At 44.1% G+C, this 1,153,433-nt stretch overlaps 1 protein-coding gene, 1 long non-coding RNA gene and 5 other non-coding genes across 7 annotated transcripts; 3 read left to right on the plus strand and 4 right to left on the minus strand.

Moving 5' to 3' along the window:
- Positions 1-20,285: 20,285 nt before the first annotated feature.
- On the minus strand, positions 20,286-20,359 carry Trnat-ugu (transfer RNA threonine (anticodon UGU)). Its single transcript has one exon. It is a non-coding gene; the product is annotated as a tRNA-Thr (tRNA).
- A 225,691-nt stretch (positions 20,360-246,050) lies between these two features.
- LOC126106236 (potassium voltage-gated channel protein eag-like) lies at positions 246,051-688,582 on the minus strand. The gene is made up of 3 exons (XM_049912464.1): positions 688,504-688,582; positions 276,897-276,997; positions 246,051-246,272 (listed from the first exon to the last, which is right to left on the minus strand). Exons 1-3 carry the CDS (start codon positions 688,580-688,582, stop codon positions 246,051-246,053), a joined length of 402 nt encoding a protein of 133 aa, XP_049768421.1.
- A 1,058-nt stretch (positions 688,583-689,640) lies between these two features.
- LOC126106849 (uncharacterized) lies at positions 689,641-914,195 on the minus strand. Its single transcript, XR_007523399.1, has 3 exons — positions 914,118-914,195; positions 704,033-704,097; positions 689,641-689,673 (listed from the first exon to the last, which is right to left on the minus strand). It is a non-coding gene; the product is annotated as an uncharacterized LOC126106849 (long non-coding RNA).
- On the minus strand, positions 897,723-897,797 carry Trnas-cga (transfer RNA serine (anticodon CGA)). Its single transcript has one exon. It is a non-coding gene; the product is annotated as a tRNA-Ser (tRNA).
- Positions 898,021-898,095, plus strand: Trnas-cga (transfer RNA serine (anticodon CGA)). Its single transcript has one exon. It is a non-coding gene; the product is annotated as a tRNA-Ser (tRNA).
- A 19,193-nt stretch (positions 914,196-933,388) lies between the features above and the next one.
- Positions 933,389-933,463, plus strand: Trnas-cga (transfer RNA serine (anticodon CGA)). The gene has a single exon. It is a non-coding gene; the product is annotated as a tRNA-Ser (tRNA).
- Positions 933,464-1,134,074: 200,611 nt separating this feature from the next.
- Positions 1,134,075-1,134,149, plus strand: Trnat-ugu (transfer RNA threonine (anticodon UGU)). The gene has a single exon. It is a non-coding gene; the product is annotated as a tRNA-Thr (tRNA).
- Positions 1,134,150-1,153,433: the final 19,284 nt, after the last annotated feature.

The raw sequence follows: 1,153,433 nt of genomic DNA on the forward strand, positions 1-1,153,433 counted from the left end.
GACAGTGTCTTGAAAGGAGGATATAAGATGAACATCAACAAAAGCAAAACGAGGGTAATGGAATGTAGTCGAATTAAGTCTGGTGATTCTGAGGGAATTAGATTAGAAAATGAGACACTTAAAGTAGTAAAGGAGTTTTGCTATTTGGGGAGCAAAATAACTGATGATGGTTGAAGTAGAGAGGATATAAAATGTAGAGTGGCAATGGCAAGGAAAGCGTTTCTGAAGATGAGAAATTTGTTAACATCGAGTATAGATTTAAGTGTCAGGAAGTCATTTCTGAAAGTATTTGTATGGAGTGTAGCCATGTATGGAAGTGAAACATGGACAATAAATAGTTTGGACAAGAAGAGGATAGAAGCTTTCGAAATGTGGTGCTACAGAAGAATGCTGAAGATTAGATGGGTAGATCACATAACTAATGAGGAGGTATTGAATAGGATTGGGGAGAAGAGAAGTTTGTGGCACAACTTGACCAGAAGAAGGGATCGGTTGGTAGGACATGTTCTGAGGCATCAAGGGAGGGCAGCGTGGAGGGTAAAAATCGTAGAGGGAGACCAAGAGATGAATACACTAAGCAGATTCAGAAGGATGTAGGTTGCAGTAGGTAGTGGGAGATGAAGAAGCCTTCACTGGATAGAGTGGCATGGAGAGCTGCGTCAAACCAGTCTCAGGACTGAAGACCACAACAACAAAAACTGTGGTCAGCAGACACTTGGCTATATATGAAAAAAATTAACTCTATAAGCCAGTGCAATCAGAACCTACGGCCCTTTACGTCACAGATTTCGATACTCTCAAAATCATTCACCAACGCCCGTGGCGTGCTTCCCGTTGACCTAGAATCATGAAATTTGGCAAGAAGCAAGGTTTCGCAATGCAAGTGAAGGAAGAAGTTCTAGAATCGTTAATTTGTAATTATATCACACACATAAAAATATTTTTGTCTCGGTATTCGACTGTCAGGATGTCCGTCTACGAAGACACCTTTTCTCAGAAACGGGTAGACGTATAAACTTGACATTTGTGCCACATACTGAAGTCTACGGTCCCTTGGCGGCGTAAAAAACCTAAGCTCCTGTTGAGTGCAATCAGCAGATACGGCCATTCATGTCACATATTTTGATATCTTGCCAGTATCAAAATCGATACATGCAAAAATCGTGGAAATTCTTGATTCCCGGGATGGGAAAAATTATAACTCTAAAAAGATTCTCTGATAACGGAGATATACAAACAAATAAATTAAGTAGAGTAAATCGTGTATTATCAATCACGGGGTAGGTTCCTCTGAATGGAGTGAGATACCGCCAAATTCTTTGGGTTTAAAGACCTTAACTAATAGTACCCTGGTAAATATAATTAACATTTAAAATAATAGGGTATCTAATCCTGGTTTATTATTTAAATTTCACGGATTCACAAAAAGAGCTACAAATAAATTTTAACATTTCACCTTACAAATTTATTTTTTAACCCTAATAATATAAACAACTGTTTTAACCAATAATATTCACTTGCATCAAGTATCTTCATACATAATTAAGTTTGTAAGGAGCCTTCGGTGCGCGAGTAATTTGTACCTACCCAGGTATACGATGGTTGCCCAGTAAGTAACGTACCGTATTTTGTTTCTCAGACGACAACAATGCTACGAATGTGAACCGTGACGTATGTATTATTTGGCATCTCCTGAATGAGCGCCCCCAGTTTCCGTCACTTCCGACAGATACCGTAGCTGCAGGACAGTTTCGAAATGGTGTCTGTAGGTGATGTATGTTACAAGCACTGTACAGAAAGAAACAGTGGAGGGATATTCACAAACGCTTGCGCAAAGTCTATGGAGCATCTGCTGTCGACAGAAGTAGAATTACTCGCTGGAAACGGAGGGTGAGGTCATCAGAAGGCGGTTCGGCGGAGATCCACGATTTGCAGCGGTCAGAGAGACCATCCACGGCTGTCACACCTGACAAACCTTATCTAGCCCCGTCGGACTTCCACATGTTTGGGCCATTAAAGGATCCCATTCGTGGAAGAAATTTTGAGAACGATGAGGAGGTGATTCACGCAGTGAAACACTGGCTCCGCCACCAGAAGGATTGGCATACACGCCCATGTTTCGCGCTGGAGGAAGGCCATAGAGCCGGCCGCGGTGGTCTGGCGGTTCTAGGCGCTCAGTCCGGAACCGCGCGACCGCTACGGTCGCAGGTTCGAATCCTGCCTCGGGCATGGATGTGTGTGATGTCCTTAGGTTAGTGAGGTTTAAGTAGTTCTAAGTTCTAGGGGAGTGATGACCTCAGATATTAACTCCCATAGTGCTCAGAGCCATTTGAAGGCGATAGAACGGGATGGAGATTACGTGGAAAAATAAGGAGTGCAGATAAAACTGTGGTGTCACCGCCAGACACCACACTTGCTAGGTGGTGGCCTTTAAATCGGCCGCGGTCCGTTAATATACGTCGGACCCGCGTGTCGCCCCTATCAGTGATTGCAGACCGAGCGCCGCCACACGGCAGGTCTAGAGACACTTCCTAGCACTCGCCCCAGTTGAACAGCAGACTTTGCTAGCGATGGTTCACTGACAAAATACGCTCTCATTTGCCGAGACGATAGTTAGCATAGACTTCAGCTACGTCATTTGCTACGACCTAGCAAGGCGCCATTACCAGTTACTATTGATACTGGATCATGTACAGTCAAGAGCGACGCTCATCGTTAATGGATTAAAGTTAAGTATTCCACCAGCAACGTCCGTTTTTCTATATTCTAATTTCCTTGTCCTGTTCCAGACCTCACGCCAGCCTGCGTGAGCTAAAACGCGTGCCTTTCGGCTTCCTCTCATAGTGGGTTGGCTCTCTTGCCAATCCACAACAAAAACACCATTCTTTCTTGTGTGTAATTCTCATTATGTTCAATAAAGAATTGTTAAACAACTGTGACTTTGCACTTCATGCATATATCTTGCCTAAGCCTTTGTTAATTCGTCTTTATCGTCTGGTGACAAACGCCGTTAGACATAAATCAGGGAATGAAAAATGTGCGTGGGGCAGCATGTCAGTCGAAAACCACCGACAAGGTGTGCTGCTCCTTCATGATAATGCACGTCCCCCATTTCGCAAATGTCATAATGCAGGTGTTAACACCAACAGGCGTGGGAGACTCTCTAACACCCGTCCTGCCCTCCTAATCTGTTCACATCCATTAAAATGCCTTTGATCCTTTGAAAAGGCCTTCAAAGGTCGACGATTCCTGTGGGACGAGGAAGTTCAGCAGGCAGTTATGGAGGTCGGGATGTTTTACCAAATGGATATCTTCAGCCTGGTACGTCTGTAGGACGATTACCTCAATGCTCGCGGCGATTTCACCTGACTGGCATGCGGATTCTGGACTGTGCAGCTTTCGAACGGAAACTATTTGAGCGCCGCCGATAATTATTTTATTTCTGACAATTTCAACCATGTTGCACCATTATACAGTGCTGAACGCTTTTTGTGGGTCGACATATCCAATGAAAGTATCTTGATTTTCCTTAAGTCTTCCTTCTGTTAGCAAGCACAAGGTCAGAACTACCGTCTTATCTCACAACAATCCGTTCAGGATGCCCTCCTGTTGAAATGTTAGGCAGAATTTTGAATCAGCCTTTATGCAGAAGAGGGTGACGTTTTCCCAAATGCGAAATACACTAGTGGCCATTAAAATTGCTACACCACGAAGATGACGTGCTACAGACGCGAAATTCAACCGACAGGAACAAGATGCTGTGATATGCAAATGATTAGCTTTTCAGAGCATTCACACATGATTGGCGCTAGTGGCGACACTTACAACGTGCTGGAGTGACGAAAGTTTCCAACCGATTTCTCATACAAAAACAGCAGTTGAGCGGCGTTGCCTGGTGAAACGTTATTGTGATGCCACGTGTAAGGAGGAGAAATGCGTACCATCACGTTTCCGACTTTGATAAAGGTCGCGACATTGCTGCTCGCGTTGGTCGAGATCCAATGACTATTAGCAGAATATGGAATCGGTGGGTTCAGGAGGGTAATACGGAACGCCGTGCTCGATCCCAACGGCCTCGTATCACTAGCAGTCGAGGTGACAGGTATCTTATCCGCATGGCTGTAGCGGATCGTGCAGCCACGTCTCGATCCCTGAGTCAACAGATGGGGACGTTTGCAAGACAACCACCATCTGCACGATCAGTTCGACGACGTTTGCAGCAGTATGGACTATCAGCTCGGAGACCATGGCTGCGGTTACCCTTGACGCTGCATCACAGGCTGGGGCGCCTGCGATGGTGTACTCAACGACGAACCTGGGTGCACGAATGGCAGAACGTCATTTTTTCGGATGAATCCTTGTTCTTTTTAGAGCATCATGATCGTCTCATCCGCGTTTGGCGACATCGCGGTGAACGCACATTGGAAGCGTATATTCGTCATCGCCATACTGGCGTTATCACCCGGCGTGATGGTATGGGGTCCCATTGGTTACACGTCTCGGTCACCTCTTATTCGCACTGACGGCACTTTGAACAGTGGACGTTACATTTCAGATGTGTTACGACCCGTGACTCTACCCTTCATTCGATCCGTGTGAAACCCTACATTTCAGCAGGATAATGCACGACCGCATGTTGCAGGTCCTGTACGGCCCTTTCTGGATACAGAAAATGTTCGACTGCTGCCCTGGCCAGCACATTCTCCAGATCTCTCACCAATTGAAAACGTCTGGCCAATGGTGGCCGAGCGTCACAATACGCCAGTCACTACTCTTGATGAACTGTAGTACCTTTTTGCAGCTGCATGGGCAGCTGTACCTGTACACGCTATCCAAGCTCTGTTTGGCTCAATGCCCAGGCGTATCAAGGCCGTTATTACGGCCAGAGGTGGTTGTTCTGGGTACTGATTTCTCAGGATCTATGCACCCAAATTGCGTGAACATGTAATCACGTGTCAGTTCTAGTATAATATATTTGTCCAATGAATACCCGTTTATTATCTGCATTTCTTCTTGGAGTAGCAATTTTAATGGCCAGTAGTGTATATCTGTAACGTTTCTGTAGAGGTATGCAACAGCCACTGCTTCCAACAGCCCTTCTTCCCAGTCCACTTAGCTGCCCCCTCGCCAGTTCCCACACTCACCTCTTGCGGAATAACTCGGGCTGTCTCCCAACGTACCGGACTTGGCGTACTCCGTAGCCCTGCCTCTCCCCGCACCTCTTGATTAAAACACGCGATGGCGGGCGGGCGCCCACTCCACGGCGCGAGCCCTCCGCCCGCTGACACCGGCCGCCACAGATTAAACGCCGCCGCCGCCACATGTCACGGCCGCTGCGCCGCGCCTCGCTGTCACATCTGCCCGATAACCTCCTCCAGTGACGCACCAGCCCGGAAGTGCTCCTGCGGGAACACACGGCCGTGGTCGGCCTGCCGTTTGCAGTCGCAGAATTCCATCGACCTGCCTTCCGTCGTTATTTGTGCCTACCGGGGCTAGTGCGGAACTCCCACGGTCTCCATTTTAGCGCCACTTACTGACAGACAAATTTATGCCGTGGAGAGTAAAAAATTTGGAACGCCCAATGTTCAGAAATCAACCGACCTAAAACAGGTTTTGTAGATCAGCTTTTCTTGAAACAAAGTAAACAATACTGAAAACATACGCTTCCTCACTCAATCTTAACCTCGCGTAATAATTATTATGTTTTCATATACAAACATCAAAAAAAGTTCCCAGAACTCCTGTAGATAGACGTTGACAGTGGATATTGTATCACAGACACAGTCCCTTTGACTGTTCAGAGATGTCACTAAACCCGCCCAAAGATGTAGACAACCGTGCATGAGAAGCACCTATTACACGGAGGGGACCTGACAGCCGATCAGTTCCGCTCATTCCACCAGGAAGGAGGTACACGGCTCGTGTTGTCTGCCTAGACGGTCAATACCGCGGTTCGCTCGCGTCCGCATTGTTACTTTGTGCCAGGAATGGCTATCAACAAGGGAAGTGTCCAGGCGTCTCGGAGTGAAACGAATCGATGTGTAACCTCCTCACAAAATATTGAATAAATAATAATAATAATATGATTCTAATTTTAGTGTAACCTCAGAACAAAATTCGTTCCCATTTATAACTTCCCTACAGAAATTCATTCACATTTAACCTCCACACAAAATTTGTTTCCCATCTAATGTACCCACAAAATTCTTGTCTCATTTAATGTAAGGTCGCAACAGAAAAATTCCCAAACCTCGTAATAAAAAATAAATTCAGTAACCTGGTAAATTTTGGACGACAGCAGTGCTGCGTCATGGCCCTGTAAAATCATTCTGAATCAAAAAAGGAAAAATTCTTACCTCAATAGAATTGCCGAATATATCTGCTCTTACAATAAATTTTTCCGGCACAGCTCTGTGCAATGCTGGCCGATAGATTTGTCATTTATGAAAGGAAGCAACTGATTTTTTCTTTTGCAACAATCGGAATGATCATGGATTGGATAAATTAGTAAATTGTTTAAATTGAAATGAATGCTTATAAAAAATTACTTTATATGACAAAGATTATTATTAGGACATTTTTAAAACATTTACATGGGAGTTCAGATAACATTACTAGATATGAGCGAGGCTGCTTTTTACCTTATACAATAATACTCAGGCTCGGGCATCGCTGCACCGCGACCGGCCCAGCCAACACGATACACTATTCCAGACCAGAGCAGACTAGCGCAGACTAGCAACAACTTACTGCTACAGCTACGCACTACCTACTCAGTCAACACTGCTCTCTGGACATCGGTTCTCTTATACCTTGCATATCGCAGGCAGCGCATGAGCAATACATCGAAATTACATCTGCTCGGACCTCTTACAGGTGTTGTTAGGACATGGAGGATATACAGAGAGACAAGTAATGTCGATGAAATGCCTTGCTCAGGCCGCCCAAGGGCTACTACTGCAGTGAATAACCACTACTTACGGATTATGGCTCGGAGGAACCCTGACAACAGCGCCACCATGCTGAACAATGCTTTTCGTGCAGGACGCCATGTCACGACTCAAAATGTGCGCAACAGCCTGCATGATTGACAACTTCACTTCCGACAACCATGGTGAGGTCCATCTTTGCAACCACGACGCCATGCAGCGCGGTACAGATGGGACCAACAACATGCCGAATGGACCGCTCAGCATTATTATCAAGTTCTCTTCACCGGTGACTGTCGCATATACCTTCAACCAGAAAATCGTCGGACGTGTTTGAAGGCACCCCGGTAGGCTGAACGCCTTTGGCACACTGCCAAGCGAGTGCCGCAAGGTGGAGGTTCCCTGCTGTTTTGGGGTGGAATCATTTGGGAGCAAGAGGACGTGCTACTGGGTATTACGAGGTGCATTCAAGTTCTAAGGCCTCCGATTTTTTTTCTAATTAACTACTCACCCGAAATCGAGGAAACTGGCGTTACTTCTCGACGTAATCGCCCTGCAGACGTACACATTTTTCACAACGCTGACGCCATGATTCCATGGCAGTGGCGAAGGCTTCTTTTGGAGTCTGTTTCGACCACTGGAAAATCGCTGAGCCAATTGCAGCACGGCTGCTGAATGTGCGGCCACGGAGAGTGTCTTTCATTGTTGGAAAAAGCCAAAAGTCACTAGGAGCCAGGTCAGGTGAGTAGGGAGCATGAGGAATCACTTCAAAGTTGTTATCACGGAGAAACTCTTGCGTAACGTTAGCTCGATGTGCGGGTGCGTTGTCTTGGTGAAACAGCACACGCGCAGCCCTTCCCGGACGTTTTTGTTGCAGTGCAGGAAGGAATTTGTTCTTCAAAACATTTTCGTAGGATGCACCTGTTACTGTAGCGCCCTTTGGAACGCAATGGGTAATGATTACGCCCTCGTTGTCCCAGAACAAGAACACCATCATTTTTTCAGGACTGGCGGTGAATCTGTGTGCTTCCATTGAGCTGACTGGCGCTTTGTTTCTGGATTGAAAAATGGCATCCACGTCTCATCCACTGTCACAACCGACGAAAAGAAAGTCCCATTCATGTTGTCGTTGCGCGTCAACATTGCTTGGCAACATGCCACACGGGCAGCCGTGTGGTCGTCCGTCAGCATTCGTGGCACCCACCTGGATGACACTTTTCGCATTTTCAGGTCGTCATGCAGGATTGTGTGCACAGAACCCACAGAAATGCCAACTCTGGAGGCGATCTGTTCAACAGTCATTCGGCGATCCCCCAACACAATTCTCTCCACTTTCTCGATCGTGTCGTCAGACCGGCTTGTGCGAGCCCGAGGTTGTTTCGGTTTGTTGTCACACGATGTTCTGCCTTCATTAAACTGTCGCACCCACGAATGCAATTTCGACACATCCATAACTCCATCACCACATGTCTCCTTCTACTGTCGATGAATTTCAATTGGTTTCACACGACGCAAATTTAGAAAACGAATGATTGCACGCTGTTCAAGTAAGGAAAACGTCGCCATTTTAAGTATTTAAAACATTTCTCATTCTCGCCGCTGGCTGTAAAATTTCATCTGCCGTACGGTGCTGCCATCTCTGGGACGTATTGACAATGAACGAGGCCTCATTTTAAAACAATGCGCATGTTTCTATCTCGTTCCAGTCCGGAGAAAAAAAATCGGAGGCCTTAGAACTTGAATACACCTCGTAGAGCGGTCGGGGAAGACGCTGTAACGGCTGTATGATACGTGCATGGCATCCTCTGACCGATAGTGCAACCATATCGGCAGCATATTGGCGAGGCATTCGTTTTCATGGACGACAATTCGCGCCCCTATCGGGCACATCTTGTGAATGACTTCGTTCAGGATAACGACATCGCTAGACTAGAGTGGCCAGCATGTTCTCCAGACATGAACCCTATCGAACATGCCTGGGATAGATTGAAAAGGGCTATTTATGGACGACGTGACCCACCAACCACCCTGCGGGATCTACGCCGAATCGCTGTTGAGGAGTGGGACAATCCGGACCAACAGTGCTTTGAGAAACTTTTGGATAGAATGCCACGCCGAATACAGGCATGCATCAGTGCAAGAGGACGTGCTACTGGATATTAGAGGTACCGGTGTGTACAGCAATCTGGACCACTACCTCTGAAGGTTTCCATGTAGGGTCGTACAACACGCAATATGTGGTTTTCATGAGCAATAAAAAGGGCAGAAATGATGTTTATGTTGAGGTCTATTCAAATTTTTTGTACAGGATCCGGAACTCTCGGAACCAAGGTGATTCGAAATTGTTGTTGTTGTTGTTGTGTGTGTGTGTGTGTGTGTGTGTGTGTGTGTGTGTGTGTGTGCGCGCGCCTGTGTGTGTGTGTGTGTGTGTGTGTGTGTGTGTGTGTGTGTTGCACATCTCTGCCTAAACCAGTGGAACAATATCAACCAAACTGACACATACACTAATTTTCATCTGGAAAGAAGTTCTGTGGGAGTAATTACCATCTAACTCCCATAGGGATGACATTGGGAATCCAAATATGGGCTGGTAACACCTGCTGACTAAGCTACCCTGCATGTGTTGTGTGGGTACCAGTAGAATTCATTGCAGGAGCTAAACACGCATATGTTCAGGACTAAGGAGAGAGAGGGAGATGTGGAGGAAATGAAGTGTGAGAGGGTAGGATGAGATCAATAGAGGAAGGGAACGGGAAGAGGTGGACAGAGATGGGAGTAAGAAGTGGAAAGAGTGAAAGGCGGAAGAGGAGATGGACAGAGAGAGGATGGAGGAGATGGGTGCAATATATCTGCTGTACACATTTGTGGGAGAAGCTGCACGCGAAATGCTAGTTCTATGAGACTTAGGTTACAAACGTTATGGGATAGCGATATCCACATGTACATACGGCTACAGTATCGCAAACATAAGTTATAAATGGACAGTGCATGGACAGAATTGTTATTTGTACTCAGCTGATTCATGTGAAAAGGTTTCTGTATGATGGGAATTAACAGGTTTTGAATGCGGAATGGTAGCTAGACACACGGGATGTTACATTTCGGAAATCATTAGGGAATTCCAAGATACACAGAGTATGCCAAGAATGCCAGATTTCAAGCATTACCTCTCACTACAGGCATCGCTGTGGCCGACGGTCTTCGCCTAATGACAAAGAGCACGGCGATTACCTAGAGATGTCAGTGCTAACAGGCAAGCACCACTGGGTGGAATAACCACATAAATCAAATTGGAACATACGTATCCGCTACAATAGTGCTGCGAAATGTGGCATTAACGGGCTACGGAAGCAGACGAATGACGCGAGTGCAGTGCCTTTGCTAACAGCACAACGGCTGCAGCGCCTCTTCTTGGCTCGTGACCCTATCGGTTCTACCCTAGACGACTGGAAAACCTCGACCTGATCAGATGAGTCCCCATATTAGGTGGAAAGAGCTGATGGTAGTGTCGGAGTGTGGCGTAGACCCCACAAAGCCACGGACCCAAGTTGTCAACAAACCACCATACGTTCAAGAAGTCTCTCCGCATTTCCGTATGATTGCTAGCCGCGCGTGCCGTATGCCGCAGTGATTATACCGAAATGAAACTCAGTGAAATACGAGTTATTAATTTATTGAATATTCATTTTTACTTACAAATTTGTCACATTAAATGTTGAAAGTATCACCCCTGTTGTTGAATACACAATTCCTATTCGTCTAATCATGTTTCCAAACACAAGCTATAACATTTCTTCTGTAACAGAAGCAGTGAAAGTCGATATTGCAGTTTTCAATTAATCGATGGATTTTGGACGGTTTTTATAGACAGTTGCTTTTGCTGCACACCAGAAGAAAAAGTCAGGTGGTGTTAGGTCAGGCGATCGTGGAGGCCAAAGTCCCTGTGAAATTATTGTGTCACAAAAAACATCAGCAAGCAGTGACATTGAAACGCGAGCTATGTGCGCGGTTGCAACATCTTGTCGAAAATAACCGTTCAGTATTTCACTTAACACAAGCTCTCCCATGAATGGGTATAGAATATCACTGCAGTATCATTGTGCGCTTGTTGTTTCGTTGAAAAATATGGGACCCACAATCCGACGTCTAGAAATTGCAATCCAAACTCATATTTTCAGAGAATGAAGTGGTTCCTCATGAATACGCAATGGATTTACAGTACTCCACATACGAGAAGTTTACTAGTTCATGTACCCGGGTAAATGAAACCACAGCTCATCAGTGAAAACCGTTTCATTAAGAATATCGCTTCCATTTTGTTGAACGAAATTTTTGAACCAATGACAATAATACAGTATGTTGGCATGATCAGAATTTTTCAGTTCTTGCACGACTGCCACTTTGTATGGGAAAAGTTCTAATATATTCCATACAGCTGTGTGGGCCGTTCCGACACTAACATCGATTTCCTGGGCAAGTTTTCTTACTGACTTGTTCGTACTCATGGACATTTTATCGGAAATTTCGAGTAGTTTATCCTCAGACAAAACGATAGGACAACCACTTCTCGGTGCATCTGTCACTGAACCCGTACTTCGAAATTTGTTAATCAGATCTCGCACAGTGTCGCGATGTGGGAGTGTTGTCTCCGGGAAAACTGAATTAAATGTTTGACGAACTGAAACTGTGTATTTACCGCCAGCTTTGAACACTTGTTCGACTAAAAACACACGATCTTCAATGGTTAGCATTTTAACAGTGACAAAAACGAAACAAACGAGCAAAGGAACTAAACTTAAACGTTCACGTCAACACGTAACGACACACAGCAAAGATACTACTGACACTGGCTGAGATAAACGACAGTGGAGTGCAGGGAGAGTGTACTTGAAGGGAAGTAACACAGGCAGGCGAACAATCATACGGCACGCGCGGCTAACAATCATTTGGCACTGCGGAGAGACTTTTTGAACACCCCGTAGAAGCTGGTTATGGCTCCACAATGGTGTGGACTTCGTTTACATGGAATGGACTGGTCATGTGGCTCATTGACTAGAAATGATGATTTTCAGCCATTCATGGACTTGACGTTCTCAAAGAACGATGGGAATTGTATTGTAACTTATTCAAAGTACATTCTTATAATACTGCCTTTCACGTTTCACTTTCGGGTGCAAAGACGAATGAGTTCTGTAGTTATCCAACACACCAGCATGCTATACACAGTTATCTGTGCGAAAAACACGATTCCTTTAAATTCATTCCGCAATACTGGAGTGTTTGGTCTTGTGCTTTATTGGCAGTCGCACTGTACACCAATCGTAAAGCAGATTCGGCACTCTTATAGTTGAACGATAAGTTGATTGAAATAAATGGAATTCATGATATGACGACAGATTTGCCTTTCACATTTATTATTAACATTTACGCGTCCGTGATGTTCTTTTGAAGCTTTTTTGAGCGTGCATGTCAGGAACATAGACCGAATTTAGGACTTCCGTTGGGAGTGTTAGACGCTCTTCGTCGTTGATCATTGCACCAATGGATTTAACTACATTACCTTTCCCTCGTTTCATATTCTGTTTTCACTGATTTGTTTATTAAGCTAGGTATTGTTTGCTACTAAAATAGTTGGCTGACACAACCATTCATGATTTACGCATTCCTCTGTACGAGTATAAACGGACACACTTTTCCTCCATCCTTATTACCTTGCGCAACTGATCGGTTAAGGCGACATGAGCAGTTTATAAGTTGTATTTTAAAACATTATAGAATGTTCTATAACGTTCAAAAACATTCGTTAACATTCAATAATATTCGTACAAGCTCGAGACCATTGTAGAACAAATTTGATGTTATCTTAATTGGCAAACACATTGATGCGGAAGAGACGGAAGATATTTTGGTGACCACCAAAATTTGATAGCGACCTCTTAAAACACTCATGTCTCCACAAATAGAACAGCCACCACTATAAAGCCAGTATTAAGCATAGCGGTGAGGGGGTGAGGGCGAGGAGGGGGGGGGGAAGGCGGGGGTGGACTGAGGCCAGACCCAGATGCTAAATCCCGCGAATAGCACTTACAAAAAAACTAATACTTGACTCGCAGTGAAGAGAAATGAAATGATCGTATGGCATTGTTGGCCGGGATGTCCCATTCGGGTTCGGCTGCAAGTCTTATTTTATTCGGTGCCACATTGGGCGACTTGCGGCCGATGATGAGGATGAAATGATGATGATGATACAACACACAGTCCACGAGTCGAGAAAATCTCCAACACGGCCGGTAACTAAACCCGGACCCAGTGCATGGGAGGCAAGCAAGTTACCATCCAGTGAAGCAGGCGGACAGTAAAGAGAGAGAGACACTACAACAGACGCACTAGTTTATCAACACAGTCCACGGCAATCGCTCTGGCAGCCATTTCTGTTTCATTCTCACGAAGTAATACTGGCCTAAAAAATGTTCAAATGTGTGTGAAATCTTATGGGACTTAACTGCTAAGGTCATCAGTCCCTAAGCTTACACACTACTTAACCTAAATTATCCTAAGGACAAACACACACACCCATGCCCGAGGGAGGACTCGAACCTCCGCCGGGACCAGCCGCACTCTCCAGGACTGCAGCGCCCTAGACCGCTCGACTAATCCCGCGCGGAGATACTGGCGTAAACACATTCGTAATAAAATATGGGGGAGGAGTTTTCTTTGATGTCGACACAAGAACAGTGATATATCATTAGAAGTAATGACTGTATTCTGTGCTGCCTTAGCATTCTACGATTTGTTTCCACACCTTTTTATTCAATCAGAAATTTCATGTAAGAGGTTTGTTCAAAAAATTCCGGGACACTCGTAATTTCGCGCCAATGGTGTGTTGGAGCGAAATGCGGTTGGCATCTCTGCACACGCTCGTGTTTAATGTGTTGCTACCGGAAGTCCCATTGTTGTATTTCTGTTAGTAATTGTGCAGAGCTCTATTGAGTAGAGCGTTGTGTCGCACTGTTTGTGAATTTCGAGATGGCAGAGTTAGAGGTGTTACGAATGGTCCAGACTGTTTAAAAGCGGCCGGACGGAAGTTAAAGACGCCCTTCGACGTCTACTGATGACGCTCTTGCCAGGAATGTCAACGAAATTGTGCGTACCAATCGAAGACGGAACGTCCGAGCGATTGCAGAAGAATGTAACATTTCAGTTGGATCACGTCATGGAAACCTGACACAGCATGTTGGGATGCATCGTGTTGCCGCCAAGTTCGTCCCACGGCTCATACAGGGTGTTTCAAAAATGACCGGTATATTTGAAACGGCAATAAAAACTAAACGAGCAGCGATAGAAATACACCGTTTGTTGCAATATGCTTGGGACAACAGTACATTTTCAGGCGGACAAACTTTCGAAATTACAGTAGTTACAATTTTCAACAACAGATGGCGCTGCAAGTGATGTGAAAGATATAGAAGACAACGCAGTCTGTGGGTGCGCCATTCTGTACGTCGTCTTTCTGCTGTAAGCGTGTGCTGTTCACAACGTGCAAGTGTGCTGTGGACAACATGGTTTATTCCTTAGAACAGAGGATTTTTCTGGTGTTGGAATTCCACCGCCTAGAACACAGTGTTGTTGCAACAAGACGAAGTTTTCAACGGAGGTTTAATGTAACCAAAGGACCGAAAAGCGATACAATAAAGGATCTGTTTGAAAAATTTCAACGGACTGGGAACGTGACGGATGAACGCGCTGGAAAGGTAGGGCGACCGCATACGGCAACCACAGAGGGCAACGCGCAGCTAGTGCAGCAGGTGATCCGACAGCGGCCTCGGGTTTCCGTTCGCCGTGTTGCAGCTGCGGTCCAAATGACGCCAACCTCCACGTATCGTCTCATGCGCCAGAGTTTACACCTCTATCCGTGCAAAATTCAAACGCGGCAACCCCTCAGCGCCGCTACCATTGCTGCACGAGAGACATTCGCTAACGATATAGTGCACAGGATAGATGACGGCGATATGCATGTGGGCAGCATTTGGTTTACTGACGAAGCTTATTTTTACCTGGACGGCTTCGTCAATAAACAGAACTGGCGCATATGGGGAACCGAAAAGCCCCATGTTGCAGTCCCATCGTCCCTGCATCCTCAAAAAGTACTGGTCTGGGCCGCCATTTCTTCCAAAGGAATCATTGGCCGATTTTTCAGATCCGAAACGATTACTGCATCACGCTATCTGGACATTCTTCGTGAATTTGTGGCGGTACAAACTGCCTTAGACGACACTGCGAACACCTCGTGGTTTATGCAAGATGGTGCCCGGCCACATCGCACGGCCGACGTCTTTAATTTCCTGAATGAATATTTCGATGATCGTATGATTGCTTTGGGCTATCCGAAACATACAGGAGGCGGCGTGGATTGGCCTCCCTAATCACCAGACATGAACCCCTGTGACTTCTTTCTGTGGGGACACTTGAAAGACCAGGTGTACCGCCAGAATCCAGAAACAATTGAACAGCTGAAGCAGTACATCTCATCTGCATGTGAAGCCATTCCGCCAGACACGTTGTCAAAGGTTTCGGGTAATTTCATTCAGAGACTACGCCATATTATTGCTACGCATGGTGGATATGTGGAAAATATCGTACTATAGAGTTTCCCAGACCGCAGCGCCATCTGTTGTTGACAATTGTAACTACTGTACTTTCGAAAGTTTGTCTGCCTGAAAATGTACTGTTGTCCCAAGCATATTGCAACAAACGGTGTATTTCTATCGCTGCTCGTTTAGTTTTTATTACCGTTTCAAATATACCGGTCATTTTTGAAACACCCTGTAAGTCAAGACCAGAAAAACTTTGAGCTTTTGGATCGCTCAAAAGACAACGAGATGTTTCTTACGAGAATCATACCTGGTGACAAGATGTGGTTCTACGGTTATGATGTTGAGACCAATGTTCAATGTCCACAATGGGTTGGGAAAGGTTCTCAAAGACAAAAAACAGCTCGTCAGGTCAGGTCAAATATCAAAGCCATGCTGATGGTTTTCTTTGACTTTGTAGGTTTAGTTCTTCATCAATTCGTGCCACAGGGGACGAACTGTTGGTCGATGGTACTATCGGGACGTGGTGTGACGCCTGCGCGAAAACGTGAGAAGGTAACAGCCTGAAATGTGGCGAGACAATTCATGGCTGTTGCATCACGACAACGCACCCGCACATTCATCCCTGTTGGTGCGTGAGTATTGCACACAGAACGAAATCACTGTGCTGCCTCATACTTCGTGCTCTCCAAACGTGGCCCCTGCGGACTTTTTCTATTTCCAAAGTTGAAAACCCCGTTGAAAGGACGAAGATTTGGAACGATAGGCGAGATAAAGATAACTTCGTAGACGGCCATTCACTCGATCCAGTAAGAGGCGTACCAATATTGCTTCCGGAAGTGGAAACGCAATTGGAAGCGGTTATGAATTGTGGAGGAGGCCATTTCGAAGGAGACCATGCACAATAAGTAAAAGGTACGCGTAGAAATATTCTGTGGACACAGTTCCGGGGTTTTTTCTTTTTTTTTTTTTGAACAGTCCTCGTCCTCTCCCTGACTAAAATAGGGAAGCACCCAGAAAAAGAGAAAACAAGAAGTGTAACTACACAGGTTGTGGTGGTACCGCTATGTAATCATATTTCAGTGCTTACAAAATCGAGCCAATTTACAATGGACACTCAAGATGAGCCCACTTTTCACCATGCTGTTGCACCCCATCTGGCAGGGGTGCGTACGCTCATTCGGTCGGGATGGGTATCATAAAGCAGTTGCATCCGCTCGTGAAGAAAGCTGGCCGAGAACTGTTGCAACTTGTCGCAGATATCCCGCATACTGCAACTGGGACTGAGTTGATGTCCGGATTGCCACATACACGTTCTATCGAGAAGAGATCTGGGGATTTTACTATCCTCGGAAGTAGTTCAACAACGTGTAGACAGTTTCTAGAGACACGTACCATGTTTAGATGAGCATTGTCCTATTGAAAAATAATTCCACGGTACTGTTACATGCGAAGTAACACGGGGGGACTCAGGATGTCCATCATGTATCGTTGTGGTGTCAGAGTTCCCTTAGTCACTACCAGGCATGATGTGAAATCACACTCAATGGCTGCCCCCACAATGATGCTAAGAGTAATACTCCTCAAACACTGGAAGAATGGGACATCTCTCCAGGTCGCAGACACCCTCGCCGTCGATGGTCATCCGGAGTAGTGCAGAACCGCGATTCATCACAGAACACAAGCAGTCCATGCTTCCCGTTCACAGCACCACTCCACACGGAGCCATTAGTGTTGTTGTGTTAATGGCGACCTGCTCATGGGACGATAATTCCGCAGTCTGTCACTGTTAGTCTCCGCCTATATGTGGAGAACGAATTAAATGTTGCAGGGAGGGCATTGGCTTGTTTCAGGTTAACAGGTACCGACAGAAAGGGGTTACGACGAGCTTATGCACAGAACGGCGATCCTCCATCGTGGCCATCGAACGTGATCGAGCGGAACGTTGAAAACGATTATGCCTTTCCTGACGTCTGTCGTCATGTCTCCATGCAGTCCACCATCGGCATATTCCTCACAAATTTGGATATTGCTCGATGCGACCAACCGGCCTAAGGGAGACCCACATCGAGGTCCGTTCCAAACTGTCAGGTGCTGCTGATAACGCTGTCTCACACGAGTACGCGGCATCAACATGTCTTCCACAGTGATCTGTTACATAGAATTGTAGCTCTAATGATTCACATACTCGCTGACGATGTGTGCGTGCACGAAGTTACGCTGTCATCTCACCGTGTATTCTGAGTGATTCAGTTTTTGCCAGAGCGTGTACGTATCTGTCCAAGCTTCTGTGCAAGTGATAGACGTTAGTACTACTCTGTGGCTCAATAGTGACCGCAGCTTCGCGAGCATCGACGAATAAGTTGAAAAGAGTTCACGGCACCAATCTTGATACTGCTGTGATTTTTTCCAAGTCTCGTGACGTTTATACCAACTTCAGAAGTTTTATTATATAACTGACTAGGTACGAAACGGAAAATTACCTGATATGGAATATATATGATTTTACAAGTGTACAAAATATTTGATTAGGCGAACATGTCCAACTGAGGAACATATGAACAGAATAAAGCATCCGCTTCAGTTGCCAGGCCGCGCGGAGTGGCCACGCGGTTTGAGGCGCCATGTCACTGCTTCCGTGGCACCTCCCACCGGAGGTCCGAGTCCTCCCTCTGGCATGTGTGTGTGTGTGTGTGTGTGTGTGTGTGTGTTGTTTTTAGCATAAGATTAAGTTAGTTAGTAGTGTGTAAGTCTAGGGTCCGATGACGTCGGCAGTTTGGTCCCTTAGGAATTCACACACATTTGAACATTTCAGTTGCCAGTAATTGCTTATTTGTTGCACGATTAGTTTGTAAGCCTAAAGCTTCAGGTGCCACAAAATAGTTACGGAGACTCGTCGATTGGTGCATCTTATTGACGGTCCCAGGGTTTGCAAAACTTTCGAAAATATTTTTAAGTTCGAAGTCGGATAACAAAGCACAAAAGAAAAATGTTTTCGTGTGGTGTAGTAACAAATTAACAATTTTGTCATTTATTTTCCTTTACTTGCACTGTGAATCATTTCTGCTTGCCAAATTTCGTGACTCAATGTTAAGGGGAAGTGACCTGTAGGTTTTAATGAGTGATTTCCGCATTGCAGGCCCAGCAGCGTAATATAGTGTAGTCACAGTATGACATTTTAATCCATAGTTAGACCCTGTTAGCTGCTTAGAGTTTATTATTTTTTTGTACTACGAGCTTATTTTGGCATTATCCTCAGTTTCTTGTACAATCATTATGCATAGTACAGACGTCGTCAATTAGATAGTAGTTTACATCGAATATAATATACAGAAGTACATTTACGTTAAGTCGTTCACAACGTATGTACATACTGCATCTGTGTCTGGTCGCTATATCCTTGCTGTCTCATATGATGAACAACGATGTATTCTTCATATGAAGTGTATAGTCAAATGTAAAGATACAGCGGATATGGGTAAAGCTACAAAGCTGTCAATGTAAATCCAACTGTCAGTTCTTACGAGAAATATTCGCAATGTAAGAGAGCAAGTAAATTACGACCATGTACAAATCCACTATTTAAATACTGCATAACAACGTTAAGTCAACATGGATCGAGTTAATACGCTCATGTTCAGACAAAACGGAGCACCTTAAACAACTACAGATACAACGTTCATATTCACAAAACATGTACATTAGGATGTTCCACAGAAATGATTAGCATTTCAGTCACCTCGGTTCAGCATGTGTCCTGTTGCTAGAAGGCAAAGGGTCCGCCATGAGCGCTGATAACTTGCACCGTTTGTGATTGCATCGACGAGTATAAGGCGAGAATGGCGTCCTGTGGTATAGCCATCCCTGCTGCATTCACCTGGCTACGAAGTTCGTCTGTGGTGAATGGCACTGGGTTACAGCGCTGGACCCATCGTTTCACCATATCCCACAGATTTTCGTTTGGCAACATATCTGGTGGGTCAGGGCAAAAGGCTGACACGCAGTGACACCAAGAAGGCTTGTGTTCGTGCAGAAACTGTCTTGCTGAAAAATGGCGTCTGGTGCGTTGTGTAGAAAGGGCCCCAGGATGTAATTCTCGTAGGTCACACAGTGCCCTGGACATCCACCAACTGTAGTTTGAGGTTGTACCCAATAACACCCGACACCATAAGGCCTTGAGCTGGCGTTATATATCTTGTGCGAATGCAGCCACTGTGATAACACTCCCCTGTCTGAGGCGAACCAAAACGAGGCCATCATTTTCAAATAAACTGAACCTGGAGTCGACCGAAAACACTGTCTGTCCCTAGCAGCGTCATTCATACACCATTCCTGTCTAGCGGGTTTCTGCACATTCGTCACAGGCAGGCGGAGAAGTGGACGACGCTCACGTAGCCCATGCCGTAATAAAGGGCGACGGACTGTCACACCTGATAGTGTACTGTGTGTTACACTGCTCCACTGTCGCGCCTCAGCTGAGGAGGCTTCAGATCTGTCCTGAAGTGCGATTCGGATGACGTGTCGATCTTCTCGGGGAGAGGTCTGGGCGCTGCGACCCGACCCATCTCGTCGTATTCTACGGCCTTCTAACCATTCGCCACTCACCCGTTGCACTGCCGAAACCCTTTGTCCTACGCTAGCAGCCGTTTCTCCGATTGAAGCATCGCATTCTCTGGTGACAATAAAGCGTCCTCTTACAATGAAATGAACACCCTTAGCTGCTTACAGGCGTTGACATACGTCAACGGGGACAGATGAAACTGTGTTTCCCGACCGGGACTCGAACCCGGGATCTCCTGCTTACATGGCAGACGCTCTATCCATCTGAGCCACCGAGGACACAGAGGATAGCGCGACTGCAGGGATTTATCTCTGGCACGCCTCCCGCGAAACCCACATTCTCAACGTTTGTCCCTCACTACATTCGTAGTGCCCTCGCCCATTATACTCATTACTCGCGGCGCGTTGCCGATTCCCGTAAGAGTTCCGGCACTGTCTGTGCATTCGCATGGAAGAAGAAGATGGTCAAGTGGACGGTGAGCCTTAACTATATAACTATATGTATACTAAGATGGTATCTGTTCTTTCGGACATGTCCGAAAGAACCGATACCATCTTAGTATACAGGGTGAGTCACCTAACGTTACCGCTGGATATATTTCGTAAACCACATCAAATACTGACGAACCGATTCCACAGACCGAACGTGAGGAGAGGGGCTAGTGTAATTGTTTAATACAAACCATAAAAAAATGCACGGAAGTATGTTTTTTTAACACAAACCTACGTTTTTTTAAAAATGGAACCACGTTAGTTTTGTTAGTACATCTGAACATATAAACAAATACGTAATCAGAGCCGTTTGTTGCATTGTAAAATGTTAATTACATCTGGAGATATTGTAACCTAAAGTTGACGCTTGAAACATTGTCCTCACTTCATTGCAGGGGCCCAAACAGCTGCAACATACATCGCGTTTCTACAGAATGATCTGCCAACGTTGCTCGAAAAGTGCCACTGGAAACGCGTCGACGTATGTGGTATCAGCATGATGGTGCACCTGCACATTCCGCAATTAACACTAGGCTGACCCTTGACAGGATGTTCGACGGGCGTTTCATAGGACGTGGAGGACGCATAAATTGGCCAGCCCGTTCTCCTGATCTTACACCTCTGGACTTCTTTCTGTGGGGTACGTTAAAGGAGAATGTGTACCGCGATGTGCCTACAACCCCAGAGGATATGAAACAACGTATTGTGGCAGCCTGCGGCGACATTACACCAGATGTACTGTGGCGTATGCGACATTCATTACGCCGGAGACTGCAATCGTGTGCAGCAAATGATGGCCACCACATTGAGCATCTATTGGCCTGACATGTCGGGACACACTCTATTCCTCTCCGTAATTGAAAACGGAAACCACGTGTGTATGTGTACCTCACCCCTCATGGTAATGTACATGTGCGTCAGTGAAAAAGACCAATAAAAAGGTGTTAGCATCTGGACGTAATTTGCTGTTCCAGTCTCTTCTGTACCTAAGGACCATCACCGTTCCCTTTGGATCCCTACGTAATTCGGTGCTCTCCGATACACACGATCGAACAGTGGAGGAGTGGTACTCAAGCGTCAACTTTAGGTTACAATATCTCCGGATGTAATTAACATTTTACAATGCAACAAACAGCACTGATTACATATTTGTTTATATGTTCAGATGTGCTAACAAAACTAACGGGGTTCCATTTAAAAAAACGTAGGTTTGTGTTAAAAAACATACTTCCGTGCATTTTTTTTATGGTTTGTATCAACCAATTACGCTAGCCCCTCTCCTCACGTTCGGTCTGTGGAATCGATTCGTCAGTATTTGATGTGGTTTACGAAATATATCCAGCGGTAATGTTAGGTGACTCACCCTGTATATAAATCGTCCTCTTTCAAACACGACGATTTGCTGGCACAGTTCGCTCATACGTCTGCGAGGCATGCTGCACCTCTGCTCAAGTCACACTGAACCGTTACTTTACGTTTATAGCGACAACGAGAGCCGTAGGCACATGTTACTGAAAGGTGATGTTGCGCAGCGATATCGATGTGGACTTTGAGACCGCGCGCCGACATGGCTCAAATGCTAATCATTTCTGCAGAAGATGATAATGTACACGTCTTTTGAATATGAAAGCCCTATCTATAGTCTACGATAATGATCCAAGAAGACGAAATGAATTACAATTTGTGCTGTGGTCGGGACTCGAACCCGGGGCTTCTTGCCTGCTAGGTAGAAATGCTAAACATTACACCACCGCAGTGCAAAGGTCAACATTGGTGCACGAACTACCTGAGCGCCCTCCCCAACACATTATTCAATTAATTTTTCCCTTACATGTTGTTACTACTACCAGGGCTCTCCGATATTGGCAAGCATCCCAGTATTGGACGTAATGGGACGTCCTTGTACCATTGGTGATCTTATAGACATAATTAAATCTATGCCTGAGTCATTTAAGTCTCTTTTTATTATCTACGATAATGATCGAAGCAGACGAAATGAATTAAAATTTGTACTGCAGCCGGGACTCGAACCCTGGTCGTGTTGCTTACTTAGCAGAAATGCTAACCATTACACCACTGCAGTATCATGTCCAACATTGCTGCAAGTTTGTCCAATGCTTGGGTACTTGCCAATATCGGAGAGCCCTTGCAGTAGTGATAATATGTAAGGGAAAAGCGAATCGAAGTTTGTGTTGGGGAGTGCACTCAGCTAAGGTAGTCCGTCCAGCGACGTTGACTATCGTACTGAGGTGATGTCATGGTTAGCATTTCTACCTTGCAAGCAAGAAGATCCGGGTTCGAGTCCCTGCTGCAATACATATTTTAATTCATTTCATCTGCTTGGATCACTAGCGTAGATAACAAAAAAGAGACCTAAATGTCTCAGGGAAACATTTAATTAGTCGTTCAAGGTGTTCCGTTCTTCTGAACATGAGTCTAGAAAAAAATGGCTATGAGCACTATGCGACTTAACTTCTGACGTCATCAGTCGGCTTTTTTTTATCTCATTTTGTTCGTTTTCGTTCGTTGTATCTGCTCTGGGCGGACGTCGAAAGACACCCGATTCAGTTCGTTGTTGATCGAGTAACTCAGTTTTTTTATTACAGAGGTCAGGTAGCCCTCTGACCGAACACGCCTTTTTTTTATCCACCAAAAACAGTAACAAAAATGGCTACAATGAAATGACATAAATAAGGTGACAGATAATTGCAGTCATAAATTTCAGCATTCAAAGAATGAGTCTTTAGCAGTAGCACAATTTAGCACCTTCACTGTCACCTTCAACTGGTGGCAGTTCAGCATGCAAATTTTCTTCTTCTGCAGCCTGAGGTTCCTCATCATCATTTCCCAGACCCAAATTAATCATTTAGTAAATCCTTGATGTGTGTTCCTTCCAGGGTAAATTACATGCACAGAAGAGAAGTCCGGAGCAGCGACATCGCAAAATATTTCACTGCCTTGTTATTTTTGTCAGTTCCAGCCTTCTAAACGCATCTATAGGGAGTTCAAGATCTTCCTTTATATCAGACACCAGATGTTTCTCGCTATATTCTTGTATCTGCTGTACTGCTGATTTATTTTTCATGTGTGACTTGCAGGTGAGGTTAGGGTCGGGAACGTGACCCAATCCATTCCCTCTCTACTAGAAATCCAGTTCCTAACCTATACTCATTCGGTTGAAGACAATTCGGAGCATGTTACCATATTTCTTATTGTGATTCTGATATTTGAGTATTTTCTCGAATTCATTTTCCATATACATCTTGTATTCAATATGTTCATCGCTCCCAATATTGTTAAAAACATAACTTGTATATTTGCCCATTAACCAAATCACTGCGTTATTTTTTGCCTGAGGGTAGCAACTTTCCTCTGGTGTGAAGAAAATGTTAGTCGCTACATTGTTTGCTGAAGTTCTTGTTATTTGAGCAATTTTCTCCCTGGTCCACCTCCAGTTGATAATCCGATCTCCACAAGTGTAACGATGAGGCACACTATCAACGAGGTTGTATTTGCTGCAGAGGTTTGTGTCACTTAAACCGATGGCAAAGAGACGCTCATTAGTGCTGATGATGTTATTGACTACCTTGTACCACGCTGTTCTCACTGATGTTTTTCCAGTCCACATTCCATGCTACTCCAGCATATTTGGTTTCTATGTTATTTTTCCTTTCATGTTTCAGTCTTTCAGCTAAAATCGCCTTTGCTGTAACGTTTTTGGAGTTTTGAGCTACCGTGCCGGCGTCGCCTAGAACTTAGAACTAATTAAACCTAACTAACCTAAGGACATCACACACATCCATGCCCGAGGCAGGATTCGAACCTGCGACCGTAGCGGTCGCTCGGCTCCAGACTGTAGCATCTAGAACCGCACGGCCAATCCGGCCGGCGTGAGTCTAGAACCAACTGTCAAATATGTAACTGTTGATGACATACAACACGAACGAAATTGCAATCAGACACAGATGCGGTATGTAAATACGTCATGAACAACTTAACGTAGGCATACCTTTGTAAATATTCTGTGTAAACTACCATCTGATTGACGACATCTGTTCTATGTATAATGACTGCAGGTTGCACAACAACATGATAACATGGAGATAACACACTCCCGCACATGGCGAGAGCTTCTACTGCTTGTCTTTGTGCTTGAGAAACTCAATTTTGGACAGTAATTTTCAAAACTGAGAACATTTGGAGCATTATGGGCAGGCCCCTCCAACCAGCTCGTGATTTTTTTTCCTTGTGTTGTAGTAAAGGGGATTCGAAAAGTTCATGCCGTCTCACAAAACTATGTATTTGACGTGAATGACAATAAAAACTTGGAGTGAATATTAACATACGCATTGATACTACGCGGTGTTCAAAAAGTCTCTCCGCAGTGCCGTATGATTGTTAGCCGCACGTGCGGTATGCCTCAGTGAATATACTGAAATGAAACTCAGTGAAATACAAGTTATTAATTTATTGAATATTCATTTTTACTTACAAATCTTCACAATAAATGTTGAATGTGTCCCCCCTGTTGTTGAATACGCAATTTAATTCGTCTAATCATGTTTCCAAACACATGCTGTAGCATTTCTTCTGCAACAGAAGCAGTGAAAGTGGATAAAGCAGTTTTCAATTAATCGATGGATGTTGGACGGTTGTTATACACAGTTGCTTTTGCTGCACACCAGAAGAAAAAGTCAGGTGGTGTTAGGTCAGGCGATCGTGGAGGCCAAAGTCCCTGTGAAGTTATTGTGTCACAAAAAACATCAGCAAGCAGTGACATTGAAACGCGAGCTATGTGCGTGGTTGCAACATCTTGTTGAAAATAACCGTTCAGTATTTCATTTGACACAAGTTCTCCCATGAATGGGTACAGAATATCACTGCAGTATCGTTGTGCGTTTATTGTTTCGTTGAAAAATATGGGACCCACAATCCGACGTCTAGAAATTGCAATCCAAACTCCTATTTTCACAGAATGAAGTAGTTCCTCATGAATACACAATGGATTTACAGTATTCCACATACGAGAATTTTGCGCGTTCATGTACCCGGATAAATGAAACCACAGCTCATCAGTGAAAACCGTTTCATTAAGACTATCCCTTCCATTTTGTTTAACGAAATTTTGGAACCATTGACAATAATGCAGTCTCTTGCCATGATCAGTATTTTTCAGTTCTTGCACGACTGTCACTTTGTATGGGACAAGTTTTTTCCTTACATCTGTGTGGGCCGTTTCGACACTAACATCGATGTCCTGGGCGAGTTTTCTTACTGACTTGTTCTGACTCACGGACATTTTATCGGAAATATCACACGGCACCCCTCGCGCGGAGAGGCTTTTCGAACACCCCGTAAAACTTTACCTGGGAGACAGTTTAAGTTGCCGGATCATGTGGGTTGTCGGTATACGTCGGCGTGGTATAGCTAGCTCGGTCGGTGGGTCGTTTATTACCCATTGTGCGTCGAAAGAAGGAAGAAAGGAAGAAAGATTATACACTCCTGGAAATGGAAAAAAGAACACATTGACACCGGTGTGTCAGACCCACCATACTTGCTCCGGACACTGCGAGAGGGCTGTACAAGCAATGATCACACGCACGGCACAGCGGACACACCAGGAACCGCGGTGTTGGCCGTCGAATGGCTCTAGCTGCGCAGCATTTGTGCACCGCCGCCGTCAGTGTCAGCCAGTTTGCCGTGGCATACGGAGCTCCATCGCAGTCTTTAACACTGGTAGCATGCCGCGACAGCGTGGACGTGAACCGTATGTGCAGTTGACGGACTTTGAGCGAGGGCGTATAGTGGGCATGCGGGAGGCCGGGTGGACGTACCGCCGAATTGCTCAACACGTGGGGCGTGAGGTCTCCACAGTACATCGATGTTGTCGCCAGTGGTCGGCGGAAGGTGCACGTGCCCGTCGACCTGGGACCGGACCGCAGCGACGCACGGATGCACGCCAAGACCGTAGGATCCTACGCAGTGCGGTAGGGGACCGCACCGCCACTTCCCAGCAAATTAGGGACACTGTTGCTCCTGGGGTATCGGCGAGGACCATTCGCAACCGTCTCCATGAAGCTGGGCTACGGTCCCGCACACCGTTAGGCCGTCTTCCGCTCGCGCCCCAACATCGTGCAGCCCGCCTCCAGTGGTGTCGCGACAGGCGTGAATGGAGGGACGAATGGAGACGTGTCGTCTTCAGCGATGAGAGTCGCTTCTGCCTTGGTGCCAATGATGGTCGTATGCGTGTTTGGCGCCGTGCAGGTGAGCGCCACAATCAGGACTGCATACGACCGAGGCACACAGGGCCAACACCCGGCATCATGGTGTGGGGAGCGATCTCCTACACTGGCCGTACACCACTGGTGATCGTCGAGGGGACACTGAATAGTGCACGGTACATCCAAACCGTCATCGAACCCATCGTTCTACCATTCCTAGACCGGCAAGGGAACTTGCTGTTCCAACAGGACAATGCACGTCCGCATGTATCCCGTGCCACCCAACGTGCTCTACAAGGTGTAAGTCAACTACCCTGGCCAGCAAGATCCGGATCTGTCCCCCATTGAGCATGTTTGGGACTGGATGAAGCGTCGCCTCACGCGGTCTGCACGTCCAGCACGAACGCTGGTCCAACTGAGGCGCCAGGTGGAAATGGCATGGCAAGCCGTTCCACAGGACTACATCCAGCATCTCTACGGTCGTCTCCATGGGAGAATAGCAGCCTGCATTGCTGCGAAAGGTGGATATACACTGTACTAGTGACGACATTGTGCATGCTCTGTTGCCTGTGTCTATGTGCCTGTGGTTCTGTCAGTGTGATCATGTGATGTATCTGACCCCAGGAATGTGTCAATAACGTTTCCCCTTCCTGGGACAATGAATTCACGGTGTTCTTATTTCAATTTCCAGGAGTGTATTTTAGCGTCCCGTCGACAGCGCCGTCATTACAGACGAAGCACAAGCTCTGGTTAGGAAAGAATGGCAAGGAAATAGGCCGTGCTCTTTTAAAACGAACCACATGATTCGCAAGCAACCATAAGGTGCGCAGCGGACCACTGCTAGTCATTTCCTTTTCGGGTACAGTCGCAAATAGAGTGGGGGAAAAATGACTACCTATATGCCTACGTACAAGCCCTATTTCTCTAATCCAATCTTATTGGTCGCTACCCGAAATGTAATTTGGCGGCTGTAGAGTCGTTCTACAGTCAGCCTCAAATGCCGGTCTTCTAGATTTTCTCTACAGTGCTCCTCCAAAATTCCATTCAGAGATTCTCATTTGAGTTCCCGAAGCATCTCCGTAATATATGCGTGTTGTTCCAACCTGCTGGTAGCAGCCTGCCTCCGAGTTGCTTCCACCTCTTCCTTTAATTCGACCTCGCGAAACCTGCAGCGATTTACAGACACGATTGAAAACCCAAACCTGGATGTCCGGACGGCAGTTTCAGATGTTGCGCTCTCGAATGCGTGTCCACTGTGACAAACACCTCGCCACTTTGCTCGGTAATGCGATAACGCTGTGACAAGGGGCGTCTTTGTTTCTCTGAGTCAACAACTGGAATCCAGTTAGAGTTCACACGGAAAAATGGGGCCGGCAGATGCACAGTCGGCAGGGTGCGTTTGTGGAAAGCGGTAGTGGCGGGGGTTACGGGCAGCCGCTGTAGGGGAAATGCCGTTCTAAACCGAAGTCTGTGTTTACATTTTTTGTGACTATTAAGCGTAGCCCCATCACGCCGACACTTGGGTGTTGACCCTTCAAAAAGGTTTATCGCTTCTGCTTTGGTTAGTATCTAAAAAGAACTGCGGTGAAAAGGCAGCAGTTTAGTTTCTCCTGGCTTGTTAACCACTCGTAACTTTCAGAAAAGCGTAACGAGTACGAATTTTGTGTGAACCTGCACATTTCTCTAGCCGGCCGCTGTGGTCTAGCGGTTCTAGGCGCTTCAGTCCGGAACCACGCGGCTGCTACGGTCGCAGGTTCGAATCCTGCCTCGGACATGGATGCGTGTGATGTCCTTAGGTTTACGTAGTTCTAAGTCTAGGGGACGGATGACCTCAGATGTTATGTCCCATAGTGCTCAGAGCCATTTGAACCACATTTCTCTCGCTCCCATGTTAAAATTTCTTCTTTTGCCAAAACACGGCGGAGTTAACACGGTTTCGCCTCACTAATACGTTGATGATGAAGTCCCATACTCATAGACAGAGTGTAGGGGATTCAAGAGACCCGTACTGCCCTACTAGGCGAGGTCCTAGTGGAGGTGGTTTGCCATTGCCTTCCTCCGACCGTTAATGGGGATGAATGATGATGAAGAAGACGACACGACACAACAACATCCAGTCATCTAGAGGCAGCTGCAGATGAAATTCGAGAGAATTCTGAAACAGCAGCTTATTAAATGAGAAACTGAGGAAAAGTAGGGTCAGTACCGTATAAAAAGCACATTCTCAGTACAAAATAAACATGTAATGTCTTCACTTATGTTGTTCCAAAACCCATAGCATTTCTCGCTTCATCAGCTGTCGATGGCAATGAAAAATTACATTCTTTCATCCAATAACTCTGTAGTTAGTGGAATAACGCGGTACATAATGAAGTTTGCATAGTAACCATACGCTAAAATACTCTCCTCTTTGCGTGCTATCATTTGCCAAAATCTCATTTCAGAATCTCAAACTCTTGGTGAAATGTGGGGAGTGTAGTTGATATTTCACTCTGGCTTCATCGCTGGCTCAGAGTAATCGTAAATAAATGTGCTTACATCAGAGCCGTTTTCTCGACACCGGTGACAGAGAAGTCCACCCATGTCTAAAGAAAAATTCGATATGTTAGCTAAATTTCAAATGCAGCAACGTATTATATTGTACGCAACAAACCCAAAATCATAGCGACCCCTATTTTTCACTGCAAACTTTATCGAATTTCGGGTAGTGTCTTACTTCCATTTAAATATCACAATAACTATGACCACTAACGATATGAGGGATACATCATTGTGGAGCTGACACATAAAGCTATAAGTAATGCAAAAATGATTTTTTTTGTCGAATAGTTCCTGTAAAAATGTTTGAGTAAGATTGCAGAGTGAGCGCCTAGATTCTATAATCGCCGACCGGCCGGAAGCGAGCATATATTGCTAACCTTCCCTTCCGAACAAACGAATGCTGGACGAAAACTCGTCACTTTGCATAGCCCACCGTACCCTGCGCAGAGTCTACAGCGGTACAGTTTGGTTTAGCAGAGAGCTGTCCAAATGACCGATCGTTCGTAGACAATCACGGATCTCGCATTGACCATTGGTCTGCAGTGTCACCTGATCACACACTTTCCTTTATTACCAACTTATTAAGGTTCAATAGGTTTGTTTATAAATAACTCATCTGCTACCAGTCACGATTTTCTTTACTTCATTTTTCTCACGACGCGTTTCGGGAAATAATCCCCATTTTCAAGTCCGTTTTTAGTGTTTGTTATGTCATTCCTATGTGATGTTGGCGATGTGTGAGATTCTGCTTCATTTCGTTGACTTTACTGGGATACATAAGAAAACACGCGATTTTTAGTACAGAAAGTCAACGAAATGAAGCATAATCTCACACGTCGACAACATCACATAGGAATGACATAACAAACACTAAAAACGCGCTTGAAAATGGGAATCATTTCCGTAAACGCGTCGTGCGAAAAATAAAAGAAAATCGTGACTGGTAGCAGATGAGTTATTTATAAAACAAACCTAATGTATTCACAGTCGCAGGCTTTCAGAATCATTTATAATGGATCATATCAGATTATTAATGTTCCATACCTCAATCGGTAAAAACGGAACCATTATAGGATAACTTTGTTGTCTGTCTATCTGTGCCGGCCTGGGTGGCCGAGCGGTTCTAAGCGCTACAATCTGGAACCGCGCGACCGCTACGGTCGCAGGTTCGAATCCTGTCTCGGGCATGGATGTTTGTCATGTCCTTAGGTTAGTTAGGTTTAAGTACAGGGTTATTACAAATGATTGAAGCGATTTCACAGCTCTACAATAACTTTATTATTTGAGATATTTTCACAATGCTTTGCACACACATACAAAAACTCAAAAAGTTTTTTTAGGCATTCACAAATGTTCGATATGTGCCCTTTTAGTGATTCGACAGACATCAAGCAGATAATCTAGTTCCTCCCATACTCGGCGCAGCATGTGCCCAGCAATGAGTTCGAAAGCATCGTTGATGCGAGCTCGCAGTTCTGGCACGTTTCTTGGTAGAGGAGGTTTAAACACTGAATCTTTCACATACCCCACAGAAAGAAATCGCATGGGGTTAAGTCGGGAGAGCGTGGGGCCATGACATGAATTCCTGATCATGATCTCCACCACGACCGATCCATCGGTTTTCCAATCTAATGTTTAAGAAATGCCGAACATCGTGATGGAAGTGCGGTGGAGCACCATCCTGTTGAAAGATGAAGTCGGCGCTGTCGGTCTCCAGTTGTGGCATGAGCCAATTTTCCAGCATGTCCAGATACACGTGTCCTGTAACGTTTTTTTCGCAGAAGAAATAGGGGCCGTAAACTTTAAACCGTGAGATTGCACAAAACACATTAACTTTTGGTGAATTGCGAATTTGCTGCACGAATGCGTGAGGATTCTCTACCGCCCAGATTCGCAAATTGTGTCTGTTCACTTCACCATTAAGAAAAAATGTTGCTTCATCACTGAAAACAAGTTTCGCACTGAACGCATCCTCTTCCATGAGCTGTTGCAACCGCGCCGAAAATTCAAAGCGTTTGACTTTGTCATCGGGTGTCAGGGCTTGTAGCAATTGTAAACGGTAAGGCTTCTGCTTTAGCCATTTCCGTAAGATTTTCCAAACCGTCGGCTGTGGTACGTTAGGTCCCTGCTTGCTTTATTCGTCGACTTCCGCGGGCTACGCGTGAAACTTGCCCGCAAGCGTTCAACCGTTTTTTCGTTCACTGCAGGCCGATCCGTTGACTTCCCCTTACAGAGGCATCCAGAAGCTTTAAACTGCGCATACCATCGCCGAATGGAGTTAGCAGTTGGTGGATCTTTGTTGTACTTCGTCCTGAAGTGTCGTTGCACTGTTATGACTGACTGATGTGAGTGCATTTCAAGCACGACATACGCTTTCTCGGCTGCTGTCGCCGTTTTGTTTCACTGCGCTCTCGAGCGCTCTGGCGGCAGAAACCTGAAGTGCGGCTTCAGCCGAACAAAACTTTTATGAGTTTTTCTACGTATCTGTAGTGTGTCGTGACCATATGTCAATGAATGGAGCTACAGTGAATTTATGAAATCGCTTCAATCGATTGTAATAGCCCTGTAGTTATAAGTTCTAGGGGACTGATGACCTCAGAAGTTAAGTCCCAAAGTGCTCAGAACCAATTTGTCTATCTGTCTGTTTGTCCGACTGTTCTCAACTCTTTCCCTGCGAAACGAGTAGACGTATTAAGTTGAAATTTACGTCACGTACTAAGGTCTAAGTCTACTGGCGATGTAAAAGAGTAGAGCTTCTGAATTAATGCAGTCAAAAGATATGCCCATATCTTTCATATTTTGATACTCGCAAACTCACTCGTCAAAACCTACAGCGTATTTTTAGTTGACTTACAATCACGAAATTTGGCCAGAAGCAAGATTTAACATTACAAGAAACGAAAAAAAAATCTGAATAATGTTAATTTGTGATCATATCACACCAAAAATTTTTTTTGTCGTTTGTTATCGGTCTGTCTATTCGTCCGTCTGTTAGGACCCGTTTGTCTCAGGAATAGTTAGACGTACAAAGTGGAATTTTGTATCAGATACTGAGGTCTGTAGTCCTTTGGTAGTGTCAAAATATTAAAATTCTAGGTCAATGCAGTCAAAATATACGGCTATTTATGTCACATATCTTGATACTCGCAAAGTCACTCATTCCTGTGAGCGGCTTAGAGTTCGTTATTCTTTCGCTTATTAAGCACAAAGAAAAGCAGTAGAAACTCTCGCCATGTGCGGGAGGGTGTTATCTTGCTGAAATGTAAGCCCAGGATGCTTTTCCATGAAGAGCAACAAAACGGACATAGAATATTGTCGACTTATCGCTATGGTGTAAGGGTGCTGCGGGTGATAACGAAAGGTGTCCTGTTATGAAAACAAATGCCATCCCAGAGCATCACTACTGGTTGCCTGGCCGTATGGCGAGAGAAAGGTTGGGGCCTCAGTTTGAAGTGGGGCTCATCACTGCTGACAATTCTACTCCAGTCACTGAGACTCCAGGCCGAAGACGCGTCTGGAGATAGCGTTGGGATACTACCCTGATTGTCGCCAGCCATACGGCCTGATAACCAAGAGTGATGGTCTAGCGTGCCATTTGTTTTCACGGCAGGACCGCTTTGGTTGTTATCCTTGGCACCCAAACAGCACAGCGGTACGTCGACGGTATTCTACAGTCCGTTTTGTTGACCTTCATGGAAAGCCATCCTCGGTTTACTTTTCAGCAAGACAATACCCTCCATCAGACGATGAGAGTTTCTATTGTTTGTCTTCGTGCTTGCAAACCCTTAAAAATGATTCAAATGGCTGTAAGCACTATGGGACTTAACGTCTGGGGTCATCAGCCTCGTAGACTTAGTACTACTTAAGGAAGGCAGGACGTTAAACGGGCCGACTTGGGGCAGAAGAGGCACCACAGGGCATTTTAATTTCTATACTTTTACAAATAAATTCATAAAATCTTGTCAGCATGACGAGGAAGGATTCAGGATTCACACTCGTAACAGTGGAAGTTCAAAAACATAACGAAATATTTTTTTTACATGTGAAATTCCATCATTTTTTCACTTACTATTGGCTCCATTTGTTGCTACAGGTACACTTTTCTTCATAAGTAAGGGAGGTTCTTCGATGAATTTCACACAGCATACAAACCATACTTACAGGTGTATGAAACTCTAGAATTTTCCAAATCTATTAAAATCTGCGGTAAAAATTCAGATAATTAACAATAGAATTTGATCAGATGAAAAACAGCCGACCAGTTGCAAAGGATAAAGTAATCTTTACCTAGGTTTCAATAGGTTTAATACGCGCTCCGACCTCCATGTACTTAATTTTATTTATTTGACGAACCCTACTCTTAGGGCTATATTGTATTTGAACTAATGGAGCTATGGAGATGTTTGTAAAAATTGCAACGACGTATCATGCCATGTTAATGTAATACTGCCGTCTTCTGAAGAAGATAGGTTTAAACCTATTGAAACCTAGGTAAAGATTACTTTATCCTTTGCAACTGGTAGGCTGTTTTTCATCTGATTACGTGGAACCGTTGCTGTTACGCAGCTATGTTTAAAATAATAGAATTTGAGTTTTTTCTAAACACGAAATCTGAAATATAACAGCTGATTCATTTTTTCGTAAATTAAAGGAATTCTAGAGTTCCATGCACCTGTAAGTATGGTTTCTATGCTGTGCAAAATTCATCGAAGAATCTCTCTTACTTATGAAGAAAAGTGTAGCTATAGCAACAAATGCAACCAATACTAAGTGAAAAAATGATGAAATTTCACATGCAAATAAAATTTATTTTGTTAAGTTTTTTAACTTCCACTGCTACGAGTGGGAATCCTGAGTCCTTCCTGGTCATGCTGACAACGTTTTATGAATTTAATTGTAAAAGTATAGACAGTGAAAATTAAAATGTCTTGTGGTGCCTCTCCTGTCCCGAGTTGGCCCGTTTGACGTCCTACTCCCCTTAAACCTAACTAACCGAAGGACGTCACACACATCCATGCCCGAGGCAGGATTTGAACCTGCGACCGTAGCAGCAGTGCGGTTCCGGACTGAAGCGCCTAGAACCGCTCGGCCACAACGGCCGGCCTTCCAGCAATATCTAATACCATCTTCGTCACATACAATGAAGCAGTACAGCCATTCTGTCCTGACACACTGAAGTGACAAAATGGGCAGGTCAGTGGAAATAATGCCGAAGAAGAAAGCTCCTATACGTGCTTGTGAGTCAGTTGGTGTCAGCACAACAGAGATATCCTCTAAGGTTTCAAATGGTTCAAATGGCTCTGAGCACTATGGGACTTAACTACTGTGGTCATCAGTCCCGTAGAACGTAGAACTACTTAAACCTAACTAACCTAAGGACATCACACACATCCATGCCCGAGGCAGGATTCGAACCTGCGACCGTATCGGTCGCGCGGTTCCAGACTGTAGCGTCTAGAACCGCTCGTCCACTCCGGCCGGCTGAAGGTTTCAATCAGTCTACAATTTCGAGGTTACTAAAAAAATGCTGGGAGAAAGGATATGTTCATCTAGAGAAAGGAAGAGGTGGAAAAAGGACGTCTACTGTCAAACAAGACACGATATTGAAGGGACTTTCTCTCGTGGATCGTCGCTTGCAAACCCTAACTTGGCAAGGTCGCCAGATCTCTCTCCATTTGACAATTTTTGGAGGAATATGGGCACCATCTCGGGATATTGAGGAACTCAGGGTGTATACGTGGCCAAGGAAATAAATTTCCCGGATTTCTTGGTTAAAAATACACTTTCTCGCGGGCGAAAATGCACTTTTTCCGTTAAGATCAATCTTAAGTAGCGCGAACACACAAATAAGAGAAGCTAGTGGTTTAAATTAGTGTACATAGCATTCACATATAATATTGGCCTCGAAGATTAATAAGATGGAAGAGAAGCTAAGCTTCCACATATAATGTTGATCGTTTTTGCGCTTGTTACACTTTAAGATACTTCACACAAATGTCAGTAAAATTTTTAATAACGACGTTAATGTCTGATCTTCGGGCTCGAAATTTTTCTAAATGGTCGTCTTCAAAGAGTTGATTTTTAAATGAGAGTCAAACGCTTTGTGATTTAAGAAATTCATCGTACATTCTCGCACATAGCTCATCTTACGTAAAAGGAAATCTGCTTTGAATGTAACGCTTTTCAAACCACCATTCACAATATTTTCCCGCGACCTGTTAGAAATAGGTTCGTTTCAGAAGTTGCAAGAGAGCGCCAGATAACAGGCGTCACCGCGCTTGCGCAGCTACGATGACGCAGGAAGCCCATATGTTCGTACGTGTGCAACATTAAAAGATCTTACATTATGTCATAAAAGAAACAAGACATCAGAGGATACTTCAAGAGCGTCAGAATTTCGTGAACCATATTAAAACGCATTATTCGGCTTAAAATGCACATTCATATGTAAATTTTCTTGGAGTACCAGTACTGTATCATCTAATGTTTGGTTCTTTATTATGGCATAATGCCATACGTGCACTTGAAATGCAGCGAACAGTAGAAACTAGCCCATAGTGTGAAATTAAACATTTTGTTTCAAATAAATTGACTGCCTCAACAGGAAAGATTAATAAAAGCCAAATCCCTTTAGCAAACCGGCAAAAATAGCTTCATTGTTCTGTAAGGCGATTAACGTTTGACTGTCAGAAAGGTGGAAATAAAATCTAAAACTAATAACATATTTTAGCCTTCCGTAATTACGCGTACGTATTTTAATTCATTTGATAGCTCCCGGCCACAAAAATCCGTTTTGTTATTATTTAACGTGAGAGTAATAAACGAAGAGGAAACAACAAAATCACTGAACGTAAACACAGGTCACGTGGAGACGACCCACCTCCCCACCACAAATCAGACTGCTCTGTGCATCAGCCCCATATTTACTAATTTCCGAACCGGGGCAATATTACGTAGTGGCGCCCACGCGACTCAGCTGCGCAAGCGCAAGAGCTCGCCCGCAACTGCTCAAACGAATCTAATTTGAAGAGTTGTCACGCCACGCTCATCGGAGGCAATTTGTTGTTACAATACATTGCATAGTCTTGCTAAAGCCTTCGACACACTTTGCTGTTGGCAGACGTTTGTATGAGCGCTGTTTTGTTGTTGTTTGCAACTTAAGTTTTATTTTCGTTTTTTTTCTCTTGTTCATGTTTTATTGCTGCAGTATTATTCTGCAGTAGCGGGATACAGTAATATCCTTTGTAGAATATTGGTTCTTATCAGTCAAAATCACAAAAATTTAACTGAAAACTAAAACAATGAAAAATTCCCGGAATTCTAAAAAATTCCCGGGTTTTCTCCCGGATGGAAAAATTCCCGGGTTTTTCCCGGATCTCCCGGGTCGTATACACCCTGGGAACTAACCCACCAAAGGGACTGAATTTGACACGATATCACTTTGGCGGACATCCGACAACTTTGTCAATCAATGCGGACAACTTTGTCAATCAATGCGAAGCCCAATAACTGGTTACATAAGGGCAAGAAGTAGCAACGCGTCACTGACTTGCCCAATCTCTCGAATAAATCATCCAATTTTTCTGAAACTGTAACCAATTGCTAGCCTGTACATGTGCATCATATCTATCGATTTACGTCGCATTCGGATAAGTGCTTCGTTGTGCGTGTTTTTTTTTTTTTTGTCGTGGAATGTATTACGTTGTTCCTTGGAATACAATTGCTACTGTTTACACGTGTTAGGCCTAACCATAGTATTAATTAAACTACGAATATCCATTTAATCACTCTAATCAACAATTCTAATAACCTGATATACTTCCTGCGGTTTGAAAATTAATACAGCGAGTGAATGAAATTAGTTTAGGCTGTGCGTACGACATTAAAACCTTTCGCAAGAAAGCCTTGTTCACACGCACTGTGTGAATTTACAAATAGCAACTGAATATTTAGCCCAGTCAACGAAGACTGAAAAAGAATCAATTTTTCCTCCAGCAGAACAGAATTTTGTGCATAGTTTAACATAGAATCTGCCCATATGAATTACCTGTTCTGGCGTTAATAGTAATTGATATTCGCGCATTTTGTGCAAAATAATCAACCACTGGGCATGTCTGCGTGGCCAGTGAATCGTAAGACGCGCTGTGGACTTTGTGCAACACCGTGTAGTTTCTTCTTGTGATATACGAGTAGTGGGGTAGACAGAGAGGGGAGTCGCCTGCTCGTCATTCACTTTGCAGACCTATGAAGGAGAGAAGTGCGTGAACACAGTCCAGCAACCTACCTTCCCTCACGCTTCCACACCACGCATCTTCCCCCGTGCACGCTGTTACTCCCTCGGAACACAAATCACCCCTACGGCTTATAGATGTGGTACACATCAGTAGTTAGTGCCTTCAGTAGTTTGAATCTTTTATTTAGCTGGCAGTATTGGCGCTTGCTGTATTGCAGTAGTTCGAGTAACGAAGATTTTTGTGAGGCTTAGTGATTCATGAAAGGTATAGGTTATTGTTAGTCAGAGCCATTCTTTTGTAGGTATTGCGTTGCGCTAAAAAAGAAAAAAAATATTGTGTATCAGTTTACTGTTGATCAGAATAAGTAATGAGAGAAATGTCTGAGTACGTTCAGTATCGCTCCTCTGTTTGAAAATCAAATAACGTAGAGGTTTGCCAGCATAGTCATTCATAATTTTTCTAACTAAACCATACACCACATACTATTTCCACCATGCACCGTGGCCAACCACGTAGTTTGAACGTCTTAACGCTAAGCGTTCAGAAGTTATGACGATTTTATTTCGTATTGTTTAATTATTGTATATTGTAACACGTTGATCACTTCCGTCCATAGACAGAGTGTCACGTTTTTCCGTAAACAGGTAATAAAAATGGTTCAAATGGCTCTGAGCACTATCGTACTCAACATCTTAGGTCATAAGTCCCCTAGAACTTAGAACTACTTAAACCTAACTAACCTAAGGACATCACACACACCCATGCCCGAGGCAGGATTCGAACCTGCGACCGTAGCAGTCCCGCGGTTCCGCACTGCAGCGCCAGAACCGCTAGACCACCGCGGCCGGCGTAAACAGGTAATGCCCTACTAAAATTTTTTCATGTACTGTTGCAGAATGATGGAACGTGTTTCAAGCATTATGACGCTTTTGCAGGAGTCGATTGCACCACAGTATATCTTTGCCGACAGAACTCAACACGTTGTTCTTACTGGAACAAAACAGACAAATTGTAAAGGTAATTTGCTGAATATCCCAGTGGAGTGTTTTAGCGCCGCAACTATTTATATCTATAAATGTTGTAGTGGATAACGTTTGAAGCTACTCGCAGACGATGCTGTTGGAGACAGGAAAGTCGCAACACCAGAAGAAACGGATTTATAGACCAGCATCACAGTCTAGCATAACAGTCGCCAAACCCCGTCTCGTTTTTGTTAGCCACAGAGATTGTAGCGCTCCATGCTGCCAGCAGGTGATACTACTGACTGCGGCGGGATCTTGTGAACGCGAAAGAGAATCGTAATTCCTTATATTGGTTTGCAGAATGGCTTTTTACAAACGGGAGCATCAGTAACGAAATAAATTGCAGCAAAAACAAGACAACATCATATTTGTCTTTTTGTAGATTTGTTAAGGACTCAGGAGTCTACAGCATCACATTACTGAATTGTATCGCCAGTATCCGCTTGTAACTTATATACAGGGTGATTCAAAAAGAATACCACAACTTTAAAAATGGGTATTTAATGAAAGAAACATAATATAACCTTCTGTTATACATCATTACAAAGAGTATTTAAAAACGTTTTTTTCACTCAAAAACAAGTTCAGAGATGTTCAATATGGCCCCCTCCAGACACTCGAGCAATATCAACCCGATAATCCAACTCGTTCCACACTCTCTGTAGCATATGAGGCGTAACAGTTTGGATAGCTGCTGTTATTTCTCGTTTCAGATCATCAATGGTGGCTGGGAGAGGTGGCCGAAACACCATATCCTTAACATACCCCCATAAGAAAAAATCGCAGGGGGTAAGATCAGGGCTTCTTGGAGGCCAGTGATGAAGTGCTCTGTCACGGGCTGCCTGGCGGCCGATCCATCGCCTCGGGTAGTTGACGTTCAGGTAGTTACGGACAGATAAGTGGTGGCGCTCCATCCTGCTGAAATATGAATTGTTGTGATTCTTGTTTGAGCTGAGGGAACAGCCAATTCTCTAACATCTCCAGATACTGTAGTCCAGTTACAGTAGCACCTTCGAAGAAAAAGGGAGCAAAAACTTTATTGGCTGAAATGGCACAGAAAACGTTCACCTTAGGCGAGTCACGTTCATACTGAGTTGTTTCCCGCGGATTCTCAGTGCCCCATATACAGACATTGTGACGGTTGACTTTCCCGTTAGTGTGGTAAGTTGCTTCATCACTAAACACAATCTTTGAAACGAAAGATTCATCTGTTTCCATTTGAGCAAGGACAAAATCACAGAAATCGATTCTTTTAATCTTATCAGCTGCAGACAGTGCTTGAACCAATTTCAGACGATAAGGTTTCATAACTAACCTTTTTCGTACGCGCGCGAAGTGTTTCGGGCTGTTCGTCACACCGGATTAGGCGATCGAGAAGAACAGACATGTTGTCGTAGGACTCTCCATACAGTTGACTGTGGAATTTGCAGCTCTCTGCTAGTTCTGCGAGTCGATTTTGCTGGGCTGCGAACAAATGCTTGCTGGATGCGTGCTACATTTTCATCACTCGTTCTCGGCCGTCCAGAACTTTTCCCTTTGCACAAACAATCATTCTCTGTAAACTGTTTATACCAACGTTTAATACACCACCTATCAGGAGGTTTAACACCATACTTCGTTCGAAATGCACGCTGAACAACTGTCGTCGAATCACTTCTGCCGTACTCAATAACACAAAAAGCTTTCTGTTGAGCGGTCGCCATCTTAGCATCAACTGACGCTGACGCCTAGTCAACAGCGCCTCAAGCGAACAAATGTACAACTAAATGAAACTTTATAGCTCCCTTAATTCGCCGACAGATAGTGCTTAGCTCTGCCTTTTGTCGTTGCAGAGTTTTAAATTCCTAAAGTTGTAGTATTCTTTTTGAATCACCCTGTACGTTTATTAATGATTAATGTTCCTTTTAGGAGTAAAAAATGGTTAGTGAACAGCAGAAGGGATGATCCCATGAAGAACGGCTCTGCTTGCTTACATAATAAGAAGAAATTTTGTTCGCTACACTTTGAAGCAAACTTCTTCATTGACAAATCGTTTGTTACTATGATGTTTCCAACATATTTCTACCGTGATTTGGCAGTCGCTTGTTCTACACAGAATAACGTAAAGATGAAGGTCGTAGTTGTGGCAATAGGCGCCAATGTAGGGTTACCAAATCAGTTTATCCATTTCCACCCTGTTTTTAATGCTCTGTTTCACCCCTCCCCCCAAATTTACAAAACAATAAACTCCTCTTAAGAGTAGCACACCGCACATCGAGTCAGCAGTATTCGTGGCGTCGTCATTGATATTAGCTGTTGTGATTGTGGAGAACGTTTCGAATATGCCTTAAGGTAATCATAAACGTAAATTTAAACTATAAAGATCTCAATTGTGCTCAGTGCTACGATACCATCAGATCCAAGAAAGAGTTCATGCAGAATGTTCGAGGAAGGGAGAAACATGATTTTGTAAAAGAAGGAACCCATTGTGGTTCTACGCAAAGAGTGTTTGTAAACCACCAGGTTTTTTCATTTGGGAATGTGGTAACCCTATGCCAATGACTAAAACACAGAGCGAATCGAAAAACGGGGTGTCGATCCGTCTTGCGCGTGGACACATATCCTTGGTTCAACGTGTGAATCTGTGCGTTTATATCCTTTTGGTACCAACGTGGTAGGCTGAAATTCTATCCAACGTCACATGTATTTCTTCACGAATACGTTGTAGCTTGTCATTTGATTCAAGTCTTAGCCCTATTTGCGGTTATTTTAGAATCGTCCGAGTCTTCTGAAATACACAAACTCTTGGAGGGAAAAGAGGAATATTTCGTAAATCACCTAGAAAACGGATCAAAAAGAAATATTAACCTGATGGCGCATGTGACTGTCTGCTTTGTGACTGCCTGGAGCACTAGTATCGTTCCAGCTGTCAAACAGTAACAAATTTCGCAGCACAGTGTGTCGCGACTGTAAGTATTAGACTGTGTTAGCACTATTAAAATGCATACCGCTGTTTACGAAACTGAATACAGAGCTAAACAACGAATATGGAAGTACCGATCAGGACAATTTGTTTCTTGGGTACTCTAAATATTTAGAGAGGCGCAAAGAACACTATGTAGAATGATACAAAGCAAAATTCAAGCTACCGACCGGAATTGTTCATATTTTGCCGAAAGTTTGACGCTGCCATTTATTTAGAAAAAGGAAACTATCTATCTGAAATGAGGCTTAACATGTGAAAAACTGTTGTTTACAAGATACTCGCAACACTATTTTGTAAACGATAAATTGTAGAATACAAACGAGCTAGATTAACAGTACGAATAGCGCATAGATTATACACTTCGTACAAAATATATAACTTCTTTGGTTCATAGTTAATTTGTAAGTCGACTGGAACTAGATAAGCGAAATGACATACACATCAAAATAAAAGCAATATCTTCTGTTTTCATCTTTGTAAATTAGAAATTAACACATAACTTTCTTTTCTATCTTTTATGATCTCTGCGTATATGTCACTTAATGGTTTCGAATATTAGAGTGATACATTAAATACAGACGCCTAGTCAGCATTTTTTTCATTGAAGATACAATTAAATTTAGCCAAATATTCGATCGTAATTAGAACAAGCACCGGTTGTAAATAACTGTTAAGAACATGATTTCTGTTGTGTTCTACAGGTCCCGCCATTAACATTGCCGCCGTTAGCACAAGCGATTCCGCGTCTCAGGTGAAATTTGTTTTCTCAGGCTGTCGTTTTCAGATGTTTTTCCGCCATTATCTGTGTAGTACGAAGCAGGGCCACGTCTTTGGAGTGTCGGACGGCGCTACCAGATTTCAAAATCCCTTGTAGCATTTACATCAACCGTGTCACCGTAGTCAATCATGTCTGTGTAAGTAAGATTTGTGAAGTCTTACGTCGATTTAATGACGATAAATTAGCCTTAAACTGAAATGAATTGCAATTTTCGCTGACATCACTCAGTAGATTAGTATGACTCAGTTTTATTGATTTTCGAATTAAAATTTCCATCTAGCCGGCACTGTGGTAGTGAAGCCTAACAATAGTTTATATTTATGACTACTAATATGTACAGATAACGATAATCACGCTTCAATATTGCACCATCCTATATATTAGCTTCTTTGAAATTAAGTATCACGTATGCGTGGGCTACTGAATTGTTTCTGGAGAAATCAAATCAGTACATACAAACAGATTAGACGAGAAAATTTGAGATGTTGTTGAGGGACATTTTCTGAGTATTTTGGTGTAAAGGACCCGGCGGCTCATTGCAGAGTGATTGCAATTAGTTTAATTACGTCTTCCCATTTTTCATTGCATCAGTGTTGTACGGAAAATAAGTGCATGTCGGACATTGCAAATATCGGCTATATGCACTGTGTTGTTTGAAAAAAAAAGTCCTTGCTCCATTATCTGACGCTACTGGCTATTGACAAAAGAAATGCCCACTCTATTCCTCGACCGGTAGCTTGCATTCAGTCCTTCTCGGTCAGTATGTCTTTTTCCAGGAATGTACGTTATGACACAATTATATCGTTATGACACGATTATATAGACCTACAATTCACCCCTCCCCTCCCCCCCCCCCACACACACAATCCCCGATATTTACATAATCGTCCTGCCACGTATAAAACAGCATCAAAAGTCTGCTTACTTTACAAATAGGTTAATGTGTTTCTAAGAAGATTCGACTACCGGAAGCGCGGGCTCCGAACGATACACGAGATCAGTCTAAAAAAATTCCGGAACTTATTGTGCATTGTCTCCTTCGAAATATTTTCCTCCACCACGGCGTTTTGACTTCAGGAAGCGCTCTTGATATGCCTGTTGCTGGATCGCTCGAAGCGCCATCTGCAAATTTTCTTTTATCTCATCTATCGTCGCAAATCTTCGTCTTTTCAACAGGGTTTTCAACTTTTGGAAATGAAGTTCGCACGGAGCAGGTCTGGAGAGTATGAAGGTTGAAACAGCTAAGTGATTTCGTTTTTTGTGCAACAGTTACGCACCAACAGGAATGAGTGTGTGGGTGCGTTATTGTGGCGCAGGTGCCATGAATTATCTCGCCACATTTCATGCCGGTTCGTTCTCACATTTTCTCGCAGGCGTCGCAACACGTTTCGATAGTACCAGCGATTATCCCTTTGCCACAGTGGCACGAATTCATGATGAACTAATTCTTCAAAGACAAAGAAAACGATAAGTATGGCTTTGGCATTTTACCTGACCCGATGAGGTTTTTTTGGTCTTGAATAATCATTCCCGATTCATTGTGAAGATTGATCCTAGGTCTGAACATAATAACCAGAGACTCACGCCTCATAATCAGTTATGATTGTGTTAAGGAACATCTCGTTCTCATTTGCGCGAACCAAAAGATCTTCACAGATTGCGAGGCGATAGTCTTGACTCATAAGCAGTGGGACGAACTTACGGCACCACGATGCATTTCAAGACGTTGTGTCAGTATTACAGAAATGATGCAACTGAAATGTTACGTTCTTCTGCATTCTCTCAGACAGTCAGTCTTAGATGGGCACAATTTCGTTGATGTTCCTAATACGAGCGTCGTCGGTAGAAGTCGAAGAGCGTCCTGAACGAGGTTCATCTTTAACTTCCGTCTGGCCATTTTTAAACCGTCTGAACCATTCGTAACACCGACTACGGCTTAAGCATCAATCACTGTAGGCTTCCTGCATCATTTGGTGCGTCTCTGTAAAGGCTTTTCTGAGTTTCACTAAAAAATTAAGGCAGACGTGTTGCTCTTCTAACTCTGCCATATCGAAATTCGCGAACTGTGCGACGTGACGTTCTTCTCAATACAGCACTGAACAAAAACTAACAGAGATACAACAACGAAACTCTCAGCAGTTACACACTAAACACAGTTGTGTGCAGGGATGACGGCTGAATTTTGCTCCAACACACCACTGGCGCGAAATTAGGAATGTTCCGGAACTTTTTAATAGGTCTCATATATCGAACCACGAAATATACCGAACGTACGGCTGTCATGCCGTGAGATATGGCCAGGTCTTCGTGCATTGCCAGGGAAACACCGTGTAACGTTTAGCGTTGTGAACAAGAATGAGTGAAGCCGCTGTGGTCTCTCGTCCCGCTACTCATATCTGGGCGAAACTTAATTCCTCGATTGTGTAGTGTGCAATCTTGCTTGGATTTCCGATAGGAACATGAATTGCTACCAAATAAGGATTTCAGGAACTATCATGGAAACATCTGTGTGACACTTTGTAAGAAAGCCTCCGGTGGTGATTTCTCATTTCAGTTGTTCTGCGTGAGGTGACATAAAAATACACCGATAAAGAAAAACACTTAGTTCGACTGTAGTTAAGTTGACCATAGAATAGAGCATCAGTCTCGTGTTGGGTAAGAGACTATACGAATGATCGCTTCCAAAACTGAGTTATCGACAGACATCTTTTATGATTACTAAGGGTTCTGTCGACAAGTCGGCAAAGTGATCATGACAAATGATGTGATACTTCTACGCAAATGGTTTCCTTATGTGAGAAAAGTTTATTGTTCATCGTCCAACTCAAAAAAGTGTCTCCTACAGCACAAACACATATCTTCATCATATTGCTGCTGCCTTTTATCTATTTCATTTACGACAATTCATGACTACGACATGCTTTTCCAAAGGAATATCAAACACAATTTGCACTAAACCGACTGCGAGTGAGATTTGACTCGTAACTGTATAGAATGGAAATTTGATACCTCTTCAATATCAAAGAATGTAGAAATGACGTTTGCGGAAAAACTGGTGTTTCTCTCTAATTTTTATTTCCTGAATTAAATTTTACCATTCTGTAAGGTATATAGTAATACAGCAGAACGTAATGCACATATCTGGTGCTGCTTCCTCGCCATGCAGTACCCTGAACTGTCGTCACATCCTCTTCAGAAGAGCTGAAATACCATATCTTCATAATACGTAGACATCGCATATGTCTAAAATAAAATGAACTTAGCAATTACTCCTAAAAACACCCAGAACATTTCCTTTTGACAACTGCAATTCCGATATTAAGTGTGTTGTTTTGCTTAAAAACTCCGCGATATCTTTCTCCAGCATCACAAATTTTGTATTCGTACAACGACTGAAAGTATGAACTATGTCGTTCTTTCCGATTAAACAAATTTGGGCCGCCTCGCCTTCCGTATCCGCCTCCCGTCCCCCACGCGGATTCTCTATGATCTCATTCCTTTCCCCCATCTGCTCCTCTTCCTCGAACATATCCGCATCCTCTACACCTCCCGCCGTCTTGAACCCCCTCACCCCCTGGTTGCTCCTCTCCTCTCCCGTCCTCGCCCCCTGCCCCGTCTTCACTGTTGTGTCCCCCCTACCCTCCATCTCTACACCCTCCATCTCCTTTCCCAAGGTGGCTTCCGTCAACTCCCCCTCCCGGATGATGCCCTCTCTCCCTCCATTTATCCTTCCTATCAACTCTGATCCTCCCTCCCCCTCCTTTCCTCTGTCCTTTCCCTGGGCTCCCTCTTCCCCCCCCCCCCCTTCCGTCCTGTTTCCTCCCCACTACACCTCTCCCTACCTCCCTTCTCCCCCCCAGTCCTTTTGTATTCCCCTCCTCTGCCTACCCCCCTCCCTGTCGCGTCTGCCCCCCACCCCTCTTATGGGTTCTCATCCTCCATCAGCTCCTTTCCCGGTTCCCCCCCCCCTTCGCTTTTCCTCTCCTTTCCCCCCCCTTTTTGTTTTCCCATCTCCTGTCCAGTTTCCCCCCACCTGCTCTCGACTGTGGTGTCACCTTTGCCGACTTTTTGTGCTGTGTTCTAGTGACTATTCAGTGTTGTGTTGCGAACAGAAACCATGCTGTCGCTGGGTGTGCATTTTTATATACTTTGCGAACAGAATCCAGACTGTCGCCGTGTTTTTTAATTGTCTATTGTTTCCCCTGTCTGCTCCGTATGTATTTTTATTCGCTTCATCCTCCCTCTGTTATTTGTTTTAATTTCCCCATTTTCTTTTCACCTTGTTACTCACTAAGTCCCCGATTTTATCGCCTGTTTTTTATTATTGTTTATTCTCCTGCTTTTTATCAGAAAATCTGTAGGCTGCAGAGCGGCGTCCTAAGCTGCTGCCAGCCCGCCCCCTTCGGGGGGAATTGAAATTCAATAAAGGAAAAAAAAAAAAAAAAAAAAACAAATTTGGGAAACAGATTCGATTATTTCTGACTTCATTTCTCATCTTACGATCTGGTGTCATTATGATAGGCAAATTTCTGTCCTGGCGATTTAGTTTCACTGATTTAAATTACACAACACGAAGATCTATTAGCGTCTTCTCACAACTAGGCAGCTAAGATCTAGGTATCAAACTGGCGACCAGTCCTGGCTTCGTACAAGTAGCACTAAGTACGCTGAGGGGGAAAAAAGTCACAACGCCAAAAAAAATTGATGTTGAATAATGACATTTCGGGAATTATATTTGTCTAGGCAACATTTAAGTGATTACCGATACTCGCCTAATCTCAGAGCAAGCGCGAGATAAGCCACTGCAAACGTGAAATGTTAGTACATTAATAACCGCTGTAACCGCCGCAATGTTGCATGCATGCACTGTTTTGGATAGATACCGGATGATTGTTGGTTGGAGGAGGCGCAGTTAATGCTGTTTGTGGATGACGATGGAGTTGTTGTCCGATGATGTGCCATATGTGCTCTATTGGGGACACATCTGGTGATCGAATAGGCCGAGGCAAGGTGTCGGCATTTTGTAGAGCATGTTGGGTTACAAAAACGGTTTTCGGGCCAGCGTTATCTCGTAGGAAAACACTCCCTGAAATTCTGTTCATGAATGGCAGCATAACAGATCGATTCACCAGATTGACGTACAGATGTGCGGTGGCATAGCCATGAGAGTGCTAACTTTACGTGTAGGTCCGGTGCGTCTAGCACGAAGACAACGGTTGCGACCGCTGTCAGCAGTCATGTGCAGTGGCTACATTCCTGCCTATTCGCAATACTGCAGAAGAAACATCCACCTTATCGTAGCCCTATTACACTACCTCGTTCAAACTCACTGAGGTGCTGATAAGGGCTTCTTTGTCGCCTTTGACCGTTGACTAACATCCACTCACCACGCCTAATCTCAGAGATAACTAACGCTCACAACATTACAACGTGTACCGGGTGATCAAAAAGTCAGTATAAATTTGAAAAATTAATAAACCACGGAATAACGTAGATAGAGAGGTAAAAATTGACACACATGCTTGGAATGACACCCCATATTGCTAGACGCGTGAAAGATCTCTTGCGTTTGGTGATGATCGTGTGCTCAGCCGCCACTTTCGTCATGCTTGGCCTCGCAGGTCCCCAGACGTCAGTCCATGCAATTATTACCTTAAGTCGCAAGTATATCGTGATCGACCGACATCTCTAGGGATGCTGAAAGACAACATCCGACGCCATTGCCGCACCATAACTCCGGACATGCTCTACAGTGCTGTTCACAACATTATTCCTCGACTATATCTATTGTTGAGGAATGATGATGGACATATTGAGCATTTCCTGTAAGGTTTTGTCTTACTTTTTTTATGCTAATTATTGCTACTCTGATCAGATGAAGCGCCATCTGTCGGACATTTTTGAACATTTGTATTTTTATGGTTCTAATAAAACCCCACGTCATTCCAAGCATGTGTGTCAATTTGAACCTCTCTATCAACATTATTCCGTGATTTATTCAGTTTTCAAATTTATACTAACTTTTTGATCACCCGGTACTTTAAGCAAACGTGATTAACATCCTCGTAGGTGCGGTACTAGCGCCACTCCTAAGCGACTGGTGCCCAAAACTGAATAGACATGACTTTCCTGATGTAGAAACATGCCTACCAACTTTCGTTGTACAGCCGCTTCTCGGTGTTACTGTTTTTTCCGTCAGTGTGATTACGGCCACAGGACTTAATTGTAATATTTAGTGACATACACAAATCTTCCTCGTGAATCAATCTATCTGTTAATGGAAACCGTATAAAAATCCCTACGTGAGGTTTGCCTTCACACACAGACTAGAGAAACGAGTCCGGATATTTTATTAAGTTCTAATATGCGTAGATACTGACATAACCGATATAACTCCTAGGAACAGGGTCTTGTCCACTGACATACAGCTTCCTTCACCAGCGGGATGATCCAACAGTGTAGAATACGTCTTTCTGTACAACATATTTTAACGCATTTGAACTACATGTATGACTGGAGACCTATATGCCATCATAGCTGACAACAGTGAAGTGTTTCGACTCCTACGACGAATGCTGCCTTGGTCCCTTCTTGTTCCTTTTAAGTGGTCAACCCCCCTCCGACCCCCTCCTCCTCCCCCACCACAAGTATAGCATGCTACTTCACAATTTTTTTCAGCTGATTATGGTACCATTAAGTAATACCGTAAGTCAGTGTTACTCATCTACGAAGACGCCATTGTGAGTGGATATACTAACATAATCACGAATTTTTTCCACTACCCTACATTTTTGTAGGAAGAAACTTTTTCAAAGTATTTACCCCACTATTCAAGAAAAATCTTGGAGAGAGCAGTAACGTAGATTTAAATACACTCATCCCACTACAAAATAGCCACACCGCTGTTAGAAACAGTGAATGAGTATTTCAAGTGTATCGTACGCACGTTTTCCCGAACGATGGGTAGATTTTAATAAGCGACCCGATAGCTGATAAAGTGTCCTCAAAGGAAACAATGAAATTTCATAGCCCAAGGTGAAACTGAATGGGATACTATAGGAGAGACAGTTAAAAGTACAGTTTACAACGAACTCTACAAAATCAATTACCTTCATTACATTTATTTCAGTTTTGTGAACATCACTAAAGAAAATGGTTCTGATGCAGATATTGTGCATTGAACATAAATCTCTTCCAAGAACCAGAAGTTTGCATCATGATAAACGATTACATTGTTTGGGACAGTTGGGAGCAAGGACTACCAGTAGTGATGCAGAGACCACCCTGAAAGAAAACTGAGTGAATAGATTGGCATCCCTTGTGAGAAGAAAAATTTTCTCCCATCAAGACAAGTAATTTGAAATGCTACAATCTTCGACCTTTTTGGATCATCGCCGAACTAATTACACTACTGGCCATTAAAATTGCTGCATCACGAAGATGACGTGCTACGGACGCGAAATTTAACCGACAGGGAGGAGATGCTGTGATATGCAAATGATTAGCTTTTCAGAGCATTCACACAAGGTTGGCGCTGGTGCTGACACCTACAACGTGCTGACATGAGGAAAGTTTCCAACCGATTTCTCATACACAAACATCAGTTGACCGGCGTTGCCTGGTGAAACGTTGTTGTGATGCCTCGTGTAAGGAGGAGAAATGCGTACCGTCATGTTTCCGACTTTGATAAAGGTCGGATTGTAGCCTGTCGCGATTTCGGATTTATCGTGTCGCGACATTGCTGTTCGCGTTGGTCGAGATCCAATGACTGTTAGCAGAATATGACATCGGTGGGTTCAGGAGGGTAATACGCAACGCCGTGCTGGATCCCAGCGGCCTCGTATCACTAGCAGTCGAGATGACAGGCATCTTATCCGCATGGCTGTAACGGATCGTGCAGCCACGTCTCGATCCCTGAGTCAACAAAGATTGGGACGTTTGCAAGACAACAACCATCTGCACGAACAGTTCGACGACGTTTGCAGCAGCATGGACTATCAGCTCGAAGACCATGGCTGCGGTTACCCTTGATGCTGCATCACAGACAAGAGCGCCTGCGATGGTGTACTCAACGACTAATCTGGGTGCACGAATGGTTAAACGTCATTTTTTCGGATGAATCCAGGTTCACATTGGAAGTGTGTATTCGTCATCGCCATAATAGCGTATCACCCGGCGTGATGGTATGGGGTGCCATTGGTTACGTCTCGGTCACCTCTTGTTCGCATTGACGGTACATTGAACAGTGGACGTTACATTTCAGGTGTGTTACGACCCGTGGCTCTACCCGTCATTCGATCCCTGCCAAACCCTACATTTCAGCAGGATAATGCACGACGACATGTTGCAGGTCCTGTACGAGCCTTTCTGGATACAGAAAATGTTCGACTGCTGCCCTGGCCAGCACATTCTCCAGATCTCTCAACAATTGAAAACGTCTGGTCTATGGTGGCCGAGCAACTGGCTCGTCACAATACACCAGTCACTACTCTTGATGAACTGTGGTAACGTGTTGAAGTTGCATGGGCAGCTGTACCTGTTTACGCCATCCAAGCTCTGTTTGACTCAATGTCCAAGCGTATCACGGCCGTTATTACGGCCAGAGGTGGTTGTTCTGTGTACTGATTTCTCAGGATCTATGCACCCAAATTGCGTGAAAATGTAATCACATGTCAGTTCTAGTATAATATATTTGTCCAATGAATACCCGTTTATCATCTGTATTTCTTCTTGGTGTAGCACTTTTAATAGCCAGTAGTGTACAATAAAACACTATGTTACTATTGCATTTACCTTCTGAACCATCACCATCATTCCATTGGCTCAAATGAAAGAATATTTGCCTGATGTTAAGTCCTCATATGCCTACTATTGTTGAACCTTCTAAAACATCAACTGGAACAATTTACCAGTTTTCGGAGGAGTACAATACGTGCTCTGTCCACAAAAAATATAGCTGTTGCACATTTCCGTAAAATTACATAGCTTTGTTTAAAAAAGTGAATAAATCAGAATTTTTTAAAATTATTTTAAACGTCGCTGTTGGTTGAGACGGATGCTTTATAAATTCAGCCATTTAAAACTTCAGTGTCTTTCATACACATCTGATGCAGAACCTTTCAAATTGACTGTTGACAAATGATCATTCGATGAACATGCCTGTGGTGACTTGCTCCATAGGTCTTAAATAAAATACTATTTGTTGAAAATAACGCTACCAGAGAGAACAAAAAAAACTGTAAAAAGAATAGTTTTACAAATCTTTGAAGAAGTACCATATTGTGTGGAACACCAGGATTAAAAATTACTTAAATTTTCAGTATAACAGAAAAAATGACTGTGTCACATCCCACACTTTAAGGATTTTTTGGAAAAAAGATGTTTGGGACTTCCCTTTTACGTCATGTTCAGTGTATCGGTAAACCACTATTTTTACAAAATAAAACACAAAAATACATGTACACATTTTTTCTGAACGTTGGATCTCTGGAAGGATATTATCTAAATTTTATGTTCAGTCCTTATATTTTAAAGAATCTGACTACCTGATTTTACGAAAATTAGATAATAAATGAAATAAATTGAAATTTATTTTGAAAGAGCTAGCTATCAATATGTGCCATCATAGTAGTAAAAACTTCAAAACTTACAGGCTGTGAAAAGCCATAAAATGAAAATGGAAAGCATGCAGATTGCTGTAATTTGATAGGCTGACTTAACTATTACGGATCACATCCTTTTGAGTCCCGTTAATGTATTGGCCTCCTGATCTCCCCCTGCAATTTTCGCTCCCCACACTTCCCTTCAACATTAAACTGGTGATCCCTTGATATCTCAGAATGTGTCCTATCATCTGATCCCTTCTTTTACTCAATTTGTAGCACAAATCTCTTTTCCCCCTTACACAATCAACCCATCTAATCTTCAGCATTCTTCCGTAGCATTAAATTTCAAAAGCTTCTCTTCTCTTCTTGTCCATACTGTTTATCATCCACGTTTCACTTCCACACTAGGGTACGCTCCATACAATTACGTCCAGGAAAGACTTCGTAACTCTTAAATCTGTATTCGATGTTTACAAATTTCACTGCTTCAGAAACGCTTTTCTTGCCATTTCCAGTCTGCATTTTATATCCTCTCTACTATGCCCATCATCAGTTACTTTACTGCCCTAATAGCAAAACTCAAGTTTTAGTGTCTCCTCATCTAATTTCCCAGCATTGCCTGATTTAATTCAACTACGTGTCATTAGTCTTATTTTACTTTTGTTGATGTTCCTTTCTAGACACTGTGAATTCCGTTCAACTGCTATTCCAAGTCCTTTGTGCGTCTGTCAGAAACACAATATCTTCAAACATCTCGAAGTGAATAGAATATTCCAAACACTGTCTTCTGTAATGCGGTTTGTGGAGACTTCTGGCTGTTTCCTCTCAAATCTGGACCGGATATCAGATTTATGGAATTATTCTAAACTAGCTCGTAGTTTAGGATGCCATGGGTAGTCACAAATATTATTTCAAGTAAAAATATGTGGTGACAGAAGTTGGGGAGCTATCAAACAGGCGCAGGTTTAGGTAACTTGGAAAGTACTAGGAAACTGCAATTTATTTATGAAAGAGTAGGACTATGAAACACTTCTTTGTCATACAGTGGTAGTGCATTGGAAATATGAATAGTTGCACTAGCAGGAGATAGAGTGCATAGTAATAAGAGTAGTGCTAATAGTCGTAGACTTATTTCCTGGGAGAATGTAGCTCATATTGTAATGGGAGTGGAAAATCGAAGAAAGATGTCTGGTTTTCCAGGAGAAGACGAACAAGAATATGAACCATCCCAAATTCCAGGATGAATTTTGATACTCTTAACCCGTCAAAAATCGTTACTTTTTGTAGCTGTTTTTACTCAGCTGCTACTTCAATTATGCTTTATCATACATATAAGAAAAATTCCTTGTTTTGCAAGTGAATGTTCTATTTGTGGCTACCAAACATGTTCTGCCTATTATTGCTAGCTATCATCAGTGGTCTATAATATAAAGAAAATTATTTGATTATACTTATTTTGATAGGAGACCTGGAGTGATTCTTACCACAACCGTAAGTTCGTAAATAGATAATTTAAATGAGCCGCCAAGAATCACTTCAGATCTCCTCTCAAAATATGTATCGTTCAATACTTTTCTTCATATTATAGACCACTGATGATGATATCTAGCAGGAATTCGCAAAACATACTTGGTAGACACAAACAAAACATTCAGTTGCAAGACAGGGAATTTTTTCTTATCTATATCGTCTTATATCGCTGGTGAAAATCTGTACACTATCCGAACAAGTGGCAATGTTGATGAACCAGGATGTTTCTACAAGCATCATATTAGTTACCTACTGACAAAGCTGACAGCCATCGCTCCTGTTGATAATACTAGAACCAAGGCGCCCAAGACCGTGCGGTAACCCCCCCCCCCCCCCCCCCCGGGAACTCTGATTTATCTTAGTTTATTACAGTGATCATTTCTCAACGATACATGTCCACAGCAGCGGGAGAAAGTTGGAGATTGAAGTTTCGTGAGAAAATTCTGCAACGAAAACGCGTGTAATGATTGCCACTATAATTCGAGTGTCATATCCGTAGCACTCTCTCCCCTATTTCGGGATAATGCAAAACCAGCGGCCCTAATTCGGACTTCCTCGATGTCCTCCGTCAATCCTATCTGATAAGGATCACGTACCGCGCAGCAATATTCCAACAGAGGACGGACAAGCGTAGTGTAGGGAGTCTGTTTAATACAGGTCTTGCATCTTTTCTTCTGTCAATAAAACACAGTCTTTGGTTTTCCTTCCACACAAAATTATGCTATCATTCCCATGAAATCAGTTCCTGCCTCTTATTCCTACATACTTACAAATGTCTCTGAGCACTGTGGGACTTAACATCTGAGGTCATCAGTCCCCTAGAACTTAGAACTACTTAAACCTAACTAACCTAAGGACATCAGACACATCCATGCCCGAGGCAGGATTCGAATCTGCATCCGTAGCCGTCACGCGGTTCCAGACTGAAGTGCCCAGAACCGCACGGCCACACAGGCCGGCCTACATACTTACAAGTTAGCTGAATTAACAGCCTTTGCATTTGCGTTATTTATCGCGTTGACGAAATTTAACGCATTTCTTTTAGTACTCATGCAGATGACCTATCACATTTCATTATTTACACTCAGTTGCCACTTATTGCACGATACCAATATTTCGGCTAAATCAATTCGCAGTTGTTTTTGATATTCTGATGACTTTACTAGACGATAAATGATGGCATCATCTGCAAACAACCTAAGAGGGATACTCAGACTGTTTCCTAAATCGTTTACATAGATTAGAAGCAGCAGTGGGTCTATAGCACTTCCCATGAGAAATAAAGATATCACTTTTGTTTTACTCGATGTCTCTCCCTCAATTACTACGAAATTTGACCTTTCTGACAGGAGATCACGAATCCATTCACGCAACTGAAACGATATTCCGTAGACACGCAACTTGATTAGAAGTCTCTTCGGAGGAACGGTATCAAAAGCCTTCTGTAAATTTAGAAATATGGAATTAATTTGAGATACCCTGTCGATAGCTCTCATTACTTCAGGAGAATAGAGAGCTACTTCTGCTTCAAAAGTAACATTATATTTGATGCCTGCTGACTGTGTGTCAACGTCTCCATGTCTCATTTTCTTGGAGGTAATTCATAGTTTTCGAACACAGTATAATTATGTTCGTAAATCCTACTATAAATCGACGTCCGTGACATGGGTTATTCAGCGGGTTACTCCTGCTTCCTTACTTAATTACTGGTGTGACCTACGTAGCTTCCTCGTATTTTGGTAGCGATTTTTCTTCGAGCGCGAAGTTATATAGGAGGGTTGACCAGAAAGTAATGCGCCGCATTTTTTTCTCAGCCGAAAGCATTACTACGAATGCGGAACGTTACGAGTGAGCGGGCCAAGACAGTGTATCTGCAGGGCAGTTTCAAAATGGCATCTGTAAGTGATGTACGTTACAAGCAACGTGCCGTCATTGAATTTCTCGCTGCAGAAAGAAACTGTGGGGAATATTCACAAACGTCTATGGAGCATCTGCTGTCGACAGAAGTACAGTCAGTCACTGGGAACGGAGGGTGAGGTGATCAGAATGCGGTTCGGCGAAGCTCCACGATTTGCAGCGGTCGGGGAGACCATCCCACCTGACATGTTGCAGCGAGCGTCCACTTGTTTGGGCCATTAAAGGATGCCATTCGTGGAAGACATTTTGAGGACGACGAGGAGGTGATTCACACAGCGAAACACTGGTTCCGCCATCAGGACATGGATTGGAACCGACAGGGCATACACGCTCTTGTTTCGCGCTGAGTGAAGGCCATAGAACGGGGTGGAGATTTCATGGAAAAATAGAGTTTGCAGATAAAATACCATTCTTTCGTGTGTGTATTCTCATTATATTCAATAAAGAATTGATGAAGGAAAAAATGCGGTGCATTACTTTCTGGGAAACCATCGTACGATCGCTAAATATGGAGCTATTACTTCAGCATACTCTGAAAGAAACCTAATGGACCGGAAGACGTGCTTCATTAAGTGATTCGAGTTACTCTGCTAGACCAAGGATATCTAATAAATTAGTCGTGTTGGCAGCAGTTCTTGACTGGAATCCTGCAATATTTATTTCGTCCTATTTGGTGAAGGAATTTCGGGAAACCGGATTTAGTAGCTCCCCTGTAGTGGCACTGTCATCGGTAGCATTAACATGTGTACTTTGTTCTCGTACGAAAAATCGTTATGCTTTGTTATCTTGAAAAAGTTTTATTCTTTTCTTATGAAAGTTGCGATGTTATATAAGTTGTGAAAAATGTTGTGTTCTTTTAGCGCACCTTATTTAGTATAGATTTTTATAATGCTCGTATATTTCCCTCAACAATAATGACAATGATCTGTAGAGTTATCAAGGAGTATGGCTCCTACATAATTCTTGCACCACTGCGAAGAGTTATGACACAAATATTAGTGTCAGTGATGTTGAGGGACAGCTGAATTTAACAAACCTTCGGCACTCAATGGAGTAGCTATCGTACTCTATACCCGATTTTCATTTGAATTAGCCCCCTCTTAACCGTGCAATATCTTTGACATCAATTTCTTATACAGTCTTAGAACATATTCTGATATTAAATGTAATTCGGTATCCCCTCCATGTCAAACAACATGGATTCCGAAAACGTCGACCATGTGGAAGCCAACTCACAGTTTTTGACCTGTCTTGATGAAAGCCATGGATCAAGGAAGCCAGGTAGATGGCAGTATATCTCCAAATGAACCATGGACCTTGCCTTTGGTGGGGAAGCTTGCGTGCCTCAACGAACAGATAGCCGTACCGTAGGTGCAACCACAACGGAGGGGTATCTGTTGAGAGGCCAGACAAACGTGTGGTTCCTGAAGAGGGGCAGCAGCCTTTTCAGTAGTTGCAGGGGCAACAGTCTGGATGATTGACTGATCTGGCCTTGTAACATTAACCAAAACGGCCTTGCTGTGCTGGTACTGCGAACGGCTGAAAGCAAGGGGAAACTACGGCCGTAATTTTTCCCGAGGGCATGCAGCTTTACTGTATGATTAAATGATGATGGCGTCCTCTTGGGTAAAATATTCCGGAGGTAAAATAATCCCCCATTCGGATCTCCAGGCGGGGACTACTCAAGAGGACGTCGTTATCAGGAGAAAGAAAACTGGCGTTCTACGGATCGGAGCGTGGAACGCCAGATCCCTTAATCGGGCAGGTAGGTTAGAAAATTTAAAAAGGGAAATGGATAGGTTAAAGTTAGATATAGTGGGAATTAGTGAAGTTCGGTGGCAGGAGGAACAAGACTTTTGGTCAGGTGAATACAGGGTTACAAATACAAAATCAAATAGGGGTAATGCAGGAGTAGGTTTAATAATGAATAAAAAATAGGAGTACGGGTAAGCTACTGCAAACAGCATAATGAACGCATTATTGTGGCCAAGATAGACACGAAGCCCATGCCTACTACAGCAACACAACTTTATATGCCAAGTAGCTCTGCAGATGACGAAGAAATTGATGAAATGTATGGTGAGATAAAAGAAATTATTCAGGTAGTGAAGGGAAACGAAAATTTAATAGTCATGGGTGACTGGAATTCGAGAGTAGGAAAAGGGAGAGAAGGAAACAGTAGGTGAATATGGATTGGGGCTAAGAAATGAAAGAGGAAGCCGCTTGGTAGAATTTTGCGCAGAGCATAACTTAATCATTGCTAACACTTGGTACAAGAATCATGAAAGAAGGTTGTATACATGGAAAAACCCTGGAGATACTAAAAGGTATCAGATAGATTATATAATGGTAAGACAGAGATTTAGGAACCAGGTTTTCAATTGTAAGACATTTCCAGGGGCAGATGTGGACTCTGACCACAATCTATTGGTTATGGACTGTAGATTAAAACTGAAGAAGCTGCAAAATGGTGGGAATTTAAGGAGGTGGGACCTGGATAAACTGAAAGAACCAGAGGTTGTACAGAGTTTCAGGGAGAGGATAAGGAAACGATTGACAAGAATGGGGGAAAGAAATACAGTAAAAGAAGAATGGGTAGCTTTGAGGGATGAAATAGTAAAGGCAGCAGAGGATCAAATAGGAACAAAGACGAGGGCTAGTAGAAACCCTTGGGTAACAGAAGAAATATTGAATTTAATTGATGAAAGGAGAAAATATAAAAATGCAGTAAATGAAGCAGGCAAAAAGGAATACAAACGTCTCAGAAATGATATCGACAGGAAGTGCAAAATGGCTAAGCAGGGATGGCTAGTGGACAAATGTAAGGATGAAGAGGCTTATCTCACTAGGGGTAAGATAGATACTGCCTACAGGAAAATGAAAGAGACCTTTGGAGAAAGGAGAACCACTTGCATGAATACCAAGAGCTTTGATGGAAACCCAGTTCTAAGCAAAGAAGGAAAAGGAGAGTGGTGGAAGGAGTATATAGAAGGCCTATACAAGGGCGATGTCCTTGAGGACAATATTATGGAAATGGAAGAGGATGTAGATGAAGATGAAATGGGAGATATGATACTGCGTGAAGAGTTTGACAGAGCACTGAAAGACGAGTCGAAACAAGGCCCCCGGAGTAGACAACATTCCATTAGAACTACTGACAGCCTTGGGAGAGTAGAGGATCCTGACAAAACTCTACCATCTGGTGAGCAAGATGTATGAGACAGGCGAACTTCCCTCAGATTTCAACAAGAATATAATAATTCCAATCCCAAAGAAAGCAGGTGTTGACAGATGTGAAAATTACCGAACTATCAGTTTAATAAGTAACAGCTGCAAAGTACTAACGCGAATTCTTTACAGACGAATGGAAAAACTGATGGAAGCCGACCTCGGGGAAGATCAGTTTGGATTCCGTAGAAATGTTGGAATACGTGAGGCAATACTGACCCTACGACTTATCTGAGAAGAAAGATTAAGAAAAGGCAAACATACGTTTCTAGCATTTGTAGACTTAGAGAAAGCTTTTGACAATGTTGACTGGAATACTCTCTTTCAAATTATGAAGGTGGCAGGGGTAAAATACAGGGAGCGAAAGGCTATTTACAATTTGTACAGAAAGCAGAAGCCAGTTATAAGAGTCGAGGAGTATGAAAGGGAAGCAGTGGTTGGGAAGGGAGTGAGACATGGTTGTAGCCTATTCCCGATGTTATTCAATGTGTATATTGAGCAAGCAATAAAGGAAACAAAAGAAAAGTTCGGAGTAGGTATTAAAATCCATGGAGAAGGAATTAAAACTTTGAGGTTCGCCGAAGACATTGTAATTCTGTCAGGGACAGCAAAGGACTTGGAAGAGCAGCTGAACGGAATGTCAGTGTCTTGAAAGGAGGATGTAAGATGAACGTCAACAAAAGCAAAACGAGGATAATGGAATGTAGTCGAATGAAGTCGGGTGATGCTGAAGGAATTAGATTAGGAAATGAGACACTTAAAGTAGTAAAGGAGTTTTGCTACTTGGGGAGGAAAATAACTGATGATGGTCGAAGTAGAGAGGATATAAAATGTAGACTGGCAATGGCAAGGAAAGCGGTTCTGAAGAAGAGAAATTTGTTAACATCGAGTATAGATTTAAATGTCAGGAAGTAGTTTCTGAAAGTATTTGTATGTAGAGTAGCCTTGTATGGAAGTGAAACGTGGATGATAAATAGTTTAGTCAAGAAGAGAATAGAAGCTTTCGAAATGTGGTGCTACAGAAGAATGCTGAAGATTAGACGGCTAGATGATATAACTAATGAGGAGGTATTAAATAGAATTGGGAAGAAAAGGAGCTTGTGGCACAACTTGACCAGAAGAAGGGATCGGTTGGTAGGACATGTTCTGAGGCATCGAGGGATACCAATATAGTATTGGAGGGCAGCGTGGAGGGTAAAAATCGTAGAGGGAGACCAAGACATGAATACACTAAGCAGATTCAGAAGGATGTAGGTTGCAGTAAGTACTGGGAGATGAAGAAGCTTGCACAGGATAGAGTAGCATGGAGAGCTGCATCAAACCAGTCTCAGGACTGAAGACAACAACAACAACAACAACAACAATAAAAGCGATTGACTGTCAAAAAAATGGTTCAAATGACTCTGAGCACTGTGGGACTTAACTTCTGAGGTCATCAGTCCCCTAGAACTTAGAACTACTTAAACCTAACTTACCTAAGGACAGCACACACATCCATGGCCGAGGCAGGATTCGAACCTGCGACCTTAGCGGTCGCGCGGTTCCAGACTGTAGCGCCTAGAACCGCTCGGCCACTTCTGCCGGCCTTATTTTTGTTGTCAACAGCAAATGCCACGAGTGATTGGAATATGTTTGTAATGCAAGCAAAACACGCAGTACTTACCGTCAACGATGTGACTGTTGTGCAGTAATTTTCAATGCAGTACCGGTACACGGGATAAGAAAAGAAACCAAATATAATTACGCTGTAACAAACCGCTGGAGACCACCCTTATACCAAAATAGCTGGAAAATATCCATGGACAATCTGCGGAATTTTGTCGGTGAAGATCTGGCTCTCACTGTACACATGCAATACGGCTTTCCCGTTTGAAACACAACTCATCTTATGCACATTACATGCACCATATGCTGATGCACATGGACAGAACATATTTTATGTTAAAGTATGAGCCGCGTGGGACTAGCTGAGCGGTCTAAGGCGCTGCAGTCATGGACTGTGCTGCTGGTCCCGGCAGAGGTTCGAGTCCTCCTTCGGGCACGGGTGTGTGCGTTTGTCCTTAGGATAATTTAGGTTAAGTAGTGTGTAAGCTTAGGAACTGATGACCTTAGCAGTTGAGTCCCATAAGATTTCACACACATTAAAGTATGCTTTGTTGAGTAAAAGAGATACGACTTTTAAATTCAGCGTTTGTAAGGCAGGTTTAATGTTTCCGTTTGTATTCTCTGGAGATCTCGTCGTAAGTTAAAAAAAAATGTTATTGGTTTCGATAGAAAATAAAAAGACTATAAAGGCTTCCGACTGTAAAAATTTAGGCACCTCCAGTTCTCTGCATTAGGACACTACACAAGGGGGGAACGGTGCGGCCCTCGGCCCTTCTATCTGCCGGGCAAGTCGCAGAGCTAGGACAGTGGACCCTTTCTCGACCTTTTCTCTGGGTGCAAATTTTATTGGATGCAATTGACAGGAGACGGTGGCCACCACTTATCCCGCCGCCTCGTTGCCTCTGAGGTAAGTGGACTACTTTACTTAGCTCAAGGGCGAGTTCAGCAATGTCAGATAAATGAAGGACGTCTTAAAAAAACTACACTCCTAAGAAGCTCTTAACGTTAGTTGCAATTTTTGGATTTGGCTGTTGATTGTTAAATGTGTACTACTATGAAACACAACTGAGACTCGCAGGTCGCACAAGCCCCGGGTCTAGAGCACGGCCTGTATTGTCTTCTGGAAACTACGCAGTTCTTGTTGACGCCCCGCTACGTGCTTCCAGCTGTGGCGTGCAGTGCGTGTGCAACGTGTGCGGGCCGTGTGGAGCGCTGGTGCCCGTCTGGCCTGTGGGGGAGGTGTCGCCACCCCCGCCCCCCTGCCCGGTGCGGGTGTGCGTGCCGTGCGTGCCTAGCGTCGTCGTGCCACGCCTCGTTCCCTGCTGCGTTACCTGCAAGCCGTGCTGCTGAAGATGACGCCGCCACTCCCTGACGAAACGTTTGGTAATATTACTTAATTTTCATATCTATATTGACAGAAAGTGTTATACCGTGAAGGACCAGACCGAAATTTTCTAATCTTTGTAGAAGTACCAAGTATTAAATGATTAACCTTTCATCCCAGTTTGGAACAGATGTCCGTCAACATCGGTTCTAATTGTGACCTCCAAGGGCACGACCACTCTTGTATTTGTTGTAGTGTGGAAGCAGACACCCCGACGCCCTCCTCAGATTTCATCTTGAGGCTTATCTTTGCATGCATGAAATGCATTCTATATCATTTGATGAAAATTCATGGCTTGAGGCTGGTATGAAAATACATGTGACTTCTGAAATTTTCCCGGCGTATTTCGTCTTCTAATAATTTCCGGGTATGCAGCCGGATCTTGTCGACATTCTGCCACGATATTTCGGCCCAGAGACGTCCGGCCATCATCAGGTGAGTACACAACTACTGAAGAGCCCAGTTTTTTTTGTTTTTCTTTATTGTGATTTCATTCCCCTGCCCCATATGGGCAGGGGAGGGCTGTCAGTGACACAATCCGCCGCTCTTCAGCCGAGAGACACGACAACTAAAACAAGAATAAAATGATACATACACAAGGAGATAAAAAAGGGGAGTAAGAGTAAGGGGAGAAAATTGAGGTAAAAAGACATGGACATGTAGACGTTCATGGGGGACAGTTAAAAAAGTCACCAGAAAGTTAAAAAACACAGTTGGCGATTCTTGAAACACAGAGAAGACACTGAACACGCATGCACAGGTTAAAAGTTGGCCACAGTATTAAAAACACACTGAAAACCCACTTGGAGCACACACGACGAAGAGTAAAACTACCAGGTGGGACCTGCCGAGGGAAATGTCAGAGAGGAAGGAAAAGGAGGGGAGAGTATGGGGCAGCTGAGGAAGCGGCGGGATGAAGAGAGGAGGGGCAACCGTGGGTTCACGAAGAGGCAGGAGACACGTGGGGCGGGGGAGGAAAAGGGAAGACAGGGCAGGAGGGAGCGAAGAGACACTGAAAGGAGGCACAAGAGATGGAGGGGGAGTAGGAGGAAGAGCCCAGGTGCAGTCGCGGTATTTATGCCGAATCTCGCACATGCGAAATATACTGGCATCCTACAGCTCATGCGTCAGGTGTTGACATGCGCGGCATAGCCGAGTTGTACGTGCTGCCATCGGTGGTGAAAGTAAAAGATCATCTAGTCATCGAGTATCGAATGACGCTGTCGATTCCGCTGTGATTGTATACAGGGTTATTACAAATGATTGAAGCGATTTCACAGCTCTACAATAACTTTATTATTTGAGATATTTTCACAATGCTTTGCACACACATACAAAAACTCAAAAAGTTTTTTTAGGCATTCACAAATGTTCGATATTTGCCCCTTTAGTGATTCGGCAGACATCAAGCCGATAATCCAGTTCCTCCCACACTCGGCGCAGCATGTCCCCATCAATTAGTTCGAAAGCATCGTTGATGCGAGCTCGCAGTTCTGGCACGTTTCTTGGTAGAGGAAGTTTAAACACTGTATCTTTCACATAACCCCACAGAAAGAAATCGCATGGGGTTAAGTCGGGAGAGCGTGGAGGCCATGACACGAATTGCTGATCATGATCTCCACCACGACCGATCCATCGGTTTTCCAATCTCCTGTTTAAGAAATGCGGAACATCATGATGGAAGTGCGGTGGAGCACCATACTGTTGAAAGATAAAGTCGGCGCTGTCGGTCTCCAGTTGTGGCATGAGCCAATTTTCCAGCATGTCCAGATACACGTGTTCAAACGTTTCTTCGCTCACTGCAGGCCGACCCGTTGATTTCCCCTTACAGAGGCATCCAGAAGCTTTAAACTGCGCATACAATCGCCGAATGGAGTTAGCAGTTGGTGGATCTTTGTTGAACTTCGTCCTGAAGTATCGTTGCACTGTTATGACTGACTGATGTGAGTGCATTTCAAGCACGACATACGCTTTCTCGGCTCCTGTCGCCATTTTGTCTCACTGCGCTCTCGAGCGCTCTGGCGGCAGAAACCTGAAGTGCGGCTTCAGCCGAACAAAACTTTATGAGTTTTTCTACGTATCTGTAGTGTGTCGTGACCATATGTCAATGAATGGAGCTACAGTGGATTTATGAAATCGCTTCAATCATTTGTAATAGCCCTGTAATTTTAATAACAGGATTCCAATTTTTATCCAGCTGAAAGCCGTTGTCACGATTTATAAGATTATCGGCAAGACGTATTTCCACTGATTCTTTGATTATGCAATCCCAAAATCCGGAAACCGGAGCTAAAATTTTTGTTCCATTGTATTCCATTGAGTGTCCCAAGGATATACAGTGCTCTGCTACTGCCGATTTTGACGGTGAACATGAAAGATACACCCGTCTGCGGGTGATTATACAATCACAGCGGAATCGACAGCGTCATTTGATACTCAATGACTAGATGATCTTTTACTTTCACCACCGAGGGCAGCACGTACAACTCGGCTATGCCGCGCATGTCAACACCTGACGCATGCGCTGTAGCATGCCAGTACATTTGGCATGCGCGAGATTCGGCATAAATACCGCGACTGCACCTGGGCTCTTCAGTAGTTGTGTGCTCACCTGATGATGGTCGGACGTCTCTGGGCCGAAATATCGTGGCAGAATGTCGACGGGATCCGGCTGCATTCCCGGAAATTATTAGAAGATGAAAATACATGTCGTTTCATAGCATCCCAGTCGTGCTTTACGCACTGGCGACATATCAGGGCACTAGGCAGATCTGTCATGGATCTGTACACTTTTCAAAGCGTTTATTCTGGTGAACTGCTGCATAGTGTCTTTCATTATCGTGCTAGAATATCCCATTTGGTGAAATGATCATGAACAGTGTGACAATGCAGTTCACCATTCCTGTTCGTATCTCTTCAACAATTACAAAATGAGTCCTAATGTCACACCCAACAGCTTCCCACACCACAATGATGCCATAAGTTGTAGGGTGTGGGTGACAACAATGTTGTTGCTTCCTGTGAGCTTTCATCATATCGTCTAGAGACATCACAAACATAAGTCATAGTTACAGCTGAACTCCACAGAATGCCACTCAGTGTCCCAGTTGCCTCTGGCTCTACACCATGCATATACCTGTGCCCAATGGTATGGTGTCACCGATACACAACTGCATATGTCAACCCAGCTTGCAGTAATCTGTTCGCGACATTTCATGGTGACACACTGCCTGCAATCTCTGCCCAGATCTCAACTGTTGTCATTGGCTATTTGTCTGAGCCAGTCAAATAGATCTGAAATGCACTCGTCGTGTAGTCTTTCTGGAAACATTCGTGACGACACCTCTATCCATACCGATGTCCTGAGTCTATCTCATCACTGCCCATTCTGCAATCAGTTCACTACACTCATGTATCTGTGCATGATCCTAATGCCAATGACTCGACTTTTGCTAAAGTCCAAAAGATAGGCGATAGTTTTGAGATGCACTCCATATGGGCATGCTATAATGAGACCTCCACCCAGATAGTTACAGCGACGTTAGTCACACTCAACAGCCACCACGTACTCGCACCACTCTTCGTCTCTAGGCACGCCTTTTCTTCTGTTCTGAAAATCAGCTCGCATAAGTATGAATAGTTATTCAACATATCCCATTGCCATATAAATAATTTGGTATCAATTTGATGGGGTTCGGTCAACGTGTTCATGGTGTAACACTTTCTATTGCCACCAACGTACCTGATAATATTTTGAAGAAGTACGTGTTGTTCTTTTTTTACTGCAAGCATGGGCAGGAGATAACTGACCAATCACCTTCTCAACAAAACCAATACCATTGCGCTCTCTCCTGTGCATGCCACATTACTAGTCCAGTTTTCCGTCAACCGCTTTTCCGTTATTGCTTTTGGTTGGTCGTCTAAACACTCTAATATCGATTCTAGAAATTGGAGTTTGGTTGCCAAATTTCAGCTATCACACTCTACCAGATCTGAATGGAAATGGGTTGTTAGTTTATTACATGGTCGATGTGGATCAAGTGATTGGGGAGACATTCGTTTCCTTTACTTGATGGGAGAGAAACACATCACATCTGTGTTAGGCGGAAAGAGATACAAACTGGCAATACAACTGCAGAATTAGAAAAATCGAACTTGTTGTCAATAACCCAAGCTGCTTTATAGATGTTTAATTTATTAACTGCTGTACGCAATTTCTTTTAGTGACAAAGGTTAATGTATATAAACGGTCGCTAGTGGCAAACGTTCGTTGATACTATGAGCAGGAATAGTTTTAGTTTCCTAGCGATTCCCCCCCCCCCCCCCCCAAACCCCACCTTACATTTACATCAAGCATGAGAACAGGACGAAGATGTACAGAACTACGAAAAAGAAGCAAGAAAGAAACAGAGAACGGTCCTAGCTCAAGATATACAACATCGAGCGAATTGCCAAAATCACAGGGTCGTGATTGTGTGGTCACGGTATTGCACTGCAATGCAGGAGACCACTGTTCACATCTCCCTCGTGCCCAGTTTTCTTTTTCCACAAAATTATGAACTTTCCGTCTGGTCAATGACGTGTCTATTCTCCTTCTGTAGTCTTGGCACTTGTCATACTATAGACTGGTTACATAATATGAGTCATGTGTAAGAATATTTTGCCGTTCCAAATAAATGTGATGAATACTGAGAGCAGACGGGATGTCGCATAGACCTCTTGCAGAAATGAAAACGACGAATGCACGGATGTGAACTATGCTGCGACGAGTCAAATTCAAATGGCTCTAAGCACTTTGGGACTTAACATCTGAGGTCATCAGTGCCCTAGACTTAGAACTACTTAAACTTATCTAACCTAAGGATATCACACACATCCATGCCCGAAGGAGGATTCGAACCTGCGACAGTAGCAGCAGCAAGGTTCCAGACTGAAGTGCCTAGAACCGCTCGGCCACAGCGGCCGGCCAAGAATCAAAACTGGTACGTCTGGAGGTCCCTTCCTCACATCTTGCTGTTGTAAACGGACGTTACCCTACGGCACAGAGACAAATTTGAGTACGCCTACAGACACGTCATTGATCGGACGGAAACTTCTTAAGTTTGTGATATATATATATATATACACTCCTGGAAATTGAAATAAGAACACCGTGAATTCATTGTCCCAGGAAGGGGAAACTTAATTGACACATTCCTGGGGTCAGATACATCACATGATCACACTGACAGAACTACAGGCACATAGACACAGGCAACAGAGCATGCACAATGTCGGCACTAGTACAGTGTATATCCACCTTTCGCAGCAATGCAGGCTGCTATTCTCCCATGGAGACGATCGTAGAGATGCTGGATGTAGTCCTGTGGAACGGCTTGCCATGCCATTTCCACCTGGCGCCTCAGTTGGACCAGCGTTCGTGCTGGACGTGCAGACCGCGTGAGACGATGCTTCATCCAGTCCCAAACATGCTCAATGGGGGACAGATCCGGAGATCTTGCTGGCCAGGGTAGTTGACTTACACCTAGAGCACGTTGGGTGGCACGGGATACATGCGGACGTGCATTGTCCTGTTGGAACAGCAAGTTCCCTTGCCGGTCTAGGAATGGTAGAACGATGGGTTCGATGACGGTTTGGATGTACCGTGCACTATTCAGTGTCCCCTCGACGATCACCAGTGGTTTACGGCCAGTGTAGGAGATCGCTCCCCACACCATGATGCCGGGTGTTGGCCCTGTGTGCCTCGGTCGTATGCAGTCCTGATTGTGGCGCTCACCTGCACGGCGCCAAACACGCATACGACCATCATTGGCACCAAGGCAGAAGCGACTCTCATCGCTGAAGACGACACGTCTCCATTCGTCCCTCCATTCACGCCTGTCGCGACACCACTGGAGGCGGGCTGCACGATGTTGGGGCGTGAGCGGAAGACGGCCTAACGGTGTGCGGGACCGTAGCCCAGCTTCATGGAGACGGTTGCGAATGGTCCTCGCCGATACCCCAGGAGCAACAGTGTCCCTAATTTGTGGGAAGTGGCGGTGCGGTCCCCTACGGCACTGCGTAGGATCCTACGGTCTTGGCGTGCATCCGTGCATCGCTGCGGTCCGGTCCCAGGTCGACGGGCACGTGCACCTTCCGCCGACCACTGGCGACAACATCGATGTACTGTGGAGACCTCACGCCCCACGTGTTGAGCAATTCGGCGGTACGTCCACCCGGCCTCCCGCATGCCCACTATACGCCCTCGCTCAAAGTCCGTCAACTGCACATACGGTTCACGTCCACGCTGTCGCGGCATGCTACCAGTGTTAAAGACTGCGATGGAGCTCCGTATGCCACGGCAAACTGGCTGACACTGACGGCGGCGGTGCACAAATGCTGCGCAGCTAGCGCCATTCGACGGCCAACACCGCGGTTCCTGGTGTGTCCGCTGTGCCGTGCGTGTGATCATTGCTTGTACAGCCCTCTCGCAGTGTCCGGAGCAAGTATGGTGGGTCTGACACACCGGTGTCAATGTGTTCTTTTTTCCATTTCCAGGAGTGTATATATAGATTAGAACTTAAATAGTGGAAATACTGCTGTGGAGGCACTATGCAATGGAATCTACTATTGTCGCTGATAGCACACGTTGTTGACATACCTACCTTACTATCGCCCGTCCCACGTCACCGGCGTGCGCATAATGGAGGGAAACACAGTCACTTGTGAGCGAGTGGTCTAACGTAACGGTGTCAGTACGTTTTCGAAACAGGAACAATGGAGATGGATCAAGATTGAATATGGCAGAGGTCGTACAGCACGACTGTGTCATCAAGGTCTTCAAGAGGCCTGCGGAGAATCGGCATTGCCGTACAGAACAGTGGCACATTGGGAAAAAGCCTTCAACGAAGGTCGGCAAATTATGGCAGACGTGCATCGGGCAGGTCGTCCTAGAGACTCTGAAGAAATGCATACTTTTGGCGCGTTAGTGGACAGAGATCGGCGCCATACGATTCGTGAGCTCGCCCACGAAACCGGATTAGCGCATACGACTGTGCTTCGCATCCTGAAGGAACACCTGGTCATGCGAAAAACTGTATGACAATGGGTTCCGCATGACTTGAAAGAAATTCAGAAATCGATGCGTTACGACGCTGCTCAGACGCACTTTCTGCGCAACCCACCCATCATTTTGCACGACAATGCGCGGGAACTTACAGCGCAAGCTGTGGCTGCTCTGTTCGGTCGATGGGATTGGGAAGTAGTGTACCATGCACCATACTCCTAGGACTTCAGTCCTTGTGACTTTGATTTGATTCCGAAGATGAAGGAACCACTTCGTGGCATTCGCTTCAGAGCTGTTCCAGAAATCGTTCACTGTTTCTGTTTTGGTTTCTTTTTCACATTTCAGTATACCTTCTTCCAATTTTCATGCTTGATCTGTGTTCACTCTTCGATGGGCTATCCACAAGACCAATTCATCACTAAATATGAGTGGAGTCCGATGGGGAGTTTCTGTTGCAAGTCTCCAAAATGTCGTAGTCCAACAATTTTCTATTAGTGACCATTTACACATACAATGTCCGATCAGACGTACCGACCACCATTACGTAATGCAGAATGGCACCAGATGCCACGAGGGACGGACACGCCATTATGAAAGTAGGCGGGAAGTATTGTGTAGATGCAGTAACAGCAGAATGGGTCGATCAAGAAAGGTCATTGACTTCGAACGTTGACAAGTCACTGGTCGACACGAGAGTAGCAAATCCAAGAGGGGCATTTTAACCCTTCAAAAGCTGCCCACGTCGACTGTTGGGAATGCTATGGTGAAGTGGAGAGGCGAAGGAACAACCACAGATAAAGCAAGACCACGTAGACCTCGTGTTCTGACGGACATGGACCGTCTAGCATTGTGGAGGATGTTTGTAAAACGTCGCACGAAATCAGCGGAAGGGATCACAAAGTGCTGCCAGCAGTCCACCTAACACAATGATTATGCGTGTGGAGTTAAAAAAAAGAGGTGTACGACGGCTGAGCAATCATTTGTGGACAATAATATTCACGAAATGGACTTGCCTGACACAAATCCCAACCTGAACCAAATGTAACACCTCTGGAATGAGTGAGAACGTCGACTTTGCTCTAGAGCTGGTGTCCAACATCACAAAATTATCCTCTTCTCTGGCTTCATCTCTTGTGGAAGAACTGGCTGCAGTTTCTCCACAGACATTCAGACACTTCATTGAAAGTATCTCCAGCAGAGTTCAAGCTGTCATAAAGGCGAAGGATGGACACACCCCATATTAATGTATACTAATACGTGTCCGGATGCCCTTGATCAGATACTGTATTTCCACTATATGAGTGATCTCTGGGAGTATAATAAAATATTTCCGAACGGTTTAATTCACATGGTCAATATTTTCAAGCATTTCTTTTAACTGCTCCTGTTGTCTGAAATCGCGTCCAGGTCCCGGAAACTACACTTTGGGTCACTCCCGCGACCGCTACGGTCGTAGGTTCGAACCCTACCTCGGGCATGGATGGCTGTGATGTCCTTAGGTTAGTTAGGTTTAGGTAGTTCTAAGTTCTAGGGGGCTGATGAACTCAGATGTTAAGTCCCATAGTGCTCAGAGCCATTTGAACCATTTGGGTCACCCCAATAGCCGCAGTCATCTCCCTCTGTCTCTCTCCCACTTCCAACTACGGTATGTCTCTCCATGCTATAGGTTCGGGTGAGTCACGTTGTTGTTGCATTGCACTACCTGCTCACTGCAACATCTCAACCCAACTACTTTTGTAGTTCGTATGGGAAACTCCCCATTGCATCCCCATCAGATTAAATGGTAAGAGGGCGCAGTGGACAGCTCGTCAAAAACTGAACACAAGCAAGCATGAAAATTGGAAGAAGGTGAACTGAACTGTGAAAACAGCAAAATAGAAACAATGAACAGTCCTAGGACAAGAATTGCTATAAAGAGAAGACTCGAACAGCAACGGCTTCTGGATAAATGGTGACTGTGAAACTTCGTGGCAGATTAAAACTGTGTGCCGGACCTAGACTCGAACTCGGGACCTTTGCCTTTCGCGGGCAAGTGCTCTACCGGCTGAGCTACCCAAGCACCCAAGCACTTGCCCGCGAAAGGCAAAGGTCGCGAGTTCGAGTCTCGGTCCGGCACACAGTTTTAATCTGCCAGGAAGTTTCATATCAGCGCACACTCCGCTGCAGAGTGAAAATCTCATTCTGGTGACTGTGTTGGACTGTCAAGCGGCCGAGCCGTTTTCAAACCTCCCTCACGACGAATTTTTTTTTCGCTGTATTCAAATTTGCATGTATCGTGGTGTAACGTCCGTTTGCAACAGCGAGGTGTAAGGTAGGGACCTATAAAGACGGTTGATTCTGCAGAACTGCAAACGTTGCATGAAAGGAGACAAGTCAACCGAATCCTCCACCGAAAAAGGCGTCTGGTGTGTCATACACGGAATTTGTGACAGTACGTGTGTCATATAGCAGGAATCTCTTACTGACGCTCCTAATTTGTACGCCTGTAAGTGAGTCAGATATGCCTCCCTGACCGATTTAGGTGTTCGTATAAATGCGAATTGTGAACGTGTTCACTTCCAAGGAAATGATGAAAACATAATAGTTTGTCACATAAGCTGCAACAAATGAACACAACAGTTTCACAGTCACACGGTATCTCTGTGTTCTGTCAAAACATTCGTTTTTAATGTTGTTGAAGTTGCTTTCCGTTTTGGAAGTTCTGACTCTTGAATTCCTTTGTTGTAACATAGTTCACACCCATTTATTTGTTGTTTCCATTTCTGTGAGACGTTTATGTGGTACCTTGCCTGCTCTCACTATATATTGCATTTACTTGCGACGGTAACGTATCCTTATCGCATGACTCATATTCTATAACCAATGAGTAGCATGACAACTGCGAAAAAAGACCACAGAAAGGGAAGAAACATTTCAGTGACCAGATGAGTACTTCATAATGTTGTGAAAAAAAATGGCACGAGAGAGTTTTGAACACGTCTTGTCCGGTTTATAACTCAGCATCGTGATCACTTACCTAGGACGTGGCGACTCTTCAATATCTCTTGATATTGCACTTGTTAAGCTTGCATCGTTCACTGTTTTTATTTTGCTTTTTTCCAGAGTTCAGTATAACTTCTTCTTGTTTTCATGCTTTATCTGTGTTCAGTTTTTGACTGGATATCAACTGCGTCATCTTACCACGAAATACCTTATAAGTAAACGTGGGATGAAAGAAGAAATACTTGAAGAAAAATAAAAACTAGAGTATAACTCATTGGCTATCACGTTTCTGATGTGTTGCAGTATAAAGTCTGTCTGATGTGTATATAACATTTCGTTTCTCTGTTTCAGGGAGCCTGATAAAACTTCTGTGGACATGTAACAGACCAATACGTTTTACGTCTACATAGTTCCTCGTGCGGGCATTAAAATGTGAAGAACTCTCCATATGCAAAAATATGTGAAAATTATTGTATTATATTGTTTCAACAAGCAGACGGTGTGAAGTAAACGTTTTAACTTTCTTATTGGTCTTTGACAAATGCTATGGACACCTTGAAAGTGGGACCCATAGCATTATACTTTAAGCTGAGATCCTCAAGTGGCTGTGAATGTGACATGTGTGGAAACACCAGCTGTATTTTCTAAATCCTGTAATAAGCACAAAGTCTGATATGGATGTACGAGAAGGGGATGGTTTGTAAGCTACACTGCTCGACTGGACCACTATAATCTGACTCCTAAGAAAATGTAAATGCATAAACTGACAGCCGAAGAGGGCGTGTTCATTCTGGGCAATACATTCTTAGGACCAGTATTGGGGTAAGCTGGTAGAACTGTGCCGAAAAACGCTCTTGTAATTTCTGGCGCCAAGGTACTGGAAGCAGTCAAAACTATGAAAGTTAACAACGATATCCCACGCAATCACATCAACTACTTGGTGGCTATGGTGTTCTACAGTCATTGTCGAACAGAGCGTACAAAGCAATGTTACCTAATGTACAGGAAACAATGAATTTGTCCCATTGAGAACATCTGTTGTACAAGTTCGACACAGTATATGTACAGTGCGGAATTGTACTTGTGTTCACATATTCTCAGGGCCATATAGCAAAACGTAATCAGAGCTAAGCATGCCAGGCAGCAAAATTAATCCCTCGTAGATGACACTAGGGGCACTGCATGTAGCCTTCATAGTGATCTGAGCCGACAGAAGTGGCCGTGCGGTTAAAGGCGCTGCAGTCTGGAACCGCAAGACCGCTACGGTCGCAGGTTCGAATCCTGCCTCGGGCATGGATGTTTGTGATGTCCTTAGGTTAGTTAGCACTTGAGTCCCATAGTGCTCAGAGCCATTTGAACCATAGTGATCTGAATTCGGCGAGAAAGAGAGCCCATACATTTAGTTCGGTAGCAAAATACCCCCGCGGTACTAAACGTCCATACAAATATCTCACTTAGCCGCGATCCCGCCGAAAGTGGTATGGGTGGCATACAGTACACTGGCCAAGACTTCCCGCCAGAGAGTGCGCTGCACAAGCTAATCCTTCATGGATTACGTTAGTGAATTGGTCGTATGATTGCCTTCCAACTCTTCTCTGTGAAGCTCTCGTAGATGTCATCCCTCGAAGAAACTTCTGTAATGCTTAGGATTTTCAGAAGATGCAAGCAAGGGATCTTTCATTCTAATTCATTCTAATTGGTGATGTGAATGCAATATGTTTGTATAAGATAATTCTCGGGATGCCATTACGATGCGTTTACTTGCAAACACCATAAAATAGTAACAGTTTAGTATTATGGAACGATTCTTGTCAAACGGTCGATAAAAATCCGAGCGAACGATAAGGCTGTCTCTCGCGTGAGAACAAGTTCCGGGTACGCCTCACCACCGACTCGTGTGATTGCAGTGCAGCCGAAGTCTCTGGCTTACATCGCAAGGATTCGTAGCTCTTTGTACGTCTTCGGTATATTAACAATATTCATTTCTTAACTGAATATACTAGTTTGCTGCACAACTTTTTGATCGTAGAAAAACTGTGATGATCCTTAGGCTCCTCCTAGTACCAGTTATATGAAAAGTAGACTTCAACAATTAATATGGTAGATATCGAAATAGACGACAGAGGGATAGAGAAACAATTAAAATCGCTCAAAAGAGGAAAGGCCTCTGGACCTGATGGGATACCAGTTCAATTTTACACAGAGTACGCGAAGGAACTTGCCCCCCTTCTTGCAGCGGTGTACCGTAGGTCTCTAGAAGAGCGTAGCGTTCCAAAGGATTGGAAAAGGGCACAGGTCATCCCCGTTTTCAAGAAGGGACGTCGAACAGATGTGCAGAACTATAGACCTATATCTCTAACGTCGATCAGTTGTAGAATTTTGGAACACGTATTGTGTTCGAGTATAATGACTTTTCTGGAGACTAGAAATCTACTCTGTAGGAATCAGCATGGGTTTCGAAAAAGACGGTCATGTGAAACCCAGCTCGCGCTATTCGTCCACGAGACTCAGAGGGCCATAGACACGGGTTCACAGGTAGATGCCGTGTTTCTTGACTTCCGCAAGGCGGTCGATACAGTTCCCCACAGTCGTTTAATGAACAAAGTAAGAGCATATCGACTATCAGACCAATTGTGTGATTGGATTGAGGAGTTCCTAGATAACAGGACGCAGCATGTTATTCTCAATGGAGAGAAGTCTTCCGAAGTAAGAGTGATTTCAGGTGTGCCGCAGGGGAGTGTCATACGACCGTTGCTATTCACAATATACATAAATGACCTTGTGGATTACATCGGAAGTTCACTGAGGCTTTTTGCAGATGATGCTATGGTGTATCGAGAGGTTGTAACAATGGAAAATTGTACTGAAATGCAGGAGAATCTGCAGCGAATTGCCGGCCGCGGTGGTCTAGCGTTTCTGGCGCTGCAGTCCGGAACCGCGGGACTGCTACGGTCGCAGGTTCGAATCCTGCCTCGGGCATGGGTGTGTGTGATGTCCTTAGGTTAGTTAGGTTTAAGTAGTTCTAAGTTCTAGGGGACTTATGACCTAAGATGTTGAGTCCCATAGTGCTCAGAGCCATTTGAACCATTTTTTTGCAGCGAATTGACGCATGGTGCAGGGAATGGCAATTGAATCTCAATGTAGACAAGTGTAATGTGCTGCGAATACACAGAAAGCTAGATCCTTTATCATTTAGCTACAAAATAGCAGGTCAGGAACTGGAAGCAGTTAATTCCATAAATTATCTGGGAGTACGCATTAGGAGTGATTTAAAATTGAATGATCATATAATGTTGATCGTCGGTTAAGCAGATGCCAGACTGAGATTCATTGGAAGAATTTTAAGGAAATGCAATCCGAAAACAAAGGAAGTAGGGTACAGTACGCTTTTTCCCCCCCTGCTTGAATACTCCTCAGCAGTGTGAGATCCGTACCAGATAGGGTTGATACAAGACATAGAGAAGATCCAACGGAGAGCAGCGCGCTTCGTTACAGGATCATTTAGTAATCGCGAAAGCGTTACGGAGATGATAAATAAACTCCAGTGGAAGACTCTGCAGGAGAGACGCTCAGTAGCTCGGTACGGGCTTTTGTCAAAGTTTCGAGAACATACCTTCACCGAAGAGCCAAGCAGTATATTGCTCCCTCCTACGTATATCTCGCAAAGAGACCATGAGGATAAAATCAGAGAGATTAGATCCCACACAGAGGCATACCGACAATCCTTCTTTCCACGAACAATACGAGACTAGAATAGAAGGGAGAACCGATAGAGGTACTGAAGGTACCCTCCGCCACACACCGTCAGGTGGCTTGCGGAGTATGGATGTAGATGTAGATAGATGTAGATATTTAACAAAGTGAAATTCGCATTTTGTCCTATAATACCGTTGGTTCCCCTACGTATTGACTGTCGAGCAACAACCATTTTAAAGGTTTGCGTTCCTCCGGCAAATATCGTGATTCAAAACCACGCCAGTAATTAACACAGTCTCGGTGGCAACCAGCTTCCTACTCGTTCTCGTCATGTACCGCAGCACTGCTTAAGGCAGAAAGTTGATTTCAGCTATCTGCCGAGATCCATTAAATGTGAAAATTGGCAAAATAAACACACTCCAAAACAGGAGCCTAACAAGATATTCCATATCCAGCTGAAGCCAGCTATTAACCATTAGATCCCGAGAGCCACGAAACGTAGAGCATTGCGATCGTACAGGTTGTATGGCAGTGTGCATGTGATGGGTATGAAATCAAATAGAATCTCTCCCACCAACTAGCTGAAAATCAAAGTTCTAAAATGTTCACAAATTTTATATCAGTTCTTAGCCCCCATGTGCTACTGCACGAAAAGATTTACCCACACATTACACAGGATAAACATTTCAATGGGCCCTCGTAAATGTGATTGGACTTCACAAGTTTGGCTACGTTTCGCCTATGGGGTGCCAATTCACATTCGTCGCAATGTACCCAATGTTTCACAAAGGTATTTAATACAAATGCAAGTGGGATTTGTTATACAAAAATCACGTACGCACTCACGTATGTTTTAAAGTTTTACAAATTCGATTTTATTTGCAGTAAAAACTTCTTTGCGTTCTGCCTTACGTTAGGTCTTGCCACGGGGGAGCCTCGTCAGAGAGGTCCACCGCATGAGCGTCTTGGTGGTTTCCCGTTGACTTCCACTGATGAGAATGAAATGATAACGAGGACAACACAACACCCAGTCACTGAGCGAAGAAAATCTCCGAGCCAGCCGGGAATCGAATCCTGGCCCTTGGCGTGACAAGCCGCCACGCTGACTGCTCAGTTGTCGGGGCGGACTTACTTCCAGTAAGAACACAGAAAAATCGAAAGTCACAGTCCACAATTAATTTCAGAGCCTGACCGGGTTTCATACGATCCTAGAGGCGGTTGCATAAATCACGATTAATGGCGTGAGTTATCTTTAGAACACATTCAAGTTTCATAGTACCTCAAATTACAAATTCCTCAATGGCTACACACTGAAACCTTTTAAGTGCGGCTTGTATCACACGCAACCCGAAAAGTAACAAGTTCATGAGATGCCGAAAAATATCTTCGTCCGAATGTAGGAACTCGGAATAATTCACACGCGCGAACTAGCGATTATTTCACCGGTCATGAGACAAAACTTTCTCGTAACACCAACTAACAGTGTGGCCGCCTCCAACGGCATCCCAACCTAAGCCCCTCTCAAAATTGCCGCTGTTCACCCAAGAAACCTCTGTCAAGCACCACTGAAGTCAGTTAAACTACTGAACACAAAAATTGCCGACATTCTTAATTGTAGTCTTTTATACACATATGATACAGCAAATCACACGGAAATTTTCCTAGAAATATTATGCTGTTATCAGTTTTCTTTTACCTACCATAGTTTATTTGTGAAAATAATTTATATCGCTTTCCTCCATATTCGGAACTATAAGTGTAAATGTTAACAAACAATTTAAATTATATATTAAATAATTTCTTATACAGGGTGAAAAGTATTTAAACCGACAAACTCTGGGAGGTTGTAGGGGACATCAAAACAAATATTTTTCCCTAATGTCATGTTTTTCCTATGAGGATTATTTAAACTGGTGGAGGCCGTATTACGCTCTTCACTTGTTAGAGGCTGTATTACGATCTTCAGTTGTTAGAGGGCGTATTACGCTCTTCAGTTGTAGGCAACTGCTGTCCACCAGTGTAGGAGTGCATTGTCTCTGTTTACTACTGGAGCGATACACCTGGAGTGAGTACACTGATATGGTTGGTGCGTACTACGTAGCACACCGCAACGGACGAGCTGCACAGCGGGTTTATCAACAACAGTATCCTAATCGCCGTATCGCGCATCATACGACCTTTGATGCTGTGTACCAACGTCTGCGTGAGACCGGGGCATTTAGCAGATTACCTGCACAGGGACGCCGTCGCACGGTTAGGACGCTGCAATATGAGGAAGCTGTCCTGCAGCATGTGGAGCGGGATCCTTCAGTCAGCATGGGGACGAATCAGACAAATGTACGAACAGTCCATCGATAGTAATTGTTACGTCCATTTCACTTACAGCGTGTCCACAGCCTGAAACCAGTTGATTATACACTCAGAGCACAGTTTTCTCAGTGGTACCTGGAACAGTGTGAAATGCATCCTACATTCCCATCCTCTGTGTTAGTCCGCCCCAGTAGCTGAGTGGTCAGCGTGACGGATTGCCGTCCTCCGGGCCCGGGTTCGATTCCCGGCTGGGTCGGAGATTTTCTCCGCTCAGGGACTGGGTGTTGTGTTGTGTTCATCATCATTTCATCCCCATCCGGCGTGCAGGTCGCCCAATGTGGCGCCGAATGTAATAAGACCTGCGCCAAGGCGGCCGGACCTGCCCCGCGAGGGGCCTCCCGGCCAATGACGCCAAACGCTCATCATCATCCTCTGTGTTGTTTACCGATGAAGCAACGTTCGGGCGTGATGGAGTCTTCAACATGCACAATTCGCATGTTTGGAGTGAGGATAACCCACATGGCACAGTTACTAGCGCTCATCAAGTGCGGTTCTTCGTTAATGTGTGGGTCGGTGTTGTTAGGGGCTGTTTAATTGGGCTGTATCTGCTACCTAGGCTACTAAATGGCAGTCACTATTGCAATTTTCTCGCCAGAGCATTGACAGACAATGTATGTGGTTGCAACATGACGGGGCGCCTGCACATTTAGTCGTCGTGTGCGTCGATTGTTGGACAGATGGTTCCCAGAAACGTGGATTGGCAGAGGTGGTCCTGTGCGATGGCCTGCTCGATCCCCAGATATGTCCCCTCTGGACTTTTTTGTGTTGGGAGAGATGCGCAACCTTGTTTACGCAACTCCTGTTGCATCAGAAGAGGATCTGGTTGCCCGGATAGTAGCAGCAGCAGGAACAATTCAGGATACTTCTGGGGTTTTTGCCCGTGTCATACAGAACATGATCCGACTGTGTAACCTTTGTTTACGTGTCAATGGAGGCATTTTTGAAAATCTACTGTAACTGAAATTGGGTTGTGTTAATGTGTTGTCTCTTGGTAGTAAAGAAATGGAAAAGTGTTTGTTGGTTTGATTAATTTGCCGCCAGAGAAATCTTCCTCTACCGGTTGAAATACTCCTCATAGGAAAGAATGACATTAGGGAAATATATTTGTTTTGACGTCCCCTACAACCTACCAGAGTTTGTCGATTGAAATACTTTTCACCCTGTTGTATGGTTAATAAAAAAAGAAAAGAGAGAAGAAAAGAAAAAAGAAAAAAAGGTTGAAAATGTGTGAAGAAATCGTAAGTGAAACTGTTTTCTTTTTTAAATCGTTAATGACCGTGAAAAAAGGGAAAGAAAGAAAGAAATGCAGATCGGACTTCGTATTACAGAAAAGCTATAGTTGGGGTGGTCCTTGTGGCGTTTTTGAGCAAAAGTTAAACCAATTTCCACTACAAAAAGTATTGAAAAGAAACAGAGAATAATAAAATGTAACTGACAGGGGGAAGTGGCGTAGATAAGAGTTCATCCTTTACCAGGTTAACTTGTCTTCTTTCGTGCGGCGTCCAGGTCTTCAAAAATCTCCTTCATTTCGGCGTGAAAAGTCTGCTCCGAAATCTTGCAATCGTCCAGGTATCCCTAATTTATACCAATTAAAATCATCTTGATACTGTATGCAATTTAATTTACTTTGCTACTTCCATCCTCCGAATTTCTTAACAACTTCCACAATACGTCTACACATTAAAATCAGATCAAGACTAGCTAATAAGTTTTTTTAACGTCTTCATCAGATCACGTCTGCCTTAAGCTTCGGCTATCAAGAGACAATCAAGAAACGGATAGAAAATAAAAAAGAGTTTTAGTATTTTCTCTGCCGTCGAGCGCTCATACCGCTGCGACGGGATATTTTTTATCTGAGGGAACGAGTGTAGCGCGGCGAAATTCAAAGTCCCGCTACACTGTACATCTAAAGTGTACAGTACTGCTGCTACTTTTAATGTTTCTTTATTTATTTAGTAAACAAAAAGCTGTTTTTCATTGTGCGAAATGCATTTTTCGACCTCTCATTTAAATATGTGAATAATTCCAGTGAATCTACTACCACAGTCTGATACAGTTTTACGAGATGTATCCGTACGCACCTCGTTTTCTGCAGGCAGGTAATGCGTTGCCGCGATATTCAGTTTTACAGTTCAGGAATTATTTATTTATTTAACTTACAATAACTTATAAACTGATGGGGGTATCAGAGACGCGTCTTCACGAGCGGAATCCTCCATCTTTTCCGCTTCATATGAGTCTACTGGCTCTTGAGTGACACGTGTGGTTCAATATTTATTAATTTTAGATATTCTATGGGGTTAAGACTGCGTGATTTAGTTGGGCACACAAGGTTCGGTTGGGTGCTGGAGCGTTCGTCAAAACACAAACGTTTGCTTGCAGCTGTGTGACTACAGGTGTTGTCTTCGAAGTTGAGAGTATTCACTGCATACAAATCATGAAGATGCAGAAGAAAGAGCAACGCTTTGACACCGAGACTGTTCAAATAAACAATCTGGTTCATGTTAAAGATAACCTGAATGAGTGGTCCAAGTGGGACGAGAAACATCCACTGAGAATCTCTGAACCACATCTGGAGTGAAATACACCCCCGCACACGTGGTGTGTTAAACGCCTCATTAGGCCGCCGGTACACTACACGCGTAGGTAGCTTCATTTGAAAAGTGGCAAAATCTCCACTCTTCACACCACACTATATGCTTCCAGGAAGCAAGTGTCTAGTTAAAATGTTTTTTGGCCATCTGTAGACGTTCCGTGTATGCCGCTGTGAGCCGTGTCCTTTTACGAGTTGCCCGATTCCAGATATCCACTTCGTGCATTTCTGTTCGCAATGCTCGTCCGGAAACTGGTTCTGGCGGACCTGCATTCACCGACTGCACGAATTTCTGTCGAGTTCGAAATCGATTGTCATTGAGAAAGCGTGACTCTTGTCTCTAGTCACTATCTGCTAGGTTTTTGTTACCACTATTCTTACGCGGTATTACATGGTTTCGAGTGGTACACCATTCCGTGTAGACACGTTGGACAGATAACGTTGATATACCAATAAATCAGGCAACTCATTGACTGTGTGATCATGGGTACATAAAACACAATAGCTCGTTTCTGCTATTCTGCCAATTCTCACTGTCGAACAATCCCACTGCGCTGATGCCATACCACCGACTGATACATGATACATACATACCACTTCATTTCCATGGCTTAACCTCTTCAGTCCCTATGTAGCATATATATTACATAGAAATTTTATTGTTTTCCAGCTCAGGCAATAAACCAAACATACTGAGACTAATTTTAACATACACTTTACACCATGCGCTTTCTCTGCAGTATTTTTTTCCGTCTCTGCGTGTTCCTAGTAGGTAGCACCATATGCTTAGAAAAGGTGTTAGTGGTGTCAGCACGTTTTCGAAAAATAATGGTAATATCTGTTTGTTTTTTGTAATTTTCGACTAGAATGCGTTTACACCCTGCTGTAATACGCTAATAGACCCCACACTATCGAACAAATGATTGTTTATTCCATCACAACAATATCGCGATGTATTCGATGTAGCAGTGGGATTAATTTTGGCAACAATTTATATTTCCACATTTCAGTGACGTTGATTTCATAACTTTCAGGTGTTTAATATAGAATTTTGTGGATTTCCACAAGTTTAAATTATTTTTTTCTGCCGGCCGGAGTGGCCGAGCGAACGGCGCTACAATCTGGAACCGCGTGACCGCTCCGGTCGCAGGTTCGAATCCTGCCTCGGGCATGGATGTGTGTGATGTCCTTAGGTTAGTTAGGTTTAAGTAGTTCTAAGTTATAGGGGACTTATGACCACAGCAGTTGAGTCCCATAGTGCTCAGAGCCATTTGATTTTTTTTATTTTTTTCTAACGTAAATAGTATTCGATTTCCACATGCCCTAAAAGTTTTATGAGCAATACCAATTTTTTAATTTCAGTATCTTATTTTGACCAAGCACAAGCCACTGAACAGTAATATAAACCTTTCGTTCATAAAATCTAAGCTCAGGATTGAGGAGGTGAACCTGAGCAGTGGGGCGTCAAACGACTCTCTAGTGTCAGCGTCACGCGATATACAGTACTCCAAACCGAGTAGAAGGCTCTTTTAACGTGCTTCATAATACTTTTTTCCGTTGATTTCAAATCACTTTTATCCCTACTTTGTAAACCGATCAAACAAGTTGTTGGATTATTTGTTGATACGCTTTAGAGAAGAGCTCTACAATGTGATTAGGAAAACGTAGGTGGTTCGCAAATATTTCATTTAACAAATATTCTTCGTTTATTTTTCTAGTTTATTTATCTGAATAAAGCCTCTGCAAATACCGACAAGGGAAGAGCGCGACGTCGAACGCTCAGAACCGCGTTAAGACTTCACGCACTTGCCTTCTGAGAACAGTTTTGATCCTAACGAATATCATAACCTGACTCCTTTCCCATTTTTGATTTCCTCGACTGACATATCACTATTTCCTATCAGGAATTATGGTGTGATTCTTTAAAAATGTTTCACTTCAAATTTCATGTCTCTAAACTACAGGCATAACATATCCTTTTACAGGATTGACGAAATGTGAAGCGAATTTTTTTCCGATAGAACAAATACCATCTTCGTACAGGTAAAGCTAACCGGCCAATGATCATCTTCAGTGCATATGCACTCTCAGTGCTGAAACGTTTATGGGGATCGGCAGATTGACTGCCGCGAGTAATGAGTATAGTGGGCAGGGGCACTACAAATGTAGTGTGTGGACAGTCAGTACGAGATGAGTGTCTCACGGGAAGCGTGCCAGAGATAAGTCCCTACAGTCGCACTATGCTCTGTCTCCTCGATGGCTCTGTTATTTAGGAGTAAATATCCTTTGCCAAGCGAATCTCTCCCTAAAAATGCTGTTAAGCCGCTGGCCAATTCCTCATAGTAATCCCTCTGTGGAAGCCCTGTCACCGGCCGCTGTGGCCAAGCGGTTCTAGGCGCTTCAGTTTGGAACCGCGCGACCGCTACGGTCGCAGGTTCGAATCCTGCCTCGGGCATGGATGTGTGTGATGTCCTTAGGGGGCCGGCCGCGGTGGTCTCGCGGTTCTAGGCGCTCACTCCGAAACCGCGCGACTGCTACTGTCGCAGGTTCGAATCCTGCCTCGGGCATGGATGTGTGTGATGTCCTTAGGTTAGTTAGGTTTAAGTAGTTCTAAGTTCTAGGGGACTGATGACCACAGATGTTAAGTCCCATAGTGCTCAGAGCCTTTGAACCATTTGATGTCCTTAGGTTAGTTAGGTTTAATTAGTTCCAAGTTCTCGGGGGCTGATGACCACTGATGTTAAGTCCCATAGTGCTCAGAGACATTTGAACCATTTTCAAGCCCTGTCGCCAGAAACGAATTGGAAGACTATTTGTTCTAACACCAGTCTACCGATTTTCCCGATGGAAGTGGTGTCCTCGTGGTACCAAGTTGTCCATGATATTGTACCTACCAACGTGCGACTTGGCCTGAGTGTAACGGATCGCTGCAATCGTTGCCATGAAACTAATACATTATATCATCGATTGATTTCCTGCGGTCATGACCATTGGAGATAGCTTCACCGACAACTGGCTTTTCTCCTCAGGACGTCGGAGGCGGCTATCTCTGGGGAGATTCTCGTGCGTCCCGATTCAACCTTATTTCCCCGATCGAAGAACAATACCATAATGTGGCTTGTTGGACATCATGTCCACTACGTGACGGTGAGTGGATATGACGCAGATCCGTGAGCCTTTTCCCAATATATGGCCACCGCCCGTTGGACGTGGCTCAGGATGCCCTGGTATAGTGAACTTTCTTCTAATATATTGTATCTTGTTATTCATCGACAAGGCCTTGGATGAGTTGACATTCCCCCTCCCCCCCTCTTTTTTGTGGACACTCTTGTATGGATTTAAATGTTCCACGATGTGTAAGTGAAGGAGGAACGAATGTGTGGTCACGTTAAAATTAATGCCCCATTCCTTCATATACGTTTTTCTGATTTCACCCTTTTATTTTTGTCGTAATGACTTCTTTTGTTTCATTTTAATTGATTGCCTTAAAAAAGTGCTTTGGGGAAAAAAGTGAATATTTTCGTTTTTTTAAGGAATACACTGTCATTTGAGTGAAACAAAAACCAAAAAAGTCTAGCTTCGAGGTAACGTAGTTGCCTTAAAAAAAAGTAGTATGAGGGAATGTGAAACCCAATCGTTTATTTTGGCGTTGGTTAAAAAAAATGGCTCTGTCGGATAGAGCGTTTCTCATGTAAGCATGAGATCCAGGGTTCGAGTCCCGGTCGAATCACATTTTCAACTGTCCCCGTTTATATTTATCAACGCCTATAAGCAGCTAATGATCGGGATTTCATTATAATTTCATGATCTTGTTTGTGCTGAACGAATGACAGCAGCGCGCTAACAACTGTAAACAAACAGATGTGCATTCCACCATTAGTTCAGAGCTAGCAGTGTTAAGTAGTGGACATGCGGCTGTGGTGTGTCAGAGTTGTTGTTACAAATAACAATGGAGCAATATCTCTAAATTAACTGTTCAAGATGTTCTCCAGAATTTTCTCAGGAAGAAAGAGGTGTGTGCTAAGTTTGTCCCACATATCTTGACTCCCGAAAAGAAACAACGACGCGTAGACGCCTGCCGCGACTTGATTGAAATACAAATCACGGGCAATTTCTTTCCGGGAAAAATCGTCACGGATGAGGAGATTCGGTTTTATAAATTAGAACCTGCCACAAAACGACAACGTTCAAAAATTCGCTTAAAGATTCAACACTTGGACGACATAGGCGACATGCAACACAGCATACCAAAGGAGGACTTACGAGACAATTCCACATGACTGTATGAACACTCTGTGCGTTATATTCAAGTGGCAGGAGTATGTAGAACACCAGAAGTTTAATGCTTCCGGTTACGTTCCTGTACTTTTTATTAATCAAATACGTTTTGAGCTATGGGGTTTTTAAACCGATCTCAAGTACTAGATGCACCTACTTGTGTCTCTGATGTTAAGTAGCGGTCAGCTGACAGCAGGTATCTGAAATATCTGCAAACTGTGTGGAGGGCTCATGTGCGACTTGATATTCTCTCGTCATTTCTTGGTTGCCATTGACCTCTGACCTCTGCAAGCGTAAGCCACGGTCCTAATCGCCTAAGCTGAGGTGACGCCAACTAATCTCGGGCGGATGAATTAATCAGTAGCTGTCGGGACATACTCCATCCTACACGCTATACTCCAGGCTCTAGCAGACTCCACCGAAGCGCAAGGTGTCAACGGCGCTGTGGAAGCGGTTCTCTCTCTCTCTGTCTCTCTCTCATTCTCTTTGTGTGTTTTAACATTTGCCAATTATTCTCTGGCATTTAATACAGCCTAAATTAGTAGGTATTAATAGCCACAATCCCCGTCGATATACGTACTTATCTTAATTATCGTTGAGTCATCCTGAGTTATAAGTAGAAAGCTTCAATACAGTCCGAGATGTTAATAAAGTTTGATCAACAACCAAAACCCTTACGGAGTGTTTCTTTATTCTCAAATAGCTGACAAACCCAGCCTTGCCTGGGTATACATTCTGTCAATTTTCTATTACAAACGAAAAAAGCTATGTTTGTACTGGAATATCGAAAAAGTTTCATTTCCATGTATTCGCGAAAACACCTTTGACATTATGCAGTTGTCTTGGGGTAAAATGATCCCGGATAGATTCTGTACGCTAGTCGCAGGTGCTTCGTTTGTCTACAGTTCGATTTTGTAACCGTCTCCATGGCAACGCCTCTTCATAGCTCTATAAACAGCTACTGTTTTCGCCTACAGCCGTTTGCGCTTCGCAGTTGAAAACTGTCAAACGCTCTGCCAGGAGTCAGAGATTTCCTTAAGTTGACTCCACTGTAGGACTGTCCTACAATTAGTAGTCCTTTACTACACTCGTCAGCCAGAATATTATGACCACCGACCAACTATTGATATACAGGGTGTTACAAAAAGGTACGGCCAAACTTTCAGGAAACATTCCTCACACACAAATAAAGAAAAGATGTTATGTGGACATGTGTCCGGAAACGCTTAATTTCGATGTTAGAGCTCATTTTAGTTTCGTCCACCTACGCTCAATGGAGCACGTTATCACGATTTCATACGGGATACTCTACCTGTGCTGCTAGAACATGTGCCTTTACAAGTACGACACAACATGTGGTTCATGCACGATGGAGCTCCTGCACATTTCAGTCGAAGTGTTCGTACGCTTCTCAACAACAGATACGGTGAACGATGGATTGGTAGAGGCGGACCAATTCCATGGCTTTCACGCTCTCCTGACCTCAACCCTCTCGACTTTCATTTATGGGGGCATTTGAAAGCTTTTGTCTACGCAACCCCGGTACCAAATGTAGGGACTCTTCGTGCTCGTATTGTGGACGGCTGTGATACAATACGACATTCTCCAGGGCTGCATCAGCGCGTCAGGGATTCCATGCGACGGAGGGTGGATGCATGTATCCTCGCTAACGGAGGACATTTTGAACATTTCCTGTAACAAAGTGTTTGAAGTCACGCTGGTACGTACTGTTGCTGTGTGTTTCCATTCCATGATTAATGTGATTTGAAGAGAAGTAATAAAATGAGCTCTAACATGGAAAGTAAGCGTTTCCGGACACATGTCCACATAACATATTTTCTTTCTTTGTGTGTGAGGAATGTTTCCTGAAAGTTTGGCCGTACCTTTTTGTAACACCCTGTAGACCCGTTCATACGATACCAGCGTCAGCTGGCGACGACTGACTGCTTGTCAGACAACGCACGGAGCATTTAGTATCAGTGAGCGTGCTATTCGTATGTGGATTGGGGAAGCCGTGCGATCTGTCGAGTTTGACCGAAGGCAGGTTGTGATGGTCTAGAGACTCTCCACGAGCATTTCGGAAACTGCACAACTGGTTGTTCGAGGAGCGCTGTGGTCAGTGTCCTGAAGACCTGGTGAAACGAAGGTGTAACTCAGTCCAGACGTCCTTTGGTTGGGCGGACACCCGTAATTACAGTTGGCGGATGTCGTAGGCTGGACAGACTGGTAAAACAGCACAGGCAGCGATCTGTGGCAGAACTGACATCAGACTTTAATGCTGGGCAGAGTAGAAGTGTGTCTGAACAGACAGTGCACCGAAAACGCCCAACTCCTATGGGCCTCTGCAGCCGACGACCTGTGCATGTGCCAATGTTGACATCATGACATAGGCAATTACGACCGAAATGGGCACGTGACCGTCGACCCTGGACGTCGACGCAATGGCGGAGCCTTGCATGGTCTAATGAATCCCGGTACCTTCTTCATCACGCCGATGGTCGTTTCCCAAGGAGGACACCTGTTCCGCGGGATGGAGACGAGCTCCATTATGCTCTGAGGAGCATTCAGGTGTGCCTCCAAGGGTGAAGTGGAGCTCGTGTAAGGCACCATGACGGCCAAGAAGTATCGTACACTGGTTGTAGGCTACGTACACTGCTTCGTGACGATCATGTTTCCCGACAGCAGTGGCGTTTTTCAACAAGATAATGCGCTATGTCATAAGCCTAGGAGTACGATGCGGTGGTTCGAGGAACACAGTGGCGAGTTCCAATCGATATGCTGCCCCCCCCCCCCCCCCCCAGTCATCATCCTCCCACCAACTAGCCAAATCTCAACCCGATCGATTATATCTGGGATGTGATTCAACATGGCGTCTGAGCTCATCGCGCCCCTCCCAGAAATTTACTGGAATTAGGCGACTTGTGTGTGCAGATGTGGTGCCAACTCTATCCAGCGACCTGCCACGAAGCGTCGCCGCTGTTATCCGTGCCAAAGTTGGACATACCGGCTATTAGGTAGGTGGTCATAATGTTATGTCTGATCAGTGTAATTGTGTTACAACTCGCATGATACGGCGTTTTCCACCCATGTCATGGTTTATGGCGTCATAGCTCCTCATTTACGTGTCATAATATGATCTAATTTTGTACGTACATTCAGCGGCCTATGTGGATAGTGTTTGCAAAATGTATTGCGGACAGAGTTATTGGCAAATTAATTAATTAATTAATTAAAAATTTAGCAATAAATTAAAATTAATTTGTAAAAGAAGTAATAAATTAAAAGAAGTAATAAATTAAAAGAATAAGTAAAGTTTTTAACGCATCCCATTGTCTATGACGTCATATCTTCTGAACTATGAAAGGCAAATGGTTTTTACCCCACAGCGATTGTTACCTGAAAGTAAGGGGTATGTTTACCAAATTCTGTTGGAATCGCTCCAGAGATTTATGAGGAGATGCGTAACATATGCAGATACACCCGCAGATATGTACATCCACTGGATTTCCGACACAGGACATTCGACTGACGTTTATTTAATAACTCAGTCAAATGGTGGTTTTTCCGTAACAAAATTGTGGAAGGTTTCTTCCAGTGATTCTGCATGTTTTTTGGGGTACTGAACCCGAATTTGAAGTTTTCTGCCTTGTTGAACTTCTCTTTGCTACCGAAAACCAAACAAAACCTAAAAATTTTAGCGTTTTTTAAAAGTCTTTTGCTTTTATCTAAAGAACTATATGTTTTTGGAAGATGACCATTCTACACAAAATTGAAATAGAAAATATTTCCTCCAAAATTGACTAGTCAGTTTTGATTTTATTAAAAGCAGTAATGGCACTAAGGTTTTTTTTTTTTTTGCTCTTCTACGAAACAAGGTGGAGAGAGCAAAGCGAAAATTAAGAAAAATTCCCTCTTCGCCCTACAGCCAAACGACCCCCTCCACCAGTCTCTCTCTCATCGGCGCTGTACTTTCGAGGCACTACGCATAAAAGAGGTTGTTTCGAATGAATTGAGTGGAATCCAATTTCGATAAAAACATTAACAAATTATAGTTATAACATATAACGTAGATGACACTGAAGAGAAAGATGAATGTGAAATCTGTATGTAGAAATGCGCATATGTCGTGAAATCAGTGAATGTCGAGCCCAGGATTGGATCATTTCTTCGAGTAGGCTATTCATCTGGACAACAGGGCATTTTGTGATAAATTATGGATGCAAGAAACATATGTCAGTAACTTGTATGGTGAACTATCGATGTATGAAAAAGTACTTGCACTGATGTCATGTGTGCAGTTATTTTGCTCGTCTCCGTTTGGTTGTTGGTGGCCCAGTCAATGTTTCTTGGGTACTAGAACGTCCGGTTGGAGGATCTAGAGCAATGTGAGGTACAGGCAAAATGTCTGTAGCTGTGGAAGGTGCAGGTTGAAAAGGGAGTATCTGCTATTGTTCAACTGAATAAATTGTAATTAAATTATTTTAAGACAGAAAAAACTAATGAGTAAGATGCACAGTGCTGCAAAATATTGCTTGAAGTAACACCTTCTGCAGCCTCAGCTGCTTCACACACTGGTCCTGCAGTGGGCTCATCCAAGTCGCCTTCGTCTTCCGTATCCAGTGTGTCGCCGATGTTGGAGAACGAACCTTCACATTGCTGGCCCAGTTTCTTGCAGAGAAGTCCCGTTCTTCTACACTCATTCTATCCTTGGAAATCTGCCTTGAATTTGCAGGATATAAGCCGAAGAAGCCTCTCGAGAGCCCGGGGTTTCAGTGTAGCAGAGGCAGCCAATCCGTTATTTGTCAAATTCCAGCCCCAGTGCCCTGGATCGCCGTAGCACAGTATCCTTGATTGATGGAGCATTTTTGCCTCCCAGATTCGTCTGGTCGGGTGGACATTCTTTGGAACAAATTTAGGACTCATATAGCCAGTATATAAGAAGTAAGTACGAAAGTGCTACAATTTTGTTCAGTGGATACTCGAATGGACAGAATACCACGTCCATGGAGCATTTGAGGGGATCGACCAAAAAGTTATCTGTGGACATACAACTTGGAAGCACCATGACACTAAAAGTTTCACAAGTGAATTTTCTATCGAGTGCGAGAAACAAGGCTAGGCTAGTCACCAGGCAGGCGACAAAATGCAATAACAGTGGAATCGCCTCCAATCAGGCAGCTGACGATGCAGATTTCTCTGACGGTGCTGACACGACCATCACTAGCTTTGGTTCATAAGAGTGTCGCAATTGTGGGGGAAGATGCTGACCTTATTTCCAAACTGCCCCCAATATGCATTTCCTCAGACCATCCGGGAAGTGCAGTAGAGATAACTGTTGCCCAAACGCATGCTTGTTCCCTACGCAGTAAGTGGTTGCGACTCCAACTCCGTGTTTTGGACTAAGTGAAGTTTAAATTTCTCAAGATCCCTCTCAAAAAATCCGGATTTCGAATCGTTCATTACTGAATTCCCTAACGTTTCAGCCTATCAAAAGAAATTAACAGCTACTGCTGAGAATTTTCTGAATCTTTATAGTGAGATCACCATAATGTGTCCAATGCACGATACTCAACAATCTGAGGTATGTGCAGTTCATACTTCAGCATACAAGGCATCAGCAAAGGCCGCCTTTATACCTCCAGCAGAAGCTGCAGTTCGATAACACACCTACAGAACCTTCCATCACGAACGGCAATGTACTGGAAACTACTTGGAATATAGAGCAGCGGGGCTGGAAGTTGGCAAGAAATGGGTTGGCTCCCTCTACCAAGTTCCCGAGAGGCTTCTTCAGCTTATATCTTGCAAATGCAAGGCAGGTAGCCCAGGTCGGAGTGGGTGTAAGCAAGCAGAACTACTCTGCACTAAACTGTGCCAGCAGTTCGAAGGTTCGTGCTTCAACACCGACATATATTTACACATTGAAGATGAAGGCGACTTGGATGAGCCTCTTACAGTACCATTGTGTGAAGCAGCGGAGGCTACAGAAGATATTAATTAAATTAATATTTTGTAACACTGTGCATGTTATTGGTCAGTTTCTCTCTGTCTTAATGTCAATTATTTAATAATGATAGAAGCTGAAGGAATGAATTAAAATTTGTGCTACGGGCGGGACTTGAAACCACGTCACCAGCTTACTAGGCGGATGTACCAGCAAATACACACCCGTAGCACTGTGGCTTCCACACTGCGTGGACTACTTAAGTCTAATGCCCTCCCTAACACAAACTTTAGTTCAAACCTTCAGCCCATTTCTCCACTTCTCAAACAACTCCGGAAAAATATAATTCCATTAATTATTCAGTTACAATTATTTTTTTCACCTGAAGCACGGCAACAACTCACTGTTAACCTGGACCTTCCACGCCTTGCCTGGATCTTCCACTGTCAAAGATCTTCCACCTGGATGTTGTGATGTCCAGAAAACATTGCCTGGGCCACCAACAGCCAAACGGAGACGAGTGGAATAATTGCACGGATGAGGTTAAGGCAAGTAATTTTTCATACACCGATTGTTCGCCATACAACTTATCTGTCTTTTGTATCCGTATTCTATTGCTGAATGCCTTCTTCCTTTTCCACATGATCCAGTCCTGGGCTTGACATCACTGATTTCATGACACACATACATTTCTCCATACAAATTTGATATTCGTCTTTCTGTCCTACCTAATGTGTCATAAGTATAATTTCTTCATGTTTTTACCAAACACGATTTTTCATCAACTGATTCCAAACCGTCTCTTTTATGCGTAATGACCCGAAAGTATAGCGCCGAAGAGAGAGAGAGTGAAGTGGATGGGGTCGTTTGGCTGTAAAGCGCAGAAGACATTTTTTGTATTTTTCGCTTTGCTCCCTCCTCTCTTTCGAGGTACTGAATGGTAGAGAAGACCCTTGTAGAGATGTCACACCTGGACTGCGTTCTGAGGAACAACGGGTACTGCACTATTTATTTAAGAAGCGTCATGAAACCTAATAATCGCTGAAATGACATGTCAAATGAGAAAATGTAGGGTACGACCTTTCTGTCATACATCCCCAGCGTGACGGACAGAATCGCACATGTGTTGCGCGAACACAGCTTAAATACGTTTTACAAACCGGCCAAGAAAATCAGAGTGTGTCTCACCAAGAGACCATACGGCAATCGGATTTTTGTGAATTTTTATATTTACGGTATGTGAAGTTAAGTACACAATGCAAGAACATCTCTCCGAAGCAGCTGGGATCAGTTCTACAAAATTACAAAATCCTACAGATATCGCTTTTAAATCATTTTGCAATTTTTTGGATCTTCTGATGACTTTACTAAACAGTAAATCAAAGTATAACCTGCAAACATTCTAAGAGAACTGCTCTGCTTGTCTTCTAAATCATTTACGTAGATTAGGAACACCACAGGAACTATAACACTTCCTTAGGGAACGCCAGATATCACTTCTGTTCTATTCGACGATTATCCGTCTGATATTAGAAACTGCGATTATGTTAACAGGTATCACGAATCCAGTCGTCCAACATCGTGAAAAGCTTTCTCTAATTCTACAAATAACAGAAAAGTAGGTTTGCCTTTCCTTAATCCATCTTCTAAGATAAGGGTCAGTATTGCCTCACGTGTTCCAACATTTCTACGGAATCCAAACTGATCTTCCCCGAGGTCGGCTTCTACCAGTTTTTCCATTCGTCTATAAAGAATTCGTGTCAGTATTTTACAACCGTGACTTATTAAACAAATAGTTCGGCAATTTTCACATCTGTCAACACCTGCTTTCTTTGGGATTGGGATTATTATATTCTTCTTGAAGACTGATGGTATCTCGCCTGTGTCATACATCTTGCTCACCAGATGGTAAAGTTTTGTCAGGGCTGCCTCTCCCAAGGCTATCAGTAGTTCTAATGGAATATTGTCTACTCCCGGGGCCTTGTTTCGACTTAGGTCTTGCAGTGCTCTGTCAAACTCTTCACGCTGTATCGTATATCCCATTTCATCTTCATCTACATCCTCTTCCATTTCCATAATATTGTCCTCAAGTACATCGCCCTTGTATAGACCCTCTATATACTCCTTCCACCTTTCTGTTTTCCCTTCTTTGCTTAGAACTGGGTTTCCATCTGAGCTCTTGATATTAATACAAGTGGTTCTCTTTTCTCCAAAGGTCTCTTTAATTTTTCTGTAGGCAGTATCTATCTACCCTTAGTGAGATAAGCCTCTACTTCCTTCCATTTGTCCTCTAGCCATCCCTGCTTAGCCATTTTGCACTTGATGTCGATCTCATTTTTGAGACGTTTGTATTCCTTTTTGCCAGCTTCATTTATTGCATTTTTATATTTTCTCCTTTCATCAATTAAATTCAATATTTCTTCTGTTACCGAAGGATTTCTACTATTTACTAATAATCCAGATTATATACTTCTTGATTTCTGGTATACATTTTCTATCGGTAGGTAATATTCCGCTTTTTGGCTAGGGCTAGCATGTTTACACATTCAATCTTTTGAATGATCTTTAATTTTCTTGTAATATAGGCTATCAGGACACCTCTTACTTTTTCTACCATCCATTTGGAACTGCCATCAATTACCTTGTTTAGGTTTTCCTTAATTTTATCCCTAGCACTTCCATTTCATTGCATTAGTTGAAGTGATGTGGCATGGGTTCAGTATTTTCATTTTGTCGCAAGATTTGTGTTTTATAGCTCTACTTTTTTGTACTCATTTTGCGATGTCTTGGGGTTCTGTAATTGTAATGGCAGCATCATCATGGTGGACCATTACGCACCAACATGTACTTCTGGTACTGAAATACTGAATGTATAGATTAATGTTCCAAAGAGATGACAAATAGTGTCAGTGATAAGGGACAACCCTGTCAGACAGAATAAGGGACAGGGAATGCGTCCATGAAATGTCCATTCTTTTGCAACTTGGAAATCATTTAGTACTGATCTGGTAACAATAAATCTATTGATGACTGCAAAAATCCTTCGACACTGAAGAACAAAACTCAATGACATCGTACAGTGACTCTACAATACCTAACTTAGATTCCAGTTAAAATGTATGTCTTTTACGGCACCATGACGACAGTAAGATATTATTTACTATACGAAACGGTATCAAGGTTGTTTTAGTTATTTTGTTACGGAGCAACAAACAGATTTTCTTTTAACATCACCTCTAGATACTGTCAGATTTTTTTTAAGGGAAAATAAGGTGATCTAGCTACCTTCCCCACCTGAACTATGACGTACATTACATAATTTGCACCAAGACCTCCAAAGGTAAATGCTGTGAAAGACAAAATGGAAGATCTTTGTTATCTTTTGTGGAGTAGGCCTAAACAGTACCCCAGTTTTTATATAGTGTAATGAGAAAGTTAGAAGTAACACCATCAGTATCTCATACCATTTCATATTTTTGTTGCACAGTGTTCAATTACGATCGAATTAATTTTCATTTATTTGTTGGTTGTAGATTCATTGATCCACAACATGCCAGATTTGATTTTCATGTATAAGGGTATCACTCGAAAATTAGTTTGAGCCTGTAATCTAGAGTCTGTGAGATAAAAAACAGTCTGAGAAAAGAAAAACACTGTGGTTTGTTGTAGCTAACCTATTTAAATTGTTTCTTCTGGTGAACTATAATTTTATATGATCTTATATTAATTGAACTTGGACACTAATATGCGTCTGACTTGCACTGACTAACCAAATTACAATAGAAGGTAAGGAAACAAACAATTACAACCTACAGTCAAAATCCTCATATTTCTCTTGTGGCGAAATAAACAACATAACAGATTCTGGCGACTCAGTATCCACTGTACTCCATACCTTCCATAAAACATGTGTTGAGTTATACCTAGCAGTATGCACTTACTGTTTTAGTAGAATATAAGATTCTACTTCCATGTGGAAGTTACTATCACTAACCCAAAAAACGCAAAATTTCTTGTAGGCGATATATTGTGTCCTTCATAGTGCATATAACAGCCTCAGCTCTCTGGTAGCTTCCATTTGTGACAAATAGAAACTGGGGCAGGTTATGATCACATAAATTCACTTTGAACGCCCAAATAGTTTTAAAGCATCAGATAAAAGGTAACACTACATTTCAAAGGCCTTCCAGAACATTCAGCAATACTAAACAGTCCTCCAAAGTAGTACGTTCAGTCAACGATTTAACAATTGCAAATTTCAGGGAAAGCCTACAGCAGTTAGACTGGGATGAGGTGTACCGTGAACCTGATGCCAATTTAAAATATAATTTATTTCATGACATTTTTTAAATGCATTTGAAAACTGCTTCCCCAAGAAAATAGTTAAATATACTCATAAGAAACCTCGTAACAAACCATGGCTTACTAAGGGTATAAAAATATCTTGTAACCGGAAAAGGGAAATGTATCTGACAGCAAGAAACTATCAAACATTATAAAAACTACTGTGTTATATTAAGAAAAGTTATTAAAAAATCCAGAAGTATGTGTATCATGTCTGAAATCAGCAACTCTGATAATCAAATTAAAACAATTTGGAATATTATTAAAAGAGAAAAGGTCAACCAAGAACACAGGAAGACAGTATTACCATCAAATTGAATGAAAACTTTACGAACAAAAAGTCAGAAGTTGAAAATATTTTTAATAATCATTTTCTAAATGTTGTGGATATAGTAGGATCCAGGTGTTCATTAGAAGATGCTAGGCTGTTAATGGAAGAGGCCATACCTATGCAATTTGATACAATTGAAATCTCACCCACTTCTCCCTCTGAAATTAGGAAAATAATAAATTTGCTTAAAAGCAAAAACTCACATGGAATTGATGGTATTTCCAGCAAAATACTAAAAGCTTGTTCTCAACAGATAAGTAAGATTCTCAGCCACCTGTGTAATAGCTCTCTGGAACAGGGCATTTTCCCTGATAGACTGAAATATGCTATTGTTATACCTTTGCATAAAAAGGGGGATAGATCTGATGTCAACAATTACCGTCCAATCTCCCTTCTAACAGCTTTATCCAAAGTTTTTGAGAAAGTAATGTATTCAAGAGTAGCTTCACATATCTGTAACAATGAAGTACTAACAAAATGTCAGTTTGGTTTCCAGAAAGGTTTATCAACAGAAAATGCCATATATGCTTTCACCAATCAAATTTTGAATGATCTGAATAACCGAACACCACCCATTGGGTTTTTTTGTGACCTCTCAAAGGCTTTTGATTGCGTAAATCATGAAATTCTGCTAGACAAGCTCAAGTATTGTGGCATGAGTGGGACAGTGCACAAATGGTTTAATTCGTACCTAACTGGAAGAGTGCAGAAAGTTGAAATAAGTAGTCCTCATAATATGCAAAGATCAGCACATTCCTCAAACTGGGGAACTATCAAGAATGGGGTTCCACAAGGGTCAGTCTTGGGTCCTTTGTTGTTCTTAATATATATTAATGACTTGCCATTCTATATTCATGAAGAGGCAAGGTTAGTTCTCTTTGCTGATGATACAAGTATAGTAATCACACCTGACAAACAAGAATTAACTGATGAAATTGTCAATACTGTCTTTCAGAAAATTACTAAGTGGTTCCTTGTAAACGGACTCTCATTGAATTTTGATAAGACACAGTACATACAGTTCCGTACAGTGAATGGTATGACGCCATTAATAAATATAGACCTTAATCAGAAGCATATAGCTAAGGTAGAATATTCCAAATTTATAGGTGTGTCCATTGATGAGAGATTAAATTGGAAGAAACACATTGATGATCTGCTGAAACGTTTGAGTTCAGCTACTTATGCAATAAGGGTCATTGCAAATTTTGGTGATAAACATCTTAGTAAATTAGCTTACTACGCCTATTTTCACTCGTTGCTTTCATATGGCATCATATTTTGGGGTAATTCATCACTGAGGAATAAAGTATTTATTGCACAAAAGCGTGTAATCAGAATAATAGCTGGAGTCCACCCAAGATCATCCTGCAGACATTTATTTAAGGATCTAGGGATATTCACAGTAGCTTCTCAGTATATATACTCTCTTATGAAATTTGTTATTAACAACCAAACCCAATTCAAAAGTAATAGCAGTGTGCATAACTACAATACTAGGAGAAAGGATGATCTTCACTATTCAAGATTAAATCTAACTTTGGCACAGAAAGGGGTGAATTATACTGGCACTAAAGTCTTTGGTCACTTACCAAATAATATCAAAAGTCTGACAGATAACCAACAAGTATTTAAGAAGAAATTAAAAGAGTTTCTGAATGACAACTCCTTCTACTCCATAGAGGAATTTTTAGATATAAATTAAAAAAAAAAACAAAAAAATATTAAAAAAACTAAAAAATATAAAAAAATAAAATAAAAAACAAAAAAAATGAAAGAGTTGTTATATTAACTTAAGTATGTTGTTAAATTAACTTAATTATGTCATGTATTGGAAAATTTGACTCGTTCCACATCATTACGAAATATCGTATTCATGATCCATGGAACTAATATTAATCTAATCTAATCTAATCTAATCTAACAAGGACATTGTGCATCTAGTTTGCAGGTCCTACTCAGATACTCTACACAGAACTCCCATTCACAAAAATGTGTTAATATTTTTGATATAAACTTTTGGGTAATAAGTCAGAGGAGAGGAGACAACAGTTTCAGCTTATCAAAATGCAAGCAAATACTTCTTGGATTTTAAATGTGATGAAGCTGGAACCCCAGAAGAAACTACTGTAGTGAATGAATTCTTTAAAAAAAAACTAAGAGTCAGGACACTTGAAATGACTTTTTAACTAGAGTGCTTGATTCGGAAATAATGACACTGCTAATAAACACCTATTAAGATTACTGGTAAAATTCATTGTATTTCATTCTGTGTATGGCCACTTAAAAATCAGAATACTTCATTATATTGTAGGTAATATTAAAATGGTCCCTTCAGCAATAATTTGATTATTAACGAGGAATGAAAAACTTTTTTATTTTACTACTCACACTAATACTCCATATGTTGCCAATACAAAATTCTTTACTACTCTAACATCAGCGTCACTTCCTACTTGCTTACCTGGCTTACATTGGTGTCATATTCAGTCTGGGAATTATAGAATTTGAGATTATGTCACTTACCTGCTCATTACAACCCAGATAAAGTCCAAACATTTTTTGCTTGCTGTGATCTGTAGTTCCTCATGTTTTACATTATGACAGGCTAGTAGTATATCTTTTGTATGAAAAGAAAACATTAATGTTCCACAAAGTAATCTGGTGTGCAGAAGAAGATGTTGAAGCTATATTTCTCACTGCATCATCAATTGTCTATATCCTTTATGGGAGAAATCATCAATATAAGAAGAAAATAGCTTTTTGTTTGTATCAGCAACAATGAGATCATGCAGCATCTAGTTCATGATATGACACAACAATCAAATATATTCATTCTTGGTTTTGAGTTATTCCTGTATGTCTGAGGAGACTCCACACTAACTGCAAAACGAACATATTAATACAACACATTCATAACATCGTATGTAATGATGTGATTATGTGATTCAGATAAATTACACTCATTGAAATGAAATGTATGGATCAGTGGGGATGAAATCAGTGATGTTGTTCCCTATAATGGCTTCAGTGAAAACCAAAACCTGTAATGCAAGGAATACGTTGTGACTGGTTAAAAGTTCGAAATACAAATAAAATCATTTATAACAATATAGTTCAAGATACCTTTCTTCAATTAACTGGCATCTAAAATAATAAATATACCGTTAAAACTACATGTAGCCTTACTCTAACAACTTAATCTTAGCTTATGGAGAACTATAATGGAGTTAAACCATATATTTAATATAAAAGGTAGAGAAACACCATGAAACAATTTAATTTTGCTACGCTAACAGATTGATACCAAGAAAGACTCATGAAGTAGTAGTGGGACTTGCTGGAAATATGGTGTTCAACTGGTTGCTTAACACTGACAGAAGAAGAAATTATAATAATGTCAATGATCACAAGTATACTAGCTGTTATACTGGAGACTATATTTTCATAACCAGTTAATAAGTTCCATTAAAAACTACTGTTCTAACAGAATGCTAAAATAAAACATAGCCTATAGTTAAACTAACATAATCTGAATTGTCTTGCATCTTAATAGTCAAGAAATTAACATTTATTATAACACTGTTAATAACTGAGCCAGAGACTTTAACTACTAAGAAATATATTTGGTATTAATAATCCTGGTTCCATTTTAAATAGCGGATTTTGGCCATTGTTTGCACATTAGTATCTGACTTGATATAACTGTAAATATAATGTCCATAGTTTTCTGTAAATATTTTGTTCCAAATAACATTACCTAACAAAATCTGATTGCTGCTTTTAAGACTTGGATGTATGACGTCTTTGACTCAATGTCTTACGAGTATGAATATACTTCAGTATGTATGATCCTGATTTCTTATCTTAATTATTAGAAATTTTGTGTGAAGTTTCCTGCAGCTTGTAGAGTATCAGTCTCACTTGTTTTGCTTCTACTTGCCTTATGCTAGGTTCACTCGCTATGCGGCAGCTTGTTGTGTGTGACATACCTCTTGGAGTGCCTGGAGAAAACACAAAGAAAATACCCGACACATTTTGGAAAAGCTATTTCTGGACAGGAATCCTAGCGTTCCATACACCCTAAGTACTGCAAATATTCTGAATTAAAGGAATTGTGGGAAAACTAAAACTTGAACAAAGATAACAATATTTGGTCAAAGAATTTCTATTTATTTCTCCTTACTATATAATTACTGTGTATGTGTATATGTGTGTGAACTCCTTACTGCATATGAAATGTTTTCCCAAGTTAGTCATATAGTTCATGTAGTGGAGAACTTTTTGAAAATAACAACTGCCTGAATTGTAAATTGTGTCTTCATACGGCACACGATTTTCACTGGCTTAAATATATGAACAAAACAATTTGGGTTTTATAGAAAGAGTGAAAAATATGCACAGCATTCATGTGTCCACTTCAGTAGCTGCTGCATCAGCATGGTTGAGTGCCCATCGAAGGGGTACGGGTTTCATTCCTGCCCAGTTCAGAGACAGGAACTTTGGTCTGGGTTTTGTGTTGTCCCCATCATTATTCAATCATCAATGACCTGCAGGAAACCTACATGGCGCCACATAGAAAGACTGAAGAGGCACCACACAAAAGGAAGATATAGCATTAAGTCATCTAACTGTTTTATTTTTCTACCGATCCAAAAGGTTTGTAGCTGTTGATTATTACTAGTGAGTGTTTAGAGTGGTGTACGTTCGATGCTTCCCTGGTTAATACTCAAACGCCATTTCTCTCAGTTTGAAATGTTGAATGTCGAGCAATGATGTTTCTAAGAGTTTCTTGACAAATATGTTTCTGTGTCTAAAGTAACTAGTGTTTTATGTCTATGTAGTAAATAAAATATCTGAGATAGTGACCCGGAGGGTAGTAATTCTACAGTGTCATTGTAGAAATTCATAAATACTTCCAGAAAAACAGTTTCATAGTATGGAACGCTTGGATCAAAATAATACATAGGGGTACAATGATTTCTCAGTGTCGTGAGGACTACCTAGAGTATTAGAGAGTTTTACCAACACCAGTTTAGCAAATAGTAACTGACAATAAGTGTGCAGTTATTTTTAACTATTTTTGTTTTCATTAATAGGTTGGCAAAGAATTTTGTCAAATGTTTTTCTTTGATTTTAAGTGAAGGTTCAAAGTCATGATTTTATCAATTTTCTGTTTTAAAGACATATTTTTTTATATTGCTCTACTTTCAGGTAAATATGGATAATACTTTGTGATACATCAGACTAGTACATCTACAAAGCAATTCTGTTGGCAATAATTGTTCTTTCTTATTAACTTCTTGTTTTACTTTAATTCTTATTACTGTATTATGATGAAAATACATATTTGGTATTGTAGTACTTGCTTATGATGATTATTTAGGTTCACAACACAGTATTTTTAAACCACATTTTAAAGAGTTTTCTAACTGAGCAAACGTATGAAGCTGATTCAAAAGTATGTGCTTAGTGTTTAATTCCTTGCCATAAAGAAATAAACGTAACAGGTTTCCACTGAGGGTGTTTTGATGCAATATTATTACAAGTTATCACTTATGTATTGAAATTTCTATTGTCATTTGTTTCTTACTTTGGAAAAACTGTACTAATTTAGCTTAAAAACTGTTACAACAAAAATCCCTCTTGTAGCTGATATTCATTTCAAGAAAAACACAGCAATTCCTTAAAAAAACTCACTAAAATATCGACAAAGAATATCAGTTTTCCTGAAACTAGTCAACATCAAATCATATTTAGCGCTAGTTTGCCCTGTAGCATACAGGATTCCTTTCAGTGCCTGTAAAGTTTTGTCGTCATCATCAACATCCATTGTGTCTGATTTGCTGCTCTTGCAGAATTATTTTCACAATGTGCCCTCATCTTTCGTTACCCTATTAAGAATGTTGTTTTGCTGTAGCAATTTTCCATTCCTCGATCAATGACTGTGTAATTCTTGTTTACCGTATCTTCTTTAACTATTGTTCTTGCAGAATAATATGCACCATCCTTCCACGCAGTAGTACCAACCCTGAACGTGGAACATTTCCTCCACACAAAGGCATATCCGAAGTACAAGTAAATCGTTTTAAGCTGTTCAGTACCAACTTTCCAACATCTCAATACAATCTGATACGTTAAAAGTTAGTAGACACATTTCTTTTTTATTCAAGTCAAGTAATCAAGCAATTGTTTTGGGGATATATTTTCTGAGTTTTAGGTGCAGTGCATTTTTCATTATTATTTTATGTTATTAATGAAACTGTTTTTGTCATGGCACGTTAGGCTCTGACATAGTGTATGGTGCCAACTTCATTTTTTGTTATTATACTGGTTACATACCTGAAAGTTTCTAAGTCGACATTTCATTATCTTTTCTTGATTTTTTTTCGACTAGCAGCTTCACAGTGACAGTCATTTAACAGTAATCAAAAACATAATTCATTCCTTGTCTAACGTTATTGCGTTAAAATTCCCTGCCTAGTTTAACTGATGGTAATTGCTAGCATGATAATATTTCTGCCTAGATGTACTGGTATTCGATACCTATTTTGTGCAAGAGCTACCACTAATGTAGAAATAAGACGATTCCTGACAGCATTTAATATCAACTTTTGTGTTACGTGCTGTAACTGCATCCCTGAGAGTTGCTAGCCTGCCACTGTTGTATCTGTTCACCTATATTTACTGCTCTGAATTGTGTTTGGTAAATTACTCAAGAGAATAATCGAACAGAGTAGGTTTCAGTGTGTGGTGAAACCTACATTTTTTGACTTCAACTAGCTTTTATGTTTTTGGCTAGTGATTTATATTTATTCTTTTTGCGTTGACCATTGGTAGCGGTCTGTAGATTTTTATTCTTCTATTTGATTTTTTAAGGTTTGTCGTAATTCTTCGTCATTATTGGCTTTTGACTCTAGTTAATCTTTTCTCTAATTCCTCTGTATTTGCCCTTCCAGATCTGTATCTTGTGTCTTCCCTTGTTCTCACTTGCTTCCTCCTTTCTCTCTTATTTCTCCATTTATCCAGTATTTCTTCCTTATGACTTTCTTCTACAGTCTGGCACATCTGATTTCCCCATTCTTGTTCCTGTCTTCCTTCCTCACCTCTTTCTTCAGACTGTCTTCCCTTCCACTTCTTTCTCTGTTGATCCTTCTTCTTCCTCCCATTTTCTTCCTCTCCTTACTTTCTGCCCTCTGATTTTCTATTTGCCTTTCTTATTTATCCTTCCACTGCAGTTCTTCCTTTTATTACATTCCTTCATTTTTATCAAGCTTTTTCTTTTACACTTGCCCCTATTAGCTTCTGTATCTTGTTTACATTTTGTTTCATTCTGCCATTTATCTGTTTCCCTTATGCCTCATCATATTATGCCCTTTTTTAATCCATTAATTATTTGATCCAATTAACATATAGGTGTGATTTTTATTGTACAAAGGCACATACTCATACTGCCAAGATATTCTGTCCACATTTCTTCTGATCATCTGCTGATTTTGTTACTTTATGTCTTTCATTTTGGACCAACAGTTAAATATAGATTTCCTCATTAAGACCTGCATTTCAGTCTGTCTTATTCTATGTTTCTCTATGGCGTTCATAAACTTCTATATCTGGCACACAAGAGCAAGGAGGAAATAGCACATCATATTACTATTTACTACAGAATTACTTTTTCTGCAGGATTACCATGAATATTGTTCATGAAGAAGAATTTATTCATAAGAAACCTATGACATGAACAAACAACATTTAAATTGTTATTCCAGTGTTTTTCAATGCATTTTTACAATGGAGTGAACCTGAAGTGGCTCCCAGATGACTCTCATAACATTTGTATGACAGCCAATAAAAGTTTGGTCACTGCTAAGCAACAAACGTTTGCCAATCGAGTTGTACAACCATTTGGTATCATCAGTACATTCTTCTAACACCACTGACTTCCTCTAACATCACTATCTTCTTGAATAGCAGCAAAGACAGTGTCGCTCACTAGTTTGCGTATTACTGAAATACCAACATCGAATTTTCGAAGTAGCCTCTTTGAGGTGGTAGTTGTATCTAGTATTTAAGCACAGAATTGGCGAGTATAATTTTTAATGATATCATCAATTCAGGTAGAAGAGTCCCAAGACGTGGAAGGGAAACAGTAATTGAGAAGAGAATAAAACAGGATTGTAGTCTACCTCCAATGTTCTTCAATCTGTCCACTGAGGAAGCAGTGGAGGGTGAAAATGAGAAAGTTGGAAAAGGAATTAAAATTTAATGAGCAGAAATAAAAATATTAACATTTCTTGGCGACATTGTAATTTTGTCGGCAAAGGACATGAAAAACTAGTTTACAACAAAAGATATTACATGATCAAAAGGAGAAAAAAAGGACAATGGAATGTAGTAGAAATATATCGTGCACTGTTGAGGGTACTGGATTAGTCTGTCAGACGGAAAAAGTTGTGGACGAGTTTCGTTATTTAGGCACCAAAACAAGTAATTGTGGTATAAGTAGAATTGTGTATAGCAAGAAAAGCTTTCCTGAAAACGTGAAATGTATTAACATGGAATATACATTTTAGTGTTAGAAAGTCTCTTCTGTGGTATTTGTCTGGAATGTAGCCTTGGGGAGAAGTGAAATTTGAACAACACCCAATTCATCCTAGAAGAGATTAGAAAGTTTTGAAGTGTGTTGATACAAAATAATGGTGGGACAACGAATGAAGAGGTCGGGGAGAAAAAAAAATTGATGTCCCAACTTGACTGAAAGAATAGACTGGCTGACAGGACATGTCTGGAGGCAGCAAAGAGTCCTCATTTTCGCAATGCCAGGAACCTTGGTGGTTAAAGTTGCAGAGGATACGGAAACGTGTCCAGAGTAAGTAGATTCAAACTGATGTAGGCTGCAGTAGTTACGCAGGTATGAAGTGATTAGGTAGCTCATGATAGATGAGCGTGGACGGTCGCATCAGAGCAGTCTCTGGACTGAAAACTGCAACAACATCTACATGAAATCGTCTGACCCTCTGAGTCGAGTACAGCAGACATATTTCAGGGACTATATCCTGACACATGTACTATGTGATCAAAAGTATTATTGATTTATTTAGCTTATGGCATGACACACTACATTGGAAACAGCATAACAGAGGATATACATTGTTAAAATATAGGATACAAACATAATAAAATAATGTAAATTGGGCATTGGCACATACCAATAAATGTGTAACTACATTAAAAAAACAATAAGATTGCATGAAGTTCAGATTGCGGTACTTTCAACAATAACAATTCCACACCTAGATTTTGTATCTACTCCACAGCTTGTTGTGTTGCCCTCAAGAAGCCTTCCTCAGTGCCAGTGAATGGCCTCAGTGGACACTCACTGACGATGTGGTGGATGGTTTGTTCTTTGGCACCACAGTAGCACCCAGGGTCAGGTCTCAAGTTCAATCCGTACATCGAGGATCCGCATCGGCCCTAACCTGTCTGTATTCTGTTCAGTGTTACCCAGGTTTACCTCGGGAGGTGAAAGCCCACTGGATGGTTGCGAGTCTCAAAGTAAACCATCTGGGATTGGCTCTGTTCCTCCAGTCCGTTGGCCAGATTTCAGAAGTTGCTGTGCAGTCTGGACAGGGGGATTTATGGATTTGGGTTTTCTAAATAGAGTAAGGTTCTGGTGGATTGGCAGGGCTGTATGACAGGAGATCTTTTTGAACTCTCTTATGAGTATGTTTCATCGTCGCATATAAGGTGGTTCGATCTTACTGGTAGACAGTAGAGTGGAGTGGTTTTAATAGCTCCAGCAATTAGCCATTAGCACCACATCTACTTTTCCCACGTGCGGGCTGTTTAACCACACCGATGCGCAGTATTCAGCTGTTGAGTAGAGCAGGCTTAGAGCGGTGGTACGGAGTGTCTCTGCACCAGCTCCCCAGGTCGTTCCCGCTAATTTGTGATGGATGTTGCTTCGGGATTTCAGTTTTGCGGCCAGTTTTGATAGGTGTTTTTTAAAGGAGAGATTTCGATCCAGTGGTACTCCCAGATATTTAGGATGGGAATTGTAAGGAAGCCCAGTACCATTCTGAGATGTCTGTAGAGGTGTTCCAGCCAGCCTATCATTTAAGTGGAAGCATGAAGTCTCCGTTTTAAGTGCACCTTGGATTAGTCATCATTTCCCGAAGTATTCACCCATCTATTCGATATCCTGGGTGAGAGTCTGTTCAAGAGCAGTCAGTATGTTGGCATGCAAGAGTGATGTCGTCTAATTAAATAAGTATTCTGGATGCGGTAGTCGGTAGGTCGGCAACACAGAGATTGAACAGCAGAGGCGCAAGCACTGATCCTTCGGGGAGACCATTACTCAGGAGTTTTGATTTGCTTGCAGAGCTACCCATTGAGATTTGCAAGACTCTATTTGACAAAATGTTCCCTAAAAGAGACATCATCGTTTTGCGTCTAGTAGCTTATATTGATTTATATGTTAGACCCTCTATCCAGACACTTTCATATGCTGCTGTCAAATCGATGAAAACTGAACCAGTTTTCAGGTGTAGTTCGTAGCGCCGCTCACTGAACGTTGTTAATACGAGGGCCCGATCCAAGCAGTTTCGATTGGATCTGAGGCCGGCTTGGTCGATAGGCAGAGATTCCAGTATGATTGGCTTTAACGTGTTGTAAAGGAGACGCTCAAACACTTTATATGCTACACTTAAGAGAGCGATTGGTCTATAGCTCTCTTTTTATCGCCTGGCTTTCCAGGTTTGAGACGCTCAAACACTTTATACGCTACACTTAAGAGAGCGATTGGTCTATAGCTCTCTTTTTATCGCCTGGCTTTCCAGGTTTGAAGATGGCAATGATCTTTGTCCTCTTGAATTCTTTTGGCGAAACTCTTAACTGGAGTATTCTGGAGTAAAATGTCGTCACCCATTCTATTATTTTTGGTCCACACTCTGTTAGGAACTCTGGTTGTATGTTGTCGAGACCAGGAGCCTTGCTGTTTCTTATGCCTTGTAGGGCCTGTAGCGTTTCTGTGACTGTTGTAAGTAGGCTGTTTATGTTTTCTTATTGGCAACGTTACGTAGCGCTCTGTATGAAAATCACTAGCCGTGCTGTGTGCAGTCTGTGGCTAGTTTGCATTGTTGTCTGCCATTGTAGTGTTGGGCAGCGGCAGCTGGATGTGAACAGCGCGTAGCGTTGCGCAGTTGGAGGTGAGCCGCCAGCAGTGGTGGATGTGGGGAGAGAGATGGCGGAGTTTTGTAAGTGGTCATGAACTGCTATATATATTATGACTATCCCTATCAGTAGTTAGTGCCTTCTGTAGTTTGAATCTTTTATTTAGCTGGCAATAGTGGCGCTCGCTGTAATGCAGTAGTTCGAGTAATTAAGATTTTTGTGAGGCAAGTTATTTGTGAAAGGTATAGTTTAATGTTACTCAGGGCCATTATTTTGCAGGGATCTTTGATAGTCATATTGCGTTGCGCTAAAAATATTGTGTGTCACTTTAGTGAATGTTTGAGTACGTCCAGTTTTGCTCAGCTGTTTGAAAAGCAAATAGTGTAAGAGGTTTATCAGCACAGTCGTGTATAAATTTTTCTAAGGTGACGTTTCACTGTGAACGGCTTTGACAAGTCCTGTTGTTCACGACTGTTTTTCTTCAATGTGTTTAGTTCTTTCTTTATTTTTCGTGAGTGTTCTTTATAAACAGGTGCTCTAGACCTTTTGACTATATTGTTGGCAATTTTCTCTGGTGTAATACTTTTCTTAGTTTGTGGTACATGTGAATTAGCTTCTAGTTTCTTCAGAAGGCACCATGCTTTTCTACTATAGCGTCTAAAATCCAGTTTTTCAATGGTGTTCCTCCACTTGACCCTCCTAGCTTCGTGCAGGCTATGCAGGAGGTCATCTGCGACTTCAGAACTTCCGCTCTTTTCGTAGTCCTCATACAGCCGTTCACTAGCTTCACTCCATCTTGGTATATACTGCTTTCTAATACCCCTAGGATGTGTTTTTTTAGCGGTATTTATAACAGTGTCCGCAAATTTTTGGCAATGCTGAGGATGAGGGGGTATGAATCGTATATTAGAGTCCAGGTCTCTAGAAAAGCCAGACCAGTCAGCTTTGCAGAAATTCCACCAGGGCGGTGGAGACATAAGGATCTCGGGCATCTGTATGCCCAGCTCAAGAAAGATTGGTCTGTGCTGGCTGTATGGGAAGTGTTTAACGATGTGACGGTTAAGAGGGACTGGCTTAGACCCTCGGGTCGGTGGAAACAAAACTTAGGTCGGGTTTGTCTCCGACCCCCATCTGGACGATTTGATGGTTGACATGTCTTTATGGCTATAAATTAGGTGCATGTTCTGCATCTCAGCCCATTCCATAATCCTGAGGTCGTTTGCGTCGTTTTCCCTGTACTTCCATTCAGTATGGTGGCTATTAAAATTACCTGCAATAACGGCAGGGTGGGCAACGAGTAGAGGCTGATATGCTGGTCAGGAGACGGATGGGGATTTGTAGACGTTAATGATAGTTAAATATCCCACTTTCATAGTATTGTTATGGATATTATCGCTATCAGATATAGAGACAAGCTCCACCTGGCTGAAAATGATTTACAAGTTCGTGGCGCCCTCCATTGGTGATGCTGGAATCCAGTATGGTGTTGACCCATCCTTAGCCTTGATGACAGCTTCCACTCTCGCAGGCATACGTTCAATCAGGTGCTGGAAGGTTTCTTGAGGAATGGCAGCCCATTCTTCACGGAGTGTTGCGCTGAGACGTATCAATGTCGGTCGGTGAGGCCTGGCAAGAAGTTGGCGTTCCAAAACATCCCGAAGGTGTTCTACAGGATTCAGATCAGGACTCTGTACAGGCCAATCCATTACAGGGATGTTATTGTCGTGTAAGCACTGCGCCACACGTAGTGGATTATGAACAGGTGCTCGATCCTGTTAAAAGATGCACTCGCCATCCCCAAATTGCTCTTCAACAGTAGGAACCAAGAAGGTGCTTGAAACATCAATGTAGGCATGTGCTGTAATGGTGCCACGCAAAACAACAGGGGATGCAAGCCCCATCCATGAAAAACACGACCACACCGTATCACCACCGCCTCCGAATTTTACTGTTGGCGCTACACACGATGGCAGATGACGTTCACCGGGCATTCGCCATACCAACACCTTGCCATCGGATCGCCACATTGTGTTCCGTGATTCATCACTGCACACAACGTTTTTCCACAGTGCAATCGTCCAATGTTTACGCTCCTTACACCACGCGAGGTGTCGTTTGGCATTTACCAGAATGATTTGTGGCTTATGAGCAGCTGCTCGACCATGAAATCCAAGTTTTCTCACTTCCCGCCTAACTATCATAGCACTTGCAGTGGATCTTGTTGCAGTTTGGAGTTCCTGTGTGATTGCACATTATGGCCATCTTCAACTGTTGGCGGTCTCTGTCAGTCAACAGACGAGGTCGGCCTGTACGCTTTTGTGCTGTACGTGTCCCTTCACGTTTCCACTTCACTATCACAACGGAAACAGTGGTCCTAGGGATGTTTAGGAGTGTGGAAATTTCGCGTACAAACGAATGACATAGGTGACACCGAATCACCTGGCCAGGTTCGAAGTCCGCGAGTTCCGCAGAGTGCTCCATTCTGTTCTCTCACGATGTCCAATGACTACTGAGATCGCTGATATGGAGTACCTGGCAGTAGGTGGCAGCACAATGCACCTCATATGAAAAATGTATGTTTTTGGGGGTGTCCGGATACTTTTGATGACATAGTGTTTATAGGGTCGTCTTTGCGTTGTGTTGTTCACTAAATGGCATTAACACTATGCTTGTAGCAACTAAGTCATGTATTATGTATTTGATACAATACGACATCAGTACTTGTGCTTGGATGCTATCTTTGGGATGGTGGGCGGTTGTGGGGTGGGGGGGAGGGGGTTTCCACTATTCTTCCCCTTCTTTTTCTACACTTGAAGGCTTAGGAGCTTGTGCGTGTCCCGTCTTCACTTTTCACTTCCAACACTTTCTGGGTTTTTCTACATCACTTCTTGCTCTTGACTTGCAGAGCATGACCTGACACGGGATTCTCTCTGCACTCATTACTTGTAGATGATTTGGCCATAATGTTTTATTTTCTGCGATCTTTTCATTAATGCTATAAATATCTATTTCATTCCTAATACCTTCGTTTCTTTGCTGTCTTCCTGTAGTTTACTTTTATCACACTGTTTAGGGATCCATTACCCACTTCTATATAGTAATATAGGCTTAGCAATGGTTTTATAAAACTAATTTCGTTTTCGTCCATATTTTGTTCTGCAATATTTTCTTTATCATTTTGCATATTGACGGATGTTTGTTAATCTTTTCTTTATGTCTTTGTCCATGTCATATCTTACATCACACCCTAGAAAATTAAAGCTTCAGATCTGCTCAAGTGCTGTATTATCCATTTCTGTTTTTGAGCTTGTACGGTATTTCCCCTGATGTACCATGATTTTAGTTTTCTTTGTTGATATTCGACGGTTATACTCTCTTTTCCCCAAATGATGTGATTTATACTCTGCTTTTTGTAGCTCACTTTCACTTTCTTCCAAAGTGTATCATCATCACCAAACATAGGGATATTAACACATTTATTTCTATTACTCTGGACTTCTTTCCTGCCTCCAGTTCGTAATGAGGTCATTTATATATACATTAAATACCGTTGGTGACAGGTTACAGTCTTGTTTGAGTCCCTTATTGCTAGTGATTTCTTCTGTTTTATTATTACACAACTGTTACAATTATTTTTGTGCCAGTGTATAAGCGTTTTATATCTTCGATGAGATGTCTAGGGTAAACAGCCTCAATAATTATGTCTCATAGGTTCTTTCTGTGCGCGGTGTCAAAATCTTTTTATGGTAAATATGAGTAAATTATCACTGCATGAACGGCCTTCCCTGAATCCACTTTCTTCTTCTAACAGGAGAGTCTCTGGAATGGTTCTAAAACGATTAGTGACTACTTTTGTAAAACGTTTTATACGCTGGGTGCAGGAGGCTAACTACTCTATAATGTTCACAATTGTTACTTTGACCTTTTTTAAAACTGGTATCACTTCTAATATTTTCCAAAGGTTTGGAATTTTACACCAGTGCCAATCATTCATTAGATAAACCTAATAATGTAAGCCCACAAAAGGAACCAATATATTCCAAAAGTTCCGTATTAACAGCATCTAATTCGCATACCTTCCTGTTTTTCATACTTTTTAAAACTACTTGCAGTTCTTCTGTTGTGACAGAATCCATCGTTCTATTATGTGATCTCATTTCCTTCTTCTCCTCCTCCAGCTCTGCATCTCCTACGCAACACATTTTTTAAAAAAAATGCTTTCCACTGATCTTCGCTAATTATATTTAGTTCTGCAGTATCTTTCTCCATTCTGTTTAAATTTTTCAATAGTTTACAGGTAAGAGTTTGCTTCCGACGTATCTACTGTTCTACTTTACCATGTCTCTTGGTGTGTTAGTTAGAAAACTTTAATGTTTTCTTCTTCCTGAACTTCTTCATATTCACTATGCCACTCTTTCTGCGCATTATTTAATATTTTGCCATTCTTTCTTTATATCTTAAACAGATGGAGGGTCTAGCAAATGTATCTGTAGCCGATTTTGATGAAGTTTCCTACTATTTACTTGTTCCAAAAGCTACACCTTGGAGACACCTTGTAGCTTTATTTGTCTTTTTTGCGCAAGTTTCTTACACTGTGCAACCATTTAACTGCTGCAATGACTAAACAGTGATAAGAGCAGATATCACTTCCTCGGTGTACGTGTGCATCTTGAATTTGATTACTTGTTATGTTGTTTGGGATTACATAGTCTATGAAAGATCTATGACTCCTGGCACTCCTTGTTAACGTATGTATCTCTTTTTACCTGAGAATTGTGTTAGTGATCATAAGCTGGTTGAAGGCTGCAAACTATCTAAGTTCTTTCAAAATTGGTTCGATTGGTTCTGAGCACTATGGGAGAACATCTGAGGTCATCAGTCCCCTAGACTTAGAACTACTTAAACCTAATTAACCTAAGGACATCACACACATCCGTGCCCGAGGCAGGATTCGAACCTGCGACCGCAGCAGCAGCGCGGTTCCGGGCTGAAGCGCCTAGAACCGCTCGGTCACAGCGGCCGGCCTAAGTTCTTCACCATTTTCATTGCTGTGTTGTTCTCTGAACATATCCACAACTCTTGAGATAGCTATGTTGCCGATTGTAGCATTTAAAGCTGCACAGATGAACCTGATACCTAATACTAACTTTACTTAGGACCTTTTGCAGTTTGTCACTGTTTTCTTCCCCGCTTCAGGCGCTTAAACACCTGTAATGACTGAACATCCTCTGTTGCTGTTTTTTTATGTGACAATTATTTAACTGATAAAGAAATATTCTATCATTTTTCTTCTCTATTTGTCATTTATCAGCGTTGCAACCCCATATCTCACTCATGAGATTTGAGGTACTTCATTGTATATCATTCTATAATAATCGATACCTATTGTTCCTTATAACTTCTTTTTTTGTTTCTTTTATAACTGATATATCACTTTGTTCATGTTTTAAATTACGGTTTAGCTGTATTAATTTATTTCCAATACTTCTTTGGGTCCATGTAGCAATCTTCATCCTATCTGTGATATGTAACTTTCATCCTTGACATGACGTTTTGTCTTGGTGACCCATCCTTTTTTCATGCGTTACTGTGTATTATGAAGAGAGCCGGTATGTATTGTAATGGTGCTGTCATCTCACAGTTTCCCAGCCAGCTCAATAATTTTTTCCGATCCCCATTCCCAGACTTCAAGCTCTGTCTGTCCTGAAGAGTCGTTTCTGTCTCTTCCACCATTTGGATGTTATATAACATTATCTTCCAACCTCTGAGCCGCTGACATCGTCTTCAGCAGAAACTGAAAATGGAAGACACCCTCGGAAATCGCAACCTAATACCAATGGCATCGGAAAAGCAAGGGCACACTATTAGTGTGTATTTTTCAAACTCGTTTCCACAGACCATTTACAGTCTTCTACCGGGGTAATAAGAAAAACAGTCCCGCTGAGAATGAACCTCATAGGAGTGGAGCGTTAGTGTGTTCCGCACTGGCAGGGTCGCCACTGTTCCGGTACCAAGCTGCACGTGGCTGCGAGAGGCGAGCTCTGCAGCAGGGTGGCCAAAGGACGCGCGCTAATTACCCGCCGAGCCGTCCTCTCGAGAGCTGCGCTGACAAGCGACGGGGGAATAAGAAGGCGCACGCCTCCTTTCCCAGCTCGGTAATTAAAAGAAGCCAATTAGTGGAGTAGAAAATCTCGTTGCTGGCAACGTGGTGCTAATTCAGGCTAAAATATTGTTCTCTGACCTCTTGTTTCTTATGCAGCTAACGCAGCACCCACAGTAAAACTATATGTAGTAGAGTATCACAGCACTTATTAACCAGTTATTTACTACAGAATAATCACTTTGCCCATTCAGAAAACTCACATGTCAACAAGCTCAGTAAGGGCCATATGTTTCGTAAATGTTGATTCATGTTCAAACTTTTTCCGCACATTATTGACTATTTAAATCAAGAACGTTGCCATTATATTATGATGCATGTGATCAACAAATTAATTTCAGTACATCTACATCTACATCCATACTCCGCAAGCCACCTGACGGTGTGTGGCGGAGGGTACCTTCAGTACCTCTATCGGTTCTCCCTTCTATTCCAATCTCGTATTGTTCGTGGAAAGAAGGATTGTCGGTATGCCTCTGTGTGGGCTCTAATCTCTCTGATTTTATCCTCATGGTCTCTTCGCGAGATATACGTAGGAGGGAGCAATATACTGCTTGACTCTTCGGTATTAGCATTTCAGTTCCATCACTGAACATATTTCTGTAATATATTTTGTTGACAGACATTTAACTTGAAGGTTGGTTGGAGATTTGTTCCAGTGCATCAGTTTGTGTTCTAGTCCCTCACTGTGAACACTGAATCACAGCATGAAAACATAGACTACTCATGTCTAATACAAATCTTCCTCTGTTTGTGGAATTTGACACATAGTACCTCAAATATATTGTGTGATGTTTGGACATACATAAACAGCAAAATTATTCTTAAGTTGTAAATTGCTATGCTAGCCTGTTAAATATGGTAACTAATTATTGCCAACAATCAAAAATGCAGAAAGGTTTCTACTAGTCTGTCATTACTATCCTTTAAGAGAGCTTTTTGGGCCTTGATTCCCTGTCTTTAAAGAGACTGCAAACAATTTTTTACTGTCTGTAGCTCTTTTCTACATAAGCAATGAAAGCCTTTTTTTCCTAAATAAATTTTTTATATCATGCCTGAACCTTCAACATTAAAATCTTTAATTCTGAATTTATTTAAATGCTGTACTCAATTTTGTGACCTTTTCATTTTAAAAATTAAAAAAAGAGCTTTTTTTGTTTACTTGCGTCCATAGTACAGCATAAATGGTAACATGTTCCGCCTGGAACCCTGTTAAGAGCTTTGTTTACCACGACTGTGATTTTGGTAAATGGACCGTTATCAGTTAACAGGTGTCTTAGAAATGTGTCAGTGCAAATTCATTCGTCTTAAGAGGATTGCATCCTTGTAATTACACACATTGAAGTACGTCATATGCTTGGTAATACATGACTTCATATAATTATTCCTATCTGATACACTACATTCGTATTTCTCACTGCGTGGACACTATATGGCATGAATTCAATAGGAATTATTATGTGAAGTGCTATGTCTTTTCACATATGAGGTGAGTAATTTTGTCTTGTTACACATATGAAATACGTAAACGTTGTGAACATACAGACGACGTTCTCTTTAGACGAGTGAACATACATAGACATACTTCATACTGAGCCATTACTTCAGAATGGCAAAAATTGCTGAAATCGCGATCTTGAAAATAAATACATTTAATAACATCCAAGCGGAATATATTCTCATTTCTGTAAAAAACACATTCTATTCTCAAAGAAATGGGAGCCTACATAAGAAGAATCAAAAAGTTTGTTATGGTAAACATGCTTTTCTAGATCAAGGCAATGCAGTGTTATCAAATCTTTAGAAATATAAATGTTGAAAGGGTAGGATAAGTTTGCACCTGGAGTGAAATCTAGCATAGAAGGCAAGTAGCTAGTGAGTGTGTAAGTTAGTAAAAAAGATGCAAAGAGACTCATGCGAGAGAAAAAAGAGATTTCTGTAGATATACGTTCTACGTATGTCAACTATGAGGATAGTATTTACAAAGAATGTAAAGCCTACCTATACTTATTTATTCATAGTTAGTATCAGTGTAACCTAAACCTAAGCCAGGCTAGCCTCTGGATCTGCTATATGTTTAATGAGACTCTAGCTAAATCTATTCTCTAAATTATTAGCCAATAGCAACTAGCCTAAAGTGACTAATCTAGGTACTAATATGCATATCCATACTTTTGTAGTATGTAGCAAAAATCTATGTAGGCTCATGTTTACAATTTCTACCTGCCCAACTTTCTTAGTTTCAGTCATTTATCTACTTAAATTTGTAAATTGCAGATAACTTTACACTAAAATTAGTAAATGCCAGCAACATTACTTAGCAATGAGTCAAATAAAAACATGTATTGAAGAAGAAGTGAACCGTATCTTCAACCATTAGGCACATTAGATGTGCAAGGTGACTGGAGTAGCGTTCACAATATTTTATTTTGCCAGATATTGCTGGAAACAGAATAATAATGTTCAAAATTCTTCACACTGTGAGAGCGAAGTGAGAAGCTGAGATTCCACAGGTTTCGTTTACATTATAGATAAGTGGAAACCTGAACAATTAATCTCATTTAAAAACGACATATCTCCTTTATCAAAGATATTTGTCATGACAGAATCTTCTCCTGGTCCGGTAGTATAATCACAGTAGCCATTGTCCGTCCTTGACTCTACTGTTGGTGGTGAAAATATTTCCCTCGCAGATGTTTTTCAAATTCTCTGGCAGGCGAGAGTCCAGAACTGACAAGTTCTAAAGATACTTACTTACTCATTCATGCAGTTGGTTACACGTTACAGAAATTCTTAATGAGTTGACTACGAATATGCACGAGTTTACACGTTAAGAATTCTCTAATGGTATGAGAGGTTACGTTGAACAGAACCATTTCTTAGCGTAAATTGAGATAATTTCAGTCTGAAACTGCATGAAACTATATTTCGTAAACAATTGTCACCAAATCGAATGTGAGAGTGAAGTGTACCAAGACACCAAAGTTTTCAAGCCCACTCTGATGATATTCAGAAGATCACAGCATCAACTGAGTTGTTTAGTTCATATTTAACAACTTCTTAAACTTCGTAAGTGATGAGTTTCACAGTAGACGTCAGTTAATGTTATCGACCTTTCATGGGATTCTGAAGGATATTATGCTTCAAAACGGGTGTAGAAGGAAATGGTCTATTGACGCATAACCACCAAATATTCACAAACTATCGTTCTCGAAAAACATAACTGCCTCTCTATTCGAAAAAATTTCCAGTTGTTTTTATATCGCCACGTTCCAAGCAAGATTTTAACTATGGAATAATAATCTCAGCTATGTGATTGGGTTCGCGACTTTCTGTCACAAAGTACATAGTGACTAATGGGAACTCACCTAGTGAAACCGAAGTGATATTTGCACTGATCGAGCAAGTGATAGACCCGTTCCTGTTCTTGATCTGTGTTAATGACAAGCTGAGTAACCCAGTGTTGCCGTGGATAGTATTTATTCTGATCTTCTGTACGTCCATCTCCTTCTCGTTCTCCCTATCCATCTCTACCACCTCTCTCTCTCCACCTTCTCCATCCCCACTCTTGTCCTTCTTCTCCTGCCACCACCCCCTCTCTGTCCAGCTCCCCTTATCCCTCTCCATCTGCTTCTCGCCTGACCCCCCCCATCCTGTCCATCGCTTACTTCTCTCCCTGTCCACCTCCTTCTGCACTTCTCCGTTGCCCTCTCTTCCATCCCTCTTTCGCTCTTTCTCCTCCCCTCCCTCCTTTCTCTGTCCATCTACTCTTCTTCTCTTCCTCAGCCCATCTCCATTTCCTTTACCCCCTCCCTCTGACTGTCCCTTCCTTCCCCTGTAAGAGTCCACATTCATCTCTTGTCTTCTTTGTCCATCGCCTCCTCACCGCTCTCTCTGTCCCTTTCTACCTCCCACTTTATCTGTCCACGTCCTCTACTCCCATGTCAAACCCCTCCTTCCTTCCCCTTCTCTGTCCATCTCGTGCCCCTACTCTCTCCACATTGCCACACCCAGTTACAGCACAACATTTCGTTCCACATTGTAACTGTGACACCAGACTTCATTGACATCGTTACAGGAACTTAGGATGAGCTTTTGACCTGTTGCTATGGTCGCGTATGCACGTGTCAAATATAGAGGCCGATTATGGTTACAGTTAAACTTATAAAACGCCGTAGAAATAACACCACTGGTCAGAATGACGTCAAAATGCAACGGAATATTTTCAGAGAAGGGGGGAAAAGGTATGACAGAAGAAAAAAAAATAGTGTGGAAATTGATCAATGGATGGCGCTGTTTGTGTCAGAATAGGTAAATGAAAACAGCTCTCATGCGAACGACCCGTTGATGCTGGTATAAACGCAGGTACACGGCTTTTCCTCCTTTCGCGTCTGCGACGTTCGTCACGACTCGCTCAATGCAGGATCGCGCTCTGCTTGCGAAACTGCCATACAAGAATGATGGCTGTGCACACGTCGCTCTGCAGAAGTTCCGGACACGGAAGTGTTTGATAAAAGGCGTTGGTCCGCTGAGTGTCGTGGGTCTGGAGAAAATGATTCGGAAATTCAGCCGGCCACTGTGGCCGAGTGGTTCTAGGCGCTTCAGTCCGGAGCCGCACTGCTACTACGGTCGCAGGTTCGAATCCTGCCTCGGGCATGGATGTGTCTGATGTCCTTAGGTTAGTTAGGGTTAAGCAGTTCAAAGTTCTAGGGGACTGATGACCGCAGATGTTGAGTCCCATAGTGCTTAGAGCCATTCGAAAAGACGGGTTCTTTTGGTGTGCAACCTGGTAGAGGAAGGAAACGTATTGGTTCGACGTCAGTGGAAGCAGCAACCACAACAAAAAAATGGTTCAAATGGCTCTGAGCACTATGGGACTTAACTGCTGTGGTCATCAGTCCCCTAGAACTTAGAACTACTTAAAGCTAACTAACCTAAGAACATCACAAACACCCATGCCCGAGGCAGGATTTGAACCTGCGACCGCAGCGGTTGCGCGGTTCAAGACTGTAGCGCCTAGAACCGCTCGGCCACTGCGGCCGGCCAACCACAACAGTGCAGGAGGAGACGAGTGGTGGTGTGCAAACGTGTAGCTCACGGAGAATTGCTCGAACATTAGCACAGTGCATAAAATCCTACGAAACATCCTTCTTTGCTATCCATTCAAAATTACCCATGTGCACGAGTTGCTTCCTGTTGACCTGCCAGCAAGAGAGACCTTTGCTTTAGAATTTCTTGTTTGTATGTAAGTGGACAATGATTGGCCATAGAAGATTTGGCGGACAGACGAGGCCCACTTCCATCTGACAGGATATGTCGATGCACAGAATTGTCGAATATGGGCAATGGAAAATCCTCACCCAGATCAACCAGTACCACTTCAAACTGAAAAAGTTCGCTGTGAGGTGCGGGTTTATGGCATCACTGATGATAGGGCGATATTTTTTCGAAGAGACAGGTGTTTCCGGTCCTGTTACCTGTACCATCACTGGTAAGCGCTATGAGTGTCTTTTGCGCAACAACGTCATTCCAGCTCTGCAACAGTATGGATGGGATTATCTTTATGCAAGATGGTGCACCTCCGCACATTGCAAATCCAGTTAAGTAGCTGCTGAAGCGCCATTTAGGAAATGCTAGAATTATCAGCCTCCATTTCCCTACAGCATGGCCGTCCCGATCACCAGATGTTAATCCGTATGATTTCTGTCTGTGGGGTTATCTGAAAGATGATGTGTTCAGTGTTCCGGTTGCAATCTTAGCTGCACTGAAGGCACGCATTGTGCAACACATTCTGAACGTGACCCCGAAAACACTTGGATCAGTTGTGGAACATGCTGTTTCTCGATTTCAGCTCGTTGCAGAAAACGGTGGACAGCACTTTGAATATGTTTTGCGCCAGTCACACGGAAATTAATAATGCGATTTGACTTTTATTGATGCTTTGTATGAGGTTTTTGGCCTCAGGACAGTTAAAAACAGATGTGATTGATTCTTTTTATGCGGTTTTTGGCCTCAGGACAATTAAAAACGTATTTTTCCCATCCGGTGTGATATGACCTCGCCGTGGTGGCTTGGCTTACGTAACTAACAGTATCACACGGGTACTCCCATGCACACTGAATAGTACAGTTTTTTTTAACGTCAAACGTACACATTAGGCTTCATTTGTAGTCGACCACTATTAAATTATGTTGCTTACAGCGCCATCTATTGCTACATTTTGTAACCATTTATTTTGCTTCTGCCATACATTTTCCCTCTTCTCCGATAATATTCCGTTGCAATTCGACGTCATTCTGACCAGTGGTGTTATTTCTATAGCGGTTTGATAGTTGTACGTTAATGATAATCACCCCGTATTACACATGTATTCAACATATTTCACATTTATCGTATTTGTGCAATACCACTCTTGTATATCTAGCGAATTTCGCCTTGCAATTTGATTTTCCCGCGGCTCATAGTTTATGATATCGTATTTCTTGAACTATGTGTCTACAATGGTGTATAATTGTTGATACATTCAGAGGTATATGTGGGTACTGTCTGCGAAATGTATTTAGAAACAAGTAATAAACTTAAACGTCACGCATGATGTGGCAGTTCTTCATGCCTCTCAGTGTTTATGACGTCAGATCTCATGAACTTTTTATCGTACAATAAATATAATTTTGCTCTTACATTCAATGGTGTGTGTGGGTACTGTCCGCCCCATATGCCGTGAATACAGTTTGATGTAAATGAATAATAAATTAAAACGTTATATGACAGTGTTACAGCGTGAACAGTGAAAATGTAGTGAGCGATAAAGTTTTTTCCTTTCATCTTTTTGTCGGTGTTGTTGGCAATAAAAAGCTTCGTACAGGTTTGAAATTATATGTAAAGTTCGTTGTAAGTCACTAGCTGCTCTAATTCTTATGCACTGGACGAATAAGTTATAGGTATTCGCATATTTATCGCTACACTACTTTTTCATCCCCACCACTTTGATGGATAGGGTGTTACCCCACACCGATTCTGTTCAGAAAGTAAATGATATGTGTACCAAGTTTGGTTGAAAGCGGTCCAGTGGTTTAGGAGGAGATGGGGAACAATAAACATACATATAGATTTACATCCACTTTGACAGTGTGTATGGATGTGGATGCATCGGTAGGCATATCGCAGCTTGCGTTACCAATATGTTACAGAAGGCCGTGCATAATTACGTAGGTGACAGAGTGGTAGGATCAAGTGTTTTGAATAGCTCCTGGGCTAGAAACCATTTCTACACCATAAGAGGGATCGGCTTACTGTACTATCAGGGTCGAAGTTTGAATATTTCACACTTTCTCTCGCTTAGTCAGATGGAGCAAATTTGTTGGTTCTTTTTGCATTATATGTGTTCTACGTTGCGCCGTAAGGGGCTTATAGAAGCACCTCTTAGTTCGTGGGCGGTTCCTGAGAAAAACCGAAAAAAGCCTGTTTCACTATTTTTTCGCCGTCAGGAACGGATGTCTAACCACAGCAAGTGACCACAGCAAAATGCCCAAATTTTTACGGTATATTCTACAGACATATGTCTATGAGCGCCATCCACCCGTTCTCAAAAATATTTTTGTGTCATCCATAAACATCTCCGAAACATGGTAGTTGGGTACCAAAACGAAACCGCGGATTCCAACAAGGTGATGTACACCAAATTGCTAATATCCCGATGTGGAATAACCGTAAAATTTTTTTTTGCAATCTTTAATCGTTTCCAAGATACAGAGGATCAAAGTTACGCTGCTTTTATGCGCACGTAAAATCGGTGCTGAGGCGAAAACATACTTTATAAAATGACGTACCACGGAGAAACATTTGTAAAGTGTGTTCGTTAATATCATAAGGATTCTGGGAACTCAGTGTTGTAGTATTAAAGCAGATACAAAATATTTGTGCGTGTAAAATCCGGTTTGTGGCGCTAAATTAGTTTTGCGTTATTTCGATTTCTCATAAGTAAACTATCAAAATTTTACTGACCGATGAAGTTTTTTTTCATATGAGTAACATGCCCTGCTGTAGTAAGCAAAAGGGAACCTACAAAAAAAATTCTCCCACCGGAGCACAAAATAGGCGAATATGCTGCTGTTTAAAAAACACTGACTGAAAAGTGATGTGCCAGCTACCTCATTCTAACTCCTTCAGCACTTTTAAAAATTTTACCAAAAATTTTGGCATGCGAACATATTCATCCTTTTTTTCTGCTGAGAGACAAGAAGGCAATGGAAATGTGGAAGAGATGGAAAAGTAATAAATACTGGAAGAGAGTAGGCAGTGGTTGTGGTATAGAAAGAGCCATGAAGAATATGGCAGTGTGAGAGAAAGAGAGGGACGCCGTGGCAGTGGAACATAGTTGACAGTGACAGAACAGTGCTAGGAAAATTAGTGAAGGAGTCAGTGCCAGTGGGAGAGGAATAAAGAGAAGAAGAAAGTGTGAGTAGGTGAGAGCCAGTGATAATGAGAGGCAGAGTCTATGACAATGACAACGAGGAAAAGAGAGATAATAATAGTGAGATACGAGAAGCAGTGTGAAGCAATGAATGAGATAGTAGCAGTAAAAGGGAGCGAGAAGGAAACAGTGACAGCGAGAGGAGACAACAGTAGCAGGACAGAACGAAGGACACTGTGACTGTGACAATTACAGACAGACAAAGAGGTAATGACAATGAACTGGGCTGAAAGAATGAGTGGGAATAGACGAATGGGAGTGGATCGGTATGAGCGACTTGCAAACGTGGGATAGTGGATAGGAGTAAGATACAGTTAGAGGAGATTGTGGGAGTGAGAGCTCAGCTGCATGGTGAAAAGAGCGCAACTATGTTCGCATGCCAAAATTTTCGGAAAAAAATTATTAACTGTGCTGAGAATGAGGCAGCTGGAATCTCAGTTTTCAGTCACAGTCTTTCTTAAACAGGAGCGTATTTGCCTTTTTTGTGATCCACAAGATCATTATTTCGGTGGTGGATTTAGGAGAGAATATGGGCAGCCATTTTAGATTTAGGGCTGTTATTGCTCCCGTTTTGCCATGTAGTGTAGCTCGCAGAAGAGAAAAATCAAGCACAAATTGATTTAGACAAGATATTTGAATGGTGCAGAAAGTGGCAACTAACTACGAATAGTAAAAAATGTGAGATCCTTCACATAGGTTTCTGTTATACGATAAATGACACAAATTTAGCGGTTGTCGATGGAAATGAATTGGTGGAATTACAGCAAGGAACAACTTAAGTTACAACTATCGTAAAGAAAAATGTCGCATGGAGACTAACCAAAGACTCTTTTATTTGTTCAAATCTTAGAAGATGAGACACCTGCGTACATTGCTACAAGTCATCTGTCTCATATTCGCAGCGCTCCTCACTTCCAAAGAGAATTTTTTTATCCAGTACCATGTCAGATTATTGTTGTTGTTGTTTTCATTCCTATGACTGGTTTGAAGCAGCTCTCTATGTTACTTTATCCTGTTCAAGTCTCTTCGTCTCTGAATAGCTACACCAACATACATCCTTCAAAATCTGTTGACTGTAGTCATCTAATGGTGTCCCTCTGCTGTTTTTATCTCGCAATACAAAATTCGTGAACCCTTGACGCTTCAGATTGTATCCTACCAACCCTTGCCATCTTTTAATAATGTTGCACCACAAAATTTCTTTTCTCCCCAATTCTATTCAGTACTTCACCATAAGTTACACGATTTACCCATATTATCTTCAGCATTTATCTGTAGCACTATATTTCAAAATCTTGTATTCTATTCAAGTCGAAACTGTTTATCGTCTATGTTTCATTTCTATATATGACTACACTCCTTACAAATACTTACGGAAACATTTGCTAACACTTAAACCTATACACCATGTTAAAAATTTTGTCTTCCTCAGAAACGTTTTCCTTGCCATTGCCTGTCTACATTTTATACTCTCTCTACTTCGGCCATCACTAGTTATTTAGCTGCGCAAAGAGCAAAACTAATCTGTTACTTTAAGTACCAAGATTCCCAATCTAATTTTCTCAGCATCGCCTGATTTAATTCGACTACATTCCAATATCCTTGTTTTGCTTTTATTGATATTCAGCTTATACCCATCTTTCAGGACATATTCCATTCCGTTCAATAGATCTCCCAGCCCCTTTGCTGTCTCTAACAGAATTACAATATGATTGGCAACGTCAAAGTTTTTATTTCTTCTCCCTGAACGTTAATTCCTGCTCCAAATTTTCCTTTGGTTTCCTTTACTGCTTGCTCAGTGTACAAATCGAATAACTTCGGGATTAGGCTACAGCCTTGTCTTAATTCCTCCTGAATCAATGCTTCCGTTACATGCCCCTACAATCTTATAACGGCCCTCTGGTTTCAGTGTTAGTTGTAAATAGCCTTTCACTCCATGTAATTTATTCCCGCTGCTTTGAGAATTTCAAAGAGAGTATACTAATCAACAATGTCAAAAGCCTTCTCAAAGCCTGCAAATGCTATAAACGTAGATCTGTCTTTCCTTAACCTATCTTCCGCAATAAGTCGTAGGGTCTATATTGCCTCATGTATTGCTAAGTTTGCCTGGAATCCAAACTGATCTTAAAGGTCGGCTTTTACAAGTTTTTCCATTCTTCTGTAAGGAATTTTCGTTATTATTTTATGGCAAATTACACTGATAATTCGGTAACATTCACACGTATCAGCACCTGCGTTCTTTGGAAGAGTAATTATTATACCTTCTTGATGTCTGAGGGTATTTAGCCTGTCTCATCTATCTTACACACCAGATGGAAGAGTTTTTTAATGTCTGGTTCTCCCAAGGCTATCAGTAGTTCAGATGGAATGTAGTCAGCTCCTGGGGCCTTGTTTCGACTTAGAATATTTGAGAAAAATTTGACACAGCACTGACTGACCTATCTCCCACCTCATCTTCATCTACATGCTCTTCTATAATATTGTCCGCAAGTGCGTGTATGTGGTATAGACCCCCTTACACTCCCTCTACCTTTAAGCTTTTCCTTCTTTGCTTAGGACTGATTTCCCACCTCATCTTTTGATATTCATATAACTGCCTCTCTTTTCTCCAAAGACTTCTTTAATTTTCGTGTAGGCGGTATCTATCTTCCCTGTAGTGATGTAATCTTCTAAATCCTTACATTTTTCTTTTAGCAATTTCTGCTAAGCTGTTTTGCACTTCCTGTGAATCATATTTTTTAGACGTTTGTGTGCCCTTTCATCTGCTTCATTTACTGCATTTTTATATTTTCTCCTTTTATCAGTTAAATCTAATATATCTTGTTTTATCTAAGGATTTCTTATAGGTCTTGTCTCTTTACCTATTTGATCCCCTACTGCCTTCACTATTTCATCTCTTAAAGCTACCCATTCCTCTTCTACTGTATTCCTGTCCTGTGTTCTAGTCAACTGTTGCCTAATGCTATTTCTGAAATTCAAAATAACCTCCGGTCTTCCAACTTATCCAGGTCCCATCTCCTTAATTTCTTACTTTTTTGCAATTTCTTCAATTTTAATCTACAGTTCATAACCAATACATTATGGTCAGATTTAATGTGTGCCCCTGGAAATGTCTTACAATTTAAAATCTGGTTCCAAAATGTCTGTCTTACCATTATATAATCGATGCGATACCTGTCGATGTCTGCAGATCCCTTCCACATATACAACCTTCTTTCATTATTCTTAAAGCAAGCGTTGGCGATGATTAAATTGTGATCTGTGCAAAATTCTACCAGGCGGCTTCCTCTTTTATTCCTTTCCCCGAATCTATATTCATCCACTATTTTTCCTTCTTTTTTTCTTACTATCGAACTGCAGTTCCCCCATTACTATTAAAATTTTCTTTACCTGAACTATGTGAATAATTACTTTGTATCTCATCGTACATTTCTTCAGTCTCTTCATCAAAAATGACTCTGAGCACTATGGGACTTAACATCTGAGGTCATCAGTCCCCTAGAACTTAGAACTACTTAAACGTAACTAACCTAAGGACAGCACACACATCCATGCCCGAGGCAGGATTCGAACCTGCGCCCGTAGCGGTCGCGCGGTTCCAGACTGTAGCTCCTAGAACCTCTCGGCCACCTCGGTCGGCCTCTTCATCATAATTACACAATGTTAAAAAGAAATGAAGTATGCTATTACGACCGCTGCCTGTTATGATTTCATAAATCCCGTTACACTAGCTCAACTCCGCTCAGTCGGGTTACTGAAGATAAATAAAGGAAGGAGATGAGCCAACGGGCTTGTTACCTTTCACAGTGCGGGAAGAATACGATCAACATCCAGGAAATGACTTCTGTGTGACGGCAATAACATTTTTATAAATATTCCCTCTTTGTGGCTTTGCCTGTTTTTGTTCTATCCAAAGACGGCTGACCTGAAGAATTTTAGGTACTAACTCCATGTCTTTAGCATAAGCGCAGGAAAACTGCCTTTTATAAGTGAAAGCGAGACTGGTCTTGGGTAGTGTTCAGTTAACGGTAAACACCGAAGATCCTCAACAAACTCCCAGCGGAGAGGTGGAAACGCCGATGGAGAAGATAATCATGCAGCCTAACAGCGTAGGAAATTTTTAATTCAGCAGTATAGTTTCTTCATTTTCAACGCAAATTACCCGAATATTTCATATCGACCGCCATTTGACATTGTTCTTCATCCTCCGTTGATCCACTGTGGACTTCGGACAGCGGCTTGTATCATACTTAACAAAGAAACTCGCCAAACAGCCGTGCAGACTGAGAAATTATTTTATTTCATTTTTGCTACCATTTTCGGCAATTCGATATGCCATCTTCAGGCCCCATATGCACCTCTCAACAGTCATCGATATTGGGATATTGGGGCCATCTGTTTCTGGATGTCGGTAGTTCTCAACAGCTTCCTTCGAAGACTTGATTGCAATCGTACGCAGTGGCATATTGAAGTGGTAGGTGCACATGGGGCCTGAAGATGGCATATTGAATTACCGAAACTCGTGGCGAAAATAAATTCTCAGTTTGCATCATTGTTTGGCAAATTTCTTTGTTAAATAATTTTTTTCATTTTTCTTTAATATGAAGATGTAACCTAGTGATATAACTAGGCCCAGGCGAAGGCCGCTGCAACAGTGGCCGAAATGTTTTTTTTTTTTTTTTAGGCAGCAGTATTTTTATACATTATGACGCGGTACCATCTTATAAAATTTCACTGGCCGTCGGTAAAGGTTCCAGCCTGTGAATACGTGAGAAACAAACAGCCCGCACACTGCTTCGAATGCGGCAGGTGTGTCGTGGGCACTCAGAGCTCTGTGCTGGCTTGAGCGTGTCAAGTAGCCACCAACATAAGCTCCCATCTACATCCACATCATACTCCGCAAGCCACCTAATGGTGTGTGGCGGAGAGTACATTCGTTACCACTATCTCATCCCTCCAACCCTGCTCCGCTCGCGAGTAGTGCGTGAGAAGTATGATTGTCGGTAAGCCTCTGTATTGGCTCTTATTTCTCGAATTTTCTCCTCGTGGTCAATATGCAACGCGTATGTGGGGAGGAAGAAATATGTAGTCTGACTACTGCTGAAAAGTACTGTCCAGAAAATTTCAATAGTAAATCTCTGCATGACGCACAACGCCTCTCTTGTAAGTCTTCATCTTCGTAACGCTCTCTAGCCAGCTAAACGACCCCGTGACGAAACGCGCCACTCTTCGTTGTATCTTCTCTATCTCCTCTGTCAGTCCTACCTGATAGGCATCCCAGATAGACGAACAATACTACCTTTTACAAATCCTTTCAGATCCTAGAACGCCATGCTCTCCGCCCCGCCTATCGCATCCGTCTCCCCTCCCCCACGCGGATCCTGTACGACCTTATTCCATTCCCCCATCTCCTCCTTTTGCTTGACATGATACGGATCCTCTACACCTCCCGTAAACTCGATCCTCCTCACCCGCTTGTCTCCCCCATCCTCTCCCACCCCTGCCTGCTGCCGCGCCTGTATTCCCACGTCCCACCCGGTCTCCATCTCTCCACCCTCCTTACCCTCTCCCAAGGTGGCTTCCGCCAGCTCCCCCTCCCTGATTATGCCCTCCTCCCCTCCATCTACCCCTCCTATCAACTTTGATCCTCCCTCCCTCTTCCTGTGTTTGTTCCGTTGGGCACCCTCCCTCCCTTCTCTCCCCCTTCCCTCCCTTCTCCATTTCTCCCCACTCCTCCCCTGGGCTTCCCCTCCCCTGTCCCTCTACTCCTCCTCCCATCTCCTCAGCCATTGGCATCTTTGTTCTCCCCTCCCCCCCCACCCTTCTACCCCTCTTGGCAGGTCCCCGGACTCGCACACGCTACGTGGACTTTCGCGCGCCGGAGATCACCGCCATCAGTGTCTCGTGTGTGCCGTCATGCTTAGTGTTCGTTCACCGTCGCACTCCATCGTTCACCTGTGCCATCGACATCTTCAGTGTTTGTGCGTCGTGTCAACAGTTTGTCGTGTGGATTATCGTCGAGTGTGAACGGCTCCGTGTTTGTCTTTATGTGTCTACTGTTTTATTACCCACTGTTCTGTAACTTATGTGTATTCTTTCTGTTGTTTCTTTGTCTATTCTATGGCTGAAGAGCAGCGTAACATGCTACTGACAGCCTGCCTGTTGTACGAGTTTAAACATAACAATAAAGTAAAAAAAAATTGGTCGTCGAAGCACCATACTACGGCCCACACGATCACCGGATCTGACTTCCCCGGATTTCTTTCTGTGGGGAAAGTTGAAGGATATTTGCTGTTGTGACCCACCGACAACGCCTGACGACATGCGTCAGCGCATTGTCAATGCATGTGCAAACATTACAGAAACCGAACTACCCACTGTTGAGAGGAATGTCATTACACGTATTGCCAAATGCATTGAGGTTGACAGACAACATTTTGAGCATTTTTGTATTAATGTGGTATTTACAGGTAATCACGCTGTAACAGCCTGCATTCTCAGAAATGATAAGTTCATAAAGGTACATGTATCACATTGGAACAACCGAAGTAAAATGTTCAGACGCACCTACGTTCTGTATTTTAATTTAAAAAGCTACCTGTTACCAACTGTTCGTCTAAAATTGCGAGCCATATGTTTGTGACTATTACAGCGCCATCTATCAAAAACGGAAAATGTGACCCAATTAAAACATTCATATTTCTTTATGTATTACACGAATATGTAATACAAATGGGGGTTCCTATTTAAAAAGAAGTTCAGTTGATATCCGTTTGACCTATGGCAGCGCCATCTAGCGGGCCAACCATAGGCCCACCTGGTTTCCCCCTTGAAGCTAGACATTTTTCGTTCTTTGTAGTTTTTTCGTTTGACGCTTATTTCGTGAGATATTTGGCCTGGTCACGATGAATGGACCACCCTGTATAATAGCAATGCATTTTTAGGAATCTTCTCGAAAGCCGCTATTACCGGAGATATACGCACCAATATTTTCCCATGCCTAACTCGTGTTATTAGTAAAAATATTGTTACGAGTCTCATAACAGTATTTTTACTGAGAAATTAATATGAATTTGTAAGTAGGCTGTTTACGGTCTTATATTGTTAACGCCACCGCCACGTAGCGCTCTGTATGAAAATCACTGGCTGTGCTGTGTGCAGTCTGTGGCTGGGTGGCATTGTTGTAATATTCGCTATTGTAGTGTTGGGCAGCTGGATGTTAACAGCGCGTAGCGTTGCGCAGTTGGAGGTGAGCCGCCAGCAGTGATGGATGTGGGGAGAGAAATGGCGGAGTTTTGAGAGCAGATGATCTGGACGTGTGTCCATCAGAGACACTAAATTTGTAATACTGGATGTCATGAACTGCTATATATATTATGACTTTTGAACACTATTAAGGTAAATACATTGTTTGCTCTCTATCAAAATTTTTCATTTGCTAACTATGCCTATTTTAATTGTTTCTCTGTCATTTATTTCATGGTTTGATCATATAAGCAGTTTTTTCAGTCATACACGAACACCTTAATGTTGCACCATTTGTGTTTGATTTTATTTAATATTTGATAGTTAATTGTTTGCTCCTAACGTGGGGAAGTCTCACCAGTTATCTGCTCGACATTTCACGTCCGACAGCAGAGAGAATAATTTCACGAGTTCACTACATTTTGGCGTCCAACGTGGGGCGACCTCACTAATACTGTTCATGGTAATTTTGATGTCACCAAATAATTTCTCGAGTTCATTACACGTACAAAATACGATGACGCGGACGCGCGTGCTGCATAGGAAAGTACAAGTACTCGATAAATGGATTCAGTAGAGTCGACTGACGAAAGAAACGAACGAAGAGCGTGAGGGGATGACTGGCGGGGGCGGAGTGGTTGGCAATGTCGGCGGCCCCGTAAGAGTGGGGGCACCGCGAGCGCCCCCCATATGTTTGCGCCACTGCTCTTACTACGATAGGTCACCGCGGAATATAGCAAGGTGAGCTTGATTGTCCCGACAGTGTAAGAGTCTCACTGCCTTTTTTATTGTATTTCGATTCCCCCCGAAGGGGGCGGTCTGGCAGGAGCTTAGTACGCTGCTCTGCAGCCTACAGACTTTTTAAAATGTAAGGAGAAGTTAAGAAACAATAAAAACAGGCAATAAAACGGGGACTTAAATTGTAATACGGCGGAGACCTGGGGAAAGTTAAAACATAAAGCAAAGGGTTGGCAAAGCGAATAAAAATACACAGGATGCAGACAGGTAACATAGTACACAGACAATTAAAAAACATGGCGACAGTCTGGTTTCTGTTCGCAAGAGATCTAAAATCACACCCAGCGACAGTAAGATGTCCGTTCGCAACATGTCGGAAAAGACACACAACACTGAACACTCACTGTAAACACTGCACTAAAATGTTGGCACAAAGAGGATACACCATAGCCTAGGGCAGATGGAGTGGGGGGGGGGGGGTGGACCTGGACAGATGAGGGGGGAAAACAAGGAGGGAGGAGAGGAAAAACGAAAGGGGGGAACCAAAGGAGGGAGAGGACTCATAAGGGGGGAGAGGGGCAGGCCAGACACGAGATGGAATGGGAAAAGGTAGAGGAGGGAAATGCAAAAGGACTCGGGGGTGAGAAGGGAGGCAGAGAGAGGGGAGGTGGGGAAGAAATAGGATTGAAGGGTGGGGGGGGGGAAGAGGGAGCCCAAGAAAAGGATGGAGGAAAAAAGGGAAGGTGAGGATCAGAGTTGATAGGAGGGATAAATGGAGGGAGAGAGCGCATCATCTGGGAGGCAGAGTTGATAGAAGCCACCTTGGGAAAGGAGATGAAGGGTGTAGAGATGGAGGGTAGGGGGGACACAATAGTGAAGGCGTGCAGGTGGTGGTGACAGGAGAGAAGAAGGGCAACCAGGGAGTGAGGGGGATCATTCGGCTGGAGGTGTAGAGTATGCGGATATGTTCGAGGAAGAGGAGCAGATGGGGGAAAGGAATGAGATCATAGAGGATCCGCGTGGGGGATGGGAGGCAGATACGGAAGGCGAGGCGGAGTGCATGACGCTCAAGGATCTGGAGGGACTTATAGAATTTGGGGGGGGGGCAGATATCCAGGCAGGACTGGCATAACAGAGGATGGGACGGATTAAGGATATGTAGGTGTGGAGGATGGTAGAGGGGTGCAACCCCCATGTCCGGCCAGAGAGGAGTTTGAGGAGTCGGAGGCAGTTGTGGGCTTTGGATTGGATGGAGCGGAGATGAGGGATCCAGGTGAGGTGACGGTCAATGGTGAGGCCGAGGTAGGTGAGGGTGGGGGAGGGGCGGGCAGGACGGGCGTAGACGGTAAGGGTCTCACTGCCCCGCTTTCTCGTTATTAGTACCTTGGTAAATTGGAGAGGAATCGAGTTGAGTTGCGGATGTGGGGCTCCTTAGCTTTCTTAGTCACTGCTCCGCAGTACTTACGGACTTATTTTTCTATTCTACAAACTTGTTTTGTGATAGCCACAATGTGTGTGTACTATAACACGTTCAGTCAGCTTTAGCCATGTCGCTGAGCTGTGTAACAGCGGCAGTGTAGGGCGACAGTAGTGGTCCCGACTCAGACGTGCCTCTGTTCCAGAGTCACGGGGAGAGTGGACCGCCGCCTTACGGGGCTCTCGGACTATACAGGGTGGTCCATTGATCGTGACCGGGCCAAATACCTCACAAAATAAACATCAAACGAAAAAAACTACAAAGAACGAAACTCGTCTAGCTTGAAGGGGGAAACCAGATGGCGCTATGGTGAGCCCGCTAGAGGGCGCTGCCATGAGTCAAACGGAAATCAACTGCGTTTTTAAAAATAGGAACCCCCATTTTTAAAACATATTCGTGTAGTACATAGAGAAATATGAATGTCTTAGTTGGACCACTGTTTTCGCTTTGTGATAGATGGCGCTGTAATAGTCACAAACATATGGCTCACAATTTTAGACGAACAGTTCGTAACAGGTAGGTTTTTTATATTAAAATACAGAACGTAGGTACGTTTGAACATTTTATTTCGGTTGTTCCAATGTGATACGTGTACCTTTTGTGAACTTATCATTTCTGAGGACTCATGCTGGTACAGCGTGATTACCTGTAAATACCACATTAATGCAATAAATGCTCAAAATGATGTCCGTCAACCTCAATGCATTTGGAAATACGTGTAACGACATTCCTCTCAACAGCGAGTAGTTCGCCTTCCGTAATGTTCGCACATGCATTGACAATGCGCTGACACATGTTGTCAGGCGTTGTCGGTGGATCACGATAGCGAATATCCTTCTACTTTCCCCACTGAAAGAAATCCGGGGACGTCAGATCCGGTGAACGTGCGGGCCATGGTATGGTGCTGCGAGACCAATCCACCTTTCATGAAATATGCTATTCAATACCGCTTCAACCACACGCGAGCTATGTGCCGGACATCTATCGTGTTGGAAGTACATCGCCATTCTGCCATGCAGTGAAACATCTTGTACAGTAGTAGCATCGGTGCAACATTACGTAGGAAATCAGCAGACATTGCACCATTTAGATTGCCATCGATAAAATGGGGGCCAATTATCCTTCCTCCCATAATGCCGCACCATACATTAACCCGCCAAGGTCGCTGATGTTCCACTTGAAGCAGCCATCGTGGATTTTCCGTTGCCCAATAGTGCATATTATGCCGGTTTACGTTAACCGCTGTTGGTAAATGATGCTTCGTCGCTAAATAAAACTCGTGCAAAAAATCTGTCATCGTCCCGTAATTTCTCTTGTGCCCAGTGGCAGGACTGTACACGACGTTAAAAGTAGTCGCCATGCAATTCCTGGTGCACAGAAATATGGTAGAGGTGCAATCGATGTTGATGTAGCATTCTCAACACCGACGTTTTTGAGATTCACGATTGTCACGCAATTTGTGTCCTACTGATGTGCGGATTAGCCGCGGCAGCAGCTAAAACACCCACTTGGGCATCATTTGCTGCAGGTCGTGGTTGACGTTTCAGATGTGGCTGAACAGTTCCTTTTTCCTTAAATAACGTAACTATCCGGCGACCGGTGCGGACACTTGGATAATCTCGTCCAGGATACCGAGCAGCATACATAGCACACGCCCGTTGGGCATTTTGATAACAATAGACATACATCAACACGATATCGACTTTTTCCGCAGTTGGTAAGCGGTCTATTTGAACACGAAGCAAATACTTTCCGCACTGGCGTAATGTTACGTGATAGCACGTACTTATACGTTTGTGACTATTACAGCGCCATCTATCACAAAGCGAAAAAAGTGGTCCAACTCAAACATTCATAATTCTTTACGTACTACACGGATACGTAATAAAAAAGAAACGCAGTTGATATCCGTTTGACCTATGGCAGCGCCATCTAGCGGGCCAACCATAGCGCGTTCTCGTTTCCCTCTTCAAGCTAGAAAAGTTTCATTCTTTGTAGTTTTTTCGTTTGATGCTTATCTCGTGAGATATTTGGTCCGGTCACTATCAATGGACCACCCTGTATATAGCTCCTTCGCAGCTCTGCTTCTACACGCCACGCCGGCCTGCTCTATCTTCGTCGATGATGTCCCACTCCAGGTAATGTAATTGCGATCTATTACGTTTTTCATGGAACTCCTGCTTTGCTCATTCTATAGGCCTAAGCGGTCAGTGGGCTAATTTACCGTGCTGTAACCCAGTCACTTTTTCATGCACCTGCTGTTTTCCTCATTCTAGGGGGCTTAATTGCCAGTTATTCGATGCTAGATTCGTACGTGTATGTTTCCAAATATGGCTGGATTTTTTAAAAATTAGTATGGGAAACTACTCCTGTTGTAAACTGCTCATTCCTTCGGTATAATACACTGAAGCGCCAAAGACACTGGCACAGGCATTAGTATTCAAATACGAAGATACATAAACAGGCACAATACGGCGATGCGGTCGGCAGTGCCTGTATAAGTGCCTGTATAAGACAAGTGTGTGGCTCAGTTAGATCGGTTACTGCTGCTACAATAGCAAGTTATCAAGTTTCAGGTGGTGTTATAGTCATCGCACGAACGATGGGACACAGCATCTCCGAGGTAGCGATGAAGTGGGGATTTTCCCGTACGACCAGTTCACGAGTACAGCCTGAACGTCAAGAATCCGGAAGAACATCAAATCTTCGACATCGCTGTGTCCGGAAAAAGATCGTGCAAAAACGGGACCAACGACGACTGAAGAGAAACGTTCAACGTGACAGAAGCGCAACCCTTCCGCAAACTCTTGCAGATTTGAATGCTGGGTCATTAAAAGGTGTCAGCTTGCGAACCATACAACGAAACATCATCGGTATGGGCTTTCACAGCCGAAGGCCGGCTCTGTACTCTTGATGACTGCATTACAAGAAGCTTTACGTCTCGCCTGAGCCCGTCAGCACTGACATTAGACTTTCGATGCCTGAAAACATGTGGCCTTCTCTCGTTTCAAATCCAACCAGGCAGGTTGGATGTGTACGGATATGGAGGCAAGCTCATGAATCCATGGACCCTGGATGACAACAGGGGAATGTTGAAGCTAGTGGAGGTACTGTAATGCTGTGGGGCGTGTGCAGTTGGTGTGACATGGAACCCCTGATACCTCTAGATACGATTCTGACAGGTGACACGTACGTAAGCATCCTGCCTGATCACCTGCATCCATTAATGTCCATTGTGCAATCCGGCGGACTTGGGCAATTCTAGCAGGACAATGCGACACCGCTACACGTGCAGAATTGCTACAGAGCGGCTCCAGGAACACCCTTCTCAGTTTAAACACTTCCGCTAGCCACCAAACTCCCCAGACATGAACATTATCGAGCATATCTGACATGCCTTGCAACGTGCAGTTCAGGAGAGATCTCCACCCCCCCCCCCCCCCCTCGTATGGATTTATGAACAGCTCTGCAGTCTTCCTGGTGTCTCTTCCCTCCAGCACTACTTCAGACATTAGTCGAGTCCACGCTGCGTCATGTTGCGGCTCTTCTGCGTGCTCGTGGGGGCCCTACACGATATTAGGCAGGTGAACCACTTTCTTTGGCTCTTCAGTGTATAACACGTTTATTCAGTTTTAGTCTTGTCGATGAGCACTGTAAGTGCGGCAGTGGTGAGCCGGATTTAGACGCGCCTTTAGTCTGTTCCAGCGTCACGGACAGTCTTGTACGCCGCCTTATGGGACTCTCGGACCGTATTGTTGTGGTTCTACCGGGCTGCGCCATCTTCCTTGAGGAGGTCGCCACTCGCCAAGTTATGTAATTTATTACTGTTCCATGTAATTGCTGTTTTCCGAATTCTGTTGGCCTAAGCGCTCAGTGGTCGTCACTACTCGCTAACGTAGTAATTGCCCGCGAAAGGCAAAGGTCCCGAGGTCGAGTCTCCGTCCGGTACACAGTTTTGATCTGCCAGGAATTTTCATATCAGCGCACACTCCGCTGCAGAGTGAAAATCTCGTTCGTTAGTAATTGTAATCTAGTAACTCTTTCATTCTGGCTCTGTTGACCTGGATTAATCCGAAAATATGACGTTTTGCCGTTCGTGCACGCAGGTTCGTCGTTGAGTACACCATCGCAGGCGCTCCTGTCTGTGATGCAGCGTCATGGGTAACCGCAGCCATGGTCCCCGAGCTGATAGTCCATGCTGCTGCAAATGTCGTCGAACTGACCTTGCAAATGGTTGTTGTCTTCCAAACGTCCCCATCTGTTAAGTCAGGGATCGAGACGTGGCTGCACGATCCGTTACAGTCATGCGTATAAGATGCCTGTCATCTCGACTGCTAGTGATACGACGCCGTTGGGATCCAGCACGGCGTTCCGTATCATCCTCCTGAACCCACCGATTCCATATTCTGCTAACAGTCATTGGATCTCGACCAACGCGAGCAGCAATGTCGCGATTCGATAAACCGCGATCGCGATAGGCTACAATCCGACCTTTATCAAAGTCGGAAACGTGATGGTACGCATTTCTCCTTCTCACACGTGGCATCACGACAACGTTTCACCAGGCAACGCCGGACAACTGCTGTTTATGTGTGATAAATTTGTTGGAAACTTTTCTCATGTCTGCACCTTTTAGGTGTCGCCAACTGCTCCATCCTTGTGTGAATGCTCTGGAAAGCTAATCATTTGCATATCACAGCATCTTCTCCCTGTCGGTTAAGTTTCGCGTCTGTAGCACGTCATCGTGGAGGTGTAGCAATTTTAATGGTCAGTAGTGTAGGTTCAAATCTTTAAGAAATTTTCTTCGCCGACACTCTCCACAAAATGATGGAAAAAATTATTTCTTACTAAATTTTCGCTGTTCATGCAGTAAAACTTAAGCACCAGATACGACGTTTTAATATGTTACTTTTTTACTATCAATTGTATTCACAACACACATTCCACACGGTATCTAGGTATACCACTCAATGTACCCGCAAAATTATGTCAGAGTATCAGACATATTTCAGGAGATGTGTGATAAGCATGGAGGTGCGCAAGAAAGATGTTTTACTTTTTTTTTTAATCTCATTTATTCGTTTTCGTTCGTCGCATCTGGTCGTGCCGGACGTCGCAAGTCATCCGTTTCAGTTCGTCGTTGATACATTAACTCAGTCTTTTTTAATACGCAGGGCAGCCAACCCTCTGACCGAACACGCTGAGCTACCGTGCCGGCGACACTTGGCGGTCCGAGCTACTGGAGAAGGGTGTGGCTGGCGCTGTAGCGTGCAGCTCTGTTTGCCTCATACATCGTGACGGTCGCATCCGTGTTTGGCGACATCGCGGTGAACGCACATTGGAAGCGTGTATTCGTCATCGCCACACTGGCGTATCACGCGGCGTGATGGTATGGGGTGCAATTGGTTACACGTCTCGGTCACCTCTTGTTCGCATTGACGGCACTTTGAACAGTGGACGTTGCATTTCAGAAGTGTTACGACCCGTCGCTCTACCCTTCATTCACTCCGTGCGGAACGCAACATTTCAACAGGATAATGCACGACCGTATGTTGCAGGTCCTGTACGGGCCTTTCTGGATACAGAAAATGTTCGACCGCTGCCCTGGCCAGCTCATTCTCCAGATCTCTCACCAATTGAAAAAGTCTGGTCAATGGTGGCCGAGCAACTGGCTCGTCACGATACGCCAGTCACTACTCTTGATGAACTGTGCTATCGTGTTGAAGCTGCATAGGCAGCTGTACCTGTACACGCCATCCAAGCTCTGTTTGACTAATTGCCCAGGCGTATCGAAGCCGTTATTACAGCCAGAGGTGGTTGTTCTGGGTACTGATTTCTCAGGATCTATGCACCCGAATTGCTTGAAAATGTAATCATAAGTCAGTTGTCGTATAATATATTTGTCCAATGAATACCCGTTTATGATCTGCATTTCTTCTTGGTGTAGCAATTTTAATGGCCAGTAGTGTACATTTCCGACACCACTGCATAAATATACATCGATTTCTTTGGCCTTTTGTTTTTTAACTGATAGATTGGAATTTTCGAATAACTGAATATTAAAATAGATCAATATAAATTAGTTCATATTCACAAAAATTCCGAATGGAAAAACAATGGTACAAAGAAAAAATGAAACAAATGAAAAAGTTGATACTGTGATTAAAATGACGTGACAGAGGAACAGATATAAAAAATTACATTTCTATAAATTAATTGAATAAAAGTGATGATCAAAGTCATTCCGACAAAGATTAAAAAAAATATGTATGTGACACGATTTAAACTCAGAACCACCTGTGTGTGAGGCTATTATCCTACCAATTATACTAGGCTACAAACGTACATTACCTTTTCTTAACGCTTTTGAGTGTGACACGAAATTCCGAATTTTTTGGTGAATTACTCGCAAATGAGGGCCCACCAGGGTGGATGGCTGCTTGTGAGATACCTGGGATCTTAACCTATATCATCGTATAGACAGTTTGAGAAACCGACCTAGGTGGCGTAGTGGTTAGCACACTGGACTCGCATTCGGGAGGACAACGGTTCAATCCTGCGTCCGGCCATCCTGATCTAGGTTTTCCGTGATTTCCCTAAATCGCTAGCGTTCTCGCTTCCCACGCACGGGTTCCCGGGTTCGATTCCTGGCAGGGTCAAGGATTTTCTCTGCCTCGTGATGACTGGGTGTTGTGTGATGTCCTTAGGTTAGTTAGGTTTAAGTAGTTCTAAGTTCTAGGGGACTGATGACCATAGATGTTAAGTCCCATAGTGCTCAGAGCCATTTGAACCATTTTGAACCCTAAATCGCTCCAGGCAAATGCCGGGATGGTTCCTTTGAAATGGCACGGCCGATTCCCTTCCCCGTTCTTCCCTAATCCTATGAGACCGATGACCTCGCTATTTGGTCTCTTCCCCCAAACAATCCAACCTAACCCAACAGTTTGAGAAAACCTATCGCACCACTGGCGACCCCTCCTTTGCGGATGTGGGGCTGAGGGCCCCTGCAGATGCGGGGGACCGGGCAGCGATTTCCTGCTTGGGTGCGGAGCTAGCGGGGGTGGCGCCGCAGGGCGGGCTTCCCGCTGTGCCGCGACCGGCTGTGCCTTACGTAAAGGCCGGGGAATCCCGCACAGTGCCGGCCGATCCGGTTAGCGGCTGCACGAGGCCACAGCGGGCCTCGTCTGGCAGGCAATTGCTTGCCTGGCTGCAGGGGCGGCTCAGAGCTGCCCAGATTTGAGCCTCTCGAAGTGACAATGGCCAGCGCCACTGCCACCTGGGCCGGTCTGCTAGGGACCTAGCTAACAGCCCTGCGTCTGCGTCTACACACTTACACTGAAGACCACTCTGAAGTGCACGGCAGAGGATACTTAGCACGACGATTCTTCCAACCGCGTATGGAGAGCGGGAGTAAAATACAGGGAGCGAAAGGCTATTAACAATTTGTACAGAAACCAGATGGCAGTTATAAGAGTGGAGTGAAATGAAAGGGCAGCAGTGGTTGGGAAGGGAATGAGACAGTGTTGTAGCCTCTCCCCAATGTTATTCAATCTGTATATTGAGCAAGCAGTAAAGGAAACGAAAGAAAAATTCGGAGTAGGAATTAAAATCCATGGAGAAGAAATAATAACTTTGAGGGTCGCCGATGACATTGTAATTCTGTCAGAGACAGCAGAGGACTTGGAAGAGCAGTTGAACGGAATGGACAGTGTCTTGAAAGGAGGATATAAGATGAACATAAACAAAACCAAAACGAGGATAATGGAATGTAGTCGAATGAAGTCGGGTGATGCTGAGAGAATTAGATTAGGAAATGAGACACTTAAAGTGTTAAAGGAGTTTTGCTATTTGGGGAGCAAAATAACTGATGATGGTCGAAGTAGAGAGGATATAAAATGTAGACTGGCAATGGCAAGGAAAGCGTTTCTGAAGAAGAGAAATTTGTAAACGTTGAGTATAGATTTAAGCGTCAGGAAGTCGTTTCTGAAAGTATTTGTATGGAGTGTACCCATGTATGGAAGTGAAACGAGGACGATAAATAGTTTGGACAAGAAGAGAATAGAAGCTTTCGAAATGTGGTGCTACAGAAGAATGCTGAACATTAGCTGGGTAGATGACATAACTAATGAGGAGGTATTGAATAGAATTGGGGCGAAGAGGAGATTGTGGCACAACTTGGCAAGAAGAAGGGACCGGTTGGTAGGACATGGTCTGAGGCATGAACGGATCACAAATTTAGCATTGGAGGGCAGCGTGGAGGGTAAAAATCGTAGAGGGAGACCAAGAGATGAATACACAAAGCAGATTCAGAAGGATGTAGGTTGCAGTAGGTACTGGGATATGAATAAGCTTGCACAGGGTAGAGTAGCATGGAGAGCTGCATCAAACCAGTCTCAGGACTGAAGACCACAACAACAACAACTTAATACTCAGAATCGAAACTTTAAAAACAGACTATCGCGGCATAACTCGCTTCTGTCTACGTTATTACGAGGCTAAAACGGTCCACAACCTAAGTTGGATGTTGTCTATGACATGGGACTAATGAACGTATCCAACGGCCACAGATCCTGCAGATCAGGCCCTGCTTCCACGAACTGCAGCCATTTCCTGTATCGTGATCGGTTGCTCCAGGCGTCTTCAATCTCCACTGGTGTGTCTGATGTTTAGTTTTCCCTCATAAGTTTTCTTCAGTTGTCTTTCTTCTGGCATATGGGGTGCACTACCTGCCCACTGCATTATTTTGCTCTACAGCTACTGTAGAATTGGTGTATTGTTGGTTGTTGCACCAGGAGGCAGTTTTTCTCATTTCTCCTCTTTCTACACTACTGGCCATTAAAATTGCTACACCACGAAAATGATGTGTTACAAAAACGAAATTTAACCAATAGGAAGAAGATGCTGTGATACGCAAATGATTAGCTTTTCAGAGCATTCACACAAGGTTGGCGCCGGTGACGACACCTACAACGTGCTGACATGAGGAAAGTTTCCAGCCGATTTCTCGTACACAAACAGCAGTTGACCGGCGCTGCCTGGTGAAACGTTGTTGTGGTGCCTCGTGTAAGGAAGAGAAATGCGTACCATCACGTTTCCGACTTTGATAAAGGTCGGATTGTAGCCTATCGTGATTGCGGTATATCGTATCGCGACATTGCTGCTCGCCTTGGTCGAGATCCAATGACTGTTAGCAGAATACGGAATCGGTGGGTTCAGGAAGGTAATACGGAACGCCGTTGTGGATCCCTACGGCCTTGTATCACTAGCAGTCGAGATGACAGGCATCTTATCCGCATGGCTGTAACAGATCGTGCAGCCACGCCTCGATCCCTGAGTCGACGACGTTTCCAGCAGCATGGACTATCAGCTAAGAGACCATGGCTGCGGTTACCCTTTACGCTGCATCAAAGGAGCGATTGCGATGGTGTACTCAACGACGAACCTGGGTGCACGAATGGCAAAACGTCTTTTTTTCGGATGAATCCAGGTTCTGTTTAGAGCATCATGATGGTCGCATCTGTGTTTGGCGACATCGCGGTGAACACACATTGGAAGCGTGTATTCGTTATCGCCATACTGGCGTATCACCCGGCGAGATGGTATGGGCTGCCATTGGGTTACACGCCTCGGTCACCTCTTGTTCGCACTGACGGCACTTTGAACAGTGGTTGTTACGTTTCAGATGTGTTACGACCCGTGGCTCTACCCTTTATTCAATCCCTGCGAAACCCCCAATATTTCAGCAGGATAATGCACGACCGCATGTTGCAGGTCCTGTACAGGCCTTTCTGGATACAGAAAATGTTCGACTGCTACCCTGGCCAGCACATTCTCCAGATCTCTCACCAACTGAAAACGTCTGGTCAATGGTGACCGAGCAACTGGTTCGTCACAATACGCCAGTCACTACTCTTGATGAACTGTGGTGTCGTGTTGAAGCTGCATAGGCAGCTGTACCTGTACACGCCATCCAAGCTCTGCAGGACTTAGTGCCCAGGCGTATCGAGGCCGTTATTACGGCCAGAGGTGGTTGTTCTGGGTACTGATTTCTCAGGATCTATGCACCCAAATTGCGTTAAAATGTAATCATGTCATTTGTAGTATAATATATTTGTCCAATGAATACCCGTTTATGATCTGCATTTCTTCATGGTGTAGGAATTTTAATGGCCAGTAGTGTAGATCGCTCCTTCTCTCTACTCCAAATGAGAAAATTCAGTTTATGGTTAATGTTTTATACACATGGTAGAACATGAATGTGATCGGGCCAAAGCATATACGTCTTCTAGCTTCTTGTCCAAAATGCGACAGCTCGTCCCTTGTAACTATACTGCTTCTCATTTCGAATATTTTTGTTAAACTCTTTCTTTCTGATTCGCTGTTCCGGCACGTACATTACTCCAAAAGGTGAACCGAAAATCCAGCGATGAAACTTCACAGGATATTTCCGAAGTATATGCCTTGAACTCTGACAGACCTAATAACACTACCTTTCAGTATGCCCAAAGTTACATTTACAGCTGTTTTTTTCCCTTAGTATGAACAGAAACTCTACAAGGGCTTAATAAATATATCTACATACATACTCCTCAAGCCACAGCCCGGTGTATGGCGGTGGTACCTAGTACCAGTAACATCCTTTCCTCTCCTGTTCCATTCGCAAACAGTGCCAGGGAACAAAACTGTCTGTATGACCTCGTACGAGCCCTGACTTCTCTCATCTTCGACTACACACCGACCAGCGCATCGCCGCGAAACGCCATCAACAAGGCGCTGACCCGCGCTCCATCGAAAAAGCGGGCAGCGCCACATCTGCAGGAAGACACGAGTTCAGCGCCCCCTGGCAACGCTGACTCAACCAGCCGCCCGTCGTTGGTCATCCGCAGTTCCGTCACAGACATTGAGAGTGTGGTGTCACCGCCAGACACCACACTAGCTAGGTGGTAGCATTTAAATCGGCCGCGGTCCGTTAGTATACGACGGACCCGCGTGTCGCCACTATCAGTGATTGCAGACCGAGCGCCGCCACACGGCATGTCTAGAGAGACTTCCTAGCACTTGCCCCAGTTGGACAACCGACTTTACTAGCGATGGTTCACTGACAAAATACGCCCTCATTTGCCGAGACGATAGTTAGCATAGCCTTCAGCTACGTCATTTGCTACGACCTAGCAAGGCGCCATTACCAGTTACTATTGATACTGTAAAACATGTACCGTCAAGAGCGACGCTCATCATTAATGGATTAAAGTTAAGTATTCCACCAGCTACGTCCGTTTTTCTAATTTCCTTGCTCTGTTCCAGACCTCACGCCAGCCTGCGTGAGCTAAAACGCGTGCCTTTCGGCTTCCTCTAGTACCACGGTGTTGGCTCTCCTGCCAACCCACAACAGAGAGCATCAGTAACCTCTGTTCTGCAGGTAGTAATAGAGGAGAGTAATTGCAAATAGGAGGCACATGAAGCCACGCCATCCCGTCAAACGGGACGACTTGGAGCAGGGGAGGCACCAGAGGACATTTTAATTTCCACTGTCTATACTTTTACGAATAAATTCATAAAACTTTGTCAAAATGAGCAGAAAGGATTCAGGATTTACACTCATAGCAGTGGACGTTCAAAAATATAAGAAAATACTTTTTTAGATTAGAAATTTGACCTTTTTTTCACTTACCATTGGCTACATTTGTTGCTATAGGTACACGTTTCTTCATAAGTAAGGGATATTCTTCGATGAATTTCGCACAGCATACAAGCCATACTTACAGTTGTATGGAACTCTAGAATTTTCCAATTCTATTGAAAACTGTGGTAAAAATTTAGATAATTAACTATAAAATTTGAGTTTTTTGTAAACATGGAGTTTAAAATGTAACAGCTCCTTCATTTTTTCATAAATTAAATAATTTCTAGAGTTTTATACGCCTGTAAGTATAGTTTGTATGCTGTGCAAAATTCATCGAAGAATCTCTCTTACTCATCAAGAAACGTGTACCTACAGCAACAAACGCAGCCAATAGTAAGTGAAAAAAATGATGAACTTTCACATGTAAAACAAAATTAATTTTGTTATGTTTTTGAACTTCCACTGCTAAGAGTGTGAATCCTGAATCCTTCCTGGTCATGCTGCCAAAGTTTTATGAATTTATTCGTAAAAGTATAGACAGTGGGATTTAAAAAGTCTTGTGGTGGCTCTCCTGCTCCAAGACGGCCTGTTTAACGTCCTAACCCCCGTAACAGAAATAAAGTTTTCTATTAATTTGAAAGTGTTTTGTACAGATAATTTTGTATTCCTGACACCGGCCATCACAACTTCTCTACATCATTGTCTGAGCTGGTGCGATTGTCATTGCGCATAATGTACGTCGGCGGCAGTAGACAGTGCTGCAGTCAACCTCAAACGCCGGTTCTGGCGCTGCAGTCTGGAACCGCGAGACCGCTACGGTCGCAGGTTCGAATCCTGCCTCGGGCATGGATGTGTGTGATGTCCTTAGGTTAATTAGGTTTAACTAGTTCTAAGTTCTAGGGGACTAATGACCTCAGCAGTTGAGTCCCATAGTTCTCAGAGCCAGCCATATGTAAACAGGCAAAATACGGCGCTGCCGTAGGCAAAGCCTGTATAAGACGACAAGTGTCTGGTGCAGTTGTTAGATAGGATACTGCCGCTACAATGACAGAATATCAAGATTTAAGTGAGTTTGAACGTGGTATTATAGTCGACGCACGAGCGATGGAACAGCATCTCCGAGGTGGCAGTGGGGGTTTTCCCGCACGCCCATTTCACGAGTCTATCGTGAACATCAGGAATCTGGTTAAACATCAAATCTTCGACATCACTGGGCCGCTAAAAGATCCTGCAAAAATGGAACCAACGACGATTGAAGAGATTTCAGTGCTGGGCCGTCAACAAGTGTCAGCGTGCGAACCATTCAACGAAACATCATCGATATGGGCTTTCGGAACCGAAGACCCACTCGTGTATCCTTGACGACTGCACGACATAGAGCTTTACAAACAATGGTTCAAATGGCTCTGAGCACTATGGGACTCAACATCTATGGTCATCAGTCCCCTAGAACTTAGAACTACTTAAACCTAACTAACCTAAGGACATCACACAACACCCAGTCATCACGAGGCAGAGAAAATCCCTGACCCCGCCGAGAATCGAACCCAGCAACCGGGGCGCGGGAACCGAGAACGCTACCGCACGACCACGAAAGCTTTACACCTCGCCTGGGCCCGTCAACAACGACACTGGACTGTTCGTGACTGTAAACACGTTACCTGATCGTACGAGTCTCATTTAGTTTGTATCGAGTGGATGGACGTCTACGGGTATGGAGTGGCTCATGAATCCGTGGACCCTGCATGTCAGGACGGGAGTGTTCAGGCTCTCTGTAATGGTGTAGGGCGTGTGCAGTTGGAGTGAGATGAGACCTCTGATACGTCTAGATAGGACTCTGACACGTGACACGTACGTAAGCATCCTGTCTCATCATCTGCATACATTCATGTCCATTGTGCATCCCGACGGACTGTGGCAGTTCCAGCAGGACAATGCCACTCCACACGTCCAGAATTGCTACAGAGTAGCTCTAGGAACACTCCTGCGAGTTTAAACACTCAGGATGGCCACCAGACTCCCAAGACATGAAAATTATTGAGCATATTTGGGATCCCTTGCAATGTGCTCTTCAGAAGAGATCTCCACCCCCTCGCACTCTTACGGAGTTATGGACAGCCCTGCAGGTTTCATGGTGTTCAAATCGCTTTGAGCACTATGGGACTTTACATCTGAGGTCATCAGTCCCCTAGAACGTAGAACTACTTAAACCTAACTAACCTAAGGACATCACATACAGGGCTATTACAAATGATTGAAGCGACTTCATGAATTCACTGTAGCTCCATTCATTGACATATGGTCACGACACACTACAGATACGTAGAAAAACTCATAAAGTTTTGTTCGGCTGAAGCCGCACTTCAGGTTTCTGCCGCCAGAGCGCTCGAGAGCGCAGTGAGACAAAATGGCGACAAGAGCCGAGAAAGCGCATGTCGTGTTTGAAATGCACTCACATCAGTCAGTCATAACAGTGCAACGACACTTCAGGACGAAGTTCAACAAAGATCCACCAACTGATAACTCCATTCGGCGATGGTATGCGCAGTTTAAAGCTTCTGGATGCCTCTGTAAGGGGAAATCAACGGGTCGGCCTGCAGTGAGCGAAGAAAACGGTTGAACGCGTGCGGGCAAGTTTCACGCGTAGCCCGCGGAAGTCGACGAATAAAGCAAGCAGGGAGCTAAACGTACCACAGCCGACGGTTTGGAAAATCTTACGGAAATGGCTAAAGCAGAAGCGTTACCGTTTACAATTGCTACAAGCCCTGACACCCGATGACAAAGTCAAACGCTTTGAATTTTCGGCGCGGTTGCAACAGCTCATGGAAGAGGATGCGTTCAGTGCGAAACTTGTTTTCAGTGATGAAGCAACGTTTTTTCTTAATGGTGAACAGACACAATGTGCGAATCTGGGCGCTAGAGGATCCTCTCGCATTCGTGCAGCAAATTCGCAATTCACCAAAAGTTAAAGTGTTTTGTGCAATCTCACGGTTTAAAGTTTACGGCCCCTTTTTCTTCTGCGAAAAAACGTTACAGGACACGTGTATCTGGACATGCTGGAAAATTGGCTCATGCCACAACTGGAGACCGACAGCGCCGACTTCATCTTTCAACAGGATGGTGCTCCACCGCACTTCCATCATGATGTTCGGCATTTCTTAAACAGGAGATTGGAAAACCGATGGATCGGTCGTGGTGGAGATCATGATGAGCAATTCATGTCATGGCCTCCACGCTCTCCCGACTTAACCCCATGCGATTTCTTTCTGTGGGGTTATGTGAAAGATTCAGTGTTTAAACCTCATCTACCAAGAAACGTGCCAGAACTTCGAGCTCGCATCAACGATGCTTTCGAACTCATTGATGGGGACATGCTGCACCGAGTGTGGTAGGAACTTGATTATCGGCTTCATGTCTGCCGAATCACTAAAGGGGCACATATCGAACATTTGTGAATGCCTAAAAAAAACTTTTTGAGTTTTTGTATGTGTGTGCAAAGCATTGTGAAAATATCTCAAATAATAAAGTTATTGTAGAGCTGTGAAATCGCTTCAATCATTTGTAATAACCCTGTACATCCATGCCCGAGGCAGGATTCGAACCTGCGACCGTAGCCGTCGGGCGGTCCCAGACTGAAGCGCCCAGAACCGCTCGGCCACACTGGCAGGCGGATTCGTGGTGTCAGTTCCCTGCAGCACTACTTCAGACATTAGTCAAGTTCGTGCCACGTCGTGTTGCGACACTTCTGCGTACTCGCAGGGGGTCTACACACTGTTAGGCAGGTGTACCAGTTTCTTTGGCTCTTCAGTGTATAACCCGTGACATTTATAGATGATTTACACTATCCTAAAATTGTCCCAGTAAACCGAAATCCGCCATTAGATATTCTACTACCGTACTTACTGCTCGTCGCATTTCATATCGCTTTCCAACGTTACGTCTAGATACTAAATTGACGTGAGTCTCTCAAGCAGCACCGTGATAATGCTGTATTAGAACATTGCAGGACTTGTTGTCCTACCCATCTAAATGGTTCAAATGGCTCTGAGCACTATGGGACTCAACATCTGTGGTCATCAGTCTCCTAGAACTTAGAACTACTTAAACCTAACTAACCTAAGGACATCACACACATCCATGCCCGAGGCAGGAATCGAACCTGCGACCGTAGCGGTCACGCGGTTCCGAAGTGAAGCGCCTAGAACCGCACGGCCACACCGGCCGGCTCCTACCCATCTGTATTAATTAAAATTTTTGTGCATCTGGAGCAAGGTGCCACTGTCACACCAACCGGAAATAATGTGGAAATCATCTCGTAGCTTCCTACAGCTATTTAACGACAGTACCTTCCCGTACTCAGCAATGTGATCGGCAAATAGGCGCAAATTGCTGCTCACGCTGTCTGGCAGATGGGTAATTTGCAGAGAAAATAAGAGCATTCCTATTATACTTCCCTTGGGCGTTACTGAAGGTACCCTTATCTCTGATGAACACTCGCCATCGAGGAAAATTTACTGGATTCTGTTATTTAAGAGGTGTTGGAACCACTCACATATCTACGAACGTAATCCGTAATTCGTTAACAGTGTACTGTGGGGAACCGTGTCAAACGCTTTCCGGAAATCTGGAGATAGTGAGTCTACATCGTGCCCTCCATCTGTGGTTTGCGGGATATCATGTGAGAAAACGACAAAGCGTGCTTCGCACGGACGATGCTTCCTGAATCCGTGCCAATTTATCGATTAAAGCTTTCCTGCCTCAAGGACGTTCGTTATATTACAACTCAGGATGTGTTCAAGAATTCTGCAACAAACAGCTGTTAAAGATATTGGTCTACATGTGACATTATTGTTCATATCTTTTAAAAATTTTTTGTAAATATTTCATTGAAACTGTTCAAGCAGAAGTACAGACATCTTGTTTGAAGCGAAATCGATACTGAAACTCTTTGATAAGACTAAAGTGAATGTGCATATTAAGAAAAAGGGTGTAATATTTACTTTTAAATATTGTAAAGATATCTACTAGTTATAATTATTAAATGTAAAAAGGTGCTATAATGTAATTATGTATGTAATAGTTACTGGAACTCACTTAGGGCTGTATGAGATATGTGTAGTATAAAAGATGGAGTTGTTCCGTCAGGAACGGAAAGCTGTGTAAGCGTAGGAAAAGGTGGGAGCGGAAATGTTTGGCGCGCTTTGGCGGGCGCGAACAAAGTCAGTCGGTGGCCAGTGATCTTAGAGGCAGCACCTACAGCGCCAGCATAGTGTGGAGTGCGTCGTATTGTTGCATCTTGCCTCGGTTGGAAACTGCAGTTTATCACGGCCTGGTATGGGGGGAAAAACGGGCTGTTGATTGTAAGATGGATCATCGCTATGAAGAGGAAATAAGTCCGACATGGATAACTGCTCTTGGCCGTTCTGATATTAATGCAGTTGTTGCCACCAACACCACCGTCGCTGATCACAGCTTACAGGGTACGACATTTTAGCTGTGTATTACAGTGTGTGCCAGGAAGTCGAGATGTGCTTTAAGAATAATAACCATCATCCAAATTAACAGTTGTGTCCACCTGGTAAATGAAAATTCCGAGTGACCTGTATTTAGCCAGGACTGTGAAATCTTTAATATATTGTTGGCAAATCAGTGATTAATCAGTGAAATAATTGATGGAAAGAATTACTGAGAATTTCATAATTAACATTGCTATTATTTTCTGTGTTAAAATGATTACGTAAGGTTATGCCTGATTCAGAGACCACATTAGATAAATTGGTTGCTGCTTTCACATTACGTATTAATGAAAGGAAATACTAAGTTGATGATTAATGGTGATAAATAGTAACGTTAAAAACTTTATAGTGAATCAATGAAATGTTGAGTACCAAATATGTTGATGCAGAAACCCCCTGTCCAAATTTATTTTTTGCTTTCATGAAACCAGTCTGTTTGCTTAAGGAATTGGGTACTGTAGTTTTGTTTCGAGCGGCTACACTTTTCTTGTATTGCTGAACAATCTTTTATCTAAATCTAAAGGGAAGTCTGATAGGTAAGTAGGGAGTTGCAATCTTTTCTGATGTCCTACTCAGCTTCATTACGTGTGCCTAATTAGGCTGGCGAATGATAGTGTACCACCAACCACATATATTGTTATCGATGCATAATAGTAGTCTAACTACTGTTATATGTCATACCTCTGAACTAATGGCTTATTTGAAGAAACGAGTTAAAGTCTGATGCTTATTCCTTAGGTTAACACACTGGGTTATTACACTTGTTTTGTGGTTTTGTAAGTAGGCTGTTTAGGTTTTCTTATTGGTAACGCCACGTAGCGCTCTGTATGAAAATCACTGGCTGTGCTGTGTGTAGTCTGTGGCCAGTTTGCATTGTTGTCAGCCATTGTAGTGTTGGGCAGCTGGATGTGAACAGCGTGTAGCGTTGCGCAGTTGGAGGTGAGCCGCCAGCAGTGGTGGATGTGGGGAGAGAAATGGCGGAGACTTGAAATTTGTAAGACAGGATGGCATATATATTATGATTATTAAGGTAAATACATTGTTTGTTCTCTTTTAAAATCTTTCATTTGCTAACTATGCCTATCAGTAGTTAGTGCCTTCAGTAGTTTGAATCTTTTATTTAGCTGGCAGTAGTGGCGCTCGCTGTATTGCAGTAGTTCGAGTAACGAAGATTTTTGGTGAGGTAAGTCATTTGTGAAACGTACAGGTTAATGTTAGTCAGGGTCATTCCTTTGTAGGGATTTCTGAAAGTCAGATTGCGTTGCGCTAAAAAATATTATGTGTCAGTTTAAGCACAGCCTTGTATAATTGTTCAAAAGGGGACGTTTCAGTTTTGCTGTCCGGATAGGTAACTGTATTTCTTTTTGTTACATTGCTTATTATTAACAGTATAGTATAAGAATATTACAGTTGGCTTTGCATGACAGTATGTTTTGCAAACGAATTCAGAGAATACAAACTACACGCAAGTATTACATCTGGTTTTACATATCAGGATAGTAAATAACACACACAAGTCAAGAGGAGGAATATTACATACAGACTCAGTTGGTAATCTCAGGATATAATGACCTTACGGTATTTTGCAAAGTTCTTTTCCCATCATTTTAAAAATCGGAGCAGCTCGTAAGACGAATGGATAGTGGAGATGCTGCCCAGAGGGAAAGAATACGACCTTGACCCTATGTTACCGAGATGGTATATCGCGAGCGCAATCAGAGCGTTCTGTCGGACCGTTATAGAAGGGAATATCGTTGGGTAGATAAAGAAGCGGAGAGAGTGGTGAATGAATTTGGGGATATGCTGACAGGGGTCGGAAGATTAACGAGGGGCGGAGCTTGACAGGTGGATCCATTAGCGGTTCTGGGTCACTGGGTCCCGCAGATAAAAGCCGTTGAGGGCACGGCCGACCTACCTCCATACACCACACCTTGTAGCCCTCAGGGCCGCTGGACAACTCGCCAGTTTGTTTCGCAGGCGTCGGCCGCAAATCGGGGACAATTGCGTCTCCAAAGTACGTATGAATCTAACGAATGCCGGACATTTGCCACGCCGGACATTTGGCACACTTGCCCCTTCTCCAGGTAGCGATCCCTCAGGTAAGGGACGCCCTTCCTCGTACCTCTTCTGTCCGCTTTCAAACCGCCGTCTCCACATCTTACTCGATACAACCAGTACGTAAGGGACCTTCTTCCTCGATATCTTGGCCAAATACAGAGGTTCTTTTCCGAATTCGAAATATTCATAACTTTTTGGAAACGAAAGCAATACCGACGATTATGTCAGTATGTAGTTGGTTTTGCCAAGCATAAATATAGATCCCTCTGTCTGTAGGGTAGCTTCTTTCACGCTTACTGATGGCGATTAAAACAGTCCATCGGCATAGGAGCAACAAGAAAGGAACGCTGTAAACAGAATGCGAATGTACGCTAATCATTTCTTTTTTATCACTGCATTTGTACCTACTTTAATTACTACAACTGCGTGCCCAAAAGACAATAAGCAAAGGAGAAATAGGAGTGTGAATGTTTGAAAAGAAGAACGACATATTCCATATTAATTTACTCTCTAAAATACGATATCCCTTGCGGCGAAACATTAGTTAATAAAGTGTAGCGGGACAATGTTCAAAATATGACTGAAAATACGTTCACTAAACAGAGATAAGAACATCTATGACTGACATATCATTTAAAGTCGACGTACAATTTTAAAATGTTAGAAATAAGGAAATGAAGTAATACAGAATGTTATGCTTGTAACGTACGTTGTTGTTCTACATTGTTTAGCTCTGGTATTTACAGGGTCACAGAGAAAGCATCCTAGGTTTTGGAGGGAAAAGCCGTAATTGTAATGATCTGCACAACAGAAACAACAAGCACAACTTGATCATCATCATCATCATTTAAGACTGATTATGCCTTTCAGCGTTCAGTCTGGAGCATAGCCCCCCTTATACAGTTCCTCTATGATCCCCTATTCAGTGCTAACATTGGTGCCTCTTCTGATGTTAAACCTATTACTTCAAAATCATTCTTAACCGAATCCAGGTACCTTCTCCTCGGTCTGCCCCGACTCCTCCTACCCTCTACTGCTGAATCCATGAGTCTCTTGGATAACCTTGCTTCTCCCATGCGGGTAACATGACCCCACCATCTAAGCCTGTTCGCCCTGACTGCTACATCTATAGAGTTCATTCCCAGTTTTTCTTTGATTTCCTCATTGTGGACACCCTCCTGCCATTGTTCCCATCTACTAGTACCTGCAATCATCCTAGCTACTTTCGTATCCGTAACCTCAACCTTGTTGATAAGGTAACCTGAATCCACCCAGCTTTCGCTCCCATACAACAAAGTTGGTCGAAAGATTGAACGGTGCACAGATAACTTAGTCTTGGTACTGACTTCCTTCTTGCAGAAGAGAGTAGATCGTAGCTGAGCGCTCACTGCATTAGCTTTGCTACAACTCGCTTCCAGTTCTTTCAGCACAACTTAAGGAAAAATAATGTAATGTGTGTTTGAGCTCACAAGCGACATTGAAGCAGATAGTTCCTATGATTTAGTAGGGACAGAGATTATATTCGACAACCGGAATAAATTAATAACTGGCTCCTTTTACCGACCGCCGGTCTTAGATGAAACAGTTGCTGAACAGTTCAAAGCAAACTTGAGTCTCATCACAAATAGGTACGCTACTCATACAATTATAGTTGGCACTGACTTCAATCTACCTTCCGTATGTTGACAAGAATACATTTTCAGACCCTATAGTAGATAGAAAACAAGTTTCGTAATTGTTCTAAATGCTTTTTTTAAAATTATTTTTAACAATTAGTTCACGAGGCCATTCAGATTGTAAATGGTTAGGAAAACACACTTGATCTCTTAGCCACAAATAATCCTGAGCATCACGACAGACACAGGGATTAGTGAACACACAGTCGTAGCGAGGCTCAATTCTGTAACAATTTCCGTAAGAAATTGACCAAAACTAAACGCCAAATATATCTATTTATAAAAGCAGTTAAAAATTCGGTTGACGTCTTTCTAAGAGACAGTTTCCAATCCTTCCAAACTATGTACGTGAAGACCATATGTGGCTTAAGTTCAAAGAAATAGTATAAACAGCACTCGAGAGATTCATACGAAATAAATTAATAAGAGACGGAACTGATCCCCCATGGTACACAAAACACGACAGAAGGCTGCTGCAGGAGCACCGAAAAAGGCACGTATAATTTAGACGAACGCAAAATCTCCAAGATTGGCGAAGTTTTACTGAGGCTCGAAATTTGGTGCAGATTTCAATGCGAGATGCATTTAATAGTTTCCACAACGAAAGTCTCTCTAGAAATGTGGCGGAAAATCCAAAGAGATTCTGGTCCTATGTTAAGTAAACCAGCGGAAAGGCTCAGTAAGTACCTTTACTGCGCGACAGCGATGAGGAGGAGGAGGGGGAGACAAGGGACCCAACCCTTCAGAGCAGGTAAAATCGTGGCAAATGTCCGGCGTGGCAAATGTACGGCGTGGCAAATGTACGGCGTGGCAAATGTCTACACACCAATCTAACGAGCGAGGTAGTTTTTGTTCAATATAAACTACGAAGTATTTTGTTTGATTGTAAAATCAATTGTAGGTTGGATATTTGTAATTTGGCCATAGTAGGGCTTTATCAGGTAATAATCTGAAAGTACACATGGAGGTCAAAATTATAAACAGTTGACGTGGTCACATTTTCCACTACCAAGACGATGTGGAGAACCACATTAAAATTAATGCCAACGGCTTTTGTCACATCGTGAGGAACACCAGAACGGAAGAGTCTAGAAATGAAGAATTGATGAACGTTATATGGGGTTGCTGAAACAGGACGAGACACGTATGTATGAAACATACGGAAGATACTATTACCTTATGTACTACGATAAAAGCCGTCATGGCAGTAGAGAATGCTGCCATGCGTAAATACACTACTGGCCGTTAAAATTGTTGCACTGCGAAGATGACGTGCTACAGAGGCGAAATTTAACCCACAGGAAGACGATTCTGTGATATGCAAATGATTAGCCTTTCAGAGCATTCACACAAGGTTGGCGCCGTTGACCAGCGTTGCCTGGTGAAATGTTGTTGTGATGCCTCGTGTAAGGAGGAGAAATGCGTACCATCACGTTTCCGACTTTGATAAAGGTCAGATTGTAGCCTATCGCGATTGCGGTTTATCGTACCGAGACATTGCTGCTCGCGTTGGTCTAGATCCAATGACTGTTAGCAGAATATGGAATCGGTGGGTTCAGGAGGGTAATACGGAACGCCGTGCTTGATCCGAACGGTCTCGTATCACTATCAGTCGAGATGACAGGCATCTTATCTGCATGACTGTAACGGATCGTGGGGCCACGTCTCGATCCCTGAGTCAATAGATGGGGACGTTTGCAAGACAACAGCCATCTGAACGAACAGTTCGACGACGTTTGCAGCAGCATGGACTATCAGCTCGGAGACCATGGCTGTGGTTACCCTTGACACTGCATCACAGACAGGAGCGCCTGCGATGGTGTACTCGACGACGAACCTGGGTGCACGAATGGCAAAACTTCATTTTTCGGATGAAACCAGGTTCTGTTTACAGCATCATGGTGGTCGCATCCGTGCTTAGCGACATCGCGGTGAACGCACATTGGAAGCGTGTATGCGTTATCGCCATCACCCGGCATGATGGTATGGGGTGCCATTGGTTACACGTCTCGGTCACCTCTTGTTCTCATTGACGGCACTTTGAACAGTGAACGTTACATTTCAGATGTGTTACGACCCCTCGCTCTACCCTTCATTTGATCCCTGCGAATCTCTACATTTCAGATGGATAATGCACGACCGCATGTTGCACGTCCTGTACGGCCTTCTGGATACAGAAAATGTTCGACTGCTGCCCTGGCCAGCACATTCTCCAGACCTCTCACCAACTGAGAACGTCTGGTCAATGCTAGCCGAGCAACTGGCTGGCCACAACACGCCAGTCATTACTCGTGATGAACTGTGGTATCCTGTTGAAGCTGCATGGGCAGCTGTACCTGTACACGCCATCCAAGCTCTGTTTGACTCAATGCCCAGGCGTATCAAGGCCGATATTACGGCCAGAGGTGGTTGTTCTGGGTACTGATTTCTCAGGATCTGTGCACCCAAATTACGTGAAAATGTAGTCACATGTCAGTTGTAGTATAATATATTTGTCCAATGAATACCCGTTTATGATCTGCATTTCTTCTTGGTGTAGCAATTTTAATGCCCAGTAGTGTATGTTAGCGCAGAAATGAGTAGTGAGCGTTGCATGGTGTGGCATAGTAGACCATTAAAGATGGACAGAGGTCGAGTAGGATTAACGCACTGAGGGTTCCGTACAAACATAATTATGCAGGACTGGAGAATCTGGACCAATTCTGCCTGTTATTAATACAGGAAAGATATCGGTTCGAGGGATTCCTACATTTTCGAGAATCTTTTAATTTCATTAATGTAACTGTGACATGAAGTCATGCAGGAGGCAAGGGACCATTTTTGTAATACGATCAGTAGTTCCCCATTCAGGTTGAGCGGGTTGCAATGGTAAAAGTCAAACATCAGGCAAAGAAAGACTTCATTGCCCATATGACGCATTTCCGAATTTATCCATCATCAGATATCTAGGAGCTATTGCTGCACGTACATATGCCGTTTCAAGTTGTATGTCAAACAAATATCTACGTGCAATAGTCACTCCTGGATGTCTGACGATGGACAAATTGCGAAACGCGTCATATGAGCAATGAAGTCACTCCTTGCCCTATGTTTCACTTTTTCAATTGGACCCAGTGAGCCTCACTGCAGAACTACTGATTCTTTTAATATCAAATTTGACGTCGGGTAACAAATGAGAAAAGAAATTTTTTTTCATGTGATATAATCACAAATTTTCAGTTTTCGGGTATTTTCCTTTGACTTTACTGTGAAACTTTGATTCAAGACAAATTTCATGATTCTAGGCGAACTGGAAGTGCGCTATAGGTTTTGACTAATGAGTCTGCGAGTATGTAAACATGTGACAAAAATAGCTGTACGTTTAGATTGTTCAAATGTGTGTGAAATCTTATGGGACTTAACTGCTAAGGTCATCAGTCTCTAAGGCTTACAGACTACTTAACCTGAATTATCCTAGGGACAAACACACGCACCTATGCCCGAGGGAGGACTCGAACCTCCGCCGGGACCAGCCGCACAGTCCACGACTGTTTAGATTGCATTCACTTGGACGCTTGAATATTTTACACCTGTAAGTGACCTTAGACCTCAGTATGTGGCATAAGTTTGAACTTGATGCGTCTACCCATTCGTAAGAAAAATGGTTCTTAAGATACGGACGAAAAGACAGTAAAATAAGAAATGAGAAAAATATTTTTTCGTGTAATATAATTACAAATTTACAGTTTTCGTATTTTTTCGCTTGTTTGTAAAGCGGAATCATCATTTTTGCCAAATCTCGTGATTCTAGGCCAACGGGAAGTATTCTATAGAGTTTGATGAATGAGTTGGTGAGTATTATATTATATGACATAAATATCCATATGTATTTATTGGATTGAAAAGGAAGCTTCAAATTTTTAAAACGCCAAGGAACCATAGACCACAGTATGTGACACAAATCTTAGCTTGATACGCCTACCCCTTTCTGAGTAAATGGGATTTTAACTGTAGGACAGGCAGACGGAAAACAAAGGGGTCCTATACAGTTTCCGCTTTCACAGACTGAGCCTCGGAACCCTAAAAAGCACTTCCTCCAACTAGCGTATATCTAAATATCAAAAAACAGGGAAAACTGTAAAATGCATGGATATATAAAATCTAAAAAAAAAACAATATATTGTGAAATGGGTATAGTAAATTAGAAAAGGGCAAATGCCACAGGAATAGGATTAATATGGGAAAACACAAACAGAATGAGAGTGCATTCAAACTAAAACAAGGAAATGTAAGAAACATTTAACATGAGACGAACAAGAAGTACAAAGATCTTTCGAGTGTGGTATCTACCATCGGCTGTTCCCGTTCTTTCTTTGTACTTCTTCTTCGCATAATTTTAGCGATTTCTTATTTTTTCTTGTGTGTAGTTTGACTACACCCTTTATCTACTTGTGTTTTTTCCCATATTCCGGAATTAATCTTATTCTTCTGGCGTTTATCCTTTTCGTTTTACTACATCTCTTGGACGACTTATATGGAGTTTATACATCCACCTGTTATACAGGGTGGTGTATATGAATTTTTGGATGAGATTATCTCGGAAACTATACATCGGGCAAAAATAGTGGGTAAGACACGTTCGTAAGCTCAAAGGAGGACATCAAATGATGCTACAAATGACCCCCGGCCACCGCCCCTTGGGTAGGGTGGGGGGCAACTTTTAAATCTTAAATGGAAACCCCCATTTTTATTGTAGATTCGGATTCTCCATAAAAAGTTTTGTCTGAACCATTATTTTAAACCATTGACAGATGGCGCTGAAATCGAGAAAAAGTAAAATTGAGGAAGAACTCCGATTTATTTAGAATGATCCGAGAAGGACGCATCAAATCGATTCAGAAAGTGCACCAATTCTTTCATTACGCCCAATTAAGCTATTTTTTTTAAAAAGATGTACTCCACTCGCCACAGTTTTTGATGGAGGGAGGCGGAATGACATTAAAATCTCATTACGGAACTCTTCACAATTGCATTACTCACCCGACTGTAGCGCTACCGTGGCCAAACTGCGAACTATGGCTCAGTATAAAAGACGGTGCAATGCGATAAGACGTCACTTCGCTTTTAGATTGTGAACCGTAAACATCAACTGCCGAAAGTAAATTATTCTTTAGCGAAACACGGCTCACTATGCTGATATGATATGATGTTGATATGATGTTAATTTTAGGTGAATGCCATAACAATTACGCTGCAGCTGCTCGATTGTATGCAGATCGTTTGCCAAACAGAGTGATATCCAAGCGAAAACATTATTCGAAATTACACTCAATGAGTTCGAAATGGATACATGCACCGTCCACCTCGTCATCGGGAATACAATGAAAATGACGCTCGTACCCTTACCATTCTCGGCTGTGTTGAACTGGATCCCGAAATGAGTAGTCGTGCGATTCAGAGACACACTGGAATACCGATATCAACTGTTTTGATGATTTTGAAGGCACATACACTCCTGGAAATTGAAATAAGAACACCGTGAATTCATTGTCCCAGGAAGGGGAAACTTTATTGACACATTCCTGGGGTCAGATACATCACATGATCACACTGACAGAACCACAGGCACATAGACACAGGCAACAGAGCATGCACAATGCCGGCACTAGTACAGTGTATATCCACCTTTCGCAGCAATGCAGGCTGCTATTCTCTCATGGAGACGATCGTAGAAATGCTGGATGTAGTCCTGTGGAACGGCTTGCCATGCCATTTCCACCTGGCGCCTCAGTTGGACCAGCGTTCGTGCTGGACGTGCAGACCGCGTGAGACGACGCTTCATCCAGTCCCAAACATGCTCAATGGGGGACAGATCCGGAGATCTTGCTGGCCAGGGTAGTTGACTTACACCTTCTAGAGCACGTTGGGTGGCACGGGATACATGCGGACGTGCATTGTCCTGTTGGAACAGCAAGTTCCCTTGCCGGTCTAGGAATGGTAGAACGATGGGTTCGATGACGGTTTGGATGTACCATGCACTATTCAGTGTCCCCTCGACGATCACCAGTGGTGTACGGCCAGTGTAGGAGATCGCTCCCCACACCATGATGCCGGGTGTTGGCCCTGTGTGCCTCGGGCGTATGCAGTCCTGATTGTGGCGCTCACCTGCACGGCGCCAAACACGCATACGACCATCATTAGCACCAAGGCAGAAGCGACTCTCATCGCTCAAGACGACACGTCTCCATTCGTCCCTCCATTCACGCCTGTCGCAACACCACTGGAGGCGGGCTGCACGATGTTGGGGCGTGAGCGGAAGACGGCCTAACGGTGTGCGGGACCGTAGCCCAGCTTCATGGAGACGGTTGCGAATGGTCCTCGCCGATACCCCAGGAGCAACAGTGTCCCTAATTTGCTGGGAAGTGGCGGTGCGGTCCCCTACGGCACTGCGTAGGATCCTACGGTCTTGGCGTGCATCCGTGCGTCGCTGCGGTCCGGTCCCAGGTCGACGGGCACGTGCACCTTCCGCCGACCACTGGCGACAACATCGATGTACTGTGGAGACCTCACGCCCCACGTGTTGAGCAATTCGGCGGTACGTCCACCCGGCCTCCCGCATGCCCACTATACGCCCTCGCTCAAAGTCCGTCAACTGCACATACGGTTCACGTCCACGCTGTCGCGGCATGCTACCAGTGTTAAAGACTGCGATGGAGCTCCGTATGCCACGGCAAACTGGCTGACACTCACGGCGGCGGTGCACAAATGCTGCGCAGCTAGCGCCATTCGACGGCCAACACCGCGGTTCCTGGTGTGTCCGCTGTGCCGTGCGTGTGATCATTGCTTGTACAGCCCTCTCGCAGTGTCCGGAGCAAGCATGGTGGGTCTGACACACCGGTGTCAATGTGTTCTTTTTTCCATTTCCAGGAGTGTAAATATCATGCGTATTATATCACACTGACACAGGCGTTAATGCCGAAAGATATGCAAATATGCATGTGTTTCTGCCAATGGGCCTTGGAAATGATAATAGGTGACAATGATTTTTTTAGATACGCTATGTTCACCGATGAAGCCACATTCAAAAGCAATGACGAATTAAATCGTCATGATTGTCATTGTTGGTACCCTGTCAATCAGCACTGCCACAGACCCGTTGACAATCAACACAAATGGTCGTTAATGGTCTGGTGTGGAATTTTAAACGGTTACTTGATAGGACCGTATTTTTTTGACCGAAATGTTACTGGAGAATCTTATTTACAACTTCTCCACGATGATTTGTTGGAGCTAATGGAAAATGTTGATTTAGAAACTAGGCAACGAATGTGGTTCCAACAGGATGGAGCAGCTCCCCACTATCCTAAAAATGTGCGAAACGTTTCAAATTTACGGCACCCTGGTCGGTGGATAGGACGCGGCGGATAAATTCAGTGGCCTCCACGTTCACCAGACCTAACATTTCCTGATTTGTTCCTTGTGGGGTTATTTAAAAAATATTGTTTAGGAAGGACAGCCCACACCCAGAAACGATATGGAGCAATGCATTCGAAGAGCGTGTGCAGCCATACCACGGGATATGCTGCTCAAAACCGTGGACAACTTTCGTACACGATTGACTTTATGCATTGAAGCAAATGGGGATAATTTTGAACAATTTCTTCGTAACTAATTTCATTCATCTCTCCATGCTACTCTATCCTGTGCAAGCTTTTTCATCTCCCAGTACCTACTGCAACCTACATCCTTCTGAATCTGCTTAGTGTATTCATCTCTTGGTCTCCCCCTACGATTTTTACCTTCCACGCTGCCCTCCAATACTAAATTGGTGATCCCTTGATGCCTCAGAACAAGTCCTCCTACCAGCCGATCCCTTCTTCTGGTCAAGTTGTGCCACAAACTTCTCTTCTCCCCAATCCTATTCAATACTTCCTCATTAGTTATGTGATCTACCCATCTAATCTTCAGCATTCTTCTGTAGCACCACATTTCGAAAGCTTGTATTCTCTTCTTGTCCAAACTATTTATCGTCCATGTTTCACTTCCATACATGGCTACACTCCATACAAATACTTTCAGAAATGACTTCCTGACACTTAAATCTATACTCGATGTTAACAAATTTCTCTTCTTCAGAAACGCTTTCCTTGCCATTGCCAGTCTACATTTTATATCCTCTCTACTTCGACCACCATCAGTTATTTTGCTCCCCAAATAGCAAAACTCCTTTAACACTTTAAGTGTCTCATTTCCTAATCTAATATCCTCAACATCACCGACTTAATTCGACTACATTCCATTATCCTCGTTTTGCTTTTGTTGATGTTCATCTCATATGCTCCCTTCAAGACACCATCCATTCCGTTCAACTGCTCTTCCAAGTCCTTTGCTGTCTCTGACAGAATTACAATGTCATCGGCGAACCTCAAAGTTTTTATTTCTTCTCCATGGATTTTAATACCTACTCCGAATTTTTCTTTTGTTTCCTTTACTGCTTGCTCAATATACAGATTGAATAACATCGGGGAGAGGCTACAACCCTGTCTTACTCCCTTCCCAACCACTGCTTCCCTTTCATGTCCCTCGACTCTTATAACTGCCATCTGGGTTCTGTACAAATTGTAAATAGCCTTTCGCTTCCTGTATTTTACCCCTGCCACCTTTAGAATTTGAAAGAGAGTATTCCAGTCAACATTGTCAAAGGCTTTCTCTAAGTCTACAAATGCTAGAAACGTAGGTTTGCCTTTCCTTAATCTTTCTTCTAAGATAAGTCGTAAGGTCAGTATTGCCTCACGTGTTCCAGTATTTCTACGGAACCCAAACTGATCTTCCCCAAGGTTGGCTTCTACTAGTTTTTCCATTCGTCTGTAAAGAATTCGTGTTAGTATTTTGTAGCTGTGGCTTATTAAACTGATTGTTCGGTAATTTTCACATCTGTCAACACCTGCTTTCTTTGGGATTGGAATTATTACATTCTTCTTGAAGTCTGAGGGTATTTCACCTGTCTCATACATCTTGCTCACCAGATGGTAGGGTTTTGTCAGGACTGGCTCTCCCAAGGCCGTCAGTAGTTCCAATGGAATGTTGTCTACTCCGTGGGCCTTGTTTCGGCTCAGGTCTTTCAGTGCTCTGTCAAACTCTTCACGCAGTATCGTATCTCCCATTTCATCTTCATTTACATCCTCTTCCATTTCCATAATATTGTCCTCAAGTACATCGCCCTTGTATAGACCCTCTATATACTCCTTCCACCTTTCTGCTTTCCCTTCTTTGCTTAGAACTGGGCTTCCATCTGAGCTCTTGATGTTCATACAAGTGGTTCTCTTATCTCCAAAGATTTCTTTAATTTTCTTGTGGGCAGTATCTATCTTACCCCTAGTGAGATAAGCCTCTACATCCTTACATTTGTCCTCTAGCCATCCCTGATTAGCCATTTTACACTTCCTGTCGATCTCATTTTTGAGACGTTTGTATTCCTTTTTGCCTACTTCATTTACTGCATTTTTATATTTTCTCCTTTCATCAATTAAATTCAATATTTCTTCTGTTACCCAAGGGTTTCTACTAGCCCTCGTCTTTTTACCTACTCGATCCTCTGCTGCCTTCACTACTTCATCCCTCAAAGCTACCCATTCTTCTTCTACTGTATTTCTTTCCCCCATTCCTGTCAATTGTTCCCTTATGCTCTCCCTGAAACTCTGTACAACCTCTGGTTCTTTCAGTTTATCCAGGTCCCATCTCCTTAAATTCCCACCTTTTTGCAGTTTCGTCAGTTTTAATCTACAGGTCATAACCAATAGATTGTGGTCAGAGTCCACATCTGCCCCTGGAAATGTCTTACAATTTAAAACCTGGTTCCTAAATCTCTGTCTTACCATTATATAATCTATCTGATACCTTTTAGTATCTCCAGGGTTCTTCCATGTATACAACCTTCTATCATGATTCTTAAACCAAGTGTTAGCTATGATTAAGTTGTGCTCTGTGCAAAATTCTACCAGGCGGCTTCCTCTTTCATTTCTTAGCCCCAATCCATATTCACCTACTACGTTTCCTTCTCTCCCTTTTCCTACTCTCGAATTCCAGTCACCCATGACTATTAAATTTTCGTCTCCCTTCACTATCTGAATAATTTCTTTTATTTCATCATACATTTCTTCAATTTCTTCGTCATCTGCAGAGCTAGTTGGCATATAAACTTGTACTACTGTAGTAGGTGTGGGCTTCGTATCTATCTTGGCCACAATAATGCGTTCACTATGCTGTTTGTAGTAGCTTACCCGCATTCCTATTTTCCTATTCATTATTAAACCTACTCCTGCATTACCCCTATTTGACTTTGTGTTTATAACCCTGTAGTCACCTGACCAGAAGTCTTGTTCCTCCTGCCACCGAACTTCACTAATTCCCACTATATCTAACTTTAACCTATCCATTTCCCTTTTTAAATTTTCTAACCTACCTGCCCGATTAAGGGATCTGACATTCCACGCTCCGATCCGTAGAACGCCAGTTTTCTTTCTCCTGATAACGACATCCTCTTGAGTAGTCCCCGCCCGGAGATCCGAATGGGGGACTATTCATTTCATTCATTAAGCACCCCAAATTGTGATAGGCAAGGGGATTCACACTAATGAAGCACCCCATGGTAACATCATTCTACTATGTCCACGTCGTTGTTCTTGGGTAACGCTAAAAGTAGGATACAGTACATTTTGTACAAAAATAGCTTAATTTGGCGTAAAGAAAGAATTGGTGCACACTTTTTATCGATTTGATGCGTCTTTCTGGAATCATTCTAAATAAATCAGAGTTCTTTCCCATTTTTATTTTTTTCTCGATTTCAGCGCCATCTGCCAACGGTTTAAAAAACGTTTCAGACAAAACTTGATTCCTTTTTTATGGAGAATCCGAATCTGCAATAAAAATGGGTGTTCATATTTAAGGTTTAAAAGTTGACCCCCGCCCCACCCAAGGGGGCGTGGGCTGGAGGTCACGTGTAGATGTCCCCCTTTGAGCTTACGAACTTGTCTTTCCCACTGTTTTTACCCGATGTATAGTTTTCGAGATTATGTCATCCGAAACTTGAGATGGACCACCCTGTATAAACAGACAGAATATGGCGTTGTGTTCGTCAACGCCTATATAAGACAAAAAGTGTCTGAAGCAGTCGGTAGAACGGTTACTGCTGCTACAACGGCAGGTTGCCAAGATTTAAGTGAGTTTGAACGTGGTGTTACAGTCGGTGCACGAGCGACGGGACACAGCACCTCCGAGATAGCGATGAAGTACAGATTTTTCCCTACGACCATTTCACGGCTCATGTGGATATCAGGAATCCGGTGAACCATCAGTCTCCCCCATCGCTGCGGCCGTAAAAAGATCCTGCAAGAACGAGACCAACGACGACTGAAGAGAATCGTTCAACGTGATAGAAGAGCAACTCTTCCGCAAATTGCTGCAGATTTCAATGCTGGGCTATCAACAAGTGTCAGCATGCGGTCTATTTTACCAAACATCATCGATACGAGCTTTCGGAGCCGAAGGCCCAATCATATACCCTTGATGACTGCACAACACAAATCTTTATGTCCCGTCAACATCGACTTTAGATTGTTGATGAGTGGGAACATGTCGCCTGGTCGGACGACTCTCGTTTCAAATTTTGTCGAACAGATGGCCGTGTACGGGTATGGAGACAACCTCGTGAATTCATGGACCCTGCATGTTAGCAGGGGACTGTTCACGCTGGTGGATGCTCTGTAATGGTGTGGGGCGTGTGCAGTTAGATTATTATGGGACTCTGACAGAGATACGACTCTGACAGGTGACACGTACGTAAGCATCCCGTCTGATCACCTGCATCGATTCGTATCCAATGTGCATGCCGACGGACTTGGGCAATTCCAGGAGGATAATGCAACACCCCACACGTCCAGAATTGCTACAAAGTGGCTCCAGGAACACTCTTCTGAGTTTAGACATTTCCGCTGGCCACCAAACTGCTCACACACGAACACTATTAAGCATATCTGGGACGCCTTGCAACGTGCTGTTCATAAGCTACATCCACTCACTCTAAGTCTTACGGATTTATGGATAGTCCTGCAGGTTTCATGGTGTCACTATCACTTCAGCGTGCTCGCGGGGGCCCTGCTCGTTATTAGACAGGTCTACCAGTTTCTTTGGCTCTTCAGTGTGTGATATATACAGGGTGAGTCACCTAACATTGCCGCTGGGTATATTTCCTAAACCACATCAAATGCTGACGAATCGATTCCACAGACCGAACGTGAGGAGAGGGGCTAGTGTAATTCGTTAATACAAACCATAAAAAATAAATGCACGGAAGTATGTTTTTTAACACAAACCTATGTTTTTTAAATGGAACCCCGTTAGTTTTGTTAGCACATCTGAACATATAAACAAATACGTAATCAGTGTCGTTTGTTGCATTGTAAAATGTTAATTACATACGGAGATATTGTAACCTAAAGTTGACGCTTGAGTACCACTCCTCCACTATTCGATCGTGTGTATCGGAGAGCACCGAATTACGTAGGGATCCAAAGGGAACGGTGATGGACCTTAGGTACAGAAGAGACTGGAACAGCACATTACGTCCACATGCTAACACCTTTTTATTGGCCTTTTTCACTGACGCACATGTACATTACCATGAGGGGTGAGGTTCACGTATGCAAGTGGTTTCCGTTTTCAATTACAGAGTGGAATAGAGTGTGTCCAGACATGTCAGGCCAATAGATGTCCAAAGTGGTGGCCATCATTTGCTGCACACAATTGCAATCTCTGGCGTAATGAATGTCGTACACGCTGCAGTACATCTGGTGTAATGCCGCCGCAGGCTGCCACAATACGTTGTTTCATATCCTCTGGGGTTGTAGGCACATCACGGTACACATTCTCCTTTAACGTACCCCACAGAAAGAAGTCCAGAGGTGTAAGATCAGGAGAACGGGCTGACCAATTTATGCGTCCTCCACGTCCTATGAAACGCCCGTCGAACATCCTGTCAAGGGTCAGCCTAGTGTTAATTGCGGAATGTGCAGGTGCACCATCATGCTGATACCACATACGTCGACGCGTTTCCAGCGGGACTTTTCGAGCAACGTTGGCAGATCATTCTGTAGAAACGCGATGTATGTTGCAGCTGTCGGAGGTTTCAAGCGTCAACTTTAGGTTACAATATCTCCGGATGTAATTAACATTTTTTTGTGAGTTGGCAGGAGCCAATTCACGGAGTTTGGAGGAAGCCGAAAGGCACGCGTTTAAGCTCACGCAGGCTGGCGTGAGGTCTGGAAAATGACAAGGAATTATAGTAGCCAAAAATAGTACATAGCTTCTGGAATACTTAACTTTAATCCATAATTGGAGAACATCGCTCTTGATGATACATAATTACAATCTCAATATAAAGTGGTAATGGCGCCTTGCTAGGTCGTAGCAAATGACGTAGCTGAAGGCTATGCTAACTATCGTCTCGGCAAATGAGAGCGTATTTGTCAGTGTAGCTTCGCTAGCAAGGTCGGCTGTACAACTGGGGCGAGTGCTAGGACGTCTCTCTAGACCTGCCGTGTGGTGGCACTCGGTCTGTAATCACTGACAGTGGCAACACGCGGGTCCGACGTATACCAGCGGACCGCGGCCGATTTAAAAGCTACCACCTAGCAAGTGTGGTGTCTGGCGGTGACACCACACATTTTACAATGCAACAAACGGCACTGATTACGTATTTGTTTATATGTTCAGATGTGCTAACAAAAGTAACGTGGTTCCATTTAAGAAAACGTAGGTTTGTGTTAAAAAACATACTTCCGTGCATTTTTGTATGCTTTGTGTTAAACAATTACACTAGCCCCTCTCCTCACGTTCGGTGTGTGGAATCGGTTCGTCAGTATTTGATGTGGTTTACGAAATATATCCAGCGGTAACGTTAGGTGACTCACCCTGTATATACAGAAATGCATAACCTATGTTTCCAAATGCTTATTACAGAAAATCGGTCAAGCACTTTATCGACATTTTTGGAAATAATAATTCTCCTTTTTACTTTACATATTTATTTATTACAAACATCAAATTAGGTTAATAAAACAAATGCATATTCGATTGCGTCGTTAAGTCAGAACTTAAAAAGAGTCGGCGAAGAAGTTTCGGAGATTAAAGATTTTAAACAAACACTAGGTTTTTGTGAACAGCATGTCTCCCTCTATATTTATGGACATTTTTATTGCCACTTGAGTGAGATGTGTGATGATGGTGTCATGGATGTCTCTAGTGCGACAGTTTAGAGGAGACAGAACGCCGCGTGACGACAATCTGAGAGTCTCGGCGTCTCACCAGCCGGTCTGAGGACATGACTGATCGAGTGGAAGAAAGTTGTTCTGGAGGATCACAGAATGATAGTGCAACACACAGTCTCCGTGGGGTCTGTACACACAATGCTGCATGGAAACCTGGAATGCGGAAAGTGTTCTCCAGATGTGTGCCACGAATGCTGACGTACGACCACAAGACTGCACGGGCGGCATGTAGCCAGGCCATCCTGGTGCCTGGTGACTGGTGAATGGGCATTTGCGTCGATTGTGACACTAGAAGCATACAAACTCTCCGCGACCAAAATGATTTGGAGTAAGCGCCAGACCTGGAAAAATGATGGTGGCCATCCTCTGGGAATGCGATAGTGTAATCTTTACTCATTGCGTTTTAAAGGGCACTACGGTGTATTCTGTCAGTTATGAAGAAAAAGCTTCTTCCAGCATTACCGAAGATGTCTGTAAAAGGCGGCACTTGTGCTCTTTCATCAAGACAACACACCACAGCATCGGGAGAGCGCGACGCTACAGTTTCTTCATGACCACAACACTTAAGTGGCTTCTCATGCTCGCTACTTATCGTTCCTGGCAGCCAGGCACTTTTGGCTGTTTACAGCGATGCAGGACACAATCAGTGGTCGCACATTTACTATCCGTGCCGGTACTTCAACAGCGAATGACCACTGGTCAAATCAGTCTCGTAAAGAGGTGTTCGTAGCGGCAATGGAATCATGACGTCAACGTTCTGAAAAATGTGTTCGCTTGCAGGTAGATTATGTCGAAAAGTGAGACAAGTTTCACATATCAGCGCACACTCCGCTGCAGAACGAAAATCTCATTCTGGAAACATCCCCCAGGCTGTGGCTAAGCCATGTCTCCGCAATATCCTTTCTTTCAGGAGTGCTAGTTCTGCAAGGTTCGCAGGAGAGCTTCTGTAAAGTTTGGAAGGTAGGAGACGAGGTACTGGCAGAAGTAAAGCTGTGAGTACCGGGCGTGAGTCGTGCTTCGGTAGCTCAGATGGTAGAGCACTTGCCTGCTAAAGGCAAAGGTTCCGAGTTCGAGTCTCGGTCGGGCACACAGTTTTAGCCTGCCAGGAAGTTTCAAGTTTCACATATTTCGTGTGATTAGTTGGCGATAGGAAAATCTGAATTGTTGTACATTGAGTGCACTTTGCTCATATGAGTATGAAACAGGTGAGGGGCATTTCGTTGGACATTGCACATCCTCTCTGACTGGCTGTGCCTGACATAACTCTTCACAGACACGGCCGCCGACTGTTTCTAACGGTTAAACTTCGGCTGCAGAATTTCCACTATCAATATTTACGCCATTAAAAGTTGGCTAATTGCCTCTGTCTTTTGGTACAGCTGCACCAGAGTTGGCCATCTAATTGAAAACGTCCCTTCAGCTGTCTGACCTAAACACACACACACACACACACACACACACACACACACACACACATACAGACAGACAGAGGGAGGGAGGGAGGGAGGGAGGGAGGGAGGGAGGAGTTAGACAGATAGATAGATAGATAGATAGAGAGAGAGAGAGAGAGAGAGAGAGAGAGAGAGAGAGAGAGAGCATAAGGTCTCTTTCAGCACGTTTGGGGATCCTTGCGTTTAACTGCACTGATGGCACGTTTGTGTTCAAGTAATGAAAGAGCCAGCTGTTGAAAAACTAACAAGGGCAAGTCACGACTATCGGATAACGGACTTCCTTCAAACGTTGCACACTTTTAATACTCCACTGGAACAACAGTAGTAAGACGTATTACTTAGGCAAGTTCGAGAAAGTCACCAGGAAAGATTGCCGCTCAATTTTTTAAATTTATATTTTTTCAACACTAATCGTATTATTTTGTATATATTACATTTGTAAGATGAAAGGACAAGTGTATTAGCATCAAAGGTAGTGAATTTCAAATTATATTTAGTTGTTTGCTAATTGTTATTATTATAACATATTATACGACTTATTTCTGTAGACAAGTAACAAACTTTATCAAGTTCCTTCAAAGTCTGTCATATTTGATTGACAACCAACAAGAAAGTGCTCCTCGTAAAGATGCTGTTAAAATACATTAAATCCAACATCGCCAATTTTGGGCACCGATGTTTACAAATATTTTGCGTTACGTATGATGTGCATTAAAACTGTCGGAACAAAGATAAATTTTTAAAATGTCAGCGAGCTTTGTTTTCCCTTAGGAAGTCTGGAGATACGTTGTGAATGCTGGAAATTTCCATTCACTCTATGTAGTACACACGGTTTTGATTTATGTTTTCCGTGAGCGTATGTAAGATGTCTACCTGCACCTTGCAATGTAGAAAACGCATCCGACAATTAAACGTACATTACCCTCATATTCTGGCGTATTGTAACTCATTATATTATTGCATAATGTTGTTTACACCTTTATTTATCTATTTTTGACCTGGGCTTCCCAAGGCTCCCCTTTCTCCTGGAAACCTGTGCCTGCAGATCGAAGCGTCCGGGTGCAGAGCAGTTCCCGGTACTTTACCCGAATGCTGGTATAAGTGATTTCGGAAATCACGACAGGCATATATTTTCAAGAAAACTTTATTCGGTTGGTCTTTCACTTGTCGATATAATATCTATTGCGATAGTAAAAATTAGCAAGCAACCAAATAACAATGGAAATTCAATAATAGTTAATGCAAATGCACATAATTTTTCATCACATTAGCTTTCAAAAGCAGTATGTATGAAATAATGACTTGTGCTGATAAAGTACAAAATAAAAAGCAAATGAGCAGGACTTGGTCCAGCGATCCACTGATTACGAAACTTGAACTCTTAACCACATGACCGCCGCAATCTCTTGCTCTGCATTGCAACGAATGGAGACGTGTCGTCTTCAGCGATGAGAGTCGCTTCTGCCTTGGTGCCAATGATGGTCGTATGCGTGTTTAGCGCCGTGCAGGTGAGCGCCACAATCAGGACTGCATACGACCGAGGCACACAGGGCCAACACCCGGCATCATGGTGTGGGGAGCGATCTCCTACACTGGCCGTACACCACTGGTGATCGTCGAGGGGACACTGAATAGTGCACGGTACATCCAAACCGTCATCGAACCCATCGTTCTACCATTCCTAGATCGGCAAGGGAACTTGCTGTTCCAACAGGACAATGCACGTCTGCATGTATCCCGTGCCACCCAACGTGCTCTAGAAAGTGTAAGTCAACTACCCTGGCCAGCAAGATCTCCGGATCTGTCCCCCATTGAGCATGTTTGGGACTGGATGAAGCGTCGTCTCACGCGGTCTGCACGTCCAGCACGAACGCTGGTCCAACTGAGGCGCCAGGTGGAAATGGCATGGCAAGCCGTTCCACAGGACTACATCCAGCATCTGTACGATCGTCTCCATGGGAGAATAGCAGCCTGCATTGCTGCGAAAGGTGGATATACACTGTACTAGTGCCGACATTGTGCATGCTCTGTTGCCTGTGTGTATGTGCCTGTGGTTCTGTCAGTGTGATCATGTGATGTATCTGACCCCAGGAATGTGTCAATAAAGTTTCCCCTTCCTGGGACAATGAATTCACGGTGTTCTTATTTCAATTTCCAGGAGTGTATTTGCACATTATCATGTCTTAATGGCCTACTGATAGTGTACAAAGTCTGAAATAAATCCGTGATCAAAACGTCGTGGCCTCACTTTTGCAACAGCTGAATGTTTCATTTCTTTTTAACACAAACACGCCACCAGTATATTTAAACGCACCCCCCTCCCCTCCCATGTTGAAAGAGAACTCTCTCTAAACGTAAACCGCTCAACGAGCAATGAGCGTCAGGGCAAGAAGTTAATTTTGACTGGAGCTGAAATCTAAGAAAAATAAGATACTGAATTAATTACGAACTAGGTTACGATCAGTTTGGCTTTGGGAAAGGTAAAGGCACCAGAGAGGCAATTCTGACGTTGCGGTTGATAATGGAAGCAAGACTACAGCAAAATTAAGACACATTCATAGGAATTGTCGACCTAGAAAAAGCGTTTGACAGTGATGCAAGATGTTCGAAATTCTGCGATAAAGAGTGTAAGGTGTAAGGACAGAAGGGTAATATACAATATGTGCAAGAGCCGAGAGGGAATAATAAGATTGCACGACTAAGAACTTACTGCTCGGAATAAAAAGGGTATACGACAGGAATGTAGTCTTTCGCCCTTACTGTTCATACTGTACATCGAAGAAGTAATGACTGAAATAAAACAAAGGTTCAGGAGTAGTATTGAAATTCGAGGTGAGAGGATATCAATGATACGATTCGCTGACGACATTGCTATCGGGAGTGGAAGTGAAGAAGAATTACATGACCAGTTGAATGGTGTGAACAATGTAATGAATACAGAATATGAACTGCGAGTAAATCAAAGAAAGATGAAATCAATGAGAAGTAGCAGAAATGAGAACAGCGAGAAACTTAACATCAGAATTGATGGTCAAGAAGTAGATGAAGTTAGGGATTTCTGCTACCTAGGCAGCAAAATAGTGACGGACGGAGCAAGGATACCAAAAGGAGACTAGCACTGGGGAAAAAAAACATTACTGGACAAGAGAAGTTTACTAGCATCAAACATAGGACTTAATCTAAGGAAGAAATTTCTGAGAATGTACGTTAGGAGCACAGCACTGGATGGTAGTGGAACATGGGCTGTGGGAAAACCGGAACAGAAGAGAATCGAAGCATTTGAGATGTGGTGCTACAGACGAATGTGGAAAATTAGGTGGACTGACAGGGTAAGGAATCAGGAGGTTTTGAGCAGAATATGCGGAAAACATTGACAAGGAGAAGGGACAGGATGACATGCGTTAAGACATCAGCAAATGACTTCCGCGGTGCTACAGGGAGCTGTAGAGGGCAAAAACAATAGAGGAAGACAGAGATTCGAAACATCCAGAAAATAGTTGTGGACGTAGGTTGCAAGTGCTACTCTGAAATGTATCATTTGGCACAGGAGAAGAATTCCTGGTGCCAATCTGTACAAGAGCTTCGTCCAAGGCGAACGGAAATATTTTCGCTGCCTGGCACGTGCTTTATGGCGTTGGCTATGTTGTCACAGTGGCAGACTACTTCTATTCCCACAGATCTTCATATTGAAATTTATCTTGTACACTCTCATTCATGTTTTGCAGCCATCAGGTGAGAAGAGCAAAGGATATGTTACTGACATATTACTCGTAAATGTGTTGAATATGCGTGTGGGGCTCCGATAATTACCAAAAATAACTTTCATTCTCATCCTCAAAGTTATTTCGTTCGATAAGCATTTCACAATCCATACCTAAAAACTTCAAAATATCCAAACGGGAAGCTGTAGTGTACTGGAATTTGAAATCCACTAATTTGTTAACTACCTCAGCTATATCGACATTTCTGCTACATTTGGCACCGAAATTTGCTGTATATTTTTAAAAATGAGGTACAGTGTTCCCTGATGGGTTGCTAACAGGAAATTAAAATAGGGTGAAATGATGTGTTACGTGAGATTTGTTTTCCATTTCACTTACTTCTGTTTCAAATACTTCGAAGAACTCTAACGTCGACAATTTCACTCTAGTGCTTGGTTGCCAGAAATGGGCAAAAATCGGAAGCCTTCGGTCAAAAGGCATTCATATTTACTTCATCAGCCGCTAGCAAACCTTTGATTCCCCACAATTCGCTGTCGAAAAACTCCATTGTTGATCATGAGCTGGCTGTCTTTTTGAATAAAGGCAGTCTTGTTCGCAATACAGATTTTTTATTAGTAACAATTATGCGTTTCGCCCTACTGGGGCAGCATCGGATTGTCATCGAGGCAGTCTTTATTCAGTTGTATGTTCTTGGATATTCTCATAATTTTTAACTTTTATTTCCGTAACTTTGAAACCGCCAGCTTGAATGTCTGATATGACAAATCTAGGCTTCATAACTAGTTGCTGTAGCAGACAGCCAATGATGGAATGGAACCAGTATCACCTAGATCTGCCATGTCAGGTATCCAAGATGGCAGCGTCAGCATTAAGGAAATTAAAGTTGAAAATTCCGAGAATATCTATGAACATACACTTTAAGAAACAGTGCCTTCATGATAATCTGATGATACGTCATAAGAACGAAACGCGTAATTTGTATTCAGAAAAACGATTTTCAACTGCCATTACTCATATCATAGCCGGTAGCTGTACCAGACAGCCAGTGACGGAATGTAACCAAGCGCACTGTTAATACATAATCCACGTGACTCCTGTTAGGTACTAGTCACTTCTTTATGATACTACGAGGGCAATCCCAAAAGTAAGGTCTCCTATTTTTTTATAAGTACATAGACCTGTTTATTTCTACGATGGTTTGCATCAGTTTACAGCTTGAACATTTAACTACTTTTCGATATAATCACCATTTCTGTCGATGCATTTTTGTAGACGCGGTGGCAGTTTTTGTATGCCCATGTCATACCAGCTCGCCGCCATGTTGTTCAGAAAGCTATGAACTGGCGTGATTGTTGCTTGGTCTCAGGTGTAAAGTGGTATGCCGAGGTTTCGTCACCCGTGACAATTGAGTCCAGAAAGTTGTCCTGTTCGGCTGCAAGGCGGTGAAGAAATGGGCAGGTAGCATCAACTCGTTGCCGCATGTGGTCCTCAGTCAGCATGCGTGGCACCCATCTTGCGCACATCTTCCGGTAGTTTAACGTCTCCGTTAAAATTCTGTGAGCGGTGCTTCGGGAAACCTCAGGAACCAACGTGCAGAGATCATCCAGGGTGATCCGCCGATCTTCACGCATGCTTTGCTCAACCTTCAACAGTCTCCTGAGAAACTGACGGTCTCCCGCTCCATCATCGTGAATTTCGGTCCGACCAGCTGCAAACACTCTAACGACTTACGAACATTTTTTGACATCCATGCACGACTCACCAAACACTTCCGTCAATTGGCGATGGATTTCAATCGGCGCAGTGCCCTTTGCGTCAAAAACCGAATAACTCCGCGCAATTCGCACTTGGCGGTAACATCCACCGGGAGCTCCATTCTCAACGGCTGCCGAGCCAAGACTGAGCGCCTCAGCGCGGCGGGCGCATGTTTACACACAGCGCCTGAAGCACTCTTCATAATAGTGTGACCAACTGCCGCACAAACGGAGTTCTGTACATATAGAAAAATAGGAGAGCTTTCTTTTGGGATTACCCTCGTATTTTGATGACAACAATTTCAGTTACTGTCTCGACGTGAGGGAAAGGCTTCTCCTTACAGGCAAAAGCCAGGAAGACAAAGGGTAGGACAGATCGCGTAAATTTCCCGGTTAATTCTTAGATTTTTTTCCAGTTTTTGCGTTCACTGTGTGCCTGCGTTTCCGCCTCCATACCTGAGTGATCACCGTGGACGGCTGCTATGTGGAGGAAGTGGATTCGAATCCCGGCACTGTCAAAAATTTTTTCTTAGTGCGAACACTGGGAGAACTCCAGGAAAGCGTGGTTCACCTGTGAAGGAAATCGCTTATAGGACGCTAGTGCGACCTATTCTTGAATGCTGCTGGAGCGTTTGGGATCCGCACCTTGTCTGATTACAGGGCGACGTCGAAGGAATTCAGAGTCTAGATTTGTTACCAGTAGGTTCGAACAACATGCAAGTATTACGGTTAGAGAACTCAAATGGGAACATCGCCTTTCCTCCGGGAAACTTATTTAGAGAACAGGCATCTGAAGCTGACTGCAAAATATTTTACTGCTACCAACATAATTTTCGCGAAGGGCCCTCAAGATAAGATATGAGAAATTAAGGCTCAAACAGAGGTGTACAGAAAATAGTTTCTTCATCTCTCTACTTGCGAGTGGGACAGGAAAGGAAATTAATTTTGATGTAGGATACCCGCTGCTATGCACTGTACGCTTGCTTGCGGAGTATGTAATTAGACGTAGACTGGTTGAAAATGGTTCAAATGGCTCTGATCACTATGGGACTTAACATCTATGGTCATCAGTCCCCTAGAACTTAGAACCTAACTAACTTAAGGACATCACACACATCCATGCCCGAGGCAGGATTCGAACCTGCGACCATAGGAGTCGCGCGGTTCCGGACAGAAGCGCCTAGAACCGCTCGGCCACCGCGGCCGGCAGAGGTAGACTGGCCTGGAGTGTACTTATCTACGTCTAAACGTCTACAACGACATGCCCCTGCACACCGCATCTGCATGACGCCACGTGGCATAGGATGACACGGCGGCCCGTCGACATCGCGCAGACATCGCCTCGACATCACTTGGTCTTCAGCGCCTATTCGCGGAGTCTGATTTCATTTTGTTTTCTTTGTCCGCCTCCGTAGCCGAAAGGCGAACGCTACAGGACGTCCTACGGGCCTCCCACGGTCGATTCTCGAGAGTGGCAGGGAGTTTTCCTATTGGGAGGATTAGACCTGGGTGCACTCAACCATGTGATGGGAAGCGAGGAGCTGCCTGATTAAGACGTAGCGGCTCCAAGGTCGGAAAGGTCAACAATGGTCGGGAATGTGGTGTGCTGACCCCATGTCTTGTACCTGCTTTCGCTAACAATTATGATAACACCGTATGTTATTGAGTCGCTTTGTGATGGGAGGTTCCTCACAAGCTGTAGCTGGTCGTTGTAACCGAGCGGTTCTAGGCGCTTCAGTCCGGAACCGCATGACCACTGCGGTCGCAGGTTCGAATCCTGCTTCGGGCATGGATGTGTGTGGTGTCCTTAAGTTAGTTAGGTTTAAGTAGTTCTAAGTTCTAGGGGGCTGATAACCTCAGATATTAAGTCCCATACTGCTCGGAGCCATTTGAACCATTCATAAGCTCTCACTTCACTGTGAAACTGACCACGATAATTTGGTCTTTGCGACTCCGAAACATAAAAGGCGTTGTACCACCTAGAGCGCCTCTCGCTGTTGAAAAAACAAAAATAGCTCCCAAATTAACTCCCATGTCCTTAAAATATCAATTCACAAAATGACCCAAGTCCCTCCACAAGTAGTAATTACGAAAAATTAATAAAAAACAAATAGAGGGAAATATCTAGTATAGAACGCAACAGAAAAGAAAAGGAAAATTTAATTATAAATTTTAGAAACATGGGAAGGGGGAAAACAGTAGAAAATATTAAAATATTAGTTATTCCATTACGTAAGAAAATCAATATTATAGTCATAGAACGTAGGCCTGGGACACCAAAGATAGTGTTTATTAAAGTATAAATAGCCATACGTTGTAATTACGATACTCCAGTCTCGAGTCTGTTCTAGTTCGGAAGTTATTTAGGACGTACAGCTTTAGAGAACAACAATTGGTACTTTATTAAACGGGGATCAAGAAGAGATCGTGACGAGATTGTTTTAAAGGATTGTCAATTCAAGACTTTAATTTGGACATTTATCAGATTAGATAAACGGGAAGGTGAATAATAATCTCTTTGGCTTTAACGTCAATTCGTGTGAATATTTAAACGCTTTACTGAATTGAGAAGTTTAACCAGATTCGGAATTTGAATTGTGATGGTGGGAAACTTTAACTTCACGCGACTAGTGACTATAGTTAATGACAGTTTGCGGATATTAAATAGAAATAACTTATTTGCAGAAAGTGACAGGATATTATCTAACATCTCTGATGCTAGCGGGAATCCTACTTAGACATCTAATTAAAGAACTTCTTTGAATTAGATCGTATGAGTGAACCTATTTATTAATAATTCTTGTCAATAAACTGACGTTGTTAATTTGAAACATAATACAAGTCTTGAACATTAATTTAACTTAGATTAATAAACGTTCAGGTTACGTGATCTATGCCAAGAACAAACTAGCGATTCGTAACTAAAACAATTGAATGAAAGGTTAAAGTATCGTCGTCGGTAAACGTTGGTAGTAAAGCTAATAAAGATTTTTTCTCTCAGAGTTGGGAAGAGTATACGTGTAGTGACCCACGTTTAACATTGAGTTTTAAAAGTAATCAAAGTGATACTTGGCCGGGAGAATATTAAATAAAAGTAAAACCCTTCAATGACAGTCAGTGTGTAAAAAATAAAATCAAACTTCCACCTATTAGACGAAAAAGCGAAAACAGAGAAAGGGCTGCTACAGCTTTGTAAAAGAAACGAGCCGGAGTCTGGAATCTGCAAACCAGTGACAGGAGGGTAATATCGTGGCGTGTGTAACGAGGTGTGGTTACGACCAGAGCGTTGAAGTTCACAGCCCATCGCTAGCAGGGACGCGTGCAAGTCACGTGACTATACAGAGCTACCAGCCGCACGCATCAATTGTCTAACACTGCCAGTCGCAGGTTATGCTGACTTTCTTCTTTGACCAAGAGGGCCCACTTCTGATTCATTTCCTGCTACATGGGACAACAGTGAATGTCCAGCGTTACTCGTAAACCTTGACCAGCCTTCGCCAAGCGAGTAAATCAAAACGGCCAGGCAATCTCACCAGTGGGGTCGTTCTGCTCCACAACAATTGGAAAGCCTCATACGGCCAACACAGCCGCGGCACTCCTGCAGAAAATAAAACAGGATGTTCTCGGCCATCCTCCATAGAGTTCGGACCTCTCTCCCTGTGATTACGCCATTTTTGGTCCCCTTTAAAAAGGCCCGGAGGGGCAAACGATGCAACTCGGACGGTACCGTTCAGCTGTACGTGCGCAACTGGTTAACATTGCAGCCCCGGGAATTTTATGGGACAGCCACTCACCTCCTTGTGTCACAGTGCGACAAGTGTCTCAACAGTCAGGGTCAGTACTTCCAACACACAGATACTGGTTTCTGTAATCATGTCTCCGGTACATTTCTTTTTGAACGCCCCTTACGCAAACGTAGAAACGCACAGGTGAACAGCTTGCAATGCGGTACAGCCTACGCACGCAGGCGATAACTGGCAGTTCCCTTTTCCAGATAAAAGGAAGAATACAAGCTATATGGGCGCAGTTTTTTTTTCTCTACCTCTCGCACACCCACTGACACACACACACACACACACACACACACACACACACACACACACAAACACACCTGGCCCGCTTACGGCAGCAGTACCAACAGCTGATAAAAATCCCGCCGCTTTACCCACGGCACAGGCTTTTCATTTTTTCCCTACCCTGTGGCGCGGGACTAGTTTTTTTTGGTGGTATTTGCTGTCGCTGTTTTTGGCGTCGTTAGCAAGACTGTCCAGTGTATATCTTTCTGTTTTATTCGATACACACGGGACCGAACTGTGACGAGCGTTGGCCAGTGTAAACACACTTTGCTTGCTACCTCAGCGCGACCTGCATACACACCTCTCATTGCTTTACGAGACCATCCTCTGTTTGAATAATACAATAGTGTAAATCCGTTCGAAGGCAGGGTTCCTACGAAAGTAACGGTGCTATGTTGTAATTAGACATGAATATCTTAGGGACAAAGATTAAGATTAATCAGATAAAATTTCAACTTGTCAGGCTCGTTATGCAAATAGTTGGACAACGCCGATCCTAATCCGAAATATATGATATTAAGATCTTAACGTTTTGTATAGATAAAGGCTTCACAGCTATCAGTTGCAATGATTTTGTTTCTTTGCCTGCCGCGCGGGACTAGCAGAGCGGTCTTAGGCGTTGCAGTCATGGACCGTGCGGCTGGTCCCGGCGGAGATTCGACTCCTCCCTCGGGCATGGGTGTGTGTGTTTGTCCTTAGGATAATTTAGGTTAAGTAGTGTGTAAGCTTAGGGACTGATGTCCTTAACAGTTAAGTCCCATAAGATTTCACACAATTTTTTTTTGTTTCTGTGCCATTACAACACAACGAGGTTTAATTGTTGTTGTTGTGGTCTTCAGTCCAGAGACTGCTTTGATGCAGCTCTCCATGCTTTACTAACCCGTGCAAGCTTATTCATCTCCCAGTACCTACTGCAACCTACATCCTTCTAAATATGCTTAGAGTATTCAACTCTTGGTTTCCCTCTACGATTTTTACCCTCCACACTGCCCTCCAATACTAAATTGGTGATCCCTTGATGCCTCAGAACCGACCCTTCTTCTAGACGAGGAGTGCCACAAATTTCTCTTCTCCCTAATTCTATTCAACACCTCCTCGTTAGTTATGTGATCTACTCATCTAATCTCCAGCGTTCTTCTGTAGCACTACATTTCTAAAGCTTCTAGTCTCGTCTTGTCCAAACTATTTATCGTCCACATTTCACTTCCATAAATGGCTACATTCCATACAAATACTTTAAGAAACGACTTCCTGACACTTAAATCTATACCTGATATTAACAAATTTCTCTTCTTCAGAAACGCTTTCCTTGCCATTGCCAGTCTACATTTTATATCCTCTCTACTTCGACCATCATCAGTTATTTTGCTCCCCAAATAGCAAAAATCATTTACTACTTTAAGCGTCTCATTTCCTAATCTAATACCCTCAGCATCACCCCATTTAATTCGACTACATTGCATTATCATCGTTTTGCTTTTGTTGATGTTCATCTTATATCCTCCTCTCAAGACACTGTCCACTCCGTTCAGCTGCTCTTCCAGGTCCTCAAAGTTTTTATTTCTTCTCAATCGATTTTAATTCCTACTCCGCATTTTTCTATTGTTTCCTTTACTGCTTGGTCAATATACAGGTTGAATAACATCGAGGATAGGTTACAACCCTGTCTCACTCCCTTGCGAACCAATGCTTCCCTTTCATGCCCCTCGACTCTTATAACTGCCATCTGGTTTCTGTACAAATTGTAAACAGCCTTTCGCTCCCTTTATTTTACCCTTGCCACCTTCAGAATTTGAAATAGAGTATTCAAGTCAACATTATCAAAGCTTTCTCTAAGTATCAGGTTTAATTAACATGGTAAATTTACGGTACTGTTTCCTACAACACAGGTGTTGTGGTTAGGTGTTACTTATATTTCAGGTTTTCACAATTAACAGCTGACTTATTTCCTACTTATTACATTGGATAAATGTGACTGAGCTTCACCGAAACTAGTCCTGTAAACTTACAGCGACTGTGGCCTGACTACTGTACTGAAGTCACATAAATTTGAAAAAAAAATAATGATAGGGCAATATGTGAAGCATTCATGAACCGAATTTATTACGAAAATAGTGGATACATGTAAGACATACACGCTCACGACGTAACTACACAGTTCCTTTCATAATACACTCCTGGAAATTGAAATAAGAACACCGTGAATTCATTGTCCCAGGAAGGGGAAACTTTATTGACACATTCCTGGGGTCAGATACATCACATGGTCACACTGACAGAACCACAGGCACATAGACACAGGCAACAGAGCATGCACAATGTCGGCACTAGTACAGTGTTATATCCACCTTTCGCAGCTATGCAGGCTGCTATTCTCCCATGGAGACGATCGTAGAGATGCTGGATGTAGTCCTGTGGAACGGCTTGCCATGCCATTTCCACCTGGCGCCTCAGTTGGACCAGCGTTCGTGCTGGACGTGCAGACCGCGTGAGACGACGCTTCATCCAGTCCCAAACATGCTCAATGGGGGACAGATCCGGAGATCTTGCTGGCCAGGGTAGTTGACTTACACCTTCTAGAGCACGTTGGGTGGCACGGGATACATGCGGACGTGCATTGTCCTGTTGGAACAGCAAGTTCCCTTGCCGGTCTAGGAATGGTAGAACGATGGGTTCGATGACGGTTTGGATGTACCGTGCACTATTCAGTGTCCCCTCGACGATCACCAGTGGTGTACGGCCAGTGTAGGAGATCGCTCCCCACACCATGATGCCGGGTGTTGGCCCTGTGTGCCTCGATCGTATGCAGTCCTGATTGTGGCGCTCTCCTGCACGGCGCCAAACACGCATACGACCATCATTGGCACCAAGGCAGAAGCGACTCTCATCGCTGAAGACGACACGTCTCCATTCGTCCCTCCATTCACGCCTGTCGCGACACCACTGGAGGCGGGCTGCACGATGTTGGGGCGTGAGCGGAAGACGGCCTAACGGTGTGCGGGACCGTAGCCCAGCTTCATGGAGACGGTTGCGAATGGTCCTCGCCGATACCCCAGGAGCAACAGTGTCCCTAATTTGCTGGGAAGTGGCGGTGCGGTCCCCTACGGCACTGCGTAGGATCCTACGGTCTCGGCGTGCATCCGTGCGTCGCTGCGGTCCGGTCCCAGGTCGACGGGCACGTGCACCTTCCGCCGACCACTGGCGACAACATCGATGTACTGTGGAGACCTCACGCCCCACGTGTTGAGCAATTCGGCGGTACGTCCACCCGGCCTCCCGCATGCCCACTATACGCCCTCGCTCAAAGTCCGTCAACTGCACATACGGTTCACGTCCACGCTGTCGCGGCATGCTACCAGTGTTAAAGACTGCGATGGAGCTCCGTATGCCACGGCAAACTGGCTGACACTGACGGCGGCGGTGCACAAATGCTGCGCAGCTAGCGCCATTCGACGGCCAACACCGCGGTTCCTGGTGTGTCCGCTGTGCCGTGCGTGTGATCATTGCTTGTACAGCCCTCTCGCAGTGTCCGGAGCAAGTATGGTGGGTCTGACACACCGGTGTCACTGTGTTCTTTTTTCCATTTCCAGGAGTGTACGAGCGACGAAGTAACGATTTGCATGTCTTGGCTGGAAAATGGCTATGAAGGCACCCATTGTTCTGTTTGTTATTGCATTGTTAGTACTTTGTGCAACTTCGGTTCTTCCTAATTATGCCAAAAACTATCTTTGCACTCATTCTGTTTGGGTTTGTAGTCCGTGCACTGGAACTGTCTTCCACTCTTCCCATATGGCTCATATCAGCTCACATTCGGCCTCAAATTGCCTTACATTGCAATAAACATTCCTTGAAAATACTCCACGAATGTTTTCCATAGGGTTCAAATCTGGGCTACATGGATGCCAGGCAAGACATCGATAAACCAATTTTTAGTTTGCAGCAGAAACATGCGGAGATGCATTATCTTCTTAAAGCATTACCTCCGACTCCTAGGTCCTCATAGATTCTACCAGAGTTGTCTCTAGCTTCTGAGTGTATATTTTAGACTTCATTCTAGTGTTCACCGAAGCAATGCGTGATTCACCTTTAGCGCAGAAGGCTGTTCAAATCATAACACTTCCACCACCGAAATTTCTGCTCATTTTTACCCGGTGTTCCGTTCTCAGACCATGTCAATAATACTGAAATGCATCCGGCAAATCAAAATTAAATTTCTTATGATCACTTAAGATCGATTTATCTCAATATGGAGTCCTTGACATACGTTCTTCTGCAAACTACAATGAAGCCTGTTTATATTTGCGCGTTAGAGCAGGTTTCTACAGTTGTTTCTTGAATGCGAGATGTTTTCCATCTGACAAAATTTGTCGTACACGTCTGGCATAGCAGTTAATGGCAATTGTAAATCAGCAACAAGTTGAGAAGAATAACAACTTGTGGTCCATGCTTTGCGCAAAAGTAACCATTTCGATGCCTCTGATAATTTTCTACTTTACCCACATCTTCCGTTCCGTCCATATCGTACGCCCAGTCTTACCAAATTATCAATCACTGTACGTCAGCGGTTCAACTTCTTGGCGTTATGACAACCACAGAGTCCAAAATTTTCCTTTTTTATCACAAGATAACTGTTTCCGGCGTGGCGTTGCAATAATCATGTTTCATGCACACAACACATACTGTCACTGATGGTGTCTGATTCCTGTTAACAGTCAAACAGTCAAAGCCTGTACGCACACACTAACAGCTAACACGGTCGACTGTCATCATACCGAGTTCGACTCTTTACCACCCGTGTCGACAATTTGCTAAACAGTGTACTACTGACATCAATTGCGGAACCATTTTCCTACATTTGTCGGTATACTGGATGTCATACTATTGCATATACAAGATGCACAATTATTTCAACCTACAATGTTAATTTGTTAATTTTCCTACAAATATCCGTGCGTTTATACTGACCTCCACTATTTTATTTGTTGTCGCCGTGCACAACATTTCCGTAAAAATCAGGATGGATGTCGACAGCAGCTGTGGCGTGAAAATACGGCTCGTTTTCTTCGTTCATAGACGTCGAAGAGGCAGTGTAGAGCGCCAGTGTGTTCTTCAGGGGTCCTACCTACTGTACCCCACAGATAAATGAAGAAGTGTAGTATTGGGAATTAAAACTCCTGGATTTGATCCTCAGTCGGACCTGCGATAGTTTCTCACTTAAAATTGCTACACCAAGAAGGATAACGAATAGCAAATTTTCACATGTATTATGGATAGTACCTAGTATGGATGCTTAAATTTGTTAATTATTTGGTGCTATACAGGGAGCCAAATTTTGTACACAGTGCTGCAAACTCTGGCGGCAAAAATGGCTCCAACACGTTGGTTGTTGATTCGAATCGAGCTCGCATGACAGAAACAGGTACGTCATTCCAGAATTTAACACTGGTAGTGGTACATGAGTGCTATTTCAACATTCCACGACCAGGTGACGTCAGTGGTCGAGAGATCTGGAGAATGCGTTGGCCAGGGCGATAATCGAACAACCTGCATTATGCAGCCTTGTGTTATCTTGTTGAATATTAGCGGCACATTGTCATCGGAGATAGGGAACACCGTCGTTAATCCATCAGAACCATAACGGCTGATTTGCTAATTACTGGCTATGCAAATCAGACGTGAATGTATTGTGCAGCTCCTCATCGGCCACAGACGTCTGGTTGAATAACAGGCGAGCATTTTACCTGTGTTTCCATTTGTTTACTGTCAACTCCAGCAAATGGACGAGCTTCATTATTTCGGGTACAACCTACGTGTGCTATTACAGGAAAGACGAAGTCAGTTTTGTGTGACGTTTTTGACAATATTAAGGTTATTTCAATGAGACAGCGTCCATTACCAAACAAATAACTATTGGGTGATGTTTGAAAAAGATGTACTGCTGTTTATAGCTTCTTAAATTTGCAAGAACGTCAGTGATGCCATTTAATTGTGGTAGCTAAACAACATTAAATTGACACATTTTTTGTTTGCTGCTAGATAAAAAGTTATTTGTGGTTGTAAAGATAAATGGGATAACACTCGGCATGTTACTTACAAGGAGATCTCACGGCAATAAGATTTTTGTATTTGTTTATATTTATGATACGTGCAGCTTAGAACTCAAATGTTAAATACTAGAAGCCGTTAGACACAACTATAAAAAAATCTTGAGGAAATCGAATCTGAAGTTTTCCTACTCTCTTTAATGATCAAAGAAAGGTCGTCAATTCTACAAGCAACTTGGCTCCTGGCAGAGTGCTCGCATCTGATGGAAATCTTAATGAATTACAGTTATACTGAGTTGCTGATCCAGATACCAACACAATATTGGAATTAGGTAAACTAGATGTGTGTTAATTAGCGTGCATTTGATGACTTTTATATTTAATGACGTAGGAATTCGAACTTAAAGAAAAAACTGAAAAATAATGACCAAAAAGAGTCTCGATCCATCTATTACATCTCGAGAGGAACCAAATTTTTTTCTCTTTACTTTAAACTTCACGAAAATACTCCTAGGACAAGCTCTTTGGTTTCGAAATTTGAATCTGCAGTCGGAAGTCTACCAGAGAGCCACGCTGCCTGTCGAATTAACGACCTTATTTAAGCTTACTGATATTTGACTTCTGAACTTCACATGCCATAAATATACAAAAAATACAGAAATCGTTTTGCTGTACGATCTCCCTGTCACTCGCTTTCATAGAAGTACTGAATATTCCTTGTGTATTACAACCCATTTCAACACATACCATTAAATCGAATATCACTCTAGACTATTATTATTCGACTCCATTGAATGGACAAACGGAACTGTACTTACTGAAAATTATAGAACAGCATATATAAATATTTAATTTGTGTTGAGGAGTTTTTCAACAACAGATAAACAGTGAATCAGTAGAGCACTAGGGGTTTAGCTCTCCTCGTGTATATTCGTAGGCAACGTGATTTCCACAGAAGTGGGATACAAGCACACTGTGTATATCTTGACATGATTCTGTTTTACTGTTTTTTAATTTTCACCTAATCTGTATAATTTGTATTTAATTTTTAAACTCATTCATCTTGTAGATCCGAGATTGGACGATGCCAGGCGAAACCGGTAGTTTCGTTTAATGTAAGTGTCACTGCGCTGGACAGTAAATTGTTTTTCAAAACAATCTCTCTGCATATGCAGCTCGAGGAGATATGTTAACCTATTTTACATATAAAAATAGACATTAGTTTGCTGAAAAAATATTTTCTTTTCGTTAAAATAAATTATTATTTGTTAAATGGGATGTGTGAGTAGACTAACTCCTAGTGGTACACCCCGGGCAACGGTATAACCGGCAAAACGTCCCCTCAGTTCGAAAAGCACGATCACAGACGCTATTTGACATCCCACATTAACCGCAGGACAACTGGTCATCCTTATGCCCACTTGACTAAAATAATCGGACCCTCATTCCGGATGTTACAATTGAGTTGTGAAGGCATGTATAGATCGAAGGGCGAGTGCATTGCAAGAATTGCTGAGAAGGCGTGCACCGATATCATCTGGTTTCAAGAGCTCCATATAAATGACGACAATGAGCTGACTAACGGGACAGCCCCAACACTGACTGGCAACTACCAGCTGCTATTAGAGCCGACCAACAGGCCACAGCAGGGACACCGACGAGCTCGCCCACAGACGCACGAACAATCTGCCAACACTCCCTCACACTGTGCCTCCGGTATATGACCTATCGGACACAAGACCGATAACAAACCTAACTGTTGCAGGTTGCAGGACGCTGAACGAGGACTCTGTACCAGCACCCAGCGCCAGCCGCCGAGCAGCACAAACGCACAACGTCAAGGTATCGACATGCATGATACCCACTACTAACAAAGCCTATCCTTGCACAACCTATCGCAGGCAGCAAGACAACCGCTACTGCTCTTGCCGCCCGACCTAACTTTCGCAGAGGTTTTTTTCCCTTGGCTCTTGCCTTGGCACTTTTTTTCCTCTGCCCTTCAAACCGCTACCCTTCGTCAGATTTCGACCAATCTATCTCCAGATGAGCGCGTATTAATGGTTAATCCTAATCAGACGTACGCAAACATCGCAGTACCCACATCCTGCGACACCTCACTTTAGTGAATACTAACCCTTATGCAGAGATGGCAGTAGACCTTTTGTGTTGGCCATCATGCCGGTGTGGGCGTGGAGGGGCTCCACCTCTATTTTAAAAAAAGACTAACGGGACAAGAATTGTGGGTTCCATGGTAACACCTATCTCTTGTCTACCACACATGGTTCGGGAATCCATGTAAAAGGTAATCTGACAATTTAGTGCTGAGCCTGTCGTTATGTACTGAAGATGGCCTGGACATGTTAAAACTTCAATTCCAAAATATAAACATTGTTTCATTATACAAGTCTGATACTTTAAGATGGCCCAAAAACATCACCGCCACTGTGCCTCACGCCGTTGTATGCACAGGCGACTTCAACAGCCACCATACCTCCTGGGGATACGCATCCAACATTAGGAGCGGTGAGACAGTGCGAGAATGGGCGGAAGCTAACAACCTGTACCTGCAATATGATGCCAAAGGCAGCAAAACTTTCCACTCGACTGGGTGGCAGAAAGACTACAACCGGGACCTCTGTTTCGTCAAAAGATACCTATTAGACAGCCCTATACTCCCTTGCTGTAAAGTGTTGAACAGTTCCCCTAACAGCATAAGCTTGTCTGCGTCAAAATAGGACTTCAAGTGCCAATCATTAAAATGGTCAAACTGAAACGATCGGATTTTAAAAAGCAAACAAGGATATGTTGCGTAATGAGGCCTAATTGAACATTCAAAACGTCCCTTCTATTGTAGAAAACTATAAGACATTAGTAGCCACCCTGAGAGAGACAGCCAAGAAGAATGTACTTCAGGGTTTTCATCAGGATTTTATATCGGGGTGGTCGAGATATACCGAAATCTTGAAGATGTGAATAAACTGGAGATCCGCTGATTGGAAACCAAATGACAGAATTATTGAATTCCACTGACGCAGAGAGATGGAAAGTGACTACAGAATAAATAAACTTTTACACACTCCAGTAGGAAGGGGTGCAGCCGCCTCAGGTGTTTGGGCGCTGCTGCTGCCTCGCCAGAGAAGACGGATGAAATAAACCCCAATAAAATTGCTGATTGCCTAGTGGAAATATCAAAATCTTCATCTTCAGACAAGACGTTCACCAGGGGAATAAAAAAGGCAGTAACACTAACTCCTCGTTCACTCCAACACAATTCTCAATGGTCACAGACATTCTCAATGGAAGACATAAATTCAGCTCTGAAGCGAATGAAACTCAGAAAGGCGCCTGGCCCGGATGGCCTGTCCCTGTAATTCTTGAAAATCCTAGGTGGGTCTGCCACACAGTGATTGCTGAATTTTTACAACGACGTCCTCCACACCGATGACATTCCTAATGATTTTAGGAAATTCAGAATCCATGCTTTTCTCAAACCAGAAAAGCCAGCACACAGTTCATCAGCTATCGGCCCATCGCATTGCTAAGCATGTGGTATAAACTTCTAGAGACATTATTATATAACAGAATTTCCCCACTATCGATAAATTAATCATTCCAGAACAGGCCGGCCTTAGATGTGCCGACAAAGCTGTGGCACCAGCCTAATTTTTAGATGCCGGTTTTCAGAAAGGACGTAAAACTACGTGGGCATTTATATATTTATTTTCGGCATATGACACCGGCCGGTCAGAAAGGCAACACTTTCTACACCTCTATGATTTCGCTTGCAGCCAGGGGGTGATAATTTGGAGTGGGTTGCCAGTGCTGCCTCTTGTGGTTGTGAATGAGCATCTCTGTACACTGAAAGTTTTATAGTGCCCAACAGAGGTCATTTAGTACCATCGGGACTGGGGGAACTTATAACGAACCTTTGCGTTTCATCGACGTGTCAATGTAAGATCCCTCCATGAACATGTCAAAGGATAACGAGAAGAAAGAGGGACGAAAAAGCATTTTCCGCTTCAGATCTCGTTCAAGATTCGCTGAATGGTTGCGAACGGCCTCTAGTGGTTCCACCCCGTATACCAAAGCGTTTATGCTACACTCCAAAGAGATGATACCAAGTTCACCTTTACTGCATCTCCGCAACGGAAAAGTGTTGATTAGTGCAGGGGGTGTCACCAGCGCCAAAATTTATTAAGTGGGGGTAGGACGTCAAACAGGCCGACTTGGAGCAGGAGAGGCACCACAGGACATTTCAATTTACACTGTCTATAATTTTTACAAATAAATTCACAAAACTTTGTCAGCATGACCAGGAAGGATTCAGAATTCACACTCTTAGCAGTGGAAGTTGTGAAACATGACGAAATAATTGTTTTTACATGTGAAATTTCATCATTTTTTTCACTTACTAATGGCAGCATAGGTACACTTTTCTTCATAAATAATAGAGATACTTCGATGAATTTTGCACAGCATACAAACCATACTTAAAGGTGTATGAAACTCTAGAATTTTCCAAATCTATTAAAAACTTTGGTAAAAATTGAGGTGATTAGCTACAAAATTTGTGTTTTTTTCTAAACATGAAGTTTAAAATACAACAGCTCATTCGTTTTTTCATAAATTAAATAAATTCTAGAGTTTCATGCACTTGTAAGTATGGTAAGTGTTGGGTTGGCTGAAGATCCAACACCGTGTTACTAGAGGAGGCCGAAATGCACGCGTTTTAGCTCACGCAGTCTGGTGTGAGGAGGGAAGGACTATACTGACGTGACGTCTTGAACATGGCAAGGAATTAGAATTCAGAAAGCGGACGTAGCTAGTTGATACTTAACATTAATCCATTTATGATGAACGTCGCTCTTGACGGTACATGATTCACGATATTATCTGTTCAGATTATAGTAACTGAATATGGCGGCTTGCTAGGTCGTAGCAAATGACGTAGCTGAAGGCTATGCTAAACTGTCGTCTCTGCAAATGAGAGCGTATGTAGACAGTGAACCATCGCTAGCAAAGTCGGCTGCAGTGTACAACTGAGGCGAGTGCTAGGGAGTCTCTCTAGACTAGACCTGCCGTGTGGCGGCGCTCGGTCTGCAATCACTGATAGTGGCGACACGAGGGTCCGACGTATGGTAACGGACCGCGGCCGATTTAAAGGCTACCACCTAGCAAGTGTGGTGTCTGGCGGCGACAACACAGTAATTATGCTGTGCAAAATTCATCGAAGAATCTCTCTAACTTCTGAAGAAAAGTGTACCTATAGCAACAAATTCAGCCATTAGTAAGTGAAAAAATGATGGATTTTCACACGCAAAAAATTTATTTTGTTTTGTTTTTGAACTTCCACTGCAATGAGTGTGAATCCTGAATCCTTCCTGGTGATGCTGACAATGTTTTATGAATGTATTTGTAAAAGTATAGACACTGGAAATTAAAATGTCCTGTGATTCCTCTCCTGCTCCAAATCGGCCGGTTCGACGTCCTACCCCCCTTAAAAACCTCGTCCTGTCGTACATCGCACTGGTCGTTTTCCAGCGCGAAATACGTGAAAATGAACGCCCCTACGGAAGGAGTGGCCTGATTGACGTCCTTTACGCCACCTCCTGAGGACAGTTCGAGTAGATTCTGAGCGGTGGTGTGGCTGACGTATTTTCCGTCGGCCACATACCAGAAAACTGCGTGATTTCAAAGCTGGGCTTCAAGATTCTGACCGCCATGGGAAAGGCTTGAAACGAAGGGCTGAAATGTGAGCAGAAGAGGGTCTGAACACCTTCCCATCGTGTGACAAGCCCACGATGACGTTGGGTAGAACTATGGTGAAATTTAATGCCAATACGACATCATTAACCCACTTCAAACCTCCCATGAACATCCGAGCTACGGCCTTTTTTCGCACATCTCGACACCTTGCTCTTTGGGGCGCCGCCAGGCCTGAGAGTGACGTCGCAAAGCGCCATGTTTTTGCATCGTTGCAGAGGATGGATGTAAGCATAGTTGAGCAAAATTTCAAACTTATTGGTGACAAATACGGAGTTCCGAAGAAGCAATCGTTAGTTGGGCAGTGGAACGTAACTCATGCACTTTAAGGTATGCAAGCTGCAGTGTATGAAGTATGTTGAGTTACCTATCTCAACGTGGATGAAATATTTTCTCTGCCACTTGTACGTGGGCTGTTCGGGAAGTAAGTTCCGATCGTTCACGAAATGGAAACAACTGTGAAAATCAATAACGTTTTATTTGCAACATTTCGCTACGCCTTTCAGCTACTGTATACAGAGTGCTACAACAAGGTACGGCCAAACTTTCAGGAAATATTCCTCACACACAAAGAAAGAAAATATGTTATGTGGACATGTGTCCGGAAACGCTTACTTTCCATGAAACTTCCTGGTAGATTAAAACTGTGTGCCCGACCGAGACTCGAACTCGGGTCCTTTGCCTTTCGCGGGCAAGCGCTCTACCATCTGAGCTACCGAAGCACGACTCACGCCCGGTACTCACAGCTTTACTTCTGCCAGTACCTCGTCTCCTACCTTCCAAACTTTACAGAAGCTCTCCTGCGAACCTGTGTGAACCTGTGCGAAGCTCGAATTCTCGGACAATTTTGGTTGAAACAACCGGAAATTTCTTGTGGAATATTTTCAAACATTCCCGCTTCGTCTCGTATAGTTTCATTGACTTCCGACAGGTGGCAGCGCTGTACGGAGCTGTTAAAATGGCGTCTGTAACGGATGTGCGTTGCAAACAACGGGCAGTGATCGAGTTTCTTTTGGCGGAAAACCAGGGCATCTCAGATATTCATAGGCGCTTGCAGAATGTCTACGGTGATCTGGCAGTGGACAAAAGCACGGTGAGTCGTTGGGCAAAGCGTGTGTCATCATCGCCGCAAGGTCAAGCAAGACTGTCTGATCTCCCGCGTGCGGGCCGGCCGTGCACAGCTGTGACTCCTGCAATGGCGGAGCGTGCGAACACACTCGTTCGAGATGATCGACGGATCACCATCAAACAACTCAGTGCTCAACTTGACATCTCTGTTGGTAGTGCTGTCACAATTGGTCACCAGTTGGGATATTCAAAGGTTTGTTCCCGCTGGGTCCCTCGTTGTCTAACCGAACAGCATAAAGAGCAAAGGAGAACCATCTGTGCGGAATTGCTTGCTCGTCATGTGGCTGAGGGTGACAATTTCTTGTCAAAGATTGTTACAGGCGATGAAACATGGGTTCATCACTTCGAACCTGAAACAAAACGGCAATCAATGGAGTGGCGCCACACCCACTCCCCTACCAAGAAAAAGTTTAAAGCCATACCCTCAGCCGGTAAAGTCATGGTTACAGTCTTCTGGGACGCTGAAGGGGTTATTCTGTTCGATGTCCTTCCCCATGGTCAAACGATCAACTCTGAAGTGTATTGTGCTACTCTTCAGAAATTGAAGAAACGACTTCAGCGTGTTCGTAGGCAGAAAAATCTGAACGAACTTCTCCTTCTTCATGACAACGCAACACCTCACACAAGTCTTCGCACCCGAGAGGAGCTCACAAAACTTCAGTGGACTGTTCTTCCTCATTCACCCTACAGCCCCGATCTCGCACCGTCGGATTTCCATATGTTTGGCCCAATGAAGGACGCAATCCGTGGGAGGAACTACGCGGATGATGAAGAAGTTATTGATGCAGTACGACGTTGGCTCCGACATCGACCAGTGGAATGGTACCGTGCAGGCATACAGGCCCTCATTTCAAGGTGGCGTAAGGCCGTAGCATTGAATGGAGATTACGCTGAAAAATAGTGTTGTGTAGCTAAAAGATTGGGGAATAACCTGGTGTATTTCAATGCTGAATAAAACAACCCCTGTTTCAGAAAAAAAATGTGTTGCATTACTTATTGAACTGCCCTCGTATCAGCGCACACTCCGCTGCAGAGTGAAAATCTCATTCTGGCTTACTTTCCATGTTAGAGCTCATTTCATTACTTCTCTTCAAATCACATTAATCACGGAATGGAAACACACAGCAACAGAACGTACCAGCGTGACTTCAAACACTTTGTTACAGGAAATGTTCAAAATGTCCCCGTTAGCGAGGATACATACATCCACCCTCCGTCGCATGGAATCCATGATGCGCTGATGCAGCCCTGGAGAATAGCGTATTGTATCACAACCGTCCACAATACGAGCACGAAGAGTCTCTACATTTGGTACCGGGGTTGCGTACACAAGAGCTTTCAAATGCCCCATAAATGAAAGTGAAGAGGGTTGAGGTCAGGAGAGCGTCGAGGCCATGGAATTGGTCCGCCTCTACCAGTCCATCGGTCAGCGAAGAAGCGTACGAACACTTTGACTGAAATGTGCAGGAGCTCCATCGTGCATGAACCACATGTTGTCTCGTACTTGTAAAGGAACATGTTCTGGCAGCAGAGGTAGAGTATCCCGTATGAAATCATGATAACGTGCTCCAATGAGCGTAAGTAGAAGAAAATGGGGCCCAATCAAGATATCACCAACAATGCCTGCCCAAACGTTCACAGAAAATCTGTGTTGATGACGTGATTGCACAATTGCGTGCGGATTCTCGTCAGCCCACACATGTTGATTGTGAAAATTTACAATTTGATCACGTTAGAATGAAGCCTCATCCGTAAAGAGAACATTTGCACTGAAATGAGGATTGACACATTGTTGGATGAACCATTCGCAGAAGTGTACCCGAGGAGGCCAATCAGCTGCTGATAGTGCCTGCACACGCTGTACATGGTACGGAAACAACTGGTTCTCCCGTAGCACTCTCCATACAGTGACGTGGTCAACGTTACCTTGTACAGCAGGAACTTCTCTGACGCTGACATTAGGGTTATCGTCAACTGCACGAAGAATTGCCTCGTCCGTTGCAGGTGTCCTCGTCGTTCTAGGTCTTCCCCAGTCGCGAGTCATCGGCTGGAATGTTCCGTGCTCCATAAGACGCCGATCAATTGCTTCGAACGTCTTCCTGTCGGGACACCTTCGTTCTGGAAATCTGTCTCGATACAAACGTACCGCGCCACGGCTATTGCCCCGTGCTAATCCATACATCAAATGGGCATCTGCCAACTCCTCATTTGTAAACATTGCACTGACTGCAAAACCACGTTCGTGAACACTAACCTGTTGATGCTACGTACTGATGTGCTTGATGCTAGTACTGTAGAGCAATGAGTCGCATGTCAACACAAACACCGAAGTCAACATTACCTTCCTTCAATTGGGCCAACTGGCGGTGAAAAGAGGAAGTACAGTACATACAGACGAAACTAAAATGAGCTCTAACATGTAAATTAAGCGTTTCCAGACACATGTCCACATAACATCTTTTCTTTATTTGTGTGTGAGGAATGTTTCCGGAAAGTTTGGCCGTACCTTTTTGTAACACCCTGTATAATCGCCACTCCATCTGAGATGTTTGTCGTACAGTTGTGCCAATTTTGCAATGCTCTCGTCACAGCAGACAGCGGCCTGTGTTATCCTTCACTACTCAGTGCTGATAACATCTTTTCTTTATTTGTGTGTGAGGAATGTTTCCGGAAGGTTTGGCCGTACCTTTTTGTAACACCCTGTATAATCGCCACTCCATCTGAGATGTTTGTCCTACAGTTGTGCCAATTTTGCAATACTCTCGTAACAGCAGACAGCGGCCTGTGTTATAGTTCACTACTCAGTGCTGGCCTTCCGCTCGTTGATTGTGCCAAAATGTTTTGAAAACAGAGATGAAGTGCAGGGCAGCCATTTAGACGCTGTATTGTGGGTGATCAGACACTCACCATTCGAAAAGCTGCAGGAGCATCCTCATTGCCACTGCAGAACGCGGTCGACAAGTGTCATGAAGGAGGAACAGCAGAACAGTTGTGTCATGCGGGCTGTGTGGCATCAGGCTGCATCTCTCACCAGGTACTCATACCTGGTGGGAGACGCTATTTCCTAGGCAGCTTGAAATGTCCACTGTGCACTCATATCTGAAAAGAGCGACGTGAAGCGATCGACTGGCATAGACACTGCCCAACACATCCGTGCAAAGCGTCATCGCATTTTCACAGTGGTTCCCTTTCCGAACAGCCCTATGTTTCTGTCCACACATTATTGTCAATACGAATGAAGTATGTAAGCAGTCTACAAGATTTCTAGTTCGCAGTCGCATTATATCAACTTCTTGACGTGACATTTCAGTCGACAACCAGCAGCCATTTTCAGTTGTCTTTGTGCAGTTTAAAACTCATCTGAACATAGCTGCCGAGCTGCCACCCGAAATATAAAGGCTAAAAGTTGCCATTATCTAGCTGCAATCCCGAAAACTTATGAAATTCTCATTGCGCAAACAAAAATTCAACAAACTGCCAAAAAAGCAGCAACCAGTGGCAAAATCATGTTTTATTTATTCCCTTTTGCAAATCTATTTCTGCTGATTAACAGCCATCATCGGTGCTTTCAACGAATATGTTCCCTGGGTAGTAATACTGTCTTAAGCAGAGGTCAAACATAAAGTGATAGCTACCCCAGGGGTCTGTCGTGGCGCCGCGTAAGACAGTATTACTACTCAGGGCACATATTCATTGAAAGCACCGATGATGGCTGTTAATCAGTTGAAATCGATTTGTAAAAGGGAATAAATAAAACATGATTTTGCGACTGTTTGTTGCTTATATGGTAATTTTATGGTTTACGGTCGCTGCGCAACTTGGGAACCACATGGAGCCCGCCATTCAAAAATTCAAGAATCACAAATACGTAAGCGTACTACTAAACTTCGAGAAGTCATAGCTTCAGAGACTACCATGAGGAAACTTATTCAGGATAAATTGTACAGCTGAACACTTTTCAAGCTCTCGTGAGTACCAGAGGAAGTATTGGCATACTACAAATTTTGTGCAACTTTGTAACAGACAATTTACGTGTTCGAAAGCCACTACAGCGTTGGTTAGGTGCTTCAGGTAGTTTGTGTTACATGTGCGTCTGACATAAGTGGGTTTTCCAGAGTCCTACGGCGTGTAGTGGCTATTCTACTCTAGGAAAAAAAAACAACGCCGATCACTGAGTGGGCAGTGAGGTGCTACTGCAGCTAGTAAATGTTTTCTGCCTACGGTACTCTCTTCGCAGCTAGGTGTACGCTATTCAGCGCTGCTTGGTTCAAACTCTACTATCTAGGACAAACAGGTCAGAGAAAAGACAAAAAAGAGTTCAAGATGTAATAGATGTTGGAAGCATTTCCCATGCTAATCAGTAAGAGATTCCATGCCTACAAGAAAAAGAGAGGTTAGTCACAGCTTCTAGTACAAAATTACATAATGCTAATACCGTCGTTACAATACACAAATCATGGACAACAAAGATATAAATACTGTAAGAGTACATATCTAGGAATAAAACTACGTTGACAAGAACGAATTAAAAATGTATAGTGCTTGGCTTGGGACATGCTGCCTCTTCAGTAAATGCTGCTCTAAGGAATGAAATATTCCCGCGACAAAGTTACGTTTAGTAATATAATATTTGTCATTCGAAAAATTGTTCTTTGGTTATGTTTTTCATTTTATTATTCAACTATTTCCGTTTTTTTAAATACATCATAATCCAGAAAGCTGTCCTCCCAATAATAATACCGGGTGATCAAAAAGTCAGTATAAATTTGAAAACTTAATAAACCACGGAATAATGTAGACATAGAGGTAAAAATTGACACACATGCTTGGAGTGACATGAGGTTTTATTAGAACAAAAAAAGAAAAAACAACACAAAATGTCTCACAGATGGCGCTGGACAGCAAAACTGCTACCGTGACGGGTGAGGGGTACGCCGATATGTTACAGAATCGCATCATCCCCAGCGTGGCTGATAAACACCTGCTGGAAAGTACGATGTTTATGCAGGATGGCGCGCCACCCCATATTGCTTGACGCGTGAAAGATCCCTTGCGCGCGTCGTTTGGAGATGATCGTGTGCTCAGCCGCCACTTTCGTCATACTTGGCCTCCCCGGTCCCCAGACCTCAGTCCGTGTGATTATTGGCTTTGGGGTTACCAGACGTCGCAAGTGAATAGTGATCGACCGACATCTCTAGGGATGCTGAAAGACAACATCCGACGCGAATGCCTCACCATAACTCCGGACATGCTTTACAGTGCTGTTCATAACATTATTCCTCGACTACAGCTATTGTTGAGGAATGATGGTGGACATATTGAGCATTTCCTGTAAAGAACATCTTTGCTTTGTCTTACTTTGTTATGCTAATTATTGTTATTCTGATCAGGTGAAGCGCCATCAGTCGGACCTTATTTGAACGTTTGTATTTTTTTTTTTGTTCTAATAAAACCCCATGTCATTCCAAGCACGTGTGTCAATTTGTACCTCTCTATCTACATTATTCCGTGATTTATTTAATTTTCAAATGTATACTGACTTTTTGATCAACCGGTATTACTCTACTAAAAAAGAATATTATTGTTACAACATCAGCATCGTCTATCATGAGGTCATTATCAGAAATCCGAAAGCAGTGAAAAGTAATCAACCAAAAATATTCAACTGTTTACCACTTCTATTACTGACTTTTAGTTTTCAAGGAAGGCAAACAACACCTGATTACAGAGGCGGTAAACATACAGATAAGAGCATACATAGCACATAATAAGTCGTAACACAATTATTATGGTGATATCTGATAACCAACAAAATACTTTAAATTTATCGAGGAAAAATAAGATGCGTAACAGTCCACATACACTAAAATGTTCTGAAGGGGAATGCCCACATAATCTGATTATCCGCCGGCTGCTGTGGCCGAGCGGTTCTAGGCGCTTCGGTCCGGAACCACGCGGCTGCTACGGTTGCAGGTTCGCATTCTGCCTCGGGCATGTATGTGTATTATGCCCTTAGGTTTAAATAGTTCTTAGTCTAGGGGGTTGATGACCTCAGGTGTTAAGTCCCATAGTGCTTAGAGCCATTTGAACCATGTGATTACCCAATGTTTTCTCATGTTCGGGATTGAGCAGTACATGGCTGTATCGACTGGCAATACACGGTGTGGAGAAGAATGGCAGCGGACAAACAACCTCCATATCGAAGTCGGTCAACACAGCGAGCTATGAGCTATAGTGGGTATTACGACATCTTGTTGAAACGTAACGGAAATCTTCGAATATAGGACAGGGATACTGAACTAAATAAGTCGAAAATATAGTGTTTTCTGTGACAAGTAACACCTGTGCGATCCAAACGTGATCGTATTGTGTACATAAGGACCTCATAGCACCACGCACGGTGCCCATACCACGATTAGAAATTCGTCCTTTCTGTTCGGTGCTCCCCACACAACGATACGTCCATCGCTATGCTATGCACGGAACTCTGCTTCCCCTGAAACGACGACGTTCTGCCACTGCTGCGTCCAGTGTTGCCGCGCTGGCTGCACCTCTGCGCTAAGCCCAAGAAATGATCCCTCTGCTGACAGTTGTGCTGCTACAGACTTGGTTGCGCTTTGAACGTGGATACTTGCCTAACTATAAACGAGCACATTTTCCGAAGCCAGGTACGCGTAACCGGGAGCAGATGTAAACTCAGTTCACAATTTGGAAATGGTGACGAGTACGCTGGAGTTTAAGACACCGCTCAGGAAGAACCATCGCAGAAAGACGTAGGATAAGGAAATGCTCAGGAACGAAGAGATACGCTTGAGATTCTGCGAGGCTACAGATACTGTGATAATGAATAACTCAGTAGGCAACTGAGTAGGAGAGAAATGAGCAGCTCTAAAAAGAGCAAACACAGAAGGGGAAACATAGGTACTAGGACGGTAACTGCGGAGAAACCACAGGTAACACAGGAAGGAATTCCACTGTAAAAAATGCAGATGAAATAATTTACACGTGGGAGAGGACCTGTCTAATGACGTCACGGAAGAAAAAATGGAAGTCAACATCGAAAGGATAGGCGATTTGGTATTAGAGTCAGGATTTAAAAGTGCTTTGGGTGACTTAAAAAAAAATAGAGCAGAATGTACAGATAATTTTCCATCGGAATTTATAAAATCATTTGGGGTAACGGCAATAAAATGACTATTCAAGCTGGTGTGTAGAATGTACGAGACCGGCGATATTCCATGAGATTTTGGGAAAAACGTAATTTGGAAGACTTCAAGAGCCGACTAGTGCGAGAGTTATCGCACAAGCAGGTTAACAGCCCAGGCATTCATGTTGCTGACAGACAAGTGGAAAAGAAGAGTGGAAAAGGAAATTGGCGATATGTTTGTCTTTAGGAAGGCTAAAGGCACCAGAGAGTTTTTACATTGTGGTCGATAACGGAAGCAAGACTGCAGAAAAATCAACACAATTTCCTTGGATGTGTCGACCTGCAAAAAGCGTTGGACAATGTCAAAATGGTGCAAGGTGTTCGAAATTCTGAGAAAAACAAGGGTAAGCTCGGGGTAAGATACAGTATCTACTTGAGTCACGAGGGAACAATAACAGTGGGAGACCAACAACGAAGCACTCAGATTAAAAAGGGGGTAAGACAGGGATGTAATCTTCCCTTATTACTGTACATCGTAGAAGCAGTGGCGGAAATAAAAGAAAGTTTCTAGAGTGGAATTAAAACTCAAGGTGACAGGGTTTCAATCATAAGGTTCGCTTATAGAATTGCTATCCATAGTGAAAGTAAAAAAAAAAAAAAATAGATATGATGAAAGCAGCGAACAACATAAAGAGTTCAGAAAATGAAATGAGAGTGAATTTAGGAAGACGCAAGTAATGAGAAGTAGCACAGATTTGAACAGTTAACATCAGAATAGCTCATAACGAAGTAGATGAAAGTGAGAAATCCTGCCACCTGCCAAAAAAAAAAAAAAAAAAAAAAACAGGTCGCACGGAGCAAGGAGGACATAAAGATCAGACTATCACTGGCAAAAACGGCATTCCTGGCCAAGAGAAGTCTACTAGTGGCAGCCCTTAATTTGCACAGAATTGTATGGTAGTGTAACATGGACTGTGAGAGAACAGGAATAGAATCGAAGCATTTGAGATGTGGTACTACAGACGAATGTTGAAAGTTAGGTGGACTGACAAAGTGAGGAATGAGGTGGTTCTGCGCAGAATCGGAAAGGAAAATGTGGGAAACACTGACTAGGAAAAGGGACAGGATATAGGCCATCAGTTAAGAGATGAGGGAATGACTTCCATGGTACTCTAGGGAGCTGTATAGGGCAAAAACTGTAGATGAAGACAGAGATCGGAATACATTCAGCAAGCAATTGAAGACGTAGGTTCCAAGCGCTACTCTGAGAGGAAGAGGTTGCCACTGGAGAGGAATTCGTGGCGGGCGTCAGTTTTATTCGACGTTCAGGCCGTTACCCGTAGTTCTCGGAACCGGTGATCGCGAATGCCAAGCTGGTTTCGTAGAAGTGGATTTGTGCGACGGACCGCGTTCATATATTCCATGAATTTACCTGTAGTTTTCATGTGACAGTAGGCTATAGTCGCTTCAATTGTGGTGAAGGAATGGAGCAATAACCACCTTGAAAAACTTATGAAACCTTACCGCGAAAGTATCTCGTGCCTCTACATTTTCTGTTACAATCGTTTCTCCACCAGATACTTAAATATCTAAGCGTACTAAACTTTTCTGCTCTGATGAAATGATTTCACACAGTGCCTTGTTTCTCCAGCACGAGGTGATTCCAAAAATACCATGAAATTGACTGTGCCAGATGATCCACATCAACTACAGAGCGCTAACAAATGTGAAATGTAGACACCAAAAAGTACATGAAAATGCTTCACACACATTCTCAAGTAGTTCTTATAATCGTTGGTTCAGTATCTCAAATTTAACATGACCAATGTGTTTTTTCGGCAATCCATTTCTTCGCCCATTTTTATAACTTTGCGATCCAGAAGTATATGAGTACACAGAGTAGACACTGACAGCGACTGCTGTTATTGTTTACTTACTAACGCCCTCTTGACGATATGAAGAAGTTACAGAATCAAAAAATGTACTACAATAAAAAATGACAGCAAACGCCGCGCTGAATTACGTACTTTAGTGAGAAACAGTCGCGACTACTGTGGTCTCTGGACAGTCTGGAACGTACCTGAGGGACCCGGCCTCCGTACAGACACGAATGGCGGGGCCAGCACGTTAGCGAAAGCCGACGGGTCTGAGAGCGGCGACCCGGATCCGTCACATACGTCCGTAGAACTGACCCGCGGTCCTCACCCGTCACAGAAATCCGCTCATGTGTAGCCAACTAATATGGCTGTCATGTCCGGCATTACTTCCGAGGTGCCATTGTGATCCATCACAGCGTTTCCTATGGCCATCCTGATCCTATGGATTCTACATCTGCAAGTTAGTTCGTTAGTTACGTGTTCCATTGATCAGTCTGATGTGGAATGTGTCAAGTGCATAAGAAATTCATACATGAATGAAAGCTTTTTTTTTTTTGTAAGCTTGAAATTTTTTCACCTGCCCCATTCCCTTAAATGGCACAAAATGCATATGTTATACCTGCAGATTTATGAATAAGGTATGCGTATTCGCTAGTCGTGGAGTACACGTCATTGTCACAGCCGCCCCACAACGTTGTTAGGTAGGTGGATGTTACCAGCACCGTGATGCTTGAAATCGATCGGAAGCGATGTCGTATATATACACATACATCAAAAAAAAGTTTTGCATTAGCCCGGTTCCCGGAAGATAGACGTTGAATGTTCAGAGACTTCACTATCTCCCCAAAGATGTAAACAACCGTGCATGAGCAGCACCTATTAGACGGAAGGGGTCCGACAGCCGATCAGTTCCAGTCGTTCAACCAGGCTCGTGTTGTCTGTAGTTGAGCCATTCCTAGACGGTCACTACCGCGGTTCGATCGTGTCCGCAATGTTACTTTGTGCCAGGAAGGGCTCTCAACAAGGAAAGTGTCCAGGGGCTCGGAGTGAACCAAAGCGATGTTGAAACTTCCTGGCAGATTAAAACTGTGTGCCCGACCGAGACTCGAACTCGTGACCTTTGCCTTTCGCGGGCAACTGCTCTACCAACTGAGCTACCGAAGCACGACTCACGACCGGTACTCACAGCTTTACTGCACTGCAGAGTGAAAATCTCATTCTGGAAACATCCCCCAGGCGGTGGCTAAGCCATGTCTCCGCAATATCCTTTCTTTCAGGAGTGCTAGTTCTGCAAAGTTCGCAGGAGAGCTTCTGTAAAGTTTGGAAGGTAGGCGACGAGGTACTGGCAGAAGTAAAGCTGTGAGTACCGGTCGTGAGTCGTGCTTCGGTAGCTCAGTTGGTAGAGCACTTGCCCGCGAAAGGCAAAGGTCCCGAGTTCGAGTCTCGGTCGGGCACACAGTTTTAATCTGCCTGGAAGTTTCATATCAGCGCACACTCCGCTGCAGAACGAAAATCTCATTCTGGAAACATCCCCCAGGCTGTGGCTAAGCCATGTCTCCGCAATATGTTTTCTTTCAGGAGTGCTAGTTCTGCAAGGTTCGCAGGAGAGCTTCTGTAAAGTTTGGAAGGTAGGAGACGAGGTACTGGCAGAAGTAAAGCTGTGAGTACCGGTCGTGAGTCGTGCCTCGGTAGCTCAGTTGGTAGAGCACTTGCCCGCGAAAGGCAAAGGTACCGAGTTCGAGTCTCGGTCGGGCACACAGTTTTAATCTGCCAGGAAGTTTCATATCAGCGCACACTCCGCTGCAGAGTGAAAATCTCATTCTGCAAAGCGATGTTGTTCGGACGTGTTACGACTCAAAGTGTGCGCAAGAGGCTGCATGATGCGCAACTGCTCTCCCGACGTCCATGGCGAGGTCCATCTTTGTAAGCGTGACACCATGCAGTGCGGTACAGATGGGCGTAACAATATGTCGAATTGACCCCTCAGGATTGGCATCACGCTATCTTCACAGATGAGTGTTGCATATGCCCTCAACGAGACAATCGTCGGAGACGTATCACACGGTAACCCAGTCAGGCTGAACGCCTCAGACAATGTCCGGCGAGTGCAGCAAGGTGGAGGTTCCCTGCCGTTTTGCGGTGGCACTATGTGGGGCCGACGTACGCCGCTGGTGGTCATGGAAGGCGCCGTAACGGCAGTACGATACGTGAATGCCATCCTCCGACCGATAGTGTAACCATATCGGCAGCATATTGCCGAGGCATTCGTCTTCATGCACGATAATTCGCGCTCTATCATGCACATCTTTTGAATGATTTTCTTAAGGAGGGAGAAATGATCATCATAATAAAATAAGAGAAATCAGAGCTCGAACGGAAAGATTTAGATGTTCCTTTTTCCCACGAGCCATTAGAGAGTGGAATGGTAGAGAAGTAGTATGAAAATGGTTGGATGAACCCTCTGCCAGCCACTTCAGTCTGACTTGCCGAATAACCATGTAGATGTAGATGTAGGATAACGATATCGCTTGAGTAGAGTGGCCAGCATGTTCTTCGGATATGAACCCTGTCTAACATGCGTGGGGTAAATTGAAAAGGGCTATTTTATGGACTACGTGACCCACCAACCACTCTGAGGGACCTACGCCGAATCGCCGTTGAGGAGAGGGAGAACGTGGAGCAACAGTGCCTTGATGAACTGGTGGATAGTATGCCACGACGCAGGCATGCATCAATGCAAGAGGAAGTGCTACTGGGTATTAGAGGTACCGATGTGTACAGCATTCTGGACCACCACCTCTGAAGGTCTCGCTGTATGGTGGTACAACAAGCAATGTGTGGGTTTCATGAGCAATGAAAAGGGCGGAAATGATGTTTTTGTTGATCTATATTCCAGTTTTTTTTTACTGTTTCCGTAACTCTCGGAACCGAGGTGATGCAAAACGTTCCACTTTTATAATATGTGTAAGGATTGTGCACGCGGGATTAGCCGAGCGGTCTACAGTCACTGCAGTCATGCACTGTGAGGCTGATCCCGGCGGAGGCTAAAGCCCTCCCTCGGGCATGGGTGTGTGTGTGTGTGTGTTTGTCCTTAGGATGATTTAGGTTAAGTAGTGTGTAAGCTTATGGACTGATGACCGTAGCAGTTAAGTCCCATAAGATTTCACACGCATTTATTATTTTTAAGGATTGTGTATCCTCTCGCGTTCGAGTACATCTTGTTTGAGATATTCGTCGGGCTTTGGGCGGCTTTCGGACGAGTTAGGGGGACTGGGACTCGAACCCAGGATATTCTGCTTGTTAGTCAGTTGCGTTTATGACCATACCATCCGGACACAATGATTATCGCAAATGCACGGACTATCTCTTCACGCCACCCGGCCAACTCAGACTCCCAAGTAGCGCCACATATCCGCAGTCACCCTCCATTTTCTCGATGTTTGCTAATTTTAGATTCCCGCTGGAGGCCGAACGATATTGTGTATCTGCACTGAAGGTTGTGAATTTATTGCCCATCAAGGCGAATCAGTTGTACAAGTGCGTGCTGTCTGTTCTTTCAGACATGTCCAAAAGAACAGACACCACGCATTAATACAAACGATTCGCCTCGGTGGCAGGAATCAAAAATTAGTGAGCACAGAGGACACGAACACGGACTGCTGACAGGTCTGCGAGTGTGAGTTGCCCGGGGTGCGTGTCTAGATAGTCCGCTCACTGGCGGTTAACATTCTGTCTGGATGGCACAGTGTTTAACACTGCTGCCTAGTAAGCGGAAGATCCTGGGTTCTTCGAGCCCCAGTCCGGCGCACGTTTCCACTCGTCATGGCTGATTCCGCATAGTCCTGTGCGGCTGATACCACCAGTTCCTCCACTTTCCTTTCCTTCTCCCCCCCCCCCCCCCGCCCCTCCACCACCACCTGCGGATATTCCGTTTTGTCTGTTCTTTCCGACATGTCTGTAACAATGAAATTACAATGACATGTAGACCATTAGCTGCTTATAGGCGTTGATAAATATCAACGGGAACAGTTGAAAATGCGTGTCCCGACCGCGACTCGAACCCGAGATATCCTGCTTACATGGCAGACGCTCTATCCTACTGAGCCATCGAGGACACAGAGGATAGTGCGACTGCAGGTACTTATCTCTGGCACGCTCCCCGTGAGACCCACATTTCGAACGTACTGTCCACACACTACATTTGGAGTGCCCCCGCCCGCTATAGTCATTACTCGCGGCAGGCAATCCACAGATTCCCGTAAGAGTTTCAGCAATGTGAGTGCATCCACACTGAAGAAGATCATTGTCCGGTAAGCGCTATTTATACGAAGATGGTATCTGTTCTTTCGGACATGTCTGAAAGAACAGATACCATCTTCATATGTGAAAATTTTTTGCGACGGCACTTATGTATAAAACATTCTCGGTATTGTTGCCGCGTCAGTTCTAGATAAAATCTTGAGCTTTCGACGATTACCTCCATCGTCATCGTCAGGAGATGACTGTGTCCACTGCTGCTGTGATAGCCTCTATATCGCCCGAAGACGGCTTCTGATTGGTCGGCTTATGATTGGTCGGCGATTACGTACTGCTCTCTCAGACGGTGTCCACCGCTTCCGTTGGAACGTAAACCTTGGAAGGAACGTCTCTGCTGCTTCTCTGCATCAAGCGCTCGTTCCCATGCACAGCTCAGATGGTATCCGCTATCGCGGTTAAAGTTCTTTTGACTCATTCTTATTTCGATAGCCTCCTTAATAACAGAATCCCAGTACATGGAGGCATGGGACTGAATTTTAGTTTCATCGAACAATATTTTATGTTTGTTCGTGAGGCTGTGCTCCGCAATTGCCGATTTCTCCAATTCTCTGTTTTTAATATGGCGTTGGTGTTCTGCACTGCGGTCGGAAACGGTACGAATCGTCTGACCTATATAACTGCTTCCACACTCACAGGGTATATTATAAACTCCAGGGACGCTGAGGCCGAGATTGTCCTTAACAGGGCGCATCATCTCCTCAATTTTCTTAGGACGACGAAAAATCGGTCACATACCACGTCTACGCGGCACTCTTCCTATTTTGCTGGAAATCGCGCCACAAAAAGGAAGAACCCCAATCGGTGTTTCATCCTGTGAGGTTGCAGCATTTTCACGTTTCCTTCTTTTGGAGAACGCTGCCTTTATATCGCGTGCACCATAGCCATTCTTTCGGAACACGTTTTTCAGGTGGTTAATCACGGACCTTAAGTGGTCCTCGTCAGAGGCTACCATAGCAGCAGTGGAGACAGTCAGCTCCTGACGATGACGACGGAGGTAATAATCGAAAGCTCGAGATTTTATCTAGAACTGACGCGGCAAGAATACCGAGAATGTTTTGTACATCTTCATATCTCTTTAACAAAGACGGGGAATAAAGCAATTTTTCAGTTGGAACAAGTCTCGTACATGAAGTGTAATGTGTGAACAACTTCTATGTGACGTACTACTGCTCAAGAACTGTACAGGAGTACTGCACTGTCGGCAAGGTCGCACGTCAACGCCATTTAACGAAAATGATTGTCCAAAAGATTTCCGTTCGAAGGCTGTACAGTCCAGAATCGGTATGACAACCAGGCAAAATCGCGGTGAGCATTGAGGCAACCACCTCACCGACGCACCAGGTTGAAGATACCTGTTTGGTAAAATACTATGGCCTGCTGTGTGAAGAAGTCCGTAACTACCTGCTGCACACACTAAATGTGACTACAAAGTACCTCCTACAAGCTCCAGAAATCTGCAATGGGAACTGTGAAACAGCCTGTATGAAGAATGCCAATTGTGCCACTCTTCGCAGCTTTGTGTTTAACACTCCGTCTCCAGGCCACAAGTGTCCCATCGGGACCGTCCGACCGCCGTGTCATCCTCAACGAGGATGCAGATAGGAGGGTCGTGTGGTCAGCACACCGCTCTCTAGGTCGTTATGATGGTTTTCTTTGACCGGAGCCGCTACTATTCGGTCGAGTAGCTCCTCAATTGGCATCACGAGGCTGAGTGCACCCCGAAAAATGGCAACAGCGCATGTCGACCCGGACGGTCACCCATCCAAGTGCCGGCCACGGCCGACAGCGCTTAACTTCGGTGGATCTGACGGGAACCGGTGTATCACTTTGTATGTTTACGTTGAAATGATCACTGCATGCAATTTTGGTGGTTGTTGCATGCTGCTTTGATGATGTTCCCGTTTTAATACCCAGCACTGTGTACCAAATAGCACACACTTCATGTATAACTCTTACTTGTTGATTATCAAGCCATATTCACCTTCTCTTCTATTCAGTACGCAGCAACTGACACCATCGAGCAGTGACCCAGGACTGGAGACTAAAATCTTCGGGAACCCCATCAGAAAGAGGATACACTGTAGGATGGAGAGTGGGGAGGGGTGAGGGTAGGGGAGAGACTGGAAATAGAGAGCCACCCCCAGCAGACGCAATTAGGTGGCGCCATTAGACCAGTCGACAAGGGCCCCCGCTGCCCTAATGGAATTTGCCGCTGTATCCGCAAGAGGGCAGGGCGATCGCCGCACGCTGACACCGCCATCCGCTCGCCGTTAGAGGCGCGCTCCCAACACGCACCCCGACTGCCGTGAAGACCTGTACGCCACGCTGAAGTCACGTTCGTAAGTTAAATTAATGCGTTCCACAAACACAAGGAACGAGTGTGTCCGATATCACTTGCTAATCCATAGAGCTGGCCGTGACATTAAAAGTTTTTTCGTCGAAGGTCCCTGGAGCGGCGCTACTTTCCACCGGAATTAAAAAAAAAATTAATAAAGGTTACAGGAAAAAGAGACCCAATCAATGAACAACTCATTTCCTTTTCAGTCTGGAACTAACGTTCCACTTGGTGATAAACCGCATTTATCATTTAGGATTAAATGATTTCCTAAGCTGCAAATATTTCCGCTGACTATAGTTTACATTTTCATAGCATTCGCCCTCCCATGAACTATGGACATTGCCGTTGGTGGGGAGACTTGCATGCCTCAGCGATACAAATAACCGTGCCGTAGGTGAAACCACAACGGACGGGTATCTGTTGAGAGGTGAGACAAACGTGTGGTTCCTGAAGAGGGGCAGCAGCCTTTTCAGTAGTTGCAGGGGCAACAGTCTGGATGATTGACTGATCTGGCCTTGCAACACTAACCAAAACGGCCTTGCTGTTGTGGTACTGCAAACGGTTGAAAGCAAGGGGAAACTACAGCCGTAATTTCTCCCGAGGGCATGCAACATTACTATATGGTTAAATGATGATGGCGTCCTCTTGGGTAAATTATTCCGGAGATAAAAAAAAGTCCCCCATTCGCATTGCCAGGTGGGGACTACTCAGGAGGACGTTGTTATCGAGAGAAAGAAAACTGGCGTTCTACGGATCGGCGCGTGGAGTGTCAGATTCCTTGATCGGGCAGGTAGCTTAGAAAATTTAAAAAAAGAAATGCATAGGTTAAAATTAGATATAGTGAGAATTAGTGAAGTTTGGTGGCAGGAGGAACAAGACTTTTGGTCAGGTGAACACAGGGTTATAAATACAAAATCAAATAGGGGTAATGCAGGAGTAGGTTTAATAATGAATAGGAAAATAGGAATGCGGGTAAGCTACTACAAACAGCATAGTGAACCCATTGTTGTGGCCAAGATTGATACAAAGCTCACGTCTACAACAGTAGTACAAGTTTATATGCCAACTAGCTCTGCATATGATCAAGAAATTGATGAAATGTATGATGAGATAAAAGAAATTATTCAGATAGTGAAGGGAGAGAAAATTTAGTAGTCATGGGTGACTGGAACTCAATATAGGAAAAGGAAGAGAAGGAAACGTAGTAGGTGAATATGGAATGGGATTAAGCAATGAAAGAGGAAGCCGTCTGGTAGAATTTTGCACAGATCGTAACTTAATAATAGCTAACACGTGGTTCAAGAATCATAAAAGAAGGTTGCATACATGGAAGAAGCCTGGAGATGCTGGAAGGTCTCAGATAGATTGTATAATGGTACGACAGGGATTCAGGAACCAGGTTTTAAATTGTAAGAGATTTCCAGGGGCAGATGTGGACTCTGACCACAATCTATTGGTTATGAACTGTAGATTAAACTGAAGAAACTGCAAAAAGGTGGGAATTTGAGGAGATGGGACCTGAATAAACTGAAAGAACCAGAGGTTGTTGAGAGCTTCAGGGATAGCATTAGCGAACGATTGACAGGAAAAGGGGAAAGAAATACAGTAGAAGAAGAATGGGTAGCTTTGAGAGATGAAATAGTGATGGCAGCAGAGGACCAAGTAGGTAAAAACACGAGGGCTAATAGAAATCTTGGCTAACAGATAATGAATTTAATTAATGAAAGGAGAAAATATAAAAATGCAGTAAATGAAGCAGGCAAAAAGGAATACAGAGATCGACAGGAGATCGACAGGAAGTGCAAAATGGCTAATCAGGGATGGCTAGAGGACAAATGTAAGGAAGTAGAGGCGCATATCACTAGGTGTAAGATACAGGGTGTTTCAAAAATGACCGGTATATTTGAAACGGCAATACAAACTAAACGAGCAGCGATAGAAATACACCGTTTGTTGCAATATGCTTGGGACAACAGTACGTTTTCAGGCAGACAAACTTTCGAAATTACAGTAGTTACAATTTTCAACAACAGATGGCGCTGCGGTCTGGGAAACTCTATAGTACGATATTTTACACATATCCACCATGCGTAGCAATAATATGGCGTGGTCTCTGAATGAAATTACCCGAAACCTTTGACAACGTGTCTGGCGGAGTGGCTTCACATGCAGATGAGATGTACTGCTTCAGCTGTTCAATTGTTTCTGGATTCTGGTGGTACACCTGGTCTTTCAAGTGTCCCCACAGAAAGAAGTCACAGGGCTTCATGTCTGGCGAATAGGGAGGCCAATCCACGCCGCCTCCTGTATGTTTCGGATAGCCCAAAGCAATCACACGATCATCGAAATATTCATTCAGGAAATTAAAGACGTCGGCCGTGCGATGTGGCCGGGCACCATCTTGCATAAACCACGAGGTGTTCGCAGTGTCGTCTAAGGCAGTTTGTACCGCCACAAATTCACGAAGAATGTCCAGATAGCGTGATGCAGTAATCGTTTCGGATCTGAAAAATGGGCCAATGATTCCTTTGGAAGAAATGGCGGCCCAGACCAGTACTTTTTAAGGATGCAGGGACGATGGGACTGCAACATGGGGCTTTTCGGTTCCCCATATGCGCCAGTTCTGTTTATTGACGAAGCCGTCCAAGTAAAAATAAGCTTCGTCAGTAAACCAAATGCTGCCCACATGCATATCGACGTCATCAATCCTGTGCACTATATCGTTAGCGAATGTCTCTCGTGCAGCAATGGTAGCGGCGCTGAGGGGTTGCCGCGTTTGAATTTTGTATGGATAGAGGTGTAAACTCTGGCGCATGAGACGATACGTGGACGTTGGTGTCATTTGGACCGCAGCTGCAACACAGCGAACGGAAACCCGAGGCCGCTGTCGGATCACCTGCTGCACTAGCTGCGCGTTGCCCTCTGTGGTTGCCGTACACGGTCGCCCTACCTTTCCAGCACGTTCATCCATCACGTTCCCAGTCCGTTGAAATTTTTCAAACAGATCCTTTATTGTATCGCTTTTCGGTCCTTTGGTTACATTAAACCTCCGTTGAAAACTTCGTCTTGTTGCAACAACACTGTGTTCTAGGCGGTGGAATTCCAACACCAGAAAAATCCTCTGTTCTAAGGAATAAACCATGTTGTCCACAGCACACTTGCACATTGTGAACAGCACACGCTTACAGCAGAAAGACGACCTACAGAATGGCGCACCCACAGACTGCGTTGTCTTCTATATCGTTCACATCACTTGCAGCGACATCTGTTGTTGAAAATTGTTACTACTATAATTTCGAAAGTTTGTCCGCCTGAAAATGTACTGTTGTCCCAAGCATATTGCAACAAACGGTGTATTTCTATCGCTGCTCGTTTAGTTTTTATTGCCGTTTCAAATATACCAGTCATTTTTGAAACACCCTGTAGATACTAAAAGAAAATTAAAGAGACCTTCGGAGATAAGAGAACCACGTGCATCAATATCAACAACTCAAGTGGAAGCCCAGTTCTAAGCAAAGAAGGGAAAGCAGAAAAGTGGGAGTATATAGAGGGTCTATACGAGGGCGATGTACTTGAGGACAATATTATGGAAATGGAAGAGGATGTGGATGAAGATGAAATTGGATATATGATACTGCGAGAAGAGTTTGAAAAAGCATTGAAAGGCCTAAGTTGAAATAACGCCCCGGGAATTGGAACTAATGACAGGCTTGGGAGAACCAGGCCTAACAAAACTCTACCATCTAGTGGGCAAGATGTATGACACAGGCGAAATACCCTCAGACTTAAAGAAGAATATAATAATACCAATCCCAAAGAATGCATATGTTGACAGATGTGAAAATAACCGAACTATCAGTTTAATAACCCACAGCTGCAAAATACTAACATGAATTCTTTACAGACGAATGGAAAAAACTTTTAGAAGCCGACCTCGGGGAAGATCAATTTGGATTCCGTAGAAATGTTGGAACACCTGAGGTAATACTGACCCTACGACTTATCTTAGAAAATAGATTAAGGAAAGGCAAACCTACGTTTCTAGCATTTGTAGACTTAGAGAAAGCTTTTGACAATGGTGACTGGAATACTCTCTTTCAAATTCTGAAGGTGGCAGGGGTAAAATACAGGGAGCGAAAACCTATTTACAATCTGTACAGAAACCAGATGGCATTTATAGAAGTCGAGGGGCATGAAAGGGAAGCAGTGGTTGGGAAGGGAGTGAGACAGGGTTGTAGCCTATCCCCGATGTTATTCAATCTGTATATTGAGCAAGCAGCAAAGGAAACAAAGGAAAATTCCGACTAGGAATTAAAATCAATAGAGAAGAAATAAAAACTTTGATGTTCGTCGATGACACTGTAATTCTGTCAGACACAGCAAAGGACCTGGAAGAGCAGCTGAATGGAATGGACAATGGCTTGAAAGGAGGATATAAGATGAACATCAACAAAAGCGAAACGAGGATAATGAAATATAGTCGAATTAAATCAGATAATGCTAGGGGAATTAGATTAGGAAATGAGACACTTAAAGTAGTAGATGAGGTTTACCATTTGGGGAGCAAGATAACTGATGAAGGTCGAAGTAGAATGGATACAAAATGTGCACTGGTTATTTGAATGAAACCGTTTCGGAAGAAGAGAAATTAGTTAACATCCAGCATAAATTTAAGTGTCAGGAAGTCGTTTCTTAAAGTATGTGTATGGAGTGTAGCCATGTATGTAAGTGAAATATGGACAATAAAGAGTGTAGACAAGAGAAAATAGAAGGTTTCGAAATGTGATGCTACATAAGAATGCTGAGGATTAGATGGGTAGATCACGTAACTAATGAGGAGGAACTGGACAGAATTGGGGAGAAGAGGAATTTGTGGCACAACTTGACTAGAAGAAGGGATCGGTTGATAGGACACTTCTGAGGCGTCAAGGGATCACCCATTTAGTACTGGAAAGGAAGCGTGGAGAGTAAAATTCGTAGAGGGAGACCAAGAGATGAATACGCTAAGCACATTCAGAAAGATGTAGGTCGCGGTAGTTGTTCAGTATTGAAGGAGCTTGCATAGGATATAGTAACATACATAGCTGCATCAAATCAGTCTGTTGACTGTAGACCTCAACTTCAGAGGTAATCGTTGTTTTAATGTCACTTGGGCATTCCGACTAAGATTACTCAAACTATTGTCTTCCACTGGCGCAGTAATCGATAAATATCAATTGTGCCTGTTTCTGGAACTAGTAACAGAGGCATTTGATTCTAAATTTCATTTACGATTCATATCTTTGTGCGAAATTTGGGTTTAATACTGCACTTTTGGTTTTACAGTACAATATGGTTAGCTATTTGCACGTCTCGTTGAAATTACGTTGAGCGTGGGCCAGCAACAACTTTTCTGTTCGCATGGGGGTACTTGATTTCAGAGCATCCCCTTGCCTCTCACCAGTGCGGGGCTTGATTTCGGTGAGTCCCCTTACCCCTCATCATTAGAATGTTTGATTTTCGTGAGTCCTCTTGCCTCTCACCGTGATGTTGCTTGATTTCGGTGAGTCCCCTTGCCTCTCGTCGCCGGGGTTCTTGATTCCCTTAGTATCCATGGCAGATGCACCTATCGCTATCACATCGTTGACATTTTACCTTATTACTATGATTGTGGTTTGTATAGCGCCGGTAGCCACGTAGCAGCCTGCGCAGGTGTTAGGCGGTTGGATGGAAACACACCCAAAAATCAGTCACCCTGATGGTGGAGTTCGAAAACGACCAGCGATACCTACCATTTGGATAGTTTCGGGTTTCGCCAGAATCATCTCCTTAGGGAACAGAAAACTCTGTTCCCATACGAGTAGCATATTTGCCAGAAATGTCAATCTCTAGCCACATTATTTGTACTGTCCGACCATATCTGCAACACTCACGTACCGTTTGAACATTAACATGAACACATTAACATTAACATGAACAGAAAGGTCTCTATATACATCGTAAATGAAATGTAGAATCGAATTCCTCGTTTCTTAATTGCTAAAACAGGCACAGTTGACACTTGTCGATTACACCATCATTTACCACCAGTGGTAAACAATGGTTTGCGTAAACCATACGTAATTTCTGGCGTAGTGTCCGAATATTCAGTGAAAAGGGGGATTCCCATTTGAAAATACAAAGTCGATTCAGCCCATGCAAGAGGAGTGGTTAGGAGGTGTCAAGTTGTAGAACAGAAAGATGCCCCTTTACTGTAGTTGACTTTTCACCTAGAACTATTTTTCGCACGATGGGTCATTTTCGAGATATTCAGCTGTCTCATGTTGAAAGAAACAAACTATGTGCTCATCAATTGTAACACGTAATGCCAATATTTCCGTGTTTTGCGGCTTCTTACTTCATCAAGGCGTGTGTGTACTGGCAGTGTGCTGAGGAATTTCGTTTCAGGGACTTGTATATGGCTGTGGTCCGTCGGTCTTAAAGTCCATCTGCCACAGCCAGATAGAATTACCGGCACTGTCATTGTCGCTGGAATCTAATGCCAGTTTTTATTTGAATATTTACTGACATGGCCGGGTATCTTGCTAATTTACTATTTATATCTCTGTCATACTAGATATTACAACCTAAGTAATTAAAATGCTGAACTTGATCTAAAATTCTAGAATCAAAAATACTCATTATTCTTATTGGGTGTTTGCACTGGAATGTCACGGTTATTGATTTTGAGATAGAAATTTTAAGGTTGCCTTCTTTACAGATCTAGCTTAATTTCCGCTGCTGATTGATCCTTCTATCTGTATAGGATATCGTCCATGTAAATGCTGAAAAACGTGGGTGATAATCCACACCCTGGTATTATTCACTGTTTATACAGGGTGAGTCACTAACTATTGCCACTTAGAATAACTCCGAAAGTATGATATGAGCTGAAAAGTTTGTTGGACAAAACGGGGGCCATAATATGACGTTGGTTTTTTGTTGCTAGGTGAGGTCGCGTCTAAGATATGAAGGTCAACTTTTTTTAAAAAATGGGATGCTATAGTTTGGTACTTATTTTCTGATAGCGACTATCGAGACGAATCCAATGATGCGTAACGTAATCTCTGGCGTAGTGTCCGAATATTCAGTGAAAAGGGGGTTCCCATTTGAAAATACAAAGTCGATTCCGCCCATGCAAGAGGAGTGGTCTTTGAAGGTCAACGAAGGTCACAAAGGTGGCATGAACGTCCATTTACAGAAGGTGTTCGAAGTGATACCATTGGTATCAATGCAGTGCTGGAATCTTCTTATCATGGATTGAGAGGTATTCCTTATCACTTAGCACTTATCGAAGCACATACTCTAAGATTTCTCTCTCGTATATCATTCAAAGAGTAAATATTCGCCGAATATGTCGTATCCATCTAACGTGCCATTGACATGTATACGTTATTCGACGGTTTCGCAGTACGACACTAATAGGAACGGTAAGACTAGTATCGTCGGATCAAGCGAACGTGAATGATGTATTCCTTCCTAAGAACAAGTCGATATGACAACGAAATTCAGTGAGAGCTAGAGACTTACACGGTGAAAGATATCCTCAACGTACTCACACTACACATCGTACATTTAAATATGTGTATGATAAATTGAGAATAGCTGGATCTTTAACGCATCGGACACATATTCTTCAAATGAAAGTTACTAACAAGGAAACGGAAAATGCTACTCTCGCGCTGCGGTTCGAGATCCTTGTGTCAGTTCGCGTCAAATCGCGAGGGAATCTGGCATGAGCCAGAGTAGTGTTGTTCGTGCTCTGCATCGCCATAAATATCATCCTTACCATATCAGTCTCCACCAAGAATGAAGTGGTACGGATTGTACGCGTCCCATTGAACTCTGCGGATGGGCTCAACTTCAGATTCAGGGGGATGCAACATTTATTAATTTGTTTTTATTTACTGACGAGGCTAGATTCACGAACCATGGAAATGTTAATTTGCATAACATGCATTATTAGGCAATTGAAAATCCATGTCGCCTGCGGCAAGTTGCACACCAAAAACCGTGGTCGGTGAATGTGTAGTGTAGGATTCTGGAGAGCAGAATTATAGACCCCTATTTCATAGAAAGAAATCTTAATGGTAGGAAGTACACCACATTCCTGCAAGAAACACTAGGTATGTTATTGAAAGAAATACCTTTAGGAACAAGGAACAGAATGTGGTATCAACACGATGTGTGTCCGGCACATTTTTCGCAGATGGCCAGAAACGAGTGACAGAGGTAATTCCCGAATCGTTGAACTGGATGCGGAGGAGACGCGTCGTGGCCGGCTCGTTCGCCAGCTTGACGCATCTGGATTTTTCCTTATGGGGATTCGTAAAAGACATTGTTAATGAAGACGTTCTAAGTACACCTGAAGATGTGCGGGAGAGAATTGTCAGAGCATGTGTTTCGATAAGTGCCGATGTGATAAGGAATACCATTCAATCTACGATAAAAAAGACTGTAGAACTCCTTTGATACCAATGGTCATGACTCCGACCCCCCTCGGTAAATGGACGCTCATGCCACCTTTGCGACCTTCGTTGGCCTTCAAAGACTGTTACACATCATTAGATTCATCTAGATAGCCGTTATCAGAAAATAAGTACCAAACTATAGCAACCCATTTAAAAAAACAAAGTTGACCGTCATATCTCTGAATCGACCCCACCTAGCAACAAAAATCCAACGTCATATTGTGGCCTCCGATGTCCCACACAACATACGAAGGACTTATTTCAATAGTGGTACAAGCCCATTACCGCCACTTTTCTGCCTATTGTTCCATGCAACTTTTGTCCCACAAACATTTCCGGTACTATCATACTTTCGGAGTTATTCTTGGTGGCAATAGTTAGTGACTCACCCTGTATTTCCCCCAATGTAATTAGCTAAATTGAGCCTGAAGATGGTGTCGTTGAATAGACTTTTTATACACTTAATTATCTGTTTATGGTAGCCGCATTGACATACAAAAGTTCACAGCTGTCTTCCTCATCGCAGGTCTTCTATTGATCCATGGTAACACGGAACGTAGGAAAAGGAAGGAAAGGGAGAGAATGGGTGGGAAATCGTGACGGTCAGTCTCACAGGGCATTGTGATAACGCAAGGGCGAAAGTTTAAAATTTGTGCTGGCCCGAGACTCGAACCCGGATTTACAGTTTCTCATGAGAGGTTACCTTAACCGCTTCAGACAGAACAGACAGCTCTAAAGTACATACACTTCTGTACATTTACAAACTTCCTAAATGTGGAAAAGTTGTACACTGATCAAATAGAACATTATGGCCACTGACCGATAATACACTACTGGCGCTTAAAATTTCTACACCAAGAAGAAATGCAGATGATAAACGGGTATTCATTGGACAAATATATTATACTAGAACTGACATGTGATTACATTGTCATGCAATTTGGGTGCATAGATCCTGAGAAATCAGTACCCAGGACAACCACCTCTGGCCGTAATAACGGCCTTGATACGCCTGGTCATTGAGTCAAACAGAGCTTGGATGGCGTGTATAGGTACAGCTGCCCATGCAGCTTCAACACGATACCACAGTTCATCAAGAGTAGTGACTGGAGTATCGTGACGAGCCAGTTGCTCGGCCACCATTGACCAGATGTTTTCAGTTCGTGAGAGATCTGGAGAATGTGCTGGCCAGGGCAGCAGTCGAACATTTTCTGTATCCGGAAAGGCCCGTACAGGACCTGCATCATGCGGTCGTGCATTATGCTGCTGAAATGTAGGGTTTCGCAGGGATCGAATGAAGGGTATAGCCACGGATCGTAACACATCTGAAATGTGACGTCCACTGTTGAAAGTTCCTGCAATGTGAATAAGAGGTCACGGAGACGTGTAACCAATGGCACCCCATACCATCACGCCGGGTCATACGCCAGTATGGCGATGACGAATACACGCTTCCAATGTGCGTTCACCACGATGTCGCCAAAGACGGCTGCGACCATCATGACGCTGTAAACAGAACCTGGATTCATCCGAAAAAAAATGACGTTTTGCCATTCGTGCACCCAGGTTCGTCGTTGAGTACACCATCGCAGGCGCTCCTGTCTGTGATGCAGCGTCAAGGGTAGCCGCAGCCACGGTCTCCGAGATGATGGTCCATGCTGCTGCAAACGTCGTCGAACTGTTCGTGCAGATCGTTGTTGTCTTGCAAACGTCACCATCTGTTGACTCAGGGTTCGAGACGTGGTTGCACGATCCTTTAGAGCCATGCGGATAAGATGCCTGTCACCTCGGCTGCTAGTGATATGAGGTCTTTGGGATCCAGCACGGCGTTCCGTATTACGCGCCTATACCCACCGATTCCATATTCTGTTAACAGTCATTGGATCTCGACCAACGAAAGCAGAAATGTCGCGATACCATAAACCGCATTGGCGATAGGCTACAATCTGACCTTATATCAAAGTCGGAAAAGTGATGATACGCTTTTCTCCTCTTTACACGAGGCATCACAACAACGTTTCACCAGGCAACGCCGGTCAAGTGCTGTTTGGGTATGAGAAATCAGTTGGAAACTTTGCTCATGTCAACGCGTTGTAAGTGTCGCCACCGGCGCCTGCCTTGTGTGAATGCTCTGAAAAGCTAGTCATTTGCATATCACAGTTTCTTCTTTCTGTCGGCTAAATTTCACGAGTGTAGCACGTCATCTTCGTGGTGTATCAATTTTAATGGCCAGTAGTGTAATATAAACCTGTCCAAGCGACAGTAGCGTCATCTAGTCAGAGACACGCACAGTGCATCTAGTATCAGTGGGCGTGCTGTCCATGAACAGAACGGCGATCCCGCGCAATCTGTCTGAATATGGCGGAGGGGCAGATTGTGATGATTGTGCGGCACAAGCATTTCCGAAACTGCACGACTTCCCGGGTGTCCGAGAAGTGATGCGGTGACTGTATTCAACACTTGGCGAAACCAAGGTGAAACCTCGTTCAGACGCCGCCCGACTGGGCGGCAAGCCCTCATTACTTACGTCGGACGTCATAGGCTGGACAGACTGGTAGAACAGAACAGCTGGCGAACTGTGGCGGAACTTAAATCAGAGTTCAACGCTGGGCAGAGTAGACGCAGTGCACCGAACACTCCTAATGGTTGGCCCCTGCAGCCGTAGACCCATTCGTGCGCTGACGGTAACACCGTGACTTCGGCACCTATGACTGAAATTGACACGTGACCATCGACACTGGACATTGGTGCAGTGTCACAGTGTTGGATGGTCTTATGAATCCCGATACCTTCTTCATAATGCCGATGGGAGAGCAAGAGTCCGTCGCCTTCCAGGAGAACAACTCCTCGATACCTGTACTGTGGGACGGAGACAAGGTGATGGCGGCTCCATTGTGCTCTGAGGGATATTCACATGGGCATTATGCGTCGAGTGGAGCTGGTGCATGGGACCATAACGGCCAAGGAGCATGACGATCATGTTTCCAGACGGCAGTGGCATTTTTCAGCAAGATAATAAGGACAGCAGTGGGATGGAATGGTTCAATTAACACAGTGGCGAACTCGAATTGATGTCCTAGCCTCCCAAATCGCCAGATCTGATTCTGAACACATCAGGGATGTGATTGAACGTGGCGTCAGAGCTCACCGCTCCCTCCCTGGAATTTTTCAGGAATCAAGTGAGTTGTGTGTGCAGATTTGTGTACCAGTTCCCTCCAGCAACCTACCAAGGCCTCATTCCTTCCATAAAACGGCGCGTTGCCGCTCTTATCAGTGCCAAAGTTGGACATACTGACTATCAGGTGAGTAGTGATAATGTTCTGGCTGATTAGCGTATTCCCTTCTTTTGTGAATCAGCTGTTTCATATTAAATACATTCTCAATAGAAGCTCGCCCTTTTCGGGTACCATTCTGGTGTCCTTGGTAGAGTGACTCTGCTATTTGCACTAATCGCTTATTTAATATGACTGCGTATAGTTCGCAAGTTGAGTTTAGTAGATTTGGACCTCTGAAGTTAGGTTTATTTCTTTCGTCTTCCTTAAATAGTGAAGACACAACTGCCGTGAACCACGAATCAGGCAATCTCTTTGTAAGGCAGGGGGTCTGCTTTTTTTTTTGTCATCAGTCTACTGACTGGTTTGATGCGGCCCGCCACGAATTCCTTTCCTGTGCTAACCTCTTCATCTCAGAGTAGCACTTGCAACCTACGTCCTCAATTATTTGCTTGACGTATTCCAGTCTCTGTCTTCCTCTACAGTTTTTGCCCTCTACAGCTCCCTCTAGTACCATGGAAGTCATTCCCTCATGTCTTAGCAGATGTCCTATCATCCTGTACCTTCTCCTTATCAGTGTTTTCCACATATTCCTATCCTCTCCGATTCTGTGTAGAACCTCCACATTCCTTACCTTATCAGTCCACCTAATTTTCAACATTCGTCTATAGCACCACATCTCAAATACTTCGATTCTCTTCTGTTCCGGTTTTCCCACAGTCCATGTTTCACTACCATACAATGCTGTACTCCAGACGTACATCCTCAGAAATTTCTTCCTCAAATTACGGCCGGCATTTGATATTAGTAGACTTCACTTGGCCAGAAATGCCTTTTTTGCCATAGCGAGTCTGCCTTTGATGTCCTCCTTGCTCCGTCCGTCATTGGTTATTTTACTGCCTAGGTAGCAGAATTCCTTAACTTCATTGACTTCGTGACCATCAATCCTGATGTTAAGTTTCTCGCTGTTCTCATTTCTACTACTTCTCATTACCTTCGTCTTTCTCCGATTTACTCTCAAACCATACTGTGTATTCATTAGACTGTTCATTCCGTTCAGCAGATCATTTAATTCTTCTTCACTTTCACTCAGGATAGCAATGTCATCAGCGAATCGTATCATTGATATCCTTTCACCTTGTATTTTAATTCCAGTCCTGAACCTTTCTTTTATTTCCATCATTGCTTCCTCGATGTACAGATTGAAGAGTAGAAGCGAAACGCTACAGGCTTGTCTTACACCCTTCTTAATACGAGCACTTCGTTCTTGATCGTCCACTCTTATTATTCCCTCTTGGTTGTTCTACATATTGTATATGACCAGTCTTCCCGTATATCGCCAGACTCATATATTCTTCACACCAACGTGAATATTCATTTTGTTGCCACTTCCCCCAATAATTTTAGAAATTCTGATGGAATGTTATCTATGCCTTCTGCCTTATTTGACCGTAAGTCCTCCAAAGCTCTTTTAAATTCCGATTCTAATACTGGATCCCCTATCTCTTCTAAATCGACTCCTGTTTCTTCTTCTATCACATCAGACAAATCTTCACCCACATAGAGGCTTTCAATGTATTCTTTCCATCTATCTGCCCTCTCCTCTGCATTTAACAGTGGAATTCCCGTTGCACTCTTAATGTTACCACCGTTGCTTTTAATGTCACCAAAGGTTGTTTTGACTTTCCTGTATGCTGAGTCTGTCCTTCCGACAATCATATCTTTTTCGATGTCTTCACATTTTTCCTGCAGCCATTTCGTCTTAGCTTCCCTGCACTTCCTATTTATTTCATTCCTCAGCGACTTGTATTTCTGTATTCCTGATTTTCCCGGAACATGTTTGTACTTCCTCCTTTCATCAATCAACTGAAGTATTTCTTCTGTTACCCATGGTTTCTTCGCAGCTACCTTCTTTGTACCTATGTTGTCATTCCCAACTTCTGTGATGGCCCTTATTAGAGATGTCCATTCCTCTTCAACTGTACTGTCTACTGCGCTATTCATTATTGCTGTATCTATAGCGTTAGAGAACCTCAAACGTATCTCGTCATTCCTTAGTACTTCCGTACCCCACTTCTTTGCGTATTGATTCTTCCTGACTAATGTCTTGAACTTCTGCCTACTCTTCATCACTACTATATTGTGATCTGAGTCTATATCTGCTCCTGGGTACGCCTTACAATCCAGTATCTGATTTCGGAATCTCTGTCTGACCATGATGTAATCTAATTGAAATCTTCCCGTATCTCCGGGCCTTTTCCATGTGTACCTCCTCCTCTTGTGATTCTTGAACAGGGTATTCGCTATTAATAGCTGAAACTTGTTACAGAACTCAATTAGTCTTTCTCCTCTTTCATTCCTTGTCCCAAGCCCATATTCTCCTGTAACCTTTTCTTCTACTCCTTCCCCTACAACTGCATTCCAGTCGCCCATGACTATTAGATTTTCGTCCCCCTTTACATACTGCATTACCCTTTCAATATCCTCATACACTTTCTCTATCTGTTCATCTTCAGCTTGTGACGTCGGCATGTATACCTGAACTATCGTCGGTCTGCTGTCGATTCTGATTAGAACAACCCGGTCACGGAACTGTTCACAGTAACACACCCTCTGCCCTATCTTCCTATTCATAACGAATCCTACACCTGTTATACCATTTTCTGCTGCTGTTGATATTACCCGATACTCATCTGACCACAAATCCTTGTCTTCCTTCCACTTCACTTCACTGACCCCTACTATATCTAGATTGAGCCTTTGCATTTCCCTTTTCAGGTTTTCTAGTTTCCCTACCACGTTCAAGCTTCTGACATTCCACGCGCGACTCGTAGAACGTTTTCCTTTCGTTGATTATTCAATATTTTTCTCATGGTAACCTCCCCCTTGGCAGTCCCCTCCCGGAGATCCGAATGGGGGACTATTCCGGAATCTTTTGCCAATGGAGAGATCATCATGACACTTCTTCAATTACAGGCCACATGTCCTGTGGATACACGTTACGTGTCTTTAATGCAGTGGTTTCCATTGCCTTCTGCATCCTCATGTCGTTGATCATTGCTGATTCTTCCGGCTTTAGGGGCAATTTCCCACCCCTAGGACAAGAGAGTGCCCCGAACCTCTATCCGCTCCTCCGCCCACTTTGACAAGGCCGTTGGCAGAATGAGGCTGACTTCTTTTGCCAGAAGTCTTCGGCCGCCAATGCTGATTATTTATAAAAATTTAGGCAGTGGTGGGGATCGAATCCGGGACCGAAGACGTTTTGATTATGAATCAGAGACGCTACCCCCTTTTTTTTCAGTTTTAAACTATTTATATGCTAAATATGTCTAATACAGTAATAATGGTAAAACAAACTTTAAAAGTGGTTACAGTATAACTTTGCTCAAGATAACTGAGATTATTCTAGGTGCAAACTATTGTCACCCAATCAGTGGGTTTGTCTTCAAAGTTGAATTCACTGTTTAATTTGTAAACTGTCCATTGAATAAAAAATAATAGCATATTTAATACCAGTTTTCTTGACTATGAACCAGTTTAAATACAATCCAATTAAACACATACAATAACACAAAAAAAACAAAAAATACAAAAAAAAAAGAAAAAGTTCCGGAAGCAAGGTTAAAGTAAATAATAATAAGGAACCAAGTGACTTATTTTTCTTCTGTTCGTTCTCGTTCAAGGTGTTGTAATGGTTTCACATATTTAACCAACACCCATTCTTTCAAAAATGATCTTCAGCATGTTGCCATAGTGCTTCTTGTGGTTGCGATACGTGCTGATTTTTGCATATTCACACTTCATGTAAACGCGGAATTCTATCTCGTTGTCCGACCCAGGTGTGTGGATGACATAACTAACATATTTTCCCATTAACCAGCTAATGGCGTTGGTTTTTAATTTCGGAAAGTATGTCATGTCCGGTCTCAGGAGGAGCGACGGCGTTATATATTGCGTAGAGGATCTGGTGAGAAAGGCGATTTGTTGCCTGATCCAATTCCAGTTATGCACATTGCCACCACAGGTGAATCTGTGGCTGAGTGTATCCACCAGATTGCATTTTCCACAAAGGTGTGTCTGGTTTAAACCGATCCCATATAGTCTCTCGTTGGTGCTGATGACATTATTAACTGTTTTGTACCATGCGGAAATAGCGTCTGTAGATAGCCCGGCATAGTTGATGTTCCGCCATACAGCTCTCCAGTCACAATTTGGGAATTTCGTTTCAATTTTGTTTCTACCCTCATTTAACTTCCTTTCAAGTATGATGTCGCGCGCTGTGATACGTGTGTTGCTTCTGATTTCGTCACTAAGATAACTTGCTTCGAGGAAAAAGTTCCTCACATACTGCAGACGGGCATTAATCCTTCGCACATCAATCGGTGCTTGCAGGCTATGGGGTGTCACAGCCTCAAAGAGCTTTTCGGTTATACATTGTGGAAGTTCTCTGAGTATATGGAAAGTCCGTTTGAGGAACAGAGCAGACGCTGGACCACGGGTACTTGCGTAATAGATGAAAATGTTCTCCATTATTTGTGAGTTATACAGGATAGTCAGAAATGGCCTGAAAATTTTGTAAGTTTGTTGCAGGATAGCTTGTGCTGAAAAATAATTGTTACGAAAAAATTTCGATACATTGCGCCGTTTCAGAGTTAATTAGCATTGAAGTCTGCCAATCATGTAGTTGCCTGCGCAAATTCAAGTGACGGCCAGGTACAATTTGTGTCAGTGGTTCTCATAGCAAAAATGAAAGCGCACGAGACTGCTCAACCTTCGGGACGTGTTTGATCGTTGCTACTGTTCCATGTCCAATGTTCGTATCGATCTCTTTTGAGACTGTTTGTCACGACCCTGTGTTTTTATGGCCTCTGTTCCTACAGATTTTTTCCCTTTGTTTCCTTATTATGTATCAAACTATCCTAAGGGAAGTCCGCCGCTCGTGGTCTCGCGGTAGCGTTCTCGCTTCCCGAGCACGGGGTCCCGGGTTCGATTCCCAGCGGGGTCAGGGATTTTTCACCTGCCTCGAGATGACTGGGTGTTTGTGTTGTCCTCATCATTTCATCATCATCCAGGAAAGTGGCGAAATTGGACTGAGCAAAGATTGGGTAATTGTACGGGCGCTGATAACCACGCAGTTGAGCGCCCCACAAATCAAACATCATCCTCATCACTATCCTAAGGGAAGTCAATGTCTTTCATTTATCATGCAGTCATATCTTCAGGATCAGTAGAAATGTCCGCCGCTGGGTTAAACCAATTACTTTTACAATCTTCATTCCATTCTATATGTTTTATCACGTCTCTTTGTGCGTTGTCTCTTTCTCGCGCTACTGTCGCAGGTTCGGATCCTGCCTCGGGCGTGGATGTGTGTGATGTCCTTAGGTTAGTTAGCTTTAAGTAGTTCTGAGTTTTAGGGGACTGATGACCTTAGAAGTTAAGTCCCATAGTGCTCAGAGCCATTTGAACCATTTCTCTTTCTGGTTAATTTAATTTCTATAGCAATTTATAGGCAAAGTATTCTCTCCCGTATGCATCGTATTTGGCGTCACTCAAGAATTTTTCTCCTCTGTCTCTAGGCTTTCTTATAGGTAGAGATTTTGTGCTAGTTGTAGCGGATATACACTCCTGGAAATTGAAATAAGAACACCGTGAATTCATTGTCCCAGGAAGGGTAAACTTTATTGACACATTCCTGGGGTCAGATACATCACATGATCACACTGACAGAACCACAGGCACATAGACACAGGCAACAGAGCATGCACAATGTCGGCACTAGTACAGTGTATATCCACCTTTCGCAGCAATGCAGGCTGCTATTCTCCCATGGAGACGATCGTAGAGATGCTGGATGTAGTCCTGTGGAACGGCTTGCCATGCCATTTCCACCTGGCGCCTCAGTTGGACCAGCGTTCGTGCTGGACGTGCAGACCGCGTGAGACGACGCTTCATCCAGTCCCAAACATGCTCAATGGGGGACAGATCCGGAGATCTTGCTGGCCAGGGTAGTTGACTTACACCTTCTAGAGCACGTTGGGTGGCACGGGATACATGCGGACGTGCATTGTCCTGTTGGAACAGCAAGTTCCCTTGCCGGTCTAGGAATGATAGAACGATGGGTTCGATGACGGTTTGGATGTACCGTGCACTATTCAGTGTCCCCTCGACGATCACCAGTGGTGTACGGCCAGTGTAGGAGATCGCTCCCCACACCATGATGCCGGGTGTTGGCCCTGTGTGCCTCGGTCGTATGCAGTCCTGATTGTGGCGCTCACCTGCACGGCGCCAAACACGCATACGACCATCATTGGCACCAAGGCAGAAGCGACTCTCATCGCTGAAGACGACACGTCTCCATTCGTCCCTCCATTCACGCTTGTCGCGACACCACTGGAGGCGGGCTGCACGATGTTGGGGCGTGAGCGGAAGACGGCCTAACGGTGTGCGGGACCGTAGCCCAGCTTCATGGAGACGGTTGCGAATGGTCCTCGCCGATACCCCAGGAGCAACAGTGTCCCTAATTTGCTGGGAAGTGGCGGTGCGGTCCCCTACGGCACTGCGTAGGATCCTACGGTCTTGGCGTGCATCCGTGCGTCGCTGCGGTCCGGTCCCAGGTCGACGGGCACGTGCACCTTCCGCCGACCACTGGCGACAACATCGATGTACTGTGGAGACCTCACGCCCCACGTGTTGAGAAATTCGGCGGTACGTCCACCCGGCCTCCCGCATGCCGACTATACTCCCTCGCTCATAGTCCGTCAACTGCACATACGGTTCACGTCCACGCTGTCGCGGCATGCTACCAGTGTTAAAAACTGCGATGGAGTTCCGTATGCCACGGCAAACTGGCTGACACTGACGGCGGTGGTGCACAAATGCTGCGCAGCTAGCGCCATTCGACGGCCAACACCGCGGTTCCTGGTGTGTCCGCTGTGCCGTGCGTGTGATCATTGCTTGTACAGCCCTCTCGCAGTGTCCGGAGCAAGTATGGTGGGTCTGACACACCGGTGTCAATGTGTTCTTTTTTCCATTTCCAGGAGTGTATAATGTTGTCTAGCTTTAGGTACGGTTTACACACTATTTGCTTAACCCTGAGGGCATTTTCTATATAGTCATTCAATGTTATCAAACGTTTCTTTCGTTTCTAGGTGGTCTGTTTACCCAGTACTTCAGTGCTTTTCATTTCATACAGTTCTTTACTCATGATCTTCATTAATATCTTTTTTTGTTCTTTCGCTAGCAATATATGTTTATCTTGGTTGATAAAGGTCAGCTACTCATTATTCTTTCAGCAGTGTAATTAATATTTTTTGTAGTAGACTCTTAAGAGCACAACAGTCTTCCCTCTTAGTTGAGAAGTATGAGGTTTTCCTCAGCCGTTGTTGTAATCGGAGAAAACTTGTATATGGTGTAATAATTAAAACTGCAACTGATTACAGCGCACTCTTCTCTCTCTCTCTCTCTCTCTCTCTCTCTCTCTCTCTGTGTGTGTGTGTGTGTGTGTGTGTGTGTGTGTGAAGTGAAGTGAGAGATCTGAAAGTGATCCGATCTTCAAACTTATTTTATGTGAAAACGGCACATTTCCCGGCAAATGTTTCTTATCAAAACTATCTACAGATTCCTCTTCAAAATCCACCGGAGCCTGTAATACAAATTATGAAACTTCCTGTATAAAGTCGCATGATATTTACTAACCACCTGCAGTAGAGCGTTAGCATCTACATCTACATCTATATCTATATGGATACTCTGCAAATCACATTTAAGTGCCTGGAAGAGGGTTCATCGAACCACCTTCACAATTCTCTATTACTCCAATCTCGTATAGCGCGCGGAAAGAATGAACACCTATATCTTTCCGTACGAGCTCTGACTTCCCTTACTCTATCGTGGTGATCGTTCCTCCCTTTGTAGGTCGGTGGCAACATAATATTTTTGCATTCGGAGGAGAAAGTTGGTGACTGGAATTTCGTGAGAAGATTCCGTAGCAACGAAACACGTCTTTCTTTTAATGATGTCCAGCCCAAATGCTGTATCATTTCGCCGGCCGTTGTAGCCGAGCGGTTCAAGGCGCTTCAGTCTGGAACCAAGCGACCGCTACGGTCGCAGGTTCGAATCCTGCCTCGGGGATGGATGTGTGTGATGTCCTTAAGTTAGTTAGGTTTAAGCAGTTCTAAGTTCTAGGGGACTGATGACCTCAGAAGTTAAGTCCCATAGTGCTCAGAGCCATTTGAACCAATTCTTTATCATTTCTGTGACACTCTCTCCCATATTTCGCAATAATACAAAACATGCTGCCTTTCTTTGAACTTTTTGGATGTACTCCGTCAGTCCTATCTGGTAAGAACCCCATATCGCGCAGCAGTATTGTAAAAGAGGACGGACTAGTGCTTTGTGGCAGTCTCCTTGGTAGGTCTGTTACATTTCCTAAGTGTCCTGCCAATAAAACGCAGTCTTTGGTTAGCCTTCCCCAGAACATTTTCTTCGTGTTCCTTCCAATGTAAGTCGTTCGTAATTGTAATACCTAGGTATTTAGTTGAATTTACGGCTTTTAGATTAGACTGATTTATTGTGTAACCGAAGTTTAACGAGTTCCTTTTAGTACTCATATGGATGTCCTCATACTTTTCTTTATTTAGCGTCAACTGCCACTTTTCGCACCATTCAGGTTTTTTTATAAATAGTTTTGCAGGTTATTTTGATCTTCTGATGACTTTATTAGTCAATAAACGACAGCATTATCTGCAAACAACCGAAGACGTCTGCTCAGATTGTCTCCCAAATCGTTTATATAGATAAGGAAGAGGAAAGGGCCTATAACACTACCTTGGGGAACGCCAGAGATCACTTCTGTTTTACTCGATGTCTTTTCGTCACTTACTACGAACTGTGACCTCTCTGACAGGAAATAACTGAAACGATATTCCATAAGCACGCAATGTCATTATGAGCCTCTTGTGTGGTACAGTGCCAAAAGCCTTCCGGAAATCCAGAAATACGGAATCGGTCTGAAGTGCCTTGTCAATAGCACTCAACACTTCATTTGAATAAAGAGCTAGTTGTGTTTCACAGGAACGGTGCTTTCTAAACCCGCTCTCTGATGTTCCGGCGTAACATAAAGCGCCGGCGCGTCGGCCTGGAACGATACAGCAGAGAAGGCTGTGAGACGACGTCAGCCAATAGAACGCTGACTAGGAGGACTCTGCGACAGGAGCGTCACCTATGCGAAGAGAATAAAAGCGCCGCTCCAGCTAGGCGCTTCCATCCCTCCAAAACCCAGGCGATCGTTGTAGGCAAAACCACCCCTTCCTTCCGCCTCCTTGATTTCTATCTCACCATCTATGGCCGTCCTATCGCCCTCACTCCCACCCTTAAGTACCTTGGCGTCACCCTCGACCGTCGCCTCTCCTGGACTCCCCACCTCCGGACAATCCAAGCCAAGGCACGCTCCCGCCTCAGTCTCCTCAAGCTCCTCTCCGGCCGTACGTGGGGTCTGGACCCCTCCACCATCCTCCACACCTATAAATCCCTCATCCGCCCTATCCTTTGTTATGCCCATCCGGCTTGGATCTCCGCCCCCCCCCCCTACCTTTTACAAATCCCTCCAAATCCTTGAACGCCATGCTCTCCGCCTCGCCTATCGCATCCGTCTCCCCTCCCCCACGCGGAACCTCTACGATCTCATCCCCTTCCCCCACCTCCTCCTTTTCCTTGAAAGGATACGGATCCTGTACACCTCCCGCAAACTCGATCCTCCTCACCCGCTCGTCTCCCCGCTCCTCTCCCAACCCCGCCTGCTGCCGCGCTTGTATTCCCACGTCCCACCCGGTCTCCATCTCTCCACCCTCCTTACCCTCTCCCGAGGTGGCTTCCGCCAGCTCCCCCTCCCTGCTGATGTCCTCCTCCCTTCCATTTACCCCTCCTATCAACTTTGATCCTCCCCCCACTCCCTGTTTCCTTTCCTTTAGGCACCCTCCCTCCCTTCTCTTCTCTTCCCTTCTTTTTCCTTTTCCCTTTTCCCCCGTCCCCTCCCTCCACCCCTCTTCCCCCGGGCTTCCCCTCCCCCTTCCTCCCTCCTCCCCTATCTCCCCTGCCCGTGGCATCTCTGCTCTCCCCTCTCGCTCTCCCGCTCCCCTTCCTCCTCCTCCCCTCTTGGCAGGTCCCCGGACTCGCACACGTGTAGTGAACATTCGCGCGCCGGAGATCACCGCCATCAGTGTCTCGTGTGTGCCGTCGTGTTTAGTGTTCAGTGTTCACCGTCACACTCCATCGTTCACCAGTGCCATCGCCATCTTCAGTGTTAGTGCGTCGTAACAACAGTTTGTAGTGTGGATTATCGTCGAGTGTGAACGGCTCCGTGTTTGTCTTTATGTGTCTATTGTTTTATTATCCACCGTTATGTCGCATCTGTGTATTCTTTCTGTTCTTTCTTTATCTACTCTACGGCTGAAGAGCGGCGTACCATGCTGCTGACGGCCTGCCTGTTTGTACGGGTTTGAAAATAACAATAAAGAAAAAAAAACTAGGCGCTTCCACGCTAGATGAGGGGCACTAGAAGGGCCGCTCTAGAAGACGAGCTGTGATACAAACTCTACAGCAGTGACTTATGAGCTTGTGTGATTTGCTTGAATGGAAATTGTATACATCGAAAGACAGTGATTATTTGCGTGTCGCAAATTGCTTGCGACCCGTCGTTGTAAGAAGGCAAATTTAAGTATTGTCTATGTAATTTACTGTAATAAACTCCATTAATAAGATTTGCTTGAATGTTGTTCAGCTATCCAAGAAAACAGCTTCCAAGGCATCCAAGTTAGACGAGTTGGCAGGATCCCACACCTGGGAAGATCAATGTAATACGAGGGTATTTCGGAAAGTGAGTTGATTTCGATTTTTTTTCCGCGGCACTGCTACGATCGCAGTTCGGCTCATGCACACTAATATCTCTGGGTTAAGATGAACGAAATGAAGCCATTTCGAGCTCGCTCTGTGTTGTGTGTCGTTCGTAGTGATTGTTTCTAACGTCATCGCTGACCGAAAACAGTACCACGTGTGACCTGAGATCTCATATTCGTTTTCTGAATTCTAAGAACGTTAGTAGAGTCTCGATAGATCGAGTCTCGATCGTTCGAGTTTCCAATAATCCGAGCCTCTTTTTTTTTTTTTAAAAAAAAAAAGAAAATGTTTCTAACGATCTACTTTCTTTTTTTTTTTTACTGACATGATAAATAATGAAAACATCATTGCAGGAGATAGACAGGGAGAGTACAGCTCAGTGACAAAGCAGACAACAATGCAATCAACACCGACGATTAGCTCGCTGCCCTGTTGCAGGAACACCTGTTGTCAGTGTGGCGCGAAACACCCCGACTGCTGCCGGCTGCTGCCGATCAGAACTGGGGAGTTCACACGCTGCTGTAGTTCCCAGTGCCTGTACTGTACAGTGTTGGGTGTCGTTTTGTTTGTTGACTGTGTGTTCCGTTGTACGCCTTACAAAGATGAGCGCTGTAACAAAAAAGAGGAAATTTGTGCCTTTGCATCTGAAATTAGAAGCACTAAGACGACTTGACAAAGGAGAAACAATTAAAAAAAGTTGTTCTCGAATATGGTGTCGGCCGGCCGTTGTGGCCGTGCGGTTCTAGGCTCTTCAGTCTGGAACCGCGTGACCGCTACGGTCGCAGGTTCGAATCCTGCCTCGGGCATGGATGTGTGTGATGTCCTTAGGTTAGTTAGGTTTAAGTAGTTGTAAGTTCTAGGGGACTGATGACCACAGATGTTAAGTCCCATAGTGCTCAGAGCCATTTGAACCATTTTGAATATGGTGTCGGTGAGTTACTGTTGGTGACTGGCGAAGAAACCGACTTAAATTGGAATAGTTTGCTTCACAGAAATGCTCACACGAATCTCTCAGTCGAAGAAGTATAAAGAAGTCAGACTTCGAAAAAACAAGTGAGGCGTTGTTCATGTGGCTTACCTAACAGAGACAGAAAGATGCTCCGATTTCTGGCCCAATCTCGCAAGAAAAAGCTTTGTTTTTCAGAAACCAGCTGCAGGAAGGAGATGACAATTTCGCCGCTAGTGTGGGCTGGCTCGACAAGGGGAAGAAGAGGTATGGAGTGCGTCAACTAGACGTATGTGGAGGAAAAGTCTCTGGTGACGCTCAGGCCGTTTCAAAATTTATCGCCGAGTTTAAAAAAATCATAAGTGACGAAAATTTGTCTAATGAACAAATATATAACTGTGACGAAATTAGGCTAAATTTTAAAATGTTACCAGCGACAACACTTGCTTCTCGTGAAGAAAAAAGTACTCCTGGGCACAAAAAAAGCAAAGAGCGGCTCACAGTTATGGCAGCTTCAATAGCAACTGGAAACCACAAACTAAAACTAGTTGTGATTGGGAAGTCTGCCAAGCCAAAAGCATTCAAGAATGTATCCATCTCAGCTCTTCCAGTTGTCTATACACATCAGAATAATGGCTTGATGAATCAGGAAATCTTCAAGAACTGATTTTTTAACTCATTTGTACCTGACTGCAAGAATTTTTTAAAAGAAAGTAATTTTGCTCATGGATAATGCGTCATCACATCCAAGTGCAGGAGAACTGCAGTGCGACGGTATCCGCGCCTTGTTTTTCCCACCAAACGTTACCTGTCTCATTCAGCCCATGGATCAGGGCGTTCTGGAATGTCTAAAAAAAGTATCGACAGCGATTGCTACAGTCAATCCTGCATTCCGAAGACAACGAAAACATTGTAGGAGCTTTGAAGAAAGTGACTTTGAAGGACGTCGTGTACTGGATTAGCGAATCTTGGAGCGAAATAAAGTCAGACACAATTTCTAAGTCATGGAGGAAAATTCTACAGGAAAGTATGCCAGACACAAAACTGAAGATTTAGCAGATGAGGACGATCAACCATTGTGTAATTTAATCAGAAGATTGCCAGGGTGTGAAGAAGCAGAAAAGGTGGAAGCAACTGAGTGGTTAAATTCGGACGAACAGTTGGAAGTGACAGACTCTTCTACACTCCTGGAAATGGAAAAAAGAACACATTGACACCCGTGTGGCAGACCCACCATACTTGCTCCGGACACTGCGAGAGGGCTGTACAAGCAATGATCACACGCACGGCACAGCGGACACACCAGGAACCGCGGTGTTGGCCGTCGAATGGCGCTAGCTGCGCAGCATTTGTGCACCGCCGCCGTCAGTGTCAGCCAGTTTGCCGTGGCATACGGAGATCCATCGCAGTCTTTAACACTGGTAGCATGCCGCGACAGCGTGGACGTGAACCGTATGTGCAGTTGACGGACTTTGAGCGAGGGCGTATAGTGGGCATGCGGGAGGCCGGGTGGACGTACCGCCGAATTGCTCAACACGTGGGGCGTGTGGTCTCCACAGTACATCGATGTTGTCGCCAGTGGTCGGCGGAAGGTGCACGTGCCCGTCGACCTGGGACCGGACCGCAGCGACGCACGGATGCACGCCAAGACCGTAAGATACTACGCAGTGCCGTAGGGGACCGCACCGCCACTTCCCAGCAAATTAGGGACACTGTTGCTCCTGGGCTATCGGCGAGGACCATTCGCAACCGTCTCCATGAAGCTGGGCTACGGTCCCGCACACCGTTAGGCCGTCTTCCGCTCACGCCCCAACATCGTGCAGCCCGCCTCCAGTGGTGTCGCGACAGGCGTGAATGGAGGGACGAATGGAGACGTGTCGTCTTCAGCGATGAGAGTCGCTTCTGCCTTGGTGCCAATGATGGGCGTATGCGTGTTTGGCGCCGTGCAGGTGAGCGCCACAATCAGGACTGCATACAACCGAGGCACACAGGGCCAACACCCGGCATCATGGTGTGGGGAGCGATCTCCTACACTGGCCGTACACCACTGGTGATCGTCGAGGGGACACTGAATAGTGCACGGTACATCCAAACCGTCATCGAACCCATCGTTCTACCATTCCTAGACCGGCAAGGGAACTTGCTGTTCCAACAGGACAATGCACGTCCGCATGTATCCCGTGCCACCCAACGTGCTCTAGAAGGTGTAAGTCAACTACCCTGGCCAGCAAGATCTCCGGATCTGTCCCCCATTGAGCATGTTTGGGACTGGATGAAGCGTCGTCTCACGCGGTCTGCACGTCCAGCACGAACGCTGGTCCAACTGAGGCGCCAGGTGGAAATGGCATGGCAAGCCGTTCCACAGGACTACATCCAGCATCTCTACGATCGTCTCCATGGTAGAATAGCAGCCTGCATTGCTGCGAAAGGTGGATATACACTGTACTAGTGCCGACATTGTGCATGCTCTGTTGCCTGTGTCTATGTCCCTGTGGCTCTGTCAGTGTGATCATGTGATGTATCTGACCCCAGGAATGTGTCAATAAAGTTTCCCCTTCCTGGGACAATGAATTCACGGTGTTCGTATTTCAATTTCCAGGAGTGTATAATTGACATGGTTAACATTCCATCGCAGTGTGAAGATGACGAGGCAGAGGCTGCACCGATGACGAGTCACACCGATGGCCACGCTGCTCTCGAGGCCGCCATATGCCACGTGGAACAACAGCCTGAGGCGACACCAACTGACCTACTGCTCCTGAGGCGGCGGCGTGACATTGCCGCGAGGAAACGTTGCAGCTTCGCCAAATAAAAGACACTTCACTACTACTTGTCTAAATAAATAATTATTGTTATTCTGCCAATGCAAATGCATGTGTAAATATTTTTATTTTAATAAAGTTCATATTTTGACCTGTATTACTTACAGTATCATAATATTTCTTTTTCCCATTTAAATTTCGATAGTCCGAGTTTTCAATAGTTCGAGGTGGTTCCGGTCCCGTTCACCTCGAACTATCGAGACTCTACTGTACCAAGTGATATTGATCGAAAAAATTGCGAGCTTTACGTAGAAAACGCAGTTACCGCTTCAGAGGTGAGAGATGGATGTAACAGTAAAAGGAAGCGCGTGATCAAGTGCATGACGAAAAAAGAAGTTTACGTCCATCTCTTGTTCTGCTGAACTGGTATGTTCAGTCGAAGAAGTGATTAAGGAAAACCGTATGTTTACGATTAATGCTATTGCTCATCAACTTCCGCATATTTCAAAGATAGTAATTTACGATATTGTTACTGAAAGACTGCGTTTTCATAAAAAAACGTTGCGCACGTTGGATGCCTAAACTTCATAATGAGGAACACAAACAACAACGGATGGGCAGCGCAATTGTGTTTTTTACACGTGACAATGACGACAGCGAGAAATTTTTATCTCACACAGAAACTTGAGATGAAACTTGGGTTAGTTACGACACCCTTCAAAGAAACGGCAATCGATTTAAAGGAGGCGCACTTTGTCCCCAGGAACGGTGAAACTCATGCAACTCGTGAGGTGGCGAAAAGTCATGTGCACAGTGTTTTGGGACAGCAAGGAATTTTACTGACTGGTTTTTTACCACGAAGTGAAACAATCAATAAGGATGTGTATTGCGAGATACTTAACAAATTGCGCCGTTTAGTGCAGAGCAAGAACGGAGGAATGCTCACAAAAGGCGTGGTTTTCATTCACAACAACGCCCGACCACATACGGCTAACATGACAAAATAATTCCTTATGGCTGGGACGTGTGTGGTCATCCTCCGTTCAGTCCCGACCACGTTCCTAGCGATTTGCATCTCTTTCGGCATCTGATGTCATTCCTTGGTGGTAACCGCGCTTCAACAACGATTGAGAGGTGAAAGAACATGTTACCACATGGTTGACAACACATGCGTCAACATTCTATTCTATGAGAAAGGGAAAGTAGAAAGGTGGAAGGCGTATATAGAGGGTCTGTACAAGGACGATGTACTTGAAGACAATATTATGGAAATGGAAGAAGATGTAGATGAAGATGAAATGAGAGATACGGTACTGCGTGAAGAGTGTGACAGAGCACTGAAAGACCTGAGTCAAAACAAGGCCCGGGAGTAGAAACATTCCACTAGAACTACTGACGGCCTTGGGAGAGCCAGTCCTGACAAAACTCTACCATCTGGTGAGCAATATGTATGAGACAGGCGAAATACCCTCAGACTTCAAGAAGAATATAATAATTCCAATGCCAAAGCAAGCAGGCGTTGACAGATGTGAAAATGACGAACTATCACTTTAATACGTCACAGCTGCAAAATGCTAACGTGAATTCTTTACAGACGAATCGAAAAACTGGTAGGAGCCGACCTCGGGGAAGATCAGTTTGGATTCCGTAGAAATGTTGGAACGCGTGAGGCAATACTGACCTTACGACTTACCTTAGAAGAAAGATTAAGGAAAGGCAAACCTACGTTTCTAGCATTTGTAGACTTAGAGAAAGCTTTTGACAATGTTGACTGGAATACTCTCTTTGAAATTCTGAAGGTGGCAGGGTTAAAATACAGGGAGCGAAAGGCTATTTACAATTTGTGCAGAAACCAGATGGCAGTTATAAGAGTTGAGGGACATGAAAGGGAAGAAGTGGTTGAGAAGGGAGTAAGACAGGGCTGTAGCCTCTTCCAGATGTTATTAAATGTGTATATTGATCAAGCAGTAAAGGAAACAAAAGAAAAATTCGGAGTAGTTATTAAAATTCATGGAGAAGAAATAAAAACTTTGAGGTTCGCCGATGACATTGTAATTGTGTCAGAGACAGCTAAGGACTTGGAAGAGCAGTTGAACGGAATGGACAGTGTCTTGAAAGGAGGATATAAGATGAACATCAACAAAAGCAAAACGAGGATAATAGAATGTAGTCGAATTAAGTCGGGTGATGCTGAGGGAATTAGATTAGGAAATTCTGCTATTTGGGGAGCAAAGTAACTGATGGTGGTCGAAGTAGAGAGGATATAAAATGTAGACTCCCAATGGCAAGGAAAGCGTTTCTGAAGAAGAGGAATTTTTTAACATCGTGTATAGATTTAAGTGTCAGGAAGTCGTTTCTGAAAGGATTTGTATGGAGTGTACCCATGTATGGAAGTGAAACATGGACGATAAATAGTTTGGACAAGAAGAGTATAGAAGCTTTTGAAATGTGGTGCTACAGAAGAATGCTGAAGATTAGCTGGGTAGATCACATAACTAATGAGGAGGTGTTGAATAGAATTGGGGCGAAGAGGAGATTGTGGCACAACTTGACAAGAAGAAGGGACCGATTGGTAGGACATGTTCCGAGGCACCAAGGGATCACAAATTTAGCATTGGAGGGCAGCGTGGAGGGTAAAAATCGTAGAGGGAGACCAAGAGATGAATACACAAAGTAGATCAGAAGGATGTAGGTTGCAGTAAGTACTGGGAGATGAAGAAGCTTGCACAGGATGGAGTAGCATGGAGAGCTGCATCAAACCAGTCTCAGGACTTTAGACCACAACAACAACAACAACATGAGAAATGCCTGGAAAATTACGGGGGATATGTGGAGAAGTAGTGTAGCCTACGTATTGTAGATTTTTGTACAATTATAACATTTATATCGATTAGTAGCAGGTTTATATTAGGTAAATGTGTATCTACGGTTATGGACTGTGTGTGTTGTTTTTTAGTTAAGGTCATTGATTTGAGACAGGAAATTTAAAGTATTGTGATGTATATATGGAAAAAGCTAAATGATGTTTAAAATAATGAAATTTTATAACATGTGTATATTTAGAAGAAAAAGTTTGCATATTAGAAGCTGGTTCACGCTTAGGGCGTTTGTGTTTGTAATATGCAAAAGACGTAGGGAAGTCCCTCCGCAACGGAAGTAGCTCTGCGCGATGTAAAAGGTGGTTTTGGCGGTCGAACTGGGCGGTCCCTTGGTGCGAACAATAGGGACTCAGTGGCTAGCCGTTGCACAGTACACATCGACGATGCCAAGGGAGGCAATTGGAAGCCGCTTTGCAAGGAATTTTGCTTCGGATGTGGATTTGGCTGTTGCATGGTACTCTTGGCAATAAGGAATGGTTCTAACGCGTTAAAAATCCGTCGCCAAGAAGAAATTGTACAGAGCATTCAAACATCAAGAGCCGTGAGTACAGTTAGCCGCGACGTCGCTTGCCACCACCACTTCGCCACTGCTCCACCAAATTGATGCATACAGATATGTATCAGAGCATGTGCCAGTAAATTTGTGTGGGTGATTTTAATAAAAATCCAAGTGCTATAAACCTATCTTCTATCCCGATAATGTAGGGTCCTCTCCTAAGTGTTTATAAAACCGAGTATCATGTTTCAAATGAACTAGTGATTTAGTTATGTTTGTCAAATGTGCAAAGACTAGCAAAAGTTGAAGTTGGTTAGAATTTTGCTGAGTTGATATCCATTTATTGCAAGGTATCATTTTGCAAAAAGTCAGTGTCAGACTGTGTAAATGTTACTGTCTAAAATACCTACTTCACAGATGATGAAAACGGTAGATAAGTTAAACTTATTTGAAACATAATTTAGTCCTGATTACTATAGTGAACGATTTTTTTGAAGTTAGTTGAAAAGTAAAAATATAGACTATTCTAAGTGAAGTTAAGAGTTAATTTTGTTTGAATTAGTCTTTGCTACTGAAGTAATCTTAGAGCTTGACTAGTGACACCATACTAGTTAATGGATCTCCATCATATTCTTCACACATTAAGAAGATAAATGGGCTATTATTACTGCCAAGGAAATCTGATATTTTTCCATAAATTGGAGTATAAACAGTGTGATTGTGGTATCATTTATTTTAATTGCGGTATTTGTATGTCAGTTAAGTGTAAAGCCCCTCCTGGCCAATTTTAGTTCTGCACTGGAGGGACATTTCAGTACTGATCCAAGTAACAACATTTGAGTGTAACTCTTATTAGTGTGAGTTTGGTACAAGTTTGCTTTCTATGATTACTAGTATGTGTATTATTGATAACTACTGCTACCCACAGCTCAGAGTGCCCTGTGTCCGTTTCTATCCTGTGTGCTATTCAAGGGGAATATTAATGAAAGTAACTTCAATAACTGATATTGAATTTTGATAATCTTATATTTCCAAATAAATGTGCCTAATTAGGCTAGCGACAGTTCGCTTTTTTATTCATTAAACCCCAAAGTTAGAACATGTTTACTTTCTCTGTTAATTGCAATATATTCAAAATTATAGTCCGATACCTTTATCCGTTAGACACACACGTGGTCAAAATTTCAAAATTCTCTCAGAGGGTGACGGTAGGCTAGTGTCATACGTGAATTTTCCCGTGACACGACTTGAGGTTAGGTTGTTCGGAAGAGTGACGTATAACGAAGCTAGTGTTATAAAATAAATTGCTTCCTTTATCTGTTTTCGATTCCCCTTTTGTTACCAAACGGAACTTACTTTCCGAGCTACTCTCGTAACTTATTTTTTGTGTCTCGTGCCCAGTATCCGCATGACCCACTTTCGATCTATTACCTAAGTTCAAGATATTTCAGCGCTCAGTTGCAAAAGATCATTACCATGTCCACTGAAAAATAATCGGATACTGTGTACAGAACAATAACCTTTTCTTCTTAGTCAAAGAGAGATCTTAATCTTGAAATTAACTGGACCGAGTAACCAAGATGAAATCATAGATATATTACTTCATCCCTTCCAAACCTCTTACATAATTTATGATTTATCTCCACACAAGTTTTCTCCATACCAGCACCAACATTGGACTATCTAAGCATTGGTACACCACTAAAATGTTAAAATATAATTCGCGATAACATCACGAGGCAGGTTACACATTCTCCCAGTACCTACTGCAGTCTACATCCATCTGAATCTGCTTAGTGTATTCATCTCTTGGTCTCCCTCTACGATTTTTACCCTCCGCACTGCCCTCCTGTACTAAATTGGTGATAAGATCGTGGTAAGATATACAAAAATCTTTCAGAAGTGGCTAATTTTTTTAACATAGTTGTTGTTGTAGTTATTGTCAACTGGTTTAACAAACTCTCCATTCCAGCCTATGAGCAAACCTCTCCATCTCCGAATAATTACTGCAGTCTACATCCATATGAAACTGCTTAGTACATTCATCATTGTTGCAAAATATTAACAACAATACTTTACAGTAGAAAGGGAAAACTGGCAGAAGCCGACCTCCTAGAAGATCAGTTTGTTTTCAGGGGAAATGTAGGGACATGCGAAACAAAACTAGCTGTGCTTCTTACCTTAGAAGAGAAATAAAGGGAAGACAAACTTACTTTTATAGCATTTTTTGACTTAGAGAAACGTTTTGACAATTCTGGCTGGAACAAAACCTTTGAAACTTTGAAGGTTGTTGTTGTTGCGGTCTTCAGTCCTGAGACTGGTTTGATGCAGCTCGCCATGCTACTCTATCCTGTGCAAGCTTCTTTATCTCCCAGTACCTACTGCAGTCTACATCCATCTGAATCTGCTTAGTGTATTCATCTCTTGGTCTCCCTCTACGATTTTTACCCTCCGCACTGCCCTCCAGTACTAAATTGGTGATCCCTTCATGCCTCAGAACATGTCCTACCAACCAATCCCTTTTTCTTGTCAGGTTGTGCCACAAACTCCTCTTCTCCCCAATTCTATTCAATACCTCCTCATTAGTTATGTGATCTTCAGCATTCTTCTATAGCACAACATTTCGAAAGCTTCTGTTCTCTTCTTGTCTAAACTATTTATCTTCCACGTTTCACTTCCATACATGGCTACACTCCACACAAATACTTTCAGAAACGACTTCCTGACATTTAAATCTATACTCGATGTTAACAAATTTATTTTACCCCTGCCACCTTCAGAATTTGAAAGAGAGTATTCCAATCAACATTGTCAAAAGCTTTCTCTAAGTCTACAAATGCTAGAAACGTAGGTTTGCCTTTCCTTAATCTTTCTTCTAAGATAAGTCGTAGGGTCAATGTTGCCTCACGTGTTCCAACATTTCTACGGAATCCAAACTGATCTTCCCTGAGGTCGGCTTCTACCAGTTTTTCCATTCGTCTGTAAAGAATTCGCGTTAGTATTTTGCAGCTGTGACTTATTAAACTGATAGTTCGGTGACTTTCACATCTGTCAACACCTGCTTTCTTTGGGATTGGAATTATTATATTATTCTTGAAGTCTGAGGGTATTTCGCCTGTCTCATACATCTTGCTCACCAGACGGTAGAGTTTTGTCAGGAATGGTAGCAAGGCTAATATGCAGGGCAGTTATGAGTAGAGGATCGTGAGAGACAAGCAGTGTTTAAGAAGGGAGAGAGATAGGTTGTAACCTATGCCCGATGTTATTCTACCTGTACACTGAGCAAGCAGTAAAGGGAACACGTGCAACTATTGGAGAAGGAATTAAAAATCATAGAGAAGAAATACGAGTAAAAGTTTAGAGGTTTGCTGATGGCATTGTAATTCTATCAGAGGCATCAAAGGGGCTGGAAGAGCAGTTGAATGGAATGGACAGTGTCTTGAAAGAAGGATACAAGATGAACATCAAAAAAAGCGAAGCAAGGGTAATGGAACGTATTCGAACTAAACCAGGCGATGCTGAGGGCGTTAGAGTAGGAAACGAGAAACTAAAAGGAGAATATGAGTTTTTGTATTTAGGCAGCAACATAACTGAGGGTGTCCGAAGTAGAGAGGATACAAAATGTAGAATGGCAATGGCGAGGAAAACGTTTGTGTAGGAAAGAAATTTGAAATTTGTTAGCATGGAATAGAGATTTAAGTTCGATAAGGATAGAAACTGAAGCAATAAGTTAATATTTGTACCATGTTTGGGGCTTAAATATAGGTCTAGTGCTTATTAGATATATGTGCTAACCACTACACTTCCATAGCAGGAGATCTTGCTTCAAGTCCCCGTCATAAACAAATTTTAATTCATTGGTTCAGTTCCTATCCTGATCAAAGATAAAGTTAAGACTCATATATCTCCAGGAAAACCAAATTCGACCAAATCAATAGATCTGATGTTAGAAAGTCTTTTCTGAAAGTATTTGTGTGGAGTGTAGAGATCTATGGAAATGAAACATGCACGATAAACAGTTTAGAGAAGAAGATAATAGAAGATTTTGAAAGGTAGTGCTGCAGAAGAATGCTCATGGGTAGATCACATAACTAATGGGAAGGTATTGAACAGATCTGAGGAGACAAGAAATTTGTGGCACACTTTGACAAAGAGGATCGATTGATAGGACACATTCTGAGACATCAAAGCATCACCAATTTAGTGTTGAAGAGAAGTGGGGGGAGGGGTAATAATCACAGAGGCACATCAAGAGATGAATACAGTATGCAGCTTCAAATGTATGTATACTGTAGTAATTAATCGCAGATGAGAAGGCTTGCACGAGATAGAGGAGCGTGGAGAGCTGCCTCAAACCAGTCTTTGGACTGAAGACCATAAGAACTACAAGAGTAACTCTACTCACCCCTAACTAACCTAAGGACATCACACACATCCATGCCCGAGGCAGGATTCGAACCTGCTCGGCCAACCCGGGCGGCTATCCAGTCTATCCATCTAATCTTAAATATTCATCTATAGCGCCACATTCCAAAAGAAAGACTGTAAAACTGTCAGATCTGACTCTCTCCATTACACATTTTATCCAGTCATCATTCTAATGTGCTGGTACCATTGAACTCGCACACATCGTCTTCTTCCATCAGCTGGTCGAGCGAAAGCAACCGACTAATCCATGCTAGTTGGGCGGTGCCATGGTGTCCCATCTTTTGACGTATGTACAGAAAAGGCATGTCATGCTCAATGATTCTCCTGGGACCGCTATGGCAGTATAGTGTCCTCTGTCTGCCAAGAAAAGCACACACTTGGCTATAGGCCAACTTCCATGAAAACGACACAACTCCCTGGCGATGCTCGCCCCTCACAATGAGACTCACTAGCCACCACCTGCCGACAAACAGGATCAGAGACCACCTTGGGAGTGCACCTCGCTACTGAGAAAAACGCGACGTTTTCCTCAAATGGTGCAAATGGCTCTGAGCACTACGCGACTTAACTTCTGAGGTCATCAGTCTCCTAGAACTTAGAACTAATTAAACCTAACTAACCTAAGGACATCACACACACCCATGCCCGAGGCAGGATTCGAACCTGCGACCGTAGCGGTCGCTCGGCTTCAGACCGTAGCACCTAGAATCGCACGGCCACTCCGGCCGGCGAAGTTTTCCTCCGAGGCACACACGTACAGTGCACTCAATACAATAACACGAAACAGTGGCAGAAAATGAAACAGTGTCGCGGTTTAAAAGATTACCGTAATTTTCCCTGAAGATGAGACCCTGCTCTCGGAACACGTCGTGTGACTTGTGATGATATGAATCTTATGTGGTTGAGTCAAATTATAGTACTTTACTGATATTTCAGAACCAAGACCTCACCTTCCGCAAAAACGCAAAATTCTTAAGCTTTGATATACGTGAGATTTTAGTGAAGCTTCAAGTACATATCGTTCTGTCCTATTTTCTTCCCTGTTGATAACGTTCGAAGAGTGAAGCCATTGCTCTGAGACACAGTGTAGTGGCAGTGTGGTTCAGTACTGTGTAAAGCGGCTGCTAGAACAATGGTCGGTCCAGAATTGCTGGCTGTATCTGCTTTTCATGGTTTCCAGATTGCCTGTTAAAGAGCCGTCCGTAAACCGACCCATAAAGCCGGCAGGCAGCCCTCGGCGGCACACTGCGCCCTCCAGACCTGCTTAATGCGCCCAGCCCAGCCCTGCCCCGCCCCTAGCGTCGGCTGCAGTTTGATGTGGGGTCGTAAAGACGTTCAGTGCGTTGCTCGACGCGGCGTTTCCGGCCGGAATCGTCATACTGGGGATATTATACTACTGCAGGCGTTGTCTGGCGGATGCGGTTCTGGGCTAACCGACCCAGTTCACAGCTGCAGTATGAGGTCAGGAGAATGGCTTGATGGCAGAGGAAGTGTGTGTGAAATATAGGGACAGAGATAGAGAAAGAGAGGGAGAGAGAGAGAAAGAGAGATACAGAGAGAGAGAGAGAGAGAGAGAAAGAGAGGAAATAGAATGGGAGATAGAGGTGGGCATACTAAGAATGGAGAGAATTATGAATATTTAAAAAGAGAGGAAAGGGGGAGCAAGGAAAGAAGAGACACTGGTAGGGAGAGATGAAAAGATAATAAGGAAGAACAGATGAGTGAATAAAGGAGCCAGCCAGAGTGGCCGAGTGGTTCTAGGCGCTACAGTTTGGAACCGTGTGACCGCTACGGTCGCAGGTTCGAATCCTGCCTCGGGCATGGATGTGTGTGATGTCCTTACGTTAGTTAGGTTTACGTAGTTCTAAGTTCTATGGGACTGATGACCTCAGAAGTTAGGTCCCATAGTGCTCACAGCCATTTGAACCATTTGACGAAAGGAAGGGAGAGTGGAAAATGACATTTCGTGGGACTCAATGGTCTGGCACTAATCTTCCAATCGGATGCTGCTTCACCCATTCATGCATCCCAAATCTGCCCCAGTCAGTCAAATGAGGAAAGGAGACCTAAAGTTTAATGTGAAATCCAAACCACATGTTGTTCCTAGCTATTCCTCACACAGTCGAGAGGTGTAGACTACATTAAAGGCAGACTGAAAATTGCCATAGTTGAGCTACATTTGAACTGTTGTTTTCTAGGCATGCACTTCACCACTAGACCATCTAGTTGAACATAGAAACAGATAACAGCAAAGATATTGCGGACTGCAACTGAGAAGGATAGTGGAGACCAGTACAGGGACAGAAAAAGGCATGAAAATATGGAAGAAAAGAAAAAGAGGGAGTGAAGAATAGAGAGACAGAGAGAGAGAGAGAGAGAGAGAGAGAGAGAGAAGTGTGGAGAGTTGGGTAGTAAATTGTTGGAGAAAGAGAGGAAAGAAAGTTACAAAAGAAAAAGAGAATGGTAGGGAGAGATGGAAAGAAGCAGAGAAGGAGGAAGGGATAAATGCAAAGTGTGGTGTTACCGCCAGACACCATACTTGCTAGGTGGTAGCCTTTAAATCGGCCGCGGTGGTTAGTATACGTCGGACCCCCGTGTCGCCACTATCAGTGATTGCAGACCGAGCGCCGCCACACGGCAGGTCTAGTCTAGAGAGACTCCCTAGCACTCGCCCCAGTTGTACAGCCGACTATGCTAGCGATGGTTCACTGTCTACATACGCTCTCATTTGCAGAGACGACAGTTTAGCATAGCCTTCAGCTACGTCATTTGCTACGACCTAGCAAGGCGCCATATTCAGTTACTACGAATGTATTCTGAACAGATAATATTGTGAATCATGTACCGCCAAGAGCGACGTTCATCATTAATAAATTACAGTTAAGTATCAAACTAATTACGTCCGCCTTCTGAATTCTAATTCCTTGTCATGTTCCAGACCTCACGTCAGTATAGTTCTTCCCTCCACACGCGAGCCTGCGTGAGCTAAAATGCGTGCATTTCGGCCTCCACTAGTAACACGGTGTTGGCTCTTCTGCCAACAAAACATAAAGAATGAATGGAAATAGATAATTGCGAATTAGAGGTAGAAGCAGGAGGGTGGACGTGAGAAGTAATGAGGAACAGAGATAAAAGGGTAGTGGGAGAAGAAAATAGCAGACAGGTAGGGGAATGGAAGAAAAGAGGATAGGAGGGAACAGTCGAAGTGAAAGTAGAGGTGGTAGGGAGGAGAGGGACAGGGAGGGATCAATGTTGAGAATAACAGAGACTGGAAAGAGATAACAGTAAAGGAACTGGAGACTTAAAGAGGAGGGAGGAAGAAACAGGAAATGAGACATAAAGAAACAGTGAAAAGAACTCAGAGGGAGAAAGTAGAGAGTGGGTAATGACGAAAGTGTGGATAATAGATGGAAGTAATTGAGAAGGCTGGAGAGGAATGATAGACAGTTTATGGTTAAATGCACCATTTGAGAACAAGCCTTACTAGCTGAGGGCAAGATTGGATGATGAAGGAAACGTTAAGTACTAAATGGTTTTGAGAGAAATTACATCCAATTTCATGTTAGTGATTTAATGATACTAGAGTCATCAGTAATCAGGATGGATAGTTATTTGAAACCCACTCCTTCTGAGAACGGTCGAATGGACTATCCACTGTGTGACTTTGTTATCTGAAATCTCACTTGGGGAGTGGAGGGTAACTATCAATTTTGAAGATGACAGGGAAGGAATAAATAAAGATTGAGAGGATGATGTGAGACTTGAAGGAAGTGGGCGTGACACAGAGAAGACTAGATGAAGGATTGGGGTTAGAAGGATAATGGGACGAAGGATACAGGGAAAAAGTTAGTGAGAAGTAGGATGGTCAGAACAAGGCTGGTGGTAAAAAGACAGACAGTGGAGGAAGACGAATTGTGTGTGGAAGAATTATGGGAAGAAGGATGTTTGGAAGAGGAGTGTTGGGAGAAGGATGATGGGGAAAACGATACTAGGTGAAAAATGTAGGAGCGGTAGAAAGTATTGTGGGAGGAGAAAAGGATTGTAAGGTGAGGAAACGAATGTGGGGAGGGGGTGAAGGAAAGGAGTGTGGGGGAAGTAAGGATTGGTGGAAGCCGTAAAGAATAACAGAAGGAGGGAAAGTACACTGGTAGCAAGGAATGAAGATTTAGAGGGAAATGAGAGTGTTAGAGAGAGAAAGAGAGATCATGGGAGCGAAAGAGACATGGGGCAAACGATGATGGCAATGAGAAATACAGAGATGGAGAGATGGAGACGAGATGGGGGGGGGGGGGGAGGGGGGGCGAGCAGCAGAACAAGTACTTAGTATACCCGAAGTTTAGTAGTTTCAGAATTATGTTCAGACGCCAAGCGAATGTCATAATGAAATGTATCACAGATGACATGGACAGACAGCACTGAGTCAGGATCATGTGTCCTGCAGAATACTGATGCACTGAAATGATTCTGAATATAAACTGATGTGGTCAGATCGAGGAATGTACGACCTTTCCTACACCGAACGAACGTGTCTATAACGCTTCTTCTGGAAAGGTATTATTTTAAATGCAGAAACACCACTATCTTCACAGAAAGGCTGTCCTTAGGAGAAGGGTGACAGGGACAATGGAGTGTGCCCTGACTGCATTTTTCAGTATTATATGCGCTGTTCGCGTAGCTGAGAGTGAGGACATGGGGTTCAGATAGAACAGGACATAAGCGGGACGCTATCGAGAGACACGTACCTTAGCATGTTCCACGTAAGCAATTGTTCCCGGCCGCATAGGATAGCACAGGAAAAAGTGGTTGTGGCTGCATAGTAATCTCGCCTGCTACTCTCGTGTGTGTTACAATAGAGAATGAGTATCCGAGAGCTGGCATTCAAATCGATACTTTCTAGTAACAAATATGAAACCGCCTTTATTCCACAAATTGCGAATAATATACGATACTATATTCCATGCTACCGTAAGACACTAAGAAAAGATGCAAAAAGAATAGAATTATTAATGTTGGAATCTTATAGCTCCTGTGGTTGTAGATGGTGGAGATTCAAAGTTTTTATTCGCTTCTTTTCTCGTTTACGTTTGCACGCAAGCTGTTTTACTTTTTTTCCAATTTACGTGCAATCAAATGGCCCTATCTTCAGGCACAAAGATGCAGGAATCGATATACGTATCCAGCGTATGCCATCGGACAGAGAGAATGATGAAAATATTCTGAGATTACTACTTAATGATTCTCAATTAAGCCATTAGGGAACCTCCGAAGCAGCTGAATCAAGGAATGTATTTGACCTTGCTGTCTGATGGATAGTTCATGTAAGATGCGTGTTCATCCTGAAATTCCTTAACGTTCTAGTTTCAAAGCAATTTTCTCCTGCTCTCTGTCACATGATATATATTGTGTACGTACAGTGATTCCCTAGTCCATGTATATTAAAGGTTCATTCTTATCAGTCTGCCTATAAAATAAGCGGCTTTTACGACATTTATGAAAAACCTATCGAGGCAGTCAACGTACAACTTATTGCCGATTAGAGGAGTTAAAATTGCTCTGTCCAAAATGAGGTGCGTCCATGAAGAAAGTCCTGCGGTCTACAAAATTTTTACTGAAATAAAAAAAAAACAATTTTTTCCACTTATGGGATACTGTGCACCGAGTACTGGCACAGAATAGAAAAAAATGATAAAACGTGGACTTTTGAAACGAAGACGTAGTTGTTTCGTATGTCTTTGGCTATATTTTTTACAGTAACGAAGCAAATTAAAATAAAATAAGTCTCTTAATCATTACGGACATACCCGAGGAGTAATTCAGACAAATGAAATTCACTGTATCTCAAGTTGAAGTAATTGCGGGCACACTGATAAAGATGTTTCCGAAACTTGGTTGAATAGCCCTCGAATATGTCAAGAAACGTGACCAAAAACACACGCCACAACTACATCTTTGTTTCAAAAGTCAACAATTTTATTATTTTTTTCAATTTTCAACAAACTGTGCTTTTACTCCGTGTGCAGTATACTACACATTAATAAAATATTTTTTTTTTTTTTTTGCCAGGTAAGTTTTGCAGACTGCAGGACTTCCGTTATGGACACACCTCATTCTGAACAGAGCAAGCTTAACTCCTTAGATGTGAATGAATATTGACGTTGATTGCTTCGTTAGTTTTTCCAAAAAATTGTAAAAATTGCTTATTTTACAGACTGACTGAGGAGAATGGTTCCTTAAGAAGCAGGCATTTGACTCGATATCGTGTAAATAGTACTGAGTGCATTAAAAATAAATGGAAGTTCTTTATGATCGACTTTATCAAACTATTGGCAGCGTATACGATTGTTTTTAATCGTCAGGATTTTGTTAGGGAATTTTGAAAGACCTGAGTTCACCTGATACGCAAATCGAAGATACCACAGCGTGTCAGTGCAATAAAATGTTCTCGGGTTTCCCGCCGCGTCAGTCCGCTGTGCTTGCAGATACACAGTGGATCGAGTTACCAGTTCCCATACTGCGATATGGATTCGTCGCTGAGAGGAACGCTGGAGGATTTTATTGCACCGAGTCCACACGCCAGATACCCGTCCCCTACCAGAGGAGGCAGCAGGTCTCAGCACAGCACTTGCTCAACGTGAGAAAGACGTGTTACCTTTGTGCAAGAGTACAGAGAGGTGTGGTGAAGCTACCAGAGGAACAGATTACTGGAGTGACGTCAGGTTGGGCGGGGTACTCACTGTTCTTCTTGTAGAGCAGGATCTCGAACTGGTCGTGGATCTGGTTCTCGAGGCACTCGTCGATCCGCGCGATCGTCTCCTTGTCGGTCAGCTCGCCGTACATGAAGGTGCACCGGCACGACTTCTGCATCACCTGCGGGCAAGAGAGAGAGAGCTACTCTGACACCACCGTATCTGTGCTATCGCTGACAGTGTTATAAACAGCTGCGGCACCAGTAGACATCAAAATCAGCACCACTAGTAGTTGGGCAATAAGCGTACCAGCCCACTCACTGGGATATCCATCATGAGCACCTCTGCTCTCACATGTACTGTTACTGCCATGAGCACGACAATGATGATTGTTACCACAGCTGCCATGACAAGCTGCAGGAGAGCTCTGCCACTGCTTTAGCCAAGGTCATCACTTTAGATATCACTGTGCTTTGTTGAAAGAAATCAGCAACTGATTAGCACAAAAGAAATTTTATTTCTTGACCAGTTTCAGGCACCTAGTGTCGTGCATCAGTAGATTAACAACTACACTCCTGGAAATTGAAATAAGAACACCGTGAATTCATTGTCCCAGGAAGGGGAAACTTTATTGACACATTCCTGGGGTCAGATACATCACATGATCACACTGACAGAACCACAGGCACATAGACACAGGCAACAGAGCATGCACAATGTCGGCACTAGTACAGTGTATATCCACCTTTCGCAGCAATGCAGGCTGCTATTCTCCCATGGAGACGATCGTAGAGATGCTGGATGTAGTCCTGTGGAACGGCTTGCCATGCCATTTCCACCTGGCGCCTCAGTTGGACCAGCGTTCGTGCTGGACGTGCAGACCGCGTGAGACGACGCTTCATCCAGTCCCAAACATGCTCAATGGGGGACAGATCCGGAGATCTTGCTGGCCAGGGTAGTTGACTTACACCTTCTAGAGCACGTTGGGTGGCACGGGATACATGCGGACGTGCATTGTCCTGTTGGAACAGCAAGTTCCCTTGCCGGTCTAGGAATGGTAGAACGATGGGTTCGATGACGGTTTGGATGTACCGTGCACTATTCAGTGTCCCCTCGACGATCACCAGTGGTGTACGGCCAGTGTAGGATATCGCTCCCCACACCATGATGCCGGGTGTTGGCCCTGTGTGCCTCGGTCGTATGCAGTCCTGATTGTGGCGCTCACCTGCACGGCGCCAAACACGCATACGACCATCATTGGCACCAAGGCAGAAGCGACTCTCATCGCTGAAGACGACACGTCTCCATTCGTCCCTCCATTCACGCCTGTCGCGACACCACTGGAGGCGGGCTGCACGATGTTGGGGCGTGAGCGGAAGACGGCGTAACGGTGTGCGGGACCGTAGCCCAGCTTCATGGAGACGGTTGCGAATGGTCCTCGCCGATACCCCAGGAGCAACAGTGTCCCTAATTTGCTGGGAAGTGGCGGTGCGGTCCCCTACGGCACTGCGTAGGATCCTACGGTCTTGGCGTGCATCCGTGCGTCGCTGCGGTCCGGTCCCAGGTCGACGGGCACGTGCACCTTCCGCCGACCACTGGCGACAACATCGATGTACTGTGGAGACCTCACGCCCCACGTGTTGAGCAATTCGGCGGTACGTCCACCCGGCCTCCCGCATGCCCACTATACGCCCTCGCTCAAAGTCCCTCAACTGCACATACGGTTCACGTCCACGCTGTCGCGGCATGCTACCAGTGTTAAAGACTGCGATGGAGCTCCGTATGCCACGGCAAACTGGCTGACACTGGCGGCGGCGGTGCACAAATGCTGCGCAGCTAGCGCCATTCGACGGCCAACACCGCGGTTCCTGGTGTGTCCGCTGTGCCGTGCGTGTGATCATTGCTTGTACAGCCCTCTCGCAGTGTCCGGAGCAAGTATGGTGGGTCTGACACACCGGTGTCAATGTGTTCTTTTTCCCATTTCCAGGAGTGTAGTTGCTGAATTTTTTTCTACAAATACTCTTACAGGTGCTGACGGTGGACAAATAACCAAACCACTGGCATATTGTATCATCATAATCACTTACAAATACCACGATGTCCACCTTACATCTGACAGTAACCATCTACATCAGTATTATCAGCCGCGTGGAGTGGCCGCGTGGATTGAGACGCCGTGATACAGATTGCGCGGCCCCTCCCGCCGGAGATTCGAGTCCTTCCTCAGCCTTGGATGTGTCTGTTGCTCTTAGCATAAGTTAGTTTAAGTAGTGTGTAAGTGTAGGGACCGAGGGACCGATAATGTCAGCAGTTTGGTCCCTTTGGAATTCACACACACTCTCTGTATTATCAGCAAGACTGACAATGTTATCACCACCATCATCACCATGACTACCACCACTATCATTGTCATTGTCATCATCCTCATCTATGTCATCAACATCACTATTACTATAGCCATTACATTGCTTACGACACTGTCATAACAACAGTGTCACCGCTCTTGTCACTAATGCCACAATAACCTAAACCATTGCCATCACTGACATTGTAATTGCCGCCTTCATCATCTTCATCCCTTCTGGACCCCATCACTGCCATCAACTTCATCTGCATCCACCAACACCACCACCACCACCACCACCACCACCACCACCACCGCCACCATCACCAGTTCCACCATTAACAACAACAATAACAACAACAGCATTATCCCTCTGACTTGCCTACAGGACTACTGGAAAAACATTGAACTGTTCTACAAATCAACAAATACACAAGTGACAAATTGCACCTGTGGAATAATGAAGATCAATTAATGGATTCAACCTATCAGATATAGACTTCAAAACTATCTCGACACCACTCTCTCTACATCAATCACAATCATCACTCATAGTGACTGCAGTCTCTGCTTACAAATCGAAGCGAAGTAGATCACCTGTATCTTATACAAGGTTACCATAATTACTAAATGTGATGCTTTTGTAGGGACAAGCAGGCAGAAAACTCGTGCCACATTAAAACTATATCCTAGGCCAGCAGTTCAGACCGGAACAGTGTGTCGAAGTTGATACTCGACTTTCCAGAAACACAATTTTTTTCAGAGCTGTTGATCAATATGCTATAGTTGTAGAGTTATCTGTACAAAATCTGAATATTTCTGCGTAAGTTCGCACAGAAAACAATAGCAGCTGGGAAGATTTTAATCTTGGAAAGATTGAAACTTCTTGATAGATTAAAACTGTGTGCGGGACCGAGACTCGAACTCGGGACCTTTGCCTTCGCGCGAAAGTGCTCTACCAATTGACCTGCCCAAGGACGATTCACGACCCGTCCTCACAGCTTTACCTCCGCCAGTACCTCGTCTCCCACCTTCCAAACTTCTCAGAAGCTCTCTTGCAAACCAAGCAGAACTAGCACTCCTGGAAGAAAGGATAATGCGGAGATATGGCTTAGGTAAAGCCTTTGGGGATGTTTCCCGAATGAAATTTGCACCCTGGAGTTGAGTGTGCGCTCTACAGTCTGGAACCGCGCGACCGCTGCGGTCGCAGGTTCGAATTCTGCCTCGGGAATGGATGTGTGTGATGTCCTTAGGTTAGTTAGGTTTAGTAGTTCTAAGTTCTAGGGGACTTATGACCTCAGCAGATAAGTCCCATAGTGCTCAGAGCCATTTGAACCATTTTTTGACAAAAAGGAAGCAAAGGAACAAAACTTACATTTTCACGTCAACACGTAACGACACACACCAACGATATTACTGACGCTGCCTGCGATAAACGAAACAGTGGAATGTTAGGAGAGTCCACTTGAAGGGAAGTAACCCAGGCAGGCGAACAATCATACGGCACGCGCGGCTAACAATCATATGGCACTGTGTACAGACTATTTGAACATCCCGTACTTCCAGAGAGGCGTTGTGTATCGCATAGAGGTTTACTACTGAAATTTCGAGAGATCACTTTCCGAGAAGACTCTGACAACATGTAACTTCCTCCCACATACATATCACGATACGATCACTACGAGAAAATTCGATACAGTAGATTTAATACAAAGGCTTACCATCTATTATTCTTCCCACTGGCCATTCGCGAATGGAACATGGAATGGGGGAGGGGGGCAATTGGTGGTATCAGAAGTACCTCTGCCACACATTGTTAGGTACCTCGCGGAATATGAGGTACAGCACAGTTCTGGATGGCATCCCAGGAGTCAGCTTAAGAGCCCAATTTACGTCATTTGTAGGAAGTTTTAATTTTCTGCTTTAGAATGAAGAAATCTGCGGGTCAGGCTCATGAAATGCTAGGTAAGACGTATGATGAGGCACCTACTAGTGCAATAACGTGCAGAGAATGACTTCAGTGCTTCAAGAATGGTGAATTTTGACGTCGAAGACAGGCATGACGGTGCAAATGAGAAGATCTCGAAGCTACTGAAGCCGACGGAAACAATCACAGGAGATCGCTATCGAAACCAGTTCATGGGTTTGAGCTGAGTACAGTGACAGACTTGAAAAAGTGATATTGCAGCGTGACAATGTTTGACACCATGTCGCAAATCCCGTCAAAACAAACGTGGAAACATCGAAATGGGATGTCCTACATCATCCGCGTATTCTCCAGGCATTATTGCTCCCTCTGACCGCCACCTTTTCCGATAAATGGCACTCGGACTGGTTATCCAGCACTTCATTTCATGTGAACAAGTGAAAAATTGGATCGATTCGTGGATCTCCTCAAAAGACACCCAGTTCTTCCGTTGCGGCATTCGTACGCTGTCCGAAACATGAGCGAAAGTCGTAGCTAGCGATGACCAATATTTTGAATCGCAATTTTTTTTTGTAAGTTCTCCACAGTAAAACCTCGAACTTCAACCAAGACCCGCAACAGTAAAGTTTTAGGCGTAATAAGCTTGTTTGAACAGTATGGGTATCATCTTTCAGTCGGTTTTCTGGTGCAGTTGTCGCTCTACTGCAAGTGAAAATGCGTTCTACATTATTTCAAATATCTCACAAATTATTGTGCACTCAAAAATGCCACTAGGACTTTATGTAGAACACTTAAGGACCTAGTCATAATTGTAATCATACTTTTAATTCACAAATTGGCAAATACACTACTGGCCATTAAAGTTTGCTACACCACGAAGATGACGAGCTACAGACGCGAAATCTAACTGACAGGAAGAAGATGCTGTGATATGCAAATGATTAGCTCTTCAGAGCATTCACACAACGTCGGCGCCGGTGGCGACACCTACAACGTGCTGACATGAGGAAAGTTTCCAACCGATTTCTCAGACACAAACAGCAGATGACCGCCGTTGCCTGGTGAAACGTTGTTGTGATGGCTCCTGTAAGGAGGAGAAATGCGTACCATCACGTTTCCGACTTTGATAAAGGCCGGATTGTAGCCAATCGCGATTGCGGTTTATCCTGTCGCGACATTGCTGCTCGCGTTGGTCGAGATCCAATGACTGTTAGCAGCATCCCCATCGGTGGGTTCAGGAGGGTAATACGAAACGCCGTGCTGGAACCCAACGGCCTAGTATCACTAGCGCTCGAGATGACAGGCATCTTATAGTGGGTCGGTGAGATGGTGCATTGTAATCCGTAAAGATTCCATGGTTGTTTAGGAACATTAAGACTCTGAATGGCTGCAAATGGTCTCCAGGTAGAGGAACATAACCATCACTAGCCGATGTAAATACAGCCCACACCACCACGGAGTCACCACCAGCTTGCACAATGCCTTGTTGTCAACTTGGGTCGATGGGTCTGAAGACATGATGTTTGGTTTGTGGGGCACTCAACTGCGTGGTTATCAGCGCCCGTACAATCTCCCAACCTTTGCTCAGTCCAATTTCGCCACTTTCCTGGATGATGATGGAATGATGAGGACAACACAAACACCCAGTCATCTCGAGGCAGGTGAAAATCCCTGACCCCGCCGGGAATCGAATTCGGGACCCCGTGCTCGGGAAGCGAGAACGCTACCGCGAGACCACGAGCGGCGGACGGGTCGATGGGTCTGTGGGATATGCGCCACTCTCCAACCCTACCATCCGCTCTTATCAACTAAAATCTGAACTCATCTGTCCAAGTCACAGTTTTACAGTCATATACACTCCTGGAAATTGAAATAAGAACACCGTGAATTCATTGTCCCAGGAAGGGGAAACTTTATTGACACATTCCTGGGGTCAGATACATCACATGATCACACTGACAGAACCACAGGCACATAGACACAGGCAACAGAGCATGCACAATGTCGGCACTAGTACAGTGTATATCCACCTTTCGCAGCAATGCAGGCTGCTATTCTCCCATGGAGACGATCGTAGAGATGCTGGATGTAGTCCTGTGGAACGGCTTGCCATGCCATTTCCACCTGGCGCCTCAGTTGGACCAGCGTTCGTGCTGGACGTGCAGACCGCGTGAGACGACGCTTCATCCAGTCCCAAACATGCTCAATGGGGGACAGATCCGGAGATCTTGCTGGCCAGGGTAGTTGACTTACACCTTCTAGAGCACGTTGGGTGGCACGGGATACATGCGGACGTGCATTGTCCTGTTGGAACAGCAAGTTTCCTTGCCGGTCTAGGAATGGTAGAACGATGGGTTCGATGACGGTTTGGATGTACCGTGCACTATTCAGTGTCCCCTCGACGATCACCAGTGGTGTACGGCCAGTGTAGGAGATCGCTCCCCACACCATGATGCCGGGTGTTGGCCCTGTGTGCCTCGGTCGTATGCAGTCCTGATTGTGGCGCTCACCTGCACGGCGCCAAACACGCATACGACGATCATTGGCACCAAGGCAGAAGCGACTCTCTTCGCTGAAGACGACACGTCTCCATTCGTCCCTCCATTCACGCCTGTCGCGACACCACTGGAGGCGGGCTGCACGATGCTGGGGCGTGAGCGGAAGACGGCGTAACGGTGTGCGGGACCGTAGCCCAGCTTCATGGAGACGGTTGCGAATGGTCCTCGCCGATACCCCAGGAGCAACAGTGTCCCTAATTTGCTGGGAAGTGGCGGTGCGGTCCCCTACAGCACTGCGTAGGATCCTACGGTCTTGGCGTGCATCCGTGCGTCGCTGCGGTCCGGTCCCAGGTCGACGGGCACGTGCACCTTCCGCCGACCACTGGCGACAACATCGATGTACTGTGGAGACCTCACGCCCGACGTGTTGATCAATTCGGCGGTACGTCCACCCGGCCTCCCGCATGCCCACTATACGCCCTCGCTCAAAGTCCGTCAACTGCACATACGGTTCACGTCCACGCTGTCGCGGCATGCTACCAGTGTTGAAGACTGCGATGGAGCTCCGTATGCCACGGCAAACTGGCTGACACCGACGGCGGCGGTGCACAAATGCTGCGCAGCTAGCGCCATTCGACGGCCAACACCGCGGTTCCTGGTGTGTCCGCTGTGCCGTGCGTGTGATCATTGCTTGTACAGCCCTCTCGCAGTTTCCGGAGCAAGTATGGTGGGTCTGACACACCGGTGTCAATGTGTTCTTTTTTCCATTTCCAGGAGTGTAGGTTCCAACCGATATGGTCGGAACCAAAGAGAGGCGTTGCAGGTGATGTCGTGCTGTCAGCAAAGGCACTTGATTCGGCGGTCGTCTGCTGTCATAGCCCATTAAAGCCACATGTGGCCTCACCGTCCCTACGGATACGTTCGTCGTACGTCCCACAATGATTTCTGCAGTCATTTCATGCAATGTACGCAGTGTTGCTTCTTGTTAACACTGACAGCTCTACGGAAACGGCGCTGTTTTCTGTCCTTGAGTGAAGACCCCCTGTCACTGCGCTCTCCTAGGCGAGAGGTAATGCCTGAAATGTGGTATCCACGCCACACTCTTGACATTATGGATCTAGGAATACTGAGTTCAATAACGATTTTGAAATTGAGTGCCCCATGCGTCCACCTCTAACTACCATTCCGCGCTCAAAGTCGTGTCGTGTGGCCATAATCATGTCGGAAACCTTTCCACATGAATCACCTGAGTACAAATGGAAGCTCCGCCAATGCACTGCGCTCTTATACCTTATGAATGCGGTACTACCACCATGTGTTAAAAATGGCTGTGTATCGTCTACCACCATCTGTATACACTACTGGCCATTAAAATTGCTACACCAAGAAGAAATACAGATGATAAACGGGTATTCATTGGACAAATATATTGTACTGGAACTGACATGTGATTACATTTTCACGCAATTTGGGTGCTTAGATCCTGAGAAATCAGTACCCAGAACAACCACCTCTGGCCGTAATAACGGTCTCGATACGCCTGAATATTCAGTGAAACAGAGCTTGGATGGCGTGTACAGGTACAGCTGCCCATGCAGCGTTAACACGATACCACAATTCATCAAGAGTAGTGACTGGCGTATTGTGACGAGCCAGTTGCTCGGCCACCATTGACCAGACGTTTTCAATTTCTGAGAGATCTGGAGAATGTGCTGGCCAGGGCAGCAGTCGAACATTTTCTGTATTCAGATAGGCCAGTACAGGACCTGCAGCATGCGGTCGTGCATTATCTTGCTGAAATGCAGGGTTTCGCAGTGATCGAATGAAGAGTAGAGCCACGGGTCGTAACACAAATGTAACGTCCACTGTTCAAAGTGCCGTCAATGCGAACACGAGGTGACCGAGACGTGTAACCAATGCCAGCCCATACCATCACGCCGGATGATACGCCAGTATGGCGATGACGAATACACGCTTCCAATGTGCGTTCACCGCGATGTCGCCAAACACGGATGTGACCATCACGATGCTCTAAACCGAACCAGGATTCATACAAAAAAATGACGTTTTCCCATTCGTGCACCCAGGTTCGTCGTTGAGTAAACGATCACAGGTGCTCCTGTCTCTGATGCAGCGTCAAGAGTAACCGCAGCCATAGTCTCCGATCTGATAGTCCATGCTGCTGCAAACGTCGTCGAACTGTTTGTGCAGCTGGTTGTTGTCATGTAAAAGTCCCCATCTGTTAAATCAGGGATCGAGACGAGGCTGTACGATCCGTTACAGCCATGCGGATAAGATGCCTGTCATCTCGACTGCTAGTGATACGAGGCCGTTGGGATCCAGCACGGCGTTCCGTATTACCCTCCTGAACCCACCGATTCCATATTCTGCTAACAGTCATGGGATCTCGACCAAGGCGAGCGGCAATGTCACGGTAGGATGAACCGCAATCACAATAGGCTAGAATCCGACCTTTATCAAAGTCGGAAACGTGAACGTACGCATTTCTTCTCCTTGCACGAGGCATCACAACAACGTTTCACCAGGCAACGCCGGTCAACTGCTTTTTGTGTATGACAAGTCGGTTGGAAACTTTCCTCATATCAGCACGTTGTAGGTGTCGCCACCAGCGCCCACCTTGTGTGAATGCTCTGAAAAGCTAATCACTTGCATATCACACCATCTTCTTCCTGCCCGTTAAATTTCGCATCTGTTGCACGTCGTCTTCGTGGTGTAGCAATTTTTTATGGCCAGTAGTGTATGTGCATATCTCTGCCCCATGAATTTGGTCGCCTCAGCGTTTAATATTAATGAGCAGATGGAACAAAGTAAATCATTATGGAAAATCACTTTCAAAGAAGTAGCATGCAGAGAATCTCATGGCAGGCCAGAAGGAATAGGCACGAAAAGTAAAGATGAAACAGGCACATGTGTGTAAACCTTCAGGAGCAGAAGAAGAACAAGGGGTATACTGTACAAGGCTTGTCCTTAATGTAAGATCCGATCGCTCGCGAAATGGAAACTACAGTAATAACCTGAAACGTTTTATTTGCAACAGTTAGGTGCACCTTCCACCACTTCTCTACATAGTCGCCACACCAACTTCGAGTTTCGTCGTAGTGATGTATCAACTTTCCGCCGGCCGTTGTGGCTGAGCGTTTCTAGGCGCTTCAGTCCGGAACCGCGTTCGAATACTGCCTCGGGTATGGATGTGTGCAATGTCCTTAGATTAGTTAGGTGTAAGTAGTTCTAAGTGTAGGGGACTGTTGACCTCCGATGTTAAGTACCATAGTGCTCAGAGCCATTCGAACCATTTGAATCAACTTTACAATATCCTCGTCATGAAAAAGCAGCCGCCAGTGCTTTCTGCCAGTTATCAGCACTGGTCTGCAGCTCTTTGTCTGGTTCTCCACCAAAGAGCACTGATAGGCCATGCAGAACGACTTGAGCACCTACGTAGTTAGAGGTATTAAAAGCAATATTATCCATTGCTTTATACACGCATTCTTCTCCTGTAATATCGTGGCATCTTCTGTGTGAGCGGTCCGATGCTGCTTCTCGCGCGGCTGCACGAAGACGGAAGCCTTCTTGGTTCAAATGGCTCTGAGCACTATGGGACTTAACATCTGAAGTCATCGGTCCCCTAGAACTTAGAACTACTTAAACCTAACTAGCCTAAGGACATCACACAGATCCATGCCCGAGGCTGGATTCGAACCTGCGACCGTAGCAGCATCACGGTTCCAGACTGTAGTGCCTAGAACCGCTCGGCCACACCGGCTGGCGAAGCCTTCTTACCAGATTCACTACTTATATAGACAAAGCTGTTGCATCCTTGAGCCCCTGGTTCTCGATGTGCGCTTGGCGGTTGTTGGCTGACGCTATCGGTCAGATCTGTCTATCCCGTACGCGCGTTGTAGTAAAACTAGCAGCGCCCTCTCATTTGGCTTGTCATGTTTGTAAACACAGAACGATAAGCGGTTGCGTAACAACCAATGTCAACGCTCACACAGAGTGTCTCCCATGTGGCTGATGGAATAATGTACTTAATAATTGTTTGTGGTAAGGAATAGGGAAGGGAGATTTTTTATTTAATTTCTACACTCCTGGAAATGGAAAAAAAACACATTGACACCGGTGTGTCAGACCCACCATACTTGCTCCGGACACTGCGAGAGGGCTGTACAAGCAATGATCACACGCACGGCACAGCGGACACACCAGGAACCACGGTGTTGGCCGTCGAATGGCGCTAGCTGCGCAGCATTTGTGCACCGCCGCCGTCAGTGTCAGCCAGTTTGCCGTGGCATACGGAGCTCCATCGCAGTCTTTAACACTGGTAGCATGCCGCGACAGCGTGGACGTGAACCGTATGTGCAGTTGAGGGACTTTGAGCGAGGGCGTATAGTGGGCATGCGGGAGGCCGGGTGGACGTACCGCCGAATTGCTCAACACGTGGGGCGTGAGGTCTCCACAGTACATCGATGTTGTCGCCAGTGGTCGGCGGAAGGTGCACGTGCCCGTCGACCTGGGACCGGACCGCAGCGACGCACGGATGCACGCCAAGACCATACGATCCTACGCAGTGCCGTAGGGGACCGCACCGCCTCTTCCCAGCAAATTAGGGACACTGTTGCTCCTGGGGTATCGGCGAGGACCATTCGCAACCGTCTCCATGAAGCTGGGCTACGGTCCCGCACACCGTTAGGCCGTCTTCCGCTCACGCCCCAACATCGTGCAGCCCGCCTCGAGTGGTGTCGCGACAGGCGTGAATGGAGGGACGAATGGAGACGTGTCGTCTTCAGCGATGAGAGTCGCTTCTGCCTTGGTGCCAATGATGGTCGTATGCGTGTTTGGCGCCGTGCAGGTGAGCGCCACAATCAGGACTGCATACGACCGAGGCACACAGGGCCAACACCCGGCATCATGGTGTGGGGAGCGATCTCCTACACTGGCCGTACACCACTGGTGATCGTCGAGGGGACACTGAATAGTGCACGGTACATCCAAACCGTCATCGAACCCATCGTTCTACCATTCCTAGACCGGCAAGGGAACTTGCTGTTCCAACAGGACAATGCACGTCCGCATGTATCCCGTGCCACCCAACGTGCTCTAGAAGGTGTAAGTCAACTACCCTGGCCAGCAAGATCTCCGGATCTGTCCCCCATTGAGCATGTTTGGGACTGGATGAAGCGTCGTCTCATGCGGTCTGCACGTCCAGCACGAACGCTGGTCCAACTGAGGCGTCAGGTGGAAATGGCATGGCAAGCCGTTCCACAGGACTACATCCATCATCTCTACGATCGTCTCCATGGGAGAATAGCAGCCTGCATTGCTGCGAAAGGTGGATATACACTGTACTAGTGCCGACATTGTGCATGCTCTGTTGCCTGTGTCTATGTGCCTGTGGTTCTGTCAGTGTGATCATGTGATGTATCTGACCCCAGGAATGTGTCAATAAAGTTTCCCCTTCCGGGGACAATGAGAACACGGTGTTCTTATTTCAGTTTCCAGGAGTGTATAATAATGGGTAAGGTCACCGACGAGTTAAATTTCTTTACAATTGTCAGCAACTTTAACCCACACTGACACTGATTCTGATTTATTTATTTTACGATGATTCCTGGTCCTGTGAACGAAGGGCTGGGACTCAGGGGGAGCCAATTACGGACTGTATTGAAGGTGATCAAAGAGTTCGCATGGGAAACGCTGCAGGAGCGTCTTCATTGCCCCTGCAGTGTGCTGCCGAGAATGGGCACGAAGAAGGAACTGCTCGACAGTTGTGTTATGTGGGCTGCAGGACACAGGCGAAATCTCTAACCAGGCCTCATACTTGGCGGGACACGATATTCCCTACGCATCTTTACGTGCTCACAGCTCACTCAAAACTGAAAAGAGCGACGCGACACGATCGACGGACATACTAGAGACACTGCCCAACACATCAGTGTAAAGCTTTATCGGATTTTCCCAGTGGTTAGCATGTCGTGACCGATCCGAACTTACTTTCTGGACAGCCCTCGTATTTTGATTCTCCTGCTCAGTGTGAGATTTGGCACTTATCACGTTTTCCTGTTTGAATCGTCAATTGGACGTGAACCCTTACACTTGTTGACCACATCGAGAACATCTGGGTTTAGCTGACTGTAGAGCGGTTTATACGTGAATCCATGTAGTCCATGTACTGGGTGATCAAAAAGTCAGTATAAATTTGAAAACTGAATAAATCACGCAATAATGTACATAGAGAGGTACAAATTGACACACGTGCTTGGAATGACATGGGGTTTTATTAGAACCGAAAAAATATAAAAGTTCAAAAAATGTCCGACAGATGGCGTTTCATCTGATCACAATAGCAATAATTAACATAACAAAGTAAGACAAAGCAAAGATGATGTTCTTTACAGGAAATGCTCAATATGTCCACCATCGTTCCTCAACAATAGCAGTAGTCGAGGAATAATGTTGTGAACAGCACTGTAAAGCACATCCGGAGTTGTGGTGAGGCATTGGAGTAGGATGTCGTATTTCAGCATCCCTAGAGATATCGGTCGATCACGATACACTTGCGACTTCAGGTGACCCCAAAGCCAATAATCGCACGGACTGAGGTCTGGGGACGTGGGAGGCCAAGCACGACGAAAGTGGCGGCTGAGCACACGATCATCACCAAACGACGCGCGCAAGAGATCTTTCACGCATGTAGAAATATGGGGTGGAGCGCCATTCTGCATAAACATCGTACGTCCAGCAGGTGTTTATCAGCCAGGCTGGGGATGATGCGATTCTGTAACATATCGGCGTACCTCTCACCCGTCACGATAGCAGTTACAAAACCAGAATCACGAATTTCCTCGAAGAAAAAAGGCCCGATAACGGTAAATGTGATAAATCCAACCCATACGTGACTTTCTCATCGTGCAATGGAGTTTCCACGACAGTTCTAGGATTTTCGGTAGCACAAATTCTACAGTTGTGGGCGTTGACAGACCCTCGGAGCGTGAAATGAGCTTCGTCGTTCCACAACACGTTACTCAAACATCGTCTTCTTCCGCCATCTTTTGAAACGCCCACGCCGCAAATGCCCTCCGCTTCACTAAATCGCCAGGTAACAGTTCATGATGCCAATGGGTTTTGTACGGTTAGCATCGGAGGGTACACCTAAGTGCCAGCCAAACAGTAGTGTAAGGGATGCCGGTGGGACGTGCGATTGCACGAGCGCCGACTTCCTCGTGCATAGACGAACCCGCTACAGTCTCCATTTCTTCCTGAACTGTCTCAGCAGCATTACGCCTTGTGCTCGGCCGGCCACTACGGGGTCTATCGTCTAAACAACCCGTGGCTTCGAACTTCGAAATCATTCTCACCACAGCTGCATTTGTAAACAGACCTTTACCCATTCGAATCCCTTTCCTATGGCGATAGGATCGCAACGCTGAACTAGCACATTCCCCAGTCTGATAATATAGCTTCACTACAAGCGCCTTTTGAGGTAACCTCAACATGCTGAGACTGCTGGCGCATCTGATTCTCTCTCTCATTACAGCTACTTTTATACACGATTGACATGCGCAGTCACTGACGTTCTGCTGTCCAGCGCAATCTGTCGGACATTTTGTGAACTTCGTTCTTTTTTTGGGTTCTAATAAAACCCCATGTCATTCCAAGCATGTGTGTCAATTTTTACCTCTCTATCTACATTATTCCGTGGTTTATTAAGTTTGCAAATTTATACTGACTTTTTGGTCACCCAGTACTTCTTTCCGTAATTATGCCTGCTGTTCGAATAGTCCTACCTTTCCAATTAGTTCGTAGGCTGTTACAAGAGTGGTGCTTAAGCCCGTCTCACACGGAGCAAGATTCGCTGTAAGTTTCCCTGCTGGCTCGCGCGGCGGCTACCTTGCGGGCTCCGTCGTCTGCTAGCGGGCTACCTTGCTGGGAACCTTGTAGGATTTCCAGGATGGGTCCGGTGCTATTTTTCTTGCAAGGTTCCCTGCGTGCTACCTGCGTTGGCCAATCGTGAGGCGTTTCGTTTGTGACGTCAGACGCGGAAAGCTTGGGCGGGAAGCCTATGTTGATAGTCTCTTGTCTGCTGTTGTGAGGTGCGGTAGGAAGTTCTTATAATTATTAAATAATGGCACCGCAGTGGTCTAAGGAAGCGATTGAAGCATTGATATGTACTTATAGGGAAGAACAGTGTCTGTACGTCGTGAAAAGCGCAAACTATTATAATAAACACTTGCGTGCAGAGGCACTCGAAAGAGTTGCAAATACCAATACATCCACTCGTATAAAATTTGCAAAGGATGTACGATCTTCTATCATATAAAATAAAGTCGTATATAACAGTCATTATCGGTATATTTATAAAATCAAGCAGTAATGAAATGGTGATACTTTTCAAACAAAAGTACGTATTATGCGAATTAACCTCAACTCTTTATGAAGCATGGAGAGCACACCTTTTCCAGCGTTTCTCCTCTTAATCCAGTTTTTCGTCTATTCTTTCTTTCTTCTTCTCTCACTACCATGCATTTCTGCATTGTTTAGCACCAAAACAGCTAATAACGCCAGTTTGCTCTGAACATCTGTACCTGAAGCAGCCATCTTCGTTCGATACAACATGCAGTCGATCTTGCACCGTGAGAGAGCTTCGGCATGGAAGATAGCCGTCTCCTTTCCCTGCAAGCCGACGGGCATGCACGCCATCTCGCAAACTTCCGCCGAACCTTGCTCCGTGTGAGACGGGCTTTAGCGTCCAGACCCGCTGTAATAAACAATGACATGATGTTGATGTTGTAGATGTTTCTTACCCCGAAAGGTAAGAGGTCCTCTTTAGAGCATAAATGCGTCGTCACAAGGGTAATCTGACCAGTAATGACTGGAAGCGTTACTGCTGTAGCTTCTATACTCCACGTTGTGCTAGATCGACTTTCTTAACGATACAGCTGTACTTCCTCCCAATCTTCCTTCCAATCTGCCTGAGAGACCTGTATCAGAGCATGATTTTTGTTTGAAGTTTGAGCCGGGTTTAACGTGCCTCTCCGAAATTACCATTGGTTTATTTCGCACGTCTCGCCCAGCGCAAAGTCCCAAGCGAATGGTATATAGGGTGAATCACCTAAAACTCGCACCGCAGATATTGCGGATTTGTGATGTGGTATTGATGTGCCGTTGTCACAGAAAGGACTGATAGTCAGGGGCTTGTACTCTTAACAAATAAACAGATTGTAACAAGACAGAAAGAGTGGTTTTTGTGCAAATTACTCTTTTTTGAATGGAACAATGCCTATTAACATTAACAAACTAAAAGTAGCGTAAATTTGAATGCCATTGGTGTTTGTTGCAGGATTCTAGTCCGGATTGTTCACGAGATAACGTATTTTTAAAAGTTACAACACCGATACTTGTACAATACATGTCATAGCACATACTACAGGGCAACACAAGTGCATACACCAGTTACGAGGATTCTGACAAGTAACGAGACAACTGACCATCATAGGTTGTGGCAATAGACACTTCCAGTCTGGGATGGAACAACTGATACACACGTGCTGGTGTTTCAGCGGCTGTAGTAATACGTCCTTGTGTATCATCGAGTAATGTTGGTATGTCCTTGTAGACTGCGCCTTGCAATTTTACCCTCAGGCGTCAAATCCGGGGAACTTGCCGGCCAAGGTAAAGGTCCTCTGCGTCTAGTTCAACGATTTGGAAGCAGTTCGTGAAGACATGCTGCAGTACTTCGTGCACTCTACGAAAAAAGCGCCTATGAGCTGATGGTTCACTATCTAAGACCACACGTTTACACTCCATGGATGCTGACGTTCCACCTGAGCCAACGGGGATTGTCAACAGACCAACAGAGCATGTTTCGGCGCTTTAACAGGCCGTGATTGGTAAATGCGGCTTCAACAGTAAAGAAGATACACGATACATCTGGAGTTTACTCTGTTAACGCACATGTACAGAAGTTTACATGATTCTCATAATCATTTCCATGCAGCTCTTGATGGAGAGAAGTCCGACAGGGACGGAACTTACAGTGAAGAACCAAAGAAACTGGTACACCTGCTGATATCATGTAGTGTTCCACGAGGTGGCATGAACTCCACTAATGTCTGAAGTAGTGCTGGAGGGAACTGACACGACGAGTCCTGGTGGGCTGTCCATAAATCCACATGAGTGTGAGGGGATGGAGATCTATTCCAAACTGCATGTGTCAAGGCATCCCAGATATCCTCAATAACGTTCATGTCTCGGGAGTTTGGTGCCAGCGGAAGTGTGTTCCTGGAGCCACTCTGTAGCAATTCTACATATTGGGGGGAGAGGGGGAGGGTATCGCATGGTCCTGTTGAAGTTGCCCAAGTCCGTCGGAGTGCACAATGGACTTTAATGGTTGCAGGTGATCAGACAGAATTCTTACGTACGTGTCGCCTTTCATAGACGTATCTAGACGTATCAGGAGATCCACATCACTTCAACAGCACACGACCCACACCATTACAGTGCCTCTAGCAGCCTGAACAGTCCCCTTGGTGCAGGGTCCATGCATTCATGAGCTTTTCTCCACACTTGTACACGTCCATCCGCTCGATACAATTTGACTCATCCGACCAGGCAACATAGTTTCCAATCATTAACAGTCGAATGTCGGTGTTGGACGGGCCCAGCATGTCGTCACGAACTGTTTCCAAATCGTTGAACTGGGCGCAGAGGACCTTTACCTTCGCCGGCCCGTTCTCCGGATGCACTCGTAAATACCATCGTCCACACACGACCTACTGTATGGACTGTCGCACACTAAATGGCTACAAAGTTGTAGTGCACTCAAGGAATGCACAACCACGCCGGAAGTAAAACAAACAACTGGGCAGGCTGAATGGCAAAGTAAGTGTCGCAGTGGAAATTTTCCAAAATTCGATATCTTTAAGCTAGAATCCAGCAACAAACACTACTGACATTCTAATTTACCCTACTTTTATTTTGCTACTATTAGTAAGTATAGTTCCATTTAAAAAGTATAGGTTTGCACAGAAATACATTTTCTAAGTATTATTACAATTTGTTTCTTGGCTAAAAATACGATCCCTGACTACCAATCTATTCTGTGAAGCCGGCCGGAGTGGCCGAGCGGTTCTAGGAACTGCAGTCTGGAACCGCGCGACCGCTACGGTCGCAGGTTCGAATCCTGCCTCGGGCAGGACGTCCTTAGATTAGTTAGGTTTAATTACTTCTAAGTTCTACGGGACTTATGACCTCAGAAGTTAAGTCTTATAGTGCTCAGAGCACTTTTTATTCTCTGAAAAACACACATCAAAATCATTTTCCATTTCCCCAATATTTGGAAAGTTTTAGGTGGTTCACCCTAAATAAGCAGGGTAGAAGAACTGATCCGCCAAATTAGGGACTAATGTCCTTAATATTGGTTTGGTGCAGAATCCTTGGACACGTTCCGAGTTTGAATACAATAAATTTCTCTGAGACGGGAAAACTTCTGTGCACAAATCAGCAATGATTTTGAAAGCATGGCACGTGCGAAACTCAGGCCTCTCGGAGTGAACCAAAGCGATGTTGTCCGGACACGGAGAAGATACAGAGAGACAGGAACAGACGATGACATGCCTCGCTCAGGCCGCCCGAGGGCTACTACTGCAGTGGATGACCGCTACCTACGGATTATGGCTTGGAGGAACCCTGACAGCAAAGGCGCCATGTTAAATAATGTTTCGTGCAGTCACAGGACGTCGGGTTACGACCCGAACTGTGCGCAGTAGGCTGAATGATGCGCAACTTCACTCCCGACGTCCATGGCGAGGTCCATCTTTGCAACCACGACACCATGCAGCGCGGTACAGATGGACCCAACAACATGCCGAATGTACCGCTCAGGATTGGCATCTCGTTCTCTTCACCGATGAGTGTCGCATATGCCTCCAACCAGACAATCGTCGGAGACGGTTACGCCTTAGACACACTGTCCAGCGAGTGCAGCAAGGTCGAGCTTCCTTCCTGTTTTGAAGTGGCGTTACGTGGGGCCGACGTACGCCACTGGTGGTCATGGACGGCGCCGTAACGGCCGTGCGATACGTGAATACCATCCTCCGACAGATAGTGCAACCATATCGGCAGCATATTGGCGAGACATTCGTCTTCCTGAACGATAATTCGCGTTCTTGTGAATGGCTTCCTTCAGGATAACATCGCTCGACTAGAGTGGCCAGCATGTTCTCCAGATATGAACGACTTCGGAAATGCCTGGGATGGGTTGAAAAGGGCTGTTTATACACGACGTGACTCACCAACCACTCTGGAGGATCTACGCCGAATCGCCTTTGCCGAGTGGGACAATCGGGACCAACAGTACCTTGATGAACTTGCGAATACAGGCATGTTTCAATGCAGGAGGACGTGTTACTGGGCGTTAGAGGCACCGTTGTCTACAGCATTCTGGACCACCACCTCTGAAGGTCTCGCTGTATGGTGGTACCACATGTAATGTGTGGTTTTGATGAGCAGTTAAAAGGGCGGAAATGATGTTTATGTTTATTCCAATTTTCTGTACGGTTTCGGGAACTCTCGTAACCGAGGTGATGCTAAAATTTTTTGATGTGTATTATGTTTTCACCATTTCCTTGGGAGAGATCTTTCACATTCCTACGAGCACTTTAAATCAGGATAGGAGGCATATCATAACTCACTCAGCATGCATACCAGTTAGTTGAGCGTATAAGAGATTCTTGTCATACAACACAACTACTGTGACTAATGCCTTGTATGACACACAAGACGTGTTTTCTGGTGGAAGATTCGGTTGACTTGTCACCTTGTCATCAAACGTTTACGGTTCCCATTCGAAAGCCACTTCCTTTCGGCTGCTAACAGAGCAGTTGCATAGAATCAGCTTTCATTTTAGGTCCTTCCGTGCTCCTCACTGTTGCAAACGGACATTACATTACGTCACAGACACAAATTTGGAAAGAGAGAACAGCGAAAAATGTAATTAATAAAAAAATTGGGGTGATGGAGCTTCGAACACGGGTCGTCCGCTTTACAGTCGAAAACCGTAAATGCACGACGCCGTCAGTCATCCACAAATTTATACGTCGCACTTCTTCTGACTGTACCGTTCACTATTTCTGTTTTGCTTTTTTTCCACAGTTCTTCTTCCTGTTTTCATAGCTGGTCTGTGTTCCGTTTCCGACGGGCTGTCAGCTGTGCCCCCTTACCACTAGAACTGAGGGGTTTTCTATGGAGAGTTTCCCTTGTAAGATCGTGATCTTTTTAGCTTTATCAGTTGTTAACTTCTGAGCAAGCGAGAGACCTCCACGTGAGCAGTTACTTTTTTCGCCTTCGAATATATCTTCATGTTCCTTGATCACCGCCGATGCTGCCTGGGCAACTAATTGGTCCTTTCCAATTAGGATAACGCTCGAAGATAGTCCCAACAGCGATTACGAAATTAACAACAATATGAAATCGTATACAAACAGTACTGTTCAGAGACAACCTGGAAACGTGATCAGAATATGTCAACTGAATGTTAAGGGATTGTCCAGAAATAAAGGGGAAATATTATCTAAAATTTTGAGAGAGAGTAGGGCGGACGTCTTAGCGCTGCAAGACACTCATATTGAAGATGACAACGCTCTGTGGAAGGGAGGGCGCATCCCAGGCTATAAATTAGGGTTCCGAATTAACCACCCTTAGTATAGATTTGCCAGCTTTGTCCGGAACAACTTAAAGGAAGTCTTCGTTATTCTCGAGGAGAAATCAGACAAAGAAAACGTGATGGTAGCGGTGATTCAGATCGGAAATATAAAAATAGGAAATATCTACAAACCACCGAATAGCACTTGGCACAAACAACTCCCAGTGCTAGGACATCCTGTAATATATGTATGTATTGTTACGAGTGGGGCTATGCTGAAGAGGATGAAAATGGTAGAAGTCTGGCAGAATGGATGGAAGCAAACAAAGTGTAAGTAGGCTGTTTAGGTTTTTTTCATTGGTAACGCCACGTAGCGCTCTGTATGAAAATCACTGGCTGTGCTGTGTGCAGTCTGTGGCTGGTTTGCATTGTTGTCTGCCATCGTAGTGTTGGGCAGTTGGCTGTTAACAGCGCGTAGCGTTGCGCAGTTGGAGGTGAGCCGCCAGCAGTGGTGGATGTGGGGAGAGAGATGGCGGAGTTGTGAGAGCGGATGATCTGCACACAGAGAGTAACTTTGTAAGACTGGATGTCATGAAATGATATATATATATAATATGACTTTTGAACAACATTAAGGGAAATACATTGTTTTTTCTCTATTAAAATCTTTCATTTGCTAACTATGCCTATCAGTAGCTAGTGCCTTCAGTAGTTTGAATCTTTTATTTAGCTGGCAGTAGTGGTGCTCTCTGTATTGCAGTAGCTTGAGTAACGAAGATTTTTGTGAGGTATGTGATTTGTGAAAGGTATAGGTCAATGTTAGTCAGGGCCATTCTTTTGTAGGGATTATTGAAAGTCAGATTGCGTTGCGCTAAAAAAATATTGTGTGTCAGTTTAAGCACAGTCATGTACAATTTTTCTAAGGGGACGTTACAAAAGCTCCATTATGATGGCACATTCAGGTCTGGAAGATGGGATACAGAGAGCACACCTGACCTCTGCCTGTCAACTATGGACCCTTCGGAGAGTAGCAGGGGAATTATCATCAGAAAGGTCCTGCATGACTTTCCCAGAAGCCAACATCACCCCATTCTCATCTCATACGAGCTACACATTACCCCTGTGCGATCTGCTCCTGTACGCCGCTGGGAATTTCAAAAATCAGATTGGGATAAATTTTCTAATTTGCTGGACGAGTCAATAACACAGATCCCTGAACTACCAAAATCATACTCAAAGTTTTTAAAGATCATAATATCTACTGCCAAAAAGATCATACCCAGTGGATACCGGAAAGACTACATTCCTGGCTGGAATTAAGATATCAACCAGCTGTTTAACAAATTCAAGGAAAGGGGAGACGAAGAAACAACTACGAACCTGATGAATTCCTAGAATGAACAAAGGAGAGAAAAATGGCATAAAGATACAAGAGACCTCGATTTCACACACTGCAGTAGAAAACCATGGACGCTGATTCACAATCTCGGAGAAGACCCTTCCCACAACAAAGAAAACTCAACGGTCTCATGCAACTCATTCGCCTGTCACTTAGTGAGAGTTTCCAAGGTCCCAACAGATGAAGCAAAACTTCGGCAAGTAAAGAGAGAGCTTACGGAAGTCAAGAAATCTCTGCAACATAACCCGGAATTCTCTTCTTCATTTACAATCATTGAACTGCAGACATCCCTTAAGCATACGAAATGTAGAAAAGCTGCAAGTGCAGAAGGGCTTTACTCTGAATTTTTGGTGCACAGTGGACCGGTAACGCGAAATTGGCTAGTTTGTCTTTGTAACGAAATCCTTTGTACAGTAACATTACCCAAAAAATTTAAAAGAGCAAAAACTATCGCTATCATAAAGCCAGGGAAAGAGGAAACAGCTGCAGAACACTTCCGCCCAATATCTCTGCTTAGCTGACCTTACAAGCTATTGGAAAGAATGAATCCTAGATCAAATTAATGCTATGATACCACCTGAAGAAGCCGGTTTCAGACCTTATAGAAGCTACTGTGAACAAGTGCTCTCCTTGACTACTCACATAGAATGTGGATACCAAACGACACTTAAAACTGGAGTAGTATACATTGACCTGTCAGCAGCTTATGTTGTGGCGCAAGGGCCTGTTATTGAAATTTTTGAGAGCAATACCTGGCAAAACTCTAGGCAACCTCTTAAGTAACATGTTAAGCAATAGGTGATTTAAAGTACATCAAGGAGACGAGGAAAGCAGATGTTATGTACTTAATGACGGATTACCTCAGGGCTCTGTTCTTGCTCCAGTGTTATTCAACCTCTACACAGCTGACCGGACGAAAATTTCAATATGCAGATGACCTGACAATTTCATATCAGAGTGAATACCTTTCTGAATGTGAAGAACACCTAACGAACAGCCTTACTATATGAGTATTTTGAGACATGGCGACTGAGACCAAATGTCTCTAAAACCGAGGTAAGCCTGTTCCACCTCTCTAATCGCCTTTCATCAGCAAAGATCAGCCCACAGTTCGGTCCTCTTGGCACAGTCAGATACAACGAAAGCCCAAAATACCTGGGAGTCACTCTGAACAGAACTTTAATATACAAGAAACACCTTTTCAACTTGGGCAGAAAGATACAAACACGAGTGAACCCTGTGAGAAAGCTGGCAGGCAGTACATGGGGAGCAACCACATCAGTCCTCCGAGGAGCATCCCTTGCACTGGTATACTCTGCTGCAGAATACAGTGCACCAGTTTGGCTCTGAAGCGCCCACGTAGTGAAAGTAGACGTCCAACTGAACTCAGTTATGAGAGTAGTTAGTGCTACAGTCCGGTCTACACCTACTTGTTGGCTACCAGCGCTTTCAAACATCTGTCCACCAGACCTTCGTCGAAAGCCTGCTCTTTACAACCTCTGCCAGCAAGTTTCTGAAAAGAACTCGATCCCTCTTCATGACGATTTGCTATCACTGCCAAGGAAACGCCTCAAATCTAGAAGACCAGCATATGAAATGGGAGTCCAATTGCTATCCATAGGATTCGACCAGGATGCAGAGTGGAAACGTGAGTGGCAAGCTACAAGAACCCGAAACCACTAACTTGTAGATAGTCCAATAGTTTCAGTTCCAGACTTCCACCAACCTAGGGAGGTGTGGGTGCAGTTAAACAGTTATCGGCCTGAAGAGGGTAGGAGCAGATACAACATGAACAATTGGGGCTTTTCAAGAGACAGTGTGTTTGACTGTGGTGACACCCAAACAATTAGCCACATTGTGAATGACTGTCCAATCAGACGCTTCCCTGGTGGCATTGAGAAGCTCCATCAAGCATCCCACGAGGCACTCCGCTGGATCGAGTCCAGTGTAGTCTGAGCCGTTTTAAAACTTGTGTACTGTATACAGGGTGTTACAAAAAGGTACGGCCAAACTTTCAGGAAACATTCCTCACACACAAATAAAGAAAAGATGTTATGTGGACATGTGTCCGGAAACGCTTAATTTCCACGTTAGAGCTCATTTTAGTTTCGTCCACCTACGCTCAATGGAGCACGTTATCATGATTTCATACGGGATACTCTACCTGTGCTGCTAGAACATGTGCCTTTACAAGTACGACACAACATGTGGTTCGTGCACGATGGAGCTCCTGCACATTTCAGTCGAAGTGTTCGTACGCTTCTGAGCAACAGATTCGGTGATCGATGGATTGGTAGAGGCGGACCAATTCCATGGCCTCCACGCTCTCCTGACCTCAACCCTCTTGACTTTCACTTATGGGGGCATTTGAAAGCTCTTGTCTACGCAACCCGGGTACCAAATGTAGAGACTCTTCGTGCTCGTATTGTGGACGGCTGTGATACAATATTCCATTCTCCAGGGCTGCATCAGCGCATCAGGGATTCCATGCGACGGAGGGTGGATGCATGTATCCTCGCTAACAGAGGACATTTTGAACATTTCCTGTAACAAAGTGTTTGAAGTCACGCTGGTACGTTCTGTTGCTGTCTGTTTCCATTCCATGATTAATGTGATTTGAAGAGAGGTAATAAAACGAGCTCTAACATGTAAAGTAAGCGTTTCCGGACACATGTCCACGTACCATATTTTCTTTCTTTGTGTGTGAGGAATGTGTCCCGAAAGTTTGGCCGTACCTTTTTGTAACGTCCTCTATAATGACACACACACACACACACACACACACACACACACACACACACACACATATTATATATGTATATATATATATATATATATATATATATATCTTTGTTTTGCTAAATGTGTATTACTGTATCTGATGCATACGATAATAATAATGAGCTGCATTCACTATAGTTTCCAGAATCTCTGGTGGGAAAAGTGAAGTTACTAGCTGCAGTGTCTCCTTTAATGCCTTTGGATCCTGACGCTACACTGGTTCTTTGTTCGTTTTAGCTCTACCAGTTAAACCGTACGCATAAATATTGCTTGGTCCTCTTGCAATGGTTTGTGAGGTTTCTGAGTCAGGTGTCACAGTGGGTGGGGATGGTAGTCGTTCCAGTTCTCAGCCTCTTTTCGCTGTGATAGATTTGATGTTTGCGTCTCGTTGAGTTTCTCTTGCCGTTTATGCGGGCTTTTAATTTTGTCGTTCCACGGACCGTTGGTGACAGGGACATTTTCTGAAAGATACAGTGGGATCGCCTTGGCAGAATACACACTTTGGTTTCTCGCCGCTCCGCAACGTGTATAGTTACGTGTGGCGGTAGTCCTCACACTTCCTGCACTTTGCCGGCATGTGACAGTAATGTGTGAAACATCCGAGCCTCTGACAGTTCGTGCACTGTGGTAGAACTGTTTCCGGTTCATCATTTTCTACCCACACTATGATAGAATAAGTGATCTGCAATCTAAAAAGTTCCACTCTGATCTCTTCATTTGCAAAATATTCTGCATTAGTTCCCCATTGCCGGCCGGGGTGGCCGAGCGGTTCTAGGCACTACGGTCTGGAACCGCGCTACCGCTAAGGTCGCAGGTTCGAATCCTGCCTCGGGCATGGATGTATGTGATGTCCTTAGGTTAGTTAGGTTTAAGTAGTTCTAAGTTCTAGGGGACTGATGACCTCAGAAGTTAAGTCCCATAGTGCTCAGAGCCATTTGAACCATTTTTAGTTCCCCATTCGGCGAAGGGGGATGACCCTAACAAACAGACAGAATAAACAGCGAAAGGATAACATACTACCAGACGGAGCGTGTGTAACGACGTTGTACTATTGTAAATATAACTAAAATTTTTTTCCATCTCATTTTTCGATAAATTAGTGTAATTGGTGTTCTGATTTCATTTCTTTTTTTGTCTCATGCCATTGTGTTAAGAAAACTGTAAACAATTTTCAATGTGAATATTAATGTTTATGTCAAATGTCAAGCAATATTGTAATAGAATTGAAATGTAACAAATGTTGAAACTATTGTAAGATGTTGAAAATTGTAACTGTGCGTCTGGTCCATACGTAGGCAGTGTGTTAGGATATGTAGAATGCAAAACCTCGGGTGAATACCCGGCCTGTCAGGGAGCGGTAAAAAGTGGATGGCAGGCGAGCGCGGGAAAATGCGCGCGGGCACTGCACGGCACAACGGGCTCAGTAGTAGTAGTTGGAGTTTGGCACTGGTCTGAGCAACACCTTCTGGAGCGAGGAGGCTCTCCTGGAAGACGTAGTTTCACTGAGCCTCGGGTATGCTGTTCCAACGCCCACACAGCATGGCAAAATTCCATAGGCTCTAAATGGAAAAGTATTGCGACGCTAAGAAGAATTAAAGTGCCGATACGTCAAGAGCCATAGCTGTGGTTGTATGTGTGCTCCATGCCTCACCATCTCGCCGCTCGCCAACCGCCGCACCGATAAAAGCAGGTTGAAACTTTTAGTACTGTATTCGTATGGACCATAGAGTGAACTGTTCAAAAATAACCTAAATTTTACCAGAACTTTCCCCTCATTTAATTATCCTCACAACTAACATAGTCAGGGTCCTTTCCAAATGTTGTGCAATCCGAGTGTCCCGAAATGAAAAATTTAAATTTTGTGTTAATAATAATTAATAATAATAATTAATAATAATAATAATAATTAATAATAATTACTTGTTATATTAGAATGGTGTTTAAAGAACTGTTTTGTTAATGAACCAGTAAATGAATAACGAAGGTCTAACGAAGTTGAAAGATAACTTTAATGTTGATATAGTAATGAAGTTTAATTATTTCGAGACAGATATAAAGGTATTTAAATGAGAAATAAAAAAGATAAAAAGAGTGGTAACTCATATACTGGAAATCTTGAACACATGATAATTTCAGTAGTCAATTTTTTTAATATAGAGATCATAACAGTTTCAATTTGTTAACATCGAGTATAGATTTGAGTGTCAGGAAGTCATTTCTGAAAGTATTTGTATGGAGTGTAGCCATGTATGGAAGTGAAACATGGACAGTAAATAGTTTGGACAAGAAGAGAATAGAAGCTTTCGAAATGTGGTGCTACAGAAGAATGCTGAAGATTAGATGGGTAGATCACATAACTAATGAGGAAGTATTGAATAGGATTGGGGAGAGGAGGAGTTTGTGGCACAACTTGACCAGAAGAAGGGATCGGTTGGTAGGACTTGTTCTGAGGCATCAAGGGATCACCAATTTAGTATTGGAGGGCAGTGTGGAGGGTAAAAATCGTAGGGGGAGACCAAGAGATGAATACACTAAGCAGATTCAGAAGGATGTAGGTTGCAGTAGGTACTGGGAGATGAAGAAGCTTGCACAGGATAGAGTAGCATGGAGAGCTGCATCAAACCAGTCTCAGGACTGAAGACCATAACAACAACAACAACAACAGTTTCAGGGGCCCTCTCCCTCGCCCTTTACTCATTTGAATTCTGAAGTGTTCCACATTGGTTTCACCAGCAAAAGTTAAAGTCAATATATAAGTCAAAAGTTATCAGTGTTTTATCTTTATCAAAATTGACATTTTGCGTGTAGCTCGAAAGTGCTATTTCTAGGGTAACCTATGCCCGATTTTAATCAGATCAATAGACAGTACGAAGTTTTGTAGTATACATTATAGTGTAGTGTTACGCATTTATGGTTTTTCCATATGCGTACAGAACGTGAAACTATCAGTTCAATAGATTTTCTGGTTCTAAAATTTTACTAAATTACGCAGTGTTACTACGTGTTGTTTTGCATGAATATACATCACCTTGTACAGGGAAGACACTCAGATAATGCCTAATTAGGCTGGCGACCGTATTATTATCAAATTGATAGCACCTTCAGTGTTGCTTTTGGTACATACTGACGTGTAAGTGCATTTTGAACTTACTTGACGGATCATTGTAATTACAGAGTGGGTGTAAGTCTGATTTGCCACCATTCAGGTACACGCGGTCGATATCTATATGAAAATCCTGTCTCATAAGGTGAACCCCGCTCACCTACCATTGTACAGGCTTTAATGAGAATTGTGTGCCCCACGCGCACGTTACACGTGGAATAGGAGAAGTTTGCTGTACTTCATTTGTTGCTCAATAAAGGGCGACGATATTTCCTAGGATTGGAAAATCATGTAGTCTGAACCGAATAATTACATGGGATTTCGTTTTATTTCATTAAGGTCCACAATGTGGAGTTAAATTCTCACAATTTCAGCTTACATCACACTGTAGTATTTTTTTTTTCTTTTTGGGCAAAAGCAGTCGCTTTGTTTGTGACATACTGCTTTCTTTTAACTTTACTTCAGTATTATGTTTTATGTTTGTAATCTTGCCTCCCTTTTCGCCTTAAAGCACTCGACACAGGAGGTTCACGTCAAAAATAATTGCTGTTTGTAGGAAAGCGAGCGAGAAATATATTATTATATGTATACCACTGTGGTCAGAGACTCTAGGCAGAATAAATGTTCCTCATGCCACGAACAAAGGAACTTACATCTAAATATGATGGAAGCACCGTGAGACAAAACAACGACGAAACACAAAGGAATTATTCGAATGGAACAGAAAGAGTAAATGCGATGTGCAAGTACAGACAAATAAATGATTACAATAGTCATCTTGAGGTTGAAGCTCTTCTGTCTGTGTTTGCTTTAACAATAACTCAAAGAATTATTAGAGCTCTCTCTCTCTCTTAAACTCCCCCCCCCCCCCCCGCCCTCCCTCTTTTTTCACATACACACAACACACACACACAGACACACACACACACACACCTCTCTGAGAAATTCAAAACGACCGCCAATGACACCTTCAACTATTCCACTGTCCGCCCCATCTTGCTATTACAGCTGGTAAACAGTGACAGTGACACCTCAGTACACAGAACTTGACACTGAAGAAGATCACGAAAATAGAAACCGTAAGTGAAACATAATGTAAATAGATACACACACAGACACACACACACACACACACACACACACACACACACACACACACACACACACAAGCAACCTTTCATATAAATTATTAATCTCAGACATAGCCATAACAGTTTATAAATCGTAATTTGTGTGTAAATATGTTGCCTACATGACAAACTGTAAAGGAAAAACAGACACTGTAAAAACTTAAAACAGCAGGAAAACCACAGTATGTGGTAAGAAGGTATGAATACACAATTTTATGTGCTATTCAAAAATCTGTAATTACGATTTAGAAACTAATATTTATATGTATTTAAACAGTAAAGGACATTCCTTATATTTAACAGGCATAATAATGAAAAACCCACTTATGATGCTGCAACTGCAGTGAAACGTCTGTGACAAAAGGCGGTCTCCACCCAAAAACATATGTTAATGATTACAATTTCAGAAAAATTGGATGATTTATACAAGAGTAAGTGATTCACAAATCCTTCGTGAACTCATATTTTAATATGCACCGAAATATGGGACACATGTGCTGCAACCGGACAGAGCTTTCTTTTTTGGGAATAAAAAGTTTTTACAACTGTAGCGAATTTTATCGAACAGAGCTTTCTTTTTGGGGAATAAAATGTTTTTACGACTGTAGCGAATTTTATCGTTTACAGTTGTGGATGTCCCACCAACAGAAACGTGCGAGCAGGTCAATAACGGGTGGGTTCACCTCTGGCTCTTATACCACCAGTTATTCGGCTTTTGACTGATTGATACGGTTGTTGAATGTCGTCTTGAGGGATATTGCGCCAAATTCTGCCCAATTGCAGCGTTAGATCGTGAAAATACCGTGGTGATTGAAGGGGCTACAAAACGGGGCATAGTATACCGTCGACGTACCTCAGATGACAACCATAGAGATCCTGCTATGAAAAGAAATATCACCACAGACCATCCTGGTTGTCGAGCCGTATGGCGGGTGGCAGGCAGGTTGGTATCCCACCATTGTTAAGGGCGCCTTCAGGTACGTCTTCGCTGACCATCTGGACTCAATTCGAAGCGGGACTCATCACTCAAAACAGTTCTTCTCCAGGCAATGACATTTGAGACCGGAGATGTGTCTCGAGACGCCACGGACACAGACACAGCAGTTGATCATCATGGCAAGCAACCTCGGTCTTACATTTCAGCAAGATAATGCCCGTCCGCACACAGAGAGTGTTTCTACTACTTCCCAAAACCTACCTTGGCCACAGTGTCGCTGGATCTCTCCCCATCTCACGACATTTGGAGCATTATGGGCAGGACTCTCTAATCAGCTAGGGACTTTGGATTTTGACGACCTAATGCTCCAACTGGGCAGAATTTGCCACGATATCTCTCAGGATAACACCCAGCAACTATATCAGTGACAAGCAAATTAATTGCTTGCATAGCGGCCAGGGGTTGACCAACGCGTTATTGACTTGCCCAATTTGTGGAGCTCTCTCTGTTGAATAAGTAATGCGAATTTTTCTGAAATTTGTAATCAGTTGTTTGTCTGTGCACGTACGCCGCATCTATCGATTCCAGTTCTATTCGGATAATGCCTTCGTGGTACGTCTTTTTTTGTGTTAGATTGAATTTTAGAGTACAAAGAGGATTCTCTGGTACTTACAACTTATCTCAAGTTACTAGCCATGGCACATTCGGTGATTTATAGGAACAAAATAGCAACATGCAACTAAAAGGGGGAGAAACGCTAACATGCGGTCGCATTCTATGTACCGTCCACTTTGCAAATCACAATGGTTTGCAGAGTGGAACTGTAGATATAGACTGAAACACACATTTTGCTGCCTGTGGTCCAGGTTCGAGCCCCTGCTGGTTCCACACTTAGGTTCGCTGAAGACTACTTTAATTTATGGGACAGTGAGCACACACAGGGAATTATCTACGCTTAGTAAACTAGAGAGAAGCACATCTGGGTGCCTGCTGCAGCTACAGTTAGGAGTGAAGGCAGTGGTGGCTCACCTCGGCGCGGTTGTAGCCCGAGATCTTGCAGAAGGACTCGTTGCAGTAGACGATGGGGAAGTCCACTATCTGCGCGTTGGCCAGCAGGAAGCTGCTGTCCGCTGCAACACACAACAGGAGTCCCAGTCAGCAGGGCGCAGTAGCGCAGCCGCAGCCAGTCCAACTAAGCTCAGACGGTCTGAGGCCCCGGGATCCAACATCGCGACTATCACATCACGAGATACGTAAAGTTTATAAGACTTCCTTCTGAGGAAAGGCACAATAACCAGTTAGTTCACTAAATTTTTAGTGCGTCATATCCAAATGATCATGTTAGGTATCTCAGGCAGTTTTCACAATAAAACTTCTGCTCGTAAGGAAAAAATTATTTATTTTTGCACCACTCCTATACTACATGTGTGAATGACCATTCATCTTACGCTAATGGAGCAAAAATGACGCTCTTTGATGATGATGCAAATGTTAGATCAGTCGCTACAGAGGTGTAGCAACAATAGGAACAACACATCAAATAGTTTTTTCTGGCAAGGTACGAGACTTGGAACTGTAATAGTGGCAACTATTTATTTACAGCTCGTACAAAATAAATACGTTTTTCAAAGTTTTACTGACCTTCAAAGTAGTCACCAGAAATCGAGTTAACTCACTTGGACTTAATTCAGGGGAGTGGTACAGTACTTAGCAGCCCCATCAATCAAACAATCCGGTAACAGCTTGCTGTTCATTTTTGGAACACAACCTACGACCAGCTTAGAGACAGAAGTATGACACTTTCTGCAGGACCTGACCTTCATTTTGCAGGACAACGCTCAAGGACGTTACTGATTTGTTTGACTGATGGGGCTGCTAAATTCTGTACCACCTACTGCACTACCCTGAGTTAAACCCTCATGAGTCCAGCTCGATTTCTAAACTGAAGGAAACACTTCACGGCATTCGCTTCAGAACTGCTACAAATTCGTCGGGCAATAGACAGCGCCGCTCGAACTGTCAACAGCACTGCTAAGAGTATCCTACGACTTCCCCATCGCTGGCATCGGGATATACACAATGCTGGTGACTACCCTGAAGGTCAGTAAAACCTTGGAACACGTATTTACTTTGTATGAGTTATAAATAAACAGTTGCCACTATTACAGTTCCAACCATAGTAATTTACTTCAAACATTGCACACTTTTTGTAGTCAATTGGAACAACATAATGTAAGTAGTAAGGTGTATGAGTTATCCAATTTCGGCAAAATCTCAAGAGAAGTTTTACATATCAGGTATGTACCAATGAGTTGCAAGCATAGGCACGATGGCGGCGGCCATGTGATTATCGTTCAGGATCGAGCTCGACTGACTTTTTTAAATTTATAATTTTTATTCTTTTAACTCTGGTATTGTTATTTCATACACATTACGTTTGAAACGTAATATGATGAAAATACACGTGTATTTACACGAAATTTTACTGAATTTCCAATGTTATTGGGTTCTTTGCAAATTTTCATGTTCACAACAAATATTATACTGATAACTGTCGAGAAGTAAACGACCAAACGCATTAAGTAGTCCTGAAAATGTATGCCTGTCGCTATTTCCGAGATCTCTTGTACCTTTATTCGGGTAAGGTACCGAGAAGTGGTTTGCACGTGGACGTTCCGATCTGCGAACTCAGGTTTCAAGGACGATGTAGTGGCTTGGTAAGCCCAGATCAAACATCGATAAATAAAGGTATATGTAACTTTAGTCAATAATACAGTGAGTTACAATATGCGAGAAAATGAGGGTGATATACGACTAATCGTTGGATGTGCTTTCGACACAACAATATGCAGGTTGGTATTTTCCAAAGAGACTCGGAGAATGCAAAGAAAAACACAATCTACTTCAACGAATGAATCAAATTTACCCTCATGAACAAGGAATCTATTGTTGTTGTTGTGGTCTTCAGTCCTAAGACTGGTTTGATGCAGCTCTCCATGCTACTCTATCCTGTGCAAGCTGCTTCATCTCCCAGTATCTACTGCAACCTACATCCTTCTGAATCTGCTTAGTGTATTCATATCTTGGTCCCTCTCTACGATTTTTACCCTCCACGATGCCCTCCAGTACTAAATTGGTGATCTCTTGATGCCTCAGAACATGTCCTACCAACCGATCCCTTCTTCTAGTCAAGTTGTGCCACAAACTCCTCTTCTCCCCAATTCTGTTCAATACCTCCTCATTAGTTATGTGATCTACCCATCTAATCTCCAGCACTCTCCTGTAGCACCACATTTCGAAAGCTTCTATTCTCTTCTGGTCTAAACTGTTTATCGTCCATGTCAGTCAAACATGAATAAGTCTGAAGGCGCTTCATAAAATTTTTAACTTGCCTACAGAACTATAAGTCAGATAATTACAACAAATATCCGTAACTTCGGTTTTCTTCAGAGGCATGGAGCACACTCTTAGTTCGAATATAATAAAATTTCTTGAGAACGAGAAGTTTATATCCACGAATCAGCATGTTTTTAGAAAGCATCGCTCGTCCGAAACGGACCTTGCCCTTTCCTCACATGACATACTGCCAACTATTGGTGAAGGACAAGAGGCAAATTCCATGTTTCTTCACTGAAGCGCCTAATAAACTGGTACAGGCATGCGTATTCAAATAAAGAGATATGTAAAGAGGCAGAATATGGCGCTACGGTCGGCAACGCCTATATAAGACAACTGTCTGACGCCGTTGTTAGATCGGTTACTGCTGCCACAAAGCAGGTTATCAAGATTTAAGTCAGTTTGAAAGTGGTGTTATAGTTGGCATACTAGCGATGGCTCTGAGCACTATGGGACTTAACATCTATGGTCATCAGTCCCCTAGAACTTAGAACTACTTAAACCAAACTAAGCTAAGGACAGCACACAACACCCAGCCATCACGAGGCAGAGAAAATCCCTGACCCCGCCGGGAATCGAACCCGGGAACCCGGGCGTGGGAAGCGAGAACGCAACCGCACGACCACGAGATGCGGGCACTAGCGATGGGATATAGCATCCCCGAGGTAGCGATGAATTGGGGATTTTCCCGTACGACCATTTCACGAGTGTACCGTGAATATCAGGAATCCGGTTAAACATTAAATGTCGCACACTGCTGCGGCCGGAAAAAGATCGTGCAAGAACGGGACCAACGACGACTGAAGAGAATCGTCCAACTGACAGAAGTGTAACCCTTCCGCAAATTGCTGCACATTTCGATGCTGGGCCAACAAGTGTCAGCGTGCGAACCATTCAACGAAACATCATCGATATGGGTTTTCGAAGTCGACGGCCCACTCGTGTACCCTTGATGACTGTACGAGACAGCGCCTCTGCCCGTCAACACCGATATCGGGCTGTTGATGACTGGAAACAGGTTGCCTGGTCGGACGAGTCTCGTTTCAAACTGTATCGAGTGGATGCACGTTACGGGCATGGAGACAACCTCATGAACCCATGGACGCTGAATGTTAGTAGGGGACTATTCAAGCTTGTGGAGGCTCTGTAATGGTGTGGGGCGTGTGCAGTTGTCGTGATGTGGGACCCCAGTTACGTCTAGATACGGCTAGCAGGTGACACGGACGTAAAGCCGTCGGCACACGGACCATGCTGTCGAACGTTAACGTTGAGCGTGCCAAGTTCAACGTGCTGCTGAACGCTCAGAAACTATGCGACTTGTGCATACGGTGCGTGGGCCCCAACGTGGCATACGCGATCGCAACGTGCTCTAGCGGCAGTTGAGGGATGTTTCTAGTTCGTAAATCAGACTGTTTACTCAACGGGCGAGCGTAAAATTCCCACGTTAGCTCTATTAAAACGCACATTTCCTCCATCGTCCACGAAAAGGAAAGTACCATGTCCAATCAATAAGGACACAGGCTTATAAAAGTTCCATTAAAAACAGTGCGGCACAAATTTGGAATACTTCTCCGCATAAGATAAACATTATTTCATCATTCCCACATTTTAGTAAAACCCCAAGGTCAGTCTTACTTGATCACTGTTCCTACCCAGTAGCAGAATCTTGGCAACATGTGAATTACGAAGCGTAAAAGAAAAAGGAGCAAAATATCTTTATACAAGTAGCTGTCCTGTAGATTAAGCCAATCGAACAGCCACCTCTCAAAAGAAGGTGAAGTTATATTTACATAACATTAAATATTGTACTATATATTTATATTACACTAATAATAAAGTACCAGAACCCAATACAAACGTGAATGTTAGGAAAAAAAATCCGGTAGTGGCAAGACGCGAACCACCGACCTATCACACATCTCACTAGCAGACAGTGACGCTATTCATTACGCTACACGAACCACATCGAAATTAATTGTAACAATAGTGTCTTTCTCCTTGATGAAAATCTTATCATAGATATGTTGCTAATTGAAGTTTAATTATAACAAATTGTACCAAGAACAACACTGCGTTTTGGGTGGATCTTCAGTGTGTCGCTGCCTTCAAATAGCCTACTCTCATAATACGAAAGTTACAACAATTCTTTTGCCACGAAAATGATATTTCTCATTATTTTATTGGAACGAATCACGCTGTTAACAACGAGTTTTCCAGTGATTCTCGATTTGCTGGTGCTCAGAAACGGCTTATCTACATACAGGCTTGAAATGAATGCCAATATAGCGCCTCACAACTCTGTACTGAAAGGAGACAGCGTGCGTGTGACGTAGGTGGCGTTGTGCCACCTCATTGGTCAACGCTCAGAGGCACGCTCAGAATATCTGACTTGCCAGATATTTGCTCTGCACGTTCGGAAAGAGTCCCGAACGTGCTATTCCACGCAATGACGTCAGAAACTCGGCACGCTCAGCGCTCAACGTTCGGATGCACGGTCCGTGTGCCGACGGCTTAAGCATCGTGTCTGATCACCTGCATCCATTCATGTCTGTTATGCATTCCGATGGACTTGGGCAATTACTGCAGGGCAGTGTGACCCCTCACACGTCCAGAATTGCTACAGAGTGGGTCCAGGAACACACTTGTGAGTTTAAACATTTCCGCTGCTCATCAGTCTTCCCCTAAATGAACATTATTGAGCATATCTGGGATGCGTTGCAACGTAGTGTTCAGAAGAGATCTTCAGCTCCCCTCGTGCTCTTAGGCTAGGCGCAAATTGAGACGCGTATAGCGCGTGTGGCGCGACGCAGCGCAGCGCGCGTTTTTGTAACATCACAGGTTCAAATGGAACCGCGAAAACTGCGACGCGACGCGACTGGGACGCGACTCGCGCCTGCGCCAGGTCGCGCGGCGTTGTGGTTGAGGCACAGTTTCTCGCGCCGCGCGTCGCGCTTGCCTCGCTAGCATCCTGGGAAATTTGAGGCGGGGAGCGGAAAAGTAGCCCGGACATATCATCACATCGGAACGGCGCATATCTGCAGTGTTAGTATTGCCAATACGATAAATTTTGCCTTACTGTGTACTGAATTTTATTGCCTTTGGGTATTGTTTCGTTTTTCGCCATTTAAACGCTCCAGCTTTCTTCGTTAGCACGTTATACTTTTCTGTTATTTATATCTGCATAGTTTTTTTTCTGTCAAGAAAAATGTATACTTCAGTAACTGATGAGCCATTGGCCGTTGAAATTGTACCATATGCCTCCGCGATGTTTTCAGATCGCAAGAAGGGACGGACAGAGGGTAGTGAATAAGGAAGCAAGGGATACTATAAAATCATGTGATTAAGAATCAAGGCAGGAAAGTAAAGTAGGGTTATATTCTCGCTGCCTAGTAAGCTAGCGTATCTGTACGATCTGTTACAGAAATTTAGAAAGGGATAATCTCCACAGGTGTGATCCCTTTGTTCTTGTGGTAAAAAACGTCCAAGATCTGAAGTACAGAAGTTTCACTGTGATTACTCTGATATGTATGTAATAATGTAATACGACACACTGTACTGCATACATGTGAACAACATATTTCCACTGCAAGCTAGAAACAGTCGAAAAGCAGTCACAAATGACAATGTTTTAATTGGTTCGCCGTGATGAGAAAAAGCATTTCAATTGTTGCATGGACATTATCAGCATTAATAAACTAATTATACAACAACAGGCTACACAAATGAAGAAAATGGTCGGTATTGTTACGAAAGTAGGAATATCCTAAAAGAGTGTTATGATTAGATATATTTAATTTGTTGAAATGTGCTGCTGACAAAGGCAGATCTACTTTCATGACAATGTTTTTCGAACTCCATCTCACAAGACACGCATGGCTAACTTGTGCATTCCTGTCGCGCGCATTATCCTTCGCTGCCGACAATACACTGACCATTGTGTTGTGCGACAGATCAATTGTTTATTTTTCTCAATAACAACTATTTTATTCGCGATCACACAATGTCAGGTTGGCAAGCCCTAGGTGAGTAACCAGTATCGGGCATGTGGCTATCATTCCGCCTGAAGGAACGCTCGTCATTATTTTAATATTGCTCAGATCAAGAGAAGGAATAAAATCCTTTGGTAAGTTTCCATTCCCGTTGCTCAGTGTTAAAAATACGATGGGTTACGGGGATTCCACCAAAATTCCAACAGAATTGCCAATTTGTTTTTGTGTGAGTTGTTAACCTTTTCTCATTCGAAGAAGCATCACCATTTATGAGTAAAGGCCACATTTCTCTTGGTGACTGGTTTAATTGTACTTCCTTTGTCACAATGTAATTTGCCAAACTCATCTCACAGCAGCTATTGAGACAGAATTCCGAAACGTAGGGCCTCATTAAACAAGTAATTGGCAATTACAGAGCTCAGTAGCTTACGAAAAAGCTCATAGTATCGGTTTGTAGTAACATAAAAGAAGGAATTTCATGTTTATTTTCATACTAGGAAGCTCTTGTTTCGCTATCTGTCGATAACTTAAAAAAATTACAGTCACTGGAGTGAAATAAATAAAAAAAGAAGTATAAGTAGTGATATATCGCCATAGATAAGAAAGTTCCGTGTGTTTAATAGTTGGCAAAACACTCTCCTCCTTGTGTGCTATCGTTCGCCAAACTTTTGTTTCGATGTCTCGAGAGGTTTAGGAGCTACGAGAGATGTTGCGAGTATTTCATTCTCGCGGGCGTGAGATCGGAAGTGAGCGCGCTACATGGGATCCATTTTCTCGAGATCGGAGGCAGATAGAGATCTCCTCCCAAGTCTAAATAAAAATTCAGCATGTTAGCTAAATTTCATACGCAGCAACATATCGTGGAATACGCACCAAACGCAAAATCATAGCGACCCCTAATTTTCGTTGCAAACTTTTTGAGTTTTACGTAGTGTCTTACTAAAATGTGTACATCACAATAGGAATGGTCATTAGCGAGGTGATGGGCACGAAGCTGACATATAACGCTACAAGTAAGGCAAAAATCATATATTTTCAGAGAATAGTTTCTGTAAAATCATTTGAGAAAGGTAAGAGGTTGCGCGCGCTTCGGTTCAGTCAGCGCAGAGCGTCGCCAGTCGGCGCGTGCGAAGTACGGTGTACGCGTCGCAATATGCGCTGCACCCGCGTGACCCGTGCGGCACGTGCGTGTCACGCTGTAGTGTCGTGTCACGTCACACGTGCTATACGCTTCTCAATTTGCGCCTAGCCTTACGGATTTACAGAGATACCTGCCCAGCCGCTGTGGCGGAGCGGTTCTAGGCGCTTCAGTCCGGAACCGAGCTGCTGCTACGGTCGCAGGTTCGAATACTGCCTCGGGCATGGATGTGTGTGATGTCCTAAGGTTAGTTGGGTTTAAGTAGTTCTAAGTCTCGGGGACTGTTGACCTCAGATGTTAAGTCCCATAGTGCTCAGAGCCAGAGACAACCCTGCAGGATTCACGGGGTCTGTTCCCTCCAGCACTACTTCAGATATTAGTCGAGTCCACGCCACGTCGTATTGCGGCACATCTGCATGCTCCCGAGGGGCCCCACGCAATATTAAGCAGGTGTACCCGTTTCTTTGGCTCTTCATTGTAGATGTCTGGAAAGAATTTGACACGATGGCCCTCTGTAGGTACGAGCATATGGAATAAGTTCACAGAAATGTGAGTTCTCGAAGACTTCTTAAAAAAGAGGACCCAGTATGTCGTCCTCGACGGTGAGTGTTCATCACAGACAAGGGTATCGTCAGAAGTGCCGCAGGGAAGTGTGATAGGACCGATGTTGTTCTCCATATGCATGAATGATTTGGTGGACAGGGTCGGCAACAGTCTGCGGTTGTTTGCTGACGATGCAGTGGTGTACGGTAAGGTATCGAAGTTGAGTGACTGTAGGAAGATGAAGGTGATTCAGACAAAATTCTAGTCGGTGTGATGAACGGCAGCTAGCCGAATATGGGCAAAAATGTGAATCAATGGCGATGAGTAGGAAGAACAAACCTGCTTGAGACAGGCAAGTAGTTCAAATATCTGGGCGCGACATTGCAAAGCGATATGAAATGGAGAGAGCTTGTGAGAACTGTGGTAGGGAAGACGGATTGTCGACTTCGGTCTATTGGGAGAATTGTAGGAAAGAGTGGTTCACCTGTTAAGGAGACAGCAACTGGTCGCTGGCGCGACCTACTCTTGAACACTGCTCGAGTGATTGGCATCTGTACCACGTCGAACTGAAGGAAGACATCGAAACAGCTCAGGGGCGGGCTGCTAGATTTGTTACCGGTAGGTTAGAACAAGACGTAAGCGTTACGGAGATCCGTCAGGAACCCAAATAAGAATCCCTGGAGGGAATGCACGTTCTTTTCGTGGAACACTAATGAGCATATTTAGAGAACCGGCATTTGAAGCTGACTGCCGAACGATTCTACTGCCGCCAACATCCATCAGTATAAATTTGAAAACTTAATAAGCCACGGAATAATGTAGATAGAGAGGTAAAAATTGACGCACATACTTGGAACGACATGGGGTTTTATTAGAACAAAACAAAAAAAGTATTGCTAGACGCGTGAAAGATCTCTTGCGGGCGTCGTTTGGTGATGATCGTGTGCTCAGCCGCCACTTTCGTCATGCTTGGCCTCCCAGGTCCCCAGACCTCAGTCCGAGCGATTGTTGGCTTCGGGGTTACCTGAAGTCGCAAGTGTATCGTGATCGACCGACATCCCTAGGGATGCTGAATGACAACATCCGACGCCAATGCCTCGCCGTAACTCCGGACATGCTTTACAGTGCTGTTAACAACATTATTCCTCGACTACAGCTATTGCTGAGGAATGATGGTGGACATATTGAGCATTTCCTGTAAAGAACATCATCTTTGCTTTGTCTTATTTTGTTATGCTAATTATTGCAATTCTGATCAGATAAAGCGCCATCTGCCGGATAGTTTTTGAACTTTTGTGTTTTTTTGGTTCTAACAAAACCCCATGTCATTCCAAGCATGTGTATCAATTTGTACGTCTCTATCTACATTATTCCGTGATTTATTCAGTTTTCAAATTTATACTGACTTTTTGATCACCCGGTACACTGCGCGTAAGGATCACGAAGATAAGATACGAAAAATTAGAGCTCATACGGAGGCATTTAGGTAGTCGTTTTTCCCTCACTCTATTTCCGAGTGGAACAGGAAAGAAACTGACCAGCAGTGGTGCAGGAAGCCCTCCGCCACGCACTGGATGGTTGGCTGCGAAGTATCTATGTAGATATATATGTAGATATTTGATGAAGTAATAAAAATTAGTAACCAATGGAAATCCAAGAAAAAGTTCATGCAAATACACGTTTTTTTTCCATCATATTACCTTCCCAGTGTAACATATACTAAATAATATGACTGGTGCTGAAAAAGAAAGTAAATTTAAAAAAAAATAGTGAATCGTTTCAGCGATCTACGAATTACGGAGCTTGAAACCTAACCGTATGACCGCCGTCAGCTCGCGCACATTGTCGCAACATACCGATATTTGATTTACGCGTGAAATTATCTTCCGAATTCATCGAAGTAGCTAAGTAGTACGCCTAACTACTTGCACATTCTGTTATCCTGATGGACAACTAAACGTTTACAAAGTCTGGAATAAGTCAGTGATCCAAACTCAGTGAGCCGGCCTTTGTGGCCGAGAGGTTCTAGGCACTTTAGTCAAGAACCGCGCTGCTGCTACGGTCGCAGGTTCGTATCCTGCCTCGGGCACGGATGTGTGTGATGTCCTTAGGTTGGTTAGATTTAAGTAACTCTATGGGACTGATGACCTCAGCGGTTAAGTTCCATACTGCTTAGAGCCATTTAAACCACTCGAACGCCGTGGCTTCCCTTTGCACTTAGAAACTTAGTTCATTCAGTTCTGCAGAAGATGTGACACATCATACTTCAGGGAAAAAAACAATGGAGCACGAGAGTAAAGCAAATTGCAAAAGTAAATGCTTGTAAATGACTAGTAACTACGGTGTTCCACAGGGCTCGGTACTGAGAATTACTCCTATTATTGCTTCACCTTACACAGCTAAAGCAGAAGTAACGCCTTTGTTGATAATGTTCGCATCATAATAAACAGCAATGAAGACCAACAAAATCAAGTAAACATTTGAACAGAAGTATCTAAAACACGTGGTCAGATCGTCAGCGATGAGAAAAGTGTGAAAAACACCGATGAAGAAATCTGGATATAGGCTCAAGTTGTTAAGAAAAATAGCCCCGCAGTAGCTGAGATGGTACGCATTTGTGCAATGTGTCGATGTTAATAAGGCTAAAGAGGTTAATGTATGATGTAGAGCTCAGACACAAATCACCAAGAGGACGATCAGGACCCAGGTACAACCATTATGTTGAAATATGAGATCGAGCGAAGAGGGGAGATCTGCGATAGCATTAAAGAGGGAAAGAACTCTAAGGACAGTAACTGGTGGCCAAGCCTGGCTCACCAACCCACCGAATAATATGCGAAGACGTGGGTGATGATGATGATGATGATGATGATGATGATGATGATGATGATGATCAGAAAGAACAACAGAAGAAATGTTGAAGAAAATTAAAATTGTCTCATCATAAACAGTCTATCACTTACATTTGTTTTTTTTTTAAACCACTCTGTAAAATGTTTTTCGCTTTAAGACGGATTAAAAAACAGGTTTAATGAACAAAAACATGGAAAAAGTCATCAGGAGCTACTGATCACGACAATATGAAAATTCTATAACTTTAGTTGAAACAGATGAGTCACTTCTTTACGAAGTAGAACAAAACATGTTCAGTAAGAATTATGTAAATCAGAAAGTGTCTTTTGAGTAGGGACAGCTAAATACTGGTGTTTCACATTCATAGGGAAAATAGACACGGGGCAGAAAAAGAAGCAAAGATGTTTCGGCAAACGTAGGTGGATTTAATAAGCCGTATGCGAGATAATATCGCATCTGCGGTCACGTTCCGTCACTGATTTCAGTGTGAAATTTTGTTTTAGTTAGCAGTGTCTTAATGCAGGCAATGTGTTGAGCAGCTGAGCAACAACAAAAGTAAAACAAGGGTGATGCAGCGTAGTTGAATTAAATCAGGTGAGGTTGAGGTAGTTAGAGTAGTACACCAGACAATAAAACTTTGTAGACAAATTCTGATATTTAGGCAACAAAATAATTACAGAGATGAAGCAAATCCAGACCACTATTTGAAGACAAGTAGGTGTTTAACATCGTTACTAGATATCTCGAGAAGTTTGTGACCGATTTACTTCAAATTTTTGCACAATACTCTAATAAAAGTTCGGGCGGACATGGACTACATAGTTTTTTTTATAAAATTATTCCTGGTTTGAAGCCGCATTGTCAACTATGAAATTTCGACGTTTCGGTGACTGTTGCAAGACGCCTTCGTCAGGGTGTACTGCTAACTGCTGAGTGAACACTTGTTTGGTTACTTATACATTATGGAGGAGTGCTGTCACTGGATATGAAGGTGAGGAGGAAGCGTATTAGGAGTTCATTTTATTGGTCTTTGCGTTGAGTGTTGTCATTGGCGAAAAAGGGCGTTTTCCATTGCAATTTCATTTATTAACCTTCAACATCGCAGCGCGTCAGCAATCGTTGGTTAATATATTTAAAAAAAACTAAAAACTAGCCTCGACTGCGAAAAAAAGCACCTAGTGTTAAGTGTTAACCCAGGTTTCGGCGTAGATAACTACACCTGCTTCAGAACAACAATAATAAAACCTACAAGTACCTAAGAAGACCGTTGTCAATGATTAAAAGAACACCATAGCTATACATTTGTAAACGAAAAAGAAAAGGAAAACACAAACAGTACATACGTACAAAGTCAAAACCACTACTTAACTTAATGGTGTACGCTCCATCTCACACCGGCCTATGTTCGAAAGGGTCATGACCCGCCATAAACTGCAGCTACAGACGGTCGCTCACTTACAAGCCTGACCCGCTATCTATGCACAGACGCAAGACAAGTGAAGTTACCTGCATGCGCATGCGCATACGAATACAAGAAAGTTTATACATGGGTCGGGGCTAAATAGCCCATATATTCCCAACCGTGGATCAACGTATATCAAAAATGAAATGGATAGAACAAGAGACGAGCTAAATAGGAGATGAAACCTAAAAATGACCAAATTATGTATGAAGCTACCTATGACAACAGGAGGAACTCTTAAAACTATACCTAAAGCCAATGGTTAGCCTCGGGGCTCCGGGGGTGGGGGGCTGAGGGGACGTAATCTAAAGACGTCGTGGTGATAAAGATACAGGGATAAAACGTAAGGTGTTCAACGGGCAAAAATCACCTTCATCCTAAAAGGAAAATGAGGATAAAAAGAAAGAAGATGAACGGCTTGACCAACCGCGCTCGCAAATCAGCGCACGCATGTGATAATCCGCAGATCATCAGGTTTACAAGTGTGAAGAACAAAGTAAAGGCGCGAAACCTTCAAAAAATTTTCTATTTCTTAGTAGGGGTTGGTCATTGAGGATATTGTCTTTAACATGTTGCAGGTGCTTAAAGATCTGCATTTCTTCCAAAACATCGAGTTTTCAGCCCTTAACCTCGGCATGAAGTAACTCGATATTATCTGGAGGGCTCAGCGCATGAGCCGTTCGCACAAGGTGTTCCGCATAAGTAGAGCCCTTAGTACCGTCACCACTTCTAGTAGGAGTATGCTCTTTATACCTGAGACCCAGAGCTCGCCCCGGTTGCCCGATTAAAAATTTTGGACAATCCCCGCATGTAATTTTATACAGGGTGAGTCACCTAACGTTACCGCTGGATATATTTAGTAAACCACATCAAATACTGACGAATCGATTCCACAGACCGAACGTGAGGAGAGGGGCTAGTGTAATTGGTTAATACAAACCATAAAAAAAAATGCGCGGAAGTATGTTTTTTAACACAAACCTATATTTTTTTAAATGGAACCCCGTTAGTTTTGTTAGCACATCTGAACATATAAACAAATACGTAATCAGTGCCGTTTGTTGCATTGTAAAATGTTAATTACATCCGGAGATACTGTAACCTAAAGTTGACGCTTGAGTACCACTCCTCCGCTGTTCGATCGTGTGTATCGGAGAGCACCGAATTACGTAGGGATCCAAAGGGAACGGTGATGGACCTTAGGTACAGGAGAGACTGGAACAGCACATTACGTCCACATGCTAACACCTTTTTATTGGTCTTTTTCAACGACGCACATGTAGATTACCATGAGGGGTGAGGTAAACGTACACTCGTGGTTTCCGTCTTCAATTACGAAGTGGAATAGAGTGTGTCCCACTGGAAACGCGTCGACGTATGTGGTATCAGCATGATGGTGCACCTGCACATTCCGCAATTAACACTAGGCTGACCCTTGACAGGATGTTCGACGGGCGTTTCATAGGACGTGGAGGACGCATAAATTGGCCAGCCCGTTCTCCTGATCTTACACCTCTGGACTTCTTTCTGTGGGGTACGTTAAAGGAGAATGTGTACCGTGATGTGCCTACAACCCCAGAGGATATGAAACAACGTATTGTGGCAGCCTGCGGCGACGTTACACCAGATGTACTGCGGCGTGTACGACATTCATTACGCCAGAGAATGCAATTGTGTGCAGCAAATGATGGCCACCACATTGAACATCTATTGGCCTGACATGTCGGGACACACTGTATTCCACTCCGTTATTGAAAACGGAAACCACGTGTGTACGTGTACCTCACCCCTCATGGTAATGTACATGTGCGTCATTGAAAAAGACCAATAAAAAGGTGTTAGCATCTGGACGTAATGTGCTGTTCCAGTCTCTTCTGTTTCTAAGGTCCATCACCGTTCCCTTTGGATCCCTACGTAATTCGGTGCTCTCCGATACACACGATCGAACAGCGGAGGAGTGGTACTCAAGCGTCAACTTTAGGTTACAGTATCTCCGGATGTAATTAACATTTTACAATGCAACAAACGGCACTGATTACGTATTTGTTTATATGTTCAGATGTGCTAACAAAACTAACGGGGTTCCATTTAAAAAAATATAGGTTTGTGTTAAAAAACATACTTCCGCGCATTTTTTTTATGGTTTGTATTAACCAATTACACTAGCCCCTCTCCTCACGTTCGGTCTGTGGAATCGATTCGTCAGTATTTGATGTGGTTTACTAAATATATCCAGCGGTAACGTTAGGTGACTCACCCTGTATACTCCTGATTGGGAAAGTTTATCGCTTTTACTCTGCAAGGAGTGAATTAATTTCCTATGTAAACTATTATTAGTAGAATAGGCGACTCTGAAATTATGGGCTCTGAGTAAACGCCCCAATTTGTAACGTATGTTGCCTATGTAAGGGATAGATATCGTTGCCACCTGTTTGTCATCTAACGCATTCCCTTGGGTGTAAGACGTAATATTTTTATTTATTTTCTTGTTGTACATCTGTCTTACCAACTGAGGCCTATAGCCATTATTTATAGCAATATTCTGAACTGGTGTTACTTAAGAATATTGCTAAGTTTCATTTATTGCTTGCCATTGGTGGAAATCGGCAAATAGGAAACTGGGCGGCGACTACAGAGTAGCGTTGTTTGCTAACTGCCTAGCATCGACTAGGCTGCGTCAGCGCTCTGTGTTCAAAATGGTTCAAATGGCTCTGAGCACTGTGGGACTTAACTGCTCAGGTCATCAGTTCCCAACAACTTAGAACTACTTAAACCTAACTAACCTACGGACATCACACACATCCATGGCCGAGGCAGGGTTCGGACCTGCGACCTTAACAGCAGCGCGGTTGAGGACTGAAGCGCCTAGAACCATTCGGTCACTCCGGCCAGCCGCTCTGTGTACCCTCCGCCGCTGTGGCCCACCGCGCGTCTGTTGCTCTGCGAGAGCTGCCCTTCCGTAAAGCTGTCACTGCTGGCAGCCAAGAAGCTGGAAGTCGGTACCCGTCTCCTCTATTCGTGTTGTCGGGTCGCTTGAGTGTTTCTATGGCCTCTCTAATCTTCCTCCTCAAACTAAACGGCTGTTTCGCCAGTACGCCGACCTCTCGAAATGCGATCTCCATCCTGCACTGTTCCTGATGTTCTGCCACCGCTGATTTGTTGTATTTTTTGAGGCGGATACATCTCTCGTGTTGAGATAACCTTGTGCTTATTGGACGCCGAGTCTCACCTACATACACCAGTCCACATTCGCACCCGATTTCATAAATACCGGGCCGGCCGCGGTGGCCGTGCGGTTCTAGGCGCTACAGTCCGGAGCCGCGCTGCTGCTACGGTTGCAGGTCCGAATCGTGCCTCGGGCATGGGTGTGTGTGTGATGTCCTTAGGTTAGTTAGGTTTAAGTAGTTCTAAGTTCTAGGGGACTGATGACCACAGCCGTTGAGTCCCATAGTGCTCAGAGCCATTTGAACCATAAATTCCGGTCACATGAAAGTTGAAACTTGCTGGCAGATTAAAACTGTGTGCCGGACCGAGAGGACGGGCCGTGAGTCGTGCTTCGGTAGCTCAGTTGGTAGAGCACTTGCCCGCGATGGGTAAAGTTCCCGAGTTCGAGTCTCGGTCCGGCACACAGTTTTAATCTGCCAGCAAGTTTCGTATCAACGCACACTCCGCTGCAGAGTGAAAACCTCATTCTGGAAACATCCCCCAGGCTGTGGCTAAGCCATGTCTCCGCAGTATCCTCTCTTCCAGGAGTGCCAATTCTGCTAAGTTCGCAGACGAGCTTCTGTGAAGTTTGGAAGGTAGGAGACGAGAAGTAAAGCTGTGAGGATGGGGCGTGAGTCGTGCTTGGGTAGCTCAGTTGGTAGAGCACTTGTCCGCGAAAGGCAAAGGTCCCGAGTTCGAGTCTCGGTCCGGCACACAGTTTTAATCTGCCAGCAAGTTTCTCCGCTGGAGAGTGAAAATCTCATTCTGGACATGAGAGTTGTCAATTGTATTTTTCGTCGAGTCCAGAACTCCTATTTTGTTATTGCTACGAAAAATCGGTTTAATACCTGCCACACGGAGAATTTTACCCAGACGTTCAGTACCCCCTTGTACGTATGGTAGCAGGACGGTGTTCCGTGCTTCGTTTTGCATTTCCCTTTTGCCATCCTCCTCCGGTGCCATAGTGTTATGTATCATCCTCGTGTCGCAGCCATTGGCTCCAAAAATGGACCTCAGGTTCTGTAGTTCAGCTGTCAGGTTGTGTTCATCGCTAATCCTGCAGACTCTCTTAGTTAAAGTTTGCAGGGCTGATTTCTTTGGGGTAGGATGGTGGTGGGAGGATGCATCCAGGTACCTGTCCTTGTTGGTGGGCTTCCTATAAACTCTGTGCCCAGCTTCCAATCAGGCTTATGGTAAACTTCCACGTCGAGAAAAGGCAACACCGCGTTCTTTTCTGTCTCCATGGTAAAGTGAATTTTGCTGTGCTGTTGATTGAGATGTTGGTGAAAGTTCTGAAGCTCTTCTTCTCCGAGTGGGCAGATGACAAGTGTGTCGTCAACGTATCGTAGCCAGCATTCTGGTCGTAATGGTGCCGACTGGAGTGCTGCATCTTCGAACACTTGCATCAAAAGAACCAATAGCTACTCCTTCCGGCTGCTCATAGAGATCCTCTTTCCACCTGAAGTAGGTGGTCGTCAGACAGTGTCGCACTAGCTCGCATACATCATGCGTTCATCTGAGATGTTCATGGTGTCCGTCACTGGTACATTCGTGAATAAGGACTTCACGTCAACGCTAACCATCAGATTCGTACCCGAGACACGCTTTTCTTTCAAAAGTGCTACAAAGTGGGTGGAGTCCTTGACGTATGTATCAGTGTAACTCACTAGACCGCTACGGCAGCTGTGAAGGCAGGAGTCCCGAAAAGCGACGGCCAGCCGGGTTCTGGTGAAGCTACGATAGACCCAGTAGTGGATAACCCATTTGCTTCCAACGATCACACGAGCCTTGAATGAAATCACAAAAACTACTCAAGAAAAGTAAGGTTTCTCGATGTATGCGAAACCATTCCAAAGTTCAACATGGTCAGGTACCCAGGAATATATTTTCTATTCAAATTTTAGGGTTTCAGCGCCGAGAAAATATTGTACTGTATTGGATCATCTATTTCTTACATGATACATGAACTACAGCACTGAAAGACATAAGGCCCCGGGAGTAGACAACATTTCATTAGAACTACTGACAGCCTTGGGAGAGCCAGTCCTGACAAAACTCTACCATCTGGTGAGTAAAATGTACGAGGCAGGTGAAATACCCTCAGTCTTCAAGAAGAATATAATAATTCCAATCCCAAAGAAAGCAGGTGCTGACAGATGTGAAAATTACCAAACAATCAGTTTAATAAGTCACAGCTGCAAAATGCTAACGCGAATTCTTTACAGACGAATGGAAAAACTGGTAGAAGCCGACCTCGGGGAAGATCAGTTTGGATTCCGTAGAAATATTGGAACACGTGAGACAACACTGACCCTACGGCTTATCTTAGAAGCTAGATTAAGAAAAGGCAAACCTACGTTTCTGGCATTTGTAGACTTAGAGAAAGTTTTTGACAACGTTGACTGGAATACTCTATTTCAAATTCTGAAGGTGGCAGGGGTAAAATACAGGGAGCGAAAGGCTATTTACAATTTGTACAGAAACCAGATGGCAGTTATAAGAGTCGAGGGACACGAAAGGGAGGCAGTCGTTGGGAAGGGAGTGAGACAGGGTTGTAGCATCTCCCCGATGTTATTCAATCTGTATATTGAACAAGCAGTAAAGGAAACAAAAGAAAAATTCGGAGTAGGAATTAAAATCCATGGAGAAGAAATAAAAACTTTAAGGTACGCCGATGACATTGTAATTCTGTCAGAGACAGCAAAGGACTTGGAAGAGCAGTTGAACGGAATGGATGGTGTCTTGAAAGGAGAATATAAGATGAAGTTCAACAAAAGGAAATGGAATGTAGTCGAGTTAACTCGGGTGATGCTGAGGGAATTAGATTAGGAAATGAGACAAAGTAGTAAAAGAGTTTTGCTATTTGTGGAGAAAAATAACTGATGATGGTCGAAGTAGAGAGGATATCAAATGTAGACTGGCAATGGCAAGGAAAGCGTTTCTGAAGAAGAGAAATTTGTTAACATCGAGTATAGATTTAAGTGTCAGGAAGTCGTTTCTGAAAGTATTTTTATGGAGTGTAGCCATGTATGGGAGTGAAACGTGGACGATAAATAGTTTGGACAAGAAGAGAATACAAGCTTTCGAAATGTGGTGCTACAGAAGAATGCTGAAGACTAGATGGGTAGATTACATAACTAATGAGGAGGTATTGAATAGAATGGGAGAGGAGTTTGTGGCACAACTTGACAAGAAGAAGGGATCGGTTGGTAGGACAAGTTCTTAGGCATCAAGGGATCACCAATTTAGTATTGGAGGGCAGCGTGGAGGGTAAAAATCGTAGAGGGAGACCTAGAGATGAATACACTAAGCAGATTCAGCAGGATGTAGGTTGCAGTAAGTACTGGGAGATGAAGCAGCTTGCACAGGATAGGGTAGCATGGAGAGCTGCATCAAACCAGTCTCTGGACTGAAGACCACCACCACCACCACCACCACCACAACAACAACAACAACAACATGAACTACACTCTAATATATTTGGTAAATGAAATCAAATTAAAAAGAAGCGTTATCGTAAACCAGTTACAGTTTTAAAACAGAAATAAAAAATATTTGTGGGGAACACAAATTTTATTGTGAAGACAGGAAAAATTGTGAAGACATTAAAGAGATTCATTTCGTTTACAAATATCACGTGCTCCATTACATACTGCAGAAGATATTCCGTTTCAAGGTACAAGATGGTGTTACGCTGAAGATAGTATGGATAAGCCGTCTATACGTTACGTAACTAGTTTTGAAATATTCAGAGATCTGCTCACCATAAAACCGGATAATCAACAATATCCTCGAAATAGCTTTAATATATTATACTCCAATATGTACAAGGGAGGAGGGGGGAAGTTACCCAAAAACACTGGAATTATTTTTTAAAAGCAATATGTTTTCAAACTGTTTACAAAACAACCTCATCCCCTTAAAAATATTCTCCATTTTAATCAATAAATTTGTCCCATCGGTGCTTCCACTTTCGAAAGTCGTCTTTAGAAATGGCTGACAGGCTTAGCCTCTTTTTTTTTTTAATGACTTCCTCAATGTTCTCATATCGATGTCCTTTCATGCCCCTTTTCATGAGTGGAAATAAGAAAAACATGTCAGGCGAATAAGCTGCGTAGGGTAGCGGAACCATGTCATTTTTAGCCACAAATCGGGTCTTTTTTGACGAATAGCGTTGTGCAATCTCTGACAGTTCTCTATCGACGGTCTGTGAGCACAAGCTCTCGATTTTTTTCAATATGTTCGTCGGTTTGTGCATTTGACGGACGTGTAGAAAGAGGTTTGTCACCTGTCTACATGTCGCCATTTTTAAATCGATAAAACCACTCGTAGACCTGAGTTTTTCCTATAACGTCATCTTGGTAAGCCATTTTTAACAGTAAAACAATTCCAGAAGCATTTTGCCTAATAGAAAACAGAATTTCACAATTATAGGTTGTTCACTTAAACTTTCCATCATAAAAAACTAACAAGAACAAAGCAGCGCTATCATAAACAATCACTGCAGATGAACAGAAGAAGCAAGGTCGACAACACAGGCCGCACTGAACTCGCAGTTAGTTGCGCTGTACGCTCCCGGTGGCAGAAATGCGTACTAGTCAACCTCCGCCCTCGGCATGTTATTACTTTTTTTTTTGTTTTTTAAGTAACCCCTCGTACAACACGATTTACAGTGTGGTTACAATTAAAGAGCATCTACTCACAGGGGTCCAGTGTGGCCCGTAATTATCGTATGGCAGTGAAATGTGACAGATGTTCTAATACTTCAATACGGAACTGCTTCACTCCGGAAAAGAAATTGTTCGAACTTTGGCCGCCGAGTGCAAATCTGGCAGTGTGAATGCAGTAAAATGAGAAATTTAGAAATGTGTTCCATATATATTGGATGAGGAATGGGATATAGGCATAAAAGGTCAGACAAGTGGGAAGGACATAATGTTGATTTTATTACACGTTTTTGTTCAGTATGTCCGCCGAAGACATCTACGAGGCGCTGTACTGCGCCATATTTTCCCCTGGTGGCCGAAACGGGAAGTAATTTCTTTCCATGGTGAATCGGTTCCACATTATGCGTTAGCAAATCTATCATGTTCCTAAGACTTTCGATAGATACAGACGACATTGCACTTCACTGAGTGCATCTACTACCGGCATCTACAAATATTACATAAAATACAATCTCGAATCTCACAACAATAAAAACAGTAGTTAATGCTGGAACCTGCTTATGGCCGTCTTCTAATGCGCTTTCCTCCATTTGATTCTAAAATCAGCCATTAAATTTAGATTAAGGTACATTATCTTCCAGGTACAGCACATTTCCGCGTAGCATTACCACCTACTTCAACCCTTCTCATTGTTTTTATATCACACTTAAATACAAACCTGATACCCCGAACCTTCCGAGATCGGGCATCGCAATACAGCAATTTAACAAAATCTTTTTCCTTTGATAAAAATGACAGTGAAAAATTTACACTACCGCCTACAGAGTGGCACCATAGTTCCTGCTCATCTCCTGAACTGTTACAGCCCTTCATACCGATAAAGCTTCGTTACTGTTTTTGGCTTTTTGGTATTGAAGAGCAGTTATGACTCGTCTCATTTGCCGCATGTGACTCCTCTCATCACTCATACCGCCGGACATTCTAGTGTCGGTGCCCTGGTGCGTGAAATAGTAATTTTCCCATCGTTTCTGCTGACAAGAGTCTAATTTCTGGAGAACTTCGCGCATGCATCACATCAGCCCAAGTCTCATCAGAGGTTACTAGTAATCAATTTCGTACGAATCGCACGCGCTTTTGTGTGTGTGTGTGTGTGTGTGTGTGTGTGTAAAACGGAGAAGAAGAGAGAGATGACTAGTGTCGAAATAAAATTTAATTTGTGACCACGCTCGCTGGATGATATGTGATGCCGGGCATATGGGCGCTACATCACCATACTACACAGGCCCTCTACAGGCCTACGACTCTCCATCGCCCTTTTACTCCCCGCCATTTCATCTCTCCTACCACTCCCTCCACTCTCACCCCCCTCTCACCCCCCCCCTTCGTCCCACAACCCGCTCCACTCCACCTGTAACCCAACATGCAAAACACGAGAAAGAAAGCGGTCCGTAGATTGTTCCGACCACGCGACACAAACACCAGCATCAACTCATCCGGCCGGCGGGCGGGCGGTAGCCGTTATTAATTCAAAATCCCTCTGGTCATTAACGCCGTTATTTATGAAAACAGAATAGTCTGGCCAGCGAACAGACAAGAAAAAAACAAACAAACAAAAAAGTACAGAGAGCAGTGAGGCAGGAAAACACACAACTTGTCGCACACGAAGTACAGAGACCAAATGTACATCGAATAGCTCTCTACACAGACACTGCCAAAATGTGTCGCAAATCGAGATAAGTTTGAGTGGGAAATGACCGCGTGTGTCGATGTGGTTAGTGATACCGAAGTTCTGCGCGTCCGATATCTTCTGCCTTTTCTTTGCACTGGCCCAGAATCTTAAACCACCTGGTAAAAATACTAAAGCTCTTGGAAAATGGATACGCTTATCAAGGATAGACTGAAAAAAAAATAATTACCTCACGTGGAATTCATACAGCATTTCTTATTTTCGATACGGAGACGCGACTGCTACGGTCGCAGGTTCGAATCCTGCCTCGGGCATGGATGTGTGTGATGTCCTTACGTTAGTTAGGTTTACGTAGTTCTACGTTCTAGGGGACTGATGACCACAGCTGTTAAGTCCCATAGTGCTAAGAGCCATTATGAAAGCGATACGGAGAGAGTATCCTGAATGAATACTCTTTCCTGCGTTTGGATATTATTTCATTTGGAAATAGCTTTCACTCCACAGTTTCGCTCGCGTAGATCATATATACGATGGTGGTTTGAAAAGTTCTCAGAACAGAATTGGAAAAAGTACTTACACCACTGAAACTTCTTTTACTTTTCAATGTAGTCTCCATGTAGATTAATGCACTTCATCCAACGATTTTCCAGTGGCTTGATCCCATCTCGAAAATGTGTTTCCTCCAGGCCCGCAAAATAGTTGTGAACTCCGGCTATCAATTCTTCGTTTCAAATGAAACTTCGTCCACCAAAAAAAATTTTCGGTTTTTGGGAAGAGATGGAAGTCTGATCGAACCATACCACGTGAATAAAACAGGTTTGGCAACAATTCATACCTTAGTTCGTGTAATTTTGCCATGGCGACAGCACATGTATGCCATCTCTCATTGTCTTTATGGAAGATGACTTTCTTCCTTGCTACACCTGCCCTTTTTTAGCATATCTTTTGCTGCAATTTGTCCAGGGGGTTAGCATAGTATTCTCCAGTAATTGCTCTCCAAGTGGGCAGATGATCTACAAACAAGAATCCCCTTCGCATCCCTGAACACTAACTTTCCCGCCGAAGGAATTGTCTTTCCTTTCTTTGGTGGCGGAGTGTCAGCATGTTTCCACTGCTTTGACTGTTGTTTTGTCTCTGGAGTATAGTGGTGCACCGAAGTTTCAGCTGTGTCACAAACCGGCGCAAAAAAATCTTGTTCGTTTCTCCTAAAACGGGCCAAACATTGTTCCGATATCTCCATTCTCGTGCGTTTTTTTATTTAGCGTCAAGAGTCGCAGCACCCATCTTGTAGATAATTTTTTCATTTCTAATTGTTCAGCTAGAATGTGATACAACCTTTCTGATGACATCTGGCAAGCGTAAGCAATTTCATGCACTTTCAATCGGCGACCCTCCATGACCATTTTGTGTACTTTTGCAATAATGTCTGTAGTAGTGACAGATCTTGGCCGACCACTGCGCAGATCATCATCTAAGCTCTCCCGACCAAATTCATTTGTCCACTTGGCAACAGCTCAATACGAAGGTGCAGAGTCCCCCCAATGTATTCTGAAAATCGGCATGAATTTCCTTTGCTTTCATACCTCTTTTTACGAAGTACTTAATCACTGCTCGACTCTCGATTTTTTCCATCTTCGCAAATCACTACGCGAGAACAACAACAGAACCACGTCACCGCAACAGCTCTCTTCCAAGAGCACGTGTTTACAGGCAACAGTCCAATGAATATCACGTGAACAACTCGTTGCGCTAGTGCTTACCTCTGGTGGTGATTCCGAGAACTTTTCAAACCAGCCACGCACACTGCCGGAAAAAAATCGCAGTACCAAGGGGTTGTGAAACACACAAAAGTTTATACATGTTTTTCTACGTCTTGTAATCCTGTTGTCGATCGTACCTATAATGGTCTTATCTAACCTCTCTGTCTGTTTTTACTTAATGTGACTTCTGTATAGCCATGCTCTTTGATTTACCATCCACGCGAACGTTTTATTCGTAATTTATGATGATTCATGTAATTGTAATTAATCTATGGATGTAATTTCAAAAGTAATGTGTGGTAGAAGAATGTAAAAGTAAAAAATTTAATTGTAATACCTATTTATGCATAAAGATAGTAGGTATGTGATCATGTAAAATTTGGAAGTCCCTCCGCAAGGGAACTGCCTAGACAGGAGTAGAAAAGGTTGAACCGGCGTTCTAACTTCACGGCTCCTGTGTGGCATGAGTTAGTCGGTGGTTGGCAGGCAAAGGGTGCGCATCCTGTGAACTGAAAGAGGCGAGAACAACTGCAGGATTGTTTAATATAGCCTCGGATGCGGAAATAATTCGGCTTATTATTCATGGCGCACTTTGACTAGCTCTGTCCGATGCAGAGAAGAGAATTGTCAGAACTCGTTGCACGGGAAGAGCCACGGATGCTTTTCCTCCGTCTTTTGAAGAGCACAGAAGACTGATACTCCCACCACCTTCGTCTCAAATTATCAGTTGAGTACTGTATAACTGCACGAAGGAGTTACTTGGTTTCCTTTTCAGTAATAATTTCGTGTTCTGGGAACTTCGTGTTAGCCTCCACATTTACCATTAGAAAGGGGCCTCCCCCAAGTGCTACGATGAATTTTACTGAAATGAAAAGCAGTTATCTTCCTAAACAAAAATTAATAAACTTTGTGGAGCTGTAAAGTACATAATTATAGTTAGCACAAGTTTTGAAACGCTCCACGTAGTTTTCATAAGTGGACAGTTAAAGTTTCATAAAAGTACAATTACCATAAGCAAGTGGGTAAAATTTTTATAATACATTCCTAAGATCCCGACCTCAAACAGTCTTGAAAATTATCTTGATATCTTTATGCCTTCTAGTTTCCCTGCCACATTCAAGATTCTGACATTCCACACCCCGACTCGTAGCACGCTATCTTTCCGTTGATTATTCAATCTTTTTCTCATAGTTACCTCCCCCTTGGCAGTCCCCTCTCGGAGATTCGATTAGGGGAATATTCAGGAGTCTTTTGTCAGTGGAGAGATCATCATGTCACTTCTTCAATTACAGGCCACATGTCCTGTGGATACACGTTTCCTGCCTTTAAATGCAGTTGTTTCCATTGCCTTCTGCATCCTCATGTCGTTGATCATTGCTGATTCTTCCGCCTTTAGGGGCAATTCCCCACCCCTAAGACAAGAGAGTGCCCTTTATCTCTTTCCGCTCTTCCGTCGTCTTTGACAGTGCCGTTGGCAGAATGAGGGTGACTTCTTATTCTGGTAGTCAATGCTGATTATTATTATTTTTTCATTTTTTTCGTGGTTGATAGTTGTGTTTGGTCGTTGCGGACGTCAAATGACAGCCGTTAAAGTTCGTTTGTTGATCCTTCCACTCAGTTTTTTTTTATTACAGAGGCCAACCAACACTCAGACCGAACACGCTGAGCTACGTGCCAGAAATAAAACAAAGATTTAAAAAAATTAAAAAAATGGAAATGAGCGTATGGCATCGTTGGCCGGGAGGCCCCTATTGGCGGAAGTTCGGCCGCCAAGTGCAAGTCTTATTTCATTGGACGCCTCAGAGAGTGCCGTTTATTTCTGTCCGCTCTTCCACCCTCTTTGACAGGGCCGTTGGCAGAATGAGGGTGACTTCTTATTCCGGATGTCAATGCTGATTATTAATCATAATTCAAGCAGCGGCGGGATTCGAACCCGAGACTGTAGACGTTTTGATTATGAATCAAAAGCCGGCCGTGGTGACCGAGCGGTTGTAGGAGCTTCAGTCCGGAACCACGTGGCTGCTACGTTCGCAGGCTCGAATCCTGCCTCGGGAATGGATGTGTGTGATGTCCTTAGGTTAGCTAGGTTTAGTTCTAAGTCTAGGGGACTGATGACCTCAGATGTTTCATCTACATCTACATTTATACTCCGCAAGCCACCCAACGGTGTGTGGCGGAGGGCACTTTCCTGTTTCGGTCGCATATGGTTCGCGGGAAGAACGACTGCCGGAAAGCCTCCGTGTGCGCTCGAATCACTCTAATTTTACATTCGTGATCTCCTCGGTAGGTATAAGTAGGGGGAAGCAATATATTAGATACCTCATCCAGAAACGCACCCTCTCGAAACCTGGACAGCAAGTTACACCGCGATGCAGAGCGCCTCTCTTGCAGTCTGCCACTTCAGTTTGCTAAACATCTCCGTAACGCTATCTCGCTTACCAAATAACCCTGCGACGAAACGCGCCGCTCTTCTTTGGATCGTCTCTATCTCCTTCGTCAACCCGATCTGGTACGGTTCCCACACTGATGAGCAATACTCAAGTATAGGTCGAACGAGTGTTTTGTAAGCCACCTGCTCTGTTGATGGACTACATTTTCTAAGGACTCTCCCAATGAATCTCAACCTGGTCCCCGCCTTACCAACAATTAATTTTATATGATCATTCCACTTCAAATCGTTCCGCACGCATACTCCCAGATATTTTAGAGAACTGCTACCAGTGTTTGTTCCGCTATCATATAATGATACAATAAAGGATCCTTCTTTCTATGTATTCGCAATACATTACATTTCTCTATGTTAAGGGTCAGTTGCCACTCCCTGCACCAAGTGGCTATCCGCTGCAGATCTTCCTGCATTTCGCTATAATTTTGTAATGCTGCAACTTCTCTGTATACTACAGCATCACCCGCGAAAAGCCGCACGGAACTTCCGACACCACCTTCTATATCATTTATATATATATTGTGAAAAGCAATGGTCTCATAATATTCCCATGTGTCACGCCAGAGGTTAGTTTAACGTCTGTAGACGTCTCTCCATTGAGAGCAACATGCTGTGTTCTGTTTGCTAAAAACTCTTCAATCCAGCCACACAGCTGGTCTGATATTCCGTAGGCTCTTACTTTGTTTATCAGGCGACAGTGCGGAAATGTATCGAACGCCTTCCGGATGTCAAGGAAAATGGCATCTACCTGGGAGCCTGTATCTAATATTTTCTGGGTCTCATGAACAAATAAAGCGAGTTGGGTTTCACACGATCGCTGTTTCCGGAATCCATGGTGATTCCAACATAGTAGATTCTGGGTTTCCAGAAATGACACGATACGCGAGCAAAAGACATGTTCTAAATTTCTACAACAGATCGACGTCAGAGATATAGGTCTTTAGTTTTGCTCATCTGCTCGACGACCATTCTTGAAGACTGGGACTACCTGTGCTCTTTTCCAATCATTTGGAACCTTCCGTTCGTCTAGAGACTTGCGGTACATGGCTGTTAGAAGGGGGGCAAGTTCTTTCGCGTACTCTGTGCGGAATCGAATTGGTATCCCGTCAGGTCTAGTGGACTTTCCTCTGTTGAGTGATTCCAGTTGCTTTTCTATTCCTTGGACACTTATTTCGATGTTAAGTACCATAGTGTTCAGACCCATTTGAATCATGAATCCCACGCCTGGGTTCGATTCCCGGCTGGGTCAGGAATTTTCTCTGCCTCGTGATGACTGGGTGTTATGTGCTGTCCTTAGGTTAGTTAGGTTTAAGTAGTTCTAAGTTCTAGGGGACTGATGACCATAGATGTTAAGTCCCATAGTGCTCAGAGCCATTTGAACCATTTGAACCATGAATCAAAGACGCTACCCCTTAGACCACGGGATTCTATGAGCTTCTACGAAATCACATGTACACATTTACATCCCATTCACGTAATTCCTTAGTGGTGCGTAGCTTTTATTTTTTTTCCTTGGAGTGTATGTTGACCAGCTTCTGGAATTGGTGTGATGCTTCCAGTGATTATTCTGGCAGTGCTACTTCTATTTTGAAGCACAAGACCTTACTCTTTAGCCGCTTTCCTCCACTACTTAGCTGTAGTGGAGACGACATAAGAAGATCGTGCTCCAGCCGGCCTACTGGCGTGACGTCATCCCGCCTCCGGCTGCGCTGCTGCGGGAGCAGTGTTGGGCGCCGCCGCCCCTCCACCCCCTCCACCCCCTCCACCCCCACTCTCCCACCACTTCTGAGCCGGCACTCGGCCAGGCTGTCCCAATATTTGACGCCAGCCGCGCCTGAGGGGGACTCACACGCCGCCGTTCCGTCCTCCTGCTGAGGGCGAAAACTTCTCCCCCCAGTGTCTATAACTGGAGCGCCACCGTGTGTCCAAGTAGACAATCCGGAGCGTCAGTAGTCCATTTATAACGAAGTAAGGTCCAACACATGCTTTCTATCGGACAACGTTCCCTATAGTATCTTGAATAATCTCCGGTTGCAAGTCTTACGCTACTCGCTATTACGGTGATTTATTTGTGATACTACATTTACCCGAGAGTAGACAACATTCCATTAGAACTACTGACGGCTTTGGGAGAGCCAGTCACGACAAAACTCGACCATCTGGCGAGCAAGATGTATGAGTCAGGCGAAATATCCTCAGACTTGAAGAAGAATACAATTCCAATCCCAAAGAAAGTAGGTGTTGATAGATGTGAAAATTACCGAACTATCAGTTTAATAAGTCACAGCTGCAAAATACTAACGCGAATTCTTTACAGACGAATGGAAAAACTGGTAGGAACCGACCTCGGGGCAGATGATTTTGGATTCAGTAGAAATATTGGAACACCTCAGGCAATACTGACCCTACGACTTATCTTAGAAGAAAGATTAAGGAAAGGCACACCTACGTTTCTTGCATTTGTAGACTTAGAGAAACCTATTGACAATGTTGACTGGAATACTCTCTTTCAAATTCTAAAGGTGGCAGGGGCAAAATACAGGGAGCGAAAAGTTATTTACAATTTGTACAGAAACCAGATGGCAGTTATAAGAGTCGAGGGGCATGAAAGCGAAGCAGAGGTTGGGAAGGGAGTGAGACAGGGTTGTAGTCTCTCCCCGATGTTATTCAATGTGTATATTGAGCAAGCAGTAAAGGAAACAAAAGAAAAATTCGGAGTAGGTATTAAAATCCACGGAGAAGAAATAAAAACTCTGAGGTTCGCCGATGACGTAATTCTGTCAGAGACAGCAAAGGACTTGGAAGAGCAGTTGAACGGAATGGACAGTGTCTTGAAAGGAGAATATAAGATTAACATCGACAAAAGCAAAACGAGGATAAGGGAATGTAGTCGAATTAAGTCGGGTGATGCTGAGGGAATTAGATTATGAAATGAGACACTTAAAGTAGTAAAGGAGTTTTGTTATTTGGGGAGTAAAATAACTGATGATGGTCGAAGTAGAGAGGATATAAAATGTAGACTGGCAATGGCAAGGAAAGCGTTTCTGAAGAAGAGAAATTTGTTATCATCGAGTATAGATTTAACTGTCGGGAAGTCGTTTCTGAAAGTATTTGTGTGGAGTGTAGCCATGTATGGAAGTGAAACATGGACGATAAACAGTTTGGACAAGAAGAGAATGGAAGGTTTCGAAATGTGGTGCTACAGAAGAATGCTGAAGATTAGATGGATAGATTACATAACTAATGAGGAGGTATTGAATAGAATTGGGGAGGAGTTTGTGGCACAACTTGACAAGAAGAAGGGACCGGTTGGTAGGACATGTTCTGAGGCATCAAGGGATCACAAATTTAGCATTGGAGGACAGCGTGGAGGGTAAAAATCGTAGAGGGAGACCAAGAGATGAATACACTAAGCAGATTCAGAAGGATGTAGGCTGCAGTAAGTACTGGGAGATGAAGAAGCTTGCACAGGATAGAGTAGCATAGAGAGCTGCATCAAACCAGTCTCTGGATTCAAGACAACAACAACAACAACAACAACACATGCTTTCTATCGGACAACGTTCCCTATAGTGTCTTGATAGAGAATGATGCTGGAATAAGCTCCTCTCGTCTGCTCCATTCACAACGTTGGAATTAGATAAAAAGATTCGACTGGTCGGTAAATAACTAAGAACTTCTTTACTCAATAATCTCCGGTTACAAGTCTTACGCTGCTCGCTATTACGGTGATTACTTTGCGATACTACATTTACGAAATATTTTTATTAAGTCAAGAACCACCAAGCACGCTCAAAATTTGCCTCTATATTTTTCTTTTCTTAAAAAAATCGTTAAAAATATTCATTTATGCTTATGGACCTGTTTCCTTTTGTTTTTCACCTGTACTATACTGTACACTTACTAGGCTAAAAGTTTAATAACTAGAAACAAAAAATGCAACTTTTATGCTCAACGGCACATTTTGTCCTGTAACCATAACTGAAACGTCTCTAAATTTGATTTGGCGAACTTGGCATGCAGTAACTTCAGTAACTCATTCAGAAAACTTCTCTTCCTTAAGTAAATTTCTGGCTTCTTCTTTATTACCTACATTTGTTTATTTATACACATTAACCCCTCTCGATGTGAATTTTGTCGCCATCTACGTAAGAGTCATTCAGAATCAATCATTTTGCGTTCAGGGGGTAACTGTCATCTCTAAATGACATATTCCCTCCAACTGAAGTGTGTTTCTTGCAAGTTTTCAATATACTGTAATTCATATTTGTGCAAGTTGCAGGTGTTTTTGTTTTTGATTTTGAAACTTTTTGTCAACGACAAAAACGTATTATTTAATTATTAGATCAAGGAATGAATCAAAATTTTGGACAGCATGTAAATTCAAATGCGGACTTCATGCTTCTAGTTTATACAAACTTTCATCGCCCAAGTCCTGACTGTTTCTGCTCTTTACCACTTTTTCCAGAGAAGAATAAAACATTATGTACACATTTTTGGACACGCTATATGTTCTACACGTTACATTTCCAGTTATAATGTCACTGAGCACTTTTAAACGGCCGGCCTTAGTGGCCGAGAGGTTCTAGGCGCTACAGTCTGGAACCGCGCGACCGCTACGGTCGCAGGTTCGAATCCTGCCTCGGCCATGATTGTGTGTGATGTCCTTAGGTTAGTTAGGTTTAAGTAGTTCTAAGTTCTAGGGGACTGATGACCTCAGCAGTTATGTTCCATTGTGCTCAGAGCCATTTGAACCATTTGAACTTTTAAACGCACACTGGAAACACAATCATAAGTTTACAGACTATTGTAACAAGGGCAAATATTTCCCTTGGTTAATGCTCCACATAACCTATAGTTACTTATCTGCAACACGTTTTTCAGACAGTATTCGCATGTACCACTTTATGTAAAATGTCACTCTACGAAACATACTTCAGGAGATATGACGTGAAATGCTGACATGCCTGAAAAACTGCGCTATGAGGCATGACGTGTTAAGTTATTACTTTTTTTTTATTATTAACTGTATTGGCATCACGTACAGTTTACAGTGTCCAGTTATGCCGCTAGATGTTCCGCACAATTATATCTTTGTGTGACAAGTACTTCAGGCGATATGACGTCAAGTAGATTAAGCTGAGTGAAAATGAAACGGCAGGGCGAATTTCTCTAGAGATACAGGCGAAACAGGTGCACATGCTTGCTCTGTTCACTATGTGATAAAAGTTACGCTGGAATTCAATATAGTGTTGGTCCAATCTTAGACCTGATGACAGCTTCCACCTACGCAGGCATACCTTCAATCAGGTGCTAGAAGGTTTCTTGGGGTATGGCAGCCCATTCTTCACGGAGTGCTGCACTGAGGAGTAATATCAATATGGCACAAAGTACGCATTCCAAAACATCCCAAAGGTGTTCTATAGGATTCGGATTAGGACTCTGTACAAGCCAATCCATTTCAGCGATGTTATTGTCGTTTTGCAAGGCCCCTCCATGAAAAACAAGACCACATTATAACACCACAGCCTCCGAATTTTACTGTTGGCCCTACACACGCTGGCAGATGACGTTCACCGGGCATTCGACATAACCACACCGTGCCGTGGGAACGCCACATTGTGTACCGTGATTCGTCACTCCACACAACGTTTTTCCACTGTTCAATGTTTACGCTCCTTACACCAACCGAGGCGTCGTTTGGCTTTTACCGGCGTGATGTGTGGCGTATGAGCAGCCGCTCGACCTTGAAATTCATGTTTTCTCACCTCCCGCCTAACTGTCATAGTACTTGCAGTGGATCCTGATGCAGTTTGGAATTCCTGTGTAATGGTCTGAATAGATGAGTGCCTATTACACATTACGACCCTCTTCAACTGTCGGCGGTCTCTGTCAGTGAACAGACGAGGTCATCTTGTACGCTTTTGTGCTGAACGTGTTTCTTCACGTTTCTGCTTCACTATCACATCGGAAACAGTGGATTTGGGGATGTTTAGGAGTGTGGAAATTTCGCATACAGACGTATGACACAAGTGACACCTGACAAGGTTCGAAGTCCGTGAGTTCCGCGCAGCGCCCCATTCTGCTCTCTCCCGATGTCTAATGACTACTGAGGTCGCTGATGTGGAGTACCTGGCAGCACTATGCAACTAATATGAAACTCGTACGTTTTTGTGGGCTTTCGGATACTTTTGATCACATAGTGTATGTTAGATGTTCGTGAAATACATGTGACATTTGCATAGGTGGACAAATCCACCCTGAATACCTTGTCCTAAATATCAGAATAGATTTCAACCAAGCTTGGTACACATACTACTACCTGGAAAGAAATACTGTAGAGGTAACAACCAATAACCTCTTACTGGGATGGGGGTGATAATGGAGAGAGTGAAAGGACGACATGCAGAGAGTGCGAAGGAGGAGATGGACATATAGGAGGGTGGAGGAGTTGCACAGAGATAGGGAAGAGTAGGAGATGAACAGAGAGTCGGGGGAGGGATGTACGGAGAGAGGAGCAGGTGGAAGAGGAGAGGGATGAGGAATTGGATAGTGAAAGGGACCAGGCAATGAACAGAGATAGGGAGTTGGACAGAGATATGGAAGAGTAGGAGATGAACAGAGAGACAGAGGAGGGATGGACGGAGAGAGGAGCAGGTGGAAGAGGAGAGGGATGAGGAATTGGATAGTGAAAGGGACAAGGCAATGAACAGTAAGACAAGAGTGGAGGCATTGGAGGGAGAAAGGTAAGAAGAGGAGATGGACACAGAGAGGGGTGTGGGGGAGGAGGAGAATGAGATGGACAGAGAGAGGGGGAACCACTGAGTGTCAGGCATTTCCAGAATGGAAGGTTTACAGAGTGGAACTGACTACTACAACAGAGGTGCTGACTTCTCCAACAAAGGCTTGCGCTAAGTCATCCACAATCGGGGGGGTTGTGTCGCATTGAAGGGGGGAAATGTAGAGAAAGATTAACACCATTTTTCATGGTAGTAGCTTGATTTTTTTTTTCGAGGAGGTAACTAAAACGTTACGACCGCCGCTTGCACATCGGTTAGATATGCCGCTGGTTAGTGTTAGTAGGTACTGGAGTTTGCAACTGGGGCACACAGCGGCTCTTAAATACATTACGGTCTGCTATTACACTCCCCAGCGGTGGTCGTAGGGTGTCGTACAGCAGCCGTAAAGAACTCTCGTTCCCTCCCATTAAGGGACTCAAATGGCAGAGGAAGCTCAAATGAAAAACTGCCCAGTAGCGTCATAGCTGGAGTGGGGGCTGGCCAGGGAGGGTAATTTGTGCCGTCAGGGGACCGTTACCCGCTTTATGATTCACGGCTGCGAGGTAATTATAACCTGGACACCCCTCCCCCCCCCCCTACATCACGGGTCTCCGCCTCTCTGGGCATACTGATAGGGACCATCGCCGAAGACGCCTCCCGCATAAAGCCCGTCCTATTCTCTTGCGACTTAGTCTTCCATTAGCACGCTGGTGGTGTTAGCAGGATGGGCTCAAGCAATGACCGCAACAGTCTGGGGTAGCCTATGGATTCCTGATACGCCCACATTTCCAGCTTTCTATTCAAATTATTCTTTACCTAAATTAAAAAATGGCTAAAATGATCTCCTGGCCAACCGGTCACAGTTCCTGCTTCCAGGAGCAACAAAAACTGATTTTCACAATCTGATCTAATTACTGGAGCAATTACAAAAAAATGTTCAGGAAAATTCGGGAATGCAGAGACACAAGTCGCTTAAGAATGAAATAAATAGGAAGTGCAGGGAGGCTAAGGCGAAATGGCTGCATGAAAAATTCGAAGAAATAAAAAGAGAAATGATTGTCGGAAGGACTGGATCAGCATATACAGGCTGATTATAATTAAAGTTAAAATTTCAAACCGCTGTAGAAATAACAGCACTGGTCAGAATGAGGTCAAATTGCAACGGAATATTGTCGGGGAAAGGGTAAAACGTATGGCAGAAGAAAAATAAATAGTTACAAAATGTAGCAATAGATGGTACTGTAAGCATCATAATTTAATAGTGGTCGACTGCAAATAAAAAATGAATCATACAACAATGCTAAGGTGTACGTTGGACTTTAAATAAACTGTGCTACTCAGTGTACATGGGTGTACGGGTGTGATACTGTCAGTTTAGTACGCCCATCCACCACACCAAATTCATATCACATTGGTTGGAAAAAATCGCTTATTAAGTATCCTGAGGCCACAAACTGCATAAAAAGCATCAACAAAAATAAAATCCGATTATTAATTTCCATGTGTCTGGCGCCAACCATGTTCAATACGCTGTCCACCGTTTTCTACAACAAGCTGACATCGAGAAAGGGCATGTTCCTCAAGTGTTTCCGGCGTCACGTTCAGAATGAGTTGCGCAATGCGTAGCTTCAGTGCCGCTAAGTTTGCATTTCGAACACTGAACACAACATCCTCCAGATAGACCCACCGCCAGAAGTCACACGGTTTAAGATCAGGTGATCGGGACAGCCAGGCTGTAGCAAAATGGCGCCTGATAATTCTATCATTTCCGAAATGGTGCTTCAGCAGCTGCTTAACTGAATTTGCAATGTGCGCAGATGCGCCATCTTCCATAAAAATGATTCCATCCACACATCCACGCTGTTGGAGAGCTGAAATGACGTGGCTGCGCAAAAGACACTCACAGCGCTTACCAGTGACGCTACAGGTAACAGAACCGGAAGCAACTGTCTCTTCGACAAAATATGACCCTACGATAAATGATGCCGAAAACCCTCACCTTACAGTGGCCTTTTCAGGATGAAGCGCTAGTGGTTGATTTGTGTTGCCCATATCGACAATTCTGTGTACTGACATATCCTGTCAGATGGAAATGGGCTTCGTCTGCCCAAAAAATCTTCCATGGCCATCAATGTCCACTTCCATGCGAGCACGAAATTCTAAAGCAAAGATCTCTCTTGCGGGCAGGTCTAACAGGAAGCAGCTCGCACACATGGGTAATTTTGAATGGATGGCAAACAAGTATGTTTCGTTGTGCTCACGGTTCGGGCAATTCTCCGTGCACTACACGCTTGCCCACCACCACTCGTCTCCTCCTGCATTGCTGTGGCCACTGCATCCACTGACGTCGAACCAATTCATTTCTTCCATCTGCCAGGTTGCACACCAAAAGAACCCGTCTTTTCGAATTTCCGAATCATTTTCTCCAGACCCGCAGCAGTCATCGGACCAACGCCTTTTTTCAAACCCTTCAGTGTCCGCAACTTCTGCAGAGCGACGTGTGCACAGTCATCATTCTTGTGATACAGCTTTACAAGCAGAGCGCGATCCTGCATTGAGGCAGTCACAGTGAACGTCGCAGACGCGAAACGAGGAAAAGCCGTGTACCCGGCGTGTTTATACCACCTTCAATGTGTCGTGCGTATAGCAGATGTTTTCATTTACGTTGTCTGAGACATACAGAGCCATCTATTGATCAATTTTCACACTATTTTTTTCTTCTACCATACGTTTTCCCACTTCTCCGATAATATTCCGTTGCAATTTGACGTCATTCTTACCAGTCGCTGGCGCTAAGCACAATGGGACTTGACATCTGAGGTCATCAGTCACCTAGACTTGGAACTACTTAAACTTAACTAACCTAAAGAAATCACACACATCCATGCTCGAGACAGGATTCGAACCTGCGACCGTAGTAGTAGCGCGATCATTCCATCAGAATTTCCAAAATCTTTAGAGGAAGTTGCCATACAAAGACTATTCACGTTGGTATGTAGACAGTGTTACACTGGCGATATACCATCAGACTTTCGGAAAAACATCATCTACACGGTCTCAAAGACTGCAAGAGCCCAAGTGCGGGAGTTGTCGTAGTCAACGTAATAGCTCACGATTCCAAGTTGCTGACAAGAATAACATACAAAACAAAATTAAGGATCTGTTACATCACTATGAGTTTGGCTTTAGGAAAGATATATGCCCCAGAGAGGCAGTTCTGACGTTGTCCTTGATAATACTAGCAAGGCTAAAATGAAAAATACCTGTAAGAGGCGTTCGTGAATGCCAGATTGTGTGATATGTTCGAAAATCTGATAAATGTGGGAGGGAACTATAGGGGAGGACGGGAAGTAAACAGGGTGGTCCATTGATAGTGACCGGGCCAAATATCTCACGAAATAAGCATCAAACGAAGAAACTACAAAGAACGAAACTAGTCTAGCTTGATTGGCGAAACCAGATGGCGCTATGGTTGGCCCACTAGATGGCGCTGCCATAGGTCACCTGGATATCAACTGCGTTTTTTTAAATAGGAACCTATATTTTAATGTTTTAGTTGGTCCACATTTTTCGCTTTGTGATAGATGTAGCTGTAATAGTCAGAAAACGTATAAGTACGTGGTGTCACGAAATATTCCGCCAGTGCTGACGGTATTCGCTTCGTGATACATTAATCGTGTTAAAATGGACCGTTTACCAATTGCGGAAAAGGTCGATATCGTGTTGATGTATGGCTATTGTGATCAAAATGCCCAACGGGCGTGTGCTATGTATGCTGCTCGGTATCCTGGACGACATCATCCAAGAGTCCGGATCGTTCGCCGGATAGTTACGTTATTTAAGGGAACAGGAAGTGTTCAGTCGCATGTGAAATGTCAACCACGACCTGCAACAAATGTTAATGCCTAAGTAGGGGTTTCAGCTGCTATCGCGACTAATCCGCACATCAGTAGCAGACAAATTACGCGAGAATGTGGAATCTCCAAAATGTCGGTGTTAAGAATACTACATCAACATTGTTTGCACCTGTACCATATTTCTATGCACCAAGAATTGCATGGCGACGACTTTGAACGTCGTATACAGTTCTGCCACTGGGCACAAGAGAAACTACGGGACGATAACAAATTTTTTGCAAGCGTTCTATTTAGCGACGAAGCGTCATTCACCAACAGCGGTAACGTAAAACGGTATAATATGCACTACTGGGCAACGGAAAATCCACGATGGCTGCGACAAGTGGAACATCAGCGACCTTGGCGGGTTAATGTATGGTGCAGCATTATGGGAGGAAGGATAATTGGCCCGCATTTTATCTATGGCCATCTAAATGGTGCAATGTCTGCTGATTTCCTACGTAATGTTCTACCGATGTTACTACAAGATGTTTCACTGCATGAATGAATGGCGATATAAGTCCAACAATGAAGGATGTCCGGCACATAGCTCGGCACATAGCGGTATTGAATAGCATATTTCATGACAGGTGGATTGGTAGTCGAAGCACGATACCATGGCCCGCACGTTAACCGGATCTGACGTCCCAGGATTTCTTTCTGTGGGGAAAGTTGAATGATATTTGCTATCGTGATCCACTGAAAACGCCTGACAACATCCGTCAGCGCATTGTCAATGCATGTGCGTACATTACGGAAGGCGAACTACTCGCTGTTGAGAGGAATGTAGTTACACGTATTGCCAAATCCATTGAGGTTGACGCACATCATTTTGAGCATATATTGTATTAATGTAGTATTTACATTAATCACGCTGTCACACCATGCGTTCTCGGAAATGGTAAGTTCACGAAGGTACATGTATCACATTGGAACAATGTTCAAAACGTACCTACGTTCTGTATTTTAATTTAAAAAACCTACCTATTACCAACTGGTGGTCTAAAATTGTGAGCCATATGTTTGTGACTATTACAGCGCCATCTGTCACAAAGAGAAAAAAATGTTCCAACTATAACATTCATATTTCTTTAAGTACTACACGAATATGTAATAAAAATCGGGGGTCCTATTTAAAAAGGGGCAGTTGACATCCGTTTGACCTATGGTAGCGCCATCTAGCGGTGCAACCATAGCGCCATCTGGTTTCCCCCTTCAAGCTAGACAAGTTTCGTTCTTTGTAGTTTTCTCGTTTGACGCTTATTTCGTAAGATATTTGGCCCGGTCACTATCAATGGACCACCCTGTGTTTGTAATGTCTATCATCAGCTGTTCAAAAACAAGCCCCCTCCATGAAAAACACGACCACACCACAACACAACCGCCTGTACATTTTACTGTTGGCACTACACACGTTGGTAGAAGACGTTCACCGGGCATTTGTCATGGCCACAACCTGCCATCGGATCATCACATTATGTAGCGTGATTCGTCACTCCACATAACATTTTTTCACTGTTCCGTCGTCCAATGTTCACGCTCTTTACACTAAGCGAGGCGTCGTTTGTCATTTACCGGCGTGATGTGTGGCTTATGAGCAGCCGCTCGACCACGAAATCAAAGTTTTCTCGCCTCCCGCCTGTTATAGTACTTGCAATGGATCCTGATGCAGTTTGGAATTCCTGTGTGATAGTGTGGACAGATGTCTACCTGTTACACATTACGACCCTCTTCAACTGTCGGCGGTCTCTGTCAGCCAACAGACGAGGTCGACCTGTACGCTTTTGTGCTGTACGTGTCCCTTCACGTCTCCACTTCTCTGTCACATCTGAAACATTGGACCTAGGGATGTTTAGGAGTGTGGACTACTCGCGTGCAGACGTATGACACAAGTGACACCCAATCACCTGACTACGTTCGAAGTGCATGAGTTCCGCGGAGCGCCCCATGCTGCTCTCTCTCATGACTACGGTATTCGCTGATATGGAGTACCTGGCAGTAGGTGGCAGCACTATTCACCTAATATCAAAAAAGGATATTTTCGGGGGTGTTCGGATAGTTTTGATCACATAATGTGCATGATTGCAGCTACAGTATAGCCGTTCCTGTCAGCGCATCTAGTTCATCTTTCGATATATGCTGGATGACGACATTAGTGCCCTTTTGTGAATGTGGACAAGAGTTACGGAACATGTTGAATGGATTGTACTTACTACGGGAAATGCGAATTCGAAAATTGTATTAGCGATAAATTTAAACATCAAACTCGGCGACCAAAAATTGTACGAAGTGAAAGAATACCGCTACATTGGAAGCGAAATAACACATGACACAGGAAGAGTGGATGAGATAAAAAGTAGACTAGTATTCCTCAACAGCGGGAGTCTATTAGGATCAAATACAGGCCTCAATATGAGGAAGAAATTTCTTGAGAATGTATGTCTGGAGCACAGCATTATAAATGGCACTAAGCACTATAGGTCTTAACAGATGAGGTCATCAGTTCCCTAGACTTGGAACTACTAAAACCTAACTAACCTAAGGACATCACACACATCCATGCCGAGACAATATTCGAACCTGCGACCGTAGCAGCCTCGTGGTTCCGGACTTAAGCGCCTAGAACCGGTCGACACAGCATTATATGGTAGTGAATAATGGAGTGTGAGAGAAACGGGAAAAGAAGAAATTCGAAGCGTTTCAGAAGTGGCGTTACTGAAGGATGCTGAAAATTGAATGGACTACTACGATGAGGAACGAGGTACTTGGACTAAGGCAGGGAAGTGATACACTGGCTGACGATGCACCCATAAGACATGGTCAGATGTTCATGCAACGTCATACACGTGTATTGTGTATTAAACTGGGGACCTAGAGACGGCGGATAGGCTTCGCCCCGTCGTAGCCCACAGTGGTTCAGAACCCCACAACAGGCCACAGCAGTCCACCCACCCCACCGCCGCCCCACATCGAACCCAAGGTCACTGTGCGGTTCGATCCCAGTGGACCCCCCGCCACCCCCCTCCCTTCCCCGCCCTAGGAACGTCTCATATCAGACGAGTGGAGTCCCAAATATTTGAGTGGTAGAGTAATTATGGTGTACGTATACATGGAGACAGTGTTTGTGCAACAATCGCCAACGTAGTGTAACCACGGCGGAGTAAGGGGAACAAGCCCGCATTCACCGAGGCAGATGGAAAACCGCCTTAAATCCGCCGGGCGGATTCGTGCCAGGGACCGGCACGCCTTCTCACTCAGGAAGCAGCGCGTTAGACCGCGTGGCTAGCCGGGCGAGACGTCATAAATGCACACACTACCGGCGGGTATGCATTCGAGTTGCGAGCCCCTGGGACAGGCAGAACGCCCACCAGAGTGAAATAGTGTTGTGTTGCCACGTCTGGCATGTTGTGCAAAGGCCGTGTCAGATGTTGACTGATCACTGAGAAGGACACAGATGTGCATAATTCTCCTCAAACAACTGTAGCAAGATTGTGGCCTTGTTGCATGGCCAGTTATCCTGCTGGAAGACCCGATCGAGCATAAAGAGACGCAGGTGGTCCTCAGCAACGTTCATGGAGTCCACAGTAAGTTTAGTAGGAGCCCAGGTGAATGCTCCCATAGCATAATACAGCCTCTGCCCACCGAGCATTCGGGAGGACGACCGTTCAAACTTGCCTCTGGCAATCCTCATTTAGGTTTTCCTCCGGTAAATGTCGGGATAGTTCCTCTCAAAGAGCACAGCCGACTGCCTTCCCTATACTTCCGTAATCCGAAGTGAACCATAACCTCACTTTTGCTACCACCCTCCCCCCCCCCCCTCTCTCTCTTCTCAATCAAGGAAGTAAGCAAGCAATTAACCAACCACCATCTACCAATCTGAGCCCCTGGGGTGGTACATGTTGCGACGTAAGACGACGCATCCAGAAACGGCCACCAAGCATTGTAACAAGAAATATGGTTCACCCGACCGGATGACACGTTGACAGTGAGATGAGTTCAAGTCTGAATGATCCAGTGCCCACCGAAATTTTAAAGCCGCTGCCTCAACATGGGAACACTTGCGGCGCGTCCACTACAGAGGCCGCGTGTCCAGTAATTTGTGCAGAAACGTGAGCTCCAAAACACCTGGCCTTCATCAGCACCTTCATCATCGGATCTGCCATAGATTTGCGCCTGTAATTGTTTACAGAGCGGGGAAACCTCTGTGATCCGTGATGAGGCGTCAAAGTTGAACAACATGTCACCCACCCGCGGTCACCAGGTTACATAGATGCTCACAATAGCAGCATGCCAACAGCCGAATATTGTCGCCGTTTCCAAAAAATTTCATCCACTGGCGGCGGACCGTAACAATCTCCCCTTTGTCACACTCGTTTACGTCGATGGATTTGCCCATTAGCGCCCCGCACAGTCCCCTATTCATCTCTGCTCCGCTATAAGCTTTGCGTAGCGCATCAAGTGCCAACAACGCCACCATGTGGCATTCCTAGACCCACGAGCAAGACAGGCCGTAGTGCGTACCTCACATCACGTGAGACTGCAAGTCTTACGAATGCCAGCAGCAGCCTCCATCGGGAAAAAAGCAACTATTTCAGACGAGTTTAATAATGCTTAATAATTCCCTCCCTCCCCCCCCCCCCCTTGAACCGTGGACCTTGCCGTTGGTGGGGAGGCTTGCGTGCCTCAACGATACAGATAGCCGTACCGTAGGTGCAACCACAACGGAGGGGATATCTGTTGAGAGGCCAGACAAATGTGTGGTTCCTGAAGAGGGGCAGCAGCCTTTTCAGTAGTTCCAGGGGCAACAGTCTGGATGATTGATCTGGCCTTGTAACACTAACCAAAATGGCCTTGCTGTTCTGGTACTGCGAACGGCTGAAAGCAAGGGGAAACTACGGCCGTAATTTTTCCCGAGGGCATGCAGCTTTACTGTATGATTAAATGATGATGGCGTCCTCTTGGGTAAAATATTCCGGAGGTAAAATAGTCCCCCATTCGAATCTCCGGGCGGGGACTACTCAAGAGGACGTTGTTATCAGGAGAAAGAAAACTGGTGTTCTACGGATCGGAGCGTGGAATGTCAGATCCCTTAATCGGGCAGGTAGGTTAGAAAATTTAAAAAGGGAAATGGATAGGTTAAAGTTAGATATAGTGGGAATTAGTGAAGTTCGGTGGCAGGAGGAACAAGACTTCTGGTCAGGTGAATACAGGGTTATAAATACAAAATCAAATAGGGGTAATGCAGGAGTAGGTTTAATAATGAATAAAAAAATAGGTGTACGGGTAAGCTACTACAAACAGCATACTGAACGCATTATTGTGGCCAAGATAGACACAAAGCCCACGCCTACTACAGTAGTACAAGCTTATATGCCAACTAACTCTGCAGATGACGAAGAAATTGATGAAATGTATGATGAGATAAAAGAAATTATTCAGGTAGTGAAGGGAGGCGAAAATTTAATACTCATGGTTGACTGGAATTCAAGAGTAGGAAAAGGGAGAGAAGAAAACATAGTAGGTGAATATGGATTGGTGCTAAGAAATGAAAGAGGAAGCCACCTGGTAGAATTTTGCACAGAGCATAACTTAATCATACCTAACACTTGGTTTAAGAATCATGAAAGAAGGTTGTATACATGGAAGAACCCTGGAGATACTAAAAGGTATCAGATAGATTATATAATGGTAAGACAGAGATTTAGGAACCAGGTTTTAAATTGTAAGACGTTTCCAGGGGCAGATGTCGACTCGGACCACAATCTATTGCTTGTGAACTGTAGATTAAAACTGAAGAAACTGCAAAAAGATGGGAATTTAAGGAGATGGGGCCTGGATATACTGATAGAACCAGAGGTTGTACAGAGTTTCAGGGAGAGCATTAGGGAACAATTGACAGGAATGGGGAAAAGAAATACAGTAGAAGAAGAATGGGTAGCTTTGAGGGATGAAATAGTGAAGGCAGCAGAGGATCAAATAGGTAAAAAGACGAGGGCTAGTAAAAATCCTTGGGTAACAGAAGAAATATTGAATTTAATTGATGAAAGGCGAAAATATAAAAATGCAGTAAATGAAGCAGGCAAAAAGGAATACAAACGTCTCAAAAATGATATCGACAGGAAGTGCAAAATGGCTAAGCAGGGATGGCTAGAGGACAAATGTAAGGATGTAGAGGCTTATCTCACTAGGGGTGAGATAGACACCGCCCACAGGAAAATTAAAGACACCTTTGGAGAAAAGAGAACCACTTGCATGAATATCAACAGCTTTGATGGAAACCCAGTTCTAAGCAAAGAAGGGAAAGCAGAAAGGTGGAAGGAGTATATAGAGGGTCTATACAAGGGCGATGTACTTGAGGACAATATTATGAAAATGGAAGAGGATATAGATGAAGATGAAATGGGAGATATGATACTGCGTGAAGAGTCTGACAGAGCACTGAAAGACCTGAGTCGAAACAAGGGCCCCGGAGTAGACAACATTCCATTAGAACTACTGACGGCCTTGGGAGAGCCAGTCCTGACAAAACTCTACCATCTGGTGAGCAAGACGTGTGAGACAGGCGAAATACCCTCAGACTTCAAGAAGAATATAATAATCCAAATCCCAAAGAAAGCAGGTGTTGACAGATGTGAAAATTACCGAACTATCAGTTTAATAAGTCAAGCTGCAAAATACTAACGCGAATTCTTTACAGACGAATGGAAAAACTGATAGAAGCCGACCTCGGGGAAGATCAGTTTATATTCCGTAGAAATGTTGGAATACGTGAGGCAATTCTGACCCTACGACTTATCTTAGAGAATGATTAAGGAAAGGCAAAGCTACGTTTTTAGCATTTGTAGACTTAGAGAAAGCTTTTGACAATGTTGATTGGAATACTCTCTTTCAAATTCTGTAGGTGGCAGGGGTAAAGAGAGCGAAAGGCTATTTACAATTTGTACAGAAGCCAGATGGCAGTTATAAGAGTCGATGGGCATGAAAGGGAAGCAGTAGTTGGGAAGGGTGTGAGACAGGGTTGTAGCCTCTCCCCGATGTTATTCAATCTGTATATTGAGCAAACAATAAGGGAAACAAAAGAAAAGTTCGGAGTAGGTATTAAAATCCATGGAGAAGAAAAAAAAAACTTTGACGTTCGCCGATGACAGTGTAATTCTGTCAGAGACAGCAAAGGATTTAGAAGAGCAGTCGATCGGAATGGACAGTGTCTTGAAAGGAGGGTGTAAGATGAACATCAACAAAAGCAAAACGAGGATAATGGAATGTAGTCGAATTAAGTCGGTTGATGCTGAGGGAATTAGATTAGGAAATGAGACACTTAAAGTAGAAAAGGTGTTTTGCTGTTTGGGGAGAAAAATAACTGATGATGGTCGAAGTAGAGAGGATATAAAATGTAGACTGGCAATGGCAAGGATAGCGTTTCTGAAGAAGAAAAATTTGTTAACATCGAGTATGGATTTAAATGTCAGGAAGTCGTTTCTGAAGGTATTTGTATGGAGTGTAGCCATGAATGGAAGTGAAACGTGGACGATAAATAGCTTAGACAAGAAGAGAATAGAATGTTTCGAAATGTGGTGTTACAGAAGAATGCTGAAGATTAGATGGGTAGATCGCATAACTAATGAGGAGCTAATGAATAGAATTGGGGAGAAGAGGAGCTTGTGGCACAACTTGATTAGAAGAAGGGATCGGTTGGTAGGACATGTTCTGAGACATCGAGGGATCACCAATTTAGTATTGGAGAGCAGCGTGGAAGGTAAAAATCATAGAGGGAGACCAAGAGATGAATACACTAAGCAGATTCAGAAGGATGTAGTTTGCAGTAGGTACTGGGAGATGATGAAGCTTGCACAGGATAGAGTAGCATGGAGAGCTGCATCAAACCAGTCTCAGGACTGAAGACCTCAACAACAACAACAACAACAACAGATGCAAGCAAGTTCGCAACAGCATACCACAAAATTGAGTTCTTCAGTGGGTACCCTTTCAATTAAATATTGATATCCCGAGAGCCCTGTACACAGCTGAGCGTTTTCGAAGTGAGGCGACAAGACTAGTAGTGTGAAGTCACAAGTTCGTGACAGGGCGCGTATATCTCGCTGGCCGTGGCGGCAGTCAGTATCGCGGTCAGCAATGATCATCAGTGCATTGTAATACAATCCATCTGTATTCCCTAGCAATTTTTACTCTCTCAGATTTCCTACGGCATAGGGGAAGAAGATACTTTCTGACTTCTCAAAGAATGACTCCTCATTATATACTTCTTTTAGTTGATACCCTAGTACATACTTCCTGAGAAGGATAGTAAAGCTCTCGGAAGGGGAGGAGTATACGAAGTGAATTATTGGTTATACTCTGCATCCACTGTGGACTGTATGCCTGCAGTGATTCGGTTGGGAAGGCTGTGATAACGCCGTTGGATCCACTCCTGAGGTCGGACGGCCTACAGTTTTTGTAACTGGTTTTGATGTCTGGGATACTGGTACGACCTAGCTGATCACATACATGTCCTATTGGGAACATATCTGGAGATACTGCTAGACGTGGAATCATCTCATCAACATCCAGAGACATGTAACACGTGTGGACAAGCATTATTCTGTTGAAAAATGACACCATGACTGTCTCGCATGGGAAGTAACATAAAAGGACGCCAAATGTCTGTGACATACCGTTGTGGCATAAGAGTTCCTCAGTCAGTACCAGCCACGACCTGTAGTCATAGCCAATGGACCCTCTCACTGATGCGCCACGTGTAACGTCGACATGCCTATTCAAATCATTGGAAGGAAGGGACGCTTGTCAAAGTCAGAGCTATATTCGCTGATGATGGTCATCCATGACAGTGGAGTCAGAGACAGACATGAACACATTGCGACGCCATTCATTAGCATCATTCCAAATTCAAGCATTATTGTTCTGATGTTAAGGGGACACTGTATGTGAAATTCGTCGAAATTTTACATTTTCTGTTTTCTACTCCATAATGTGCTTTGGACTTTCCTGAACATTTTGATATATAACACATTAAAATCAGAAAATTGTGAGACCTTAAAATAATATTTAGAATGTTGACATGTGACTGTCAAATTTCGCAGCTACACCTGTACTGCCACAGTTGAGCAGTCGTATATTGGGAACTACTCAATCTAGAAGGCTGTGAATTGCTTTGGTTTGTGCCTACTGCTACGTTTCAGAGGTTGGCATTACGAGTAAACAAACCAGTCCTTTGTTTCTAATACTAGTTTTCGTTGAAAGTAGTGTGATTATCGGCTATTTTTGTAGTAAGCTAACTTCTAATCCTTGTTATACGTAAATAAAATGACTAAGCGTAAAAGTAACTTCAAGAAACGCAAATCTGCGGGTAAAAGGTATGTGAGACCTGCATTTTCTTCTGAAGTACTTGAAAACACGTGTGCTAGCCGTGAAGGAAACCACGATAATGTTTCTGGTGTAACCACGCCTCCTAGTGCATCAAAAAGGAAAGTAACTTTAGAAACTGGTGTCCATGGTAAAAGAAATGATATTATGGACAACGTCATCATTGGTCTGCAAATCCTTGCACAAGTTATTTCTGAAACTATCTCTTGCTGTCTTTGTGGTGGTGAATGAGTCCTTCAATAATGTTGTGTGGTGCTGTGCGCCTAAAAATGTATTTGTTGTCCTTATGACCCTAAAGTTAGCAGTGTGTGATGCTGTAATAACTTAAAATGGTAGGAACTAATAAACACTTAAGGATCTGGAGAAGTTAGGGGTAAAGTTTGGACAGAACACAGCTAAAGGACTGCAGGAACTGGATGCGCTTCATGTACGTGAAACAGAGGTAGCTGTTCAGCGAATGACAAAAGAAGCAAGAAAGAAAAGGAGGCGGCAGGCACTGGGCTGTTGTGACACTGAAGAAGACACCGACTGTGGGCCAGGGCAGCTCTAGTGCATAAATGTTAAGTCTATCTAAGAATTTCTAATAAAATATGTTTTGAACCTCAATAACTCTGAACTAAGTTTTTAGCAATAAATGACTCGTTTTGTAAGAAAGTACGGATGGTAGAGACATGAAATTTTCACAGCATGCCAAGTGTGAGATTCAACACATACGGATCAAGAGTAATCAAAATATCCTGGGTTGTTTTGATTTTATATTCATTTATTTACATAATTCTGTAAAAAAATTGGGTGTTTGAAAAAAGAAAGATAACATGCTCCACAGTACAATTTTAGTAATAATTCTAGTTCAGTGTATATAGAAAGGTGCATTCAGTAATTACAGAAAATAGTAAGTTGGTAGAATGAGATCCCCCAGGCTGTGGCTAAGCCATGTCTCCGCAATTTCCTTTTTTCCAGGAGTGTTATTTCTGCTAGGTTCGCAGGAGAGCTTCTGTGAAGTTTGAAAGGAGGAGACGAGGGGTACTGGAGGAAGTAAAGCTGTGAGGACGGGGCGTGAGTCGTGGTTGGATAGCTCAGATGGTAGAGCACTTGCCCGCAAAAGGCAAAGGTCCCAGGTTCGAGTCTCGGTCCGGCACACAGTTTTAATCTGCCAGGAAAGTTCCATAGTAAGTTGATGTCTTAAAAACTTTCCAAGATAATGGTTCACAAAATTCGATAATTTAACATTGGCGGCATAGGACATAGAATGTCCCCGTAACTAAAACCCATGCACTGGACAGTATTCTCCTAGTCGAGCCGCTGCTAGCTTCGACCAGTTGTACAGGATGATTCCTTATTGTCGGATTGCAAGCGCAAATGCGTATGGGTTGCGATGTGGTTGATCCACAGTACAGTTGATCCGCCCTTGCTGTGACCAGACATTGCGAACCGGAATCTTGTCAGCGAGTATACCTGCCGGCGTATCCTCCCATGCAGTGCACAATCAAGCCACTGCGTCAAACCCAAATGCTCCGCAAATCTGGATACTTCACACCCAAATGGACACCCACACTGAGGCCCTCGTAAAACTTCGTCAAGTGCTGATAACGCTGTCTCACAAGAGTACAGGCACCCCCGTGTCCTTCAGGGTGCTCAGTCGACATCTAATTTTTGTGTTCCTTACACACCCTACTAGGCCTGGTAGTGACGCTAAATGCGAATGACACATGATGCGAGTTCTACCTGCCACACAGAATTGCAGCTCTAATCATTTACGTCCCCACTGAGGGTGTGCCCACATGCGAAGTCACATTGGCATCGCAACATGTCTTTGGGTGCTTCACTGTTTCAAGGCTTTAAACGTCCTTAAATGCGTCAGTCATAGATCCTGGGGCGCTGACAGGGCACGTCTGCTCCAACTTTATAAGGCCTTTGTGCGACCTCGACTGGAATACGGATGTCAAGCTTATGGCTCTGCAAGACCTTCCTACCTCAAAATGTTCGATGTGATTCACCATGAGGGTATTAGGCTTTCAACGGGGGCTTATCGCACGAGTCCCGTTGCTAGTCTGTGTGTCGAGGCGGGAGAGCCTCCGCTGTCCATTCGGCGTCTTCTCCTCGTGGTACGGCACGCGTACAGGGCCAAGTCCACTCCTCTTTCATTGGCGTCCAACACTTTTTCCCAGCCGGCACTGGCACGTCTCTTCCGCCACCGACCGGCGGCAACAAAGCCGTTTGGCATCCGTGCAAAGGAGAGTCTCGAGTCAGTACACCTGGAGGGCATTAAGGTACTCCACCAGGGATGGAGTAGGGGATCTCCCTGGCGACTACAAAGGCCAAGATTACTTCTTGATCTGGCTGCTTACAGGAAGTATTGTACCCCGGACCACCTTTTTAAAATTAAACTTACTGAGATTTTAGAACGCCATTCCGATTTTATTACTGTTTACACGGATGGGTCTAAACAGGGGGATTTTATGGGCTGCTCTGCTGTGTTTCCCGATACTGTCCATCGGATAGGGCTCCCAGAGCAGTTCTCAGTTTACTATGCACAACTGTTTGTCATTCTGCAAGCATTAGAGCATATGCGCCGACATCGTGGCACGAAATTCATCATCTGCTCCGATTCCCAAAGTGCTCTACACGCTCTTGAACAGATGTACCCAGCAGATCGGATGGTGCAAGAGGTACAGGACGCACTCCTGCTCTTGCAACAGCAGGGTAAGGATGTAATTTTCTGCTGGGTTGCAGGGCACATAGGTATTCCTGGAAATGAACTTGCAGATGCGGCTGCCAAGGAGGCTTGCTCCATCCCACCTCCTGCTCGCTGTTCCGTCTTTCGTGACTCGGAAGGTCATGCGTTGGTGGGAGGCTCAGTGGGTGGACGTGAGGGATAATAAGTTGCGAGCGGTGAAGGATTCTGTCCGACCGTGGTTCACCTCCTTCCGACAACGACGCGCTGAGGAAGTAGCCCTTACACGGCTTAGAATAGGACATTGTCCTTTGACACATGGTTTTCTGTTACGTCGTGAGGAGCCACCAACGTGTCAGACATGTGGGACACAGCTGTCGATACGACATATTTTAACTGAGTGTGTTTTATATGTAGGTTTGAGGGAAGATTTAAATTTACCACCAGACCTGCCCTCTATTTTAACTAATAATGAGGCGTGTGTCGCTACAGTTTTACGGTTTTGTGTGATGTCTGGCCTTCTTCCCAAAATATTGGGATTGAAGTCTTAATGTGGTGTCCAGTGGTTTGGTCACCCATTATTTGTAAGTGGTCACTCAGCCACCGTTAATTATTTTTACCTGTTTGTACTGCTATTTTATTTTGTTTTGATGTACTGTGTCCAATCTTGCAATTTAAACAATACCAATTTTCTCACAATTCGGCTCTGAATTCAACTTTTGGGAACGGGCGCTGATAACCTCGCTGTTGTGCGCCCTAAAACACTAATGATCATCATCATATTGGGTGCTTCACTTTTTTTCAGGTGGTTTATATTTCATTCTGCGCTCGGATGCGAAGCACCTCAACATGGGTGGTGAAGTCCTGGCCCAGCCACAATCAACCAGCTGGAACCTCTCGGCCACGCGCGTCCCTCGGCAGTCGGTGCTCGCGGTGCCAGCCCCAGCGCCCCTCGCCGGCCACGGTCCCAGCCTCCACCGTCCATCGTGCACCCTGGACCCTCCAGGTGTCCTCGCCGTGGTGCCGGTGCCTGTTGGGCCCAGACGGGGCCCGCAGACGCCAGCGGCGGCCGCGTGGCTGGCTAGGCCAGTCTGCAGCGGAACCGGCGATCAATACGCACCCGGACGCCGCCGCCGTTGCCGCCGCTGCTGTCCCAGGTCAAGGTTCCGAGCTCCGTATCCGCGCGTGCCAAACACCTGACCGGCGGACCGCCACACTGCCGGCAAGGCAGGCCGGGGCGCGGAGTCCCCGTCAGTACCGGAGGCAACCTTAAGCCGTCGCCACACGGACCGCGCAGTCGAACGTCAACGTTGAGCGTGCAAAGTTCAGTGTGCTGCTGAACGCTCAGGAACGATGCGACTTGTGCATACGGTACGTGGGCCCCAACGTGCTATACGCGATCACAACGCACTCCACCGGCAGTTGCGGTATGTTTCTAGCTCGTAAATCACACTGTTTACTTAAACGGGTGCGCGTAAAATTCCCGCATTAACTCTATCAAAACGCACATTTCCTCCATTACCCACAGGCCAGTCGCGTTGTTCTATATGTAATATACACAAATAAAAACTTCAATATCCATGTAAATGTTTTAAGACGAAAAGGAACGTACCATGTGTAATAAGTAAGAACACAGACTTATAAAATTTCTATTACAAACAGTGTGATACAAATTTGCAATAGTTCTCCACATAATATAAGCATTATTTCAGCATTCCCACATTTTAGCAAAACCCTAAGGTCATTCTTACTTGATCACTGTTTGTACCCAGGAACAGAATTTTTACAACATGTGAATTGCAAGACGTAAAAGAAAAAGGAGCAAAATATCGTTATACAAGTAGCGCAAGCTGTCCTGTAGATTAAGCCAATCGAACAAACTTACTCCTCAAAAGAAGGTGCACTTATATTTACATCACATCAAATATTATAGTATAAACTTATATTAAACTAATAATAATGCGTCAGAACCTATTACACGAAAGGGGGGGAAAAATTAGACAGTGCGAGACGCGAACCAAAGTTATTTCTTGCAGGTAGTTAGAAGTTGGTAATGCTACTCACTACGCTACACTGACAACGGTGGATCCTCTTTGTGTCGTTGCATTCAAATGGCATACTCTCATAACGCGCAAGTTACAATAATACTTTTGCCACGAATAAGATGTTTCTCGTTATGTTTTTTGCAACGAAACACACAGTCAATTTCCTGATGCTCATAAACGGCATATCTACGTATAGGCTTGAAATGAATGCCAATATGGCGCATCACAACTCTGTGCTGAAGGGAGATGGCGTGCGTGTGACGTAGGTGGCGTTATGCCATCTCATTGGTCAACGCTCAGCCGCACGCTCAGAATATCTGACCTGCTAGATATTGCCCTGCCCGTTCGGGAAGACTCCCGGACGTGCTATTCCACGCTATGACGTCAGAAACTCGGCACGCTCAACGCTCAACGTTCGGATGCACGGTTCGTGTGCCGACGGCTTTAAGCCGTCGGCACGCGGACCGTGCTGTCGAACGTTAACCGTTGAGCGTGCCGAGTTCAACGTGCTGCTGAACGCTCAGGAACGATGCGACTTGTGCATACGGTACGTGGACCCCAACGTGCTATACGCGATCGCAACGCACTCCGGCGGCAGTTTGAGGGATGTTTCTAGTTCGTAAATCACACTGTTTACGGGAGCGCGAAAAATTCTCACGTTAGCTCTATTAAAACGCACATTTCCTCCATCGTATATGAAAAGGAAAGGACCGTGTCCAATCAGTAAAGAAACAGGCTTATACGAGGGCTATTCACAAAGTACATTACGTTTTGGAATTAAAAATAAATAAAGTATTGGAAATTTTTTTTATTATATACAGATGAAAGCAACACTTAAATACTACTTTTCTACATAGTTGCCATTTCAATTACGGCACTTATCGTAGCGATGGACGAGCTTGGAAATTCCTTCGTCGTAAAATTCGGCCGCCTGCGCCTTCAACCACGTGGTTACCTCTTTTGGGACAGAAAAGGTGTGATTTTTGTGGATTTCCTGGAAAGAGGCACTACAATAAACTCTCAAAGGTATTGCCAAACTCTGCACAACCACAGAAGAGCAATAAAAAACAAGCGCAGGGGAAAGTTGGGCTCAAAGATCTTGCTGATTCACGACAACGCCCGGGCCCACACGGCAAATGCCACTCGTAAAGTTCTCGAATCTTTTAATTGGGAGTTGTCTCCTCATCCGCCGTACAGTCCCGACCTGGCACCGAGCGACTTCCACTTATTCCCAGCAATGAAGAAGTGGTTGGCTATGCAGCGTTTTGATGACGACCCTCAGCTTCAAGAAGAGGTAACCACGTGGTTGAAGGCGCAGGCGGTCGAATTTTACGACGAAGGAATTTCCAAGATCGTCCATCGCTACGATAAGTGCATTAATTTAAATGGCAACTATGTAGAAAAGTAGTATTTAAGTGTGGATTTCATCTATACATAATAAAAAAAATTTCCAATACTTTATTTATTTTTAATTCCAAAACGTAATGTACTTTGTGGATAGCCCTCGTAAAAGTTCCATTACAAACAGTGCGGTACAAATTTGGAATACTTCTCCGCTTAAGATAAACATTATTTCATCATTCCCACATTTCAGTAAAACCCCAAGGTCAGTCTTACTTGATCACTGTTCCTACCCAGTAGCAGAATCTTTGCAACATGTGAATTACGAAGCGTAGAAGAAAAAGGAGAAAATATCTTTATACAAGCAGCGCAAGCTGTCCTGTAGATAAGCCAATCGAACAAAGTCACCCCTCAAAAAAAGGTTTACTTATATTTACATAACATAAAAACGCGAATGTTAGGGAAAAAAATGTGGGAGCGTTACGACGCGAACCACTGCTCCAACAAAAAATTATTACAGATCAGAGACACTACTCATTACGCTAATCCAACAACATACAATTTTTACTTAAATATATTGTCTTACGCCAACATCCATGTTGTACTTAACCATATTGTGTTACCCCTTGCTAAAAACGTTAATTGTACATAATTATGTTACTAATTGAAATTTAATTATAACAAATTGTACCAAGAACAATTCGTTTTGGGTGGATCTTCAGTGTGTCACTGCCTTCAAATAGCCTACTCTCATAATACGCAAGTTACAATAATTCTTTTGCCACGAATATGACGTTTCTGATTATTTTATTGGAACGAACCACACAACTAACAGCGGGTTTTCCAGTGATTCTCAATTTGCTGGTGCTCAGAAACGGCATATTACAAATAGGCTTGAAATGAATGCCAATATGGCGGCTCACAAATCTGTACTGAACAGAGATGGCGTGTGTGTGACGTAGGTGGCGTTGTGCCGTCTCATTGGTCAACGCTCAGACGCACGCTCAGAATATCTGCACGTTCAGAAAGACTCCCGAACGTGCTGTTCCACGCTATGACGTGAGAAACTCGGCACGCTCAACGCTCAACGTTCGGATGCACGTTCCGTGTGCCGACGGCTTTACGATGTGTCGCGGAGTCTACTTGGTGTACCACCATCCCGTAATAAGTAACGTCCTTTATGGTATCGGATGACCAAAAATTCAGCATAAATTTGAAAACAGAATAAATCACGGAATAGTGCAGATAGAGACGTACAAATTGGCACACATGCTTGGAATGACATGGGGTTTTATTAGAACCAAAAAATACGAAAGTTCAAAAAATGTCCGACAGATGGCGCTTCATCTGATCGCAATAGCAATAATTAACATAACAAAGTAAGACAAAGCAAAGATGATGTTCTTTACAGGAAATGCTCAATATGTCCACCATCGTTCCTCAACAATAGCAGTAGTCGAGGAATAATGTTGTGAACAGCACTGTAAAGCACGTCCGGAGTTGTGGTGAGGCATTGGAGTAGGATGTCGTATTTCAGCATCCCTAGAGATGTCAGTCGATCACGATACACTTGCGACTTCAGGTAACACCAAAGCCAACAATCGCACGGACTGAGGTCTGGGGACCTGGGAGGCCAAGCGTGACGAAAGTGGCGACTGAGCACACAACCATCACCAAACGACGCGCGCAAGAGATCTTTCACGCGTCTAGCAATATGGGGTGGAGCGCCATCCTGCATAAACATCGTACATTCCAGCAGGTGTTTATAAGGCTGGCTGGGGATGATGCGATTCTGTAAAAATATCGGCGTACCTCTCACCCGTCACGGTAGCAGTTACAAAACCAGAATCACACATTTCCTCGAAGAACAAAGGCCCGATAACGGTAGATGTGATAAATCCAACCCATACCGTGACTATCCCATCGTGCAATGGAGTTTCCACGACAGTTCTAGTATTTTCGGTAGCCCATATTCTGCAGATGTGGGCGTTGACAGACCCTCGGAGCGTGATATGAGCTTCGTCGGACCACAACACGTTACTCAACCAATCGTGTTCTTCCGCCATCTTTTGAAACGCCCACACCTCAAATGCCCTCCATGTCACTAAATCGCCAGGTAACAGTTCATGATGCGATGGATTGTGTACGGATAGCATAGGATGGTACGGCTCAGTGCCAACCAAACAGTAGTGTATGGAATGCCGGTGCGGCGTGCGACTGCACGAGCTCTGACTTCCCCGTGCATAGACGAACTCGCTACAGTCTCCATTTCTTCCTGAACTGTCTCAGCAACATTACGCCTTGTGCTCGGTCGGCCACTACGGGGTCTATCGTTTAAACAACCCGCGGCTTCGAACTTCGAAATCAGTCTCGTTACGGCTGCATTTGTCAACGGACCTTTACCCGTTCGAATCTCCTTCCTATGACGGTAGGATCGTAACGCTGAACTAGGACATTCCCATTTCTGATAATACAGCTTCACTAAAAGCGCCTTTTCAGGTGACGTCAACATGCTGCGACTGCTGGCGCATCTGATTCTCTCCCTGATTACAGCTCCGTTTATACACGATTGTCATGCGCAGTCACTGACGTTTTGCTGTCCAGCGCCATCTCTCGGACATTTTTTGAACTTTTGTATTTTTTTGGTTCTAATACAACCCCATGTCATTCCAATCATGTGTGTCAATTTTTACCTCTCTATCTACATTATTCCGTGGTTTATTAAGTTTTCAAATTTATACTGACTTTTTGATCACCCGGTATGTAATCACCGGCACAGGAGAATTCCCCAAACATCCACTCTAAGACAAAAATGAAGTATTTCTCTAAATGGGACGGAAATCGGTAGATGTGATGATGTCGATGTCGTAATGAGTCTTGCTTCCTCAGAACTTACGTACGAATTTCGGCCTTACTAAATTTTTACACTTACATTATGCACTGAAGAGCCAAAGAAACTGGCACACGTGCCTAATCTCGTGTAGGGCCACCCCCTACGAGCACGCAGAATCGCTGTAACACGACTTGAAATGGACTCGAATAATATCTGGAGTGGTGCTGGAGGAAACTGACACCGTGAATCCTGCAGGGCTTTCCATAAGTCCGTTAGAATACGGGGCGGTGGAAATCTCTTCTGAACAGCTTGTTACAAGGCATCCCAGATATACTCAACAATGTTCATGTCTGGGGAGATTAGAGGCCAGCGGAAATGATTAAACTCAGAAGAGTGTTCCTGGAGCCACTCAGTAGCAATTCTGGACGTGTGCCGTGTCCCAAATTCCTGCTGGAATTGCCCTTCTCCTCGGAATGCACAATGGACATTAATGGGCGCAGATGATGAGATAGGATGCTTACGTACGTGTCGCCTGTCAGAGTCGTATCTAGACGTATCAGGGTCCAATATCACTCCTAAGCTTCACGCGCTTGAATAATCCCCTGTTCACATGCAGGATACACGGATTCATGAGGTTGTCACCATACCTGTACCGTGCCCATCCGCTTGATGCAATTTGAAATAAGACTCATCCGACCAGGTATCATGTTTCCAGTCATCAACAGTTCAATGTCGGTGTTGACGGGTCCAGGCGCGGCGTAATGCTTTGTGTCGTGCAGTCATCAAGGGTACACGAGTGGGCCTTCTGCTCCGAAATTCCATATCGATGATGTTTCGTTGAATGGTTCGCACGGTGACACTTCATGGCCCAGCATTGAAATCTGTGGCAATTTGTAGAAGTCTTGTACTTCTGTCACGTTGAACGATTCTCTTCAGTCGTCGTTGGTCCCGTTCTTGCAGGATCTTTTTCCGGCCGCAGCGATGTCGGAGATTTGATGTGTTACCGGATTCCTGATATCACGGTACACTCGCGAAGTCGTAGGGGACAGTCCCCACTTCATCGCTACCTAGGAGATGCTGTATCCCATCGCTAGTGCATCAACTATAACATCACATTCATACTTACATAAATCCGGATAATGTACCATTGTCGCAGCAGAAACCAATCTCACAACTGCGCCAGACGCTTGTTGACTTGTATAGGCGTTGCCAACCGCAGCACCGTTTTATGCCTGTTTACGTATCTCGTATCTAAATATGCACGTCTGTACCATTTCCTTTGGTGCTTCATTGAAGAAATATGGAGCCTGTATCTTGTCCTTCACCCATAGTTGGCAGTATGTCATGTGAGGAAAGGCAAGCTCAGTTTTGGACGAGCGATGCGTGCATATAAGATTCTCAGTCTCAAGAAATTTTATCATATTCTAAATGAATGTTCAAGGCTTCTGCAGAAAAGCGAAATTTACGAAAATGTTGCGTTACGCTCGATTTGCATATAGATTGTCGGAAGAAAGAGAGATTTTTTTCAGTGTCAGGCAACTTTGTTTTTCTTTAGCATCTTTTTAGATTCTTTGTGCAATTCGAGTAAATTTGATTCATTCGTTGAAGTAGATTGTGTTTTAGTTTGTATTCTCCGAGTCTGTTTGGAAAATACCAGCCTGCATCTTGTTGTGTCAAAAGCACATCCAACGATTAGTCGTACATTACCTTCATTTTCTCGCATATTATAACTCACTATGTTATTGACTAAAGTTACTTATACCATTATTTACCGATGTTTGACTTGGACTTTCCTAGCCAGTACATCGTCCTTGAAACCTGAGTTCGCAGATCGAAGCGTCCACGTGGAAACCAGTTCTCGGTACCTTACCTGAATGAAGGTACAAGGGATCTCGGAAATGGCGACATGCATACACTCTGAGCAAAGCTTAATGCATTTGGTCGTTTACTTGTCGACTGTTATAAATACACTCCTGGAAATTGAAATAAGAACACCGTGAATTAATTGTCCCAGGAAGGGGAAACTTTATTGACACATTCCTGGGGTCAGATACATCACATGATCACACTGACAGAACCACAGGCACATAGACACAGGCAACAGAGCATGCACAATGTCGGCACTAGTACAGTGTATATCCACCTTTCGCAGCAATGCAGGCTGCTATTCTCCCATGGAGACGATCGTAGAGATGCTGGATGTAGTCCTGTGGAACGGCTTGCCATGCCATTTCCACCTGGCGCCTCAGTTGGACCAGCGTTCGTGCTGGACGTGCAGACCGCGTGAGACGACGCTTCATCCAGTCCCAAACATGCTCAATGGGGGACAGATCCGGAGATCTTGCTGGCCAGGGTAGTTGACTTACACCTTCTAGAGCACGTTGGGTGGCACGGGATACATGCGGGCGTGCATTGTCCTGTTGGAACAGCAAGTTCCCTTGCCGGTCTAGGAATGGTAGAACGATGGCTTCGATGACGGTTTGGATGTACCGTGCACTATTCAGTGTCCCCTCGACGATCACCAGTGGTGTACGGCCAGTGTAGGAGATCGCTCCCCACACCATGATGCCGGGTGTTGGCCCTGTGTGCCTCGGTCGTATGCAGTCCTGATTGTGGCGATCACCTGCACGGCGCCAAACACGCATACGACCATCATTGGCACCAAGGCAGAAGCGACTCTCATCGCTGAAGACGACACGTCTCCATTCGTCCCTCCATTCACGCCTGTCGCGACACCACTGGAGGCGGGCTGCACGATGTTGGGGCGTGAGCGGAAGACGGCCTAACGGTGTGCGGGACCGTAGCCCAGCTTCATGGAGACGGTTGCGAATGGTCCTCGCCGATACCCCAGGAGCAACAGTGTCCCTAATTTGCTGGGAAGTGGCGGTGCGGTCCCCTACGGCACTGCGTAGGATCCTACGGTCTTGGCGTGCATCCGTGCGCCGCTGCGGTCCGGTCCCAGGTCGACGGGCACGTGCACCTTCCGCCGACCACTGGCGACAACATCGATGTACTGTGGAGACCTCACGCCCCACGTGTTGAGCAATTCGGCGGTACGTCCACCCGGCCTCCCGCATGCCTACTATACGCCCTCGCTCAAAGTCCGTCAACTGCACATACGGTTGACGTCCACGCTGTCGCGGCATGCTACCAGTGTTAAAGACTGCGATGGAGCTCCGTATGCCACGGCAAACTGGCTGACACTGACGGCGGCGGTGCACAAATGCTGCGCAGCTAGCGCTATTCGACGGCCAACACCGCGGTTCCTGGTGTGTCCGCTGTGCCGTGCGTGTGATCATTGCTTGTACAGCCCTCTCGCAGTGTCCGGAGCAAGTATGGTGGGTCTGACACACCGGTGTCAATGTGTTCTTTTTTCCATTTCCAGGAGTGTATAATAATCGTTGTGAACATGAAAATTTGCAAAGAACCCAATAACATTGGAAATTCAGTAAAATTTCGTGTAAATACACATGTCTTTTCATCATATTACGTTTCAGACGAATGTGTATGAAATAATAACGCTAGTGTTAAAAAGAATAAAAATTATAAATTAAAAGAAAGAAATCAGTGGAACTTGATCCTGGATGCTGATCACATGACCGCCGCCATCGTGTCTATGGTCCCAACTCACTGGTACATCACTGATATGTAAAACTTCTTTTGTGATTTTGTCGAAATTGGATAAGTCATACACCTTACTATTTACATTATGTTGTTCCAATTGACTATTAAAAGTGTACAAAGTTTAAAGTAAGCCGCGCAGGATTAGCCGAGCGCTTTAAGGCGCTACAGTCATGGACTGTGCGGCTGGTCCTGGCGGAGGTTCGAGTCCTCCCTCGGGCATGGGTGTGTGTGTGTTTGTCCTTAGGATAATTTAGGTTAAGTAGCGTATAAACTTAGAGACTGAGGACCTTGGCAGTTAAGTCCCATAAGATTTCAAACACATTTGAACATTTTTTTTAAGTAATTTACCTTGTCAGAAAAAAACTATTTGATTTATTGTTCCTATTGTTGCTACATCTCTGTAGGGTCTGATCTGACACTTGCATCATCAACAAAGAGCGACATTTTTTCTCCATTGTTGTAAGATGGAAGGTAATTCACACACACAGTATAGGAGTGGAGCGAAAGTAAGTAATTTTTTCCTTAGAAGCAAAAGTTTTATTGTGAAAACCGCCTGAGCTACTCAACATGGACATTTGGATCGCGAACCTTAACAATTACCTTACTTTGCATCTGTTTAATCACTAAAACGCTATTTTTCTGGTAACATAATTTAATTTTTCTCTTCGGTTTATTTAGAAACATCAATCTGTGACGATGAAAATTGGAAATGATAACTGACAAAAACCACTTCACATTGAAGCTAATATTATTATGCTTTAGTTTTGACTCAGAATTTCTGTTTTCATTTTCAATTTTTCTAATTTTTTATCGATAATTCAATGGACAATTATACAAAGACAGGAAGCTGATAGTTTTTATGTGGTCAGAATTTGCAACCTTTATTGTTAATTATTAAATGCATTAATCGTTATATAACTAGCTATTTCCAGAAAACATTATGTAAATTATACTTCAAAAATAATTTCAATTAAGTAAGTGATAATAAAATTAATTTGAAATGTATCGTATTCTGGAAGTATCTGGGAGCTACGTATGTAACATTTATAGAAATTTTAGACTCCATACATGCCGTAATACTTTGAGATTATTCAAAATAACTATCAAATTCTCCGTGTTGTGTTGAAATATTCCACAATGCAATATAGTGGAGTTGCAGAAACTATAAAGTATTTATGAATAAATACTGATGTCAAAAAGCAATAATATCCCTGTGACTTTTAATGAACAAAAGTCTTGGACCTATTAATTGGAAATCATAAACAGGAAGCAACAGCCTAGACAACGAGAGAGACATAGCAACATAAGTAACATTTATCTGCTAGTATGATGTTTCTGCCCTTATAAAGGTATATAAACTTTGACAACACTGGAATGTTTAGTTCAACGTAGTATATTTACTTCCTACCTATGAACGTATTAATAGTAACGAATATGTAACGTTACAATGTTTAGATGAACAAATAAGTGCAATACTGTTTGTACTTTGCTTCTTTTTTCACAAAAGGTCATTACTCACAGTGTTGAGAACGGCTGTGATGCGGGGTCTGAGTGGGGTACTGTCAAGTGGGGGGTGCCCCAGGGATCAGTGCTGAGGCCACTCCTGTTTCTTATTTATATAAATGATATGCCCTCTAGTATTACGGGTAACTCCAAAACATTTCTGTTTGCTGACGACACTAGCTTGGTAGTAAAGGATGGTGTGTGCAACATTGCCTGGATTTCAAATAGTGCAATTCATGACCTAAGTTCATGGCTTGCAGAAATAAACTAACGCTAAATCACATGAAGACTAATTTTTTACAGTTTCTAACACACAAATGAACAAAACCTGGTGTTTTAATTTCACAGAATGGGCATATGATTAGTGAAACTCAACAGTTCAAATTTCTAGGTGTTCATATAGACAGTAAACTGTCGTGGAAAGCCCACGTTCAGGATCTTGTTCAAAGACTTAATACTGCTGTTTTTACTATTCGAACGGTATCTGAAGTGAGTGATCGTTCGACACGAAAATTATTCTACTTTGCTTATTTTCATTCGCTTGTGTCGTATGGTATTATATTTTGGGGTAACTCTTCCCATTCTAAAACTATATTTTTGGCTCAGAAACGGGCGGTTCGGGCAATAAGTGGTTGGAGTTCACGAACCTCTTGTCGACCCGGTTCACGAGTCTGGGTATTTTGACATTGACCTCTCAACGTATATATTCCTTACTGTCATTTCTTGTTAACAATATTAGCTTATTCCCAAGAATAAGCGGCTTTCACTCAGTTAAACCCGGCAGAAATCAAACCTGCATTTGGATCGTACTTCCTTGTGCAGTATACTGCTGCATCTATTTTCAATAAGCTACCACTAGAATTCAAAAATCTTACCAGTAATCCAAGTACTTTCAAATCGAAACTGAAGAGTTTCCTCATGGGTCACTCCTTCTATTCTGTCGAGGAGTTCCTTGAAAAATTAAGCTGATTCTTGCTGAATTGTTGATTGCGTTTACTTAACCTTATGGACTGACTTTTTACGGGTTCATAAACATTTATTTTTATCTGTTATTACTTTTATGTTGTAATTTCATGAACTGACACCTTGGAGATTTGCTACACAATTGGGTCCTACGGAACTTGACGTGTACATAAAATAAATAAAAATCATTGCACCTCTTCGCGAAATTTGCGGGAATTAGGTGACTTTTGTATGAAGATGTAATGCCAATACCGTCCAGGGACCTACCACGGCCTCACTGCATCCATGCCATCACGCGTCGTCTCTGTTATCCTCTCCAAAGATAGACAAAACGGCTACTACATAGGTGACCACAATGTATATGCTGATCAGCGTTTAACATGCGGGGTTCAGTTGGAAGCCAGAATGTGGCCTCGTGACTATGGAAGAGACATGGCTTTCAGAATATGTGACATGTTAGGTATTTCCTTGCACGTTGCATTCCCTTGCACAGTGCATTTTCCACGCTATGACGTCAGAAACTCGGCACGCTCAACGCTCAACATTGGAATGCAGGGTCCGCGTGCCGTCGACTTCTGCCTGTAGTAGTAGTAGCAGTAGTAGCTTTATTCATCCGTGGATCCATGGATATAGGACATGTGAAAGTATTCACAAGTTTAGATCAATTGAAAAAAAGCTAATTCGTATACACATATATTTACAGACTTCCAGTTAGAGACAATCATTAGATGTACTCCTGGTATACAATCCTGTTTTTTTACAAATAACTTATTAAATAATATAATGCCACACTGTTCACTCGTATCTCACTATCGGTCACTGCACACAGTATACACACATCGTTTCATAACACTTCACTCACTACACTACACACACTCACACACATAAACACACACTGGTGATCTCTGGGCCATTTTCTGTACCGCAACTTCCTATTTGCTATCCTGAAGAACTGAGTCAGCATTCCTCCATAATGAGCGAAGATGTTGAGCTTAGAAAGAGGAAGAGATGTTGTGCTATGCATAGCTTGGGGGTAAGCATTTCTAGAAGAAAAAAGGTGGGAAAAATACATAAAGTGAAGGTGTTATGAGGAACTGGGATGTTTTATAATCATTATTATTATTATTTATTTGGAAAACATTTTTTATCAAACCCCTACTCTGTTTTATCTAAGTAATCGTTCAATGTATAAAATGTATTGCATAAAAGTTACTTTTTAGCTGCCTTTTTAAATAAGTGTAATTTTGAAAAAAATTTAATCTCTTTTGGTAATTTATTGTACAGTTTTATTCCTTGGCAGAAAATGCTGTTATGACTTTTATGTTTATTTTTTCTTGGTAAACGTAAGTTCAGTCTATGTCTTGTTGCGTGGTCATGGACAGAGCTGTTTGTGTTGAAATTACCAATGTTATTTTTGATGTGTACAAGTGACTTGTAAATGTATTCACATGGAGCAGTTAAAATCCCCAGTGCTTTGAACAGATCTTTACAATGAGCTGGACTACTATTTTTGGTTATTATTATTATGGCTGTTTTCTGGAGTTAGAAAATTGTGTTCGTATTTTGTGCGTTCGTTCGCCAAAAAAGAATGCCCTAGCTAAAAATTGAGTGTACATATGAATAATATGTAACTAAAAGACACTGCATGTTACACACTGATGATAGGATTCTAAGGGAATAACAAGCTGATGACATTCTGTTTGCAAGTACCTTTGTGTGTTGACACCACTTCAACTCAGAATCAATATTTATTTTTAGAAATTTTGCACTTGTTACACAGTCTGCAGAGGTGACATCTACATTTAATTTAACATTGTAATTTTCTCTTCAAACTGAATTTCATGGCATGTGTTTTCTTTATATTCAATGTCACTTTACTGCTTATTGACCGATGATAAACTTCCTTGAGAGTTTCATTTGCTTTTCCCGGCAAGGAGTTCTCTTGTTTTCTCAGTGACTATACCATTGCTGTCGTCAGCGAAGAGAATTTTTTCACCATGAGTAACACTACTGGGAAAGTCAGTGACGTACATCAGGAACAGTATTGGTCCTAATATGCCACCTTGCGGAACCCTTATAGTAATGTATTTTGATCCTGATAAGTGTTTTACTAAATGTTTGGATCTATTTGAAGTATGTGTTATCTCTACTGTTTGTACCCTATCTCTTAGGTATGATCGAAACCAGTCAGCTATCCCTCTTATTCCTAATGCTTCTAATTTATTTGATAGAATGTTGTGGTCGACTGTACCAAACGCCTTAGAAAGATCCAAAAATATGCCTGTGACACACTCATTTTTATCAAGAGCATCAAGTAGAACTTTTGTCAATTCTACTATGGCCGTATTTTTGCCACTTCGTAAACAAAACTGTGATGATTCTCTTAAAAGATTGTACTTATTCGGGCCTGATGCCTGAGAGGTGATTACTTGCACAGGATGGGGGACACAGCCTGCCGAACTCCCTGTGGGGTGCTGACGCTGTGGGGACCGTCGCAGACGCAGCTGAGAGTCGCGGAGGACTTGACTGCACCTCTCTCTCACACACTACGGCCCGCCAGGACAGTGCATAAAGCGGACCGCTCACTGACAGCTGACAGGCGGCGTCGCGCAGTCTGCGGCGTGGGCAGTGATGGATCGGCAGTGGTGTGTGTGTGTGGGCGGTGCCGGGGCTGGGAGCGGCCGGTGTAATGGACACCGCACTGGAAGGCTGCGCAAGCGCACGTGTTGTTGTTGTCGGACCAGGGCCTCGTAAAAGGGTGCTGCCGCATGTCTCAGCACTCGACTTTCCTATTAAGGGGCTCCGGAAAGGCTCAAAATCATGAAAAGTTCAATTTTTGCTTTTTTGCGTTTTCTGAATCTGCAGACTATTACCTTTTAATAGATATATAATTTATTCAATTCCGAAGACTGCAACTATTTTTAATTTTTTTTGAAATGTGTTCTACATGGGCGTGACCCACTGTGGCGCTGTTAAACTGCTGTCAAATGGTGTTATTATTAACGTCCGTGTTCACCAGGTACATTTTAGTGATGTGAGATAAAGTATGTGTTGTGGCTAACCTATTTTCAGAGACTTAGCAGCAGCTGAACTGTTGAAAAAGTGTATTCACGGAAAAACTCAAAACCCCAATGAAAGTGTAAATAGTGTTATATGGTCGAGAATCCCCAAGACTGTATTTGTTGGAATAGAAACACTTCACTTTGGTGTGTATGATGCTGTTGCGACTTTCAATGATGGCAACATTGTAAGGTGCAAGGTATTTAGAAATATGGCAATGAAGATAGGTTCTAACATTGTACGAGCGATGCTTGCTTTAGACAAAGAACGCCTTCGGGCTGCAGACAGGGCTGTAAAGAGTCTAGAAATACAAGCAAGAGTAAACAGGAGGAGGAACAAGAGGAAGCTGGAGGAGGAGTTTGCAGAGGATGAAGATAATCCATCCTATGGACCTGGAATGCACTAAAAAGTTAATCCAATCTTTGTCGCTCGATGCCCAAAACTTTTATTTTCTCATACTAATTACATGTTTTCTAAGGATCTTCCAAACATATTTGTTTCAAACTTTCAGTAAATGTTACACAGTACCTTCTGCATAATTGAACACAGCCTTTTTCCAAAAAACTGTATATTTTTGAATATATAAATAAAAAATTGCAAAAAAATGTTGTGAATTTTCATTACAATTGAAAAAAAATCATCTTTAATAACTGAACTAAAATTTTGTAAAATCCCTGTGTTATGTTGTAGCCCATATTCCAATAAATAATCTGTAAAAAGTTCAACTTCCTACCTCAAATACTTTGTGAGGAAAGATGTAATTTATAAGCGTTATTTTAACATTGCAAGTATAGGGCGTTCCGGAGCCCCTTAAGCCTATTGTGTCGGAATAAACTGAGGAGGCGACAGACAAAGGCGCCTCATGTCAGTAGTAGCCGAGAGAGCTCGGCGCGGCAGAGGCTGAGGCCGCCAGCGGCAAAGACCCGTTCAAGGTCACACTGTACCTCACTCGTCTAGCTCAAGGTCACGCGCACAGCGTGCATAAGTGGCTCAACGTTTCTTTTTTTCTTTTATCTTTTTTTAAATATCACGGGAGATAAGGAAGGGAGATAAGGAACTTTATTGTCTACAACAGAACATACAGTCATCAATGATCTTTATTTTACAATTGCCATTCCCTACTGGCGGCGCAGTGTTTCCACACTACTGGCCATTCATTAAAATTGCTACACCATGAAGATGACGTGCTACAGACCGGAAATTTAACCGAAAGGAAGAAGATGCTGTGATATACAAATGATCAGCTTTTCAGAGCATTCACACTAGGTTGGCGCCGGTGGCGACACCTACAACGTGCTGACGTGAGAAAAATTTCTAACCGATTTCTCATACGCGAACAGCAGTTGACCGGCGTTTCTTGGTGAAACGTTGTTGTGATGCCTCGTGTAAGGAGGAGAAACGCGTACCATCACGTTTACGACTTCGATAAAGGTCGGATTGTAGCCTATCGCGATTGCGGTTTATCGTATCGCGACATTGCTGCTCGCGTTGGTCGAGATCCAATGACTGTTAGCAGAATATGGAATCGGTGGGTTCAGGAGGGTAATACGGAACGCCGTCCTGGATCTCAACGGCCTCGTATCACTAGCAGTCGAGATTACAGGCATCTTATCCGCATGGCTGTAACGGATCGTGCAGCCACGTCTCAGTCGCTGAGTCAACAGATGGGGACGTTTGCAAGACAACAACCATCTGCACGAACAGTTCGACGGCGTTTGCAGCAGCATAGACTATCAGCTCGGAGACCGTGGCTGCGGTTACCCTTGAGGCTGCATCACAGACGGGAGCGCCTGCGATGGTGTACTCAACGACGAACCTGGGTGAGCGAATGGCAAAACGTTATTTTTTCGGATGAATCCAGGTTCTGTTTACAGCATCATGGTGGTCGCATCCGTGTTTGGCGACATCGCGGTGAACGCACATTGGAAGCGTGTATTCGTCATCGTCATACGTGCATTATCACCCGGAGTCATGGTATGGGGTGCCATTGGTTACCCGTCTCGGTCGCCTATTGATCGCATTGACGGCACTTTGAACAGTGGACGTTACTTTTCAGATGTGTTACGACCCGTGGCTCTACCCTTCATTCGATCCCTGCGAAACCCTCCGTTTCAGCAGGATAATGCACGACCGCATGTTGCAGGTCCTGTACGGTCCTTTCTAGATACAGAAAATGTTCGACTGCTGCCCTGGCCAGCACATTCTCCAGATCTCTCACCAACTGAAACCACCTGGTCAATGGTGGCCGAGCAACTGGCTCGTCACAATACGCCAGTCACTACTCTTGATGAACTGTGGTATCGTGTTGAATCTGCATGGGCAGCTGTACCTGTACACGCCATCCAAGCTCTGTTTGACTCAATGCCCAGGCGTATCAAGGCCGTTATTACGGCCAGAGGTGGTTGTTCCGGGTACAGATTTGTCAGGATCTATGCATCGAAATTGCCTGAAAATGTAATAACATGACAGTTCTAGTATAATATATTTGTCCAATGAATATGCGTTTATCATCTGCATTTGTTCTTGGTGTAGCAATTTTAATGGCCAGTAGTGTATTTACAAGACAATGAGGGCGATCGACATTGATTTCGATGGACAGTTCAATAAGCAACAAACACTTTAGTGTTTCGTGGACTACGATTGCAGTTCACATGTGATGTTGAAGCTGTTTTTGAAGGTAGTACCTGGCTTACTAAGGCGGTTGTATGGGGCAAGCACGCAGATTATGGTGGCCTTGAGGCTTTCCCAGAGGCTGATATCTTGGCTTGGAAGACATGGGCTATAACAGAGAGTACAGGTCTGCTTGCTAAGGTTCCTTATGGGACTTTGGTGCCAGATAAGCCATTTACTCTGTCTACAAGAAGAAGGAAGACGTACAGTGCAGACGAGTATCTGTTCATACGGGGTAAACTAGGGAATGGTAATTGTAAAATAAAGATCACTGTTCTATTATAAAGTTCTATTATAAAGATCAATGTTGTGTTATAGACAATAAAGTTCCTTATCTCCTTTATTTATCTCCCGTGAGTCTCTAGTATTACTAGGCCTCGCTCGGGCTTGAAAGTCTGCGACCGGAAGTGATAACAGGCGTGACGTCAGCGGTAAGCGGCCTGACGGGAGCAGCTTTCGGTCCAGGACGGAGCGTCTTTCGCTCTCCGAACGTTGAGAAGTGCGGAAGCTTAGCTCTGGGCCTTCACTGGGTGTTGGCTCGCTACGTTCACTGGGCGTAAGACCAAGTTCTCACTCAAAACGGCTGAAAATTTCTTTTTCAATTGAATTTTGTGAAAGGTGTATGTCTAGTATGTTAAGGCGAAAAGGTGCGTTGCAAAAAGTTTCTACAGCCCACTGTTCGAAACTTCGTCACGAGCGCCGTGGGACACACTCAGCCGGAGACGCCCGGCTATGGTAGAAAATATGTCGTGCTGTGAGGCACGTTCACAACATGATTTACACTGCAGTGGGCTTGCGAACACTTTCGCTGAGAAAGCTGACGAACAACGTCTGCAGGCTGCCGAACGCAGCATACCCAGCTCGGCCAGGTCGGATTTTCTCAAGAACGAGGGAACTGGTCTCCAGGAACAATCAGAGTTACAGGAAGGGTTGATATATAGGCCTGGAATTGCAGACAAAACGCAAGCAACGCAAATCCTGCAATTGCAGACTAAACGTAAGTAACGACATTTCTTTTGTTTCTGGTCAAACTGTCAAAATCGGTAGAAACATAATTTTTGCTCCACCATGTTGGACTAGTCATTTTGAATTTTGGAACTTCTAACAATACCATACCACCACTTGCAAAGTAGGTTAGAAATCAGATTAATAATGTTGCTCACGCAGCATATGTTCGCTTTATCGGGCAACAACAAAGTTGTTGACAGTGGATGGTGTCGTCAGAATGGATATAATGAAGTCACTGTAAAAAAAAGTCATTAATTTTCGCACTTATCTTGAACGGTTTACCACTCAGATTTAGTCGAAGTTATTATGGCTCATCTTGTTGATTCTAAGGTGATTCCACTTTGACTGCTAGAAGGTCCAAATCTGTATTTTAGCGATATTTGAAGACCTAACAAATGCGTTTTTCAGGAAATTCTTAATGATCAAACAATCCCAGATCAGAACAATGGTACGGTAGAAATAATTTTTGACTTGGTGTTCACGATCCACATTTTTATTAAACGTCTTTTAAATTCACACACACTACTTCTTAATTGTCACATCAGAAAACAGTTTTCCATCAATCTTCATACAGTTACTTTTCACTTTAACCAAACACAAGACTTGACTGTTCTTTTACAAAGCGAAACAAAGACTGCTTTGTGCGCATTTGCGCCAAAACCGTTACAAGTAAGTCAAAGATTATGACAGTCTCACAGAAATGAATACATACAAGAACCATATAACTGTAATATATCGATACATCGGAGTACCTATACATTAATAAAACCAAATGTGAATATTGTCACAAAAATATGTCTGTTAATTCGCAGAAAAGTAGTACGAAATTACTGGTATCGAGAACTGGGGTTCGAGTGCCATAATGGTCACGTATATAAAGAACCATTACAAACTTCCGATTCGTGTTCAGCGACATCGAAAATATAAAATTTATTTTAGTTTTTATGCAGATTCTACTAATAATACATTCAAATGTTTCCCTAAGCTTTAAACATGTTTTTATTGAGAAACGATTTATCATAACTGCGTTTTGGATAAAATAAAAACCTATTAACTTCTGCCTTTGACCCCCGAAAAGTAAACACTTTTCTTGGGAACTTATACCTCCACTGCGTCATCAAAAGTATCCAGACACATCCAAAAACATACGTTTTCTATATTAGGTGCATTGTGCTGCTACCTACTGCCAGGCACCCCATATTAGCGACCTCAGTAGTCATTAGACATCGTGAGAGGGCAGAATGGGGCGTTTGAACGCGAACAGGTGATTGGGTGTCCCTTGTGTCACACGTCCGTACGCGAGATTTCCACACTCCTAAACATCCCTAGGTCCACTGTTTCCGATGTGATGGTGATGTGGAAACGTGAAGAAACAGGTACAGCACAAAAGCGTACTCCGTCGACCTCGTCTGTTGACTGACAGAGACCGCCGACAGTTGAAGAAAGTCGTAACGTGTAACAGGCAGACATCTTTCCAGACCATCACACAGTAATTCCAAACTGCATCAGGATCCACTGCAAGTACCATGACAGTTAGGCGGCAGGTGATAAAACTTGATTTCATGGTCGAGCGGCTGGTCATAAGCCACACATTACGCCGGTAAATGCCAAACGACTCCTCGCTTGGTGTAACGAGAGTAAATATAGGACGATTGTACAGTGGAAAAACGTAGTGTGGAGTGACGAATGACGGTACACAATGTGGCATGGTGTGGGTATGGCGAATTCCCGGTCAACGTCATAGTGCCAACAGTAAAATTCCTAGGCCGTGGTGTTATGGTGTGCTCGTGGTTTTCATGGAGGGGGCTTGCACCACTTGATGTTTTGTGTGGCACTATCACAGCACAGGCCTACAATGACGTTTTAAGCACCTTCTTGCTTCCCACTACTGAAGTGCAATTCGGGAATTGCGATTGCATCTTTCAACACGATCGAGCACCCGACCACAATGCACGGCCTGTGGCGGAATGGTTACACGACAGTAACATCCCTGTAGTGGACTGGCCTGAACACAGTCCTGGCCTGAACCCTATAGAACACCATTGGCATGTTTTGGAAGGCCGAAGTCGTGCCAGGTTTCACCGACCAACATCGATACCTCTCCTCAGTGCAGCACTCCGTGAAGAATGGGCTGCCATTCCCCAAGAAACCTTCCAGTGCTTGGTTGAACGTATGCCTGCGACAGTGGAAGCTGTCATTAAGGCTAAGGGTTGGCCAACATATTGAATTCTAGCATTACCGATGGAGGGCTCTACAAAATCGTAAGTCATTTTCAGTTAGGTGTCCGGATACTTTTTATCACATAGTGTATAATATATGAAATTTGTTAATATTAGCGTTTTTTGTAAAGCCATAAAGAGTGAAAAAACCGAAAAATCGAACTAAAAGTTCGAGTTAGCACCATACCGTTACAGTTAAGGTTATTTCATTGCGGGCAGATATAAGCTCCGACAAATTTAAAGTAGTATCCATTGTTATTATTCATTTTCGATTTCAGATAACTTCTGAGGTGCTACACTGCATGCAGTCTGCGTACTTGAAACTCGCAGGCCCTAGACTAAACAATAATTTTAATCGCCATTTTGGATTCTTTTTGTATGAAAATCTAAAATAAAGATTCTTTATATGTCTTTTCATTGTCTGAATAAACATTTCCGAATTTTGATTATTGTTTGCTCATTTGAATGTGAACCTGTCCTTAACGTCCCAGCTGCGGACGCACAGACCGCTAGCGTTTATTGTTACTCTGTTGATAATTTACACGAGTGGGGTCGGAGATTACGACGGTGTCTAGTTTTTTCCGAATCTGTCAGCTTTCCTTTGTCAGCAGCCATTTGAATGCGTCGTGAACCTACACTACTACTTGTTGCTTTCGTGCTAGCATCTCGTGGTCGTGCGGTAGCGTTCTCGCTTCCCACGCCCGGGTTCCCAGATTCGATTCCCGGCGGGGTCAGGGATTTTCTCTGCCTCGTGATGGCTGGGTGTTGTGTGTTGTCCTTAGGTTAGTCAGGTTTAAGTAGTTCTAAGTTCTAGGGGACTGATGACCATATATGTTAAGTCACATAGTCCTTAGAGCCATTTGAACCATTTTTTTTTTTTCGTGCTAGTGATCTCTGTGACCCCACCTGGAACGTTGAGTTGTGGATTCACTAACTAGGTCTACGCCCACTGTTCGTGTTACTGACCCTGACGTTAGGAATATTGGTTCGAAATGGCTTGAGGACAGCTTAGGAAGTGTTGTTTTGAAAAGGCTTGAGTACACCGTAGGAAGCGATTTTGGATCAGATACTGGCAACGATGTTAAAAGTGAACGTAATTCAGTATAGGAACAGTACGAAAGTGAAGACGAATTTATTTCGCCAGCCTCTGCATTCCTTGAATGAAACACGTCATTAACACAGAAGCGCAGAGACTTAATCTTTAGCTAAAGGTTCTGCTAGAAAAATATTTTATCGGAACAAGTATCACTGGTCGTCGAAGACCCCTCCAATGATGCCCAACAGTGTTATTTTTCTGTATGTTGGACATAGTGGGAGTAAATGTGGTTATTCTTCACAATTCCTGCAACGTCCGCCGGCCGCGGTGGCCGAGCGGTTCTAGGTGCTTCAGTCCGGAACCGCGCGACTGTTACGGTCGCAGGTTCGAATCCTGCCTCGGGCATGGATGTGTGTGATGTCCTTAGGTTAGTTAGGTTTAAGTAGTTCTTAGTTCTAGGGGACTGATGACCTCAGAAGTTAAGTCCCATAGTGCTCAGAGCCATTTGAGTCTGCAACGTCAACAGTCAGATGGGTAGCTTTAATTTTTTGAGGAAACTTGCAAAATAGCTGGACTTCGTGTATTGATTCCCTTGTTTTGGGTGTAGCGGACACAAGAGTAGAAGTCGTTGTAGAACGACCGGAAAAACACATAACATTCTCCACCTATGACCCGGAAAAGGAACAGAAAGAAGCCATATATCTGCAATTATTGCAAGAAGACACTCTAACTTTAATTCTCTACAAAAATTCCAGCGAGCGCAAAGGAATGATACGGTGCATACAGAATAAGCACACGCTACATACATCACGCAGTTTTAGCCAAATCAAAGATTTGCTTCTTTACAAGCTTGTGAAAACACGTGGTTCAGAGCAAACAAGAACCTACCACACATACTTTTTCTGCAAAGGAGAACTAGTCCATTACCATTATACCAGAAGATGTAATTTATTTTGAAGCAAAATAATATACTTGATTTTGAAAATCGGTCAAAGCCGAATATTTCCGAGTAGTTCATGCAAATAATAACATATCCATACTTAAATGAGCTTTTTAAAAAAATATTTTCATTGCATTGATTTCCAAATTTGTGCTGCCTCTTGGCACGAAAGTAAAGGCGTCTGTATTGCAGTATGTTATTTTCATTCACATGTATGCCTTAAATATGTTTTATGTTGATTACAAAAAACTACATTTATGCACATCTTGGTCTCTGCATATCACCTCCTCAATTGGAAAACATCATAGTGTAACAAGGGAAGAGAATGAACAGGAAGCAGAGAATGAAGAGGAAGCAGAGAACGGAAAAAAAATTGTTATACTAGAACAAACCTGGTATAGAAAGAAGAGAACAAGAAAGAAGCGAAGAATAGAGGAAATTGGTGCGGCAGAGGTGAAGGAAAGTAAAGAGGAGACAGAGAATAGAAGAAACTGGACAATATAATTTGAGAGCGGAGGAGGTGATGGAAAATTAAGAAATAGATGACCCCATTGTAGCCAAGAAGCTTGTCACTCGAGAAAGACGAGTCTTCCGGTAGTAAAGTCACCCGAAGAAGCAAGAAACAACAGAATGATCTAAACTATATATTTTCATAGTAAATGATTGTAAGTGGTAATTGATTATAAACAGTAAAAAATGTAAGGTTCTCGTTATGAGTGCAAAAATAGCCTTACATATCTGTTACAAGATAAATAATACGAATTTTAAGATTTTCGATTCAACTAAATAACTAGTGATTACAATTACGAACAGTTTAAATTGGAATTAGCATACAGAACATGTTATGGTTGAAACGAACAGGAAACTTCATTTTTATTGACAGTACACTGCATTAATATAATTTTGAAGGGGAGGTTCTTGTCGAGACAGATGAAAAACTGCGTTGTTTTACATAAGTTTCATACCTGAAGTATATACCTTACGCCTGCAGAAGGAGTTTTTTTGATTGTGAAAGTATTTTAGGAGCTACAGCGTGTTGAATGGATCCGCGCGCCGACCGAAATAAAGACAGCGGTAGGCGCTCGATGAATTAGTTCAAGAAAATATTCGACCAATATACGAATTTCTCCAGAATGAGATTTTCACTCTGCAGCGGAGTGTGCGCTGATATGAAACTTCCTGGCAGATTAAAACTGTGTGCCCCACCGAGACTCGAACTCGGGACCTTTGCCTTTCGCGGGCAAGTGCTCTACCATCTGAGCTACCGAAGCACGACTCACGCCCGGTACTCACAGCTTTACTTCTGCCAGTACCTCGTCTCCTACCTTCCAAACATTACAGAAGCTCTCCTGCGAACCTTGCAGAACTAGCACTAATGAAAGAAAGGATATTGCGGAGACATGGCTTAGCCACAGCCTGGGGGATGTTTCCAGAATTAGATTTTCACTCTGCAGCGGAGTGTGCGCTGATATGAAACTTCCTGGCAGATTAAAACTTTGTGCCCGACAGAGACTCGAACTCGGGACCTTTGCCTTTCGCGGGCAAGTGCTCTACCATCTGAGCTACCGAAGCACGACTCACGCCCGGTACTCACAGCTTTACTTCTGCCAGCATGAGAGCTTCTGTAAAGTTTGTAAGGTAGGAGGCGAGGTACTGGCAGAAGTAAAGCTGTGAGTACCGGGCGTGAGTCGTGCTTCGGTAGCTCAGATGGTAGAGCACTTGTCCACGAAAGGCAAAGGTCCCGACTTCGAGTCTCGGTCGGGCACACAGTTTTCATCTGCCAGGAAGTTTCATACGAATTTTTGTCTAAGTGATGCAGCGGTGCCAATATGCAAAATGACAACTAGAGCTTCAGCTCGTGAATTTTGAAACTCAAACCGAAACATCTTCATTGTGAGGCTAAAGCTGCTGAAATAGCAACATAGTGTAGGTTGTAGGTACACTCGAACAAGATTACTCATCAATTATGGAGACCATGAACGTGTTTTAAATTGTCATAAGGACGAACAGCAAGAAAATCACCTTATTATGTGACAGAAAAGTGTGGCCTCCGCGGAATAATGAATGTCTCAGTTTGTTAAAAAGAATAAAAATATTAAAAAAGTACAGCACCAACTTCAGAACGAGAGCGTGTTTCAGGAAGATGATCACTCTATGGTCTCGGAATCGCAGGTTAACCCTAAGTTTTGAATCAACGTTGTTTTTTTGTTACTCCGAAATTAATTTTTCGCAATAGAACATTTTTATTAGAATTCTAGCTTCTCGACAGATTAACCGATTGATTCGATGTTTTAAAAACTGAAAGATAATTAAATTTCACACAAACCGAAAGACAGAAATAGCAAGAATTATCGCACAATCAGCTTGACAGCTCATTCATCCAAGTTGCTGACTAGAATAATATACAAGAGAATGGAAAAGAAAATTGAGGGTATGTTAGTTGACTATCAGTTTGGTAAGGCACCAGGTACTCAGGTCTGACGTTGCAGTTGATAATGGAAGCAAGACTGAAGAAAAATCAAGGGAGACTGATAGGATTTGTCGACCTAGAAAAATGTCAGATAGTGTAAGACGTTCGAAACTCTGAGAAAAATAGGAATAACCTACAGGGAAAGACGGATAATTTACAACATGTGCGAGGACCAAAAGAGAACAGTAAGACTGGGAGACGAAGAACTTTGATTAATAAGGGTGGAGACAGTGATGTAGCTTTTCGCCTCTACTGTTTAGCCTGTACTTCGAACAAGCAGTGGAAGAAATAGAAGGGAGGTTCAAGACTGGGATTAAAAGTCAAGGTGAGAGGATATCAGTGCTAATATTCGCTAACGAAATTGCTTTTGTAAGTGAAAGTGAAGAAGAATTGCAAGATGTGTTGAATGGAATGATGTAATGAGTACAGAATACGGACTGAGAGCAAATCGAGGAGAGACGAAAGTAATGAAAAGTAGCAGAAATGAGAAGAACGAGAAACTAAACATCAGGATTGAGGGTCACGAAGTAGATGAAGTAAAGGAATTCTGCTACCTAGGCAGTAAAATAACCAATGACGGATGGAGCAAGGAGGACACAGAAAGCAGACTAGCACTGTCTAAAGGACATTCCTGCCCAAGAGAAGTCCACTATTGTCAAATGTAGGCCTTAATATGAAGAAGAAATTTCTGAGAATGTACGTTTGGAGCCCAGTATTGCATGGCAGTGAAACATGGACTGTGGGAAAAACGAAACAGAAGAGAATCGAAGCATTTGAGATGTGGAGCTGCAGAAGAATGTTGCAAATTAGGAGGACTGATAAGGTAAGAAATGAGGAAGTTCTGCGCAGAACCGTCGAAGAGAGGAACGTATGGAAAACAGTGACAATAGGAAGGGGCAGGATGGTAGGACATCTGTGAAGACATGAGGGAATAACTTCCATGGTTCCAGAAGGACCTGCAGAGGGTAAAAACTGTCGAGAAAATCAGAGATTGGAATAAGTCTAGCAAGTAATTTCGGTCGTAGGTTACAGCTGCTATTCTGCGATGACAAGTTTATTACAGGAGAGAAAATCGCCCCTCCCGACGGACCTGCAGAGGGTAAAAACTGTCGAGAAAATCAGAGATTAGAATAAATCTAGCAAGTAATTTCGGTCGTAGGTTACTGCTGCTATTCTGAGATGACAAGTTTATTACAGGAGAGAAAATCGTGTCGGGCCGCAAAAACCAGTCAGAGACTGATGAAAAAATACAATAGAGGCCTCAGCGAGACCTTTTTTTTTGTTCGAATTTTAAATATTTTTTTTAGATATTTGCAAATATATATTAATCGTTTCAGTTTACCATAGAAACCCATGACAAGAAAGTGGATTGTTTTTCAGATAGCTGACAAGTTTTTTTGTGTATTTTTGAAAACCTCGCAAAGTCAATGTAACACAAAAAAAAAAATATTTTTATGAGTTTCAGGAACAGGCACGAGTATGAACAATGCTTCACGGGCCCGCATCTCGTGGTCGTGCGGTAGCGTTCTCGCTTCCCACGCCCGCTTTCCCGGGTTCGATTCCCGGCGGGGTCAGGGATTTTCTCTGCCTCGTGATGGCTGGGTGTTGTGTGCTGTCCTTAGGTTAGTTAGGTTTAAGTAGTTCTAAGTTCTAGGGGACTGATGACCATAGATGTTAAGTCCCATAGTGCTCAGAGCCATTTGAACCAATGCTTCACGCAGACCAGGACGCACCGCGAGCAGCAGCTGCGCAGCCATTTTTATATTGTTATGAGATAAAAAAAACGAAGACGAATATATGTATAATAGATTGGTAATACTGGCTTTTAATGAAAAGAACCTTGTATAAAAAAGTTCTGAACTTCACCCATTTTGCGTGCCTCTCGATCAGAACATTCTCTAATTAACAACTGAGAATTTACAGATCAACATTACAGAAGGCCCTCTACTAGTGTTTACCGCACATAATGCAACATGCGCGTAACACGTGGCGGAATGGGTCAGAAAGGTAAAATAGCGTGCGATTCTCCCGACGACGGCACTAATTTCCCATTCATCCTCACCCCCTCTCCTCGACCCTACCCTCGGCCTAATTTCCTTCCCTGGGACTCCTGCAGCGAACACAAGTTTTTACGCCAGCTTAGGTTCGGTGAGGTGCGGCAGGAGACCGTCCCGGAACCCCTGCTAATGAGTCCAAGGGAGCGTCAGCCAAGTCCCGTCTCCTCCGACCCGACCACAATAACCGCCGCAGCGAAAGCATCCTCCGCCAGTCACCAGTCGTCTTGTCGCCACAGACATCACGGCGGAGCTGGAGCGGAGGTAAGCTTTTACGGCAGCGCGGGACCCAGCACGGAAACTTGCGGAACCCCGGGGATGAATTTGCATGTCTGAAGCACCCACCCTCCACAGACCTCTGCGCCCGACAGCCGGCGTCACCTGCCCAACTCGTTGCGGCCACAAGACTTTTCTTCTCGGTTCCCCAGCACCGTATCTCTCTCTCTCTCTCTCTCTCTCTCTCTCTCTCTCTCCCTCTTCCTCTCCCTCCCTTTTCCCTTCCTTGCCTTGATTGTCTGCCGCTCGCTCTTCTTTTCTTCCTTTCTCGAGTGTCTGATACGAAGCAGCGCCGAAGAAGTCGGGGCCAGAAGCGGCAAAGGCATTTGCAGCAGCTGCCCCTAAAATTGCATTTGCAAAGTCGCCCTGATGCGCTGCAGTTCTGCATATGAATCAACGGGCCGAAAACTTCCCCCGCCGCTATCTCGAATGCTCTCCGATTTTGTGTTGTTTTACTGAACACAATACAAATGCAGATGAGGTCTGTAGACACGGACACTGGGCTCTCCACCGTAATTCAGATCATTAAAATTCCATACAAAATTTCAGCATCGCATTATTAGGAATGGATAACATTTAACGTAACTGTTACATTAAAACTGTAAATGAGTCATACTTATTACGCTAATAACACGTTTCGTTCCGGAACGCATTCAGTATGTAATACGGCATGGCTCACCGACAGAAAAGTAGATTTTCACCCACTTACCTTGTTTTCAGATAGCGGCCAGTGCAAAACGAACTCCCATGTACGAACCTTAAAACCCCTCATTACAAATGAGTTAATGCATTAACTATATGAAGTTATGCAAGTGAAACTGCTATAGTTGGAGGCATAAAACCGTTTTATTAATTTTCCAAAAATGGTTCAAATGGCACTGAGCACTATGGGACTTAACTGCTGTGGTCATCAGTGCTCTAGAACTTAGAACTACTTGAACCTAACTAACCTGAGGACATCACACACATCCATGCCCGAGGCAGGATTCGAACCTGCGACCGTAGCGGCCGCGCGGTTCCAGACTGTAGCGCCTAGAACCGCTCGGCCACTCCGGCCCTCATTAATTTCCCACAGAGTAATAAAAAATACAGGATGTTTGCATAAAAGCACGATAAAATTTAATAGAACATAGATGATGCTCCACTGCAGGATTTGAGATAGGGAACCTAAGGCCGGAGAAGTCACCGTAAGGAGATACACCAAACGGCCAAAATAAACTGGTAAACGTGCGTAATAACATGTAGGGATCCCGCAGGCGCGCAGAAGTTCCACTACACGACGTGGCATGGACTCGACTAATGTCTGAATTAGTGCTTGGGGACCTGAGACCATAAATCCTGCAGGGCTGTCCATAAATCCGTAAGAGTACGAGGAGGTGGTGGTCCCTTCTAAACAGCACGTTACAAGGCATTCGAAATATGCTCAATTATGTTCATGTGCAGGGAATTTGGTGGCCAGTGGAAGCGTTTAAACATGAGTGTTCCTGGAGCCACTCTGTGGCAATTCTGGACATGTACGGTGCCCCCAAGTCCTTTCGAATGCACAATGGACGTGAAAGCATGCACGTGATCAATGCTTACATACGTGTCACATGTCAGAGCCGTATCTAGACATATCAGGAGTCCCATATCACTCCAACACCATTACAGAGCCTCAACCAGCTTGAACAGTCCCCAGCTGACATGCGGGATCCTTGGATTCATGCGGTTGTCTCCATACGCTTACACGTCCATCCGCTAGATACAATTTGAAACGAGACTCGTCCGACCAGGCAACATGTTTCCAGTCATCAACAGTCCAACGTCGGTGGTGACGGGCCCCGGAAAGGCGTAAAGCAGTCATCAAGGGTACATGAGTGGGCCTTCGGCTTCGAAAGTCCATATCGATGATGTTTCGTTGAATGGTTCGCCCGCTGGCACTTGTTGATGGCCCATGACCGAAATCTGCAGCAATTTACTGAAGGGTTGCACTTCTGCCGTGATGAACGATTCTCTTCAGTCGTCGTTGGTTCCGTTCTTGAAGGATATTTTTGCTGCCGCAGCGATATCGGAGATTTGAAGTGTTACCGGATTCCTGATATTCATGGTACGCTCGTGAAATGGTCGTACGGGAAAATCTTCATTTCATCGCTACCTCGGAGATGCAGTGTCCCATCGCCAGTGCGCCGACTATAACACGGCGTTCACACCCAAATCTTGATAACCTGCCATTGCAGCAGCAGTAACCAATCTAACAAGTTGTCTTACATAGCCGTTGCCGACAGCATCGCCGTATTCTGCCTGTTTACATACACTATGTGACGAAAACTACCCGGACACACCAAAAACATACGTTTTCCATTTTAGGTGCATTGTGGTGCCACGTACTGCCAGGTACTCTATATAAGCGACCTCAGTGGTCATTGGACATTGTGAGAGAGCAGAATGGGGCGTTCGGCGCAACGCACGGACTTCGGAATCTTCACAGAGAGCAGGGAGAGGTCCTCCAAGATAAAAAGCGCTCGCCGGATCAGGCCAAATGTCAAAGTCATGTTGATAGTTGAAAGGTGGCTACACTGAGCCACAGCGCCAAAGATCGCGCCAGAGAGTATTGTTCCGCCGCCTCCACTGGCAGTGATTATTGAGACGTAGCGGCAAGCAGTTCTCGCCGAGAAGTTGTGGTGGACACTGCTTGTCGTGAAGTCAGAGTGAGATGTGGTAGTGGAGAGTGTTGTTCCATGTTTTATGCAGTGGTTTGATGGGAGAGATAGCAGATGTTGTTCTAATGGAGATATTGTAATGGTCAGAGTGCATTTCGTCAATATATATGGAGGTAATAAACTCTTTTTTCTTTTATTCTTTCAGTGTCCTGAATAGTGTGTCATGACAGGTTCAGTCAACAAAGCATCTGGCGTGTGTTCTTGTATAAGAGTGTAATTCTGATTTTCTTGCGCAATTATAGTATTTCTAATTTTCTTTTATCACGTCAGTATAATTGGTATTTAAAAATTCTTGTCTTGTTGAAGAAGAACCGTGCCAGATGTGCGTTGAGTCATACTACCACATACAGAACAGCTACACTTGTGTTTGTTGTTTCGTAGGTTTTATAGTTGCTGGGGACTTAATTAATTAATTGTGCTAACAGAAATTTTCTTACATTCTTTGTTGTCATTCTAAGCAGTCAGATTGCGTACTAAAACTAGTCAGGGCCAGCCGTTTACGAGACACTTGCGTAATCGGACTTACAGCTACTAAAAATATTTGCATTATTTTTATTTAACTAAGCCCCTATGCATAGTTTTCTTTGACGTTGAAGGATTAGTTCATCATGAATTCGTGCCACAGGGACAGAATGCAACCGGGACTTGTTGCAACGCCTGTGAGAAAATGTAAGAAGGAAACGGCCTGAAATGTGGCGAGACAATTCATGGCTCTTCTATCACGATAACGCATCCGCACCCTGTAGGTGTTTGAGTGTTGCACAGAAAACGAAATCACTGTGCTGTCTCATCCTCCGTGCTCTTCAAACCTGGCCCCTGGGGACTTTTGAAAACCCCGTTGAAAGGACGATGATTCACAACGATAGAAGAGAGAAAACAAAATTCGCAGATGGCGTTTCCCCCGATCCAGCAAGAGGCGTACAAAGACTGCTTCCAGAAGTGGAAACGGCGTTGGGAGCGGTGTATCAATCGCGGAGGAGAGTATTTCGAAGGACACTATGCACAATAAGCAAAAGCTGACTCGGAGAATTGTTGTGAACAAAGTTCCGGAATTTTTTGGGCAGAGCTCGAAAATCAAAGTAGCAATGACGGGAATAAAAATAAGGTTCAAGACTTGGGTTAAAATTTACAGTGAAAGGATATGAATGACAGGATGCGGTGATGACATTGTTGTCATGAGTGAAGAAAAATTACGGGATCTGCTGAATGGAATCAACAGTCTGATATTTACAGACTACGAATGGTTCAAATGGCTCTGAGCTCTACGGGACTTAACAGACATCAGTCCCCTAGAACTTAGAACTACTTAAACCTAACCTAGGGACATCACACACATCCATGCCCGAGGCAGGATTCGAACCTGCGACCGTAGCGGTCGTGCGGTTCCAGACTGTAGCGCCTTTAACCGCTCGGCCACTCCGGCCGGCGGGACCCCGTCCTCGGGAAGCGAGAACGCTACCGCGAGACTACGAGGTGTGGAGGATATTGGAATACACGCAGCAAATAACTGAGAACGCAGGCTGCAACTGCTACTCTGAGATTAGAATGTTGATGCAGGACAGGAGTTCGTAACGGCCCCCATTACACCAGTCAGAAGACTGATGACTCAGAAAAAGGGGAGTCTTCATTAGTTATCCGATTTACCCATATAATCTTCAGCAGTCCTCTCTGGAATATCACTCCTGTTCTCTTTCCTGAACTGCCACCCATATTTTATTTCTAGATAAGCTGCACAAATTTAAATTTATATTTCTCACAGAGGTTTTGTTGCTACTGGAAGTCTACTTTTCATATTCTTCCTACTTCTCGCATTATCTGTTATTTTCCTGCCAAAACAGCTAAGTCATCTACTTGTTTTATAGTTCAATTCTTTTATCTTGGCGGCTCGCGGATGCCCGCCCAGACGCGGGAGATTGCTGCCTTGCCAGTTGCACACGACGCACGCGCCAATAAAAGCAGCGCGTGTTTCATAGTTCGCAAGCTTACGTTTAGGGGGGAGCGCGCAGTTCATGAAGTAAAGCCACCACGGCCGCATTAACCCTTTCGCTGCTACAAAGACGTGCTCCCTGCATTCTGCGCTGTGCGCGATTTTGTCACTGCACTGCTCGCCTGTGCAGACACATCGTGTTCCGGCTGCTTTGACACTCTTATCAATCGATTCCACAAAAACTATTTGGCCCAAAAAATAGATTTTTACACATCTTCTTGACTGATACCTTCCCCCCATAAATGACTTGATTTTGTTTCGATGTTCAACGCAGTTATTATGCAGCATTAAATATAGTAAACCATTGCACGAAATTTTGAAGAGTTTGCAGAGGTAAAAGTCCATAGAGTATACTTTCCGTATGGTCGATTTTAGTTGCCACAATGTTGAGAATGAAATGTGGACAAGATACCTAAATTTCATATAAAATTTACTGTATAACAATATCTCATTTAAGTATGACATAGGTGCCGTATGTAATATTGAGAAATATTCCGTCTTTCGCGACTGTAACAAAAGTTTTATTTACACTGAGCACGTTTGACTTTATTTTAAAGCACTTCAATCAATTAAAAGGAAGTAGACAAAATACATTAAACAAAACTGTGGACTTACAAAAACATTAGGACTTGAATATACCGTCTATCAGTGAAGTGCTCTGAGCTATATCAAATATAATTTTTGTGTGTGGCACACACAAACATCATTTATTTGCTAAAACACTGATCTGCCAACACAAACGTTGAATATTGTGTTACCGCAGCACAAAACTACGAAAGGTGACTTGGCAATGGAGGAGACAAAATACTGTCCACTGAAAATGCTTCAAAAGAGAGAAACGCGTCTGGTCTAAATAAGCCCCTTATTACAGTTGCAGAAGAGGAATATATTTCAGTACCATTGGTAAAACTGCGACTGTGGAACAAAAACAAGAAAGAGAACATGAGTACCATTGTGTATGTGCCATACCTTTCCTTGATTGAAGTGTTTTAAAATAAAGCCAAACGCGTCCGGTGTAAATAATACTTTTATTACAGTCGCGAAAGACGGAATATTTCTCAATATTACATACGACACCTATGTCGTACTTAAATGAGATATTGTTATACAGTAAATTTTATATGAAATTTAGGTATCTTGTCCACATTTCATTCTCAACATTGTGGCAACTAAAATCGACCATACGGAAAGTATACGCTATGGACTTCTACCTCCGCAAACTCTTCAAAATTCGTGCAATGGTTTACTACATTTAATGCTGCATAATAACTGCGTTGAACATCGAAACAAAATTAAATCATTTATGGGGGGAAGGTATCAATCAAGAAGACGTGTAAAAATCTAATTTTTGGGCCAAATGGTTTTTGTGGAATCGATTGATAAGAGTGTCAAAGCAGTGGGAACATCATGTGTCTGCACAGGCGAGCAGTGCAGTGATGACAAAATCGCGCACAGCGCGGAATGCGGCGAGCACGTGTCTGCAGCAGCGAAAGCGTTAATGAAGAGACAAAGCACTAGAAATTTCAAACAATTGCATTCAAACGAATATAATTCATGAAGTAAGACACTTCGATATTGTTCTTAAATAATGAAAATACTAAGTACCGCACAAGGTTTGAACTCATAACCTTTCGCGTAGCAGCCCAATACCTTAGCCGTTACGCTAACGCACTTCGTCTCACTACCTAATGCTGTGAGGACTATAACACATACGCAAAATACTGACAAACACTGTTGGTATGACTATGAATTACTCACGCTTCGTCGAAGTACAATAGGAAATAAACAATTAGCGCTGTTCTTTATTGCGAAAAAGCGGTTCGTGAGAGTGATACAAACACCTTTCCTTGCTATCGCCTGAATTAGGAGTCTTATTGCTTGTTTAGTTTAATTAATTAATAGAATATGAAGCAATTGGTTTAAAGAATGCTTTTTCCAAACTTTCTATAAAAGAATGTCTGCTATCAAGACATTGCTTTTGTTCTATTACTTTATTTATGACTGAACGTTTCTAAAACTGAAGACACTCGTCCATGCTCTGCACTGGAGTCGAGATGTGGCAACGTCGTTCTCTGTTCATTGGCTGACTGTGTTTTGTGATGTCAGATGCGCAGAACGAACCTAAACTCGGCCGCTAACATAAATGACGCGCGCTTTAGTGTCTCATTTCCTAATCTAATACCCTCAGCGTTGCTAGATTCAATTCAACTGCAGCCCGTTACTCTAGATTTACTTACCTCAAGATGTACAGCAACCACTTACTTTTAATACGACTTTATCTATGAAAGGGTGGATTTCGCGCTGTGACGCACCTTCAGCATTTCGAACCTAGTTGTATACTTGCGATTAATAACAGTAAAAGTTCACTGACGTTTGTTCTCTACCCTTCTCTCAATGTGTTAGCGGAGTCTCGAGAAATTAACAACGGAATTTTCAGAAGTAAATGAAGACTGAGAAATGGACAAATTTGCTATCAAATTGAGTGAGCCGTGGTAAAAGTTGCTGTTTTGAAGAGCGCGCCGCAGCGCGTTGTGTGAAGCAGTCGCCCTCCGTTTCTGGTGGTGGCGCCGCTGTGTCAGTCGCAGCTTTGGTCTCTCCCTCTGGTGGGAAAGGGGAAAGGTTGCCTGTTCACGTGCATTTAAGGGGCGCTATGAGCTCGCCAGGGTCAGTCTGGGTCAGTCTCTCGTCCCCAGCTTGCTAGTCTATCTCTCGTTCGCATTTGTTAGGCAGTTAGTGTCTGTCTGTTGTTCGGAGTGCTAGTATGTCGTTCGGATCAAACTTTAAAGCCGGCAAAATGAGAGTCTTTCCACTCCACCAGTAAGAGAACTCAGCTAGTGGTCGCCCGGTCGGGGCTGAGTTCCTGCATCTGAGTCTGCGCGTTAGGCCGCCAGTCTGCTCGAGTTTGCTCAGGCAATGGTCATTAGCGGTTGGATCGGTCGGTTGGTCGGTCGCGCACTGAGACACGAAATGACTTGTCCGCCTTGAGCGTCGGCGCATGTGAGGTCGCCACGTGAGTCCAGTGGGTCGCGGCGTATAGCGAGGGGTAGTGGCTTCGTGGCCGACACGAGAGCAACAGGAGTCAACCCACGACATCGATCTGACCAATGCGAGCTGCGACGCCGTGAGACGGTAGATCGGCGCGCCTTCCTGCGTCCGTTGAAGCGGCTGGCAGCGGACGGTTCGGGAGAGCGATTTGGGGGTGCTGCGACAGGTGTTCTCCAGAAATCGCAGTTTATTAGAAGTTAAGTGATTGGTGATACGTTGTTTCATTTACTTGTTAAATTCTGCTTGGTTTTCTTGGTGAGATTACCAGCCGCTTTGTTTTGGAGTCGTCCCACCATTCTTCTCCGTTTGCCCACCCGCGGGAAGGTGGTTGTTTATTAATTGGGTGGTCCGTTTTTCCCTTTTGGAGTAGGGGCGGGTTAGAGCAACCTGCGGTTCGGGTTGTTCCGTGATCTCCCTATCAATCTGCCGTACGTTTGTAGCTGCGTCTGTCATGTTTGTCTGATTCGGTGTGTTAACGAATTCATTGCTTGGGGTGTAACGGCCTAATTCCTGAAATATGTTTTTATCTCGACTATCATATTGAGAGGCGGTAAATGTGTACTGTAGAGCATGTTAACTCGTTTGACTAACCTTGTATAATTTTATATAAGGTTTCATTTCATGGGCTTTTATTTAAATGGTCATTTTAGTATATAAAGTTGCCACCCTTCCACCGCAAGGTAACAAACTGACAGCGTAAAGTCTAGTTTTTGAAAAATTATGTAACTGCTTGAAAGTTATCAGGGTAATTGAGAATAACTTAAGTAGTGATTCAAACTGAAATTGAAATATTTCATGACCAGCTGCTGATAGGAGTGTGAATGAAGTGTCAAAAGGTTTATCTCGTCAGTGCCTAGTTGTCGACATTCTTTCTGTTTATGACGAAAAAATGAAATAAATTACGACTTAAATTGGAACTTCTTCGCTTTATATTCGTCAATAGGCTCTTAATAATAAGAATAATGATAATAATAGAACACCGATCAATATTCAAATGTCTTATATATCACGCATTCTGAACATAACTTAAAAATAAAAAAAAAATTATGTAAAGTGTAGTCACATGTTTTATGAAATGAACTGCCTAACCGGAAGAAACTAAATGGATTAGAGATACATCTGACGCGCGTTAGAATGATGCTCGAAGTAATGTACAGCAAATTAGGCATGACAAAAATTTCTCTGATCTGTTTCATTTCTTACTATTAGACAACTGACTGCACAAAACGCAGGATCGTTTTCTTTAAAAAAATTATTCGTATTCCTGTTCATTGCTCTAAGACTGTTAACTTGAGTTATAGGCTACAGCAGCACAGCGTTCGCCGGCTCACCCACATATGTTTCTGTCAGAGCTGGAAAATAGGTCCAATGTAGAATATATGTAAATAAACACGTAAGTCAGCCACGCGGGAAATGCTGCGCCTGATAAAGATACACGTGTATTACGCCATTTGAAGATGGGAGAGAGCCTTGCCCCAAACGCGTTCCTAAATGAAACTACACAGGAAGTGTCTAGCTGCTGTGTTTCTTGAAGTAATTTATTCCACAGTGACATAGGTCATCCGCCATCGTTATGGAGTTATTGATTCTTGTTTTACTTTTTTTTAATTGATACGTTCTAGCTGGAGGCAGTCACTCAGGTATGATAGCACGCCATTTTAATTATCAGACATTTTCCGTATGTATTCTTGGCCCTTATATACAATTTTAAAGAAAGATTCTAGACATGACATTGTAATGTTATGTTTTCTTCCTTACCATAGGTTTCAACAAAAATCGGAAAGTTGCATGCATTAGAAGACAACTCTGGGTTCTGAATAGCCGTGAACCTTTTAATCCAACGCATTTGCAGACCGAAGCTGTCTGAAAGCTGAAGCTACTATCCTAACAGATCCAGCAGTTGGAGCGGTCTCCCTCATACACCATAGACCAATGATCCCAACGGATTTATCCATTCATTTTAAGCGATTTCAGTTCCCAATCAATGTTTCCTTTGCAGAATGAATAAACAAGGCACAAGGTTAGAGAGAAGAAGAGATGTACAGAGGGGGCGTGAGAAAATGGGTGACATTGACAGAGGAGGAGGAGGAAGAGAGAGAGAGAGAGAGAGAGAGAGAAAGAAAGCTGGGGGGGGGGGAGGCGATTGACAGAGGTTGAAGTGAGGTGGTGATGCATGGACAGGAGGGCAAAACAGAAGAGGGTGAAAGAGAGGATGAGATCGACAGAGAGGGTCGTAAGTTGATCCCAGACAGTTGCAGTGGGCTGTGAGGGCGGCTTCGCAGTCCTGCCTCAACCAATAAACCCAACATCTCTATGGCAATGGCTCAGTGCTGTCATAGGTCCGTAGACGGCTACCGTTTCCGCCTGTAGCCGTTGGTGCTTCACAGCTGAAAGCTGGCAACAGTACTACGAACTGTCTGGGTTCTTCTTACGCCGTCTCGACTACAGTCGTTTATGACGTATATTCAGTCCCTACACATATTTAGATACTGCGAAACTTTGCCGGGTGCACTAGTTTATACACTACTGGCCATTAAAATTCCTACACCAAGAAGAAATGCCGATGATAAATGGGTATTCATTGGACAAATATATTATACTAGAACTGACATGTGATTACATTTTGACGCAATTTGAGGGCGTAGATCCTGAAAAATCAGTACCGAGAACAACCACCTCTGGCCGTAATGACGGCCTTGATACGCCTGGGCATTGAGTCAAACAGAGCTTGGATGGCGTGTACAGGTACAACTGCCCATGGACCTTCAACACGATACCACAGTTCATCAAAAGTAGTGACTGGCGTATCGTGACGAGCCAGTTGCTCGGCCACCATTGACCAGATGTTTTCAATTGATGAGAGATCTGGAGAATGTTCTGGCCAGGGCAGCAGTCGAACATTATCCAGAAAGGCCCGTACAGGACCTGCAACATGCGGTCGTGGATTAACCTGCTAAAATGTAGAGTTACGCTGGGATCAAAGGAAGGGTAGAGCCACGGGTCGTAACACATCTGAAATGTAACGTCCACTGTTCAAAGTGCCGTCAGTGCGAACAAGAGGTGACCGAGACGTGTAACCAATGGCATCTCATACCATCACGCCGGGTGATACGCCAGTATGCCGATGGCCAACACACGCTTCCAACTTGCGTTCATCGCGATGTCGCCAAACACGGATGCGACCATCATGATGCTGTACACAGAACCTTGATTCATCCGAAAAAATGACGTTTTGCCATTCTTGCAGCCTGGTTCGTCGTTGAGTACACCATCGCAGGCACTCCTGTGTGTGATGCAGTGTCAAGGGTAACCGCAGGCATGATCTCCGAGCTGATAGTCCATGCTGCTGCAAACGTCGTCGAACTGTTCGTGCAGATGGTTGTTGTTTTGCAAACGTCCCCATCTGTTGCCTCAGGGATCGAGACGTGGCTGCTCGATCCGTTACAGCCATGCGGATAAGATGGTCATCTAGACTGCTAGTGATACGAGGCCGTTGGGATGCAGCACGGCGTTCCGTATTACCCTCCTGAACCCACCGATTCCATATTCTGCTAACAGTCATTGGATCTCAATCAACGCGAGCAGCAATGTCGCGATACGATAAACCCCAATCGCGATACGCTACAATTCGACCTTTATCCAAGTCGGAAACGTGATGGTACGTGTTTCTCCTCCTTACACGAGGCATCGTAACAACGTTTCACCAGGCAACGCCGCTCAACTGCTGTTTGTGTATGAGAAATCGGTTGGAAACTTTCCTCATGTCAGCTCGTTGTAAGTGTCGCCACCGGCGCCAGCCTTGTGTGAATGCTCTGAAAAGCCTATCATTTGCATATCACAGAATCTTCTTTCTGTCGGTTAAATTTGACATCTGTAGCACGTCATCTTCGTGGTGTAGCAATTTTAATGGCCCGTACTGTACATAATTTCGATTTGGCATAGGACTGTGTTTCCGCATTCCATCGCGGCAGAAAGTTTAAATGTACGTAAGACGTATTTCATTTTTTATCATAAGGCTCAAAAACAATGAAATAGAAACAAAGTAAAGAAGATACTGTCCCTGCTTGTAACTTGTTCTTTCGGCAGTTTCTAAAATCATGTGCTGAGGCAACGCGGTGGCAGCTTGAAGCCTTGGCGCCCCATCCGCTGGTGGACGATCCCCGGCCGTGTCTAAACGTCCCTCCACCTCCCCCTCCTCCCTCCCCCCCCCCTCAGCAGGCCACTCGTAGCCAGGTGGGCGGTGTTGGGCGCCTGCCAGGTTATCTCCCCTGCTCTGGTCTGGACTGGCACACTCCCCACCGCCCCACGGGGGTCTTTAGCAGCGCCATCATGTCCCTCCCCTCTCCCCCCACCACTCCACTATACTCTTACAGGGCTGTTCAGATAGCGACGCCACGCGGCCCATATGCTGCGACCCTTCTTCGCAACCTGCTCACAAATTACTGAGCCCAGCGCGTTATCCCGGCCGTCCGAGGCCGCAATTACCCCTGGGAGGGCCCTAAACTGGACTCAGCGACCGCCGCCAAGTCGCGCATTTACCACAGTGGGCCACCAGGAATAAAATATCTGCTGTCCTTCACGGCATCTTTCGCAGACCACTATGTACTACGCAAGTAATATACCGGGTGATCAAAAAGTAAGTATAAATTTGAAAACTTAATAAACCACGGAATAATGTAGATAGAGAGGTACAAATTGACACACATGGTTGGAATGACATGGGGTTTTATTAACATAAAACAACAAAGTTCACAAAATGTCCGACGGATGGCGCTGGACAGCGAAAATGCTACCGTGACGGGTGAGAGGTACGCCGATATGTTACAGAATCGCATCATCCCCAGCTTGGCTGATAAACACCTGCTGGAGCGTACGATGTTTATGCAGGATGGCGCTCCACCCTATATTGCTAGACGCGTGAAAGATCTCTTGCGCTCGTCGTTTGGTGGTGATCGTGTGCTCCGCCGCCACTTTCGTCATGCCTGGCCTCCCAGGTCCCCATACCTCAGTCCGTGCGATTATTGGCTTTGGTGTTACCTGAAGTCGCAAGTGTATCGTGATCGACCGACAAAAGGGATGCTGAAACGCAACATCCGACGCCAATGCCTCACCATAACTCCGGACATGCTTTACAGTGCTGTTCACAAAATTATTCCTCCACTACAGATGTTGTTGAGGAATGATGGTGGACATATTGAGCATTTCCTGTAAAGAACATCATCTTTGCTTTGTCTTACTTTGTTATGCTAATTATTGCTATTCTAATCAGATGAAGCGCCATCTGTCAGTAATTTTTTGAACTTTTGTATCTTTTCGGTTCTAATAAAACCCCATGTCATTCCAAGTATGTGTTTCAATTTGTACCTCTCTATCTACATTATTCCGTGATTTATTCATTTTTTGATCACCTGGTATATATATGGACAGAGAGAGAGAGAGAGAGAGAGAGGTTCAACTGCTCCTTCCTATGGAGAGAGAGAGAGAGAGAGAGAGAGAGAGAGAGAGAGAGAGAGAGAAAGAGAGAGGTTCAACTGCTCCTTCCTACGTAACGCCTTCAAATACCACAAGGAAGCTTTTCATATTCTCTCCCCTGACAGGACAATGAACAGGACATTTCTGTAGGAAATTTAATATAGTTTGTAAGTAGGCTGTTTAGGTTTTTATGTTGGTAACGCCACGTAGCGCTCTATATGAAAATTACTGACTGTGCTGTGTGCAGTCTGTGGCTGGTTTGCATTGTTGGAATATTCGCTATTGCAGTGTTGGGCAGTTGCATGTGAACAGCGCGTAGCGTTGTGCAGTTGAAGGTGAGCCGCCAGCAGTGGTGGATGTGGGGAGAGAGATGGCAGAATTTTGAGAGCGGACGATCTAGACGTGTGTCCATCAGAAAGAGTAAATTTGTAATATTCGCAACCGTCTCCATGAAGCTGGGCTATGGTCCCGCACACCGTTAGGCCGTCTTCCGCTCACGCCCCAACATCGTGCAGCCCGCCTCCAGTGGTGTCGCGACAGGCGTGAATGGAGGGACGAATGGAGACGTGTCGTCTTCAGCGATGAGAGTCGCTTCTGCCTTGGTGCCAATGATGGTCGTATGCGTGTTTGGCGCCGTGCAGGTGAGCGCCACAATCAGGACTGCATACGACCGAGGCACACAGGGCCAACACCCGGCATCATGGTGTGGGGAGCGATCTCCTACACTGGGCGTCCACCACTGGTGACCGTCGAGGGGACACTGAATAGTGCACGGTACATCCAAACCGTCATCGAACCCATTGTTCTACCATTCCTAGACCGGCAAGGGAACTTGCTGTTCCAACAGGACAATGCACGTCCGCATGTATCCCGTGCCACCCAACGTGCTCTAGAAGGTGTAAGTCAACTACCCTGGCCAGCAAGATCTCCGGATCTGTCCCCCATTGAGCATGTTTGGGACTGGATGAAGCGTCGTCTCACGCGGTCTGCACGTCCAGCACGAACGCTGGTCCAACTGAGGCGCCAGGTGGAAATGGCATGGCAAGCCGTTCCACAGGACTACATCCAGCATCTCTACGATCGTCTCCACGGGAGAATAGCAGCCTGCATTGCTGCGAAAGGTGGATATACACTGTACTAGTGCCGACATTGTGCATGCTCTGTTGCCTGTGTCTATGTGCCTGTGGTTCTGTCAGTGTGATCATGTGACGTATCTGACCCCAGGAATGTGTCAATAAAGTTTCCCCTTCCTGGGACAATGAATTCACGGTGTTCTTATTTCAGTTTCCAGGAGTGTATATGATGACTTTTGAACATTAGTAAGGTAAATACATTGTTTGTTCTCTATCAAAATCTTTCATTTGCTAACTATATGCCTATCAGTAGTTAGTGCCTTCAGTAGTTTGAATCTTTTGTTCAGCTGGCAGTATTGGCGCTCGCTGTATTGCAGTAGTTCTAGTAATGAAGATTTTTGTGAGGTAAGTGATTCATGAAAGTTAAAGGTTATTGTTAGTCAGGGCCATTATTTTGTAGGGATTATCGAAAGTTAGATTGCGTTGCGCTAAAAAAATATTGTGTGTCAGTTTAGCGAATGTCTGAGTACGTTCAGTTTTGCTCAGCTGTTTGAAAATCAAATAACGTAGAGGTTTTCCAGCACTGTCATTTATTAAATTTTTCTAAGGGGATGTTTCATAGGAAATTTAATATAGTTGAATGTTTTACTAGGATACGTTTTCTCTAGACGTTGTAGTTCTCGAACTATTCAAGAATAACGCACAAAAGTTATCTTATAACGCGTTTTTCTTGAATAACTCGAAAGCCGTGGCTTCCAGGGAAAACGTATCTCAATTACATACACAAAGATAGTGTTTTTTTTCTTCTCAGGACTAGTAGTTTGGGCGTAGCGAGCGAGATAGTATGAAAATCTTGAAAGCAGTTCATTAATGCGTTGCGGGTTGCGCAACACGTATATGTAGGGCAGCTGGCTCGCACTGTAGATAACTATGTATGTTCCACATCTCCTACTAAACCACTACACCGATTTCAACCAAACGTGGTACACATGACATGCCACTTACTGTCTGGAAATGACTGCTGTCGTGGCAAGACCCACCTACCTATCAAGAGGGTGGCAGTAGAGGTGAAGAAGCGATGTAGCCCACGATGCACGAATAGCCACTCTTTAGTCAAAATGAGATTAACTTTGCACATTATTTCAAATATTTACGAAATTACTTGCCGTTGACAACCCCCACTTAATGATGAAAGGAATAACGGAATAAAGGAATAACGTTTCTCACTTACTACATTTTCGCTGTTCTTGCACTAAAACTGCCCCATGGGGCATGAGCTTTTAATTTATTACATTTGTACTATTAACTGTTTGCAGACACTACTCACATATACCACTGAATGTACCAGCGAAAATATATCACTGTGCGACACATAGTTCAGCAGATATGACGTCATAAACACTGTGACTCGTCAAAAACTGCCTCATCACGAAAGACATTTAAGTTTATTATTTGCATGTTCCTAACTCTATTCACAAGTATATAAACATATAACTGCAAAATTATATTACTGTACAGCTCAAAATTCAGGAGGAATGACGTCATAAACATTAAGCTGCATGAGAATGACACAGCTGTACATGCAGGTGAAATACACTATCTGATTAAAAGTATCCGGCCACGTGGCTGACAATGACAAGTTTGTGGCGCCCTGCATCGGTAATGCTGGAATTCAATATCGTGTTGGCCCACATTTAGCCTTGATGACAGCTTCCACTCTCGCAGGCATACGTGCAATCAGGTGCTGAAAGGTTTCTTAGGGAATGGCAGCACATTATTCACGGAGTGCTGCACTGAGGAGAGGTATCGATGTCGGTCGGTGAGGCCTGGCACGAAGTCGGCGTTCGATAACATGCCGAAGGTGTTCTCTAGGATTCAGGTCAGGACTCTGCGCAGCAGTCCATTACAGGGATGTTAGTGTCGTGTAACCACTCCGCCACAGGCCGTGCATTATGAACAGGTGCTCGATCGTGTTGAAAGATGCGGTCACCATCCCCGAATTGCTCTCTAACTGTGGGAAGCAAGAAGATGCTTAAAAAATCAATGTAGGCCTGTGCTGCCATAGTGCCACTTTAAACATCAAGGGGTGCAACCCCCGCCATGAAAAACACACCACAGTATAACGCCACCACCCTCCAATTTTACTGTTGGCACTACACACGCTTGCAGATGACGTTCACCGGGCATTCGCCATACCTACACCCTGCCATCGGATCGCCACACTGAGTAACTTGATCCGTCATTCCACACAACACGTTTTTCCACTGTTCAGTCGCCCAATTTTTACGCTCCTTACACCTGGCGAGGCGTCGTTTGGCATTTACCGGCGTGATGTGTGACATGACCAGCCGCTCAACCATGAAATCCAAGTTTTCTCACCTCCCGCCTAAGTGTCATAGTAGTTGCTGTGGCTCCTGACGCAGTTTGGAATTCTTATGTGATGGTCTGAATAGATGTCTGTCTATCACACATTCCGACCCTCTTCAACTGTCGACGGTCTCTATCAGTCAACAGACGGGGTCGGCCTGTACGCTTTTGTGCTGTACGTGTCCTTACACGTTTCGAATTCACTATCACATCAGAAACAGTGGACCTAGGGATGTTTAGGAGTGTGGAAATCTCGCGTACAACGTATGAGACAAGTGACTCCCTATCACCTGACCACGTTCGAAGTCCGTGAGTTCCACGGAGCGCCCCATTCTGTTGTCTCACGATGTCTAATGACTACAGAAGTCGCTGTCAGTAGGTGGTAGCACAATGCATCTAATATGAAAAACGTATGTTTTTGGAGGTGTCCGGATACTTTTGATCACATACTCTTCTTGAAAATCGTGTGGGTCCAAAGAAACTTACGTAATGATGCAGATTTTGTGCTTTACCACTGCGGGAAGGGCATGTGCTGTATTATATGTAAATGTTTATGATTTTTCATAGTAACAGTTGGAGTACAAGAATGAAGCCTCTCCGAAGACTGCGGTGGCATGTGATCAAAACAACATAAGCAACTCGGCGTACCCTGGGAAATGTCACAGATGGGCCGGCCGGTGTGGCCGAGCGGTTCTAGGCGCTTCAGTCTGGAACCGCGCGACCGCTACGGTCGCAGGTTCAAATCCTGCCTCGGGCATGGGTGTGTGTGATGTCCTTAGGTTAGTTAGGTTTAAGTAGTTCTAAGTTCTAGGGGACTGATGACCTGAGAAGTTAAGTCCCATAGAGCTCAGAGCCATTTGAACCATTTTTGTCACAGATGACGGCTAACACTTTCATATCAGAAAATTCCACATTTGAGCCTTTCCAGGATCACAGTTAACGAATCATAATTGTGTATAATAAATAAAATACACCCGCCGATATAAAATCGTCTGCCTCATGTATCGTTCTATCCAAATGGTTTATAAATGTTAATCTGCATTCAGATTCGATGATGACGCCTTTAGTGTGTTGAAACCGGTTATCCGGTAAACAGTATTTAAACGATCTTGGCTTTTGAATTATTTCTACAACTGGTTATCGCCCCACTACGCACTGTGTATTCACTGCAAGAAAGTATTACTGTCTGCGTTTGGCCAGTTTAGTTGTATCTTGTCTATATGGGAGCAGAATAACATTATCTTCTGACAACAAAGTGTGGTGATTTACCTTTTGCTCCCTAGTATTGTTAGTAATAGTAAAATTTAACTTGACTATGTATCTCCTACTGGTGAGGTAGCTAATGGACTTTGGGCACCAACGTCATTTGTACTTCTGTCTAATTTCTTACCTTGGAGAAGGTGTGAAGCTTACTGTTGCAAAGGGGATGTATGCATTTTAATGTCTCTTATTTAACGTTAGTTGAACTTACATTCAAGTCCTCTTCTGGGATCAGCTCACAGTTGTTATACTAGTCACGCGGTCAGGGTGCCGCCGCAGTCTTACCTAATCAAACAACTGTTTCTAATCGGACCACCATTCTATTGCACAGGTGACACGTTCTTCGAGGTCGTGCAGTTTTATGTATAATGCAAATGTCCTTATGCATTGTGATATTAATTTAAAAATCTTAACTCTTTGTATGAATTTGGCAAGAATCTTGGTAACTGGTAATTTGCTTACGATAGAATCTTTATTAAATAAAAATATTTGTTTGGGAATGATAAATGACGCATCAAGTTAGGCCACCCTTACACGAGTTTTCCTTAAATTAATCCGAATTCTTGTTCTGAGTCTCAGTAGTTTGTTGTGACAGAAAATCTTGGAAAGTTCTCGACCGATTTACTTCAAATTTTTGCACGACTAATTATCTCTCGAACGGACAAATGGCTCTGAGCACTATGACTAGAACTTAGAACTACTTAAACCTAACTAACCTAAGGACATCACACACACCCATGCCCGAGGCAGGATTCGAACCTGCGACCGTAGCAGTCCCGCGGTTCCGGACTGCAGCGCCAGAACCGCTAGACCACCGCGGCCGGCTCGAACGGACACGCTATGTTTTGTTTTAAGTACATAAAGTTCTTAACCGATTTATTTCCTATTTTTACAAGATACTGTGGTAAACTTTCGGGCGGAGATAGGTTACATAGATTGAAATATGCTTGGTAAATAAATATATAATATGTAAACGGAATACATTGGTAGGAAAAATATTGACAAGGTCATAACAGATTTATTTGAAATTTTTAATGCTCTATTAACATTCGAATTTTTTTTTTTTTTTTTAATGGACTTGTAGTCCGAGGTGATAGGTTACAATACAGCATCACCGGTCTGTTGCGGTCTAGCTGTGTTGGTGGGCCAGTAAATTTCCACTGTGCAGTGACTTTGTCACTGCAATTCACTTTGGAGGTGTGGCGGTGGGACTTGTAGTCCCGTACCACCCTCTTACGGTGATAGTACTACATGAGTCAGGCAGAATTTATTGCCTAACATGGGCAGGTGCAGATTTTTTCAACAATATACAAATTTTATATTTTAACCGACTGCGGGAAAGGAAATAGTGTGCTACAAAAATGTGGATTCGTTTTCTTTCTCGCAGTCAGTTTTAAGATATCAAGTCATTTTAAACCAATGCCTAATAGCAAATTGTTTTCAGAATTGGATCAGCAAGAAGTCAATTTAGTCCTTACGTTTAGTAATAATGATCTGTTGGGCACGGTAGTCACTTAATACTGACTAGACCTCCGGTCGAGATTGGGTACCAGTTACGTCCCTTTCAGATCATGCTGATGCAGTATGCTAAGCAATCTTATACAACACGAATACCCAAGAAATGGAACACGGGTAATACGCTGAATTGCGGGCGCGTATCACCAACGTCGATTTGCTGTAAGATTTTGGAACATACACCGTGTTCAAACATCACGAATTAATATAACGAACTACCTCGAGGAAAACGATTTATTGACAAATAGCCGACACGGATTCTGAAAATATCGTTCTTATGAAACACAACTATCGTGCCTTTAAAATTAGTTGTGACTTTTCATGTTTGGTTGACCGGAGGGGGACGTGACACCATTGCCCAGGTAACACCAATGGCGAGCCAGATTTCCCTACCCCGCCAATCCTCTTGCCACACCACGTGTGAACCAACGTTGGTCAGCTCTCGTAAAGTAGCATCGAAGTGTTCTGTAGTCGGCAGGTATTTTGAACAAGTGTTTTGTTTTGGCGTCGTATTAATAACAACAGTGCAGTACACCTGAATAGGGGATATGCAATAAAAGTGTCTTGAGTCGTGCTGCGGCTCGCGTTGGTACTGTTTGTAGGTTTCCGCCCTCTGTTGGAGGCCAGACCGTATCGTCTAGTTGGCATGGTTGCGGTTGTTTCTCTTCTTCTCGCGTTGACTGGTGCCACTCTGTTTTGCAAGCGTTACCTGTCCGCTAGTGGCAGCAGCGGCGGTTATCGATATGTAGTAACTGTTGCCCTATCTTTGGGGTGACGTCGTCGTTTTTCCGGGTCGTGTGAGTGCGGAGTCAGTTGGGGAGCGAGGAGGAGCCAGGTCCGCGCAGTGCGGGAACATGCTGGGAGCGCTGGCGGCGTGCGTGGACTGCCGGGTCGAAGGGCTGTGGTCACTGGGGTGCACCACCTCGTCGTAGACCGGATCCTGCAGGCTTTAACTGAGTGCATTTTCATTCCATCATTGTGACATCTCACGATTCTGCAGTGACTTGGGTTCGTGCTGCTGCTCATAGCGTCGCCAAGGCGAAGAGCAGCAACTGGAGTGCTTGGGGAAGGCGGATCTGATTATCTTTTCTCGACTTCTTATTACTATCTACTGCGACTAGCTTGTTACAATTTGTTAAGTTCAGCCAGCAGTATTTTTCCTGCCTGGTGGCCGCTAACGCCCCAGTTACGTGCCCTGGCGGTTCGTGTACGTAACGGCAGTGTACGTTTCCTCGCCTTGCCGCTGCTGTCCGGTAAGGCGTGTATTTTTGACAGCTTTCTTGATTGTAGGCCGGTTGGTGATTCTTATACTCTGGTGGTAGTGATTCCTTTCCCGTTCCGGGCGCTCTAAGCACAGTATTCTGGGGACGTAGTGCAGACCGCCGGTTCCGGCTCTGGCGTGTTGTTCCATCGTTGCATTTTGTTTGGCGGACGTCAGGTAGCTTCAGCAAGTTATCATTACTCATTCGATATACTGCCACTAGTCTGAGAAACCATCTTGTGAAGTGAATGCAACTTTTAGCTGCCTATCTCATCGCTCGCGAAAGCGTTTGTTCTCCGAGGTCGATTCGTGGAGCACCGTCTGTGACTGGTCCTTGTCTTCTATTAGTGTATTATTTATTATAATACCGTGTAATTCCTACATTAAAGGTTATATATGCCTAATTAATAGTTCTGATCGCATTCTGGAATAAATCTAGCAGTGTAAGGGTTGTGTTACAAGGTTTACCATCATTTTATTTGACCCGTTTGGTTATCAGTTGCTTGTTTTCTTTTTTTTTTTTTAATTAACCTTTGCTATTGTATTTGATGTTTTACGACAGGTTTCTAATTTTTTATCTAATAGCTGTTCCTGGCGTGTAAGTCCTTCAGCCGTAATTGTGGCCATTTGCCTTAAAATTTCAATTTGGTATTGGTATTTTTAGCAGTAAGCCTTAAAACCTTATTTACTGCCATGCCCGGCGTCTGATGCCTTCTGCTGCGTTGGTGGCTACTTACCTGTAATATTTTAATATTTGTAAGATGTAAATTGCAGCGAGTTCTTAAACATTTTTAAATTATTGCCATTCTTGGCGTATAAGGCCTTCAGCCGTGATCACAGTGGCTTGTTTTTAAAACATTATCTGTTGTATCTGTATTTTATGGTGATCTGCTAAATTGTAACGCACTGAAAACACTATTATTTTATATAGTTGTTCATCCCTTTATGTATTGGTGAGTCAGGAATTACTGGTTTAAAATAAATTGTGTGTAACTGTAAAAGGCAAGCAATAGCAACTGACTACGGCCCCGCTCACAATCGTAATAGAATCCTGCCTTCCGTGACTACCAGGTTTCGGTGTCGTCCAAGAACACGTTCACCGGCTGGGAAGAACGAGAACGCCTGTCGCAAAACATTCCTAGGAATTCGACAGTACTAAAGGACAAAACGCCATACCACTCTGTTGTGATGCATAAAGCTCCAACAACGCAGTGGAGGAAAGCGGATATTTTGCTCTAGGTACCAAACAATTGTCCATGATGTATAGTTCAAGCTGTATAAGGCGAAGTTAATAGGCAAAACTTCAAGCTAGCAGGATGACGAACTGGCTAACGGTGAAGGAAATAAATTAATCAGGCTTCCTCCGACAAAAGAAGCCACTTAAATGTTACACGACAGGACTGATCTTGAGTTGTCAGCCATACCAAGAAAGTAATTGATTCACGAAGAACTGTGACAAGTTTTGAGGAATACGTAGCTTCTCTTGTTGCCACGTTAACACCTGCTTTTTTGTCAAAACACGACAGAGTTTAGAAATATTCATCTCACTAACATTCTAATCAGTTGAAATTGCAACAGAATCCTGAAGTAATGTAATATTAAACTAACAACTGAATGCAAGTCAGGTCAATAGTTTATGAGACAGTGCATTGTCAGTATAAAAATAAACTTGTAACTTCTTCACTTATATTGTTACAAAACCCACAGCGGTTTTCGTTTCATCAGCTATCGATGGCACTCAATAATTACATTACTTCACTGAAAAAATCCACACTCGCTTGAATATCACGGTAGATATGAAAGTTTAGCATATTAATCATATGACAAAACACACTTGTCTCTGTGCGTTGTCACTTACCAAAATGTTGTTTCGATATCTCAAACCATTTATGAGATACGAGGAGTTTATGAATATTTCATTCTGCCTTTCACTGACTCACGATTCATGTCGGAGCGCTTTACATAAATTCCATATTCTCGAGGTTGGAAACAGCGATATCCTTACAAGTTAAAAGCGCAGTTCAATGTGTTGTCTAGATTTAATTCACAACAACACGTAACCTAATAAGCACCAAACACAAGTTCATAACGATACCTATTTTTCACCGCAAACTAAGAATTTCTTGCAGTAGTTTACATGATATCGAAATATCACAATAACTATGGCCGTTAACGAAATGATAGGCGGTTGAGCGTGGAACTGACTAAATAAGCTATAAGATGTGCGAGAGTAGGAGTTTATTACCGAAGAGTTTCTTTAAACTCGTTGGAGGAAGATCTCTGATCGGCCGACTTGTTCTTCTCACAGTGAAGCGCCGCGCCTATAGGGCTGGCAGTATACTGCAGCACCGGCTCATGCGCCCAGCACACGCTTCCCTCCACTTGCTGTCAAAAGTCGCAACTTGTTTTAAACGGAATGTAGGTCTTCATTCTCAAGAAGTAATGAGTGCTGTTGACAGCGAATGTCAGAGTGGTTCCATGTCTTTAGATTTGCAGAAGGATTTTCGTACAGTACCTCATGTTGTCTGTTGTGGTCTTCAGTCCTAGCACTGGTTTGATGCAGCTCTCCATGCTACTCTATCCTGTGCAAGCTTCTTCATCTCCCAGTACCTACTGCAACCTACATCCTTCTGAATCTGCTTAGTGTATTCATCCCTTGGTCTCCCTCTACGATTTTTACCCTCCACGCTGCCCTCCAATACTAAATTGGTGATCCCCTGATGCCTCAGAACATGTCCTACCAACCGATCCCTTCTTTTGGTCAAGTTGTGCCACAAACTTCTCTTCTCCCCAATCCTATTCAATACCTCCTCATTAGTTATGTGATCTACCCATCTGATCTTCAGCATTCTTCTGTAGGACCACATATCGAAAGCTTCTATTCTCTTCTTGTCCAAACTATTTATCGTCCATGTTTCACTTCCATACATGGCTACACTCCATACAAATACTTTCAGAAATGACTTCTTGACACTTAAATCTATACTCGATGTTAACAAATTTCTCTTCTTCAGAAACGCTTTCCTCGCCATTGCCAGTCTACATTTTATATCCTCTCTACTTCGACCATCATCAGTTGTTTTGCTCCCCAAATAGAAAAACTCCTGTACTACTTTAAGTGTCTCATTTCCTAATCTAATTCCCTCAGCATCACCCGACTTAATTCGGCTACATTCCATTATCCTCGTTTTGCTTTTGTTGATGTTCATCTTACATCCTCCTTTCAAGACGCTATCCATTCCGTTCAACTGCTCTTCCAAGTCCTTTGCTGTCTCTGACAGAATTACAATCTCATCGGCGAACCTCAAAGTTTTTATTTCTTCTCCATGGATTTTAATCCCTACTCCGAATTTTTCTTTTGTTTCCTTTACAGCTTGCTCAATATACAGATTGAATAACATCGGGGAGAGGCTACAACCCTGTCTCACTCCCTCCCCAACCACTGCTTCCCTTTCATGCCCCTCGTCTCTTATAACTGCCATCTGGTTTATGTACAAATTGCAAATAGCCTTTCCCTCCCTGTCACCTTCAGTACCTCATAAGCGACTTCTAATCAGACTGCGTGCCTGTATAGTGTCATAAGTTGTGCCACTGGATTCGTGATTCCCTGTCACATAGGTCACAGTTCGTAGCAATTAACGGAAAGTCAGAGTATAAGCGAAGTAATGTCTGGCATTCCCCAAGGAATTGCAAACAGGCCTTCTGGTGTTCCTGATCTACATAAACGGTTTACGCGACCATCTGAGCAGCCCTCTTAGATGATGGTGTTATTTACAGTCTTTTAGTCATCGGAACATGAAGAGCAATTGCAAAATGATTTAGATAAGATATCTGAGTGGTGCGACAATGGCAACTCGCTCTCAATAAAGAAATGCGTCAGGCCAACCACTTGAGTACTAGAAGGGATCCGATAAATTTTGGTTACACGATAAGCCAAACAAGCCTAAAGACTGCGAATTCAACTGAGTATCTACGGATTTACGATTACGAATAACAAAGTGTCACACAACACACAGAACATATTCTGGTGAAAGCGAATTAGGATTGTGATTTAGTGGCAAAACACTTTGAAAATACAACACTTCTGTTAAGAGGATTGACTACAAAAACCCTTCTGGAGGACTGCTGGTGGTGTAGGATCCGTATCAGATAGGCCGGACGATGCCGGAAAAGTTCAACCAAGAACAGCTTGTTTTGCACTGTCGCGAAATAGGGGAGAGAATGTCACGAATATGAACTGCGAATTGGGTAGCAGTCAACAGTATTTGCTTGCAACAGGACCTTCTTATGAAATTTCAATTACTAATCTTCTCCTCACGGGGTGAAAATATGTTGTTGGTGCCCGCCGTTAGAGGAAAATTATCGTCATAATGCAATAAGAGAAATGCACGAAACGATTTAAGCGTCCATTTTTCCCGCACGTTGCACAGCAAAATCGCAGGCTTTCGAAAAGAAATGTGATGGTGTGGTGTGGCCCTCAACTACGTACCCTCCGATTCAGAGTTGAATTATTAAAAGTTTTGGCTGGTTTCGTTGTATAGGGGCTGAGATACGTAGTTGCCGCATTTCAAGCCAAATACTGCTGAGCCTACAGTATACAATATGAATACATAATGGATCTAATGGTCGAACGTTCCTATCACTCGGCAATTGCGAATTAATATAGAAATTTATAAATGAGATTGCAATCTGCAAGTACTATTTTAACGACTTTAAATGATGAGTACGATAGCAGAAGTACTTTTGAGAATGCCGTATATTTCTGCAAAACACATGGTATCGATGGTCCGGCAATTCAATAAAATATAAGTTGAATAACAGGGAAACAATAGATACCTACTTCACGTAATTAGTTACGAACAAGAACATGTGTTTGTTGTGGTGGTCTTCAGTCCTGAAACTGGTTTCATGCAGCTCTATACGCTACTCTATCCTGTGCAAGCTTCTTCATCTCCCAGTACCTACTACAACCTACATCCTTTTGAATCTGCTTGGTATATTCATCTCTTGGTCTCCCTCTACAATTTTTACCCTCCACGCTGCCCTCCAATACTAAATTGGTGATCCCTTGATGCCTCAGAACATGTCCTACCAACCGATCCCTTCTTTTGGTCAAGTTGTGCCACAAACTTCTCTTCTCCCCAATCCTATTCAATACTTCCTCATTAGTTATGTGATCTACCCATCTAATCTTCAGCACTCTTCTGTAGCACCACATTTCGAAAGCTTCTATTCTCTTCTTGTCCAAACTAGTTATCGTCCATGTTTCACTTCCATACATGGCTACACTCCATACAAATACTTTCAGAAACGACTTCCTAACACTTAAACCAATACTAGATGTTAACAAATTTCTCTTCTTCAGAAACGCTTTCCTTCCCATTGCCGGTCTACATTTTATATCCTCTCTACTTCGACCATCATCAGTTATTTTGCTCCCCAAATAGCAAAACTCCTTTACTACTTTAAGTGTCTTATTTCCTAATCTAATTCCCTCAGCATTACCCGACGTAATTCGACTACATTCCATTATCCTCGTTTTGCTTTTGTTGATGTTCATCTTATATCCTCCTGTCAAGACACCATCCATTCCGTTCAACTGCTCTTCCAAATCCTTTGCTGTCCCTGACAGAATTACAATGTCATCGGCGAACCTCAAAGTTTTTATTTCTTCTCCATGGATTTTAATACCTACTCCGAATTTTTCTGTTGTTTCCTTTACTGCTTGCTCCATATACAGATTGAATAACATCGGGGAGAGGCTACAGCCCTGTCTCACTCCCTTCCCAACCACTGCTTCCCTTTCATGCCCCTCAACTCTTATAACTGCCATTTGGTTTCGATACAAATTGTAAATAGCCTTTCGCTCCCTATATTTTACCCCTGCCACCTTCAGAATTTGAAAGAGAGTATTCCAGTCAACACTGTCAAAAGCTTTCTCTAAGTCTACAAATGCTAGAAACGTAGGTTTGCCTTTCCTAGGACGCTAGATATTCACTTCTGAACGCACACTACGTCCTCGCTGCATAAGCCACGGAAATCTCACTAGTGCACTAGTCGGCACGACGAAATATTTGTATCTCCCGCGACCACTCGTAAACCGGTCCATTCTCCAAGGCCTTCCCGCGAGCACATGTTCGTCGCGCCGTTGCGTCCCCCACTCTCCTGTCCTCTCCTGCCGTTTCCATCGAGTCTTCCCATTCACGACCGCTGTGATTGGCTATTGCGCTCCCACCATGTCTTCAAGCCAACGCACACTCACAAACATAAAACACTTTCGAAATGCTGAATTTACATTTAAATAACTCGAAATTAAATAAATATTCCCATGGCTGGACCATAAACACGCTCTAACATACATTACCAAATACATAAATAAATTAAATAAACATACACCAAAGGAATGGCAAGCAATAGTAGGCCAGTAGCCTAATGTCTCTGTGCCTTCTAAAACACAGTAAATATTTGACCAATTTCTTCAGGAACAGTATATATCGGATATAAACAAAGGCATAGGCGAATAAATATATGTATAAGCTTCCTGCTCCCGTTATTTCGCGTAACTGTGGAGTACTTACGGCCTGACGCGATCGATAGTAATTGGCTACTTTGACCTCCTATAACTCATGTACTATTCAAGTTAAATGACTGTAATTTATAACAATTTAGGTTCACACTAATACACTACTGGCCATTAAAATTGATACACCACGAAGATGACGTGCCACAGACGCGAAATTTAACCGACAGGAAGAGGATGCTGTGATATCCAAATGATTAGCGTTTCAGAGCATTCACACAAGGTTGGCGCCGGTGGCGACACCTACAACGTGCTGACATGAGGAAAATTTCCAACCGATTTCTCTCTCTCTCTCTCACACACACACACACACACACACACACACACACTCAGCAGTTGACCGGCGTTGCCTGGTGAAACGTTGTTGTGATGCCTCGTGAAAGGAGGAGAAATGGGTACCACCACGTTTGCGACTTTGATAAAGGTCAGATTGTATCGTATCGCGACAATGCTGCTCGCGCTGGTCGAGATACAATGACTGTTAGCAGAATATGGAATGGTGGGTTCAGGACGGTAATACGGAACGCCGTGCTGGATCCCAACGGCCTCGTATCTCTAGCAGTCGAGATGACAGGCATCTTATCCGCATGGCTGTAACGGATCGTGCAGCCACGTCTCGATCCATGAGTCACTAGATGGTGACGTTTTCAAGACAACAACCATCTGCACGAACAGTTCGACGACGTTTGCAGCAGCATGGACTATCAGCTCGGAGACCGTGGCTGCGGCTACCCTTGACGCTGCATCACAAACAGGAGCGCCTGCGAAGGTTTACTCATCGACGAACCTGGGTGCACGAATGGCAAAACGTCATTTTTTCGGATGAATCCAGGTTCTGTTTACTGCATGATGATGGTCGCATCCGTGTTTGGCGACATCGTGGTGGACGCACATTGGATGCGTGTATTCGTCATCGCCATACTGGCGTATCACCCGGCGTGATGGTATGGGGTCCCACTGGTTACACGTCTCAGTCAACTCTTGTTCGCATTGACGGCACTTTGAAGAGTGGACGTTACATTTCAGATGTGTTACGACCCGTGGCTCTACCCTTCATTCGATCCCTGCGAAACCCTACATTTCAGCAGGATAATGCCCGACCGCATGTTGCAGGTCCTGTACGGGCCTTTCTAGATACAGAAAATGTTCGACTGCTGCCCTGGCCAGCCCATTCTCCAGATCTCTCACCAACTGAAAACATCTGGTCAATGGTGGCCGAGCAACTAGCTCGTCACAATACGCCAGTCACTACTTTTGATGAACTGTGGTATCGTGTTGAAGGTCAATGGGCAGCTGTACCTGTACACGCCATCCAAACTCTGTTTGACTCAATGCCCAGGCGTATCAAGGCCGTTATTACGGCCAGAGGTGGTTGTCCTCGGTACTGATTTCTCAGGGTCTATTTAATAAATTGCGTGAAAATGTAATCACATCTGCCGGCCGGTGTGGCCGAGCGGTTCTAGGCACTTCAGTCTGGAACTGCGCGACAGGTACGGTCGCAGGTTCGAATCCTGCCTCGGGCATCGATGTGTGTGATGTCCTTAGATTTAAGTAGTTCTAAGTTCTAGGGGACTGATGACCTCATATGTTAAGTCCCATAGTGCTCAGAGCCTTTTGTAAGCAGACCTCAGTTCTAGCATAATATATTTGTCCAATGAATACCCGTTTATCATCTGCATTTCTTCTTGGTGTAGCAATATTAATGGCCAGTAGTGTAGCTTTCTAAAGACACGTCGATCAAGAAAATCGGATGAAGCGTTTAGATTTTGGAAGTCCGTTGCTGGGTGTTACTTGTATAATTTACAGTCAGGTAGTAAACTTTAACGTAAGGAAGGTATTAAAATCTGATTACACCATCATAATCGTCGTGCTAATAATGGTAATGTTCTTTTTTCTTTTTGAGGTATCATAATTTATCTGGCTACTATTAATTTCAGTAGGAACTGTGAAATGTCTGCTATTGTGGTTACACAAAGTCCTCCATATCTGGCACTCTCGGCTTAGACGTCTCCTCCGTCGACACGAAGCACCGTTTTCATCACAGCGTCAACATGGAATTCGCAGCCCAGCCACGCGATCCGGCTGGACCCCTCTTGCTTCTGCCAACGTCCGGCACCACGTGGTCGGCATGCCGAGCGACCCGCGCCCTCCGATCGGCCATGCCAACTCCGAACTTGCGATACATCCAGGGCGCCAAAATTCGCCCGTTACCTCACATGGTGTAAGTGTTCCTACTGCCCGTTGGAACTGTAGAGAAACAGCTTGAAGCTGGTTTGATGAAACCTCTGCCAGGTACGTGATTGTGAATGGCAGTGTAATCATGTAGATGTACATTACATGTCATGAGCATTATTCAGTCTACTTTCCCGTCCACAGCTCGTGGTCTAGCTGCTAGGGTTGCTGCCTTTGGATGGAGAGGTTCCGGGTTCGATTGGGGATTTTCTCCTCTCGGAGACTGGATATTTGTATTGTCTTCATCATTTCACCATAATTAGTGGAAGTGACGAGATTGGATTGTACAACGATTGGGATTTTGTACGGATGCTGATAACCGCGCAGTTGAGCGCCCCACAAACCGAACATCATCTTCGACTTTGCCACTTTGCTGACGCAAGTTGCAATCCTCCGTCGCTAGAGGGCTCTGAATTGTAGCGTGTGAGACGGTGGAGCCTGAGAGACGGTCATTGATCGTCGTGCGTACAGAGCCCACTTTGCCCCATATGATTTTCATCTCTTTCTATAACTTAAAGAACGCCTTTGCGGACTTGACTTTGATAGTGATCAAGCGGAGTAAGCTGTGCTGAGGTTGTACGTCCGACGAGGAAGTCGTACATTCTACAGTGACGTTATCAACAGACTGATCTCTCGTTGGGAGAAATGGGTTCTTCGCTAGGGTATGCATGTTCAGAAAAAAGTATTTAGAAGTGAAGGATAAAGATTAGAATATGAATAGAGTTTGTTTCATTTAGAAACTTTTGACATTTTTCACACAAAAAATTCTGAGACACTACTTTTCACGACGCTCTCGTAGAATGCAGCCTGACTGTCTCTGACCTTTTCCCATACTCGGGCTGGGTAGCGGATTGGAATCGATAATGATTCAAATGGCTCTGGGCACTATGGGTTGTAACTGCTGTGGTCATCAGTCCCCTAGAACTTAGAACTACTTAAACCTAACTAACCTAAGGACATCAGACACATCCATGCCCGAGGCAGGATTCGAACCTGCGACCGTAGCGGTCACGCGGTTCCAGACTGTAGCATCTAGAAACGCACGGCCACTCCGGCCGGCTTGGAATCGATATCTGGTAGTAAATGTGTGGGGTCAGGAAAATTTCGCGCGAACAGTATAACAAGAAATAACATGTAATTAGTGGTTTTTAGCAAAATTTTTTTACGAGATATGACGAAATTTTTATATTGGCATATAAAAATGCTCTAAAGCAAAACGCAGTTTAGTAGTACTGGTAACTGATAGTTACTGAGTGTTAAAATTGCCTTTTTACTTCTAATCTCCACAAGGCGTGTATAATCTTAAACGGACAGGTCATGTCCCGCATAACGAACCTGGATGTGACGAAGAAAACAGCATAGAAAATTGCAGAAGGAACGCGGAATATGGCAGAAACACCAAATTAAAAAAAAAAGAATTTTAGAAAAAAGCGCAGAATTTAGCAAAGTAAACATTAAATTTTGAAAAAAGAAATGAATAATTGATATAGTAACACCATATTTAATAAGAAACTGAGAATTTTGGCAGAAAAGTAACTGAATTTGGCAAGAAAAGCTCCGAATTTCGCCATAAATTTCACCGAATTTGGCAAAAAATAGCACCATAGGTGGTAGAATATAGCACAGACTTAGGCAAAAATGACGAAGTATTTGACCGAGCGAGGTGGCGCAATGGTTAGCACACTGGATTCGCATTCGGGAGGACGACGGTTCAATCCCATCTCCGGCCATTCTGATTTAGGTTTTCCGTGATTTCCCTAAATCGCTCCAGGCAAATGCCGGGATGGTTCCTCTGAAAGGGCACGGCCGACTTCCTTCCCCGTCCATCCCTAATCCGATGAGACCGATGACCTCGATGTTTGGTCTCTTCCTCCAAACAACCCCAACCCGACGAAGTATTTGGCAAACAGTAGCATAGAATTGGGCAAAAAATTAACCAGATTTAGCCAAAAAAAGTACATCGAATGTGATAGCAAGTAACACCAAATTTGCTAGAAAAGTAACAGACGATTTGGCAATTGTGCTAACTAATTTGCAAGACAAAGAATCTAACACAAAATGACACCAATTCTTCAAAACATAAAACAGAATAGGGTAAAAATAACAGAAAGTTTGGCCATAAACTGAAATGGTTTCTTCCTGTCCTTGTAAATGGCCACAGTACTGTCAACTGACAGTGGGTCTGATAGCGCTCGTGAGCTGCAGACGCCAGGTAGCGCTGGACAGCTTTAACGAGGAGGCGAAGCCTGGGCCCCGGCAGAGCTGCGTGACCTCTGGAGGTCGGCCGCCCGCCTGCCCCACGGGTCGCGTGCAGATCGCCGGATAAGCCGTCCACGTCGACCCCGTTCTCAGGGGCTCAATTTAGCGCACGTTGAGCCCGCTCTGTGACGTTATACCTGCCTGAGGTGGAGGGCGAAGGCGTGTGGCGCTGGAAGTGTCTGGAGCCTCCAGCTACTGACGTTTCCACAGAGCGCTGTAGCACTACGACTAGCAGGACCTGTTTAAGGTCGCATGTGGCCCTCATTCATCAATTTGTACTCATATGCTGCCCGGCCGGCTAGCCGCGCGGCCTAACGCGCTGCTTCCCGAGCGGGAAGGCGTGCCGGTCCCCGGCACGAATCCGCCCGGCTGATGAGTGTCGAGGTCCGGTGTGCCGGCCAGCCTGTGGATGGTTTTTAAGGCTGTCTTACAACTACCTCGGCGAATGCGGACTGTTTCCCCTTATTCCGCCTCAGTTACACTATGTCGGGGCCTGCTGTGCAAACACCGCCTCTATGCACTCGTTCACCATCATTACTCTACCAGGCGCCGGCCAGTGTGGCAGAGCGGTTCTGGGCGCTACAGTCTGGAACCGCGTGACCGCTCCGGTCGCAGGTTCGAATCCTGCCTCGGGCATCGATGTGTGTGATGTCCTTAGGTTTAAGTAGTTCTAAGTTCTAGGGGACTGATGACCTCAGAAGTTAAGTCCCATAGTGCTCAGAGCCATCTGAACCATCTACCCGGCAAACATTTGGGGTTACAATCATCTGGTATGAGACGTTGAGACGTTCCCGGGGAGGGGGGGGGGGCACTGGAGGCCGAACCTCACGATAGCCCTGGGTTCAGTGTGGGGCGGCGGTGGGGTGGGTGGACTGCTGTCGCCTGTTGTGGGTTTGTGAACCACTGAGGGCTACAGTGGGACGAAGCCTGTCCGTCGTTGCTAGGTCCCCGGTTTAATACACACACACACACACACACACACACACACACACACACACACACTAATATGCTTATCAAATATAGAGAAGTCAGATGGTCAACCAGTAGTAGGCAAAGGCTGGAAGGTGGAAGAAACATGTAGAGAGGCTGTACAAGGGAAGTGAAGTTAAATGCAATGTTGTGGAAAATCAAGAGAAAATAGATGAATTAGGAGAGATACCGCGAGAAGACCTGAGTGGAAACGAGGTCTCTTGATTTGACGAGATTCTCTCAGAATTACTGAAGTCCCTGGGACAAACTATTCCACCTGGTGTGCAAAGTGTACAAGACAGGCAAAAAATACCACCAGACATCAAGAGCAATGTAATAATTCGAACTATAAAGCGTAATGAGTCTTGGCTGCAAAATACTGAGATGGATTATTTACAGATGAATGGAAAAGTGGTGGAATCCTACCTCGGGGACGATCAATTTGGTTCAAAATGGTTCAAATGGCTCTGAGCACTATGGGAGTTAACTTCTAAGGTCATTAGTCCCCTAGAACTTAGAACTACTTAAACCTAACTAACCTAAGGACATCACACACATCCATGCCCGAGGCAGGATTCGAACCTGCGACCGTAGCGGCCGCGCGGTTTCAGACTGTAGCGCCTTTAACCGCTTGGCCACTCCGGCCGGCGCGATCAATTTGGTTTGTGGATAAATGTAGGAGCGTGGAGGAGGAGGATGAGAACGAGGAGGGGGAGGTGAAGGTGACTGGTGTTTAACGTCCTGTTGAGGACGAGCTCATTAGAGACGGAGCACAAGCTCGGATTAGGGAAGGATTGTCAAGGAAATCGGCCATGTCCTTTCAAAGAAAACATCCCGGCATTTGTCTTAAGCGATTTAGGGGAATCACGGGAAACCAAAACCAGGATGGCCTTCCTCCTCTCGAATGCGAGTCATGAGTGCTAACCACTGCGCCACCTCGAATGGGCCGCGCGGGATTAGCCGAGCGGTCTGCGGCGCTGCAGTCATGGACTGTGTGGCTGGTCCCGGCGGAGGTTCGAGTCCTCCCTCGGGCATGGGTGTCTGTGTTTGTCCTTAGGATAATTTAAGCTAAGTAGTGTGTAAGCTTAGGGACTGTTGACCTTAGCAGTTAAGTCCCAAAAGATTTCACATACATTTGAACATTTGAACCTCGAATGGTATAGGAACACGCGAGGCAATACTGACCCTGTAAGTTATCTTACAAGATAGACTGAACTGAAGCAAATCCACCTTTACAGCTTTTTTCACTAGATTGTGTTGAATACATTCTTTGAAGGATAAAACACAGGGAACGAGAGTCAATGGTGACCAGTTACCATGTGCTAAAGTCCTGTAGCCAAAGCTGGTACGACGACGACGATGATGATGATGATGATGAAGATGATGATGAGGTCCCATACTTCGAGGAGTGTAGGGGACGATGTGGGAGACAGCACTGCCGAACAGGCAAGATCCTAGTGGAGGTGGTCTGCCGTTGCCTTCCTCCGACCCTAACGGGGATGAATGACGATGGTGAAGACAACACAACAACACCCAGTCATCTCGAGGCAGGAAAAAAACCCTGACCCCGCCGGGAATCGAACCCGGGACCCCGTGCGCGGGAAGCGAGAACGCTACCGCAAGACGGAACAAGACCTTTAATCCGTTAATCGTTACCTAACGGAGTTAACTACCTTCGAGTGACGGATTAAGTTTTAAGCTAAAAAACGTTAACGGACTCTGTTTAAGAAGTTCGCGACATGTAAGCGTGTGGTGGCGCCAGGGTACCCGCGACTGACGTAAACAATCGAGTGCGAGCGAGGTGTTGGCTCTTCATTGTTGATTGTTTACTGAGTTCACTTGAATTACTACTTCTTGTCAGCGTATGGACTGTGGAAATTAATTCATGGGATCGGATTTTCTGTGTACAAAGAAATTTCGTCTCCTACACGAACCTCGCTCTCTGATGCAAACTTTAACATGTTGATGTTCATGAAGGGAAATTTGCACCTTGTTTCAGACGCTGTGATTCCCCTGTATTTTGATCCTCCCATGATTTAACAACGGTAACTAGATAATGAGGAAACTAAATGAAATGTCTGAATGTTTAAACCTTCTGTTATGTTTTTATCATCGATGTCTTACCTAAACATCCCCACCCAAAGCATTTTTATATAAGCAATGTTAATACATTTGATTTACTTGTGCATTTAATTACGCTCACAACATAAGGTTTAGTATAACGAGTCAAAGATTAATTTTAACTTGCATTACACTTCTTGTAAAGTAACTCTTTACCACCACACTGTCAAAGATGTTACCTAATGTGTGTTTCTGCTTCAATCTAGACTTCTACCTTCTCTTCCAATGTTGTTTAGAAACATCCTAACTTCTTTGGTGACAATACTCAGTAAATGTCTGAGGATGGCCTTGTAAGCCGAAAACGGTTTAACACAATGCTCATGAGCCACACATTACGCCGGTAAATGCCAAATGGCCCTCGCTTGATGTGAGAAGCGTAAACATTGGACGATTCAACAGTGGAAAAACGTTGTGTGGAGTGACGAATCACGGTACACAATGCGGCGAACCGATGGCAGGGTGTGGGTATGGCGAATGCCAGGTGAACGTTATCTGCCAGCGTGTGTAGTGCCAACAGTAAATTCCGGAGGCTGTGGTGTTATGGAGTGGTCGCATGTTTAATGGAGGGGGCTCGCACCCCTTGTTGTTTCGCGTGGCACTATCACAACACAGGCCTACATTGATGTTTTAACCACCTTCTTGCTTCCCACTGTTGAGGAGCAATTCGGGAATGGGGACTGCATCTTTCAACACAATCGAGCACCTGCTCATAATGCACGGACTGTAGCGGAGTGGTTTCACGACACATCTGTGTAATGGACTGGCTTGCACAGAGTCCTGACCGGAATGGTATAGAACACCTTTGGGATCTTTTGGAACGCCTACTTCGTGCCAGGCCTCACCGACCGACATCGATACCTCCCCTCAGTGCAGCACTCACTGAATAATGGGCTGCCATTCCCCAAGAAACCTTCCAGCACCTGATTGAACATATGCCTGCGGGAGTGGAAGCTGTCATCAAGGATAAGGGTGGGCCAATACCATACTGAATTCCATCATTACCGATGGAGGGCGTCACTATCTTGTCAGTCTTTTCAGCCAGGTGACCGGATACTTTTTATCACATAGTGTATAGTGAGATTAATATATAGAGTTAATTTAATTCAATTTAGTTACGATTGTAGTAATACCCTTGACAATCAAAAGGCTGTAGGCTAGCTGGTGGTCAAGAAGTGAGAGTACCAGAAAATTTAGTATGAAAGTGTTTTCTGTAGATGTGCTAAATAGGCACCTTTCCAGTAGAAAGCTGGAGGAGAAACTGAGATTTAAAGAGTTAGAGAGATCTATTTCGAATGTAAATCTAATAACCGATGGGTATGGCCGATATGTCTTACGTGACACTAAAAATTTCGCATAGTATTTTGATCAGATTGTCAATTGAAGCTTCTTGGCAGATTAAAACTGTGTGCCGGAACGAGACTCGAACTAGGGACCTTTGCCTTTCGCGGGCAAGTGCTCTAGGTTTTAGGAAGGACTGATCATATTCCGAACATATATTTAATCTGAAGTCAGTCATTTCCCACAGATTACGTAATTCAGAAGATGTATGCTCCCAAAAGGCCACTGATTCCGGTAACATAAACAATAAAGTAAATAAAACTATGTGAGTAGAAGTAGGCTGATGCCCCTTTCAATATGCTATAATATTTCGCTTGAACGGGCTGCAGGGAAAGGTACAACAATGTCTAAGGATTTACGCGTAGAGTATGAAAGATTATGAGGAGCAAAACCTGTAGTGGCTCGATAGCGCAGTGCTTAAACACAATGACTGCCAGTTTGTGCCGCTGCTTCATTAACTTTTCTCTTTTGCATTTTATTTTATTTTGTTCCTCGCAATGATAAACGGTTAATTATATAATTTAAATATGTATGAATTTATAAATATATTTCAATTTATATCCGTAACATTACTGTATCCAATTTGGTTATTATTACTACCCTTCTAAATCAAAACCTACAAGTCATCACATTCTCGGACAGTGGTAAAATTTTGCACGAGCTGCAAATGCCGGGAGGATAAATTAAGACTGCACTTACAAGAGTGGTTCAGAAGGGAGTGAGTCATGTGTGTAGCCTATCCCCAATATTATTCAGTCTCCACGTTGAGCAACCAGTAAGATAAACCAAGGAATATGGAGAGGGATCAAAATTCAGAGAGAATATATAAAAATTTGCCCCATGACTTCGTAATTCTTTCAGAGGCGGAAAAAGGACTTGAAAGAGCAGCTGAATAAATGTATAGTGACATAAAAAGACGTTATAAACTGGACATCAACAAACATAAAAGAAGGATAGCGAAATGTAATCGCTTTAAATAAGGCAATGCTGAAGGAGTTAGCTAAGAGAACGATGCTCTAAAAACAGAGTTTTGCTACTCGAACCGCAAAATAACTGACGTTGGCCAAAGTAGAGAGGACATAAAATGTAGACTGGCTACAGCACGAAAAGCATTTTTGAAAAAGATGCATTTGTTAATGCCTAACATAAATTTTTAAGTGTTAGGAAGGTTTTTCCGACGGTGTACGTTTGGAAGGAGATGGAACATGGATGATATGCTGTTATGAGAAGAACTGATAGAAGAATATTTAGCTATGGGGAAATAGTGAATATTAGATGAGTAGATTCTGTCAGAGAAAGCAAAGGACTTTGAAGAGCAGTCGAACGGAATGGACAGTGTCTTGAAAGGAGGATATAAGATGAGCATCAACAAAAGCAAAACGAGGATAATGGAATGTAGTCGAATTGAGTCGGGTGATGCTGAGGGAATTAGACTAGGAAATGAGACGCTTAAAGTAGTAAATGAGTTTTGCTATTTGGGGAGCAAAATAACTGATGATGGTCGAAGTAGAGAGGATATAAAATGTAGACTGGCAATGACAACGGAAGCGTTTCTGAAGAAGAGAAATTTGTGAACATCGAATATAGATTTAAGTATCAGGAAGTCGTTTCTGAAAGTATTTGTATGGAGTGCAGCCATGTATGGAAGTGAAACATGGACGATAAATAGTTTGGACAAGAAGAGAATAGAAGCTTTGGAAATGTGGTGCTACAGAAGAATGCTGAAGATTAGATGGGTAGATCGCATAACTAATGAGGAGGTATTGAATAGGATTGGGGAGAAATTTGTGGCACAACTTGACTAGAAGAAGGGAGCGGTTGGTAGGACATATTCTGAGGCATCAAGGGATCAGCAATTTAGTGTTGGAGGGCAGCGTGGAGGGTAAAAGTCGTAGAGGGAGACCAAGAGATGAATACACTAAGCAGATTCAGAAGGATGTAGGCTGCAGTACTTACTGGGAGATGAAGAAGCTTGCAGAGGATAGAGTAGCATGGAGAGCTGCATCAAACCAGTCTCAGGAATGAAGACCACAACAACAACAAATAGAATCGTGAAGCGATGCAGTCCTTCAACAAAGGAAATTGCTTACAACACTTTAGTTCGTCCACTATTAGAGTATTGTTCGTCTGTATGGGACCAGTTGGGTCTGATTCAAGAGACTGAGAAGGTCCAAAGAAGAGCGGCAAGATTCCTGACTGGTACATTTAGCCGTGGCGAGAGCGTTACAAATCTCATAGGAAGTTTGAAGTGGGACACACTTGAAGGTAGACGACGCGCTAAATGGAAGGGGTTGCTCACCAAATTCCGAAATCCGATCTTCGCCGAGGATGTAGAGCACATATTATCACCACCACCAACTTTGAAATCGCGCAATGATCACCATTCGAAGATGAGGGAAATTAGAGCTCGTACTGCGGCAGTCGTCTTTCCCTCGCGCGATCCACGAGTGGAGTAGTGTGACCGGGGGGGGGGGGGGGGGGGGCGGGGTGTAGCGAAATATGACTTTGGCTCGAATAGTGCCCTGCGCCACACACCGCTCGGTGGGTAGCGGAGTGTATACGTAGATCTAGATGTAGAAAAGCGCAGATATTGACTGAAGGACACAGAGATGCCGTCCACTCATATCAGACAGCGTTATCAGCACCTGATGGTTCGAAAAGGGCCTTGTCATGGGTGTCCCTCTGCCCAGTAGGTCGAATCGTGCAACTTCCTGATTTTTGGGGCTTATGGATGTGACAGTGGCCCAATGTTGGACTGTCATAAAGAGTATGGTCGACCACGTCTGACCACCAAAAGGAAGAATCGCTTTATTGTGCACCACGAACACAGCAACCAGTTCGCACCCACATCTGCCGTGCGAGAGCAGAGGAGTCCCTGCAAGACTCTCTGTCATCCATCAACACTGGTCGGTGTAGCACTAACGGGACTAAGGAATCACTGCCCCTTGCGTATAATGGAGCTCATGCCACAACACAAACGGCTGCGTTTGGAGTGATTCCATGACCAGGAAATATTTACTGCTGATGAATGGCGTTCCACTGGGTCTAGTGATGAATGGTGGTTCTACACCATCCCGGATAAGCATCGTCGGCGAGAACGGCGGCAGCTCGGGGAGAGGCCCAATGAGGCACGGCGGTTTTACTCTTGACGTCGTGGTTTGGGGAATCAGCGGGTAGTTCAGTCCACTGGTGGTAGTGACTGAGAAAACTGTTTCGATAGCAACTGTACGTCATGGACAGCCTGCGCCTCCATGTGTTACCTCATGTAACCATATTGTCGTGCTATTTGTCAACAAAACAATATTTTTCCACACATTGTACATGTTTCTATTAACTGTGTGATGTTGAGGTATTCCTGTGGCCAGCAAGATCCCCAGATCAGTTCTCGGTAGAGCATGTGTGAAACAATGGTGGGTACCAACTACGTCCCAGAGCCAATCTCCAGGATGCCAAGGACGACTTTCAACAGTCCAGGGCCATTTTGCCTCGGGATGGGATGCGAAGGACATCTGACACCTTTACCAATCAAATGAGTGCACGCATTCAGGCCAGACGGGGTGCAACGTCCTACTGATAGGTGGGCTCATGCTGTCAGGTTTTTTGCAAATTTCACTCGATTTCGTTACTACTGAAATAACACCACTGAACCGTAAATTTACTTTCAAAATCTTTTCTTAAAGAATTTACTTCATTTACTAGTGGTTCGTCAAGAACATTAACACATTTAATCACACTAGGTGAGCGTGGAAGCAGTTGCCAGGAAGTAACTGATGGAAAATGAAACTACTTTTAACAAATGTAAATTTTATTCCTAAAAGCCTTTTGAAAAACCGATTTAAAATTATAAGCAGAAGAGCAAGTTACAATTTTATTTAGAGGCAGAAAGAACAATATTAACAATATCAGCCTTTTGGCTGAGAAGCTTGCCTGCTCCCTTTCAACACGGCCGTAGTCACGACCGCTCACAACAACCTCTGAAAGACTACACTGGTGCAAATCTGCAACACACCAGATTACTTTAAACTAAAAAAAAAATTTAACAACTCACACAAACACGTAAACTATGCACCCCGTAAGAGGGATGAAAATGGAACAACACTCAAATTATTTGCCACCGAAAGTGCAATTTTTTTGTTCTTTTAAAGGGCTATTTAAATAAAACCCATAAAAGGCAGAATTACATGAAATGTACAACATGCTATACATTACACATATACCACCTCGCAAGATGATAGGCAAGATAAAAACATATTTCAAGAATTCGGCCTTTAAGCAATAAATTCGTTAACGCCGAATACGACAAAGATGACAGAGGCCACTATTAACGTATGGCAGATTCACAGGGGGGGGGGGGGGGGGAGTTACTAAACGACCCGAACTGCAGGTTGATCTAACCCGCCCCTACTCCAAAAGGGAAAAACGGACCACCCAATTGATAAATAACCACCTTCCCGCGCGTGGGCAAACGGAGAAGAATGGTGGGACGACCCCATAACAAAGCGTCTGGTGACCTCACCAAGAAAACAAGTAGGATTTAACAAGTAAATGAAACAACGTATCACCAATCACTTAACTTCTAATAAACTGCGATTTCTGGAGAACACCTGTCGCAGCACCTCCAAATCGCTCTCCCGAACCGTCCGCTGCCAGCCGCTTCAACGGACGCAGGAAGGCGCGCCGATCTCCCGTCTCACGGCGTCGCAGCTCGCCCCGGCCAGACCGATGTCGTGGTTTCGCTCCTGCTTCTCTCGTGAGAACGGCGAAGCCACTACCCCTTTCTATACGCCGCGGCGCACTGGACTCACGTGGCGACCTCACATGCGCCGACGCCCAAGGCGGACAAGTCATCTCGTGTCTCAGTGCACGACCGACCAAGGAACAATCCAACCGCCAATGACCGTTGCCCGAGCAACTCGAGCAGACTGGCGGCCTAACACCCAGACTCGGATGAAGGAACTCAGCCCCGACCGGGCGACCACTAGCTGAGTTCTGTTACTGGCGGAGTGGCAAGACTCTCATTTTCTGGCTTTAAAGTTTGATCCAAAGGACAGACATACTATAACTCCGACGACAGACATACACTAACTGCCGTACAAATGCAAACGAGAGACAGACCAACAACTGGTGACGCGAGACTGACCCAGCCTCAGTCCGACTGACCCCCTGCCGAGCTGATAGCGCCCCTTAAATGCACGTGAACAGCCAACCTTTCCGCTTTCCCACCAGAGGGAGTCACCAAAGCTGCGATTGCCACAGCGGCGCCACCGCCAGAAACGGAGGGCGACTGCTTCACACAACGCGCTGTGGCGCGCTCTTCAAAACAGTCATTTTTTTTACCACGGCTCAATCACATAGCTTCTCGTGAATTTCATCCCCTCTCTCACTTTTTTTCGTCAGACTGTGTACATCTCGATTCCCCAAATTTCTTCACGCCCTAACGCTCAGCAGAATGTGTGGTGTCACCGCCAGACACCACATTTGCTAGGTGGTAGCCTTTAAATCGGCCGCGGTCCGTTAGTATAAGTCGGACCCGCGTGTCGCCACTGTCAGTGATTGCAGACCGAGCGCCGCCACACGGCAGGTCTAGAGAGACTTCCTAGCACTCGCCCCAGTTGTACAGCCGACTTTGCTAGCGATGATTCACTGACAAATTACACTCTCATTTGCCGAGACGATAGTTAGCATAGCCTTCAGCTACGTCATTTGCTACGACCTAGCAAGGCGCCACTATCAATTGCTATTTATCTTGTGATGCATGTACCGTCAGACCGATGTTCACCAATTATGGATTAAAGTTAAGTATTCCAGAAGCTACATACTATTTTTGCTACTATAAAGACCTTGTCCTGTTCCAGACCTCACGCCATCCTGTGTGAGCTTAAACACGTGCCATTTCAGCTTCCTCAGAGTGGCTTGGTTGTCTTGCCAAGTCACAACAGAATGAGACTTGCTTCTCCTGCTGTCGACGAAAGAACACTAGTATTTTGCACATTATTTGGTCATTTTCTCTGCCGGGTACATTTGCTGCAGTGCAATGTAGGTTTCGCTCCTGTTGCTCTGGTGTGACCCCGAAGCCACTACCCTTTCTATGAGTTGCACTCAAGTTCTAAGGCCTCCGATTTTTTTTCTCCGGACTGGAAAGAGATAGAAACATGCACATTGTTTTAAAATGAGGCCGCGTTCATTGTCAATACGTCCCAGAGATGGCAGCCCCGTACGGCAGATGGAATTTTACCGCCAGCGGCGAGAATGAGAACTGTTTTAAATACTTAAAATTGCGACGTTTTCCTTACTTGAACAGCGTGCAATCATTCGTTTTCTGAATTTGCGTGGTGTGAAACCAATTGAAATTCATCGACAGTTGAAGGAGACCTGTGGTGATGGAGTTATGGATGTGTCGAAAGTGGGTTCGTGGGTGCGACAGTTTAATGAAGGCAGAACATCGTGTGACAACAAACCGAAACAACCTCGGGCTCGCACAAACCGGTCTGACGACATGATCGAGAAAGTGGAGAGAATTGTTTTGGGGGATCGCCGAATGACTGTTGAACAGATCGCTTCCAGAGTTGGCATTTCTGTGGGTTCCGTGCACACAATCCTGCATGACGACCTGAAAATGCGAAAAGTGTCATCCAAGTGGGTGCCACGAATGCTGACGGACGATCACACGGCTGCCCGTGTGGCATGTTGCCAAGCAATGTTGACGCGCAACGACAGCATGATTGGGACTTTCTTTTCGTCGGTTGTGACAATGGATGAGACGTGGATGCCATTTTTCAATACAGAAACAAAGCGCCAGTCAGCTCAATGGAAGCACACAGATTCACCGCCACCAAAAAAATTTCGGGTAACCGCCAGTGCTGAAAAAATGATGGTGCCCATGTTCTGGGACAGCGAGGGCGTAATCCTTACCAATTTCGTTCCAAAGGGCACTACGGTAACAGGTGCATCCTACGAAAATGTTTTGAAGAACAAATTCCTTCCTGCACTGCAAGAAAAACGTCCGGGAAGGGCTGCGCGTGTGCTGTTTCACCAAGACAACGCACCCGCACATCGAGCTAACGTTACGCAACAGTTTCTTCGTGATAACAACTTTGAAGTGATTCCTCATGCTCCCTACTCACCTGACCTGGCTTCTAGTGACTTTTGGCTTTTTCCAACAGTGAAAGACACTCTCCGTGGCCGCACATTCACCAGCCATGCTGCTATTGCCTCAGCGATTTTCCAGTGGTCAAAACAGACTCCTAAAGAAGCCTTCGCCGCTGCCATGAAATCATGGCGTCAGCGTTGTGAAAAATGTGTACGTCTGCAGGGCGATTACGTCGAGAAGTAACGCCAGTTTCATCGATTTCAGGTGAGTAGTTAATTAGAAAAAAAGATCGGAGGCCTTAGAACCTGAATGCACCTCGTATACGGCACGGCCCACTGGACTCACGTGGTGACCTCACATGCGCCAACGCTCAAGGCGGACCGCTGTTACAGTCTTCGAGGTCTGTGCTCCGGACTTTATGTGTCAATTCATTAATTACAGACGGCGCGCAGTGCGAATCTGAGCCGCGGTGATCGAGCGCGCATAACGATTCGGCAGGGAACGCCGCGCGAGGGATTTCTGATCTCTTTTGGCGCCGCCCCGGGCCGAGGCTTTCCCTGGGGAGGGATTACCACTAATTCCTTCCTCCGCCATTACCCAGACACCGTGGCTCCTGTAACGAGCTCCCCGCGTCGACAAAATGCGGAGCCCGTGACAAAGGGAAAGATAATTCCCGCCCCAGTTAAGCACCTTCCGGCGCGCTCCACTTTGTCGGCTGTTTTCGGACGGCCACCAGGAGACGCTGCCGCTCCGTCTGCTCCAGCGTTCTGTCACTGCTCTGAGGACGCTTTACAACCTAGTACTCCAATAACCTGTGCCGCAAGTTAATACGCGGGTAAGACAAGTTTGAACTGCAAAGAAAATTAGTAACAACTCAATACTTATCCTAGCAGATAGGTTCGAGAGAGTAAATTCACATTTACAACATTTGGGAATTTAGAAAAATGTGTTGACAATGTCCTGTGGCATACACTCTGAAATTTTGAAGGCAGCAGGGATAAAACACACTGCACGACTGAAATGACGACGCACCGTTAGGGAATAAAGCGAATGGGTCGTAGTTCGGTAGATGTGAGCTACATGTACAGACAAACAAAACAAGTGATTCCAATTACAATATTGGATGATTTAGTCAAGAGAAATAACTTCACGTACTGTGCAATTCAATAAAGTTGAAACATGGGACTTAGGGAAGGCAGGAAAAGGTGTGGACGGGGCCTTACACAGTTACCGTTCGTTGGTTGCTCAGTAAACACTTACACTTCATTTAAGGAAATAATTTTTTTTAAAACAATAATAGTGAAAAATGTTGACTGTAACGCAAGCTACACCGACGGCTGAAGGCCTTATTAAGAAAGAATTTTAAATTACTTGTCGGCTGAATGCCACAAGCAATAGGAATAATTTAAAACAAAATATTATTTTTAAACAATTGACACAATCAGACCAAAGAAAGAAGGGAGTGATGCACAGACAGAGCTCCAAGGACCGACCTGGGAAAGTCCCTCAAACGTAAGTAAAGTGAGACAGGCAGCGCAGTAACAGGATGGCAACTCAAACCAGTCACAGTTAAACGGAAGACCAATACAGTCGCAAAATCTACCTGACGTCCGATGCCCAATACACGATAGAATAACCCATGCCACACAGACGGGCAGACTACACCCTTGACATTGTAAAACGACAAACTTTATTCAAGAGAACATGTTCAAACGCAAGAATAATCTGAGGTAATCACAACAAGTTGCCTCCACGAATCCAGTACGCAGACAGCGTTAAAATGACTACTCATTCAAAACCACACTAGATACACACGGATCCGCGAAAACAATTAGACAAACAACTTAAACAATACTAAAACCAGTCACTGTGGAACAATAAGGACGAATTACAAGTCGACACCAACACACAGAACCCAGAAGCCGTCGGAAGACTAAATACACGTCGTCCGTTGAGATGACCGACCGAACGACCAACTAACGGCTTGTTACCATGAGGTCACTTCGGCGGACGTACACACACACACACACACACACACACACACACACACGCGCACATTGTATGGCGGTTACACTACTCGGATTTAACGAACTATTCAACTTAAACTAGCTGAATACGGTCCTTAGCGTTGTCGTGCACTCTCGCGACCACATCCTTCCATCGAGTAGTGCCTATATTGCCGGCTGTCCCGGCGAGTCCTGGGGCTGTGCGGACCTCACTGGTCCTCCGTCCTAACCGAATTCCGAAACACGACGACCGGGAAATACTAGAGGTCGCTCCAAAGATAGTACCACAGCACTCGCTATCGATAGACGCCGCTGCTGCCACTGACGGACAGACAAAACGAGCAAACGTAGTGGCGCCAGTGAACGGACTGAGAAAACGAGAAGTCACAATCCGAATACACGACGCCATCCTGTCAACAGCACAAACACGAGCCGGAACACGGCCCAAAAGTGTTCGTCCACCTTTGGCTATTAAGCAAGCAGTTTTTCTAATTGCCATTGGTTGCCAGAGTTGTTTGATGTCATCCCGACGGATGTCGTGCCAAATTATACCAAATTTCCGCCTTAGACTGTCGAGGTTGTTGGAGGGCACTGCCTATACAGGGCTATTACAAATGATTGAAGGGATTTCATAAATTCACTGTAGCTCCATTCATTGACAATTGGTCACGACACAGTACAGATACGTAGAAAAACTCATAAAGTTTTGTTCGGCTGAAGCCGCACTTCAGGTTTCTGCCGCCAGAGCGCTCGAGAGCGCAGTGAGACAAAATGGCGACAGGAGCCGAGAAAGCGTATGTCGTGCTTGAAATGCACTCACATCAGTCAGTCATAACAGTGCAACGACACTTCAGGACGAAGTTCAACAAAGATCCACCAACTGCTAACTCCATTCGGCGATTGTATGCGCAGTTTAAAGCTTCTGGATGCCTCTGTAAGGGGAAATCAACGGGTCGGCCCGCAGTGAGCGAAGAAACGGTTGAACACGTGTATCTGGACATGCTGGAAAATTGGCTCATGCCACAACTGGAGACCGACAGCGCCAACTTCATCTTTCAACAGGATGGCGCTCCATCGCACTTCCATCATGATGTTCGGCATTTCTTAAACAGGAGATTGGAAAACCGATGGATCGGTCGTGGTGGAGATCATGATCAGCAATTCATGTCATGGCCTCCACGCTCTCCTGACTTAACCCCATGCGATTTCTTTCTGTGGGGTTATGTGAAAGATTCAGTGTTTAAACCTCCTCTACCAAGAAACGTGCCAGAACTGCGAGCTCGCATCAACGATGCTTTCGAACTCATTGATGGGGACATGCTGCGCCGAGTGTGGGAGGAACTTGATTATCGGCTTGATGTCTGCTGAATCACTAAAGGGGCACTTATCGAACATTTGTGAATGCCTAAAAAAACTTTTTGAGTTTTTGTATGTGTGTGCAAAGCATTGTGAAAATATCTCAAATAATAAAGTTATTGTAGAGCTGTGAAATCGCTTCAATCATTTGTAATAACCCTTTAATGCTCCAAATCTAATTTGCAGAGGGATCTGGCGACATTGTTGGCCAAAGTATGGTTTGGCAAGCACGAATAAATGCAGAAGATACTCTCGTAGTATGCAGGCGGGCATGAAAATGTAAGCCCAGGATGGCTGACCATGAAGGGCAACGAAACGAGGCATAGTGTGCTGGCGTAGGTTGTCGCCAGCACAGTAGTTGACAAACATGTAGCGCAAAGATCGGTAGCAAGCACTCGATCAAGTGCGCCTGTCACGAGAGAGGCCAGAGATACACTGACAAGCAACAAGCCGCCAACGCCCTCTCGACAGAAAGTATGTAGGCTGCTACTGCTGCTGACCGGAGGGCCTCACTGACCCACACTCCAGTTGCCGTCCGTCACTGACATCACACGCTATGACAGTGTACAGCGACCAGTGCAGTGTTTATCACGGGACTTGTACTTCAGCAGCATAGATGCTAAAATGGAGTACTATGGATGAGCCTATAACAGAACACTTGGACTCTTATTAAAGTTAAGTAGCAGTTGTCTATTCACGTTGATGAAGAACTGTATTTTGTGTTGCAGAAAGAGGATACTGGCTACATCCTCTCCTCCGTTTCCTACGGTACAGGAAACCACAGTGGCATATTGTCGACGTACTGCTGTGCCACAAATGTGCTGGGGATGACAACCAAATGGATCCTGCTATGAGAAGAAATGGCACCCCAGACCCCCAGACCAACCTCCGATTGTAAGACCAAATGACGGGCAACAGCCAGCTTGGTATCCCATCGCTGTCGGGAGCGTCTGCAGATGCGTTGTCCCTGGTCACTGGGTTCAGATGGTTCAAATGGCTCTGACCACTATGGGTTTTAACATCCGAGGTCATCAGTCCCCTAGAACTTAAAAATACTTGAACCTAACTAACGTAAGGACAGCACACACATCCATGCCCTAGGCAGGATTCGAACCTGCGACCGTAGCGGCCGCGCTGTTCCGGGATGAAGCGCCTAGAACCGCTCGGCCACACGCGGCCGGCGGTCACTGGGGTTCTGTTGAAACTGGGGCTCATTACTGAAGAGAATTCTACTTCAGACACTGAGATTCCAGGCCAAAGATATGTCTGGGCTAACATGTCAGCAAGATAATGCCCGCCCTCACACGTGGAGAGTTTCTACTGCTTCTCTTTGTGTTTTCCAAAACCTACGTTGGACACCTATGTCTCCGGATCTTCCCTCAATTGAGAACTTTTGGAGCCTTATGGGCAGGATCCTGCTGGAGAATAAGTTCCCACTACATCGTGTCTGATTCGTGGTCAACTCGTGAGATAGCTGGGGTTCTGGCTGGCCAGGACACTCGTTCAGAATGAGACTCTGCAGCGGAGTGTGCGCTGATATGAAACTTCCTGGCAGATTAAAACTGTGTGCCGGGCCGAGACTCGAACTCGTCAGCTTTGACTTCAGCGGGCAAGTGCTCTACCACTATAGCACACAGTTTTAATCTGCCAGGAAGTTTCAGGACTGTCGTTGTACACTACGACGAGAACTTCGTGTCACACTAGCTGTGTGTGACGTGCATGTCTTGATTGAAATGCCCATCACCTTCCTGTCGAAGAAATCGCGAGTGCACAGTGATAATAACGTGTCGTCGTATCCAGTGCAGTGGTCACTATTTACTCTAACCTGCAGAAACACCAAAAGTGACCAGATGTTGTAACTGATGGCCATCCACACCGCATAGACTGGGATGAGACCTGCATGTCGCGTGGTATAGCCTTGAGCGACCAGCGGGCGGTGCATGGGAGAGAATGGAGACACGAAGCCGTCAGACGGGGGAGCTGCTGGTGGTATCGCTAACTACGAACAGACAGGACAGACTAACAAGTAGGTGACGACAGACGGAACGACCGACCAGGACACAACATGAGGCAAGCAAGCAAGAACTGAGGGGATAAACATTGCGAGACAACAAGAACAACGCAGGAACACTACAAACGACAGTAGGTATCTCAACACACGGAGCTGGAAACCAGTGCGGCCGAGATGCACACGCGAACTACGGCGAGTACCAGACTGTCCGGGGTAGCGGCCGCATAAACACACGACTGCGGGGAACGCGATTAGCTGCGGACTTCACGTGGTTCGGAGAGTGGGGCAGGAGCACGGCGAGGTTCGCGGCGCAGGTGCGCGCCGGAGCACAGAGACCCCCAGTGGGTAATCAGATCCAACCCTCTGGCGCGCGTTGTACTTCCGCGCCTTCCGACACCACATTGTGGGCGAATGCGCTACGGAATAGGCGGCTCACGAGATCTACACCATCATCGACGACAAAAATAGTGCCGTTCCACTCTCTGCTCAACTCTTTAACGACACCGGAGTAATCATGCTTAGCGGTATCGTGGTATGAGTGGTATGCTGGCTAGAGATTCACCAGATAGTAAACGTGCTTTAAGCAGGTGGTACCCAATGGTCCCTGATGGCACCGCAGGGGCAACATGCCTTCGGGTTTCCTCCCTGGTTGATGTTCGGTCAGTCTGTACTATACAGGCGCCAAGAACCTCGTCTATGGTCATGGGAATGTACCATTTTCCACTGCTCAAAACAGCAACACACCTACCACATTGTGTCCAACACGTGCAGCGTGCGTCGACCATTCCATTCAGCCTCGTGCAGGTTCACAATGCGATCCAGATCAAATGGTTGAAGCCATTCATCAGAAGTACATACTCGTCGGTTGGGTATGGTTCTACTCCTCCCTGGTTGATGTTCGGTCAGTCTGTACTATACAGGCGCCCAGAACCTCGTCTATGGGCAGGGCAATGTACCATAGTCCACTGCTCAAAACAGCAACACACTGACCACATTGTGTCCAACACGTGCAGTGTCCGTCGACCATTCCATTCAGCCTCGTGCAGGTCCACAATTCGATCCAGATCAAATGGCTGAAGCCATTCATCAGAAGTACGCACTCGTCGGTTGGGTATGGTTCCACTCTAGAATGAGCGTTGCAAACACTGTTCGCCTCTAAACGCAGCACAGTTACTGCCTGAAGAGGGCCTCCTGAGCGCCATTTGCTGTCCGATGACAGTGAGAAATAATCACGAACACTACAGGCTCTCACTGTGCACATGTTATACCCTTGTGCCACTGGCAGTCCTTGACGGTGTTGCAATTTTTATTTAGTCAGCGTATTTGGCCTGCGAGGTAACTGACAATGGCCGAGGTAGAGACTACAGGGTGGTTTTTGTGGTGTCACCGCCAGACACCACACTTGCTAGGTGGTAGCCTTCAAATCGGCCGCGGTCCGTTAGTATACGTCGGACCCGCGTGTCGCCACTATCACTGATTGCAGACCGAGCGCCGCCACACGGCAGGACTGGAGAGACTTCCTAGCACGCGCCCCAGTTGTACAACCGACTTTGCTAGCGATGGTTCACTACCTACTTACGTTCTCATTTGCCGAGACTATAGTTTGCATAGCCTTCAGCTACGTCATTTGCTACGACCTAGCAAGGCGCCATTACCAGTTACTATTGATGCTGTAAAACATGTACCGTCAAGAGCGATGTTCACCAATTATGGATTAAACTTAAGTATTCCAGAAGCTACGTACGGTTTTTGGCTAGTCTCAATTCCTTGTCCTGTTCCAGACCTCACGCCAGCCTGCGTGAGCTTAAACGCGTGCCTTTCGGCTTCCTTATAGTGGGTTGGCTGTCTTGCCAATCCACAACAGTTTTAATTAAACTTTCAGTGCTTGAGAGGGCCCCCACGAAGAAAGAATCACTGTAGGACAGAGACGCTTAATGGAAACATTTGTAAGGACATGCGGAGGAGTAATAACGAATAAACTATTGAAAGAAACACACTTCAGTTTCCAGATGATACGGTATCATTTGTTAACTCCGTCCCAAGTTTACGTTCTAGGTTACAAACGTTGCCTATTGTGTTCACCATTTGCATCCACGACAGCCTAGAATCGCACTTCTGCCCGAAACGTCTCAGGTGGGATGTTGGTTACCTCTCTCGCTATGCTCGTCTTCACTCTCTGACCTATGTTACTGTCCCCTTGATCGTCAAGTAAGCTCACAGCCGGAAATCACATGACTTTAAGTCTGGTGATTTTGGGGCCATGCAATTGAGAACGACCAGCCAATTACTTGAGTTTCTCTGAATGTGTTACGGAGTAACCGAGTGGCCTCACGAGCAAGCAGGACTATTGGTGTTGGTACGGTAAAACAAATTTGCGAGTAAAGGCCTGCTCACCTTGTACGGACCCTTGTCGATTGTCTGCAGCTGTAGTGCACAATGATGCTTGTGTTTCAACCTGACGTTGCAGTACCAGTACGGGCGGCTAACGGCAAGTCATGCCACTAACACTACTAACAACTGAAATCCTGCAGCGCACAGAGTGAACATTATTCCTACAAAGTTGGGTACCCATGCTGTAAATAGCTTTCCATCTACACTCCTGGAAATGGAAAAAGGAACACATTGACACCGGTGTGTCAGACCCACCATACTTGCTCCGGACACTGCGAGAGGGCTGTACAAGCAATGATCACACGCACGGCACAGCGGACACACCAGGAACCGCGGTGTTGGCCGTCGAATGGCGCAAGCTGCGCAGCATTTGTGCACCGCCGCCGTCAGTGTCAGCCAGTTTGCCGTGGCATACGGAGCTCCATCGCAGTCTTTAACACTGGTAGCATGCCGCGACAGCGTGGACGTGAACCGTATGTGCAGTTGACAGACTTTGAGCGAGGGCGTATAGTGGGCATGCGGGAGGCCGGGTGGACGTACCGCCGAATTGCTCAACACGTGGGGCGTGAGGTCTCCACAGTACATCGATGTTGTCGCCAGTGGTCGGCGGAAGGTGCACGTGCCCGTCGACCTGGGACCGGACCGCAGCGACGCACGGATGCACGCCAAGACCGTAGGATCCTACGCAGTGCCGTAGGGGACCGCACCGCCACTTCCCAGCAAATTAGGGACACTGTTGCTCCTGGGGTATCGGCGAGGACCATTCGCAACCGTCTCCATGAAGCTGGGCTATGGTCCCGCACACCGTTAGGCCGTCTTCCGCTCACGCCCCAACATCGTGCAGCCCGCCTCCAGTGGTGTCGCGACAGGCGTGAATGGAGGGACGAATGGAGACGTGTCGTCTTCAGCGATGAGAGTCGCTTCTGCCTTGGTGCCAATGATGGTCGTATGCGTGTTTGGCGCCGTGCAGGTGAGCGCCACAATCAGGACTGCATACGACCGAGGCACACAGGGCCAACACCCGGCATCATGGTGTGGGGAACGATCTCCTACACTGGCCGTACACCACTGGTGATCGCTGAGGGGACACAATAGTGCACGGTACATCTAAACCGTCATCGAACCCATCGTTCTACCATTCCTAGACCGGCAAGGGAACTTGCTGTTCCAACAGGACAATGCACGTCCGCATGTATCCCGTGCCACCCAACGTGCTCTAGAAGGTGTAAGTCAACTACCCTGGCCAGCAAGAGCTCCGGATCTGTCCCATATTGAGCATGTTTGGGACTGGATGAAGCGTCGTCTCACGCGGTCTGCACGTCCAGCACGAAAGCTGGTCCAACTGAGGCGCCAGGTGGAAATGGCATGGCAAGCCGTTCCACAGGACTACATCCAGCATCTCTACGATCGTCTCCAAGGGAGAATAGCAGCCTGCATTGCTGAGAAAGGTGGATATATACTGTACTAGTGCCGACATTGTGCATGCTCTGTTGCCTGTGTCTATGTGCCTGTGGTTCTGTCAGTGTGATCATGTGATGTATCTGACCCCAGGAATGTGTCAATAAAGTTTCTCCTTCCTGGGACAATGAATTCACGGTGTTCTTATTTCAATTTCCAGGAGTGTATATTGGTTCAAGTAGCGAAAGTAACTATAACCACCATGTGTATACAAAACGCTGACTTGCAGTATTAAGGAAAACATTTCAAATGGTTCAAATGGGCCTAAACACTATGCGACTTAGCATCTGTGGTCATCACTCACCTCGACTTAGAACTACTTAAACCTAACAACACAGCCATGCCAGAGGCAGGATTCGAACCTGCGACCATAGCAGCAGCGCTGTTCCGGACTTAAGCGCCTAGAGCCACTCGGCCACAACCGCCGGCGAAAAACATTTCAAGAAAACGGGAATTTGGTAACATCTAATATAAATTTTAGTGTAAAGAAGTCTTTTCTGAATTTATTTCTGTAGAGTGCAGCACTGTCCAGAAGTGAGACGCGGAAGATAAGCAGTACAGACAGGAAAAGAATAGAGGCTTTAGAAATGTGGCACTACAAGAGAATGCCGAAGATTAAACGGGTAGATCGAATAACAAATGAGGAAGTACCGAATCTAATCGGAGGAGAAAGAAATTTATGGCACAAATTGACTACAAGAAGGGCTCCTTTATTAGGACACATTCGGAGGCATGGAGGAAATATGAATTTGGTAATGGAAGGATGTGCGGGAGGTGGGTAGTAAGAGCTGTAGAGGCAGACCAAGACGTGGCTGTAGTGCATAAATTCCAATACCAAAAGGCAGGATGATATATTTATTTATAGGCTTATTTAGCCTGACCAGATTACACCCTTAAGGCCCTACCGAGCGAGGTGGCGCAGTGGTTAGCACACTGGACTCGCATTCGGGAGGACGACGGTTCAATCCCGTCTCCGGCCATCCTGATTTAGGTTTTCCGTGATTTCCCTAAGTCGTTTCAGGCAAATGCCGGGATGGTTCCTTTGAAAGGGCACGGCCGATTTCCTTCCCAATCCTTCCCTAACCCGAGCTTGCGCTCCGTCTCTAATGACCTCGTTGTCGACGGGACGTTAAACACTAACCACCACCACCTTAAGGCCCTCTCTTACATCGAACCAGAAACAATTCGTTCCAATGTTATTACAAAAACATTCTGAGGAATAATAATGATAATACAACAATAAAATAATAACAATAATTGACACCAATTGTAATATAGATTCACACTAATAATAATAATAATAATAATAATAATAATGGTAATAACAATTGACTCTAATAAAATAATAATGAAGTTTATAATTGCAAAGAGATTGATGTGGATTAGCTTTGTACACCTCAATACGTATTCTAGAAGAGGAAGGGATAAAGAAAGAGGAGTAGATTGCAAGCAACAGTGGCTGTTAGGAAAGAACAGAGGGGAAGGGTGAAAGAAGTTGTGGGGGATGGGGGTTTGACGAGACAGAGCTGCAGACTAGTATATGGGAGAAAAGTTTATTATGATAGAAGGTGGGCCATTAACTGTCTCTACGCTTATCGGCACATAGCTATGGTAGTTGGTAGGCAGGAGCGATATGGTCGAAACAGCGCACATCACAAGCGTTTCGTGCACAGGCATTCATAGCCAGTTCTAAAGTGAGCTTTCTTACGAAAGTCTTGGAGAAAAGCATCACCATATTCAAGTATGCGGAGTATTAACGATTCAACGAGCTTCTTTTTAAGTTCGAAAGGAAATACTATTTTATATTTTTGTAGTGAATGAAGTGACGCTCACACCTTCTTAGAGACTGTAGTAGTGTGCTCAGTCCAGTCTAAGTGATGGACCAGAATTATCCACAAGTTATTCGCAGAAGATGAAAAGGTTATTTCTGTACCGTTTAGAATTGATGGTGGAAGCCATTCTCCGAACTGTGTGGTAGTAAGTCTTTTGTGATTGACTACGGTTGCTTTCGCTTTACATGGGCTATGTTTAGCGCTTCCTCTCTGATAAGATGTCCGCTCCCGGTAGCTGAATAGTCAGCGTGACGGATTGTCAGTCCTCTGGGCCCGAGTTCGATTCCCGGCTGGATCGGTGAATTTTCTCCGACAAGGTACTGGGTGTTGTGCTGTTGTCATCATCACCCTATCATCGTCATCGACTTCAGGTCATCGAAGTGGCGTCAAATTGGAAGACCGGCACCCGGCGAACGGTCTGCCCGACGGGGGGCCCTAGCCATACAGCTAAATAAATAAACTCTGATAAGGCAAGTAAATCAGCATGCACATGCTGAATTTCTGTGCACCGGTTTGTTGGATTTGCACTTTGCTATAACTGAAAGTCGCCATCGCGTGGATGATATCTCGTGCGGGAGAGAATGGGTGACACATCAGTTCACGTACAGGATGACTGAGATGCCCCTACCGATGTCGTTTTATGCAACCCGCCATGTTATAGTAGCCTTAAAAAACGTTGTGTGAGATTTTCATATTATCTCCCTCTCCAGGCGCAAAAAATTAGTCGAATGAAAAAAAGGAGAGAACGTTTTGTAGGAAATTTAATGTTACATTCTTGCACTGGCGTACGTTTTCAGTGGAGGCCACGGTTTTCGACCTATTCAAGAAAAACTTACGATCAAACGTACGTCCGCGCCCACACTCATCTCTCACTAGTCAGGATTTCTGATACGCAGTTCGTGGTACTCCCTCCTAGCACTGCACAAAATTATACAATTACACCAACTGTTCCCTATACTTAACTTCTTGGTCTCTACTGACTGAGTTATTAAGCCACCACCATAGTCGGCTATTGCACTACCATAGTTTATCCAAACGTACTGGTGAGGATAATGAAATAAAAACTACGTTAGTAAAAGTCGCTCTAAAACTATGTTGACAGTTAGATCCAAACTTAACTCATACAAGCTCAGTAGTTTCGTAGTCAAAAGTCCTGAGGGATACAACGACCTTATCGTTTATTATACAGAGTTAAAATTCTCAAAATTGTTACATAAAATTTTCCCAAACATCAATTTTACAAATTTTAAGTGCTCGACTAAGCTCATGACGTAATAAAGCCAGTGAATGAAGACCAAAAAAGATGGAATGTACGAAATAATTCGTGGAGTCGCAAATTTTTGTACAGAGGTAGGGAGAAGGGCGATGAAAAACATACTAAAAATACTGACCGGTAGGGGCTGAGTGTGTGAGTGGGCTTGCGCCTAACGGTAACTTCTGTTACATTTTCTTGGATAACTCGAAAACTACGGCCTCTAGCAAAAACTTATTCCAATGTAACATTTAACTACTTCAAATTTACTACAAAAAGTCCTGTTCATTTTTTTTCTATAAGTGTAAATCTTTGCGCGAAGTGAGCGACAGAATATGGAAATCTCGCACGTGGTGTTTGAAGACTCGATACAATACGAGATTGGTAGGGGCAGCTGAATAAGCCAGTACAATGAGAAAAGTAATAGACCCAACACGGATCCCCGTGGCACTCCTAATACTACATCCCTCTATTGTGACATTTTAGTTAGGATAACGTAAGCCAAAACGTTCCACTGAACTTCGGTCCGCTACTCATCCGTTTGCGAAATAGTTTCCGATACGCTCCTACAAACCACCAATGGCTTCAGTATGTTCGTACAAATACAGATGAGGAGCTAGAGCAGTGAAATGTACAGACTTGTCGCGATTTATAATATGATACATGGGTGTTTGAAAGAATTCGTAACTCCCTGCAGTGGCGAGGGCAGTCTTGCGTGATCGACACTTAAAACACTCTCTTTGACATGGTGCTGTTACATAAGAACTTCAAAAAATTAGATTTAAAATACATGTGCACTTTGCATCTGAATGCTCTCTCCGTAGATATTACCACTGTATGTACGATACCCAGACAGAGGTTTTCTACTGAAAATTGGGACTAAGAGATTTGGGCACTGACAGGAAAGTTTCAGGGGACATAAGAGGGCGTAACGGGTATAACTGCAGAGGTTATCACATGTGGTACCATAGTAAGTGCACACATCAGGTTGCTCGTTTTTTTTTTCTCTGCATCAAAATCAGAAACACCTCACATAATTTACATTTACATCTACATCTACACCTGTACTCCGCAAGCCATCTGACGGTGTGTGGCGGAGGGTACCTTGAGTACCTCTATCGGTTCTCCCTTCTATTCCAGTCTCGTATTGTTCGTGGAAAGAAGGATTGTCGGTATGCCTCTGTGTGGACTCTAATCTCTCTGATTTTATCCTCATGGTCTATTCGCGAGATATACGTAGCAAGGAGCAATATACTGCTTGACTCCTCGGTGAAGGTATGTTCTCGAAACTTCAACAAAAGCCCGTTCCGAGCTACTGAGCGTCTTCCACTGGAGTTTATCATCTCCGTAACGCTTTCGCTATTACTAAATGATCCTGTAACGAAGCGCGCAGCTCTCCGTTGGATCTTTTCTGTCTCTTCTATCGACCCTATCTGGTACGGATCCCACAATCGTGAGCAGTATTCAAGCAGAGGGCAAACAAGTGTACTCTAACCTACTTCTTTTGTTTTCGGATTGCATTTCCTTACAATTCTTCCAATGAATCTTAGTCTGGCATCTGCTTTACCGACGATCAAATTTATATGATCATTCCATTTTAAATCACTCCTAATGCGTACTGCCAGATAATTTATGGAACTAACTGCTTCCAGTTGCTGACCTGCTATATTGTAGCTAAATGATAAAGGATCTTTGTTTCTATGTATTCGCAGCACATTACATTTGTCTACATTGAGATTCAATTGCCATTCCTTGCACCATGCATCAATTCGATGCAGATCCTCCTGTATTTCAGTACAATTTCCATTGTTACAACCTCTCGATATACTACAGCATCATCCACAAAAAGCCTCGGTGAACTTCCGATGTCATCCACAAGGTGATTTATATGTATTGTGAATAGCAACGGTCCTACGACACTCCCCTGTGGCACACCTGAAATCACTCATACTTCGGAAGACTTCTCTCCGTTGAGAATGACATGCTGCGTTCTGTTATCTACGAACTCTTCAATCCAATCACACAATTTGCTTGATAGTCCATATGCTCGTACTTTGTTCATTAAACGACTGCCACATGTTGTCTGCACGGTCCTAACAGCACTAATAAGTTGACTATTAATGTAAGTATACACTTACCATTTTGTGTCGATGTGTCTATACTTCTATACTTGTCCTGCTGCCCAGGGGAAAATGAACATTAATGGCTTGCTCTTGCCGCATGTTTTTGGAGGCACTACCTGACTTAAAAACATCCAGTTTGTCTACAAATGAGGTAAATACTGATGTAATGTAGACCAGTACACAGTCCTCAATTACCAGTAGAACTTATTCTCGTTACACAGCGTACGTACTGCATATAACCGACAATAAAAAAATGGTTCAAATGGCTCTGAGCACTATGGGACTTAACATCTGTGGTCATCAGTCCCCTAGAACTTAGAACTACTTAAACCTAACTAACCTAAGGACATCACACACATCCACGCCCGAGGCAGGATTCGAACCTGCGACCATAGCGGCCGCGCGGTTCCAGACTGTAGCGCCTTTAAAACCCACAATACATCCCGACGATGTTGCCGGGCAACGTTGTGGTCACACAGATTGTGGCCACACGTACAACAACATTATCGGCCACTGTTTCCCGACAGCATTTGCGGCAATACAGTTCCTGGCCAGAAACGTTTACAGGACTCCAGGCTATCGCCAAGAAATAAAAGTATGCGAGCCAGTGGATCATTTACTGCTTTTACTTCAGACAAGGAATCCAATAAGAAACAACAACAGAAATCTGGCTTCGTGGATGTGCTCTTCCTTTAAAGCAAGCATAATGCTTGAGAAACTTTAACTTGTGAAACAGTGCCTGATATATACACTACTGACCATTAAAACTGCTACACCAAGAAGAAATGCAGATGACAAAGGGGTATTCATTGGACAAATATATTATACTAGAACTGACATGTGATTACATTTTCACGCAATTTGGGTGTATAAATCCTGAGAAATCAGTACCCAGAACAACCACCTCTAACCGTTATAACTGCCTTGATACGCCTGGCCATTGAGTGAAACTGAGCTTGGATGGCGTGTACAGGTACAGCTGCCCATGCAGCTTCAACAGGATACCCCAGTTCATCAAGAGTAGTGACTGGCGTATTGTGACGAGCCAGTTGCTCGGCCACCATTGACCAGACGTTTTGAGTTGGTGATAGATCTGGGGACTGTGCTGGCCAGGACAGCAGTCGAACATATTCTGTATCCAGAAAGGCCCGTACAGGACCTGCAACATGCGGTCGTGCATTATCCTGCTGAAATGTAGGATCTCGTACGGATCGAATGAAGGGTAGAGTCACGGGTCGTAACACATCTGAAATGTAACGTCCACTGTTCAAAGTGCCGTCAATGCGAACAAGAGGTGACCGAGACGTGTAACCAATGGCACCCCATACCATCACGCTGGGTGACACGCCAGTATGGCGATGACGAATACACGCTTCCAATGAGCGTTCACCGCGACGACGCGAAGCACGGATGCGACCTCGTGATGCTGTAAACAGAACCTGTATTCATCCGAAAAAATGACGTTTTGCCATTCGTGCACCCAGGTTCGTCGTTGAATACACCATCGCAGGCGCTCCTGTCTGTGATGCAGCGTCAAGCGTAACCACAACCATGATCTCCGAGCTGATAGTTCATGCTGCAGCTAGTTATACGAGGCCGTTTGGATCCATTACGGCGTTCCGTATTACCCCCCTGAACCCACCGATTCCATATTCTGCTAACAGTCACTGGATCTCGAGCAACGCGAGCAGCAATGTCGCGATACGATAAACCGCAATCGCGATAGGCTACAATCCGACCTTTATCAACGTCGGAAACGTGATGGTACGCATTTCCCATCCTAACACGAAGCATCACAACAGCGTTTCACCAGGCAACGCCGGTCAGCTGCTGTTTGTGTATGAGAAAGCGATTGGAAACTTTCCTAATGTCAGCACCTTGTAGGTGTCGCCACCGGCGCCAACCTTGTGTGAATGCTCTGAAAAGCTAATCATTTGCGTATCATAGCATCTTCTTCCTGTGGGTTAAATTTCGCGTCTGTAGCACGTCATCTTCGTGGTGTAACAATTTTATTGGCCAGTAGCGTACTTATACGGATATGGTGTCTGTTCTTTCGGAAAGAACATACACCATGTCCATATAATTAGCGCTCGTGCCGAGGCATATAGCCAACAGCTTCTCCTTCGCCATATTTGCTGGTGGAACAGAAAGGGAAATGACTGTTAGTGGTAGAACACAGCCTCCCCAGGCACCGTAAGGTGGAGTATCTGTGTAGATTTAGATGTACAATATGAGGGACTGTATACCAGTCAAAAAACGGATTGGCGACCTTTCTTCGTTCTTTATCTGCTGGTGATTCGTACAGATGTTTAATGCACCTCTTTAAAGTGCACTATTCATGAATAAGACTCTTGAGTACCGTAATTACGTAATTATTTTGACAGAAGGACTGAATGATTTGAGGCAACTTTGAAATAAGCATTAGTAATTTCTACACTATCAATTTCTGCTTGAGGTACGTAGGAAGCTCTCGGCATCAAATGCAATCTTCGTGCATGAAGAGCCATCTGCTACTCCACTCTTCCTGAGCAACTCTTTTGACGCGCAAATGGTAGAAGTTCTAAGACTTCGGAATCTTTTTAAATGCTTGAGGAGACTTGCCGTTGCTGTTCAAATTTCTTATTTGTTGTTGCTATTCTGGCATAGCCTATTATCAGAACGTAAAAACTGAAAGTATTCACACATGTGGGACCATACTCTGTATGAAAACTTATCTTTTCGATGCTCTGATGATGGGCTGTGTTCGAAGCGCGAAAGTAAATAACAGTTTTTGAACTGCCAGCTACGAGTTATTCTAGCGACCTACTCAGCAGGTTTTAAGTCTCCTCAAGAATACGTTATGGCCGCATGCCTCTTGCGCGACTTCAAGTCGCACCTAAGTGTTCTGTATGTTTCACCAAGCGTGATTCGGAGCTCATCTGCTACAGTTCTCTTGTTTGTCCACTTCTCCACTCCTGTACACAAAAAAACTCGGAACAAAAAGCAACTAACAAAACGGGGGAGCTACATCTACGCTCGCCAGCTTTCGAACAAAAGCGAAACGATATTGTTTTCGCTCACGTCAGACACGTGTCTGCAGCGCTGTCGGCGAAGCAAGTGGAAACAAAGGTGGGAGCGAGAGGGAAGCATTTACAGACAAGGACAGAGCTAGATATTGCCCTGCCGTATCAAATATCCTACACCGTCGGCAGACAACACCGGCACCTCTGGCGCAAGACGTCGGTAGGTGTCTGCAACAGCCTGTCAGTCAGCAATATTGCCGGGCCACATCACAAATTTGCCGAGTATGGCAGTCACATTGCGGCCACGTTGACGGAAACGCTATTTCAACCAAACATTGCCGATTGAACTCTGTAAAAGCACCTACAGGTGTATCTACCGGTTAGTTAAAAAAGAAAGAACAGTGTTAAATTGTTCCTTACAGAAAAACTACACTGAACCGCCCAAAAAACTGGTATAGACAAGCGTATTCAAATACAGAGATGTGCAAACAGGCAGAATATGGCGTTGCGGTCGGCAACGCCTATGTAAGACAACAAGTGTCCTGCGCAGTTGTTAGATGGGTTAGTACTGCTACAATGACAGGTTATTAAGATTTAAGCGAGTTTGAAAGTGGTATTGTAGTCGGCGCACGAGACACGTGACAATGCATCTCCGAGGTAGCGATGGGGAATTTCCCTTACGACCATTTCGCGACTGTACCGTGAATATCAGGAATCTAGTAAAGCAGTCTCCGACATCGCTGCGGCCGGAAAAAGATCCTGCAAGAACGGGACCAGGGACGGCTGAAGAGAATCGTTCATCGCGACAGAAGTTCAACGCTTCCGCACATTGCTGCATATTTCAACGCTAGGCTATCAACAAGTGTCAGCGTGCGAACCATTCAACGAAACATCACCGATATGGGCTTTCAGAGCCGAAGGCCCACTCGTGTACCCTTCATGACTGCACGACACAAAGCTTTACGCCTCGCCTGGGTCCGTCAACACCGACATTGGGCTGTTGATGAGTGGAAACATGTTGGCTGGTCGGACGAGCCTCGTTTCAAATTACATCGAGCGGATGGACGTGTACGGGTATGGAGACAACCTCATGAATCCATGGAAGCTGCAGGGGACTGTTCAAGTGGTGGGGGCTCTGTAATGGTGCGGGGCGTGTGTAGTTCGAGTGATATGGAACCTCTGAAACGTCTACATACGACTCTGACAGGTGACACGGACGTAAGCATCCTATCTGATCACCTGCATCCGTTCATGTCCATTGTGCATTCCGACGGACTTGGGCAAATAGAGCAGGACAATTCGACACCCCAGACACGTCCAGAATTGCTACAGAATTGCTCCAGGAAACTATTCTGAGTTTAAACACTTCGCTAGCTGCCGAATTCCCAAAACATGAGCATTATTGAGCGTATCTGGGATGCCTTGCAACATGCTGTTCAGAAGATATCTCCACCCTTTCGTATTCCTACGGTTTTATGGAGAGCACTGCAGGATTCATGGTGTCGATACCGTCCAGAACTAATACACACATTAGTCCAGTCCATATCACGTCATTGTGCAGCACTTCTGCGTGCTCGCGGGGGCCCTGCACGATATGAGGCAGATGTACCAATTTCTTTGGCTCTTCACTGTATAAAAGAAAAAGCGTATGTCACTGTCGGTTGCGACACAATCACTCTGTTATTTATTCGTAGCAACATAGGGCTACACGACAGGAGAAATTGCTTTGTGTGTTGCTCATCGCGCATTCCATCGTCCAAAGAAAGATCCTCTGCAGCCGACCGCTGTGGTCGAGCGGTTCTAGGCGCTTCAGTTCGGAACCACGTGGCTGCTACGTTCGCAGGTTCGAATCCTGCATCGGGCTTGGATGTGTATGATGTCCTTAGGTTAGGTTAGGTTTAAGTAGTTATAGAGTCTAGGTGACTGATTACCTCAAATGTTAAGTCCCATAGTGCTGAGAGCCATTTGAACCATCCTCTGCACAAACAGGTTTATGACTGGCATGCAAAATTCTTGAAAGTTGGTTGCATGCCCTATGAGAGGTGCGCTGGTTGGCCACGAATGTCTCATGAAAATGTGGGACATACCTGAGATGCGTTCACACGGAACCCTTGGAACTCCACAAGATGGTCTAACATCTATGGCCAAGCACACGCAAACACAACGGTGCAGGTGAGCCCCTGTTAATCAGACGCCACTACTGGATATCCAGCTGGAGCACACTGCCGAATAACTGGCACCACGCAGGGAAGCCGTACCGTACACTGAATGCAGACAAGCTCCACACACCCCCACACAGTGAGAAGATCTATGGCCGATCTCCCACTACTGTATAACGATCTCGATTCTTCCAGGAATGTAGCGGCTGCAACAACTGGGATACATCGCCGTTGCTTGCCACGCTAATGATGCATGATACCTATACTAACAAAACCAACCTTGCATGAACTATCGCAGTTAGTAAGCCACTACTGCTCTTACTACCCATCCCACTGTCGCAGAGGTTTTTTCCCCACGGCACGAGCCTTCCCACTTTTTTCCCTCTGCTCTTAAAATCGCTACCCTCACCCGCGTTTCGTCCACTATCTATCACCTGATGGACCGTGTTAATGCGTAGTCTTACCCGGACGCACGGATAACATCACAGCCCAGCATCCTGTGACCCACCTATTAGATAACTAACATGTTGACGGAGGTGACTGTAGAACTTTTGGTCTGGCTGCCACGTTGGTGCGGGCGTGGAGGGGTCCCATCTGAAAACGAATCGACGTTTGATCTATCATGTAAATTAAACCTCCATAGTAAAAATTTGGAGGTCATAAAACGGCGGCATCGTCGTCGAACATGAGAGGGACTCATCAAACTGAATGCGATTTGTGCCGTTTCTGTTCTTTTTTGCAGAGGAAACTGTGACAGGAATGTCATAGCTGCACATGCTGCAAAATTGGTTCTTCCTCAACTTCACGAAGATTCGACTGATTTCACTGAGACGAATGACGCCGCCTTGAGGTGCGGTGTTATCTTAACAACATTGTTCTACAACAATGGACTGGAAGTGCTTAATTGCTTTTGGCCTCCCAGATCATCAGACGTCACACATTGCGATTTCTGTCTGCGAGGGTACGTAAAAGACCTAGCTTTTGTCCCACCTATGGCAGCTACTCTTCAAGAGCTGAGGAATCTTATTGTTGATGTTAAGGTGCTCGCTTATTTCCAAGTCCGTATCGATCTTAGTGCTGAGTTTTCACTCAGATGGCGCTTTGGCTTTAGGAGGTTGTTTCCGTGCGTGATCGCTGGCCGGGGCTTAGCTGAAGACGTGTGTGGAGGTAAGAGGTGGCTGGCTGCCTTGGCGTGAAGACAGTTCGGCTCGGCTGGGGTTGTTCGCGTCTGGACGCCGAGTGGGGCCCTACGGGAAGACCGGACCGTGGTTTCACGGTTAACAGTGTGGACAGCGGCGTGGTGTGCCGTTTAACGTGATTCGCAAGGGGAGCAAAATCTCGCCTCTTGTAGTTTGTCGAGCCTGAGTTTGAAATACCTTCTATGTGCGGCGGGATGTCATTCGTCCTCCTGTCTCTCCGTCGCTGGGATTGCTATCCTCGTTTACCGTCCCATGGATGTATATCGATGGGCTACGCTGCTCTCCGTATTCTACTAGACTCCGGTGATGGAAGTGCGTCGTTCGGCGGCACGTTAGTCTGGGTGCTTTATGTTTGATCAACAAGTGCATAGTCTTCGAGTGGCACTCCTTAGAGTTTGCCTTGCGCAGTTAGATTGGAGTTTATTTTGTCTTGTGGTGCTTCCGCTTTCCGTTAATGAAGGTTGAGCTCGATTCGGCACTCCGTACGACGCTTGGCACCTCAGCAGGCGGGTCGGAGCCACCTTCGCGACTAAACGGAAGCCTTTGGACTGAGAGGTCTTGTGTTTTGCATGTTGTTCATAAATTGTTGTTTTGGTATTAAGTTGTCTGAGGTTTCTTATGGATTTCTCGGCATTTGGTCTGTCGTCCGGCCCCGGCTAGGTCTCGTTATTCTAAAAGTCGGTCCTTGTTTTGGCTTAGCACGATTTTGGTTTACTGCCTGGTGGTTCTGGTAGTACGCCGGGTCGCTGTGGTTGTGTTGCATTTTGTATGGGGCTGTGTGCTCGGAGTCGTGGAGTACCATTTGTGTGAACTGCTTCACTGGGGAGTACTGATCTGGCCATTCTTGGTCCTCTTTTGTATGAAATAATTTTATTATTTACTTTTGAATACATTATGGGACAGGCAGTGATCAATGTCTTACAAATATTTACTATTAAAAACAGTCTTGATCACGATTTATTTATCAAGGTGACCGTTTTCCACCACTACTGTGTTCATGTTCAGACCATTGAGTAGGAACCTTTTCCTGTTGGAGAATCACTACTAATTTTATTATTATTTTAAAGTAACATTATCACTTAAATGATTTAATTCTTTTGGTAAACATTTTTGGAATACAGTGATCAATAGATTATTATATTTTGACTAAAATTCAGTCTTGATCACACCATTTATGTTTCAATGACCTAGGTAACCGGTTTCGGTTATTTTCACATAACCATCATCAGACCCATGGTTCCCTTAGGATGGTAGGCGGAGCTCTGCTCAGCTGCTACGAAGTCAAGTGTTCACTGGATCAGTTGACTTCGTAGCAGCTGAGGAGAGCTCCGCCTACCATCCTAAGGGAGCCATGGGTCTGATGATGGTTATGTGAAAATAACTGAAACCGGTTACCTATGTCATCGAAACATAAATAGTGTGATCAAGACTGAACTTTAGTCAAAATATTTAATTCTTGTTGCGTTAATTGCAACTTGGGTACTGAGAAATTTAATAGTGTTATTACGCAAGATTTAATAGTGGCACATGCCCCTTTACCTGTTTCGTAATCTGTTAATTACCGAAAGACCTTAAGCTCATACTCATATGATGTGATTTTCTTAAATTATGGTATTTTTACGTCATGTTATTGTTTTTTTTTTTAATTTGCCGATCACTGGTGTACTGTTCCAATTATTAAAATGTTTCAGGTAGCTATTACTTGGGTGGAACGCACGGAACCGCAACGGAGAGAGTAGTTGCGTGCCTTACGTGTCCGTTGTTGGCGCGGCCTGGTGTACGTTGTTTTTGTTGTACCTGAGTTAAGTATTGTGTTGCCCCCTGCCTTGCGGCCCCGTCGTGTTCTTCTCATAAACATTTGCTTCAAGGCATTTTAGTTAATTTTATGCTAGTATTATTTTAATTTCTTACATTGGTAAAACTGTGCGGCCTTCATTATGCACACTGTTTGTCAATGCGGAACTGATGTGCCACTGTAATTTCTTAAACTCCATTGTGTCTGCCCTTCCTGATACATACTGTGTGTCATAGATTTGAGTATGACAATTGTAATGTCTCATATATCATGATGTGCGTGTGTAATGGTGCAATAAATGGACGCTTGTTATTTCTGTTTTGGCGCCCTTCGTGCCTCCTTCCTTGTCCCTATTGGTAAGCTATCCTTGTACTTGTGTTGGTACCCCACACCAGTTGAAACTGTCGATTCAATATACGGGGACCTGTTGACTCGTGTTTAGAATGAAGCTGACTACCGTTTCGAAGTTTCTTGAGCAAACAACGCTCCTCATGTTGAGTATATGGTATGGGGTCTGTACGAACATAAAAATTTGAACCGACATCTATCCAGTAACATCTTTCATAGCTTGTCTGTAATAAAAAACTGAAATTTATTAGAACAAAAAAGCCCTCGGTCACAAATATTAAGTCAAAATTGACCAGGTTTCGACGCTACTATGGGCGTCGTCTTCAGAATTAAATTAACTGTTCTAAAACATATTAGGTATATAATACATTAATGAAATTCGAGTCTGTACTGACTGGAAAGAGATGTATGTTTTAGAGGAATTGGAGATTTTCGAACGTCTGTCTCGTCATGATGGCCTCATTCTCAACGAGCAGCTGCAGCTGCGAAATAAAAACTTTTTCGACTGTATGAAGCCATTGCTTGATCTTTGAATCAGATTTCCTCATGCAGTTTACCGAAATGTTGTTTTCCTGTCACATCTTTGCTGTTTTCTTGTATAACTAACGTTTTTTTTACGTTACAAAATGTATCTCTATTTAAAGCAGATAAATATGTAACTTCATCCTATTGTTATTAGTGCTTACGTTATGACCGAATCAGCTGCATCACAATTTCATGTGTCTAATGTTGAATGTACAGTAGCCGAGTTGTTTCTGCGGCTACTAGATGGCGCTCGCAGCAACACCATGTTTACTTGCCCACACTTTCTAACGTGGGCACCTCAGTCTCGTTGCAACCCTTGTTCACTGAAGTACGAGCAGGCCTAAGCGGTTCGCCATCCCACAACTATTCACGACGTCGCCTTTCCGGCTTAGATCTTTTTTAATATGTGACTTGTAAGTACTGTATCTTTTCCAGTCAGTACAAACTTTAATTTTATTAATATACTACATACCAAATATGCTTTAGAACAGTTAGTCTAATTGTCCGCAGCTCGTGGTCGTGCGGTAGCGTTCTCGCTTCCCACGCCCGGGGTCCCGGGTTCGATTCCCGGCGGGGTCAGGGATTTTCTCTGCCTCGTGATGACTGGGTGTTGTGTGCTGTCCTTAGGTTCGTTAGGTTTAAGTAGTTCTAAGTTCTAGGGGACTGATGACCATAGCTGTTCAGTCCCATAGTGCTCAGAGCCATTTGAACCATTTTTTTGAGTTAGTCTTATTCTGAAGACGACGCCCATAGTAGCGTCGAAACCAGGTCAATTTTGACTTAATATTTGTGACTGAGGGCTTATTTGTTCCAATATAATTCTGACACGGTCACTGAACCTTAGCAGCTATGTTAAAAAAAAAAAAAAACTGAAATCTGTTCTTTCTTTCTGAATCATCCAGTATACAGATACAAAAATGTTAGCGCACGATGGAGACACTATGCAAAGTTGTGACGAAAGGAAGGCGCAGTGTGCAATCTGGTAGGAGGATCGTATCTCGTTAGCAGTGGCAGATTGGCGCCCCAGTCGGCAACCCCTGTCCTTGAGCTTGTCTGAGCCATACATCACGTGACCTCTGGCCACACCATTATCCGCTGGCGTGGCACGCAAACTGTCCTCGCCCCCTCTTCCGTCTTCCCCCCCCCCCCCTCCCTCCTTTTCCCTCTCCTCCACGCTTTAGCCCTGCCCACGCCTTCAGCCCGTGCCGCGTCTTTTATAACCCGTGCAATCTCAGACCCACAAAAATCCTCGCCAAGTTGCCGCGCTGCGTCGACTTTCACAAGGACCACCCCTCTGGTCCTCCCCCACCCTACCCCCTTCCCCTCCACCTCCTACGCCCTCCTACCTCCCTCCCTCCACCCCCGCCCCTCTGTCCTCCTACATGACTTACATACCCCGTAAACTTCCGGTAGCCCTGCCTCAGGTCCGCTATTCTAAAGAATATTAATGATGCAGAAACTTCTGGCGAATTCCAGCGCCAGTAGGAGAGTGACAGGCACGGAGAGGGAGCCAGAGAGAGAAAGAGAGAGAGAGAGAGAGAGAGAGAGAGAGAGAGTATCTGAGAGAGAAGACGGAAATACACCAGCAGCAGAGGAGAGTGGATAACAGTGAGTGATGTGCGGTAGCCTAGCGACAGAATGCTGACAACGTAATACGGAAGATTGTGGTCTCTATGACCTCCAAGGTTCTACGCTGCAAGACTAAACACGGAGAAAATGTGGTAGAACGGAGAGGGAAGATTGATGATGCAGGCTAAAACACACTAAGTGTATTAAAGAAGCCATAGGAAAAAAGTAATATCCAGAAGATAAAGGATGAGAAAATATTTCATGCACTTTAAGGAGGGGAGTAGGACGTCAAACGGGCCGACTTGGAGCAGGGGAGTCACCACAGGACATTTTATTTTCTACTGTCTATACTTTTACAAATAAATTCATAAAACTTTCTCAGCATGACCAGAAAGGATTCAGAATTCACATTCATAGCATTGGAAGTGCAAAAACATAACAAAATAATTTTTTTTACATATGAAAGTTCATCATTTTTTTCACTTACTGTTGGCTGCATTTGTTGTTATAAGTACATTTTTCTCCACAAGTAAGAGAGATTCTTTTATGAATTTTGCACATCATAAAAACCATACTTACAGGTGTACGAAACTCTACAGTTTTCGAAATCTATTAAAAACTGTGGTAAAAATTGAGATAATTAGCTACAAAATTTGATTTTTTTTCTAAACATAAAGTTTAAAACGTAACAGCTCTTTCATTTTTTCATAAATTAAATAGATTCTAGAGTTTCAGACACCTGTAAGTATGGTTTGTATGCTGTGCAAAATTCATAGAACAGTCTCTCTTACCTATGAAGAAAAGTGTACCTATAGCAACAAATCCAGCCAATAGTAAGTGGAAAAATGATGAAATTTCACATGTAAAAAAACTATTTTGCTATGTTTTTGAACTTCCGCTGCTACGAGTGTGAATCCTGAATCCTTCCTGGTCATGCTGACAAAGTTTTATGAATTTACTTGTAGAAGTATAGACAGTGGAAATTAAAATGTCCTGTGGTGCCACTGCTGCTCAAAGTCGGCCCGTTTGACGCCCTATCCCCCTTAAAGTAGGCAACCAAGCCTTCGTCATCTGCCCCAGTTGAATATGATGGCCGGCCGCGGTGGCCGAACGGTTCTAGGCGCCTCAGTCAGGAACCGCGCGACTCCTACGGTCGGAGGTTCGAATCCTGCCTCGGGCATGGATGTGTGTGATGTCCTTAGGTTAGTTAGGTTTACGTAGTTCTAAGTTCTAGGGGACTGATAACCTCAGAGCCATTGGAACCATTTTTTTTTAAATATGATGAAACTTGGGTTGCTTATCAACTCTGTCAGCTGCACAGCAACAAATGCACGAGGCAAAAAAAAAACAGAATAACATTGCCGTGTACTGAACTTGGGTGGTACGCATTTCTGCCACTAGCGCAATTGATTGCCAGTTCAGTGCCTCCTATGTTGTCGACCTGCAGTGATTGTTTTTGCTAGCGCAATATTGTTCTTGCTTCGTTTTTTATGATTGCAAGTTTAAGTGAACAAGATGCAACTGTGCAAATTTGTATTCTTCTCGGTAAAACTGAAGCTCAAACTGTTTTAATGTTGAAAAAAGCTATGTTAAAAACTCAAGTGGCTTGCTCTATTTAAAAATGGTGACTTGTCAATTCATGATAAACCTTGTTCTGGACATCCATCAACTGCCCAAACAGACAAAAATATTTTAAAAAATCGAGAGCTTGTACTCACAAACCGTCTAAAGACAATTGAACAACTGTCAGAAATCAGTGGGCTCGGTTCAGCGAATTTTATCGAAAGATTCGTAAGCGCAAAGGGTTGCTGCCAAGTTTGTTCCTAGGGTTCTGACTGACGATCAAAAGGAAAGTCGAGTTGAAACATGTCGTGCTTTAAAACAACGGCTTGAAACTGATACAGATTAACTGTCAACGGAGATTACTGGTGATGACTCATGGAGCTATGGTTACCACCCCGCTATGGCCGAGCGGTTCTAGGTACTTCAGTCCGGAACCGCGCTGCTGCCACCGTTGCAGGTTCGAATCCTGCCTCGGGCATGGGTGTGTGTGATGGCCTTACGTTAGTTAGATTTGAGTAGTTCTAAGTCTAGGGGACTGATGTCCTCAGATGCTAAGTCCCATAGTACTTAGAGCCATTTGAACCATTTCGTTACCACCCAGAAACAAAGCTACAGCCAAGCCGAAGCATGACGTCATCGTCATCCTGTTCAAAAATGTGTCATCAAGTCAAATCAAACATCAAAACAATGATTACTTGTTTTTTGTTGGCAACAGCTTGGTTTATTCAGAGTTTGTCGTCCAAGGTGAAACTGATATGTGGCAGAAAGGGGACTGGTCTTCCACCACGACAACGCACCTGCACATACAGCCATTTCTGTCAGACAGTTTTTGGCTGAAAATGGCGTGCTTCTGTTGCCCCACGCGCCTTCCTCGCCGGACATACTCCGTGCAACTTACATTTGTAAAGATAATTACAAACATTATTCGAACAGTGGAAGTACCGATGGAACAAATGAATTAGCTGTACTAGAGAATGTTTTTAAGGGAATAAGGCTGTTTTGTAAACAATTTGTAAATACATGTTGTGTTGTTGTGGTCTTCAGTCAAAAATGCTTCAAATGGCTTTGAGCACTATGGGACTTAACATCTGTGGTCATCAGTCCCCTAGAACTTAGAACTACTTAAACCTAACTAACCTAAGGACATCACACACATTCATGTCCGAGGCAGGATTCGAACCTGCCACCGTAGCAGTACTGCGGTTCCGGACTGAGCGCCTAGAACCGCGAGACCACCGCGGCCGGCGGTCTTCAGTCCTGAGACTGGTTTGATGCAGCTCTCCATGCTGCTCTATCCTGTGCAAGCTTCTTCAGCTCCCGCTACCTACTGCAGGCTACATCCTTCTGAATCTGCTTAGTGTACTCATCTCTTGGTCTCCCTCTACGATTTTTACCCTCCACGCTGCCCTCCAATACTAATTTGGTGATCCCTCGATGTCTCAGAACATGTCCTACCAACCGATCCCTTCTTCTAGTCAAGTTGTGCCACAAACTCCTCTTCTCCCCGATTCTATTCAATACCTCCTCATTAGTTACGTGATCTACCCATCTAATCTTCAGCATTCTTCTGCAGCACCACATCAAAGGCTTCTATTCTCCTCTTGTCCAAACTATTTATCGTCCATGTTTCACTTCCACACGTGGCTACACTCCATACAAATACTTTCAGAAACGACTTCCTGACATTTAAATCTATACTCGATGTTAACAAATTTCTCTTCTTCAGAAACGCTTTCCTTGCTATTGTCCGTCTACATTTTATATCCTCTCTACTTCGACCATCATCAGTTACTTTGCTCCCCAAATAGCAAAGCTCCTTTACTACTTTAAGTGTCTCATTTCCTAATCTAATTCCCTCCGACTTAATTCGACTACATTCCATTATCCTCGCTTTGCTCTTATTGATCATCATCTTATACCCTCCTTTCAAGACACTGTCCATTCCGTTCAACTGCTCTCCCAAGTCCTTTGCTGTCTGACAGAATTACAATGTCATCGGCAAACCTCAAAGTTTTTATTTCCTCTCCATGGATTTTAATAGCTACTCCGAAGTTTTCTTTTGTTTCCTTTATTGCTTGCTGAATATACAGATTGAATTACATCGGGGATAGGCTACAACCCTGTCTCACTCCCTTCCCAACCACTGCTTCCCTTTCATACACCTCGACTCTTATAACTGCCATCTTGTTTCTGTACAAAGTGTAAATAGCCTTTCGCTCCCTGTATTTTACCCCTGCCACCTTCAGAATTTGAAAGAGAGTATTCCAATCAACATTGTCAAAAATGTTCTCTAAGTCTACAAATGCTAGAAACGTAGGTTTGCCTTTCCTTAATCTTTGTTCTACGATAAGTCGTAGGGTCAGTATTGCCTCACGTGTTCCAACATTTCTAAGGAATCCAAACTGATCTTCTCCGAGGTCGGCTTCTATCAGTTTTTCCGTTCGTCTGTACAGAATTCGCGTTAGTATTTTGCAGCCGTGACTTATTAAAGTGATAGTTCGGTAATTTTCACATCTGTCAACACCTGCTTTCTTTGGGATTGGAATTATTATATTCTTCTTGAAGTCTGAGGGTATTTCGCCTGTCTCATTCATCTTGCTCACCAGATGGTAGAGTTTTGTCCTGAATGGCTCTCCCAAGGCTGTCAGTAGTTCTAATGGAATGTTGTCTACTCCCGGGGCCTTGTTTCGACTTAGGTCTTTCAGTGCTCTGCCAGACTCTTCAAGCAGTATCATGTCTTCCAATTCATCTTCATCTACATCCTTTTCCATTTCCATAATATTGTCCCCAAGTACATTGCCCTTGTATAGACCCTCTATATATACTCCTTCCCCCTTTCTGCTTTCCCTTCTTTGATTAGAACTGGGTTTCCATCAAAGCTCTTAATATTCATACAAGTGGTTATCTTTTCTCCAAAGGTCTCTTTAATTTTCCTCTAGGCAGTATCTATCTTACCCCTAGTGAGATAAGCCTCTACATCCTTACATTTGTCCTCTAGCCATCCCTGGTTAGCCATTTTGCACTTCCTGTCAATCTCATTTTTGAGACGTTTGTATTCCTTTTTGCCTGCTTCATTTACTGCATTTTTATATTTTCTCCTTTCATCAATTAAATTCAATATTTATTCTATTACCCAAGGATTTCTACTAGCCCTCGTCTATTTACCTACTTTATCCTCTGCTGCCTTCACTATTTCATCCCTCAAAGCTACCCATTCTTCTTCTACTGTATTTCTTTCCCCCATTCTTGTCAATTGTTCCCTTATGCTCTCCCTGAAACTCTGTACAACCTCTGGTTCTTTCATTTTATCCAGGTCCCATCTCCTTAAATTCCCATCTTTTTGCAGTTTCTTCACTTTTAATCTACAGTTCATAACCAATAGATTGTGGTCAGAGTCCACATCTGCCCCTGGAAATGTCTTACAATTTAAAACCTGGTTCCTAAATCTCTGTCTTACCATTATATAATCTATCTGATACCTTTTAGTATCTCCAGGGTTCTTCCATGCATACAACCTCCTTTCATGATTCTTAAACCAAGTGTTAGCTATGATTAGGTTATGCTCTGCGCAAAATTCTACCAGGCGGCTTGCTCATTCACTTCTTAGCCCCAATCCATATTCACCTACTATGTTTCCTTCTCTTCCTTTTCCTACTCTCGAATTCCAGTCACCCATGAGTATTAAATTTTCGTCTCCCTTCACTACCTGAATTATTTCTTTTATCTCATCATACATTTCATCAATTTCTTCGTCATCTGCAGAGCTAGTTGGCACATAAACTTGTACTACTGTAGTAGGCGTGGGCTTCGTGTCTATCTTGGCCACAATAATGCGTTCACTATGCTGTTTGTAGTAGCTTACCCGTACTCCTATTTTTTTTCATTATTAAACCTACTCCTGCATTACCCCCATTTGATTTGGCATTTATAAGCCTATATTCACCTGAGCAAAAGTCTTGTTCCTCCTGCCATCGAACTTCACTAATTCCCACTATATCTAACTTTAACCTATCCATTTCCATTTTTAAATTTTCTAACCTACCTGCCCGATTAAGGGAGCTGACATTCCACGCTCCGATCCGTAGAACGCCAGTTCTCTTTCTCCTGATAACAACGTCCTCTTGAGTAGTCCCCGCCCGGAGATCCGACTATTTTACCTCCGGAATATTTTACCGAAGAGGACGCCATCATCATTTAATCATACAGTAAAACTGCATGCCCTCGGGAAAAATTACCGCTATAGTTTCCCCTTGCTTTCAGCCGTTCGCAGTACCAGCACAGCAAGGCCATTTTGGTTAGCGTTACAAGGCCATATCAGTCAATCATCCATACTGTTGCCCCTGCACCTACTGAAAAGGCTGCTGCCCCTCTTCAGGAACCACACGTTTGTCTGGCCTCTCAACAGATACCCCTCCGTTGTGGTTGCACCTACGGTACGGCTATCTGTATCGTTGAGCCACGCAAGCCTCCCCACCAACGGCAAGGTCCATGGTTCATGGAGGGGGGGGGGGGGGTAAATAGATAGCTGTTAAAAAATAATTCCGTTTTTTTGGGTACCCCGCCACACAAGAAATTCTTATTGACACCAATAGTGTGCGTTATTTTCTTTCGATTTTAAATTTACGATATTAAAATGAAATACATGTGCAGGAGATGCTCCATTCTTCAACGTGACTGGCAAGATATATTGTATGTAGAAAATGATTAACTTCATTTCATAGCAGTTCTTCAGTTGCTTAGGGTCAGTCGCTTCACTTCTCCAGCGTATCAGTCAGAGAAAATTGTTAAAGAATATTGGATCCTCGCACGGCATCGATTTCTGGAACCGTTAATTAGCACATGCACTATTTCTCCTTAAAATGCAAAGTCGAGTTGGTGATGTTTCCATGTCATTGAAATAAAACATCGTCTGGCTAGGGCCTCCCATCAGGGAGACCAGTCGCTTTTTAGTTGACGCCACTTCACAACTTGCGTGTCGATGGGATGATGATGAAGACAACACAACACCCAGTCCCTGAGCGGAGAAAAATCTCCAACGTAGCCGGGAATCGAAACCGGGCCCCTTTCCACAGCATTCCGGTGCTCTGACCGCGCAGCTGTCGAGATGGTACTTGTCATTGTTCCTACTGCATTGAACAAAACACTGTTAAGAGCAAGTTTTATTTTGTTATTTACTTATGAGGGGCATTCACCATCTCGACCTCATATTTAAAGGAGAAAAAAGTTCACTTGCGAGATATCAGCCCCAGCAATCGCTCCGACACTAAGATCGAAGCAGTTAGAAGCAAAAGGGGTTGAGTGACAAAACTGAATACTTGGAAATCTGTGCACCATATTGCAGCGGAAGACAAAGGTATACAGGCGTATTGGGTGATTTCAGCTGCTTCCTAGCGTTTATTTGAAGAATTATTTCTTTGGATGAAAAGATATGTAAGTGCGCGTGCAAGTCAAAAACATCTGTTACCAAACCATATCGATTAGTGGCAAGTGCAGGACCAAGTACCAATTGCCAGCGGCGTGTCGCCTTCTGATGATGCTAGTTGGGACTCGGAATAGACATTTCCCATAGTGAAAACAAATGGGAGTAATGTTATCTGTATGTGGAAAGAACTTGCTTCGAAATTGGAGTTTCTGCATGTAACATTGTATATTCATTTGCCTTGTCCTCTCCATTATGTGTATAACAAACAAAAGTTATGTGTACGGATGAATCTAATACGTGAAAATCGGACAGAGCACTGTGTTACATTGCTGTGAGTCATTCCAAACGTTTTAATAATGAGAAGGCAAGGGATGGAAGCCATGGCTTAATTTCAGGCACTTCCAGGGATTTTTTTTAAAATTGCCTGGAACGCGTCCGCATCGGATTAAATCGCAACGGAGCTATAATTTGCATCTTCGCCGGAATCAATGAACCTGAAAATGGGTAGCCAATATGATGCGATACGTGTGGGGAGCGGGACGAGGTATTGTTTGTGTATGTGCACGGGAAGGGGGCTGCAAAGTGACAGAAGTTAGCCTCTTCTGTTTATATTAAATGATGTGGTTTTCCTGTTTTGATTAAAACAAATCGTGTCTTAAAAACCTGAATTTCAGAACAGTATTTAGTAAAAAATGATTTCTTATTCCAAGTTTTTAAAATTCGAAATTTTTTATGAGGGGGGGGGGGGCGTGTATGGTTGAAGAGGTGCGTTTCAGCACCTAAAATTTTAGAAACTTCGTAATTGGCACTCTTGGAGACAGAGAGGCATTAGCGCTAACTAGATTTTTGCTAAAAAGTACTACAGAGCAAAAAGACTACTGAGCACTATATTGTGAGTTTAATTAGCAGATATTGTAGGTATGGCTTCATTAATAAGCTCTGCATGTAATGGTTATGGTAGACAATACAACAAATTAACATATGAAAGCTACTCGGAAATTAAGTTCCGACATGTCGCGAAATGGAAATCACAGCGAAAATCCGACGATTCTTTGCACAGATGTTGTCTCTAGCAGGCATCTCAATGACCTCATGTCGCTCGTTTCAGTCCTGAGTCCACAGTGAGCACGTAAAGATGCCTAGAAAGTAGCGGCTCCAGCTGTACATAAGGACCTGGTGAGAGAGTTCGCCTGATGTCATGCAGACCACATAGCATAACTGTCACGCGTTTCCTTCATCATGACAAATCTTGGCCGGACTCTGCAGGGGCAATGAAGATGCTCCTGTAGCGTTTCCGATCGGAAGTGTTCGTTCAACTGCCTTACAACCCGGACTTGACTCCCCCCTGATTTTCACCTCAGCTCACATCAATCGCTATGAGGATATTTCGGTACAGATAACGAATTGTAGATCAGTGCAGACAATAGGCAGAAAGCACTGGTGACAGTATTGGGAAGTTGGTGTAACGCTACGAGAAAAGTCTAAGTCGGAGCGGCGACTATGTAGAGAAGTAGCTGGAAAGTGTAGCTAACTGTTATAAATAAAATACTTTTGATTTTCACAGTGGATTCCATTTCGAGACCGATCAGACCTTACTTCCTGTATAGCCCTCGTAGAATTTTAAATTTTAGACAAACTTCGAAGCTCATTTCGTCAGTATCATGATTTTGTTACTTAGGCCCCTTTGCTTTTAAGCGCCTGAGTTGTAATAGTACACAGTTATTACCTACTGAATGCACAGCTTTTAAACATTCGCCTGAACCAGTATTTGTCACTCGCTCCACCCCACTGTATCCACCTAAGGCCCGAGCAGGAAGTACTGTACTGTATGGGAACTACCAGAGCCTTCAGTTTTGCGTAATTCTGAAACTACAATTTCTGAACATGCTGCACGCCACTTCTTTTGTCACTTGCTCTGTGCCAAATGCTGTACAGGAACATGAGAACCAGTGCCCCTTATTCTAGTTGTACAACTGCTGTAGACTACGGTAGACAATCGTAAGTGTACACTACTATAGTTTTCTTTATAGGATTCGTCAGTTAAAGTCGTAACCGCATTATCTGTATGCGAGGCGTGACGCATAGTTATTGGGCATTACCACATAATGATTTCTTTCTGTCGGGATTCCCCTAAAAACCGGAAGCCGTGAACCTTCTAAAAACTAAGTTGGGATATATGAAGAGCAAGGCAAGCTTAAAAATAAACAGTGTTTATTGCAAAAATGAAACTGTCAGTGTTTTATTCCAAAACTGTTGGTTTGTAACTTAAAACAGAGTAATGTTATAGTACACATAAATTAAACAATACTAACTTGTCATATAGCGCTAGAAAACGCTATTTCCTCAACAAAAAGATAAAATAAAAGAACCACGTAATACAAATATATAGAACTTCGCTTCGTTACTTCGTCGATGTTATATGAAACATGTTTCTGTTATTCATCAACAGCTTTCGCATTTATTGACAACACCATAGATAGGTTGCCATAGATCACAATGAAGAACATCCTTTTGAGTACAAAATAATAACATTAATTATACAGGGCTATTACAAATGATTGAAGCGATTTCATAAATTCACTGTAGCTCCATTCATTGACATATGGTCACGACACACTACAGATACGTAAAAAAACTCAAAGTTTTGTTCAGCTGAAGCCGCACGTCAGGTTTCTGCCGTCAGAGCGCTCGAGAGCGCAGTGAGACAAAATGGCGACAAAAGCCGAGAAAGCGTATGTCGTGCTTGAAATGCACTCACATCAGTCAGTCATAACAGTGCAACGACACTTCAGGACGAAGTTCTACAAAGATCCACCAACTGCTAACTCCATTCGGCGATGGTATGCGCAGTTTAAAGCTTCTGGATGCCTCTGTAAGGGGAAATCAACGGGTCGGCCTGCAGTGAGCGAAGAAACCGTTGAACGCGTGCGGGCAAGTTTAACGCGTAGCCCGCGGAAGTCGACGAATAAAGCAAGCAGGGAGCTAAACGTACCACAGCCGACGGTTTGGAAAATCTTACGTAAATGGCTAAAGCAGAAGCCTTACCGTTTACAATTGCTACAAGCCCTGACACCCGATGACAAAGTCAAACGCTTTGAATTTTCGGCGCGGTTGCAACAGATCATGGAAGAGGATGCGTTCAGTGCGAACCTTGTTTTCAGTGATGAAGCAACATTTTTTCTTAATGGTGAAGTGAACAGACACAATGTGCGAATCTGGGCGGTAGAGAATCCTCACGCATTCGTGCAGCAAATTCGCAATTCACCAGAAGTTAACGTGTTTTCTTCTGCGAAAAAAACGTTACAGGACACGTGTATCTGGACATGCTGGAAAATTGGCTCATGCCACAACTGGAGACCGACAGCGCCGACTTCATCTTTCAAAAGGATGGTGCTCCACCGCACTTCCATAATGATGTTCGGCATTTCTTAAACAGGAGATTGGAAAACCGATGGATCGGTCGTGGTGGAGATCATGATCAGCAATTCATGTCATGGCCTCCACGCTCTCCCGACTTAACCCCATGCGATTTCTTTCTGTGGGGTTATGTGAAAGATTCAGTGTTTAAACCTCCTCTACGAAGAAACGTGCCAGAACTGCGAGCTCGCATCAACGATGCTTTCGAACTCATTGATGGGGACATGCTGCGCCGAATGTGGGAGGAACTTGATTATCGGCTTGATGTGTGCAGAATCACTAAAGGGGCACATATCGAACATTTGTGAATGCCTAAAAAAACTTTTTGAGTTTTTGTATGTGTGTGCAAAGCATTGTGAAAATATCTCAAATAATGAAGTTATTGCAGAGCTGTGAAATCGCTTCAATCATTTGTAATAACCCTGTATATATTTTTTGTGTTATGCATGTAAACTGTACTTGCATCAAACGTAATTGCTTTGGTTACATAAAACCGTACAATTTACATGGTTAACTACTTTTTATTAGCTATCAAATGCAGTTTATATTCTATAGGGATGTAAAATACATAATGGACTAACACTGAATTATGTGTGATTCTAAACATGTGCAAAACAAACAAAAAGCAAAGAGAAGTCGTGGGTTCCCAGTTTCTCTATTACGCATTTCCCCACGGATGCTTCAAATGCTATCCATAATCCAATCATTTATGAAGTGTAACAAAACTATTCAACCATATGTCTCGTGGAATGCAACTCTATCTCTTATTTAGGACAATAGCAACTCTTACAAGTATACTTCAGTTTAACAGTCAGCTTCACAATCCAAACAAAATAACGCTCACCAGCGATATTAACGATTAAATAAGGCTACGATACTTCTTTGATGACAAGCTAATTCGCTCCACTCATTTACGCTGCATTTGTGAATCGCAGCATAAAAATATTCAAAACAAAGAGATCTCTGGCACCAGTTACATGTTAGAAACCGGCCACTTTGACTCAATGAACAAAAGCACATCACCGATGTCAAAACAGTATTTCGCTGGTTGTTTTGAGTGATCTGGCCGGACACTTGTGTTGCCGCTTCCATACCAGGCGTACTGGAAGACTGACCGAAACAGTGGTGCACATAACCGCCTTTTTTTTAAAAAAAAAAAAAAAAGAGAGAGAGAGAGAGAGAGAGACTGCATTTGAACGATGTTGTTACGCTGACCAAAGTGCGCATCGACGCACAGAAGTCATGTCGAGCTGATAAACCTGCGGACAAAACCCCTGAAATTGCTAAAACCAAATACACCCAGTGGTTGACAGGTGTCAACACAAATAAAGAAACTGCAGCGTCTTCTTCGCTATTCTCTTCGTTCACTGACTAACTTTTCTGGCTGAAAAATGAATCCATGATTAAAACAGGTATGCTGTTATCTTGGACGACAATAGGAAATACCTTCTAGTGCCACATTCGTAAATGTTTCTTGTCGACTTTTCTAGACGATGGGGCGGCTGCTACAATACCGTCCGCATGTTTGGCTAGCGGCCCAAACGTCCCAGTCTGCTCTTTCAAAACTACAAACTGAGGTGACATTAAGTGTCCATCTACAGATACCGTTGGCACTACTGTGAAGCAATGCGTCGTGTTACTGATGGGCCGGCCGGAGTGTCCGAGCGGTTCTAGGCGCTTCAGTCTGGAACCGAGCGACCGCTACGGTCGCAGGTTCGAATCCTGCCTTGGGCATGGATGTGTGTGATGTCCTTAGGTTAGTTAGGTTTAAGTAGTTCTAAGTTCTAGGGGACTGATGACCTCAGATGTTGAGTCCCATAGTGCTCAGAGCCATTTGAACCATTTGAATTTTGTTACTGATGGCATGCGCGTCAGTGTCGACGTCTTTTGTCCCTTTTTCTGGGAAGAGTTCGACGGAATGTGATTTCTAAACTAAAACCATTGTGATCCATATTGTACACACTCTGCCCACCGACTGTTTCCATAATAGATCTAGTGTTAGATACATAGTCTTCTTATGCAGTTAATATGACTGTCCCATTACCCAGTTTTTTAGTTGTAGAAACATTGGTTATTTTTCGCGACATGGTACCATGTTTCTTCCTGAAAGCGTACATCTACCAGCATATACATTAAAACTTGTTAGTCCCAGCTCCACTGCGATATGACCACCTCGCTGCTGTATGATGATGATAATGATGATGATGATGATGATGATGGTTTGTGGGGCGCTCAACTGCGCGGTCATCAGCGCCCGTACAAAGTCCCAAATTTTACACAGGCCAATCGATCCACTGTCATGAATGATGATGATGATGATGATGATGATGAAATGATGAGGGCAACACAAACACGTAGTCCCCGGGCAGAGAAAATCTCCAACCCGACAGGGAACCGAACCCGGGGTCCGGTGATAGAGGCAAGAACGCTAACCACTATAGCGCTGCTGTATGTTAACATCGTGGATCGTAATATTTTTGCTGAATGTGTTATTACAAGTCTCTAGACAGATTGTGTTCATCTTGGAAAGCTTTTGTTGAGGCATACTCTGGTTTTCAAGATATGTTCTGTAGATGTGCAAATCTCTATTTGGTTTTCGTAAGTTCGTCTTGACGCTCCTCAAAGGCAGATTCCCCTTCTTTCCACTTTTCCATAACGTGACAACTCATGTCATATGCTCCTATGCTACGACATTACATCTTCAAAGCAGGCTTTATCATCGCTTACTTCGTCGTTTTCACACCCCTGTCTCGTTGCACCAATGACGCCTTTCGAAGAATGTGACAGCGGTGAAAGGGTAGCCTCATTATCAACATCGTCATCCCTTAGTAAATAAGTATCAAGCGTCAGTCCACTTTTTCGCTTTATATACAGCTCGTCTTCCTTCGTGAAGTTGTCTACGATTTGTGCAATACAATTAAAAGGTATAAATAATAAAATAAACTAAGCCCAATAATCTTTAGTTTGCCTTATATAAAAGATAGTTGAAAAGCCACATATAATGATGCTTACGTCAGGAGTTTGAGAACGTCTCGATTTTTGGCGCCGGCCGGTGTGCCCGAGCGGTTATAGGCGCTTCAGTCTGGAACCGCGCGACCGCTACGGCGCAGGTTCGAATCCTACCTCGGGCACGGCTGTGTGTGATGTCCTTAGGTTAGTTAGGTTTAAGTAGATGACCTCAGATGTTAAGTCCCATAGGGCTCAGAGCCATTTGAACCATTTTTCGCTCTTTGGTGATTAAACATAGCAATTTTGCCGTCTTTCAGTATCGTTCCTGGAGGTACCGTACTAAGGTTTGTTGATCCACAAACGTCTTACCGCTTCACTATACAGCAGAAGGACTATAGAGCGGATGCTGGGGGTCGGAGCAAGCGACCAACGAGCGAAGCGCACGAGTGGTTAAAAGCTGTACTTTCAGAAGTTCACAACTTCGTAATATCGCTCATTTATTTATGCATTCATTTATTCATCAGCCCATAAGACAGCTTTCAAGCTGTGTAAGGCATCAACAAAATTACACACATATATAACATGTTGGACAATTTTAGAAGTACACTAGGTTAAATTTGGTCACGCTACCTATACAAAGTTGTTCTCCACACACTCTGAAGAATAATAAGGATACAAGCTGTTTATTTACAGTGAAATTAATGAATAATAAGGATAGCAGAAGTTTGTTTATTATTGAGTTACTAGATCACTTACGTGGCTATTTACAATTTTATCAACACGGTACAGAGTATTTCTTTCAGTCAGTTTTCTGTCATCTTTCTGAAGTGATAAGTATTAAACTTCCTCATCTCACTTGGTAATATGTTAAAAAGAGATCTTCCTGCGTGAAGAGTGTTTTTTTCTATGAATTTTTGTAAGTGCTGTCCACACAACATTCGAAGAATTCCTGTCCTAGTTCTGTATGAGCGAACGCAATCTTGTGTCATGTTTATCTCGATCGTTCCTTGGCTAGCACAATGGTATGAAATATATATAGACTTGAGACAGTCATTACTTTGTAATCAATCACATTGCATGGAGTGTTTGCTGTTAGGGCATACATGCCTCAATAGCTTCTTTGCGTCAAATACAGACTCTTGTGGCTCCAGCACGTTACGCCCCATCATTATCCCAAAGCAGGAGTGGTAAGCAGGGAGTAGCTGTTTCGCACTAACATACGTTTTTAAATTCCCGATTAGGTACATTTCACAGGATAGTTCCCTGCATAAATCAGTTTGATGAGGAAAATTGACAATGTTAAATTAAATGTAGATGGCACCTCTACAGTCTGTGTAACAAATGCCAAATTTCTAGGAATGAATATTGATTCTCAATTGAAGTGGTGTGAACGCACAAAGGTACTTGCAAACAGAATGTCATCAGCATTTTATGCTCTTCGAATCCTGTCATCAGTGTGTAACATGCAGTCTCTTTTAGTTGCACACTACTCATATCTACACTCAATTCTTGGCTATGGAATAGTTTTTTGGGGAACAAAACTACAAAATATGAACAGAAGTTTCAAACTCCAGAAAAGAGCGATAAGAATAATAACCAAAAATAGTAGTCGAGCTCATTGTAAAGATCTGTTCAAAATACTGGGGATTGTAACTGCTCCATGTGAATACATTTACCAGTACGTTGTACACATTAAAAAAAACCATTGGTAATTCCTGCACAAACAGCTTTGTCCATGACCATGGAACAAGAACTGAACCGAACTTACATTTACCAAGAAAAAATACACATAAAACTTAAAACAATATTTTCTACCATGGCATAAAACTGTACAATAAATTACCAAAATATATTAAAGAAATATCAAAAACACACTTATTTAAAAAGGCGTCTAAAAGGTACCTGTTAGGCAATACTTTTTATACATTGAAGGATTACTTAGATAAAACAGAGTAGGGGTTTGGTAAAACAAAGTTATACAAATAAGTAACAGTAATGATTATAAAACGTCCAACATTCCACATAACACCTTCACACTAAGTTTTTTCCTCTTGTTTCCTTTTCTAGAAATACTAAATACTTACCCTGAAGCTATGCATAGCACAATACTAACACCTCATCTTCTTGCTAAGCTCAACATCTCACTCATTATAGAAGGATGCTGACTCAGTTCTTCGGGATTGAAAATGGGAGGTTGCGGTACAGAAAATGGCCCAGTGGTCACCAATGTGTGTGTGTGTGTGTGTGTGTGTGTGTGTGTGTGTGTGTGTGTGTGTAGTTCGTGAACTTTTATGAAACAATGAGTGTATAGTGTGCTCAGTGACTGATAGTGACACATGAGTGAACAGTGTGGCATTACATTATTTAATAAGTTTTTTAAAAGAAAGTATTGTATACCAGGAGTAAATCTAATGATTGTCTCGTGTATACAAATTAGCTTATTTTAAATTTGTCTCAACTTGTAAATACTTTGACATGTCCTATATCCTTGTAAAAAGAGATCTACAGATGAATAAAGCTACTGCTACTACTACTACTACTTAAATTAACTGTGTGTTTGTGTTTCATTTCGGTTTTGCGTTGACGCAGATACCCAGTAATTTGATATAGTCTTTGCAATGAAGTCTTCATCTCTTAGGGGGAATGCTATGCTCTCGGCTTTGCTACTGTTTAATTTTAACTCGTTTGACTTGAATCAGCAACATGTCTTGTCGATGATAAGTTTATTCATTTCCTCCAACGTATTTTTGTCATTATGGAAAGTAATAAATGTGGTATCATCTGCATACATTACAAATGTATACAGCGGGATCGGTTTTTTTTTGGGGTGGTATCTTGCATGCGTGCTTTCTTTTCTTCTCACAGGTCCAGTTGGTGATGTTTCCTTGAGGGACTGCCACGCTATCCCCTGGTGGCTGCCCACTCCCTGATCCCGCTGGGCGAGGGACAGACGGCGCCACAGATGGCGCCCTTAACCTACTTCGCCACGTCTTCTCGGGGAACCCCCTCCGCCGCCATGATGGCCGCAGCAGTTATGGAGGACCGCCCCTCCCTGCCAAGCTCCGAGCCGGGCCGTGTGTTTACTGCGCCGCTGACCTGTTCCATCCTGTCGCGACTCCCCCGTCTGCCCGCTGCTTATATTGTTTCCTCTTTTTTTTTTTCCTCTCTCTCGTCCCGGTTTATTTGCTGCCGATAGCGTCCCAGCTCAAGCGGCCGCAGAGTGATCCCTCGGCAGGACCCTGACCTGACCTGACCTGACCTCTCTCAGGCTGAGTGGTTGAGCCGCCCGCCCGCACTCTCATGGAAGCGGTCGCAAAGCCAACACTGGTGACCGCAGCGCTTTTCGCCTTATGTCCACATATAAAATTTCCCGTTTCATTCTCTTTCTTCTGCTGCTGCTTTTCCACGTCGGAGCAAAACAGCGGGAGATCGAGAAAGACCGCGTTATGAAGCTTATAAGTCAGGGTTGCACCTTATCGTCTTGTGACCGTGCTATATCAACAGGACGGCCCACGGGAGGTAGTACATTTTCATTTGATTAATATGGGTCACGGCGTATTTTGTTGTTGTTGTTGTTGTTGTTGTGGTGGTGGTCTTCAGTCCTGAGACTGGTTTGATGCAGCTCTCCATGCTACCCTATCATGTGCAAGCTTCTTCATCTCCCAGTACTTACTGCAACCTACATCCTTCTGAATCTGCTTAGTGTATTCATCTCTCGGTATTCACCTGACCTAAAGTCTTGTTCCTCCTGCCACCGAACTTCACTAATTCCCACTATATCTAACTTTAACCTATCCATTTCCTTTTTTAAATTTCCTAACCTACGTGCCCGATTAAGGGATCTGACATTTTACGCTCCGATCCGTAGAACGCCAGTTATCTTTTTCCTGATAATGACGTCCTGTTGAGTAGTCCCGGCCCGGAGATCCGAATGGGGGACTATTTTACCTCCGAAATATTTTACCGGACGCCATCATCATTTAACCATACAGTAAAGCTGCATGCCCTAGGGAAAAATTACGGCTGTAGTTTCCCTTCGATTTCAGCCGTTCGCGGTACTATCACAGCAAGGCCGTTTTGGTTAGTGTTACAACACCAGATCAGTCAATCATCCAGACTGTTGCCGCTGCAACTGCTGAAAAGGCTGCTGCCCCTCTTCAGGAACCACACGTTTGTCTGGCCTCTCAACAGATACCCCCCCCCCCCCCCCGTTGTGGATCCACCCACGGTACGGCCATCTGTATCGCTGAGGCACGCAAGCCTCCCCCGCCAACGGCAAGGTCCATGGTTCATAAACAATTAAAAAAGACAATAATTAGGAAAAACGTTCTGTCAGCGTATTATACAAATTAGAATTAATACCGTCAACTGCGTGCAGGCGTTGATATAGATCAACGGGGACAGGTGAAAATGTGTGCCCTGACTCGGACTCGAACCCGAGATCTCCTGCTTACATGGCTGACGCTCTATCCATCTGAGCCACCGAGCACACACAGGATAGCGCGACTGCAGGGACTATCTCGCGCACACCTCCCGCGAGACCCACATTCTCACCTTGTATGTCCGCACACTACATTCGTAGTGTCCCACCCCAACACACTCATTACTCGTGGAAGACATTCTTCCGACTCCCATAATAGTTCGGGGAATATGTGTCCATCCGCACAGAAGAAGAAGGTCATGGCCGGTATGGCCAAAACTATATACTTATATGGATACTTATATCCATATATTTTACAAATGGTTCAAATGGCTCTAAGCACTATGGAACTTAACATCTGAGGTCTTCACTCCCCTGGACTAAGAACTAATTAAACCTATCAAACCTAAGGACATAATACACATCCACGCCCGAGGCAGGATTCGAGCCTGCAGCCATAGCAGCATCGCGGTTCCGGACTGAAGTGCCTAGAACCGCTCGGCCACAACGGCCGGCTCGTATTTTACAGCAATATATCTTAAAGACGAGTAGAAAAATACACTTGTAGCAGCACAAAAAAGGGAATAAGTTTCTATTTAAAAGGTAATCCTCAATCCGCTTTCTCCACAAAATTGTTTGGCATATTTGCGCTTTTTTTTTAAACACAAGGCATTCTACAACCTTTTACCCAGCCACTCTTTGCAGTTACGGCATAATACTCAGCGTCTCCCTATCACTGCCACTGTATGTATGTCTCTCTCCCACTGTCTCTTTTTTCCGCCTCTGATTTACCGTATACCGCACTGTCACTGTTGTATGTTAACCGGGGACCTAGAAACTTCGGAGAGGCTCCATCCTCGACGCAGCTACAGCGGGCCACTACCCCATGACGCTACTGCAGTCCACTTCACCCATCCACCGCCTCATAGCGAACCACTCTTTCAGGTTTATTATGCAGTTCCGCCCCCGGTGATTCCCGTAAGAGTTCGGGAAACCTGCGCGCATTCGCACAGACGAAGATCAATGGCCGGGTACCTTTAACTGTACATGAAGATAGTAACTGCTCTCGAAAGATCAGATACCACTGATGACCGTGCAGCTTCTCTAGAATAAATGATAATTAACTGAAACCCTCAGGTGGCAACAGGTGTCCTCGGTGGCTCAGATGGATAGAGAGTCTGCCATATAAGCAAGAAATCCCGGGTTCGGGTCCCGGTTGGGGCACACATTTTCAGCTGTCTCCATCGAGGTATATCAACAACACCTGTCGGTAGCTGAGGGTTTCAATTAATTATCATTTGTTCTAGAGAAGCTGCACGGACATCGATGGTATCAGTTCTTTCGAGAGCAGTTACTATCTTCCCAAATCAAGATGACCTGACGCGGATTTGAACCGTCGTCCTCCCGAATGCATCCCCAGTGTGCTAACCACTGCGCCACCTCCCTCGGTACAGTCTGTTACAGGCTTTCTTTCACTCGAGCAATGGTCTCTGGTGTTCTATTTCTTTTCGGAGAGTTACTGTTTTTATTCACTATAGAGCCTGTTTCGGACCATTTTTTCAATACGTTTTGCATCGCAGAGTTTGCTGGAGGTTTTGACAAAACTCCCCCAGTCTTAAAGCTCTTGTACAGTTTTCTGCGAATTGTGCTTCGCGTAACACTCGACAATGAACACGCTCTCTTTTGTTTGTGTCGTATTCAGCTGCTCACTAAACACGTCTGTTTCTGTCTCACTCTCAACGCTGCCGCGTTTCAAACAACTGCGCAGTACTTGCTTGCTGCTGCAACTTACTACTGCGGACCAGTTGCCACTATTTATGCGCACCGTGCAAGCGAGAACGATAAACTCCAAGCATTGTCGCACGCGAAGATAACATTCGACCTCTACGCACAGCCTGAGCAATTTGTAATTACACAAATAAAGACAGCAACCCGCATTTACATACACTCACTTTTAGTTCATGAAGAGACAGCAGAAATTTTATTCCTATAGCTGAATTTCAGTTCATTGCGAAGTTTGGGGTGTTAGAAACTAAGCGCCAGTATTTTGTGAATGTAGGAAGTAACGCCATCTGTTACAAGCGTAAAGTACTACTCGCGCAAATGATGTGATTTTTCTGTATGGAGAAACTCGTTAGTAACGATGTTATTATTTTCGTAATTAATTCCTTAAAAAAGGTTAATACTGTAGAGACCATTAAATATATAGCGAAGACAAATGCAGTATGTATAACAAATTAATGTAGTTGTACGGCAGCAGCACTCGCTAGTCAAGGATTTTATTTTTGTAATATCTTTGACTACTATGCATTCCTTCATCATCACGACACGTGCTGCTGCTGTTTCATAGTACATCGCAGACCAACCAACTGCCATAGACTTGTGGCATTTAGTGGGTGTACGATGTACTAGGAATACAGCAGCAGCACGTGATGATAGAGGAATGCACAACGTAAATTCACCTAGAACTTGGAGATATAAGGGAGGGAGGATATTGTGGAATCATTGATGTGACATCGCCATAAAAATATCTGTCACTGAAACACGACCACCACAACAACGATCCACTGAAGTGACCCTTCTCTTTATAGAGTGGAGCTTACAAAAAAATGAGGATCTTTTTATTATCAATGTAGGAAATACCATTAATTGTTGTGTTGTTGTTGTTGTCGTGGTCTTCAGTCCTGAGACTGGTTTGATGCAGCTCTCCATGCTGCTCTATGCTGTGCAAGCTTCTTCATCTCCTAGTACCTACTGCAACCTACATCCTTCTGAATCTGCTTAGTGTATTTATCTCTAGGTCTCCCTCTACGATTTTTACCCTCCACGCTGCCCTCCAATGCTAAGTTTGTGATCCCTTGATGCCTCAAAACATGTCCTACCAACCGATCCCTTCTTCTAGTCAAGTTGTGCCACAAACTTCTCTTCTCCCCAATCCGATTCAATACCTCCTCATTAGTTACGTGATCTACCCACCTTATCTTCAGCTTTCTTCTGTAGCACCACATTTCGAAAGCTTGTATTCTCTTCTTGTCCAAACTAGTTATCGTCCATGTTTCATTCCTGACATTTAAATCTATACTCGACGTTAACAAATTTCTCTTCTTCAGAAACGATTTCCTTGCCATTGCCAGTCTACATTTTATATCCTCTCTACTTCGACTATCATCAGTTATTTTACTCCCTAAATAGCAAAACTCCTTTGCTACTTTAAGTGTCTCATTTCCTAATCTAATTCCCTCAGCATCACACGATTTAATTTGACTACATTCCATTATCCTCGTTTTGCTTTTGTTGATGTTCATCTTATATCCTCCTTTCAAGACACTGTCCATTCCGTTCAACGGCTCTTCCAAGTCCTTTGCTGTCTCTGACAGAATTACAATGTCATCGGCGAACCTCAAAGCTTTTACTTCTTCTCCATGAATTTTAATACCTACTCCGAATTTTTCTTTTGTTTCCTTTACTGCTTGCTCAACATACAGATTGAATAACATCGGGGAGGGGCTACAACCCTGTCTCACTCCTTTCCCAACCACTGCTTCCCTTTCATGCCCCTCGACTCTTATAACTGCCATCTGGTTTCTGCACAAATTGTAAATAGCCTTTCGCTCCCTGTATTTTACCCCTGCCACCTTCAGAATTTGAAAGAGAGTATTCCAGTTAACATTGTCAAAAGCTTTCTCTAAGTCTACAAATGCTAGAAACGTAGGTTTGCCTTTTCTTAATCTTTCTTCTAAGATAAGTCGTAAGGTTAGTATTGCCTCACGTGTTCCAACATTTCTACGGAATCCAAACTGATCTTCCCCGAGGTCTGCTTCTACCAGTTTTTCCATTCGTCTGTAAAGAATTCGCGTTAGTATTTTGCAGCTGTCACTTATTAAACTGATAGTTCGGTAATTTTCATATCTGTCAACATCTGCTTTCTTTGGGATTGGAATTATTATATTCTTCTTGAAGTCTGAGGGTATTTCGCCTGTCTCATACATCTTGCTCACGAGATGGTAGAGTTTTGTCATGACTGGCTCTCACAAGGCCATCAGTAGAATGGAATGTTGTCTACTCCCGGGGGCTTGTTTCGACTCAGGTCTTTCAGTGCTCTGTCAAACTCTTCACGCAGTATGTTATCCCCCATTTCGTCTTCATCTACTCCTTCCACCTTTCTGCCTTCCCTTATTTGCTTAGAACTGGGTTTCCATCTGAGCTCTTGATGTTCATACAAGTGGTTCTCTTATCTCCAAAGGTCTCTTTAATTTTCCTGTAGGCAGCATCTATCTTACCCCTAGTGAGACAAGCCTCTACATCCTTACATTTGTCCTCTAGCCATCCCTGCTTAGCCATTTTGCACTTCCTGTCGATCTCATTTCTGAGACGTTTGTATTCCTTTTTGCCTGCTTCATTTATTGCATTTTTATATTTTCTCCTTTCATCAATTCAATATTTCTTCTGTTACCCAAGGATTTCTATTAGCCCTCGTCTTTTTACCTATTTGATCTTCTGCTGGCTTCACTACTTCATCCCTCAGAGGTACCCATTCTTCTTCTACTGTATTTCTTTCCCCCATTCCTGTCAATTGTTCCCTTATGCTCTCCCTGAAACTCTGTACAACCTCTGGTTCTTTCAGTTTATCCAGTTCCCATCTCCTTAAATTCCCACCTTTTTACAGTTTCTTCAGTTTCAATCTGCAGTACATAACCAATAGATTGTGGTCAGAATCCACATCTGCCCCTGGAAATGTCTTATAATTTAAAACCTGGTTTCTAAATCTCTGTCTTACCATTATATAATCTATCTGATACCTTTTAGTATCTCCAGGATTCTTCCAGGTATACAACCTTCTTTTATGATTCTTAAACCAAGTGTTAGCTATGATTAAGTCATGCTCTGTGCAAAATTCTACAAGGCGGCTTCCTCTTTCATTTCTTCCCCCCAATCCATATTCACCTACTATGTTTCCTTCTCTCCCTTTTCCTACTGACGAATTCCAGTCACCCATGACTATTAAATTTTCCTCTCCCTTCACTACCTGAATAATTTGTTTTATCTCGTCATACAATTCATCTATTTCTTCATCATTTGCAGAGCTAGTTGACATATAAAGTTGTACTACTGTAGTAGGCATGGGCTTTGTGTCTATCTTGGCCACAATAATGCGTTCACTATGCTGTTTGTAGTAGCTAACCCGCACTCATATTTTTTTATTCATTATTAAACCTACTCTTGCATTACCCCTATTTGATTTTGTATTTATAACCCTGTAATCACCTGACCAAAAGTCTTGTTCCTCCTGCCACCGAACTTCACTAATTCCCACTATATCTAACTTTAACCTATCCATTTCCCTTTTCAAATTTTCTAACCTACCTGCCCGATTAAGGGATCTGACATTCCACGCTCAGATCCGTAGAACTCCAGTATTCTTTCTCCTGATAACGACGTCCTCTTGAGTAGTCCCCGCCCGGAGATCCGAATGGGGGACTATTTTACCTCCGGACTATTTTATCCAAGAGGAAGCCATCATCATTTAATCATACAGTAAAGCTGCATTTTCGGAAAAAATTACGGTTGTAGTTTTCTCTCGCTTTCAGCCGTTCGCAATACCAGCACAGCAAGGCCGTTTTGGTTAATGTTACAAGGCCAGATCAGTCAATCATCCATATTGTTGCCCCTGCAACTACCGAAAAGGCTGCTGCCCCTCTTCAGGAACCACATGTTTGTTTGGCCTCTCAACAGATACCCCTCCGTTGTGGTTGCACCTGCGGTACGGCCATCTGTATCGCTGAGGCACGCAAGCCTCCCCACCAACGGCAAGGTCCATGATTCATGGGGGAGGGGGGGGGGACCATTAATTAAAATCAATAAAGTGGATCTGTGTATTATTTGAGTATTTTTCTAACCTACACTTCAAATGGTTCAAATGGCTCTGAGCACTATGGGACTTAACTGCTGAGGTCATCAGTCCCCTAGACTTAGAACTACTTAAACCTAACTAATCTGAGCGCATAACACACATCCATGCCCGATGCAGGATTCGAACTTGAGACCGTAGCAGTCGCGCGGTTCCGGACTGAAGCGCTTAGAACCGCTCGGCCACCGCGGCCGGCTCTAACCTACTTTCATAAAACATTTGGCACTGAATCAAATAGCCAATACTGTTTTGCCATTGCTGTAAGCTGATAGAATCAAAATCGGTACAGCACGGAGTTGGGCATTCCGATGCCCACGGTCACTTTTTTGCATGAATCGGCACTACTAAATGATGACATCCCGTTATAACTACGATGCACCGCTACACCTCGATAGAGGCAGCCAGAAAATGCCGAAAGATAGCCTATATCTATTATCAGTCGTAGCTAAAGCTGTTGCAACACTTCGGTTTATTGGAAGAATATTAGAGAAATGAAATGTACGGGATCTGCAGGAGATAGTACTAGCACAGGATATTGAACTAAAACAAAGAAGTGAAGCCTGTATCGTAATGTAATATTTTAAACAAAAATCCTTTAAAGGAAGAAGCTTTGAATGCCTTGACTGCAGTTTTCATTACACTATGAAAGCATGGTAACTACACTCATGCTAATAAATTAACGGTAATTGCAGAATGTGGTGCCACACAACGTGGCGCTAATAGCATAGGCACACAGGGAACACACACGACACGGATCTGTAAGTCCACGGTACTGGTGATAAGCCGAGAAAACCGTTCCGAAACACATGTGCTACAAAACACCACTGTTTGCTGCGCATGTACTCCAACATCAATATGGGATATGCACACGTACACAGGCCGCACAACGGGTTGGAATACTCTGGATCAAGTGGTCGAGCAGCTGCTGGGGTACAGCCTCCCATTTTTGCACCAGTGCCTGTCGGAGTTCCGGAAGTGTCCTAGGGGTTTGAAGACGTGCAGCGATACGTCGACCGAGAGCATCCCAGACGTGCTCGATGGGGTTGAGGTCTGGATAACAGGCACGCCACTCCATTCGACTAATACTTCTGTTTCAAGGTACCCCTCCACGATGGCAGTTCGGTGAGGCCGTGTGTTATCATCCATCAGGAGGAAGGTGGGATCCACTGCACATCTGAAAAGACGGACACACTGGTGCAAAATGACGTCCCGATAAACCTGACCTGTTACAGTTCCTCTCTCAAAGACATGCAGGGTTGTACGTGCACCAATCATAATCCCACACAACACCATCAAACCACGACCTCCATACAGGTCCCTTTCAAGGACATTAAGGGATTGGTATTGGTTCGTTGTTCACGCCAGACGAAAACCCGGCCAGAATCATTGTTCAGACTATACCTGGACTCGTCCGTGAACATAACCTGGAACCACTGTTGTTGACACGATACTTTACAGGCTCTCCTGTGACCAGGGATCAGCGGAATGCATCTTGCAGGTCTCCTGGCGAATAAACCACGTCTGTTCACTCGTCTGTAGACTGTCTGGAGACAACTGTTCCAGTGGCTGCGGCAAGGTCCCGAGCAAGGCTACCTGCAGTACTCTGTGGCCGTCTATGGGCACTGATAGTGAGATATCGGTCTTCTTGGGGTGTTGTACACCGTGGACGCCCCGTACTGTAGCGCCTGGATACGTTTCCTCTGTGCAGGAATCGTTGCCATAATCTTGAGATCACAATTTGTGGCACATGGAGGGTCCGTGCTACGACCTGCTGTGATTGACCATCCTCCAGTCGCCATAGTACTCTACCCCTCATAACGTCATCAATATGTGTTCTTTGAGCCATTTTCAACACACAGTCACCATTAGCACGTCTGAAAACGTCTGCACACTTACTCGCTGCACCGTACTCTGACATGCACCAACACATTTCTGCGTATGTGGACTGCTGCCATCACCACCGTGCGACGACCTCAGGTCAAATGCACCGCATGGTCATACCCCGAGGGTATTTAAACCCGCAAACCACCCACCAGAGCGCTCTTTCACCATGTATCATCATTATCCTTAATTTATGAGCATCAGTGTAGTATCGGTTGCTTTATACAAGCATCTCCAGATCGTTAAAATCGTGAAAACTAGTTGCACATATCGCCTTAGAAACGTAGGTTTACAGACAAAACCCTTGAGAAGAGTCCTAGGCGGCTGCAGCCTCTGACAGAGTATACTGGCGCAAATTTGCAACACACCAGATTACTTTAAACTAAAAATTTTAACAACTCACACTAATACATTAACTATGCATCCCGTAAGAGGGATGCAAATCATACTACACTCACACTAAGAAATTATTTGCCACCGAAAGTGCAATTTGTTTTTAAAACGACTCTTACGGTGGAAGGGTGGCAATTTTATAAAAATGACTATTTAAATGAAACCCATGAAATTCAGACTTACATAAAATGTACAACATGCTCTACAGTACACATATACCGCCTCGCAAGATGATAGGGAAGATAAAAACATATTTCAGGAATTCGGCCTTTACACCTTAATTCTATAAATCCGTTAACACCGAATCCGACAAACATGACAGAGGCAGCTATTAACGTATGGCAGATCGACAGAAAGACAGACAGACAGACACTAACTGCCTAACAAATGCGGACGGGAGACAAGCTGGGGTCGAGAGACTGACCAAGAAAAGTAGAATTTAACAAGTAACAGAAACAACATATCACGAATAACTTCACTTCTAATAACTGCTCTGGCGAAGACCTGGCGCATCACCCCCAAAACGCTGTCCCAAACCGTCCGCTGCCAGGCGCTTCAACGGACGCAGGAAGGCGCGCCGATCTCCCGTCTCACGGGGTCGCAGCTCGCACCGGCCAGACCGACGTCGTGGGTTGACTCCTGTCGCTCTCGTGTCGGCCGCGAAGCCACTACCCCTCGCTATACGGCGCGGCCCACTGGCTGCCACGTGGTGACCTCACTTGCGCCGATGCTCAAGAGGGACAAGTCATCTGATGTCTCAGTGCGCGACCGACTAACGGATCAATCCAACCGCCAATGCACATTGCTCGAGCAAACTCGAGCAGACTGGCGGCCTAACACATACTAGCACTCCGGACGACAGACAGACACTAACCGCCTCACCAATGCGGACGAGAGACAGCCAGACTGACTTGGCTGACCAACTGACCAGACTCGCCGAGACTGACCACCTCTCAGACTGACCGATTACAGAGTGTTTTTTTTCCCTTTATTGTATTTCAATTCCCCATCGGGGCGGGCTGGCAGCAGCATAGGCGCTGCTCTTCAGCCGAAAGACATAGAACAAAACAATAGAAGACATTTAAAAACAGCAAAGGAGAGAATAAGGTGAACATAGATATAAAAAAGGGGGAACAGCGTGGAAGGCAATAGACAAAAAAACGGGGTGACTGTAAAATGGAGATAAAAAACTGTTTAAAAGTAGCACACACAAAAAGCCACACACTGCAATGGTTAAAAGAACACAAGGCACAGTATGACTGGAGCATAAAGGTAGCGACGGATGGCATAGAACATAACGTAACACTGACGGCGAACCTCAAGGCAGGACACAATTAAAATCACACCTCTTGACGCACACGAGAAACAGCACTAAACACAACACTGATGTGGCACACTGATGATGATCAATACAGAGGATCTGCCAGGCGCTAGGAGATGAGGGAGACCTGAAGAAGGGAGGGAGGGGAAGAGATGGGGGAGGTGAGCGGGAAGCGCACGGAAGAGGGCCAGGTAGGGAGGGATGTGGGAAGGAGAGAGGCAAGTATGGGGTGCAGGGTCTCAGGGGGGGGGGGGACGGAGGAAAATCCGCTCTGGGAGAAAGGGGAAAAGGGGGCCCTGGGGAGGGGGGGGGGAACAAGGCCAGGTTATAGTTGGAAGGAAGGGTAGATGTCACGGCAAAGTTCGTCATCCGGGAGGGGGAGGCTTTGGAAATTGCCCTGATGAAGGAGATGGAGGGTGTGGAGGTGGAGAGAGGGAGGGATACAGCGATAGAGGCGCGGCAACGGGCGGGGGGTGGAGAGGAAGGAGGAAACCAGAGGGTGGGGGGGATCAAGCCTGCGAACAATGTAAAGGATGCGGAGATGTTGGAGGAACAGGAGGAGGTGGGGGAAGGGGATCAGTGATTACCGAGCTCATAGAGCCCTTTAAATGGACGTGAACAGGCAACCTTTCCTCTTTTCCACCAGAGGGAGACACCAAAGCTGCGATTGCCACAGCGGCGCCACCACCAGAAACGGCGACTGCTTTACACCATGCGCTGCGGCGCGTTCTTCAAAACAGCAAATTTTTACCACGGCTCACAGGGGGGGATAAAGAATCATAAGGACGTATAGCTGCTTTGGATCGTATTAAAATTTCGTCGAGTTGTTTTGAGCAGTCTGTAGTGATTACACCCGCATAAATTGCCGCCGCACTGCCGTCACGTTCTGCGGGCTTGCTGGTCAACGATGTCCTTGGAGTTGACTCGTCCGGAGGGATGGGCGCGTCGGCAGTGTCAAAGTCTGTCAAGGCCGTAGTGCTGGTGCACATCGCACTGCGAACTGTCGTTCTCGACCGCGAACCCCCCCCCCCCCCCCCAGGGGAAAGAATGGTTCGATTGACGCCACATATGCCGCCTTCTGAGGCCTTTTCGTGTCTGTTCTGAGGGTGGTGCGTCTGAAATTCTTCGCTCGGCTACCCATAAGAAAAACGCCTGATTTCAATGCCGGGCGTCGCTGTTCTAACTTCCATCGGAAAGGCGTCAAAAGAAGGGCAGAAATGTGGGTAGAGGCGAAGGAATGTGGTGGCCTCCTCGTCGTCTGAAATGTCCTCGATGGCGTTGACCACAACTGTGGCGAAACATTTTGCCAACGTGACATCACTGATCCACGTTACACGTCATATGAACTTCTAAGATCTGGTTTCTTTTTCCGGGTGGGATGACTCCTTGCTCTGCACGCGTGCAGAGGAAGGTTGTAGGCGGCTTTGAGCCAAATATCAACTTCTGTGCTGTAATGGGAGACAATTACTGGGTTTCGACAAGCGATCATTTAATTGTGTTGCGCTGTGTATTTTCCGCGTCAGTTTTATTTTGCGAGCTGTGTACTGCATACCTACATACACTTCCATCGTGGCATAGATGATATACAAGGATAACACTGCATAGTAAGCTTTGAGATGCTACGGCAACCAAAATTTGTTTTTATTCTAACGTTAAGACGCTGCTGATACTGCGATCCGAGCGGTCGGAGCTACACTGCGAGGTAGCCTTCCCTTTACCAGCACAGGTTACACGGGGTAGCAGACACGGCAGGCGGAGAACGGCAGTTAGCCATCTGGACGGCCAGCACCGGTCGATAACGTAAACGGAACTGCACTGTTGTTCGTAAGTTGAGGAAAAAGTAGCTTTCTCATGATATGTCTCTGCCAAGTAATACAGCTCGATGCAACTTGCACAAGAGCTGCCACAACACAGTACGGAGGTAATCGATAGGAGCAGACAAAGAGACGAACAGAAATGACCGTTTTCTTTTCAGAGACACACAAGTTCCCTTGACATTACAAGCGGCGGGACGCAGGCTTTAAAGGTGTGCGACTTCACTACGGAAGGTAATGCATGCTCTGCGACGTGAAATACTGACCACCAGATTGGTAAGCGCTATAGCTGCTGGATGGCCGCTGGTGCATGTGGACTAGCTGCAGTACGACTCCCCAATGCGTCGACACGTGGTTAATAGGATGTAAGTGTCGGGAAAATTAGGTGCATTGATATGGTAAGAAGTGATTATGTTGGTTTCTGGGGCGCTCAACTGCGCGGTGATCAGCGCCCGTACAAATTCCCAGTTACTACACGGTCGAATCTAGCCATTGTTACGAATGATGTTGATGAAATGATGAGGACAACACAAACATTCTGTCCCTGGTCGGAGAAAATTCACAACCCAGCCGGGAATCGAACCCGGGACCCCGTGATCCAAAATCTGAAACGCTAGCCACTAGAGCACTAGCTGCGAACATGGTAAAAATGAGCAGATTCTGCGCAGAATCGGAGAGGTAAGAAATATGTGGAAAACACTGGCACGAAGAAGGGGCAGGTTCATAGGACATCTGATAAGACATCATGGAATGACTTTTGTTCTGAGTTGAAGGTCACAGGAGAGGAGTTCGTGGCGGGCCGCATCAAAACCAGTCAGAAGACGGACGACAAAAAATAAAAAATAAAAAATAAAAAAAAGTCGGGGACAGGCAGGCCAGCCAATTGGCCGAATATCCTCCAGTTCCAAGATCTCCCCCACCTGCGCTTTTCAGTGCGGCCGCACATTGTCATCCGTGAAAATGAAAAATGAAGTACGAGCCGAACCCATCCCTGAAAAGACACATATAACTTTGACCTTTAAGCGTACCGTGTTCAAATATTTGGAAGTTAACATGTGCTTGCTGCATTATGCCTCCCCAAACGATAGTACCTGTTCCACCAAAACGATCGACAGTGCTGGACGCAACTTCATATCGCGAGACGTAGAAATTCGTAATGCATTCTGCTGTATTGTTGGCCATGATCAGTTTGATTGCCCAGGTGTTGTGGCGTAGGCTTGCATGGGCATACTGACCCCCAGCTCTGTGAACTAGCACTGAAAGGCTGGGACTGTTAAGTGTCTGTGTTATGGAATGAAACAGGTAGTCAGTATGAGTAATACTAAGGTGTTTCCTGTGAGGTGCACCCCTGTTCACACAGTCCTATCAGCGGCCCTTGGTAACAATTTATAGAAGCTACATAGATTGCGGAAGAAGTTGCAAAAGGGGCGAGAAGTTACAATAAAGGCTGAATCCAAAAGACCACTTTAATCAGAATAAAGTACACGCACTGTGCAAGAAGCAAGTAGTTCAATACGAAGAAACGAAAACCAGTACCTCGTCTCCAACCTTCGAAACTTCACAGAAATCTTTCTACGCGTCGTCTTGCGTGCCCAGCACGCCGGGATGAAGGGACATCTCGGAGGAATGGCGCATCCACACCTTACAGGTTGTTTCCAGAGTCGCTGTTTCACTTCTGCTCCGGCACACAGTCATACACTACTGGCCACTAAAATTGCTACACGAAGACGAAATGCAGATGATAAACGGGTATTCATTGGACAAATATATTATACGAGAACTGACATGTGATTACATTTTCACGCAATTTGGGTGCATAGATCCTGAGAAATCAGTACCCAGAACAACCACCTCTGCCCGTAATAACGGCCTTGATACGCCTGGGCATTGAGTCAAGCACAGCTTGGATGGCGTGTACAGGTACAGCTGCCCATGCAGCTTCAACACGATACCACAGTTCATCAGGAGTAGTGACTAGTGTATTGTGACGAGCCAGTTGCTCGGCCACCATTGACCAGACGTTTTCAATTGGTGAGAGATCTGGAGAATGTGCTGGCCAGGACAGCAGTCGAACATATTCTGTATCCAGAAAGGCCCGTACAGGACCTGCGGTCGTCCATTATACTGCTGAAATGTACTGTTTCGCAGGGATCGAATGAAGGGTAGAGCCACGGGTCGTAACACATCTGAAATGTAACGTCCACTGTTCAAAGCGCCGTCAATGTGAACAACAGGTGACCGAGACGTGTAACCAATGGCACCCCATACCATCACGCCGGGTGATACGCCAGTATGGCGATGACGAATACACGCTTCCAATGTGCGTTCACCACGATGTCGCCAAAGACGGCTACGACCATCATGATGCTGTAAACAGAACCTGGATTTATCCGAAAAAATGACGTTTTGCCATTCGTGCACCAGGTTCGTCGTTGAGTACACCATCGCAGGCGCTGGTGTATGTGATGCAGCGTCAAGGGTAACCGCAGCCATTGTCTCCGAGCTGATAGTCCATGCTGCTACAAACGTCGTCGAACTGTTCGTGCAGATGGTTGTTGTCTTGCAAACGTCCACATCTGCTGACTCAGGGATCGAGACGTGGCTGCACGATCCGTTACAGCCATGCGGATAAGATGCCTGTCATCTCGACTGCTAGTGATACGACGCCGTTGGGATCCAGCACGGCGTTCCGTATTACCCTCCTGAACCCACCGATTCCGTATTCTGCTAACAGCCATTGGATCTCGACCAATGTGAGCAGCAATGTCACGATACGATAAACCGCAATCGCGATAGGCTACAATCCGACCTTTATCAAGTTGGAAACTTGATGGTACGCATTTCTCCTCCTTACACGAGGCATCACAACAACGTTTCACCAGGCAACGCCGCTCAATTGCTGTTTGTATATGAGAAATCAGTTGGAAACTTTCCTCATGTCAGCACGTTGTAGGTGTCGCCACCGGCGCCAACCTTGAGAAGATTCAAAGAAGAGCGACGCGTTTCGTCACAGGGTTATTTGGTAACCGTGATAGCGTTACGGAGATGTTTAACAAACTCAAGTGGCAGACTCTGCAAGAGAGGCGCTCTGCATCGCGGTGTAGCTTGCTCGCCAGGTTTCGAGAGGGTGCGTTTCTGGATGAGGTATCGAATATATTGCTTCCCCCTACTTATACCTCCCGAGGAGATCACGAATGTAAAATTAGAGAGATTAGAGCGCGCACAGAGGCTTTCAGACAGTCGTTCTTCCCGCGAACCATACGCGACTGGAACAGGAAAGGGAGGTAATGACAGTGGCACGTAAAGTGCCCTCCGCCACACACCGTTGGGTGGCTTGCGGAGTATAAATGTAGATGAAGATGTAGATGTAGATGTGTGAATGCTCTGAAAAGCTAATCATTTGCATATCACAGTATCTTCTTCCTGTCGGTTAAGTTTCGCGTCTGTAGCACGGCATCTTCGTGGTGTGCAATTTTAATGGCCAGTAGTGTAATTCACCATGAAATTTGATAGCAGTGGATATTCCTCTGCTGACTCAAAGATCTGTTTAGAACACAGCCTTTTAGTTAGTAGGAAAAATCGACCTGAGAAGGTATGAACCGAAGAAGGTACGAATAATGAATATAGCGAATATGGAATAGCAATGAATTATCTTTCAGTTATGTTAGTTATTGATTTATGTAATTACATTATTTACATGAGGATGGAAAAGCTGGCAGAAGGCAACCTCGGGGAATATCAGTTTCGATTCCGCAGAAATGTAGGAACACGCTAGGCAATACTGACCATGCGGGTTACCGTAGAAGGTAGGTTAAAGAAAGGCAAACCAATGTTTATAGCATTTGTAGTCCTAGAAAAAGCTTTTGACAATGTTGACTGGAGTACTGATCTTATTCGTGACATATAAGCGACGTAAGCGCAATAACTACGATAGTAGCCTGAACCAGCAACTGCATTCCACCGAACTGCGGGACTGCTACGGTCGCAGGTTCGAATCCTGCCTCCGGCATGGATGTGTGTGATGTCCTTAGGTTAGTTAGGTTTAAGTAGTTCTAAGTTCTAGGGGACTGATGACCACAGATGTTAAGTCCCATAGTGCTCAGAGCCATTTGAACCATTTGCATTCCACCAGTCAGTAGCGAGGAGACAGTGTTAAAGAGCGGATATAGGGTCGTAGTGTGTCAACGGTATGTCATCACAAATTGCAGTGCATCAGCGTCTCTAAATAAAGTGCTGAAGATTTTCTCCAGACTGCTTTGAAGAAGAGAAAAGCGTGTGCAAAGTTTGCTCCGCACACCTTGACTACTGAACATAAATAACGACTTGTGGACGCCTGCTTGGACTTGACTGAAATGAAAAAGGTGTGTAATCCTTTTCTGCAAGCAAATCACCACGGGTGACGACTCTTGGTGTTATCAATACGAATGTAATGCTTTAGCTACATAATAGATAACAGATCTTCAAGTCACTGTGGCAGATGAGTTGAACAACATACGAAAGTAGACTTTCCTCGCATTTTCACATGGTTATATGAACGTTCTGTTGTACTCAGGGGTGGGTGTGTATGTGTGTGTGTGTGGGGGGGGGGGGGTGAATATTACGTGGAACTATTGAAGAATTAAAACCACCGTCTGCAGTTTTCTCTGTCTTTTGTTTAGTCTCGAAACGTCGAAACGCGTTGGACTGAAGGAGATTATATATTCAAAAGTTCATCAATGGAAGAGAAAGAGTTGTAAAATGAATATAATTACAACTTTTTAAAAAATCATTATCCATGAGTACTTTTATTCAGAATAAAAGTGGTGAAATATTTTTATAGGTGCATACTTGGCTGCTTTAGGTGCAAGAGTAAAGTTAAGCAATGAAGGCTATTTCTGTTCCAAGTGTTCCGTATATTGGACGTTAATATTCTCCTCAAATTCTGACTCATTATTAACAGGAAATTTTTTGGTAAGTCAAATGTATTGTGAGCCTGACATGAAGTTATAGGACTGGCACTTTATTTTATCTCCACAGTATGTTTCATTTAAATAAGTGTTCTGCGTCTGTGAATGGACTGTCACATAAAATCATTCGGAGATACACCAAAGAGTGTTCGCCATGACTGCCTCAATGCACGATCGCGCTCTGCTTGTAAAGCTGTATTACGAGTACGATGACTGTGCACACGTCGCTCTGCAGAAGTTCCGGACCCTGAAGGGTTGGACAAAAGCCGTTGGTCCGATGACTGCCGTGGGTCTGGAGAAAATGATTCGGAGATTCGAAAAGACGGGTTCTTTTGGCGTGCAGTCTGGTAGAGGAAGGAAACGAATTGATTCAACGTCAGTGGAAGCAGTGGCCACAGCAATGCACGAGGAGACGAGTGCTGGTGTGCAAACGTCTAGTGCACGGAGAACTGCCCGAACATTGTGGACATACCCGCGAGCACGGCGCGTAAAATCCTGCGAAACATCCTTCTTTGCTATCCATCCAAAATTACCTATGTGCACGAGTTGCTTCCTGTTGACCTGCCAGAAAGAGAGACCATTGCTTTAGAAATTCTTGGTCGCATGGAAGTGGGCAATGGTTGGTCGTGGAAGATTTTGTGGACAGACGAAGCCCAGTTCCATCTGACGCGATGTGTCAGTACAGAGAATTGTGAAATATGGTCAACGGACTATCTACACGCTAATAAGCCAGTACCACTTCATTCTGAAGAGGACACTGTGTGGTGCGGGTTTACGGCATCATTAGTCATAGGGCCATATTTTTTCGAAGAGACAGGTCTTTCCGATCCCGTTACCTGTACCAGCACTGGTAAGCGCGATGAGTGCCTTTTGCGCAACCACTTCATTCTAGAATGAGATTTTCACTCTGCAGCGGAGTGTGCGCTGATGTGAAACTTCCGGGCGTGAGTCGTGCTTCGGTAGCTCAGATGGTAGAGCACTTGCCCGCCAAAGGCAAAGGTCCCGAGTTCGAGTCTCGGTCGGGCACACAGTTTTAATCTGCCAGGAAGTTTCACTTCATTCTAGCTCTCCGACAGCGTGGATGTGTGGATGGAATCATTTTTATGGAAGATGGCGCACCTCCGCACGTTGCAAATCCAGTTAAGCAGCTGCTGAAGCGCCGTTTAGGAAATGCTAGAATTAACAGCCGACATCTCACTAAAGCCTGGCCGTCCTGATCACCTAATCTTAATCCGTGTGACTTCTGGCTGTGGGGGCTGTCTGAAAGCTGCTGTATTCAGTGATCCGATTTCAAACTTAGCGCACGCATTGCGCAACACATTCTGAACGTGACCCCGGAAACACTTCGATCAGTTGTGGAACATCCTGTCACTCCATTTCAACTTGTTGCAGAAAACGGTGGACAGCATGTTGCACATGTTTTGCGCCAATCACACGGAAATTAATAATCCGATTTGAATTTGATTCATGTTTTTTACGCGGTTTTTGGCCTCAGGAAATTAAAATCGAATTTTTCCCATTCGACATGACACGACCTTGCCGTGGTGGATGGTCTTACGTAACTAACAGTATCCCACCTGTACACCCATGCACACTGAGCAGTGCAGTTTTTTTAACGTCAACGTTCACCTTAGGCGTTGTGGTATGATTCATTTGTCATTTGTAGTCGACCATTATTAAATTATGATGCTTACACCGCCATCTATTGCTACATTTTGTAAGTATTTATTTTTGTTCTGCCACACGTTTACCCCCTTCTCCGATAATATTCTGTTACAATTTGACGTCATTTTGAACAGTGGTGTTATTTCTACAGTGGTTTGGAAGTTTAACTTTAATTATAATCACCCTGTATACAGCAAGAACCTAAGGGGCCCTAGAATTGAGCCCTGGGGAACATGAGAAGTACAGGGATATTACAAATGATTGAAGCGATTTCATAAATTCACTGTAGCTCCATGCATTGACATATGGTCACGACACACTACACATACGTAGAAAAACTCATAAAGTTTTGTTCGGCTGAAGCCACACTTCAGGATTCTGCCGCCAGAGCGCTCGAGAGCGCAGTGGGACAAAATGGCGACAGGAGCCGAGAAAGCGTATGTCGTGCTTGAAATGCACTCACATCAGTCACTCATAACAGTGCAACGACACTTCAGGACGAAGTTCAACAAAGATCAACCAACTGCTAACTCAATTCGGCGATGGTATGCGCAGTTTAAAGCTTCTGGATGCCTCTGTAAGGGGAAATCAACGGGTCGGCCTGCAGTGAGCGAAGAAACGGTTGAACGCGTGCGGGCAAGTTTCGCGCGTAGCCCGCGGAAGTCGACGAATAAAGGAAGCAGGGAGCTAAACATACCACAGCCGACGGTTTGGAAAATATTACGGAAAAGGCTAAAGCAGAAGCCTTACCGTTTACAATTGCTACAAGCCCTGACACCCGATGACAAAGTCAAACGCTTTGAATTTTCGGCGCGGTTGCAACAGCTCATGGAAGAGGATGCGTTCAGTGCGAAACTTGTTTTCAGTGATGAAGCAATATTTTTTCTTAATGGTGAAGTGAACAGACACAATGTGCGAATCTGGGCGGTAGAGAATCCTCACGCATTCGTGCAGCAAATTCGCAATTCACCAAAAGTTAACGTGCTGAAAGTTCACGGCCCCTTTCTATTCTGCGAAAAAAACGTTACAGGACACGTGTATCTGGACATGCCGGAAAACTGGCTCATGCCACAACTGGAGACCGACAGCGCCGACTTCATCTTTCAACAGGATGGTGCTCCACCGCACTTCCATCATGATGTTCGGCATTTCTTAAACAGGAGATTGGAAAACCGATGGATCGGTCGTGGTGGAGATCATGATCAGCAATTCATGTCATGGCCTCCACGCTCTCCCGACTTAACCCGATGCGATTTCTTTCTGTGGGGTTATGTGAAAGATTCAGTGTTTAAACCTCCTCTACCAAGAAACGTGCCAGAACTGCGAGCTCGCATCAACGATGCTTTCGAACTCATTGATGGGGACATGCTGCGCCGAGTGTGGGAGGAACTTGGTTATCGGCTTGATGTCTGCCGAATCATTAAAGGGGCACATATCGAACATTTGTGAATGCCTAAAAAAACTTTTTGAGTTTTTGTATGTGTGTGCAAAGCATTGCGAAAATATCTCAAATAATAAAGTTATTGTAGAGCTGTGAAATCGCTTCAATCATTTGTAATAACCCTGTAATTTGTCTTCACTCACAACAAAATTCATTAAGGACTATCTTTGCTTCATATCAATTAAATATGAATCAAACCTGTTATTCAAAGTTCCTCGGCCGCCACAACCTTTAAGTTTCTCGAAACAAAAATGATGTATACAGTCTGGATGTACAGTTCCAGCGACGGTGCTGCCATGTTGCGGCCCCTTCGGTTGCCTCCACTGCAGATGTCGGTCAGGATACCCTCCAGTTGGTTTCTGGGTCGGGGCTGCCAAGTCCTGGGCCTTGTGCGACCGGCCACTTTATTTCTGAGGACTACGTGGCGGCGGAAAGACGCTCGCGCGTAGCCATTGTCCGGCTCCGTTTATCTCTCGCGGGGCGGGTTAATAAAACGGAAGGAAGCGCCATTTTCAGGGGTCTTCCGGGCTGTTCCCTCAAGTCGCCCCAGAGGCTGTTTTATGGTGGCCTACACGGCAGCCGATCCGACTCAGGACATTTCTCCCGTGCGGGGGATGTGCGTGGAATGGGGTCGAGAGGAGACAGCCCAAACACAGGGGCGCATTGTTACTGGAGACACGTTCTACGAAAGTGTACTTCTCACTGTGTGTGTGTGTGTGTGTGTGTGTGTGTGTGTGTGTGTGTGTGTGTGTGCGTGCGTGCGTGTGTGCGTGCGTGCGTGTGTGTGTGTTGGGTCAAGGAGCAGAGATGCACACGGGTTGTATCAGGGAGAGGAACGAACCGTGGTGCTATCCAATTCTTTAGAAAATAAAAACTACAATCTTACCACAGTTATTTAAAGGAAATAGTTATCCCGGGATCATTGGTGATGGACAAGCTTGTGATTGTTTTAAAATTTTAATCTGACTCAAATCAGACTTTATAATAAACTTCAAAAAACTTCAATTCGGACATTTGTCCTCTTACTGATGCAATATACAAATCTTCACTTTGATTGAATTACATAAACACGCATAAGAATCAAATTATTTTGCATCCCCAACCAAAATTATTGATAGTAGGTGCGGTGAACAATCAATCACAAACAATCGTTCTTGTTTCCCCATGTCTCGAGAGATTAATAACACTATACACTTCCAACCAAAGGTACACAGCCACACAATACCACAACTTCATAAAGAAAAAAGAGATCTTAAGGCTTAATAAAACTGAACTGCGCACATAAAGGTAAACAGTGAAACATGCTTATGCTTAAAATACAAAGTGGGCCAGTCAAGGTCGCAAAACTTGCACACAGGAACAATAACAAATTGCTCTGAAACTTCCTGGCAGATTAAAACTGTGTGCCCGACCGAGACTCGAACTCGGGACCTTTGCCTTTCGCGGGCAAGTGCTCTACCATCTGAGCTACCGAAGCACGACTCACGCTCGGTACTCACAGCTTTACTTCTGCCAGTATCTCGTCTCCTACCTTCCAAACTTTACAGAAGTTCTCCTGCTAACCTTGCAGAACTAGCACTCCTGAAAGAAAGGATATAGCGGAGACATGGCTTAGCCACAGCCTGGGGGACGTTTTCAGAATGAGATTTTCACTCTGCAGCGGAGTGTGCGCTGATATGAAACTTCCTGGCAGATTAAAACTGTGTCTCTGCAACAATGTTCTACTGATGGTGATTCATCTGATCAGAATAGCAATAATTAGCATAACAAAGTAAGAGAAAGCAAAGATGATGTTCTTTACAGAAAATGCTCAATATGCCCACCATCATTCCTCAACAATTGCTGTAGTCGAGGAATAATGTTGTGAACAACACTGTAAAGATGTCCGGAGTTATGGTGAGGCATTGGCGTCGGATGTTGTCTTTCAGCATCGCTAGAGATGTCGGTCGATCACGATACAGCTGCAACTTCATGTAACCCCAAAGCGAATAATCCCATGGACTGAGGTCTGGGGACCTGGGAGGCCAAATACGACGAAAGTGGCGGCTGAGCACACGATCATCACCAAACGACGCGCGCAAGAGATCTTTCACGCGTCTAGCAATACTTTTTTTTGTTCTAATAAAACACAATGTCATTCCAAGCATGTGTGTCAATTTTTACCTCTCTATCTACATTATTCCGTGGTTTATTAAGTTTTCATTTTTATACTGACTTTTTGATCATCCGGTATTTATATAAAATCCGACCGACCCTACAACGAGCGGTTCTGACAAGACTCCATAACCGCGCCGACGCCAGGGAATGAGCACTCTTAGCAAATGGCCTGCAGCACAAATAGATTGTAATGAAAACTAGGTCAAAACACAGCAACACATGAATATACAATAAGCACGACCCCAAATTCTTATGGAGCAATACTCTAACATTACCCGTCTCCCAGCAAAGTAGCAGGGAACTTAGAGATCACTTCCAGTGACCATAAGGCACTTTCAAGATTAAAAAAACATACCAAATACTGCCGTGACAAATGATTCAACCATTAACTCTGCGGCTGCCGGGCACGTACACAACCACAGACAGTACCAAAGCGGACAATATGTCCTAAAACAAGTCGAAAATTTGCATGAAAACCACTTAAAACACACACTCCACCGATGATGAAAAACGGAATGGGGAACATCAGCCTCCTTAAAATAGCCACTGTGGAACCGAGTTCAGAACCATCTCCAGCAGCTACCTATGCCACAATAAGTTTCAACAATCTTCTCAGTTAAACACAGAATAAAAGTCACACGTAACTTGCTTGTAGTTTGCAAATTACGAGCTGGGAAGCTGTTCAGCGAGAGACGACGGACCCACCACAATTTTGCACGTCAAGGCGCCCAGTGACCGGCACCGTACATCCGGCGTGCGCCAAAAGACAAGGGCGGCGAGCACGGCGAGGCCCGTGCACCACGGTTAGGAATGCAGGCTTGTTTTTAACACAAGTTGGCTCGTTGAACGCCGACCGGAAACTCACTCGTCACACCTTCAGCCGGAAAGCCCGCCGGGGGAGCAGTCAAAGATAGCGAGACAGCCGAATATCGATATCAGCGACGCAAGTCGAACACCCTAGCCCCAGCAGCGACGGCTCAGGAGTAGTCTATAACCGACGCCATAAATGCTTTTTAATTGTTTTCCAAGGATCCTGTCGATGTGCCAAGTATCGCCCTCCCAATTTAGTCTGTTATCGTCCCCCTGTGGTAACAGATAGGGCGAGCAGCAGTCTGCAGCTGTTTGCTAATGACAGTGTAGCGTGCAGGAAATTGTCATCGTTGACTTAGAAACGAGCAAGATGATTTGGACAGAATTTCTATTATGTGTGATGAACGGCAACTTGCTTGAAATGTAATATAAAGTAAGTTAAAGCAGATGAGAAGGAGACTGATGCTGCCCATCACGAATTCCTCTCCTCAGTGTAGTACTTGCAACCTACGTCCTCAATTACGAGGGTTGGAACTTAAATAGTGGCAACTATTTATTCCCAACCGATACAAAAGAGTTACATGTTTGCCCCTGTTACTGTCGTTCAAAGTAGTCGCCAGCGTTGTGTAGAACCCGTTGTAGCGATGTGGAAGGCGTAGTATACCGTTAGCAGAGCCTGTTCTGTTGATGGTGCGAATGGAGCGGTCTAAAGTTATGGTGATTCTCGCGTGCGACTGTGACGGTGTTATCTTAACGCACTACGTTCTTCCACGGCAGACCGTCAATGCACAGTATTGCTGGTCGTTTTTGGAGCATCACCTGCGACCAGCTTTGCGAAAGAAGCGGCGACACTTTCTGCGCAACCCACCCATCATTTTGTACGGCAATGCGCGGGCGCACACAGCGCAAGCTGTGACTGCTCTGTTCTGTCGATGGAACTGGGAAGTACTGTACCATCCACCTTACTCCCCGGACTTAAGTCCTTCTGACTTTGATTTGATTCCGAAAATGAAGGAACCACTTCGTGGCATTCGCTTCAGAACTGTGCCAGAGATTCGACAGGCAGTAGACCGCTCCATTCGCACCAGCAACGGAACACGCTCTGCTAACGATGTACAACGCCTTCCACATCGCTGGCAACGGGTTCTGTACAACTCTGGTGACTACCATGAAGAGAAGTAACAGGTCAGACATGTAACTCTTTTGTATCGGTTGGGAATAGATACACTCCTGGAAATTGAAATAAGAACACCGTGAATTCATTGTCCCAGGAAGGGGAAACTTTATTGACACATTCCTGGGGTCAGATACATCACATGATCACACTGACAGAACCACAGGCACATAGACACAGGCAACGGAGCATGCACAATGTCGGCACTAGTACAGTGTATATCCACCTTTCGCAGCAATGCAGGCTGCTATTCTCCCATGGAGACGATCGTAGAGATGCTGGATGTAGTCCTGTGGAACGGCTTGCCATGCCATTTCCACCTGGCGCCTCAGTTGGACCAGCGTTCGTGCTGGACGTGCAGACCGCGTGAGACGACGCTTCATCCAGTCCCAAACATGCTCAATGGGGGACAGATCCGGAGATCTTGCTGGCCAGGGTAGTTGACTTACACCTTCTAGAGCACGTTGGGTGGCACGGGATACATGCGGACGTGCATTGTCCTGTTGGAACAGCAAGTTCCCTTGCCGGTCTAGGAATGGTAGAACGATGGGTTCGATGACGGTTTGGATGTACCGTGCACTATTCAGTGTCCCCTCGACGATCACCAGTGGTGTACGGCCAGTGTAGGAGATCGCTCCCCACACCATGATGCCGGGTGTTGGCCCTGTGTGCCTCGGTCGTATGCAGTCCTGATTGTGTCGCTCACCTGCACGGCGCCAAACACGCATACGACCATCATTGACACCAAGGCAGAAGCGACTCTCATCGCTGAAGACGACACGTCTCCATTCGTCCCTCCATTCACGCCTGTCGCGACACCACTGGAGGCGGGCTGCACGATGTTGGGGCGTGAGCGGAAGACGGCCTAACGGTGTGCGGGACCGTAGCCCAGCTTCATGGAGACGGTTGAGAATGGTCCTCGCCGATACCCCAGGAGCAACAGTGTCCCTAATTTGCTGGGAAGTGGCGGTGCGGTCCCCTACGGCACTGCGTAGGATCCTACGGTCTTGGCGTGCATCCGTGCGTCGCTGCGGTCCGGTCCCAGGTCGACGGGCACGTGCACCTTCCGCCGACCACTGGCGACAACATCGATGTACTGTGGAGACCTCACGCCCCACGTGTTGAGCAATTCGGCGGTACGTCCACCCGGCCTCCCGCATGCCCACTATACGCCCTCGCTCAAAGTCCGTCAACTGCACATACGGTTCACGTCCACGCTGTCGCGGCATGCTACCAGTGTTAAAGACTGCGATGGAGCTCCGTATGCCACGGCAAACTGGCTGACACTGACGGCGGCGGTGCACAAATGCTGCGCAGCTAGCGCCAATCGACGGCCAACACCGCGGTTCCTGGTGTGTCCGCTGTGCCGTGCGTGTGATCATTGCTTGTACAGCCCTCTCGCAGTGTCCGGAGCAAGTATGGTGGGTCTGACACACCGGTGTCAATGTGTTCTTTTTTCCATTTCCAGGAGTGTAGTTGCCACTATTTAAGTTCCAATCCTTTTATTTTGCTGCATGTACTCGAATCTCCCTCTACACTTTTTGCCCCCTACAACTGCCTCTACTGCGATGGATGCTATTCCCTTGTGTCTTGACAGATATCCTACCATCCTGCCCTTCTCCTTTTCACTGTTTTCCACACGTTCCTTCGCTTTCGGGTTCTTCCTTACCTTATCAGTCCATCTAATTTTCAACATTCGTCTCCAGCACCAAATCAGAAATTCTTCGTTTCTCTACTGCTCCGAATTTCCCACAGCGCATTTTTCACTACCACAGAATGCTGTGCTTCAAATGTACGTTCTCAGAAATTTCTTTCCCGAATTAAGTCCTATATTTGACGCTAGTAAACTTCTCTTCCCCAGGAATGCCCTTTTCGCCAGTGCTCGCCTGCTTTCTATGTCCTTACTACATCCGTCATGGGTTATTTTGCTGTGTAGGTAGCAGAATTACTTAATTCGTCTGCTTAGTAATCCCCAATTCTGATGTTACGTTTTTCGCTGTTCTCATTCCTCCTACTACTCATTACTGTCGTCTTTCTTCAATTTACTCTCAGTCTATTCCTGTACTCATTAGACGGTTCATTCCATTCAACAGATCCTGTAGTTCTTCTCTTTGAGAACAGAAATGTCATCAGCGAATCTTATCACAGACATTATTTCGCCTTGAATTTTAATGCTACTCGTGTACCCTTTCTTTATTTCCGTCACTGCCTTTTTGATGTACAGACTGGACAGTAGGGGCGAAAGACTGCATCTCTGTCTTCCAACCATTTCAATAGGAGCACTTGTTTCATAAACTTTCACTCTTATTGTTCCCTCTTGGTTCTTGTACGTACTGTATTGTGTATTACCCGTATTTTCCTACAGCTTACCCACGTTTGTCTCAGAATTTCGAAAACCTTACACAATTTTACTTTGTCGAACTTTTTTCAAGGTCGATATATCACATTAACTTGACTTTTTCTTCAATCTCGCTCTCTGGTGCCTTTATCCTTCCTAAAGCCAAACTGATCACCTAGCAGATCCTCATTTCTCTTCTTCATTCTTGTAAATATAGTATTAAGCGCATACTGCTTGACATGGCGATTAAGTATCTAGCCGTGACGTTACAAATCTATATGAAATGGAACGAGTGCGTGACAGGGGGAAAAGGTGAATGGTCGATTTCGGCTCATAGGGAGGATTCTAGAAGTGTATGTCATCTACAAAGGAGACCGCATATAGGATATTAGTGCGAGAAAATTTTGAGTAATGCGCAAGTGTTTGGGATCCCAACCAGATGGGATTAAAGCAAGACATCGAAGCAATTCAGAGGCGAGTTGCTAGATTTTCTTCTGGTAGTTTCGACAGACTAGTGACTGTCACGGAGATTCTTCATGAATTAAAATGGGAGCCATAGGAAGTAACATGACACACATCTCACGTGATACTACTGACACAGTTGACAGAACAAGCATCTTCCACTGACTGCAGAACGATTCTGACACGTTGCTCGATCGATACGTTGGGTCACTGGCTCAACTAGAACGTCTTTGTCTTAGGAGGGTGTGTGGTTCGACGCGAAGACATTGACAGTGAGACCGGGAAGGTGTAAGAGTTCACTCGGGGTGAGGCGAAAGAGTTGGAACATGGCGGCTAGGCGAGAAATGTGCCGCGAGTTGGCGGCTGGTACAGGTTCGGCGATTAACAGTCACCGGCTCTGAGCGTAGCAGCCGTACCAGCAAGACTCAGGCGGGGTCCAGGATGGCGAACCATTATCACCTCGGTTGCGGCCGGCTGCAGATGTTTGGACGTGTGGGGCGCGTACCGAGGGAAGGAGCGTGTTATACGCTTCAGCGATCGACCGGACCTGAAGACGGACGGCTGTGTTGAAGTTGTGCGCCGGCTCCACGCTGTCCTTCTTGGATCATTGTACGGATGTGTCTGGTAAGCTTCCGATTTGGTTTATCGGATGCGAGTGTTTGTTAGAGGTTCACGTCAGGTTCCACATCAGGCCACTCGTTATTGATCTTGCTTTTTTCTACAGGGGGAAAGTTCTGTGCTGCTTCACCACCACCTTACTGGAGCAACGCTTTGGAGGATGGGCAGTAACACGAAATAGCCGGAGCACGGAATCTACTGTCGACATTTTTGAAGCAAGACGAGGAATTCATTGTCCGAATACATTCATTTGTTTTTATCTTTTGACCTTGAGTGCTTTTGAAGACCCGAAAAGAGTTGTTGTGGACTATGTTCCCAGTAGCAGTGGCTGCTTGGTAAACGATTTGTAACGATTACCTTAACAAACGTAGTACTGTACAAACGTAGTACTGTATAAATATGCCCACCCTATCTTGCAATTTTATTGGCTCAAATGGCTCTGAGCACTATGGGACTTAACATCTATGGTCATCAGTCCCCTAGAACTTAGAACTACTTAAACCTAACTAATCTAAGGACAGCACACAACACCCAGCCATCACGAGCCAGAGAAAATCCCTGACCCCGCCGGGAATCGAACCCGGGAACCCGGGCGTGGGAAGCGAGAACGCTACCGCACGACCACGAGATGCGGGCGCAATTTTATTGAAAGGCTTCAAATGGTTAAAATGGCTCTAAGCACTATGGGACTTACCATCTGAGGTCATCAGTCCCCTAGACTTAGAACTACTTAAACCTAACTTACCTAAGGACGTCACACACATCCATGCCCGAGGCAGGATTCGAACCGGCGACCGTAGCAGCAACGCGGTTCCGGACTGAAGCGCCTAGAACCGCTCGGGGACAACGGCCGGCGAAAAGCTTCAGTAGTAATTTTAATAATAATAATAACGTAGGGGCTTCACCCAAATCTAAACCAAAGTAATTCACGCCACCCATAAGGCACGCTAATTAATATATTTTACTTAATAATCAGAGTAAATGTAAATGAGAGTACGTAAAAGGCAGTGGGCAGGCATACGTCGAACGATCGCTGTAGAAGGCTGTGAGTCCTTTCAAGCGGGAAGGCGCGTTGGTTGACGCGGCCGGATGTAGCTGGGAGTGCATGTTGCGCCGGAAAATGATAGTTTCTACTACCTTCTAGAACAATTTCAGCGTAGTAACACCTTTCCGGTATCAGAAAGCTGGCGAGGTGGTAAATGGTGAGGGGAATCCCCTTGTAGAACTTTGATGGCGACATTGCGAGATATCGACGTCGACAGAAAATAGTACCATTTGTTCTTAACCTTTTAGGCTAAGAAAAAAATATTTTAAATGTAATCTAAAGCCTGTAATTGAGGACAGGGGTTAAGTAAACGATCTCTTCTCTTACATGCTATTTTATTTCGTTAGTTTACAAAACGAATAACGACGTGAGTACTCATAGGTGCGGAGGTACAATTAAGTTGAGGAGGAACGCTAGTCTTGGCGTTGGAACTTTCGCTGTGGAGAGCCTCTCTGGGTCCTTCATGAAGGAGAGACCCGTATCTGAACTCTCAGATGAAATGCTAACCTTATTCGGTCAGTAAGTACTTTTACAGTACAATTTACTTTCCAGGCACTGCTCCGAGTGCCTGGAACTGCAGTTGGGTAGCGACAAGTTATTCCGCAATTTAATACAGCAGTAAAGGCGTACGCGAGGCAGTGATTTTGATTGTGTGATACGGAGTCGCATTGGAACTGTGATGAACTTTAGAACAACGAGAGAACCGCGTATCGCAATCAAGATGCAGTCGCATAGTCATGGGTAAGTGATTTCTTACATGGCTTGGCGCTGGTGAGAATTTTCGACAAGTCTTAAAGGTAGATGGCGGTAGAGTCGAGTGCAGTTAAACGAATCTAAATTCATTGTGTAATGCGGTAGCGTTCAGGCGAGCGAGTGTTTGTAGTCGTTCTATCATTAGAAGTACCTCGTGGCAGTGCAAAATTAATTGTTTAACTGAGAGAAACTGGTATCTAAATTCTATGTACATAAAGAGAAGACAGATTGTTCTAGAAGGGACTTAGGTATACTGCATCGTTCTGAAGGATAGAGCCTACTTCATTTTGAAGATAATTTATGAACATAAATGAGAGATGTGTCATTATAAGACGCGTGAGGGAAGACATTAATGTGATGCTCTGTCGTTTCAGTGCTCTCGCATTAACCACAGGTGTCAAACACTATTGTAATAGCAACCCCTTACAGTTGTAACATGTGCTTTATTGGAGGAGACCGCCCCTCTGAATTATATTGTATGTATCATGTTGGGTCCGTGTTCTTATTTGCTACCACACCCTTTTTCATTACATTATTCTTCGGTTGATTTCTTGCTTCCCAAAATTGCTTACAGAGAGCAGGACTATCGTTGAAAGCCAAACATCTTCGAGAAAAATTGTTCAATCGCTCTGAGCACTGCGGGACTTAACATCTGAGGTCATCAATCCCCTAGTACTTAGAACCACTTAAACCTAACTAACCTAAGGACATCACACACATCCATGCCCGAGGCAGGATTCCAACCTGCGACCGTAGCGGTCCCTCGGTTCCAGACTGATGCGGCTAGAACCCCTCGGCCACCCCGGCCGGCTCTTCGAGAAATATAAAGCTCGTGGTCTGTGGTGCTTACGACACGTAACAAATGTTAGATGGACGTTGGCCCGCAGCGTGCCCGATTTAATACAGTCTATCTGGCACCAAGGCTCTCAAGTGACTAACCATCGGCACCGATACATTAAAACAGTGTGCGACTCGTGTTACATGACAGTCCGACATTCCGTTGGAAGAGTAATAAACAGCTCCACCGACCCTGCTAACTTCCACAGTCTAAACAATATTGCCACAGCCCTTTGACGCATGGCTTCCTGCTCCGGCGAGAAGACCCTCCATTGTGTGGTGCTTGCGGCGTCCAGGTCACTGTGAGCCACATTTTACTGGATTGTGTTTTATTTTCTGACCAGCGGGCCTCGGCTGATTTGCCAGCGGACCTGCCAACTCTTTTAGGGAACACTCGGACGAATGTGGTTAAAGTTTTAAAGTTCTGTGCTTTGTCAAATGTTTTTACAAAGATTTTAGGGAGAGGATATTAATTTGCTCACTGTGTGACAAGCTCGCCCATCTTTTATGTAAGTGGCCAGCCAATGACACTTTCCTGTGTCATTCTTGTTGCTATGTTTTCCCTTCCCTTAGCTTTTACTTTCTTATGTAGTAATTTCTCTCTTTTCCTGCTTTCTTTGAATGTGTTTTTCAGTTTTCTTAGGTCTGTCCACATTCGTTCCTTTTAATGTGTGTCAGGGCGCTGATGACCTCGATGTTGAGCGCCCATAAACCCCAACACACACACACACTAAACAATATTAGAACACTGTGAATTTACACTCTCTAACTTATCTACAGCATCAAAATTTTTGTGACAATTTTTAAAAATAGCACTACACAAAACATTTAAAAAAACTGTGAATGTCAGTCACCGGCCAAGAAACTGTTGAATAATAACTACGAATCGGCGATTTCCCGTCAGCATCGAGACGCAGTTACACAGCGCGTGCAGACCTGGGGAGCAAGAAAGCTGCAGCATCGGAAGCAACGAGGCCTACCTCTGCTCGAGGTCGATGTCTTAAGTAATTTAAAGTTTACAATGTCGAATTACCTATGTACACTGCTTGACATCTGCTAAGGAACAGAGATATTGTTGCAAAGGACTAATCACAGGCTCGGATGGACGACATAGAAGACGGTAAATACGTAACAGAGTCGCTGCAATATAGTTATAACGAAAAGTGGCAGAGATTTCACCACATGGGAAAGCAGGATGAAACGTTCATGTTTCAAACAGGTCAGAACCCCCAACGTAAAGATCGATATCGGACATACAGTAAAGAATATGCGCTCCTTGGGCACTAATGGACATGTTGCACCTGTTATTTGCTGGTTACGAAAATATTGAGGTATATTATTTCTATCTTCTCTCACATGGATGTCAGTTTGTAATCTCCCCCCGTCCTTCCTTCCTTCCACCCATTGTCCACATTAAACAATGCCAAATCCAATTAATTAATAAGCACTGTCTTTCATGAACATTTGAGAGGAGCGAATATTGCAATAAACTTTCAAGTTTCCTTAGCTAGTCATGTTGTGATGGCACCAGTTATACTGGTCTAGGGGTCTGATTCTTGAAGCTGAAAATGTAACATCTGATCCTGACGGTTGATATGAACTAAATAAATTTGATGATCGTTGTTGCAGAATTTTTTACATAAATATATTTTCCACTGATTTTCTCATATTTTAGTATAAGAGACAGCAAAGGACTTGGAAGATGACATTGTAGTTCTGTAGGCAAAGGACCTGGAAGAGCAGCTGAACGGAGAGGACAGTGTCTTGAAAGGAGGATATAAGATGAACATCAACAAAAGCAAAACGAAGATAATGGAATGTAGTCGAATTAAGTCGGGTGATGCTGAGGAAATTAGATTAGGAAATGAGACACTTAAAGTAGTAAAGGAGTTTTGCTATTTGGGGAGCAAAATAACTGATGATGGTCGAAGTAGATAAGACATAAAATGTAGACTGGCAATGGCAAGGAAAGCGTTTCTGAAGAAGAGAAAATTGTTAACATCGAGTATAGATTTAAGTGTCAGGAAGTCATTTCTGAAAGTATTTGTATGGAGTGTAGCCATGTATGGAAGTGAAACATGGACGATAAATACGAGTAGTTTGGACAAGAAGAGAAGAGAAGCTTTCGAAATGTGGTGCTACAGAAGAATGCTGAAGATTAGATGGGTAGATCACATAACTAATGATGAAGTATTGAATAGAATTGGGGAGAAGAGGAGTTTGTGGCACAACTTGACTAGAAGAAGGGATCGGTTGGTAGGACATGTTCTGAGGCATCAAGGGATCACAAATTTAGCATTGGAGGGCAGCGTGGAGGGTAAAAACCGTAGAGGGAGACCGAGAGATGAATACACTAAGCAGATTCAGAAGGATGTGGGTTGCAGTAAGTACTGGGAGATGAAGAAGCTCGCAGAGGATAGGGTAGCATGGAGAGCTGCATCAAACCAGTCTCAGGACTGAAGACCACAACAACAACAACAACATGATTTTCCACATTAACAAAGCCGAAATTACATTGTTCGCACCTATTATACAAAAATACGTCCAATCACATCAGAGGAAAGCTTACGACTCGCGTACTCTGAGGAAACAACAATATTCCAAAGTGTCTGCAATTTTTCTTAACTAATGAATTCCTACTAGTTTTCGTTATATTAATAATTTCGATTATCATTTCGTAAATGAATACAGAAATAAAGGATTGCGTATTTATTAATACAAATATTCAGTGTGCAAATAAATCGTGATTTCAAATGTTTCTACAAAAAATAATTTTAACTGAACATTCAGAACTAGTACTTACCGATTATGGCGTCGAAACCAAAATATTTTATGAAGTAATTCCTTTTCATAAATTTTAGCTTGAAATATAACATACAGTGTATAAAATTACATGTAAGTTTTCGAAAAAGCCACTGAGATAATGCTGACCCGTTCAAAATTCGGAAAAAAAGACTGGTATCAACAACTACTGTTCCGGAAAAGTATTGGTAGAGGATGTTGTCTCGTTACAAGGTTTTGTTCGTCGAGAAAAAAGTCTGCCAAGAGCATCCCAGGCATGCCGTATAGTGTTTAACTCTGGGGAGTATGCAGGTCATTCCACACGTTCAGTATGACCACTTTCCAGTACGCAACACCTCAGCGGTCCTGCGTGGCCGGACATTGTCGTCCGTAAAAAGGAATTCAGGACCTAATGCACCCCTAGACAGGCGGATATGATCCAGAATAATATCGCTGCACGCTGCAATAGAACCGTTCTGTAATGGTACCTCACGCAAAGATATGCAACTGTGTTTGGCAACTGTGAGTAATACCCGCCCACACCATGGCTACACTGGGTAGTCGCCGCGGTCTAAGGCGCCTTGCCACGGTTCGCGCGGCTGCCCCGCTCGGGCATGGATGTGTATGTTGTCCTTAGCGTAAGTTAGATTAAGTCGTGTGTAAGACTAGGGACCGACGACCTTAGCTGGTTTCGCCCCTTATGAACTTACCCTGTCCACACCACAATGTCTAGGCCATGCCGATTGACGTTCATGAACGCTCTGTGGTATGTAACGTGTTCCCCTGTCCCTCCACACTAATTGGTGGGTCAGAAACACTTGCCACAGTGAAGTGGGATTCGTTGGAAAATCTCACGCTGGACTACTGTTGAGGGCACTAATCAACACGCTCCCAGGCCGGACGGAGTGGCCGAGGGGTTCTAGGCGCTACAGTCTGGAGCCGAGCTACCGCTACGGTCGCAGGTTTGAAATCCTGCCTCGGGCATGGATGTGTGTGATGTCCTTAGGTTAGTTAGGTTTAAGTAGTTCTAAGTTCTAGGGGACTGATGACCTCAAATGTTAAGTCGCATAGTGCTCAGAGCCATTTGAACCATTTCGAACACGCTCCCAACACCAACGACCTCTCTTTCGATGATGGCGTGGTTGAAGAGGGATGCACTTAACAGGCTTCCGGGAATGTAAACCAGCCTGATCTGATCGCCGAAAAACTTTCCTGGCAGAGACACATGTACTGGTAATGATTGTAAGGTCTACGGCAATCTCCCTAGGGGTGAGATGTTTGTTCTCTTTCGTCACTATGGCTACATATCAATCCTGTTGCAGCGCAGTGCTTACATAGCATTTCCACCTTCAGTGGCGTTTTATAATCATGAAATGAGACTTTTGCCACCCCCATTACTGCGGCCACAGTAATAACACTTGACTGCCTTCGAGCTCTCCACCTGCTCCTCCACGACAGGAAGCGGTGTAGACATGTTGCCGAAGTACAGGGAATGTCACACTGATCGGTTCCGTATTAACTCTCGCACGTCCGCAGCTCTTGGTCTGGTGGCTAGCGTTGCTGCCTCTGAATCACGGGGTCCTGGCCGGGTTGGGGATTTTCTCTGACCGGAGACTGGGTGTTTGTGTTTCGTCATCATTTCATCATCATTCGTGAACGTGGCGAGACTGGAGTGTGTAAAGATTGATAACCACGCAGTTGAGCGCTCTACCAACGAACCAAACAACACCACCACCACCACCACCACCACCACCACCACCACCACCATCATCATCATCATCATCATCATCAACCCTCGTCAAACCGTACTACACGAAATGTCGAATGCGTACAGAGCGTTCACGCACAGGCTTCGCTGCAGTTAAGTCATCCCAGCCTCTATTGTCCTGAGCCGTGTTGCAGCTCACGTTCTTCTCTTTGTAGATTTCCGCCCTTTGTTGGATGCCAGACGGTATCGCGTAGTTGGCATGGTTGCAGTTCTTGTCTTCTTCTCGTGTTGACTGGCACCACTCCGTTTTGCAAGCGTTGCCTGTCCACTAGTGTCAGCAGCGACGGTTATCGATATGCAGTAACTGTTTCCCTATCTTTGGGCGACGTTGTTGTTTTTCCGGGTCGTGTGAGTGGGACAATGTGTTTGGGGACTCAGGAGGAGCCAGGTCCGTGCAGTGCCACAACACCCCGGGACCGTTGGCGTCGCGCATGGACTGCCGGATGGAAGGGCTGTGGTAAACCAGATCCTGCAGCCTTTAAGATGAGTGCATTTCCATTCAGTTCAATTCCACCACTGTGACATCTCGCGATTCTCCATGGAGTTGTGTTCGTGTTGCTGCTCGTAGTGTCGCCGAGGCGAACAGCAGCGAGTGGAGTGCTTGGAGAAGACGGATATGATTAGCTTTCCTCGACCTCTATTTACTACGTTCAGCTTGTTACAATTTGTTAAGTTCAACCGGCGGTATTTTTCCTGCCTGGTAGCCTCTAACGCCCGAGTTACCTGCCCTGGGGGTTAGTGTATGTAACGGCTGTGTACGTTTCCTCGCCTTGCCGCTACTGTCCGGTAAGGTGTGTAGTTTTGACAGCTTTCTTGATTGTAGGCCGTTTGTGATTCTTCTACTCTGGTGGTACTGATTCCTTTCTCGTTCCGGGGGCTCTAAGCACAGTATTCTGGGGGCGTAGTGCGTCCGCCCGTTCCGGCTTCGGTGTGTTGTTCGATTCTTCTTGCATTTGCTTTATTGGACGTCAGGTAGCTTCAGAAAGATTATCGTTAGTCATTCGTTAGACTGCCACTAGTACGAGTTACCATCTTGTGGTGTGAATGCAACTCTTGCCTGCCTATCTCATCGCTCGCGAAAATGTTTGTTGCCGGACCTTCTCAGAGGTCGATTCCTGGAGCAGCGTCTGTGACTGGTCCTTCTATTTTATTATTGTATTATTTATCACCGTACCTTGTAATGTCTACATGAAAGGTTATGTATGTCTAGTTAGTAGTTCCGGTCGCCTTCTGGAATAAATCTAGCAGTGTAAGGGTTGTGTTACAAGGTTACCATCATCTTATTTCACCCGTTCGGTGGTCAGTTGCTTGTTTTTTTTTTTTTTTTTTAATTAACCTTTGCTTATATTTGCTGTTTTACAGCAGGTTTCTAAAATTTTTATATAACTGACGTTCCTGGCATGTAAGGACTTCAGCTGTGATTAAGGTTGTGGTGTCACCGCCAGACACCACACTTGCTAGGTGGTAGCCTTTAAATCGGCCGCGGTCCGTTAGTATACGTCGGGCCCGCGTGTCGCCACTATCAGTGATTACAGACCGAACTCCGCCACACGGCAGGTCTAGAGACTCCCTAGCACTCGCCCCAGTTGTGCAGCCGACTTTGCTAGCGGTGGTTCAATGTCTACATACGCTCTCATTTGCAGAGATGACAGTTTAGCATAGCCTTCAGCTATGTCATTTGCTACGACCTAGCAAGGCGCCATATTGAGTTACTGAATGTATTCTGAACAGACAATGTTATGAATCATGTAGCGTCAAGAGCGATGCTCATCATTAATGGATTAAAGTTGTGTATCAAACTAATTACGTCCGCTTTCTGAATTCTAATTCCTTGTCATGTTCCAGACCTCACGTCAGTATAGTTCTTCCCTCCTCACGCCAGCCTGCGTGAGCTAAAACGCGAGCATTTCGGCCTCCTCTAGTAACACGGTGTTATTTCTCCTGCCAACACAACAAAGGTCATTTGCTTTGAAAAAATAAAGCCTCAAAACCTTATTTACTGCCATTCCTGGCGGCTGGTACCTTCTTCTGTGTTTGTGGCCATTTACTTTTTTAATATTTCAATATCTGTAAAGTTGTAATTGCAGCGAGTTCGTAAACATTCTTAATTTATTGCCATTCTTGGCGTGTTAAGGCCTTCAGCCGTGACCACAGTGTCTTTTTTCTTATAAGCATTATCTGTATCTGTATTTTATGGTGATTTGCTAAATTGTAACGCACTGAAATCACTATTAGTTAGACATTCGTTCATTCCTTCATTAATAATGTGTGGTATTTCTTATTTTTTGTTGAGTCTGGAATTTCTGTTTTAAAAATAAATGTTTGTAACTGTGGAAGGCAACCAGTAGTAACTGATTACGGACCTGTCCACAATCGTAACCGAATCCTGCCTTCCATTGACTATCAGGTTTCAAGTGCCATTTCTTGTTTTTGGTGTGTGGTTCCGTAGCAATTGGCAGCAAGAGCCAGTAGTTCCTTAGCAATAGTCAAACAGTGTAAGTTGAGCTCAGATAATAATAAAAGTCGGTTAAATTAAAGGGCAGAGCGTGGAGCGCGCCGTCGGTCGGTGGCCAGTGGCCGGTTGTCGCATCGCCGCCGATGCCGGCGTCGATCGCCGCTAACCCGTTTAACGTCGGCGTCGCGGCGTCGCAGAGTCGAGGTCGATGGCGGGCTGCTACGGGACTGCGCGGCTGACACCGGCATTCGTCGCGCCAGCTGGCGCGCCATTAACGCCGTACGAGTAGCGACTACACTCTCTAGCGCACGTACTCGGCATTGTTAGAGCCGTAAAACTACCGTAGGCTACCGTTGAGTACCGTAGGCAAGCACAGACTACGGTAGTTTTCCTAGTAGCTTTGGTTAGTTGCGGTCGCGCTCGCTTTACCTGTTCGTTAGTTTTGCTGCATCTCTGTCGGGCGTTACCTCATTTGGACCGCTTTCTTTGCGTATGTGATCAGTGTCTTACTACATTCGCCTAAAAACCGGAAGCGGTCAGCCAGCTAGAAACTCAGTGAGTGATCAAAAAGTCAGTATAAATTTGAAAACTAAATATATCACAGAATAATGTAGATAGAGAGGTACCAATTGACTCACATGTTTCAAACGATATGGGGTTTTATTAGAACTACAAAAGTACAAAAGTTCAAAAATGCCCGACAGATCGCGCTTCATCTGATCACAATAGCAATAATTAGCATAACAAAGTAAGACAAAGCAAAGATGATGTTCTTTACAGGAAATGCTCAATATGTCCACCATCATTCCTCAACAATAGCTGTAGTCGAGGAATAGTGTTGTGAACAGCACTGTAAAGCATGTCCGGAGTTATGGTGAGGCATTGGCGTCGGATGTTGTCTTTCGGCATCGCTAGATATGTCGGTCGATCACGATACACTTGCGACTACAGGTAACCCAGAAGCCAATAATCGCACGGGTGATGAAAAAGTCAGTATAAATTTAAAAACTAAATAAATCACGGAATAAAGTAGACAGAGAGGTACCAATTGACTCACATGTTTCGAACGATATTGGGTTTTATTAGAACCACCTGGGACCTGGGAGGCCAAGCATGACGAAAGGGGCGGCTGAGCAGACGATCATCACGAGGCGCGCAAGAGATCTTTCAAGCGTCTAGCAATATGGGGTGGAGCGCCATCATGCATAAACATCGTACGTTCCAGCAGGTGTTTATCAGCCAGGCTGGGGACGATGCGATTCTGTAACATATCGGCGTACCTCTCACCCGTCACGGTAGCAGACACTGACGTTTTGCTGTCCAGCGCCATCTGTCGGACATTTTGTGAACTTAGTTTTTTTGTTCTAATAAAACCCCATGTCATTCCAAGCATGTGTGTCAATTTTTACCTCTCTATTTACATTACTCCGTGGTTTATTAAGTTTTCAAATTTATACTGACATTTTGATCACTCGGTATAAAGGGCTACGCAACTTACGGAATATTTTTTTCAACATACTTATCCGCCTGTCCGCTACTTAAGAATAAACAGCATTTATAGCAAAACTCAAATTGTTAATGGTCAATTCAAATTTTATCCGAAAAGCGGTGATTTCTAACGAGGAAAAATTTTGCAGTGAAATCGAAGAAAAAAAGTACAGATTTCCAATGTAGCACTAGGAGACGCAATTTCCTCCAGCAAAAGTTAAAATTATAAATAAAACTCAAAACAACAATTCATCGAAGATCGCTTCAATACGGCTAGCCGGTGTGACCGTGCGGTTCTAGTATCTTCAGTCCTTAGGTTAGTTAGGTTTAAGTCATTCTAAGTTCTAGGGGACTGATCACCTCAGGTGTTAAGTCCCATAGTGCTTAGAGGCATTTGAACCATTTTTTGAAACATATTTCTGTTATTCATAGGCAACTATCTTATTTATCAACAATAGCCGGAAACTCTTGCCTTGATCACAATGAAGACACTTCTACTGAGTACAAAATAACAATAGCGATACTACATACTTTGTATGTTAATATATTTAAATTGCACTTGAACGGAAAGTAACTGCTTTATTCATATAATACCGTGATGAACTGGGTTTTACTTCTTATAAAATGCAATTTATATTCTGAAAGTATACAAAATACACAATGGACAAATAATGAATGATGTTGTTGTTGTTGTTGTTGTTGTTGTTGTTGTTGTGGCCTTCAGTCATGAGACTGGTTTGATGCAGCTCTCCGTGCTACTCTATCCTGTGCAAGCTTCTTCATCTCCCAGTACCTACTGCAATCTACATGCTTCTGAATCTGCTTAGTGTATTCATCTCTTGGTCTCCCTCTACGATTTTTACCCTCCACACTGCCCTCCAATACAAAATTGGTGATCCCTTGATGCCTCAACACATGTCCTACCAACCGATCCCTTCTTCTGGTCAAGTTGTGCCACAAACTTCTCTTCTCCCCAATCCTATTCAAAACCTCCTCATTAGTTATGTGATCTAACCATCTAATCTTCAGCATTCTTCTGTAGCACCACATTTCAAAAGCTTCTACTCTCTTCTTATCCAAACCATTTATCATCCATGTTTCACTTCCATACATGGTCACACTCCATAAAAATACTTTCAGAAATGACTTCCTGACACTTAAATCTATACTCGATGTTAACAAATTTCTCTTCTTCAGAAACGCTTTCCTTGCCATTGCCAGTCTACATTTTATATCCTCTCTGCTTCGACCATCATCAGTTATTTTGCTCCCCAAATAGCAAAACTCCTTTACTGCTGTAAGTGTCTCATTTCCTAATCTAATTCTCTCAGCATCACCCGACTTAATTCGACTACATTCCATTATCCTCGTTTTGCTTTTGTTGATGTTCATTTTATATCCTCCTTTCAAGACACTGTCCATTCCGTTCAACTGCTCTTCCAAGTCCTTTGCTGTCTCTGACAGAATTACAATGTCATTGGCGAACCTCAATGTTTTTATTTCTTCTCCATGGATTTTAATACCTACTCCGAATTTTTCTTTTGTTTCCTTCACTGCTTGCTCAATATACAGATTTAATAGCATCGGGGAGAGGCTACAACCCTGTCTCACTTCCTTCCCAACCACTGCTTCCCTTTCATGTCCCCCGACTCTTATAACTGCCATCTGGTTTCTGTACAAATTGTAAATAGCCTTTCTCTCCCTGTATTTTACCCCTGCCACCTTCAGAATTTGAAAGAGCGTATTCCACTCAACATTGTCAAAAGCTTTCTCTAAGTCTACAAATGCTAGAAACGTAGGTTTGCCTTTCCTTAATCTAGCTTCTAAGATAAGTCGTAGGGTCAGTATTGCCACACGTGTTCCAACATTTCTATGGAATCCAAACTGATCTTCCCCGAGGTCGGCTTCTACTAGTTTTTCCATTCGTCTGTAAAGAATCCGCGTCAGTATTTTGCAGCCGTGACTTATTAAACTGATAGTTCGGTAATTTTCACATTCGTCAACACCTGCTTTCTTTGGGATTGGAATTATTATATTTTTCTTGAAGTCTGAGGGTATTTCGCTTGTTTGATACATCTTGGTCACCAGATGGTAGAGTTTCGTCAGGACTGGGTGTCCCAAGGCCGTCAGTAGTTCTAATGGAATGTTGTCTACTCCCGGGGCCTTGTTTCGACTCAGGTCTTTCAGTGCTCTGTCAAACTCTTCACGCAGTATCATATCTCCCATTTCATCTTCATCTACATCCTCTTCCATTTCCATAATATTGTCCTCAAGTACATCGGCCTTGTATAGACCCTCTATATAATCCTTCCACCTTCCTGCTTTCCCTTCTTTGCTTAGAACTGGGTTTCCATCTGAGCTTTTGATATTCATACAAGTGGTTCTCCTTTCTCCGAAGATCTCTTTAATTTTCCTGTAGGCAGTATCTAGCTTACCCCTAGTGAGATAAGCCTCTACATCCTTACATCTGTCCTCTAGCCATGCCTTCTTAGCCATTTTGCACTTCCTGTCGATCTCATTTTTTGCCTGTTTCATTTACTGCGTTTTTATATTTTCTCCTTTCATCAATTAAATTCAATATTTCTTCTGTTACCCAAGGATTTCTACTAGCCCTCGTCTTTTTACCTACTTGAGCCTCTACTGCCTTCATTACTTCATCTCTCAGAGCTACCCATTCTTCTTCTACTGTATTTCTTTCCCCCATTCCTGTCAATTGTTCCCTTATGCTCTCCCTGAAACTCTGTACAACCTCTGGTTTAGTCAGTTTATCCAGGTCACATCTCCTTAAATTCCCACCTTTTTGCAGTTTCTTCAGTTTTAATCTAATTAATGAATGATATGCGGTGCCAATTATTTGGAAAACAAATAACGAAACAAATTAAAAAAAGAACAAAGAAGTCGTAGGCTCTCTCTCTCTCTCTCTCTCTCTCTCAGAACCATAGATTTGCTAGAGCGCAGTTTTGTGTACAAGTAGCGCCTACATCCTGTAACTTACGTGTTGTGTATCGTCGCTGGCACATACGCGTTACAGTGTACAGGAAAACGCCCTAAAATACCGCTGCCTCCCCTCCCCACCCCCACCCCCGCACACCCGTTTAGTAGACACCATGGTCTCTTGGCTCTGAATTCTCGTGAACTCTAAAAGGACACAGTGTTAGTCGTTACCCGACCACAATAATTTTTCAGGTTGCCCTCCATGGGGTGGGTGCACGCAACGACTGTGGTTATATTGCGTTAGATAGGGCTGCAATAAGTCGTAGAATTAAGTTGCTTTAATATGAAATTTGTAATCACAGCGCTGTGACTACAAATGTCATATTAAAGCAGCTTAATTCTACGACTGATAGCTGCTCTATCTAACCCACAATAATTGTTGTTGCACCGGGGAGTCAGGACTTAGGTCGACTTATCGCAAATCAGCGCCTGGTCACGGTTGCGGTGTGAAGGAAGGGCGGCGCAGCTACAGCAATGCAATGAAAACTGCGCTAACCGCGGCGATTAGAGCTATGAAGCGAATTGTCCCTCAGAAAAAAAGCTAGACTCCAATTTCTTGATGTGTTGTATTCGATTCACCAGAATCCGTTCCTTTTCCATCCGCCATGTCAGTATCCACATTAATTAGTCGTCATGTGCTCAATATTCTTCTTCGCTCACCAGACCAACATGCAATAATGTATAATTATATGCGAAGCCAGTACTTTTGAGTTGCAAGAAGCAAACAAGGGAGGCAATTTGTCATCGGTTCAGCCACGACAGTGGACGGAACCAACATGTTCCAAAAAAGCCGCTCACGAAAATGCGGTCTTGTAGCGCGTGATATATCAGGTTTTATTTGTCACAGAGATAAGTGGTCAAATGCTTTAGATAGGCCTTGGTGTAGTGACCATTTATATTCTTATTCGAAGAACGGGTATACTGTAGCTATCCTACAGTACCTGGCCAAAATGTAAACACTACACACACTCTCTCCAGTCCGGACAAATTGAACAAACAGGTAGGTCCTTTTGCATTATGTGTGGTCTACGAATGCACCTTTCGCTCGTCGGCGGTTTTTGAAAAAATCCCGAATAACCATGATTTTTTGGTATGAAAAGTACGAGTTGAGGAGACCGTGACTTCAATAATTTATGTTGATGGAAGATAATCGAAATTTTTATCACATGCTCTTAACATGATATTCTCCAGGAGCTTCGAAACTTTTTTCGGTATTATTATCCCTTACCGAGATCCAAACGTTTAAAGTAACCGTAATTAAGCAGATAACCGCAAAATTGTTTCTAGGATCATCGCAAGGATTATGAGGTCACCAAATTAGACAGCATTTCTCACCAATAAAACTTTTTGACACGCTACCTCTATATAATGAACACTTCGCGCCTATACGAATTTGCCCAAAGTCGCAGTGCAACGCCAAAACATGGACTAAAAAGGGTCTTAACTTAAAATGAGTTCCAAAATCTGTGTAAATCTGGAAAGATTACAGATTCAGTGCAATATTTTTAATAACATTTGTACTCTTTTAAGGAATAATTCAAAAGCCGGGCGTTTCAGATGAACTGCGATCCACGAACAAAATACCCAGAAAAGAATAAAAAGCGAGCGATTTTGTGTTAGCTTATACTCGTGTTATGCCTATTTACTTGTTGCTTATACGTGTCAAAGTACATAAATATGTCGAAGTATATAAATGTAATGTCAAAACTATACTAACCTATAGAATTCTTTTTCTTTAAGCAGCACAACCTAATGTAGCATGGCAAAGAAGGGAACCAGAGGAAAAATACTCCTGTCGGAGGACTCTGACAGAGAAGTGGAGAATCAGTTGGCTCAGTTCTCATTTTGACTTCATCGTTAAAACTTTTCGGATGGAAACTTATTCGCGCTTTTTGTGCTGAAAGGAATAGCTAACAGACAATGACGGTGGAAGAGAGAAGATACAGTGCTAGTGAGAGGAGACAGTGATGGTCGGTGAGAGAATATGGCGGTGAAAGAGAAAGAGAGATGGTGGAAGACAATAAAAATGGGAGCGAATTAGACAGGAGATATCATGCGTAGACTTGAGTGGTATGGACTCTGCCAGACCGACGAACTTTAAGGAATAAGACAGGGCACATATTGAATGAACATTTTAAACTTGTGGGTATAGTGGAAAAAATAAGTTTTGTGGTGCCATTGTACTGCGGAGCCTGTGGCAGCGGGAAAGAACGACAAAAAGATACGGTGTAAGTGTGAGAAGACACAGTAGTAGTGGGATATACTATAGATCAATTGGAGGAGAAGGAGACCGTGGGATATATTAGTAGCAGTGAGAGGGATATGCTGAGTATGAAGGCTTGACTGGATTAATGTTTACAATGTTCTGTGATAAAACTAGTAGGAATATGTTCGCATGCCAAAATTTTGGGTGAGGAAGGCGGCAATAGGATTGAGGCAACTGCTTTTAAAAGAAGAAAATATTTGCCCTTTTTATCCTCCGAGACGATTATTTTTCCGCTGGTTACAAGAAACACACGTGTAGACACTGTGTTCAGTCATGTGTTGGTTACTATATGGAAAGAAACCCACTTCGCTTGATCTTTATTTGCAATCCAAGTAACACAAGAATATTCGGGAAGATCGTAAAAGTAAACATTCAAAAATAATCGTAAAAGCGTTAATATTTCTTGAGCAAAAATACTCCACAATGCTTAATGAATACTCCAAACAACTCTTAAATCCACTGAAGTATTGAACAGTGCCCTAATTTGAAATAAATTATACTATCATTCTCATTCATTTCCTTACAGAACACTGACAACATTGGAAAAGAATCTAAAAGATTATAGAGCACAATGTTGGAGAACACTCCAGGATAATCTAGAACACTCTGAGGTATTCTAGAACTTTCCCAAGTACTTGAGAATATTCTAAAACATTCGTTACCTTTTTAAGAACGTTCGTAGTGACTCGAGGACATAACAGATAGAGCTCGAAATTCAGACACTCATAACTTCACAGCCGCTATAGCTACCACCGCGCAAACGCTATATCGGACAATGAGAGAACCAAGGGTAGTACCAGACAAAAAGAGCAATACTTACAACGAAAAGTCCCTCGAGGTTCTAAGATATCGAAGACCGATTTCGGCGTTTTCACACTTTGGCCGTTTAGTTTGAAATTATGGCTGAGTGGTTCGAGTGCTTTGCAGAAGTTAAAGAAGATCCTTTACTTATTCTCTCAGATAGCAAATACTAACCGTCAGAATTTCGCTTTTCACGTATTTCTGGTGTCGCAAAGAGGTCTCCCTGAAACAACCGAATTACAGGCCTTCCCGCCTCGTTCTGATTGTCTGCTATAATAGCATCTAGCTGTAACGCCTTTTCTGCCCATTTTCTTTGTTTATTGCCACTTACCTCTTCAGAAAAAAAACAGTTACCGCTCTGTGAACTAGGGACAGAGGATGACTTTGTGTGGAGAAGTCATGTTCCAGCCCTTGGTCGGTAAGCATGTCTGTTCCTAGTGGACATGAAATTAAATTAATTCGCCATGTGTTTGAATTAGGGATTCAATAAACTTGAGAGTATTAACGCTTTCTTGTTACCCTATAAATTACTTGCTTTTTTTTTTTTTTTTTTTTTTTTTTTTACTTATTGCATGTGAAATTCATTTAGTTTTTGTGCTGGTTTGGCCTTTGTGCTCGTAGTTTGTGCGTTGTTCAGTTTTCATACACATGGATCCAATGGGTACCCACGCTAAGCAACGTCTTTCACGCTTAGTTTGATGTGCTTTATCTCCAGTGATTTTCCCCCCGTCTCGTATTCGTGTACGAAAGGAATATTTCCCAGCGAGTAACTTTTTTGGGGGATAGAGTCTCGTCGCTTTGTCCGCAATCTTGAGACCACGTGGTGAGCGGGTAATTCGTTGCCGTAGTGGAGTCCAGTGAAAAATAGGTGTTCGCGATGGTGGCAGTAGTTTTGCTTGCCAGTGATCCGATAACCGTGTGAAGAATTTTCTCCAAAGCTAACTAAAATGTGGATCGGAGGCCACTTTTTTCTTTTAAGCGTCCTGTCGCCATTTCTCCAGCCGATGTAATCTGCGTGCTTGTTATTCCCAGTTCTTTGTAAACACCCTCTTGATCTTTCCGCTACGGTCAAGCCCTGGCACATACTCTCCTTTTCCTGTCAAATCATTTTACCTTATTCCTTACCGACAGAGCCAACAGCCTTGCCGCAATTGTAACATCGGTTTACGTCATATTATCGAATTTTAGCCCTGTTGGGCTTGGCTAGCACTTGGATCGGTCACCGTCCGGGTGAACCGAGCATTGTTGGCAAGAGGGATGCACTCTGCCAGGTCAACTGAGGGGCCACTTGATTGAGAAGTTGCGGCACTGGTTATGAAAACTGACAACGGCCGGGAGAGCGATGTGCTGGCCACATGCCCCTCAATATCCGCAGCCTCTGACGCCTATGGGCCCAGGTTGACATGGCTGTCGGTCGGTCCGTTGGGCCTTCCGGTGTTTATCGACAGAGATACCGCTGCTGAGATGATATCCAGACCTATGAAATTACAATGGAAGATTACGTAGTGAATTGTAACAACTAGCTTTTCTTTTTTACCCAAAAGTAAGACATTTTGAGTAATGAATTTGATGGTTACATACGGAATCTCCTTTCTAATGAATATACAGGGTGTTACAAAAAAAGGCCGGCCGGAGTGGCCGTGCGGTTCTAGGCACTACAGTCTGGAGCCGCATGACCGCTACGGTCGCAGGTTCGATCCTGCCTCGGGCATGGATGTGCGTGATGTCCTTAGGTTAGTTAGGTTTAAGTAGTTCTAAGTTCTAGGGGACTGATGACCACAGCAATTAAGTCCCATAGTGCTCAGAGCCATTTGAACCATTTTGTTACAAAAAGGTACGGCCAAACTTACAGGAAACATTCCTCACACACAAAGAAAGAAAATATGTTTTGTGGATGTGTGTCCGGAAACGCTTACTTTCCATGTTAGAGCTCATTTTATTACTTCTCTTCAAATCACATTAATCATAGAATGGAAACACACAGTAACAGAACGTATCAGCGTGACTTGAAACACTTTGTTACAGGAAATGTTCAAAATGTCCTCCGTTACCGAGGATACATGCATTCACCCTCCGTCGCATGGAATCCTTGATGCGCTGATGCAGCCCTGGAAAATGGCTTATTGTATCACAGCCGTCCACAATACGAGCACGAAGAGTCTCTACATTTGGTACCGGGGTTGCGTAGACAAGAGCTTTCAAATGCCCCCATATATGAAAGTCAAGAGGATTGAGGTTAGAAGAGTGTGGAGGCCATGGAATTGGTCCGCCTCTACCAATCCATCTGTCACCGAATCTGTTGTTGAGAAGCGTACGAACACTTCGACTGAAATATGCAGCAGCTCCATCGTGCATGAACCACATGTTGTGTCGTACTTGTAAAGGCACATGTTCTAGCAGCACAGGTAGAGTATCCCGTATGAAATCATGATAATGTACTCCATTGAGCGTAGGTGGAAGAACATGGGGCCCAATCAAGACATCACCAACAATGCCTGCCCAAACGTTCACAGAAAATCTGCGTTGATGACGTGATTGCACAATTGCGTGCGGATTCTCGTCAGCCCACACACGTTGATTGTGAAAATTTACAATTTGATGACGTTGGAATGAAGCCTCATCCGTAAAGAGAACATTTGCACTGAAATGAGGATTGACACATTGTTGGATGAACCATTCGCAGAAGTCTACCCGTGGAGGCCAATCAGCTGCTGATAGTGCCTGCACACGCTGTACATGGTACAGAAACAACTGGTTCTCCCGTAGCACTCTCCATACAGTGACGTGGTCAACATTACCTTGTACAGTAGCAACCTCTCTGACGCTGACATTAGGGTTATCGTCAACTGCACGAAGAATTGCCTCGTCCATTGCAGGTGTCCTCGTCGTTCTAGGTCCTCCTCAGTCGCGAGTCATAGGCTGGAATGTTCCGTGTTCCCTAAGACGCCGATCAATTGCTTCGAACGTCTTCCTGTCGGGACACCTTCGTTCTGCAAATCTGTCTCGATACAAACGTACCGCGCCACGGCTATTGCCCCGTGCTAATCCAGACGTCAAATGCGCATCTGCCAACTCCGCATTTGTAAACATTGCACTGACTGCAAAACCACGTTCGTGATGAACACCAACCTGGTGATGCTACGTACTGATGTGCGTGATGCTAGTACTGGAGAGCAATGAGTCGCATGTCAACACAAGCACCGAAGTCAACATTACCTTCCTTCAATTGGGCCAACTGGCGGTGAATCGAGAAAGTACAATACATACTGACGAAACTAAAATGAGCTCTAACATGGAAATTAAGCGCTTCCGGACACATGTCCACATAACATCTTTTCTTTATTTGTGTGGGAGGAATGTTTCCTGAAAGTTTGGCCGTACCTTTTTGTAACACCCTCTACAACCCGACCCTCGCCCCCACGACCAAGAAATAGTTAACGTATTAGAGTTTGCAAAGCTCCTGTTAAGAATTTCGTAATACTTGTAAGGAAAATAATGAAACTGGAATCATGTTTGTACGACCCGTCGGGTTGCGTTACGACTGCGTATTGTTTGATGAATTAGTTTCATGATAGGGCTATATTTCTTCTCCGGTCTGGCACAACCACTGCACATGCGACAGACGTTTACGGATGAATTACTCGTCCTTCTTACTCACAAAAAATTTACATGTATAATTAGTCGGCAATGAACCAAAATCCACTTGATGCGGCGAAAGAGTGTGCGTTATTAGGAGTGAGAGACATTAATTATAGCCATATTAGGTAAGCATTCTACCCTTCACGTAAAATTCCATATCTGCTTTTGAGCAACGCCACCTAGTAATTGTAACCTGTCCAAAATATCCTATGTACCTCTTTTAGTAACAAAAGTGAAAGTTAGGTTGATTTTAAAAGTTATGTGCCCGCTGGCATCGAGATAACAGTGGACATGCTGCAGTATTTGTGGCGATAATCATGAACTTTTATACCCATTTCACTTGGCATTTTCCGAACAGAATCGGGCAAGTCATGTGAACGAAGGGGTACAAATAGTTGCAACAGGTCAAAGCTAGCGCCTTCCCACACCACACGAAACCAGAGCGTCCTCGTCGTGCGTGTTCATGTTGGATCATAGCTGAGGCGTGCGCAGCCTTCGGTCATCCGCCGACCGCCTCGTCATGCTCCTAGCGCATAAAATCAAACTATGGCGTCTGTCACGCCAATATTTGTACTTTATGGGGTAACGAAGAGATATGGATGCCACCCCTACCCGACAGCCCACGCCAACAAATTGTAAGTGAACACACGCACTTGTGAGAGTACATTCATTTTACGTCACACCTAATCTTCAGATGTTTACATGTATTTACTTGCCGTGAACATCGTTTCTTAACTTATGAGGTTGTACAATAGTATCTTAACGATCTCCGTTGCAAAATTCTGCAACGCCATTCGTTCAGATACAATACTCATGACGCATATACAAATGTAAACATCTGCGGTCTGGATGCCAGGCAATGTGAAAAGTCATCATGATAAAGTAAACGCCTATAAAACTTACTAGTGGCAGGCGACTCATAAATTAGCTACAGCTTCAACAGTTGCTGTCTTCTAATACGTCCACTAAAGACAAGAATTATTTAGTAATGTAAATACGATAAAGAACAAGAAAAGAAAATACAGCAAATAGGCAGGAAATACCAGTCAGCAAGCAATTAAGCGTAGCTTTATCACTTTTGGTGACAGACTGGCCATTCGAGTGTTTGATATATAGTATATACAGAAACACTATTTATAAGCGTTTTTTTTTTAAATATTTGTCCAAAGATACTTTCGAATACTGATTGCATAGGCATGGGTCGATCTGGAAGTTTAAAAGTCCAAAGCGCTTAAACTTAGCATATATTGGTGCATGATAAGGAAGTGAAACTGGAAAAATGGGAACAACAGAATAGCGAATTACCAAATTGATAATACTCGCTCTCACACAGTCAACACATATAGGTAATACTGAGATATTTTTTTCGGCGTCAACCGAGCGAGGTGGCGCGGTGGTTATCACACTGGACTCGCAATCGGGAGGACGATGGTTCAATCCCGCGTCCGGCCATCCTGATTTAGGTTTTCCGTGATTTTCCTAAATCGCTCCAGGAAAATGCTGGGATGCTTCCTTTGAAAGGGCACAGCCGACTTCCTTCCCTGTCCTTCCCAAATCCGACGAGACCGATGACCACGCTGTTTGGTCTCTTTCCCCAAAACAATCCAATTCTCGGCGTCAGTACTGTCTGGCAAAATTTCTGGTATTGATAATAAGACGCTACTTATATAAGAAGCGTAGAAGGACGGATCCTCAAAAGTACAGACCAATATCCTTAACATCGGTTTGTTGCAGGATTCTAGAACATATTCTCAGTTCGAATATAATGAATTTCCTTGAGAGAGAGAGAGAAGCTGCTGTCCATGCATCAGCACGGATTTAGAAAGCATCGCTCCCGCGAAACGCAACTCGCCCTTTTTCCACATGATATCTTGCGAACCATGGATGAAGGGTATCAGACGGATGCCACATTCCTTGACTTCCGGAAAGCGTTTGACTCGGTGCCCCACTGCAGACTCCTAACTAAGGTACGAGCATAAGGGATTGGTTCCCAAATATGTTAGTGGCTCGAAGACTTCTTAAGTAATAGGACCCAGTACGTTGTCTTCGATGGTGAGTGTTCATCGGAGGTGAGGGTATCATCTGGAGTGCCCCAGCGAAGTGTGGTAGGGCCGCTGTTGTTTTCTATCTACACAAATGATCTTTTGGATAGGGTGGATAACAATGTGCGGCTGTTTGCTGATGATGCTGTGGTATACGGGAAGGTGTCGTCGTTGAGTGACTGTAGGAGGATACGAGATGACTTGGACAGGATTTGTGATTGGTGTAAAGAATAGCAGCTAACTCTTAATATAGATAAATGTAAATTAATGCAGATGAATGGCAGAAAGAATCCCCTACTGTTTGAATACTCCATTAGTAGTGTACTGTTTGACACAGTCATGTTGATCAAATATTTGGACGTAACGTTGCAGAGCAATATGAAGTGGAACAAGCATGTAATGACAGTTGTGGGGAAGGCGGATAGTCGTCTTCGGTCCATTGGTAGAATTTTGGGAAGATGTGGTTCATCTGTAAAGGAGACCGCTTATAAAACACTAATACGACCTTTTCTTGAGTACCGCTCGAGCGTTTGGGATCCCTATCAGGTCGGATTGAGGGAGGACACAGAAGCAATTCAAAGGCGGGGTGCTAGATTTGTTACTGGTAGGTTTGATCATCACGCGAGTGTTACGGAAATGCTTCAAGAACTCGGGTGGGAGTCTCTGGAGGAAAGGAGGCGTTCTTCTCGTGAATCGCTGCTGAGGAAATTTAGAGAACCAGCGTTTACTGCCGCCAAGTTATATTTCGCGGAATGACCACAAAGATAAGATAAGAGAGATTATGGCTCGTACAGAGGCATATAGGCAGTCATTTTTCCCTCGTTCTGTTTGGGAGTGGAACAGGGAGAGAAGACGCTAGTTGTGGTACGAGGTACCCTCCGCCACGCGCCGTATGGTGGATTGCGGAGTATGTATGTAAATGTAGATGTAGATCTTCAGACTGTCATATTGAGATACTGACAATAATACTGAACCTGGAAGGTGTCCCTTAACTCGCTCGCTTTCTGTCAGGAATTTCTTTTGCGGTCTGTGTTAAAACTGGCCCATGTTTCTCTGACTTCCTAACCGTGTCATAGCTCACGATGCATTTCGCAGACAAAAGGTAAATTGCGTCACACGTAATCGTCCCATGTTGACATTTTCACGCATGCTGTAGTGCAGAGGAATAATTCCTCACTGCATAGAGTATTCCCCGAAGCGGACCATTATCGTGAAATTCCCATCCCTCACCCCCGTCCTGCCCCCCTCGTGCGTAACACAGTTTAGCGGCCGCCGCTGCGCGGTGTTCAGCTGTGAGAGTCGTGTCAGCCGCTCCTGGCAGGGTCGCCAGTACCGCGTGGAGTGGCCGCGCCGCAGGCCGGACAATATCGTTTGTGGAGCCCCGCCCACAGGGCGCGGACAGCCAATTAAGCGGCTAACTGCTGTGCCGGTGGCCAGGTTCGCGTTTAGGCAGTGCTGGTACTCGCTACCTGCCGCACCTCACCAGGGACTCCAGCAGGCGAACACACTTAGCGCCGTTATGCTACAATGCTGCTGAAATTCATAGAACAGCAATGATCTTAAAGTGTGTAACTGCGAAAGCTGTCAGATTCTCGGTTAACCATTAACTCGCAAGGTGAATTTTCTGAAAAGTATACGACATGGTGTGTAAATCGAGATTCAAGGCGCAAATCATTTGAAATTATTAATTTACGTTACATAATACACTCCTGGAAATGGAAAAAAGAACACATTGACACCGGTGTGTCAGACCCACCATACTTGCTCCGGACACTGCGAGAGGGCTGTACAAGAAATGATCACACGCACGGCACAGCGGACACACCAGGAACCGCGGTGTTGGCCGTCGAATGGCGCTAGCTGCGCAGCATTTGTGCACCGCCGCCGTCAGTGTCAGCCAGTTTGCCGTGGCATACGGAGCTCCATCGCAGTCTTTAACACTGGTAGCATGCCGCGACAGCGTGGACGTGAACCGTATGTGCAGTTGACGGACTTTGAGCGAGGGCGTATAGTGGGCATGCGGGAGGCCGGGTGGACGTACCGCCGAATTGCTCAACACGTGGGGCGTGAGGTCTCCACAGTACATCGATGTTGTCGCCACTGGTCGGCGGAAGGTGCACATGCCCGTCGACCTGGGACCGGACCGCAGCGACGCACGGATGCACGCCAAGACCGTAGGATCCTACGCAGTGCCGTAGGGGACCGCACCGCCACTTCCCAGCAAATTAGGGACACTGTTGCTCCTGGGGTATCGGCGAGGACCATTCGCAACCGTCTCCATGAAGCTGGGCTACGGTCCCGCACACCGTTAGGCCGTCTTCCGCTCACGCCCCAACATCGTGCAGCCCGCCTCCAGTGGTGTCGCGACAGGCGTGAATGGAGGGACGAATGGAGACGTGTCGTCTTCAGCGATGAGAGTCGCTTCTGCCTTGGTGCCAATGATGGTCGTATGCGTGTTTGGCGCCGTGCAGGTGACCGCCACAATCAGGACTGCATACGACCGAGGCACACAGGGCCAACACCCGGCATCATGGTGTGGGGAGCGATCTCCTACACTGGCCGTACACCACTGGTGATCGTCGAGGGGACACTGAATAGTGCACGGTACATCCAAACCGTCATCGAACCTATCGTTCTACCATTCCTAGACCGGCAAGGGAACTTGCTGTTACAACAGGACAATGCACGTCCGCATGTATCCCGTGCCACCCAACGTGCTCTAGAAGGTGTAAGTCAAGTACCCTGGCCAGCAAGATCTCCGGATCTGTCCCCCATTGAGCATGTTTGGGACTGGATGAAGCGTCGTCTCACGCGGTCTGCACGTCCAGCACGAACGCTGGTCCAACTGAGGCGCCAGGTGAAAATGGCGTGGCAAGCCGTTCCACAGGACTACATCCAGCATCTCTACGATCGTCTCCATGGGAGAATAGCAGCCTGCATTGCTGCGAAAGGTGGATATACACTGTACTAGTGCCGACATTGTGCATGCTCTGTTGCCTGTGTCTATGTGCCTGTGGTTCTGTCAGTGTGATCATGTGATGTATCTGACCCCAGGAATGTGTCAATAAAGTTTCCCTTTCCTGGGACAATGAATTCACGGTGTTCTTATTTCAATTTCCAGGAGTGTATTTGCTTTTACCATTATTTAAGTGTTACTGAAACGTTCCTCGTTGATCTAGTTGCACGAAATAGCACCTGCAGTGTTTTACTTTTTGTCACCAAAAATCACTTATTTTTGTGCAGTTTTTCTAGTTGTACACATAAAAGAACTGTTAGAGAACTGAACTTTACATTCTGAAAACTTATAGTAACTCTGTATGGAGGAAATTTTCACATAAAACTCAATTCCAGAGTTGAAACTTGCACGTAAAAACTGTGCTCCATGGATACACAAAAGAAAGTCTACAAGTTGACATTCAGTAGTGGAATCTACATTTCCCGTTAGAACCACTCAGAACACATTTTACTTTAACTAACATGTATTTCATCGGAGAACTGGAACTCCCAGATCACAATTCCTGAAGTCCTTCCTTTGAATGATCCTCTGTTAGGAGAACTGTGATCACTGCTTTTTGAAAAATCGTTTATATTGCTGACCTCTTCCTTTTTCCATCTACGAACAATTTCGTTACACTTAGGATAATTAAAATCGACATTTCTGCGAATACATTTTGTACGGAATTGAGGGAAACAGGTATGCAGTTCATGAAGCGCGGTCTACGGGACCACAACACGTCTCACTAACACGTGTCAGATGATGAAGCTGGCGATGCAACCAGAAACAGAACATAGTAGGATTAGTAATCTCAAGAAGTTCGCAAGGGTATTGTAGCATTCTGCCAGAAATGACCTTGAGGTCAAGTTCATAAATTTTTGCGCAGCTTGAGAGACCAAACCTCGTGAGTTAAATTTTACTAATCTATTTCGTTGTTGAGAAGAATGTATGAGACTAGCGAAACACTACCAGACTTTCAGAAAATGACACGAGGCGTCATGTGCAATTATTGTCGCACAACCAGCTTACAAGCTCGTGTATCCATGTTCCTGAGCAGAAGAATATACAAACGAATGGCAAAGAAAATTGAGGATCTGTGAGACGACGATTAGGTTGACCTTAGGAAATGTAAAGGCACCAGAGAGGCAGTTCTGCCGTTGCGATTCATAATATGAGCAAGACTAACGAAAAGTCAAGACACTTTCACAGGATTTGTCGACTTGCAAAGGCGTTCGACAATGTAAAATAGTGCAAGATGTTCAAAATTCTGAGAAAAATAGGGGCAAGCCATGGGGAAGGACGGTTAATCTACAGTATGTACAACAACCAAGAGGGAACAGTAAGGCTGGAAGAACGAGGTACAGGGGTTAAATTTGGTGTAAGAAGGAGTAGTAGTCTTTCTTCGTTACTGTTCAATCTCTAAATCACAGACGGAAACAAACGACAGGTTCAAGATTAAAATTCGACGTGAATGTCAACGATGAAATCCAGTGATGACACTGCTGTTCTCAGTGAAAGTAAAGAAGAGGCACCCGACCTGTTAAGGGGACTGAACAGTTTAATGAGTACAGAACAGGAATTTGGAGTAAATCAAAGAAAGGCGAAAACCATGAGTAGTAATGGAAATGAGAACATCAAAAAACTTAACATCGGAATTGGTGGCCACAAAGTAGACGAACTTAAGGTATTCTGCTCCATTTGTTTTCATCAGTCTTCTGATGCGCCCGGCCACGATTTCCTCTCCTCTGCCAACCTTTTCATCTCTGAGTAACATTCGCAACCTACGTCCTCAATTATTTGCTGGATATACTACAGTCTCTGTCTTCCTCTACGGTTTGTACCCTCTGCAGCTCGCTGTGGTAGCATCGAACTTATTCCCATATGTCTTAACAGATGTCCTACCATCTTGTCCCTTCTTCCCGTCAATGTCTTCCGTATATTCTTTTCTTCCCTGATTCTGCTGAGAACCTCCTCACCTCCTCAGTCCACCTAGTTTTCAATGTTCTTCTGTACCATTACATCCCAAATGCCTCTATTCTCTTCTGATTATCGCACTATACATTGATCTTGCCAAAAGCCGAGAAGCGATTCTTCTTAGTGTTGTAGCTCTCTGGGGCACTCTGGGATGCTCTCTGGGTCACTCTGGGATTCTCTCTGTGAGTTTCTATTATAGCCTCAATAAATTAAAAACCTCAAAGTCCTGCTCAGACACACAGCCGTAGGCCATCCTAGAAAATGGCCTCACGGTAAGTGAGGTCTCCTTATCAGGGTGAATTAAGTATGTTTCATATTAAAAACTTTTTTTTATCTATTATATTATTAATTTTTATCTATTAAACAATTATCTGTTGGGTGGTCTACGTAGTTTAGGCGTGGGGATCGTGGGTGGGTCTCATGTACTACAGCTCTTATGCTATTCCCATCTTGTATGCTTGAGAGAGCGTGTGACCTTCATTCGGACTTAGACTCTGTGAGCGCTTGCTCTGACAGCGTCCCTATATATTACTAGACCCGTGTTGCTGGAAAATCAAACTTTGAGATAAGATAAGGACTTCCGGTGCCTGGCGCAGGGGTCTGGCTGCACTTCCGGTCTCGGCGCCAGTCTCTCCGCTGCCGCCGAGTAGTGAGGATGTATAGGGCAGTTTAATGTAGCTTCTGTTCTTAAGAGTATTTCTATCGTTTTAAACGAATTCCTTATCAGTAAATATGATCTACGTCATTACTGATGTGCTCTTAGAGGTGTACTGCGTTAAAGAAGGCTGTTGTCTTAAAGTGGCCCATCAACGCAACACGGGCCACAATGCTGTGGTTCAAACTTACATTCTCAGAAATTTCTTTCTCAAATTAAGGCCTACGTATGATACTCAGATTATCTCGGCCAGGAATGCCCACTTTACCAGTGCTAATATGCTACTTATGTCCTCCTCTTCCGTCCATCATAGATTATTTTGCTGCAATCTTTAGCAGAATTCCTTAACTTCATCTACTTCGTGATCACCAATTATGGTAAGTTTCTCGCTGTTTTCGTTTCAGCTACTTCACATTACTTTCGGCTTTTTCGATTTACTCTCAGTCCTTATTCTGTACACATTAGACCATTCCATTCAATAGATCCTGTATTCTTCCTCACTTTCACTGAAGATAGTAATGTCATCAGCGAATCTTGTCACTGATATATTTTCTCCTTGAATTTTAGTCCTACTCTTGAAGCTTCCATTAATTTGCGACATTATGACTTCGATTTATGGATTGAAGAGTAGGGGTGAAATACTACATCCCTGTCTTACATCCTTTTTAATTCTTGCATTTCGTTCTTGGTCCTCCACTCTTATTGATCCCTGTAGGTTCTCGTACGTATTCTATGCTACCCGTCTTTCCCTGGAACCTATCCCTGTTTTTCTTAGAATTTCGATCATCTTGCACAATTTTATATGATCGAACGATTTTTCTAGGGCTACAAATCCTATGAATGTGTCTTGATTTTTCTTCAGCCTCGCTTCCATTATCAAACGGAACGTCAGAATTGCCTCTGGTGCCTTTACCTTTCGTAAAGCCAAACTAATTGTCGTCTAACACATCCTCAATTTTCTTTTCCACACTTTTATATATTGTTATTGTCAGCAACGTCGATGTATGAGGTGTTAAACTAATTGTAAGATAATTCTCGCACTTGTCGGTTTTTGCAGCCTTGGGAATTGTGTGTATGATGTTTTTTCCGTAAGTCTGAAAGTATATCACCAGTTTCACACATTTTACACACCAACGTGAATCATCCTTTTGTTGCCACCTCTCTCCCAATGATTTTGAAAATTCCGATGGAATGTAATCCATCGCTTATGCCTTATTTGATTTTGTCTTCGAAATTCTGTCCCTTCTGTATTGACTCCTGCTTCTTCTTCTAACACTTCATCAGACACATCTTCCCCCTCATGGAACCGCGCGACTGCTACGGTCGCAGGTTCGAATAATGCCTCGGGCATGGTTGTGTGTGATGTCCTTAGGTTAGTTAGGTTTCAGTAGTTCTAAGTTCTAGGGGACTTATGACCACAGATGTTGAGTCCCATAGTGCTCAGAGCCATTTGAACCATTTTGAACCCCCTCATGGAGGTATTCAATATACTCTTTTGCCCTATACCCTCTCTTCTCTCCATTTAAGAGTGGAATTCTCACTGCAGTCTTAATGTTACCACTCTCCCTTTGAATTTCACCAAATGTTGTTTTGGATTTCAGTTCTTCCTATAATCATTTCTTTCTTTATTTCTTCGCCTTTATCATGCAGCCCTTAGCTTCCCTGTACTTACGAGTTATTTAATTCGTAAGAGAAGTGTGTTTCTGCATTCTAAATTTCATGGAACGTTTTCGTGCTTTCTTCTTTCGTCTGTCAACTGAAGTTCTACTTGTTACACTTAATTTCTTCGCAGTTACGTTCCATTTACCTATGCTTCCTTTCCAACTTCTGTGACTGTCCTTTTTAGAGATGTCAATTTCTCTTCAACTGAACTGCCTACTGAGCTGTTCATTATCGCAGTCTCTATTACCTCACAGAACTTTAAGCATTTCCTTACTCCACTTCTTTGTGCATTGATTCTCCCTGACTAATCTTTTAAACTTCAGTCTGCTCTTAATTATTAGTAAACTGTGATCTGATTCTATATCTCCTCCTACGCGTGCTTTACAATTTATTATCTGATTTCGAAATCTCTGACTGACCGTGTTATCATCTAACTCGATTCTTCCTGTATTTTCCCACCTTTTCGAAGTATACCTCCTCATGTCATTCTTTCAGAAAATATTTGCTATAAACATCTGAAATTTGTTCCAGTACTCAATTACTCATTCTCCTCTTTCAGTTCTAGTACAAAGCCCATGTTCTTCCGTAATCCTTACTTCTACTCCTTTCCCACAAACACATTGCGACGTCTCATGACTATTAGATTTTCACCTCTCCCTTTAACGTACTAGATTACTGTTACAATATCCTCATATACTTTCCCCATCTGCTTGCGACGTCGGCATGTATACGTGAACTATCATTGTCGGTGTTGGTTTGCTGTCGATTTTGATAAGAAGAATCCTATTACTGAAATGTTTAGAGCAACTCACTCCCTGTGCTACCTGCTATTCATAACGAATCATACTTCCGTTACGCCATTTTCTGCTTCTCTCGATATTGTCCTATATTTATCTGACCAGAAATCGTTGTCTTCTCTCCATTTCACTTCACTGACTCCCACTATTTACATTTCCCTTTTCGGATGTTCTAGTTTCCCTATCAACTTCTAACATTCCACGCCCGACTCGTAAAACGTAATCGTTTTGTTGATTATTCAGTCTTTTATCTCAAGGCGACCTTCGCCTTGGCAGTTCCTTCACGAACACTCGAATAAGAGACTAGTCCGGAATCTTGCCAATGGAGAAAGCACCACGACACTTTTTTCAGGTACAGGCCACTTGTCCTGTGGATACACATTATGTGTCTTTAATGTAAAGGTTACCACTGCCTTCTACAGCCTCATGTCGTTGATCATTGCTGATTATTCCGCATTTAGGAGCTGTTTCCCACCTGTAAGGGCAAGAGAGTGCCCTGAACCTCTATCCGCTCGTGCACCTTCTTTGAGAAGGCCGTCGGCAGCATGAAAATGACTTCTTATGCCGTAAGTCTCGGTCCGCCATTACTGATAATTTTTATTCAAAATTTAAGCACTGGCAAGGTTCTAACCCGGAATTTAGGACGTTCTGATTACTACTGAAAGACGCTACTTCTAGACCACGGATTTTTTTTTTGCCATTCACGTCTGTTATGTTTGTATCCAGTGCGTTTTTCTAGGTAATACAATTTTGAAACTCAACTGTGTTATTTGTCAATTATAGCGCCATCTATCACACAAAGGCAAAAGTGATGTATACAACTTTTACGCATTTTTCCCGTAGAAGCTATATACCCTACAAAAATGAGATGTGTGGACAATGGTATAGCCACATAGAACTTATAGAAATATTGAACAAGTATTTTTCCATTTTTTACTCCGACGCGTAGTTCTTGCGTTATTTTTGTGTGAAGATAAAACTCGCCTAGTATAGTTTGATAACGCACAAGTGTTACGCAAAGACTGCTACACTTGTAGAAAAAAGTCCATGGAGCGTTTGAGTTCTGTAAGAAAGGAGATAAATACGCAGCCACGACGCGCCGATAATACAACTATCAGTCGACCACGATATTATTCCACCTGGGAGAGAGACCAGAAGTAGGCTTTAGTGAGATTGTATCGTGATATTGCTAGGTGCCGGGACTAGCAGTGTATTTAACACTACATTTTTCTTGAATCTTCATATGGAAATGATGCTGTAAGCCCCCCTTTTCTAACTCCGACTTTTGCTGTTGCACATGGATTAAGAAGAAACGCGAACTGACTCTAATCGACCCTGCAAGTGGAGTAGAAAAGAGTTTGGCACCTGCAATAATTTAATTTGATAGAAATTAATATGATAAATAAGTTTCATTAACGTGGTGAGAAATAAAAGGGTTGCGCTACGGATCTAGAGAATGAAATTTCTGTCAAAAATAACAATTTGATTTATTATGACTAAACTCAAAATAATAAACACAACACATGAAACATTTACAATACGTCAAATTGGATACTCAAATAAATGCTGTGAAGGTGAAGTTGTCCTTAAACTAGCTTGTGATGTTTATGACCAAGTGGTATGTGGAGCCAATTCCTTGCAACTCAAATCTTAAGAGAAACACCCAGCCAAACCATCATTAATTGCTGCTACAGTAGTGAGAACTCAGACAATGAACACCCAAGACAGAACCACGTTAGAAAAGACGGAAACAGGCGCACTCTGCTGAGCTCTGATGGTCACATAGTAAAATTCCTTAATCTGCCGGTGCTGCGGACATACATTACCAAGCTGTCTTCTTAACTGCAAGGACACGATCTGGCGCACCGAAGGCAATGGCTGGTTGCTTCGACGCCCAGTCGTGGTGATGATAATATCGCGAGTATAGCCAGAAACAAATTATCCTGGTCTGATTATTCCAGACTAAAGACTTCCTATCAATGCAAATGCGCCTCTGAGGGAGACGAAGAAGGCTCGCCACTGACGGTACAATGATTGATTTTAACAAGCGAAGTCACACAGTTACTCCGATACAGTCAACTTTAGCCAAAACTGCTCAAGATGGACAACATAGGCCATTTGTACGCAGAACGCTCAATTGCCAACTGTACTCGGAAAGTTACGCTGAAGTCGAAATTTCAGCAACTTCGTCAAACAGTTACAATTAAATGAAAGTATACTCGACAGCCAACGAAAGTCAGGCTGTCCAGAGCAGCGAGAGCTCAATCCTGTAACCTACTCCGACCGAAAGGCGAGAGACGACTCTCTCAACAGCACCCATACGAGCCTAACACAGAACATTCCCGCCTGTGCCTCGAAAACCGGCGGAAACATTACTATTCCACCAATGGAGATACTTGGCGCCAATTTCTGCGTCGACTTTGCTACGTCACAGAGCTATCCCCTGAGCAAGCCAATCACAGTTATGATTTTGCAGAAAACGCGGGAATTTTCCCGCCAAGACTGCCTGGGAACACAAGCCATTCCCATGCCTCGCTCGTAGCCCGCCAGAAAGTATTTTCACTAAGTTTCTGCGAAGTACGAGGTGCATTCAAGTTCTAAGGCCTCCGATTTTTTTTCTCCGGTCTGGAAAGAGATAGAAACATGTGCATTGTTTTAAAATGAGGCCGCGTTCATCGTCAATACGTCCCAGATATGGCAGCACCGTATGACAGATGGAATTTTACCGCCAGCGGCGAGAATGAGAACTGTTTTAAATACTTAAAATGGCGACGTTTTCCTTACTTGAACAGCGTACAATCATTCGTTTTCTGAATTTGCGTGGTGTGAAACCAATTGAAATTCATCGACAGTTGAAGGAGACATGTGGTGATGGAGTTATGCATGTGTCGAAAGTGCGTTCGTGGGTGCGACAGTTTAATGAAGGCAGAACATTGTGTGACAACAAACCGAAACAACCTCGGGCTCACACAAGCCGGTCTGACGACACGATCGAGAAAGTGGAGAGAATTGTTTTGGGGGATCGCCAAATGACTGTTGAACAGATCGCCTCCAGAGTTGGCATTTCTGTGGGTTCTGTGCACAAAATCCTGCATGACGACCTGAAAATGCGAAAAGTGTCATCCAGGTGGGTGGCACGAATGCTGACGGACGACTACAATGCTGCCCGTGTGGCATGTTGCCGAGCAATGTTGGCACGCAACGACAGCACGAATGGGACTTTCTTTTCGTCGGTTGTGACAATGGATGAGACGTGGATGCTATTTTTCAATCCAGAAACAAAGCGTCAGTCAGCTCAATGGAAGCACACAGATTCACCGCCACCAAATAAATTTCGGGTAACCGCCAGTTCTGAAAAAATGATGGTGTCCATGTTCTGGGACAGCGAGGGGGTAATCCTTACCCGTTGCATTCCAAAAGGCACTACGGTAACAGGAGCATCCTACGAAAATGTTTTGAAGAACAAATTCCTACCTGCACTGCAACAAAAACGTCAGGGAAGGGCTGCGTGTGTGCTGTTTCACCAAGACAACGCACCCGCACATCGAGGTAACGTTACGCAACAGTTTCTTCGTGATAACAACTTTGAAGTGATTCCTCATGCTCCCTACTCACCTGACCTGGCTCCTAAAGACTTTTGGCTTTTTCAAACAATGAAAGACACTCTCCGTGGCCGCACATTCACCAGCCGTGTTGCTATTGCCTCAGCGGTTTTCCAGTGGTCAAAACAGACTCCTAAAGAAGCCTTCGCCGCTGCCATGGAATCATGGCGTCAGCGTTGTGAAAAATGTGTACGTGTGCAGAGCGATTACGTCGAGAAGTAACGCCAGTTTCATCGATTTCGGGTGAGTAGTTAATTAGAAAAAAAATCGGAGGCCTTAGAACTTGAATGCACCTGGTTACGGAATCTCTAGCCCAGCCGCTCCGTCAGGCCCCTGTGGGCGTGTCGCCCCCCGCTCTTATGACAATGTACGCGTCTGGACAGCATCCACTCAACTCCCTCACACCCGTCAGCATAACCCTTTCAAGATCAGCAGAACCCGCCTGTCACCAGACCACCTGGGTGACGAGAGACGCTGCGTGGGAAGTCCGTGTGTGAAGGAGTAGCAACTTTTCACCGCATGCAATTAGATAGGAAAATATTCATATCTTCTGAGTTCTCATTACTAGCCTTGTAATGACCATACTCGGCTATGTTTCCCCAAATCGAATTACTCAGAGTAAGATAGAAATTTGAGAGCGGGCTCATGCCACCTCTCAATATTTCTAGAGAATATGCTGAACCACTTGATAGTATATGCACAGCTGTCTGGAAATTATTCACATTGCGATGCGTTTACCTTACTCGGCACTGTGTTTTCCGTATAACGCCCAAGGGAGGTCATTACAATGAAGTTCGCAAAAATTTCCCGTCTTTTTGTCTGGAACCGCTATCAGTCCAATGACCAATAGTATCCAGAAACATATTGCGACACGTCTCCATTTCTGCCGAAAAAGAGCAGCGAAAATGTCTTTTCTAAACCGACAGCATTCAGCATACTAAGTACACACAAGGTCATGAAGAAGGCCTCAGCAGAGGGTTCGAAACGTCGATCTGTGAGGAACAAATCTGCACAGGGACACGATACGGCGTAATGACATACGAGGTTTTACCCTCAGTCACAACGGCCACGTAATCCTGAACACTTAGGTGATGTAAGCGAAGTTCGGTCAAGAGTATGTATCTCCTAGGAGTACATTCTTCCATGTTGGCTGCTCTTGGCGGGAAACTGGCCACTGGGTAGAAACTGCGCGCAGTCCGCAGTGGTAGAAATACCAGAATTTTGCTTTTGCTCCGCTATTCTCTCTTGGTGTTCAGGAAAGAATTTTGTTAGGAACGTAAGGAAGATACGCATTTCGTAATTTAAGTAAATTTAAGTAGTTTCAAGCAGTCACAGCAGGTCCTTTTTCTGCATCAGCTGTAAGGTCTGCATGGTATAGCTCACTTGCGCACGTGGTGCATTGTGTTGCCACCTGCTGCCAAGTGCTCCATATCAGCGACCTGAGTAGTCATTAGACATCGTCAGAGAGCAGAATGGGGTGCTACGCGGAACTCACGGACTTCGAACGTGGTCAGGTGACTGGGTGTCACTTGTGTCATACGTCTGTACGCGAGTTTTCCATGCTCCTAAACATCCCTAAGTCTAGTGTTTCCGATGTCATAGTCAAGTGGAAACCTAAAGAGGCACGTACAGCGTCAAAAGCGTACTGGCCGACCTCGTCTGTTGACTGACAGACACCGCCGAAAGTTTAAGAGGGTCGTAATGAGTATAGACCATCACACAGGAATTCCAAACTCCATCAGGATCAACTGCAAGTATTACGACCGCTAGGTGAGAGGTGAGAAAACTCATGAGCCACACATCACGCCAGTAAATGCCAAACGACGCCTCGATGTAGGCGACTGAATCTTTCAGCTCGTAATGCACGGCCTGTGGCAGAGTGCTTACACGACAATAACATCCCTGTAATGGACTGGGCTGCACACAGTCCTGACCTGAATCCTACAGAACACCTTTGGGATGTTTTGGAACTTCGTGCCAGGCCTCACCGACATCGATACCTCTCCTCAGTGCAGCACTCCGTGAAGAATAGGCTGCTATTCCCCAAGAAACGTTTCAGCACCTCACTGAACGTATGCCTGCGAGAGTGGAAGCTGTTATCAAAGCTAAGGGTGGGCCAACATTATTTGAATTCTTGGATTACCGATGGAGGGCACCACGAACTCGTAAGCCATTTTGTGCCATGTGTCCGAAAAAATATGATCACATGAAAAACAATTATGGTGTCATACCAAATGGCTCTGAGCACTATGGGACTCAACTGCTGTGGTCATAAGTCCCCAAGAACTTAGAGCTACTTAAACCTAACTAACCTAAGGACATCACACACATCCATGCCCGAGGCAGGATTCGAACCTGCGACCGTAGCGGTCGTGCGGTTCCAGACTGTAGCGCCTTTAACCGCTCGGCCACTTCGGCCGGCGGTGTCATACCAGAACGGCGCACTTTGTTCTTTGTGGTAATAATGTAATCTTCAGACTTTTAATTCAGTTTTGTACTCAGTACCAAGAGGTATTCGTCATACATATGCGATAATTCGTAGGCTTATAAGAACTTGACGTTACTGATATTATTTGACATCCTGGTAATACGCAAATGTGAATTTGTGACCATACTGTGTTAAAATGATATGTTTACTGTAGTTCTAAAAGCATTTTTGACGTAAAATCTCTCAATAAATCTCACAATATTCCACTGTTGATGTTTATCATAATAGGCCCTGTAGTACGGCATTCGTTTGTTGCATGATGCACGAAATGCAAAAATTGTATTGTTTTTTACTTTGGGGGCGTTAGTTGGCCCCAGCTGTGCTCCCACAAATCAACGGGCAGTAATTTCGGGAAATAGGGTGACTCGTGCGTTTGCATAGGGTACCACATCATCATCATCACGCGATCAGGCCCAGAGGACCGCGCGCCACCACAGTTATCTCCATCCGTACGTTTACATAGGGTACCACATACTTTCGGAAACCTATCAAGGTCTTGTCGGTCCCATGCCACTCGTTGCGGCATTTCATTCCGTAGGTGGGCCAATACGTTATTATGCGCTGTGTTTTGGCTCAACTGTAGATGAGTGGTGAATGCGAAAGACCCTCATGCGAGGGGTATGGGTTCGAATCCCGCTACTACCAGGATCTCTCTTTGATTGAACTGTAGCGCGGTTCAGTCAGTCTCTGATGTTAAGTGAGGAGGAGTTACCTGAGAGGCAGTGCGGTTTGTTGACCCTATGTCGCATCCGATGATGAACCCGAACACGGCGGTCGGTCGGCTATCGCGTGGTCTTCAGAGCCTGTAGGTGTGAGTGACTGTTGTGACTCGTGTGTGTGTGTGTGTGTGAAGGGTGGAGGGGAGAGAGAGGGAGAGGGAGGGAGAGAGAGAGAGAGAGAGACAGAGAGAGAGAGAGAGAGAGAGAGATAAAACGATACATTTAGTCACATGGAGCGAAATGTTTGCAGAGAAGCTGCCTAGAAAACCACTTGACTCGCTCCCTCTTTAGGTTTGAGATGCGGATTAGGGTCAAAAGCGTTGTCGGAGCTCAAAGTGTGTGTGGTGTGTGTGTGTGTGTGGGCCGCAGTAGCGGAGAGTCAGGCCCATGAATGTTAATGAGTTGCTACGTGATGGAAGCCTCGTGGAGGGCTGGCTGTAGGGTTGTTCCCTGAAGCTTGAGAAGAAGCAGCACGGGCTAGCGGATAACCTAAGGGTGCAGACACACACACACACACACACACACTCACACACACACACACACACACACTCACATACACGCACGCACACACACACAGCACAGCACAGACGACGCCATGTCGGACAGGCGGCGACTGATTTGCGATGCAAATCACATAATTCTAACAGGACGGCGACGCTGCGCTCGGCTGCCGTATGTAACATGGTTACCAACTCTTTTACTCAGGGTGGTTTATTCCGACTTACAAGTTGAAGCATGCAAAGTCAACTGGAAACGTCATTTAATGAGCCGGCAGCATCAAAAGTAATGACTCTGAACTTCTCATGTGAAAACTATTAAAGCTTTTAAAATAAGTGAAAAGCCACGATCGCTTCGATCGTTTATCAGATGACCGGTTTCAGCACTCTGAAGGTGCCACCATCAGATCTGTGAAGGTATATTGTTGTGTAGCCAACACCGTGTTACGAGTGGAGGCCGAAATGCACGCGTTTTAGCTCACGCAGGGTGGCGTGAGGAGGGAATAACTATACTGACGTGAGGTCTGGAATACGACAAGGAATTAGAATTCAGAAAGCGGACGTAATTAGTTTGATACTTAACTTTAATCCATTAATGATGAACGTCGCTATTGACGGTACATGATTCACAATATTATCTGTTCAGAATATATTCATATTAACTGAATATGGCGCCTTGCTACGTCGTAGCAAATGACGTAGCTGAACGCTATGCTAAACTGTCGTCTCTGCAAATGAGAGCGTATGTAGACAGTGAACCATCGCTAGCAAAGTCGGCTGTACAACGGGCGAGCGCTAGGGAGTCTCTCTAGACTAGACCTGCTGTGTGGCGGCGCTCGGTCTGCAATCACTGACAGTAGCGACACGCGGGTCCGACGTATACTAACGGACCGCGGCCGATTTAGAGGCTACTACTTAGCAAGTGTGGTGTCTGGCGGTGACACCACACATAACATAACAGGTTTGATGGAGGGCTTACATGAGTTAACTATATATATTACAATTATTACAGAACCACATACAGTACCTGAAACGTGGATTAACACTTATAAAACCATATGGACATCATGGCATATGAAGCAGACCATCTGATAAAATCATTGTCACAGCCAATAAAAAATAATAAAAATAATAAAAAACTGCTCTCATGGTCGATCTTTCCGTAAAATATAAAACTGAAATCACCAGATGAAACTACCACTTCATCACTGCCCTATTCCGCGCAGGCTTACCTGCTGTGATTCTAGCGGTTCACAGCCGGCCACCAGATAGCGCTGTCCAAGCAGCGCATACACAGTCCCACGGCATAACAACTCATTACTACTAAAACACAACTTTACTACAACTGCTTGTCACATACCCTTGCAAGGCCCACATTTACGCATACATTTCCTGTACAAACAAGTCACTATGAAGTACGTCAAATACAAAGTAAAAGCATCTGAGGCCCAGACATTATCGATTAGCGCCTTACAAAACTACATATTATAATTTACCTTTTTTCATATAAGGACGTCAGGAACATGCACACAGAAAGCTGTTCATAACACGACTTAGATAAAATACCTAGGGCCATAGTGCCTAGACAGGTATGGTAAAGCCCAGCATACAGGTTTTAATCGCTCGTCACATTGTCCCTAAGTCGCGTTATGAACAGATTTCTGTGTGCATGTTCCTGACGTCCTTATATGAAAAAAGGTAAATTATAATATGTAGTTTTGTAAGGCGCTAATGGATAATGTCTGGGCCTCAGATACTTTTACTTTGTAATTGACGTACTTTATAGTGATTGTAGTTTGTACAGGAAATGTATGCGCAAATGTGGGCTTTGCATGGGTATGTGACAAGCAGTTGTAGTAAAGTTGTGTTTTAGTAGTAATGAGTAACGGTTATACCGTGGGACTGTGTATGCGCTGCTTGGACAGCGCTATCTGGTGGCCGGTTGTGAACCGCTAGAATCACAGCAGGTAAGCCTGCGCGGAATGAGGCAGTGATGAAGTGATAGTTTCGTCTGGTGACTTCAATTTTATATTTTATGGAAAGAACGACCATGAGAGCAGTTTTTTTATTATTTTTATTATTTTTTATTGGCTGTGACAATGATTTTATCAGATGGTGTGCATCATATGCCATGATGTCCATATGGTTTTATAAGTGTTAATCCACGTTTCAGGTATGTGGTTCTGTAATAATTGTAATGTATATAGTTAACTCATTAAGCCCTCCCTCAAACCTGTTATGTTATACCTTCACAGATCTGATGATGGCACCTTCAGAGTGCTGAAACCGGTCATCTAATAAACGATTGAAGCGATCGTGGCTTTTCAATTATTTTAAAAACAGAGTGAGCGCCCCACGACACACCATGTGTTCACTGCAAAATATTAAAGCTTTTTAGATAAAAGAAATTTCAGTAACATTGTCCACCTCTACTCTTCATGTCTATATATTTATTTCTCAACATACTCAACCTGGCGACAAATATATTTCGCTCTAGAAGAAACCAATGTGTTGATACCACAACTGAATAATATTTGACTTTGTAGTTGGAACCACAACCTCACCTCTGGTTGACCCCTTCATCACTATCGAAGTGAAGTCTTGGAAGGTGCTCTTCCAGTTTTCGAAACACACGAAAATCAGGTGGGGTTAAGTCAGGACTGTATGCTGGTGCGCCGACCTAGCGCCGAGCCAGGCGGGTTGCATAACCGACCGACTAGGAGCACAACGGGCAGTGCGACACCATGCTTTGATTATTTTTTTTAAATTGTTGCATGCTTGAGCCCCCGATTACCAGATGTACATCTAGCGGTTCTCGGCTAACGCCCCCGGTTACAGGAGTCAACGATAACAATTTATTAATAATTATAATACAAAGTGACGTCTCCAGTTACAGTTACATTTTCAGCAAGTGCACCGAGTCCTTTATTCCATACCTGAATTTTTTCATCATTGCTAACTTTTCTACAAGAGCGAGTATACATGGTAAGAGGCATATTAATATATACAAAACTAGGTCTACTTTGGGTCTTCGGGTCGATTCCACAATGCCAGGTCTTGTAACCGATGACATCTCGGTCGGCAAATGATTCTAGACCACGTAGCGAGGCGTTCTCACAGCGGACAATAGCGAGTGTAAACCACCCACTACCAGCTGCTCCAGTTGAGACATCAAGTGAAAAATTAACTCGACAACCACGAAAGAATATAGGTCCATTGAGAATAACGCATTGTGCAGTTCCGTTTGTGCCAAGTTTATTTTCGAGGCTAAGAGTGTGTTTGTAGACTGGCATGCCATGGCGGCGGTGACGATACGCACGTCGACGAGGCATAGTGCTTCAATTCTGTTGCAGATAGAATTCCGCTGGCGTGCACTGCCCGCTTATATAGAGAACGCGTGACCTTGGTTACGTAAGGTGCTGATATCGGACTTACACGACAGTGATGCAAGGTATTAGTTTTTTGCAGTTGTCGCAGCGTACTGTCACGCTGGATGAGAGGATGCTCCATTTCTGGACGAGCTCTTCGAAACTCTGTTACAGCTCAGTGTTTCTCACCGGCCGACACAGTTACGTTACAGGACAAGGAGGAGATCAGTGTTTAACGTACCGTCGGCAACGAGGTCATTAGAGACGAAGCACAAGCTCGGCTTGGGGAAGGATGGAGAAGGAAAGCGACTGTGCCCTTTCGAAGGAACCGACCCGGAACTTGCCTCAAGCGATTTAGGGAAATCACGAAAAATCTAAATCTGGACGACCGGAGGCGGGTTCGAACCGTCGTCCTCCCGAATGCAAATCCAATGTGCTAACCACTGCGCTACCCTGCGATGGCGTTGCGTTACGCGACACAAAGGTACACTCTACACACTCTACACTTCGGAGCCTTATAGCGGTGGAGGGCTGCAAATATGTAGACGTGAAGAAAAAAAAAAAAGTCGTGGAATGAACTTTTCACGGCGCGCTCGCAAATTAAATTTTCAAACTATGTGTAATTAATGGCTCACAGCAACATGTTTTAATGACTGTTGCTACAGAAATAAGTAAACGGCTTCACAGTTACAGTATTTGCTGACCACCAAAACAAATCTTTTGGCTGAGTCGATGTGGCCTACTAAAACTTTTTCGTCTGTGCAACCCTCTTCATATTAGATTAGACCACACGTAATGTCCTCCATTATTTACTGGATTTGCTATAAACTCTGCTTTCCCCTGTAGGTTTTACCGTCCACAGTACCCTCAAGTATAATGGAAGTTATTTGTAGATCTTCTAACACATGTACTCTCGTTTTGTCCCTTCTTCCTCTCAATGCTTTTTGTGTGTTGTCCTTCACCTGTTCTGCAGAACCCCTACTCATTCCTTACCTTATCGGTCCATCTAATTTTAAACATCATTCTACAGCACCACACACTGAACTCTTCGATTCTCTTTTTTCCTGGTTCTCCCAGGCTTTCCTACAATGCTGTACTTCATAGATACGTGCTCAAAAATTTCTTCCTCAAACTTCTTTTGGTCAGAAAGTCGTCCTTTTGCTGCGCTAGTGTGCTTTTTATGTCCTCCTCGCTTCATCCGCCTTGCACTATTTGCTTCATGGTAGCAGAATTCGTCTATTTCGTAGCCGCCACTATTGATGTTAAGTTTATCGCCAATCTCGTTTCTGCCACACCTCATTAATTTTTCGGCTTACTCTTACTCCATAATTGTTAGACTGTTCACTCCGTTCAACAGTCACCAGCTCGTGGTCCAGTGGTTGGCGTTGCTCACTCTGCATCACGGGGTCCCCTTCATCAATTCCTAGCCGGGTTGTTGATTTTCTCCTCCGGCGAATGGGTGTTTGTATTGTCCTCATCACTTCATTGCTATTCACAATATACATAAATGACCTGGTGGATGACATCGGAAGTTCACTGAGGCTTTTTGCAGATGATGCTGTGGTGTATCGAGAGGTTGTAACAATGGAAAATTGTATTGAAATGCAGGAGGATCTGCAGCGAATTGACGCATGGTGCAGGGAATGGCAATTGAATCTCAATGTGGACAAGTGTAATGTGCTGCGAGTACACAGAAAGATAGATACTTTATCATTTAGCTACAAAATAGCAGGTCAGCAACTGGAAGCAGTTAATACCATAAATTAGCTGGGAGTACGCATTAGGAGTGATTTAAAATGGAATGATCATATAATGTTGATCGTCGGTAAAGCAGATGCCAGACTGAGATTCATTGGAAGAATCCTGGGGAAGTGCAATCCGAAAACAATCGAAGTAGGGTACAGTACGCTTGTTCGCCCACTGCTTGAATACTGCTCAGCAGTGTGGGATCCGTACCAGATAGGGTTGATACAAGACATAGAGAAGATCCAACGGAGAGCAGCGCGCTTCGTTACAGGATCATTTAGTAATCGCGAAAGCGTTACGGAGATGACAGATAAACTCCAGTGGAAGACTCTGCAGGAGAGACGCTCAATAGCTCGGTACGGGCTTTTGTTGAAGTTTCGAGAACATACCATCACCGAAGAGTCAAGCAGTATATTGCTCCCTCCTACGTATATCTCGCGAAGAGACCATGAGGATAAAATCAGAGAGATTAGAGCCCACACAGAGGCATACCGACAATCCTTCTTTCCACGAACAATACGAGACTGGAATAGAAGGGAGAACCGATAGAGGTACTGAAGGTACCCTCCGCCACACACCGTCAGGTGGCTTGCGGAGTATGGATGTAGATGTAGATGTAGATGTAGATTTCATTATCATTCAAGGACTGGAAAGTGCAAAGATTGGACATTTTTATGGGCGCTGATAACTAGGCTGTTGAGCGCCCCACAAACCAGAATTAATCATCATCAGTCATCATCCATTCAACAGGCCCTGTAATCCTCCATCATTTTCGCTATTATTTTCAGTGACTTTATGTTGGATATAGTTTTAAGCTGATCTCTAATCCTGTAAGTAGGCTGTTTATGTTTTCTTATTGGCAACGTTACGTAGAGCTCTGTGTGAAAATCACTGGCTGTGCTGTGTGCAGTCTGTGGCTAGTTTGCATTGTTGTCTGCCATTGTAGTGTTGGGCAGCTGGATGTGAACAGCGCATAGCGTTGCGCAGTTGGAGGTGAGCCGCCAGCAGTGGTCGATGTGAGGAGAGAGATGGCGGAGTTTTGAAATTTGCAATACTGGATATCATGAACTGCTATATACATTATGACTTTTGAACACTATTGAGGTAAATACATTGTTTGTTCTGTATTAAAGTCTTTCATTTGCTAACTATGCCTATCAGTAGTTAGTGCCTTCCATAGTTTGAATCTTTTATTTAGCTGGCAGTAGTGGCGCTCGCTGTATTGCAGTAGTTCGAGTAACGAAGATTTTTGGTGAGGTAAGTGATTTGTGAAACATATAGGTTAATGTTAGTCAGGGCCATTCTTTTGTAGGGATTTTTGAAAGTCAGATTGCGTTGCGCTAAAAATATTGTGTGTCAGTTTAAGCACAGTCATGTATAATTGTTCTAAGGGGACGTTTCAATCCCACTAACGAACCTTTTCTTTATTTACTTCATTGCTTCTTCAGTGTAAAGATCGGAAGTAGAGGTGAAAGAAAACATCCCTGTCTCAAGCCCATTCTAATCTGAGAAACTCATTCTTGGGCCTTCATTCTGATTTTTCACCTCTTCCTTCTTCTACGTTTTGCGTAAGATAGCCTGGAGGAATAATTGATGTAATCGAGGAAGATAATCTGCAAGTTTCTTCAGCTACGCCATATGATGCCACATGAGGCTAAAAGCGCCCATTGGTATTTAGATCCCGTAGACCTTTAGAGGCACAAAATTGGGGATATTGATCCACTGATTGCATCGTTTTACTCAGTGTTCCACATTATTCATGTATGAATTCTTACATATGATAGACCAAATGAAACCATATGGTTCCAGACATATTTTTAAATCTCAGACATATATTATGTATTTATATGCAGACCGAAGCGAGAGATGAAAATTTGTAGCATGGCCGGGATTCGAACCCCGGCCTCTTACTCACTAGGCAGATGCTCTAACCACTACTGCACCATTTTTTTGTTATTAAGGTAAAATAAATAACAGATTGTCGCTTCCAATGGCGTGAATTCCTTGTAAGACATAACCGGCAGAAAAGATGGCGGAAAAATCCATATCAAACAATCAATCATTCAGAAACATTTTCACAATTCAAGTTATTATGCACTCGAGACATATGATGTCTGTAAGGAAGCCATATATTTTTCAACAAATGAAAGAAAATTCGGAGCCGGAGGGGTTTTGCCAAATTAGAGCAGTTCTCATTTTAGAACCAACTTAAAAAAGATTCTAGGAATAATAGAAAAGAAATAATAAGTATTCTCCTTCACATCAATGAAACTGCCCTCCTCTTTGCAGTTCACATAAAGCATAAGATAAAAAGTTTTCAAACAATTCCTTATATTTGTTATTCTTCTGCGACTTAAATGGTCTTCTGCAATATAAAACATGTAAGTTCAAAGTTTTGTTTGTTAACACATAAAACACAAACTGTCCCAGAAGCCACGAATAACTGTTATTCTTCGTGGACAGGTAACATCTCCAGTCGGATTTCAAAGCTTCAGTTATCGGTATATGACTTTCTGTGGTTCTCTTGATAAGTGCCAATTTCTTCCTAGTCCAGTTCCAAATTCTGATGTTATTTCCACATATGAACATATGCGCTACAGTTTATAAAAGCCGACATTTGTCGCAGTATGGAGATGGTCTCAATTTGATTTTGCATAATCGCTCCGCTGTGAGTATGGTTTCGTTTACGAAGTCATACCATACGGCACTGACTGTAGTTGTCAGAAATTTATTGTTGATATTTTTCCAAATGTTCATCCACTTTTTAGCGGGATATATGCCCTGAATTGGGTTGTGAAGACGACTTCTGGTAATATAATCATAGACGATTGTAGTGTTGCTTTGTGCTGGTGGAAGTCTTATAGAGCTCCAATCGATATCTTTCGGACGTAATCTAGGCTGGCATCCGTATGTGCTACATTAACAGGAGCCTTTCTGTCCCAAGAATGTAACGAGAGGAACATACGCTTCATAATGCCTGTCTTAGTGGCATGTATTAGTTTAAAAACACGCGTTAGAAACAGTGCGTCACATCTGGATTTAACGTCTTGAATTCCGAGTGCCCTGGTGTGCCTCTGCAAAGTCGCCGTGTGAAACGATACCTTGAAGATGTTATGTTTCCACACATACCAACACGCTGCAGCTAGTATTTTTCGTGCGGTGATGTGCGGTATCGGTAAGTCAGCTGCGACATGATATACAGGGTGAGTCACCTAACATTACCGCTGGATATATTTCGTAGACCTCATCAAATACTGACGAATGGTTTCCACAGACCGAACGCGAAGAGAGGGGCTAGTGTAATTGGTTAATACAAACCATAAAAAAATGCACGGAAGTATGCTTTTTAACACAAACCTACGTTTTTTTTAAATGGAACCCCGTTAGTTTTGTTAGCACATACGAACATATAAACAAATACGTAATCAGTGCCGTTTGTTGCATTGTAAAATGTTAATTACATCCGGAGATATTGTAACCTAAAGTTGACGCTTGAGTACCACTCCTCCGCTGTTCGATCGTGTGTATCGGAGAGCACCGAATTACGTAGGGATCCAAAGGGAACGGTGATGGACCTTAGGTACAGAAGAGACTTGAACAGCACATTACGTCCACATGCTAACACTTTTTTATTGGTCTTTTTCACTGACGCACGTGTACATTATCATGAGGGGTGAGATACACGTACACACGTGGTTTCCGTTTTCAATTACGGAGTGGAATAGAGTGTGTCCCGACATGTCAGGCCAATAGATGTTCAATGTAGTGGCCATCATTTGCTGCACACAATTGCAATCTCTGGCGTAATGAATGTCAAACACGCCGCAGTACATCTGGTGTAATGCCACCGCAGGCTGCCACAATACGTTGTTTCATAACCTCTGGGGTTGTAGGCACATCACGGTACACATTCTCCTTTAACGTACCCCACAGAAAGAAGTCCAGAGGTGTAAGATCAGGAGAACGGGCTGGCCAATTTATGCGTCCTTCACGTCCTATGAAACGCCCGTCGAACATCCTGTCAACGGCCAGCCTAGTGTTAATTGCGGAATGTGCAGGTGCACCATCATGCTGATACCACCTACGTCGACGCGTTTCCAGTGGGACATTTTCGAGCAACGTTGGCAGAAACGCGATGTATGTTGTAGCTGTTTGGGCCCCAGCAATGAAGTGAGGACCAATGAGGTGGTCGCCAATGATTCCGCACCATACATTTACAGTCCACGGTCGCTGTCGCTCTACCTGTCTGAGCCAGCGAGGATTGTCCACGGACCAGTAATGCATGTTCCGTAGATTCACTGCCCCCTGGTTTGTGAAACCCGCTTCATCAGTAAACAGGTAGAACTGCAACGCATTCTCTGTTAATGCCCATTGACAGAATTGCACTCGATGATTAAAGTCATCACCATGTAATTGCTGATGTAGCGACACATGAAACGGGTGAAAGCGGTGACGATGCAGTATACGCATGACACTACTGTGACTCAGTCCACCGGCTCTCGCAATGTCCCGTGTACACATGTGGGAGTTCATGGCGACAGCAGCTAACACACCAACTGCACCCGCTTCTCCTGTGACGGGCCTGTTACGGACCCGTTTGCGTGCTACGACCATGCCTATTGCATACAGTTGGCGGTAGATGTTTTGCAATATGCGGCACGTTGGATGCTCTCTGTCTGGGTACCGTTCTGCATACACCCTGCAGGCTTCAGCTGCATTTCGTCGACACTCGCCGTATATGAGTATCATCTCCGCCTTTTCAGAGTTCGAATACACCATGGTCACAGTTCCTACAACACTACACTATCACAGACGTCTGGTAACACGGTGTACTACAGTTGGTCTGCGTGCGGAGACGAATGCAGAATAACAATAGCAGCAAGCGCTACATGCGGACACTGCGACAGCTAGACCAAACCACAACAGTGCACTACAGCCACACTCGTTAACACGGTCGTCATCGTAAACATGTCCCTGCAGATGCTGCTCGCCGACCGTGGCCCGTGTTTGTTACAACACGCAACTGAACGTCGGAGGTTTCAAGCGTCAACTTTAGGTTACAATATCTCCGGATGTAATTAACATTTTACAATGCAACAAACGGCACTGATTACGTACTTATTTATATGTTCAGATGTGCTAACAAAACTAACGTGGTTCCATTTAAAAAACGTAGGTTTGTGTTAAGAAACATACTTCCGTGCATTTTTGTATGGTTTGCATTAAACAATTACACTAGCCCCTCTCCTCACGTTCGGTCTGTGGAATCGGTTCGTCAGTATTTGATGTGGTTCACGAAATATATCCAGCGGTAATGTTAGGTGACTCACCCTGTATATTAAGTATGTATTTATAAACTGAAATTTCTGCAATCGGTCCAACGATCGCATGTAATGGTCCTTCAGCGAGACTCCGATGACATTAAGTTGCCGCTCCCAGTTGTTCATAACCGTGAGCTTGGGATTCGCCCTTATCCACAATCCGAGTTGGAGTCTCTCTTCAGTTGCATCCAACCAGAGCGCACCTATGGCACTACTGTAAGAACCGAGATGCATTATTTTGAATTTATGAAGATTCAGTTTTGCGCCAGAGGATCGTCAGTCCTGGTGCACCAAACTTCGCACTTCATCAACGTCACTATTCGAATTTACAATAACGCTTATGTCGTCAGCATAACCGTGAAAAACTGTCTTCATATTGAAGACCTGTAGACCTCTCAATTTTTGGTGCATTGTCGAAAGCAAAGGTTCCACCGCGACCGCATATAGTGTCGTATACAGGGGACTTTCTTGTTGTACTGACTGTTTAACTGGAAGTGTTTCAGTCAGTTGACCTTTGACTTTAATCCTTGAAAAGACACTAATGATACATTTACGTATGGGAGTTACAAAATGGTCGTCGAAACCCATTTTCTGCATGGTGCTGAATAAGAGGCCATGATTGATCCTATCAAAGGCTTTATCAAAATCTAAAAACAATAAGGAAAGACTATTGCCACTTAATCAAGTAAGGTTTATGACGTCCCTATACTCACATAAGGTATCTAGCACTGATTTACCCTCATTGCACGCGTTTGGTAGGAACCTGTGACATGTTGCAGGAGGGGCTTCATCCTTTTACTCAGGATGCGTGTGAGAATCTTGAAGTCAGTGTGGAGTAAGGTGAGTGGTCTTAAATTGTGACTCCTCTCGCTGGTTTGTTTTTTAGGAACGAGTACAATCATTCCGTCCGTAAATATAGGAGGGAACGCCTGGTTAGCTAATAACTCATTGCACATATCTGGGAGCTTATTCCCTATTACATCCCACATGTGTACATAAAATTCGACCGGCAGCCCATCGGGACAAGCTGACTTGTTCCTCGGAGCGTCGTTAATTATGGTTTTTAGTTCGTTTTGATTCCCATGTTCGATTAGACTGGCATTGTCCTCCTCACGTATTCCCGTCGTAATGCTTGCTAAACGTTCTTCACCGTCCCGTCTATTTATTTCAGTTCCAGCGTAGAGATTTCTATAACAATTCGCCACATATTGTTTTATAGCCGTCTGAGTAGTGTACTTTCCTCCCTCATCGTCCGCCAGCAATGTTGTTATTCTCTGTTTCCCTCTACGTGCCTCCCTTGTCACATGGTGTAACGGCGTACTAACATACGGGCGCATGTTGGCGTGCACCCTGGACTAGGTTTTCAGGCGTTTAATAGCTCCCCTCGACCGAATGGCCGGGTGCGGGTGGCACAGCCTCGCCTGTTGTTAGGCTCCCCACCTCGTCGCATACGTCAACATGGGGTCCTCCCCACGGCGGGTGGAAGCCTTATAACACAACCGTTCGCCGATTTGCGTGGGAGGAATGCGGTGTCACCGCCAGACACCACACTTGCTAGGTGGTAGCCTTTAAACCGGCCGCGGTCCGCTAGTATACGACGGACCCGCGTGTCGCCACTGTCAGTAATTGCCGACCGAGCGCCACCACACGGCAGGTCTGGAGAGACGTACTAGCACTCCCCCCAGTTGTACAGCCGACGTTGCTACCCATGGTTCACTGAGAATTACGCTCCCATTTGCCGAGACGATAGTTAACATAGCCTTCAGCTACAGCTGCTACGACCTAGCAAGGCGCCGTATTCAATTGCTATAATACTTCTGTATCATCAAGAGCAATGTTCTACAAATGTGGATTAAAGTTAAGTATTCCAGAAGCTACGTACTTTTCTTTATAGCATTCATTACGTATCCTGTTTCAGACCTCACGCCAGACTGCTTGAGTTTAACGCGTGCATTTCGGCCTTCTCTAGCTATACAACATTCTGCCGTTTGTTTCCGCCAATATGGTTGGACGTTTGCATATTGTATAATGCATTTACGAAGTAAGGGTTTTGCATAGTCTGTCTACCAAACGATCCGTACCCGATACTTCGTTTGTGAGCGTGAGCATTTGTGCCAAGTCTGTCTAATATGTTGCTTAAGTTCAGCATCGTGCAGTAGTGAGACGTGAAGTTGCCATATCCCAACGGCCACTAAAGGTTTTTGGCGGATATACCTGAATGAAATATGGTATGCACAATGGTCGGAGAATTTTATAGGCCATATCTCACTCGTGAATTATTTGCTAACATAGATTCTGTCTAAACTGCTTGCTGACGTGCTACTGACAGAAATACATCCGGTATGGTGGGGATTCAAGTAAGTCCAGGTGTCCCGCAGTTCCAACTCAGTCAGCCATGTTTGTAGGTCCTGACAAGTGTTAAAATTCTGCGTCTGGTCTTCACGGCGCAACACACAGTTAAAATCTCGAGGCAAGCATGGCGATGGCCGCAACGTTCTTTAACAGTTCAACTACCTCTTTCCAATAAAAGTTACTTCTGTGCCGTCTATCATTAGTCCCAGATAGTGCATATACGAGGTGCATTAAAGTTCTAAGGCCTCCGATTTTGTTTTCTCGGAATCGATAGAGATAGAAACATGCGCATTGTTTTAAAATGAGGCCGTGTTCATTGTCCCAGAGATGGCAGCACCGTACGGCAGATGGAATCTTACAGCCAGCGGCGAGAATGAGAACTGTTTTAAATACTTAAAATGGCGACGTTTTCCTTACTTGAACAGCGTGCAATAATTCGTTTTCTGATTTTGCGTGATGTGAAACCAATTGAAATCTATCGACAGTTGAAGGAGACATGTGGTGATGGAGTTATGGATGTGTCGAAGGTGCGTTCGTGGGTGCGACAGTTTAATGAAGGCAGAACATCATGTGACAACAAACCGAAACAACCTCGGGCTCACACAAGCCGGTGTGACGGCATGATCGAGAAAGTGGAGGGAATTGTTTTGGGGGATCGCCGAATGACTGTTGAACAGACCGCCTCCAGAGTTGGCATATCTGTGGGTTCTGTGCACACAATCCTGCATGACGACCTGAAAATGCGAAAAGTGTCATCCAGGTGGGTGCCACGAATGCTGACGGACGACCACGTGGCTGCCCGTGTGGCATGTTGTCGAGCAGTGTTGACGCGCAACGACAGCATGAATGGGACTTTCTTTTCGTGGGTTGTGACAATGGATGGGACGTGGATGCCATTTTTCAATCCAGAAACAAAGCGCCAGTCAGCTCAATGGAAGCACACAGATTCACCGCCACCAAAAAAATTTCGGGTAACCGCCAGTGCTGAAAAAATGATGGTGTCCATGTTCTGGGACAGCGAGGGCGTAATCCTTACCCATTGCGTTCCAAAGGGCACTACAGTAACAGGTGCTTTCTACGAAAATGTTTTGAAGAACAAATTCCTTCCTGCACTGCAACAAAAACGTCCGGGAAGGGCTGCGCTTGTGCTGTTTCACCAAGACAATGCACCCGCACATCGAGCTAACGTTACGCAACAGTTTCTTCGTGATAACAACTTTGAAGTGATTCCTCATGCTCCCTACTCACCTGACCTGGGCCCTAGTGACTTTCGGCTTTTTCCAACAATGAAAGACACTCTCCGTGGCCGCACATTCACCTGCCGTGCTGCTATTGCCTCAGCGATTTTCCAGTGGTCAAAACAGACTCCTAAAGAAGCCATCGCCGCTGCCATGGAATCATGGCGTCAGCGTTGTGAAAAATGTGTACGTCTGCAGGGCAATTACGTCGTGAAGTAACGCCAGTTTCATCGATTTCGGGTGAGCAGTTAATTAGAAAAAAAATCGGAGGCCTTAGAACTTTAATACACCTCGTACGTCAATTAAAATGAAGTCCTGAAGTTGGACAGTTATACTCCGACCAGTCTCTAAAATAGCTTGAGCTGGACACGCAATAACCTCTTTGAATAAGACCGCTGTTCCTCCTCCATTTGCGATGTAAATGGTGGCTTCGTAGCCCGTTATGTCAGCTACTTTAGTTGTGTCAACCTGTTGTAACATGGTAAAATCCATGTCAGTGGCATAAAGATTTTCTTTCAAAGTTCGTAACTGTACCGCCGAACTTATCCGAGAGACATTAACTGTAGCCAACTTGTAAGTCTGCATATAACTGTTTACTACTGCTCAGTATCTTCCGATCAAAGCGTGCTCGGAACCAGGTGAGACTCGCAAGACGCTAACACGGTTGTATTCACGTCATTGTGTAATTCCATCTGAATGCCCTCATTCCGAATGGGAGACCTTACCCTAATTGCATCAGCCGCTGCCGTTTCCCCCGTCTGAGATTCTTAAGGACATCTCTTCTGCATATTCTTTTCCTTTCTAATTTCTGTCTCTCTTCCTGATTTTGTGTTCTAGGGGGCCGTTTCGTTTCTTTAGAAAACTTTTTTGAATTGTCCTTACATGATATTGGGTGTTCAGACCGGTCGCTGAATGTTGGGTTGTTGGGGTTTGAGTCCTAGTCAACCAGCATGTCACTACCTACTGATGACACGGGAGCATCATCGTGATTGGAAACTAGTGGTACCTCGGGATGTTGAACAGGTATATAAATTTCTCGTCTAGGTGTCTTGCTACCGACTAAGGTCTGGGAATTAGTCTCTCCTGGAGAGGCCTGATGTGTTTGGCAGGGTAACCGTTCAACGCTGTCCATTTTGCAGTACCCTACGTGCAGATGAACCCTGATTTCCTTCATTTTCGCCCTGACTTGGTATGTAAGGGCCCAGCTCACTCCCAGTTTCCTGTGATGGAACTGCAACGTCTCCGCATAAGACAGTTTCTGTTGACGCCGCACATCGCCCGCGGAGGTGAGTGTCTGGTTTTCCCTCCGTAAAGACTTGACACGGGGACAGCTTGCCTTAAGATGATCCGTGGATCTGCATACTACGCTGGTCCCTGGTTCGCCATCATAAACAACTAAAGCTTTGAACCCTTGAACCATAACATACGACGGGATATCCTCATGAAGATCTATTCTAACATTTCGCACACCATGTTGTTGTTGTTGTGGTCTTCAGTCCTGAGACTGGTTTGATGCAGCTCTCCATGCTACTCTATCCTGTGCAAGCGTCTTCATCTCCCAGTACCTAGTGCAACCTACATCCTTCTGAATCTGCTTAGTGTATTCATCTCTTGGTCTCCCTCTACGATTTTTACCCTCCACGCTGCCCTCCAATACTAAATTGGTGATCCCTTGATGCCTCAGAACATGTCCTACCAACCGATCCCTTCTTCTAGTCAAGTTGTGCCACAACCTTCTCTTCTCCCCAATCCTATTCAATACTTCCTCATTAGTTATGTGATCTATCCATCTACTCTTCAGCATTCTTCTGTAGCACCACATTTCGAAAGCTTCTATTCTCTTCTTGTCCAAACTATTTATCGTCCATGTTTCACTTCTATACATGGCTACACTCCATACAAATACTTTCAGAAACGACATCCTGACACTTAAATCTATACTCGATGTTAACAAATTTCTCTTCTTCAGAAACGCTTTCCTTGCCATTGCCAGTCTACATTTTATATCCTCTCTACTTCGACCATCATCAGTTAGTTTGCTCCCCAAATAGCAAATCTCCTATCTCCTTTACTACTTTAAGTGTCTCATTTCCTAATCTAATTCCCTCAGCATCACCCGACTTAATTCGACTACATGCCATTATCCTCGTTTTGCTTTTGTTGTTGTTCATCTTATATCCTCCTTTCAGGACGCTATCCATTCCATTCAACTGCTCTTCCAAGTCCTTTGCTGTCTCTGACAGAATTAAATGTCATCAGCGAATCTCGAAGTTTTTATTTCTTCTCCATGGTTTTTAATACCTACTCCGAATTTTTCTTTTGTTTCCTTTACTGCTTGCTCAATATACAGATTGAATAACATTGGGGAGAGGCTACAACCCTGTCTGACTCCCTTCCCAACCACTGCTTCCCTTTCAAGTCCCTCGACTCTTATAACTGCCATCTGGTTTCTGTACAAATTGTAAATAGCTTTTCGCTCCCTGTATTTTACCCCTGCCACCTTTAGAATTTGAAAGAGAGTATTCCAGTCAACATTGTTAAAAGCTTTCTCTAAGTCTACAAATGCTAGAAACGTAGGTTTGTCTTTCCTTAATCTTTCTTGTAAGATAAGTCGTAAGGTCAGTATTGCTTCACGTGTTCCAGTATTTCTACGGAATCCAAACTGATCTTCCCCGAGGTCGGCTTCTACTAGTTTTTCCATTCGTCTGTAAGGAATTCGTGTTACTATTTTGCAGCTGTGGCTTATTAAACTGACTGTTCGGTAATTTTCACATCTTTCAACACCTGCTTTCTTTGGGATTGGAATTATTATATTTTTCTTGAAGTCTGAGGGTATTTCGCCTGTTTCATACATCTTGCTCACCAGATGGTAGAGTATTGTCAGGACTGGCTCTCCCAAGGCCGTCAGTAGTTCCAATGGAATGTTGTCTACTCCGGGGGCCTTGTTTCGACTCATTTCTTTCAGTGCTCTGCCAAACTCTTCATGCTGTATCGTATTTCCCATTTCATCTTCATCTACATCCTCTTCCATTTCCATAATATTGTCCTCAAGGACATCGCCCAGACCTTCTATATACTCCTTCCACCTTTCTGCTTTCCCTTCTTTGCTTAGAACTGGGTTTCCATCTGAGCTCTTGATGTTCATACAGGTGGTTCTCTTATCTCCAAATGTCTCTTTAATTTTCCCGTAGGCAGTATCTATCTTACCCCTAGTGAGATAAGCCTCTACATCCTTACATTTGTCCACTAGCCATCACTGCTTAGACATTTTGCACTTCCTGTCGATATCATTTTTGAGACGTTTGTATTCCTTTTTGCCTGCTTCATTTACTGCATTTTTATATTTTCTCCTTTCATCAATAAAATTCAATATTTCTTCTGTTACCCAAGGATTTCTACTAGCCCTCATCTTTTTACCTACTTGATCCTCTGCTGCCTTCACTACTTCATCCCTCAAAGCTACCCATTCTTCTTCTACTGTATTTCTTTCCCTCATTCCTGTCAATTGTTCCCTTATGCTCTCCCTGAAACTCTGTACAACCTCTGGTTCTTTCAGTTTATCCAGGTCCCATCTCCTTAAATTCTCACCTTTTTGCAGTTTCTTCAGTTTTAATCTACAGGTCATAACCAATAGATTGTGGTCAGAATCCACATCTGCCCCTGGAAATGTCTTACAATTTAAAACCTGGTTCCTAAATTTCTGTCTTACTATTATATAATCTATCTGATACCTTTTAGTATCTCCAGGGTTCTTCCATGTATACAACGTTCTTTCATGATTCTTAAACCAAGTGTTAGCTATGATTAAGTTGTGCTCAGTGCAAAATTCTACCAGGCGGCTTCCTCTTTCATTTCTTAGCCCCAAACCATATCCACCTACTACGTTTCCTTCTCTCCCTTTTCCTACTACCGAATTCCAGTCACCCATGACTATTAAATTTTCGTCACCCTTCACTTATCTGAATAATTTCTTTTATTTCATCATACATTTCTTCAATTTCTTCGTCATCTGCAGAGCTAGTTGGCATATAAACTTGTACTACTGTAGTAGGTGTGGGCTTCGTATCTATCTTGGCCACAATAATGCGTTCACTATGCTGTTTATAGTAGCTTATCCGCACTCCTGTTTTTTTTATTCATTATTAAACCTACTCCTGCATTACCCTTATTTGATTTTGTATTTATAACCCTGTATTCACCTGACCAGAAGTCTTGTTCCTCCTGCCCCGAACTTCACTAATTCCCACTATATCTAACTTTAACCTATCCATTTCCCTTTTTAAATTTTCTAACCTACCTGCCCGATTAAGTGATCTGACATTCCACGCTCCGATCCGTAGAACGCTAGTTTTATTTCTCCTGATAACGACATCCTCTTGAGTAGTCCCCGCCCGGAGATCCGAATGGGGGACTATTTTACCTCCGGAATATTTTACCCAAGAGGACGCCATCATCATTTAATCATACAGAAAAGCTGCATGCCCTCGGGAAAAATTACGGCCGTAGTTTCCCCTTGCTTTCAGCCGATCGCAGTACCAGCACAGCAAGGCCGTTTTGGTTTTTGTTACAAGGCCAAATCAATCAATCATCCAGATTGTTGCCCTTGCAACTATTGAAAAGGCTGCTGCCCCTTTTCAGGAACCACACGTTTGTCTGGCCTCTCAACAGATACCCCTCCGTTGTGGTTGCACCTACGGTACAGCTATCTGTATCGCTGAGGCACACAAGCCTCGCCACCAACGGCAAGGTCCATGGTTGATGGGGCATTGTAAACATTAAAATGTTTGTTGCCCGTCTGTTTCTCACAAGTAACCTCCAAAACCGTTCTATAAGGCGTTAACGCTTGTTTAATGTGACGTAACTTCAGTTCAAATGGAAGGTTGAATATGTTCACAGATCGCAACCCTAAACCAGCGTATCTGATCGCAATTGAACTAAATTCGCCATTGGAATGAAGAAAGTTCGCCGCACCGGCTGATTTTGTCATAATACGGGGACATGTTTCAACGACTCGCACTTTAACATACAATGCATTCCCAAGGAAATCGTATGCCAAACCGTGATCATCTTTATCTTGTAAATCTATCTTTTCGGACAACCAATTGTCGATTTCATACACTTTCAGCCTGTCATGTCCGAACGGGAACTAAAATTTAAACGTTGACTTGCAAATCTGAGCTTCCATAGTTGGATGGCTATCATCATCATTAGTTACCTGCTATATTAGCAGGGCCTTTGCCTGTCCATTTTCTGCGACCCATTGCTTCCTTCTTAAGGCTGCTGTATGTCGCACCGTCCATTATGTCATCCTCGCTTCCTTTTCCCTTCTACATAACCTTCTAAACTGTTTGATTCTTTCTTAATACAGGGTATTACAAAAAGGTGCGGCCAAACTTTCAGGAAACATTCCTCACACACAAAGAAAGAAAATATGTTATGTGGACGACACACTGTTGTGTGATTCAAGTTCCAGAGTTTCCGGTTTGCTATTTGTGTCACATAGCTCTTTTAGACACATGTGAAAATTACCGAACTATCAGTTTAATAAGTCACAGTTGCAAAATGCTAACGCGAATTCTTTACAGACGAATGGAAAAACTAGTAGAAGCTGACCTCGGGGATGATCAGTTTGGATTCCGTAGAAATGTTAGAACACGTGAGGCAATACTGACTCTACGACTTATCATAGAAATTAGATTAAGGAAGGGCAAACCTACGTTTCTAGCATTTGTAGACTTAGAGAAAGCTTTTGACAAGACTGGAATACTGTCTTTCAAATTCTGAAGGTGACAGGGGTAAAATACAGGGAGCGAAAGGCTATTTACAATTTGTACAGAAACCAGATGGCAGTTATAAGAGTCGAGGGGCATGAAAGGGAAGCAGTGGTTGGGAAGGGAGTAAGACAGGGTTGTAGCCTCTCCCCGATGTTATTCAATCTGTATATTGAGCAATCAATAAAGGAAATAAAAGAAAAGTTCGGAGTAGGTATTAAAATTCATGGAGAAGAAATAAAAACTTTGAGGTTCGTCGATGACATTGTAATTCTGTCAGAGACAGCAAAGGATTTGGAAGAGCAGTTGAACGGAATGGACAGTGTCTTGAAAGGAGGATATAAGATGAACATCAACAAAAGCAAAACGAGGATAATGGAATGTAGTCGAATTAAGTCGGGTGATGCTGAGGGAATTAGATTAGGAAATGAGACACTTAAGGTAGTAAAGGAGATTTGCTATTTGGGGAGCAAAATAACTGATGATGGTCGAAGTAGAGAAGATATAAAATGTAGACCGGCAATGGCAAGGAAAGCGTTTCTGAAGAAGAGAAATTTGTTAACATCGAGTATTAATTTAAGTGTCAGGACTCGTTTCTGAAAGTATTTGTATGGAGTGTAGCCATGTATGGAAGTGAAACATGGACGATAAATAGTTTGGACAAGAATAGAATAGAAGCTTTCGAAATGTGGTGCTACAGAGGAATGCTGAAGATTAGATGGGTAGATCACATAACTAATGAGGAGGTATTGAATAGAATTGAGGAGAAGAGGAGTTTGTGGCACAACTTGACTAGAAGAAGGGATCGGTTGGTAGGACATGTTCTGAGGCATCAAGGGATCACTAATTTAGTATTGGAGGGCAGCGTGGAGGGTAAAAATCGTAGAGGGAGACCAAGAGATGAATACACTAAGCAGATTCTGAAGGATGTAGGTTGCGGTAGGTACTGGGAGACGAAGAAGCTTGCACAGGATAGAGTAGCATGGAGAGCAGGACTGAAGACCACAACAACAACAACAGCTCTTTTAGATATTCTTCCCATCTCTGGATGACATCGTCACTATCTTTGGGTGGCTGTGTCGTACTCAGAAGCTACAGCGACACACGGCCGACGACGCCCCCCCCCCTCCCCTCCCCCGCGGCATCGGCACAGTGCAGGATTCGTGCAACTGCACGGACTATCCTAACACTTGTGCCTTCTACCTCCAAGTTCCCATTCATTTCCATTTTCAGTCGTCGCTTCAGTCTGCATATATATCATCATATATATGATACGTGTCTGACACATTCCAAGTTTTGCCCCGCTGGTGGCAATATCTCGTAGTACGTAGGGCAGTAAAATGCTCCTCAGCGCCGGTCTTAATGGACGATAAATTCATATCCTGCCGCGGATGTTCTTTATGTGGGCGGTAGAGGCTCATTGAACCGGGCCCATAACGGATGTAGGAGGCAAACGGCGCCTTCCCCCGAGATCTGCGTTTACGACTGGCGTTATATCGACAATTTGCAAGGGTTGGGAGAGAGCAGCACGACAGCCGTGTTATAAGGGTCTGGCTTTGAACGGCGTTTTAGTCCACCTCTACAATGCCCGGTAACAACGTCAGAAAGCATACCAATTACCGACAAATTTATTAATGAAAAGATCAATATTGCGTGCATTCTACAGAATTAATTTATTTAGCGAACCGGAATTCGGCTTACAAGGCCATGATCAGACTTTAGCTACTTATCGTCGTCAAAGTAGGCACAATACCGGTAAACAATATTGGAAAAGGTGTTACTCATCTTCATTGAGGCACAAACACACAGTGGATGTCGTCTTTGACACTGAGATGGTAATGTAGTTAAGAAGGTAAAATGTAGAAAGGTGAATAGATCTAAAAGGAACACAGCAGGAGAAACACACTAACCTCGAAGAAGCAGTGCCGATATGACAAAATGTTCAAATGTGTGTGAATCCCTACTGAGGTCGTCGGTCCCTCGACTTACACACGACTTAAGCTAACTTACGCTAACGACATCACACACTCCCATGCCCGAGGGAGGACTCGAACCTCCGGCGGGAGGGACCGCCCGCTCCGTGATGTGGCACCTCACACCGCGCGGCCACTCCGAGAGGCCGATATGACAATTTGCATTAAATTAACAATCACAATAAACGTCCATTACGATTATCCGGGCTGTTATGCCGTGGTCGGTTGATGAATTTTGTCTCAATTCCCAACGTTTCTTCTCCGACTGCGGGAGACATCTTCAAGGGGGTCCGTAGCTCGCTGGAAGGTCCAACACACCCACTGGCTCGCTACTGACTGCCGCTAAATTCCGTGTCCGCGCGCTCCCGCGCCGCGGTGTGAAGTCACGTGTTTCCAAAACGTCAAGATCCTCCCTATTCTTTCCGTTACATTTTTAACAAACGGCAGGAAAACCTTAGACTCTGCAGTAGCCTGTACGTCAGTATGATTTCTGCGTGGCTGCCTCAACGCACGTTTTATTTCGGCGGACGAATATCCGTTCTTCGTTAGTGCATTGTGGAGATGTTCCTTCTCAGCGTCGAGCAACTCAGGTTCACAAATATTTCTAGCTCTGTCCGCTAACGTCTTGATAACACCCCGCTTGTGTTGTGGGTGGTGGTTCGAATCCCGGTGCAAATAACGGTCCGTGTGCGTGGGTTTGCGGTATACTGAGTATAATGGAACGATCAGCTGTTGCGGAGCATGCTTTCCAGCCAGGGAACCACAATATTCGTTTCGAGGATACGCAAGTACTAGCGGCCACAAGCGGATACTACGAAAGGCTCTACAGGGAGGCAATCGAAATCGCTAAACACCCAAATAATTTCAACCGAAAAGAGGAGGGCGTGAAATTAGACGGTATATGGATGCCGGTGTTAAAGAAGATGTGCACCACCCGTCCACTACTGGGTGATGGCAACGGCGATCGACGGCGACGGACAGCGGCCAATTGCACTGACGTTTTCAAAACACGTGACGTCACACCGCGGCGCGGGAGAGTCCGGACACGGAATTTGGCGGCAGTCAGTAGCGAGCCAGTGGGTGTGTTGGACCTCCCATCGACCTACGGACCCCCTTGAAGATGTCTCCCGCAGTCGGAGACGAAACGTTGGGAATTGAGACAAAATTCATCAACCGACCACGGCATAACAGCCCGGATAATTATAATGGACATGATATTTCCGGCCGTGAAAGTCTACATTTTAGAATCACAATAAAATTTATTAGTGCATGAGAAGACTACCAAAGATGAAAATTTCGAATAAGGTTTAGAGAGCATAAAATTTAGAGCCTCAAACAATGGCTACAGTCTTGTCCTAACCGACCACGTCTTGCGTTAAGGAGAAAAAAAAGTCCACAAAATTACACTTCTCTTCTCTGCTTCCTCTACTGATCGTTCCACTGTGTGATGGTAGTTGTGAATGATGCCATACCTAGGACAGGTGTCACAGGGCGTAAGAAAACACTGAAATTGCCTTACTACAGGTTTTTCTACTATATGAACACTACAGTAGGTGTTTCTTTTTCAATAGTAAACATAATACCGAATTACAACCAACAGAGCAGTATACACTGGTCCTGACTGTGATAGGTTTTGTATTGGTCAGTCAGGCAGAGACATAGCAGCTGTGCCGGGTGAACAGCTAGAAGTTGCGGGATTATGACTCCATATTCGCAGAACATGTTTTGAAGGAAGACCGTAGCTAGCAAGGAAAGGCCAAAAACTCAACCTGTTGGAAGCCCCGGAAATGTAGAAGTATCCAAGCCCCGCCCCTGATTTAATACTGAATGACCAAGTTCAGGTCAATATTTTCCTGCCTCTAAACTTCACTTAATCCTCCCACATTTTATGTTCCTTTCATTTCTTCCATTTTCACGTATTTATTTATTTTTATTTTATTGTGTTTGCATATGTATTCCATATATTCCGTTGTTACATTTTCCAATTCTGTATTCTACTCTATTTCTGTATCACATTCCAAATGTATAACTTGTTCACGCAGTTATGTAGTAGTTTCGTTAGTTTATTGGGAGCCTTAATTCAACGTAAATTGTTACACATGCTTTGTTTTTCCACTTTGCTGGAAACGATTATCCTAGTTTGGTCCTTTTATGCTTAGTTATTTTTCAACGTTTTACTTTTCAAGAGCGTCAGACTGTCAAAGATGACATTAAGTGCTTGTTTGTGTCTCAGTCTAAATATGTAACAACTCTTCCATTGTTGTTTACAAATGTTGTAACTTCTTTGATGGCGGTAGTCAAATGCGGATGATGGCGTTGTAAGTGGAAAACTCGCGAACAAAACAAATTAATCTTGCACAACGTACACAACATTGTGCTGTTCTTTTATCATGATGATGTTCTACAAAGAAGACATTGAAGAAATCACTTAACACCGAAATTTTACTACAGTAGGCAGATTACATGACTAATGTTGTATATTTCTTTTTAGGCAAGCAAACGTTATTGAAACCAATAAAACGTATAGTTGATAAATAATAACCGGTCTAGTAACCACAAAACATTATACCAGGCAAATTACCCACTGTCCGCAGCATGTGGTCGTGCGGTAGCGTTCTCGCTTCCCACGCCCGGGTTCCCGGGTTCGATTCCCGGCGGGGTCAGGGATTTTCTCTGCCTCGTGATGACTGGGTGTTGTGTGATGTCCTTAGGTTAGTTAGGTTTAAGTAGTTCTAAGTTCTAGGGGACTGATGACCATAGATGTTAGTCCCATAGTGCTCAGAGCCATTTTTTGAAAGTACCCACTCGTTATCATCCAACATAGGTACCATAATAAAGTAACTTTAACAAAGTCATAATTTTGTCCACACAGAAGTTAGCACCCCTCTCTCTCTCTCTCTCTCTCTCTCTCTCTCTCTCTCTCTCTCACACACACACACACACACACACACACACACACACACAGTGAGAGAGGACATGTCATAGCCCTCTCTTCCCTTCCCTACCACCCTACTGAACACAAACACTCCCGCTATGAATATCAACACTCCATTACGGGAATGGAATATATCTACCATTTTTGCCCGTAATCCACATTGCTATTGGTAAGAAATCGGTTCCAGGGAGTCAAAAATTTTGGACAATGTTTTAATAGTTTCGATCATATAAATATGACAGTCACTCAGGCCATTATTATAATAATCAGTAGTTCTACATTCAAGCTGACTGACTGGCAATGGTAAAAGTAAAAAATTGGGCAAGGAGTGACCTTACTGCTCGTATGACGCGTTTCGGAATTTATCCAGCATCAACTATCCAGGAACGATAGCTAGACGTAAGTGAGGGGTTTCAGATACAACTTTAAACTCTATATCTACGTCCTGGAGATCTGGTGATCGATAAATTCCAAAACGCGTCATATGATCAATAAAGTCACTCCTTTTCCGATGTTCGACTTTTACCATTGCGACTCAGTCAGGTTGAATGGAGAACTACCGACTGTTTTAATTTCTTAAGTTTCACTTCAGATAACAAATGACAAAAGAAATATTTTTTCGTCGGATACCCTATCTTGTTTTTACCTAATATCATCGTTTTAGGTCAACGGGAAGCACCATGCAGTTTCTCATAAGTGAGTTTGCGAGTATGAAAATATGTGACGTAACTGCTCGTACCTTTCGACTGCATTGGATTAGAAGTTAACGTCCCTTATACCATAGACCTCAGTATGTGACATAAATTTCAACTTGATACATCTACCCGATCCTGAGAAAAAGAGATTTTAACAGTCAAACGGACAGACCGACGGACGGACAAGAAAGTGACCTGTAAGGGCTCCGTTTTTTCCAACTGAGGTGCGGAACTCTAAAAACTGCACACTCACTCACATAAGTTAGGGCGCATCAACCCGTCCCCTATTTGTCATTAAGAAAAAGTCGAAAAATGTGAGCACGCACACAGAGTAATAGCATAAGCTTCACATCATAAAAATAAGATGAAAGACGTTCAAACCCTCCAAAATCAAAACGAAATACACGAGGTGCAAGTGGATCTACACAACAGAAAATGTATTCTATTCCGCGACAACGAAGGGTAGCGTACTAAAAACGAACACCTATGGGCATCAGAACGGTAGGAATTAATTATAAAACTAAAAAGAGAGTAATTACAGTAATTTAATGCTGTTTAACAGTTGTAATTTACAGCGTGAGGCTGTTTACGATTTTTGACGAGCAGATTCCCCAAAAAAAAACTAATAAAATGCAGTGACCACTTAATACGCCTTAAAATAAAGAGCATCGAGTAAGATAAAAATAAGACTTTTATTCCAGTCACAAAAGACAGCATATAACCTACAAGTCAGTGGTTGCCACTACCTCCGAGTGCAATCAGATGAAATGAAATGTCGTGTGCCTAGGACCTCCCGGCAGGCAGACCCGACCGCCTGGTGCAAGTCTTTAGAGGTGTCGCCACTTCGGCGACTTGCGCGTCGATGAGGATGATGAAGGCGATACAAACACCCAGTCCCTGGGCGCAGAAAATCTCCAACCCAGCCGGGAATCGAAACCGTCCACCACGGCATGACAAGCCGGCGCGCTGTCGACTCAGCTACGGTGGCGGTCATGCCATCAGATGTTAGCTAGTGCCCCACCCCTCAGGTATACATGCTGACGTCGCAAGCTGAAGATGAACTGATAGAGAAAGTGTATTTAAAGGGTAAATCTAATAGTCATGGGCGACTGGAATGCAGTTGTAGGGGAAGGAGTAGAAGAAAAGGTTACAGGAGAATATGGACTTGGGACAAGGAATGAAAGAGGAGAAAGACTAATTGAGTTCTGTAACAAGTTTCAGCTAGTAATAGCGAATACCCTGTTCAAGAATCACAAGAGGAGGAGGTATACTTCGAAAAGGCCGGGAGATACAGGAAGACTTCAATTAGATTACATCATGGTCAGACAGAGATTCCGAAATCAGATACTGGATTGTAAGGCGTACCCTGGAGCAGATATAGACTCAGATCACAATATAGTAGTGATGAAGAGTAGGCTGAAGTTCAAGACATTAGTCAGGAAGAATCAATACGCAAAGAAGTGGGATACGGAAGTACCAAGGAATGACGAGATACGTTTGAAGTTCTCTAACGCTATAGATATAGCAATAAGGAATAGCGCAGTAGGCAGTACAGTTGAAGAGGAATGGACATCTCTAAAAAGGGCCATCACAGAAGTTGGGAAGGAAAACATAGGTACAAAGAAGGTAGCTGCGAAGAAACCATGGGTAACAGAAGAAATACTTCAGTTGATTGATGAAAGGAGGAAGTACAAACATGTTCCGGGAAAATCAGGAATACAGAAATACAAGTCGCTGAGGAATGAAATAAATAGGAAGTGCAGGGAAGCTAAGACGAAATGGCTGCAAGAACAATGTGAAGACATCGAGAAATATATGATTGTCGGAAGCACAGACTCAGCATACAGGAAAGTCAAAACAACCTTTGGTGACATTAAAAGAAACGGTGGTAACATTAAGAGTGCAACGGGAATTCCACTGTTAAATGCAGAGGAGAGAGCAGATAGGTGGAAAGAATACATTGAAAGCCTCTATAAGGGTGCAGATTTGTCTGATGTGATAGAAGAAGAAACAGGAGTCGATTTAGAAGAGATTGGGGATCCAGTATTAGAATCGGAATTCAAAAGAGCTTTGGAGGACTTTTCAAATAAGGCAGAAGGGATAGATAACATTCCATCAGAATTTCTAAAATCATTGGGGGAAGTGGCAACAAAACGACTATTCACGTTGGTGTGTAGAATATATGAGTCTGGCGATATACCATCTGACTTTCGGAAAAGCATCATCCACACAATTCCGAAGACGGCAAGAGCTGACAAGTGCGAGAATTATCGCACAATCAGCTTAACAGCTCATGCATCGAAGCTGCTTACAAGAATAATATACAGAATAATGGAAAAGAAAATTGAGAATGCGCTAGGTGACGATCAGTTTGGCTTTAGGAAAAGTAAAGGGACGAGAGAGGCAATTCTGACGTTACGGCTAATAATGGAAGCAAGGCTAAAGAAAAATCAAGACACTTTCATAGGATTTGTCGACCTGGAAAAAGCGTTCGACAATACAAAATGGTGCAAGCTGTTCGAGATTCTAAAAAAAGTAGGGGTAAGCTATAGGGAGAGACGGGTCATATACAATGTGTACAACAACCAAGAGGGAATAATAAGAGTGGACGATCAATAACGAAGTGCTTGTATTAAGAAGGGTGTAAGACAAGGCTGTAGCCTTTCGCCCCTACTCTTCAATTTGTACATCGAGGAAGCAATGATGGAAATAAAAGAAAGGTTCAGGAATGGAATTAAAATACAAGGTGAAAGGATATCAATGCTACGATTCGCTGATGACATTGCTATCCTGAGAGAAAGTGAAGAAGAATTAAATGATCTGCTGAACGGAATGAACAGTCTAATGAGTACACAGTATGGTTTGAGAGTAAATCGGAGAAAGACGAAGGTAATGAGAAGTAGTAGAAATGAGAACAGCGAGAAACTTAACATCAGGATTGATGGTCACGAAATCAATGAAGTTAAGGAATTCTGCTACCTAGGCAGTAAAATAACCAATGACGTACGGAGCAAGGAGGACATCAAAAGCAGACTCGCTATGGCAAAAAAGGCATTTCTGGCCAAGAGAAGTCTACTAATATCAAATACCGGCCTTAATTTGAGGAAGACATTTCTGAGGATGTACGTCTGGAGTACAGCATTGTATGGTAGTGAAACATGGACTGTGGGAAAACCGGAACAGAAGAGAATCGAAGCATTTGAGATGTGGTGCTATAGACGAATGTTGAAAATTAGGTGGACTGATAAGGTAAGGAATGAGGAGGTTCTACGCAGAATCGGAGATGAAAGGAATATGTGGAAAACACTGATAAGGAAGAGGGACAGGATGATAGAACATCTGCTAAGACATGAGGGAATGACTTCCATGGTACTAGAGGGAGCTGTAGAGGGCAAAAACTGTAGAGGAAGACAGAGACTGGAATACGTAAAGCAAATAATTGAGGACGTAGGTTGCAAGTGCTACTCTGAGATGAAGAGGTTAGCACAGGAATAGAATTCGTGGCGGGCCGCACCAAACCAGTCAGTAGACTGATGACAAAAAAAAAAAAATAATAATAATAATAAACCTCACCCCTCCTGCCAATCTGTTGCCTGTCCTCCTCCCCACCAACTTTGGCACCTAGCTAAATGGTATAATGGAAGACTTTTCTTGGAACACTCTTATTTTCAAATTATGAAAGATAAATGGTATTTAATTTGTGTGTGTGTGTGTGTGTGTGTGTGTGTGTGTGTGTGTGTGTGTGTGTGTGCGCGGGGGTGGGGGGGCATTGGGGGGAGGATGGTGTTAGAATGAATGACAAAGGAATTCGTAGTGCATCACAAGTCCTAACCACAACTCATTCTCAGTAACAAAAATCGCGCCTTCACAAGATAAATATGGGGGACCTGTCTCTATGTACGGAATGCGGAGTACCAGACACGGGCGAGCAACGTCTCAGATGTGGCGCGGCGGAAGACGTATGGCGGCTGTTGCGACAAATTTTGCCGTACTTTCCACGGGTGACCCCGGAACACATTACTTGTTCCGCAGAAAATGTACTTGCTGCGCACCAAAACCAAACCAGTGACGTGGTTTCTTGGGCACGCAATGAAATAATTGTTTCACGATGGACGTAAAGATGTATTGGGCTTTCGAAACTGCTTACAAAAACGTCATTGTAAGATTGTACGGAGCCCAAAAGATAGGCAGTACTTTTCTAATTACTTAGGGAGTGTCCTAAGCAATGCTCAACGCAGCTAGATCATCAACAGGTAGGAAGAGATACCATTGACTGAGCTGACAGGAACACAATCGATTATCGGCCCTATAACATACGAGCTGCGTGAAGACGTACCTTTATGATGGAACGTAAGTAGAGTAGCGGCTCACCGTTATGCATCTTGTACGACGCACATTTTACGTTTCCTCATATACAGGGTTATTACAAATGATTGAAGCCATTTCACAGCTCTACAATAACTTTATTATTTGAGATATTTTCACAATGCTTTGCAAAAGTTTTTTTAGGCATTCACAAATGTTCGATATGTGCCCCTTTAGTGATTCGGCAGACATCAAGCCGATAATCAGGTTCCTCCCACGCTCGGCGCAGCATGTCCCCATCAATGAGTTCGAAAGCATCGTTGATGCGAGCTCGCAGTTCTGGCACGTTTCTTGGTAGAGGAGGTTTAAACACTGAATCTTTCACATAACCCCACAGAAAGAAATCGCATGGGGTTAAGTCGGGAGAGCGTGGAGGCCATGACATGGATTGCTGATCATGATCTCCACCACAACCGATCCATCGGTTTTCCAATCTCCTGTTTAAGAAATGCCGAACATCATGATGGAAGTGCGGTGGAGCACCATCCTGTTGAAAGATGAAGTCGGCGCTGTTGGTCTCCAGTTGTGGCGTGAGCCAGTTTTCCAGCATGTCCAGATACACGCGTCCTGTAACGTTTTTTTCGCAGAAGAAAAAGGGGCCGTAAACTTTAAACCGTGAGATTGCACAAAACACGTTAACTTTTGGTGAATTGCGAATTTGCTGCACGAATGCGTGAGGATTCTCTACCGCCCAGATTCGCACAATGTGTCTGTTCACTTCACCAATAAGAAAAAATGTTGCTTCATCACTGAAAACAAGTTTCGCACTGAACGCATCCTCTTCCATGAGCTGTTGCAACCGCGCCGAAAATTCAAAGCGTTTGACTTTGTCATCGGGTGTCAGGGCTTGTAGCAACTGTAAACGGTAAGGCTTCTGCTTTAGCCTTTTCCGTAAGATTTTCCAAACCGTCGGCTGTGGTACGTTTAGCTCCCTGCTTGCTTTATTCGTCGACTTCCGCGGGCTACGCGTGAAACTTGCCCGCACGCGTTCAACCGTTTCTTCGCTCACTGCAGGCCGACCCAACGATTTCCCCTTACAGAGGCATCCAGAAGCCTTAAACTGCGCATACCATCGCCGAATGGAGTTAGCAGTTGGTGGATCTTTGTTGAACTTCGTCCTGAAGTGTCGTTGCACTGTTATGACTGACTGATGTGAGTGCATTTCAAGCACGACATACGCTTTCTCGGCTCCTGTCGCCATTTTGTCTCACTGCGCTCTCGAGCGCTCTGGCAGCAGAAACCTGAAGTGCGGCTTCAGCCGAACAAAACTTTATGAGTTTTTCTACGTATCTGTAGTGTGTCGTGACCATATGTCAATGAATGGAGCTACAGTGAATTTATGAAATCGCTTCAATCATTTGTAATAGCGCTGTATTTTACCTCGTTGTAGGAAAGTCCCAAGATTATTTGATTTGTTTACTTAGTGCACATATTTTCGATGTGGTATTTAAAAAATGGCTGAGTGGATGTGGATAGTCTACGGTTCATGAACGTAAACGACGAGCGTTCGACTCTAACGGGAGTCAAATATCATTCTTGTTTTTATTTAGACCTGTGCAGGTGACCTCGGAGTATGGGACCTCCTGTTCATCATCATAATCACGTAATATTTTAAACCTTAATTTTGTGCAAATTGTGCATTTGTAGGCTTTTCTGTGTTCCATATTCTTTCAGAAGTATCCATTTTATAACAGTCTTATCTCTAAACAAACAGACAGTTATAATAAAAATGTTCAAAATTGAATGTGCTTACTTGTAATTACTTCAAGTGCAGCCGGGTGTGTCTATAGTTTACAGCTGAGAGAAACATATCAGCTGACTGGCTTCCTTTTATAAGTCCCCATGCGCGGTTTACACATGTGAGTGGATGTGCCAGTATTTGTTGTTTCCAGTTTAATATTCGTTCATCAACTATGGTAGGCGTATTCGACAATTATGCTGGAAAGTAGAGATCGGTAGCTTCTTGGCAGCGTGTCAGCTTCCTGTACTGATAGTTGTAACAGCCTTTCTTTTTATGTTGTGTGCTTTATTTGCTTTTTGCTATTAAATTTTATTTTATTTTTTAATTTTCTCAATATTCTCTTCAGTAAATAACTAATTATGATTTGTGTATCTGGTTTCTAAACCATTTCCGTTGGAGGAGGATATTTGTCTGACCTCCTATACCAATAAAAATAATGATCCTTGGATAGTGATACTCATGTGATCTCCCATAAAAATGAAAGCAATCTTCCTTGGAGGGAGGGTGGTATTCATCTGACCTCTCATAAACATAGAAGTAATATCGTAGCAGGTAGATTTGTATTTTGAAATTAATCTTGTTGACCTAATAACTATTTAGGCCTTTAAAGAAAATGAACCATTTGATTCCTACACAATCATTTATGTTTCTTTCCGTACGACTGCTACAATAGTAATAGCAATCCTACCATTCACCACGTCATTTATGCACTGCACAAAAAGTACCGAAACGTGGTTTTGGTGGAGCGCAACTTTCCATACAATGGAATTTATCGAGGTTCTAGAGCGAATAATTGCTGTATTTGGAAACGATGTTACGGAATCTGAGGCAGGACGTCGTTATGGTGCTGATGCTTCCACAGCGAGGAGATGGATTAGAGGATTTAGAGATAATGGGGAGGTAGAGAGACGTCCAATACCTGGAAGACCACGAGTCTCTACACGAAGACACGATGAACAATTGGTCAGAGCGACCCAGAATAATCCTTTGTCAATAATCTGGGAGCTAAGTAGAAGTTCAAATTTCCAGGGCTCATCGAGAACTGCTCTCAGAAGATTAAAGGACTATAGAATCAGGTTCTGTTGTGCACTTACCATAGCACAGTCCTCTGACGAAGAAGCCTTCAATAGAGTAGCAATTGTGAGTTCCTGGGAAGATGACGATTGGAGGAAAGTCATTTTCCACGACGAGTTTACGGTAGAGTCTACAAGCATTGGACCCTCCCCCCCCCTTGTTATCCGCACATATGAGCAACGTTATGATGCGCACTTCGTGGCCACATGCGATAGAAGCGGACACATAAGTGTGAAATGTTGAGGCTGTCTGTCTTACGTGGATCCAGGAACTTTAGAACCTTATCCAAGTCAAGTTCAATTCAGCATGCTATCAACATTTCCTTGAAAATGTGGTCATCGACTATGTACCCAGAAGGACGCCTTACTTACCAACATGAAATCGTCCACTGCACAGTAGCACTAGGATTCAGAGCTGGTTTCAAAGGAGTGCGAAAACTGTTCAGTGCCTTCCATGGCCTCCAAAGTCACCTGATATCTATCCCACAGAGCACGAAGACTCTGCAGGACAATTGGTCAGACCTTCCTCCGGGGACTGTGAATGTCCTATGGAATTTGGTTCATTCTCTATGGAAGAGAACTGCCGTGGATTAGGACTTTTTACAAAGACTTGTCGATTTTATGCCTCTGCAGATCCGAGCTGTTCTTGACGCCACTCGCGCGGTTCAGAACTGAAGCGCCTAGAACTGCTCGGCCACTACGTCCGGCTCGCGAACATTCACTTCAGCTATTTTGAAGCAGACCTGATGACTTACGCCAACCAACTGATACGTTTCTCTTAACTAAAAACTGTAGGGAGATCAGGTGGTGGTCAAAGTAATTACAAATACATACATCCATTTTCAATATTTTTACTATGACCATTTACCTGTTTGTTTAAAGATTAGACTGTTATAAAATGGAATCTTTTTAAGAATGTGGAACCTAGAAAAAACTACAACCGCACGATTTGTAACGAATTAAGGTTTGAAATATTAAGTCCATAAGTCTAAATAAAAAAAAAATGACAACTGACTCCAGTTAGATTCGGACGCTCCTCCTTTACGTTCGTACAGAGTCAGACCATCCTGTCAGTCACTGAAACCGATGTGATACGCTCCTCGTTGTAATAATTCTACCGAGCTCGAGTTCATATATTTCAATCGTTTGTACGTACTCGAAAAATGAGTTTCAAAACAAATGATACGATGAATTCAACTGCAATGATCTCGACATGTACTTTATCCTAACTATTACATTGCTTCTGATTGACGGAGTATATGGCAATTTGAAGATCCGCAGACCGCTACACTTCTGAACTTTGGTAGGCTCAATGCTCCGGTTTTGGACTAAATTATTAGGGCCGGGCAAACTTTTTGCCTATCGTTGTGTATCATTCGTTGCGCCACGGCGGCACATACGTTTTATAAAGCCGCCTGGTGGCGAAAATGCGAGGGTTGGAACCTTAATAGTGGAAACTGTTTATTTAAGAGCTCGTAAAAAATAGATACGTGTTCCAAAGTTTTACTGAACTTCAAAGTAGTCACCAGCATTGTGTATAACCCGTTGCCAGCGATGTGGAAGTCGTAGGATACTCTTACCAGTGCTAGTTGTGTTGACAGTTCGAGCGGCGCGGTCTATTGCCCTACGAATTTGTAGAAGTTCTGAAGCGAATGCCGTGAAGTGTTTCCTTCTGTTTAGAAATAGGGGAGTTCAGTGGGTGATATAGCACTTAGCGGCCCCATCAGTAAAACAAATCAGTAACAGCTTGCACTGTACCTGCTTGAGCATCGTCCATTGTCTCTGTGCTAGTCGTAGGTCGTGTTCCAAAAATGAACAGCATAGAGACAGAAGCGATGACACTTTCTGCAGGAACTGATGATCATTTTGCAGGACAATGCTCAAGCACGTTACTGATTTGTTTGACTGATGGTGCTACTAAGTGCTATACCACCTACTGCACTCCCCTGACGTAAGTTCAACTCGATTTCTAAACGAAGGAAAGACTTCACGGCATTCGCTTCAGAACTGCTACAAATTCGTCGGGCCATAGACCGCGCCGCTCGAACTGTCAACACAACTGGCACTGCTAAGAGTATCCTACGACTTCCACATCGCTGGCAACGGGTTATACACAATGCAGGTGACTACTTTGAAGGTCAGTAAAACTTTAGAACAAGTATCTATTTTGTACGAGCTATAAATAAATAGTTGCTACTATTAAAGTTCCAACCCTTGTATCTTCTTTGTCCGCACTCTGGAGAACTGTGTCTATAGTATTAAAATGCTTGTTTCACATAGAGCTTTAAACGCCGTCTCATGCGCAGCAATCGCTCCTGGGTAGGTGTAGTACTGTTCGTGCGATCTTATTTCAGTCAATTGGAGTTAAATTCATTCTGGAGGTCTGATGATGCATAAATTCTGAAACGCCCATATGCTCAATAAAGTCATTCCTTGCCTGATATCTGACATTTACCATTGCGACCCACTCAGCCTGAATGCACAACTACTGATTGTTATCATAATGGTGGCCTGCCTTCTACACGATCCTACGTCACATTAATATTATCTACTAGGAAGATAAATTTTTTGCCTTTCCTTCCAGTGAGGACGGTCCGAGTGACCGAAAGCGGTAGATGATAAAGATTTATTTTTCACAGCTTAATGCTAAAAACGAAGTTCTTTAAGTACACTCCTGGAAATGGAAAAAAGAACACATTGACACCGGTGTGTCAGACCCACTATACTTGCTCCGGACACTGCGAGAGGGCTGTACAAGCAATGATCACACGCACGGCACAGCGGACACACCAGGAACCGCGGTGTTGGCCGTCGAATGGCGCTAGCTGCGCAGCATTTGTGCACCGCCGCCGTCAGTGTCAGCCAGTTTGCCGTGGCATACGGAGCTCCATCGCAGTCTTTAACACTGGTAGCATGCCGCGACAGCGTGGACGTGAACCGTATGTGCAGTTGACGGACTTTGAGCGAGGGCGTATAGTGGGCATGCGAGAGGCCGGGTGGACGTACCGCCGAATTGCTCAACACGTGGGGCGTGAGGTCTCCACAGTACATCGATGTTGTCGCCAGTGGTCAGCGGAAGGTGCACGTGCCCGTCGACCTGGGACCAGACCGACGCACGGATGCACGCCAAGACCGTAGGATCCTACGCAGTGCCGTAGGGGACCGCACCGCCACTTCCCAGCAAATTAGGGACACTGTTGCTCCTGGGGTATCGGCGAGGACCATTCGCAACCGTCTCCATGAAGCTGGGCTACGGTCCCGCACACCGTTAGGCCATCTTCCGCTCACGCCCCAACATCGTGCAGCCCGCCTCCAGTGGTGTCGCGACAGGCGTGAATGGAGGGACGAATGGAGACGTGTCGTCTTCAGCGATGAGAGTCGCTTCTGCCTTGGTGCCAATGATGGTCGTATGCGTGGTTGGCGCCATGCAGGTGAGCACCACAATCAGGACTGCATACGACCGAGGCACACAGGGCCAACACCCGGCATCATGGTGTGGGGAGCGATCTCCTACACTGGCCGTACACCACTGGTGATCGTCGAGGGGACACTGAATAGTGCACGGTACATCCAAACCGTCATCGAACCCATCGTTCTACCATTCCTAGACCGGCAAGGGAACTTGCTGTTCCAACAGGACAATGCACGTCCGCATGTATCCCGTGCCACCCAACGTGCTCTAGAAGGTGTAAGTCAACTACCCTGGCCAGCAAGATCTCCGGATCTGTCCCCCATTGAGCATGTTTGGGACTGGATGAAGCGTCGTCTCACGCGGTCTGCACGTCCAGCACGAACGCTGGTCCAACTGAGGCGCCAGGTGGAAATGGCATGGCAAGACGTTCCACAGGACTACATCCAGCATCTCTACGATCGTCTCCATGGGAGAATAGCAGCCTGCATTGCTGCGAAAGGTGGATATACACTGTACTAGTGCCGACATTGTGCATGCTCTGTTGCCTGTGTCTATATGCCTTTGGTTCTGTCAGTGTGATCATGTGATGTATCTGACCCCCGGAATGTGTCAATAAAGTTTCCCCTTCCTGGGACAATGAATTCACGGTGTTCTTATTTCAATTTCCAGGAGTGTATTTAGCATACTAATTGGTTTGTAACGTAATCGCACGTTTGAGGGAGTTTTGCACACCGGAGTTCTGCTCTGTGAAGTGTCGGTAATACAGGGTTCGCGAAAAAGACCTCCTGTACTCGGAGAGGCCGTCCTGTGAGCTTTGGTGGGGACACTGATGTGGAGCGAGCATCGATCGATGACGGTGTACGTGCCATTTTCGGTGGGTGCAGCCGCTTCGCTGGGTGAGCATCATGCGTTTGTTGACCAGGAGCGTGTTCGTAATGGTGCTTCTTCGATTACTACTCAGCGAACATTTTACATTCGACAATGAGATTTTCACTCGCAGCGGAGTGTGCGCTGGTATGAAACTTCCTGGCAGATTCGAACTGTGTGGCGGACCGAGGCTCAGGCTCGAGACCTTTGCCTTTCACGGGCAAGTGCTCTACCATCTTAGCTCCCCAAGAACGACTCACGACCCGTCCTCACAGCTTCAATTCTGCCAGTACCTCGTCTCCGACCTTCCAAGCTTCACACAAGCTCTTTTGCGGACCTTCCAGGAAGTTTAGTTTTACTTTCGGTTCGACTTGGTTGACATGATTTTGTTCTGACGGAAAATCTATTGGTGACTGGATAAAAATACTTTACAGCATCAGGTACTGAAACAAAAAAAAAAAAAATGTCGGAAAATGGGGCGCGTGTGGAAGTGTCGGCCCAACAGTTTCCAAAGCGCTCTGTGCTTAAACACAAAGCTGCGTGGGATTCTCTAATTACTTCACGTAATTAGTTATGAACAAGAACATGTGTGTGTTGTTGTGGTCTTCAGTCCTGAGACTGGTTTGATGCAGCTCTCCATGCTACTCTATCCTGTGCAAGCTTCTTCATCTCCCAGTATCTACTGCAACCTACATCCTTCTGAATCTGCTTAGTGTATTCATCTCTTAGTCTCCCTCTACGATTTTTACCCTCCACACTGCCCTCCAATGCTAAATTTGTGATCCCTTGATGCCTCAAAACATGTCCTACCAACCGATCCCTTCTTCTAGTCAAGTTGTGCCACAAACTTCTCTTCTCCCCAATCCTATTCAATACCTCCTCATTAGTTACGTGATCTACCCATCTAATCTTCAGCATTCTTCTGTAGCACCACATTTCGAAAGCTTCTATTCTCTTCTTGTCCAAACTATTTATCGTCCATGTTTCACTTCCATACATGGCTACACTCCATACAAATACTTTCAGAAACGACTTCCTGACACTTAAATCTATACTCGATGTTAACAAATTCCTCTTCTTGAGAAACGCTTTCCTTGCCATTGCCAGTCTACATTTTATATCCTCTCTACTTCGACCATCATCGGTTATTTTACTCCCTAAATGGCAAAACTCCTTTACTAATTTAAGTGTCTCATTTCCTAATCTAATTCCCTCAGCATCACCCGACTTAATTTGACTACATTCCATTATCCTCGTTTTGCTTTTGTTGATGTTCATCTTATATCTTCCTTTCAAGACACTGCCCATTCCGTTCAACTGCTCTTCCAAGTCCTTTGCTGTCTCTGACAGAATTACAATGTCTTCGGCGAACCTCAAAGTTTTTACTTCTTCTCCATGAATTTTAATACCTACTCCGAATTTTTCTTTTGTTTCCTTCACTGCTTGTTCAATATACAGATTGAATAACATCGGGCAGAGACTACAACCCTGTCTCACTCCCTTCCCAAACACTGCTTTCCTTTCATGTCCCTCGACTGTTATAACTGCCATCTGGTTTCTGTACAAACTGTAAATAGCCTTTCGCTCCCTGTATTTTACCCCTGCCACCTTCAGAATTTGAAAGAGAGTATTCCAGTTAACATTGTCAAAAGCTTTCTCTAAGTCTACAAATGCTAGAAACGTAGGTTTGCCTTTTCTTAATCTCTAATAGGAGTGTTCAAATGGCTCTGAGCACTATGGGACTTAACATCTATGGTCATCAGTCCCCTAGAACTTAGAACTACTTAAACCTAACTAACCTAAGGGCTTCACACAACACCCAGTCATCACGAGGCAGAGAAAATCCCTGACCCCACCGGGAATCGAACCCGGGAACCCGGGCGCGGGAAGCGAGAACGCTACTGCACGACCACGAGCTGCGGACAATAGGAGTGTAAGATGAATCCCGCACAGAGAGCTTCATATTCACTCGTACTAAATGATGGTTAGCCAAGAATTAAGATAGAGAGAGATGGTGACGAACGCATTGCTGTGTGTGAGGAAAATCTTCAAAACATTCCTCCCGGCACTATATTTATTTCTTCTGAGGAGCTCCGCTTCCACTTCCCAGGTACTATAAATAAACAGATGTTTCACTACTGGGCTGTAGAAAACCGTCAGGAATTTCGTGAAAGAACACTTCTCAGCCATCCTGTGATGGTTTGCTGCGCCGTTGCTGAATCTGGTGTGTGGAGTCCGAATTTTTGTTTCGGAGAATGTATCGTAACGGTAAAAGTCAATTCAAATTGCCGCTACCGCGCGACAGAGACCTAAGTTAATCCTGCTTGTTGGGAATTATGAAAAGGGTGAAGTCTGGTTGCAACAGTGAAGAGCAAGCCGGCCGCGGTGGTCTAGCGGTTCTGGCGCTGCAGTCCGGAACCGCGGGACTGCTACGGTCGCAGGTTCGAATCCTGCCTCGGGCATGGGTGTGTGTGATGTCCTTAGGTTAGTTAGGTTTAAGTAGTTCTAAGTTCTAGGGGACTTATGACCTGAGATGTTGAGTCCCATAGTGCTCAGAGCCGTTTGAACCATTTAGAGTAAAGAGCAACAGCTCACACTTCTCGACGAACTCTAGAAATTCTGAGAGTGTTGTTTCCTACACCTCTTCGCTCTTCGCGAGGAGATGTCGCCTGACCCACCTAGGTCACCCGATTAATCCTCTTGTAAATTTTTTTTTCTTTGGGGATTCTTAAAGACTCAAGTGTATGTACATCGCCCCACAGCACTACAAACACTTAAGGAGAAGTGGCTGTCAACCCACCGGGAATTAAACAAAGAACTGTGGACAGCTTCCAGGAAAGGCGTCGTCTATGTGTCAACAACAATGGAGTACGCCTTTTACACTACATAATTTTTAACACCAGCTAATCTAAAATGACACAATATTGACCACAAATTAAAGCATTTCTCTGTATCTTTGTTTATATATTTGTTTGTAACTATCTTTCGAAACAAGGGTGGTCATTTTCCTGGACGCTATAGCTTGCCAGCCCCGAAAAGTACGGCATCACAAGTTGTTAGAGATTCTCGACGAGGAAAATGAGCTGATTTGCTGCAATTTTCAGCCAGGATATTCCGATAGCAGCATCCAAGGACTGGGAACGTGTTCGCAGAACACAGAATTCAGAAACGGCAATCTGCTCTCTACATGGTACGTTCCTCTGAGCGTCAGGTCCCGACGCCAGCGGCTGCTTGTGCGGCAGTGCGACGTGACGCAGCAGTATGACCAACATTGGCGAGCTAACACGCTCGGTCGCCATGTATACGGTCTGGCTGGAGTGTGGCGGGCGAGTGTTTCGGTCAATAGGCGGGCGGCTAATGGCACGGCAAGGCCGCATAAAGGGCGTAGGGAGCAGGGCGAAGGGCGTAGGGCGAAGGGCGACGAATGTCTGCCCCAACAGCGGCCGCCGCATCTCGCGCCACACACGGCCGAGGGTGCCCTAATACCCCGTCTCCAGTATCGTGACACGGCAACGCCGGTCCCCACGCAACTACACTGACGGAAATAAAAATACAAAGAAATGGTTCAAACGGCTCTGAGCACTATGGGACTTAACATCTGTGGTCATAAGTCCCCTAGAACGTAGAACTACTTAAACCTAACCTAAGGACATCACACACAGCCATGCCCGAGGCAGGATTCGAACCTGCAACCGTAGCGGTCATGCGGTTCCAGACTGAAGCGCCTAGAACCACACGGCCACACCAGCCGGCAATAAAAATACACTACTAATTCAGAGTAACGAAATTTCAATACATTTGTCTAGGTAAGATACTAATCTAGGTAACACTGCAAGATCACAGCCTAATATACGCGCGAGAAAAACCATTTCAAGCGCGAAATGTTGGTACATTAATAAATCGTGCAACCACCAGAATGTTGAATGCAAGCATGTAAATGTTGCATGCAGTATGTCACACATCTACATCTACGTGATTACTCTGCTATTCACAACTAAGTGGCTGGCAAGGTGTTCCACGAACCTGTGTCTCTACCGTTCCACTCTCGAACGGCGCGCGGGAAAAACGAGCACTTAAATTTTTCTGTGCGAGCCCTGATTTCTCTTATTTTATCGTCATGATCATTTCTCCCTATGTAGGTGGGTGCCAACACAATGTTTTCGCAATCGGATGAGAAAACTGGTGATTGAAATTTCATGAGAAGTTTCCGTCTCATCGAAAAACGCCTTTGTTTTAATGATTTCCACTCCAATTCACGTGTAATGTCTGTGGTACTATCTCCCCTGTTTCGCAATAATACAAAACCAGACGTTCTTCTTTGAACTTTGCATGCCGGAGTCGCCGAGCGTTTCTAGGCGCTACAGTTTGGAACTGCACGACCGCTACGGTCACAGGTTCGAATCCTGCCTCGGGCATGGATGTCTGTAATGTCCTTAGGTTAGTTAGGTTTAAGTAGTTCTAAGTTCTAGGGGACTGGTGACCTCAGAATTTAAGTCCCATAGTGCTCAGAGCCATTTGAACCATTTTTTTCTTCGAACTTTTTCGATGTCATCCGTTAGTCCCATATGATGCGGATCCCACACCGCACAGCAATACTCCAGAATACGGCGGACAATCGTGGTGTAACCAGTCTCTTCAATAGATCGGTTGCTCCTTCTAAGTATTCTGCTAATGAATCGCAGTCCTTGGTTTGCTCTACCCACATCATTATCTATGCCATCGTTCCAACCCAGATTATTTGTAATTGTAATCCGTAAGTATGTAATTGAATTTACAGCCTTCAGATTTGTGTGACTTATGACGTAATCGAAATTTAGTGGATTTCTTTTCGTGCTCATGTGAACAACTTCACACTTGTCTATTGAATATAGTTGCCGCTTTTCGCACCATACAGATATCTTATGTAAGTGAATTTGCAATTCGGTTTTGGTCATATGATGACTTTACAATACGGCAAATGACAGAGTCATCTGCAAATAATCGAAGAGGGCTACTCAGATTGTCTCCTATTTCGTTAATATAGATTAGGGACAATAAAGGGGCTATAAGACTTCCTTGGGGAACGCCGGATATTATTTCTGTTTTACTCGATGACTTTCCGTCTATTACTACCAACTGTGACCTTTGTGACAGGAAATCACGAATCCAGTTGCACAACTGAGTCGGTACTCCGTAGGCACGCAGCTTGGTTAGAAGACGCTTGTGAGGAACGGTGTCGAAAGCCTTCTGGAAATCTAAAAATTTGGAATTAATTTGACATCCCCTGTCAATAGCACTCATTACGTCGTGAGTATAAAGGGTTAGTTGTGTTTCGCGACAACGATATGTGTCAAGTTTCCTTTGAGGCACTGGCCGGCCGTGGTGGCCGAGCGATTGTAGGCACTACAGTCTGGAGCCGCGCGACCGCAAGGGTCGTAGGTTCGAATCCTGCCCCGGGCATGGATGTGTGTGATGTCCTTAGGTTAGCTAGGTTTAAGTAGTTCTAAGTTCTAGGGGACTGATGACCTCAGATGTTAAGTCCCGTAGTGCTTAGAGCCAATTGAACCTCTTGCACCTCCCGGTAGTGCCATGGGCCAATGAGAGGCCAACCTTCTTTCGACCGTACCTCCCCATGACCACGGCTGCCAGCAATCTTCTACAGTGGTTACATCACTGCCAAGTCTCTCTGCAGTATCGCGGAAGGAACACCCAGCTTCCCGTATCCCCATTACGCGACATGGTTCAAAGCCAGTGAGCTGTTGATAATGGTATCTTTGTCGTTTGATGTACGAGGTGCATACAAGTTCTAAGTCCTCCGACTTTTTTTTGTAATTCACTACTCACCCGAAATCGATGGAACTGGCGTTACTTCTCGACGTAATCGCCCTGCAGACGTACACATTTTTCACAACGCTGACGCCATGATTCCATGGCAGCGGCGAAGGCTTCTTTAGGAGTCTGTTTTGACCACTGGAAAATCGCTGAGGCAATAGCAGCACGGCTCGTGAATGTGGGGCCATGGAGAGTGTCTTTCATTGTTGGAAAAAGCGAAAAGCCACTAGGAGCCAGGTCAGGTGAGTAGGGAGCATGAGGAATCACTTCAAAGTTGTTATCACGAAGAAACTGTTGCGTAACGTTAGCTCGATGTGCGGATGCGTTGTCTTGGTGAAACAGCACACGCGCAGTCCTTCCTGGACGTTTTTGTTGCAGTGCAGGAAGGAATTTGTTCTTCAAAACATTTTCGTAGGATGCACCTGTTGCCGTAGTGCCCTTTGGAACGCAATGGGTAAGGATTACGCCCTCGCTGTCCCAGAACATGGACACCATCATTTTTTCAGCACTGGCGGTTGAAATTTTTTTGGTGGCGGTGAATCTGTGTGCTTCCATTGAGCTGACTGGCGCTTTGTTTCTGGATTGAAAAATGGCATCCACGTCTCATCCATTGTCACAACCGACGAAAGGAAGTCCCATTCATGCTGTCGTTGCGCGTCAACATTGCTTGGCAACATGCCACACGGGCAGCCGTGTGGTCGTCCATCAGCATTCGTGGCACCCACCTGGATGACACTTTTCGCATTTTCAGGTCGTCATGCAGGATTGTGTGCACAGAACCCACAGAAATGCCAACTCTGGAGGCGATCTGTTCAACAGTCATTCGGCGATCCCCCAAAACAATTCTCTCCACTTTCTCGATCGTATCGTCAGACCGGCTTGTGCGAAGCCGAGGTTGTTTCGGTTTGTTGTCACACGATGTTCTGCCTTCATTAAACTGTCGCACCCACGAACGGACTTTCGACACATCCATAACTCCATCACCACATGTCTCCTTCAACTGTCGATGAATTTCAATTGGTTTCACACCACGCAAATTCAGAAAACGAATGATTGCATGCAGTTCAAATAAGGAAAACGTCGCCATTTTAAGTATTTTAAACAGTTCTCGTTCCCGCCGCTTGCGGTAAAATTCCATATGCCGTACGGTGCTGCCATCTCTTGGACGTATTGACAATGAACTCGGCCTCATTTTAAAACAATGCGCATGTTTCTATCTCTTTCCAGTCCGTAGAAAAAAAAATCGGAGGCTTTAGAACTTGAATGCACCTCGTATTACTTACTAACGTCAACTGACTATGTCCAATCTGAAAGGCAACCAACGCTCACGACCGTTACAGTGCGTATTTAAAGCAAATCTCGTTGGTATCCTCATAATGGTGCTACTAGAGCCAGTCCTGTGCAATTGGCATAAAATTTGAATAAGCGCCATCTTTCAGATGTAAAAACACACCTACCAACTTTCTTTCTGTAGCACAACATCTCCTTGATGTTGCGAGTATTTTTTCCGTCAGTGTCTGCCTGTGTATACCGCATACATATTTACACAAATGCCTGTGTATGCAATGGATCAACGTGGATTCTGTAGACGATGAAAGCCACCTGGCTGTGTTCCTTCACGAGACTCACAAACGCAGTAGATATCGACGCCCGGGTTCACGCCCTGCTCCTTGCCATCCATAAGGTCTCCCATGCTGCTCGGGATTGACGCCTGCTTTTGAGTCATCAGTGCTTCGACTCGTTTGGTGCGGCCCGAACGAATTACTCTCCTGTGCCAACCTTTTCATCTCAGAGTTGCGCTTGCAAACTAAGTCCTCAATTATTTGATGGATGTTTTCCAGTCTCTGTCTTCCTTTAGAGATTTTACCGTCTACAGCTCCCACTGGTATCATGCGGGTAGTCCCCTCAGCTCTTGACCGCATGTTCTATCATCCTATCCCTTTCTGTCGTCATTGTTTTCTGCCCTTCACCGATTATCCGCAAAACCTCCGCAGTCCTTACTTTACTGGTCAACTTAATTTTATTTATTCTTCTCTAGTTCCTCATCTCAGATACTTCAATTCTCTTCTGTTCCGGTTTTCCCCACGCGATGCTGTGATCCAAACGTACATTCTCACAAACTTCTTCCTGAGTTTAAGGCCTGTGCCCTTCGTGGATTTCTCGTGGTCGTGCGGTAGCGTTCTCGCTTCCCACGCCCGGGTTCCCGGGTTCGATTCCCGGCGGGGTCAGGGATTTTCTCTGCCTCGTGATGGCTGGGTGTTGTGTGCTGTCCTTAGGTTAGTTATGTTTAAGTAGTTCTAAGTTCTATGGGACTGATGACGATAGATGTTAAGTCCCATAGTGCTCAGAGCCATTTTGAACCTTCGTGGATTAATTCACTTCTAAGCCAGGACAATTCCTTAACTTTGGTCAGCTTCGTGAACTCTAATTTCCATGCTAAGTTTCTCACTATTCTCATTTCTGCTAATTCTCATTACTTTTCCCTCCTTCTGATTTTCGATCAGTCCGTGTTTTGTACGCATTAAGCTGTTCGTTTCATTGAAGAGATTCTGTAACATTTCTTACCTTATCAGTCCACTTAATTTTCAACATTCGCCTTAGCACCACATCTCAAGTGCTTCGATTCTCCTCTGCTCCGCTTTTGCGCATTCTGTGTTTCACTACCATACAATGCTTTCTCAAATTAAGGCCTACGTTTGATACTAGCAGACTTTTCGTGGCAGGAATGTCCTTTTCTGCCAGTGCTCGTCTCCTTTTGATGTCCTCCTTGCTCCATCTGCCATGGGCTATTGTGGTGCCTAGATAGCAGAATTCCTTCATTTTCTTCATGGCCATCAATCCTGATGTTAAGTTTCTCGCTGTTCCGATTTCTGCAACGCCTCATTACCTTCTTCTTCCTTCCTTTTGCTATCTGTACGCACTTAATCCGCTTGAGTCTGAGGCAGACATCTACATGCGGGGAAGAAGGTTCGCCAGAACACACTGTCTTTTTCTGCGGGCAGTACGCGAACAAACCGGTCTGTGTGGCCGAGCGGTTCTAGGCGCTTCAGTCTGGAACCGAGCGACCGTTACGGTCGCAGGGTGGAATCCTGCCTCGGGCATGGGTGTGCGTGATGTCCTTAGGTTAGTTAGGTTTAAGTAGTAAGTTCTAGGGTACTGATGACCTCAGATGTTAAGTCCCATAGTGCTCAGAGCCATTTGAACCATTTTGAAGTACGCGAACAATAGACATACACTACAGTTAGACAATAGAGATATAGACATAGATATATATACAGCAATAAGACACGATGAACACTGGGCACAATTAAACGTACTGACAAACGGTATTTCAAAAACAACACATGAAGAGTACATGCGGACACGGCATAACAGGCATGCCTATGTGCAACGTAACAACAATCTCCAGAGGGTGGACAGCGATACCCACAGTGACAGCAGCGAAAACAGTGACAATGAAGAGGAACAGGAGGAGGAAGTCGGGATGTGACAGTAAATAAGCATAAGGTGCTGCCGATCTAACCAAGAAACCACCAAATGCTGTTCACGAATGGGCACCTAAAATTAATACATAGTATTAGTAATAATCAGGGTAAGAAATATTACAAATATTACTTATCTACTAACAACCATTTGTGTGTGTGTGTGTGTGTGTGTGTGTGTGTGTGACTGGCGGTGAACGGCTCAAAGAAATCAGTCCGAGGTATTCACCGTCAGTCACAGTCGGTGATGGTACCAACAAATCTCTCCTCTATCATATCATCTTTTTATGTACTTCTTAAAAAACAACAACATTTTATTTATATTTAAACCTTAAGTTACTGTTATTTTGAAAAGTATTCTTCTTTGTAAATGATGTATATAAAACAAAGGAAAAGAAAATTGCAAAAAGATTAAAAACGAAAATTGTAAGGTGTACGACCTGTGTTAAAAAATTTGGTAGCAGGTCTATAATTTGGCAATAAATAAAAAAAAATATTCTGTACTTCTTCGACTCTTCATTTCATTAAAAAGATCGTTTAATTTCTCTTCCATTGACAGAGGATATCAATGCCATCAGCGAATATTGTAATCTGGATGTTGGACCTTTCTTTTATTTCCCTCATTGCTTCTTTGATGCACAGACTCGATAGTAGCGGCGAAGGACTGCACCCCTGCTTACCCCATTTTTAATACGAGTACTTCGTTCATAGTCTTCCGGTCCTGTTCTTGTCTCTTGGTTATTGTATTATGTAGTTTAGGTCTCTCCCAACAGATTAATCCTGTTTTTCTCATACCGTCTTGCACCACGTCACGTTATCGAATGCTTTTTCTAGGCCAATATATTCTTAGAACGTTTCTTTTCTTCAGTTTTGCGTGCACTGCCATGTGCAACGTCAGATCGGCCTCTCTGATGCCTTCACCTTTTTCATGAACAAAACAGGTCGTCATCTCAAGTGACAGTTATATCAAGGTAGTATTTCAAGCAACTGAGAATGAATGTCAATAATCTATACGACTGTTCGTTTGCGATGCTGTTTTATGCACAGGTAAGTATCGCCGTTGGGCAACCGTAAGGAAATGGGAAGGGCCTTGAAAAAGATTCCACTTGGTATAACCGCAGTCTCTTCAAATGTTGTTAAGGCATTTAATAAAGAGACAGAACCCTACAGTATCTGATTACATCAGGTCTAAACATGGTGGGCGCATCACATCTAATAAACACTTAGTAACGAAGAAACGGTAAGGAAATCGCCTGTTAGGAAAGGAGAATGCAAGACATGCAAGCTCTGGGGAAGAGGAAGGCTTCTAAAAAGGAAATAGTGTACAAGACGCTATAGCGACCAATTCTTGAGTTTTGTTCCAGCATTTGGATTCGTTATCAAGCAGCCATGACAACCGACATCGAAAGAATTGTGACACGCTGTTGGGATCTTGTGGCTAACACGAAACTGTAACGGAAATGCTCGAGAAACTTAAATGGTATCTGTGGAAGAAATATGACATACCTCTTGCAAGTTATGTCCCTGCAACCAGTTAATTATTGGAGACACGTAGTATGCAACGCTCTACTCGAATTAATCTGTACTATCACCTCCTTAAAGTACTACAAAAAAAATTCACATTTCTTTTAAGGAGTCGAACTCACATGTATGAAACAGCTTAACACACACCATATTTGACTGTAAGAAAATATGCGAGGGAAGTTCACGACAGGTTTGAAATAATGCGTAATGTTTGTTGTAAGTCGCTCATTGTTCTCATTATGAAACAATAGATGAATGTAGTCTCGGTAATACGCGCTTCATTTTAGGCAGAAGTTACTTTTTGATTCATGTCGGTGTTAATGATGTCATATCTCCAGAACTGTGTGTCTACAATGATGTAATTTTGTATGTACATTCAGTGGTATGTGTGGATGCTGTTTGTAAAATGTGTTGTGAACAGATTTAGTTCTAAGGTACAGGTTTAATTGCGCGCTGTTCTAAAAAAAAGATGTTTTCCACGCATCTAAATGTAGGTGACGTCATCTCTAATGAACTATGTCTGGTACAGTGCATTCAGTGGTATGCGTAGACAGTGTAGTGGACTGACAAGACAGCCAGTCCACAGTGACGGGTAACCGAAAGGCACGCGTACACACACGCCGACTGGCGTGAAGTCTGGAACAGGAAACGTTATGAAGGCCCTAAAGAAAAGTACGTAGCTTCTTTAATACTTAACTTTACTTCATCCTTGTGGTATATCGCTCTTGATCATACAAGTGAGATTCTCAGATATGGTTAATGGCGCCTTGCTAGGTCGTAGCCATGGACTTAGCTGAAGGCTATTCTAACTGTCTCTCGGCAAATGAGACAAAGGCTTCGTCAGTGTAGTCGCTAGCAAAGTCGTCGTACAACTGGGGCGAGTGCTAGTCCGCCTCTCTAGACCTGCCGTGTGGTGGCGCTCGGTCTGCAAATACTGATAGTGGCGACACGCGGGTCCGACATGTACTAATGGACCGCGGCCGATTTAAATCTACCACCTAGCAAGTGTGGTGTCTGGCGGTGACACCACAGACAGTATGCATGGGATACTGTCTGCAGAATGTTGCGAATAGAGTCTCTAGTAAAGAGTTCACGCACAGCGAAAATGTAAAAAGCGATAAATTATTTTGTGGGGAGTTGACTGTGGAGGTAAGAGTAAAACCGAGAAAATGATTCGTAAGGGTTTGAAATTATACCTCAAAAGCATTCTTGGTAACATCAAGTCACCACCAGCAACCTCAAATGTAGCTGACCCTAACGACCGTTACAGCGTATGTCTAAAGCAGATGTGACTTGCATCCTCATAGTGGCACGAAATTTTAGTAGACATCATCTTTCACGCCTACCAACTTTCATTTTTTTTTTTTTTTTGCTACTACGATTTTTTTCCCGTCACTGCAGATGCCGCGAGAATGATGATATGGTCATTAGCAGTTGTCTGGGGAGGTTATTCTTTCATTTTTCTACACGCTTTTAACTTTACTTGAATTCAGTACAGCACCTTTAACCGCACACCAAAGTTGTAGGAATATTTGCGCAGTCATAGTCGTGAGTCGAGTCGTAGATTTTGGAGAGGAACGCTAATAGCTCTGTGTCCTCAATTACTGCCGTCTCTCCAGCGATTAATCGATAGGCTCGCGTGCTGCGGTCTTCCGCCGTCGCGGAACGCTTGCGTCCGTCCGTCTGTCTATTCGGATTAACCTCTGCCCTTTCGCTGACTGCAGCCCGGTGCAGCGACTGCTCTAAAGGAAGAAAAAGCCCGCATTTCATTATCGGAGTCTCCGCGACTCTTTTCTTTTATAATACGGACCCGGTATTGTCAGAGAGTCAAAACGCAGTCACCGAGCGAACGACGTACAATCCGTTCTCTTAGTTAATGAGATCCAATGCGTGCAATAGGCGGAGCAGGAGTCGACAACGGTACCAGCTGTGTGACTCAACCGGAAAAAATAATCCAATACAGAATGGTTATATAAAACACAAGCTACAAATCCGGCGTGGCTTGACTATCTATCTATTTCTACCTTCTGTTAGTCCATACCAACGGCCTTGCCGCGGTGATGAAACCGGTTCTACATCTATATCTACATTTATACTCCGCAAGCCACCCAACGGTGTGTGGCGGAGGGCACTTTACGTGCCACTGTCATTACCTACTTTTGCTGTTCCAGTCGCGTAGAAGAACGACTGCCGGAAAGCCTCTGTGCGCGCTCGAATCTCTCTGATTTTACATTCGTGATCTCCTCGGGAGGTATAAGTTGGGGGAAGCAATATATTCGATACCTCATCCAGAAACGCACCCTCTCGAAACCTGGACAGCAAGCTACACCGCGATGCAGAGCGCCTCTCTTGCAGAGTCTACCACTTGACTTTGCCAAACATCTCCGTAACGCTATGACACTTATCAAATAACCCTGTGACGAAACGCGCCGCTCTCCTTTGGATCTTCTGTGTCTCCTCTGCAAACCTGACCTGGTACGGATCCCACACTGATGAGGAATACTCAAGTATAGGTCGAATGAATGTTTTGTAAGCCACCTCCTTTGTTGACGGACTACATTTTCTAAGGACTCTCCCAATGAATCTCAACCTGGCACCAGCCTTACCAACAATTAATTGTATATTATCATTCCACTTCAAATCGTTCCGCACGCATACTCCCAGATATTTTATAGAAGTAACTGCTACCAGTGTTTGCTCCGCTATCATACAATCATACAATGAAGGATCCTTCTTTTCGCAATACATTACATTTGTCTATGTTAACGGTCATTTGCCACTCCCTGCACCAAGTGCCTATCCGCTACAGATCTTCTTGCATTCTGCTGCAATTTTCTAATGCTGCAACTTCTCTGTATACTACAGCATCATCCGCGAAAAGCCACATGGAACTTCCGACACTATCTCTCTCTCCGTCAGATCACTGGAGTTAAGCGCTGTCAGGCTGGGCTAGCACTTGGGTGGGTGACCATCCAGTCAGCTGAGCGCTGTTGGCGTGTGGGGTGTACTCGGCCTGTGTGAGACAAATTGAGGATGTTGCTTAAAATCCGTCTTGATTGCAAAGAAAAATTTTTTTATTATTCATATGACCGGTTTCGGTTCATTCAGAACCATCTTCAGATCTGATATTTCAGTTACAGGAGTAACGCGTCACATGTGACGTAGCATGTGAAAGTTGCTGGATTTGGACGGGTTACTCCTGTAACTGAAATATCAGATCTGAAGATGGTTCTGAATGAACCGAAACCGGTCATATGAATAATAAAAAAAAAATTTTTTTTGCAATCAAGACGGATTTTAAGCAACATTATAAAATCACTGATTGCTGTTATCCCATAAGACATTATGTCTGTTTTTACAAATTGAGGAGCTGCTTGATTGAGAAGTAACGGCTCTGGTCTCGTAAACTGACATACGGCCGGGAGAGGAGTGTGCTTATTACATGGAGCATCCGGTGATGCCTGTTGACTGAGGATGACACGGCGGCCGGTCGGTACTTTTGGACCTTCATTGTCTGTTCGGACGGAATGTAATTTTGGTTCTATTAGTTCACTGCTTACATCTGTCTCTGTCCATTTCCTTCTTCACCCCCTCTGTCCTCCATTTCCTGCAGCCCCTCTCTCTTTACACCTTCTCCTCACCCCCCCCCCCCCCTACTCACTCTGTCCATCTCCTTCTGCCGCTGTCTCTGTTCACTTGCTCACACCCTCTCTCTATCCATGTGGTCCTCACCCCTCTGTCCATCTGCCCCTTCCCCTTCTGTCCATCTCCTCCCCGCCTCTGTCTGCCTCTCTTTTCCACCCTGTGACCCTGTGCCTTTCTGCTTCACTCTCCTTTCCATTTCCACCTTCTGCTCTCTCCTGTCGCTGTCCATTTCCCCCTCCATTGTCTCTCTCCTCCTTCCCTATCTATCTCCTCCTTCCCACTTCCTGTCATTCAATCTCCACTTCTCCCTTTTTCTCTCCAAATTATAATGTTCACCCCAATACAACGGTGGTGGTTCTTATTCCCAAAATATTCCTTTTTAGATCGTAGCTAAAATGAGTACTAAATTTGGTTGAAACTTTTCCAGGGATTTTCGATGAGTTTACCCATTGCTTTGGCCACATACACACACGTCTTATACAGTTCACACGTATTTAACGCATTTCACAAGTATCTCCACACGCATTTCACCTGTATTTCTACCGAATTTCACCCTACAGTTTCATTTATAACGTCGCATCTCCAGAATAGTGTGCTATTCAGTGATGTCCTTATACACGAGAATCTATTGGATCCAGTAGCGTATGTGGATATTGTCTGCGAAACGTATTGTGAACAGAGTTAGCAGTAAAGACGTAATACAGGCTGTATGAAAACTAACTCCCTAGTTTTGATGTGTCCTAGAATCTGTACAAAGTGACATACACTATTCTAGTTTGTGGTGTTTGATTCATCAACTCTCCAATTTGGCTCCCCCGCAGCTGGCAGGTCTGCTTGACCTTGACACGGCACCAGTGCTGTTTCTTTCCTCTGTTCTCTCAGTTCAGTCCAAGCGTGCGTGCAGTGCAGCGCCGAGCTCCTCCGCAACAATGTGTACTCCGCAACAGAAAGCTAAGTGTGTTATCTGGCTTGTGAAAACTGAGTCACATATAACAGTGCAACATAATTTTAGACGTCAGTATGGCGATGAACCACCTACAGCACAAACTATCAGTCATTGGCCTTCTAGGAAGGTGTATACGAAGGGCAGGTCCAATACCTTGGCCACCACGAAGCCCAGACTTAACCCCACTGGACTTTTTCTTTTGCGACCACATAAAACAGTGAAAAGATCAGAGACATCACTCATTTACGGGAAAGAATGGTCACGGCTGTTGGGACAGTTGCACCTTAAATGTTGGTGAATACGTAGCGAGAAGTGGAATATCGTCTCGACGTGTGCAGGGCAACAAATGGTTCCCACTTTGAAGTCTGCGAACATTTAACAAAACTAGATGGATTTCTCTCTGATATGCACTCACTGATGTAATTTTTCGTTAATTTTGCCATTAACTTTATACATAACTACGGAATTCTTTATCAAACACCCTGTATATTAAAATGTCATGCATGATGCAGGAGTTTTTCAGGCATCTCACTGTTTGTGACGTCATACCTCCTGAAAAATGGCTCTAAGCACTATGGGACTTAACATCTGAGGTCATCAGTCCCATAGACTTAGAACTACTTAAACCTAACTAATCTAAGGACATCACACACATCCATGCCCGAGGCAGGATTCGAACCTGCGACCATAGGAGCAGCGCGGTTCCAGATTGAAGGGCCAAATACCTCCTGAACTATGTGTCGTACAATGATACATTTTTCTAGGTACGTTCAGCGACCTATGTTGATGCTTAGTGAGAAATGTGTTGCGAATACAGTTTGTAGTAAAGAAGTAATAAGTTAAAACGTAGTGCTTAATGTGGCAGTTTTACTGCATAAACAGCGAAAATGTAGTAAACGATAAACTTTTTTTCCTTCCATCGTTTCGTGGGGGTTGTCAACAAGAAAAAAGTTTAGTAAAGGTTTGAAACTGTCTACAGTTAGTTGCAAGTTCGCAAGTGCTCTCATTCGCAAATACAGGATGACTAAAATATGGGTATTCGTGATTCGTGGACTACATCGCTTTTCCCCCCTCATCCCAACCTATCTGACAGATAGGTAGTTATTAGCACCACAACAATGTTTTCCAGACCTTAAGTGACATGTGTAACAAGTATGGTTGTAATCGGTCCAGTGGTTTAGGAGGAGATGTAATACATACATACATACATACTATATACATTCAAACATTTTTATAATATGTGTGGATTCAGTAAAATGAAAGTCTTAGTTCTCGAGTCTGTATTACTAAACTTAACCCAGTTCATGGCTCATGGCACCCGATACCAGGTTACAGGTTGTCTAGCTAACAGCTTCAAAAGGGGAAAAAAGTAAATAAAAGAAAAAAAGTTCAAAATGGTTCAAATGGCTCTGAGCACTATGGGACTTAACATCTATGGTCATCAGTCCCCTAGAACTTAGAACTACTTAAACCTAACTAACCTAAGGACAGCACACAACACCCAGCCATCACGAGGCAGAGAAAATCCCTGACCCCGCCGGGAATCGAACCCGGGAACCCGGGCGTGGGAAAAGAAATAAAGTATTTGGAATATTTAATTGTAATTATTTCCCGAAGTTAAAGACATATAATGGTATTATAGCCTACTGATGTAAAGGGTTTAGCGTAGTATGACAACTATTGCAGTTATAAGCTGTGTGTACTTCCCGAAGCGTAATTCACAGCCAAATAATATCCTGGACAGTATTCATTAAGTATTTGAAAATGAGAGCACTTAGCCACTTCCAAAAAAATTCACGTATATTTTCAAACATTTTCGAAACTTATTCTCGCCGATAGCTCTCATAAAATGAGTACAGGAAAGAATTTTATCGCTTACCACATTTTCGATATTCGTGCAGAGAAACTTCGGCATCAGATATTACCTTTCAATTCATTAGTACGATGTTTCAATTTATTACCTCTTCTTTACTAAAAACTCTATTCGTAACACGTGTTGCAGACAGGATCCATATGTGGAGGCCTCTACAATCTGGAAGCACCCACAGAGGTATATGGAGGCCTCTCCAGTAAACAAGAGTAATAGACATGTTGACTGCTGTATGAAAATACGCATTAATGTTTCAATGAAATCTCATTAATAAGATATTTCAGATTTGTCCATTGTGATATTTTTATTGAGGTAAGTCATTGTTTTCAAAAATTTCTAGGTGAAGACATATTTTTGAATTGGTAGATTCCACCTAATATTTTAATCTTAAAAATTCGTCAGTGGCTGCTTACTATTGTTTACAAGTAAACCGAGTGCAGTAAACGTGGGATAGCACTGACTTACCACTACTTACTTGTTTGATGAGCTAACGGAAAATTACCGTGGAACCTCCCAAAAGCACAAATTAAAAAGAAGGACATGAATTGTTTCAGTTTACGATACTAAGATTTGCATTACGAATTTTTACCACAGTAAAGTACAACAGCCCACATAATACGAAATTAATTTTATTGTCGCCTTACTGCAGCACCTAAACAGCGTCGAGTATGGTCGTGACCTTTCTGCCATCAAACTGTCACCTACTTTCATGTAAACTATGGTTAGGGACACAAAATAATATTATTTACTTGCTGTACTTGTGTAAATCGTCCCTGAAAAGCATTTTCCAGTCACTTACACGGCACACGTTCCTACTACTCGCAGCCACGTTTCCGGCACGTACCACTGTTTACCAAGCACACAGCGTGATAAAGTTGTGAGAATCTCAAATTACAAAATAAATGGTGGAAATGGCTCTGAGCACTGTGGGACTTAACTTCTGAGGTCATCAGTCCCCTAGAACTTAGAACTAATGAAAACTAACTAACCTAAGGACATCACACACATCCATGCCCGAAGCAGGATTCGGACCTGCGACCGTAGCGGTCGCGCGGTTTCAGACTGTAGCGCCTAGAACCGATCGGCCACAGCGGCCGGCTGAAATTACAGGTAGAGCTGCTACGTCTCGAAACTATCTACTAACACGAATAAAACACATCACGCATCATATTTTACATTCAATAACCCTGATACGTGTTGACTGTCCCTTACCGCTCTTTACAGCTGAGTTTGCCATTTACTGGAAGAACTCCATGTCAATACGACATTGCAGCGCCTGTCTTATTCCGAATTACGATGATATGTTCCTACGGACATTAATGCATGAACGAAGGAACAGGCACTGCACCGACTACAGCTGTTGTGAAACACATTAAATGTAATCGCAGTTGCGAATATGGAAAACCATCAGCTGTATAATGGAACGAGTACAATAAAAGTTTGTGTCGGTGTGGGACTCGAAACCGGACTTCCTGGCTATAGCGAGAGGTCGTCTCACCATTTGGTTATCCGAGCCAGACTACAAGAGCTGACAAGTAAGAGAATTATCGCACAATCAACTTAACAGCTCATACATCAAAGTTGATGAGAAATACATTGTACAGAAGAAGGAAAAAGAAAATTAAGGATGTGCTGGATGACGATCCGTCCGACTTTAGAAAAGGTAAAGCCACGAGAGAGGCAATTCTGACGTTGCGGTTGGTTATGCAAGCAAGACTAAAGAAAATGCAAGACACGTTCATAAGATCTGACGACCGGGAAAAAAGAGAGTTCGACGATTTAAAATGGTGCAAGATGTTCGAAATTCTGAGAAAAATAGGGGTAAGCTGTAGGGAGAGACGGGTAATATACAATATGTATAAGAGTGAAAAGGGAATAATAAGAGTGGACGACCAAGAACGAAGCACTCGGATTGAAAAGGGAGTAAGGCAGTGATGTAGTCTTTGGTCCCCACTGTTCAATGTGTACATCGAAGAAGCAATGATGGAATTAAGAGAGAGGTTCATGAGTGGAATTAAAATTCAAGGTGAAAGGATATCAATGTTACGAAAAAAATTTCAGGAGTGGAATTAAAATTCAAGGTGAAAGGTTATCATTGATACGATCCGCTGATGACATTGCTGTTCAGATTGAAAGCGACGAAGGATTAGAAGATAGCTGAATGGAATGAACAATCTAATGAGTAGAGAATATGGTTTGACAGAAAATTGGAGAAATACGAAAGTAATGACAACTAACAGAAATTAGGACAGTGAGAAACTTAACTTCACGATCGATGGTCACGAAGTAGATGAGGTTACGAAATTCTGCTACCTAGGCAGTAAAATAACCAATGACGGAAGGAGCAAGGAGGACATCAAAAGCAGACTAGCAATGGCAGAAAGGGCGTTCCTGGCCAAGAGAAGTCTACTATAGTTCAATTCTTTTATCTTGGCGGCTCGCACATGCCCGCCCAGACCGCGTGAGATTGGTGCGTTGCCAGCTGCACAAGCCAAGAGAACCAGCGCCATAGTATAGTATAGTATAGTTCGCTGCTTCAGACACGTACTCCCCGCATTCCGCGCTGTGCGCGATTTTGTCATCACTGCACTGCTCGCCTGTGCAGACACATGGTGTTCCGACTGCTTTCACACACTTACCATTCGATTTCACAAAAACAATTTGGCCCAAAATTTTGATTTTTACACACCTTCTTGACTGATACCTTCCCCCCATAAATGACTTAATTTTGTTTTATTCTGCAGCATTAAATGTAGTAAACCACTGCACGAAATTTTAGAAGAGTTTGCAGAGGTAAAAGTCCACAGCGTCTACTTTCCGTATGGTCGATTTTAGTTGCCACTAGAAATTTCAAAAAATTATATTCAAACGAATAAAATTCATGAAGTAAGACACTTCATGTGGTGTCACCGCCAGACACCACACTTGCTAGGTAGTAGCCTTTAAATCGGCCGCGGTCCGCTAGTATACGTCGGACCCGCGTGTCGCCACTGTCAGTGATTGCAGACCGAGCGCCACCACACGGCAGGTCTACAGAGACGTCCTAGCACTCGCCCCAATTGTACAGCCGACTTTGCTAGCGATGCTACACTGACAACTACGCTCTCATTTGCCGAGACGATAGTTAGCATAGCCTTCAGCTACGTCATTTGCTACGACCCAGCAAGGCGCCATTATCAATAGATATTTATCTATGGATGCCTGTACCGTCAGACCGATGTTCACCAATTATGAATTAAAGTTAAGTATTCCAGAAGCTATGTACTATTTTTGCCTACTCTAATTCCTTGTCAATTTCCAGACCTCACGCCAGCCTGCGTGAGCTTAAACGCGTGCCTTTCGGCTACCCGTCCTAGTGGATTGGCTGTCGGGTCAGTCCACTACACTTCAATATTGTTTTTAAATAAAGAAAATATTAAGCACCGAACAAGATTTGAACTCGAAACCTTTCGCTGAGCACCCAGACACTTTTTTATCTCATTTTGTTCGTTTTTTTCGTTCGTTGTATCTGCTCTAGGCGGACGTCGAAAGACACCCGTTTCAGTTCGTTGTTGATCCATTAACTCAGTTTTTTTATTACAGAGGGCAGCTAACCCTCTGACCGTACACGCTGAGTTACCGTGCCGGCAAAAACTCACGCAAAAATAACGACAAACTCTGTTGGTATGACTATGAATTACTCACGTTTCGTCGAAGTACAATAGGAAATAAACAATTACCTCTGTTCTTCATTGCGAAAATGCGGTTGGTGAGAATGAATTTCCATGCTATCGCCTGAATTAGGAGGCTTATTGCTTGTTTGGCTTAATTAATTAATAGAATATGAAGCAGTTGGTGTAAAGAATGCTTTTTCCAAACTTTCTTTTATAGAAAGTCTGGTATCAAGACATTGCTTTTGTTCAATTACTTTATTTATGACTGAACGTTTCTAAAACTGAAAACACTCGTCCGTGCTCTGCACTGCAGTCGAGATGTGGCAACATCGTTCTCTGTTCATTGGCTGACTGTGTTTTGTGACGTCAGATGCGCAGAACAAACCTAAACTCGGCCGCCGTCGTAAATGACGCGCACTTTAATATCAAATATCGGCCTTATTTGAGGAAGAAATTTCTGAGAATGTGGTGCTATAGACGAATGTTGAAAATTAGGTGGACTGATAAGGTAAGGAATGAGGAGGTTCTACGCAGAATCGGAGAGGAAAGGAATATGTGGAAAACACTGACAAGCAGAAGGAAAACACTGACAAGCAGAAGGGACAGAGTGATAGGACATCTGTTAAGACTTCAGGGAATGACTCCGTTGTAGTAGGTGGAGCTGTAGAGAGAAAAAACTACAGAGGAAGACAGAGATTGGAATATATGCGGCTGATAGTTGAGGACACAGGATGGAAGGGATGAAGAGGTTAGCACAGGAGAGGAAGTTGAGGCAGGTCGCATGAAACCAGTCAAAAGATGACCTCCCTCGCCCTCCCCCCCCCCCCCCCCCCCCGCAGAGAAAAAGAATACCTCACACACACTGCAGCTTTCGTTGTGGCGTCCACATCTCGACTGTCAGGAGTAACTCTGCCCGCTGTGGACCACGCGACATAACGCAGTCCAGGAAATTGTGAGAATCACATCTTGGGGAGCGTATGTACTCAACAATATAAAATGTCGAGGTCTACCGTAATAAGCATATGTTTGTGTGTACCTCTAGCCTGGAAACCCCCTGTTGCTGTCACTTTTGTACTACAGTAGTTCTCTCTGTGTGTGGTCCAAGTTTCATCCAACTGTGCTACTTGGCAGTGACTCGCCATGCGAATGTCACTTTCGTCCTTGACTTTTGCCGACCAGCCTCGTGTCCAAGGGAAAATGGTGGACTGTATATGTTTGCCATTCTACATCTACATCTACATCTACATGATTACTCTGCAATTCACATTTAAGTGCTTGGCAGAGGGTTCATCGAACCACAATCATACTATCTCTCTACCATTCCACTCCCGAACAGCGCGCTGGAAAAACGAACACCTAAACCTTTCTGTTCGAGCTCTGATTTCTCTTATTTTATTTTGATGATCATTCCTACCTATGTAGATTGGGCTCAACAAAATATTTTCGCATTCGGAAGAGAAAGTTGGTGACTGAAATTTCGTAAATAGATCGCGCCGCGACGAAAAACGTCTTTGCTTTAATGACTTCCACCCCAACTCGCGTATCATATCTGCCACACTCTCTCCCCTATTACATGATAATACAAAACGAGCTGCCCTTTTTTGCACCCTTTCTATGTCCTCCGTCAATCCCACCTGGTAAGGATCCCACACCGCGCAGCAATATTCTAACAGAGGACGAACGAGTGTAGTGTAAGCTGTCTCTTTAGTGGACTTGTTGCATCTTCTAAGTGTCCTGCCACTGAAACGCAACCTTTGGCTCGCCTTCCCCGTAATATTATCTACCTGGTCTTTCCAGCTGTAGTTGTTCATAATTTTAACACCCAGGTACTTAGTTGAATTGACACCCTTGAGAATTGTACTAGTTATCGAGTAATCGAATTCGAATTTTCTTTTGGAACTCATGTGGATCACCTCACACTTTTCGTTATTTAGCGTCAACTGCCATCTGCCACACCATACGGCAAACTTTTCTAAATCGCTTTGCAACTGATACTGGTCCTCGGATGACCTTACTAGACGGTAAATTACAGCATCATCTGCGAACAACCTAAGAGAACTGCTCAGATTGTCACCCAAGCCATTTATATAGATCAGGAACAGCAGAGGTCCCAGGACGCTTCCCAGGGGAACACCTTGAAACGTCCCCTTAGAAAATTATATATGACTGTGCTTAAACTGACACACAATATTTTTGTTGTTTTTTTTTTGGAGAAAAAACAATGTATTTACCTTAATATTGTTCAAAAGTCATATATATCAGTTCATGAAATCGAGTCTTACAAATGTACTGTCTCTGATGGACACACGTCCAGAACACCCGCTCTCAAAAATCCGCCATCTCACTTCCCCACATCCACAACTGCTGGAGGCTCACCTCCAACTGCGCAACGCTACGCGCTGTTAACAGCCAACTGCCCAACACTACAATGGCGAATATTACAACAATGCTAACCAGCCACAGACTGCACACAGCACAGCTAGTGATTTTCATACAGAGCGCTACGTGGCGTTACCAATAAGAAAACCTAAACAGCCTACTTACATAACCCTCATGCTCCCCACAAAAAATTTTACAAATTGTTTTGGGCAGTGGCCAATACAGATTTGAAAAAATTTTTCATAATCATATTTACAATAACAAAGATATCAAATGCACACACTTATTGATACAATGTTGGTTAAAAACTAAAATTTTCTCACAGTCCATAAAGACAGTCTTGATCATTCATCACAGTAAAATTGCAGATTTTTTTCTCAAAGTCTGAGCAGTAAAAGAAAATGCACATGGAAGTAGTGGATTTCCATGCAGTCTTGAAGAAGTAGTGTTGTCCTTCCATTAGAAAGACAGTGCTGACTCTTGACATGCAGACAGGTAATGGGCCACAACATAGCAAACCCACAGCAGAGTCAGTCGAAGTTTTGAAGAATATTGGTAGGTAGGTCGTCACAGAGCAGACCCACTGTATTCCTGGTAGAGGATACGGTATTGGTGGGCCACCAGAGGTGCAGACCCACTGTAGTCCTTGTAGAAGTAATGGTATTGGTGGGTCATCAAAGGTGCAGACCCACTGCAGTCCTTGTAGAGACGGCCAGCAGCCATCTGTTGCAACTGTGCAGGTGCACAATCACCATCGAAGAGTCTTGCGGAGAATATAGCAAGTCCATCAACCATCTATTGTGCATGCACAAATTTTTTGGAGTTGTCCTTAGAACCAGCTATGCTGTAAACCAGTCCCTTGCTGAATTATCAACACATATGCAAACACTAACAGTCCCTACTTCTCACATATTGCCCATATACTATGACCATCAGAAATTTGATGTACTGGTGTCAATTACAATTTTATAACATGAGAATACAATAACAAAGGTACAAAATACATTATTAAAGAACATAACAATACAGATAAATTTGTAGTAGTGCAGGCTTTAAAAAAGAATAGAAATAAACAGATACATCAGTGTTACAGGAATCATGACATAAGTGAATATATGAAATAATGAGAATAATTTTCGAAACATTAATTTCACACATGAGCATTAAAACAAAACAGAATAAATAATGTCTAAACATCTTTACAAAGTAAATAACATAGTATTAGAAAAATTCTACAACGTAACTCTCATAAGATGAACACATAAAGACAGGAAGAACACAAATACACAAGAGTACACAAACACATAGCAGAATAACACAGGAGGAAAGGACAGGGTTTATTTTCAGTGTAACATTTGGTACTGCAGCCCAACCGAAAACTTCATCCCGTAGATCCTTCGTCTTATTTCAACATTTCTTTCCATCAAAAAAATCCTATCCAAGCATGCTTTCTGTATTTATATGTTCACATATTTCTTACCTCATTATTTAGTTTCCATTATCTTACCTCATCATTTATTTCCAAGAAAATCCTACCTAAACCTGTTGTCCTTAAACCCTACTTTTTTGTTCATATCCTCTTTCAAAATACTTTTTTGGCCAAACCATTTTCCTATAGTTTCTCAATGCGTTTCTTCCAACTCATCGCAACTCGTTCTCTTATATGGCCTACCATCTTAAGCTAACTTAAATCTACTGAGCTCAGATGCTAAACTAAGGGACGAGGCAATGCAGCAGTACAAAACAATTAACACAAAAAGCAATGACAAAGAAATGCAAATTGGCAAAGCAAGCAGCATAAATTATCAAAGCAAATGCAATATTACAACTAATATAAGGCAATGCACAGCAAACAAGAAAAATAAATCCATAATAAAACTGGCTTAACAGAGTAACACAATGTGAAATTTAGTAGCACTATGCCTGGCAAACAGCAGCAGCAAATGCAATAACTTATACCTAAACAAGACAAAGCTCAAGCAGAAAAAATATTACAGTAAAAATTGACATGTTTAATACCTATGTCACATCGTAACACTGGAGTGATGCATCACGATAACATACACTACAAAAAAAAATTACCAAGTAGTTGAAAAGAAAATTGTGTATGCAGTTACTGTTATTAATCCCTTCTTATTGTTCTTTCCATTCCAAGTGCTCCTTTTTCGAAGAATGTGGATCATAAAATTATTATTTAATAGATATGTTGGCAGAAAGTGTTCACATTAGCAAATGCATTTAATTTTATTTTATAAAACCAATGTTGCAACACAGCTGGAAACCAGATATCAAATGAAATAAGCAACTCTCTAAAGCGAAGCATAAAAATATCATTCAACAGTCATGTGACATTTCATAAGTTAGTAGAAATTCTCTCAACTCTCGTAGAAAGACGCTTGTCATAATCAGGTGTGCAGATGTAAGTATCTTTCCAAATAATGAGCGTGTCGTATTTGCGATGCTTTCTACAGAGGAATGTCAATAGCGAGGATAATGGCCTCTTTTTTTCTCCACCTAATGGCTTTCTTTTGTCAGACGACTGTCTCTCAGCTGGGCGCCCAAAACGCATTACATTGAGGTCACTTACCTTTCTTACCGAAATATTTACGACAGCAGTTTCCGCTACAGTGGCAGTCTCATATAAAAAAATTTCACAAGTTGAGAATTGGCGTTACAAATGTGTAGAAACAAAATCCTATAAATATAACAGTGTCCAAAAAATTTTCGTTGGAATTGTAATACGTTCATGCATTTACACACATTTCATAACTCTTGAAGTATGATTCTTGGTTTCCAACATCCTTTTTCACAAGTCAGAGTCTCTAACCACTACTCATTATTCCTTACCTTATTACACATATACATATTCGTCGACACTTCTTAAATATTTCATCATAATAAATACATAGCATAATCAAATTCCTCATACAGCATCAGCTTATTAATCATAAACATACCTCAACAGCATAATACACATTGTCATCATAACAATATCATAAAAATTCAGCCAAATCTCAAAAATGTCGTAGCTTTCTGCAATAATTTCAAAACCTAAAGAAAATTCTCTGCTCATTTCAATAGTGTCATCTACCTCAAACATACTTTAAAAATAATGATCCCATACCAAATACATCATTCAAAGCTCTCATAGTATCACAATGGTTCTGAAAAAATATGAACAGTTCACAAAGTACAGACAAAATACAGTTTCATAAGTGTGAAGTTATCCAACTGTGTAATTGCGTTACCATGTGTCACTGATGTAGTAAAAAGATGTTTGTTTCTCTGTCAAATAATCAGATAGCTGTGTAATTCTGTTTTAGAGGAATATGGTACCGATGTGTAAAGTTGTATAAGCAAATACCATATTAGGTAGGGCTCCTTGTGTTTGCCACACACATGGTACAAAAAGTAAGCTTGTACCCCCCTGAGGATTAATGTAATTATACCCTCAGGTGTTATAGATTAAAGCAATGGAATTAAATGCATCACGGAAAACCTTTGTACCATTGTAATTCAAAAATCTTGAAAAATAAATGTTTTAAATACAAAATTAAAGTTTACTTTGTAGCCTAGTGTTACGTTTTTCACACGCCATTATTGTCACAATATTTCACACGATAAAACAGAAAAGCACAATTTGAAGAACAAAAATAAGAGAACCCATTAACATAGCACTGAAAATAATATGTAGTTAATTGCAAGCGCAGCTGCGAAATACTTGGTGCAAATCTACATGCATGCCACAACTGTTTTGCTGTACAACAATGAAAGACTGCAACTACAAAGGAGATTCTTTCTACAATTACGCGCTAGCAATAAACAATAGCTACACTAATTACACAAACTACAAGAAAAAATCAGAAGATTCCAGTGAGGTATATGTCGACATATGAAATGTCCCCTTAGAAAAATTATATATGACTGTGCTTAAACTGACACACAATATTTTTTTATAGAAAAAACAATGTATTTACTAAATATTGTTCAAAAGTCATATTGTATATATCAGTTCATGACATCGAGTCTTACAAATGTACTGTCTCTGATGGACACACGTCCAGAACATCCGCTCTCAAAAATCCGCCATCTCCCTTCCTCACATCCACCACTGCTGGCGGTTCACCTCCAACGGCTCAACGCTACGCGCTGTTAACGTGGCTCTGAGCACTATGGGACTTAACTGCTGAGGTCATCAGTCCCCTAGAACTACTACTTAAACCTAACTAACCTAAGGACATCACACACATCCATGCCCAAGGCAGGATTCGAACCTGCGACACAGCACAGCCAGTGATTTTCATACAGAGCGCTACGTGGCGTTACCAATAAGAAAACCTAAACAGCCTACTTACAACCTGATATCACTTCAATTTTACTGGATGATTTGCCGTCTGTTACTACGAACTGCGACCTTCCTGACAGGAAATCACGAATCCAGTCGCACAACTGAGACGATACCCCATAGGCCCGCAGCTTGATTAGAACTCGCTTGTGAGCAACGGCGTCAAAAGCTTTCCGGAAATCTAGAAATACGGAATCAACTTGAGATCCCCTGTCGATAGCGGCCATTACTTCGTGCGAATAAAGAAATGGTTCAAATGGCTCTGAGCACTATGGGACTTAACATCTATGGTCATCAGTCCCCTAGAACTTAGAACTACTTAAACCTAACTAACCTAAGGACAGCACACAACACCCAGCCATCACGAGGCAGAGAAAATCCCTGACCCCGCCGGGAAGCGAATAAAGAGCTAGCTGCGTTGTACAATAACGATGTTTTCTGAAACCATGCTTATTACGTATCAATAGATCGTTCCCTTCGAGGTGATTCATAATGTCTGAATACAGTATACGCTCCAAAACCCTACTGCAAACCGACGTCAATGATATAGGTCTGTAGTTCGATTACTCCTACCATCCTTCTTAAGCACTGGTGCGACCTGCGCAATTTTCCAGTCAGTAGGTACAGATCTATCGGTGAGCCAGCAGTTGTATATGATTGCTAAGTATGGAGCTATTGTATCAGCGTAATCTGAAAGGATTCGCACGTAGTATCGCAGGCTGTGCAGGTACAGTGGAGAGCGGCAGCTGCCGCCCCACCGCCGCCTCCATACATCCCTATTTGCCGAGCCGCCGCGCTGCCGCGGCCTGGCCTGCGGGGCACAACTCCTCGCGTGATGCTCGGGGCCCGGGGCGGAGCTTCCTGCTCACTGCCGCGCCGCGTCCTTCCTCCAGGGGCAGGCCGGCGACGGCGGCCTATTTCCGTATTCCGGGGGCCGCGCGCAAGACGGAAGACGGATAGGCCGCTGGAGGCCCATCCCTCAGCCGCTCCAGCAGGTGCCGCGCGGCGAAAACACGGCCGCCGACATTGCTACAGTATTTCGCAGTACACACAAGTCCGTCCCCCACCCGTCCTCTCTCTCTCTCTCTCTCTCTCTCTCTCACACACACACACACACACACACACACAGAGAGAGAGAGAAGACAAACACACACCCATACAAACGAGATCGCGCATCACGCCCAAACGCACGCACACTACCCCCCTCTCCCACGACGCAAGCACCAAGGTAAACCAAACTTTCAGGAAATAGTCCTCAAACATCCAGACATACGAGGGTTGCCCAGAAAGTAATGCACAGCATTTTTTCTTCTCAGCCAAAAACAACACTACGAATGCGTAACGTTACATATAGCTTGTGATCAAAAGTATCCCGACAACGCCAAGAACATACGTTTTTCATATTAGGTACATTGAGCTGCCTGCCACCTACGACCTCAGCAGTCGTTAGACATCGACAGAGAGCAGAATGGGGCGCTCCGCGGAGCTCACGGACTTCGAACGTGGTCAGGTGACTGGGTGCCCAATGGTTCAAATGGCTCTGAGCACTATGGGACTAAACTTCTGAGGTCATCAGACCCCTATAGCTTAGAACTACTTAAACCTAACTAACGTAAGGACATCACACACATGCACGCCCGAGGCAGCATTCGAACCTGCGACGGCAGCAGTCTCGCGGTTCCAGACTGTAGCGCCTAGAACCGCACGGCCACTCCGCCCGGCGACTGGGTGTCACTTGTGTCATACGCCTGTACGCGAGATTACCACACGCCTTAACATCCCTAGGTCCACTGTTTCCGATGTGATAGTGAAGCGGAAACGTGAAGGGACACGTACGGCACAAAAGCGTTTGGGCCGACCTCGTCTGTTGACTGACAGACTGCTGGCAGTTGAAGAGGGTCCTAATGTGTGATAGGCCAACATCAATGCAGACTATCCCACAGGAATTCCAAATTGCATCAGTCCCCTCTGCAAGTACTATCATAATTAGGCGGGAGGTGAGAAAACTTGAGCCGTGCGGCCGAGCAGTTCAAGACGCTTCAGTCTGGAAACAAGCGACCGCCATGGTCGCAGGTTCGAATCCTGTCTCGGGCATGGATGTGTGTGATGTCCGCAGGTTAGTTAGGTTTAAGTAGTTCTAAGTTCTACGGGACTGATGACCTCAGATGTTAAGTCCCATAGTGCTCAGAGCCATTTGAACTATTTTTTTGAGAAAACTTGGATTTCATGGTCGAGAGGCTGCTCATAAGCCATATATTACCTGTTCATAATGGACGGCCTGTGGCGTGGTGGTTAAACGACAATAACATCCCTGTAATGGACTGGACTGCACAGATGGCTCTGAGCACTATGGCACTTAACATCTGAGGTCATCAGTCCCCTAGAACTTAGAACTACTTAAACCTAACTAACCTAAGGACATCACACACATCCATGCCCGAAGCAGGATTCGAACCTGCGACCGTAGCGGTAGCGCGGTTCCAGACTGACGCGCCTAGAACCGCTCGGACACACCGACTGGCTGACTGCACAGAGTCCTGAATAACTTATAGAACACCTTTGTTGTGTTTTGGAACGCCGACGTCGTGCCAGGTCTCACCGACCGACATCGGTACCTCTCCTCAGTGCAGCACTCCGTGAAGAATGGGCTGCCAATCCCCAAGAAACCTTCCTACACTTGACTGAACGTATTCCTGAGGAAGTGGAAGCTGTCATCATTACTGAGTGTGGGCCAACACCTTACTGAATTCGAGCATTATCGATGGAGGGTGCCACGAAACTGTAAATTTCAGCCAGGTTTCCGGATACTTTTGATCACATTCTGTAAGTATTATGTATAGCCTCCTGAGTGAGCGCACCAAGTTTCCTTCATTTCCGACAGTTTAGCTGCAGGACAGTTTCAAAATGAGTCTGTGGGTGATGTTCATTACAAGAAATGTGCCGTCATGGAATGTCTCACTGCAGAGAAAGAAACTGTGGGGAATATTGAGAAACGCTTGTGCGAAGTGTATGGAGCATCTGCTGTCGACAGAAGTACAGTTAGTCACTTGGGCACGGAGGGTGAGGTCATCAGAAGGCGGTTCAGCGAAGCTCCACGATTTGCAGCGGTCGGGGAGACCATCCACGGCTGTCACACCTAACCCAGAACCCTCACACTTGCACTTCTTAGGACCATTACAGGATTCCATTCGTGAAACACTTTTTGAGGACGATGAGGTGATTCACGCACTGAGGGACTGGCTCCGCCAGCAGTTTGTACCAGTTCAGAGGTGAGGAGTCCAGCAATGAAGTAATGTATAAACAGTAAGTGTAGCGCGCGCATTCGAATTCACTTGCTTTTAAATGATGGTGTAGAGCGTGGGTAGAGCAAGAGTCGCTAGGAACAGATGCAGAGGAATTATGTTCTGTAACAAGCGTCTGTCCTTAACGTAGGTAGATAGCTTTCTTTTGTGAAGAGGAGTTACAGGTGGCACTCGTGGTGCTCTGCTAAGTCTCTCATCATTCTATAAAACAATGTTGTTAGGAATAAGCAGAAGCATTAGTTCACGATATAATAAAACACCTACAGGAACTATCTTTAATCATTCCAAAAATAAAATGGTTAAGAGAATATTTTTGATTATAAGATTTAGTTACGCACCGATGTTGATGACGTCACTGGCGGGGGGTACTAAACCGATTTCAAACAAATTTGGTACGTATTACACTTCTTGTCTCGGAGGCATGCCTGTGGGCGTAAGAAACGCATACCTATTAAAGGGGAGGGACTGGGAGTGAAAAGCCAGTGTGGCCCATGACGCACGAATACCCAGACTTTATTCATCCACTATTTTAGAATGCAATTGTACCGGTGGTCCGGGGATACTGCCTTTGATCAGTAATGCAAACATCCACAGTCACGGTTACGAACACTGCTACCACTTAAATTTTGAATAAAACTCATCAGCAATGGCGGACGAAGACTTCAGGCGTAAGTAGTCGTCCGCATTCTGCCAATTGCCTTGTCAAAGAGGGCGGAATAGCGGACAGAGGTTCAGGGCACTCTTGTCCTTGGGGTTAGAAACTGCCCCTAAATGCGGAAGTATGATCAACGGCATGAGGACGCAGAAGACAATGGAAACCACTACATTAAAGACACTCAACGTGTATCCACGGGACGTGTGGCCTGTAATTGGAAAGTGTCATGATGATCTCTCCATTGGCAAAAGATCCGGAATAGTCCGCCATTCGAATCTCCGGGAGCGGACTACAAAGTGGGACGTGACCATGAGCAAAAGATTAAATGACCAAAGAAAGTGTAGCGTTCTACGCATCGGAACATGAATGTTAGAAGTTTGAACAGGTAGGAAAGATACAAAATCTGGAAAGGCAAATGCTAAGGCTCAATCTAGGCACAATGGGGGACAGTAAAGCGATATGGAAAGAAGACAAGGGTTTCTCGTCAGACAAGAATAGGGTAGGAAGGGTTTAACCTGCCAGGGCCGGCCACGGTGGTCGTGAGGTTCTAGGCGCTCCAGTCCAGAGCCGCGCTGCTGCTACGGTCGCAGGTTCGAATCCTGCCTCGGGCATGGTTGTGTGTGATGCCCTTAGGTTAGTTAGGTTTAATTAGTTCTAAGTTCTAGGGGACTGATGACGACAGCAGTTGAGTCCCATAGTGCTCAGAGCCATTTGAACCACTTTTTTAATCGGCCAGGAAGTTACAATCAGCGCACACTCCGCTACAGAGTGAAAATCTCATTCTGGAACTATAGGGTACTATCAACAGCTGTGGAAAATAATGTAATGGGAGTAGGATTCGCTCTGAATGAGAAAGAATTGTAGAGAGTGAGTTACTGTGAACAGTTCAGTCATAAGGTTGTTTTCATCAGAATCGACAGCAAACCAACACCGAAGACAATAACGCGGGTATAAATACAAATGTCGCAACCAAGAGATGAAGAGACAGGGAAAATATATCACACTCAACAGGCAATTCAGTACGTAAAGGCAGATGAAATTCTGTCACGAGGGACAGGAGTGCGGCAATAGGAAAGGAAGTAGAAGAAAAGATTACGGGAGAATATGGGACTGGCAGTAGGAATGAAAGAGGAGAAAGACTAATTGAGTTCTGCAATAAATTTCAGATACTAATAGCGAATGCTATACCACAAGATGAAGAGGCATACTTGGAAAAGGCCAGGAGACGCGGGAAGATTTTAGTTACATTATATCATAGCCAGGCAGAGTTTCTGAAATCAGTTACTGGATTGTAAGGCGTACCCAGAAATAGATATCGATTCAGAAAACAATTACTAGTGGTGAAGAGTAGGCTGACATTTAAGAGACTAGTCAGGAAGAATCACAACGCAAGAAAGTAGGATACGGAAGCACTAAAAGAAAGAAGAGATATGCTTAAAGTTCTCTAAGGCTATAGACACTGCGATCACGAATAGCTTGGTAGGCAGTTCAGCCAACGAGGAATGGACGTCTCTAAAAAGGGTAATCACGGAAGTTGGAAAGAAAATCATAGGTACAAAGAAGGTAATTGCCTAGAAACCATGTGTAAGAAAGAAAACAAACGACAGAGGGATAGAGAAACAATGAAAATCGCTCAAAAGAGGAAAGGCCTCTGGACCTGATGGGATACCAGTTCAATTTTACACAGAGTACGCGAAGGAACTTGCCCCCCTTCTTGCAGCGGTGTACCGTAGGTCTCTAGAAGAGCGTAGCGTTCCAAAGGATTGGAAAAGGGCACAGGTCATCCCCGTTTTCAAGAAGGGACGTCGAACAGATGTGCAGAACTATAGACCTATATCTCTAACGTCGATCAGTTGTAGAATTTTGGAACACGTATTGTGTTCGAGTATAATGACTTTTCTGGAGACGAGAAATCTACTCTGTAGGAATCAGCATGGGTTTCGAAAAAGACGGTCATGTGAAACCCAGCTCGCGCTATTCGTCCACGAGACTCACAGGGCCATAGACACGGGTTAACAGGCAGATGCCGTGTTTCTTGACTTCCGCAAGGCTTTCGATACAGTTCCCCACAGTCGTTTAATGAACAAAGTAAGAGCATATGGAATATCAGACCAATTGTGTGATTGGATTGAAGAGTTCCTAGATAAAGGGACGCAGCATGTTATTCTCAATGGAGAGAAGTCTTCCGAAGTAAGAGTGATTTCAGGTGTGCCGCAGGGGAGTGTCGTAGGACCGTTGCTATTCACAATATACATAAATGACCTGGTGGATGACATCGGAAGTTTACTGAGGCTTTTTGCAGATGATGCTGTGGTGTATCGAGAGGTTGTAACAATGGAAAATTGTACTGAAATGCAGGAGGATCTGCAGCGAATTGACGCATGGTGCGGGGAATGGCAATTGAATCTCAATGTAGACAAGTGTAATGTGCTGCGAATACACAGAAAGATAGATCCTTTATCATTTAGCTACAAAATAGCAGGTCAGCAACTGGAAGCAGTTAATACCATAAATTATCTGGGAGTACGCATTAGGAGTGATTTAAAATGGAATGATCATATAATGTTGATTGTCGGTAAAGCAGATGCCAGACTGAGATTCATTGGAAGAATCCTAAGGAAATGCTATCCGAAAACAAAGGAAGTAGGTTACAGTACGCTTGTTCGCCCACTGCTTGAATACTGCTCAGCAGTGTGGGATCCGTACCAGATAGGGTTGATACAAGACATAGAGAAGATCCAACGGAGAGCAGCGCGCTTCGTTACAGGATCATTTAGTAATCGCGAAAGCGTTACGGAGATGATAGATAAACTCCAGTGGAAGACTCTGCAGGAGAGACGCTCAGTAGCTCGGTACGGGCTTTTGTCAAAGTTTCGAGAACATACCTTCACCGAAGAGTCAAGCAGTATATTGCTCCCTCCTACGTATATCTCGCGAAGAGACCATGAGTATAAAATCAGAGAGATTAGAGCCCACACAGAGGCATACCGACAATCCTTCTTTCCACGAACAATACGAGACTGGAATAGAAGGGAGAACCGATAGAGGTACTGAAGGTACCCTCCGCCACACACCGTCAGGTGGCTTGCGGAGTATGGATGTAGATGTAGATGTAGATGTAGTTCATCTATGCGAGGAGGAAGTACAAAGATGTTCAGATAAGTTCAGGGATGCAGAAATAAGTCATTTAGCAATGAAATAAATAGGACGCGAAGGGAAGCCAAGTCGATATGGTGTCAGCAGAAACGTCAAAAATCGGCAAAGCAATGACTGTCGGAAGAACTGACTCAGCATATAGAGAAGTCAAAACAACTGTCGTTGAAACTGTAAGCGGGAGTGGTGACATTAAGAGTGCAATGGGAATTCCACTCTTAAATATAGAGAAGAGAGAGCGGAAAGGTGGAAAGAGTGCATTGAAGTCCTCTATGAGATGGAAGTCATGAGATGACAGCAGAAGAAACAGGAGTAGATATAGAGGAGATAGAAAATACAGTACTAGAGTTAGAATTTAAAAGAACCTTGGAAGAACAGTCTGGAACCACGCGACCGCTACGGTCGCAGATTCGAAACCTGCCTCGGGCTTGGATGTGTGTGATGTCCTTAGGTTAGTTAGGTTTGAGTAGTTCTAAGTTCTAGGGGACTGATGACCTCAGAAGTTGAGTCCCATAGTGCTCAGAGCCATTTTTGAACCTTGGAAGACGATCGAATAAGGCAACAGGATTGATAACATTCCATAAAAATATCTACATGATTGTGGGAAGGGACAAGACAACGACTACTCACGTTGGTGTATAGAATGTATGAGACGAGCGACATAGCAGCAGACTTTCGGAAAAACGTCATCCACACCATTGCGAAGATTACGAAAGCCGACAAGTGCAAGAATTAACGTACAGTCAGCTTGAAAACTCATGTATCCAAGTTGATGACAAGAAAATTATACAGAAGAATGGAAATGAAAATTGAGAATGTGTTAGATAACGTACAGTTTGGCTTTAGGAAAGGTAAAGGCACAAGAGATTCAGTTTTGACTTGGAAGCAAAAAATTCAAAACACATCCATTGGATTTGTCGACCTGGAAACAATGTTCACCTATGTCAAAGGTTGCAAGATGTTCGAAACTCTGTGAAAAATAGGAGTAAGCTATAGCGTAGAACGGGTAACATACAGTATGAACCAAGGAGGAACAATGAGAATGGGGGAAGAAAAACGGAGGGCCGGGTAAAAAGGGTATAAGACAGGGGTGTAGTCTTTCACCCCTTCTCTTCAATCTATACAAACAAACAAACAACGAGGGAAATAGAAGAATGGTTGAATAGTCCAATTAAAATTCGAGGTGAAAGAATACCAATGATAAGATTCGCTGTTGACATTCCTATCCTGCGTGAAAATGAAGTATTACAGTATCTGCTGAATGGAATGAACAATCCTATACATAATACAGAATATGGACTGAGAGTAAATCTAAGAAACATGGATGGAATGAGAAATAGCAAAAATGAGAACAACCGGAATCTTAACATCAGGGTTGGTGATAAGAAGTTATTATTTTTTTGCTACGAACGCTGTTTGTAACGAATTTCGTCGACGGCATTCACATTGCTGTTGATTTTACCTGAAAGGTCATACGACGCACAATAAGGAGATATGACGTAGTAAATGTTCAGCTGCGTAGAAACGAAACTGCAAGCCGAAATTAGGTAGAGATGCGGGTGAAACATATGTACAAATATGTGTGAAATATGTGTACAAATATGTCGGAAGCATATTAAATATACTGCATATGAGGTGCGTATGCGGGTAAAGCCGCACATAAAATACTTCTCCAAAACCCATGGATCGATTTCAACCAAACTTGACATACATATTACTTACTATCTGAAAAGAAGTACTGTGTTGGTGAAAACGGAAACGATACGCAGTCCTTCAGATATACGTCAGAGCATAAGTCAATCAATGCGACTGCGGTTGATGCAGGTTTTCCTGCTAACAGAGCGGATTTTGAGCATTTCATTTAGATATGTGTCTCACACTGACCTGACACTTCTTCCCTGTGTGCTACCAGTGGTTAATACGTTGAAGAATTATAGAAGCTGAGCTCTAACATGGAAATCAAGCGTTCCCGCACTCATATCCATATATTACTGTTATACAAACACAAGTCTTTGTTTAACGTTGTTATCGGTAATATCGAAAAGTTCTGAACAGATTTACTCCAGAGTTTCACATGATACCTTAATAAACTTTTGAGTGGACGAAGGCTACATAGTTTTTGAATATATATGGTATATAAATACATATATGGTGCATGAATATGAAACATTGTTCCCAAAAATATTAAAAAGTTCTTGAACGATTAACGTCAAACATTTACACAGTGAATCCATAATGCGATTTTCACTCTGCAGCGGATTGTGCGCTGATATGAAACTTCCTGGCAGATTAGAGCTGTGTGCCGGACCAAGACTTGAATCAGGCGCTTTGCCTTTCGCGGGCACGTGCTCAACCATCTGAGGAAGTTTCATATCAGCGCACACTCCGCTGCAGAGTGAAAATCTCATTCCGGAAACATCCTCCAGGCTGTGGCTGAGCCAGGTCTCAGCAGTATCCTTTCTTTCAGGAGTGCTAGTTCTGCAAGGTTCGCAGGATAGCTTCTGTAAAGTTTGGAAGGTAGGAGACGAGGTACTGGCAGAAGTAAAGCTGTGAGTCGTGCTTGGATAGCTCAGATGGCAGAGCACTTGCCCGCGATACGCAAAGGTCTCGAGTTAGAGTCTCGATCCGGCACACAGTTTTAATCTGCCAGGAAGTTTCATATCAGCGCACACTCCGCTGCAGACTAAAAATTTCATTCTAGTAGTCATCTGTTTGTCTGCACATGTACATCACATCTACCGATTTCCTTCCCGTCCTTATAGGCCCTTCGTGGTGCATCGTTTTCTTCTTTCTTGTGTTTTTGTCTTATCGTCTATTGCTCGTATTCGCAATTAAGTTTGCACAGAACCCTCAGAGCTAGAATGCTGCTCCCACCAGTCCAATTTTTTCCTGTACTTTTAGCTATAAACCGAAGGTGGACTTATGGAGCTTCAATCCTGGACAACCACAAGATAAGTATGTCCACTGGAGTTGTGTATTTGCGATGCTATGTATTATTTGAGGCCTGCATTAATGGTATTTTATACAACAGGGAGATCTGATTAGTCGAGCAACAATCGTGTGCACCCAAAGACCACAGGGTAAGTATACACACTGGAGATGTGTGTTTCTGATGCTACGTTATTATTTGAGGGTTGTATTAATGCAATTTTCAACATACAACAGGGAGATCTGATTGTATCGTTCTAGCTAATTGTAAGGAAAGACTGCATCTCCATACGAAAAAGGTGATCCCGTTGGAACCTGAGGAAGGCCATGACACGTAACTAGAGTTGTAAAACTACCGTAGACTACAGGTAGATGGTCGTAAGAAAGCGTAGACTGCCGTAGTTATCACAGGAGCTTCGGTCAGTTAAAACCGCAACTACGTTACATGTATCCAGAATGAGATTTTCACTCTGCAGCGGAGTGGGCGCTGATATGAAACTTGCTCGCAGATTAAAACTGTGTGCCCGACCGAGACTCGAACTCGGGACCTTTGCCTTTCGCGGGCAAGTGCTCTACCATCTGAGCTACCGAAACACGACTCACGCCCGGTACTCACAGCTTTACTTCTGCCAGTATCTCGTCTCCTACCTTCCAAACTTTACAGAAGTTCTCCTGCGAACCTTGCAGAACTAGCACTCCTGAAAGAAAGGATATAGTCTCTGGCACAGAAAGGGGTAAAGTATGCTGCTATAAAAATTTTCGACATATTACCAGATGAAACAAAAGTCTGACAGACAGCAGTAATAGCTTAAAAAAATAAATTGAAATCATATCTCCTTGACAACTCTTTCTATAACATAGATGAATTCTTGAACAGGAATAAATAAATCTGTAAATACAGGATATATATTTTGTGCCATTTAAGGGAATGGGCTAAATAATAGAAATATTAATCTTTAACTCTGTATTGTAATATATATATATATATATATATATATATATATATATATTTAAAAAATCTTGTTTCATATGTGCATTGTTTGTGCACTTGACACGTTCTGATACCATACGGTGCGGTTGATCAATGGAACACGCAACTAACTTACTAAGTATGTTTCTTTCCGTACGACTGCTACAATAGTAATAGCAATCGTACCATTCACCACGTCATTTATGCGCTGCACAAAAATGACCGAAACATGGTTTTGTTGGAGTGCAACTCTCCATACAATGGATTTATCGAGGTTCGGAGATGATAGTCCTCGCCTTGATCCATCGTACGTACAACCGTCTCATTGTAATTCATCGTGAGCTAGAATTAACCGAATGCTGTATAGAAAAAAACAAAACGGAATGGGATGCAAGGGTTCCTGACTGATTCCCGAGTAATTGCTAGTGAGGTACGGAAGCAGTTCGCAATTCTGCTGTATATGCATTTCAAAACCAAACAGGAGCAGAATTACTAATGCAGTGATCTGTCTGACCCTGGCTTATTGACTAAAAAGGTTTATTTGTCCGCGCGCGCTGCACCGTTTGTAAACAGAGCCGCAACTAGTGTTCACACTGTTTGCGGACGAGGTCGGGTTAATGATATTCTGAACAGGGCGACCCCTGTCGCTGGTGGCCTGTTATTTGTACAGTTGATTTACAAAAATGGCTGCTGCAAATATTCGGGTCCGGTGTCGACCGCCCTGACGAGGTGAAGGCTCCGTGTTTGTGTTGGCACTGCTGCCAACAGATCAGAACGAATAGTCGGCAGCAGCTTGGCAACACACAGCCGTTTTTTTGTTTTACTGTTTAAGGCTTCAAGAGGTCCCGTCATCATACGAGGGTGATCGTAATGTTTTAATTATTATGTAGATAAAATCAAGATGCGATCACGAAACTTATTGACAAAAGTCTTGGCTTGTTGGTTTACAATGTGAGGTAAATAAAAGTCTAGAATCCAAATTATTTTCGTTCAGTGGTAACCAGTTACTGTTATTTAAACATTAGAATACTATCAGTGTGCTATTAGATTAAATGTATAAGGGGCGATCAACAATTTTCCGTTCGAAAGGCCGTACAGTCGCGATCTAAGGCGCTGCAGTCATGGTCTGTGCGGCTGGTCCCGGCGGAGGTTCGAGTCCTCCCTCGGGCATGGGTGTGTGTGTGTTTGTCCTTAGGATAATTTAGGTGAAGTAGTTTGTAAGCTTAGGGCCTGATGGCCTTAGCAGTTAAGTCCCATAATATTTCACACACATTTGAACATTTTTTTGAGCCGTACAGTCCGGAATGGACATGTCAAACAAGCAAAATGCCACCAACGCACCAAGTTTGGTGAAACACGGTGACCTGCTGCGTGAAGAAGTCCGTAACTGCCTGCTGTACATCCTCGTCCGACAGGAGTCGTTGGTCAGTCAAGGCCTCTTCAAGGCACCGAAGACGTCATAATCGCATGGGTGGAGGGCAAGACTATAGGGCGGGTGCTCGAGTGTCTCCAGTATGAGTTAGCGTAACTTCTGCGTTACGACATTTGCGATACGCGGACCCCCTGTGTCGAAACGCTAAACCATGGAACTTGGTGCACCAGTCCACAACGTTGGTTTCTAACGGACAAGATGCCATATGAACATTCTCCATTCACCGATGGATATCTACTGGTATTTGTCCTTCGACAACCAAGAAACGAATAACGGCACCTTGGTCCTCTCTGGACGCATTTAGTAATAATGTCGCCATAGTTCTCATTTCCGCATTTACCACATACACGTCGAAAAGACGCGAATGGCATCCTGATCGCTTTCCTGTATGTCAGTTCTTATGTACCACCAATGGACTCAGGCTCCGTTGTATATATGCTGCAGCAACACCCTCGAATGGAAACTTTTTGATTGCCCGTTATGAATTAGTACCTAGGTGCATAGAAGTGGTGGTGGTGGTGGTGCTCGTAGTGGTGGCGGTGGGGGTGGTGGTGGTATGGTAGTGGTGGTGGTGGTACTGTCGTAGTGGTAATCGTAATGGTGTGGGAGTGCTAGGCGCTTCAGTCTGGAATCACGTGACCGATACGATCGCAGGTTCGAATCCTGCCTCGGGCATGGATGTGTGTGATGTCCTTAGGTTAGTTAGGTTTAAGTAGTTCTAAGTTCTACGGGACTGACGACCTCAGATATTATCGTGCTCAGAGCTATTTGGACCATTTTGGGGAGTGCTAGGGGTGTCGGAGATCGGTTTCATGCTAGTGAATATTGACTTAGTGGTGCCTATCATGCGAGTTGTGGTGACAAATTTCGTGAAAGAAGTGATAGTTGTGATGCTGCTTGTGGCATTGGTGGTGTGGATACTTCTGATGGTAGTAGTGGTTATTGGAATAAGTTTGACATCTATGATACTGCAGGAGTGGTGGTGGTGGTGGTGGTGGTGGTGGTGGTGGCGGTGATGGTGGTTCTGGTTGTGGTGGTAAATGTGATTACACTGGCCATTTTTAGTACAGATTTGGTGGTCATATTTGTGATGATGGCTGTGGTGGGAATAAGTTGAATTGTGTGAGTTGTGGAGGGGATAGCACTGGTCCCGGTGGTGCTGACGGAATTGGTTGTTGTTGTTGTTGTTGTTGTTGGTGGTGGTGGTGGTGATAACACTGGTGCTTGAGAGTGCTGAACCAGCATTTAAACGCTAAACAATGGATACCCTATATTCCGTGCCCTGACGTATCTATTAAAAGCTAAACATTTCAACTAAGATTTTTTCTTGAAATACGACGGAAAAAAGTGGCGAGGTACGAGTAGGATTCACGCAGTGTCAGTTCCGTACAACCTATGTACAGGGTGTTTCAAAAATGACCGTTATATTTGAAACGGCCATAAAAACTAAACGAGCAGCGATAGAAATACACCGTTTGTTGCAATATGCTTGGGACAACAGTACATTTTCAGGCGGACAAACTTTCGAAATTACAGTAGTTACAATTTTCAACAACAGATGGCGCTGCAAGTGATGTGAAAGATATAGAAGACAATGCAGTCTGTGGGTGCGCCATTCTGTACGTCGTCTTTCTGCTGTAAGCGTGTGCTGTTCACAACGTGCAAGTGTGCTGTAGACAACATGGTTTATTCCTTAGAACAGAGGATTTTTCTGGTGTTGGAATTCCACCGCCTACAACACAGTGTTGTTGCAACAAGACGAAGTTTTCAACGGAGGTTTAATGTAACCAAAGGACCGAAAAGCGATACAATAAAGGATCTGTTTGAAAAATTTCAACGGACTGGGAACGTGACGGATGAACGTGCTGGAAAGGTAGGGCGACCGCGTACGGCAACCACAGAGGGCAACGCGCAGCTAGTGCAGCAGGTGATCCGACAGCGGCCTCGGGTTTCCGTTCGCCGTGTTGCAGCTGCGGTCCAAATGACGCCAACGTCCACGTATCGTCTCGTGCGCCAGAGTTTACACCTCTATCCATACAAAATTCAAACGCGGCAACCCCTCAGTGCCGCAACCATTGCTGCACGAGAGACATTCGCTAACGATATAGTGCACAGGATTGATGACGGCGATACGCATGTGGGCAGCATTTGGTTTACTGACGAAGCTTATTTTTACCTGGACGGCTTCGTCAGTAAACAGAACTGGCGCATATGGGGAACCGAAAAGCCCCATGGTGCAGTCCCATCGTCCCTGCATCCTCAAAAAGTACTGGTCTGGGCCGCCATTTCTTCCAAAGGAATCATTGGCCCATTTTTCAGATCCGAAACGATTACTGCATCACGCTATCTGGACATTCTTCGTGAATTTGTGGCGGTACAAACTGCCTTAGACGACACTGCGAACACCTCGTGGTTTATGCAAGATGGTGCCCGGCCACATTGCACGGCCGACGTCTTTAATTTCCTGAATGAATATTTCGATTATAGTGGGATTGCTTTGGGCTATCCGAAATATACAGGAGGCGGCGTGGATTGCCCTCCATATTCGCCAGACATGAACCCCTGTGACTTCTTTCTGTGGGGACACGTGAAAGACCAGGTGTACCGCCAGAATCCAGAAAGAATTGAACAGCTGAAGCAGTACATCTCATCTGCATGTGAAGCCATTCCGCCAGACACGTTGTCAAAGGTTTCGGGTAATTTCATTCAGAGACTACGCCATATTATTGCTACGCATGGTGGATATGTGGAAAATATCGTACTATAGTGTTTCCCAGACCGCAGCGCCATCTGTTGTTGAAAATTGTAACTACTGTAATTTCGAAAGTTTGTCTGCCTGAGAATGTACTGTTGTCCCAAGCATATTGCAACAAACGGTGTATTTCTATCGCTGCTCGTTTAGTTTTTATTGCCGTTTCAAATATACCGGTCATTTTTGAAACACCCTGTATGTAGGCAGTTAACTCATTCCGGGAATGGAGAATATTGACGAGACGATTTTGCACGTTATCGACATTTATACTGACAGGATTTGGCCCCAGGGATTCCAAGATTTCGAGTTTGAGGTCGGACAACAAATGATAAAAGAAGTTCAAAAGGTTCAAATGGCTGTGAGCACTATGGGACTTTAACATCTGAGGTCATCAGTCCCCTAGAACTTAGAACTACTTAAACCTAACTAACCTAAGGACATCACACACATCCATTCCCGAGGCAGGATTCGAACCTGCGACCGTAGCGGTGGTGCGGTTCCAGACTGATGCGCCTAGAACCGGTCGGTCACAGTGGCCGGCCGACAAAAGAGGTTTCTTCCCGTGTCATATAATTACAGAACAACAATTTTGACTTTTTCCGCTACTTATGCTGTGAAACCTTTCTTCTTGCCAAATTTAATTATTCTACGTCAAGGAGAAGTACCTTATACATTTTCATTAGTGGGTTTTCGAGTGTCAAGATATGAGACTTATATGGCCGTATTTTTTTTACTGGTTTGACTTAGAAGCTTACCATTTTCGCACTACTGAAGGACTGTAGTCCTCAGTACGTTATATAAATTTCAACTTGATATGTCAGCCCGTTCCTGACAAAAGCGAAGCTTAACAGGACGGAGGGGCACACAAACAGTCTGAAATCAAACGATAAAAACATTTTTTCTTATGATATAATTACAAAATCATACTTTTAGGATTTTTCATTTACTTATGCAGTGAAACCTTGCTTCTTGCCAAATATCATGATTCTAGACCAACAGGAATTACCCTGTAGATTGTGACGAGTGAGTTTGCGAGTATCACAATATGTGACATAAACGGCTGCATGTTTTGATTGCATTCACTTACAAGCTAACATTTATTATACCGCCATAGGACGATACATCTTACTTCTGAGAAAAAGGAGACGGAAAAAGGAGACGGACAGACATACAGTATGATAACTAAAGACAAAAAAATCTTTTTAGAGTTCTGTACAAATACAGATTCAAAATGTTCGGATGTATCACTTTGGTTCTAGTGTGAGACCTTGCTTCTCGACAAATTTGATGATTCTAGATCAACGGAAAGTACGCTGAAGGTTTTGATGTCTGCGTCAGCCAGTATCAAAATATGTGACGTCAATGGCAATATCTTAGGACTGCTGTAACTAAGCAGCTAACGTTTATTATACCACCAAGGGGTCGCAGACCTTAGGATGTGACATCGCCGGCCGCGGTGGTCTAGTGGTTCTAGGCGCGCAGTCCGGAACCACGGGACTGCTACGGCCGCAGGTTCGAATCCTGCCTCGGGAATGGATGTGTGTGATGTCCTTAGGTTAGTTAGGTTTAAGTAGTTCTCAGTTCTAGGGGACTGATGACCACAGTAGTTAAGTCCCATAGTGCTCAGAGCCATTTGAACCATTTAATGTGACATCAATTTCGACGTGATACGGCTAATCGTTCCTGATGAGAAAGGTTTTGAACAGTTGGACACACACACACACACACACACACACACACACACACACCACAAACGGGGACAACAAAATTATCTTACAAGGATTCTTTCTTTTTATCGGATGAGGTACGTAAAAAGTACTGTACATGGTTTCGCCATATTTTCGGCGTTGTAGCTCTTTCGGGGCTTGAAGGAAAAAATCATGAAGTTTCGACTGGAGCTTTCACTGCCCGAGCTGTTCATAAAAACGTGTTCAAATATTGACTGCATGCACGCGCCGAGCCGATAGATTCAGTAGGCCGGGCAAAGACTTTGTAGCTCCGGGTCACGCAACTTCCTGGTCGCTGAATTATGTAAGGGCAGGTCTGTGAGCTGGTGCTTCTCCGTACTACATCTCTCTCTCTCTCTCTCTCTCTCTCTCTCTCTCTCTCTCTCTCTCTCCCTCCCTCCCTCTAACACACACACACACACACACACACACACACACACAGCATTAGCGACTCGAATCGCAGAACGGTACTCGCGCGTTCACACACAGAGAACCAGAGACAGAGAGAGAGAGAGAGAGAGAGAGAGAGAGAGAGAGAGAGAGTAGGAGGGGCCGACGGGGTGGAGTAAGGGGAGGGAGAGAATCGAGGAGTACGAGGGACGCCACAGTTTCGGAGTTGGTTCGATGGGCGTTGGGAGAACTTTGAGGCGACCTTTAATGGCCAGTTGAGCGGTCAGCGATTGCACCGGCCCCAACTACAATAACATTTTGACCCGCTTGGTGGAGTAGAGGTATGGGCGTACGGGAGACATTTTGGAGGAGAGGGAAGGGAGGAGGGGGGCAAAGGGAGAGTCACAAGTTTCCAGAGGGCACCTTCAGTGTCGCCACAACGTTTGTCGCTACACCATCCGCGTGTCTAGGCTGAGAGGTGAGAGCGTATCACCTGGCAGAACTATTATTCACAGGTGCGAAGTTCCTATTTTGTATGAAAAAAAAAATGCAGCAATCTGTCGCTTTCTTTGTATCTCTACGGTGGTGGAATAATTTAGTTCATCACGTCTTATAACGCAGACTTTGGTTATAATCGTTAACTATCTGAGGTAAATTAGCTATTTCTCCCTCTGCTCATAAAGGAAACAAATACACACAATAATTAGTGTCAATTTCATTTTATTCTCGTTTGATTTATTTCTGCAAATTAAGTTCTTATTTACATTTTAAAACTTCCTTAAGATACCGGGTGGAAGTGTATGTGTCACAAGGTCTGTCTTTTCTTCTGACCTATAGTTTTAATGTCGGAAGAAAGAATGATTGTTAATTCTTGACGTAACAATGATAGATTTTCGTGACTGTACATAGGTAGTTATCTCATCTGAATCCGCTGTTACCATTTAATATTTGATTCGTCCTCCACGTGCCTGAATCACCGCTTTACATCTAGTAGACATTGAGAGAATTATCTTTTTTAATGTATACCTCACTGAGTTCATGGAACAACATACGCACGGGAGTCTGCACCTGGTCCTATCTGTTCCGTGGTTTCTTTTATGCGACGATATTCCCCATCACCTCCCAGCAGTCCTCAGTAGAATTGAGATCGGGCTATTTCCAGGACATTCTAACGTTCGAGCTCCAATTTATGCAAGGAGAGTCTATACCTGAAATGTACAAATGCATAACAATAATGTTGGAACAATATCGTGCTTGATAGAAACACTGGTCACTAGACTCACCTTCAAAGCTCTACGGCAAGGAGCAGAACCATCCTGGAAAATGCGACAGAGAACAACTCCAAACTGTAAATTGAAGTGTATCACTGCTGTCAGCTACGGCGAGGCATTACGCGGAGTCAGCAGCGACTGGTGTAAAATGTGTGGTGGTTTGGAATTCGAACCCGGGATCTCCTGCTTACTAGGCGGGTGCGCTAACCATTGCGTCATCCGCGACACGGCTTAATCTCAACTGCGCGGTCTGTGCCGGCAACGCCTGACCGCCGATCCACCCCCGCACCGAGCTCCACCTGTCCGCAGTCCCTGTCCATTGCCTCCACGCTCGCCACTCCCAGATTCCCACAGAAAGTCGGATTTATTTGTGCGTCTGCACTGAAGGAGTTGGTTCCATTGCTCAGGTAGGCGTATCAGTTATATGAATGCATGGTGTCTGTTATTTCAGACATGTCCGAAGGAACAGGCACCAAGCATTCATATACAGGGTGTTTCAAAAATGACCGGTATATTTGAAACGGCAATAAAAACTAAACGAGCAGCGATAGAAATACACCGTTTGTTGCAATATGCTTGGAACAACAGTACATTTTCAGGCAGACAAACTTTCGAAATTATAGTAGTTACAATTTTCAACAACAGATGGCGCTGCGGTCTGGGAAACTCTATAGTACGATATTTTCCACATATCCACCATGCGTAGCAATAATATGGCGTAGTCTCTGAATGAAATTACCCGAAACCTTTGACAACGTGTCTGGCGGAATGGCTTCACATGCAGATGAGATGTACTGCTTCAGCTGTTCAATTCTTTCTGGATTCTGGCGGTACACCTGGTCTTTCAAGTGTCCCCACAGAAAGAAGTCACAGGGGTTCATGTCTGCCGAATAGGGAGGCCAATCCACGCCGCCTCCTGTATGTTTCGGATAGCCCAAAGCAATCACACGATCATCGAAATATTCATTCAGGAAATTAAAGACGTCGGCCGTGCGATGTGGCCGGGCACCATCTTGCATAAACCATGAGGTGTTCGCAGTGTCGTCTAAGGCAGTTTGTACCGCCACAAATTCACGAAGAATGTCCAGATAGCGTGATGCAGTAATCGTTTCGGATCTCAAAAATGGGCCAATGATTCCTTTGGAAGAAGTCGCGGCCCAGACCAGTACTTTTTGAGGATGCAGGGACGATGGGACTGCAACATGGGGCTTTTCGGTTCCCCATATGCGCCAGTTCTGTTTATTGACGAAGCCGTCCAGGTAAAAATAAGCTTGGTCAGTAAACCATATGCTGCCCACATGCATATCGCCATCATCAATCCTGTGCACTATATCGTTAGCGAATGTCTCTCGTGCAGCAATGGTAGCGGCGCTGAGGGGTTGCCGCGTTTGAATTTTGTATGGATAGAGGTGTAAACTCTGGCGCACGAGACGATACGTGGACGTTGGCGTCATTTGGACCGCAGCTGCAACACGGCGAACGGAAACCCGAGGCCGCTGTCGGATCACCCACTGCACTAGCTGCGCGTTGCCCTCTGTGGTTGCCGTACACGGTCGCCGTACCTTTCCAGCACGTTCATCCGTCACGTTCCCACTCCGTTGCAATTTTTCAAACAGATCCTTTATTGTATCGCTTTTCGGTCCTTTGGTTACATTAAACCTCCGTTGAAAACTTCGTCTTGTTGCAACAACACTGTGTTGTAGGCGGTGGAATTCCAACACCAGAAAAATCCTCTGTTCTAAGGAATAAACCAACAAACGGTGTATTTCTATCGCTGCTCGTTTAGTTTTTATTGCCGTTTAAAATATACCGGTCATTTTTGAAACACCCTGTAGCTTCCAAACTAGTCTCTTACTAATCACACAATGCAGGCTTTCACGACCAGATGGTACTGCTGTTGATAATTCTTCCGGTTTATATGGCCGTGGTCCATGGAATACTTCTATTCCTAACATTTCGTCCAATACTACGTTGGACATTTTCAGAGGTATGGCTGGTCCTGCTGAGTCCAGCTGACTGAGGAGTTGGGCGTCGGAGAGCGGCCTAAATACCGAGGGAAGTTTTAAGACCTAATTACAGCAGGCCAAAGAACGAGGATGGCACAAAGAAATGGAAGAACACGGTGTCTTTACCTTTCATTAGTAAGGTTACAGATCGAATCGGCAAAATTTTGCTGAAACAAAGTGAAACCGGTATTCAAACCTACCAGAAAAAATAGGACAAGTACTTCGTTCTGTTAAAGACAGAAGGCCACCATTATCATCTAGCGGTGTGTATAAAATTCCGTGTACTCGTGGCAAGGTCTATATTGGTACTACAAAAAGAAGTGTGAATACGAGGATAAAGGAGCATAAAAGTCTTTGCCGACTGGGAAAAATAGATAAATCGGCATGCACTTCAGTCAGGTGACCATGTAGTTAAGTTTTCTGAAACTACAGTTTTAAGTGCTACCACGAACTATTATCCACGACTGTATAGAGAGGCTATTGAAATTTGTAAACATGAATATAATTTTAATACAAAAGAAGAGGCCTTGAAATTAAGCGAGATATGGACAGTGGCGTTACAGAATCGATAAGTGATTTTTATCTATGACGGACTATTATCGATAATTACATTTTATCTTTGACTAGTTTTCTCTCTGCTACTATGTGCAAGCTAGACCACGCCCACTTTTCTCGGTATTTAGGCCGCTCTCCGACGCCCGACTCGTCAATCGGCAGGACTCAGCAGGACCAGCCATACCTCTGAAGATGTCGAACGTAGCATTGGGCGAAACGTTAGGAATAGAAGAATTCCATGGACCACGGCCATATAATCCGGAAGAATTATCAACAATAGTCTCTTACTGTGGGCAAAAGTATCCTTCCAAGTATGACGGTGTATACATTTGCACTGATTTGTGAATTCCAGACGATCTAACCCATGACTGGTTATGAGCCATGCGTGGCTCGTGTTCGTGCCATATCTCATTTGACATCCTGTTTTTACTGTACTACCACCTCGTTATGTTAATTTCGATTACTGGCGTCAATGAGTTGCCACCTTGCCTGCCCTTGAGCGGCAGCATCGGCGCTGATCGATATAAGCCCTGGCGTATTACGTTTTCTGACTGCTATTACTTCCCGGTTGTCGTGTGTTCGGAGTTAGTAGGAATCTGCTAGCGAGTTGGGAAGCGCTAGCAGTGCATTTCGCACCTGGCAGTGTTTGACTTAGGATGCGGCAGAAGTTCAGTCGGGGCGCGGCTGCAGTGAGGTCCAGACAGCCGTGTCTCGCCCGGCGGTTGCCGGTACATACCACTCGAGTGCGGACCACCTTGGTTGGTCGTCGGTCGGTCGTCTTGTCGGACGACGTGTATGTTGGCCGGCGATCGCTTATTGCGTTACCTGTGTGATTCGTCCTTGTTATTGCACAGTCGCTGCCGTTAGTATTGTCTAGTCGTTCGTGCAAACTGTGTGTAGCTCGTGATGTCGACTGCTCAGTAATTTTAGTGCTGTCCCCGTGCTGATGTGTGGCAGTCGGTCGGTTGGTGTGGATCAGCCACGAAATCTCCGCCCGGCGCAGCGGGCCGGGCCCGCTGGCGGTCTCTACGCAGTGTCGGAGTGTGTGGGAGCTGTTCCGATTGCTACGAGGTTCGTGGCTCACCGACCCACGACATCAAAATTGACTGCTGAGTTAATTACCGAAGCCAGTCTGTTCACATTGTGCCGTTGATTTTCATGGTTGGCTGTTTGGGGTATTCCCGTGAGCAACAGCGAGCGTTCGAGTTGGCGAAGGTTTGGCCACCATCCGGGGGAGTTTAACTGTATTTTGGTTATCTGAAGTCCAAGTGCACCAGAGGAATTTTCTGCCTTGTGGCCGTTAGCGTTCCGGTTTCCTGCCCTGGCCGATGACGTAAAATTCAGACAGCGTCCTTTCCTCACCGTGTTGTTGCTGTCCAACAAGTGTGTGTAGTTTTTTACAGCTTATGCGTACTTGGTTGTGGGCGGCTACGCCTTTTACTTTTTGGCTTTGGAGTTCCTTGTACACTGGTCGCGAGGAAAGCAAGTCCTCTCGTCGGTGGGTCCGTTGGCTGTCTCTTGGTTGGGTTGTCGGCGGATCGGATACAGTTGGGCCGACTACCTGTCTCCCCTAAGCGAACGTTAATATTTCAAGTGCAGACCGACCCCCGGAAACTTCTGAGCGCCGCTGGCTGTACTGCCATTTCTTATTGGTGTTTGATTTTGTATTTTAATAGCTCACAGCCGGTGGTTTGAATTAATCGTCCCCCCATGAACCATGGACCTTGCCGTTGGTGGGGAGGCTTGCGTGCCTCAGCGATACAGATGGCCGTACCGTAGGTGCAACCACAACGGAGGGGTATCTGTTGAGAGGCCAGACAAACATGTGGTTCCCGAAGAGGGGCAGCAGCCTTTTCAGTAGTTGCAGAGGCAACAGTCTGGATGATTGACTGATCTGGCCTTGTAACATTAACCAAAACGGCCTTGCTGTGCTGGTACTGCGAACGGCTGAAAGCAAGGGGAAACTACAGCCGTAATTTTTCCCGAGGACATGCAGCTCTACTGTATGATTAAATGATGATGGCGTCCTCTTGGGTAAAATATTCCGGAGGTAAAATAGTCCCCCATTCTGATCTCCGGGCGGGGACTACTCAAGAGGACGTCGTTATCAGGAGAAAGAAAACTGGCGTTCTACGGATCGGAGCGTGGAATGTCAGATCACTTAATCGGGCAGGTAGGTTAGAAAATTTAAAAAGGGAGATGGATAGGTTAAAGTTAGATATAGTGGGAATTAGTGAAGTTCGGTGGCAGGAGGAACAAGACTTTTGGTCAGGTGATTACAGGGTTATAAATACAAAATCAAATAGGGGTAATGCAGGAGTAGGTTTAATAATGAATAAAAAAATAGGAGTGTGGGTTAGCTACTACAAACAGCATAGTGAACGCATTATTGTGGCCAAGATAGACACAAAGCCCATGCCTACTACAGTAGTACAAGTTTATATGCCAACTACCTCTGCAGATGATGAAGAAATAGATGAAATGTATGACGAGATAAAAGAAATTATTCAGGTAGTGAAGGGAGACGAAAATTTAATAGTCATGGGTGACTGGAATTCGTCAGTAGGAAAAGGGAGAGAAGGAAACATAGTAGGTGAATATGGATTGGGGGGAAGGAATGAAAGAGGAAGCCGCCTTGTAGAATTTTGCACAGAGCATAACTTAATCATAGCTAACACTTGGTTCAAGAATCATGAAAGGAGGCTGTATACATGGAAGAAGCCTGGAGATACTGACAGGTTTCAGATAGATTATATAATGGTAAGACAGAGATTTAGGAACCAGGTTTTAAATTGTAAGACATTTCCTGGGGCAGATGTAGATTCTGACCACAATCTATTGGTTATGAACTGCAGATTGAAACTGAAGAAACTGCAAAAAGGTGGGAATTTAAGGAGATGGGACCTGGATAAACTGAAAGAACCAGAGGTTGTAGAGAGTTTCAGGGAGAGCATTAGGGAACAATTGACTGGAATGGGGGAAAGAAATACAGTAGAAGAAGAATGGGTAGCTCTGAGGGATGAAGTGGTGAAGGCAGCAGAGGATCAAGTAGGTAAAAAGACACGGGCTAATAGAAATCCTTGGGTAACAGAAGAAATATTGAATTTAATTGATGAAAGGAGAAAATATAAAAATGCAATAAATGAAGCAGGCAAAAAGGAATACAAACGTCTCAAAAATGAGATCGACAGGAAGTGCAAAATGGCTAAGCAGGGATGGCTAGAGGACAAATGTAAGGATGTAGAGGCTTGTCTCACTAGGAGTAAGATAGATACTGCCTACAGGAAAATTAAAGAGACCTTTGGAGAGAAGAGAAACACTTGTATGAATATCAAGAGCTCAGATGGCAACCCAGTTCTAAGCAAAGAAGGGAAAGCAGAAAGGTGGAAGGAGTATATAGAGGGTTTATACAAGGGCAATGTACTTGAGGACAATATTATGGAAATGGAAGAGGATGTAGATGAAGATGAAATGGGAGATAAGATACTGCGTGAAGAGTTTGACAGAGCACTGAACGACCTGAGTCAAAACAAGGCCCCGGGAGTAGACAACATTCCATTAGAACTACTGATGGCCTCGGGAGAGCCAGTCATAACAAAACTCTACCATCTGGTGAGCACGATGTATGAGACAGGCGAAATACCCTCAGACTTTAAGAAGAATATAATAATTCCAATCCCAAAGAAAGCAGGTGTTGACAGATGTGAAAGTTACCGAACTATCAGTTTAATAAGTCACAGCTGCAAAATACTAACGCGAATTCTTTACAGACGAATGGAAAAACTGGTAGAAGCCGACCTCGGGGAAGATCAGTTTGGATTCCGTAGAAATGTTGGAACAAGTGAGGCAACACTGACCTTACGACTTATCTTGGAAGGAAGATTAAGAAAAGGCAAACCTACATTTCTAGCATTTGTAGACTTAGAGAAAGCTTTTGACAATGTTGACTGGAATACTCTCTTTCAAATTCTGAAGGTGGCAGGGGTAAAATACAGGGAGCGAAAGGCTATTTACAATTTGTACAGAAACCAGATGGCAGTTATAAGAGTCGAGGGACATGAAAGGGAAGCAGTGATTGGGAAAGGAGTGAGACAGGGTTGTAGCCTCTCCCCGATGTTATTCAATCTGTATATTGAGCAAGCAGTAAAGGAAACAAAAGAAAAATTCGGAATAGGTATTAAAATTCATGGAGAAGAAGTAAAAACTTTGAGGTTCGCCGATGACATTGTAATTCTGTCAGAGACAGCAAAGGACTTGGAAGAGCAGTTGAACGGAATGGACAGTGTCTTGAAAGGAGGATATAAGATGAACATCAACATAAGCAAAACGAGGATAATGGAATGTATTCAAATTAAGTCGGGTGATGCTGAGGGAATTAGATTAGGAAATGAGACACTTAAAGTAGTAAAGGAGTTTTGCTATTTAGGGAGTAAAATAACCGATGATGGTCGAAGTAGAGAGGATATAAAATGTAGACTGGCAATGGCAAGGAAAGTGTTTCTCATGAAGAGAAATTTGTTAATATCGAATATAGATTTAGGTGTCAGGAAGTCGTTTCTGAAAGTATTTGTATGGAGTGTAGCCATGTATGGAAGTGAGACATGGACGATAACTAGTTTGGACAAGAAGAGAATAGAAGCTTTCGAAATGTGGTGCTACAGAAGAATGCTGAAGATAAGGTGGGTAGATCACGTAACTAATGAGGAGGTATTGAATAGGATTGGGGAGAAGAGAAGTTTGTGGCACAACTTGACTAGAAGAAGGGATCGGTTGGTAGGACATGTTCTGAGGCATCGAGGGATCACAAATTTAGCATTGGAGGGCAGCGTGGAGGGTAAAAATCGTAGAGGGAGACCAAGAGATCAATACACTAAGCAGATTCAGAAGGATGTAGGTTGCAGTACGTACTGGGAGATGAAGAAGCTTGCACAGGATAGAGTAGCATGGAGAGCTGCATCAAACCAGTCTCAGGACTGAAGACCACAACAACAACAACAAGTAATCGTCCTCCACCCGTTTTTGAATTAAAGTTCTTTTCTTTCAAGTATCAAACTTGGCTTTCAACCTAATTGAAGATAAGACCTTCTGCCTTGTGTTTTTTTTTTTAATTTTACCTGCAGTCTTAAATCACGGGCCTTCGCTCGTGTTTAAATTGAACCTGTTTGCTTTTCAAGTGTTAGATTTGTTGGGTCTTAAGCCAAGTTATAGAACTTACTTACCTGAGGCCTTCTGCCTTCTAAATATTCTGTTTTGAGTCTGAATTTTAAGTTAATGGCTTTCAGTCATATTTTAATTTAAGTGGTTGTGCCCTTAAGGCACAAGACAGTGTGGCCTGTTTAGCCGATAACTAAGTTCAAAAATTTTTGCTGCATTGTTTGGACAACTAATTAAAGTTATATGTGTTTGACTGTAACTGACAGCCCCCTTTTGGCCCCTTTCCACAATTCCAACTACCTGTTCCGTCCTGCGGACTTAAACAGGGCGTTTCAGGGTAGAAAAGCCTCCTTAGACCATCTGATCTGTTGGATGTTTAATCGTTTGTGTTATATGCGAAGGCAAAAATTCTTCACCTACTCTGCGACGTACGAACACTTTGCCATTGGAGCCACGCAGATTGAATTTACACTCATCTGCAAAGGTTACTCTGTTCCGCATCTGCCGTGTCCATGCCACATGTGCTTTTGAGCATTTTAGCCGGTGTGATCACATTGTTTTGGCAATAATGGCTTCTCTCTAGATCGATAGATAGCGAGTCGAGTTCCCTGCAGTCTGTTTCTAACAGTTCTACTGGTTACTGAAACGTTACAAATTTGTTCCCAGTCTCGCTTTAGTTCAGACAACGACAGAGGACGATCTACGAGAGAAATTCCCTTCAATATCGTGTCTTGTTTGACAGTAGATGTCCTGTACCAACCTCTTTCTGTCTCTAGATGAACATACCCATTCTCCCAGACGTTTTTCAGTAACCTCGAAATTGTAGACTGATTGAAATCTTAGAGGATATCTCTGTTGTGCTGAGACCAACTAAGCAATTATAGGAGCTTTCTTCTTCGGTATTATTTCCACTGACCTGCCCATTTTGTCAATTCAGTGTGTCAGGACAGAATGACTGTACTGCTTCATTGTATGTGACGAGCATGGTATTAGCTGTTTCTGGGGAAAATGTTATAGGAAGTGAAACAATAAAGCCAAAATACGTAACCGACGATTTAACAACAGTGGACTTGTCTAACCTCAAGTAAAGAGCCGCCAAAGACAAAATCACGAAGTAACGATTGGTGTTGCAACAAATAATTCCACCACCGTATTTTTACCGACATGCGTTTCAGGCTTGTAGCCATCTTCAAATACGTTACGTACGGTACACTGGGTATATTCTGCCTTACAGCTTCGTAAGACGTAGCAGAAAAAATTTGCTTGAAATTAGGCAACCGTCCAACGTACACTGTTTGAAGTATGTAATGCTTCTAGTCCGTTAATACAAAAAAAACCAGCTGTATGTTCTGTAATTATGTCGGACAGCCGAGAGTAATCGTATTGCAAACCTGAGCATGACGTGAAAAGGGCAAGCGCACTGCGCATTCCTTATCCTGGGAAGGATCTCCCGTCGCGTGCTGTTCTTTCGTTTCGTAGCCATGTGACTCCAAAACAGGACGAATTCCACTCGAGGGCATTGCCTGATGGGCTCTATTAGTTTATTTTGGGAAGTCTTGTATAACGATACTGAGTGATTAGTTTGGTCGCTCTCCGCCCTCTCCCTCCTTATCTATCTCCCTCTCTCTCTCTCTCTCTCTCTCTCTCTCTCACTCACTCACTCACTCACACACACACACACACACACACACACACACACACACACACACACACACACACACACGGTGGAGTTTTTACACCCTGAAGCACACCAGTGTTTAGTGATCTTGTTCAATTACTTATTCGAAATGACCAACGGCCTTTGTAGATCGAACTACCATTATATTGACTTCTCATTACCGAGATGATGCTATCTAATATTGAACATCCTAAGGGCAGGACGTGGCGGTTGTTAATCGTTATAGTTACTGTAACATACAATTATTAACATTAGGAACGACCATGCTACCGTCATCTGGCTGTCTAAAATGGCTCTGAGCACTATGGGACTTAACTGCTGAGGTCATCAGTCCCCTACAACTTAGAACTACTTAAACCTAACTAACCTAAGGACATGACACACATCCATGCCCGAGGCAGGATTCGAACCTGCGATAGTAGCGGTCACGCGGTTCCAGACTGTAGTGTCTGGCTGTCTAGGTTAATGCTTCATAAACACGTACTTCAAATACACGCTAGAACAAAACATAAAAAAGAAATAAAATTATTTGCACATGAACCCCTCGTCTTTGCTTAAAAACTGCAACACCAGATTTTCTGCTTTGCTTATCGTTGCTACTTCCTATCCACCAAAGCGTCCACCCATGCTGACGGCGCTCTGGATTTCATCGGCCAAGAGAGAGCTGTGCTTCGCAAGATATCTGTTTGCGAAACCCATGTTTTTTTTTTTTTAAAAAAAGGACATTTTAGCCTTCGAAAAGCGTAATAATGAGAAAAAACTTCTACATTTGTATACCCACTGTTCGTGTACTGAACATATTCACTCATTGATTCATTACCGTACGTCCCAAAACTAGAAACAGCACGGGCTGAACTTTAGCAACTCTAGATTGTTCTGCAACCGAAAAACAAACTACGCCACGCACGTTGCTACTAACGTGAGCAACGATTCTGTATGTCAACTCTGGCTGTGTTTCAATGTTACGAAATCAAATATTGTATCAAAATAATGACTTATTTGGCTTCGTAAATAATAGACGGCGCCGTATCGGGCAACGTTCCGCAAAGTTCTCACAATTTGTGTAGAAAATGGTCAGAAAAAGCCTGGAAAGCTTGTAAAGGTGTTGCAGTATAAGTTGCGCTAAGAAATAGTATTAGGAAAAAAATTCGGTACGATGTGCCGCTTCCGAGTTAATTAGCGTTGAAGTTAGCCAATCAGGTCGTGGCGCTTGTAAATCAAGCGGACCGCCACATACAATTCGTGTCAGTAGTTCTCGTAGCTTGTATGACAGCTCACGATACTGCTCAGCCTTTGGCTCGGGTTCCATTCTTATCAGCGTCCCATGTCCAGTTGTTGTATCTCTCATTTCTTCGGACTTAGGGAACCAAACGAAGAACGCTTTTGGCACGACAGTGTCACTGGCGGACCGCTTTAATCTGGGTGCGCAACTGCCCGACTGCCAAACGTAAATGCTAATTATCTCGGAAATAGCGTACGTATCGAATTTATCATTTAACATTTATTTATCAAATGGTGCAAATGGCTCTGAGCACTATGGGACTTAACAGCTATGGTCATCAGTCCCCTAGAACTTAGAACTACTTAAACCTAACTAACCTAAGGACAGCACACAACACCCAGTCATCCCGAGGCAGAGAAAATCCCTGACCCCGCCGGGAATCAAACCCGGGCGCGGGAAGCGAGAACGCTACCGCACGACCACGAGCTGCGGACAACATTTAATTATCAGCAAAACAACGCTAGAACTATCTTGCAAGCTTTTCAGACTCTTTCTGACCATCCTGTAGCAGAAAGTAGTCCTTGCTTTCCGAATATGGCTATTATTATTACAGGGTTATTACAAATGATGGAAGCGATTTCACAGCTCTACAATAACTTTATTATTTGAGATATTTTCACAATGCTTTGCACACACATACAAAAACTCAAACAGTTTTTTTAGGCATTCACAAATATTCGATATGTGCCCCTTTAGTGATTCGGCAGACATCAAGCCGATAATCAAGTTCCTCCCACACTCGGCGCAGCATGTCCCCATCAATGAGTTCGAAAGCATCGTTGATGCGAGTTCGCAGTTCTGGCACGTTTCTTGGTAGAGGAGGTTTAAACACTGAATCTTTCACATAACCCCACAGAAAGAAATCGCACGGGGTTAAGTCGGGAGAGCGTGGAGGCCATGACATGAATTGCTGATCATGATCTCTACCACGACCGATCCATCGGTTTTCCAATCTCCTGTTTAAGAAATGCCGAACATCATGATGGAAGTGCCGTGGAGCACCATCCTGTTGAAAGATGAAGTCGGCGCTGTCGGTCTCCAGTTGTGGCATGAGCAAATTTTGCGCGGGCTACGCGTGAAACTTGCCCGCACGCGTTCAACCGTTTCTTCGCTCACTCCAGGCCGACCCGTTGATTTCCCCTTACAGAGGCATCCAGAAGCTTTAAACTGCGCATACCATCACCGAATGGAGTTAGCAGTTGGTGGATCTTTGTTGAACTTCGTCCTGAAGTGTCGTTGCACTGTTATGACTGACTGATGTGAGTACATTTCAAGCACGACATACGCTTTCTCGGCTCCTGTCACCATTTTGTCTCACTGCGCTCTCGAGCGCTCTGAAGGCAGAAAACCTGAAGTGCGGCTTCATCCGAACAAAACTTTATGAGTTTTTCTACGTATCTGTAGTGTGTCGTGACCATATGTCAATGAATGGAGCTACAGTGAATTTATGAAATCGCTTCAATCATTTGTAATAGCTCTGTATTATTGTTATTCTCATTATTAGCTATAGTAAAAAAGTGGCCGCAGTTTGCACCTTTTAGTCGGAAGTTTAATAAGCGAGAGAATTCGAAAGTAGGTAATTCAAACTCTGAATCGTGACATCTATGGACGTGAGTGAACGGATAGCAAACAGAAAGATAATAATCAGAAAGTTGTAGAGCACAAGTAATGAAGACATGAGGAAAGCAATAAGCTTACAGAGCAAAAAAAGAAAAAAGATAAAGCAGAGTAATTGACAGAAGAACTGAGGTTCTCTTTCCATACAAAAATAGCCCACATAACCAAACGGCTGCTGTATTTTCATCTGTGGTTTGTAGTGTGGGAATATACGTCTGTCTTTTGGTGTGTGTGTCGCACTTGTCCAGCAACATTGTTCCCACCCCTCCAGCGACGACGATGCTATTTCGGTAACAACACGTTCTATTTTAAGCGCTGCCCGCCTTGTTCGGACGGCACGCAACACCCAGTGCACGCGTTCTGCACGTGTGATATTGACCTGGTTTCCTCCCGGCCCCTGTGCTATTCTCGGCTCGCCGAACACAGGCGCCGGAAGGGTTGCCGACCTCTCAGGGGCAGCCACTCACCTGGACCACGCGTCTTCTACGCAGTCTCTCTCTCTCACCCCCCCCCCCCCTCTCTCACCCTCTCAGCATACGCCTTTCAGTTCGCTTCCCGCTCACATAGTCATATTGTAGTAATATAATTTCTTCTGGAAATGTAAATCTGTGTAAAATAAAATTCTGTGAATGCTTCTGCACAGTGTAAGTACACTTGTGCCTTTAATATTAAACTTAATACACGCCGTAAAATGCTATGTTCAAACAACTTAATTTACCAGGTGTTCCAGAAGTGTTTCGCTAATTATAATCGTTCATAAGGCATAAACTATGACACACAGGCAAATCTTTTACCTTGGATAGTGTGAGATATGTGCAATATTTTTTGTACATACATACTTACTGTTACTTTGTTTGTTACAAGTGCCAGTGACGTATCAACAGCGGAATCGGACACCTTTTGCAGACAACATGTAGTCTACGGCTGTTGATAAAATATCGCTGTATCTACGATCTGTACTTTTTCCATAAAATATCGATGTATATACAAGCGTTACTTTTCCCTCTATATCGATATCAAAAAGACAAAAATCGAGTTCTGATTTTTTATGTTTTAAAATATACTTTTTCGAAACTTTCGGTAAATATTTGGAGTTGTTTTTTTGAAACGGTAGCAGAACATAATTTTTCTTTCACTGTGTAAAGGAGCCTTATTACTATCAGAGCTTTCGTCACGTCCAACCTTTCTCTTTTATTGTGTCAAGCAAATATATGTGGTGAAACGTCCCCTTAGAAAAATTATACCTAACTGTGCTTAAACTGATATTTTTTAGCGCAACGCAATGTGACTTTCAAAAATCCCTACAAAAGAATGGCCCTGACTAACATTAAGCTATACCTTTCACAAATCACTTACCTCACAAAAATCTTCATTACTCGAACTACTGCAATACAGCGAGCGCCACTACTGCCAGCTAAATAAAAGATTCAAACTACGGAAGGCACTAACTACTGATAGGCATAGTTAGCAAATGTAAGATTTTAATAGAGAACAAACAATGTATTTACCTTAGTAGTCATCAAAAGTCATAATATATACAGCAGTTCATTACATCCATTTTTACAAATTTCAAAACTCCGCCATTTCTCTCCCCACATCCACCACTGCTGGCGGCTCACCTCCAACTGCGCAACGCTACGCACTGTTAACATCTAGCTGCCCAACGCTACAATGGCGTATTGCAACAAAGACAACCAGCCACAGACTGCACACAGCACAGCCAGTGATTTTCATACAGAGCGCTAAGAAAACCTAAACAGCCTACTTACAGTGGCACAAAAGAAGTAGTCAGATTGTAGTATAGGGTGGCGATGTGAATGGAATAAGATTTCTGATGTGAAAAAATAGCGCACCAGTTGCGTTAAAAATAAGTTTTAAACGCAGCGAGGGTGCTATTTCTTCGTATCAGGCATTCGTCAAAAACAGTTAGTGAAAATGATGAAGAAAAATCTAAATGACAAGATCGGTTTTTGCGGTGGCCGGACATGTGTGAGGGGAAAAAAATGAAACTAATGGTCGAGTGGCATTACTGGCCGTGAGGCCCAATCCGGGAAAGTTCGGCCGCCGGGTGCAGGTCTTGTTTCAGCTGACGTCACACTGGGCGACTTACGCGTCAGTGATGATGAGATGATGATGATGATGATGTCGGCAACACAAAAGCCAGACCACGAGTGAGAAAATCTCCAACCCAGCCGGGAACAGAATCCGGGCTCGCAGTGTGGTAGGCAAACAAGTCGCCACTCAGCTATGCAGGTGGACTCTGAGGGAAAACGTTGGCGTAATCGGAGTCCCTTTAGCTACACCATGCAATTTTTACCCTGCAACTGTTAGGTCACTGGCGTTGGCAGAAGTGGAAAAACAGCGACGTCAACACGAAGTATACCGGACAAATCCAACATGTGAACAAACCGAACAATTGACCCATCGAACACCTTTTATTATGCCACATACATGCTGTTACCATTGTTACCAAAGTGGCTATCGCCAAGTGTGAACGTGCATCGTTTTCCTTTCAGTTCGTCCTCCGAGACGGATAAGAAGGCTGCTGGCTTGTTGACATACAGAATATCTAATAACAACAAATCAGTACTTAAATATGCAGCTCTAAAGCTGGCAGTGTATTTACGAGGGGGGACCCAAAAGAAACCGGATTGTTGTCATAAAAATTTTATTGATGAACCATTTCACAAAATTACTTCAGTCACCTTCAAAATACTCTCCATTGCATGTGATGCACGTGTCAAGTCTCTTTTCCCACTGTTCGAAGCATGTTTGGAACTCTTCAAGTTTGATATTGTCCAGTGCCCTTTGCGAAGCTGTTTTTACCGCCTGCACATCGTCATAACGCTCCCCTTTTAGCGTTTTTTTCATTCGTGGAAATAGGAAAAAGTCGCACGGCTCTAGATCCGGCGAATAGGGAGCGTGGGGAGCGCCAGACCACCTCTGAGATGCCAAATAGTGGGTCACTCGTAAGGCCGTGTGTGCTGGAGCGTTGTCGCGATGCAGAAACCAGTCGCCTGATCGCCAAAGTTCTGGGCGTTTCCTCCTCACATCCTCTCACAGACGCCTTAAAACATCCAAGTAAAAGTGCTGGTTAACAGTCTGGCCAGGGGTTACGAATTCCCGATGCACAATTCCACGAACGTCAAGAAAGACAATGATCATCGTCTTCACATTTGACCTCACTTGCCTTGCTTTTTTTGGTCTGGGAGAGTTGGGAGCCTTCCACTGGCTTGACGCTTGTTCGGTTTCTGGGTCATACCCGTAACACCAACTCTCATCCCCTGTAAGGACTTTGTTCAAGAAGTCTGGATCACGTGCAATCTCTGTTTTCAAATTCTGACACACATTCATGCGGATGGTTTTCTGCTCCTGTGTGAGAAGGCGCGGAACAAATTTAGCAGCAAGACGTCTCACGTGCAAATGCTTACTCAAAATCCGCTGGCACGAGCTCCAACTGATTCCAGTCTCTGCTGAAATTTGGTCGATCGTTTGGCGACGATCCTCGTTGATCTTCTGGCGGAGCTTTTCAATGTTCTCCTCATTTCACGGTGTTGAAGGGCGTCCAGAACGAGCTTGGTCTTCAACACACATCTTACTACGTTTAAAGCGCCCAAACCACTTGAAAACCTGTGTGCGGCTCATAGCGTCCTTCTGGAAAGCTTCCTCAAGCATTTGGTGTATTTACGTTGCAGTTTTTTAAGCAGGAAACAAAATTTCACACACACACTTTGTTCTTTTAAGGTTGCCATAACGACTTCGCAGAGGTAACCCACCAACAGTCAGAGAAACACAATACTACACTTTCACGTTCAGGTCTACAATGACGCCGTCTGCACAGCTGTTTCACGAAGGTCTCTACTAACACCATCTAGCGTGAGAACCCTGCACTACGTCTACGAGTGGCAGCGCCCTCAGAGCCCGGTTTCTTTTGGGTCCCCCTTCGTACATTGTCCAACCGGTATTTTTATAGGCACGTACGTCGATATATTTACCGCCATTATATCGATACATTGGTCTTTCTTACATATCGATAACCAGTAATGATTTTTTAAATACCCTAAATCGGGTTCCCGATCCTCTTAAAAACATCAACAGCCCTAGCTCAGACCGGGAGAAAGGCCATTGTGTCCTCTGGTGTCACGAGTCAGTCATCAAAAGCAGTCCGGAGAAACTTCCAGACGGCACACCATTGTCAGCCACCTGATGTAATAGCCTCAAGATGCGTTGTGCGAACTTTAAGGGAACTGGGAGCGTCCGCCTGTGGCCGCTCTAGATGTGGCAGGCCAGGACCTAGTGCGCAGAGAATTCAGACATGCCTTTGTGAGAAGTCCCAAGAAGTCAGTTCGCAGAGCCTCACGTCAGTTGCATATTCCGAAGACATTGCTCCACCGTATACTGCATAAACAACTTATTTTCTGTGCATACAAATTACAGATAGTCAGTGCCTCCAGCCATTGGGATACAATGCTTGTTAAAATGATGGCGCCTTGTCACGGTCCGTTCAGCTTCCCCCGTCGGAGTTTCGAGTCTTCCCTCGGTCACGTGTGTGTGTGTGTGTGTGTTGTCCATAACGTAAGTTAATTTAAGATAGATTAAATAGTGTGTAGGCTTAGGGGCCGATGACCTCAGCAGTTTGGTCCCATAAGACTTTACCACAAATCTCCAAATTTTTTGAGATTGAGAAAGATGATGACTATCTGAAACGTGTCCTTTTCTCAGCCGAGGCCACATTTCATTTGGACGGTGTCGTAAACCAACATAATTCTCGGATCTGGGGCTGCGAGAATACCCACGCAACGTTTGAGATCGTCCGGTGCAGTTCTTTTCTGAAGGTGTGGTGCCGTCTTATGCACAATAAAATCGAAGTTGCACATGCTGCGACGTGGTCGCGTATTGAACAGTGACACGAAAATAGAATAAATTTCTTTTACTTCACGGCTGTGGTCACAAATTTTTGTGGCATCAGACTAGCGGTTTCGGTCTATAATGACCATCTTCAGATGTGTTTTATAAAAACAGGACAGGACATGTTTTTATAAAACAGATCTGAAGATGGTCATTATAGACCGAAACCGCTAGTCTGATGCCACAAAAATTTGTGACCACAGCCGTGAAGTAAAGGAAATTTGTAAAACCACAGGACCATCTTTCGTCAGTGAAACTACAGTCGCAGCCAATACTTATCTTGATATGTTGCACTTATTTCTTGTGCCACAGACTGCGGACTTAATTTTCCAACAAGGCCATGCGCCATCTCATTCGGGGTTATATCTTCGCGCCTGTTGCCACACACCAATTCCGGGGAAATGGGTCGGGCGTGGTAGTCCCATCAACTGGCCTCTGCGATCACCGGACACAAAGTCACTGGATTTCTTCCTTTGGGGTTATGTCAATGACCAGGTTTAACAAATACCAGTGAACGTCATCGCGGCATTACGGTGGAGGATTGCTGACCTCACAAAATGCTTATAAACACATAGATGGATTGGAACATCGTCTGTATATTCTTCGGGCAACGAAAGGAGTACACGCCGAATTTTACTGCATGTGTGTGTGTAAAACATGAATATGTTACCAGCACATGAAAGTAGAAGATATATGACAATGTGTCATATTTACTGTCTTCTGTCTATTTGCAATCAGGTATAGACTTCTAGGACATGCCGTGTTAATCTCAGATCGGTGGAAGAGAACGACCAGAGAACTGAACGAAGGCTGTAAGTGGCTGAAGTGGTCCTCAGTTTCTTCCGTGAAAGTGGTTTCTATTTCCAGACATAAGGTTCCCCTTTAGTCTTGGAGCAGGGGCAGTTTGGTTGTGGTTGGAACCTCTTTTACAGACGGTCTGCGACCCCATGACCGCCCCCTTTTTTTCCAGTTTTTAGATTTTATGTCAGCAGAGACAATACTTTTGTCAACTTCAATGAACACCTCTCCTATGGCCTCTAGTCTGCCTTTCCGATAGACGTTCCACGATTCGCTAAATACCTCAGAGCTTTCCACTTCGGGCTACCCTTCTCTGAGGCTATTTTAAGGCTACCAAGGCTTCATCTACTTGAATGTAATTCGTCGTTAAGTGATTGTCAGAAGGTTGATAGAACTATTTTCATAAGACTTGTCGACTGGTCCGCTCTCGAATAAGACTCGGAAAAAATAAATGAGCTCTGATTTCTCTTTATTTTATAACGATGGTCATTTTTCCCTTTGTAGATGGGTGACAATAAAGTATTAATTTTTACTGTGGTTTCCATTTCACGACTTTTCGGAATTTAATTTCTGGACATCCGTCGTATATTCGTTGCATTTTCTAAGTTATCTGCCAATAACATGCAGTGTGGTTCGTCTTTGTTGTAAGATTTACTGTCTTGTGCTACCAATTTAAGTTCTTCGCAATTGATACCCCTAGTGAATTTCGTAGAATTTGCATAATTTTAATTTGAATGGTTTATCGTGTAAACGAAGTTTAATGAAATCTTTTTTAGTATTCATCTGGAAGACATAACAGTTTCTTAGGATCAGCTGCCACTACTAGCACCAAGCTTTTTCTTTTTCTGAGACATCGCTCTTCTGACACGTTCACTTTAAGTCGCCACGAATTCCACTTCTGAGCCAACATTTCACCTCAGAGTAGCAACGGCATCCTACGTCTCAAATACATGTTGCGTGTACTCTAGCCTCTGACTTCCACTGCAGCTTTAACTCTCTACAGGTCCCTCAAGAACCAAATACGGTATTCCATTATGTCGTAAGCAAAACGTATCCTATGATACTGTCCGTCGTGTCAGTGCCTTGCATATGATCTTCCTCGCCGACTCTGCAGAGAATCCCCATTTTCCTTACCTAAACAGTTCATGTAATTTTCACAATTCCTCTGTAGTACGCGTCAAATGTCTTCTATTCCAGTTTTCGTTTTGCCATAGAATGATGTGCTCCAAACGTACCCTCTCATTTTTTCCTCAAATTAAGGTCTATGTCTGACAATAGTAGACTTTTCTTTGCCAATGCTGGTCTCCTTTTTCGTCCTTCTTGCTTCGTCGGTTAGGGGTAATTTTGCGTCCAATGTAGCAGAATTCTTAAATTTTGTCTGCTTCGTGATCAGCACGTTTGATGATAAGCTTCAATGGTTCAATGGTTCAAATGGCTCTGAGCACTATGGGACTTAACATCTATGGTCATCAGTCCCCTACAACTTAGAACGACTTAAACCTAACTAACCTAAGGACATCACACAACACCCAGTCATCACGAGGCAGAGAAAATCCCTGACCCCGCCGGGAATCGAACCCGGGAACCCGGGCGTGAAGCGAGGACGCTACCGCACGACCACGAGATGCGGACTGAAAAGCTTCTCGCTATTCTCATATCTGCTACATCTAATTACCTTTGCTTTTTTCCCGTTTAGTATCAATTCACATTCTGTTCTCGTTAGACTGTTCATTCCATCCATCAGATGCTGTAATTCTGCTTCACATTCACTGCTGATAGAAATGTCATCAGTGAATCTATCACGGATATTCTTTCACCCAAAATTTTAATCCCACTCTTGAATCTTTTATTTTCGTCATTCTATAGGCTGAACAGTTCGGGCCCCTGTCGTACACTTCGTTCTTAATCTTTCAGTCTTGTTGTTCCCTCTTTACCTTTAACTTACTCCTATTTTTCTGAGAATTTCGAGTATCTTCCACCATTTAATGGCTGAACGCTTTTTGTGGGTCTCATTTTTTCATCCTTGTTTCCATTATCAAGCGCAACGTCACAGCTGCTGGTGCTTTTACCATCCTTAAGCTAAACTGATGTCATCTTGGAGATGCCCAATTTTCTTTTCGATTCTTCTGTACATTACTCTTGTCAACAACTCGGGCACATGAGCTTTTGAGATGATTGTGCGGTAGTCTCGCACTTCTCGGCTATAGCGATCTTCAGAATTGAAAGCTGACGTTTGTTTAAACAGTAGTTTGGTTGTCACATTCCCTAATGATTTCAAAATCCCGGGGTAATGTTATTTATCCCTTCTGCCTTATTTTATCTGAAGTCTTTCATCGCTCCATTGCGACTCTACGCTGGATCTGCTATCTCTTCCATGGCGATTCCTAATTCTTCTATCACGACATCAAATAAGTCCACCCCATCACAGAGGCCTTCAACGCACTCTTTCCACGTATCCACTTTCTCCTCTGCCTCGAACAGTGCAGTTCTCATTGTACTGTTTAATGTTTCACCCTTGCTTTTTAATTTTACCGAAGGTCTTTCAGAGCTTTCTATATGCTGAGTCGCTCGTCGTCTGGTGGCTAGCTTTGCTGCCTCTGGATCAAGGGGTCCCGCCTTCGATTCCCAATTCGATTCAATTCCCGATTCATCATCATTCAGGAATTGGCGAGACTGTAAAGTGGAAAGATTGGGAATTAGTACGGGTGTTGATACCCACGCCGTTGAACGCTTCATAGACCAGTATCATCATCATCATCATCATCATCATCATCTTATGTGCTGACTCAGTTCTTTCGTTGATATTTCTTTTCCGATTTTTCACACAAATTTCTGACGAGTTTACTAGACGGTAAATCGTATAAGAGGGATTATTAGATCATCTCCATAATGTTAGAAATGGCATTATTGTAAATCTGCTGTATAATTAATTTTTATTGTACGACCGAAACAGTTTTCTGTACGCAAAAATGACGAGAGTTAACAATAAGTGACCACGCTTCGGGAGCCAAGCCAACTACGCATAGTCCACGGCGCAAACACTTTCTGTCAGAAACACACTGTACGGAGGTGACACGTTAGCTCTCTCAGTGAATCTTGATTGTTCAATTAAATTGGTCCTTTGGTCTACAACAACACGCCCAAACTGTAGTATGGTATGGAAAATTTCCAAATGTCGCAGGGAGCCAACCAGCTTCCAGAAGTCGCTGCAACGACATCGGCCCGTCCCTTTATGTGGAAGAGACTATTCGTGCCGTCAGGTACCTTGAAATTGTCGAGCAGTGTGTGGTCCCTGAACTGTAGTAAGGCGGGATACTGGACACCATCCTCTGTCAAAAGGACGGAGCTCCACCGCATTGGGAACAATTTAACCAGATATTCAGCGAACGCTGGTGCGGCCGTAGTGGAACTATCCCACAGCCCCCTAAAAGCCCCGAGCAAACGTCTACAGGCTTTTTTTGTATGTGGCTACATCAACTATGTGCGAGTGTGCAAGAAGACCACAGAATCTGGCCGGCCTACAGAGGAAGATTACAGCGACCTTTCAGCAAATCACTCCAGAAATGCTGCGCGCCACGTGACACAACATGGACGCGAGGTACGATATATCACACATTCTCAGTGGCGGACGTATAGGGTGATAATGTGACACAAACTCCATACTCTCCTACACATGTATGTACCGCTAACAAGCAATAAATTTGCTTTTGCTATTGTATACTTTTCTGAAAACTCAAATAGATCACCCTACATACGAGGGGTATTCGGAAAGTAAGTTCTGATCAGTCGCGAATTTACAGAGAAAATCCGACGAAGCTTTGCACAGATGTATTGGGCAGTGTCTGTGGTACGCCCGCCGATAGAGTCACGGCGCATTTTCATGTTCTGAGGGCGCAGAGACCATGTAAATGTGCCTAGGGCGATGGTGTCTCCCGCCACGTGCGAGGGCTTGTTGTGAGATTTCGCCTGAAGCTATGCAGCCCACATGACATTACTGTAAAGCGTTTCCTTCTTCGAGACAATTCTCAAGCGAATTCTGCAGGGGAAATGAAGATGCTCCTGCAGCATTGTCGATGGGAAGTGTTTTATGACCAACATTACAGCCCATAGTAGGCTCCCTCTGAGTTTATCTTTGCACACATGAACCGCTGGTTATGAGGACAGCACTTTACCACATACTGGGTCATCAAAAAGTCAGTAGAAATTTGAAAACTGAATAAATCACGGAATGATGGTAGATAGAGAGGTACGAAGTGACGCACATGCTTGGAATGAGATGGGTTTTATTAGAACCAAAAAAACAAAAGTTCAAAAAATGTCCGACAAATGGCGCTTCATCTGATCAGAACACCAATAATTAGCATAACAAGACAAAGCAAAGATGATGTTCTTTACAGGAAATGCTCAATATGTCCACCATCATTCCTCAACAATAGCTGTAGTCGAGGAATAGTGTTGTGAAGAGCACTGTAAAGCATGTCCGGAGTTATGGTGAGGCATTGGCGTCGGATGTTGTCTTTCAGCATCGCTAGAGATGTCGGTCGATCACGATACACTTGCGACTTCCGGTAAACCCAAAGCCAATAATCGCACGGACTGAGGTCTGGGGACCTGGGAGGCCGAGCATGACGAAAGTGGCGGCTGAGCACACGATCATCACCAAACGACGTGCGCAAGAGATCTGTCGGACATTTTGTGAACTTCGGTTTTCTTTTTTTTTCTCTAATAAAACCCCATGTCATTCCAAGCATGTGTGTCAATTTTTACCTCTCTATCTACATTTTTCCATGGTTTATTAAGTTTTCAAATTTGTACTGACTTTTTGATCACCCGGTACAATGTGCTGCAGACATGAGTAAAGAATTCGCGGAAGGCACTGGCTGCTGCGTTCTACGGCGAGGGTGTCGGAAAGCTGGTACAACGCTACGGCAAATGTTTACGTCGGAGCGGCGAGTATGTAGATAAGTAGCTGGAAGCTGTAGCTAATTGTTTGAAATAAAACATTTTTTGATTTTCGCAGTAGTTTCCATTTCGTTGCCATCGGAACTTGATTTCCAAATACCCATTTTATATGTAGCACTCCCTACTAACTAAAAATTTTGCACTGCAAAATGGTCTCTGACCGAACGGTCGTACAATTAAATGTAAATTATAGAGCAAAAAAAAAAAATGGTTCAAATGGCTCTGAGCACTATGGGACTTAACTTCTGAGGTCATCAGTCCCCTACAACTTAGAACCACTTAAATCTTACTAACCTAAGAACATCACACACATCCATGCCCGGGGCAGGATTCGAACCTGCGACCGTAGTGGCCGCGCGGTTCCAGACTGTAGCGGCTAGAACCGCTCGGCCAACCCGGCCGGCCAATTCTAGAGCAGCTTCACGTGTTACAATGCCATTTTTAGGATTTATCAAAACTGCAAAACACAACCAACAAAAGCTATTTTGATCTCGTCTGTCATTAACAGGAGAAGAACAGCAGAGGCCCTGTAAGAATTTCCTGGAGGAACCACAGATATCACTTCTGTTCAGTGTCCCTTTAGCGGCGTTCGATGAACAGTTTCATTTTCTTTCGTAGCTTTCACTGTTACATCCACTGTCCGGCTGTTGAGAAACGATACGTACTGCCAGCGCTAAGCGCAGTACCCGCTATCGACCTCGCGTTCCCGCGCTTGCAATAAGCAGTGTGTGTGTGTGTGTGTGTGTGTGTGTGTGTGTGTGTGTGTGTGTGTGTGTGTGTGCTGCGCTTTGGCCGACTACCAGAGCTGCCCTGGAGGCATCGCTGCCTCCCAGCGGCCTGTCGACCTGCGGCGGGCGAGAGCTATCGATTCGCACGCCACATCGACCACACCAGACCAGCCGGTGGCAGGCGTCAGGCTTCCCCCGTAACTGCTCAGCGTTCGCATCACTACCTGCCCCGTCACTATCCGCCCAGAGCCGCTAGTTACGGCTATAGCTGTAACCTTGCTGCTGCTGTTTTGACTACCAACTCTCAGAATAGAAATTTGTGGTAAGTTCCTAGGGGACCAAACTGCTGCGGTCATGGATCCCTAGACTTACACACTGCTTAATCTAACTTAAACTAACTTACGCTAAGGACAACAAACACACACACCCATGCCAGAGGGAGGACTCGAACCTCCGACGGGCGAGCCTCGCGAACCGTGGCAAGGCGCCTTTGACGGCGCAGCTACCCCGCGCACCAGCTGTATCTGACGCCTGACAAATTCCCTCTCCAGTCAAGGATCGTCTACGATCTGCCTTATATCTTTACCTCAGTCCTGTTCAAGAATGGTCATAATTTGTTTGCCCATTAGAAACATAACGTTCGACGTAAGACATAATTTTGAGAAACAGCACATTTACATTGAAAATAAACGTATAGGCAGCCTTGTATCATTTGCCAGTCTTACGCAAATATTGTCTGTGTACACACTAAATTTGTGGTCGTGCACATATGATTGTGCTGTACCTGTTGAATTGTTCATTTATTATACGGAGATAATAAGACGTTCCGGGTGACGCATTGCTGTGGCTCAGTCTGGTTAAATTGAGAAAAGAGAAAGCACCCTTTTCTAAGATGTATGAGAATTGAATACATGTTCTAATCTCCTTTTCCTCCACGTCTCTGTCCATCTCCTCCTATTTCACCCCCGCCCCTCTCTTCTGCCTCAGCTTCACTCTCTATTCCTCACCTTCTCTATTTCCCTGTCCATATCCTCATCCCTCCTGTCTCTCCGAGTCCTCCTGCCCCTCATCTTCCCTCGCCCCTCTCTTTGGGCGTCACTTCCTCTCCCCATTCGACGTACATCTTCTCCTCCCCAAACCCTCTCTTCATCTTATTATGCCCCCCTCTCTTTCCATGTCCTGCTTCCCGCTTTCTATCTCCATTTCCTCCCTCCCATCTACTCTTGTCACTCTCTCTCACCGTGAACCCTGTTTATCATTATTGTAACTTCTGATTCTTGTGTAGTATTGTAATCAAAAGCCAATAATCCATAAATACAACTCTTGTGTTTGCTAATAAATTTTCTCTATATCCGTCTGAATGTATCGTGCAAAAATTTAAAGTAAATCGGACAAGAACTTTTGGAGGTTTTTGGTAATAATGTATTTATTTATGTATTATATACAGGGTGCCCATTTGTGTTGCTCACTTTAAATAACTTTTTTCTGGTACGATAAATGAAAAATTGTTTCAGCCATTGTATTTTAATATCATTGGGCAGTTCTTGCTGAGGGTATACGTTTTACTTATTTCCACAGATGTAGGAGATACGTGGTGGGGGTTATATTTTTAAAATGGAACCAAGTTCGTCTCATTCAGGAATACACTCACTCTCTCCAAGAGATAATAAAAAAATACACTATGTGATCAAAAGTATCCGGACATCTCGCTAAAAATGGCTTACAAGTTCGTGGCGCCCTCCATCGGTAATGCTAGAATTCAATATTGTATTGGCCCACCCTTAGTCTTGATGACAGCTACCACACTCGCAGGCATACGTTCAATCAGGTGCTGGAAGGTTTCTTCGGAATGGTAGCCAATTCTTCACGGAGTGCTGCAGTGAGGAGAGGTATCGACGTCGGTCGGTGAGGCCTGGCACGAAGTCGGCATTCCAAAACATCCCAAAGGTGTTCTATAAGATTCAAGTCAGGTCTCTATGCAGGCCATTCCATTACATGGATGTTATTGTCGTGTAATCACTCCGCCACTGGTCGTGTATTACGAGCAGGTGCTCGATCGTGTTGAAAGGTGCAGTCGCCATCCCCGAATTGCTCTTCAACAGTGGGAAGGAAGAAGGTGCTTAAAACATCAATGTAGGCCTGTGTCGTGATACTGCCATGCAAAACAACAAGGGGTGCAAGCCCCCTCCATGAAAAACACGACCACACCATAACACCACCGCCTCCGAATTATACTATGGGCACTACACACGCTGGCATTCGCCTTACCCAAACCCTGCCGTCGGTTCGCCACATTGTGTACCGTGATACCACTGTACCGTTTTTCCACTGTTCAGTCGTACAATGTTTACGCTACTTGCACCAATCGAGGCTCCTTTGGTATTTACCGGTGTGATTGTGGCTTATGAGTAGCGTCTCGAGCATGAAATCGAATTTTTCTCACCTCCCATTTGCAGTGGATCATGTGCAGTCTGGAATTCCTGTGTGAGGGTTGGATAGATGTCTGCCTATTACATAGTACGACCTTCTTCAACTGTCAGCGGTCTCTGTCTGTCAACAAACGAGGTCGGCCTGTAAGCTTTTGTGCGGTACCTGTCCCTTCACGTTTCCACTTCACTATCACATTGGAAAGAGTAGACCTAGGGATGTTTAGGAGTGTGGAAATCTCGCGTACAGACGTATGATACAAGTGATGCTGATGATGTTTGGTTTGTGGGGCGCTCAACAGCGCGGTTATCAGCGCCCGTACAATTTCCCAACCATTGCCCAGTCCAATTTCGCCACTTTCCGGGATGATGATGAAATGATGAGGACAACATAAACACCCAGTCATCTCGAGGCAGGTGAAAATCCCTGATCCCGCCGGGAATCGAACCCGGGACCCCGTGCTCGGGAAGCGAGAACGCTACCGCGAGACCACGAGCGGCGGACATGACACAAGTGACACCCAATCACCTGACCACGTTCGAAGTCCGTGAGCTCTGCACAGCGCCCCATTCTGCTATCTCACGATGTCTAATGACTTCTGATGTCTCTGATATGGAGTACCTGACAGTAGGTGGCTACATAATGCACGTAATATGACAAACGAATGTTTTTGTGGGTGTCGGGATACTTTCGATCACATAGTGTATATCACACTGTACAATTATATCCACTAAACTAGTAGCTATGGAAATGATAAATAATACATTTTTATTTTGTAATTTAAATATCATTTCAGCCCATTTCATTAACTAAATAATTAAGGATGTTCTTTAACATTTTACAAACTATCGAAAGCATTGAATGCAACAGGATCGTGTTTTTCTACGGTACAGTAATACCGTACTGAGATAATGCAGAAATAACGTGGCCCTTTGTAGTAACTTTTACTGTGCTACTACCACGACATGAAAAACAGACCGTTGACATCACATGCTCAAAATGGTGACCATTGGCATTCATACATAGAGTCAGTCTAGCATTAGGACGACCTACTTTGTACTACTATTTCATCTGTGATGGCTGTACATCAGCAATGCTTCGCTGCGTGTCCTCTGGTGTTATTGGAATATTTTGGTAGGCAGCATCCTTGAATGCTCCCCATAGAAAAAAATCCAGTGGTGTAACAACGGAAATCAGGCAGGCCAACCAGATGGTCCACCACGTTCGATCAACCTACCAGGCTATGTAGGGGCCAGAATTCGTCATGCTCGTGAGGCGTTAGGCGCAGAGCATCCATCATGCTGACAGCACGTGAATATCCTCTGATTCCGAAGTACGGTGTCCACGAGAACAGGAAAAGCGTCTCTTAAATATCAGACAAATTATCTGAAATTTTGGTTGCCATTTACAAAGAAAGTCCGCTAATGGCACCTCCAGTAATCACGCACTAAACATTAACGCTCCATGGCCGTTGATGGCCGGAGCCGTCGTGGATTGTTGATGGACAGATAATGCATATTTCTCATATTGACGATTCTTTTGTTGGAGAATAGCGCCTCGTCGGTGAAAAAATCTGAAAAGAAATTATGAGTATTCAGAAGTTGTTGCTGAGCCCACTGACAAAACTGAACCCCATTGTTGAAGTCATTTCGTTGTTGTTCTTGCTGTAAATGAACATGTTAAGGATGGAATTTATGACACTACAGAATGCGATGTGCACTGGGTTTCGAGACACCGACGTCATGTTGAATTGGCTTCAATTCACGGCTGCGGCAGTGAACACAGCAATCTCAGCGTCTTCGTCTGTTCGTGTTCCACGGTGATTCCGAGGTTTTGCACTTAAATTTCCCGTTTCGCGAAGACGAGAGATGAGAGAACCCAACATGCAACGAGAAGGCAATGGTCTGCCATTGAATCGCCTGCGGTAAGTAGTCCTGCCGGTACAGAATTTCGCCCGCTTACAGCGAAGTAAAGTACAGGTATGTACAGTGGAGTACAAAATAGATATAATAATCATGTTTTTCAACAGTACTTATCATAAAAATGCTACTTGCTAAAGTATTTCCTGTCAATGTACTTTCTACGTAGTTCAGCAGCATTTCTATTTTATCGTCATGCGTGTACAATGAGTGTTATTGTATGTTATTTTACAGGTCCGTCTTCATCACAATTTTTTTTTTACATTTCACTACGACCGGTTTAGGCTACTGTCATCTTCAGATCTGTTACAACCACAAAAACAGCGTGAAACCAACTAAGTTTGTTTATGCTAAATCTATAAAAGTCTTGGTGCTACATAAGAAAGATGAAATCTTTACACGATTAACAGCCATACATACCATAAAATATTCTGATGTATTATCAACATCAAACTAAACATGTAGGTACATAGTATGTGCTGGTGCTGATCAGAACGCAAGAAAACTGAGGCAGCAGAGGGCACTATAGCTAAGCTACGTGATTAACCAGTATCGGAATTGTAATGGTTAAAATGTGGTATGGGTAGTCATTACTTAAAATTTCTTCATATGGAAAAACTAGCTTCTGACAGTAAAACATGTACTGTCATACTCCACGTGGTACAGGAGCCATACTTAAAATTCAAAAAAAAAATAAAAATATTAATAATTAATAATTAATTAAATAAAAATATTAATATTGTGAAGCTTCTAGTCTGGCTAGGTAAAACTTACAGTTACAAAAACCAGTATAAAAAGTATAAGATTAGAAAACTATAAAATAAAATAAAATATTCCAACCTGACAGATCAATTACCGTAAACGTAATAGTGAAGTAATTAACGAAGCAGTGAATATTAATTAAAAATTAAAAAATCGATAGTCGATAATACATCCGTAGTGGCGGCACATTGTGGCTTCTCTGTATGACGTACTTACATTCCAGCAGTTACTATGTACCTACATGTTTGGTATGGCGTTGATACTACATCAGAAAATTTTATGGTGTGTGGCTATTAATCATGTAAACGTTTTATCTTTCTTATGTAGCACTAAGACTTTAGCATCAACAAACTAACACTCCGTTGCAGAGTGAAAATCTCATTCTGGCAACAAACTAACTTAGTTGGTAACACACTGTTATTGTTTTTGTAACAGATATGAAGATGGAAGTAGCCGACATCGGTCATAGTGAAATGTAAAAAAAATTATGTGATCAAGACGGACATGTAAAGTAAAGTGCCAAAAATATGATCTCTGACTCATTTTCAGACGTTGTCTTCAACTGAAAAATTGTATTGACAATGTGTGCTACCACCATGCAACTACTAAGTTATTCTGATGCACGACTATACTGGCATGCAGTGTACTGTAAGCTACAGTAACAACAAATGAGTTACGCAGGGATGGGGTGGGGAGGGGTGGGGGTGGGCAGACGAGTACCTATCTGAATCGGAAATCATGAACAAAACAACACCTGTACTACAGCACTACATGGGGTGCGTAATGTGTACAACCAAGGCAATAAACAGCTTGGTTTCTTCACAAATTGTGCACTCTTTATTGTTTGCACATCTACGTTTTATTGAGAAAAATGGTACAAAGTGATACATTTTTGAATAGCTCTTGGAGAAGGTAAGCGTATTCTTGAATTAAATGTACGCGGTTCCATTTAAAAAATTTAACCTCAACCCCTGTCTCCTACATATGTGGGGTTACATGAAACGTATATCTCCAGCAAGAGTTACCAAATCATCTTAAAAAAACATTGTTCGAAACAATTTTTCATTTAACACATGAAAAAATAGTTATTCTGGAAGAACAAGGTAACTGGGACACCCCGTGTAGCAAAAATATGTGTGTAAAACGCGCGTGCATTTGAATTCAACGTTGTGCCAAACTTTCAAAGCAACTGATGAAGTACTTTACGAGATTTATTACTTTGAACAAATGAACATTTTCACTTTTATTTACATAGGTCTTTAGGTAGTCAATATAATCCTTTAATATGTTACGCTCCATTCCAAAATATGAGGGGCGATAGAAAGATTCCGTTTTAGGGCGTTGCTGTAGCGTGAATCTAGCAAAATGCGACTCCTGCAAGGGTATATAACCACTGACATGCAGGGAAGGGATTAGCGTGGCCTTCGAACGAAAACTTTCTGATCGCCACTTGCTTCAACCTCTGACTTTTAAAGCGATACGCCATCGCCTACGGTCCTGGCACCACGCACACCGCGGTGTAACGCGGGTTGCTGTCCTTCCCATCTGCAAAAAAACCACCGCGGAAGACCACAGCTGTGGCAGTTAGCTCACTGCTGGATAAGAAAACTCTCCAAACAAAAATGAGCAGACAAAAACCAGGAGAGCCAGAAAGCTATGCCTGTGGCCAAAGATGTGGCAAATACACACAAAAAAGACCTAACTAAGGAGACTCATTCTGACATATCTTTGAAGATTAGTAACAGCGTGGAGAATCCACACCAGATGCTACTCTAATGACTGACCAAGCACATGTACGTGGAGGAGATCATATCTCGCCTAAATTCCGAGTAGGTAAGTCGAATTTATACAACTGCAGGTATGTCTGCACCATACAAAACCACTGGAAAATGACCTGCAAGCTAACTCTATAATGTGTGGGCTGTGGTGTTACCGCCAGACACCACACTTGCTAGGTGGTAGCTTTAAATCGGCCGCGGTCCATTAGTACATGTCGGACCCGCGTGTCGCCACTGTCAGTGATCGCAGACCGAGCGCCACCACACGGCAGGTCTAGAGAGACGTACTAGAACTCGCCCCAGTTGTACGGACGACTTTGCTAGCGATTACACTGACGAAGCCTTTCTCTCATTTGCCGAGAGATAGTTAGAATAGCCTTCAGCTAAGTCCATGGCTACGACCTAGCAAGGCGCCATTAGCCATTTCTAGAGAGAGTCTCACTTGTATCCTCAAGAATGCTGTATACAAATGATGGATTAAAGTTAAGTATTCCAGCAGCTACGTACTTTTCTTTATAGCATTCATTCCGTATCCTGTTTCAGACCTCACGCCTGCCTGCCTGAGTTTAACGCGTGCATTTCGGCCTTCTCTAGCTATACAATATGGGCAACGACAAAATAATTTTTAAATTAAATGAAAAAGATATTTCTCTTATTAATAAGAATAATTTTATAGGAAAGTCGCCTATTCCTCGTTTTCATACCGAGCTGGAAAATATCTGCTTTGGGTTTAAGTTCCTGTTTATATTTATATAAATATAAAAGACTGGTTTTCTTTTGTATTCGTCTTCATTTTGTATTAGTGTCAGTGTATTAGGTATTATTGCAAACAGTTACCACCCATTACTGGTTAACTTTAGGGTATAGTATTACAAATAAGGAAAAAAGTACAGAAATTTCTGCAGTTCACTCTGAAGTATGTTTCATGTCATAAATATTATAAAAATATCCCCCACAGAAAAATCACAGTTCTACAAATGCATCCCTTTGTGTGTTCTCCATCTCTTTTCTAAGAGCTTAACCTTTCATCTTCAGTGTACATAACAATATCACATTCGCCTCATATTCTGAGCGAGGCGTACCATATTTAAGAATTCTGCTGAAGAAATGACACACGATTTTTATTTTTGTTTTCCGGTCTACATTTGTAACTTTAAAGAATTAAATAGAGTGTCATTTTAAAGCAGCTTTTTAAAACTCTCTAGCATTTACAATCTTTCCCAAATAGTTACTCTTTACATTTTAAAAATAGGAACTAATTTTATGATATTTTGTCGTCTTTACGTCTTTACCCAAAGAAAGCAGGTGTTGACAGATGTGAAAATTAACGAATTATCAGTCTAATAAGTGACGGCTGCAAAATACTAGCGCGAATTCTTTACAGACGAATGGAATAACTGGTAGAAGCCTCCCTTGGGGAAGATTAGTTTGGATTCCGTAGGAATATTGGAACACGTGAGACAATACTGACCTTACGACTTATCTTAGAAGAAAGACTAAGGAAACGCAAACCTACGTTTCTAGCATTTGTAGAATTAGGGAAAGCTTTTGAAAATGTTGACTGGAATACTCTCTTTCAAATTCTGAAGGTGGCAGGAATAAAATACAGGGAGCGAAAGGCTATTTACAGTTTGTACAGAAACCAGATGGCAGTTATAAGAGTCGAGGGGCACGAAATGGAAGCAGTGGTTGGGAAGGGAGTGAGACAGGGTTGTAGCCTCTCCACAATGCTATTCAGTCCGTATATTGAGCAAGCAGTAAAGGAAACAAAAGAAAAATTCGGTGTAGGTATTAAAATCCATAGAGAGGAAATAAAAACTTTAAGGTTCGCCGATGACATTGTAATTCTATCAGAAACAGCAAAGGACTTGGAAGAGCAGTTGAACTGATTGGACAGTGCCTTGAAAGGAGGGTACAAGATGAACATCAACGAAAGCAAAACGAGGATAATGGAATGTAGTTGAATTAAATCGGGTTATGCTGAGGGAATTAGATTACGAAATGAGACACTTAAAGTAGTAAAGGAATTTTGCTATTTGGGGAACAAAATAACTGATGATGGTCGAAGTAGAGAGGATATAAAATGTAGACTGGCAATGGCAAGGAAAGCGTTTCCAAAGAAGAGAAATTTGTCAACATCGAGTATAGATTTAAGTGTCAGGAAGTCGTTTCTGAAATTATTTGTATGGAGTGTAGCCATGTATGGAAGTGAAATATGGACGATAAATATTTTGGACAAGAAGAGAATAGAAGCTTTCGAAATAAGGTGCTACAGAGGAATGCTGAAGATTAGATGGGTAGTTCAGATAACTAATGAGGAGGTATTGAATAGAAGAGGAGTTTGTGGCACAACTTGACTAGAAGAAGGGATCAGTTGGTAGGACATGATGGGAGGCATCAAGGGATCACCAGTTTAGTATTGGAGGGCAGCGTGGAGGGTAAAAATCGTGGAGGGAGACCTAGAGATGAATACACTAAGCAGGTTCCGAAGGATGTAGGCTGCAGTACGTACTGGGATATGAAGAACCTTGCACAGGATAGAGTAGCATAGAGAGCTGCATCAAACCAGTCTCAGGACTGAAGACCACAAAAACAACAACAACAGAGTCATCTTACCCATTTTTGCGTCCACTATCTCTTCAGCTAATATCTCCTCAGCTAGCGTCCAGAATCGATTTTAGTCGTAATACACAGAGATCGGCTAAAACCTTGTCATGACAGACAACAACATATATGAATGCCGTCTGGTAGCGCTCAGTGGCTTCTGTATAAATACTAAAACCATGATTGTTTGGTGACTGAAACTCCCATGAATAAAACAACTTCGGACGTCTGATTACTTTACAGTTCAGTTAATGTGTTTAACATCTGCCGTTAAGCATGTAAACTGGAAGAAGTTCAATAAAGATTTGAAATTATGCTTCACGTTTATTGGTAGTCGCTAGCTGCTCTAATTATGAAACACTCGACGAGTACAGTATGAGTAATTTCCGTCAGATTTAAGCAAATGCACGGTTTTCACGCACCACGATGTTTATGATATGGTATCTCTTGAACTGTGTATCATACAATGATATAATTTTGCACCTACGTGATATATGTAGTTAGTGTTGACGGAATGTATTGCAAATAGAAGCGGTAGTAGAGAAGTAATAAATATCAAACGTTATGCGTGATACGGAAGTTTTACTGCATGACAGTGAAAATGTAGTAAGCCATCATTTTTCTTGCTATCATCCACTGTGGGGGGTGGGGGGGTCGGAAGGAAAGAGTGTCCTCACGGACTGAAATTGTTACAAGTCGCTAGGACCTCCCATTCTCAAATAGTGGATTAATCGCGTACTCACGCGCTGTCAGTTATGCTGCCTCAAGACAAACACAATTTGTAAGTGTAATACCTGTCTAATTGAGCTAAACTTTCATATCTCCTAAGGAGTACATTAAGACAGCATGTTAAATTCCGTCAATAATTAATAGTACCATCGAAATCATTTTTTGTTGCCATTAGAAGCCACTAGATAGGTACCCTGCAACTAGTGCCTGGTTTTGGAATATTCGTTTAGCAATACAGATTGTTACAAATAAAACAGTTTCTGCGTCAGTCACTAGACTATTTTGCCACTAAGTTTTTAAACGGTTCACATTATCTTGGAGAACTTTATGTAAAAAAAAAACAATTCTCCAACCCATGATGATGGTGTGAATCATCGAAACGCGTACTGGCCAAATAAACAAGTGACTGATGAAGAAACTGTTTCTTTTGTAGTGATCAACAGTAGCAGCCCTCATAATACCGTCCCTTATGGACGTAATATTCAATATAGATGTCTAGTTTCCGCAATTGTTTGTTTAATTAACGAAATGGCATCTCCAGTTGTTCTGTGGAACTTTACTGAGTCCACTATCGGTTTCGGCTCTTTCATTAAACCATTCGTAAGTGGACCTGAAAGTGCCATATATATATATATATATATATATATATATATATATATATATATAATGACAGATGTATGCGTGTATATGATTGAACAAAATAAAAGCAAAATTTATATATTACGCTTATGTGCAAAACTTACAGTGGCGAAGTAGTACACAGAAGGTGTAAGCACCAGTATGGCAGCAATTATGGACGTGTGGGTTGTGGCATTATCCTGCTGGAATTGCCCACTTCCGTCGGAATGCACAATGGACATGAATGGATGCGGGTGATCAGACAGGGTGCTTACGTACGTGTCACCTGTCACAGTCTTATCTAGACATATCAAGGGTCCCATACCACTGTAACTGCACACGCCCTACGCTATTACAGAGCCTCCACCAGCACAAACACTCCGCTGCTGACACGCAGAAACCATGGATTCACGAGCTTTTCACCACACCCGTACTCCTCCATCCTCTCCACCTGAAACGAGACTCGTGGGACCAGGCAACATGTTTCCAGTCATCAGCAGTCCAGTGTCGGTGTTGACGGGCCCAGGCGGGGCGTAAAGCGTTGTGTTGTACAGTCATCAAGGGTACATAAGTGGACCTTCGGCTCCGAAAGCCCACATCGATGATGTTTTATTGAATGTTTCGCACGTTGACACTCGTTGATGGCCCGGCAATGAAATCTGCAGAAATCTGCGGAAGGATTACACTTCTTTCATGTTGAAGGATTATTTTCAATCGTCGTTGGTTCCGTTCTTGTAGGATCTTTTTCCGGCCGCAGTGACGTTGGAGATTTGTTGTTTTACCGGATTCCTGATATTCACGGTACACTCGTGTATTGGTCGTACGGGAAAACTCCACCTCATCAATACATCGGAGATGCTGTGTCCCTTCGCTCGTGTGCCGACTGCAAGACCACGTTCAAACTCACTTAAATGTTGATAATCTGCCATTGTAGCAGAACTAACCAATCTAACAACTGTGCCATGTACTTCTTGTCTTATATGGGCGTTGCTGCCCGATGCGCTGTATTCTGCCTGTTTACAGATATCTGTATTTGAATACACATTGCTATACCAGTTTCTTTGGCGCTTCTGTGTAAAATCCAAGATATGTTAAGAGCCTCTGCAGTTGCCTGTTGTTCAACGTTTGCTCACTAAGAATATAAATTTCCACTTGTCTTGAACGCCACGTCTACTGAAACTAATTTGCAATTTTACTAAAAGACCTGTTAGGGAGTGTCGGACGCGTATCGACTGTTTGTGATTAGCTCTACCTTCAGACCAGCCTTATTTACATTGAGGATAACGAAGGAGAGTTGGCAAGTGGCGTCCTTTACGCTCGATGCTGAAAGTGCCAGGTCACCTGAGAAGGCTAGGTCACTGGCATTTATCGTGAGTCACGCCTTACACAAAGTACCTAGCGACTGGAAAAAACCGCAGGTGACTTCTATGTGTAAGAAAGGTAAAATAACTGACCCACATAGTTACAGGCTAATATCCTTAACACCGTTTTGCTGCAGAGTTCTTCAACGTATCCCGAGTCGGAGTACAATAAAGGTGCTTGAGACAAAAAAGCTTATGTCTACAAATCAGCACAGATTTAGAAAGCATCGCTCGTGCAAATCTCACCTGTCCTTTTCTCATGTGATATCTTACAAAGCGTGGATGAAGGGCAACAGGCAGATTCCGTATTACTAGATTTCCTGCAAGTCTTTGGCACGCTGCCTCACTAGACTGTTGACGGAAGAGAGAGCTCTCCGTTTAGGTTCCCAGATATGTGAGTGCCTCGAAGACTTTTTAAGTAACAGAACCCAGTATGCTGTCCTCGACGGCGAGTGTTCATCAGAGACGAGGGTGTCGCCAGGAGTGCCCCAGGGAAGTGTCGTAGAACGCCTCTTACTTTCAATATACAATAATGATCTCGTAAACAGTGTGAGCAGCAATTTACGGGTGTTGGATGATGGACCTGTGGTGTACGGGGAAGTTTCGTCGTTTGGTGGCTACAGGAGAATACAGGATGACTTATACAGAATTTCTAGTTGGTATGATGAATGGCAGCCTGCTCTAAACGTAGAAAAATATACGAGGGTTGTCCAGAAAGTAAGTTCCGTTCGGTCGCGAAATGGAAACCACTGGGAAAAGCCGGTAAAGCTTTGCACAGACGTGTTGGGCAGTGTCTCTAGTATGCCCGTCGATCGTGTCGCGTCGCTGTTTTCAGTTATGAGTGAACAGTGAGCACGTAAACATGTGTAGGGAATAGCGTCTCCTGCCATGTATGAGGGCCTGGTTAGAGAGTTCCCCCGTATCATGCAGCCCACATAACACAACCGTCGAGCAGTTCCTTCTTCATGCCAATTTTCAGCCGCACACTGCCGGGGCAATGAAGATGCTCCTGCAGGATTTCTGATGAGAAGTGTTTGATGACCCACAATACATCTACATGGATACTCTGCAAATCACACTTAAGTGCCTGACAGAGCATTCAGCGAACCACCGTCACAATTCTCTATAACTCCAATCTCGTATAGCGCGCGGAAAGAATGAACGCCTATATCTGTCCGTACGAGCTCTGATTTCCCTTATTTTATCATGGTGATCGTTCCTCCCTATTTAGGTCGCTGTCAACGAAATATTTTCGCATTCGGAGGAGAGAGTTGGTCAATGGAATTTCGTGAGAAGATTCCGTCGCCCTTCTTTTAACGATTTCCAGCCCAAATCCTGTATCATTTCTGTGACACTCTCTCCCATATTTCGCGATAATACAAAACGTGCTGCCTTCCTTTGAACTTTTTTGATGTACTCCGTAAGTCCTGTCTGGTAAAGATTCCACACCGCGCAGCAGTATTCTAAAAGAGGACGGACAAGATGAGTGTAGGCAGTCTCCTTAGTAGGTCTGTTACATTTTCTAAGTGTCCTGCCAATAACACGCAGTCTTTGGTTAGCCTTCCCCACAACATTTTCTATGTGTTCCGTCCAATTTAAGTTGTTCGTAATTGTGATACCTAGATATTTAGGTGAATTTACGGCTTTTAGATTAGACTGATTTATCGTGTAACCGAAATTTACCGAGTTTCTTTTAGCACTCGTGGATGACCTCACACTTTTCGTTATTCAGGGTCAACTGCCACTTTTCGCACCATTCAGATATTTTTCTAAATCGTTTTACAGTTTGTTTTGATCTTCTGATGACTTTACTAGTCGATAAACGACAGCGTCATTTGCAAACAACTGTTTCTATAGATAAGGAACATCAAAGGGTCTATAACACTTCCTTGGGAAACGCCAGAAATCACTTCTTTTTTAGTCGATGACTTTCCGTCAGTTACTATGAACTGTGACCTCGCCGACAGGAAATCAAAAATCCACTCACATTACTGAGACAATATTCCATAAGCACGCAATATCAATATGAGCCGGTTGTGTGGTACAGTGTCAAAAGCCTTCCGGAAATTCAGAAATACGAGATCGATCTGAAATCCCTTGTCAATAACACTCAACACTTCATATGAATAAATAAGTTGTGTTTCAGAGGAACGATGTTTTCTAAACCCATGTTGACTGTGTGTCAATAGACAGTTTTCTTCGAGATAGTTCATAATGTTCGAACACAATATAAATATCGACGTTAACGATATGGGCCTGTAATTTGGTGGATTACTGATAGTTTCTTTCTTGAATATTGGTGTGACCTGCACAACTTTCCAGTCTTTGGGTACGGATGTTTCGTCGAGCGAACGGTTGTATATGATTGTTAAGTATGGAGCTAATGCATCAGCATACTCAGAAAGGAACCTAATTGGTACACAGTCTGGACCAGAAGACTTGCTTTTATTAAGTGATTTAAGTTACTTCACTAATCCGAGGATATTTACTTCTACGTTACTCGTGTTGGCAGCTGTTCTTGATTCGAATTCTGGAATATTTACTTCGTCTTCTTTTGTGAAGGCATTTCGGAAGACAGTCCGTAATTGGCTCCCCATGAGTCTCATCTCTGCTCACAAGAACCGCTATCTATGAAAAAAAATTTCCACAGACAACGAGCTGCAGACCAGTGCAGACAACTGGCCGAAAGCACAGGCGGCTGCTTTCTGTGACGAGGATATTGGAAAGTTGATACATCACTACGACAACACTCGAAGTTGGAGCAGGGTCTATGTAGAGAAGTACGTGGAAGGTGTACCTAACCGTTGAAAATAAAACTTTTCTGATTTTCACTGTGGTTTCCATTTCGAGACCGATCGGAACTTACTTGCTGGACAACCCTCGTAAGTTAATGCAGAGGAGTAGGGAAAACAATTCTGTATAGCTCGAATACTGTATCAGCAGAGTGCTGCTTGACACAGTCACGCCGATGAATGCAAAGCGGTATGAAATGGAACTAACACGTCTAGTTGGTAGTAGGGAAGGCAAATGTTTGATTTCGTTTTATTTGGAGAATTTTGTGGTTCATCGGTATAGCAGACTGCTAGTGCGACCCGTTGTTGAGTACTGTTCGAATGTTTGGGATCCCTGCAGAGTCACATTGAAGAAAGACGTGGAAGAAATTCAGAGGCGTGCTGCTAGATTTCATACCGGTAGGTTGGATCAGAGAGCAAATATTACGGAGATGCTTTGTGAACTCAAATGAGAGTCTTTTCGTGAAGCACGACTGAAGAAATTTAGAGAAGGGGGATTTGAGTCCGCCTGCAGAACGGCTCTTAGCACTATGGGACTTAACATCTATGGTCATCAGTGCCCTAGACTTAGAACTACTTAAGCCTAACTAACCTAAGGACATCACACAACACCCAGTCATCACTAGGCAGAGAAAATCCCTGACCCCGCCGGGAATCGAACCCGGGAACCCGGGCGCGGGAAGGGAGAACGCTACCGCACGACCACGAGCTGCGGACGACTGCAGAACGTTTCTGCTGCCGCCAGTATATGTATCGCGAAATGACCACAAAGATAAGGTGAGAGAAATCTGGGCTCATACGGAGGTGTGTAGAAGGTTGTTTTTCCATCGTTCTGTTTGCAGGTGGAACAGGAAAATAATGACTTGCAGTGATACGTGGCACCCTCTCCCATGCACCGTAAGGTGGTTTGCCGAGCGTATACGCAGATGTAGAACTTACTACTAACTACTCCTGTTTGTAAACGATCAATCTAGAGTGATCTGCGTCTTCATCTGGTCGGGAACACAGTACACAGTTGAAGATAAGTGTGGAGAAGACCCGTACTTTTCTAACACCAATTCTGATCTCGCAGTTCCTTGACAACTGTCGTCCGAAATTCACTGTCGCCGCCATATTGGTAAGCTTCACTTTCACAGAGCTGAAGGTTTTGCTTTGTTCTTGATATGAGGTAGGCTTTCTTTTGTATGAGCACCCTTCCGATTGAAGGTTTGAGGGACTACGGCCGTTCACTTATGTAACAAATTGGAACACCTGCAGCCTTCCTTTCGATGTTATTTACTATATAGCTACCAGTTTGCGTGATTCAGGCCTTAACGGATGCTGAGGGGTTAACTCCAGTCGTATACACGGTCTCAGTGGTCAACACCTATGATATGGTTTCCATAGATTGTAAGAATGGTGCTGTGTCTGCAGTTATCAACTACCAACTCATGTTATTACTTATCCTACTTTTCAGATTAGTGATGTGTATAATAGGGATATTGGCACATCTTAATTTAGATCTAGTATGCCTCTTATTAGAATTCACCGTCACCGGAAGTTTGACAAGTCAGGCGTGGTGTAAAGGTGATGGTGTGTGAGGAAGTGTAAATGTCGTGGATGATCTGATTCTGTATTATCATAAATAAGGTATTTGACTTTGGAAAAAAAACTATACATTGATCTTGCCAGAAGCCGAGAAGCGATTTTTGGTGTCGTGGATCTCAGGGGCGCTCGGAGATGCTCTCTGTGTGAGAAATCACCGTGCATCTCTGTGAATCGCAACTCCATTGCGTAGCGCTATAGAGCTGTATTCCGTGGCTCGGTTGTGGGAGTTGCCTATGTACCGTTGCCACTGTTCATCATATGAATAAACCTGATACAAATACTACGTCATGCATTCTCCCATGTTTGCTTGATTCTCATTGGATTTCGTTTCACATGGAGTGGAAGCCACGCTGTGTCCAGTACAGTCAAGTACGATCTTAAGGACACGTTTGTGCTGTGTTACACGCACATCGACTGGGAGATAATGCGGGACAACAACATTAAACCTGGACAGCACTGGCTAACATGCAGTTATATGAGCAGCTGCAGTTCAGACATAAAGAGACGAGCAGAGAAACAATATAGCGTCGAATGTCATTTAATTTTTGAGGAGAATGGAATAAGATTCGGCAAAACTCTATCACTACTGCACGCTTCTGCCGGCTAGAGTGGCCGAGCGGTTCTAGGCGCTACAGTCTGGAACCGCGCGACCGCTGCGGTCGCAAGTTCGAATCCTGCGTCGGGCATGGGTGTGTGAGATGTCCTTAGGTTAGTTAGGTTCAAGTAGTTCTAAGTTCTAGGGGACTGATGACCTCAGCTGTTAAGTCCCATAGTGCTCAGAGCCATTTGAACCATTTTTTTTTGTACTCCTCTTAGGTGACCAGACGGAAAGCATAAAATACTCCCGTTCTCACCTAACATAATATTCTAAGTACAAACCAAAGTGAAGAAAAATCCTAAGTTTAAAACAGAGTAATTTCTCTGAAAGAGCTGTATGTGATGCAAAAGCACACTGAATGGATTTCACCGTACTGTTGAATATTGAAGCTACTGAAGGTATTAATTACAGTCAGTCGCTGGTCGTCTGTTAGGTTCTTCTTTATCAGAATATGACAAATACACTTCATTTCTGGTTCTGTCATTTGCTACATGATAAAGAGTCGATCAACAACAGAATACGCGAATCCACCCAGGCACCTCATTTTCTCCTCTTCTATTATGACGAGCCGTTCAATATCCCGCCAGCATTCGGCAGTGACACGTGAAAAAGCTGCGTGCGTTATTTCAGTACGTCTGGCAACTTAACAGTCCTGCTATTTCTCTAGCCGAATCCCTTAACATGGCGACAGATCAGTTCTGTTGGGTTCATATTGTGATGGTGCAGTGGTAAATGTAAAAATGCAGCATTTGCACAGTGTATTCGATGTTGTGAAAACGATTGTTTTTTCATGTTTCTACGACACTTATTACTCTGTTTCGAATGAGACTACATCCTTAGTATATAGTCCGCCAGCTTAGCAGGGTGACAACGTTATTGCCTCCCATACAAGCGGGCACCGGTTCGATTCCCGGCCGGGTTGGAGATTTTCTCCGCTCGTGGACTGGCTACCGTGTTGTCTTGATCATCATTTCATCCTCATCACCTGCGCACAAGTCGCGCAATGTGGCGCCGATTGAAATGAGGCCGAACTTCCCTGAACAGGGGCCTCCTGCTCAATGATGCTGTACGCTCATTTCATATCCATTTTTTGTGGTGTAAAATAATGGACATAGTCACAATAGAGATACTAAAAGGTATCAGATAGATTATATAATGGTAAGACAGAGATTTAGGAACCAGGTTTTAAATTGTAAGACATTTCCAGGGGCAGATGTGGACTCTGACCACATCTACTGGTTATGACCTGTAGATTAAAACTGAAGAAACTGCAAAAAGGTGGGAATTTAAGGAGATGGGACCTGGATAAACTGAAAGAACCAGAGGTTGTACAGAGTTTCAGGGAGAGCATAAGGGAACAATTGACAGGAATGGGGGAAAGAAATACAGTAGAAGAAGAATGGGTAGCTCTGAGGGATGAAATAGTGAAGGCAGCAGAGGATCAAGTAGGTAAAAAGACGAGTGCTACTAGAAATCCTTGGGTAACAGAAGAAATATTGAATTTAATTGATGAAAGGAGAAAATATAAAAATGCAGTAAATGAAGCAGGCAAAAAGGAATACAAACGTCTCAAAAATGAGATCGACAGGAAGTGCAGAATGGCTAAGCAGGGATGGCTAGAGGACAAATGTAAGGATGTAGAGGCTTATCTCACTAGGGGTAAGATAGATACTGCCTACAGGAAAATTAAAGAGACCTTTGGAGATAAGAGAACCACTTGTATGAACATCAAGAGCTCAGATGGAAACCCAGTTCTAAGCAAAGAGGGGAAAGCAGAGAGGTGGAAGGAGTATATAGAGGGTCTATACAAGGGCGATGTACTTGAGGACAATATTATGGAAATGGAAGAGGATGTAGATGAAGATGAAATGGGAGTTACGATAATGCGTGAAGAGTTTGACAGAGCACTGAAAGACCTGAGTCGAAACAAGGCCCCCGGAGTAGACAACATTCCATTGGAACTACTGACGGCCTTGGGAGAGCCAGTCCTGACAAAACTCTACCATCTGGTGAGCAAGATGTATGAAACAGGCGAAATACCATCAGACTTCAAGGAGAATGTAATAATTCCAATCCCAAAGAAAGCAGGTGTTGACAGATGTGAAAATTACCGAACAATCAGTTTAATAAGCCACAGCTGCAAAATACTAACACGAATTCTTTACAGACGAATGGAAAAACTAGTAGAAGCCGACCTCGGGGAAGATCAGTTTGGATTCCGTAGAAATACTGGAACACGTGAGGCAATACTGACCTTATGACTTATTTTAGAAGAAAGATTAAGGAAAGGCAAACCTACGTTTCTAGCATTTGTAGACTTAGAGAAAGCTTTTGACAATGTTGACTGGAATACTCTCTTTCAAATTCTGAAGGTGGCAGGGGTAAAATACAGGGAGCGAAAGGCTATTTACAATTTGTACAGAAACCAGATGGCAGTTATAAGAGTCGAGGGGCATGAGAGGGAAGCAGCGGTTGGGAAGGGAGTGAGACAGGGTTGTAGCCTCTCCCCAATGTTATTCAATCTGTATATTGAGCAAGCAGTAAAGGAAACAAAAGAAAAATTTGGAGTAGGTATTAAAATCCATGGAGAAGAAATAAAAACTTTGAGGTTCGCCGATGACATTGTAATTCTGTCAGAGACAGCAAAGGACATGGAAGAGCAGTTGAACGGAATGGATGGTGTCTTGAAGGGAGGATATAAGATGAACATCAACAAAAGCAAAACGAGGATAATGGAATGTAGTCGATTTAAGTCGGGTGATGTTGAGGGTATTAGATTAGGAAATGAGACACTTAAAGTAGTAAAGGAGTTTTGCTATTTGGGGAGAAAAATAACCGATGATGGTCGAAGTAGAGAGGATAGAAAATGTAGACTGGCAATGGCAAGGAAAGCGTTTCTGAAGAAGAGAAATTTGTTAACATCGAGTATTGATTTAAGTGTCAGGAAGTCATTTCTGAAAGTATTTGTATGGAGTGTAGCCATGTATGGAAGTGAAACATGGACGGTAAATAGTTTGGACAAGAAGAGAATAGAAGCTTTTGAAATGTGGTGCTACAGAAGAATGCTGAAGATTAGATGGGTAGATCACATAACTAATGAGGAAGTATTGAATAGGATTGGGGAGAAGAGAAGTTTGTGGCACAACTTGACCAGAAGAAGGGATCGGTTGGTAGGACATGTTCTGAGGCATCAAGGGATCACCAATTTAGTATTGGAAGGCAGCGTGGAGGGTAAAAATCGCAGGGGGAGACCAAGAGATGAATATACTAAGCAGATTCAGAAGGATGTAGGTTGCAGTAGGTACTGGGAGATGAAGAAGCTTGCACAGGATAGAGTAGCATGGAGAGTTGCATCAAACCAGTCTCAGGACTGAAGACAACAACAACAACAGTCCAAATAGAGTAACTGGCTTTTCGTTTTTGCCGTGAAAATAAAATTATTATGTTTTCTTGATTTATGCAATCTTTATAAACACTCTTTCATAAAATATCGATAGTTAAGAATATATATTTGAAATGAAACCAGAAGTTTCGCGTGCAATATCTAATTATAAACAACACGTGTGTTATTCATAAAAAGTGATGATGAATTTTACAATTACGAGATGGTATTTTGAGACTGCACGAATAAAAGACGACTAAGACGGGACTTCAACCAGCGGTCCATGTACTGCGCTAGATTATCACTCTATTACCAATACAGATTACGCTATACATCCGAGGTGTGTTTGTATCTCAACTGTAACAAATAAAGTCAAGGCCGATTTTTTTCGTTACATTTATGAAAAACATTAGGAACAACCTATTTCTCGGCACTTTTTAACCGTGTTCCACCTCCGTGCTTCACTACGGAACAGGAAGCGGCCTCAGCCATATTCATACTGCGTATTAACAGCCCGACAATCAGAGCACAACAGTACAGAGCCTATGACTGTACACGATTTTTCAAGTAAAAACTGCATAGCTAAAGCGTGATTAAGAAAAATATTTATAGCTTTTAATACATTCGAATATTTTAAAGTTTCATTTAACGTACTTTAGTAATAATACAGGGTGTTTATAAATGAATATCGGGGTTTTAACGCTTTATAATATTTATTACATTAAACTTACAGTTACAAATGATACGTCAAACGAAAGAGCAACACAAACAGTTTTACCAAGAACCTTATAAATGTTCAATGTGAGTGAGTGGTTGAACCCAAGCGCTGGATAGGCCGCAAGGGGCCCAAAGAAAGGGCCTGCTTTGCTTGACCTCCACGTTCAGCCGACCTAACGCCATGCGATTTTTTTCCTTTGCGGCTTCGTTAAGGATCGTGTGTACGTGTCTCCGCTACCAGCAGACCTCCCTGAATTAAGAAACCGAATTGAAGCATCTGTTACTACAATCACTGAAGACACACTTATCAGCATTTGAGAAGGGTATAGACTTGATGTGTGCCGTATGACAAATGGTGCTCACGTTGAGCATTTATAAGGGTCTTGGTAAAACTGAGTTGCTCTTTCATTTGACATATCATTTGTAATTATAAGTTTAATGAAATAAATATTATAAACCGTTAAAACCCCGATATTCATTTATGAACACCCTGTCTTATTACTAAGTTACGTTAAATAAAACCCTAAACAAGACCAGTGTGCGTGTGCTACGCCTGCTGTCCATTCACTGCCTTTGTGTTTGTTTACGTCAGATTTACTCATATGATGAACACAGTACATCCATATATACATCCATACTCCGCAATCCACCATACGGTTCGTGGTGGAGGATACCTCGTACCACAACTAGCATCTTCTCTACCTGTTCCACTCCCAAACAGAACGAGGGAAAAATGACTGCCTATATGCCTCTGTACGAGCCCTAATCTCTCTTATCTTATCTTTGTGGTCTTTCCGCGAAATATAAGTTGGCAGCAGTAAAACTGTACTGCAGTCAGCCACAAATGCTGGTACTCTTAATTTCCTCAGTAGCGATTCACGAAAAGAACGCCTCCTTTCCTCTAGAAACTCCCACCCGAGTTCCTGAAGCATTTCCGTAACACTCGCGTGATGATCAAACCTACCAGTAACAAATCTAGCAGCCCGCCTCTGAATTGCTTCTATGTCCTCCCTCAATCCGACCTGATAGGAATCCCAAACTCTCGAGCAGTACTCAAGAATAGGTCGTATTAGTGTTTTATAAGCGGTCTCCTTTACAGATGAACCACATCTTCCCAAAATTCTACCAATGAACCGAAGACGACTATCCGCCTTCCCCACAACTGCCATTACATGCTTGTCCCACTTCATATCGCTCTGCAATGTTATGCCGAAATATTTAATCGACATGACTGTGTGAAGCGCGACACTACTAATGGAGTATTCAAACATTACACGAATCTTTTTCGTATTCATCTGCATTCATTTACATTTATCTATATTTAGAGTTAGCTGCCATTCTTTACACCAATCACAAATCCTGTCCAAGTCATCTTGTATCCTCCTACAGTCACTCAACGACGACACATTCCCGTACAGCACAGCATCATCAGCAAACAGCCTCACATTGCTATCCACCCTATCCAAATGATCATTTTGTAGACAGAAAACAACAGCGGACCTACCACACTTCCCTGGGGCACTCTAGAAGATACCCTCACCTGCGATGAACACTCACCATCGAGGACAACGTACTGGGTTCTGTTACCTAAGAAGTCTTCGAGCCACTCACATATGTGCGGAAGATCTGCCCAGTCGCAGGCCTTCCTCAAGGCGACGAAGACTGTTACGCAAGGCAACGCTCTTAATGTCTCGTATGTGGGAAAGGTCTGTAGGGTCAGTATGTCCTCTACACATGATCCGTAACTGCCTGCATTCACCTTGGTACTTTCCTGTGCAGTATGCTGCTGACCCTTTGATTTTTGAAAAGATCTGAAAGTAAGGTGACTGCTCCACAGTTGTTAAGGTCTCACCTGTCTCCTTTGTTTTGTAGGGCTATAATAATCGGAACAAGCTACATTATACTTTCATATCATACTGTGTCAGCGATCAACTACGTCCATAGTTCCACCAGCTGTTGCGGGACTTGGACTGGTGTTTTTTTTTTTTTGGTCATCAGTCTACTGACTGGTTTGATGCGGCCTCTTCATCTCAGAGTAGCACTTGCAACCTACGTCCTCAATTATTTATTTCACGTATTCCAGTCTCTGTCTTCCTCTACAGTTTTTGCCCTCTACAGCTCCCTCTAGTACCGTGGAAGTCATTCCCTCATGTCTTAGCAGATGTCCTATCATCCTGTCCCTTCTCCTTATCAGTGTTTTCCACATATTCCTTTCCTCTCCGATTCTACGTAGAACCTCCTCATTCCTTACCTTATCAGTCCACCTAATTTTCAACATTCTTCTATAGCACCACATCTCAAATGCTTCGATTCTCTTCTGTTCCGGTTTCCCCACAGTCCATGTTTCACTACCATACAATGCTGTACTCCAGACGTACATCCTCAGAAATTTCTTCCTCAAATTAAGGCCGGTATTTGATATTAGTAGACTTCTCTTGGCCAGAAATGCCTTTTTTTGCCATAGCGAGTCTGCTTTTGATGTCCTTCTTGCTCCGTCCGTCATTGGTTATTTTACTGCCTAGGTAGCAGAATTCCTTAACTGGCGTTAACTGGAAGCTGAAGCTGCTTTGATATACCTTATGAGAGATGTTGCTGCAATGATCTCCGTAATGATGTACGGACAGCCCTTACATACGAAATTCTAAGCATATACTACAACAAGCAGTGTGACTAATTGCTATAGGATGATAGTGAGTCACTTGAAAATAGATATAGAACCAGAATTGCTAAAGTGTACAGAAAGAAACAAAAAACTGTCAAGTGGTTAACCTGTTATCATTAACATCACCTGTAGTATAAAGTGTCTAACCCGGAAGGCAATACCAATTGAGGCTGGCCTTTCTAATGCCCCCCGAGGGCAAAAAAAACTTTCAGTATTTCGCTTAAGTATTGGCCGAGTTCAAAAATTTGAAATGCTGTCATAATTTACTATTTTAGAAGTATAATTTCATGTTAAAAGTTAAACATAAGTATGTCTGTCTTGAGGGAGTGTAGCTCTCGGCGTACGCACATACCCGGACTTAATTCACCCAGTATTGGAGCACTTGCCTATTTCCAATAGACTTTACATATAATTTCAAACTTCTGCAGAAATTTTCCTCGCCGATACCCCACTACGGAATGATGAAAGCAAAAACGTTTATCGCATACCGCAAGTATGCTGTTCATACAGTAGAACTTCAGCATTAGAGACGACTTTGTATTGATTGCTTCTTTATTACCGCTTCTTACTCCCAATACATATTGGAGACAGTATTTCACATGTACCTTTGAATGCATGTGAATAATTATATCACTGTACGACACATAACTCAAGTAATATTATGTCATGAACACTGAGATGCATTAAAAACACGCTTTTGATTAACATAGAGCGCCAGTTACCGAAATTCTTTACATCCATTGTTTCATACTGAGAAATGGAGTTTAACCGCTAATATAAAAAGTTAGCAGCTTTCATATTAGGTTTACATTTCCTTCACTGTAACTTTGTAGTTCAATTATATTATTAACAATAATACACCTCTTATTGACTTCAATTAATTAAGGGGGGTAGGACGTCAAACGGACCGACTTGGAGCAGGAGAGAGGCCACAGGACATTTTAATTTCCACTGTCTACACTTTTACAAAAACCATCATAAAACTTAGTCAGCATGACCAGGAATGACTCAGAATTCTCACTCATAGCAGTGGAAGTTCGAAAACATAACGAAATAGTATTTTTGCATGTGAAATTTCATCATTTTTTTCACTAACTAATGGCAGTATTTGTTGCTATAGGTACACTTTTCTTCATAAGTAAGAGAGATTCTTCGATTAATTGTGCACAGCATACAAACCATACTTAAAGGTGTATGAAACTATAGAATCTTCGAAATCTATTAAAAACTGTGGTAAAAATTCAGGTAATTAACTATAAAATTTGTGTTTTTCCTAAACATGAAGTTTAAAATATAACAGTTCATTCGTTTTTTCATAAATTAAATAAATTCTAGAGTTTCATACACCTGTGAGTATGGTATGTATGATGTGCAAAATTCATCGAAGAATCTCTCTAACTTATGAAGAAAAGTGTACCTATAGCAACAAATGTAGCCATTAGTAAGTGAAAAAATGATGAAATTTCATACGTAAAAAAAATTTATTGTGTTATGTTTTCGAGCTTCCACTGCAATGAGTGTGAATCCTGAATCCTTCCTGGAGATGCTGACAGTTTGTAAAAGTATAGACAGTGGAAATTAAAATGTCCTGTGATGCCTCTCCAGCTCCAAGTCGGCCCATTTGACGTCCTCCCCCCCCCCCCCCCCCCTAATAAGAATAAGGGTACATTATTTACCAATTTTTCAGGTCGAAACTGACTGCAATATTTAAGATTGATAGATTATACCAATACTTTTTGAATGCAACCCACATGTTATAGTTAACTACAACCCTCTATTCTGCTCATTGTAAGGTCCCTTGTTTTCATTCATGATACAGCCCTAATCGTTAAGTTAATTTCAAATCTTTCCTAAACTATTTCTCGCTTACGTGGTTAACGTCAAATAATTAACACATTTACTCATTTGTAATCAGACATTTGAAGCTGTTTTGTACATGGGAGTTTGAGGTTTCAAAGAATCGCAAGTACAGTGGTATGAACAGAGTTGGTTATGAAAATGCATCAGCTCCATCGTACGAGGCCGTCCAAGAAATGAAATTCCCCCGAAGTTTTTTTTATGTGAAAACTCTTATATTTACGCTTCATGTCTACAGACTTAAATTATTCATAGTGACGACCCTTCCAACGAGGGACTAGTATGTTGATACAGTCACTGCGGAACGTCTGATATTGTTGACAGAACCACAACTTCACCTTTGTGGTTGGGGCCTAGTCGGGATTGTATTGACGATGATCGACGACAGTGAAACCAAGGCGTCTGACTGTTTCAGGTGTCGCAGAGCTGGTGTGTGGTCAGGCATTGTCGTGCTGAAGGAGAGGGTGCACCATGGGTGAAGGAACTCTTCGAGTTCGAAACTGAATTATAGCACGCTGTTACGTGATACACTGCCATGTTACACGCTGCAATTTGGAGATCTCTAGTGACATAAAGCTGAAAACATATAGACACGAAGAATGAAGATGTAGAATGTTAATAACGCCTGTCTTATTTAAAAACACATAGTTTTCACACAAAAATACGGAGGCCATGTTTTTTCGTGCACATATGTATACTTATAGCAGAGTGGGATACGCACGAGATAAGCAGTAATATGTCATAAGTCACTGTAATACTGAAGGTTGGCAGCGATTAAGAAAAAAGGAGAGGTCTTTCCCGTTTTACAAACGAAGTGTCGAACTACATATAATTATTGGTCCGCATTGCTAATGTCAATCTAGTGTACGTCTACAATATTTGTCGGGTATTCAGCCTGGTGGCGTCGTCCAAAAGGTGCGATATATCGGCAGGCCGACTTCTTGCCGTATTCAGGCGTTCCTGAAAATGGTAAGAAGTCAGCTTTCCGAAAAATTGCGCCTTCTGGATGAAGCCATCCGGCTGAATACCCAAGAAATACCCAAAATTTCCGTACGCCGGAAAAACCTGAAGTCACACAATAAATTGTGGGGATACGAAACATTTTCTTTGCTCACACATTTTGAAGTTTCTGAACTGAAATATTCTTTACAAAAACCAACACGATTTCCGTAAATATAGATATTGTGTAACTTAAATGAGTATGTTCCTCCAAGAGATCCAAACACTGTAGACATCGGCGTTCAGCTTGATAACATGTTCCTCGATTTGGGAAAGACAAAAATTTCTTACAGTATGTGTACGATAATTTTTGTGAAGAATCAAGTCCGCATCAACAACTGGTAACACACTGACGATGTAACTAGGCGAAACAGTCAACGATACAATCAAAGACAGTGCCATATCACAAATAAAACTAAAGCACATGAGAACAAGTGCAGTATCACTTTACTAAGAGGTACACTACAATCTTTTGGTCAAAGTAAATACTGTACATTAGTGAGCTAGATAGTGAAATTCCAAATATAGAAACGTAATAAATTAAGAAATGCCCCTCTGGTGACCTTTGTAATCTAAAATACATCGTAATTGCCTAAAATAAATCAGCTTAAACCATAGAAACCATTAAACGACATCAATACACCATGTAAAGCCGCATTGGCGTAATTGCACAATACAAAAAAGAGAAATGTATTAACCTTCCTTTCATTGGTGCAATGTCCTATAAAATCAAGCATATTTTTGGTGGAGCTAATGTGCAGGCAGTGTTTTAAGTTGGGAGAGGAATCAGTTGCCTACTAAACATGCATTACGGATTCCTTGTATGAACAAGGAGGTGTATATGAAATTTAATACCCTGCATGCTAAATGTTTTATATTGGCCAACTGGTGGGAAGTTATCTGTTAGGTACAGGAAACATGTAAGTCAATCAAGCCAATCAGCTCACAGTGTGCATTTGATTAACTTACAACACATTATGACAAGTATCTCCGATAATATGACTTTATAATAAAGAGTACAAAAGGGATGTAATATGAACGCTCTTGAAGAGATGGAGATTTTTGTGGCTCAAGGTTGCATCCCAATATGATTCTTAATGAATAAAAAGATTCCAACATCAAAGATCTCTGCGAAAACTTTGTAATTGTATGTGAATTGTAACGTGGACCCAGTTTCAATACAGTGGGTACTTGGTAAGCTACACTCCTGGAAATGGAAAAAAGAACACATTGACACCGGTGTGTCAGACCCACCATACTTGCTCCGGACACTGCGAGAGGGCTGTACAAGCAATGATCACACGCACGGCACAGCGGACACACCAGGAACCGCGGTGTTGGCCGTCGAATGGCGCTAGCTGCGCAGCATTTGTGCACCGCCGCCGTCAGTGTCAGCCAGTTTGCCGTGGCATACGGAGCTCCATCGCAGTCTTTAACACTGGTTGCATGCCGCGACAGCGTGGACGTGAACCGTATGTGCAGTTGACGGACTTTGAGCGAGGGCGTATAGTGGGCATGCGGGAGGCCGGGTGGACGTACCGCCGAATTGCTCAACACGTGGGGCGTGAGGTCTCCACAGTACATCGATGTTGTCGCCAGTGGTCGGCGGAAGGTGCACGTGCCCGTCGACCTGGGACCGGACCGCAGCGACGCACGGATGCACGCCAAGACCGTAGGATCCTACGCAGTGCCGTAGGGGACCGCACCGCCACTTCCCAGCAAATTAGGGACACTGTTGCTCCTGGGGTATCGGCGAGGACCATTCGCAACCGTCTCCGTGAAGCTGGGCTACGGTCCCGCACACAGTTAGGCCGTCTTCCGCTCACGCCCCAACATCGTGCAGCCCGCCTCCAGTGGTGTCGCGACAGGCGTGAATGGAGGGACGAATGGAGACGTGTCGTCTTCAGCGATGAGAGTCGCTTCTGCCTTGGTGCCAATGATGGTCGTATGCGTGTTTGGCGCCGTGCAGGTGAGCGCCACAATCAGGACTGCATACGACTGAGGCACACAATGCCAACACCCGGCATCATGGTGTGGGGTGCGATCTCCTACACTAGCCGTACACCACTGGTGATCGTCGAGGGGACACTGAATAGTGCACGGTACATCCAAACCGTCATCGAACCCATCGTTCTACCATTCCTAGACCGGCAAGGGAACTTGCTGTTCCAACAGGACAATGCACGTCCGCATGTATCCCGTGCCACCCAACGTGCTCTAGAAGGTGTAAGTCAACTACCCTGGCCAGCAAGATCTCCGGATCTGTCCCCCATTGAGCATGTTTGGGACTGGATGAAGCGTCGTCTCACGCCGTCTGCACGTCCAGCACGAACGCTGGTCCAACTGAGGCGCCAGGTGGAAATGGCATGGCAAGCCGTTCCACAGGACTACATCCAGCATCTCTACGATCGTCTCCATGGGAGAATAGCAGCCTGCATTGCTGCGAAAGGTGGATATACACTGTACTAGTGCCGACATTGTGCATGCTCTGTTGCCTGTGTATATGTGCCTGTGGTTCTGTCAGTGTGATCATGTGATGTATCTGACCCCAGGAATGTGTCAATAAAGTTTCCCCTTCCTGGGACAATGAATTCACGGTGTTCTTATTTCAATTTCCAGGAGTGTATATGTTAAGATAAATGTGTACCCATCTCTGAGTACTAGGCTTGACTTTACTCTCTCCAGTGGGCTAAATTTTTGTACTGGGTGCAGGTACAATGTTATGAAATATAATTTAATCATTAAGTGAGCTGTTGTAAATCAAATCTGGTTTTGTATGCTTAAATAATTATCAGTTTTATGTTATTTGATATTTTTTAGATATCTTGTAAATTATTTTAATATGAATTACTCTCTGGTTGTAATGAGGTTCCTCCACTCTTCCCACTTCTGCGGTAGATTGATATTAATGGCAATGCAAATACTGGGTGATTCACAAATATATGCAAATATTTTAATATGTTATTTTCCAAGTAAAACTAAAGAAGATAGTTTGTTACGGAGTTATGGCGAGTAAAAGATTTTGCCTGAAATTTAGCAACTTCGCTAATATGAAGCCATCGCAAAATTGTATGAGATTAAAGTAAAGCACAATTTCCATTTAATTTGTCGTTACTGATGTGGTGAATCTAATGAAACATGTCCCAGACGTGTATCTGCAGTAGTTTTCCAGAACATCCAGAGAAGCAAAGACTATTAGTGTAATGTGTTTACTTCCCATTAAGAATGTAGAAACGTTTACGTTATTGTTGGCAACCGTTAGCGAGTACAATGCATTGAACTTGGTGGAGAAATTCTCGAACATTTATTGTGAATGTAATGTGAAATTGTATGTAAACTATATATATTGTGTTTGCTTCTCAGTTTTGGTTATTGATAACTTGATACCAGTGTCTGAGTTTAATTTGTACAGCACTGAAGATTATCACTATGTGATCGAAAATCGATTCTGCTATCAATAAAACATCAATATTACGGCCAACGCTGACCTTCCTTTTAATTTAACATATATGGTGGTTGTGCACACAGCACTCCATGGAGTCGCCAATCAAGTTCATAAATGTCATACTGTAGATTCTCCTGTAGTTTTGAAATAATGCCTAATTTACGAAACAATTTCTAATATGGCTTCATTTAACTTATGTGAAGTGTATTCTATGTGAAGGTTTTGTAAGTACAAACAGACTGGATTTTCTACCATAATTATGCACATGTTTAGAGATTGGAGCTCTCTCTTATCGGACCCCACTATTGCACAGAAGTTTCAAGAATATGTGCATTCCTCATGTTAGCCTCGTTTTATACTCTTTAAGCAAAGCTGAGTTTGAACTTGTTTATATATACAATGAGCTTTCTAATGTAGGTTGGTCAGCTTCTTTTTTTGGAAGTAGAATACTTCATGGTAATAAATATTTAAATGTTAAATGTAACATTTTGATGAATTCCTGTGAACAATATTATATTATTTATCTCTTACGCATAACAGAGAAACTGGTTATGGTAGTTTCTACAAAATAAGTGCAAAATTAGCTATTTTTTAGAATTGCATATGTGACACACATCTGGCCCTCATCTGACTGATAGGTCTTATTGCAAATGTCTTCTACAGCGCATACAATTTTTCTTTTGGTTAGGAATGAGTCCTCATATCCGCTCCCCATCAGGCACATCCCCTGGATTCCTATGTCTTGTATACTTTTAGTTGGTTAGGTACTGGGCGGCAGATACTAGAGAAGGTTAAGAGTCTGTATAAAATTAAGTCATTTATGCCACTGTTGAAGATATGAGTGTACTCATCTGTTTACCCCCATCGTTAGACAGGTCCCCCACTACCAGGCCCCACCCCTTTTTATCTCGTGTTCACGTTCATCAAAAAACTTCTGCTGTTTATAAAAGTCGCTGCTCCCCCCCACCCCCCAAGGGTAATAAAATTTTAATCTCTATGTTCAATAGTGTATGTGAAATTTTACAATGCATCATTTTATGAGATGTTTACTTACTAGTATATGCTATTTTGGTTTTAATATAACAACATCCTAGCCCAGTAATATGTCCTAGGTGACTTGTCTTTCAGTTTAATGGTTTTCTAGAGTTTAAGCTGATTTATTTTTGGCAGTTCCTATGTATTCCGAATTACAAAAGTCTCCAGTGTGGCATTTCTTAATATATTGCATTTGTATATTTGGAATTTCGCGATCTAACTCGCTAACGTACTTACTTCGAACCAAAGATTATAATGTACTTCTTAGTAAATTGATACTGCAATTGCCAGCTTGTACTATAGTTTTATCTCTGACATTGCAGTGTCTTTGACTGTATACTTGACTGTTTGACCTAGTTTCATTTGACAGCGTGTTACTAGCTGTTGATGTGGTTTTGCTTCTTGACGAGAATTAACATACATTTATTATTGTAAGAAATTTTTTTACGTACTATGTTGGGATTCAGAGGGCAAATTACCTTTGTTTAAATTATGGTATAACTTTCCTTGCCTTTTATGCCAGTAAGTGAAATATTATTTATCCTCGTACTTCCCTGTAAGCTCTATAATCTCTAATGGCTTGAATTATTCGTTTTAGGCTAAATGTGACAAATGGTCATTGACCGATACCAGTAGCGAATTGTGCAAAATAAATGACAGCTGAAGATTTAATCACGAATTTTAATACCTATTTGTCGGCTGAATATCCCCACCTACAAACATATATGTATTTGACAATGTCCCGCACTGTCGTTTACCGAATATCAGAGAAGATTTGCGACTGGATTTGAAGACTTCCTTGTAGATATAACTCAACACTTCGCTCTTAATGGAACAAAATCAATGTACGAGTAATTTCGGGAGTACCGCAAGGAAGTGAGTCTAAACCGTTACTGTTTACAGTACATATAATGATATAGCAGAATACCTCGCAAGCTCTTTAAGAATAATCGCTGATCATGCGTTTGTCTGCAAGAAGATAGTAACGCAAGAAGACAGTGGGATTTGCAGAACGACTTGCACAAGATTGATGAATGGTGCAGGAACTGGCAACTGAACCTGGACGTGAATATATAACATATTGCGCATATGTATGAGAAGAATTCGGCTCCTGTACAACTATACTATTGATCAAAAGTTGCTGGAGACATTATCTACCGTACAATATCTAGAAATAATTATTCAGTACGACTTTAAGCGGAATGACAACATAAAAAAAGAGCGGGAGAAACAAATGTCATATTCAGATCCATAGAAGGAAGCCAAGGCATAAGAAATGGCTTATAAGGCGCCTGCTTGGGCGATTCTCAAGTATTTTCCATCAATCTGGCGCCATTTCCAGGCAGAACTGACAGAAGAGATGGCGAAGATACAAAGAAAAACAGCGCGTTTTGTGACGGGATCGTTTAGTACGCACGAAAGCGTTACAAGGATGCTTGACAAACTCTACAAGAAAGGTACTGTGCATCACAGACAGGTTTACTTCTGACATTTCCGGAAAGCACTTTCCGGGAAGAGTCGGAAAACATATTATTTCCTCCCACATAGATATCATGACATGTCTACGACGAGAACATCGGAGACATTAGATGTTATACAGGGGCTAATCGACACACATACTTCCCACGCGCCATTCAGGAACAGAAGAGGGAAGCGGGGATTAATTAATGGTACCAGAAGTACCCTCTACAACACACTTTCATGTGGATTGTGGAGTACTGATGTAGAATTAAATGTAGATGTAGCCTATACTTTCTACTCGCCTAGCACCGTCTTTGTGCTAACTCCACTGCTAATAGCACTATGGAACGTAAGATTGATTCTTTACACTCATTTCATTCGACTGTTTACAGTCGACCTCTACCTTGCTCGACTTCGCCTTGTCCATCACTGTGTGAGGTCTACTTTGTCTCGGTTTAGCTTTCGGTGTTCCTTCTCGTTTCCACTTAACAATGATATCAACAACAGCCGACTTTGGGAGCTTCAGAATGGTTAAAATGTTCCTTGCTAATTTATTACTCGACTGACTTCCAACGACAAGTCTACGTCCGACGTCAGTCAACTCTCCTGATGTTACCGCTTCTCTACTAACAACACAGTGATCCCCGTCTCTTTTTGTGCTTGCTAGTCTTCCTCTCGCATCTAATAATTTATTCCGTATTATCTGGGCTGTCTGGGTACTTCCGATCAGGGCAGACAAATTATAACATGACAGACGAAGAAAAGGTGAGAAAACTGTTTGTGATTTCGAGAGGAATGGCCACAACTTTTAATACATTTATCCCATTCCGAATCAAGACGCCAGTGCCGTGCCGTGTTTGCGGTTGCTAACGAAACCATGATTGTACACAAGCGTGCATCCCTACGTCCGAGCACATCGATGACCACGAAAGACCTTCTTCCGGGCTCCAAAAACATGGAAGCCGCTTGAGGAAGAGGGGGGGGGTGAAGATCGGGACTTATGTGAGTGGACCAACATGTTGCCAAGATTGTTTCGACTATGCTGCAATAGTTTCACTGGGAACCCCTTACAAATTCTCCTCACATTGCCGGTCCTTTCCCATGTTAAAAAAAAGCGCAGGTGACGCCTGTACATAACAAGGGTAGAAGGACGGATCCTCAGAATTGCAGACCAATATCCGTAACATTTGTTGCAGGATTCTCGAACATATTCTCAGTCCAAATATAATGAATTTCCTTGAGAGACAGAAGTTGCTGTCCACGCAACAGCACGGCTTTAGAAAGCATCGCTCCTGCGAAACGAAACTCGCCCTTTTTTCACATGATATCTTGCGAACCATGGATGAAGGGTATCAGACGGATGACATATTCCTTGACTTCCGGAAAGCGTTTGACTCGGTGCCCCACTGCAGACTCCTAACTAAGGTACGAGCATATGGGATTGGTTCACAAATAAGTGAATGGCTCGAAGACTTCTTAAGTAATACAACCCAGTACATTGTCCTCGATGGTGAGTGTTCATCGGAGGCGAGGGTATCATCTGGAGTGCCCCAGGGAAGTGTGGTAGGTCCGCTGTTGTTTTCTATCTACATAAATGATCTCTTGGGTAGGGTGGATAGCAATGTGCGGCTCTTTGCTGATGATGCTGTGGTGTACGGGAAGGTGTCGTCGTTGAGTGACTGTAGGAGGACACAAGATGACGTGGACAGGATCTGTGATTGGTATAAAGAATGGCAGCTAACTCTAATATAGATAAATGTAAATTAATGCAGATGAATAGGAAAATGAATCCCGTAATGTTTGAATAATCCATTAGTAGTGTAGCGCTTTACACAGTCATGTCGATTAAATATTTCGGCATAACATTGCAGAGCGATATGAAGTGGGACAAGCATGTAATGGCAGTTGTGGGGAAGGCGGATAGTCGTCTTCGGTTCATTGGTAGAATTTTGGGAAGATGTGGTTCACCTGTAAAGGAGACCGCTTATAAAACACTAATACGACCTATTCTTGAGTACTGCTCGAACGTTTGGGATCCCTATCAGGTCGGATTGAGGGAGGACATAGAAGCAGTTCAGAGACGGGCTGCTAGATTTGTTACTGGTAGGTTTGATCATCACGCGAGTGTTACGGAAATGCTTCAGGAACTCGGGTGGGAGTCTCTGGAGGAAAGGAGGCGTTCCTTTCGTGAATCGCTACTGAGGAAACTTAGAGAACCAGCATTTGTGGCTGACTGCAGTACAATTTTGCTGCCGCCAACTTATATTTCGCGGAAAGACCACAAAGATAAGAAAAGAGAGATTAAGGCTCGTACAGGGGCATATAGGCAGCCATTTTTCCCTCGTTCTGTTTGGGAGTGGAACATGGAGAGAAGATGCTAGTTGTGGTACGAGGTACCCTCCGCCACGCACCGTATGATGGATTGCGGAGTATGTATGTAGATGTAGATATAGATTTCCATATCTGTGGAGCCCCGACGAATGGCGGGGTCGTCGATTTGTTTCGGACGAAGAGATGCACTCCTGAGCACAATCTTAGTTCCATAGGCTACCGCAAACATTTTTCCACAAAGGCACTGACTGTCTTGTCTCAGGGTGGTGAATGCATTAACCGTTATGGCGACTACTTTTGAAAAAATATTAAGCCTAGTTACTTTTTTCCGTCTGTCTCGCTGTCACTCGGCCGTTCCTTATAGGTCTAACGATGGAGCGGTCATTTTTTAAAGTGGTGAACAACATTAAAACCCAACAATCTCTGATCGTGTTCTTTAGCTTGACGGCCAATAACATCTAACTTCTCTCTGTGTTGCGTTACCTAATATCGGAAAGGAAGAAAAAAAGACCTCATTTTTTCCCTTTAACTATTATCTACTTAGCATCATAGTAGTCTGCTCATAGCTTACTTTACAGAAGATGGAATGGCCCGATGATATTGAAGGTTTAGGTACACTTGCGCTTTCCAACAAGCAACCAACAGAGTTTATTACTCCGTGCTATATCGTTGCTAATCGAGAATGCCAAATGTAAATGAAATCACACGAGTGTCCTTTAACGCCGATATTTCAGTCAGAGCTTTTATTAAACGCAAATTAAAAATCAGTTACGAAGCAGGTCTGAACCGAACACGGGCAAATTTATCCTGTCTGGTTTGTCGCGTCCGCGTTACATTACCGAAATAAAAATGTTTTAATCGTCAAATAATAAGGTTCATTTAATAATGTCGGACTCTGGTGTTTGGAAAACACGTCTCTTTTGCCGTGGAGCACTCTCCCAGTCAATTAAAGGCGGAGTGATGAATCATGAACACAAAAGTTTTACAAACTGGCGGAAAAATGCTCCTGTCGGAGCTCAGAAAAAAAGGATATGTTACTCTTTAAAAGCCTGACAGGAAAGTGGGGAACCAGTTGCTTCAATCGCCATTCGGCCTTTCTCCCCAAAAAATTTTGGAATGCGAACGTATTCGTGGTATTTTAGACAGAACATTCTAAGTCCGTTTACCCATTCTCATTTCCCTCCGAGACTCTCTCTCTCTCTCTCTCTCTCTCTCTCTCTGTCTGTCTCCTTATTCTCCCCTGCTTTTGTCTTTCTTTCCCGCTGACACATTCCCCACCGTACCTCAGAAGTTCAAACGTTTTTCGGGGTCCTACTTATTTTTATCGTATACCAGCTTGTTTAAAAGTTCGGTCCAAAATGTACCCTCCCATATACATAGTTGTTAAAGTTCGCCGATCTGGGAAGGTCCAGATCTCCAAAGGTTCTGTATGATCTCAACTCACCTGTACTTATCATTCCTACTGATTCTCTGTCTTTTGCTCCCACTGCTTCTATCTCCATTCGTCTCTCTTTCTCCTTATTGCCACTGTCTCTTACTGATCTTCAGTATCACTCCTCTCTTTAGCTCCCATTAATACTGTCTTCATCCATCTCCCTTTGTCCTTCACTGCTACTTACTCTTTCCCATCATCGCTGTCTGATCTCTCTTTCTCCCTCACGAGCACTGTCACTCTTGTTTTTCAGCGTCTCTGTCCCTCCGCTAATCTCTTTCAGCACAAAGAAACGCGCAACGGTTCGCAAGGGAGGGTGGAATAAAGATAGAGACAGATTCCACAGATTGTCCCGTCACTTCTCAGTCACAGTTTTTTGAAAGAGGAACATATTCACCATTTTTTTTCCCTCCGACACGTGCAATTTCCTATTTGTTTCCTTCTTTGCACTTGTACGATACCGTGTCCTGCTTATACAGGGTGTTACAAAAAGGTACGGCCAAACTTTCAGGAAACATTGCTCACACACAAAGAAAGAAAACATGTTATGTGGACATGTGTCCGGAAACGCTTACTTTCCATGTTAGAGCTCATTTTATTACTTCTCTTCAAATCACATTAATCATGGAATGGAAACACACAGCAACAGAACGTACCAGCGTGACTTCAAACACTCTGTTACAGGAAATGTTCAAAATGTCCTCCGTTAGCGAGGATACATGCATCCAACCTCCGTCGCATGGAATCCCTGATGCGCTGATGCAGCCCTGGAGAATGGCGTATTGCATCACAGCTGTCCACAATACGAGCACGAAGAGTCCTTACATTTGGTACCGGGGTTGCGTAGACAAGAGCTTTCAAATGCCCCCATAAATCAAAGTCAAGATGGTTGAGGTCAGGAGAGCGTGGAGGCCATGGAATTGGCCCGCCTCTACCAATCCATCGGTCACCGAATCTGTTGTTGAGAAGCGTACGAACACTTCGACTGAAATGTGCAGGAGCTCCATCGTGCATGAACCACATGTTGTATCGTACTTGTAAAGGCACATGTTCCAGCAGCACAGGTAGAGTATCCCGTATGAAATCATGATAACGTGCTCCACTGAGTGTAGGTGGAAGAACGAAACTAAAATGAGCTCTAACATGGAAATTAAGCGTTTCCGGACACATGTCCACATAACATATTTTCTTTCTTTGTGTGTGAGGAATGTTTCCTGAAAGTTTGGCCGTACCTTTTTGTAACACCCTGTATACACTGAACAGCCCAAGAAACTTATACCTGCCTACATTTCGAATAGATTTCCCAACCATGTTATAGGTTTAGGTGGAATTTTAATTTACCAGGTATAGACTGGGGGACTCAAAAGTTTATAACGGGTGGCACGGAAAAAAGAATCCAGTGAAAATTTTTTAAGTGCGTTTTCTGAAAACTACCTTGAGCTTTTAAACAGAGAAGCGACTCGTAGCGATAACATTTTAGACCCTCTGGTAAGAAACAGACCCGAACTATTTGAAACAACGCAGAACAGGGAATCAGCGATCATAAAGCGGTTATAGCATCGGTGATTTCAGCTGTAAATAGAAAAGGTGGGAAGATTTTTCTGCTTAGCAAAAGTGACAAAAAGCAGATTTCAGAGTACTTGACGGCTCAGCACATAAGTTTTATCTCAAGTACAGATAGTGTTGAGGATCAGTGGACAAAGTTCAAAGCTATCGTACAATATGCATTAGATCAGTATGTGCCAAGCAAGGTCGTAAGAGATGGAAAAGAGCCACCGTTGTACAACAACCGAGTTAGGAAACTGCTACGGAAGCAAAGGGAACATCACAGTAAACATACACATGGCCAAAGCCTTGCAGACAAACAAAACTTACACGAAGCGAAATGTAGTGTGAGGAGGGCTATGAGAGAGGCGTTCAGCGAATTCGGAAGTAAAGTTCTTTGTACTAACTTGGCAGAAAATTCCAAGAAATTTGGTCTTATGTCAAAGCGGTAGGTGGATCAAAACAAAATGTCCAGACACTCTGTGACCAAAATGGTACTGAAAAAGAGGATGATAGACTAAAGGCCGAAATACTAAATATATTTTGCCAAGGCTATTTCACAGACGAAGACTGCACTGTAGTTCCTTCTCTAGGTAGTCACACAGATGACAAAATGGTTGATATCGAAATATATGACAGAGGGATAGAAAAACAATTAAAATCGCTCAAAAGAGGAAAGGCCGCTGGACCTGATAGGATACCAGTTCGATTTTACACAGAGTACGCGAAGGAACTTGCCGCCCTTCTTGCAGCGGTGTACCGTAGGTCTCTAGAAGAACGTAGCGTTCCGAAGGATTGGAAAAGGGCACAGGTCATCCTCGTTCTGAAGAAGGGACGTCGAACAGATGTGCAGAAGTATAGACCTACATCTCTAACGTCGATCAGTTGTAGAATTTTGGAACACGTATTATGTTCCAGTATAATGACTTTTCTGGAGACTAGAAATCTACTCTGTAGGAATCAGCATGGGTTTCGGAAAAGACGATCGTGTGAAACCCAGGTCGCGCTATTCGTCCACGAGACTCAGAGGGCCATAGACACTGGTTCCCAGGTAGATGCCGTGTTTCTTGACTTCCGCAATGCGTATGATACAGTTCCCCACAGTCATTTTATGAACAAAGTAAGAGCATATGGACTATCAGACCAATTGTGTGATTGGATTGAAGAGTTACTACATAACAGAACGCAGCATGTCATTCTCAATGGAGAGAAGTCTTCCGAAGTAAGGGCGATTTCAGGTGTGCCGCAGGGGAGTGTCGTAGGATCGTTGCTTTATATATATATGACCTTGTGGATGACATCAGAAGTCCATTGAGGCTATTTGCGGATGATGCTGTAGTATATCGAGAGGTTGTAAAAATGGAAAATTGTACTGAAATGCAGGAAGATCTGCAATTGAATCTCAATGTAGACAAGTGTAATGTGCTGCGAATACATAGAAAGAAAGATCCTTTATCATTTAGCTACAATATAGTTGGTCAGCAACTGGAAGCAGTTAATTCCATAAATTATCTGGGAGTAGGCATTAGAAGTGATTTAAAAAGGAGTGACCATATAAAATTAATCGTCGGTAAAACAGATTCCACACTGTGATTCATTGGAAGAATCCAATGGAAATTCATAAAGGAAGTAAGTTACAGTAAACTTGTTCGTCCACTGCTTGTATACTGCTCACCGGTGTGGGATCCGTACCAGATAGGGTTGATAGAAGAGATAGAGAAGATCCAACGGAGAGCAGCGCGCTTCGTTACAGGATCATTTAGTAATCGCGAAAGCGTTACGGAGATGATAGATAAACTCCAGTTGAAGACTCTGCAGGAGAGACGCTCAGTAGCTCGGTACGGGCTTTTATTCAAATTTTGAGAACATACCTTCACCGAAGAGTCAAGCAGTATATTGCTCCCTCCTACGTATATCTCGCGAGGAGACCATGAGGATAAAATCAGAGAGATTGGAGCCCACACAGAGGCATACCGACAATCTTTCTTTCCACGAACAATACGAGACTGGAATAGAAGGGAGACCCGACAGAGATACTCAAGGTGCCCTCCGCCACACACCGTCAGGTGGCTTGCAGAGTGTGGATGTAGATGTAGAATATCGTGTAGGGTCCCGCACGCATGCGGGCGTGCAGCAACATGACGTGGCATGGGTTCGACTAACGTTGACACTATGAATCACGCAGGCTGTCCATAAATCCATAAGATATAAACGTAGACTTCCGAGTCCATTGTCACAGTGAGAAAAGAAAAATATCCAGAAGAAGATAGCTTGCAACAGTGACCGATACGTCGGTGGTTTTACGTCTTGACATTGCGGTCACAAACCCAGAAGAATTTTATTGACAAACCCGTAAGAGAGATCTCTTATGAACAGCACGTTGCAAGGGATCCCAGATGTCCCGCGCGGGATAGCCGCGCTGACTAAGGCGTCCTGTCACGGTTCGCGCGGCTTCTCCCGTCTGAGGTCCTAGTTCTTCTTCGGGCATGGGTGTGTGTGTTGTCCTTAGCGTAAGTTAGTTTAGGTTAGATTAACTAGTGTGTAAGATTAGATACCGATGACCTCAACAGTTTGAACCCATAAGATCTTAACACAATTTTTTCCCGTCCCAGATATGCTCGCCCGCATCTCGTGGTCGTGCGGTAGCGTTCTCGCTTCCCACGCCCGGGTTCCCGGGTTCGATTCCCGGCGGGGTCAGGGATTTTCTCTGCCTCGTGATGGCTGGGTGTTGTGTGCTGTCCTTAGGTTAGTTAGGTTTAAGTAGTTCTAAGTTCTAGGGGACTTATGACCACAGCAGTTGAGTCCCATAGTGTTCAGAGCCATTTAGCCAGATATGCTCAATAACGTTCACGTCTGGGGAGTTTGGTGGCCAGCGGAAGTGTTCAAACTCAGAAGAGTGTTCCTGGAGCCACTCTGCAGCTATTCTGGACGTGTGGAATGTCGCATAGTCCTGCTGGAATTGCCCACGTACGTGTAACCAATAACAGTCGTATCTAGAACCATCAGGTGACCCGTATCACCAGCTGGATACGCCTCACACCATTACAGAGTTTCCACTAGTTTGAACAGTCCCCTGCTGACACCTCGGCGAAAGGGGAAAATGAGACAATACTAACCTTAAACTTATCTTAGGTTGAAAAAAAGGGAAATCTACATTTGTAGTTTTCGAGAAAGTGTTTGGCAATCTTGTTTGGAGTACATTCTTTGATATTCTGAGTGCAGCAGGAATAAAATACACGGAGTGAAAGGATGTAAACAAGCCTTACAGACACCAGGATACAGTTACATCATCTTCTTAGTATGTTTGCACCATCGTCATCTGCATGTTACCATTTCATCTGATGGGACCAGTATTTTGTCTGAAGTCTGTACTGCAAGTTTTGGCAATGTTTCTAACCTGACCATTATTTGTGAGTCGTTGCCTCTTTATACCAATTACAAGAGGCTTTCAATACTTAATGATACACATTCTTTTCCTGAAAGCAGGTTGGTTTTATTCAGGGTTCCAAAACACACTGTGCTATTCCCCACTCTTATGGCCGCAAAAGTCTACTTTTCTACATAATTTCCGTTCACTGCGACTGCTTTACGCCATCTTACTGGGAGGACCTGTATGCGTGCATGGCATTACTCCACAATTCCATGACGGAGCCAACGTCTTGATGCATCAGTAGCCTTCCCATCATCCACGTACTGCTTGCTGCGCCACTGAACCAAACGGAAGTTGGAAGGTGCTATATCCGGGCTATAGAGTGGATCAGGAAGAACAGCCAATGATGTTTTTCTTCAATTTCATGAGAGTAGCACAGCACACTTCAGTGTTGATCGTTGCAGCATGAGGGAACGCATCCAACAGAATAGCAGCTTCAGAGACCCAGAAGATAATAGGTTTGTTTATAAATAACTCATCTACTACCAGTCCCGATATTCTTTATTTTATTTTTCGCACGACCCGTTTCGGGAAATGATTCCCATTTTCAAGTGCGTTTGTTATGCCAAGTGCGTTTTTTGTGTTTGTTATGCCACTTCTGTGTATAGAAATGGCATAACAAACGCAAAAAACGCACTTGAAAATGGGAATCACTTCCCGAAACGCGTCGTGCGAAAATAAAATAAAGAATATCGTGACTGCTAGCAGATGAGTTATTTATAAACAAACCTATTGTCATCACTGTCGCAGGCTTTCAGAACCATTTATAATGGATCAAATAAGAGTCCCAGAAGACAGTCGCCATGACTTTATCGGCTGAGGGTGTGGTTTTGAAGTTTATCTCTGGAGGAGACGTAGTGTGGTGCCATTCCATGAATTGCCGTTTTGTTTCCGGTTCTAAGTGACGAATGCATGTTTCATCGTCTGTGAAGACGTTCGACAAAAAATTGTCACTACAAGCCTCGTAACGCGCGAACAATTCCTAACGGATGGTCCTTCGTTGCTCTTTACGGTCTTCCGTAGGGCGGCGAGCAATCCCGAGGGCACAAACCTCTCAGTATTCCAACTGGTGGACGAGTGTGTGAGCGCTACCAGCAGAGAAGTCCAGTTGTGCAGCGAGGTGTTCCCATAGCCTCGTAGCCTGTAATGAGAATGTCCGCATGTTCCAACGTTCGGGATTCACAGCGTTGTGTGGTTGGCCGACACGCGAGAGGCTGGACACGTTCGCGCAACATTGTTCCAATGATGACAGATACCTCGCCCAACGACTCACTGTGCTTTTGTTCAATGCCAGGTCTCCGTAGAAATTCTGCAAGCGCCTATGAATATCTGCAATGGTCTCGCTTTACGTCAAAGAAACTCAATGACAGCTGTCTGCTTGCAACGAACCTTCGTTACAGACGCCGGTTTGAGCGCCATGTGTATCACCATCACCAATCGGAACTTCATGAAACTGTAGGAGCCGAAGCGGGAATATTCCATAATGTCCGACAACAAATTTCCAATTTTTTTCAAAGTAATCTGGCAAAGACAACATGTGTTGCAATAATTATTGAACGCATATTGTACAAATAACTTACGCTCCAAAATCGAACGCAACGCAACAAAGGGAAAGAATGGTTCGATGCAGCTCGCCACAAATTCCGATCTTGCATGAGCCTCATCATCTCACTTTCACCCTACGTCCTCAACTTTTTTTTTTATTTACACGTCACTTTCCGTAGGACCAAATTGAGGAGCAAATCTCCAAGGTCTTGGGGGCGTGTGAGTACAATAAATTACCACATAAAACTAATAACAGATAAAAATAAAATGTTTATGAACCCGAAAAAAGTCTAGCCTTAAGTTTAAGTCAATGCAATCAACGATACAACAAGAATCATCTTAATTTTTGAACGATCTCCTCGACAGAATAGGAGGAGTGACCCATGACGAAACTTTTCAGTTTCGATTTGAAAGCGCGTGGATTACTGCTAAGATTTTAGGATTCGAGTGGTAGCTTACTGAAAATGGATGCAGCAGTATACTGCACACCTTTCCGTACGAGAGTTAAGGAAGTCCGATTCAAATGCAGGTTTGATTTCTGCCAAGTATTAACTGAGAGAAAGATGCTTATTCTTGGGAATAATCTAATATTGTTAACAAGAAATGACAGTCTCTATATATATTGAGAGGTCAATGTCAAAATACCCACACTCGTGAGAAAGGAACGACAAAAGGTTCGTGAACTGACACCACTTTCTGCCAGAACCGCCCATTTATGAGCCAAAAATATCTGTTTAGAATGGAAAGAGTTACCCCAAAATATAATATCATACGACATAAGCGAATGGAAATAAGCAAAGTAGACTAATTTTCACTTCAGATACCGTCAATTAGTAAAAATAGCAGCATGAAGTCTTTGAACAAGCTCCTGAACGTGGGCTTTCCACGACGGTTTACCATCTATCTGAACACCTAGAAATTTGAACTGTTCAGTTTCACTAACCATATACCCATTCTGTGAAATTAAAAGGTCAGGTTTTGTTGAATAGTGTGTTGGAAACTGTGAAAACTGAGTCTTAATCTGATTTATCGTTAATTTTCTACAAGCCATGAACTTAGGTCATGAATTGCACTATTAGAAATCGAGGCAATGTTGCACACACCACCCTTTACTACCAAGCTAGTGACGTCAGCAAACAGAAATGTTTTGGAGTTACCCGTAATACTAGAGGGCATATCATTTATATAAATAAGGAACAGGTGTGGCCCAACACTGATCCCTGAGGCACCCCCCACTTGACAGTACCCCACTCACACCCCGCATCACAGCCGTTCTCAACACTGTGAATAATGACCTTTTGCTGTCTGTTGCTAAAGTAACAGGTGAATCAATTGTGAGGTACTCTCGTATTCCGTACTGGTCCAACTTCTGGAGCAATATTTTGTGAATAAAACTCCTTAGTTAAATAAAAAAATATGCCAAGTGTTCGAAACCTTTTTTTAACCCCTCCAGTATCTCACAGAGAAAAGAGAACACAGAATGTTCAGTTGTTAAACGAGTTCTGAAACAGAACTGTACATTTGATAGCATATTATGTGATATAAAAGAATCAATTATTCTTACATACACAGCCTTTTCAATAACTTTAGCGACCACTGATGATATAGAAATAGGTCTAAAATCGTCTACGTTATCCCTTTCTCCTTTTTTTATAAAGTGGCTTACTACTGAGTACTTTAATATGGATAAATACAAGGCTAACATGTGCAGCACAGTAATATTCTGCTACGCAATCCGTCATGTTCATGAAAGTCCTTAGTCTTCAGTGATTTCATCGCATCGGGTGGAGGGGTTGGGTTGGGTTGGGTTGTTTTGGGGAAGGAGACCAGACAGCGAGGTCATCGGTCTCATCGGATTAGGGAAGGACGGGGAAGGAAGTCAGCCGTGCCCTTTGAAAGGAACCATCCCGGCATTTGCCTGGAGCGATTTAGGGAAATCACGGAAAACCTAAACCAGGATGGCCGGACGCGGGATTGAACCGTCGTCCTCCCGAATGCGAGTCCAGTTCAGTGATTTCATTATTGACTCAATCTCCTCCTTGTTCACCTCACCGAGGAGTATTCAGACATCAATGTCGCAAAGGCATTTGCCAAGTGAGTTATAAGATTCCCTGTAGAAAATAAATTTTTATTTGATACACCAGCAATGCTCAGAAAATGATTGCTAAACACTGTACATATACCTGATTTATCAGTAACAGAAATATTTTTACTACAAACTGACTTTATATCGTGTTGCTGACCATACACTTCCTTCACAACTGATGTAGGTTTCTTCTGGCGAGGTATGCCCACTTTACCTTTTCCTGTGAATTAGCTGTTCTATTTGCATACCACATACTCTTTGCCTTCCTAGCAAGTTCTGTTTGTAATTGGCTACTGTAGCTTGATTGTGACTACTTCCAACATTTTGATATAATTCCCGGTTTGTTCTACATGGTATCCTTATCCCACTAGTCCGCCACCCGGCCTGCTTTTTACTGCTAGTACGCAGTTTAGAACGTTTTAATGGAAAGCAACTCTCAAAGAGCATCAGAAATGCGTTAATGAAAGCATTATATTTGTCATATAAGTTATCGGTACTATAAACATGCCACTCTTGTTCCTTGGCGAGGTTTAAAAAACTCTCTATTGCTGTTGGATTTACTTTCCTACATAGCTTGCAATTATTGGATATATTCCAACATCTGCCTTCCCTTACAACTGTTACGCTCTGCAGATGCCTCTAGTACCATGGTAGTCACACCTTGATTTTTTAATGCGTATCTCAGCATTCTATCCTTTCTTCTTGTCAAATTTTTCCATATGTTCCTCATGTAGGTTCTGAGGGACCCTCATTTTCTGCCCCTCGCCAAGCCATGAACGTCTGAGTGATGTCATCATATGTATTTTGCGTCTTGCATTTGTGATATGAGGGGCATGAGGTCAACATACTACACTCCCGGTCGTTCTGCTGACATTCCAGACCGTGAAGGCCGCTCCTACTCTCTCATTAGCATCGCGAAGCTGAATGCACCACATACCAGTCCTTAGCGATACCGAGAATCGAGCCCGTATCCTCAGCATGGCAGCCATACACACTGACGACTCAGCTACGCAGGCGGACGTCCTGTCTTATCATTGCACTTGATTTTCAACGTCCTCTTTTTATTTTTTTTTATTTTTTAGTCATCATTAATTTACATTTATCTTTATTTAGAGTTAGCTGCCATTCTTTACACCAATCACAAATCCTGTCCAAGACATCTTGTATCCTCCTACAGTCACTCAACGACGACACCTTCCTGTACAGCACAGCATCATCAGCAAACAGCCTCACATTGCTATCCACCCTATCCAAAAGATCATTTATGTAGATAGGAAACAACAGCGGACCTACCACACTTCCCTGGGGCACTCCAGATGATACCCTCACCTCCGATGAACACTCACCATCGAGGACAACGTACTGGGTTCTATTACTTAAGAAGTCTTCGAGCCACTCACAAATGTGTGGAGGATCTGCCCAGTCGCAGGCATTTCTCAAGGCGACGAAGACTGTTACGCAAGGTAACGCTCTTAATGTCTCGTATGTGGGAAAGGTCTGTAGGGTCAATATGTCCTCTACACGTGATCCGTAACTGCCTGAATTCACCTTGGTACTTTCCTGTGCAGTGTGCTGTTGACCCTTTGATTTTTGAAAAGATCTTGGAGGTCACTGAAAGGAAGGTGACTGCTCCCCAGTTCTTAAGGTCTGACCTGTCTCCTTTGTTTTGTAGTGCTATAATAATCGGAACAAGCTACATTATACTTTCACATCATACTGTGTCAGCGATGAACTACGTCCATAGCTCCACCAGCTGTTGCGGGACTTGGACTGGTGTTAACTGGAAGCTAAAGCTGCTTTGATATACCTTATGAGAGATGTTGCTGCAATGATTTCCGTAATGATGTACGGACAGCCCTTACATACGAAATTCTTAGCATATACTACAACAAGCAGTGTGACTAATTGCTATAGGATGATAGCCCGCCACAAATTCCTTTCCTGTGTTTACCTCTTCATCTCAGAGTAGCACTTGCAACCTACGTCCTCAATTATTTGCTTGACGTATTCCAATCTCTGTCTTCCTCTACAGTTTTTGGCCTCGACAGCTCCCTCTAGTACCATGGAAGTCATTCCCTCATGTCTTAGCAGATGTACTATCATCCTGTCCCTTCTCCTTATCAGTGTTTTCCACATATTCCTTTTCTCTCCGATTCTGCGTAGAACCTCCTCATTCCTTACCTTATCAGTCCACCACGTCCTTTTATAGAACCACATCTCAAAGCTTCGATTCTTTTCTTTTCCAGTTTCCTCAAGGTCAATAATTCACTCCCGATGCAGCGCTGTGCTACTGGCGTACAATCTTAAAAATTACCTCCTCAGCTTAAGACCAACATTTCATAGTACTAGGTTTCTTCTGCCGAGGTATGCCATCTTTACCTTTTCCTGTTTAATGCTGCTTCTTCTTGTTTGGCTGACTAAGGGTGCCCCTGTTTAACGCCGCAGCCCGTGAATGTATTGGATCAAGTGCTCTCCCATCTCTCGGTTGGCCGCCTATTTCCCTTGCGGTCGACCATGTTTACAAATTTCTGCTTGTCTTATGGGGTCCATTCTTTCCACATGATCCATTTCCCGATTCTCGTCTTCGTCCATTTGTTTATATTTTGTACTCCACATTGTTCTCTTATTGACACATACGTTCTTTTGTCCCATGCGGTTACTCCATTTCCCCTGCCATTAATTTTGTTATCTTTTTCGTTTCTGCTGTATATATCGTGACTGGACACACTACGGTCATACACATTTGTATTTTTCCCACAATGGTCACAAAGTTGTTTCTCTATCCAGTATTCAGAAGTCATCCGAGTACTCTTACTGTCTTTGTCACTCGATTTTTCACTCCTTTGGTTCAGTCTCTATAGTTGAAGATAACTGTCACTACCTAATTAAAAGCTGATCACTTGTTCAATTGGCACACCATCTGCTTCTAAACTAAATCTTACCATTGATATTACCACACTCTTAGCCCTTTTCTTCAGATCAAATTTTCATTTTATATTGTTCAGTACGTCATGGGTTATTTTTCTTGCAAGGCAGCAGAATTCCTTCACCTAGCCTGTTTTGTCTCAAATTTTGATGCTACTCTTCATTGCTTCCGTTTTCCTTCAGTTCACTCCACAGTGTGTGTTCGTTAACTTGTTCATGCCATTCAGCTGGTCCTACAATTTTTTCACACCACACACAAAATCCGACCAACATTCATATTTTCGTATTGTTAGTGACATTATCGCCACCTTCTGTTGAATCTGGTACTAGAAAGACCACTGGGAAAAACAGAAAGCCTAGAGAATGGAATTCAGCCAGATAGAAGGATCAAATCCATGGCCTATGTGGATGATGTAGTTTTAAAAACACAGAATGAGCAATATCTGATTCAGATAGTGTCTTGATGGAAGAGACAAAGACAGCTGGCCTGAAGAATCTCTCACTCTCACTCTCACTCTCTCTCTCTCTCTCTCTCTCTCTCTCTCTCTCTCTCTCTATTCGTTTAATTGATTCCAACTCACCGTTACCTATCCAGTAAAGCACGCAAATTCCTTCTGTCTTGTACTTTCTCTCGTGGATTTTCCAGGTTGGAATCCATTACCTCTGCGATGCCGCATCTTCTACCATCCACGCCTCCTTATGGTTTAGATCTTCCGCAGCATTAACGTTTTTTCCAGCGAATCATGTCTTCTCACAATGTGCCAGTTTTCGTTTCAGTATCAGACCTTCCAAGAAGCAGTCTGGTTTTATATGCTGTATAAAACTGACCTATTCATTCTCTTTGCGATCCATGAAACTAAGATGCCTATTGCAAGATATTCAGCCTTTCTAGGTATCACATTCGTACATCGCAACGTACTATACGGACCTCCATTTTTAAAGTTATGTCTCTACTTCTCACAACATTGTCAAAGTTGTACATAGCCTATCTGCCAAGTAACAAGCGTCTCCTGATTTCGTGGCTATAGTCACTATCAGCAAAAAACTGCGAGCCGAGAAAAATGTACGCAGAGACCAACTCCAATGTGTCGCCTCTTACATGCCATGAACCGATAGGTATAGTTGCCAGCACTTTCGTTTTTTGACTTGCAGCATTACACCAGCTTTTACACTTTCTTCTTTCTCCCTCAACAATAGGATCTTTTATTCTTCACTTTCTGTGGTATTAACTGCATATCTAAAGTTATTGAAATACATCCCAGCCATTTTATTTACAATTTATTTTTCAGCTTGTAACGCCGGAAATGCATATCCTCCTATTTCCATCTACTGCACTATAATTTCGTTTCCTTTATTTTGTTACCTGAAGATATGACGTTTCTGTGTCTTTATATATTGTAATTGTTTTACTATTTCTATACACATGCATTTATGTCGATGTATAATTGGTTTGTTTTGTGAATATTATTTGTATTTATACGCTGGGTCTGGCCTAGGGAAAACTATGCTATCGAACGAATACATCGATAGGTCGTGTGGAGAAATAAAGTGTTTAGGATCTTTGGTAGTGTTAGCTCTGTCGCGTGGAGCGCGGGCAGAGCAGAGAGAGTCTGGCTGGGGTGGTGCAGTGGAGCAGGTGTGTTGTGTGAAGCTCCCGCGAGTTGCCGCGCTTTTGGGGTTTGGCAGCATGTAATTGCGCTCGACTTGCGATGATAGTTTCTGACATGGTGTCGCGGACGGGAAGCATTAGCTGGCGCACATCAAGAGCCCGTTTCGTCTGGTGACCGTGTCGAGAAGAAGGCGCGCCAACATCCAGCTTCTGCAACAGCGACGGCCGACAATGAGTGACTGTCGCCACCTCCTCGATCGACGGCTTCAAACCTTCAATCAACCAACAAGGAAGACTGGAAGCACGTAAAGTTTTAGAACTGTATGGCAGACCTCAGCTTTTCAAACTTTTAAAATTGTTGTATCACAAAATTACAGCAACTTAGCATGAACCTTAGTTGCTCATTGTCCCAATTGTATTGCCAAGCAGGGTCCCTTCCTTTTCCGAAATGAGCCCGAGTGTCGTTGAAATTCAAACGCCAGCATCATTCGATTTCACTGCTTTAATTTCAAAGTTCAGTTAAGGTATTCACAGTTGGCTACAATATTTAGATTGCACAGGCAAAAATTAAGAGTGCGAGTTTTGTTACCGTATTTTAGTTACCTGTGACTGCAGCTCAGCTTGGTACGTACTAAATTTTACTATTGTTAATTGTTCAGAATCATTTAATTCAAGTTGAAAGTTAAATCTCTTATTTCTAAATTGCGTAGATTCAAGTAGCTTTTGAAATGATTGTTGAGGTAGTCCAAGACTAACCGTATTTTACTGAATTTCGATGTGCTTCAGAAAGAAAGCTCACTATTAACTTCAGTCACTAAATTAACTTTCGATTTTCCGGTTTTATTAATTCTTTTGCTAAATTAAGTCAGAGTGTAGCGAAATTTATCACTTCTGACAAACTTTCAGTTTTCACACTACATGTGTCAACCTTCAGTTGCCACGCTTTTAGTGCTAATTATATGTGTAATAACCTTTCTTTTTCAGTTACTATAGTAATTGTCCTTAGGACTGGCCACCGTAATTTCCCCCAAATCGCAAATATCTAATTACCGCTAGTTAATTGTTAACGTAACGGCCGCACATTTACTTTTTTTATTAACTTCACCCCTTTTCAAAATTAATTTCCACCAGTTTCATTAGCATTCTTCCTTTCATTTAGATGTAACCCTTTCCTCCCTCTTTACCGACAAATTGACTTCGGTGACGATTGCTTTTCCCAAATTTCCATTACGTACACGCGGTTTAATTTTTCACTGTAATTAAGGTCGATAAGAGAGTGGGAGGTTACAAGCTGATTCGCCATCCTTCATAATGTGCTCTGCGTACAATTGAATGAATGAAGTGACAATATGCAGCCTTGCCGTACTCCTGTTTGAATCTTGACACGTTCAATTGCTCCATATATGGTTCTCACCCTGGCTTCTTGGCCGGAGTATAGATTCCGAATGAGGTAAATTAGGTGATCTGGTACTTTCTTGTTTATGAGCACTTCCCATAATTTATTGTGATCAAAGGCTTTAGCACAATCAATGAAACAAACTTATTTCTGGATTTCCCTTGCCTTCACCATAACCTATCGTATGTTGGCAATTTAACAGTGGCTCGTCTTCCTCCTCACCGAGTGAGGTGTCGCAATGGTTGAAACTCTGACTCGCGTTTGGGAGGACGGCGGTTCAAACCCGCATCCGGCCATGCAGACTTAAGTTTTCCGTGACTTCCCAAAAAACTCAGAGCAAATATCGGGTTGGTTCCTCTGAAGTGGCGCGGTCACTTTCTTTCCTTATCCACGACGCCATCCGGACTTGCGCTCTATCTCTCATGACCTCGATGTCGACGGGAAGTTAGGCCACATCTTTCTTCCTTTACGAAATTTAGCTTCTTATTTAGGTAGTTCTTACTCTATATATTGACAACGTCTGTTTTGTAAGATTTTAAGGATGACTTTGCAAGCGAGAAAAGTGCGATTTTTCGGTGATCTGAACAGAGTTTAGAAATTTGTCTTTGGATGAATACTGAGCTTCTCGAGTCTTTTGGGTTCTCTATATTTTCTGACATATTGAACGCAACACTTTACTTCATTCGCTCCAATGATTTTGAACAACTTGCTCGAATTCCATAGCGTCCCCTAGCTGTTATGTTTAAGATTTTCTAGGGCCCATTTGAGTCCCCTCTCCAAAATAACTGGCTCTCTTTCTAAAATAGCATCAACTTCATCATCATTATGTATTTCATTCTTAAACAGATTTTCTACAAATTCTGCCGATCTTTCTTTAATGTTGTCTGCTTCTGTAAGATCTTTAACATTTCTAACTTTTATAATTCCAATACTGATATGACCAAATACGTTGTAGCGAGCAGCGGGAATGATGAAAAACCTTTGGATGCTGAAGGTAAAATCCTCGAAAGAGTAAAAGAGTTCATACGTCCTAGAGTAGTACTCGGTCGAACGATAACATATACCAGAAAGTAATGATAAGGATTAGAGCAAGAACCAGGTCAAGGTTTGGCACTCGGCAATCTCTTTAGTCCCAGGTTCTATCGAGACTCACGAAGGTTAGTATCTACCGGGCTGTAACACAACCAGTGATCATACAGGGACCGGAGACCTGGAATCTTTCCCATAACACAAAAAGAATACTTATAACATTTCAGAATGACGTCCTGAGACAAATTTATGGACCACTAAAGGATAGAGGTGATTGGAAAAAAAGGACAACCTGCGAATTTCGGAGGTTGTACATATCGGTAGAAATGTGGTGAAGAGAGGAGACGGAGGTGATATGGTGAAGTAGTGCGTCCACTGCTGTCCCGAGTGAAAGTGAATTACATGATTCTTCCGAACGGAATAACCAAGCTAATGCATACAGAACATGGACTGAGAGTAAATCGAAGAAAAGCGAAAATAAGGAGAAGTAGCAGAAATGAGAACAGCGAGAACCTTAACATCAGGACTGACGCACACGAAGCAGATGAAGTTAAGGAATTCTGCTTCCTAGGCAGCAAAATAACCAATGACGGACAGAGCAAGGAGGACATCAAAAGCAGACTAACAGTGACAGAAAAGGCTTTCCTAACTAAGAGAAGTCTATTAATATCAAACAAAGGCAATTTGAGGATGAATGTACGTTTGGCATTGTATGGTAGTTAAACCTGATGGCAAGACCAGACAAGTAGAGAATTCAAGCATTTAAGATATGGTGCTACAGACGAATGTTGAAAATTAGGTGGACTGATGAGGTAAGAGATGAGGAGGTTCTCCGCAGAAACGGCGACGAAAGGGATGCATGGAAAACACTGGCGAGAAGGGACAGGATGTAGGACATCACGGAATAGCTTCCATCGCACTGGAGGAAGCTGTTGAGGGTAAAATCTATAGAGGAAAACAAAAACTTGAACACATCCAGGAAATCATTGACGATGTAGGCTGCAAGTGCTACTCTGAGACGAAAAGGTTGGCTCAGGAGACGAATTCGTGGCAGGCCGCCTCGAACCAGTCAGAAGATTGTACACAAAAAAGTTTAACGCTTTCTACGTTTTCGATGTCAAGCAGTATAGCTGCGGCATCAGACATGCTGGGCATTCCTGGCCCAGAGAAGTCTATTAGTATCAAACACAGGCCTTAATTTGAAAAGAAATTCAGAGAATGCATATTTTGAGCACAGCATTATATGGTAGTGAAACATGGAGTGTAGAAAATAAGGAACAGAACAGAATCGAACCGTCTGAGATATGGTGCTACAGACCAACGTTGATGGACTGATACGTTAAGGAATGAGGAGGTTCTGTGCATTTCCAGAATGGAAAGGAATATATGGAAAACAGTGTCAAGAAGAAAGCACATGATGATAGCACATCTGTTAAGACATCAGGGAGTAACTTCTATGGTCCTGGAGGGGGCTGTAGATGGTAAAAACTGTAGAGGAAGACAGAGATTTGAATACACCCAGCAGATAATTGAGGATGTTGGTTGCAAGTGCCACTCTGAGATGAAGAGGTTGGCTCAGGAGAGGAATTTGTGGCGGGCCGCATCGAACCTGTCGGAAGACTGATGATGACCCAAAAAGAGAAAAAATGTGGGTCCAGAAAGCCAGATCACCAGGCAGGTGGTGGGTGGCGCCATAGATTAGATTAGATTAGTACTTGTTCTACGGATCATGACTACGACACTTCGTAATGATGAGGAAATGTCAGGTTAATAAAAGATGTCCATACAACATATTACATTACACAAAATATTACATGACGCTCAATTTTTTTTTGTGGGGGTTTGGGGAATTACCCATTTACTACATCCAAAAATTCATCTAATGAGTAGAAGGAGTTGCCACGAAGAAATTCTTTTAATTTCCTTTTAAATGCTATATGGCTATCTGTCAGACTTTTGATGCTATTAGGTAAGTGACCAAAGACTTTTTTGGCAGCATAATTTACTCCCTTCTGAACCAAAGTTAGATTTAACCTTGAGTAGTGAAGATCATCCTTTCTCCTAGTGTTGTAGCCATGTACACTGCTATTACTTTTGAATTCGTTCGGATTGTTAATAACAAATTTCATAAGTGAATATATATATATATATATATATATATATATATATATATATATTGTGAGGCTACAGTGAAGATCTCTAGTTCTTTAAATAAGTGTTTGCAGGATGATCTTGGATGAGCTCCAGCAATTATTCTGATTACACGTTTTTGTACAATGAACACTCTTTTACTCAATGTGTGTTACCCCAGAGTATGATGCCATACGAAAGCAGAGAATGAAAATAGGCATGGAAAGCTAATTTACTCAGATGTATATCGCCAAAATTTGCAATGACCCTAATAGCATAAGTAGCTGAACACAAACATTTCAGCAGATCCTCAGTGTGTTTTTTCCAGTTCAACCGCTCATCAATGCATACACCTAGAAATTTTGAATATTCTACCTTAGCTACCGATTTTTGATCGAAGTCTCTATTTATCAATGGTGTCATTCCATTTACTGTGTGGAACTGTATATACTGTGTTTTGTCAAAGTTTAATGAGAGCCCATTTGCAGAGAACCACTTAATGATTTTCTGAAAACCATCGTTTACAATTTCACCAGTTAATTCTTGTCTGTTGGGTGTGATAGCTATACTTGTATCATCGGCAAAAAGTACCAGCTCTGCATCTTCGTGAATATAAAATGGGAAGTCATTAATATATACAAAGAACAGCAGAGGACCCAAGAGCGAACCTTGCGGCACCCTATTCTTGATTGTTCCCCAGTTTGAGAAATCACCAGTTTCTTGCATATTATGTGAACTGCTTATTTCAACTTTCTGCACTCTTCCAGTTAGGTATGATTTAAACCATTGGAGCACTGTCCCATTCATACCACAGTACTTGAGCTTATCTAGAAGTATTCCATTATTTAATCAAAAGCCTTTCATAGATCACAAAAAATCCAACCGGGTGACTTCCGGTTGCCCAGAGCATAGGTAACAGACCAAGGGGAAGAGCACACATGAGGTGGATTGGCGGGGTATATAGTCCTACTTGAGTAATTTTCCCATTCTTGACGTGTTGCTCCATGAGCAACGTGATTCTCGAATGTCTATGTAATACTGTCTCATTCTCTGTCTGTCCCAGATCGTTCTGGGGAGACTCCCGTTGTGGCGCACTCGAATCACTCGTATCGTTTGTAGCCATTATTGTAACGAGTGATGAAAAAGAAATTAGAACTACTTAAACCTAACTAACCTAAGGACATCACACACATCCATGCCCGAGGCAGGATTCGAACCTGCGACCGTAGCGATCGCGCGGTTCCAGACTGTAGCACCTAGAACCGCTCGGCCACCCCTGCCGGCCACGCCGTGTAATAAGTAAACCAGTAATCGAGCACAGCTCAAATACTGTAGGTGTTGATACTGCTAGCTTAGTAGGTGACCCAGCACTGGAGCACAGAAGAGCTACTTTTGGCGTACCTCCTGGTAAGCCTGGATTTTTCCCGTTTTGTAGTCGTCATAGTTATTACTCAATGATCTTGCAGGGTGTTTCAAAAATGACCGGTATATTTGAAACGCCAATAAAAACTAAACGAGCAGCGATAGAAATACACCGTTTGTTGCAATATGCTTGGGACAACAGTACATTTTCAGGCAGACAAACTTTCGAAATTACAGTAGTTACAATTTTCAACAACAGATGGCGCTGCGGTCTGGGAAACTCTATAGTTCGATATTTTCCACATATCCACCATGCGTAGCAATAATATGGCGTAGTCTCTGAATGAAATTACCCGAAACCTTTGACAACGTGTCTGGCGGAATGGCTTCACATGCAGATGAGATGTACTGCTTCAGCTGTTCAATTGTTTCTGGATTCTGGCGGTACACCTGGTCTTTCAAGTGTCCCCACAGAAAGAAGTCACAGGGGTTCATGTCTGGCGAATAGGGAGGCCAATCCACGCCGCCTCCTGTATGTTTCGGATAGCCCAAAGCAATCACACGATCATCGAAATATTCATTCAGGAAATTAAAGACGTCGGCCGTGCGATGTGGCCGGGCACCATCTTGCATAAACCACGAGGTGTTCGCAGTGTCGTCTAAGGCAGTTTGTACCGCCACAAATTCACGAAGAATGTCCAGATAGCGTGATGCAGTAATCGTTTCGGATCTGAAAAATGGGCCAATGATTCCTTTGGAAGAAATGGCGGCCCAGACCAGTACTTTTTGAGGATGCAGGGGCGATGGGACTGCAACATGGGGCTTTTCGGTTCCCCATATGCGCCAGTTCTGTTTATTGACGAAGCCGTACAGGTAAAAATAAGCTTCGTCAGTAAACCAAATGCTGCCCACATGCATATCGCCGTCATCAATCCTGTGCACTATATCGTTAGCGAATGTCTCTCGTGCAGCAATGGTAGCGGCGCTGAGGGGTTGCCGCGTTTGAATTTTGTATGGATAGAGGTGTAAACTCCGGCGCATGAGACGATACGTGGACGTTGGCGTCATTTCGACCGCAGCTGCAACACGGCGAACGGAAACCAGAGGCTGCTGTTTTATCACCTGCTGCACTAGCTGCGCGTTGCCCTCTGTGGTTGCCGTACGCGGTCGCCCTACCTTTCCAGCACGTTCATCCGTCACGTTCCCAGTCCGTTGAAATTTTTCAAACAGATCCTTTATTGTATCGCTTTTCGGTCCTTTGGTTACATTAAACCTCCGTTGAAAACTTCGTCTTGTTGCAACAACACTGTGTTCTAGGCGGTGGAATTCCAACACCAGAAAAGTCCTCTGTTCTAAGGAATAAACCATGTTGTCTACAGCACACTTGCACGTTGTGAACAGCACCCGCTTACAGCAGAAAGACGACGTACAGAATGGCGCACCCACAGACTGCGTTGTCTTCTGTATCTTTCACATCACTTGCAGCGCCATCTGTTGTTGAAAATTGTAACTACTGTAATTTCGAAAGTTTGTCCGCCTGAAAATGTACTGTTGTCCCAAGCATATTGCAACAAACGGTGTATTTCTATCGCTGCTCGTTTAGTTTTTATTGCCTTTTCAAATATACCGGTCATTTTTGAAACACCCTGTATGTATAAAGTTATACCTTTCTTCAATGGTCTTGAAAGCTTTACATAGACCTTCACGTATCAGTCAGCGACTTAACATGTATATTTTCGCAGTGAAGATTATTGAAAATTTCTACGATGACTCGTGGAACTAGTTCGAGAAGAAAGGAGGGACCGCTGAAGATGGAGGAGGCTGATTGGCGATACCATAGGCTGACTGTGGTTTGTGTGGCCAACCTAGCAAGTAAGTAGTGACGTCATCAGTTAGCTGTGTCATGAGGCAGATATTTCGGCCATGTGGATGTCCTAGTGGGTCTTATCCACGCGGCATTGCGTTGTTTACTAACGCCGTCTGAGACCTCTTCGTGTTCGTCGATTTGTACCGGAAGCCACCCCGCTCGGTGGGCTAGCCTCCGGCCAGCTATCTGGCTGACAGCGGCCGCTCTGGCCAGCTCTCGACCGCAGGATCGATTATCGACTGCGGCTGTTATCGGCAGCGCCGGCCTCGAGAGTCCTCCAGTTCCAGCACAGCAGGGCGCCCCGGGGGGCCGGTGGCGGCGACGGCGGCGGCTTCCGTGGAGACCCGCCAGTCTCTGGAGAAGACGAGGAGCCACTCCAGAGGCGGCGCTGCCACAACACGAGGTCGCGGGCCGCGTCGCTGCCAGCCACAATGCTTTCGCAGCCCCCCCCCCCCCCCCACACTGCCTGAAATCTACAGCAGCGCACCCGAAACTACACGAAGACGAACGTCAGACTGGCGTTACCTGTACCACGTGATTGTGCATGAAAATACAACAGCACGACGTAGGTCTGAAGTAACGCCGTCTATAACCAGCAGTCAGAGGAAAACGAGACAGAAAAAATGGGCCAATTGCGAGTATATCTCCTGCAGTAGGTATTCCATAAAGATCTCACATAGAGTCTATTAAACAGAACATGACTACAGTATACAGAATGCGATTTTTACTCTGCAGCGGAGTGTGCGCTGATATGAAACTTCCTGGCAGATTAAAACTGTATGCCGGACCGAGACTCGAACTCGGGACCTTTGCCTTTCGCGGGCAAGTGCTCTACCAACTGAGCTACCAAAGCACGACTCACTCCCCGTCCTCACAGCTCCGCCAGTACCTCGTTTCCTACCTTCCAAACTTCACAGAAGCTCTCCTGCGAATCTTGCAGAACGAGCACTCTTGCAAGAAAGGATACTGCGGAGACATGGCTTAGCCACAGCCTGGGGGATGTTTGTAGAATGAAATTTTCACTCTACAGCGGAGTGTGCGCTGATATAAAACTTCCTGGCAGATTAAAACTGTGTGCCGGACCGAGACTCGAACTCGGGACACAGTTTTAATCTGCAAGGAAGTTTCAGTTTTATACAGTTTAAGTTCACATCCAGTAACATTTTTTCTATTATGCTTCTGACAAAGTTTGTCTTTAAAATTTTGTGTGGGTTGGGATGTCAGCCTGCAGGTGCTTAAAAAACGTAAACACGCTCCTTAGTAGGATGTAATGAGATGTTAATTTAATTGTGCGATTAGCTAATTTCGACTAAGCGTCATTTTCAAGCATCTATGAACATCTGTATTTCATGTTATTTTCAAATCACTCTTAACTGCAAGCAAAAAGCAGGCATGTTCCGTCAGTTTACGAAAAAAATCCACACCTCAGTGAGACCTTGTAAATCAATTAACGGAGTGTTAACTATTTTAATTAAAGGATGTCTTAACCGGAAGGATGTAATCATGCCGGCCGAGGTGGCCGAGCGGTTCTAGGCGCTACAGTCTGGAACCTCGCGACCGCTACGGTCGCAGGTTCGAATCCTGCCTCGGGCATGGATGTGTGTGATGTCCTTAGGTTAGTTAGGTTAAAGTAGTTCTAAGTTCTAGGGGACTAATGACCCCAGAAGTTAAGACCCATAGTGCTCAGAGCCATTTGAACCATTTGTTGTTGTTGTTGTTGTGGTCTTCAGTTCTGAGACTGGTTTGATGCAGCTCTCCATGCTACTCTATCCTGTGCAATCTGCTTCATCTCCCAGTACCTACTACAGCCTACACCCTTCTGAATCTGCTTAGTGTATCCATCTCTTGGTCTCCCTCTACGATTTTTACCCTCCACGCTGCCCTTCAATACAAAACTGGTCAGCCCTTGATGCCTCAGAACATGTCCTACCAACCGATACCTTTTTCTAATCAAGTTGTGCTACAACCTTCTCTTCTCCCCAATCAAATTCAACACCTCCTCATTAGTTGGGTAATCTACCCATCTAATCTTCAGAATTCTTCTGTAGCACCACATTTCGAAAGCTTCTATTCTCTTCTTGTCCAAATAATTGTCCATGTTTTACTTCCATACATGGCTACACTCCATACAAATACTTTCAGAAACGACTTCCTGACATTTAGATCTATACTCGATGTTAACAAATTTTTCTTCTTCAGAAACGCTTTCCTTGCCATTGCCAGTCTACATTTTATATCCTCTCTACTTCGACCATCATCAGTTATTTTGCTCCCCAAATAGCAAAACTCGTTTACTAATTTAACTCGTTTACTAATCTAATTCCCTCAGCATCACCCGACGTAATTTGACTACATTCCATTATCCTCGTTTTGCTTTCGTTGATGTTCATCTTATATCGTCCTTTCAAGACACTGTCCATTCCGTTCAACTGATCTTCCAAGTCCTTTGCTGTCTCTGACAGAATTACAATGTCATCGGCGAACCTCAAAGTTTTTATTTCTTCTCCATAGATTTTAATACCTACTCCGAATTTTTCTTTTGTTTCCTTTACTGCTTGCTCAATATACAGATTGAAAGGCATCGGGGAGAGGCTAAAGCCCTGTCTCACTCCCTTCCCAACCACTGCTTCTCTTTCATGTCCCTCGACTCTTATAACTGCCATCTCGTTTCTGTACAAATTGTAAATAGCCTTTCGCTCCCTGTATTTTACCCCTGCCACCTTCAGAATTTGAAAGAGACTATTCCAGTCAACATTGTCAAAAGCTTTCTCTAAGTCTGCAAATGCTAGAAACGTAGGTTTGCCTTTCCTTAATCTATCTTCTAAGATAAGTCGTAGGGTCAGTATTGCCTCACGTGTTCCATTTGATGATTAATATAATTATCTTCTTTACGAATAGGTCCTTGATTAATGTTAGTGATTGTGGCTACTACTAATAATGTTAGAAATAGATAAATTATTATTATTATTATTATTATTATTGTAATAATAAATTTTGAGTTATTATTTACTGCTCTAAAAATATTGTTATTTCTGGATAATTGATTGAATTATTAATGTTTATAGACTCAGTGTTTTTAAAGAAAGCAGTGGCTATTATTGTGTCTATAACTGTAAATGCATATATAATGATAATACATATCGTTAAAGTGATGGTTATCGCAATTGATTTACGTTGAAATATTTCATATGATGCAATTCTTGTAATGTAAACAAATAAAACTAATACACCACCAAGAAATGTTAAAAATAAAATGTATGATAATCAATAGCTTATTCTTGCGACGGGCTAAGTAAAGCATTTCAATTTATTGGGCCCCAAATGGATAGTAAATATTTTACCACGCATGTTAGACTGTTACAAGTTTTTTGTGGTGAACGTACATTGCTTTAAGATCTATTCTTCGTCATTGTAAATAGCAAAACCTAAAACATTTAAACAGAGGAAAAATTTTAAAAAATGTGGGACTATTTGAATAGTAAATGGGGCTACTTGAATCATTGTGAACTGTCGTACAATTAAACACAGTGTGGAAAATTAAACTTCTCAACTCTTCCAGTATTTGTTACATACATTTCCCACAGCGGAAGTGGTTACGACCAGTAGCTCCCACACAAATTTCGTGAAACAGTGGCCTTGCTCTTACCACACCTTATCCATTCCCCTTTCGTCACAGATCTAGGGTCGTAATATTTTCTGTTTCAGAGACAAGTTTTATTCCTCCGACTCAGTTTCCGGTGATGATGAAGATTGCTATTTTTCTGGATTTGAATGTTCCTCTTTAACATCCAGCCCATTTATGCAGCCATTGGCCTTCTTTCTTTGCGAGTTCTCAAAACGCAATGTTCTCCTCTCTCTTGTAATACTGAGATGAACTGGTCAAGTCAGACGACAAGCTGAACTCTTGTCTCTCCTTGCACGTCTGGTTTCGGTGGTTTCCGTTGGAGTTGGCAAAACAGAAGAAAATGATGATGATAATAATGTTGCTGACCAATGATTTTCCAAATTTCTTGGAGGATTAGAAGGCATTGCAGGGCCTGGATATACTTGTCATTCTGTGGGACTCATTATTTAGGAATGTAGATGAAGGAAAGTGTTGTGGGTTGGCAGGAGAGCCAACACCGGTTTACTAGAGGAAGCCGAAAGGCACGCGTTTTAGCTCACGCAGGCTGGCGTGAGGTCTGGAACAGGACAAGGAAATTAGACTTTAGAAAAAAACGGACGTAGCTGGTGGAATACTTAACTTTAATCCATAAATGGTGAACGTCGCTCTTGACGGTACATTATTCATAATATAAATAGTAACTGGTATGGGCGCCTTGCTAGGTCGTAGCAAATAACGTAGCTGAAGGCTATGCTAACTATCGTCTCGGCAAATGAGAGCGTATTTTGTCAGTGAACCATCGCTAGCAAAGTCGGTTGTACAACTGGGGCTAGTGCTAGGAAGTCTCTCTAGACCTGCCGTCTGGCGGCGCTCGGTCTGCAATCGCTGATAGTGGCGACACGCGAGTCCGACGTATACTAACGGACCGCGGCCGATTTAAAGGCTACCACCTAGCAAGTGTGGTGTCTGGCGGTGACACCACAGAAAGAATTTGTGGCGGTATTCTGTTGGGACTTAAAGACAAAATTCCCGTGCACTGTGATGCCTCCACAGCATTACCCACGTTAGTTCCACGCCTCCAGGCAATATAGAAAATTTTGACCAAAATCAAATGTTGTAATGGAGGCTGAGTGATTATTGTGTATAATGAAGCTACATAAATAGTTTAATAAAGAAGTAATAATACGTATTATATTCTTATTCAGAAAGCACAACAAAGACTGATTGACATAGCTCCCAATCCCTTGCTATCTTTTAAATGCAAGCAGTAGCTGAAAATTAAAACAGATGTCGCTAGATTTCTGTTGAGCAACCTGGTGGATGCAACATAACTGGTAACGGGAAGGTTTATAACTAGCATTCGTGTGTTATAGAAACAGCCTTTATTTTAAACAGACGTAAAGTTGTATGGCGGACTGTTACTTACCTTTTCTATTTCCTTATGGATTAAATATATTTGGAAAAAACTTCTTGCCGCTACTGCACCGGTTGTATAGCAACGGTCCTGCAAAATAATGGCGTACGAGCTGCGCATATGGACTGATTAGAAGAATTTATTCTCATTTCTATTGACGTAGCTCCATGATTCAGAAAGCCCCACCCTACACTAGTCCTTTATAATACTCCAATGACAAATTGGTATCTGAGGATGACAGCTTAGTCTTGTCTAAATTAGTAATCTAATGTACCTACACGCGACCGAGGCTATAAAAAGGTCATATCAGGAATTTTCTTTACATTGAGTTCATTGATTGCTCTCCACACAACAATTTCAGGTGTTTATAATGTTTTGTAAGCCGGCCGGAGTGGCCGAGCGGTTAAAAGCGCTACAGTCTGGAACCGCACGACCGCTACGGTCGCAGGTTCGAATCCTGCCTCGGGCATGGATGTGTGTGATGTCCTTAGGTTAGTTAGGTTTAAGTAGTTCTAAGTTCTAGGGGACTTATGACCACAGCAGTTGAGTCCCATAGTGCACAAAGCCATTGGAAACATTTGAGCCAATGTTTTGTAAGCGATGTAACTACAAAACTACAATTTAACAATTTTCGCATTTATTTCCTTTTTTGTACTGTGCAACCTTGCTGCTTGCCGAATTTCATAGTCCTAGGTCAACGGGAGGCACTCTATAGGTTTTGATGAGTGGGTTTTCGAGTCTCAAAATACGTGACATAAACAGCCGTATATTTTTATTGCATTCGCTGAAAACCTTAAATGTTGAACACCGACAAAGAACCGTAAACCTTACTAAGTAACACCGTTCCCTGAGAAAAGGAGACGGATCGAAAGACATGCGGATAAAAAAAGGCAGATATTATTATTTCGCATGATATAATTACAAGTTTAATCATGTTTTTTCCTTACATGCACAGAGATATCTTACTTCTTGCCAAATTTCACAAGTCTAGGTGAACTGGGAGTATCCTAAAGATTTCGCTGAATGATTTTGCGTGAGTCAAAATGCGTGACATAAACGGCCGTATATTTTGACTGCGTTGACTTTTTCCTCCGTCGAGTAACAGTAGATCTTAATTTGTGACAGATTTTAACACGATACGTCATCCTGTTGCTGAGTGGTCTTAACAGTCCGACAGACAAACAGTCGGACACAGCAAGGCGATCCCAAAAGTGTTCCGTTTTCGCCGATTGAGGTACGGATAGCCAAACAGGAAGTAACCTCTTCTATTATTTGAAATGTAATCGCCATAACTGTTAATACGTTTATCTCACTGTGCGAGTAGACTGTCAATGCTTTCGTGGAAAAACGTTCGCCGTTGCCTACGAGACCACAATTGTAACCAACAAATCGACAGCCACGAATGTCTTCCTTCAGGGGTCCATAGATATGGAAATGGTATTGGGGAGAGATCAAGACTGTAAGAAGAATACTATATGTGAGGGCTTCCCAGCGAAATATCAGCGGCGCACTCGAAACAACTTTGGCAACATGTGGGCGGGAATTATCTTGAAACAGGATGATACCGACTGTCAACATTCATGAGCGTTTGGAGTTGATGACGTGCCTCAGTATTTGCAAAGTGCCTGAGTACCGCTGTGTGTTAATCGTGACGGCGTGTTCCAGAAAGTCAATAGGCACGCAAAGGAAAATGTTATCATGACTTTCCCGGAGATGGCATGCCTACCGTTCGATTATACAGCATAAGTTTCGCCGCAAAGCCCTTAAAAGTCCTTAATACAGTCCCGTTCTCTCGCCATGCGATCTCGTTCGTTTGTGAAGCTCTGAAGAAAGACATCCGTGGCCGTCGGTTTGTTTCGCATAAAGGAGTACAATCATGCTCCCGTAGGCTACTGCAAACATTATTCTATGGTGACGTTGACTGTCTTTTCTCAAAGTGGGATAAATGGATTAACAGTTAAATTGATTACTTTTGACGTAATAAAATTTCTCAAAAAACGCCCTGAAGAAGGTCGCTTGCAACAGGGACCGAAACGTCGGTAGTTATATATATATATATATAATATATATATATATATATATATATATATAATGCGACCACAAACGCAGAAAAATTTTCTGGATGGATGAGCTATCTGTAAGTTATTATTTTAAAGTAGTTTGTCATCCCAATCAAGCAGATGCCTCGGATGCAGGTTATTTCGAGGATACATCTATGTCGTAATTGCTTGCACTATAAGTCCTGCAACATTGTAGCCAATTAATACATTGTGGCGAGAAACATCTACATGTTTAATGAGGGACGTCAAGTTACTATAAAACATAAAATGGCCACTGCATATACACTATGTGGTCAAAACTAATTGAACACCCCCAAAAAACATACGTTTTTCATATTAGGTGCATTGTGTTACTACCTATAGACAGATACTCCGTATCAGCGACCTCAGTACATCTACATCTACATCCATACTCCGCAAGCCACCTGACGGTGTGTGGCGGAGGGTACCTTAAGTACCTCTATCGGTTCTCCCTTCTATTCCAGTCTCGTATTGTTCGTGGAAAGAAGGATTGTCGGTATGCCTCTGTGTGGGCTCTAATCTCTCTGATTTTATCCTCATGGTCTCTTCGCGAGATATACGTAGGATGGAGCAATATACTGCTTGACTCTTCGGTGAAGGTATGTTCTCGAAACTTTGACAAAAGCCCGTACCGAGCTACTGAGCGTCTCTCCTGCAGAGTCTTCCACTGGAGTTTCTCTATCATCTCCGTAACGCTTTCGCGATTACTAAATGATCCTGTAACGAAGCGCGCTGCTCTCCGTTGGATCTTCTCTCTGTCTTGTATCAACCCTATCTGGTACGGATCCCACACTGCTGAGCAGTATTCAAGCAGTGGGCGAACAAGCGTACTGTAACCTACTTCCATAGTTTTCGGATTGCATTTCCTTAGGATTCTTCCAATGAATCTCAGTCTGGCATCTGCTTTACCGACGATCAACATTATATGATCATTCCATTTTAAATCACTCCTAATGCGTACTCCCAGATAATTTATGGTATTAACTGCTTCCAGTTGCTGACCTGCTATTTTGTAGCTAAATGATAAAGGATCTATCTTTCTGTGTACTCGCAGCACATTACACTTGTCTACATTGAGATTCAATTGCCATTCCCTGCACCATGCGTCAATTCGCTGCAGATCCTCCTGCATTTCAGTACAATTTTCCATTGTTACAACCTCTCGATACACCACAGCATCATCTGCAAAAAGCCTCAGTGAACTTCCGATGTCATCCATCAGGTCATTTATGTATATTGTGAATAGCAACGGTCCTATGACACTCCCCTGCGGCACACCTGAAATCACTCTTACTTCGGAAGACTTCTCTCCATTGAGAATAACATGCTGCGTCCTATTATCTAGGAACTCCTCAATCCAATCACACAATTGGTCTGATAGTCCATATGCTCTTACTTTGTTCATTAAACGACTGTGGGGAACTGTATCGAACGCCTTGCGGAAGTCAAGAAACACGGCATCTACCTGGGAACCCGTGTCTATGGCCCTCTGAGTCTCGTGGACGAATAGCGCGAGCTGGGTTTCACATGACCGTCTTTTTCGAAACCCATGCTGATTCCTACAGAGTAGATTTCTAGTCTCCAGAAAAATTATACTCGAACACAATACGTGTTCCAAAATTCTACAACTGATCGACGTTAGAGATATAGGTCTATAGTTCTGCACATCTGTTCGACGTCCCTTCTTGAAAACGGGGATGACCTGTGCCCTTTTCCAATCCTTTGGAACGCTACGCTCTTCTAGAGACCTACGGTACACCGCTGCAAGAAGGGGGGGGGGGGCAAGTTCCTTCGCGTACTCTGTGTAAAATTGAACTGGTATCCCATCAGGTCCAGAGGCCTTTCCTCTTTTGAGCGATTTTAATTGTAGTCATTAGACATAGTGAGAGAGCAGAATGGGGCGCTCCGCGGAATTCGCAGGAGTTCGAACGTGGGCAGGTGACTGGGTGTCAATTGTGTCATTAGTCTGTACGCGAGATTTGCACACTCCTAGGTCCACTATTTGCGATGAGATACTGAAGTGGATAAATGAAGGGACACGTGCAGCACAAACTCGTACAGGCCGAGCTCGTCTGTTGACTGACAGAGACCGCCGACAGTTGAAGAGGATCGTAATGTGTAATAGGCGGACATCTATCCGAACTATCACTCAGGAATTCCAAGCTGCATCAGGATCCACTGCAAGTACTATGAAAGGCGGCAGGTGACAAAATTTGGATTTCATGGTCGAGCGGCTGCTCATAAGCCACACATCACGCCGGTAAATGTCAAACGACGCCTCACTTGGTGTAAGGAGCGAAAACATTGCACGACTGAACAGTGGAAAAACGTTATGTGGAATGACGAATCACGGCACACAATGTGGCGATCCGATGGCAGGGTGTGGGTATGGCGAATGCCAGCATGTGTAGTGCCAACAGTACTATTCGAAGGCGGTGGTGTGATTGTGCGGTCGTGTTTTTCATGGAGGGGGCTTGCACTCCTTGTTGTTTTGCGTAGTATTATCTTAACACAGGCCTACATTGATATTTTCAGCAGTTTCTTGCTTCCCACTGTTGAAGAGCAGTTCGGTGACGGCGATTGGATCTTTCAACACGATCGAGCACCTGTTCATAATGCAGGGTCTGTGGCGGAGTGGTTACACGACAGTAACATCCCTGTAATGGACTGGCTTGCACAGAGTCCTGACGTAAACCCTACAGAGCACCTTTGGAGTGTTTTGGAACGCCTTCGTACCAGGCCTCACCGACCGACATCGATACCTTTCGTCAGTGCAGCACTCCGTGAAGAACGGGCTGTCATTCCCCAAGAAAAATTCCAGCACCTGATTGAAAGTATGCCTGCGTGAGTGGAAGCTGTCATCAAGGCTTAGGTGGACCAATACCATATTCAATCCCAGCATTACCGATGGAGGGCGCCACGATGTCATTTTCAGCGAGGTGTCCGAATACTTTTGATCACAGTGTATTTCAGCGTTTCAGTGAGAAAGTAAGGACGTTCTTTCTCTTTTATCTTTACAGGTACAACAGGAGATGGTTTTTGTTAATGTCTTTGCAGTAATATGGACGAATGATTTATAAAAACATGTGTTAATATTCCTGGAAGGATTATTATTCCCCGTCTCACATGTAATTTTTGAAAAGTAATATCGCCAATCAGAGTTATTACATTCATTATAATTGTGTAGTAATGTTAATAATCAGTTCAGAGCAAAAGCGACAATTGAAGTTTAAAAAAAAATGTTTATCAGTTACAGTAATGGCCGCTTAACCACAGTTTAGAGTTAATTTGAGTTTTGATATCGAGAAAGAATAATGTAAAATAACAAGGTTAACGAGACAACATTTTTCTTTGAACAGTAAGTTGAGTAATGTTACGAGGGTCACCCCAAAAGAAATGCACACTATTTTTGTAAAAATACAGTTTACATTCTGAATGTGTGAAAGTTTTACAGTGTGTAGACACATCCTTCCCGCTTGTTTTCAAACTTAGTTCAACCTGTTACCGTGAGTGGCGCCGTCACAGCATGTCTTCACGATGGCTGCCACACGTTCGTCAGAAGCAACGTGCTGTCATAGAATTCCTGTGCTGTGAAAACGAGACAGTGGGAAACATCCACAAGAGGATGAAAAAGGTGAATGGAGACGCTGCTGTCGATCGCAGTACAGTAAGTCGGTGGGCAAGCAGGTTACGTGATGAAAGGGGGCACGCAATGTAGAGGATTGTCCTCGCAGCGCCAGGCCTCGTACTGCACACACTCCAGACAATGTGCAGCGAGTTAACGAATTGGTGCCTGCTGACAGACGCATCACAGTGAACCAATTGTCGCGCTACGTTGGGATAGGGGAAGGAAGTGTTTGCAGAATACTGAAATTGTTGGCGTTAAAAAAGGTTTATGTCAGGTGGGTTCAAAGGATGTTGACAGTGACTCACAAGAAAAACGGTATCCAGAGAACTTTTGGAACAGTACGAGAATGGTGGAGATGAATTTCTTGGAAGTATTTTGACAGATGACGAAACAAAGCTCCACATCATTTTTCACCAGAGACGAAGTGGCAATCAATGGAGTGGCATCATGCAAAATTCACCCAAGAAGAAAAAAAGTTCAAAACCACATCTTCTGCTGGAAAAGTTATGGCTACGGTGTTTTTCGATTCCGAAGGACTCTGGCTTGTGGACATCGTACCAAGTGGAACCACCATAAATTCTGATGCATATGTGACGACAGTGAAGAAACTTCAAGCTCGACTGAGTCGTGTTCGACCACATCGGCAAAAACAGGATGTTTTGCTGTTGCACAACAATGCACGGCCACATGTCAGTCAAAACGCCATGGAAGCGATCACAAAACTCGGATGGACGACACTCGCGTTATAGTCCTGACCTGGCTCCATGTGACTATCATCTCTTTGGGAAACTGAAAGACTCTCTTCGTGGAACAAGGTTTGAAGAAGATGCCTCCCTTGTGCACGCTGCCAAACAGTGGCTCCAACAGGTTGGTCCTGAATTTCACCGTGCGGGCATACAGGCGCTGGTACCAAGATGGCGTAAGACAGTTGAGAGGTCTACAGTCTCTCGTTGATGTAAAAATTTGAAGTTTCTAAGATCATTCAGTCAATATACAGGGTGTTACAAAATGGTACGGCCAAACTTTCAGTAAACATTCCTCACACACAAAGAAAGAAAATATGTTATGTGGACATGTGTCCGGAAACGCTTACTTTCCATGTTAGAACTCATTTTATTACTGTGGTGTCACCGCCAGACACCACACTTGCTAGGTGGTAGCTTTAAATCGGCCGCGGTCCATTAGTACATGTCGGACCCGCGTGTCGCCACTGTCAGTAATTGCAAACCGAGCGCCACCACACGGCAGGTCTAGAGAGACGTACTAGCACTCGCCCCAGTTGTACGACGACTTTGCTAGCGACTACACTGACGAAGCCTTTCTCTCATTTGCCGAGAGACAGTTAGAATAGCCTTCAGCTAAGTCCATGGCTACGACCTAGCAAGGCGCCATTAACCATATCTGAGAGTCTCACTTGTATTATCAAGAGCGATGTACCACAAGGATGAATTAAAGTTAAGTATTAAAGAAGCTACGTACTTTTCTTTATAGCATTCATAACGTATCCTGTTTCAGACCTCACGCAAGCCGGCGTGAGTTAACGCGTGCATTTCGGCTACTTCCGAGTGGCGTGGCTGTCTTGCTACGCCACAACAATTACTTCTCTTCAAATCACATTAATCATGGAATGGAAACACACAGCAACAGAACGTACCAGCGTGACGTCAAACACTTTGTTACAGGAAATGTTCAAAACGTCCTCCGTTAGCGAGGAAACATGCATCCATCCTCCGTCGCATGGAATCCCTGATGCAGCCCTGGAGAATGGCGTCCACAATACGAGCACGAAGAGTCTCTACGTTTGATACCGGGGTTGCGTAGACAAGAGCTTTCAAATGCTCCTATAAATGAAAGTCAAGAGGGGTGAGGTCAGGAGAGCGTGGAGGCCATGGAATAGGTCCGCCTCTACCAATCCATCAGTCACCGAATCTGTTGTTGAGAAGCGTCCTAACACTTCGACTGAAATGTGCAGGAGCTCCATCGTGCATGAACCACATGTTGTGTCGTACTTGTAAAGGCACATGTTCTAGCAGCACAGGTAGAGTATCTCGTATGAAATCATGATAACGTGCTCCATTGAGCGTAGGTGGAAGAACATGGAAAATGAGTGGTAGCACACTGGACTCTCATTCGGAAGGACGACGGTTCAATCCCGAGTGATTTCCCTAAAATCGCTTTAGGCTGTTTGGTCTCTTCGCCCAAATCAACCCAACTCAAAAAAGACACAGTTATTCACGTCACACATTTTAATTCAGAAATCGAAACCTATAGGATGCTTCCCGTTGACCTAGGATCATGAAAAATAGGAAGATTTGACAGACCAACCAAATACTAGTCTGCGAATGTGTGCTTTCAAAAAAATGGTTGCAAATGGCTCTGAGCACTATGGGACTTAACATCTGTGGTCATCAGTCCACTAGAACTTAGAACTACTTAAACCTAACTAACCTAAGGACATCATACATATCCATGCCCGAGGCAGGATTCGAACCTGCGACCGTAGCGGTCACGCGGTTCCAGACTGAAGCGCCTAGAACCGCAACGGCCACACCGGCTGGCGTCTGCTTTCACATACTACTTAAAACGCCACATTCACGTGCAGTAATCGCGCCTGGATATCTGATGATGGATAAATTATGAAATGCATCATTTGGGCAATAAAGTCATTCCTGGCCTGATGTCTGACTTCTACCATTGCAACCCAGTGAGCCTGAACGCAGAGCTGCTGATTGTTATAGGGAAGGTCGCCTTCGTAGTTTTACGCCACTTTTATATTATTGAAATTAAAACATTCTCGAGGAAATAGAATCCCTGGGACCGATACCTTGCCTGTGTTAATAACAGGAAAAATGGTCGAGATTCTCGATTCCTGGAATAGATTAACTGTCTATACATAATTAAGTATGTACGGAACCCTCAGAGATCGATTCCTACTCGCACATGGCCAGTTCTTTTCACTAATGTCCCGGCGTAAAGACAAGCTCCGGCACGAAGATGAAGAAGCCAAGAGCAGACAAGGCTGTGAGACGCCGTCGGCCTATAGCTCATTGACAAGGAGTAGGACCGCACCAGGACAGGAGCGGCCCCTACACGAAGAGAATATTGGCACCGGTCCTGACAGCCTCGGCCGGACAAGTAGAGGACGAACACATGTAGACCCGGAATAGAGGAGAGCACTAGAAGAGCTGCTACTTGTGATCCATATCCATTACTTGCGTGGACATTGTCTGCAGTGAAAGACATTGGTTATTTGGAAGTCGCCAACAGCTTGCTACACGAGATGTAAACCAAAGTTAAGTACTGTCAATCTACTTTATTGTAATAAAAAACATTAATGTGATTTGTTTGAATTGTTGTTTAGCTATTCGCGAAAGCAGTATCCTTTAAGGGGCTCCGGAAAGGCTCAAAATCATGAAAAGTTCAATTTTTACTTTTTTGCGTTTTCTGAATCTACAGACTATTACCTTTTAATAGATATATAATTTATTCAATTCCGAAGACTACAACTATTTTTAATTTTTTTTGAAATGTGTTCTACATGGGCGTGACCCACTGTGGCACTGTTAAACTGCTGTCAAATGGTGTTATTATTTACGTCCGTGTTCATCAGGTACATTTTAGTGATGTGAGATAAAGTATGTGTTGTGGCTAACCTATTTTCAGAGACTTAGCAGCACCTGAACTGTTGAAAAAGTGTATTCACGGAAAAACTCAAAACCCCAATGAAAGTGTAAATAGTGTTATATGGTCGAGAATCACCAAGACTGTATTTGTTGGAATAGAAACACTTCACTTTGGTGTGTATGATGCTGTTGCGACTTTCAATGATGGCAACATTGTAAGGTGCAAGGTATTTAGAAATATGGGAATGAAGATAGGTTCTAACATGGTACGAGCGATGCTTGCTTTAGACAAGGAACGCCTTCGGGCTGCAGACACGGCTGTAAAGAGTCTAGAAATACAAGAAAGAGTAAACAGGAGGAGGAACAAGAGGAAGCTGGAGGAGGAGTTTGCAGAGGATGAAGATAATCCATCCTATGGACCTGGAATGCACTAAAAAGTTAATCCAATCTTTGTCGCCCGATTCCCAAAACTTTCATTTTCTCATACTAATTATATGTTTTCTAAGGATCTTCCAAACATATTTGTTTCAAACTTTCAGTAAATGTTACACAGTACCTTCTGCATAATTTAACACAGCCTTTTTCCAAAAAACTGTATATTTTTGAATATATAAATAAAAAATTGCAAAAAAATGTTGTGAATTTTCATTACAATTGAAAAAAATCATCTTTAATAACTGAACTAAAATTTTGTAAAATCCCTGTGTTAAGTTGTAGCCCATATTCCAATAAATAATCTGTAAAAATTTCAACTTCCTACCTCAAATACTTTGTGAGGAAAGATGTAATTTATAAGCGTTATTTTAACATTGCAAGTATAGGGCGTTCCGGAGCCCCTTAAGCACCACGTAAAAGTGTAAGAGACGAATGGGCCGGACCACATAACTAAACTGGAGTTTTAATATTTCTACAAAAGATTTTGAGTCAAAATATAAAATCTGTTTTAAATTTTTTTCGCTTCAGGTGTGACTATTGATTTCTCTGACTAACGATTTTTCAGAGCGAAGAGGAACTAGATTTCACTGGTTTCTGTCCCAGTTGTTGTTTAATAGATAACCCAGGTAAGAAGTGAGGAGTTAGTTGAAGCATTTCTTTTTTTTGGCATCATCAATCAGACGCTTCAGAAAATCACAACTGCTCTTGCAATACTTCGGACGTGAGTTAGAAAACTGTTAACTTTCCTTACAAACTAACACCATTGAGGTAATTCTTCAATCAGTCAGACTTCCTTTAAAAATAATCATCTATAATATTAAAGCTTAGGTTTGGAAGACGTTGCGTGTATACAATGTGCACATCGGTGGTAGCTGAACGAGGTCATGATATTTACCACAATGAAGTTTACACTCGAGAAGTAACAGTTAAAATCACAAGTGACAGCATTCGCTATGTTATGCTCATTGTCACACGCCAAGCTGCAGCGGTCAGCGTGGAGGGGTGTGAAGCATCATGAAAACCCTGAGCGCGTGCCTCAAAGGAGGTACTTGTACAGTTGTAAAACAACCCAGGCTGCAGTAGTCAGACTGTCATAAGAGCAGACTGCCGTCTTTTTCCTAGTGGCGTTGGTGAGTTAAGTTCGTAACCACGTTACCTGTTCGTTAGCTGTGTTGCATACCTATCAGGCGTTATCTCATTTCGATGCCCGTGCTCGCTTATGCAATGGTTGTTTTATGAGATTCCCTTAGAAACCGAAAGTGGTGAACTAGAACAGTTTCTAGATAGCTGAGGATATATAGAGGTCTGCACAACCTATGGAACATTTTTGTTCTACGTCGTTATCTTTCTGTCTTTTATTTAAAAATAAACAGCGTTTCTAGTACGAAGTTATGTAATTCCTTAGACTTTCCCGACGATTTTGTGACATCTCGTTGAATCGGTTGTACTGGCGGTGGTAGGAACGCGCCTCGCGGACGCGCACCTAGTCGGGTACGCCACGAAACGGCCGAAACCGGGGAAAACAGCGGAAGCGGGCGCGGACGGAAGACGGAACATCTCGCGTCCTGCCTACACGGTCGCGACGGGAGCGGGCGGCGTAGGGAACGCCAGACACCGTCCAGACGTAAATACGGGACACGGCGAGCCTCACTCTCAGTCACAGGAAGCACCTGATGAAGACTTCGAGGTACGACGTCGAAATATTGTGCTAGAAAACCGCAGACGACCGGCAGTACACCCGATTCAACGAGATGTTACAGTTGAAGATGTCAGTATTTAATTCGGGTTTACCCCAAAATTTTTAATATGTAATGTGAAACATGTAGATGACGTAGTAAGAATGAAGCAAGCAATACAGATTTATCATATAGCACTTGATACACAGAAAGGTGAATTAAAAAACAAAATACAAAACACAAACATATCAGACATTGCTTCAATACTTCTTCGAACTTAAATGAAACGTGTCGAAGAATGTTCCCTTCAGTACAAAATAACTACAATAAGTACTAATATGTTTCATGTTTGTGCACACAAACTGTACTTGCATCAAAATAATTGCTTCGTTTACTTGAAAGCGTAGAGGTAATGCGATCAACTAATTCTTATTACTTATAAAATGCAATTTATATTATGTGAGAGTATAGAATGCACTAACGCTGAATGATCTGTGGTTCTAGGTATGTACAACACAAAGAGAATCAAAACGAAGAGAAACTGGCAGCTCCTAGTTTCTCTCTTACACATTCATTTATGTTTCTCTCCGCACCAGCGCTACCAATAGTACCGGTGTAATGGTACTTTGACTACCGCGCCTCCGCCAATACAAAGATATAATTTACGATCGCGCACGCAGAAGAGCGCTGCGCCAGCGACCGATTTTTATAAATAATTTTGTTCGTCTTTTTTACTTTTGCGTAGGTTTTTTGTTTTTAACGACTAATTGAGGACTCTCTCTCTCTCTTGTCTTCATACGAAAGACGAGTATTTTTCGGCGCTGTGTTGAATGTGCTTTTGGGTGGAAATTAAAATTATATTACAAAGCGAGGTTGTTTCAATAGTGATTCGAGGTGGTTATCGCCAAATTTGTAAATTGATCATGACAGTGACAACTTGAAGTTTTCAACAGACGGCGAAAAGTGAAAGACGGGTCGTCCTACAAGAGAAATTAGGAGGACAGTCATGAAGACTATATTGTAATTAATACTGCGTTTCTAACAAGATTATAAGGTAAATTTCAATTAGTTTCTGATGCTATTTCCGTACAGTCGCTTTTTGTAGTGTTGCCGACCCGTTCTGCCATGCACGGTCAAATTACAGCACGATCTCAATCAATAATACGAAGTCCGCCTTATCCGTAACTGAAGCCACCAAAATTCAAAACCCAATCAGATTTTCTATTTTATATTTTTCACGGTATTTTCCCAAGACAAAGGAAACACTACACCGGTAATTCCACCATTTACTGTATTATTTATGTAGTGTACCACAATTACCGATCCGTAGTTTTGGTAGCGTGTAATTCTAGCAATATTTAAAATCAAATAAGGAATGAATACAAAAAAAATGTACGTTTGATCTGATTTCATAGTGACAATAGCTGTTAGATTGTGTTCACAGCTTGTGAGTCACACACCAACTTGCAGCGCTCAATATATCGGAGCGTGTGAAGCTTTGCATCACACCTCTGTGTTTGCCTGAAACGAGGTACAAGTGATCTGGGTAATTGGTTCCACCAACTACTACTTGTTGTTCTTAGTTTCCAGCCACTACTACTAACAACCAAACGGAATCTTGTGCCTTAGGACTCAGATGACAGACTCTAGGAAGAGTCTATGTTGTGAGCCCAGTGAACCAGTTGATAAATGCCAGGTAAATTACTAACAAGGGAACCTCCCCATCGCACCCCCCTCAGGTTTAGTTATAAGTTGGCACAGTGGATAGGCCTTGAAAAACTGAACACATATCAATCGAGAAAACAGGAAGAAGTTGTGTCGAACTATGAAAAAAATAAGCAAAATATACAAACTGAGTAGTTCATACGCAAGAAAGGCAACATCAAGGATAGTGTGAGTTCAGGAGCGCTGTGGTCCCGTGGTTAGCGTGAGCAACTGCGGAATGAGAGGTCCTTGGTTCAAGTCTTCCCTCGAGTGAAAAGTTTAATTCTTTATTTTCAGACAATTATTATCTGTCCGTCCGTCCGTCCGTCCGTCCGATGCGAGGTAACTGTACCGTAGTATGGGGACGCTACCCCTAAACAAATGATGACTGGGTGTTGTGTGATGTCCTTAGGTTAGTTAGGTTTAAGTAGTTCTAAGTTCTAGGGGACTGATGACCATAGATGTCAAGTCCCATAGTGCTCAGAGCCATTTGAACCATTTGAACCCTAAACAAACATCGAAACACACGACGTCAGTCGACTACAGCGCACGGAAGACAGAGTATTCCTGCTAACGTGTTTTCCTGTGGAAGAATCGGTTGACCTGTGACCTTGCCATCAAATGTTTTCTGTTCCCATTGGAGAGGCACGCCCTTTCGTCTACTAATCGCACGGTTTTGCGGTGCGATCACAAAACACAGTCACTAAACTTATTACAGTGAACAGAGACGCCAATGAACGAACGGACAGATCATAACTTTGCGAAAATGAAGAAAGTAAACTTTTCACTCGAGGGAAGACTTGAACCAAGGACCTCACGTTCCGCAGCTGCTCACGCTAACCACGGGACCATAGCGCTGCTGAGCTCACACTGTCCTTGATGTTGCCTATCTTGCGCATGGACTACTCAGTCTGTATATTTTGCTTCTTTTTTTCATAGTTCGAAACAACTTCTTCCTGTTTTCTCGATTGATCTGTGTTCAGTTTATCATGGCCTATTTACTGTGCCAACTTATAACTAAATCTGAGGGGGGTGAGATGAGGAGATTCCCTTGTAAGAACGAGATAGCATGGAAATATTAGGAAAGCAGTAAGGGTACTCACGCTGCGAGCTGGAGCGCCGGATGATGTTCTCCAGGAAGGTGTTCTGCGGCGCGACGAGCCCGCGCCGTCCTCCTGGCATGGTGCTGGCTTACTCCTGACGATGCCTTCTGCTGCCGTGTAGAAACGCCGAAGCACTGATACACGTATAGCGCGAGGAAGAAAATGCTCTGCCTCTCCGCCGATGGAATGGGGCAGGCTTCAATACGAGGAATTCGTTGTCCTACTAGGTACCTGTTCACTTATGCTCCTTCCAAGATAGCGAGAATAACTTTTGAGCAAAATTAAAATAAATATATATTTTATTCTTTCTCTTTCCGTTTCGTATATGGAGCGTTATATCTATAATACACCGTTTTGTTAGGACGAGTGCTGCAAATTTACTTCTTAAGCGGCTCTTCTTCGACGATTGCTTTCAGGCCAACAAGAGCTAAATGTAGCCCAGAATTATGTATTTATTGCAAAACGCAAAAAGTATTAACGTTTCAGGCGCGAGATTACTGTACACATCACAGGACACACACAACACGAAAACATGTATCAGGCACTGTTGAACTTTTTATTAAAAATTAATTATTGTTGTTCTGTAAGTTATTTTGTTTACGCTCCTGGTAAGGAGTTGAATGTACTCTCGTTCCTTCAGCACTTCAACTGGAGGACAGATTTGGTAACACAAAAGTGTAGACCTCCAGTGAAAGATTGTTCAGTAGTGTAGAGGTAGCGTGACGTCCGCTCCAGCTCACCTCTAACTACTTTCCTGCAGTTCGCGGAAACGCGGCACAACGCGTGCACCAATTAAGGGACTCGGGACAGAGACGGCAAAGTGGAAGGGCTGCGAAGGGCGGACTGCGAGGGCGAGGGATCGGGGTCCGGGGCTCGGAGGGCTCGTCCGTGGTTAGGCGCGGCGGCTACCCGCTGTCGAGGTGTGCGTCTTGGTGGCCGCCCGACAGCAGGGGCATGGCGGCGCGTTCGCGTGCTGGCTGAGCCGTGCGTTAGCAGCGGGGTCCGCCGCTAGGGGCGCTGTGGTCGGCGGGGCGGCGGCGTTTCGGCTGCGCTGCGAGCGGCATCTTCGGCAGCGGGAAGTCGAAGCAGGCGGGCGGGCGGCTCGCGCGGTCCATGACGGCTGGCGCAGACAGCGGTCGCGGCTGCCTCGGGCGTGGGCGCTCCCGTCACCTGCACCAACAAACACACTCATCTCGTGTCTGGGTACGAATCCAGGGCGGGCTGTATACTAATATACATCAATTTTCAAATTTAAGCATATTCCAGAGAATAAAGTATCATGGAAGTTAAATGCATCAAAATTTTTGATACCATTTGTCGACAATATCATCAGTCTCTTCAAAATACACTACTGGCAATTAAAATTGCTACACCACGAAGATGACGTGCTACAGATGCGAAATTTAACCAACAGGAAGAAGATGCTGTGATATGAAAATGATCACCTTTTCAGAGCATTCACACATGGTTGGCGCCGGTGGCGACACCTACAACGTGCTGACATGAGAGAAGTTTCCAACCGATTTCTCATACACAAACAGCAGTTGACCGGCGTTGCCTGGGGAAACGTTGCTGTGATCCCTCGTGTAAGGAGGAGGAATGCGTACCATCACGTTTCCGACTTTGATAAAGGTCGGATTGTAGCCTATCGCGATTGCGCTTTATCGTATCGCGACATTGCTGCTCGCGTTGGTCGAGATACGATGACTGTTAGCAGAATAAGGAATCGGTGGGTTCAGGAGTGTGATACAGAACGCCGTGCTGGATCGTATCACTAGCAGCATCTTATCCGTATGGCTGTAACGGATCGTGCAGCCACGTGAGTCAACAGATGGGGACGTCTGCAAGACGACAACCATCTGCACGAACAGTTCGACGACGTTTGCAGCAGCATGGACCATAAGCTCGGAGACCATGGCTGCGGTTACCCTTGACGCTGCATCACAGACAGGAGCATCTGCGATGGTGTACTCAACGACGAACCTGGGTGTACCAATGGCAAAAGGTCATTTTTTCCGAAGAATCCAGGTTCTGTTTACAGCATCCTGATGGTCGCATCCGTGTTTGGCGACATCGCGGTGAACGCACATTGGAAGCGTGTATTCGTCATCGCCATACTGGCGAATCACCAGGCGTGATGATATGGGGTGCCACTGGTTACAGGTCTCGGTCACCTCTTGGTCGCATTGACGGCACTTTGAACAGTGGACGTTACTTTTCAGATATGTTACGACCCGTGGCTCTACCCTTCATTCGATCCCTGAGAAACCCTATATTTCAGCATGATAATGCACAACAGCATGTTCAGGTCCTGTACGGGCCTTTCTGGATACAGAAAATGTTCGACTGCTGCCCTTGCAAGCACATTCTTCAGATCTCTCACCAACTGAAAACGTCTGGTCAATGGTGGCTGAGCAACAGGCTCGTCACAATACGCCAGTCTCTACTCTTGATGAACTGTCGTATCGTTTTGAAGCTCCATGGGCGGTCATCCAAGATCCGTTTGACTCAATGCCCAGGCGAATCAAGGCTGTTATTACGGCCAGAGGTGATTATTCTTGGTACTGATTTCTCAGGATCTATGCACCCAAATTGCGTGATAATGAAAGCACATGTCAATTGTAGTATAATATATTTGTCCAATGAATAGCCGTTTATCATCTGCATTTCTTCTTGGTGTAGCAATTTTAATGACCAGTAGTGTATCTTGAGATAGTTACTTTAGCTGTTCAAATATCTGCGAATGTACTTGGTGTGCTCGAGGAAATTTTTCATGAAATTTCCGTTCGGACTTCCATTTCCTTACATTCCAATTTAAATTATAACTCACCATAATTAGCTTGAGCTTAACTTCTGATTGTGCCCATTCTATTGATGTAAGAAATTCTGTCAAGTCTTCTATGCTTGGGTGTTTATTCTAAACGTTCGTAATTTAATACCTGTGACTAAGAAAGTTGTGGAAGAGCTGTCGTTTACTTATTGTTAGAGAGATGATTTATTTTTTTACTTGTTACTGGCACTGATTCCTCGGGGTAGCAAGAACTGAAAGTTTAGTCATGTCAATCTGGGGTTAAAATTTGTAGGCTTATTTTCATTTAACAACATCTTATTGCCATAGATATTTGGTGATTATTGTATTGTATTTCGAACCATCGTGTGGACTATAAATAAATGTGATCATTGAAGACCGTGCAAGAATTGTGGACCCACTCTTCCGTGTGATTTTCTCCTTATCCTACCATGTCTCTTGAGACATCAGAATCTTACGACTACAGTATCTGTGAGTCACAGTTTGAATCGTTCTGCTCATACTAATAGCTGGATGTAACAGTTTGTTGTAATATGAAATCGAAGGACCACATAGGCCCAGTCGCAAGTGTAGTATGTGGTATACTTTGCACTAGGAAAATTCAATCAGGCTACAGTGGAAGCGACAAAACACACTTGCGAAACATCCTAGAATATTGCTCAAGTATGTGGGGACAAGGTGAAAGGATATCAATGATACGATTCGCTGATGACATTGCTATCCTGAGTGAAAGTGAAGAAGAATTAAATGATCTGCTGAACGGAATGAACAGTCTAATGAGTACACAGTATGGCTTGAGAGTAAATCGGAGAAAGACGAAGGTAATGAGAAATAGTAGGAATGAAAACAGCGAGAAACTTAACATCAGGATTGATGGTCACGAAGTCAATGAAGTTAAGGAATTCTGCTACCTAGGCAGTAAAATAACCAATGGCGGACGGAGCAAGGAGGACATCAAAAGCAGACTCGCTATGGCAAAAAAGGCATTTCTGGCCAAGAGAAGTCTACTAATATCAAATTACGGCCTTAATTTGAGGAAGAAATTTCTGAGGATGTACGTCTGGAGTACAGCATTGTATGGTAGTGAAACATGGACTGTGGGAAAACCGGAACAGAAGAGAATCGAAGCATTTGAGATGTGGTGCTATAGACGAATGTTGAAAATTAGGTGGACTGATAAGGTAAGGAATGTGGAGGTTCTACGCAGAATCGGAGAGGAAGAGAATATGTGGAAAACACTGACAAGGAGAAGGGACAGGATGATAGGACATCTGCTAAGACATGAAGGAATGACTTCCATGGTACTAGAGGGAGCTGTAGAGGGTAAAAACTGTAGAGGAAGACAGAGATTGGAATACGTCAAGCAAATAATTGAGGACGTAGGTTGCAAGTGCTACTCTGAGATGAAGAGGTTAGCACAGGAAAGGAATTCATGGCGGGCCGCATCAAACCAGTCAGTAGACTGATGATCAAAAAAAAAAAAAAAGTGGGGACCGTACCATATAGGACTAACAGGGGGCACTGAACGGATACGCAATAGGGCTGCTCGAATAGTCACATGTTTGTTTGACCCACTGAAGGGCATCCCGCACTTCCTCCAAAACCTGTGCGGACAGGTGTTTGAAAACAGACTTAAATCAGCGTGTCGCTCCCGTAGGGATGATGAGAATAAAATTAAATCAATCACAGTGTGCATAGAGACGTTCAAACGAGAGTATCTCCTGTGTGCCATTGATGAATGGAATGGCATGAAGCCCTAGTAAGTGGTACAATATAAATACCTTCTGCCATGCACTTTACAGCAGGTTGCAGAGTATGGATGTACAGAGTGGTCCATTGATAGTGGCCGGGCCGAATATCTCATGAAATAACCATCAAACGAAAAAACTGCAAAGAACGAAACTCGTCTAGCTTGAAGGGGGAAACGAGATGGCGCTATGGTTGGCCCGCTAGATGGCGCTGCCACAGGTCAAACGATTATCAACTGCGTTTTTAAAAATAGGAACCACCATTTTTATTACATATTCGTGTAGTACGTAAAGAAATATGAATGTTTTATTGGACCACTTTTTTCGATTTGTGATAGAAGGCACTGTGATAGTCACAAACGTGTAAGTACGTGGTATCACGTAACATTCCGCCAGTGCGGACGGTATTTGCTTCGTGATACATTACCTGTGTTAAAATGGACCGTTTACCAATTGCGGGAAAGGTCGATATCGTGTTGATGTATGGCTATTGTGATCACAATGCCCAACGGGCGTGTGCTATGTATGCTGCTCGGTATCCTAGATGACATCATCCAATTGCCCGGACCTTCGCCGGATAGTTACGTTATTTAAGTAAACAGGAAGTATTCAGCCAAATGCCCAAGTAGGTATTTAGCTGCTGTCGCGGCTAATCCGCACATCAGTAGCAGACAAATTGCGCGAGAATCGGGAATCTCAAAGACGTCGGTGTTGAGAATCCTACATCAACGTCGATTGCACCCGTACCGTATTACTATGCACCAGGAATTGCAAGGCGACTACTTTGAACGTCGTGCACAGTTCTGCCACTGAGCACAAGAGAAATTACGGAACGATGACAGATTTTTTGCACGTGTTCTATTTAGCTTCGAAGAGTCATTCACAGACAGCGGTAACGTAAACCGGCATAGTGGGCAACGGAAAATGCACGATGGCTGCGACAAGTGGAACATCAGCGACCTTGGCGGGTTAATGTATGATGCGGCATTATGGGATGAAGGATAATTGGTCCCCATTTTATCGATGGCAATCTAAATGGTGCAATGTCTGCTGATTTCCTTCGTAATGTTCTACCGACGTTACTACAAGATGTTTCACCGCATGACAGAATGGCGATGTACTTCCAACATGATGGATGTCCGGCACATAGCTCGCGTGCGATTGAAGCAGTATTGAATAGCATATTTCATGACATGTGGATTCGTCGTCGAAGCACTGTACCAAGAAGGCCCGCACGTTCACCGGATCTGACGTCCCCGGATTTCTTTCTATGGTGAAAGTTAAAGGATATTTGCTATCATGATCCACCGACAACGCCTGACAACATGCGTCAGCGCGTTGTCAATGCATGTGCGAGCATTACGGAGGGCGAACTACTCGCTGCTGAGAGGAATGTCGTTACACGTATTGCAAAATGCATTGAGGCTGACGGACATCATTTTGAGCATTTATTGCATTAATGTGGTATTTACCGGTAATCACGCTGTAACCGCATGCGTTCTCAGAAATGGCAAGTTCATAAAGGTACATGTATCACATTGGAACAACCGAAATAAAATGTTCAAACGTACCTACGTTCCGTATTTTAGTTTACAAAACCTACCTGTTACCAACTGTTCCTCTAAAATTGTGATTCATATGTTTGTGACTATTGCAGCGCCATCTATCACAAAGCGATAAAAGTGGTCCAACTAAAACATCCATATTTCTTTACGTACTACACAAATATGTAATAAAAATGGGGGTTCCTACGTAAAAAAACGCAGTTTTTGTCCGTTTGACCTATGGCAGCGTCATCTAGCGGGCCTACCATAGCGCCATCTGGTTTCCCCCTTCTTTGTAGTTTTTTCGTTTGACGCTTATTGCGTGAGATATTTGGCCCGGCCACGATCAATGGACCACCCTGTATACGTAGATGTCTAAATGTACGAGGGCGGGCTGAGCAGTGATGTCTCGGAAGCTATTTTTTAATACTGTCAAAGCTTTTTATAAAATTTTTTTATGTCTACACATATTTGCAACCCTCTGCCGATAGAGGGATCCAAATTGTAGTGTGTAATATGGCACTGTGTAACTTAACTATGTCGGTGCGTGAAGAACAGTGCTATAATCGAGGTTAGAATTCCAAGGTATCCTCCACTTATGGACCACCCTTTCCTTTAGCTTAACAATGCCAGACTACAAGCTGCGATATCTGCAACAATCCGATACCTGTGAGCGATCATCCTCAATAAAGTCACAACTTTGCCCTATCCCATTTTCATCTTTGCCGAAACTCAGTGCTCACTTTCGAGGACTTCACGTTGATAATGATGAAGTAGTGCAATCAGAGGTCGGACTGTAGTTCCATCGACAAGGTCAAATATTGTACACTGACAGTATCAGCAACGGGTCTGTCTTTCTGAGAAATATATTCGCCGCCAGGGTGACTTCAGTTGAGAAAGCCGAGCGGTCATAGGCGCTGCAGTCATGGACTGTGCGGCTGGTCCCGGCGGAGGTTCGAGTCCTCCCTCGGGCATGGGTGTGTGTTTTTGTCCTTGGGATAATTTAGGTTAGGTAGTGTGTAAGCTTAGGGACTGATGACCTTTGCAGCTAAGTCCCGTAAGATTTCACACACATTTGAATACTTTCGAGAAATAAATATGTAATCATGAAGAATAAGAGCTTGGAGAGTTCTCAAATTAGAAACTCAGAGGCACTACTTTCCAGCACGTCTTTGTAGACTCCTTAATCTGATTAGCTTTATAGCCTTACGACTGGTTGTTTGTGAGCTACAAAAACGTAGCGACAGCCCCAGAAATATTGCTTTTGCTTGAAAAGAGGTACGTACTAGTTACTGATGTGGAGAGTGGAAGTCCAACAAAACCTTACCAAATCTCATTTAATGGGTGGAAATGAAAATCTCACGTCAACTTTGTAAGTCGGAGAATATACATCATTGTAACGGACAATATTAAGGTCTGTGACAGTTTTGTGGCCTCTCTGAACTCAGTTGAATATCTTACGCGTGTGTATTCCCAGGATTCCTCGATCTTAAACAAGTGCTGCACAAGTGTCAGATTTCATTCGAGGAATTCCCTGCCGTGCCGGTCGGAATCACCGCGTCGGTAAGTGAATCAGTCATGACGCTCTGTAACGCATATACAGCTGAAGTTAGGCTCTTCATCACGAATTCATATCAAAACTTTTACAATGTGTATATCAAACAGAAATATTATTCTGTTCCTATCACGTTTACTCTTTTAGAGCAATCATTTATGCCTGCGCACCTTAACTATATGGAGCAAAGACATTACGACTGCGAAAGAGAGAGAGAAAGAGAGAGAGAGAGAGAGAGAGAGAGAGAGAGAATCTGTGAATATTATCTCTGACTCGTGATATAAAAACTCTGTGGATATACCCATAGAGTAAATCTCTCTGGAGTGAGCATTGCGTTCTGCGCATGTTGTCAACATTAAACCAGGATTGTCACGTGTTTTCGGAACTTCGCTGTGCGTGTGTACTTTCCGCAGAGTTTGAAGTTTATAATATCAAGAGTTTTTGTTGTGTTTTCACGGTCTGTTGATAGTGTAATAGCAATGGTGAACTACTGTTGTTGCTACGGATGCAAAGAGAAATATGTGAAAGGAGGGATAGTAACTTTTCGTGGTTACTATGTTTAAAACTTTCGAGCCGCATTATAATTAAGGCTTGGTTCTGTAGACCTATTTTTCTACGATTTTATGACTATATAATAGATATTACGGCTCGTACAAAAGCTTACAAACAATCGCTTCCTCTCGTAAATTTACTAGTGGAACAGGAAAGGGAATGGTTAGTTGTTTCAGCAAATACTATCCTCCATGCATTTATCAGTGACTTGTCGATTATGTATATAGATTTGAAAGACAGGAGAGTCAATGGTTCACAATGGCCCTGAGCACTATGGGACTTAACTTCTGAGGTCATCAGTGCCCTAGAACTTAGAACTTGGGGGTGGGAGCGAAGTTGAGACCTTTCTGCAAAACCGAGACCGCATCATCACTCAACACCATGCCACTCAAATTGATGACAGTCTTGAACGGAAACTGTAGAGATGGTTTGTCAAGGAGACGTGAGAACTTAGCTGTTTGACGTCCCGTAGCCTTCTTATGGGCGGAATCAGCTGGCACCCAGGTGACACCATCAATCCAATCCCAGGAAAAAGAAGTGAACTTACTAGCCAGTTGCAAATGTAGTTTGAGTAATTCCTGTGAGATAAACTCAAGGCTCCGGCGGGTGAATTCCTCTCTCTCACGTACCAATGCGAGGCTGGCTCGTTTCTTGATTCTCTTAGCTGCTGCATAACCTTAGCAAAATTTGGAACAACATTCTCGGAACGACATCTCTTTAGAAAGGCAAGAGTACTTAGCAAACGACATCTACGGTGGCGCAACTTTTCAAATTTCTTCATGCTGCGATACATCTCCTCCCCGTAAAGGTGTATGATGTGATTCTTGAGTTTCTCCCGGCGTATTTGATAATCAAAATATCCACGGGTGTGCTGCCGGTCTGTAGTGTCCAACGGGCACGCCATGGAGTATGACCGCACGAGGATTCTGGTACATACGTCGAGATACTGGGACAGCGTTGTTAGAGAGGCCATCGAAATTCGCACCAATGACGACCTCATAAACCGTGACTCTGGCTATAATCTTAGCAAGGCTTGGGAACCAGCGATTGGGTTAATCAAGAGTAAATCGAGCAAACGTATAGTTGTGACGACCACGGCGGACAGAGCCATCACATCGACGTCATCTCAGACGCCGTCGCAATTTGTTCCACCGCGCGACCGTGGCGCGGGGCGCGGACGGCGGAGGGAGCGCGCCGCGGGCGGAGGGTATTTAAAACGGCCGCCGCCGCGACCGAACCCAGTTCCCTCTGAACAGCCATAGCGTACGGATCTCCGTGCCGGCACGTTAACAGGAGCTCAGTCCGTCAGTTCACCTGATGATGGCGAAATGTATGATCGCCGAAATATTGTGCCCGTTGGACACTATAGACCGGCAGCACACCCGTGGATATTTTGATTAGGAATTAAATTAATACCTCGGAGTGTGGGAAATATTTGTTTTAAAAATATTGAGGAAGCGACTTCTCTCGCCCAAATGTTTCCAATCGAGTAACTAGATATTAGTCAGTCATAATAATTTAACTTCAGTTCGACGGGGAGAGAAGTTAAAAAACGACATGCTCGAAAGTCGGAATATGCGTGCGAGCAAGAAGTTAACCGTTGTGGAAGAAAGATAAACTGAAGACCATCTACAAGAATTCTCTTAGTGACCATATAAATCACGAAATAGAAAACCTACTTGATCATAATCAAAGGAAGGTACAAACAATGCTGTCTCTCATCTACAAACTAAGTTTAATGTAGATAAAGATTTTCGAAGAGCCGTTTTTGTCCGTCATTCTCTGACTGCCTGTCTGCCTGTCCGAATCCAACTCAGGGTTGGAATGTTAGAAACAGCGCTTATGATCCAAATATCAATAAAATATGCTTTTATTAAAGTGTTTTAATCAATGTTTAAAACAAACAAAGAACTTTAATTTTTACGTATTTGTACCCGACCACGGTAGGAACCCAACGGGAGGGGGAGAGGTGTTTCTGTGTGGGAGTGATCACACCACGCTTCACCAAGTCTCACCAAGGAGGAAGGGTGCAACTTTTAAAGGAAACCCAGACGTTCTCTTATTCCATTTACCTTGGCCACTCCAAAGACTTTCTGTCCAGAAACAAATGAAGAGACTATATCGAGCAAATGATGTGGAACTACTAGGATGACATCAAGAAGCATGACTGTCTTTCTTTTTTGTTTACGAAGATATGAAAAATCGGCATCACTTTTTTTTAGCTAGTAGCCTATATATTTCTTATTCGCAAATCAACTTCCTCGCTCCAGCACCTGTTCACGGAAGGAACACACTGTACCATACATTAAAAAAAACTAAACTAAACTCCTCCCGAACAGGCTATGAAGACCCAAAGGTGCCGACCGGCCGCCGTGTCATCCTCAGCCCACAGGCGTCACTGGATGAGGATATGGAGGGGCGTGTGGTCAGCACACCGCTCTCCCGGCCGTATGTCAGTTTACGAGACCGGAGCCGCTACTCCTCAATCAAGTAGCTCCTCAGTTCGCCTGACAAGGGTTGAGTGCTCCCCGCTTGGCAACAGCGATCAGCAGAGCGAATGGTCACCCATCCAAGTGCTAGCCCAGCTGGACAGTGCTTGACTTCGGTGATCTGACGGGAACCGGTGTTACCACTGCGGCAAGGCCGTTCGCGTACATCTAAACGTGACGTTATTAAAAACGTTATACACGAGTGAATTCGATTCTACTGCAGTAGCACGAGTTAACGTGACTTATAGGAGGATTTCTTCACGTCCGGGCCCACGGCCTCAATGTACCATCCAAATAGTGGAACCGTTTTAACCACCGCAGGCTGTCAGATTTACTCCCTTAATGCACCATGGATATAAATTTCATTCTCGACGGTTTAAGCTTTAGGCAACTTGCAATTTATATGATACTGCTGATGGCTGTGAAACATTTAAAATTTTGTTTCGTGTCATGTGGGAACAGGAACGTTTCCACACATCTACACCTACATCTACGTGGATACTCTGTAAATCACGCTTCACAATAAGTCTTTATTATTCCAACTCCGAACAGCGGCCGGCCGGAGTGGCCGAGCTGTTCTAGGCGCTACAGCCTGGAACCGCGCTACCGCTACGGGTCGCAGGTTCGAATCCTGCCTCGGGCATGGGTGTGTGTGTGCGTGTGTGATGTCGTTAGGTTAGTTAGGTTTAAGAGGTTATAAGTTCTAGGGGACTGATGACCTCAGTAGTTAAGTCTCAAAGCGCTCAGGGCCATTTGAACCATCCGAACAGCGCGTGGACTGAAGGAACACCTATATCTTTCCGTGACTACTCTGATTTCCCTTATTTCATTACGATGATCGTTTCCCCTTGTGCGAATCGGCGTCAGCAAAATGTTTTCGCATTCAGAGAAGAAAGTTGGTGATTGAAATTTCGTGAGAACATACCACCACAGCAGGAAAAGCCTTATCTTAATAAAGTCCACACCAAATTCCGTATCATGTCAGTGACAGTCTCTCCGTTATTTCTCGATGATAAGAAACGGGCTGTTCTTCTATGAACTTTCTCGATGTACTCCGTTAATCCTATCCGGTAAGGACCCCACACCGCGCAGCAGCCCTCCAAAAGAGGACGGACAAGCGTAATGTAAGCAGTCTCTCTAGTAAATCTGTTGCAACTTCTAAGTGTTCTGTCAATAAATCGGAAACATTGGTTCGCTTTCTCCACAACAGTTTCTATGTGTTCTTTCCAATTTAAATTGTTCGTAAATGCAATTCCTAGGTTTTTAGTTGAATTTACGGCCTTTAGATTAGACTGATTCATCACGTAACCGAAGTTTAACGGAATCCCCTTTAGCACTCATGTGGATGACCTCTCACTTTTCCTTATTTACGGTAAACTGCTAATTTTCGCACCATACAGATGTCTTTTCCAAATCGTTTTGCAATTTGTTTCGATCTCCCGATGACTTTATTAGATGGAAAACGACAGCATCTGTGGTGTCACCGCCAGACATCACACTTGCTAGGTGGTAGCCTTTAAATCGGCTGCGGTCCATTAGTATACGTCGGACCCGCGTGTCGCCACTGTCAGTGATTGCAGACCGAGCGCCGCCACGCGGCAGGTCTAGAGAGACTTCCTAGCACTCGCCCCAGTTGTACAGCCGACTTCGCTAGCGAAGCTACACTGACAAATACGCTCTCATTTGCCGAGACGATAGTTAGCATAGCCTTCAGCTACGTCATTTGCTACGACCTAGCAAGGCGCCATTACCGGTTTATATTGAGATTATAAATCACGTATCAACAAGAGCGATGTTCTCCAATTATGGATTAAAGTTAAGTATTACATCAACTACGTACTTTATTTAGGAGACTCAACTCCTTTAACTGTTCCAGACCTCACCCCAGTCTCCGTGAGCTTAAACGCGTGCCTTTCGGCTTCCTCCAAACTCCGCGAATTGGCTCCTGCCAATTCACAACAGCATCACCCGCAAACAACACAAAACGACTGCTCAGGTTGTCTCCTAAATCGTTTGTATAAAGGACAGCAGAGGGCCTGTGACACAACGTCGAGGAACGCCATAGTTCACTTCTGTTTTACTCGACAACTTTCCTCCAGTTACTACGAACTGTGACCTCTCTGACAGGGAGTCACGAATCCAGTAGTACAACTTGGGCGACTCTCAGAGGCATGCAGGGTGATTAAAATTCGGTTACGAGGTACTGTGTCGAGACCCTTCTGGAGATCTAGAAATACGGAATCAATTTGAGACCCCTTGTCAATAGCACTCAGCACTTCGTGTGAATAAAGAGCTGGTTGTATTTCACAAGAACGTCGTTTTCGGAATCTCTGTTGACTATGTGTCAATAAACCGTTCTCTGGAGGTAATTCATGGTGTTCGAACAGAATACGTGTTCCACAATCCTATTGTATATTCATGTTAATGATAAGGGCCTGTAATTTAGTGGATTACTGCTGCCTTTGTTGAATATTGGTGTGATCAGTGCAACTTTCCAGTGTTTAGGTACGGATCTTTCATCTAGAGAGCAGTTGTGTATGATTGCTAAGTATGGAGCTGTCGCATCAGCATACTCTGAAAGGAACCTAATTCGTATAAGTCTGAACCTGAAGCCTTGCATTTATTAATTGATTTAAGTTGCTTCACACATACCGAATGTGTGACACCACATAACACGAAACAAAATTTTTTAAATGTAACTCAGACATCGCCAATATCACATATTTGAAAATGGCCTAAGACCGAACTTTGCCAGTAATATAATTTATATGTGTGGCGCTTTAAACGAATAAAACGTGGTTAAAATGGTTACAGTTTACATGTAACTCGCGCACTTGCTGGTGTTCGCTGTAACAAGTGGAAACGCAAGGAAAATGGTCTCCGGTAATGTAGTCCACTATCTTCAGTTGATGGTATGTGCGTACCCTATACAGGGTGAAAAGTATTTAAACCGACATTCTCTGGGAGGTTGTAGGGGACATCAAAACAAATATTTTTCCCTAAAGTCATTTTTCCTATGTGGAGTATTTAAACGAGGAGAGGAAGATTTCTCTGGCGGCAAACTAATTAAATCAACAAACATTTTCCCATTTTTTTATGACCAAGAGACAACACATTAACACAACACAATTTCAGTTACAGTAGATTTTCAAAAATGCCTCCATTGACACGTAAACAAATGTTACACCGTCGGATCATGTTCTGTCTGACACGGGCAAAAACCCCAAGAGTATCCCGAATTGTTCCTGCTGCTGCTACTATCCGGGCAAACAGATCCTCATCTGATGCAACATGAGTTGCATAGACAAGGTTGCGCATCTCTCCCCACACAAAAAAGTCCAGAGGGGACATATCTGAGGATCGAGCAGCCCATGGTACAGGACCACCTCTGCCAATCCACGTTTCTGAGAACTGTCGGTCCAGGAATCGACGCACACGACGACTGAAATGTGCCGTCGCCCCGTCATGTTGGAACCACATGCGTTGTCTTGTAGGGAGCGGGACGTCTTCCAGCAATTCTCGCAATGCTCTGGCGAGAAAATTGTAATAGTGCCCGCTATTTAATAGCCTAGGTAGCAGATGCGGCCCAATTAAACAGTCCCCACACATTAACGAAGAACCGCACTTGATGAGCGCTAGTAACTATGGCATGTGGGTTATCCCCACTCCAAACATGCGAATTGTGCATGTTGAAGACTCCATCATGCCCGAACGTTGCTTCATCGGTAAACAACACAAAGGATGGAAACGTAGGGTGCATTTCAGACTGTTCCGGGTACCACTGCAAAAACTGTGCTCTGGGTGGATAATCAACTGGTTCCAGGTTGTGGACACGCTGTAAGTGAAATGGACGTAACAATTGCTCTCGAAAGACTGTTCTTGCATTCGTCTGATTCGTCAGCATGTTACGTGCAATTGCACGGGTGCTGGTTGAAGGATCCCGCTCAACATGCTGCAGGACACCTTCCTCAAATTGCAGCGTTCTTACCGTCCCTGTCTAGGTAATCTGCTAAATGACCCGGTCTCACGCAGACGTTGGTACACACCAGCAAAGGTCGTATCATGCGGGATACGGCGAATAGGATATTGTTGTTGATAAACCCGCTGTGCAGTTCGTCAGTTGTGGTGCGCTACGTAGTACGCACCAACCATACCAGTGTACTCACTCCAGGTGTATCGCTCCATTAGTAAACAGAGACAATGCACTACTACACTGGTGGACAGCAGTTACCTACAACTGAAGAGCGTAATACGGCCTCTAACAACTGAAGATCCTAATACGGCCTGTAACAACTGAAGAGCGTAATACGGCTTCCACCGGCTTAAATAATCCTCATAGGAAAAAATGACATTAGGGAAAAATATTTGTCTTGATGTCCCCTACAACCTCCCAGAGTTTGTGGGTTTAAATGCTTTTCACCCTGTATTCCAACGAAGTGATGTAGAAATGCTACTCATCTCTGTACTGTACATCACTTGTCGTTGAACACTGTTGCGGTACTGTAGTATATATTCCCGTATTGTAAATGACGAAACATTAAAGCACTGACTGATCTTCTAGCTCACATTCTCCGTAAATGAGCAGCGTATCGAGATAAATGGGACATCTTACAAATCATACAGTAACATTTCTCTTCTTTGTGATTCTGTGAGTCTAGATGAAACTGCAGAATCTACTCTGCTACAACAGAATCGACAAGGGATGGGAGCGGTTGTAAAGTGGTTTGGGGTAGGGGCGAGGTGGAGTGGGGCATGGGGTGCTAGGAGATAACGGAGGAATATTAAGAAACGTTACGCCAGACGCTGTAATGAAAAACATAAAATTCGCTCACCTCTTTGCAGGCTGCAGCAGTCACGATTCGAAGCCACACACATTTTTGTCAGCCATTGGTGCAGCCTGAAACAGAATGCACATATTCTTAATGTTTATTTTTTGTATACTTTTGTAACTTATTAGTGTCTTACGTATGTGACAGATTCACTTCTATAACCGTTTAGTTAACTAGTCCCGTCAATATAAGTGTGTTCTATCTTTATGTGGTTACACGTTACTCGCCCGGATGATTTGCCGTCCAGACAATACTGTTCGTTTATCGATTTGTTTACCCAGGAAATCCTCGTAAATGTAAGAAGGTGTTAAGCATATTATCCACAACATTCAGTGTCTCACACCTGCTGAAAGAGGTCTCACGTCTACTACGGAATAAACTACTGGCTAATAAAATTGCTACACAACGAAGATGACGTGCTACAGACGCGAAATTTAACCGACAGGAGGAAGATGATGTGATATGCAAATGATTAGCTTTTCAGAGCATTCGCACAATGTTGGCGCCGGTGGCGACACCTACAACGTGCTGACATGAGGAAAGTTTCCAACCGATTTCTCATACACAAACAACAGTTGACCGGTGCCCCCTGGTGAAACGTTGTTGTGATGCCTCGTGTAAGGAGGAGAATTGCGTACCATCACGTTTCCGACTGATAAAGGTCGGATTGTAGCGTATCGCGACATTGCTGCTCGCGTTGGTCGAAATCCAATGACTGTTAGCAGAATATGGAATCGGCGGGTTCAGGAGGGTAATACGGAACGCCGAGCTGGATCCCAACGGCCTCGTATCACTAGCAGTCGAGATGACAGGCATCTTATCCGCAAGGCTGTAACGGATCGTGCAGCCACGTCTCGTTCCCTGAGTCAACAGATGGGCACGTTTGCAAGACAACAACCATCTGCACGAACAGTTCGACGACGTTTGCAGCGGCGTGGACTATCAGCTCGGAGACCGTGGCTGCGGTTACCGCTGACGCTGCACCACATACAGGAGCGCCTGCGATGGTGTACTCAACGACGAACCTGGGTGTGCCAATGGCAAAACGTCATTTTTTCGGATAAATCCAGGTTCTGTTTACAGCATCATGATGGTCGCATCCGTGTTTGGCGACATCGCGGTGAACGCACATTGGAAGCGTGTATTCGTCATCGCCATACTGGCGTATCATCGGGCGTGATGGTATGGGGTGCCATTGGTTACACATCTCGGTCACCTCTTGTTCACATTGAAGGCACTTTGAACAGTGGACGTTACATTTCAGATGTGTTACGACCCGTGGCTCTACCCTTCATTCGATCCCTGCGAAACCCTACATTTCAGCAGGATGATGCACGACCTCATGTTGCAGGTCCTGTACGGGCCTTTCTGAATACAGATAATGTTCGACTGCTGCCCTGGCCGACACATTTTCCAGATCTCGCACCAATTCGTCTGGTCAATGGTGGCCGCGCAACTGGCTCGTCACAATACGCCAGTCACTACTCTTGATGAACTGTGGTATCGTGTTGAAGTTGCATGGGTAGCTGAACCTGCACACGCCATCCAATCTCTGTTTGACTCAGTGCCCAGGCGTATCAAGGCCGTTATTACGGTGGTTGTTCTAGGTACTAATTTCTCAGGATCTGTGCACCCAAATCGCGTGAAAATGTTATCTCATGTCAGTTCTAGTATAATATATTTGTGCAATGAATACCCGTTTATCATCTGCATTTCTTCTTGGCGTAGCAATTTTAATGGCCAGTAGTGTAGTTACTGTAAATTCTTTTAAGTACCTCGACGCACCACGAACAAATTATCCGAATAGTGAATGGGACGGAAGTCGGTAGATGTGATGTACATGTGCAGACAGTCAAATGATTACAATTTCAGAAAAGTTGGACGATTTATTCAAGCGAAAGAACTTCACAAACTGAACAAGTCAGTAACGCGTTGGTCCACCTCTGGTCTTTATTCAGGCAGTTATTCGGCTTGGCACTGGCTGATAGAGTTGGTAGGTGTCATCCTGAAGGATATCCTGCACGGTTATGTTCCGCTGGCGCCTTAGATCGTAAAAATCTCGAGCTTGTTGGAGGGCCCGGCCCCTGATTCTCCCAAAGTTCGCAGTTCGGGAGAGATTCGGCGACGTTGCTGGCCACGGTACGTTTTGGTAAGCACAAAGACATCTGAAATCTCGCTGTGTGGGGTCGTGCATTATCTTGCTGAACTGTAAACGGAGGATGGCTTGACAGAAAGGCCAGCGAAACAGCACATAGAATGTCATCAACGTCCCTCTGTGCTCTAAAGGTTCCGCAGACTGCAACCAAAGAGGCCCTGTTATGAAAATACGTGGCATCCTAGACCATTAGTCCTGGCTGTCGGGCTGTATGATGGGTGACACTCAGGTTGTTGTCGTATCACTCTCCACATACTTCCCCGGTCAGGAATTTCACTGAATGTGTAAGTAGCCTGTTTATGTTTTCTTATCGGCAACGTTACGTAGCGCTCTGTATGAAAATCACTGGCTGGGCTGTGTGCAGTCTGTGGCTAGTTTGCATTGTTGTCTGCCATTGTAGTGTTGGGCAGCGGCAGCTGGATGTGAACAGCGCGTAGCGTTGCACAGTTGGAGGTGAGCCGCCAGCAGTGGTGGATGTGGGGAGAGAAATGGACACATCGGTACCATATTCCTCTAACACATAATTACACAGCTATCTGATCATTTAACTGAGAGAGACAAACATTTATTTTACTACATCAGTGACACATGTTTAGGCAATTACACCGTTGTATAACTTCACACTTACGAAATTGTATTTTGTTTGTACTTTATGAACTGTTCATATTTTTTCGGACCCATTGTGATATTATGAGACCTTTGAATGATATATTTGGTATGGGATCACGATTTTAAAGTACGTTTGAGGTAGATGACACTATTGAAATGAGCAGAGAATTTTTTTAGGTTTTGAAATTATTGGAGGAAGCTACGATGATTTTGAGATTTGACTGAGGTGTTATGATGTTATTATTACGACGACGATGTGTATTATGCTGTTGAGGAATGTTTATTATGATATGTATTTATTATGATGAATTGTTGAAGACGTGTTGATGAATATGTATATGTGTAATAAGGTAAGGAATAAGGAGTAGTGGTTAGGGACTCTGACTTGTGAAAAAGGATGTTGGAAACCGAGAATCGTACTTTAAGAGTTATGAAATGTGTGTAAATGCGTGAATGTATCACAATGCAGGCAAAAATTTTTTGCACACTGTTATATTCATAGGATTTTGTTTCTACGCATTTGTAACGTAAATTTTCGACCTGTGAAATTTTCATATGAGACTGTCACTGTAGCGGAAACTGGTGTCGTAAATATTTCCGTAAGAAAGTTAAGTGACCACCTGCACGTAATGCGTCGTGGGCACCCAGCTGTGTCAGACGCCTGGAGAAAAAGCCATTAGTGCATGCCTTTTCAGAGGCACAGGTAGAAAAAAAAGGGAGGCCATTAACCTCGCTATTGACATTCCTTTGTAGAAAGCATCGTAAATACGACACCCTCAAACTTGAAAACATGATAACACTGTTGAGCTCTTAATTTATGATATTTACTGCAATGCCCAATGAAATGACGAGAAATATTTTTATGTCTATACACCTGATTATGACTACTGTCTTTCTAGTTGAGAGAAATGCCATATGGCTTGCTTTATGTATTTATTTACTCATTTTGTTTAATATCTAGTTTCTAGCTGCCCTGCAGCAATGGTTAAAATAAAATTTTATAGATGTACTAATATAAATATTTTATGCCTACAGACCCAGTAAAGAATAACTTTGATGTACTTAAAAAAAACGAAGGAGCATAAAAAGACATTTCCCTTCACAGGAATTGCATACGGAATTTTCTTTTCAACTACTTGGTAATTTTTTTGGTAGAATAAGTTGTGGTGCACCACTTTAATTACATAGACATTAAGATGTGAATATACATTTCCCTTATCTGCATTGTTGTCTTTAATGTAATACTTTTTTTGCTTGAGCTTTGTCATGTTTAGATATAAGTTATTACATTTGCTGCAGCTGTTTCCCAGGCATAGTGCTACTAAATTTCACTTTGTATTACTCTGTTAAGCCAGTTTTACTACTGATTTATTTTTCTTGTTGCTGCACATTGGCTCATATTAGTTGTAATGTTGCATTTTATCTGTTGATTTAGATTTGCTGCTGCTTGCTTTGCAATTTGAATTTTTTGTCATTGCTGTTTGTACTAATTGTTTTGTGCTGCTGCATTGCGTCGTCCCTTAGTTTAGCATCTGAGCTCAATAGGTTTAAGTTAGCTTAAGAGGGGGTAGACTATATAAGAGAATGAGTTGCGATGAATTGGAAGAAATGCATTGAGAAGTTATATGAAAAAAGTACAGAATGCAGATATAGATAGGACTTTTTGGAAATAATGAAGAACGAAGCGAGATTTCCGAGAAGTAAAGAAAGTTTTGCTTGGAAAATACTGCAGTAAAACAAACCCTGTCCTTTCCTTGTGTTATCCCCCTATGTGTTTGTGTACCATTGGGTATTTGTGTTCTTCGTGTCTTTATGTGTTTATCTGATGAGAGTTACATTGTAGAATTTTTCTGATAATATGTTATTTAATTTGTAAAGACGTTTCGACATTATTTATCTGTTCTGTTTAGTTGCTCATGTGTGAAGTTGATGTTTCAAAAGTTATTCTGATCTTTTATGTATGTACTCATGTCATAATTCCTGTAACATTGATGTATATGTTATTTCGATTCTTTTGTAAAGCTTGTACTACAAATGTTATCTGTATTGTTATGTTCTTTAATGGTGTATTTTGTACCTTTGTAATTGTATTCTCATGTTATAAAATCGTAATTGACACCGGTTCATCTTATTAGTAACTTGTAAGTTAAGTTTCACTGCACACGTTTCTGTTGGTCATAGTATATGGACAATATGTGAGAAGTAGGGACTGTTAGTGTTTGCACGTGTGTTGGTAATTCAGCAAGGGACTGGATAACAGCATTGCTGGTTCTAAGGACAATTCCAAAAACTTTGTGAGTGCACAAGTGGTGGTTTATGGACTTGCTATATTCTCTGCAAGACTCTTCGATGGTGAATGTGCACCTGCACAGTCGCAACAGATGACTGCTGGCTGTCTCTACAAGGACTACAGTATGTCTGCATCTTTGATGACCCACCAATACCATTATTTCTACATGGACTACAGTGGGTCTGCATCTTTGATGGCCCACCAATACCATTATTTCTACAAGGACTGTAGTGGGTCTGCATCTTTGGTGGCCCACCAATACCGTAATCTCTACCAGGACTACAATGGGTCTGCTCTGTGATGACCTACCTACCAACATTCTTCAAAACTTCGAATGACTCTGCTGTGGGTTTGCTCTGTTGTGGCCCATTACCTGTCAGCATGTCAAGAGTCAGCACTGTCTTTCCGTTGGAAGGACAACACTACTTCTACAAGACTCCATGGAAATCCACTACTCCCGTGTGCATTTTCTTTTACTGCTCAGAATTTGAGAAAAACACTGCAATTTTACAGTGATGAACAATCTGGACTGTCTTTATGGACTGTGAGAAAATTTTAGCTTTTGACCAACATTTTATCAATAAGTGTGTGCATTTGACATCATTGTTATTGTAATTATGAAAAATTTTATCAAATCATTATTGGCCACTGCCCAAAACAATTTGTAAAATTATTTGTGGGGAGCATGGGGGCTATGTAAGTAGGCTGTTTATGTTTTCTTATCGGCAACGTTACGTAGCGCTCTGTATGAAAATCACTGGCTGTGCTGTGTGCAGTCTGTGGCTAGTTTGCATTGTTGTCTGCCATTGTAGTGTTGGGCAGCGGCAGCTGGATGTGAACAGCGCGTAGCGTTGCACAGTTGGAGGTGAGCCGCCAGCAGTGGTGGATGTGGGGAGAGAAATGGCGGAGTTTTGAAATTTGTAATAATGGATGTCATGAGCTGCTGTATATATTATGACTTTTGATGACTATTAAGGTAAATACATTGTTTGTTCTCTATTAAAATCTTTCATTTGCTAACTACGCCTATCAGTAGTTAGTGCCTTCTGTAGTTTGAGTCTTTTATTTAGCTGGCAGTAGTGGCGCTCGCTGTATTTCAGTAGCTTGAGTAACGAAGATTTTTGTGAGGTAAGTGATTTGTGAAAGGTACAGGTTAATGTTAGTCAGGGCCATTCCTTTGTAGGGATTTCTGAAAGTCAGATTGCGTTGCGCTAAAAAAATATTGTGTGTCAGTTTAAGCACAGTCATGTATAATTTTTCTAAGGGGACGTTTCAAATGTAGTAGAATTGTCTTCAGTGCTGAGTCCCGCTTCGAACTTGAGAAGCGAAGACATGTCTGGAGGCGCTCCGGATAGTAGTGGGATACCAATCTCATTGTTCCCCACCATACAGCCGACAACCAGGGGTGACGGTCTGGGATGCCATTTGTGTTCATAGACCCATTTCGTTGTCAGGATCCGTTTGGTTGTCATCGTCGACACCCTTACAGCACAACGGTACGTCGACGTTTTCTACGCACCGTTTTGTTGCCCTTCATGGGAAGACGACCCGCGCTTACATTCCAGCAGCCGGCGAGAGTTGCTGCCGCTTGTCTTCGTGCCTGCTCAACCCTACTGTGCCGTCGGCAGCTAGTGGCTAGCGCTGCTGCCTCTGGATCTCGGGGTCCCGGCTTAGATTCATGGCCAAGTCAGCGGTTTTCTCCACCAGGGGACTGGGTGTTTGTGTTGTCCTCATCATTTCATCTTCATTCCGGAAAGTTGCGAGATTGAGAATTTGTACGGACGCTGATAACCGCACAGTTTAACGAACCACAAACCAAATATTATCATCAACAACAACCTATCGTGGCAAGCAAGGTCGCCGGATATCTACCCAGCTGAGAACGTTTCGGCAGCTGGAGTGGCCGAGCGGTTCTAGGCGCTACAGACTGGAACCGCGCGACCGCTACGGTAGCAGGTTCGAATCCTGCCTCGGGCATGGATGTGTGTGATGTCCTTAGATTAGTTAGGTTTAAGTAGTTCTTAGTTCTAGGCGACTGATGACCTCAGAAGTTAAGTCGCATAGTGCTCAGAGCCATTTGAACTTTATAATGCTGCCTAGCATAGCTTAGCGAGAAAGTTTTATGTGGGTTGTCATAGCGACTGCTACATATGGTAGCCAGTTCCAAGAAGCTCAGACAATTTATAAGGGAATGAGATCGGCTTGAAGAGGACAGTCTGGGGCATGCCGCACGTATTCATCGAGCACGCTGAGCGCTCGGAACGCGATGGCACAGTGCAGGCGGGCGAGCGGAGCAGCGCGGCACCGACCACGCCGACAACTTGTCGTTAGCCGCCAAGGCGGGAGGTTCTTCGTCTGGCGAAGGACCACACAGTCTGAGTTGGTCGTGGGAGGCGGCGGAAACACCGACGCCCGAGCTACAGTCGTGGACAAAACGAGCGAGACCCCTCGCCTTTTCGTTATGCTGATCCGCTCAGCTTTAATGTCTGCTACGTAGCATAACAGGCAAGGCGACGCAGTGCTGCCAACATACTACGCACAGGTGTGAAATTGACAGACTATCCCAACTTTGTCTGACTGTTTTCAACCATGTGTATGACTATATTAATGCTGATTAGTGTGTTAAGCACAACACGTAAATATGAGATGTAAATGAAAGAAGAAACGCTAATTAGTATGAACTGTACTAATAAAAATGAATTTCAGCTTATCGAGATAACATAACTGTTTTAAAAAGACAAAGTACCCCAGATCGTTACAAATTAGCAAAATATTATACGCATTCAGCTGCGAAACGGTCTGCGTCAACGTTCTGACCAGTCATACTGGATTACCGTTGCTAACCTACCATGAAAGTGTGCAAATTTAGCAATGCGTGAAGATTCATGACGAAATTCAGTTGAAAATCATTCAGTGCCACAAATAAGTCAATTCAGTCATTGACAGAAGCGGATAAAGTAATCAGTAAGAAGTATAAAATTCTACAAGATCTTCATATTTACATCCACAGGGCACCGGTACAGAATAAAGGTAGCAATAAAACGTATTGGGGGCGCGAGAACTTCTTAAAATATCTTTACTGCTAGTCTATCAGCCTCCATCGACATTAGAACAGAAAACAAACCAGATCTCCCTTGCAGCAGCAAACACCTTTCACTACGCTAGCAGACAACCCAGGCAAATAGCCCTCTATTATTACCCCAGACTTAAATAACCCGGCAAAATGATCTGCAATTTCTGTTGCATAGAGCTTTCTGGACTCAAAAACAAGAATTTTCTACGTTTATGTCACCGCTTGTGTGTCAGTCATTCGGGATGATTATCGAAATAACAAAATACTGTTATTAACGAGTAAATTTAGTAGGATAATTCTGCACCATCCCAGAAAATAAACGGCTACATAGCTGCCAAACGTATTCTACAATGTTTAGAATTCTCCATTAGACTCGCCACAGCCAGAAAACGTTCATTAGCCGAAGTGTTTCCTAAACTAGCTAGCAATGGGAATGCTCGCACTTCTAAAACGCAGTGGCATTAATACTGGGATCTGACTTATCACGTGTACAGGCAAATGGATTTTATTTGCATTCCTGTAAACGTGATTTGGATCGAAAGCATAGCTACGAGTAATATGCTGATGTATCGACTGCAACTACAACATTTCCAATAAAGAACAGGGGGAATTATTTATGCTGCCCTCATCTTCAGTAACTGTCATAGCTACTTTCGTTGTTAGGATTTCGTCACCTAAATCGGTAAAAATGGAACCCTACTACTCTCACTTTCCTGGCCGTGTATCTGTCTACCCAGTCCTTAAAACCCATTTTGCTAATTCGTAACGATCTGGGGTACTTCGTCTTACTAAAACAGTTATATTATCTCGATAAGCTGAAATTCATTTTTATTAGTACAGTTCATACTAATTACCGTTTCTTCTTTCATTTATATCTTATATTTACGTGTTGTGTTTAACACACTAATTAGTATTAATATAGTCATACACATGATTGAAAACAGGCTGACAAAGTTGGGGTAGGTTGTCAATTTCACGCCTGTGCATAGTATGTTGGCAGCATTGCGTCGCTTTGCCTGTTATGCTGTGTAGCAGACTTTAAAGCTGGGCGGATCAGCATAACGAAAAGGCGAGGGGTCTCGCTCGTTTTGTCCACGATTGTACATCGGATCAGACACTCACCGTCAGCCGAGGCGCGGACAGGAAATCGCTTGGGGAGCAGACCATCCAAGATGGAACCATCGACCATTACGGTACCGCCACAATTCTGCCACCACCGGGAGGTCCCTGGCAAAGGACTACACCGCGTCAGCGCCGTTTTTGACTAATTAAATCGTGGTGACTCGACTGTTTTCTGTGAACCGGATGAGATAATTATGCCTCGGCATTTGCATCTATAACTATATTTACGTACCTACTCCACAAGCCACTGCACGGCGTGTGGCGGAGGGTATCCTGAACCAGCCATTTGGTCTCGCATTCCAATCGCAAATAGAGGGAAAAACGACTGTGTGCTTCCGACTGAGCTCTAATTTCTCGTATCTTATGCTCGTGGTACTTGCGCGGTATGAACACTAGCAGAAGTAGTATTGTGCTGCAGTCGGCGTCAAATTGAAGTTCTCTAAATCTTCTCAATAGCTCCATAGTGTTCCTCGGAAAGAAAGTCGTCTGCCGTCTAGGGATCCCCATCTGAGTTTCTGAAGCATCTCTGTAATACTTGCACATTGTTTGAACCTACCGGTGACAAATCTAGGAGCACGCCTCTATATTGTTGCGATATTTTCTTTTAATCCGACATGGTGTGAATCTCACTCCACCAGCGCTCAAGAATAGTTCACACAGGTTTCCTCTATATGGTCATTTTTACAGATGAACCACACTTTTCTGAAATTCTCCCAATAAATCGACATCGAGCATCCACATTAACATGCATTTTTGTACATTTATGGTTAGCTGTCATTCATCACAACAACTACAAATTTTGTATAAGTCATCTCGTAACTGCAGTTACTCAGACACCCTGCCGTACAACGCTTCATCATCAGAAAATAACCGCAGTTTCTGCCCACCCAGTCCACCACGTAATTCAGGCACATAGAAAACAACAGCGGTCCTGTCACACTTCCCTGGGCACTCCTTACCATATCCTTGTCCTTGTGCTAACAGGCTGTCGAAGACAACGCACTGGGTGCTATTAATTAAGAAGTCTCCGAGCCACTCACATATCGGCGTCATTTTCCCCTCTACTGTTGTAGATATGGGCGTCACTATTCTTCTCAAACTGTAACAGATATTTATGACGAATTTCATTAGCGAATATGTTTATTGTGACGGTGAAGTTAAAAATGCTTAGCCTTTTGAAGAGGCGTATACATGACGTTTGTGGGTGACTACTACATATTATATGCTTTTGTGCAACCAACATTTTCTTTCTAAATGATGAATTTCCCCAGAAAATCATTCCGTAAGACATTATTGAGTGGAAATATATAAAGTATTGAGGTGGTTGATTCATTCGTTTCCAAGATTAGCAATAATATGAAGAACGAAAGTAACTGAACTACACCGTTTGAGAAGTTCAGTAGCATGCATTTTTCAGTTTTCATGAATATGTACACTCAGAATCTGGAGCATTCTGGTCTATTTAGTGACTCTTGCTCATGTCGTTCATCCATTGTTTGGAATGACTATTTACGAGGTGCATTCAAGTACTAAGGCCTCCGATTTTTTTTTCTCCAGACTGGAAAGAGATAGAAACATGCGCATTGTTTTACAATGAGGCCGCGTTCATTGTCAATACGTCCCAGAGATGGCAGCACTGTACGGCAAATGGAATTTTACCGCCAGTGGCGAGAATGAGAACTGTTTTAAATACTTAAAATTGCGACGTTTTCCTTACTTGAACAGCGTGCAATCATTCGTTTTCTGAATTCGCGTGGTGTGAAACCAATTGAAAATCATCGACAGTTGAAGGAGACATGTGGTGATGGAGTTATGGATGTGTCGAAAGTGCGTTCGTGGGTGCGACAGTTTAATGAAGGCAGAACATCGTGTGACAACAAACTGAAACAACCTCGGGCTCGCACAAGCCGGTCTGACGACATGATCGAGAAAGTGGAGAGAATTGTTTTGGGGGATCGCCGAATGACTGTTGAACAGATCGCCTCCAGAGTTGGCATTTCTGTGGGTTCTGTGCACACAATCCTGCATGACGACCTGAAAATGCGAAAAGTGTCATCCAGGTGGGTGCCACGAATGCTGACGGACGACCACACGGCTGCCCGTGTGGCATGTTGCCAAGCAATGTTGACGCGCAACGACAGCACGAATGGGACTTTCTTTTCGTCGGTTGTGACAATGGATGACACGTGGATGCCATTTTTCAATCCAGAAACAAAGCGCCAGTCAGCTCAATGGAAGCACACAGATTCACCGCCACCAAAAATATTTCGGGTAATCGCCAGTGCTGAAAAAATGATGGTGTCCATGTTCTGGGACAGCGAGGGCGTAATCCTTACCCATTGCGTTCCAAAGGGCACTACCGTAACAGGTTCATCCTACGAAAATGTTTTGAAGAACAAATTCCTTCCTACACTGCAACAAAAACGCCCGGGAAGGGCTGCGCGTGTGCTGTTTCACCAAGACAACGCACCCGCACATCGAGCTAACGTTACGCAACAGTTTCTTCGTGATAACAACTTTGAAGTGATTCCTCATGCTCCCTACTCACCTGACCTGGCTCCTAGTGACTTTTGGCTTTTTCCGACAATGAAAGACACTCTCCGTGGCCGCACATTCACCAGCCGTGCTGCTATTGCCTCAGCGATTTTCCAGTGGTCAAAACAGACTACTAAAGAAGCCTTAGCCTCTGCCATGGAATCATGGCGTCAGCGTTGTGGAAAATGTGTACGTCTGCAGGGCGATTACGTCGAGAAGTAACGCCAGTTTCATCGATTTCGGGTGAGTAGTTAATTAGAAAAAAAATCGGAGGCCTTAGAACTTGAATGCACCTTGTATTGTACAGAACTGAATACAGTGACTTTTTTCTCTTTCTAAAATTTAGGGAGGGTCCATTTTTTGAGAACCACTTAGTAATTATTAGGAAAATGCCATTTACCAATTCTTCTGTTGCTTGCTCTCTAGTGGGACTATTGTCTGCAAAAAGTACCAATTCTGCCTGTTGAATGTTACGGGCAAGGTCATTCACATTTCTAAGAAATAGAAGTGGACAGAAAATTGAACCCTGTGGGACTCCCATTGTGGTCTTTCTTTTCTTTTACCCATTCACTAAAATCTTTCACCTTTCCGACAGTGTCTGAATTATTCAGCATCAAGTCTTGCATTCTCTTTTCTTAAATATGATTCAAACCAGCTGTGTGTAAAGGCATTGTAAGACGTGTATATTTATATTGTCTATTGTCAAACCACAACATTTATATTTTATTAATAGGATTACGTAGCAATAATTAATATTTGTCATGTTGGAAATAATTGTGGTATCAGGGAATGTCTGCACCAAAGTATTGTTGGCAAGAGAGACCGCAAATTGATATAATTTTAGAAAGGGCGGGAGAGACCACGTATGGATACATTTTAAGAAAAGAGCGGGAAAGACCACGCAATGATACATTTTGTAATGGTAGCAGGGATTGTCTGCATCAGAAAGCATTGTTGGCAGGAGAGACTGCACTTTAGCGTTCGCAGGAAGTCAGTAGTAAGCTAGAAGTGAAGCGAGTTGGTAGCAGGTCTGAAGCGAGAGGTTGAGAGGAGCAGTGTGCCTGCAAGTCACCAGCTATGATTTACAAGAGATTATAAACGGATGTACAGAGCCATCAGCTAACTATTATCATAAGAGGAACTAATATTATTGAATTATTTTCTTTGCGAAACTGAAGACTACTGAAGGTATGTTTGCGGAATGCTAGTTGTAAGATTATTAAAAAAAAAGTAAGTCCCATTTGAACGTTTGTAAAATCATTGCACTACCAGCAGTAAATATTTGAAGAAACGTTTTCAGAATATAATTAGTTTTTGCCAGCAATGTTGCATTACTGATTATAATCCATCCCGAAAACCATCAACGTAAAACTTCGCAAAAATTTTATTGTTTTCAAGAAAAAGTGTAACTATGAATTACGTAACTTCAGTCAAATTAATTAAAGAATAACGACAGCTTTGCTATTAAAGAATAACGTCATCTTTGGTAATAAATACAGCCACTTATTATGACAGCCCACCAGCAGCTGATAGAGTATAGTAAAACAGAGTAAGTATATTCATGGCGCAGTTCGATGTAGCAGTCAGATGGCGATCCAGTAACAGTACAAAAGGTAAGGAAGAGTTTTGGGTTATTGCAGGTAACGACTGAGGGCCACACGACACATTCCATGGTTCGTCGAAATAATCAGAAAATCACTTTTAATAAGCAGCAATTAAATTTGTATGCGGAGATTGAGAAAGAGAATTAATTTCAGAGGGGAGATTTCATTTGTTATTATTAAGCAAGATAGAAATCCTAAGGAAAGGTTTGATAGGTTATTGTAGAAAGGAACAAAAGAGATATGGAGAAGACGGGAAGGTTTCACCATCAGTTCTCAGAGAGTAACATGATCTACCCACTCAAACGCCTTGCACGGATCACAAAAGATAACAAGTATTTGATGGGTGAATGTATATATAGCGCTACAGTCTGGCACAGCGCGACCGCTACAGTCGCAGATCGAATCCTGCCTCGGGCATGGATGTGTGTGCTGTCCTTAGGTTAGTTAGGTTTAAGTAGTTCTAAGTTCTAGGGGACTAATGACCTCCCATAGTGCTCAGAGCCATTTGAATGTGTATATAGCATTCTCAGCCGAGCAACCCTTCTAGAATAAAAGCTGTGGTACACTAAGTAAATTGTTTCGACTTGAGCATGCGACTACTCTTCAACACATTACTTTTTAGAATATTTTGGATAAAGATGTCACACAGTGTATGACTTTCGTGTTGAAAGTGTCAGCGGGAGCGAACGGGCACAGTTCGCCCCCATCTCTCGTTAGCCGGGTTGCGTTCGCAGTCAGCTGGAATGCAAGGGCCGTGATTGACACGTGTCAAGATAGCCCGCTGTACGCGCGGTATTGACAGCCAAAAATACATTGACACACACGAGAGAGAGACTCCCAGAGCGAAAGTCTGACAACGGTGAGAGGGAAAACGGTCTGTGAAGACTGGGAGGTGACACAGCAACCTGTAGCGTCTGCTCGGTTCGGTCTTTGTTTCACTGGAATAGTCGAACGACGTTCGGGAGCCTTGTTAGAGCACCGCACCTTCGAACCTAACCTAGACCTCGGGCTGCGCTACAGTTCATTCTATCACCTCAACTACATTTCTTGTTTGGACAAAAATATGCTTGAACATAAATGCAGGTTGCGCTGTTTGACCACGAATGGCACATATTCAGCGTACTGCATACGTCGCTAATGCCAGACGCGGTCAGAAATATAGTCTGCCTATTTGTGAGTCAGTTACTTAGTTAGTTACATATTCCATACGTCATAATTTGAACGATTCTTTTATGAAAATGAGGCAGAACAAGTCAGTATGCAGGATAGGTAACGCGATTTCCTTTTTTCTACACATCTCGAGTTATTGCATAGCAATTCATACATGCATTCGGAATTACCCGTGTGAAATGCTTTTACGTCAGATTTAAAACTTGCTTTGCCAGTTCATTATATCAGAGCTAAGACAATCGAGGGTGCGTAAATCGTCTGTATTCGTGTGATGGCTGCCATCGTAACCAAAGTGCCCCACGCATGCAGTGAAAGTTGAAGAAACGTCACCCACTAACGCACAATTCGGACGAAAGCGTGTGTTGAGTGACCACTAGAAACGGCGAGTGAAGGAGACATCAGCTAATGCGTAAGAAAATCATGAAATAAATTATTTATTTCAAAAATAAAAACAGCCTACTCAGGACAAGGACTTCCCTGAAGAAACTCACAGTGGCTGTGGTTCCATATATACAGAAAACTACTGATGCATTACTTCACAAGGTGTTGCGTAAGGTGATCAGGCACCAAAGAAAAACATTTAAAAACATGTAGCTGACTCAGGACTTTCGTTTCAATAAAGTGTATCGGAAAGACAAGCTTGTTCTCAACTGTATCGCGGGAAAATACTAAATCAGATGCAGCAAAACGTGAAGGTAAGTGGCTTAAAGGGGAGATCCGCGATTAATTTAAACGTAAAGCTTAAATAAATCGTGGTTTGTATTTAGTTCGTATGGCACTCAGTAGAACTGCGACACCAGCACAATTTGATATTGGTACTGATGGGCCTATTATTTTGTATGTTCTAAGAGGTCCATGATTAAAGAATTTGTTGCTAGCGCACTCGAGCAGATGTAATTTCGATGGATTGCTCACGCGCTGCCTGCGATATGTAAGCTATAAGAGAATCTGAGACCAAAGAGCAGTGTTGACGGCAGTAGGAACTATGTAGCAGTAGGAGTAAGTTGTTGCTAGCGAGCAGTCGCCTGTCTGCTCTGGTCTGGTGTATCGTGTTGGCTGGGCCGGTCGTGGTGCAGTGATGCCGGAGCTGAGCGTTGTAGTATAAGGTAAAAGCAGCCTCGCGCTTATGTAGTATTGTTATCTCAAGTCCCATGTAAATGTTTTAAAAATTTCCTAATAATAATCTTTCTCTTAAAAAGCAACTTTTAACAACCATTCATTTCAATTTAAAGAATTTACTAATTTCTCCAATACATGATCGTCCCGATTATTGCAAAAGAAAAATCAGTTGCTCCCTTTCATAAATGACAGATAGGTCGGCCAGCATTGCACAGAGCTGTGCGGGAAAAATTTATTGTAAGAGCAGATATATATGCGTTATCCGGCGACTTCATTGAGGTAAGAAATTTTTTTTGTTTCATTCAGAATGACCTTTCAGGGCCATGATGCAGCACTGCTGACGTCCAAAATTTACCAGGTTAAATTCACAGTCAATTATTCAAAGGTTGTAACTGAGTCACATTTATTATTGAGAGATTAGTCACATTGGATTATTGCAAGATTACGGAATTTATTTGAGGGAGGTCACGCTGAATGTGAATGAAATAAATAATTATATTGTTTATTACTGTTGGAAGGTTACTGAATTTATTTTTTGGGAGGATACACTAAATGAGAATATTATTCATATTTATTTTATTTTGTGGGAAGGTTACAATGTGTTGTAAGCAATGAGGTCAGATCCAGGCACAAGAAAACTAGACTGTCTGTACAACTATAAGTGAATACATTAGTGACATTAAGGAGGAGAGAAATGATGTTTCTAACCAGAAACTTTTTTAATGAGTGGAAAACCTGACAAACATCGTATTTTGTTAATCTGACCTTAAGGTACTTAACAAAGACCTAAAATTTAACGGCGAACTCAGATTCATGAACAGTGTGATCAAGAACTTAATAGCTGACAGAAAAGTAGCACTTGACATGGTTCGACTGCCAGTTTGCCGTCAAGACAGCATTACAAGAAAAGTCGCTGAGCTACCTCAGGAGCAGCTGACACGTGACAGGAATACCAAATGTAGTAGTGTCTATATAAACAAAGCAGTAAGTGGCATAAATAGTAAGTTGCAACTACATAATGCAATTATCCTAAAATCAGACAAAGGTTACACACTGGTTGTTGCAGATGAATAAGAATATAACAACAAGGTTGCGAAACTTAGGAAAGATCCAAGCAATGAATTTAACACAGTGATTAAAAAAACACTCAAAACTGTGAAATTATCCTCTCAGCACAAATGATTGGAGACTGTGTACTAAGGAAACCCAAAACTCCCACCTTCAAAGGTCAACCAAAACTTCACAATGAGAATGCTCCAGTTCATACAATCAAACTGCATTAACGGTCCTACATGTCTTATTAGCAATAAACTTAACAGTATGATAAAAAAACTGCATACTTCTGAGACAAATTACTTAGTTAAAAATGCGGTGGACCCAGCGAATGAAATTAAAAAGTTATGTATCCCCAGTGGAACAAAATTCATTTCATTTTAATGTGCTAATGTCGAAAACAGTTACTATTCTAAAAGATAATCTTCTCTGCTACACAGAGGTTAGAATACCAGAGATAGATGAAATTGTATCATTACAGGTATTCATCTTACCTTGAACTACTTTTCATTCAATGACAAGGTGTATTCTCAACTTGAAGGTGTTGCCACAGGCAATTGTATAGTTGGCAAAATAGCTAATATTTTTGTAAACAGTACTGAGAACAAATTTTTTAATGAATACACATGCACAACTAAAAAGATCATTTACAACGAAAGATATGTGGACGACACACTAGTCTTATTCAACAAAAACACAGACGAAATCGACGTCATGTCGGCTCAGCTACAGACGTCACATCGTACGAAAAAATTTACAATTTAAGTCCAGCTGCACTCTAGCGCTAATGTCGTTGATATGACCATTACAAACAATAACAGTAGCCATTATTTCAAAATTTACCAAAAACCAACAACAACGAACGCAGTCATTCACAGTTTCTCATGCCATCCAGAATCACATGAAAACGTTTATTTCAAATGAGTGGCTGACAGAATCCTGAAAATACTCATCATGCAGGAAGAGATTGTCGATACTGAAAGCTTCTGTGGTTACAAATGAGTATGAAAGGAATATAGCCGATCAATTTGTCAAAAAGAGAAAACATGGTCACAAAAAAGGTATGTTCATACAATCTTCGAGCAAAGGCATTCCAAAACACGCTGTACTCCCACACTGTGGCAAAGTATCTGATAGAAAAAAAAAATTAATCCGATTACGCAGTGAGGGGTAAATAGGCTGTGGCACTTTTGAAAATATCTACATCAGATAGATGGGCAAATCATTTAGCACGAACTACAGGAAACACAGACTTCGTAGCAATATCTATGCCTCATCATTTAAGTCTCACCTGCACAGCAAATGCCATGTCACTAAATATACTGCCGACGTTGTGTTGTATATATTACATAAAGTAGATGCCATGTATATTCTAGAAGAGATTGAGATTTATAGCAATATTAATTAATACCCGTAAAAGATTTCGAAACGAACAGAAAGAGTTTAGAAACAAACGCTTTTAGGTAATTTCTAAGCGACTTTGCAACAGTTCAGATTTTATGCTGCTATACTTTACACTTGGGATGGAGCCTTTTTGCTATAAAAGTGTATAAGATGAATTTTTATAAAGCAGTTTTCTGCCATAAGCGGCTTGAGACATACTTGTTGTCAATTATGTGGACCTTCCTGCCATGAGTGGTATATATGATTTCCAGATACTGGAGGCAGTTTTGTTCCATTGCGTTCTGTCCATATCTGCATCCATTTTCATGTTTTGTTTTGTTATACATAATATTGTTTTAGAGATTATCTTTTGCAAGATGACACCTAGCTGGTATATGAAATGGTCTCGTCGGCTGTGGTAGTATTGCTCGTGGAGCCGACAAAATACTTTGAGGAAACACTCCTCAATTCCATACGTGTATTACAGCCATCATGTTTTTATCATGTTTTGGTTGGATCTTTGGTCACTCACAGACGTTCATAACAGGCTTATACACTCTCCACCTTTCATCAAAATGTATGAGGCCCCACGTGTTTCTGTTAAAAGACTATTTCACTTACACGATTTTTGCGCATAATATTTAGTTTAGGAGTACGCAACAATGCCTTTGACGAAGTGTTTGTTTGTTTGTTTAAGCTACTTTTATATATATCACGACATAATTTTACAGTTATATTTGCTGAAATTTTTACCATTTCATTTTTAGACGTTGACTATGTTATGTGCAGTTTTATTTTAAATGTAAACCGACGGATTTAGTGTGGCTGATGCTGGCACAGTGGCAAAGATCCACATAAGGCTTGCATTTTATCATTTTACTGACGCAGTTCACAAGTGTGTACGTAAGTTGTTACGACGTTTGATGGTAGTACCGAATGTAATTCACATTATTAGGCCACGGTTATTTTGTGAACTGAGCTAACTAGTGGTGTACATGCCCATTACTGTCATGTTGACAAGAAACCGTTATCAGAGGTACCATTAAATAGAGCTTCTTTCATATTAATTTGTAGAAGATAAGATATGTGACTATAATATTTCACTATCGTGACCTAGGTGTGTAAAGCGTTTTTTTTTTTTTTTTTTTTTTTCGAGTGACGAACATTCTGCCGGTTTGTGCACCACGCAAAAAGGCGTTGTGTTTCTAATTTTAGAACTACTGCCTTTTATATGGAGCTGCTGCATGAAAAACGTTTTTTGGGGTATATAACTCAGTAAGTAAAAGTATTTTGCATATCTGAACTCGCTTATCAGTTATGGGATAATAATCTAAAGTAACACCTAACTAATGGAAATAGTATTCATTGCACGAAAGAAAGTAATCAGAATTATTTATGCGCATCTCGTGGTCGTGCGGTTGCGTTCTCGCTTCCCACGCCCGGGTTCCCGGGTTCGATTCCCGGCGGGGTCAGGGATTTTCTCTGCCTCGTGATGGCTGGGTGTTGCGTGCTGTGCTTAGGTTAGTTAGGTTTAAGTAGTTCTAAGTTCTAGGGGACTTATGACCACAGCAGTTGAGTCCCATAGTGCTCAGAGCCAATTATTTATGAGGAGCGCACACACACACACACACACACACACACACACACACACACACACACACACCTGGGAACCATCTCTTCAAGCAGTTGAGAATATTAAGAACACCATCTCAATACATTTATGTACTTACGAAATTTGTTACCAACAATTCATGTGAGTTTGAAAGTAACTCAGATGTTCACAAGTACAACATTAGAAAGAAAAATGGTCTGTATTATTCTTAAATGAATCTAATTTTGGCACAGGAAAGGGTGAAACACACGGCTACAAAACACTCTGACTATCTCGTAACAACGGAAACGCCGGCCAGAGTGGCCGAGCGGTTCGAGGCGCTACAATCTGGAACTGCGCGACCGCTACGGTCGCAGGTTCGAATCCTGCCTCGGGCACGGATGTGTGTGATGTCCTTAGGTTAGTTAGGTTTAATTAGTTCTAAGTTATAGGGGACTGATGACCTCAGCAGTGAAGTCCCATAGTGCTCAGAGCCATTTGAACCATTTGAACAACGGAAATAAAATGTATGATGGAGATGTTCTGTGATTTTGGATGGATACTGACAGATGGAACCATCAATACAAGGATCACGGAGCATAAGCCCCCGTGGCTAACATGGTGGCTCTCGCTGTGGAGAACAGGAATGATGCGGAATCGAAAAGTAAGCGACACTTTATTATGGCAGGCACAGTAACTTCTACCGAGCGTTGAACTACACTTCCCAGTGACACAGATATATGACCGTATATTTCAACATACTCACCAAGTCACTGTTAAGAACGGTCGGGAATTTCTACCAATTGCTTAGTTCCTTGACGATAAGAGTTCATGGCTTTGAAACGGACCAATTTCAGAATCACTGTGTGAACCTTCTTTCCCCCCACATGTTCTTTCAGCTTGTCATATCAGTATCAGCTACGTTCGTGTCGTCTTGGGTATTTTTTTTTTCAAATTTGTTTGACATCTGTACTGCTATTAATTATGAGAACCTGAAGTATAAGTAACATATAACTACAACACCTTTGTCATAGGTAACAATACTGTGAATTTATCACGTTAAATTGAACCTCGTTGGAAAAGAAGCATCATCATTGCAATTGATCGCTGTGAAGCCTTTATCTACACAGAACATTAAAATCTTAACGTCGTGTATACAGGATTAGGATTGGCGTTGTCAAACTACTTGCTTAACGAACCTGACAACTGAAAATCTTGTCTTATTAATGTTAGAAATTCTGTTGTTATTCTAAAACATATATTGCTCAAGTATGAGGTGAAACCGTTAGCTGGTGTATCAGAACGCACCATAATAAAGTTAATGAAATAACAAGATCCATGCATGGATACTTTATATTATTATCTGTATATATTGCCTCAAAACCAATTGTTCAGCTCTGAAAAAAAGTCTCTACATTTTAACCGCCGAGGTTAACACATAATTGATCAACACCATGGACACAGCTCTCACAGCACTAGCGCTGAGCCCAACGAACAACTGTATATGTGGACGACATACATTTACAAGGTGGTCCATTGATAGTGACCGGGCCAAATATCACACGAAATAATCGTCAAACGAAAAAACTACAAATAACTAAACTCGTCTAGCTTGAAGGGTGAAACCTGATAGCGCTATGGTTGGCCCGCTAGATGGCACTACCGTTTTTTTTAAATAGGAACCCCCATGTTTTACTACATATTCGTATAGTGCGTAAACAAATATGAATGTTTTAGTTGGACCTCTTTTATCGCTTTTTGACACACGGCGCTGTAATGGTCACAAACATATGGCTCACAATTTTAGACGAAAAGTTGGTAACAGGTAGGTTTTTTTAAAATTAAAGTACAAAACGTAGATACGTTTGAACAATTTATTTCGGTGGTTCCAATGTGATACATCAACTTTTGTGCACTTATCATTTCTGAGAACGCATGCTGTTACAGTGTGATTACCTGTAAATACCACATTAATGGAGTAAATGCTCAAAAAGATGTCGTCCGTCAACCTCAATGCATTTGGCAATACGTGTAACGACATTCCTCTTAACAGCGAGTAGTTCGCCTTCCGTAATATTCGCCGATGCATTGACAATGCGCTGACGCATGTTATCAGGCGTTTTTGGTGGATCACAATGGCAAATATCCTTCAACTCTCCCCACAGAAAGAAATCCTGAGACGTCAGATCCGGTGAATGTGCGGGCCAATTCGCCTGTCATGAAATATGCTGTTCAATACCGCTTCAACCGCACGCGAGCTATGTGCCGGACATCCATCATGTTGGAAGTACATCGCCATTCTGGCATGCAGTGAAACATCTTGTAGTAACATCGGTAGAACATTACGTAGGAAATCAGCATAAATTGCACCATTTAGATTGCCATCGATAAAATGGGGGCCAATTATCCTTCCTCCCATAATGCCGCACCATACATTAGCTCGCCAAGGTCGCTGATGTTCCACTTGTCGCAGCCATCGTGCATTTTCCGTTGTCCAATAGTGCATATTATGCCGGTTGACGTTACCGCTGTTGGTGAATGCCGCTTCGTCTCTAAATAGAACGCGTGCAAAAAATCTGTCATTGTCCCGTAAGTTCTCTTGTGCCCAGTGGCAGAACTGTACACGACGTTCAAATTCGTCGCCATGCAATTCCTGGTGCATAGTAATATGGTACGGGTGTAAACGATGTTGATGTAGCATTCTCAACACCGACGTTTGTGAGATTCCCGATTCTCGCGCAATTTGTCTGCTACTGATGTGCGGATTAGCCGTGACAGCAGCTAAAACATCTACTTGGGCATCATCATTTGTTGCAGGTCGTGGCTGATATTTCACATGTGGCTGAACGCTTCCTGTTTCCTTAAATAACGTAACTATCCGGCAAACGGTCCGGATACTTGGATGATGTCCAGGATGCCGAGCAGCATGCATAGCACACGCCCGTTGGGCATTTTGATCACAATAGCCACACATCAACACGATATCGACCTTCTCCGCAATTGGTAAACGGTCTATTTTAACACGGTTAATGTATCACGAAGCAAATACCATCCGCACTGGCGGATTGTTACGTGATACCACGTACTTGTACGTTTGTGCCTATTACAGCGCCATCTATCACAAAGCGAAAAATGTGGTACAACTAAAACATTCGTATTTGTTTACGTACTACACGAATATGTAGTAAAAATGGGGGTTCCTATTTAAAAAACGCAGTTGATATCCGTTTGACCTATGGCAGCGCCATCTACGGGCTAACCATAGCGCCATCTCGTTTCCCCCTTCAAGCTAGACGAGTAGTTTTTTCATTTGATGCTTATTTCGTGACATATTTGGCCTGGTCACTATCAATGGACCACACCCTGTATAGCCGAGGTTACTACACTCCTGGAAATTGAAATAAGAACACCGTGAATTCATTGTCCCAGGAAGGGGAAACTTTATTGACACATTCCTGGGGTCAGATACATCACATGATCACACTGACAGAACCACAGGCACATAGACACAGGCAACAGAGCATGCACAATGTCGGCACTAGTACAGTGGATATCCACCTTTCGCAGCAATGCAGGCTGCTATTCTCCCATGAAGACGATCGTAGAGATGCTGGATGTAGTCCTGTGGAACGGCTTGCCATGCCATTTCCACCTGGCGCCTCAGTTGGACCAGCGTTCGTGCTGGACGTGCAGACCGCGTGAGACGACGCTTCATCCAGTCCCAAACATGCTCAATGGGGGACAGATCCGGAGATCTTGCTGGCCAGGGTAGTTGACTTACACCTTCTAGAGCACGTTGGGTGGCACGGGATACATGCGGACGTGCATTGTCCTGTTGGAACAGCAAGTTCCCTTGCCGGTCTAGGAATGGTAGAACGATGGGTTCGATGACGGTTTGGATGTACCGTGCACTATTCAGTGTCCCCTCGACGATCACCAGTGGTGTACGGCCAGTGTAGGAGATCGCTCCCCACACCATGATGCCGGGTGTTGGCCCTGTGTGCCTCGGTCGTATGCAGTCCTGATTGTGGCGCTCACCTGCACGGCGCCAACCACGCATACGACCATCATTGGCACCAAGGCAGAAGCGACTCTCATCGCTGAAGACGACACGTCTCCATTCGTCCCTCCATTCACGCCTGTCGCGACACCACTGGAGGCGGGCTGCACGATGTTGGGGCGTGAGCGGAAGACGGCGTAACGGTGTGCGGGACCGTAGCCCAGCTTCATGGAGACGGTTGCGAATGGTCCTCGCCGATACCCCAGGAGCAACAGTGTCCCTAATTTGCTGGGAAGTGGCGGTGCGGTCCCCTACGGCACTGCGTAGGATCCTACGGTCTTGGCGTGCATCCGTGCGTCGCTGCGGTCCGGTCCCAGGTCGACGGGCACGTGCACCTTCCGCCGACCACTGGCGACAACATCGATGTACTGTGGAGACCTCACGCCCCACGTGTTGAGCAATTCGGCGGTACGTCCACCCGGCCTCCCGCATGCCCACTATACGCCCTCGCTCAAAGTCCGTCAACTGCCCATACGGTTCACGTCCACGCTGTCGCGGCATGCTACCAGTGTTAAAGACTGCGATGGAGCTCCGTATGCCACGTCAAACTGGCTGACACTGACGGCGGCGGTGCACAAATGCTGCGCAGCTAGCGCCATTCGACGGCCAACACCGCGGTTCCTGGTGTGTCCGCTGTGCCGTGCGTGTGATCATTGCTTGTACAGTCCTCTCGCAGTGTCCGGAGCAAGTATGGTGGGTCTGACACACCGATGTCAATGTGTTCTTTTTTCCATTTCCAGGAGTGTATATGACTCAAACACGTAAACTTTCTGTAATGTACGGCGACTGTGTCTTATCCACAGTGCTGAAGTCAAATAATATTGAGAAAGAAATGGCTTACATTTATTCGCGCTCCTTAACACAGTGAAATTGGTGCCGCCATTTCACTATGCCTGAACACATCGCCCTTGGTCTGTATCTGTCAGAATTTCACTGTGAACCCATGGGAAGTTGAGACGTGTTATCGACAAAAATTGTGCTTTGGAATATGTTTCCAGCTGCCAGGCCAATTCACTACCGTACTGTGACGAAACTGTTATCCGCACCGTAGCTGAATTACAGGAAACGTTGAACACGTACTCTCTTATGTCACAGCCTCACTATTCTGGCACAATGGTCTTTGCGTGCTATGCCAGGTGTAACTTGTAACTTGCTTTCTGAAGCCCCTAAGTACTGCGAACACTTGTGCAGGGAAGCCATAGAAATCTACAATCATGAGGTTTCAATAAGAAAGAGAACAGCCTCGGGGTGAATGGACCCTGGATTCCCGTGCTGCAGCGAACGACCTTTGCATGTACCACTTAGATTAGAGGCCTACGACAATATTATCCATCAGTCTACAGCGACGTCTAAATACTTATTGTCAAATATGGGCAATCAAATGATAAATTACGCTACCTAGTGCTCTGAATGAGCAGTTCTCTTACATAATGGCTTTACATTTCCTAATTTTCTGTATGAAATCTTTCGTCGTTTTTAATTTTGTAAGAAAGCATTATTTTTTTGGCACTCACATGCTTGTAAGCGTATTTCTTTACATGAGAAAAAAATTATTTACGTAAATTACATTGTCGCCTATTTGCAGACTCAAGCACATTGAGATATGTTTAGAAGCTGAATGCCTGTTTCCCTGGACATGGTATCTAACATGGTACTGGCTAAATGTACTTTTAACATTTGAGGTACGTTTTATTTCTCTAACTGTCATGGAACGTTAGATAGTACTTACCTGTGTTCTGAGGTACGTCACTTATTTTATTTGGGACTGTGGGAACTTCTCTATGCATTCACCTATTTTACATTTTTTAAATTTTACATTAACACTACTATCCATTATGAAAAAGTCTTTTTCTGTAATGGTCGTTGCAGTCGTTGCTGCTGGTACTTATATATTATGTAATTACTTATTTGTTTCTCTGTTAACTTACATTACTTATTCAAGACGAATATTCACATGTAGTTTACATCTTATGCATTTTCAGATTTGAAAATGGCAATTCAATTTGCCAAACCTAGTCATCACTGTAAAAACAACTGCCATCTTGTCAAGTAAAGTATTCATATTAGAAGATCTCAATGTTTACAATTACAGAATGCCTCCTCTAAGACTGAGTATGGCAGGTAATCGTAACAAGAATAGCGTTGAATTCCGATTATAGGTGTGTGTTACATCTTAGGTTACTGTTACCTAATGTATCGTGTATCAGGGACCTCACTGTATGTATTAGTCGATCCAGGGACATCCAAGAAACACATTTCGAAACGTATGTATCCATTTTGGTAAGGAAACAGGCAAGCTGATTACATCATGTTCGTATTACTTATTTGCTATTTTTCGAACTAGCCTGCTGTGAGACGATTATTTTGTTACTTTTTTATTTACCACGCAGCCCGCCGGACCTTGCCCATTCTGCCTGTGTATCTGACAGTCTACTGCAATCGTTTGCCTGTCTGCTACCCCCTGAGGTTAAAGATTTGCCGCGTCTTTTTCAATTATTTAAATCATGTGTGCTATGATGTGAACGGCCTTCTCTTTTAGTTTACCTAAGCAACATTGCGTAGAGGTGAGATTTACTGTAAGTACTTTCCGTCCTTTGCTTGAATCACTGTACTATTACTGGAGGGCTTCTAGTGTTTTAACCAAATTGCAAGAAGATCCTAAAGCAATTGTAAAGCTTGTTGCGTGGCCGACGGCCGTTAGGTCAGTTATCCTGTACATATCGTCTTTTTAAAATATTACTTAAGTTCCTCGAATTTACGATTTTAGTGCTTTAAACTTTAGTTTTGGGTTCCTCATGTTTACCGTTTGTGTAATTACAAAGTGTAATTGTTCTTTTCTTCGGGATAAATTTCAGTCATTAGGTGCAAATAAATTTCATTATCTTTACCGATTTTGATAAATTCATTTGTCATCTTCAGAGGGCTAAAAAATTAGGGATATTATAAATTTTGAGACCTTGACGAGACATTCATGTCGCGTCATCCCTTTAAGCACAAATTGCTATTCTTTCACGATATGATCGACTGTGTCACTGAGATGCCGCTAACCCCTTATGCTGTTACTGCAAAACTGAATAAATTATATAGGGGTCAATAACGGATATGAAGCAAAGTTGGAGAAAAAATTTATAAAAAAACAAACAAGAATATACAGTCCTGTAAACTTAATAAAAATGGCCTTACTGTTCTAGATAACATTTCACAACGTATAGCCAACCTATTTTTAAAAAAAAGGCATTTCTGCGTCATTTTCTTCAAAAAATGGCACCAGGTTGCTCTTTATATATAATGAGTAACCTCCAACTGACCGGTTTCTCAAAGCTGGGGTATATAAAATACTATGTAATGTATCTCCGAGTTTTTGTATGGGACAGACAGGAAGGTTAATTCAGACCCTGTGTCGTGAGCACTTACTCAATAAAGATGACGAGAATTCACATAAGTCAACTTTTGCAGAACACCGCAAGACAGAGAAACACACACTTCCTCCCCCATCCTTGCTTGACACCGGAAATTTAAATGTAACTGACAAGGACTACAAAATGAATCTTTTAGAAGGATTTTAAGTATGTAAACATTCTCACCTAAATTCAAAAGATTTATTGAATGATCAACTTGCATTAAAAACAGATGCTATTTTGATTGCCTACCTTCTGTCATAAAACGTGAAAATTAGCCCATTCCTTCCATATATTAGAATTTTGTGTTTTCAAATGTATTATATATGACTTCTTCATATGCTTTGGCTTTTTTGTACATCCTTTTTATGTGTGTTCCTTACTACCAGCACAAAAGACGCAGGAGTTTCAGTTACTGTACATTGTTAAACAGTGTTTAAGACATCACATACGGTATGTAAATTTCTGAATATAGTATACATTATCCTTCTCTGACAAAGATATTGACTTTTTACTAAACTAAGTAAGTTTGTGTAATATACTTTTTATACCTCACATGAATGTATAGCCAAGGCCTAAAGATATGTAAATCCCTAATTTTGTAGGCTTCTGAAGATAAATTAATTTTTCCATGTCAGTAAACATAATAAAGTTTACTTGCAACTGATGACTGAAATTTATCCTGAAAATATCATACTACAATTGCTGCAAATTACAGTTACGAATAAAATAATTAATGGCTTCATTTACTGAAGTTCTTGACCTGTTACTCTGTTTTAGCCACTTGTGCTACGACTGCTTAATACTTTACATTATTTGGCTTTACAATGAAAGACAATTAACTGTTTGCACAGTTGCTAAGATTAATTATTTAACTGATCTTGATCTGTTACTCTTTGTCCATCACTTGCATTACAGCCTTGAAAGGTGCTTGTCATTGTCCTTGCCGGCCGAGGTGGCCGAGCGGTTCTAGGCGCTGCAGTCTGGAACTGCGCGACCGCTACGGTCGCAGGTTCGAATCCTGCCTCGGGCATGGATGTGTGTGATGTCCTTAGGTTAGTTAGGTTTAAGTAGTTCTAAGTTCAAGGGGACTGATGACCTCAGAAGTTATGTCCCATAGTGCTCACAGCCATTTTTTGTCATTGTCTTCTGAGGCGTTTGTGCAGTTGTTAAGAATAACTGTTCGAATGATCTTCACCTTTAACCCTTCGCTAAACACCTGTATTGCTGTTTCTTAGAACTTTAATATTTTTGTTGCAAGAAGATGTCATTGGGCCTTAAGCCATTTGCGCTATTGCTAATTATCATTAGCTAATGTTCGTGTATGATCTGTTAATATTTGTGCATTTTCTAAGTATAAAAGTTTGAATTTTTTAGTGTTAATAAACCACTGTTTTAGTATACTTTATTTTGTGGTCCCAATACCTATTCTTTCCCTTACGAACTCCGTACTACTTCAACGTAAATGACCAGGATGCATTCACGTAAATAAATTTTCATTTTTTAAGATGTATGTTCTTTGTTAATTGATTTGACACGGTTATCATAACGTTTACCGTGAATTTGATCTACGGGACACGTAAGTAACTGTCTTTTACGGTGTGCCCAAATAGAGTGCGAATATTGCAGCTCGATCAAAACACCGAGCTCACAGCGTGATGCTGCTTAAGTGCATTCGAGGCCATTGCGAAACGACCCGGCTGGAAGGTTGGCAGCCCTGGCCACCAGTTGTGCGGCTTCTAAGCCTCCGGACCCACGCTCGGCCACCCCCACCTACCTCACCTCGGAAAAATACAGACACTGCAGTCAGCAGCTGCATCATATTACCTGTCAGTGCGTGATGTATCTGGCGCGAGCAACTCCACGACACACATGTCATAGGTAGTTTACGAGGAGGTCACGACTTAAAGCGTACCCGACAACAAATCTGATTGACGACTTGCAGTTTAACTCTGGAAAAGACTTCAGGAAAAAAACGAGTTTTACATATGTGTGAGGTACATGTGAAACTATTGCAGTCCTGCGCGGTGTAGTAAATTTTGTCACAGAGTTTTTTTTTATCAATCGGCCATAAGCTGCCTGTATGTATACTCTTAGCAAGCCACTATTCTGTGCATGACGGAGATTTTATAGGTTTCTGTGCTTCAGTCTGTCAAAATGGAAATATTATATGATAGCACCACTTTTCTGTATGTCTCTATCTGTCTGTATGTCCGACTGTTGAGACCTCTTTTTCTCAGGAACTGGTAGAGACAGCAAGTTGAAATTTACATGCTATACTAACCTGTACGGTCCCTTGGTGGTGTGAAATCGATGCGGTTTTAAGTCAGTGGAATCAAACGTCACGACCATTTATGTCACACATTTCGATATTCGCATACTCATCAAAATCTACACATTTCTTGCCGTAGAACTAGATTCACACTAAAAGTAAACGAAAAACACGAAAAATTCTTAATATGTTGCAAAACAACGTCAATTCTTTTGACATTTGTTTTCCATCTGTCTGTCCATCTGTTAAGATCATTTTCTCTCAGGAAAGGGGTATCTTCCAAGCCAATGCAGTCAAAAGATTTGGCGATATGTGTGTCATATTTTGACACTTGCAGATTTACTTATAAAAACTTATCGACGAACTATCTATCCTCTTTCCCTAGATGGATAACGGAGGATAGGTTAGGGGCACCCAAGTCGGCGAAGTGGCGTCCAACAGACTCGCACAAGGCCCCCGAGCCACACGAAATTATCATCATCATCATCATCTATATACGAAGGTAGTTAAGTTTGCACGGAACCATCAGAGAACTACTCTCACTTGCCCCGTTTTATATTTTATGAAGTCATCATTCTTCTGACTGGTTTGATTTTGCCCGCGTTTTTGGATCAGATGCAGCAAAAAAAAATATATATATATATATACGTATATATATATATATATATATAAAATTAGGGGATCTCGTTTCTTCTATGTTGGGAAGCACATTTATTGCTTCCGATGCGTATAAGATGCGAATGGCGTCCTGTGTCTTAGTCAGCCACGCCACTTTCGCCTGGTTCCAACTGGTGGTTGTCACCATATACCACAAATTTTCGATTTGCGACAAGTCTGGTGATCTGGTGGGCGATGGCAAAAGGCTGACATCCTGTGAAAACAAAAAGTCACGTGCTCGTGCAGCAAAATATTGTCGTGCATTATCTTGCTGAAAAATGGCTTCTGGGGTGTAAATACGGTAAAGAAAGACAGACACTGGAATGCCTCCAGCAAATAATTGAGGACGTATGGTGCAAATGCTACTCTGGGTTAAATCGTTTCACACATTCTGGCGTCCGTAAGAAATTAAAGAAAGATGAACGTGCTATCTTTTTTAGGTACTGCCGATTTTTCTGATACTACATATGCTCCCCATTATAAAAATTTTGTTACAAATCGACAGAAACGATATTATTCGCACTCATTCGATGACGTATTGAGATGTGTAGATTGGTGGGCGTTTGGAACCCTGCTGTCGCAGAATATAACGAAAGTGAAGAGGTCCGTCGTGACTGTATGTGTTAGGCTGTGATACTCTCCACAAATACATTAGTCCGCAAAACAGAGGTATCCGAAAGAAATACGCAACCGGTCGAGAGAATGGGCTGCAGAGCTTCTAACAAATAGAAGATACCTCATTCTTAAGGGAGAGATTATGCATATCAGTACATTCAAGTTCGCCCGTACCACACTGGAGTATTACGGTATCATTACATTCCACAATGTGTGTAATTGACCCAGTGGTTAACGTCATAATCTCCATGAGGATGTGCGCCAATGACTCTAATACAAATAGAGAAGCCAGAAGGCTAGAAACTTGTAGCGTAGTACAGTAAGAGAGGTCGACGCTGGTGCCGTAATTTCACAGTCGACACCAAATTATACAAATGTAATACACTGAAGAGGCAAAGATACTAGTACACCTGGCTAATATCGTCTAGGACCCCCCCGAGCACGCACAAGTACCGCAACACGACGTGGCAGGGACTCGACTGATGTCTGAAGCTGTGCTGGAGCGAACAGATACCATGAATCCTGCAGGGCTATTCATAAGTTCGTAAGAGTACGAGGGGTAGAGATCTTTCTAAACAACACGTTGCAGGGCATCCCAGGTGTGCTCAATAATGTTCGTGTCCGGAGAGTTTGGTAGCCAATGGAAGTGTTTAAGCTCAAAAAGAGTGTTGCTAGAGCTACTATGTTGCAATTCTGGACATGTGGGGTGTGGGGTGTTGCATTGTCCTGCTGGAATTTCCCAAGTCCGTCGGAGTACACAATGGACATGAATGGGTGTAGGTGGTCAGACAAGATGGTTACGTACGTTTCACCTGTCAGAGCCGTATCTAGATGTATGAGGGATCCCATAGCACTCCAACTGCACACGCCGCACGCCATTACAAACCGTCCACCAGTTCTAACAGTCCCCTGCTGATATGCACGGTCCGTCGATTTATGAGGTTGTCTCCATACCCGTACATGTCCACCCGCTCTATACAATTTGAAATGAGGCTCGTCCGACCTGGTAACGTGTTTCCAGTCCTCAGTCCAATGTCGGTGTTGACGGACCCACGCGAGGTGTAAATCTTTGTGCGGTGCAGTCATCAAGTGTACACGAGTTGGCCTTGAGCTCAGAAAGCCCATATCGATGATGTTTCGTTGAATGGCTCGCACGCCCAGCATTGAAATCTGCAATTTGCAGAAGGGTTGCACTTCTGCCACGTTGAACGATTATCTTCAGGCGTCGTTGGTTCCGTTCTTGCAGATCCTTTTCCGGACGCAGCGATGTCGGAGATTTGATATTTTACAGGATTCCTGATATTCACTGTACACTCGTGAAATGGTGCTACGGGCACGTCCCCACTTCATAGCTACCTCGGAGATGCTGTGTCCCATCGCTCGTGTGCCGACTATGACACGAAGTTGAAGCTCACTTAAATCTTGATAACCTGCCATTGTAGCAACGGCAACAGGTCTAAAAACTGCGCCAGACACTTGTTGTCTTATATAGGCGATATCGACCGCAGTGCCGTATTCCGCCTGTTTGCAAATCTCCGTATTTGAGTACGCATGCTTACACCAGTTTCTTTGGGGCTTCAGTGTATATTGTGCGTAAACGGACTGGAAGACAAGTAACTGAGCAATTTCACAGTCGTCGAAGAGTCACTGGAAGGAGTATCATCCTCTAAAAATCTGAGCGTACTAGTATGACACGGTTTAAAGAGGAACGATCACAAAAAGCCAAAAGCAGGTAAAGTAGGCGCCAAACTGAGACAAACTGGTAGAATACTCATGAAGTGCAGTGCACACAGAGAGCAGGCAGATCACAAAACCTTCGCTCGTAAGTCTAGGATTCGTACCAGATTGGAAATAGTCGTAAAAGAGAAAATCCAAGCAAGAGCTCCACATTCCGACACAGATTCATCTAGTGAGAGCAAAAGCGCTACATACTCTCAAACGGAGGCCACGACGTTGGAATTACGGATTTGCTCAAACTTTGTTCATCTGTACAATTTTGGTAAACTTTTTGGAAACAGTGATCATTAGAGTTTTATATTTTAACTAAAGTTCAGTCTTGATCCCGACACACTCAATAACATAGGTGGCCGGTTTCGGTTATATTTATATAACCATCTTCAGACCCATGGCTTCCTTGGAGGATGGTAGGCGGAGCTCTCCTCAGCTGCTACGAAGTCAACTTCCTTCAAGGAAGCCATGGGTCTAAAGACGGTTATATAAATATAACCGAGATCGGTCACCTACGTTATTAAGACATAAGTGTTGTGATCAAGATTGAACTTTAGTTAAAATATAATTATTCATCTGTAGTAGGCCACTAAGACAACATAACGTTCGTAGTAAGGTACACTACTCTGACAATCGCAAGACAAGTTTTACGCGTCCAATAGGTGGCGTATGTATCAGTGCGTAGTGTCAGATGTTTGATTTCGTGGGCGTCAAGTTGCTAGCGTTACAGCTTCGTACGACGAGCGTGTACGGGGCCCACGGTTCGACTCCCACTCGAACTTAATTTTTATACCAGAGTTTTTTTCATCACTGGTGATATATGGTTTGTATCCAGAGTATCGAAAGAAAGAGAAATTTTGCAAAATGACAGTGCGGTGTTTTACCTTAGAAACTCTGCATTTATTCGATGTAGTACATCGCGTTTCAGTTTATGTTTCTCCTGTATGCATGACAAATCCCATCCTACAATGTGTGATGTCTAGAGTACATCCGACGAGGAATTGTGCATTACTTTTGTTCAAAATGGTTCAAATGGCTCTGAGCACTATGGGACTCAACATCTTAGGTCATAAGTCCCCTAGAACTTAGAACTACTTAAACCTAACTAACCTAAGGACATCACACACACCCATGCCCGAGGCAGGATTCGAACCTGCGACCGTAGCAGTCCCGCGGTTCCGGACTGCAGCGCCAGAACCGCTAGACCACCGCGGCCGGCATTTCTTTTGTGGGATGGCAAATTGCGACTTATTGTATCCCCAAATAACGCCATTCGCGTCATTATTTTAAAAGGTTTGACTTGGGCTTTCCAAGGCTGTCCCGCGTCCTTGAAAATTTAATTGAAAATAGTAAATAATCAAATAGCAAACGAAATTCACTAGAACCCCATGAGAATGCACGTTTTTCTTGTCATATTACATCTCAAATATAAGAAATAAATGACGTGACCAGTGATAAAAATATAGATTGAAAAAGAAGTGTCAGCAGGATTCGAACCGAAGGTTCGCCCTCGACCGTCTCGCTAAGCGGTAACGCTAACCAGGCGACCACTCAGAGTCCTTACAGGTTGCACCTTCGTACAGTCACGTCACTTACTTACTAGACGCGCAAAACTGTTATTGCGATTTTCTCGTAATTCACACAGTAGCGCACCTTACTGATTGCACATTATGTTATTTTAATGGCGTACTAGAAGCGTTCAAAGTCTGAAGTAAATCCGTGTTACCAACGTCGTGACCTCCCCTTATCAGTCACCTCTAGTGGCAGATACACTACTGGCCATTAAAATTGCTACACCAAGGAGAAATGCAGATGATAAACGGCTATTCGTTGGACAAATATTTTAAACTAGAACTGACATGTGATTACATTTTCACGCAATTTGGGTGCATAGATCCTGAGAAATCAGTACCCAGAACAACCACCTCTGGCCGTAATAACGGCCTCGATACGCCTGGGTATTGAGTCAAACAGAGCTTGGATGGCGTGTACAGGTACAGCTGCCCATGCACATTCAACACGGTACCACAGTTCACCAAGAGTAGTGACTGGCGTATTGTGACGAGCCAGTTGCTCGGCCACCATTGACCAGACGTTTTCAATTGGTGCGAGACCTGGAGAATGTGTCGGCCAGGGTAGCAGTCGAACACTTTCTGTATCCAGAAAGGCCCGTACAGGACCTGCAACATGCGGTCGTGCTATTATCCTGCTGAAATGTAGGGTTTCGAAGGGATCGAATGAAGGGTGGAGCCACCGGTCGTAACACATCTGAAATGTAAGGTCCGCTGTTCAAAGAGCCGTGAATGCGAACAAGAGGTGACTGAGACGTGTAACCAATGGCACCCCATACCATCACGCCGGGTGATACGCCAGTATGGCGATGACGAATACACGTTTCCAATGTGCGTTCACCGCGATGTCGCCAAACACGGATGCGACCATCATGATGCTGTAAACAGAACCTGGATTCATCCGAAAAAATGACGTTTCGCCATTCCTGTACCCAGGTTCGTCGTTGAGTACACCATCGCAGGCGCTCCTGTCTGTGATGCAGCGTCAAGGGTAACCGCAGCCATGGTCTCCGAACTGATAGTCCATGCTGCTGCAAACGTCGTCGAACTGTTCGTGCAGATGGTTGCTGTCTTGCAAACGTCCCCATCTGTTGACTCAGGGATCGAGACGTAGGTTCATGATCCGTTACAGCCATGCGGATAAGATGCCTGTCATCTCGACAGCTAGTGATATGAGGCCGTTGGGATCCAGCACGGCGTTCAGTATTACCCTCCTGAACCCACCGATTCCCCATTCTGCTAACAGTCATTGGATCTCGACAAGGGCGAGCAGCAATGTCGCGATACGATAAACCGCAATCGTGATAAGCTACAATCCGACGTTTAGCAAAGTCGGAAACGTGATGGTACGCTTTTCTCCTCTTTACACGAGGCATCACAACAACGTTTCACCAGGCAACGCCGGTCAACTGCTGTTTGTGTATGAGGAATCGGTTGGAAACTTTCCTCATGTCAGCACGTTGTAGGTGTCGCCACCGGCGCCAACGTTGTGTGAATGCTCTGAAAAGGTAATCATTTGCATATCACAGCATCTTCTCCCTGTCGGTTAAATTTCGCGTCTGTAGCACGTCATCTTCGTGGTGTAGCTATTTTAATGGCCAGTAGTGTATTACAAGAGAGCTGTTGTCGATCGCACTATGGTTTACGGCTAACATTCACAGAAGAGTGTACCAAATAATGGTTTCCCCCACGTATTTCTCGCTACAAGTCCATTAAGGCGAAATTATAGAAATTCAAACTCGCACGGCTCTTTAGCATTATTAGTTCTTCCTGCTCATTATTTGCGACTGGAACGCGAAATGATAAGGTGACAATAGTATTTCAAGTACTCTCCACCACACAACAGTAAAAGCCTTTTGTTCTATAGATGTGGTTCTGGGTTGTCACAATGCGAACGCCAGGTGCCAGAAAGATTAGTGCAAAAGCTAACAACTCAATGAAACTGACGTAAGTAGTGTGGCAGATGTCTCGTATGTGTTGTTGCTTAAAACTTGAAATAAAGACCTAGGTCAAGATCGGTAATATCCCTCTATTTATTACTAATTTCAGGTTATTGACCAGGCATCATCATATCTACAGTACAGAAAATTGCATATAATAGCTGAAAAACAGCAAAATACTTTCCGTATTTAAACAAACATTACATGACACATACCAATAAAAATTATTACTTAAGTGTGCGCGCATCAACCACCAGCATTATCATCGTCGTAATTAGAGTTATATATTAATACCTTCAGCTGCTGACGGGCGCTGCTATACATCAACGGGGACATGTGAAAATGTGTGCCCCGGCCGGGACTAGAACCCAGCATCTCCTGTTTACGTGGCAGACGCTCTATCCATTTGCGCCACCGAGTGCACAGAGGATAGTGCGACTGCAGGGACTATCTCGCGCACGCCTCCCGCGAGACCCACATTCTCACCTCGTATGTCCACACACTACATTAGTAGTGTCCCTACCCAAAACACTCATTACTCGTGGAAGACATTCTTATCAAGTACCCTAAGAAATGGTTCAAATGGCTCTGAGCACTATGGGACTTAACATCTATGGTCATCAGTCCCCTAGAACTTAGAACTACTTAAACCTAAGTAACCGAAGGACATCACACAACACCCAGTCATCACGACGCAGAGAAAATCCCTGACCCCGCCGGGAATTGAACCCGGGAACCCGGTCCCCTTAGAGTTCGGGTAATACATGTGCATCCGCACAGAAGAGGCAGGTCATGACCGGTATTGCCAGAACTATACAGGCTGAAAAGTATTTAAACCGACAAACTCTGGGAGGTTGTAGGGGACATGAAAACAAATATTTTTCCCTAATGTCATTTTTTCCTATGAGGATTATTCGGTGGGGGGCCGTATTGCGCTCTTCAGTAGTTAGAGGCCGTATTACGATCTTCAGTTGTTAGAGGGAGCATTAAGCTCTTCAGTTGTAGGCAACTGCTGTCCACCAGTGTAGTAGTGCATTGTCTCTGTTTACTAATGGAGCGATACACCTGGAGTGAGTACACTGATATGGTTAGTGCGTACTATGTAGCGCACCACAACGGACGAGCTGCACAGCGGGTTTATCAACAACAATATCCTAATCGCCGTATCCCGCATCATACGACCTCTGCTGCTGTGTACCAACGTCTGCGTGAGACCGGGTCATTTAGCAGATTACCTGGACAGGGACGCCGTCGCACGGTAAGAACGCTGCAATTTGAGGAAGCTGTCCTGCAGCTGTCCCCAGAGATGTCCCCTCTGGACTTTTTTGTATGGGGAGAGTTGCGTTTGCAACCTTGTCTGCGCAACGCCTTTTGCATCAGAACAGGATCTGGTTGCCCGGATAGTAGCAGCAGCAGCAGGAGCAGTTCAGGATACTCCTGGGGTTTTTGCCCCTGTCAGACAGAACATGATCCGACGGTGTAACCTTTATTTAAATGTCCATGGAGGCATTTTTGAAACTCTACTCTAACTGAAATTGGGTTGCGTTAATGTGTTGTCTCTTGGTCACAAAAAAAAAAAAATGGAAAAGTGTTTGTTGGTATAATTAATTTGCCGGTTTAAATACTCCTCATAGGTAAAAATGACAGTAGGGAAAAATATTTGTTTTGATGTCCCCTACAACCTCCCAGAGTTTGTCGGTTTAAATACTTTTCACCCTGTATACTTACATGGATATGCTGCCTGTTCTTTTGGACATGCCCCAAAGAAAAGACACCATATCCATATAAGTATATCGTCGTAATTTGTTGACCTGAATCGTTCTTGATGTCACATACAAACTGTCTCTATTGCGATCAAAATAAAGACAAGCAAAAGTAAATTTGGTACCTGCTGTATCGCTATAACCACACCTATAGTAGATCCTTATACACTCCTGGAAATTGAAATAAGAACACCGTGAATTCATTGTCCCAGGAAGGGGAAACTTTATTGACACATTCCTGGGGTCAGATACATCACATGATCACACTGACAGAACCACAGGCACATAGACACAGGCAACAGAGCATGCACAATGTCGGCACTAGTACAGTGTATATCCACCTTTCGCAGCAATGCAGGCTGCTATTCTCCCATGGAGACGATCGTAGAGATGCTGGATGTAGTCCTGTGGAACGGCTTGCCATGCCATTTCCACCTGGCGCCTCAGTTGGACCAGCGTTCGTGCTGGACGTGCAGACCGCGAGAGACGACGCTTCATCCAGTCCCAAACATGCTCAATGGGGGACAGATCCGGAGATCTTGCTGGTCAGGGTAGTTGACTTACACCTTCTAGAGCACTTTGGGTGGCACGGGATACATGCGGACGTGCATTGTCCTGTTGGAACAGCAAGTTCCCTTGCCGGTCTAGGAATGGTAGAACGATGGGTTCGATGACGGTTTGGATGTACCGTGCACTATTCAGTGTCCCCTCGACGATCACCAGTGGTGTACGGCCAGTGTAGGAGATCGCTCCCCACACCATGATGCCGGGTGTTGGCCCTGTGTGCCTCGGTCGTATGCAGTCCTGATTGTGGCGCTCACCTGCACGGCGCCAAACACGCATACGACCATCATTGGCACCAAGGCAGAAGCGACTCTCATCGCTGAAGACGACACGTCTCCATTCGTCCCTCCATTCACGCCTGTCGCGACACCACTGGAGGCGGGCTGCACGATGTTGGGGCGTGAGCGGAAGACGGCCTAACGGTGTGCGGGACCGTAGCCCAGCTTCATGGAGACGGTTGCGAATGGTCTTCGCCGATACCCCAGGAGCAACAGTGTCCCTAATTTGCTGGGAAGTGGCGGTGCGGTCCCCTACGGCACTGCGTAGGATCCTACGGTCTTGGCGTGCATCCGTGCGTCGCTGCGGTCCAGTCCCAGGTCGACGGGCACGTGCACCTTCCGCCGACCACTGGCGACAACATCGATGTACTGTGGAGACCTCACGCCCCACGTGTTGAGCAATTCGGCGGTACGTCCACCCGGCCTCCCGCATGCCCACTATACGCCCTCGCCCAATATCCGTCAACTGCACATACGGTTCACGTCCACGCTGTCGCGGCATGCTACTAGTGTTAAAGACTGCGATGGAGCTCCGTATGCCATGGCAAACTGGCTGACACTGACGGCGGCGGCGCACAAATGCTGCGCAGCTAGCGCCATTCGACGGCCAACACCGCGGTTCCTGGTGTGTCCGCTGTGCCGTGCGTGTGATCATTGCTTGTACAGCCCTCTCGCAGTGTCCGGAGCAAGTATGGTGGGTCTGACACACCGGTGTCAATGTGTTCTTTTTTCCATTTCCAGGAGTGTAGTTACATTTAATTTACGGCGCTTGCTATACATCACATATACGAGGGCGTTACGAAATATCTTTTTTTAAATCCAGGTGCATCATGTTATTCCCCATTCTTTTCACCATAATCCTTGAACAATGCGATGACCGTACGCCACCTTACTGGGAGGCCTGTGCGCCCACGTCGCAGCACTCTACCGATCGACATCGGAACCAGCGTCTTGCTGCATCAACAGTCTTCCCATCATCCACGTACTGCTTCCCGCAGAGTGCATCTTTCATTCGGCTAAACAGGTGGAAGTCAGAAGGTGCGAGATCCGAGCTGTAGCGCGGATGAGGAAGAGAAGTCCGATGAAACTCCTCTGTGGAAAGCAGACTTGTGTGAGGGCTTGCGTTGTCATCAAGTAGGGTGTGCTTTGCTGAGTAGTTTCCTCAATTTTCTGAGGAGAGCACTGTGCAGTTAGAGTTGGTCGCTGCCCAGTGAAGGAGAACATCAAACAGAATAACCCTCTCAGGGTCACAGAAGACCGCTGACTTTACGGGCTAAGGGTAGCAACTTTGAGCTTCTTCTTCGGACGAGAGTGATGAACCCAAGTTTCATCGTCTGTGATTATGTGTAGCAAAGAATTGTCACGATTGTAACGCACAGGCAGCTCCCTTGTTGCTCCTTATGGTCTTCTGTCACGTGACAAGGAACCGAACAGGCGCCCACCTTTGAGTACCCCAACTGGTGGACGAGTGTGGCAGCACTGCATCTACATCTACATCTACATCTACATTTATACTCCGCAAGCCACCCAACGGTGTGTGGCGGAGGGCACTTTACGTGCCACTGTCATTACTTCCCTTTCCTGTTCCAGTTGCGTATGGTTCGCGGGAAGAACGACTGCCGGAAAGCCTCCGTGCCCGATCGAATCTCTCTAATTTTACATTCGTGATCTCCTCGGGAGGTATAAGTAGGGGGAAGCAATATATTCGATACCTCATCCAGAAACGCACCCTCTCGAAACCTGGCGAGCAAGCTACACCGCGATGCAGAGCGCTTCTCTTGCAGAGTCTGCCACTTGAGTTTGATAAACATCTCCGTAACGCTATCACGGTTACCAAATAACCCTGTGACGAAACGCGCCGCTCTTCTTTGGATCTTCTCTATCTCCTCCGTCAACACGATCTGGTACGGATCCCACACTGATGCGCAATACTCAAGTATAGGTCGAACGAGTGTTTTGTAAGCCACCTCCTTTGTTGATGGACTACATTTTCTAAGGACTCTCCCAATGAATCTCAACCTGGTACCCGCCTTACCAACAATTAATTTTCTATGATCATTCCACTTCAAATCGTTCCGCACGCATACTCCCAGAGATTTTACAGAAGTAACTGCTACCAGTGTTTGTTCTGCTATCACATAATCATACAACAAAGGATCCTTCTTTCTATGTATTCGCAATACATTACATTTGTCTATGTTAAGGGTCAGTTGCCACTCCCTGCACCAAGTGCCTATCCGCTGCAGATCTTCCTGCATTTCACTACAATTTTCTAATGCTGCAACTTCTCTGTATATTACAGCATCATCCGCGAAAAGCCGCATGGAACTTCCGACACTATCTACTAGGTCATTTATATATATTGTGAAAAGCTATGGTCCCATAACACTCCCCTGTGGCACGCCAGAGGTTACTTTAACGTCTGTAGACGTCTCTCCATTGATAACAACATTCTGTGTTCTGTTTGCTAAAAACTCTTCAGCCACACAGCTGGTCTGATATTCCTCAGGCTCTTACTTTGTTTATCGGGCGACAGTGCGGAACTGCATCGAACGCCTTCCGGAAGTCAAGGAAAATAGCATCTACCTGGGAGCCTGTATCTAATATTTTCTGGGTCTCATGAACAAATAAAGCCAGTTGGGTCTCACAGGATCGCTGTTTCCGGAATCCATGTTGATTCCTACATAGTAGATTCTGGGTTTCCAAAAACGACATGATACTCGAGCAAAAAACAAGTTCTAAAATTCTACAACAGATCGACGTCAGAGATGTAGGTCTATAGTTTTGCGCATCTGCTCGACGACCCTTCTTGAAGACTGGGACTACCTGTGCTCTTTTCCAATCATTTGGAACCTTCCGTTCCTCTAGAGACTTGCGGTACACGGCTGTTAGAAGGGGGGCAATTTCTTTCGCGTACTCTGTGTAGAATAGAATTGGTATCCCGTCAGGACCAGTGGACTTTCCTCTGTTGAGTGATTCCAGTTGCATTTCTATTCCTTGGACACTTATTTCGATGTACAAGGGGAACATCCAGTTGGGCAGCGAGGTGTTCGACTGTGATCCGCCGAGTACGCCAGGTGAGAGTGTCCGCACGTTCCAACTCTGTGTGCAGCCGTCTGGCACGCGGAGGACCCGACAGGTTTGCGCGACCTCGTTGCATCGATGACAGACCAAAGACTCGCCGTGCTTTTGTTCACTGCCAGGTCTACGTAGACATTCCGCAAGCGCCTATGAATATCTGACATACTCCGGTTCCCGTCAAAAGAAGCTCAGTGACAGCTCTCTGCTTGGTACGCACCTCCATTACAGACGCCATTTCGAACTATCGGAACTTGGGGGCTGAAGCGTATGTATTCCACGATGTCCCACAAGAAATTCCGCATATTTTCAGTCGAGATAGGCTGAGAAAAATTGTTCTGCATTACTTGTAGAACAGCGCTCGTATACCATGTGTACCGGTATGAAATGAGCGTTTTTTTGTGAAAATGAAACATTAATTTTGAATTGAAAAGTAAAAACATTTTATTCAAAGTACTGACCGTTGTTTTCTATACATTTTGGCCACCTTTCAGACAATTTGTGGACACCACGCCAATAGAAATGTTCGTCTTTTGAAGCAATCCAATCAGACACCCAATTTTCGACTTCTTCGTGGGAATCGAAGTGTTCCTCAGCCAATGCGTGTCCCATTGATGAAAACAAATGGTAGTCAGAAGGGGACAAGTCTGGTGAAGACGGCGGGTGGGGTAGCAGCTCGCAGCCAAGTGTTTTGATTGTATCCTGAACCAGTTTTGCTTTGTGTGCAGGTGCCCTGTCGTGTAAAAAAAATACTTTGCCAAGTCTTCTGGCCCATTCTGGTATTTTTTCGATCAATGCATAGTTCAAATTGATCATTTGTTGCCTGTAGCGATTAGTATTCACAGTTTCACCGGGTTTTAGAAGCTCATCATACACAACACCTTTCTGATCCCACCAAACACAGAGCATTGTCTTCTTGCCGAATCGATCTGGTTTTGCAGTCGATATTGATGATTGTCCCGGACTAACCCATGATTTTTCCCATTTAGGATTCTTAAAATAAATCCATTTTTCATCGCCAGTAACAATTCGATGCAACATTGATTTTCTTTCATGTCTTTGAAGCAAAATTTGACAAATGGTTTTTCTGCTTTCCATCTGTCTTTCATTCAATCCATGTGGCACCCATTTTCCACACTTTTGGATCTTTCCCATACCTTTCAAACGGTCAGATATTGTTTGTTGTGCAACATTTAGCACTGATGACATTTGCTTCTGACTCAAAGTATCATCTTCATTCAATATTGCTTGCAATTCGGCGTCTTCAAACTTTTTTGGTGGTTTTCCACGTTCTTCGTTTCTTACATCCAAATCATTATTTCTGAACCGTTGATACCATCTTTTGCATGTTGCTTTTGATAGAGCATGATCACTGTATGCCTCGACAAGCATTCGATGCGACTCTGCAGCACTTATTTTCAAATGAAAACAAAAAATTTATGCTTTCCGCAAATCATCACTTTCTGGTACAAAATTCGACACTGTTAACACGATGAAAACATTTGATGTTCTTTGTTCCGTGACTTGATGTATATTAAATATCTTTGACAGATGTCGCACCAACCAAACAAAAATGAATTAAGGCTCGTTCACAACAAATGTTCCCTATCGACCCATTTGTATCTTAACGCTCATTTCATACCGGTACTCCTGGTACATATCCATTGCACATATCGCCACACTTGTGTTTTAATACAAGATAACTGCCAGTGGTAACAGTCATAGGGAACAAGGAAAAAGCTCTATCACTGCTTTCGCTGAAGTTGGTGTCTGTATGCCAACACAGCAAAAATTTTGAAACTCGTCTCCGGCTGGAAGTGTGGCCGTCTGTTCCAACGCTACATCACCTCCTTCTTACATCCCTCGCTCCGCCTCCCATCCCCCCACTCCCCCCTTCCCAGCTGCCCAACTTCGAGCAACACAAGCGGTGCTCGTTAGGGCCGTAATCCCGGCAGCCGCTCCAGAACGAAGACCTCGTGTCGCATTCGTGGATTCATTCTCTGTCCTAGGCGCGTGTGAGATGTTCGCTTCGATTCCTCTGGGTCTTTTACACATCTCCACATATATAATATGTAGTGTGGGGAACGCGTACGAGGTAGTGCTAACAGTATACGAACGTACTGAAAAAGGAGGTCAGCAGGAATGGTAACACATTTGTTTGATCCACAGCACAGCGTTATGCAGGTCTCTCACCACGCCGACGCTTTAGCACACACGTAAACTACATCGTGAAAGCCTCCGTACAGTGCTTAGACAACAAGTATTAGGAGCAGAACTTGCAAAAATTCTTCTGTGTCCGATACGGAGTGTCTCAAAATTCGCGTTACAGGCTGCTTGGCTTTGTAGTAGGGAACACTTTGTATGTAGGACATCCACGGCCGAAATATTCCATGCTTAACAAGCAGGACTACTACGACCGTTAAAAATCTTTATCCAAGGACACGTCCGCTTTCGCAAACTGTATGTACATCGTCAGGTGTTTACAGCCAATCTTTCCCCCCCCCCCTTTTTTTTGGTGGGGGGGGGGGGAAGCCGGAAAGTAGGCAAATTGCTTCTATGGATTGAGTATAAACACCTGATGATGCGGGCATAGTTTTCGAAACCGGCCGTGTATGTGAATAAAAGTTATTAACAGCCCCACCGGTCCTACTTACTGAACATGTTTTAGAATTGTTTAAGTACCGGGTGATCAAAAAGTCAGTTGTATTGTTGTCGGACATTTTATGAACTTTGTTTTTTTTTCTTCTAATAAAACCCCATGTCATTCCAAGCACGTGTGTCAATTTTACCCATCTACATTATTCCGTGGTTTATTAAGTTTTCAAAAAGTCAGTATAAATTTGAAAACTTAATAAACCACGGAATAATGTAGATAGAGGGGTAAAAATTGAAAGAAATGCTTGGAATGACATGGGGTTTTATTAGAACAAAAAAAAACAAAGTTCACAAAATGTCCGACAGATGGCGCTGGACAGCAAAACGTCAGTGATTGGCTATGACAATCGTGCATAAAAGGAGCTGTAATGAGAGGGAGAATCAGATGCGCCATCAGTCGCAGCATGTTGACGTTACCTGAAAAGGCGCTTTTAGTGAAGCTGTATTATCAGAATGGGGAATGTGCTAGTTCAGCGTTACGATCCTATCGCCATAGGAAAGGGATTCGAACGGGTAAAGATCCGTTGACAAATGCAGCTGTGGCGAGAATGATTTCGAAGTTCGAAGCCACGGGTTCTTTAGATGATAGACCCCGTAGTGGCCGACCGAGCACAAGGCGTAATGCTGCTGAGACAGTTCAGGAAGAAATGGAGACTGCAGCGGGTTCGCCTATGCACGGGGAAGTCAGCGCTCGTGCAGTCGCACGTCGCACCGGCATTCCATACACTACTGTTTGGTTGGCACTTAGGCGTACCCTCCGATGCTAACCGTCCAAAATCCATCGGCATCATGTACTGTTTCCTGGCGATTTAGTGAAGCGGAGGGAATTTGCGGCGTGGGCGTTTCAAAAGATGGCGGAAGATGACGGTTGGTTGAGTAACACGTTGTGGACCGACGAAGCTCATTTCACGCTCCGAGGGTCTGTCAACGCCCACAACTGAAGAATTTGGGCTACCGAAAATTCTAGAACTGTCGTGGAAACTTCATTGCACGACCAGAAAGTCACGGTATGGGTTGGATTTACCACATCTACCGTTATCGGGCCATTTTTCTTCGAGGAAATGCGTGATTATGGTTGTGTAACTGATACCGTGACGGGTGAGAGGTACGCCGATATGTTACAGATTTGCATCATTCACAGCCTGGCTGATAAACACCTGCTGGAACATACGATGTTTATGCAGGATGGCGCTCCACCTCATATTGCTAGACGCGTGAAAGATCTCTTGCGCGCGTCGTTTGGTGATGATCGTGTGCTCAGCCGCCACTTTCGTCATGCTTGGCCTACCAGGTCCCCAGACCTCAGTCCGTGCGACTATTGGCTTTGGGGTTACCTGAAGTCGCAAGTGTATCGTGATCTCTAGGGATGCTGAAAGACAACATCCGACGCCAATGCCTCACCATAACTCCGGACATACTTTACAGTGCTGTTCACAACATTATTCCTCGACTGCAGCTATTGTTGAGGAATGATGGTGGACATATTGAGCATTTCCTGTGAAGAACATCATCTTTGCTTTGTCTTACTTTGTTATGCTAATTATTACTATTCTGCTCAGATGATGCGCCATCTGTCGGTGTTGTGGAATGGTGCGCCAAGGTTGCTGTGTCCGCTCCCTGATAAGGCAAGTCCACATATCGCAAATGTCGGAAGGCAGAAGTTATGCCAAGCGGGAGGCACTCGAGCTCCCGCCCTGCCCTGATCTCTCCCCATGATATCATACGCCTTCGGTCGCTTTAAAAAGGCGTCGAAGGGTCGACGATTACAGTGGGACGAGGATGTGCAGCTGAAGTTACGGACTTCTTCAAGCAGCAGGACATGGTGTTTCACTAAACGAGTATCTTCGATTTGATGCTTCGGTAGGATAATTGCATCTGAGCCCACGGCATTGTGTTTCAAAATGTTCAAATTTGTGTGTGAACTCCAAAGGGACAAAACTGGTGAGGTTATCGGTCCCTAGACTTATAGACTACTTAAACTGAAACTTTCCTGGCAGATTAAAACTGTGTGCCGGACCGAGACTAGAACTCGGCACCTTTGCCTTTCGCGGGCAAGTGCTCTACGATTTGAGCTACCCAAGCACGACTCACACCCCGTGCTCACAGCTTTACTTCTGCCAGTACCTCTTCTCCTATCTTCCAAACTTTACAGAAGCTCTCCTGCGAACCTTACCGAACTAGCACTCCTGAAAGAAAGAATATTGCGGAGACATGGCTTAGCCACACAGCCTGGGGGACGTTTCCAGAATGAGATTTTCACTCTGCAGCGGAGTGTGCGCTGATATGAAACTTTCCTGGCAGATTAAAACTGTGTGCCGGACCGGGACTCGAACTCGGGACTTTTGCCTTTCGCGGGCAAGTGCAACTCTCATTCTGGATACGTAAACTGACTTATGCTAAGAACAACACACACACCCATGCCCGCGGGAGGACTCGAGCCTCCGGAGGGAGGGATCGCGCAATCATCCGTGACATGGCGCCTCAAACCGCGACACCAATTTTGCTTGATTGCGATACCGGATCTTGACTGCACGATCTTCGAAGGGAAACATTTTTACCGGTCCTTGTAAGTTTGAAGATAGGTCAGTTTCAAAGCTATAGCTCCACAGTGAGCGTACAGAGGAGGCAACGAGCAACCTGTGTGTACTGTAGGAAACCATGGTCTGGGCTGTGTCTCCTGTATTCGTCGTTGCGTTTTCTTCTAGATGACCAAGGATGTCTTTAAAGTCGTCCGTGGAGCACGAAAACCTATACTCCCTGTTTCGAACACGCCAGTAGTTGTACTGGAACAAAGGTGTTATGTGATGTCGTCATTAAAACAAGTACTGGCGACTACGCCCTCTTGTCAGTTGCTGAGCGTACCATGCAGGTTGAGAGTTGGATGTGACCCGATCTTCAAGCTCATTTTACATTCAAACGGTACTTTTTCAGACTTGGGTTCATTATCAAAACTTTATTTAGCGAATATCTTGTACAACGCTTAGAATGCAGTAACTAACATTATGAACCACCCTGTATATCGTATTCGATTCCATATGGAACGGATGTTCTGACTGACTTTGTTTAGTAAAATTGAGAAATGTACAGCAGTCAGTTGCTAGTGCTCTCTTTATTAAAGATCTAGCTAGATTTCAGCCACTGTCTGGCTATCATCAGTGCAGTATGATGCAAATCAAATCGTCATTACCGCTTTTCTGTACAAATAACCCCTAGTAGACCATGTACATCAGTATTTCAGTTCAAGCTTACGATACACACACTTTGCTTGTAATCTAGCTAGATCTGCACTAAACAGATTTTTACCGACTGATTTCGGTACATATATAAATTTTAATTTCGTATATGGCTGACGCAGAGACAGATGGACACTATTATACTAATTTTTTTATTTTTTATTTTTGTAATTACTATTATTATTATTATCATTATTATTATTAGTATTAGTAGTAGTAGTAGACTAATGCGATTTTGTCGAATATTGGAATACCAAGACCAAGGTAGTGTGAAAATACAGTTTGGTTTCACAATAAAGTGATAGTTGGCACCAGCCACTGTTAGTTAAGCTCTTTATTTACAAAAAATAATTGCGTTCCCTGTATCGAAACGAAACGTTTATCGTCAGACGCCAATTCTCGTTTACAATTACTTCTCAGCTTATGCTGTGCATCAGGTCGTGGCGTCATCACCACAAGGAATTTCAAAGCAACGAAAAGCAGCCCACATAGCAGGCTGAGAAGTCTATTTATCAACGCGAGGGAAATAAGTGTGCACATTTTATTGACACATTTTGTACCATTTTCATTATGTTCAGAGTGCGTGTAACTAGTGTTTATAGATTATAAAGAAACTATGCGTGGGTTGTTATCAGATCTGAAGATGGTATTTAGTCTGACCAAACCGGTAGTATGAATATACATTTATTTACTGGACTTCAAAATTCAAGACGGTTTCATGACCTACTCATTAAAAAGTAGGATCTCACATTATAAGAAGGGCGTTCAGTAGGTAAAATCGACAAATTTTTTTCTCGGCCAATCTCTGTTGAAAAAATGTGTAATTTGTTGTGGGATATTGTGGAACATACTCGCTTCAGCCCCTATAGTTTCACGAAGTTCCAATGGGTCGCGACGCTAAACGCAGCCTCCAAAATTCCTTTCGTAACGGAGGTGTGTACCAAATTGCGATCTGTCACTGAGTTTCTGTTGGCAGGAAAACCAGAGCATCGCAGATATTCGTAAGCCGTTTCAGGATCTCTACGGAGACCTGGCACAGTGAACAAAAGCACGACGAGTCGTTGGGGGAGGCATCTTCCATAATCGGAACACGATCGCGCTAACCTGTCCGATCCCTGCGTTCCGGCCGGTCGCACACTGGTGAGACTCATGCACTGTTGGAATGACCCACGGATCACAATCAAACAACTCGCTGCTCAATTTCTCCTTATCCGTGACAACGCAACTCTGCGCACCAACGAGGAGCTGACACCACATCATTGGACTGTCCTTCCACGTCCTGTCTACAGCCCAGATCTCGCAGCTTCCAACTTCTATCTGTTTGGTGCTATGAAATATGCACTCCGTGGGAAGCAACACGTGGATGCTGGGGAGGTTATTGATGCAGCGAGACGATGGCACCGACCTCAAATAGTTGAGTGCTACCGTGCCGGTTTATAAAACGTCCCAGAAAGGTGGCGTGAGGTCGTCACACTGAACGAAGATTATATTGAAAAATAGGACCCTGTGGCCATTAGAGTGGGGAATAATATGATGTATTGGAAACATGAAACAAACCAATGTGCTTTCAGAAAACATTGTGTACATTACGTATTGAACGTCCCTCGTAGATGGAACAGAGTAAGACAAAAGTATCTTATGAGGCAGGGTAATTAACGGCACGCAGATTACGCAGATTACATTCACCAAGAATTTCAGGAGAATAACACTTAGCGAGCGACTTCCAACAAACTTTAAGCACAATTTCATATCTTTCAGAAACTTTTTCTTATTCATACCCGCCCACAAAATTATGAAAGGCCAGAAGTCATAGCTGATTACATTTTCACTGATCACGCAGTCGAACTTGAGCACCAAGCATGACGTTTGGAAATTTGAAAGTCTGTGGATAGTGCTAAGGGACCAAACTGCTGAGGTCATCGGTGCCTAGGCTTACGCACTACTTAATCCAACTTAAACAAACTTACGCTAAGGACAACACACTCACACCTATGCCCGAGGGAGGACCCGAACCTCCGAGTCGGGGAACCGCGCGAACCGTGACGAGGCGCCGCAGACCGCACGGCTACCCCGCGCGGCTGCATGACTTAATTTATCGCTTCCTGGCTATTAACTCTATTCGCAACGCATTTTTCAAATAGTATCTAAATATACCACTGAATGTACCTGAAGGAATACGTCATTTTACGACACGAAGTTACAGAAATATGATGTCATATGCATAGGTATGCCTGATATGCGTGCTGTATACAAGGCAATTAAATCCTTTAAAGAATGTAATCCTAGGCAATACTGGTTATTATGAAATGAAAAAAGTGCATATCAGAGATACTGTTCAGACTATACAAATACAAACTTATTTTATTTTTCTGATTTTAGCACCAAATTTGAATTTATCATGAATCTTTGCCTTTATCTCTCACTAGTGACTAACTATAACATGATATTTTAATTAAAATTATAATTCAAGATTTTTAACTAACATTTCTATTTAAAAATAAATACAGAATACAAATGAGAGTAACAAAAGTTTCTGCTACGTAGAACATAACCAGCAAGTTGGAGATTACAAGGGTTGGGTGGTCACCCAACTAACGCTACCTCTGTTATAGTACTTGATATGTTTTACATTTAACAGTGCCACAAAATCTTCAGTGACGATTTTTATAGTTATTTTGATAATTGGCTTGCGCTGTTTTACGCAACTGACGTCTGGGTGCCTACCTCCAATGACACAAATGTGAAGAAAATCGAAGGAGTTTAGTCTGTAACGTCTGTCCTCTTGTCAGGCAGAAACAACAAAATGCTTCCGGTGTTCGGACACGTACACATGCGGGCATCGGAGATTTTCTGACATAGTTTTGATTCCACACCCCTCAAGCGTTCTGTTAACGTTCCGTTGGTCGAAACCCAAGTTCTTCGACTACTTTTCTTTCGAAGTTCCTCGGTACGATTATCGGTATGAAAGGAGGTACAATGACCAAGGACAGGCCACCTACTCATCACAGAATTTACGCTTACTGCGAATTTATGGAATCTAGAGAAGTTGTTGCTGTACGCGTGTGTTTACACGAGCAGTCCACAATCTGCAAAGGAGAAGAGGCGTTTAAGATTGGAGAAGTATTTTACATGTCCATCCATCTCAGGGGAAGATCCGGAAGTGAAGAAGAAAATGGAGAGGGCTATGGAAAAGGTTCGAGAAGAAAGTACTCCGTTATCCGAGATATACGTGGTTAACTTTGAGAATCTTTACAATAAACGTTATTAGTTTGTCACGGCCTGGTCCGGAAAATATTAGAAGGATCGTGTATTACACTGGCTGACAATGAAATTTTTTTCTTAAAGGTAAAGGTATTTTTGCTTTATTTATAGGGCTGATTTGAGTACGTGGAATGTTCGATCACAGGCAGTCTTGACACCAATTTAAAAGTTTTGTGAGGTACGCAAAAGTACCTATTTAATAATTGCGATGACATCAGCGTTGTTTTGCAAAAGTTTGGAGTGGAGCCAGGTACCAAAACATTTTTTAATGTTGAGGTCTACATTACAGCTATGTACACGCAGTAATTCAGAAGGAAAGGATATATTACAGTTATTTATTACAGAGAAACAAAGATGGAAAAATAATTGCGTATATCACTGGATAGAAGTTCTATGTTCGAACAGACACTCAACATGAGCACCATACGTTGCTCAAGAAAGATCGAAACGATACTCCTTTTCATTTTACACACGAATCAACAGGTCCCTGTTTACTGAATCGACAGCTTCAGCAATTCGATTTCTCAGCTCTTGAAGAGTAATTGCCATAGGTGGGACAAAGACTCACTCTTTTACATACCCCCATAGAAAAATATCGCAAGTTGTGTGGTCTGGTGATCTGGGAGGCCAAACGTAACGAACTAGATCTCGTTCCCCACCTCTTGCTTTCCTACCTTGTGGGATAGTGCGGTGAAGATAACGCCGCACCTCAAACTGAAAATAAGGCGGCATGCCATCATGCTTAAAATTGAAGTAATTGAAATTTTCGTGAAGCTGACGAAATAAACTTTGTGAATAGAAACGGCACAAAGCACATTCAGTTTCGTTGAGTCTCTTCCATGATCAGGACCTTGTGACACCAATTTCTTGCATCATGGCTTTTCGCTTTTCCCGAAAGGTGAAAGAATGAATAGTCCACAAACATGTCTTTCGGAAAAAATGACCTCTGCCATATCCTGTAAAACTGGAATTCAAATTCGCATCTTTGGTTATGGTCACTGGGACGCAACTGTTGCAGAATGTGCAGCTTCTAGGGCTTCATGCAAAGGCTTCGTTTTTGAATACGCCACACAGTCATTTGATGAAGTTGAAGTTCCTGGTCTACCCGTCTTGTGGACTTCCGAGGGCTCCGTGTAAACGCATCTTCTATACGCTCGACGTTTTCATTAGAAGTGTGTGGCCGACCTATGCTCTTCCTTTTGCATATGCAATATTTCCAAGACTTTTTTTTGTGTGCCAGTCATAAATGTACTTGTGCAGAGATGGTATCTTGCCGAATCGACGGGGGAACGCAATTTGCACTTGAACAATGTATTGACGTCGCGCAACACACAAAAGTGGTTCCTCTTGTGGTGCAGTTGTCATGTTGCTACAAATAACGTAGCTGCGTCAAAACTTTGGACCTTCTTCTATGAACAGACTTTCACAGTGTGTTTCTTTTATAGTATGTGTCTGTAACAAAAAAATCGAAATCTGTCCTTCCTTTTGGTACCACCCGATACACGAGGGCTGTTCAGAAAGTAAGCTCCGATTGATCGCGAAATGGGAACCACAGTGAAAATTAGAAATGTTTTATTTTTAACAGTTAGCTACACCATCCAGCTACTTCTCTACGTAGTTGCCGTTCTGACTAAGACATTTGTCGTAGCGTTGTACCAACTTTCCAATACCCTCATCATAAAAGACAGCCGCCAGTGCTTTACGCCAATTCTCTACGCTGGCCTACAGCTCGTTTTCTGTGCCAAAATGTTGTCTTCATAGCCAGCGGTTCATGTGAGCAGAAATGAAACGCAGGGGGAGTCAATTACGGGCTGTATTGTGGGTAGTCAAACATTTCCAATTGAAAACGATGCAGGAGCATCTTCATTGCCCCTTCAGAATGCGGCTGAGAATATTGCCTTGTAGAAGAAACTGCACGACAGTTTTGTAATGTTGGCTGTATAGCTTCAGGCGAAATTTCTCACCAGGTCCTCGTACTTGGCGGGAGACACTATTCTCTAGACAACTTTACGCGATCACTGTGAGCTCAGAAATGAGAGGAGTGACGTGATGCTATCTAGGGTCATACTAGAGACACTGCCCAACACATCTGTGCAAAGCTTTATCGGATTATCATAGTCGTTTCGATTTCGCGATCAATCGGAGCTTACTTTCTGAACAGCCCTCGTATTTCGGTTATTTTATGTTGAGACCTGTCTGGGTTTTTTTCATGTCGTTTTCAAAGAAACTTCAGCGAAAGATAATAGATGTAGCGGTCCCTGCTTTTGAAACTAACCTTGACGACTTCTCATATATCTATGGCAAATATGTAGTGGAACAGCGGCACGGGACTGAGACACTGCCCGGGAAGTGTATGTTGCGTACTTTGGCATGAAATTGTTGATCGGCCCAAGTCACGAGCCACACACTGAGTCTGTTGACGTTCGAAGGACACCTGCTTTCTCGTCCGCCTGTTTAGCGTGTTCGCTTACCATGCTGTGGGCCCGGGTTCGATTCCCAGCCGTGTCGGACATTTTCTCGGCTTGTGGACTGGGTACTGTGGTGTCATCATCATCTCATCAACACCAACGAGCAAGTCGCTCAACGTTGCGTCACCTGAAATAGCACTTGCAACCAGACAGCCGAACTTCCCCGGATGGGTTCTCCCGGCCAACAATACCACACGATCATTTTATTGACCTCTTTCCCATAAGAATGGGACAGTCGTACAAAAGACAAAAAATCTGAACGATTAGAAGGTCAAAAGTTGGAGGAGAAAACTTACTGTTTGATTCAAAGGTGGACCAAAAAAACGTTCTGCCTTCATTTCACGTATAACTCGTCATTATAAATTTTTTAACGCCCTACCAGAACTTAAGACGAAAGAAGGAATCTTTTGTCAGTTCTGATGTTCGGAAACTAATGAAAGGCGAAACATTTGAAGAGGAAACGAATGAAATTTAAAGCTCTTGGATATCCTTTAAACAAGTTGTCAATAAGTTCTTTGACAGCCGCTGAGACCTTGATTTCAAGAACCAGTAAGAAACGTGCTGGATAACTTCAAAGTACTGGGTGCGTCTTCAAGCTGCACATTCCGGACTCCCGTTGGCTATGTTCTAGAAAATCAAGGTGCTGTGAGTGAGGAAGAGGGAGAAAGGCTCCAGCAAGGCATTAAACAAATGGAACCGGATTACCAGGGCTGATAGGATGTCTGCATGATAGCTTACTGCTGGATGCTGCAGAGTGAGAGTCCTCAGTCAGTGCACAAAAGAGAACGCAACCAAGATTTGAGAGGGAAAAGAAGAGACATCAAGTTCTATGCCTTCGTATTACACATGAAGAACGTAATACGTGATTGAAATGTTAGGAGTGCGTTAGTTTACCATGCTTTCTTTAGTGAAGTTTTTATTAATGTATTCGCTTTTAGTGAATTCTCTGGTTCTATCAGTATTACTTTGTGGAAAAACCTTATATGATAGAGGGAAGCGCTTACCACTTTTGAACGTAGCAGCTCAAGAAACGTATCTAATAAGGAAAGATTGAGAAGTATAAATTTCTAGATCTGTGTGATTAGCAGAGTCAAGCGCACGGGAACCAAGAAAAGCCCTGGAGCTGTTTTACAGTTGATTTTCGGTGCAAGTGAAGGAAAAGAAGCTTAAAAAGTCTTTTTTTTTACGAACTCAACATTTGAGAGCAGTTGGAAGCAGATTGCACAAATCTACACCACGCATGCTGACTTAGTAAACTGTGGAAGGACTACTTTACTACGTGGCCACACACGAGCGAATTATACCGACGGTTCAAGGATACTTCCAGCGGATTCTGGAACACCTGCAGCCTCACCATTGCGTTAGTGGAGGCATGACTTTGAGGTAGTCAGTTGCAGTTCAGGGAACCGGAAGTCCCGCGGCGGGTCGAGTTCGCAAATCTCGGGCAAACCCTGCTGTCCACATACATCCGTCTCCACATGTCTGGCATTCGTGCACCAAGCTGTGGCGGCGGGGCACAGATGTTGCACGCGATGCAGCAGTGTCGACGCGGTTGCCTGCACGGCAGGCGTTGTGCGGCGTGTGGACACCACAGCTCCTGTCCCGCGTAAAAAGGACGCTGCCTTTACCGCACTGTTTCTTTGAACCTGTCATCTGAGCAGAATTATTCTCAATTGTAATCGTTTGGTGGTCTGTAGATGTACATAACGTGTGCCGATTTCCATCCCATTCAGATAAATCCCTCGTCGCGTATCTTTTTGTCTTTGAGTGTACTTTGTGTACAAAAAGCAAGGAGGAGATGCACTGAAACGCCAAAAAAGCTGGTGTAGCCATGCGTACGCAAATACAGACATGTAGACAGACAGAATACGGCGCTGCAGTCGGCAACGCCTATGTAAGACAACAAGTGTCTGGCGGAGTTGTTAGATCGTTTACTGTTGCTACCATGACAGGTTATCAAAATTTAAGTGAGATTCAACGTGATGTTATGGTCGACGCACGAGCGATGGGACACAGTATCTCCGAAGTAGCGATGAAGTGCGGATTGTCCCTTACCACCATTTCACGAGTGTACCACGAGTATTAGGTACCCGGTAAAACATCAAATCGCCGACATCGCTGAGGCCGGAAAAAGATCCTACAAGAACGGGATCAACGAGGACTGAAGATAATCATTAAATGTGACAGAAGTGCAACCCCTCCGCAACTTAATGCAGATTTCAATGCTGGGCCATCAAAGGCTCGCTCGTATGCGCTTGCTGACTGCACGACACAAAGCTTTACTCGTCACATGGGCCCGTCAACACCGACAGTCGACTGCCGATGAATGGAAACATGTAGGGTGGTCCGACGAGTCTCGTTTCAAATTGTATCGAGCGGATGGACGTGTAGAGGTATGGAGGCAACCTCATGTACCCATAGACCCCGAATGTCAGCAGGGTAGTGTCGAAGTAGGTGGAGGCACTATATTGGTGTAGGGCGTGTGCAGTTGGAATGATATGGGACCCATGTTACGTCTAGATACTACTCTGACAGGTGACATGTACGTAAACATCCTGTCTGATCCCCTGCATCCATTCATGTCCCTTGGGCATTCCGTGTCATTTGGACAATTCCAGCAGGACAATGCGACACCTCCCGTTCCTGCCACACCCATCTGCAGATTTGCTACAGAGTTGCTCCAGGAACGCTCTTCTGAGATTAAACACTTCTACTGCGCACCAGTCTCCCCAGATATGAACATTATTGAGCATATCTGGGATGAAATGCAACGAGCTGTTCAGACTCTATCTCCACCCCGTCGTAGTCTTACGGATATATGGACAGCGTTGCAGGATTCATGGTGTCAGTTCCCTCCAGCACTACTTCAGACATCGGTGACGCCCACGTCACGTCCTGTTGCGGCATTTCTGCGTGCTCGCGGGGGACCTACACGATATTAGGCAGGTATACCAGTGTCTTCGGCTCTTCGGCGTATGAGGTTAGAAAAAGGAGGACGAATTGCTCGGATTAAAAAGGGTGTAAGACAAGGGTGCAGTTTTTCGACTATGCTGTTGAATCTGTACATTGAAGAAGCAGTGACCGAAATAAATAATGTGTACATTGAAGAAGCAAAGACTGAAATAAAATAAAAGTTCAAGAGTGGGATTAAAATTCTGGGTGAAAGGATATAAATTATTAGATTCGCTCATGACATTATTATTCTCAGTGAATGTGAAGAAGAATTACTGGGTTTGATGGATGGAATGAAGAGTCTAATGGGAGAACAGGGAAGACGACAGGTTTACGGTGTGGTGCTCCAGAAGGACGTGAAAATTTGGTGAACTGGTTCTCCGCAGAGTCGACGAAGTGAAGAATATTTAGAAAACGCTGACAAGAAGAAGGGACAGGGTGATATGGCACGTGTTAAAGCATCAAGGAATAACGTCCATGGCGGTAAAGGGAGCTCGGAAGGTAAGGCTGTAGGGGAAAATAAAAAACAGAGTAGTCAAAAAAGTAATTGAAGACGTAGGTTGCAAATGCTACTCTGAGACTTGAGAGGAGCGAGTAATTCGTGGAGAACCGGATCTAACCAACGAGAAGATACACTAAAACAAAAACGTACTTCTTACCACTGTTCGAGCATTCCGATTTACATTTACCATTTTTTCCAGTAAAGGCGGACATGTGTACTTTCTTCCAAAAGCAGTAGTGCGGGCAGTGGCGCGGTGAAGATAAACAGCAGCTCAAGGTGACAGCGAGACCTCCATTGATTCTTGTGTAATTTAAGCTAGGACTCCGTCTCCAATGAGCCGTCTCCAAAGATCTACATTCATTGCCAATTACTGTGAAGTGCTTAGTACGGTACCATAACTTATTATTTCCTCATGTTCCAAACGTAGGTGGAGCGCAGGAAGAGTAATGGCTTAAATGGCGCTCTGCTTGCTGTAATTAGACTACTGGCCATTAAAATTGCTACACCACGAAGATGACGTGCTACAGACGCGAAATTTAACCGACAGGAAGAAGATGCTGTTATATGCGAATGATTAGCTTTTCAGAGCATTCACACAAAGTTGGCGCCGGTGGCGACACCTACAACGTGCTGACATGAGGAAAGTTTCCAACCGATTCCTCATACACAAACAGCAGTTGACCGGCGTTGCCTGGTCAAACGTTGTTGTGATGCCTCGTGTAAGGAGGAGAAATGCGTACCATCACGTTTCCGACTTTGATAAAGGTCGGATTGTAGCCTATCGCGATAGCGGTTTATCGCATCGCGACATTGCTGCTCGCGTTGGTCGAGATCCATTGACTATTAGCAGAATATGGAATCGGTGGGTTCAGGAGAGTAATACGGAACGCCGTGCTAGATCCCAACGGCCTCGTATCACTAGCAGTCGAGATGACAGGCATCTTAACCGCATGGCTGTAATGGATCGTGCAGCCACGTCTCGTTCCCTGAGTCAACAGATGGGGACGTTTGCAAGACAACAACCGTCTGCACGAACAGTTCGACGACGTTTGCAGCAGCATGGACTATCAGCTCGGAGCCCGTGGCTGCTGTTACCCTTGACGCTGCATCACAGACAGGAGCGCCTGCGATGGTGTACTCAACGACGAACCTGGGTGCACAAATGGCAAAACGTCATTTTTTCGGATGAATCCAGGTTATGTTTACAGCATCATGAAGGTCGCATCCGTGTTTGGCGACATCGCGGTGAACGCACATTGGAAGAGTGTACTCGTCATCGCCATACTGGTGTATCATCCGGCATGATGGTATGGGATGCCATTGGTTACACGTCTCTGTCACCTCTTGTTCGCATTGACACCTCTTTGAACAGTGGACGTTACATTTCAGATGTGTTACGACCCGTGGCTCTACCCTTCATTCGATCCCTGCGAAACCGTTCATTTCAGGATTATATTGCACGACCGCATTCTGCAGGTCCTGTACGGGCCTTTCTAGATACAAAAAATGTTCGACTGCTGCCCTGGCCAGCAAATTCTCCAGATGTCTCACCAATTGAAAACGTCTGGTCATTCGTGGCCGAGCAATTGGCTCGTCACAATACGCCAGTCAATACTCTTGATGAACTGTGGTATCGTGTTGAAGCTGCATGGGCAGCTGTACCTGTACACGCCATCCAAGCTCTGTTTGACTCAATGCCCAGGAGTATCAAGGCCGTTATTACGGCCAGAGGTGGTTGTTCTGGGTACTGATTTCTCAGGATCTATGCACCCAAGTTGCGTGAAAATGTAATCACATCTCAGGTCTAGTATAATATATTTTTCCATTGAATACCCGTTTATCATCTGCATTTCTTCTTGGTGTAGCTGTTTTAATGGCAGTTGTGTAGTTTAACGCAGTCTTCGCAGTACTAGTGGAGTGGAGGGCGTGGGGGGGGGGGGGGGGGGCGCCTGAGAAAAAAGCGCTGTCAGGTTTCAGAGATTTCCTGAAGTTGACTCGACTGTAGGAATGAGATATTAGTAGAAAATAAATGTATTAAAGCTTCATGCATGATGCGGCATATTTTCAGCATCTCAGTTTTTATGACATCATTTGTCATTGTATTACAATGATATATTTGTGTGTGCATACTTTTGCAAAATGTGTTAGGAACAGAGGCAGTAGCAAACAAGTAATAAATTTAAACGTCGTTCACACTATGTGATCAAAACTATCCCAACACCCCCAAAAACGTACGTTTTTCATATCAGGTGCATTATGCTCCGACCTACTGCCACGTACTCCATAACAGCGACCTCAATAGTCATCAGACATCGTGAGAGAGCAGAATGGGGCGCTGCGCGGAATTCATAGACTTCGAACGTGGTCAGATGATTGTGTGTCACTTGTATCATAGGTCTGTACGCGAGATTTTCACCCTCCTAAACATCCCTGGATCCACTGTTTCCGATGTGGTAGTGAAGTGGAAACGTGAAGGGACACGTACAGCACAAAAGCGTACAGGTCGATCTAATCTGTAGACTGATAGAGACCGCCGACAGATGAAGAGGGTCGTAATGTGTAATAGGCAGACATCAAATGGTTAAAATGGCTCTAATCACTATGGGACTGAACATCTGAGGTCATCAGTCACCTAGACGTAGAACTACTTAAACGTAACCAACGTAAGGACATCACACTCATCCATGCCCGTGGTAGGATTCGAACCTGCGACCGTAGCAGGCACGCAGGTCCAGACTGAAGCGGCTAGAGCCGCTCGCCCACAATTGCCGGCGCAGGCAGGCATCTATGCAGCCCATCGCACAGGAATTCCAGACTGCATCAGGATCCACTGTAAGAACTATGACTGTTAGGCGGGAGGTCGGAAAACTTAGATTTCATGGTCGAACTGCTGCCCATATACCATAGATCAAGCCGGTAAATGCCAGACAACGCCTCGCTTGGTGTAAGGTGCGTGAAGATTGGACGAATGAACAGTGGAAAAACGTTGTGTGGAGTGACGAATCACGGTACACAATGTGGCGATCCGATGGCAGGGTGTGGGTATGGCGAATGCCCGGTGAATGTCATCTCACAGCGTGTGTAGTGCCAACTGTAGAATTCGGAGGTGGTGGTGTTATGGTGTGGTCATGTTTTTCATGGAGGCGGCTTTCACTCCTTTTTGTTTCGTGTGGCACAATCACAGCACAGGCCTACATTGATGTTTTAAGCACCTTCTTGGTTCCCACCGATGAAGAGCTATTCGAGGATGGCGATTGGACCTTTCAACACGGTTGAGCACCTGTTCATATTGCAGGTCCTGTGGCGGGGTGGTTACACGACAAAAAAATGGTTGTAGTGGACTGGCCTGCGTAGAGTCCTGACCTGACCCATATAGTGATTAATGGAGATAACCATTAGCGGACTTTCTTTTTAAATGGCAACCAAGATGGCTGACCAGAATCCTATAGTACATCTTTGGGATGTTTCGGAACGCTGACTACGTGCCATGCCTCAACTACCGAGTTCGAAACCTGTCGTCAGTGCAGCAGTCCGTGCAGAATGGGCAGCCATTACCCAAAAATCCGTCGAGCACCTGATTGAACGTACACCTGCGAGTGTGGAAGCTGTCATGAAGGCTACGGGTGGGCCAACGCCATACTGAATTCCGGCATTATCGATGGAGGGCGCCACGAAGTTGTGATTTTTTTTGATCACATAGTGTACAATGCGGCAGTTTTTTTTTCGCTTATCACTGTTAATGACTTTGTAACTCCTGAAGTAAAGCCGGCCGGTGTGGCCGTGCGGTTCCAGGCGCTTCAGTCTGGAACCGTGTGACCACTACGGTCGCAGGTTCGAATCCTGCCTCGGGCATGGATGTGTGTGATGTCCTTGGGTTAGTTACGTTTAAGTAGTTCTAAGTTCTAGGGGACTGATGACCACAGATGTTAAGTCCCATAGTGCTCAGAGCCATTATTATCCTGAAGTAAATGTGGTACCATGATATGATTTTGTTGGCGGTTTTAGGGGCGTATGTGGATACCGTCTACGAAATTTATTGCGAATAGAGTTAGTGGCACAAAACTAATAAATTTAAACGTCACGTTTGCTGCGCCGGTTTTCCGTGAACCTCATTCTTTATGGGGTCATATCTCTGAACAAAGCTAGGAGGTTCTTACCCCCACAGCGTTGTTATCTTAGAATATGGGATATGTGTTCCAAGTTTGCCTGAAATCTGAAGACGAAAGCTATTTGCCGAAATCGGTAAACTGAATATTATTTAACTATTCAAGCGATCGTGACGTAGTAAATTATTACACACAGTCATTTGGGGTAATGTATAACCGCTTTTCAACGCTGAATAAATGCGACGTCAATCATTTCCATTACATGTATTCGCGATTGCGAATAATGACAACCATCAACTTTAGAATGGAATGACGATAATGAAAATTTGCGCCGGACCGGGTCTCGAACCCGGATTTCCCGCTTATCGCGACGGGTCGCCTTACCATTCGGCTAACCGTGCACGAATCACGGCCACACCCAAGCTTCCACATGTCGTCAACCATGTGTCTAACGACTGGTAGTCGTACATTCATTACGTATATTCTCGGAAAGGTGAGACATTTTACTTCAAAGTCACTTGCCCGGTATCGGCTGACAAATACGATATTGCAGTGCCTATAATATTCTCAATTACGATGCAAAGTTCGTTCGGACATGCATGTTCGTCCGAAGGAACTTTCCATCGTAATCGGAATAACACAGGCCCAGGAATATCGCGTCAGTGATTTGTAGTCCATGCTCCTCGGTAACGGCACAAATTCAATAAAGCCGTTCTTGTTTTATCTTAACGGAAGCCCCACGCATGGGACGACAATTCCTTAACCCGGCTGTCGCTGGAAGTGTTCAACAGAACCTCCCACGCTGTCCAACTTCCGGCCTCTGTCAGGTCCGAATGCCCCACAGATGAGGTTGCTACACGATTCTACCAGCGGGCCAGACGCAGGTCCACAATAAATCCCTTCCAAAGAATGACAGACACTGATGACACTGGGTCACTTACGTACGCGGCGTCTCCGTGTCCTTCAGGGTAATCACGCGGCGTTTGATGCTGCTCATGTCCCTTATTTACCTAACCATACCTGCTACCTGATAACAACACAGAATATGAACATCACTAACGCAATCTGGTAGCCGCTCTACGTGTCACAGAGAATTCCAGCTGCAGTAATTTATACATAGCTGACAATGGTACGTGCATCTACATAGTTACAGTAATATCCGACTAGGCCTGTCTGTGAAATATCTATGTATCGATATTTCTGGCCAGAAAAATCGATGTATGTCCGAGGTAAGCTGTTCGCTGATATTGATACCGAAACGGCATTGTCGAGTGCCGATCTTTTATTTTACACTACACTATGTCTTTCGTAATTTTTAAGTAAATATCTGAAATTGTTCTTTTGAAATTGTAATAGAATGTAATTTTACGTTTTCTGTGTGACAGAGTCACACTACTTTTTGAGCTCTGATCACTTTCGGTCTGCCGGCTGGAGTGGCCAAGCGGTTCTAGGCGCTTCAATCTGGAAGCACGCGAGCGCTACAGTCGCAGGTTAGAATCCTGCCTCGGGCATGGACGTGTGTGATGCCCTTAGGTTATTTAGGTTTAAGTAGTTTTATGTTCTAGGGGACTTGTGACGCACAGCTGGCAATTCATATGATGCAAAAGCAATAATTAACATAACAGTTGATTTCTAGCCAAAACCATCTTTTTTAAAAGCTGATCAATATGTCGGTCATCATTTGTCATAAATACCTGTACTCCAGGGATAATGTTGTGTACAGGATACACTATGTCATCAAAAGTATCCGGACACCCCCAAAAACAATGTTGTCGTATTAGATGGATTGTGCTGCCACCTACTGCCAGGTACTCCATATCAGGGACCTCAGTGGTCATTAGACATCGTGAGAGCAGAATGGGGCGATCCGCAGAACTCACGGAATTCGAACGTGGTCAGGTGATAAGGTGTCACTTGTGTCATAAGCCTGTACGCGAGATTTCCGCACTTCTAAACTTCCCTAGATCCACTGTTTCAGATGTGACAGTGAAGTGGAAACGTGAAGGGACACGCACAGAACAAAAGCGTACAGGCCGACCTCGTCTGTTGATTGACAGAGACCGCCGACGGATGAAGAGGGTCGTGATGTGTGATAGACAGACATCTATCCAGACCATCACACAGGAATTCCAAACTGCATCAGGATCCACTGCATCAGGATTCACTGCAAGTACTATGACAGTTAGGCGGGAGGTGATAAAACTTGGATTTCATGCCGGCCGAAGTGGCCGCGCGGTTCTGGTGCTGCAGTCTGGAACCGCGAGACCTCTACGGTCGCAGGTTCGAATCCTGCCTCGGGCATGGATGTTTGTGATGTCCTTAGGTTAGTTAGGTTTAACTAGTTCTAAGTTCTAGGGGACTAATGACCTCAGCAGTTGAGTCCCATAGTGCTCAGAGCCATTTGAACCATTTGGATTTCATGGTCAGGCTGCTGCTCATAAGCCACAAATCACGCAGGTGAAGCCGGCCGAAGTGGCCGCGCGGTTCTAGCGATGCAGTCTGGAACTGCGAGACCTCTACGGTCGCAGGTTCGAATCCTGCCTCGGGCTTGGATGTGTGTGATGTCCTTAGGTTAGTTAGGTTTAAGTAGTTCTAAGTTCTAGGGGACTGATGACCTCAGAAGTTATGTCCCACACTGCAGAGAGCCATTATAACCATTTTGAACTTTCGGTGTTTCTCTTTCACCGTGTGAAGCAAGTATAGATGGCACAGAGAAGGAGTTCGATTACCTTGGTGGGTGGCGGTGTAAATTAAATAACAAGACATCTGATGTAAAGAAACAGCACAGCAGTTCCGTTAAAAAAAAAAGTAGCACAACTAGTGTGGAATTTCTTGACATCAGCACACTTCAAAAACGGTTGCTGAAACTGATGAACAATAATCTAAATGACAGGATTGGTTGCTGCGGTGGGCGCGTATGTGTGAGGGGAAATGCAGACGTAACAGCTCTCGGCGCTACCAACGGAAACCGCAGATTTCAACTTCACGTCACAATTTTCACACTACGACTCCAGAAATGAAAAATCAGGGAAGTCGACGGAATGTGTTCCGGTCAAATCCGATATGTGACGAAACCGAACGACGGAATCATCGGCCACCTTTTGTTGTACCACTTACATGCTCTTACCATTGTTAACAATGTATCGTTTTCCTTCCAGTTCTTGCTCTAAGGGGGATAAGCAGGATACTAGCTGGTTGATACACAGAATATCTAATAATAAATCAACACATAATTATTCAGATACCCAGAATTAGATTTTCACTCTGCAGCGGAGTGTGCGCTGATATGAAACTTCCTGGCAGATTAAAACTGTGTGCCCGACCGAGTTCGAGTCTCGGTCGGGCACACAGTTTTAATCTGCCAGGAAGTTTCATTATTCAGATACTTACAATGTGCAGCCGATATTTTTCTTGGCCGGTACGTCGATATTTAATCCGTCGAAATATCGATAATTTTTCGATATATCGGGAGCCGATGATGATACATTTAACTATGGATATGTAGATGAAGATGAAATGAGAGATATGATACTACGTGAAGAGTTTGACAGAGCGCTAAAAGACATAAGTCGGAACAATGACCCGGGAGTAGACAACACTCCATTAGAACTACTGACAGCCTTGTGAGAGCCAGTCCTGAGAAAACTCTACCGTCTGGTGAGCAATATGTATGAGACAGGCGAAATTCCCTCAGACTTCAAGAAGAATATAATAATTCCAATCCCAAAGGAAGCAGGTGTTGACTGATGTAAAAATTACCTAACTATTGCAAAATACTAACGCGAATTCTTTACAGACGAATGGAAAAACTGGTAGAAGCCGACCTCGGGGAAGATCACTTTGGATTCCGTATAAATGTTGGAACACGTGAGGCGATACTGACCCTACGACTTACCTTAGAAGAAAGAGTAAGGAAAGGTAAACCTACGTATCTAGCATTTGTAGACTAAAGCTTTCGACAATGTTGACTGAAATACTCTCTTTCAAATTCTGAAGGTGGCAGGGGTAAAATACATGGAGCGAAAAGCTATTTACAATTTGTACAGAAAGCAGATGGCAGTTATTAGAGTCGAGGGACATGAAAGGGAAGCAATGGATGGCAAGGGAGTGAGACAGGGTTGTAGCCTCTCCCTGATACTATTCAATCTGTATATTGAGCAAGCAGTAAAGGAAACATAAGAAAAGTTCGGAGTAGGCACTAAAATCCATGGGGAAGAAATAAAATCCTTGAGGGTCGCCGATGACATTGTAATTCTGTCAGAGACAGCAAAGGACTTGGAAGAGCAGTTGGACGGAATGGACAGTGTCTTGAAAGGAGGGTATAAGATGAACATCAACAAAAGCAAAACGAGGATAATGGAATGTAGTCGAATTAACTCGGGTGATGCTGAGGGAATAAGATTGGGAAATGAGACACTTAAAGTAGTAAATGAGTTTTGCTATTTTGGGAGCAAAATAACTGATGATGGTCGAAGTACAGAGGATATAAAATGTAGACTGGCAATGGCAAGGAAAGCGTTTCTGAAGAAGAAATATTTGTTAACATCGAGTATAGATTTAAATGTCAGGAAGTCGTTTCTGAAAGTATTTGTATGGAGTATGGTCATGCATGGAAGTGAAACGTGGACGATAAATAGTTTCGACAAGAAGAGAATAGAAGCTTTCGAAATGTGGTGCTACAGAAGAATGCTGAAGATTTGATGGGTAGATCACATAACTAATGGGGAGAAGAGGAGCTGTGGCACAACTTGACTAGAAGAAGGGATCGGTTGGTAGGACATGTTCTGAGGCATCAAGGGATCACAAATGTAGCATTGGAGGGCAGCGTGGAGGGTAAAAATCGTACAGGGAGACCAAGAGATGAATACACTAAGCAGACACAGAAGGATGTGTGTTGCAGTAGATACTGGGAGATGAAGAAGCTTGCAAAGTATAGAGCAGCATGGAGAGCTGCAACAAACCAGTCTCAGGACTGAAGACCACAACAACAACATGTCGGACATATGACAATTTTAAAAATATCAGCAGCCCTATATCCGATCTTGTCTTTTGGGTGCTTCAGTTTTTTTTCTAAGAGAGTGTAGATTCTTCGCCTAATACTGGCTCTCCATACTTCGTAAACCCCTGCGAGATTGTTGGTGTTTACCCTCAAGCGGCTGATACTTTCGGAACCAATGATTTCCACGGAGGAAATGATTTTGTTCCAATGTCCTTTGTTTTTGCAAGTGTTCACAATGACAAATACTGTCTGAGAAGGATGATTAGAACGAAACGTTCACCTTTACCGGCCTTGAAATATTATAAGCCCCTCACAGAATTTCCAGATTTGTTCCAGTAGCGACTATTCCAGCCGCGGAAAACACACTGAGCTCGCCTGTTATTGGCTCTCCCGCGAGTGGCGTGTTGTTCGTACTGGCGCCAATAGCTGCGGCCCGAAAACCAGCCGGCGCGATTTTGCCGGCGACTTCCCGCGGCCGTGTTTACATCAGTCATGCATAGACCGCGTGAATAAAACATGGCGCCGGCGAACTGCGGTCGGCACGAACAAAACAATTCCGCTGCCGTGACACGGGGCCACGCCCGCGGTGCTGTGTATAGGTCCGGCTTACGCCATCACGTGCTGTGCATATTACGATGCAATAAAAACTGGCACCAGAATGTTATGCACGTGAATTGAGATACCACTTTTCGGTATCTACAATGTAGGTCGTAAATTACGGGGACAACTGTTCACTAGACTGGAAACCAAAACCTGTATGTGGACGTAGATTTCCATTGGACAATGAACTGATGGAAACGTTATCCAGATATGGGGAATGTTGCCTAGGTGAAACGATTGAAACCGAACACGCGTCCCTTTATCTCTCTGCCAATGAGGGAAGGTGCTTTCAGATTTTCAGTATGCGATTCGCAGCGATTAAGAATGAGTCTTTAAGTCTGCAGCATTGTGTAACCGTGTATATATATCACACAGCGTTTCCAAATGCTCGAACTGGATCGTACACGTAGGATACTTTAATATGGTGCACGTACACACGATAGACCTTTGGATCGCACGATTATTAGACCATCTTTCTAAACGTTTACTATTGTTAAGACCTCATCTTTTTTATTACTTTAATTTCTATGGTTTATTTCATTTTTATCAACTTATTTCATAAAAACTATTTTGGGCAGCCTACATGACAGCCGTGGAATTCCCCAATTTCATTAGCTGCATTTGCGTAACTCAGATTATTCTCCGAAATGAACCCCTTGGGAAGTCACCGTATGGACTGCTTTCTATCTGCACTCATAAATAAGCGAAAATGATTCACAGGCCAACGAACATTTTTTTAAAAAGCTTTTTTTTTACTTTGATAGCTGATCTTTATAGATTTGTATGAGCTGAATCCAAATCTAGCCTTAGCTTTTTTGTATCACCCATAGTTTTCGAGCATGTTTTTATTATATAGTATAAAAATCCTATGCTATACGGTAAACGGGGGAATTAATGAAACGCTTTGTTACAACATAAGCGTGGTTTGTATTTACAATAAGATACTTAAAACAATGATATGTGTTAATATGTGTTAACAGAGGTTTAACGTGTCCGCTGGAATTGGGTTTTATTTTCCTTTTCTGCAATTAGTCACTTGCTGAACTTCTCGATGAAGTGATGAGATGGGGCATCATGTTGGTGTTCCAGCGGCCTTGGTAGCATTTTTCCGTTACTTTAATGTCCTGGTGAAAACGCTCTTCTTGCTCCTCACTAACATCTCCCTTATTGTCCGGGAAGTAATCGAGATGACTGTTCAAAAAGTGAAGCTTTAGGCTCATAAAACATCCTAAAGTTTTAAACTTCTTTAACATTGTAACTATAATAGAAACATATTCTGGGTCCTCTTCATGTCCTAATAACTTTGTAACCACTTGCTTGAATGATACCCATGCTTCGTTCTCATTTAAGGTCATTGTGGATTCAAAGTTAACATCAAACATCAATTTTTTAATGTCCGACAATGACGCCTTCTTCCAGTTTAGCTTCTGAAAGGTGTGAAAACTTTTGGCAGAGATACTTAAAACATGCTCCATCTTTAGGCAAAGCCTTTACAAACTGTTTCATTAGACCTAACTTTATATGTAGATGTGGTAGGAGTACGTTTTTATGGTTCTGCAAGATTTCTGCGTAGAATGTTCTTCTCACCAGGTTTTGAAGACTCCCTCACAGGCCGGTTCTTTCTGAACATGTGTTGATCCATAGCCCTACTGTACCATTCACACAAGAAACATGGAAATTTGGTAAAGCCACCTTGCTGACCAAGGAGCATGCATGTTACCTTTAGATCGCCACATATCATCCTACCATGAGCAGAACAGCCTATTTTATTTAGCACTATTTCTAGGTTTTCATAGCTTTCTCTAATACATACAGAATGTGCAACAGGAGCAGATGCATACAAGTTACCATCCTGTAATAAAATAAAGCAGCCTTTAAACTAGTTTCGGATGAATCAATAAACAGCCTCCAGTCTCCCTTTTTGTATTCAATACCAAACTCATTCATCAGACTGGGAATTTCTGAGCAGTACAATAAAACACCCTCCTGTTGAAAAAAGGTGCAAAATTGCTGCTCTCTCTTTCTGTACATGTATATGCTGGTTCCTACTGCCAATAAGTTGTTTCCTTATAATCTAGAACCAAGCAGTTCAGCTTTTTATTTCGTTAAGCCGAGATCCCTAACTAAATCGCTAAGATCGGTCTGAGTAAACAATTTGGGCTCTAGACTTTCTGTATTACAATGGAATTCATCGTCATCTGGTTCATATAAGTCACATTGTACATCAGAAAATACTTCTGTTGGAATAGAATTTAAATTATCTGGTGGTTCACGAACCGGCAAATCCACACCATGCCCTACTGGTCAGATGGCGGAATGAAGGTTAGGGTAGCTTATTACCTTCTTGTTTTTCGAATTATAACGAGTAATATCAACACTGCAAAAATAGAAATCATCGGAATTATTTCTTGTCTCCATCCATATCGTAGGAACAGCAATTTCTGATGGTTGTAATTCTGTAATGGGATTGAGAAATTGTTGCGACACACACATAACATACCTTGCGTGGCGCCCAAGATTTATCTTGATCACCAAGTTTAGATCCAATGTATGATAGATAAACATTTTAAATTACATCTGTAATGTTTCTTTGGTGTTTTAATCGCAAATTCACAACAAATATAACAAAAACTGTCAGCAGAGTTTTTACAACCACGATTAGGCATTGTACTGAGCTCATGTACAAGAAAGGGGAAAGTGAGGTTAGGTTGACAGTAAACAAAACACCATCTGTTAACACAAAAATAGAATCGATCTTTTTTGCTAGCAAATTGTTTCAGCAGTGCTACCAACGTCATCTACATTCATTACACCTCTTTTGAAGTTATTTTAACTCTATAAAAGATGATAAATTCTTTAAAAATCACTTAATTTAATTAATGTAACTGTAAACTGTGAAGAAATGGTGCGTGATATAGTTTTTAAGTATCATATTTGTATTTACCACTTTAAAAATCATAAGAATAAAATATTTTCAGCAAAAACGGTTTTCAGTCGTAGGCCTGTGTTACAGTTAAGTTGCTGGATCAGCTGAAGACAGTGAGCGATTTATAATGTATTAAGTAGTGCAAAATTGTCTCAATGGAAACAGAAGACAGTGATAGTGGTCCTACTACTCCCGAGAAATCTACAGCGGGCGTGTTAAAATATGAGGAGACAACAAAAACAAGGAAAGTGTGGGAAACAAATCCTGAATTTAAAGGTTAGGAGTGCGCTGAGAAATAGAACTCTGAAGAAGCAGATGTAGAATATGTGTCATAACTTTTGTTTGTGAACTGGGATGTGTCAAAAAATAAACATACCAAAAATGAAAATCATGTCAAAAACGTGAAGGCGGTGTGATCTAAAAGCCAGAAAATTTTGAGTACATTTGTGAAATCAACTACAACGGATGCTTCTTTAATAATCAGGATCAGATTGCTGAAATTAAATTGGAAGGTTTCGTGCCAGAACATAATCTTCCTTTCAGTGTTGTAGATCATCTAGAGGTCATGGTTAAGAGTTGTTTCGCGGATTTTAAAATCGTCGACCTATATGTTTGCGTCGCACTAAATGTTCTCAAATCGTAACGAACGTGATAGGAGAGAGTGATAAGAACAAACTTGAAGAAAAACTTAGCCATACAAAATTCAGTGGTCTTGCTGATTAGACAACAGACGTAGGATGTGTTAAAATGTTGTTTGTCATGGTTAGATATTTTGATAAAGACACAAATAAAACAAAGTAAATTTTGGAATTTTGGTGAAATTTTTAGGCAGGATGAATATGATAAGCCAACGAATGTGCGTCAAGTAAAAACGTTCATTCTAATCTAATGCTATCATTTTCTGAGTACAATGTATATGAAAACAATATTATGGGATTTTTTTCTGATGATTGTAATTCTGCAATGGAATTGAGAAATTGTTGCGACTTGGTTAATTGAAAAAATATACTGGACTAATTATTCTCTAATGTATATGTCACTCGCTTCACATATGTGCCTGTGAAGCTTGTAAATGTCTTCCCAGACGTTGTGAAGGAACATTCATAAATATTTTATAGCTAGTGTGAGAGAAAGGCGCAACTGCATGAATTTGAGAAGTTTCTATAAATCAAAATTCATAAATTGTTGCATCCAGCACAGACAAGACGGGCCGTTGAAATGAGAATTTTACAACAGTGGAATGCTGTGTGTCTCTAAATACCTAGAGGAGAGGCTGATTGTGGGAGAAATTCGCCGATGCCTGAATGACAAGTACCTAAAATTTTATTTATTTTTGACTTATGCAAATTGCAAACAAAAATGTTAGAGAAAACAAAATGGGCCTCTCTAGAAATCTGGATGTTATGCACTGAAGCCCCAAAAAACTGGTACAGGCAGGTATGTTCAAATACACAGATATGTAAACAGGCAGAATACGGCGGCGGGTTACAATATCTCCGGATGTAATTAACATTTTACAGTGCAACAAACGGCACTGATTACGTATTTGTTTATATGTTCAGATGTGCTAACAAAACTAACAGATCCTGCAAGAACGGAATGAACGACGACTGAAGAGAATCGTTCAACGTGAGAGAAGTGCAACCCTTCCGCGAATTGGTGCGAATTTCAGTGGTGGGCGATCAGCAAATGTCAGCTTACGAACCATTCAACGGAACATCATCGATATGGGTATTCGGACCCGAAGGCCTAAACATGTACCCTTGATGACTGCAAGACACAAAACTTTACGCTTCGCCTGGGCCCGTCAAAACCGACATTAGATTGTTGGTGAATGGAAACATATTGCCAGGACGGAAGAGCGGATGGACGTGTACGGATATCGAGACAACCTCAGCCTCATGAATCCATGGACTTTGCATGTCAGCAGGGGCGGTTCAAGCTCGTGGAGACTCTGTGATGGTGAGGAGCGTGTGCAGTTGGCGTGATATGGGACCCTTGATATGTCTAGATACTACTCTGATAAGTGACACGTATGGATGCATCTTATCTGATCACCTGCAACCATCCATGTCCATTGTGCATTCCGACTTGGGCAATTCTTGCAGGACAATGCGACCCCCAACACGTCAATAATTACTACGGAGTGGCTCAATTTCCTTTCTCAGTTTAAACATTTCCGCCAGTGTAAACACTTCCGCTGTTCACCAGTGTTCCCAGCGACGAAAATTATTGGGCATGTCTGGGATTCCTTGCAACGTGCTGTTCGGAAGAGACCTCTACCCGGTTGTACTCCTACGGATTTATGGACAGCCCTGCAGGATTCATGGTGTCAATTCCCTCCCACACTACTTCAGACATTAGTCATGTCACGTCGTGTTGCGGTACTTCTGGGTGCTCGCTGGGGCTCTACATGATATTAGGCATGTGTGCCAGTTTCTTTGGCTCTTCATGGTAAATCTCGCACGCTAAACCATGTCAGGGTCTTGTGTCTGCTTCCTCATTCCTCGCACAAGATACAACCCTAGATAGATCTTTCATGAGCCATTTGGAAGTCCGTTATTCTGAGCTGGTACGCGATTGGATGAGAGAATGGACATCGCCGAACTGAGTCTGAAGGCCTACACTCAAGTGCCAGACAGGGAGGACAGCACTCAATGGATTTAAAGTCATTGTAATATACATTTTGAACACTCGTATTTTCACGAATGCAGAGTTCGTTCACTGCAAAGTAGGAATAATTCACGATTTGCCCAATGATGCCGTCAATGAACTATCTGCGGGAGCTTTCTAAAAGTGGAAAGGCTGATGTTGAAGTCGAGGGCCGAACACGTGCCATCACATCCGAAATTGCAGCTTGGCAAATCTCAGCCGTTGCACAAATAAAGAAGAGGCCAGGCACGAGGGGAAGAAAAGCAGGTCCTTCAGCAGCCCACACCTCGTCTCCATACAAGAGAGCTCTTGAAGTATCTAGGGCAGCAAAAAATAAACCGGACACAAAGAAGCAGAGGCCACCAAAGCCTAGGAACCAAGAGTCATCTCATTCTGAGGATGATGTTTTTACGTTGAGAGGAGATTCGTCCATGCTCGGTAGCGATCTAGACAACAGTGTACCCACTAATGAAGATAGCAATTGTCTATTTTTCTTAGTTAAATTTTCGCAGGACGAGCCAGGGGAAAAGTGGGTAATGTGCGAAATGTGGGCGCACACTGAATGTGCAGGTTACGTAAAGGACGACATGTGTGTGATTTCTGAAAGTGCAGTTATTTAGAGTAAGGAATTTAAATACTGAAAATGGTATATTTCATGAATTTCTCTACTGCGTTGTTATGTTTTACAGTGTTATCTTTGACAATGAACTGTTAGATTTTCCATTATTTCCAGAATGGAACGGTAGGAGACGAGAAACTGGATGAATTAAAGGTACAAGGACGGGTCGTGAGTCTTGATTGCGTAATTTAGATGGCAGACCACTTGCCCGTGAAAGGCAAAGGTCACGAGTTCGGATCTCGTTCTGGCAGGAATTTTAATCTGCCAGGAAGTTTCTTTCCATTGTTTTAACATTAACAAACGCCAAAAATGTCAAACATTGTGTTAAGCCCAATTTAGAATTGTATTTGAAAATGCAGGAAGCATTAAAATATATCCCAAAGTACGTGCTACAGATATTGTGTTTACTTAATGTGGAAAACTAAGAAACTCAAGAACGAAAAACCAAATACTATTCCATATTTGTACCACTTCCTCTACTACTAAAAGTAATACCAGAACCTCTCTTACATGTCGTTCGGCGTTTTTCAGTGTTTGTGACGGTATTTGTTATTTACATGACACACATGCGAGTGTGGGTCAGTTAATGGATGGAGACGTTGGGAACGGTGGTAAGTGTGGTGTGTAGTGGGAGGGGGGGGGGGAGTTAAAGCAGCTTTCGTGTTGTGTACGGTGAGTAAGCGGCGCGGGGCGACATGTGAATGCTTTTAGACTGGAGGCGGCGCCTGTGGCCGGAGTTCTGTCTCTGGGGTGTGGCATTAGCTTCTGCAGGCGAAAGGCAGACACTGTGCACTGCGGGCTGTAATGTTTTCACGGATACAGGAGCCAGTTTCGTTAGCTTCCGGTCTCTTCATTAATTGTTGCGAAGAGGTATCGGTGACTTCTTTTTGCCACATTCGTGACAGAGGCTTTAGTTTTATAGATACCCGTTTGTAGTAATAGTTGACTAAGGTGTGGTTGTGCATATGTTTCTGTCACACCCAAACCAGATATTAAGATATTTCATTTCCGTCATTTTGTACAGTGGAGTATCGCAGCCGTATTTTTGTTGAAAGACATGGTACAAGTTCCACCTCGGCTGTTGATTTCACGTATTTACTTTATTTAACTGCTCACAATTTACCAAGCCTTTCTTAAGTGCTAGGTGTCAAAATGCTATACATCCGGTTATATACGCGGGCTATTTGGAAAGTGAGGAACGATCGGTCGCGAAATGGAAACCACTGTGAGAATCTGACGAGGCTTTTCACAGAAGTTTTGGGCAGTGTCTCTAGTACGCCCGTCGATCGCATCAACACCCTCTTTTCAGTTGTGAGCGCACTGCGAGCGAGTAAAGGTGCCTAGAACAACGATGTCTCCCGCTAAGTAGGAGGGCCCGCTGAAAGGCTTCGCCTTAATGAATGCAGCCCGCCTGACACAACTGCCACGCACTTCCTTCTGCACGGCAGTTCTCAGCCGCAGTCTGCAGGGGCAGTGAAGACGCTCCTGCAGCCTTTTCGATGGGAAGTGTTCGGTCACCCACAACACAGTCCGAATTGGCTCGTCCTGAGTATCATCTCTGTTCACATGAAACGCTGGATACGAAGACGAGTGCAGGCTACGCGCTATAGACCAGCGTAGAGAATTATCGGAAAGCACAGGCAGCTGCCTTCTATGACAATGGTGTTGGAAATTTGGTATAACGCTCCGACAAATGTCTAAGTCGGAGCGGCGACTAGAGAAATAACCTGGAAGGAGTAGCTAAATGTGCAAAGAAAACATTTTTGATTTTCACTGTGTTTTCCATTTCGTGCCTGATCGTTCCTTACATTCCCAACAACCCTTGTAAAACAGAAGACATGTTACTTTCGAAATTAAACGCCTGCGAGCGCGAAATTTGAAACAGAATGCTTAGTGATTGTAGTAACACTGTTTAGATTTGTGATGAAAGGCGTTTTACATCTGTCAAATAATTGTGAAAGTTCATTGTAGATGACCATCAGTTGTTTATTTTTATGCTCAATGTTACCGGTTTCGATCTGTAGACCGTTATGAAGCCCCTGTTCAAATGTTGATGCCTGCTGCCTCTATAGCCGCCCTCAATTGCGAAAGTGTTGCCGGTGCAGGATTTTATGCACGAACTGTCATCCGATTACGTCCCGTAAGTGCTTAATGGGTATTAGACGATCTGTGTGCCCAAATCATTCGCTCGAATTGTACAATATGTTCTTCAAACGATCTGCGAAAATTGTGCCCTACTGACATTGCGCATTCTCATCCATACGAATTCCATCGTTGTCTGGGAATATGGAGGCCATAAATGGCTGCAAATGGTCTCCAACTAGCCGAACATAACCAGTGAATGATCCATTACATTGGACCAGACCAGCCAGTCCATTACATGTTAACATAGCCCACACTATCATGGTGCCGCCACAAACAGCTAGCAGAGTGTCTTGTTGGCAACCAGGGTCTATGGGTTCGTGGGGGTCTGCGTCACACTCGAACCCTACCATCAAGCCTTACCAACCGAAATCGGAACACATATGACCAGGTCACGGTTTTCCAGACGTCTAGTATTCAAACGATTTGGTCTCGAGCCCAGGAGAGGTGTTTTAGGAGAGTCTTGCTGTTGGCAAAGGCACCCGCATCGATCGTCTGCTGCCATAGGCCATTGAAGCCAGATTTCGTAGCGCTGACCTAACGGATTCGTTATTCGTACGTCTCACATTTATTCTCGTAGTGTTGCCAGTCTGTTAGCAAGGGCAACTCTACACAAACGCCGCTGCTCTCGGTCGTTAAGTGAAGGCCGTCGGCCGTTGCCTTGTCCTTAGTGAGAGGTAATGCCTGAAACATGGTATTCTTGGCACACTCCAACTTTATGCATCTCAGGCTATTCAATTCCCTAACTATTTTGAAAGGAAGTGTACCATGCTTGTAGCTCCAACTAAGATTCAGAGTAGTCTTTTTATAACTTGAGTACGTGACACCACCGCAGCTGTTGCCTTCTCCACCACACATCACGGCGCCTACAGTATCGGCAACCAAACTGACAGCCTGCAGCCGCGGGTTGCCCGCTCGCAGGAACACCGAAGCACTACACAACCGACAGGCAATATTGATGAACGGCCACAACAACAACAACAACACTGCAAAGACAACAGCGGCAACCAGGGGCAACTACCGGCCCATATAAACATAAGGAAGAGGTCGCTGCAGATTCCGGAACTATTTTCACACGTTAAACCACGTGATGGAAAATAGTTCCCAGGTACCCATCCGCCAAAGCGCCATAAAGGCCCGCGCTCGGCCACACATCGGTGGTTTCCTCCTTCCTCTCCACCCCCCGGCCGTTGCCGCGCCTCTATCGCTGTATCCCTCCCTCTCTCCACCTCCACACCCTCCATCTTCTTTCATCAGCGCAATTTCCAACGCCTCCCCCTCCCGGATGACGAACTTCGCCGTGACGTCTACCCTTCCTTCCAACTATAACCTGGCCTTGTTCCCCCCCCCCCCCTTCCCCAGGGCCCCCTTTTCCTCTTTCCTCCTTTTCCCAGAGCGGATTTTCCTCCGTCCCCCCTCCCCTGAGACCCTGCACCCCATACTTGCCTCTCTCCTTCCCACATCCCTCCCTACCTGGCCTTCTTCCGCGCGTCCCCCGCTCACCTCCCCCATCTCTTCCCCTCCCTCCCTTCTTCAGGTCTCCCTCATCTCCTAGCGCCTGGCAGATCCTCTGTATTGATCATCATCAGTGTGCCACATCAGTGTTGTGTTTAGTGCTGTTTCTCGTGTGCGTCAAGAGGTGTGATTTTAATTGTGTCCTGCCTTGAGGTTCGCCGTCAGTGTTACGTTATGTGCTATGCCATCCGTCGCTACCTTTATGCTCCAGTCATACTGTGCCTTGTGTTCTTTTAACCGTCGCCGTGTGTGGCTTTTTGTGTGTGCTACTTTTAAACAGTTTTTTATCTCCATTTTACAGTCACCCCATTTTTTGTCTATTGCCTTCCATGCTGTTCCCCCTTTTTTATATCTATGTTCACCTTATTCTCTCCTTTGCTGTTTTTAAATGTCTTTTATTGTTTTGTTCCATGTCTTTCGGCTGAAGAGCAGCGCCTATGCTGCTGCCAGCCCGCCCCTATGGGGAATTGAAATACAATAAAGGAAAAAAAAAAGCCACACATCGGCAGTTCAACGACCGCCAGCAGACGTGGATAGCTGCCGCCCCGGCAGCCCGGCTTGGATCTTCTCGCTGATCTCTGGATTAGGCTCAGTATATCGGTGGAGCCTCTGGCGGAGACTAGTAGGAAATTATTTCAGTTGTTTTCTACATTATTCTTGTATGTAGTTGTGATTCGAAGACGGATCACTGTTTTCAGTTGGTGTTATACTTGGAGAATTTGTTTTCGTTAATTGACAGTCCAATAAATTGTTTTCGGACTTTGATCGTTAGTTTCTTCTGCTTACGCAGACATATCAACGGCTATCTGTTTATGTGCATATGCGCTATCCCATAAGCTTTGCCACCTCAGTGTAATAGTCACTGTACAGCTATGAAACGATCTTAGACTTGTATAGGCTCCATTTCGTAATTGGCTTTTATTATATCGCTAATGTCGTTTGCACTGGTTGCTACAACTATTAACGACACATATATATATACATTGGTTTTCTGTCTGGTTTCGTGCGGCCCTCCACGAATTCCTTTCCTGTGTCAACCTCTTCATCTCAGAGTAGCACTTGCAACCTACGTGAGCCGTGGTAAAATTTGCTGTTTTGAAGAGCGCGCCGCAGCGCGTAGTGTGAAGCAGTCGCCCTCCGTTTCTGGCGGTGGCGCCGCTGTGGCAATCGCAGCTTTGGTGTCTCCCTCTGGTGGGAAAGGGGAAAGGTTGCCTGTTCACGTGCATTTAAGGGGCGCTATGAGCTCGCCAGGGGCAGTTGGTCAGTCGGAGTGAGGCTGGGTCAGTCTCGCGTCACCAGTTGCTGGTCCGTATCTCGTTCGAATTTGTGCGGCAGTGTCTGTCTGTAGTCGGATTGCTAGAATGTCTGTCGTTTTGGTCAAACCTTAAAGCCAGAAAATGAGTCTTGCTACTCCGCCAGTAACAGAACTCAGCTAGTGGTCGCCCGGTCGGGGCTGATTTCCCCCATGAGAGTCTGCGCGTTAGGCCGCCTATCTGCTCGAGGTTGCTCACCCACTGATCATCGGCGGTTGGATCGATCGGTTGGTCGGTCGCGCACTGGGACACAAGATGACTTGTCCGCCTTGAGCGTCGGCGCATGTGAGGTCGCCACGTGAGTCCAGTTGGCCGCGCCGTATAGAAAGGGGTAGTGGCTTCGCGGCCGACACGAGAGCAACAGAAGCGAAACCACGACATCGGTCTGGCCGGTGCGTGCTGCGACGCCGCCGTGAGACGGGAGATCGGCGCGCCTTCCTGCGTCCGTTGAAGCGGTTCGCAGCGGACGGTTCGGGAGAGCGTTGGGGGTGCTGCACCAGGTCTTCGCCAGAAATCGCAGTTTATTAGAAGTTAAGTGATTGGAGATATGTTGTTTCATTTACTTGTTAAATTCTACTTGTTTTCTTGGTGAGGTCACCAGCCGCTTTGTTTTGAGGTCGTCCCACCATTCTTCTCAGTTTGCCCACCCGCGGGAAGGTGGTTATTTATGAATTGGGTGGTCCGTTTTCCATTGTGGAGTTCGGGCGGGTTAGAGGAATCTGCGGTTCTGGTTGTTCAGTAATCCCCTTGTAAATCCGCCATACGTTAATAGCTGCCTCTGTTATGTTTGTCTGATTCGGTGTTAATGAATTTATTGCTTAAGGTGTAAAGGCCGAATTCCTGAAATGTGTTTTTATCTTGCCTGTCATCTTGAGAGGCGGTAAATGTGTAATGTAGAGCATCTTTTTACATTTCAAGTAAGACTGTATTTCATGGGTTTCTTATTTAAATGGTCATTTTAGTATATAAAGTTGCCACCCTTCCATCGTAAGAGTTTTCTTTTAAAAACAAGTTGCACTTCACTTTCGGTGGCAAGTAATTTTTTAATGTGAGTGTTTTGTACCATCCCTCCTACGGGGTGCATAGGTTGTGTGTTTCTGTGAGTTGTTAAAATTTTTGTTTAAAGTAATCTGGTGTGTTGCAGATTTGCTCCAGTATAGTCTTTCAGAGGTTGTTGTGGGCGGTCGTGACTACGGCCTTGTTAAGAGGGAGCGGCAAGGTTCTCAGCCCAAAAGCTCATACTGTCAAAAAAAGAAAAAAGTTATTTTTGCCTCTGAGTAAATTGTAACTGAATTTTTAAAGGGTGCTTTCTGATTATAATTTTTAAATCTGTTTTTTTAAAAAATGAGTTTTTAGGAATAAAATTTCCATTTGTTGAAAGAAATTTCTTTTCATCAGTTACCCACTGGCAACTACTTCCACGCTCATATAGTGTGATTAAATGTGTTAATGTTCTTAATGAGTCGCTAGTAAATAAAGTAAATTCTTTAAGGAAAGGTTTTGAAAGTAAATCCACGGTTCACTACGTCCTCACTTATTTGTGAGACGCCCTGCTAAACCCGCAGGGCAGGACAGTGTGTGTGTGTTTGAAGTTTAAGGGCGCTAAACAGCGTGGTCATCAGCGCCCAAACGCATAAAAACAGGAACACAGGCAGTGAAGGGACGAAGACAAACAGCGAACAAGGAGAACGGCTAAAAGACACAGACCTGACGCAGTTCCAAATCCTCACACACAGAGGCAAAACAAGAGGAGAAGGGACACACTAAAAAGGAAAGGAAACACAAGGAAAAGAGAACAGAAACCGAAGGGAAACAAGGAGGTAATCGTGACTGGCTGACCTCTTACCTAAACAGGGCAGGACAGGACAAGTACTTTAAACTGTGAGAAGGGGTCAAAATAAGCGGCTGTCAGTACACTCGCACATACAATTTATTTGACCAAACATTACAACAGCAAAAAAAATTAAAAAAGAATCACAGCATTAAATTTGTGAACTTAATAGCCAAATGAATACACCATATAATCTCATACGTTAAGGGCAAGGCCACTTTAATTTAAAATCGGCTGGAAGCCAATAACTTAAAACTCAAACCAAAATCAGAAATTCAAAAAGCAGAAGGCATCTTCAATCAGTTCATTCAATTAGGCTGAAGGCCCACACAATCTTACGCCTTAAGGGCAAAACAACCTTAATTTAAAAATCGGCTAAAAGCCGTACAAATACCAATAACAAGAACAAATAAGAGAAGGCAGTACACCCAACGGCGCTCAGAAGTTTCCGAGGCTCGGCCTGGAATTCAAACACCAACGCTCGCTTAGGTGAAGCAGGCAGTCGGCCCGATCATTCTCGATCCGACGACAACCCAACCGACAGACAGTCAACGGACCCACCTACAAGATAACCTCCGCTCCACCCGACCACCACACAACAGGGAGTTCAATGGAACAACGTAGAAGATACTGGCGCCCACAACCAAGTCTACATCGAGCTGTCAAACTACACACCGTGCTGGACAGCAACAACACAATGAGGAAAATACACTGCCTGAATTTGGGTCAACGGCCAGGACGGGTAGCCCGGACTGTTAACGGCCACAAGGCAGAAGATTCCGCTGGTGCACTTCAGTTCAAAATAAACAAGTACCGGTAAACACCACCGAAGGGTGGCTAAAATTGCCAACTTAAAAATAAACGTTGTTGCTCGCGGAAACATCCCAACAGAGGACAACGAAATTCAAACGGTACAATGTGAACAGCCATGACTTGCTGGTAGATTAATTCAAAACTCAACTTTCGTGTCCAGGTTCGATGAGCGTGGACGCCGCCAGCGGCCTCGGCTAAACTACGCGCCGTGGAGATTTCCTCGCTGCTCCACGCCATCCGACAACTGCTCGCACACAGCACAGCCGGAAACTATAAGCACCGGGCCAAAGATGGTACCAGGTGCGAATATCGATACACACCGCTACTGCCACTCGCGGAGGGAGAGAATAACACCATATTCGCGATAACCGCGGGAGGCTAAACACAGAATAGCAACCGAGGTTTAATCCAACGCATAACATGAGGTAGCCACGGCTCAATTTGCTGGATGTATTCCAATCTCGGTCTTCCTCTACAGTTTTTGCCCTCTACATCTCTCTCTAGTACCATGGAAATTTTTCCCTGATATCCTGTCATCCAGTCGTACCTTCTTGTCAATGTTTTCCACATATTCCTTTCCTCGCCGATTTTGCGTAGAACCTCCTCACCTTATCAGTCCACCTAATTTTCATCATTCTCCTGCAATGCTTCGATTCTCTTCCGTTCTACATTTCCGACAGTCCATGTTTCACAACCATACAATCATGTGCTGCCGACGTACATTCTCAAAAGTGTGCCACGCGGGGTAGCCAAGCGGTCTGAGGGATCTTGTCACGGTCCGCACGGCTATCCCCGTCGGAGGTTCGAGTTCTGCCTGGGGCAGGGGTGTGTGTGTCGTACTTCGCGTAAGTTAGTTTAAGATTAAGTAGTGTGTAAGTTTATGGACCGATGACCTCAGCAGTTTGGTCACATAAGATCTTACCACATATCTTGCAAATTTCAGAAGTGTATTCCCCGTATTAAGATCTGTATTTGATATTAGCGGACATCTCTTGGCCAGGAATGGCCTTTTTTGCCAGTGCTAGCCTCCTTTTGATGTCCTCTTGCTGTGTCCATCATTGGTTATTTTCTGCCTAGGTAGTAGAATTCCTGAACTCCATCTACTTCGTCACCATCAATCCCGTTGTTAAATTTCTCGCTGTTCCCATTTCTGCTACTCCTCACTACTTTACATTAACAAACATCGATTTAGTCTCAATCCATATTCTGCACTCATTAGACTGTTATTTCCAGTCAGCAGACCATGTAATTCTTCAGTTCCACTCAGGATAGAAATGTCATGAACGAATAGTATCATTGATCCAGAATGAGATTTTCACTCTGAAGCGGAGTGTGCGCTGATATGAAACTTCCTGGCAGATTAAAACTGTGTGCCCGACCGAGACTCGAACTCGGGACCTTTGCCTTTCGCGGGCAAGCGCTCTACCATCTGAGCTACCGAAGCACGACTCACGCCCGGTACTCACAGCTTTACTTCTGCCAGTGCCTCGTCTCCTACCTTCCAAACTTTACAGAAGCTCTCCTGCGAACCTTGCAGAACTAGCACTCCTGAAACAAAGGATATTGCGGAGACATGGCTTAGCCACAGCCTCGGGGATGTTTCCAGAATGAGATTTTCACTCTGCAGCGGAGTGTGCGCTGATATGAAACTTCCTGGCAGATTAAAACTGTGTGCCCGACCGAGACTCGAACTCGGGACCTTTGCCTTTCGCGGGCAAGCGCTCTACCATCTGAGCTACCGAAGCACGACTCACGCCCGGTACTCACAGCTTTACTTCTGCCAGTACCTCGTCTCCTACCTTCCAAACTTTACAGAAGCTCTCCTGCGAACCTTGCAGAACTAGCACTCCTGAAAGAAAGGATATTGCGGAGACATGGCTTAGCTCAGATGGTAGAGCGCTTGCCCGCGAAAGGCAAAGGTCCCGAGTTCGAGTCTTGGTCGGGCACACAGTTTTAATCTGCCAGGAAGTTTCATATCAGCGCACACTCCGCTGCAGAGTGAAAATCTCATTCTGGAAACATCCCCCAGGCTGTGGCTAAGCCATGTCTCCGCAATATCCTTTCTTTCAGGAGTGCTAGTTCTGCAAGGTTCGCAGGAGAGCTTCTGTAAAGTTTGGAAGGTAGGAGACGAGGTACTGGCAGAAGTAAAGCTGTGAGTACCGGGCGTGAGTCGTGCTTCGGTAGCTCAGATGGTAGAGCGCTTGCCCGCGAAAGGCAAAGGTCCCGAGTTCGAGTCTCGGTCGGGCACACAGTTTTAATCTGCCAGCAAGTTTCAGTATCATTGATATCCTTTCAACTTGAATTTTAATTCCACTCCTGAACCTTTCTTTTATTTACATCAATGCTTCTTCGATGTACAGATTGAACAGCAGGGACGAAAGCTTACATCGCTATCTTACACCCTACTTAATCCGAGCGCTTCGAATCTATACCAGTTATAAATACAGGGTGAGTCAGGAGGAAGGGTACAGACTTTGATGGATGATAGTATTAGTGTACCTGAACGAAAAAACTTCCCTATTCCGAACGGTTTCTGCGATATAACATATTAAATGTACATTGTGTTTTACTTGTTGTATTTTCAAACATAGTCATTGTTTACAATCTAACGCAGTAACGCAGAGGAAGGTGAGACACACAATTTGATAGGGACATTTGTGGTCTAGTAAATCGAGAAACTACCTGTAATTGGCCTACAAAATCTACCTAAGTTATAGACCACGCGTTTTGCGCGAGATTTTGAATATTCCCGCGCTCTCTTCGCAAAAACTGTTAGTCTTAAGGAAAAAAAAATGAATAGGTCCTTTTTTGCAGGAAATTTGGCATAGTTTAATTTTGTTCTGCGACACGTTATCGCTGAAGAGAGCGGTTTTCTTGTTACTCAGGAGAAAATGTACAAAACTGATATTGAATGTGTTCTATCTCGGAAACCATTCCGAATAAGGCATATGACCATATAAAGTTTTTTTGTTCAGAATCACTAATACTGTCAACCATCAAAGCGCGTATCTTTCCTCCTGGCTCACCCTGTGTAAGTGAATCACGAGTGCGAACACACTGTTTCTTGAGAAAGTGATCCTTGTGTACGTCCGGGGACCTTTTAACCCCGTTCCCGATGGCTACCTTTCTCCGTGCAGCCGTGCCACTCAGGTATCACCAGGAGCGAGTGTCGCTCTCCGCCAACACTGCCGCCTGCTGTTGACTGTGGTCTGTTTAATTATGCATCACGCTGTTTACACGTGGAGCGGCGCGGCGCCGTGTTGCGTTTATACCGTTTTCAGCGTGGGGTGACCAGAGGCCCATTACGATTAACGGCGCTACATGGCGGCCACAGCACGCCGTGTTACACCGATGTAATTCTGAGGGGCAGCGCGTTACATGGGGCGAAACGTATTCAGATGAGGGCGTCACCGCTACAGATCCGGTGACCGTGTATTGCCGAATGACGTTACTGTCATTACTCGATGACGGAGACGTCTGCTGCGTGTAACGAACTAACGCGCAGGTTTCTGGAGGCGTAAGCAGATCAGGAATGAGATGGGAACGGTGTCCACGTTCATGGAGCTTATCTTATTACCAAGTGGAAAAGGCACAGTTGCGCACTACAGGTTTTGTTACGACCAGTCGGAACATCAATCGTCCGGTCGTAGCTGAAGGTTTTTGATTGCTGAGAGAGGCAGCTCATCTAACAATCACAAATTATTGCACAAATGAATGAAAGATCTACTTTACTACGGCACTCTTTGAGCCGTGAGTGGCTCGCGCTCGTGCCATCTTTTATTTGAGATCCTGTTTTTTTTTGCGTTATGTCAGTTTCAATTTCTGTTGTCACTGAATTGCTGCTTTGTCTGACCGTGAGCGGCAGGAGCAGCGCCTATCAATATAGCCCTCACGATTCATCTTTGCTGCACTGCTATTATTTCCCGGTTGGCGTCTGTCTTGAGGTGAGTTGGAACGTGCCAGGAGTGCAGTTCGGACCTGCCAGTCGGGCAGTTGGAACGCGGCACTGGTTCAGTCTGTTGGAGCAGCAGTGAGGCCCGGATGTCCATGGCTCGCCCGACCGTTGCCGCCACACATTACTTGAGCCGGGGAGGGTCTTCGTGGATCGTCGGTCGGTCGGTCGTCCTACCGGACGAGGTGCATTGGCTCGCCGATAGCTTGTGTGTGTGTGTGTGTGTGTGTGTGTGTGTGTGTGTGTGTGTGTGTATCGACTACCGATTTGCCTTCGTGATTGAACAGCCACTGCTTAGTGTCGTTCAAGTCTTCGTGCAAGTGTTTGTCAAACTGTGTGTTCAGGTGTCATTTCCACAGACAACTTGTTATAAATGTTATCGGCGTACTAGCAGTGAGTCGGTCGGTTGGTGTGGATCAGCCAGGAAGTCTCCTCACGGTACAGTGGGCCGGGCCCGCTGGCGGTCTCTACGCAGTGTCGGAGTGTGTGGCAGCTGCTCCGATTGCTACGAGGTTCGTGGCTCACCACCACAGGACATCAAAGTTAAGTCGTGATTTGATTACCGAAGCCAGACTGTTCACATTGTGCCGTTGGTGATGGTGGTGGGTAGTGTTTAACGTACCGTCGACAACGAGGTCATTCGAGATGGAGCGCAAGCTCGGGTTAGGGAAGGATTGGGAAGGAAATCGGCCGTGCCCTTTCAAAGGAACCATCCCGGCATTTGCCTGAAACGATTTAGGGAAATCACGGAAATCCTAAATCAGGATGGCTGGAGACGGGATTGAAGCGTCGTCCTCCCGAATGCGAGTCCAGTGTGCTAACCACTGCGCCACCTCGCTCGGTTGGGACGTTGGTTTTCATGGTTCCCTGTTGAGGGGTACTCCCGTGAGTAACAGCGAGTCTACGGTCGCAGGTTCGAATCCTGCCTCGGGCATGGATGTGTGTGATGTCCTTAGGTTAGTTAGGTTTAAGTAGTTCTAAGTTCTAGGGGACTGATGACCTCAGATGGTAAGTCCCATAGTGCTCAGAGCCATTTGAACCATTTTTTTAGTAACAGCGAGTGTTCGAGTTGGCGAAAGTTCGGCCACCATCCGGTGGAGTTTAGCTGTATTTTGGTTATTTGAAGTGCATCAGCGGAATTTTCTGCCTTGTGGCCGTTAGCGTTCCCGTTACCTGCTTTCGCCGCTGACGTAAAATTCAGGCCGTGTCCATTCCTCACCTTCGTGACGCTGTCCAACACGTGTGTGTAGTTTTGGCAGCTTATGCATACTTGGTTGTGGGCGGCTACGCCTTTTACGTTTTGGCATTGGAGTTCCTTGTACACTGGTCGGGTGGAAAGCAAGTCGTCTTGTCGGTGGGTTTGTTGGCTGTCTCTTGGTTGGGTTGTCGGCGGATCGGATGCAGTTGGGCGGACTACCTGTCTCCCGTAAGCGAACGTTAATATTTCAAGTGCAGACCGACCCCCGGAAACTTCTGATCGCCGCTGGCTGTACTGCGTTTTCTTATTGGTGTTTGATTGTGTATTTTTATGGCTTATAGTCGATGGTTTGACTTTGTATGCTTTTCGTTGGGTTTTAAAAAATGGGCCTTCAGCCGTTTTAAAATATTTTATAATATATTTTTTTAATTTTCCTGGATAAAGCTGCCTTTTGAAAATTCATTGTAGTTGTGTTTTCAAACATGGGCTTTCAGCCGTCTTAGAATTAAAATTCCTTACTTGTGAAGTCTTAGACTGCATGGCCTTCAACCGTTTTAAAGGTAAAATTCCTTATAGTTAAATCTGAGACTGTTTGGGCCTTCAGCCTGCCTTTTAAAATTATTTAAGGATAAAGCTTTGGGCCTTCTGCCTTTTGAAAATTTGTTGTGTTTCAAATCATGGGTCTTCAGCAGTTTTAAAAATTAAAGAGGTTGTATCCCTAAGCCATCAGATTGTGTGATATATTCAGTCCATAGTTAAGCTCGGATATTTGCGCTGTAATGTTTCGGCACCTAAATAAAGTTATGGGTGTTCGAGTGTAACTAATAGCCGATCTTTTTCTCCCCTTTCCACAATTCCAACCATTTGTTCTGGCTTGCCGATTTAACCAGGCGTCTCACACTTATTACTTGACAATTTACAACTGTCATTGGCTGTGGAAGCTTCAGTTCGGGCACAGTTTGAGGTCAGCTTCTCACTCAAATAGTGGAAAATTTGATTCTTTGTACCTGCATTTTTTGAAAGGTGTATGTGTCTAGAACGTTTAGGACTAAATGGTTTTTTAATCTGCGCGATACAAAAGTTTCTTCAGCCCATTATTCGAAGCCGCTGCGAGACGCTCTCTGCCGGAGACGCCCGGCTCAGGTGGCAAACTTGTCGTGCCGTGACGCACGTTCACAAAATCACTTATATTGCAGTATGCACGCAAACATATTCGCCGAAAAAGGTGACGAACGACGTGTGCAGGCTGCCGAACTCAGCATACCCAGCTCATCCAGAAAAGCTTTTCTCGCCAAGAAGAACGAGGGAACTGCTCTCCTCTAACAATTTCAGTGAGAAGAAGGGTGATAGACGGTCTTGAAATTGCAGACTAAAAGTAAAGAGTGAAAACACTTTTTAGTCAAATTTTGGTCTAAACATAATTTTTGGAGCACCATATTGAATTATCCATTTTTAATTTTGAAAATCTAACTTCAGATTGGTGTTCAGCGACATCGAAATACTACACTCCTGGAAATTGAAATAAGAACACCGTGAATTCATTGTCCCAGGAAGGGGAAACTTTATTGACACATTCCTGGGGTCAGATACATCACATGATCACACTGACAGAACCACAGGCACATAGACACAGGCAACAGAGCATGCACAATGTCGGCACTAGTACAGTGTATATCCACCTTTCGCAGCAATGCAGGCTGCTATTCTCCCATGGAGACGATCGTAGAGATGCTGGATGTAGTCCTGTGGAACGGCTTGCCATGCCATTTCCACCTGGCGCCTCAGTTGGACCAGCGTTCGTGCTGGACGTGCAGACCGCGTGACGCGACGCTTCATCCAGTCCCAAACATGCTCAATGGGGGACACATCCGGAGATCTTGCTGGCCAGGGTAGTTGACTTACACCTTCTAGAGCACGTTGGGTGGCACGGGATACATGCGGACGTGCATTGTCCTGTGGGAACAGCAAGTTCCCTTGCCGGTCTAGGAATGGTAGAACGATGGGTTCGATGACGGTTTGGATGTACCGTGCACTATTCAGTGTCCCCTCGACGATCACCAGTGGTGTACGGCCAGTGTAGGAGATCGCTCCCCACACCATGATGCCGGGTGTTGGCCCTGTGTGCCTCGGTCGTATGCAGTCCTGATTGTGGCGCTCACCTGCACGGCGCCAAACACGCATACGACCATCATTGCCACCAAGGCAGAAGCGACTCTCATCGCTGAAGACGACACGTCTCCATTCGTCCCTCCATTCACGCCTGTCGCGACACCACTGGAGGCGGGCTGCACGATGTTGGAGCGTGAGCGGAAGACGGCCTAATGGTGTGCGGGACTGTAGCCCAGCTTCATGGAGACGGTTGCGAATGGCCCTCGCCGATACCCCAGGAGCAACAGTGTCCCTAATTTGCTGGGAAGTGGCGGTGCGGTCCCCTACGGCACTGCGTAGGATCCTACGGTCTTGGCGTGCATCCGTGCGTCGCTGCGGTCCGGTCCCAGGTCGACGGGCACGTGCACCTTCCGCCGACCACTGGCGACAACATCGATGTACTGTGGAGACCTCACGCCCCACGTGTTGAGCAATTCGGCGGTACGTCCACCCGGCCTCCCGCATGCCCACTATACGCCCTCGCTCAAAGTCCGTCAACTGCACATACGGTTCACGTCCACGCTGTCGCGGCATGCTACCAGTGTTAAAGACTGCGATGGAGCTCCGTCTGCCACGGCAAACTGGCTGACACTGACGGCGGCGGTGCACAAATGCTGCGCAGCTAGCGCCATTCGACGGCCAACACCGCGGTTCCTGGTGTGTCCGCTGTGCCGTGCGTGTGATAATTGCTTGTACAGCCCTCTCGCAGTGTCCGGAGCAAGTATAGTGGGTCTGACACACCGGTGTCAATGTGTTCTTTTTTCCATTTCCAGGAGTGTATAATAACATGTAGTTTATGCAAATTGAGCAATTAATGCATATGAAAGTTTGCCCTAAACATTGAACAAATTTTTCTCGAGAAACGATTTTGCGTGCATCATAAAATAAAACCCTGAAAAGGAAACAGTTTCCTAGAGAGCTTATACCTATAATATATGAAATTTGTAATATTATTTTTTTTAAGCCATAAAGAGTGAAATAAACACACAAAAATCTATCTCGAAGTTCGAGTTAGCGCCATATCGTTAAATTTAAGGTTATTTCATTGCATTTAGGTATAAGATCCCATAAATTTAATGCAGTATACACTGATGTTGTCCATTTTTCTTTTCAGATAACTTCTGAGGGGCTGCACTGCAAGCAGTTTGCGTACTTGAAAATCACAGATAGGCGCCATTTTCCCTTTTATTTTTGTACTGAAAGTAAAATAAAGTTCACAGTGAGATCAATAATAATCCCCAAACAGGTCCTTTGTATGTCTTTGCATTATGTCACGAAAAATTTCCGAAGTTTGCCTATTTTTTGCTCATTTGAATGGCCTTAACAAATTATTCTCTCGCAGTATAAAATGAAGCCTTTAAGCAGCTGTCACAGTCCTACAGTACGATACTGACGCCTTCAGACAAGGCCACGAACTGGGCAGAGCGCTTTCGTTCACAGCTCTGTATTGACCTCAGTGTGAGGGCACTGCACTGCTAGGGGAGAAGAATGGTGTTCAGGAGCGTCTCCCAAACGTCGTTGCGGATTGCAGCGAGCCCTGGGGTATGATAAACGTTTCCGACTTTCGTGTGGCACAATCAGCTCTAGACGATATCACAACTTCCCTTTTTTACTCTTCACCTGTCTTCTCATTGGTTTAATGCCCCTATCCATGATTTCCGGTCTTGCGCCACTTGCTTCATCTTAGAGCAGACCCTACACAAACGTCCTCTGTCATTGTTGGATATGTTCAATCTTGCATCTTCACCCCACCCCCCTGCGGGTCCGGGGATTAGAATAGGCCCGAGGTATTCCTGCCTGTCGTAAGAGGCGACTAAAAGGAGTCCATCCCCCACACGGGGGTAGTTAGCGCCTGCGTCCGGAGACGGACGATCTTCACGACCTATAATCGTGGTCTTTTTGGTTTTAAACTTCTCGTTTCTTCCTTCCTTTTGTTGGTCCCTTTCTTTGCTCTTCTCCACCTCACTGTCTTCCTTACTCTTTCCCTTGACTTCTCCTTGCCTTCTCATTGCCTTTTTCTCCTTGCCTTCTCATTGCCTTTTTCTCCTTGCCTTCTCATTGCCTTTTTCTCCTTGCGTTCTCATTGCCTTTTTCTCCTTGCCTTCTCATTGCCTTTTTCTCCTTGCCTTCTCATTGCCTTTTTCTCCTTGCCTTCTCCTTGCCTTCTCATTGCCTTCTTCTCCTTGCCCTCTCTGGTCTCCGCCTCGGCGTTTGAGACAGTCTGTCCTCTTTCTCCCTCTCTCTCTTCTTTTTCCTCTTCTTCCTTCCTCCCTGTGCGTGTCTGAAGGCCGACCCACGCGTTCGCACGCGTAGCCGGTGACGGGGTAACGCGTAAGTCCCCGCCCTGGGTAGACATGTAAGGCACGCGCGTACCCCCTGGTAAAGGCCAGGCCCGGGGAGGGGTGATTGCCTGAGCTGATACCTTCTGATCATGCCGATTGGTCCCTCCGTCTGTTTCTCGGGAGGTGTGACCTGAGGTGTAAACATTCACCTAAGGCGGGAGTGCCCTCTGAGAGGGTCCCCACAAGGAAGGAGCGCGCCATCGGAGACGCTGGCAATCATGGGGGATTCCTCCGCAATGGATTCTACTCCATCGCTTTCGACTTCGACCCAAAAACGGAAACGTGACCAGCCAACAGTGACAAAAGTACTACCGCCTGCCCCACAGTTCCTCGTAGTTTCTCGCACTGAGGACGGAAAGGATTTTTCCTCTGTCAACCCTTTTGTTATTCAGAAGGGCGTTGATGCCATAGCCGGATCTGTCAAATCTTGTACCAGGTTGCGTAACGGCACCTTATTACTAGAAACTGAGAATGCCTTTCAGGCACAAAAACTGCTTCGGGCCACCCTCCTGTACACGTTCCCTGTCCGGGTGGAGGCCCACCGAACTTTGAATTCGTCTCGTGGTGTAGTGTATACTAGCTCCCTCGACGGATTGACTGACGAGGAGCTTCAATCTTTCCTCGCTGAGCAGGGCGTGACGGCTGTCCATCGGGTCATGAAAAAGGTCAACAACGACCTTGTACCGACCCGGACACTCTTCTTGACCTTCGATAGTGTTAAGCTGCCATCGCGCATCAAGGCGGGCTACGAGGTTATTTCTGTTCGCCCCTATGTCCCGACACCTACGCGCTGCTACCAGTGTCAGCGTTTCAATCACACTCGACAGTCTTGTTCCAATGCGGCTAAATGTGTCACTTGTGGCAGGGATGCCCATGAGGGTGACTGTCCACCTCCGTCTCCTCATTGTGTGAACTGTCAGGGTGACCATGCCGCATCCTCCCGCGACTGTCCTGTCTATAAGGACGAACGTTGCATCCAAGAAATTCGTGTCAAAGAGAAAGTGTCAACCTCGGCTGCTCGCAAGCTATTGGCTAGTAGGAAGCCCACGCTGCTCCCAGCGGGGAAATATAGTACTGTCCTCGCCTCTCCTCGGACTACCCGGGAGGTCGCAACCCAGACATGCGATCTGACCTTCAGCACCACGGTCGTCCGTTCGGCCAGTGCTAAGATCGCGCGGTCGACCTCTCCTCTTCCTCCCATCACACCACAGACACCAGCCACTTCCTCAGCTTCTGCTAAGTCGAAGACACCGAAGTCAGATGCACGGTCCTTCAAGAAGGAACCATCCCGTGCAGACTTCCTCCGTCCCTCGACCTCCCAGCCTTCGACCGATACTTCCACCAAACGTCCTTCCAAAAAGGCGCATAGGAAGCACAGTTCTCCTTCCCCGCCACGGCGCATCTCTTCTCCTGCGCCACCCAGCGGTTGCCGCCCCAGGCCGTCATCCGTTTCGCCTGGCCGTACCGCCGGTAGCCGTACATCTGGCCGTTCACCGGCGGAGGAAGCTCCCCCTCCCGGCCATCCTCCCGAGATGGCCGATGACCCTATAGACCCCATGGACGATGACTGTCCGCCTACTGATAGCGGCGGCAGTGCTCGCTCGAAGCCAGGCCCTAAGCGGCCTTCGAGGTGACCCCTTCTCTCATCTTCCTTTTCTTACGATGGCACTTATTCACTGGAATATTCGCAGCATTCGCTCCAACCGAGAGGACTTGAAGTTGCTGCTCCGCTTGCATCGTCCGCTCGTCGTAGCCCTCCAGGAAACGAAGCTACGCCCATGCGATCACATTGCCTTGGCACACTACACCTCTGTGCGTTTTGACCTACCCCCTATGGTAGGTATCCCAGCTCATGGAGGGGTTATGTTGCTGGTCCGGGATGATATTTACTACGATCCCATCACGTTGCACACCGGCCTGCAGGCAGTTGCCATCCGCATTACTCTCCCCACCTTTACGTTTTCCTTTTGTACCGTTTACACTCCATCGTCATCTGCCGTTACCAGGGCAGACATGATGCAACTTATTGCTCAGCTACCTGCACCGTTTTTGTTAACTGGAGACTTCAATGCCCACCATCCCCTTTGGGGTTCTCCAGCCTCCTGCCCGAGGGGCTCCTTGTTAGCAGACCTTTTCAACCAGCTCAATCTTGTCTGCCTTAATACTGGCGCCCCTACTTTTCTTTCGGACACATCTCATACCTATTCCCATTTAGACCTCTCTATATGTACTCCCCAACTTGCACGCCGGTTTGAGTGGTATGCACTTGCTGATACATATTCGAGCGACCACTTCCCGTGTGTTATCCATCTCCTGCAGCATACCCCCTCTCCGTGCTCCTCTAGTTGGACCATCTCCAAGGCAGACTGGGGGCTCTTCGCTTCCAGGGCGACCTTTCAGGATCAAACCTTCACAAGCTGCGATCGTCAGGTCGCACACCTCACGGAAGTAATTCTCGCTGCTGCTGAATATTCCATCCCTCACCCTACTTCTTCTCCACGTCGCGTACCGGTCCCCTGGTGGACTGCAGCATGTAGAGACGCTTTACGTGCTCGTCGACGTGCTTTACGCACCTTTAAACGCCACCCTACAGTGGCGAATTGTATTAATTATAAACGATTACGTGCTCAGTGTCGTCGTATTATTAACGAAAGCAAGAAAGCCAGCTGGGCTGCTTTCACAAGCACCTTCAACAGTTTTACTCCTTCTTCTGTTGTCTGGGGTAGCCTGCGCCGGCTATCTGGCACTAAGGTCCACTCCCCAGTTTCTGGCTTGAAGGTCGCGAATGAAGTCCTTGTGGCCCCTGAGGCTGTCTCCAATGCCTTCGGCCGCTTTTTCGCCGAGGTTTCGAGCTCCGCTCATTACCACCCTGCCTTCCTCCCCCGCAAACAGGCAGAGGAGGCTAGGCCACCTGACTTTTGCTCCTCGAATTGTGAAAGTTATAATGCCCCATTCACCATGCGGGAACTCGAAACCGCACTTGGCCGATCACGGTCCTCCGCTCCAGGGCCTGATTCTATTCATATTCAGATGCTGAAGAACCTTTCTCCTGCGGGTAAAGGTTTTCTTCTTCGTACATACAATCGCATCTGGATTGAGGGACATGTTCCCGCATGCTGGCGCGAGTCTATTGTTGTCCCGATTCCTAAGCCGGGGAAGGACAAGCACTTGCCTTCCAGTTATCGACCTATCTCACTTACCAGCTGTGTCTGTAAAGTGATGGAGCGAATGGTTAACTCTCGATTGGTTTGGCTGCTTGAGTCTCGACGCCTACTTACAAATGTACAATGTGGATTTCGTAGGCGCCGCTCTGCTGTTGACCATCTGGTTACCTTGTCGACCTTCATTATGAATAACTTCTTGCGGAAGCGCCCGACCGCGGCTGTGTTCTTTGATTTGGAGAAGGCTTACGACACCTGTTGGAGGGCGGGCATTCTCCGCACCATGCATACATGGGGCCTTCGCGGTCGCCTCCCTCTTTTTATTCGTTCCTTTTTAATGGATCGACAGTTCAGGGTACGTGTGGGTTCTGTCCTGTCCGACACCTTTCGCCAGGAGAATGGGGTGCCACAGGGCTCAGTTTTGAGCGTCGCTCTGTTCGCCATCGCGATCAATCCAATAATGGATTGCCTCCCAGCTGATGTATCAGGCTCCCTTTTTGTGGACGATTTTACCATCTATTGCAGCGCGCAGCGTACTCGTGTCCTGGAGCGCTGTCTTCAGCGTTCTCTTGACCGTCTTTACTCCTGGAGTGTCGCCAATGGCTTCCGTTTTTCTGCCGAGAAGACGGTCTGTATTAACTTCTGGCGCTACAAAGAGTTTCTCCCACCGTCCTTACGACTTGGTCCCGTTGCTCTCCCAATCGTGGAGACAACCAAATTTTTAGGCCTTACCTTTGACAGGAAACTTAGCTGGTCTCCACATGTGTCATATTTGGCCGCCCGTTGTACCCGTTCTTTAAATGTCCTCCGTGTTCTCAGTGGTATGTCGTGGGGAGCGGATCGAACCGTCCTACTTCGTCTATATCGGTCGATCGTCCGCTCCAAGCTGGATTATGGGAGCTTTGTATACTCCTCTGCACGGCCATCCATCTTACGCCGCCTCAACTCCATACAACATCGGGGTTTACGACTTGCGATCGGAGCATTTTATACCAGTCCCATAGAGAGTCTTCATGCTGACGCTGGCGAATTGCCGCTCACTTACCGGCGCGATATACTGCTTTGTCGGTATGCCTGTCGGCTACTGTCCATGCCCGACCATCCGTCTTATCGTTCCTTTTTTGACGACTCTCTCGACCGAGAATACGGGTTGTATGTCTCTGCCCTGCTACCCCCTGGAGTTCGCTTTCGTCGCCTCCTTCAACACCTTAATTTTTCACTCCCTGCAACCTTTCGAGTGGGCGAGAGCCACACGCCACCTTGGCTCCAGGCTCAGGTCCGCGTTCACCTTGACCTCAGCTCGCTCCCAAAAGAGGTCACCCCCAGTTCGGTCTACCACTCCCGTTTTTTGGAACTTCGTTCGAAGTTCATCACCATGACTTTCATTTATACAGATGGCTCTAAGACCAATGACGGGGTTGGGTGTTCCTTTATAGTCGGGGCACAAAGTTTCCAATACCGGCTCCATGACCATTGTTCGGTCTTCACAGCTGAGCTCTTTGCCCTCTACCAGGCTGTTCTTTACATCTGCCGCCACCGACATTCTGCTTATGTCATCTGCTCAGATTCCCTGAGCGCCATCCAGAGCCTCAGTGATCCGTACCCGGTTCACCCTTTCGTACACCGGATCCAACGCTCTCTTCAGCGGCTGGTGGACGTCGGTCCGCCGGTTAGCTTTATGTGGGTTCCTGGCCATGTCGGTATCCCTGGGAACGAAGCTGCAGATGCCGCGGCCAAGGCTGCGGTCCTCCAGCCTCGGACAGCTTCTTGTTGTGTCCCTTCGTCCGATCTTAGCAGGGTCATTTGTCGGCGCGTTGTGTCGCTGTGGCATGCCGATTGGGCTGCACTTACCGACAACAAGCTTCGGGCCTTAAAACCTCTTCCCGTGGCTTGGACGTCCTCCTCACGCCCTTCTCGGCGGGAGGAGGTCGTTTTAGCAAGGTTAAGGATTGGACACTGCCGGTTCAGCCATCGCCATCTGCTGACGGCTGCGCCGGCGCCGTTCTGCCCATGTGGGCACTTGCTGACGGTTAGACACATTTTAATGTCCTGTCCCGATCTTAACCAACTGCGCCTCGATCTTAACCTGCCTATTACTTTCGATGCCGTTTTAGCGGATGACCCACGAGCAGCTGCTCGTGTTCTTTGTTTTATCAATTTGACACACCTTGCTAAGGACATTTGACGAAGTTTTTTAATCCTATGCCTGTCAGTCTGTCTTTTATTGTGTTTTTCCTTTTAGTTGTTGTTGTCAACTTGTGGCTCGCGGTGCATTTTTAGAGTAGTCAGGGCGCTAATGACCATTGAAGTTGTGCGCCCTAAAACCACAAAAAAAAAAAAAAAAATCTTCACCCCAGACGTCATCTACTTCTACATCTACACAGATACTCTGCAGACCACCGTACGATGCGTGGCGGAGGATACCACGTGCCACTACTTGTCACTTCGTTTCCTGTTCCACTGGCAGATACAGCGAGGGAAGGGGGACTGTCTTTACCGTAATTCCTCTTATCTTCGTGATCCTTATGCGTAATGTACGTCGACGGCAGTAGAATCGTTTGGCAGTCAGCTGCAAATGCCGGTTCCCTAAATTTTCTTAAGATCGTTTCTCGAACAGAACGTCGTCTTCCCTCCAGGGATTCCCATTTGAGTTCTCGAAGCATTTCCATAACTCTTATGTGATGTTCGAACCTACAGGTAACAAATCCAGAAACCCGCCTCTGGATAGCTTAGATGTCTTCCTTCAATCCGACCCCGGATCCCAAACACACGCGCAATACTCAAGAACAGGTCTCAATTACTTGTGAACCACATTTTCCTAAGATTCTCCGAATAATCCAAAATCGACCATTCGACTTCCCTACCACAGCTTACATGCTCGTTCCACGTCATATCGCTTTGCAACGCAACGCCCAGACATTTAGATCACTTGACTGTGTGAAGAAGGACATTAGTAATACATTATCCAACCATTACAGGTTTGTTCTTCTTACTCATCCGCACTAATTCACATTTTTCCACATTGAGGGCTAGCCGCCATTCATCAACTGGAAGCTTTATCTAAGTCGTCTTGTATCTTACTACAGTCACTCAATTTCGACACCTTATTGTACAACTTGGCATCATCAGCAAACAACCGCATGTTGCTGCCCACACTGTCCGTCAGATCATTTATATGTTCAGATGACAACAGCAGTCCTGTCACACTTCCTTGGGGGCACTCCCTAAGCCCCTGTAAACAATGGTGGTAACTTTCTACCTGTCGATTATACCTCACCGACATAAATTCGCTGCCTGGTCACGGCCATTCGAGAAAGATTGTCTGATCTCCCCCACGTTGGAAAATCTCTTTCACCACATATGTTCTTTCAGCTTGCTGAAAAGATGGAAATCGCATTGTGTAAAGTCTGGACTTCCTGACCAGCGTCGCCAGCTTCCATTGGGCCATGGTCAAAATTTTGGCACCAATTCGTTACGAATGGACACGACATTGTATTTGGTCCATATATCGTCCAAATTTCACGATTAATCTCTGAGCAGTTAGGACGTTTTGTACGAAAAAATTCTATTGTCCCCTGTGCTTCAGCTTTGAAGCACCATTTCACTCGCACATTGTAATGCACCTTTTATCCGCAGCACAGCGGAATAGTGTACGCAGGTAAACCGGAACATGTAGTCTCTTATGACAATGTGCCACACTTGTTGCGAAGTGGTTTTAGCGCAGGGCGATTTCGGAAAAATAGCATGATTTATCCAAGAGAAAGAGCTTCACAGATTGAGCATGTCAGTAACGTGTTGGTCCGCCCCTAGCCCTTATGCAAGCAGTTATTGGGCTTAGCACTGATTAATAAAGTTGTTGGATGTTCTCCTAAGGGATATCGTGCCGAATTCTGTCCAACTGGCGCGTAGAGATCACCAAAATCCCGAGATGGCTTCTGCCCATAATTCTCCGAACGTTCTCAACTGAGGAGAGGTCCAGCGACCTTGTCGGCCAAGGTAGGGTTTGGCAAGCAGGTAGAAAAGCAGTCGAAACTCACAGCACGTGAGCTGAATTGTAAGCCCAGGGTAGATTGCCATGAAGAACAACAAAGCGGGGTGCAGAATATCGTCGACGTACCGCTGTACTGTAACAGTGCCATGGATGATCACCAATGGGGTCCTGCTATGAAATGAAGTGGCGTCCCAGAACATCGCTTCTGGTTGTCGGGTTGTATCAAGGATGACTGAGATTGGTATCCCACTGCTGTCCACGGCACCTCCAGACACATCTTCGCTGGTCATCTGTATTGAGCTCGAAGCGGGACTCATCACTGAAGAGTCAATGAGATTTCACGCTATGACGTGGTAATTCGTAAGATGCCAACCTGACTCTTACCCCTTTCGTGGTCATCCACGACACCCTTACAGCTTAGCGGTACGTCGATGTTATTGTACACCCTGCTTTGTTGCGCTTTACGGCATGCCATCCTGAGCGTACACTTCAGCAAGATAATGCCCGCCTGCACACTGTGAAACAGAGTAAGTTTGGAGCATCATGGACAGGGATCCCCAACAAGCTTGGGATTTTGACGACCTTACGCGCCAGTTTGTCAGAATTTGGCACGGTATCCCTCAGAAATACATCCAGCAGCTCTATCAATCAGTGCCAATCCAAACAATTGCTGCCAAATAACTGCGTGCATAAGGGCCAGAGGTAGACCAACGAATTAATGACTTGCTCGATTGTTAAAGCCCTGTGTACGGGCGCTAATGACAGCGTAGTTGAGCGTCCCACAAACCAATCATCGTCATCAACAGCGAAGAAGAACTTCATGCGTTCCACAATGTTTTAAATGGATTTCACCCCAAAATCAAATTTGCCTTGTAGGTTGAAAGTGAGGTAGGTCTCCCGTTCTTAGATGTGTTGATATACAGAAGATCTGATAACAGTCTAGGTCACACAGTGTATAAAAAGCCGACTAACACAAACAGGTATTTAGATGCCACTTCGTACCACCACCCGGCCCAGAAGCACGTGCCTTCCATATGAGCGATGACGACAACTTGGAATTCGGAGTTGAATTTTTTAAAGAGGACGTCGAAGGCAAATTTCTATGATGGTTATTCAATCGCCAGGAGTTTTAGGCGGAATATTAATAACGCTAATAAGAATGACGAGGAAGTGCCTTCTCATTCCGTTAGGTTACTGGTCGTTTCTTGTCACTGATCGTATAAGCAGAATTCTAAAGAAAAATGGTTTTCATACATATGTGTTTAGTCATCATCATCATTTAAGACTGATTATGCCTTTCAGCGTTCAGTCTGGAGCATACTCCCCCTTATAAAATTCCTCCATGATCCCCTATTCAGTGCTAATATTGGTGCCTCTTCTGATGTTAAGCCTATTACTTCAAAATCATTCTTAACCGAATCCAGGTACCTTCTCCTTGGTCTGCCCCGACTCCTCCTACCCTCTACTGCTGAATCCATGAGTCTCTTGGGTAACCTTGCTTCTCCCATGCGTGTAACATGACCCCACCATCTAAGCCTGTTCGCCCTGACTGCTACATCTATAGAGTTCATTCCCAGTTTTTCTTTGATTTCCTCATTGTGGACACCCTCCTGCCATTTTTCCCATCTACTAGTAACTGCAATCATCCTAGCTACTTTCATATCCGTAAGCTCAACCTTGTTGATAAGGTAACCTGAATCCACCCAGCTTTCGCTCCCATACAACAAAGTTGGTCGAAAGATTGAACGGTGCACAGATAACTTAGTCTTGGTACTGACTTCCTTCTTGCAAAAGAGAGTAGATCGTAGCTGAGGGCTCACTGCATTAGCTATGCTACACCTCGCTTCCAGTTCTTTCACTATGTTGCCATCCTGTGAGAATATGCATCCTAAGTACTTGAAACCGTCCACCTGTTCTAACTTTGTTCCTCCTATTTGGCACTCAATCCGTTTAAATCTCTTTCCTACTGACATTACTTTAGTTTTGGAGATGCTTATCTTCATACCATAGTCCTTACATTTCTGATCTAGCTCTGAAATATTATTTTGCAAACTTTCAATCGAGTCTGCCATCACAACTAAGTCATGCGGATATGCAAGACTGCTTATTTTGTGTTCACATAATCTCACCCAGCTAATCTATTGTTTTCAACATATGATCCATAAATAATATGAACAACAGTGAAGACAGGTTGCAGCCTTGTCTCACCCCTGAAACTACTCTGAACCATGAACTCAATTTACTGTCAACTCTAACTGCTGCCTGACTATCCATGTAAAGACCTTTAATTGCTTGCAAAAGTTTGCTTCCTATTCCATAATCTCGTAGAACAGACAATAACTTCCTTCTTGGAACCCGGTCATATGCCTTTTCTAGATCTATAAAGCATAGATACAATTCCCTGTTCCACTCATAACACTTCTCCATTATTTGCCGTAAGCCAAAGATCTGGTCCTGACAGCCTCTAAGAGGCCTAAACCCACACTGATTTTCATCTAGTTTGTCCTCAACTAATACTTGCACTTTCCTTTCAACAATACCTGAGAAGATTTTACCCACAACGCTGATTAAAGAGATACCTATGTAGTAGTTACAATCTTTTCTGTCCGTTATAATTATCCGGGCTGTTATGTCGTGGTCAGTTGATGAATTCTGTGTCGATTCCCAACGTTTCGTCTCCGACTGCGGGAGACATCTTCAAGGGGGTCCGTAGCTCGATGGAAGGTCCAACACACCCACTGGCTCGCTACTGACTGCCGCTAAATTCCGTGTCCGCGCGCTCCCGCGCCGCGGCGTGACGTCACGTGTTTTGAAAACGTCAGTGCAATTGGCCGCTGTCCGTCGCCGTCGATCGCCGTTGCCATCACCCAGTAATGGGCGGGTGGTACACATCTTCTTTAACACCGGCATCCATATGCCGTTTCATTTCACACCCTCCTCCTTACGCTTGAAATTATTAGGGTGTTCAGCGATTTCGATTGCCTCCCTGTAGAGCCTTTCGTAATATCCGCTTGTGGCAGCTAGTACTTGCGTCTCCTCGAAACGAATATTGTGGTTCCCTGGCTGGAAAGCATGCTCCGCAACAGCTGATCGTTCCGTTTCTCCTCTTCTGCAATTTCCCTTACGCTCTTCCAAACGTTTAGAAACAGTTCTTTTAGTGGTACCCACATAAACATCACCACAGCTGCATGGGATCCTATACACTCCAGCTTTTTCCAGTGGTTTGCGAGCGTCCTTGGCAGGCTCAAGGTATTCCTGTATCTTCCTGGTGGGCTTGTAAATTACGGTAATATTCCGCTTCGTCAAGATCCTCCCTATTCTTTCCGTTAAATTTTTAGCAAACTGCAGGAAAACCTTAGATTTTGCAGTAGCCTGAACGTCAGTATGAGTTCTGCGTGGCTGCCTCAACGCAAGTTTTATTTCGGCGGACGAATATCCGTTCTTCATTAGTGCATTGTGGAGATGTTCCATCTCAGCGTCGAGCAACTCAGGTTCACAAATATTTCTAGCTCTGTCCGCTAACGCCTTGATAACACCCCGCTTCTGTTGTGGGTGGTGGTTCGAATCCCGGTGCAAATAACGGTCCGTGTGCGTGGGTTTGCGGTATACTGAGTGGGCCAAACTACCATTTTCGTTTCTAAAAACAAGCACATCGAGGAAATGTAACTTGCCGTCTACCTCCTCCTTCATTGTAAACTGAATTCTCGAGTTTATACTGTTCAGATGTTCGTTGAACCGGCTTAGTTCCTCCCTACCATGTCTTCACAGCACAAACGTGTGATCCACGTATCGGAACCATACATTTGGTTTTTTGCTGGCAGTACCTAAGGCCTGTTCTTCGAATTTCTCCATAAAGAAGTTTGCAATTACGGGACTTAGGGGGCTTCCCATAGCCACGCCATCCGTTTGCTCATAAAACTGTTCATTCCACGTGAAGTATGTGGTCGTCAAACAACACTTAAACAGTTCTGAAATATCGGCAGGAAAAATTTGATCCAGCTGTTCCAATACATCATTAAGTGGAACCATGGTAAACAACGATACCACATCGAAGCTGACCAATATGTCCTCCGGCTGGACCACTATGCCATTCAATCTGCTGATGAAATGTGTCGAATTCTTTATATAAGACTCCGAACGGCCCACATTTGGTTTTAGTAGCGTAGTCAAAAACTTGGCTAACGAGTAGGTGGGCGAACCAATGGCACTTAGTATCGGTCTTAACGGCACATTTTCTTTATGAATTTTGGGCAATCCATAAAGCCTCGGTGGTAGCGCAACCGAATTGCAGAGACCTTTCTGTACACTCTCTTCAATGAAGGACTTTTTTATTAACTGCGACACAGTTCTGAGAACGCTGTTAGTGGGGTCCTTATTCAGCTTCCTATATGCTTGCGGATCCAGTAAAAATGGTTCAAATGGCTCTGAGCACTATGGGACTTAACAGCTATGGTCATCAGTCCCCTTGAACTTAGAACTACTTAAACCTAACTAAGGACATCTCACAACACCCAGTCATCACGAGGCAGAGAAAATCCCTGACCCCGCCGGGAATCGAACCCGGGAACCCGGGCGTGGGAAGCGAGAACGCTACCGCACGACCACGAGCTGCGGACGCGGATCCAGTAGATCAGTAATTTTACTCCGATAGTCGGCCACATCCATAACCACCGTTGCGCTTCCTTTGTCAGCTGGGAGAACCAAAATACTATCGTCGTCATTCAGGAGTTTTAATACTCTTCTCTCACCCACAGTTATATGACTTTTCGGCGGTTTTGCATTGGCTAATATTCTTACTGTTTCTATACGGATTTCTTCAGCTGTTACAGAATCCACACTGCGAATTCCTGCTTCTACACTGGCTATAATTACTTCCGTGGGCAAAAAACGCGGACTAACAGCAAAATTTCGTCCCTTGGCAAGCACAGATGTCTCATCGTCAGATAACGAACGTTTGGACAAATTGATAACGGTCCGGGATAGGTATAAATACCGGACAGTCTGATCAGGTAGCAAATTATCACCACCACAACAGAAGCGGGGTGTTATCAAGGCGTTAGCGGACAGAGCTAGAAATATTTGTGAACCTGAGTTGCTCGACGCTGAGATGGAACATCTCCACAATGCACTAACGAAGAACGGATATTCGTCCGCCGAAATAAAACTTGCGTTGAGGCAGCCACGCAGAACTCATACTGACGTACAGGTTACTACAAAATCTAAGGTTTTCCTGCAGTTTGTTAAAAATTTAACGGAAAGAATAGGGAGGATCTTGACGAAGTGGAATATTACCGTAATTTACAAGCCCACCAGGAAGATACAGGAATACCTTGAGCCTGCCAAGGATGCTCGCAAACCACTGGAAAAAGCTGGAGTGTATAGGATCCCAGGCAGCTGTGGTGATGTTTATGAGGGTACCACTAAAAGAACTGTTTCTAAACGTTTGGAAGAGCACAAGGGAAATTGTAGAAGAGGAGAAACGGAACGATCAGCTGTTGCGGAGCATGCTTTCCAGCCAGGGAACCACAATATTCGTTTCGAGGAGACGCAAGTACTAGCTGCCACAAGCGGATATTACGAAAGGCTCTACAGGGAGGCAATCGAAATCGCTGAACACCCTAATAATTTCAAGCGTAAGGAGGAGGGTGTGAAATGAAACGGCATATGGATGCCGGTGTTAAAGAAGATGTGTACCACCCGCCCATTACTGGGTGATGGCAACGGCGATCGACGGCGACGGACAGCGGCCAATTGCCTGTTTTCAAAACACGTGACGTCACGCCACGGCGTGGGAGCGCGCGGACACGGAATTTAGCGGCAGTCAGTAGCGAGCCAGTGGGTGTGTTGGACCTTCCATTGAGCTACGGACCCCCTTGAAGATGTCTCCCGCAGTCGGAGACGAAACGTTGGGAATCGACACAGAATTCATCAACCGACCACGGCATAACAGCCCGGATAATTATAATGAACATGATATTTCCGGCCGTGAAAGTCTACATTTTAGTAACAATCTTTTCTGTTTTCATGTTTAAAGATTGGTGTGATTACTGCTTTTGTCCTGTCTGATGGAACCTGCCCCGACTCCCAGGCCTTTTCAATTATCCTGTGTAGCCATTTAAGACCTGACATTCCACTGTATTTGATGAGTTCCGACTTAATTTCATCCACCCCAGCCGCTTTATTGCACTGCAATCTATTGACCATTTTCTCCACTTCCTCAAATGTGATCCTAATTCCATCAGCATTCCTATCCCATTGTACATCGAAATCTGAAACATTACTGATCGTATTTTCACCTACATTGAGCAACTCTTCAAAATATTCCCTCCATCTGCCCAAGGAATCCACAGGATTCACCAGCAGTTTTCCTGACCTGTCCAAAATACTTGTCATTTCCTTCTTACCTCCCTTTCGAAGACTGCTAATTACACTCCAGAATGGTTTCCCAGCAGCTTGACCCAAAGTCTCCAACCTGTTTCCAAAGTCTTCCCAAGATTTCTTCTTGGATGCTGCAATTATCTGTTTGGCTTTGTTTCTTTCTTCAACATAACTTTCTCTGTCTACCAGGGTTCTAGTATGTAGCCATTTTTGATACGCCTTCTTTTTGCTTTTACAGGCTGCCTTGACTGTATCATTCCACCAAGCTGTTTGCTTCATCCTACTTTTACACACTACTGTTCCAAGACATTCTTTGGCCACTTCTATTACTGTGTCCCTGTACCTTGTCCATTCCTTTTCCAATGACTGTAATTGACTACATTCAACTAACTGGTACCTTTCTGAGATCGCTGTTATGTACTTGTGCCTGATTTCCCTATCCTGAAGTTTCTCCACTCTTATCCTCCTACATATGGACCTGACCTCCTGCACTTTCGGTCTCACAATACCAATTTCACTGCAGATTAAATAATGATCAGTGTCATCAAAGAATCCCCTGAATACACGTGTGTCCCTCACAGCCTTCCGGAACTCCTGATCTGTTATTATATAGTCAATGACAGATCCCGTATCCCTGCCTTCCCAAGTATACCGGTGAATGTTCTTATGTTTAAAAAAGGAGTTTGTGATTATTAAGCTCATACTGGCACAGAAATCCAAGAGTTGTTTCCCGTTCCTCTTGGCCTCCATATCCTCTCCAAATTTACCCATAACATTTTTATACCCTTCTGTTCGATTTCCAATCCTGGCATTAAAATCACCCATGAGCAGGACACTGTCCTTGTCCTTTACTCTAACATCACTGAGTGCATCATAAAAACTATCAATCTTATCTTGATCTGTCCCTTCACAATGCGAATATACTGACACAATCCTAATTTTCTTGCTAGACACTGCCAAATCTATCCACATCAGTCGTTCGTTTACATACCTTATTGCAACTACATTGGGTTCCATTTCTTTCCTGATGTAAAGCCCTACACCCCATTGTGCTATTCCTGCTTTGACTCCTGACAGGTAGACCTTGTATTCTCCCACTTCCTCTTCTTTCTCACCCCTTACCCGAATGTCACTAACAGCTAAAACGTCCAGCCCCATCTTACTTGCAGCCTCTGCCAGGTCTACCTTCTTCCCAGAGTAGCCCCCATTGATATTAATAGCTTCCCATCTCATTACCATTTGTTTGCCAAGTCGTATCTTAGAAGTCCCTGGTTTGTCAGTTAGAGGTGGGACTCCGTCACCTCCAAAGTTCCGAGGCATTTTGCTCTGATTGTTGCCAGCATCATATTTAAAGTACCAGGAAAGCAGGTTGCTAGCCTTATTTGCCCCGAGTCCCATTGAGTTTTACTCCTAATGGTTGAGGGACTAACCGGTGGATTTGGTAGTCTTTGCCGTATGAGCAAAAAGGTGACCACAACTCAGAATATGTCCGAGATGCCCAGCCTTATTCCAAAGCAACTGGTATCCCGACTGTCGGGACCATTTACTTGACCACTCATACGTTGCCCGTGGTTCATGAACTAGGACATGACAACAGGAACCCACACCATGAGTCAAAACAAAACAAAAAATTTCCGACGGAAAAAGGATGCACATGATTGCCTCCACAATGCAGGCGTGTATCAAGTGACATGTGGCTGCGGCAAAGTATATATAGGCGAAACGGGAAGAACTGTTGAAAAACGCATTAAGGAACACAAACGGCACACGCGACTAAAACAAAGTGCAAAATCGGCAGCAGCGGAACATTATGAGAACTGTGGCTCTGACATCGATTTTAATAACGCACGTGTGCTGGTTAAGGAAACAAACATTTATAGAAGAAAGGTCCGAGAAGAGGTGGAAATTTCCAAGAACACATCTAATTTCAATAGAGAGATCGGCTATAGACTTCGTGGCTTCCCGCCATCAAGGAAATGAATATGCGGTCGCAGTGTGCGAGCGACATAAACAACGTGCTGCATCTCACCTCGGCGGACACTAATATTTTGGATAAACATTGCCCCTCTCTTGCTCTGTCCGTTTCGAATCTAGCCACTGATGACGACCAATGAGTAGCAGTAGGAGGAATTTCAACCCTTCTCCAGCGTAAGCGTGGAATAGTGGCTTTCTATCCAATCACGACGGACCACCAATGGTATCCACAGGAATTTAGCCGACAACGCTCCTACTTCTGTATCAGTGCGGAAATATTGGACTATGACTGTTGTCCAGCAATGGTAGGCGAAATAATTGTAACCAATACTACCAATTCTCCAGCACGATCGCTGGAAAATTGCCCTTTTTAAGAGGAGGCAACACTCGTCTCTGAGAGCGTTCTAGTAGTAGTAGACACCGGAAGATCCTGAGGATGATCCCAGCAGAGGGGCGAAACGTCGATCACTTTGGAGGAAATATGATGCAGCCTAATAACGCAGAAGATTTCTCTTATTTCTAGTCTCTTTATTATTTCATCGTTTCTTACTTCCTTTTTTGTAGAAATTGTTGATGATCTTCTCCAGAAGACCATTTCTACTGCTTGCGGTTTTTGTGTGTGTTTCAGATTAGTATGAAGAAGAAGAAGAAATAGATGAAGGAGGAGGAGCAAGAGGGTATAGATTGTTGAGATTCATTGTAAATATGAATAGCAGTAAATTTCCGACAGCCATCGAAAATAAATGTGAGTAGATTCCAACGTACCTGGTAGCTGTGTTCTCGCCCTCCACGACAGCTAACGCCAGACTGGGCTGCGAGTGTGTTGCAATGTCGTTTAGGCCGGATAAAGAGTCCCGTCCGGTTTTATGGCTCGTCCCCCTCCCCCGCACGCCCACAGTTTCTCCGCTGCCGCCCCGGACACGTCAGACCGCACCACGACGGCCGGGTCATTATTCCAACCGCATACTGCGTCTTTTAAAATTCCGCGCCGCGCCACTGGCGGCGAAATAGGCCGTGAAAGGAGTGTAGGGGGAGGAGTGTAGCATGCAAATACGATGCAAATCCCTCCCCCCGCGCGGGCCGGCTATGCGGCGGAATTCGCGCCACCGCGGGCGACGCAGCGTCGCCCCCGCCGTCGCCGCCGCCGCCGCCGCCGCCGCCGCCGCCACTGTACTCTGCCTGGACACGCCACGCCACGGCACGACTAGGAGTATCGACCCGGTGCGGACGTCCGCCTGACGCTCTATTAACGACAGCTACCGCCGGTGGCAGCCCGCTACCAAACAGGTCTGCCACGTAACGAGGAAATACACTGGGCTGACAAAAGACACACGCGGCAGCGATACCCATATATATATACAGATGGCGGTGGCGAGACTATCAAGTTTCAGGCATTACTTCTCAAGCACGGACAACGCAACGGTCGACGACCTTCACTTAACGACCGAGAGCAGCGGCGTTCCAACAGAGTTGTCAGTGCTAACAGACAAGCAACACTGTGTGAAATAATCAATGTGGGAAAGTGCTCCGAAATTTGGCATTAAAGAGGTATGGCATGAAACGTCCAACGAGACTGCCTTTGCTAGCACCGCCTGCAGCGCCCCCTCCTGGCCTCGTAATCATACCAGTTGACTGTGAAACAGTGGCCTGGTCAGCTGATTCCCGGAATCGCGCTATTCGTCCACGAGACTCAGAGGGCCATAGACACGGGTTCCCAGGTAGACGCCGTCTTTCTCGACTTCCGCAAGGCGTTCGATACAGTTCCCCACAGTCGTTTAATGAACAAAGTAAGAGCATATGGACTATCAGGCCATTGTGTGATTGGATTGAGAGATCCTAGATAAGAAAACGCAGCATGTCATTCTCAATGGAGAGAAGTCTTCCGAAGTAAGAGTGATTTCAGGTGTGCCGCAGGGGAGTGTCGTAGGACCGTTGCTGCTATTCACAATATACATAAATGACCTTGTGGATGACATCGGAAGTTCACTGAGGCTTTTTGCGGATGATGCTGTGGTATATCGAGAGGTTGTAACAATGGAAAATTGTACTTAAATGCAGGAGGGTCTCCAGCGAATTGACGCATGGTGCGGGGAATGGCAATTGAATCTCAATGTAGACAAGTGTAATGTGCTGCGAATACATAGAAAGAAAGATCCCTTATCATTTAGCTACAATATAGCAGGTCAGCAAGTGGAAGCAGTTAATTCCATAAATTATCTGGGAGTAGACATTAGGAGTGATTTAAAATGGAATGATCAAATAAAGTTGATCGTCGGTAAAGCAGATGCCCGACTGAGATTCATTGGAAGAATCCTAAGGAAATGCAATCCGGAAACAAAGGATGTAGGTTACAGTACACTTGTTCGCCCACTGCTTGAATACTGCTCAGCAGTGTGGGATCCGTACCAGATAGGGTTGATAGAAGAGATAGAGAAGATCCAACGGAGAGCAGAGCGCTTCGTTACAGTATCTTTTAGTAATCGCGAAAGCGTTACGGATATGATAGATAAACTCCAGTGGAAGACTGTGCAGGAGAGACGCTCTGTAGCTCGGTACGGGCTTTTGTTGAAGTTTCGAGAACATACCTTCACCGAGGAATCAAGCAGTATATTGCTCCCTCCTACGTATATCTCGCGAAGAGAGCATGAGGATAAAATGAGAGAGATTAGAGCCCACACAGAGGCATACCGACAATCCTTCTTTCCACGAACTATACGAGACTGGAATAGAAGGGAGAACCGATAGAGGTACTTAAGGTACCCTCCGCCACACACCGTCAGGTGGCTTGCGGAGTATGGATGTAGATGTAGATGAGTGCACTGGATCCTCTGGTCCAACTGAGTAGATCACTGACTGGGAATATATTTATCTACCCTGGGATCATTTGCAGCCATTGGTGGGCTTCATATTCGCAAACAGAGATGGAATTTTTATGGATGACAATGCGCCCTATTACCAGGCTATTCCTCGCGACTGGTTTGAAAAACATTCTGAACAAATCGAGTGAATGATTTCGTCACCCAGATCGCCTGATATAAATTCCATTGGAAATTTATGAGAGATAACTGAGGAGTCAGCTCGTGCACAACATGCAGCACTGGCGATACTTTCACAAATATTAACAGCGTTACAGGCAGCACGCCACAGTACTTCTTCAGGAGGACATGTAACGACTCGACTAACTTCTCATAGTTGGGATTCACAGTCATACAATATTTCTTATAAGATATCATAGTCGCCGTTAACTGCATCAAACATTTATTATTATGATTACAATTTCGACCTTAGGGCCATTTTCAAGTAACACTGCAAAAGTTACATTCCGTCCGGTAGCCTTATACTCTGACAGAATGTAACTTTTGCAGTGTTACTCGAAAATGGCTCTAAGCCCGAAACTGCAATCGTAATAATAAATATTTCATACAGTCAACGGCGACTACTATATCTTTTAAGATCTAACGACTTGATGATTCCATGCGAAACCGAGTTGACACGGCATTAGAAGGCACTCCATAGCTTTTGCCACCTGTGTATTATGCCGGATTTAATCGGTACTGTCGCGATAGGTACCCATTACAAGGTATCCGTTAGTCATCTTGAGTTTCAAGATTCTAACACCCCCCCACCGCCACACCAAATTTATTTTAACGTTTAGTTTCGGCAGGGAACGATTAAAAGGCTGGCGATTGCATCCAGATACGTAGGTGACCACTGAAATTTCACTGTGTACCTGAACTCACCCACACACTAGACACTGGAAAAACTAGTCCTTCGTTGGAAACTACACTACGCAACTGAATTACAATGAGGTAACAAAAATCACGGGATATAATATCGTAGCGGACCTCTTTTTTCCGGTTTAATGCAGCAACTCGGCATGGTCTCAACAAGTCGTTGGAAGTCCCCAGCAGAAAGACTGAGGCACGCTGCCTCCACAGCCGTCCATAACTTCGAAAGTGTTGCCAGTGGAGGTTTCTGTGCAAAGAGTGACATCTCGATCATGTCCCATGAGTGTTCGATTGAAGTTATGTTGCGCTATGTGATGGTCAGATCATAAGCACGAATTGTCCAGAATGTTCTTCATACCAGTTTTGAGCAACTGTGGACCGGTGATATGGCGCACAGTCATCCACAGTCGCTGTTTTGGAATATGTAGTCCCTGAATCATTGGAAAGTAACCGAGCATAACCATTTCCAGTCAACGATCGGTTCAGTTGTACCGCATGATGACGTTAGTTCGTGGGGCGCTCAACATCTTGGTGATCAGCGCCCATACGAGTTCCAAATCTTTTCGTCTCCCGAATGATGATGAGGACAACACAAACACCCGGTCCCAGGGCGTAGAAAATCCCCGACCCGGCCGGGAATCGAACCCGAGACTCCGTCATCCAGAGATAGCCACGCTAGCCACTAGACTACTAGCTGTGGATTCAGTTGTAGCAGAAGACCTAGTCCACTCAATGTAAACAAAGCCCACACCATCATGGAGCCGCCACCAGGTTGCACAGTACCCTGTTGACAACTTTGGTCCATGGCTTCGTGGGCGATATGCGTCACGTACGAACCCTACCAACAGCTCTTACCAACTGAAACCAGGACATATGATCACGCTACGGTTATCTAGTCTTCTAGGGTACAGCCGACATGGTCAAGAGCCAAGGAACGTCCTCCTCACGCCCTTCTCGGCGGGAGGAGGTAGTTTTGGCCCGGTTACGAATTGGACACTGCCGGTTCAGCCATCGCCATCTGCTGACGGCTGCGCCGGCACCGTTCTGTCCATGTGGGCAATTGCTGACGGTCCGCCACATTTTAACGTCCTGTCCGGATTTTAACACACTGCGTCTTGATCTTCGCCTGCCATGTACTCTAGAAGCCCTTTTAGCGGATGACCCACGAGCAGCTGCTCGCGTTCTTCATTTTATCAATTTGACAACCCTCTCTAAGGACATTTGATTATGCTGTTTTCCCTTTTTTTAATCCTATGCCTCAGTCTGTCTTTTATCGTGTTTTCCGTTTCGTTGCTGTTTTAAACTTGTGACTCGCGGTGCATTCCTAACATAGTCTGGGCGCTAATGACCGTTGAAGTTGTGCGCCCTAAAACCACAAAAAAAAAAAAAGCCAAGGAGAGGCGGTGCAGGCGACACTGTGCTGCTAGCAAGCGCACTCGCGCAGGTCGTCTGCTGCGACAGCCCGCTAAACGCCAAATTTCGCCGCACTGTCCCTCATTGCTTTTTTTGCGGTTATTTCATGCACTGTTGTTTATCTGTTAGCACTGGCAACTCCACGCAATCTCTACTGCTCCAGGTCGCTGATGAAGCCCATCGACCTCCGTGTTATCCGTGGTGAGAGGAAATGCTTGAAATTTGGTATTCTCGACACACTGTTCACATGATTTCTGAAATGGGATGAGCAATTCGTCAAGCTCCAACTACCGCATTCAGAGTCTTTTAATTCCAGTCGTGCCGCCATTATCACGTCCGAAAACGCTTGGCATGAACCACCTGAGTAGAAACCACATCTCCCCCAATACAGCGCCCTTTTACACCTAAGTCCGCAGCTCGTGGTCTCGCGGTAGCGTTCTCGCTTACCGAGCACGGGGTCCCGGGTTAGATTACCGGCGGGGTCAGGGATTTTCACTTGCCTGGGTGTTGTTGTGTCGTCTTCATCATCATCATCATTCATCCCCATTACGGTCGGAGGAAGGCAATGGCAACTCACTTGTGATGTTTACATTTCTTATCTGATACAGACTGCAAACTTTCACCCATCTCATGCGTTTCATTTCAAAGACCTGCACACGCATTTCGTCTCGCTTCCGTTTTGTCGACTAGCATGACATGTACATCTAGCCAGGTGTGGCCATTACTTTGCAATTTTTTTTCTCCACACTTTACAGCCTAGTGTTCTGTGTACTCTGCTACACATTATATTACATTGTGTTAATTTATTCCGTATTTTATTTTCAAGTTGGTAGCAGAGCGACAACCTAGGAAGTTAAAAATTGGAAACTTTTTTCCAGATCATGACAGTTTGGCGGTATTTGGAACGCACTGGATATCTTCCTTCAAAGGCGTAAACGTACCTGCGCTAATATTGAGCAGAGTAAATGAAGGCTGGATATCGGAAGCACTCGGAACACAGCTGTGTCAAAACACTGCACAGCTGGCTGGAGGCGGAAGCACACTATGCTACGCACCATCCGACCCGTTGCTATTTCAGACCAAGCAGCATTCACCTGACGTCCAGCATGCTACATGGTGAGTTAGGTACGACAAAAATAATAAGCTTGCGAAATTTTGCACCTGAACCATGCATATATCAAATGGTTCAAATGGCTCTGAGCACTATGGGACTTAACATCTATGGTCATCAGTCCCCTAGAACTTAGAACTACTTAAACCTAACTAACCTAAGGACGTCACACAACACCCAGCCATCACGAGGCAAAGAAAATCCCTGATCCCGCCGGGAATCGAACCCGGGAACCCGGGCGTGGGAAGCGAGAACGCTACCGCACGACCACGAGATGCGGGCTCATGCATATATCGACCGACACACATCCCAAAGTAGCGAACATGCGCAGCGGGCAATCAGTCTTAAATACCAGACAGAAGAGCAGCAACAAAAGCGTGACCAAGCGACGGGATATCAGAACACACTCAGGTAAGGTACGGTTACGAGCACATACAGTTACATAAATATGCAAACTACAGTACCACGAACTTGCATTATATCTAGACTGATCAAGCTTTAGAAGAGGTACTGTGTGCAAACAACAAGCTTTAGTTAAGAATGCTTTTACAAAAAAACAATAGCAGAAGGGGAAATCTACTAGCCGAAGCGAACTGTGACGGTGAGTTGCGAGACGTACACCGCCATCGGTCGTTCTCTGCCACAGTCGCATCATCGCAGGATGAAAGAAGTGCGAAAAGTAAAGGGACACCTATTTTGGCTTAGGTGCACAACAATTATTGTCGAGAAAATGGCGATCAAACTTTCGATTCGACTTCATTAGTCCACTCGCAAAAGCAAGTGAGTTGATAGTGTCGGTTACACCGTCAGCGCGAGCGCACCGCTAGTTCCTGCTACTAATAAGGCGAGTACACAGTTCGCTTGTTACATATTTTTTCGAGCTTCAAACAGGAACGACTTATTTTCGGTTACTTGCGTAGTTACTAGTTTATTTTTGTAATTTCTTGCGTGTTCGAGTGCCCACTAGGCTCAACCTTTTATTTCAACAACAGTGTAGTGTACATCATCGCCGTTGCTATCGACCCTCGTATCGTACATGCTCTTGTTTGTTTGGTTAGAACAGCTTCAGTGTCGGTTACACCGCCAGTGAGGGCACACTGCTGTGACCGCCCCGGGTACTGCCTGCACTGAGGTTGAGCCCTCACCCGTGGTCCAGTGGGAGATCATTCCGAAGTCTGGCAGGCAGCGAAAGACTTTCCGAGGGGCCGCTCGTAGGGCCTTCCCGGTTCGTTTGACGAACTCATCAGAGGTGGTTACCTCTGCTAGGACCTTGCCTGGTACAGCGGTGTGGGTTTTCCGCATCATCCCATACCCTCTGTTAAGGGGCTCCGGAAAGGCTCAAAATCATGAAAAGTTCAATTTTTACTTTTTTGCGTTTTCTGAATCTGCAGACTATTACCTTTTAATAGATATATAATTTATTCAATTCCGAAGACTACAACTATTTTTAAATTTTTTTTGAAATGTGTTCTACATGGGCGTTACCCACTGTGGCGCTGTTAAACTGCTGTCAAATGGTGTTATTATTAACGTCCGTGTTCATCAGGTACATTTTAGTGATGTGAGATAAAGTATGTGTTGTGGCTAACCTATTTTCAGAGACTTAGCAGCACCTGAACTGTTGAAAAAGTGTATTCACGGAAAAACTCAAAACCCCAATGAAAGTGTAAATAGTGTTATATGGTCGAGAATCCCCAAGACTGTATTTGTTGGAATAGAAACACTTCACTTTGGTGTGTATGATGCTGTTGCGACTTTCAATGATGGCAACATTGTAAGGTGCAAGGTATTTAGAAATATGGGAATGAAGATAGGTTCTAACATGGTACGAGCGATGCTTGCTTTAGACAAGGGACGCCTTCGGGCTGCAGACAGGGCTGTAAAGAGTCTAGAAATACAAGCAAGAGTAAACAGGAGGAGGAACAAGAGGAAGCTGGAGGAGGAGTTTGCAGAGGATGAAGATAATCCATCCTATGGACCTGGAATGCACTAAAAAGTTAATCCAATCTTTGTCGCTCGATTCCCAAAACTTTCATTTTCTCATACTTATTACGTGTTTTTTAAGGATCTTCCAAACATATTTGTTTCAAACTTTCAGTAAATGTTACACAGTACCTTCTGCATAATTTAACACAGCCTTTTTCCAAAAAACTGTATATTTTTGAATATATAAATAAAAAATTGCAAAAAAAATGTTGTGAATTTTCATTACAATTGAAAAAAATCATCTTTAATAACTGAACTAAAATTTTGTAAAATACCTGTGTTAAGTTGTAACCCATATTCCAATAAATAATCTGTAAAAAGTTCAACTTCCTACCTCAAATACTTTGTGAGGAAAGATGTAATTTATAAGCGTTATTTTAACATTGCAAGTATAGGGCGTTCCGGAGCCCCTTAAGGAGTATGGAACTTCATCATTATTTACGCCTAATATACGCGATACTACCTCCATATGAGTATGAGCACATCGCTGTCCCATAACTTCTTCCATCTCATTGTGAAAAGCACTCCGTCTTCAGGCCACGAGTGGCCTACCGGCAACATCCGACCGCCGTGTCATCCTCAGTGGAGGATGCGGATAGGAGGGGCGTGGGGTCAGCACACCGCTCTCCAGGTCGTTATAATGGTATTCTTGACCGAAGCCGCTACTATTCGGTCGAGTAGCTCCTCAATTGGCATCACGAGGCTGAGTGCGACCCGAGAAATGGCAACAGCACATGGCGGCTGGATGGTCACCCATGCAAGTGCCGCCCACGCCCGACAGCGCTTAACTTCGGTTATTTCACCGGAACCGGTGTATCCACTGCGGCAAGGCCGTTGCCACCTCATTTTAAAGGAATACTTTTTTCAAAAACCCGTAATTGCTTCCCATTGCGACGCAGAAGTTTGAAATTTGGCTCAAAGACGTTTACAACCTTCCCCTATGATGGTGCAACCTTGCGACGAATGTTTCAAATGGCTCTGAGCGCTATGGGACTGCTGGGGTCTTGAGTCCCCTAGAACTTAGAACTACTTAACCCTAATTAACCTAAGGACATTACACACATCCATGCCTGAGGCAGGATTCGAACCCGCGGCCGTGGTGGTCGTCCTGTTCCAGAATGAAGCGCCTAGAACCGCTCGGCCACAGCGGCCGGCCCTTGCGACGCTGCAGACATCAAGATGTCGGCACATGTGAAATAAAGGGCACAGTTCGGAATTTCATGTGACTTGTGACGTGGGTGAATAATGTCAAATTGGCACCAAATTTATTCACTCTGAAGCTTCCTGGCAGATTAAAACTGTGTGCCGGACCGGACCTTTGCCTTTCGCGGGCAAGTGCTCTACCAACTGAGCTACCCAAGCACGACTCACGCCCCGTCTTCACAGCATTACTTCTGCCAATACCTCGTCTCCTACCTTCCAAACTTTACAGAAGCTCTCCTGCGAACCCTGCAGAACTAGCACTCCTGAAAGAAAGGATATTGCGGAGACATGGCTTAGCCACAGCCTGGGGGATGTTTCCACTGCGTCCAACGCCACCTTCGACGTGTCACGCGATGGGACGGTCGTCAGCGTACCATTTACCCACATATCATCCTGTTTTTTGACGCCAATGCGATGAGGTATCAGCGGCGACATCCAGCATTGAAACGACTCGGTTTCTTATGTGTGGCTGAGAAAAACATCCTAGACGCACCGCTGCTGGTAATCGACACGAGAAAGTCTCAGGGGGTGGCGTACAGGACCATAATGGAACCTTTCGCTGGGACGCTGATTCCCTCACACTCCGCGGTCAAAAGCGACAGTTCTCAATGCGATGAGCAACAGTTCTGGAGTTCTGATGTTTCTGACACCCCCGGAAATTTCATCATATGTCTAAGGACATTCTGGCTGCATCCCCACTGAACGTAACCGCATTCCTTTGCATTGCAAGATGATTCCAGTTTTTGCTCTCCTGTACAGGTTGGAAGCACTTGGGACCGTTCAAAATCTTTCGACGAAATTTGGATCTGATCGAAGCAGCAAAGGGTGCATATGCTTTTCGAGAACTCTCGTTTCACACCCATCTGCGGCGTGATCACAGAGGGGTGCAACGTCGACACATGTATGAATAAATCGGCGAAAGATCCGTCTGAGACACCCCAGTTTGGCAATGCCCACCTACATTTACTGAGAATTTGAAATCGTGCCTTTACAGAGACAACCTGTGAAGTCCTAGACGCCTGTAGGCAGGCAACTGGCATTGGAGATATGACAAGTGTGGAGTGCAACCAGTTGTCACGCCTCCAATGCCAGCTGCCTGGCTGCATGAGTTACAACATAGTTCTTAAGACGAAGAAGACACCTTCAAGAGACTAGCTTGAGATACCAGTGTTTGTGCACCTCACCGAGTCACTAAACAACTGCTTTTGCAGTCAGATTCCATTCACAGACGCAGCACATACGGTATTACAGTCATACAGGGTGTTTCAAAAATGACCGGTATATTTGAAACGGCAATAAAAACTAAACGAGCAGCGATAGAAATACACCGTTTGTTGCAATATGCTTGGGACAACAGTACATTTTCAGGCGGACAAACTTTCGAAATTACAGTAGTTACAATTTTCAACAACAGATGGCGCTGCCAGTGATGTGAAAGATATAGAAGACAACGCAGTCTGTGGGTGCGCCATTCTGTACGTCGTCTTTCTGCTGTAAGCGTGTGCTGTTCACAACGTGCAAGTGTGCTGTGGACAACATGGTTTATTCCTTAGAACAGAGGATTTTTCTGGTGTTGGAATTCCACCGCCTAGAACACAGTGTTGTTGCAACAAGACGAAGTTTTCAACGGCGGTTTAATGTAACCAAAGGACCGCAAAGCGATACAATAAAGGATCTGTTTGAAAAATTTCAACGGACTGGGAACGTGACGGATGAACGTGCTGGAAAGGTAGGGCGACCGCGTACGGCAACCACAGAGGGTAACGCGCAGCTAGTGCAGCAGGTGATCCAACAGCGGCCTCGGGTTTCCGTTCGCCGTGTTGCAGCTGCGGTCCAAATGACGCCAACGTCCACGTATCGTCTCATGCGCCAGAGTTTACACCTCTAGACATACAAAATTCAAACGCGGCAACCCCTCAGCGCCGCTACCATTGCTGCACGAGAGACATTCGCTAACGATATAGTGCACAGGATTGATGACGGCGATATGCATGTGGGCAGCATTTGGTTTACTGACGAAGCGTATTTTTACCTGGACGGCTTCGTCAATAAACAGAACTGGCGCATATGGGGAACCGAAAAGCCCCATGTTGCAGTCCCATCGTCCCTGCATCCTCAAAAAGTACTGGTCTGGGCCGCCATTTCTTCCAAAGGAATCATTGGCCCATTTTTCAGATCCGAAACGATTACTGCATCACGCTATCTGGACATTCTTCGTGAATGTGTGGCGGTACAAACTGCCTTAGACGACACTGCGAACACCTCGTGGTTTATGCAAGATGGTGCCCGGCCACATCGCACGGCCGACGTCTTTAATTTCCTGAATGAATATTTCGATGATCGTGTGATTGCTTTGGGCTATCCGAAACACACAGGAGGCGGCGTGGATTGGCCTCCCTATTCGCCAGACATGAACCCCTGTGACTTCTTTCTGTGGGGACACTTGAAAGACCAGGTGTACCGCCAGAATCCAGAAACAATTGAACAGCTGAAGCAGTACATCTCATCTGCATGTGAAGCCATTCCGCCAGACACGTTGTCAAAGGTTTCGGGTAATTTCATTCAGAGACTACGCCATATTATTGCTACGCATGGTGGATATGTGGAAAATATCGTACTATAGAGGTTCCCAGACCGCAGCGCCATCTGTTGTTGACAATTGTAACTACTGTAATTTCGAAAGTTTGTCTGCCTGAAAATGTACTGTTGTCCCAAGCATATTGCAACAAACGGTGTATTTCTATCGCTGCTCGTTTAGTTTGTATTGCCGTTTCAAATATACCGGTCATTTTTGAAACACCCTGTATATAAATTCAGCTGAAAAAAATTAACATTAAGAGAAGGGTTGCAGAAGGTTTGTTAATACTTGTCAATCAAATTAGTGAGCATATTTCACTTAGCTTACCAGAGGAATAGTGTTAACAAAAGGCCAACTACAACATGGCTATAGGGGGTAGGCGACAAGTAGAACCAAACACAAAAACAAACACACACACTTCACCTTTGCCACTCTATTGTAAGTCATTATTTCTATTTGTTTTCAGTAGCTAGTTCAAAAAATGTTCAAATGTTTGTGAAATCTTATGGGACTTAACTGCGAATTTCATCAGTCCCTAAGTTTACACACTACTTAACCTAAATTATCCTAAGGTCAAACACAAACACCCATGCCCGAGGGAGGAGTCGAACCTCCGCTGGGACCAGCCGCACAGTCTATGACTGCAGCGCCTGAGACCGCTCGGCTAATCCCGCGCGGCTCAGTAGGTAGTTTTCACGCCCACGTCGAGTAGTTCTCTATTATTTCGCCCTGATTTCCTTGAGGCTAGTGGAAGTAGAGCAACAAGTTCGTAATCTGGCCCGCAGCTCTGCGAGATGCCCGGGGCTGGATGTGGGACAATTTCCTGAAGTTGGAGCCCACAGGCCCGCTCGCCGAGGAGTTTCTTAGGCGAGGCATGGGGCACTTGGCTGGCTGTACGGGCCCAGCCGATATATCGCACGACAGTCTGGCCGCCGTCGCCACCGCAGAAGCAATCTGAGGGAACGGCCGCGTGCGACGAGAGTGGATTTGTACTCACAGTGGTGTTGCGAAGACTCGTGCACGAGAGAGAGAGAGAGAGAGAGAGAGAGAGAGAGAGAGAGAGAGAGAGATATTTCCGGGATGATCTTTATTTACACGGTTACTCACACTTAACTGCTTGGCAGAGATTACAAAGAACCGCTTTCACACGTCAGGTCGTAAAGTATGTCATATGTTCGACAAAGAGATAAGTAACCAACACAATGATGATGATGATGATGATGATGATGATGATTGGTTTCTGGGACGCCCAACAGCGTGGTCATCAGCCCCCATACAAAGACCCAGTTTTTATACATTCCAATTCTTTACACAGCCTCTGTCACGAATGTTACGATGAGGAGGATGAGGACAACACAAACACCCAGCTCCCGGGCAGAGAAATTCGTCAAAACGGCCGGGAATCGAACCCGGGCCCCCGTGATCCAGAGGCATCAACGATAGCCACTATAACACGAGCTGTGGACCCAACACACTGACATGAGTACATATTAATATACGACATATAAAAACATCTACGCTAATACCCGTTACACTCTGCATTTCCGCGCTAGCTCTCGAATAGCATGTGGTAAAAAATTGAGCACAATATACAGGGTGTAATGGGTAAGTGCAGATATTTCTAGAGGTGACTGAAGGCGTCGTACTGAACAACACTGCACCAGTATCTACGTCATTTGCAGACTAGTAATTATAGCTATTACAAGTCATTCGTTTTTAGGTTGGGTAGTAACTCCATGTACAGGGTGATCAAAAAGTTAGTATAAATTTGAAAACTGAATAAATCACGGAATGATGTAGATACAGAGGTACAAACCGACACACATGCTTTTAATGACATGGGGTTTTATTAGAACTAAAACAATACAAAAGTTCAAAAAATGTCCGGCAGATGGCGCTTCATCTGTTCAGAATAGCAATAATTAGACAAAGCAAAGATCATGTTCTTTACAGGTAATGCTCAATATGTCCACTATCATTCCTCAACAATAGCTGCAGTCGAGGAATAATGTTGTGAACAGCACTGTAAAGCATGTCTGGAGTTATGGTGAGGCATTGGCGTCGGATGTTGACTTCCAGCATCCCTAGAGATGTCGGTCGATCACGATATACATGCGACTTCAGGTAACCACAAGGCAATAATCGCACGGACTGACGTCTGGGGACCTGGGAGGCCAAGCATGACGAAAGTGGCGGCTGAGCACACGATCACCACCAAACAATGCGCGCAAGAGATCTTTCACGCGTCTAGCAATATGGGGTGGAGCGCCACCCTGCATAAACATCGTACGTTCCAGCAGGTGTTCAACAGCCAGGCTGGGGAGGATGCGTTTCTGTAACATATCAGCGTACCGCTCACCCGTCACGGTAGCAGTTACCAGGATCACGCATTTCCTCGAAGAAAAAAGGCCCGATTACGGTAGATGTGGTAAATCCAACCCATACTGTGCTTTTCTCGTCGTGCAATGGAGTTTCCACGACAGTTCTAGGATTTTCGGTAGCCCATATTCTGCAGTTGTGGGCGTTGACAGACCCTCGGAGCGTGAAATGAGCTTCGTCGGTCCACAACACGTCACTCAACCAATCGCCATCTTCCGCCATCTTTTGAAACGCCCACACCGCAAATACCCTCCGCTTCACTAAATCGCCAGGTAACAGTACATGATGCCGATGGATTTTGTACGGATAGCATCGGAGGGTACGCCTCAGTGCCAACCAAACAGTAGTGTATGGAATGCCGGTGCGACGTGCGACTGCACGAGCGCCGACTTCCCCGTGTATAGACGAACCCGCTACAGTCTCCATTTCTTCCTGAACTGTCTCAGCAGCATTACGCCTTGTGCTCGGTCGGCCACTACGGGGTTTATCGTCTAAACAACCCGTGGCTTAGAACTTCGAAATCATTCTCGCCACAGCTGCATTTGTCAACGGACCTTTACCCGTTCGAATCCCCTTCCTATGGCGATAGAACCGTAACGCTGAACTAGCACAGTTCCCTAGTCTTAGAACTACTTAAATCTAACTAACCTAAGGACAACACACACATCCAAGCCCGAGGCAGGACTCGAACCTGAAACCGTAGTATTTAGCTTCACTAAAAGCATCAACATGCTGCGACTGCTGGCGTATCTGATTCTCTCTCTCATTACAGCTCATTTTATACACGATTGTCATGCGCAGTCACTGACGTTTTGCTGTCCAGCGCCATGTGTTGGACATTTTGTGAAATTTTTTTTTCTAATAAAACCCCATGTCATTCCAAGCACGTGTAACAATTTTTACCTCTCTATTTACATTATTCCGTGGTTTAAGTTTTCAAATTCATACAGACTTTTTGATCACACGGTACATATGGCAAGAACAAGCCATTAATGGCTATTTTCCCTTGGGCAGCAAGTCAGGTGTTGAAGTGTGGATGCCTGGATGCAAAATGGTTAGTCTATGCTGCCACATGTCGTTCTCTTCATGGCCCAGGTATGCCGATGCAAAAAACATCAGGTTGTAAGTTTGTGATGTGTTTGTGGGAAGACTGTTCAACACAGGGTTCAAATGGCTCTGAGCACTATGGGACAACATCTGAGGTCATCAGTCCCCTAGTCTTAGAACTACTTAAATCTAACTAACCTAAGGACAACACACACATCCAAGCCCGAGGCAGGACTCGAACCTGAAACCGTAGCAGAAGCGCGGATCCGGACTGAAGCGCCTAGAACCGGTTGGCCACAACGGCCGGCCCAACACAGGGAAAAAGCGACCAACACAATGATGCATGTGTATATTAAGGTATCAAATATAAAAAATACCTGCATTTTCACTCATTACACCCTGCATTTCTGTGCTAGCTCCGGTTCCTCTAGTTTTATTACGATGCTCATTTCTCCCTAAATATGTGCGACTTAACTAATCGTGTAGTCTGGCAACAGGAGCAGAAGGTTGGAGTTTGAAATTACCACTTGAGCTCACTCTCACCCTTGTTCTGCTACAATACAAAACGAGCAACCCTTCTTTGCACTTTTTAATGTCCTCCGGCCATATTATTTGGTAAAGACCCCATTCAGTGCTGCACACTCCTGAAGAGGACGGATAAGCGGAGTGTAAACAGTCACATTTGTTGCTTCTTCTAAGTGTTCTGCCAATAAAGCAAAGTCTTTGGTTCACCTACCTCGAAACATGGTTCCAGTTTAATTTATTTGTAATTGTAATCCATAAGTCATTAGCTGAACCGACACCTTTTAATTTCTGTAGTGTATCGTGTAAAAGGAATTTAAGGAATTTCTTTTAGTATTCATGTAGAAGAGGCCACAGTTTTTGTTGTTTAGAATCAGTCTCCATATTTCGCCTTCTTTAAATCGTTTGGCATTTGGTTGTCGCCTTCTGATGAGTTTACTGGGTGGTAAACAACAGCATCATATGGAAAGAAAGCGGGCTGCTCAAACTGTCTCCTAAATCCGTTTATCGGCGAACAACAGTGAATAAATACACTCCTGGAAATGGAAAAAAGAACACATTGACACCGGTGTGTCAGACCCACCATACTTGCTCCGGACACTGCGAGAGGGCTGTACAAGCAATGATCACACGCACGGCACAGCGGACACACCAGGAACCGCGGTGTTGGCCGTCGAATGGCGCTAGCTGCGCAGCATTTGTGCACCGCCGCCGTCAGTGTCAGCCAGTTTGCCGTGGCATACGGAGCTCCATCGCAGTCTTTAACACTGGTAGCATGCCGCGACAGCGTGGACGTGAACCGTATGTGCAGTTGACGGACTTTGAGCGAGGGCGTATAGTGGGCATGCGGGAGGCCGGGTGGACGTACCGCCGAATTGCTCAACACGTGGGGCGTGAGGTCTCCACAGTACATCGATGTTGTCGCCAGTGGTCGGCGGAAGGTGCACGTGCCCGTCGACCTGAGACCGGACCGCAGCGACGCACGGATGCACGCCAAGACCGTAGGATCCTACGCAGTGCCGTAGGGGACCGCACCGCCACTTCCCAGCAAATTAGGGACACTGTTGCTCCTGGGGTATCGGCGAGGACCATTCGCAACCGTCTCCATGAAGCTGGGCTACGGTCCCGCACACCGTTAGGCCGCCTTCCGCTCACGCCCCAACATCGTGCAGCCCGCCTCCAGTGGTGTCGCGACAGGCGTGAATGGAGGGACGAATGGAGACGTGTCGTCTTCAGCGATGAGAGTCGCTTCTGCCTTGGTGCCAATGATGGTCGTATGCGTGTTTGGCGCCGTGCAGGTGAGCGCCACAATCAGGACTGAATACGACCGAAGCACACAGGGCCAACACCCGGCATCATGGTGTGGGGAGCGATTTCCTACACTGGCCGTACACCACTGGTGATCGTCGAGGGGACACTGAATAGTGCACGGTACATCCAAACCGTCATCGAACCCATCGTTCTACCATTCCTAGACCGGCAAGGGAACTTGCTGTTCCAACAGGACAATGCACGTCCGCATGTATCCCGTGCCACCCAACGTGCTCTAGAAGGTGTAAGTCAACTACCCTGGCCAGCAAGATCTCCGGATCTGTCCCCCATTGAGCATGTTTGGGACTGGATGAAGCGTCGTCTCACGCGGTCTGCACGTCCAGCACGAACGCTGGTCCAACTGAGGCGCCAGGTGAAATGGCATGGCAAGCCGTTCCACAGGACTACATCCAGCATCGCTACGATCGTCTCCATGGGAGAATAGCAGCCTGCATTGCTGCGAAAGGTGGATATACACTGTACTAGTGCCGACATTGTGCATGCTCTGTTGCCTGTGTCTATGTGCCTGTGGTTCTGTCAGTGTGATCATGTGATGTATCTGACCCCAGGAATGTGTCAATAAAGTTTCCCCTTCCTGGGACAATGAATTCACGGTGTTCTTATTTCAATTTCCAGGAGTGTAGTACAGACATCAAAAGTTTTGCATCACCCCAGTTCCCAGATCTCCTGAAGACAGACGTTGTCTGTGGATATTGTAACATACAGACAGTCCCTTTGACTGTTCAGAGACGTCACTAAACCTGCCCAAAGATGTAAAAACATCCATACATGAGCAGCGGCTATTAGACGGAGGGGTTCCGACAGCCGATGATTTCCAGTCATTCCACCAGGAAGGAGGAACACGGTTCGTGTTGTCTGTAGTTCAACCATGCCTAGACGGTCAGTACCGCTGTTCTATAGCGTCCGCATTGTTACTTTGTGCCAGGAAGGGCTCTCAAAAGTGTCCAGGCGTCTCGGAGTGAACCAAAGCGATGTTGTTCGGACATAGAGGAGATACAGAGAGACAGGAACTGTCGATGACATCCCTCGCTCAGGCCGCCCCAGGGCTACTACTGCAGTGGATGACCGCTAAATATGGATATGGCTCTGAGGAACCCTGACAGCATTGCCATCGTATTGAATAATGCTTTTCGTGCAGCCACAGGATTGTGCGCAATAGGCTGCATGATGCGCAACTTCACTCCCGACGTCCATGACGAGGTCCATCTTTGCAACCACTACACCATGTAGTCCAATACAGATGGACCCAACAACATGCCGAATGGACCGCTCAGGACTGGCATCACGTCCTCTTCACCGATGAGTGTAGCATACGCCTTCAACAAGACAATCGTCAGAGACATGTTTGGAGGCATTCCGGTCAGGCTGAACGCCTTACACACACTGTCCAGCGAGTGCAGCAACGTGGAGGTTCCCTGCTGTTTTGGGGTGGCATTACGTGGGGCCGACGTACGCACGTGATAATCACGAAAGGCATTGTAACGGCTGTCCCAGACGTGAATGTCATCCTCCGACTGGTATTGCAACCATGTTGTTGTTGTTGTGGTCTTCAGTCCTGAGACTGGTTTGATGCAGCTCTCCATGCTACTCTATTCTGTGCAAGCTTCTTCATCTCCCAGTACCTACTGCAACCTACATCCTTCTGAATCTGCTTAGTGTATTGATCTCTTGGTCTCCCTCTACGATTTTTACCCTCCACGCTGCCCTCCAATGCTAAATTGGTGATTCCTCGATGCCTCAGAACATGTGCTACCAACCGATCCCTTCTTCTAGTCAAGTTGTGCCACAAACTTCTCTTCTCCCCAATCCTATTCAATACCTCCTCATTAGTTACTTGATCTACCCACCTTATCTTCAGCATTCTTCTGTAGCACCACATTTCGAAAGCTTCTATTCTATTCTTGTCCAAACTAGTTATCGTCCATGTCTCACTTCCATACATGGCTACACTCCATACAAATACTTTCAGAAACGACTTCCTGACACCTAAATCTATATTCGATGTTAACAAATTTCTCTTCTTGAGAAACGCTTTCCTTGCCATTTCCAGTCTACATTTTATATCCTCTCTACTTCGACCATCATCAGTTATTTTGCTCCCCAAATAGCAAAACTCCTTTACTACTTTAAGTGTCTCATTTCCTAATCTAATTCCCTCAGCATCACCCGACTTAATTTGACTACATTCCATTATCCTCGTTTTGCTTTTGTTGATGTTCATCTTATATCCTCCTTTCAAGACACTGTCCATTCCGTTCAACTGCTCTTCCAAGTCCTTTGCTGTCTCTGACAGAATTACAATGTAGTCGGCGAACCTCAAAGTGTTTACTTCTTCTCCATGAATTTTAATACCTACTCCGAATTTTTCTTTTGTTTCCTTTACTGCTGGCTCAATATACAGATTGAATAACATCGGGGAGAGGCTACAACCCTGTCTCACTCCCTTCCCAACCACTGCTTCCCTTTCATGCCCCTCGACTCTTATAACTGTCATCTGGTTTCTGTACAAATTGTAAATAGCCTTTCGCTCCCTGTATTTTACCCCTGCCACCTTCAGAATTTGAAAGAGAGTATTCCAGTCAACATTGTCAAACGCTTTCTCTAAGTCTACAAATGCTAGAAACGTAGGTTTGCCTTTCCTTAATCTTTCTTCTAAGATAAGTCGTAAGGTCAGTATTGCCTCACGTGTTCCAACATTTCTACGGAATCCAAACTGATCTTCCCCGAGGTCGGCTTCTACCAGTTTTTCCATTCGTCTGCAACCATATCGGCAGTATATTGGCGAGGCGAGGCATTCGCACCCCCATGGTGCACATCTTGTGAATGACTTCCTTCAGGATGACGACATCAAAAAATGGTTCAAATGGCTCTGAGCACTATGGGACTCAACTGCTGAGGTCATCAGTCCCCTAGAACTTAGAACTACTTAAACCTAACTAACCTAAGGACATCACACACATCCACGCACGAGGCAGGATTCGAACCTGCGACCGTAGCGGTCGTGCGATTCCAGACTGTAGCGCCTTTAACCGCTCGGCCACTCCGGCCGGCATGACGACATCGCTCGGCTAGAGTATCCAGCATGTTGCCCAGACGTGAACCCTATCGAACATGCCTGGAATGGATTGAAAAGGGCTGTTTATGGACAACGTGAGCCAGAAACCACTCTGTAGGATCTACGCCGAATCACGGTCGAGGAGTGGGACAATCAGGACCAAAAGTGCCTTGATGAACTTGTGGATAGTATCCCACGACGAAGAGAGACATGCATGAATGCAAGAGGACGTGCTACTGGGCGTTAGAGGAACTGGTGTTTACAGGAATCTGGACTACCACCTCGTAAGGTGTCGCTGTATGGTGATACAACATGCAATGTGTGATTTTCATGAGCAATAAAAAGGGCGGAAACGATGTTTATGTTGATCTCTATTCCAGGTTTCTGTACTGGTTCCGGAACTCTCGAAACAGAGGTGAAGCAAAAGTTTTTTTGATGTGTGTATAAGTGAAATATGGGTTGTGGGAAGATCGGGAAAGAAGTAAATCGAAGAGAGTTTTGAGATGTGGTGCTATGAAAGGACGTCGAAAATTGGGTGGACTGATGAAAGGAGATATGTAGATAAATATGCATTTCACTGACCCCAGATCACCACCGTTTCCGACATCAGTGATGTCAAGCGAGAGCTCACTGAAGGGCAGGGTGGTAGTCTGTGGCGTTTTCTCATGAAAGCTGGTTACACCTCTATGCCAGTGATTGCCGTGTGTTGGTTAGAAGGAAGTCAGTTGAGGGCCTGCAAGCAATACGTCTGCGTGCTAGACGCACTGGACGTGCACCTCAGTGTCGTACTTATCCCTAGCAACCTGACTGCAAGTGTGTACGTCAATCTCGTGATTCATGAACAGCATTCCAGCTTTTTTCCAACAGGATAACGCACTCTCACATACCGTTGTTGTAGCCCAGCATGCTCTACAGTGACGACACGTTGCCTTGGCCTGCTCGATCACCAGATCTGTCACTAATCGAGCACAAACGGGACATCATTGACAAAAACTCCAGCGTCATCCACAAACAGCATGAACCGCCCGAGTGCCACAGGCATGGAGCTCCTCCTCATGAACTCACACCTGGCACCTGCACAACGCAGTGCAAGCACGATCTCACGCTTGCATTCAGCCTTCGGGCGGTTACACCGCTTATTAATGCACCAGCATTTCACATTTTCAGTGGCTTATTTTGCACTTACATTAATCTGTTCAAAGTGGTTCAAATGGCTGTAAGCACTATGTGACTTAACATCTGAGGTCATCAATCCCCTAGACTTAGAGTTACGTTAACCTAACTAACCTAAGGTCATCACACACACATCCATGCCCGAGGCAGGATTCGAACCTGCGACCGTAGCAGCAGCGCGGTTCCGTACTGAAGCGCGTAGAACCGCTCGGCCACAGCGGCCGGCCATTCGTCTGTGATATTGCAGTGTTAATCACTTAAATATGTGACCTACACAAATGTGTTTCCGTGATATTATTACTCGACATTAATCATTTTTTTGGTGATGCGATTTTTTTCCGCCAGTGTATTTTTTATATATATTTTTTGCATCTTTGATCACTTTTTCAGTCTAGTTTACGAGCGCACAAGGAGTATCATCTTTTTGGTGATCTTCCATTTGGCGCAATCTTCCGTCGTTGGCGAGCAACTTCGGAAAGTGTCATGGCTAGTAGAACATTGTTTTGGAGATGTGGGTTGTTGACTCTCTTATCCACACGATGACGTAGTATTTCTTGTCGTAATAGCTTGAGAAAAATTCTCGTTTTATCAGATCTTGCATGCTGGTAATTCGGATGTTGCTGTGAAAGTAAACGCAGAGCGTTTGCGGTTGCTGGACGCATTATGTTTGTCCATAAGTCGAAAGCTATCTTCTTGTTTTCCTCTTTCATTTCTATCTACGACCCTTGTGCTCTAGAGAATAAACTCTTGGTTTAGTTTTATTATGGAATAACACTATCTTCTGGCTTCTTTTTACGCCCCTTATCTACTGAGGCACGTTTGTGCAGAGAAAACGATGTGACAGTTTTCTTCTTTTTGGACATGAATACTGCAGATTCTCAGCTCGGTTTTAAAACCGCATGAAATGGTTCAAATGGCTCTGAGCACTATGGGACTTAACTTCTGAGGTCATCAGTCCCCTAGAACTACTTAAGCCTAACTAACCTAAGGACATCACACACATCCATGCCCGAGGCAGGATTCGAACCTGCGACCGTAGCGGTCGCGCGGTTCCAGACTGTAGCGCCTAGAACCGCTCGGGCACATCGGTCGGCAAAACCGTATGATGAGCATAAAACCTGTCTGGACTTGGCCTTCCTCTCTGGTGGAACTTCCTTATTATTTTGTTTGTGTATTTGTAACCTTGTCCTGCAATAGCTTTTCACATAGCGGAAAATTTGTCAGAATACTGTCCGTAGGTTCATCCAGTGTCATTGTCCGTGACTTTACTGCAGTAGAAGCGACACTGATTTGTTTTGTCTAATTAGACGTAATGTTCTGGCAATTTTTTTCTTAGTTCTAGCAATGCACCAACTTTCTGAATTCGTAAAATCAGTGATATCCTCTACCATTTTTCTGCCAGTTAAATTAGTTCCATGCATTCCTAGAGTAACAGTTATATTAATCGTTATTCGTTCAGGTGGAATTTTCGTATCATTGTGTGCTCGAAATTTTAATGCATGGTGGCTGTTTTTTTCTCCCCTGAGTTTCATCACGAATAATACGCAAATCAGCTCTTTAGTAACCTTTCTTGACTTGGAATCCTAAAAGAGGTGGATTCATTATCCTGGAGATCATCTGTGTCAGCATCACTGTCACTTTCCTGACCATAAAGATCATCAAGCCATTCAGGAACAGATGATTCAAAATCCTTTTCTGACTTCAGATGATGTTCTTTTGGATATAACAGATACAATGGAGTTCATGTCGTACGTAAAGGACAAGAGCGTTTTGTATCATTATTCTTTCCACAAATAAATATACTTACCTTCCTAAAGAATACTCAGTTATAGTTATGCAGTACTCCTGATTTATCAACAACGAGTGTAGCTATGCCGTACTGTTAATTACAGATAGTAATCTCCAACATTATGTGTCATCCTGACTTATACAATTAACTATGGTGAAGACAGGTGTCTGAAAGACCTCTGCCACGCTTTAGACGTGTAGGATTACAAAATTAATAAAACACGCTCCATTTGATATGCACTAGATAATGTTTTTCCTAAACAAAGCAAATTGTATTTCCAACGATGTTATGCATCCAAGGGATATTAATAATAATAATAATGTTCGAAGAGGTTTCGGGATTGCAGTCGGATACTTCACTCCACGATATTTCAACTGGACATCTGCGAGTCATCTTCAGGTGAGCCATTGAAGACAGACGAAGGCGTTCTCTGTTTCGTTTCACGGTATTTTAGTAGTGTGGACCCACGGAGAAGATAGGTTAATGGGGTTCTTACATCATCCTATCTCCATTCATGAGAACATTCCAATTACTACGGAATTAGAAAAAGATGGTTGTTTCCCAATCCTGGATGTTTTGGATAGATGTCTCTCTTGGACAGTCTGTTTACCGTAAGGCCACTCACACTCAAGTTGCCATCACCCGTCCCAAACATGAGTATGCTTAAAACCCTTGTACACAGGTCCCATACAGAGTCGGATGCAGATAGTTTACCTGAAGAGCTTGCACATTTAAGGACAGTGTTCAGAGACAATGCATACTCGACCCAGCAAATGACCAATGCGTTCTCAGCTAAAACCAAACACCTGGAGGTGGATAAAGAGGAGAACGTGCCAGCAAAGTTCGTAACTTTTGTTCCTTTGCTTAGAAATATTTCCTTCAACATAGCAAGAATCCTTAGTCAGTTTTAGGTGAAAGTTATTTCCGCCCACCATCTAAGATTTAGGGCCTGGTGGGATCAGTGATGGATAATTTGTTTTTGCGGAAAGCGGAGATTTACAAAATAACTTGTCATTGTGGCATGGCCTATACAGGACAAACAACACGCAAAGTGGGAGAACGTTGTACAGAAGATAAACACTGCACTCGCCTTCTACAACTCAGCAAGTCTGCAGATGCGGAACATTGTATTTCCATTGGGCATTCAATGGAGTACGAAAAAACATTAATTTTGGCCACAGCTGCATCGTTTTGGGACTCCGTTATAAAAGAATCTCTTGAAACACGCATCGCGGAAAATCTAATGGACCGTGACAGCGGCTATCAGCTGGATAATGCGTGGAATCCCGTCACCTCCGAAATCTGCTCCAGACGAAGACGCCAGAATACTCCGATGACTGCGGCGAGCGGCAATGCCGAAGACAGCTGATCCTTGCAGCTCCACCAGCGAGACAGCTGCCGCCGGGCGGTGTGGTCCTTCTGCCACCGTGACTGGCGCATGCGCGTCGATACCACCAGAGAGCTATATAAGGCGGAATGGAAATCTTCTTCGTCAGGTTTCAACTGCTCTGACTGGCAGGTCAGCTGAATATGACTGGCAGGTACCCACAGAAATATAGTGGAGTGAAGTTTACGATGACCGACAGCAGTCCCGAAATCTCTTCTATCATTTAATTCGCCGAGAAAATTTTAAATTTCATAATAATAAGGAACATTGCACCATTATTCCTAATAAAAGAGGCACTGGAGTATCGTATGTATCCGCCGATACCAGGCAGGACAGATAGGTAGATACCTATCGACCACAGACCCTGCAGAGCACGCGCTGCTTCCACAAACTGCCTCTATTCCTTCCTGTTTTGCACCCGGTTCCTCCAGGTGTCTTCAATTCCCAGGGGCTGCTACGTCCTTCGCCAGGAAGTCCATCCAGCGCTGCCTTGGTCGCCCAAAGGGGCGTTTGGTGTTTGGCTTCTCCTCCAGTGCCATCTTCGCCTGTCTTCCATCTCGCATACGGCCTACTTTATCTTCTGTACGATAGTTGGTTGTCGCATCAGAAGGTAGATTTCCTCGTTTTTCCTCCTCCTCCATTCTCCGTTATCGAAAACTATTTCCCATCTCATTATTCTTCTTTCAAATATTACTAGTTTTTTCCTTTTCTCGCTTAGTCATGCTTCATGTTTCTGAACCGTACATTAATGCTGGGCATGTCACTGTGTTGTAGATTTTCATCTTTGTGTTCACTGAGATCGATTTAGAGCCGAGCGTCTCTCCGAAGGAATGAATGCATCTCATTCCCACTGCTCTCCTTTCCTTGATGACCATTTTCATCCATTTCTATGTTGTTGTCCATGGTAAACCAAAATCCCAAGTATTTGAACTGGTATATTGTCTTGAACTTTTTGCCATCTATCTCAAGAAATTCTTACTGCTCTTGTCTTCTCCCTAAACGTATGAACTCTGTTTTATCTTGATTCACTTTGAGCCCTACCTTCTGTGCATAACTGCCCATTTTCTGGTACATTTCTTTCAACTCGTGCTTTGATTCACTTAATAGTACCATGTCATTTGCATATGCGAGACAATTGAAGTTACCACCTATCTCTACTCCAGCCCATTCCTGATGCCTACACTCTTTTTCTTACTTTCTGTAAGATGACATTGAACAGAACACATGAGAGAGCATCCCCTTGTCGGAGGCCTGTCTCAATCTCGAATGTTTCTGATGTGGCTCCTCGGAAACGTACTGGACACCCTTCCATACAAGCTTGCACCATTCTCGCTAGCTTCTCAGGGATTCTGAAGTCACGCATTGCATTGTATAGGTTATTCCTGTGGATGCTGTCACATACAAGTTGAGAATCGACGAACAGGCTGTAGATATCTTTATCATATTCCCAGTGTTTTTCAGACAATTTTCTCAGTGAGAAAATGTGATCTATTGTCGATCGGTTTGGTCGAAAGCCCCCTTGGTACTCCTGTATGTTGTTCTCTATGAATGGCTGCGATTTTCTGAGGATAATGACGAAGAGAACCTTATACGTTTCATTCGAGAAACTGATTCCTCTGTAGTTACCACATTCCATTTTGCTTCTCTTCTTGTATACTGGGCATATTATAGCCAATTTCCATTCTTCTGACAGTTTCTCCTTCTCCCGTATCAACTGGATCAGCTTATATATCTTAAGTGTAAGCTCTCACCTCCCTCCTTGATTAATTCTGATGTTATTCTCTCCTCTCCTGGGGATTTCTTGTTTCTGAGTCCTTTGCGATCTTCATGTCTTCTTCACTAACTTCCCATTCTTCTTCCTTTCCTCTGTAGTGTTTGCAGGTAATATCTCATCTGGGTCTGGGCGATTCAACAGTTGTGTTCTTTCCATATTTCTACAATTCTTTCCTTGTCATTCATCAAGTTGCCGTCCCTATCTATAATGAAAAAAGTTGGGCTCTGAAATCCAGGTTTCCGATTTTTTATGTATTGGAAGAAGTTTCTTGAGTCTTTGTTTTGGCGCCCTGGCTCAAATTGTTCTAGCAAACTGGTTGGATATATTCTCTTCTCTGCTCTTACGATTCGCTTTGTCTCTCTTCTGATGTTGATAAAATGTTGCCTTCTCTGCTCATTCTCCCTCTCAGCTAGCCACTTCCCCCGCATCTTCCTTCTCTTTTCTGTAGCCTTCTGGCATGTCTCGTTGAACCATTTGCTCTTCTTCGTTGTCAGGCAGGACGTTGAATTAAAATGTCCTTCCTTGTATGGACAATTACATGACGTGTGTACGAGTACAGGCAGGAACGACGCAGGAACGACGACATGTAGATGTGTGGATCTGGCCATGTGTCGTAGCGGAGAGCCAAAGCGTTTAAGAGGAGAGCTCCCGTAAAACGCGAGATCTGGATTTGAGTCCCGGCCCGGCACAAATTGTCATGGTTTCCTGATACAGCTTATCGTTGTCGGTATTCGCAACTGCAAACGTATTTGATGTGTATAACGTGGCAGTTCTTTCTGCGTCTGGTTCACGTTTCATTGAGCAGTGACAAAATGGTTCAAATGGCTCTGAGCACTATGGGACTTAACAGCTGTGGTCATCAGTCCCCTAGAACTTAGAACTACTTAAACCTAACTAACCTAAGGACATTACACACATCCATGCCCGAGGCAGGATTCGAACCTGCGACCGTAGCAGTCGCACGGTTCCGGACTGCGCGCCTAGAACCGCGAGACCACCGCGGCCGGCTGAGCAGTGACACATCCTGCGGAAGTTACTTTCGTCCTCAAGTTTTGCACACCTGTATAGTTGAAAAGGAGACAATCTAAAGACCATACGGTTGCCGATAACTCTGGAAAACTCCTATCAAGCGACCTGCATTTTTGCTCTAAAGAGTACCACGTGATATGGCGACAGATAGAGTTCATCACAAAAGTATTCGACGACCCTCATTGTTCTTGAAATGTGAAGTTCTCTTCGAACATTTGAGGACCACGAGAAGCAATTGCCGGTCCATTCTACAGTGTGAATATTGTATGAGAATGTACCGCAAGCAGGCCGCCGTATAATATAATTAACTACGTGCAGTGTCTATTGGCATTATAAGACACCACAACATGCAGTCACTTCATTATTCGGGCGCATGTCGTATAGGCGGCGGTGGTGCAAGCTGTAGACCGAGCAGACTCATTCTGTGCTGGGTTTTCGTGTTGTTAACACGCATGGTGCTCAGTACGATGGGGCGGAAAGGAAACATTATGTCATCTGAAAAGAGACAACTTGCTATTTTCCACCACGCATTGTTACAAATGAGTAAGAGCACTGTAGATGACTGATATATCTGCGTACGCAGAAGACACTACCGATCAAAATCCGAAACAATTTATTGGACTGTTCAATTAACCAAAACAACTTCTCCAAGTATAACACCAACACAAAATAGTGATCCGTCTTCGAATCAAAACTACATACAAGAATAAGGTAGAAAACAACTGAAATAATAATTAGCTACTAGTCTCCGCCAGAGACTTCTACCAAGCCTAATCCAGAGATCAGCGAGAAGATCCAAACCAGGCTGCCGGGGCGGCAGCTATCCAAGTCTGCTGGCGGTCGATGAAGTGCCGATGTGCGGCCGAGCGCCGACCTTTATAGCGCTTCGGCGGATGAGTACCTTGGAACTATTTTCCATCACGTGGTTTGACGTGTGAAAATAGTTCCCGGATCTGCAGCGACCTCTTCCTTATGTTTATATGGGCCGGTAGTGGCCCCTGGTGGCCGCTGGTCTCTTTGCTGTGTTGTTGTTGTTGTTGTTGTTGTGGCCGTTCATCAATATTGACAGTTGGTCGTGTAGTGCTTCGGTGTGCCTACGAAGCGGGCAACCTGCGGCTGCCGGCTGTCAGTTTGGTTGCTGATACTCTAGGCGCCGTGAGGTTTGGTGGAGAAGGCCACAGCAGTGACATAATACGAAGATTCAACAGAGATGACAGAACTGAAGATAAACCATAAACAGGGCGACCAAAGAAGCTGGGTAGAGGAGAGGAAACAGGAGTAATAAGAAAAATTAAAACAAATCCAAGGTTGTCGGCAACGAAAATTGCTGCCGCAAAGCAGTAGGAACATGGGAAGTACGTGCACTCTGAAACAGTCCGACGAATTACCCCACGAGAGGGTATAATGGAGGAGTAAGCAGGAAGACTTTTGGTAAACATTTTTGGAAACAATGATCAATAGAGTATTATATTTTAACTAAATTTCAGTCTTGATCAGAACACTTATGTATCAATAACATAGGTGACCGGTTTCGGTTATATTTATATAACCATTTTCAAACCCATGGCTTCCTTGGAGGATGGTAGGCGGAGCTCTGCTCAGCTGCTACGAAGTCAACTGATTGAGCTGAAGAGAGCTCCGCCTACCATCCTCCAAGGAAGCCATGGGTTTGAAAATGGTTATATAAATATAACCGAAACCGGACACCTATGTTATTGATACATAAGTGTTGTGATCAACACTGAACTTTAGTTAAAATATAAGCAGGAAGAAGCGTATGATAAATGAGACAAATAGGAAGAGATGACTGGGCTTCGCGAAGCAGCACGTAAATGAAAGTGTCAATAGGTGGGACCATGTAATTTCTGTCGATGAATGTCAAACGCAGATGTTCTCCTCAAACGGAAGACCTGTGGCTTGGAGAAAACCACGTGAAGAATTTCAATCGAAGCATCTGCAGCACACAGTTAAACACTGTGGCGGAGGTGTCACGACTTGGCGTTCCATGTCGTCATCTGGGGTAGGCGAATTAACATTCATAGAAGGTACAACGCACAAGGGTAAGTATCTGAACATACTAAAAGAGAACTTACCGCAAAGTACTACAAGTTTCTGACTTTCGAGGACGTTCAAATTGTATCACGACAATGATCGGAAGCCTAAAGGGGATATTGCGAAACTATGGACGCTGAATAACTGCCCTAAGCTTATGAATACCCCACGAAGTATGACAAACGCCAGTGACATCAAAACAAGCTTTAAAGGAACGAATACTGGAAGAATGGTGACAAATGTCCTGATTATACGCGAAAGCTCGTTCACAGTATGTCTACACGCTTGGAACAAGTGATTAAGCAAAAAGGACCGCATACGAGGTATTAAAACGTACAAGGTTGTGATTGTTATACTTGTCGCCCGAAAACTTTTGTGGCTGTGACAGTAGGCATATTTCTTTATGTATTATCGTTTATGTCGTTTGCAAATAAGAAAATGCTATTCTGTTATTTATTACAAGTCCTATACCATTGCCGCGCGGAGTGGCCGCGCGGTTAGATTCAAATGGTTCAAACGGCTCTGAGCACTATGCGACTTCTGAGGTCATCAGTCGCCTAGAAATTAGAACTAATTAAACCTAACTAACCAAAGGACATCACACACATCCATGCCCGAGGCAGGATTCGAACCTGCGACCGTATCGGTCGCTCGGATCCAGACTGTAGCGCCTAGAACCGCACAGCCACTAGGGCCGGCGCGTGGTTAGAAGCGCCAAGGCACTGACTGTGCGGCCTCTCTCGCCGGAGGTTCGAGTCCTCCCTCGGGCATGGGTGTGTGTGCTGTTCTTAGCATAAGTTAGTTTAAGTTAGTTTAAGTAGTTTGTAAGTCTAGGGACCGATGACCTCCGCAGTTTGGTCCCTTAAGAAGTCACACACCTTTTTCTTTTCCTATACCATTTTGTCCCGAGACTACTCCAGTAATTTGTGATGTCTGTATATAATGAAGTAAAAATAAAACATAGCACTGGTGCCCGAATACTTGTGTGAGTCACTGTATAGTGACGGTCACGTAACACCTCTTATATCATACCGCACCCTAACACGAGAGAAAATTTACAGACAAACGACGTCACTAGCGAAACACGCACTGCCGCAGATGTAGCATTTCTGCTGCATGACCGCACGCTCTCATAGACACGTCCATGTTTGTTTACCTTTCCTGTCAAGCAGATGAAAATTCATGGAATGCTGCGATAACACCAGATCATTTATCACTGTAGCACTTTCAACTGGACGTACGCGAATGCGTGTGTGTGTGTGTGTGCGTGCGTGTTTGGGCTCGATGCGCTTTTGTGGCTAAAAACACACGGCAAACAAAGGGCAGACTCGCGTTTGGTATTCGAGGCGGCCGCGCCATGTTTTATTCGCGCGGGCTGCGTCGCCCTCAGGGACCGGTGTGACAGATGACGGGCGTGTTTTCCCAGCCGCCGCCGACCGCCCTTTCTGCAGGAGGGCACTTTCGCGTCCAGGGTAAACAAACCGCAGAAGGATGAAAAGCTGAGAAAGGGTAAAAAAAAGGAGACCAGGAACCGTATCTATTTATGAAGGCCGAGCCCCAACTTTACCAGATAAAAGTCGGAGGTTGTTCAGGAATATTTTCTGGATATTTCAGTAGGAATAATATTTGGTTTCCGGTAGCTAATTAAAGAGTAACAACACTTAGTCCGATTTCACACACACACACACACACACACACACACGTTATATATATATTGTTGTGGTCTTCAGTCCTTAGACTGGTTTGATGCATCTCTCCATGCTACTCTATCCTGTGCAAGCTTCTTCATCTCCCAGTACGTACTGCAGCCTACATCCTTCTGAATCTGCTTAGTGTATTCATCTCTTGGTCTCCCTCTACGATTTTTACCCTCCACCCTGCAATCCAGTACTAAATTGGTGATCCCTTGATGCCTCAGAACATGTCCTACCAACCGACCCCTTCTTCTAGTCAAGTTGTGCCACGAACTCCTCCCCAATTCTATTCAATACCTCCTCATTAGTTATGTGATCTACCCATCTAATCTTCAACATTCTTCTGTAGCACCACATTTCGAAAGCTTCTATTTTCTTCTTGTCTAAACTATTTATCGTCCATGTTTCACTACCATACATGTCTAAACTCCATACAAACAATTTCAGAAACGACTTCCTGACACTTAAATCAATACTCGATGTTAACAAATTTCTCTTCTTCAGAAACGCTTTCCTTGCCATTGCCAGTCTACATTTTATATCCTCTCTACTTCGACCATCATCAGTTATTTTGCTCCCCAAATAGCAAAACTCCTTCACTACTTTAAGTGTCTCTTTTCCTAATCTAATTCCCTCAGTATAACCCTATTTAATTCGACTACGTTCCATTATCCCCTTTTTGATTTTGTTGATGTTCATCTTATACCCTCCTTTCAAGACACTGTCCATGTCATTCAACTGCTCCTCCAAGACGTTTGCTGTCTCTGACAGAATTACATTGTCATCGGCAAACCTTAAAGTTTTTATTTCTTCTCCATGGATTTTAGTACCTACTCCGAATTTATGGACAGGTTTAATGTCGAAGAGTTGGCCAAGATGCATCTTATGTGTGGGCTCACAACAGGCCCAATTAAATGAGTCTCTGTCATAAAACACTGCGCATTCACAGAGAAATTCGAGAATTTATAGAACACTACATTTAACATAAAATTTACCTCTTCTTAACTTCATCTGTGTGTATTAATTTGGTTTACATTCTGACAGCTGCATGTCTGTAGCAAATAAACTTTGGACAGATGTATATGGACAGTTTTATTCGGATTAGTCTATGCTGTCTCTTGGAACACCCTGTATAATGTACAGACGTGTAGACATAAAACCTGGCCGCCAGCTGGCCGACCCAGAGACGACGTCCGAGTCTGTTACTTCAGGCGGACAATAAAACTCGCTACCCCTGAGAATTTCCAAGTTCGGACATTTGCAGCATTTGGGAACACTGTAGCATGGTCTCGTGACTGGAGGAGGAGGTATCTCCTCGAGATGTTTCAGTGCTGTGTGAGCTCACCGTCACTAATTATACAGGGTGAAAAGTAATTAAACCGAAAAACTCTGGGAGGTTGTAGGGGACATAAAACAAATATTTTTCCCTAATGTCATTTCTTCCCATGAGGATTATTTAAACTGGTGGAAGCCGTATTACGATCTTCAATTGTTAGAGGGCGTATTACGCTCTTCAGTTGTAGGCAACTGCTGTCCACCAGTGCAGTAGTGCACTGTTTACTAATGGAGCGATACACCTGGAGTGAGTACACTGGTATGGTTGGTGCGTACTACATAGCGCACCACAACGGACGAGCTGCACAGCGGGTTTATCAACAACAATATCCTAATCGCCGTATCCCGCATCGTACGACCTTTGCGCTGTGTACCAACGTCTGCGTGAGACCGGGTCACTTAGCAGATTACCTAGGCAGGGACTCCGTCACACGGTAAGAACGCTGCACTTTGAGGAAGCTGTCCTGCAGCATGTGGAGCGGGATCCTTCAGTCAGCACTCGTGCAATTGCACGTAACATGGTGACCAATCGGACGAATGTAAGAACAGTCCTTCGAGAGCAATTGTTACGTCCATTTCACTTACAGCGTGTCCACAACCTGGAACCAGTTGATTATCCACCCAGAGCACAGTTTTTGCAGTGGTACCCGGAACAGTCTGAAATGCACCCTACATTTCCATCCTTTGTGTTGTTTACCGATGAAGCAACGTTCGGGCATGATGGAGTCTTCAACATGCACAATTCGCATGTTTGGAGTGGGGATAACCCACATGCCACAGTTACTAGCGCTCATCAAGTGCGGTTCTTCGTTAATGTGTGGGTCGGTGTTGTTGGGGCTGTTTACTTGGGCCGTATCTGCTACATAGGCTATTAAATGGCAGCCACTATTACAATTTTCTCGCCAGAGCATTGCCAGAATTACTGGAAGACGTCCCGCTCCCTACAAGACAACGCATGTCGTTCCAACATGACGGGGCGCCGGCACATTTCAGTCGTCATGTGCGTCGATTCCTGGACCGACGGTTCCCAGAATCGTGGATTGGCATAGGTGGTCCTGTACCGTGGCCTGCTCGATCACCCAGATATGTCCCCTCCGGACTTTTTTGTGTGAGAAGAGATGCGCAACCTTATTTACGCAACTCCTGTTGCATCAGAAGAGGATCTGGTTGCCTGGATAGTAGCAGCAGCAGGAACAGTTCAGGATACTCCTGGGGTTTTTACCCCTGTCAGACAGGAGATAATCCGACGGTGTAACCTTTGTTTATGTGTTAATGAAGGCATTTTTTGAAAATCTACTGTAATGGAAATTGGATTGTGTCAATGTGTTGTCTCTTGGTAATAAAAAAATGGAAAAGTGTGTGTTGGTTTAATTAATTTGCCGCTAGAGAAAGCTTTCTCTACCGGTTTAAATACACCAAATAGGAAAAAATGACATTAGGGAAAAATATTTGTTTTGATGTCCCCTACAACCTCCCAGTATTTGTCGGTTTAAATACTTTCCACCCTGTAGAAACAAAGTCGCGAGTTGGAGTCCACACATTCGCCTATTTTTTGAACCGCATTTCGCCTGTCTGCTAAAGTTATCAGTCTGATGGAACATCAAAGACATTGACAACGCTTTCTGACAAACAAGTAATGGGAAGAGCTTCCGAAAATAATTCCGAAAAACATCTCGTGGCTGCGTCGAGATCGCGTTATATAGTATTTGTCTTCCAGTTACGTATTGAATTTTGCATACTTGAAACTTTTGAACAACCTATAAGGGTTGTAAAATAGAGTCCCAAGTGGAAAAAATCTAACATGTGTGACACATTGTTCGCTTTGGGTTTAACAGTGGCGGGAAGGTGGTTGTGACAGTTTGAAACCTTTGTATTGTGTGCATAAAATACGAGCAAGAAGGATTGTCTCGTCTGAAGAAAGATCGTTCTAAAATCAGGGATTTTCCACAGCCAGAAATTTTTGATAACTGACATATGTGATGGACTACGACCATTTAACCATCGTAATACATTCGCATTGAACAGGCAAGTCTCAGAAGTCGAATTTAGAAGTACTGCGTGCTTTAATTCAAAGCAACAAAATCTAAACGAGTGAATACTACTGCATTTTGGCTAGAAAGTCATCAGTTGATTCACTGATCTTTCCTATACTCTATCATTATTGCGATGAGGTATGATGCGTTTATGTTAATTTTTTATGAAGAAATTAATGCAGGAGTCCTAACATAAGACGAACACTCAAGCAAAGAGCAGTGTGAACATAACATTTTTCATCTGGCTGCTCAAAATGAACGTCGTGGTCTACAAAATCTTACCTTCTGAAGTGTGCAGATCGGCAGCTTGTATTTATTGTCAACAACTGAGACACTTTTCGGTCGCAGTGTAAGAAAAACGACAGATAAAACTGTATCACGTGTAGCTACTAACCGATAACACACTGTGCTGATTTCACAAACAGAATTGTTGAGGAGTTTGTTTGGGATGTCATCCTTCAAGCACTTATTCTTCCCATCTTATGCCTTCATATCTTTACCTTTCCCACTCCTTATCGAACAAAGGTCAAGAAATTCCACTCCGGTCGAAAATGCAGTTCAAACCTGCTGTGACAATATCGTAACACAGAAGCAGTAGGTTTCGACAGGCGGAAGCTGTAAACTACCCCAGCACTGCCAGACGTTTTTAGATAATGCGAAAGAATATACAGGGTATCCCATTTCGAATTGGAGGCATGTTTCCTCCGGTTAGAAACTTGATCACAGCGCACTGTTTTTTATGCAACGACATTGTTACGCACTACAATTCGGAACCTTCTAGTGGCTGAGGTTTGCAAATTGAAGCAGCGACGCGGGAAAGTAGACCGACTAATACGCATGATATTTGATACATCAACTGATATTGTGAACAGAACGAAAAGTAGGAGGCATTAGTTTCCAGAACACCCTCATACAATAAAGGAAAATCCAAGGTATTAGATACTATCTATCATCTAAGTTATTTAATACATGAATGAAAGAAAGCGTTTTGAGAACGAGAACCTTGTCCAAGTAGCCTATAATGTGTTTAGTATCACGCAGTTAGCCAGTTTCAACCGTAGTTATTTTCAGGCACGTATTTCAGGCTTCACACTTCACGCCTGAAATATGTACTTGAAAATGAATTACGGTCGAAATAGGCTAACTGCGCAATAATAAACAGATTACAGCGTACGTGGACCATCTTTCCTTTCGCAAAACAATAGAGCCTATGGGCAGCACAAAAATAAAATTTTAAGAAATATCAAAATGTATCAGAATTGGGTTGCTGGATAATATATAGAAGAAGCAATAGAGAAGAAGAAGAACTGAAAGCTACAAACAGAGTGGCGGGTCCAGAAAAGACGCAAGGCAGGTGTGCAGTCTTTCGCTCGTAATGTTCAATCTCCAAATCGCAAATGTAATGACGGAGATGAAAGAGAAGTTCAGGTGCGCAATTAAAATTAGTGGTCAAAGGATATCAATGTTAAGACTCGCTGATGACACTGATATCCTCAGTGAAAGTGAAGAAGCCTTACAGGAGGCGTTGAACGGAACGGGCAGTCTCATGACCACAAAAAATTTTCAAATGTGTGTGAATTCCAAAGGGACCAAACTGCTGAGGTCATCGGTCCCCAGACATACACACTACTTAAACTAACTTATGCTAAGAACACACACACACACACACACACACACACACACACACACACACACACACACTTCCGAGGGAGGACTCGAACCTCCGGCGGGAGGGGGCCGTGCAGCCCGTAACATGGCGTCTACAGCCGCACGGCCACTCCGCGCAGCCTCATGAACATAGACTGCAAGTTGCAGGACTTAGTATCGGTAAGTTCGAACACACACAGATCACAATGTAGTAGTGATGAAGAGTAGGCTGAAGTTCAAGACATTAGTCAGGAAGAATCAATACGCAAAGAAGTGGGATACGGAAGTACTAAGGAATGACGAGATACGTTTGAAGTTCTCTAACGCTATAGATACAGCAATAAGGAATAGCGCAGTAGGCAGTACAGTTGAAGAGGAATGGACATCTCTAAAAAGGGCCATCACAGAAGTTGGGAAGGAAAACATACGTACAAAGAAGGTAGCTGCGAAGAAACCATGGTAACAGAAGAAATACTTCAGTTGATTGATGGAAGGAGGAAGTACAAACATGTTCCGGGAAAATCAAGAATACAGAAATACAAGTCGCTGAGAAATGAAATAAATAGGAAGTGCAGGGAAGCTAAGACGAAATGGCTGCAGGAAAAATGTGAAGACATCGAAAAAGATATGATTGTCGGAAGGACAGACTCAGCATACAGGAAAGTCAAAACAACCTTTGGTGACATTAAAAGCAACGGTGGTAACATTAAGAGTGCAACGGGAATTCCACTGTTAAATGCAGAGGAGAGAGAGCAGATAGGTGGAAAGAATACATTGAAATCGTCTATGAGGGTGAAGATTTGTCTGATGTGATAGAAGAAGAAACAGGAGTCGATTTAGAAGAGATAGGGGATCCAGTATTAGAATCGGAATTTAAAAGAGCTTTGGAGGACTTACGGTCAAATAAGGCACAAGGGATAGATAACATTCAATCAGAATTTCTAAAATCATTGGGTGAAGTGGCAGCAAAAGGACTATTCACGTTGGTGTGTAGAATATATGAGTCTGGCGATATACCATCTGACTTTCGGAAAAGCATCGTTCACACAATTCCGAAGACGGCAAGAGCTGACAAGTGCGAGAATTATAGCACAATCAGCTTAACAGCTCATGCATCGAAGCTGCTTACAAGAATAATATACAGAAGAAAGACGAAGGTAATGAGAAGTAGTAGAAATGAGAACAGCGAGAAACTTAACATCAGGACTGATGATCACGAAGTCAATGAAGTTAAGGAATTCTGCTACCTAGGCAGTAAAATAACCAATGACGGACGGAGCAAGGAGGACATTAAAAGCAGACTCGCTATGGCAAAAAAGGCATTTCTGGCCAAGAGAAGTCTACTAATATCAAATACCGGCCTTAATTTGAGGAAGAAATATTTGAGGATATACGTCTGGAGTACAGCATTATATGGTAGTGAGACATGGACTGCGGGAAAACCGCAACAGAAGAGAATCGAAGCATTTGAGATGTGGTGCTATAGACGAATGTTGAAAATTAGGTGGACTGATAAGGTAAGGAATAAGGAAGTTCTACGCAGAATCGGAGAGGAAAGGAATATGTGGAAAACACTGATAAGGAGAAGGGACAGGATGATAGGACATCTGCTAAGACATGAGGGAATGACTTCCATGGTACTAAAGGGAGCTGTAGAGGGCAAAAACTGTAGAGGAAGACAGAGATTGGAATACGTCAAGCAAATAATTAAGGACGTAGGTTGCAAGTGCTACTCTGAGATGAAGAGGTTAGCACAGGAAAGGAATTCGTGGCGGGCCGCATCAAATCAGTCAGTAGACTGATAACAAAAAAAAAAAAGTTCAAACAACGCGAACGTGTTACGGAGGTGTCTTGGGAACTCAAAATGAGAATCCCTAGAGGGAAGGCGACGTTTTCTTCGAAAAACATTATTGAGAAAATTCAGAGAACCAAGTTGACTGCAGAAAGATTCTGCTGCACGCCTACGAACATTTAACGTAATTACCAAGAAGATAAGATACGATGAATTAGGGCTCATGCGGAGGATTATACACAGTCGTTTTTCCCTCGCCCTCTTTGCGGTTGGAACAGGAAAGGAAGCGTCTAGTAGTGGGAAAGAGTACCCTCCGCCACACACCGTACGGTGGATTGCGGAGTAAGTAGTAGATGTAGAAGGTAATGTAGATTGCCCACAAGCCTCTTGAAAAAAATGGTTCAAATGGCTCTGAGCACTATGGGACTTAACATCTGTGGTCATCAGTCCCCTACAACTTAAGCCTCTTGAACACATTGATGACACTATAGTGCTGTTCGTCCTCTGGCAGTTCCAATTTTTTAACCAACTTGGCGTCCGCCCCCGATAGCTGAGTGGTCAGCGTGGTGGATTGCCGTCCTACGGGCCCGGGTTCGATTCCCGGCTGGGTCGGAGATTTTCTGCGCTCACAGGCTAGGTGTTGTGTTGTCTTTATCATCATTTCAGCCCCATCCAGCCCGCAGGTCGCCCAGTGTGGCGTCGAATGTAGTAAGAGCTGCACCAAGGCGGCCGGACTGCCCCGCAAGGGGCCTCCGGGCCAATGACGCCAAACGCTCAAAAAAAAATGGCTCTGAGCACTATGGGACTCAACTGCTGAGGTCATAAGTCCCCTAGAACTACTTAAACCTAACTAACCTAAGGACAGCACACACATCCATGCCCGAGGCAGGATTCGAACCTGCGACCGTAGCGGTCACGCGGTTCCCGACTGTAGCGCCTAGAACCGCACGGCCACTCCGGCCGGCGCCAAACGCTCATTTCCATTTCATACAAGTTGGTTACCCCTGTTTGGAAAATATCGTTACAGAACCACAGCAGACGTCGTCTGCCACACGAGGTTCAGTTTTGCTAGTCGCTGCGAATGCTTATGATATCGGACGTTATCTGATTCATTTTCTTCTGGGGAGGTCCAACAGCCTCAATAAATTTGAAGAGAAGTATTATTTCACCATATTGTGTACAGCACATTTTATGTGCACTACTAGTTTCGGGGCTCCCTTTTCTCTATTCCATCAGTAGTAACCGATATGGATACATTGTCGTCATCACATTAAAAAAAAATAGCGTGACATATATTTCAGCACAATACGATCGTCAAAATATGCGCAAATATAAATGGCGCTACAATTTTTAAAGCTCCGACGACTGTTAATTCACATCTGTTACAATAATTACACTTGAGAATGGGTAGTGCCCGAAACTAAGAGTACCAATGAAATATTTTGATCACAGCCCGGTGGAACAATATCCATTTTCGAAATTATCTGAGTCCATTGCGTTGCTTCTGCGCCGCACTATTAACGTACCACGTCTCATGAAATAGTGATGTAGGCTGTTTCGTTTACAATACATATAGGTTAACTTTTGTTTTAAAAATACCAGGCTTAATTTATATTTCTGCTGAACTTTGATTGACAGATTTCCTGATTACATCTACATACATTCACCGCAATCCACCATACTGTGGACGACTGAGCGTAGTTTGCATCACTGCTACTTTTCCCTTTCCTGTTCCAGCCGCGCGGGGTAGCCGTGCGATCCGGGGCGCCTTGCCACGGTTCGCGCAGCTCCCCCCGTCGGAGGTTCGAGTCCTCCCTGGGGCATGGGTGTATGTGTTGTTGCGTCCGGTTTCCCGGCGGGGTCAGGGATTTTCTCTGTCTCGTGATGACTGAGTGTTGTGTGGTGTCCTTCGGTTAGTTGGGTTTAAGTATTTCTAAGTTCTAGGGGACTGATGACCATAGATGTTAAGTCCCATAGTACTCAGAGCCATTTGAACCATTTTTTTGTATGTGTTGTCCTTAGCGTAAGTTAGTTTAGCTAGATTAAGTAGTGTGTAAGCATAGGTACCGATGACCTCAGCAGTTTGGTCCCATAGAACTTATCACAAATAAAAAAATAAATAAATAAAATCCCCGTTTCACTTGCAATAGAGTGAGGGAAAAACGGCTGTCCATACGCCTCCGTACAAGTCCTAACATCTCTTATCTTTTCCTCGCTGTCCTTGAGCGAAATAGATTGATGACGGTAGAATCGTTTTGCGGTCAGTCGCAAATGTCTCTTCGCAAACCTTTCTTAACAGTGTTTCACGAAAACAATGCCTTCTCCCTACTACCGATTCCCAGAGTATTTCCATAATACTGGCGTTTTACTGCCTGTTTTGCAGCATACCTCTGTATTGCTTCAATGTCATACATCGATTATTAGTGTGAGCCAGTTACATAGCCATCTTTATGTCAGATAACAGAAAGCAGTGTCTACATGGATTACTGAAGCAATAACCTTTGTCATCGTCATCTTTATAATCCAAATTAATGTTTTTTTTATACAATATACGTAACGGATAACCCGACTTGGTCGAGATCCCAAACACTCGAGCAGTAATAAAGAGTGAGTCCAACAATCATACTGTACACCGACTGCTTTGCAGCGGAAATACGTTTCTGCAGAATTCTCCCCTAAATCGAATTCGTCCACTGACCTTTCCTACTCCTGTCCGTAGCGCACGTTCCATTTCATATCGCTTTGCAACATTATGCCTAGATGTTTAACTGATGTAGCTACGTTAAGCAGCAGACAACTAGTACCGTGTTCTAACACTATAGGATTGGTTTTCGTACTCATCTTCAGTAACTTACATTTTCTCACATTTAGCTCAAGCTACCGTACGTCCCAAAAAAAGGAGGTTCTTTGCATGTCTTCCTCTATCCTCGTACAGTCACCCAAAGACGAGTCTTCCCCGTGCACAAATGGCGTCCTCAGCAAACTGCCGCCGATTGCTGCTCACTCTACACGTGAGATTCTTTGCGTGCAGGGTGATTCAGAAATAAAGAACAGATTTCAGTGATTTTCATAGACAAACTATTTTATTTATTTATTTAATCGTGCCAGAAACACACACTATAGCTTACAAGTTATACAAAATGTTCCAAAACATGGTACTGTAAGTTGTTCCACAAAATTTCGGGCGAACTGCCAGATCTTTGCAACTTCCTGCCACAACATTTCGGCGCAGAGTCTTTTGGCCATCTTCAGGTGGTGGTGGTGTTTTTTATGTCTCGTCGACAACGAGGTCATTAGAGACGGAGCGCAAGCTCGGGTGAGGGAAGGATGGGGAAGGAAATCGGCCGTGTCCTTTCAAAGGAACCATCCCGGCATTTGCCTGAAGCGATTTAGGGAAATCACGGAAAACCTAAATCAGGAAGGCCGGAGACGGGGTTGAACCGTCGTCCTCCCGAATGCGAGTCCAGTGTGCATCTTCAGGTGATACTGGCGAACACTCCCTGAGCTCTGGTATTTAAGGCCCCTCCGACACACGCGTGGTGGATTCACTTGTCGTTGCGCGTGCGCTACTTGACCGCGTTCGATTCTGCTGCGCCGCGCGCCCTACGTGTTGAAAACTCGCCTCATCGACGTCGATTCGATTGTCTTCCTGCGGTTCCATCACAGACCTACTCCAGCTAAGGAGGACACGAAGTTTTTCGACGACTGGATTCCGTGCCGAATGCAATTGGTAACCGCCGTCACGATTAATAAGAGACTCATTGACAGCCGTATTTCCACGGATTCATTAATAATGGAAGTCCGAAAGTTAGACGTATGGGCCACAATTTTTGTCTCACTGTAATTCATGGCATGACCAGTGGAAATACAGTGATCGGCGATGGCAGGCTTACAAGGCTGAAGAAGGCGAGTACGCCGCTGATGTTCTACAATGCGACCCTGCACAGTACGCGTCGTTTGTCCCATATGAGACCGGCCGTAGTGGCCGAGCGGTTCTAGGCGCTACAGTCCGGAACCGCGCGACCGCTACGGTCGCAGGTTCGAATTCTGCTTCGGGCATGGATGTGTGTGATGTTCTTAGGTTAGTTAGGTTTAAGTAGTTCTAAGTTTTAGGGGACTGATGACCTCAGAAATAGAGTCTCATAGTGCTCAGAGCCATTTGAACCCTATATAAAATTTACAAAAAAATGTTCAAATGTGTGTGAAATCTTATGGGACTGCTAAGGTCATCAGGCCCTAAGCTTACACACTACTTAACCTAAATTATCCTAAGGACAAACACACACATCCATGCCCGAGGGAGGACTCGAACCTCCGCCGGCACCAACCTCACAGTCCGTGCTGCAGCGCCCCAAACCGCTCGGCTAATACCGCGCTGCTAAGATTTACCACATTCACACGGAATCGTGTAAACTCCTGCCTTGCGCAGCTCTAGGTCGTCTTTGACAGATCCCAACAGCGACGAAATTTTTGCAGGAGGGCGAAAGATTGCTTTCACTTTATATTTTCTTAGTATTCTGCCTATTTGCGCTGAAATATTATCAATATATGGTAAACAGGCAGTCGTTTTAAAAGCCTCTTTCTCATCTATGTTCCGTCGTTTACAGGTCTGCAGCGCTCTCTCCACTTGCTGGGACAAATACCTATTATTCAGAAATACAGTCTGCAGTGCTCCAGTTCCGTTTGCAAACTATCGGTGTTAGACATAACGTGGGCTAGGTGAATCAATGTCTTCAAAACACCCAGCGTTTGTGCCGGATGGTGGCGACTAGCAGCTTGCAAGTAAAGGTCTGTGTGAGTGGGCATTCTACACTCCTGGAAATGGAAAACAGAACACATTGACACCGGTGTGTCAGACCCACCATACTTGCTCCGGACACTGCGAGAGGGCTGTACAAGCAATGATCACACGCACGGCACAGCGGACACACCAGGAATCGCGGTGTTGGCCGTCGAATGGCGCTAGCTGCGCAGCATTTGTGCACCGCCGCCGTCAGTGTCAGCCAGTTTGCCGTGGCATACGGAGCTCCATCGCAGTCTTTAACACTGGTAGCATGCCGCGACAGCGTGGACGTGAACCGTATGTGCAGTTGACGGACTTTGAGCGAGGGCGTATAGTGGGCATGCGGGAGGCCGGGTGGACGTACCGCCGAATTGCTCAACACGTGGGGCGTGAGGTCTCCACAGTACATCGATGTCGTCGCCAGTGGTCGGCGGAAGGTGCACGTGCCCGTCGACCTGGGACCGGACCGCAGCGACGCACGGATGCACGCCAAGACCGTAGGATCCTACGCAGTGCCGTAGGGGACCGCACCGCCACTTCCCAGCAAATTAGGGACACTGTTGCTCCTGGGGTATCGGCGAGGACCATTCGCAACCGTCTCCATGAAGCTGGGCTACGGTCCCGCACACCGTTAGGCCGTCTTCCGCTCACGCCCCAACATCGTGCAGCCCGCCTCCAGTGGTGTCGCGACAGGCGTGAATGGAGGGACGAATGGAGACGTGTCGTCTTCAGCGATGAGAGTCGCTTCTGCCTTGGTGCCAATGATGGTCGTATGCGTGTTTGGCGCCGTGCAGGTGAGCGCCACAATCAGGACTGCATACGACCGAGGCACACAGGGCCCACACCCGGCATCATGGTGTGGGGGGCGATCTCCTACACTGGCCGTACACCACTGGTGATCGTCGAGGGGACACTGAATAGTGCACGGTACATCCAAACCGTCATCGAACCCATCGTTCTACCATTCCTAGACCGGCAAGGGAACTTGCTGTTCCAACAGGACAATGCACGTCCGCATGTATCCCGTGCCACCCAACGTGCTCTAGAAGGTGTAAGTCAACTACCCTGGCCAGCAAGATCTCCGGATCTGTCCCCCATTGAGCATGTTTGGGACTGGATGAAGCGTCGTCTCACGCGGTCTGCACGTCCAGCACGAACGCTGGTGCAACTGAGGCGCCAGGTGGAAATGGCATGGCAAGCCGTTCCACAGGACTACATCCAGCATCTCTACGATCGTCTCCATGGGAGAATAGCAGCCTGCATTGCTGCGAAAGGTGGATATACACTGTACTAGTGCCGACATTGTGCATGCTCTGTTGCCTGTGTCTATGTGCCTGTGGTTCTGTCAGTGTGATCATGTGATGTATCTGACCCCAGGAATGTGTCAATAAAGTTTCCCCTTCCTGGGACAATGAATTCACGGTGTTCTTATTTCAATTTCCAGGAGTGTATATGCCGAATGACCAAGTGTGCCATCGTTCTTACGTCTAAAAACGGCTCAAGTAGCGCACGCGCAACCCCAAGTGAATCCACCACGCATGTGCCGGAGGGGCCTTAAATACCAGAGCTCAGGGAGTTTTCGCCAGTATCACCTGAAGACTCTGCGCCGAAATGTTGTGGCAAGAAGTTGCAAACATCCAGCAGTTCGCCCGAAACTTTGTGGAACAAAATGTACGCCGGGAAAGTTTTAAATCTCACATAGTATGCATTACTCGTACAATTACAATTAAATGCGGCGTGACCAGTATGCAGCAACTTCGCGTGCTTCCTTGGTGGCATGAGTGAGATTCTGTGGCGTGCATGACGTTGGGCGTAGGCTGCAGACAAGAAGATGACACATTGTCTGTTCTTCACCACATTCACATGCTGTGGACTCGCATGCAGATCCCCACTTTTTCAAATTTGTTTTCGTTCTTCAAACTCCAGAACGGAGCCTGTTGAGGGTCTTCGATATTGACCATCTTCCTGACCTGGTTGGAGACTTTCGGTCGGGATCATCCACCCTGCAAGGTGGCTGGTTCTGGAACGCCGTCAGTTGAGTCTGAAGTTCGGAGGTGGTTCAGTGAGGCTTTCAGTTGAATGGAGAAAGCTTTCCCTTGACTTTGGCGTTGGTACTGCTGGCTGATACCCGTGTAATGCCGTGGGTCTTCAGATTTAATGCTTTAGACTTTTCCAGTCTGGATGCACATTCACGACGGATATCTGGAGGTGGGATGTCGAGTGGTGTAGATCTCAAACGTCCCATAATGAGTGTGCAGGTTTCATTCAAAGCCATATCCACTTGTTTAGCATGATTAGATCTGCACCAAACAAGGCAAGCGTATTCTGCAGCTGAATAACAAGGAGCTACATCAGAATTTCTTAAGATGCGATGATGCGTCCACCATGTTGTACCCGATGATTTCCGGAGAATGTTGTTCCTTGCAGATACCTACCGCCTGGTGTTCAAGCAATGTATTCTGTAGGTCAGTGCTCGATCAAGAGTTAGTCCAAGATATTAGGGGGTGAAGCAGTGTTCTGATTGCTTACCTTCCCAGAACACCTGCAATTTCCTTGTTACATGTCTGTTTCTTAAGATGGAACACACAGATCTGTGTTTTTGTTGGATTTGGCTTCAGCTGGTTGTCTTGCTAATAGCCAGAAACAAATATAGACAAACGATGAAAGATAGAAACACACTGCGCATGTCGCTGGGTGGAGGAAGGTTCAAAGTTTTACGTTCTCGCAGACGCTATACCGCACACTTAACATAAGTATTATGCGTTTTCCGACGGGTTATGATTACGGAGTCCAATAGATTCCATTCATCGATCGCGAGGCAGAGAGCTGTAATTAAGTATGAAAGCAGTCGTTTGCTGCCCTTCTATTTCGCTGCCCGTGCATTACTCGCGACCAGAACCAAACCTCTATATGTCGTGAACCATGCTATACAACTGTACTCGTACATCCATTATGTACATTCCCATACACCTGAGACGCTCTACTTGAAAGTACCTGCCCGGTGTCGGAGGATAAATACGATATTCCAGTGCCTGTGTTGTTCCGAATTACGAAGCAAATGTCCGGATATGCATGCATCTTTGTTCAGAAAAACTCAGGCACTACAATATGGAAACGTCGATTCGTCCAAAAATATGAGTCGTTCGGGAAAAAAGTGTTCTCTGCCATTGTTGTTGTTGTTGTTGTTGTTGTTGTGGTCTTCAGTCCTGAGACTGGTTTGATGCAGCTCTACATGCTACTCTATCCAGTGAAAGCTTCTTCATCTCCCAGTAACTACTGCAACGTACATCCTTCTGAATCTGCTTAGTGTATTCATCTCTTGGGCTCCCTCTACGATTTTTTACCCTCCACGCTGCCCTCCAGTACTAAATTGGTGATCCCTCGATGTTTCAGAACATGTCCTGCCAACCGATCCCTTCTTCTGGTCAAGATGTGCCACAAACTTCTCTTCTCCCCAATTCTATTCAATACCTCCTCATTAGTTACGTGATCTACCCATCTAATCTTCAGCATTCTTCTGTAGCACCATATTTCGAAAGCTTCTATTCTCTTCTTGTCTAAACTATTTATCGTCCACGTTTCACTTCCATACATGGCTACACCCAATGCAAATACTTTCAGAAACGACTTCCTGACATTTAGATCTATACTCGATGTTAACAAATTTTTCTTCTTCAGAAACGCTTTCCTTGCCATTTCCAGTCTACATTTCATATCCTCTCTACTTTGACCATCATAAGTTATTTTGCTCCCCAAATAGCAAAACTCCTTTACTACTTTAAGTGTCTCATTTCCTAATCTAATTCCCTCAGCATCACCCGACTTAATTCGACTACATTCCGTTATCCTCGTTTTGCTTTTGTTGATGTTCAATCATGTCATCGGCGAACCTCAAAGTTTTTATTTCTTCTCCATGGATTTTAATACCTTCTCCGAACTTTTCTTTTGTTCCCTTTATTGCTTGCTCAATATACAGATTGAATAACATCGGGGAGAGGCTACAACCCTGTCTCACTCCCTTCCCAACCACTGCTTCCCTTTCATGTCCCTCGACTCTTATAACTGCCATCTGGTTTCTGTACAAATTGTAAATAGCCTTTCGCTCCCTGTATTTTACCCCTGACACCTTCAGAATTTGAAAGAGAGTATTCCAATCAACATTGTCAAAAGCTTTCTCTAAGTCTACAAAAGCTAGAAACGTGGATTTGCCTTTCCTTAATCTTTCTTCTAAGATAAGTCGTAGGGTCAGTATTGCCTCACGTGTTCCAACATTTCTACGGAATCCAAATTGATCTTCCCTGAGGCCGGCTTCTACCAGTTTTTCCATTCGTCTGTAAAGAATTCACGTTAGTATTTTGCAGCTGTGACTTATTAAACTGATGGTTCGGTAATTTTCACATCTGTCAACACCTGCTGTCTTTGGCATTGGAATTATTATATTCTTCTTGAAGTCTGAGGGAATTTCGCCTGTCTCATACATCTCTGCCATATACTGGAGAAATGAAGTGCCAGATTCGTACCTTCGTAGTTTCTGGGACATAGTTGTTGCAGAAACTGCACCTTGTAAGCTTCAAACGCAGGCGTCCCTTCAGAACACGCCACACCGTTGTCTGAGGAACTATCCCGCCCGTCTTATGGAATTGTGTGAACGCATCTCAGATACGCTCCGTATTTTCAGAAGACGAACTTGGCCGACCAGCGCTCTTCCCATTGCATATGCAACCAACTCCCAAGAATTTTGTTTCAGAATCATAAATCTGCTTGTCCAGAAGCGGCTTGTTGCTGAATTGACGGCGTAATGATCGATGTACTTGAACAATGGATTGACATCACGCACATTCCAACACACGAAATTATTTCGTTTTGTGGCGTAGTCCCCTTGTTGCTACAAACCAACAACAGCGCAGCCGTGTGAAAACTTTGATCTTTGCTAGACCCAGAGACTTCCGCAATGTTTTTCTATCTTTTATAGTTTGTCTGTAATAAACAACTGAAATCTGTTCTTGCTTTTTGAATCATTATTCCTTCGGATACATGTGTCTGCAACGAACACCCGCCGCCCGCGATAATGTACTGGATTAAGTTACAAAATCGAGCGGTTAACATGTCATAGAATGTATTCCGCATCGCCCGTAACAGTCTGCATTGTAGTACTGAGTCAAACGCTTTCGGTATTTCTAGAATACTGGATCTGTCTGTTGCTCTCTTCCATGGTTCGCAGGATATCGCGCAAGAGAGGGGGTAGTCTTTGTTTCGAACGAGTAACGCTTTCTGAATCCGTGTTGATTCGAGGATGGAAGCTTTTCTTTAGGAAAGAAATTTATTATGTTCGAACTTAGTATTGTAAGGTTGTAATGGGACACTCTCAGATTACCTTTCTTTATAGAGACAGCCGATATCAGGGATATTTTCCAATCTCGTATAGGTGAACATTCACTCAGCTGTTTCGCCGAAAGAATTTCCTATGATTTTGTATGCGATGTATTGTATTTCAGGCTAAAATGTACAAAAATAAATTAATTTGTTACAATCGGCCGGCCACCGTGGCCGAGTGATCCTAGGCGCTTCAGTCCGGAACCATGAGGCAGCGGCGGTCGCAGGTTCGAATCCTGCCTCGGGCATGGATGCGTGTGATGTCCTTAGGTTAGTTAGGTTTAAGTAGTTCTAAGTTCAGGAGACTGGTGACCTCAACTGTCCCATAGTGCTTAGAGCCATTTGAACCAATTTTGTTACAATCGATATCTACTAGCTCTGTTTGTACAGCTAAAATTATTCTTTTCTTAGAAACATTTTATATTACGAAGTGCCTGGCATACTCACATTCGTTATATTAATTGCACAATCTAACTCTAATAATTAAATATAATTTTCGATTCATTTACGAAATACTGATTCTTCGTTTGTCAAGAAAGTTTGTAAACTCTTTTGTTTTGTAAACTCTTTGGCCTGTGTTAGTACCGCAGAATGAGTGAGTATTAGCGGGCATGCCTCTGATGGACGTGTTTTTTTGGCAATAGTAATGTAAATTTTAGTTTTATGAAAATGGAGACTGTGAAGTCAGTGTGATATAGAGGGATAAAATTAAAAAAAGTCATTGAAACAAAAAGTCCATCATCAATTATTATGTCAACTGGAACCCAGAAAGTCAAAAGTACAGCCCAAGAATCTACCCCTAGACGCACAACAAGAAAATGCAGATAAGTAAAAAAAAATAGTTTTGTACATCTTAACGCCTCTCGAAGCTTTTGAAACTAATGAAGAGAATGAAAATTTATTGTTGTTGTGTGGGAGGGTAAGACTACAAGGTGGACATGTCATTTTCATTTCTATACGTTATCGATGTGCACATCAGAGAGAGAGAGCAAGTTACGTTAGTGTTAAACGATCTGTGGTCTTGTCGTGGTACAGTCTTTGCCTCTGCACAGTCTGAAACATTCTTAGTTGAAGTCTGGTACGTGGTGGACATATTTAGTAGTGTATTGTTGATTTGTGATTGTATCTGTTAGATGAAAATAGATCGCTTGCAAAGGACAGCAAGGACGAATAAGATGTACATATTAGAAAGGGAGGAGAATATAAATTTTAATAATGTTATTGTTTTTTGAAGAGAAGTAGTTTGACATAAGACTGCAGCACTGCGCACCTAATTTGTAGAAATGATTGTTAGGAGCTAGTTAACTTTGTTCACTTGCTCAGAGCTAAGAGAAAAACCACGCCACTTACCTGAGGCAGCTACTAACATATTAGCTGATTACGCAGTTTGCTTTTTATAGAAATTCTCTGTTAACATTGTATCGTCTTTAAATCATTCTTCACTTTGTTAACCCTTAGTATTGTTCAGACATGTGTGAAGATCACGCGAAGTTTGTCTCTGTCTTTTCGAATATCTACTTCATTCTAAAATCGTCGTCTTGGAATATAATTTCTCTCCACTCTACCGTTTATCACTACGCATTGCCTCATGTGGTGTGCAACAGTTGCAAATTTTATTTTGAAACAGAAATCTAGCTTAGCCGCTTCCTGCTTGCTGTTGTACTTTCGACAAATCTGCAACAATGTTGTCGAGATGCGAGGTAAGTGGAAATTTTGATTAGGGCCACATAATTTACTTCAGTTGCGCATTTAACAAAAAGACAAGCTGTATACAGATCGGTTATAGTTCAGTTTAAATCAGGTTCTATTTAGTCAAATGTTAGCATACCAGTTTAAGTTGGATAACAGTTTGTGGGGACACAGTTTCGGCAATACGTAGACTTTTACAGAGCAGGTGATAAACGTGGGTTAAATTTCATACAGAAACTAGTGGGCAGGTGTATAGTGTATGCTGAAGAGTTCTGCAGAAAACCGATGTTCACAAACAATGGCCTCAGAGCAGCTGGGAAGCATTGTTGCGGCGCGAATGCTGTGGCGAGTGGTGTAACAGCTGCTCGCGTCCAACTTCGGAAGCCACTAGCGACTGCGGTAACTAGATTTGGCCACTGTTTCTATGTTTCGATACAGTGTATCGATACGTGGAACTGTTTCAGTGTTTTGGAACGGCTACGGTTCACTGTTTCGAAACAGTGGTGTTTCATTCCACTCCTGTCTCGGATAACTGGACCAGATTCGGTCTCGAGCCAGACACAGAAACTGTATCACTGTTTCAAAATAAGGCTGTTTCAGTCCACCAGTGCTTGGAACGGACTAATTGTATCGAAACAGTGATGTTTCATTCCCCTCTTGTGTCGGACGAGATTCGGGCTCGGCACAGGTACTGAAACACATTTAACATACCACTTCATGAAACACTTTCAAGAGTGTCAAAATCTTTTTGACAAGCAATAGCAAGAAGCTTAAGATATCCGAAAATAAAGCTTCGTTTCTAGCTGACTGTCATAATCCGAAATGGCGTAACATCTGCTTTATAAACACTAACCAAGCAATAAAACAACGCATACTATTCACATTCAAAATAATAAATATGTGAAAATCATTCAGTTAAATTACACGTTTTGATAACATACGCCTCTCTGTTCATGTTCAGTAATCATATTAAGAAACGTAAGTAAGCCTGCAACATTTTGAATAAAAAAAGGCGTAGAGTGACAGTTATTAGACATATACATAAATTTGATGTAGGTATAATTGCAAGCAATCTGTTTGACATATCACTGATAGTGTAATGGTGAACGGGAAGGACTAGGAAGCATGGTGAATTTATAGTAACGGTTCGAAACACCTTGAAAGACAAAATTTTTTTCTGCTATATTTTGTTATTTATTCGAATTATTTGGAGTTATTTGTGAGTTTATAGTCACTGTGCGTATTATCCGAAATGATTCCCGTTGTGTGCATGGAAATTATCAGGATGGGTATATTACCCATACTAACGGAATGTGGGAATTCCAGTAGCATATCCGTTGTTCCTGCAATTTGCTCCCACCTCCAGTTCCGTTCGTGGTGGCCTTTCTGTCTTCAGCTATGGCTGTCCAATTGAAAAGTATGAAAGTCACACGACACGAAAGCAGCGCATTTGCTGCAGAAATACAAAACTGCCAAGACGCCTAAGTGATAATTGCATACTTTCTGCGATATGATTAGCGCTCTCGCAACTCTTTTGTGTTTATGTGGACATACTTATACAGTAGACAGTCAAGATGATAAAATGTGTAGGTTTATTAGATTAAAAAACACAAACTGTTTCACTGTTTCGAAACAGCGTATCGAAACATTACATTGTACTGTTTCATTTGTTTCGAAACAGTTACGTGTTTCAGTTTGCCCATCTCTAGACTGCAGTAACACAATGTGCGGCCGGCCGCCCGGCGCAGGCATTTAACAGGTTTCGACCGCGGCTGCAGTTCGACAATCGATCAGCTGGCGAGGCGGCCGTCGACTCGGACGCGCGCTGACGTCACTCGCGAATCCACTTCCGGCAGCGGGCCCCGCGCGTGATTTCCGTTCGCCCGCGCGGTTTCTCCGGCCGTGGCCCTGTAGCGGTGAGTCGGCTCGATGGGAGTAAGGACCCCGTCGGTACTAGGCGGAACATGACTCCATCGCTCACACGTGTCCTCTGTCGCCAAATACGGCGTTCCAAGAAGTGTGGGTCGCGGACACGGTACTTGGGAGAACATTTTACTCAATCCCAGCACCCCTTCCCTACGATGCAAATATCTCTTGCCATCACCGACATTTGACCTGCTACTAGGGTCGGTTAGAAAATATTTTTATCGCGCAAGCGACATATCATTTGGTGTCCTAATGAGTGATCGACATTTTGGGTTTTTACATCTACATCTACATGATTACTCTCCAATTCACATTTAAGTGCTTGGCAGAGGGGTTCATCGAACCACAATCATACTGTCTGTCTACCATTCCACTCCCGAACAGGAATTTTATTTTGATGATCATTCCTACCTATGTAGGTTGGGCTCAACAAAATATTTTCGCATTCGGAAGAGAATGTTGGTGACTGAAATTTCGTAAATAGATCGCGCCGCGACGAAAAATGTCTTTGCTTTAATGACTTCCATCCCAACTCGCGTATCATATCTGCCACACTCTCTCCCCTATTACGTGATAATACAAAACGAGCTGCCCTCTTTTGCACCCTTTCGATGTCCTCCGTCAATCCCACCTGGTAAGGATCCCACACCGCGCAGCAATATTCTATCAGAGGACGAACGAGTGTAGTGTAAGCTGTCTCTTTAGTGGACTTGTTGCATCTTCTAAGTGTCCTGCCAATGAAACGCAACTTTTGGCTCGCCTTCCCCTCAATATTATCTGTGTGGTCTTTCTAACTGAAGTTGTTCGTAATTTTACCCGTGCCATTAGACTGGTGCCAATGATCGAAGCGTTTTCGGTTTGCATATTGGTATTCCGGTTGCTGTGGGTTTATTTATGGATTGCCATTTGTTATTTGTAGTTCACTATCGCTATTTGAGTCTACATATTGTCATTTTGTCAATCAGCGATAGTGAGTGGAGATGCGGATGCTAGAAAATGGAGTGTGAAGTGGAAAAAACGGAACATTTCCGACATAGCCTTCTGTCTGAGTTCAGTAGAGGGGATGAGAGCAGCGGAGCAGCACGAGTGTATAACGTTTTCCCGTTTTAAGGACGGTCGTTTTGACATTGGTTAGTCTCTGCGTTCAGGAAGACGTTCCGGGTTTGATGAAGATAGTTTGAACGTACTGATACACAATGATCCACCTCAAGGTACTTGAGGACTGGTAAGTGTAACGTACTGTGCTCATTCCACCATCGTGCGACATTTGCATGCATTGGGGGAGGTTCAAAAAGCAGGTGTGTGCGTACCGCGCGGTATAAGCCAAAATCGCAAAACTCAGCCGGTGGCCATATGAGCATCTCTGCTTGGTCGTCGTCAATTGGCTCATTAACAATCATTGGGGGAAGTGGCAACAAAACGACTATTCACCTTGGTTTGTAGAATATATGAGTCTGGCGATATACCATCTGACTTTCGGAAAAGCATCATCCACACAATTCCGAAGACGGCAAGAGCTGACAAGTGCGAGAATTATCGCACAATCAGCTTAACAGCTCATGCATCGAAGCTGCTTACAAGAATAATATACAGAAGAATGGAAAAGAAAATTGAGAGTGCGCTAGGTGACGATCAGTTTGGCTTCAGGAAAAGTAAAGGGACAAGAGAGGCAATTCTGACGTTACGGCTAATAGTGGAAGAAAGGCTAAAGAAAAATCAAGACACTTTCATAGGATTTGACGACCTGGAAAAAGCGTTTAAATGCTGCAAGCTGTTCGAGATTCTGAAAAAAGTAGGGGTAAGCTATAGGAAGAGACGGGTCATATACAATATGTACAACAACCAAGAGGGAATAATAAGAGTGGACGATCAAGAACGAAGTGCTCGTATTAAGAACGGTGTAAGACAAGGCTGTAGCCTTTCGCCCTTACTCTTCAATCTGTACATCGAGGAAGCAATGATGGAAATAAAAGAAAGGTTCAGGAGTGGAATTAAAATACAAGGTGAAAGGATATCAATGATACGATTCGCTGATGACATTGCTATCCTGAGTGAAAGTGAAGAAGAATTAAATGATCTGCTGAACGGAATGAACAGTCTAATGAGTACACAGAATGGTTTGAGAGTAAATCGGAGAAAGACGAAGGTAATGAGAAGTAGTAGAAATGAGAACAGCGAGAAACTTAACATCAGGATTGATGGTCACGAAGTCAGTGAAGTTAAGGAATTCTGCTACCTAGGCAGTAAAATAACCAATGACGGACGGAGCAAGGAGGACATCAAAAGCAGACTCGCTATGGCAAAAAAGGCATTTCTGGCCAAGAGAAGTCTACTAATATCGAATACCGGCCTTAATTTGAGGAAGTAATTTCTGAGGGTGTACGTCTGGAGTACAGCATTGTATGGTAGTGAAACATGGACTGCGGGAAAACAGCAACAGAAGAGAATCGAAGCATTTGAGATGTGGTGCTATAGACGAATGTTGAAAATTAGGTGGACTGATAAGGTAAGGAATGAGGAGGTTCTACGCAGAAACGGAGAGGAAAGGAATATGTGGAAAACACTGATAAGGAGAAGGGACAGGATGATAGGACATCTGCTAAGACATGAGGGAATGACTTCCATGGTACTAGAGGGAGCTGTAGAGGGCAAAAACTGTAGAGGAAGACAGAGATTGGAATACGTCAAGCAAATAATTGAGGACGTAGGTTGCAAGTGCTACTCTGAGATGAAGTGGTTAGCACAGGAAAGGAATTACGAGAAATGGAACATAATGAATAGCGGCGGTGTAGTGTACCGTCTCTGCTGACATTTTTTTGTCAACAACTGAGATGTCTTGCAGACACAGCCCAAGAACAACGACCAGGAAGACTGCGTGGAATGATGCTACTCCATATAACGCCCGCCCGTATTCTACTAGACTGACAAAATATACTGCACAGGAGTTAGCTTCGGAAGTTACTCCGCACCCGCCTTATTCACCTGATCTTGCGCCCTCGGATTTTTACCTTTTCTGCTCTCTATCGAACAACGTTCAAGAAACTTTCTTTCTCATGAAAATGCACTCAGAACATGGCTCGACGAGTTCTCCGCCTCAAAAGCTGCAGCAGCGGTATCGACAAGTTATCGCAGCGTTGGCAGACTGATACAAACAGTGAAGGAGAATAAACAGTGTGTATCAAAAAGAATCATCCGATTTGCCATTTCTGTAGCCGGCCGCTGTGGCCGAGCGGTCCTAGGTTCTTCAGTCCGGAACCGCGCTGAAGCTACGATCGCAGATTCGAATCTTGCCTCGGGCATGGATGTGTGTGATGTCCTTAGGTTAGTTAGGTTTAAGTAGTTCTAGGGGACTGACGACCTCAGATGTTGAGTCCCATAGCGCTTAGAGCTATTTTTTTGCCACTTCTACATTTCTGAAAGTAATAAACATATACAATGAATACAAAATTGTTAAGGCTTTCGTGGCCACTTGTTGACAAACTGCCTATTGGCTTCTGTCTCGGGTTCTTCGGCCGACGTTCATCTAATGATTTTTCTGACGTTTCGCCAGCGCGAGTGGCTGGCATTGTCAAAGCTTCACCCTCCATTGCCGGTAGTGAACTGGAGGCGAGCTCGCGGCCGCAGACTATATGTACCTGGCGCGCCAACGTCCGAGGGCTTCTCCGCGGTCATTTCCGGTGCGGTTCTCCTCTTGCTACCTGCGACGGTCGTTCGCTGCAGTACGGTTCCTTCCACAAACTGTCAAACCACCACCCGAGCCAGAAAAGAGGCATGATTAGTACGCTCGTAACGAGAGCAGGACGAATATGTGAGCCTCAACACCTCAAACGAGAAATGCAACACCTAGAAACTGTTCTGAGGAGCAATGGGTACTCCACAAATTCAATTAGAAGTGTAACAGAGCCAAACACTTGGCGAAGTAAGGAATCAGAAAAAGAAATTACGGGTATGGCCTTTCTGCCATACATTCCCAGAGTGACGGACACAATCGGCCGTATATTGCGCAAACACGGCGTAAAGACGATTTTCAAACCGACAAGGAAGATCAAAGAGTGTCTTATATCGGCGAAGGAGAAAAGAGACCCACTTGCAATGTCGGGAATATACTGTATACCTTGCACATACAGAAAAGTTTATGTCGGAATGACTGGACGATCCATTAAGACCAGGATCAAAGAGCATAAGCGACATTGCAGGTTGGGGCAGGTGGAGAAATCGGCCGTGGCAGAGCACGCACTGAATGAGACCGACCACGTAATAAAATTCGCCGACACGGAAGTTCTGGTTGTAGAGAAGCACTATCACACGCGCTTGTTCAGAGAAGCTATTGAAATCCAAAAACACGCGAACAGTTTCAACAAGAAAGAGGAAAGCCTTAAGGTAAACGGATCCTGGCTGCCCGTACTGCAGCGAACGACCGTCGCAGGTAGCGAGAGGAGAACCACACCGGGAATGACCGCGGAGAAGCCCTCGGACGTTGGCGCGCCAGGTACATATAGCCTGCGGCCGCGAGCTCGCCTCCAGTTCACCACCGGCAATGGAGGGCGAAGCTTTGACAATGCGAGCCACTCGTGCTGGCGAAACGTCAGAAAAATCATTAGATGAACGTCGGCCGAAGAACCCGAGACAGAAGCCAATAGGCAGTTTGTCATATACAATGAATTTTATCCTTTGATGAACGGGAAACTAAAAAAAAAAATTTTCATACATTTTCATAGGTGTTGAATACGCCCCGCTTGAAATGCACGGCATATGTCAGTGCGATATTCAAATTGTTCCCACACTGCAGCGAGCATATCTTGAGGTACAGCTTCCACAGCTGCTGTTATGCGATGTCTCAATTCATTCCCTGTTGTAGGCAACGGAGTTATTTTTTTAAACTCTCACAAGAAATAATCACATACAGTCGGTCCGGTGACCTTAGAGGCCAATAATATAAGGCTGAATTTGGCCCAGTGCGACCGATCCATCCATGTTCGTAAATGAAGTCGTTCGAAACAGTGTCCAACTGTGGAACAAGAAAGCTCTGAAGCATACCGAGATATGTGCTTCCTGTATCAGAGTTCTATCGCAGATGGGTTCGACGTCAGTGTCACCCGGGGACGGCCCGGCAATTTGCCTTTACACAAACAACCTGTTTCTCGGAACTGTTCGTGCCATCGCCTAATGCCGTGTGCTGTAGAAGGATTCGCACTATATATTGAACGAAAGTCACGGTGAACAGTTATTACTGATCCACATCGCGTAAAACGTAAAACAGAAAACTCTTACTAAAGTCCCGACGCTATTTCTACTAGAACTGAATTGGGTGCACACTGCTGCTATCTAGCGGGAACAATTAAAACTCGAGAGTTTGCTCTTCCCAACAGTATGCTGTTCACGCACATATCTCAAATAATAGTTGTAATTTTTTGAATAGGATGATTCTTTTGATTCACCCATTATTGATGACTGAAGTCCCTGTCATGTGTATCTGTTATGTCTACTAGCGCGCAGTCCGGAACCGCGCGACTGCTACGGTCGCAGGTTCGAATCCTGCCTCGGGCATGGATGTGTGTGATGTCCTTAGGGTAGTTCGGTTTAAGTAGTTCTAAGTTCTAGGGGGCTGATGATCTCAGACGTTAAGTCCCATAGTGCTCAGAGCCATTTTTTTTTATTAGCACTGGAAGGACGGAGGGGCCAAACTGGCCCCTTTTTGAATTTTTCATTTGTTTTCTGAACAAGCCGTAAACTGGGCTGACTCGGTATTTTGCAACTTTTAATCAATTATTTGAACTATTAATCAGAGTTTTTTGGAGTGTCCTATTTTTATTAAGTTCTGAACTATGAAATTTACTACGTAGAAGGACGGTGAGGCCAATTTGGCCACTCAAATGATTTCTCTGTATTTATAGGCTACTTCTTTACAACAACGCTTACGAAATCACATCAACTGGTGTCCATTTGTTTTTCTAATATGCGACGGCAATACCATTCAGCCAAGCTCTGATTGTTGGTTAGGTTAGGTTAGTGTTGTTTAACGTCCCGTCGACAACGAGGTCATTAGAGACGGAGCGCAAGCTCGGGTTAGGGAAGGATGGGGAAGGATATCGGCCGTGCCCTTTCAAAGGAACCATCCCGGCATTTGCCTGAAACGATTTAGGGAAATCACGGGAAACCTATATCAGGATGGCTGGAGACGGGATTGAACCGTCGTCCTCCCGAATGCGAGTCCAGTGTGCTAACCACTGCGCCACCTCGCTCGGTGATTGTTGGTTAATTGAAGCAACGATTTCATCTATCAGTTATGACAATGTCTAATAGCTGTCCCCGCAGTCATGAGCTATGAATACAGGAAGCGCCTAACAGAGGCTGAAATATTAGAAGAACTGAGAAAAAATAGAAGATGAAAGCACAGGTGAAGAATTTGAGTTTTCTGACAGCGACCAGGACAATGAAGAAAGTAGAGTAGTTGCAGTGTCTGTAGATGAAGTGAGTGATCTGTGCAACGAAAGCGATGATATAAATACGGTCCACGATAGTTTACCGCCAAATTTAGGGAAAAATGATACCAAGTCCACTAGTTCGTAACACTTCAAAACTGAGAAACTTTTTCTTGACTCAGATATTTGGAAAGCTTTCATACTTAATATTGCATCATGCTACAAAGCAGAACCTTATCTTACAATCGACGAACTGCTTGTGCCATCTCAAGCAAGATGCCCATTCACACAATACGAGGGTTGTCCAGAAAGTAAGTTCCGATCGGTCGCGAAATGGAAACCACAGTGAAAACCAGAAACGTTTTATTTGCAACAGTTAGGTACACCTTCCACCTACAGCTCCTACTTCGAGTTGTGTCGTAGTGTTGTATCAACTTTCCAATATCCTCTTCATAGAAAGCAGCCGCCTGTGCTTTCGGCCAGTTATCTGCACTGGTCTGCAGCTCGTTTCTGCGGAAAAAATTTGTCTTCATAGCCGACGGTTCCTGTGAGACTCAGGGAAAGCCAATTAGTGACTGTATTGTCGGCATTGTGGCTGATCAAACACTTCTCATCGGAAACGCTGCAGGAGGCAGATTTATTCCAGGATCTACACAGAACAAATAATTTTGACGCTAAACCCTTCCTGCTACTTTGTTGGTCAGTTGTTTCCAGACAGCCTACACCAACACACTGTTTACATTTCGCCACTTATTTTATCAAGTGGATAAGATGCTCACATCAACAACAACGAATCCACTACAAATAGCGTCATTGTTAACACAAAAATTTGAATCGCCAGGAGACATGCCATGTGGGAGTTTCTTCCTTGAAGAACTGAGTCCGCAGCTCGTGGTCGTGCGGTAGCGTTCTCGCTTCCCGCGCCCGGGTTCCCGGGTTCGATTCCCGGCGGGGTCAGGGATTTTCTATGCCTCGTAATGACTGGGTGTTGTGTGATGTCCTTAGGTTAGTTAGGTTTAAGTAGTTCTAAGTTCTAGGGGACTGATGACCATAGATGTTAAGTCCCATAGTGCTCAGAGCCATTTGAACCATTTTGAAGAACTGATATATAGGTTACTTTCAACAGTGCGGCTTGCTTTGTTTGTGAACTGGTTACCACGGAATTTCCTTTTATTGAATTTCTTGATGCGTGACATAGTTCGTATTTATTGCACACTAAAGGATATGTACTTCCACAAATATATGTAGCACTTGGGCAACAAACATGCACTAACATGTGAATAAACTGCTTCAGCGACACAAAAGTAAATACTAGCAAAGATAACCATCTACAGACACTAGAAACTTGCACTGTTACCAACATATACACTCCTGGAAATGGAAAAAAGAACACATTGACACCGGTGTGTCAGGCCCACCATACTTGCTCCGGACACTGCGAGAGGGCTGTACAAGCAATGATCACACGCACGGCACAGCGGACACACCAGGAACCGCGGTGTTGGCCGTCGAATGGCGCTAGCTGCGCAGCATTTGTGCACCGCCGCGGTCAGTGTCAGCCAGTTTGCCGTGGCATACGGAGCTCCATCGCAGTCTTTAACACTGGTAGCATGCCGCGACAGCGTGGACGTGAACCGTATGTGCAGTTGACGGACTTTGAGCGAGGGCGTATAGTGGGCATGCGGGAGGCCGGGTGGACGTACCGCCGAATTGCTCAACACGTGGGGCGTGAGGTCTCCACAGGACATCGATGTTGTCGCCAGTGGTCGGCGGAAGGTGCACGTGCCCGTCGACCTGGGACCGGACCGCAGCGACGCACGGATGCACGCCAAGACCGTAGGATCCTACGCAGTGCCGTAGGGGACCGCACCGCCACTTCCCAGCAAATTAGGGACACTGTTGCTCCTGGGGTATCGGCGAGGACCATTCGCAACCGTCTCCATGAAGCTGGGCTACGGTCCCGCACACCGTTAGGCCGTCTTCCGCTCACGCCCCAACATCGTGGAGCCCGCCTCCAGTGGTGTCGCGACAGGCATGAATGGAGGGACGAATGGAGACGTGTCGTCTTCAGCGATGAGAGTCGCTTCTGCCTTGGTGCCAATGATGGTCGTATGCGTGTTTGGCGCCGTGCAGGTGAGCGCCACAATCAGGACTGCATACGACCGAGGCACACAGGGCCAACACCCGGCATCATGGTGTGGGGAGCGATCTCCTACACTGGCCGTACACCACTGGTGATCGTCGAGGGGACACTGAATAGTGCACGGTACATCCAAACCGTCATCGAACCCATCGTTCTACCATTCCTAGACCGGCAAGGGAACTTGCTGATCCAACAGGACAATGCACGTCCGCATGTATCCCGTGCCACCCAACGTGCTCTAGAAGGTGTAAGTCAACTACCCTGGCCAGCAAGATCTCCGGATCTGTCCCCCATTGAGCATGTTTGGGACTGGATGAAGCGTCGTCTCACGCGGTCAGCACGTCCAGCACGAACGCTGGTCCAACTGAGGCGCCAGGTGGAAATGGCATGGCAAGCCGTTCCCCAGGACTACATCCAGCATCTCTACGATCGTCTCCATGGGAGAATAGCAGCCTGCATTGCTGCGAAAGGTGGATATACACTGTACTAGTGCCGACATTGTGCATGCTCTGTTGCCTGTGTCTATGTGCCTGTGGTTCTGTCAGTGTGATCATGTGATGTATCTGACCCCAGGAATGTGTCAATAAAGTTTCCCCTTCCTGGGACAATGAATTCACGGTGTTCTTATTTCAATTTCCAGGAGTGTACAATGCATCATACATATAATCTCTGGGAACACAAAAGTCACCTTTTCGAAATACTGGTTTCTGTATCAGAAATAAAGGGGGCATGGCGGCATACACGACAGTAACTTTAAAATTTGGTATGTATAGGTCATTTTTCATTTTAGACCCTGTAAAGACTAAATAATTTAATAAAGTCACAAAAAATTTGATTTTCCACCATTTATAAGTACCCTGTATCGTTAAATAGGTCTGAGGAGAAAAATAAACTACAGATGGAAGACTGTGTCTGAAATCGTCATCCACCAAGGCAAGAGGGCATCACATTGATAGGAGACAAGGAATTTCTATGCAAGAGCTAGTTCCATTTTCTCCAGTGGCGATCGTGACAATTACTGAATTTGTGAGAGGTTCTATCTATGGCCCAAGAAAACCATCATAACGGCTGGGAGAGCAGTGTGCTGACCACACGTCCCTCCTATCCGCACCCTCACCTAAGGATGACACATGGTCCCGATTGGCCACTTGTGGCCTGAAGACGGAGTGCTATCTATGGCCCACCACTGTACAGTCACATTTGCTGCCGAAGGGGTTGCATAATGGCAGGTGTTGGAGCCTATAACTTCGACGCTGTGTAGCGTCATTGGATCACGTTTCCGGACACGGGTTCCTGTACTAGATTTGTTGCGCAACACTTCCTCTACAACCTCTCGAATTTTGTCGCAATATTTCTGGTACACCCTGTATAAGGAGAGGTGACAGAGCCAGTTTTCCTTTCAGTAATCGCATGTGAATGTTCCTTGTTTACCACAAGATCGTGATATGTCTCATGTAAGAAGAAGAAACGGCTATCAGCGTACATATGAATTCGACAGCTGCATGATAATGGCCTTTGAAGACTTCCATTTGTAGTTACACGATACTGCTGCTGGCGGTGGCAGGAACGCCCAGCTGTCTTGCAAATAGCGAATCTACAGGTTTAGGATAGCCATACTCGATGCCCTGTGGGATCTCAGTGGTCCCACGCGACTAGAGCCTGACAGGGACAGTCATAACTCGATTGTGTAGGATCGTACATTCACGTCACGTTCCTCGAATCAATTAAAACATTAGTTTGCATGAAGACAGACACCAACATGTAAAATTCAGCTTCTCCTGATGCGAAAACCTAGAGAGATGTGCGTGGCTCAGGAGTGGTACCACTTAATCTTTTCAGACAAGTGCCATTTCTGTGTACCACACCACAATGGAAGTATTCATGCCCAGAGGCTACTAACCACAAATGTAGCAAGACTGCATTAGTCATCGTCATGTAGGGGCAGGACCTGACATGATGTCGATGTGCATGCATCTGGACAGTACACGCAACATTTATAACGTGCTGTGGCAGCTGGCTACGCTTTATCTTCTCAAGACATCATGTAAGCTGTGCTGTGCTGACATACCTCAAAACATGCATTGTTCGATTGTTGCCCTGATCAATACATTCTTCTGATCTCTAACCAGATGAAAACATCTGACCGTGAGCTACCAAAAGACTGACACCGCCACTCGCTAGCCACAATCGTTAATGCCCTTCATCGTTGAGCTGAAGCAGCAGTGACTAACATACCCGTATCTGGCGCCCAGACTCAGTTTAACTCAATGGTTATCTCGGTTACAGTCACTGTTGCTGTCAGATGTGGCATGACTACAATTAAATTTCACCATCTCTGTACTCCCAAATGAATTACTAATTTAATCATGTAATCTTTCTACTGCATTACCTAACAAAGAAAAAAAGACAAAAAATTGATGTCCCAGAAAGGGAGAACGAAACGAAATGAAACATCATGCGTTGAAAGGGGTATATGTCACTATTTCAGTGAGTCAAATGTACAAAGAACTTCGTAGTATGAGACCGCTGGTCAGTATGATGTTCGACCCTTCTGGCCTTGATGCGTGCTCTGATTCCGTTGGGAAGGGTATCCTAAAGGCACTGTACTATTTCCTGAGGCAAGGTCGTCCACACCTGTTGTCACTGGTCCTTGATACCTCGGTTACTACCACAGTGACGGCGTTGACTTACGAGCTGGACGCATGCATGTTGCATTGGGGTCAGACATGCGAATCGTGCTGGCAGTAAGAGACCTGTACATAACCAGACACTTCATAGAGACACGTGTCATGTGTAGATCAGCATGGGACCTCTCCTCAGGTCGCCATCATAGTAGCCACTGATAGTCAGACATTGAATGGCGATTCATCACAGAAAACAGTATGAAGCCATTCATCGGCAGTCCATGCTTCCCGGTCAAGACACGATACCAAACACACATGTTCGTCTTGTGGTAATGGCAACCTCCCCACGGGACAGCAATTTGCTAATCCTGATGTATCACTCTCCGACCAATGGTGCGAGGTACACAATATCGCAAGAAAACCATTACTTGTGCTCGGATTGCAGGCATAGGTGTGAAGGGTGATTGGAGCACAGTGTGGGTAACCTGCCTTGTTTGAGAGTTCTGCTGTGGACTGGTACCTTGTAGACGAGTATGCCTAATATCAGCTTCCCACGCAGTCCAACAATGGGCCACTGTTACATTCGAATGGGCAAAGGAAGACCGGCAATCTGGCCCTTTTATAACATCGTCAGATGCTGATAACGTTGTCTCACAGGTGTTCCTGTGATCTCCATATCATTCATAGCGGCCACTCAAGGTCAGACATTGTTGACGCCCCTTGTATTTCTAAGAGGCCTGGAAAACACCAAACATGAACAACAGTAAAGCACTCTATTGGCTGTTATCTGTCACAGATAATTGGATTTCTAGTTGTTTATTTATGCACTGATGGTATGTACATACAGTACTGGCCATTATAGTTGTTACACCACGAAGATGACGTGCTACAGACGCGAAATTTAAATGACAGGAAGAAAATGCTGTGATGTGCAAATGATTAGCTTTTCAGAGCATTCACACAAGGTTGGAGCCGGTGGCGACACCTACAACTTGCTAACAAGAGGAAAGGTTCCAACCGATTTCTCATACTCATACACAGACAGCAGTTGGTCGGCGATGCCTGGTGAAACGTTGTTGTGATGCCTCGTGTAAGGAGGAGAAATGTGTACCATCACGTTTCCGACTTTCATAAAGGTCGGATTGTAGCCTATCGCGATTGCGGTTTATCGTATCTCGACATTGCTGCTCGCGTTGGTCGAGATCTAATGACTGTTAGCAGAATATGGAATCTGTGGGTTCAGGAGGGTAATACGGAACGCCGTGCTGGATCCCAACGGCCTCGTATCACTAGCAGTCGAGATGACAGGCATCTTATCCGCATGGCTGTAACGGATCCTGTAGCCACTTCTCGATCCCTGAGTCAACAGATGGGGACGTTTGTAAGACAACAACGATCTGCACGAACAGTTCGGCGACGTTTGCAATAGCACGGACTATCAGCTCGGAGACGATGGCTGCGGTTACCCTTGACGCTGCATCACAGACAAGAGCGCCTGCCATGATGCACTCAACGACGAACCAGGGTGCACGAATGGCAAAACGTCATTTTTTAGGATGAATCCAGGTTCTGTTTACAGCATTATGATGGTCGCATCCGTGTTTGGCGACATCGCGGTAAAAGCGCATTGGAAGCGTGTATTCGTCATCGTATCACCCGGCGTGATGGTATGGGGTGCAACTGGTGTACCCGTGGCTCTACCCTTCATTCGATCCCTGCGAACCCCTACATTTCAGAGGGATAATGCACGACCGCATGTTGCAGGTCCTGTACGGGTCTTTCTGGGTACAGAAAATGTTCGACTGCTGCCCTGGCCAGCACATTCTCGAGATCTCTCACCAATTGAAAACGTCTGGTCAATGGTGGCAGAGCAACTGGCTCGTCACAATACGCCAGTCACTACTCTTGGTGAACTGTGGTATCGTATTGAAGCTGCATGGGCAGCTGTACCGGTACACGCCATCCAAGCTCTGTTCGGCTCAATGCCCAGGCGTATAAAGGCCGTTATTGCGGCCAGAGGTGGTTGTTGTGGGTACTGATTTCTCAGGATCTATACACCCAAATCGCGTGAAAACGTAATGACATGTCAGTTCTAGTATAATATATTTGTCCAATGAATACCCGTTTATCATCTGCATTTCTTCTTGGTGTAGCAATTTTAATGTGCAGTAGTGTGTATGAAGCTACAATGACATCCGACCATATCTTCAGGATGAACACATTTTTGTTCCAAGTAGTGTATACTTTATACACAAAATAAGTAAAATTTCACTGTATCCTTCCTGCTGTTTCATATCCAATGTGGCAGCAGTGAGTGTTAGTACTGCGAACGGGGATGCCTCGGTTCACCATGAGGTTCCGTTGTAAGCTGGAGGTCCATGAGGTGTGAATGCGCTAGCTACAGCTACCGTTCTCAAACGGATCGCTAATGGACGACGTCGGAGCCGGCAGACAATTGTCACACGCACGCTCGCACGGGACGGAGAGCTGCTGACGGGACTGCAGCCGACCGGCGATAGACAAAGTTGTTTACATTAATTGGATTCCCGTCTCCTCTCGGCAACGTAATTGAGTTAGTGTGACGACAACAGAGCCCCGGGGGGGCGCGCTGGTCGCGCCGCCGGTCAATTATTCAGAGTCAATCAGAGGCGCGCCCGGCGGCGTCCTCAGGGACGAGGCGTGACTTGGACTTTAATGGGAAGGATGTAAAACAGCGCTCTGCGTGTTACTCGGGGTTCCACGACGGAAAATGCGGTGTTTTCCTCCTGTGTGGGTCACTTAAAACGGCGACGGAGCGCAGTTGTAGTTACTGTAATCTGGATATACAGTGTTCCACAGGGGTTCATAGTTGGTCCAGTACTGGAGGAAGCGCGTACCGTTACATATCGTCTGTCGCGTGATTGTAATAGGAGAATAAACACTGCTGCATCGCTCACTTCTGAAGGGCTCTATTAAGAAACATACTAGTTTCAAGCAAAAGTGAAAATTACGTTTAAAGTCATAATCTTAGACTCAGAACTACAAGTTTTTTTTACATCATTCATGAAAATCGCAAAATGTTTCATACGGCAAGTAAAACAAGAATTACAAACATATTTTATTTTAAGATGGCATCTGTTCTTTCGGACATGTCCGAAAGAACAGATGCAATCTCAGAATATATATATTTGAGGCTCACCGGTTACTTGACCATCTTCGTCTTCTGTGCGAATGCACAAACTATGCCCGAAGTCTTACGGGAATCGGCAACGCGCCGCGATTAATGAGTATAATGGGCGGGGGCACTACGAATGTAGTGCGGGACAATACGTTGAGAATGTGGGTTTCGCGGGAGGCGTACCAGAGATAAATCCCTGCAGTCGCGCTATCCTCTGTGTCCTCGGTGGCTCAGACAGCCGGCACGGTAGCTCAGCGTGTTCGGTCAGAGAGCCGGTTGGCCTCTGTAATAAAAAAACTGAGTGGAAGGATCAACCACCGATCTTGAACAGGATGTCTCGCGACGTCCGCAACGACCAAACACAACGATTAAAAAAAAAGGTGGATAGAGCGTCTGCCATGTAAGCAGGAGATCCTGGCTTCGGGTCCCGGTCGGGGCACACATTTTCATCTGTCCCCGTTGACGTATGTCAACGCCTGTAAGCAGCTAAGGGTGTCCATTTCATTGTAAACATATTTTATATGCAAAACGAGTAAATATCTCCAGGAACGGTTTTTTTTCTGTTCTCTGGAACAGAAGTGAATTATGCTTTAATGGAATGAATGCAAAACGGTTTCCTATAGTTTAGTCTATGTTCCTTGGCGGAAAGTTTAAATTTTCTTCCCTACGTGGGCCAGTTAAAACAACGGCAAAGCGAAAGTGTGTCACCTGGAAACTCCACATACAGTGTTCCTCAGGCGTTTATTGTTGGTCAACACTTGGGAGGGAAACACATAATTTAATATATCGTCGATTGACGTTAGAGACAGATAATGGCCAACACTGTGTTGTGTATGAATTCATACACAAGGAGAGGTGGACTACCGAGCAGTGTGGCAACATCGGAGTAGGAAAGCTGGACAGGAGCAGAAATTACTAGCGAACAAGTTTGCACAACAAACAGAGAATTTACTACATTTGTATTTCTCCAAGCAAAAGAAGAGGCATTAGAAATATTACAGCAGAAACAGAATTCATCTAGCACAACAGCAATAATGACGGAGTATGAGCACAATGCAGAGGAGAGAGCAGATAGGTGAAAAGAATACATTGAAAGCCTCTATGAGGGTGAAGATTTGTCTGATGTGACAGAAGAAGAAACAGGAGTCGATTTAGAAGAGATAGGGGATCCAGTATTAGAATCGGAATTTAAAAGAGCTTTGGAGGACTTACGGTCAAATAAGGCAGAAGGGATAGATAACATTCCATCAGAATTTCTAAAATCATTGGGGGAAGGGGCAACAAAACGACTATTCACGTTGGTGTGTAGAATATATGAGTCTGGCGATATACCATCTGACTTTCGGAAAAGCATCATCCACACAATTCCGAAGACGGCAAGAGCTGACAAGTGCGAGAATTATCGCACAATCAGCTTAACAGCTCATGCATCGAAGGTGCTTACAAGAATGATATACAGAAGAATGGAAAAGAAAATTGAGAATGCGCTAGGTGACGATCAGTTTGGCTTTAGGAAAAGTAAAGGGACGAGAGAGGCAATTCTGACGTTACGGCTGATAATGGAAGCAAGGCTAAAAAAAAATCAAGACACTTTCATAGGATTTGTCGACCTGGAAAAAGCGTTCGACAATATATAATGGTGCAAGCTGTTCGAGATTCTGAAAAAAGTAGGGGTAAGCTATAGGGAGAGACGGGTCATATACAATATGTACAACAACCAAGAGGGAATAATAAAAGTGGACGATCAAGAACGAAGTGCTCGTATTAAGAAGGGTGTAAGACAAGGCTGTAGCCTTTCGCCCCTACTCTTCAATCTGTACATCGAGGAAGCAATGATGGAAATAAAAGAAAGGTTCAGGAGCAGAATTAAAATACAAGGTGATGACATAGCTATCCTGAGTGAAAGTGAAGAAGAATTAAATGATCTGCTGAACGGAATGAACAGTCTAATGAGTACACAGTACGGTTTGAGAGTAAATCGGAGAAAGACGAAGGTAATGAGAAGTAGTAGAAATGAGAACAGCGAGAAACTTAACATCAGGATTGATGGTCACGAAGTCAATCAAGTTAAGGAATTCTGCTACCTAGGCAGTAAAATAACCAATGACGGACGGAGCAAGGAGGACATCAAAAGCAGACTCGCTATGGCAAAAAAGGCATTTCTGGCCAAGAGAAGTCTACTACTATCAAATACCGGCGTCAATTTGAGGAAGAAATTTCTGAGGATCTACGTCTGGAGTACAGCGTTGTATGGTAGTGAAATATGGACTGTGGGAAAACCGGAACAGAAGAGAATCGAAGCATTTGAGATGTGGTGCTATAGACGAATGTTGAAAATTAGGTGGACTGATAAGGTAAGGAATGAGGAGGTTCTACGCAGAATCGGAGAGGAAAGGTATATGTGGAAAACACTGATAAGGAGAAGGGACAGGATGATAGGACATTTGCTAAGACACGAGGGAATGACTTCCATGGTACTAGAGGGAGCCGTAGAGGCCAAAAACTGTAGAGGAAGACAGAGATTGGAATACGTCAAGCAAATAATTGAGGACGTAGGTTGCAAGTGCTTCTCTGAGATGAAGAGGTTAGCACAGGAAAGGAATTCGTGGCGGGCCGCATCAAACCAGTCAGTAGACTGATGACAAAAAAAAAAAAAAAAAAAAAAAAAAGAGCACAACTAGGTGGCTTCTGCTTAGCGTCCCATGGCAAAGTGGCTCCAAGTGTGAGTGAACAGAGCAGCTGCCACTGGCCGCCCTATATCATGGCAGCAGAGGGCGCTCATGGTACAGAGCCACTGACTGGTTGCGTGGCTCAGCGGGCATGCAGCATTGGTTCCACTAGATCTTGGGTGACCACTCTTGGTGTCAGCTGGAAACCCGTCATTGTGTTACCAACCATGATATGCTGTGGGGTGGTATCGATATGTGATACTACACATCACACTGGTCATTTGTAAAAGATGCTACCATACCCAAGCATGTAACCCCTTCATACCTATGCTTGTAATATGAGATCAAGCAATGGACTTCTTGCTACACGGTGTGTCATCCCAACCCAATGGTCAGAGACTGACATTGTGATGAACCGCGATTCAGCACTACCATGGCTGGCCATCGCTGGCCAGTATGTCGGCGACGTGAGGAGAAGTCTCATACTCATCGGCACTTAACATGTGACTATGAAGGTTTTGAAAGATGCTGAGGGACTCCATGACCAGTATGTATGAGATACATCTCACCGATATACCTGCGTGAGTTCACCTCATACATCGGCTGTGTATGAAAAGGTGAACATGTATTTAACATCATAATGTTGATCTCAGAAAACGGTATTTTTACATCGGTAGTGATAATCACAAAATACAGGATGAAACAGTGAACAGGCGACTCCAACTGCATCCAGAATAAGTTAAGTATACAGTGGTGCTGCTAAACTTCTGTTGATATTGTGGCGAATTTTCTGATGTATGCAAGTATTCCTAAACATTTAAACCTGCTGAATTGCTAAACTAGCCTCATTTTTTTAAAACTCGTCTATATACTCGTACATTCCCTGTGGCATTTGAGCCTTCGAAAAGGACGTCAACGACATGATAAGTGTCGAACCTGATCGTATACTAACAGGGTCACGATTTATCAAACTACTGTACCGCTATCAGGAGAATCGTCAATATACTTGTACATTCCATGTGGCATTTGAGCTTTCGAAAAGGACGTCAACGACATGATAAGTGTGGAACCTGATCATATACTAACAGGGTCACAAGTTATCAGACTACTGTAGCGCTATCAGAAGAATAGGCTCCATAAAAGTCTGTCCCCCAGATCCAGTTGTAAGCAGGCAAGTAACTCACGCACAGTTCGTATGTTTATTCTCATTACTGTCGTATTAACTGCTCATAGTGTTTGAGCAGTGACACATGTCGTGCCGTATTTCCAAACAGACAAAACTGCACCCTCAATTTAATCTGCACTTTCACAGTAATGGCCGCTGTTTACGGTTTTTCATATCCTCGAAGTTGTCAGTGTTTCTTTGTAGACTCCGGCTTTCATTTTCCGCACAGCCAAAAGTGCAGAGGTGGTAACTCCAGCTAGCAGGCAGCACATTTTTTGTTTCCCGAACTACCGATCCATCAGAATGAGATTTTCACTCTGCAGCGGAGTGTGCGCTGATATGAAACTTCCGGGCAGATTAAAACTGTGTGCCCGACCGAGACTCGAACTCGGGACCATTGCCTTTCGTGGGCAAGTGCTCTACCATCTGAGCTACCGAAGCACGACTCACGCCCGGTCCTCACAGCTCGGAAGGTAGGAGACGAGATACTGGCAGAAGTGAAGCTGTGAGGACCGGGCGTCAGTCGTGCTTCGGTAGCTCAGATGGTAGAGCACTTGCCCGCGAAAGGCAAAGGTCCCGAGTTCGAGTCTCGGTCGGACATACAGATTTAATCTGCCACTAACTTTCATACCGAGCCATCGATCTCCAAATGTTCTGTTAAGGTCTGCAGTTATCGGTGCAGAAATTGCTGGACATCCGTCATGTTGATAATACGTGGATTGCCTTGTGTTCAGTTGTAGGTATTCCAATAACTGCGGCAGTGTATCTGTTAAAATACTGTAGACATTTGACGATATTTAGAGGCCTGTCAATAAGACACAGAACAACGATCAATACTTGAAAAGGCTGCACTACACAGCAGCACGCAAAGGTCGTTGTCTATGCATGTCCCTAAGCCAGTGTTGATTTTGAACTGATTGTTACAATGTCTGTGTTTAAATAGTGTCTGTATCTCCACATTACAATGTCCTTCAGACATGCAAGCATAGAAGCTTCTAAGCATCGTAAAAACGGAAATATCGGCCGGAAAACCAATAGGCAATTCAGTATTCAAATTACGAATTCGACTCACTTCAAATGAATTACCAGTCAGTTCTAGAAGGCTCCAGTTTTATCAATAAAGGGCAAAGGCAAACATTCCAGTGTACCGGAGTAAATTTCAAAGAACTTTACTTCGTGCAAGGGAAGCGCACTCGTATGCTGGGCAACTAGAAAAGTTATTTGCATTAAAAACAAAAGGAGGGTCAGCATTGTCCGTTGAAGAAGATCTCTTTACTCCTTTTGCAAATCGATTTCAATCGCTGTGTGACCATCAACAGCACTACTTTTGTTATTAACACAAGTGTGGTGGTCAGTCATCCGATGGAGTGGCCCATATATGTACAGGGTGAGCACAAAATTTTGCCCTGATTAATAAAATTTATAACAGAATAACTGTTTGACATAATATTCTGCATTTGATGCCGTTACATAGCGGGGTGGCCAGGGTGGTGGACCGTTCCTTCCAATCCACCCGTCCGGACATTACTCCTTTCACCAGACATTAAGGCCCTTGGCTATTTTTTTCTGGGGCTATATCAAGGACAGAGTCTTCGTCACACCAGTTGCTGACGTCGACGGACTGAAGACTAGGATACAAGCTGCTGTGAGTACTGTGACAGAACACATGTTACGAAACACCTGGCTGGAACTGGAATACCGCCTCTACATTCTCCGAGCTACCAATGGAGAACACATTGAAGTTTAATATATATAGGGTGTTACAAAAAGGTAATGGAAACACACAGCAACAGAACGTACCAGCGTGACTTCAAACACGTTGTTACAGGAAATGTTCAAAATGTCCTCCGTTAGCGAGGATACATGCATCCACCCTCCGTCGCATGGAATCCCTGATGCGCTGATGCAGCCCTGGAGAATGGCGTATTGTATCACAGCCGTCCACAATACGAGCACGAAGAGTCTCTACATTTGGTACCGGGTTTGCGTACACAAGAGCTTTCAAATGCCCCCATAAATGAAAGTCAAGAGGGTTGAGGTCAGGAGAGCGTGGAGGCTATAGAATTGGTCCACCTGTACCAATCCATCGGTCACCGAATCTGTTGTTGAGAAGCGTACGAACACTTCGACTGAAATGTGCAGGAGCTCCATCGTGCATGAACCACATGTTGTGTCGTACTTGTAAAGGCACATGTTCTAGCAGCACAGGTAGAGTATCCCGTACGAAATCATGATAACGTGCTCCACTGAGCGTAGGTGGAAGAACATGGGGCCCAATCAAGACATCACCAACAATGCCTGCCCAAACGTTCACAGAAAATCTGTGTTGATGACGTGATTGCACAATTGCGTGCGGATTCTCGTCAGCCCACTCATGTTGATTGTGAAAATTTACAATTTGATCACGTTGGAATGAAGCCTCATCCGTAAAGAGAACATTTGCACTGAAATGAGGATTGACACATTGTTGGATGAGCCATTCGCAGAAGTGTACCCGTGAAGGCCAATCAGCTGCTGATAGTGCCTGCACATGCTGTACTGGTTCTCCCGTAGCACTCTCCATACATTGACGTGGTCAGCGTTACCTTGTACAGCAGCAACTTTTCTGACGCTGACATTAGGATTGTCAACTGCAGGAAGAATTGCCTCGTCCATTGCAGGTGGCCTCTTCCCGTCGGGACACCTTCGTTCTGGAAATCTGTCTTGATACAAACTTACCGCGCCACGGCTATTGCCCCGTGCTAATCCATACATCAAATGGGCACCTGCCAACTCCGCATTTGTAAACATTGCACTGACTGCAAAACCACGTTCGTGATGAACACTAAGCTGTTGATGCTACGTACTGATGTGCTTGATTCTAGTACTGTAGAGCAATGAGTCGCATGTCAACACAAGCACCGAAGTCAACATTACCTTCCTTCAATTGGGCCAACTGGCGGTGAATCGAGGAAGTACAGTACATACTGACGAAACTAAAATGAGCTCTAACATGGAAATTAAGCGTTTCCGGACACATGTCCACATAACATCTTTTGTTTATTTGTGTGTGAGGAATGTTTCCTGAAAGTTTGGCGGTACCTTTTTGTAACACCCTGTATATATGTATATTAATGGACACTCCAGGAGTTATATATCAAAGCACCAAACGTAATTTATATAAATATACTTTGATACTTTAAGCAAGTTAGATGCTAGTCAAATAAGATGATTAAATGCACACACTTTTCCTATTCAGAAAACTTACGGAAAATCGATGAAGCGAACCGGATCGCTTTCCGTTACAGATAAATCAAATAGAAAATAGTTTCCATCACACTGCTAAGGCACAGTTTCTTCAGTATTGAGGTGGCACACACGTGTTGCCCCGATGATTTGACACTTCGCTTGGTTTATTATAACCCTGTGGTAGAGCACAGTACCCACGTTTGGTACTTCCAACAGCGACACCATCGGCCAATGGCTCGCGAAACCTGCCGCAGTGTACAGATAAATGCGCTGCGTTTTCGCCGCTCTGCAATTTTTTTAATGAAACCCAGTGCCATGCGTCATCGTTACGGCAACTGCCCCGAGTTCTACTCCAGGCCGATCACGTTTTAATGGCCGCACACTTTCTCTCGCCAAAGCTCCCTCTCTGTTAGCAAAGTGTTTAACGCACGTTTTGCTCTCATGTTGTTGCATGTCTGTTCTCTTACCTACCCCCAAACTAACTTAAACTGAAATGAGAACAAACGAAAACAAATTATTGGGCGTGTGTCCTCACTAATGATCACAAATGAGCTCCTTGTTGTTGTTGTTGTTGTTGTTGTGGTCTTCAGTCCTGAGACTGGTTTGATGCAGCTCTCCATGCTACTCTATCCTGTGCAAGCTTCTTCATCTCCCAGTGCCAACTGCAGCCTACATCCTTCTGAATCTGCTTAGTGTATTCATCTCTTGGTCTCCCTCTACGATTTTTACCCTCCACGCTGCCCCCCAATACTAAATTGGTGACCCCTTGATGCCTCAGAACATGTCCTACCAACCGATCCCTTCTCCTAGTCAAGTTGTGCCACAAACTCCTCTTCTCCCCAAGTCTATTCAATACCTCCTCACTAGTTATGTGATATACCCATCTAATCTTCGGCATTCTATTGTAGCACCACATTTCGAAAGCTTCTATTCTTTTCTTGTCTAAACTATTTATCGTCCATGTTTCGCTTCCATACATGGCTACACTCCATACAAATACTTTCAGAAACGACTTCCTGACACTTAAATCTATACTCTATGTTAACAAATTTCTCTTTTTCAGAAACGCTTTCCTTGCCATTGCCAGTCTACGTTTTATACCCTCGACTATCATCAGTGATTTCGCTCCCCAAATAGCAAAACTCATCTACTACTTTAAGTGTCTCATTTCCTAATCTAATTCCCTCAGCATCACCCGAATTAATTCGACTACATTCCATTATCCTCGTTTTGCTTTTGTTGATGTTCATCTTTTATCCTTCTTTCAAGACACTGTCCATTCCGTTCAACTGCTCTTCCAAGTCCTTTTCTGTCTCTGACAGAATGACAATGTCATCGGCGAACCTTAAAGATTTTATTTCTTCTCCATGGATTTTAATACCTACTCCGAATTTTTCTTTTGTTTTCTTTACTGTTTGCTCAATATACAGATTGAATAACATCGAGGAGAGGCTACAACCCTGTCTCACTCCCTTCCCAACCACTACTTCCCTTTCATACCCCTCGACTCTTATAACTGCCATATGGTTTTTTGTACAAATTGTAAATAGCCCTTCGCTCCCTGTATTTTACCCCTGCCACCTTTAGAATTTGAAAGAGAGTATTCCAGACAAGGTTGTTAAAAGCTTTCTATAAATCCACAAATGCTAGAGACCTAGGTTTGCCTTTCTTTAATATTTTTTCTAAGATAAGTCTTAAGGTCAGTATTGCCTCACGTCTTCCAATATTTCTACGGGATCCAAACTGATCTTCCCCGAGGTCGGTTTCTACCAGTTTTTCCATTCGTCTGTAAAGAATTCGTGTTAGCATTTTGCAGCCGTGACTTATTAAACTGATAGTTCGGTAATTTTCACATTTCTCATCACCTGCTTTCTTTGGGTTTGGAATTATTATATTCTTCTTGAAGTCTGAGGGTATTTTGCCTGTCTCATATATCTTGCTCATCAGATGGTAGAGTTTTGTCAGGACTGGCTCTCCCAAGACTGTCAGTAGTTCTAATGGAATGTTGTCTACTCCCAGGGCCTTGTTTTGACTCAGGTCTTTCAGTGCTCTGTCAAACTCTTCCCGCAGTATCTTATCTCCCATTTCATCTTTATCTATACCCTCTACCATTACCATAACATTGTCCTCAAGTACATCGCCCTTGTATAGACCCTCTATATACTCCTTCCACCTTTCTGCTTTCCCTTCTTTGCTTAGTACTGGTTTTCCATCTGAGCTCTTGATATTCACACACATGGCTCTCTTTTCTCCAAAGGTCTCTTTAATTTTCCTGTAGGCAGTATCTATCTTACTCCTCGTGAGATAAGCCTCTACATCCTTACATTTGACCTCTAGCCATCCCTGCTTAGCCATTTTGTACTTCCTGTCGATCTCATTTTTGAGACGTTTGTATTCCTTTTTGCCTGCTTCATTTACTGCATTTATATATTTTCTCCTTGCATCAGTTAAATTCAGTATCTCTTCTGTAACCCTGGATTTCTATTAGCCGTCGTCTTTTTACCTACTTGATCCATTGCTGCCTTCACTATTTCATTCCACAAAGCTACCCATTCTTCTACTACTGTATTTCTTTCCCCCATTCCTGTCAATTGTTCCGTTATGCTCTCCCTTAAACTCTGTATTACCTATGGTTAGTTTATCCAGGTCCCATCTCCTTAAATTCTCACCTTTTTGCAGTTTCTTCAGTTTTAATCTACAGTTCATAACCAATAGATTGTGGTCGGAGTCCACATTTGCCCCTGGAAATGTCTTACTGTTTAAAACCTGGTTCCTAAATCCTTGTCTTACCATTATATAATCTATCTGAATCCTTCCAGTATCTCTAGGGTTCTTCCATGTATACAACCTTCTTTCATGATTCTTGAACCAAGTGTTAGCTATGATTAAGTTATGCTCTGTGCAAAATTCTACCAGGCGGCTTCCTCGTTCATTTCTTAGCCCCAATCCATATTCACCTACTACGTTTCCTTCTCTTCCTTTTCCTACACTCGAATTCCAGTCACCCATGACTATTAAATTTTCGTCTCCTTTCACTACCTGAATAATTTCTTTTATCTCATCATACATTTCATCAATTTCTTCATCACCTGCAGAGCTAGTTGGCATATAAACTTGTACTACTGTAGTAGGCATGGGCTTCGTGTCTATTTTGGCCACAATAATGCGTTCACTATGCTGTTTGTAGTAGCTTACCAGCACTCCTATTTTTTTATTCGTTATTAAACCTACTCCTGCATTACTCCTATTTGATTTTGTATTTATAACCCTGTATTCACCTGACCAAAAGTCTTGTTCCTCTTGTCACCGAACTTCACTAATTCCCACTATATCTAACTTTAACCTATCCATTTCCCATTTTAAATTTTCTAACCTACCTGCCCGATTAAGGGATCTGACATTCCACGCTCCGATCCAAAGAACGCCAGTTTTCTTTCTCCTGATAACGACGTCCTCTTGAGTAGTCCCCGCCCGGAGATCCGAATATGGGACTATTTTACCTCCGGAATATTTTACCGAAGAGGACGCCATCATAATTTAATCGTACAGTAAAACTGTATGCCCGCGGGAAGAATTACGGCTGTAGTTTCCCCTTGCTTTCAGCCGTTCGCAGTACCACAACAGCAAGTCCGTTTTGGTTAGTGTTACAGGGCCAGATCAGTCATTCATGCTGACTGTTACCCCTGCAACTACTGAAAAGGTTTTGGTTAGTGTTACAGGGCCAGATCAGTCATTCATGCTGACTGTTACCCCTGCAACTACTGAAAAGGCTGCTGCCCCTCTTCAGGAACCACACGTTTGTCTGGCCTCTCAACAGATACCCCTCCCTTGTGGTTACGGTACGGCTATCTGTGTCGTTGAGGCACGCGAGCCTCCCCACCAACGGCAAGGTCCGCAAGGTCCATGGTTCATGGGGGGGGGGGGGGGGGGGAGCTCCTTATACTCGCTTTAAACTCGCCAGCAGGTCTTCTGACGTCATCACCGAACTCGAAGCTGCTTCTTCCATGCACTCGGAGACTCGCCTCGCAAGTCTCGGTCACACTGGCCATTTACAGCAGTGAACTCACAGCTTGAGTGTTGTCAGATGCAATTGGACTCTACCAGCGCAGAAAGCAGTGTGAGTACGCGAGTTTCCAAGTATAAGTGAGAATCACGACGTTCGAGCTACTCAACTGTAGAGCACGGCGATTATTATACACGGTGATTTTTTTCCATCGTGTGCATTATCTAGGGACTGATCGATGACAGGATACGGGACAAAAAAGGTCTAATAAACGTATGTCCGGACATGCATGGTTCCCGTGCTAGAGACCATACATTGTTACAAAGACTGCGCTCTAATGCGCTCTGTACCATGCAGCCACAGTTACAGCATGTGTAGAATACGGTTTCCATGTGCCTCAACGCATGCGGGTACGAGCCGTATCATGTTCTGTCTCACACGTTCACATCAGCCAGGCTGGATACGAACATTGTCCAAGGCGTCATAAATATGCTGCTTCAGTGTCTCCACATCTGGAATGGGCACTGCATATACGATACTTTCGAGATTGCTCCTTAACCAGAAATCGCACCAGCTGAGATCAGGTGAACGAGCAACAAGACCCCCTCGTCCCACCCATCGACCAGGTAAGACACGATTGAGATGCGTCCGCACGTTAAGGGCGAAGTGGGCTGGAGCTCCACCATCTAACAGCCACGTCATTCGAACTACTTCCAGCAGGGAAGGCAAAGTGACCTGCAAGAAACGCCGATAGTTCCGGCGTGTTAGGCGACGTGGGAGGAAGACTGGTCCCAAAATACGGTCGCCAATTATCCTGACACACACACACACACACACACACACACACACACACAAAATGGTTCAAATGGCTCTGAGCACTGTGGGACTTAACTTCTCAGGTCATCAGTCCCCTATAACTTCGAGCTACTTAAACCTAACTAACCTAAGGACATCACACACATCCATGCCAGAGGCAGGATTCGAACCTGCGACCGCAGCGGTCGCGCGGTTACACTGTAGCGCCTAGAACCGTTCGGCCACTCCGGCCGGCTGGCGCACACATTCCGGCTGCACCGATGCTGATGATTCGCTGTCAATATACCATGGAGGTTCCGCATCCTATCCCACAGAAGACTGTTATGGAAGTTGAAGATACCACTCCGCGTAAAGGTGGCCTCATTTGTCAACAGCATGGATGACACAAATCCCGGAATCGTGGTTGCCTGGTGAATAAACCAGTGACAGAACTGTTCCCCATGTGGAGAGTCTGTCGCTAGTAAGCCCAGCACACGCTATAAGTGATATGGGCAGAAACAATTGTCATGGAGAATGAATGTTCCACACGGTCGTCTGGCTTACCCTGTACTGGCGGGGCAACTGCCTGGTACTGAGACAGTGGTCGTCTTCCTCAGCGTTAATCATATTTTACTCCAAGTCTGGTGTCCGAACATTTCTGGCACGTTCTTCATGATTTCCTGCTTCTTGAAACGGCCACGCCTCAAACGAACGGCGAAACACTGTAGCAAACATTGAATTCTGTGGTTGTTGTCGGCGGGTATAGGTCCCCTGATACAACCATGCCGTTGTCATTTACCTCTCCGTGAGTAAACACCATGTCAGCGAGCTCTGGATTCGAACACGAAACCACTGCGTACAATGGTGTATCACATCCACTACAAGGTGAATCAGCAAGAGAAGTGACTCGTTCACAACATTACCAGTTACAATGGCAGAAGAGGGTGGTAGGGCATGGCGTATGAGGAACAGAGCCACCCTCTTGGAGGAAACCGTGCATGTTGTAAATTTAAAATCTGTGGTAAGCTCCTATACGAACTGCTGAGGTCATCGGCCCCTAGGCTTACACACTACTTAATGTAACAAGGGGCGGCCACAACGTTTGGAACGCGGATTTACTGTAAACTTCCTACACTCGTAGTACTCCACGAGGACAACAAAATGTGTAAGCAGTAGCGCGTACTTCTCAAGCGTTATTGAGAATATAGCAAGATAATTTCGGTCGTCAAATATATACCTGTGCGTGGCCACTTTTACTACGAAGCGGCGGCAGCTGAGTGGTTAGCAATCAAGCCACTGGATCGCTGGATCGAGTCCCGTTCGTCAGTTTTTTTTCAGTCATTTTCTTTACTATTTACATTACAATTGATATAATGGGAAAAATACGTGTAATCGGATGGACTTTTATTAAATGTACAATGTTACTTAGCAGTTTACAAATTTTTATTATCACAAATAATATAATATTCATAACTATCGACTAGTAAACGACCAAGTGCATAAAGCGATACTGAAGATGTATGCCTGTCCGTGATTTGAGAAATCTTACATCTGGAAGGAGCCTGAAACGACTTGTTACCTCCAAGTCTTGACCGGCACAAACGTCTTTCGAAAGATGCACAATTAATCGTCGCTTTCGACACTACGAGTACTAGCTGCAGGATGGTATTTTCCGTAAAAACAAGGAAAACATAAACTTAAACGGCACCACATGCATTGAATAAATGCTATGTTTCCGGATACGCAATGTCTTTTGAGGTTTTCCGTGGGAAAACAAACCTCGTTAACATTTTCAAAAACCTCTATTTCAGCCGATAATTGGAAGCAAACCATGCATAACGCAGTATTTCCTTAAACATCGGAGCTGATAATTGGTCATGCAGTATCGAGTCTTCACGAGAAGTTATTTCTCGTTCTCTTTCGATTAAATACGAACAATTTTGAAGACACGGACAAGCATACATTTTCAGTATCACTTTATGCGTTTGGTTGTTTACTAGCCGATAGTTTTGAATATTATATTATTTGTGATAATAAAAATTTGTAGACTGTCAAGTAACATTGTAAATTTAACAAAATTTCATCCGATTACACGTACTTTTCCCATTATATCAATTGTAATGTAAATAGTAAAGAAAATGACTGTGTTGAAAATAAAAAAAAACTGACGAACGGGACTCGATCCAGCGATCCAGTGGTTTGATAGCTAACCACTCGGCTGCTGCCGCTTCGTGGTAAAAATGGCCACGTACACTTATATATTTGACGATTGAAATTATCTTGCTGTTCTCTCAATAACGCTTGAGAAGTACACGCTACTGCTTACACATTTTGTTGTCCTCATGGAGTACTACGAGTTTAGGAATTATACAATAAATCCCCTTCCAAACGTTGTGGCCTCCCCTTGTAAGCTAAGGACAACACACACACACACCCGTGCCCGAGGGAGGACTCGAACCTCCGGCAGGTTGTTGTTGTTCTTTTTGGGGAAGGAGACCAGACAGCGAGGTGATCGGTCTCATCGGATTAAGGAAGGACGGGGAAGGAAGCCGGCCGTGCCCTTTCAGAGGAACCATCCTGTCATCTGCCTGGAGCGACTTGGGAAAATCACGGAAAATCAAAATCAGGATGTCCGGACGCGGGATGAACCTCCGACGGGGGGATGCACACTCTAAGTGTGACTCTATGGTACAGCGCGTATTAGACTGCAGTGTCTGTAACAAAGTATAACCAAATAAATGGTCTCTAGCACCGAAACCAAGCATTTCCGGACATAAGTTCATCTGACCTTTTTTGTTCCATATCGTCCCAAAGAACAATCTCTATAACAATACAGGGTTAATAACCCAAAACTTGCACCGCCAATACTGCGGAAATGGAGAGAGCTATTGATATGCATTTCTCGCAGAATGACTTCGCAGGGGCTCCTACTGTTAGCCAATCAAAATATTGTAATAATAATTAGAAACTGTATTTTTTGTGCAAACATACACATTTTAAATGGAACAATGCCTCTTGACATAAACTAAAGAAAGGACAAATTAGAATGTCACTGGTTTTTGTTGCAGGATTCTAGTGCCATTAGTTTACGAGACATCGTATTTGAAATGTTTTCACACTGACACTTGTTTGTGCCACTCGACCTGCGTAGTTGCTATAGGCATGATATGTTTGCTTACAGTTAGCTTGTGTGCTTCTTGCGTGCATCACGACTTGCTAGTTGTTAGTGTGTAACAGTCCAAGCAGTAGGTCGCGAGTGGACGATGGGATTTAATGATGATAGTGTATGGAGACTGTAGGAATATTGCAGTTCGTTCTTGTACGGTGTTTGCAGCAAGATATCCCAATGAACGTCAATCGTCTCGCCACTATTTTGTCAACGTCTTCAAACACTTGCGTGAAAGTGGTACTGTAACACATAGACAAGGTAACAAAAGAAAACAAGTGATGACAGAAGAGAGGAAAATTAATGTTCTCTCTCCATCAAGAGAGATGTGGAATATCCTATCTTAATGCCCATCTACAAAAGTTCACCACGAAGAGCTGCATGGAAACGAAGAATCGCGTGAACTTTTGTAGACGGACAGCAAGATAGGATATGCCAATGTATCATGTTTCTTTTTTAGTGATAAATCCCCATTTGCCAATCGTGGCCAGGTAAACCACGGAAACATACACTACTGGTCTGTTGAAAATCCCCATTAGCCTCATCAGGTGGAACGTCAGCGTCCATGGAGCTTAAGAACTGTCCTTCATTGACGGCACGCTGAACATGCACAAGTGTTGCAGCCTCCTAAAAGACCATCTTCCGCGAATGCTAGAAAACGTTCTCTACAAACTACGATGAATCTGTGGTACCAACATGATGGCCTATAGTCCACGAAGTACTACAGCGTGTCTTCACAAATTGATTTCCAAATCTTTGGAATGGACGCAGCAGACCTGAACCTCCGCCGGCCCATTCCCCATATTTGACGCCTGTAGACTTCTTGCTGTGGGGAAAGCAGGAAGCCACTTTCTGCAAGGACATACCAAATTCACCCAATGATATGCTAAGACGTATTGCTGCAACTTGCTCGGACATCGCCGCTGAAACGCTAACATGTGTGCAACAGTCGTTCCATACTAGATTGGAAGCATGTATTGCTGCTGTCGGTGGTCATTTTGAACACAATCTTTGATAGTTAGTTGTCTCGTTACTGGTCAGAATCCACATAAAACTGGCGCATCCACTTGTGTTAGTCTTCAGTGCGTGCTATCACATATATTTGCAAAAGTGTCAGTGTCAGAACGTTTCAAAATACGGTGTATGGTAAACTACTCGCACTACAATCTTGCAAAAAGCACCAATAACGTTCTAATTTACCCTACTTTTAGTTTGTCATGTCAATAGGCTTTGTTCCATTCAAGAATGTGTACGTTTGCACAAAAAATACGCTTTACGTATTACTACGATTTGTTGATTGGCTATCAATATGAGCCCCTGATTACCAATCCATTGCCGCGCGTGATTAGCCGAGCGGTCTGAGGCGCTGCAGTCACGGACTGTGCGGAGGTTCGAGTCCTCCCTCGGGCATGGGTGTGCGTGTTTGTCCTTAGGATAATTTAGGTTAAGTAGTGTGTAAGCTTAGGGACTGATGACCTTAGCAGTTAAGTCCCATAAGATTTCACACACATTTGAATTTTGAACCAATCCATTCTGTGAAAACCGCACATCAATATCACTTTTCATTCCCACAATATTTGTGTTGCAAGTTTTAGGTGATTCGCCCTGTATACCCATACGAAGGTCAGCAGTGTACTGATTACACATACACATACACATACACACACACACACACACACACACACACACACACACACATTATACACGGTGAACGTTAATGAAACCGATGAATTGCCCAATTCAGATTTCTGATTGGAAATGGAGGAAAAATACTCAGTGATCATGGTTCCGGAAATGGACAGTGTGCTTGCAACAACAACAAATCGTCCCAGGACACATTACAGTGTTTACATCACATCTACGTCACAACACATGTTCAAAGTGGCCTCCATGGGATTGCAGGTGATAGTAGCGGTTGTCTCGCAGGGTACACATAACCGCACTTTGGTTTGCACAATGTTGGCGGGCCACTTGCATGGAGCCTGTACTAGGTTTAGTCTCACTACCCTGTAGAATACGGTCCTCTAAATCTGGTGTGCGCACAGTCTGGCCCCTCCCTACACAGTCGTCTGTCTAAAAGGACCCATGATCACAAAAATGCCAAGAAAGAGCTTGACATGCGTCATGTGATTTGTGTCTGTAACGGTACTTGTTTTCGTATAGCTGTGCTACGACTTGGCCGTACGCAAATGCCATCTCGGCTTGTTCCCGACCTGAATACCGGACCATTCTGTTGTTGACAGTGCGATGCGTCCACCACACAGCTTGAAACACGCAAGGAGCACTCGGCATGTTTTGAGAGGGACCGTCATTGGCCAGTGCATCTACCGTGGTGACGATGCGTCTTTGGACTCGGGTTTGTAGGGCTTTTTTTCCCTTCAGAATCCGTCCCTGCAGTTTGTCGGTTTTATTGACGGTTATATAGGGTGATTCATGAAGAATTTCATATGATCTGCGAGGTGATTCGACAAGTGAAAATAAACCGAAATAGTCCTATGAACATGTGTCCAGTTTTCGATCATGGAGCGTGTTGAAGATTACACAAATCCATGAATGATTATGAAGACAAGTGTGAGTATAGCTTACCGAAATGCTGTGTAGGCGCTGTGGTGGACAGAATAATGGTGAGAGAAATGAGCGATCCGTCCTACAGGAGGTATTCAAAAAGTCCCCCACCTATCTCAATGCAACTGTCAACGAGCTGCAGGGTGTGTTGAGTGGCACATCGTACATTACACTGGCACATGAAAACTTTTTTTGAAACCCTTTTTTAATTTGATAGCTGATATTTATAGATTTTTTATCAGCTGAATGCAAATCTAGCCTTAGTTTTTTTTTATCATCCATAGTTTTCGAGCAATAAGCTTTTTATGATATAGTATAAAATTCCAACGCTATACGGTAGACGGGGAAAGTAATGAAACGCTTTGTTACAACATTAGCACGGTTTGTATTTACAGCAATCTACTTAAAACAATGACATGTGCTAATAAAGGTTTCACTTGTCAGGTGGAATTGGTCCGTATTTTCTTTTCTCTTTTTTCTTTGAAGCTGTTTGTGTAGCTTTTTCTACGATAAGTCGCTTGCTGAACTTCTCGGTGAAGTTATTCCAGCACTTTAACGTCCTGGTGAAAAAGCTCTCCTTACTCATCACTAACATCTCCCATATTATCCGGGAATTAATCAGGATGACTGTTCAAAAAGTGAACTTTCAGGCTCATTAAACATCCTAAAGTTTTAAAATTCTTTAACATTGTAGCTATAATTGAAACATCAAATCTAAATGCTTTTTTCTGCTTTTTGGACCATTTTCTCAGATCTTCAACACACACATAACATACCTTATGCAGCGCCCAAGATTTAAATTGATCATCAAGTTTAGATTCAAAGTACGATAGATAAACCTTCTTCACAAAGTCTGTAATGTTTCTTTGGTGTTTTTTAATCACAAATTCACCACAAATATAACAAAAACAGTCAGCAGAGTTTTTACAAACCACGATTGGACGCTGTACTGAGCACATGTACAGCAAAGGGAGGATTGAGGTTACGTCCACAGTAAAGAAAACACTGTCTGTTAATACGAAAATAGAATCGACCTTTTTCATCAACAGATGTTTTTCAGCAGTGCTACCAATGTCATCTACATTCAGTTGACCTCCTTCCTAAATTATTTTAACTGTATAAAAGCTGTTAAATTCTTTAAGAAATCGCATACTTTAATCAATTTAACTGTATATTTAAAGAAATGGTGGGTGATCAAGTTTTTTAAGCATAGAATTTGGATTTCCCAACCAAAAACCTAAGAATAAGATATTTTCAGAAAAAAAAGTTTTTCCATCGTTGGCATGTGTCATCTCAGCTGGTTTTAGTGCGACCAACAGCGTCGGTGATCAGAGCGACAAGTTCGCCCTTGCAGCACACATATCCTCCTTGATCTAGGAGGCAAGGAAGAAAGGGAGGAAGACTGGGTTCAACGTCCCATCGACATGGAGGTCATTAGAGATAGAGCGCAAGTTCGGATTGTATTAGTGATGGGGAAGAAAATCGGCCGTCATCTCTCAAAGTAATCATTCCTGCATTTGACTGGAGCTATTAAGGAAAATCACAGAAAACCTGAATCTGGGTGGCCGTACGCCGGTTCGAATCGTCGTCCTCCGGAATGCGAGTGCAGTGTGAGAACCTCTGCGGCATCTCTCTCGGTCCTCTAACTAGACCCATAACAGAAGTCTAATGGGGCTAGGTCGGGTGACCAGGCAACTAGTTAATGGGTGCGCTACGGCCAATCCATCGTTGAGGAAATGCGTCATTTAAATCCTAGGTTATTGGTACAGTGAGTTCGTAATCAATTATGCTGCAGGAACTTTTGCCGTCATACAGCTAACGTCACGTTTTCCAAATGTGCAGGTAGGTCTTCCACCAGGGAATGTGCTGTGGCTGTCATGCGATTTGACAAGAACACAGGCCCTGTCAACAGATCATCAATCGTACCTCACCAGACAATCACTGAGACCCTAACTTGAGTCTTGTGTCTTGTGGGATCTCCATCGCCCATGTGCGATACCAATGCGTGTAGATGTAGCCTCATCTGCAAAGAATGTGTAGTACATGTCGTTCTGTATACAGCCAACCATTCACAAAATTGTTGTCTGCTTACTGAGTCACCTGGATGCGGATGCTGCGTATGGACTGGGTACAAGCCCCAGAGTGTAACGTACGTCACACTCGTGTTTGTGAAGTGTTCAACCCACTCCAATTATGTAACAATCAAAAATCAGACACATGTGGATACGACTTTTTCGGTTTAAATTATGTGACATCCATCCTGACACCCAGTATGGTGATTCAGATGCTCCTACTGCTGTCTGTTTATGCAACTCGCAATAATATATTTTGCCGTCTTAAACCACGTGCTAGATTATCGCATCTCTCGCTCGCTACGCGGATACTATTAGTACTACAGAAAAAAATAGTATGAACTTTTTGTACACGATTTAATGAAGTTAAATTTTGTACTGGGAATCATTATCACTGTGGGCCACGGTTTTCGAGCTTTTCAAGAGAAACGTACGAAATAGACCTTCAACCTCAGCTAGACTACTGGCCATTAAAATTGCTACACCACGAAGCAGACGTGCTACAGACGCGAAATTTAACAGACAGGAAGAAGCTGCTGTGATATGGATATGATTAGCTTTTCAGAGCATTCACACAAGGTCTGCTCCGGTGGCGACACCTAAAACGTGCTGACATGGGGAAAGCTTTTAACCGATTTCTCATACACAAACAGCAGTTGACCGGCGTTGCCTGGTGAAACGTTGTTGTGAAGCCTCGTGTAAGGAGGAGAAATGCGTACCATCACGTTTCCGACTTTGATAAAGGTCGGATTGTAGCCTATCGCGATTGCGGTTTATCGTATCGCGACATTGCTGCTCGCGTTGGTCTAGATCCATTGACTGTTAGCAGAATATGGAATCGGTGGGTTCAGGAGGGTAATACGGAACTCCGTGCTGGATCCCTCGTATCACTAGCAGTCGAGATGACAGGCATCTTATCCGCATGGCTGTAACGGATCGTGCAGCCACGCCTCGATCCATGAGTCAACAGATGGGGACGTTGACAAGACAACAACCATCTACACGAACAGTTCGACGACGTTTGCAGCAGCATGGACTATCAGCTCGGAGACAGTGGCTGCGGTTACCCTTGACGCTTCATCACAGACAGGAGCGTCTGCGATGGTGTACTCAACGATGAACCTGGGTGCACGAATGGCGAAACGTAATTTTTTCGGATGAACCCAGGTTCTGTTTAGAGCATCATGACAGTCGCATCCGTGTTTGGCTCCATCGCGGTGAACGCACATTGGAAGCGTGTATTCGTCATCGCCATACTGGCGTATCACCCGGCACGACGATATGGGGTACCATTGGTTACACGTCTCGGTCACCTTCTGTTCGCACTCACGGCACTTTGAACAGTGGACGTTACATTTCAGATGTCTTACGACCCGTGGCTCTACCCTTCATTCGATCCCTGCGAAAACCTACATTTCAGCGGGATAATACACTACCGCATGTTGCAGGTCCTATTCGGGCCTTTCTGGATACAGAAAATGTTCGACTGCTGCCCTGGCCAGCACATTCTGCAGATCTCTCATCAACTGAAACGTCTGGTCAATGGCGGCCGAGCAACTGGCTCGTCACAATACGCCAGTCACTACTCTTGATGAACTGTAGTATCGTGTTGAAACTGCATGGGCAGCTGTACCTGTACACGCCATCCAATCTCTGTTTGACTCAATGCCCAGGTGTATCAAGACCGTTATAATGGCCAGAGGTGGTTGTTCTGGGTACTGTTTTCTCACGATCTATGCACCCAAATTGCGTGAATATGTAATCACATGTCAGTTGTAGTATAATATATTTGTCCAATGAATACCCGTTCATCATCTGCATTTCTTCTTGGTGTAACAATTTTAATGGCCAGTGGTGTAGACCTGCACACTCATCCCTCAACACTCAGCATTTCTAGTATGTTTCTCGTGGCAGAGCCTGCGACAAAAAACAAGCACCGACCGGCCGCCGTGTCCTCCTCAACCCAAAGGCGTCACCGGATGCAGATAAGGAGAGGCATGTGGTTACACACAGCCCTGCCGCCCGTTCTCAGTTTTTGTGACCATTGTCGCTACTTCTCAATAATTAGCTCCTCAGTTGGCCTCCCAAGGGCCGAGTGCACTCTGCAGACCCGGATGGTGCCCCAGCCGAGTGCTGGTCAAGGCCGACAGCACTGCCTCCTACAGCTGTATAAAAATTGCCGTCCACAGGAATTCTCCCCATATGCGATCTCTTTTGGTCTTTATGATTGGGCTATTACGCCACCAGCGTACTCATCTGTTTCGTTAACTTTATTGATTTAAACGTGCTCTTGAGGGTAAAGAAAGAAAAACTACTCCTCTAAACGTTATACTATAACTAATTACGTTGACAATTCGATACAAACTTACCCCTTACAAGCACAGTAGTTCCGTAATCAGAAAGTATGATGAATACAACGATGTAATTCAGAATGAGATTTTCACTCTGCAGCGGAGTGTGCGCTGATATGAAACTTCCTGGCAGACTAAAACTGTTTGCTGGGCCGAGACTCGAACTCGGGACCTTTGCCTTTCGTGGGCAAGTGCTCTACCAACTGAGCTACCCAAGCACGACTCACGCCCCGTCCTCACAGCTTTACTTCTGCCAGTACCTCGTCTCCTGCCTTCCTCCTATCTCATTCTGGAAACATCCCCCAAGCTGTGGTTAAGCATGTCTCCGCACTCTTTCAGGAGTGCTAGTTCTGCAAGGTTCACAGGAGAGCTTCTGTAAAGTTCGGAAGGTAGGAGACGAGGTACTGGCAGAAATAAAGCTGTGAGGACGGGGCGTGAGTCGTGCTTGGGTAGCTCAGTTGGTAGAGCACTTGCCCGCGAAAGGCAAAGGTCCCGAGTTCGAGTCTCGGCCCAGCACACAGTTTTAATCTGCCTGGAGTTTCAACGATGTAATTGCTTACCTTGTGCTGTTAAAATTCTCAAAACTGTTACGGAAAATTTCCACAAACGTTAATTTTACAGTTTCTGAGTGGTCTACTAAACTGGTTTCGTAATAAGATCAATCAAGATCAACAGTGCTTGAATATGGGAAATAATTCGTGCAGTCGGAAGATTTGTAGATTGGTAGGAGGGAGCGCCATGAGCAACGTACTAGAAATCCTGACCTGTGGGAGTGGGATTGCACCTGGAGGTCACTTTTGTGCGTTCCTCTTGAATACCTCCAAAACTACAACCTCTAGCAAAAACATACTGCAGTACAAGATGTAACGAAATTAAATTTCCTACAAAGAGATCCGGTTCATTTTTGCCGTCGGGTAACAGTTTGGGCGAAAAGAGCGGGAGAATATGAAAATCTCACATGTGGTTTATAAAGGCCAGAAAAACATTGCAAGTTGCATAAAACTATAGCGGTAGGGGCATCCGAACCACCCTGAATACTCTCTTGCTTTGATTTCACGCTTTTTCAGAGCGATATACAAACTATTGCAGTGCAAACCGACAACACGTTTTCTTATTAAATCACTGTGGGACACGAATTCTTTACAGCATTTGAAATGTTAGAGTCGTTTGATTCTGTCTGTCGTATGTGGTGTGCAACCTGACTTTACTTACAATAGTTGGCTAGATGAGTGAGTGCTACGCTCGTCATGCATCAGTTAAAAAACTGGTCACAATATCTGCGTGAAAGCTTAATGATCAGAAAGAGTGGCCCCTGTATTGCAACGTAATACCGTCACCATGAGACAAACAAATTAAAACTGCAGATACATTGGTTATATTTATATTTGGGTGTTCGCCTAACCAGCGTCAGTTATAGGATAATAATTTGATTCTGAGATTCAAATAAAGTCCGAGTTTAATAACGTAGTTATTCACTCTGAGATCTCGACTTATGCAACATCAAGAAGTTGTCAGCATAAAGTCTTGTGCACTTCATTGAGAAATTGCTCCACCACAAGGAGCACAACGGCACCCGAAATATCGTAGCACAAAGCTCTCTGGAAGCTCAATTTAATCAGGAATGTCCTGCTAACAATGTGGTAAGGTATCTCATTTACGCGGAGACTGCCTTCGAAAAGCTTCAAGCTTTCCTAAACTGTGGAGCTTGCAGATGCTGAGTGAAGAGAGTCCTAGACTCTCTAAACAATGCAATTAATAACGCAACAGAAGTTATTTCGCAAATTTTGAGCTGCACACAAAGGGGACAGTGCAAATGCAATATACGGTTATTACGCCAAATGCAGCAAATGTGCTAATCGTCACCTGATAAAGATAATTGAAATTTGTATAAGCAACTGCCAGTACCATCTGGGACCAGAAAACTCAATCCTACTGCCAATATGACCACCAAAATGTTGCTTTTCCTACATGAGTGTAGGAGAAATCCGCAGAAATTTCCAATTCTTGGCTTACAGAATGTATCTTAACATGTCTGATGTTGGTATCGGCTGTTAACCACATTCCACTCAGTGGTAAATCCGTTGGCACCGAGACGCGTAGGTGGATAAGACGCGTTTGATTAGATAACAAAATCTGCAGTGGAAGGCAACAAATTTTCTGACGTTGTCCGAGCAGGCCATTCTTAGATCTGTGTATAGGGAGTTGGAAATGCCGTGTGGCTAGGGTCTTTCGAGTTCACGCCACTTCGGCGACTTGCGTGTCGATATAGGGAGTTGAATTCGTCACACTCAATGATGCACTGAGGACATATAGTGACTTAGCCGGTTCAAAGATGGAAACCACATTTGCTGACAGTACTTAAACCACCATTTGGTACCCACCGTGGTTCAACAACAAAGTTAGGAAACTACTGCGAAAGCAAAGAGAGCTTCACTGCAAATTTAAACGCAGTCAAAACCTCTCAGACAAACAGAAGCTGAACGATGTCAAAGTTAGCCTAAGGAGGGCTATGCGTGAAGCGTTCAGTGAATTCGAAAGTAAAGTTCTATGTACCGACTTGACACTAAATCCTAGGAAGTTCTGGTCTTACGTTAAATCAGTAAGTGGATCGAAACAGAATATTCAGACACTCTGGGATGATAATGGCACTGAAACAGAGGATGACACGCGTAAAGCTGAAATACTAAACACCTTTTTCCAAAGCTGTTTCACAGGGAAACACCGCACTGCAGTTCCTTCTCTAAATCCTCGCACGAACGAAAAAATTGCTGACATCGAAATAAGTGTCAAAGGAATAGAAAAGCAACTGAAATCACTCAACAGAGGAAAGTCCACTGGACCTGACGGGATACCAATCCGATTCTACACTGAGTACGCGAAAGAACTTGCCCCCCTTCTAACAGCCGTATAACGCAAGTCTCTAGAGGAACGGAAGGTTCCAAATGATTGGAAAAGAGCACAGGTAGTTCCAGTTATCAAGAAGGGTCGTCGAGCAGATGCGCAAAACTACAGGCCTATATCTCTGACATCGATCTGTTGTAGAATTTTAGAACATGTTTTTTGCTCGAGTATCATGTCATTTCTGGAAATCCAGAATCTACTCGGTAGGAATCAACATGGATTCCGGAAACAGCGATCGCGTGAGACCCAACTCGCTTTATTTGTTCATGAGACCCAGAAAATATTAGGTACAGGCTCCCAGGTAGATGCCATTTTCCTTGACTTTCGGAAGGCGTTCGATACAGTTCCGCACTGTCGCCCGACAAACAAAGTAAGAGCCTGGGGAATATCAGGCCACCTCTGAGGCTGGATTGAAGAGTTTTTAGCAAACGGAACACAGCATGTTGTTTCCAATGGAGAGACGTCTACAGACGTTAAAGTAACCTCTGGCCCCAGCTGATGTGGCCGTGCGGTTAAAGGCGCTTCAGTTTGTTACCGCGTGACCACTACGGTCGCAGGTTCGAATCCTGCCTCGGGCATGGATGTGTGTGATGTCCTTAGGTTAGTTAGGTTTAAGTAGTTCTGAGTTCTAGGGGACTGATGACCACAGATGTTAAGTCCCATAACCTCTGGCGTGCCACAGGGGAGTGTTATGGGACCAATGCTTTTCACAATATACCCTATATAAATGACCTAGTAGGTAGTGTCGGATGTTCCATGCGGCTTTTCGCGGATGATGCTGTAGTATAGAGAGAAGTTGCAGCATTAGAAAATTGCAGCGAACTGTAGGAAGATCTGCAGCGGATAGGCACTTGGTGCAGGGAGTGGCAAATGGCCCTTAACATAGAAAAACGTAGTGTATTGCGGAAAGAAGGATCCTTCATTGTATGATTATATGATAGCGGAATAAACACTGGTATCAGTTACTTCTGTAAAATATCTGGGAGTATGCGTACGGAACGATTTGAAGTGGAATGATCATATAAAATTAATTGTTGGTAAGGCGGGTGCCAGGTTGAGATTCATTGGGTGAGTCCTTAGAAAATGTAGTCCATCAACAATGGAGGTGGCTTACAAAACACTCGTTCGACCTATACTTGAGTATTGCTCATCAGTGTGGGATCCGTACCAGGTCGGGTTGACAGAGGAGATAGAGAAGATCCAAAGAAGAGCGGCGCGTTTCGTCACAGGGTTATTTGGTAAGCGTGATAGCGTTACGGAGATGTTTAGCAAACTCAAGTGGCAGACTCTGCAAGAGGGGCGCTCTGCATCGCGGTGTAGCTTGATGTCCAGGTTTCGAGAGGGTGCGTTTCTGGATGAGGTATCTAATATATTGCTTCCCCCATACTTACACCTCTCGAGGAGATCACGAATGTAAAATTAGAGAGATTCGAGCGCGCACGGAGGCTTTCCGGCAGTCGTTCTTCCCGGAAACCATACGCGACTGGAACAGGGAAAGGAGGTAATGACAGTGGCACGTAAAGTGCCCTCCGCCACACACCGTTGTGTGGCTTCGGCGTATAAATTTAGATGTGGATGAACTGCAATGCCCTGGGCATCCACGTCCCTTCTACCTTCTCAAGAGACTCTGGGACTGACCCGTTTCCGACAGTAGCGAGATAACCAAATATCACGCAGAGGTATGTGACTGTCAAGTCACATGTTCTTCATGCCAGTTTCAGTCTCAGACTTGTGACACTGAAATAAAGCATTTTTTAAAGTATTTCTGACTAGTTGTGATCCCCACCAACATTATTATTACTCCTTCATTTAAAATACCCGGGCTGAGTGGTCGTGGTTGATGCATAAAACTGCTTCCTAACGTTTCGCCTCCAACTGCGGGAGACATCTCTGCAGTAAAACGGCTGCTGCCACTAAGGCTTGAGGGGTTCTCGCATTTGTAGAGTGCGTAGAGGGCACCACCGTACGTCACGTGATGCCGAGTGTGTGACTGTCTCGGGATGGCGGCACGATTCTCGAGTAAACATAACGGACTGACATTGTACTGGCGCGAAGTCGACATCCATATTTTATCTAACTCCAAACATTCTTCTTCTCTATTAAAACTACACTCCTGGAAATTGAAATAAGAACACCGTGAATTCATTGTCCCAGGAAGGGGAAACTTTATTGACACATTCCTGGGGTCAGATACAACACATGATCATACTGACAGAACCACAGGCACATAGACACAGGCAACAGAGCATGCACAATGTCGGCACTAGTACAGTGTATATCCACCTTTCGCAGCAATGCAGGCTGCTATTCTCCCATGGAGACGATCGTAGAGATTCTACAGAGATTATGCTAAAGAACTTGCCCCCTTTCTATCAGCAATTTATCGTAGATCGCTGGAAGAACGTAAAGTACCTAGCGACTGGAAGAAAGCGCAGGTCGTTCCCATTTTCAAGAAGGGTCATAAATCAGATGCGAATAATTATAGGCCTATTTCGCTTACGTCAATCTGTTGTAGAATAATGGAACATGTTTTGTGTTCTCGTATTATGACGTTCTTAGATAATACAAATCTCCTTCATCATAACCAACATGGATTCCGCAAACAGAGATCATGTGAAACTCAGCTCGCCCTATTTGGGTGGCACGGGATACATGCGGACGTGCATTGTCCTGTTGGAACAGCAAGTTCCTTTGCCGGTCTAGGAATGGTAGAACGATGGGATCGATGACGGTTTGGATGTACCGTGCACTATTCAGTGTCCCCTCGACGATCACCAGTGGTGTACGGCCAGTGTAGGAGATCGCTCCCCTCACCATGATGCCGGGTGTTGGCCCTGTGTGCCTCGGTCGTATGCAGTCCTGATTGTGGCGCTCACCTGCACGGCGCCAAACACGCATACGACCATCATTGGCACCAAGGCAGAAGCGACTCTCATCGCTGAAGACGACACGTCTCCATTCGTCCCTCCATTCACGCCTGTCGCGACACCATTGGAGGCGGGCTGCACGATGTTGGGGCGTGAGCGGAAGACGGCCTAACGGTGTGCGGGACCGTAGCCCAGCTTCATGGAGACGGTTGCGAATTGTCCTCGCCGATACCCCAGGAGCAACAGTGTCCCTAATTTGCTGGGAAGTGGCGGTGCGGTCCCCTACGGCACTGCGTAGGATCCTACGGTCTTGGCGTGCATCCGTGCGTCGCTGCGGTTCGGTCCCAGGTCGACGGGCACGTGCACCTTCCGCCGACCACTGGCGACAACATCGATGTACTGTGGAGACCTCACGCCCCACGTGTTGAGCAATTCGGCGGTACGTCCACCCGGCCTCCCGCATGCCCACTATATGCCCTCGCTCAAAGTCCGTAGACTGCACATACGGTTCACGTCCACGCTGTCGCGGCATGCTACCAGTGTTAAAGACTGCGATGGAGTTCCGTATGCCACGGCAAACTGGCTGACACTGACGGCGGCGGTGCACAAATGCTGCGCAGCTAGCGCCATTCGACGGCCAACACCGCGGTTTCTGGTGTGTCCGCTGTGCCGTGCGTGTGATCATTGCTTGTACAGCCCTCTCGCAGTGTCCGGAGCAAGTATGGTGGGTCTGACACACCGGTGTCAATGTGTTCTTTTTTCCATTTCCAGGAGTGTATTATGGTGTTTATGAATCTCTATTGCTTCTCTATACACGCGTGCATGATAATGCGATGTCCTTGCTAAAAGGCTCTGCTCGTCGAATTTTAGTTCTTGGTTCCCATCCCGAGAAACATGTTCTGCAACCGCCGATTATTCGGTGCGTCCCAGACGACAGCTGCCGGCCGCTGTGGCCGAGCGGTTCTAGGCGCTTCAGTCTGGAGCCGCGCCACCGCTACGGTCACGTTCGAACCCTAGCTCTGGCATGGATGTGTGTAATGTCCTTAAGTTAGATGGGTTTTAATTCTAAGTTCTATGGGACTGATGACCCCTATATGTTAAGTCCCATAGTGCTCAGAGCCAATTGAACCAGACGACAGTTCCTTGTGTGTTTGGCTATGCACGTGTGGACACTTGTCAGCAACTACATGCGTGTATAGTGAAACAACAGAGATTCATAAACGCCATAATAATTTACATAGAAAAGAAGAAGAAGATTTAAGGTTAGGTAAAATATGGACAACGACATTGCGGTAACACAATGATAACTTTAATCGGGAATGATGACACCATCCATAAAATGGTTCAAATGACTCTTGAGCTCTATGGGACTTAACACCTGAGGTCATCAGTCCCCTAGAACTTAGAACTACTTAAACCTAACTAACCTAAGGACATCAGACACATGCATGCCCGAGGCAGGATTCGAACCTGCGACCGTAGCAGTCCCTCGGTTCCGGACTGCAGCGCCTAGAATCGCACGGCCACTGCGGCCGGCTACACCATCCATAAATAGTCCCACGTTCGGTACCACGTGACCATGGCGGGAGCCATTTTCGCTCCTGCAGTTGGAGAGGAAATGCTAGAAAGCAGATTTATACACTGATCACGGCCTCTAAACCTGGAAGGTCTAATTGAAGAAGACGCCGACAGTGAAAGCCTACATTTTATCATTATTATAACTGTTGCTTAAAATCAATATTTAAAAACAGAAAAGGAAGGAAGATAGCAGTTCCACATCTTGTCGATGAGATGACGTTGTCATTAGAGATGGATCACAAGCTCTTGTTACTCAAAGATGACGAACGAACACGATCATAGTCATGTCTTTTCAAAGTAACAGTACTAGATTATGTCTTCGGTAACTTTGGCTGGACTGTGGGCTTTGACTTCTGTCCTTCCGCATGCGGTCCCACTTCATATTTCAGAAGAAAACTAGTCAATGAAGAAGCATGTATCAAATACGCAAGTTTGATGCTTCGGTACATAACGCATTAAGGCAGCATATGGAGATAATTATTGACTACAAACATATGTCATAACATGGGCATTAAGGTTTCTGGATTGTCTGATGAACAAGTAATAATTGCTTACATTCAGGAGTTATTATGAAGAGTCGTTCATTACGCCAACTTTACAGCTATGAAGTATGACTTTTGCATTTCAGCTAAATGTACTGAAGCCTTAGTAAAATGAGAATCCGAACATGTTATGTCCCGCCCAGTAATTAAAAAAAAATGGAAAGGATACGTTCATTGAACTTTGTATGGTACACTTTAACATTCAAAGAAAAAGTGGATGGTAACAAAATTGTAAGATTCAGTTACACTAAAGACACAGGTTAAAATACTAAAAACAGAAATTAAAAGGGAAGGAGAAAAGCAAATCTCTGCTTTTTGGCCTAGATGGTCCACTTGGGACCGACCCACCGCCACGTCATCCTCTGCCAATGGTTTCATTCGGGTGAGGTTTGAATGTGGTCAGGTTTACTGATCCTGGACCCGCTACCTACAAAGGAAGAAGCTCCTCAGTTCTCATCGCGAGGCTGTATGTCCCTTTTCCAGTCCTACCACCAAGGAAAAATCGTTGGCAGTGTCGGAAATGGAACACGGTCTCCCCCACCCCCTCCCTGCCCCCACCATCACATGGCTGTCAGTTGCTTTGACCACTCGGCTACGGAAGCAGAAGACAAAGCATGACGCTATGACGTAATTTTATACAACCAACGTGATTCCTCCTCATCTGCCTGGAACTGAGGTATGGGTTACAGTAGTACGAAAAATGAAGAATAAGGAAGATAGCAGGACTATGCTTTCGGGGATGAACAGTGGCGCAAATAAAAAAACGAAAATAAATATAAAATTGAGAACAGATTTCGAGGCAGATAATACGAGAGTATTGAGCAGAATGGAAAAATTGTATGCAATGCACCACCTAAATATTTCTAAATAGGCTAGTACACTGACGGTCCAGAATGTTGTGACCAAAGACCTACTATCGATATAAAGCAGTCCGGACTGTAGCAGTGTCACCTGCCGAGGAAACTAATGTTCAGACACAGACACAGCGCATGTAGTTTCAATGAGAGTGCTGTCCATGGGTACAATGGTGAAGGCGCGCGACCTATCAGAGTTTGACCAAGTGCAGATTGTAATGGCCTGAAGGTTCGGCACGAGCATTTCAGAAACTGCACGACTTGTCGGGTGTTTGAGGAGTACCTTCAACACGTTGCGAAATCAAGGTGATACCACGTCCAGACGTACTGGTGTTGGGTGGCCACACTCATTATAGGCATCGGATGTCGTAGGCTCGACAGTTTGGTAAAACAGGACAGGTGGCTAACTGTGGCGGAACTAACATCAGCCTATGATGCTGGGCAGTGTACAAGCGTGTCTGAACACACAGTGCTCCAAACACTCCTATCGATGAGCCTCTACAGCTGACAACACATGCCAATGTCAACACCACAACATTGGCAACTATGAATGAAATGGGCAAGCGACCATTGGAACTGGATGTCTGCACAGTGGCAGAGCACTGTATGATCTGATGAATCGTGTTACTAACTTCGTGAAGCCGATGGGAGGGCCCAAATCCGTAATCTTCCAGGAGAACAACACTGTGACACCTGTACTGCAGGACGGAGCCAAGGTCGCGCTGGCTACATTATGCTCTGGGCAATATTCACGTGGGCATCCGTGGGTCCAGTGGAGCTCGTACAAGGCACTGTGATGGACAAGGAGTATCGTACACTGGTCGCAGACCACATAAACCCCTTCATGAGAGTCGTATCATGTTTCCTGACGGCAGTGGCGTTTTTCAATAAGGTAATGCGTCATGCCACAAGGCCAGTAGTGTGATGTGGTGATTCAGTGGCGAGTTCCAACTGATGTGCTGGTCACCCAACATGACAGATCTAGACCCAATCAATCACATCTGGGATGTGATTGAACATGGTGTCAGAGCTCACCGCCCTATCTCCAGAATTTACAGAAATTAGGTGATGTGTGTTTGCAGATTGGCGCCAGCTCCCTCCAGCGACCTACCAAGGCCCCATTGCTTCCATGCCATGACGCGTCACCACTACTGTCCGTGCTAACAGTGGACATACTGGCGATTAAGTAGGTGGTCTCAATTTTCTGGCTGATTAGTGTAAGTATCAGTGAATGGTGCTAAAACCATTTGTGTAAACAAAGAAAGGCTAGAGAAACCAATACAGTCATGCAGCAGTACAGGGTCAAAAGAGCCCACACAAGCTGATACATGAAGCAAAACGAAGAGACACTGTGGAAAAAAAGTCTAACAAAATCGTGGGAAAAAATTGGAAGTATTATGGAGTATGACTACACCATGTTCCTACAAAAATGAAAATGAGCTATCATTAATTGTGAATACTGTTAGTATATGTATATATGACAGTCTAAGGTCGAAAAAGAAAGAATGAGATCTAGGAAAGAGACTGGAAATTTTTGTTTGTTAAGAGAGCAAGTACTCAACGTAAAAAAGTAGCCTTCAGAATTATCATATCTATTTTATGCATGATGCACGATGTGAATTCTGGGGCAGTCTTTTAAACATTCTTCAATTACCTCTGTCCAATTGCTTACAGTTTGTTTCGTGCTAAACTGTCACCTGTCGAGAGCGAAATGAGCCTTTACATTACGGAAAGATACATACAAAAGCGGTTCATAAACGCAATTAAAATGAAAATGTCAGCAATATCAGCTAGAAATGTTTTACAATCTGCTGTAGAAATTTCTCTAGAAGCGTTTTTCACTTCGTCCACTCAGTCACTGATATTCAAATCGCTTCATTGATATTGCCATTGCTGGTTCCTAACTATTTCAGTTTACCTTCAAATGGCTAAAGTACATTCATCATCACCATATTCCTGTACTGCCTTATAACGATACAAATTTAAAGTTTTGTCTGTTCATGGGACGTTACAGAATTGTATAGAATTTCAGATTCTTGGTCGGGTAACTGACAGACATTTTGTAGCAATGTTTCTTGGGGCTTTTGTACACACTCCAGTGTTAGAAACAATCCAGGTTCATGTATGATCTCATTTCCTTGTGTGTCTTAAATTGTGTAGCCTATTGTTAAACATATACGCTTTATCTCCATTTAAACGTTTTTCAGCTCTCATATTTTCCATGTAAAGTCCATGCCTCACTGCCATAATAAAGCACACTTTTTCCCAAGCTTTCTAAGAGATGGACACAAGAGCTTCTTCAGGTAAAATTTTTGATTTCAGAACCTTGTATTACTTTTTCTATAGATTTATTTAATTTCACAGTCTTTTTTCTGACATATCCACATATGCAAGAATTGTACTTGGAAACCTAGATACAAATATTATTTCTAAGTTTCTGATCTACGATAAGGAAATCATAAGTATGTAAATACAATAAATGAATGCCACGATATCACCTGTGTCATCGTGGGCAAATGACGCAAGCTGGTGCTGTGCAGCAAAGCTGTAGAACTTTATGTTCGATGTTTAGTGTACACAGTATTACATCTCACAAAAAACTGTCGTGATTGTGGATACTGAAGTCACGAAGTTCAACTAAAACTAAAGATATTCAGCATCGCATTATTTTTTGTAAGAACAATTCAATCAGTTTAAGAAGTGTCCGAAAAATTACGATAACTGTGGTTTTTTAATGATTTTAATTATTTACATCAATGTTATCTACTTAAAAGCAGTTAGCATTACGCACAGTATCAGAAACAGTATGAAAAACTTGTAATGGTGTTCCTGGGTAGGTTGTACTCACAAACATTTATTAGCAGAAAAATTCTGTACATAGTTCCATTTTCGAATTAATTAGCCTTGAAGCATAGCAATAAGGCCGTTTCTTGTACAAATTCAAGGGGCCAGCCAGATACAATTAGTGATAGTTGTTCTCATAGTACAGAAGGTAGTGCACGAGATTTTTCTGCCTTTGGCTCACTGAATTTAATTGTTTGAGAAGCTCATTAATATGTTGCCACCAGTTCAGATTTTCACCAATATCTACACACAAAAATTAGGAGCATTCTACGCTATCTACTGGGTCCTGCTCATGGGCTACATCAATTGTTGGCATGACTTTTTGTTGTACTGAATAGAATAAAGCGAATTTTTTAAAAAAAATATAGGCGGAGTGCAGTACCTGAAACCACTTTATAGTTCCTTGGAAAATGTCATTTACTGTCTCTTCTGTTGTTTTCTCTCTATAAAGGGATTTATTCTAAATCTAACATAATCTGCAAGAAGTACCAGTACTGCTTGTTGAATGTGAGATGGAAGGTCATTCAGATATACAAGGAATAGGGATGGACCCAGAATTGAATATTGTGGGAATCCATTCATGAATTTTTCCCAGTCACTAAACTTTTCTCTCCTTCCAACATTGTTTGCAGTATTCATCAAAACTTTTTGCATACTGTTCATTAAGTGTGAGTGGAACAAGTGCTGTATGAAGCCATCAATTCTATAAAACTTAAGTTTTCTAATAGCTAGAATAACATGACCTGCAGAATCAAAAGCCTTGGAAAAATCACAAGAAATCCGATCTGGCGATTATTTTGTTATTTGTGGCTCGCAATATTGGATGATTGAGCGTACAAATAAATTTCACAATCGAGTAACCCTTTCCAAATCCAATCTGTGATGTGCTAAATAATTGCTTCTAATTAAATTTAAGACTACTCTCAAACGCCTTACTTTTTCTATTATTTTGGAGTAAGATGTCAGTAAGGAAACTGGTTAATAATAATTTAAATCTTTCCTGTCACCCTTCTTTTAAAGAGGTCTGGAAAAATTTCCTGTGACAGTGATACATTACAAATATTACTAAGGTCACTGCTTATTTAAGTTAGAACAACTTTCCTCAATCCTGTTTGAAATACAATGAACATCATATGATATTTTGTTTTTTGGAGTTTTTATTATTCTTTGAATTTCAGTGACAGAAAACTGAAGTTCCAGTCTCTTCCATGTGCGACATGACAGCATAAACGAAGTCATTGTAACCCTCTTAACCTCCTCACACACCCACATTACCATATTATTTATTTTGTAAATGGATCTGCAATCCTAGCAATTTTTGCAAATAAAGAACACTTAATACATTTATTTACTTACAATGGCCTTTTGGTAAGTTACACACCATCATCTCAAAACTTGAAACTTGTAAAACAGCTCTCACTGTCAATATCAAAGGAACCTATGCATGAGTGGGCTTTATGGGGCATTAGCCAGAACGCCGATATAAATAAGTATATGAAGCGCTCCAGGCGACTTTATTCACAAAAAAGGACAGCAAACTAACTTATACCTGAAATTAAACCAATTAGAAGTGTCACTAACTATCTACATTTCAGTGCTCCTGAGTATAAGAGACATAAGTATCTATTAGATCACAGTAGATTGTTCTTGGTAGTTATTTAATTTATGCCAAAGAAAATTTACATAAATATATATGCTTTAAATTATGTTTAGTTGCATAGTACAAGTACTATCCACATGATAGACTCATTGCACTCAAGAGTCAAGACCTTCTCAAGCGTGCATGAGCCTGAAACGTTTCAACAGTTACCCCAAAAATGGCCTAAGGGTCATCCTTAAATGAGTTCAAGAGTGTTTCAAAAAGTTGGTTAAAAGAACATTAATTTTACTCACTCAACAAATACATGTAGAGAGATATTAAAGAATTGTGCTTTGGTTTGGTGTATTTATCAGTCAAATTGTTTGTAATAATCCTACCGTTAGAGTTACGCACATATATAAATATATGTAAATAAGTTTACTTGTGTCATACATTGCTTTGAGTAGTGCTAAGAACTTCTGAATTGAAAATGTGTGTACACCTAGCAATGTATATAATTAATATACAATTAGAACTAAACATTGATATATGTCCTTCACAATAAAGGATGACAGCCAAAACCAGTTGCAGGATAAAATTTATTAAAATTCTTGACCAAGGTTTCGGTACATATAAATATACCTTCATCAGAAGTAAAACTACTAAAATTACATCATGTAATGGAGAATAATAAAAACAATTATGCCAAAGGCGTAATTAATTACTGACAACGCCTTTGGCATAATTGTTTTTATTATTCTCCATTACATGATGTAATTTTAGTAGTTTTACTTCTGATGAAGGTATATTTATATGTACCGAAACCTTGGTCAAGAATTTTAATAAATTTTATCCTGCAACTGGTTTTGGCTGTCATCCTTTATTGTGAAGAATTTTAACAGTTGCTGCCACAGCCATGTTTAAAATCATTGATATATGTGCTAATAAGTGTCATAATACCATACAACTATGTGTCAATAAGTGTTTTAGTACCTTAAATTGCCCTCTACTTAATACAAACATAAATTTTCTCATAAAACTTTACTCATAATTGCAGCTTATATATTGACAAAGCTAATTGTATGACCACACTTAATGGTTAGCAATAAACACTCTAAGGATCGTATTTCAAAGGCTCAAATATCAAGATATGGTCATATTTTAGATTTTACTTTTTGTTTGTATTTCGCCATTAATATTATTATTATTATTATATATTTTTATTACTATTACTATTTTCTACATTTATTGTAATTTGTGTATGAATAAGTGTGTTCACGTTTTGAACCATGGAAATATTGTTGTATGTGAATGAGTAAACAACTACAGCTGATGAAATGGTGGCTACCATCAAAACAAAATTAATAATTTAGAAACAAAAGTTTGGCCTGGAAAAAATGATTCAGGACTGTGACAGTGTCACTTTCAGAATGAATCATTCCAGTAATTGCCCTTAATATTCTAGTGAAAACCACGACAAACTAAAACAGGATGAAGAAACGAGGGTATGATCTCACACATTTTGAAAGCGAGTAGCATACTTTAACCACAGCATCAACTTGCAAGGTGCCTAATAATGGACAAAACAATGGACTATCGTAGATTCCTTATCGTCTATGGTATCATAGCAATGACTCCACAGATATTCATTTCCATTGTCGTTATGGAATCTAACTGGAGCGCTTACGCCATAATCCATCTGCAAACTACATTCAGAGTACCTCTGATACATGTGATTGCGGTGGTTTAAAACTGGGTGGACGTGAATCAATCTTATTTTGTAACAAGTATCAAAGACACAAGGAACATTCATTCAAGTATCTACATATTTTGTAAATACTTTTCCCAGAGGGTACACTGTATGTACTGGAGTGTAACAAGAGCAAATTTAAAAGTGTAGAGATGTGCACTGTGAAACGGGTTTGCAAAAATTATTAATAAATTTATGTAGTCACTTCAAACGATGTTTCACATTATTGCAGCATACAGTGTAAACAGTTTAAAGTAAGCGTTTCGCTGCTATTGTCCTTAACAATAATCATTTCATCTGGTTAGTTTTAAGTATCTCAGATTAAAATGCACAGTTGTCCAATTGTGTGATCCATTTAGTCAAAAACGACATATTTCGGGGTGACACGTCCCCACTGTCAAATTCTTGAAACCATTATGACTTTGGGCACAATTACAAATGAGTAAGCAGTAAACACGCGTTGTCAACTCTTGAGAACTTGATAATGGGATCATGTCTTTCTAAAATGTAAGGTTTTAAATTAAATAAATCACAAGTTTAGATAAATGGTGGGTCATGATCTCAGCACCAACACGGTGATAGAGTTCTACTATGGCTTCACAACAGAGCTTTAAACCTGTGTGACCTAAAAAAGTTAATGCACGTTATAACGACATGAATCATAGAATTTTGTCAGAAGTTAACTGATTAACACTTAAAACAATTGCAGTAGAGTCTTGATCACATATTCATTTATTTGACAACAATTTAGGCATGTCAGAGCGTTCATCGCCAGAATGCCGACTTGAAGACCGTAAAACATTACCTAGTCTAACCTGGACGAGACAGCAAAGTACAATACGCAATTTCAAGTCTCCTTTTAAATATTTCGTTATCAATCAAAAATGCCGTGATTAAAAGACATTTTATGCAAGTGGAGGAGAAATTATTTAAAAATTTATTTGACATTAGAAACCGGTCCACACAGCCATCCTTGTTGTTGACATTCTGATTAAACTGGCATGACAGAAAAGAAAAATTCGTGATTCCTCTCTCTCTCTGATTACAAAAATTGCTCATATCCCATTGACATCTGGCGAAGTGTCTCCAAACAATCAAAACCTGAATGCTTTAGCGGGAATAAATCTCGCGCTGTTTCGCCTTCTGGATGTAAACGATATTGTTGACTAGATTCGTAAGGTAATTAGTTAGTACAAAATTTTTGTAGTGAAAAATTTCGCAATTCAAAGATAATTTCCGATTTAATCCGGTATGCCTATGATTTTCGGTATCGTCAACTGGCAGAGTCCTGAGTGGATTTTCGGAGTGGATTAAATCGTTGGTTGCGCACTCCAATGATATTAACGAAGGCAGCAACTTTTGCGCAAGTAGTAGGACCTATCACGTTTAAAAGTACTGTACACCAACGCTTATTACGAACATCAGAAAAAATACTGAAGTGAATGTCCCAAAATGCAAACAACCATTTTTTAGTTACGGCTTGTTTTAAACTATTATTGCTCAATAAGAAACGATACATAAATAATATTCTAAACCTAGAAACATCTCATTGTAATGGTACACAAGGCTGTCTGCGGTGTCAACGGTAAGAAACAGAACTGAGGTACAACAGCATTCTACTCACCTTCTTATGTTACTTTCTTGTTGAACTGTCAGTACACATCCGTTGCAGAGCTGACAGCTTCACACACACAAAATGAATGAGAATCGGCTAATTATCCGAGGCTGTAAGCGTATCTTGAACTGATGTGCTACCCTTGTTCTACGGGGGTAAATTTTTCTTATTGTTCTTTACCGACACGAAAACAAATTGCTACCAGCGCCTTTCTGGACAGATGTCAGCTGATACTTTACACTACGCCGCCTACATTCACGACTGCAATATTTACGTACGCCGTCACGAGTGGAAAAGTGAGTGGGGAATGAGAACGGGGGGCAAAACACGACCGTCGCGGCAGGATCTGACGCTTCTGCGGCAGACTTCGGGACGTACTGGCCGGCGAGTCGATTGTTCGGATGCGTCAAACATGACACTAACGCAGCGCAACGGTTCGCAGTTGACTGCGGCACGCGAACGCGACGTCAGCGCAGCCCCGCGGCGGCCGGCGGCAACTGACCACCGCTAGCCCTCCCCTTGCAGTCGAAGGTCGGGCATGCGCAGTGGCGGGAGCAACTGGCATCTCTTTTCTCCTACCCTCTCCACTTTAGCGGCTCACCTGCGCCAGTCCCACGCGGTTCATTTGTCTCTCCTTCGCGTTCCTTCTCAAACTCTTGCTACGAAAAAAAGAAGTATCGGCGCAACAATAATGACTGGATAAGCGTAAGGGTAACTGTCTGGTACTTCTCAGTTTCTTCAAAGGGGGATAAAGTGATACAGGAAAGAGGCTTTAACAAGTCACGTGTATTAAAGGAAGAGCCACAAAGCTCTATTATTTCGGCATTTAAAGTAACATAACAGGAAGACAGAATTGATGGCAGTACTCTGGTTCGGAGCCTTAAACCAGAGACAGAGAAAAGACGTTAATCTAACATTACATAAATGTGGACATGACGTCTGAGAATAAACGGTGACCACTATTAATAAAATAAAACCAGTGCGATTGGGACTCGCGCACATAGTGTTTCGTACAAACTTAATTACGTGTATAGACATTTGTAGACTTAGATAAAGCTTCTGACAATGTTGACTGGATTACTCTCTCTGACATTCTGAAGGTGGCAGGGATAAAATACGGGGAACGAGCCGACTAGTGTGGCCGAGCGGTTCTAGGCGCTTCAGTCTGGAACCGCGCGACCGCTACAGTCGCAGGTTCGAATCCTGCCTCGGGCATGGATGTGTGTGATGTCGTTAGATTAGTTAGATTTAAGTAGTTCTAAGTTCTAGGGGACTGTTGACCTCAGATGTTAAGTCCCATAGTGCTCAGAGCCATTTGAACCATTTTGAACAGGGAGCGAAAGCCTATTTACAAAAAAAAAAAAGGTTCAAATGGCTCTGAGCACTATGGGACTTAACTGCTGTGGTCATCAGTTCCCTAGAACTTAGAACTACTTAAACCTAACTAACCTAAGAACATCACACACATCCATGCCCGAGGCAGGATTCGAGCCTGCGACCGTAGCGGTCGCGCCTATTTACAATTTGTACAGAAACCAGATGGCAGTTATAAGTCGAGGGGCACAAAAGGGAACCAGTTGTTGAGAAGGGGGTGAGACAGGAGTGTAGCCTATCCCCGATGTTAATCAATATTGAGTTAATCAGTATTGAACAAGTACTACAGGAAAGCAAAATAAAGTTTAGAGTGGGAATTAAAATTCTGGGAGAAGAAATAAAAATCTTGAGGCTTGCCGATGGCATTGTAATTATGTCAGAGCAGGAATGGAGCTGGAAGAATAGTTGAACAGAATGGACAATGTCTTGAAAGGGGGATTAAGATAATATCAATAAAAGGAAAATGAGGATAATGAAATGTAGTCGAACCAAATAAGGCGATGCCGAGGGAATTAGATTAGGAAAGGGGCACTTAAATTAGTAGATGAGTTTTGCTATTTGGGAACCAAAATAACTCATGATGATTGAAGCTCAGAGGATATAAAATGTAGACTGGCGATGGCAAGGAAAGCGTTTCTGAAGAGGAGAAATTCGTTAACATCGAGTATAGATGTGTCAGGTAGTCTTTTCTGAAAGTATTTGTATGGTGTGTAGCCATGTGTGGATGTGAAACATGGACGATAAACAGTTTAGACAAGAAGAGAACAGAAGCTTTTGAAATGTGGTGCTAGAGAAGAATGCTGAAGATTATGTGGGAATATCACGTAACTAATGAGGAAGTACTAAATAGAATTGGGAAGAAGAGGAATTTGTGGCATAACTAGATTAGAAGTGGGAATCGTTTGGTAGAACACGTTCTGAGGCATGAAGGGACCACCAATTTGGTATTGGAGAGAAGCGTGGAGGGTAAAAATCGCAGAGGGACGCCAAGAGGTGAATGCGCTAAGGAGATTCAGAAGGATGGAGGTTGCAGTAATTACTCAGAGATGAAGTGGTTTTCACAGGATAGAGTAGCATTGAGCGCTACATCAAACCTGTGTTTTGTATTGAGGACCATAACAACATAGACTGTTCATCCACTCTGGAAATCGAGAATCTCGACCATTTCTTCCCGGTTAGATATCAGTTCCAGGGATCCAAAGATTTACGAAAATGTTTTAATTTGAGTAATATGAATAGGATACGAAGTCATTCAGGCGGCAGGCGAACATGATGATAATAATCAGTAGCTCTCTCTTCAGGCTGAATGGGTTTACAATGGTATAAGTCAAACATCAGGCAAGGAATGACTTCACTGGAATGACTTTGTTGCTCATGTGATGCGTTTCGGAATTTATCCATCATCAGATATCCAGGAATGATATCGCAGAACTGTTGATGGTTTGAACTTCAAGTTTGAGTCATATAACAAATTACGACAGAAATATTTCTTCTATTGACGTAATAAATTAAAAACTTCGGGTTTTCTTTCCCTTACTTGTACTGTGAAACAAATTTCATCATTGCATATCGACAGGAAGAACCCTATAGGTTTATATGAGTCAGTTTACAACTGTCAAAATAGGAGACTCAAATGGCCGTATCTTTTGATTGGATTGACTTAGAAGCCAAATGGCCTTATAGTTCAGTACGGGACGTACGGCTACATCTACATGGACTCTCTGCAAATAACACTAGAGTGCCTTGCACAGGATTTATCTAACGGCCTTCACAGTAATTCCCTATTATTCCAATCTTGAACAGCGCGCAGATAAAACGAACACGTATATCTTTCCGTGCGAGCTGTGATTTCCCTTATTTTACTATAACCATCGTTTCTGCCTATGTAGGTCGGCGTCAACGAAACATTTTCGCATTCTGAGGAGAAAGTTTCTGACTGACATTTCGTGAGAAGATTCCGTTGAGGCGAAAACGTCCTTGTTTTAATTATGTCCATCTCAAATGCTGTATCATGTCCCTAACATTTTCTCCCCTACTTCGCGGTAGCACAAAACACGCTGCTCTTCTTTGCACTCTCTCGATGTACTCCGTTAATCCTGTATGGTAAGGATGTCAGACCGCGAGGCAGTACTCGTAAAGACTACGGACGAGTCTAGTGCAGGCAGTCTCTTTAGTAGATATGTTACATTTTCTAAATGTTCTGCCAATAAAAAGCAGTCTTTGGTTTGACTTCCCCGCAACATTTTCTATGCGTTCTTTCCAGTTTAAGTTGTTCGTGACTGTAATTTCTAGGTATTTAGTTGAATTTACGGCCCTTAGATTTGACTGATTTATGGTGTAACCGAACTTTAACGGATCTCTTTTAGGGCTCATGTGGTTGACCTCACACGTTTCGTTATTTAGGGTCAATTGCCAATTTTAGCACCATGCTGATATCTTTTCTAAATTGTTTTCCAATTTGTTTTGATCTTCTGATGACTTTGTTAGACAATAAACGACAAGATGATCTGCAAACAACCTAAGACCGCTGGTCGTACTGTCTCCCAAATCGTTTGTATAGATAAGGAACAGCAAAGGGTCTATAACACTACCTTGTGGAACCGCAGAAATCAGTTCGCTTTTACTCGATGACTTTCCGTCAACTACCACGAATTGTCACCTGTCTGACAGGAAATGACAAATCTAGTCACATAACTGAGACGATATCCCTTAAGCACGCAGTTTCACTACAAGCCGCTTGTGTGGCACAGGGTCAAGCCTTATGGAAATGTAAAAATACGGAATCAACTTGAAATCTCTTCTCAATTGCAGTCAGCACTTCGCGTGAGAAAGAGCTAGTTGTGTTTCACAAGGACGACGTTTTCTAAATCCGTGTTGACTGTGTGTCAATAGACCGTTTTGTTAGAGGCAATTCATAATGTTGGAGAACATTCTTTGTTTCGAAATCTTGCTGCATATCGAAGTTAATCATATGCCCATACAATTTACTGAATTGCTCCTACTACCTTTTTTGATTATTGGTGTGCAACTTTCCAGTCTTTGGGTATGGATCTTTCGTCGAGCGAGCGGCTGTATATGATTCTTAAGTATGGAGTTATTGCATCAGCATACTCTCAAGGGAATATAACTGGGATACAGTCTGGACCGGAAGACTTGCTTTTGTTAAGTGATTTAAATTGCCGCACTGCTCGGAGGATATCTACTTAAAAGTTACTCATGTTGGCAGCTGTCTTTGATTCCAATTCAACTTGATATTTCTAGCCGTTATTGAAAAGAAAAGTAGTTTTTACAGTCCGATGGACAGAGAGATGGGCAACAGAGTTGTCCTATAAAGGTTACATTTTTACCCACTGAGGCACGGAATCTTAAACAATACAATCTGCGCCATTGAACAGAGATACTGTGTGGTCAGAAGTATCCGGACACCCTATGTACTGAGAAATTGACCCCTAAAATAACGAAATATGCAGCAACCAGTCGCAAAATCGTGTTTTATTTATTCACTTTTGCAAATCGATTTCAACTGATTAACAGCTATCATCGGTGCTTTTGAAACGTCCCCTTTGAACATTTTATACACGACTGTGCTTAAACTGACACACAATATTTTTTTAGCGCAACGCAATCTGACTTTCAAAAATCCCTACAAAAGAATGGCCCTGACTAACATTAATCTATACCTTTCACAAATCACTTACCTCACAAAAAATCTCCGTTACTCGAACTACTGCAATACAGCGAGCGTCACTGCTGCCAGCTAAACAACAGATTCAAACTACAGAAGGCACTAACTACTGATAGGCATAGTTAGCAAATGAAAGATTTTAATAGAGAACAAACATTGTATTTACCTTAATAGTCATATATAGCAGTTCATAACATCCATTCTTACAAATATCAAAACTCCGCCATTTCTCTCCCCACATCACCACTGCTGGCGGCTCACCTCCAACTGCGCAACGCTACGCGCTGTTCACATCCAGCTGCCGCTGCCCAACACTACAATGGCTGACAACAATGCCAACTAGCCACAGACTGCACACAGCACAGCCAGTGATTTTCATACAGAGCGCTACGTAACGTTGCCAATAAGAAAACATAAACAGCCTACTTACACTTTCAACCAATATGATGTTTGACCTTTCCTTAAGACAGTATTACTACTTAGGGCACGTACTGGTTGAAAGCACCGATGATGGCTGTTAATCAGTTGAAATCGATTTGCAAAAGTGAATAAATAAAACATGATTTTGCGACTGGTTACTGCATATTTGGTAATTTTATAGTTTACGGTCGTTGCACGACTTGGGAACCACATGGAGCCCACCATTCATAAACTGACCCCCAGATTTAACGGGAGGCGGACCCACCAGTATAAAAGGTCACGTGGGCATAGTGTTCTCGGCAGAGCTCAGTGCCTTCGAACATGGGGTAGTCATTGGGTCATTGGGTGTTGAGCCGTACTCCAGCTCGCGTTTGTGATGTTGACAGGTTGGCATCGCGTATTCGGATTGTGACCTCTCGTTTTCTTAGTGCGCTCACTGGCGCCATCACGTTTGTTCGCTTTGTCTATCCGTGAGTGGCAGCAGCGGCGTTTATCGGTAGCGAGTGCTGCGGTACTATCTTTGGAGCGACCTCTAGTATTTCCGGGTCGTCGTGTGTGGGAGTTCAGTTCAGTCGGGACGGAGCAGCAGTGAGGTCCCACAGCGCCAGTACTCGCCGAGGGAGCTGGCGATATACAGAGCGAAAAGTATTTAAACCAACAAACTCTGGGAGGTTGTAGAGGACATCAGAACAAATATTTTACCCTAATGTCATTTTTTCTCATGAGGATTATTTAAACCGGTGGAGGCCGTATTGCGATCTTCAGTTGTTATAGGGCGTATTACGCTCTTCAGTTGTAGGCAACTGCTGTCCACCAGTGTAGCAGTGCATTGTTTCTGTTCACTAATGGAGCGATACACCTGGAGTGAGTACACTGATACGGTTGGTGCGTACTACGTAGCGCACCACAACGGACGAGCTGCACAGCGGGTTTATCAACAACAATATCCTAATCGCCGTATCCCGCATCATACGACCTTTGCTGCTGTGTACCAACGTCTGTGTGAGACCGGGTCATTTAGCAGATTACCTGGACAGGGACGCCGTCGCACGGTAAGAACGCTGCAATTTGAGGAAGCTGTCTTGCAGCATGCGGGATCCTTCAACAGCACTCGTGGAATAGCACGTAACATGGGGACGAATCAGACGAATGTAAGAACAGTCCTTCGAGAGTAATTGTTACGTCCATTTCACTATCAGCGTGTCCACAACCTGTAACTAGCTGATTATCCACCGAGAGCACAGTTTTCGCAGTGGTACCTGGAACAGTGTGAAATGCATCCTACATTTCCATGATCTGTGTTGTTTACCGATGAAGCAATGTTCGCACGAGATGAAATCTTCAACATGCACAATTCATATGTTTGGAGTGAGGATAACCCATATGCCACAGTTACTAGCGCTCATCAAGTGCGGTTCTTCGTTAATGTGTGGGTCGGTGTTGTTGGGGACTGTTTAATTGGGCCGTATCTGCTACCTAGGCCATTAAATGGCAGACACTATTACAATTTTCTCGCCAGAGCATTGCAAGAATTGCTGGAAGACATCCCACTCCATATAAGACAACGCATGTGGTCCAACATGAAGGGGCGCCGGCACTTTTCAGTCGTCGTGTGCGTCGATTCCTGGACCGACGGTTCCCAGAAACGTGGTTTGGCAGAGGTGGTCCTGTACCGTGGCCTGCTCGATCCCCAGATATGTCCCCTCTGGACTTTTTTGTAAGAGGAGAGATGTGCAACCTTGATTACGCAACTCCTGTTGCATCAGAACAGCATCTCGTTGCCCGGATAGTAACAGCAGCAGGAACAATTCAGGATACTCCTGGGGTTTTCGCCCGTGTCAGACAGAACATGATCCAAAGGCGTAACCTTTGTTTACATGTCAATAGAGGCATTTTTGAAACGCTACTGTAATTGAAATTGGGTTGTGTTAATATGTTGTCTCTTGGTCATAAAAAATGGAAAAGTGTGTGTTGATTTAATTAATTTGCCGCCAGAGAAATCTTCCTCTACCGGTTTAAATACTCCTCATAGGAAAAAAATGACATTAGGGTAAAACATTTGTTTTGATATCCCCTACAACTTCCCAGAGTTTGTCGGTTTAAACACTTTTCACCCTGTATGCACTGCCCGATGGAAGGATGCGGTCGCGAGAGTGCACGGCCACGCCGAGGTCCGGATTCAGCGAGTTTTAATTGACTGGATCGTTATATTCGAGTAGTGCAACTTTTACTTGTGTGTGTGTCCCTCCGTCGATGTGACCTCGTGCCATCAAGCTGTCATTTGGCGGTTTTATACCGCGACGTTTCCCTCCGCTGATTTGATTGTCAGCGACCGATGGTTGGTCTTTTCGGTCGGTCGTCTTAGTGGGCGACGTGTATCTGGTCTTTCGACAGTTTCTGTGCTCTTAGCGTTCATGTCTACGCGCAATTCGTCTTGTTGGTGTATAGTGACTGTTTTAGCATTGTTTGAGTTGTTTGTGCAACTGTATTTTGCGGTTCCATGTGCGTCTACTCAGATTTGAGTAGGCAGTTTGCTCTTAACACTGTCTGCGTACTAGCATTTGGTGGAGCTAACTTGTATAATTAGATGCTTGTCATTTGACGATTTTAACTGTTATTCTATAGTGGTACTGGTTATCGGATATTAGGTGGATTTTTCGAGTGTGCTCGTCGGTGTTTAAGCTGTCCCTGGATTGAGTTTCCATCCTGTTGAGTGAGCATAACTCTTGGCCGCCTGACTTACCGCTTACGGAGCTGTAGGGACTTTTTCTCAAGTCGTTCCTTGGAGCACTGTCTGTGGATCACTGCCTTCTTTATTTGGTCTGATTTTGTGAATTTTTTCAAAATTATTCCTATTTCTTGTGGCCTTCAGCCGAGAAATAATTTTTAATTCTTTCTTAATAAGGCCTTTAGCCCTCAGTGTAGCTTGTGTTATAGTCTATATTTTAAAAAATGATTCTTTTTAAAATATTATTTCCTTAAACAAAGTGTAGACTTAGAGAAAGCTGACTGGAATACTCTCTTTCAAATTCTAAGGGTGGCAGGGGTAAAATACAGGGAGCGAAAGGCTATTTACAATTTGTACAGAAACCAGATGGCAGTTATAAGAGTCGAGGGACATGAAAGGAAAGCAGTGGTTGGAAAGGGAGTGAGAGAGGGTTGTAGCCTCTCCCCAATGCTATTCAATCTGTATATTGAGCAAGCAGTAAAGGAAACAAAGGAAAAATTCGGTTTAGGTATTAAAATCCATGAAGAGGAAATAAAAACTTTGTGGTTCGCCGATGACATTGAATTCTGTCAGAGACAGCAAAGGACTTGGAAGAGCAGTTGAACGGAATGGACAGTGTCTTGAAAGGAGTTTATAAGATGAACATCAACAAAATCAAAACGAGGATAATGGAATGTAGTCGAATTAAGCCGGGTGATGCTGAGGGAATTACATTAGGAAATGAAACACTTAAAGTAGTAAAGGAGTTTTGCTATTTGGGGAGCAAAATAACTGATGATGGTCGAAATAGAGAGGATATAAAATGTAGACTGGCAATGGCAAGGAAAGCGTTTCTGAAGAAGAGAAATTTGTTAACATCGAGTATTGATTTAAGTGTCAGGAAGTCGTTTTTGAAAGTATTTGTATGGAGTGTAGCCACGTATGGAAGTGAAACATGGACGATATATATTTTAGACAAGATGAGAATAGAAGATTTCGAAATGTGGTGCTACAGAAGAATGGTGAAGATTAGATGGGTAGATCACATAACTAATGAGGAAGTATTGAATAGAATTGGGGAGAAGAGGAGTTTGTGACACAACTTGAGTAGAAGAAGGGATCGGTTGGTAGGACACGTTCTGAGGCATCAGGGGATCACCAATTTAGTACTGGAGGGCAGCGTGGAGGGTAAAAATCGTAGAGGGAGACCAAGAGATGAATACACTAAGCAGATTCAGAAGAATGTAGGCTGCAGTAAGTACTGGGAGATGATGAAGCTTGCACATGGTAGAGAAGCATGGAGAGCTGCATCAAACCAGTCTCAGGACTGAAGACCACAACAACAACAAAGTGTATGTGTTTACTGTGCAACCAACGGTAACTGATTAGGCACCGTCCACACCTTTTCTTGCTTTTCCTAGGTCCCACGTATCAGGTGTCTTGAGTAAAAAAATCCATCAGGGACATTTTAACCCTTCTAAAGGTGCAGAAGTCGACTGCTGGTGATTTTGGAAACACGAAGGCGCAACCACAACTAAACAAACACCAGGGAGACGTCGTGTACTGCTGGATAGCTGCCGCCAAACACTGCGGAATGTGGGTACAAAAAATGAAAGAAAGCCGAAGGAATCACTTGTGAGTTTCAAATTGCTACCAACAGTCCAGATAGTACAACAGCTGTGCGTATGGAGTTAATGGGGGTAGGACGTCAAACTGGCCTAAGTGGAGCAGGAGAGGCACCACAGGACATTTTAATTTCCACTATCTATACTTTTACAAATAAATACACAAAACTTTGTCAGCATGACCAGGAAGGATTCAGCATTCACGCTCATAGCAGTTGAAGTTCAAATATATATATATATATATATATATATATATATATATATATAGAAATGTCATCTTTTTTTACTTACTATTGGCTGCATTCGTTGCTATAGGTACACTTTTCTTCATAAGTAAGGGAGATTCTTCGATGAATTTTGCACAGCGTACAGACCATACTTACAGGTGTATGAAACTCTAGAATTTTCCATATCTATTAAGAACTGTGCTAAAAATTGAGATAATTAACCATAAAATTTGAGTTTTTTCTAAACTTCAAGTTTAAAATGTAACATCTCATTCATTTTTTCATCAATTAAATAAATTCTAGACTTTCATAGACCTGTAAGTATGGTTTGTATGCTGTGCAAAATTCATCGAAGAATCTCTCTTACTTGTGAAAAAAAGGATACCTATAGCAACAAATGCAATAGTAAGTGAAAAAATGGTGAAATTTCACACGTAAAAAATATATATTATTATGTTTTTGAACTTCCATTGCTATGCGTGTGAATCCTGAATCTTTCCTGGTCGTGTTGACAAAGTTTTATGAGTTTATTTGTAAAATTACAGACAGTGGAAATTAAAGTGTCGTGTGGTGCCTCTCCTGTTCCAAGTCGGCCCGTTTGACATCCTACCCCCGTTAAAAACAACGGGGTATGATGATCGAGCAAACCCTCGTAAGTTACACTTTCCTGTTGTTAATGCTAAGCGACGCTTATGCGATCTGGCGATCGACGCCTCTGCACAGCGTACGACTCGAAACAACTGAATTGGAGTCACGAATCACGCCGTACCCTGTGGCAAACCGACGGAAGGGCCCGGTTTCGCGAATGCCTCACAAACGTTTTCTGACATCCATGGGCGCCCATACGCTAGTTTGCACGAGGGAGGGCTATACCTGGGTGTGTGGAGTATTTTCGATAGTTCAGAAGACATCTTCTAAGAAGCCATATAAAAGTTCCAGCTGCGACTCTGTTAAAAAAAAGAAATAACGTAGTGCCAGCATTTGCCAATGGCCTTGCCGCAGTGGTAACACCGGTTCCCGTCAGATCACCGAAGTTAAGCGTTGTCGGGCTGGGCTAGAACTTGGATGGGTGGTCTGCCGAGCGCTGATGGCAAGCGGGGTGGACTCAGCCCTTGTGAGGCAAACTGAGGAGCTGCTCGACTGAGAAGTAGCGGCTCCGGTCTCGCAGACAGACATACGGCCGGGAGAGCGATGTGCTGACCAGATGCCCCTCCATATCCGCGTCCAGTGACGCCTATGGGCTGAGGATGACACGGCGGCTGGTCGGTACCGTTGGGCCTTCATGGCCTCTTCGGGAGGAGTTTACTTTAATACCAGTATTTAAATCATTTTCTCGACAGAAAAACACCTGACTAAACTGTATTATTTTTAGAGAATCAAATTTTCACTCTGCAGCGGAGTGTGCGCTGATATGAAACTTCCTGGCAGATTAAAACTGCCTTTCGCGGGCAAGTGCTCTACCATCTGAGCTACCGAAGCACGACTCACGCCCGGTACTCACAGCTTTACTTCTGCCAGTATCTCGTCTCCTATCTTCCAAACTTTACAGAAAGTTTCATATCAGCGCTCACTCCGCTGCAGAGTGAAAATTTCATTCTGGAAACATCCCCCAGGCTGTGGCTAAGCCATGTCTCCGCAATATCCTTTCTTTCAGGAGTGCTAGTTCTGCAAGGTTCGCAGGAGAGCTTCTGTAAAGTTTGAAAGGTAGGAGACGAGGTACTGGCAGAAGTAAAGCTGTGAGTACCGGGCGTGAGTCGTGCTTCGGTAGCTCAGTTGGTAGAGCACTTGCCCGCGAAAGGCAAAGGTCCCGAGTTCGAGTCTCGGTCGGGCACACAGTTTTAATCTGCCAGGAAGTTTTATATTATTTTTCTTTCCCTGGGTGCTGGAGAGACGCCGCTTGCTGCCATTATGTGCAGTGCCAATAGTGAAGTATGTTGGCGGTGTTGTTACGGTATGAGGGCGTTTTTCATGGCTCTCTTGTTACAATTTAAAAAAAACACATTTTACGACATTGTGTAATGCATAGAGAATCAGTTCAGAGATGATGATTGTTTGCTTCAGCATGGCAATGAACCTTGCCATTAAACAGCATCTGCGAGCAAAGAGTTTCTGGACGGTAACTATCCTAAAGTGTTGGTTAAAAACAGTCTTGGTTGCAATTTTAGTTTTTTTAATGTTTGAACGACGCGTTTCGCCTTATTTAGGCATTTTCAGGTTATCAAAATAGAAAACGGAGTACAAATACATCTATTTAAGAATCGCGATCGCGTTGTGCAGTCTTGGATAACCTATAAGCATGTATAATCAGATCACCTTTTGAAAATAATAACAGATAACCTATTGAAAGAGCAAATACCTTAATTTGATATTTCATAAGAATCGTTTAGTCAGTGTTGCCAAAGGGCATCGTCGAATGTATCACGCCAACATCGCCTTCGTTAAACGCTTTAAAAACTAAAAATATAAAATAGTAAATTCATTACCTTTTCTAGATGGACGCGAGAGGCACCAAGATCTGCATAACGCGTTCCTGTTCACACTGGTTTGCTGTTATGCCACACATGGACTGGAAGAATTTGCTAACGTGGACTGGTCTGGGAAAATAGACAAGCGCGTGACAGCACCAAAATTATAGGGGTCAGACATTAAAAGTCATACAATCAATACTGCTAAAAAAATGAAACTATCTTGTAGCACAAACTGTACTCTACAGCACTAGGTACGACTAACGTCTGTTTCTTTCACTATCTCACCGCAACTGGCTTCTTCTCTCGTAAATACTACAATTTTAGTACTATCAGGCCATATTGTTGTTTTTCCCCAGTTCTGCGTCTGAAGATCATTCGTGGCACAGGTTGGAAGAAGCTAGCAAAAATAAAAGAAAATTAAAAGAATATGTTGGGTGACACAGAAGTTTTTTTCCATTACCGTATGCCATTAGTCAAGAAGAATCTTTATTTCTCAAACTTAATTGTGCTTATTGGAGGCAATAACGTCTGTGTAGTACAAGGAACAGAAACTACCGGGTTGCTTAGCGATAAAACCTTACGTTTCGATTGAAATCTGAGTCGCAAGGGTGGGTTGGGCGTGTTCATTGCCTCAACGATGACGGTAATTTCTATTGGCGTAATAAGGTTATATACGCTAAATTATTTTGTTGAAGTTGGGTGACATAAGAGGTACCAGAGGCGGTGGCAAGGCCGGGGTGGCTGTGAGGGCTGTAGCCGCTCCCCCCCCCCCCCCCAATTGACTAATAATGTAGCAATACAGCTTGCTCTGTATTTCAAACACATTTTAACAAAAGAACAAGAACGGCAAATAGCAAGCTATCTAAACCAATAAATATAATTTAACTTAAAATGGCGGTCTTATTCTTTATTAATGTACATTGCATGTATATTAATGTACCACTTACAATAATCAACAAAGCTAAATATGCTCTTGGAAATATCCATAAAGAAAGAGATATGGACATAGAAAATATCATTGACATATTCAGTAAAAAGAAACAGAGACAAATTAGCATAACAAATTGGGGCAGAAGACGGAAATATACAGTGAATTTTGTTACAGAACTTTTTTATATTCATGTCAAGTTCAAGTCTTTCCATTCATGTCATCTTCTGTATCCAGAAAATTAATGAAAACTTATTTGTTGTAAGTTAACCTTTTTTATGGTTTATGCAATTTATAAAATGTGTGATGAAATAAAAGAAATTATTCAGATAGTGAAGGGAGGTGAAAATTTAATAGTCATGGGTGACTGGAGTTCGGTAACAGGAAAAGGGAGAGAAGGAAACCGTGAAGGTGAATACGGATTGGGGTTAAGAAATGAAAGGGGAAGCCGCCTGATAGAATTTTGCACAGAGCACAACTTAATCATAGCTAACACTTGGTTCAACTGTAGATTAAAACTGAAGAAACTGCAAAAAGGTGGGAATGTAAGGAGATGGGACCTGGATAAACTGACTAAACCAGAGGTTGTACAGAGTTTCAGGGAGAGCATAAGGGAACAATTGATAGGAATGGGGGAATGAAATACAGTAGAAGAAGAATGGGTAGCTTTGAGAGATGAAGTATTGGAGGCAGCAGAGGATCTAATTAGGTAAAAAGACGAGGGCTAGTAGAAATCCTTGGGTAACAGAAGAAATATTGAATTTAATTGATGAAAGGAGAAAATATAAAAATGCAGTAAATGAAGCAGGCAAAAAGGAATACAAACGTCTCAAAAACGAGATCGACAGGAAGTGCAAAATGGCTAAGCAGGGATGGCTAGAGGACAAATGTAAGGATGTAGAGGCTTATCACACTAGGGGTACGATAGATGCTGCCTACAGGAAAATTAAAGAGACCATTGGAGAAAAGAGAACCACTTGTATGAATATCAAGAGCTCAGATGGAAACCCAGTTCTAAGCAAAGAAGGGAAAACAGAAAGATGGAGGGTGTATATAGAGGGCCTATGCAAGGGCAATGTACTTGAGGACAATATTATGGAAATGGAAGAGGATGTAGATGAATATGAAATGGGAGATACGATACTGCGTGAAGAGTTTGACAGCTCACTGAAAGACCTGAGTCGAAACGAGGCCCCGGGAGTAGACAACATTCCATTAGAACTACTGACGGCCTTGGGACAGCCAGTCCCGACAAAACTCTACCATCTGGTGAGCAAGATGTATGAGACAGGCGAAATACCCTCAGACTTCAAGAAGAATATAATAATTCCAATCCCATTGAAAGCAGGTGCTGACAGATGTGAAAATTACCGAACTATCAGTTTAGTAAGTCACGGATGCAAAATACTAACGCGAATTCTTTACAGACGAATGGAAAAATTGATAGAAGTCGATCTCGGGTAAGATCAGTTTGGATTCCGTAGAAATATTGGAACACGTGAGGCAATACTAACCCTACGACTTATCTTAGAAGCTAGATTAAGAAAAGGCAAACCTACGTTTCTAGCATTTGTAGACTTAGAGAAAGCTTTTGACAATGTTGACTGGAATACTTTCTTTCAAATTCTAAATGTGGCAGGGGTAAAATACAGGGAGCGTAAGGCTATTTACAATTTGTACAGAAACCAGATGGTAGTTACAAGAGTCGAGGGGCACGAAAGGGAAGCAGTGGTTGGGAAGGGAGTGAGCCAGGGTTGTAGCCTCTCCCCGATCTTATTCAATCTGTATATTGAGCAAGCAGTAAAGGAAACAAAAGAAAAGTTCGGAGTAGGTATTAAAATACATGGAAAAGAAATAAAAACTTTAATGTTCGCCGACAACATTGCAATTCTGTCAGAGACAGCAAAGGACTTGGAAGAGCAGTTAAACGGAATGGACAGTGTCTTGAAAGGAGGATATAAGATGAACACCAACAAAAGCAAAACGAGGATAATGGAATGTAGTCGAATTAAGTCGGGTGATGCTGAGGGAATTAGATTAGGAAATGAGACACTTAAAGTAGTAAAGGAGTTTTGCTATTTGGGGAGCAAAATAACTGATGATGGTCGAAGTAGAGAGGATATCAAATGTAGACTGGCAATGGCAAGGAAAGCGTTTCTGAAGAAGAAAAGTTTGTTAACATCGAGTACAGTTTTAAGTGTCAGGAAGTCGTTTCTGAAAGTATTTGTATGGAGTGTAGCCATGTGTGGAAGTGAAACATGGACGGTAACTAGTTTGGACAAGAAGAGAATAGAAGCTTTCGAAATGTGGTGCTACAGAAGAACGCTGAAGATTAGATGGGTAGATCATATAACTAATTAAGAGGTATTGAATAGGATTGGGGATTAGTTTGTGGGACAACTTGACTAGAAGAAGGGATCGGTTGGTAGGACATGTTCTGAGGCTTCAAGGGATCACCAATTTAGCCTTGGAGGGCAGCGTGGAGGGTAAAAATCGTAGAGGAAGACCAAGAGATGAATACACTAAACAGATTCAGAAGGATGAAGGCTGCAGTAGGTACTGGGAGATGAAGAAGCTTGCATAGGATAGAGTAGCATGGAGAGCTGCATCAAACCAGTCTCAGGACTGAAGACCACAACAACAAAATCTTCCATGTTAAAATTACTTTTTTTTACCCTGATCTCCAAAACAGTTACCAAAAAACTACTTTAAGCAACACCAGATTTTACCAGCTTGTCGGTGGAGGAACCCAACTTTCCTTTTGTTAAACGATATTCCATTCCCCCAAGGCCCCTCTCCCCCATTAGCCCCCCCCTCTCCCACTTCACCGATTTCTAGAATCGCCCCTGAAAGGGACTCAAAGGGTTGCTGTAGTTGAGGTTTTCAATGTGAAAAACGGGTTTGATGGACATCTAAAGGGTTGTCTTATCCCTTTCAAACCACACTGTGATAGAAAAAACACCTACGTGATTACGTATAAAGCAATCGCTATTTTACCACTACTTGCACTGAGTACATGAAGCAATATTCTGGAATTACAGCCAACACTTTTTTATAGTGGTTTGAGGAAAGTGTGTTATGGTGCCGAACGATGCTTTATAACCAAAATCATAAAACAACATTTTATACTTTTTACGTATGAAGAAATATGAATACGATCTGCCTGTATATCTAATATCACTCCGTTCCACCCGAAGTTTGTATTTCAGTGTACAAGCAACAGTTCGCAGAAACGCATTTGACTTGCTTATTACTGACCACTAGTATCACGTATCGTTAATAAGTTGCAAGTACGTGGTTGGTCTTTAGAATAGAAAATTGATTACAGTCGCTACAATTAAATGTTTTCCCTAGACATATAACACTTTTACGCCTTTCCTTGTATATTGTATAAAGTAACACCAACCGAGAAGCAATCGGTATTTTGCAATAAGATAGGAAAAAACCTTCTTATTAATATATAGTGGTACTCAACTTTATTGTTCATGTATAAGCTGTATGCTTGTTTATCGAGATGTAGCCTTAATTGATTTACTTTGGAAATTAACCGACTTGTTAATATTGATCTATTGGAAACAAATTTTAATAGGAGAGTGTGTTTAAATGTTCACTCAATCCTTCGTTATATTATGACTTTTATGTAACAAACTTCACTTAAGCAGTCAGTGACCTAACTAACTAAACATAATATCCAATAACAACTGATTACATACAATTAATTAATTGTATTAAGTGTAAGGAATTTCTTTACTTGCGATATTATACTACTTGAATGCCAAGTTGCTGATAAAATTGTGCATACGTCAACAATTATGAACCAAGAAAGTAACTGAATAATAAGTCAGCGATGCCATCTTATTCGACTTCGTGTCTCTCTGCTTTGTTTCAGTGCGGTATAAATTCTTCCTTTTTTATTATGTCTCATTTACTTTCTCTCATAAATATTTTACTATGAAGTATTCTTTCGATATTAATTATTTCTTTCGTTATTTATGTTTTGTACAAACTTCTACTTAGATAATATCATCAAGCCGCTCGTAATGTTATCCTATTGCGTCTCTGAATTCGTTTTTTTCGTTCCTTGAACTCATATAGCAAACCAACAATATCTTTTTATTTTAATTACTTTCGAGAAGTTATGAAAGTTTTAGTTTTCTTACATGAATCACAGTAATATTCTTCTTTTGGGACTCAAGTCTGTTTCGCGGAAAATTCACTAATTTTAAAATAATGTTTTGAGAGTTCTCTTTTTTTATTTTTTTAACGCCCCAAAGCTTTATGTAGACTTTTGTCGTATATAAGAAGTCGATGACAGTGGACGAATTTCAGAAATTCTGCATGCCCCCAAAACAGTGACATACAATTCACAAAAAACACCAACAAGAAACCTATGTGGCACCACTCCTCTAGAGCTTGAAGTTATACAAAGCAAAATTTAAGCCTCTTTAGGTGTTGACAAATATTGATCCACTATGTTTACCTAACTAAACGGTCACTCACCACTGAAGATAGCGAAAACATAGATAATGGGCTAACACGCCTGATTAAATGGTTCCAATGGATTACTCTTTGTAATTGCGTGAAAGATCCTGACAGTTTGCTGGCAAGCAACAAACTGCGGCCAATAAATAGTTTCGTTTCAAAATTTTCTGGCGCCTGTTCAAGTGAATATGTCGGAACCACAATCGATAAACGCTAAATAACAACCCCTCCTCTATACCAGTAACATACAACAGTATCCTCAGCGTGTGCAAAACCTCCACATCAACAACACGAACACTCCATCTTCTCAGAGTGCACTAACCACATACACAAGAAAACTGTAACGCTGAATATCTCCTGAGTTTGTTGCACAAGAACACTTAGTACAAATACAGAACAATCCACACCAGTATTTGACCTTAAATCCAAACAATAATCACCACTAAATCCTCTATCACAGTAAATTCCTCACAATGAAGTATTCCCAACATCCCTAATTATTTAAGCGCACTCTCTACCATTACATTGCCAGATCTCCGTCACTAAACAATCAATGTTTCACATTGTGTACCACCAGACACTACTTCCCTGGCAGAACTCGCAAATCTAAACAAATCAGCTACCTGGAGTCAGCAATCATTCTGATCCTTAAGTAACCAACCTCAGCTACTTCGGGAGTTCTACTACTCCGCCGTTCTACAGCTTACTGTAATACCTACGTCACCTACACTGAGAATGTCCTAGTGTGAATCTGAATGTCCAGCACATCTCCACGACAAGTGTTCCTCTGAACTGACCGTAAAACCTGCGTTAAACCATTTTGGAACCATGTACAAAAATAACTATACAGCGGTACAATTACTTTTAACAATTAAATCATTATTTCAGATGGCCATTGGTTCTTCCTCTTCTCGTGGCCGGCTGCTACTTTTGTGCTACTGTACGACTTTGCCGCTCTAACTCATGGTGTCAGCCAACGATGTAGGTAAGATCTTTGCCACTTGAAATATGAATTCTGATCGTCGCTTCTGCATTAGTTCTCTCCAACATTTTTAACAAGTGTATATGAGCAATAATTATAATAATAAACTAATATTCCCCATATCATCGTAAATCTAGCGACTGCAACAGTAGGTTAAGACGAAAAAAGCTACCGTGACGACAACTAAAATAAAACATCTTCTTTTGATCCGTGATAAAGCCTATTAATCTCGTATGTAACTTCCGCAACCTACATCGGTGTTTAATATTGTCACTGGGTGCTTTTGCAGACCGTTCGCCTAATGAACTATAACGGCGGAAAGTTTGGAAGGTAGGAGACGAGATACTGGCAGAAGTAAGCTGTGAGGACGGGGCGTGAGTCGTGCTTGGGTAGCTCAGTTGGTAGAGCACTTGCCCGCGAAAGGCAAAGGTCCCGAGTTCGAGTCTCGGTCCGGCATATAGTTTTAATCTGCCAGGAAGTTTCAGTGCCCTATTTACCTCTGCTAGTCTTACGATATCTTTTCTTAGTGCACTATGCGTTATATAGTTTGTAAGGTAGATGGACTCCTTTCTTTCGCCTACAACATAGCCTTGTTTTGATCGTAAGCTTATTTTTGCCTTAACACTGTCGCATTTCTTTGGTTTACTCTCTGTCAGTATTTTGAGCTCACTAGAATATTCATTCCATTCAGCGCCTACCGTAATTCTTTTTCATGTTTACTACGTTTATCTCTGTCGCTGCTACTTCGATGTTCAGATACACCAGTTGCGCAAAAGATTGCACTACTCTGTTGTACTTTTTCATCGAAGCACTTTCTTGGTGTTCCAGTCTTATTTAATGTTCCGTTTTGGTGCTTGTATGTATTGTATTTTATCCTTCTTTCTCAAGAGTTCCTCTTGTTTCGCTGAGAAGTCTATATTTCATTGTTGCATTTTTGTTCCAGGTCGACAAATCCCATGAATGGCTCTACATTTTTCTTCAATCTTGCTTCCATTATGATGTGTCAACTGACCAACGGGGCATGTTTCGGCGGCTTAGCTGAGCATCATTGGTAAATGTAGTTTCATCACTGAACAAAGTATTTGATACATCTGGAGTACCCTGTCTTAATGCCCATCTACAGAAATTAACACTGTTGTGGATTGGCAAGAGAGCCAACCCCCTATGAGAGGAAGCCGAAAGGGACGCGTTTTAGCTCACGCAGGCTGGCGTGAGGTCTGGAACAGGTCAAGGAAATGAGACTAGCAAAGAAAAGGACGTAGCTGTGGAATACACAACTTTAATCCATAAATGGTGAACATCGCTCTTGACGGTACATGTTTTACAGCATCAATAGTAACTGGTAATGGCGCCTTGCTAGGTCGTAGCAAAGGACGTAGCCGAAGGCTATGCTAACTATCGTCTCGGCAAATGAGAGCGTAATTTGTCAGTGAACCATCGCTAGCAAAGTCGGCTGTACAACTGGGGCGAGTGCTAGGAAGTCTCTCTAGACCTGCCGTGTGGCGGCGCTCGGTCTGCAATCACTGATAGTGGCGACACGCGGGTCCGACGTATACTAAAGGACCGCGGCCGATTTAAAGGCTACCACCTAGCAAGTGTGGTGTCTGGCGGTGACACCACAAACACAATTCTTATAATCGATTCCATCCGGCTCTTGATGGAGAGAGATGTGGTAAGGATGGAACTTATTTCGATGGAGCATGCGTAGGACACTTGCCTGACTCATACCACTTCCTCGCGCGGGGACTAACGTGCGAATCAAGTGCGACAGAAGCAAGAACATTACCTTCTCCCTCTCCTATCGTCACTTGTCTTCTTCTGTTGCGTCCTCTAGTTCCTACACCACTGCTTTCACGTAATGGGCTGAAGAGGATGGTAAATACACTCCTGGAAATGGAAAAAATAACACATTGACACCGGTGTGTCAGACCCACCATACTTGCTGCGGACACTGCGAGAGGGCTGTACAAGCAATGATCACACGCACGGCACAGCGGACACACCAGGAACCGCGGTGTTGGCCGTCGAATGGCGCTAGCTGCGCAGCATTTGTGCACCGCCGCCGTCAGTGTCAGCCAGTTTGCCGTGGCATACGGAGCTCCATCGCAGTCTTTAACACTGGTAGCATGCCGCGACAGCGTGGACGTGAACCGTATGTGCAGTTGACGGACTTTGAGCGAGGGCGTATAGTGGGCATGCGGGAGGCCGGGTGGACGTACCGCCGAATTGCTCAACACGTGGGGCGTGAGGTCTCCACAGTACATCGATGTTGTCGCCAGTGGTCGGCGGAAGGTGCACGTGCCCGTCGACCTGGGACCGGACCGCAGCGACGCACGGATGCACGCCAAGACCGTAGGATCCTACGCAGTGCCGTAGGGGACCGCACCGCCACTTCCCAGCAAATTAGGGACACTGTTGCTCCTGGGGTATCGGCGAGGACCATTCGCAACCGTCTCCACGAAGCTGGGCTACGGTCCCGCACACCGTTAGGCCGTCTTCCGCTCACGCCCCAACATCGTGCAGCCCGCCTCCAGTGGTGTCGCGACAGGCGTGAATGGAGGGACGAATGGAGACGTGTCGTCTTCAGCGTTGAGAGTCGCTTCTGCCTTGGTGCCAATGATGGTCGTATGCGTGTTTGGCGCCGTGCAGGTGAGCGCCACAATCAGGACTGCATACGACCGAGGCACACAGGACCAACACCCGGCATCATGGTGTGGGGAGCGATCTACACTGGCCGTACACCACTGGTGATCGTCGAGGGGACACTGAATAGTGCACGGTACATCCAAGCCGTCATCGAACCCATCGTTCTACCATTCCTAGACCGGCAAGGGAACTTGCTGTTCCAACAGGACAATGCACGTCCGCATGTATCCCGTGCCAACGTGCTCTAGAAGGTGTAAGTCAACTACCCTGGCCAGCAAGATCTCCGGATCTGTCCCCCATTGAGCATGTTTGGGACTGGATGAAGCGTCGTCTCACGCGGTCTGCACGTCCAGCACGAACGCTGGTCCAACTGAGGCGCCAGGTGGAAATGGCATGGCAAGCCGTTCCACAGGACTACATCCAGCATCTCTACGATCGTCTCCATGGGAGAATAGCAGCCTGCATTGCTGCGAAAGGTGGATATACACTGTACTAGTGCCGACATTGTGCATGCTCTGTTGCCTGTGTCTATGTGCCTGTGGTTCTGTCAGTGTGATCATGTGATGTATCTGACCCCAGGAATGTGTCAATAAAGTTTCCCCTTCCTGGGACAATGAATTCATGGTGTTCTTATTTCAATTTCCAGGAGTGTAGTTGCCGAGACGGTTGACGTTTATTGGAATATCTTGCCGTACACATCAGACAAGAACGAACAGCATCCTTCCTACACTCTCCACACACCATGAGCATGTCGGCGTTTGTTGCATTGGTAAATCGCATCGTCCACTCACGACTCACTGCTTGGACTGTCACACACTAATTGTCTCAGTGCACTCAAGGAACAAACAGGCACACTGTAAGCAAACGTAACACCATCGTACCTAGCAATTACACAGGTTGAGTTGCACAAGCAAGTCTCGGTGTGGAAACTATTCAAAATACGTTATCTCATAAACGACTCGCACTAGAATACTGGAACAAACACCACTGATATTCTAGTTTACTCAATTGTAATGTCAATAGGCATTGTTTAATTCAAAATGTATGTTTTCACAAAAAACAGAGTTTCATATTTTCTAAATATTATTACAATCTGTTTATTGGCACCTGACTACCAATCCATTCTCGTGAAAACCACACATCAATAGCCCTTTCCGTTCCCGCAATATTTGCAGTGCACGTTTTAGTTGATTCGCGCTGTACATAGGCTAGGAGTGTACCGTTGCTCGTACTTAGGCGAGATGACTGGCTCCCAGTGTTGGTGCGAGGTGAGGTGAATTTGTTGTACGGGTGAACGCTACAGGGTCCAGTCCCACGGCGCGCCGCTGCAGTTCCGACTTTCAGCTAGGTGACCGGTACGAGCGAGACCAACGGCGTCGCCGTGAGGTGGCACTTTGGACGTCTGTCACTCGCATAGCCTTTGTGCAGGAGATGCTCCAAGAAAAGATGCAGTGTCAGAGAATCTTAGAGAGGGCTCTTCTCACAGCTGTTTGAGACTCTCAGTCAAATATTAGTGCAAATCTGAATACATCGGGGATCTCACAAGGGGAGAGCACGACGTTCAGATCACTGATTTGCTTCAAAATCTGTACACCTTTAACAGGCCATTAAAACAACATAATTTGATAGCAAGAAAGTGACCTCTTCTGGCAATTCCGAGAAAATCACAACAGAAGTTTTACGCGTCTATTATGTGAGTGATGTTCAAATGGCTCTGAGCACTATGGGACTTAACATCTATGGTCATCAGTCCCCTAGAACTTAGAACTACTTAAACCTAACTAACCTAAGGACATCACACAACACCCAGTCATCACGAGGCGGAGAAAAATGTGAGTGATGTAACTGAGCGAAAGTACTAATAGTAAGCAGTCATTGTGGTCAACCAGTCAGTGTACGCGTTTTGCATATGGGCCATGGATGAGGCGACAATTCGAAATATTATATTCTATTTGTGGAATATTCCTTTGATAGTTCACAATGTGGAATATTTATGTCTTTTCTCCCATTTTGCTTTTTATAACATTCTCTCCGTCCTACTCTCTACTTTATTATGGTTTTATTCACATTGTTATGATGATCCTTCTATTCTTCAGCATCCCCCTCCCATTTCTCCTGTCCCTGGATTTATTGTTAACATGCTCATCACCCACCTCAGGGATTGTTGCTAACCACTGATTCACTAACCCTTTCCTCCATCTGAGACATACTACTTTCATGAGGAATCAATATCCCTCTTCATGCCTCACCCCGAACTTCTGTCATTAACCTAAGGACAAATTGAGTAACTCTCAATAAAACCTTTTATTTTATCAAATTTATGGAATAAATTTTAGTATCACAACTATTTATTACATAAAACACTAGGATATATGAATCCACACAGAGAATATACTGATACACACAATTAAGCCATACCTTCACTTTGGACACATCATCTACATCTACATACATACTCCGCAATCCACCATACGGTGCGTGGCGAAGGGTACCTCGTACCACAACTAGCATCTTCTCTCCATGTTACACTCCCAAACAGGAGGGGAAAATGACTGCCTATATGCCTCTGTACGAGCCCTAATCTCTCTTATCTTATCTTTGTGGTCTTTCCGCGAAATATAAGTTGGCGGCAGTAAAATTGTACTGCAGACAGCCTCAAATGCTGGTTCTCTAAATTTCCTCAGTAGTGAATCACGAAGAGAACGCCTCCTTTCCTCCAGAGACACCCACCCGAATTCCTGAAGCATTTCCGTAACACTCGCGTGATGATCAAACCTACCAGTAACAAATCTAGCAGCCCGCCTCTGAATTGCTTCTATGTCCTCCCTCAATCCGACCTGATAGGGATCCCAAACGCTCGAGCAGTACTCAAGAATAGGTTTTATTAGTGAAACTTCCTGGCAGATTAAAACTGTCGCTGGAGCAATTGCCCGAGAAAGGCAAAGGTCCCGAGTTCGAGTCTCGGTCCGGCACACAGTTTTAATCTGCCAGGAAGTTTCATATCAGCGCACACTCCGCTGTAGAGTGAAAATTTCATTCTAGGTTTAATTAGTGTTTTATAAGCGGTCTCCTTTACAGATGAACAACTTCCCAAAATTCTACCAATGAACCGAAGACGACTATCCGCCTTCCCCACAACTGCCATTACATTCTTGTCCCACTTCATATCGCTCTGCAATGTTACGCCCAAATATTTAATCGACGTGACTTTGTCAAGCGCTAAACCACTAATGAAGTATTCAAACATTACAGGATTCGTTTTACTATTCATCTGCATTAATTTACATTTATCAATTTTTAGAGTTAGCTGCCATTCTTTACACCAATCACAAATCCTGTCCAAGTCATCTTGTATCCTCCTACAGTCACTCAACGACGACACCTTCCCGTACACCACAGCATCATCAGCAAACTGCCGCACATTACTGTCCACCCTATCCAAAAGATCATTTTGTAGATAGAAAACAACAGCGAACTTACCACACTTCCCTGGGGCACTCCGGATGATACCCTCACCTCCGATGAACACTCACCATCGAGGACAACGTACTGGGTTCTATTAAAGAAGTTTTCGAGGAATTCACATACTTGGGAACCAATCCCTTATGCTCGTACCTTAGGAGTCTGCAGTGGGTCAACCGCTTTCCGGAAGTCAAGTAATATGGAATCCACCTGATACCCTTCATCCATGGTTTGCAAGATATCATGTGAAAAAAGGGCGAGTTGCGTTTCGCAGGAGCGATGCTTTCTAAAGCCGTGCTGATGCATGGACAGCAACTTCTCTATCTCAAGGAAATTCACTATATTCGAACTCAGAATACTGCAACAAATGATGATGAGGACAACACAACACCCAGTCCACGAGCGGAGAAGATCTCCAACCCGGCCGGATATCGAACCAGAGCCCGTTGCATGGGAGGCAAGGACCACTCAGCTCAGCAGGCGGACACGGAAATTAATAATACGATTTGATTTTGATTGATGCTTTTTATGCGGTTTTTGGCGTTAGAACAATTATAAACCGATTTTTCCCATCCGATGTGATATGACCTTGTCGTGGTGGATGGGCTTACGTAACTAAATGTATTACACCTGTTGACCCATGCACACTGGTAGTACAGCTTGGTTACCGTCAAACGTACGTCTTAGACATTGTTCTAAGATTAATTTGGCATTTGTAGTCGACCACTATTAAATTATGATGCTTACAGCGCCATCTATTGTCAAATTTCACAACTATTTATTTTTCTTCTGTCATACGTCCTCCCCCTTCTCCGATAGTATTCCGTTGTAATCTGACCAGTGGCGTTATTCCTACAGCGTTTTAAAAGTTTAACTTTAATTATAATCACCCTGTATATCTTCTTGTTTGCCGGCCCGATCGGCCGAGTGGTTCTAGGCGCTACGGTCGCAGGTTCGAATCCTGCCTCGGGCATGGATGTGTGTGATGTCCTTTGGTTACTTAGGTTTAAGTAGTTCTAAGTTCTAGGGGACTGATGACCCTTTGATGTTAAGTGCCATAGTGCTCAGAGCCATTTGACCATTTTTTTTTGGAACCATTTTTTTATCTTCTTGTTTGTAGTTACACAAAACAGACAGAATTCCAGTTTTAATTACAAAAAAAAGGTTCTTAATTGTTGATATTATATAAAAGATTGTTAATACAGATTGTTTAAATTAAAAAAAGACATAAATTTATTAACAATATTTTATGAAATATCGATAATGAAGCATTTGTCTTTGCGATGAAATCTGGAATTTTGCACGTAATGTGCAACAAGATACAAGAGGCATATATTGTATGAATTTTATATTTAAATGAATAGGAATTCGAATTTAAAAAATAAGACCATGGTAACATTCTAACCAACAATTTACTATTTTCCAATCCTAAAGAGTGAGCCAGGTGCCGGTCGTACAAGCTGCCTTCGTTGTTTGCATGTCATTGTGATTTGTCAGGAATTGTAGACAATCATTCCTCTTCATTTTGTCCTTATAACCTACAGAACAGTAGCACCACAAATAAGGAAAGGAACGATAATCCTCCACAAATTCTATACGTTTCTCACTACCCCAATGAACCGCGGTATAACGCAAACGCATGCAAAAATATCTTGGATTGAGAGTCATCGTCAGATGTACAAGCAGCGTCGGATGTGCGCCAGGGAAGTGTGTTGGGACACGTGCTGTTCATGTTGTATCTTAATGACCTTGCAGACAATACTAACAGTAACCTGAGAATTTTTGTAGATGATTCACATATCTATTATTAAGTACTGTCTGAATGGAGCTGCATAAATATTCAGTCAGATCTTGAGAAGATTTCAAAGTGGCGCAGAGCTTCGCAGTTTCCTCATAACGTTCAGAAATGTAAAATTTTGCATATCAGAAAATGAAAAGACCTAGTATCCTATGACTCTAATATCAATGTGTCACTGGTGGAATCGGCCAATTGGCTCAAATACTTGCGTGTAATACTTTGTAGGGATATTGAATCGAAAGATCACATAGGTTCAGTCGTGGGTGAAGCAGGTGTTGGAGCTCGGTTTATTGGTAGAATACTCGAGAAGCGCAATAAGTCTACAAAGGAGATATCTTACATATTACTCGTGCGACTGGTTCTCTAATATTGCTCAAGCTGTGCGACCCACACCGCATAGGACTAACAAGGGATTTTGAACGTATAAGGAGAATGGGAGCACAAATGGTCACAGGTTTTTTAGTCCGTAGGAGAGTGTACAGAGATACTGAAGGAGCTGAACTGGAAGATTCTTGAAGACAGACGTAAACTATTCCTAGAAAATCTATTAACGATGTTTGAAGAACCAGAGCTTTAAATGATTGCTCTAGGAATACACTGAGCGATCAAAAAGCCAGTATAAATTTGAAAACTTAGTAAACCACGGAATAATGTAGACAGAGAGGTAAAAATTGACATACATGCTTGGAATGACATGGGGTTTTATTAGAACAAAAAAAAAGTATTGCTAGACGTGTGAAAGATCTCTTGCGCGTGTCGTTTGGTGATGATCGTGTGCTCAGCCGCCACTTTCGGCATGCTTGGCCTCCCAGGTCCGAAGACGTCAGTCCGTGCGATTATTGGCTTTGGGGTAACCTGAAGTCACAAGTGTATCACGAACGACCGACATCTCTAGGGATGCTGAAAGACAACATCCGACGCCAATGCCTCACCATAACTCCGGACATGCTTTACAGTGCTGTTCACAACATTATTCCTCGACTACAGCTATTGTTGAGGAATGATGGTGGGCATATTGAGTATTTCCTGTAAAGAACATCATCTTCGCTTTGTTATGCTAATTATTGTTATTCTGATCAGATGAGGCGCCATCTGTCGGACATTTTTTGAACTTTTGTATGTTTTTGGTTCTAATAAAACCCCATGTCATTCCAAGCATGTGTGTCAATTTGTACCTCTCTATCTACATTATTCCGTGATTTATTCAGTTTTCAAATTTATACTGACTTTTTGATCACCTGGAAAATTTATACTGACTTTTTGATCACCTGGTACTATAACCCCCTATGTATCGCTCACATAGGGATCGTGAAGATACGATTAGAATAACATCTTAACGTTCAGAGGTATTCAAACAAGCATTCATACGTGAATGTAAAAGGAAGAAACCGTAATAACTGGCACAATGGGATGTACCCTCTGCCATGCACATCACGGTGGTTTCCAGAGCATAGATGTAGATGTAGAAACAAACCAATAACCGGAGCGATCCGCGGACGCCGGCCGTTGTGGCCGAGCGGCTCTAGACGCTTCAGTCCGGTACCGCGCTGCTGCTACGGTCGCAGGTTCGAATCCTGCCTCGGGCATGGATGTCTGTGGTGTCCTTAGGTTAGTTAGGTTTAAGTGGTTCGAAGTCTCGGGGACTGATGACCTCAGATGTCAAGCCCGATAGTGCTTAGAGCCATTTGAACCATTTTTTTGGTCCGCAGACATGCGCACGATTGTTGCCTCCCCCACTCCTCCGCCTGTGCACTGTGTCCCATGTGCACACATCAGACCCGTGCGCAACTTTGCACTGCTGCATGCGCTCCCTTGCATCTGCGTGCAACGCCCGTATTCGCCTAGTGCGCAAGGAACATCGCACGGGTGTAAACGCACCTTTACCGCGTAACGTCACCTCACTCTGATGTAGTTGCCGTTAGCAGCGTAACTATTGCGGTCCCAAACAGCGAGCGTAACCTTCTTCACTGTATTCGCTATTCAATTTTAATCCGTTAGGATAGCTTAGATACAGCCCCACACTATTAGTTTCATTTCGTAATTCCATTCAGACCAGAAAGACGTTGGCCTTCGTCGGTAACTAATTACAAGATCAACATTTGGGAAATGTTAAGGTAACGTCGAAAATCGCGATAGCTTCCGGCGCCGTGTGGCAGTCGTACTGCGTGGTAAGTGGTGGCGGTGTTGTTCCAGAAACTGGGGCGGCCCGTGCTGGAGTGGGTAACGATCAGGAAGAGCGGAGCGGCGCGCCCGCTGCCAAATCGGCCACCGCCGCTGGAGCCGCTCCAGGCTGCGTAAACATCTCCTGCAAGGCGTACTCCAGGCAGCGAACCGCAACGTATTTACCCGAGGAAACGTAACAGAACATGACGGACAAGTTCGAAGGCGAGTGTAAAACACTGAAAGTGGATACGCTACTGCCGTGTAACATATAGCGGTTGATTAATAAACACAGCCTACTTGTGAGTGCTGCTTGCTTCCCATCAGGTTGTAAAGGGCGGGGAACGTAAATTATGCAGTAAGAAACGACTCCACTGAAGTTAAAATAAAATTAAGCAGGCACAGGTCCAGGTTCCAGCTACGAGGGTGATAATCATTGTTGCTGTCTCTCTTCCCCTCCCTCTTCTCCCTCCCTCCCGAAATATCACTACCCAAAAGAAAGGGAAACAAAAGTGAAGCGCCGGCCGGAGTGGCCGTGCGGTTCTAGGCGCTGCAGTCTGGAACCGAGCGACCGCTACGGTCGCAGGTTCGAATCCTGCCTCGGGCATGGATGTGTGTGATGCCCTTAGGTTAGTTAGGTTCAATTAGTTCTAAGTTCTAGGCGACTGATGACCTCAGAAGTTAAGTCGCTTAGTGCTCAGAGCCATTTGAGCCAAAAATGAAGCATCTTCAAGTGCCCAAAAATTTGTTTTTGCGTCAAATCGGCATTACTGGTAGGTGTCGCCTCATTTTATTACCAAAATGTCCGCCCCAATAGCTGAACTGCAGCGCGTTGGAGTGCCACGCACGGGGGCCCGGGTTCGCTTCCCGGCTGTGGTGGGGGATTTTCTCCCCTCAGGGACTGGGTGTTGTGCTGTCCTCACTATCATTTCATTGCCATTGTCAACGCGCAAGTCGCCCCAAGTGGCGTCGCACTCAGTAAGACTGGCACTTGGCGGCAGAACTTCCCGCCTGAGAACTCCCAGCAACTGACGCCATAATGTCCGCCCACCGGTAGTTGAGTGGATGGGCATGTCATTGAGGGATCACACCTTTCACTGCAGGATATATGCTGATGACCTATTACTTGTCCGATCTGATGACGAGGTACGCTCGGTGATACAATGTATCAATCGCTATCGATTGGCAGCGGGCAGCCTCATGAATGTGGCCAAGTCGGCAGCGATGCCCATTGGGAGAGGTCTACAGAAGGACGCTTTAGCCCCACTCCCACTAGTTAACAGGATCCGGTTCCTGGGCATAACATTTACACAGGATGTGCGCCGCACGGCTGCCATGAACTATGCACGATTACTACAGGCAATACGCACAGAAGTTCGCCGGAACTTACTTCGACGGATTGACCTCCTACAGCGTGTGGAATACCTCAACCTTCACGTGGCGACTAAGATGATCCACATGGCCCAGGTCCTACCGATATCGACAGCGATGGCACACAGATTGCAAGCAGCGTTTGGATATTACCTTACCGCCGGACACCTATTGAAAGTCCGCTACGAAACACTCACCCTCCCTCCGCTTGATGGCGGACTGGGACTTATAAATGTACGAGCGAGAGTTACAGCGTTATACTTGTGCACAATGATGAAATTGTGGACCCACAAAGATGCTTCCCTTACGGGACGTCTGTAGAGGAATTGCTGCCGGCGCCTCTTCCGCCACCTGTCACGGTAGCGCACATTACACCCTCACTGTCGCACCTCTCGGCATTTATTCTTGAGTATAGTTACGTGCACCCAGACCTTCCCAACAATCGCACTCCCAAGGCGAGAGACTTTTACAGACTGCTGTTAAGGTCCATCGCTCGCAATGTGATTGAGAGGAAGAGCCCTACGACCCTATGGCCTGCAGTGTGCAGAGCGGTCCAGAAGCCGTTCCTCCCCACGCGGGTACGAGCCGAGTGGTACCAGGTGGTGAACGGGAAGGTTGTAACACGACAAAGGCTGCATGCTATTGGGATGGCGCCCCCTTTGCCCACGTTGCCACCTCATGGATACTGACGAACACCGTTTAACACAGGGGCGGGCAAACGTTGCACGCGGCTCATGAGCGCACAGCGCTGCACGTGTGCTGCTCGCGTGCAGGCGTCGACCGGGGCTGTGGCGACAGCCGGCAGGTTGCGGCAGTGTAGTGCCAGGCTAAGCTGCGGACGTTGATGCGAAGCGAGCACTATGTAGTGAACGTTGTATTTCAAGAAACGGAGGAGATTTGCTATCTTTTAAAAACTAATGGGACAAGCATTTTTTCTTTGTGCAAAAACGTGAAAATTCGAAATGTTTAATATGTGGCAGTATTCTCGCTGGTCAACGGAAGTTTAGTATTGAAGCCATTATAATAAATTTCACAAGGACGAGTACAATTTATTGTCGGATTCTGAGGGGATGGGGAATTGACTGAGCTTAAGAACAGCGATCTGACGATACCAGATGAATCTGTCGTAGATGGCCGGCCGGAGTGGCCGAGCGGTTCTAGGCACTACAGTCTGGAACCGCGCGACCGCTACGGTCGCAGGTTCGAATCCTGCCTCGGGCATGGATGTGTGTGACGTCCTTAGGTTAGTTAGGTTTAAGTAGTTCTAAGTTCTACGGGACTGATGACCACAGCAGTTAAGTCCCATAGTGCTCAGAGCCATTTGAATTTGTCGTAGTTGCTGTTGTCACGAGAGATCTGCGACTTTCTCTCGTCATGTCTCTCATCTAACTGATTTAACATTTTGTGGAGCACTGTTTTCAAGTTTTCAGGACGACAACAATAATAGCCCAGCGGTATGTGCAAGTTATAAGACTGCGCTTAATATAGCGAGAACTGGAAAACCATTTGCTGAATTAATAAGTCTCGGTTAAGAGCAAACATCAGTGATGAAAATTTACGTAACTGTTTGTTTGTGTTTGTCTGTATGTAGAAATTTTGTTCCAGATATTAAAGTATTGTAAACTCCACCTGTGATAATTAAATAAAACGTATCGTGGGTAATAGGAACTCTTTCAAACCATGATTTCTTTCAAGCACTCCTACTAACCTTATTCATTCACTCAATAAAGCAAGCTAGGAAACAAAACGCATTACAGAGGAAGGAGCGGACAGAAGGTACGGTGGGGATGGGAGATAAGCGGGTGGCCAGCTTGCCCCTGTGTGCACGCGGAACACCTGTTAACTGCACGCGTGCAAGTGCACCGCACATGTGCAGGATTCCTGCCCGCCCCTGGTTTAACATGTGGATCGGCGTTAGAGGTATGGCTGCTAGTGCAGAAGATCCTCGCCTGCTACCTACGTATCGCGCCTCGCACAATTGAGCCACGGATACTCCTTTGTCCAGACGATACTTATTTCCCACCTGCGAAGACTCACGCTCTCACATGGTTTAAAGGCATGTCCATATACTACCTCTTTCGGGATGATGAGAAGATGGTGCTTGATTACTGGCAATTTCTCCAGGACAGTCGTAGCACACTAGAGTGTACACCCCGATACCGACAACTATTTGCAAACTATTTGCACAGTGTCTTCGATAACCCCCCTCACAGCTTGGGAGTACCGGGCAGAGGATGACCGCCTTCATGGGGCTCCACACGCTGCGAAATGTTGTACCAATTTGGAACATGAAATCTGTACGCAGATGGGCCATGCACATGGAATGGCGTGCGGGATTTGGTTACATTTTTCATTCTTTATTATCTATCATCACACTATTAGTTTCAAACTCTATTTCAAAGTTTAGAAGGAACCCTTGTTCTGTTGTTGCTACGGATGTACGAGGTGCATTCAAGTTCTAAGGCCTCCGATTTTTTTTCTCTGGACTGCAAAGAGATAGAAACATGCGCATTGTTTTAAAATGAGGCCGCGTTCATTGTCAATACGTCCCAGAGATGGCAGCACCATACGGCAGATGGAATTTTGCTGCCAGCGGCGAGAATGAGAACTGTTTTAAATACTTAAAATGGCGACTTTTCCTTACCTGAACAGCGTGCAATCATTCGTTTTCTGAATTTGCGTGGTGCGAAACCAATTCATCGACAGTTGAAGGAGACATGTGTTGATGGAGTTATGGATGTGTCGAAAGTGCGTTCGTGGGTGCGACAGTATAATGAAGGCAGAACATTGTGTGACAACAAACCGAAACAACCTCGCGCTCGCACAAGCCGGTCTGACGACATGATCGAGAAAGTGGAGAGAATTGTTTTGGGGGATCGCCCAATGACTGTTGAACAGATCGCCTCCAGAATTGGCATTTCTGTGGGTTCTGTGCACACAATCCTGCATGACGACCTGAAAATGCGAAAAGTGTCATCCAGGTAGGTGCCACGAATACTGACGGTGTGGCATGTTGCCAAGCAATGTTGATGCGCAACGACAGCATGAATGGGACTTTCTTTTCGTCGGTTGTGACAATGGATAAGACGTGGATGCCATTTTTCAATCCAGAAACAAAGCGCCAGTCAGCTCAATGGAAGCACACAGATTCACCGCCACCAAAAAAATTTCGGGTAACCGCCAGTGCTGAAAAAATGATGACACGTCCATGTTCTGGGACAGCGAGGGCGTAATCCTTAGCCATTGCGTTCCCAATGGCACTACGGTAACAGGTGCATCCTACGAAAATGTTTTGAAGAACAAATTCCTTCCTGCACTGCAACAAAAACGTCCGGGAATGGCTGCGCGTGTGCTGTATCACCAAGACAACGCACCCGCACATCGAGCTAACGTTACACAACAGTTTCTTCGTGATAACAACTTTGAAGTGATTCCTCATGCTCCCTACTCACCTGACCTGGCTCCTAGTGACTTTTGGCTTTTTCCAACAATGAAAGACACTCTCCGTGGCCGCACATTCACCAGCTGTGCTGCTATTGCCTCAGCGATTTTCCAGTGGTCAAAACAGACTCCTAAAGAAACCTTCGCCACTGCCATGTAATCATGGCGTCAGCGTTGTGAAAAATGTGTACGTCTGCAGGGTGATTACGTCGAGAAGTAACGCCAGTTTCATCGATTTCGGGTGAGTAGTTAATTAGAAAAAAAATCGGAGGCCTTAGAACTTGAATGCACCTCGTACATTGTAATTTTGTTTGTCGTAACTGAAGGGCGCCTTTTTCCATATATAAAAAAATGGTTGGCAGAGAATATAATTTACAATATAAAAAAATTTAAACAAAAAAAGTTAGTAGAGCTCATGCAAAAAAAAAGTCAGATAGAGCGTCTATTATGTAAGCAAGAGGTCCCGGGTTAAAGCAAAAATTAAAAAAAAAAAAGAGCGCTGACGCACTGCTTCCTGGACTCGGGTAGAAGAAAAAAAAGTGGTCAGTGCGACAGAATGTCAATCCTAAGGGCCCAGGTTCGATTTCCGGCTGGGTCCTAGATTTTCTCCGCTCAGGGACTGGGTGTTGTGTTGTCCTGATCATCATCATTTCATCCCCATCGACGCGCAGGTCGCCGAAGTGGCGTCAAATCGAAAGACCTGCACCAGGCGAACGGTCTACCCGACGGGAGGCCCTAGCCACACGACATTTACATTACCAAAAGTGGCTGTTGTGAAAAGAGACGATGGTTTAATTAGCTTGTTTGAAAGTGTTCTTATATGTGTTTTTGTACGATGTTGTAGAGATTGTCACCCGAAAATGTCTGAGCAGAGAATGCGGTCACGGACTACTGAAGAGTTGCAGCTACGGCGCAGAGGTCTACCGCAAGACTCCAACGATAGCCGCAAAGAAAAACAGACTATTATTAAAATGGAGGATTAGTGCGGTATGTTTGTTCAGCGTAAATGGTTTTTGGTTTGTCCTGTCAGAAATTCAGTTAGCCCTTGTTGGTTGGTAGCCGGAGTAAGATCAGTCCGAATAGGGGTTAGTCGTTTAGGAGAACTGCGTGAGATTGTTATCGACTTATTTTAATGAAATTTACACCGATCTGTGATAATCTTAATTTAACTTTGTGGCGTGAAAAGTGTCAACTGATTGATTTGTGAGGGGATTAAGAACTTGGTGTGAGATAGTAGTTGTGGCAACGATATATTGTAGTTTTGGACTGTGTAAGGTGTCAGGCAAATCCAACACCTTCCATGAAAACCCTGACATGATAGCAAATCCGGCAGTATGTCACACAGCTCCAAATAAATCCTGACATTAAATTAACCAAAGTAATACGATCAACGAGTGAGCAAATGGAATATCACAGACTAACACAAGAACGCCTAAATGCATGTCATACCTTCCCATCGTGAAACAGACGCAGTTCCGAGGGGAGGAACGAGAACAGAAGCCAAGAGCAGAATCGTGTAGGCTAGAAGGCCCTACGATAAGGGACGGACACCCATGTCGCCAGCCGACGCCAAAATCACCCCCCAGGCCATGTTAAAAGATAGGGCCCTCCAAAAGAACAGTACAGATCTTATGATAACACTAAAAGGGCCACACCAGCTGCAAGTTTTAGCGTGAGACTTTTTCGCGTCTCTGTTACGTTGCAAACGTTAAAAACATTGCCCCACCACGAAAAGTATAACGTTTCTCATTAGATAGACAGAGGTTTTGTAGGCGGAGCTTAAGGTTAACATTCAGACCCTGATTGGTCAGTTGAAAACACAGCCAGATAGCTTTTCCTAAACCAACTTCGGTAAATTGTAGTAAGGATAAGTTCGAGAGAGTTGCTACCGAGACGGCAAGGTGTGTGGAGCTGCGCCGCCAGCCGCCCCTGACGCTGCCTAACCACCGACAAGGTAATGAACGCACGCGATGCCGCATAAGAGCACATGAGGCTTCACTCAGAGCTGCAGAAGTCTCATCTGTTACATCCCCTTTTTACGTAATAGTAGTGTCGATCGTCAATTAAATCTCCTGGTGTTCACATTAGCTACGTGAGATAAAAATCTGAAACGCGATGACTTTTCTGTTATATAGTTATAAAGAAGCCACATCAGCCACTGTGATTTACGACAAGTTAGATAAGTAATTAAAGATAATTGAGGGCCACTGTAGACCATTTTGATAGTTTTCTCTTTTATAAAACTTAACTTAAATCTAGATTATAGATGTGATATGGCATAGGTGATCCTTCGATCCATTGTAGAACTTGGAAACCCATTCAGGGAATATTCGTTCACATTTTTGTTGAACGCAGTTGGTTTTTATCATCCTGTATTAAAATATTTCCTTTTATCAATAGTGCAATTTATAAACAATCTTTTGTGAGTAGAATAAAATTTCCAATGGTAAACTTAACTGCTTTTTCGACGTTGTTTTACCAGCTAAATAAAAGTAGGAAAGCCTTGAACCCCTTCCACTAAATTTAGTTAGTATTAAGATTCTTTTACAGGGAGTGCAGTGGAGCTGACGCTGAAATCATTAAGTACTGTATTATATCATCGCTAGTCTCACTGAACTCTTCTGAACTCTACATGTAATGTGTAGTCTGGCGTCTCCTTACGAGCAACTGGTCCCAGGTTCAAACTAGTCAATTGCCTAAAAAAAGAAGCTCAGAGCGTCGTTGCGCGAAAGTGGTAGGGAGAGATGACTTAGAACAAACAGAAACCACGCGGAATGTTAGAACTGGATTCTCGTAGTTGGTGATTTATGCCAAAACAGTTACTGTAGCTTGAAAGGCACTTGTTTGTAGCAGATGTGTATCCCGATTACATTAGAGATCTTCCATTTTTTGTGGGAGACAAGTGACGCTATCACGTGAAATTATTGTTTGCATTTGGAGGTGGAGAAAGCACGCACTAAGGAAATGGTGTTTCTGCGTTGTTGTATTAATGGATTTGAAGGTGAAAGCCAGCATTTAGGGAATATTCACTTTGCGATATTGTGTTAGCGCTTATTTTACGACTTCAGCGTGGGCGTCCATGTATTTTAGATAATGTTTGGAGATCTAAGAATTTTTAACGTCGTGCCGCCCCGTCAGCAACTGTGATAAATTAAACATACAACACGTCAGGCCTCAGTTGCAAATAGAAACCAATCTTTTTATCAAGGTTTCGGCCAAAATAATTTGGCCTTCTTCAGAAGTTACTGACACTAAACTATTTCATGCCAAATTTTGGCCATCTCAAGTATAAAACTATAGCACAGTTGTACCCGCTCATTAATCTACATTACTTAGATGAAAAGAAGCAGCAGGCCCCAATGCGCGGACGAGGTCTGTGGGCTGCGAGATCTGCGCCGAAACTAATCGCGGCGAGTAGTTACGTACCGAGCATCGCTGATAGTCATGCGCATGCGCGCGTGGAAATATAGATGCATAGTGTTTACGTTACGCATTGGATTAATATATCCATTAAAACTGTTAATGGCGTAATATATAACCGCACTTACCTCAGAGCAGAACGAGAACCCTGTAAACGGATTCGGAGCCCGTAAGAAAGACTAGCTATTACAAGGCAAAATTATTCTTCAATTTTGAATTCATTACTATTCGACTAAAGAAAGTGGAGTCAGCCATCAGCGACTCCAAAGGCAACGAAACATCAGGGCCGGTGAAGTAAAGGTTGAAAACCTTCGCCGGCCAGGGTGGCCGAGCGGTTCTAGGCGCTACAGTCTGGAACCGCGCGACCCCTACGGTCGCAGGTTCGAATCCTGCCAGGGTCATGGATGTGTGTGATGTCCTTAGGTTAGTTAGTTTTAAGTAGTTCTAGGCGACTGATGACCTCAGAAGTTAATTCCCATAGTGTTCAGAGCCATTTGAACCATTTTTTTGAAAACCTTCGAAAAAGTTCTTATTTCTCAATTGTAGCTGGTCATTAAGTAGGTTTCCTTTATCAAGCAACAGGTGTTTAAATATTTGCAACTCCTCAAAGATGTCAAGCATAGTGCCGTTAACCGAGCGAGGTGGCACAGTGGTTAGATACTGGACTCGCATTCGGGAGGACGACGGTTCAATCCCGCGTCCCGCCATCCTGATTTAGGTTTTCCGCGATTTCCCTAAATCACTCCAGGCAGATGCCGGGATGGTTCCTCTGAAACGGCACGGCCGACTTCCTTCTCCATCCTTCCTTAATCCGATGAGACCGATGACCACGCTGTCTGGTCTCCTTCCCCAAACAACCAACCATAGTGCCGTTAACCTCGCAATTTAATAGCTCTGTGTTGTTTTGTGGAATGGGAGCATGGGCGCCGCGCGGGATTAGCCGTGCGGACTAAGACGCTGCAGTCGTGGACTGTGCGACTGGTACCGGCGGAGGTTCGAGTCCTCCCTCGGGCATGGGTGTGTGTGTTTGTCTTTAGGATAATTTAGGTTAAGTAGTGTGTAAGCTTAGGGACTGATGACCTTAGCAGTTAAGTCCCATAAGATTTCACACACATTTGAACATTTTTTGGAGCATGGGCCAACTGAGCAAGGTGCTCGGCAAACGTCGAGTCACGCGTGCCGTCACCACTTTTCGTAGGTATTTGTTCTTCATATCTAGCTGAGAGGGCTCTCCCTGTCTGGCCGATGTAATAACTCGCACAGTCACTACAGGTGATTTTGTACACCCCAGGACGAGATAATTTGTTATTATTATTCTTTAACGAGTGGACCAAGTTATTTTTGAGGCTGTTATTCGTAGAATACGCAATCTTAAAGCCGTGTCTCTTTAAGAGTCGTCCTATTTTATAGGATGTTTGCCTACGAAGGGAATAGAAATAAGGCTAGAGGAGTTAGCCTCTGGTGCGACACCTAGTGTAGATGAGGTCGCAGTTCTTTTTACCTGTTTTCTTGTTAAAGAACTCTCTCACAGTTTCTGGTTTATATCCATTATTATAGGCGATAACTTCTAGATTTTTAACTCGTCCTCCATTCTCGTGAAAGAGGAATGGCGAGCGCTAGGTGTATGTAAGAATGAAAGAAGGCCATGTTGTGGGCATGAGGGTGTGTAGACTCGGCTGGGATGATACTATCGGAAAAGGTGTAAATAATTCAAAGTTCTATTGGGAGATTCATTTTCCAGCGTAAAGCTTCATTTCTCGCGGAGTTTATTAAAAGTTGTGAAAATTTGATCTATGTCATCTAGAGAAACGTTAGCTAAGAAGAGTAAGTCGCCTACATATCTCGCATAAAAGACAATTTTGCTCGCTAAATCTGCATTATTTTGAAAGAAAAGGCGTTCCGTAGAATTTACAAAGATTTCAGATTAAATGCCTGCCAGAGGGCTTCCCATTGTTAGACCAGATGGTTGAGAATACATTCTTCCATTAAAAGAGAAATGGTTATACTTCAGGATAACGCGCAAGAGAGACATTAATTCATCTATTTCAGTGTCGGATAATTTTTTGTGGAAACGCGAGTTAGCTTCCAAAACGTCTAAAGTTTGGTTTACTGGCACGTTAGTGTACAGTCTTGTGATGTCAGGGGCGTAGATCTCGCGGCCTATCGGCCTCGCCCGCGCAGTGGGTCCCGCCGTTTCTTTTCAGCTAAGAAATGTAGATTTATGACTGGGTACTACGCTGCTACAGTTTTATACTTGACATGGCCAAACTTCGGCATGCAATAGTTTAGTGTCAATAGCTTCTGAAGGCCAGATTATTTTGGCTGAAACCTTGATAAAATGATTGGTTTCTATTTGCAACTGAGGCTGACATGTTATATGTTTGGAGATCTCTCTATAGATACACAGACTGTGTTGTTATAATTAGAACAGACGTTCTGCAGTCGTATGCGGCATAGTGAGAACCAGTCTAGGTTAGTAGGAGATTTGTACGAATGTAGTAGCTTTCCCTATAAAACACTGAAAGAGAAAGCAAGAACCATTAGTAGTAGGGTAACAAAAGAGAGAGCACAATTTGTTAATGCAGCTATCCTACATCAGGGGCAGGCATACATTAAGGTGCAAACCTATTATCTTTTGATTGACAGGTCCTTAACCTATTCAGTTTGATCTGGTACGGATCCCAAAAACTCAGTACTAAAGAATCTGTCCCACTTGTGTCGTATACGCAGTCTCCTTTAAAGATTATAACATCCCTTCCCCAAGTTAATTGCAATAATGTACTAACTCTCTCTTGAATGAGTATGTACTGTATTGGGCGACTGTGCAGAAAAAAAAGACATCAATTATTATGAATGTTTGAGAAGCTAATCGCAGGACTTTTCCTAACAACAATCTTGAAGATTCTGTCATAATAACAATAATGATTATTATTATTACTATTTTTGTATCTCCAGCAATATAGATTCGCTGGAGCAAGAATTCTTCTTCTGAACCTTGGCTGTGGCGATCCCGGGACTCCAGAGGAGCGGCGATCGGCGATTTAATGGTTCTGCAAAATCTCAAAGAAAAACTGGAGGGGAATGAAAATGGCAACAGGTCCTTAATCGTTGTAGCGAGAATTAAATCCACGTCTGGACTATTGAATTCTACTATTGAGAAGAGACGGCAATGTCGCTAGTCGCTGGTTTTGATGCGTGTTATAATAAATTCGATGCAGGCTCCTGAAATTATTTTCACCACAGGATGTAAATCTTGCCGGTAAAATTTAAACACAAATAATGCCCAATGTGAAGTGTCGGGGTTTTAAAAGAATGAATTACATTTTCCTGTTTTGTTGTCTTTGACGATGATTATACTCGCCGTTTATTCATCAAGATGAGCTCTTTCGAATTATAATGCTTTTTATCCTTCCACCTTTTCTGTATAGACATCAAAACATTATAGTCACAATTCTGATTGCAAGAATACAACAATTTATATACCCCTCTCTACTCCCACTAGAAAGACAACACCCAGCTAAAAAAATTAGAAATTGCATACAAGTCGGCTAACAATGCCAGACATACAACGTACAACAATCTCTTTTTAGCATCGCTGCTGCCACTCGCAGCCACTATATCTTTGAGTGTCAATATCAATGTCGCAGTTTTTCATATAACAGCACCTTCACCTGCCTATGTTAGGCAAAATTTCTGCCTGGCTCATGTAGCACTATCACCGTCAGAGGGTGGTACGGGACTACAAGTCCCACCTCCACACCTCCAAAGTGAATTGCAGTGACGCAGTCACTGCCCTGAGGAAATTTACTGCCTCACCAACACAGTTAGACCGCGCCACACCTCCAAAGTGAATTGCACTGAAACACGTAAATGTTCCGAGACAAATGAAACAGTACAATGTAATGTTCCGATACGCTGTTTCGAAACAGTGAAACAGTTTGTTTTGTAATGTAATAAACCTATACATTTTATCATCTTAAATGTCTACTGTATAAGTATGTCCATATAAACACAAACGAGGTGCGAGAGCGCTAATCATGTCGCAGAAGCGCTAATCATGTCGCAGAAAGTATGAAACTATCACTTGGGCGTCTTGGCAGCTTCGTATTTCCTGCAGCAAATGCGCTGCTTTGGTGTCGCGTGACTTTCATACTTTTCATTTGGCTGAGGACAGCCATAGCTGAAGACAGAAGAACCACCACGAACGGAACTGGAGGTGGGAGCAAACTGCAGAAACAACGGATATACTACTGGGAGTCCCACATTCCGATAGTATGGGTAATATACCCATCCTGCTAATTTCCATCTACACAAAGGGAATCATTGTGGATAATAGGCACAGTGACTATAGACTCACAAATAACGCCAAATAATTCGAATAAATAATAAAATATAACAGAAAATTTTTTTGTCTTTCAAGGTGTTTCGAACCGTTACTATAAATTCACCATGCTTCCCAGCCCTTCCCGTACACCATTACACTATCAGTGATTTGTCAAACAGATTGGTTGCAATTATACCTACATCAAATTTATGTATATGCCTAATAACTGTCACTCTACGCCTTTTTTTATTCAAAATGTTGTAGGCTTACTTGCGTTTCTTAATATGATTACTGTACATGAACAGAGAAGCGTATGTTATAAAAAAAAGTGTAAATTAACTGAATGATTTTCACATATTTATTATTTTGAATGTGAACAGTATGCATTGTTTTATTGTTTGATTAGTGTTTATAAAGCAGATGTTACGCCATTTCGAAACAGGACAGTCAGCTAGAAACGAAGCTTTATTTTCGGATATCTTAAGCTTCATGCTATTGCTTGTCAAAAAGATTTCGACACTCTTGAATGAGTTTCATGAAGTGGTATGTTGTGTTTCAGTACCTGTGCCGAGCCCTAATCTCGTCCGACACAGAGTGGAATGAAACATCACTGTTTCGATACAATTAGTCCGTTCCAGGCACAGGTGGACTGAAACAGCCTTATTTTGAAACAACGATACAGTTTCTGTGTCTGGCTCGAGATCGAATCTGGTCCGAGGCAGGGGCGGAATGAAACACCACTGTTTCGAAACAGTGATCCACAACCGTTCCGAAACACTGAAACAGTTCCACGTATCGATACACTGTATCGAAACATAGAAACAGTGGCCAAGTCTAACGGTTGGAAAATTCCATGACCGAAGAACACGAAGTAAACATTCCAGAATTCGAATGAGCAACATCTGCCAACGTGAATAACTTAGAAGTAGATATCCTCGAGGTAGCAAACCAACTTAAATCAGCATATATTTATGAAAGTAAGTTTACAATTTGCGCGTCGCTAAAAATCAGATACGAGTCCCGGAACGATCAAAGGAGTTATATGGTGTGACAGTAATCTATCCCCCAGCCATGAAGAAGGTTCCCGTTTTTAACTGATGGGTGTGTTTTTGAAGATAGAAAGGCTGGGAAGTTTCGCTCTCTATAACATTCAGAATTTTCACAATGATCTGGAAAGTTCGGGAACAGTCTGGATCAAAAATGCCTCTAAACACTATGGGACTTAACATCTGAGGTCATCAGCTGCCTAGAGTTAGAACTACTTAAACATAACTAATCTAATGACATCACACACATCCATGCCGGAGGCAGGATACGAACCTGCGACCGTAGCAGCAGGGCGATTCCGGACTGAAGCGAATAGAACCGCTCAGCCACAGCGAGCCTGGGACATTCGGGAAGATTTCAGAATGTTCGAGAATAACCAGGAACAACCCAGATCATTGTGGAACATTCCAGAACAATCTCCAATGTTGTGGGAATGTTCTGAAACAGTATATTCTGAAATTCGCCACTGGTGGGGCTATGCAAGGGTAGGGGTACATAAAGCAAGATCCATCTTTTTGAGTTCAAATGTCAGTTTATTACTCAAATGTCAGTTTCTTATCAGTGACGAATGGAAGAACGGAAAAAAATAGCGCAGTGAGTGAATTGAAAAAAAAATGAAAAACCGTGAAGTGTGAGTAGTAAAAGCGATACAGTCACACGAAAATAAAGCGTGTAAAGCTTACTTAGTATATCTGTTAATAAAAATTGATTTGATTTATATTTTAGATGATTGACAAACGTAAAAGATGAAATCTTGCCAGTTCTGAAGCAAAATGGTGAAAACGAAAAGAACAACATAAAAACGAAACAGATGAAGAGCGCGAAGCACGTTCAAGTTCGCAACGAACGAGAATGAGCGCTGTGAGAAGTAAATAAATCGAACGACGAAAGTACAGATTGAAGAATCAGCGGGTTGGCACATTCTTATAATAAAAGATTACGAGCTCCAGCCAGCGATGGAAATGTCACCCTTCGAGAAGCGCGAACGACGACACTTAAACAGTACAACCTAATAAATGAAGCATTCCACTACGATCCGACGAATGAATATGGCAAACACAAACACATCGTAATCGGAAAAATGAATAACATCTGCCAGTTTTGCAACGCGAAAAATTTCGGTAGAGAAACACCAGGATTCTGTCGTATGAATGGAAATGTTCGATTACCACCACTGGAAGCACCTCCGCAAGAATTTTTTCATTACTAGAACGGGAAAATTCCAGAATCAAAACACTTTCTTCACAATATAGAAACGCACAACACCGGCTTCCAAACGAATTCTTTCGGTGTCATATCGATCAAAAGTAAGAGAGGTGAAATCGATTATGTTTTTGTCATCCAAGGACAAATCTACCGCAAGGAAAAGCTATGATTACTACCAATATCCAGCGAAGTCTATAAATTTCTGCAAGTATACTTAGTCGAAAATGAAGAAACCGAAATTGTTCGACGATGCACAGATATCAGTGGATTGATACGAGAAGTACTCCCAGATGTAAAGAGAATAATTTGTACGTATTTACTCCGGATAACAAAATGAAAAATGTTATTTATAAAACAGTGGCATAATTAGTTAGAATGAGTTTTCAATATCTTTTTACCTCTTATACTTTGTTTATTCTTCTATTCTAACTACTACACAATCTCATATCTACTCCATGAGCGAAGCCGCGTACCACAGCTAGTCACTTAATAAAGGCAAATCTTCCGATCCAGATTGCATACTAGTTAGATCCCTTTCAGAGTATGCTGATGTAATAGCTCCGTAATTAACAACCATATACAACCACCCGTTTCACGAAAGATCTGTAACTGAAGGTGGGACAGCTGCACAAGTAACACCGACGCTCAAGAAAGGAAGGAGATACAGGGTGTTTCAAAAATGACCGGTATATTTCAAACGGTAATAAAAACTAAACGAGCAGCGATAGAAATACACCGTTTGTTGCAATATGCTTGGGACAACAGTACATTTTCAGGCAGACAAACTTTCGAAATTACAGTAGTTACAATTGTCAACAACAGATGGCGCTGCGGTCTGGGAAACTCTATAGTACGATATTTTCCACATATCCACCATGCGTAGCAATAATATGGCGTAGTCTCTGAATGAAATTACCCGAAACCTCTGACAACGTGTCTGGCGGAATGGCTTCACATGCAGATGAGATGTACTGCTTCAGTTGTTCAATTGTTTCTGGATTCTGGCGGTACACCTGGTCTTTCAAGTGTCCCCACAGAAAGAAGTCACAGGGGTTCATGTCTGGCGAATAGGGAGGCCAATCCACGCCGCCTCCTGTATGTTTCGGATAGCCCAAAGCAATCACACGATCATCGAAATATTCATTCAGGAAATTAAAGACGTCGGCCGTGCGATGTGGCCGGGCACCATCTTGCATAAACCACGAGGTGTTCGCAGTGTCGTCTAAGGCAGTTTGTACCGCCACAAATTCACGAAGAATGTCCAGATAGCGTGATGCAGTAATCGTTTCGGATCTGAAAAATGGGCCAATGATTCCTTTGGAAGAAATGGCGGCCCAGACCAGTACTTTTGAGGATGCAGGGACGATGGGACTGCAACATGGGGCTTTTCGGTTCCCCATATGCGCCAGTTCTGTTTATTGACGAAGCCGTCCAGGTAAAAATAAGCTTCGTCAGTAAACCAAATGCTGCCCACATGCATATCGCCGTCATCAATCGTGTGCACTATATCGTTAGCGAATGTCTCTCGTGCAGCAATGGTAGCGGCGCTGAGGGGTTGCCGCGTTTGAATTTTGTATGGATAGAGGTGTAAACTCTGGCGCATGACTATACGTGGACGTTGGCGTCATTTGGACCGCAGCTGCAACTTGGCGAACGGAAACCCGAGGCCGCTGTTGGATCACCTGCTGCACTAGCTGCGCGTTGCCCTCTGTGTTGCCGAACGCGGTCGCCCTACCTTTCCAGCACGTTCATCCGTCACGTTTCCAGTCCGTTGAAATTTTTCAAACAGATCCTTTATTGTATCGCTTTTCGGTCCTCTGGTTACATTAAACCTCCGTTGAAAAATTCGTCTTGTTGCAACAACAGTGTTCTAGGCGGTGGAATTCCAACACCAGAAAAATCCTCTGTTCTAAGGAATAAACCATGTTGTCCACAGCACACTTGCACGTTGTGAACAGCACACGCTTACAGCAGAAAGACGACGTACAGAATGGCGCACCCACAGACTGCGTTGTCTTCTATATCTTTCGCATCACTTGCAGCGCCATCTGTCGTTGAAAATTGTAACTACTGTCATTTCGAAAGTTTGTCCGCCTGAAAATGTACTGTTGTCCCAAGCATATTGCAACAAACGGTGTATTTCTATCGCTGCTCGTTTAGTTTTTATTGCCGTTTCAAATATACCGGTCATTTTTGAAACAACCTGTATAATCGGATGAATTACGACCTCTTATCACTAACGTCGATTTGCGGTAGGATTATAGAACTCATACTGATCGAAAATTATACGTTACCCCGAGGAAAATTAACTGTTGACACACAGTCAGCACGGATTCAGAAAATATCGTTCTTGGGAAACATAAACTCTTTATCGTAACGTAGCTACTAGTGCGATCAACAAGGGATATGAGTTCCAAAATATTTATGAGACCGTTCCTGACAAACGACGTCTAATAAAATTGCGTGTCTGTCGAATATAGGCTCAATTGCGCTCCTGGATTCGTGATTTCCTATCAGAAAGGGCACAGTTCGCAGTAACTGAACGTAACCATCGACTAAACCAGGTGTTCCCCAAGGAAGCAAAATAGGCTCTGTGCTATTCCTAATCTATATAAACGATTTAGGAAACGTCTGAGGTGGCATCTTAAATTGTTTGCAAATGATGCTGCCATTTCCATTTAGTAGAACCATCAGAAGATCGAAACCAATATAAAAGTCATTTAGGCAAGACGTCTGCATGGAGGCAATTAACCCTAAATAATTAAAAGTGTGAGGTCGTCCACAAGAATACTGAAAGAAACCCGTTAAATTTCGGTAACACGATAAATTACAGAAATGTAAAGCCTTTGAGTTCAGCTAAATAGCTTGAAATTATAATTACGAGCAATCACATAGATAATGTTGTGGGGAAGGCAAACTAAACAGAACACTTAAAAGGTGCAACAGGTCTACCAAAACGTCTGCCTACGCCACAACTGTCGGGCCTCTGCTAATGTGCTATATGTGACCCTTTGCCTGACAGGACTAATGGAGGACATATATAACGTTCAAAGAAGGGCAGCTCGTTTTGTATAGTCGCGAAATAGAGCAGAGAATGTCACGGATGTGATAGGCGAGTTGCAGTGGCAAGCATTAAAATAAAAGCTTTTTTCGTTGAGGCGGCATATTTTCACGAAATTTCAATCCCAAACGTGCTCTCTGAATGCGAAAACATTTTGATTGAAGTATCTCACATTTAGAGATAAGAAGGAGCTTTGAAGAAAACGTAATAGCTAAGACCATATTTAATACCACACTGAAGCGCCAAGGAAACTGGTTTAAGCATGCGTATTCAAATACACAGATATGTAGACAGGCAGAATACGGCGCAGCAGTCGGTAACGCCCACATAAGACAACAAGTGTCTGGTGCAATTGTTTGATCGGTTACTGCCGCTGCAATGGTAGGTTATCAAGATTTAAGTTGGTCTGAACGTGGTTTTGTAGTCGGCGCACGAGCGATGGGACACAGCATCTCCGAGGTGGCGATGAAGTGGGGATTTTCCCGTACGACCATTTCACGAGTGTACCGTGAATATCAGGAATCCGGTAGAACATCGAACCTCCGACATCGCTGCGGCCGGGAAAAAATATGCAAGAACGGAACAATCGACGACTGAAGAGAATATTTCAACGTGACAGAAGTGCAACCCTTCCGAACTTTGTTGCAGATTTCAATTCTGGGCCATCAACAAGTGTCAGCCTCCGAACCATTCAACGAAACATCATCGATGTGGGCTGCCGGAGCCGGAGGCCCACTCGTGTACGCCCCCAACACCGTCATTGGACTGTAAATATGTTGCCTGGTTGGACGGGTATCGTTACAAATTGTATCGAACGGATGGACGTGCACGGGTATGGAGACAACACACAGAACGCATGGAACCTGAATGTCAGCAGGGGATTGTTCAAGCTGATGGAGCCTCTGTAATGCTGTGGGCAGTGTGAAATTGGAGTGATATGGGGCCCCTGACACGTCTAGACAGGTGACACCTACGTAAGCATCCTGTCTGAGCACCTGCATCCATTCATGTCTATTGTGCTTTCCAACGGACTTGTGCACTTCCAGCAGGACAAAGCCACACCCCACACGTTCGGAGTTGCTACAGTGTCGCTGCAAGAACACTCTTCTGAGTTCAAACACTTTTGCTAGCCACCAAACTCCCCACACATGAAATTATTGAGCATTGGGGTGCCTTGCAACGTCCTGTTCAGAAGAGGTCCCTACCCCCTCGTACTCTTATTTATGGACAGCTCTGCAGTATTTATGGTGTCAGTTCCCTCCAGAACTAAATGGCTCAAATGGCTCTGAGCACTACGGGACTTAACATCTTAGATCATCAGTCCCCTAGAACTTAGAACTACTTAAACCTAACTAACCTAAGGACATCACACACATCTATGCCCGAGGCAGGATTCGAACCTGCGACCGTAGCAGCCGCGCGGTTCCGGACTGAGCGCCCAGAACCGCTAGACCACCGCGGCCGGCATCCCTCCAGCACTAGTTCAGATATTAGTCGAGTCCATGTCACGTCGTGTTGCGGCACTTGTGCGTGCTCGCAGGGGCCCTACCCGATATTAGGCAGGTGTAACAGTTTCTTTGGCTCTTCAGTGTATTTATTCCTGATGATCTTCGTCAACAGTTAAGACTGCTATCCGATTTTTAAAAAAAAAAAATTCTTTTTGTATGCCGTATTGCATCATGACCAGCCAGAGAAGTAAGTAGTATTTAATGCGATGTTGGCTATTAGTTTTCCTTGGCAGAAATTTTGTTGTCACCCACCTACATAGACAGAAATGATCATCTTGATAAAATAAGGGAAATCAGAGCTAGTGCGGAAAGATTTAAGTGTTTGGTTTCCTTTGCGTTGTTAGAGAGTGGAACGGTAGAGATATAGAGCGAAAGCTTTTGGATGAACCCTCTGCGAGCATAGAGTTACCATGCAGAAGCGGTTTCAAATTAATTTGCATTTTTCTACATTTCGGGCGAGCTGACAGTTATCACACCAAGGAGGAAGCATTTGAGGGCAGCGTGGAGGGTAAAAATCGTACAGGGAGACCAAGAGATGAATACACCAAGCACATTCAGAAGGATGTAGGTTGCAGTAAGTACTGGGAGATGAAGAAGATTGCACAGGATAGAGTACCATGGAGAGCTGCATCAAACCAGTCTCACGACTGAAGACCACAACAACAAACAACCTCTCAACTGTCATACAAATTAAATAATATGACCTGTGGTGAAAAAGATATAGATTGAAAATTAAGTCCGCGCGTTTCATACACGTTTGTGTGATGAGCCTCGAACGCTAATCATTTGACAATCATGAAATCTAAAACATAACTTTACATAATAGACGCTTAAAACTTATCTTGTGATTTTCTCTGTACTTCCAGAGCGGGGAACCTTAATACCTGCACGTTACGTTGGTTTAATGGCCTACTAAAGGTGTAGCAAGTCTGAAGTAAATCTGTAATCCCAACGCTGTGTAAGAAGGAAACACCTCTAACTTAACCTGCTAACTTTCCCTCTTATTTTAAGGAGGAAAAAGCACAGTTGCAAGTTACCAGCCTCAGCAACTGACTCCTAGTGGGCCATTATTCTGACAGTACACAATTCTGACCTTTGGCGGGTACAGCATTTAAACTTTGGCGCGCATGGGGTGTTTGTCAGCCGCTCGGCCCCTCTGCTGCCACCCAGTACTCGAGTGCCAAGCACTGTACAGTGGAGTTAGTAAGAGGTTTCTGAATTAATGTTTTAATAGTGTTAACACGCTTTGTCCACTGTATGAATGCGCGCGGATTCTAACCTGTAGCTAGTGCCAGAGAGCCCTTTTCTTTGAATATTTTCGGTTCACACACACAGTATAAGAGAATGAAATGAATTAGTGTGCCGTTAAAGAGGTAACGTGGCGCTATTTTATTGTTAACATAGTTGCTGTGCGTTATTTTAAAGTTAGTACTGCTACAGTATATTTGCAAGATATTTTTCGGCGGCCGGGGTGGCCGAGCGGTTCTAGGCGCTACAGTCTGGAAACGCGCGGCCGCTGCAGTCGCAGGTTCGAATCCTGCCTCGGGCATGGATGTGTGTGATGTACTTAGGTTGGTTAGGTTTAAGTAGTTCTAAGTTCTATGTGACTGCTGACCTCAGAAGTTAAGTCCCATAGTGCTCAGAGCCATTTGAACATTTTTTTTTTAATATTCTTCATTGCTTAACGTGATTGGCATGTTAATCAACTTGTTAAAGGATTAGGCCTATTGAACTGTTCCGCCTCAGAAGTATTTAGACCATCTCTCTATCGGGCGTCCAACGTTCCTCTTATAGGTTGAGTTCTACTGTATTACAGTTTTAGTTATTCTGTCATTAGACATACGATGGACATGGTCTTACCACGCCAGTCGGTATTTTTCGGTTATATTTGTAATTGTTTCAACATTTGGTGTTTGTTTAATATCGTATGTCTAATGGTTCAACAATGTGTTTCCCTACAGAGTGGGGAAACATCACCTCAGATGACTCGATTGGTCGTAATTGATCAGACCTTAGTGTCCAACATTTGCTACGGTACAGTGGCAAAGGCAAAGCTATTACTTTGTGACGTTTAACTAACGTTTCTCTCCATACGATATGTTTTAATATAAGTTGTACGGTTTGACAGAGACGTCTGAATCCGGCCAATTTCAGCTCTATATCATCTGACTGCGAAATTTAAAATTGCGCTCTTTTCTCGCCTTCGATACCCCGAGAAATCTGCTTTGACTGAGAATGCTTTAGAAAATGGTTGCAGGATCAAATTTGACGAAACCTCCGTCGTGCCTTGTACTAACCGCTTGTGGGACTCTGTAGTTAAAGAACACATAGAAATAAAAATCACCGATAACAGCCTTAGTAGACACGGTTGTCTGTACCTCAGCAGCGACCGGAAAGTTAAACCTCATCGAAGGCCGAGTCCACCTATGCCCGCGTGTGACTATGACGTGAGCACCAGTGACGTCACAGCCGGCAGGAAGTGTATATAAGGGGCGTACCAGCTGCACACTGGCCCGCTCCTTCCGCCTCCATGATTTCTACCTCACCATTTATGGCCGTCCTATCCACCTCACTCCTACCCTCAAATACCTTGGCCTCACACTCGACCGCCACCTCACCTGGACTCCCCATCTCCTTACCATCCAAAACAAAGCTCACAACCACCTCCGCCTCCTGAAACTCCTGTCCGGCTGGACGTGGGGTCTGCATCCTTCCACCATCCTTCACACCTACAAATCCATGATCCGCCCCATCCTTTGCTATGCCAGCATCGCTTGGATTTCCGCCCCTCCCCAGTTCTATAAAGCCCTCCAAATCCTCGAACGCCATGCACTCCGCCTCGCCTTCCGCATCCGCCTTCCGTCCCCCACGCGCATCCTCTATGACCTCATCCTCTTCCCCCACCTTCTTCTTTTCCTTGAACACATCCGCACACTATATATTGTCCGCCGCCTTGATCCCCCTCACCCCCTGGTGTCTCCCTTCCTCTCCACTCCCAACCAGTTGCCACGCCTTTACCATTGTGTCCCTCCCTCTCTCCATTTCCACACCCTCCATCTCGTTTCCCAACACAACTTCCACCGTCTACCCCTCCCGGATGATGAGCTTCGCCCTGACATCTACCCTTCCTACCAACTCTAACCCCCACTTCCTGCCTCCTCCTCAGGGCTCCCTCTCCCCCCCCCCCTCCCTCCTTCTGAGCGGATTTCCCCTCCTACTCCCCCTCCATCACTTGTGCCTTCTTTCAGTGTCTCTGCGCTCCCTCCTGCCCTGTCTTCCCTTTTCCTCTCCCGCCCCATGTGTCTCCTGCCTCTTCGTGAACCCACGGTTGCCCCTCCTCTCTTCATCCCGCCGCTTCCCCAGCTGCCCCATGCTCTCCCCTCCTTTTCCATCCTCTCTGACCTTTCCCTCGGCAGGTCCCACCTGGTAGTTTTATTCTTCGTCGTGTGTGCTCCAAGTGGGTTTTAAGTGTGTTGTTTCGGAGTGTTTTTAATACTGTGGCCAACTTTTAACCTGTGCATGCGCATCCAGTGTCTTCTCTGTGTTTTAAGAATCGCCAACTGTGTTTTTTAACTTTCTGGTGACTTTTTTAACTGTCCCCAATGAACGTCTACATGTCAGTGTATTTTTACCTCCATTTTCTCCCCTTACTCTGTTGTATGTTCCCCTTTTTTATCTCCTTATGTATGTATTATTTTATTCTTGTTTTAGTTGTCGTGTCGATCGGCTGAAGAGCGGCGGATTGTGCTGCTGACAGCCCTCCCCTGCCCATATGGGGCAGGGGAATGAAATCACAATAAAAAAAAAAAAAATGCACACTGGTGGTCGTACCTCCGGACAATGGTCAAGGCGTGCTTGGCCTAAAACCGGTGTAATTTTAATCACTTGACGCGGCTGTAAGCCCGAGAAATCTTATTCAATTTGACTTACAGTGTATGATGTCGGTGTAAACTCGTCAAAAATCTTAGTCGTCTAGGCGAATTGTTTGTGACTGGGTGCCTCTAGCTTCATATCTTTATTAACACAAGTAGCAGCAAAGTATTCTACATTTTGAAAAATTTGCTATAATTGTAGCTGACTTTTTATATGAATAATAAGTGCGAGAATGAATCCATTACTGCGAGGAAACACGTTTTGTACTGTCTTAGTGGCATTTACGTAAGATATTCGAGTACTGTGATCTATACTGTTCGTATTGAATGCCGCAGACAGACAGAACCACTTTCATCCATATGTTAGAGTATGTGTAAACTATTTGTTGCGTAATCAGACAAACGTATCGATTAGGCAGTAGCAGGCGTCAACTCGTAATTGTCAGCCTGTTCTCAGAAACTTCATATATATTTCTACGAGTCGGTGACCTATAGCGTCCCCAGTGAAATAATACGAAAAGACTTAAAAAACAGTATTTATAATGAAGAGACATTTTAAAATTGAGTAATATACATTTTTCACATGTATGCGTATTATAATAATTTCTCTATGTAAGTTTCGAGGGCAAAAAAATATAACAAAATGATCTAAAGAGACGACAAGACACGCTCTTTTGTTAATGTTTTAGTTGTCTTCTTCTCTTGTCTTGGTTGCGTGTAGACGGACATCTTGCGAGTGCTGGCAAATGTAAGCATATTTGTACTAATTAAGCAGATAATATATTGATTTAATATTATTGTTCACTTTTAATTTGTGAGAGGTGATCCCGATTTCAAGTCCGCCTTCCTTGAACTAACCTGCATTCGAGTAATTTACAGTGCAAGAATCGCAGCGGCCGATGCAGCAAACGACGCCATTACGTTGCGATATTAACTTATAAAATTTAGCGGAAGCGAAAAACTCGCCCGCTATTGACATAATATAGATTTTTCTCCACAGCCACCCGACGCTGCAGAAAATACGTAGCTTTAAGATTCTTATTTTCAGTGCCACAGCCGAGAGCCAGAGCCAGGACTCTGACTACGAGGCAATGGTTACCGGAGGTAAGAAGAAACACTCTCGCGCGTGTGTGGGCCGCAATTGTAATTAATAACTAAAGATTTTTTGCTTTAAAGTGAACTGACTAGCCGAGGAAGTTTATTCCATTGTTCAACTTACATGTTCATGCTTTAAGATTCAGTGAGTACGTCCATTAACGTAAAAAATAATTTCCACTCAAGTTTAATATTGTTAAAAAAAGAGAACTTCACGAAAGCAGTTAATTGTAAATCAAAATTGACTGAAATATCATTTTGATTAGGGCCTACCACGTAAGTCGGTAACAATCAACATTACCAATAAATAATATATTAAATTACGACGGCCGACGGACGCGAGAGACTGCAGAAGTATTGGCTCTCTTAGGAATTACCTTTGCACTTCCGCACTCGTCAAGACAGTAAAATATGAAATTGCAAATGGAAATTATTATGATACGTGTTTCGGATGCCGTGTGTAAACGAGTGCCCATGTCATTACGCAAGTGTTATATTAAGCAGAAAAACGTATTTCTTACCACCACCGTCAGACAAGGACATTACCGTATTATGAGTGAGTCGTAGACGCTTTATTGTTTCGAAGATAATAAGAAAAAGAAAAGTGTGTATCTAATGCAGGCTATTATCTGTTTATTTTTTAATGGAGGCACTGCTGTACAGGAAGTGGTATCACTTCTTGCAGTATATCGCTGATGATACTTGATATATGCATATGCATACATACTCCACAAGCCACCGTACGGTGCGTGGCGGAGGGTACCCCGTGCCACTAATAGTCATTTTCTTTCATTATGCACTCGCAAATAAATCAAGAGAAACACGATTGTCAATATGCCTCCATATGGGCTGTAACTTTTCATATCTTCTCATTGTGGTCCTTACGCGAAATTTATGCTGTCGACAGTAAAATAAATCTAATATTAGCTTCAAATTGCGGTTCTCAATAGTGTTCTTCGATAACAACGTCGCCTTCCCTCCAGGGATTCCAATCTCAGTCCTCGAAGCGTCTCCACAGTGTGTGCATGTCGTTTGAGCCCACCGGTAGCTAATCTACTTCGATGCCTCCCTGTAAACCGACCTGGTGCGGAACCAACACACTCTACAGTAAAAATGGTTCAAATGGCTCTGAGCACTATGGGACTTAACATCTATGGTCATCAGTCCCCTAGAACTTAGAACTACTCAAACCTAACTAACCTAAGGACAGCACACAACACGCAGCCATCACGAGGCAGAGAAAATCCCTGACCCCGCCGGGAATCGAACCCGGGAAGCCGGGCGTGGGAAGCGAGAACGCTACCGCACGACCACGAGATGCGGGCACTCTACAGTACTCATGAATAGGTCGCAACAGCGTCCTATATGCGGTCTGCTTAACAGATGAACCACACTTTCCCGAAATTCTACCACTGAACCGAACTCGACCATTCGCCTTCCCTAGCATAATGCCGTCCTGCTTGTTCCATATCACATCGCTTCACAACGTTGCGACCAGATATCGAAACGACGTAACTGTTGCAAACAGGACTCACTGGGTGTATCCTAACATTACAGTCTGCTTTTCCTACTCATCCTCATTAACAAACTGCCTATTGGCTTCTGTCTCGGGTTCTTCGGCCGACGTTCATCTAATGATTTTTCTGACGTTTCGCCGGCACGAGTGGCTGGCATTGTCAAAGCTTCACCCTCCATTGCCGGTGGTGAACTGGAGGCGAGCTCGCGGCCGCAGGCTATATGTACCTGGCGCGCCAACGTCCGAGGGCTTCTCCGCGGTCATTTCCGGTGCGTTTCTCCTCTTGCTACCTGCGACGGTCGTTCGCTGCAGTACGGGAAGCCAGGATCCGTTTACCTTAAGGCTTTCCTCTTTCTTGTTGAAACTGTTCGCGTGTTTTTGGATTTCTACAGCTTCTCTGAACAAGCGCGTGTGATAGTGCTTCTCTACTGCCAGAACTTGTGTGTCGGCGAATTTTATTACGTGGTCGGTCTCATTCAGTGCGTGCTCTGCCACGGCCGATTTCTCCACCTGCCCCAACCTGCAATGTCGCTTATACCGTATACCTTGCACATGCGGAAAAGTTTATGTCGGAATGACTGGACGATCTATTAACATCAGGATCAAAGAGCATAAGCGACATTGCAGGTTGGGGCAGGTGGAGAAATCGGCCGTGGCAGAGCACGCACTGAATGAGACCGACCACGTAATAAAATTCGCCGACACGCAAGTTCTGTCTGTAGAGAAGCACTATCACACGCGCTTGTTCAGAGAAGCTGTGGAAATCCAAAAACACGCGAACAGTTTCAACAAGAAAGAGGAAAGCCTTAAGGTAAACGGATCCTGGCTTCCCGTACTGCAGCGGGTACATATAGCCTGCGGCCGCGAGCTCGCCTCCAGTTCACCACCGGCAATGGAGGGTGAAGCTTTGACAATGCCAGCCACTCGTGCCGGCGAAACGTCAGAAAAATCATTAGATGAACGTCGGCCGAAGAACCCGAGACAGAAGCCAATAGGCAGTTTGTCAACAAGTGGCCACGAAAGCCTTAACAATTTTGTGTCATCCTCATTAACTTGCATTTTTCTATACTTAGAGTCATACCAACTAAAAATTTTGTCATTTGTACCCTTCTGCAGTCGCTCAACTTCGACAACTTACCGTACACTACAGTATCAGCAGCAAACAACCGCCAGGTCATTTATGTATAGAGGAAACAACGGCTGTTCTATCGTATTTCCCACGGACACTTCTGACAATGGCCATGCCTCTGATGAACACTTGCCATCGAGGACAACATACTGGGTTCTATTGCTTAACATGTCTTCGAGCGACTCACATAATAAGGAACTTATTCATATGAATCTACCTTCGTTAACAATCTGCAGTGGGGCACCATGTCAAATGGTTTTCGAAAATCTATAAGTATGGAATCCAGCTGTTGCTCTTCGTCTATAGTTCGCAGTTTATCATGTGAGAAAAGGGGATGTTGAATTTCGCTCGAGCGATGATTTCTAAAAACGTGATGATTCGTGGAAAGGCCATTTCACTATTTGCGTATGTATGTGTGTGTATATGTATATACAGGGAGCGAAAGGCTATTTAAAATTTGTACAGAAAGCGGATGGCAGTTGTAAGAGTCGAGGGGTATGAAAGGGAAGCAGCGGTTGGGAAGGGAGTGAGGGCAGTAGCCTATCCCCGATGTTATTCAATCTGTATATTGAGCAAGCAGTAAAGGAAACAAAAGAAAAGTTGGGAGTAGGAATTAAAATCCATGGAGAAGAAATAAAAACTTTGAGGTTCGCCGATGACATTGTAATTCTGTCAGAGACAGCAAAGGACTTGGAAGAGCAGTTGAATGGAATGGGCAGTGTCTTGAAAGGAGGATATAAGATGAACATCAACAAAAGCAAAACGAGGACAATGGAATGTAGTCGAATTAAGTCGGGTGCTGCTGAGGGAATTAGATTAGGAAATGAGACACTTAAAGTAGTAAAGGAGTTTTGCTATTTGGGGAGCAAATTAACTGATGATGGTCGAAGTAGAGAGGATATAAAATGTAGACTGGCAATGGCAAGCAAAGCGTTTCTGAAGAAGAGAAATTTGTTAACATCGAGTATAGATTTAAGTGTCAGGAAGTCATTTCTGAAAGTATTTGTATGGAGTGTAGCCATGTATGGAAGTGAAACATGGACGATAAATAGTTTGGACAAGAAGAGAATAGAAGCTTTCGAAATGTGGTGCTACAGAAGGATGCTGAAGATTAGATGGGTAGATCACATAACTAATGAGGAAGTATTGAATAGGATTGGGGAGAAGAGAAGTTTGTGGCACAACTTGACCAGAAGAAGGGATCGGTTGGTAGGACATGTTCTGAGGCATCAAGGGATCATCGATTTAGTATTGGAGGGCAGCGTGGAGGGTAAAAATCGTAGAGGGACACCAAGAGATGAATACACTAAGCAGATTCAGCAGTATGTAGGTTGCAGTAGGTACTGGGAGATGAAGCAGCTTGCACAGGATAGATTAGCATGGAGAGCTGCATCAAACCAGTCTCAGGACTGAAGACCACAACAACAACAATGTATGTGAGTGTGTATGTGTGTGTGTGTGTGTGTGTGTGTGTGTGTGTGTGTGTGTGTGTGTGTGTGTGTGTGTGTGTGTCTTAACTGAGACTCGTGACCTAGGAATAGCGTTTCTTTTTGTTTTTTTTTAATAAAAATCATCAGGTGTGTCTGGAGGTCGTAAACTTCGGGTTTAAGAAGCCACCCTCGCTGTGGCAATGGCCTTGTGGAAGAGGGCATAGGAAAGGACAGAGATCCAGGAGGGCGCTCTCTGACCTTTGGGGTGGGGGACTTCTTCAAAAAGGCAGAAGAATCAGTGATGATCAACGGCATGAGGGTGGAGTGGACAGTGGAAATCAATCCATGAAAGACACATAATCTATTGTAAGAGGTATGCGATGTATGCGCTGCCTGCAACAGGCAAGACTTAGGAGAGTCTCTGACCAGAGAGCAGTATGTAGTTAGTTGTTGCTTGTCGCTAGTCGACAGTAGTCTGCGTGAGTCGGCAGTAGTCGGCGCGTGTCGGCGCGTGTCGGCAGTCTGCTCTGGTCGGGACTCTGGAGGATGAGTATTATTGTAGAAGGTAAAGAAGCAGCCTTGCGCATATCTAGTAATGTATGTTAACTGTCATCCAATTTCTATCAAAAAATGCCCCCATAATAATTCTTATAATATAAAGTAATTTTTTTAAAAAAAGCATTCATTTCAATTTAAAGATTTTATCCAATGAATAATTAATTCCTTTCACGAGTCACAAAGCATAGGCCAGCATTGCACGGAGTTGTGCCGAAAATTTTTTATGTAAGAGCAGATATATTCGCAGTTTTTATTGAAATAAGAATTTTTGCTTTTTTTATTCAGAATACAGGGCCGTGGCGCAGCGCTGCTGTCGTCATAAAATTTACCAGGTTACTGAATTTTCCTTTTTTATAATTTTTGGGTTTAGGAATTTTTCTGTTTAGAACTTAACATTAAATGAGAAAAGAATTTTGTGGGAACATTAAATGTAAATGCATTTCTGCACAGAGATTATAAATTGGAGCCAATTTTGTTCCCAGGTTACAATATTTAAAATTCATTTAATTCTTATTTCCGAGGGGAGGTTACACCTGGTTCATGGTTCATTTTCATTTTTATTATGATTTTTGTTGGGAGGTTACACTATATCCACAAGACATATACCCTGTTTGTGAAAACGTGACATGATGATCTCTCGATTGACAAAAAATTCAGGACAAGTTCCTCATTCGAATGTTATGATAACAACCCGAGCTTTGTGTGGACATTGCACTTGCCTTTGTCTATAATATGTGGCATTTACACATTTCGTAAGTAGGATCATTAACTTGCTGACAGAAAATTTGATCATTAAAGCTCCACTAAAATGCTCATTTGCGCCGACAGATTTATCCTTCGTGCAAAATAAGCTTTTCCCACGTCAATGATCTAAAGAAAAACGTATTCCCATAGTGTTAAATCAAATTTCGTAAGTCAAAATTTTTCGTGTTATAAGTGGGAATTTCAGACAGAGCAATTTTCTGTAGACATTCTTACATGTACACAGTATTTAAAACGAGGAGGATTACAAGTTCTACAGAAATGGATTGATATTCAGCAAACAAGAGGTCAGATCACTCAGCTACAGTGATCAAATTGTAAGATGCTACTAGGGGAATTCACAATACATAAAGCAACACATTTTTTTCTGAGAGAAAGTAGTTTTTATTTAGGATTCCATGACATCATATTATTCCCAGTGTTTTTTTTACCCGCAAATCTTATTTTTCAACACAATCTCCGTTCAATGCGACGGCCTTACATTACGTTACTGGGAGGTCACGTATGCTACCATTCTACTGGCCGACATCGGAGCCGACGTCTTACAGCGTCAACAGTCCCCCGCCCCGTAATCCACGTACTCCATCCTTCACTGGATCAAACGGATGGAAGTCAAACACGGACAGTCCAATGAAGCTTTGTGAGCTCCTCTTGGAAAGCGCTGAAGTCGTCTCTTCACTTTTCTGAGGGTGACACAGTACACTACAGAGTTAAACGTTGCTCCACGAGGAAGGAGAAAGGATATCATATGGAATATCCCTTTCAGAGTCCCAGAAGACCGTTCGTCATGACTTTCCAGGCCAAGGATGCGACCTTGAACTACTTCGTAGGAGGGGCGGTGTGGGGCCGCTCCATGGATCGCAGTTTTGTTTCTGGTTCGCATTGGTGAGCCCATGTTTCGTCGCTCGTGACTGTTTTCAACAGCCGGCCGCAGTGGCCATGAGGTTCTAGGCGCTTCAGTCTGGAACCGCGCGACCGCCACGGTCGCAGGTTCGAATCCTGCCTCGGGCATGGATGTGTGTGATGTCCTTAGGTTAGCTAGGTTTAATTAGTTCTAAGTTCTAGGGGACTGATGACCTCAGATGTTAAGTCCCATAGTGCCATTTTTTTGTTTTCAACAAAAATATAAACTCCTGGAAATGGAAAAAAGAACACATTGACACCGGTGTGTCGGACCCACCATACTTGCTCCGGACACTGCGAGAGGGCTGTACAAGCAACGGCACAGCGGACACAGCAGGAACCGCGGTGTTGGCCGTCGAATGGCGCTAGCTGCGCAGCATTTGTGCACCGCCGCCGTCAGTGTCAGCCAGTTTGCCGTGGCATACGGAGCTCCATCGCAGTCTTTAACACTGGTAGCATGCCGCGACAGCGTGGACGTGAACCGTATGTGCAGTTGACGGACTTTGAGCGAGGGCGTATAGTGGGCATGCGGGAGGCCGGGTGGACGTACCGCCGAATTGCTCAAGACGTGGGGCGTGAGGTCTCCACAGAACATCGATGTTGTCGCCAGTGGTCGGCGGAAGGTGCACGTGCCCGTCGACCTGGGACCGGACCGCAGCGACGCACGGATGCACGCCAAGACCGTAGGATCCTACGCAGTGCCGTAGGGGACCGCACCGCCACTTCCCAGCAAATTAGGGACACTGTTGCTCCTGGGGTATCGGCGAGGACCATTCGCAACCGTCTCCATGAGGCTGGGCTACGGTCCCGCACACCGTTAGGCCGTCTTCCGCTCACGCCCCAACATCGTGCAGCCCGCCTATAGTGGTGTCGCGACAGGCGTGAATGGAGGGACGAATGGAGACGTGTCGTCTTCAGCGATGAGAGTCGCTTCTGCCTTGGTGCCAATGATGGTCGTATGCGTGTTTGGCGCCGTGCAGGTGAGCGCCACAATCAGGACTGCATACGATCGAGGCACACAGGGCCAACACCCGCCATCATGGTGTGGGGAGCGATCTCCTACACTGGCCGTACACCACTGGTGATCGTCGAGGGGACACTGAATAGTGCACGGTACATCCAGACCGTCATCGAACCCATCGTTCTACCATTCCTAGACCGGCAAGGGAACTTGCTGTTCCAACAGGACAATGCACGTCCGCATGTATCCCTTGCCACCCAACGTGCTCTAGAAGGTGTAAGTCAACTACCCTGGCCAGCAAGATCTCCGGATCTGTCCCCCATTGAGCATGTTTGGGACTGGATGAAGCGTCGTCTCACGCGGTCTGCACGACCAGCACGAACGCTGGTCCAACTGAGGCGCCAGGTGGAAATGGCATGGCAAGCCGTTCCACAGGACTACATCCAGCATCTCTACGATCGTCTCCATGGGAGAATAGCAGCCTGCATTGCTGCGAAAGGTGGATATACACTGTACTAGTGCCGACATTGTGCATGCTCTGTTGCCTGTGTCTATGTGCCTGTGGTTCTGTCAGTGTGATCATGTGCTGTATCTGACTCCAGGAATGAGTCAATAAAGTTTCCCCTTCCTGGGACAATGAATTCACGGTGTTCTTATTTCAATTTCCAGGTGTGTATATGTGGAGAAGGATATAGTTCTAAAATCAGACAGTGTCAACGGAATGAAACACCTAGAAATTAATGTATCTGGGTGTCAAAGGATTTCTAGCCTTTAAGACAAGAACACTTTCATTGTAATCTTGTATATTCGTGTCCTTCGAGGGATGAGAACCTATAGCGATCTCTCGCTACATGCAAAATATACAAGGGTTCGAACTTTACTAGTAGCAACTATTTTTTTACAGCTCGTACAAAATTGATACTTGTTCTGTCTCTAAGCTGGTCGTAGGTTGTGTTCCAAAAATGAACAGCATTGAGAAAGACGTGATGACACTTTCAGCAGGACCTGACCATCATTTTGCAGGTCAATGCTGAAGCACGTACAGTGCAAGCTGTTGTTGATTTGTTTGAGTGATGGGGCTGCTAAGTGCTATACCACCTACAGCACTCCCCTGACTTAAGCCCTGGCGAGTTCGAGTTCTAAACTGAAGGAAACACTTCACGGCATTCGCTTCAGAACTGCTACAAATTCGTCGGGCAATAGACCGCGCCGCTCGAACTGTCAACACAACTGGCACTGCTAAGAGTATCCAACGACTTCCACATCGCTGGCAACGTGTTATACACAATGCTGGTACTGCTTTGAAGGTCAGTAAAACTTTGAAACACGTATCTATTTTGTACGAGCTGTAAATAAATAGGTGCAGATATTAAAGTTCAAACTCTCGTAATTAAGGAATAGTACGTTGAAGTACAGTTACTAACTTATTAATCACTCATTACGCGAAAATTTCTTGGCATTTAGAGAGACGTGTATGCACACTGCGTCGTTTGCCGGGTGCTCGGACAAGATGAAACCTGCAAGCATTATCTTTGACGGTGCGCAACAGCATTTGTCGTACACTGGTACGCTTGTTAGAGGCGCTTGTGACCACTGAGACGTAACACACAAGTAATGTTTGTAGAATGAAGACTAGAAGCGCATTTGTTGTGAAATAATGCACTGCAATATTTATTAAACATTCAAGCATCTCGTATTAAGTATTAAGTACGTGTTTTGGAATCAGCAAGACATCATTAAATTTTAGTAATTCTGCCAATAGGAAAATACCCCCATTTCTACACACACACACACACACACACACACACACACACACACACACACAAATAATGTGGAGGTGCCGTGGATTCTCTGTGTAGAAAGAGTATTTGTTTATATATTTTTTATCCCTCCCCCCATGAACCATGCCGTTGGTGGGGAGGCTTGCGTGCCCCAACGACACAGATAGCCGTACCGTAGGTGCAACCACAACGGAGGGGTATCTGTTGAAAGGCCAGACAAACGTGTGGTTCCTGAAGAGTGGCAGCAGCCTTTTCAGTAGTTGCAGGGGCAACAGTCTGGCTGATTAACTGATCTGGCCTTGCAACACTAACCAAAACGGCGTTGCTGTGCTGGTACTGCGAACGGCTGAAAGCAAGAGGAAACTACAGCCGTAATTTTTCCCGAGAGCATGCAGCTTTACTGTATGATTAAATGATATTGGCGTCCTCTTGGGTAAAATATTCCGGAGGTAAAATAGTCCCCCATTCGGATCTCCGGGCGGGGATTACTCAGGAGGACTTTGTTATCAGGAGAAAGAAAACGGGCGTTCTACGGATCGCAGCGTGGAATGTCAGATCCCTTAATCGGGCAGGTAGGTTAGAAAATGTAAAAGGGAAATGGATAGGTTAAAGTTAGATATAGTGGGAATTAGTGAAGTTTGGAAGCAGGAGGAACAAGACTTTTGGTCAGGTGAATACAGGGTTATATATACAAAATCAAATAGGGGTAATGCAGGAGTAGGCTTAATAATGAATAAAAAAATAGGAGTGCGGGTGAGCTACTACAAACAGAAAAGTGAACGCATTATTGTGGCCAAGATAGACACGAAGCCCACGCCTGCAACAGTAGTACAAATTTATATGCCAACTAGCTCTGCAGGTGACGAAGAAATTGGTGAAATGTATGATGAGATTAAAGAAATTATTCAGGTAGTCAAGGGAGATGAAAATTTAATAGTCATCGGTGACTGCAATTCGACAGTAGGAAAAGGAAGAGAAGGAAACGTAGTAGATGAATATGGATTGGGGGAGAGAAATGAAAGAGGAAGCCGCCCTGGTAGATTTTTGCAGGGAGCATAATTTAATCATAGCCTACACTTGGTTCAAGAATCATGAAAGAAGGTTGTATACATGGAAGAACCCTGGAGATACTTAACGGTATCAGATAGATTATATAATGGTAAGACAGAGATTTAGGAACCAGGTTTTAAATTGTAAGACATTTCCAGGGGCAGATGTGGACTCTGACCACAATCTATTGGTTATGAACTGAAGAAACTGCAAAAAAGGTGGGAATATAAGGAGATGGGACCTTGATAATCTGACTAAACCAGAGGTTGTAGAGAGTTTCAGGGAGAGCATAAGGGAACAATTGACAGGAATGGGGCAAAGAAATACAGTAGAAGAAGAATGGGTAGCTTTGAGGAATGAAATAGTGAAGGCGGCAGAGGATCAAGTAGGTAAAAAGACCAGGGCTAATAGAAACCCTTGGGTAACAGAAGAGATACTGAATTTAATTGATGAAAGGAGAAAATACAAAAATGCAGTAAGTGAAGCAGGCAAAAAGGAATACAAACGTCTCAAAAATGAGATCGACAGGAAGTGCAAAATGGCTAAGCAGGGATGGCTAGAGGACAAATGTAAAGATGTAGAGGCTTATCTCACTAGGGGTAAGATAGATACTGCCAACAGGAAAATTAAAGAGACCTTTGGAGAAAAGAGAACCACTTGCACGAATATCAAGAGCTCAGATGGAATCCCAGTTCTAAGCAAAGAAGGAAAAGCAGAAAGGAGGATGGAGTATACAGAGGGTCTATATAGGGGCGATGTTCTTGAGGACAATATCATGGAAATGGATGAGGATGTAGATGAAGATGAAATGGGAGATATGATACTGCGTGAAGAGTTTGACAGAGCACTGAAAGACATAAGTCGAAACAAGGCCCCGGGAGTAGACAACATTCCAGTAAAACTACTGACAGCTTTGGGAGAACCAGTCCTAACAAAACTCTACCATCTGGTGAGCAAGATGTATGAGACAGGCGAAACACCCTCAGACTTCAAGAAGAATATAATAATTCCAATCCCAAAGGAAGCAGGTGTTGACAGACGTGAATATTAACGAACTATCAGTTTAATAAGTCACAGCTGCAAAATACTAACGCGAATTCTTTACAGACGAATGAAAAAACTGGTAGAAGCCGAGCTGGGGTAAGATCAGTTTGGATTCCGTAGAAATATTGGAACACGTGAGGCAATACTGACCCTGGAATGTAGTCGAATTAAGTCGAGTGATGCTGAGGGAATTAGATTAGGAAATGAGACACTTAAAGTAGTAAAGGAGTTTCGCTATTTGGGGAGCAAAATAACTGATGATGGTCGAAGTAGACAGGATATAAACTGTAGACTGGCAATGGCAAGGAAAGCGTTTCTGAAGAAGAGAAATTTGTTAACATTGATTTAAGCGTTAGGAAGTCGTTTCTGAAAGTATTTGTATGGAGTGTAGCCATCCATGTATGGAAGTGAAATGTGGACGATAAATAGTTTAGACAAGAAGAGAATAGCTTTCGAAATGTGGTGCTACAGAATAATGCTGGAGATTAGATGGGTAGATCAATTAACTAATGAGGAGGTATTGAATAGAATTGGGGAGGAGTTTGTGGCACAACTTGACTAGAAGAAGGGATCGGTTGGTAGGACATGTTATGAGGCATCAAGGGATCACCAATTTAGTACTGGAGGGCAGCGTGGAGGGTACAAATCGTAGAGGGAGACTAAGAGATGAGTACACTAAGCAGATTCAGAAGGATGTAGGCTGCAGTAGGTACTGGGAGAGTAGCATGGAGAGCTGCATCAAACCAGTCTCAGGACTGAAGACCACAACAACAACATATTTTTTATGGCAGGTTACTTGTATGGCAGGTTACATGTATTCTTACTCTTTTTTATTCTGTCTGGCACCGCACCTTCCCAGACACTCAGGTTGTGTGGGCTGCACCATCTTTATGTTATGGTAATTGCTCGTTGGCCTGAGCTCCTTACCTGGTACGCTTAATAGAAGTGGAATGTAATATTACTGTGGAACGTACCTCAAACTTTCGTTTCCTAAAAATTATCCAAGAGAGTTTTGCGAGAATAATGTTGGTCTTCGTTAGGTGTCTGTCGTTAATACAGTATTCTAACATCAGATGGCCGTAACTCCCAAAATTGATGGTATGGACCGTGAAATTGGAAAATTGGAAGCATGGACCGAAAAAATTTGAAAATTTGCAGGACAGGCGGTAAAAATTAGCAAGAAATTGGTACGATAGACCATAAAAATAGTAAATTGGCAGGATAGGCAATAAAAATTGGCAAATTGGCAGGATAAGCTGTCAGGAACTGGACTATTGCGAATGGGACTCGAGCTCTGAGACTGCTGTGTAAGCTTAATTATCTATATAGATAAAAATTGACAATAATAATAATAATAATAATTTAGTGTCACTCTCCGGTCTGGTGCAAGTCTCTCAATCGACGCCACTTGCGTGTCATCAGTTATCCAACAGGGGAAAGTGGACCCACAGTTTAACGTGGAATCCGAAGGACGCGTTGTTTCTGCCAATTCTCACATTGTTGAGCGGTGAACGCAAAGTTAACACGAAGACCAAAATATCCGTGGCCCGACAGAGTTTCGATGTGTGACGTCTCGGTTTCCAACCACGCGCTTTTCCCCATTTTCTGTTTTTTTTTTTTTTAATAAATAAATTTGTTGACAGAAACCTTTCACGTTGCAATCTATGAACATCTACAGTTATTGTTTCACGTTTGTTGCGTATAAAATGTACAAAATATGCAGTAAATTAATATGTATTACATACTGGCAAACGTTTCATCACACGTAAAACACCGGGACAAAAGTTTAATAGAGCACCAGACCCGACATATGTCTACGCAACACAACTTTTTTAAACGCCATTGCGCAGTAGAAACTTCAAACTTAGTTGAAAGGTGCGTACAACTTTCCTCGATAATGCTGCAAAAGCCGGCCGCAGTGGTCTAGCGGTTCTAGGCGCGCAGTCCGGAACCGCGCGACTGCTACGGTCGCAGGTTCGAATCCTGCCTCGGGCATGGATGTTTGTGATGTCCTTAGGTTAGTTAGGTTTAAGTAGTTCTAAGTTCTAGGGGACTGATGACCACAGATGTTAAATCCCATAGTGCTCAGAGCCATTTGAACCATTTGAATGCTGCAAAAGCGTGAGACACTGCGTCGTTACCCTCCGGGACGCATCAGACAGCGAACACATGCAAGAAAAGGCCAGAGCTGAGAATTTCATTGAGCTGTAAGGCGGGTTAATGACGTCATATGGACACAAAACACCACCACAACTCCGCTCAACACCACTGCGGACGTGCCACATGGTAGGAAGGCCGCCACGACCCTCTTATCCTCATTTCACCCCTTTTAGCCCCCTGAAATGGATATCAGAACCGCGACGTCTAGCGTTGAAAACAAGCGGGTTTCTAATGTGTGGCCGAGGAAAAACCTTCAGGCACATGGTCTCTCAGAAGCGACTCGAAAAGGCCCCAGCAGACTGAGGCGGTAGGGAGCTGGCTGGCGATGGTAAGGTGCTTTGGTGAAAAATAAATTTCCTTCATTTTCTTATTAAAATAGTTTAAAGTACTAAGCAGCTGCAGCAAGAATTATTAATTGCCATACGGCGTTGTTCGTTAAAGATCAAACAAGTAACTGAAATAACTGCAGAAGCGGCGTAAAGCATTGTTATAAAAGCTTGCCATGTTGAAGTACTTTCAGAGTAACTAAATTCTACATAAAAATTTAACTAACGAAGAAGATGCCTCTTATCTGAAGATCGGCTTAGGCAACAGAAACAACTCTCAAGTAAACAATATTTCACTATTCAAAAACTTAATACACATGCAAGACAACAGAATAAACGGCCGGTGGCCATGAAAACAAGTTTTTATAGTGGGCGAAGGTACATTCGAATTTAAATGAAATTTGGTTAAGAACACGAGATGCCCATTACTAAATAATTTAAGGAACAATAATTTTGTGTCCAAATACACCTATGGAGACAGGAAAACTACCAGGCTTATAGCCGGCCGCTGTGGCCGAGCGGTTCTAGTCGCATCAGTCCGGAACCGCGCTGCTGCAGGTTCGAATCCTGCCTCGGGCATGGATGTGTGTGATGTCCTTAGGTTAGTTAGGTTTAAGTAGTTCTAAGTTCTAGGGGACTGATGACCTCAGAAGTTAAGTCCCATAGTGCTCAGCGCCATTTGAATCATTTTTGAACCAAGCTTATAAACACCGTGAGCTTTAAGGAGCAATGGTCGCTCGAAAGAACCAGGCACAAGACGTTAAGTTCGTGAGACCTTCACAGATAACTGTCTAGAACATACAGGGTGCAACAAACGAAAGAACCAAGCTTATACTAAAAGCCGCCTCTAGGCAGTAGCGCCTTTTTGTGCTCGAAGAGAGTAGCAGTGACGGTGTAAGAGAGAGGAGACAATAATGGTGGGAGAAAGTAGCAGTGAAAAAGAAAGAGAGATGCATGAAGACAAAACACTGGAAGCCAAAGAGAGAGAATAGATATTGATGGTCGGTGAGAAACAGCAGCAGTAAAAGAGAAAGGGAGATGGGTGGGGATAGTAGAGCAAGCAAAAAACGGAGGGAACAGTTGAAATGAAAAATCTAGATGAGTGGAGACCCTACACGGGCTTGTGGTGTCTGTACTCTCCCAAACCGGCGATCTTTAACACGTAGAGATGGAAGAGGGATCATGTTTGCACCTAAGTTTTAGACATGTGGCTACAGGGGACAGGTTTTGAGAATCTTTGAGGTGACGAGGTATGGTGGCGACAGTGCCAGTGGGAGGGAAAGAGAAAAGGGTTACAGTATAAGTGAGAGAGGAGACAGCGACAGTGGGGTATACTGTAAATAAATGGAAGCAAATCGAGACAGTGGGAGAGAGACATATATAGATAGTTATAAGACATGCTTTATTCGTTTATGCGTGTGATTTTATATTGTCTATTTTCGGTCTTTTTTAAAGTTTTGCATGTTCTCTTATGTCTCTGTGATGTCAAAATAGTTTCATTGCCAACCAGTATATGTACATATCCTACTTTGTTGTGCTTTACGTGCAAAGGTACTGTTGTTAACGCTGCAAATTTATTATTATGCTTCATTTTCTGTAAAGTCAACTGCGGTGTACCTTGACATACAGTACATGTATACTCGTTTTAATGGGCTGGGGCTTGAAGATGGCATATTGAAATGCCGAAACTGATTTTCAAAATAAAACTTCTCAGGACGCTTTTTGACGACATTCGTCGGTAAATAGTTGACCAGCAGCTCTGCTGCGTCCACAGCGGATCAACAGTGACATATAGAGGTAGTCGGAATTAGAGAGAGGCATGATTACGAATCCTCAACTATAAAGAGAGATTGGGTAAAAGGATTCAGAATGTTCTGCGTTGAAACCGTGGAAATAAGTTTGCGCCCCAATGCGGAATAAAGACTGAGGTAGCCTGTTCCCCACTTTTCTGACATTTTTATGCTCCAAGTGCAGCCTCTTTCCCCTGGTGAAAAGAGTTCAGGCTGTAACCTGAATTATGCGTAAGTGTCCTTCAAATTTCGAGTGCTGCTATAGTTACAATTAGAAACAGTTCTAGTAAGAAATATATCAATCAAATATATGACCCTTTCCACGTGTTTACAGCAATAAACAAAGTAAATATAAGCTACAGAATGGAGCATTATTTCGAAATACCTTCAGAGTAAGAGCTGCGGGCAGTCACTTTGCTGAGTCGTATATTCAAAATATCGTAAGTGGCACTCCAAGTGAAACGTGGTGCGATCCAGCAGCACAGACTAAAACTACGCAACTTATATGACCGTGTCATTTGGGTTTTCAAAAAAAAAAAAAAAAAAATTGGGGTTCATCGCGCCATACTCCGACTTGGCACTTCCAGTCACCTTCCGGTGAGCCACCGGAGACTGACGAAGAGCTGTCTTTTCCGTAAGAGCGTGCAGAAATGCAACAAGGCATAGAGGATGCTTAATGAAGAGTTTGAGATAGGGAACGTGGGATCGGTGAGACCAACTTAGGGAGATATGAAAGTAATCTTGTCTACTGCTTACTGCTTTCCAGCTTATTCACAATTAACATGCTTACAAGCTTACACGTACTGTGCTTTTTATTTACATGTACATTCCTTATTTCCCGGAAGGAAACAAAGAGGACGAGACTGACCACCAGGAAGTCATGATGCAGGTTTTGTCTACTTTACTTGTTCTTAAGATGGCTCTGTTTTTTCTTATTTACATTACCCCATGACAGGATGTGCTATGTGTCAACGACAGACCCATTCATTATTAAGTGCTATTCATAGACGTAAACTACAACACGATGGAGAAGTACCGTTACAATATTTCCTGGTCGCTGGATTGGAATGGGACCTGCGAGGTCACCTAACCTTACTCCCCTTGATTATTTCCCATGGGGATATCTCTTTTGTATATTAGGCCGCAGAATATACGGAGATGGAATTAGCTGCCAGAACTGTAGCTGTCTGTGATGTGATTCAAAACACACCAGAGATATTTGTCAGGAAGTGTCAGAATCTTGTTCGCCGGTGTCACACTTGCATTGATGTTGATGGCCGTCAGTTTCAGCATATTTTGAAACAGACAGTAGAAATGGTACTTTAATTGTGTCACAAATGGTATTTGCTGTTAAATAATTTAAAGATAAATTTACACAGTAATGTGATTTTATTTCTAGGCCAGGAGACAAGAACGATTCTCAAGAAGTAAATTAAACAAGTTTATTTCCTGGAAATTAAGGTGACGAATGTCAACGGAATCCCGGAAGGTCACCAGTAGATCAGTTACTGTTTCTGCAACTGAACAATCAATGACACTCAAGATCCATAATGTGTAAGAGGAATTAGATTTCGGTGTAGCCCTAATTAACAGCCAGTATTAATTATCGGACCAAATTGTTGATAAAACCTCGTACACTACACGTTGACTGGTAACGGTCCTGAGCCTTGCGGTTCCACGGAGAGGACGGCTCGGTGCCGTAGCTGACGGTGGACTGGCTCCAGCGTAGTAACGCCCCGATTGTGAAAGAACTGTGGCTCTCGCCGCCTGATCCAGCAGCTTACTCGGTGAAGACGGTATGCTCTGGTCTGTGCGCAGCCTTAAATGGGCTGCTAGCGGCAGAATACTACTTGTACTATTATCAGTCACGTGTCTCTGCGTCATGAGCTAGTTCGTGTACGTCGCCAGCTCTAGCGGGGTATCTGACGCTTCCTGGCGGCTGCCGTCTTCACCTGGATCTGCTTCACGCCTGAGGGGCTGGCCCCTACTCCGTCCGTGTCCCGCCTGACGGATCTGTTGTGCAGGTGGCCGCCATGCGCAGGCGCTCGGCCGAGAAGTATTGTAAGTATTTACACCAACGCCGAAGGAGATGATAATGATGATGATTGGTCTGTGGGGCCCTCAACTGCACGGTTATCACCGTCCGGACACATTCCCAACCTTTGATCAGTCGAGCCAAAGGAGAAAGTAGCTCCACGACGAACAAGACACAGATTGTCATAATCTCATGTAAATAACAAAACATACAGCGTTACTTATGAAAGAACATATGAAACTGAGACGTGGAAACATTTGCTGGTATATTTATTACAGCTGTGCACACTAAGCAAAGCGAAAATTTATAAATCTGAAGCCGATTCAGCAGCAACAGAGTAACTGGACGTATGTACTAAACGGTTCGGAACACAAGAGATGAGTGACAAAAGCACCCACAACTACAAAGATGAAACAAGTAGGTGCCATGATCGATATAAGCAGTGCCATACAACTATGTAATGAATACCGTGTGGAAGTTGCACAGCTGATCAAATAAGGAAACCCGAATACAACAAAAATAACAGCTGCTATAATTAAACATGGCTGATATGGGAAAGCTACTATCAAGAGCAACATAAGAAACGAACAGTATTCTCATCTGTTAAAAAGATCTAGTATATATACAGGGTGAGCCACCTAACGTTACCGCTGGATATATTTCATAAACCACATCAAATACTGACGAATCGATTCCACAGACCGAACGTGAGGAGAGGGGCTAGTGTAATTGGTTAATACAAACCATAAAAATCAAATACTGACGAATCGATTCCACAGACCGAACGTGAGGAGAGGGGCTAGTGTAATTGGTTAATACGAACCATAAAAAAATGCACGGAAGTATTTTTTTAACACAAACCTACGTTTTTTTAAATGGAACCCCGTTAGTTTTGTTAGCACATCTGAACATATAAACAAATACGTAATCAGTGCCGTTTGTTGCATTGTAAAATGTTCATTACATCCGGAGATATTGTAACCTAAAGTTGACGCTTGAGTACCATTGCTCCGCTGTTCGATCGTGTGTATCGGAGAGCACCGAATTACGTAGGGATCCAAAGGGAACGGTGATGGACCTTAGGTACAGAAGAGACTGGAACATCACATTACGTCCACATGCTAACACCTTTTTATTGGTCTTTTTCACTGACGCACATGTACATTACCATGAGGGGTGAGGTACACGTACACACGTGGTTTCCGTTTTCAATTACGGAGTGGAATAGAGTGTGTCCCGACATGTCAGGCCAATAGATGTTCAATGTGGTGCCCATTATTTGTTGCAGACAATTGCAATCTCTGGCGTAATGAATGTCGTACATCCCGCAGTACATCTGGTGTAATGTCGGCGCAGGCTGCCACAATACGTTGTTTCACATCCTCTGGGGTTGTAGGCACATCACGGTACACATTCTCCTTTAACGTAGCCCACAGAAAGAAGTCCAGAGGCGTAAGATCAGGAGAACGGGCTGGCCAATTTATGCGTCCTCCACGTCCTATGAAAAGCCCGTCGAACGTGTACCTCACCCCTCATGGTAATGTACATGTGCGTCAGTGAAAAAGACCAATAAAAAGATGTTAGCATGTGGACGTAATGTGCTGTTCCAGTCTCTTCTGTACCTAAGGTCCATCACCGTTCCCTTTGGATCCCTACGTAATTCGGTGCTCTCCGATACACACGATCGAACAGCGGAGGAGTGGTACTCAAGCGTCGACTTCAGGTTACAATATCTCCGGATATAATTAACACTTTACAATGCAACAAACGGCACTGATTACGTATTTGTTTATATGTTTAGATGTGCTAACAAAACTAACGGGGTTTCATTTAAAAAAACGTAGGTTTGTGTTAAAAAACATACTTCCGTGCATTTTTTTATGGTTTGTATTAACCAATTACACTAGCCCCTCTCCTCACGTTCGGTCTGTGGAATCGATTCGTCAGTATTTGATGTGGCTTACGAAATATATCCAGCGGTAATGTTAGGTGACTCACCCTGTATATTACACACTAATACATAAAGTACGGAAAAATGCTCATAAATAAAGTGTATCACTTAACCTACAAGTTTCAAATTCTAGCATATAAAAATATTTCGACCTTGCCATATGACAGTGATTTTTTATGTATAAGAAGCGTTCGAAAGTTTGTGTTCCTAGGTATTCCAAATCGGTATGCCTACCAGGCGAAATCACCGTGAGTGTTGAGGCAGTTGTCCCAAGTTGAAGATACCCGTTGGTAAAAAACGTGTGTGAAGAAGTCCGTAACTTTCTGCTGCACATCTCCGTCCGACAGCACTCGCCAGCCCTTCAAGGTCTTCTTGAAAGGAACGAGGGCGATACAACTACACGGGAAGAGATCAGGACTTTACGGCGGGTGCTCAAGTGTCCCCCCACTTCTGCGTTACGACATTTGCCATCTGGGGACGTACGTTATCGCGAAGCAGCAGCACGGAACTTGGGACGCCATTCCACAACGGTGACTCTCAACAGACATGCTGCCCCATACAGGTACTTAATCCTCCGATGGATGTTTGTACTTCAGGAGCCAATAAGAGAATAACATCATATTGGTCCTGTTTGGACGCATTTGGTAATAACGTTGCCTGAGTCGACGTTTCCGCATTTAGCGCACGCATGTCAGAAAGACACCAGTGTCACATTAATCCTTTTCCTGCATGTAGATGCTTATACACCCACATCGAAGTCGTGCTACTCTGCGTATTCGTGCAGCAGCGACGCAACCGGAATCTTTTTGATCTCCCCTAATATTTTCATTAACGGTACTTTCCCTTCGATGAAAAATAACAATGAGTGAAAAATACATTTACAAAATTCTTTTTTCAGATGATTAAAACATTACATTCAGTCGTCCTATAGTTGAAAATGTTGCTTATATCCTGAACTGGACATTTTCAGACGCCTGACAAACCCAGTGGGATCACCACTGTACAACATCTGGAGCTGATTCCAGGACGGAGACCTATTGTTCTCGGCGGTCTCACACAGAAGGTGGTCTACGGGTTGCTGCCGGCACCGTGCAATATTCACGGTGACCGCCCCCCCCCCCTATCCCCACCCTCCCTCCCGGCAGAGCTCAATACCTGAGCCCCAACAAAAGGCCTGAATGATGACAAGGGGCAGTGGCCAGTAGCTATGATGTCGTTGTGCATTATTATTCTATCGCAGTCTTATTATAAATGATAATTGTTAAGATTCTATATGACACATTAATCATTATCGTCATTGTCAAGATCTTCAGAACCTTTGTCGTCATCACCTATTCAATGATTATTGTAGGACAAAGTAATTCCCTAAACCAATGGTCTCCAGCATGTGACTAATTGCCTCCTGCGGGACAAAAGACATTACTGCGCATTAAAAATAAGTAATCGGTTATGTTGTTAGTTTCTGTTTTCTTTCAGGGGAGGGGGGGGGGGGGATGGGAATGGAGACTCATCGATGGTCTTACAAGTTTTAAACGCCCTAAAAGGCGTCCTCTCCTGTACAATTTTTTTCCTTTCAGAGTAGTATGTTTTATTTATTGCTTTATTTATGCTGGTAAAACTAAAACCTACAGTTCTTCTTTTACATCGAACCAGGAATTCTATACATCTGAGTATGTTTACATTGTGACACAGTGATTATAAGGTACATTTAAGATACTATAAGGTACTTTTACGATAGAATACAACATCTAGAAATTACTATGACTTTAATAGTGGCAACAGTAGTTGCATTAGCAGCAAAAAGCACTTTAACAGTTATTTCACAGAATTATGTCAACCTCTGTCTTCCCTAAAGTTTTGCTCTCTAGAGCTCTCTCTAGTTTCTCGCAAGTTGTTCCGTGAGGTCTTAATACCTGTCCTACGATTCTCACCCATTTTCTAATCACCGCTTTTCATTTTTTGCTTCCCTCGCTAATTCTATCGAGAATCTTCTAATTTATTAATATCCATTTAATTTTCAGCATTCTCCTGTAACACCACATCTTAAATGCTTCAACTGCTTCCTTATTATCGTTACACACGCAAATTGGTGAAAACAGAACCGTTGTATGATCACACTGTTAAACACCTGTCTGTCTGTCCGACTGTTAAAAACCCTTTTTCTCAGGAACAGGAAACATATCAATTTGAAATGTATGTCACTTACTGAAATCTACAGTTACTGGGAAATGTAAGAAATTGAAGCTTCTGAGGCGATACAGTCGAAACAGACGACAATTTATGCCACATATCCCCCCCCCCCCCCCGACCATACCGTTTTTGGGCAGGCTTGCGTGCCTCAGCGATACAGATAGCCGTACCCTAGGTACAACCACAACGGAGGGGTATCTGTTGAGAGGCCAGACAAACGCGTGGTTCCTGAAGAGGGGCAGCAGCCTTTTCAGTAGTTGCAGGGGCAACAGTCTGGATGATTGACTGATGTGGCCTTGTAACACTAACCAACATGACCTTGCAGTGCTGGGAAACAGTTCGTAGTAATAGACGGACAGTTATCGAGTAAAACAGAAGTAATATCCGGCGATCCCCAAGGAAGTGTTATAGACCATCTGTTGTTGCTGATCTGTATTAACGACATAGGAGACAATCTGAGTAGCCCTCTTAGTCTATTGCATTAGCAGCAAAAAGCACTTTAACAGTTATTTCACAGAATTATGTCAACCTCTGTCTTCCCTAAAGTTTTGCTCTCTAGAGCTCTCTCTAGTTTCTCGCAAGTTGTTCCGTGAGGTCTTAATACCTGTCAAACGATTCTCGCCCATTTTCTAATCATCGCTTTTCATTTTTTGCTTCCCTCGCTAATTCTATCGAGAATCTTCTCATTTATTAATAGTCCATTTAATTTTCAGCATTCTCCTGTAACACCACATCTTAAATGCTTCAACTGCTTTCTTATTAACGTTACACACGCAAATTGGTGAAAACAGAACCGTTGTATGATCACACTGTTGAACACCTGTCTGTCTGTCCGACTGTTAAAAACCCTTTTTCTCAGGAACAGGAAATGTATCAATTTGAAATGTATGTCACTTACTGAAATCTACAGTTACTGGGAAATGTAAGAAATTGAAGCTTCTGAGGCGATACAGTCGAAACATACGACAATTTATGCCACATATTCCCCCCCCCCCCCCCCGACCATACCGTTTTTGGGCAGGCTTGCGTGCCTCAGCGATACAGATAACCGCACCGTAGGTGCAACCACAACGGAGGGGTATCTGTTGAGAGGCCAGACAAACGTGTGGTTCCTGAAGAGGGGCAGCAGCCTTTTCAGTAGCTGGAGGGGCAACAGTCTGGATGATTGACTGATGTGGCCTTGTAACACTAACCAACATGGCCTTGCTGTGCTGGGAAACAGTTCGTAGTAATAGACGGACAGTTATCGAGTAAAACAGAAGTAATATCCGGCGATCCCCAAGGAAGTGTTATAGGCCATCTGTTGTTCCTGATCTGTATTAACGACATAGGAGACAATCTGAGTAGCCCTCTTAGTTTATTTGCAGATGATGCTGTCATTTACCGTATAGTAAAATCATCAGATGACCAAAACAAATTGAAAACTGATTTAGATAAGATATCTGTGTGGTGCGAAAAATGGCAATTGACACTGAATAAAGAAAAGTGTGAAGTTATTCACATGAGTACTAAAAGAAATCCGCTAAATTTCGATCACGCGATAAGTCACACAAATCTGAGGGCTGTAAATTCAACTAAATAGTTAGGGATTACAATTACAAATAACCTAAGTTGGAACGACCATATAGATAATGTTGTGGGTACAGCAAACCAAAGACTGCGATTCATTGGCAGAACACTTAGAAGGTGCAACAGATCTACTAAAGAGACTGCTTACACTGCACTTGTCCGCCTTGTTCAGGAGTATTGCTGTGCGGTGTGGGATCCGTATCTGGTGGGACAGACGGATGATACTGAAAAAGCTCAAAGAAGGGCTGTCCGTTTTCTATTATCGCGAAATAGGGGAGATAGTGCCACAGACATGATACGTGAATTGGAGTGGTAATCATTAAAACAAAGGCGCTTTTCGTTGCAACGGGATCTTCTCATGGAATTTCAATCACCAGTTTTCTCCTCCGATTGCGAAACATTCTGTTAGCACCCAGCTACACAGCGAGAAATGATCACCACGATAAAATAAGACAAATCTGGGCTCACACATAAAAATTTAAGTGCTCGTTTTTCCTGCGTGCCGTTCGAAAGTGGAGCGGTATAAGCTTGAGGGTGGTCCATTGAACCCTCTGCTAGGCACTTTATTGTGAATAGCAGAGTAATGAAGTAAATGTAGATGATGAATCATTTTCTTGTTTTTTTTTTCAGATATGGCTACAGGTTACACAGACCACGTGTGACAGTTTACAGAGACCATGTGTGAAGTTTATGGATAACACGTGTGACGTAAGAAAGAGAGAACTGTGAGAACTGTTATTTGCCTGTAAGGTGACTACCGTACCGCCTCAGTACTTTACGGTAACTGGTATGTTACCTGACAGCATCCACTGGACTGGTTCTATGGAGGCAAACGGTGTACAGAAGGCTTCGGCAGAGTGGACTTTATTGTCGGAGGCCTGCTGTATGTCTGCCTCTGACGCGTCTTCGCAGAAGGGAACGTCTAGAGTGACTTGGCAGCTGGAAGGTCGAACAGTGGGCCAATGTTCTTTTCAGAGATGAGGACCGATTTGATCTGGAGAATGATTCTCGACGTATTCGCATCTGTAGGGCATGTGCAACACGATTTCAGGATCGAAACACTGTGCAAAGAGACCGATATCGAGGAGAGTCCCTGATGGCGTGAGCAGGGATTATGTTGACCACTCGAGCACCTCTTTATGAAACTGGACGGCTGGATCGGCAAGATTTAACTGCTGTCAGGTACAGTGTCGAGATCTTGGGACCTCATACAGGGTTACTGCGAGGTGCTGCGTGACCAGACTTCGAATTAGTGGAAGATAATGCTCGGCCTTATACGAGGTGCATTCAAGTTCTAAGGCTTCCGATTTTTTTTCTAATTAACTACTCACCCGAAATCGATGAAACTGGCGTTACTTCTCGACGTAATCGCCCTGCAGACGTACACATTTTTCACAACGCTCACGCCATCATCCCATGGCAGCGGCGAAGGCTTCTTTAGGAGTCTGTTTTGACCACTGGAAAATCGCTGAGGCAATAGCAGCACGGCTGGTGAATGTGCGGCCACGGAGAGTGTCTTTCATTGTTGGAAAAAGCCGAAAGTCACTAGGAGCCAGGTCAGGTGAGTAGGGAGCATGAGGAATCACTTCAAAGTTCTTATCACGAACTAACTGTTGCGTAACGTCAGCTCGATGTGCGGGTGCGTTGTCTTGGTGAAACAGCACACGCGCAGCCCTTCCCGGACGTTTTTGTTGCAGTGCAGGAAGGAATTTGTTCTTCAAAACATTTTCGTAGGATGCACCTGTTACCGTAGTGCCCTTTGGAACGCTATGGGTAAGGATTACGCCCTCGCTGTCCCAGAACATGGACACCATCATTTTTTCAGCACTGGCGGTTACCCGAAATTTTTTTGGTGGCGGTGAATCTGTGTGCTTCCATTGAGCTGACTGGCGCTTTGTTTCTGGATTGAAAAATGGCATCCACGTCTCATCCATTGTCACAACCGACGAAAAGAAAGTCCCATTCGTGCTGTCGTTGCGCGTCAACATTGCTTGGTAACATGCCACACGGGCAGCCGTGTGGTCGTCCGTCAGCATTCGTGGCACCCACCTGGATGACACTTTTCGCATTTTCAGGTCGTCATGCAGGATTGTGTGCACAGAACCCACAGAAATGCCATCTCTGGAGGCGATCTGTTCAACAGTCATTCGGCGATCCCCCAAAACAATTCTCTCCACTTTCTCGATTGTGTCGTCAGACCGGCTTGTGCGAGCCCGAGGTTGTTTCGGTTTGTTGTCACACAATGTTCTGCCTTCATTAAACTGTCACACCCACGAACGCACTTTCGACACATCCATAACTCCGTCATCACATGTTCCTTCAACTGTCGATGAATTTCAATTGGTTTCACACCACGCAAATTCAGAAAACGAATGATTGCACGCTGTTCAAGTAAGGAAAACGTCGCCATTTTAAGTATTTAAAACAGTTCTCATTCTCGCCGCTGGCGGTAAAATTCCATCTGCCATACGGTGCTGCCATCTCTGGGACGTATTGACAATGAACGCGGCCTCATTTTAAAACAATGTGCATCGGAGGCCTTAGAACTTGAATGCACCTCGTAGAACAAGGCTGCTTGATGTTTTCTTGGAAGAATTTGCACACACGGCGTGGACTTGTAACGTGCGCGTGGGGCACACAATACTCATTAAAGCCTGTACTATGGTGAGTGAGCAGGGTTCACCTTACGAGACAGGATTTTCGTACAGATATTGACCGCGTGTACCTGAATGGTGGCAAATCAGACTTACATCCACTCTGTAATAACAATGATCCGTCAAGTAAGTTCAAAATGCAATTACACGTCAAGATGGACCAAAAGTAACACTGAAGATGCTACCAATTTGATAATAATACGGTCGCTAGCCTAATTAGGCATTAACTGAGTTTCTTCCCTGTACAAGGTGATGTATATTCATGCAAAACAACACGTAGTAACACTGCATAATATAGTAAAATTTTAGAACCAGAAAATCTATTGAACTGATAGTTTCACGTTCTGTACTGATATGGAAAAACCATGAATACATAACACTACACTATAATGTATACTACAAAACTTCGTACTGTCTATTGATCTGATTAAAATCGGGCATAGGTTACCCTAGAAATAGCACTTTCGAGTCACACACAAAATGTCAATTTTAATGAAGATAAAACACTGATAAATTTTGGCTTATATATTGACTTTAACTTTTGCTGGTCAAACCAATTTAGAACACTTCAGAATTCAAATGAATAAAAGAGGGGGAGGAGGGGGGGAAGGGACCCTGAAACTGTTATGATCACTACATTAAAAAAATTGATTACTGAAATTATCATGCATTCAAGATTTCCAGTATATGAGTTACTACTCTTTTTATCTTATTTACTTCTCATTTAAATACCTTTATACCTGTCTCGAAATAATTAAACTTCATTACTATATCCTTATTAAAGTTACCTTTCAACTTCGTTAGACCTTCGTTATTCATTTACTGGTTCATTAATAAAACAGTTCTTTAAACACCATTCTAACATAACTAAGTCTGCAAGTAATTATTATTAACACGAAATTTAATTTTTCATTTCGGGACACTGGGATTGCACAACATTTGGAAAGGACCCTGTCTAGGTTAGTTGTGAGGATAATTAAATGAGGGGAAAGTTCTGGTAAAATTTAGGTTATTATTGAACAGTTCACTCTATGGTCCATACGAATACAGTACTAAAAGTTTCAACCTGCTTTTATCGATGCGGCGGTTGGCGGGCGGCGAGATGGCGAGGCACAGAGCACACATACAACCACAGCTATGGCTCTTGACGTATCGGCACTTTAATTCTTGTTAGCGTCGCAATACTTTTCCATTTAGTGCCTATGGAATATTGCCATGCTGTGTGGGCGTTGGAACAGCATACCCGAGGCTCAGTGAAACTACGTCTTCCAGGAGAGCCTCCTCGCTCCAGAAGGTGTTGCACAGACCAATGCCAAACTCCACAACTACTATTGCTGAGCCCGTTGTGCCGTGCAGTGCCCGCGCGCATTTTCCCGCGCTCGACTGCCATCCACCTTTTACCGCTCCCTGACAGACCGGGTATTCACCCGAGGTTTTGCATTCTACATATCCTAACACATTGCCTACGTATGGACCAGACGCACATTTACAATTTTAAACATCTTACAACAGTTTCAAAATTTGTTACATTTCAATTCTATCACAATATTACTTGTCATTTGACAAAAACATTAATCTTCACATTGAAACTTGTTTACAGTTTTCTTAACACAATGGCATGAAACAAAAAAAACAAATGAAATCAGAATATCAATTACTCAAGTTTAACGAAAAATCAGATGGGAAAAAAATGTACTTATATGTACAATAGTACAGCGTCGTTGTTGTTACAGACTGCTCGCTCTCCCGATTTCAGTACCAAAGAGCACGTCTGGGATGCACTGGGGAGACGGTTTGCATCACGTCAGCACCCACCAAGCACTCTCCAAGACGTGCGAGCAGCTCTGCAGGAAGAGCGGGCGTTATTCCCGCAACATGAGACTGATGACATCATTCACAGCGGACCCCGTCGTTGCCACGCCTGCATTGCTACCAGAGGTGGTCACACCCCATACTGAGCACATTAACCAGTTGTCGGAATGTGTGTACAAATCCGCTACGTTGCCAAAAACGTCCTGTATTCCGCAAATTGTCTCTACTTTACTGTCACCTGTTTGTACTGTTTTGTGACAAAATAAATGCAACCTTGCAAAATTTCCGTTTGTTGCTTTAATTCTGGACACCAGTGTATTTAGTTCCCAGGTTTGACGCTAGTTTACCGCTAATTTCATTTCCATGTTCCTCGTTACTTTTGGAATTTCTGTCGTTTCCTCTGTGCGTCTCTTTTCTACTGTAAGTAGGCTGTTTAGGTTTGTATATTGGTAACGCCACGTAGCGCTCTGTGTGAAAAACACTGACTGTGTGAAGTCTGTGGCTGATTTGCATTGTTGGAATATTTGCTATTGTAGTGTCGGGCAGCTGGATGCGAACAGCGCGTAGCGTTGCGCAGTTGGAGGCGAGCCGCCAGCAGTGGGAGAGAGATGGCGGTGTTTTGAGAGCGGATGATCTGGACGTGTGTCCATCAGAGACAGTAAATTTGTAAGACTGGATGTCATGAACTGATATAGATTATGAATTTTGAACACTATTAAGGTAAATACATTGTTTGTTCTCTATCAAAATCTTTCATTTGCTGACTATGCCTATCAGTAGTTTGAATCTTTTATTTAGCTGGCAGTATTGGCGCTCGCTGTATTGCAGTTGTTCGAGTAACGAAGATTTTTGTGAGGTACTTGATTAATGAAGGGTATAGGTTATTGTTAGTCAGGGCCATTCTTTTGTAGGGATTATTGAAAGTCAGATTGCGTTGCGCTAAAAATATTGTGTGTCACTTTAGTGATGATCAGAATAAGCAAATAGAGAAATGTCTGAGTACGTTCAGTTTTACTCAGCTGTTTGAAAATCAAATAACGTACGGGGTTTATCAGCACACTCATTAATAAATTTTTCTAAGGGGACGTTTCATATCATCCGCTCTCGAAACTCCGCCATCTCTCTGCCAACATCCACCACTGCTGGCGGCTCACCTCCAACTGCGCAATACTACGCGCTGTTCACATCCAACTGCCCAACACTACAGTAGCAAATATGCCAACAATGCAAACTGTAGTGGACTGACACGACAGCCAGTCCACAGTGACGGGTAACCGAAAGGTACGCGTTTACACACGCCGTCTGGCGTTAGGTCTGAAACAGGATACGTAATGAATGCTATAAAGAAAAGTACGTAGCTGCTGGAATACTTAACTTGAATCCATCATTTGTATACAGCATTCTGGATGATACAAGTGAGACTCTCTCTAGAAATGGTTAATGGCGCCTTGCTAGGTCGTAGCCATGGACTTAGCTGAGGGCTATTCTAACTATCTCTCGGCAAATGAGAGAAAGCCTTCGTCAGTGTAGTCGCTAGCAAGTCGTCCGTACAACTGGGGCGAGTGCTCGTACGTCTCTCTAGACCTGCCGTGTGGTGGCGCTCGGTCTGCAATTACTGACAGTGGCGACACGCGCGTCCGACATGTACTAATGGACCGCGGCCGATTTAAAGCTACCACCTAGCAAGTGTGGTGTCTGGCGGTGACACCACACAAACCAGCCACAGACTTCACACAGCACAGTCAGTGATTTTCATACAGAGCGCTACGTCGCGTTAGCAACATAAAAACCTAAACAGCTTACTTGCACTACTCATTAGTTTTCTGTCTTGTGAGTCTTCCGGACTTTCGCTGATGATAGCGGTGTCACCAGAAAATCTTGTAATTGATATTCTTTCAGATTCCTCATATTTCTGAAATTGCTCCTTCAATCTACAGGCTGAGTAGTAGGCTATAGTGATTGCTTTCCTTGCCAGAAGCTTGTTGTAATCTGAGCAGTTATGTCTTGGTAAACCATAAGGGATCGACTTTCTGAGAGTTATCCAGTAGGGCCGGCCGCGGTGGCCGAGCGGTTCTAGGCGCTTCAGTCTGGAACCGCGCGGCTGCTACGGTCGCAGGTTCGAATCCTGCCACGGGCATGGATGTGTGTGATGTCCTTAGGTTAGTTAGGTTCAAGTAGCTCTAAGTTCTAGCGGACTGATGACCTCAGATGTTAAGTCCCATAGTGCTCAGATCCATTTTTTTATCCAGTAGGATAAATCACGTCCCCTGGCAGAATGGCGAACTTGTGAGCACCGTTACGTCACGGTGTTAGAGAGAGCTGACGGAGCCCCTTCTGGACCTCGCTGGAATACCACAGGTTGTTTCCCGTGGAGGCGCCATGCATCGCAGCGCAACAGAAGATGAGCGACGCCAGCTGGCGCAGGAAACGTGTCCTCCAGCAAATCGGGCCACTCTCCAGCTGCGGTTCGCTCCTGCTCATATTGCCCCCATTCTGTCCAGGAGGAATAAAAATAACGTATCCGCCAGGGTCAAGATATCTGGTAGTTCGACAGGCTTGATGTACCTTCACGGGACCATTAGCAATGCTATGTGCTTGTTCTGAAATCGGTACATCGCTGGAGTGTAGTGGAAGCAGCCAGAATTTCGAGGAACGGTGTTATCCAAAATACAAAATTTGACATTAACGTAGACCTGGTGCTCCCAAACCTTTCCTCTGACGGAACACTTTGATAATATCGGTATTTTGGTAGAAAATCTTTTTAGTTTTATAGAATAATAAAACTAATATAGTTTTAAAAAATGAGAAAAATTTATCTTATTCAGTCATTAGTTCAATTTAAACCATATGTAGTAACGGAGAAATCATAATGAATTTTTTTTTAATTAAGAAAATATCTCGAAGAAAGAACGCTAGGGTGTTAACCATTTTTCGAAGAGCACTTGCTCACTTCTCGCGGAACATCAGCATTTCGCGGAACACTGTCTGGGAAACCCTGATGTTAACTCGAGGAACGTGATGAGGGGACGAGTGTCAAATGCTAATATACAGGGAAAGTGGGTAGTAAAGAATTATCAAGGAAGTACTGTTCGGGATTGAGAGTGCTCAGGTGGGTAAGTTAACAATCGTATGTGAATGGCGAGAAAGAGGAGTGGTCGTATATGACGTTTTATCCAATTTTCCTGATTTTCATGGGAAATAATACTAACAAAACATGTGGCAATAGCGGTAAGTGCGAGAGCGAATTGCAACTGTCGTCTGATAAAGGGGATTCTAGGTGTTCTGAGTGCAAACCGGGTGTTTACTGTTATCTATGTGAGTTATAGTGGACAGTACTCAGGCTGTAATTAAACCAAACAGGAAGCATTTGCGGAGCATGATACAAATGAATGGAAGTCCGAAAAATCTGATTCATGTAATCCGCACATATCATGCACATGGATACATGTGTGTGTGTGTGTGTGTGTGTGTGTGTGTGTGTGTGTGTGTGTGTGTGTGTGTCCGACATCACTTTCTAAACCACTAGACCGATGAACTTGGTATACATATCCCTTAGTGCCAGGCAACAATCGATGTGGGGGCAAGAACCACCTGTTTATCATATTTCAGGAGCTATGACGTAATAATCATTGAGAGGTGTGAAAAATAGACGCATCATACATGAAGTTTTAACAATTTATTCTTTAGCATTAAGATACTCCTACAACCGAGTCAAGGAAATTCCTGACGCCTGGTACCTTTTTAGTTTTTTTGACAGCCTTCTGAGAAGCGTAAGCGGCTGTAGACGAAAAGAATAGCCGTCTATAGAGCTGTGAATAGGCCTTGTTATAAAGGAGTTTATAAAATCGCGTTATAGACACGCGAAGCTGCTGCGCCAAGTGTATAGAAACTGTCTCGGGTCTACTGCATGGTTTCAGAGGTGTTTTCACGCATGCATGGAAATGAATTTTTTTCAATAGAACGTTACAGGAACAGTTCGATTTTTGTTTTCGTTTCTAAAATAAAACTGCAAAACGAGCACCTGGGAAATGCTGGTATTGTTAGCTAGTACAGACTATATTAAAGGGATAAAAACTGTGCTACATCTGGAATATAATCGAGGAAAAGAAATTTCAATTAATGTTTTTTGAAAGACATCATCTTTACGCCAGTGACTGTTTCAAGGTTTTTATTACACTATTGTAATTTCGGCCTTTGGCCATTATCAAGTGCTGATATTATGGCTTTAAGCCATGACAACGTAAAGCCCTAATATCAGCACTTAATAATGGCCAAAGGCCGAAATTGGAATAGTGTAATAAAAACTTATAACAGTCACTGGCGTAAAGATGATATCGTACAAAAAAAATTTTATGACTGTGAATTCCAGCTACAGCAAATTTATTAATTACCAGAGAAGTGTGTGTCAAGGTTGTAGCCTCTTTCCAATAGTCTTCGAAATTGGCATGCGTGAGGTGCAATTGTTGGGGAGCAAACGTCCGGTAGCGTCATCCTCCTTGTGATAAGTGGAACTTCCCGAAAGCCTTGGTCGTAAACAATGGAGTGGTCTTTAATTTATTACTGGGAGAATATTAGCCCCCTAAAACGTCTAAAGCTTAGTGTGTAATAGACTTGGCCACTGTTTCTATGTTTCGATACAGTGTATCGATACGTAGGACTGTTTCAGTGTTTCGGAACGGCTGTAGTTCACTGTTTCGAAACAGTGGTGTTTCATTCCGCTGCTGTCTCGGATAACCGCACCAGATTCGATCTCGAGCCAGACACAGAAACTGTATCGTTGTTTCAAAATAAGGCTGTTTCAGTCCACTTGCGCTTGGAACGGACTAACTGTATCGAGACAGTGATGTTTCATTCCGCTCTGTGTCGTACGAGATTCGGGCTCGGCACAGGTACTGAACCACAACATAACACTTAATGAAACACTTTCAAGAGTGGCGAAATATTTTTTACAAGCAATAGAATGAAGCTTAAGATATCCGAAAATAAAGCTTAGTTCCTGGCTGACTGTCCTATTACGAAATGGCGTAACATCTGCTTTATAAACACTAACCAAACAATAAAACAACGCATACTATTCACATTCAAAATAACAAATATGTGAAAATCATTAGATTAAATTACACTTATTTTTCGAAACATACGCTTCTCTTTTCATGTACAGTAATCGTATTAAGAAACGCAAGTAAGCCTACAACATTTTGAATAAAAGAAGGTGTCGAGTGACAGTTATTAGACATATACATAAATTTGATCTAGGTATAATTTCAAGCAATCTGTTTGATATATCACTGATAGTGTAGTGGTGAACGGGAAGGGCTGGGAGACGTGGTGACTTTTATAGTAACGCTTCGAAACACCTTGAAAGACAAAATTTTTTCTGTTATATTTAGTTATTTATTCGAATTATTTGGCGTTATTTGTGAGTCTATAGTCACTGTGCCTATTATCCACAATGATTCCCTTTGTGTGCATGGAAATTAGCAGGATGGGTATATTACCCATACTAACGGAATGTGGAAATCCCAGTAGCATATCTGTTGTTTCTGCAGTTTGCTCCTACCTCCAGTTCCGTTCGCGGTGGTTCTTCTGTCTTCAGCTATGGCTGTCCTCAGCCACTTGAAAAGTATGTAAGTCACACAACACGAAAGCAGCGCATTTGCTGCAGGAAATACGAAACTGCCAAGACGCCCAAGTGATAGTTTCATGGCTCTGAGCACTATGGGACTTAACATCTGTGGTCATCAGTCCCCTAGAACTTAGAACTACTTAAACCTAACTAATCTAAGGACATCACACACATCCATGCCCGAGGCAGGATTCGAACCTGCGACCGTAGCAGTCGCGCGGTTCCGGACTGAGCGCCTAGAACCGCTAGACCACCGCGGCCGGCGATAGTTTCATACTTTCTGCGAAATGATTAGCGCTCTCGCACCTCATTTGTGTTTATATGGACATACTTATACAGTAGACATTCAAGATGATAAAATGTGTAGGTTTATTAGATTACAAAACACAAAGTGTTTCACTGTTTCGAAACAGCGTGTCGAAACATTACAGTGCACTTTCATTTGTTTCGAAACAGTGAAGTGTTTCAGTTTGCCCGTCTCTAGTGTGTAAGTCTATGCAACGAATATACACAATCTTTTGTTGGGGTCTGCATATGAATTCAACTGCGAGGAGCAATAGGACCGCCGCGCGTGATTAGCCGAGCGGTCTGGGGCGCTGCAGTCATGGACTGTGCGGCTGGTCCCGGCGGAGGTTCGAGTCTTCCCTCGGGCATGTGTGTGTGTTTGTCCTTAGGGTAATTTAGGTTAAGTAGTGTGTAAGCTTAGGGACTGATGACCTTAGCAGTTAAGTCCCATAAGATTTCACACACATTTGAACATTTTTTGAGCAATAGGACCCAGTGTACCAAGCGTGAGTAACTCAGCTAGTGCACATTCTCTTTTGAGAGTACGTAAAAGTGTAGAAAATGGGTGCCACATGAACTGAATGAAAGACGGACGGAAAATCGAAAAACCATTTGTAAATTTTGCTTCAAAGACATGAAAGTAAATCAGTTTTGCATCGAATTGTTACTGGCGATGAAATATGGATTTATTTTAAGAATCCTAAATGGGAAAAATCATGGGTTAACCCGGGACAACCATCAACATCGACTGCAAAACCAGATCGATTCGGCAAGAAGGCAATGCTCTGTGTTTGGTGGGATCAGAAAGTTGTGGTGTAGCATGAGCTTCTGAATCCCGGTGAAACTATGAATACCATTCGCTACGGACAACAAATGATCAATTTTAACTATGAATTGATCGAAAAAAGACCAGAATGGGCCAGAAGACATGGCAAAGTAATTTTTTTACACGACAATGCACCTGCACACAAAGCAAAACTGGTTCAGTATACAATCAAAACACTTGGCTGGGAGTTGCTACCCCACCCGCCGTATTCACCAGACTTGGACCCTTCCGACTACCATTTGTTTTCATCATTGGGGCACGCATTGGCTGAGGAACACTTCGATTCCTACGAAGAAGTCGAAAATTGGGTGTGTGATTGGTTTGATTCAAAAGACGAACATTTGTACTGACGTGGTGTACACAAATTGCCAGAAAGGTGGTCACAATGTATAGAAAGCAATAGTGAGTACTTTGAATAAAATGTTTTTGCTTTTCAATTCAAAATTAGTGTTTCATTCTCACAAAAAAACGCTCATTTCACATCGGTACACCTGGTACCATTGCCATTTAGCATGTTTCTGCGCATTTGCCAGAGGTAGTCGGAGAAATGGACGAAGCGCACGTAACCCATATCGTAACAAACGCCGACGGACTGTCACCCCTGATAGTGTACGATGTGTTCCACTGTTGCACCAGAGCCAAAGAGAACGCAGATCTGTCCTCCAATGTCATTCGGATGAGGTGCCGATCTTCTCAGGGAGTGATCTGGGTCGTGTGACCAGATCCACCTCGTCGTGTTCTACGGTTACCGTGAGCCATTCTGCAAACAACAGTTGCACTTCCGGAACGCTTCGTCCCATATGAAAGGCAATTTCCCGGATGGATGCATCACATTCACTTATGCCAATAATGCGGCGTCCTTCAAAGTCACTGGTTTGATGGTACGGTTCACTCACACGTCTGCGAGGCACTCAGCACGTCTGGTCAAGCCGCACTGACCCATAACCTTCTGTTTGTGGCGAAAACGAGAGGCGATGGCACATTTCACCGGTAGATGGTCTTGCGCCGCGATATCGATGTTGACCTTGAACTCGCGGGTCAACATGGTTCAACTGCTAATTATTTCTGCAAAACATATTGATGTACATGTCCTGTGAATGTGAACCTCCTATTTCTAGTCGTTCAAGGTGTTCAGGTTTATCTGAACATGAGTGCAGAAAACTAGTCTCTCTCTCTCTCTCTCTCTCTCTCTCTCTCTCTCGCTCTCTCGCTCCCTCTCTCTCTCTCTCTCCGTCTTCCAAAAACATCTACATCTACATCTACATCCATACTCTGCAAGCCACCTGATGGTGTGTGGCGGTGTGGCGGAGGGTACCTTGAGTACCTCTATCGGTTCTCCCTTCTATTCCAGTCTCGTATTGTTAGTGGAAAGAAGGATTGTCGGTATGCCTCTGTGCGGGCTCTAATCTCTCTGATTTTATCCTCATGGTCTCTTCGCGAGATATACGTAGGAAGGAGCAAAATACTGCTTGACTCTTCGGTGAAGGTATGTTCTCGAAACTTTGACAAAAGCCCGTACCGAGCTACTGAGGTGTCTCTCCTGCAGAGTCTTCCACTGGAGTTTATCTATCATCTCCGTAACGCTTTCGCGATTACTAAATGATCCTGTAACGAAGCGCGCTGCTCTCCGTTGGATCTTCTCTATGTCTTGTATCAACCCTATCTGGTACGGATCCCACACTGCTGAGCGGTATTCAAGCAGTGGGCGAACAAGTCTACTGTAACCTACTTCCTTTGTTTTCGGACTGCATTTAATTAGGATTCTTCCAATGAATCTCAGTCTGGCATCTGCTTTACCGACGATTAATTTTATATGGTCATTCCATTTTAAATCACTCTTAATGCCTACTCCCAGATAATTTATGGAATTACCTGCTTCCAGTTTCTGACCTGCTATATTGTAGCTAAATGATAAGGAATCTTTCTTTCTATGTATTCGCAGCACATTACACGTGTCTACATTGAGATTCAATTGCCATTCCCTGCACCTTGCGTCAATTTGCTGCAGATCCTCCTGCATTTCAGTACAATTTTCCATTGTAACTACCTCTCGATATACTACAGCATCATCCGCAAAAAGCCTCAGTGAACTTCCGATGTTATCCACAAGGTCATTTATGTATACTGTGAATAGCAACGGACCTACGACAATCCCCTACGGCACACCTGAAATCACTGTTACTTCGGAAGACTTCTCTCCATTGAGAATGACATGCTGCGTTTTCTTATCTAGGATCTCTCAATCCAATCACGCAATTGGTCTGATAGCCCATATGTTCTTACTTTGTTCATTAAACGACTGTGGGGAACTGTATCGAACGCCTTGCGGAAGTCAAGAAACGCGGCATCCATCTGCGAACCCGCGTCTACGGTCCTCTGAGTCTCGTGGACGAATAGCGCGAGCTGGGTTTCACACGATGTAAACTGCAATCTCTTCAGTTATTCAAGCGAATATACAATTTTATACACATACAAATATTTTACTCAATAGTAAAAATACGTTATTAACGATGTAAGCACACAACAGGACGAAATGAAATCAATAATTCCATAGATGGTAGTCAGCGAACGTATATAGAAGGTTACGCAAAACCTCCACGTTGCAATATTACCTTAGATATGGAAGGAAAAGAAAAAAAAAAGATTGGATTCTAGTAATATTCTCACATTTCATTATCTGATATTCTCTAGAACTTCTCGTGGTGCAGTATTTACCTTAAATAAAGGATATTGTTTTGTGTACTCATGTGGTTATTTAATCCAGCATCACTTAGATACTGTAGGCCTAAACTTTAGTAGAACATACACAAATTTGTATGCAAGATGTCACTACAGGAGAGAATCACAAGAATAACTTTCTTGTAACTACTAAAACTAAAGAAAAATCACCACCAATACGAATGAATGTTCTTTCTGCTGTGAAAGAGAAAAAGCGGAATTACTAAATTAAAAAACCAACAATACAAGTAAATGTTTGGGGTGCAACAGTAGAAGTGAAAGAACAAAAGTTACATTACTCTAGCGTATGCAAAATAATACGCTGAAAAGTGCGCATAGGTTCACAGTTTCAACTTTTTCACTACTCAAATATAACTTTATCCTCACTCATAACTCTCTTCTCCTTCTGCCGAATCATACCTGCATCATAAGACCCAAAACCACAGTATATTTAGTAACTTATTCCTTATCACTAAGACGCAAAATCAATTGTATAGCACAAGTTCTTAAAACTGCAAAATACATGTGTAATATAACTGCTTTTCTTCTGCCGCTACCTGCCGTGCAACAATACATTTGTTCTCTCTTATTACCTCGATACATCAGAGTCTCTCCATATCCTAGCGTCGCGTACTGATCCAGACCGTAAGACATCGACATGAGTAAACATTTCACTATGATTATACGTCGTCTGCATGTTGGCGGTAGGAAAACCATTTCAGTTAGCACATTCGTATTCATGTACAGAAGGTATTATCTGTGTGCAATCGAGTGCCATGACCGCACATGGAAAATGGTACCGAGATAGCCACTTAACGTTTACTGTTTTTAGTTCTACGTTTATGGGAAATAATATCCACAAAGGTGCTTTTTGAGTCACGTGACGAAGAACAACTGAAAATGTCAGTGAGATATTTGGCTGGTGTATGCCTAAGTCTTGTTCAACAACAGACTGTAAACATGGTTCTTCCAAGTGGTAATAAAGTGTCTTCACTTCCGCTTCGTTTGAAATTCCTCTCTTCTTTCATGATTCTTGGGAAGGAGCTAATTCGGCAACCAAATAATTTTTCATTATTAAATCTGTATAAACGTAAACAATTTCACTCTTCATTATTTCACTGCACTACGTATATACACTCCTGGAAATGGAAAAAAGAACACATTGACACCGGTGTGTCTGACCCACCATACTTGCTCCGGACACTGCGAGAGGGCTGTACAAGCAATGATCACACGCACGGCACAGCGGACACACCAGGAACCGCGGTGTTGGCCGTCGAATGGCGCTAGCTGCGCAGCATTTGTGCACCGCCGCTGTCAGTGTCAGCCAGTTTGCCGTGGCATACGGAGCTCCATCGCAGTCTTTAACACTGGTAGCATGCCGCGACAGCGTGGACGTGAACCGTATGTGCAGTTGACGGACTTTGAGCGAGGGCGTATAGTGGGCATGCGGGAGGCCGGGTGGACGTACCGCCGAATTGCTCAACACGTGGGGCGTGAGGTCTCCACAGTACATCGATGTTGTCGCCAGTGGTCGGCGGAAGGGACACGTGCCCGTCGACCTGGGACCGGACCGCAGCGACGCACGGATGCACGCCAAGACCGTAGGATCCTACGCAGTGCCGTAGGGGACCGCACCGCCGGTTCCCAACAAATTAGGGACACTGTTGCTCCTGGGGTATCGGCGAGGACCATTCGCAACCGTCTCCATGAAGCTGGGCTACGGTCCCGCACACCGTTAGGCCGTCTTCCGCTCACGCCCCAACATTGTGCAGCTCGCCTCCAGTGGTGTCGCGACAGGCGTGAATGGAGGGACGAATGGAGTCGTGTCGTCTTCAGCGATGAGAGTCGCTTCTGCCTTGGTGCCAATGATGGTCGAATGCGTGTTTGGCGCCGTGCAGGTGAGCGCCACAATCAGGACTGCATACGACCGAGGCACACAGGGCCAACACCCGGCATCATGGTGTGGGGAGCGATCTCCTACACTGGCCGTACACCACTGGTGATCGTCGAGGGGACACTGAATAGTGCACGGTACATCCAAACCGTCATCGAACCCATCGTTCTACCATTCCTAGACCGGCAAGGGAACTTGCTGTTCCAACAGGACAATGCACGTCCGCATGTATCCCGTGCCACCCAACGTGCTCTAGAAGGTGTAAGTCAACTACCCTGGCCAGCAAGATCTCCGGATCTGTCCCCCATTGAGCATGTTTGGGACTGGATGAAGCGTCGTCTCACGCGGTCTGCACGTCCAGCACGAATGCTGGTCCAACTGAGGCGCCAGGTGGAAATGGCATGGCAAGCCGTTCCACAGGACTACATCCAGCATCTCTACGATCGTCTCCATGGGAGAATAGCAGCCTGCATTGCTGCGAAAGGTGGATATACACTGTACTAGTGCCGACATTGTGCATGCTCTGTTGCCTGTGTCTATGTGCCTGTGGTTCTGTCAGTGTGATCATGTGATGTATCTGACCCCAGGAATGTGTCCATAAAGTTTCCCCTTCCTGGGACAATGAATTCACGGTGTTCTTATTTCAATTTCCAGGAGTATATTTTTTACCTTCCGATCAACGTATAAGTAATGTTCAAATGAAGAGGTACGTTACGTCGTAACAAGTAACCTGTTCGAATTTGAATATGCGGCTTTGGGATAACGTAGTGAAACATCTAGGCAATGGAACCGCGTGTCGTTACCTCCCCCTAGAAAACCGAGATCTGTGCCCTCAGCAGATAAGGTGATGTTCACCCTCCTATACGACGGCTGAGGTCCGATACTCATGGAATTCCTCGAACACGTAAAATCCATTAACAGTGACGTGTACCGTTAGCCACTCCGTAGCCTACGCAACTTCACCGAAAGCAAACGGCCTGAGCCGTTCGCGGAGTGAGTGGTTCTGATAACAGGGTGATTTTTTTCCACCGTGTACAAACTCTAGGCATTGACCGTTGAGAGGATACCGAACAAAAGTGATTTAATGAACTTATGTCCGGAAATGCACGGTTTCCTTGCTAGAGACCATTTATTCAAATATACCGGGTGATCAAAAAGTCAGTATAAATTTGAAAACGTAATAAACCACGGAATAATGTAGATAGAGAGGTAAAAATTGACACACATGCTTGGAATGACATGGGGTTTTATTATAACAAAAAAAAGTTCACAAAATGTCCGACAGATGGCGCTGGACAGCAAAACTGCTACCGTGAAGGGTGAGAGGCACGCCGATATGTTACAGAATCGCATCATCCCCAGCTAGCCTGATAAACACCTGCTGGAACGTACGATGTTTATGCAGGATGGCGCTCCACCCCATTTGCTAGACTCGTGACAGATCTCTTGTGGGCGTCGTATGGTGATAATCGTGTTCTCAGCCGCCACTTTCGTCATGCTTTGCCTCCCAGGTCCCCAGACCTCAGTCCGTGCGATTATTGGCTTTGGGGTTACCTGAAGTCGCAAGTATATCGTGATACACCGACATCTCTAGGGATGCAGAAACACAACATCCGACACCAATGCCTCACCATATCGCCGGACATGCTTTACAGTGCTGTTCACAACATCATTCCTCGACTACAGCTATTGTGGAGCAATGATGGTGGACATATTTAGCATTTCCTGTAAAGAACATCATCTTTGCTTTGTCTTACTTTGTTATGCTAATTATTGCTATTCTGATCAGATGAAGCGCCATCTGTCGGATATTTTTTGAACTTTTGTTCTAATAAAACCCCATGTCATTCCAAGCGTGTCAATTTGTACCTCTCTATCTACATTATTCCGTGATTTATTCAGTTTTCAAATTTATACTGACTTTTTTGATGACCCGGTACTCTGGTACAGAGACAGCGGTCTAATGTGCAGACACAGTTACAGTACCATGGTTTCCTCCCAGAGGGGGGTACTGTTCAAATGGTTCAAATGGCTCTAAGCACTACGGGACTTAACATCTGAGGTCATCAGTCCCCTAGGCTTAGAATTACTTAAACACATCACGCACATCCATGCCCGAGGCAGGATTCGAACCTGCGACCGTAGCAGCAGCGCGGTACTGGACTGAAGCTCCTAGAACCGCTCGGCCACAGCGACCGGCTGTCCCTTCATCACGTAGGGTGTACCCGAAATGTTCGGATACCAGACTTGTAGAAAAATGGGGAAGGCGACCGCCTATCCAGTACCAGGCAGTACAGGGCAAGCCACAAGAACCAGTGAAACAATTCTTCATGACAATTGTTTCTGCCCACATCACTTACAGCGTGTGCAGAGCTTACTAGCGACAGACTCTCCACATCGGGAGCAGTTTTGTCACTGATTTCTTCACCAGGCTACCAGGATTCCGAGATTTTCGTCCTCCATCCTATTCACAGCTGAGGCCACCTTTATGCGGAGTGGTACCTTCGACTTTTATGTCATCTTACGGATAGTATGCAGAACCCCCATGGTATGGTGACAGCGAAGCATCAGATTTGGTGCAGCCGGTATGTGTCGGCCGGGATAGTTGGCAACCGTAATTTGCGACCAGTCTCCTTTCCGCGTCGCGTAACATGCTGGAGATATAGGCGTTTCTTTCAGGTAACTTTGACTCCCGTACTGGAAGAAGCTCTATTGATGATTCGAAGGGTTACGTGGCTGCCACATGACGGCGCTCCAGTCCACTTCGCTGTTAACATAATGACGGATATCAGTGGCGTCTTCCCTGGTCCATGCATCCGACGAAAGGGATCCAGTTGCGTGGCCTGCTTATTCAGCGGATTCCACCAGTGCGATTTCTGGTTACGGAGCCATCTTAAAAGTATCGTGTATGCAGAGCCCATTTCAGAGGTGGAGACACTGGAGCGGCGTATTCATGCTGCCTTTGACACTGTTCGGATGCAGCCTGGCCAATATGAACGTCAGACAGAAGATTCCACGGCGCATGCACGCATGTGCTTAGGCACATGGGGCCATTTTTAACAGAAACTGTAGCTTTGGCTGCATGGTACAGCGTTTATTAGACGGCAGTGTCTATAACAATGTATCACTGATTATATGGTCCATCTGCATCTACATCTACATCTACATCCATACTCCGCAAGCCACCTGACGGTGTGTGGCGGAGGTTACCTTGAGTACCTCTATCGGTTCTCCCTTCTATTCCAGTCTCGTATTGTTAGTGGAAAAAAGGATTGTCTGTATGCCTCTGTGCGGGCTCTAATCTCTCTGATTTTATCCTCATGGTCTCTTCGCGAGATATACGTAGGAGTGAGCAATATACTGCTTTACTCCTCGGTGAACGTATGTTCTCGACACTTCAACAAAAGCCCGTACCGAGCTACTGAGCGTCTCTCCTGCAGAGTCTTCCACTGGAGTTTATCTACCATCTCCGTAACGCTTTCGCGATTACTAAACGATCGGGTAACGAAGCGCGCTGCTCTCCGTTGGATCTTCTCTATCTCTTCTATCAACCCTAGCTGGTACGGATCCCACACCGCTGAGCAGTATTCAAGCAGTGGGCGAACAAGCGTACTGTAACCTACTTCCTTTGTTTTCGGATTGCATTTCCTTAGGATTCTTCCAATGAATTTCACTCTGTCATCTGCTTTACTGACGATCAATTTTATATGATAATTCCATTTTAAATGACTCCTAACGCCTACTCCCAGATAATTTATGGAATTAACTGCTTCCATTTGCTGACCTGCTATATTGTAGCTAAAAGATAAGGGATCTTTCTTTCTATGTATTCCCAGCACATTACACTTGTCTACATTGGGATTCAATTGGCATTCCCTGGACCATGCGTCAATTCGCTGCAGATCCTCCTGCATTTCAGTATAATTTTCTATTGTTACAACCTCTCGATATACCACAGTATCATCCTCAAAAAGCCTCAGTGAACTTTCGACGTCATCCACAAGGTCATTTATGTATATTGTGAATAGCAACGGTCCTACGAACTCTCCTGCGGCACACCTGAAATCATAACATAGAAACCACACATTTCCAGGACATAAGTCCATTAGGCCTTATTTGTTCCGTATCCTCTCATGGATTTGTAGATGCTGGAAAACAAATCACACTATATAATAACCCGCATCAAATGGCTCTGAGTACTATGCGACTTAACTTCTGAGGTCATCAGTCGCCTAGAACTTAGAATTAATTAAACCTAACTAACCTAAGGACATCACACACATCCATGCCCGAAGCAGGATTCGAACCTGCGACCGTAGCGGTCGCTCGGTTCCAGACTGTAGCGCCTAGAACCGCACGGCCACTCCGGCCGGCTAACCCGCATCCACACGTGTTCAATGTCGCACCAAGTGTAACAGTCAAGTTCAAGTGGAAGCAGCTCCAACATCCGTCCTACAACCCGGACACGTCGCCCTGGGACTTCCATATGGTGGTCCTCCAAAATGGACTTCAACACGGACGACCAACTGGAGAATGCTATGGAGGACTGGCTTTTGCCACAAACACAGGTATTCCGGTAACAGGGCATCTTTGGGCTCTTGAAACGGTGGGAACGTTGTGATAAAGCCCCTGGTTGTTACTTTTGAATAAAGATTTCAGTGTTGTTTCGCCCCTGTTCTACTGAACAACCCTCATAAATTCTCCAATTTTCACCAAAAATAAATCGATAAAGCTTAATCTTAATTAACGTACTCAGCTCGAAGTATCCTACAGAGCTCACTTCAAAAAACGGATAATGTTCTCGGCTTGTGAGAAACTTCTGCAGTTTTATTCATACGAAATCGGACTATGTTTTCTGCGTTGGGCAATTTCCCCCACTCTTTTACTCAAGATGAGGACATTCTCAAATGTAGCACTTTAGACGTCTCGCTTTATTCGTGCAAACCAGATTCTCCGAACTTTATTCTCAGAAAATGCTTCAAATGGCTCTGAGCACTATGGGACTTAACCTCTGAGGTCATCAGTCCCCTAGAACTTAGAACTACTTAAATCTAACTAACCTAATGACATCACACACATGCATGCCCGAGGCAGAATTCGAACCAGCGACCGTAGCGGTGGCACGATTCCAGACTGTAGCGCCTAGAACCGCTCAGCCACCCCGGCCGGCTCTTTATTATCGGTTTTATTCATACGATGCAAGGAAGGACAGCGCGAATGGTGGCAGTTTTGTTTGACTAGCGAGTGAGTGACTGCCATATGCTTGGCGGAAGACATCAGTATCCCACGAAAGCCCACATTCAAGAATAAGCTTTAAATGCCTAATCTAGCAATGAACTGCATGACCCAGCGAGTCACCCTGACAGGTATTACAAAGACGAAACAAGTGTAATAATGACTCACCTCACCAGCGTAGGCCCCTAACGCACGATTGTGTGGTGGTGGTAGACCCGGGGGAAGGCCGGTTCGAATCCTGGTGGTGGAAAAAATGTACACGGCAATTATTCGGAGGGCCAGGGGAGAAGAGGTGGTGGCATAAAGTTCGTGATCACCAGACTATGCGCCAGTGTCCTGGATAACATACCAAACCTATCCACCGTGTCTCATGGAGTGAGGGCATCTGACACTGCGGACGGTCGCGTGTCCGTCCGATAGGAAAAATAGAAAAGTTATGCTTGGCGGCAACCTTGGTGCTACTCGCGAGTAGTAGGCTATGTGACGGTATCACCTCGTCGCTTCTCTGATCATCATACAACGCAAACATTGCACTCTACTCCACACACACAAACACATTCACACACTAAGAATACATACATGTAGTATTACAAGTATTGTAATGGAGCATGTTGTAAATCAATAAACAAAAAAAGAGTAATTACTACTTCTAGGTCGAAGCACATAGCCCACCAGCATGACACGACAGTATCGCAGGTAGCCGGTACATAACCTTGTAGGGGTCACAGCAGGTAAAATGATAATACACTGAAGCGCCAAAGAAACTAATATGGGTATGCGTATTCAAATACAGAACTATGTAAACAGGAAGAATACGGCGCTGCCGTTGGCAACGCCAATATATGACAACAGGTGTCTGGCGCAGATGTTGGATCGGTTACTGCTGCTACAACTGCAATTTATCGAGATTTCAGCGAATAGTACGGTGTTGTAGTCGGCGCACTAGCAATGAGACACTGCATCTCCGAGGTAGCGATGAAGTGAGGATTTTCCCACACCAATATTCCAGAGCCTACTGTGAATATCAGGAATCCGGTAAAACATCACACCTCCGACATCGGTGCGGCTGCAAAAAGATCCTGCATGAACGGGTCCAACGACGACTTAAGATAATCGTTCAGCGTGACAGAAGAGCAACCGTTCCACAAATTGCTGTAGATTTCAATGCTGGGCCATCATCAAATGTCAGTGTGCGAACCATTCAATGAAACATCATTGATACGGGCTTTCGGTGCCGAAGGCCACACGTGTACTCTTGATGACTGCATGACACAAAGGTTAACACCTCTCCTGGACCTGTCAACACTGATATAGGACTGTAGATGACTAGAAACATGCTGTCTGGTCGGGACGAGTCTCGTTTCAAATGGTGTCGGACGGATGGGGTATGGCGTTAGTGTGATATGGGACCCCTGATACGTCTAGATACGACTTAAGTGACGCGTAAGTAAGCATCCACTCTGATCACCTGCATCCATTTCTGTCCATTGTGCATTCAGACGGACTCGGGCAATTCCAGTAGGACAATGCGACACTCCACACGTCCAGAACTGCTACAGAGTGGCTCCAGGAACTTTCTTCTGAGTTTAAACAATTCCGCTGTCCACCACACTCCCCAGAAAGAACATTGTTGAGTATGTCTGAGATGCCTTGCAACGCGCTGTTCATAAGATATCTCCACCCCCTCGTACTCTTACGGAGTTATGGGCAGCCCTGCAGGATTCATGGTGTCAGTTCTCTCCAGCACTACTACAGACGTTAGCCAGGTCCATGTTGCGGCACTTCTGCTAGTTCGTGGGGACCCTACACGATGTTAGGCAGATGTACCAGTTTATTTGACTCCACAGTGTAAGGAAGCTATCTTCTTTCCCAAGGTCTTATCGGCCTCGAAACAGCTTTCGCCTGGCCATAACTATGGGTTCTTTGACTGCTTATCAGACTATAACACATGAAAAATGAGTTCATTTTATTACATAAATTGATGAGAAATTTACTTAAATTTGTCCAAGTGCTTTGCTACAAGAGTAGTGGATAATGTACTAATGTCACTGACTAGCAAACATCATTTGATACACTGATTAACAAGCCGTTCTCTTGAGATACAATTTTCGATATTTAAAACAGTGTTGTTTGTTGTTGTGCTCTTCAGTCCTGAGACTGGTTTGATGCAGCTCTCCATGCTACTCTATCCTGTGCAGGCTTCATCATCCCCCAGTGCCTACTGCAACCTACATCCTTCTGAATCTGCTTAGTGTATTCATCTCTTGGTCTCCCCCTACGATTTTTACCCTCCACGCTGCCCTGCAATACTAAATTGGTGATCCCTTGATGCCGCAGAACATGTCCTACCAACCGATCCCTTCTTCTGGTCAAGTTGTGCCACAAGCTTCTCTTCTCCCCAATCCTATTCACTACTTCCTCATTAGTTACGTGATCTACCCATCTAATCTTCAGCATTCTTCTGTAGCACCACATTTCGAAAGCTTCTATTCTCTTCTTGTCCGAACTATTTATCGTCGATGTTTCACTTCCATACATGGCTACACTTCATACAAATACTTTCACAAACGAATTCCTGACACTTAAACCTATACTCGATGTTAACAAATTTCTCTTCTTCAGAAACGCTTTACTTGCCATTGCCAGTCTACATTTTATATCCTCTCTACTTCGACCATCATCAGTTATTTTGCTCCCCAAATAGCAAAACTCCTTTACTACTTTAAGTGTCTCATTTCCTAATCTAATACCCTCAACATCACCCGACTTAATTCGACTACATTCCATTATCCTCGTTTTGCTTTTGTTGTTGTTCATCTTATATTCTCCTTTCAAGACACTGTCCATTCCGTTCAACTGCTCTTCCAAGTCCTTTGCTGTCTCTGACAGAATTACAATGTCATCGGCGAACCTCAAAGTTTTTATTTCTTCTCCTTGGATTTTAATACCTACTCCGAATTTTTCTTTTGTTTCCTTTACTGCTTGCTCAATATACAGATTGAATAACATCGGGGAGAGGCTACAACCCTGTCTTACCCCCTTCCCAACCACTGCTTCCCTTTCATGTCCCTCGACTCTTATAACTGCCATCTGGTTTCTGTACAAATTGTAAATAGCCTTTCGCTCCCTGTATTTTACCCCTGCCACCTTTAGTTAAAACAGTATGAGTTCGAAAATGTTCTTCTGAAACATTTGGCTACATCTTTCAGCTTCTTCCGTAGATAGTCACCGCTCCAACTTACCCTTAGCGTGATAGCAACTTTCAATTCCCTTGTCATAGAAGGGAGCCGCCTATTCTTTTGGCCAATGCCCTACAATGGCCTGCAGTTCGGTGCCTATGCCCAAAAGCTATCCACATGGCAAGCCCATCTTGTGGGCGAAGAGATCAAAATCAGAGGGTGGCGAACTCCGGTCTGTATAGTGAGCGTTCAAACATTTCCCATAGGAATCGCGTCTTTATTCGAGCAGCAGTGTGTGGCAATGGTTTTTCATGTAGAAGGACAATCTCTGATTCCTCTTCGCTTATTCTGAGTTGTCCTTCGTAGACGATTTCATCGAGTTGCCTGGTCACTCGCTGAACAAAATCATCAGCTGACACTTGCTTCGTTCTCCTACCACCCGCACGTCCTACTTCAAAGTTTCTGCACCACTCCCACACTTTGGTGTCATGTATTTCAGTTGAGTTATTTAGGCTGCCTTAAACCACGCGGAACCGGTCCGCATGAATAGCCCTTGTAGTTTCGGACAGCAGCAGCAACCGCGGGTTGTCAACGTGAAATGTGGACGCAGCCGCTGCGAGCAAAGGCGCTCGTTGTATGAAAGCAGTTGCGAGAGCAGTTGCGAGGAAGACTGCAGCGAAGACGAGCATTCAAAGCGCGTTATCGCATACAGGAGAAAAGTAAACTCTCGTCGCATTTGCTAGTATACATAAAATAGCACATTGATTCGAGGCGCAATATTTTATCATGGCGTCTGGAAAATTGTTGCCCATCGTTTTCCCGTGCTTATAAGAAACTGATGGTCAGGTTTGTCCTCGTAATACACAATAGGCCAATCAATTAACGGTTTTCAAAAAAAATGTTTACGTCACTTAGCACAAATCAACTAAGTCGACAAATACACTACTGGCCATTAAAATTGCTACACCACGAAGATGACGTGCTACAGACGCGAAATTTAACCGACAGGAAGAAGATGCTGTGATATGCAAATGATTAGCTTTTCAGAGCATTCACACAATGTTGGAGCCGGTGGCGACACCTACAACGTGCTGACATGAGGAAAGTTTCCAACCGATTTCTCATACACAAACAGCAGTTGACCGGCATTGCCTGGTGAAACGTTGTTGTGATGTCTCGTGCAAGGAGCAGAAATGCTTACCATCACGTTTCCGACTTTGATAAAGATCGGATTGTAGCCTATCGCGATTTCGGTTTATCGTATCGCAACATTGCTGCTCGCGTTGGTCGAGATCCAATGACTGTTGGCAGAATATGGAATCAGTGGGTTCAGGAGGGTAATACGGAACGCCGTGCTGGATCACAACGGCCGCGTATCCCTAGCAGTCGAGATGAGAGGCATCTTATCCGCATGGCTGTAACGGATCGTGCAGCCACGTCTAGATCCCTTAGTCAACAGACGGGAACGTCTGCAAGACAACAACCATCTGCACGAAAAGTTCGACGACGTTTGCAGCAGCATGGACTATCAGCTCTGAGACAATGGCTGCGGTTACCCTTGATGCTGCATCACAGACAGGAGCGTCTGCGATGGTGTACTCAACGACGAAGCTGGGTCCACGAATGGCAAAACGTCATTTTTTCGGATAAATCCGGGTTCTGTTTACAGCATCATGACGGTCGCATCCGTGTTTAGCGACATCGTGGTGAACGCACATTGTAAGCGTGTATTCGTCATCGCCATACTTGCGTATCGCCCGGCGTGATGATATGGGGTGCCACTGGTTACACGTCTAGGTCACCTCTTGTTCGCATTGACGGCATTTTGAACAGTGGACGTTACATTTTACATGTGTTACGACACGTGGCTCTACCCTACATTCGATCCCTGCGAAACCCTACATTTCAGCGGGATAATGCGCGACCGCATGTTGCAGGTCCTGTACGGGCCTTTCTGGATACAGAAAATGTTCGACTGCTGCCCTGGCCAGCACATTATCCATACCTTTCACCAATTGAAAACGTCTGGTCAATGGTGGCCGAGCAACTGGCTCGTCACAATACGCCAGTCACTACTCCTGATGAACTGTGGTATCGTGTTGAAGCTTCATGGTCACGCCATCCAAGCTCTATTTGACTCAATGCCCGGGGCGTATCAAGGCCGTTATTACGGCCAGAGGTGGTTGTTCTGGGTACTGATTTCTCAGGATCTATGGACCCAAACTGCGTGAAAAGGAATCACATATCAGTTCTAGTATAATATATTTATGTAATGAATACCCGTTTATCATCTGCATTTCTTCTTGGTGTAGCAATTTTAATGCCCAGTAGTGTAGAAGTCAATCAATTAACTGTTTTCTTAAAAAATGTTTACGTCACTTGGCACAAATCAACTAAGTCGACAAATAAAATTTAGAAAACATACCTCGAGAACATTTCAGAACCATGGGTTGCTGATGTTTAGTTTTGTCTACTGGATTTCTAGGTGGGCAAACTAATACTGTCATGTGTGATAGCTTGTTTATAAACGAGAAAGACGAACCGGCTTGGACAGTGTAAGTAACACGGCCTTATAGCACGCGTCTGCGCCAAGCAGGTGATGATTATTTTCATCGACAAGTTGCAAACTCTGAGGCTTCAAAATTGCAATCTGCTTCTGGGAACCCGGCGGGACTTGCACAGTCAGTCTGATGCATTAACGATTACCATAATTCATGATAAACTTCCAGCACCAGTTTTTCAGGCATCATATGCGTGCTATGCATCTAAATTAACACCCATCGGGAGAGGCGGCGCAGCAGTTAGCAGAACACACTCGCCGTCGGTAGGACGACGCTTCAAACCCGCGTCCTGCAGTCCTGAGTTACCTTTTCGCTGATTTTCCTACATCGTTTCAGGCAAATGTCGGGATGGTGCCTTTGAGAGGGTACGGTCGATTTTCTGTCCCATCATTCCATAATCCGATCATGTGACCCGTTTCTAATTACCATATTGTAGACGGGCGTATGATTCCCGAAAAAGAAATATTTTTAAAAGTAGCTGCTCGAAGATTACATCCCGTTTAGTCACGGGATCGTTTAGCTGGCGAGAGAGCGTCACTGAGGTGCCAAACAAACTCCGCTGGCAGACGTTACAAGAGAGGCGTTGTGTATCACGCAGAGATTTACTATTGAAATTTCGGGACAACACTTTTCAGGAGTCGGGCAACGTTTTACTTCCTTCAACATACATCTCGCGTATTCACCACGAGGAGAAAGTTCGAGAAATTAGAGCCACCACAGAGACTTACCGACAATCATTCTTCCCACGCACTATTCGCGGTGGAACATGGTTGGAGGGATCAGATAGTGGTACTGAAAGTACCCTCCGCCACACACCATTAAGTGGTTTGCGGAATATGAGGTGGATGTAGGCGAAGTGCCAAAGAAACTAGTATAGGCTGCGTATTCAAATACACAACAAAATGTTCAAATGTGTGTGAAATCTTATGGGACTTACCTGCTAAGGTCCTCAGTCCCTAAGCTTACACACTGCTTAACCTAAATTATCCTAAGGACAAACACACACACACCCATGCCCGACGGAGGACTCGAACCTCCGCTGGGATCAGCCGCACAGTTAAATGCACAAATATGTTAACACACATAAAATGGCGTTGCGCTCGGCAACGCCTATTTAAGGCAACAAGTGTCTGGCGCAGTTGTTAGATCGCCTACTGCTGCTACAATGGCGGATTATCAATATTTAAGTGAGTTTTAACGTTGTGTTATAGTTGGCGCACGATCGATGGGACACAACATCTCCGCGGTAGCAATGAAGTAGCGATTTTCCCGTACGACCATTTCATTTCACGAGTGTACCGTGAATATCAGGTATCGGCGAAAACATCTAATTTCCGACATCGCTACTGCAAGAAAAAGATCCTGCAAGGACCGTACCAACGACAACTAAAGAGAAACGTTCAACGTGGCGCAAGTGCAACCCTTCCGCAAATTGCTGCAGATTTCAACGCTGCGCCGTCAACAAGTGTCAGCATGCGAACCATTCAACGAAACATCATCGATATGGGCTTTCGGAGCCGAAGGCCAACTCGCGTATCCTTGATGACTGTACGACAAGAAGCTTGTAACGAAACATATTAAAGGCTTTACTGTACCGAAGTATGCGATACCCTCCAAATTCAACCAGTTTAACGAGTATTTATGATTATAGAAAAATTATTGTGTATGTTGACAATGATTGCGTAACATGTCTCCATAAACAGTCAACCCATTAAATTATACTGAATAACTAACCCACACAAAAGTTAATATCACTTGATCACTGATACAGCAAATGTCATCATGTAAAAACACTGAGTTCGTCTTAAATAATTAATATGAAGTACGAAAAATAGTGTACAACTTAGGTATTTTGGATCTCCTTAAATAAAAATCACCCAGTGAAACCTATTTGTTCACTAGGAGCGGTTTCACTTAGTATTCACGAAATCAATCCTGTTTTAGACGAAAACCAATGTATTTCTTAATAATTCATGTTAATTACTTATTTATGCAAATTAGAGAAGTCAATTGACAAACTTCTAAAAAACGGACTTTTTGTAACAAAGAATTATTCTGTCAAGTCAACAAATCTGTCTGTCATTTTAATAACATGTTAAATTATGTCACTCGATGCAAATTAATAACTTTTCTGCACAAATTATGATAACAGATGTACATGTGTCTTGTAAACTATATCTCTTTTTAGTAGTTCTTTGACAATGTTATAAATACGAGCAGCAAGAAGGGTCGAGAGGCAGTCGGAATGTCACTTTGGTACAGTGTGTTAATATGTTATTGTTTGAGGTGGATAAACAATGCAAAGAACATGTAAAGGAAGTTGTGTTCTGTCATAGTCTTTGGTGGACAGTGGAATTAAGATGGCCACCAGAGAAATAAATATTTGAAGTTTACATATTTGTTGGTTTCGTTCATCCTTTATCATCAAAAGCACATAAAACAAAACACGGGACCTCATGTTTTTAACCCTAGACAACCAGATTTAGAGCCAGCATCAACATCGAGACACAGCAGCGATCCAGCAAGCAGCAGTGATTACTACAATGCATTGTAATGGCGCCAACCTAACATCAAGTGCTAACAAGCTCCGTAAATGGGAGCGGAATAGTGCGATTATAGCAATTAGCAATATCTACGACCAGGCGACCATTACAAGCTTTACGCCTCGCCTGCGCCTGTCAACATTGACATTAGACTGTCGATGACTGGAAACACGTTGCTTCGTCGGACAAGTGTCGTTACAAATTTTATCGAGAGGATGGACGTGTACGGGTATGGAGACAAATTCATGAATCCATGGGATCTGCATGTCAGCAGGGGATTGTTCAAACTGGTGGAGGCCCTGTAATGGCGTGGGTTCAAATGGTTCTGAGCGCTATGGGACTTAACATCTGAGGTCGTCAGTTCCCTAGAACTTAGAACTACTTAAACCTAACTAACCTATGGACATCACATACATCCTTGCCCGAGGCAGGATTAGAACCTGCGACCGTAGCGGTCGCGCGGTTCCAGACTGAACCGCCTAGAACCGCTCGGCCACACCGGCCGGCAATGGCGTGGGGCGTTTACAGTTGGAGTGATATGGGGTCCCTGATACTTTAGGGGCGACTCTCACAGTTGAAACGTACGTAAGCATCCTGTCTGATCACCTGCATCCATTCATGTCCATTGTGCGTTCCCACGGACTTGGGCAATTCCAGCAGGACAATACGACATCCCACACGTCCAGAATTGCTACAGAGTGGCTCCAGGAACACTCCTCTGAGTTTAAACACTTCCTCTGGCCACCAAACTCCCCAGACATGAACATTATTGACCATACCGGGGATGCCTTGCAACGTGCTGTTCAGATTTCCATCCGCTTTCGGATTTACGGACAGCCCTGCAGGATTCATGGTGTTAGTTCCCTTCAGCAGTACTCCAGACCTTAGTCCATGTCGCGTCGTACTGCGGCACTTCTGCATGCTCGCTGGGGCCCTGAAAGATATTAGGCCGCTGTGCAAGTTTCTATGGCTCTTCAGTATATGACAAGAACCATCACCATAATTGTTCGAAGAGAACGGAAGACGCGTAACAGAGTGAGAGAAAGGGCCATTGTAAAGCGGCCTAGGTTAAAGTTTTAGTTCTATAGTAATCTACGTAGACGTTATTTATCTATCTTGTTATTATTCCAGGAATACAGAAATACAAGTCGCTGAGGAATGAAATAAATAGGAAGTGCAGGGAAGCTAAGACGAAATGGCTGCAGGAAAAATGTGAAGACATCGAAAAAGATATGATTGTCGGAAGGACAGACTCAGCATACAGGAAAGTCAAAACAACCTTTGGTGGCATTAAAAGCAACGGTGGTAACATTAAGAGTGCAACGGGAACTCCACTGTTAAATGCAGAGGAGAGAGCAGATAGGTGGAAAGAATACATTGAAAGCCTCTGTGAGGGTGAAGATTTGTCTGATGTGATAGAAGAAGAAACAAGAGTCGATTTAGAGGAGATAGGGGATCCAGTATTAGAATCGGAATTTGAAAGAGCTTTGGAGGACTTACGGTCAAATAAGGCGGAAGGGATAGATAACATTCCATCAGAATTTCTAAAATCATTAGGGGAAGTGGCAACAAAACAACTATTCACGTTGGTGTGTAGAATATATGAGTCTGGCGATATACCATCTGACTTTCGGAAAAGCATCATCCACACAATTCTGAAGACGGCAAGAGCTGACAAGTGCGAGAATTATCGCACAATCAGCTTAACAGCTCATGCATCGAAGCTGCTTACAAGAATAATATACAGAAAAATGGAAAAGAAAATTGAGAATTCGCTAGGTGACGATCAGTTTGGCTTTAGGAAAAGTAAAGGGACGAGAGAGGCAATTCTGACGTTACGGCTAATAATGGAAGCGAGGCTAAAGAAAAATCAAGACACTTTCATAGGATTTGTCGACCTGGAAAAAGCGTTCGACAATATAAAATGGTGCAAACTGTTCGAGATTCTGAAAAAAGTAGGTGTAAGCATAGGGAGAGACGGGTCATATACAATATGTACAACAACCAAGAGGGAATAATAAGAGTGGACGATCAAGAACGAAGTGCTCGTATTAAGAAGGGTGTAAGACAAGGCTGTAGCCTTTCGCCCCTACTCTTCAATCTGTACATCGAGGAAGCAATGATGGAAATAAAAGAAAGATTCAGGAGTGGAAGTAAAATACAAGGTGAAAGGATATCAATGATACGATTCGCTGATGACATTGCTATCCTGAGTGCAAGTGAAGAAGAATTAAATGATCTGATGAACGGAATGAACAGTCTAATGAGTACACAGTATGGTTTGAGAGTAAATCGGAGAAAGACGAAGGTAATGAGAAGTAGTAGAAATGAGAACAGCGAGAAACTTAAGATCAGGATTGATGGTCACGAAGTGAATGAAGTTAAGCAATTCTGCTACCTAGGCAGTAAGGTTAGCACAGGAAAGGAATTCGTGGCGGGCCGCTTCAAACCAGTCAGTAGACTGATGACAAAAAAAAATTCTTTTTTGATTTATTTTCCTTATTGATGCTCCTATTTTCAACAATTCTGATACGTGGGGAGGCGCCGGTGCCAGTTGCTTTCTACGTTCGATTCACCCGTATCGATTGTTTCCCTCTGGCGCTGCTTATTTTTGCCGCGTTGGCCGGTGGTGGCGCTGGTGGGTTGGCGGGAAGACTGGGTCTTGGCTTCGAAACTGCCGGTGCGTGTCGCTGCTCAGAGAGTGAAACTTGTGTTCGCGTGGAGTTAGCTGGATCTGAGCGGTGTATGTGGCTCGGAGTGCGGAAGCGGGCCTGTTATTGCTAATTCTTGAGGCGTGACTGGGACGCGGTCTTCTACACAGGACGCTGAGCAATGTGTGTTATTCATTGTGGCTAGTGGAGTTGAACTATGTACCACACAGCTGTCTACTGAAGAAGTAGACATTCAAGCTTTCTAGTTTTGCAATCGGGCCTACCCCGTGTTATCACTAGCTTCTACCTTTTCTTGTGTCAATATTGTATTGGAACTGCAAAGTACTGGTGTAATAACATTATGCTTTGTATTATCGTTGCCCTTTTGAAAATAGTCTGTTAGTGCTGGGGCAATTTTACACATTTTGAAATTTGAAGTCTACAGTTAATGCTTTCAACCATTTTTAATTTGCCTTTGTCTTGATGTGATATATCTGTGTAGAATTTTATCTTACAGTATTTTGCGGCTGTTAACATTGTATCTTTTGGCTGTGGCTGTGTGTTTGTGCTTTTCTGTTGCAGCACTGCTGCGGGCACCTGGTCCACGTCTAAATCGATGTCCGGAGTACGCCGCCTTGGCCGACCAGAACCAGAGGGAACGGAGGTTCTTTTGGCCGCTGGGAAAATGGCAACAGATACGGCTGCCACTGAGTTCTTCGGGTTGCAGTGAGTGGGGATCTTGCAGTAAGTTAAGTTTGCTCTGCATTGGGACGCCAAGGCGTCTGTTCCGTTTGCTATACTGCTTATATATTTACCTTCAAAACCATAAAGGAAGGAGACTAGTGTTCTGAATTATACCTTACGTGGAGCGGGAGTGGAACTTACAGGGTGTTTCAAAAACGACCGGTATATTTGAAACGGCAATAAAAACTAAACGAGCAGCGATAGAAATACACCGTTTGTTGCAATATGCTTGCGACAACAGTACATTTTCAGGCGGACAAACTTTCGAAATTACAGTAGTTACAATTTTCAACAACAGATGGCGCTGCAAGTGATGTGAAAGATATAGAAGACATCGCAGCCTGTGGGTGCGCCATTCTGTACGTCGTCTTTCTGCTGTAAGCGTGTGCTGTTCACAACGTGCAAGTGTGCTGTAGACAACATGGTTTATTCCTTAGAACAGAGGATTTTTCTGGTGTTGGAATTCCACCGCCTAGAACACAGTGTTGTTGCAACAAGACGAAGTTTTCAACGGAGGTTTAATGTAACCAAATGACCGAAAAGCGATACAATAAAGGATCTGAAAAATTTCAACAGACTGGGAACGTGACGGATGAACGTGCTGGAAAGGTAGGGCGACCGCGTACGGCAACCACAGAGGGCAACGCGCAGCTAGTGCAGCAGGTGATCCGACAGCGGCCTCGGTTTTCCGTTCGCCGTGTTGCAGCTGCGGTCCAAATGACGCCAACGTCCACGTATCGTCTCATGCGCCAGAGTTTACACCTCTATCCATACAAAATTCAAACGCGGCAACCCCTCAGCGCCGCTACCATTGCTGCACGAGAAACATTCGCTAACGATATAGGCCACAGGATTGATGACGGCGATATGCATGTGGGCAGCATTTGGTTTACTGACGAAGCTTATTTTTACCTGGATGGCTTCGTCAATAAACAGAACTGGCGCATATGGGGAACCGAAAAGCCCCATGTTGCAGTCCCATCGTCCCTGCATCCTCAAAAAGTACTGGTCTGGGCCGCCATTTCTTCCAAAGGAATCATTGGCCCATTTTTCAGATCCGAAACGATTACTGCATCACGCTATCTGGACATTCTTCGTGAATTTGTGGCGGTACAAACTGCCTTAGACGACACTCCGAACACCTCGTGGTTTATGCAAGATGGTGCCCGGCCACATCGCACGGCCGACGTCTTTAATTTCCTGAATGAACATTTCGATGATCGTGTGATTGCTTTGGGCTATCCGAAACATACAGGAGGCGGCGTGGATTGGCCTCCCTATTCGCCAGACATGAACCCCTGTGACTTCTTTCTGTGGGGACACTTGAAAGACCAGGTGTACCGCCAGAATCCAGAAACAATTGAACAGCTGAAGCAGTACATCTCATCTGCATGTGAAGCCATTCCGCCAGACACGTTGTCAAAGGTTTCGAGTAATTTCATTCAGAGACTACGCCATATTATTGCTACGCATGGTGGATATGTGGAAAATATCGTACTATAGAGTTTCCCAGACCGCAGCGCCATCTGTTGTTGAAAATTGTAACTACTGTAATTTCGAAAGTTTGTCTGCCTGAAAATGTACTGTTGTCCCAAGCATATTGCAACAAACGGTGTATTTCTATCGCTGCTCGTTTAGTTTTTATTGCCGTTTCAAATACACCGGTCATTTTTGAAACACCCTGTATGCACATGTTAAAGAGAAATACCGGGTTATCAAAAAGTCAGTATAAATTTGAAAACTGAATAAATCACGGAATAGTGTAGATAGAGAGGTACAAATTGGCACACATGCTTGGAATGACATGGGGTTTTATTAGAACCGAAAAAATACAAAAGTTCAAAAAATCTCCACAGATGGCACTTCATCTGATCAGAAGAGCAATAATTAGCATAACAAAGTAAGACAAAGCAAATATGATGTTATTTGCAGGAAATGCTCAATATGTCCACCATCATTCCTCAACAATAGCTGTAGTCGAGGAATAATGTTGTGAACAGCACTGTAAAGCGTGTCCGGAGTTATGGTGAGGCATTGGCGTCGGATGTTGTCTTTCAGCATCCCTAGAGATGTCGGTCGATCACGGTACACTTGCCACTTCAGGTAACCCCAAAGCCAATAATGGCACGGACTGTGGTCTGGGGACCTGGGAGACCAAGCATGACGAAAGTGGCGGTTGAGCACACGATCATCACCAAACGACGCGCGCAAGAGATCTTTCACGGGCCATCTGCCGGACATTTCGTGAACTTTGTTTTTTTAGTTCTAATAAAACCCCATGTCATTACAAGCATGTGTGTCAAGTTTTACCTCTCTATCTACATTATTCCGTGGTTTATTAAGTTTTCAAATTTATACTGACTTTTTGATCACCCTGTACTTGATGGGTAGCGGAAATTGGAAATTATGTGAATTGTCCTATTGCCCTTGACCAGGTGACCTATTTACAGGAAACTTATTTCACCTTCATTATTCAGGTGCCCTTTGTTAAATGAAACTGATTTTACCTTTTAATATTTATGTGGTTACATTTAGTATAAAAGTTATAAGAATTTCTTTTTTGCAAGTAATTCAATCAGAAAGGTTTTGTGTAATGTATTTTTTGACTTGTGTATCCTGTTGAAAAGAAACTTATTTCACCTTTATTATTCAAGTGCCCTTGTTAAATGAATTTGATTTTACCTTTTATTATTGAAGCGCTTACAGTTAGTAGGAAAGTTATAAGAAGTTTTTGTTTGCACCTAATTCAATTAGAAAGGTATTGTGTAATGTATTTTTCTGACTTGTGAATAAGAGACACTTGTACAAAATTTTTGGGTAAATACTGTGCCCTTTGGGTTAAACTGTTGATCAGTAATAAATTAGTTGCGTATTGCAAGTCCTCTGTACTTATTATTTCACTTGTCACCGGTTTGCACGTAAACACCACGTTGCAAATTCCCATAAAGGAAGGAGACTAGTGTTCTGAATTATACCTTACGTGCAGCGGGAGTTGAACTTATGTACATGTTAAAGAGAAGTACTTGATGGGTAGCGGAAATTGGAAGTTATGTGAATTGTCCTATTGCGCTTGCCCAGGTGACCTATTTAAAAGAAACTTATTTCACCTTTATTATTCATGTGCCCTTTGTTAAATGAAACTGATTTTACCTTTTATTATTGAAGTGGTTACAGTTAGTATAGAAGTTATAAGAAGTTATTGTTTGCAAGTAATTCAATCAGAAAGGTTTTGTGTACTGTATTTTTTGACTTGTGTATCCTGTTCAAAAGAAATTTCAAGATTTTCAACATTGCTGAAACAGAAACTGTTGAAATTCTTCACGATAAAGCATGACAGCCAAAACAGTTGCAGGATAAAATTTTTTAAAATTCTTGACCAAGTTTTCGGTATATATAAATATTCCGTCATCAGAAATAAAAAAAATTTCTGAACAGGAAGACACTTTCATTAGAAACACCTTAGTATCGGAAATGAGAAACACAAAAGTTTAAGTAACAGTGAAATTACCAGAGTAATACAGCCACAAAATCTTTTAGTTACTTACTGCCGGCCGCGGTGGTCTAGCGGTTCTGGCGCTGCAGTCCGGAACCGCGGGACTGCTACGGTCGCAGGTTCGAATCCTGCCTCGGGCATGGGTGTGTGTGATGTCCTTAGGTTAGTTAGGTTTAAGTAGTTCTAAGTTCTAGGGGACTTATGACCTAAGATGTTGAGTCCCATAGTGCTCAGAGCCATTTTAACCATTTTTGAGTTACTTACTAAAATTACATCATGCAATGGAGATTAATAAAACAATTGTGCCAAAGGCGTCATCAATAATTAAGACATCTTCTCCATTTGCACAACATGACTATGGGCACAGGGTCAATGCGAACAGTTTAGCACCAGTACTTCGCGTATGAACTATCGAGACAAGTGTGTGAAAGCACTAGGGCAGATGTTTTCGCCGACAGAGGGCACTTGTAGTGTGTGCCAGACACTCGCGCATATTAAAATCGATGGATACCTACATAAGCGCATCAAAAATGATTAAAAGTTTTGCTAATTCAAACCTTCTGTCTTAATAAATAAAATATATCAGGCCATTTAAAAACATTTATGTAAAATAGAAAATATGGAACCAATTTACCTGTGTCCTAGTGTCAAACAGATGAAGCTTGCGCTATGGAACACATCTAACGAGAGAGGGCACTATCGTAATGCGCGAGAATCTCGCGTAACGTAGGCGCTGAAATACATACTAGCAAAAACAACCAAAATGTTACAATAAAACGAAAACATACTAGTCAATTAACCACACATACACATCGAAAAACACAAACAGCGAACATAAAAAAATACGTAAAATACCAACAAGACAGGAAAAACGTATTTCACCGGCATCAACAAGCAAGAAAACTAACTTCTAGTCAGCCGGACTATATTACATAAGGCAAGGTGGGGTTTGAAACTGTCTAAAAAATTTTTGTTTCTAAGCTGCACGTGTTCATTAAGAACAAAACCATCTTTTAGAGACAGATGCTTGAAAATCTCTAATTCTTCGAGCAAGTCCAGTTTGTAACCCTTATTTCACCTTTATTATTCAAGTGCCCTTGTTAAATGAAATTCATATTACCTTTTATTATTGAAGCGCTTACAGTTAGTACAGAAGTTATAAGAAGTCCTTGTTTGCACCTAATTCAATTAGAAAGGTATTGTGTAATGTATTTTTCTGACTTGTGAATAAGAGACACTTGTACAAAATTTTTGGGTAAACACTGTGCCCTTTGGGTTAAACTGTTGATCAGTAATAAATTAGTTGTATCTTGCAAGTATTCTGTACGTATTATTTCACTTGTCACCGGTTTGCACGTAAACACCACGTTACAAATTCGGGACGGAAAAAATGAAAAAAAAAAAAGAAACCTGCAGTATGCATCTGGGAATCGAATACAGACTCATTCAGCGATACACCAGCGGCTCGTTCATCGAACGGCGTCCTCCTAATGGGTACACCAACGACCGTGGAAAAAGTTCCCCTCCTCGGAGAGCTACTCGCCTCTAGGCGAGGTCACACGTGGCGTATGCAGCGGCCAGACGGGGTGGCCTATAAATCCATCAGTCGCGAGGCGACGCCGGCCGGCGTCTCGCGTAGCGGCGCCCGGCGTCGCGACGGCCTCGTATCGAGCGGCCCCAGATGCCGTCTGTATGCAGCCAGGGGCGACGACCCCGCCCACCTCCAGGGTCTGCACACCTCACGGTCAAACCACAGGTACCGAGCGCAGCCCTGTATGGTTCTGCGGCTGTCTCAGTCGCTTCTGCAGTCTGCAAATGTTTGTTTCTCCTTCTTTTTGAGTCATCAGTCTTTGTCTGGTTTGATGAGGCTCGCCACGGATACCTCTCTCGTGCCAACCTCTTTGTCTCCTGCAACCTACGTCCTCAATCACTTCTTCTTCGCCGGCCGGAGTGGCCGTGCGGTTCTAGGCGCTACAATCTGGAGCAGAGCGACCGCTACGGTCGCAGGTTCGAATCCTGCCTCGGGCATGGATGTGTGTGATGCCTTTAGGTTAGTTAGGTTTAATTAGTTCTAAGTACTAGGCGACTGATGACCTCAGAAGTTAAGTCGCATAATGCTCAGAGCCATTTGAGCCATTTGAACTTCTTCTTCTTCTTCTTCTTCTTCTTCTTCTTGCGTTACGGCCTCTGTAGGGCCGCGGGTAGCCCCTTCGTAGAATGCATTTTCCTCTTCTTCTCCCTGAACCATTTTTTCTCCTCTCCTCTACCGCTCTTCTTCCGAGATCTTCAGTTTCCGTTTCTCCTGGCGGCTCTACTGGTGACATTCTAATCTTTTCCTGTATTCTTCTCTGTCATTGATCTGCGGCATATTTGCGGGTGAATATTTAATAAGTTTCCTTTAATTTACGTCTATGCTCACAATCTTTTCTGTTTAACAGATTACCGGTTTCGGTCTTTAATGACCATCATCAGATCTGCAGCAAAAATGGGAAAAATATACAGTAGATACACTCGCAAACTGTATACAGCTTAAGAACAATACATAGAGCATATAGAAAAGTAGCACTGACAAAATTTACATTTGTGCTCAAGCGATTTGAGTTGCTTCTAAACCCCTAAGGTCTATTCGTTTAGTCCAGTTTCAGATACTTAAAACCTAAGGCTTAAGGTTATATTTTTTTTTTTTAATTTTGGAAAATAAATTATGCGCCTTCAGCCATGGAAACTTATTCTTAATATTACCTTTAACGGTTAAAGATTGCGGCTTGGAATCTTATTCTTAAAATTACCTTACAAGCTTACAGATTGCAGCATTCTGCCTTTGAAAGGTTGTTGTTGTTGTTGTTGTGGTCTTCAGTCCTGAGACTGGTTTGATGCAGCTCTCCATGCTACTCTATCTTCTGCAAGCTTCTTCATCTCTCAGTACCTACTGCAACCTACATCCTTCTGAATCTGCTTAGTGTATTCATCTCTTGGTCTCCCTCTACGATTTTTACCCTCCACGCTGCCCTCCAAAGTCAAATTTGTGATCCCTTGATGCCTCAGAATATGTCCTACCAACCGATCACTTCTTCTTGTCAAGTTGTGCCACAAACTCCTCTTCTCCCCAATTCTGTTCAATACCTCCTCATTAGTTATGTGACCTACCCATCTACTCATCAGCATTCTTCTGTAGCACCACATTTCGAAAGCTTCTATTCTCTTCTTGTCCAAACTATTTATCGTCCATGGTTTCACTTCCATACATGGCTAAACTCGATACAAATACTTTCAGAAACGACTTCCTGACACTTAAATCTGTGCTCGACGTTAACAAATTTCTCTTCTTCAGAAACGCTTTCATTATCATTGCCAGTCTACATTTTAAATCCTCTCTACTACATCATCAGTTATTTTGCTCCCCAAATAGCAAAACTCATCTACTACTTTAAGTGTCTCATTTCCCAAGCTAATTCCCTCAGCATCACCCGACTTATTCGACTACATTCCATTATACTCGTTTTGCTTTTGTTTATGTTCATCTTATATACTCCTTTCAAGACACTATCCATTCCGTTCAACTGGTCTTCCAAGTCCTTTGCTGTCTCTGACAGAATTACAATGTCATCGGCGAACCTCAAAGTTTTTATTTCTTCTCCATGGATTTCAATACCTACTCCGAATTTTTCTTTTGTTTCCTTCAGTGCTTGCTCAATATACAGATTGAATAACATCGGGGAGAGGCTACAATCCTGTCTCACTCCCTTCCCAACCACTGCTTCCCTTTCGCGCCCCTCAACTCTTACAACTGCCATCTGGTTTCTGTACAAATTGTAAATAGCCTTTCGCTCCCTGTATTTCACCCCTGCCAGCTTCAGAATTTGAAAGAGATTATGCCAGTCAACATTGTCAAAAGCTTTCTCTAAATCTACAAATGCTAGAAACGTAAGTTTGCCTTTCCGTAATCTAGCTTCTAAGATACGTCGTGGGTCAGTATTGCCCACGTGTTCCCACATTTCTACGGAATCCAAACTGATCTTCCTCGAGGTCGGCTTCTACTAGTTTTTCCATTCGTCTGTAAAGAGTTAGCGTTAGTATTTTGCAGCTGTGATTAAGTAAACTGATAGTTCGGTAATTTTCACATCTGTTAACACCTGCTTTCTTTGGGATTGGAATTATTATATTCTTCTTTAAGTCTGAGGGTATTTCGCCTGTCTCATGCATTTTGCTCACCAGATGGTAGAGTTTCGTCAGGACTGGCTTTCCCAAGGCTGTCAGCAGTTCTAATGGAATGTGTCTACTCCCGAGGCCTTATTTCGACATAGGTCTTTCAGTGCTCTGTCAAACTCTTCACGCAGTATCATATCTCCCATTTCAGCTTCATCTACAACCTCTTCCATTTCCATAATATCGTCCTCAAGCACAGCGCCCTTGTATAGGCACTCTATATCCTCTTTCCACCTTTCTGCTTTCCCTTCTTTGCTTAGAACTGGGTTTGCATCTGAGCTCTTGATATTCATACAAGTGGTTCTCTTTTCTCCAAAGGTCTCTTTAATTTTCCTGTAGGCAGTATCTGTCTTACCCCTGGAGAGATTTGCCTCTACATCCATACATTTCTCCTATAGCCATCCCTGCTTAATCATTTTGCACTTTCTGTCGACCTCATTTTGAGACGTTTGTACTCCTTTTCACCTGCTTCATTTACTGCATTTTTATATTTTCTCCTTTCATCGATTAAATTCAATATTTCTTCTGTTACCCAAGGATTTCTACTAGCCTTCGTCTTTTACCAACTTGATCCTCTGCTGCCTTCACTATTTCATTCCACGAAACTACCCATTCTTCTTCTACTGTATTTCTTTCCCCCATTCCTGTCAATTGTTGCCTTATGCTCTCCCTGAAACTCTCTTCAACCTCTGGTTTAGTCAGGTTATCCAGGTCCCATCTCCTTAAATTCCCACCTTTTTGCATTTTCTTCAGTTTTAATCTACAGTTCATAACCAATAGATTGTGGTCAGAGTCCACATCTACCACTGGAAATGTCTTACAATTTAAAACCTGGTTCCTAAATCTCTGTCTTACCATTGTATAATGTATCTGGAACCTGTCAGTATCTCCAGGCTTCTTCCATGTATACAACCTTCTTTTATGATTCTTGAACCAAGTGTTAGCTATGATTAAGTTGTGCTCTGTGCAAAATTCTACCAGGTGGCTTCCTCTTTCATTTCTAACCCCCAATCCATATTCACCTACTACGTTTCCTTCTCTCCCTTTTCCTACTGCCGAATTCCAGTCACTCATGATTATTAAATTTTCGTCTCCTTTCACTATCTGAACAATATCTTTTATCTCATCATACATTTCTTCAATTTCTTCGTCATCTGCAGAGCTAGTTGGCATATAGACTTGTACTACTGTCGTAGGCGTGGGCTTCGTGTCTATCTTGGCCACAATAATGAGTTCACTATGCTGTTTGTAGTAGTTTATCTGCACTCCTATTTTTTATTCTTTATTAAACTTACTCCTGCATTACCCCTATTTGATTTTGTATTTATAACCCCGTAGTCACCTGACCAAAAGTCTTGTTCCTCCTGCCACCGAACTTCACTAATTCCCACTATATCTAACTTTAACCTATCCATTTCCCTTTTTAAATTTTCTACCCTACCTGCCCGGTTAAGGGATCTGAAATTCCACGCTCCGATCCGTAGAACGCCAATTTTCTTTCTCCTGAAAACGACGTCGTCTTCAGTAGCCTCCGCCCGGAGATCCGAATGGAAGACTATTTTACCTCCGGAATATTTTACCCAAGAGGACGCCATCATCATTTAACCATACAGTAAAGCTGCGTGCCCTCGAGAAACGGCTGTAGTTTCCCCTTGCTTTGAGCCGTTCGCAGTTTCAGCACAGCAAAGCCGTTTTGGTTATTGTTACAAGGCCAGATCAGTCAATCATCCACACTGTTGCCCCTGCAACTACTAAAAAGGCTGCTGCCCCTCTTCAGGAACCACACGTTTGTCTGGCCTCTCAACAGATACCCCTCCATTGTGGTTGCACCTACGGTACGGCTATCTGTATCACTGAGGCACGCAAGCCTCCCCACCAACGGCAAAGTCCATGGGGGGGGGGGGGGGGGGGGTAGAGTTGAAAGGTAATCGTAATTTATTTTAAAATATTGAAAATTTTATTGTGGGCCTTCATCCGTTTGTATTGCATCTTATTTATGTTTGTCTATCCACCCTTGCTTTGAGGTTTTCTGCCTAGCTGTTATATATATAAATTATTTAATTTGTAATTGTAACTGCCTGTTTTCAGCCACTTTGAATTTACGTTCTTGATTTTTAAGATTTCTTGTTTGGAGGCCTGCAGCCGTGGAAGATTTGGAGTTTGAAAGTTGTAGTTGTAAAAGTTATGCTATGTGCCGTTTTGGATATGATTGTGTTTTTAAATTATAATAAATTACAATTTTAAGGTGAAACTGAGCCCAAAGTTATTTGGCCCTTTCCACAATCCTTATCACCTGTTCTGCCCATCAGGTTTGGCGGGCATTTCAGTTATCTTGAACATTGTACATTGAATGTACTCTTTCCGCTTTCTTCTTTGCATTTAACAACGGAATTCGCGTTGAACTGTTAATGTAACCGCTCTTACTTCTAATTCCACTTTCTTATATGCTGAATCCGTCCTTCCGACAATGATTCCTTTATCGATTCCTTCGCAGTTTTCATGCAGTTACTTTGCATTAGTTCCTCTGCACGTCCTGTTTATTTCACTCCAGCGTTTATGTATTCCTGAATTTCCCTAAACATTTCTGTACTCCTTTCTTTTGTCGATAAGCTGAAGTATTTCGTCTGCTACCCATGGTTTCTACGCAGTTGTCTTCCTTGTACCTAAGGTTTTCTTTTCGATTTGTGCGATTGCCCTCTGCAGAGATGTTCATTCCTCTTCAACTGTAGTGCCTCTTGAGCGATTCATTATCGCAGTGTCTATAGCCTCAGAGAACTTCAAACGTATGTCTTCAGCTCTTACTTCCACATCCGAAGCCATATCTAAGTGCAGTAATAGCTCACGGATATCTGATGATGAATAAATTCAGAAACATGTCACACATTCCTCGCCTGGTGTTCGACTTTTGCCAATGCGACTCAATCAACATGAATTGAGAGCTACTGATTATTATAACAATAGCTGCCTGCTTCCTTTATAGCTTTATATCACATTTATAGAGTATTATTGAAATTTAAACATTCTCGAAAATCTTCAAATCCCTGGCACCGACATCTTGCTAGTGTCAGTGTCAATAGCAGGCAAAATGAACAAAATTCTCGATTCACGGAATTGATTCAATATCTATATACATAGTCAAGTTTGTACGGAACCGTCAGTGCGCAAGTCCTACTCGCATCTAGCCAGTTTTCTTTTGTAGCTCCTTCTTGATTCTTATATTTTGGTATTTCTCCCAGTATCGGATATGAACGTATTGCTTACCGGTTTTTCATTGCTGGTATAGTAGTCTTTTTTGTATTCCATTATTGGTCCTTTTTCATGGTAACAGTCGCACTGTTGAAGGATTCAGATTCTATATTTGGTCTTGATTCTGGAGGACATTCCCACAATCTTTATACACTACATTCACGGTTTTACTGATAATTTGCACTCGAGTACTTCGTTGATCTGTTTTGATCCAACATTGTAACCTTTACACTTTTTTACAGTATATCTTCTCTTTCTCTCCAGTTCTTCAACTATGTTTCACTTCTATTTTAACCATTTTTTTTCTAGCCTGCTCTGTTGGTCTACACAATGTTATTCGGTGCTCGATACATCTTTCTGACATCTTCATTGCTCTTGAATTTTCTTCTCTTCATCTTCGAAATCTTTTCTGTGTCACCGCCCGCAGCTCGTGGTCGTGCGGTACCGTTCTCGCTTCTCGTGCTCGGGTTCCCGGGTTCGATTCCCGGCGGGGTCAAGGATTTTCTCTGCCTCGTGATGACTGGGTGTTGTGTGATGTCCTTAGGTTAGTTAGGTTTAAGTAGTTCTAAGTTCTAGGGGACTGATGACCACAGATGTTAAGTCCCATAGTGCTCAGAGCCATTTGAACCATTTTTCTGTGTCACCTTTCGCCTTTTTGCCTTTTTTCCATATACATATCCTGTACTTTTCTGCCCAGCTTTTATGCTTCTTTCGGCATATTCCAATACTCGTTGACATTATCAGGTGGTTTTTTATTTCGTAATCTATTAGTAAACTCAAGTGATTGCATTTCCACAATTATTTCTTTCACAGATCTTATCTTCTTCAGGTCCCACTTCTTCAGCACAGCAGCCGTTTTCATTTTCATTTTTATTGCTGCCATAAGTAATTTGTGGTCGCTATTAATATCTGCCCTTCTTCATTCCATTTCTGTACCTTTGTACCACCGGTATAATGTCAGTTTCTATTCTTTGTTGATCCCCTTGTGACTTCCGAGTGTAGATCCTCCTACTGATCCTTTTGAACCAATAAACTGCTGACTGTCTTTCCCTGCAAAAGTCAATAAGCCGTTCTGTTATTACTTCTTCGCTGCCTGTTATGGTTCCTTCGTTACTTTCAGCGACGGCATTCGAATCGCCAATTACTATTGTGCAGCATCCTCCATTATCGTCCTTTACTTTCTGTATTGATTTGCGTTTTTTCTCTACGATTTGGTCTTAATGTACTGGAGTTTGATTATATACCTGGATAATCTTATTTCTTTGTAGCCCTTTCAGCCATACACTAACATCTCTGACACTTGTGTCGGCTACATTCTCTGCAAATTTAGTCAGTTCCTTTGTCATAATCACTTCTGTTCCATTCCTTCATTTTATTTGTTCTCCTGAGTAGTGCATTATGGAGCCTGACTGTAAACATCCGTTACGCGAAGGAACTTGCCGCCCTTCTTGCAGCGGTTTATCGTAGGTCTCTACAAGAGCGTAGCGATCCAAAGGATTGGGAATGGGCACAGGTCATCCCCGTTTTCAATAAGGGACGTCGAATGCAGAACTATAAACCTATATCTCCAACGTCGATCAGTTGTAGGATTTTGGAACACGTATTATGTTCGAGTATAATGACTTTTCTGGAAACAAGAAATCTACTCTGTAGGAATCAGCATGGGTTTCGAAAAAGACGATCGTGTGAAACCCAGTTCGCGCTATTCGTCCACGAGACTCAGAGAGCCATAGGCACGGGTTCCCAGATAGATGCCGTGTTTCTTGACTTCCGCAAGGTGTTCAATACAGTTCCCCACAGTCGTTTAATGAACAAAGTAAGAGCATATGGACTATCAGACAAATTGTGTGATTGGATTGAAGAGTTCCTGGATGACAGAACGCAGCATGTCATTCTCAATGGAGAGGAGTCTTCCGAAGTAAGAGTGATTTCAGGTGTGCCGCGGGGGAATGTCGTAGGACCGTTGCTATTCACGATGTACATAAATGACCTGGTGGATGACATCGGAAGTTCACTGAGGCTTTTTTCGGATGATGCTGTGGTATATCGAGAGGTTGTAACAATGGAAAATTGTACTGAAATGCAGGAGGATCTGCAAAGAATTGACGCATGGTGCAGGGAATGGCAATTGAATCTCAATGTAGGCAAGTGTAATGTGCTGCGAATACATAGACAGAAAGATCCCGTATCATTTAGCTACAAAATAGCAGGTCAGCAACTGGAAGCAGTTAATTCCATAAATTATCTGGGAGTACGCATTAGGAGTGATTTAAAATGGAATGATCGTATAAAGTTGATCGTCGGTAAAGTAGATGCCAGACTGAGATTCATTGGAAGAATCCTAAGGAAATGCAATCCGAAAACAAAGGAAGTAGGTTACAGCACGCTTGTTCGCCCACTGCTTGAATACTGCTCACTGGTGTGGGATCCGTACCAGATAGGGTTGATAGAAGATATAGAGAAGATCCAACGAAGAGCAGCGCGCTTCGTTACAGGATCATCTAGTAATCGCGAAAGCGCTACGGAGATGATAGATAAACTCCAGTGGAAGACTCTGCAGGAGAGACGCTCAGTAGCTCGGTACGGGTTTTTGTGGAAGTTTCGAGAAAATACCTTCACCGAGGAGTCAAGCACTATATTGCTCCCTCCTACGTATATCTCGCGAAGAGACGATGAGGATAAAATCAGAGAGATTAGAGCCCACACAGAGGCTTACAGACAATCTTTCTTTCTACGAACAATACGAGGCTGGAATAGAAGGGAAAACCGATATAGGTACTCAAGGTACGCTCCGCCACACACCGTAAGGTGGCTTGCGGAGTATGGATGTAGATGCAGAGTAGATGTAGATCCGTGTTCATGCCATCTTACCTCTGAAACTCCTATTGGATTCATATTATTCTTTTCTACCTCCCCTTTAAGGATTTGTAGTTTTCCTGCTTGTAGATGTGTTCTGATGATCCAGATACCAAAGCTTGTTTTGATATTGTTCCTCGTTCCAATTAGTCTTCCCTTCCCAACCGCCCACCCCACATGCCTCTCAGAGATCCTAGTAGGTGACTATTTTACCTCCGGACATTGATTTGACGTACTTCGCATATAAAACAGAAACTTCAATATGCAGGGAAAATAATCTGTAGCATTTCTGGAGGCCGCCTGTAACATTGGGTACAGACACTTGTAACAGTTGCCGGCCGTAGTGGCCGTGCGGTTCTAGGCGCTACAGTCTGGATCCGAGCGACCGCTACGGTCGCAGGTTCGAATCCTGCCTTGGGCATGGCTGTGTGTGATGTCCTTAGTTTAGTTAGGTTTAATTAGTTCTAAGTTCTAGGCGACTGATGACCTCAGAACTTAAGTCGCATAGTGCTCAGAGCCATCACTTGTAACAGTTGCGCGGTCTGGGTCAGCAGGTCAGGCACTGCATTGCTAGTTGGTCCGTGAGAGGTATCTCATTTCCCTCCTACCACCCTTATCTGGGAGGCATTTCCCGACCTGCCAACTTGGGATGCACCCTCTTGGGTTACACGCAGCCCTGACTGACCTCTTGAGTTCAGTAAATTTAAAAGGTCGTCTCGCTTCATGATATATGATGCCACATTACGTATAGGTATTTTACTGCTGCAAGATGATGGAAAATAATTTTTGAAATATTCACTTAAACAGTAATACAAAAGAACTGCAAGGTGTGTGTGTGTTGTGCGAAAAGAACTACTTCCATAAGTAGCGACAGATAACCTGTGAACATTTAAGCCATGCAGTAAGTAAAAATCTTCTCGCCCAGACAACAATTCACAAACGCAATGCTGGCGGGGATGGCCGAGCGGTTCTAGGCGCTTCAGTCTGGAACCGCGCGACCGCTACGGTCGCAGGTTCGAATCCTGCCTCGGGCATGGATGTGTGTGATGTCCTTAGGTTCTAAGTTCTAGGGGACTGATGACCTCAGATGTTAAGTCCCATAGTGCTCAGAGCCATTTGAACCATTTTTTAGAACCGCCGTTGGTGGGGAGGCTTGCGTGCCTCAGCGATACAGATGGCCGTACCGTATGTGCAACCACAACGGAGGGGTATCTGTTGAGAGGCCAGACAAACGTGTGGTTCCTGAAGAGGGGCAGCAGCCCTTTCAGTCGTTGCAGCGGCAACAGTCTGGATGATGGACTGATCTGGCCTTGTAACACTAACCGAAACGGACTTGCTGTGCTGGTACTGCGAAAGGCTGAAAGCAAGGGGAAACTACAGCCTTAATTTTTCCCGAGGGCATGCAGCTTTACTGTGTGGTTAAATGATGATGGCGTCCTCTTGGGTAAAATATTGCGGAGGTAAAACAGTCCCCATTCGGATCTCCGGTGGAGAGGGGGGGGGGAGGGAAGACTACTTAAGAGGACGTCGTTATCATCAGGAGAAAGAAAACTGGCGTTCTAGGGATCGGAGCGTGGAATGTCAGATCCCTTAACTGGGAAGGTAGGTTAGAAAATTTAAAAATGGAAATGGATAGGTTAAAGATAGATATAGTGGGAAATAGTGAAGTTAGGTGGCAGGAGAAACGAGACTTTTGGTCAGTTGAATACAGGGTTATAAATGCAAAATCAAATAGGGGTAATGCAAGAGTAGGTTTAATAATGAATATAAAAGTAGGAGTGCGGGTAAGCTACTACAAACAGCTTAGCGAACGTATTATAGTGGCCAAGATAGACACGAAGACCACACCTACTACAGTAGTAAAGTTTATATGCCAACTAGCTCTGCAGATGAAGTAATTGAAGAAATGTATGATGAAATAAAAGAAATTATTCAGAGAGGGAAGGGTGACGAAAATTTAATAGTCATGGATGACTGGAATTCGACTGTAGGAAAAGGGAGGGAAGGAAACGTAGTAGGTGAATATGGATTGGGGCTAAGAAATGAAAGAGGAAGCCGTCTGGTAGAATTTTCCACAGAGCATAACTTAATCATAGCTAACACTTGGTTCAAGAATCATAAAAGAAGGTTGTATACATGGAAGAAGCCTGGAGATACTGACAGGTTCCAGATACATTATATAATGGTAAGACAGAGATTTAGTAACCAGGTTTTAAATTTTAAGACATTTCCAGGGGCAGATGTGGACTCTGACCACAATCTATTGGTTATGAACTGTAGATTATAACTGAAGAAACTGCAAAAAGGTGGGAATTTAAGGAGATGGGACCTGGATAAACTGACTAAAGCAGAAGTTGTTCAGAGTTTCAGGGAGAGCGTAAGGGAACAATTGACAGGAATGGGGGAAAGAAATACATTAGAAGAAGAATGGGTAGCTCTGAGGGACGAAGTAGTAAAGGCAGCAGAGGATCAAGTAGGTAAAAAGACTAGGGCTAGTAGAAATGCTTGGGTAACAGAATAAATATTGAATTTAGTTGATGAAAGGAGAAAATATAAAAATGCAGTAAATGAAGTAGGCAAAAAGGAATACAAACGTCTCAAAAATGAGATCGACAGTTAGTGCAAAATAGGTAAGCAGGGATGGCTAGAGGACAAATGTAAGGATGTAGAGGCTTCTCTCATTAGGGATAAGACAGATACTGCCTACAGGAAAATTAAAGACACCTTAGGGGTTGCGAAGCAACTCAAATCGCTTGATGCGGGCAAGTTTTCAGGTTCAGATTATATAACGATTAGGTTCCTCTCAGATTACGCTGATCCAATAGCTCCCTACTTAGCAATCATGTACAACCGCTCGCTCAGCGATAGATCTATACCTACTGACTGGAAAATTGCGCAGGTCGCACCAGTGTTTAAGAATGGTGGTAGGAGTAATCCATCTAATTTTTTTTTGCTTACCTTATCAGTCCACTTACTTTTCAACATTCGTCTATAGCACCACATCTCAAATGCTTCGATTGTCTTCTGTTCCGGTCTCCCCACAGTCCATGTTTCACTGCCATACAATGCTGTAGTCCAGACGTACATCCTCAGAAATTTCTTCCTCAAATTAAGGCCGGTATTTCATATTAGTAGACTTCTCTTGGCCAGAAATGCCTTTTTTGCCATAGCGAGTCTGCTTTCGATGTCCTCCTTGCTCCGTCCGTCATTGGTTATTTTACTGCCAAGGTAGCAGAATTCCTTAACTTCATTGACTTCGTGACCATCAATCCTGATGTTAAGTTTCTTGCTGTTCTCATTTCTACTACTTCTCATTACCTTCGTTTTTCTCCGATTTACTCTCAAACCATACTGTGTACTCATTAGACTGTTCAATCCGTTCAGCGGATCATTTAATTCTTCTTCACTTTCACTCAGGATAGCAATGTCATCAGCGAATCGTATCATTGATATCCTTTCACCTTGTATTTTAATTCCACTCCAGATCCTTTCTTTTATTTCCATCATTCCTTCCACGATGTACAGATTGAAGAGTAGGGGGGGAAAGACTACAGACCTATATCACTGACGTCGGCTTGCAGTAGGGTTTTGGAGCACATACTGTATTCAAACATTATGAATCACCTCGAAGGGAACGATCTATTGATACGTAATCAGCATGGTTTCAGAAAACATCGCTCTTGCGCAACGCAGCTAGCTCTTTATTCGCACGAAGTAATGGCCGCTATCGACAGGGGATCTCAAGTTGATTCCGTATTTCTAGATTTCCGGAAAGCTTTTGACACCGTTCCTCACAAGCGACTTCTAATCAAGCTGCGGTCCTATGGGGTATCGTCTCAGTTGTGCGACTGGATTCGTGATTTCCTGTCAGGAAGGTCGCAGTTCGTAGTAATAGACGGCAAATCATTGAGTAAAACTGAAGTGATATCAGGTGTTCCCCAGGGAAGCGTCCTGGGACCTCTGCTGTTCCTGATCTATATAAATGACCTGGGTGACAATCTGAGCAGTTCTCTTAGGATGTTCGCAGATGATGCTCTAATTTACCGTCTAGTATGGTCATCCGAAGACCAGTATCAGTTGCAAAGCGATTTAGAAAAGATGGCTGTATGGTGTGGCAGGTAGCAGTTGGCGCTAAATAACGAAAAGTGTGAGGTGATCCACATGAGTTCCAAAAGAAATCCGTTGGAAATCGATTACTCGATAAGTAGTACAATTCCCAAGGCTGTCAATTGAACTAAGTACCTGGGTGTTAAAATTACGAACAACTTCAGTTGGAAAGACCACATAGATAACATTGTGGGGAAGGCGAGCCAAAGGTTGCGTTTCATTGGCAGGACACTTAGAAGATGCAACAAGTCCACTAAAGAGACAGCTTACACTACACTCGTTCGTCCTCTGATAGAATATTGCTGCGCGGTGTGGGATCCTTACCGGGTGGGATTGACGGAGGACATCGAAAGGGTGCAAAAAAAGGGCAGCTTGTTTTGTATTATCACGTAATAGGGGAGAGAGTGTGGCAGATATGATACGCGAGCTGGGATGGAAGTCAATAAGGCAAAGACGTTTCTTGTCGCGGCGAGATCTATTTACGAAATTTCAGTCACCAACTATCTCTTCCGAATGCGAAAATATTTTGTTCAGCCCAACCTACATAGGTAGGAATGATCATCAAAATAAAATAAGAGAAATCAGAGCTCGAACAGAAAGGTTTAGGTGTTCGTTTTTCCCGCGCGCTGTTGGGGAGTGGAATGGTAGGGAGATAGTATAGTTGTGGTTCGATGAACCCTCTGCCATGCACTTAAATGTGAATTGCAGAGTAATCATGTAGATGTAGATGTAGACCTTTGGAGAAAAGAGAACCAATTGTATAAATATCAAGAGCTCAGATGGAAACTCTGTTCTAAGCAAAGAAGGAAAAGCAGAAAGGTGGAAGGAGTATATAGAGGGTCTATACAGGGGCGATGTAATTGAGGACAATATTATGGAAATGGAAGAGGATGCAGATGAAGATGAAATGGGAGATATGATACTGCGTGAAGAGTTTGACAGAGCACTGAAAGACCTGAGTCGAAACAAGGCCCCTGGAGTAGACAACATTCCATTGGAACTACTGACGGCCTTGGGAGAGCTATTCCTGACAAAACTCTACCATCTGACGAGCAAGATCCATGAGACAGGCGATATTTCCTCAGACTTCAAGAAGAATATAATAATTCCAATCCCAAAGATAGCAGGTGTTGACAGATGTGAAAATTAGCGAACTATCAGTTTAATAAGTCACAGCTGCAAAATACTAATGCGATATCTTTACAGACGAATGGAAAAACTGGTAGGAGCCGATCTCGGGGAAGATCAGTTCGGATTCCATAGAAATACTGGAACACGTGAGCCAATACTGTCCTTACGACTTATCTTAGAAGAAAGATTAAGGAAAGGCAAATCTACGTTTCTAGCATTTGTAGACTTAGAGAAAGCTTTTGGCAATGTTGACTGAAATACTCTCTTTCAAATTCTGAAGGTGGCAGGGGTAAAATACAGGGAGGGAACGGCTATTTACAATTTGTACAGAAACCAGATGACAGTTACAAGAGTCGAGGGGCGCGAAAGGGAAGCAGTGGTTGGTAAGGGAGTGAGACAGGGTTGTAGCCTCTCCCCGATGTTATTCAATTTGTCAATCTGTATATTGAGCAAGCAGTAAAGGAAACAAAAGAAAAATTCGGAGTAGGTATTAAAATCCATGGAGAAGAAATAAAAACTTTGAGGTTCGCTGATGACATTGTAATTCTGTCATAGACGGTAAAGGACTTCGAAGAGTAGTTGAACGGAATGGACAGTGTCTTGAAAGGAGGATATAAGATGAACAACAACAAAGGCAAAACGAGGACAAGGGAATGTAGTCGAATTAAGTCGGGTGAAGCTGAGGGAATTAGATTATGAAATGAGACACTTAAAGTAGTAAAGGAGTTTTGCTATTTGGGGAGCAAAATAATTGATGATGATCGAAGTAGAGAGGATATAAAATGTAGACTGTCAATGGCAAGGCAAGTGTTTCTGAAGAAGACAAATTTGTTAACATCGAGTATAGGTTTAAGTGTCACGAAGTCGTTTCTGAAAGTATGTGTATAGAGTGTAGCTATGTATGGAAGTTAAACATGATCGATAAATAGTTTAGACAAGAGGAGAATGGAAGCTTTCGAAATGTGGTGCTACAGAAGATTGCTGAAGGTTAGATGGGTAGATCACATAACTAATGAGGAGGTATTGATTAGAATTGGCGAGAAGAGGAGTTTGTGGCATAACTTGACAAGAAGAAGGGACCGGTTGGTAGGACATGTTCTGAGGCATCAAGGTATCACAAATTTAGAATTGGAGGGCAGCGTGGAGGGTAAAAAATCGTAGAGGGAGACCAAGAGATGAATACACTAAGCAGATTCAGAAGGATGTAGGTTGCAGTAAGTACTGGGAGATGAAGAAGCTTGCACAGGATAGAGTAGCATGGAGTGCTGCATCAAACCAGTCTCAGGACTGAAGACCACAACAACAACAAGTACTAATCCATCCCGAAACGGATCAAGAATTAAAAGTATGTATTCTGCTTGTAGTGTGCAACAGTGTTTCCTCAGTGGATGTGGAAGTTGTGGGGTACTCTTAGCAGTGCCAGTTGTGTTGACTGTTCGAGCGGCGCGGTCTATTGCCCGACGAATTCGTAGCAGTACTGAAGCGAATGGAGTGAAGTGTTTGATTCAGTTTAGAAACCGAGTTGAACTTACGAGGTCTTAAGTCATGGGAGTGCAGTAGGTGGTATAGCACCTAGCAGCCCCATCAGCCAAACTAATCAGTAACAGCCTGCACTGTACGTGCTTGAGCATTGTCCTGCAAAATGATGGTCAGGTGCTGCAGACAGTGGTCGTAGGTTCTGTTCCAAAAATGAACAGCACAGAGACACAAGTAATACTTTCTGCAGGACCTGGCCATCATTCCGCAGGACAATGCTCAAGCACGTACAGTGCAGGCTGTTACTGATTTGTTTGACTGATGGGGCGGGTAATTGCTATACCACCTATAGCACTCCCCTCATTTAAGCCCTCGTGAGTTCAACTCGATTTCTAAACAGAAGGAAAAACTTTAGCGCATTCTCTCAGAACTGCTACGAATTCGACGGGCAATAGTCCGCGCCACTCGAACTGTTGAAACGTCCCCTTAGAAAAATTATACATGACTGTGCTTAAACTCACACACAATATTTTTAGCGCAACGCAATCTGACTTTCAAAAATCCACACAAAAGAATGGCCCTGACTAACATTAACCTATACATTTCACAAATCACTTACCTCACAAAAATCTTTGTTACTCGAACTACTGCAATACAGCGAGCGCCACTACTGCCAGCTAAATAAAAGATTCTAACTACTGATAGGCATAGTTAGCAAATGAAAGATTTTGATAGAGAACAAACAATGTATTTACCTTAATAGTCATCAAAAGTCATAATATATATAGCAGTTCATGACATCCAGTCTCACAAATTTCAAAACTCCGCCATTTCTCTCCCCACATCCACCACTTCTGGCGGCTCACCTCCAACTGCGCAACGCTACGCACTGTTCACATCCAGCTGCCCAACACTACAATGGCAGACAACAATGCAAACTAGCCACAGGCTGCACACAGCACAATCAGTGATTTTCATATAGAGCGTTACGTGGCGTTACCAATAGAAAACCCTAAACAGCCTACTTACACTGTCAACACAACTGGCACTGCTAAGAGTATCCTACGACTTCCACATCACTGGCAACGGGCTATACACAATGCTGGTTACAACACTACTGCTCCGCTTGTTATACTGGCATGCAGTTTAAGACAAGTGACGACAAGGTTTATTTCTGTCACAAGGCAGCCACGTATAACACTACTGCGGTAATAAATTTGCCAAATATGGCCTAAACTTGCTGTATATGTTACCCTCTGAGAGGAGTTTTCAAAACTGACCGAGTTTAATTAACGGAAAAATTGGTATCGAGCCTTCATTTCGTAATAATAGATGTAGGTAGACAGCAGTAAGAAATAATTTTGCAAGAAGTAACAGCAACTGATTACTGTTAAATGAAATAGTTATACGGTCGCCAGCCTAATTAGATAAAATAATGAAAAAAACGTTTATAAAGAACCTATTTTTACTAATTCAAAACGAACTTTCATTAAATACTGTTCTGTGAAGTGAAGTGCAATGAAAACACCCAAATGGACAAACTACACAGTGAATAACAGTAGTTGTCACTACAGCAGTAAAGTAGTCACAAGATTTGCAAATGAGCCCTTTCTCTTGTTTAATTTAATCATTACTTTTGCCTTCTACTAATACAGTCTAAACTTGCTCTTCACAACCCCCAAAAGTCCAGATAGCACATTATAATAGTGAACTACAATTAATACACACATTTACTATACAAAAGCAATAAGGAAAAACAGCATACAAACGTTCTACCTTTGCTTCTCAGTAATCACTTCAAGATTCATTAACCAGAAACTTACTAATCTGATTTATCCTTTTTATTATGATGGAAAAGAAATGTGGTCCCGCAAACTATCCCTTTCATTGTAACAAGAAAACTACACACATTTTCAAAATTATGTAGCATTAATATAGAATTGGATTACTGTTTCATTTGTGACCATTAATTTTGTATTATTTTAACACTCTTTACCCTGACAAAACCTCCACAAAATCAGAAATAATCTCGAGTAAACTTTTACTTCAGACAACCTCAAGACAAAGTGTTTTATGACACCACGTGTGAAGACAGTAATTTTTAGAAACAACTTTAAAGCAGCAAACGTTAGAACACCTTTGTTTTCCAAGTAATGCTCTTTCCTAAATTGATATACAAGCTCATTTCCTAGTTAAGTTTCGAAATAAACATAAATAGTCTCTTTTATATGTATGAAAAACAAGTAAATTTTACCCTGCACATTAAGAGTACTGGCATAACTTTGCCACACATCAGTAAAATGCAATGTATATCTGTTAATGCTTCACATGCAAAGGACACATTCGGACTTCATCACTTAAAGCAGAGGATCCTACTTGGATAAATGCATAGGATGGACACATAGTTCAAACACATTTTCAACATTAGGATTATATTGTCACAGAACCAACCACAACGTTACGCGTTCATACAGAAACACGGTTCTGACATTTCGTATGTGTGACGAAGTGGTTGAACAATCGTGGTGGCGAGCATGTGGTGGCTAGGTGGTCTTTCCATTGTCAGTGATTAGCTCTATTTACCTCTTTTGGCGTTGTTAATATCATTTTTAGAGCTTTTCCCAAGTCCAGAGCACCATTTTACAGCCGCATATTAAATCCGATGCCATTCCATTCCACTTGTAATACTGTAAGCCTTACTCGGCACCTGTGCTGTTTACTCGTCAGTTACTTTCTACCCACTGACTACTGTGCTCTCTCACTTGCCGCCTAGACTGAGAGCCACATCCACCTTTCCGTAACGTGCCAGTTCACTTCCGTTGCAAAGGGGAACCACTTTGGGTTTCTCTTTATACAATACAAAGTCCCTATGTATGAACCAGTTATTACACAGTTGCTAGCAAACATATTTTAAAAAATCTCATTATTTAAACATATTAAGAAGTCAACACAAATATACATAATTAAACACCACTTCCCACCAAATAATACAAAGAACTTAACTCACAAAGAGTAAACATGTCACACTACATTTCCACTTCTTTACAGCAAATCAAAGACATTTCATAATAAAGAACATGCACTTGACATTATGCAGAATTGATCAGTACAACTAATTAACAATGTTGATTGTAGTGTTACCTGGTGACTACTGTGAAGGTCAGTAAGACTTTGAAACATGTGTCTACTTTGTACGAGCTGCAAATAAATGGTTGACACTACTACAGTTCCAACTCTCGCATGTCTCAACCAAAGACGATGACACGGTTGAAACAGCTCGAAGGAAGATGGTGCAACAGAACAGGAGTCGATATCTTGAAATTAAACATTTCAATACTATTATTTATCATTTATCGAGTACAAACACAAACACACACACACACACACACACACACACACACACACACACACACACATATATATATATATATATATATATATATATATATATATATATGAACGCACTATGTATTATTAGTTGTAAGGTTCTGTGTACTTTGGAAGCACAGTGGAAACCCAAATTAACATTTCCAAATCTCAGTTTTTCGTATTACTTGTTAAAACACATGCAGCTTGCATGCTTATCGTAATATGCAAGTATCACAGACTTAATGCAGGTTGATCCTTACAAAGAAGAGGACAACAACCAGCCACTATTAATACTGCTATTTATTTATTAAAGTAAATAGCGCCGTAACCGGTTTCGAACTGCCAAGTTGACCAACAGACAGCTGTTCACGAGATTTGCAATACACACGTTACATAATCGTCAGTTTTCGATTATTATTCTTCCACTATGGCGAAATATTCTTGGTGTGTTGATGCCCTATGGTAGAAAACAGTGCTAGAAGCGCCCTATGTGAACACAAATAACCACCAAACTATGAAATACAGAGTAAACAAGTGTGTGAAGTTAAGTGGTTATGGTAGTTACATCTAAAATTCAATTGCAAGACAACAACCATCTCCACGAACAGTTCGACACGTTTGCAACAGCGTGGACTGTCAGTTCGGAGACCGTGGCTGCGGTTACCCTTGACGCCGCACTACAGACAGGAGCGCCTGCGATGGTGTACTCAACGACGAACCTGGGTGCAATGGCAAAACGTCATTTTTTCGGATGAATCCAGGTTCTGTTTAAAACATCATGATGGTCGCATGCGTGTTTGGCGACATCTTGGTGAACGCACATTGGAAGCGTGTATTCGTCATCGCTATACTGGCGTATCACCCAGCGTGGTGATATTGGGTGCCATTGGTTACACGTCTCGGGAACCTCTTGTTCACATTGACGGCACTTTGAACAGTGGACGTTACATTTCAGATGTGTTACGACCCGTGGCTCTACCCTTCATTCGATCCCTTCAAAACCCTACATTTCAGCAGGATAATGCAGGACCGCATGTTGCAGATCCTGTACGGGCCTTTGTGGATACAGAAAATGTTCGACTGCTATCCTGTCCAGCACATTCTCCATATCTCTCACCAACTGCAAACGTCTGGTCAATGGTGGCCGAGCAACTGGCTCGTCACAATACGCCTGTCACTACTCTGGATGAACTGTGGCATCGTGTTGAAGCTGCATGGGCAGCTGTACCTCTGCACGTCATCCAAGCTCTGTTTAATGGCCAGGCGTATCAAGGCCGTTATTAGGACCAGAGGTGGTTGTTCTGGGTACTGATTTCTCAGGATCTATGCACCCAAATTGCGTGGAAATGTAGTCACATGTCAGTTCTAGTATAATATATTTGTCCAATGAATATCCGTTTATCATGTGCATTTCTTCTTGAGGAAGCAATTTTAATGGCCAGTAGTGTAAAATGTTACTATTTCTCTAAATATTTAAGTTTTTGGACACTCTGCAACCTTTGTTCGACCCTCAAATTAAACATTTCTGCATCTAAATTGCGTGTTTAACTTATAAAAATAAACACAGTTCTCCTTCTGGCAGCATTTAATTCATCAAGAGCCATACTGAAAGCATAAAATAAACTATGAGTAAAAAAAAAAGTAAACAATGCCAACGTTAGAAAAAGTAGGTCACCATACATCTAGGAATGCATTTAGCATACCAATATGATCAGAATACCTACCGTTACCATAATGCAAAACGTTGTCATCTCCGCTGTTACACAGTTGAAAACTGCATTCCCTCTGTATGTGTACAGCACAGTCCAGTCAACGTAATGCCGACGTCAACTCGCTGTAGCCACAGACGGCATCTGGCAGCCTTAGCAGTGGAGGGTCTCTTGTAGTGACTGGCGTATTGTGACGAGCCAGTTGCTCGGCCACCATTGACCAGACGTTTTCAGTTGGTCACAGATATGGAGAATGAGCTGGCCAGGGCAGGAGTCGAACATTTTCTGTACCCAGAAAGGCCCGTACAGGACCTGCAACATGCGGTCGTGCGTTATCCTGCTGAAATGTAGGGTTTCGCAGGGATCAAATGAAGGGTAGAGCCACGGGTCGTAACACATCTGAAATGTAACGTCCCCTGTTCAAAGTGTCGTCAATGCGATCGAGAGGTGACAGAGACGTGTAACCAATGGCACCCCATACCATCACACTGGGTGATACGCCAGTATGGCGATGACGAATACCCGCTTCCAATGTGCGTTCACCGTCATGTCGCCAAACACGGATGCGACCATCATGATGCTGTGAACAGAACCTGAATTCATCCGAAAAAAATGACGTTTCGCCATTCGTGCACCCAGGTTCGTCGTTGAGTACACCATCGCAGGCGCTCCTGTCTGTGATTGCAGCGTCAAGGGTAACCGCAGCCACGGTCTCCGAGCTGAGAGCCCTTGCTGCTGCAAACGTCGTCGCACTGTTGTTGTTTTGCAAACGTCCCTACCCGTTGACTCAGGGATCGAGACGTGGCTGCACGATCCGTTACAGCCATGCGGGTAAGATGCCTGTCATCTCGACTGCTAGTGTTACGAGGCCATTGGGATCCAGCACGGCGTTCCGTATTACCCTCCTGAACCCACCGATTCCATATTCTGCTAACAGTCATTGGATCTCGACCAACGCGAGTAGCAATGTCGCGATACGATAAACCGCAAGCGATAGGATACAATCCGACCTTTATCAAAGTGGGAAACGTTATGGTACGCATTTCCCTTCCCTACACGAGGCATCACAACATTGTTTCACCAAGCAACGCCGGTCAACTGCTGTTTGAGAAATCGGTCGAAAACTTTCCTCATGTCAGGACGTTGTAGGTGTCGCCACCGGCGCCAACCTTGTGTGAATGCTCTGAAAAGCTAATCATTTGCATATCACAGCAATCTTCTTCCTGTCGGTTAAATTTTGCATCTCTAGCACGTCATCTTCCTGGTGTAGTAATTTTAATGGCCAGTAGTGTACAAACTGTTCGCCTGCCATCATGCTATACCGTGCATCACCAAATAGCGCTGCTCGCCTGTGGTGCACGACGGATCATACATGACAGCAATGAAAGACGACTGCAGAGGTGTGTTCGGGTGAACAGAGGTGCAACTGTTGAGCAACTGACCAACGAGATGAACCAAGAGGCTACCAACAGTGTCTCCTCAACAAGTGTCTGGATAACGTTGCTGCACGTGTACCTCTGCAGCAGGCGCTTGGTTCGTACTCCGATGCTGACTGTTGTTCATCGACAACGAAGGCTGGAATTAGTATACTAGTACCCCAACTGCACCTGAGTGGCAACAGGGTGGCTTTTCAGATCACGTTTTATGCACCATTGGACAGATGTTGCCAGTTGGCTTGTATGGCGTGATACGTCTGGAAGCAAACTCCCTGCAAGAATTGACGGGAGGATTCAGGCTGGAGAAGAGACCGTTAGATGTGGGTAACGTTTTCGTGGAATTCACTGCGTGATGTCGTCATTCTGAAAGACACAACGGATCAGTAAAAGTATATATCATTGGGTACCATGGCCAGGCCTACACGCAGTTTTTTTTTCCCCTCTGCATAATGGCATGTACCGGCAGGACAATGAAACATGTCAACCCAGCACCAAGTCCGAGTTTACCGGCTACCAAACTCTGTTGGGTCACCCCTGTCGAGTTGATCGGGCCATGAATCCTCAGACGAGAAACCCCGAGCAACCGGTGACGGCACTGGAGGCATCATGGCTCCACACCCCTGGCGGTATTTTCCATAAACTCGTTCACACTCTTCCTGCACGCCTCGCATAGGTCCGTGCTGCAAAACCTGGTTATTCAGGGTTTTCATAGTGGTCAAATGTGTCTACGGAGAAGAATGGAGAAAATTAAATGAGTACGCGGAGTAAATACTGAAAAAATGTTCGGCATCAGGGGGACAGTTCGTACTGGACTGGATCGTCCCACAGCTAAGCTCTACAATATTTTAAACATTTAGGATATTATTTCTTTTATTCAATATTTGTTTATTTAATCGTATGGCTAGGGCCCCCCGTCGGGCAGGCCGTTCGCCGGGTGTCGGTCTTTCAGTTTGAAGCCACTTGGGCTACCCGCAGTCGATGAGGATGATAGGATGATGATGATGATGATGACAGCACAACACCCAGTCCCAGGGCGGAGAAAATTCCCCGACCCAGCCGGGAATCGAACCCGGGCCCAGAGGATTGACAATCCGTCACGCTGACCATTCAGCTACCGGGGGCGGACTTTTATTCACTAAAGTTTCGGGGTTGCAGCCAGACGTCGTCCACTTCCAGCTACGATATTTCGGCTGACGACTGTTCCGCAATTTTCAGGTCAGTGTTTAGCTCTGGAGACTGCTGATGTACGTCGCTTCCTTTTTATCTTTTTATTTTTTAAATTTTTTTAAAGCGGGGGGGTGGGGGGTGGGGTGGACTTTGACGAGACAGAACACGATTCGGTGGAACTTGAATCGATAGTCTACCGGTGGAAAAAAGCGGCTGGCAACCATTTCGCGGTGACTTTCGAACGTTGGTACACATATTGTGTCTGATAGAGACAGCATTGCAGAGTAGATGGAATATCTGAAATCTGCGTTCAAAGATAGTCTCTCATCAAATCAGCACAGGTTCGAAAAACATTATCACTCGCAAGATCAAAGAGAGAAGCAGTTCTTCAATTCCAGGGCGTTTCTCCCACAAGTCCGCAATCTTAGGCAGAAAGTTAGGGAAGCGTCATGTCAAACTAAGATTCTGGCCACTTGCAAACACTTGTGCTCTTCTTGTTTCGGTAAAGGACGATGTGAGGTCGCGCAAAGTTGAAATCCAAAAGATACCGTGCTAGTGTGGTCACACCAAACGCACAGTGTGTTAAAGGTACATGAAACATGATGCCCATAGTCGAAACTTCGAAATTTGTTATAAGTCCCTATTGGACCAAGCTGCTGAGGTCATCGGCCCCTAGGCTTACACACTACTTAATCCAACTTAAACTAGCTTACTCTAAGGACAACTCAAACTCCCATGCCCGAGGGAGGACTCGAACCAACGCCGCGAAGGGGGGGGGGGGGGGGAGGAGCCGCGCGAACCGTGGCAAAGCGCATGACGGCAACATTCGCCTTCGCCTTTTGCAGCCCAGTAAGTCTGTCATAGCAGCGCATTGTATCTCCACAGGGCACTGCATAGATTATTAGATTATTACATCACGCAGATGCAGGGCACGACGAGAACGTTCTGCAATAAATCTGTGGAAATACCAGGTGTACCGGTATGAAATGATCGTTTTTTTGTGAAAATGAAACACTAATTTTGAATTGAAAAGTAAAAACATTTTAATCAAAGCACTGACCATTGCTTTCTATACATTTTAACCACCTTTCTGTCAATTTGTGGACACCGCGCCAATAGAACGTCTTTTGAAGCAAACCAATCAGACACCCAATTTTCGACTTCTTCGAAGGAATCTAAGTGTTCCTCAGCCAACGCATGTCCCATTGATGAAAACAAATGGTAGTCGGAAGGGGCCAAGTCTGGTGAATACGGCGGGTGGGGTAGCAGCTCCCAGCCAAGAGTTTTGATTGCATCCTGAACCAGTTTTGTTTTGTGTGCAGGTGCATTGTCGTGTTAAAAACAAATTACTTTGTCTTCTGGCCCATTCTGGTATTTTTTCAATCAATGCATAATTCATATTGATCATTTGGTGTCTGTAGCGATTAGTATTCACAGTTTCACCGGGTTTTAGAAGCTCATCATACACCCCACCTTTCTGATCCCACCAAACACAGCGCATTGTCTTCTTGCCGAATCGATCTGGTTTTGCAGTCGATGCTGATGGTTGTCCCGGATTAACCCACGATTTTTCCCGTTTAGGATTCTTGAAATAAATTCATTTTTCATCGGCAGTAACAATTCTATGCAAAATAAACTTTCTTTTTTGTCTTTGAAGCAACATTTGACAAATGGTTTTTCGGTTTTCCATCTGTCTTTCATTCAATTCATGTGGCACCCATTTTCCACACTTTTGGATCTTTCCCATAGCTTTCAGACGGTCAGAAATTGTTTGTTGTGAAACATTTAGCATTGCTGCCATTTGCTTCTGACTCAAAGTATCATCTTCATCCAATATTTCTTGCAATTCGGCGTCTTCCAACTTTTTTGGTGGTCTTCCACGTTCTTCATTTCTTACATCAAAATCATTATTTCTGAAGCGTCGAAACCATCTTTTGCCTGTTGCTTCTGATAGAGCATGATCACCATATGCGTCGACAAGCATCCGATGCTACTCTGCAGCACTTTTTTTTTCAAATGAAAACAAAAAATTAATGCTTTCTGCAAATCATCACTTTCTGGTACAAAATTCGACATTGTTAACACGATGAAAACATATGATGTTGTTTGTTCCGTGACTTGATGTATACTAAATATCTTTGACAGATCTCATACCAACCAAACGAAAAAAAACTAAGGCTCGTTCACAATAAATGTTCCCTATCGACACATTTGTATATTAACGCTCATTTCATACCGGTACACCTGGTACGTTTGGTGGAAGATATTAATCGGGATGTGTGAGTCGCTGATTTCTTTAACGTATTCAGAAAGCAAACGTTATACGCCTAGTGAAAAATCCAGCGGCAGCTACCTTTATTGCATTCATTCTGAAGTTTGGTTCCGTGGGCCTGCAACTCGACACAGGGGGTGCACACAAAGTCGAAATTACCTGCGCCCCTCAGACAGAATATTGTTCGACGGAGGGTCTAAACTCGACAGAGGGTGCTTGTGCAGCTCTAAGCTTTGCCCATGCGCTTCCGAGCCAATTTTTGGTAAAAATGTAGCGACGTGCACCAGCAATCTCCAGTGTTAAACACTCACTTAAACATGGCTGAATGGTTGCCAGCCGAAATGTCGCGGGACGATGTCAGGTTCATACGACTGCAAACACGAAACACCCAGAAAACTGTTCTTATATTTGCAGTTAGTTTCGTTAATATATTATGTTAAAGGATTTATGTCTTATATTGTAACGACATTTGATGTCTTCTAAGGAAAGACTAACAGACGTTTTACACAAGTTTTCTGACGTAATTGCTCCCCTGTCTTTATATACTTTCTTTCAATATTTTACGTTGTGTTTAATATTAGCCAATGATGCCGTACCAATATCCTGTTTGTGTCATGATATCACGTAAACGTATCTGGTGAAGTCGACTTTACTGGAAACCAATGAAAAACATCAGATGGAGACTTTGTGGGAACATAACTTGATTAAAGGGAAAATACGCAGACACAAAAGGAGAATCAGTTCAATTCATTCCACAAACGCCGAAATAGCTGAGATAAGTTAAAGTCCAAAATGGAAATGTGTGTAGATGTTTAGTAATTGTGGTATTTACCCCACAGACAAGAATATCTCGTGGAATTCGTGATCGAAAGAGACACAGTACAGATGCGGATTTATTGTTGCTGGAATAGAGCTCGAGGCAAAATACTATATCTGCTTCTGTACTGTCAGTCTGTAGATGACTGCGTCCATAATATCATTGCCTTTCTTTTTAAATACGCCATTCGTTCAGTTTATAGCGTCTAAAATCTAATTGTACGAGGTGCATTCAAGTTCTAAGGCCTCCGATTTTTTTTCTAATTAACGTACACATTTTTCACACCGCTGACGCCATGATTCCATGGCAGCGGCGAAGGCTTCTTCAGGAGTCTCTTTTGACCACTGGAAAATCGCTGAGGCAATAGCAGCACAGCTGGTGAATGTGCGGCCACGGAGAGTGTCTTTCATTGTTGGAAAAAGCCAAAAGTCACTAGGAGCCAGGTCAGGTGAGTAGGGAGCATGAGGAATCACTTCAAAGTTGTTATCACGAAGAAAGTGTTGCGTAACGTTAACTGGATGTGCGGGTGCGTTGTCTTGGTGAAACAGCACATGCGCAGCCCTTCCCGGACGTTTTTGTTGCAGTGCAGGAAAAAATTTGTTCTTGAAAACATTTTCGTAGGATGCACCTGTTACCGTAGTGCCCTTTGGAACGCAATCGGTAAGGATTACGCCCTCGCTGTCCCAGAACATGGACACCATCATTTTTTCAGCACTGGTGGTTACCCGATATTTTTTGGTGGCGGTGAATCTGTGTGCTTCCATTGAGCCGACTGGCGCTTTGTTTCTGGATTGAAAAATGGCATCCACGTCTCAACCATTGTCACAACCGACGAAAAGAAAGTCCCATTAATGCTGTCGTCGCGCTATCCTTTATGTCCTCGGTGTCTCAGATGGATAGAGCGTCTGTAATGTAAGCAGGAGATACCGGGTTCGAGTCCCGGTCGGGGCACACATTTACAACATGTCCCTAATGAAATATATCAACGCCTGTTTACAGCTATGGTGTCCATTTAATTATCGTTTCATTTTAGTGAAACGTCCTTTGGAATGTGAAGGCGATCATACCATCCATAACAAACCACACATATGGTGAACGAAAGCCGACAGGAAGATTCCAGAAGCAACGGTGTGGTACTAGAGGAGGGTTTGAGCGAACAAAGGCGGCGTGCGGTAGGTTTGGCGTGGAGCAGCTATCGGCTACCAGCTAGCAGCTACAGCGCAGACGGTTGCACGGGTCGCGGAGCTGCCGTGACCTGCCGGCCGCGCAGGGACACGCGATCCTGACGATGCCGGCCGGCGATAGCGCCGAAACTGCTCGACGCTTTTTGTTTGCTTTTTACTCGCGGATCGATACGCAAGCTCTGCGCGACTTTAAGGTCGACTGCGGAACTAAACTACGTCGAAACAATGTGTGTGTGTGTGTATGTGTGTGTGTGTGTGTGTGTGTGTGTGTTTGTTTGCTTGTGTGTGTGCGTGCGTGTCTAGCAAAGCGTGAATGCGAGTTTCCCGAGGTGCGAGACCGCACAGAGATAAGAAATATAGGTCTAGTACGTTTTCTTCGTAAGAAATGTTAAATCTCAATTCACGTAGAGCCCACGCATTCATCTACATTATGCCCCTTTATGGAAGAAATCTCTGATACCTCACATTTCTCACAGTACTGTTACTATTGATAAAGAAAACTCCGCGTTGGTATGTTGCTACGAGGTGCATTCAAGTTCTAAGGCCTCCGATTTTTTTTTTCTAATTAACTACTCACCCGAAATCGATGAAACTGGCGTTACTTCTCGACGTAATCGCCCTGCAGACGTACACATTTTTCACAACGCTGACGCCATGATTCCATGGCAGCGGCGAAGGCTTCTTTAGGAGTCTGTTTTGACCACTGGAAAATCGCTGAGGCAATAGCAGCACGGCTGGTGAATGTGCGGCCACGGAGAGTGTCTTTCATTGTTGGAAAAATCCAAAAGTCACTAGGAGCCAGGTCAGGTGAGTAGGGAGCATGAGGAATCCCTTCAAAGTTGTTATCACGAAGAAACTGTTGCGTAACGTTAACTCGATGTGCGGGTGCGTTGTCTTGGTGAAACAGCACACGCGCAGCCCTTCCCGGACGTTTTTGTTGCAGTGCAGGAAGGAATTTGTTCTTCAAAACATTTTCGTAGGATGCACCTGTTACCGTAGTGCCCTTTGGAACGCAATGGGTAAGGATTACGCCCTCGCTGTCCCAGAACATGGACACCGTCATTTTTTCAGCACTGGCGGTTACCCGAAATTTTTTTGGTGGCGGTGAATCTGTGTGCTTCCATTGAGCTGACTGGCGCTTTGTTTCTGGATTGAAAAATGGCATCCATGTGTTATCCATTGTCACAACCGACGAAAAGAAAGTCCCATTCATGGTGTCGTTGCGCGTCAACATTGCTTGGCAACATGCCACACGGGCAGCCGTGTGGTCGTCCGTCAGCATTCGTGGCACCCACCTGGATGACACTTTTCGCATTTTCAGGTCGTCATGCAGGATTGTGTGCACAGAACCCACAGAAATGCCAACTCTGGAGGCGATCTGTTCAACAGTCATTCGGCGATCGCCCAAAACAATTCTCTCCACTTTCTCGATCATGTCGTCAGACCGGCTTGTGCGAGCGAGAGGTTGTTTCGGTTTGTTGTCACACGATGTTCTGCCTTCATTAAACTGTCGCACCCACGAACGCACTTTCGACACATCCATAACTCCATCACCACATGTCTCCTTCAACTGTCGATGAATTTCAATTGGTTTCACACCACGCAAATTCAGAAAACGAATGACTGCACGCTGTTCAAGTAAGGAAAACGTCGCCATTTTAAGTATTTAAAACAGTTCTCATTCTCGCCGCTGGCGGTAAAATTCCATCTGCCGTACGGTGCTGCCATCTCTGGGACGTATTGGCAATGAACGCGGCCTCATTTTAAAACAATGCGCATGTTTCTATCTCTTTCCAGTCCGGAGAAAAAAAATCGGAGGCCTTAGAACTTGAATGCACCTCGTAGAATGGTGTCCATTGAACTGATTAGAATGTTGCCTAGAAAGTTATCAATTAAAGCATTTTCTGTCAGTAAGCACCTTCTAATCGGTACTCCTCTCAGCTGTACGAGTCGATTCGTGACTTCCTGTCAGAGGTCACATGGGAAGCCATGGAGTGAACTAATAATGATCGTATAGCGTTGGTGACCGTGAGACCCCTCGCGGTGCGGTTCGGCCGCCGCTCCAAAAGTTCTTTAACGCCACTACGGCGACTTGCGAGTGAATGAGGATAAAAATATGAAGAAAGACACACAACACCCAGTCATATCGAGGCAGAGAAAAATCCCTGACCCCGCCGGGAATCGAACGCGGGAGCCCGCGCGCGGGAATCGAGAACGCTACAGCAAAGCCACGAGCCGCGGACATGGAGTGAAATAGAAAAACAGAACTCATATCTTGCATTTCCCAAGGGCGTGTTGCACGCCCTATGGTGATCTCAATCTGCATAAACGATTTCGAAGTCGAGCTGAGCAGCCCTCTTAGGTCGTTCGCGGATAACGCTGTCGTTCAGGACTCAGTATTTCTGCGCGTTCGCGAAAAGTGGTGACTGAGCCCCGAAACAATAAAAAAAAGACGGCCACATGTGTATTAAAAACCTCCGTTAAATCTAGGTCACACCATAGATCATCAAATTTGAAGGTTATCGATTCAAGAAAATTCCACGGGTTTGCAATCACTAACAACTTACTTTAAACGATTACACAAAAATACACTATTGGACATTACAATTAGTACACCAGGAAGATGACGTGCTACTGACGCGAAATTTGACCGACAGGAAGATGATGCTGTGATATGAAAACGTTGGCGCCGGTGGCGATACCTACAACGTGCTGACACGAGGAAAGTTTCCAGCCGATTTCTCATACACAATCAGCTGTTGACCGGCGTTGCCTGGTGAAACGTTGTTGTGATGACTCGTGTAAGGAGGAGAAATGCGTACCACCACGTTTCCGACTTTGATAAAGGTCGGATTGTAGCCTATCGCGATTGCGGTTTATCGTATCGCGACATTGCTACTCGTGTTGGTCGAGATCCAATGACTGTTAGCAGAATATGGAATCGGTGGGTTGAGGAGGGTAATACGAAACGCAGTGCTGGATCCCAACGGCCTCGTATCACTAGCAGTCGTGCACCCACGACTCGATCCCTGAATCAACAGATGGGGACGTTTGCAAGACAACAACCATCTGCACGAACAGTTCGACGACGTCTGCAGCAGGATGCACCATCATCTCGGAGACCATGACTGCGGTTACCGTTGACGCTGCATCACAGACAGTAGCGCCTGCGATGGTGTACTCAACGACGAACCTGGGTGCACGAATGGCAAAACGTCATTTTTCAGATGAATCCAGGTTATGTTTACAGCATTATGATGGTCGCATCCGTGTTTGGCGACATCGCGGTGAACGCACATTGGAACCGTGTATTCGTCATCGCTATACTGGCGTATCACCCGGCGTGATGGTATTGGATGCCATTGGTTACACGCCTCCGTCACCTGTTGTTCGCATTGACGGCACTTTGAACAGTGGACGTTACATTTCAGATGTGTTGCGACCCGCGGCTCTACCCTTCATTCTATCCCTGCGAAACCCTACATTTCAGCAGGATTATGCACGACCGCATGTTGCAGGTCCTGTACGGGCCTTTCTGGATACAGAAAATGTTCGACTGCTGCCCTGGCCAGCACATTCTCCAGATCTCTCACCAATTGAAAACGTCTGGTCAATGGTGGCCGAGCAACTGGCTTCTCACAATACGCCAGTCACTACTCTTGATGAACTGTGGTATCGTGTTGAAGCTGCATGGGCAGCTGGACCTCTGCACGTTATCCAAGCTCTGTTTGACTCAATGCCCAGGCGTATCAAGGGCATTATTACGGCCAGAGGTGGTTTTTCTGGGTACTGATTTCTCAGGATCTATTCACCCCAAATTGCGTGAAAATGCAATCACATGTCAGTTCTAGTATAATATATTTGTCCAATGAATACCCGTTTATCATCTGTATTTCTTCTTAAATTCTGTTTTAGTGGCAGGACACCCCAGAGTTACATTTCTACTAAATAGATTGCCTAAACTGCACTTTTCCGTCCTTCCCTGGGGTATTGCTGCTCAGTATGCTATCCTTACAAGTGAAGATTGGCAGATTACATTTAAAAATGAAATGATAATTAAATCAATACGGTAAGCTGTCGACAGGCGTTGACATTCATCGACGGGGACAGTTGAAAAAATGTGTGCCCCGACTGGAACTCGAACCCGGGATCTCCTGCTTACATTGTAGACGCTCAGCCATCTTTTTTTCTTCGGTAGAGTTCGTTGAGTTTGGTCTGGGCGGACGCCACAAGACCTTCGTTCAAGTTGATCGTTGTTACCTTTACTCAGGTTTTTTATTACAGGGGACGAGCAACCCTCTGACCGAACACGATGAGCTACGGTGCCGGCATGCCACCTGGGCCACCGAGGATAGCGCGACTGCAGGGACTTATCCCTTACACGCTCACCGTGAGACTCACATTCCTAACATGTCCACACCACTACAGTCGTAGTGCCCCTGACATGCGTGGGCATCCAGCACAGAAGAAGAAGGTCAATGGTTGGTTAGCCTTGACTATATGAAGATGTTATCTGTTTCCAGAATGAGACTTTCACTCTGCAGCGGAGTGTGCGCTGATATGAAACTTCCTGGCAGATTAAAACTGTGTGCCAGACCGAGACTCGAACTCGGGACCTTTGCCTTTCGCGGACAAGTGTTCTACCAACTGGTCCACCCAAGCACAACTCACGCCCCGACATCACAGGTTTACTTCTGGCATTACCTCGTCTCCTACCTTCCTAACTATTCTTGGTAGAGCAGTTGCCAGCGAAAGGCGAAGGTCCCGAATTCGAGTCTCGGTCCGGCACACAGTTTTAATCTACCAGGAAGTTTCATGTTATCTGTTCTTTTGGACATGTCCGAAGGAACAGATATCATCTTCATACACATTTAGAAAGATTGAAGGAGGACAGATCGCTTTGTACGAGGGTCGCTCAGTGAGTAGTGCAGCTCACTTTTTTTTCTCGGTCAGTTTCGGTTGAAGAAATGAGGAATTTGTCGTGGGGCATTTTGGAATATTCCCGCTTCAGCAGCTATAGTGTTCCGATAGGCGGCAGTGCTATCAGTAGCCTTCAGAATCGCGTCTATAACGCACGTGCATTCCAAGCAGACAGCTGTCACTGAGTTTCATTTGGGAGAAACCAGAGCATCGCAGAGATTCGTAAGCGCTTGCAGGATTCTACGGAGACCTGGTAGTGAACAAGAGCACCGTGAATCGTTGGGCAGTCGTCATTGCAACAAGGTTCGAGCAAACCTGTCCGGCCGGCCGTAGTGGCCGAGCGGTTCTAGGCGCTACAATCTGGAACCGCGCGACCGCTGCGGTGGCAGGTTAGAATCCTGCCTCGGGCACGGGTGTGTATGCTGTCCTTAGGTTGGTTAAGTTTAAGTAGTTCTAAGTTCTAGGGGATTGATGACCTCAGATGTTAAGTCCCATAGTGGTCAGAGCCAGTTGAATCATTTTAAACCTGTTTCGATATCGCGCGTTCCGGCCGGCCGTACAGAGCTACGAGTGCTGCAGTGTTGGAACGCGTCACCAGTCTTCATCCGAGGTGACTGGCGTATCATCTCGCTCCTCAACTGGACGTCTGAGTTGACAGTGCTAACACACTCGTCCACCAGTCGCCGTACTGAATGTGACTGCTCGGTTCGTCGTGCATTCTACACTCCTGGAAATTGAAATAAGAACACCGTGAATTCATTGTCCCAGGAAGGGGAAACTTTATTGACACATTCCTGGGGTCAGATACATCACATGATCACACTGACAGAACCACAGGCACATAGACACAGGCAACAGAGCATGCACAATGTCGGCACTAGTACAGTGTATATCCACCTTTCGCAGCAATGCAAGCTGCTATTCTCCCATGGAGACGATCGTAGAGATGCTGGATGTAGTCCTGTGGAACGGCTTGCCATGCCATTTCCACCTGGCGCCTCAGTTGGACCAGCGTTCGTGCTGGACGTGCAGACCGCGTGAGACGACGCTTCATCCAGTCCCAAACATGCTCAATGGGGGACAGATCCGGAGATCTTGCTGGCCAGGGTAGTTGACTTACACCTTCTAGAGCACGTTGGGTGGCACGGAATACATGCGGACGTGCATTGTCCTGTTGGAACAGCAAGTTCCCTTGCCGGTCTAGGAATGGTAGAACGATGGGTTCGATGACGGTTTGGATGTACCGTGCACTATTCAGTGTCCCCTCGACGATCACCAGTGGTGTACGGCCAGTGTAGGAGATCGCTCCCCACACCATGATGCCGGGTGTTGGCCCTGTGTGCCTCGGTCGTATGCAGTCCTGATTGTGGCGCTCACCTGCACGGCGCCAAACACGCATACGGCCATCATTGGCACCAAGGCAGAAGCGACTCTCATCGCTGAAGACGACACGTCTCCATTCGTCCCTCCATTCGCGCCTGTCGCGGCACCACTGGAGGCGGGCTGCACGATGTTGGGGCGTGAGCGGAAGACGGCCTAACGGTGTGCGGGACCGTAGCCCAGCTTCATGGAGACGGTTGCGAATGGTCCTCGCCGATACCCCAGGAGCAACAGTGTCCCTAATTTGCTGGGAAGTGGCGGTGCGGTCCCCTACGGCACTGCGTAGGATCCTACGGTCTTGGCGTGCATCCGTGCGTCGCTGCGGTCCGGTCCCAGGTCGACGGGCACGTGCACCTTCCGCCGACCATTGGCGACAACATCGATGTACTGTGGAGACCTCACGCCCCACGTGTTGAGCAATTCGGCGGTACGTCCACCCGGCCTCCCGCATGCCCACTATATGCCCTCGCTCAAAGTCCGTCAACTGCACATACGGTTCACGTCCACGCTGTCGCGGCATGCTACCAGTGTTAAAGACTGCGATGGAGCTCCGTATGCCACGGCAAACTGGCTGACACTGACGGCGGCGGTGCACAAATGCTGCGCAGCTAGCGCCATTCGACGGCCAACACCGCGGTTCCTGGTGTGTCCGCTGTGCCGTGCGTGTGATCATTGCTTCTACAGCCCTCTCGCAGTGTCCGGAGCAAGTATGGTGGGTCTGACACACCGGTGTCAATGTGTTCTTTTTTCCATTTCCAGGAGTGTATAACCCAGATCTCACACTTTCCGACTTCCATGTAAAACGTGTGGTGTCACCGCCAGACACCACACTTGCTAGGTGGTAGCTTTAAATAGGCCGCGCTCCATTAGTACATGTCGGACCCGCGTGTCGCCACTGTCAGTACTTGCAGACCTAGCGCCACAACATGGCAGGTCTAGAAAGACGGACTAGCACTCGCCCCAGTTGTACGACGACTTTTCTAGCGACTACACTGACGAAGCCATTCTCTCATTTGCCGAGAGACTGTTAGAATAGCCTTCAGCTAGGGACATGACTACGACCTAGCAAGGCGCCATTCACCCAATCTGGAGAGAGTCTAATTTGTATCGTCAATAGCGATGTACCACAAGGATGCATTAAAGTTGAGTATTAACTTAGATACGTACTTTTCTTATTAGCATTCATTACTTATCCTGTTCCAGACTGCACGCCCGTCTGCGTTAGTTAGCGTGCATTTCAGCCTCCTCTATCTACAAGGTGTTCGCACATTTGCCAACACATCAAAACGTCCCCTTAGAAAAATTGTACATGACTGTGCTTAAACTGACACACAATATTTTTAGCGCAACGCAATCTGACTTTCAGAAATCCCTACAAAAGAATGGCCCTGACTAACACTAAGCTATGCGTTTCACAAATCGCTTACCTCACAAAAATCTTGGTTACTCGAACTACTGCAATATAGCGAGCGCCGCTGCTGCCAGCTAAATAAAAAATTCAAACTACGGAAGGCACTAACTACTGATAGGCATAGTTAGCAAAATGAAAGATTTTGATAGAGAACAAGCAATGTATTTACCTTAATAGTGTTGGAAAAATGATAATATACATAGCAGTTCATGACATCCAGTGTTACAAATTTCAAAACTCCGCCATTTCTGTCCCCACATCCACCACTGCTGGCGGCTCACCTCCAACTGCGCAACGCTACGCGCTGTTCACATCCAGCAGCCCAACACTACAATGGCAGACAACAATGCAAACTAGCCACAGACTGCACACGGCACAGCCAGTGATTCTCATACAGAGCGCTACCTAACGTTGCCAATAAGAAAACATAAACAGACTACTTACATAGCCCCCATGCTCCCCACAAAAAATTTTACAAATTGTTTTGGGCACTGGCCATTACAGATTTGAAAAAAATTTTTCATAATTACAGTAAGAAAGATATCAAATGCACACACTTATTGATACAATGTTGGTCAAAAGCTAAAATTTTCTCACAGTCCATAAATACAGTCCTGATCATTCATCACAGTAAAACTGCCGTTTCTTTTATCAAAGTCTGAGCAGTAAAAGACAATGCACACGGAAGTAGTGGATGTCCATGCAGTCTTGAAGAAGTAGTGTTGTCCTTCCAATGGAAAGACAGTGCTGACTCTCGACTTGCAGACAGGTAATGGGCCACAACAGAGCAAACCCACAGGAGAGTCATTCGACGTTTTGAAGAATATTGGTAGGTAGGTCATCACAGAGCAGACCCACTGTAGTCCTGGTAGAGAGTATGGTATTGGTGGGCCACCAGAGGTGCAGACCCACTGCAGTCCTTGTAGAGACAGCCAGCAGCCATATGTTGCGACTGTGCAGGTGCACAATCACCATCGAAGAGCCTTGCAGAGAATATAGCAAGTCCATAAACCACCACTTGTACACTCACGAAGTTTTTGGAATTGTCCTTAGAACAAGCAATGCTGTTATCCAGTACCTTCCTGAATTATCAACACACGTGCAAACACTAACAGTGCCTACTTCTTACATATTGTCCATATACTATGACCAACAGAAACGTGTGCAGTGAAATGTAACTTACAAGTTACTTAATTTGATGAACTGGTATCAATTACAATTTTATAACAGAAAAATACAATAACAAACGTACAAAATACATCATTAAAACATAATAATACAGATAACATTTGTAGTAATAGACATAAACAGTCTACTTACACATGTCTTTGCTCTAATGAAGAATGCACGCCTCGGGAAGTTGTACGTTCATGACGCGGAGGTTCTCCTTGCAACAAGACGTTGCCTCCGCAGGCGACCAGTAGAGTGCTACCAAGCAGGCGTAAGACTCTTGCAGTACGATGGCGTAAGACCGTCGCATTTTCTGTCTTCAGAAAAAAGTGTGTTGCATTACTTATTAAATGCACCTCGTATGTAAAAGAGACGATCTGACCAGCCATCTCAGGTTGTTTGCAGATGATGCTAACTTTTGCGGTGCATTAAACTCATCAGACAACGCATCTGCAAGGCTGTCAAAAGTGGTAATTGACCCTAAATAATAAAAGCATTATAGAGTTGCCGCATCAGTATTAAAAATTCCGCTACATTTCGATTACACCATAAATGATATAAATTTGAAGCCTGTCAGGTCAACTAAATACTAGGGTTCACAACATAAATTTAAACCATCACATAGAAAAGGTTTTGGGCTAGCAGAAAATCCAGGAAATGCAACAAGACTACTAAAGTGATTGCCAATATTCCAATTGTCCGTCATTTTATGGGGTGCTGCTGTTCAGAACGTAATCCTTGCGATATAGGACTGACAAAGGACTGAAGAAGGCCAGATCGTTTTGTATTATAGCGAAATAGGGAAGAGTGTTTCTCGTATATTATAAGCGAGTTGGGTTGACAATAGTTAAAACAAAGGCATTTTTCATTGCAAAGAGATGTTTACAAGAAATTACAGACGTTCTCCTCCGAACGCGAAAATATTTTGCCGAGTCCCACCCACATAGGGGAAATAATGATGGTGGTAAAATAAGAAAAATCAGGCGGAAAAATTTAGGTATGTTAGCTGGCCTCTGTGGCCGAGCTTCTCTAGGAGCTTCAGTCCGGAACCGCTCTGCTCCTAAGGCCGCAGGTTCGAATCCTGCCTAGGGCATGGATGTATGCGACGACCTTAGGTTAGTTAGGTTTAAGTACACTACTGGCCATTAAAATTGCTACAACAAGAAGAAATGCAGATGATAAACGGGTATTCATTGGACAAATATATTATACTACAACCGACATGGGATTAAATTTTCACACAATTTGGGTGCATAGATCCTGAGAAATGAGTACCCAGAACAACCACCTCTGGCCGTAATAACGGCCTTCATACGCCTGGGCATTTAGTCAAAACAGAGCTTGGATGGCGTGTACAGGTACAGCTGTCCATGCAGCTTCAACACTATACCACAGTTCATCAAGAGTAGTGACTTGCGTATTGTGACGAGCCAGTTACTCGGCCACCATTGGCCAGACGTTTCCAGTTGGTGAGAGATCTGGAGAATGTGCTGGCTAGGGCAGCAGTCGAACATTTTCTGTATTCAGAAAGGCCCGGGACCGTAAAGGACTTGCAACATGCGGTCGTACATTATCCTGCTGAAATGTAGGGTTTCGCGGAGTTCGAATTAAGGGTAGAGCCATGGGTAGTAACACATTTGGAATGTAACGTCCACTGTTAAAAGTGCCGTCAATGCGAACAAGAGGTGACCGAGACGTGTAAGCAATGGCACCCCATACCGTCACGCCGGGTGACAAGCCAGTATGCCGATGACGAAAACACGGTTTCAATGTGCGTTCACCGCGATGTCGCCAAACACGGATGCGACCATCATTATGCTGTAAACAGAACCTGGATTCATCCGAAAAAATGACGTTTTGCCATTCGTGCATCCAGGTTCGTGGTCGAGTACACCATCGCAGGCGCTACTGTCTGTGATGCAGCGACAAGGGTAACCGCAGCCACGGTCTCCGAGCTGATAGTCCATACTGCTGCAAACGTCGTCGATCTGTTCGTGCAGATGGTTGTTGTCTAGCAAACGTCTCCATCTGTTGACTCATGGATCGGGACGTGGCTGCACGATCCGTTACAGCCATGCGGATATGATGATTGTCCTCTCGACTGCTAGTTAGCATCCAGCACGGCGTTCCGTATTACCCTCCTGAACCCACCGATTCCATATTCTGCTAACAGTCATTGGATGTCGACCAACTCGAGCAGCAATGTCGCGGTACGATAAACCGGAATCGCGATAGGCTACAATCCGACCTTTATCAAATTCGGAAACGTGATGGTAAGCATTTCTCCTCCTTACACGAGGCTTCACGACACCATTTCACGAGGCAACGCCGGTCAACTGCTGTTTGTGTATGAGAAATCGTTGTTGTTGTTGTTGTTTGGTTTGTGAGGCGCTCAACTGCGTGGTTATCAGCGCCCGTACAATTACCCAATCTTTGCTCAGTCCAATTTCACCACTTTCCTGGATGATGATGAAATGATGAGGACAACACAAACACCCAGTCATTTCGAGGCAGGTGTAAATCCCTGACCCCGCCGGGAATCGAACCCGGGACCCCGTGCTCGGGAATCGAGAACGCTACCGCGAGACCACGAGCGGCGGACATATGAGAAATCGGTTGGAAACTTTCCTCATATCAGCACGTTGTAGGTGTCGCCACCGGCGCCAACCTTGTGTGAGTGCTCCGAAAAGCTAATCATTTGCATATCATAGCGTCTTCTTCCCGTCGGTTAAATTTGGCATCTGTAGCATGTCATCTTCGTGGTGTAGCAATTTTAATGGGCAGTAGAGCAGTTCTAAGTTTAGGCGACTGATGACCTCGGATGGTAAGTCCCATAATACTTAGAGCCATTTGAACCATTTAGGTGTGTTATTGGGAAGTGGAACGCTCGAGAAGTATAATGCGCATAGGGTGAGAAAAGCTGAGACAGCTGTTCTCGGCGCACGCGGTTCGCTCTTCCACGACGGTCACTCAGATCATGACATTTGGTTTACAGCACAGTGGCAACGGCCTAGTGTTACCTTAGTGCTAGGCGAGAATTGCTTTCAGTCGGCGGTGCCTCGTGCTTCGTTCAACGTGTGTGTACGTGTGCGTTCCACTCATTCTTTGAGTTTCCTGCCGTGTGCGTCGAAAATGACTTCTTGTATTGCAGAGGAGTGCGCTTTTAAGAACGAGCTACTCTGAATTCTGAAGCACGCGAATTTATGTACAGGCTGCATGTTTACTTTGGAAGGGAAAGGGACAGTGGTGGGCCTTTGATACCCGCGAGTAAAGTCTTAGACGGTGTGGCAGACATCGAACATCTATAAAGCGACAGTGAAGAGAGTCACAAGTGACTGATAAATCAGCTGGGAGCAATATCACTGGGACGTATGGGAAGTCAAGGAAGAGATCGTGTCATGTGACTAAAACAGAAAACTTTGACGACAGTGCTGTCAGGCAACATATGCATGCGTGATTCTGGTTTTGTAACTGCTACCGTGACGGGTGAGAGATACGCCGATATGTTACAGAATCGCATCATCCCCAGCCTGGCTGGTAAACACCTGCTGGAACGTACGATGTTTATGCAGGATGGCGCTCCACCCCATATTGCTAGACGCCTGAAAGATCTTTCGCGCGCGTCGTTTTGTGATGATCGTGTGCTTAGCCGCCACTTTCGTCATGCTTGGCCTCCCAGGTCCCCAGACCTCAGTCCGTGCGATTATCGGCTTTCGGGTTACCTGAAGTGGCAAGTGTATCGTGATCGACCGACATCTCTAGGGATGCTGAAAGACAACATCCGACGCCAATGCCTCACCATAACGCCGGACATGGTTTACAGTGCTGTTCACAACATTATTCCTCGACTACAGCTATTGTTGAGGAATAATGGTGGACATATTGAGCATTACCTGTAAAGAACATCATCTTTGCTTTGTCTTACTTTGTTATGCTAATTATTGCTATTCTGATCAGATGAAGCGCCATCTGTCGTACATTTTTTGGACGTTTGTATTTTTTTGGTTCTAATAAAACCCTGTGTCATTCCAAGCATGTGTGTCAATCGGTACCTCTCTCTCTACATTATTCCGTGATTTATTCAGTTTCCAAATTTATACTGACTTTTTCATCACCCGGTATACGCATACTACAGCAGGAAGGAGTGCCCAACACTTTAAAAGATGAGGCAATACTGACGAATGGAACCCAACCCATCGGTTTGAGCAATTACGTCACACGTTGAACCATTGCAAAAGTTTAAAAGCCTACACGAATGTTCAGAAACAGAGAAATATAGTACAGTGAAAATAGATTGTGCACACATATCACGTACATCCATATGTCGAACGTAATGTTACGTATATTGTTTTTCAGTCCTAGTATCCTATTCTTCACCTGACCTATATACAGGGACAAACGTAAAATTTGTTTTCTGTACTTCACCTGAGCTATATAGGCCATCTGAAGAACATGAGACAAACTTCGTACTTCAACTGAGGTACAGGATGCCAGTGTTACGTATGTTCCTTTTCTTGCTTTCACCTCTAATAGAACCCTGTTCTTCGGCTGACCTACATAATCAATTGCAGAGGAAACAGCATCCTTGACATTAGCATTCACGATATAGTGGCATTAAGTAACCAGTAAACACGAACGAATCCAAACACAGCGGAGAACAATATGAAACGACAATGAAAGAAGAAAATATCAGTATAACATAAAAATAAAACATTAAACTTATCGTACACAAACTCCTCCACAGAAAACCAAAGTTGGTTTTGAGAGAGGTCAACAAAACTCACACACCCACATACAAACACAAAAGAAAAACGTCATAAAACACGAATATGCAAAAGCAATTACAAATACGTATGCAGAGAAGTGCACATAAACAAAATGAAACGAAAATAATAAAAAAAGAAAACCGGAGGTAAAATATTACCCAACGCAAGAGAAGGGAAAATGATGAAACAACCCCAAAAATCCTAAATCGGTACCTCAACCATCAGTATCAGAACCCACGACCTTCCTTGATTATCATTTACCCCCCCCCCCCCGAACCGCTAGCTAACAAATCATGGTGTATGCACCTGCCCAACAAGTTATAGAAAACACTTAAACGGGCAATACGTATTCGCTACACTTGTCCTCCAAGAATATTCGTATATATTGAAATGTGTCGTTTCCCCCTCCCTACAATCGATTTTATTGCTCCCCAGTAACCCTCTGTACTACTTGTTCAAGCCACAGTCGACGACCTTCTGAATTAAATATTCTTTTATGACAACAAAGTACTGAAAACCCCTCTTCTCCAAATCCCTGTATGATGAAAACCCGTCCGACATAACTACAGAACCTTCGGCTACATGTTCGTCAATTAATTTAACCAAACTACATCACAGCTGTCTGTACCTGAAACTACAGCCCCCCCCCCCCCCCCCGCCAAACCAATAATCACACCGCAGGATCCCCCCTATTATACTGTTCGCTTTTCCAAAATCGGACTCATCAGTTTCGACTATGACACCTCGCCACACTCTCCCCGCCCCCCCCCCTTCACACATACACCCCCTATACTTTAAATATTCCTCACAGACTTCACTACAAAAAGAGTACCGATTTAGAACGGCACGCTCAGTCACAGGACATTCATGAACACACAATCATAGGGTACCTCAACCACCCACCAATAGTATGTAATCCCAAGACCAGCTTAGACTTCTCAAACCAGGTTGCTCTTCACACGGAACACCATAATCTACGTTTTCTGCATCTGCATGTACATTTACATCTACATCCATACTCCGCAAGCCACCTGACGGTGTGTGGTGGAGGGTACCTTCAGTACCTCTATCGGTTCTCCCTTCTATTCCAGTCTCGTATTGTTCGTGGAAAGAAGGATTGTCGGTACGCCTCAGTGTGGGCTCTAATCTCTCTGATTTTATCCTCATGGTCTCTTCGCGAGATATACGTAGTGGTTAGCAATATACTGCTTGACTCCTCGGTGAAGGTATGTTCTCGAAACTTCAACAAAAGCCCGTAACAAGCTACTGAGCATCTCTCTTGCAGAGTTTTCCACTGGAGTTTGTCTATCATCTCCATAACGCTTTCGCGATTACTCATTTATCCTGTAATGAAGCGCGCTGCTCTCCGTTGGATCTTCTCCATCTCTTCTATCAACCCTGTCTGGTACGGATCCCACACCAGTGAGCAGTATTCAACCAGTGGGCGTACAAGTGTACTGTAACCTACTTCCTTTGTTTCCGGACTGCATTTCCTTAGGATTCTTCCAGTGAATCTGTTTGCTTTACCGACAATTAATTTTATATGGTCATTCCATTTTAAATCACTCCTAATGCCTACCTCCAGATAATTTATGGAATTAACTGCTTCCAATTGCTGACCTGCTATACGGTAGCTAAATGATAAAGGATCTTTCTCTCTGTGTATTCGCAGCATATTACACTTGTCTACATTGAGATTCAGTTGCCATTCCCTGCACCATGCTTCAATTCGTTGCAGATCCTCCCGCATTTCAGTACAATTTTCCATTGTTACAACCTCTCGATATACCACAGCATCATCCGCAAAAAGCCTCAGTGAACTTCCGATGTCATCCACAAGGTCATTAATGTATATTGTGAATAGCAACGGTCCTATGACACTCCCCTGCGGCACAGCTGAAATCACTCTTACTTCGGAAGACTTCTCTCCATTGAGAATGACATGCTGCGTTTTGTCATCTAGGAACTCTTCAATCCAATCACACAGTTGGTCTGATAGTCCATATTCTCCTACTTTGATACAGTTCCCCACAGTCGTTTAATGAACAAACACCTTGCGGAAGTCAAAAAACACGGCATCTACCTGGGAACCCGTGTCTATGGCCCTCTGAGTCTCGTGGGCGAATAGCGCGACATGGGTTTCACACGATCGTCTTTTTCGAAACCCATGCTGATTCCTACAGAGTAGATTTCTAGTCCCCAGAAAAGTCATTACACTCGAACATAATACGTGTTCCAAAATTCTACAACTGAAAGACGTTAGAGATATAGGTCTATAGTTCCGCACATCTGTTCGACGTCCCTTCTTGAAAACGGGGATGACCTGTGCCCTTTTTCAATCTTTTGGAACGCTACGCTCTTCTAGAGACCTACGGTACACCGCTGCAAGAAGGGGGGCAAGTTCCTTCGCGTACTCTGTGTGAACTCGAACTGGTATCCCATCAGGTCCAGCAGCCTTTCCTCTTTTGAGCGATTTTAACTGTTTTTATATCCCTCTGTCATCTATTTCGATATCTACCATTCTGTCATCTGTGCGACAATTTAGAGAATGAACTACAGTGCAGTCTTCCTCTTCCAGCTTTGGGAAAAGACATTTAGTATTTCGGCCTTTAGTCTGTCATCCTCAGTTTCAGTACCGCTTTGCTCACACAGTGTCTGGACATTTTGTTTTGATCCACCTACCGCTTTGACAAAATGTTGTAGGATTTTCTGCGATGTCAGTACATAGAACTTTACATTCTAATTCATAGAACGCCTCTCGCATAGGCCTCCTCACACTATGTTTCGCTTCATGTAATTTTTGTTTGTCTGCAAAGCTTTGGCTATGTTTATGTTTGCTGTGAAGTTCACTTTGCTTCCGTAGCAGTTTTATAACTCTGTTGTTGTACCACGATGGCTCCTTTCAATCTCTTACGATCTTGCTTGGCACATACTCATCTAATGCATATTGTACGATGGTTGTGAACTGTGTCCACTGATCCTCAACACTATCTGTACTTTAGATATAGTACCCTGAAATCTGCTTTTTGTCACTTTTGCTTAGCAGCAAAATCTTCCTTTTTTAATATTTCTATTTACGGCTGAAGTCGTCGATGCTGTAACCGCTTTTGATCGCTGATTCCCTATTCTGTGTTAACTGTTTCAAATTGTTCGGGTCTGTTTGTCACCAGAAGGTCTAATATGTTATCGCCACGAGTCGGTTCTCTGTTTAACTGCTCAAGGTAGTTTTCAGATGCACTTAAAAAAAATTGACTGGATTCTTTGTCCCTGCCATCCGTTATAACCGTTTGAGTCTTCCAGTCTATATCTAGTAAATTAAAATCTCCACCCAGAACTATAACATGGTGGGGAAATCTACTCGAAATATTTTCCAAATTATCCTTCAGGTGCTCAGCCACAACGGCTGCTGAGCCAGTGGGCGTATAGAGACATCCAATTACCATGTTTGAGCCTGCTTTAACCGTGACCTTCACCCAAATTATTTCACATTTTGGATCTCCGTCAATTTCCTTCGATACTATTGCACTTTTTACCGCTATAAACACGCCTCCCCCTTCACTGTCCAGCCTGTCTCTGCGGTATACATTCCAATCTGTGTTTAGAATTACATTACTGTTTACACCTGGTTTGAGCCAACTTCCCGTCCCCAGTACTATGTGGGCATTGTGACCGTTTATTAATGAGAGCAGTTCTGGGACGTTTATACACACGTTCCTGCAGTTTACCATTACCACATTAATATTGTCATTGCCTGTTGAGTTTTGCCTACTGCTACCTTGTCGCGTCTCAGGAGGCGTCTTGTCGGGCCTAGGGAGGGAATTCTCTAACCTAGAAAACCAACATGTGCACTCCACACGTACTCCGCTACCCGTAGTTCAGGGGGACCCTATATTTCTCCACCCGTTAGCCGAGGTCGAGAAATTTGCGCCCCAGATCTCCGCAGAATCGTCTGAGCCTCTGGTTTAAGCCTTCCACTCGGCTCCAAACCAGAGGACCGCGATCGGTTCTGGGAACGACACTAAAAATAGTTAGCACAGATTTCACTCCGCGAGCGAGGCTTTCCACCTTCACCAACTCCGCCAACCGCCTGTACGAACTGAGGATGACCTCTGAACCCAGACGGCAGGAGTCACTGGTGCCGACATGAGCAACAATTTGCAGTCGGGTGCACCTCCAGATCAATCCAAATCGTGAGTACTACGCACCTAAACACTATTCTAGCGCATTTGTTCGCCGGACCAACGGAAACGAACATAATCGGCCAGAAGCACATTCAAAGGAAGAAAATGGATTGTAAAATCGCATCTCCGCACGAGAATTCTACTCGTAAAGCCTCATTCAAGTCATGTTCATCTGAATAGACAAATCTATATCTACAAAGGAACAATTGTCCAGAACGAGAAAAAATTCCCCAAAATATCTCAAAATCACTCAGAATGAAAATAAGTACCTAATAAATTGATTGAACAAATGATTTAAATTATGACAAACGACAAAAAGTGTAGACAACATCTAGTCCTCTTTTTTAATAACACTTCCTTCATTTCAATTCAGAATTGTGACGCTTCACCACAGAAGACAACCCATTTATTATGTGTAGCTCGAAAATAAACAGATTAATATCTATGACTAAGGCACGCCGACGTTGGTCAAAACCGACGGGTAGTGTGGAAAACAGCTACCTGTAGCGCCGAGAAAAGCAATTTTCGAAAAGGGGCTGCGCTGAAATCTCAAGCACGCGAATTTATGTACAGGCTGCGTGTTTACTTTGAAAGGGACAGAGATGTCCAGTGAGTAAAGTGATTGACAGGGCGGTAGAATCACCGAACATCTCTACAGCGACAGCGAAGAGAGTGATAAACGATAAAGAGGCTGTAATTTCAGCTGGGAGCCCTGTTACTGTGATGCCTGGAAAGACACGGAACAGACTGTGTCGTGTGACTGAAAAAGATAACTTCGACGAAAATGCTATCAGGCAACATACGTACGTATACTACAGTAGGAAGGAGCATCTGACACTTAAAAAGTTGATGACATCACTGTCGAACAGTGGTTTGTTCACAGGCAGAAGGCTAAATCTCTCCATTGTTGTAAAAAAAAACTGGCTATCGATGGAAAAAGTTCTCAGGAAGAAAGGTTTTATAGGCATGAAGAGACATTGTGGCATGGAGTTGTTTTCTACGCGGGTTGCTAGCAGTTGACCTGGAGAATGTAATCCGGACTGACGGAACGTGAGTCATGGTGCATAATTCACGATCTGTGGCGTGGACAGTACACGCGCCGCAGAACTACGACCCTGCCAGATGGTAAAGTGGGGAAACTAATTACGCTGGCTCTGTAATCGGTTTCATGCCCGCTGCTATGATGATGTTTCAGTAAAGAAACTTGTCGAATACAACGAGGAAATGAACAGAGATATAGAGGGTGAGTCCAAAGTCCTTGGACACCTTCATAAGTTGGAAGATTAAAGCTGAAAATTGAAATGTGATGATGAGAACATAGGTTTGACATGGGGTCGCCACATTTGGAGTGAATGTCATTCATGGCCGCCATTTTGAAATCTGACATTTTGGATTCATGTCATTTTCTTTTAATGGTAAGGGGGGTGTATGACACATGAAATAACACTCGCTTGAGCTCTGGAATGGAGTGGTGTAATTTGTTTTTACCTATCTTGTACAGTTTAGAAGTTATTAATGTTCAAAGTTATCTTGATATCGACTCATGTCTCGGGATGAGCAACACGTAGAACATGTGTCGTAGCAGTCGGTATGAAGGTAATTTCCCAACTTTGAACATTAGTAACCTCTAAATTGTAGAAGAGAGATAAAAACAAATTACACCACTCAATTCTAGATCTCAAGTGAGTGTTATTTCATGTGTCATACATTCCCATTTAAAAAAATTGACTTGAATCCAAAATGGCGGATTTCAAGGTGGCGGCCAAGAATGACATTCACTCCAAAAGTTCTGGCCCCACATCGAACCTATGTTCCCATCATCACATTTCAATTTTCTCTTTAATATTCCACCTTACGAAGGTGTCCAAGTACTTTTGACTCGCCCTGTATTTCAAGACTGGTTACTTCCTTGCCAACAGATGTCCGTCCTGGCAGTGTTTTTCTAATTGACAACACGCCGTACCATTCTGCACAATCAAATAAGGCACCAACGGCTGCTGCAAGGAGAGACGAAACAGCTGATTCAAACATAATAAAATCGGCTTTGAGCAGAATATGCGAAAAGTGGAACTTACTGAATTAATAAAACGATACGGGTCGCAGAACACATAGTACGTACGCCGAAGCACCAAAGAAACTGGTACAGGCATGTGTATTCACATACAGAGGAATATAAACAAGCAGAGTACGCGGCTGCGGTCGGCAAAACTTGTAGATGACGACAAGGGTCTGGCGCAGATGTAAAATCGGTTAGTGCTGCTACAATGACAGGTTATCACGATTTAAGTGGCCGGCCGGAGTGGCCGAGCGGTTAAAGGCGCTACAGTCTGGAACCCCACGACCGCTACGGTCGCAGGTTCGAATCCCGCCTCGGGTATGGATGTGTGTGATGTCCTTAGGTTAGTTAGGTTTTAGTAGTTCTAAGTTCTAGGGGACTTATGACCACAGCAGTTGAGTCCCATAGTGCTCAGAGCCATTTGAACCATCAAGATTTAAGTGAGTTTGGATGTGGTGTTACGGTCAGCGCACGAGCCTTGGGACACAGCATCTCAGAGGTAGCGATGAGGTGGAGATTTTCCTGTACGACCATTTCACGAGCGTACCGTGAATACCAGGAATCCGGTAAAACATCAAATGTCCGACATCGCTGCGGTCGCAACAGCATCCTGCAAGAACGGGGCCAACAACGACTGAAAAGAATCGTTCAACGTGAGACAAGTGCAAACCTTCCGCAGATTGCTGCAGTTTCTACCGCTGGGCCATCAGCAAGTGTCAGCGTGCGAACCATTCAACGAAACATAACCGATATGGGTTTCCGCAGCCGAAGCACCAATCGTGTTTCCTTGATGACTGCACGAAATAAAGGTTTACGCCTCGCCTGGGCCCGTCAACACCGACATTGGACTGTTGATGATTGGTAACATGTTGCATGGTCGGACGAATCTCGTTTCAAATTGCATCGCGCGGTTGGACGTGTACGGCTATGTAGAGAACCTTATGAATCCATGGACCTTGAATGTCAGCAGGGGACTGTTGAAGCTGGTGGAGGTTCTGTAATTGGGGTATGTGCAGTTTGAGTGGTATGAGACCCCTGATATGTCTACACACGACTCTGACAGCTGACATGTACGTAAGCATCCTGTCTGATCACCTGCATCCATTCATGACCATTGTGCATTCCGACGGACTTCGGCAATTCCATCAGGACAATGCGGCACCCCACACGTCCAGAATGTTTTCTAAATCCGTATTGACTGTGTGTTAACAGGCTGTTCTCTTCGAGGTAATTCATAATGCTCGAACACGATATATATCTTCCAAAATCCTGCTGAAAACCGACGCTAATTTCGCGTTTCACTAACTCAGTGAATTTCTCGAAATGGTTCAAATGGCTCTGAGCACTATGGGACTTAACATCTGTGGTCATCAGTCCCCTAGAACTTAGAACTACTTAAACCTAACTAACCTAAGGACATCACACACATCCATGCCCGAGGCAGGATTCGAACCTGCGACCGTAGCAGTCTCGCGGCTCCGGACTGACCGCCTAGAACCGCTAGACCACAGTGAATTTCTCGTATTACCTTTCTTGAATAATGGTGTGACCTGTGCAGTTTTCGCCGGCCGCGATGACCGTGCGGTTCTGGCGCTGCAGTCCGGAACCGCGAGGCTGCTACGGTCGCAGGTTCGAATCCTGCCTCGGGCATGGGTGTGTGTGATGTCCTTAGGTTAGTTAGGTTTAAGTAGTTCTAAGTTCTAGGGAACTTATGACCTAAGATGTTAAGTCCCTTAGTGCTCAGAGCCATTTGAACCATTTTTTTGTGCAGTTTTCTAGTCTTTGCCTACCGATCTTTTGTCGAGCGAGCGGTTGTATAAGATTGTTAAGTATGAGCCTATTTCATCAATACGCTCTGAATGGAAACTAATCTGTATAAAAGTCTGGAGCGTATGTCCCATCTGTCGGTATTCCTCCAGGCCCACTATGTTAGGTCGCAGTCTCTCCTTAGTTTTCCAAGAAACTTTCCGTACAGCTAACCTCATTAAATAATTCATCCAGGGATACTATAGTGTCTGTTGCAAGTGAGAACATCGATTGTTAAGGGGCATCAATTAGAATTTATTCAATACTCAGTAAATATTAGCACTTTTGATAACATTTAGTATTTCAATCTACATGCCACAATGTGCTACCGAACGCGTCCACAAAGAAACTTCAGTAACGACCGATCGCTGCACGGACAGCCTATAAAAGCATTAAGACTGCTGTCCGCATCTCGTGGTCTCGCGGTCGCGTTCTCGCATCCCGAGCCCGGGATCCCGGGTTCGATTCCCGGCGGGGTCAGGGATTTTCACATGCCTCGAGATGACTGAGTGTTTGTGTTGTCCTCCTCATTTCATCATCATTCATGAAAGTGGCGAGACTGGACTGAGCAAAGGTTGGGAATTTGTAAGGGCGCTGATAACTGCGCAGTTGAGCGCACCACAAACCAAACATCATCATCATCATCATCATTAAGTCAGAGTCGACGAATATGCTATGCAATCTCGGCTCACTCCCTCCTAGCCGAGAGCCCAACTGCAGATAACTCGCACCACAACACCGGGTTGTCAAGAAGTACAGAATAACTTTGTAAGTGGGCTGTTTAGGTTTTCTTATTGGTAACGCCACGTAGCGCTCTGTATGAAAATCACTGGCTGTGCTGTGTGCAGTCTGTGGCTAGTTTGCATTGTTGTCTAACTTTTGAAGATTTTGTTCCATTGTGTCTAACTTTTGAAGATTTTGTTCCATTGTGTCTAACTTTTGAAGCCTTTGTCCCATTTGTTGCATTAACTGTAAATAACAGTGTACTGGTGTCTGAAACATGTTCCTCAGGGCTTTTCGGCAGTGAATTTGCACCGGCAACATTCACATTTTGACAAGCAGAAAATGTGTCTTGACTTATTTGAGAAAACGGTGAGGACCCAAAACCTGAATCTACAGTATTTGCGAAATTGTGTCCTGTCATTTCGGATTCCTGAGGCGGGCTGTTGCCGACCGATCGATCGATAATGCTTCCCTGTTCACTACCTGTTTCACTGTCTACACCATTGTTTGCCGCCCGCTCCATTTCCCTATGCACAATTACCAAATTACTACTTCGAATGTCTGTTAATTCACTACACAGTGGTGCTGATAAGCTACGCTCGTCGTCACTATTATTTCTCAGTTTACTCTGGAGCCTACTGTTACGTTTTTCACACGCCATTATTGTCACAATATTTCACACGATAACACAGAAAAGCACAATTTGAAGAGCAAAAATAAGAGAACACATTAACATAGCACTGAAAATAATATGTAGTTAATTGCAAGCAGCCTGCCGAAGTGGCCGTGCGGTTAAAGGCGCTGCAGTCTGGAACCGCAAGACCGCTACGGTCGCAAGTTCGAATCCTGCCTCGGGCATGGATGTTTGTGATGTCCTTAGGTTAGTTAGGTTTAACTAGTTCTAAGTTCTAGGGGACTAATGACCTCAGCAGTTGAGTCCCATAGTGCTCAGAGCCATTTTTTTAATTGCAAGCGCAGCTGCGAAATACTTGGTGCAAATCTACATGCATGCCACAACTGTATTACTGTACAACAATGAAAGACTGCAACTGCAAAGGAGATTCTCTCTACAATTACGCGCTAGCAATAAACAATAGCTACACTAATTACACAAACTTTAAGAAAAAAATCAGAAGATTCCAGTGAGGTAAGGCTCGACATATGAAACGTCCCCTTAGAACAATTTATATACGACTGTGCTTAAACTGACACACAATATTTTTAGCGCAACGCAATCTGACTTTCAGAAATCCCTGCAAAAGAATGGCCCTGACTAACATTAACCTATGCGTTTCACAAATCGCTTACCTCACAAAAATCTTGGTTACTCGAACTACTGCAATACAGCGAGCGCCACTACTGCCAGCTAAATAAAAGATTCAAACTACGGAAGGCACTAACTACTGATAGGGATAGTTAGCAAATGAAAGATTTTGATAGAGAACAAACAATGTATTTACCTTAATAGTGTTGAAAAATCATAATATACATAGCAGTTCATAATATCCAGTATTACAAATTTCAAAACTCCGCCATCTCTCTCCCCACATCCACCACTGCTGGCGGCTCATCTCCAACTGCGCAACGCTACGCGCTGTTCACATCCAGCTGCCGCTGCCCAACACTACAATGGCAGACAACAATGCAAACCAGCCACAGACAGCACACAGCACAGCCAGTGATTTTCATACAGAGCGCTACGTGGCGTTACCAATAAGAAAATCTAAACAGCCTACTTACAACTTCTTATATTGGTAGCCACGGTTACAACACGATCAATCGAGAAATTCATTGACAACTGTATATAAAAATTATTAACATACGGGAAATACATTGCCATGTGAGGACACTTTACCTCACAACCGGAAAACTTGCTTTTACTAAGTGAATTAAGTTGCATCACTACTCCGAGTATATCTACGTCCAAGTCACTCATGTTGGCAGCTGTTCTTGATTTGAAATCTGGAACATTTTGTTCGTCTTCTTTGGTGAAAGAATTGCAGAGGACTATTACCAACTTAGGAACTTGTTAGAAACTTGTCCATAATTAGAAACTATAACAACAGAACGCAGTGCAAAATCTATCAATGTTTGCATTTACATTAAATTCAACTGCAAGTAAGAACTGAATTAAGTAACAATACAAATGAGCTCCAGCAAGGCTAATAACTAGTTTTGGCTAAAATTGGGAGGACCAATAACCGATTTACAGATAATTTAAATCTATCGTTGGCCTTGCTGACTATACAGGTTGGTCCATTGATTGTGACCGGGCCAAATATCTCACGAAATAAGTGTCAAACGAAAAAACTACAAAGAACGAAATTCGTCTAGCTTGAAGGGGGAAACCAGACGGCGCTATGGTTTTCCCGCTAGATGGCGCAGCTATAGGTCAAACGGATATCAACTGCGTTTTTTTAAATAGGAACCTCCATATTTATTACATATTACGTAAAGAAATATGAATGTGTTAGTTGGACCACTTTTTTCGCTTTTTTAAATAGGAACCTCCATATTTATTACATATTACGTAAAGAAATATGAATGTGTTAGTTGGACCACTTTTTTCGCTTTGTGATAGATGGTGCTGTAATAGTCACAAACACATGGCTTACAATTTTAGATGAACAGTTGGTAACAGGTAGGTTTTTTAAATTAAAATATAGAACGTAGGTACGTTTGAACATTTTATTTCGGTTGTTCCAATGTGATACATCTACCTTTGTGAACTTAGCATTTCTGACAACGCATGCTGTTACAGCGTGATTACCTCTAAATACCACATTAATGCCATAAATGCTCAAAATGATGTCCGTCAACCTCAGTGCATTTGGCAACACGTGTAACGACATTCCTCTCAACAGCGAGCAGTTCGCCTTCCATAATGTTCGCCCATGCATTGACAATGCGCTGACGCATGTTGTCAGGCGTTGTCGGTGGATCACGATGGCAAATATACTTCAACTTTCTTCACAGAAAGAAATCCGGGGACGTCAGATCCAGTGAACGTGCGGGCCATGGTATGGTGCTTCGACGACCAATCCACCTATCATGAAACATGCTATTCAATACCGCTTCAGCCGCACGCGAGCTATGTGCCGGACATCCATCATGTTGGTAGTACATCGCCATTCTGTCATGCCATTTTGTAGTAACATCGGTAGATCATTACGTAGGAAATCAGCATACATTGCACCATTTAGATTGCCATCGATAAAATGGGGACCAATTATCCTTCCTCCCATAATTCCGCACCATTCATTAACCCACCAAGTCACTCATGTTTCACTTGTCACAGCCATCGTGGATTTTCCGTGGCTCAATAGTGCATATTATGCCGGGTTACGTTACCGCTGTTGGTGAATGATGCTTCGTCGCTAAATAGAACGCTTGCTTAAAATCTGTCAGCGTCCCGTACTTTCTCTTTTGCCCTGTGGCAGAACTGTACACGACGTTCAAAATTGTCTCAATGCAATTCCTGGTGCACAGAAATATGGTACGGGTGCAATCGATGTTGATGTAGCATTCTCAACACCGACGTTTTTGAGATTCCCGATTCTCGCTCAGTTTGTCTGCTACTGATGTGCGGATTAGCCGCCACAACAGGTAAAACACCTACTTTATTTTATTTTATTTCTTTTATTTTTTTTAAATCTTTATTAACACAATACATTACAACTATATGTTGTTGTTGTTGTGGTGTTCAGTCCTGAGACTGGTTTGATGCAACTCTCCATGCTACTCTATCCTGTGCAAGCTTCTTCATCTCCCAGTATCTACTGCAACCTACATCCTTCTGAATCTGCTTAGTGTATTCATCTCTTGGTCTCCCTCTACGATTTTTACCCTCCACACTGCCCTCCAATGCTAGATTTGTGATCCCTTGATGCCTCAAAACATGTCCTACCAACCGATCCCTTCTTCTAGTCGTGCCACAAACTTCTCTTCTCCCCAATCCTATTCAATACCTCCTCATTAGTTACGTGATCTACCCACTTTATCTTCAGCATTCTTCTGTAGCACCACATTTCGAAAGCTTCTATTCTCTTCTTATCCAAACTAGTTATCGTCCATGTTTCACTTCCATACATAGCTACAACTATATGGAAAATACAAAAATAGCCCACCACCTCAATAATTAGTGGGTCTATGTATTATACTACTAAGAATACAGCAAGTTCTACATTTCAATATTGTAACTGGCTAACTTGTGGACAAGGTTAATCTATTGGGCTATTCTACTATTCTATTGTATTCTGCAGCGATTACAGGTGTGCCAGTTTGTGTTACAAACACCTACTTGGGCATCATCATTTGTTGCAGGTCGTGGTTGACGTTTCACATGTGGCTGAACACTTCCTGTTTCCTTAAATAACGTAACTATCCGGCGAACGGTCCGGACACTTGGATGATGTCGTCCAAGATACCGAGCACCATACATAGCACACGCCCATTGGGCATTTTGATCACAATAGTCATACGTCAACACACTATCGACCTTTTCCGCAATTGGTAAACGGTCCATTTTAACACGGGTAATGTATCACGAAGCAAATACCGTCCGCACTGGCGGAATGTTACGTGATACCACGTACTTATACGTTTGTGACTATTACAGCGCCATCTATCACAAAGTGAAAAAAGTGGTCCAACTAAAACATTCATATATCTTTACGTACTACACGAATATTTAATAAAAAATTGGGGTTCCTTTTTTAAAAAAACGCAGTTGACATCAGTTTGACCTATGGCAGTGCCATCTAGCGGGCCAACCATAGCGCCATCTGGTTTCCCCCGTCAAGCTAGACGAGTTTTGTTCTTTGTAGTTTTTTCGTTTGATTGTTATGTCGTGAGATATTTGGCCCGGTCACTATCAATGGACCACCCCGTAGATAGTGCTTATTCATTTTTCGTGGTATCATTGAAAATAAAAAAAATATCTTTCAATTTCACTACAAGGCAACTGGGTCATGAATAATTTCGTTAGTTGACTGGTGAGGGGGAACGGAGGGGGAGGGGAATTCAGGATCGTCTGGAAGCTCCCTTTGGCTACGTCCTTGGATCAACGACTACATCGCTCAGTAGAATACTGCCAACAAGAATGGCGCAATTGCCAACATCAAATATTTTGGTGGGTCTCTTTCTGTGGTTTCTGCGCCTTGTTTTGGTAGAACCGTAGTGCTGCTACAACTTGTTTCTCCTTCCCGGAAGGTCTACTGTGTTTATCGAGATTCGCTCCGAAAGAACTGAAGTTTACCTTAATGGAAGCAACTCCGCCCCCGGTAGCTTAGTGGTCAGCGCGACAGACTGTCAATCCTAAGAGCCCGGGAGAGATTCCCTGGGTCGGAGACTCCGCTCAGGGACTGGGTATTGTTGTCCTAATCATCATCATTTCACCCCCATCGACGCGCAAGTCGTCGAGGTGGCGTCAAATCGAAAGACTGGCACCAGGCGAGCGGTCTACCCGACGGTAGGCCCTCGTCACACGACTTTTTTTCTTTTCTTTTTCTTACAGATGTCAGTCACAACTGTTCGCAAAAATTGGGGTTCCTTTTTTAAAAAAACGCAGTTGATATCAGTTTGACCTATGGCAGTGCCATCTAGCGGGCCAACCATAGCGCCATCTGGTTTCCCCCGTCAAGCTAGACGACTTTCGTTCTTTGTAGTTTTTTCGTTTGATTGTTATGTCGTGAGATATTTGGCCCGGTCACTATCAATGGACCACCCCGTAGATAGTGCTTATTCATTTTTCGTGGTATCATTGAAAATCAAAAAATATCTTTCAATTTCACTACACGGCAACTGGGTCATGAATAATTTCGTTAGTTGACTGGTGAGGGGGGACGGAGGGGGTGCGGAATTCAGGATCGTCTGGAACCTCCCTTTGGCTACGTCCTTGGATCAACGACTACATCGCTCAGTAGAATACTACCATCAAGAATGGCGCAATGAATCGTGCGACTTTATTAGGCTCTGTAGCCTAGGCAGCCGCTTGGCCGAAGGGTGGGAGGGGATGGTCTGAGAGCCTTCTCCGCGCCACGCAAGCCGCTGGTCCACTGCACTTCCATGTCGAATACTGGCAACTGCGCTGCCCGCTGCCACAGGTCTTCTCTCGCCGCATAGTCTGAAGGTGGTTCTGCGAACCTTCATCGAGCATTTAAGTGTGTATTCCGGAGTGGTCATCAAGACGTAGATGTAGTTTTAAGTGTATGGGGCCAGGACTAGATAGAACTAATGGAGGGGGGGGCATTGAATGTATGCGGAGGACACCAGTAATGGTCACATGTTTGTTTGATGCATGACAGAGCGACACACAGGTATTGGAAGAACTGAACCAGCAGAATCTTGAAGACCTTGAAGACAGACGCAAACTATCCCGCGAAAGCCTAGTCGCAGAGTTTTGGGTGCGGCTTTAAATGATGACTGCAGCCTCGTACGTGTCTCTCCCATAGCGATCGTGAGGACAGGCTCAGACTGATTATAACGCGTGCAGAGTGTGTTACCAAATCATTCTTTCCGGGCTCCATACATGAATGCAACGGGAAAAGCCCTAAAAACTGGTACAATGGGACGTACTCTATGCAATGTACTTGAACAGTGCGAATATAACTGTAGATGTTTATGTGGATGTTATGTCAGGGCGGATGAGAGATTTATATAGGGTGATTGCGTGATGTTACAAACTTCCTAGGATAATGGAGAAGGGCAAATATGAAGGACATATTTCAATAGTCGTACAAGTCCATTTTTGTTCATTTTGATATGCAGAGTGCTAAAGTTAAATGAGCGCTGAAAAATCTGCAGTTGAGATACTAGAAATATTCAAGCATATGGCTTCATGCTAGAGATGAACCTTTATTTCTGTTTGTTTGGATCATTAATTTCAGGAGCATTATAGGCAGAAAATTTGAGGTAATGGACTTGCACCGCTAGTGGAATAAGCCCTTCATATATCAATTTGAGGTAAGGGTACCTGCAACGGAAACGAACGAGTCGAAAGTTACACGCGAAAACCGTTCCGGTACTTCTGACAGTGGAATACATGTAATGATGCTGTTGTTGTTAAGACTGTAGGGTAGACAACTTTCAGAGGTAGTATGGTCCAAAACAAGAAAAGTATCTGGTAAACATGGGATCTGAAATGCATATTTTAAGAGCTATGAGAACTTGTTTAATAGAGGAGTTGTGTTTCACAGTAGTGAGGAGGCACGAGTGCTCATAGCTCGTCAGGTATGCATTTTGGAGCTCATATTTACTGGATATTTTTTTCCTTTTTGTCGGCCAACCTGCCACCTCTGAAAGTTGCCTACCTTACAATCTTAGCAAAAACAGTACCAGTACACGTGTTCCACTGTCAGAGGTATCAGAATGATTTCCGCTTATAACTTTCGACTCGTTCGCTTCCGGTGCAGGGTCCCTTACCTTAAATTCATACATTTATCCTTCTACATCATCCTACAAAGTTTGTAACATCATCACGTTATCATCCTTTTATTGGTGGCGGCGCCTTTAACTTTGACGCTCTGTAGAGTATTTGCATAGCATTTCCGGACATTGATTCCTAACTTGATCTACTAAGTCCGCTCTATAACGACTAGAAGTGTGTAAGATGAACTGTGAAACACCCTGTGTGACAAACTGTCTCTACCTTTGAAGTCTGCCAGTACAGACGTAACCTGGCCCGCGTAAACAGTAGGTGCGAGCCGCGATAGCACCGCCTGAGGTATCCATAGCACCACGGCCTGCATAGAAACGGCAAGGAAAGGAATGAGGCACTACGAGTAACAGTCCTCGCACTGTAACGTCGTGGAGACACACAGTCACCAGTGAGAGTGCTATAGATCATTAACACGTACTTTCAATATAGTGATGAGATAGAAGAGCACCTGGAATATCTCACTAGGGTAACCACGGCATTGCGAGGCTGTAAGGTGGTCGTCACGGCTGACATAAATGCTAAATACTCCCTATGGTTCAGTGGCACATGAGATGCAAATGGAAACAAGGCAGAGGAAACGCTTCTTGTGGTGGCCGATAGCCAGATAAATCCCCGAATCTACACTACGGGAATGGGTGAGAGCACGAATATTGACATCACACTGGCGACCCCAAGCGCTATAAAAATACACTACTGGCCATTACAATTGCTACACCACGAACATGACGTGCTACAGACTCGAAATTTAACCGACAGGAAGAATATGCTGTGATAAGCAAATGATTAGCGTTTTTGAGCATTCACACGAGGTTGGCGCCGGTGGCGACACCTACAAGGTGCTGACATGAGGAAAGTTTCCAACCGATTTCTTCATACACAAACACCAATTGACCGGCGTTGCCTGGTGAAACGTTGTTGTGACGCCTCGTTTAAGGAGGAGAAACGCGTACCGTAACGTTTCCGACTTTGATAAAGGTCGGATTGTAGCCTATCGCGATTGCGGTTTATCGTATCGCGACATTGCTGCTCGCGTTGGTCGAGATCCAATGACTGTTAGCAGAATATGGATTCGGTGGGTTCAGGAGAGTAACACGAAACGCCGTGCTGGATCCCAACGGCCTCGTATCACTAGCAGTCAAGATGATAGGCATCTTACACGCATGGCTGTAACGGATCGTGCAGCCACGTCACGATACGTGAGCCAACAGATGGGGACGTTTGCAAGACAACAACCACCTGCACGAACAGTGCGACGAAGTTTGCAGCGGCACTGCCTATCAGCTCGGACACCATGGCTGCGGTTACCCTTGACGCTGCATCACAGACAGGAGCGCCTGCGATGGTCTACTCAAACGCGAACCTGGGTGCACGAATGGCAAAACGTCATTTTCTCGGATGAATCCAGGTCCTCTTTACAGCATCATGATGGTCGCATCCGCGTTTGGCGACATGACGGTGAACGCACATTGGAAGCGTGTATTCGTCATCACCATACTGGCGTATCACTCTGCGTAGTGGTATGGGGTGCCATTGGTTAAACGTCTGGGTCACCTCTTGTTCACACTGACGACACTTTGAACAGTGGACGTTACAGTTCAGGTATGTTACGACCCGTGGCTCTACCCTCCATTCGATCCCTGCGAAACCCTACGTTTCAGCAGGATAATGCACGACCGCATGTTGCAGGCTCTGTACGGGCCTTTTGGAGACAGAAAATGTTCGACTGCTGCCCTGGCCAGCACATTCGCCACATCTCTCACCAACTGAAAACGTCTGTTCAATGGTGGCCGAGCAACTGGCTCGTCACAATACGCCAGTCAGTACTCTCGATGAACTGTGGTATCGTGTTGAAGCTTCATGGGCAGCTGTTCCTGTACACGCCATCCAAGTTCTGTTTGACCGAATGCCCAGGCCGTTATCACGGCCAGAGTGGATGTTCTGGGTACTGATTTCTCAGGATCTATGCATCCAAATTGCGTGAAAATGTAATCACATGTCAGTTCTAGTATAATACAGGGTGATTAAAAAAGAATACCACAACTTTAGGAATTTAAAACTGTGCAACGACAAAAGGCAGAGCTAAGCACTATCTGTCGGCGTATTAAGGGAGCTATAAAGTTTCATTTAGTTGTACATTTGTTCGCTTGAGGCGTTGTTGACTAGGCGTCAGCGTCAGTTGATGCTAAGATGGCGACCGCTCAACAGAAAGCTTTTTGTGTTATTGAGTACGGCAGAAGTGAATCGACGACAGTTGTTCAGCGTGCATTTCGAACGAAGTATGGTGTTAAACCTCCTGATAGGTGATGTACTAAACGTTGGTATAAACAGTTTACAGAGAATGGGTGTTTGTGCAAAGGGAAAAGTTCTGGACGGCCGAGAACGAGTGATGAAAATGTAGTACGCATCCAGCAAGCATTTGTTCGCAGCCCAGGAAAATCGACTCGCAGAGCTAGCAGAGAGCTGCAAATTCCACAATCAACTGTATGGAGAGTCCTACGAAAAAGGTTAGTTATGAAACCTTATGGTCTGAAATTGGTTCAAGCACTGTCTGCAGCGGATAAGATTAAAAGAATCGATTTCTGTGATTTTATCCTTGCTCAAATGGAAACAGATGAATCTTTCGTTTGAAAGATTGTGTTTAGTGATGAAGCAACTTTCCACACTAACGGGAAAGTCAACCGTCACAATGTCTGTATATGGGGCACTGAGAATCCGCGGGAAACAACTCAGTATGAACGTGACTCGCCTAAGGTGAACGTTTTCTGTGCCATTTCTGCCATAAAGTTTTTGGTCCCTTTTTCTTCGAAGGTGCTACTGTAACTGGACTACAGTATCTGGAGATGTTAGAGAATTGGCTGTTCCCTCAGCTCGAACAAGAAGCACAACAATTCATATTTCAGCAGGATGGAGCGCCACCACATTGGCACTTATCTGTCCGTAACTACCTGAACGTCAACTACCCGAGGCGATGGATCGGCCGCCAGGCAGCCCGTGACAGAGCACTTCATCACTGGCCTCCAAGAAGCCCTGATCTTACCCCCTGCGATTTTTTCTTATGGGGGTATGTTAAGGATATGGTGTTTCGGCCACCTCTCCCAGCCACCGTTGATGATTTGAAACGAGAAATAACAGCAGCTATCCAAACTGTTACTCCTGATATGCTACAGAGAGTGTGGAACGAGTTGGAGTATCGGGTTGATATTGCTCGAGTGTCTGGAGGGGCCCATATTGAACATCTCTGAACTTGTTTTTGAGTGAAAAAAAACCCTTTTAAATACTCTTTGTAATGATGTATAACAGAAGGTTATATTATGTTTCTTTCATTAAATACACATTTTTAAAGTTGTGGTATTGTTTTTGAATCACCCTGTATATTTGTCTAATGAGTACCCGTTTATCATCTGCTTTTCTTCTTGGTGTAGCAATTTTAATGGCCAGTAGTGTAGTAAAAAATTTGGAAGTGCATGATAAGGCCCCCAGAAGTGATCATACCTTGACGAAGAGTGGCACTGGTACATGTGGTGGGCGGTGCAGTTGAACTACTATGTCTGGCTGGGAGCGCCTGGGAGTGCGACATCCTTGCATTTCCAGTAGGCGAAAAGATAGCACACGAGTATGCCGAGCAACTAGTGAGTGTAATTACAAAGTCGGCGAAGGCAGCCATACCAACCAGGAGGGGAGCCGTTGCGGCCGCTCCGTCACCATGGACTGCCGATCTGGAGTAGATGCGCCAGCAACTACCGGCGGAATGTCGTCTGGTGGGAGAAACAGAGATGCCTTAAACAGCAGAGGATGTTAAAAGTGGCTTTTCAGCAGGAAGGTCTAGCAGCTAGCCTCCAAAATTGGGAGCAGTTCGTACTAAATCAGTTGTCTACTGACCCTTGGGGAATACTGTACAAGTTAGTAAGGGAAAAGATTCGTGTCCTCGGAGTCTTTCGCGACGGCATTCATGAATAAAACGTTCTCGGTTTTCCAGCCGCGTCAATGTTTGTGATGTCCTTAGGTTAGGTAGGTTTAAGTAGTTCAAAGGACTAATGACCTCAGATGTTCTCCCATAGTGCTCAGAGCCGTTAAACCATTTTTTTGAACCTCCACCTTTCTTCAGTCGCTGGACAGTGTGTCTAAGGCGTTCAGCCCCTCCGAACAAGGCATATGCGACACTCGTCAGTGAAAGGAACGTGATGCAAATCTTGAGCGGTCCATTCTGCATGTTGTTGGGCCCATCTGTACCGCGGTGGATGGTGTCGAGGTTGCAAAGACTGACCTCGCCATGGATGTCCGGAGTGAAGTTAGGCATCATGGAGCCTATTGCCACAGTTTGAGTCGTAACACGACGTCCCACGGCTGCACGAAAAGCATTATTCAACATAGTGGCGTTGCTGTCAGGGTACCTCCGAGCCATAGCCCGTAGGTAGCGGTCATCCACTGCATCAGTAGCCCTTGGGCGGCCTGAGCGAGGCATGTCAACGACAATTCCTGTCTCTCTGTATCTCCTCCATGCCCGAACAACATCGCTTTGGTTCACTCCGAGACGCCTGGACACTTTCCTCGTTGAGAGCCCTTCCTGGCACAAAGTAGTAATGCAGACGCGATCCAAAAGCGGTATTGACCGTCTACGCGTGGCTGAACTACAGACAACACGAGCCGTGTACCTCCTTCCTGGTGGAATGACTGGAACTGATCGGCTGCCGGACCCCCTCAGTGTAATAGGCGCTGTTCATGCATGGTTGTTTACATCTTTGGGCGGGTTTAGTGACATCTCTGAAGAATGAAAGGGACTGTGTCCGTGGTACGATATCCTCAGTCAGCGTCCATGTTCAGGAGTTCTGGGGACCGGAGTGATGCAAAACGTTTTTTGATGAGTGTAGATTGGCCATAGCAGATAATCACTAAAAATACTATTTGTATATTGTGCAATAGCTGCAATAATCAATCCGTCATGGTAACATCTATAATGGCCGGAGTGGCCGAGGGGTTAAAGACGCTACAGTCTGGAACCGCACGACCGCTACGGTCGCAGGTTCGAATCCTGCCTCCGGCATGGATGTGTGTGATGTCCTTAGGTTAGTTAGGTTTAAGTAGTTCTAAGTTCTAGGGAACTTATGACCACAGCAGTTGAGTCCCATAGTGCTCAGAGCCATTAACATCTATAAGAACCACTAATTACATACGGTAGTGGTTTATCTTGTATAATAATAATAAAGATTGAATAAAGATTTCTTTCAAAGAAAAAAGGAAAGGAACGAGTGGATGAAAACTGACAAGAGGAAAGGACAGGCCACTACTAAGACTTCAAGAAAAACTTGCGTCGTACTACAGAGAGTCATAGCGAGTCAAGACTGTAGAGCAAGACAGGGATTTGGATACGTCCAACAAATAATTGAGGGAGTTTGATGTTAGTACTTTGCGGAAGAGAGATGTCGTGGGCCGCAGTAACCAGTCAGAAATGACCTAAAAAAATGTTTCTCTAATTTTCCAACTCATCCTGAATTCTGACTAATCCGGTATTACTTTATAGCCTAATAGAAGTGACTTTCCTTACAGCCATCATTCACATGAATCATTAGGACTTATTGCAGAACTGATGACTGTGTTTCGTACTTTTAAAAGCAGTGCACGTCACACGTGTGAGGTTCAATGACCTCTGAACTGGACCACTGAACCCGAGGGTCCAGTATTTCCGGCAACAAAAGCTGCTTTGGATTAGCTTCCGGCCGTAACAGCGTGACGTAACGGCGGCCGTAATAACGTCCTCGTCATTATCGCCTGCGGCTAGCCCAGTAACCCGCCGGCACGCATTGTGTCCTACTTTTTCGCGTTCTCTGTCGCGTTTCCCACGCTATGTGACCCATTTAAGCGCCGTGTCAACGTCCGGATTAAACCCATTATTTTCCAGCGAAATTTCGGATTCGCTTGCTTCCGTCAGCGTCATTGGCATCCCACTACTCTGAGGAGTAATATTTAGCATGGTACAGGGTGAAAAGTATTTAAGCCGACAAACTCTGGGAGGTTGTAGGGGACATCAAAACAAATATTTTTCTCTAATGTCATTTTTTTCCTATGAGAATTATTTAAACCGGTGGAGACCGTATTACGCTCTTCAGTTGTTAGAGGCCGTATTACGATCTTCAGTTGTTAGAGGGCGTGTTACGCTCTTCAGTTGTAGGCAACTGCTGTCCAACAGTGTAGTAGTGTATTGTCTCTGCTTACTAATGGAGCGATACACCTGGAGTACTACGTAGCGCACCACAACGGACGAGCTGCACAACGGGTTTATCAACAACAATATCCTAATCGCCGTATCCCGCATCATACGACCTTTGCTGCTGTGTACCAACGTCTGCGTGAGACCGGGTCATTTAGCAGATTACCTGGACAGGGTCGCCGTCGCACGGTAAGAACGCTGCAATTTGAGGAAGCTGTCTTGCAGCATGTGGAGCGGGATCCTTCAATCAGCACAGTGCAATTGCACGTAACATGGGGACGAATCAGACGAATGTAAGAACAGTCCTTCGAGAGTAATTGTTACGTCCATTTCACTTACAGCGTGTCCACAACCTGGAACCAGTTGATTATCCACCCATAGCACAGTTTTCGCAGTGGTACCTGGAACAGTGTGAAATGCATCCTACATTTCTATCCTCTGTGTTGTTTACCGATGAAGCAACATTCGGGCGTGATGGAGTCTTCAACATGCACAATTCGCATGTTTGGAGTGAGGATAACCCATATGCCACAGTTACTAGCGCTCATCAAGTGCGGTTCTTCGTTAATGTGTGGGTCGGTGTTGTTGGGGACTGGTTAATTGGGCCGTATCTGCTACCTAGTTGTTGTCTCTTGGTCATAAAAAATGGAAAAGTGTTTGTTGGTTTAATTAATTTACCGCCAGAGAAGTCTTCCTCTACCGGTTTAAATACTCTTTATATGAAAAAATGACTTCAGAGAAAAATCTTTGTTTTGATGTCCCCTACAACCTCCCAGAGTTCGTCGGTTTAAATACTTTTCGCTCTGTATAAAATCCGGTGTTCACCGTGACAGCCGTCATTACAAATGACCTTTTCAACTGTATATTTTTACGCGAGTTGTGCATCGGTCAAGTAGTGCAATGACATTCTGTACAGGTACCTTCTACTGCCAGGCTTGCTACCCGACTTCGTGTGGCAAGGTGAAGGCATATCTACGCGCGTTATCTTTGGAGGAAGAATGGACTGACCAGTCATGGGTCTGCCTTTGCAGACTTCGGAGGCAGCATACACCCCTCTAAACGTTTTAGATACACTCTCTCCTGCTTCCCGTCGTATCGAGGGAGGTGGCGCAGTAATTAGCACACTGGACTCGCATTCGGGAGGACGACGGTTCAAAACCGCGTCCGGCCATCCTCGTTTAGGTATTCCGTTATTTCCCAACCCTTCTCTAACCCGATGGGACCGATGACCTCGCTGTCTGGTTCCCAATCAACCATCCAACCAAGTTCTGTTCATAGTAGCTCTACATATTGGCCGGCCTGTGTTGCCGAGCGGTTCTAGGCGCTTCAGTCCGGAACCGCTCTGCTGCTACGATGGCAGGTTCGAATCCTGCCGCAGGCATTGATGTGTGTGATGTCCTTAGCTTAGTTAGGTTTAAGTAGTTCTGAGTCTAGAGGACTGATGGCGTCAGATGTTAAGTTCAATAGTGCTTAAAGCCATTTGAACCATTTTTTATACATATTGTTTGGGGTTGCCTTGTTTTCCTGACTCGTTGAGGGCCACATGCAGCGAGAGGACACTGCCTGAGCTAATTTGAGGTTATGTATCGGTTGACGTTTCTACGCTGAAACATATAAGAATTATAGTTATATCGTTGCAGTGCAAGGGCAGCTTGTCGTAATGTTTTGTGCGCAACGATTTCCGCTGCTTTAAGGCTTAAAATCCGTTGTCCAAAGAGAAATATCTTGTTCCATGTTCACAGAGCAACATCCGTATTTCAGCTGTTCATTCGAGATACGCTCTGCTTCCTTTTTCTTGCGCCTTTGTCCAACATTTTCGCAGGGTCGGCATGGTTACGGTGGGATTTGGCTTGGTTAATCTAAGGTGTTGCATAATGCCCTTCCTGTCGCCACCCCGTTACGCGAATGATGATCAAGATGTTGAAATGATGAGGACAACACAAACACCCACGCCCCGGGCAGAGAAAACCCCAACCCGGCCGGGAATCGAACCCGGGACCCCGTGATCCAAAGTCAGCAACGCTAGCCACTAGACCACGAACTGCGGACATCCGGGAGGTTAGGGTATGATAGTCATTAGCTTACCATTATTTTCATGTTTATCCGATTGTTTTGTATTGTTTGAGGTTTCCTTTCGTTTTGAGTTTTTCATGTTTCGCGAAATTGCACTCTACGTGGTTTAACATAGGGCATACGCAATTTTGTTGTTGCCGCTGCTCACTCAGTCCATGAATAACAGCCAGCAGTCGTTCTAAGGTGCTTTCGATTTATGCATTGCTTGTTCTGAGCACAATATATCAAGTGTATTCAGTCTGCAGTGAAACTGTGCTTTTGAAATGGATTACCACCAGCAAAAGTGTTTTGACTTATTTGCATTCCAGCCAGTGAAATAAATCAATGTTGGTGGAAACTTCGGGTCTGCATGCTGATCCTGGCTACGTGCGACGTGGCTTTTGTACTGGATGCTCGTTTATGAACAGTCGTTGGTCTTACAAGGTCACGTCTTACATACTGACTGCAGGGAATCTGCCTACAGCGGAGGTCACACTTACACAGGAAGTTAATGTTTGTAATTTGAACATTGTCTTCAGTTATTGTTGAATCTCTCCTTTTTACTCTCTTTTGTTCATTCAAAGCATTTCAAGTTTTTGAATATATCAAAGAAATCCAGGTCAGAAAACCTCAGTATTCATTCTTGGTTCATAATCTGACACAAAGTGGGAACAATTTCAGGGCCTTTTTACTGGAATCACTTATTTTATGTACTGAGTTCAGTTCAAAAAATACATCCGTCGGCGTACAATGTCATATTTTCTGATGAAGGGCTGGCCTATTGGCAGGCGCCGGCCCCTATAATTTCGACGTTCTGTAGCGTAGTTGGGCGAATGTGGGTTCATGTCCTCTATCTTTTTCTCAAGAAACCCTCTACAGCCCCTCGAATTTTGTCCGAAAGGGGGGGGGGGGGGGGGAGCGAAGAAGGAGGGACAAATCAAATGGTTCAAATGGCTCTGAGCACTATGGGACTTAACATCTATGGTCATCAGTCCCCTAGAACTTAGAACTACTTAAACGTAACTAACCTAAGGACATCACACATCACCCAGTCATCACGAGGCAGAGAAAGTCCCTGACCCCGCCGGGAATCGAACCCGGGAACCCGGGCGCGGGAAGCGAGAACGCTACCGCACGACCACGAGCTGCAGACAAGGAGGGACAAGTCAAGAAAATTAGAACAGGAGCAATATAGTCCAGTTAAAGGAAAAGTGTGAAACGAGGACGCGTTGTATAAACTAAATTGAATTTATTCAACTGTTTGCGAGTAGTATACCTTGTCGGCTTTTATAACTGCAACACTGTCAAGGCGGTCGGCAACGAACGCTACGATGACACGCAAGTGATGAACACTCCAGTGCAGTAGCAGAAAGTAAGTGGTATTAGCACCATCTATATTATGTACATAAGAAAAGATTGTGAAAGTCTCATTCATAAATCGTATTTGCACGTTGTATGTTGTATGTTTGCAAGAAGGTCTTGTTACGCGTCATGTAAAACGTAGGACTGGCTACCAGTACGGGTAGCGACTCATCAGCGGTAGGATCGTAGTCTATCGAGACCGTGGTTTGACGTTCCGTCGCATTGCTGTTCATTAATGCGAAAAACAGAGGACAAAATGAAAGGGAGATGAGTATGAATGGGAGTGACAGATTGAGTGTGTACATGCGTTGAGTGCGCGCGGGTCTCTCTCTCTCTCTCTCTCTCTCTCTCTCTCTCTCTCTCTCTCTCTGTGTGTGTGTGTGTGTGTGTGTGTGTGTGTGTGTGTGTGTGTGTGTGGATGGGTGGGTAGGTCGGTGGGTGGATGCGTGTGCGTAAAATTGTTCGGAGGCGGGAGTGTATTTAACAGAGGCAATGTAATGTAGAGCAGTTAGATCTGGCAATGCTGAGGAAATTAGATTAGCAACTGAGACAATAGAAACAGTGGATGAGTTTTGTTACCTGAACAGTAAAGTTATTAATGATGGGTGAATTGCAGAGGGTATAATATGCAGTCTGACAACAGCACAAAAAGAGAAATTTGTAACACTCTAGAGCCCCTCGAAGTTTGTTCTGGTGGGGGTGTAACGCCAGAAATGCATATCCTCCTATTTCCATCTATTGTACTATAAATTTGTTTTCCTTATTTTTGTTACCTGAATATATGACATTTCTGTGTCTTTACATATTGTAATTGTTTTATATATATATTTATGCATTTATGTCGATGTATAATTGGTTTGTTTCGTAAATATTATTTGTATTTTTACGCTGGGTCTTGCCTAGGGAAAACTGCTATCGAACGATTACATCGATAGGTCGTGTGAAGAATCGAAGTGTGTAGGATCTTTGGTAGTGTTAACTCTGCCTCGTGGAGCGCGGGCAGAGCAGAGGGAGGGTCTGGCTGGGGTGGTGCAGTGGAGCAGGTGTGTTGTGTGAAGCTCCCGCGAGTTGCCGCGCTTTCGGGGTTTGGCAGAATGTAATTGCGCTCGACTTGCGATGATAGTTTCTGACATGGTGTCGCGGACGGGAAGCATTAGCTGGCGCAGATCAAGAGCCCGTTTCGTCTGGTGACCGTGTCGAGAAGAAGGCGCGCCAACACCCAGCTGCTGCAACAGCGACAGCCGATAATGAGTGACTGTCGCCACCTCCTGGATCGACGGCTTCAAACCTTCAGTCAGCCAACAAGGAAGACTGGAAGCACGTAAAGTTTTAGAACTGTATGGCAGACCTCAGGTTTTCAAACTTTTAAAATTGTTGCATCACAAAATTACAGCAACTTAGCATGAACGTTTGTTGCTCATTGTCACAGTTGCATTACCAAGCAGGGTCCCTTCCTTTTCCGGAATGAACCCGAGTGTCGTTGAAATTCAAACGTCAGTATCATTCGATTTCACTGCTTTAATTTCAAAGTTCAGTTAAGGTACTCATAGCTGGCTACAATATTCAGATTACACAAGGACAAATTAAGAGTGCGAGTTTTGTTACCGTATTTTAGCTTACCTGTGACTGCAGCTCAGCTTGGTACATACTAAATTTTACTACTGTTAATTTTTCAGAATGATTTAATTCAAGTTCAAAGTTAAATCCCTTATTTCTAAATTGCGTAGATTCAAGTAGCTTTTGAAATGATTGTTGAGGTAGTCCAAGACTAACCGTATTTTACTGAATTTCGATGTGCTTCAGAAAGAAAGCTCACTATTAACTTCAGTCACTAAATTAACTTTCGATTTTCCTGTTTTATGAATTCTTTTGCTACATTAAGACAGAGTGTAGCGAAATTTATTACTTCTGACAAACTTTCAGTTTTCACACTGCATGTGTCAACCTTCAGTTGCCACGCTTCTAGTGCTAATTATATGTGTAATAACCTTTCATTTTCAGTTACTATATTAATTGTCCTTAGGACTGGCGACCGTAATTTCCCCCAAATCTCAAATATCTAATTACCGCTAGTTAATTGTTAACGTAACGGCCGCACATTTACTTTCTTTATTAACTTTACCCCTTTTCAAAATTAATTTCCACCTGTTTCATTAGCATTTTTCCTTTCATTTAGATGTAACCCTTTCCTCCCTCTTTACCGACAGATTAACTTCGGTGACGATTGCTTTTCCCAAATTTCCATTAGGTACACGCGGTTTAATTTTTCACTGTCATTAAGGTCGATAAGTGAGGGAGAGGTTACAGGGGGAGAGATTTTTTTTTAAGGGGGGAGGTAAATTACGAGGGTTGCCCAGAAAATAATGTACTGCATTTTCTTCTTCAACAACTCTTTATTGGACATAATGAGAATTACACACACGAAAGTATGGTGTTTCATCGTATTTTTCCACGTAATCTCCATCCCGTTCTCTGGCCTCCCTCCAGCGTGAAACAAGGGTACCGAACCTCGTCCTGGAAACGGAACCAGTGCCTCACTGTGTGAACTTCCTTAGCTGATTGACAGATGCGGCGCCAACTGCCGAGTCGTAATGCGTCGGTCCTGATGAATGACAACGTCAGCCGGCTGCGACATGTCAGGTGGGACAGTCGTGGATGCTCACCAAATCGTGGAGCTCCGCCGAACCGCCTTCTGATGACCTCACCCTCTGTGCCTAGCGACTAACTTTACTTCTGTCCACGGAAGATGCTCCATAGATTGTCCACAAGCGTTTGTGAATATTCCCCACCATTTCTCTGCAGTGAGAAATTCAGTGACGGCACGTTGCTTGTAACATACGTCACTTACAGACACCATTTTGAAACTGTCCTGCAGCTGCGCTATCTGTCGGAAGTGACGGAAACTTGGGGCGCTCACTCAGGAGACTTCGAATAATACAGGGTTATCACAAATGATTGAAGCGATTTCACAGCTCTACAATAACTTTATTATTTGAGATATTTTCACAATGCTTTGCACACACATACAAAAACTCAAAAACATTTTTTAGGCATTCACAAATGTTCGATATGTGCCCCTTAGTGATTCGGCAGACATCAAGCCGATAATCAAGTTCCTCCCACACTCGGCGCAGCATGTCCCCATCAATGAGTTCGAAAGCATCGTTGATGCGAGCTCGCAGTTCTGGCACGTTTCTTGGTAGAGGAGGTTTAAACACTGAATCTTTCACATAACCCCACAGAAAGAAATCGCATGGGGTTAAGTCGGGAGAGCGTGGAGGCCATGACATGAATTGCTGATCGTGGTCTCCGCCACGACCGAAACATCGGTTTTCCAATCTCCTGTTTAAGAAATGCCGATCATGATGATGTAAGTGCGGTGGAGCACCATCCTGTTGAAAGATGAAGTCGGCGCTGTCGGTCTCCAGTTGTGGCATGAGCCAATTTTCCAGCATGTCCAGATACACGTGTCCTGTAACGTTTTTTTCGCAGAAGAAAAAGGGGCCGTAAACTTTAAACCGTGAGATTGCACAAAACACGTTAACTTTTGGTGAATTGCGAATTTGCTGCACGAATGCGTGAGGATTCTCTACCGGCCAGATTCGCACATTGTTTCTGTTCACTTCACCATTAAGAAAAAATGTTGCTTCATCACTGAAAACAAGTTTCGCACTGAACGCATCCTCTTCCATGAGCTGTTGCAACCGCGCCGAAAATTCAATGCGTTTGACTTTGTCATCGGCTGTCAGGGCTTGTAGCAATTGTAAACGGTAAGGCTTCTGCCTTAGCCTTTTCCGTAAGATTTTCCAAACCGTCGGCTGTGGTACGTTTAGCTCCCTGCTTGCTTTGTTCGCCAACTTCCGCGGGCTACGCGTGAAACTTGCCCGCACGCGTTCAACCGTTTCTTCGCTCACTGCAGGCCGACCCGTTGATTTCCTCTTACAGAGGCATCCAGAAGCTTTAAACTGCGCATACCATCGCCGAATAAAGTTAGCACTTGGTGGATCTTTGTTGAACTTCGTCCTGAAGTGTCGTTGCACTGTTATGACTGACTGATGTGAGTGCATTTCAAGCACGACATACGCATTCTCGGCTCCTGTCGCCATTTTGTCTCACTGCGCTCTCGAGCGCTCTGGCGGCAGAAACCTGAAGTGCGGCTTCAGCCGAACAAAACTTTATGAGTTTTTCTAGGTATCTGTAGTGTGTCGTGACCATATGTCAATGAATGGAGCTACAGTGAATTTATGAAATCGCTTCAATCATTTGTAATAGCCCTATACATACGTAACATTTAGTATTCGAAGCATTGTTTTCGGCTGAGAAAAAAAATTCGGTGCATTACTTTCTGGGCAACCCTCGTATAATTACGAAGACTATACTGATAGTTTCTAGCTGGAGTATAGCCGTATATAGTAGTGAAACGTGGACTACAAACAATACAGATGAGAAGTGAAAACATTGTCAATGTCGTACTTCAGTATGGTGAAGATTACATGCTCTTCCGAGTAGTAGTTGACGGGGGTACTGCACCCAATTGGGGAAAAAGAAACTTGATACCTGCCACTCTTTCTTGGACTAATTGTTGTGGGTTGGCAGGAGAGCCAACACCGGGTACTAGAGGAAGCCGAAAGGCACGCGTTTTAGCTCACGCAGGCTGGCGTGGGATCTGGAACAGGACAAGGAAATTAGACTTTAGAAAAACGGACGTAGCTGGTGGAATACTTAACCTTAATCCATTAATGATGAGCGTCGCTCTTGACGGTACGTGATTCACAGTATCAATAGTAACAGAATATGGCGCCTTGCTACGTCGTAGCAAATGACGTAGCTGAAGGCTATGCTAACTATCGTCTCGGCAAATGAGAGCGTATTTTGCCAGTGAACCATCGCTAGCAAAGTCGGCTGTACAACTGGGGCGAGACCTAGGAAGTCTCTCTAGACCTGCCGTGTGGCGGCGCTCGGTCTGCAATCACTGACAGTGGCGACACGCGGGTCCGACGTATACTAACGGACCGCGGCCGATTTAAAGGCTACCACCTGGCAAGTGTGGTGTCTGGCGGTGACACCACACTAATCACAACTGTTCATACCAGAATACGATCATTGTTCATATAATCAAATATTCCCACAACTAGAAAATATCAGTCGTAGATTATGCAATCTGACCATAGACTAGTAATGAGGAGACGGGATATCTTCCACAATTCCCAAGAATAGGGGAAAGTTACTCGTTCGTAAAAGCATTTCAACACTGAATCTGTAGTGGAAACCGAAACCTCCACCATATACTACCTCAGAGTCTGATAATGAAGACCTTACACACCTAACTAGCTGCAGTAATGTACCTTACTAATAAGGTGAGAGTACGATTCCTGAGACCTGGTGGCCAAGGAAGGCTGGACTCGGTTACGATTGTGCACGGGGCCGTAATCAGTAATTGCTGATTGGCTTTTCACACACAATTTATTTAAAAACAACAACAAATTAAAACAATGGCAATAATTTAAGAATTGTTTCACGGCTGAAGGCCTTAATGACAATAAATTAAGAATTGATTAAACTTGCTGCAACTTACAATTACAGTTATTACAATATAAAAGACAAGTGACCAAGGTCTTAAAGCTCGCAGCATAAATAGAATTGCCAAATTAAAATTTTAACACAAGCAACGGCACTCACGGCTGAAAGCCCTAATGGCAATAAATTATGAATTCTTTCACAGCTGAAGGCTTTAATGGCAATAAATTGAGAATCGTTCAACTTTTGCAACTTACAAATGGCTCTGAGCACTATGGGACTTAACATCTGTGGTCATCAGTCTCCTAGAACTTAGAACTACTTAAACCTAACTAACCTAAGGATATCACACACATCCATGCCCGAGGCAGGATTCGAACCTGCGACCGTAGCGGTCACGCGGCTCCAGACTGAAGCGCCTAGAACCGCACGGCCACAACGGCCGGCTGCAACTTACAAACTACTGTTATTAAAATACTGAAAACAGATCACCAAGGCCTTAAAGGTTAACTGCTAAAATACAATTGCCACATTAGAATTCTAAGACAAGTAGCGACAGTCACGGCTGAAGGCCTTCAACGCCAAGAATCGCAATTATTTAAAAAAAATTTAACAAACATACTGTCAACAGCAAGACATCAGGCAACTGATGACACAAACACGTGAGACAAAATGACAGTAAACTTGGTTGCACAACCATTTAAACTTGCTGTAACGGCAAGAATAGCAATTATATTTTAAAAAATTTAGACACATACAATAAAACAGCAAATATAATAAGACGGTTAATTCAGGATATGATCACCAAACAGGTGAGACAAATGATGGGAACTTCGTAATACAATAATAAAATAATTACACAATAATAAAACACAAGGGTTAGTCACAGATGGTGTTCGGGGAATCGACCTCTGAGAAAGGCAGCCAAGAGTTGCATTCACTTCACAAGATGGTAACTCAGACCAGTGGCAGTCTAACCAATGACTAATCATAATCCGCTAACAAAAAAAAAATGGTTCAAATGGCTCTGAGCACTATGGGACTTAACGGCTGTGGTCATCAGATGGTAACTCAGACCAGTGGCAGTCTAACGAATGACTAATGATAATCCGCTAACAAAAAAAAATGGTTCAAATGGCTCTGAGCACTATGAGACTTAACTGCTGTGGTCATCAGTCCCCTAGAACTTAGAACTACTTAAACCTAACTAACCTAAGGACATCACACACATCCATGCCCGAGGCAGGATTCGAACCTGCGACCGTAGTAGTCGCGCGGTTCCGGACTGAGCGCCTGAACCGCTAGACCACCGCGGCCGGCAATCCACTAACATCCGATAATCAATGCAACGATGGATCACCACACCAAAGCCAGAACTGGCGGTCAGGACTACATGCTCAGAATGCTGTGTTCAGAGTGTACGAATAGAGAAATGAACCACCACCGACCACCAACCGACCTACAAATCAAGAATACTGTCTAAACTACACGCCTTACCGGACAGCAACAGCAAGACGGGGAAACGTGCACTGCCATTACATACACTAACCTCCAGAGCAGGTCACTGGGGCGTTACCAGCCCCCAGGCAGGCAAAATACCGATAGTTGAACTTAACAAATAATAACACATAGAATGCAGCAAGTAGTAACAAGAAGTCGAGGAAATCTAAGTAGATCCGCCTCCCCCAATCACTCCACTCTCTGCTCTTCATCTCGGTGACACTGCGAGCAGCAACACGAACCCAAGTCACTGGAGAGTCCCGAGGTCTCACAGTGGTGGAGGTTTCACTGCCAGGATTAAAATTCACTCAACTGAAAGCTTATTGGATCCGGTTGATGACTAGGTCATTCCCTTCCATCTGGCAGAGCGTGCATGCCGCCATCCGTCCCGGCGTGTCCTCGCACTGCCCTCTTCGCTCCTCCGGAGTCCCCAACTGCACTGCTCACTCACAATACCCAGAAGAACAACGATGTCACCCCAAAGATAGGACCAAGTTACTACATATCGATAACGCCACTTATGCCACTAGCGGACAGGCAACGCTTGCGAAACCAAGTGGCGCCAGTCGACACAAGAAGAATACAAACAACGGCAACCATGTCAACTAAACGTTACAGCCTTGCCTCAAAGAGGACGGAAACCTACAACAGCACCAATGCGAGCCGCAGCACAGCTCAATTCCTATCAGGTGCAAATTTGTTGTCTCCGCCGTCTGATAATCGTAGAGTGCTGCAACAGCATCGAAAATAACAAAAAAATAATTATAAGGGAACACCTGTGTGCAATACGACCAGCGTAAACTCAATAGATTGTCCCACGAGACCAAGTTTTGCAGTTCCAACGGAGGTGTGGTCACAGCAATAAAATTGCCAGATCAGGAAAGGTAGTGTAAGTAAATCTAACTGAGCACACAAATTGCACTGAAATGCCATATAACTGACAAAAAAGTCAGACTTACAATTCAGACGGGTGTGGCTGCGAATATGTGTAGTCCACTTGTAGCGTTGCGCAGTTGGAGGTGAGCCGCCAGCAGTGGTGGATGTGGGGAGAGAGATGGCGGAAGATTTGAAATTGAACTGCTATATATATTATCATTATTAAGGTAAATACAGTCTTTGTTCTCTATTACAATCTTTCATTTGCTAACTATCCCTATCAGTAGTTTGTGCCTTCCGTAGTTTGAATCTTTTATTTAGCTGGCAATAGTGGCGGTCGCTGTATTGCAGTAGTTCGAGTAATGAAGTTTTTTGTGAGGTAAGTTATTTCTGAAAGGTGTAGTTTAATGTTACTCAGGGCCATTCTTTTGCAGGGATTTTTGAAAGTCAGATTGCGTTGCGCTAAAATTATTGTGTGTCAGTTTAAGCACAGTCGTGTACAATTGTTCTAAGGGGACGATTCACACTTAGAATGACTACCTAGAAATTCGTCGTGCTCTACCTTAGAACTACGCCACAAAATTAACATTCCACAGTTCATAAAATATTGTTTAAAACTGAAAGAGTTAGCTCACTTAAGATTACAAACGCATACTGCTGAAAAAGATTTCAATCACCACATATTATAAACCAGAACAGAGGGCGGAGAAAGACCCACATTTACTAGCCGAAATTTCCAAATGAATAACGACGCGAATAATGACGTCTTTGTCAGAGCCTGCCACTATTATGAAGCACATTCCTATGTATGACATCTGCCGTGCGCAACTATATGCGTCACCACACTTGCTTAGAAAAGTGCTGGTCAAAAGCTTCCTTCTTGCACGCAAGACAAATGTCTGAGATACGAGTTGTTACCAGCGTGCTGCCAGACCGTTTACGAGACAAAAAGTGCTGTGTTCCTTGTTGTTCAGACAGCATGCTGGGCCCAACCGAAAGTATACGCACCTTTTGTTCCTCCTGGTCGCCTCCGACTCCGGTCAAAGCCACAAGCACCATGGAAAAAGATTGCTCCACTTCCGTATTTGAAAAAGATGCATCGTGAAAGAGGACAAGACGATGAGCAGATCGACTTTGTAGTACCAACGAGTGACTATCACTATACGTGTTGATAAATGAAAAGGAGCTCGTAATTAAACAGTTCCCTTTAAAACTTTCAAGATTGCACAAGTTTGGAGAGATGAAGATACTAACTACGAACTGGCTAACGTGGGGACTGCATCTAACCAGTCTTTAGAGTGAAGACCACATCAGTATGGAAAGACTTGAAAGTCTAACGCTAAATGAAACTCCACTTGCAACGGGATTTGGAATTTCTCACATAAGCAAAATATCGCCATAGAATGAAGTTACTAAAGCACGTAGGAGTAGGAAAAGGTCTGTTGTTCCAGTGAGTAACAAAACCTTTAGAGTCTTGTAACACGGAAGCAAGGGAAAGGGTCTTGTTTGGTGGCGAGTATTCTCTTTCTACAACTCAACTTTACTTACATAAACAGGAAGCCACTTAACTTTAAGAGTCCTTGTGTTATACCACAAGTTCTTCACTAATAGTTCATGTTAGCCTCATTGCTGGTGAAGTATGAAGTACAAGTCCCACTAAAAGACTAAGAGACGTCTACAGACGTTAAAGTAACCTCTGGCGTGCCACAGGGGAGTGTTATGGGACCATTGCTTTTCACAATATATATAAATGACCTAGTAGATAGTGTCGGAAGTTCCATGCGGCTTTTCGCGGATGATGCTGTAATATACAGAGAAGTTGCAGCATTAGAAAATTGTAACGAAATGCAGGAAGATCTGCAGCGGATAGGCACTTGGTGCAGGGAGTGGCAACTGACCCTTAACATAGACAAGTGTAATGTATTGCGAATACATAGAAAGAAGGATCCTTTGTTGTATGATTATGTGATAGCAGAACAAACACTGGTAGCAGTTACTTCTGTAAAATAACTGGGAGTATGGGTATGGAACGATTTGAAGTGGAATAATCGTATAAAATTAATTGTTGGTAAGGCGGATACCAGGTTGAGATTCATTGGGAGAGTCCTTAGAAAATGTAGTCCATCAACAAAGGAGGTGGCTTACAAAACACTCGTTCGACCTATACTTGAGTATTGCGCATCAGTGTGGGATCCGTACCAGCTCGGGTTGACGGAGGAGATAGAGAAGATCCAAAGAAGAGCGGCGCGTTTCGTCACAGGGTTATTTGGTAACCGTGATAGCGTTACGGAGATGTTTAACAAACGCAAGTGGCAGACTCTGCAAGCGAGGCGCTCTGCATCGCGGTGTAGCTTGCTCGCCAGGTTTCGAGAGGGTGCGTTTCTGGATGAGGTATCGAATATATTGCTTCCCCCTACCTATACCTCCCGAGGAGATCATGAATGTAAAATTAGAGAGATTAGAGCGCGCACGGAGGCTTTCAGACAGTCGTTCTTCCCGCGAACCATACGCGACTGGAACAGGAAAGGGAGGCAATGACAGTGGCACGTAAAGTGCCCTGCGCCACACACCGTTGGGTGGCTTGCGGAGTATAAATGTAGATGTAGATGTAGATGTAAGCGATGAATGAGAGCCAAACCAGGAGTGCGTGTTGGTCCGTCAGTGACTGAGCTACCGACTGCGCTGGTGCCTTAGACTCGTGAGCCGGTAACAGAGTGGCTGGCTGACTGACGACCGAACTCTCCAATGAGCGGCGGCGACCTAAGTACTTGCTGTCTAGAGGGCGTTGGTGGCACATTGCTTGCGAGTCTGTCTTTGGCCCTCTGATAGAAGCGCTTGATCCAGTGCCTGCTATCGATCTTCTTGCCACATCTTTGCTGACTGGTGTGCAGGTGACAGCTTACGCCAGCACGTAACTCATAAACTTTACAGTAGTCATTCAAACGGTCTGCTATGGGAGATGGGCATTCTATGTATTTCGTGGGTACATATCTGACAGTTCTTGAATGAAAGGAGAGGTACACTTATTTAACGAGGAAAAACCAACGAAAAATTCTAGAGAGAGGTTTAGATTGGAAGATATCCGTCTGTAACCTCTTTTAAACACACTACCTAAACCACATAACTGATCATCGAAGTCCTTTGTTGTCTGTGGTAGAATTATAACGTTAGAAAAAATGAAAATCTCTCTATGAATATTACGTGATGTAGCTGTCAATTTGTTTCAATCGATTGCCACTCATTTCAGTATTACATCCTTACGGTATTGTTTTCTGAATAATCTGTTTTATTTCTTTTCCTTGATCAAGTCTGCGTACCACCTCCCTCTCCTCCCTCCCTCTCCCCCCCCCCCCCTCTCTCTCTCTTCTCTCTCTCTCTCTCTACGTGTAAAATAGACCCTCATTTGGATATTCACGCTTAGACCGCACAAGGGAATACTATCATCAGCGAAACCAAAACTAGCGCTCTTTGAGTCAAATTGTGGATTTTTGGATGCATTAATCGAGTCATCAGGTTAAGGAATTTTAGAGGAGAAATTTATAGGTATAAAAGAAATTAAGGAAATGTGGCGGCAGGATGCAGAAGATTTCTAGTGAATTGAGTACAGGGTTATAAATGCAAAATCAAGTAGGGATAATGTAGAAATAGGCTATGAGTTAATTAGGAAACAGGAATGCAAGTGAGCTACCATGAGCAGCACAGCCAGTTATCGCGGCCCAGTAGATTAGTAAGTGTGTCAGCTATGCTGATGGTGAAAAGATTGAAAGAATGTGTGACGAGGTGACAGATATTACACAGTTCCTTAAGTGAACGGAAAGTTAAACTATGATATGGGACAGGAACACGACAGTACAAAAGGAGAAGAATGTAACATTATAGGCGAATGAGGAATGGGCGAAAACGAAAGAGGCAGCTGCACTATAAGCGCAATTCAATTACTGTAAACACTTGGTTGAAGAATCGTGTAGGAATGTTGCATTCATGGAAGAGATCTCGAGATACACGAAGACTGCAGCTAGATTATATGATAGTAAACTATTTCGTAATTAGATTTTACGTTGAGAAATATTTCCAGGAGCAGACTTGGATTCGAAGCATAATTTATTAATTCTGAACTTCAAATTAGAACTCAAGAAATTACAGACAGGGAAATAAGGAGATGATAACGGTATGAATTTTAAGAAGGATATTAGTAAATTTTTAAAAATTCAATTAAAAATTTTCAAAAAGGAATAAAAATAAAAATTAAAAACTAAAAAAAGGCAGAGGGTGCTGAGACCTGCAAAGAGAACATTGAGCAACGACTGAAAGAAACAGGGGAAAGGAGTACGGTTGAGTAGAAGATGAATGGGAAGCTTCGAAAGGTGCAATGGTGAACGCTACAGAGGATTAAATAAGCAGAAACACAAAACTAGAGGGACTTGTAGAAATCCTTGAATAACGAATAACATATTTTACTCACTCATATGGCGAAAGGAAAAAAAACATAAATAAGCAGTAAATGAAGCAGGCAAAATGGAATGAAAACGTCTGAGAATGTGATAGACACAAAATGCAGAATGGCAAGGGAAAAAATGCAGGGTTACAGAAGCATGCATGGCTATGGCGAAAGACTGATGCCACGTTTAGGGAAATTAAAACATTCGCAGAACAGAGAAGCAATTGTATAATCAATAGCTCAGATAACAAGCTGGTACTAAGCAAAGAGGGGAAAACTGAAACGCTGAAAGAATGTATGGGATGGTTTTGCTAAATGGAGACAAATTGCTGAAAACGATCCCTGAAAGGGTAAGCTAGCCGGAACTGCACTCCAGATGGATGTACACTCACTTGAATTTTGAGATGAAACGTGTTTGACGGTGTTGGTTTCAACTATTGACATTGTTTGCAAAAGCGTTTCGGTACTTGCGTAATACAGACAAGTTTACCAGAATGGGTAAACATGAATAGGTGGATGCGCCTGATATACACAAAGGCCTTGGAGGAGCAGGTATTTCTAGAGCATAGTCCCAGTGTTAAAGCACAAAATAGTAAGGGACAGAAATTAGAGAAATTTTATTAAAATTCACTCACATTGCCACAGGCAAAATAAAGTCATGACACAGACAGGCGGAAGCAGGGAGTCGCAAGTATGTCGCAAGTGGATCAGGTCGTCAGCACATTAGGACACCGTCTGTCGAGTGAAGATATGCATTCAGCAGAAAGGAGAATGTGACAGAAAACCAAAGGAAGTGAGATGAGCATATTCATTAACTCGTAAAACATGTTTCAAGAGATTCTGTCTCTTCCGCAGGAAGTGAGAGGTACTGACAAGCAGTTAACAGCCCACTAAATGAATATGTCATAATAAGCAGGACACAGGTGGTCATTACGAACCAAGCCTCCTCCGCATCACAGCCAGTTCCCTCTAAATATCCAAGCTCACCAGCTCTTGTCGTGAATTCATCATTCGGCTTGATGGTAGGCACAGTAATGGCACTCGATCCCATGGGTATGGTACTCTAATGAATCTATGTCCAAGGTGCTCCAGCACTATGAACTAGCTGAAGATGTTCTCGAGACGGAGGCCTCTGAGTGATGAACTTCATGCTGCTCACCACCTACCAGCTACTGATAGAGAAACTGAGAGTCTTCTGACAACACCAGGGTGCGACCAGTGTTGAGCTTTACAACACCCCAACGAACCCCTTAAAGTCAGTTAAGACAGAATATCATAATATGAAGTAGGGAAGAGTTATCATGGCAAATACGACATCTTTGCCGATAAGCTAACACCAAGAAGTTTTGATAACAACAACATTATAGATCATTGAGAGTTTTTGTTATGAAAAGAGGAGGAAGAAACCTCAGATTTAATTAATGGACAAATATCCAAGTGATAATTCCAATTAATATCTATAAAGCTAAGTCCAATGCGATATTAGTCAGAGATAACTTTTATGTGGAAGAGAGTTGTAAGCGCAACGAAGAAATTCAATACGCCTACAATACTCTTTCACAGAAGAAGTCGCTTGCAGGCTCTCGTCCTGTAAAGACGTGTGAGAACAATTATTGTCTTAGTTATTCAGAGTACGGAATGCTATGAGATTGTTTTGCGTTCAGAAGTGTTTCTAGTGTGACGTGATTCACGAACTTCGGAAACTGATTTTCTAAGCAGAGACAGGAACTGATAGACACGTTTAACCGTGCATAACGGGTTAATTGAACTTTATTGACGAAACTAGTGAATATTGGACTTGACTTTCAAATAGTTGGAACTAAAAGAAGAGTGGATAGGGTATCAAAGGACTACACTCAATTAGTCTCGAGTAGGACACAATTACACGACTTCACGAAGATAATACAATTACGCTGAAGAGCCAAGTTGTCGCAATTGTCAAGAAACTTAATTTTAGTAGAACTGATTTTACCAACCAACTGCGTGTGCGTGTGGTGCGAAAGTTATAAAGTATTTAGTGGCCAAGGAACAATAAACTGTTCGTTCCAAGTGAAACATCACGCGTGGACTACATTATTAAGTGATTTAATTAATGGTAACTAAGCAACGACTATTCAACAGGGACAATTTAATCTGAATATCAAAATACCCACTTCATTAATTGAAAAGAGAACTTTTGAACATTTTTTTTAACATTACGGCGTAGGTTCACTCAGACGTGGTCAAGGAGTATCTGTGAATCTCGCTTCATACAGGTTCAACAACTCCGTAGCAACGAGCCAACAACGTCCGAGAAGACTCATAATTACAATGTTTCCTCGCAATTGGTGGTGTGTACGATGCGGATCAGATAAGATTTAGCAACTAATGCATATCCGGGCAATGAATCATTCAATCTTAAATCAGAAGAAGTATCCATCGTACGAGTTCGCATTTCTGTCCCCCGTTCACCAACGGGGACCTACGTCATCGCGCATCGTTTCTCAACTCCAGTGCGAGAGCTGTGGCAGTAGCAGCTCTACGGCGTCGACACTATCGGCACGCGGTTGGAGTGTGGGGCCGCCACAGCTTCAACGCAGCAGCTAACAACAGGGCCTCTTGGGATCCACATTGCAGTTCAACACTCAGGCGCCTAAGAGTGCTGAAATCAGCCTGCCAGTAGAGAGATCACACGATTACCAAACACCATTGCACATATGTCATCAAGTGAGACTGAGGACACTGCAGCAGGTAGTCCAAGACCACTTTATGCTGGGCAACAGCCATGCCTGCTTGCTGGGAATATGCCGCGGCGTCATCGTCGCTGACACCTTTTCCTGGGCGTGCAGATGCTGAGCTGACTCGACGGTCGTCAGCTAGAGTCCAATATACCAGTGAATGAGCAACATCCGAGGCTGGTGTGGAAGAACGACGATTTGTAAACACTGAGAACAAATGCTTGAACTTAAATAATGTTTTACTAGCGTTGTTGATGCATCACTTTCTAACAGCTATCGTCACTTCACACAGTGGTCTCTTTGCTAGCCCCTCTACGAAGCAGCATGGTATATGCCGGACTACCGTATGGAGCATTCAGAACGGCAGCTACCTGTCCCATATAGAGTACGTACAGGTCATATTGCATACTGACTTGCCTCCACAGCGACGGTTTTGTCGCTGGTTTTTCGCCAACGGTGTGCTAGGATTTCTACATCTACATCTACACCTACATTTATACTCCGCATGCCAACCAACGGTGTGTGGCGGAGGACACTTTACGTGCCACTGTCACTACTTCCCTTTCCTGTTCCAGTCGCAGTATGGTTCGCGGGAAGAACGACTGCCGGAAAGCCTCCGTGCGCGCTCGAATCTCTCTAATTTTACATTCGTGATCTCCTCGGGAGGTATAAGTAGGGGGAAGCAACATATTCGATACCTGATCCAGAAACGCACCCTCTCCAAACCTGGACAGCAAGCTACACGGCGATGCAGAGCGCCTCTCTTGCAGAGTCTGCGACTTGAGTTTGCTAAACATCTCCGTAACGCTATAACGCTTACCAAATAACCCTGTGACGAAACACGCCGCTCTTCTTTGGATCTTCTCTATCTCCTCCGTCAACCCGACCTGGTACAGATCCCACACTGATGAGCAATACTCAAGTATAGGTCGAACGAGTGTTTTGTAAGCCACCTCCTTTGTTGATGGACTACATTTTCTAAGGACTCTCCCAATGAATCTCAACCTGGTACCCGCCTTACCAACAATCCATTTTATATGGTATTTCCACTTCAAATCGTTCCGCATACATACTCCCAGATATTTTACAGAAGTAACTGCTACCAGTGTTTGTTCCGCTATCATATAATCATCCAACAAACGATCCTTCTTTCTATGTATTCGCAGTACATTACATTTGTCTTTGTTAAGGGTCAGTTGCGACTCCCTGCACCAAGTGCCTATCCGCTGCAGATCTTCCTGCATTTCGCTGCAATTTTCTAATGCTGCAACTTCTCTGTATACTACAACATCATCTGCGAAAAGCCGCATGGATCTTCCGACACTATCTACTAGGTCATTTATATATATTGTCATAAGCAATGGTCCCACAACACTCGCTTGTGGCACGCCAGAGGTTACTTTAATGTCTGTAGACGTCTCTCCGTTGATAACAACATGCTATCTTCTGTTTGCTAAAAAGTCTTCAATCCAGACACACAGCTGGTCTGATATTCCGTAGGCTCTTACTTAGTTTATCAGGCGACAGTGCGGAACTGTGCCTTTCCGGAAGTCAAGGAAAATGGCATCTACCTGGGAGCCTGTATCTACAACAGATCGATGTCAGAGATATAGGTCTATAGTTTTGCGCATCTGCTCGACGACCCTTCTTGAAGACTGGGTTTACCTGTGCTCTTTTCCAATCATTTGGAACCTTCCGTTCCTCTACAGACTTGCGATACACGGCTGAGAAGGGGGGCAAGTTCTTTCGCGTACTCTATGTAGAATCGAATTGGTATCCCGTCAGGTCCAGTTCTACCATTTCAGGTATCCTATTCACAACAGAATGTGATATACGGAGCAGGAATCAAAGAGGAAAAAGGTAACTGAGTAATTGAGTTCAGCAACTGATTTCAAATTGTAAAAGCGGGTACTTCGTTCAATATTCACAAAAGTAGAAGGTATACCTGGATAAGACACAGAGGCAGAGAAAGATTGCAGCTGAACCACATCATGGTCACACAAAGATTCCAAAATCAGATATTCGATTGTAAGACGTATCAAGAAGCAGACGTAGATTCCGATCACAGTTTGATAATTATGAGGAGTAGACTGAAGTTTCTGAGAATCATATGGAAGAATAAGGATGGAAAGAAGTGAGATACCGAAGCACTGAGGAATGATGAGAAGCGTTTGAATTTGGCAAAGTATTTGGATACTGTGATAAGGAATGTCACAGTACACATTTCAGTTGAAGAGGAGTGGACATCTCTAAAAACGGCAGTCACAAATGTTGGACAATCAAATATAGGTATAAGGAAGATAGCTGCAAAGAAAGTTTCGGTAACAGAATAAATACGTCAACTGATCGAAGAAATCGTCGGTAACAGAATAAATACGTCAACTGATCGATGAAAGGAGGAAGTACAAAATTGTTCAGGGAAAGACAGGAATACAGCATTATAAATATAAAGGCGAAATGGCTGCAGGGAAAATGTGAAGTAGTCGAAAAATAAATGTTCATCGGAAGTACTGACTACTTTTTAATTCAGAAGCGAAGTGGGGAGAAGGAGAGAGTACACTGAAGGGCTGTGGAGGGAGGAAGAGGTCTCCACTGATTTGATAGAATAAGAAAGTACAGTCAGCAAGGAAGACAAAGGAGATTCAGGGTTCGTGACAAGTTAAAAGAGCTTTGGAATACTTCATATCAAAGAAAGAAGAAGGAATAAATAGCATTCCATCGGAATATTTAAAATCCTTGGAGAAATGGCAACCAAATGGCCGTTCAGGTTGATACGTAGAATCTATCAGACTGACGACGTACTATCGGAGTTTCGGAAAAAATACCACCCACATAGTTCTGAAGTTAGCATGGACAGATAGCGGCGCAAATTATCGCACAATGTGCTTAGCACCAGATACATCAAAACTGCTAATAAGAATAATGTACAAGGCAACGGGAAAGAAAAATTAAAATAAGTTAGATGAGCATCAGTTTGGCGTTAGGAAAGATAAAGGCAGCAGAGAGGCAGTCCTGAGTTTGCGCTTCATAATACATGAAAAAAAAAAATTGCATCACCTCGGTGCCGAGAGTTCCGGAACCTGTACAGAAAATTGGAATAGTGATCAACATAAACATCATTTCAGCCCATTTTATTGCTCATGAAAAACACACATGTAATGTTGTACCACCATACAGCGAGACCTTCACAGGTGGTGGTCCAGAGTGCTGTAGACAACGGTGCCTCTAACGCGCAGTAGCACGTCCTCCTGCATTGAAGCATGCCTGTATTCGTCGTGGCAGACTATCCACAAGTCCGTCAAGGCACTGTTGGTCCCACTCCTCAACGGCGATTCGGCGTGGATCCCTCAGTGGGTCACGTCGTCCATAACCAGCTCTTTTCAGTTTAACCCAGGCTTGTTCCATAGGGTTCATGTCTGGAGAACATGCTGGCCACTCTAGTCGAGCGATGTCGTTATACTAATGGAAGTCATTCACAAGATGTGCATGATGAGGGTGCGAATTGTCGTCCATCAAGACGAATGCCTCACCAATATGCTGCCGATATGGCATTCACGTATCGTACAGCTGTCACGGCGCCTTCCACAACCACGAGCGGCGTACGTCGGCTCCACACAATGCCACCCCAAAACATCAGGGAACCTCCACCTTTCTGCACTAGCTGGACAGTGTGTCCAAGGCATTCAGCCTGATCAGGTTGCTTACAAACACGTCTCCGACGATTGTCTGGTTGAAGACATATCGGTGAAGCGAACGTGATGGAAATCCTGAGCGGTCCATTCGGCATGTTGTTGGGCCCATCTGTACCGCGCTGCACGTTGTGGTTGTATAGATGGACCTCGCCATGGACGTCGGGAATGAAGTTGCACATCGTGCAGCGTATTGCGCACAGCTTGAGTCGTAACACGACGTCCTGTGGCTGCACGAAAAGCATTATTCCGCATGGCGGGGTTGCTGTCAGGTTTCCTCCGAGCCATAATCCACAGGTAGCGGTCATCCACTGCAGTAGTAGCCCTTGAGAGGCCAGAGCGAGGCTTGTCATCGACAGTTCCTGTCTCTCTGTGTCTCCTCCATGCCCAAACCACATAGCTTTAGTTCACTCAGAGACGCCTGGACGCTCTCCTTGTTGCGAGCCCTTCCTGGCACAAAGTAACAACTAGAACGCGATAGAACCGTGATATTGACCATGGTTCAACTACAGACAGTACGAGCTGTGTACCTCCTTCCTGGTGGAATGACTGGAACTGCTCGGCTTCCAGATCGTCTCCGTCTAATAGGCGCTGCTCATGCATTGTTGTTTACATATTTGGGCAGGTTTACTGACATCTCTGAACTGTCAAAGGGACTGTGTCATACAACATCCACAGTCATCGTCTATCTTCAGGAGTTCTGGGAACTGGGGTGATGCAAAACTTTATATGATGTGTGTAGAAGCAAGTCTGAAGAAAAATGAAGAGTTGTAGATCTAGCTAATGAGTTCGATATTGCAATATGGTGCAAGATTTTCGAAATTCTGAGAAAAATAAGAATGACGTACAGGGAAAGACGGGTGATATACAATACCGGTATGTGGAAGAATCAAGAGAGGGGAAATTAGACTGGGAGTACAAGGACGAAATACTCAAACTGAAAAGGCAATATGACAGAGATGGAATCTTTCATCCCTACTATTCAAACTATGCAACCTGGAAGCAATGATAGAAATAAATGAAAGGTTCTAGAGTGGAATTCAAAAATGTTCAAATGTGTGTGACATCTTATGGGACTTAGCTGCTAAGGTCGTCCCTAAGCTTACACACTACTTAACGTAAATTACCCTAAGGACAAAGACACACATCCATGCCCTAGGGAGGACTCGAACGTCCTCCGCTGGGGCCAGTCGAATAGTCCATGACTGGCAGCGCGTAATACCGCTCGGCTAATCCCGCGCGGCAGAGTGGGATTAAAATTCCGAGTCAGACACCTTATATTGAGGTGCAGTTGATGAGCTCGAGAGTGGAGGGAGGAGGAATAGGTGGGCACCGACAGAGGGGAGGAGGACATGGACAGAGAGAGGAGGGAGAGAATGATGGATAGAAAGAGGGGGAACAAGAGATCGAATAATAGACGACTAAATGCCTGGGCAATGCTGGCTACTGAACCATTACCACAGACACAGATCGAAGAATGGGTGAAATAGTACGAAAATATCGGAAAGTGTTCGTATTGATTTAATCATATATGAAAAGAATGCAATGGTGCCAGATGTGTCCCTGTAATAATTACTAAAATCAATAAAAAAAAGTGAAAATTGGAGTATATTCAAGTCAGAAGGTATTCTCACTGTTGTGACAAAAATGTAAAAAATACAGCTAAAAATAAATCATCTTTAAGAATGTTTGCTCTAATAATAGGACTCATGAAATGAATGGAAAAACTCTGCTTTTACCATTTCATAAGCACAGCACTCCGCCTTCAGGCCACAAGTGGCCCATCGGGACCATCCGACCGCCGTATCATCTTCAGTTGAGGATGCGGATAGGAGGGGCATGTGGTCAGCACACCGCTCTTCCGGTCGTTAAAATGGTTTTCTTTGACCGGAGCCGCTAATATGCTGTCGAGCAGTTCCTCAATTGGCGTCACGAGACTGAGTGCACCCCGAAAAATGGCAACAGCGCATGGCGGCTGGATGGTCACCCATCCAAGGGCCGACCACGCCCGACAGCGCTTAACTTCAGTGATCTCACGGGAACCGGTGTATCCACTGTGGCAAGGCCGTTGCCCCCATTTCATAAGAAACAATAAAAAAAGTTTACAAAAACTACAGGGAGGCCAACGGCCTTTACCGTAAACAGGCATATGGCTGGGGGAGCAGTGTGCTGATCACGTGCCCCTCCATACCCGCATCTGGTGACGTCTGCGGGTTGATGATGACCCGGCGGTCGGTCGGTACCATTGGGCCTTCATGGCCTGTTCGTGCGGAGAGTTTAACTCCGGGTAATTACGGTTTCAGTAGGAAAGCTGTGCGCTGGAATTATAAAAGAGTATCTGGAGAATGATACCATGTTAGTAAAAGAAGCAGTTTTACCTCAAGTCTATCCAGTCAATTCAGGCAGCAGGCGCTGGCCGACTACCAGAAGTAACACGGAAGTAAACCATTTTGTGACAGTTTGTGAGCTCCTAACCAGGAGCAAAGTATACAGGTTCACCTGTGTGTTTTGGTGGTTTCGTTTACGAATATCCACTTGTTAGTTTAATATTAAATAGACACAGTTTTCTCGTTTTAGTTTTGTAAGGGGTCCGTAGGCCCTTACTATAGGTTTGCACTCGGCACAGGTCGATAGGGCGAACAATCGATTGTGTCGTGTTGCGACAGCGAGTGTGGAGTTGAGTCAGTCCCATGTTGTGGGTAGAGGTGTGTGGGGGCCAGTTGTTGTTATGCATGGCTTCAACGACAAAGGGAGTTTCCATCGCCGTGGTTTAACCCCTTTGTACTAGAATAATACCGGGAAGTGAAGAAATATAATTATGAGAGTGATCAGTGATATTCTAGTGCCGATATTTTGTGTTTCGCGTCTACCGCGCCGGCATCACTTTGGGTTGCAGTGTTGGATAGCAGTGTTGGATTGCAGTGATGGATTAACGTGTGACTATAATGAAAAAGGAAGAAGCCTGTGCTGAGATTAGCCGTAATTAGATATGTATGACGAAGGCAGTGGCTGTCTCCTCCTTTTGTCTTTTTGAGACGAATATAGGTTCGTGATTAGTGAAACTGTGTTGGTGTTTTTCTTGTTACCAGACATTTCATTATTACAGCATTGAGATGGACGAACTGGAAAGTAACAACTTACGTAGCAGTCAGTTCCGATTGCCAGCCCCATTAGGTACACGGTCACATTAATAATAATTATTGGGCTGCTATTCGATCAGATTAGGTCGGCTAAAATAAACGGAGCTGTTACAGTTTGTGTCACGAAGCAACAGATTTTGTTACATTTTACAAGTTCGCAACCTAGAGCGAATCGTTGAGTCTCATCTGTGCACTTTGGTAGTTTGGTTTTGGAATCTCTGTGTTTTAATCTTACCAGGCATAGCTCTTGCGTTTTCATCAGTGCCTGCAGTAGAGTTTCGTATCGCGTGTCGTAAGTCGTTTATTTGTCTGTTTAGTCTAGCTTCCTACCATCTTCAGTATGGATATGGATTGTGATTGCTGTGTGCGGAAGCACAGCTCCAGGCTGTGTTGTCTTCAGTTATTCTGCTTGAGGCCGCAGTGGACCGGCATCACCGTTGTGGACCAGCTGTGGGGATCCAATGGACGTCCAGCACAACCCACGATTCCGCCGATCGGTCCACACCGGTGAACAGCCCAGTTACTACTCACACTGAGGTCGGCCCCTCACATGTGATCGAGTGGCAGGTCATCTCGGGGAGTGGCAGGCGGCGAAAGGCTTCCTGGAGGGCCGAAAGTAGGTCCCCCATAGTTCGTGTGACAAAAGTAAAAACGTGCTGTCTGTGGCTGACAGTGTACCTAAGCCAGATGCAGTCGCTTGTACTGATTCAGAGGCAACCTCTCAGCCTGTAAGATCTGGGCAGTCACAGAGGGTGGGACTATTGCTAGCTGGGAGCTCCAGTTTCTAAGACAATCATGCGGCCGCTTAGGGAAATTGTTACGAAGAACCTAACGGTGCTTAAAAGGGATGAGCTAAATACAGTTGGCAATGGAGAGGTTTAATGCTGTTAGACGTAGTTATTGAAGCGCAACTGAAGTAGATAGATCCTGTGAGTCACTATGGGTAGAGATAATTCTTTGAAACCCGAATAAAATAATAATTGGATGCTTTTACATCGTGCCCGACTCTTAAAATTATAGTTGGTGGTGACTTGAGTTTACCCTCGATATGTTGCTGAAAAGACATGTTTAATTCAAATAATACGCATTCTCTAGAAATTATTTCGAGCAATTGATTCATGAGCCCTCTCAAATAATGAACGATTTTGAAAACACCTTTTACCTTCTTGTAACAAATAATCCTGAGATAATAACGAGCAGCAAAACGGATAACGGATACAGGGATTAGTGAACACGGGATTCTCGTAGGGAGACAATAATACCATAATTCCCAAATCTATCAAAAATAAACAAACTTACCTAATAAAAAAAAACAAAAATTCGAAACTTCCTGGCAGATTAAAACTGTGTGCCCGACCGAGACTCGAACTCGAGACCTTTGCCTTTCGCGTGGAAGTGCTCCACCACCTGAGCTACCTAAGCACGACTCACGCCCCGTACTCACAACTTCAGGAGTGTTAGTTCTGCAAGGTTCTCAGGAGAGCTTCTGTAAAGTTTGGAAGGTAGGAGACGAGATACTGGCAGAAGTAAAGCTGTGAGTACCGGGCGTAAGTCGTGCTTCGGTAGCTCAGATGGTAGAGCACTTGCCCGCGAAAGGCAAAGGTCCCGAGTTCGAGTCTCGGTCGGGCACACAGTTTTAATCTGCCAGGAAGTTTCATATCAGCGCACACTCCGCTGCAGAGTGAAAATCTCATTCTAGATAAAAATTCGCTTGACGCCTTTCTGAGAGAGTATCTCCACTCGGCCGGCCTATGTGGCCGATCGGTTCTAGGCGCTTCAGTCTGGAACCGCGCGACCGCTACGGTCGCAGGTTCGAATCCCGCCTCGGGCATGGATATGTGTGCTGTCCTTAGGTTAGTTAGGTTTATGTAGTTCTAAGTTCTAGGGGACTGATGACCTCAGATGTTAAGTGCCATAGTGCTCAGAGCCATTAGAACCAATCTCCACTCGTTCCATAATGACAACGTAAGTGTAGACTAGATGTGGCTTGAATTCAAAGAAATAGTATCGGCAACAATTGAGAGATTTATATCAAATAAATTAACAAAAGGCGGAGCTGATCCCCATGGTGCACAAAGTGGTAGAACACTGCTGAAGAAACAATGAAAAAAGAGTGCCAAATTTGAAAGAACGTAAAACCTCCAAAATTGGCAATCTTTCTACAGAAGCTCGAAATTTTGCACAGACTTCAATGCGAAATGCTTATAATCTTTTCCAAAACGAAATTTGGTCTCCAAACACGGCAGAAAATCCAGAGAGATTCCGATCGTATGTAAAGTATGCATGCAAAAGGCCAAACTGAGTGCTATCTATGCGCCGTACCAATAGATATACTGCCGATGAAAGTGTTGCTACAGCAGAGTTAATAAACACTTCTGAAATTTCTTCACCAAAGAAGACGAAGTAAATATTCCGGAATTCGAATCAAGAACATGAATGATTCAGAAGTAGATATCATCGATGTAGTAAAGCATCTTAAATCACTTAATGAAAGCAAGTATTCCGGTCCAGATTGTATATCAATTAGGTTCCTTTCCGAGTATGCTGATGCAATAGCGCTGTTCTTAACAATCATACACAGCCACTCACTCGACGAAAGATCCGTACCCGAAGACTGGGAAGTTGTACAGGTCACACCAATATTCAAGAAAGGCAGTAGAAGTAATCCACTACATTACAAGAGTATTTCATTAACGTCGATTTGCAGCAGGATTTTGGAACGTATACTGTGATCCAGCATTATAAATTACCTCGAAGAGACCGATCTATTGACACATAGTCAACACGGATTTTGAACACATCGTTCTTGTGAAGCACACAACTACTTCTTTATTCACACGAAGTGTTGAATGCTACTGTCAAGGGATTTCAAATTGACTCCGTGCTTCTAGTTTTATAGAAGGCTTTTGACACTGCACCTCACAACATCTACATCTACATCTACATTTATACTCCGCAAGCCACCCAACGGTGTGTGGCGGAGGGCACTTTACGTGCCACTGTCATTACCTCCCTTTCCTGTTCCAGTCGCGTATGGTTCGCGGGAAGAACGACTGTCTGAAAGCCTCCGTGCGCGCTCTAATCTCTCTAATTTTACATTCGTGATCTCCTCGGGAGGTATAAGTAGGGGGAAGCAATATATTCGATACCTCATCCAGAAACGCACCCTCTCGAAACCTGGCGAGCAAGCTACACCGCGATGCAGAGCGCCTCTCTTGCAGAGTCCGCCACTTGAGTTTGTTAAACATCTCCGTAACGCTGCCACGGTTACCAAATAACCCTGTGACGAAACGCGCCGCTCTTCTTTGGATCTTCTCTATCTCCTCCGTCAACCCGATCTGTTAGGATCCCACACTGATGAGCAATACTCAAGTATAGGTCGAACGAGTGTTTTGTAAGCCACCTCCTTTGTTGATGGACAACAAGCAGCTTGTTGTGAAATTACATGGTTATAGAACATCGTCTCAATTATGTGACTACACGCATGACTTCCTGTCATACAAGTCCCAGTACGTAGAAATTGACGGAAAGTGATCGAGTAAAACAGAAGAGATTTCAGGCGTTCGCCAGGGTAGTGTTATAGGCCCTCTGCTGTTCCTTATCCGTATAAACGATATAGGAGGCGTAGTTAGTGAACACAGTCTTGACCGCATTTAAGTTGTTAATTTTTATTTTTAGATGACCGGTTTCGATCTTCTAAAGATATCATCATCTGATCTACATTCTTGATGACAGTAGGAGCCGCTTGCGTGGAGCAGGTCCGTCCGCGTTGGCATGGAGAACAGTCCTAAATTTCAGAGACAGTCTGAACAACCGTCTTAGGTGGTCTGCAGATGAGACTGCCATTCACCGTCTAGTGAAGTCATCACAAGATCAAAACCAACTGCAAAACGGTTTAGGAAAGATATCTGTATGGTGCGAAAATTGGCAACTGACCCTAAATAATGGAAAGGATGAGATCATTCGCATGAGTACTAAAATAAATCCGTTAAACTTCGGTTACACGATAATCAATCAAATATAAAGGCCGCGAATTCAACTAAATACCTAGGGATTACAATTACGAACAACTTAAATTGGAAAGAACAGATAGAAAATACTGTGGGGAAGGACAACCAAGGACTGCGATTTATTGGCAGAACACTTAGAATATGCAACAGATTGCCTACAATATGCTTGTCCGTCCTGTTATGGAGTACTGCTGGGCGGTGTGAGACCCTTACCAGATAGAATTAACGGAGTGCATCGAGAAAATTCGAAGAAGGGCAGCCCTTTTTGTAGAATCGGGGAGTAGGGGATGGACTGTCACGGACATGATACAGGATTTGGGCTAGAAGTCATTAAAGAAAGGTGTTTTCCGTTGCGGCGGGATCTTCTCACGAATTCCATTCAACAGATTTTTCCACTGAATGCGTAACTATTTTGTTGACGTGATCCACATAGCGGGAAACGATCATCAGATCTCTAACGAAAATATATAGATTGTCGTTTTTCCCGTGCATTTTTCAAGAGTGGAATAGTTGGAAATTTATGTGAAGATGATTCGCTGAACCCTCTTCCAGGCACTTAGGTGCGATTTGCAGACTAGCTATGCAGATGTAGGTGTACATGTAGATAATATTTTTACTATAAAATATAAAATAGAGAAAAGAAGAGCCAATTCCAGAGACACATACATGATTTTCATACATTTAAATTCACAAAAAGCATATGTCACTGTGGTAATAAAGAATCTATATTGACATCTGGACGAAAGCACAATAAATTAAATGTATGTTGCTATAGTTAAAAACCTTATGATGGATTAGAAACAATAATTAAAATAGACTAGGAAATATTCCGAGTAATGCAAACAACCAAAGGTGTTAGAGAATTGTGCTGTATAGCACTTAATTTAAATTTTATCTGAACGAAGTCTTTGGAGAATGAATGAAAAATTGTGCAGGAGTGCGGGTAATAGCTGAGGATTAACTAGCGAATTTGCTGTTCGCCACTGATCAAATAATGTTGTCAGCAGATGACTATGTTACAGAATACGTGATGAAACCGTAGAAACATACAGTAGAACTGAACTAACAATAAACTTTCCGAAAACAAAATATCGCTCTTTCGAAATTTCAAAAATTACATTGTCACAGATGGAAATATTGTTCAGTCGTATCAGAGGTATAAATATCTGGCAGTTATAAGCTCAAACTAGGTTCCCACTAAACAGCAGGTGAGGCATAGGACGAGCTAAGCAAGCGAACAATAAAGAAGCTGAATTGCATATTATGTTCAGATAAAAAGAAGGGACAGACAGAAACCAAGGTTACATGAAGAATAATACAAAGTATTTGTTTATGTAGAATAGAATCATGCGAATCGACGAAACAGGTTCAAATAGCTCTGAGCACTATGCGACTTAACATTTGTGGTCATCAGTGTCCTAGAACTTAGAACTACTTAAACCTAACTAACCTAAGGACATCACACACATCCATGCCCGAGGCAGGAGTCGAACCTGCGACCGGAGCGGTCACGCGGTTCCACACTGAAGCGCCTAGACCGCAGGGCCACACCGGCCGGCGACGAAACAGGAAATAAGGCATTAACCACTTGGCGAAAGAAAGTACAGAAATCAGTCTCTACTTACGTTAGTTGTAGGAGGTCTAGATTTCGGTCACTGACTTATGTTCAATACAGACGATAAAGTTAAAATGTTTCACCCACTATAGTTCCTCTTGGACTATACATGTCAAGAGTTAAAGTTGCAATTTGCAGATTGAGTATAATTTGAACTCTTTACGTTTATTGTCCAAGAGGGCCTACGCTAAATAATGCATGAAATGCGTCAACTTCATCTGGTGCATTAAAGATTTTCGCTCAGTGACCGAAATCTATATCTGCTACAACTAACACAAGTTACGATTGATTGCCGTACCTTCTTTTACCAACTGAGCGCTTACAGGTTCCAGATGGAATAAAATTTAATGAAGAATTTAAACGGTGAAAATCGGTTTTTTGAAAGAAATTGTAGAGTTGCAAGGGAAGATAGAGGAATTCAAACGAAGAACTCAGGAAGTGAATGAAAACTACAACATAAATTGAGAGGCACCAACATGCCTTGCTCATATTGTGGCATCAAGCAGTCAGGCCTGCAAGATGAGTGGTCTGCCAAGCGAGTGGATTCATTCTTATTTATCGAGTAACATAAACTCTCGTACTCACAATTAAGTTACAAATTATCCACCTGTATGAATAATACGCAACGGAAACGTACATCTGACTATCAATGATTTACAGAACTCAGACTGTTCACTACGCACTGGCAATACCACATTTTCTTTATGTCTTTTATTTAACGGCTTTTATCAACACGTGGCCACCGCACTGAATATGAATGGCGCACACATTATAAATTCGGGACATCATGACAACATACAATTCGAAGGAAAAGTCCACCAATCTTTTTCTTTTCACCATCTTATTTATTCCGATAAATTCTATAACCTAAACACACAAATTCTATAACCCACAACAACAACACATGAGAAATTCCGCCCAGTGGGCATGGCTTTACATTGGTGAATCTCTATATTATGGCCTCGTAATTATTTAACTCTACAGTGCACTTTCTGGATAGGATGGTGGATCTTTTATTATTTCTCACACTTCGACTCTCACAATCATCATCACGTAACTTTCCTCCAGACCGAGCGGTACAGAAGGAACAAGCATAACCCACTAATCTTTTGAAACTACCTCGCTACTCTCCCATGCAAACCACACATACCCAAATTACATGACATACACCACACTACAATATGAAATACTACACAGGTAATAGTCACAACATTATCACTTTCAGCTTTCCCACTTCAATTAATATTTATCCCAGTTTCACACGACACTGCCCCACTTCGTAATTCTACTTTCCTACTATGAACTCTGGAGATATATGCATGTCTTCCTGTGCAATGCAAGCCAAGTGGCGTTGCTGGATAGACGGCCTACTCACCTTGTTTCTCTCTCAGAGTTTGAACCTAGCGTCACACGGAATCATATCACGCAAAGTAATATTAAGAACGTATTCATCACACACGCGAGTCCTCAACTGATACCATGGACGAGTACTTCTCTTTATCTTTTGTCTCATACACAGTTTGAGACTCACACAGTACTCACCACGTGGAAGTACTCGTCTCTAATTTCAAGTCCTGCACACGCCATTTCTTAAATATTTCAACTTATGGTACACACACTATTTCTTAATATTTCAACTTATTGTACACACGCTAGTAATTCAGCTTAACTTAAGCACACGGAAGTATTTCAACTTATTGCTACACGTGGTTTCATTGTGACCGAAGATTACTACGATCCCATTAATACTACCTGCCTGACATTTAATTCTCCCCACAAAAGTTCCTGAAATAGAGAAATTATTATTTCAAACTACTCTTAAATATTCCACATGCATACCATGTCTCCACTCTTTCCTCATTACGGAGCACAACTAAAACAGGTCATCACAGGACAAGATCCAGCGGCAGAGTGCCGAAACATGGCCATTCTCGAGGTCCTCTCGCACCTCTGCTGAAGTGGGGGAGCACCTTGCTACCGTATTGGTCAGCCACATTTCAGGTGCTCAAAGCTCAGGTAAGTTTCATCTCTTTGGTCCCTCCAAAGGTGGCCAAAGGATCGACTCAAAGATGATCATATATTCACATTCACTATCTGCGGTTAGCAGACGACCATAGATTCATTCATTTCAAAAGATCTCACCAAACTGGACGTAGGGATTTATTTTGTGGGAGTGCACATGTGATCAATTAAATAAATAAATTGTCATTCTTTCCCACACTGGTATCTGGCTTCGCTGTATTAATTGAAATTGAGTTATTTTACAAAAAATATGTGTTGTTCTGACAAAAATAATGAAGTATGTTGTATCTATTTTCAATGTCGGGCGGTACTGTACCCTTTCAGAATCAACGAAGAAATGGAATGAGCCATTCTCTGGGTCGCCTTCGTGCTGTTGACAGGTTGGCGTCATGTATTGGGGTTGTCACCTCCCCTTTTCCTAATCTGTTCACTCACTTTCTCTGCCCATGAGTGGCAGCAGTGGCGTTTATCGATAGCGAGTTCTGTGGTACGATCTTGGGAGCGACCTCTAGTTTTCCGTGCCTTGGTGTGTCAGGGCAATTCGGTTGGGACGGAGCAGCAGTGAGGTCCGCACAGTCCCAGGACTCGCCGGGACAGCCGGCAATATATGTATGCACTAACCGATGGAAGGATGTGGTCGCGAGAGTGCACTACCACGTCACGGACCGGATTCAGCTAGTTTAAGTTGAATGGATCGTTAAATCCGAGTAGTGAAACGCCACCATTGTGTTTGCATCCGTCCGCCGAAGTGACCTCATGGTAACAAGCTGTTAGTTGGCGATTCATAGTGGGACGTTTCCCTTGCCTGACTTGATCGAGAGCGACCGTTGGTTGGTCGTTCGGTCGTTCGTCTCAACGGACGAAGTGTATTTGGTCTTCCGACCGCTTCTACGTTCTCTGTGTTTGTGTCGACTTGTAATTCGTCCGTGTTTCAGAGTGTCGGTCTTGCGTTTAACTGTGATTGGTTTGAGTTGCCATCCTGTTAAGTTAGTATAACACTGGGCTGCCTGTCTCACCTTACTTACGTTTGAGGGACTTTCCCAGGTCGACCCTTGGAGTACTGTCTGTGGATCACTCCCTTCTTATTTGGTCAGATTCTGTTAATTGTTTAAAAACAATATTTTGATTAAATTATTCCTACTGCGACCTTCAACCGACAAGTGATTTGAATCACTTCTTAATAAGGCCTTCAGCCGTCAGCGTATCTTGTGTTACAGTCAATAATTTTATGATTGTTTTAAAATTTTAAAATTGTTTTAAAATTTTAATATTTTCAGCGTGTAATTGTTTTCCTGATTTGTAATTCAGGCTTTCAGCTGTTAATTGTTCTGAAGTATTGCCTGTGGACTTCAGCTGACACATAATTGAATTCTTTCTTAATAAGACCTTCAGCCGTCAGTACAGCTTGTGTTACAGTCAATTTCTTACAATGATTGTTGAAAATTATTACCTTAAATAAAGTGTATGTGTTTACTGTGCCAACAACGGTAACTGAGTAAGGCCCCGTCCACACTTTTTCCTGCTTTCCCTAGAAGAACGACGTTTAAATAGTATGAGGTAGGTAGGAAATGAAAGATGTCCGAGAAAAGTAGTTTGTTAGTAATCTGCATCGTTCTTGTGCAACGCAGCTAGCTCTTTATTCGCACGAAGTAATGGCCGCTATCGACAGGGGATCTCAAGTTGATTCCGTACTTCTAGATTTCCGGAAAGCTTTTGACACCGTTCCTCACAAGCGACTTCTAATCAAGCTGGGGTATCGTCTCAGTTGTGCGACTGGATTCGTGATTTCCTGTCAGGAATGTCGCAGTTCGTGGTAATAGACGGCAAATCATCGAGTAAAACTTAAGTGATATCAGGTGTTCCCCAGGGAAGCGTCCTGGGACCTCTGCTGTTCCTGATCTATATAAATGACCTGGGTGACAATCTGAGCAGTTCTCTTAGGTTGTTCGGAGATGATGCTGTAATTTATCGTCTAGTAAGGTCATCCGAATGCCAGTATCAGTTGCAAAGCGATTTAGAAAAGATTGCTGTATGGTGTGGCAGGTGGCAGTTGACGCTAAATAACGAAAAGTGTGAGGTGATCCACATGAGTTCCAAAAGAAATCCGTTGGAATTCGATTACTCGATAAATAGTACAATTCTCAAGGCTGTCAATTCAACTAAGTACCTGGGTGTTAAAATTACGAACAATTTCAGTTGGAAAGACCACATAGATAATATTGTGGGGAAGGCGAGCCAAAGGTTCCGTTTCATTGGCAGGACACTTATAAGATGCAACAAGTCCACTAAAGAGACAGCTTACACTACACTCGTTCGTCCTCTGTTAGAATATTGCTGCGCGGTGTGGGATCCTTACCAGGTGGGATTGACGGAGGACATCGAAACGGTGCAAAAAAAGGGCAGCTCGTTTTGTATCATAACGTAATAGGGGAGAGAGTGTGGCAGATATGACACGCGAGTTGGGATGGAAGTCATTAAAGCAACGACGTTTTTCGTCGCAGTGAGATCTATTTACGAAATTTCAGTCACCAACTTTCTCTTCCGAATGCGAAAATGTTTTGTTGAGCCCAGCCTACATAGGTAGGAATGATCATCAAAATAAAATAAGAGAAATCAGAGCTCGAACAGAAAGGTTTAGGTGTTCGTTTTTCCCGCGCGCTGTTCGGGAGTGGAATGGTGATTGTGGTTCGACGAACCCTCTGCCAAGCACTTAAATGTGAATTGCAGAGTAGTCATGTAGATGTAGATGTAGATGCATAAAAGAAGGAAACGTAAGAGGAAGGCCATCTGCAGAATGTGAAAATCACGTCGAATATGATATGCAATGAGGAAACTGGAAAGAAGATTTATAGGAGGATCGAGAGGCTTGGATTGCGAGGAACGGCCTAAGGAAGCGTAAACACTGATGCTGTCCCTAGAAGCTGCCACTGAATGTTGAGGGGGAACCGGTGGTGGGAGAGCTGATAGCCGCAGCTGTGGGAGCCGCCGTCCTTGGTGGATCCGCACGACCACTTTGAGAAGCGAGCGCCTCGCCTCGGGCGGCATTTGTCTGAAGGTCGCTCGACCTTCGCTGAATTACAAGGCGCCTCGCGGCGTCTTTTGGCTGACTCATTGTTTACGACTTTGCCCTGTCCGTTCCGCCAGGCAGTCTCTCCTTTATTGTCGCCACTGACACACAGCGCCAGATAGCAAGATGCTTGACACTCGAGTCGCTTCCAAAAGGCCAACCTCTCTCATTCTTATTGTGATTACTGTTTCGGTATTAGCCACCTTCACTGTCGAGGACACTGACAGAATTAATCATGCCCTGCCACCACTGAAATTGCCACACCTGGCTATGCTTTTAAATCGACGTTTTGCAGAATTTTGGTACGAACTCTGTTACTGAGTAGTAGTTTACACTAATGGCTCTAAATAGGTGAATTCCTTTTGCTGCGATGTATTACCGGGTGATCAAAAAGTATAAATTTTGAATAAATCACGGAATAATGTAGATAGAGAGATACAAATTGACACACTTGCTTGGAATGAGATGGGGGTTTTATTAGAACCAAAAAAATACAAAAGTTCAAACAATGTCCGACCGATGACGCTTCATCTGATCAGAATAGCAATAATTAGCATAACAAAGTAAGACAAAGCAAAGATGATGTTTCCAGAAATTCTGGAAACATCCCCCAGGCTGTGACTGAGCCATGTCTCCGCAATATCCTTTCTTTCAGGAGTGCTAGTTCTGCAAGGTTCGCAGGAGAGCTTCTGTAAAGTTTGGAAGGTAGGAGACGAGATACTGGCAGAAGTAAGGCTGTGAGACCGGGCGTGAGTCGTGCTTCGGTAGCTCAGATGGTATTGCCCGCGAAAGGCAAAGGTCCCGAGTTCGAGTCTCGGTCGGGCACGCAGTTTTAATCTGCCAGGAAGTTTCAAAGATGATGTTCTTTACAGGAAATGCTCAAAATGTCCACCATCATTCCTTAACAATAGCTGTAGTCGAGGAATAATGTTGTCAAAAGCACTGTAAAGCATGTTCGGAGTTATGGTGAGGCATTGGCGTCGCATGTTGTCTTTCAGCATCCCTAGAGATGTCGGTCGATCACGATACACATGCGACTTCAGGTAACCCCAAAGCCAATAATCGCACGGACTGAGGTCTGGGAACCTAGGAGGCCAAGCATGACGAAAGTGGCGGCTGAGCCGACGATCATCACAAAACGACGCGCGCAAGAGATCTTTCAGGCGTCTAGCAATATGGGGTGGAGCGCCATCCTGCATAAACACCGTATGTTACAGCAGGTGTTTATCAGCCAGGCTGGGAATGATACGATTCTGTAAAAATATCGGCGTACCTCTCACCCGTCACGGTAGCAGTTACAGAACCATAATCACGCATTTCCTCGAAGAAAAACGACCCGATAACGGTAGATGTGGTAAATCCAACCCATACCGTGACTACCTCGTCGTGCAATTGAGTTTCCACGACAGTTCTAGGATTTTCGGTAGCCCAAATTCTGCAGTTGTGGGCGTTGACAGTCCCTCGGAGCGTGAAATGAGCTTCGTGGGTCCACAACACGTTACTCAACCAATCGTCATCTTCCTCCATCTTTTGAAACGCCCACACCTTGCCCTCCGCTTCACTAAATCGCCAGGTAACAGTTCATGATGCCTATGGCTTTTGTAGGGATAACATCGGAGGGTACGCCTCAGTGCCAACCAAACAGTAGTGTATGGAATGTCGGTGCGACGTGCGACTGCACGAGCGCTGACTTCCCCGTGCATAGACGAACCCACTACAGTCTCCATTTCTTCCTGAACTTTCTCAGCAGCATTACGCCTTGTCCTCGGTCGGCCACTACGGGGTCTATCGTCTAAACAACCCGTGGCTTCCAACTTCGAAATCATTCTCGCCACAGCTGCATTTGTCAACGGATATTTACCCGTTAGAATACCCTTCGTATGGCGATAGGATCGTAATGCGGAACTAGCACATTCCCCATTCTGATAATACAGCTTCACTAAAAGCGCCTTTTCAGGTAACGTCAACATGCTGCGACTACTGGCGCATCTGATTCTCTGTCTCATTACAGCTCCTTTTATACACGATTGTCATGCGCAGTCACTGACGTTTTCCTGTCCAGCGCCATCTGTCGGACATTTTGTGAACTTTGTTTTTTTTTTGTTCTAATAAAACCCTATGTCATTCCAAGCATGTGATACTGACTTTTTGGTCACCCGGTATTTCCAGAACCTGTTCTTAAGATTCAGTAACGTACTACTAGGGGAGTTTAAGTAGTAATGCATCGCTGTTTTTTTTCTCATCTTCGTTTCAAAAAATGCGAAATTTGTTGTGGGACATCGTGGAATACTCCCGTTTCAGCCCCTGCAGTTTCATGAAGTTCCAGTGGCGGCCATATACGTAGCCTTCCAAAACGGACGTGGATTCCAGGCAGACATTTCCTGTGTCGGAAAATCAGAGTGTTGTAGATATTCATAGACGCTTGCAGAATGTCTACGGAGACGTGGAACAACAAAAGCACGGTGAGTCGCTGTGCGAGGCGTCAGTCATCATGGCAGCAGGGTGGCGCAAACCTGTGCGGTCTCTCGTGTGCCTCCCACCTGCACACAGCTGTGACATCTGCAGCGTTGCAGTGTGCGGACACTCACGTTTGAGGCCCTCGGCGGATCACAATAGAACACCTCGTTGCTCATTCGGACGTCTCTTTGGGTAGTGGTGCATACTCGTCCACCAGCTGCGGTGCGCAACTGATGGGTTCCACGCTGCGTAACAGAAGACCACCAAGAACACCGAAGGAATATCTGTGCAGAATTACTTGCGCGTCACGATGCTGATCCTTACGGTCATTAACGAGCGAGGTGGCGCAATGTTTAGCACACTGGACTCGCATTCTGGAGGACGACGGTTCACTCTCGCGTCCGGCCATCCTGATTTACAAATGTTGTTGCTGTTGAGACAGCAACCAGCCACAAATTTATTTTCAGTTCCTTTATTCAAAGCGTACCGTTACCGGTTTCGAATCGTTATGATTCATCTTCAGACGGTTTTTATGCTTTCATTACAACTTTTTTTTTTACAGATAAATTGTCCTAAAATATAAATAATACATAATTATAGGCGTTACATATTTTCATTGGATGTGACGTGAAATGTCGGTTTGGAGTGTTTGTTTTCATAACATTCGTCCAACAAATGTGAATACATTCCCACTGCATTGTTCTCGCTGAACACTTTAGATTTGTCACAGAAAAGATTTGTTGCACACACCACATGTTTTGATACAATACAAAGTACTTACAAACTGAGCGGTTCTAGGCTCTACAGTCTGGAACCGCGCGACCGCTACGGTCGCAGGGAAGAATCCTGCCTCGGGCGTGAATGTCTGTGATGTCCTTAGGTTAGTTTAAGTAGTTCTAAGTTCTAGGGGACTCATGACGGCAGAAGTTAAGTCCACTAGTGCTCAGAGCCATTTGAATTTGAAACACATGAGTTGGAAAGATGCTATGATATCTCATAACATCATGAAGATGTCCCATGCTTATAAAAAGTTCATAGGAACCACTACGAATATATTAGAAGAAATTGAAATACACACACACACACACACACACACACACACACACACACACACACACACAAACAAACAGAACGCAGGACTACATCCTTAATGAACAAACCGAGTTAGCTAACACCCCTTTCCTGAAAAAGTCCAAAAATTATTTTCCACTCTCCAAAGCAAATAATTTTCCTACGCCTATCTACAGATCAAATAGCAAATTTATATGTTACTACTTTTCTCATGATGCTAAATGTAAATAAATAGTGTACTGTCTTACCTATACAGTACTCAAAAAAATCAACTTTGTAATTAATGTAACGGTATTCGCCCTGAAGCTGAGAAAATGAATCTGTCTTTACTAGTGTAAAAGGCGTTTCAGTTGCGTAAGTGAATATATGATCTTTTTCCAAATATGGGATACCTTAATGATGTTACGATATATCTTCTTCGTCACTCATATGTACCTTCATGATGTTACGATATATCTTCTTTGTCACTTATATATTTGTAAGCACTTTGAATTGTATCAAAACATGTGGTGTGTGCTAGAAATCTTTTCTGTGGCAAATCTAAAGTGTTCAGCGAGAAAAATTTACGTGTGCAACGATAAGAATGCAGTGGGAATGTATTCACATCTGTTGCACGAATGTAATGAAAACAAACACTGCCGGCCGGAGTGGCCGAGCGGTTCTAGGCGCTTCAGTCTGGAACCACTTGACCACTACGGTCGCAGGTTCGAATCCTGCCTCGGGAATGGATGTGTGTGATGTCCTTAGGTTAGTTAGGTTTAAGTAGTTCTAAGTTCTAGGGGACTGATGACCTTAGAAGTTAAGTCCCATAGTGCTCAGAGCCATTTGAACCATTTTTGAAAACAAACACTCCAAATCGACATAAGTCGCATCCACTGCAAATCTGTAACGCAACCACCTGTGTCGCATGCGTATAATTATGTGTTATTTATATTTTAGGACAATCTGTAGAAAAACGTTCTAATAAAAGTATGAAAACGGTCTTAAGATCAATCATAAAGATTCGAAACATTTAACGGTACCCTTTGAATAAAGGAAATGAAAATAAATTTGTGGCTGGTTGCTGTCCGAACACCATCAACATTTGTCTTCAAATAACAGCCACGGTCTCTAACCATGTCATCATATGACAAAATTGCATCCTGATTCAGGTTTTCCGTGATTTCTCTCAGTCGCTTCAGGCAAATGCCGGGATGGTTCCTTTGAAAAAGCACGACGGACTTCCTTCCCCAGACTTCCCTAATCCGATGAGACCGATGACCTCGCAGTTTGGTCTCTTCCCCAAATCAACCCGACCCCCGAACCCAACCTATACCCCTATGATCTTTGTCGAACATCATCACAGGCGAGGGAACATGGAATCGTGACTTAGAACCGGAAACGAAACGGCAATCCGTGGAGAGGCGCCACACCACCTCTTCTCCGAAGAAAAAGTTCGTCTCCCTTAGACGGTAAAGCCATGGCTACTGCCTTCTGTGATGATGCACTTCCTCATGGTGTAACGATCAACTGTGTAGTACACTGTAAGGAAACTGAAGGAACGACCTGAGCGTGTTCGTCGCCGTAATAATGCAGACGAACTTCTCTATGACAGCGTAGGGCCTCGCACAAGTCTGCACTCCAGAGAGGGACTCACAGAAGTTCCTTGGAAGTTCCTTTTTCATCCGTCCTACAGTCCTAATCTCGTCGCTTCCGTCCTCGATCTCTTTTGCCTAATGAAGAATGCACTGTACAGTAAACAGTACGTGCGTAATGCGGGGGTTATTAACGCAGCAAGTCGTTGCCTTCGACCTCGACCAGTAGAGTGGTACCATGCGGTCATATAGGCCCCTCCAGTAAGGTGGCGTAATACCGTCGCATTGAACGGAGATTATGTTGAAAAATAGGGTTCTGTAGCCAAAATCCTGAAGAAAATCAGCCTGCTTCCGGAAAGAAATTGCATTACTTATTGAACGTTGCTCGTATAGTTACAGTGTATTTGCGGCTGAATTATATGCGTTCTTGCAGGTGCTGGAGTAGATACATTGTAATCATGCTACAGAATTCCGTATCTGCACCGAATTCCTTCAGGCTCTCTATACTCATGCTCATAAATTAAGGATAATTCCAGAATGTGGTGCCACGCAACGTGGCACTACACAAAACTGGAGCTAATAGCGTAGGCAAATAGGGAACATTTATATATGACGGTAGTATCTGTTCCCGAAAGAACAGTTACCGTGGATGACCGTGCAGCTTTGCTAGAAATGAAATGATAATTAAATGGACACCCTAGCTGCAAACAGGCGTTGATGTACTTCATTGGGGACATGTTGAAAATGTGTGCCCCGAGCGGGACTCGAACCCGCGATCTCCTAATCATGAAGTACATGAAGTACATCAAGGCCTGTTTGCAGCTAGGGTGTCCATTTAATTATCATTTCATTTTTAGCAAAGATGCATGGTCATCCACGGTAACTGTTCTTTCGGGAACAGATACTACCGTCATATATAGTTAAAATATGGCTTCCCGGCCATTGACCTTCTTGTGCGAACGCACACGCAATGCCCGAACTCGTACGGAACTTGGTAGATTAATCTGCCACGAGTAATGAGTATGATGGGCAAACATCTATTAGGCGCACTACGAATGTAGTGGTGTGGACATGTTGGGAATGTGGATCTCACGGGGAGCGTGCAAGGGATAAGTCCCTGCAGACGCACAATCGTCTGTGCCCGCGGTGGCTCAGATGGATAGAGCGTCTACCATGTAAGCAGGAGATCCCGGGTTCGAGTCCCGGTCGGGGCACACATTTTCAACATCTCCCCAATGAAGTACATCAACGACTACTTGCAGCTAGGGTGTCCATTTAATTATCATTTCAAATAGGGAACACACACGACACAAATCTGTAAGTCCACCGTATTGGTGATAAGTTGAGTAAACCGTCCAGAAACACATGTGCTACAAAACTCCACTGTTTCCTGCGCATGTACACCGGCATCTATTGGGATACGACCACCATGCACACGTACACAGGCCGCACAACGGGTTGGTATACTCTGGGTCAGGTGGTCGAGCAGCTGCTGAGGTATAGCCTTCCATTCTTGCACCAGTGCCTGTCGAAGCTCCTGAAGTAGCAGACCGGAGTGGCCGTGTCGCTCTAGGCGCTACAGTCTGGAACCGCGTGACCGATACGGTCGCAGGTTTGAATCCTGCTTCGGGCATGGCTGTGTGTGATGTCCTTAGGTTAGTTATGTTTAAATATTTCTAAGTTCTAGGGGACTGATGACCACAGCAGTTAAGTCCCATAGTGCTCAGAGCCATTTGAAGTGTTGTAGGGGTTTGAAGACGTGCAGCGATACGTCGACCGAGAGCATCCCAGACGTGCTCGATGGGGTACAGGTCTGGAGAACAGGCAGGCCACCATTCGCCTGATATCTTCTGTTTCAAGGTACACCTTTACGATGGCAGCTCGGTGGGGTCGTGCGATATCATCCATCAGGAGGAAGGTGGGATGCACTGCAACCCTGACAGGGCGGAAATACTGGTGCAAAATGGTGTCCCAATACAGTTCTTTTCTCAAAGACATGCAGGGGGTGTACGTGCCCCAATCATAATCCCACCCCACACCATCAAACCACGACCACCATACAGATCCCTTTCAAGGACATTAATGGGTTGGTATCTGGTTCCTGGTTCACGCCAGATGTAAACCCGGCGAGAATCACTGTTCAGACTATACCTGGACTCGTCTGTGAACGTAACCCGGGACCACTGATCAAATTACCATGTACTGTGTTCTTGACACCAGGCTTTAGGTGCTCTCCTGTGACCAGGGGTCAGTGGAATGCACCTTACAGGTGTCTGGGCGAATGAACGATGTCTGTTCAATCGTCTGTAGACTGTGTGTCTGGAGACAACTGTTCCAGTGGCTGCGGTAAGTTCCCGTCTGCGGGCACTGATGGTGAGATATCGGCCTTCTTGTGGTGTTTTACACTGTGGACGTCCCGTACAGCAGCTCCTGGACAGGTTTCCTGTCTGCTGGAATCGTTGCTATAATCTTGAGATCACACTTTGTGGCACACAGAGGGCCCGTGCTACGGCCTGCTATGTTTGACCAGCCTCCAGTCGCCCTAGTATTCTACCTCCCATAACGTCATGAAAATGTGTTCTTTGGGCCATTTTCAACACACACACTCACCATTAGGACGTCTGAAAACGTCTGCACACTTACTCGCTGCACTGTACTCTGACACGCACCGACACACATCTGTGTATGTGGACTGCTGACAGCGCCCCAGTGCGACGACCGCAGGTAAAATGCACCGCATGGTCATACCCCGAGGTGATTTAAACCCGCAAACAACCCACCAGAGCGTTTTTTCATCATGTATCAGCATTAATTTATGAGTACATTTACATAGCAGAAAAATATATTCGGTCGATTCATGATACCCTTTTCCACTTACAGAGGCAAAGCAGGGAGGTGTCATTCTGCCGTGACCCACGGTACGTGGGAATGCGTGGTTACGAAGCAGCAGACGAAGCTACTAATAATGGAAAATGCGGTTTCCGAATGCGCTGTCCCTCGCTATTGAGGCAGAGGATCATGCGTCTGTGCAAGGAAGAGCAATGACAAGCTGAGGTAGGTGACACAATAGACGCATCCCTAGAGTTCCTCACTCCATTCTCTGCGGTGGGAATAAATACTCTGAATGTTCCTCCGGATAGCGCGCTGTCCTCAGACGCATGGGTTCCCCCATAGACCCTCCCCTTACCCCCCCTCCCCCCCTCCCCCCTGACACCCTCACCAGTGCGAGGATTAACTAGTCTGCCCAGCTTGTGCTGTGCACATATTGTATATCACATTCTAACGGAATGCGATTTATAGTAAATATAAGGGCAGCTTCCGGCTTACCCAACTCAGGTGACGACAAATCAAATGTGCTTCGTGTTTTAAGACTTTCAGTGATTCCCGACGTTCTAAATAATTTCTTTGGTACGAGATTTCCAGGGTTATTTCCTCATTTTACACTGACGTTGTAAGTGGGCTGCTTCTGTGTTGGCAGCGCTGTGTAGCGCTCTGCATTGGATCTCTGCGCGTTCTTTGAGAGACTCTGTGGCTGGTTTGACTCGTCGGAAGTTAAGCGCCAGTAGCGTTGGGCAGTTGGAAGTTAGTCGCTAGCAGTGATGGCAGTACTGTTGGGAGGTGAACAGCCAGCAGTGATGGATGGTAAATGTGAGAAGGTAGCACTGCTGGAGGGTAGAGGTACGAAGTGTTAGCGAAGGCTAACGATCTGGAATTATCCGACCTAGAGACTGAAAATTGTTCATGATTAATTTGTATTGGATGTCAATGACGATTTATATTCGTGTTTGAACTGGATGTCACATTATTAAGGTAAAAAATACATTATTTTGTTTGCAACAAAATCTTCCCTCTGCTAACCACAAGCCTATTAGTAGTTAGTGGCTTTAGTAGTTAGAATCTTTTATTTAGCAGGCAGTATTGACGCTAGCTGTATTGCAGTAGTTCGCGTAATGAAGATTTTTGTGAGGTGCTTAATGAAATGTATAGGTTATTGTCAGGATTGCTTCTTATTCAGCGCCATTCTTTTGTATTAATTATTTGATCTCAGATTGTAATTTTTTTTTTTGAGCAGTCAGATTGCGTTGCGCTAGAATATTGTGGGTCGATGTGGACACGATAAGAAAAAGAAAAGAGAAAGTAGCCTCAGTACGTTCAGTTTTACTCAGCTGTTTCAGAATCAAATAACGCAAAAGTGTCATCTTCTCAGTCATTCAGCAATTTAAGTACAGACTCACACATTTAAATAACGAAGTTTCAAGGTGACAGAAGTCATGGGATACCTCGTAATATCGTGTCGGACTTCCTCATCTGGATTACGTCACATAAATTTTCAGTGGGTGGCGGGATCATTCGCTCGAATTTTCCAAAATATCCTTCAAGCCAATCGTGAACAATTGTCGCTTGGCGACATGGCGCATTGTCCGCCTTAAAACTTCCATCCTTGTTTGGGTACATGAAGTCTACGAATGGCCGCAAATGGTCTCCTAGTAGCGGAACGTAACCATTTCCGATCAATGATCGGTGCGGCTCAGCTGGACCAGAGGACTAATTCCATTTTCGATCCACCACCGGCTTGCACAGTGCCTTACTGACAATTTGGGTCCATGGACTCTTGAGCCCAGGAACACATTCAGTCCTTACCATCAGCTGTTACCAACTGAAATCGGGGCTTCTCTGACCAAGTCCCGGCTTTGCCTCCTGATGCCAACTTAGAGCCACGTGATTGATAGGCAGCGGCTCCAAAGACGAAACGACGGATAGACTCGGGGTGCGATGTGCTGACCCTATGTCCCTCCACACCGCATAAATGATGAATGACTGAGGATGACAAGGCGATCGGTCGATTATCGTGAGGTCTTCAAGGCTTGCCGGCCGCTGTGGCCGAGCGGACCCAGGCGCTTTAGTCCGGAACCTCGCCGCTGCTACGGTCGCAGGTTCGAATCCTGCCTCGGGCACGGATGTATGTGATCTCCTTAGGTTACTTAGGTTTAAGTAGTTCTAAGTCTAGGGGACTGATGACCTCAGATGCGAAGTCCCATAGTGCTTTGAGCCATTTTTTGAACTAGCTCCATTGATTTGATTTAAATCGGCTGAAATCCACGTACGAAAATCCAGGGCTCAAAGCCTAAGCAAGGAATTGAGGACGAGGAGTTGTTCTGCAAGTTTCACTTCTTTCATAAAAAAATTTTTTTACATCAATAAAAGTAGGCTGAAGGCCCCACATTAAGCAAGAACAGTGTTACAGCTTAAGCCCAAAACAAAGATTTTCAATGTTAATTCTAAATAGGCTGAAACCCGGCTGAAGGCCACATATCAGCCAAACAATTTAATGGCTAAAAGCCTAGGAAGAAGGGCTTTCAATTTGACACCCTGAGGGCCTTACCTTTAAAACATTTCATGCAAATTCTGCTGAAGGCCTCATCCTCCCAAAAGAAATAACAATGGCAAGAGAAACATGCTAAATTTTCAGTTTAAGAGGGTTTAAATCTCGGCTGAAGGCCACACACCACGGAGGAAACAATTTCACGACTTAAGGCCTAAAAAAAAAAAAAAATAGAATTTTAATATGTTAAAACTCGGCTGTTGGAAACACACAATACTTAAGACTAAAAGGAAATCACTATATAAAACACAAGGAGCGGCGCTCAGAAGGTTCCAAGGATCGGCCTGGGAAGGTAACACTAACGCATGTTTAGGTGAGACAGGCAGCCAGACCGACCACTCCACTCGACGAACAAAACGACAACAAGACGTCAATAGTACGACGTTCCGGATTCTGGTGCCCATTCCAGCCAAGTTATAATAAACGCCAAAAAGTACCAACACACCTCAACTATCGAACTGCGGGCCGTGCTGGACAGCAACAACACGACGAGGAAAATACACTGCCAAAAACTACGTCAACAACCAGGGCAGGTAACCGCAACGTTAACGGCCACAAGGCAGAAGATACCGCTGTTGAACTTCACTAATGAAGGAGTGAATTAAATTAAGCTAAACCAGATCCAAGAAAATTAAAACTGTGTGCCGGACCGAGACTCGAACTCGGGACCTTTGCCTTTCGCGGGCAGGTGCTCTACCAACTGAGCTACCAAAGCACGACTCACGCCCCGTCCTCACAGCTTTACTTCAGCCAGTACCTCGTCTCCTACCCTCCAAACTTTACAGAAGCTCTCCTGCGAACCGTGCAGGACTAGCACTCCTGAAAGAAAGGACATTGTGGAGACATGGCTTAGCTACAGCCTTGGGGGATGTTTCCAAAATGAGATTTTCACTCTGTAGCGGAGTGTGAGCTGATATATCAGCGCGCAGTCCGCTGCAGAGTGAAAATATCGTTCTGCACATATCCAAGAAAACGGCTGCAATTATATCTGACTTCAATTCACACACGTTGTTGCTCGCGGGAATCTCGGAGAAAGCAACAACCAGGGTCAAACGAAGAGAAGTGATACCAGTTGAGGCTTGATAGTAGGCTATGTGAGCGCTTAACTTTAGAATCCAAGATCGGTGGGCGGCGAACTTCGTAACCCTCGCAAGAAGCGCCTCACGACTCCAGCCGCGCGTGCACGCAGCCAGCGGCTCCGGCCAACACCGACTCAAAGGAAGGCCTGGCCGCTTGTTGGTGACGTCACGTCAGCTAGGCACGGCGAACGCCAGGTCTGGTGCAGGCAGAAACGCCTGGGCCTGCTTGTCGCTATAACTCTCTTATTTTTGGACAAAATGTTTGGTATTGTTTTGGATTCTGCAGTTTTATTTAGATGAAAGATTTTCTTACTATCGTAAGGCTACAAATGCAGATCATATCTCTGTATTATTGAATCCTGTCGAAACAAACGTAGATCAATATGAGAAGACGCTTTTCCCCATTGCAAGCTCCGGAAATTTTACATTCAAGTAACTATATTTACTTGATCCATTTTGTTATCGAAACTTACCCCAACCTCCTTACAATGAAATCGTTTCTTTTATTTATTTATTTATTTTCGTTTGACATCGTCACTGGAAATGTGAACTAATTTACATGTGTAAATGTCCAACTGTTGCCAGTCATTAGATTACAGTCGTTTTCAACGAAAGGAATTCTAAACAGGAAACAAAATAGCTTCATACATAGAAAATACTGCTGAGCTTAAACTTTTTTAAACATGCGCATTAGAAAAGATAAATATTCCCCTCTTGCAACTGAAAGGAGAAACTTTATAAGATAAAAAATTTTATTTCATAAAACAAGTATCTCTCTTTCGCCTATTCTTCTGTCCCCCACCCCTTCCCCCAACGTGTACAATCGCAAGATATTTCATTAACATTCAGTGCTCCTCACCCCATAGTCAACCAAGATACCCAAAGAAGAGCACCAATATGTTCACAGTTTCTTGTAAAAGCAACCCAGTACAAACGTAACTTCCTCAGGTTTACCATGAAGTTGTTTTTGTATGTCAATACTTAAAACAGGTGGAGATTCAAGTTGAGGAGTACACTATTTGTTAAGAAGTGTAATGAATTGTACAATTAATTCAAATGGTTCAAATGGCTCTGAGCACTATGGGACTCAACTGCTGAGGTCATTAGTCCCCTAGAACTTAGAACTAGTTAAACCTAACTAACCTAAGGACATCACACACATCCATGCCCGAGGCAGGATTCGAACCTGCGACCGTAGAGGTCTCGCGGTTCCAGACTGCAGCGCCAGAACCGCGCGGCCACTTCGGCCGGCTACAATTAATTGATTGCAGAAATCTCTCAGAACAATGTGTGTTGGTCAACTAACGCCAATAGTTTCACATTTTCCTGTGTCAGAGAGGCAGACACCACCATTGTGAGTATGCCTGTAACAAACCTGGCGCGCCGGCCAGTGTGGCCGTGCGGTTCTAAGCGCTTTAGTTTGGAACCGCGTGACCGCTACGGTCGCAGGTTCGAATCCTGCCTCGGGCATGGATGTGTGTGATGTCCTTAGGTTAGTTAGGTTTAAGTAGTTCTAAGTTCTAGGGGACTGATGACCTCAGATGTTAAGTCCCATAGTGCTCAGAGCTATTTGAACCATTTGAACCAGACCTGGCGTTCGCCGAGCCTAGCTGACGTGACGTCACGAGCAAGCGCCGAGGCCTTCCTTGGAGTCGGTGTTGCTCCAGCCCGACTCTGCGCGACGGGGACCTCCTTGCTGCTCTGCGCCAACCGACCGACTGCCACCACCCGGAAACGGTAAACGGTCGAAGGACCAAACGGACGTCGGCTGATGGGACGACCGACCGAACGACAACCAACGGTCGGTGTCCTTCGGCCGGACAATGCATGTGTGTCGCCAGCGGTCGGCGAGCACTGGCTGTCCGCGCCTCACCAGCGCTCCGTCCCCGACTTCATTGCTGCTGCGTTCCGACTGCACTGCTGGTCCAACTTCTGCTCCGTGCCCAACTCCCTTGATGCCTGTTCGCAACTCGGACACACGACGACCCGCGGAGACACTGGCTCGGACCCAACCACGCATAGGGAACACGCCCACTGGCTAACCGACTTCCATCACGAGGATGGAGCCGACCCAAGTCCTGCGAGATTACCGACTGAAGGAGCCCAGAAGGGGTCAGAAGACCAAATACACGTCGCCCGATGAGACCACCGACCGAACGACCAACCAATAGTCGTCCCCGCTCCAGTCTCCTTTGTTGTGACTTGGCGAGACAGCCAAGCCACTATGAGGAAGCCGAAAGGCACCCGTTTAAGCTCACGCAGACTGGCGTGAGGTCTGGAACAGTTAAAGGGATTGAGACTAGCAAATAAAGTACGTAGCTGATTGAATACTTAACTTTAATCCATAATTGGTGAACATCGGTCTGACGGTAAATGCATCACAAGATAAATAGCAAATGATAATGGCGCCTTGCTAGGTCGTAGCAAATGACGTAGCTGAAGGCTATGGTAACTATCGTCTCGGCAAACGAGCGTAATTTGTCAGTGAACCATCTCTAGCAAAGTCGGCTGTACAACTGGGGCGAGTGCTAGGAACTGCCTCTAGACCTGCCGTGTGGCGGCACTCGGTCTGCAATCACTGATAGTGGCGACACGCGGGTCCGACGTATACTAACGGACCGCGGCCGATTTAAAGGCTACCACCTAGCAAGTGTGGTGTCTGGCGGTGACACCACATCCTTCCCCTGGACAGTGCACGTGTGTCGCCAGCGGTCGGCGAGTACTGGCTGTGCAGACCTCACTGGAGCTCCGCCCCCGACTGCACTTGCGTGCTGCTGCGACCCGACCGCACTGGTGGTCCAACTGACTGCCAGACACACAACGACCCGGAAATACTATCGCTCGCTCCAGAGATGGTACGACAGTGCACTACCGATACGCGCTGCTGCTGCCACTCACGGGGAAGTAAGGCAACAAGTTAGTGACGCCAGTAAATGGAAAAGAAGACGAGGCGGCAGTACCGTAATGGAAGATGACAAACAATAAATGGCCTGAACACGAGCCGTACACGGCTCACTATGAGTGCATATTTTTTACATGCCTTTCTAGAATTTTGCACAAAAAAAGAAGACTCACAAGAAAGAGGTACCCGAATGGGACGAAAATCAGTACATGTGGATGTACATGTACGGGCCAAAAATTGATTACATTTTCACAAAAATCGGATGATTTACTCAAGAGCAAGAGATTCACAAACTAATCAGCTCAACACGCTGGGCCACGTCAGGTCCTTATGCAAGCAGTTCTTCAGTTTGCCATTGATTAACAGTGTTGTTGGATGACCTGTTAAATTCTATCCAATCCGCCTGTTAGATAGAGTCGCAAGATGGTTGAAGGGCCCTGCCCACACTGTTCCAAACGTTTTTTATGGGGGAGACACCCATGGGCCTTGCTGGTTAAGATAGGATTTGGAAAGTACGAAGATAAGAAGAAGAAACTCTCGCCGTGTGCAGGCACACATTACCAGACATATCTTCAGCCTGGAGTCCCATTCACTACTGTCCTAGGGGTGGGAAACTACCCCTAAGGGCGAAAGAATCAACAATGATTAACTGCGTGAGGATGCAGAAGGCAACAGAAACCGTTGAAGAAACGTGACGTGTATCCACAGGACACGTGGACTGTAATTATCTCTCCGTTCGCAAAAGATTCTGGAATAGTTCCCCATTCGGATCTCCGGTAGAAGACTCCCAAGGGGGAGGTGATCATGAGAAAGATTCAATAACCATTGGAAAGATAACGCCCTACGAGTCGGGGCGTGGAATGTCAGAAGCTTGAACGTGGTAGGGACCGAAAAGGGAAATGCAATGGCTAAGCCTAGATATAGTAAGGGTCAGTCAAGTGAAACGGAAGGAAGACAAGGATTTCTGGTCAATGAGTATAGAGTGATATCGACGGCAGCAGAAAATGCTATAACAGGAGTAGTATTTCTTATGAAAAGGAAGGTACGTCAGAGAGTGTGTTACTGTGAACACGTAAGTGATCGGGTTGTTCTTATCAGAATCTACTGCAAACCAGCAACACTGACAAAGATAGATAAGATATACATCCCGATATTCCAAGCTCGGGTGAAGAATACAGACACTATATGGGGATTCTGAAACGGTAATACAACACGTAAAGGGTAATGAAAATATAATGTCGGCCGCTGTGGCCGAGCGGTTCTACGCGCCTCAGTCCGAAACCGCGCTGCTGTTACGATCGCACGTTCGAATCCTGCCTCGGGCATGGATGTGTGTGACGTCCTTAGGTTAGTTAGGTTTAAGTAGTTCTAAGTTCTAGAGGACTGATGACCTCAGATGTTAAGTCTGATAGTGCTTAGAGCCATTTGAACCATTTGAAAATCTAATACTCATGGCGGACTGGAATGCAGTTGTGGGGAAGGACTAGAAAAACAGATTAGAGGAGAGTATAGGGTTGGGACAAGGAATGGGAGAAGAGAAAGACTAATTGAGTTCTGTAATAAATTTCAGCTAATGCGAATACCCTGTTCAAGAATCACAAGAGGAGGAGTTATACTTGGGAATGGCGGGGGGATACGGAAAGATTTAAGTTAGGTTACATCGTGGTCACACAGAGATTCCGGGTCGTAAGGCGTACACAGAAGCAGATATAGACTCAGATCACAATATAGTTGTGATGAAGAGTAGGTTGAATCTTAAGAGACTAGGAGGTATCGATAAGCAAAGAAGTGAAATACGGACGTGCTAAGCAATGAGGAGATACGCTTGTAGTTCTATAAGGCTATTAACACGGCAGTGAGGAATACCTCAACAGGCAGTACAGTTGAAGAGAAATGGACATCTCTAAAAAGGGCAATCACAGTAGTGAAGAAAAACATGGGTACAAAGAAGGTAACTACGAAGAAACCATGGGTAAGAGAGGAAATACTTTAGTTGATGATAACAAAAGGAAGTACAAAAATTTTCCGGGAATTTCATAAATTCAAGTTGCTAACTATTGAAATGAATAGAACGTCCAGGGAAGCTAAGACGAAAAGGCTGCATAAAAATATGAAGAACTGGAAAAAGAAATGTTTGTCGGAAGGACTGACGCAGCATATTTGGTGAAATTAAAAGCAAGGGTTGAAACATTAAGAATGCAACGAGGATTCCATCGTTAAACGCAAAGGAGATAGCGGATAGGTGGAAAGAATTTACTGATGCCCTCAGTGAGGGTGAAGATTTGTCTTATGTGATAGAAGAAGAAACTGGATTTAGAAGAAATAGGGGATCTAGCATTTTAATCAGATTTTAAGAGAGCTTTGGAAGACTTAGAATCAAATAACGTACGAGGGATAGACAATAATCAATCAGAAGTTCTAAAATCATTGGGGTAAGTGGCAACAAAGAGGCTATTCAAATTGGAGTATAGAATGTATGATTCTGGATGTATAGGCTACCATACGAGCTTCGGAAAAATATCATCGACACAATTCCGAAAACTGCTAGAGCTGACAAATCCCAGAATTATCGCACAACCTGCTTAACAGCTCATGCGTCCAAGTTGCTGACAAGAATAATATTCAGAAGAATAAAAAGAAATTTGAAGATGTGTTAGATGACGGTCAATTTGGTTTTAAAAATGATTTTTACGAAAATTCTACCTTATCTACCACATTAGACAACTCGAGAGATTGATTACCTCTACGAAATTGCTACAGAAACATACACGGTGGTGTTTGTAACAGCAAAAGGAAAAATGTTCAATCAAGAAGTAGCAAAGAGTGATGTTTGGCTTCAGTAAGTGCCCGAAACAGCGGTATGTGCACACGTGCAAGTCTTAATACTACACATTTAAAGCAATAATAAACCTAACTCTTAAGACTGAATTCGTTGAATAACTTTTTAATACAAAATTATTTTGTAACAACAATCCATTTAACAATAACAATATTTAACACTTTGGAATTTGGTTTACTAATGGTTTGTAGGACATTATCTTCATTTTAAATAGAAAAACATAATTTTAACTTGCCGAATTAAATCACAACACTATTTCACAGCGCACGTGCGAAAAACTTCTTGCACTTCGAACAGCACGTAGTATTTATTTACAATAACTGGTAGTATGTAAAACGCAATTAGTCTCACGACATTATCATATGTAACTAAGGACTCTGAGCATCCAGTTGTAGCAATACTTACTTATGCGCTGATCAAAACGTAAATCTTTATACACATACTAAAAAAAGAAAAAAGTTATTTATTCAAGAGAGAAAACTTCTCAAACTAAGCAAGTCAATAGCGCGTTAGTCAACCTTTGGTATTTGTGCAAGCAGTTATTCGACTTGGTATTGGTTGATAGAATTGCTGGATGTCCTCCTGAGAGAAATCGTGGCAAAGTCTGTCCAATTGGCGCGTTATACCATCAAAATCCTAGAGCTGATTGGACAGCTCTGCCCATAATGCTCACAATGTTCTCTATTGGGCAGAGATACGCCATCCTTGCTGGGCAGGGCATGAGTTGGCAAGCGCGAAGACAAGCAGCAGCAACGCTGTCGATGTACTGGCGAGCATTCTTTTCTTTTTCCCCTGTGGTTAGCGATGATTATAGAAGGATGCAAATGCGCCACTAAGAACATTGTGTTCATGAACTTTCCTTGTAGTGCGGCTAATGAATCACCAAGAATGCTGACGCCAGCAGCAGCCACAACGATTAATGATGTTTTCTGGCGATACAGACCTAGACAATAACGAAAAGAAGATCAGTTTTTTGCAAACTAACTTCACGTCAGAAGTATGACTGAAAAATGGAGGCAGTGTGTCTATTTTGTATCACCTGATTACTCAAGAGCTGTAAACTGGGAAGTTTTTAGTCATTTCTATCAATCACTAGTATTTCCACGTACCACTTGTTTCCTCACACCTCGAATGGTTTCATTCAAGACGCATCTTGATTATCGTCTTTCTGATTTGTCTGTTGTACTATATCTTCATTTATGGAAGTCTTCGATTTGTTGCACAGTTTCCAGTGTTGTAAGTTACTGTGCCACTTTGCATAATACAGTGGTCAAATGACTGGAATATTATTTTTTTGTGCGACCCACCACGCCTTCTTCTCCTGTGGCAACATCTTCAACCCACAGCAGCGCTTGAAACCAACGTCCTAAATTATTTGTTGGATGTATTCGAAGCTCTGTCTTCCTCTACAGTTGTTGAGCACTACTGCTCCTCTAGTTCCTTGGAAGTCATTTCCTGATGTCTTCAAAAATGGTTCAAATGGCTCTCAGCACTATGGGACTCAACATCTGAGGTCATCAGTCCCCTAGACTTAGAACTATTTAAACCTAACTAACCTAAGGATATCATACACATCGTTGCCCTAGGCAGGAATCGAACCTGCGACCGCAGCAGCAGCGCGGTTTCAGACTGTAGCGCCAAGAACCACTCGACCACAGCGGCCGGCCCTGCTGTCTTAATACTTGTCCTATTATCCTGTCCCTTCTCCTTGTCAGTGTTTTCCACATATTATTTTTTTCTCTGATTCTACGCAGAACATCCTCATTTCTTACCTTATCAGTCCACATAATTTGCAACAGTCTTCTGTAACACCACATTTCAAATGCTTTGATCCTCTTCTGTTCCGGTTTCCTCACAATCCATGTTTAACTACCATACAATTCTGTGCTCCAAACGTACATTCTCAGAAATTTCTTCCTCAATTTAAGGTCTATGTTTGATACTGGTAGACTTCTATTGGCCAGGAGTGCTCTTTTTGCCACTGCTGGTCTGCTTTTGATGTCCTCCTTGCTCCGTCCGTCATTGGTTATTTTGCTGCCTAGGTAGCAGAATTCCTTAACTTCATCTAGTTCGCGACCATCAGTCCTGATATTAAGTTTCTCTCCGGTTTCATTTCTGCTACTTCTCATTATTTTAGGCTTTCTTCGATTTAATCTCAATCGATATTCTGAACTTTTTAGACTCTACATTCCATTCAGCAGAACATGTAATTCCTCTTCATATTTTCACTCAGGATAGCAATATCAACAGCGAATCGTACCATTGCTATTCTTTCACCTTGAATTTTAATTACACTCCTGAACCTTTCTTTTACTTCCGTCATTACTTCTTCGATGTACTAATTGAACAGCAGGGGCGAAAGACTACATCCCAATCGTACACCCTTCTGTAATCCGACCACTTCGTTCTTGGTCGTCCACTCTTATTATTCTCTCTTGGCTCTTGCACATATTGTACGTTATTCGTGTCTCCCTATAGCTTACCGCTATTTTTCTCAGAAATTCGACCATCTTGCACCACTTCACATTGTCGAACGCTTTTTCCAGGTCGACAAATCCTATGAAAGTGTCTTGATGTTTCTTTAGTCTTTCTTCCATTATCAACCTCAACGTACCCGCAAATCTTCAGTATCCGCAAAGTCTCCGTCTCTGCAAACCTCCGCATACCATAGTGACAGGCCACAGCAAACCAGTCAGTATACTGATGACCGAAGAGTAACTAGAGGTCATTCCCGCGTGCTGGTGTAGCGAGCCTGTCGCATTGGTGAGAGAGCGTCGGATTCCCACCCCGGCACCCCGTCGTGCCACAGTCGTTGTCCGGCGCCGAGGGTCCGAACTGGGTCAGATCGTCGCGACAGTGCGGGAAGAGAAAGACGAGAGACAAGACCACGCGCGCCGGTCACGTGCAGGGGGACTGCCGGTTAACGGCAGAGACCAGAAATGAGCCTCTTTCACTTGACTCACTCTTGTCAGAGAGCCCCATGGTGTAAACTCCGAAGTCGCTGTGGCTGCACGCTCGAATCAGAGGTCCTGTGAATAGGCTGGATAGTCCGCAGTGTTTTCCCATCTGTGAGGATTCGGCAATGTGGCATTATCGGTGGCGCGAAGCGATCGGAAGAGAGTGTGCTAAGTGAGTTCAATTTTCTCGAGACTGATGACAGACAGAGATCTCACCTCAAACTAAAACAAAATTCAATATGTTAGCTTAATTTCATATGCAGTAACATATTGTGTAATATGCACCAAACGCAAAATCATAGCGACCCCTATGTTTCATTGCAAACTTTTTCGAATGTCGCAGAGTGTCTTACTTCCACGTAAATATCAGAATAATTATGATCATTAACGAAATGATGGCCGCACATAACGAACCTGTCATAGAAAGCTACGAGTGAAGCAAATATGATTTTTTTTTAACGAACAGTTTCCGTAAAATCGTTTGAGAAAGTTTGCATGGCGTGCGCGTCGGTTTTGCCGTCGCCAACCGGTAGAAAGTTGGCAAACATCCGTCGGTCTACTCTTCCGAACAAACGAATGAACCCGCTCAACGCTTTGGACGAAAATTGGTCACCGCGCATCTGCCACAGTATCCTACGCGTCCCTATTCGAAGGGGATGGTGGTTTATTCCCGCTGTATAAGAAAAAGTTGAGAAATGTAAATTTCATTAATTGTTGTTAATTTTTACCCACAACATACTTTTTAAAGGCATACTGACGTGTAATTGAGGTCTTGAACCTGAAAATATTGTATACGACGTTCACTAAGGACTACTAAGACTCAAGTTTTTGGGTTAAGTTTAACTGAAAAATTTAAAGCAGTTCTGGAATCTGATAGAAGAATCCATTAAAAACAATACATACACTACTGGCCATTAAAATTACTACACCACGAAGATGACGTGCTACAGATGCGAAATTTAACCTACAGGAAGAAGATGCTGTGATATGCAAATGATTAGCTATTCAGATCATTCACACAAGGTTGGCGCCGCTGGCGACACCTACAACGTGCTGACATGAGCACAGTTTCCAACCGATTTCTCATACACAAACAGCAGTTGACCGGCGTTGCCTGGTGAAACGTTGTTGTGATGCCTCGTGTAAGGAGGAGAAATGCGTATCATCACGTTTCCGACAGTGATAATGGTCTGATTGTAGCTTATCGCGATTGCGATTTATCGTATCGCGACATTGCTGCTCGCGTTGGTCGAGATCCAATGACGGTTAGCAGAATATGGAATCGGTGGGTTCAGGAGGGCAATACGGAACACCGTGGTGGATCCCAACGGCCTCGTATCACTAGCAGTCGAGATGACAGGCATCTTATCCGCATGGCTGTAACGGATCGTGCAGCCACGTCTCGATCCCTGAGTCAACAGATGGAGACGTTTGCAAGACAACAACCACCTGCACGAACAGTTCGACGATGTTTGCAGCAGCATGGACTATCAGCTCAGAGACCATGGCTGCGGTTACCCTTGACGCTGCTGTTGTGGTTGGCAGGAGAGCCAACACCGTGTTACTAGCGGAAGCCGAAAGGCACGCGTTTTAGCTCACGCAGGCTGGAGTGAGGTCTGGAACAGGACAAGGAAATTAGAATTTAGAAAAAACGGACGTAGCTGGTGGAATACTTAACTTTAATCCATTAATGGTGAACGTCGCTCCGGACGGTACATTATTCACAGTATCAATAGTAACTGGTAATTGCGCCTTGCTAGGTCGTAGCAAATGACGTAACTGAAGGCTATGCTAACTATCGTCTCAGCAAATGAGAGCGTATTTTGTCAGTGAACCACCGCTAGCAAAGTCGGTTGTACAACTGGGGCGAGTGCTAGGAAGTCTCTCTAGACCTGCCGTGTGGCGGCGCTCGCTCTGCAATCACAGATAGTGGCGACACGCGGGTCCGACGTATGCAAACGGACCGCGGCCGATTTAAAGGGTACCACCTAGCAAGTGTGGTGTCTGGCGGTGACACCACAGCTGCATCACAGACAGGAGCGCTTCCGATGGTGTACTCAACAACGAACCTGGGTGCACGAATGGCAAAACGTCATTTTTTCGGATGAATCCAGGTTCTGTTTACAGCATCATGGTGGTCGCATCCGTGTCTGGCGACATCGCGGTGAACGCACATTGGAAGTGTGTATTCGTCATCGCCGTCCTGGCGTATCACCCGGCGTGATGGTATGGGGTGCCATTGCTTACACGTCGCGGTCACATCTTGTTCGCACTGACGGCACTTTGAACAGTGGACGTTACATTTCAGATGTGTTACGACCCGTGGCTCTACCCTTCATTCGATCCCTGCGAAACCCTACATTTCAGCAGGATAATACACGACCGCATGTTGCAGGTCGTTTACGGGCCTCTCTGGATACAGGAAATGTTCGGCTACTGCCCTGGCGAGCATATTCTCCAGACCTCTCACCAACTGAAAACGTCTGGTCAATGGTGGTCGAGCAACTGTCTCGTCACAATACGCCAGTCACTACTCTTGATGAACTGTAGTATCGTGTTGAAGCTGCATGGGCAGCTGTACCTGTACACGCCATCGAACCTCTGTGTGACTCAATGCTCAGGCGTATCAAGGCCCTTATTACGGCCAGAGGTGGTTATTCGGGGTACTGATTCCTCAGGATCTATGCACCTAAATTGCGTGAAAATGTAATCACATGTCAGTTATATTGATATATATTTGTCCAATGAATACCAGTTTATCATCTGCATTTCTTCTTGGTGTAGCAATTTTAATGGCCAGTAGTGTAGTTTTGAAAGGGATACTGATGTGTAATTAAGTTCTTGAACCTGAAAATATTGCGTTCGACGTTCACTGAGGACAGTGACATCTACTACTAACACTCAAGGTTTTGGGATAAGTTTAACTGTAAAATTTTAAGCAGTTATGTAATCTGATAGAAGAATTCATTAAAAGCAATAAATACTTATTTTAAATTATAAAGTAGTAGACCAGATTACAATATTTTCTAGAGGTGGGTATAAAATACCCCCAAGTCCCCTGATATTGCGAGGACTACGCTGTACGAGCGGCTCTTCGCCTGTCCGTGACCACTACAGAGAGAGGCTCGTGTGACCTTTGAATTCTATGCGGGACCAGACGCGGCACGAGGCAGAAGTCTGGCGATCTCTGAAATTCCATTTCGCGTTCGTCTTCGCGCGTGCACCCGCTCTCCTTGTTAACGATGCGGGTAACAGCGAAATGCTCTCGTGACTGCTAATGACCGCCGCGCCTGGGAAGACACTCTTAATGAGAGCGGGCGCAGCCAGACAGCGGCAGCCGTATCGACGGACCGGCTCAGCCGTCTCCGAGACGAGCGCGGCCACAGCCCGTTTCTGACCCAGTGCGTAGCAGCGGAGGCGCCGACGGATATCCGGGGGGCACTCACAGATATTTAATTTTTGGAGAGAGATCAGCTGTACACTTTCTACTTTATTCTTTATCATGTAGTCGCGTATATGGACGACGATCGCCAGTATAATGGAATGACGGGGGTCGAAACCGGATTTCCCTATTATCGCGCGCCACTACGCCTCACAGCCAGGCGCTAACTTCCATATGTCGTCAACCGTGTGTCTTCAACTGAGCCGTGGTAAAAATTGCTGTTTTGAAGAGCGCGCCGCACCGCGTAGTGTGAAGCAGTCGCCCTCCGTTTCTGGCGGTGGCGCCGCTGTGGCAGTCGCAGCTTTGGTGTCTCCCTCTGATGGGAAGGGGGAAATGTTGCCTGTTCACGTGCACTGAAGGGGCGCTTTGAGCTCGCCAGTGTCCCGTACCCCACGCGGATCCTCTATGATCTCATTCCTTTCCCCCATCTGCTCCTATTCCTCGAACATATCCGCATCCTCTACACCTCCCGCCGCCTTGAACCCCCTCACCCCCTGGTTGCTCCTCTCTTCTCCCATCCCCGCCCCCTGCCACGTCTTCACTGTTGTGTCCTTCCTACCCTCCATCTCTACATCCTACATCTCATTTACCAAGGTGGCTTCCATCAACTCCCCCTCCCGGATGATGCCCTCTCTCCCTCCATTTATCCCTCCTATCAACTCTGATCCTCACTCCCCCTCCTTTCCTCTGTCCTTTTTCCGGGCTCCCTCTCCCCCCCTTCCATCCTCTTTCTTCCCCACCTCCCCTCTCTTCGCCCCCTTCTCTCCCCAGAGTCCTTTTACATTTCCCTCCTCTGCCTCCTCTCATTCCCCCTCACGTCTGCCCTTCCCCCCTTTATTAGTCCTCTCCCTCCTTGCTCCCCCCCTTTTTCGTCTTTTTCCTTCCTCCCCCCTTCTTCTTCCCCCTCCTCCAGTTCCCTCCCCCCCCACCCATCTGCCTTTGGCTCGGGAGTGTCATCTTTGTGCCGCCACTTTCGTGCAGCGTTCTACATTGAGTGTTCTACAGTGAGTGTATTACAGTGAGTGTTCCGTGTTGTGTTCTTTTTGGGAAGTGTTGCGAACGGCCATCATACTGTCGCTGGGTGTGCCTTTTATCTCTTGCGAACAGAAACCAGACTGTAGCCGCGTTTTTTTATTGTGTGTGTACTATGTTACTTGTATGATTCCTGTGTCATTTATTACCGTTGCCAACCCCTTTTGCTTTCTATTTTAACTTTCCGCATTTTTCCGCCATTTTACACTTGACGTCACCGTTTTATTGCCTGTTTTTCTTGTTTCTTTCCTTCTTCCATTTTTTAAAATAAAAGTCTGTAGGCTTCAGAGCAGCATACTAGGCTGCTGCCAGCCCGCCACCTGGGGTGGGGGGGGGGGGGGGGAAATTGAAATACAATAAAGGAAAAAAAAAACTCGCCAGTTGAAAGTCTGTCAGTCGGAGGCAGTTGGTCAGCCAGGGCAGTCTGTCAGTCTGGGCGAGTCTGGTCAGTTGGTCAGCCAGGGCAGTCTGTCAGTCTGGGCGAGTCTGGTCAGTTGGTCAGCCAGGGCAGTCTGGCAGTCTGGGCGAGTCTGGTCAGTTGGTCAGCCAGGGCAGTCTGGCAGTCTGGGCGAGTCTGGTCAGTTGGTCAGCCAGGGCAGTCTGTCAGTCTGGGCGAGTCTGGTCAGTTGGTCAGCCAGGGCAGTCTGTCAGTCTGGGCGAGTCTGGTCAGTTGGTCAGCCAGGGCAGTCTGCCAGTCTGGGCGAGTCTGGTCAGTTGGTCAGCCAGGGCAGTCTGTCAGTCTGGGCGAGTCTGGTCAGTTGGTCAGCCAGGGCAGTCTGCCAGTCTGGGCGAGTCTGGTCAGTTGGTCAGCCAGGGCGGTCTGTCAGTCTGGGCAAGTCTGGTCAGTTGGTCAGCCAGGGCAGT

This window comes from Schistocerca cancellata, chromosome 10, assembly GCF_023864275.1.
Source record: "Schistocerca cancellata isolate TAMUIC-IGC-003103 chromosome 10, iqSchCanc2.1, whole genome shotgun sequence".
Taxonomy (NCBI): Eukaryota; Metazoa; Arthropoda; class Insecta; order Orthoptera; family Acrididae; genus Schistocerca; species Schistocerca cancellata.

Coding starts and splice junctions, on each gene's coding strand:
- LOC126106236 (XM_049912464.1), bottom strand. CDS start 688,582: ATGCCAGGAGGACGGCGCGGGCTCGTCGCGCCGCAGAACACCTTCCTG. Junction 276,998..688,503: donor CCGGCGCTCCAGCTCGCAGC/GTGAGTACCCTT, acceptor TGTGTGTTGCAG/CGGACAGCAGCTTCCTGCTG. Junction 246,273..276,896: donor CGGGCTACAACCGCGCCGAG/GTGAGCCACCAC, acceptor TCTTGCCCGCAG/GTGATGCAGAAGTCGTGCCG.